This window comes from Ursus arctos, chromosome X, assembly GCF_023065955.2.
Source record: "Ursus arctos isolate Adak ecotype North America chromosome X, UrsArc2.0, whole genome shotgun sequence".
NCBI lineage: Eukaryota > Metazoa > Chordata > Mammalia > Carnivora > Ursidae > Ursus > Ursus arctos.
The window spans coordinates 33,951,060-34,941,575 of NC_079873.1; the positions used below are offsets into that span (position 1 = coordinate 33,951,060).

Below are 990,516 nucleotides of genomic sequence, written 5' to 3' on the forward strand. Positions count from 1 at the left end.
GAGCTGAAATTGAGTCAGATGCTTAACCAGCTGAACTACCCAGGCGCCCCAAGTGTTATAAGTATTAAAAAAAATTATCACTAGCTAGTTCTTGAATTAAGATCAGACTGGCCTCAAAAAATGGGCTGGACAGCTTACACTCTTTTTCTAATCCCTGAAACAATTTGTGTAAAATAGGAATTAAGCATTTCTTGAAATTTTTCATAGAACTCACCTGTAAAACCACCAGGGCCTGAAGTTCAAGGGGGAGGAGATGTCTTTGACTACCATTTCAGTCTCTTCAGACTTGGTGGCCTGGAATTAGTCATCTTCTTTTTTTTTTTTTTTTTAAAGATTTTATTTATTTGACAGAGATAGAGACAGCCAGCGAGAGAGGGAACACAAGCAGGGGGAGTGGGAGAGGAAGAAGCAGGCTCATAGTGGAGGAGCCTGACGTGGGGCTCGATCCCGTAACGCCGGGATCACGCCCTGAGCCGAAGGCAGCCGCTTAACCACTGTGCCACCCAGGCGCCCCAGGAATTAGTCATCTTCTTGATGAGATTTTGACATTTTATATATTTCTAGGATTTATTTCATTTTTGTTTTTAATTTTATTAGTGCAGTTACTCAAAATGCTTTTTCTTGGGGAGCTTGGGTGACTCCTTCGGTTGAGCATCTGCCTTTGGCTCAGGTTGTGATCCTGTGGTCCTGGGATTGAGCCCCGCATCTGGCTCCCTGCTTGGTGGGGAGCCTGCTTCTCCCTCTCCCACTCCCCCTGTTTGTGGTGTGTCTCTCTCTCAAATAAAATCTTTTTTAAAAATGCTTTCTCTTTTTTAGTCGTCACTTTTGTGTCTGTAGTTATTTCTTCCTTATCTTTCTATATTTTATTTATTCACATCGTCTCTCTTTTATTCTTGATAATGCTTGCCAGAGGTCTATTTTTAAAAAATTTCACAGAACCGGCTTTTGACTTTTAAAATAATGCCCATGGTTTTTGTTGCTATTCTGTATTTTACAGAGTTCTGCCAGGATCAAGCCAGTTATTTGCAGTTGCTTTCAATAAAAGCTAAATGTGCAAACTGAAGGTCAACTCATTTTGATGTATCAATAATTGGTAACTACATCTGTCACAATATAGTCTCACCAAAGCTGCAATTATTCCAGAAAGATGGTCAAATTGTTACCTTGGCCACAGTACATATATCAGGGAACCATTCACAGGAAGACATGAGAATAGAGCTTAATATTGAAATGACAGCAGTATTGTTGATACATGCCAGGATTCGCTAGCATTTGCAGTTTATTTAACAAATGCACCTCCTTCTCCCTGGGAAGGGCCGTGAAATCCTGGCCAAAAATGTTGCAGGACCAATCCAGAGAGAGGACTTTCGGATTACGATAGACTCCTTTGCGGAATCACTTGACATGCTCAGCTCTGTGCGTTCACCGGCTCAGATCTTCAACAGGCAATTTACAGCTTGGGCATGGCAAGTCACTTCTCTCTGGTAATGGGTCTGCCTTTGCCTCAGTTGAGTATAGAGGATTTACGGACAGGAAGCTCATCCCACTGTTGCCGTCCTCCCCCGTGCTCCCCGATAAGGGGGCAGGTGATAAAGCTGGTAAAGGGAGCTAAGGATGCTCTGAAGTCGATTACAGGAAAGATGAGCCGTAAGACATGCCAGGCTTCTCCCTGCCCAAAATGTCACACACTGTTCAGCTTTTACAGCCAATCCTGCTGCATGAGCGGGGGGAACATCCATCAAGAATAGTCTTAGCTGCCTCCACACGGGGAAATAAGTATGATGTCTGAATGCCATTCTGGCTGTAACTATATTTCACTTCTTTTTACCCTGTGAGTTAGTCTTTGCTAAGCTTGCAGGGTCAGGTCCAGGGTGGGGTCTGCTGCTAGAGTAATTGATGCCAGGACCCTCACGGCGCACGGGGATCAGTGTGGCATTGTCCGATCGACTGGTGGTAAAATCGCCCTCTCGGGGTCACTTGAGGAGCACAAACCAATAAAGATGTCTTCTTCAGAGTCACTGGTGGTGCTTTTTCAGAGGCTCATGTGGAACTGCTCAAAGCTGTGAGGATGGGGGCGCCTGAGTGGCTCCGTCCGTTGAGCATCCAACTCTTGATGTCGGCTCAGGTCATGATTTTGGGGTCATAAGATTGAGCCCTACATCGGGCTCTGTGCTGGGTATGGAGCCTGCTTAAGGTTCTCTCTCTCCCTCTCTCCTTCTGACCGTCCCACCCCTGCTCCCCCTCTCCCCTGGCTGTGTGTGCTCTTTCTCTCAAAATAAAAAAATTAAAATTCAAGGGACGCCTGGGTGGCTCGTCAGTTAAGCGTCTGTCTTTGGCTCAGGTCATGATCCCAGCGTCCTGGAATCGAGTCCTGCATCGGGCTCCTTGCTCAGCCGGGAGCCTGCTTCTCCTCCTCCCTCTGCCCCTGCTTGTGCTCTCTCTCTCTCTCTGTCTGACAAATAAGTAAATAAAATCTTTTAAAAACTAAATTTAAAAAAATAAAAGGGTGTGAGGTTGGAAGCAATAACTCCTTAGTCATTGCAACTATACCCAGCGTTTCACTTGGGTGGTACTGAAGAGGATTACTATAAAAAGGTTGTAATGGGCTGGGTTTCCTGGGTTAAGAGCATATTTAGTGGGTTTTTAAAAAAAATGTTTTAAATTTTTTTGAGAAAGAGAGACCGGGTGTGTGAGCAAGGGTTGGGGGGTTAGTCAAGGGGCAGCGGGAGAGGAGAGAGAATTCCGACGTGGGGCTTGATCCCACAACCCCAACATCATGACCTGAGCTGAAATGAAGAGCTGGATGTTTAACCAACTGAGCCAGCCAGGCGCCCCAAGAGTATGTTTAGTGTTATAAAAGAAACAGCCAGACTGTGTGCCTAACTGGCTGTACCACTTTGCACTTCTAGCAGCAATGAATGGGAGTTCCTGTTGCTCCACATCCTTGCCAGCACTTGATGTTGTCGGTGTTACAGGTTTGGGCCATTCTAACAGGTGCATGGTGGTATCTCATCATTCTTTTGCTCCCTGATGATACATGATGTGAAGCTTCTTTTCACGTACTTATTCCCATCTGTTTATCTTCTTTGGTAGGGTGTCTGTTAAGATCTTTGGCTCATGTTTTCAGTCTAGTTTTGATTTTTTTTATTGTGGAATTTAAAGAGTTCTTTGTATATTTTGGGAAACAGTCTTCTGCAAACATTTTGTCCCAGTCTGTGGCTTGTCTGCTCGTCCCTTACATTGTCTTTTGCAGACCAGAACTTTGGAATGATGTCTGACTTATCAATTATTTCTTTCGTGGATTCTGCCTTTCATAGTGTATCTAAAAAGTCATCACCACAGGGGCGCCTGGGTGGCTCAGTCGGTTAAGCATCTGACTTTTGGTTTGGGCTCAGGTCACGATCTCAGGGTCGTGAGATCGAGCCCCGTGTCAGGCCCCACGCTCAAGCTCGGAGTTGGCTTGAGATTCTCTGCCTCTCCCTCTGCCTCTCCACCTACTTGTGTGCTCTTTCTCTCTCTCTCTCTTAAATAAATAAATAAATTAATTAATTAATCTTTGTAAAAAGTCATCACCACACCTAAAGTCACCAAAAAACTTCTCCATCACCTCAAACGGAAACTTTGTAACCATCAAGCACTCTCTATTCCCCCTTCTCCTCAGCCCTTGGTGACCCATTTCACCTCCTGTCTTTCTGAATTTGCCTGTTTTAGATACGTCATGGATGTAGAATCACACAATATCTGTTCTGCCATGTTTGCCTTATTTCACTTAGCATAATGTTTTCGAGATTGATCCATGCTGTAACGTGTCAGGATTTCTTCCTTCGTATGGCTGAGTAATGCCGCATAGCGTAGATATACCTCATTTTGTTGATCCGTTTATCCATCGATGGACTCTTGGTTTGTTTCCATCTTTGGACTTTTCCAGTAATGCTATGAACATGGTTGGACAATGTCGGCATGCTCTATTTGAGTTTTTGGTTTTTTTTTTTTTTTAAGATTTATTGATCTGAGAGAGCGAGCGCGTGTGCAGTCTGGGGGGTGGGCAGAGGGAGAGCGGCAGACTCCGTGCTGAGCGCAGAGGCTGACCCGAGGCTCGATCTTAGGACCTTGAGATGAAGACCTGAGCCAAACACGACAGTCAGATGCTCAACCGACTGAGCCAGCGAGGCACCCCTCTAATTGAGTTCTTGCTTCTAATTCCTTTGGGTCCATATCCGAGGATCGAATTGCTCAGTCATATGAGCGCGTTACTGTCTTAAGCACTCTGCTGGGCGCTTTACATTCCACAAAGAAAAGGAAAGAGAGACGCGAGAAAAGAAAAAGGCAGCACAGATAGACAACTCTTTTGAACATTTTGCTCCTGTGGGAAGCAGGGGCGGTAGCTGCAAGAGGAGGCAGGCTCACAGGGAAGTTCTTTAAGATGGAAGAAACCAGAAAGATTCATATGCTAGTGAGACTGATGGAGTAGTGAGGGAAGGATGAACGCCGCAGGAGAGAGAGGAGAAAAAGCCCCTTGCTGTGTGGACGACAGGGCATGGTGTTGGCTTGAGGCAGGAGTGTGGGGCAGTCCGTTCCCCGTGGCCGGGCGGACACGGCAGAGGCCGTGGCAGGGTAGCTGGGGGCGTGGAGGCTGCAGAAGTCCTCTTGAGCGGGCTGGGTCAGCCAGGAGCTAAGGCCGTCGGCCTCGAGTGAGGATGGAGGAGAAGGTGTTGGAGGTATGAGGACATTGCAGGAGGTGGGCGCTTGTCCCCTGCAAAAGCGGAGGGGTGAATGGACTGGGCAAATACCGGATGATGAGGGGGCAGCATTTAGGGTGCAAAAGAAATTCACGGTCATTAACTTAAAGGGGCCCCATCAGCGTGCTTGGGGGCTTTTCTCCACCTGTGTGGGGGCCGTAGCAGGTGCGGGAGCCGGTGTGAGCAGGGCTGTGGTGCTGTGCCGTGAGCACAGGGAAGTGGACGGGGGTAAATGGAGGGTTCTGCCCCAGTGTGGTAGCAATCCTTAGTTAGGGCGTTCGAGCAGCGTCTGGAGGAAGCAGAGGCCATCAGGTGGAGGAGGGACAGTGGAAAGGCAGAGTGTCAGTGATGCCGGAAGGATGGTGCATTGGGACGACATCAGAGCGGGAGTCCCAAGGACATGAGCTGGACAGTCAGGAGGCCATAGAAAGAGGGATGCGTGATACCGAGTTGGAGGAGAAGCGGCAGCGTTCGGGTATAGACGTAAGCCTTTGCTGCGGCGGTGACTGAGGGAGGCCGGGGACGAGAGCAGTGGGGGAGAGGGGGGCAGAGAATGGAGAAGCCTGGCTGGTGGAAGATCATCGCCACATAGATGGACCTGCCTCCCTCTGGGATTAACACCTGCTTCTGATACTCTGAACGCCATCAATAAAGGTCAAGGGGAAGACCTGTGTTCTTTGCCCCTCCCCCAGCAGGGGTTGACGGAGGGGGGAAGGCTGTGGGCCGGAGACAAAGATCACGGCCACCCCCACCCCCCAGCCTTCTACCCCACTCTCTTCATCAGGGGTCACATGTTTATCGAGCACCCATTATATGCCAGGCAACAACACTTAACACTTTATTTCCTATGTGCCCAGCAGTTTACCTTTCTCTTGTTTAACTCTCAATACCTGAGAGGAAGGTACTGTGGGTTTTTTGTTGCTGTTTTAAGGAGGCTCCATGCCTGGCGTGGAGCCCAACGCAGGGCCTGAACTCAGGACCCTGAGCTCAAGACCTGGGCCGAGATTAAGAGTCTGACACTTAACTGACTGAGCCCCCCCAGGCGCCCCAAGAAAGTAGTGTCAATGGGTCCATTTTACAACTGAAAAAAATGGAGGCTCAGAAGATAGAAAGCCTGCTCTGGGGATTGCAGAATCTGAGCCCTTCAACAGGCAGCCTCCCCTGCTGGGCCATCTGGAGTTGAACCAGATCCAGCCCCTGACCTCAGGCCTGTAAACAAGTAATTGTAGAATTTAGCACTTTTGTTCTTTCTTTCGGGCTCCCCCAGGCCGCCTCTCCTGGGAAGCCCAGACCCCACCCTCTCCCTTCTCCAGCAGCTAGGGTAACCCAAGGCCGGGGTTGCCCAGGACCCAGGGTTTTCTGGGCCTCTAGACTTCCAGTGCTAAACTCAGGACAGTCGGGGCCTGCCAAGATGGTTTGGTCTCCCCAGCTGCGGCTCACCCACGGGCTGCGGCTCACCCACGGGCTGCTGCTCTAGCTTTTTCCCCCCTTTCTCCTTCAGTGGCTTTGCTCATCTCCTGCATGGCATCTGTTTTGACCTCCACCGTCTCCTTGGGGGCCATGAGTACTTCTGGATTCCCCTCTGGGAGCCCAGCACCAGCGCAGGGGGGCGATGAGAGGCTGCGGTGGAGGGTCGGAGTGGGCACTTTTGGATAAATGCCCTCTGGGTGCCCATAGTCGACCAGAACGTCACCCCCAAACAGACACATCATTCACATCAACGGCCTAGAACATTCTGGGCTCAGCTAACACCTGGGGAGAAAGAAAAGGGCAATCTCTCAGGCAGGTTCCCCATTCAGTTCATTCATTCATTCATCAAATACTTGTTGAGCACCTATGGGCCTGGTTCCACTCTAGGCAGCAATGAACAGACCAGACCAAATCCCCGACTAGTGTTCCCTGGTCTCCTAAAGCATTTGTCTCCCTGTCTCCTTGGTTTAAAAAAAAAGGCAGCGCTGAAAGTCTTCCCGTATACTTCAGTCCCCAACACCCAGCATGGGGTGTGCTCCGGAGATGTCCGATAAACTTGGAATGAATGGCTGTTTGAGGGATCTCGGGTTCTGACATTAATGGCGTAAGTTCCATCCTGAGAGGTCCGCTAACTTTCATAAGGTGTCCCCATGCGGAAGGCAGGTGTGCCCCAGAGGGACAGGAGCCAACTGCACTTAGTGCGAAGGTGACCGCGGTTGCAAGATGCAGGTCCGTGAGGGGTAAGGTGCCATGACAAAGCGAAGGGGACCTCAGGGAAGCCGAGGGGAGTCAGGCTGGCATGCGGCCCCAGAGAAGCAGGGCCCACAGAAAGCAGCTGGGGGAGAGACCTTGGGGGAGGGTGAGCACTGTTACAGGGGAAATGGTGGCACTTGTTAAAGATGGCGGCGGACTTCATTTAGGACCTTCCTGAGGTGCGTGAGGACCACTGCAATGGAGTCTAGCACTGGGAGAGAGAAAGATGGTCTTGCTTTCAAATACAACAGGACACGTGGAGATTTATGGCCAAGGAGTAGGGCGGGAGTCACTGGAATGACCAAAGGAAATGCCAGGGGTAAAGGGTATCCTGGCTAAACCAACTTGATGGGATTTTTGCTGCAGGCAGGCCAGTGTGATGGGATATTGAGGGCGGGGAGTGAGAAATTTGATCAGATAGCGAGGATGGGGGATTTCAGCCGGACTGACTCATCAGGGTTCTTGCTAAAACTGGATTAAGCGGGCAGAGCCACTGGGCCAAGGACAGAGCCCAAGGTTGGGGCCTAGTCAGAAAGAGTTCTTGGAGGAGCCTGACTCAAAGTTTGGTCAAAGGAGAGAGTCTTTGTCCTCACAAAGAAAGGCATCTGCAGCTGCCACCCTCTGCTGGCCCTGAAGAGGGGGACTGGGAGGAGGGTGCTGGTAGGGGGAAAGAGCTCAGAAATTTCCTCAGAACAAATCCTGTTCCCACGCTGAACACTTGTCACCCAGGAAGGAACGTGAGCTCTGGGGCTGACTGGTTTCACATCCAGCTCCATCACTGACTACGTGACCTTGGGCGAGTCACTCGGCTGCCGCGTGCCTCACTTTCCCCGTTTGGCAAATGAGGGTAATGCTGCTGACTCCGGACGGTTCTAAGGATCTTCTAGGCCAGTGGTTCTCAGGTCTTCAGACCAGCAGCATTACCTGGGAACGGGTTAGAAATGCAAATTCTCCCTATACCCTAGACCTGCTGAATCAGAAACCCAGCCGCTTTAACAAGCCTCTAGGGGATTCCGATGCACTTGGTGCCGGAAACACCCTGCTGGGTCAGGTCAGCGCGGGGAACAAACCCCACCTAGGTGAGCAGTTCTTTTTCTCTGCCTGATCACAGAACCAGGGGAGCGGATCTCAGGCCTGCCCTCCCGGTGCACGTTAGAATCGCCTGGCCTCTTTCCAGACCAATTACTTCAGACTCCCTAGGCGTGGGGCATGCCAGCCATCAGCCGCTTTTAAAGCTCCCCAGATGATTCCTGAACAGCCGGCTAGCCCGTGTCAGAACCCCCTGGAGGGCTTGTTAAAGGAGCCAGCCCCAACCCCAGAGCACCTGATTCCCTAGCTCTGGGGTGGGGGCCTGAGAATTTGCATTTCTTTCTTTTCTTTTCTTTTACATTTTTGTTGGGGGGGGGAGACTGTGTGGGGTGGGGAGGGGCAGAGGGGGAGAGAGCGTCTCAAACAGACTCCCCGCTGAGTGCAGAGCCCAACATGGGGCTTGATCCTAGACCCTGAAATCATGACTGGTGCGAAAACTGAAAGTCAGCCGCCTAACCAACTGAGTCACCCGGGCGCCCCGAGAATTTGCATTTCTAACAAGCTGCCAGGTGCCGCTGGTGCCGCTGGTGCCGCTGGTGCCGCTGGACTTGGACCACACCTTGAGATCCACTGCCCAGGGGGGTTAGATGAGAACGGATAAGAGCGGCAAGAGAAGGGGCTTGAGGAGAAATCCCAGCTTCCTCCCTGCCCCCCATGTTGAATTACCACGAGCTTTGCTTACGCATCCCTTGTTTTCATCACACTCTGTTTGCAGCAGAGGGACGAGGTAGGTTGATGTTTGTGGAGAAGCTGAGCTGTGGCAGGGGCCTCCCTCAGAGAGAGCAGGAATTATCCCCCACCATCTCGGCAGATTCCCCAGGAAAATCAAGAGGAGCCGCTTGCATTGGGGTCCCTTGGCTGGTGCGTGGAACCTCCCAGATCCCTCCCCCCCAGTCCCCTTGCCTGAATTTTCTTTTCTTTTCTTTTCTTTTTATGTATTTGTCGGAGTGCACGTCATGCAGGGGGAGTGGCAGGCAGAGGGAGAAGCAGGCTCCCCACCGAGCAGGGAGCCCGATGTGGGGCTCGATCCCAGGACCCTGAGATGATGATCTGAGCTGAAGGCAGATGCTTCACTGACTGAGCCACCCAGGCACATATCTTGCCTGTATTTTCTCAGGAGCAGGTACTTTTCTTTTACTTTTTCACTTCCCTCTGCTCCCAAGCGCCCCTAGTGGTGAGGGGAATAGGGAACCCGGAGGCTGAGATGTTTTTCTGTGGGGTTTTCCATCCGTCTGAGTTCATTCAGTCATTCAACAATCATTTTATTCAACAAATACACATGGCCGGGTTGGGTGGGCAGGGCGTCCTGTTTTGTCTGCTTTATGCCCAGATGCCTGGTATCTGGAACACAGTAGACGCTCAAGAAGGATTTGTTCAGTGAGGGGGGCTGACTGTAGGCCAGTGCGTCTCCCAGGAAAGGAAGACACAGCCCCTGCCCTCAAGTGCCCAGAGCGGCGTGCCTAGCCGAGAAAGATGCTAAACCAGTTACTCTGAACTGTGACGGGCACAGTGACAGCCCCCGGGCCTTGGAGCCTTTGGCGGAGGCCCCGTCCCTGGCTTCGGGTGTCCAGGAAAGGGCTTCCCCAGAGGGAGGCGTGTGTCAGCTGACATCTAAAAGATGAACAAACCAGGGGAAGAAGGACGGAGGAAGAGGGCGGACTGTCTCTTATACGATGTCTGGGGCTGCCATAAAAGTGGCTCAACCACTTTGGAAAACTGGTAGAATTGTACTCTTTTTTTTTTTTTTTTTAAGATTTTATTTATTTATTTGACACAGCGAGAGTACAGGCAGGGGTTGCAGCAAGCAGAGGGAAAGGGAAGAGCAGACTCCCCGCTGAGCAGGGAGCCCGACATGGGACTCGATCCCAGGACCCTGGGATCATGACCTGAGCTGAAGGCAGATGCTTAACCATCCGAGCCACCCAGGCGCCCCTAGAATTGTACTTTTTACGTGTGAATGATCACGGGGCACCCGGCTGGCTCGGTCAGTAGAGTGTGCAACTCTTGATCTCGGAGGTCGCGAGTTCGAGCCCCACATTGGGTGTAGAACTTACATTAAAAAAAATGTGAATAATACACTTTAAAATGGTTCAAATGGTGACTTTTATGTGATAGGGATTTTACCTCAGTAAAAGCCTTTTTTTTTTTTAATGCAATACACTGGCTTGTGTTTCCTGCCCCGAATGAGATGAAACACGGCTGGTACAGACCAAGCCCCATGTACCTTGGTGACCACCAAACGGAACTCCGTGTCCGTCATTTCTATACGTCTTTATATTTGTGGGACGTAGCCGTTTGCCGCTACATAACACGCCGTGACGTGCCTAGTCAATGCTTTCGTTATCTCCGTGTTTTCCCCCGTCTTGCTGGGGCTCTTAGCTCAACCATGTGTCTGCGAGGCTCCTCTGGTTGGCACGTGGGAGCCCACCTCGAGCACTGTCCCTACTCCCGGGGGTCCATGGTATGAAGATACTTTACGAGGTCAGTACTATCATTTTTTTAAAAGATTTTATTTATTAAAGGGAGAGCATAAGCAGGGGAGGGGGGCAGAGGGAGAGGGACAAGCAGACTCCCCGCTGAGCAGAGAGCCTGATGCGGGGCTTGATCCCAGGACCCTGAGATCATGACCTGAGCCGAAGGCAGACGCTTAACCGACTGAGCCCCCAGGTGCCCCTTCAGTTGCTAGATCTTAATCCCATGCTGCTCCCAGTGCTGCTGCTTTCCAAAGCCCATCTATCCAGAGGCCAGGAGTCTGTGGCTGGCAGGGGGAGGCCAGGGCTCTGCAGGGAGCAGGAAGGCTATACCTGGGGGAGGCCCGCCTCTTCCTCCAGCTTGGCGACCTTGGGCACCTCACGTCCTCTCTTGACCTCAACTTTCTCATCTGGAAAATGGGGCCTCCGCTTTCATGTCTGAGGTCCATGTATCACACCCCTTCCAGCTCTAAAACATTCTTTGCATCCTGAGCTGCCACAGAGATGGAAAGGGAGACTCTGGGGTCCGTCACAGGGTTGGGAGGTGAGGGGCTCCTACTGCGTGGGCTTTGCTGCCCTGTTGCAAAAGTGACCACAGGATTCTTCGTAAAAGGAAGATAATTCCCTTGTCTTTTTGGATCATCGCCTGCTGGGAGAGGCCCAGGACGGGATCCGTGAACCTGCGCGGCCGGCCGTGCTGTGCGACTCGGAACTACTTGTACTTGTGTCTGGATGACTCAAGGGAACTCAGTGCCTTAATCACAATAAGAGGAGACAGCCCCAAGAACAGGGACACCTAGACGGACAGATGGGGCCCACAGCAAAGGCAGAGGAGGCCCAGGCCTGTCCTGGCCACGGCACCTCGGACGGGATAGAGGGAGTGGTGGAGGAAGGGAGCTGGCCCCTGGCGCTCTGGGCGTGGCTGGAGCTGTTTGCCTTATGGGGAGCAGCTGGCAGGAAGCCCACCCTCCAAGTGGCACCCGAAGGGCTGGCTGGTGGCTCCCATGGGTGTGACCGAGGTAGGGCTGGAGCTCAGAGCCCAGGCGCCTCTATGCTGACTCAGCCGTCTGGCCTCTCCCTTGGAGAATTTCTCTCCCTCCTTCCAATTACCCCCAAAGTGGGCTTCCTGCGGCCTGTGTTCCTGTCACACAGAAAGTCCTTTGCCAACAGAAAAAGTCCCAAGGCTTGGCCTGCCATGTGAGGCCTTGTCCGATTCAGCTGTAGCCACACGTCCAGGCTGACGTTTCCCAGGCTCACCCGTCGGGGGCACCTGGCCCTGGCTCCAGCCGCCCCAGTGTCCACCCCTGCCCCCGCTTGGCCTGGCGAGGCCTCCGCCACACAGCAAAGGCTTTCCCAGCGTACCCTCACCGGCTGCTCTTGGACACGTGCCCCGAATCGCTCAGAACCCCGTTGGTGCCTGCTGAGTCCCACGCAGCGCCCCGGCTTGGCACCCCTAGGCCGGATTACCCACCTGTCTTCTCTCTTGACCACCGCCTGCATGACAACAGGCCACGCTGACCCCGTCACCGCTGCACTCCCCGTGCGGTACCTGGCACAGAGCGGGCGCCCGGGGAAATAGGTGGGCAACGAGCGGATTTCTCTCGTACCCTGGGCTTCAGGGGTGGGAACTGCGCTCCCCAGGCTATCAATGAAGAAATGGAGCTTAGAGAATTTCTTGCTTGGGTGCGGCAGCCTGCCTGGTGCGGGGCAGGTCACCTGAGCCCTGAGAAATAACCCTGCCTCTCCGGAGACGCACGAGAAAGTACTCTCAACAGTCCCACTGTAGCATCTGTGGATGGGGGGCGAGAGCATTTGAGTAAGTAACATTTGCCAGTGTAGCTGCATAGCATTTGGGCGAGTTCTGAAGTGTGTGTGTGTGTCCCCTCCCGAGAGTTTCCCTCCTTCCCCTTCCTTCCGCTTCACTACCTCATGGCCACTGAGAATCTTGGCTGCGAGTTCGCTTCCGGAAACTTAAGGCAGTTGAACAAAGTCTGTGTGCCCTGAGGGAACTTTTAGAAAGCCCGTGCAGGGGTGAAGCACGAGGGAGAAGCAGAGAGGAAAGAGAGGCTTCCCCAGGCTCCTGGCTGGGAGAGCTGGGCCCTCGAGGGAGAGGAGGGAGAAGGCTGTGTGTCTCAGAGCCGTGGGAACAAGGCCTGTGGGGTAATCATAGGTGTCAGCTTGGCTGGGCCCTGGGGTACCCGGATATGAGATTAAATATTCTGGGTGTTTCTGTCAGCGTGTTTCTGGATGAGACTAACTGTTAAATCGGTGGACTTTGAATAAAGTAGATTGTCCTCCCTAACATGGGTGGGCCACGTCCAATCAGTTGAAGGCCTGAGTAGAACAACAAGACTAGCCTTTACCAAACAAGAAAGTAGGCTCCAGCAGACGGACTTTGGACTTCATCTCCACCATTGGCCGGTTTTGGTTCTGCAGCAGATAGCCTTTAGATCAGAATTGCATCATTGGGTCTTCCTGGGGCTCCAGCCTGCTGACCCACGTTGTATATTTTCGACTCATCAGCCTCTATAAACACGAGCCAATCCCTTATAATACGTTTTTTCTCTCTATATATATATACACATCCTATTAGTTCTGTTTCTCGGGAGGAGGCCTGACTAATACAGCCTGCTTCCTGCCAGAGCCTAGGTTGGCACCAGCATCCATGCCCCAGGGCAGGAGAGCGAGGCCTTGTACCCAGTGTAGCAGGAGGGAATTTCAGACCGTGCCTGGGGCTACGGTTCTTTTGGGCCTTGGAACTGGAGCAGCCCTCCCCGAATGGAGAAACCGGTCTTCCTCCCTGAGCCCTCCCTCTTACTCTGTCACCAGAGTGGCCCTCAGACCCCAGAGCCTGGAGATGGGTCAGGCCACCCATTCTGCTCACTGTGCCGGACCGATGTCAGCAGGAGGCGGGCCTCTTCCGTGTGCCCTGGGGGCTGGCCCTCTCCTTGCTGCCAGGGTGCCTGGGAAAGCATGGGAGGGCAGTCTCTCTGGACATCCAGGGGCCTAGTCCCCCTCGATCTTAGTCCGCTTGGGCTGCCATCGCAAAATAGCACAGACTGGGTGGCTTCTCAGAACTTTATTTTCTCACCGTTCTGGAGGCTGGATGTCCCAGGTCGTGGCTGGGTTCTGGTGAGGGCCCTCCTCCTGGCGAGCAGATGGCTGCCTTCTTGCCGTGTGCTCACACGCAGAGAGAGAGCTGCAGCCAGCTGTCTGGGGTCTCCTCCTAGAAGCACCAGCCCCGCCATAGCAGGGCCCTACCCTCATGAGCTCACTGAACCTTAATTACAGGCCCCATCTCCAAATACAGGCACACTGGGGGCTAGGGCTTCGACATCCGGGTTGACAGGGACATGATTCGGCCCATATGACGCTTGCAGATGAATTCTTTCCCTCGAAGTTCTCTTCCTGGTCACTGACTCATACCGCTGGGCTCCCAGAGCCTTCGCCTGGAGAAACAGGAAATGCCCCGAAAGGCTCTCTGGGTAATTTATGCTTAAAGCACTTGTAAAGCCCTAGCAAGCGTCATCTTAGGTCCCACCCAGGGTTGCCCCCATCGGTCACATTCCTGGGGCCCACCCTGCTTGGCAGGGAAATCACTGGGTACGCGGCAGGTGCTGTGAGGGCCCAGGGCAGGACTAAGGTTGGGGTCAGGCCTAGGTCAGGGGTATTTTTGTCAAGGGACTCAAAATTCGTACTAACCAAGGTGGGGAGCAAAACTGTGTGTGTGTGTGTGTGTGTGTGTGTGTGTGTGTGAGAGAGAGAGAGAGAGAGAGAGAGAGAGAATGAGAGAAGGGAGGAAGGAAGGAAGGAAGGAAGGAAGGAAGGAAGGAAGGAAGGAGAGGAAGAAAGGCACATGGCCAGGAGGGCAAGAAGCTCAGGTCACACCAGCTGTCTCTGTAACCTCAGGTCGCCTCCCTCTGTGGGCCTTAATTTCCTCTTCTGCAAAAAGAAGGCCTGGATTAGATCACCCCCCCAGGCCGCTTCTAGCCCTGACATTCTGTGATTTTCTAATTTCCTTCAGACTCCAGGGGCCTGCAGACCCCATGCTAATGTGCATGAATAAAACATGGGCGTCCTCAAGCTCGAAATATCGCAAGTGTCTGCTCTGGATTTGTTCTCACTTCACTGTGTGGTAAGCAGCGTCCAGCTGGGGCCCCACGGCCTCCTGTTTGGATGGTGCCGGTGCGGCCGGGCTCCCTCAGGAGGGCGATGGTGTGTGTGGGGGGGGGTCCAGCCACCCCAGCGAGGGAGCGCCTCCCCGCGCCTTCCCTCCCTTCATCCTCCCGCACGTGCTTTGTTCTGAGGCTTCAACCCCCAAGCCACCCCCGCAGCCCCCCTGCCTGCGGGGGCTCGGCTCCCCCACTGCTCCGCACTGGGCCGTCTCCCTGGGACGTCTGCCCTGGCACTGTCACACAGTACACGGCCACCTGGAGCCACGCAGGGAGGCAGCCTGGCGCCTGCTGCCTTCTGGAAGGGGCATATCCCATGTCTCTTCTGTAGGAACTTGACAGACATAATTTTTTTTCTTATTTTTAAGTTTTCTTTTCCTTTTTTTTTTTTTTAAAGATTTTATTTATTTGTCAGAGAGAAATTGAGCACAAGCAGGGGGAGCGACAGAGGGAGAAGCAGACTCCACGACCACGCAGGACTCGATCCCAGGACGCTGGGATCATGACCTGAGCTGAAGGCAGACGCTTCACCGACTGAGCCCCCCAGGCGCCCCTTAAGTTTTCTTTTTAAGTTATTTTTTGAGAGCAAAGGTGTGGGTTTACAGAAGAATTGCACAGAGAGAGTGCCCACGTCCCTTCTCATCCCCTCCCCCACGACCCCCAGTAGTAACATCTGGCCTTGGTGTGGCACCTCTGTTACCACTGACCGGCCAGTATTGGCACCTTGTTATTTAGTAAAGTTTGGGGTTTACATTAGAGCTCAGTCCTTGTGTCGCACGGTTCCACGGGTTTTGCCAAATGCAGGATGTCATGTGTCCACCGTTACAGCACCATACAGGACAATTTCCGTGCCCTCAACGCCCTCTAGGCTCCCCCTGTTCATCCCTCCCTTCTTCTTTCCCCAACCCTGCCAACCGCTGGTCTTTTTTCTGTCTCCAGAGTTTTGTCTTTTCTAGAACGGTTATGTGGTTGCACTCATACAGTGTGTAGCCCTTTCAGATTGGCTTAGTAACATGCATTTAAGATTCTTCCTTGTCTTTTCATGGCTCGATAGCTCATTTCTTCTTAGCACCGAATAATATTTCATTGTCTGGATGGACCATGCAATAGATAACATTTGTGACTGATGGATTGGTGGAAAAGACCAGAAGCACGAGATGAACAGCCACCCTCCAAACATAAAGTCTGTAAGAGATCTGGATCTCAGTTCTAGGTGACGTACACAGTGTGTCCCACGAAGAAAATGCGACATCCGGAGAGTTGAATTTCGAGTATTAGCTGCGAGGCAAACTACTTTTATTACCGAACGCTTCTTTCTTAAATAATTGCATTTAAAACAGGATTCAATTAACGATTTTTCTACAACAGTTCAGGCATGCATTCACACTAAGAATTAGCTATAACCATATTAGATATTGTGAAAACAGGGGCGCTTTGGAGAGTAAAGGGAGGGTGCTATTAATAATTATGCCCAGACAACAGGTGTAAGCCAGGACTATCCCGGATAATATATAGTCTTTCTATTTATAACTGGTATCTGTCTGCTTAAAATAGCTGAGGGAACACAGGATATTTTTGTGTTTCTCCAAAAATATTAGATGGTGTATCATCTGAAGTTACACTAGCAGTGGGAACACAAAGTAGCAAAGCTTAGCTTATTTTTCACTCACATAAAGTCCAAAACACGCATCGTGGATTGCCAGGGGTGGGAGGTGGCGGGGCATGGGGGCTCTGCTCCATGCGGACATTCAGGGATCCCGGCAGATGGAGCCTCTGCCATCTTCCATATGTGCCTTTCAGGTGGGCTGACCAATCATCTCCATTTGGGAGTGGAGAGTTTCCCAAGCTGCAGACTCAGTGCTAAAACTGGGATGGTTCCTGGGAAACCAGGGCAGTTGCTCATCTATTTCCAAGGTTGCCCCTGGGAGGGGAGGAAGAGATTGAGAGAGAGAGGGAGAGGAGAATGGCATGGCTGGCTCTTCTGGGCCAGGCCAGTCATCACTTCCTTCTACTTTCTATTGGTCAGCACAGTCACATGGCCACACCTAGTTGCAAGGGAGACTGGGAAATGTAGTCCAGCTGTGTGCCTGCAGCTGGAAGAAAATGGGTTTGGTGGCGAGCTACTGCAGGGCCCTCAGATTGAGATGGATTTTATCCTAGCTGACATGTGTCTGGGAGGGACTGGTACCTCCCTTTTGTGAATCTAAGTCTCATTTGCCTAACAGTCAGTGGTCTTCAGCTCGGGGTGTCCCTATGGCCCAGGCCTCTGCCAGTGGACGGTCTTGAACCCTCCAGGGTTCTGGGAAGGCTGGGGGCATGGCATGGTGGAGGTTACTCCTGGCAGCCACAGGAACCCACTAAAAGGGAGTCAGGTGAGCGGGAAGGTGCCATGTGAGAGGGTCTGGTTGTGCTGCAAATGGAAAACCTGTGATCTGTGAAGTCAATACACTCCTGCACCCGTGTTGACTATGTGGCAATATAATTAGTTTTCAATATGAGCACCTCCGTGGCAGCATTCTTTCCGATTCTTAGCTCTCACAGCATCCCCAAGACGTGGGTTAGGGGATGTTAGCCCCACGCCGGGGGAAGCTGTCATCTGCACGGTGATGCCACGTGCTTGACTTGTGCGGGTTCTGTCCTCCCCTGGGCACCTGTGATGTAGCCAGGGACCTGGTACGGAAGGCCGTCTGCAGGTGCCTGAGTCCAGGCCCTGAGATACAATCTCTGCCTGCCGGGGTGGGGGTAGACGGTGCCGGAAGCAGAGAAGACAGCGATGCTACTTTCACTCCCTTCCCTGTCAGATGCCCCCCGTGGGGTGGCAAGGCTGGGGGCTGATAGGAGTATGCATTAAGAAGACCAGCCAGGGCAGCCCCAGCTAGAGGGACCTTGGTGTCTGCAGCCCCCACCCAAGGGACCAAGGGTTCTCTTTGCGGAGTGTAGGCTTGGAACCCCGGCCTTTCTTAACACCCTCTTTGGGGGGGGGGTGTCACAGACTCAGTTGGCCACTGTGTTAGTTTTCTGTGGCCACTGTGACAAATGATCACAAACTTGGTGGCTCACAGTTCTGGAGGTCAGAGGTCCCCAAGCGGTATCCCCGCGCTGAAACCTGGGGCTCAGCCTCTGGAGGCTCTAGGAGAGACTCTGTTTCTCACCTCTTCCAGCTCCTGGTGGCTGCGGCCTTCCTTGGCATGTGGCCACGTCACTCCAGTCTCTGTCATGTCCCTCTGCCCCCCTCTTCTTACAAGGATGCTTGTGGTAGCGTTTCCGGTCCGTCCGAGTAACCAGGGATGAGCTCCCCGTCTCCAAATCCTTCACTTAATCGCATCTGATTAAGATGATTAAGATTTCAGGGACTAGAACATTGACATCTTTTTTTTTTTTTTTTGAGGGGTAGCATCATTCAGCTTCCCGGCCACTTTGGCACAAAGTACTTGAAGCGGTGTTAGAGCCTTTCTGGGTATGTACCAGGGTGAGCGGGGGGATGGGAAGGAAGTCACCTGCTCCATGCTTCTCATCTCATTTAATTCTTCCAGAGCCCTCTGAGAGGGTCTTACCAGTTCTATGTGACAGTGTGAGGCTCAGAGAGGTTGAGTGACTTACTAATATAACCCAGTGGGAAGAAGATGGAACTGGACTTAGGGCTGTCTGACCCCAGAGCCCCTGTTCTTCCACGGAAACACAGGAGTGTCCATGAGGGCCGGACTCAGTTGGACTACAGATCACCGTGCACGGTGATCTTCTCCCTACGTAAGAGAGTCTGTCCTTTTTGCCTGTGTGATATGGCGATTTATAAGAAGAAATATATATTTGGTCTTTTTTTTTTTAGATTTTATTTATTTATTTGACAAAAGAGAGACAGAGAGAGAGAGCACAAGCAGGGGGAGTGGGAGGGAGAAGCAGGCTTCCCGCTGAGCAGGGAGCCCGATGCGGGGCTCGATCCCAGGACCCTGGGCTCATGACCCGAGCTGGAAGGCAGACGCTTAACGACTGCGCCCCCCAAGCACTCCTGTATTTGGTCTTCATCCCAGTTTCTGGTCCAGAGTTCCCAAAACCCTTGGGGCTCTCGTGAGTCTTTTGTTATGTTAAGGAGGTGACTTTGGGAGCCCTCACCTAACGCTGGGGGCTGGTGACCAGGGGAACCAGCCTTGAATGGAGGATTGGAAATTTCAGTCCCAGCCCTGACTTCTGGGGAGAGGAAGGGGCTGGAGGTTGAATCAATCACCGATGGCCAAAGATTGAATCAATGATACCGGTGTAAAGCAGCCTCCACAAACCCCCAAAAGGACGGGGTTCCGAGAGCTTCTGGGTGGGTGAGCGTGAGGAGATGTGAGCAGAGTGGCGCGCTTGGAGAGGGCACTCCTCATCCTCTCCCCCTACCCTGTGCATCTCTTCCATCTGGCTCTTCCCTGAGTTCTGTCCTTTTGTAATAAACCAGTGATCCAGTGAGTAAGAAGTTTCTCTGAGTTCTGTGAGCCACTCCAGATGGGAGGGAGTGTCCCATCTGTAGCTGGTCAGCGAGCAGCACAGGTGACAGCCTGGCCCCAAGTCATCTGAAGCAGGAGCAGGGCAATCTTGGAGGACTGAGCCCTTATCCTGTGGAACCTGAGGCTGTCTCCGGGTAGATAGAGTCAGAACTGAGTTGAAGTGTAGGACGAGGCCCAGCCAGAGTCCAGAGCGTTGGCTGCATGTATGGGGAAGCCCCCTCCAACACACCCATTAGGAAATTGGGTCCAGGAACCCAAAAAAGTCTGTGTCTGGGATCACCCCTTGGCTTAGGGCTGACGTAGCCTGACCGCAGGCCCAAGTGTACACACGGCAGACCCGATCCCTGGAGAGCACCCCCCCGCCCCTTCTTTCAGTGAGCCCTTTTTCACTAACGTTGTCTCTTGGTTTTCATAGACACTTCTCGAGTCATCCATCCCCTCATTTCTGGCTCCTTCCTTCATCTCCAGTCCGGATCAAACCATTGCTTCTTTTCATCCCTAGTGTTCTGGAAAGCTCCTTCTCTCTTTACCACTGCGTATTTGGTAACTTTTTCATCTATAGGAAAATTGGCTTCACGTGAAGAGACACACTTCTAAAGCTTATTTACTAGGCTGATGCCTCAGATGTGAGGATGATGGGAGTGAGGGATGAGGAGTTTTACTCTCTGCTTCCCCTCTGGACTCCCTTTACACTGAATCAATTCTTCCTGGTTTTGTTTTTTTTTCCTTTTTAGACCAGTGAATAAATACATCCAAGCCATCTACCACTCCTCTTTTTTTATGAGAGCTGGGGGTGGGAAAGCAAGCGAACTTTTGCATTTTAGCATTTATGGCCTTTTGGGCAAATGCATTAGCAGTTGCTGGAACATACAGGTAATTACGAGCTAAGTGTAAGCACACACGTGCACGCGTGGGCCACTCATGCACACACCCGTATGCTTCTGCTGCCTAAAAACTCCTTTGCAGTAGAAATTGCAGTAGGGTTGGAAACCCTGCACACTGCAAGCTCCTTGCACCCTCTTTTAGACCCGAAAGTGTAGGCTGGGCTCGGCTCAGTGGCAAATCAGCCCTTGGCATCTCAGTGGCTGAGTGCAACCGCTGATCTCTGGCTCAGATGAAGTCCAGCGCATAATAAATAATAATTATTTCTTCGCTCTCTGCATTTAATGGGAGCCACCTTAAGGCATCTGGGAATTTGTGGAAAGGCTACATCCTCAGTCTGGTCTTCACTTTGAGTCATTTTGAAACTCAGCGGTTTCTCCTGTCCCATCTCTTATGCGCAAAAGAAAATGTTCGTCCTGCATAACATGCATCACTCTCTTATCGACCTCTGATATCATGTTCCTCACTTCCTGCTGCCTGACCTTAAGGTTTAGGTTTTAATTTCAGCAAACCCTCGTTTCCGATACCAATTTCTGTATTAGTCAGGAGAGGATAGATTATGCTGCAGTAACAAATTAAGCACCGAGTCTCAGGGGCTCGAACAAACAGAGGTTTCTGTGTTGCTCCTGCCAAGTCCCGAGGGAGTCGGGCCACTCTCCAGGGCATTATCCAGGATCTCAAATGCTTCGATCTTACCATCTTGATAGGCAGCCTCTCTGCTTCTCGCTGAAAGTGAAGGTTGCACAAGATGTTTTTAATGACAAAGCCTGGGAGGAGCGCTCTACATTATTTCCACTTAAAGCCCATTGGCCGGAATCCTAGCACATGACCTCAGTCTTACTTCAAGGGACGCTGGGAAACGTAGTCTTTCTGTGAGTCCAGACAGACGAAAATGAAACAGGAGTCGGCGAATCTATAAGATTATTTCTTTCACACTCCCTTTTCGGGGTTCTCCGCTCCTGTTTATCTGTCCCTGTCAAGTGTCTAATGCTCCCTCAGTTATCCTCTATGCCCCGTGCCTCTCCAGATTTCATTTGCACTAAGGAATATAAATGGCTGGTAACAGCCTACAGCGTGACCTCTCTTATAGGCAGTTGTGCGTTAAAGCCAATTTTAAGCTTTTGTCTAGAGGGTTAATGCTGCGATGTGGGATCTGCAAGCATGAGGAGGCTAGTAGGAGAAATATTTTTAGGGCTTCTGAAATGACAGACCAGGCAGGTCCTCGGTACCATCTTTTGTGTGCCATTCTGCCGTGCCGGGGGAACATCAGTGTGAGATATTTTTGACTCAGGGGACATCAGGCTAACAGTGTGAGTGGCCACGAGTGTTGTTAGATGTGACCAGACCATTAAAGTGTGGTTGTCATCTGGCTGTCTAGAGGTTATTGATATGAAGGAGGGAGAAATTATTGTCCACTCCAGCTGATTTGGAATCAGCTTTCAAATCATCCATCTGCCATCCCTCCCCCACTCCCTCCCTTCTGCAGAATGCAAGAGGCTCAATCCACGGTGGGTCTGTAATGGGCCTCACCAGGGAACGGGTGGGGGTGGGGGTGGATGGGCAGGGGTTTCCCTGAGGTTCTGCGGGGACTGAGGTCTCTTGTGTTCTCACTGTCAGACTCTGGCTCACCCATGGCTGTCTTTGCTTGTCCTGGCTACAGCCCGAGGAGAAGGAACGGAAATCTCCTTCTGAGCACCTCCTTCACTGACTGCACCCATCCCCCAACACACAATCCGACCCTCTGGTGCCTTTACCCCGTGAGCACCTAGTTAGAACTACATTTCCCAGAATTCCCTTCTCTGCACCCGTCCAGGTGAGGGTGGGCCGCAGGAGAAATTTGCATGAGATTTGGAAGCCGCAGGTGAAGCCGCAGCCACTTTTAGTGAGCCAACCTCACTCCTGTTGTTGCTGAGCCTAAGAGCCAAAACATCACCTTTTGGGCCTTAGGGTACAGCCAGGCCCCTAGCTACTTCCGCTTTTTCTGGCTCTTCTCCTTTGGCTCCTCCAGATCCTGGGGCAGGTGCCTCTGCAGCTGTGGCTGAGGGTGCCAGCTTTTCCTGCGGGTGACCCATGCCATCAGGCAGTGAAACGTGGACTCTAGCTGCCATGGTGTTTTCCGGTTTGTCTCTGCACTTGCCCACACCAGCCTCCAACATGCCCCCAGTGAGTCCTGCCTCCTGATGTTCCTCTCCCCGAGTCCGTCCTTCTACAGTGTGCCGAGTTGGTCTGTCTGGCCAATGTGAGGGTGACAGAAACGATGGGATGGCCCTTATGACTTAGGCTACAAAAAACACGGAGCCTTCCGTCTTATATTCTCTCTGTCTCTCGTTTTCTGAGATCGCTTGATCCGAGGAAAGCCAGCTGCCACTGTCAGGAGGATCTCTGTGGAGAGGCCCATGTGGTGAGAAAGTGAGGCCTTTGGCCAACAGCCAGCAAGGCACTTGAGGCCTCCCAGCGACAAATATGTGAGTGAGTCCTCTCGGAAGCAGATGTCCCAGCCCTGTTTGTGCTTTTGGATGACTGCAGGCTCCAGCGGACACCTGCACTGCGACCCCATGACAGACCCTGAGCCAGAACCTCTCAGCTTCGCTGCTCCATTCCCGGCCCTCAGAAACTGAGAGATAATAAATATTTGTTGTTCCAAGTCACCGAATTTTGTCGTGGTTTGTTGTACGGCACTAGATAACTACTACAGGGTCTACTGTTCCCATCCCAACTGCTGGCCCTGCTGCTCACAGGCCTTCAGGCCCTCAGGCCGTCAGGCCTTCACCTAGACATAGGCCAACGGTCTCGTATGGGCAGCTTAACCAGTTCCCACAATTGTGTCAGGCCACAATAAACCCTTATTTTGTATCAGTCAGAGTGGTTCTGCGTCCTTGATCCAACCTTACCTGAAACCACAAGAAACTAGAGGGAAAGATTCCTCAGATCCTTCATCATTGGTTTTCCCTACTGTATTGGTCTCAACTTTTGATCAAAACCACCCTGAGAGCTTAAAAAGAAATACCAATGCCCAGATCCTATCTCCAGAAGTTCTGATTTAATTGGTCTGGGCCATGGCCTGGGCATTGGGATCTTAAAGCTCCCAGGGGCTTTTAATGTGCCGATTGGGGTTGAGAGCCACCAGTGTAGCCTGGCTGACTCTACTGGTCCTGCTAGGTCTCTGCTTCTCCAGCCTTCCTTGGGCTGGGAGAGGGGTACCCAATCTAGACACCCATGGTAACTTTTAGCTGGGGACTCCACGCCTAGAAGTAGGGGGCCACAGGAAACCTTGCCACTGGTGGTGGCAGCTGCAGCAAGACTGAGTTCCCAGGGTGGCAGGGCAACTTGGCAACGAACCCCGGTGTCAATTTTGGTTCTTTCATTCCATCACCACCTCCATCAATGCTGTGACAATTACCCAACAGCTGCTGCTGCTGCTTTTTTTTTTTTTTTTTTTTTGAGTGAGAGTGTGAGCTTTGGGGAGGGGAGAAGGAGAGGGAGAGAGAATCCCAAGCAGACTCCCCGCTGAGCATAAAGCCCAACGTGGGGCTCCATCCCACCACCTTGGGATCATGACCTGAGCCAAAATCAAGACTCAGACGCTTAGCTGACTGCACCAGCCAGGCGCCCTTACCCAACGGTTTCTTGATTGCATCTCTTCCTGCTTACGTTATGGGACCTTTAGGGTCTATTCCAACGCCGAGAGTCTGGATCAGGCAACTACATTTCACATAACTCCCTGAGTGGCCTTAAGGGTAGCCAGCCCCTCTCTGGGCCTCAGTTTCCTCATCTGTCAAGGGGAGGGCTGTGTTAGATGAGCTCCAGACCCTTTGTCTTGGGTTGGGTTGGGTTGGGAAACAGGCTCTGAGATGGAAACTTGTGTGCCAACATCTGTGAGAGGGGTAGGGAAGCAGGAGTGAGCAGAGGAGGGGCTGAACTCTGATGCTCCCATGATCCCCTGGGAGCCTTGGAACGGGCATGGCCCTTCAGAGTTGTCCTGAATTGAGGTGAGGGGATGGGAATTTGTACCCCGATTGGTCGTTGAGTGTGGTCTGCTCCAGGGAGAAGAGAGTGACTTTGAGTGAGGCAGCTCTCTTGGGCACTTTCTGGAGGGAATCAGTTGAGAGCTGTCAGCCGCTGACACCCCGGCAGCTGGAGGCATGAGTCCGTCGGTCTTGAAGAGGCGGAGGTGGGGGGGTTGGGGGGCTGGATCTGAACAATGTGCCCCTCAGTGCTGCACCCTTCCAGCTCAGAGAGTCGACGATCAGAGCCCTAACCCCAGGGTGACCTGTGAAGAAAGGGGTGGTTCTCTTACTCCCTTTGGCTAAGCATGACATCAGACACCCCGGGAGAGTAGCTGGAAGGTTCCAGGAGACCACAAGCTTGATTAAAGCACAACAACTCTTCTTAGAACCTCCCTCACCATTAGCAGTGGGAGAGCCAGAGGGAGGTGTAATGTCAACTTACTCCAAAGAAGCAAGGCCCCAGGGAAAAATTAAAAGCCACTCCTGGAGGAAGGAGTGGCTTCCAGAAGGAAAGTCTCCCAGGTGTCACGCTCAACTCCCAGGAGCACGGAAGGTAACAGAGCTGCAAGGGACTGTGGTTGTCGCCATGGTAATGGCATCTTGGATTCCAACTGAATGAAGCTATTGGCTGGCCTGTCAATCACACAGCGGAGGCACCTTCAGTGGGAACAAGTGTGGGGCCAGCTGCGGCGGGGAGGAGAGGCCGCCCTCCTGCGCGCACAGCGGGCTTGTGGGAGTGTTGATGTTCAGGTGTGTGTCTTCGCATATGTGATTAAAAGAAATATGGAATATTTCCCTACCCCTGGAAGCAGATCCCAGGGCAAGGACATGAGTCAGATTGTGAGTTCACGGGTGATCCCAGGAAACACCTCTAGGGCACTGGGGAAGCGAGACAGGGAAGAGAGGGAAGCCGCTACGGAGTGTGTCATGGGGTGGGTCCCACTGTGGGCAACAGGGCTTCAGTCCTACCAGGGATGCCTGGGAGACAGTGGAGAGCTCACCGCCCAGAACTGTCCCCACTGAGGGGCGAGGGAGCTCGGGTAATTCTCCACCAACTCCTATTTGTCCTTGGCTGGGGACTGCTCCCGGGAGGCTGTCCTCCTTGTGTTTCCAGCCTGCCTCACTCATCAGCCAGAGGAAGCCCTTGGAGGAGGGCGAGCGGCAGGTGCTTTGGATCCGCGGCGGTTGGCACATACTAGAACGACTAATGCTGATGGGCCCAGGGTGGGGCGCTGCTAGTGTCTGCTGCACCCCGTGTGGCCCTTCCAGCAGTGTGACCGGGGTAGCTGGTCCTCCTGGCCACAGCTTAGCCGGCCCCATGGTGACAGGCTTCAGTCCTCACACCTGGGCTGGGTCAGGGCCAGAGAGTCAGGGCTTCTGAAATGTTTGCTGGGCAGCAGAACCAGGCCAGCCCCCCACTCCGGCAAGGAGCAGAGTCTGTTCACTCATCTCGATGCAAGGCCAGACGTCTGTCAGCCGAGGGCTTTGGTCCTCAAGAGATATCTGCAGGGCTCTCAGTTCCCATCACCCGCCCTTTCCTTCTGCTCCTGATTCCGGGCTGGGAACCTTCCCCGGACACTGGCAAGCATGACTGGCCTCTGTTATCTCGAACCCTGGCTCCTTCTCTCCCGAGGCCTGCTTTCCCACTTGGCCTCGCCACCTGTTCGAGGGGGAAGGGCCTCTGCATCCTGTGCCTGGAGCCTCCCTGCTCTGAATTGAGAGGAGACCTTCCCTTCCCAGATGAAAATCAGCCCCGTCCTCGGCGATCCTCCAACCAGCGAACTGAAGACAGGAGGAGGGCCAATCAGAAGGTCGGGGCTGGGCAGCCTCCCTGGGCTCATCTCAAGTCGCTAACTTTCCTGCTCCATCCTGCTTGGATTCCCATCCCCTTCCAGACTCGCTGGATGTTGGATTCAGTTCAACAGCTGCTGGAGGAACTTCTGTGAGGCCAGGACGGTACCAGGCATGAGGAGATAAGAACGAAGTCCAGCCGAGCCCAAGACACTTGCTGCGGGGGCCACTCCAGGACTCAGCATCTCTGTTCCTGACCTGATTTCTTTCTTTCTTTGCCTTTTGACCTGTCTGGGCCAGAGATCACAGAACCCTTATGATCTGGGCACATACTGGGTTTCTGAACACCAGAACATGGGCCCCAACCCAGATGAACTGCTCGACCCGTGGGAGCCGTGAACTAGCCTGAGGCGGGGACTTGGGTCCGCAAGGAGAGTCTACTGGAGACCTTTGTGACAAGTACTCTGTTCACCCAGGCGGGGAGGGGACTGCACAGTCTCCACCAAGGCTGATGGGGAATTTCCAGCTATTTCACGATCTACAGGCCCTGGTGTGTTGCCCACCGTGGTCAGTGTGTGGCTTCTGTTTGGCACCCCTGATGACATAGCATGACGCATATCCCCACTGCTTTAGCAGACACCCTAGCAAGATCTGCCTTTCCTTTCTCCGACGGGAGGAACGTGGGCCGTTCTCTATCTCTACCAGGCGGGCCCCTGCAAGTCCTGCCACCGAACCCAAGAGAAGAGCTTTGCCCACAAGTCAATAGATCAGAAAGTAAAGTAAAATCTCCTCCAACCTCCTTGCCACAAACGTCCGGCCGGTATAGCATTCAGGGCAGATATCTAGGGACTATAAAGGCTCTCGGGGGGGCGCCTGGGGGGCTCAGTCAGTTGGGTATCTGTCTTCGGCTCACGTCATGATCCCCGGGTCCTGCCCCCCACGTCGGGCTCCCTGCTCAGTGGGGAGTCTCCTTTTACCTCTCCCTCTGCCGCTCCCCCTGCTTGTGTTCTCTCTCTCTCTCGGTCAAATAAATAACTAACATCTTTTTTAAAAATTATAAAGGCTCGCAGGGACTTGGAAATCCCCTTGTGCACTCTCCTTACTGTCCCACCAAGGATCAGGCCTGTGAGATCGAGATGTATGCAGCCAGAGAACGCAGAATCTTTAGGAAGCACTGTGGAAGGGGAAAAACATTGACATTTCCTTCTTTCATACAATCCTCCTTCCCCAGTCACCCGCCCCTCCCTGTCATGCCTTTCCTGGTGCCCAGCAACAAATGTCTTAGATTTTTTTTTTTTTTGAGGGAGAGACAGCGTGTACACGTGCGTGTGCGAACAGGGGGAGCGGCAGAGGGAGAGGAGGAGAGGGAGTCCCAAGCAGGCTCCATGCTCCCTGCGGAGCCCAACATGGGGCTCGATCGCACAACCCTGAGATCATGCCTGAGCCCAAATCAAGAGCTGGACACTTAACCGACTGAGCCACCCAGGCACCCCATTCCGACAGATTTTAAAAAGTCTTACGGTTTTATAACGCTATCTGGTTTTCTCAGTACTTTCACACACATCATTTCCCTGCCCAAGCTTACTGTGAGGTCTGTGGAGTAAGCGTTCGATTCCCATTATACAGATGAACTTACCCACGGAGGCTCAGAAAGCCCTAGAGTGGGCACCTGTTCCAGTTACGATTAGATATGCAAACTCAAAATAGCTGTGACTTTAACAAATGAAAGTGTACTTTTCTTTGCCATCAGAATCAAGGATAGGCAGCTCTGTTCCACAAAGTCACAGGGACCAGAGATCTATCCATTGCTTGGCTTATGTCCAGCGGTGTCTGGAGAAGGGTCATGAGAATGGAGCCCCCATGATAGGATCAGTGCCCTTAGAAGGGACGCCAGAGCACTGTCTCATGCTCACTCCTTCTCTGTCTCTCTGGCAAAAGGACGGACTTGGGTTCAACTGCTTCTCAAGTCCTCTCCAGCTGGGCTTGTGTGGGAATGGACCGGTGAGAGGCTCCATGAAACCAATGGAAGAAACACCTCAAGGGCTTTGTCACCGTAACGTCTGGAGTTGGAATCCTGGCTCTGCCCTAACCAGCTGTGTGACCTTGAAGAAGTCGTTCACCATCCCTGAGCCCGACTTGCTTCATGCGTAACATGGGGATAATTCTCTTCTCGAGAGTGCCGCGGGGGCCACACTCCTGTCCTTAGCACAGAGATGGGCACATGGAGGACTCACTGAAATGGTAGCCTGATCCCAGTGCTTTCGGGGGGGCCTGAGGGGGGCAGCAGAGCGGGGAGCCAGGGTCCTGTTCAAGCTTCACCCGAGGCCAGGAGCTGCCTCCCCTCTCTGTCTCTCACCCATCACAGTCACTCGTGGTGCGCGCTAAGGCTCAGGATCATTCTGGGGCCCCCGAGGTCGCCCACTAATCAGTCCTGGCAGAGAGAACGGGGACCACCCACGGAGGCAGCTCAGCACGGATGGAGGCCACCCTGGAGGATATTAAACATTCACCAAACAGCAGAGTGGAAAGGCTGGCAGCACTTGAATCAGAGTGGGGCCGCGGGGTGCTGAGGCCATGCAAATGAAGTAGAGCTTTGCGTACTGCGTGGCTGCCTAGGGTAGGAGTGGAGGGTGGCACCCCGAGCCTGCCCCGAGCCTCCATGGGCTTCCCGGTACGGGACCGGCCAGATGTCCTCTCTGGGGTGCGAGCCCCATGCCCAGCGCTTGGAAGTTCCTTAAAGTAGAGCCGAAAGGACTCCTGCTGCCAGTGCCAAGTTGTGGGGGGCTTTTCCCTCTCCTGCCCTGATTCTGGTTCCCCTTGATAGGACGACTTAGCATCACGGCTGCTCTGGAGGAGGCTTGGGGCCTCTGATGACACCTGCTGATGCCTCGGAGCTGAACCAGCCTTGGAAGTGCTTCTCCAGCGGCTAGATCAGGGCAGGCTGGGGCTGTCCTGCTGTCCTCTGAGGACCTCCCGTGTGGGGCCTGCTGTGAGCTGAACCGTGTCCCTCCCCCAATTCATACACTGAGGCCTGAACCCCCCCATTACCTCAAAAGGTGGCTGTAAGTTAAAATGAGGTCACAGGGTGGGCCCTCCTCCAGCCTGACCAGTGTCCCTCTAGGGAGGGGAGGTGAGGGCACAGACCCACCCAGAGGGAAGACCACATGGGACCACAGTGGGAAGGTAGCCAGCTGCAAGCCACACAGAGAGGCCTCAGAAGAAGCCAACCCTGGAGACTTCCAGCCTCCAGAAGTGTGAGGAAATACATTTCCGGGCTTTAAACCCCCCAGTCTGTGGCACTTTCTTACGGCGGCCAGAGCAGACTAAGACAGGCCCCTACAGCCCTGTTCTGTGCTTTCATCCCCAAAAAAGAAAAAGCAGAAGGAGAAGGACGGCAGCTTGAGTAGATTTAGCACCGTCCTCTCATGCCTATAAACTGCCAAGTGCACGGTCCCTATCATTACCAGGAAGTTTGAATAATAATAGCCAACAGGAGCTGATTGCGGCCAATAGCCGGGTCTGAAGGTTAAATATTTTGGGGGGACTCTGTTATGAAAAAAACAGGACACAAAATTGCAAATACGAAACCTAGTATGAAAGCGAATGTTGTTGTTACTGTTGTTTTGAGGTTGGCTCCACGCCCAGCGTGGGGCTCGAACCCACCACCCTGAGATCAAGAGTCGCACGCTCTGCCCACTGAGCCAGCCAGGCGCCCCAAAAGTGAATGTTTAAAGGAGAAAAGAAATAACAAATTACGACACTGAAAGGCTCATGAAGGCCTCAAACGTCACAAAATCCAGGGGAAAAAAATAATATATTTAGTAATTCACTGTCTGAAACACTTCCTTGATTCTTTTTTTCTCTTCTTTTGGGCTGCATGGTTTTGATTGCTTCTCATACGGTAACGATTTTTTAATATCGTTTTGTAGAGAGACAATAGAAAGATCATTCCGTCTCTCCTGCAGCGTGCTTGATCTGCCTTTTATAAAATTATTGATAGTGCTGTGAAGTTTGTCTCGGGTTCACAAGTTGTCATTGGGAATTAGTTTCCATTGTGCTGTAATCCCGGAGTGACATTTGGAAGCATCCGGATGTCTCCTTTGTTTGTTTTTGGCTACTACTGAGATACTTCGATCTTCCTGTTCTATTTGAATTTTGCTATGATTCGTGATTCTAAAAAAAAAAAAAAAAAACCACGTGAAATTAACGTGAAATTAAGGGGCACCTATTCAGCAGCATAATTGCATAATGAAATAAAATGACTCTTAAACGACACACATTGACATGCTGATGAACACATGAGTCTTGTCACCGGAGCACTTGTTTCTTTAGCCCGTCTTGCTACATCAGTAGCAATTTTGTGTGCGGCTTTTGCTGGATTCATCAGACATCACCGGGACAAGATGTGTCAGATACGCTACAGAGCGCAGTCTGAAATACTGAGATGTGTAAAGCTCCCAGCTCTTCAAGCAGACGGGCTTGGGTTTGTAGGACGGCTGTAGTTTTGTGCCCTACAAACACACGGATTCCGATAAATCCTATTTTGTGCAACTCCCATCCGCACGGAAATAAAACCAAATGGTGCGTTATTAATTGCACGCGCTGCATTATTGAGTATATTCCTGACAGAAGCGAATTTCCATTCTGACTAGGCGTCAATGAGAACGGGATTCGTCACTTCCAATTTTCCACATCTGATGAGTGGAAGATTTTCCACAGACTAGCTTCTGGCACCCTACATTTCAGGCTTTGTTTCTCTCCACTATCTACATACTTTGGGAGCGGGGGCTGGGAGTCATACGATACTGTGACAGATGGGATTTTTCACAAGGGTCCCAACAAGCTCTCCCGTCCACATGCTCTTCGTGCAGCGGATGTTGGCCTTCCTCTCACTGGGGCACGGGGCCCGTCCTCCCCCCTTGAATCTGAGGGGCTCTGTGACTACAGCAGAAGCGACAGCATGTGACTTCCAAGGTTAGGTCATAGAAAGTGATACAGCTTCTACCTGGACCTCTTGGGACCCTCACCCTAGGAACCCAGTCGCCATGCTGTGAGGAAGCCCAGGCCACGCAGAGAGGCCACGGCCAGCGGAGGTCTCAGCCAGCAGCCAGTGTCAACCACCAGATAGGTGAGCAAGGAGCCTCCAGATGATTCCAGCCCCCAGCCTCCAAGCCACCCCAGCTGACACCAGGCGAAGCATCGACAGGCTGTCCCACTGAGCCCTGCCCACTGCAGATTTGTGAGCAAAACAAATGATTGCCATTGTTTTAAGCCACTGAGTTCTGGAGTGACTTGCCGTGTCACAATAGATGCCAAGGACACACGTATTTATATTGTGAGACAACGTGTGGCATGCACCTTCAAGTCCCAGTACTGGACAAGTCAGCCCAGAGGGCAGTGAGAGCATTCCCAAAGGCCATTGCCACGGTGACGTGTGTTGGCCCGCACCAACCTTACGCGGAAGTGGCCGCCGACGCTATATACCCATATCCCTAAAAAAACCTCATTGTAGCCTCACTCTGACTTCCCCATAGCCAGATCCCAAAAATGCCCATGGCTCCTTTCACACCCCCAGACCCAACAGGACGCATGATTAAGTGGCAGTCCAATCGGAAACACACGGTGGTCTGTACGGAACGTAAGCACCCTACTCCCCCTGAACCAAGCGTGGAAGGGGCCAGTGCAAGTGACGCGCCTTGGAGCTTCCGCTTTGCTCAGTTCACAGTAAATCTACTCTGTAGCCAATATTTATTGAATGCTTATAAAGGCTGGTCCTTGGCTAAGCCTTTTATATAAATGGTTGTACTTGAGCTTACATTATGACCCTGTAGGTAGATAATATTCGTCTTCCCACTTTACGTACGAGAAAACAGAAGTTCAATATCATTCAAATATATTCAGCATGTACTTACCTAGCTTTTACAACTAACAACAATTTGTATATTGTCTTATATTGTACAAAGGAGTTGCAAGTCTATCATGGGTGTGATGAGAACCCTCCAGGTGTAATTCTTCTGTCCATTTTAGAGAGAGGCACACTGAGGTGAGGCACTGAATCGGGATTGTGGTAAATACCAGGAAGTATAAGGTGCATTCCTTACTCTTAAGAATCTGGGTTCCTCAAGTGGCACCTGGGGGGCTCAGTCAGTGAAGTGTCTGCCTTCTGCTCAGGTCATGATCCCAGGGTTCTGGGATCGAGTCCTGCATCAGGGTCCCTGCTCAGCGGGGAGCCTGCTTCTCCCTCTCCCTCTGCTGCTCCCCCTGCTTGTGCTCGCTCATTCTTTTTCTCTTTCTCTCTGTCAAATAAATAAATAAATAATCTTAAAAAAAAAAAGAATCTGGGCTCCTCAAAAGGGCTAAGAAATGCTTTTAAGATAGAGAAAGTAACCAAAGATGCTGGGGATGTTAGCATAATGTGAAGAGGGGTTATGAAATGCTGTGCATAGTGGGAAATGGGCCTTGAGAGAGAGCACGAGCGGGCAGGGGAGGGGCAGAAGGGAGAGGGAGAAGCGGATTTCCCACTAAGCAGGGAGCCCAACGTGGGGCTCCATCCCAGGACCCTGAGATCATGACCTGAGCAGAAGGCAGATGCTTAACCAACTGGGCCACCCAGGCGCCCCACCCCCCAGTCTCCTTTTTAAGGAGAGAACCGAGGGCTATAATTTGCCCACATCCATAGCTATTAAGTAGTAAGATTGGAATTTGAAGCAAAGACTTGTTGTCTCTGTGCCCACTGGCTTTCTACTCTGGTTAATGCTATAGAATTCTAATCTACAAAGGGTCCGAAGAGGTGTCCTGAAAGCCAGAGTGGAAAGGACAGGAAGGCGTCTGGCTGGAGGTCAGTTAATTCCATGGAGAAGGTAGAGCCTTAAACGCGGAGGGTAGGGTCCATTTATCCTGGAGAGAGATGCAGCATGAACAAAGGCAGAGGTTAATTAGACACTGAGGGTTGTGCACAGGAAGGGGCTCAAGCAGAGTGCGTGTAGAGATGATGAGAGATGATTTATTCCTACATATTTGATGTTTTGTAAATGCTATTATAAAATGTTTTTTATATTCAATTTTTTGTTGCTAATACAGAGAAATGAAACTGATTTTTGTATATTCACTTATATCCCATGACCTCATTAAATTCATTTATCAGTTCTAGTCATTTGTTTTCAGTTTTCCTTGAATTTTCTTTTTTTTTTTTTTTCTTTTTCAAAGATTTTATTTATTTATGTGACAGAGAGACAGCCAGCGAGAGAGGGAACACAAGCAGGGGGAGAGGGAGAGGAAGAAGCAGGCTCCCAGCCGAGGAACCCGATGTGGGACTCGATCCCGGTACACCAGGATCACGCCCTGAGCCGAAGGCAGACGCCCAACGACTGCGCTACCCAGGCGCCCCTCCTTGAATTTTCTATAGACACAATTATGTCAGCTGAGGACAAAGACAGTTTTACTTCTTCCTGTCCACGTTTTATGCTTTTTCTTGCTTTATTGCACTGGTTAGGACCTCCACTACAACATTGAATAAAAGTGATGAGAAGTTATTCTTGATCTTAGGGGGAAAGCAACTGGTCTTTCATAATTGAGTATGAGGTTAGCTATAGGTTTTTTGTAGATGCCTTTTATCAGATTGAGAATGTTCTCTTCTATTTCTAGAGGCTTTATCATGAACTAGCCAACCTTTCTTAAAATGTATAATGTGATTTCAGTTGTACCATGGGGAATTAGGGAGGGTCATGACCTTTCATTCATTCATAGAGAATGTATTGATTTAGGTCAATGTTCTCAGCTGGGAGGGAGATGAGGCCTACTGCAGCAGTTATCAGCATAATATAGCCATGTCCAGCTGAGTGGCAATCTTCCAAGGTTATCAGTGAACAGGGAGACCTGCACAGTGACTAGACAGAAAAGGCAGAGCAGAGGGACCAGAGATGTTCCAGATGAGACAGCATCATAGGAAAATCTAGAAATAATTGGAGGGTGTGGGAAATAGGGGTGCTAATTCCAGCAAGAAGGCTAGTGGGGGCTCACCATAATCACTGGGTTTAAAAATGAAGTATAATAGTAATTCTGTGATCACAATCTCTAGAGACTGAATACAAATTTCTGTTAGAATTTACCTGGGGAGGAGGAAGCAGTAGTTCATTCCATCTTGGGGTGTGAAAGAACTTTTTTTTTCAATAATTACATTTTAAAACATAGAAGAAAGTTGGGGCACCTGGATGGCTCAGTCAGTTAAGTGTCTGCCTTTGGCTCGGATCATGATCCCGGGGACCTGGGATCAAGCTCCATGTTGTGCTCTTTGCTCAGCAGGGAGCCTGCATCTCCCTCTCCCTCTGTCTGCTGCTCCCCCTGCTTGTTCTCTCTCTCTCTCTGTCAAATAAATAAATAAAATCTAAAAAGAAAAAAACCAAACATAGAGGGAAGTTGAAAGGCTATTCCAAGGAAACATCTAATTACTGCCTATCAGCCCACCCCATATTAAACAATTGCTAACATTTTGCCACATTTGCTCTCTTTATATTAGGGTGAACCACATGAATTTGCCTTTTGTGTTGATTAAAAATGGCTATCAGAAATTTCATATGGATGTAAGAACTTTATGTTTTTGCCAAGTCACTTGAAAGTTGCAGATGCCACTGCACTTCACCCCTAAATACTTCTGCATGCATGTCCTAAGAACAGGAACATCCTCCTACAAAACCACAATACCATTATCACACTAAGAGAATTAACATCATTTCATATATATCAGTCTCAACGATGGCCCCCAGTGGTCTCCACTTCCTGGTATTCACACCCTTGTGGATTCCTCTTCCACAGTGAATAGGGCTGCCCTGGTTAACCCATAGGACATTGATGAACTGATGGAGCATGATTTCTGAGGCTTGGTCATAAAAGACATTGTGGCTTCTTCCTTGTCTCTAGGATTCTCTCACTCTGGGAGAAGCCAGCTACCATATTGTAAAGGCACTCAAGTAGTCTATGGAGAGGCCCCCATGGCAAAGAACTGAGGTCTCGTGCCAACAATCTGTATCAACTTGCCAGCCATGCAGGTGAGCCACCGGGAAGCAGATCGTCCAGCCTCAGTCAAGCCTTCAGATGACTGCAGCCCCAGCCAGCATCTTCACTGCAACCTCATGAGAGACCCTGAGCCGGAACCATTCAGTCAAGCTGGTCTGTTTGTTTCCTGATCCACAGAAACTGCATAAGATAATAAATATTCATTGGGGTTTTTTTCAGCTATTAAATATTGGGATAATTTGTTACTTTGCTCTAGATAGCAATTAAATAGCTAATACATTATCCAATATCTAATCAACATTCAAAGTTCCCCAATTATCCCCAAAAGTCTTCTAGAGTTTTGGTTTCTTTGTTTGTGGGGGTGGGAAACAAGGTTCACATAGGGCACTTGGGTAGGGTGTGTCTACCGTCTTAGTCTCTGGGGTGGGGAGAACTTGTATGACTGAAGGCAGAGTAGAACTGACCCACACGTGTTTGGGAAAAGATGAGACTCAGGTGAATAATTTATCCTGTGGAAGATCAGGTTGAAGTGATGGTGGACGCCCCCCAAGTGTTTAGCGTATGAATTAAGGACCACAGGAGGTGGGCACGGTCAGCGTTGTCCCCATTGACAAATGCGGTAACCGATGTACAGTGGGGCTAAGTAATTTACCGCAGGTCATGCGTTAGTCACTGGTGGAGCTGGGATTTGAACCCAGGCAGGGGGCGCCTGGGTGGCACAGCGGTTAAGCGTCTGCCTTCGGCTCAGGGTGTGATCCCGGCATTATGGGATCGAGCCCCACATCAGGCTCCTCTGCTATGAGCCTGCCTCTTCCTCTCCCACTCCCCCTGCTTGTGTTCCCTCTCTCGCTGGCTGTCTCTATCTCCGTCAAATGAATAAATAAAATCTTTAAAAAAAAAAATCTGTATATGAACCCAGGCAGGCTGGCTCTGCAGCCCATGCTTTTTTTTTTTTTTTTTTTTAAGATTTCATTTATTTGACAGAGAGACAACCAGCGAGAGAGGGAACACAAGCAGGAGGAGTGGGAGAAGAAGAAGCAGGCTCCCAGCAAAGCAGGGAGCCCGATGCGGGGCTTGATCCCAAGACTCTGGGATCACGCCCTGAGCCGAAGGCAGACGCTTAACGACTGAGCCACCCAGGTGCCCCCAGCAGCCCATGCTTTTAACCACTACACCGTCATGTCTAAACTACAGAAGTTTTTGCTGCAGCTTTTGGAAGGAGATCTAGAAGGATTCAGAGAAGAGATTGAAAAGAGATAGAACACAAACGCTGTGAGAACCCCTAAAAGGGATTATTCTTATAACGTGCAGGAAAAGCAGGGGTGGAAAATGGGGGCGGGGGTTGTTCAACCATTTCAGTGTGTATATAGAGCAATGAAGATTGATTGGTTTTTCCTCATCTTGACACGGATGCATCAGAGGAAACTCCACTCAACCTCTTCTAGAGTCTGTCTAGAGACAGAGAATGAGGCCACAAGAGCCAGATGGTGCTGGAGAAGGAAAGCTGTCTGGGTGCGATGGTTTAAGTCCCCTTCTCTGGGCAGTCGAGGACGGAGCTCTAGGACCTCTTAGGGTTCTGTTGAGCCCAAGGATTTCACGAGTGTTTGTGCCCACTTGTGACTTGCTGCTCTTTTCTGCCTGTGTCTGGTGGGCACTGTTGGTACCCTGCCCATCTGTACCCTCTCCCTGCCCATCTCCGCCCTCAGTGCAGCACGGTCCAATAGAACTTTCGGTGATAACAGAACGGTCCCTACCTGCACAGTCCTGTGGGTACCCACTAGCCACATACGGCTCTTGAGCACTTGGAATGGGGCCAGAGCGACTGAGAAATGGAATTTTACATCTCATTTAATTTTAATTACTGTAGATTTAAAGAGCCACATGTGGCTAGTGGCTACCTACTGGCCGGCACAGAGCTTCTGAAAGTTGTTTACTGACAACACCTGCAACTCTCTGCCCGAGGGCTTTTCTCCTGGTCCAAGGAGCTCCGCTGCCTACCCCACCCCCACCTTGCCCCGCCCCTGTCCTGGCTCCCTCCAGCTGGTGGTCAGTAAAGATCCCCCCTCCCAGCAGCCTCCTTCCAACCACCAAACCGAGGAGGCGCTTCACCCCTCGACAGGATGACTCTGGGACGGCTCCTCTGGGTCCCAGAGTTCCGCAGTGGGGCCAAGCCCCAGCTGCCCACGGGGGTAAATCACTTGATATTAATGACCTTGTATCGGCAATAGGCCCTTCTGTTTCACTTCCCTCCCAAATAAAGTACTTGCACTCGTTGCGGGGTTGTTTTGGGGTACCCAGACTAAGACCTACCTGCTCTCTGCTAAGTTCAAACCAAAGAAACAAATGTCCAAGACATCTGCACTCCTGCTCCCATACAGAGGGGAAAACGACCTGACCCGCCCGTCTTCTGCCTCTGTGCCTCTGCACGGAATTGATACGCACATGCGCCCTGATGGTGACGAATGTCTCACCGTCTTCCCTCTGCTGGAGGCAACTCCATTTGCCCTGAGGACCCCGGGCTGGAAGGAAACCCAGGCTTGGGAAACCCCGCAGAGCCCCTCTGTGTATCTCTGCCAGCAGTGCTCCGCGTCTGCCAGTGTGGGTGGGGCCTCAGTTTCAGGGTTGGGTGTTTCATCTTCAAGGTCAAAGTCAAGCTCACTGAGAGGGCCGGGTCTCTGCAGACGGTAAGAGCAAAGCTGCAGGGAGCCGGTCTGTGGTGAAGGGCGGTCTGCCTAGGGTGGCATTTTATTGTTAAACCTTTTCCTTCAACATGGCCCTGACGAGGGGATGGCTCAGCAGCACAGTGGACGAGTTTGAAAACCTTCAACGCCAAGAACCTTCTCCTTTGTCCCACCATCTCCTCCTCTGCTCCAGCCCATTGCTTCCCCCTCTTGATGTCTCTTATTTAATAAAAGGCAGTGGACTCCTTATAACCCTCCATCCCCTGGCAAGTGGCCACATCTATTCCCGCCTGTCCCCAGAATCTAAGATCAGAGATCTTGAAAACAGGGCTTGTCCCTCTCTGACATTATATATAAATATGCGCCCCGAATGGCAGCGTTTCTTGGACTTAAAAACTGTGTATTATGCTCTATCGTCCCTCTTGTGAAGCGCCTTTCTTATAAAACTTTATTGTGAACAACTATTCCCCCTTCGCTTCCTGGTCCATTATTTCTGCTAGGCAATTCAGCCAATGGGCTGGAATGAATGCGAACTGGTTTTTGCTTTTTTTTTTTTTTTTTCCCCTAGAGGGTCAGCACAGCCTGTCTGATGGGACTGAGCGATTGTGGACAGGCTTACTCTGCCAGCTCACCCAGGACAGGTGTGATTGCATGGGCCCAGTGCTTTCCTGAAAGTGGAGGTCCAGAAAGGGTGCCTCCGTCCGGCGGAAGGGCCCGGCCGTCTGGCTGAGGAGCCAAGCACAGAAACATGGCCAGGGCTGAACGGGGAACATTTGGTGTAATTGCTTATGTAGTTTTAATTGCTCATTCATCATGCTAACAGGCCCGGAGTACTGATCGTTTGCCACGTGCTCAGTAATTAAAAGACCAGGGGGTGAGGTAGGGTGATGAGGAGTGGCGGGGTGAAATGAGGTGAAGAAAAGCCAAAATGAGCAGCACAGAAGGCAAGTGGGGGCGGTGGCTTGTCCCCTTTCTGACACCGCATGGGGGCGGGGCTCCACACCCGCCTTTCCAGTCATTGGTTCGCACCCGAGCGCAACCTCGCTCCCGGCTCCCTGGGCGGGAACCCAGTCCCCGGCCAGCCCTTTAAGGATCGCAAGCCACTTCTGCCCACATCGTCCCACTTACTCCTAGACGACCCGGTGAAATCCATGCCCTTTGGGCCTCCAGTGTTCAGGTGAAGGGAAAAGGCTCCGTAAAATGCCTTGCCCAAGATCCCCCAACGGCTGGCTCCTGGTGGAGTGGAAACCCAAATCCACGTCTTGTGGGTGCCAAATCTCTGGCCTTCTCCTCCCTAGGGACCAGCAAAACGTGGGGTTTCTCTGGGTCCCATTGACATTGTCACAGTAGCTGAATCCTGGAATGAGTCTCCAATTGCCTGGGGGAATTTACAGTAGTTTACAATAATTCCCTGTATCCTAAGGCCAACCTTCGATAAGGGCGACAGCGTTTCCAGGGGTCAGGGTAGGAGTCTGTGGATAGGATGTTCCCCTGGCAACTCTAAGGATTGTTCCGGCTTAGAGAGCCCAGTTCCAAAGGACGCACTGCTGGCCCCAGTCCCTCTTCAAAGAAGGACCTCGCAGCAGGTGTCTTGGTTTTGGTTCCCCCAGCAGCAGATTCCAAATCAAGCATGTGAGTGCAAAACAGTTTATTTGGAAAGGTTGAGAAAATTCTGGAAGAACTGGGGGAAACGAGACAGGGCAGGGAAGGCAGAAAATGTAGGGCACCTTACCAAGCAAGTCACCTGTGCAGGCGTTGTGGGCTTATTAACCCCACTGGGGACCTCTAGGATACAATGCAGGACATGAGTCACAGTTCTCTCACCCGAGGGGCGAGGATGCTGGGGTGTTTATACTCCCAACGATCCTAGAGGTGGGGGTGTAAATTCCTTGTCACTGTCACTTTCTGCCTCCCCGGCAGAGAAGAGCAGGTCCCAGCCCCAAGAGAAGGTCCTTGGGCAAAAGAAGATTCTGGCATTTGCGGGTTTGGCCGGTGTGCGTCACAGTGGAAAGCCCTGGGGAGTACAGGCAGGATGGGGACAGTGTCCATACAGCAGGGTATCTGTCATACTGCCACAGGGGAGGCTCCTGAGTGGCCCTGCCCCCGACCGCGATGTTCATCTGCCTTCACTGGCAGCTCAGCTGTTTTCTGGAACAATTTGCAAGTTGAAATAGTATTAGCGTTCCCCTGGGAGTTATTTATGCATTCATTTTCCTTCTCGCTTCTTTCTTCTTCCTCTCCCACTAATGCAGAATATCCCCTGACCCTAAAGGCCAAAGGACACATACTGACCAGCTACTGGAAAGCAGGCAGCACGGGGAGGCAGCTCTATGATGATGTGCGGTGAGTGGGAGTGAGGTGATTACTGGGATACACTTGAATGTATTCTCATTTCTTGAAGCAAATAATTTGAGATCTGTACGTTTTATTGTTAACAACAAATTTTGTGCGAGGCGACTCACAGCTGATGGGGACATACTCATTGAGAACCACTGTTCTGTGCCATCGCAAAGAAATGTTTGCTTTCTTTTTTTGCATCCAGGGCAGGAAACTTCCTGGAAATGGTTTATTTGCATGCATGGCCAACTTTCCAGAGGTCGATCAATAAATCAATCAACAAATATTGATTGTCTCCATTGTGCAAAGCATCGTGGAGACTAATTGTAAATATAAACATGCTCCCTGCCTCAGAGGCGCTCACCGCCTAATTGGGGGTAAGATCTGTAGACATGGAAAGGTAACTTATAATGCCCAGTAGCATATAAATGCTGGACAAGTGGTGTACCTTGACTGGGTTTGGGAGAGATCCAGGAAGACTTCTTGGAGGAAGGGTGATTTGGACTGAGCCTTGAATGATAGGTGGGAGTTGCCCAAAAAGAGGACAATGGAAGGTATTACAGGCAAGAGAAGCAGTGCCAAGGAGGAAAAGCCCAAGGCCTGTTCAGGACTGTGAAGGGGTCTACCTGGCTGCAGTGGGGCTCCTAGATGGGTCATGCGCCGCCCAAGCCTATGGGACAGTTTGGAACACTGTTGAGTCTCCCTCATTCAAAGAACCACACAATCCTCAGTATTGGAACTTTGTCCTATGAACTGAGTTGTGTCTCTCCAAAATGCGTATGTTGAAGCCCTAGTCCCCAACGTGACTGTATTTGGAGACGGGGCCTGTAAGGAGGTAATTAGGGCGAAGTGAAGTCCTAAGGCTGAGGTCCTAAACTGATAAGATTGGTGGCCTTATAAGAAAAGGAAGTGTTCTGGGGCGCCTGGGGGGCTCAGCTGTTAAGCGTCTCCCTTCAGCTCAGGTCATGACCCCGGGGTCCTGGGATCGAGCCCCGCATTGGGCTCCCTGCTTGGCGGGAAGCCTGCTTCTCCCTCCCCCACCCTCCCCTCCCCCTGCCTGTGTTCCCTCTCTGGCCATGTGTGTGTGTGTGTGTGTGTGTGTGTGTGTGTGTGTGTGTATGTGTCTCTCTCTCTCTGTCAAATAAATAAATAAAATCTTAAAAAAAAAAAAAGAAAGAAAAGGAAGGGTTCTCTCCCTCCCCCTTCCCCCTCCTTCCACCCTTCCCTCCCTCCCTCTCTCTCTTTCTCTCCCTTTTCCCTCCCCCTCCCTACATTCCCCCCTCCCTTTCCCTTCCCCCTCCTTCCTTCTCTCCTCCCCCTCTCCCTCCATGCAAGACCCAGGAAAGGCCACATGTGGGCGCAGCCAGAAGGCAGCTGTCTGCGGGTGAGAACTGTAGCAGACACGGACCCTGCTGGCACCTTGATCTCAGACTTCCAGCTTTCAGAGCTCTGAGAAACACATTTTTGTTGCTTAAGCCACCCAGCCTGTGACAGCCTGAGCAGACTCAGGCCGTCACTTTCTGCCCTCCCCGGGGTGTTTATTCATGCTCAGCAGAGCAGACGGGTTCTAGCCAGGGTCCGGGAGGCTGGCAAGGGTCCCAGGGCCTCCCTGACCCAGCCCACTCAGCTCTGCCACGCTGGCCCAGCCTCCACGGCCCTCTGTGGGACCTACAAGCCTTAAGGACTCCAGTTCTCCTCGCAGCCGGGCTGCGCGGAAGGTTCAGGCTGGGTTGACCTGCCCCCTGGCCCCACACCCCTCCCCAGGCCATCTGAGAGGAGGGCAGCTGGATCTAGCAAATAAAAATATAGGACCCTTAGGGGCGCCTGGGTGGCTCAGTCGGTGAAGTGTCTGCCTTAGGCTCAGGTCATGATCCCAGGGTCCTGGGATCGAGTCCTGTGTCAGGCTCCCTGCTCAGCGGGGCGGGGGGGGGGGGGGTAGTCTGCTTCTCCCTCTGCCTCTGCCCCTCCCCACTGCTTGTATACTCTGTCTCTCATGCTCTCCGTCTCTCTCTAGTAAATAAATAAAAATCTTTTAAAAGAAATATAGGACACCTAAATTTGAATTTCAGATACACAATGAATAATCTCGATAGTACTTATGCTAAAAAAACCTATTCATCGTTTATCTGAAATTTGCATGAACTGGGCGTCCTGTATTTTATCGGGCAACCCTCTATGGGAGGGCCTATGAGCCGCGTGTGGCCAATCCCGAGACCCCGCGCTCTGGGTCACCGCAGTGGGTTCAGCCCTGGGCATGTGACCCAAGGTCAGAGGCCTCCCTGCCAACGCGCCCCAGGACCGAAAGCTCCCAAGCTGTCAGGACAAAGAAAGTTCTCCGGCTGTAGGAGACTTCCCCCAGGGAAGCCCCCATCTGACGACCCAGGTCACACAGAAGGAAGTCGAGCTGAGGGAGAAAAAAAGAGCCTAAAAACAGTGCTTGATGCAGCCTCGCCCCTTGAACTTCAGCTAAAATGGGAAGTGGCTTGAATTGGGAATCCTTTACTCACAACTGACTCGGAGTTCTGGCAAGATCTGTGGGAGCTAAGTCACCTCAGAACTACAAGACTCAAACCTGACTGAATTCAAAGGGAGGGCTGCTCCTTTGACCCCCCCCCTCCCCATTTAGTCGCTGAGAAAACGGGGGCTCCTTGGCTCAGGGGGCAGTGAAACATCCCAACAGGTCCCTCATGCACACTGGGGCTCCTCTCAGGTGTCACCCCTGCCACACACACACACACACACACACACACACACACACACACATCGGCAGCGGAGCCCTTTGCTTCCCGGCCCCCTCATAGGTTTTTTCCTGCCCTATCCAGCTCTCCTTTCTCTCGAAGACCTTTTTTCCTCACCAGCCATATCTTGTATGCTCCTTCCCTTCCTTGTCTTGCCCTCCACACTCACTTCTAAGAATCCAACCCACAGACGCTCAACCACAGAAGGTGTGTGGATTTATTCTGGACATCTTCTCGACTGGACTAGAAATACTGGAGCTAGAAAGACATCGGGGCTGATACAATCCAGCCCCCTCACTGTCCTGAACTCACAGAAGAGGAAACCGAGGTTCACAGGGGTCAAATCACCAAAGGCTCCACCAAGAGTTACAGGCAGATCCTAGAATAAGAGGAAAGCCAAGCGGTTGAGGGCAAGGGTCCCGGGTTTGGATTCGGAAAGCCTGTATATTCATTTGGGTTCTACCACAAATCGCTTAACCTCTTTATGTCCATTTCTCCCGCTTGAGAAGGAGCTTAAAACCCCATTCACCTCAACATGGCTTCCGCGGCTGACAGAATTACAAACTGCCAAATGAGTGTGCTGGACCAAGGCTGCTCCGTATTAGTGTTGTTGGTGTTACTATTATTATTTAACGAGGCTAATCCGCCAGGGAAGGAAATGAGCACACATCACGAAATTAATTATAGATGTTTTTTTTAAATGACTGTTTATATTGAAAGGAAGGCCTCGTAGTTGCTGCACAATTTGAGGATAAGTCGTGTTTTGGAAAAATATTAATATTCAGAGCCGTGTTGATTAGCTTCACTCTTGTTGCTAGGCAACAGGGTCCTTTGTAGCCTCTGCAGTGTTGGGATTTTTCTAGGGGTGGGGGTGGGGAAAGGGATGGGGGGATTAGAGGGAGGAAAAGTGCATTACGGTAAGTGATTCGGCTGGCTCAGCCCATTCCAAAGTTGCCTTAAAAAAAGAAAAAAAAAAGATCTCCTTTAACAGCTTATGTGATTATAGTCGTTGGATAAGGAAAACCAGAACGTGACCCCGAGCTCACCACTCACCCATGACTTGAGTTTCAGGTTTGGCAAGACTTGTGTTTACGAGATCGGAGCTGAAGCACACGTGGCCTGGGGTTTACCACCGCTGACGTTCGCCGGGGCTCCTCGAGGGCAGCCTGCCAGCGCGTGGATTAGGGGGTCGTGAGAGGCTGCCATGAATCGAATGACCCAATCTCATTTAATAGCGGCCGTGGCCTTCCAGTCAGATTCTAACACTCGAATGGGGCCAGCCCGGAGCAAGGCAAATAGCACGTTTTCTGGAGCAAAACGGAGACTCGTGAGGATTGGAAATTCATTGAAAACCCAAGACAGGGGACGTTCGGGTGACGGTTCAGAGCATCTACTGTGTGCTGGGTGCTTTGCTGGGTTAGCTCAGGGTGGTGCCAGGAAGGAGGCAGTATTGGCCCCATCTGGGGGACTGAGGTTTGGAGAGATTGAACAACTTGGTCCAGGTCACACCAGCTAGCGCGGGGGCAGAGCAAAGAATTTAAGCTCAAGTCTTTCCGTGTGCGAGTGCCGGGTGCCCACTTAACCAGGCTGTCTGCCCTTACCTGGCTAGGAGGGGCTGGGAGGGGCCCGGAGAGAAAATCTTGGGGCTTGGCCTGAAGTTGGCTTGTGGCCTCTCTGTTAGGTTGAGGCCCACTCCGTGAGTTTCCGATATCATCACAGATCACTTAATATATGGTCCTGTTCCAGTCGTTAGTGCTGCATTAGCTGCCTCCAAACTTAGCGGAATAAAACAAGACCTATTTTATTACGCTCAGGGATCTGTGGGTCAAGAATTCGGGCAGGGCTCAGCTGGGCGATTCTTTGGCTCTGCGATGCACATACTGAGACCACCTTGTGGTCGGTGGGCTGAGTCTGGAGGGTCCTACACAGCTTCACTCACATGTCTCCTTCTGGGGTGGGGACAAGCTGTCGCCTGGAGCATCATCCCAGCACGGCAGTATCGAGGGTGGTTGGGCATCTTCCATGGTACCTGGAATCCCCCCCCCAGCAACTGTCCCGAGAGACCCAGGGAGAGGCCGCATGGATGTTTCTGACCTAGCACAGAAGTCACACAGTGCCACACGTGCCACCGTCTATTGGCTGAAGGGGTCACAAGCCCACTCAGACCCCAAATCTCGATGGGAGGGCTATCAAAGAATTTGGGGACTCTGTTAAAAACAGCTCTAGGGGCCGTCTTGGTGACTCAGTCAGTTACCAGTCTGCCTTTGGCTCAGGCCCTGGGATTGAGTCCTGCATCAGGCTCCCTGCTCAGTGGGGAGTTTGCTTCTCCCTCTCTCTCTCCCTCTGCCCCTCTCCCCTGCTCCTGTGCTTGCTCTCTCTCTCTCTCTCTCTCTCTCTCTCTCTCTCTCGGAAAAATAAATAAATAAATAAATAAATAAATAAATAAATAAATAAAATCTTAAAAAAATGAAAAGCAAAAACAGCTCTAGGTACAGAGTTCCTTGTTCCAGGGAGAAATGGATAGTCAAAAAACTTTGAATACTCTGAAAATGGAGGACATACATGAGCAATGGAAAGTTCGATACTCAATACTGCAAATCGTACTTATTTCAATGGATTTAGGATGAGACTGGTTGAATAACAGCTAAGCTTAATAAGAGCTTTTGTTTGTTTGTTTTGAATTTCATGTTCAGGTATAGTCGCCAGCTGAGGAGCCTGTCTTGCTGACCAGCTAAGTCTCATTTATAATTAATAGTGAATCCGTTTGCATACAGTGTGCTTATGACTTTTAAAAGCCTTCATTCCACTATGATCATATTTACAATATTAGTTTGGTTAGGAAAGCCTTTTCTCCTTGTAGAAATCAAGTGAGATAATGATGTCGTTGAAAGACTCTTCGGATATTTTAATGAGTTCTGCAATCCTATGCTAGCCTACCTCTTGTTCCTTGATGCTCTGGGTCAGGCATTATGCTGGAATCATTTAGAATATTGAAATGTACAAGATCATCTCTGGCAAAGACTCTCCCCCAGCATACTGCCTCTTCTAACAGAGCGCTACATTACACTAGGCGCTACATTTCCCAGCCTCCTTTGCAAGAAGGTATGGCCATGTGATTTAAAAAATCAGGCTATTGGGATATAAGTGGAAGTATCACATGGCTGCTTCCAGGAACCTTTTTTTAATGGTTAGCTGATATTTGACCATTTCTCTTTTTATTCTTCATCTTTTGCTGCCTGGAACGTAGATGTAATGGCTGGAGTTGTAGCCACCATTATGGACTATGAGTACAGGGCTTGACTTTAGGAATGGCGGAATGGTCAACAGGAAGGAGCCTGGGTCTCTGAGGTCTTCTCAGGGCAGTAGCCATTCCCATGATGAACCGCCTACTTCTGGACTTTTACAAATGAGAAAGAAACCTCTATCGCATTTAAGCTACTGCAATTTTGAGACTCTGTTGCTTTTAGCCAAATTTATTTATTTATTTATTTTTATTTATTTTTTAAAGATTTTATTTATTTATGTGACAGAGAGACAGCCAGCGAGAGAGGGAACACAGCAGGGGGAGTGGGAGAAGAAGAAGCAGGCTCCCAGCGGAGGAGCCTGATGTGGGACTCGATCCCGGATCGCCAGGATCACGCCCTGAGCCGAAGGCAGACGCTTTAACGACTGCGCTACCCAGGCGCCCCCTTTTAGCCAAATTTAATCCTGATCAATGAATGACCTCTCTAAGAAGGTCACCGTCTAGAAGTACATAATTATAATCGAATGAATAAATGAAATAAATGGCCTAACCACAGTGATCACAATTATGAGAAATAATCTGAGATGCAGTTTTGATGTTGAAATACTGGAATACTGTGACAGTATTTTTGAATTTAGAACTAACCCAGAAAATAGAGGACAAATGGTAGCTATATAGCCAATGCCAGAGCTAAAAGGAAAATGCCAGATGAGTCCTGAGAAAGGAGCAAGGATTTCTTTCTTTCTTTCTTTCTTTCTTTCTTTCTTTCTTTCTTTCTTTCTTTCTTTCTTTCTTTCTTTCTTTCTTTCTTTCTTTCTTTCTTTCTTTCTTTCTTTCTTTCTTTCTTTCTTTCTTTTTTTAGGATTTATTTATTTATTTGAGAGAGGGAGCACAAGTAGGGGGAGGGGCAGAGGGAGTGGGAGAAGCCGACTCTGCTGAGCGGGGAGCCCAATGCGGGGCTCAATCCGAGGGTCCTGGGATCATGACCTGAGCTGAACGCAGACGTTTCACCGATTGAGCCACCCAGGCGCCCCAAGGAGGGAGGATTTCTGATGAGGACATCTTAATCAGATTCACGGAAGAAGAGGTAGAATTTTTAACTTGGTCTGGAATTTGGGGCCTGCATTTTAAACAGAGAGACAAGCAAGAACAAAGTCCAGGTGGTACGGAAATGTACAGGGAGTTTGTAGAAGGGTCCACATGGCTGGGTGGGAGAGCATGCCGGAGAGTCTTATTTGGTGAAGAGGACCAGGCTGTTTGCCCAGCTCCCTTGGCCAGGCCTCAGGCACCTGGGCAGGCCTGGGACTTTCGGCCCATGATGCGCATCGAGGGTCTTGGTAGCCGCTCTCCTATAAAGGTTTCTTTGGCCTCATGTAACTTTCATTGCTTTGAGTTAATTTTAGCACCTGATGTGAGATAGGAGTCCAGCTTCATTCTTTGGCATATGCATATCCCATTGTCTTGGCCCAGTTTTTGCCCATTGCCTGGATCAAACATTGAGGCCCTGAGTCACGGGACAAGCAAACAACACGTATTTCCAGCAAACAAAATGAGGAGTGTGAGCAGAGGCCAGGGCGGACTCATGGTGCTGTCTTTGCTTACTCTGTCGTGGGCCACTCAGTTTAAGTACTGATGATCTCACCCAGCACCTTCTGATAAAGGCCCTGTTGAGAGCTGTGCCACGGGAAGGAGTTCCTGGAAGCCCAAACCTCTCTTTAAGTACCTCTCTGCAGAAATCTTTCCTTTGGACTTGGTGAAGTTTAGCAGGTATGTGGATTAGCAGTGAAGATTAGCACGGCCCTGCTGAGAAGATGGCCCGTTGCCCAGAGCCTCGGTCCACAAAGGCTGTGTTAATAATCTGATGTGGGATGAGGGCAAGGGACATCGTAATGAGATTCTTAATGAAATCCCTTTTCAAAGACTGTGGTTTTTAAAAAATTTTTAAACAATGACAATAAATAAAATGTTCCAGTACTCTAAGACACGAGAGGAGCTGGTGCACCAGACCTGTGGAATACTGGCTTTTCAAACCCCCGCCTTCTGGGGAAATCTAGAGGGCAAATGTCAGGATAAGGAGTGAGTAAAGACAAACATACTGCACCTTGAAATGTTGGCGTAGATGACTCAGGATTTAAGTCTTTGATCCATTTTTAATTAACTTTTGAGTAGGTCTGAAGTAGGGATTCAACTTCGTTTTTTGTGTGTGTGGCTATTCAGCTGTCCCAGCACGATTTGTTGAAGGGCCTGTTCTTTTCTTATTAAGTGGCCTTGGCACCTTTGTCAAAAATCAATTGACCATAGACGCATGGGTTTATTTTGGGACTCCCAAATCTATCTTATTGATCTACATGTCTATCCTTGTGCTGGTACCATACTGTTTTGATGACTGTAGCTTTGCAGTAAGTTTTGAAATGGTGAAGGGTGAGTCCCCCAGCTTTGTTCTTTCTTTTTCAAGATCATTTGGGCTATTTGGGGTCTCTTGCAATTCCATACAAATTTTGGGATCTGCTTTTTCAGTTTTGAAAAAAATGATACTGGGATGTTGATAAAGATTGTATTGAGTCTGTAGATTGCTTTGGAGAGTATTGCCATTTTAACAATATTAAGTCCTCCAATCCATGAATATGGGATGCCTTTCCATTTGTTTAGGTCTTCTTTCATTCCTTTCAGCAAAGTTTTATAGTTACCAGTAGACAAGTTTTGCACCTCTTTGGTTAAACTTATTTTTAAGTATTTGATTATGTTTCATACTATTGTGAATGTAATTGTTTTCTTCAATTCATTTTTGGATCGTTCATTGCTTGTATACAGAAATACCACTGATTTTTGTGTGTTGCTCTTACATTCTGCAACTTTCCTGAATTTGCATCAGTTAAAGGACTTGCAAATTACATAAAAACCCATTCGAACTGGCCTGACCTAAGAGAGATTGATCGGTTCTGGTGGGCTCCAGGCATGATTCTATCAAGGTTCTGGCTCCGTTTCTCTGTACTTCTCTCAGTTTTGCCCTTCTCTAAGAATTGGTTCTCTGTTCAGGTTGACCTCCCTTATGGTTGCAAGAGGGTTGCTGACAGAAACTAGGTTTGCGTGCTTCCTCAGTCACATCCAAGGAAAGACAAAAAAGCATTTCCTTCCCTCAAGAGTCTTGAGCGTCACTTTGATACTGTCATCACTGTCTAGTGACAACAGAGATGGAATTGCTGTGATTTGCTTAAGCCATTGAGGTAGGGATGGGTTCAAACCCACCCAAACTGCATGGCTGCTAACACACAATGGGGTGCGTGTTAGGGGGGTAATTGCTACACAAAAGGAGATGGTTCTTAGAGGAAGATCTCAGGGCTGTTAGGAGGGAGAAAGACAGTGTCCACCTAACCTATGAAATTTGTACAATACCAAGCAGCATTCACTGACTATTTGCTGCATGAATGAATGACTGAGAGGCCCCACTAGTCCTTTCACAGATACCTAGTTCCCTGGGGCTGTCACAGCCTCCATTCTGGTGATGGCCAACCCTGTAACCTCTAGAAATCCGCTACCGAGATCCTAGACTCTTCTATGGGGAGGAGAGAATTCTTTCTACAGGTTCCATGACTTCTCTGATTTTTGAGCAGCAAGACCCTGGTAGAATAGACCTGAAGAACTATGAACACTGGGGAATCCACATACTCAGAATAAGCAGGGGGAGTCTTGTGAGTCCATGGTGTGGCTCTGAAGTCTTCACGTACAAATTGTGCCCCAGGCCTGATGCCAGACATTCCACCATTAGGAATTCACTCCTCTGGTTAGTTTGAGAGGCTTTTACACCTTTAAGACCAACTGTCCCCCTCCCCCGCCATCAACTGGGGCTTTGGTTTGCAATCAAGCATCTTTGTATGAGCAAACCATAGCAATACTGATGTATTTGGAGGAGTATATTCAGTGATAAAGAATCACTTACACCAGAAAATCAGAGTCAAGGATAGGGGGTCCCAGGAGCATCAGGTCCTGAATTATGAGAACTTACTTCTCTTCATAGATATAAAGTTTGAGCTTAGTTCCTTCGATTCAAGACTCTGCCCCTTTTCTGACTAATACTAAACTCCACTGTAGCAGGAAGTATTTTCCAAAAATAGCTACAACAATACCTCCTGTCCCACATGCTTTTCTAGATCCTTGCCACTCTTGCGTCAGTAGGTAGAGTCTATGACCCTTACCGTTGAACCTGGGTGGGCCTTTGTTATTGCTTTGACCAACAGAGCGTGGCACAAGTGGTGCTCTAAGACTTCTGAGGCTAGGTCATAAAAATGTAAGGTACTCTTGCCTTGCTCTCTTGGGACACTTGCTCGGGAACCCAGCTACCATGCTGTGAAGAAATTCAAGTAACTTAGGGAGAGGAACCAAGGCCCCCAGACCACAGCCCCAGCTGAGCTTCTAGCTAACACCCAGTGCCAACTTGCCAGTCATGTGACAGAGCCATCGTGCAAGTCAATCCCTGTGGTAGGCTGCATCTAAAATGGTACCCAGTGACGGTATTCATGTCCTTGTGTAATCTCCTCCCCTTTCGTGTAGACCAGACTGAGTACCCAGCTCCTGGAGTACAGCAGAAGTGATAGGATGACTCTTCCAAGATTAGGTTATAAAAAGATGGTGGCTTCTGTCTTGGGCACTCTCTCACACACACTCTGTCTCTTGCATTTCTTGCCCTGGAGGGAGCTAGCCGCCATGTTGTGAGGCGGCTTGTAGAGAGGCCCATGTGGTGAAAGACTGAGACCTGCCATCCACCACATGAGTGAGGTTGGAAACAGAACCCCCAACAGCCGGGCCTTCAGAAAAGAACCCAACCGTAGCCAACAGCTTGAATGCGGTCCCATGAGGCACCCGGAGCCAGAGGCCTCCAGCTGAAGGAGGCACACATGGATCAGATTTCTGATCCACAGAAACTGTACGAGATTACGAGGGTTGGATATTTTAAGGCACTAAGTGTTGGTGTAGTTTGTTAGGCAGCAAGAGAGAACTAATACAATCTTCTTTTCCCAGATCAAGTTAGCCCAGCTGACGCCGCGTAGAAGAGCCCCTGCCTGCATTACAGAATTGTGAGTAAAATAAACCACTTCTGCTGGGGTTTTAGCCCGCTAGGTTTTGGGGGGTATTTGCCAGGCAACCACGGTTAACTTTTTCTCACTGGGAGCCATCTGAAAGGTGCTGGAAAAACAAAGCAAAAAATAAACCAGGCCGAAACATTCACGTACTGTAACCTAGTACTGAGTGTGCTTGGGCTGCCGCAACCAGGCCCACAGATTGGGTGGCCTAGAGAACCGAAATGTCTCCTCTCCTCGTTCTAGAAGCTAGAAGTCCAAGATCAAGGTGTGGATCTCTTCTGAAGCCTCTCTCCTTGGCTGCCCTCCCGCTGTGTCTTCACACCGTCTTCCCTCTATGCCTGTGTCCAAATCTCCTCCTCTTACAAGGGCACCAGTCATGTTGGACTGGGGACCACACTAAGGGACTTATTTTAACTTAATCACCCCCTTTAAAGGTCCTAGCTCCAAATACAGTCACATTCTGAGGTCCTGGGGGTCAGGGCTTCGACATACGAATTTTGGGAGGAAACAATTCAGCCCATAAGACCTAGGCCACCTACTTCCTTTGGAAGGTCCTCAAAGAACTGATTTTTCAAGAGGCAAATTGTGTCCTTCTCTCTTCTTGCTGAAACATTTTATAATGGGACAGTTTTCATCGTCTTCCCAAAGCTTTTAAAAATCTCTTTGAAACTTACTTCTGCCCTTTTGGGAAAAAAAAAAAAAAAAAGCAATACCCTCCTAGGAATTCCCTCCACCTCCCTCCCTACAGGTTTCTGGGCTTTACCACTGCAGGTCCAGAGGCCCACGGTGGTGGCAGGGTCTATTCGACAGGCCCAGGGAGACCCAGGCCCCCGGTGGACACAGGCCTGTGGCACACCCAGGCCCGCAGAGGCCACAGAACTGAGAGCAGACACGGGCTTTCGGCAGCCACTGGGCCCAGGGTCCAGACATCCTCCTGCTCCGGCCACGGCACATGGCCCACGGTCCTAGTTCTGTGGCGGCTTCAGTGAGGCCGGAGGAGCTAACTCACCGCGTCTACTTACGCACTTCCCAAGGTTAATGACTGCAGAAGAGCCTAGGGCCCGAGGCAAAGCAGAAAGCCCTTACCCTCAGCTCAGCATTAATTCCCTCGTTATCATTATCAGGCCAGACACTTCTTCCCAGTTGTTTTCTGTTTTCCTACAAAATGGAAGGTGAGAAAGAGGCAAGGTTTTCAGCTCTGGGGCATGATTCTTCCGGCAGCAGAGCTCTCCCCACTGCGGGTGAGGGGCGGGCCGGTAAAAACCACGAGGCCGCAAGTCGACAAAGACTTTTCCTGAACAGAAGCCTTCTCCCAGGTGCTCCTGGTGTGTCGGAGAAATCTCCTTTTCCCCCCGGCCCACCCTTCTGTCCTTCTTTCTACATGTTTTTGTTACCATGACCATGGACCAGGCACTGTGCTAGGTCCTTATTTTTCTTATGTGATTATGGTCCATCCTGCTTCCAGAAGCCTTGTGAAGACCTTCCCTTCTACCCACAAACCCCAGCCCTGTCCCTGGATGACTTGAAGTCTCCTCCAGGTAAACAGGCTTTGATGGGGGTTATAGCACTCTGTGTGTGTGTGTGTGTGTGTGTGTGTGTGTGTGTGTGTTAGCAGGTGGGGCAAAGGAAGGAGGGGCTCCTGGTGGTTTCTTCCCGTTCCAGCTGCCCCTGAAAGGGGTGAGGGGCAAGTGTTCGAGGCACAGAGAGGCAGCCTTCCTCCATAGGATTCTTGGCCTGCTTTCCCGGCTAGTTCGGCTCGCCTGCTCTCGGTGAACATACCCTGCCAAGGAAAACAAAAACCCAGGGCCCAGGAGAAAAGCCACTGTGTACAGAGCGCAAACCTCTAAATAGCTCTTCAGCTCCCTTCTAACCCTCAGAAATGCGACTTTGGGGTAGGACAAGGGCTGCTGTGGAACAGAATCGGAAGGAATACATGACAGTGCAGGGACCCTGTAATTCCCCTTCGTCGGGGGTTTATTTAAAAAGTGGTCTTCATGGGAGACCCTCCAAGTGCCCTGTGGTGGCGAGGCCTCATTTCACAGAGGGGTCGCCTGAGTCACCGCCTCAGGGGGTGCAGGGGCCCAGGGGCTAGAAGGCCCCGTCTGAGGAGGGCTGGGGTGCAGACGGGCCTCGGGGCTCTAGTCTCAGCCCTGACCTTGGCCAAGGCCCCAAGGCCCGAAGATCCTGATTAGCATGAAAACGGAAGACAATTGGGGCGTCCTCGGGCAGCCAGGGCCCCTGTGCGGCTGAGGGGGAAGGTAATCCTTCTATCACTGTCTTTCTGGGCCAATTAGATGATTCAGGCCCTCTCTGCGCTGAGGTGATTTATCGTGAGCTCTGCGGGGCCTGCCGAGGGTGAGTGATGGGCTCGTGTGCAAGACACGGAAACATCGGTGGGGCCTCTCCCGGCCGCGGCGGTTGCTGACAGCTTCTCCCGGAGACATGCTCCTCGGGGGCGAAAATCTGTACTTGGGGGGGGGTCTCCTCACGGGAGGCACGAGAAGGGGGCAGGAGCTGAGAGGTTAGGCCCCTGGGCTGCTGGGAGTGAGGAGCTTTGGGAAAACGAACAAGAAGGTGGGGGCTTCGAGGGAGGCAGGAGGGCTGAGCTGCTTGGCCTCGGCCGTCGGAGCACAGGCCTGTGGCAAATGGGCCTGGTGCTGGGGCGAGGGGTGAGGGGCCGCGGTGGGCATGTGTGTGTAGGCCGTGCCTGGGCCGCCGCCTTCTCCTGCACGTTTTGACCGGCTGCCCTGGGTCATTGCTGTCCATCCTGGGGACTGGGGTGGGGGGATCTTCTATCCACCGCACCGGGTCTGCCAAGGAAGCTGTGTGGTGTCCCCAAGTTGGGGTAAGGAAGCCCCGACTTGATCTTCCTGAAGGAGTCCATGTGTGGGCCCTGGCGGTCCAGGGGCCACCGCTATGAGTTCTTTCCATCCACCTGTCTTCCCCAGAAAGAGAGTCTCAGGCTTCTGTCATGAACTGTTGATTATCGCCCATAGAACACTGACCGTGCCCGGCCATTCTCTAAGTCACTCATTGGAAGTCTGAGGGTCCTGGCCTGACATCGCAACCGTACTAGTGACGTCATTTTCCCCTCACGCTTGTGAAATGCATATTACATGCTAGAAGTTATTCCGGATGGGGCGCCTGGGTGGCACAGCGGTTAAGCGTCTGCCTTCGGCTCAGGGCGTGATCCCGGCGTTCTGGGATCGAGCCCCACATCAGGCTCCTCGGCTGTGAGCCTGCTTCTTCCTCTCCCACTCCCCCCTGCTTGTGTTCCCTCTCTCGCTGGCTGTCTCTATCTCTGTCGGATAAATAAATAAAATCTTAAAAAAAAAAAAAAAGAAGTTATTCCGGATGCCTCACGTACCTCGTTTATTTCCCAAGACAATCCTTTGGCAGTGCTATTAGCATCCTGTGATGGTTAACTAAATGTGCCAACTTGTCTGGGCACAGGGTGCCCAGATATTCAGTCAGACGTGATTCTGGGTGTGTCTGGGAGGGCGTTTCCGGATGAGGTTAACAGCTGAATTGGTAGACTGAGTCAGCAAATTGCCCTCCCCAGTGTGGATGGGCCGCATCCAATCAGTTGAAGGTATGAAGAGAACCAGAAGGCTGAGTTAGAGGAAACTTGGCCTGCCTGCTTGTCGAGCTGGGACATTGGTCTCCTGCCTTCAGAGGGGAACTTACAGCATTGGCTGTCCTGGTTCTTGGGCCTTCAGACTTAGACTAGGACTACACGACAGCTCTCCTGGGTCTCTAGCTTGCTGACTGCAGATCTTGGAACTTCTCAGCCTCCATAATCATGTGAGCCAATTCCTTATAATGAATCTCTCTCTCTCTATGCACTTTTGCGTCAGAATTCTCACAGTTGTTTTGTTGGTTGCTGTAGGTAGTTGCTCTCACGTGTGGCAACTATGTACGTGTGTGTACGTGCATAGATATGTACTAAAAGGATATACAGGTACTAATACCAATATACACTCACCAGTATGTATATACACACACACCAATAAGACATATATATCATATAGGATATGTTCTGTTTCTCTGGAGAGCTCGAATGCATATCCCCATGTCACGGACCAGGAAACTGAGGCACGGAGAAGTGAATTCATTTTACGGGGTCTTACTCGGGAAGTTGGGATTTGCACCCAGGCAGTGCGACTCCCAGGCCCTCCTGCCTACACCACGAGTTCTCCTGCCCTCTGACTCCTTAGCTTCTGTGCGGTCAAATATGACCTCAGTAGATGCAGTGTGGGACCGTGAGCTGAGAAGCGTGGCTCGTGGCTTGTGCCACTCACTTGGGCTTCCCCTCCAGGCCACCCAGGCCCCATCATGAAAGGATGAATGAGAATTCCCGAGGGCTGGCTTGCGGCGTCCAGTGTTCTCAAACCTGGGGGCCCTGAGGAGACAGGTGCTGTAGTGGAAGTGGGAGGAGTGGGAGGCGAGCGCACTGGCTTCTGGGTCTGCCGGGCTGTGGGCATGCTCTGTGGCCATCCCTCGGCACCTCGGTTTTGTCAGCTGTTGAGAGGGAGGCGTAGGCTCGATTATCTCTGTTGCCCGGGGATCCTGTGATTCCACAGGGCCGTGGCTTTCCAGATGGCTTTGGAAACAGCCCCAAGTAACCACGTCGGCCATATCCCAGCCCAAGGGCTTCGCGGTGAATGTATCCAGCCACAGAGAAGGAACTTGGAGGGTGACCGTTCAGGTTTGTAGCCAAACTCTGCCCCTTCCTGAGACTTTGGGCAGGTTCCTTAATCTCTCCCTGCCTGTTTCTGTAAAATGGGGCTATAGACACCAACTCCCAGGGCTGCTGAGATCGAGAATGTAGGCACAGTGTTAATCTAAGTGGCCACAAGTCTGTGGCCTTTCCTTCCCTTCCTGACTCAGTTTACGTCACCATGGCTCACTATCCCAGCCCGAGGACTAAAGGTGTCACCCATATCTCTCCCCTTCCCTTTCAGGAGTCTGAGAAAGCCTCAAGGATGCTATGGGATCCGACTTACTCTCTAAAAGGGTCAAACTTGCTTTCTCTCTCCATTTTTCCTCCCTTTTCTTGTTTGCTGGCTCTTTTCCTTGATTCTTTTCTTTTTCTCAACAAGCAGTTGCTAAGGAACTCTTTATAGGTGCATTTGTGCTGTTTCTTTCAAGGTCATACTTCCACCAGTTCTCCAATGTGATGCAAACAGCCTGCCTTCTTCTCAGCCCGGCATCACGTGACCCTTAAAGAGGAGGGTGGAGGCTGCCTGTGCGGGGCCATGTATGTGCGTAGACTCAGACACCCATATATGCCTATGTGTGCGTAGAGCAGAAACCCAATATGTATGTGTCTGTATGTACATGTGGAGGCCCACGTATGTGTATATGCAGATACCCACATATGTGTACATGTGTGTACATACGGACACCCATGTAGACACCCAAATGTGATTCTCTAACAGATGCACGAATGAGTCTCATAAGGCCCTCTTCTTACCCTGCCCCCAAAGTGTCAAATTGCTAGTGAAAATCAAGTCATGTCTACTGGGTTTGAAGGAAGTAGGGTGTGTCTGGGGAAAAGGAAAGAATTCGTGTCTGATGATGGTGCTCTTCTCATCTCGAAGCCCAACATTTTGAGATGTGCCTTTGCCCAGAGGGGTGGGAAAATTCTTAAATCAATCAAACAAACGAAACGAGGTGAGGAAGAGACATACCAGGTTCATGGATTGGAAGCAAGGATGCCAATTTCCTCCCAAATCGATCTATGTATTTCACATAATTCCAATTAAAACTGCAGCAGGATTTCTTGTAGGTATAGACAAGCTGATTCTAAAATGTGTGTGGAAAAACAAAGGAGCTAGAATAGCCAGAACAATTTTGAAAAAGAAGAAGAAAATTGGAAGAATTACACTACTTGATTTTAAGACCTACTATGGTATGACAGTGTGATCTTGGTGGAGGGATAGACATAGAGATCAATGGAATAGAGAGCCCAAACATAGACCAACAATATATGGCAAATGGATTTTTGACGAAGGTACAAGGCAATTCAATGGAGAAAGAATATTCTTTTCAACAATTGGTATTGGAATAATTGGACATCTGTAGCAAAAAAAAGTAAATCTCAATCTAAACCGCACACTTTCTACAAAAAATTAACTCAGATGGATCCTAGGTCTAAATGTACAATGTAAAACATAGGAATTCTTTATGACCTGGGGTTAGGCAGAGTTCTTAGACATGAGATCAAAAATGTAATCTATGAAAGAAAAATTGATGAATTGAACTTGATCCAAATTGAAAACTTGTTGTGTGAAAAACACGCTTAAGAGGATGAAGAAGCAGCCTACAGACCAGAGAAAATATTTGCAAATCGTGGATCCAAGCAAACACTTGTTGCAAAATATGTAAAGAATTCTCAAAACTCAGCAGTAAGAAAACTAACGGCCCAATTAAAGTGAAAAGACTCAGACACTTCACCAGAGAGGATAACAGATGGCAAATAAACAGAAATCGATGTTCAACATCATTAGCCATGAGGAAAATGATGAGATACAAACCACACCTATCAGAATGGCTAAAATAAAAAACACCTACCATATCAAGTGCCGGCAGGATGCGGGGCAACCGGAACCCTTACACGTTGCTAGTGGGAATGTCAAACACTATAGCCTCTCTGAGAAGCAATTCGGCAGCTTCTGACAAAGTTAAACGTACCATTTCCATGTGACCCAGCAATCCCACGCCTGTTATTTATCCAAGGGGAATGAAAATGTACGTTCACGCAAAAATCTGCCAAGAAAGTTGATAACAGTTCTATTTATAATGACCCCGAAGTGGAAACAACCCAAATATCCTTCAATGAGTGAACGGTTAGACAAATGGTGGTATACCCGTCCAATGGAAAACTCTTCCTCCATAAAAAGAAATCAACAATTGAAACACCCAATTTGGAGGAATCTCGAAAGCATTGTGTTGAGTTAAAGAAGCCAGTCTTGCACAGCTTACGTGCTGTGTGATTCCATTTATATAAGGTTCTGGAAAAGATGATGCTACAGTGGTGGGGGATGAGTGGTTGCCAGACATTAGGGGTGGGGAAGAGCTTGACTGCAAATGGGGAGCAAGACGCAGGTATTCGGGGTGATGGAGCTGTTCTGTGTCCTGATTGTGGTAGTAGTTACAAGAATCTATGCATGTGTCAAAATTCATAGATCTGTACACACACATACACACACACACACACACACACACACACACACACAGTTTGGGGGGTGTCCCTTAATGAATTAAACACCCAGTACCATATATCTGTTTGAAGGAGTTATGATTTCTTTCCTCTTTTCGGAAGGGAGATTGGATGCATTAACTGGTGTTAGATAGATATATTCATCACCTATAGAAGCTGGAGGTTAAATATTTTGTACAGCACATCCCTACCACACACACCCCACACCTGGATGCCACAATTCCTTTCTGCTACGCTTTACCTAACCCTTACTTTGCTATCACGATGTGCCCATACCTGTAGGGATCATATTTTTTCATCCTAAGTGGGTCGTGTGGTCTCTGTTAGAACCAGTGTGCTTATGGACACAACAGGACAGAAATGTTTGAAATTGAGACTGACCACAGGACACTCAGGGCCCAGGGTGGTCCTGCGCTGACAGTGTCTCTGGTTTGCCGGTGATCCCACGTACATGCTACGTTTGTCCCATTCGGAACCCTCTTTCTTGTAACCCCCCCCTCAGAAAAGGGGACAGCCATGGTGGAAATGCGATTCCTGATAAACAGATAAGCCGATTAGGACTGGCAGAAATTAGGCCCCTCGAAGCAATCAGACTGAAGATAAAACAGAAATTTAATGAAAATTGAAAATACAATCCGTATTACGTAGCCATTAAAAATGATGTTTACCAGGAGTTTGCAATCACATGAAAAATGCTTGTATCACTACGTTGAGCAAGAAAAGAGCAAATTACCAAATTGTGTGTACAGTTGATCACAATTATATTTTAAAAGATGTAGAGGAAAAAGACGGAAGCTAAATATACCGGGAGGCTGGCAGTGACCAACTTTCAGTGGGAGGAGCAGTGTCCCCCCACCGCTCCGTGCTTTAATCTATACATTCCAAATATTTTCTAGATTGACTACGTTCATCTAATTTAAATTAGTCTTCAAACTGAGGAAATAGAATGTTGGGATTTTATTTTAAAAATACAGTTTGGAGCCCTAGTGCTATATGCGCAAGTGATCAAATATTTATTCAGCACCTAGCCTGTCCCGAATCCTTTGCACAATAAACCCGTCACTGCCAACCCCGCTCCCCCCTTCCTTCCCCTCCCGTAGCAGAGCTTCTCCAGCACACACCATGTCCTCGTCTGAGCACTGCATTTGTGACTAAGTGCCTCACCGAATAACAAGGCAAGCTCAAGGATCTGGCGCAGACATCATTGACAAGGCAGTTCCCTTTTGATAATTTCGCCAAGACAGACACCCTATAATGAACCCATGTCTGTGCCTAAAAGGTCCCCAGTTAAACCCCCGGTGTCTCCCATGAATCGCAGGCTCCCAGCGACTCTGGCTCAGCCTCCCTCTGTTCCAGCCCAGCCCCCAGAGCTCATCAAACAGGTCCCCTTTTGTATGTGGTGGCCCAGTCTCTCACCGCCAGCTTCCCCTGATTGACAGCACCCACCTGTCAATCACAGGCCCCGCTCAACGGCCTTTGCAGGGTTACTGCAGGGCCCCTCGGCCTCCTTGCCTGACATGGGCATTCTTCCCCTCAGGCTAAGACCTCTCCCAGCCCCCTGCCATGCCCCCAAGAGATCTGCAGGCCACTCACAATGCCTGGCCGCCCTCATTAGCCCGGGGGGCCTTTGGGGCCCCTCCTCAGTGCAAGGCACCATTCACACTGATCCCCGCCCTCCAAATTCAGTGTTAGGCCACCTGACCCCTGTCGGCAACAATTTCTGTGACACGACTCAGTGTGGGAAAGGCCAGTGACACTTTCCAGACAGATCAGGCCCCACATGGCCTTCTTTTACCCTGCCCATCTCCTGCTGCTGCTCCCGCCTGCCGTGGCCGGGTTGGTAGGTGGGGAGAGCCTCCGGGCCTGGAGGGCACACCCTCCTGGGCTCTGATCTTCAGTCTAAGATCCCTGGGGAAGATTCCAGAAAGGGCTCTATCGTCCCTTGTTAACCACAAAAGCGGCGCCAGCCAAACCAGGAGAAGCAAACACTGGGCTGAATGAGGCTGAGCCCAAAGAGAGGAAATGGGGCTCAGAGCCCCTGCTGGGCAACAGGAAAGGTGGGTAGAACACAGCCCAGAGAGTCAGAGAGAGAGAGAGAGAGAGAGAGAGAGAGAGAGAGAGAAGAAGGTGGGGGGAGGGAGGAGGAAGAGGGGGAGAGGGAGAGGCGGAAGAGGAAGGGAAGAGGAAGAAGACCGGCACTGCGTGTCGGCCATATTTGGAGCCCTGGGCCAGAGCTGGCAAGAGACATTCCCAAGCTCCAGAGACCTCCAGTCTAATTGGTAGACAATTGCAATGCCCTGTGGTGAGTGCTGTAATAGGGGCAGGTGTAACACGGCGTGGATTCCCGAAAAGGGTTGTGTCCCCCAGCCTCTGGGTGTGTGAGTGTGAGCGCGCACGAGTGTGTGCAGTGCTAGGATGTCAGGAAAGGCCCCCCAGAGAAGCTGGTTACTGAACCAAGTCTTGGGCAATGGGTAGCAAGCAGTCGGCTGGGCAAAGGAATAGGGAGGGGTGTTCCAGGTGGAGGGAACAGAAGGTGCAAAGCCACAGCCCAGCTCCAGCGTTCTCCTGTTTTCTCACAGGGGGATCTTGGGAGACTTCACCTAGGAGCTTGGTGCAAGCCCCACTCCCGTTTTCCACCTAAGGTCATTGGTGATGGGCATGCTATGTATTGGATGCCTCCCATGTGGCTCAGGTTCTCACAGCGTCGCGGCTGGGTTCTGAGAGCAAGTGTCTCTGGAGGTGACATTCAGAGAGCAAGGGTCTCAAGAGGGAGACTTAGGAAACCCCAGGGTTCCTAATAGTGCCTCTGATGAGTGTATTCGGCAAAAAGCCCAGATCTAAGAGTTACGCATTATTTGAACGACAGCTTGAAGCAGGATAGCCACCAGCAGCAAGTTCATTCCAGAGGGATCCTAATAGCATACACCAGCTCAAATACACGTCTGTTCCATCTGTTGATGGGAACAGCAAATGCAGAAGGTAGTGCATACAGGAAAGGAAGGAAGGGTGCAGAAAGAGGGAAGGGTGGATGCCTGACTGGCTCAGTTCGTTGGGCATCTGCTTTCGGCTCTGGTCCTGATCCTGGGGTCCTGCGATGGAGTCCCACATTGGGCTTCCTGCTGGGCGGGGAGCCTGCTTCTCCCTCCCCCGCTCTTGTGCTCTTACTTTCTCTCTCTCTCTCTCTTCCTCTCCCTCTCAAATAAATAAATAAAATCAAAAAAAAAAAAGAGGGAAGAGTGAGAGAGGCATTTCACTAATTAGCAAGATGTGAGAAGTGCCCCCCTTTCAAGGCCTCCCCCTCATAAAGGAGCCCTGGGAGGAGTCACAAATTGGGGGGGCACCTGGCTGGCTTAGTTGGAAGAGTGTGCAACTCTTGATTTCAGGGTCATGAGTTGGAGCCCCGTGTTGGGTGTAGAGATTACTAGAAAGAAAGGAAGTGAGGAAGGAAGGAAGGTAGGAAGGAAGAGAAAGGAAAAGAAAGGAAGAAAGAAAGAGAAAGAAAGAAAGAGAAAGAAAGAAAGAAAGAAAGAAAGAAAGAAAGAAAGAAAGAAAGAAAGGAAAAAAAGAAAGAAAGGAAGAAAGATGTTTAGGACTTAAAGTTCGGCCAGCTACATGGCTTTGGATGGGTCACTTCAGCTTTCTGGGCTCTGCTCCCTCATCTGGAAGATGAGAGGGTCAGATGAAGGTCTCTGAGGTGGGTCTGAGGTGACTCCTCGATTTTAACCAGAGGAATGGCACCCAGCAGGCCACGGGGAGTTTGGCGAGCACAGGGGGGCTGTCCCTCAGTTCAGCAGAGCTTTGCCAAGCCTGCCCAGCATGGGCCTGGGTGGGAGAGCAGCCAAGCTAGGTCTGTGCTAGCAAAATGCTGCACGTCTGAGGACACGCTCAGCCGGAGTGCACAAAGTTCCCAGGGGTCTGGCACTATCGTTTCATGGGTGTGTTCCCCTTGTGAAGAATCACATCCCAGGGCACTGTTCAAGTTACTATTAAAGACAGAGTAAAGAATTCTTCTGGGCAACTATTCTAAGCTGGCCAAAGAGCCACGTGACAGATGATTTTTTCTATCTGAGTGGAGTTCCTTAAAACACCCCACATGGAATCCTGGCCCGCTCCTGAGGCTCCCACACAGGATTCTGCAAGGCCAAGGGGACCGCAGGACCAGGGCACCCCAGGGGCCTCTTAGAGGTCCAGGTGGCAAGTGGAGCCATATGCAAAGAGGCTGGCCCCATTCCCCTAGCCTCAGGCTTCTTCCAGGTCAGGACATGGTGCAAAGGCAGAATCTTGGCTGATGAAAAAGGCCATCACATAAAACAGTGAGGAGGAGGGGAGATTTGGTTCTGGAAGGTCCCTCTACAGATGCGCAGGGTTCGTCCTGTGGAAGATATTTTTCAAAGGTGGTGGCCATAAGAGCTCTCATTCGTTCCATACGTGCTTCTGCAATGCAGGGTAGAGTGGGATCCGTGACCCCTCTCCCTTGAATCTCATGGCCTCTGACTATGGCAGAAGTAACATGATCTGACTTCTGAGGCTGGGTCAGTAAAGGCCAGTGAGTTTCCTCAGGGTTCTCTCTTGGGACTCTCGCTCTTAGAATCCATTAATCACATCATGAGCAAGCCTGAGACCCATGGGCAGGTCCACGTATTCGTGTTCCACTCTGTAGACCCCACTGAGGTCCCAGCCAACAGCCAACATCAGCTCCCAAACGTGTGACTGAAGGAGCTTCCAGATGGTTCCAGCCCCCAGCCTTTGAGACACCCCCAGCTCTGAGTCTTTCCCACTGAGGGCATTATGGAGCAGAAACAAGCTGTCCTCGTCATAACCTCTCCAAATTCCTGACTCACAAAAATCTGTGAACAAAATAAGATGGTCGTCGTTTTGAGCCAGGAAGTCTGGGGCTGTTGTACAGTAGTTCTACTCTGAAATGGTTGTAAACCAGCATTTCTCAAACTGTAGCCCCTGGACCTCCCATAACGGGCCGGCGTGGGGGTGGGAGAGAGGGTTGAAGATACACTCCTGACCCGACTCCAGATTCAAGGAATTGGAATTTCTGGGGGATAGGATGAGAAAATGAATATTTTTAAAAAGATCTCATGTATTTATTTAGAGAGAGCATGAGCCATGAGCAGGGGGAGGGGCAGAGGGTCTAGAGGGAGAGAGAGAGAATCTCAAGCAGATTCGGAACTGAGCACGGAGCTGGACGTGGGGCTCGATCTCACGACCCTGAGAGCATGACCCGGGCTGAAATCAAGAGTTGGACGTTCAACCGACTGAGCCACCCAGGCGCCCCCAGAAAAATCAGTATTTTAAACAACCTCCTGCACATGATTCTGAGGCATGGCCGTGGGCAACTCCATTAGCTCGGGGTTAGGGAAACAACCTTGATAATGATCTGTCTTAGTTGTTTGGTTGCAAGTTACAAACCCAGCTCTAGCAAAACGAAGCCCCAGATGAGACTTTCTGAACAGAGGCCCACACTTCTCGCTTCCTACTTCAGCCCATCTCTCCTCCACGCCGTCTCACAGCCAGGTGTGGCCACGTGACTACACGGAGACGTAATGGGAAAAGCCAGGTGACAAATCTCTAGGAGCCATCCTTCAAAGACAGCTGACATGTGTCCTTTGCCCCCTTTTCTCTATTCTGCTGGTTGGAATGTGGACATGAAAGCTGGAGCTGAAGCAGCCCTCTTGGACCAAGAAGTGACCTGGGGAATGGAAACTACGCACAGCTGAGTGACAAGATAACGGGAATACTGGCCCTGGGCTTCATTCTTCTGGACTTTCCTGCACGAAAACAAATAAACTCTCTTGTTCAGGCCACTGTGACTTTGGGTCGTTGTTATGTGCAACTGAATGTCACCTTCACCAGTACAAACAGCAGATGCCATGAGCAAAAATCTCTAGATGATTTGGTACCTAGGGCCGAGGGCTGGCGGGGGACTGCCAGAATCTGTCTAGGACATGGGTCTAGAGCAAGCTGAGGTCAGAAAACCCTCCTAGGTCTAGAAACATACCAGGAGACGCCTGCTGGCTGCTGGGAAGTTCTTCCCACAATCCCCGGGGTTGTTTAAGATGTTGTGACAGACTACCTGCTCCTTCGTTCCAGGCTCCCACGAGGAGCTAGGTAGTGTCGGTCAAAGCCAGCTGCGTTCCAGGTGACCAGGGGGAACAGTTCTCCTGGTGGCAGGTGCCGAGGGTCTAGCTTCAAATTTAGGTTTGTGCCGAAGACCTCATTAGGGTTCAACTTTTATCTAATTGCTCTAAGATGTATTTATTTTTTAAAAAGATTTTATTTATTTATTTGTCAGAGAGAGAGAGCTCAAGCAGGGGGAGCGGCAGGCAGAGGGAGAAGCAGACTCCCCTCGGAGCAAGGAGCCCGACACGGGACTCGATGCTAGGACCCCAGGATCATGACCTGAGCCGAAGGCAGACACTTCACCGACTGAGCCACCCAGGCGTCCCTACTCTTAAGATTTATTTATAATAATGCCATTTAATGAGCATTTCCTACGCGCTGGGCAAAGTGCTAAGCACTTAATATACATGATTGCATTTATTCTTGAAAGAACTCTGTGGAACATTTCTCTTACTAGCCGTGTGAGAAAGCAGGCTCAGCGGGGTGGCGTGCAGTGAGCCCAAGGTCACGCCGAAAGCAGCGCAGGAGCTAGAACTCGGACCCAGGTCTCTGAGATTCCAGAGTTCAGGGGCTCACATTTTGGTGACCTTCTAGAAACCAACTCTCTCCCCTTCCATCCGACCGGAGCCAGCTCTCCAAGCTGGTGCTCTTCCTCTCCCCAGGGGCAGAAACCAGGGACACTCCCAAAGATCTGGCAACTAGGGACACTCCCAAAGATCTGGCAACTTCTGCCCTCACCATGTTCTTTAGCAAGGCTGTAGATGAAAGAGAACGTGCCGGGACAGGCTTGGGCAAGCGGGCAACGCCTCTGCAAGGGGTTTGGCGAGTATCACTGGTCCGGGGCTCCACGAGGGTTGGAGAGAAAGTGCTTTTGGCCTCAAGCCACAGCAGCCACCTGCGAAAGAGAGCTGGGTGTGTGTTTGCATGAAGCCTAAGAGGGAGCGGATCTGGCCATGGATGACTGCTCAGGGGAACTTTGCAACCTTCAAAGCACCCCTGCTTTCCAGTGAATGATTACTAATTGCTCATTCTAGAAAACCAGAAGCCCCCCTCTCCTCTCACCTTTACCTTTACCTCTCTCCACCTCAACTTCTTGACTTGCAAACCACCAATTACGAGGCAACAGAAACTACTAGCTGCTAATTCATACTAATTAACAGGGCTACTTAAAGTAAATGCTATTTAAAAAGCCAAAAGCATTTACCTATTATGAGTTAAATGGGAAAGGTCAAACCAAGTTTACTCGGCTGCCCAGATGTCCTTCCATTCATCACCTTTCTTTCCAGAGCCTTTCTTCCCCTCTGGCCACTGCACGTGTCACTCCAGAAGACAGAGACTCTTGTCTTTCTGGATAACCGTCAGCCCCCTTCTCCACCGTGCCTGGAATCAAGGCTTGGGCGGAGGCAGGGGACCCTGGAGTGAGTCTATAGCGCTGTTTGCGGTGTTGGAAAACCTCAGAGGACCTTCCGAAGGCGCCCGCGGGGGGTCTGGGTCTTCCAGTCCGGATACCCTCATCCCCCAACCCTTCCGTGTCCTTGAGTGTTTGCACAGCCAAGGGCAGGCGCTCCGGAAGTCAAAGCGGAGATCCCCACTACGTGTGGCTGGCTCCCCCGCCTTCCAGGCATGTGGAGGAACTGCGCTTCCTGCCCCCCCCCCCGGCCCCCCCAGCCGTGGATGACTGGGGCCACGTGACCTGTCAATTGCAACCCCTGAGTTCTGAGCAGGAAGTGAGCCCGTTTTCCCTCTGTTACAATAGACGGCACTATTCCAAATAGCAGCCCATCGACCTGTGTCTTGGAGCGAGGGCCAGAAAAGGCGGAACCGCCCCCCAGCCAACCCCAAATGGGCATACTGTGTGCGTGTGAGGAATCAATCTTTGTCGTGCTAAAGTCACAGAGAATTTAGGGCATCATCGATTGCTAGTGCCTGCCACAGGGGTTCTTAACCTCGTGGTGTTTTGGGTCCATTTTCCAATCCGGGAATTCTTGTTAACATACCTGAAGGGATTAGAAATCGCACCCGACGCTAAGCAAGAAGCAAGCCAACGGTGGGCCCAAGTAATTCCCCGCAGCAGACGTTGGGGGTCTCTCCAGGCCCCCACAATGATCACTCTTCAAGCCTTGGCACCTTTTTTTGCGTTGCTAAGCGCTCACCCATTGCAGATAATCACGATTCCCTTCGAGCCACCTCGATGCCTGCTACACCTCTTTCCCGTGCTTCTCACCTCCATGCCTGACCTGCTCAGAACAATATTCCATCTGACACGGAGCCAAGAGACTTTCAGCCCCCATCGTGACTCACTTGCCAGGCGGGAACTCGCCTCCACGCAACCGTGCCCGCCCCCCCCCCCCGAGTACACTTCCAGGCAAGCTATCCCAGAGATCACGGGCAAGCAAGGCTCACAACCCAAGACAAAGAGCTCAAATCCATACAGGGTAGCAAAGCAGCTGGAAACACATGGTGAGAAGCAGAGAGAGAGAGAGGGAGAGAGATGGGGTAGCATCACATACTTAGGACAGGGTACAAGCCGACAGAAGGACCGCACTGCTTGAATCCTGGGGTAGGCAATGCTCTGTCTCTCTCTGCTGCCTCCGTCAGCCTTCCCCCACTGATTGTGTGGGTACGAGACCATAGTTGAGGTTTGAGGTGCATAGACGTCTGGAAGGTGCCCGGGGCCGATGGCACACGCATGCTCTATGGGAGAGGTGCAGAGACAGCATGTCTGGCCATGGCTGAGCCTCTCCAATTAGCCGGAGGAGCAGCCGTGGAGGTGATTTGCATGTCTTGGGCACGGGACACATGGGGCCGGGATGAGTGTTACCACCCATCGGTACTCATGCCTCATGTATATTTAGTTTATTATGAATATTTAGTGCCTCAGGTGCCTTAAATATATTTAGTGCCTCATGAATATTCCGTGCCTCTTGTATATTTAGTACCTCATGAATATTAGGAATCTCTCGCTCCTTCTACCTCTTTCTCTCTCGGTTCGCCCATATGCTCCAGCTTACTAACTCCCTCATCGATGACGAATTCCATCCATCCTGCCGCTTTCTTGTCTTCTACGGCAGAACTGAATAGTCTCAAACAGTGCACCACGTACACACTGTACCAGTCGTAGCAAAAAGCAAATTCTCTTGGTCAGAATTGAATCGCAAATCCGCGAGGGCTCACAGGACACAGGCACTTTCCAGGCCTCATCTCACGTGATCAGCACAACAGCCCCGAAAGGTAGGGCTTCATTTTGCTTCCGTTATGTAGAAGGGCGTTGAAGCACAGAGAGGTTTAGAAATGTGCCGGAGGTCACACAGCTGGTAAGAAGCACAGCTAGAACTTGAACTCAGAGCTGGTTATATTGCTTCCATTACGTCACACTTTGGGGCTTTCGACTCCAGTGAGGAGTAGGGTATGTTCTGCATCAGCTTGATGTCTCCCACCTGTCACCTGTACAGCTTCCTGCTGTTTTCCAGATAAATATCCAAACCCTTGCTACCACTTAACTTACTACAAGACTGGCATAGTCTGGCACCTGCTGACCACGCCAGCCCCCCCCCCAACCGCCCCGCCGTCCCCTTCACTGTCTGTCTTTCAGTCACACAGCGATCTTGTTTTTTTTTTTTTTTTTTAAGATTTGTGTATTTGTTTGAGAGAGAGAGAAAAAAAGAGCACGCGCATGTGAGCACAAGCAGCAGGGAGGGGCAGAGGGAGAGAGAGAAGCAGACTCCCTGCTGAGCAGGAAGCCCAATGTGGGATTCGATCCCAGGACCCTGGGATCATGACCTGAGCCGAAGGCAGATGCTTCATCTACTGAGCCACCCAGGCGCCCCTCACACACCGATCTTTTATCAGCTCTCAAATATGCCCTATTACCTCTCATCACAGGACATTTGCACATGCCACTCCTTCTGTCTGCAATGCTTTTCCCTTCCCTCTTCATCTGGTTCATGCCCACTTGTCCTCATGTCTCAGCTTGCCTGTCCCGCCCCCTAAAAAATTCTCCTGACCCCTGTAGTCTAGGTCAGTTTCTTAGTTTACAAAATCCTTCCCTGCCGAGTACTAGTGTCAGCTTATAATTATATTTGCATTGCTGTCATTACTCACTAGCTTCTTCACTGACCTGTTCATGCCCTGAAATCAAGGACGTAGGGCTTTTGCTCTCCCGCCGTATCTCACGTGCCCTCTCCATAGGTGTTTGCTGTTGTCAGTATAGGTGCTTACCCTGAGGAAGCTGCCGGGGCCTCTGCACTAGACACCCTCAGCTAGTAGTTTCTTTCTCAAGAGAGAGAGAAAAACTACCTTACCCGGAAACAAAACTGATGACCACCTGTGTCATGTGACCTCAAGTGGTCTCAAATGTATCCTCCCTCCCCTTAGTTTGCCGGAAAATACTGTGACAAAATGCCTTCAGAATGGAGTTTTCTGTGAAGATGCAAATCTCTCTGGCGATACTTTCACACGAAGCCAGAGCTCAGTTAGAATCAGATTCCAGGGGCACCTGCCTGGCTGGCTCAGTCGGTACAGCACGCAACTCTTGATCTCAGGGTTGTGAGTTCGAACCCCACGCTGAATGTGGAGATTACTTAAACATTTTTTAAAACTTTTCTTTTTTTAAAAAAGGAATCAGATTCTAATCACATTTTTGAGCACCTGCTGTGTGCCAGAGAACATGCTAGGCACTTATAACCCACGTAACATGTTAGTTATCTATCACTGCAAAACAAATTACCCCAAAACCCAGAAGCTTAAAAGAACACACGTTTCTTCTGTCACAGTTTCTGCAGCTCAGGAATCCAGGTGTAGCTTAACCGGGTACCTCTAGTTAGGGTCTCTGGTGAGGCTGCGGTCAAGAGGTCGGCCAGTCACAGGCTGGGGTGGGTGGGGTGGGGACTTCTAAGCTCACGCACGTGACTGTGAGTGGCCTCCCGTGCTCCCTGGCCATTGGCTGGAGACATTCCCTCACCATGTGAGCCTCCCCGTAAGCAGCTTACAACATGGTAGGTGGCTTGCCTTCTAGTGATTGAGCAAGAAAGCAAGAGAGGGTGGGCAAGATGGGAACCGAGACTTTGTGTAGTCTAATTCCATATTCCATTTCTGTTCATTAAAAGTGAGTCAACAGGTCCAGCCTACACTCAAGGGGGAGGGGATTACACAAGAGCATGAATAGCAGGTGGTAGGGATCATGGGACTGAGCCACTGGAGAGGCTGCCCTCCACCCATCAGTTCTCATTTCATCCTACCGGCAGCCTGGTGAGGGACTTTTATCTTCATTTCAAAAGGGAAAAAGCTGGTTCAGAGAGGCTAAGTGTGGTGGTTAAATTTTATGTGTCAACTTGGCTAGGCTACGGCCCACGGTTGTTCAGTCGAATACTCCAGATGTTGCCGTAAAGGTACGTTGTAGATGTGATTAACATCGACAGTCAGTTGACTTTAAGCAAACCACGATAACGTGGGCGGGTGCCATCCAATCAGTGGAAGGCCTTAAGAGCAAAACTGAGGTTTCCTGGAGAAAAAGGGATTCTGCCTCAAGACTGTAACATAGAAACCTTAGCCGAGTTTCCAGCCTGCCGGCCTGTCCTATGGATATTGGCGTCAAGACTACGATATGAACTGGTGGAGTTTCCAGTCTGTTGGCCTGCCCTGGGAATTTCAAACTCCAGACTGTGACATCAATTCTCGCCTGAGTTTCTGGCCCTACAAGTTTCAGACTTGTCAGCCTCCACAATCATATGCGTCAATTCCTTAAAATAGATTTCTTTATCTATATATACACATTTATGTTGATGTTTATATCCTGTTAGTTTTGTTTCTCTGGAGAACCTATGGATACAGTAAGTTGTCCCAAGTCATATAATTGGTAGCAGGGAGGTGGAGAAAGAGGTTGAGAGCATAAAGCGACCATCCGTCAACAAATATTTACTGAGCAATGCGGCAGATGTTGTTTTCCAAATATGGCCCCCACAAGAGATCCCAACCCACAAGCTCTTCTCACAATATGATTTTGAGGCTTCTCCCATCAAGAGGTGGGGTCTATGTTCTCTCCCCTTGAATCTGGATGGGTCTGTGACTACAGAAGAAGTAACACTGTTAGATTTCCAAGCCTGTGTCTTCAAAGGCGACACGCTTTTTTTTTTTTAAGATTTTATTTATTTATTTGAGAGAGAGAATAGAGCGAGCGAGAGAAAGAGCACAAGCAGAGGGAGCGGCAGGCAGAAGGAGAAGCGGGGAGCCTGATGCGGGGCTCGATCCCAGGACCCTGGGATCATGACCTGAGCTGAAGGCAGACACTTCACCGACTGAGCCACCCAGGTGCCCCGACACCACTTTTTTCTACCCACCTTGAGCCGTTCCCACTTGGAACTCAGCAGCGATGCTGTGAGGCCGCTCAAGCTAGTCTGGGTGGAGAGAGACCCTGGAGAAGCCGTGTTGTAGGTATTCGAGCTGACAGTCCAGCTGGGGTCCCCGCCAATGGCTGGCACCCACCACGGACAGACCTCCGGGTGATTTCGGCACCAGCCTTCAGAGTCCTAGGCCTTCTAGAATGGTGACGAGCTGCCCCTGCCATGCCTTGTCTGAATTCATGCCACACAGGAACTTTGAAGCATGAAGAAAAAAAGACTGTTGCCATTTTAAGTCGCCAGGTGTAAGGGTGATTCGTCACACAGCAGGAGATAACTGGACTATCTGTCCCTGCCCCAGGCCTGTTAGAGGCCCATGGGGCACACTGGTGAACAAGGTGGACACGGTCTAACGGAGTTCTGTATCACGCAGCTGAGGCGGCTGTAACGAGACCGACTCAGTGGCTCAAACGAGAAACATTTATTCCTCACGGTTCTGGAGCCTGGGAAGTTCAAGGTCGAGTTTCCAGTCAATCTGGTTCCTAGTGAGAGCTCTCTTCTTGACCTGCAGGGGGCTGTCTTCTTGCTGTGCCCTCACTTCTCTCTCCTGTCTCTTCTTATCAGGGCACTAATGCCATCGTGAGGGCCCCACCCTCAGGACCTCATCTAAGCCTAATGACCTCCCCAAGGCCCCATCTCCACGTATCACCAGGCTGGGGGTTAGGGCTTCAACATAGGAGTTTCGGGGGGCGGAGAGGGGGAGAAACCCAGACATTCTAGCAAGTTTACATACCGAATGGAGGGAAGAGTTCCTGATCACAGAAACAAACAAGTGGATAATCTATCAAAGTTAGGGAGAACAGGTGACGTGTTCCAGAAGTACTGATTGAGCCAGGCTCATCAGGAGAGGCCGCGCTGGTGTCATTTGAGTGGAGATGTGAATGATGGGGAGAGGCAGACAAGCAAAGAGCAGGGGAAGGGCAGAAGGGACAGCAAGTTCAAGGCTGGAACCAAGGCCAAACTTGAATGGGGGCTCTTGGAAGGGTATCAGCAACTGGGAAATGGCAGAGGACTCCAAGGAGTCTGGTAGAGGTGGGCCCTGCTGCCTGGGGCGGGGATAGGGAGCTTCGTTTGCTGATAATGAAGGGCCCGGAGCTTCCACTGGTTTCTTCACAGCCAATGTGTGTGTGTGTGTGTGTGTGTGTGTGTGTGTGGCTGGAGGGGGAGCACAGGTCAAATTCAGTGCTCCAGGAAAGAGGACCTGGGAGGGATCGGAGGTGCAAGCTGCCTCACAGTTGGTCCAGCCCTGCCCGAAGCCTGCTCTGTGCTGAGCTGACCTCCACCCCGGCCAGGGGGAGGGAAGGAAGCGGAGGGCAGAGGGACTCCCACGCATATCAATGGGCTCTTTCTCCTTTCAATAAGCTCAGCAGAACTCTGGCCTTTGTCTGAGGCCCCTGCTCCCCGGGCAGATCTCATAAAGGGCCCGCAGGCCTGGACGAAGTACAGCGCAGTCCTGGCTGGCCTCACAATGGCAGGGTGAGGAGGTTAAAGCCCGGTGTCAGCTGCTCAGAATCTCGTCCCTGGGGCTTTTCCTGCTTTTGTTGTTCCTGGTCGTAGGCCTGATACTGGATGCGGGCCTCTCTGCGGTTAGCTGCCGAAGAAACTCGGGTGGGGGGTGGCGAGGTTGGCCTTTGCCTAGGTCACAATGGACTGGTGAGCCACGGGGGGTGGGGGACGCAGGGGAGGGGGGAGAAGACCCTGGTGGCACAGTGTCTGGGCTTTCAGACCCCCAGCTCCAAGGGCTCCTCGAAGCTCACCGATCTGTATCTTAGATCCCCACCGCCTCGGGCAAGGAACCCACGGCCTCACCTTGTGGACAATTCTTCCACAGCAAGTTCGCTCAGGTTCCAAGGGAAGGACTTGACTACTCCAAGACACTGCTGGGGGACTGGTGGCCTTCCTCCTGGGGCTCTCCAGAGTTGTAAATGGTGAACTAAACATGCACGTCCCCGTCAGCAGGAGGACAGATCAACTGGGGGACAGGCACACGGTGGAATACTACGCAGCAGTATAAAAGAACACACTACTGAGTCCTCGGTAACACGAACGAATCTTACAGGCATTATGTCGAGTAAAAGCAAGCCAGGCCCAAAGGAGTAACTGCTGTTGGATTCCATTCATGAGAAGTTCATGGACAGGCAAAACCCATCGATAATGCTAGAGGTCAGAACAGGGGTTGCTTCTGGGGGTGTTGACCAGCAGGGAGCACGACAGAGCCTTCCGGAGCTGGTGCTGGAATTGTTCTATGGTTCCATCTGGGTGATGGTTATATATATACACACACAAATTCATCAAGCTGTACATTTAAGATCTGTACACTCTGCTTTGAGAAAAAAAATGCAAAGAAAAACTGATCTGTTTAACACCCCTCCCCCCACACACATCCTGCTGTCCGAGTCAGAGGTAAGTGCCGGGTGTTCATTAGCCCAGGGACAATTCAGGGAGCCAGGTTCCAGCTGTCCCGAGGATTTCAAGGCATATTCTCTAAAGGAACCTTTTGCTGGCACCTGTTCCTCGATTCAGTTGCCCTCCGAGCTGTGGTGGGAGCTGCCCTTGGGCACAAGAGCTAGAAACCCTTCGGGCCAGTTACTAACCCTCCTTCTGGGGCCACAAGGGTGGGGCGGGGGGGGGGGCAGGGGGCAGCGGCAGATGTCAAGGCCATGTCCGTGCTCCTTTGCTCCACTTTTGCTGTTTTCTCCACGGCTTCCTCCTTGTAGCAAAAAGCTGGCCATAGCTACTTGACCACGGCCTTCCCCAGGAGCTCCTAAATGTTGCTAACTGGGGTTCCTTACTTTCTCTGGCCTGTCCCTCTCCCTCCCGCCCCTCCCTCTCAACCTGAATTACCCCCCCCCATATAACCCGCCCACCACGGACACACACAGGCCCACAAACAAATGTCTCTCCTGAAGGGGCTCCCGGGGCCAACCTGTTCATGGGCAGCTCGGGGAGGTCCTGGAGGCTTCTTCAGATCTTGAAGCCAACAGGAAGTGATGTACTAAAAACAAAAGGCCTGAGGGGCGCCTGGCTGGCTCAGTCAGTAAAACATGCGATTCTTGATCTCAGGGTCTTGAGTTCAAGGCCCGAGTTGGGCGTAAAGCTTAGTTTAAACACACGTGCACACACACACACACACACACACACACACACACACAGGAACAAAGGGACGAGTGAATGAGGGAGCAAATGAGTCACTAGGCAAATGAGTCCCAGGACCCAGAATGCTAAGGCAGAGGAGCTTTTTCCAAGCAAGGGCAAGAGATATTAGGGCGCAGGGATCCTAGGGAGGGTTGATGGAGACTGGTGGCCGTCCTCCTCAGATGTCACCTAAACATTGACCATCTCACCACTGCCATCCCACCAGTCTGAGATTCAGAAGTCTGTTAAGTGTTTATCGTGGACAGATTACCTAAGAAATACAGAACACAGTTTCCACTGCTTGAGCCCTCAACGTTTACTGAACAACAACAACAAAAATGGATAGGTGATTTCCAATTAGCCAGAGAATTACTGGCACACACTCACACACCTCAGGAAAATGACAATAACGGCATTTTTTTTTAAAGATCTAAATCCACAAGGACAAAAAGAGAGTGAGAAGAAACAGCCGTCGAAAGGTGTCATCCACAACTTGGAGGCCAGAAAGCAAATGGACAAAAAGTAACTGACTTAGCAGACCAGAGAATGCTGGAAGCTCAGGGCCTATGGGGTAGAAGCTGCTAGAAGCAAAGTGATTCAGACGGCGGAACTTGAGAGCGGCTAAGCAATCAGGGGTCTCAGGTACTGCAGAAGGTACAGATGGGGGCACCTGGCTGGCTCAGCCAGTGAAGCAGCTGCCTTCAGCTCAGGTCATGATGTCAAGGTTCTGGGATCGAGCCCCGCATCCGGCTCCTTGCTCAGCGGGGAGTCCGCCTCTCCCTCTCCCTCTGCCCCTCCCCCTGCTCAGGCTCTTGCTTGGTCACTCCCTCTCTCTCTCTCTCTCTCAAATGAATAAAATCTTAAAAAAAAAAAGAAGGTACAGATGGGCTGAAAACAGGGCTGTTGGCACATCTGTTAACGAAACTGTTCGATCCTTCCATCTCTCCCAGCCAGGTGACCTCACGCCCACCCTCCCCACCTCCCACCCCCTCAGAACCTGGGGATTCACTCTCTGGAGAACTCGAATACGCAAGACTCGAGACTCAGGACACCACGCCCAGTTGACCGCAAGGGTGCCGTGCTGAACACAGGGGTGCCATACTGGAGACATAGTTAAGTGATTATTGTTGCCTTAAGCCACTAAGTTTTGGGGTGATTTGTTAGGTAGCAGTAGACAACGGCTGAAGAAAATAAATGATAGGCAGAAAGCATGGAATTCAGAAAACTGGAGATCCCACATAGTGGAGAGAGGCAAGAATTCTCACTTGGATGCTGAGGGGAGATCCCAGGGGGCTTACTGGGCAGCAGGCCCAGGGCAGGACCCGGGCCGACCGCAGCGGGTGTACGCAGGATTCGGGGACAGGGTCTCAAAGGAAAACACACACACACACACACACACACACACACACACAGAAGCTGGGGGGGGGGGGTATCCGAATGTATCCAGAAGCTGAGCAAACCAAAAGTGGGTGACAGATAAATATTAACTTTAAGGAAAACAAAAATTTGTACAGTAAAGGACATGTATTCCAAGCATGCTACACGACATGGCAGTGAATAAATTTACATGCTTATAAACACTGTATATTGATTTAATGAGAAAAAATTGTGATATCCTTCTAGTAGGATCATAGAGGCAAGCGGCAGTACAGGTGTGTGGTGGGGGGAGTTCAATTTGATTTTCAAGGAAAAAAAAAATCAGTGATGGATTTATTTTCTAGGGCTGCCGTGAGGAGGTCGCCCAGACTCGGTGGTTTAAGCAACAGAAATGGAGGGGCTTCTGTGTGGCGCAGACGGTTGGGCTGAGCTTCCAACTCTTGATTTCGGCTCAGGTCGTGATATCAGGGTTGTGGGATCGAGCCCCGTGATCCCCCCATGTTGGGCTCCGTGCTCAGCATGGAGTCAGTTTGAGCTCCCTCTGCCCCTCCCCCTGCTCACACACTCTCTATAGATAAATAAATAGATAAACAAACAAACAAACAAATCTTAAGAAAAAAAAAGAAACAACAGCAATGTTCTGTCTCACAGTTCTGGAAGCTGGAAGTCTGGGATGGAAGTGTCGGCAGGGCCGTGCTCTCTCCGAAGACACGAGGGAAGGATCTGTTCCAGGCTTCTTTCCCAGCTTCTGGCACTTCCTTGGCTTGTGGCAGCATAATTTCAGTCTTCCCATGGTGCTCTCCCCGTGTGCATGTCTGGGTCTGGGTCTGAATTTCCCCTTTTCATAAGGACATCCGTCACATTGGATGCAGGCCCACTCGAATGACCTCATCTTAACTCGATCGTCCTGCAATAGACCCTATTTCCAAACAAGGTCACATTCACGGGTCCTGGGGGTTAGGCCTTCAGCAACTTTTGGAAGGACAGACTCCAACCCCCTAACAGATGGATAATGTCTCGGGTTAATATATCAAGAGGTAACAGCATAAGCGCATTATTTAGAAATATGAAGGTAAATATGAAGAGAAAGAAATGGATCAGAGAGTCAGAAGTGGATCCTTGCGGCTAGCAGAAACTGGGGTAGAGCCAAGGAGCCCGCCGCTTTTTCTTTACAAGCCTGGGAGGACCGGCTGACTGTTGCAAGCATGCACATCTCTCAGCCACCTTGGATATGACACTCATCACGTGCCCTTACAGGTTGATTACTCATCTGTGGTCCACGCAGGACCGTAAACTCCTGCAGGCTAATAGTCATCATGGCTGTATTTACACCATGCCTACTAGGTTGCCCACCATTATTACAAGCAGCTCACAACAACATCGTGAAGGAGGTACTGTTATTATCCACCATTTCCGTGGATAACGCTGAGGCCCAGAGAAGTTAAGTAATTTGCCTCAGGTCACACAGCCAACTAGAAGAGCCTGGATTGGAGAGGCAACAATGCTTCTATTTCTGTTTCATGTCGGCATGTCCGTTCTGCTGAGTACAGGATACCCATAGCAGGTGCACAGCACCGGTGAGAGGAAGGAAGGGGGCGGAGGGGCCTCTTTGTTTACTCATCTTCGATGAGTGTATGGTTTCCTTCTGTCCTGGGCCAGCCACGTCTCATGATGTCTGCACCCCCGTGGTCCCCTCTTAGGGGACTGTCCACCCTTCAAGTCCTGCCATCTGGGTAGCCATATCCTTTCCCACGTAGTCCATCCCACTCCACTGACCGCAGCTGATTGGGCTAGAAAGGGCCCCTGGCCCAGGACCAGCCAATCAAAGGCTGTTCTGGGCGCCGTGGCACGGTGTGGCCTGGTGAGGAAAGACAAGTTGGCCAGTCCCGTTCTCCCTCCTGGGCAATGTTTCACTTAGCTGCACAGAGCATCTGGGCCACTCAGCCGTGGACAGAAGGCAGTGTCAGTCTGCCCGTGGCTGGTTAAGCTGTGAGCCGCAGAGAATGGCTGGTGTAGGGAGGACAGAGAGGAGAAGCAGAACCACCTCACAGCCCCAGGAGAGAGGTAGAGAGATTCCTAGGACTCCCTCAGCGCCCACCATCTGTCCAATTCCAGACCCCACATTGCCTCGCAACCAAACCCCTTTTTCTTGAGACAGCCGAGTCTCTTCTGATCTTGTCAACAGCCCCCAGTTTCTCTGATGGCCTGTGCCTTGCATCTGGGCATTTCTCCTTTCTAGATGTTTCCTCTGTGTCTTCCTTTGTTTCTCCTCTTGCTTTTTTCTCTCCCTCTCTAGTGCTCTGGCTAACCAGACATTACATTTTTACTGGGCATTGTTTTTCATGAAGTCATGGACCGCCAACGCTGTAAGGCACCTTTCAGATTAGCACTGTGCAATAGAACTTTCTGCAATGATGGAGATGTTCCACATCTTTGCTGTCCAATACAGCGGCCACCAGACACATGTCTGCTATTAAGCACTTAAAATGTCGCGGGGGTGACTGAGGAGGTAAATTTTGCATTTTGTTTAATTTGAATCAATTTAAAGGTAAATAGTCACACGTGACTGGTGGGTACCGAGTTGGACCACACAATCATTTGATTATGTGATCCATGATCTCTTTTTCTAGATGAGTCTCTTGCGAGTGTAAGAGCCTTGAATTGTCTCTTTCTTATCCCAGTGGCTGCTTCCTCGAGGACACAGCAGCACAGGGACTGGGGTGACTGGCCCTGTCCGAAAGTCAGGTAGTTGTGCCCTCATAACAGCGACCGGGTAGGCCCTCGGAGGCCCCCCACACAAGGGCCTATGTGTAGCAGAGTTGACGGACAAAGTGGTCGGGCGGAAGCAGGAGAACATTGTAATCTCACATTCAGGAACACTCTCTGATTTCGGGGGCCTCCTCAGTGGTCCAGTCCTGCTTCTTCCTGGTGGCCCCCCACTCTCCACCCCTTTTCCCCAGAGACCTTTCCATCAAGGTAGTCCTGTTCTGTGCCCCAGTCCCTCAGAATCTCTCCCTGCAACAGCGGATGATGCCTTGAGACCAGTGGTTTACTATGTTCAGTGTGTTAGTCCTTGGGACAGAAATGAGCCGGCTGCTTCCCTAACTGGTTTTGCTTACATTTCCCAGGTGTGGCCGTGTGACCTTGTTCTGGCCAATGGCATGTGAGCAGAAAAGATGGCGGTCACACCCAGGTCTGGCCGAGAGAAACCTCCCATGGGTTCTTTCCCCTTCCACACCTCGGTACAGATGCATCCAGGGGAACTACAAGATGGAAGGAACCTGGGTCCTGAAGCCCTTCTAGAGAGGAGAGCCTCCCGTCCTTCAGGAACAGCCAATTTTGGACTTTATGTCCGTGATAAATAAATAATCTGCTGTGGTCAGCCACTGCCCCTGGGGGTGGATCATCAGCTGTAGCCAGCATTTCCCTGACTGCTTCGCCCCCAGCAAACACGAGTCCTTGTACGGTGCATGGTGGGGACTGGGGTCACACCGGCAATGCCAGGGAGGGAGACACGGTTTTGGCAACTGTGATCGGGGATCTCAGTCGCCAGGCGAAGACAGTGACACTCAGCACTGTGCCGAGCTCAGAACTAACTGTGTCTGTGTGGGGCCTTCCCGCTCCACGCAGCCTGCCCTCCCTGTGGCCCAGAGCGGACAGACTCACGCTCCCCTTGCTCTCCCGGTTCACTGAATGGAAGGTCTGTGACCGACGCCCTCAAGGGAACGAATCCCTCGGGGGGAGCAAAGGCCTACAGAACATCCTCTCTGAGGAGCTGACGGCCTTCGGCCTCCACACGGATAATACACGTACCACATGGGGCTTCCTTCCTTCGTGGTCCTCGGGCTGGACCAGCAGGCCTCCGTGTGAGCGACGGGGAGCCCCTCAGCTCCAAAGAGTTCATGTAACTCATTCTAATGCGAGAGCAGCAAGGAGAAAGTCAAAGGAATTGGAATCATGACTTGAGTGAGACCCAAGGTGGGTATTTCCTGGCAAAGAGATGAGGAGCCTGGCCAAAATTTCCTGCCAAAATTTCCCAGCTCTGAGAGTCACGGATGAAGGGCACAGAAACTTTCCGCCTCATTAACCAAACTAGGGAACACAGGAAGAGGGTCAGGCTGGGAGGGCAAACATAGAGACCCCTCTGGAGCGCACCAAGTTGGACGGGACGGGGGTGGAGGGGCCCACGGACACGCTTCCAGCAGCTGGAAGGGAAGGGGGACTCGAGAGGGCGAAGCTGATGTGCAAACTTGTGTCTGGAGACAGGTGATGATTTAAAAAACGCAGTAAGGGAGGGGACTGCCGAGAGAGCCAGAAAGAACGTTAAGAAGAGGCTTGTGGAGCAAAGAAAGTGGGGCGCTTGAGCGCCAGGAAAGCTAGACAAGAAGACAAATGAAGAGCAGGAGACGAAGAGACGCAGGAGCGGGGGTGTCTGTCGGAGGAGCCACGGGGGGGCAGAGTGCGGGGGGAAGAAGGAGGGGTCGGCCACGTGGAGCAGTGAGAGGCCGCAAGGGGAAGGGGCACGGAAAGGCCATCGGATCTGGTGACAGAGCTCATTGGCGGCCTGCGAGAACAAAAGTTAACCCAGAAGGACACTCACTGGTTGGCAAGGGGAAGCCAGGTGGAGATTGGAAATTTATGGCAGACAGTCTGCAAAAAGGATAAATTGCCCCGTGGGGACTGTGAGCTAATTGTATCACGTGGGGCGCCTCGGGCAGGGACAGTCTAGCCGCACAAAACAGAAGCCCCACTTGCGCAAGCCCAAGTGAGAAGGGAGAATTTATGGGAAGATAGCCTCATGTTCAAGGGCAGGAAGTGCAGCCGGCCTCCGGGGAAGGGAACCAGCGACTGGGGAGCAGGCGGGAAGCTTGGCAGCTCTGTTCTCGCCTCCTCTGCGGCCCTGCTCCGGGCTATCGGATCTCTGCTTCCCTCCAAGAAGGCTTCTTCCTTCCCGGCTTCTTCTGCTGCTCTGCGCCCCTGGTGGAAAGTGGCTGCCTCGGGAGACGCTCCCTGGTCTGTCCACTGCCGTCTCCCCTGAGCCCCCAGCTGCGCCCAGCACGAAGCACTCAGGTGGCCCACAGACTGCCTAGGACCGCCCAGAAGGCCGTGGCCAAGAGGAGGGTTTTGTGTCCTCGGAGAACCACGTCTTTGGGAAGGGGGCCGGCCCAGCAGGTTCTTGAAGAAGAAAATGAAGTGGCTGTCATACTTGGGTGTTCCAGAAAAGCCGAAGCTCTCTGATCTGCCTGGAATGGAAAGAGCCTCGTGAGGTCAAGCCCCACTTTAATGGTGGCCAGCAAGCAATTCCATGGCGGCCGCGAGGCCTGAGGTGTGTGTGCCCACGGACCACTGGCACTCCTAAAAATGAGATTTTTTCCCTGCTTTCCTCTCTCCCCTCCAAACCTCCCCCCACCCACACACACACATGCACAGCCAGGCCCAAGAATCCCACTCAAGGAGCTCATCAGGGCCTCTCACAACATCCAGGAGATTCCCCCACCCTCAGCTCTCATCTTCTTGGATGTAGCCGACTCCCTTGTTTCCTTCAACTACAGACCGAAATGAGAAGAGCTAGGTTGGAGGGGGCTGCGGGAGAGCGGGGAGCCACACTTGCCCTGCTTGGAATAGCCCTGACCACAGGCACATGGAACAGGCAGGGTCTCAACAGGAAACAATTAGGAGAGTTCTAGAAGTATTTATGTACAAAGGGCCCATCAACAAAGATGTGGCTGTAGGGTAACCACAGGGTGAGCCGAGAAGCAGAAACAGTTCGCGCCTGGGGTTGTTACCAGCCTGGGCCCGAAGGGACAGGAGGCGGTCACCCTTCCCCAAACTGAGAGGGGACAGAGGTGAGTAGAGAAGGCCACCTGAAAAGGTCAGTAAGCCCACGCAGACTTCACAGGGAGGAAGTTGGGAAATAAATCTTCTTCCCTCATTCTCCTCCTGCCCCCTGGACTTTTGGTGGGGCTTCTCTGTTGGCTGGAACAGGGAAACCAGAGGGTGGGGAGCCCTTTGAGAAGAGTGCAGAGGGTCCGCTTCCTGGCGTATGGGGCAGGGAGGAAGAGGGTGTAGTGTGGACCTGAAGGGGCAAAGAGAAGGGTCTGGAACACCTGCTGGCCTCCTCCAAGGCGAGTCACTGGCTCCTTTGATTTTTGGTACTAGAGCCCAACCCAGTGCACAGCTTGGGCTTCCGACCCGTGTTTGCTGATGCCCTGAATGAACTCGCAGTGCCTCTCTGTTTCTCACATCGGCAGTGTAGTGGCCAGTAATGGCATTTAACTGAATGGGACCAGGAACTCCTCTTAAGGCAAAGGTTTAGAGGGAGGAAGAAGGAAAAAGGAATGAAGTCGGAAATGCCCCAAACACAAAGGCGGAACGATGCCGGAGCTGTTCTTTTACAATGTCACCAGGAAGCGTGAATAGCGAGCCCTGCTCTCTTCTTCCGTACCATGGCCTTTATGCTGGTAAAAACAACAACCATAATGGACACAGTGCAGCTCTTTCAAGTTTACCAAGCGGCTTATATGCATTATCTCATCAGATGCCCTCAACAACCCTGGAAGGTACACCGTATTATCTTCCCAATTTTACAGACCAGGCTCAGAGAGGTTAGGTGACTTGCCCAAGGTCACACAGCTAGAATGCCGAGTCCATTTCTACCATCATTTGCGCTCTGCTGCCCATTGTTGGAAGGCCTCTCAAGCCTGTTCCTTGCCAGACTCACTGTCCAGATTTGGGAGCTCCAACTTTCAAGAGGCCGAACAGCTCAGCTGAGCCAGGAACCTGAGCAAAGGGGCCAGAATGAGTGCCCAGGAGCTCCGCCGGAGCTAGGAAACCCTTTGTTTTCTGCTGCCACCTCCTGGATCATCATGACCCCTTTCTTCTCTCCACTCAGCTCTGCTTCAAATACAAGCAGAACCCCGGCTGGGGGGGGGGGGAGTGGCGGGGACGACCGAGGGCGGAGGGGTGCGTGGGGGAGGGGGGATGCCCTCGCTACTCATTGCAAAACTGTATAATAATTTGAGGATTTGAAAACTAAGTTCACGAGACACCTGCCTGGCTCTTGATCTCGGAGTCGTGGGTTCCAGCCCCACGGTGGGTGTAGAGATTACTAAATAAATAAATAAATAAATAAATAAATGTTTAAGAGATTGAATTCACTTCTTTTTTTTTTTTTAAGATTTCATTTATTTATTTGACAGAGAGAGAGACAGCCAGCGAGAGCGGGAACACAAGCAGGGGGAGTGGGAGAGGAAGAAGCAGGCTCCCAGCAGAGAAGCCCAATGTGGGGCTCGATCCCAGACCGCCGGGATCACGCCCTGAGCCGAAGGCAGACGCTTAACGACTGACCACCCAGGCGCCCCAAGAAATTGAATTCACTTCTGAATTCACTTGCTATACCGTGGATGAGCCTTGAAGACATGCTGAATGAGATAAGCCAGTTACAAAGGATAAATAGTGTATAATTTCACTCGTATGAGGTACTTAGAGTAGTCAAGTTCACAGAGACAGAAAGTAGGATGGGGGTCACCAGGGGCTGGGTGGGGAAGGAAGAACAGGGAGTTCCTGTTTAATGGGGACAGAGTTTTGGTTTTGCAAGATGAAAAATTTCTGGCGGTAGATGGTGGCAATGGCCACACAGCAGAGTGAATGTATTTCATATCACTGAATGGTACACTTGAAAATGGTTAAAATGGGGGAGCCTGGGTGGCTTAGTCGGTGAAGCATCTCCCTTCAGCTCAGGTCATGATCCCAGGGTCCTGGGATCGAGCCCTGCATCGGGCTCCCTGCTTAGCCGGGAGCCTGCTTCTCCCTCTCCCACTCCCGCTGCTTGCACTCATTCTCTCTCTCAAATAAATAAATAAATAAATAAATAAATAAATAAATAAAATCTTTTTAAAAAATCGTTAAAATGGCACATTTTGTGTTATGTATATGGTACGTGATTTTTTAAAAACTGAATTGGTAAACCTTCAATGGGCAGCTACCATGTTGCGTGCACGAGGCGTTGAAAGCCATAAAGCGCCAGCCCTACCTTCCAGGATCGGGCAGTCCTGTCGGGCAGAGCAAGATAAACGTACCCAGTGCCATGTGGGAAGTGCAGTAATACAGCTTGCATGGAACCGATGGAAGAGGGAGCAGGGCTGACTCTGCTGGAAGGGGCAGAGCGAAGCCTTCCTGAAGGAAGTAGTATCCTAGCGGGCCGGTCCAGGAACTGAGATGACTTTGCATGTGTGAAAGAGAGGTTGAGCAGGAAGCGGGAGAGCTGGGGACCCAGAACGTTCCAAGCAGACTAATACAGAGGTATGAAGTAGCATGCTGCTAAGCGTCTTCTCTTTTATTTGTGAGAATGCACCTAAACCCATATCCCCTTATTCTACACCAATCAGCCCATGACAGTGCTTCTCAAACCATCTGCGGTGAAGAACGTGTGTGTGTGTGTGTGTGTGTGTGTGTGTGTGTGTGTGTGATTCCGTCCATCATAGACTGACATGCGGCCCCACTGTGTGTGACTATTACAGAGCTCCTGCCACGTGCCCCTCACCACGGAAGTTGGAACTCATCTACTTCCTGTTCAATAAGAGTCCACTGATCACCGGCTTGGACGTTACAAGGTCAAGTTGCTTTCGAGGTTGCAAGAATGGCTCCTCTTAGGCTTATCTTACTGTGGACTGGCATGGTCTGCAGACCACACTTTGAGCGGCGCTACTCCAGAAGACGGCGCGTCCCAGATAGGGAGGGACCACTTCTTTTTATCTTATCCATCCTTGTGCGCGCCTTCGGATTTTTAGCAAGATCACCCAGAAGAAGCCCTCTCCACGCCCAGAAAGGGATGCCCACTGGCTAATTAGCTAGTGTTTTCAATATGGAAAGCTCTGCCAGCATTAAATATTATTATTATTATTAGCCTCGTGTCCACTATAGTCGATGTCATTTAATTAGAACAGCATAATAGGCGAATCTGCCTTAATTGGCTGGGATGTGGCTAAGAAACCATTTCACGTCTGTGTCTGCGTTCTCTGTTCTGTGGTCATCACATTCTCTGGCAATGGGTCATTCTGGAGACCTTGGGTAGGGTTCAGGGAAGGTTATCTGGCTACTGATTAACACTTAATTAGCACCTTTTTCATGTAGCACAGCAGTGACTTTGTAAATTTAAAAATTTCAGGGGACCACTTAATGTGGAATTAAAGTACAAGTGCAATATTTAAGATGCATGAAATTGTTTTACGCATTACAGCATTAACTAGCTCTTAATTTATGTGGTGCATGCCAGAGAAGGGCAATTAAAGTGTAGCAGGGAAAAAAATTATAGATCTCTATGTTGTCCTGTCTTTTCCTCTCACGGTGCTTTGAAGGCTTTCGCTACATTTGTATCTCAACTCCTGTTCTAGGTTTGGGAGTAAATGGTAAGTTCTGCAGCCTGTTTGCCGCCACAGGAATTGGCATCATCTTTAGCCTGAAATTCTCTCCAACTGGTAAGTCCCTCCAAGGGCCTAGAAATCCACCCCAACCTCAGTGATTGCTCCGGGAGTTGGCACTTAACCCAAGCCGAGCCAATGAGATGTCAGGAAACATTTGCTGGAAGCTTATGGGAAAGTGATGCTAACGGTATCCTCCTTGGTAGCAATCGGAAAGAGTGGTTCCCTTTTCCCTGGCAAGTGTGAGGATGTGAGGTCCGGAACGGCAGCAGCCATTTTGTAAGCAGTGGGGAGCTGCAGGGGAGCCACTGTTTGGAATCTGGCGGTGAGGCCAACACCATGAGAGGCTATCTGGCAAGATATCCTGGCAGCCACGGGAGACACAGGATTGGGACTTGTCTGAAGGCCATCTGACTTCTGGACTTTTGAATTACGTTGGAGCCTATAAATATACTGCATATTCCCACCTCGATTCATGCTGTTCCCTTTGGCTGGAATTCTCTTCCCTTCCTTCTCCATCCTTCAAGGCTAAGCCCAAGGCTTCCCCCCATCTAGGAAGCTTGCCTTGATATGAACCATGCTTGAGATGGTCAGAACCATGCCCCCCCCTCCTTTGGACGTTAATGCCCCTTACTTGAACCTCTCCTTCAGCAAGGAGCACAGGCTGCCCTGAAAAGCATCAAGTTAAAATGTGATTCTCCATCTCCGCCCATGAGGACCTAGGCTCTTGCTTCTTCTGTCCCCAGCGTTAGTATCACGCTGGCCATACTGAATGTGCAAAGTGCCACAGTCCCGTTCCTAGAAAGGAATGTTAATGTTAGAATGGCACCCGCAGAAGAGGAGAAAGAGCATACGAGCATATGGTCTTCTTGGCTAAAGCCAGACCGAAAAGACACTGGGTAAAAGCTGCAGCTGGGTGGGTCCCTGGGCCACTGCAGCTGTCAAGGGCAGGCGAGGACTTGCCCTAAGAAGGGGGAGGAGTCACAGACACGAGCCAGTTAGAATATTCCTCTGCCCCTCTGTTTATAACTTACATAGAGGGATACAGTCTCCAAGTACAAAGTCAAGGGCTATGAAAGTAAAAGTTTCCCTGTCACCACCTCTGTCCCACGCTTCAGATCCTCTGTGGCGGATACATGCCTGAGCGGTGCTGATCCCCGCTCCCCCCGGCCCCCGCCGCCCCCGCCAGCCGACAGCCTCACAGTGCACCCAACCCTTCTTCGGGTGGCCCCGGCCAACAGCTGAGCAAGGCGGTGGCACTCAGGGCTGGCCACTTCTCCCCAGCGCCAGCCCTCCCCCAATGGCACCCTTTGCTCTGAGCTCCCAGAGCCTTTTCAGAGCTGCATTGCCACCTGCCGGCTCCCCCTGCCCAGTCCTGCTTCTGCCCTTCTCCCTTCTCGGGTGCTCCTCCCAGTAAACCCTTGGCACTCCTGACTCCATCTTAGTGCCTGCCTTCCTGAGAACCCAACCTGGACAACCGCTCACTCTGGGATGTGTCTTCGTCCACACAGGTTTTCCTCGTCACTTATGTACAAAGATTTGTCATCATTCCTTTTGTTTTCACAGAACGGGATTGTATCGTGAATGTGAATCATCCTACCACTTAAAATTGTAGCCCATCTCCACGAACAGTAGAAATCGGTGCACATAGGAGTGTTTTTCTTTTGTTTGCTGTATACTATGCTATAGCATGGTGAGCCCACTGTTTGCTTAACCGTTCTCATACTGATGGACATTTGGGCCATTTCTCTTTTCTCTTATTCTTAACAGTGCTGCCAGGAACGTGCTATAAGTGGATTTCAAATACGCCGAACATTATTCCAAGCAGTATAAACCATGCACGGTGAAAGGCTAGAAGAGAAACCTGTGTTCATCGTCTCTTTGATTTTCTGTGTTCCGATGCTTTGATATCTGGGGCCCTGCTGACCTCTAAGGAACTGTCCCTCCCAGGATTAGCCAATTCCTAGAGAGATCGTGGACAACATGGCCCTTGAGGGTACCTTTCAAATGCAAACCAGCCAGCCCCAGAGCCCCCACCCCTAACCACCTCCTCTATCGGGCTGTCACGCTCCTGGGCACTCTCCACCTGCCTTGTTCAGACAGCTAGGGACCACCTCCCCCCCGTGTCCCAGAGCCCACTGAGATTATTCAAATGAGCCAACTCTAAACCCCGGACCGCCCGTTCCTTCCCTTGGAAACTACGTGAAAGGCTCTTGCCTGGCATGGCCGCTCCTCTTGGGATTTGTAAGTACAACATGATTTTTCTCTGGCGGTCCCCTCCTGATCGGTTGGCCTCACCATACCAAAGGTTCAAGGACACTTTAGCTCGTGAACTCTTCCTGGGCAAATGTGAAGTGCTAAATGTGCTGTTACTTAAGTCAGACACAAGAAAGAACTTCCTGCTAGTAAGCAAGGCCACCGGAAACACCCCGTTCCTGGAGCATCTTGGAAACAGTGTCGTCAACAGCAACAACCCTCGTGAGCCGATTCCCCCCGGAGCAGAGGCAGGGACTGAGGCAATGCAGCTGTCTCCTGCCGGCTGAAGCCTTCGGGAATTTACCACTCACCAGGGCACGGCCCCAGCCCCTGCTGAAGGAGGCCACCAGGGTCCACCCCCCGCCCCCCACCTGGCTGTACCGAGGTCCCTGCAGACAGCTGAGGCCGTGCTCACCTGAGAGGGGATGATCGCCCTCTCTGTTGCCCTGGGGCTCTGGGCCTGATGACGTGGGGGCATCCTGGCGCAGGCCAGCCTGTGCTCACAGCTGCCTGCCGGGAGCCGGAGCCTGTCAGCTCGAGCGGCAGCGAGGGAAGACGTTTCTGACACAAAACCCCAGGGGAATCCACAGAGGAGCTGGGCTGTCATTACTTATTAACAATGGGCCTGATCCCCAGCCAGGCAGGCCCAGGGAAATAGCCTGGGGGAGGCCAGCCTCCCTGCTCCGACGTGGATTAACACTTTCTGGGCAGGAGGGAGCTGTTTGGGGGGTCCATTGTCACATTTTGCATGTACTAGGGGCCATTCTTTACATATTAGACACAGGCACACTCTTTTCCTCGGCTTGCCTTCCCCCTCCGTGTCTGCATTCTTCTCCTCTGTTCCCTGCCCCCCCTCAGGTTTTCAGCTGGGAAACCCACAGGGTGTGGGAGGCTGTGCTCACCGGGAGAAGGAAGGTTTGAGAACGCACACAGCCAGAAACCTAGGTCTAATGCCCGCAGAGCTGGCCCGTGGGGGTGGGAAGGGGGAGAGGCGGATGGAGCTGGGGTCCAGGAAAGGTCTGCAAAACTGGCTGGTCGTTGCCCCTTTACTCCCCCTCGAGGGGTCCCAGTCCCGTGAGCTCAGGTGGGCAGAGTGGCCCACCCCTGACGCTGCAGGTCGGTTTCCCGGAGAAGCAGATGCTGAGACAGACATCGGCACGCGGCACATTTCTTTAGGGGGCACTCCTAGGATCGGCACCTGGAGAAGGGAGGAACTGGAAGCAAAAGCAGGCAGAAGAGGAAACTCGACTGCAGTGCTAGCCGGACGGACGCCTCAGCTGACCCCACCGAGAGAGCTCCGGAGTCCCAGCGACTTTTCAGTGTGGTTCCGAGTTGGGCTGGAGGGACTTGGGCTGGAGGGACGAGCCTCGAGCCTCCCTTAGCCTTGCATGGATCAGCCCTCTGGGCGTGGGCTGCTCTGGGAGCCGGCCTGACCCTGGGCAGGGTGGTTTCTTCAGCTTTGGGAAGGGCTGACAGCTGAGGGCAGGCTGCAGACGGCATCTCCGCAGCACAGGGTGTAAGCCCTTCCTTCCCGAGCACAGCGGCCAGCATCCCCACTCCCAGGAGCACGACGGGGGTGGGGGCTGGGGGGTGGGGGGTGCGCATTCCTCAGGACTCCTGCCTCCCCACAGAGGCCCCCCTGGCCTCCTTTCCTGCTGTATCTCCTCCTCTCCTTCCTGCCAGCCTCCTCCCACCCCTCTTCCCATCCCTCCTCTCACCCCTCTTCCCATCCCACCTCCACCCTCCTCCTATACTTCCTGCCACCCCTTCCCCATTCTTCCTGCCATCCTCCTCCCATCTCTCTCCCCACCCTTCCCATCCCTCTTCTCACCCCTCTTCCCATTCCTCCACCCCTCCTCCCACCCTCCTGCCATCCCTCCCACCATTCCTCCCCATCCCTCCTCCCACTCTTCCTGCCATCCCTTTCGTCTTCCCTCCAGTACCCATCAAAAGGTTTACAAAGTGCTAACGGCCATCCAATGTGGTGGGCCGGTGCAAGTTTACAAGGGAGCGGAAGTGGCCTAATTGAGGTAGAAGGTCAGGAAACCCCTCCTTCTGGCCCCTGTTGTCTTGCTATAAAACACTTTGCAACCTGTAAAGAGCTGGCTGGCTGAACCAGGAGCATTTTTTCCCTCTCTTTTAATTGGGCGGTTCCAAACCTCACCACGGGGGTGCCGAATGGTCGTAGGTGCTTCGGTTTTATTAGGGTCTGCGGGAGCAGGAAACTCACGGTTGTTACGTGGTGCGTAATGTGAAGTCAGTTCCGTGGGAGTCATTCGGTATGTGTGTATGTAAGTGTAAGGTTTCACCCACTTTAGGACACGGGAGTGGGCCTCCCTGGGGACGCGCATTTAGGAAACGCTCAGTTAGCATTTTATCACAAGTCCACGATCCCAGAGCCCACCATGACCTGGGCTTCAATCAGCCCCAGAGCTTTTGTTCGGTAGCATCAAGAGCCTTAGGAATGAGTTCTCGCCGGTGAAGGCAGTGGCTTTCGAGAAGGGTGTATAGGCTAGAAGGAGGAGCGGCGTTGAGCTCCGAGCTCTGGCAGGGCAGGTGCAGACGTGGGGAATCTGGCCCGCCCTGTGGTTTGTTCTCGTAGCAATGGCACTGGGAGCTCCATTCCTAAGTGATCCTGCGCGCCCCAGCTGCCGATTTGGTGGATTTGGCGCCCCTGGAGTTGGACCAGAGGTTAGAGAATCCCGCTGCAAGAATCCCCTCGTTCGTGCCTCAGGCAGACTTTTCTTCAAGGCGCTGTAGGAATTCTTAAAAAGGCGGAGGGAGGGCTGGAGGTTGACGGAATTTCCCGAACAAGTTATATGACTGCTTCGCTCAGCTTGCTCCGAGCGCGTGGCGGAGACTTGGCTTCATAGTCACCTGGTGGCACGCTGGGAGAGGGGCTCTAGGCCCTGGCCCACCTCTAATTACTCAAAGCTACAGAGACCTACCGAAAAGAGCCTACGCATTTTGCAAGATCAAACCGCCTTGGGTCAATTTGCAACAGCCGAAAATCCTACCCCAGATCCTCTATAAAACCTTAATCAGCTGTGAATTCCCACCTCCCCACATCAATAACAACCATGGACCTCAGTGTTTTCTCACGGGTATAATCGGGTCCAATACTTGGGTCCTTTGTCATAAGAAGTCATAAGGACTATACATACTGGTGGTGTTTTTTTTTAAAGATTTACTTATTTATTTTAGAGAAAGCGGGGGCAGAGGGAGAGAATCCCAAGCAGACTCCCCATTGAGTGCAGAGCCCAACGCAGGGCTCGATCCTACAACCCATGAGATCGTGACCTAAGCCAAAAACCAAGAATCAGACCCTTAACCGACTGAGCCACCCAGACACCCCATACAGGTATTGTTTTCTTTGGAGACCGATGTCTTGGGGCCAGGGGTGGGGGGTAAAAAAAAATCAGTGCTTGGAAGTGGCCAGAGCTTTTCTAGAATTTGTCAACGTCTCAGCAAGGAAGCCCCAGGCATTCGCTAATCCGTAGGCAGTATTTATGAAGGGCTGGGGCGCCCAGGCGCTTGGACAGGCGTAGTCGGAGCGAACGGGTTACCTATGAGCAAGAGAACCAGGGCTGTGAGTTACACTCTCAACGTGGGTTAAATCTTCTCTCTCTGCAGCCCGGTCCTCAGGGGCCGAGTCAGCATCACTGAGGAAAGCGGTGGTTCTCAGCCAGCAGTAACGATGTGCTCACCTGTGTGAGGTAAACCCCTAGTGGCCCAAGACCTTAGAGCACAATGTTGGTTCTGAGTGTCCTTCAGCCCTTTTAGCTGACAAAGCATTTTCCCTGTCAATGTCTGGTTGGACCTTTACAGCTGCTGAAAACGTAAGAGATGCAGGACAGACAGGTGTGTCTCCTTGGCCTTGCCTGTGGCTGCTTCCCTTGTTTGCTGACGAAAGCCCAGTTTTACTCTGATGTCGGATGGCAGTGTGTTCATGGAAGGTGGGCTCAATCCCAGGAGATGATCCATAAGGACCCTAAGCCAAGTATGGGACAAGCCTCACTCTTTGATGATTTATTTTAGGGGCACACATGCCCTGGCCAACAGAACCTAACAAGGGTCCTGGTCGGGGGATTTCTTAGAAATATTTTTCTTCCTGAAAAAAGAGAAATGCCCAAGGAGATTGCTGCCACCCTCAACCATCTGTGGTCTCTCTGCTTTGAAAGCTGCCGTAAAGATATGAGGTATTGGAGCAGCAGCAGCCATTTTGTGACCATGAGGAGATGATAGAACAGAAAGGTACAAAAAGCCTGGGTCCTTGATGACCTCTTTGGCCACTGAACTGGAGACCACCTGCCTCTGAGTTTCTTCTTGTATATGAGATACTATATACCATTTTTGTTTAAATTACTTTTTGTTGGATACTCTGCTGAGAGCATCCTAATGGGTACAATCCCCATTTAATAGTTGAGAAAGCTAAGGCTCAGAGACTGGGTCATAGAGTCAGTGGCAGAGAGGGGCCTAGAATCCAGGAATTCCAGGTTCATCCAGGGCACTCTTCTCTGCCTCTGAACTCTGCAGAGTCTTAGGAACCCCCTGGGGCCCCCTCAAAGCCAAGGGTGCCAATGATTAGGCTCTGTGTCCCTGCCTCCCTTCCCCCACCCAAACCCGAGCATGGTGCCTTTTATGTGATTAGCCTTACTGGCTTCTCACTAACATTCGGTTTGAAACAAAGGCTATGAGACTTAAAAGTATTTTAAAACCACTGTCTCATCCCTCACCCTTCAGTTAACAACAGCGGCCAGCCCTTTGCCCCACCACAGGGGAAATGGTAAAGAAAATCTCTTTTCTAGGAGGAAACAGGGCATCGTATTTTATTTCCTAGGTTCAAGCCCGGAGATTCGAGCGAACTGCCCGCCCACGTGCTCGCACACGACCTGCAGACACACACCGACGCACTTCTGACGCATATGCGTGCGGACGCGCTGCTCACGTGATTTTGTCATCCTCTTAGCTCTCCCAAGCTATCAGGCACAGAGACTCAGTGAGGCCAGCACAGGTGCTGGGGCTCCTAGAAACCCCTGGAGGGCTGAGCGGAAGCAAAAGCTCCTGCCCGCGTTCTGGAAATGTCAGCAACCAGAGCCAGCCTGGTCATCTGGTCACGTCCTTGGGTGTTCCCGATTTATTTTAGGGACATACCTCCTATGTCTGGGGCTACCTCCATGCTTGAGACCCAGTTTCTCTTGGCTCCTACCACTCCCTCTCAAGGTGTCCCAGCGGGAAACCTTCCCTTGCTCGGGCTGGACAGAGTTCTCAAGACCTTCTGTCTTTCCCAGGGTGCAGATTCCCGAGCCAATCACTGCTAACAGGATAGCGTAGTTCAATGACGCAGAACAGGTAGTAACTTATGTATAAAGGGACTTGGCTCTCAAAACGGGGGTACGAGATTGCAAGTGTCTGCCCCTTAATCGACCCTGTTACAGCCTCATGAGAACAGCCACAAACTGCCTTTCTTCGCCTGCTCCTCTCTGCACCCCTTCCTCCCCTCCCTTCCTCTTCTCTTTCACTCCTTATCTATTTCCTCAATGCCTGCTATTCTAGGCACCCACTGCTGCGTCAGAAATGACCCCCAAATCTAGTGGCTTCAAAAGAAGACGATTTTATTATATCTCACGATTTTGGGGTTCAGAATTTGGTCAGGGCTCGGTGGGGTGATTCTTTTGCTTCCCATGGCATCTGCCGTGATCACTCAGTGGTATTTTTGCTAGCAGCCTGGCTGGTCTGGAGGGTCAAGGTGGACCACGTCTGGTGCCTCGGTGGGAAAGGCCGCAAGGCTGGGCTTCGCAGGCTGTTCTCCCTCTTCACACTGCCTCAGGCCCTCTCTACGTGGTATCTCTAGGTGAGTGGGACTTCTTATGTGGCAGCTCTAAGAGTGAGGGTTCTGAGAAACAGGGAGTGGAAGCTTCCAGGCTCTTACGGCCCAGTGTTTCTTTCACTATATTCTATTGGTCAAAGAAGTCACAGAGCTCACCCAGATTTAAGGGAGGGGAAGGTCTAGACTCCTTCTTCTAGAGGAGAGGGGGATCTGAGGCTAGACGTCCCGGTTTCCTTAAGTTGCAGGAGAAACTCTGGCACTGTCATGATGATGAATGGGGGTGGGGGGGGTGGAGAAAACCAGGCACGGCAAGGTTGCTCTCAGGAGGTGACTTTAGCGGTGGTGGTCGGGGGGAGATCCAGGAGAGAAGAGACTACAGTTAAGACAACTGGGGCTAGGAAGTGGTGCACAGGGGAAGGGAGGACCTTGGAATTGTCTTAATCTGTTTCACCTAAAAGCAGAGCCTAAAATGAAGACTTGGGTGTAGGTCCTTTGGGGGGGCAACCCCCAAAAGTGCAGTCAGGGGCCGGGGAGGTGACACGGGGAGGAGAAGGAAACCCATAAGGGGTGTGCCGAGGAGCAGTTGGGCATCTGGGACTCGATTGTGCCAGAGCCCCTGGGAGACTCTCGGGGCGGGGGGTCCCCACTCCGAAGTTGTCGACTGAAGAGCCCTGAAGTTGCGCTATTTACGCACCAGCTTCCCTCCCTCATTGATCAAGAGTTGATCAGGCTCCCAGCACTTTTGCCCTGCTCTGCACCAGGGACCATCCCAGGGCAGTCACCGTGTCCAGGAGCTGTCTGCAGGTGGCCTCGGGGGTGGCGGAGGAGGCGTGGGCAGGGCCCTGACAACGTCTGCCGAGACTGTCTATGATGAGAATCTGTCTTCCTCCTGCCATGGAATGTGCCGGGGGTACCTGTCACACTGTATTCCGTGTTAAAGATGCCCCCCCCCCCGCTTGTGCAATGCAATCCCCTCCTCCACCTTCTTGCAAATTCATCGTTACCACCTGCATGGCTCACAGGCGCTTTGGGAGCCGGCAGATCTCTCTGGGGCACCCCAGGAAGGCTGAGTCCTAAGTCATGGTTGGCTCTGAGTCAGAATACTCAGGTGGAGACAAGTGGCATGACCCGTTACCCCAAACTGGGCTCCTTCCAGCCCAGCATCCAGGAACAAGGGAAAGGGAGCACCTTGAGAAATACACGGCCAACTTCTGAGACCCCCTCTTGTGTCTTCTAGCGAACTTAGCAACTTAGCGAACACAACAAGGATGTACTTTGTCTGCAGAGGCCAGACCAAGCTAGTGGCTTCGTTCAGCCTTCGTGAACCAGTCAAGGAACATAACTCTCCCGCCCCACCCCCGCCCCTGCTCCCACTCCCCAGCCCCGTGGGGAGCAGAAGGGGCACTGCATGTCAAGCCCTGCACCCCAGTTCAGAGCCCCATCTCCGCCATTCCCTAGCTTCGTGACATGGAAGAAGTAACTCGACCCCTCTGAGCATCTGTCTCCCTATCATCACTCAGGCCTCTTAAACCCTAGCAGGCTGCGGTTCGTGATTCTACGAAGGAGTGCAACAGTGCGTTATCAGTGAACTGATATATAAAGTGCTCTGTGGGGAATGGTCTCAGTATTGGTTCATTCTCCTTACGTAGGAACCCCCCCCCCGCCTGCCCATGCACTCTTGCCCTGCCCCCCACACTCTAGCAGGAGCTCTGCGTGCTCTGTTATGCCACAAAACCCATACCGACAGTTCTGCCTTTTCTAGTGGTCTTTTCCTGATAGGGGAGAAGGGGGCCCCCAGACCCCCAGCTCATGCATATGCCCTGAGATGTCTTGGGCCAGGAGTGGGCACACCCCGGGGGGCTCCATACACCAGTTCATGCCCACACCTTGTTTTGCGTAGACTCTGACGGGTGGTTTGTGTTAAGACTGGCAGGCCTTGCTGTTCCATGTGCTCTCAGTTAGGGGGACTTTTCAGCTGTTCTGGTTCTAAAATTATCTCTAGGCTGCCTTCTTGGGGTGCTCCTGGCTGCAGGTGACAGAAACCCCCAAGACGGGGAGGTCCCCAAGATGGTACTTCAAGGCTCCTCTCCTCTCTGATCCTCTTGGCTCTGCCTTTCTGGGTCCATATGTTGGTTTCAGCCTCCAACTGGTCCCAAAACGGCTGCCGCAGATCCAGGCATCTCATGTAGACCCACACCCTCTAGCAGCCAAGAACTGTCCCTTCCAGCCAGGAACGATATTCAAAACATTCAACAACCAGTACCGCAGGGCACCAACCAGTGAGAAGAAACTCCAGCTGAACATGTATGGGCCAGCAGAGTATCAGGAGTGTGTCCAGGGTTGCCGTCCTAAGAATAAGGAAGGCCCTCCACCCCCAAAATCAGTTTCTGGGGGATTACCATTGATTGGGTTAGAATGGTAAAGATTTGCCCCTGAACTGAGGAAGGAATCCCCTTTCTTAAGGGTAGACATTTGAATTTGATTTAGGTTCGTTTACCACTTTGGAAGTTAGGGAGCCCATCAATCTCACCTGTTCCCCAGGCTCATACCCTCACCCCCCGCCACCCCTGCAAAATCACAGGCTCCTTATGGTGGCCTCAGCTCCAACGTAAAATCTGTCCTGAGCGTCTTGGTTTTGCCCCCTTGCTTGTTTCCACAACTGCCAAGTGCTTTATGCTTTTTATACAGTTGGTCTTATAATCTCTGCAAAGTACAAGCTAAGTACTCTTTGGTTCAATTAGGCCCATTTCATGGATGCACAAACTGAACTCTTCTTTTTTTAAAAAAGATTTATTTATTTGAGAGAGAGAGTGAGCAGAGAGGGAGAGAGAGGGAGAGAGAATCCTCCCGCAGACTCCCCGATGAGCAAGGAGCTGGATGCGGGGCTCCCTCCCAGGACCCCGAGATCATGACCTGAGCCGAAATCAAAGGTCAGCTGCTTCGCCGACTGAGCCACCCATGCACCCCCCAAACTGAACACTTCTAAATGAGTCATCTGGAAGAGCCTAGAAAAAGATTCATCCAAGAGGCTTTGCAACAAACCAGCAGTTTCTGCTCAACTGCCTGCCTTTCTCCCTCTCTCTAGCTCACACCCCTTCTCCCCCTCTCCTTGGGCTTAATTGATAGGCAAATTATTGAGTGTTTGGCCAGGCTGAGGGCCAGGAAGCTGTTTATAGCCTGCAGATCTTGCCTTTTAGGTAAGGTGGGGACGAGTCTGCCAGCAACCATCAGATAATGGGCCTCTTCCAGTGACAAGGGCATGATGGATTTCCCCCATTCTTTGATATCAATGCTTTTGTTAGTTTGCATTTTATGCGGTGCCTTTCCTCTCGGCAACCCAAGGCCTTTTGCAGAGTCTTATGTAATGGAAAATCATTCTGCAAGGTAGGCAGACCGGGCAAGGCCAGCACACAGAAACCGCATTCCTTATACACACGCACAGCTACCCTGCTGGGGCCCATCTGTGTTGGGGCAGCGACATTCGACATTCGTGGCACTTCGAGACCATAACAGAACACAGACACAGGCAAAGGGGAACACAGTTGCCTTTGCTAAGCTCCAAGGAGGCCCCTCTCCCTGTGCTTGGGTGAGTGGCTTTAAATTAAGAAAAGGAGGGACTTTAAGAAAGACAGAGGTAAGCGAGGGAGGAATGGGGTGATTATCAAAAAAGAAGGAGAAGTCAAGGGCACAGCCTTTATGGAAAACTGAACAGTAACCACTGTAGCTGACTAGAGGCTCACCCTATGAGCCAGCAATTCCCCTCCCGGGTGGATGCCCAGAGATCGCGCACTCGGATGTTCACCAAAGACATGCAAAAGAATTGCTGATCACGTTATTCAATTAGCCACAAATTAGGGACAACCCGGATGTTCATCAGAAGTAGAATGGATGAATAACCTGGTGCATTATCCATGGAGTATTATCCGACAATGAAAAAGAAAGAGCTCCGTCTTCGTTCGATACGTAGACAGCTCTCACAGGCAGAATGTGGACGAAGTCGACAACCAGGCTAAAGTAACCTATGGTGAGAGAAATCAGAAAAGCGGTTACCCATGGAATGGGAGGTGGGAAGGAGCCATCTGAAGGGGTAGTAATGTTCTAGATCTTGATCTCTGTGCTGGATGACACATGAATTGACTTTGTAAAAATTCATTGAGCTGTACACTTTTTACATGTATGTTACACTTAGGAGGTGTATATTTTATGTATGTTACCATGTGTATAGTTTATGTATGTTACTCTTCAAAGAAGGTTTGCAATAAGGAGGGGAAGAGGAGTAAGGGAAACACAGACATGCATCAATTTGTGAACGGGGTGGAGCCTGACTGTCCTTGAACCCATTTGTTCACTAATCCAAAGGGACCATCACTCACTTCACCTGTTCCTGGCAGCAGAGCTAGAATACATTTTTTTCTGGTGCTTAGCTTTCTTAGAATTTGTGGGCCGAAATTTCATAAGCAGAGATGCTTCTATTTAGAGTAAGGCCAATGGCATTAGAGGCTTATGACTTCATTCATTCACTCATTCATTCATTCATTCATTCAACCCTCAAAGCTGGGAAGAATTATATGATTCTGGAAGCCTTTGGCCAGAACTATTCATTTCTAGATGTTCTTTTACCAGCAATAAGACATTTCAAGGCACTGCAGGGGGGGAAAGTCAGAGGTGGGGTGGGGACTGCCAATGCTGTAAGCACTGCCTTCAACCCTCTTTCCCTAGATTCCTGCATTGGGGTGGGTGGGCTCATACTTGCTAGAATGGAGGGTGACAAGGCTGTGACAGCCTTGAAAGAGGGTGGATTTGTTTCCCAGGGCTGTCGGAACAAAGTATCATGAACTAAGAGGCATAAACAGTAGAAATGTACTCACTGTTCCGGGGACTAAAAGTCCAAGATCAAATTTCCCCCTTTTTATAAGGACACCGGTCACGCAGGATTAGGGCCCACCCTCATGACTTCATTTTAAACTTGATGACCTCAGTAAAGACCCTCCCTCCAAATAGCCTTCTGAGGGACTGGGGAGTTCAGACTTCAACATATATTTTTGGGGGACACAATTCAGCCCATACCAGAGAAGAATGAATCCACTCCAAGCACTGTCCCCACCCCTCCAGCCCCCCTTCTCCCCACTGTGTCTGGAGAGCAGCAGTTGGCAAAAGGCTGACAGGGACCAGAAGGTCCTAAAGCGCTGGGGAGAGGAAGGCAGTCGGCCTGAAGAATGAAAGTTCCGCCAAGACAGAAGGAGGAGAAGCTATGGAAGCTTCGTCAGGGCTGCGGGCACAGGCTCAGGAGACAGGCAGGTCTGGTTCAAACTCTGATGCTGCTCACGGTGGTACACTCGCGTTGTACGACCTCGAGCAAATGAAAGCTAGGTTCTTTAAGCCTCGGTGTCCCCGTTTCTGAAGTTGGAACTTCAGCGGGTGCCTGGGGGGCTCAGTCGGTGAAGCATCTGCCTTCGGCTCAGGTCATGATCCCAGGGTCCTGGGGTCAAGTCCCTCGTAGTGGGCTCCCTGCTCAGCGGGGAGTCTGCTTCTCCCTCTGCGTCTGCCCCTCCCCCCTGGTTCTGCGCACATGCACGTGCTCTCTCTCTCTCTCAAACAAATAAACAGAATCTTGAAAAAAAAAATGAATTCGACACTTCAGTTCCCACTTCCCAGGGGTGTCACAGAGCACGTGAAGTGGCTTGCGCTGTGCTTGGGGTACAGACAGCACATAAGACATGTGAGGAATCATTGTTTGATCCTAAAAGAAACTCAAGGAAAGCAGAAGCACTAAGTCAGGGCTTTAGTCGCTGTACAGAGAGCACTTTTCAAATGATTAATCAGGTTTTCAATTATTTCAGTCAGATGTGGATCTGTTTGTTTTTTACACAAATACCACAGAACGGTTCTATTTTTTTATGATTTTATTTATTTATTTGAGAGAGAGAGAGAGAGAGAGCATGAGTGGGGTGAGGGGCAGACGGAGAGGGAGAAGCAGAGTCCCTGCCAAGCAGGGAGCCCAATGCGGGACTTGATCCCAGGACCCTGGTACCATGACCTGAGCCGAAGATGCTTAACTGACTGAGCCAGCCAGGTGACCCCCCCGGCCCCCCACAGAAGGATTCAAGGTGCAGAGTACCTCTGGGCAGTATATGCCCTGGGTCTCCAGGTCCACATCCCTAGGATTTTGCCAAGTGTAACTATGATATCTATATATTTAAAATTTTTTGATTACACAAATGGGACGGCAGCAGATGCTGTCCCACCCACTCACATTCCCTGGATCGCCCCCACCCACCCATCCGGAGAGGCATCTGCAGGCATTTTGCTCAAAGCCTCCCTCTTTCTGAATCTCTCTGCATGAGTACGCTCTCTGGCCAAGGAGGTGCTCACTGGTACTTTCCGGGCTGGCTGCAGGTCCTGGGGAATGGATGCCCCTCAAACAAGGAGTGGCCAGAGTTGGCAGATAAATACCCCAGCTTCCTTGCCCCTCGGTGGCCTGATCCTGAGGCTTGTTCCACACGCGCTCTCGGTGGGTCCCCATGGGACTGAGCCCTGGTTGCCCCCCGTGGGAGCCCGCTCACTGACATGGCCTTTGCTGGCATCCTCCCCACCCTGGCTCATTTCCCTCTTCCCTCACTGTGCGTCACCTGCAGCCAGATTCTTGTCTCGAGCTCTGCTTTGGGGGAAACCCAGCTAAAACTGGGACGGTAATGTCACACACTGGTCTGCCCCAAACTTTCTCCGGCTGGCAGTATGGCTCCCAGATCTTTCTCTAGGCGCACATATGGAAAGACTGTGAATCACTCCATACCTGTTTAGGATGCTTCCAGCTTTTTGTAAAGAACAATATAGCAATGAGCAGCCTTGTACATGTATCTTTCTGAAAACGGGCAAATCAGAAGGCTAATCTTCTAGAAGTCCCCAGTTGCTGGGTGGAAGGCTAAGGGAAGAGTTTTGATCAGGACCCGGGAAGGGGCGGGGCTCTGACATCAAGATCGGAGGCGACCAGGAGTAGAGTGGTTCCAACCTGGGGACATTGTAGTGAGGAACCAGTGAGCCTAAGGAGGACCCCCCCCCCCGAAGAGTCTCCCCAGGGTTCTCTGTGCATTTAAGGGGGGCGTCTGTGTGTTCTCTCTGTGCTGGGCAGAGGGCCTTCCCTCAGAGTCGCTGTCTCCCAGAAGAACCCCCACCCCACTGCCACATCTGTCCCATAGGCCATTGTTTTTCAAGCAAAAGTCTCCAATTTTCAGATGAAAAACAACTTGTTTGGCGAGCCTACACTCCTGAGATCTTCAGGCTCCTCCTTCGGGCTGACTGTTGACAAGAAATTAATGCTTCGGAGGAGGGTGGAAGGAATTGGTGATGAGGCTGAGAATGGGCCCACGGAGCACACAGGCAGCGTTTTCTATAACTTGGTCGCTCTGCCCCCTCACGAACACTTCGAGTGTCTACCTGATCGCCTGTCTGTTCTGAAAACAAATGTTAAACGCGTCAAGATACTTCCTGTTCCTCTCTTATTTGTTGCCTGCTGGCTACCTACTTGAGCTCCCCTAAAGATGCAGAGAAAGGTGCCCCAGACCTTGCTCTGGAGACTCGAACTCTGGGAGAGGTAGGTCAAGGCTGGAGGCAGCAATGGCCGCAGCCGCCCAGAAAGTCAAGGTTATTGACCTTGACCGAGGAGAAGGGAAGGGATGCTTCTTTCCCTGTCTCTTCCTTTTTCCTCTTTTGTTTTTCCTTTTCATCTTCTTTGTTTTCTCTTGTCATGGGAAGTGGGGAGCCGGGCAGAAGAGACACACGGGGACACGCGCACATCCTCAATAAAACCTTTGGGAAGGAAAGGGATCTGTGAAGAATCGTCAAAAGAGAGGGAGAGAGAGGTGTTTTGTTGGCTTTCTGCGGAGATGAGGTGGGGGTGCCACACCTTCTCTCTGTCCCTCGCTTGCTCTCTCTGTCACGCACACACACAAGCACCAAGTGAGGAAGTGAGTCCTGGTGAGAATCTCGAACGCCCACACCCCACCTGACTAACTCCAAAGCCCGCCATGGGCGTCAAGCCAGGAGAGGCAGGACAGTCAGCCCGCCACCTCCGCCACCCCACTTGTGAGGGGTGGCTCGGAGAGAGGCCTGCCCTCCCTGCCCTTGCGGGAGGCCCAAGACCCGCCTGGCCTCTGGGGATGTTCTCCTAGCTGCCGGGTTGAATTCTGACCCTGTTGCCAAAGGTGTGCGATTGCAAGGGGGGACGTCAGCAGCAGCCCAGGGGGAGGGGCGATGCTCACCCACATTCTTAGCTGTTGAGCAATTGCCCCGTGGCGGCCCGGGGCCGTGTGATCACAGAGGCCTCAAGTTCCCCTTCTGCGTCTGAGGCCCGTGTCAGAGGATCCTCCCACATGCGAGCTCTCCCCTCCCTTCCCCTCCCCAGCGGCTGCTACCTCCCCCCCCCCCCCCCCCGCCCCGCGGCTCCCTCACTCTCCCTCCTCCCCATCTGGAGAAGTGGCATGGCAGAGGAGCTGCGAGCAGGGGCACTGGAGGGCGAGGGGAGTGGGGGGCCCTGCCCTGGGATCCGGGCACGACCAGTGACCCCCCCGCTCTGAGACCTTGCACAAGTCACTCAATGGCTCCGTGCCTCAGTTTTCTCATCTGGTTCTTCTGAGGGTCAGTATTTGGGAAGTGAGTCTAGCACATGGTCAGCGTGGAATAAAAGTTTGTTAAATAGAAACAATTGCGCGTCCCCCCCCCCCTGCCCCGGGAGCATAGCACCCCTTGATGGAAGGTCTGCAACTCATGCGGGGTCATTACAGCACAGCGAAGGACAAGAAGCAACTTCCAATTAGACGTCCTAGGATTTCCCAGCCAGTTCCCCTCATAGGGCAGCCATGTCTGGCCTTCTCTCTTCTAAGCCTTCTGGGGGCGCCATTTTGCCGTTTCCTTCCTCTCCCTCTTGAGGCCTTCAATTCTCTTGCCCCAGTCTGGGGGAGCCTCAGCCTGCCTGTGGAATTCTTATTGCTTTGTTCCCAGGGCAAGTCATCTCCCTTTGTCCCAACCTCTCTGTTCCGGATGGCACCCGGCTCTGATCCTTCTTCATGAAAACAGTGATGTGTTTTCCTGAACAAAAGACCCAGCTACTCTGGGTCTCCATCCTTAGTGCCCAACATGTGATCCTATTTAATCCTTAGGACAGTCCTGCGTGCTGAGTACTGCTATTACCCATTTCATAGCTAAGTAGACAATGGAGTAAAGAGATAATCACAGAGCCAGTTGGTAGAGGAGTTGAAGTTTGAACTCAGCTCTCTGTAACTGCCCCCAACCATGACCCCATACTGCCTTCACAGACCAAAAAATGAAAAGGAAAAAAAAAGCTATTTAAAAAAATTTTTTTAAAGATTGTATTTATTTATTTGACAGCAAGAGAGCACAAGCAGGGGGAGGGGCAGAAGGAGAAGCAGACTCCCTGCTGAGCAGGGATGCAGGGCTCGATCCCAGGACCCCAAGATCGTGACCTGAGCCAAAGGCAGATGCTTAACTGACTGAGCCCCCCCAGGCGCCCCGAGAAAAAGCTATTTTTAGAAAGACCAGCATTTCTGTGCCTTACTCTGAGTGACCCTGCTCTACGTTCAGCTAAAAACACTATTGCTTCTACCACTATGGAAACAGTGCGGTGGTTCCTCAAAAGATTAAAAATAGAACTGCCATACGATCCAGCAATTCCACTTCTGGGTGTTTATCCAAAAGAATTGAAAGCAGAGACTCGAAGAGATATTTCTCACACCCATGTACATAGCAGCATTATTCACAGTACCCAAGAAGTGGTGGCAACCCAAATGTCCATCGACGGATGAATGGAGAAACACAATGTGGTCTAGCCATACAGTGGAATATCACTCAGCTTTCGAGAGGAACCACGTTCTGGCACCTGCTACGACACGGATAAACCTTAAAAACATGACGCTAAGTGAAATAAGCCAGTTATAAAAGGACAAACGCCGCATGACTCCACTTAGATGAGGTCCCCAGAGTAGTCAAATTCACAGAGACGGGAAGTAGAAGGGTGGTTGCCAAGGACTGCGGGGAGGGGGGGGGAGAGGGAGTTGTTCGATGATTTGGGAAGATGCAAAAGTTCTGGAAATCTGTTGCACAGCAATGCGAATATATTTAACACTACTGAATTGCGCTCTTCAAAATGGTTAAGATGGTAAATTTTACAGTATGTGGTTTTTACTACAATTTAAAACTTCTAAAAATTAAAAATAAACATATTCCCAAAGCGCCATTGCTTCTGAAAAGCTCAAGGTTTAATCCACTCTCTGACCTCGCATGATTATTTTGAAATCTTCTTTGCAGAACCCGAGTCGCGGACCGTTAGATCTGAGTCTACGAGGAAACTGCTAAAGCTTCCCAGGCTATCTCCAGGCAAATTGCTTCTTTACACCCCCTCCCCCCCACCGTGCCTAGTTCAGAGATTCTTAACACCTTTGGGTCTCAGGAAAATCGGAGAATCTGATAGAAGCTGCCACCTCCCTGCCTCCACACCCCAAACATACACATGCAGTGACACAATTCGTTTTCCTTATGATTCAGAGGATTTCGGGATACCCTGGAGCCTCTCCAAGGACCCCGGAACAAGGGTCCCTCGCATTGCAGAGCTTCCCCTGATTGGCTCGACTCCATTGTTTATCATCTACTTTCCCTCTCAGTGCAATCAAGAGGAGAGGGAGCTTTTTATAAAAACCAGAATGGTGTCATATTATCTGGGTGACAATTCACTCTAAAGCATCTCTGTATGTACAAAGTGTGTGTGTGTGTGTGTGTGTGTGTGTGTGCATGTGTGTGCGTAAGTCCATTTACCATAGGGACAGTTAGTTAGCAATTAGAAAAACCTAATCAGGGGCGCCTGAGTGGCTCAGTCGTTAAGCGTCTGCCTTTGGCTCGGGTCATGATCCCAGGGTCCTGGGCTCGAGCCCCGCATCAGGCTCCCTGCTTGGCGGGAAGCCTGCTTCTCCCTCTCCCACTCCCCCTGTGTTCCCTCTCTCGCTGTGTCTCTCTCTGTCCAATAATTTTTTAAAAAATCTTAAAAAAAAAAAAAAGAAAAACCTAATCAGGAACCCACACTCCAGAAGTGGCTACTTAAATGTTAAAAATCCCTATCTAAATCTACACCAGAGGGTCCCTTAGTTCACACGGAGATCTTAGAAATATGAAGGTAGTTAAGATTATAGGTTCCGAGTCCTGGTCGGAGCAAGGCTAGGAGCGCAGCCGCCTGGCACCCTCAGAACAACACACCAGTCTGGAATTCCATTAGGTCCCCTATCATCTCCCCATTTTCAGAGGACTGTAGCGCCTGATCCCCCCAGAAGTGTGGCTGACCCTGCCAAAAGATCATTGCTCCTGCCTCAGCGCGGACTCGGCACCCAGAGTGCCCACTGGAGGGCGTGAGGACAGACTGGGCCGTTACCAAGCCCACAGGAACAAGTTACAGCGCTGTCCTTGTACCTGCTTCCTAATCAATGGTCATACAGCTGGTGGAACTCCATCTGAGGAAGGACAGGTAGAACCCCAACCTACTTCCCTGGCACATTTCCCTGGCCACAGGATCAGTTCCGGGAGGCCCACAGGCTGTCCAAGTCGGAAGAAGCTTAGCTGTATTCAGGAAATGAGCCTCAAGTGTCATCTGGACTCAGTTTCCCCCTCGCCCTCCTCCTGGCTCGGGCTTCCTTCTTAGACCCCCATGGTGATAGCCAGACGGCAGCAGCATCTCCTCATATTCATGCTGGTTCAAGTTCGGCATGGAAAGTCAAGAGGATATTTTCCTGAGAGCTCTCAGAAAAGTCCCCAAAGTGAGTCTGATTGCCATTTCGGTCTGACCTGGATCGGGTGGCCGTCTCTCATCCCATCACTGGTGCTGGGGAAAAGCTGTTCTGATAGGCCGGGCACGAGTCCCGGGCCGCTCCAGGTAGGGCTGTCAGCTCCACCAGGACCACGTGGCTTGAGAATAGTTAGGGGAGAGTAGTGAATTACAGCTGGTCCCCAATGCTTTGCCACTCCTGCCACTGAGGGGTGTAGCTCGTTTCCCATCCCGTTGCACCTAAGCCAGGCTTGTGCCTTGTTTTGACCCCCAAAGTATGGTAGACATAACATTGTATATTTCAAGGCTGGGTCTTAGGAAATCTGTGGATCCTGCTTTTGTGTACTTGGAACACACCCCCAAGAAGCCATGTGGAGAGGCCCACATTGAGGAGAATCAAGGAGCTCTGGCCAATACCCCCAAGCTGAGCTCCCGGCCAGCACCAGCACTATCTGCCAGCTGTGTGGGTGGGCTTATCCTGCACATTCCAGACCAGCGGGGGCTCCAGACACCCGGAGGAGCAGAAGCATCACCCAGCTGAGCCTGGTCAACTCACAGAACCATGAGAAATAATGAGGTGTTAATTGTTTGAAGTCATGATGTTTGGGGATAGTTACACAGCCGTAGATAGCTTATACAGGGTGACGCCCCAAATGAAAATCAGAAGGTTTTCCTAGAAATTACATGAGTGAAAGCTGGCTGTACAACAAACAAGATCTCCCCACGGTCATCTCTGTGTAGTCAACTCTGCCTGGCAACTGATGAGCTCAAGAGACACGGAATTTTCTGAAGCAGCATTTCAGTGTCCACTCACCAGTTTTGTCAGTGTCCAGAGACAGTTGCTAGAGCAGCAGAGGCCACTTCCCGATGCCGGGCTCATAGCTGTAGGGTTTTAAACATGGCCGCTCCGTTGGTGCCTCCTGGCCTTCCTGCATGTGGCAAAGATGGTGGCTCCCCAGCGGGTCAGTCCTGCAGGCTTCTGGGAGTCATTCCTGGAGACCTGGCCCAGAGTTTTCACAATAGCCCTTCTGTCACGGGTTGAATGGTGGTCTCCCAAAAGCTGCAGCCATGTCCTAACCCCTGGAACCTGTGCATGGGACCTTACTTGGCAAAAGGGTCTTTGCAGATGTAATTCAGATCTTGAGACGAAATCATCCTGGATTACCTAGGTGAGTGCTAAATCAATGATGGGAGCCCATATAGCAGATGGAAGAGAGGAGAAAGCCATGTGGAGACAGAGGCAGGATGGAGTGATACAGCCCCAGAGAATGCGGATGGCCACCAGAAGCTGGGAGAGGCAAAGGGTTCTCCTTTAGAGCCCCCCGAGAGAGCGTGGCCCCACCTTGATGTCAGACTTCTGGCCTCCAGAATGGTGGAGAGAATCCATGTCTGTTGTTTCAAGCCACTTAGTCTGTCGTCATTTGGTATCGTGGCTTCAGGGCATGAACACTCGTTCTGATGGTTCCATAAGCACCGACTTCCCTGTCTTAAATCCCTTTCTGCTTAAAATATCTGGAGCTCTCCCTTCCTTCCTTCCTTCCTTCCTTCCTTCCTTCCTTCCTTCCTTCCTTCCTTCCACATTTTATTTTTTTTTAAGTAATCTCTACACCTAACATGGGGCTCGAACTCACAACCCTGAGCTCAAGAGTCGCATGCTCTACCGACTGAGCCAGCCAGGCGCCCCTGGAGCAGTTTCCGTTTCTTCCACCGAACCCTGAGTGGTACGACTCCTCTCCCATCCCGGAAATGGAGGACCAAGCGAGCCAAGACCAAGAGCGCATAGGACCTAGGGACAGACTTAGATTTGAGCTCAGAAAACGGTACCATCAGTGGTTCTGCCGTCAGCCTCCCTGGCAGGTGCACTTCTCCCAGTTCAACAGAAGCACGGGTCCTGATGGGCTCTTCTCTTTGGTCACTGTGGTAGCAAGGCCTTATTTTTACTGTAAATTATTGCAGCCAGGGGCGCCTGGGTGGCTCAGTCGGTGAAGCGTCTGCCTTCTGCTCAGGTCATGATCTCACGGTCCTGGGATCGAGCCCCGCGTGGGCCTCCCTGCTCACTGGGGAGTCTGCCTCTCCCTCTCCCCCTGCTGCTGCCCCTGCTCTCTCTCTCTCAAATAAATAAATAAATAAATAGATAAATAAATAAATAATCTTTTAAAAAAATTATTGCAGCCGGCACCCCTGCTCACCTCTGCCAAGAGCCCACTCCCTCCGCAGTCTGGGAATGCAGAGCCAGGCAGGGCCCAGTGAGGCCCATCTCTCTTTCCTTCATCCCGTGGAGTCTAGAAAAGAGCTGGAAGCTGCCAGAGCTGGACTGAGAGGTTTTATCCCAATACCAGTGAGAGGCTCTAACCACAGTTACTTCCTAAACAGCAGGTTGCCTTAGTCTGCTTTTCTTCTCCAAACCAAGACTCTAACGTTTTCGTAGAGTGTGTACATGGGTGTCTCTGAGTCTGCGTGTCTGTGCTTCCGTGTGCCTTTCCGTGCGTGAGTTTGGACTTGTGCTTGGTGTTTGGACGTGTGTCTGTGTTTTTATGTGTGTGTTGACGTGTGTGTATTCATATGTGTGTTTCTATGTTTGTATTTATGTGTGTTTATATGTGTGTACATACGTGTGTATTCGTGTGCATATTTACATATGTGTGCATTCACGTGTGTGTTTATGTGTGTATTTACGTGTGTGGTTATACACATGTGTGTATTTCTATGTGTGTATGAGTATACACATGCCTATTTCTTTTTTTTTTTCAATTTATCTGTTTTATTCTGTTACGTACTTTTTCTTCCATTTTTTATTTTGAAGTTACTTTATTTTTATTTATTTATTTATTTATTTTTAATGATTTTTTATTATATTATGTTAGTCACCATACAGTACATCCCCGGTTTCCGATGTAAGGCTCGATGATTCATTAGTTGCGTATAACACCCAGTGCACCATGCAATACGTGCCCTCCTTACTACCCATCACCGGTCTATCCCATTCCCCCACCCCCTCCCCTCTGAGGCCCTCCACATGCCTATTTCTATATCGTGTGTTCCTGTGTGTGTTTGTGTTTGTCTCTGTGTGTGTGTGCGTGTATACGGGTGTGGAAAGAGAGTGTGGGGAGAAGTGAAGCGGCGGTGCTCGCGGTTAATACCATAAACTTGAGCTATTGTTTTCATAAATAGGAGGCAGGAGATGGCCTCTTGCTGCTTTTACCCCTGTGCCGTTGGAATGACAGTGCTCTGGAAGAATCCTTCTTTCGTGCTGCACACGTAAACCACAAAATCCAGGGTGGGCCAACTATGCCGCCTGGGAACCCAGGTTTTTCTGCCTTGTCCACGGAACTGCCACGCCTACAATGGCCTTGGTGTCGGGCAACAAAATAAAAACCATGGAGTGGTCCGCTGGTAAAGGTGACATCACCACAGCGCTTCTCGATAAATCCCCCGCGCCGCCAGCCTTGCTGGGTATTCGTGACGCATGCATCGTGCCCCTGGAGCTGTTCCAGCAGCTGGCTTTCCTGAGAGGTCCGCCTCCATCGGGCCCTCGGACAGCTCTCGCCCTTATGTGATGCCATCCCTACTGGATGAAGCAGGAGACAGAAGGACAAGAAGCTGCTGGTGGCTCAGGCCAGCTCCGTCACGTCCTACCTTGAGCCCAGTTCTCTGGAAACGAGTCTTCACAGCCCAGCCCTGCCTTGGACATGGGCTTTGGAAAGGAATCTTGTTTTTGTGCTGCTCACACCGTCCCCCCGCTGCTTCCAGAACCCTGCCTCTGGACTTCCTCTCCTGGGGCCCCGGGGCCCTTCGACATCCCCGGGGGCACCCCCCTCCGTCAGCCAGGCTTTGCGGGCCCCCGACACGCGCTGGGCCAGTGCTGCTCCCGCCCTTGCTGCGGAGACTGGACGTGTCTGGAGCTTGGGGTCCGGCCACGCTCCCCTCCCGTCGGGATCTTGCCCAGCTGCCGTGCTGACAGCAGCTTTGGCAGAAGGCTCGTATCGAACCTCGGCCTCCAGACCCCTTCAAACCCCTGCCCGCTCGCCAGGGTGCTCCCTCAAGAGCGCTGTTGCCCGGAGACCATCCCGCCGCCCTGAGCATCGCCCAGGGCTGGGGGAGCACCGTGACCCGGGGCGTCAGCCAGGGCACGCGGCCCAGGTACAGGTGCCCAGTGAGTGCAGAGCATCAAAAGGCAAGGAATAGAAGCCAAAGGGAGGGGCAGGGGCTGAGGAAGGGGGGCGGAGAGGACAGCGGCGGGGGTGGGGGGGGCACACCCCACCCGATCCCAAAGGACGTCGCCTCCCGTGGGAGAGGAGACCGGGCTCGGCTGTTGCTTACTCACCGTGTCCTAAGTGCTGGAAACGCATCTTCACACCAGGCCCCACAACAGCGTCAATTATTCCTGCCTGTTCAGTGAGGAAACCCAGAAACCCAGCTGGAGTGACTCGCCCGCCATTTGGGAAGGCGGCCTGGTTCCCGCGTGTGCCCGCAGGCCACCACGGCCACTGGCTTGCCACAGATCTTTCTCTCTCTCTCTCAGACCTGCTGGTGGCTGGGGGCCCTCCCGGACTCTGGGCTGATGGAGCAGGGGGACAAGCACAAATGGCCCCGTCCCTCCTCCAGCCGTGGCTCTGTGTCCCCTCAGGGGCACCTGGGCTCTGGCCCCTTCTCCCCTCCCCGTCTGAGTCTCAGAGCACCGTGGCCGCCACCAGGGCCAGCGCTCCCAGCAGCCTCCGTGCTGAAGCCTCTGCCATTCATCACGGAGGCTCCCTTGGACGTCTGTGTTAAGAAACAAATGTTCTCCCCCTCTAGTAAATCATGGGAAACATCACACACAGGGACAGCTGGTTAGAACACAAGCTACTACTTTCCTACAAGGTGAGGACACTGAAGGCTCAAAATGTATGCAGGGCCTCGCGCGGGCAGTGCCCGGCCTGCCAGCTCAGCACATCCTGGCTTGCCTCCGGGAGCCCCTCTGCCTCGGGCTGCAGGCCAGCTGGGCACCGTGTCTCCTTCCCCAGCCCTTGAGGAAACAAGGTCGTCTTTCTGGCTGGTTACCTGGGCCCAAGGCAGGCTTGGCAGACACGGCTCCTCCAGGCACCTCCCCAACACCTCAGCTTGATCGGCCTCTCCTCTGTCCTCGGGTTCTCGAAACCAGAACTCTCACCAACGTGGCTCCTGCGTCAGAAGGGGGAAGGGGGGGGGACGACAGTGATGGAAAAAGCAACATTGGGCTGTAGATTAATCACATTATTGCACTCTTTTATAACCCCTGCCCTTTGGGGTGTTCTTTCTTCTCTCTGTCTTTGGGTGTCAAGATCTAGGCTCCCATCCTTCAAAACCTACTCTTTGGAATAAATCCTGTGTCAGTCATTTACACCTTAGTATAAATTTAAGTCAATGAAAAAATTCTCTCTTCCAGGAGGGTTTGCATTTAAATCTTTCTGGATGGAAATTGTTATGCGATGAGAGATTCATCCCCATCAAAGGAGTTTTGACTCATAATCCTGTAAAAGAGAGGCATTTTTGGTGGGTACAATACTCCCACAGACGGAAAATGCCACAACTTCATCTACCTGTCCTGTTCCCAAACTATCTTAGGTCGACTTCTTCCCTCTCTGCTTTCTTACCCTTTCTGGCTTCAACTAATCCCGGGGTTTGAGAGGTTTGTTGACTCACTTTTATGATTCATCTCAGAATCATCAGATTTCAGGGCTGGTGGGACCTTGGAGGTCAAATAATGCAAGTTTCTAGATGAAGAAACAGAAACTCAGAGAGAGATAAGTGAGAGGCCCAAGATCCCGCAGCAAGTTACAGCAAAGCTGGGACCAGATGCCAGATCTCCTGGTTCTTGTAAATAGCTCTTAACCCAACGCCAACGCTGTCTACACAGTGGAGTGCAGGCGGAGGTCCCTGCTCTGCTCAGCCACAGAGCATGGCCTGTACCGGGGGCCTGGCCCTTCCACGGTTAATGACACAGGCAGCCTTTGTGTGGCTTGGGAGGAATGTTCCTACACAACGAGGCCCATGGAGCTCCCCTTATGGCCACAGGGTCCACCAGGGGTAAGGGGTAAAGAAACCTGAGCAAAGGTCGCTGTCATCCCCATCCAAACTTCTCTCCTGAGTTTTGCAAGAAGGGGCTTTAGTTTTATTTTTCTAGCAGCCCAGAGCTCTTCACCCTTCAAAAGCAGAGCCACCCTTGGCCAGACTCACCGAACCAGCTTTCTGAGTTACTTCCTTCTCACCAGACAACACAAGGCCCCCTCTCGCCTATCTGAGATCAGCCTTGGCCTAAATTTGATCTGAATCTATCCCAGAAGTATAGGCCAAAAGCAGAGAACCAGAAACAACATGTGGTCCTCATTTGTCAAGTAGGGATCATTCTGGCACCTTCCTCCGGGCTGTTGTGACAGTTAAATGGAGTCAAAACATGGAAGACAGTCAGAATGGTGCCTGCTCATAGTACGTGCTCACTTAAAGTTACCCATAATGTCTTTGGTGCCTCCCTTCAAACCCCCCAGACGTCTCTTTACCTCTCCCCCTGAAACTAAGTACTATGAGCTTAGGTTTAAAAAGGTTGGGGGAGGGGGTGCCTGGGTGGCTCAGTCAGTTGAGCACCTGACTCTTTTTTTTTTTTTTTAAAGATTTTATTTATTTATTTGACAGAGAGAGTGGCAGCCAGCGAGAGAAGGAACACAAGCAGGGGGAGTGGGAGAGGAAGAAGCAGACTCCCAGCGGAGGAGCCTGATGTGGGACTCAATCCCAGGACCCCAGGGATCACGCCCTGGGCCGAAGGCAGACGCTTAACGACTGAGCCACCCAGGCGCCCCGAGCACCTGACTCTTGGTTTCTGCTCTGGTCCTGATCTCAGGGTCGTGAGATCAAGCCCCCCATTGGGCTCTACACTCAGCACAGAGTCTGCTTGAGGTTCTCTCCCTCTCCCTTCCCCTCTGTCCCTCCTCTCGCGCTCTCTCTCTCTCTCAAATAAATAAAATCTTAAAAAAAAAAAAAAAGGTTGGGGGCAGGAAGGGAGGGATGTTAAAAGAAACCTGTGCAGGAATTTCTGAAATTGATCTGAAAAACTGAAATACACTGACCATACCCACTTTATCCTGACATCAGGCCAAACCCAACAAAGAAAACTAATAAGATAAACAAAGTTCTGGTGTGATATGGAGAGAGAGAGGGAACGTGCATGCGTGCGTGTGTGTGTGTGTGTGTGTGTGTGTGTGTGGCAGGAGTTGTATAAGTCCCCCCTCCCCTGAAGCTAGCCTTATTCTACATCAAATTATTATTCTAGAACCTGTTTTTGACATATACCTTGTTTCTAACATACAGGTTAGTGCTAAGAAATTAAAGAACGAGGAACAGAAGGTAGGATGCTCTGAGGGAGCCAACGCTACATAAGTATTTTAACTTCCAAACAAACTTGAATTCCGCACACACCACTCTCTCTTTCTTCTCACCCCTTTACACCGTGGAGCACTAAATCTGTGGAGCTCTGAGCTGGCCACCAAAGTGGCCCACAAACATCACCTTCTCCTTCATCTGGGTGCTGAATCACAGTAAAGGCTGGGGAACCACTGTGTGGAAGTGTGGAAGCTTCTGTCCGGGCTGCCTTCAGAGCCCCAGTGATCACAGTCTGGCGTTTATGGGCTCAGGGTAGACTGAGCAGCCAGCTGTCTGCACCAGGAAAGTCCCTTGGCCGAAAAATATATCCCCTACTGGCCTGTAGCAAATGCCTGAAATTCCACCATTAGCAATGCATTCCTTTGGTTATGCCACGCCATTCTCAGGCCACAGTTTTCAAGTGAAAATGCCCCTCCGGGGAGTAACACGTGAAGACTCTGACAATTAATGATGAATGAGTGTTTCAGCTCGTTCCTGAGAGAGGTGAGCATTGGCTGCCTGGCTGGTTGGAGTGTGTGGCCGGGGGCAGAGGAGAAGGAGCATGGAAGAAGGAGGGGGATGTGGAAGGCTGAGGGCAAACTTGGACAGTTGGGTCATTATGACACTTTTAAAACGTGGCCTTCATTCTTTGATCCTCCTTCCAATGAGAGGTGGGATTTATGGCCTCTCCCCTTGAATGCAGGCAGGCTTGTGACTGCTTCAACCCAGAGAGGGTGGCTAAGGCATCCCATGTAACCTCTGAGGCTTTAGAGTCCTAAGAGGCCATGCAGCTTCCTCCTGGTTCTCTGGAACTCTCACTTTGGGAGCCCTGGGTCATCATGTGAGAAGTCCAAGTACCCTGTGACCACATGCCGGAAAGACCACTCTGGTGGACAGTGTGAGCTGAGCCTGGCCTGCCAGCCGTCCCTGCCAAGGCTCTACATATCTGAGTGAAGACTCCAGAATAATCCATCTGCCGGCTAAATACCAGAGAGACCTCCCTCAATACATTGAGGACAAGAGTTGCGCAGTCAAACCCTACCCGAATTCCTGACCCGTGAAATTATAGCATATCATAAAGCAGTTGTTTTAAGGCACTCGGGACTAGAGGCGTGTGTTATGCAGACGTAGATAACTGGAAGTGTCATGGGCCCAGAACCTGGCCTGATCGAGTCAGCCTCGCAGTCGGCTGAGACAGATGCTCTTGGGATTGGGATTGGGGGCCGGGGGCGCGGCAGAGCTGGACTCCCAAATAGGACAGGCTGATCCATCAGAATCCAACTACCTCGAGTCCCTAGAAATAATGCCCAGCCCACACTTGGGGCTTGCACCTCCGGCCCACTTCTGGCTCATTTACCTGCTAGCCCACAGAAGCTTCCAGGGTTGGGAGCAGAGGACTTCGGAGAATCCTGCTCGCCTTCCTTCACAGACGAGGACACTGAGCTTCCAGGAGGTGAGGCAACTTCCAGCTTCTGGCAACTTCCAGCTTCTCGTGTCCACTGCGGGACCCGGTATCCGGCTCTTCAGACCCCCCAGAGAGTCACAGGTGTGGGCTCAGAAGCCAGGAAGGCCTGGGTTCAAGACCTGGCTTCTTCGCCTCCTGGTTTTGTTGGCCTTGGTTGGGTGACTCAGTTTCCCCATGTGTGAAATGGGGACAGCAGAGCCCTGTTCACAAGGTTAATGTGAGAGTTCCGTGACATGGCATGCGGCACAGCCCTGGCACACCCAGGGGTCAGCTTTGCCCCCTCCCTCCCTCCGTGGCCCTTTCCACAGCACTCAGGAAGCCCGGCAGGGAGCACCTGACAGGCTCCCTCTCTCACCCCTGTCCTGTGGTAGCAGGGTGGAATGAAGACGCCTCTGGAGACCCCCAGGGGGGGCAGGCTGAGTGGCCCGGCTGGACCCTGAGCGCTCCCTGAAGCCCACTAGCTTCTCCATGCTCATCCCCTAGCCCAGACCGGCTCCCTCAAAGCACCCTCTTTTCAAGGGAGAGCCTCGGGGTCCGGAGGCTTCTCATTAGCAGAATCAGCGGGCTGTGCTTCGGCCCCGGGTTTTCCATTCCTTTTCCCCAGCGACCTCTGCAACAGAGCTGTGGGATGGGGATAGGCCAGGAAATCAAGTCAAGCGATCAAAAGTCCTCCACACCAACCACAGCCAGTCCTGATGGCGGCCCCTGAAAATCTGCCCTTCAGATGGCCAAGGACCACGCATCCCGGAGGGGCCCTCTTGCATAAGGAATCTGGAGATCCCAGATCCCTGACATGTCTGTGAGAGGTGCAGGGGGGAGGAAGGGAGGGGTGGGGAGCCTGAACCATAAGGAAGCTTCTGTCTCCCCAGCTCGTGGGTGCCACCCCCCACCCCAGCGCAGCCCAGGAGGAGTCAGCTGCACGTGGCAGCCAGAGACACTTTCCAGGCCTGACAGGGCAGGGTAGGGCAGGGCAGGGCAGGGCAGGGCCAAGTGGGGTGGGCCCGCCCGGAGGCCTCCTATCGTTGGGGAAATCTTTTCATCACAAATGGCTAAGTTCTGTGAGCACGTTGTCGCTGTTCTGGAAAAACAGACTGTTCTTAAGGGAGGGATGGTGGAGTCGGGAGGTTTTTTGAAAACGTGATGGACGTGAATATAACACCTTTTTTTCTTCTGTGTAAGCGGTAGTCACCGGGTCTGTGTACTCTCCCCCTCGGGTGTTTTCCAGACTCCCCGCCCCCCTTCTTCCTTTCCATTCTGACCTACTTTGGGCTCCCTCAGAAGCAGACTCGGAAAGTTTATTTGGAGGAACCGAGTGGCGTTGGGGAGGCCAGGCGGGGATGGGAAGGAAGCGTCATCAAGAAAGCTAGGCCTGCCTCGGGCCACCGGGTTCAAGGCGCCTGCCTCGGAGTGTCCCACCCCTGTTGGGGGGGCAGGGAGCTGAGTAATGATCTTCCTACTCCTGTGGTCTCCGGCTGAGAGCCTGGCCTGCGTGAGGCCTCGAGGCAGCCCTCGGGCCGGAGGTCACAGAGCTCACAGCGCCCCGCTGACACACACACACACACACACACACACACACACACACACACACGGACTGGGAGTGCGGGGGATCTCTGGGCAGGGCGACACCTGCGCCCGCTGCCACTTCCCTCCCTTCAGACCTGTCCCTGTCACTTGCCACGATGTCCACATCCATGTCCCGGGCACCTGGAACTCAGCAAAGGTCACCGTCATCCCCCGGATTCTCCCTCTGAGTTTCTGAGGAGGAAGGCGAATGGCAGAAAGAGCCCCGGAGAGGGGCAGAATGTTCCCTCCCGGGTGTGGACAGGACTCCCCTCCCTCCCCTCCATTGCGGCCTTCAGAGGAGACAGGCCCTGGCCGCAAGCTGCCCTTGCTGTCTTTCCAGAACGGCCCTGCCTCATTCCACGCTCCCCCCTGGCCCCCGAGCGCCCTGGAGCCTGAGGGTGGGCTTGGCATTTCCTCAGCCTTCGCTCTGGCGGGCCCCAGACCTCACCGGGCTTCGCTGAGCCTCGGCGCTCTGTTGACTTGGGCCCAGCTGTCATTGCTGCGGCCAAGCCTTGACACGGAGCCGTGAGGTTTGTTTTTATTTTCTGTTTCGAAGGCTCCTTCTCTCCCAGGAGCAGGAGGTGATGGGGAAGCTGTAATTTGCTAAACAGGCATTAATCTTCACATCAACCCCGACAGGCAGGTAGAGCGTCTCAGTCAAAACACACGGGGCTGTGATGAGACGGGGCTGGCAGCCTGATGCGCGGGGATTTGCACTTGGCCGAGCCGGCTTCCCCCAGGCGGAACTGCTGACCTCGCCCCCCGGCGCTGTGGCCCATGGAGAACGTTCTCTCTGCAGAAGGGCAGGGGAGCCAGGCGTCAAGGGCCATTCCACTGCTCCCGAGGCACCCCCAGTCTCTCTCCAAGCCCTCCTCTCTTGGACGGGATGGAGGGAAAGTGACGCGGCCTTGGAGGAAGATAGACGTGGGTTTGAATCTTGCTCTGTCACTTTTTTCCATGCAGCAAATATTAATGAGTCCCTATTACGTTCCGGGCACTTTTCTGGTTGTGGGAATATGGTGATAGATGTTGGGGTTTCGGGAGGGTCCATTAATAACGCTCTTTTATTCTCCTTCCGACCGATTGAGAAATGGACGTGGAAGTCCAAAAGGTGGGGTTCCAAATGTCCTTTATTACAGAAAAGGCTATCTTGGCAGATACGGCTTGAGGTCTGTCACAACTATTGTCTTGCTGACACTCGCTCCAGTGTCGATCGGACCCGCTGGGCTCCAGGCAGAAGTGAAGACCACGGCGAGCAGAGATGGTGTGCTTTTTCTGGGCAGGCCGCCTCTCAGAGGGGGCGCAGAAGGGGCTGAACCCCCCGGAACCTAGAGTTGCCCCAACTCATCAGATAAGTCACTTGCCTTGTCTGCGTCCCCCAAACGTATTCCCTGAGATAAGGATGTGAGTACAAGTCGGGTATTTGGGGGCAGATCCCAGGAAACATGGGGAGGGCAGGGGGCCACAGGCCAAGAGTCCAGAGCCTGGTATGCAGTAGGCGCTCAGTAAACGATCATTCTTGCCCACTCCTCCCACCATCCTGACGCTTTGGGGGGTGTGACATTAATGGCAGTGGGCTCCCCCACCCCTGGGCAGCAGTGACATGGCAGAGATTCGGGTGGGAAGGACAAAGCTGAGGGGATCAGAAGGAAGGAGCCCCCGCTTGCGGCTGGAGGGGGAAACAGAATGACTCAATGACTGTCCAGGGCTCAGCACTCCAGATTTTCCCCAGGTCTAGAGAGTTCTGACTGGGGCCCCAAATTCGTCTTCCCTTGACACCAGAGATGTCCCGGTGTGGGTGGGCACACGCGTGCGTGCACGCGTGTAACAAATACAGACACATGTAAACACACAACACACGAATTACCCCCATTCACACATTCACAACATGTTCTTGCACGTATAAAAACGCACGCTCGCGCACACGTATTCATTCACCCACACGCTTCACCTTTTTTGTTGCTGTCTGTGATCCCATCAGGCAGGAAAGGTCTTAAAGAGCAGCCCTGGCAAGGTGACCTCTTCAGTAGAAATCAGCCTCTGTCTGTGTGAAGCTTTGTACCCTCCCTTCTAGTCCTGCCTCCTGCCCTCCCACCCCCGCAAGAGCAAGTCAGGAGGTAGGCCTGGCTCTCCGGCTTCTGCCCTTTCTTCCAGAAAGTCGCAGCTTGGGAGGAATCCAGAGTGAGGGCATCTCCCTGGAACATGAGGTGGAGGCCCCGTGGCTGTGACGAGCCCTCTTCCCTGGGTCAGGGGCTCTCCCCATGCAAGGAAAAGGGGAGAACAAGGCTCAGGGCCGGGCCTTTTAGGGGCAGGGCTGGTGCTCCGGGCTCCAGGCCAGTGCTCACTGAGCAGGTCTGTGCTTCCTCACAGGATGCTCGGAGGTAAATGTGTCTGCTCACCAGACCTTGCCAAGGCCACTCCCCGCCCCCCCCCCCCCAACCGGACAGCGGCTATGCCTTCGGCACAGGCGAACGGTGCCGGGCACACACCCTGTCTTATCCGATGGACAGGTCAGCCTTGCTCAGAAAGGACCTGCGGCCCTTATGGCCACGTTGACCTCAGCCAAGAGATGGGCATTCTGGGGGCTGGCAGTTCTGTGGACAGCCTGAGGTCAAGGTGAGACAGATTGTAGTCACTGAGAGAAAGGGAGGCAAAGGAACCATTGCTTTCAGGACCCCAGATGCCGGTGTCTCATTGTAAGGGAGGATGGAAAGGGTCATTTTTTCCTACATCCTACGGTTCCAGGTTTCGTCTTATTGGATGGCTGCCGTGGGGGATTGCCCCTTGTTTCTCAGGCTGGCAGCACATGGAGAGATTAGAGATGGAGTCTAGAACATGCCAGGTTGGGCCAGCTGAGGGATAATGTCCATCAGCCCGGCAGGAGGGGAAGCCACTGTTGTGCCCTGGCCCGGTCCCCAGCCACCTCCCTGGGCATTAAACTCAACCACCACGGAGGCCTCTCCATCCAGTAAAATGAACTTACAATCTGGAGGCTGACCTCAAATTAGAAACAAGGAGATCAAAGCTTTTTGAGTTCCGTTCGTTAGTCCCATCATCAAAAAGCCCCCAAAGGGAGTGGAAGAGGAACTGGGTGGTGCTAACATTAGCATCAAAGTCAAGAGCTGTCCCAGGCTGGGAATCAGCCTGGCAATAAATTGCAAGTAGCCCCACGGGGAGCCTGGTGAGGGCTCCTTATGGGGACCACCAAAAGCTGAGACACCACGTCAGTTAACTTTTGTTGTGGAACGAAACATCCCAAAACAGTGGCTTAAAGCGACCGCCGCCTGTGTGTGGGGCGCCTGAGTGGCTCCGTCGCTTGGGCATCGGGCTCTTCGTTTCAGCTCCGGTCGGGATCTCATGGGTGGTGGGATCGAGCCCCGCCTGGGCTCCGTGCTTGGTGGGGAGTCTACTTGGAGATTTTCTCCGACTGCCCCTCCCCCGGCTCCCTCCCTCCCTCTTTCTCTCTCTCTGGAATAAATAAGTCAATCTTAAAAAGAAAAAGAAAAAGAAAACCACCACCACCACCTGTGTTGCTCCTGTGTCTGCTGCCCTAGGTCATTTGGGCAGGGCTCAGCAGGTGCCCTCACGCAGAATGAGGGATGAGTGAGAATGCGTGTTTACTGAGCACCTAGTACGTGCCAGGCTGCGACTCTCAGCCTTCGGGCTTCCTCTGGCCTCCAGAGCCTACTGGCTCCCACCTGGGTTAGGCTAGCGGCGAGTTGACAGCCCTCCAGGAAGTCCTCAGAGACAGAAGGGAGATGGGGGATCATCTCCCAGGGGGGATCTGCTCAATGGCCTTTCCTTTATTGACTGCCTACCATCCCTGGCCCTCAGCCAGTGGTCACCCCAGAAGTTCTGCTTCAGAGGGCTGGCCACAAGCTGGAGCAAAGAGCTAACTAGGACCACGGCCCTCATCCCCCTGCCAACAGGCCTGGATTGGTCACAGGGTGGCTGAAGATTCCAAGAGCAGTAAGCACATTGAAGCCTCAGCTTACCTGACGTTTATGACTTGCCAAAGCAGGTCGATGACCAAGTCCAAGGTCAGCATGGGAGGGCACTACCAAGGGGCAGGGAAGGATCTGGGGCCAGTTTTTTGCAATCCACCACAAGCAGTGCGGCAGGTGTCGCCACCCAGCCTGGTGGGGAGGGTCGACTGGCACAGACCTCCCCGCGGAGACGCAGTCCGGAGCCCCACCTCGCAGCGGGCTGTGGGCTTACGCGGGACGGCACCACCTCGGACTTCTATCCCCAGCCCCAGGTCCCAGCACCAGGCAGCCGTGCAGAAGAGGCTTCTGGAGTGCGGGGAGAGATATTGAATGCACATCACTTTCTGGCAGCAAGGTGGGCAGCAAGACAACTTAAACCTCATCTGGACTCTCCAGAGCCCTCTGTGGCCTGGGGGCCTCATCGGGTGTCCTTGTTCCAGACCGGGGACACCTAGGGTTTGTGCCGACACACGATTACTTTCACCTCTCTCTTTTGAAAAATGGCCCATGTTTAAGGATTCATAAAACTTAGGAAATGCATCACTGAGCCTATAACGCCGTGAGAGCCCCATGTAGAGAACGACTTAAAAAGAAGATTCATCAAACTAATTACTTCTCCCCCCCAACCCCCGCCCCCACCCCGCCCCTCTTTCCGCTCAGCTTGCTCAGAAAGATGTACAGCCTCATCGGCTAGGCTGCTCCGAAGCCAGACTCCCGGGCCTGCTTGTGTGGGAGGGGCCGCGAGACACCCTGGGCCTCGATCTTTCTCCGACTTTCTGGGCAGACAAGAGTTCTTCCTGCTGATTCATCTATTCTGGAGGCTGACGCAAGGCCAGGGTGCCTAAGGGGACGGGGGGCGGGGGGGAGAGGGGAGAAATATTGGGCTGCAGGAAGGTTCTCGGTCATCCATCTCTCAGACGAATTCTACACATTCCTGCCTCCTGCTGTGGTCCCCGGGCCCATCTCTGGGTTCACCCCCAGCCGCAGTGGACAGCGCCTGAGCCTGCTGCCTGCCTCCCTCCTCCAGTGCCTGCCTCCTCCCTTCTGCCTCCCTGTCTGGGGCTTTCTGGAGATGCACCGGAGCTAGCTTGGTGGGGAGCGAGGCTCAGCGCTAGGGTTTGCTATCATGAGGGTCAAGTCCTACCAGTGAGATGAGAGTTTATGGGTGCATACTTCAGACTCACCTCTGTAGTGGGTCGAATGGTGCCCCCCCCCAAAGATGTGTCCATCCTGAAACTATAAATGTGACTTTGTTGGACAAAGGGTCTTTGTAGACATAGTCAAGTTAGGGATCTCGAGATCATCCTGGATTATTCAAGTGGACCCTCAATCCGATGACAAGTGTCCTTAGAAGAGAAGAGGAGAAGACACGGAGAAGAGAAGATGACACGGAGGCGGAGGCAGAGATGGGAGGGATGCATCTAGAAGCTGAAGAAGGCCAAGGATCGCTAGCAGCCACCAGAAGCTAGGAAAGAGGCATGGAACAGCTTCTCCCCGAAGTTTCCAGAAGGAACCCACCCTGCTGACACCTTGGTTTCAGACTTCCAACCTCCTGAACTGTGAGAGAGCACGTTTCTGTATTTCATTCCAGCAGCCCTAGGACACTAATACAGCTACCCCAGTGGGATGACTCTGACATGGGTTCAGAACAGTTCTTCTTTTTTTTTTTTTAAAGATTTTATTTATTTATTTGACAGAGAGAGAGACAGCCAGAGAGAGCGGGAACACAGGCCACAGGCAGGGGGAATGGGAGAGGAAGAAGCAGGCTCCCAGCGGAGCAGGGAGCCCAATGCGGGGCTCGATCCCAGGATTCTGGGATCACGCCCTGAGCCGAAGGCAGACGCTTAACCACTGAGCCACCCGGGCGCCCCCGGAACAGTTCTTAAGAGGGTCCCCAACAGGGCCGAGCCCCAGCTGCCCACAGGGACAACCAGCTCATTTGTTCACCTTTCTTGGCTTTTCCCCCTTCCTTGCCTCACTCCCCCACACTGCCCTCCTGGGGTTTCCTGGGATCACCTCCATGTGAGTCACCTGCCCCTAATTCCTTGTCTGCCTTTTGGAGCACCCAAACTAAAGGCACACCGTTCCACACCTTTCATTCCTTCATTAATTCATCCCATCATCATTTGTAAGGGAGGCAGCACAGGGAGTGGCTGTAGTAGACCCAAGGATGGACCCCCAAAGATCTCGGCATCCCGATTCTCAGAACTTGCAAGTGGTACCTTATTTGGCAGAAGGGACTTTGCAGGTGTGATGACTGAAGGATCTCGCAATGGGGACATCATCCTGGCTTATCTGAGTGAGCCCAGTGTCATCACAAGGGTCCTTTGAAGAGGGAGGCAGGAGGTCGGAGGAGGAGCAGAAGGCAGGAAGGCGGTTATGTGGCCACAGAAGCAGAGGTTGGAGTGATGCAGCCCTGAGCCAAGGAACACCGGCAGCTTCTAGAAGCTAGAGGAAGCAAAGAACAGATGGTCCCTAGGAGCCTCCAGAAAGAACCCGCTCTGCCAACACCTTGATTCTAGCCCCACAAGATTCACTTAGGACTTCGACCTCCAGAGCTGTCACATGATAAATGTGTGTTGTTTTAAGCCACTAAATGTGTGACATGTGGTCACAGCAGCACTGGTAAACTCATACAGCGGTCAAGAATACAAGCGTTGGGATTGAGCATAAGCAGGTTGAAGCCTTGGTGTGCTACTCACTGCTGTGGACCTTGGGCAAGTTCCTTAGCCCTCCGGGCCTCGGTTCCCTCAGTTTTCAAGTGACGACAGTCATTGGCATATCTCCCTGCTGCAGCCGTTTGGACCCCCCGCCGTAGCCGTTTGGACCCCCCCCCCCCCCGTAGTGCCGGGCTCAGCGGTCAAGCACAGCAGTGCTGAGCGGTCATTACCATTTACTATTAGCCCGTCGCTGGGCTCCACCTGTTGGAATACAAGGTCCAGTAAGACAGAGTCCTGGCCTTGGGTACGCAAAGTGCGATTCTGATCTGGAGAGAGCTCAAGGGCCTAGAAGCACGGAGGAGACCACCGATGTCTGTGGAAAGGGGATTCCTGAGCCACTGCTCAAAATGGTACAAAGGTGCCCCTTGATACCCTGAACCACAGCAGTAAGGACCTCCGAACTGTCGCTCCTCCACATCCCCCCATCCGCAGCCCCCGCGCAAAGGCTCAGTAGTAATAGTCACAGCTGTGATAGCCCTGGCACAGTAGGAATAATTACCATGCTCCCAGCGCTGACGTCACCAATGCCCCAGCCCTTGGACTCCGGAGTGCTGGTGGAGGCTCAGCCTCCCATCTCAGAAGGCCTCGTTGTCGCAGAGTCACTCAGAATGGCAGGTATTTTGGGTTCCTGAACCCAATTCTAGTTGTGTGCAGGAGGGTGGAGGGGGGTTCCCCACACCCAACAAAAAGCAACGCTCTGGACGCCAGCTCGGTGTCCTCCAGTTTAAGGCAACTCTGACACCGTCTCCCCAGAGACAGTGTCAGACCCAGCAGGTAAGGGCTCAGGTCCTCCAAGATCCCACCGCCCACCCCGACCCCTCACATGCCAGTCCGAGGCCAGGCTCTCACCTGTGCTTCTGACTAACCGGCTATAAATCAGAGGTTCCCATAGACCCCTTCCTTTCTTGGGTTTGGTTAATTTGCTAGAGCAGCTCACAGAACGCAGAGAAACATTTCCTTTAGTAGATCATCAGTTTCTTTATAAAAGGATAAAACTCAGGAACAGCCAGGTGGAAGAGAATCATAGGACGAGGTCTGAGAAAGAGGTGTGGGGCTTCCACGCCCTCTCCCCAAATCTCTGTGAGTCACCAGTGCAGAAGCTTTCGTAACCCCGTCCTTTTGGGTTTTTACGGAGGCTTCATTACGTAGGCGTGATTGATGAAATCATTGCATTGGTGATGGATTCGACCTCCAGCCCCCCCTCTCCTTCCCCGGGGTCAGAGGGGTAGGACTGAAGTTTCAACCCCCTGATCCCTTGGTTGGTTCCCCTGGCAACCAGCCCCCATCCGGAGGTGCTTTCCAAAAGTCGCTTCATTAACTTAACAAAGACACCTTTCTGGCTCTCATCTCTGAATATTCCAAGGGTTCTAGGAACTCTTTGCCAGGACCGAGGTTGAAGACCAAATATGTATTCCTTATTATAAATCACAGTGTCACAGCAGCCACGGTCACTGCAAAGTCTGGGCTCCCTCGAATCCTAGAAATTCTGCTTCATCTGGGGTGAGCCCTGTCTGTGGTGTGGGGGGAATATAGAAGGTTCCAGATGGACCTCAGAACAGCTCCTTCTCTTTCTTCCTCCTTGTCTGGTCAGACACCCACCTCTTCTCCGCCCAGGATGTCTTCCAGGTGGCCTCTTGGAGGGCTGGGACTTGGAAACTGCATGGCCACGGTGACCCTTGCCTTTGGTAAATGAGATGCAGTCGTCGCCGTAAGACATAGCTAGGACTAGAAGCAGGAATAACACAACCTCCCCAGTGTCTGTGAAAAGGAGCTCCCAAGCCGCAGGCCAGAGGGACACCTTTTGTCTGGAATCAGGGAACGCTTCGTGGAGGAGGTGGCATTCGCAGTAGGGAAATACAGGGATGGGGGCAAGTGGTTCCAGGGAGGAATCGTAGGAACAGAGCCAGAGGTGGAAAGGAATTTACAGGGCCCCGGAAAGGAGCTGTTCCGGGTAACCTCCCCTGTGTCTGGTCACAGAGGGAGCCCTCTGAGCCCATCCCCAACCCTGCCCTCAGAGGCCCAAAGCCCGGGCCACACTGCACCATAGCAGCAGGAACCCTTTGCAGGCCAGCGGGCCAGCAGGCCAGGAGAAGGGCTGGGGGCCAGGAGGAGGGGAGCACCCAGGCCATCCCCATTTTGCCTGCGGCTGGTCTGGCTTGCAGGGGCCAGCCACGGAAGTCTTCAGGAAGGGGATACAATGACTGGGGGACTGGAAGTGTGTCTGCTGTCTGCGCTTGCTTCCCTTCACTCCAGCACAGACTTTCCAGAGGGCAATTCGGCCATGGGTCAAAAGCTTTCAAGAGCCAGCAATTCTTTTTTTTTTTTTTTTTTTTTTTTTTAAGAGCCAGCAATTCTAGAAAGAGGAGGTAGGATACCTGACACAGGTGAGCTCATCACAAGGTAGTTTGTCATAGTGAAAACTCACACACGACTTCAAATGAACCGTAGGTGGTACATTTCATAAATGATACCGTTTTCATACCACAGAACGCCAGGTAGCCATTAACTCAACGTAGATCTATTTTTATCTAGGAAAATACTCACGATCCACCGTGAAGTGAATAAAGCAGTTTCCGAATTAGTTCCTATGGCATCTCCGAATTTTGTTGAAATAAATCTGTTGATACGCAGATGTCTGCAGAGGTGAACATTTGATAGGATGCACACCGGCGCGGACTCACGGTGCCTAGCTCCGGGCAGGTGGAACTTGGGATGATTTCCATTCTCACCATAGGGCTCATCTATGTCGTTGGTTTGTGGTGGGGTCTCCTTTGTTTTGTTTTTTGTTTTTGTTTTTAAAATAGAGGGGCGCCTGGCTGGCTTAGTGGGTAGAGCACGGGACTCTTGATCTCGGGGTCGTGAATCTGAGCCCCACTTTGGGCATAGAGTTTACTTAAAAAAAAAAAGAAAAGAAAAAAATATATATATATATTTACTTAAAATACTATATATATAGTTCACATGTACTAATTTCATTTTATTTTATTTTATTTTATTTTAGATTTTTATTATTTTTATTTATTCGACAGAGATAGAGACAGCCAGCGAGAGAGGGAACACAAGCAGGAGGAGTGGGAGAGGAAGAAGCAGGCTCACAGCAGAAGAGCCTGATGTGGGGCTCGATCCCACAACGCCGGGATCACGCCCTGAGCCGAAGGCAGACGCTTAACCGCTGTGCCACCCAGGCGCCCCTAATTTCATTTTATTTTTTAAAAGATATTATTTATTTATTTGAGAGAGAGAGCACAAGCAGGGGGAGTGGCAGAGGGAGAGGGAGAAGCAGACTCCCCGCTGAGCAGGGAACCCTACACAGGGCTCAATCCCTGCACCCTGGGATCATGACCTGAGCTGAAGGCAGACGCTTAACCCACTGAGCCCCCCAGGTGCCCCTACTTATGTCATTTTAAAAGGCAAGAGTTTCTTGGGGCACCTGGGTGGCTCAGTCGGTTAAGCGTCTGCCTTTGGCTCAGGGCATGATCTCTGGGTCCTGGGGTCGAGGCCCACATCGGGCTCCCTGGTCAGCGAGGAATCTGCTTCTCCCTCTGCCTCTCCTGCTACCTGGTTCGTGTGCTCTCTCTCAAATGAATAAAAAAAATCTTAAAAAAAAAAATAAGAAGGCAAGGGTTGCAGGGTGGAACTGGGGCCTTGCAGCGGCCACACAGGCTGGGGCACAGAGAGCTGCCTGGTGCCGATTGAGCTCAGCACCCCCTATCCCTCCAGGGTGAGTGAGAAAGAAGGAGTTAACATCTGGAACCTTCTTCCCGTGGAAGCCGCTCATAGCGCGAAGCTGCATTTGTGAAAAATGGGCTCAATTTGATATTTGGAGAGCAATGAAATTGAAATCATTTCAAATTTTAAATGCCCAACATATTGAGACCCACCCTCGGATAGATCTTCCAAATTACATTGCAAGCTCTCCATGCCCAGCTCCAGGAGGGGGTTCGCTTCTTTGCCAAAAAGATTCCTCTCCTTGAGTTGGACAACAAAAGGCCCCGGGTTGGCGGGTCTCCCCGAGCCCGAGCCCTCAGCGGGTCTCCCCGAGCCCGAGCCCTCAGCGTGCTACCGAGAGCCTTCTGCGCGGGCTGGGGGAGGAGTGTGTTTTTCTTCTTCTCTCAGGTAATGAATTTGATCTAATGGGACTGTCTAAGTGCCCAGATACCATGGTGATAGGCACCCCATAAACACAGAGATAAACAGGTAGAGAGATATATGGAGGCAAGCATAATTTGCTTCTAAGTGCCTTTTCACTAGTATAAATAAAGCAAGAAAATAAAGTTGTTGGAGGCACTTGCAATACTAATGTCAGGAGGAAATTAAGCACTAATTACAGACTTAAGGATAAATGAAAAGCCCTCCCCCCCCCCCCCCCCGCCGCCCCGGGTGCGTGTGCAGAGGGGGCAGGGCTGGGAGACTCGGGAGAAAAGGCATGGGGGCCATCTCCCCAGCTCCGCCCAGGAGGCCCTCTGCAGACAGTTTCCACAGGCCCCATGGCTTCCTGTGTTTCTCCACCGGAAGGCACCCTCTGGCCCAGGGGGCATCCTGGGGCTGGGCTGGGAAGTTGGGGGCGGGGAGTGTGGGGGGGCAGGCTGAGTGTTAAATGCTCCAAGAGAGCAGGAGCCGCCCTCAGCCCATGAGAAATGGGACCCGAAGGCTAAATACCCCAGCTGCCTGACCTCTCTGTAGAAGGCCAAGATATTCCAGTGTCTTCTACGTGGTCCTTCGGAGGGCCTCCACGGCCCACGGGGTAATCCACCCAAGAACATACCGTAACTGGCTTTCCCCACTTCCCTTTCTCACTTCCCCTCCCGACCATCACGGTGCTTCCTGCATCAACAACAACCCAGGCCCCTCTGCTCTGAGGGGGAGCTCAAACCAAGACGGGACGGTTTGCACCAGCTGACCCCTGAATTGGTCAGGAAGCAGAGCCTGGAGCCTGCGGACAGCTTGGGCGGGAGCCCAGAGCCCACTCTCAGAGGGGCCCCATGCTTAGTCTAAGGTTCTGCTGGCTCCGTCTTGAAATCCGTAATAATTTTGTCTTTGAACTTGTCTTTCCCAAGTGACAGCGGACGGGACAATGGAGCACGCGTGAAGCGTGGCACAGATAACGCAGGGTGATAACGCTGGGTGGCAATGCGGGGGCCTGCAGACAGCACCAGCCAAGGGATTCCCTAGCAGGCCGGGGCCGCATGCATCCCTGGGGCAGTCCCTGGAGCAGAAACTGCCAGAGCTCAGACAGTAAACTTTGTCAATACATTTTTCAAAAAATAAAAGCGTGCACTTGGATGTTGCAATAAAGCATATCACGGAGTTAGAGTTTTTCCACGAGTTTAAAATCTTGGGTTTTGAAAACCACAGCAACGCCGCATGGCAACTATCCACAGGCTTAGACATAGAAATTAAATTTAAAGATCATCAAATTCAACGGAAAAGAACGCTATTTTCGCAGGAAGCTTCAGATGAACCAATTATTAACAGACCATTTTAAAATTAATTTTTCCTTGTAATTGAAGATACAACAATAAAATGCATAAACAGGCATCTTGAATTATATATAAATCACGAAGCCACTTTTAATTTCTTCTATGACCTCCACGAGTTACAGGGAACGTCAGAGAAAATATTCAAATGCCTTTGTATAAATTTACATTTAAAATTAAATTCAGACTTAGACGAAACTGATTTGTAGCATTGATTTTTTTTAGACAAAAAATGTTCTGTGAGACTCAGCTCCAGACTTACTGAAATTTTTGAATTTCAAAACGTAATGGATTTTGAAATAATTCATCAGAAATGTATCCCAACATCATCAGAGCCCATAAAAAGACTCTCGACAGGTCTGGTAACAGTTGCAACACAGAAAGATCCTTTTCAAAATTACAAATTACCAAAGTTACCTGCAACCTCACACTTGCCAAGGGTGACCGATGTCCCGTTCAATATATTGTGACCGAAAATGAAGTAGCTACAGGTATAAATTTTGACTACCCAAATAAACGACTTTGCAGAAAAGTGAGCCAGAGAACGGGATCAACCATGATAGTGCATTAATGAAGTATCATTGATTTTTTGCATAAAATCACGACGCCAAAAATACTGTTTTGCAGTTTGTAAGTTTCCATTGTTATGCACGAATCACTATTACTCCGATGGTGTTTTACAGGCAAGCAAACATTTTTAAAGGAGAAAGCGGTATACTTCAAGAACCGTAGCAACACTTTTTTCGTACTTTTCGAACCAGGGGCCCCGCATTTTCACTTTGCACTGAGCCCCACAAATGCGGGTGGCAGCCTGCCTGCTGAGTTTGCTCAGGAGTTTTCTAGGGCAGGGAGATCAGGCCTTGGTGTCCAGGTCTGACACTGACTTTCTTCTTAATCCTGCTGCAGCCCTCCCTCCATCTCTGTTTGCGTGGTTGGCAGTAGAACATAACAAGAGGTAACCTGTGTGGGCATCTGGCGGGCTAGGGCGGTAGACCGTGCAACTCTTGATCTTGGGGTCGGGGGTTTGAGCCCCACAGTGAGGGTAGAGATGACTTAAAAAGAGAGAGAGAGAGAGAAATTGTAAGTAGCCCTTGGGCCTGGGACCTACTTTAACCCCTGTTTCACATACTGGGTCTTTGTCATCCAGCCATTGGCTGCAGGCTTCCCGTGGGCAAGAAGTTCACTGCACCTGAGGACAATTCCCGAGAAAGAACAGAGCTGGTGAGTCATCAGCAGCTGGGGGCCGGGTAGACTGGCTTTGAAGGGGGATCTGGGTATGGGGCGCCTGGGTGGCCCAGTCGTTAAACGTCTGCCTTCGGCTCAGGGAGTGATCCCAGCATTCTGGGATCAAGCCCCACATCAGGCTCCTCTGCTGGGAGCCTGCTTCTTCCTCTCCCACTCCCCCTGCTTGTGTTCCCTCTCTCGCTGGCTGTCTCTCTCTCTCTCTGTCAAATAAATAAATAAATCTTAAAAAAAAAAAAAAAGAAGGGGGATCTGGGTAGAACACAGTATTATCTACTATAGTCCACCCCTTGCATCACTGCATTCACCTGCTGCTTGTAATGAGTTTGCTCCACTTGGGGAAAGCTCGTCTAGAATTCTGGAGTCTTATTTTCTGGGAAAATTAAGAGAAGAGTTTGTGGAAGAATTATAGCCCCAGCTGCTGCTGCAGTTGATTTTGAAGCCATAATAGGTCCGCCTCCCCCTCCTCCTTCCCCTCCTCTACCTTCCGCTCCTCCTCCATCTTTTGTAGATTCCCCTCTGCTAGCAACGATTTTATTTAGTTGCCCTTCCTGGTGAGGTGATAAAGACCCTTATGCCTGAAAGGTCTGAACCCTGGGATACCATGGCCTTCTTAGTCTGTGACTGCCGTACTTGTCCATTTATCATTAATATTGGCCATGAGAGCACCAAGAGATTCCGCCGTGGGTCATTCGGAAGCCAGATTCCTCCCCGTTCCAGTTACGTAGCAGTCGCTCTATCTCCTTCTAATGATCAGGGCTCCACCACTACCGCCGGGATGGTGACTCCTTTCTCTGCCTGCTGGTCACTTGGCAGGAGGCCAAGAGACTGGGAGGCCACTGAATCTTAAAGGTGAACAAAAACCTTACCGCATCCCCTAAGGTGCGCATTCCTCTTTTGAGAACTGAGACCTGTAGATCCACGTGATGGGGACCAGAAGCGTAAATTCCCTGAATGGATCAAGAGGATTGATATTAATTGGGCCGCTCTTATTTCTACCTCTTGGTTCCTGGATCCACATATCCTACTACTGGGGCCACAGCACCATATAATCATTGTTGATTTCGAGTATGTACAATGTCCTGGAGGATGGCATCCCATCCTTGGTGGAATACGTCCTCCAAGCTGGTGCATCGACAGCACCGAAACGGGCCATTTCTCTGTTTTATCATGCCAGCAGCTCCTGGGCGGTGCAGTATGGGATAGAACCAGAGCATCCTGTGGTCATATGCCCACTGTCATGCCTCATTTGCTCATTTGTCTGAGGTGATGTTATGTGAGAATCCATGTTAGTAAATCAAAGATTCCGTAAGCCCTGAGGATTGGTGCTAACTCAACCTCAACCTTTTCCCTTATCCATCAGCTGGTCATAAGGGTCCCCCCAAATGTGGTGTCCACGGGGGCCCAGTGGACAGGAGAGGCAAACCCATATTGCATGTTGGTCCCAGTCAAGATGAATCATTGCCCCTTCCAGGGTGGAAATGAACTTGCTACCAAATGGACAACCAGTCTCCTTGAGGAATGGTGCCATATTGGAAATTTAGCATTGGTCTCTGTTAATGACAGGTCGGATACCCAACAGTGACAGTAGCTAGATCAGCCTTAGCGAGAAGGAGCCAATGTGGTTGGACCCATGAATAACCTCTATCAATACCATCGTGAGTACTTCATCCATGTGCCTGTTATGCCATTGTGCCAGCATTGGGGTGGCCAATGACAGAAGATGGCTGATGTCAACTGACAGATGTCTATTTGGTTGCTTAGCGCCTCTTCTGTGGTAGACACTCCCTGGTGATTATTTATGTGTGATAGAAAGATCATACTTTGTGCATACCCCCAAACATCCCTCCACATGCTTCTTCCCCAGGCCTGTTTGTCCCTCATCTTCTGATCTTTCTCCTTCCTGGAGCCTGACCATCCAGCCTGGCCATTGGCCACTGCCTATGAGTCTATATTTTCTTCCTTTAGGCCCCTTCTCTTTCTGCACAAGGTAAGTTATCAGACACATCATCTCGATCTCTGACCACTGAGACGATTTCTCCTTGCTTCTGTCTTTCAGGGCCATCACTGAGTGGGGCCATCATGAGGCAGTGATCCACTTTTGGCTTGCACCAGCATACCAAGTTGACCCATCTGTGACTCAACCTCAGCCTTTTCCCTTATGGGTCATAAGGGGCCCCCCAGATGTGGTCATTTGAGGTCAGCTGAGGGAGAGATGTTGGTGCAACAGTGAGGGATGACATGAGCATCTAGGCCACCTGTTCGTGTGGCTTAGCTGGGCTCTCTGGTCCTGCTTGTACCCAATCCAAGACTATCACTCTTATCAGACAGTGGCTTGCTACTGGGCCCACCCAAACTTATGATATGAATGGCAGGCATGGTCTTGCTCCAGAAGCTAGAACCAGGCACCTAGCTTGTGATTCTTCTATTGGGGTTTGACATAAACTCCATCCAGCATCTTATCCCACCACACTTACCTCAACTAGAAGGTCATGTGGCCCAAGCCCCGCGGGCTGTTTGCACTGTGGCCTGGACTCGCTGCAGAGTTCTTTACTGCTCTGGGCCCTACTCAAAGTTGGCAGCCTTCTGTATCACCCAGTTAACGGGTATCCCCACGTGCAGAACATGCCATCCCAAGACCCCAGGGAGGCTTACCAAATATGGCGCTCCTTTCTGAGTGCTGAGACACAATGCAGCAAGTAGTCTTTTACTTTGTAGAGGATGTCCCAGCATGCCCCAGCCCACTGGGTCCCTCAAGCCTTCACAGATGTGATAGGGTACCAATTGTCATAGGGCTTATCTCCCATTCTCTGGGGTTCATGTGTCTTATCAAGACCTCCAACATACTCAGCCCTCGTTGCTCATCTGTTCCGAATAACAAGACACCACCCACATACTGTATCCACGTGCTGTTTTGCAGAATGTCCAGATGGTCCGGAGCTCTTCAGATTATGCTTTGAGAGAGGGTGGGAAAGTTAACATAACCCTGGAGCAAGACCATCCATGTCTACTGTTGTCCATCCCACAAGAATATAAGCCATTAGAGAGAGCAAAAGAATGTTTTGATAATTATCTAGCTGAGTTCCAGGGACCAGACGAATTTACGACTCTGCCATCTTAACTCCCCAGCCAGATAGCAAAGAATGCATTTGCTAGAGCCATGGCCATACACCATGTGCTGGAAGCAAAGATGCCACATTGGGTAAAACAGCTGCAGTTGGGACTGCTGCTTGATCAAGTGATCCGCTCTCATTCACCGTGATCCATCTGGTTCTTTTAGGCGCCAGACTAATGAATTAAATGGGGATATGTTGGGAACCACCAACCCCGTATTCTTGACCTCACTGAGGGTGACCCTAATCTCTACCATCCCCCCAGGGGGTGATACTGTTTATGATTCACTCTCTTGGCTTGGTGTGTGATGGGGGGCATTTCGGGGGCTTCTACCTTATCTCGTGTACTTTGGGAGCCCTTACTCCCTAGGCCAAAACCCCCAGTAGCACTGGGGGTTCTGCTAACCCCTAAATATGCCCGTTCCAATTAGACATTCGGGGAGCAGAGAAATAACCACTGGGTAGGTTCATGGACCCAATGGAACCACCACTAGTCAGACCTGGGCCTGGCCTCTATTTACTACCTGGCCCACATGCCCTTGCCATTCCATAGAGGGCCCATGGTAGAGTTTTGTGTCCCTGGTATCCGTGTCTGTACCAACAATCCTAGAAAAGTCTGCTCAGTCTCATTTTTCTACAGCTCCATTACCCAAGTAAATGGCCATAGAACTCTCTGGAAAAGGAATGAGCCTCAACCAACTAGCAGTGGGAGTCGATGACTAAGTAGCCCAGCTTCCTCACTCATCTGGGAGAACAATTCTCCTTCACACCGTCTCCCAGACTCCCCAGAGCAATTGTGCCCCAGGTGCCCACAGAGGTCACCTGCTGTGTAGCTCAGCCTTAGCCCTGCCCCGTCTCACCTCCCCCCTTCATCCCTGTGCTTCCAGGGACCAGTTCCCACATGAACTACCTGCGCCTCCATCCTTGCCCCAGGTTGTGCTCCTTGGGGAAACCACACTAAGACAACAGTGCAGAAATGAGCAGCCTGAGAAGTCATCCTGTCTCTTCTCGACCTTTAGGCTACTTCCGGTCTGTTTGCACAGCAATGCAGAAAAGATTCCATCAGCCTCCATGGTAACCCAGTCCCACATTTAATTCTCATTGTCAGACCTTTGCTTTTTTATTCTCAACCCTCTATCCCTCCTGCCAGAATTTCAAACCACTTCATCATCTTAGGATTTTTTTTTCTTTTTTCCGAGAGAGAGAGAGAGAGAGAGAGAGAGAATAGCTAACCACGAACTTCAGCGTAAGAGCCCCTTATATACTCAAGCGTGGGTATTAATCTTTACTTCTCCGGGCTGAAGGATCCAGGTTCTTTTAAAGAGTGCCCATCAGTCCCGTTTTCCAGGCTTTTAATCATCTTTGCTGCTGTAAGCTGTCACCCCCAGCTGCTCACCATAGACCAGCCTGCAGGCTTCTGGAGACCACCAGATGCAGGTTTTAACCCAGAGAAGTTCACAGGAGGGGAGGTGCCCCAGCTGCTGTAAATCACCCTCCCCCTTGCCTCCTCCCAAAGCCAGAGAACAAGCCCCAGCTTGCTGTGGAAGGCCATAAAACTTCTCTTCTTTAAAGGGCCCCTTTGTTGGGTATGTTCATTGTAGCAGGCACGCAAGTCCACCAAGGGCCCATAAAACTTCCCCAGGCTTTGTACGGGTGACCCCACAGGCCTGCGCCTTAGCGATCCCACCCTTAAGCCCACAATGAAACCGCTTCTGGGTTCACCCAGAAACAGACCAGACTCAATTTGCCTTGTGATTTGTTTGTTAGCTTTACAAATGGCTTTTGAGGCCAGACAACCCCTCCTAACCCTGCCGACTTGATGGGTGGAAGTCCAGGGACTTTCCAGGGGGGACTGGGTGGGGGGCTCTATCGGGTCTCCATGGAGATTTCAAAACAATTCACCTCCAGGGAAAAGCTCTTGCTGGCCTGGAAGGGTGAGCCAGCATTCACATGCAGCCGAACCAGCCCACCTCTCCTAGGCAAAGGTGTTTTCCTCGTGCCCTCGCCAGCATGGTCCAGAGCCCGGCTCCCTGTGAAGCTCCGAGGTCCTCGCCTGGTCCCCGATGAGGAATCCTCTCCGGCCACCCTACCAGCCTTGGTAAGCAAAATCCAAACTAAGTCAATCCCCAGGAGGATGATATTTACCTTAGACCTAGCTTTAGCGGTTAAGACCACAGGTCTGTCCACGGTGGAAGAGATATTTATACAATGGGATATAAAAGACCAAGCGCCTTGGACGAACTGCACAGACGCTCTGCTGGGGGAACATAGCAGAGTGAAGAGTACGCACTTCCGTTTATGTGAAGCTTAAACACAGGCAAAAGGTAATCTATGGCCCTAAAAGTCGTAAGAGCGGTTACCTCTGGGAGGCAAAGAGGGGATGGTGTTGACGGCGAAGGGACCCACGAGAACTCTCTGGGGGTGATGGAAATGTTCTGTAACTTCAGCTGCGTGCTGGTCATACACACGTATATGTGTATAGGTGTATACACACATAAAAAGTCATCGAGTTGTCCACTTAAGATCTGGGCTCTTTGCTGCATATAAATTGTACATTAGGATAGTACTGGGGGGAAAGCCCCCCTTCTGACCTACAGAACTATGACCTACTTAATGGCTGTTGTTGGGGCACCTGGGTGGCTCAGGCGGTGAAACGTCTGCCTTCAGCTCAGGTCATGATCCGAGGTCTTGTGATCGAGCCCCGCATCGGGCTTCCCGTTTGTTCCACGGGGAGTCTGCTTATCCCTCTCCCTCTGTCCCTGCTTGTGCTCACGCTCTCTCTGTCAAATAAATAAAATCTTAAAAAAAAATGGCTATTGTTCTGAGCTGTAGGTTTGTGGTGCTCTGTCACACAGCCAGAGAAGACTAGGGCATCTCGGTTCTGACATCGCTCCTGCCTCCAGGTTGCTGTGTGACCAAGGGCACGCCACTCACCTTCTCTGAGCTTCAGCTTCCCAGCCAATGAAAACAGTAACTCCTGTCCTGCCTGCAGGACGAGTGTGAATGTCAAAGTAGTTCATGTATGTAGAAGCTCTTGGAAAGTTCGAAAGCAGCTCTTAAATGGAATGTTTACTATCGTCATATGAAACATAAACCTCCGACTTTGACCGCAGGAAATGATTTAGAATCAGCCAACCCAGGGTTTGGAGCTAAACAACCATGTGTTAAAATCCCGGTTCTAGGGGCGCCTGGGTGGCACAGCAGTTAAGCGTCTGCCTTCGGCTCAGGGTGTGACCCCGGCGTTATGGGATCGAGCCCCACATCAGACTCCTCCGCTATGAGCCTGCTTCTTCCTCTCCCACTCCCCCTGCTTGTGTTCCCTCTCTCGCTGGCTGTCTCTATCTCTGTCAAATAAATAAATAAAATCTTAAAAAAAAAAATCCCGGTTCTGCCACTTATTAGCCATCTTTTAATTGGGTTATTTAATCTCTTGAAGACTTAGTGTCCTGGGAATAGAAATCTGTACCTCATAAGGTTGTTGTGATTCTCAAATATCACCGTGCCTGGCACAGAATAAGCACTCGATATACAGTACTAAGAGTCATGGGTGTACCCGGCCCGGAGGGTGGCTGGTTCAGATCGGGACAGATCAGGAGACTTCAGGAGAGAGAGTTTCCGCAAGCAGAAATCGATTGACTACTTGACGTGTCTGAATGTCTTCAGAAATTTAAATATCGGGCCAAGTTTACAGTTGCATCACTAATAAGTATGTAGAAAATGAAGAAAACCAAAAGCCAAACAACTAACTGCAGGGAAATGATTGTGCAAGAAAAAAACCCCATAATTCACTGCATGGATCAGTCGTATAAAATATTTACAAAACATTTAAACATTTAATAAGATAAACACTGACTAGTAGTCCAATCAAAAGTACACTGTAACTATATTGGGAGCAGTGGGAGGGAAGGGTACGCATGTGTGCGAAGGGCAGGAGGAGAAATGAAAAAAAAATTTTTTTTTAATGAATTCATGGGGCGCCTGACTGGCTCAGACAGTAGAGGGTACAACTCTTGACCTCGGGGTCCTGAGTTCAAGCCCTACACTGGGTGTAGAGTTGACTTTTTAAAAAAGAAGAATGGATTAATGGAGTAAGTATTATGCTCTAATTTGATAATCATAAACGAAAGATATTTTTAGTCCATTAAAGATTTCAACTTGGGCGCCTGGGTGGCTCAGTCAGTGAAACGTCTGCCTTCGGCTCAGGTCATGATCCCAGGGTCCTGGGATCGAGCCCTGCCTCAGGCTCCCTGCTCAGTGGGGAGCCTGCTTCTCCCTCTCCCTCTGCTGCTCCCCCTGCTTGTGCTCTCATGAGCTCTCTCTCAAATGAATAAATAAAATCTTAAAAAAAAAAGATTTTAACTTGTAGAAAACAGATACAATGATAATATTTTAAGAGGGCAGCAACCATGGGATTTAAGGGGAGCTCAGAGTCACCCAGACGGGGCAATGTTTCCCTGTCAGAGGGAGAGCTACAAGGTTCTAGAAGGTTCTAGAAGGCATAGAACTTTCTAGCAAGTGAAAAATAAAATTTCTATATATTTTATTTTGGGCAGGGAAAAAAAAAAACAAATGTGAAGACCTCTGCCTATGTCACTTCTGTTGCAGAGACAAAATGGCATGCAGGTAGCAGTGTTCAAAAGGAGTGCATCGGACACCATCCATTCCCCAGGTGTGCCAGGTCCCATGCTGAACACGCTCAAATCCAGCTGACGGTGAGTGCTGAGGCCCTGTAACAAAATGGGGGCTTATGAGCCCTGGGTTGGTTAATTCTAAATCATTTCCTGTGGTCAAAGTCAGAGGTTCATTTATTTTTATTTTTAAAGATTTTATTTATTTGAGAGAAAGAGTGAGAAAGAGAGCACAAGTAGGGGGAGAGGCAGGTAGAGGGGGAGGGAGAAGCAGACTCCTTGCTGAGCAGGGAGCCCAATGCGGGGCTCGATCCCAGGACCCTGAGATCATGACCTGAGACGAAGGCAGACGCTTCACGGACTGAGCCCCCTAGGCGCTCAGAGGTTTATTTTGCATATGACAATAGTAAACATTCCATTTAAGAGCCGCTTTCGAACTTTCCAAGAGCTTCTACATACATGAACTACTTTGACATTCACACTCGTCCTGCAGGCAGGACAGGAGTTACTGTTTTCATTGGCTGGGAAGCTGAAGCTCAGAGAAGGTGAGTGGCGTGCCCTTGGTCACACAGCAACCTGGAGGCAGGAGCGATGTCAGAACCGAGATGCCCTAGTCTTCTCTGGCTGTGTGACAGAGCACCACAAACCTAGCAGCTCAGAACATCAGCCACTTAGTAGCTCGTAGTTTTGCAGGTCAGAAGCTGGGGCTCTGCCTGGCTGGGTCCTCAGCTCAGGTTCCCACAAGGCTAAAGTGAAAGGTCAGCCAGGGCCGTGATCTTGCCTGGAGCTTAGGGTTCGCTTTCAGGCTCATTCCAGTTGTTGGCAAAATTCCATTCCTTGCAGTTGTGGGATTGAGGGACCCATTTTCCTGAGGGCTAGTGGCCAGCTCATAGAGACCACGTTCAGATACTTGCCATGTGGCCCCAACACCTTTGAAGCCAGGAATGGAGAATCTCCCTGACATCAAATGTCTCACAGGTACTGGAGACTTCTCGTTTCGAGGAGCCCAGTCTCTTTTAAAGGCTCACCTGATTAAGTCAGACCCACCCAGGACAATCTCCCTTTCTTAAAGTCCACTGCAGTATAGCATCACCTAACCATGGGAGTGTTATGCTATCATATTCAGAAGTCCCTCCCCCACTCAAGGGAGTGGAATTCTATAGAGCCTGGACCCCTGGGGGCTGCCTCAGAATTCGGCCTACCACCGGAAGTGTGCTGGAATAGCATTTTCCCTGCTGTGGGGAGGGCTTTCTTGACCACTCATTTTGACAGCTCCATGCCCATCCCAGGTTATAAAAAAAGAAGAAGAAGGCATATCATTATAAAATTGGCTTAAAGGAATGCCTTTGGGCTGGTGCATCATAGCTATGCTGTTGAGAATGTGAAATGTGTCTGCTTCAGCTCATTACAGCAAAGATTTGTAATTTCTTAAAAGAATCATTCACCAGAAAAAAACCAGTCACAAAAAGACAAATACCGTATGATTCCACTTATTTGAAGTATCTAGAGTAGTCGAATTCACAGAAGCAGAAAGTGGAACGGTGGTTGCCAGGGGCTCGGAGGAGAGGGAGTGGGGAGTTGTTCAATGGGTTTCAGTGTGGCAAGATGAGAAAGTTCTGGAGGTTGGTCGCGTAACAACATGAATATACTTTACGCCACTTCACTGTACACTTAAAAATGGTTAAGATAATAAACTTTAGGTTATGTGGTTGTTTTTTTTTTAACCGCAGTTAGAAATAAATTAAAAGAGGGGGGAGAAAAAAGAATCACTCAGGAAAGCTTTTTGTGATCTGAAGTACGAAAGGGCTCTTCCAAGCAGCCTTGGGATGAGGGGAAGTAACTAGAATGTTGCAGGGGAGGGGGAGCATTGGTGCTCTCTCCATCTACCCCACCATCCTCCTGACTCTGTCTGCCCTGCCCAGTCTAGACAACCAGGGTTTGGAGCGGATTGCGTTCTACCCATCAGAGGGCGGGAGTGAGGCTGAGGCCACGTTCCATTGACAAGTGTGGCTGGGTGTAGGGCCAGTGAGTTTCTGAAACAGTTTGCCAGTGCCTAGCACTGGCCTCGTGAGTGCCCATTGGCAACTAAGGCAACAGCATAAGAGCCTTCTGCTCTTGAAGCAACCCGTCCCCCTCCCAGAACTTTCTAATTCCCCACCTTCCTGGTTAAGATAGAGGTAAAGTAGCTCCCCGGGCAGGCCAGTCATTCCATGGTGCCGTCCTGAGAGTCATTCCCGACCTTGAATACCCTGACTCGCATGCTTTTCTGCTTAAAATAGCTGGAGTGATTTCCTTCTCCTACAACTAAACCCCGAGTGTTAGTCGGACGTGATGGTCAGGCAGCGGATGCTTTAGAATTTGATGATTCCGTCTTGTGAGGTTTTGGCGGCAGCTGGTAGAGGCCGGCATCTTTGGCTCTTTCCAGGACTGTGCTGGGGGCCTTCTGTGTAAATGGGGCCATTCTTCCCATCTGCCCCACTTTCATCCGGTCCCCTGACGCTGGGCCTCATGCGGCAGCTGGGCCCCCACTGCTCTCTTTCTCTCCTCTCCCTCTCACAGTTGTTTGAAAACTTTTCCCCTCTCCTCAAGCTCCCAACCTTCTGCTATAACAAAACCCAATTTTGTGTGGGTATTAGGCAAGTATCTCTTAATTTTAGGTAGTATGTTTGGTGATGAGTTTGTGAGCCAGCCCTGGCTAATAAAGGAGGGGTCTCCTGGGAAGCTTCTGAAGAGAATTTGTCTTCCTGAGGAGAGGGTGGGGCGGGGGGGGGGGTAGTTTTCTCATCGTCTGACTGCCCAGGACTTCCTCTCCTAAAACAGTCACTGGATGCCTGGAGCCACAGCAGCCATCTTGACACCACGGGGCGACAAGAATGGGAAGGAAAGGCCATCAGCTAAAGATGGCAAGGCAGAGTGGCTGACAGAGCTGGGTTTTCCATGCAGTCAATGAACCATGGACCAACCCTGGACTGCCTACCTCCAGACCTCTTGCTAGCTTAGCAGTAAAGGTCCTTAAGATTGAAGCCACTATTTGCTGGGTTTGGGGCCTCTCGAAGCCAAAAGCCTTCCTGCCACTTCTAGCACATTCCCGATAACTCTCAGCAGACACCCTCGCCCTTGACTTTGCAGAGAAAAACGGAGTCCACTTCCTGCCCACCACCCCCCTGACAGCAAGATTTCTCTCTTCGCTCTCGTGTCCTAGTCAAGGCCTTTGATCTGATCTCAGACTAATCTCTCCCTTGGGCTCCAGGCACCAGGCACACCCCTCGGCAGGGAGCTCCCCAGCCATTCTCTCTCTCCCTTTCTCTCTCTCTTGCATATTCCGTCTCCTGCTCTCCAACAGCCCCTTCCCAGCTGTGGTCCTGACTAAGCACCCAAGGCCGTGTGTACTGGACTGAGTGCACATGTCTCGTCCCAATCCCCAGGGCGCCGCTTCTACAGGGCCCCTGCCCAGTGCCCTGGGCGAGTCCCCAAAGGCGAGGGAAGCAAGAGGTCAAGGGTGTGGAACTGTTGTGACCACAGAGGAAGCGGCTGCCCAGGACTGAATGTACCGTGGGTGCCCATGTCGACGGCCACTGTCCACCGCAAGGCTGATTTTCCTTCTGCCTTTCCCCCTTATTTTTATTGAGGGCATATTTTCCTTATCTTTAAAGCTTTTATAGCTTTGTATCTCAGCCTCGTTTTAGTATATTCTGTTGTTATGATTTATGCTGCTTTTACTGGCTCTTTACCCTCAGCGCATAAACACGTTTAAGTTTTCCACAGCTTAGAAAAATAAAATAAAATAAAAAACCCTTCCTTGACCCTGCATTCTCTTTGAGTCTTGGCATTTGCACTCGCTCGCTCGCTCCCTCTCTCTCATCTTCATCGTGAGCTCCCCGGGAGTTGCTGGCGCTCGTGGTATTTCTTCACATCCCACCCCACGCTGAACTCTTGGCTCCCAGACCGGAAGCAGCCCAGCCTCACTTAATGGGGGTTTTTCACTGGCAGGATGCAGGGGCTCTCCAGGGTGTGGGAAGGAAAGAAGAAAAGGGATGCAGCTGGGCCACCAGAGCCCCTGGGACTCCTTTCTTGTGACCCCCACACTCTTTCTCCCAGCTGCTCTCTTGGGCGTGATGTCATTCTTTCCCCCCACGTGATTCCCACATGCTCCAGAGCCTTCTACCCCACGGCTCCCCTTCATGCCAGTTTGAAAATCCCAGGGAAGGACTCTGATTGGTCTGGCCTGGGTCAGGTATCTTCATGGGGATCATGTCTTGGGTGTCCCTGGCGGGCAAAGTCACAGAGCAGAGATAAGAGCTCAGACATCTTGAGCCAGCACTTGCTTGGGAGTGTTGGTGGAGGTGAGGCCCAAAAGTTGTGGACATCTTTTTTTTTTTTTTAAGATTTTATTTATTTATTTGACAGAGAGAGAGACAGCCAGCGAGAGAGGGAACACAAACAGGGGGAGTGGGAGAGGAAGAAGCAGGCTCCCAGTGGAGGAGCCTGATGTGGGGCTCGATCCCAGAACGCTGGGATCACGCCCTGAGCCGAAGACAGATGCTTAACGACTGAGCCACCCAGGCGCCCCAAAAGTTGTGGACATCTTGAGCCAGCACCTCAGTGCTGCTTGGGAGTGTTGGTACCTCACCCACAATTTTTGGGCCTCACCTCTACATGCTCTGGCTTTTCCCAGCTGCCCATACCTGCCTGAAACCAGGGAGCTCTGCTCTGCCTGCATAGCAATGCTGAGAGACGAGCGTACCTCCAGCTCGCTTCAGCCCTGACCCTGGGGTGTAGAAAGGGCACCGCTTGCCGGAGAGGGCAAATGCGGTGACCGCAGAGATGCACCCTCAGGTCCCCTTCACAGAGGGACTTGTTTCCCCAGTGTCAGTAGACAGCCTCCAACTGCTGAAAACCACCTCGTCCCAAGGTAGCTCACGTCCAATAATGGGTCATTTCACTTACAACTCTGAGGGGCCATCATAGGCCTCAGGGGTCCCCAGGGGGGTCAGTCCAGGCTTTGCCAGGCCAGCTTTGCAGTTCAAGCCAGCTCGCGGCCCAATCTGACTTCCTCCCCCTCCTTCCACAGGTGCTGTCCCTAATAACTACCCCACACGCCAAATGCCCCACATTGCGGCTTCTGCCTCCAAAGAACCTGACCCGTGACAGATACCCCTGAGCTATGTGTCCCACACCATCTCCCAGAGGTTTCATGGGACTGAGCACCAGTTGCCCATAGTGGGAACCAACTTGGTAACTCTCCCTTTATTGGCCACCTTCCCTCCCCTGTCCCACTTCCCCATTCCCCATATTCTCTGAATGTCCTAAAATCTACTTGCAAGTCCTTGCCTTGGGGACAACCCAAACTCAGACACCAGGACAATTGTGACTATTTTTAACTCCAGAGTCCCAGCCTTTATCTGTAACAGGGTACCACTGTGACCACGAGCTCGTCTTGATATGCTTTCCTCCCTGACTTGTGGGCTTCCCTGCCCCCTCTCTGCCCACTCCTTGGCCCACCTTTCTTCCTCTGCCTACCCCCTGGATTCCAGCTTGCCTTTTCTACACACAACATATCCTAGGGGATCTCATTCACTCGGAGTCGACCACCACAACACGGGGATGACCCACCCTTGTCTGTGTCCTGCCCAGGTTGCTTCTCTTACGCTCTGGACTCATATCCACCTGCCAACTGGCTCCCAGCCATCTCTACACGGGTGTTCCACAGATACTTCAAAGCAGTATGGCAGAACTAAGCTCATTGCCTTTTTCTAAGCCAACTTCTACTCCTACATTCCCCTCTCAGTCAACAGCATCAGTTTCTTGTCCCCAGAGCCAGCTTTCTGGGAGTCACCCAACCTCCCACCCATCTCCCCACTGGCCCGATAAACACTTTCCTATCTTGGTGTGAACCCACCCCTCACCCTTGATCAGTCTGCCCACTCCCAGCCATGTGACCTGGAATTGCTCATCGAATCTCTCTGAGCCTCAGTTTCTGCATCTGTAAAATGGGCTGTTAATAACAGTACCTACTCTCCTAGAGTTGCTGTGAGGTTTAAAAGATACTGCCCATGTAAAATGGTTAGCAAAGTATATGGCAAGTAGTAGGTAGTCAATGATGGTCAGCATTTTTTTATTGTTCTTGTTTTTTATCTTTACCCTTCCCATCACTTTCCTTGTACTGTAGCCACTTACATGCCATCTTTAAGTGCCCTACTGGTCTGCAAGATTCTCGAAGGCAGTGTTATATCTTATTCACCTATCTGTCTGTCTGTCTGTGACCACTGTCTCCATTCCTACTTCCTGTCGGCCATATTTCCCCTCAGATGTGGTAGCATGGGAGTAGCTAGGGGGATTTCTTTATATCCAGCTAAGGGGAAACTGAGTTGGGGATATATTTAGTTTGGGTTTAGTGGGACATTTGTGTGTGTGTATGTATGTGTGTTTAAAATATCACTAGCCGTTACCCTATGACCCAGCCATTGCACTACTGGGTGTTTACCCCAAAGATACAGACGTAGTGAAGAGAAGGGCCATATGCACCCCAATGTTCATAGCAGCAATGTCCACAATAGCTAAATCATGGAAGGAGCCGAGATGCCCTTCAACAGATGACTGGATTAAGAAGTTGTGGTCCATATATACAATGGAATATTACTCAGCTATCAGAAAGAATGAGTTCTCAACATTTGCTGCAACATGGACGGCACTGGAGGAGATAATGCTAAGTGAAATAAGTCAAGCAGAGAAAGACAATTATCATATGATTTCTCTCATCTGTGGAACATAAGAACTAGGATGATCGGTAGGGGAAGAAAGGGATAAAGAAAGGGGGGGTAATCAGAAGGGGGAATGAAGCATGAGAGACTATGGACTCTGAGAAACAAACTGAGGGCCTCAGAGGGGAGGGGGTGGGGGAATGGGATAGACCGGTAATGGGTAGTAAGGAGGGCACGTATTGCATGGTGCACTGGGTGTTATACGCAACTAATGAATCATCGAACTTTACATTGGAAACCGGGGATGTACTGTATGGTGACTAACATAATATAATAAAAAAACATTAAAAATAAATAAATAAATAAATTAATTAATTAATTAAAATATCGCTAGCCGGGGCGCCTGGGTGGCTCAGTTGGTTAAGCGTCTGCCTTTGGCTCAGGTCATGATCCCAGGGTCTGGGATGGAACCCCACGTCGGGCTCTCTGCTCAGCAGGGAGCCTGCTTCTCCCTCTGCCTGCCACTCCCCCTCTTTGTGCTCTCTCTCTCTGTGTCAAATAAATAAATAAAATCTTTAAAAAATTAAAAAAATAAAATATCGCTAGCCATCCCAGTTCAGGAATAGCTTCCAAGAACACTCTCACCACCCACTGGGTTGACTCCCCAGGTGATAAAACATGAAGATTCAGGTCCAGGGGATGTATCTCAATGTAAACATGTCCTACGGTGCCCAGAATCAGAAGCATGTAGGTAGTAAAGGACAAACAAGTTTTGAGAAGTATGGAGTCAGAAGGTACTCTACTCTGGAAAATTCTTCCAATCATCAGACGTGAAAAATTGTAAACAGAGGATTTAGTTCTTTATTATTATTATTTTTTAGATTTTCTTTATTTATTTGAGAGAGACAGAGTGAGAGAGAGAGAGTAGGAGTTGGGGAGAGGGGCAGAGGCAGAGAGTGAAGCCACCTCCCCTACTGAGTGGGTAGCCCAATACAGGGCTCCATCCCAGGACCCTGAGATCATGACCTGAGCCAAAGGCAGATGCTTAACCGACTGAGCCCCCCAGGTACCCGGGAGATTCAGTTCTCATTCATGCCTAGTCAAAGGATATTCTCTCCCACTGGGCATATATTTGGCCATGCAATGTATACAATTATGAATGCACCATATATATTTTTTCCTTTCTCATGGAATGTATATGGAATAGAACTTATCAGAACTCCTGGTTTGTAGGGCCCAAACCTATAGCAGAACAACAAATGGGAAGTAGGTCTGTCTGGGATGTCACATGTTTTATGCACCGCAGTGAATTGGACCATATTTTCGAGTATCTGATGCCTCTTGTTCTGATGAAGGCCAGCAGTTCCAGCCAAAACAGCAGGCAAAATTGACACTGACACAGCAAAATACCCTAAAGAAACATATTTACCAACGAGTCCATTTTTATCCCATAAGAGTAATTCAATTACGTAATTATGTAGCCCGGTACAATGCAGCGGCAATTTAAGCAGACAGTTGAATTGCTCTTGAATGCCCTAATTTCAGAATAACTTTCGATATTTTTTCGGAATTATTGATCAACCCAAAAATCGATCACACGAGTATGCAGCCCCAAATCGTAAAATCAAAAGTACTGTCGAGGTGTGTCAGGCAGTTAATGAAAATGTTCTATTGCATCGTCTGGATTTTGTGAGGTGTCAGGATTTCTTGTTATACCTAATTTTGCACCTGTCCTCTTACATTGTTTTCCTTAAGGAGGGACCCCAAAACTGTATACGTTTCAGGCCCCACAAAGCCTGGATCCCCCTCCAGTTTCACCCTGGGACCCCGCATTCCATGTGTTTGCTATTTCTCTGTTTTGGTAGCGACTGCCCTCCCCGCACATCTACCCGGCCGGCCGGCCATGCTGGAAGGTATGTCCTGGCAGAGGGAAGAGAGGGCCAAATACAACAGGCGGTGGTTCTTCGTGTAATAGAGCTGGGACCTGCAAACCACAGAGGCGACCCGGTGGGGCAAATTCAATCAGCCGGCTCCCACATGGGGGATTGAGGCCCAGGAATGTTTGGCAAATAGAAAAAGAGGAGGGGGATGGGAAGACCCAGAGTGGTCTGCAGTTCCGCGTTTGACCACAAGATGGAGGTAGAAGAGTGGTCCCTCGGCTCAGTCAAAAAACTCATTAAGAGCTAATCAAGGTAAAGGGGGTTTTTCATGTTTCCTGCCCAAGCCTTCTCCCCTTTGCCAAGCCTCAGTGCACTTACTCTCATTCCATTCTTTTTGGTTGAAGTCGTCACAAATCTGCGTTTTTGTTTGTTAACTCAACTGTAGCCCGCAGTTTGTCTTCTAGACAACTTTCCCTGCTCCTTATAGTTAAGGATTGTGTTCTTATTAACTATTATTAGAAGAATTTTCTGACTCAGAAGTTTCAGGACTTAAAGCTATAGTCTTAGCTCAATAATTGCCTGATTATTTGCTTCTGGGCTTGGAACTTTCATTACGTGGCTTCTATTTCACACGCATTGCTCCGTAGTCCCCAGTCGGGGCTCTGTGCAGAGCACTATCTGGCACTAGCCCCGTTCCCGTCTGTCCGAGAGAGATATGGTTCCATCTAGTTTCACGGGGATCTTGTGAAGGTTGAATTATTCCTATGTCAACCATCAACAAACGGAGCAACTAGCCTATGGAAGACGATGACAGAAATAGAGTCGGGCTTCCTGGGTCCGTTCCTCCATTTTCTGCTGGACACTATCAGCTGCTCCCCCGTGGGACTGTGGCAGTCCCATAGGCCAGCACCATTAGCTCAGAATGCTTTGTGCAGAAAGCATGGGCCGGTGACCAGCACTGACCACCTTCTAGACCGCTTTGGAGAACTTGGCCTTCGCTGAGGGTCCTTGACCCAGACATGTACTTGGCTTATTGGTGGGGGCTTTTGCCGGAAAAGCATGCTAACGAGAGGGCAGAGGTCACAACCCCAGCTCTAGCACGCTGCTATCCGGAGCGCACAGATGCGTGAGCGGCCTCTCCAGGAGTGGAAACTGCAATGTTTGTCTTTGATGAGTCATAAGCTTGTCTTATGACTGAGGTTGGAGACTATATCTGTGTAAGAGGACATACCGAAGCTCCCTGGCCCACATTCACAGCAGCTCGTGGCTGATCCCTTAGTAAATCTCCCTCGTTCCTTGACTCCTCCAGCATTGCGATATCCCACGGGACAATGGGTGTTTTTCTCGAAGCAAGTAGAGGAATCAGAAACATCATGGCCTCTTTCCCCTGCAAAGTGCCTCTCTGGCTCCAACTCCCATTGATTTATTTTGTTCTGTCTTGTACGAGTATCCCACTCTGGATAGCAGCTCGGGTTCTCTGGTCAGGCAGAACAGTGCTGGACAAGGGACTACGGGACCTAGCTTCAGATGGCGGCTGTATGACTGTAGTATCCCCCCTCAGGAATGAAGGACTTCCCCCAGCTGCAGGAGAGACCGTCTGGCCAAGGCCACACCTTTTCCCAGGGTAGCCTGCCTCTGTCGACTCACTGACAAGGGGTATTATCTTGTCCCAACTCCAAGTGGCTTCAAGGGTCATTCTGTCTTTCACATTCCCCGTAGAGTCAGCAAAGGCTGCCCTGAAGACAGCAGCTCGAAGTGTTCCTCCATCCACTCTTGCTTTCTCCCCTTCCTTCCTTGGGAGTGGGTCCCAAGCGCTCTCCCTAATAAACCTTCTGCATGCAAAGCTCCCATCTCAGAGTCTGCTCTGTGGGGTGCCCAGCCAGGATGGTGACCTTGGGAAAGGTAAGACCCCTTCTGAACCGTGTCTGAACTGTGGCCAAAGCTGGGGAGCTATGTTTAATGCCACCCCTCCGGGCTCATTTTTCACAGCTGACCGCTAACGATCCCACCAGCTCTTGGCAACCAGACTCAGCAAAGAATCCAAACTTTCAGAAGCCCGAGAACCCAGTCACAGAGGCGGACTCACACACAGAAGTGGCCACTCACCCAGGCAGGCCAGGAAGCAGTACTGAGACTCTGTGGCTCTCAACCCAAATTCTAAGAGTGTCGCTGTGGTTGGTTTTCAAGCCCATCTGCTGCTTCATTTGGAGGAATCATTTCTCCCACTCAGTCCCTGCAGCTCCAAAACAGGCCTGGAAGGTTGTCCACTCCTCTTGGAGGTTGTCCAGGGTTGTCCTTTGCTCTCTTTCTTCCTACAGGGCAGCCCTGTCCAGTGGAAATCAATTCAAGCCAAATATGCCATCTTAAATTTTCTAGTAGCCACGCCCAATGGTAAAAAGATGCAGGTGAAATTGATTGCAATAATATACCTGACCCAATACATCCAAAGTACTACCAGTTCCATAGGTGATCAATAGGAAAATCATTCCCGAGGTATTTGGTATTTTAAACTCTTTTTGTTCATACTCAGTCTGAATGCCGGCCTGTGTTTGGCACAGCTCCTGTCAACTGGGACCAGTCACACCACAAACATCTGGGAGTCACTGTGGTGACCCTACTGGATAGTGCAGGCCTGGATTATAAGGGAGGAGAGTGGCAGAAGGAGGCATGTGAGAACCTGGGATTTTGAAGCCAACCACTTTTGCTTCAAGGGCTGCTGAGTTTGAAGTGTGAACTCAAAGGTTCTTGCTGACCCTCAGCTCTCATTTCTCCATAGATTAGAGATAATGCTGTACCTGCCTTCTACTGCGGGTAGGGGACTTGAACAAGATAACATCCCTAAAGCACCTGGCATGCCTGTAGGTTATCTGAAACCCGTGGCTTTCTTACTACCGGCCCCCCAAATTCTACCAGCAGTTAGCAACGTCAGCTGGGACCAAGGCTCATAAGGTTTGAAGGCAATACAGCAGACATCTTTATTTCTAGCTGTATTTGTGCGTCTTGCGTGAAGTCTTGACCAATTTTCTAATCCCAATCAGGGAAGGAAGTGTTTGGAGAGAGGTATAATGCTACGTGTTCCCTTAGAATGTAAAACGTTTAATTAGATGCCAAGGATTGAAAATCTTGATTCAGAGCCCGAAATGGCTAATAAGGTTTTATTGTTGCTATTACTTAGAGTTTTTATAGAACTTTAGGCTTGCAGAGTGCTTTTCAATCACTTGAGAGAATCTAAGTTTGTTAACAGCAAGATGAAAAAATGTTCTATTCATCAGGAAAGACAACATACATAATATTTTAAGTATTTAAGAATTACGACCCTGCTGTGAGAACTTCTGAAATTACCTCTACGTGGATGCAAGAGATTCTTGTTATAGGCACAGAACATTAATGCAGATACCAATGTTATTACCCTGCTGAGTCGGCAAGGGTGAACTTTTGCAAGTCAGGAAATACGGAAGTTTCTAAAACAAACATTAGCTGGCTCTAGTTACACATGTGGAGCTTTTTGCCCACACGTAATTTTTGAACATTTTTCTAAAGGAGCTCTTAAGGTTTTATGGGTGATCATATTATAAAATCATACATAGTTCTAATACGACATAATTTATGACTGCTCTGGGTCACTGAAATCTCCCAGGACTGTGCTGTTGGGGCTGCTGCAATTAGAGACAAATTTGCACCAATTCCTCTATAAATATTATCGGTGGGGCAGCACTGGCTGGAAAATGGATTTTTCTTTCCATGTGTACCAAAGGCAAATTCGGGCCGTCTAGCCTTTTGGATGTATCAGTTTGCTTCTGCTACAGCAGTGCTGCCTAACAAGCAACTCAAAGCTCAGTGGCGTACAACCACAAGGCCGCGTGCGTCCGGACGATTGGCTAGGCGGCTCCACTGGTCTCAGCTGGACTCACCGACAGCTGGTTGGTGGCTGATCAACACTGGAGTCAGCTCTACTCCACTCCACGTGTCTCTCATGGTCCAGCAGATAGCCTGGGGGTATCGACATGAAGATGACAGACGCCCAAGAGAGAGCAAACACCAATGAACGAGCCATTTCGAGACTGTGGCCTGCTTGCTTACAGTCCATTGGCCAAAGTGAGTCATCTGGCTGAGCCCAGCATCCACGGCTATGGTAAATCAAGCCACCCACTGGGGAGAGGCCCTGCAAAGTCGCGTGGCCAAGGGCACTGATGAAACAATAGATGAGAATCGTGGCCATCTGTGTGAGCTACTGGAAGTGAGAATGGATTTGAACAGTTTTCTTGAAAAGGAAAGAAAGGGCAAAAACAGTAAATGTCATCGATGTTTGCATCCATTTGGACTGAGGAAAAAATGCTCTCAGCTGGCAACGCCAGGCTAATGCCAACTCACTTCCCAACCCCACCTCTCAGAACAGTTCCTAGGCCAAAAGTCAAAGGAAAATTTTTTTAAAAGATTTATTTATTTTGAGAGAGAGAGAGTTTTTAGAGAGAGAGAGTGTGGGGAAGGGCAGAGAGAGAGAGGGAGAGAGAGGATCTTAAGCAAGCTCCACGCCCAGCATGGAGCCCGACACAGGGCTCCATCTCACGACCCTGCGATCATGACCTGGGACGAACGCAAGAGTCGGACGCTTAACCCACTGAGCCACCCAGGCGCCCCATGGGAGATGTTCGACTAAGCTCTAATGGGCAATTTTGACAGCGTATGAAGCAGGAATCTTTTCCAGTGTACCCCTTCATAGACAACACATAGGCAAGTAGCCCACAGCATCCTCCTGCCTATCTCCTTCTGGTAACCTCCAAGTAGGGCCCTCAGCACCGTGTAGAATTGCACTTCAGAAAGCAAGACAGGGGTTATAGGCCCCTGTGGCCCTGCCTTGACCAGGTTTGGGTGGTCGTCACACATGCTGACAGAGCCTCTGCTCTCTGCCATTAGGCCGAGCATCAGCTGGCCCCATGCCAAACTAGCATCCGTGCCCATCTGTCAGGATGGCACCTGGCCCTCTTCTAGAAGCAGATGGTTTCAATTGATCTTTCCTTGCCAGTCTTTCCTGCACGGACACTGCAAACCTCTATTTGGAACTTAATGGAATTCTCACATGCACTAGCTTCCTGTATCTTTCCCCCTGGTAGCCAAATTGTTTTTCTTTTTTCTTTGTTGTTTTTTTTTCTTTTTTTTAAGTTTTTATTTTTCTGAAATAGTAGGATTATAAATGGATTTGTATATACAGAGGGAAAAATCAATAGACTGTATTTTCTAGGACAAAATGTAACCTCGAAGCAAAGCACCGACAATTATAAAAAAATCATTTGTTTTTCCATTTCACTGATCTTGACATACAGTTCACCTCATAGTCCTAGACCAAACCGACTGTGGCCTCCCTGGATGTAGGAGCCTTGGCCTAACAAAACCTTTCAGAATGAGACAGAAAATATGAAGTCCCATTCCTGCCCCACCTTGAGTGTCAGGCTGACCATTTATTGGTCCAGAGGACACTATGGATTTAAAATTTATTTAGTTTTAGGGGCGCCTGGATGGCACAGCGGTTGAGCATCTGCCTTCGGCTCAGGGCATGATCCCGGTGTTATGGGATCGAGCCCCACATCAGGCTCCTCCGCTAGGAGACTGCTTCTTCCTCTCCCACTCCCCCTGCTTGTGTTCCCTCTCTCGCTGGCTGTCTCTCTCTCTCTGTCGAATAAAGAAATAAAATCTTTAAAAAATAAATAAATAAAAAATAAATAAATAAAATTTATTTAGTTTTAAAAGGAAAGGTCTGAGTTAGGGTGGCTAAATGCTACAGATATTCCAAGATGGCACCTTGGCCCTGAGGCTCCAGCCTGGGAGGGGACAAGTGACCCTGGGGACCTGGCCCAAGGTCAGCAGGGCACTCTGCCTGCAACCCAGCCCATGGAGATTCAGCTTCGGCCAGTGGGGCTTCCCGGAAGCACCCAGCAATGTACAAATCACAGCCTGGCTTGCGTGTTTCTCCTGCTAGCTATAATGCCTGAGATGTCACCATTTGGGTAAATAAAGGGGGAGGAAGACCTGTAACCAAGCATTTCAATATGCACAGAGCAGCTCTGGCCAATAGAAACAGTGCAAGTTGTGGATGTAATTCGAAATGTTCTAATAACCACCTTTGTAAAGAGTAAGAAGAAAACAGGTGAAACTAATTCTAATAAGACATTTTCTTTCACCCAATATATCAAAATCGTATCACTTCAACATGTAATCCATACGAACAGTGACTTATGAGACGTTTTACATTATTTTGTGCATGAAGTCTTCAAAATTCAGTGTGCGTGTTATATTTAACACCGCAGTGCAGAATAGCCCCATTTCAAGCGCTCAATAGTCACGTGTGGCGAGCGGCCGCCATATTAGGTGGTTCCAGAAGGGGACTCAAGGAACAGTTAACAGGGGTTGCCTCTCAGGAGAACTAAGGGACTGGGGCATAGGGACGACGGCAAACTTACTTTTAACCATAAACCCTTTTGTATTGGTTTTATGTACCGAGTGTATGGATTGACACTACTCTATTGTATTCGTTAGGGTTCTCCAGAGAAACAGAACGAATAGGAAAGAAATATATATATATATTCGTTAAATATATATACAATATATATAAATTACATAATCGATATTCATTTAAATGTTCATCTAAATTACACAGTGTTTTTACTATATCGGTACTGGGCTAATTGCTTTTAATCTTCACGAAAACCTCCAAGTGGAACGTGCTGTGGACCCCGTTTTACGACACAGAAACGAAGGCTCTGGGGTTAAGAAGCCGGCCAGCTAGTAAGAGGTAGGACTTGACTTGAAACCGATTCTGTCTGCCTTCAAAGCTTACAGATACAGATAGGGAGAATGAACACAGATGGTCCAATAAACGAGATTTATTATAAGAAATCAGCTGACGTGATTCTGGAGGCTGAGAAGTCCCACGATCTGCTGTCTGCAAGCCGGGTACCCGGGAGAGCCGGCGGTGTAAGTCCCAATCCAAGGGCAGGAAAGCCATGTTTCAGCTTAGCAGTTAGAGAGCAAACCCTCCCTTCCTCTGGTTTTTTGTTCTCTTGGGGAGGGGGGGCCCTCAACAAATTGGTTGAGGCCCACCCACAAGGAGGTGGGGGGGACCAATCTGCTTCACTCAGTCTTCTGATTCAAATGTGAATCTCATTCAGAAACACCCTCACAGATACACCCAGAAATACAGTTGAACCAAGTATCTGGGCACCCCGGGGGACCCCATCAGCTCGATGCGTAAAAATTAACCATCACACCTCCTTCTAGAAATGGCATCGTAAACAAACGACCAGACAAGAGGGCCAGTGCGTTCCGGACAAGGATGATTATCTCAGCATCTTAGCTCTTCCTGGGAAACAGAACCGATCCTCAACGTTGCCAACAGATGTGCAGTGAAACTGCGCCCTCTGCAGGGCGTGGCTTCTCAAGACAAGCAGTGAGAGCAAAGCACCGAAGCCCAGATTGCCCTTGGAAATTTGGACAGCAACCTACCTACCGGGCGCTCGGCACTAAATCCTCCACGGCAAGGTCACTGCTTCTCGGGGCGAGCTCCTGATTTGTAGTTTGCTTGCACGCAGGGGCCATAGTCCGTGGGGGGAAAAAAAAAGTCCTACGCACCAGTATAACTTGGTGAGATCAGAGAGACACGTGTGAATGGAAAGCAACAAAGGAACTAGAAGACTTGTGGCTTCCACCTCCAGCTCAGTTTTTGAGTAAACTGGGGGGACAGAATTGCCCCCTGTGATTTACATTGTGTGAAGTGTGTACTTGGCCCTAAACACAGATGCCATACTTGAAAAGGGGTTTAGGTGACACTGCGGCCTAGCGTCACAGGTGTGTAAAGAACGTAAGGGTATGACCTGGGGGGCGCCTGGGGGGCTCAGTGGGTGAAGCGTCTGCCTTCGGCTCAGGTCATGATCTCGGGGTCCTGGGATCGAGCCCCGCGTTGGGCTCTACGCTCAACGGAGAGTCTGCTTCTCCCTCTGCCCTTCCCCCTGCTTGTGCTCTCTCTCTCTCAAATAAATAAATAAATAAGTGGGGGTACATTCTCTTCACATTCAAAGGGATTGAGGGCATTTACAGAGGACCAAGGTCCTGCTGGGGCCCCCTGAGGACAACAGCTCCCCCTAGATAGCTCTCCTGCCTCTCCACTCCATGCCACTCCACTCCATGCCGCTATCCCCCTTGGGGCTCATACAAAATTAGAAAGGGCTCCTGCAGGGATGGCTAGTCCCCCCAGCCCCCCCCCCAGCCTGCCTGCCCCTTCCCTTCAGGGCCACCCTGTAGGTCGTCACACCAGGCAGCCCACTAGCGCCACTGAGCCACTGGGCACAGCAGGGGGGGACTCAGGCAAACACGGGACACACTGGCCAGGGACATGCAGAGCCTGACAGCACTCAGTGAGCCGCAGGTTTAAAGCAGGAGACAGTACCTTGCAGCAACTTGCTGTCATTTCCAGTCAGCAGGCTCCGGCCTCTGAACATACTAATGAGAAGCCCTCCCCGGTCCTGGCGGCTGAGCCGGGAACAGGCGGCCTGGACTGGCTCGCATTTACTCTCTGTAACAAGCCTCCGGGAAGGCGCGGCCACAACCACTTCACAGAGGAAGGAAGCCGGGCTCGGGGAGGTGAGCTAACTGGCCTAAGTGTCACAGGTGGGGTGCCCAGGGAAGGACACTCTGAGGCGGAGGTGAGCATGCACGATGTTTACTAGGGACCTTGGAAAGGAGAAAGGAACGGGGGGGGGGGGGCAGACGGCCAAGTCAGCTGTGATGCAGGCCCGGTCACAGCCTCGGTCACCCCCGCAGGAAGCTCTGGAACAAGAAAGACCCTTCAGGGTTGTCGTGAGTTTTGCACCAAGATGGCCAGATTTGGATACTCTGGCAGCCATCAGTCAACGGAGGGGGCCCACCCCCAGAAGGCCATGACCTTGGCCAGGTGCTCTCTGGAGCCAAGACAGACCCCGAAGGGGCAGAGAGCCGAGAACTGTCCGCCAGCAGCACTGCTAATGGCGGGCAGAGCAACGCATCTTCTCTTGAAGGGGGAACTTGGCCTCTTCACGTCACTGTGCCCACCACACCAAGGTCATCCAGCTCACGAGTGACACAGCCATGACAGAAAGCGAGCAATCCCATAGCTGCCGTCTCTGCCCTGCTACTAAGCTGAGCCGTCTCCTTTGGGCTCCAACTTTTGCAGCAGCCCCCAGCTTCAACCTAACTGGGTCCTCTCTTAGACCATGTAGGAAAAAGCGAGCCCCTATCCGGATCTAGATTACCAGGCTGTTCCGTGCAGTCCCGGGGCCCTGCTACAGGAGCTCCCCGACCAGCTGTTCCCATGACGAAGCCTGTGGGATCTTTCACTTTTGCCCCAACTGAGCCAGACATTGCAAATTCCTCTCTAGCCCACGGGTGGGCTATTCTGCCCCCCACCCTGCCCATCACCACCACGGATTGCTTCTACCAGCACCTTTAGCCCCACCACAACCTTTAGCATTTTTTAAGATGGATTGTAAGGATCCAGGGGACGCCTGGGTGGCCCAGTGGTTAAGCGTCTGACTTCAGCTCAGGCCATGATCTCAGGGTCGTGGGATCGAGCCCTGCATTGGGCTCTGCACTCATCAAGGAGTCTGCTTCTCCCTCGCCATCTGCCCCTCCCCCAGCTCATATACTCTCTCTTTCTCTCAAATAAATAAATAAAATCTTAAAAAAAAAAAAAGATGGGTTGTAATGATACAAAGGAATTCTACCAAAACCTAAGGAGATTTACAAGGGAAACAAAGAGCATTCAAGCACATTAGTAACACTTAGAAACTATGGTTTTCTCATCCTACGGTAGCTTTCCAGGCATCGGTAAGCTAAATTGAAATACTGATTCAGAGACCCCCCCCCTTTTCTCTTCTCAGGTTCTTACCGCCTTCCCCCAGGCCCCACAGCCACACCAGGCAGGGGTTAGCGAGCCACTCAGCCCGCAGCCCTTCCCGAGGTGGGTGACACAGAGGACAACCCACACAGGTAAGGCCCAGACATACCCACACTCCCTCCCATCCCTCCTTGGGGGAGAGCTGCTCTTTCATTTGGAGGGAACAGGATTCTGGAATCTAAACACACAGACAGCAGTGGCTTGGGAACAGCGGCCTTGCTGGCTGGAAATTGGACGGAAACGGATGGGCTGGGGAAGAACATTGATGTGATGCTGAGGGGTAAAGGACACAGGAGAAGAGACAGAAATGGGTCAGATAGAGAGGGACAATAACAGTCTTTGTCAGAATCCTACTCTGTCCAGCCGGGAGTATGAGTGTCTTCGGGCTGCTGTAACAACCAGCCACATGGTGGGGGGCTTACACAACAGGAATGCGCTGTCTCACGGCTCTGGATGCTAGAAGTCCAAGATCAAGGTGCCAGTAGGGTTGGTTCCCTCCGAGGGCCACGAGGGACAATCTATTCCAGGCCTGTCCTCTAGCTTCGGGTGGTTTTATGGCAGACTTTGGCATCCCTTGGCTTGTAGAAGCATCACCCAGATCTCTACCCTCACGTTCCCATGGTGCTCTCCCTGCATGTGCCCCTGTGTCCAAAGCTCCCCTTTTCATAAGGTCACCAGTCGCATTAGATTAAGGCCCACCCTCATGACCTCATTTTAACTTGATGACCTCTGTAAGGACCCTACCTCCATATAAGGTCAGATTTGGAAGTCCTGGGGGTTAGGATACCAACATATCTTTTGGGGAGGGTGACACAAGTCTAACCATAACACTTACTGATTCCAAACGCAGAGTGGGCATCTCCGATTTTTGCCAGCACAGCATGCCTGCCTATCTTCTGGTAACAGCACTCCTCTTCCTTTAAGAATGAATCCTTCCTTTCCATGCAGCTGCCAATAACCTGACCCCATTTCCCCATTACAGATATGGACACATGACCCAAGCTGGCCAATCAGAGTCTCTCCATCCATCTGTCTTTCTGGATTTTGTAATGATTTAAGTGAATCAGTTGAGAGAGAGAGAGAGAGAGAGGAGAGAGAGAAAAGTGGGGCTGCCTGAAAAATTGGCCCAAGCCCAATCTGTTCCCAGTATTTGCTCTTTCAGGAAAGTCTTCATGATGACATGCCCAGACTGTGACAAGCCCAAGGCTGCTGTGCTTGAGGGAAGCCCTTGGCTTTAATGCCTGAAGCCCACCCTCCCCATTAACTAGCTGAGAGATGGAGAAGTTTTCTGTGTCTCGGTTTTCTCCTCTATAAAATATGATGATGACAATTCTATCTCTCTCAGAGCACTCTAGCAAGGATCATATATGCGAGAAGATTCCATACGAAGCAGAGGGCTATAAAAATATTTGTCATTATTAGAAAGGTTAGAAATCTAGAAATAGGAGAGCCAAAGAGTAAGAATTTGTCAGTGTTTACCCAGTCCTGACTTCCAGCACTGGCATCACACTTTCCCGCCACCCCTGCCCCTCCATGTTCCAGTTGGCAAGGCCACGTGGTTGGTTCTGCCACTGAGTAAAGAGCTGAAATGACAGGTATCACTTCCTGGCCCTGACTCAATGTGGGAGGAAGAACACAAGGGCGTGGACACAGAGGCGTGAGTTTCATTAGGCATCACCAAATGGTAGTCTATGCAATGGCCAAATAGTCACTCATTTGTTCACGCTTTCATCCATTCATCAAATCCTTTTTGAGTTTCCTTCATGAGCCCAGCACCGTGTTAGGCTCTGGGGATTAAAAGATGAATAAGCAGGGTCACTGCCCTCAAAGTTTTCCACTTGTCACAGGTGTGGTAGCATATAATTGCAATATAATGTGTCCATCCCTATAAGGGAGGGGAACACTGTCTGGAGTCCAGAGAGGCTTCCTGGAGGAGGTGTTATATCAGCTAGCTTTTAAAAGGCAAGTAAGTGACTACCAAGCAGATGGGGGCAGAGGAGCTTTTCAGGCAGGGGAAACCACACCTCTGAAGACACCAAATGTCGCAGGTGTTGTGCAGAGGTTCAGAGTGGCTGGAACACAGGGTGTGTGGAGTGCAAATGCCAGGCAGGCTAAGGCATTTTGATTAGATGCTGAAACCTGGGGAACCAATGGAGGTTTTCCAGCAGAGAAGTAGCATAAAATGAAGTGTTTCTAGGGGAGTAAGTCCAGTGGGAGGGCAGAAGATGAAGTGGCAGGAGAGAGACTGGGGGCAGGCCAGCTAGAAGGCCACTGCCTGAGTCCTCAAAAGGGATAATGAGGCACAAACCAAGACATGGGGTGAGGACTGAGGCAAGAGGCCAGATGTAAGCAGAATTTCTGGGGTATAAGGGATAGATGTCGGGATGAGAGCCTGAGGATGACTAATTCTGGATGACTGGCCTGAGTCCTTTACAGAGGCCTGGAGCGAAGACCACCAGTCTATTGCATCTCCATAGCTTGATAGAAGTTTGTTTGGTCTAATTCTCTGCTTCCTAAACAGTTTTCTGGTCTATACTTTGGTCTACTGAGGAGATCAACCCTCCAGGAAGAATGTTCTGTGTAGATCAAGTACTTGTGTTCGGGACCCAGAGAGGAACACCTAGTCAAATACATGTGCTCCTCTTAACGCCTGCTCTGCTGATGTTCTTCCTTCTGGAACAAATGGATACATTTTCTCCTCTCTACACATAAGACCTGAGGGTAGAGGAGACAGAATTTGCTGAGAGACTGAATGTTGGGTATGAGGGGAAGAGCAAAGGTGAAGATAGCACTGGGCTTTGAGCTTGAGTAACGGGAAGAACAGAACTCCCACTTACTGAGAGGAGGAAGCGGAGGTTGGGGGAGGTAGGAGTTTAGTTTTGGAGGTGCCGTAGGTGAGATGCTACTGAGCATGCAGCTGGAAAGGTGGAGAAAATCTTTGAAAATAAAAAATAAAAAATAAAAATAAAAATAAAAAAGAATGGACAGACTTCTACCTGGAAGCTTTAAAGTTGAGTCTTTATTATTATTATTATTATGATGATGATGTTAAGAACACTTACCACAAGATCTACCCTTTTTATTTTTTTAAGATTTTATTTATTTATTTGACAGAGACAGCCAGCGAGAGAGGGAACACAAGCAGGGGGAGTGGGAGAGGAAGAAGCAGGCTCCCAGTGGAGGAGCCTGATGTGGGGCTCGATCCCATAACGCCGGGATCATGCCCTGAGCTGAAGGCAGACGCTTAATGACTGAGCCACCCAGACACCCCAAGAGATCTACCCTTTTAACAGTTTTTTAAGTGATATTAGCTATAGGCGTACAGATCTCTAGAACTTCTTCATCTTGTGTAACTGAAACTTTATACCCATTGATGAATAACTCCCCATTTCCCCCTCCTTCCAAAGCTGCCGCTTACTTGAATTCTTTTTTAATTAACAAAGCATAGGCCAAAAATATGTCCCTATGTTATGTTTAACAAGTTATCTAATCTTCTCAGAAATAAATTCGCTGAGTATAAGCTTTACATTTCTCTTTAAGAAATCCTTGAAGTCTGAGACTATGGAATACCAAGATGTACACGATAAATAATAAGTTTTCAGAATGAGTCCTTCTGGACACCCGCAATTATTACCAATGAGACCCCCCAAATTAAATATGTTATATTATTTTCTTAATAGATGGCACGTTTTAACTAATTTCACAATTTTCTTTACACTAAGGCCATTAGGAAATATTTTTAAAATAAGACAAATTACAAAATTATAGACTTCATAGTAATACTGGCTCTCACCCACCCTTATTCATTCAGGCTTTCATATTCAGCAAATACTCTTTGAGTGCCTAAGATAATAACAAACAGTGAGTCTTTTTATGTACCAGAGACTATGTAACACTATAGATATCATCTTGTCTGATCCTTTAGATAGCCTTTCAAGTATATGGGTTTTTTTATTCCTGCTGCCCAGAGGAGGACAGGCGAGGTCACTGAGGCAGAGAGACGCTCCCTTGCCCAGTTACTAAGTGGCCATACCCAGATGTGAGCTGCGGATGTGTCCAGTACTCTTTCTTTTAACCGCTGCCCTCTGCTGCCTCCATGTGCCCGGCAAAAAACTTGGGTGCTGAGATGGAGAGATGGAGAAGACAAGTTCTTCACTCCAGCGAGTTGACTCTAAGGGTGAACAAATCAAACAGGTCAACCCAGCCCAGGAACATAGTATAGACCATACTGGATAGGGCAGGTTTTTACCAGTGTGGGGTTGAATAAATTCATGTGGCCTTTGTCTTTAAAAAATATATACTTTTTTTAACATTTAACACATTCACACTTACACAAAAGAAGAGAGAACAGCATAATGAACCCCCATGTACCCATCACCCAACCACCCAATGTAACTAGTACTGTCAATTTACCGCCAATCTTCATTCCTCTATACCCCACCCACTTTTTCCTTCCCCCACCTCCTCCCTACTGGATTTTTTAAAAAAATTTTTAAAGATTTTATTTGTAAGTCATCTCTACGTTCAACGTGGGGCTCCAACTCACAACCCCAAGATCAAGAGTTGCATGCTCTACCAGCTGAGCCCGCCAGGCACCCCCCCCCCACTGGATTTTTTTTTTCTTACTGGATTTTATGAAGCAAATCTCAGCCACCCTCTTCTGTTATCCACAAATATGTCAGTATGTATCTTTTAAAGACAAGGAATCCTTGTAACTGTAACAGCAATACCAATATCTCACCCCCTCCCAAATAATTAACAATGACACCTTAATAATCATTCAGTCTGTAGGGGAGGAAAAATCATTTTCCCTCTACCCTTCTAGGTTTGTGGCTGATAATAAATAATAATAAAAGACAGATTAACAGGAGAAAAACAAGCATGTCTAATAATGTGTATACCTCCTATATGCATGGGAGAGACCCAGGAAAACTGAGTAACTCCCCCAAAATAGTCCAAATCACCACTTTAAATACCATCCCCAGCTGAAGACAAAAGAAGACGTTGGGGTGTGGGCACCCCGCTGGCTTAGTCGGTAGAGAATGAAACTCTTGATCTCTTGGTTGTGAGTTCGAGCTCCACTTTCAATGCACAGATTACTTAAAGATAAAATCTCAAAAAAAAAAATGAAGTCAGAGGAGGGAAAAGTCAGTTATGGGGACTTATCGGGCAAAGCACAGTAATCAAGTGTATGGTCATTGTCCAGATTTAGGTCATTGCCTTCTCCACTGATCAGAGTTTCTAGAGATTGAGTCAACCTGGTACAGAGAGGGAGACAACGTTACAAATGGAGAGTTCCCTTATACGTGTAATTTTCTCTTACAAAAGGGTAACTTTCACTGGGTTTTCAAAGCTTTTCTTCTGTCTGCTGTTTCTTAAAAAAATAATAATAATAATCAGCCTGATGTAATCCTTTTGCCAAAGAGACATATTTTGGGATGACAGATTTTGCTCCCCTTCAAGTCACTTACATATTCAAATTGATTCCTTGGGGGTCCACATACCCAGATTAATTAAAATCCCAACTACTCTCTTGCCTCTCCTCTTCCGGTGAATTATCCAAGATGGCAGTCCAATTCCATTGCAGTCCTGCTTCCAAACACCTGGAGGAGAAAGAACTAGAGAATCTGAGCTATCCCCCAACAGGCACCCTCTTTACTTGCTGCCATGGCGGCCCATGAGTTTTGCAGATGGCAACCGGTGATCTTGGTCAGTCCAACCACCCTGCTTCACTGCTGATCATCTCCTGTCTAGGCCCCAGGGGCTCTCCAAGGAAGGCTGACCCTCTTCCTCTGGGGAGCCCTTGGGATAGGTGTCCAGAGTGGGGAATCTCAAGTATCTGGCTCTTTCCTTTCCTCTGAAACACTCAGCCTCTGTTTCCTCAACACACCTGGGGCTTGCACCACCCCTGACCAGAATCCACCTTCTCCAGCAACAGCCAACATCGAATGTATTGATCCTAGTCAAGCTTCTTCCTTCTCGGTGCATTTCCCCCAATGTTCCACGTCCCCCTCTCTGGCCAACAGACCCCACCAGGATCCCTTCAACCCATCAGAGAAGGGAGATGTCTCAGAAGTGAAGGACTGAGACCCAGTTCCCTGGAATGTCAGGAATCCCTTCAGCCCCCCACAAATCTGCCCTGGGCCAGTCCCTGCCAGAAGAGGCGGCCACATCCTGCTCCCAAGAAAGCTCTTGTTAGACCCCTCCCCTGGGCTACCGGCACCGAGCATTTACATAACTAAGAGAGGTGGCTTAAGGATCTCTGAAGACCCGCGTCAATTCCAAGGTCACCTGTGCCGCCTCCTTCACAGCCTGTGTAGTTGCGCCTTCCTTTTGTTTAATTTCCATTTTGTGCATTTATGGTTTGAACAGGCCAGACATTTGCATGGTTCAAAATTCAAAAGATATCGAAGGATATGTAGAGAAAGTCTCCCCCCCACCCTGCTCTCAGTCACCCAGGTCCTCCCCCAAAACAACCAGTCTTATTAGTTTCTTATGCTTCTTCCAGAAATCGTTTTTGTCTGTACCAGGCAATATACGTATATCTCCATCTATTCCCCCCCTTTTTCCAGACACGGTAGGATACAATACGCAGTGCTCGGCTCCTTGATTTTTTTTCCCACTTTACAGTATAATCTTGATAATCAATCCAGGGGGCTTTCTGTTCCTATTATAGCTGCAGACTATTCCAAAGTGTGAACATACTGTAAGTTGTTTAACCTAAAGTCTTCGATTGGTAGGCTCCGGGTTGCTTGCCATCTTTTCCAATTACGAATAACACCGTACTGGTTAAACTTATAAACAGGACCCAGACAGCTTTTAACAAGCAACTTCTCTTGCCTCGAAACAAATTAAAATTCTAACTAAGTAGGCACCTTGCTGTATAAGATAAAGAATGATAAAACGCTCTGGAGGATCCAAAAAGATAGAACTTACTTTTAGCTGTCTGGGGGCCATGGAGAAGAGCTCTGTGGGGCGGGGAAGGCTGAATCTCCAGGAGGGGAAATCACAGAGGAATTCATTGAAGAAAAAAAAATTAAGTTACACTGAACTATGTAGAGAATGTAGGATAAGGAGGGGCCAAGTTATTTCAATTAAAACAACAAACCTTCCTCTAACTTAAAAGCTCTAGTACTCACATGGCATTATATATACTGCTTGCCTGAGAATGTAAATATCGGGCACTCCAAAATAAATTACAGACATAATGCAAAATCTGACCCAGTTCTCAGGAACACAGACTATAAAACACTATAATGAAGGCAAAAATCCACATCAAAATCTCCATTGTCTCAGAAAATGGAATTTAAAGAAGTCCCTTCCCTATTCAGTAGCGTTATCACCGGTATATTAGAATAATGCTATTCCTGCCCTTTGTCATTAATATATGCTTGCCACTTCTTGGCAAATGTCTCTGGTTTGCCTTTTGGTTGGCGGGTGAAAGGTGATTGTAATGCAGTTAAGGTAGCAAATTTTCCCACAAACAGGCAGTGCAGACATAATATCGTCCCACACTGCACTTGATGCTCTGAATTATTAATTAGGACGTTAAATATATTGCTCAGTGCATGAGGTTATATTTAACTCCATATACTGATGATCTGAGCTTTGCACCTTCCTGGGTTTGAAAATTAGATTTGTAACAACAGGATTTCTTGTGTTTGTTCAGAAAATCATACCTGTAACGAGGGTGGAGAATCATTTCAAGCGGACCCTGAGAGCTGAAAAATCAAGTGAGGTCTGGGATGAAATGCCCACATAGGAACCGGGAGAAGAGTAACACCCACAATCAGTTCCTGGCACTTTCACTCCCAGGTTCCTTCTTCTTGAAAATTCTGTCGAGAAGTATTGGGAAAGACTTGGGCTTCTCCATCAACCGGACCTGAATTCAGATCTAGATTCTGCCAAAACCTAATATACAAACATAGGGGATTCGATCAGTAAATTCGGGTGCATCCACACAATGAAATGTACAATTATTGAAAAGATATGTGCAGATATTCTGTTAAATGGATGGTCCTGCAGCATTTCATGTAAAGGCAGAACATTGGAAACATTTCAAATGTCTGTTGAGACGGGTTTGGAAAATTAAGTTCTGATACATCCATAATGTTGTGAACTGACCAAGGCCAGTCTGGTCAAGGCACTCTCATGAGGCTCTCTTGCCGCGGCCATTAATCCGAGGCAGGTGGGGCTTACTTATGCCCCACCTTGCCACCAGCTTTTGTTTTTCTTTAGATTCTATTTCTTTATTGAGAGAGAGAAAGTGGCAGGGGGAGAGGGAGAAGCGGACTCCCCGCTGAGCAGGGAGCCCTACATGGGGCTCCATCCCAAGACCCTGGGATCATGACCTGAGCCGAAGGCAGACGCTTCACCAACTGAGCCACCCAGGCGTCCCCTTGCCACCAGCTTTTAAGGAGAGTGGGTCTGAGGCCCAAACCAGCCAGGTATCTATTAACAAGCGGGCCTAGCCCAGTGGCACAACCTCTTCTGTGCATGCAAAGGAGTCCCAGCTCGGTCCTTGCATTCAAGGTTCATTTAAGGCGAAAGCCGTAGTATTCTAGAAGCAAGATTCCATTAGCCTTGGAGGCAGCCTCAAGCAACCAGAATGCCCAAAAATGCATGGCTGGATAAGGCCCTGTTAGAGATCAAGCCTTAGGGACCACTGAGCCCAGGCCCCATGCCTGCCTAGATTCAATTACCCTGTTTGTGCAAATGCAAGGAGCGTCTCTTAAATAGTTCAGGCGATCCATATACCTTGAATGCTTCTCGATTCAACAATAAGGGCCCATTTCGAAAAGCAGAGCTTAAACCAACCAACACACACATTCCTAACACACTGCCTATATTTAAAGTATAATACAGGGACACCTGGCAGGCTCAGTCGGTGGAGAACGCAACTCTTGATCTCGGGGTTGTCAGCTCGAGCCCCATGTTGGGTGTACAGATCACTTAAAACAATAAAATCTTTAAAAAAGAGAGAGAGACAGAAAAAGAAATACGGGGCCCCTGGGTGGTGCAGTCGATTAAGCGACTGACTTTTGGTTTCGGCTCAGGTCACCATCACAGGGTCGTGAGATCAAGCCCCACGTCGGGCTCTGCGCTCAGCGCTGAGTCTGCTCGAGACTCTCTCTTTCTGCCCCTGCTCCCCTCTCTCTTTTGCTCGCTAAAAAAAATAAACAAATCTTTTTAAAAAAAGAGAGAGAGAGGAAAGTGTAGAAAGATAACCTATTGTTACCCCTAGAGAGTATGATTACAGGGAAGAGAAAACCATCTACTTTTTCCTTTATGCATTTCTGTATTTTGATTTTTTTACAATGAGTATGTAGTTGATTACATGAATTTTAAAAATGCACACTTCTTCTAAAAGGATGTTGTAGAAGAATAATTATGTGGAGAAATGTTTATAATATATTCTTGGGTAGAAGACATGAGATGGTATTATATTAGATGCGACAACCATTGTCTCCTAATCTGTATGCAAACCCCATGTGGCAGGTTGTATTTTCCGAAGATGGCCAGGCCAATAAATATCCCAACCCGCCGGCTCTTTGTCCAATGTGACTTCGACAAGCCTCCACTGACAGACGGTGGGGGGGTGGGGGGCGCTGTGTCTGTGTTCCCTCCCCTTACACCTGGGCAGATCTTTCTATCTGCCTTGCCCAAGCAAGGAAGCAAAGAGGTGATGTTCAGTGACCTTCTGAGGCTAGATCCTAGAAGGTGATAAGGCTTCCATCTGTCTTTCTCTCCTTCTTGGGATGCACGCTCGAGCCATTGGAGTCGAGTCCCCATATAGGACAGCTGATTATCCTGAAGCTGCCATGTTGGAATGTCCATGGGGGGAGACCACGTAGAAATAGAGAGGTGCCCTGTATGCTCCAGCTGTTCCAGCCCCCAGCTGTTTGAGTCTTCCCAGCCCAGGCACCAGACGTGTGAACGAACATAGAAGCCTTTGACGTGATACCACCTCTGGCCACCATCTGACTGCAACGGCAGGAGACACCCTAAGCCGGGTACCACCCAGCTGAGCTGCTCGCGAACGCCTGACCCACAGAAACCCTGACAGATAATAAATGAGTGTTGTTGTTCGATGCCACTGAGTTTGGGGGTTACTTGTGGGGTGTAATAGGTAACTCTTACACCCCCCCTTTTTTTAAAAGACTTTATTTATTTATTTATTTGACAGAGAGATAGCCAGCGAGAGAGGGAACACAAGCAGGGGGAGTGGGAGAGGAAGAAGCAGGCTCCCAGCAGAGGAGCCTGATGTGGGGCTTGATCCCAGGACTCTGGGATCACGCCCTGAGCCGAAGGCAGATGCTTAACGACTGAGCCACCCAGGCGCCCCTAAAGATTTTATTTATTTATCTGAGAGTGCAAGCACAAGCAGGAGGAGGGGCAGAGGGAGAAGCAGACTCCCCACTGAGCAGGGAGCCCGACGCAGGGCACGATCCCAGGACCCTGAGATAATGACCTGAGCCGAAGGCAGATGCCTCACCGACTGAGCCACCCAAGCGCCCGTACTATGCCCCCTTTTGAGAGAACGTGCCTCTCCCTCAGTCTGGGAGAGGAAGCCTTAGAATCCACTGGCTTCACATGAGCACCCACACGCAGCCACAGTTGCAGGCCTCCTGGAAGTCGCCCAACCGCGATGGGGGTTCTCTGTTTCACTCTTCCAGAAATTTGGAATGTGAACACTGACACGGAGTCTCCAAGCTTGGGGACACTAGACATTTCAGTTTCATTTTCTACCTTATGTCCCAGCCTGCAGAGGACAGCAGAAGGAATCAAAAACTCAGAGAAGAGCAGGAGAGAGAGAGATCCCATAGCCTTAAAAGAAAATGGGAGGAACCTCCTTTCCTATTTTTCGGTCCTGTTCCCGATATTCTTCCTACGTCTTGGTTCTTCCTCGAGATACCATCAACATCATCATCGTCGTCGTCGTCATCATCATCATCATCTTCATTATAGCCAAGGATGACTGAGCGCTCACTGCGCCAAACACTGCTCTGAGTGCTCAGCCTGTGTTAACGTCAATCCTCTCCCGATGTATAGAGTTGACACCACTATGATCCTTATTTTACAGATGAGGAAATTGAGCCCTCAAAGGTAAAGTAACTTGTCCAACAGACAGTTGAACGATGCCTTTTTAAAAAGTTTATTATTATTATTTTTTAGTCATCTCTACACCTAACGTGGGGCTCGAACTCACCACCCCCTGCCATCAAGAGTCCCACGCTCTTCGGCCTGAGCCAGCCAAGCACCCCCCCAACATGCAGTTGAATACCTGAATCCATGCTCTGAGGAGCTCTTTATCCAACGCTGCTATATACCCTTAGATCCTGCCAATAAAGGACCCCTGTTCTTGTTTAGGTCTTAAGGTAAGTGAATGAGTCACCTGAAACCAAATGATTTCTGAGTAAGCCAAGTCCGTACAGGACCATTCCAGTTTGGTAGAATGTGATATGGCTAGACTTAACTTGAGTGCGAGAGGGAAGGACGCAATGGCTGCAGGAAACACTGTGAGAGCTCCAGGGACGAGCGCCGGTCCGAAGTGCAGGTCACGGGGCCTTCCAGGGTTCAGGCTCACCTGCTGGTGTCCTCATTGCTGGGGGTAGGGCTGAGGAGGAGAGAACCGTGGATGTATAGGGGCGGGGGGGGGGGGCGGGAAGTGAAGGGACTCAGGCGCAGAGCATCAGGCCCAGGTCAAGGCACATTCAGGAGAAGAGAGGGGTACCTGGATGGCTCAGTTGGTTAAGCGTCTACTTTCAGCTCAGGTCATGATCTCGGGGTCTGGGATTGAGCCCCGCATCGGGCTCCCTGTTCAGCAAGGAGTCTGCTTCTCCCTCTGTCCCTCCCCCTGCTCATGTTCCCTCTCTCTCTCTTTCTCTCTCAAATAGATAAAATCTTTTAAAAAAGAATTTCAGGGGAAGAGTAGGGAAGGAAAGAAATCAAAGCTCCAGCCGGGTTAGGTAAGAAGTGAGGGATCTGAAATATGGGCTTTAGTGAATAATAATGTACTAATATTGGCTCATCAGTTGTGACAAATATGGCACAGGAAGATAAGATGTTAACAACAGGGGAAACTGGATGTGGGACATGGGGGAACTCTCTGTACTATTTTTGCAGTCAGTCTGTAAACCTAAAACTGTTCTAAAATAGGAAATGTACTGGGGTGCCTGGCTGGCTCAGTCAGTAGAACGTGCGACTCTTGATCTCAGGGTTGTAAGTTCGAGCCCCATGTTGGGGGTAGAGATTACTTTAAAACCTTTAAAAAATTATTTTAAATGTACTTAAAGAAGCAAATAAACTACAACAGGGTAGCTGAACCAGGCACTGAGACACAGTCTGACAACGGATAAAAGAGGGAGTCAACCCAGATGTCCGAACACGGAGTGGGTTAGGAACAAGGCTGGGTCTGATCCACACTCCTCTCCCCAATCCCGGCACCACACCAAGCATGGGGAACGTAAGACCTAGGCAGGGCCAGGCGTGAGCACACGACAGTGACAGCGCAGAGCCAAGCTCGGATGCTTCCCTTCTCCGTTCTCACTAATCTCGCTAATGACGGAGAGAGGGTCAGTACAAGGCACCCCGCAGGCCGCTGTGTGCAGAGTTCTTGGTGGGGCCCTCCCGAGGGTGAGGGAGGCTATCTGGAGACTGGAGATTTTTCATTCATAAGTCATCACATTCATAAAGAAGGGGAAGTAGCTGCCAGAGGTGATGAGAGGAGACAGAGCACAGTCGGTTTCCTGATGCTGGTAATGGATCAGTAATGACCAATTCACGCTTCTCAGTCTAGACTCTTTCCCCTTATGGTCAGGACGATGGATGCCCAACAGCTGGCTGGAGCTAGGAGTGTGGTCTCCCAAGGGATTGGAAGGCAGATAGGGGTTTAAAGACATTGCTGGAAGCTTTAAATAGCTGTGGAGATGGGGGAGGAAGGAAGGAAGGAGGCAGTGGCTGGGTCAGGGGAAAGGATGGTCAGGCAGGTTGGAGGGCTCAGCTGAGAGCCAATCCTAGGGGTAGGGGAGTTTCCACAGCAGCGGACGGCAGCCCATGATGGGAAGAGAAGGTAGGCAGCCACATGGTTCAAGGATCAGGGTTTTGTCCCACATGTATGGTACGAGAAAGAGTGAGGAGGGGTGGCCCATAGGTCCAAAGTGGCATGGGAAAGGCAGAAAAGACAGAAGAGGAGGTGATAGGAGAAATAGAGGACCAAGGGTCTGTTCAGGTGATCAAGCATCCCAACCAGCTCCTGTGAGCTCCAGAGACTGTCTTGAAAACACTCGCGGCTAAGGCATGGTCTTGCCCTGTTTTGTTTTGTTTTGTTTTTAAGTAATCTCTACCCCCAACATGGGGCTTGAACTCATGACCTGGAGATCAAGAGTCACATGCTCCACTGACCGAGTCAACTAGGCGCCCCAGTCTTGCCCTGTTTTTGCCTTTGTAATTATCTGGAAGTTGAACTCACTGTGATCACTTCATTAGCCAAAGATTGCCTCCATTTCATTCTTCATAGATGAATAGAAGCCATCATTTGTTAATTTGGTCACTTATTCATTCATTCATACATCCAATGCTGTGTTTACAATGTGCTCTGTGAACGTGGGTCCCTGCTAACATGGAGGTGAACCATATGGAAGGAAGCATTTTCCCCTTTCCCCCCTCAAATGGAACACAAATTCTCAGCTTATTTCCCCAACATTCAGCGCCAAGTTAGCAGAGCCCAGAGGCCACAGAGCACATTGTAAAGGCACAATGTTGGACGCAGGAATGAATGAGTGAGTGAATGAACAAACTAAATGAACAATGGCTTCTATTCATGTTGGTTTAAGTCCGATCATCCGCTAGGTGCAAACTGAGAATATGCTAAAAATAGGTTAGGTGTAATTTGCATGTAAAATGCATGAATCTCAAGCGACCAGCTTGTTGTATTTTCATCTGGGTGTATCCTCCATGTAACCACCATCCAGATCAAGATATAGAACATTTCCATCACCCCAGAAAGTTCCCCTGGGCCCTTTCTCAGTCTACCTCCCTCACCCTCAGAGATAATGAATATTCTGACTTTTATCGTCATAGATTCAGAGAACTCAGTGCTTCTGATGAGGTTTTTCAGGGGAGTTGAAGAGACTATCCAAAGTCCCTGTAGTCAGATCCCATGGCTCAATGAGAGGAAGTGCCTGCGAAAGCTTGGAAACAAGATTGCCATGTCTCAGTCAGGGTTTAATCGGGAAAAGCAAACATAGCAGGGACCACGGAAGGGGGTGGAAAGCTCTCTCAAATGGAAAGGTATGGTCTGTGCAGTCACCCCAAAAAGGTGGCTTATTAGTGTCCTGTCAGTCTGACGCAAATATCCAGCCTAACCAGGGAGTACGTTCCAGCTGTGGAGATGGGTACGACAGAGTGCCATGCATTAAATATTTGCTCTGATTGTATGGTCACTAAGCTGACTTTGAGTAACTAGGATTCCTGTGTCACTTCCATTTTTGGAGAAAATACACTGACCAGGTTGACATGAATATGTAGACTACCACATACTTATATCTCATTGTAAGTGAACAAAATGCTATTTTCAGCAGTAGGATCTTTCGAGTTTATTGTTTTAGGTCAATGTCATGGAGTCAGACTCTGAGACAACTGTCAGAACTCGGGTCCTCAGGCTGGCAGGCTGAGGCCTAGATTCTGTCCTGTGGCAAATTCCCATGAGAGATACCACCTCTAAGATGTCTTGGAAGACAGTCATTACCATGCCAACCTAACTCTGGCCGATCTTTGGAAACTTCCGCGCTCACTGAAGACATATTTTATAAACACGAGATTCTCCAAACATACGTTGAAATCACATACGAATGATTCTTACTGAGCCAAAGGAAGACACACCTGCTCAAGATTCGAAAAAGGAAACTAGATTTTTAAAACCTTTTTACTGTAAAATATAAGACACAAACATACATCCATGTTCAGAATATGGATAATTAGGAAATGAGCACTAGTGTAACAAATGGCCAACATCACCAAATCCTTGTGCATGTCCCCCCCTTTTTTAAGATTTTATCTATCTATTTATGAATCGTCTATCTATTTATTTAGAGAGCACAAGCAGGGGGTAGGGGCAGAGGGAGAGAGAGAATCTCAAGCAGACTCTGCACTAAGCCCAGAGCCCAACTAGAGGCTCGATCTCAGGACCCTGAGATCATAACCTGAGCCAAAATCAAGAGTCGACGCCTAACTGACTGAGCCACCCAGGCGCCCCTTGTGTGTCCCTTTTAGACACATCCCTTTCTCTACCACCCCATAGGTAACCACTCTTGGATTTTTGTGGTAATCACTTCCTTGCTTTTCTATAGACTTTGAACGCCTATGCTACATACCTCAACGATATACTTTTGGGGTACCTGGGTGGCTCAGTCGGTTGGGTGTCTGCCTTTGGTTCAGGTCATGATCTCAGGGCCCTGGGATGGAGCCCCACATCAGGCTCCCTGCTCAGGGGGAAGTCTGCTTCTCCCTCTCTCTCTGCCCCTCCCTCAGCCAGTTTGTGCTCTCTCTCTCTCTCATTCTCTCTCATATAAATAAATAAAATCTTTAAAAAAAAAAACAATATACTTTCTTTTTGCCTGCTTTGGAACTTCATATAAATGGAATCACATTGCTCATATCTTATTTATATTTATGTGTAATATAATATATATATAATATATATTATTTACATTTCTTAATTTTCATTGTGGTATAGTACCCCATTGTATGGAACATACCACAATTTATTATCGATTCTATTGTTAATGAACATTTAAATTGTTTCCAGTTTTTGGCTACTATGAATAGTAAGCAAATGAATGTTCTTTTTTTAAAGATTATTTATTTTAGAGAGAGAGAGAGAGCACAAGTGGGGGGAGGGGAAAGGGAGAGAGAGAGAGAGAGGGAGAGAAGCAGACTCCCCACTGAGCATGGAGCCCAATATGGGCCTTGATCCCATGACCCTGAGATCACCACCTGCGCTGAAATCAAAGTCGGTCGCTCGACCAACTGAGCCACTCAGGCGCCCCAGTGAGCAAATGAATGTTACAAACATTTCATATTCTGGCACGTGTAAGTGCCTATTCATATCATATTTATTCCAGGGAATGGAACTGCTGGGTCACAGGGCGTGTATATCTTCAACTTTAATAGATTAGGCAATGTTTTAAAAAAAATCATTGCACCAATTTATGCTCCTACCAGCATGTTATGAGAGTTTCCGTTGATTCACATTCTTGCCTACACTTGGCATGGTCAGACTTTTGCCCATCTAGTGGTGTGTTGTGGTGTTCCATGGTTGCAAACTTGCAATTCCCTAACAACTAATAAGGTTGAGTGTCTTATCTATTTGCTGGCCTTTCGTATTTCCTCTTCTGTAAAGTATCTGTTCACATCTGTTGCCCATTTTTTCTATCAGGCATACTTTTTCTTATTGATTTGTAGGAATAATTTATATAGTCTGGATACAACTTATCTTTTATCTTCCCAGTTTTTGGCTTGTATTTTCATTTACTTTATGGTTTTTTATTGACTTTACTTTTTAGAACAGTTTGAGATTTAGAGGAAAATTGAGAAGATATACGAGAGTTCCCATATACCTCACACTCCGTTTTCTCTATTATTAACATCTTACATTAGTATGGCACATTTGTCCCAATGAATGAATCAATATTGACATATTATTAAGTAGAATCCGTATTCTATTCAGATTTCCTTTTTCTTTTGCAGGATCCCATCCAGGAATTCACAGTTACATTTAGTTGTCATGTCTCCCTAAGCTCTCTCGGCTGTGACGTTTCTCAGAATGTTCTTGTTTTTGATGACTTGAGAATTTTGAGGAGTACTTCGTGGTATCTAAATGTGGTGTCTGTCCCATCAGGTGAGGGCCCCCAGATGTGGGGTGACAATTGAGTGGAAGCCGGTGGTGTGGGCTGTGAAAGGATTCACCCAAGGCAGAACAAAGGAGACAGAAGTTTGTCGAATACACTGCAAGGGAGCTGTGGGCAGGGCAGCAGAGGAGAGGCTGTCTGCAACGAGGCAGTGGGTGAGGACTGCTTTTAAAGGGGGGAGATGAGGAGGTATGGAGATACATGGCATTCTCCCTTTTCTAGTAATTGCACCTGGTGGTAAGTAGCCCATTGGTCAGTTAGGGCCTATGGAGATCTTGAGGTGTGTCGCCTCATGGGCCTGTCTGTATTCGGCAAGGGGGTCTCTGTGGGCCCTTTCTGCATTCCATTGCTCAAGCCTGTTTGCCTAAAAGCTACTTTTTTTTTTTAAATGCAACTTTTTTTTTTTAAGGTTTTATTTATTTATTTGATAGAGGCAGCGAGAGAGGGAACACAAGCAAGGGGAGTGGGAGAGGGAGAAGCAGGCTTCCCGCCGAGCAGGGAGCCCGATGCGGGGCTCGATCCCAGGACCCTGGGATCATGACCTGAGCCGAAGTCAGACGCTTAACCAACTGAGCCACCCAGGAGCCCCCTTTTAAAAGTTTTTTTAATGTAAGTAATCCCTACACCCATCATGGGGCTTGAACTCATGATTCCGAGATCAAGAGTCACACCCTCGGGGCGCCTGGGTGGCTCAGTCGGTTAAGTGGCTGCCTTCAGCTCAGGTCATGATCCCGGGGTCCTGGGATCAAGCCTCACATTGGGCTCCCTGCTCAGTGGGGAGTCTGCTTCTCCCTCTGCCTCTGCCCTTCCTCCTTGCTTGTGCTCTCTGTCTCAAATAAATAAATAAACTGAAAAAAAAAGAGTCGGATCTTCTTCCACCTGAGCCAGCCAGGTGGCCAGGGCCCTTGAAAAGCAACTCTTAATTTTAATTGAGTGGCAGCTGCATGGTCTGGGGGCACGGCATTATCTTGGCCTCCACAGGGCTCCCTGATGGCTGATTGGCAGGGACCAAGCCATCTCAGTGCTGCCTCTGGGGATCACTCAGAACTCACTGCTGGAATTCATGGGGCAGGGGTGGGGGGCAGAATTAGGGAAACAAACTGAACTGTGTTGTATTCTTTCAAATCTTGTATCTGCACCTCTCCTTTTAAAACTCAAGGGCCAAGAATTTGACATCTTTGTTTCCTAGTTCTTCTCTGAGAATCCTCCCCATGGGGCAATGAATGACAGGAGTCTTGGCTATTTGGCCTGGGAGGAGAGGTGTGATGAAGGTGGAGGAGGAGGCTTCTTTTAGGCTAAATGTGGGTCATTAGATCATATATTATCCCGCCACACACATATCCACCTCTAAATGCTTCAGTGAAAAAGTTAACCACACGCACATCACCGATTGTTTACTGAGCGCTAAAGATTGAATCAGGAGGGCTACATATAGGAAGCAGAACTGCTAACGATTCAAAACGTGACCTTGAGTACATATGCCCTTCCCCAGGTTTCAATCTCTCAATCTATGAAACAAAGAGAAAGCTTCCTACAATGTTTATCTTGCTGAATTCCAAGGCTATAAGGAGCAGTGATGCCCCTTGGAGACTTCCGAGGAAAGGGGGGGCTTTAGATTTAAAGGCTAAGATATTCACCCCTAGCTCAAAAAAGGATGTTTTTCTCAAGACACAGAGTATAAAAGAGACTTTGAGGCTTTCTTGCAGGGAGGGGAAAGAAGAGGGATTTTATGTTCTTGTCTATAATATTTTTGGTCTTCTTCAAATTAAAAGAAATAAGAATGTACTAGAACTCTTTCAAGAATAGAAAAATTCACTCCATTTCCTGTTTCTTTAGGCTGGTTGAAATGGCAGGAGTTCTGTTCCACTTTTAGCTGATTATGTCCCTAAATAAGGTTTATTTAGACGAACTCAGGGCCTTTGGTTTAGAACCTGTTTTAGGATATGCAGCAAGATAGACAAAGAATAAAATTTTAGATGATATGAAGAGAAATGACTGCATTGTGCTTAAAAATGAATTTTAAAAAATGATTAAATTCTTATTGATCTTTTTTTTTTTTCAAGGCAGTCATTTCAGAGTTGATGCTTTGGAAATTAGCTACTTTAGACATTTTTGGTAATCTAATAATTTCACATTCCTAATGGAAAACTATCTCTTCTCCTTTCAGATTTCTTTAAAGTCACATTTGTACAAGGGCACCTGGCTGGCTCAGTCAGAAAAGCATGCGACTCTTGATCTCGATCTCTGGGTCGTGAATTCAAGCCCCACATTGGGTGTAGAGATTACTTAAATAAATAAAAACTTTTTAAAAAAGTCACATTTGTGCAAATTCTCCTCTGAGAGAATGCAAATTTGAGAGTCAAGAGTTTCCTGAAGTTGAATGAGGAGATCCAGATTCCGTTCCATAAATTGAGAGTGGCTTTGGTAAACACAGTGGGTTCTAGAAGGTTCAAAACTGAGTATTTGGGGAGTGTGCTGATTCCTGTTTTGAGTTGGGCAAGTTTTTCCTGGTGTAGGCCTGCTACCTAAGAAACTCCTGGGATCACTGCTTTCAATCCATCTCCAATTTTCTTTTTTAGTTAATTCCAAGAAGAAAATGGAGATGGGAAACTGTGTAAACAGTAGAGCATTTTCCCCCCCAACGAATCTGTCTTGGCATTTGTGCACTTTACAAAGCTCAAACACCTTCACTGGCTCCCCATTTCCTGCCAGTTGATGGGTAGTTCTTTTATTTAACATTTAACCTTCACAATAAACATGTTCCTAATTGAAAATTTTAGTCCTGTGTGCCCTCCTCCATATAATCCCTTCTTTGGTTAAATGTAACAGTTAGTGCTCAATCTGACAGGCTCTCTCCATGCTGCACCTTACCCTTTTTGCTACCTGCCTGAACCACCCCCTCTCCTACACTTGCATATTGAAACCACAAACATCTTTCAAGGTCATGGGCCAGGGCATCGTTTTCTGATCTTAGATGCTACATAGTGTCACTTCTTGCTTAGTATCATAGGCAAAAAACTTGTGACTGATGTGGGAGACAATGGCAGAAGGAAATGTAGGTAAAATAAAAGGTCCTTATAACCTGCAGCCCATTGGCAAATACTCCAGGCAGGCAGAGTGTAACGTTCCTCCAGGAAGCTCCCTACTATCTTAATGTTAATGCCTTGCTAGAGGGAAAAACTACCTTAGCTTGACAATAGCAAGGCCTCCAGTATCCCTTGAGTCTTCTTTAGCATATGAAAATCCTTTTTGGAATTTCCCTTTTCTTTACCTCCCCCAACTCCAGAGTGTATAATCAGTTGCTCCTCACAATCCAAGGGCAGCAGCTCTTTCTGCCCACAGACCCTCCCCGTGCTTTAATTAAACCATCTTTTTTGCACCAAAGACGTCTCAAGAATTCTATCTTGGCCAACTGCTCCGAAGCCCAACAACATTACTCCAAAAACCACACGATGAGCACTGGTTATTGTATGTAAGTGTGAATCAGTCAGTCCTACTTCAGAAACCAATGTTGCACTGTACGTTAACTAAAATTTAAATTTACGAAAATGTATCATAGGCAAAAAAAACCCTTAAAAGTCAAAAGAGAGGATCCTGGTGTAATTAGGTCTAGCCCTCACCTAACACTGAGCAAATGGAAGAAGGAAGTAATGCTCTTGTCCCGTCACTCCTGGTGGATAGAAGAGTTTTGGGAGACAGGGTTGCCAGATTTAGCAAATTAAGATATAGGACGCTCAGTCATATGCGAATTCCAGATAAACCACGAATACCCTTTTTTTTAAAGTATAAGCATGTCCCATGAAATATTCACGACACATTTATACTAAAATGTATTCGTGGTTCATCTGAAATTCAAATTTAACTAGGCGTCTTGTATTTTATCTGGCACTCCTGCTTGGAGGGCAGGGACTCCCGAAGGCGCCTGGCTTCCACCCAGCAGGTGCTCAGCATCTGTGCAATTGTTAGAACGAAATCCAAACCAGCCCCGCAGCTTCCACAGCTGCACCCGTAGCGGGGCGGAGCCAAGCCACCGGGAAAGATGACAGCCCGGTTGGGGACCATCACTAGAGATTGGCCAAGGGGCCCGCACCTGGGAGGCGGCCCCACCCCGTGGGCACTCAAGATCCTTCCACAGGCTCGGTCATCCCCCACAACCCCGACCCCACGCCCCACCTCGTGACTGGTAGTCACGGGCCGGGGGCGGAGCTGCCAGGCTCTCCAATCGCTGCCTGCCATTGGCAGGGCATTCCATCCATCACGTTAGGCCCCGCCCACGGGACTGACGTTCCGCAGCCTGCGTCGCTCCCGCAGGCCGCGACGTAGCTGGCGATTGGTGGAGAAGACGGCAGCCGTCCCAGCGGAGGCGACGACTGGGCGGTCCCAGGGAGTCGGGAAGAGCCGGAGCGCGTCACCCCCTACAGCTGCGCTGGTCGCTCGCGTTCTGCTGGCCCGGTCCGTGCCGCCCTTTAGTGTTGCGGCCACCACGGGACCATGGCTGCGCTCATGGTGCTCCTGTCCTTGTTGGCGGCGGGTGAGGACCGGGGCGGCCGGGGCGCGCTCGGGGTGGCTGGGAGCCTCGGGGGGTCGGGGGCGGCCGCAGGTGGGCGGCAGCGGGGCGGGTGCCGCAGTGCGGGCAACCGGCGGCGGCCTCGCCCCAGCCGCCTACCTCTCGGCCTCCTCGTCCGACCGACCTGTGGCGGCGAGGCCTGGCGGGCTGCTGGGGCGGGGCCGGGCTGCGTAGGGGCACCTGAGCCGGCCTCCGCCCTCCGCCTGTTCCAGGAAGGCGCGGCCGCGGGTCCAGCCGCCTGTCTCTTCCGGCTCCGGAGGCCCAGGGATGCATTTCCCAATTCACTGTGGAACCGCAGCCCTCTGCGAGGAAGGGAGAGCAGCCTGCTGAGCTGCCATCAGATGCTGCGTTTCCTTGCATTTTTCTGGTGTCTTCCTTTTTAGGAAGTAATTGGTGAAGTCTCCTCCCGTACGTGTTTCAGAATACAAAAGTTGGAGGTGGAGTAATTGTTTTTGTAGGATTCTTTCTAAAGGCAAATTCAGAGTATCAGTAGTTCGTCAGGTTCTCCATTTTAAGGATTTGGAAACTAAGATGTGAGTCACGTTCTTAGGGTCACATGTCAAGTAAATGGTAGCTTTCAGAGTGGAACCTAGTTTCCCTAGTGTTCGAGTCCGCTAATATTTGGCCTCTTACTGTGTATCATGTAATTCATTTAATTTTACAGTAGTCTTTAGAAGAGGACATCCTCCTCGACTTACGGGGTGATCAAGCTTAAATGAATTACCCAGCAACACGCAGGTAGTGAGCAGGAAAGCTGGAATTGAACCTGGATCACCTGGCTCCGAAGCAGGGGTCTTTCCATTACACGTATTGTGGCACAGGTGATGGACATGCCTCTGCGTGGGAATGATGGGGGCCTGGACTCGGGGCTCAGACAGTGGCGAGCAAGAGGCCAAGTTGAGAATAACTTGGAGAAGTGGGGCTATGTCTGTTTAAAACCTATAGCTTAAAAGTCTTTGTGAGGTGCTGGGATGACCCGACCCACTTTTGGAATGGTGATTTAATTTTGCCTGAGAGTATAGACCGCTGACCTTCTTGAAATCTGCAGGTCTTCTCCATCCCTGGAGGTGTGCTCAGGGTTGTGCGTTGATGATAATTCTACTTATTTTCATATCCCCAAGGTTTTAGGGCTGTTCTATTCCTTTCGTTTCTGCTTCTGGCTCCGGAAGGGTCATACGGATCTATCTAGTAAGTTACTTTAAGCGGTGTTTTTCTGTTTTTTTTTTTTTTAATTCAGTTTTTGAAATTTAAAAATCTTCCCTTTGATACTTTGGTTTAACTGAATATCTGTTGAAATTCCATCGTTGATGTTGACTGGTATTTTGATTCAGCGAGGTTTAGGGGTTTTTTGTTTGTTTTGATCTGAGGCAAAGTAATTGCTTCTGTACACGGTTTGAACATGCTTTCCTGACTAGTCTAGTTCATACGGACTAAGAATCTGATCTTGTCAGTTTCTGCGTTGCTTGGTCTTGTCACATGAGGTTAAATTACTATTTTCCGTAATGACTAAATGTGATTTAGTGGAAAACATCTCTAAGAGATTGGACTTCTCTATTTGAAGAAATAAGTCCTTTACAATGGTGTTAACAAAACCGGAGAGACTAGAGGAAGGGATCTAGGGTTATGAATACCATGTCATGAGGAGTATTTGAAAAAAATTCAGATGTTTATCCTGGAGCGGAAAGGCCAAGGGCAAACATGTGGAATTTGAAGGAGTGTCATGTGAAAGAGGGATTTGATGTGGTCAGTGATGCCCCAGAGGTCAAAATTAGGACCTGTTTGTTTTTTCTCTTAATGATTCCATCCACCGCTCATTGATCACAGCATAGTACAGTGGGAGTTCCCAAAGGGAAGGATGCTTACCCCCTAGTCCAGAAAGGGGAGGCCGAAGGAAATTTCCCTGGAAGGGGGGAGATATTGCCTCATGCTCAAATATGTGAAAAGGGTGGGTGGGGGGCCAGTTTAGACAGAATGGCCTGTGTAAGAGCACAGAGATGTGAGAGCAAAAGAGCCAACAGGATGGTGGGGCTGGAATGTATAAGGGTTAAGTTGGGGAGCTCCCAGAAGTAAGGTTGGTAAGGTTCTTTGGGTGTTATGTTTTGGGTTTTGTCTCAGAAGCTCTGGGCGGCAAGTGAAGGTGCTTAAGCTGGTGGTTAAGCTGATGGGTGAATGAACACACCTGTATTTTGAAAAGTTGCTAGAAAGGCTGGCTGAGAGAGTGGTGTGATGCGTCATAAGGCGGCCAGTTCTGGCAAGCCCGGTAAGGGCCCCGGAGTGTGCACTGGACCTGGAGGGGAAAGGATTTGTGAGATAAGAAAAAAAAAAAATCGACAGAATTCAGTGGTTGATGGCTGTGGTGCTGAGGGAAGATTTAAAGATGACCAGCGTGAGCAGCCGCCTGGGAGGCGGTGTCACCCTTCGAGATAGAGAATACGGAAGGAGCATGTGGAAGGATGTCAGTTCAGTTCGGAACCTGTTGAGTTTGAAGGACCCGTGGGACTTAGAAGGAAATGCTTAGCGGGCTGTTGGATATGTAGGTCTAAGGCTCAAGGGAATTGTAGGCTGGCAATAAAAATCGGGGCGCCATCAGTGTTTTTGATGTTTGCAGCCTGAGGAGTAGAGTAGATAGGCCCGCTCAGCCAGGGAGAGGGATATAGGATAGGGAAGCAGTGAGGGTCAAGAATGGAGCCCTCAGATCTCAAAAGTGGAGTATGCTAGGTGATCTCTTGGGATGACAGAAGAAGGTACTAGAACTTTCATCTATAGCTTTTTTATCTCCTTTTTTTTTTAATAGTAACAATCATATTTTGTAGAATGTCCATCAATTTGGGTTTGTCTGATGTTAAATTGGGAAGAATACTACACAAGTATCTCATCCTCTTTTAAAAATTTGTTTTTGTGCGCTTTGAAATATATTATGAATGTACAGTCTGTTCTACAAGTGTGTACTTTATAAATATATGTTGGGGCTGCTTTCAAATTTTGTACCGAAAGCACTGAAATCTAAAAAGTTCGGATATCTGTGCTTCAAAGGATAGAAGGGAAAGAAACAGGGAAAACTGCCAGAGGGACTGGGGGGAAAAAAAAAACACGAAACAGGCTCGGACTTCATGAGGGCCAAGGCAGGAGACTTTTAAGGAGGGAGTTGCCCAGGATGAGGTGCTTTGAGAGGTTAAGTAAATTGAGGGCTGAAAATTTGGCGAGGCGTTTCAGTGGCACGGCGGAGTCCGGAGCTATGGGTTAGGCGGTAATGTGAGATGAAGAAGTAGGGAGACGGTCATTGGCTGCTCTTCCAGGACCCTTCCTCTGAAGGGAGGCTGAGGCTGGTAGGCCAAAGCAGGGGTTTTGTGATTGTCATTTTAGAATGGGAGCACCCGAAGTGTATTTTTATGCTGAAGTGAAAGAGCCAGTGCCAGTCGAAAGGGGGAAGTTGGTAGCGTGAGGCGTGGCTTCATTCGTGAACTCAGCAACTATTTCTTGAGCACCCTTGTGTCAGGCACCGTTCTCAGCTCCTGGGGATATTGTGTGAACAAGACAAACTGGAATCCCTGCCCTCGTGGTGCTTCTGTTCCACGGGGCCAGCTTTTTATGCCTACAGCCACCAAACTCCTGATCCTTGTCTTCCCAGAATAGCGGCGTGTAATAAACACTGAATGACTAATAGGTGAGCGAATGAAGGTCCCTGAGAGGGCTGAATGCAGGGATCATGTTAGACTGGAGGAGGGACGTCCCTGCCAGCATCTGGAGGGAGAGGAGATAAGGCCAGGGGCTGGTGCAGATAAATTTGTGGTGGGGAGAGGAAGGAGGCAGTGGCCGGATTCCTGTGCTCTCTTTTGAAGCTGGAGGTGAGGTGGTTTGGTAAGACTGAGGAAGTTGCCAGAAGTCGGGAAGCTCATTTCCGTTGCGTACTGCAGTGGACTTGTCGGGGGATTGGAATGTTGGGGCAGTGGAGAGGACTGCTGGCCAACGTCGGGTTTGTGAGTTGAGGCGGCGTCCGCCTTGACTGGTTATATTCTGGTAGAGAACGGGTGACTTCCTGTCGGGTCTCCAGGAGAAACGTGGATTAAGCAGCGGTTTCTCAGTCTAGGAGGCCACAGCTGTAAGGTTTTCTAAAGTCCGAGGCTCTGGTAGGACTGTCGTGCAGGCACAGAGTGGGGAATCTACGCTTTTGGGGCAAAGTAATCAGCAGAGCTTTCTTTGCCGGGAGTGAGTGATTAGGGCCCTGTTGCAAAACAGGACTATCTCCAGATCCAAATATGGTTCTTTAAATTAGTGTATGGTACTTGGAAAGTGTAGATATCTGGCTGCCCCATTTTCCTTAGCGTTTGCAATAACCACTACTGTAGTGAACCAAGATGTCTTACCAGTTACAGACAGCCGTTCCGTTCTTTTTTTTTTTTTTTTTTTGCTTGCCTTCGGCTAGAACATTTTGGAAATTCCTGCTCTGGCAGCTGCGCTGAATTGAAACTCATAACTCTTCATGTTGTATCAGCACCATCCTGAGGCCTTTTATTTACTGTCAGTACTGCAACACCAAAACATTTATTGTTGCTTCTAACTTTATTCCCATACCCTGTAAGTGGTACTTTCCTTAGGTCAAGAGAATAACAGTGATGCTTTATTAAAGTCTAATTTCCCCATACTAGGTAAGCATGGGCCAAGATTTGTTTTGGACTTGGAGCTGATCTTTTCATAGGAATCTGAAAGTTTCCATAAGTTAACTTGTCCTTGTGCAAGCTAGACTTCATTGGGTTAACATAGAATGGCTAAAGAGGCCAGATACCTCACCCTTGGAGGATTTATCAAATAGGCCCTTTATTCTCATCCTTTGTCTGTTAATCTCAGGCTCCCTACCCCCCCCCCCAGACTTGTTGGCTTTATTATTACAGAATACTTGTTCTCAGCCTCTTGATACACCCATTGGAAATACTTTTTCTTAGACTACTTGGCTTCTAAAGTCTGCAGTGTTTATATTCTGACTAGTACTATGCCTGGCCCCCCTCCCACCCCCTGCCTTTGACAGTCCTCATTTCACTAGGTTTGCTTACGGGGTGTAAAGAAAGATCTGCTGTATTCTAAGATTTGTTAACTTGCTCAAGCTTTAGAGTTAAATACTAGGAGTTTTATGAATTTGCATTTGAAGAGAGGGTCGATGGCAGAAATAATTTAGAGATTTCAAGTTTCTTTTTAGTCTGTGCCAGGGGTTTGTCTGCTATTTATTTATTTATGACTTGATTTGAGAGAGAAGCAGACTCCCCGCTGAGCAGAGAGCCTGACCTGGGGCTTGATCCAGGACCCTGAGATCATGACCTGAGCTGAAGGCAGACGCTTTGCTGACTGAGCCACCCAGGCGCCCCTATTTATTTATTTTTTAAAGTTTTATTTATTTAAGTAATCTCTACACCCAACATGGGGTGCAGAGCCATGACCTCAAGATTAAGAGTTGCGTGCTCCTCTGACTGAGCCAGCCAGGCGCCCCTCGTTTGCTTTTTAAATTCTGGAGAAATGCCATCGATTTCTATTCTTGCTGATTTGCCAAATGCCCCTGTTTTAAGGGCCACCTGTAGGAAGGCATCTTGAGCGTTAAGAGAATCCTGTTTCATCACTGTGCATCTATTATAACGGAATATACGGACTTCGGTTCGTAGAGCAATACTTTGGAAAAAAAAATTGGGGTTCAGCATTTTGTCCAATAATATATAGTATGCTAAGTCAGTGGAGAATGGGGAAACGTTTTATATTTAATAATTTTCTACGTGGGTGCAAAAGATTTGATGTTGATCATTTTATCAATCTGTTTTCTTCCAGGTGTTTTGGGGAACGAGTTTAGTATATTAAGATCACCAGGGTCTGTTGTTTTCCGAGATGGCAATTGGCCTATACCAGGAGAGCGAGTCCCGGATGTGGCTGCATTGTCCATGGGCTTCTCTGTTAAAGAAGTATGTATATTTTAAAAAAGATATTGGGAGCTACTTCTGAAAGTATTTTTGTTGATTTTTCTGCTAACAGTCCAAGAAAGCAAGAAGCAGAAATAGGTATATTTGGTACAGATTACATTTCTAGTCGGGGAGATTTGGAGACAGGCTACAAAGCTTGGCTTATGAAACCAAATCATCGTAAATCACTAACCATGTAATTATTCATAGTAGTGATGTTCTTTGTATATGAGAACGCATCTGTCCTATTAATAGGATGTATGGTTTTCCTTTTTTTTTCCCCCATACACAATAGATGTATGTCTTAGTTTGGACTGCTATTACAAAATACCATAGACTGGATGGCTTATAAACAACAGAAATTTATTTCTCACAGTTTTGAGGGCGAGAAGTCCCAAGATCAGGGTGCCAGCCCCGACAGATTCTTAGTGAGGGCCCTCTTCCAGTTTGCAGACTGCTGACTTCTTTCGTGTCCTCACATGGTGGGGAGAGGGTGAGAACTCTCTGGGTCGCTTTTTATAAGGCACTAACCCCACAGTGAGGGCTCCATCCTCATGACCTAATCACCTCCCTAAGGCCCACCCCTGATACTAGCACATTGGGGGATAGCTTTCAACATGAATTTTGGGGGGGACACAAACGTTCAGTCTGTTGCAATTTATTATGAATGATAAAATGTATATGCATGTTGCCTGAGTTTAAGAATATAGTGTGGTCAGGAGCTGTGGGAATGAAGCCATGAGCTGTTAACTGGCTGCTTCCGTGACGTAGTGGAGGGGTGTAGGTGCTGTCAGGGCGAGAGCTCTGCAGTCCAGGACGTGGAGAGGGGATGCAGTCTGCCCTGTCTTGCTGTCGTTCTCTCTTCCCACTTCCTAAGTTTGCTGCTTTTGATGCGGTCTCTAGATATCACCAGTCACTCCAAGGAACTTTCCTCCTAGGTCCTGAGTGCCCTTGAAAGCGGAAACAATGTGAGGGAGCTGCCTGTCTCTCCTGGGCCTGTGGGTGGAGTCCCTGAGCTCCCTGTGGGAGCATGCGTGGTTGCTTACACTTAAGGGTGAAGTTTGTACCTCCTCCTTTACAGACTTAAATTTGACTACGAATGGCTGTCAGAATAACCCTGAGAAATAATTATTAGTAAATGAATGTGAGCTACTCTCCGCAGGAATTTTATTTATGAAGAGCTTCATCCAAAGAGAAGACTTGTACTGGTAGTTCTGCCATGTCCTTACGAAAGAGAAAAGCCATGCTGCCCTTAAGGGCAATTGAAGGTGTGGGGGGAGAAGACACCCATGGTTCTGTGAAGAAGAGTTTGTGATCCGGGATTTGAAAAGGACCTACATTTTGTTTACTGGTCCGCTTTCCTCCACAAAGGGTTTGAGAGGACTCCTAGTGGACTTTGTTTTAGATCCGTGGGAGTTTAAGAGCCTGGGGGAGGCCGGAGCCCCTTCCCTGCTTAGGAGAATGCAGCTGCTGCCTGGAGTGCAATGTTTGCTTCCCCATGAGTTTTCCTTGCCAGCGTCGTCCCGGAACCCCTTGACTCTGCTTAGTACACGTTATTGGGGAAATGGTTTCTGGAGTGGATAATGAAGCGTCATCTCATGCTTTCCAATGTTTAGGACCTTTCTTGGCCAGGACTTGCGGTGGGTAACCTATTCCATCGTCCTCGGGCTACCGTGATGGTGATGGTGAAGGGAGTAGACAAACTTGCTCTACCCCCAGGCAGTGTCATTTCATACCCTTTGGAGAATGTGAGTATTTATTATAAAAAATTGACGGCATGCATTTTTACTCTTGTCAGCTGTCATTATGAATTGTGTTCTAAACCTTCTTTTGTCTACATTTTCTTGTGCATTATCTTGTCACCTTCCCATCTGAATTTTACCTGATTTTTTTGTGTAAATAGGAGACTGGAGGCTATTTGCTGGTTCACTTTTACTCCTTCACTGGCTTTTCAGGCAGTGCGGCTGGCTGAGCTGTCGCGAGAGGCCCTCCATCCGCTGCCAGCACAGAGCAGTCGCCAGAACATCATGTAGCTGAAGTTTCAAGCGAGGCAGGGACACACAGAGCAGCCAGATAGGAGCAGAAAGCTCAGGAGCCCCAGGGGTCAGCCAGAGCTCCGGGTTTCTTACAGAAAGCCAGGGGCCGTAAGATGCTGTCTCATTCTCCAAAGGAGAACTAGTAAAGCCCCAGCTGCCCCAGGGCTACCACGGAGTTGCTGGCTTACCTCGCTTGGCGGTGGGTCCCAAAGAGTCCCCTGCGAGAGATTGAAACTCTGGGCTCGTGCTGCGGAGTGGTGTGCTCCCAGTTCACACGACCCAACCCCGTTCAGGCCCCTCCACTGCCCAAGGCTGCTTTGGTTTAAGGGGGGGAAAAAATTGAAGATGAGTTATTTACAAAGCACTTGCAGGAAAAAAAATGCCACGAGAGAGTCCGCAGGTGCAACAAACCGAATTCATCCCCTTGGAACTACAGATAGACCAGTCTCCGGGAGATGGGAAAATACATGTGTTAAAATTGTGAAGGAGTTCAGGGAAGGGACAGAAATTCTGAGGCAGGTAGAAGACCTTTTTGATACATGGTGCATTCATTAATACCTCTAAATATTTCATATTTTGTCTTGTGATTTCTTTAACCCATGAGTTATTTAGAAGTGTTTAACGTGTGGGTTTTTTTCAAATTTTTAATTTTTCAGTTTCTAATTTCGTGACATTGTAAGACTGGTCTGTATGATGATTTGGGGGGAATTTTTCAAGACTTTCTGTGGTCTAGTATAAATTATTTCCAAGCACACATGACATGGTATAAAAGGCCATGTACTAGGCCACAGGCAAATCTCAACAAATAATGAAGAACTAGTATCAAATAAACCACCCTCTCTGACCACAGTGCAGTTAAATCTGAAAATGATACCTTAAAAATGTATGTGGAAGGGTGGGGAGGATGGAGGAGATAGGTGCAGGGGATGAAGAGGGACAAACTTGCAGTTATAAACAAGTCAGGGGATGTAACGTTAACAGCGTAGGGACTACAGTCAGTAATACTACAGTAGCCTGGGTGACGGATGGTAACTAGACTTACCATGGCATCATTTCATAATGTGTGTACATGCTGGGTCACTGTGTTGTACTCCTGCAAATTAATATAATATCGCATGTCAGCTATACTTCAGTAACTAATAAGTAAATAAAAATGTATTTGGAAATGGTAAAAACAGATTAGATGACTCCTGTTTAAAGCACACTGGAAATCTTAAAACCTATCAGAAAAAAGACATCGTCTTTACAAAGAAATGAGAGTAGAAAGCAGATTTCTCATTGCCCTTAGGGACTGGAAGAGCAAGAACCGAAAAGCAGTGATTGTCTAGTATAAGGCCAGGCCGAGAATACAGTTTATGTTGTCATAATAATGAAACGATATGGAGCCAATGAAAATTATGACTCTTGGGAAGGTGAAGATCTGGAAACGGATGGACGAATGGGGTGGGGTGGGGCTGTGGTTGGTGACGTGGGAGAGCTAAATCCTCATTTTCTATACTCAGCAGTAAGTAGATCTCTAAAGTGGAAAAATCAAGATGTAGCGATATGAACATATTTAGAGGTGGTGGCAAAAGAAAAAGACAAAGGATTTGAAAGTGGGGGTCTTGGGAATGGGAAATGGGGGGCAAACTTTTTTCTTTAAACTTATTTTTCATAGAAAGTCTAATAGAACTATTCATGTCTTTAAACTGTGTAATCTTCACTATAACTCTTGAAAAAAAGTTTTAGAGAGCATGTGAGCTGGGTGGAAGGGTAGAGGCAGAGGGAAAGGGGGAGAAGTGGACTCCCCACTGAGCATGGGACCCTGCCCCCCCACCCCCGGCCAGGAATTGTTCTCCAGAACCCAAGATCACAACCTGAGCTGAAATCAAGAGTTGGATGCTTAACCGACTGAGCCACCCAGGCGCCCCATCTCTTGAAAATTTTTTTTTAAAAAAACAGGAAAAGTTGGAATAGATGGACTCCCAAATAATTCATGAGTTGAAGACAAAATCACAGTGGAAGTTTCAAAATTATTTGGAACTGAGTATCAGTGAATGTACCATATATTTAAAAAATGGTGGGGTGTAGCTAAAATGACAAGGAAAGGAAAATTGATAGCTTAAATGCACATGTTAGACAGTTTAAAAGATTGGAAATTAATGAGCTAAAGAAAACCGGAAAAATTTCAGAGTAAATGAAAGAAAGGAAACAGTAAAAATCAAAAGGCAGATTTAAAAAAAATAGTTTAATCTTAGTAATAATATTAAGAATACAATTTTTGTGAAAATCATTGTTGAAGATCTCTTTAAAATAAATATATAAAAATCCAAAATGCTGTTAAGATTTTAATTTGCATACAGTCCAAAACTCGGCATTTTTCAGACTAGCCTTATTCTACATGAGTAGAAGCTGTGAAAAGAGCTCATGTTGTTGCGTGACCCTGACCTGCTGCTAATACTTTTCCTGGCCATGGGCGGTAAATTAAATACAAGGCTCAGAGGGCAAAATCCACAAAATATAAAACAAACTAGAATGTCTTAGAATTCCCCTTAATGAAGCTTCTATTTGATTAGCTCCTTTCATTAGAATTTCAAGTCCTGTAGATACAGAAATTTCGTTCTCTCCAGGACAAACACACATATGTACTATAGTGGAAGAAAACAGGTTTTAAGAGCTGAGCTTTTTCCTTTCTGAGCTTTGTGGTCTGTGTGATTTTTTTTCTTTTCCTTCCCAGTTTGGCTCTCATCGGACTCAGCAGCTTCTCCAGTTTGATTGCTAAGGATATGTTACCTTTAATCTTCAACTTTGCTGACACAGGTGCTATTTCACTAGGCGGAATGAGGCTGGAGAGTGTCCCAGCGCTCGTGTTCCCTCCAAAGCTGAGGAGGTGGACTGTGTGGCGGCCCGAGGAGAGAGCACGGGGGGCTGCCTCGGGCACTGTAGTAGTGTGCTTTTGCAAGGAGGACTCTTCCCCCTTCTTCAGTTACTCCATGACTTATTTTAAGAGAATTTTGCAAAGAGTTAATACACATTATAAGAAGAAATTGGTTTTATTTCACAGTATCATGAACTAAATGAAATCCCAGCATTGAAATTAAATTTATCAAAGATTTATTAATCATATTTATTTCTGCCTGTACCATGTTAGCATTAACTTGCTACGTACAACATTAACCTTTCAATAGTAAAGGGAATTAGGGACAGCTGGGTGGCTCAGTAGGTTAAGCGTCTTGCCTTTCGCTCCGGCCACGATCTCAGGGTCCTGGGATCGAGCCCCACATTGGGCTCCCTGCTCAGCGGAGAGCCTGCTTCTCCCTCTGCCTGCCACTCCCCCTGCTTGTGCTCTCGCGCGCTCTCTCTCTCTCTCTGACAAATCTTTTAAAAAAATCACTGCAAGAAATCTCCATTAAGACAAAAACACGATTACACTGCTTGCTTTACTATAGTAATATTGAGAATAACAATTTTTTGAGGAGACAAGTGACCATAATTTATTTAAAAAAATAATGTGGGGTAAAAACAAATCTATGTAGATGGAAGTCAGAATTTGTGGTTACCCTTGGGGGTGGAGAGAGTAGATGGGGGATCCTTCTGGGGTGCTGATAATGTTCTGTTTTGATCTGGCTGGGCTTTACGAGTGTATCCATTTGTGAATATTCCTTGAGCTCTTACCGCACGATTTGTGCACTATGCTATATGTGTGTTACACTTTAATAAACAATTCAAGAAAAAGGTGTATTTTACTATAGTTGATTATTTCAATTTGATATCATCAGGTGGTCCCAAGGTAGAGGCTTCTAGATTCTTGTGACATACTTTATGCTTTGTCTCAGTCTTCAGTCTATCTGGAGATAAACCCTAAATCCAACATTTTTAAAATTCTGATATGAAAAATGAGGTCTAGTTCTCTTTCGATGAAATTCTTCAGATTCTCCTGACCTCCTCTTACAAGTTAATACTTTATTATAGAGTATACATTCATTGTGACACAATTTTAAAACCAAATGAATTGCTGCTTAAAGTACATGAAAATGATGGTTTGTGCGAGAGTGTCGTGTCCTTCACGTGGGCAAGTTATTTCCCGTCTCGGCGTATAGGCGATGCAGACTCGTGACCTACAAGGGGCTCTTTCATCCGTGCCCTCAAAAGGGCTATGTTTGGAAATGATTTGGGTCTTTTGAATTTTCATAAATGATGGGGGGTTTTGTTTTTTTCTTTTAAGGCTCTTTTGTTGCTGAGTGGTTTTTCTTACCCCTTGGGTTCCAGTGATAATCCAGGTCTTACTCTTAAATTTCAGGCAGTTCCTTTTAGTCTTGACAGCGTCGCAAATTCCATTCACTCCTTATTTTCTGAAGAAACTCCTGTAGTTTTGCAGTTGGCTCCCAGTGAAGAGGTAAGTGATACAGTTTTTACTTAAGATGCTTTAAAAAATAAGCTTTCCTTAATGAAAATTTAGAGCTACTTTTATGAAAAATTGTATATACTCTGTATTATCGGAATTAATCTGCAGACTAACAAAATTTTGGATTCTTCTTGCAGAGAGTGTATATGGTGGGGAAAGCGAACTCGGTTTTTGAAGATCTCTCCGTAACATTACGACAGCTCCGCAATCGCCTGTTCCAAGAAAACTCTGTTCTCAATTCACTTCCCCTCAATTCTCTGAGTAGGAACAATGAGGTAAGAAGTGCCCTCACTGAATGAATACATGAATACGTTACTAATTTTCCATGTCTTACACTCCCTGACTTTAGAGCAAACTTGGAATTTTAGGAAATGACAAGTTTTCCAAGTTTACTGTGCTGGAGTAAATTCTTTAGTGTAATTTTTTAAATGAATCTCATGAACAAATAGACTCTCTTCTGTGTGTGACTTGAGTACATAATACTACGTTCTCGTGTGGGGGTTGCCGCCAGTTCAGGCGGACAGGCCAGCAGTCACACAGACTACTTGATGGCGGAGCTGTGTCGGTCTGCTTACGTAGAGGCCCTTATTCACCGCCATCTCTGATGCGTTGCCGCCTCTCTCTGGTTCATTCTCCACAGTATAGCTGGGGGAGGCCCTCTTACTTTTGATTCCTGTCAGCTTCACCACGTGGCCTGCCTCTCCTCTTGACCTCCCGTGGGTGACCAGAACCGCCATCTTCTCTGATGTGGAACACGTTCGAGGCATGTGAGCAGACGGGGCCACTGGCAGGACCTCAGTGCGGCGGCAGAGTACTGTGATGCCCTGAGGGCAGACAAAGCACTTGAGAGTTCGGGTGCTTTCTCAGACGTCCGCCAGAGCTCTAGCGACTGAGTGGCAGTCACTGTGCTGGGAACGACCGTCACCTTTTTATTAGGCAATGATGTTTCTGTGTGCGTTTTTAACTGAGATGAACCTACCAGATGGAGGACGGTTGTTGCATAAAATCACTTACTATGCTTATTTGTAATATCCTGTCCTGTGCCTTGCTTGATAAATAGCAAATACAGATCTTGGATGCACATTTGAAATAACGCTTATTTCTTGTGGCCCTCTGAAGGTTGATCTGCTCTTTCTTTCTGAATTGCAAGTGCTACACGATATTTCAAGTTTGGTAAGTTGGCTACTCTAGTATTTGTTTCATTTAGTTTGGTTCCAAAAGACATTTCCTGAGAATCCTGAAATGATAGACCATTTGAAGTCTGATTGTGCCATAGATGTACGGTACCACGAAAGTTGAGAAATTAGTGGTGGCGATGGGAATTCTGAACTCATTTTACAGTGAAATTATTTTGCATTTCTGCTTCTGGGAGAGACAGTAAGTGTATGTCTGTCCTCCAGGGCACAGGCCTGGGAATAAGGCCACCGTCGACATAGTCCTGACTCGGCTGTTGATTTCTTGAAAGACATTAAGACCTAATTCCTAGATCTTCGGGTCTAAAATAGAAATAACAGTTTGGACTAGTAATGCTTTCAACCAAGTCAGGAAGGAAATAAATGTACCTGCAGTGTATTTTGTGTGCGTGATTTTTTAAAAAAAATCCTCCTCTGACTAAAATGAGAAAGCTTACGAGTATACTGTCTTCTGAAGTTGTTGCCCAGCGTTTCCAGTGGGTTGGTATGGGGGAGCCTGGAGGTGTATAGCTGGCGGCCAGCCAGGTGCTCTAGGGGGGCATGTGGGAGGTGTCTGCTCTCTGAGCACTGATGGCTTATGCTCTCCTGGGATTGAACTGGTCCAGCTGTCTGTTCTTTCACACCCTGGCCCACATCTGAGGGTGGGTTTTTTTTGTTTGTTTCTCTAAGTAAGCTATATGTAGGCCCAGTGTGGGGCTCGAACTCCCAACCCTGAGACGAAGGGTCGTGTGCTCTACCGACTGAGCCTGCCAGGTGCCCCTTGTACCTGAAGTTTTTTTTAAGGTTTTTTTTTTTTTTTTTGAGCTTTTATTAAGTTTTCAAGGAGTCTTATAATTGCTTATAAAAATGAGATTTGTGCTGGGTTTATCAGAAACTCCCATTTCAACTAGTTCTGTTTGCCACCATTTTAGACTGTTTGTATCTTGTGGCACACTGGTATGGTATGGGTCCGTTCAGCCTAGTTTAGTTAGACATAAAACTCGAAGTGGCTGCGTCTGACGTTACCTGCTTTTGTTTCTTCGTTCTCCTCAGTTGTCTCGACATAAGCATCTAGCCAAGGATCATTCTCCTGATTTGTATTCGCTGGAGCTGGCAGGTTTGGATGAAATTGGGAAACATTATGGGGAAGATTCTGAACAATTCAGAGATGCTTCCAAGATCCTTGTTGATGCTCTGCAAAAGGTAAATTATTGATGGGGGATGAGAGGTTCGAGTGTGACCATTTCACTTCTAGCTTCTTAGTGGAAAAATCTATTTAGTGAAATAGTTTTGATTGAAGTCTCCTCTTCTTTGGAGGACCTGTAATTTTAGTGATGAAGGGTGGAGTGGGTTAGAGGTGTGCACTGGGATCTCTCTAATGCTGGCAGAGACCACAGAAGAAATGATCGACAACTCTAGGACAATACTTTTTTCTTTTAACCGTGGTGAAATATATGTAAAATTTACCATTTTAACCATTTTTAAGCGTACAGTTTTGTAGTATTAAGTACATTTACATTGTTGTGCAACTGTCACCACCATCCTTTGCCAGAACTTTCCTACCCAAAACTGTCCCCATCAACCCTATGAAATCATTTTCCTTTCCTACTTCCCTCCCCCCAAGTTGCATGCCAACAACTTCTTAATTTTTTATTTTGAACATTTGAATATATGTTGAAGATGAACGCTTTTCTGAATGTTCTGACGCCATCAAACCTTTACGATCGTGTATTTCGTTAGCCGTTCAGCAGGTGTGTGCTCTCATGGGGCGCGGAGCTTTAACAGTATTTATTAAGCGCATGTTCGCGATTCGTAGTGATGTCAGTAATGCTCAGTTTGCAGATGACATGTACAACCTTTACGGCGGGAATGCAGTGGTGGAGTTAGTGACGGTCAGATCATTTGACACGTCTCTCGTCAGGAAGACAAGGACTATTCTGGAGGCAAAACAAGCAGTGAGTACATCTTTAGACCCTGCTTTAAAACTAAAATTAAAAAACCCACTAAATCCTCAGCTGTGGGCGACACGGAGGAGCAGTCAGTAAATCTGGGGGGCGATTTCAGTGGAAGCCGGGGGAGCTTATTCCCGTGGGCGTGGGCGTTTGCCAGCGGTGCTCGGTTCGGCTGTCATCAGAGGAGAGAAGAATCTGAGTTAGGGGGAGTTAAAGCCCGTAAGGTCATTCGAATACTGCTCTTAGAGCACACGCAGAAGTCAGTGTGAGGGAGGAGGATGTAGGGTTCCGCACCTGGGGTCTGCTTTTCCTGGACGCATGTCGTCTGTGTGGCCCAGCCCCTCCTTTTCCAGGATCTGCTGTGCGTACTCCTGAGAATTTGATTTACTTCTGCAAGTTTCTGGCCTGGATCTTGCGTTGATTTTAAGCATTCAGAGGACCCTAGGCAAGGGTGCCAGCCATAGCAAAGTGTGTGCGTGCCTGCACGTGTGAGAGCAGCGCTGGGGACGCTCCAGAATATCCCGTGGCCAAGAGCCTTATTTAGAGTTGGCTTCTTAGCTTGGAGCAATTAGCTACACACTCGTTTACAGACACTCCCCTTGGACCCGTTTATTGATCTCAGTGTGGGACTTAAAGACGGTCAAAGGTGTGATGCCTGCTCAAGATAATCTAGCCGTGACTGGTTTGAGAGGGTTTCATTCTAATGGCAGTGGGAGGACCTGTATTTAAGACGACCACATGACAGTCTAGACAGTCCAAAAAAAATGTCCCACTACAGAGCATCTAGACAGACTGATAAAATATAAACAGCTTTTGAGTGCATAGGTTAGCTCTCAAGACACATTCTTAAGGAGCAAATAAAGAAGAGGAACTTGAAGTGAATTAACATTTTACTTAAGTAACCTGAAAATTAGGGTCGTATTTGTTCATTCTAATAGACTAAAGCACTTGGAGGGGGAGGCTGGTGCCCAGCATCCGTGAGAATACCGTTCTGCCCCGACCTCCGGTCTGTGTCCTCGCTCTCCGTGTCCAGCGTCTGCCCCTCAGCTGTGTGTGGACGGTCTCCCCAGCCCCCAGGAAACGAGGCGTTCAGCTTGAGGGTCTTTGTAGGGTGATGGGAACATTCTACAGCTAGAGCGCGGTGATGCCTGTGCAGCTCCGAGAATATGCTAGGCTGCAGGGAGTTGTGCACAAGGAGAAAGAACCCGTTTACCCCCGAAAAGAAAGGTCTTCAAGGGTGAAATCCTTCAGTGTTTCCCTCCTAAGCTCCCCAAGCGTGTGAATGCCCGCCCCCTCTCCCGCTGAAATCTCTCTCCAGTATGAGGGGGAGAGCGTGGAAGACAACATTCGCGTGCCCACAACATGCCAGGTGCTGGTGTGGGGCTGCGTTGTCTTCGTGTCCTTTCAGGACACACCTGACCCTGTTGCTCACTCCCTGCTTGAAACCTGTCCACGGCTTCTCCTTGCCCATAGGCTCAAGGCCAGGTCGCGCGTACCTTCCCCGCCTCTAGCCGCCTCTCCTGCTGTTTTCCTCCCTGCTTTGTCCTCCAGCTGGAATGAAGGACGTTTCCCCAACAATGCCTGTGCACAGGCCTGGAACAGACTCCACCTCCAGCCAAGGCCCAGCGGGATGAAGATGGGGTGGAAGGGACTGTTTGTTTTCCTCTTTAAAATAAAATTTTAAGTGGAGCACACATACGTATGCACACCACGTGGGGAAGGGAACACAGTACTTGTGCCTCTGACCCCGCGGGTCTTGCCCCTGTGCCGTCCACACCCCTAGGTGCTTGCCGTCCCGATTCGCTAGTTACGCCCTTGATTTCTTCACCTGGACGGCGGAACGGCTTCCCCCTTCAGCACGGTTGTTCGGTTTTGCCTGCACTTGAATTGTATGCGAATGGAATCCTACTCTGTGTTTTTCTGTGGTGGTTGCCGCCCAGTCTTGTTTCGGAGGCGCACAGGCTGTGGGTCCGCCCTCACGTCCATGGCTTCCATTGTGTGGATGTGCCACATTTTCCGTGCTGTTAATGGAGGTCGCCATGCGTGGCTGTGGGTGCAGATGCAAGGTTTCCCCGGGGTATGGACTTGCTGGGTGACGGGATATGCACACTTTGACCTTCGCACATCTTCTGAAGCAGTTGGACTGGTTTATGCTTCCCCTTGCCGGGAAGGCTCCCCTTCTTGGCTCCTCCTAGTATAAGCGTGTCTTAATGCCACCTAGGAATAAACGGTTGGTAAACGAATCAGAGCTACCAAATGGAGATAATTTCCGATCTTACAATTCTCCCCTCCTTTCTTTCCTTCGTTGTAGAAGAACCCTTCAAGCCCCTATAACCTCGCATATAAGTATAACCTTGAGTATCCAGTGGTTTTCAACATGGTACTTTGGATAATGATCGCCTTGGCCTTGGCTGTGATTATCACCTCTTACAATATCTGGAACATGGATCCTGGATATGACAGCATTATTTATAGGATGACAAACCAGAAGATTCGAATGGACTGAACTTTCCTCATGCCAAACTTAGAAAAGGGGTTTGGAAATTGGCTGTTTTGTTAAAATCTTTCTTTTAGTGTACTTTAAAAGTAGATGGTATACTTTAAATTTATAAAAAAAAAAAACAAATTTTGTTCTCCGTGTGCCTGTGATGTTCTTTTAGAGTGAATTATAGTGTTGATGTGAACTGATTTGTGTGCTCTAGATTCTGTAATATGCTCAAATATGATATAACCATTTAATATAATTCATTCCATTTAACATTTGGAAATGTGCACTGAAATAAATGTAAAACATTTAGAATAGCTTGTGTTATTTATGTTGGGGAAAATGCACTGAACTTATTAGACAAACTTAGGAGTGCTTAACTTCCGTACCCAGGACAGGTGAAAATGACATTGGGGCTGTTCTATACTGTGAACCATTTGTAAATGTCTTAATTTGATGTAAATATCTCTGAAACAAAGACAGAAGGTTCTTAACTTCAAGTAGCCCTAAACTGTGGGAGTACTTACACAGCGAGATGGAGAACTACATCTGATTGAGAGGGTGGCTGTTTTTTCTTAACCTCTTCTGGAAGTTTCGGGATTCAGATCACGGGGTAGATATTAAAAATACTACATTGATCTCAAAAGAAACTAGCTTTTATGGAGTTATAGATATGTGTATTTATACACCCAAAAACCAATTTTGGGGGGACATCTTGGGGCTTGCTGTAAAATCTTTAGTAACTTTCCTCCCTAAGTTACTATTGATGGTTTGTGGTACAACGTCATTCTCTAGAATATGAAGTGGAAGTAGATGCTCCGTACTTTCCATGTGGAAGTGGACCAATGTCTATGAAGAGTGACAAATAAAGTTACTAATGATTCCAAATCTGTGTCATTTCAATACTAGATCTATTTTATATTGTAAAATCCTAACTAAACAGGGTTGTATTTAATCAGAATTGGCTGTTACACAGTTTCCTGCCTTTTTGTTTTTTTACATTTGTTTATTCTCACTGCCTCAAGACAAGGAAGACATTTTAATTACCATTCTTGTTATTGAATTTATACAGAATATGTGGTGAATTCACACTAGACTTTAGGTGGGAAAAGCTTAAATTTCCCTATAGTATTTAAAAGATAAGTGGTCAAAATAGGAAGGACTAAGGTAAAGGCTTAAAGGTTATAATTTTAGGGGCGCCTGGGTGGCTCAGTCGTTAAGCATCTACCTTCGGCTCAGGGTGTGATCCCAGGGGCCTGGGATCAAGCCCCACATCAGGCTCCTCCACTGGGAGCCTGCTTCTTCCTCTCCCACTCCCCTGCTTGTGTTCCCTCTCACTGGCTGTCTGTCAAATAAAATCTTAAAAAAAAAAAAAGTTACAATTTTAAAGACTTATTAGAATTTTAAATTTCATGATTATGTAGCAAAATCAGTCCGAGAGTCGTGCTGCCCTGGCCCTGGGAACCCTGCTTGGGTCTAGTATGAGCCGTTTCCGTGCCTATTCTTTGGAAAGATCATCAAATCCTTTCTAAATAACAAACACTGACGTTGGCAGGTTTGAAAAGACGAGTCAAGCTAGTTACGTCTTCTGCTTCACGCAAGATACCTTTAACAATGACAGTGTTACGGCTCCACAGAGGAAGGTTTTGGTTTCTTTCTGTCATCTAAGTATAAATGGTCAAGCTGGTAATCACCTTCGCCGGGAAGAGAGATGCCAGACGCGGTTCCAAAATCACTTCGATGTTCTCCACCGCTACTCCCTGGCATGTTTATGGGGGTGAGGGTGTTTGCAGCTGCCTAGCCCCAAAACACCCCCAGAGAACTCCATAGGGCCTCTATTTGGGAAGCCAGGAATCCATAAGGCTGCAGAGTAGTGAACAATCCATGTTTCTTTCATAAGGTTCTTATGTAAACACTGCCAAAGACGACTGTGATTACCTATGATGTAAGCCAATGCTTTTGTAATTTAAAACTGCTGAGACTGTTCTGGGGAGAAAAGAATTACATGACAGCACTAGTTCTTACAGGCTAAATGGCATCAGCACCCTTCTATCTGTTAGGCAGAAAGCAATTAATTAAAATAAATGTTCTGCCAAGATTATTATACCTGTTGCTGATGATTTGCTCTTAAGTCTAATTTGTTCAGGAACATAAATCACAGCGTCGAGATTTCTGTGAGAGGCAGGAAAGCTAGACTGGTGACAGACTATTCTACTGACAAGCTGAAAAAACCCAATCACTTTATATCTAATTGGTAGAATATTCCTGGTGTATAAAATATCTGAGATTCTACATGTGTTAAGTACTGCTTATGGCCTAATTTGATTAGGCATGATACCAAATTGATTTTTCTTCTCTTTGGCTATGGCTGTTCTGAAGGAATGGTCATCTGAATACATTTTCATTGGTACCAAATAACGTGGAAGCCATGAACTTCCTTTTTAATGGATGTTCAACAATTTCTAAGGGACACAGGAACTGGGGTCAGTGACCAGGCCTACTGAGTCGCAGTGGCATCAAGCCTCCTAACCCTGGGCTTAGGCAGAGTTCCTTTGGAGCCTTTTTGTGACAGAATGACTGCAATGGTTTCTTAGAACAACAAGAGTTGCTGGAGAAAGCCATTAACAAGACGCACTGGGATTAAAACGCCTCAAGAGTCCTACAGGTGAATTCAGTTTACCATGTCACCATTTAATAGCCGAACGGGCTTGTGTAAATCCCTCACTCTCTCTGAATCAGAGCTGGGTTTTTTTTTGTTTTTTGTTTTAAAGATTTTATTTGCAAGCGAGAGCATGAGCGGGGGGAGGGCAGAAGGGGAGGGAGAAGCAGACTCGCCACTGAGCAGGGAGCCTGATGCGGGCCCAATCACAGGACCCCCAGATCATGACCTGAGTGGAAGGCAGATGCTAACCAACAGCCACCCAGGTGCCCCCAAATGAGTTTTAAATCAACATCACGGGGATGGTAATACTCCAGGTTTGTGGAAATGAACCTTCAGTGCGCTAGCATGTTCTAAGGTCTGTGAATGCTTACTACAATAACAGGGTTAAATTCAAGGGGCTCTGCTTGGACCCATGGTTGTACCGTGGATGTGTCCTGGCCAGTTTTCTGGGTTGCAAACAACAGTAACAGAGTTCCGTGAAATTACACCAACTGTCCTACTAAGGACCTTTTACTGGCTCAGAATCCAGTTCAGGAGCGCACAATGCATTTAGTTCTCACGTTTCCTTAGGCTCCTTTAATCTGAGACAGTTTATTTTTGAAGTGGAATGGACAGAACGTCCTTCGGTTTGGGTTTGATATTTGCTCATGACGAAATTCAGGTTCTGTGCTTTTGGAAAGAATACCACAGAAGTGGGGCGACTGCATGACTGAGTCGGTTAAGCATCAGACTCTTGATTTCGGCTCAGGTCATGGTCTCGGGGTCGTGAGATCGAGCCCCATGGTGGGCTCCGCACTCAGCACGGGTCTGCTTGAGAGTCTTTCTGTGTGCCCCTCCCCCCACCCACGTGTACTCTCTCAAAAAGACCACCACAGAAGTGGTGTGTCCATCTTAGCGTGTTACCAGGGGGCACATGGTGTCAATGACTCATTTTTGGTGACATTAACTTTGGTGAAGGTGGTATCTGCCAGTTTTCTCCCCTATACAGTTACTTAGGTTTTCTTTCGTAATGAGAACTATTATCCTGGGGCACCTGGCTGGCTCAGTCGTAGATGCACGCTTGGTCTCAGGGTTGTGAGTTCAAGCCCCACATCGGGCCTAGAGTTTACCTTAAAAAAATACATACAAAGGGGACACCTGGGTGGCTCAGTTAAGTGCCTGACTCTTGATTTTAGCTCAGGTCATGATCTCAGGGTCGTGAGATCAAGCCCTGCTGAGGGCTCTGCACTCAACAGGGAGTCTGCTTGAGGATTCTCTCTCCTCCTCCCCCTCCCTTCTCTCCATTATTTATTCCATTACTTATACCACAGATACTTTAGGCTCTGCGTTACAATCCAACACTGTCCTTTTTGTTGCTCGGTTGTCCCAGATTTGGTTACTGGGAGACCCTTTGGTTGGTTCCTATGTCCTCCTGACATGTCCCCATCATTTTCTGAGCACCTCTTTACTTTCTGGCCCCACGTTTATGGACTGAATTTTCAAGTTAACCACCAGCATACCTTTACATGATGGAGAGAAAGATGGGTGGGGAGGGGGGCAAGTAAGGAAAGAAACAATGGTTATCGGTTGGAATACGTAAACGTATCCACAAAAAAAGGAATTAGGGGTAGCTGTTCTTGTTACTTCGAGAGATAACAAGGTCAGAGTTGGATTTGAGAGAACTTTTTTTGGTCTACTACTCCTTTCATGTCCCCTTTACCCTCAGCTAACATCTCAGCGAGTTCTTCGCTCATCGCAGAAACCCTCTATCCCTGAAGTTTGAAGGAATCTTCCAGTAACTTGCTAGTGGACTAAATGGGCTGCTCAAAGTGGCCCACAGACTGGCGCCAAACTGGGGGCTGTTACTCTGTGATGTGATAAGTACAAAAATGGAGATCTGTGCTAAGGAGTTTCTATAGCAATTTGACATTACATGGTATCCACACACCTGACAGACTCCTCTCAAATGAACATGGTACAGACCACAGAGCAGTTTGGGTGTAAAGCCTGCACGGCGAGCCATGTACGGAACGAGCTGCGTCCTAGTCACGCACAACAAAACCATGTCCTCGTGGGCGATATTTTAAGGTCGGTTTGCCAACTGTTACCCCTAAGTATAAAAATTTAACTTTTACATCATAAATTGTTAGAACTGAAGATCTGAAGACCTATTTTGGGAGTAAGTCATCACTTCCTTTTAGTTTGGATGCAAATTAAAAATAAATATCCTGAGCTTGCTGAATTACTTTAAAATATCTTCCTTCGTTTCTGTCAACATAGCTCTGTGAGACTCCAGTTTCTCTACTATAAATAGATATAAAAACAGAGAAGTCATTCAGCTCCGTAACATCCCTACGTGTAGCACTGTCCTCCGTCCAACCTGAATTAGATAAGTTAACAAGCAACTAAGCTCACCGGTCACATTAAAACCTTTAAATAATAATATACGCGTTTGCTCAGAGTACAGATTGGTATTGGATATGGGGAACCGCTTTGTCTCATCACTGTCAGCAGTTACTTAGTTACAATTGTGTAATGATAAAGTTCTGAAGAGTGATTACTAATTGCCTCTATATTCACTTTCAATTAATGTATACAGTTTTTACAATTTTTTCCTTGCGTTTCTTCTGATTATGCTGATTAAAATGCAATTTTATCTCTTAAAACAATTGGGCTTGTATTTTGGGGGTCATTTAAAAATACTTGTTTTCAGAGTAATTCAGTGTCATTGTATTTTACAAAAATACTAGCCCACAACGGATTTGAAATTAAAAACTGGGTGCTCACTTCAGCAGCACATACACTAAAAAAAAACCACCACCAACAACAATCTGGTCCTTTACCACAAGTAGCACAGAAACACTGCCCCAGGAGAACCCCCGCCTGTCCCTCCACCCCACTCCTGCCTGGTGTGGCAATAACCCTATTTGCTCTTTGAGAGGAAGGTGAAGGTGCTCCTGAACTAGGAATTCCGTCCACAAAATGCCTGGGAGTAGAGAAAGAACTAAACTAACTCAATGCAAAATACTTTAATAACAACAAAAACCAGCTGATGAAAATTCTCTCCATAAAAGCCAACCATGAAGACAACTCCAACACAAAAATCCAAACTGAATTAAATGCTCTCAGACATGTTTTTCGATAAAAAAAAATCCTAGAATCAGAAATGTAAAAACTAAGAATGGAAATGAACAAAAAAACAGGTAGAAATGCAAGAGAGTTGATTGAACTCAGGAAAGAAATTGAGTCAAAGTAAAAGACAACCATCTCGTAAATGAATAAAATTACAAGGCACCCAAGAGAGAACAGAGTCAAATGAAAATTTAACAGAGAATACTGAATAAAGATGGGCGGAAAAAACCCAAGAAAACGAAAAGCAGATAAAGAAATAAGTGAAAAGGGTCAGGAAAAAAAAAAGTGGCTGAAATAGAAAATATTCAAGAAAACTCCAATATACACACATTTAATTTGAGTCCCTGAAGGAAAGCAACAATGGAAGAGAACTTTTTAAAACTCTAGTTCAAGAAAACTTTCCAGAAATAAGAGAAAACAAATCTGCATATTAAAGGGGAACTCTGAGACATACCTTAATACAATGTCAGACTTTTAGGACAAAAGATCTTCAGGGCTTCCAGGCAAAAGGTCAAATTACTTATATGAATAAGAAAATTTAGCTGGCATCAGAATTCTCAAACATAATACGCAAAGTATTGCAAGAACAGAACAGCATTTTTCAAGAAAGCCAAGGAAAGAAAATGCAAGCCAAGAACAGTTTATCTGCCCTGGCTGCCCTTTAAGAGTCATGTATATAGGAAACAAGTTTCAATTTTGAAACGGTCCTAAAGAAACACAAAAATAGACTTGACAAATGAAGACATCTTTTTGAAAAGGAAAACATGTATGCCAGTCTGCGTGCTGCAGAGAATAAATGAAAAAAATACATATGTTTCTACATACACATATACACAGCCACGCACAGAGATGTATTTTAAGAAATCCAGTTATGTGATTGTGGGGGTGGGGCCTGCTGGAAACTCACTTGTAATATTCCTATCACAGCCTTGAGGCAGAATTCCTTCTTAGAAGCGCGGTTACATTGGATGAGGGGCCCAGCCTACTCCAGTATGATCTCATCCTAACTCACTACATCTGCAGTGACCTGAGTCCCAAACGAGGTCAACTCTGTGGTACCAGGGGCTAGGACTTCAACATGTCTTTTTGGTGGACAAAATTCAACTCATGACAACATCCTAAAAAAGTCTGTTCTCCCTAAGTTAATTTAATGCTATCCCAACGAAAATCAGAATGTCGTTACGGTGCTGGACGCAAAGAGATCCTAAAGTTTGTATATGGAAAACTAAGAAAACACTGAAAAGGAAGAGCTACAAGGCTGAACTAGCGTTACCCGGTATGGAAACCTAAAGCCTCTATGACTAAAACAGTACAGTACCGGTCTATTAACAGACAAACCAATGGAATAGAACCGAAGATCTAGAAATAGAGACAGTTGGTAGATGATAAAGGCAGCCTCTCAAATCAGTGGGCAAAGGTAGACTTTTTAATAAATGAGGTTGGGGCCACAGGATACCCACTTGAGAAAAGATAAAACTACATCCAGATCTCCCAGCATATACAAAAATAAGCTCCAAATGGATTAAAGATCTAAATTTTAAACAGAGAGACCACACAAGTACTAGAAGAAAACAGGGTTATTTCGCAGCCCAAGTGTAGGAAACAGATTTTCTGTTTCTACTGCATCAAAATCCAGATGTAATAAAGGAAAATGTTGATAAATCTGACTATCTAAGAATGTGAATTTTAAAATTTTTCTTGAGGGGCACCCGGGTGGCTCAGTCGGTTAAGTGACTGCCTTCGGCTCAGGTCATGATCCCAGGGTTCTGGGATCGAGTTCTGCATCGGGCTCCGTGCTAAGGAGGGAGCCTGCTTCTCTCTCTCCCTCTGCCTCTGCCCTAGTTTGTGTTCTCTCTCTCTTGCTCACTCTCGCTCTCAAATAAAATCTTTAAAAAAAATTTTTATTGAGGCATATTTTAGATATCACGTATCTATTTCAAGTATATAATTTAATGATATTTTTGTAAATTTACCAAGTTGTACAACATCACCATAAATCAATTTAGAGCATTTTCATTAGCCCAATAAGATCCCTCATGTACATTTACTGTTAATCCTATCCCCCCCACCCCTGCAACCACTAGTCTTTCTGTCTCAACAGATTTGGTTTTTTTGGACATTTTACATAAATGACATCATGTGGTATGGGGTCTCTTGTGCCTGGCTTCTCCCACTGGGCATAATGTTTTTGAGGTTATGTCATAGCATGTGTCCACAGTTTGTTCTTTTTTATTGTTGAATAATATTCCTTATGTGGCTATACCACATTTTGTCTATCTATTCACAATTTGGGGCTATTATGAATAATGCTGCTGGGACGCCTGGGTGGCACAGTGGGTTAAGCATCTGACTCTTGGTTTCGGCTCAGGTCGTGATCTTGCGGAAGTGGGATGGAGCCCGGCATCGGCCTCCGTGCTCAGTACGGAGTCTGCTTCAGATTCTTTCTCCCTCCCCCTCTGCCCCTCCCAGCTCTCTCGCCCTCAAATAAATACAATCTTTAAAACAAAATGAATAATGCTGCCAAAACACCATAAAAAAGTCAAATGACAAATGATAAACGAGAAAATATTTGCAACATACATCACAGATAAAGTACTAATATCTCTAATAAAGAGGTTCCCAAATTTGAGGGGGAAAGCCCAAAATTCCTATTTAGAAATCAGCCAAAGACATGAATAGACAATTCCCCTAAAAAGATATTAAAATGGGGGCACCTGGGAGGCTCAGTCCGTGAAGCGTCTGCCCTCAGCTCAGGTCAGGATCCCAGGGTCCTGGGATGGAGCCCCACCCACCCCAGGCTCCCCGCGCAGCAGGTAGTCTGCTTCTCCCTCTCCCTCTGCCCCCTCCCTGCTCGTGTTCTGTCTCTCTCTCAAATAAAAATCTTTTTTTAAAAAAGATATTAAAATGGCCCTTAAACATGAAAAGAAATTCACTCATAATAAGAGTGCAAATTAAAACTGTACTGAGAACGCCGACTAGGATGGCTATTAAAAAAAAAAAAAAGACAGGCAATAACAAGTGCTGGCAAGGACGTGGAAAAACGAACCTTTGTGCGCTGCTGGCAGGAATGTGAAATATTGCAGCCTGTTTGGAAAACAGTCTAGCCAGTTTTCAAAAGATGAAACAGTTACCATATGACCCAGCAATTCCACTCTGTATCCAACCAAGAGATATGAAAACATACGTCCACACAAAAACTTATACACAAATGTTCACAGTGGCATTATTCACAATCGCCCAAGGTAGAAACCGCCCAAATGTCCACCCACGGATGAATGGACAGATGAAATGTGGTCTACGCACACAGTGGAACAGTATTCTGCCAGAAAAAGGAATGGAGTATTACCACAGGCCACAACACGGATGAACCCTGAAAACAACGTGCTAAGTGCAAGAAGCCAGACATCAAAGTCACATTGTCGCTTCCATTTATACAAAATGCCCACAACAGGCAACTCCTTAGAATCAGAAAGTAGTTTAGAGGCTGCCAGGGGTTTCAGGGAAGGAAGAATGAGGGGTGACTACTAATGGATACAGGGTGTCTTTTTAGGGTGATGAAAATGTTCTAGAGCCGATTGTGGTGATAGAGGCAGGGCTCTGTGAACATACTAAGAACCACTGAATTGTGCACCCTAAATGGGTGAATTGTACAGCATGTGGATTACACCTCAATATAGCTGTTACATAAAAAAAACACCTACCATGAGATACCATTTCTCATTTGCCACATCAGCAAACATTCTAAAGCTTGACAACATACTCTGTTGACAAGGCTGTGGAGTAACGGACACTCTTGTACATTGTGCGAATGCAAAATGGAGGACAAATTTGGCAATACCTAAGAGAATTAAATTTGTATTTACCCTCTGACCCAGAAGTAATATTTCTAGGGCCTCACTCTTTAAAAAAAAAAAAAATTTTAAGTGGGGCACCTGGGTGGCTCAGGTCATGATATCAGGGTCCTGGGATCGAGTCCCGCATTGGGCGCTCTGCTCAGCAGGAAGCCTGCTTCTCCCTCTCCCTGCCACTCCCCCTGCTTGTGCACTGTCAAATAAATAAAATCTTCAAAAAAATTTTTTAAGTTTATGTATATAGGTATGTATGTAATCTCTACACTGTGGGGCTTGAACTCACAACCCTGAGATCAAGAGTCCTACACTTTTCTGAGCCAGCCAGGCGCCCCTCTAGGGCCTTACTCTTTTTTTTTTTTTTTTAAAGATTTTATTTATTTATTTATTTGACAGAGAGAGAGAGAGAGCCAGCGAGTGAGGGAACACAAGCAAGGGGAGTGGGAGAGGAAGAAGCAGGCTCCTAGCGGAAGAGCCTGACATGGGGCTCGATCCCAGATCGCCGGGATCACGCCCTGAGCCGAAGGCAGATGCTTAACGACTGAGCCACCCAGGCATAGGGCCTTACTCTTAAAATACACCTATAACAAGAAAATACACATGCACAAGGATATTCATTATTACTCATATTTGCAAAATAGTAGAAACTACCTAAATGTCTAAATGAAGTATACTGGCTAAATAAACTATGACATAGCCACACCATGGAGTACTATGTAGCTGTAAGCAAACCAAAAAAAAGAAGGTGGAAGATCTCTATGAGGCGATATGGGGTGGTTTCCAAGATATACTGTACAGTGAGAAAGAACATAGTCTGTTCCCATTTGTGTAAGAAAGGGGAAATAAGTAAATATGCATGTAGTTGCTCCCTATATTTGCAAAAGGAAACACAGGAAGGATGAACCAGAAAACAGTAACGTTAGTTACCTAGAGAGAGAGAGAGAGAGCGAGAGAGCGCGCGCGTGTGTGCACGCCCAGGGGCAGGGCAGGGTGGACAGCATGGAATAAATCCGGGAGGGAACAGCCTTTGCAGGGTGTATCTTTTTGTGTAGTTGAATGCTGGGGTCAGAGAAGACCGCTTCAAACGGCTCCCACTGTCCAAATACGGACCAACTGGAGCATCAAAATTAAGACGACCGTAAAGGGTTCTAACCCAGTGAATAACACAGGAAATTCACAAGGCCGTATGAATAATGGTAAGTGTATAAATGCGGGAGACAGGAGGTTCTTCCTTACAGTAGTGCTGACATACATCTGGAAGGATCGGTCGAACTGGAAAATCCTCACCTTGCTTCTGTCATAGTAAATCCTGACACGGAGCAGGGTATTTACACAGTCTTAGAGCACCCATCTGCTGACCGTTTGTCAGCTGCCAGGGGCAAAGCTGTAACTCCACAGTGGAGAAGCTGGACAGTGCTCTGACGGGGGGACACAATGTCCACTCCAGCAAGGGGCAGACGCACCTGTGCTTCTGGATGGGATGCCCTGAGGACGCAGGTCATGGGCAGTGTTTTGGCTGAGAAAGCATCCCCTGAATCTGTGAGGGAACATCAGGCAGGCCCCAACGGAGGAACAATTCTAGAAAATAACTGGCCTGTGCTCTTCAAAAATGTCCATGTCATAAAAAGTACAGAAAGGCTGGGGAACTGTTCTAGATGAAATGCCCTGCATGTCACTGGCTGGGACCCTGCACTGAAGGAAAGAATGCTATAAAGGACATGATTGGGACAGGTGACAAAACTGAAATCGGGCCTCAAACGACAAGTATTGTAAACAATGTTACATCAAAGATTACTGTGGTTACATGAGAGAATCTCTTCGTTCTTCTCTCAAATGGTTCAACTAAAACACACAGTAATGCGTGTTTGGACATATGTAATAGATACATAACACATATAGGTACACATGTGCACACGCACACACACACACACCCCCCTACAAAGAAAATGACAAAACAAACATGGAAAAGTTTTAAATCGGTCGGGGTGGCCTGTACTATGTCAGCCTGGCGGAGCCAGAACCCGGGTTCCCAGAATCCCCTTGCCCACACGGTTCCACGTCAGGGATTCGGCACACGAAGTGAAACAGGGCCCTGAAGGCATTCAGGATTGAACGCAGTGGAGACGCAGAGGTGTGGGCAGATTCCAGCTTGTTCTAGGCTCTGCTCCACGGCCAGCTCTTCTTCCTAACTGTGGGTCTTACTGACCGACAGGCTCCCCCACCCCCAGACTCTTGGCTGCAGCACCTCAGAGGCAAGAGCCCCCCCAGGCCTGCCTGCCAGCCCCCCTTTCAGCGCCCCAGGCCCTGCTTTGGCAGCTGAACGGGCCTGGCTCCTCACGATGACTGGGTGGTGATCTCTCGCCCTCCAGGTCCCCCTTTTCAGACACTGTCACCTCCCCAGCTCCTTCCATGGCTGTGTTCCATCTACTCCCTATAATAAATCCCTTCTCGCTCAGAGCGGCCCTGCCTCCCTGACGGAACCCTACCATTGGTGAATCTGAGTAAAGAGTCCGCGAAAGTTCTCTACTCTTCTTTTTTGGTAAATGTGAAATAATTTCCACACAAGTTTTCAAAATTCAAAGTTCTGTGTTTTTGTAGAATTTAAAATACTGGATGATCCACTTACTCAAAGGTTAAAAAAAAAAAAAGGGTTTTCGTTTCATTTCTGGGGCCAAGACTACTAAGTATGAGAAGGTGGCCCTGAGCTATCTCCGACGACGGGACCCTCCAACGAGGCCTTGGCGAGAGAAGCTGGTGGAAGGAGGCTCTGTAGCTTCCTGCTCGTTCACCAAGGGCCTGAGTGGAGGACGCGTGAATAAGGCAGAAATCGAACAAAAGCAGCAGTTTGTTGGGGGCCGGACCCAACCTACCCCCTCCTGCCACGTGATTGCACCGAGGGACCCGGACCAGGCTACGACACGCTTTACAGCTAGAGAAAATGAGATACAACACACTTAACTGACATTTCATAGCCACTGAAAGATGCGCCCACCCAGCCTTCAGCCACCGTATTCACAGAAGGGAAAAAGAGCATAAAGGCAAAAGATTAGAATCAGGGCCACAGATGGCTCTAAAATTACTTTCAGCAGTAACTGAAAATAGCAGAGCCAGTACACCTGCCTATTGTTTCATTTATCCAGCTTCTCTTGAGGCACTCTGCTATTTATTCCCTTCCGTAGAGTTTAAGAGCAAATACTCCAAGGATATCAGCATAGATGGGGCCAAAAAAAAAAAATTCTTTTTCATAAAATACCCAAGTCCTAAATGTTCAGTTTTCACAGTCATGAATAGTCATATGTTTTGTAAATGTTGGCCAGCATTCCAGGGCAACTTTAATGAAATACATTTCTTTTTTCTTTTTTTTTTTAAAGATTTTATTTATTTATTCGACAGAGATAGAGACAGCCAGCGAGAGAGGGAACACAAGCAGGGGGAGTGGGAGAGGAAGAAGCAGGCTCATAGCGGAGGAGCCTGATGTGGGGCTCGATCCCATAACGCCGGGATCACGCCCTGAGCCGAAGGCAGACGCTTAACCGCTGTGCCACCCAGGTGCCCCTAATGAAATACATTTCTGACTTTTGTTTTAAACCAGAAGACATGGGGACGCCTGGGTGGCTCAGTCGGTGAAGCGTCTGCCTTCGGCTCAGGTCATATCAGGGTTCTGGGATCGAGCCCTGCCTGGGCTCCCTGCTCAGTGGGGAGTCTGCTTCTCCCTCTTCTCCCTACTTGTGCTCACTCATCTAACTTGTGCTCTCTGTTGCTCTGTCTCTCTCTCTCTCAAATAAATAAAATCTTAAAAAAAAAAGAAACCCATAAGACATAAAATCGTTTAAAAAATACAATGTTGCCAGGGTGCCTGGGTGGCTCAGTCATTTAAGCATCAGACTGTTGGTTTCGGCTCAGCTCATGATCTGGGGGTCCTGGGACCGAGCCCTAGGTTGGGCTCTGTGCTCAGCGGGAAGTCAGCTTCAGGATTCTCTCTCTCCCTCTCCTTCCCCCTCCCGCCCACTCGCTTGAATGCATGCACACGCACTCTCTCAAATAAATAAATCTTAAAATTTTTTTAAAAAATAAAAAAAATAGAATGTCACTATCATTAGAGTAATACTTCATTTAGGCAAGAATCAGCAATGGGTGCTAAAATTAGTAGGTTAAATATTTGATGAGAAAATAGATATTTACATAGTCTCAAAGTATCTCCCCACAAACTACTTATTACAAAGGGGAAAACGCTGACTTTAAGTGAAGAAACCTAGCAAACACTGCCTTACTATCGCTAATAACCAGACACACAGACATCCCATGCCTCCTAATGTGACTGATGCACTGGGGACACAACACTGTCTTGGGGTTCCTGCCCAAAATGAACCCTGAGGATCGTCATGAAGAAACATCAAATGAACCCAAATTGAGAGACATTCTATCAAATAGCTGGCCTGTACTCTTCTAAAATGTCAAGGTCATGAACGGCACAGAAAGGCAGAGGAAGGCGGAACTGTTCTAGATAAAAGAGACATCACGATTAAATGCAGTGTATTATCCCAGTCTGGATCCTGGACTAGAAAAACAGAACTGTGATACAGGTCATTACTGGGACAATGAACGAAATGTGAAGAAGGACTGCAGATTATGATACCATATTGTTAAAAGTCTTGATTCTGATGGATGTACTATGGTAATGTAACAGAAAGTCAGGAAGGGCGCCTGGGTGGCTCAGGGCGTTAAGCGTCTGCCTTCGGCTCGGGTCAAAATCCCAGGGTCCTAGGATCAAGCCCCGCATCAGGCTTCCTGCTCAGCAGGGATCCTGCCTTTCCCTCTCCCCCTGCCCCCCGACCCTGCTCATGTTCTCTCACTCCACTCTCTCTCAAATAAATAAAATCTTCAAAAAAAAAAAAAGAAAGAAAGAAAGTCATGAGCCTCCATGTGCTTAGGAAATGCACAGTGACATTCTTAAGAAATAGCCTTTGAGGAAGAGAAAACTTTACAGGGAATATTGCACAAAGTTGAGAGTTGGTAAATCTGGGTGAAGAATATGTGGGTGTTCTTTTGACACTTCTTGCTTTGTTATACTTGCTTTAAACTCTTTTAACTTTTCTATGAGTTTGAAATTATTTCAAAATATAAAGTTAAGAACAGTTAAAACGAAAAGTTATGCTATGGTCCACGGCAATGGAACTCACTGAAGGGTCATGTCGGGCTAGGGCTGTTAACATCAGGCAGGATCTCATAGGACCCTGTGAGCTGGAATTTTGGTTAGAAGAGGGGGCTGGGCAAAGGCTTGAATCCATATGTGTATTTAGTTGTCTTCTCCCCTTGTTTCCTCTGAAAGAGGACGGTGAGCTTACTGCCCACGTTCATGTTAGTGTCTCTAGCATGAGTCACACAGTAGACCCTGAACACTTTATGTGGAAGAAACGCCACCTCTAATAATGTTAATGGTAAAGAAATATCATTTAAAATGATGATAAACCTTTAGCTGTTTAGTCTCTTCTATTAAAACACAGTGGAATCCACAGTGGGGCTAATTTACCTGTGGGGAAGGGTAGTCACTGGCCAGCATTACCGTCATAGTACCCAGCCGGTCTTAAGGGTTAACTTGCTTCAGGTTAACAGGCTCCTGGCTTGCTCACCTAAGGCCTTTGATCTGTCCCGGAACTAATTTACTTTCTTTGAGATTTGCAGACCACTGGCCTTGGGGAATGTAGGACCAGAACCTTCCCAGGCCACAGAGGCCCGCAAATCTGTTTGAGCCTGCCTCGACTTTCTGGTTAGCTAAAACATCCCTTAGCAAAATGTTTTTCTCCCTTTAAGTCCCATAAATGACTTTGCTGCCCTCCCTCTGCCTATCTGCAGACCCTGTCTTCCTTTGCAGAAAGAGCAGAGTATTCTTGCACAACCCCCGAAGTACCGAAGAACCAGACCTTCTTGTACAACCCCTCTCCCCACCACTACCCCCTGGGGCACCAAGGAACTTCCAGAACTTCCCGCACAACTTCCAAGCACGGAGAGAACTCTGTGGCTGGCAGCATGCAGTCTGCACGTAAATCAAGAAATGTCACAGACCATGGCACTCCCTCAACTGATTCAATCCCTTTAGAAATCTCTGGGCCAGGCAGAAACCTCGGAGTTGGCTTTTGGACAAGAAGTCTGCCTTCTCCCCAGGTGGCTGGTCACCTGAATAAAGCTCATATTCCTTTCCAATCAACACGTGTCTCTGGAGTACTGGCCTTTCAGGCAGCGGGCAGCCGAGCTTGGGTTCGGTAACGTTCCTTATGTTCTCTAATCCTAAAACTCTCTTGTCACCATCTTTGCCTCAGTCAGGCAGGATTCTCTACAGCTTTGCTCATTCTTAGCTCGGTATACTTCCTCCAGTTTCTCTTCAAGTGCTGGCCAGGCTCCACGACCATGCCTTACCCTCCGCTGGGATTATTCATTATAACTCTAAGGACCAACAAGTATCTATGAGGCACAAACCTTATACAAAGACTGTATTCAGCCTGCATCTACCGGCTGGAACCAACCAGGAAAGTCACACATTGTCTGTACTTCCATTTCTCTAGCTGTAAAATACCCCCACTGAAAGGCAGACCTTGTCTTGTTTAATCTGGACCATGTCCAGTCAGCACATTAAAAAAGGCTCGTGGGGAGAAGGAACAGTTTCTTTGGTGATATTTTCCCTGGTCTGAGGGAACTTACAACATAGTTGGAAAGAGAGAAATACATCAGATGTTAAAGTGATTTGTGCATGGGGCGCCTGGGTGCCTCAGTCGGTTAGGTGTCTGCCTCCGGCTCAGGTCGTGATCTCAGGTCCTGGGATCAGCCCTGCAGCGAGCTCCCTGCTCAGCGGGGAGCCTGCTTCTCCCTCTCCCTCTGCCTGCCACTCCCCCTGCTTGTGCACTCTCTGTCAAATAAATAAATTAAATAAAGTGATTTGTACAGAGGACTGATGGGAGAAATAGGAAACCTTAATCCTGGTCTACTGCAAATTCACTGTGTCACCATGGCAAATGACACGATGTCTTAAGGCTTCATGCCTTATTTGTAAAATGAGGGGGTTGGAATGGATGACAATAATGATGACAGAAATGTACTGAGCCCTTGTATACCAGGCCCTGTACTAAGCACTAAATAAGGATTAACACATTTAAATCTCACAATACTGCTGTGAAGTAGGGAAGACTATCCCAGTTTTACAGATAATCCATGAGATCCTTTCAACTCCAATGGTCTAGAATTATGTGATTTCAAGTTAAATAATATGGTAAACTGTGTTTTCCAAAGGTGGCCACAATATTTCCCATCCCACGTGCTCTTCTTAAAGTGTGACTCTGATATTCCTGCCTTCGAGGGGTGGGCCTATGTCCTCTCTCACTGAATTTGGCTGGGCTTGTTACTGGACGAAGCAATGTTATAGGACTTCTGAGGCTGGATCACAAAAGCCAATCTAGCTGATACTGGTTTCCTACTGCAGCACAACAGATTGCCACAAACTTAGTGGCTTATACCCACTTATTAGCTTGGTCCGTAGGTCAGCATTCTAGGCACAGCACGAATGGGTTCTCTGCTCAGGGTCTCACAGGATGAATGAAAGGTGTTGGCTGGACTGAGTTCTCAGAGGGTCTAGGGGAAAATCTGCTTCCAAGCTCCCAGCATTGGCAGAATTCAGTTCTTTCGTGGTTATAGGACTTGAGGTCCTCCTCTCCTTGCTGGCTGTCAGCGGGGGCTGCACTCAGCTCCTCAAGGCTACCCAGATTCCTTGCTCACATGGTCACCTCCACCCTCAAAGCCGGCTGTAGGTAATCTCCCTCACATCAAACCCCTCTCACACTTCAAATCTCTGACATCCTCTGTCTCTGGCTTCTAGAACGGACCCAGATTAAAATGGCTCAAGTGATTAGATCAGGCCCACCCGCAGAATCTCCCTATCTTAAGGTCAACTGATTTGGGACCTTACTTACACCTGCAAAATCCCTTTTGTCATATAATCGTGGGAGTGAAATCTAATCATATTCATAGGTTCCACCCAACTCAAGGGGAGATACGCCAGGGCAAGGGTCACTGGGGGTAAAATTCTGCCTACCACATAGCTTCTTTTTGATTCTCCTGTTACGCTTATTTTTGGAGCTCGGCCTCCGTACTGTGAGGAAGTATAAGCAGCTTGTGGAAAGAACTGAGGCCTCCCAGCCAGCAGGCCCAGCTGAGCTCCCAGGCAACAACCAGTATTTACTTGCAAGCCATGTTAGTGAGCCATTTTGAAAGGGGATCTTCCAGCCCTAAACTGAGCTGCCACAGCTGGTGATAAGAACAGTTATTGAGGGGCGCCTGGGTGGCACAGTGGTTGAGCGTCTGCCTTCGGCTCAGGGTGTGATCCTGGCGTTACGGGATCGAGCCCCACATCAGGCTCCTCCGCTGTGAGCCTGCTTCTTCCTCTCCCACTCCCCCTGCTTGTGTTCCCTCTCTCGCTGGCTGTCTCTATCTCTGTCGAATAAATGGGTAAAATCTTTTAAAAAAAAATAAAAAATAAATAAAAAATAAAAAAAGAACAGTTATTGAGTCCCACCCAAGTTGCAAATTTGTGAGTAAAATAAAGGACTGTTGTTGTAAGCCACTAAGTTCTAGGGTGATTTATTACACAGCAATAGGTAATCAAAATGAAGTAACAACCCAAGTGAGATCATCTACAAGTACTGAAAGTTTTTTTTGCGGACAGGGGTGGTTAACTGAATTTTTAGGACACTGGAGCCTCGAGCATCTGAGGCTCGATGACACTGTAGGCCTAAAATGTCCTTCAATTCATGGTTGCTGATTTATTAATTCAAACTTATACTGAACTAATTTGCACTACTATACCAGTCGTCCATATGTGGAAGCCAAGCGTTTTAAAAAGGTTATCTAAATAAAAAGGTTATCTAAACATTATGCTGTTTTCCTTTTGAGCAATGGTTAAACTGTATATTTTAAGGTACATATGTGAAATATTTGGGATGGAAACAAAGATAATGTATTAATTTTTAAAGATACCATGGTCTTGTTTATAAATTACTAAAGTATTAGCATCTCAATGTATATTTAATTACTTTTCAATAGCTATTATTTTCAATTAGAAAAAATAGAAAACACCTGGAAAATAATCATCAGTTTTGTCATTAAGAATTTTCATCAATGGATATTAACTATTAGGTGAAAGATTGTTGGAGTAGAACTTCCATACACTCTCAAAGAGGGTCCCCGTGGACTGTTGATTACAGAGGGGAGAAACCTGGAAGACAAAGCCTTAACTAAATAATCAAACTTAAAAAAACCAAATAATCAAACTTAATATCACTAATGACAGAACAAAGTGACATCATGTGCCTTCCACTGTGATCACTAAGCACACACCACCACATGTGTAGTATTCTTGCCCCCAAATGTTTAATCTAATTATGAGAAAACATATAAATCCAAATCAAGGATATTCTGAAAAACCACTGACTTGTACTCTTCAAAAATGTCAATGTCATGAAAGATAAAACGCTGGGAACTCCTCTAGACTATGGGAGATTAATCTAAAAGAGGTAACTAAACGTGAATCTTGACTGGATCTCCCCTCTCCCAACAAAAAAGAAAAAAAAAACAGCCACAAAACTATAAAATTAAAGTATGCACTGCATATTAAATAGTACTGTACATAATGTTAAGTATCTGAGTGGATTACTGTACTGTGATTAAGTAGGAGAACGTCCTTGTTGAGAGCCAGATGTGGAAATGTTTAGGGGTGAAACGTCACTATATTTGCAACACTTAGGCAAACTGTGTAAGGACTAAAATTCTGTACCTGGTTGAAGGATTTTTTATCAACATCTAATCAACACTGCCCACAGACTGGGCAGAACGAGCAAAGTTTCCCTTTGGATAGTTGAGGAGAAGCACACAGCTGGTCACTCACCTCCCTGGGTGGCGCGCGGAGCCCTGAGAGTTTTACGGTGGTCTCAGCACAATGGCGAGCGAAGGACAAGGCTGTGGTTTCACCCTTGCTTGAGAAACAGACATACACGCACACAAGAGAGCATTCATGCCCTGCACACTTTACTGCAGTCCTGCTCAGCCATGACGCTAGGCCACGCCTCTCATCTCAAAGGCGTACATGACAGCGGCACGTGCCCGGCCGATGCACTTTACGGCAGTCACGCAAAGGCGCGGGGGCGTGGCTACACCTCCCGCGCCCACAGGCACGCACGCACGACAGCCGCACGTGCTGTGTAGAGCGCTTTATGGCAGCCACGCGAAGGCACGAGGTCACGGGCCCACGCTGCGCGGGGTACGCTCTGCGTCCTACGTCATCGTGGGCTGGCTGTTATTTCGCTCTCACGGCTCGGCGATCATGGCGATGGTGGCGGTACTGTGGCGGAGGGCCAGGGACTATGTGAAGAACAAGGAGTTCCGGGACTACCTGACCAGCACGCACTTCTGGGGTCCTGTGGCCAACTGCGGCCTACCGGTGGCTGCCTTTAAGGATATGAACGCCTCGCCTGACATCATCAGTGGCCGTATGACAACAGCGCTCATCTTCTACTCGCTAGCCTTCATGCGTTTCGCCTACCGTATACAGCCTCGAAACTTGCTGTTGTTGGCGTGCCACAGCACCAACGTGGTGGCGCAGAGTGTGCAGCTGAGTCGCTACCTGAATTACCAGTACCGCGGAGACGCCGCGGCGGCTACCGCTGCCGGCCCTGCTGCCGCCGCCGCCACCGATCCCACCAGCGATCCTGTGGCTGTTAACGACCTTGAGGATGACGACTCCTGCTAGGCAGCCGCCAGCCCCAACCCGTGGTCCCTGAAACGTGGCTGAGACGGCCCCATCGAATCTTTGCAGCTTGCAAGCACTGAACTGTTCTCCTTGAAGAAGAGACCAGTGAAGTTTGGTTTTGACTCTAATAAAACAGTGCAAGTCTGATTGAAACCTGCAGTTTGGTTAATAAAAAATAGAAAATAGCACAGAACTGAAGGTGTTGAGTGTTGTTTATTTCGTGATCTGGAAATAAAATGTTCTTTAGGTGAGGGTAGAATGGCTGGTCTTCCTCTTCACGGGCCCCGCCCCTTGAGGGTTAGTTTTTTTTTGTTTTTTTTTTTAAAGATTTTATTTATTTATTCGACAGAGATAGAGACAGCCAGCGAGAGAGGGAACACAAGCAGGGGGAGTGGGAGAGGAAGAAGCAGGCTCATAGCAGAAGAGCCTGATGTGGGGCTCAATCCCAGATCGCCGGGATCACGCCCTGAGCCGAAGGCAGACTCTTAACCGCTGTGCCACCCAGGCACCCCCTAGGGTTAGTTTTTTATGGGGGGAGGAAGCCTGAAAGTGCTCCTGAGATCGTGTTTTGTTCCTTGTTTCCGGTCTCCAGGCCAAATAATGCTGCTTAGTGGCATACATGATTTTTAAAACCTGGTACAGGCATTAATCTCTTTAGAGCAAAAATAAGTCAGGGGCTATTGTTACTGAGGGAAATACTTCGAAGTGGGTTTAAATGAATTCGGTGAAATCCAGTTTAGGTTTTCTACAAGTACTTATTAAGAGAACCTAGAATCTCTTGGTGATTGGACAGCAATTTTAGAATCTACCATGGAAACAGGATAAATAACTCTGACGTTAGTTGCTGTCAACCCTGGATTCTAGGTAAATAGAAAATAAAAACGACAAAATCCCAATCCTTTCCTCTTTTCTTCATGCCTAAAAATGGGGGAAATGGCAGTTGGTAAAACTGATAAGCTTATTGCCCTGTGTTGAATGCTAGCTAGGGTTGGGGGTGAGGGTCAGTGGTCAACAGTATTAGCCCACAGTGTCCCCCTAAGGACTTGCCTTAAACCAGGTTGCATGAGGTGGGGAAAGAGAAGGGTGGGGCTGTGGGTGTAAGGCCATTGTCTCTGCAGCAGAGGCTGCCCTCTGATTTGACATCAAATCTCCTGCCTCTGGAGGATGCAGGAAGTTCCAGAGTGGTCTACTGGGTGAAGAGTGCTTAAACCCTACTTTTGTTAAAGATTTCAAATGCAAAGAGGGGCCCCTGGGTGGCCCAGTGGGTTAAACGTCTCTTAGTTTGGGCTCGGGTTGTGATCTCAGGGTCTTGAGATCCAGTCCCTCATTGGGCTCCAAGCTCAGTGAGGAGTCCGCTAAAGTTTCTCCCTCTCCCTTTGCCCCTCCCCACCCTCGCTCACTCTATCTCTCTAAAATAAATCTTAAAAAAAACATTTCAAATGCAAAGAAATTGAACACAGCTCTGGAAGGTTCTGAAGACATCAGATCTTGGATAAGACAGGCACAACCTTAGTGGAACTCTGGAAGATTCCCCTTTATCTTCTGTGGCATCTAAGCAGTAATCCTCTTTGTAGGCAGTTTCTGCATTTCACATTCTGCATACGGGGGAGAAAAACTCTAGAAAACTCTTGTGTATTAGTTATCTATTCCCATGTAATAACTCACCCCAAAACTTAGTATAAAACAACAAATACTATCTCACACAACTTCTGAGAGGCAGGAATCTGGGAGTGGCTTAGCTGGGTGCTTCCGGCTCAGGGTCTCAGCTGTCTGCTGGGGCTGCAGTCTCTGGACTTGCCTGGGGCAAGCTCGCTCACATAGTTGTTTGCAGGTTTCAGTCTCTTGGCATGGGGGCCACAGGGCTGCTCATGACAGGGCTTCCCTCCAAGAGTTCCAAGAGAGAGAAAGCCCAAGATGGAAGCCATAGTCTTCTATAGCATCATCTGAGAAGTGACATACCATCACTCAGCTGTGTCCTATTGGCCACACGAACCAACCCTGGTACGTTGTGGGAGGAAAATACAAGGGTGGGAATACCAGGAGGCAGAAATAAAAATTCTCATGCCTTCCTGAAACTCAGTAGAAAATAATAAAGCATGTCAGGTCATCAGCCACCTTCCCCCAAGAGGTCACAAAATGCTCAGTTTACAGTTTTGTGGTCATAACTAACATCCATATATCATGGAGCATGGGTTTGAGAAGAGGGAAAGGAGTCTCTGGAAGATAGTATTTTCATATTTTAGATAGTTCAGACTATAATGTAATAATAATAAAAGCCAGTTCTTAAAGTTTTGAAACGAGTCATAACCTTTTATCAAGATTTTTATTAAAACTTGAATTTTTCCCTTCACTACTATGTGAGTAGAAATATATTTTTAGATCTGTCTTACAACATGTATTTTGTAATTCGAGTATATTTCAATCAAAGGCAGGTAGATTTCTAATTAACCTGGTAAGGGAAAAGTAGGTAATAATCCCTACTGATAATTTCCTATCACTCTGCATTTATAATTTAGAGGGCAAAATGATTGGAGAAAAAAAATCTGAAAGATCCCAATGCCTCCAACGCTAAGGCAATGCTCCACTTACAGGATCTAATTTGTAGTATGCCCACCCAAGAGGTCTAACCCTTTGTTGCCTAGGATATTCATGTGTAAAGCCATATAGGTGATTAATACTTTAATAAAAATGAGCCTTTCAAATCATTAGGGTAACAATCACTTCATAATCTCCCCAAACTCTCAAACACAATCCTTTCTGGCCTTTGCAATTTAACCTGTCTACAGATCTCTTCCGCTACTTTATGAAGCCAATAACATTTTGAATTGGCAGAGCTATTTTTCCAGAAGTTTTTGTTACTGACACACTTTTGTTATTACCCAGAATTCATGTTTTATACTGAGTTTAATAAGTAACGTCCTTCTCCTTAGGCCCTCTGCGTTCCCTGGCGAAGCACAGGCTAAAATGCAAAGAACTGCCCTACCTTTGCAACCATAATGCCGAAACTCTTTTTCGCGTCTAATTCTTTCCACATATTGTGTCGCAGGGAGAGGCGGAGAGAGTAAATCATATTGCTGGATGAAAACCAGGCCCTCGGAGACAAAACAGCCCTGTGTGGAAAGGAAACCACTTCCTGGGCTTCTCTGGACCCTGCCGCCTCCCAAGTGCCCCCGGAGGTGGAGTTGACCCCCACAAAAATGGGAGGCTACAACCAATTCCAGGAAATGCGACACACAAATCTTACAGTTTGAATTTGTATTGTTCACATCTCTTGATGATCTTGAAATGAACAAACTGTAATTAAAAACTTTCAAAATACCATGAGCGCATGTTTGTTGGACAGATTTCATATGGGATGATGCCCAAAACAGAAAAGCCAGATTTCTGCTAACCAACCCCCTCGACCCCAATTCCTTTCCCAGAGGTAACACAGCAAAGGAGCCTGGGAAAGACACACAATTTTCCAGACCTTTTATTGAAAAAGACAAATGGTTTTACAGCATGCCATGCGTTGTTCAACATCCTGCTTTTCTGTTTCGTGAGTGTTGGAGGTCATTCTATACCACTGCACTGCAGCATTACGACATTCCCCTTAACAACTGCGTAATGTTCTGTCGCAGGGATGCACTGGGATTTAGCGGGTCGTCTCTTGACGCCGGGCTACCGGCGCGGCTATGAGCACCCTTGTGTGCACATCCTGGGCCACGCGCACAGAGCCGTAGAGGAGAGGCCCACAGTTGACGTCCCTGTGCACGCTCCATTTGCTGTAAAGCCTTCTCTGAACAGGTCTTCCCTTTCTTCGATGTCAATGAAATTAAATGCTGCCAGCATAATGTTTTCTGCAGTGTCTTTCATTTATCAGAGCAGACAATAAATCCAGAGATGACGGCATGTATACCACCGTCCATACCTTATAAATCCTCACATCTGCATCCATTTCAGTGCCCGGCTGTGGCGGACACTTGATAAATGTTGGAGAGAGTAGGAAGAGCTAACTGGATACAGGGGGTATGAAACGAAAGTGTTCATAACCTCAAGTTCCTAAAGTTAGAAATCAGGTCTTAATTTGGTTAGTGAATCAAGATTTAATTGGATCCCATCTTCTAGATGTACCTTACATCTAGAAGCTGGGAAACATTTCGGCAAATTTCTTAGTTTGGGCATAGTTGCAAGATGAATGACGATTCTTACTTTACTATGGAAGTCTGCTAAAGGAACTGTGTGAAATGAATGGACAAAGAAAATGTACGATTCAGGACCAAATAGTCAGTTATAGGCACATTTGCATTCATCTGGGGTTTACAGCATTATATACATGCATTTTAATGTAAAAATACACCAAATATACCCCCACCCTCTGCCCACTGTCTACAGATCATGCCCTTGATGGGCAGCTGAGCAAGCGAAGGACGGCTTCCTTTGGGCTTGGAGTGGAAGCACTTTCTCCAGGGGGTGGGGCAGGTGGCAATTCTGTCCCCGAAGGTCCAGAGGTGACCTGGCCCAGTGAAGTGCTGCTGGCTTTGAAAAGGAGATGGAGGGGAGGGTGAGACTGATCCCATGGACCCACGTAAATGACTGGACAGTGGTTTTGCAGTTGAGGAAACAAACCGGACAAAGTCCGAAGTGGAGGACTCTTGGGGTAAAGTAATAGAAGTTACAAATTAATCTGTCAGTCTGTGGAAAGAAAATGATGCCTTTGAATTTCTGTAAGAATGGTGGTGTTTCATCCTTAAATCTCATTAACAAAAGACCAGGCTTAGTTTAACAGTATGACACACACTCATGTGTAAGAATAAATTGTCGGTGGAGCCTTCAGTCAACAAATATTTGTGGAGCACACGAGGGCTGGGCCCTGGGCTCGGCCTCAGGATATAGAGAACTGACCGGAAGGAGCTGAGATGGCCACGGGAGTTGACTTTTCCCAGGAGTACCATACACAAACCAGCAACTGTGGGGCTTTCCCTGACATCCCTGTTTGTGAGGCTGGCTTGGGCCCTCTGCCTGCTTTGGTCAGTCAAGTCACTGTGTTCTCTAGTCCCCCCTGAGCAGCCTGGGCCCACCTCCTCGCCCTATTGCCCCGGCCTATCAGAAATGGGGAGCAACAGTTCTGTACTAACTGGAAATGGCTAGGAAATGGCCCTCCAGGCGATTCGTTTTCTTGCCTTCTTCCAAAAAGGAAGGATTTATATCTCAACATTTACATCACAGCCCAGCCCTTGGGCATCCTCCTTCACAAGATGTTCAGGTGGGGACAGGGCTTCGGTGCTGGCAGGCAGAGAACTCTGTGTGATTCCTCACACAGGCCTGGCCAAACACAGACTTTACTGTGTGAAGCAGCCTGAAATTCAGGACTAGAAAAGAATCTCACCTTCTGAATCCAAACCCCCAAACCCCCAAATCAAAACAAACAAACAAAAAAACCCCTAGATGACAGCAAGTTTTGGCACAGCAGTCTACCATTTTTTGGGTGGTTATAGATAATACAACACCAAGCTTATGAATATTAAAAAAAAATATTCCCCAAGAGTCAAAGGAAGTCCAGGAAAAAGACAACAAAAATTCCTTTTTGTTTGGGAGAGGTACTCTGGTAAGTGTTTCCTTTCGCACAGAAAAGAAGAGCTGAGACTGAAGCCGTGCTGATCTTCACATACGTGCCTGACTTCTGTCAACGCAACCTAAAACAAGAGACAATATTTAATTTTCTGTATTTGGAGGAAAAACCATGCAACATCAGAGACGGTCATTTTAACAAGTTTTTCTTATGGAAACGAACAAGCGGCTAAGAGCTAGGCATCACTGGCATCGTTTTGGAGCTGACATGCTTTTTGATTAAGTTACAAAGTTGGTTTACCTAAGACCAGACCAGTGACTTCAGGTATACTGGACTAAACAAAGCTGACAAGGAGATTATGTTGAATTACCTCCAAGATGTGAGAATCACCAATTAGAGCGCAAAGCTCAATGTCCTTTCTTTCAAATAATAAGGCCACAGGGAAACTTCAGGTTAGACTACATTGTGTGTTCCTCATGGCCTTCCGTAAGAGAACAGGCATCGAAGTGATGAGGTTATTCAGTTCTTACTTACCGTCACGTGCGGAAACTCACCTCAGGCCTTCCCTTCAGGTGTCTGGGCCCCAAGTTCCGTGGGATCTGGTTTTCGATGCTGTAGGTGGAGGCTGTCTAGCTTCTGCAGATCTCCTGTAAGACCATTTCTAAGATCCTTGTTGTTTCTCAGAAATTCTTTCACCACCTGCAGTCGATTTAAGATCTGCAAGAGGAAACCATACAATGTACGGCTTAGATCATTTTATAGTGGGCTTGTAATTCAGATGGAAAACTTTCTAGGTCCGAGACGGGCTCCTGCTCACGTGTCCGCTAATAGCTGGTTCTGGGGCCACACAAGGGGGTGTTTGTTTGTCTCCTCAAACTTTTTTGCTTTTAAGGGCTAATATCTAAAATAGATAAAGAACTCATATAACTCAATAGCCAAAACCCTCCAAATAATCCAGTTAAAAATGGACAAAGGACCTGAATAGACATTTTCCCAAAGAAGATGTATGATTGGCCAACAGGCATATGAAAACGTGCTTGACATCATTCATCATTAGGGAAACGCAAATCAAAACTACAGTGAGATCTCACCACATGCCTGTTAGAACGGCCATCGTCAAAAAGACAAGAGATGGGGCGCCTGGGTGGCAGAGCGGTTGGGCGTCTGCCTTCGGCTCAGGGCGTGATCCTGGCATTATGGGATCGAGCCCCACATCAGGCTCCTCCACTATGAGCCTGCTTCTTCCTCTCCCACTCCCCCTGCCTGTGTTCCCTCTCTCGCTGGCTGTCTCTATCTCTGTCGAATAAATAAATAAAATCCTTAAAAAAAAAAAAAAGACAAGAGATAACAGAACATTGGAGAGGATGTGGAGAAAAGGGAACCCTTGTGAACTGTTGGTGGGAACGTAACTTAGTGCAGCCACTATGGAGAACAGTATGGACGTTCCTCAAAAAATTAAAAATAGAACTACCCTATGATCCAGCAGTTCCACTTCTGGGAACATATCTGAAGCAAATGAAAACACCATGTCGAAGAGATTATCTGCACCCCTGCGTTCATAACCGGCATTATTTACAATAGCTAAGACATGGAAACAACCTAAGCATCCATTCGTAGATGAATGGTTAAAGGAGATGTGGTGTGTATACACAATGGGATATTATTCAGCCATCATCAAGAAGGAAATCTCGCCATTTGTGATAACGTGTATGGACCCTGAGGGCATTAAAGTAAGAGAAGTCAGAGAAAGACAAATACTGCACGATCTCATTTATATGTGGAATCCTTAAAAAAAAACAAACTCATAGAAGAAGCAGACTTGTAGTGACCGGTGGTGGGAGGTGAGTGGAGGAGGAATGGGAAGAAGGTGGTCAAAAGGTACAAACTTTAGTTATAAGATAAATAAGTCCTAGGGATGGAACGTACAACACGATGACGATAGCTAACACTGCTGTGTGATACACACGACAGTTGTTAAGAGAGTAAATCCTAAGTATTCACATCTCCAGGAAAAGTCTTTTTCCTTTTTTTTTTGTATCTGGATGAGCTGATGATGTTAACTAAACTTACAGTGGTGATCATTTCACAATATATGTAGGTCGAATCATCAGCTGTATACCCTAAGCTCACGCAATGCTGCATGTCAGTTATATCGCAATAAAAATGGAAAACATTTTGAAAATTCTTTTTTGCTTTAAAACCTCCTCCATTTGTAGGAAAGGGCTATCTATATCTCAATATGTGTACATACATACATATATAAGTATATATAAAAATAAAATTAGGGGCGCCTGAGTGGCTCCTTCGGCTGGGCAGCCGACTCTTGATTTTGGTTCAGGTCTTGATCTCAGGGTCGTGGGATCGAGCCCCGTGATAGGCTCTACTCTCAGCGTGGAGTCTGCTTGAGATTCTCTCTTCCTCTCCCTCTGCCCCTCCTCCCGCTCACATGCTCTCTCTCTCTCAAATAAATAAATAAATAAATAAATAAAATCTTAAAAAAAAAAGAAGCCCTTTCATTTGGAATTTGTACCTGCACACTTATTACTATTAAAAATTTATAAAATATACATCTGTTTAATAGTAATAATGTACAGGTACAGAATTCAAAATGAACACATGGGAACAAGGTAAAAAGTCAGTTTGACAGTCAAAACAAATTTTTTAAATTAAGAATGGGGAAGATTTGGGGCACCCGGGTGGCTCAGTCGTTAGGCATCTGCCTTCGGCTCAGGGTGTGATCCCGGCATTCTGGGATCGAGCCCTGTATCAGGCTCCTCCGCTGGGAGCCTGCTTCTTCCTCTCCCACTCCCCCTGCTTGTGTTCCCTCTCTCGCTGGCTGTCTCTCTCTCTCCGTCGAATAAATAAATAAAATCTTTAAAAAGAAAAAAAAAAGAATGGAGAAGACTTGTTCATGTTTATAGGTAAAGGGAGAAGAGGAAATGGTGGAAAAAGAGAAAGTACTCGAAAAATTATGGAATGTAGTCAGACAGACTTGGATTTTGAAGCTCAGCTTTACCACTTAACTAGCTGTGCAACTCTGGGCCAGACACTTGACCTCTCTGAGCTTCCTTGCGTGTATGCAAATGAAAGCTGATGATACCAACACCACCTAGGATTCTTATGAGGACTAGAAATAATATACTCGAAGCGCTTAGTGTTGCGTGCGGTACACCCCTTCCTTTCTACGTTCCTTCCACAAATATTTATCGAGAGCCAGTCTACTGTGTGCCACGCACTGCTCCAGGCAAAAGAGGCTTCGTACCTCCATTCTTCCCAACTCTAGGGCTTGTCTTGCACGTGTCTCTGGGCCCCTTCTCACCACTCCACGTCTCCACTTCCACCGTGGTCTGAACCCCGTACGGGCAGCAGCCTCCCCCTGGGTCTCCCCTCTCCTGTCCTCCACCCTTCCAATGGCTCACAGGCCACTAGGACTTGCTTCCCCCACCTTCCTTTCCCTAACCTCCTCACCCACTTTTATTTCCGCACCCCCACTCCAGCCACTCTGCTCCACCTGCTGTGGCCCCTGCCCGAAGGCTCTTCCTCCAGATGTGCACGCGGCTAACCCTCCACAGGACCCCTGACCCCTGCTACTCAGCCCCACTCTGCTAACTCCTGATCCCCCAGACCATGCTCCACATAGGACTCCTTTTAACGCTTAGGAGCGTCGTTTACTTACTACGTTGACTGCTTACTGTCTCCCCCTACAGGGATCTTTGGCTTGTTCACTAATGCACACCGAGCTTCTAGAACGGGGCCTGGCACATTGGAGGCGCATGCTCTGTAACTATTTCTGAAATGTAATAAATGAAGGGTCATTTCGATCCTTCCCCCGACTGCTTCAGGTACGTTCTGTCCCTGCCCCTGCTGCTCAAGGCTCCCCAGGGGTCTCTGTGGAGATGGTTCCCCTTACCAGGGTTTAAGAAATCAGTAATGATTGTAAAGAATGCACAAATTCCTTACGTGGTTTTCAGCCACTTACTGCGCTTTAGCCTGCCGTGCTTTAGCTGAATGGTTAAACCCACTGGATCCTAACAGAGCACTGAGGGTTGGCAGGACGACGTGGAGGGGTCTTGGGTGGCGGCCAGAGGCCGCTGCGGATGGGCCCATGGTGAACACACTCCACACATGTCCCAAGGGGCCCGAGCAGCTGCTGCTCCCACTCGGCTCTGGAGCGGAAGGCATTTCGCAATCACAGTCAGACAGCGGAGTGCATGTTAACGGGAAGCCCTTTTTATAACGCCAGATACCACTGAGGCTCGTCAACTGAACAGAACAGGACGGAGGTGGTGAGCTCTGTCTGCTATGCGGTCCCTGGCACACCCACGCCCCGGGATGCGCTCCTGGAAACTGTCACACTAAATTACCACCACCAACCGTTTTTTCTCTACTTGGCTTTCCAACGTTAGCCATACTGTTTTCACGAGCACCAGAAAGAGTCACCATAAAAGCCCGTGGTCCTACTGTAAGCACGGTGTTTCTAAATTCCTGGACACCTGGTTTTTAATATTTTAGCACCTCAGATGAGAAGGCACCTTACTGTCGATGGTGTCTTACAATAAATTGGCAGTGGGTTTTTTTGTTTGTTTCTTTCTTTCTTAGAAGTAACTGGATTCATGGTGTCCTACAGTTGATGGCACTTTAGAGTCACTGAAATCTGGCGTGTTGACTCCTCTGACTTTGGAGACTAACCCTAAAGACCATGGATGCCCATCTATGGTATGGAACTTGCAAAAGAGATCAGTTTCACACCTTGTGGAAAGCCAACCTTCAACTTCTTCGAGATAACATGCCAATCAATCCTAACCTACATTTTGATCAATTGAAATATCGAGATAGATGCCATGGTCTACTGAACAGAAAGCATGAAAAATGAGAATTTATCGGTTCTATCTAGAGAATTTGGGGACCCAGAGGACAAGCTCACTCACCCCAATTTCCTGTCTGTGAAACAGAGATAATGAGGGCTCGAAATTTACAGTAGCTAGCTCCTCGGTGATACAGGAGCTGCAGGGCTACATGTGGAAAGGCACAGGGCCAGAGCAGCGAGACCCCCGGGCCAGCCGTGTGACCTGGCGTCTGTCAGCGTCTGTCCTTGCGGTTGCTGCCTCGCATGGAAAGCAGGGGGATCTGGTCTCTGCCAGGTTCCCTGCAAGCTCCTAACTTATATAGACTCCTGGCTTGAGTGCACGGCTACGGATGCATTCTGTTGCTTGTTACACAAACAGAAAAAAGAACTGCGGCTCCCTCAAGAGTGAACACGGAGCTACTGACACCTCTGGGGCTTTCGGCCTGACCCCGTTCTACGCAGCTTCTGATGGAAGCAGCAGAAACAAAACTGGGGCCGGTTCTAATGGTATTTTAAAATAAAGTCAGACAAAACACATGGATTTAGAGAACAGAAGACGTAGCCATCTTTTTCATTGCTGTACACGCCTGGCGTGCTGGGTTGGGAGCGTCCAAAAACCAGTGGTTCTCAGTCCCTCTGCTAAAGGAGCTCACCAAGTTGAATGAAGCATCTAGGTCAAGGGCAAAACGGTTAACAGAGGCCTAGAGAGCAGCGAGGAGCATGGCTTAATGAATGAAACACACACTTTGTATTCAATAAACATTCTGTCTGTGTTTAAAGAGGGAACCAGCAAAACTACTTTCCTTGGACAAGGTAGAATGGAGAGGTAAAATGATTTGTCCAAGATCTCCTGGTGATCTAGAACTCTAATCCAGAAAGTACTGGAATATGTCTGAACTTTACTAGAATACAATTCTACTACTATTTGCTTTTTTTATACCTTGCGTGTAACAAAGGGGATTCATTTGTCCCGTATTCCCTAGCAGGACTTAAGACCATCACCAGCCTGCCTTGTCCTAAGCTGGAAACCTTGTTGATCCTTTAACCCCTCCTTCCCCACCTTCTTCCAGCCCCATGCTGCACTCCAAGTAACCTAAGCAGCCACTAAGAGCCATCAGCTCTGCCCAAGTGATGCCTCCAGAGTCCGGCCCCTCTGCCGTACCTCTAGTTTCTGTCCTTTTTCCATTTGCACACGGCTCTGACAGCCTCCTGTCAGTCTCCTGCTAGTCTCCAGCCTCCAACTACCATGAGTTAAGTTTCTCAAAGCCACATCGGATCTATTTGATTTACTTTCTCTTGCTTAAAAACACCTGTTGGCTCCCCACTGCTTTTTGGGAATAAGGTGCAAGCCCCTTGGAACAGCACAGCAAACCTTTCAAAATATGGCTTCCAAACTCACCTGACAGCCCTCGCATCGGACCGTCCCTCCTACCCTTGCCTTGTCACTGCTCCGGCCCCACTATTCTTTTATATCTCGGCAGCACCGCTCCTTCGGCCAACAACGCCCTTGCGCTCTTGCCAGTTTGCCACACGCTGTGTGACTCTGCTAGTCCCAGCTCAACGCCACCTTCTCGGCAAAGTCTTTTTCTTGCAATCCCCCCTGACCTGCCGAGAACCCCCCTCCCCCAGCCTTCTGTTCAGAATCCCGTTGTAGCCCTTACCGTGTTTGGTCCACTCTGTGCACACATTAGGCACCCAACTGTTTGCTGATTGAGTGAAAATATTTGTGGAGAGGTAATAATGGTGTGTGCCAAAAGCGTACTCATTTCTGGAAACGATTTGACTTCTAAATCAGAAACTTAGCTGGCAGGCTGTTAAAATGAGTGACTCTTCCTCCCTGGAGCCTTTCTTTGTCTTGTTTACTCACACAGAGCATACGATACTTTTTTTTTTTTTCTTACCTCTTCGGGCAACATGTCTTGTTCTTGGGCTTGAAGATAGATCTCTTGAAGTTTCTCCTTTAGTAATTCCATTTCTATTTCGTTGACTTGGCTCTCACTCAGGTAAACTCCTGTCTCACATTCACACCCATCTCGCTGATCTTCGGCGGGGATGTGAACAGCCCAGTCGGATGTCAGCAGCTGGTGGATTACCGGACAGATGTGTGAATGACGGAATGGAAAAGATGCTCCACTGGGTTGCTCAAAGAACTTGTAACTAGACATCTTTGGACACAATTAACCAATATCCTGTGGCCACAGAAGAGTTCTCAAGCCCAGCACAATTCTAGATTTCCTACCAAAATTAACCATTTAAATCTAACAAACTTCAACTTTTAAATGAGTGACTGCAGTTGCCTTTCCCCCCTTAGTTCTTTATGCCAGACCTGTTCAGATTAATCTGATTTTTACCTGTTCTATTCTGGTGTATGCTGCCACAATCTCTGGAATATTCTTGAATTCATTCAGGAAATTTCGGATCTTCATCTGAAAATCTCGAAGCCACAGAGAAGACACTTTCATCTCTGAAGAATGCATGATCTCGTTACGACACCTAATCACCTACCGAAAGGCCCAAAAGGATAGAAGGTTTCAAAGTCAAACGACGGGGTAAATGGAGATTGTGTAGTTCCGGAGAAAAATTACAGGGGACGCCTGGATGGGCTCAGTCGGTGAAGCGTCTGCCTTTGGCTCAGGTCACGATCCCAGAGTCCTGGGATCAAGTCCCACATCGGGCTCCCTGCTTAGTGGGAAGCCTGCTTCTCCCTCTCCCTCTGCCCTTCTCCCTGCTTGTGCTCATGCTCTCTCTTTCTCCCTCTCAAATAAATAAATAAATAAATAAATAAATAAATAAAATCTTAAAAAAAAAGAGCTATGGCACATGACATATGTCAAGTGGAATTAAAAAAAAAAAAAAAAGAAAGAAAGGAACAACTGCAGAAAGGCTTTGTTAATTACAAAATCCACAAGTGTGGCCTGTACGTACTAGCAGGGCTTGAGGGGATGTTCAATCGCCTGCTACTTGCGAGTCATTGGGATAAGAAATACAAACGAAAAAAAAAAAAAAAAAAAGAAATACAAACGAGCCTACAACTATTGTTGGCTCTTGAAAGCTTGTGACTGGCTGGTGATCTCTTACACAATCCCCCAAATCTCTTAACTTAAAACCACCTGCCAAAGAGCAAGAGTATTGGTTTCTGGCTCTGGGTACACCCACAGGCTGAAGCCGACAATACAAAAAAAATCTTTTTAAATATTGCTGGAGCTCCAGGAAGCTGGGTCAAGGGGTTAAATATATATCATGGCGCTTGAACTCATGACCCCGAGACCAAGAGCTGAGCTGAAATCAAGAGTCAGACGCTTAACCCACTGAGCCACCCAGGCGCTCCATGTCTCATATATTAATTATATAATTCACATAAAGTCTTCCACATTCTTAGTTAAAAGATACAAAGGGGTCAACTTGGTACCGTGACAGTTTTTGCCTCTGCTGATACCATGCAAGATTCTCAGTCCTTTCCGCTGCTGGCATGCCAGCAAAATACACATGCGTTTTCTCTGCATATTATATATAATCCAGGTATGCTATATACTCTTTTCGATGACCCTCAGAGTAATACACATGCAAGAGCTGTTCTTTGGTGAAACAGAGAAAGTCTAAGTCTCCCAGAGGATATCTGACAAGCATCACGATCTAGTCTGACATTGTTGGTCCATTAGTGTTCATATTGCCTTCGGTTCTGTGTACCTTGTCTAGTCTAGGAGAGGCAGAAAGGCAGGATTCAAATGCTGGCATACAACGGACAGAGTGATGCACCGCTTTTCTATTTTTTTCTTTTTAATATGGAAGATTACTTTGCTTCTGTTTATGGCAGACCAGGGAAGAGAAACACATGGTTTATCTATTTTAGCAGCGAACAGTATAAGATCAAGGTGCTGGGAAACCTCAGTGAGGGAGAACTAAGGGGTCAGTCTCCTGCCTGCATTCGTGTGGGGCTTCTCGGACATACAGAAGGTTCACGCACCGTGAGCCCCGCTAGCCCACTTAGTGATGCCAACCTTGAACCAAGCACGCCGCTGTTTTGGGGAGAGCCTGTGTGCTACGCGTGCCCGGCTGCTTCGGCAGCACAGGGTGTGTCTCTTTAAAAACAAAAAACAGATCGTAGCGTGCATCATAGACTCAGAGGCTCAGCGTGTCAGTGGCCGTTAAGGCACGGAAAGAGTGATGGTCCTGGCTACTGTACCTTGTGATGTGGCCATTCGGTGCATACAAAGTTCTTTTTTTTTTTTTTTTTTAAAGATTTTATTTATTTGAGAAAGAGCATGCAAGAGAGCATGAGGGGGCAGGGCAGAGGGAGAAGGAGAAGCAGATGCCCGGCTGAGCAGGGAGCCCAACGTGGGGCTCGATCCCAGGACCCTGGGATCATGACCTGAGCCAAAGGCAGATGCTTCACCGACTGAGCCACCCAGGCGCCCCTACCCAACTGACTCTCCCTGTACGGTTTTAAATCCGCCGCCTCTTACCTCTGTGACTTTCTTTCGATCCACCGTGAAGTGATCGCAGGAGTTGATGAGACTTAAAAGAGCAACGGCATCACATTCCTCAGGGCCGGTTTTGTCTGCCAGTCCTCGGGGCATGAAGGCCTTCAGTAGGGGAGGCACAAGGGACACCTGAGTCTCCTCCAACCCTAGGAGCTAGTGGGGCAGGTGTTATGGGCCGGCTTCCCAAATGACCAAACTTCTCTTACTGAGGTTTCGAGGTCGAGCCTTGTGAGTCCAAAACACGAGTCGGGAACCAGTGTGAGAGCTAAGCCTTGGCCAAGGGCAGTAACCTAAGGGCTGCTCTGCCTGTCCTTCTGCTATGGGGAATACTTAAACACTCGACAGAACTAGTTTCCTGTCCTTTCCTAATGGTGTATAAGCAGGCAGCATGGGTAGGAAGCACTAAAGTTTCAGCGGCTGAGTTGTGGAAAAGATCTGAAATTTAAAAATAATAGTTACTTCCAAGTGGGCACTTTAAAGATGACTTAAGCAAGGGGCACCTGCGTGGCTCAGTCGGGGAAGCGTCTGCCTTCGGCTCAGGTGAGGATCCCGGGGTCCTGGGATCGAGCCCCATATCAGGCTCCTGCTCAACGGGGAGCCTGCTTCTCCCTCTCCCTCTGCTGCTCCCCCTGCTTGTGCTCTCTCTCAAATAAATAAAATCTTTAAAATAAAAAAAAAAAGATGACTTGAGCAAGTTCGTATGGTAGCATACAGTTAAGAGTCTGGGCTTGGCTGGGTTCAAATCCCAGGTCTGCCACTTGCCAACCACGTGACCCCAGGCAAGTTATTCACCCTCAGATTCCTCATCAGTAAGCAGAGGATAAGTGTGCTCATCCACCTTGAAGGACGTTGCGAGAACTAAATGAGTTAATGCAGGGGAAGCACTTGCACGGTGCCGGGCACACGCTAAACCAACAGGCCGTAAAAGTTGCCAATTATTATGTCGATGGTGCAAGGCGAGCATGACCTCCCCAGGAGTTCCAGATGGAATCCTAGGGTTTGAGGTGCTCGATATATCAGAAGGGCCTTGTTCTAGCATGATCTTGCCTTTTGTAGGATTTTAAGGCACGGACCCCCAACATGGTGTCACCGCGAGGCCGGCACATGGTTTTTTCATGAAACAGTGCCAAATTTACACCTGAACGCAACTTTATACCAAGCTCAGCAGCTCACCAGTACATCCCTGCCAAGGGACTAGAAAAGATGACCTATGAAAGAATGCTTGCAGTAAGAACTCGAAATAAAGAGACCTGTTCCCTTGAAAAGAAACCCATCTCAGGGGCACCTGGATGGCACAGCGGTTAAACGTCTGCCTTCGGCTCAGGGCGTGATCCCGGCGTTATGGGATCGAGCCCCACATCAGGCTCTTCCACTATGAGCCTTCTTCTTCCTCTCCCACTCCCCCTGCTTGTGTTCCCTCTCTCGCTGGCTGTCTCTATCTCTGTCGAATAAATAAATAAAATCTTAAAAAAAAAAAAAAAAAGAAACCCATCTCAGCAGGCGAGCAACCGCAATGTGCCCTACACAATGCTGCTGGTAATGGTGTTCCAAGAAGGGCTTGTGGTCGGGGCCCACGCACCCCAAGGACAGGCAGGGCTACGTTCCTTGTGGTGGGGGAATCCTCCGCTGGAGCCTCCCATGATTAAGAAGAACTTTGTAGGGGTGCCTGGGTCGCTCAGTCAGTGAAGCATCTGCCTTTGGCTCAGGTCATGATCCCAGGGTCCTGGGATCGAGCCCCACGTTGGGCTCCCTGCTCAGCCGGGCATCTGCTTCTCCTTCTCCCTCTGCCCTGCCCCCTCATGCTCTCTTGCATGCTCTTTCTCAAATAAATAAAATCTTAAAAAAAAAAAAAAAGAACTTTGTATGCACCGAATGGCCACATCACAAGGTACAGTAGCCAGGACCATCACTCTTTCCATGCCTTAACGGCCACTGACACGCTGAGCCTCTGAGTCTACGATGCACGCTACGATTTGTTTTTTGTTTTTAAAGATTTTATTTATTTATCTATTTAGTTAGAGAGAGCACACCAGCAGGGGGAGGGGCAGAGGGAGAGGGAGAGGGAGGGAGCGAATCCCAAGCAGACTCTGCGCTGAGCACAGAGCCTGACGCGGGGCTCGATCCCATGACTCTGAGATCATGACCTGAGCCAAATCAAGAGTCGGAGGCCCAACCGACTGAGCCAGCCGGGCGCCCGCGGATGCTATGATGTTAATACAGACGTTAACTCATGTAGCACAGTCAAACTAGTGCAATGAAACCGAACGAAAAAAAACATTTACTTCAGCTCCTGCTGGGAGGATGATTCCAAAGTTAGAGGGGTCTTAGGTGCCTCAAAACCAGGCACAATTTTTCTTTTCCATGACAATGTATGCCCCGCCTGGCATTTTCTCACCAGTATAGACCGGTCTTTTCCACATTCATGTTTTATTCTCATAATTATTCCCCTTCGTCCAAACTAGAGGCTGACAGGGAGGCTCTGCTCCTTCCCTGCCACTGAAAGGAGTTTCTTAAAATGGTATCACGTGCCACTGTGTTCCATCTGTCCAACGCGCAGTGGTGGGAAACGCGTGTGGCTGCCTCCCATTACCCTCTCCTGCCTCTTCAGCGAGGAGGAGGAGATGGGGTTGCAGAAACAAACAGGGCCCAGATCACGCTGGGCCTTACCGGCCCTGGAAAGGAGTCTGGAGTTTATTCTAAGGACAGCAGGAAGCCATCCAAGAGTTTTAGGCAAGGGAAGAAAACGATCTCATTTCCCCTTGAAGACCACACATCCTGCCGTGTGGGGAACCGACCGGAGGTGACCAGATGTGACCAGAGCAGCAGCAGAGGAAGCCAGGTGGGAGGCTGCAGCCAGAGGCCAGGCAGGAGGCAGAGAGAAGGAATCCACAACCAGTTTGCAGGTGTAAGCGAGGGGGCAGTGAGCGGGAGAGATGAGGCGGGGGTGGTTGTAGGTCATGGACGCTGGGGTGTGGCTGTGGGTTTGGGGGGGTAGAGATGTCGAGCCCTGCTTGAGAAGTAAATACAAAGTGCCCAGGAGGGAATAAGGAGAGGGGTGCGGCACGCAGCTGGAGAGGAGCATCTGGAGTTCAGAAGAGAGGGCAGGGCTGGGGGGACAAACTAGGGAGCCATCAGCATGAGTGCAGTATGTAACGGTGAACTCCAAGGGGCCGGGGCAGTGTTGCCAGAGGAGAAGAGGGGGACAGAAGAGGCCTGAGAAAGGCCAGCCGAGGACAGCAAGGACGCTGAAGAGGAGGAGCCAGGGAGACAGGAGGAAACCCACGGGGGACAATGACGTCACAAAACCACGGGTGTTTCAAGAAGAGGGGTCAGTCGTGCCAAATGCCTGAAAGCAAAGAAAGATGAGGCTGGAGAACTGAAGGTCACACGTGCCCGACAGGACAGACGCAGGTGGGCTGTCAGAGGCAGGACCCAGGCTGGAATGGCTTGAAGAGTCACTGGTAGCTGACGGAGAGAGCAGGCCTAAAACCCTTTCCAAGAGGCTCCAGTGGGTATGCATATGGGAGGCAGGCACGGAAATGGGGAGAGAGCTGGAGGGAGTGGCTCAAGAGAAGCTCTTCTTTCTTTTTACATTTTATTTGCCAAATATTTATTCAAGCGTTTTTATTTTTATTTTTTATTTTTTTTTAAAGATTTTATTTATTTATTCGACAGAGATAGAGACAGCCAGCGAGAGAGGGAACACAAGCAGGGGGAGTGGGAGAGGAAGAAGCAGGCTCATAGCGGAGGAGCCTGATGTGGGGCTCGATCCCATAACGCCGGGATCACGCCCTGAGCCGAAGGCAGACGCTTAACCGCTGTGCCACCCAGGCGCCCCTCAAGCGTTTTTAAAACGGCTTTATTGAGATATAATCCACATACCATACAATTCACCCCTTTGAAGCGTACAGTTGTTTGCGACACCGTGAATGGAACTTGAGGGCATTGTGCTGAGCGAAACAAGTCAAACAGAGAAAGACAAATACTGTATGATCTCACTTCTCTGTGGCATCTAAAACAAACAAAACAAAACCCCAAGCTCACAGATACAGAGAACAGTTCGGTGGTTGTCAGACGTAGGGGTGGGGGGTGGGCAAAGTGGGTGAAGGGGGTCGAAAGGTACAAACTTCCAGTTATGTAAGTCATGGGGGTGTAATGTACAGCATGGTGACTATAGCTAAGAACACTGTATTGCATATTTGAAAGCTGCTGAAACAGATCTTAAAACTTCTCAACACAAGAAAAAAAACTTTTTGTAACTATATATGGTGATGTGGCATCATTTCTCAATATATACTCGTATCAAACCTTTACGATGTACATTGAAAACTGATACAATGTTATATGTCGGCTATACCTCAATTAAAAAAATGTACAGTTCAGTGGTTTTGAGTATATTCACAGGGTTGTGCCTCATCACCAGTTGATTTTAGAACATGTTCATCACCCCAAAAAGCAGCCCTCGACCTCCATTAGCTATCATGTCCCTCTTACCCCAGGCCCTGGCAACCACTCATCTCTGTGTCTGTAGATCCGCCCATTCTGGACATTTCATATAAATGGAATTGTGTAATATGACTGGCTTCTTTCACTTAGCATAATGTTTTCAAGGTTCATCCAATGTCCTTGCATGTATTAGTACGTCATTCCTTTTTTTTTTTTAAGATTTTATTTATGAGAGAGAGAGAGAGAGAGAGAGAGCACACAAGCAGGGGGAATGGCAGAGGGAGAGGGAGAAGCAGACTCTTGCTGAGCAGGGAGCCTGACTTGGGCCTCGATCCCAGGACCGAGATCATGACCTGAGCCAAAGGCAGATGCTTCACCAACTGAGCCACCCAGGCACCCTCTTTTATTTTTTTTTAAAGATTTGTATTTATTTTGGGGGGGGCAGAGGGAGAGGGAGACAGAATCCCAAGCAGATGCCTCTGAGCTTGGAGCCCGATGCAGGGCTCAATCCCCACACCCTCAGATCACCACCTGAGCTGACATCAAGAGTCAGGTGCCCAACCAACTGAACCACCCAGGTGCCCCACCTTGTTCCTTTTTATGGCTAAATGACATCTGGTTGTATGGACAGGCCACATTTTGCTCATCCATTCACCGGCTGATGGACATATGCGTTGTTCCCCCCTTTTGGCTGTCATGAATAGTGCTGCTAGGAACACTCATGCACAGGTGCTTGTGTGGGTGTGTATTTTCATTTCACTGGGTACAAACCTAGAAGTGGAATTGCCAGGTCATACAGTAACCCTGTGTTTAATCTTGTTTTAAAAAAAAAACAACTAAATAAACCAAGGCGATATTAAAGCTACCTGTATGGTGATGGGAATAAGCTGGGAGGGAGAAAGAGTGGATACCTGAGGCCTGAAAGTCCATGGACAGGTGGGAGGGGATATGGTCCGACATACAAGTGGAGGGCCAAGGTGGTAAGAAGAGAGACGCCCTTCCTCCTTTGTGGCAGAAGGAAGAAGATGGTGCATATGGAGGTAGGTTCGCAGGGCTGGTAAAAAGATGAGGAGGCAGGTATCTGGGGGCATGCATCAATGCCAGGAAAAATGCACAGAGTCAGTAGCTGGGAGTGAGGGTGGAGGAATGGGAGCTTGGCGAGGCAAAGGCAGCAACAGCGGTCCCCAGAAACAGGAGCCCTATACAGAGGCGTGGCCAGAACACTGGGGCTCATGGTCAAGAACTAAAAGTGAAACCAGGCAGCTCCCTTGTGAGATTCTTCCCCTGAGCACAAGTAGATGATGCTGTCATCAGGGCTGCCGTTGGGCCGTGCAAGCTCAGAGAAAGGAGAAAAAAAGGAGAATGTGGTGAGAGAATATAAACACTGGGGCTGGACTAGAAGGTCTGTTGGTGACAGCAGCAAAAAGGGGCATGAGCAGGGGCCATGGGCTTCAAGAGGATTCCAAGGATATGAAAGCAGCAAGGAAGATCAAACAGGTGAGGGACAGTCACAGTAAAGGGTAGAATTTTAAGTTTCTTTCTTTTCTAGGTAAAAGTAAAAGTGGACAATTCTGTGGTGGCAACAACAACAAAAAAATGGGATGAGGGCGTAGATGCGGTGGGTTTAGGGGTCCATGACAGCCACGAGTCTGAGGCCACTGATCAAGTCCAACTTCCTTATTTTTGAGGTTAGGGAACGGAGGCTGGCCTAACGTCACACAACAGCGGCGGAGCTGGGACTCTGATCCCTGCTTCCCAGGCACCACGCCTGTGCCTGCTGCTGATCAGCATGCGGACAGACTACAAAAGTTAATTTGTGATAGGAGGTGACTTTGCCCCACCCCACCCCATACTGGGCTTCTGGAAAACATCAAAAAATTAAAAAAAAAAAATCCCCGATTGGCCCAGTTAGCAAGTCACAGTGCCAAGATCTAACAGTCTTCTATCTGGCTGCCCACTCCACCCGACCTCCCCAAAGTTTTATTCCTTACCTGGCCCCTTAAGAGTCCTTTCTGTTTTAGCCCTAACTTCCCTTGGCTTCCTCTGCCATCCTGATGGGACCCTACAGCCAAAATGAGCTACTTAGGGAGCCTACACTCAAAAACGCCTGATGTGTTTCTCCCTCTGGGCCTGTGCTCATGATGCTCGCTCTACATCTTGGGTCAGCGTCTCTTGTTGAAATCTTTCCTACAGCTGTCCAAGCAGGGGTAGCAAACTTAAATGCCTTGTTAGCAGAAGGGCAGAAGCAAGCTTCTACCTCGCTAAGCTAGATCGGATCCAGTACAGCAGCTCTGAGCCGCCTGGACACTAGTCCCTAAATCAAACACCCATTTCTCTCTTTCTATCTTGGCATCTGTTTATGGGGCTCTGGGCTCCAGGTGACCGGCTACCTGGTGGGTCACCTCTTACCCTTCCGAGCAGGTGCTTACCTTGGCCACCTCCCAGGCGTCGACGGGCCAGCGGCCCGGTCGGCAGTTTCCCCAGTGGACGTCTCCATTCCTGTTGGTGTGGTGTTTCAAAATCTCCTGTTTCCACTCCGCGCAAACCTGACACTGAGGCTGAAACTACAAGGGGCGGCGGTGAGAAGCGGCCCGGGAGGAAGGGCGCGGCGTCTCGGGCAAGTGAGCCCGGGGCGTTGCAGTCGGCCCCGCCCCAGGAAGGGCTCGGGACCCTACGCTCCGGGACCGGGACAGGGGAAAGGGGGGCCAGGGGCTCACCTGGCGGGCGCGCGGGCTACACTGAGAGCCGCTGCGGCAGGCGGCGCGGGGGCCCAGGCTTGGGGCAGCGGCGAGCAGGCCGCGGTGGAAGGCCAGCACCTCGCGGGCGACGAAGCCCTGCAGGCAGCCGCGCAGCAGCAGCAGGCAGTGGCCCGCCTTCACCCAATTCTTGTACTCCGCGCAGTTGAGGCGCGCGGCCAGTTCAGACAGCACCATGTCCCACTCGGGCCGGGGACCGTATGGGGCACGGAGCCAGGGGCGAGGGGCGGGGCGAGCGGCAGTGCGCAGGCGCGGAAGCCTGGGTGGTACCGTCGGCCCGGCCTGGCCCCGCCCGGAGTCCGCCCGCACGTGCAGGGAGAAGGGAGGGGCCAGAGCTCCTCGCGCGGCGCCGTGCATCCCGGGGCGGAGCCTTCTGGTTTAACCCGTACGCCTGCCCCACCCCAGTGTTAGGTGACAGATGTGTAATTCCTTTATCCCGCGCTTGCCCAGAAAGCTTGTACCTGAAACTCTTACGCCCCCTTGTCTGTTCCCCCAAACAGACCCTGCCAGTCCCCGACTCGACTCCCTCTTCTGATGTCCGTGCTCTTTTATTGTAGACATATATAAGATGCTCAAGGCACACTTTTTAAATTATGTATGTTCCTTGCATTACACAATTCTATAAAGTTTATTTAGTTCCTAAACCCAACTGATTGGCTGTAGCAGATAAAAGCATTAGTGCAGTGTGACCGCTGGCTACCTGCACCACGCATCTACCATGCGTCTGCAGTGCCAGGGTGACACAAAGCTCAAAAACATAGGCCATTGGGCCATCTAGCAGAAGCAAACAGGACGACGCATCCCCTGGACTCTGTGGAGAGCTGCACCGCCCCGAGCCGGTAAGGGCTTCTTCCACTATGATCCTGAAGCATCCAGCTTAGATGATTATTTAATACTCTCGGTTATAATTAGTGCTTCTTACACAAGGCAGTCTTAACTTTCAAATAAGTGCCATGAGGATCAGAAGGCAATGGACTGTCAACTCCGTATGACAAGAGTTCCTCTCAGTTTTAGTTGCTTTTTAGTGAGCTTCTTGAGCTTGGAAGAGTGTTAAAATTGTGTGTAAATGGCTCTGGGGGGAAGACTCTAAACGAAACTTTCCCCTGACTTCGTGGTTAAGACCAAAGTGGCACAAGTGTGTAGGAGCTCTAGCTCTGAATTTTAACTGTTTGATCTTAAGCAAATTACTTCATTTCCCTGGGCCTCAGTTTACTCATCTGTAGAAGGAGGATATTAATACCTACCCCACTGAGTTGTTGTGAGGATTAAATATACACTGAAGTACTTAGGACAGTGCCTGGCAATAGTAAGCTATCAGTAAGTATTAGCTATTATTTTACATTGATCTAAAAGTGCCATTCCATCCATCAGTCATATTCCTGGGCAAGGAATTTGAACAAATCATTGGCCACTTGGAAGTGGAGACAATATACAGAAAATCGTGAGACCTGGTCTCCTGGGGTTGCACAGCACAATGCTGGCTGGCGTCTGCTTTTCTCTTAATAACCTCAATACTAAATCCACCCTAAGTAAATTTCAAATCATTTCCTTAGACATTCTGTCCACTCCCATCAAACCAAATGAAAGAGGAAATTCCCCAAGAAACAGTGAAATATATATTAACATTTTTTCTTTCTGTCCCTTAAGTTTCGCAGTAAGTTCTCTTAAAATTTTCTGTATATTATTGATTTTATATCAAGAACTTGGATAATAAATATTAAAGTAAAATATCATAGGTAATTCTTTGAGGGAAAAATCATGAACTTTTTTATGTAGAAAATGGATTCTGAATTTAGAGTAGCAAAATTATACTTCTTGGAGTTATAGAATTAATCATGGTCCAAAGAAAGACTAACAAACTGTTAGTAACCTGTGGCTGAATGCGTTACTGTATTAACGGCAACACAGTTATTAGTGGTATTTAAATTCAAATCATGTATATTTTAGTTTCTGCTTGCACTAGCTCAGAGTTAACTTTCAAACATAAGGTCCATCCCCTGCTTTTAATAACTTGTTAAGTTCTGTTGAATTTTTCGCTTTCCTCCTCTCTAATTCTGAAAGTAGCTGTATACATTCTGAAATGGCATTTCAGCGAATGAAAAAAGAAGGTGGCAAATCAGGACCAATTTCTTCTTTCGAAATCAAACCAATGCTAAACCAGACTACTATCCAAAACATCTCCGTGCAAATTAACTAGAGAGAGTTGGTAGTTCTCTGAAACTTGTATAAATTTTATTACCAAAATTACTAAAAATCACAGGTTGAAAAACCTTAAAAGCTAAGACCCCAACCACCTATCAGAAAAAAAATCACTATGGGCATCCAGTCCCTTTGATTGAACCTGGGTAACAAAAGAGGCAAAAGACATGGTTTATGCTGAAACCTAAGATTTGAATGCTAGTGTTTTCAAGCTTTAATAAAGTATATATCAATTCCAAGTACCAAACATGATATCAAAATTCATATTCATGGGTTTATTCTTAAGCATCGAAAGCAAATTCTGCTCACTGAATCCTATGTTGATTTGCACGAGGCATTCAGAGATGACTTATAATCAGGAAAAGTGTCCACTGAATGCATCGTGTTTAAAAAATACAATTAACGTTTCAAAACCACACTTAAAAAGAATACCTGAAAAGTTTACTCTTTCCATAAAATTTGAGACAATATTATCCTGCAGATAAAAATACATTTCTTGTATATACATGTAGATTTCTACATGAAAGACAGGACTCAGCTCCCAACAGAAAAGGGCTGACCCTTGATAAAGACATGTTAGATTGCCAAACTGATGTGATTCCCATTGTAAGGAGAACTGAAAACCGAAGGATAAAAGGTAAGTTAAAGGAAGGATAAAGTCCAGTCACCTGCTCCTGAACAGCGGCAGAGCTGGGCGAGAAGCAGGGGATAAAGGTAGAAATAAGACACCGAAGAAAGGCAAAGAAGGCCTCGACTCTGACCAGAAGGGAATGGAGAATCAAGCGAATTTGAGAACAGATATGACACAGCTGCAGTGAGATGCCTGAAATTAGAATTTGGTAGTTGATAGTTAACAGAAGCTCAAATCATCTTAAAGTGGAAGTAGAGCGTCTACAATTTACTGGAGAGCCAATATTCCAGTGACCAGATAACTCAGTACAGTATTATCATATAAAAAACTTTCCCAAATAACATTAGGTCACCAGAAGACCTTTGCTTCCGATCACATTCCTTGAAGCTTAAAAAAGTCCCTGACTCACTGGGAGAGACAGCACGGTGCTCCAAAAAGAAACTCTGCTGAGATGTGTCAGTACCAGAAACTCCACTTGACCCTGGGCAGGCACCGGATCTTGGATTCTTCAAAGTGAAGGCACTGTAACCAGGTTTCTTCCAAGCAAAACATTTTACCGTTTTGTTGACAATGAATTAAGTTGGGATTGTTTAGAACAACCTCAAGTGTGGTGGGGAAGGCAAGGGGGGGGGAGAAGTTAAGCAAGATAAAGAAACGTCACAGAAATTTCATGCAAGGGTGGAACGCTCAAGTTCTAGGTTTCCTGATTCATGCTGTATGCAGAAGTATCCTGTAAACTACATTTGCGTAACAAAAGTTTCCATATCTTCAACGGATGAGAATGATTGCAATATCTGGGATCCTTGATCAATATGAACTATTCACTGTCTCTTCTCAAAGACGGGTTCACCTTCTTTTTTATCCAAATCCTACACTAAAAGACAAGTACGGTGCTAAACGTTCACCACCAGTCAAGTTAGGAATGTCTGAAGAAAATAAATTAAACTTGAAACAAAGAAGATGTTTTTGGTCAAATTTCAGACATGTATCATTAGAAATCAATTCTTGGCCCCACCAGGTGAAAGATGAAGGGAGGCCAGGAGAAGTCTACAGAGCTGATATACACACAAGTGAGTGTCACTGTTTGTTTGTTTTGTTTTAAACCTAGTTTTATTAAATATTGCTTCTTTGGGATGTGTTTATAACAACTCCCAGAACATTTTCATGTAAGGATTCAAAGCGGGCATATTAAAATACAGCTTCAATATAAAGTTTATCACAGTTTTACAGTATTCAAAAATGACAGACCTGCCTTAAAAAACAAAACAAAAACCAAAAAAGGACTATTACACCCAAAACATAAGAAAACAATTAAATAAACAAGTTTGGCATTTCCATAACTTTATAGTATAAAACAGAATATTAAATCTATTACTGGCAAGCGGACACCAATGTTTTACCTAGTTTGAAATGTGTCCCGTTTAAACACACTATACAAGTTCACTATACAAAAAAAGATTGATGGTCTTTTTGATGAAAGAAGTGCACCCTGAAAATTTTTGCCAGTTTAGAATATTTAGCTCTTAAAGTCAAAAAAGTCCTTTTTTTTTTTAAAACTGAAGGCTAAATTCAGATTTTTTTTTTGCCTTTTTTTTTTTTTTTTTTTTTTTTTTTTTTTTTTTTTTTGCTGTTTTGTCTCATTTGTCAGCCTTCCTGGTTTAAAAACAATAGTGTCTATGGACGCCCACCAGGGGGCAGTGTAAGATTAGCCATTAAATCACGAACAGCTGCAAATATTGTGCATTCACCTGCAACAGAGAAAAATGGTCATTAGCTATTCGCAATACAGGAAAGATGCTGTCAACACACCGGTGGGGGTAGGGATAAGTAAATCTAAAATCAGCAAGAACTTCAAGGGTCAAAATAAAAGACTAAATTTTAACTGCACAGGTTATAGGGGATTAAGCTTTGGTGTTAAGTATCAAATACTTGGTTTGGGTTTTGTTTATTTTTCTTCTCATGGGGAAATTCTGGGTAAGACCCAGTTAGGTTTGAATTTATGGAGATATGCCTCAAGTTTCTCTATTGAAACACTGGAGCATTGGATAAGCCTTTAAAGTTAGGTTTCAAGGCTACTGACTGTTTATGCATTTTGAATCTAATGAAAAGCTCTAGTTCAGATTTATGCATCAGTTACAACATCAACGATGTCCTTCTAATGTTGCTTTGAAGACCAAATAAAAATGTCTATGATTGCACTGTCCAACAGAACTTTCTGTGCTGACAGAAATATTCTATATGTGTACTGTGGCTCCTTAGTACCTGTCATGTAGCTAGTGTGCCTGAGGAACTGGAATTTTAAATTTTAGTTAATTTTAACTAGCTTGAATTTAAATAGCCACAAGTGGCTAGTGACAGTTATATTGGACAGTGCAGTTCTATGACATATATTGGAGTTTTCTCAAACGTAAACAATCAACTTCTGGAGTTCAACATTAATATCAATCAATAAAAAGAAAGTGATTTTTCTTAAAAGCACTTCACTGGGAGGGGAGGAAGTCATGGGTTCGAGGGGGAGGGGGTGCTGAAGTATGGCACACCGACAATCCAAAAACAAGACTTGTTTGGGGGCGGGCGGGGGAGGCTAATGACTCATCCTTTCAATTTCCCCTTCGCTCAAAGAAACCAGAGACCCTGCCTCGTACTTCTTGTGAACGTTACATATACTTAAATATAATAAACCCAAACCAGTTGTAAATAATATAAACCAAAAGCTGGGTCCCTTTCCTGGCGCGTGGCCTAATGCTATGGTGGCTGCGAGTGAGAGAACGGGAGGCCTCAACGGAAGAATGGCCTTCTGGCAAAGGGTGGGATGTGCAGTGACCCTGTGCAAGTTACTGCAAGCTTCCCTCCAACCGGTACAGAAAAAAAATGAAACTCCAGGTTTGCCCAGTCTAAGGTAGACATAAAAAAAACGACTGAAAAAAGGAAAGAAAAAGAAAAACACTCCCAAAACATCCCAACAATTTCTCAAATAAAAGGAAAAGTTATATCCTTCTTTCTCCTTTTTAAAAACACATTTTCATTATTGATAGGTAGAAAAACGTGTTTGATCCCAAGAGGATCAAAACACTCTTTCCTTTTAATTGTAAATTCCACAAGACAATAATGATAATCATCTGCTTGTGAAGGAATGGTCTTATCATCAAAGTTCTACTGGACTGCTACTTTGAAAATTCTTTTAGCTTTAAACTTTGATTCTGAAGGACCTATTTTTAGCTGAAAGAAGAGATAAGTCAAAGGATGAAAGCAGAAAATTTTAAGAAGTGGAAGAAGTCTTACAACAAAAGAAGCGTACCCTTCTCTACTGCCCGGTGCATTCCTTGTAACCTCTACATGAGTGAAAACTTGCCTATGTATATATAATACGGAGAAATAAATAGCGAAAAATATAATTTCTCCCGTGATTCCTGTTTCTAGTAAACTTTTAACACTGTGGTACCTAAAAAATGTTTCAGAGAACAACTTTCCCTCATTTAAAAACGTAATTCTGTTATCATACTATTCTAAGCAGAAAGCTACAGAGGACTTCCTTAATAGTAGAAATAAGCAAATTTTAATTTAAATTTAATTTCCTTAAAGTTAGCAACAAGCAAAATGGAAGAAAAATTCTCTTTGCTGAGCTTTAGGTTTTGTGACCAAACATTCAGCACTGCCAGGAGTTGTGTGTTACGTGTAGGCTACCACAATATGGAAGGGACCTGGTTTACCTGCCAGAAACATTCGGGGTTCCTCGAAAATGTTGTTTGAGAGCTTCATTGTGCACTTGGTGAAAAGGTTCACTTGCACCCACCTGACACTTATATAAGAAGCCCAAAAAGCAGTGATGCCATTTGTATCAGCTTTTATTCTTCACAAAACATTTAGAAGATACAGAACTTTGAATGATAATATTCTATTCATGATTGAACCATGAAATATGAGAAACCAACATGCATTTCAACTGGTGATGTACAGAGTGGCAGGTAGCGATGGTAGGGCAGGAATTCACAGCCATGAAAAAGTCTATCATCCTAATCTACGGCTCCGTGGCAATGTGTGCTAGAAATACAAGCTTCTGGCATTAGCAACTGGGTCAGTCCCAATAGTCAATCACTAACAAAAATGAGGTCCAGGCAGCAGAGACATGGACAAAAATGAAGAACCAGTGAGAAAGGAAGAAAGCGACAGGCAGACATTAAGAGGGCCACAGCAATCAGCGTTCTGTTACTACGACTGGGGGTGAGGTGGGTAAGGAGGGAGCAGAGGGAAGAAGGAGGAATCTCCCAAAAGAACTTTTATAGCATATATGCAATAAAATATCATCTACTGGTCATGTACCTTGTCGTGGTGGGTTCATCTCTGCAAACCTCTTCAGAATGTTGCTGACCATCATGGGAGCAGCAACAGAAGAGTTCTGCTGTCTGGGAATGTCTGCCTGTTGGGTTGTACCTGAAGCCATGTCATAAATGATTGGAACTATAATACTAACAGGTTCTTGGGGAGGGACCGATGTTTTCTGAGTTAGTTGAAGCTGAAGACATACAACACATACAAAGAGAATAAAAACGTAGTAAGAAAATAAAACATTTGCCTATATTTATCAAAGGTACTATTATTTACTCTATCAGATTAAGATATCTCGGGCATAAGAAAACTAAAGATGACAAGAAAAGTGACAAACGATTGAATACTATGGTTAAGATGCAACCGTGCCACACAATTATCTAGTTCAATACATTTCTGTTATTACTGAAGGAACCAGGAGTACATCACGTCTAAACTGACAATTAAGGAATCTGAGCCTGTGTTTGGCAGCGACAATTAACTCTGCAGAAACCCAAATGCTGTTCTAATATCCTCACAAGGCTTTTTCCTCAGGGGGTCTACGCACGCGTGCATGCACACATGGACGCACACACACACGCACACGCCGGGTGGTACTTACAAAAAATAGCATTTTGGATTTCAGCACCACAGCAGGCGTCCCAGGGGGTGCAATCGGCGGTGCGCTGGGGGGGATCGTCAGGCAAAACTGGACGTTCCATTTTAGCTGTGTTGCCTGGTCAGGAAACTGTTTTTGAAATCATGATAAAGTCATATGAACATTTAAAATTACATTCCAGTAGAGGAGTTTGAAAGGTCAGAATCTTATTTGATACTATCCATCATTAACAGAACATAAGGATGACAGCCTGCATTATTTCAAAGAAAATGCATACATGACGTTACTACATGAAAAGTCAACTCCGGACCTATGTGACATGGTTCCCCTTTCCTTCCCTCCCGCTCCATTAATTCCCAAGGCCTACAGATTCTGCTTCCTTAGTGTCTCTGACATCTGTTCACACCTCTCTATTCACGGATGCCACCAAGCTCCAGGATTCGTGATTTCTCTGGCAGCCCCTAACCGGCCCCTTCTGGTGGCTGCCTCTCCCAGTTCCTCCATCTACCACTGCCAGAAGAATGTCCTCGAGCACGGTTCTAATTGAGTTCACAAATGTTTAGTGACATGCAGTGACACATCCTGCTCCCCTCCCTTACCCTGCCAGGACCAAGACCTGGCATTCAAGGCCCTTCTTAACTGGTGCCAACCTAGACTTCCCAGCCTCATTCCCAGCTCCTTCCCTAAAACATACTTGTCAAACTGTGTTAATAATTTTAAACTGTATTCACTGTTTTTGTTTTTTTTTTTAAGATTTATTTATTTAGTTTAGAGAAAGAGAGAGAGCACACACAAGCAGGGGGAAGGGCAGAGGGAGAGAGAGAGAATCCTGAAGCTGACTCCCTGCCAAGTGCAGAGCCCGATGTGGGGGCTTAATCCCAGGACCCTGAGATCATGACCTGAGCCGAAATCAAGAGCCAGTCATTTAACTGACTGAGCCACTCAGGCGCCCCCACTGGTGCTTTTTTTTTTTTTAAAGCCACATGAATACTTGGTTCCTTCAAAAACTCAAATGGGTATCTTTTTGAAATAAATAATGTTTCCTATAGGCTACCAGAGCAGAAGCCAAATGTTGAGACTATTAGCAAAGGAGCACTGCTGTCCCTAATATTAACAGTAAAACACCAACTGGAAAAAGGAGTGAGGTATTTGGAATTACCCAAAGCAATACTAGAAACATTGAATGCAAGTCCTGAAAAATATAATCAGCTGCCACCTGGATTCCATCTATGTAATTATATACTTTCACAGGGAAGAAGAGGAACTCATCTCCCCAGGGAGGACAGATTTTTTGATAAATGACATTAGGGCAATTGGGGGCATCTGAAAAAGCTAGACCCACACCTCACCTTTGACACCAAGGTATATTTTAAATGGATCAAAAATTCAAATAGTGATTTAAAAAACGACTCCATAACAGTATTTTAAAAAGTCATGAGAGCATCATTTCAGTATCCAGGAGCAAGAAGAGTGAATTAAATGTATTTGCTTTTATAAGAGGTAAGCCACTGGTAACTCGGGTTGCCTGTGGGGAAGGAGACAAGACAGCTGGACAGGGATAGATGGGAAATTTCCCTCTGTATCACATCTTGAACTCAATTCAAAAGATACAGGAGGACTGTGTTTCCTATTCAAAGATAAAATCTTAAAAATTAAGAAGAGTGTAAGAGAAAAACGAAGTACCTAAATAGGTGAAAACCAATAAATACTGCTCCCACCAACTCCAACCTCTTTAGACAGACCTAGCTATACACAGAAATAGGCGTTTCACTGTAACTTACCAGCTCTAGCTTCATAATATGCACACAGTCCCTGAGGATGTGTGTAGGAGCTCCTAACAGCTTGGTGAAGGCTATCAAAGTATTGGCTTTAAATGGCGGTCCTGCAACCTACAGGGATGAATAAAGAAAGTTACTCTGCATTCTACTTTGACTCTTCTCTTTTGCTAATTGTACAGGCATACCCTGGAGGTATGAGTTCAGTTCCAGCCCACCGCACTAAAGCAAGTATCACAATGAAGCGAGCTGAATGAGTTTTCTGGTTCCCCAGCACATATAAAAGTTATGTTTATTTACACCATACTGTAGTCTTTTAAGTGTGCAATGGTATTTTGTCTAAAAAAATGTATCTGTCTTAAAAAATACCTTATTGCTAAAAAACGCTAACCACTACCTGAGCTTTCAGTGAGTCACAATTATCAATCACCATAACAATGAACAAGTTTGAAATATCGCGAGAAGTACCAAAATGTGACAAGGAGACATGAAGTGAGCAAACGCTGGTGGGAAAATGGCCCTGACAGATTTGCTCCATGCAGCGTTGCCACAAACCTTCAATCTGTAAAAAATACAGTACCTGCGAAGCGCAAGAAGGCAAAGTACAATAAAACGAGGTATGCCTATATTAAAACTATGCATTAAGAAACACATACTCTTGTTTCGAAGAATTTCTCCAAAACTTGAAGTTCATCGGGTTTCCACTGTCCTGCATTTTCGGGTGTCACTTTTAGCTGAAGTGTTTGGTTGGTTTTGGGACTAAGGGCTACTCTGCATTTCAGGGCATCAGTTTTAAACATGATCACTCCAGGTTCATTGGAATTTATCAGCTGCAGCTGCAAAATACAAAGGATGCATCAAGTTAATATGGAAGACAAAGAGGAAATGAAAACATTGCTGAGAGAACTGTTTCAGAGGGAAAACAACTAAAAGTTGATACCCGTTCCCAAACAAAAATATCTAGGCATTGAGCACCATCAATTGCTAACATCCCGAAGAAGGAACTATACATTATGTGTCTCTCAATGGAAGAACAGAACACAACCTATGGAATATTCTCGTAAAATAACAACAAACTTGAGCTGGAAATCGGTAGTTAGATCTGCAGGGTGGACCAGTATTATAGAAATGTGACAGTCAAAAGAACATATTAAATAATTCCAAAGGGATGTAATCAGCAAAATCCAGACTTAGAAACTCGACAAGACAACGGATATGGTTGCTTCAACAAATAAACTGTGTAAGGAGGGATGGAGGGGGAACCTACAGTTTAAAAGGGACTTAAAAACTTGTTTGGGTTCTGCTTTAGACTGTAAAAAGTGTGACAACTTGGGAAATCTGGACACCAACTAGCTATCTGATGATAAAGAAATTCTCTTTATGGATGAAATGATGTCTGGGATTTGCTGTGAAACCATGTGGGTGAAGGAGCTATAGAAGAAACAAGACTGACGGGTTCACTGTTAAAGGTAGGTGATGAGAACACAGAAGTTCATTATACTCTCTTATACTATTATACTCTCAACTTTTATATATGATTAAAATTTTCCACAAGAAGTTTTTAAAAAATGGCACGGTAGAAAAAAAGAACAAAGAGTACCATTAAAAAATGTTGGACCTGGATTGGGACCTTATACTGGCCCAGGGGTTGGCCAATTTTTCTGTAAAGTAACAGAGAATAAATATTTTAGGCTACATGATCTCTGTTGCAACTACTCAATGATGCCATCATAGCTGAAAGCTGCAATCAACAATACGTGAATTAACGGGTGCGACTAAGGTTCCAGTAATACTTTATTTACAAATAGGTGGTGGGTAGGACTTGCCCCCCTGCCCCAGCCAGTTTATTGACCGCTGCTCTATCATAACATATTGATTATGCAGATAAGCAAAATGAGGTTTAAAGAGCTGAAAGCTCACATGACTTGTAAGTGGCAGAGGGAGGGCAGATCACAGGTCTCATAATAATCATTTTTTAAAATGCTAATTTATTCAACTTATGTTAAAACCTCTACTATTTTCAAATATGAATATAAAGGTTGCAAAATAGCTTGGTGCCATCCATGGAGTGGATATTTTAAACATTCACCATACTACCTCATTAGCATATAGATATATCAAGAGTTATAAATAACTAATATGTACTGAACAATACCAAGATGTTATGCTAAGGGTTTTATATGAAGTATCTCGAATTTCCACAGTTGTTATGAGTTAGGTAAGTACTATTATCTACCATTATCATAAAGGTAAAGGGATTTGCCTAAGCTTGTACTAGCTGGTGGCATGGCCTGGGTACAAACCCAGATAGTTGGACTCCAGAGCCAGTGTTATCGACTCTGAACTATCTCCTGAGGGTATCACCACAGGCACAAGTCTTTTTCTGACTTTTTCCAAATCAGTTCAGTTGCTCATGAATTTAAAGAGGAGTTTTCAACCCTGTGATCATAAATAATTTTACTTCAATGGAGAATCCGATTCAAAGTCAGCCTGCCTGCAAGGGGATTCCAGAAGCCCAACAGTGCTTGTATGCTACTCTCTGCAAAGGCAGATCCTGGGAGCATTTGTCCCATGCACAGTGGGGACCCTCTGGGACCTATCCCTGCGCCCATTAGCCACAGCACCGCAAACTACAAAATGCAGGAACATGTTAACGTAAGAATGGAAAAGGAGCGTGGAGTCTGTTTTTAATGCTAGAGCGGTGGAAAGCACAGTTCCAACAAGCTAAAGGAAGCGAGGGAACATCATTTTAGTTCAGGTGCTGTTCTGTGGGGCAGCTATTAGTCCCCGCCTTCGACAACCACCGCCGAGGAGTTCACTAGGTATCCATACCGTTTCTTGTTGAATAATTCTTTGAAGGTGCCGTCTCATGATGACCGATCCAAGGAATCTCTCAAGTGGAGAACAAAGATAACTACCTGCCAGGCCAGGCACAAGGCCTGGTGTTGGAGAGGGCAGCAGTAAAATGTTCAAGGCACTGTGAGTGAGGATGGTTGGTATGGAGGCTGCCCAGGAGCGCTGAGGTAGTTTACGAGGTGGAGGCATGTTTGTTGGCAAAGTTTGGGAACCTTTTGGGAAGGAAAACAGGTCATTTCATTCACAAATACACACGGTCCCACTGTTCCGTTTCGCTTTTATTATAAATCTTTGATGTTCTAAAGCCATCCATACTGTTTTCGTTACTCCTTGTGGCGTAACAATCCTCTGTTAGCTTCCTGTTAGCAAAATGGCCAGAGTTGTTCTCCCTGCGGCTAGGTTCCTCGCAAAGCGACTTTGTAGCAAGCCCTTGGAGGGATGGAGTCTATTTCTCTTCCTGGAATCTGGGCTGGCCCTGTGAATTGCTGACTTAAAAAATGCAGTGGAAGTGACGTGGTACAGCTGCAAACCTAGGATTTCACTCACACTCTTGAAACCCCGACCAGCCACCAGGTGAACAAGCCTGTGTTCAAGTATGGGGCCACGTGGAGCAGAGGAAGCCACGTGGGCTGGGGACATTGTAGACCAGCCAGGCCCCAGCTCACGTGGGAGCTGACCACAGACACGTGAGTGAGCAAAGCAGAGCCTGGAAAAATTGCCCAGCTTGGCTTACGCAAATCGCCAACCTATAGAATGGTGAGCTAATAAAACATTGTTGCTCTAAGTCATTAATCATTAAACATGACCTGAGAAAGCTAACTCACATATGTGCACAATTCTGCTCTGTGTTAATTTCTACAACCTTGTCAGTTAACTTTAGGTGTCCTTCAAGGTCTAGTTTTGCAGCTAAGTTAGGAGACATAACAGAGGTACTGGGGCTCACCTCCTAAGACTTCTGGAGGAGAGATTTCCCTTTCTTACATTTTGCTTTGTGCAAATTAACTATCGTTAAGCAATTTACCAAATGGATTAAAGTTTACATTATTAAGTATCCTCATTTAACAAGTTGGTCACAACTTTCAAATGTGAGGATGGAAAAAAAAATTGGTCATTTGGAGGCTGGACTAAAACAAACACAAAAATGGTGATGACACTCACTTGTTCCAGCTCGAGGGGAATGAGAAGCATCTGGAACTGGAGAATGTAGTGATGGGTTGGCTGGTGACATTCCAGGCATGCGTGTTGCTGGTGAGGGGCCAGACACTTGAGGAGACCCTGGCCAGTTCCCGGCTCGTCCACTTGGTGACACCATAGTATATGGAGAACTAGGGTCCAGGGTTCCTGTAAAGAAGTGAACAGATGGTTTTCAAAACCTGTATTTTAATAACTGAAAAGTACTTGACAGCGCTGAAATGCTTGACACTTTACAAGGTGATGATTTTATTTTTCCTTTTCGCTATCTGAAGTATGATGCTCTTTTCACACGGTGCACCTGAATGTCGGTTTTGTGTAGTTTAAATACTTTTTAACGTGATACAAAATTAGAGAAATACAGAATGAGAAAGGATAAAATTTACCTTCACACAAGTTTCAACATGTGCAATGTGTAACAATCTACTTTACACTATGCAACAACCTACTATTTTCAAAACCTATTTGCAAACATCTTTGAAAATGTTAAGCAAAAAAAAAAATCAAAGCTCGCTTAAGGACAGCAATCTTATTTTTTCAAGTAACCCTGACAAATTATGTTTTTCATTCTACTCAAGGCTGAGGAGAGGGAAATTTTCCCTTTTCTTTCTTTAGTAAAGGCTACACTGACTGAGAAATGAACCAAGAATCAAGTTTTGAAAGCAACTTCCTGAACAATTTGATATTTAAATTTCATCCCGCAGTTACCTTTAACGTATTATTTCTACCCCTCTGTAACCAAATGACAAACTGAGAAAATATTTTTACCATATATCAGAGAGTAAATTATCCTAACTTAAAAGTCTTATAAATTGGTAGGAAAAAACACAAGAACACACAGGCAGGCATAAAATAAGAAATACCAAAGACCCATGAAAGAAAAAAGGTTTAACTTCATTAATAATCAAAGAAATGCACATTAAACAAGACGACACCATTTTTCACCTATCAAAATGACCAAGGTTTCTGAAAGTCGTTAATACCCTGTGTTGGCAATGATGCAGGAAAATAGACATTCTTGTTTGATGCTAGAGGAAATTGGTACAGCCTTTCAGGTGAGCAATTTGCAATATGTTTCAAAAGCTTTAGAATTTCTCAAACCCTTTGAGACAGCAATTCCACGTCTAGGAACTTACCTAAGGGAATAATCACGTGAGCAGAGATGATACCATTTTCAGTTGTAGAAAAAATGGAAACATTCTAAACATATAATAGGAGGGCAGTTAAATCATGGTATGTCAAGACAAGGGAATACTATGGAGCCATTTAATATGACGATGTAGAGTTTTTACTGACAAAAATGTTCCTACAAATATTAACAGTAGACAGTAAAACCACAGATGCTACACAGCTGTAAAAACTGAGGAAGTCCTTTATGTTGTGATTTGGCACAGCATTCAGGAAAAATAGATGAAAAAAGTAAGGCACTGAAGTATACTGTCCCGTGTGTAAAAGGGGTGAGAACACTTACAGGCATTTGCTTGTGTGTGGAGACAACATCTCTGGAAGGACACATAAGAAATTAATAACACTGAATGCCTCTGGGAAGAGGAACTAGGTGGTTGGTGGCACAGAAACACTTCCCTGGCTACCTCTTCTATTCTTTATTTGAACCAATCCAAAACAGAGTTTTTTAGTTAAAAAGTTAAAAAATTCAAGTCTCAAAACAATACATATGGTATAGTCCCAATTGTGGGGGGAGGTGTTTGAGAGGAGAGACAAGCAGACAGGTGGAGAGCAAAAGAGAGGCGAGCAGGCAGGCAAGCATGGGGTGCGTGACAGGAAGAGCAAGGCAGAAGCGACGTGGGGAGAGAGTCCAAAGCAGACGGACTAACTGGTAGATCTCTGCGTGGTGGAATCAGGACATATTCATTTTCTTTGGTGATTTCCCCAACGAACACAGTGCTAATTTTGCAATAAGAAAAGAATTTATTTAACAAAAAACGACTTTCACGTCAAATTTTTACGCTATCGCGATTTCCACGTATGGACTCACCATGTGGACTAGCAAAACTGGCCCCTGGTCCTATTGAGATTCCATGCGAGGATGGGGGAGGAGTTGGAACAAATGACGCTGGTGAAGGGGCTCTCAAAGCCCCACTGGGGGAGCTGGCGGCATGCAGATTTCCTAATAAAGGAAAATAATTATAGATGATCTTGCAGGACACATATTATGTCCTGGCCAAGGACCTCAAGTTAAGACTCTCTCTACAGATTAAAGAAATAAGTAGTAAAGCTCCCTTAAATAGCACAAAGAAAATCTGGAATGATTTTGTTACTGAAAGAGAGAGAGAGATCAATTCCATGGGGCCCAAATTCTAGCTCTTATACTGACTGAGTTAAAAAAAAAATATTCTGTGTACTTTTGTGTTCGCTCATTCACTCTTCCAGCAAGTGGACACGAAGGTTAATTTCATGCCCAGCATTGCTGTAGGCACTGGGGATGCAGCAGTTGACAACAGACAAAAATTCCTGCCCTCGTGGAGTTTCTATTCTAGTAGAATGAGAAAGACAACAAATGTATGTCAGGTAGTGATAGACAGTGATAAGTGTTATGGAGAAAACCAGGGCAAGGAAAAGGGGCAGTTATCATGTAATGGCGGAGGTGGGTGCTGTTCCCCGGAAGACCACTCTAAGAAGGGGGCACGTGGGTAAGTGAAGGATTTAAGGTGTGAAGATACCCAGGGGGTAAGACATTTCAGGCAAAAACAGCTAGTGCAAAGACCCCAAAGGCAGCAGCAAAAATAACAGGGAGGGGGGTCAGTGTGGCTGGATCAGTGGGAGCCATGGGGAAGTGGGAGGAGATGAGGACAGACAGGTGGTGATGGGGGTCCCAGATCACACAGGAACTTGTAGGCCACTCTAAGGACTTAGGGTTTACCCTGAATGAGATGGGAAACCATTGCAAAGTTTGGAGTGAAGAAGTCATAAACTAGCTTCTGTTCCAGAAGGATCACTCTAACCATTGAGCGAAAAACAGACTACAGGGCAGGGGCAGGGAAACCAATTAGAGGCAACAGTAATAATCCAAGTGAGAGATGGTTAATGGCTTGGGCGAGGGTGGAGGCTGAGGAGGGTTAGAGTCTGGATACATTCTCAGTACAGAACGGACAGTATCTGGCACTGACTGAAGTCGGCGTGAGAGAAAGAGGAGTCCAGCATGACTCTAACAGCTCTGGCCAAGCGGCAGGCGGGAAGGGGCTACTGTTTACAGACGGTGGGTGGGGGCGGGGAGCAGGGTGCGGGGAGTCAGGGTGGGTGGTGGGTGGGCAGGTGTTAGGAGTTGAGTCTCAGCCATTGTCTACACATCTACAAGGACATGCTGACTAGACAGCTGGAAAACAAAGGACTCAAATTCAGGGGAGAGGTCTAGATGGCAGATATTAAAAAACCAAGAGCAGTGACCTTAAGGATGGGATTTAGCCATAGGACTAGTTCCAACTGAGGATCAGGAAAGGGGGAACCATGCTCCCCAAACTACGAATAAATGTGACACGGAGACGCTACATTACCATCACTATCCTCAGTATTCACGTTTCAAATTCTCTACTACTACCTAAGAGGATTTCGTATTTTCTACGTTCTATACCTAATGCAGTGCCTTACGTGCAGTATGTTCATCAACTTGATCAACCTTTAAGTTAACCTTTAAGTGTCATATTTAGATATTCAGCTGCGGGTTTGCTGTGGGGATTAAATGGATAAAGTGCTCAGAAGACAGCCTGGCACACAGCAAGCACTATATATCTGTCTGCTACTATAATTATTTCAAAATTATTATTTCTACTTCCTTCTACATAAAACCTCACTCATATCCTAGAAACACACGCCCCGTGGGTTCTCTGCCCATGTCTCCTATTCTGCTCCTTGCTCCTGGCAGCTCGGCAGGGGCTGAGCTCACCCACTCAACTCAGCCTTCAATGACCTTCAGTGACATGACAATAACTTCCAAATCTTCATCTGTGGTTCTGCCATCTCTGCTGAGCAGGTAAGGGGTCATCTACCCAAGAAATCTGATACCCGTCTTCCTTGCTAGACGATACGCTTGAGAGCGGGACTGGTATCTGGCTCGCTGCTGAATCCCCAGTGCCATGGAGCATCTGGCCCAGGGCAGGAGCTTAAGTGATACCAACAAACTTCAGTTACAAGTAAAAAATTAGGCATCCTCAAGCAATTTTATAGTGCACTTCATGGGGCTGCCAACAGAGCCATTTTGTTTGGACAAGCAGGCTGTGCACTGGCCCGGTCTGTGGGGCCGGGCCCTTTCATATACACCAGGGCTCAGCAAACTTGTTCTGTAAGGGGTCGTCCTAGCAGGAGAGCAGCCCCAGACACTGCATGAATGCGTGTGGCTGGGTTCCCACAAAACTATAAAAACGGGTGGTGGGCAGGACTCGGTTTGTCGGCCCCTGACACAGATCGTGTTGTGATCAGCACTCCTTGGAGCTGTGCCGTGAGCCTGGCTCTGGGTGACAATACCTCCACTCAATTCAGACCTTTTAAAGCGCTCCCGAATCACGAACGCAGGTTTCACAACCCTGCCGTAAGGAATGAATGGCAGACACCTAGCAGGTAAGGAGTGGTCTCTGAAGGTCTAGACTACATGTGTGGTGCTTGTGTGTGTGTGTGTCTGGGTATGTTCTGGACGTATGCTGAACACGACAAGAGAATAAGTAAAGTCTTACCTGGAGACTGTGTGTGCATCATAGAGGGAGACTGATTAACTGTGCTGTGGTAAGACGCAGGGGGCGAAGTAAGGGGATAAGCACCTGATGATCCCGGCTGTTTGGGAAATGGCTGAAAAGAAAAAAAGTACATGCTGCTCAAACGGCCATGCGCGTATAGTATATCATATAGACAGCACAGCACACGGCTGAAGCGTTAACCTTTACACGTTCACTGGTTACCAAACAAGAATCCTGAGATACGAAAATGTGTAAAATATGCATCAATAACACAAGTTTTTAAAAACTGACTTTCAAAATGTTTGAAAAACAGCAAGAGAACTCACTCCTGACCTTGTAATACCATTGCTTATATCCCTGAAGATGTTTTTTGCTTATTTTATCTACCATATCACTGATTTATCTGTATTGTTTATCTACCATTTCACGGATTCTAAGAGTCTTCCCCCAACACTTTAGCATTTCTGAAATCAGGGTGTATCTTTCAATTCATGGCATAGTTTAACCGGCAGTGCTGTTTCTGGCAGTTCATAAAAAGCAGTGCATCTTACACTTGGCGGAGTTTTTAAAGGCAACAAAATACAGTAGTTTAACCTGAACTCTCCTCACTTTTACCTTCATCTCCAGCAATGAAAAGCCTAGGACAATGTAATCCTTCCTAGTTTTTTATTTGAGGTACAAATCACATATAGTAAAGGACACAAAGTTTAGAAAACGTCCAGTCTGATGAATTTTTACAAATGTCACCGCCACAGAGATCGAGACACTGAAGAACACTACCAGTGCCCCGGAGGCCTCCCTCATACACCTCCCAAGGCTTTATCACCTCCCCAAAGGTGAGCACTATTCTGACCTCTGTCACTCAAGCTTGATTTTGCCTGTTTTCACATTTCATATAAATACTGAATGTACTTCTTAGTGTCTGGCTTCTTTTGTTCAACATTATGTCAGCAAGATTCACCATGTAGTTACATGTAGCAATAGTTTGTTTTTTTCATTTCTGTATTCTATTGTATGAATAGACCCAGTTTATTCACTCATTCTGTTGCTTGATATGTGGGTTAGTTTACACTTTTTACAGAAATAACGTTCCTATGAACATTCTTGTGTTTTTTGAGGCATTTCTGTTGTACATATACTTAAGAGAATTATTAAATCAGAAGTATGCCTAATGTTCAGATTTAGTGCTCTGGAATACTGCTGAACACCACTACCTCCAGTAGTAAATGAGTTTCAGTTGCTGCTAATACCAAATATTGCCAAGAATGATCGATTTTCTTCTTAAAGCCATTTTCGTGGGTATGGAGTACGATAATGCTCACTGTGGTTTTAAGCTGTATTTCTGTGATGCCAAATGATGTTGAACACCCTTTCTGTGCTTACCGGCTGTTTGGGTATCATCTTATTTTGCGATTACATGGCTGCTCACCTCACATCATTTTAAGTGCACGAGTCTGAGGTTAATGCTACTTCTGGTACTGTTGACATCACTAGAAGCCTCTTTCTCTCCCTCTGTCACTATTTTTTCATATGGACTTCCTGGACACCTTGGGCCCACCAAGGACCTCCTCACCTTTCAACAAAGATGCTCAGACACCTGAAGAACCCATTAAGTTATGCAAATGTGATACCATTTGGAATTTCAGCTAGACGTCACCTGTTGCTGGGATGGTGGCTGGAGCTGTGAGATTAAAGAATCCATCATATCTCCTCCTATGGGAGAAGGGGGATTATCGTCCTCGTTTACAGACCTTCTTCGAGCATCCTGATTGCTGTCAACAAACATATTCAGGAATGTCTATGGATATAAACAGGTAGAATTCAGATTATTTTACTTAACTTTATAAGATATTTTTAATCATTTAGACTATTTTAAGAGAAACAAATATACTATGCCCATCTCTAAAACAGAAGTCTGGTACACAGCCACTATTATGAGGACAACCTGGAAGATATATTGATAATTTTGAAGGGGGGAAACTGAGGAAACTGGTTAAATGCAACAACAGAAACAACATCTAAGTTAAAAATCCTGTCAATTAAGAAGTATTGTGTAAGTACAAAGCTGAAGAGAGACGTATACCCTGGTACCTCCTCACACCAGGGCAAAGTATTTTCGTATTAACTTCTGAACCAGAAATGCAGGAAACAAAAAAAAAGTTGTATGTTGGCCATCTAAGTAATTTAAATGACTTGGGAAATTTCCTATTTGGTGAGAGTCCTCACTTTGTAAGCTAGAAAATATGACAGAGGAAAACTGAATACAGAAACTAAGCCATCTTTCCTCTTTTTATCTTACATGACTGAAATCTTGAACCACCAAGAGTGGGACAATCTCATTTTATGGAATATGTCATCAAAAATTAAGCAAGACTACCAGAGTTTGTGTCTCAAGCATTCTCTTCCTTTTAATACTCTCCATCTTCCCTATCTTCAAAAACATAGATCAAAAGCTTACCAGATCACTCGAAAGCTTTTAAAAGTACACTGCCTGATTTCTAAAAGATGATGGATTCACAACACAGATTTTATCTTTTCCCAGTACCCCACTGAAACTCCTAAAAAAAAATTTTTTTAAAGCAATAAGTTACAAATACAGAAAGAATGGGAGAAGAAAAAAATAGCAATGAATTCTGGAGGCTGCGGAGCAGATGGCTGAGTGGTAAGTGAACTATGCAATGTGAGGAAGTTGTATCCTAAAGCTAGCACTGGGAAAAGCCAAGAAGCAAAGCTATTTCCGTCCAGATCCTCAAGACACGTAGGAACTGGCAGCACTAGACATCTCTGGAAGTGGGGATGAAAGTGAGACTAAAAATAGGACTGGTTGAAAGTCTCTTTAAGAGACACTGAAAGCCTCCCAGAGCCTCTGTCACTCTCACTGAGTGAGGTTGACTTCTACCACTCTGGTGGAGGGTTTTTGACTAGGGGGACTCTAGCGTCGATCGAGAGGAATGCCGTATTAAAAATGAAGATTGTGGGGCACCTGGCTGGTTCAGTCAGAAGAGCATGCGACTCTTGATCTCGGGGTTGTGAGCTCGAGCCCCACGTTGGGTGTAGAGATTACTTTAAAAAAAAAAAAAAGAAGATTAAAGTTTACATACTGAATGTTAAAAATAGTAGTTTCCTTCTCTTATTTGATTTGCCAAAAATTGGGGGCCAGATGCACACCATCTATGCAGAGACTTGAATACTCCTCTCTTGGTACTCATACCAGCCCAACAAAAAGACCTAAATCTACTGACACTGGGAGTTACCCAAAGAAATGGCCCAAGCAGATCATCCTGCAATGAAGACCACAGTCAGCAAGTCTCACCTTCTAGTAAGAGCTGTGAGTTAAGAATCACTAATATGAAAGAGATCAAAACAACAAAAAAGCAAGGTGCATGAAATGGAGATTATGTAGGAAGAAAAGGGGTAAGAGAAGAGAAGATAGTCATATACAAAAAAGATGTCATAAAATGAACACAGAAACAAAAGAGAGCTCCCGGAAATTTTTTAAAAGATGGCAAAAAAAAAAAATTATCAAAAATAGAAAGACTGAAAGGAAAAAATGAGGAAATCTCCCAGAAACAAAGGATAAAAACAGAAAAGATAAGAAAATCAGAGGATAAGTCCAGGATACCAAACATCAGAATAGTAGCAGTGCCAGAAAGAGCTAACACAGAAAACAGAGACGAATAGAGAAATGATACAAGGAAATTCCCAGAGCAAAAGGATTTAAGTTTCCAGAGTGAAAGAGCCTACTCAGTTACGTAAGGTTCAAGAACTGGAACGAGATTAAACACCTCAACGGCCACAGTGGAAGTTAGAAGACAATGGAGCAACGTCTTCAAAGTTCTTACAGAAAATGACTGTAATCTCGAATTCTACACCTAGCCATTTTCTCAATTAGATGAGGGTAAATAAAAGATGTTTTTAGGCACACACAGTCTCAAAATAAGCTCCCACGTACCTTCTCCCAGGAAACTACATAGAAGGTATTCTACCAAAACAATGGCGTAAATCAAGAAAAAGACCTGTGGTCCACGCCATAGGGCACGCCACGCAAGAGAGAAGCCAAGGACTCTCCCTCTTCCCCATCCTTCTACAGCTTCCTAAATCAAGACTGTGCAAAGGGTCTGGGGCACTGCCATTCCAGATTGGGAGGCCAGAGGGGTGTAGAAGAGATTTCCTCAAGATGAAACCAGCGAGGTTTCTGATACGTGAACGCACTAAGGGCAGAGTTACATATATGGGAGAGACTTCAAGGTTGAGTTAGTGGTAAGTATACACAAGTTAAGCAAAAAAAGTAAATTAGTAACCCCCAGGAAAATAAAATGTTGAACAAGAAAGGAAAAGTAATTATAGTAAGCTTGGAGGACAGTGCTTACATATTTATGAGAACACTGAAAAATCACCTGATCAAAACTGCTACCTAACCATACTGCAAGGATAGGAGGAAAGAAAGAAGGCATACTGGGAGCAGCCAGGGAGGACAAAGAGGCATATAAGAATTAAAAAAGAATTAAATCCTCATCTTCCATTGTGAGGATCAGATAATGCCCCCCAACTAAGAAGTCCACAAACAGCAATGTAAGCATGTTATTTAGAGATAAGGATGTAAATACCAAGAGAATCACCATCTAAGAGTTGAAAACAGAGCAGGAAAATGGCAAGCAACTAATTTTCAAAACAAGCCTTTGGAACTATTTGACTCTAAACTATAAGCACATACAATTGAGCTATTAAACAAGAATCTGCAGGGATTGTGGCCCAGGACCCTACATTTAAAAAAAAACTTGATGGTTAAACCGAAGAATCAAACTTTCTCAATAATTGATGAGAAAGACATTGTTGAGGTTCCTTAAAGTTCCAACTAGCAAACAGGACTCTCTTCGTATCATCCACCTTTATGCATTACAAGGAAAGGAGATTTTATCATCTCATACACATAGGCACAGCGCTTTATAAGAACTTCCCATTCCTTCGGAAGGACGCTGCAGAGGTGATAAACTAACATAGCTGCTTATTAAACAGCAATTTGTTGCTTTTCCCCATTACTTCCCCCTTTTAAAGGAATTGCTTTAGAGATATTTATGTTTACTTATGCTAGAATAGTAAAGGCAGTTACCTTTAGTCCGGGTGCAGGATAAAAACCTTCCACTAACTTGCTATTATCAAAAAGACTATAGGCACCATCCCGTATTGCCACCACGCCTCGGCTCCGGCAGTAGATGTCGATGCAGTACATGTTCCTAAAGGCCAGTCTGATGTGGGTGGAAGACTGTGGCAGGATGGAGAAGCACTGGTAAGCAGTGTTGGTTCTCTGAGTCAAGCCCAACATTGGCACAGTGGGGAGTTTGTTGATGGCATTTAACGGAGCCTGAGTATCAAAGAGTACCTAAAAGGAATACACACAGTGAGGGCAGCCTGTTTCTGTGCAAATGCTAAAGCCGCAGAATGTTCCATGTCTAACAGTCATAAATGAGCCAAGGGCTTCCTGGCACATTCCATACACCTTTCTCTTGAAGAGAATGCAAACTACATCACTGCGTCCACTTTGAATCAAAGCAATTCCTCCAAGAAGACTGCGAGACATAAAAGACAAAAACACGCACCCTTGTCACTGAAGACAAGTTAAGCCCATGTGATTTTTCGTTTTACATGAGACTAACACCAACGGAGTCATATTTTTATACAGAAAATAAACTTCATTACCTGTAATAACTGAACCACATTTGGTGTCTTGTTGAACATTTCCTGAAGCTGATGGAGAATGGTATTGTGACAGTTACTGCAACCTGAGTTTGGGCCAACAGTGCCCAAAGAAATGTGAAATTTCTGATGTATGGAATTCCACTGGATGCTAATCTAAATCAAAGAGATTACATGTTTCAGAAACAGAGAAAGTAACAGATTCAAGTAGAAGAAAAAACAATGTTTAAATAGTAAGGCAAAATGCCAAAGATCTACACGAGATCTTTTTGGAAAGCCAGCCAGAAGACTGGGCTCTGTAACTGCCGGAAGTGCTGTTACTATGGAGCGGTACGTCCGCAGGGTAGGTGTGTATCAGCCCACTTCCGCCAAATAAAACAGAAAGAGAAGGTGCTAAATCTGGATTAAACTTTATTTGAAAATTATCACTGGTGTTTCTTACTTTTCATTTTTACCTAGGACTGAAGAAAAGTCACCCTCTACGTGAGCACTGTCATAAAGGGAAAGGAAACCACTTCCAACACAGATGCTTTCGGTTTATAGATTCTAAAACACTCAATTGATTTCTGATATTACTTGATGTGGAAGAGTCCAGAAAGAAGCCAGCTGGCTGAATCTTTACACTAAACTTCTAGGACTTTACATATGGAGTGGGAAGAAAATGAGGAAACAGAGATTGCGGGGAATGCCTTTAAGACTGAGACAGGATCAAACCATGTTAATAATCATGTGACCTTAAAAGCATAAACATACAGCATTGTTCAAAACCATTGATAATCTTCATTATAGCAATCATGTTGCTAACCAGATCTGAAATCGGTAAAGAAAACAAACAAACAAACAAACACCAAAAGTACATTACCTGGTCCAAAACTCAACAAGATTATCATCAAAAGGGTTTAATTTTCACTTTCGATTTTAAAGAGTTAAGCATTATAGTACGCTAGTCTACTATATATTGAAGTATTTAAAATTTACCATTATAACCTTCATTTTTACTTGAGTCCTCAATTATTTCAAGGCAGTTTTCATAACTTTTGAATTCTTGATTTTTAAAGGATTTATGAGAGGAACTTCAGTTTTAATTAGTTCATAGACTTACTGAGCTTCCCTTGGTGGTTCCATAACACAAGATAAGTTTTCGGTAATTATAAACACGGACTTCTGAGAAAATATTTAGATGAGCAGGTATGTCTAAAGAGAAAGGAAGCAAAAAGGAGATTAAGATGATGCATGCAAAACTTTAAAACACATATTTGAAGAAGAGGGCACTGGGCAGTATCATATGCCTAGCTGGAAAGATCTCTAGATACATAATTTCGGTAAAAAAAAAATTAAAAATAAAAAAGGGAAAGCGATGGCATAGACAGTGGGCTTCCATGTCCACTTCCACAGAAGGGGTCCTGGGCAGGGGCGGAGATACTGAAGCAGTATAGCACAGCAGTTAGGAGGTTCCAATTCCAGCTCTACTCTTTACTAGCTGTGCGACCTTCAGCAAGTTGCTCAGTCTCTGTGACTTCATTTGTGAAATGAGGAATAACTCACCTACCTCATAGGGTGACTGTGAGGATTAAATGAGTTAACACAAGCAAACTGTCTGTTACATTGTATGGCACATAGTAGACTCTCAATAAATACTACCTATTATTATAATATGGTAGAGCTCAGAGTAAAAATTTCTGGATACATAAGAAACTTAACAGTGGTTGTTTCTGGGGAAAGCCTGAGGTAGAAGGGAAACTTATTTTTCATTGGATATTCTTTTGAAAAAAACTTTTTAAATGATGTTTTACTTCTTCAGTTAAAAAAGGGGGGGTACCCCCCAAGAAGGAAGATTATCACATGTACCTGGTAGAGAACGTGCAAATTCCAACACACACTCATATAACCGTGCAATGCTATTCCAGTCATTAAGGAACATTTCAACCACTTTTCTACCACCAACCGGTTCAGACAACAGGTTTTCATATGTCAGATAAACGTGCCTCGATGGCCCTATAGGATTAAAAAAGAGGATTAATAGCTATCAATACTAAAAAGAAAACCCCAGAAATACGCAAAGACAGAGTGTGTGAAGCATCTCACCTTGTTCCCTAGTAGAAGTGCCATTAAGCGGACAATTCGCAAACACTAATTCCGCCACCCACGTGCGGTTATTTCTACCTTGCAATCGGAAAGTGCAATCAAGAAGAGAGCGGTCCAGAGCCTTCTGGGTTTCCTCATTCACACCCTTACAGGGAGGAATTCTGGCAACGAAAGACAGAGCATATCAAGTGTACTTCGCATCACAGAAAGACAAGAGCACAATCTACACAACAACAGTCAGGGTATCACCGGAGAGCTGCCGTTCAAGCTCCACTACTAGGCGCCTTCTGCAAAAGAAGGAAGCGATTCATAGCAATTCGTGGCAATTCACAGCACTGAACCCACTTCTATTCACATCAATACAGATCAGGACCTCTTGCTTTAACAAAGTATTTGTCTCAGTGTTTTAACAAAGTGTGTCTGTCTTCATCCTTATTCCTATTTATTAGAAACACTGATTCTTCAGAGTGAAAATCAAGGATATTGGCTTTCTATGAAATCTACCTAGAACATCCTTAAGGAAAAGCTAAGGGGAATAGAATACTTGTAAAACCACTCTTTGAGAACAGAATGATACAGTGGAAAGAACATAGGCTTTGGAGTCAGGGACCTGCGTTCTAATTCTGACCCAGCCACATTTAACCTCTCTGAATTTCAGTTTCCAACTACACAATGGAGATAATTACCTTATGGGGTCACTGATTTTAAAACATGACAACACTGTAGGTAAAGTGCTCATGGCAGCTGATATAATAGGTATTCATGTATGTTAGCTCCCTTTGCGGTAAAACCAAGTCTCACTCACTGATGGCAAGGTAAAATGCCAGATTCATTATCTCTCCTCCCCCTCCTTCAGTAGAGGTAACACTCATGTGATGAAGCTTTGCATGTATTAACTCATTTAACATATTTTCACTTAAATATATCACATATAGAAAAAGAATGTATTAGCTTTGTGTTGTAAAATACCTATCCATTTTCCTCTTACAGCTTTATGGCCTCTCTTGTCATAAAACATTATGAAGCAATATATTTTCACTGTTTTTTCAGTAATAGATGACATAATGAGATAATATATTTTTTAATTACACATTATCCTTTAACTCCTAGGGAAGATGGGCTAATTCTCAGACTTGGTATAATGATTACCTATATCTAAGTCTAACAACAATTGGAAATATGGAATCTTGATTCAGGCCTCTTATTCAGAAACACCTAGAATAGGGTTTCTCAACCTCAGCAATATGGACACTTGAGGCTGGATAATTATTTGTTGCGTAGCCTTGGCCTCTCCCTACCAGATGTCAATAGTACCTCCTACCCCCTCTTCTCAGTTAATGATCACCAAAAATACCTCCAAACGTTGCCAAATGTCCCCTGGAGGGCAAAATCACCCTGGGGTTGAGAACCACTTGCCCAGAATAAACAATCTAAGAGGGCAAAAGAGAGACAGAGATTGCAGACGATAAAAAAATTTCTAGGGGAGAAAACAGCTACACAGGTTGCATAAAAAGAAAATTAACATAGTACTAAAATTTTCTCAATTAATTAAAAATTCCACCACAGCCCCTCTCAAATGTATAGCTTTTTTTTGTTTTGTTTTTAACATTTCAAAAGTTAATCTTTCAGGGCGCCTGGGTGGCTCAGTCAGTTAAGCATCTGCCTTTGGCTCAGGTCATGATCCCAGGGTCCTGGGATGAGCCCTGCATAGGGCTCCCTGCTCAGCCAGGAGTCTGTTTCCCCTCTGCCCCTTTCCCTGCTCCTGTGCTTGCTCTCTCTCAAATAATGAAAATCTTTTTTTAAGAAAAGTTAATCTTTCATACTGCATAATTTTTATCACTCACTACCAGAAATATTTTGTCTAATGGTATTTGGGGTAATTACAGAAATTGCATACATTGCATATATGCTTGTCAATTTCGTAGGTATACGGAGGACTTTTACTTATCCTTATCCCTAAACCCATAGAAGTTATAAAGCAGCCAATTCAGATCGATTTTTAAATCTTGGTTTTAAAAATATAAACGCAGTCCATTATCTTCCTTTCACATAAATAGGTGTTTCATGAAATACATCTGGTTAGAAAATGAACACATAGAAGGCAGCATGTCTTCAGGTAAGAAGAGTAAGACTACTTTCAATTTATGCTCTGAGGGACAGCATGACCCTAACACTTCATTCTATGTCACCTGCTTCATCTGCGATACTCAAGTAACTGGCTCAGCTTCAAGGAAACTGTAAACTATTTACTTGCTTTTAAGGTTACAAATGTATCAGAGTAAACTACAATTGTAACTTTAATCCTCCCCCATGTGAGGAGGAAAATGGATAGTTCTCCCCAAAAGGAAACCTTTTGAAACAAAATTGTTACAAACTCAAGATACTGCAAAATACTATCATAGTCACCAAATATGAAGAACTGAGGAAGATGTTTCCTGGTCAATGGCTTAACCTTATCTGAAAGTTTCTACCAATCCAAAAAACGTTTTTGATCTGAACAGCTACTCCTGACTGATGTTTCTCCTGTAATTCTGAGTATGGGAAGAATGTAGGAACTGGGCTCTGGTCTTCCAGGCAGATGTGTGTTAGCTCTACTCCTTTATGGCCGCCACTGTGTGCTGTATGTCAGTTTCATTCTGAGGGATTTTACAAACATCAGTAACCACATTATGGCCCCACGGTGCACAAGCGGGGAGATCACTGAATGTGCTAGTAAAAGAAGTGCAATTGTGCCCACAAGTAAAGTGAAGAGGGCTTTATAAAGGTTGCATATGCAAATGCAGAAGGACTGAGTCACACAACTGACAGAAGCTGAGTCACAAACCTTGCCAAAAACCAAACGCGCCTATGCATTATCTGCATAAGCTACAAAAGGCAAAGAAACACAATGGACATGAAGGAAAAAACCTTGTGGGTGTAAATAGCAGACCAGCACCACTGCCCGGTGGTGTAAGGTTAGTTCGGAAGAAGGTGGGAAGTTTGCTCAAGAGCTCAAATGTAGGCACTGCGAGCATGCTGCTCTTGAGACCTGAGCCATTTGTGCTGTCGGATCAAGGCGCTTTGGAATCTACACAAGGCAACAGGCCCGTGAACCACAGCAATCTCAGGTGTTTACCATGATAGTTTCACAGATCCTTCAAGGATGACTGCTCAACAGTCTCAAAAAAGATAAGCTGAACATGAACAGAACATATTTTTAACAAAGAGGAGAAAAACGTGCTCAATTTTAAAGCCTTTTTTAAAAAAATGCCTCTGCCTTTGTAATATGCAGTCTTTTTTTTTTTTTTTTTAAGATTTTATTTATTTATTTGACAGAGCCAGCCAGAGAGAGAGGGAACACAAGCAGGGGGAGTGGGAGAGGAAGAAGCAGGCTTCCCAGCGGAGCAAGGAGCCCAATGCGGGGCTCGATCCCAGGATTCTGGGATCACGCCCTGAGCCAAAGGCAGACGCTTAACCAATGAGCCACCCAGGCGTCCCTCAATTTTAAAGCTTTGATGTATCAATTCATACTCCCATTTAGTATTAAAATATCTAGGAATAAAAGCTTAAGACTTTCTAAAGATTAAATGCATTAGAGCAATTATATACTAATTAGACTTATGCCAGATTTTAATTTAGTAAAATCATGTTTAGACATTTATTGTTTACTGTTTCCTTCTTCATTTCTCTACCCTATCCCCATAATCTTCATAATGGACAGCAGGTACTAGACAAACTGATTATCTTTAATTTATCCATTTCTCCGTATTTTTCCTTTTAAGTTTTAAATAAAGAAAATAGCCAGGATATAATAAAGACTTTTTAAAAATTATTATTAAATGAAGTTAAAAAATAGGAAGTGCTTCCTTTCTAGGTAGGACTATAATATTATGGGTTCTCTTGAATTCAAGAAGGAAGGGGATTGAAATTTCTTCACAAAAATGCTGAGAACAAGATATTTTAAGACTCCTAAAAACATGAAAAACATAACTAAGAGAACAGAACACAAATGTTACATTATCTATTTATCTGCAGTTGCCAAGAAGAGTGAAAAGATTAAAAAAAAAAAAAAAACCAAAACACAAAACCTCAAACCGCTATACTTTAGGCAGAAGTAACTTAAAACCAAAAGCCATTAAAAGTATTACAATTTCTTATTGATTTCCATTACAAGACCAGCTCTCTCTCCCAAGAACTTTTTGTAGAGATGGTGTTCAGATAGCCAGGAAGGAAGCTCTCCTAGTTCTTCCAATCTGTCTCAAGCGAGCACCTTGACACACGGGTGGAGCGCGTGCTATCTGCTAGCCCTTCCCATCTTCCACAGAAACCAACTGATCCCCAAGTAACAAAACTCCAAGCTCCGCTGGCAGAGCTGCCATGTCTTGGTAGTCAGAGGAATTCGATAAAGAAAAACTGCTTCAATGATTTATAAGCAACGTCTAAGAAACAATACAAACGCTCACCCTACCCCACCCCCAAAAAACTGTTTTCTGCACCAGAAAGGTTGATCTCGTAAACAGCACGCTAGTTTTGTACATCCATCCTGGTCGCCTTCCATAGCACACGCACCATGTTGTCTTTCCTTCTAAGCATCCTTTGGCCCCTGGTCCTTGATCCATCTAGAGCCAAGCCCTCTGCCCATCTCCCTCTGTATACTCTTTTCCTGGCCATCTATTTAATATCCCAGCTCAATTACTATCACCTTGGTGATGACTCATTGACTTCTTCAGCCCAGCCCTGTCGCCAGAGTTTGAGATCCAGCCCTGCCTGGCCAAAGGGATATGTAGGCACCTCACCTTCAAACCCACATCTCCGGTGCCCCTTATCTCAGAAAACACTACAATCACCCATCCCGTGCCCAAGATAAAACCAACAGGCACCTGCGCCATCTTCTCCTCTTTCTTACCTTCAGCATCAATCTCCTCACCAACCCCTGAATATTCCATTCTCTAAGTCCCTGTGGAAACTTCCCAGGTCTAGGCTGCCAACAACTCACGTGAACCGCTTCAGCAACCCATTTCACCAGTTGTCTCGGTCCCCTCCAACTGATTCTCAATATGGCTTTCAGAATGAGCTTTCAAAAACACCTAGCTAATGATGTCAGTTTCTGCTTCAAATCACCTGATGGCTTCTTACTGCCATTAGGATCAAATCTACATTCCTTAAGGACACTTACAAAGCCCTCCAGGATCTGATCCCTTCTCACTTACAGCTGAGCTCCAGCCTCGTCTCTCTCAACTCCTGTCACTCTGACCTCCTTTCAGTTCCAGGGCACAGAGCTTGCTTGGAGGCGAGAGAAAGACCTTAGCAGTTAACCCTTCTAGTCAGCACCGCGCAATCCACCCCCCACCCCAAAATCTCCCTTTCCTCTCGCTAATTCTCACCTCTCCTTCAGTCCAAATACAACTGGTACTTCCTCAGGGATACCCTTTCTGGCTTCTGAACTAGCTCAGATCCTCCTGCTACATAAACCCACAGCATCCCGAAGGGCCCTAGCAGAATTCAAGCCTGATACACGGTCACACTGAGTAAACATCCAATAAATGCAGAGGAAAGACATCCTAAGATACCAAGTGGTGCTGGATCTCCACTCAGCAGGTGAAAAAGAAGCCTCCCCCAGACCACAGTAATTCTGTGCAGAAATCCGTGACATCCACAGGTGAACTCTGCCTAACGCTATGTCACGGGAGAGGAGCAGCTCTGGCACCGTGGCTCTAATGTGCGGCACTGAGGGAGACACAGGACGGGGACTTACTTCAGTAAGCGAATTGCGTGGCTGAAGCCATCACCTTCCATTTGCACTCCTTGATGGGGAATCTCCAGGTTGGACAACTGGTAAGAGAAAAGCAGGTAGATGAGACCACCAACTTTACAATGGAAACTACCTTTTCTAAGTACTAGTGTCTATTCTCATGTCACCTATTCTAGGGCCACTCTGTTCCAAAATTACAACGTTAGACATGCACGCTGTCCTCCATCATCTGATTTACTGGGCAACTATATTAAGTCCTGTGAAACCCAAAGATGACCCAGAGCTTCTAGTTAAAAAAAAAACAACAACAAAAAACATCTCTGGGTGGCAAATCTTTAGAATTCTGGAGACTAATCTACTTCGGCAGTGAGCCAAAAGTCAGCCAGAATCAATCCTGGTGGTTCCAAATGATGCAACTGTAAAATAAGACTGGTTTTCTTATATCTTTCTTAATTATGTCTTTTCAAAACAAAGTCTGAGTCATAGTCACATCCCACTTTTAGTCACAAACAATAGCTTTTAGTGTGTAACTTTTCCAGAATACATTTTTAAAAAATATTTTATTTATTTATTTATTTGAGAGAGAAAGAGAGTGAGTGAGTGAGAGAACACACAGGCAGGGGGGAGAGGGAGAAGCAGGCTCCCCGCTGAGTTGGGAGCCCAACATGGGGCTCGATCCCAGAACGCTGGGACCATGACCTGAGCTGAAGGTAGATACTTAACCAACTGAGCCACCCAGAAGCCCCTCTGGGATACATTTTTATTTTTAACGATTAAACTGCTTCCTGTGTGAAACCCAAGAAGAAAAGATTTCCAATTTATGCATTTACCCAATGAGACAGCTTTCCCAACTGGAGGACTCAGAAAGTGAGTTAAACAGATGAAGGCAGGGAGAATGTCTGAGACCCTGTCAGTGAAACTGCAGGTTATGTACGTACGCCAAAAAGTCATCTGATGCTCTACCAAAGAGAAGCTTGCCTTTGGCATGTATTTCTAGGTCTTCTATGGCAGGCTATTTATTTATACCCACCTTGTTCCAGAAAGGGTTTAAAGCAGCCCTAAGTATTTGAGCCCTGCTCTTTGTCTCTGTCAAATAAATAAAATCTTAAAAAAAAGAAAAAAGAAAAATAGCTGCTGAACAAATAGGCCATAGTTCAGATTCAAAAGGAAACCAAATGTAGGAGGACTCAGAAACACTGTCTCTGTCCTATGGATCAGAGATATTAACATCCCTGGTAAGATTAGACTGAGTTATTCACATCTCAGTATAAAGTACTTTAGGCAGAAAATGCACTTGCTTTTGTCTTCAACATGGCTTTTTCATTGAGAGAAGAAAAAATAGGCTGTTTAAGAGCTTGAGTGGGTTCAACAGAGTACTACTATACAATGTTTTTACATGTCCTGTGTGTGCAACAGGCATAGGAGCACAGGGAAGGGGGACCGAGAGGACTATGTCTACAGGTGTTAGTCTATGTGGGCACTACAAAGACAAGTTTTTCCAAGTTTTGTGGGTGGTGAGGGTGGAGAACAGGCAGGGAGAGAGACATCACACTGTCCCTGGGTACCATGTAGCCTACTTCCCACTACAAAGGTAGTGAATGAATGACATTCATGTCATCAATACAGGGCACAATAAAAAAGCCCAAGAACACAGTCAAGTAGATAGGAAGCATGGACACTGTAGTTTAGGAGCTATGGCCAGTACCCAGACAAGAAGACATTCATCAAGCTCACAGTTCTAGGAGCTAGGACATCAAGGACATGAGTATCTATTTTAGATGCGTGTTTTTGGGCCTCACCTTCTCTGGGCTATTCCTGTCCTTCATAGTTTAAACCTTACCCTCTGGCTTCAGACCCTGAAACCCTACAAAGCAGGGGTCAGCATAAAACAGCTCATGGGCCAAATCCGGCCCAATGACTGTTTTTGTAAATAAAGTGTTACTGAAACACAGCCGCACTCATCTGTTTTAACATCAACTATGGCTGATTCACACTACAAAAGCAGATCTGAGCAGCTGTAATAAGAGACCATATGAGCCACAATGCCTAAAACACTATCTGGCCCTTTACAGAAAAAGTTTAGCAATTCCTGCTCTAAAGCATGAAAGTGTTCAACAAGTCTTCCCAAGACTATCATCACCGGTTTCACTGAAGTAATTCACTTCCACATGCCCAGGTCTCTTCTTAAACTTTTTTTTGGGGGGGGGTATCCTCAGTTGTTTTATTAATATTAAATTTTTTTTTATTGTGGCAAAAGTCTCCACTTCATTCCCAATAATTTACAAAGGGGAGGAGTCTTACAAAGTCTTATATTCCCTTAAAATAGAGGGAAATAATTAAGGTTTTGGTGTATCCCTTTAAAGGGATGCCAATCCTTAGCCAAAGTCCTTTTTGGAACTATAAAAATGCAGGTTCTGTTGCCGCCCTTTACTCTCATGTTTGGGGATCATGCTGGATACAACTGTGTATTCTTGAAAGCCACTAATTCTATGTAAGTCTATTCCTTAAAAATTGGGTTTAATATTCTTTCTTTCTTCCTTTTTTTTTTTTTTTAAAGATTTTATTTATTTATTCGACAGAGAGAGACAGCCAGCGAGAGAGGGAACACAAGCAGGGGGAGTGGGAGAGGAAGAAGCAGGCTCATAGCGGAAGAGCCTGATGTGGGACTCGATCCCTTAACGCCGGGATCACGCCCTGAGCCGAAAGCAGACGATTAACCGCTGTGCCACCCAGGCGCCCCAAGGTTTAATATTCTTTCTGACCTGTTTCTCAGAAAGGAACCCAGTTTTATTAGTGTATAAGCAATATGTATGGCTTCACCAACTCAAAAATAAGCCACCCCTTTATCAACTAACCACCTCTAAGAGACAATATTCCTACTAAGAGGTATGCAAGTAAGATGTTAATACTCAAAAGTTGTCCTTTTTTTTTAAAATTAGGAAGAATTTATTTTCCATTTCCGTAAAGAGCAGAACACTCACAATTTGGAAATCAGAAAGACAAAATAATGTAAGTCATGTTTTACAGGTATACCACGAGATGCTGTAATTTCAACCCCATCCCTCCCAAAATGAACAAAATCACAGCTATTCTGGTTCTCCTAATGGAATCCATGTAGCTTTAGCAAGGCATTTTAAAAATTACTTTTATATAGCGTACTCAAAATTGTTTCAAAAAATTACCTCCAACCGAAGTCCTACGAATGGCATATTTGTATCACACATAGCAACAAAGTGAGCTAGAACTTTATTGAAGGCACACATTTCTCCTGATCGTTTGGTTTTCTTGGGTTCTACTGGACATGGATCATCAGACAACTAGAATTTAAGTAAAGAACACAAGTGGGTAAAAAAGTACAGGTGATGCAATTAGTTAAGGCAGTAAACTACTATAGCTCAAGGTTAACCAAAACAAATGTTATGCATTGACCAAATATTTATTGAGCAAATATTTCGACCTAAATACTGGAAATTTATGTAAATATTGTGTAGTTAGCAAACTCTCTTGCGGAAATGGTGTATAATTAATGATTAATTAAGAGAGAGGCATTTTCAAGAAAATGCAGAAAATTGTTACTTACACCTTATTGCCCCCCAGTTTCTTACAAACCAGATCTGATTCTTTCCCATGTTAAAAATGGTGAAAGAACACGACAGAGTTAATACACACAAATCCTGTGCTCACTTCTGTATGTGATCCCACCTTGCGCTTGGGACCGGTCCTAGGCTGTTTGCCAGGTTTGGTGCGAAAAACCAACTCCTGGATGTTTTCCTTGAACTGCTGCAGCACGAGAGCCATGACAGGGGTGTCCTCACGTTCCGCAGCATTCACAGACATGAAGTAGTACTTGTACGACAGTTGCGTGGGTTTATTGGGAACCTCCAACATCTCTACAACCTAAGAAGGCCCGAGTTAGAAATGAGACTCAGAGAAATGATGAGTGTTGCCTATTTTCCACCTTATAGCAAGTAGCGCTCAGAACTGTAAATCTAATGCAGATGGTCTTTCTTCTTTAAATGAGGACAAATCAATCATAATTCTCAACAAAAAAAGCATTCCTATTAAATACACACTTCTCTAAAAAATAGATCAGACAAATGAATAAAAGCAAAAACCATCATAAACTATAGCAAATGGACCATTTAGACTATTATAGCATCAAGTGTTCTGGATATTCATACCTTAGCTTAAAATACTGTATGCTTAAGTCCAACAGATCGGCTAGATTTTCTAGAATGGTATCTATCTATTTCAAATTGCCCTATTTCCCTTAACCATTAAAACATCCTAGAGGGCGCCCAGCTGGCTCAGTCAGTAAAGCATGTGACTCGATCTTGTGGTTGTGAGTTCAAGCCCCACATTGGGTATAGAAATTACTCAAAAATAAAATCTTAGGGGCGCCTGGGTGGCACAGCGGTTAAGCATCTGCCTTCAGCTCAGGGCGTGATCCCGGCGTTATGGGATCGAGCCCCACATCAGGCTCCTCTGCTATGAGCCTGCTTCTTCCTCTCCCACTCCCCCTGCTTGTGTTCCCTCTCTCGCTGGCTGTCTCTATCTCTGTCGAATAAATAAATAAAATCTTTAAAAAATAAAATAAAATCTTAAAGAAAAATAAAACCTCCTAAGAATTCCACTGTTAGAGCAGAGAAAAATGACAACTAACTCTCACAATTGGAAGCATATAAAAATAAACCCTGATCAATATGGTCATTGTGAGGATAATGACACCACCACCACCAACTGCCAATGCTGATATAGAGAGTACTACATGCCGCATACTGTCCCAAGTACTTGGCAGAGGTTAATGCATTCAGTCTTCCTAATAACTCTGTAGAGAAGGGATATTGCCTTCATTTTTCTCATGAAGAAACTGAGGCACAAAATACTTAAGTTACTTGCCCCAAGTCTCAAGAGCTAAGAAGTGATGGATTCATGCTTTGATTCCAGTTTGGCTCCAGAGACTTTACTCTTACGCACTATAGCAGCTTACTGTTTTCAAGTTCTACCTAAAATTTAAGAAAATCCCCTAAATACTTCAGGGGGAGAAATAAATGCCAGTGGACCATTGCTCTAACCAACATATACTTTCCTGTCTCTCTTCCTGCCTCCCTTCTCTCCCTCACCCCACGCCCTCCCCACACACTCTATTTATGAAATTTTTAGGCTAACACCTAATATCACAGTGATACACCTGAGGAAATGGAATAGTTAAAAGGAAAATGGATGCTTCACCAGAGAAGATATACAGATGGCAAAAAAAAACCACATGAAAAGATATTCAATATCGTCAGTCATTAGGGCAGCATAAATGAAGACTACAATAAAATACCACTATACGTCTATCTGAATGGCTAAAATTTATTTTTTAAAGATTTTTAAAAAAAAAATTTTAAGTAATCTCTACACCGAGCGTGGGGCTCAAACTCACAACCCCAAGATTAAGAGTCGCATGCTCCACTGACTGAGCCAGTCAGGTGCCCCCAGAATGGCTAAAATTTAAAAGTTATAATACCAAGTGCTGGCAAGAATGCAGAGCATCTAGAACTCTCTTGTATTGCCATCAGTAATGCAAAACGGCCCAGCCACTTTGGAAAAGAGTTTGGCAGTTTTTTATAAAGCTAAACATACACTGACGTTATACACTAACCCAACAATCCTACTCCTGGTTACTCATCCCAAAGAAGTAAAAACCTAAGTTCACTAAAAAAACCCCCACCTATATGCAAATGCTTAACTGCAGCTTTATTCATAATTGCCCCAAATTGGAAATAACCCAGATGCCCTATCACCAGAGACTGGTTAAACAAACCATAGTACATCCACACCATGACTACTACTCCAATTACAGGAATGAACTGTACACATCACAATATGGATGAAAATCAAAGGCATTATGATGAGTGAAAGAAACTAGGCTGATACGCAAACCCATATAGACAGAAAACAGGTCAGTGGACGCTGAGAGTGGGGGGAGGGTCTGATTATAGAGGAGCAGCATGAGAGCATTTTGGGGGTGATGGATCTGTTCTGTGTTCTGCTGAGATGGGGATTACAATAGTGTATGTATTTATTACAACTCAGACACAGTCTAAACTTTTCCTGTATGTGAATTATATCTTAATAAAGCTGACAAAAATAAAATGGCAGACATTAAAGGCAGCAAGCCTTTCCTCTGTTCTTCTTAATGTCCACAATAGTTTTTTCCACTTCTATGAATGTATCACCAAGTGAGAAATAAGAAGGATAAAGAGTAACATAGATTCAGTTTTGGTCTAAGCCACATGAAACACATTACTGCTTTATAATAAATCATTAGTCATTGAAACTAATGTCTGGTTTCTGTTGATACTAAATAAGGTCAGAAATAATAAAACCACTCTGTCTCTGGCTGAGTATAAGGATCTTTGTGTGTTCATAGGTTTGATTATATGCGTATTCTGAATATCATTTTATATGTAGACCAGGCAGCTCACTAAGGACAGAGACAACAATCCTTTCTCACATACCAAATCTAGTTCAACAACTGAGGTTTTAAAATTCAGATAAAAAGTGAAGTTCACATCAACGACAAACCTACTGCCCTATATAAATATGCTAACCTAAGATATGTCAGGCTACATAGGGTATCTTTTTTTTTTTTAAGATAGTTATCTTTTAAAAATATAGCTCAAAACCTTAAAAAAATTCACTCCCACTACCTTCAACCAACAATCTTGAATTAAGTTTTTCAAACATCTCAGATTCTTAGCCAAAAATATCTATGTGGTATACACAGAAATTTCTACAAGCAGAGAAATGTATTTAGGGTGAGTTCATATTTCAAATTCTTGCAACTTTTAACCTATTCAAAGATCTCAAAGAAACTAACTAGAAGACACCTAGAAAGAGTGAAAAAAGAGTAAGAAAGGATCTTACTGTGCCCTGAAAGGTACATGCAATCAATAAAAATGCAATTAATAAAAATCTCTATGTATATGCCTTCAATCAATAAAGGATGAGAATATAAAGCTACTTCAGCCAGCTGCATTTAAAAGGATGCATTATGTAAGTTAACATTTGATTAAAACCAAGCAAGTTTATCTGACACCAAAACGCCTCCACACTTTCACAGGAGTTGATTTCAAAGTTTTTCCTCCCATATAGAGATGCTTCATCCCAAGCAGAAACAAGGCCTCACTACAGGAAAGATCTGAGGGTGAGGGATGGAGACATACCTTATATTCCTCAACCCTGCCTGATCATTGTATCATTTCTTAGACACGATTTTCCTCTCGCCCCCATCCTTACCTCCTAGGTTGAGAATCACTAAAGTCGAATATCCAATAAAATACGTTTGCAAATTAAGTTAAGCAATAAATCATGTGAGATACTAACAGAATTACTGAACTTGATCACCAAAATCCCCCCTTTGCATACTTACAATGTAGTACTGCGGAAGACGGGTAAGTTTAATGAACAGCTTATTCTTAGAAAGGTTTCCAATAGGATGGGTTGAGTAATTGGACAGCTGCAATGTTTCACTGCTTATTGTAGGAAGATGTTTTATAGATTGTTTGCAACGCTGTTGTCCAAGCCAAAACCTTAATTGAAAGGAGATAATTCACATCACAAAATCATAGATTCTTCTGAGTAACTGTGTGCAACCGATTTGTAAACTGACTACTGAAGACCACTAAAAAATAACAATCTGAAATTTAACCGAACTAGTAACAAGACACATAACCATAATGATGAATCATTTCTCCAAGTTCTGCATTGGTCTGTTAGCTCTAGTTCTAGTTTAAGGAGTTGAAATTGTGAGGTGAATGGTTTTGATTAGTCATAAGGAAGAATTTAAGAAGTATTAAGGCTGGGACACTGTAGCAGTGTCTTAAAGAAAATGATGGCTTTCCTATGGTTTATAAAGACAGCAATAACTAACCTCAACATCTTTTATAAAATGCCTGAGGTGCTTATAAAGCAAAATAGAATAATAAATAGGTATAAATGTACCTAATTTTTCTAGTATCACTAGAGATATACAGTCCCAGTTCGTATACTGTGTATGTGTAAAGTGATAGTTATATCTAGAGGTGCCAGTAAGTATTAATTACCCTTTTCCCCTCCTCTCTCTCGGTTAAGCCACCAGATTTCAGTTTGATCTTTTTATAGTACTCCTCTCCTTTTATTTGATTAGCTATCCTTGAGGCTAGACACTGTGTGTGTGTGTGTGTGTGTGTGTGTGTGTGTGTAAAATATATGGAAAAAGTACTAGTCATGTGCAGCAAAATCATGTCATAAAATGACTGGTTCACAAACTCTCACTGGTTCACAATGAAGTAACTACAGAAAATAAGAATATGAATTCAGAAACTTTCCACAGCAACATAACAATTACAACAACATCCAAGCTCACAATCAGTAGGCTGGCCTTGCTGCACAGGGTATAGACCAGTCTGGGTGCTGCTGCGTTTGTGTAGTGAGCTCCATGTGGTACAAACTCTGTACTAGTCACGTGCAGTAAAACCATGTCATAACATACAACATTTTAAGGGTAGTTTGTCACCTATTACCCAAAAATGTATAAAGTCTAGAAAGCATCTTTTTTTCACTGAAAAACAACTTAAATTTATCTGCAACTTCACAGGATCGATTGCTAGAACTGGCTACAATGAAGGAATGAAGATAAATTTTTGAAAACGCAACAATACTTGCTCTTTTAGATAAAAGTTAAAAATGAATGTTCTGAACTTGCCCAAAGTGCTTTCAAATCTCTACTTCCAGTCCCATCAACATGTGAGACTTTGTGAGACTGAGATCTCTATTATGTATGTTTTTAAAGAAAAACAGAAACAGTTAAGATATACATTATCTCCTGTGATTAGCATGATCATCAACCCAATCTAGATCAGTTACAACAAGCAAAAAACAAGCTTACTGGTTACATTAAAAATTCTAAATACAAAATAATAGTAATACAATATAAATTCTAAATATATATAAATGTGTATTTATATAAATTATAAATACAAGATACTCTTTTCAAAGTACATATGGAATTGCCAGTTTACTCTTAACTTTGTTTTGATTTTATGGAACAAAAAAATGTGAGCGTAAGAGTGATTTTTCTGCATTAACTGCCTATTGTACACTTCCAGTGAAAAATGTGTACAGATTTTTTTATTTTTAGACTGTTTGTTCTGATTATATTTACTGAGATGTAATTTTGTCTGCTGGTTCTTACAATAAAAAATTGGGGTTTATATTTTACACGTTTTTTCGTTTCTTTTTTGTAGAATTTCTTTTCATTGCACATTATAAGAAAAGTAATCACATGAACAGATGCTCAACATCATCAGTCATCAGAAAAATATAAATGAAAACAACAATGCAATACCTCATTACACTCACTGGGATGGTTATAGTCAAAAACAGTAACAAGTGCTGGCAAGCATGCAGGGAAACAGAAACCCTCAAACACTGCTGATGTGATTTTAAAAAGACACAGCTACTCAGGAAACTAGTTTGGCAGTTTCTTTAAAAAGTTAAACATAAATTTACTGTGTAACTCAGCGATTCCATTCCTAGGGGAATGAAAATGTACGCCTACACAGAGACTTACACATTAATATTCAGAACAGCATTATTCATATTAGTCAAAAAGTGAAACCACCCAGGGGTACCTAGGTGGCTCAATTGGTCAGGCAGCCGACTCTTGATTTAGGCTCAGGTCAGGATCTCAGGATCATGAGATCAAGCCCCATGTCAGGCTCCTGCTCAGCGGGAGTCTGCTTAAGATTCTCTCCCTCTGCCCCTCCCCCACTTGTGTGTGCTCTCGCTCAAAAATAAATAAATAAATCTTAAAAAAAAAAAAAGTGAAACAACCCAAGCGTCCATCAATTTATAAATGGATAAACAAAATGTGGTACAAAGCCATATAAGGGAATATCATCCAGGCATAAAAAGGAATTAAGCTTCGATACCTGCTATAAAATGGATGAACCTCAAAACAGTAAGCTAAGTGAAAGAAGCAAGTCACAAAAGACCACATACTTTATCATTTCACTTATAAGAACAGAAAGTAGATTCATAGTTGCCTGGGACTTAGGTTGGGAATGGGGGTTAACTGTAAATGAACACCTTATTGAGGTGATGAAAATGTTCCAAATGTCCTAAGATTGGATTGTGATTATAGTTGCAAAACTCAGTAAATTTACAAGTCATTGAATAATACACTTAAAATGGGTGAATTCTATGGTACCAAAATTATACTTCAATAAAGTCATTTCAAAAATATTAATGTCCCATGATAGAATAGCAATCAACTAGTCATTCACCAAAGATCATCTGAGAAGCACTATTTTAAGTGATAACCAGGGGACCTTTCTTTGAAATTATGTGTTTAAGTACAGAGACACATTTGATAAGTTTAAGGCTTTGGGGACTTAGCTTTCGGGTTTTATGTTCTATTTCTGCTAGCTGGACTGCCAGATAACCTTGAGTTACGCAAGATGTGAGGTATTAAGCATTTAAGTATTTAAACCTTATTTGTTTAGCCAAATGCACAAAGATATGCTACATCACTAAAAATTTTGGAATGCGTTACCCAGAGTAATGACTATCATTTTTCATATACGGTTAAACTAAGCAGCTATTCAAAAGGAGGCTCCTAAAACATTATCTATCTACTGGCATTAAAAATCGTATCTTGTTAATGAAAACATTACTTGATTATAGTGAAGTCTTCAAATATTTATACAAAACTCAAACTGGCAAAAGGAGAAGGGGTAAGGCTAGATCACAAAATCAACAGATCTCTCTGAACAGTCTAGCCCCTCCCCCCTTCTCCATTTGCCAGTTTGGGTTTTGATCACTGAAATTTATTTTTTTTATCTCTTGGAATTCTGTTTTATTAATTTTAAAAGAGAGTTTGTTAGAGTCACCATAATGGTACCTCTGTGTACCAGGATGGCAATGAAACCTCACAGAATTATCTCTAGCTCCATTTTTAATGTTCTTTGGTTTAACAGTATGAAGCATTCAAAGGATTTTGAGACAGTATTGAATGACAGTATTACAGAAGCAGAAACAACTATTCTGGAAATGTCATCTGGTAGATTCATACCATGAAGATTATCTGGGGTAAGAACAAATAAGACTCTATCGCAGAGAACACTAGATTCAATAAAATTCATTGTGTAAGTGATTTGTACAGTGGCAGGAGGAAGTGTGGCAAGGAATGAGAAGTAGAATGTCATGCCCTTCATACCTGTATTTGCTCTGGAGGGGAACTGGATACAAAACCCTGCCATCTCAGCCCTATTCCAAGAGAATTTCAATTCCAAGTACCAAAAGGTGCTCAAGTTTCAGGTCATAAACATTAAGGACAGTGACTGATCCAGAGTAATGATGGAGAAGAAAATATATCATGTCAAAATAACTTTCCATTTTTAGTCTTGAGCTAAATAAATAAGCTTACTTTAGTTGCTGAATCCAAGGGATAATTCGTTTCATATCATCGTTCACAGACTTCTCCATATCATCCAGCGTGGCCTGGTCTACAGAATACAGCACTTTGTTAATTCACTGCTTACATGAGCCATCAAATATTTAGATAGCCCAAAACTTACATGAAAATTATTGTTTTAGGCAGCAAGTAATGTTATTTTTGAGTCAGAGAAAAACTAAACTAAATGCATCATTAGGCATAAATTAACCGAATTTGTTTACCCTCTTTAACATTTAAAGAGAGTTACAGGTAAGACAACTAATTAATATCAAATGTACACTAGTGGGAAGAACAAGTAACAAATACATGAATTAATTCTTTTTAATTCCCATTTTAATTTCCAAAACTCCTGGTATAGTTAATATTTTTCACTTACATGTATTTCAAACTCCTAGTATTACTAAGCTTAAAACCGTAAAAATGCAAAAACTACACAACTCCATTAAAATGTTTATTAAACACAAATGATTTCTGGCATAAGCAAGAGCTGTTGGCTTAAGTTCTGCTTGCTAAATGTCACTTAGAATTTTTAATGACACCAAAAAATGTTATATAACAGCATGTTGCACAAAAAGCAAAACATAAAATGATTTCAACTAAAGAAAAAAGTATAGAGAAAATGAGAATAGCACTGCTATGGAAATTCATATGTTGAAGCCCTAAACTCCTAATGTGATGGTTTTCAGAGGTGGGGCCTTTGGAAGATAATTAGGTTTAGACAAGATCATGAGGGTAGGACCGAGGTCATGATGTGATGGGTGTCTTATAAGAAGAGACATCAGAGAGCTTGCTTGCTCTCCTTTCTGCCATGTGATGACAGAGAGAAGACCTAAATCTCCCAGCCAGGAACACAGCCTTCACCAGAACCGAACCATGCTGGCAACCTGATCTTAGACTTCCAAACTCCAAAACTGTGACAAAATAAATTTCTATTGTTTCGGCAACCCTCTCTGTGGTTCTTTGTTATGGTAGCCTGAACTGAGCCAAGCATGTATCCCCTGAAACAAGAATGACTGCTAACAGGTTAACTATTTTTTGTTTCTCTCACTTTTACATGTTTATCTTCCTTATTTACGAGTGTGTATTATGTAAATAGTCAAGAAAACAGTTAAATAGAAAAAATTTTTGAGGAACGAACAAATACCTTGTGCTTTGGAACCACAGTTAAAAGGTAATTCCTAAGTGTGCCACTTATCATTTAGCCAACATAAATGCAATGTGATTCAAGTAATGAGACCAGTCTTCCATGAACAATTCATAGACAAATTTATCTTTATACAGTATAATCAGAAAACCTTTTATTTTCACCAATCTAGCTTAATACTAATTTCAAGCAGCAAATGTGCTAATATGTGCAAGAACACTGTTCCATTAGCAATACAAAAACACTAAGTGCCAAGTGGTTCATCATTTCAGAACATGGTACTGAAACCAACTTGGTAACAGATCATGTTAGAAATCCAATGTTAATGTCTACTATGTTTAGGCCAGGAAAAAAAAATCCCTCTTCTCCAGGATTCTGTACCGTAAATCAACTTTTAGATGTTTACACTGTCATGAATTTGCTCTTCAGCCATGAGTGACATCAGAATCCTCTGTAGCTGTTTCCATGTCACCCAACTATTAGTGGTAATATCATTAATCTAAAAAACATCAGCCATCAACATTATTCTTTTTACAAAACAACATGAATGCACTTCATGTTGGGAAGTTTAATTTTTGATACAAGAAAATCCAAAGTAGACTTAAAACTGGCCTCAAGGAACAGATGTCAGCCAGAGTTACTCCTTCCACATCTACTTTCTGTACTAATACCACCCCTTCCAATACCCAATGGCAGAAAAATTTTAGTTTGCTTTTGTTTAACATTCTTCTTTATGCTGAGTGACTGTATCATTGAGTAACTTACCAAGTCCATAAAGCATCAACTGAAACATTCCAGAATGCAAGTCTACAAAAATGTGTAGACACTCTGAGTTACCGCAAGGCTCCAGGATGGGAACAACAAGAGCTGGAAGAGCAGTCTCTATGGAAGCTGAACGGTTAAGAATGAAAAATTATATTTCTATCTGAATATTTTCCAGAAAAAATTATTTTTCAGTGAGTAGAAACAAATGAACTATCAAACAATCCTGAATGTTAGAGGAAAAACATGATTTTGCAAAATTGGAATAGTACTATTATGTCAATTAGTAGCTCAAAAGGAAGAATGTATTCCTTGAGGTGACTTGAAACAAACATACCCCTCTCAAATACTACAGCAAAAAAAAAAAAATCGCAAGATTCCTTAAAAAGGGTTAAAAGAGCTAGTGAAAACATGAACTTCATCAGTGAGCTGAGCTCTAGTTTTACTTTCATTCAGTAATTACTAAGTAGTTTTTAAGGATTTTCTTTTTGATACAGTGGGAAGAAAATTGTTTGGTAAATAGAATAAATTTCATCTAAGGCCTCAGTATTTTCAATGCCATTCTTCAGAAACAGATGTTTTCTGGCAATTAGGGCCCGTGTGTTTAAAAAAAAAAAAAAAACACTTGAAAACCATTAGGCATTATTGCTTATATAGGAAAATTTTTTTTCCAGTTATTTATGTAACGTCATTTTCAAGTCACAGATGAAATAAGAACATAAGCAATTGTTAAACACCAATTCCCAAAGCTGCCCATATACTTGTTCTAGAGCTTCGTAGTATTTCCACTAGGCCCAATTAACTCTTCCCTTAATCCCACAAGCTGGCATAACAAAACCCAGTAAAGGAGCAAAGCATTGAAAGCACAGCCCTGCTGCTCAGACTGAGGAGTTATAAAAGGAATATGCTCTTCTAGTTACCACGTTCCTCTAACGCTACAGCACAGAAGAAAAGGCAGGCAGTGAGGAGAGTGGTAATGTAGGCCCAGCCTTTCACCAGGTGACTTCTCTGTGCTACTTTGTTAAACAAGAACAATAACATCTTCCTGTCCATGCCATGGGTCCTTAGGAGGAAGAAATGACAAGTTTGTGAAGGTGCTTTAAAAAGCAAAGTGCTCAACAATGTACATTATCTGTAGACCTTTATGAATCAAAGAAACAAACCAAAACCTCTTATTAGGAATTTGCACAATAATTAAAATGGGTGAAGTTACCATTGGTGCTATCTACACATTGGTGCTATCAAACAAGTTAATAAAGCCAAAAAATAGCAGGAGACATATTTAATCAGATAAAAACAAATATCTTTCAAGTAGTCTACTACATATCTGTGAAGAAATGTTTAACATACAGAGCCAGCAGAACTGTCACCTAAAATAAACACAAAAGAAAAGGTACAAATTTTTTACAATATTGTATAATTCAGAGCAATGTGAGAAATTAGTTCAAATTATGTTTTGCTGAATTTACTGTTAATATAACAAACACTGCTTATAGATTCGAAGCAGGATTGCTGATTTTTAACACATATCTGTACTGTTATAATTCCTAATGGATTAGAAATGTATTCTTTAAAGCAAAACCATTTTTATTTTTTGTTCTTTTTCTTTTAAATTCAATTAATTAACATACAGGGTATTATTAGTTTCAGAGGTAGAGTTCAGTGATTCATCAGTCTTATATAACACCCAGTGCTCATCACATCACGTGCCCTCCTTAATATCCATCACCCAGTTACCCCAACCTTCCACATCCCTCCCTTCCAGCAGCCCTCAGTTTGTTTCCTATGATTAAGAGTCTCTTATGGTTTGTCTCCCTCTCTGATTTTGTCTTGTTTTATTTTTCCCTCCCTTCCCCTATGCTCCTGTTTTGTTTCTTAAATTCCACACGAGTGAGATCATATGATAATTGTCTTTAACTAGCAAAACCATTTTTAAAGCGGAGCAATGGTGCAAAACTCATTCTGACAATTAGGATAACAATTATAATTTCAATCTGATTATCAAAACTGAGTATTCTTCAAAAGACAGGGCAGAGAATATAGAAAGCACAGTCCAAAAGATAAATACTTTGATGTGTATCCCTAATAACTGCCAATGTCCATATTTTTCTTTATAGAAAATAAAATATATAAGGTCCTAAGCATTTAAAGGCAACTGATGTGAAGGTATCCAAAAAAGGCAAAACTTACAAATAAAACACAGAAGGGGAATTAAAGGCTGTGCAAGATGACAGGATGGTACACTACTTTTTCCTCCACCGGGAATGTATATAAATCTTCTCTCTTATTTCTCCATATCTATTTATTGAGGACCAGATGAGGAATGGACCAATACACAGTAATATAAAGTGTGAAGACTAAAGAGAGGCAACTAAGCCCAGTTAGGAAGAGCTAGCTGTGTGTGGTCCACAGCTTCCGAACGGCCCTCAATACCCTGATTCTGGCACTCAAACACCACAACACGAAGGCTTTCAAGAGACAGGAATGCTGCAAATGGGGCCACCTGGCAAAGTGACCTTAAGTTCCTTGCACTGCCTTTTTTTGACCTTTTCTTCAAAGTTCTGCCTACAATCCCTCGAGACATTCCCACCCCCATGAAACAACACACTGCCATCTAGACTGTCCAAAACCTGCTGTCTGTACATTCCCCCAGCCCTCCCTGAAATGCTCCCTTGTCCAAGCTACTCATATCCTTGGCTTATTCCAGTGAGGAGTGGGAAGAAAAGCCAGGTGATTAAGGGTGATTGCACTATAGGATTCAAAAACAGTCCTCAGTCCCAGTAAAGGATGTGACTAAAGCATGTTTTCCCATCACAAAAGGGATCAAGTAAGACTGCATGAAGAATACAAATGCACAAACATGAATTTTAAAACAAGTTAAAGTGTATGTCATAAAATGGTGGGTGAGCAGGCCCTTTCCTATAGCAGTCCTCATTTCCAGAACTGTTCTGATTAAAGCAGGTCTGAGGAGCCCAACCTCACATGCAAGAGCCTACCTCTGAAAGACAGCACGGTCTCCAAAGCACCCTTCTCTCACACCCAGGACTCTACATACACGCAGAACATGAAAACCACTGGTGGAGCACACTCCCGCTAGAGGTAGAGATCCCGGAAGAGCCTGGACTAACATCCTTGAGTTACAGAAGAGAATGGGGCCCAAAGAGTGTTACTTGTTCTAGAACATGCAGCTCAACTCAGACCTTCCGGCTGCCCAACCAATGAGATCTCTACAAAATGGCACTGAAGGAAAATCTTTGCAACTTATATCAACAAGGCACAAAACTATTCCTATGTAAATACTTGGTTAGTCTATTTTTCAAAGTAATTTAAACAACCGCTGGGCAATCACACTGAGTTTTTTACTTACTACTACTACTAAGCCTTATTTATGGAGGATAGTGAAGTAAACCAGAGCCTATCAAAAGATCACAAACCTCGATTTTCCAGTCCCAACAATTTTAGAATTTTACTATTTTGAAAAGTTAGAAATAAAAAATTAAGATTGCAAAAATCCTTAAAAGTCTTCTTTACAAGGGTGCCAAGACAATTAAATAGGAACACTGGTTTTTTCTTTTTCCAACAAATGTTACTGAAAGTGCATACCCCCAAACAAAAGAAAACAGTTGGACCCCTAGTTCACCCCACATACAAACGTTAGCTCAAAAAGTAATCTAAATCTAAATGTAAGAGCTAAAACTATGAAATAGTAGATGAAAAGATGTTCAAGAATCATTAGGCAAATGCAAATCAAAACCACAGCGATACACCAGTTCACACCCACCAGAATGGCTAGAAACCAAGATAGTAACTGGTATTGGTAAGTATGCAAATAAACTGGAAACCTCACAACACACTACTGGTGATGGGATTATAAAGTGGTGTTAAACGTGTAAAAAGGTAAAACATAGAGTTACCATATGGCCCAGCCCTTCCACTATTAGGTACATGGCCAAGAGAAATTAAAACAGGTCCACACAAAAACCTGTACAACAATGTTCAAAGCAGTGTTATTCATCATGTGATGTGGGAAATAAAGGCAGAAGGAAATGTAGATAAAATTAAATGTCCTTATAACCCGCAGCCCATTGACAAATATTTGAGACACGCAGAGCATAACTCTTCCAGGAAGCTCCCAACTGTCTTAATGTTAATGCCTTGCTAGAGGGAAAAACAACCTTGGTTTGACAATACCAAGGCCTCAGGTTTCCCCAGTCTTCTTTCAGCATATGAAAATCCTTTTGAAACTTCCCTGATCTTTACTTCCCCCTACCCCAAAGTATGTCATCAGTTGCTCCTCACAATCCCAGGGCAGTAGCTCTTTCTGCCCATGGGTCCTGTCCCCGTGCTTTAATAAAACCACCATTTTGCACCAAAGATGTCTCAAGAATTCTTTCTTGGACATTGGCTCTGGACCCCACTAAACAAAAACTACGTCATTTGGAGCCCAACATGGGGCTTCAAGTCTTTTCATCTGGACTCTGAGCTTCCATGCACACTTGTGAGTACTTTGCTCTCCCTTTATTCTCATTCCAGGGGTTCTTCAAGGAGTACAGTCTTATTGGAACACTTTCATGTCGTCTGCTCAGGCTCCAATCCTCTAGCCCGTGGCTACTCTACAGGGACGAGAAAGACTGCCTTTTGGCTGGAAGTTAGTACAATGGCTGGAATGGTAACAAGACCCATAAACTTGATGCTCTCTCTTTATTCCCGTCCTAATACAAAGTTGTCCGTCTTGGGCACGGGACACCCACCTAAGTGACTAGCACGGCTACCGATCTTAACACTCCCATGTGAGGCTTCCTCCTCATTGGTTGATTGTGATCCCCTCCCACATCCCTGGTCTCGCTGCTTCTGGCCGAGAGACCTCCACTGGCAGCCGGCCAAAACCAGGAACCGATTGAATTAAAACCCAACCACCAACCGTTTTCCTAGGGAAGCTGGCTGTAAAGACTACATGTGTTGGAATGTCGCTTAAATCATGATGGATTTCTATCTTTACTGTTTTCTGTCAACGTCCTCTAACTACTTAAGTTACAAAATTGGGTACTCTTGTAAAACTTTTCTAGTATTTTCCATGGGTTAAAAATGGCAGGTTCTTTGTGGCCTTCATGGCGAGGCAAGCCTAGGCAGTGGGTCCTTCAGCAAGGCGAGCCAAGGCACGATGGGGCATGACAGGGCCTTCATAGCAAGGTAAACTGGGTCCATATGCTGGCACCCATCGTAGTCTAGAATGTGATGGGGATGTGGGAGGCAGGCCTCTCTCCTACAGGGCCTTTATGGCAGATGGTGATCATAGCGATTTTGTTCAAGGGACGCCTTGCGTTGCTTTGACATCAGGAAACTCTGACACATCCTGTGTGTGGGACCCCGAGAGTCGGGGGTAGGGGGGGTTTTGGTAATGGACCATCTCTCTTCAGTCCCCAAGGACTCTCCCTTGGGATGTCTTTTAACCCACTGGAAACCATTCCGACTGCAAAATTTAAGAAAGGTACTGCATGACCTCGGTAGCATCTATAAGTTAGATCTCTTGTGCAAGAAACAGCAAATAGACGGAGGTACCCTAAGTCCATCCAGGCCTTCAGGGCTCTAAATCAGGACCCAGACCTAAGGGCCTCTTGCAGAATGTGTTTGATCATAACCAGACCAGTAAACTCCCTCCTGATATACTGGATGATAATTATCTATATAGGCCTCCTCCGAATAAACCCAGGTTGCTGGAGAAAACACAGGCCATTCTTAGCAAAGGTGACCCTGACTTTCTCACTGTTCCTCCTAATAGACCCAGGCTACTCTAGCACTATGTGGGGGCTTCTTCCTCATTTGCCAGGTTAATGGATAAACCTGGAATCAACTCTCTCTGGTTAGTCTACCTTGGGATGGGGACTTTAAGCAATATTCCCAAGGAGCTGCCGAGACTCCCTTTGTTTCAGGGAAATTCCCCGTCTTCTCCGGCCTGACATGGACTGCCTATTTCCTTTTGTTGGTGGGAAAACATGGTATCTGCTCCTCTGTTGGGCTGATGAGCTCTAGAATTGGGAACCCCTTTCTCTGCCTTCTGGCAGCACCTCACCTCTTCAGCTTCCTCCTCCTCCTGTTTCTGCACCACCTTGAGTGTGGCCTGCATAACTGGCTTCTATACCATCCTCCGTGCCTCCTGCACTACTGGCTCCTCCTCCTGCCCTCGCTATCAAGGAGCGAAGAGCAGCCCCTGGACTTAACACCACCCACTTTTGAGATTTCCCCACCAGTGTCCCAGGTAAAAATTAACAAAGAGGAACAAACTGACTTTTAAAAAAGGATCCAGGTGGAATATAATTCAGTATTTAAACTAACTTAAGTTTGTTGGCTTAATGTAGACCTGTCTTTAAAGTTACAAGCATTAAAGGTGAAAGTTTTATTCTACCAAGATTTACTGAAGGTCAAATAAGCTTGTGTTACCTCTGTTGCAATCTTTAGCAAAAAGATGACTTAAAATGATGGTTAACTGTCTCAAGCTTTCATGGGTAATTGTTAAGATAGCTTTCAAAGTCTCTGGTAACCTGAAACTTTAAAGTTTTGCTTGGATAAGTGGGCCTGAATTCATCGGACATCCAGATCTTTTCCAAATAGGATAAAGTGCTAAAGCACTGATTATTGGATGTCAGTTTGTGCTTCTGACTTATTGCGGAGAAACTAGGATATTTGGGTCTGTCAGTAAACACGCTTTGTGCTTAACAGATTCATAAATTTGCCCTCTGAAGAGTTTTGGTGTAACAGTTCACAATTTGTTACTAGTTAGCTTTAGTTTTGGTGTAACAGTTCACAATTTGTTACTAGTTAGCTTTAGTTTTGGTGTAACAGTTCACAATTTGTTACTAGTTAGCTTTCACTGGAGACTAAGGTTCCTAAGAGTTAAAATTCTGCTAAATGTGGGGCGCCTGGGTGGCTCAGTCGTTAAGCGTCTGCCTTTGGCTCAGGTCGTGATCCCAGGGTCCTGGGATTGAGCCCCACATCCAGCTCCCTGCTCAGAAGCCTGCTTCTTCCTCTCCCACTCCCCCCTGCCTGTGTTCCCTCTCTCACTGGCTGTCTCTCTCTCTGTCAAATAAATAAATAAATAAATAAATAAATAAATAAATAAAATCTTAAAAAAAAATTCTGCTAAATGTAATTAAGGCTGATGGAAATAAGGGAAGCAACTCTGAATGAAATAGTTGTAGAAGGTTTGTTGCAGGGAAATCGTTAGAAAGGAATTTTACATGTCACGATGGACTATGATTAAAATGAGGGGATTTATTTCTTTAAAGATTTTATTTATTTATTTGAGAGAGAGAAAGTACGAGCCTTTGGAATCTCTTATTGTCACCTTGGTTAAATAAAAATAATTAAATTTTATAATGATCTGTAATCCTATTCGGGCATGTGCTATAACTTTCTGAGGTTTTTTTTTTTTTTTTTTTCAGATTTTATTTACTTGAGAGAGAGAACGAGTGGGGGGAGGGTCAGAGGCAGAGGGTGAAGCAGACTCCCTGCTGAGCAGGAGCCCTAATGCTGGGCTCATCCCAGGATGCTGGGATCATGATCTAAACTGAAGGCAGATGCTTAATCTACTGAGCCACCCTGGTGCCCCACTCTGAGTTTTTTTTTTTTTAACAAACTTCCCAAGATTTAAATTGGAAATTAAATCTCTTTGCCTCATTAGGCCTTTTTATTTGGTATGTTAAATTATTCTGGAAGCACTGTTAAACAAATAATAAGCCTTAGGTTACGTTTGGGGAAATGCTATAACCATTCTAGCTAGAGATGATATACAGTTTAGAGTATTAATATATTCTGGTATAAGACCATTACTTAATATTCTGACTGCTGAACTGTTATGTGTCACAGAAATAACCAGATTTCCTTGCCAGCTATGTTGTAACCTCACAGATCTTTAGCCACGTCCATTTTTTAGTCTTTTTTCATTTATAGTTATTGTTCTTATTTCCTTGCAAAACGTGTTTCATCTTCAAGGAGATTCATAAAAAGGGCTTTTGATAAATACAGGTTTTTTTTATATCTTTAAGATCATAAAACTGAAATGGTTAAGAATTTCCAGAACTAACTAATCTGAGGATGATTACAGTTTATGACTCCTGTTTAAAACTTTGCTGATTCTCTAATATTTGTACTTCTAGACTAAGGAAACTTTCTCTTAAGATATCTATGATATGGAAAAACAAGAAAATAGTCCTCTGAACAAATGGAAGCCTTTAACTTTTCTCTCTACCTGAACTCTATGAAATTCAAAAGGTCTCCGAAAGTATTCTCTCTTATTTGCTTACGTTCAGTATGAATGTGTTCTCCTTACGACAGGACAACATTGGAAATATTGGTTATTTTACCAAGACTTTGACTGAATTGTCGTATTTGAGAGACCTGCATCGACTGAGATATGGCCATATAGCTTTAAGGAATTAAGGCTGACTTTATGAACCATGGAGCCAATAGAGCCCCTTGGAACTGTTGGCCTGATACCTTGCTTAGAGAGTTCCCAGCAGCCTTGCCAGGTGAGTAAAAACTATCACTTCCTGGCAGATGCAGGAACCTCGGGATACTTTGGGGATCTCAAGAAGAGGAATTTGCCCAAATCTACAGGTACTGCAGGTATGTCTGGCAAGCACTTGGCTTGGCTTCTGGCCTAGAGAGGCTACTCGAAATTAAATCTAGTGATTCCTTATAAAAAGTCCAGCAAAGCAAATTGTAGAACATCCCTATGATCACTAACTATTCTTGCTGAGCTTATGTAAATCATTAGGCCAAGTTTGTTAAAATCGGACTTATTTTACAAACAAATTAGTCCCAATTTGGCTATCTCTGATTAAAAATGAAAATATTTCAATAACACATCTTTGTAGATACTAGATTTTAAGCACTGAGACTCAAGAAAACTGGATTACTCTTTTAACATCAGGGTTTCTCCAAATGAGGATTGCCCCCAACAACCAACAGGGTTAAGCCCCTTTGAGTTACTGTATGAAAAATCTTTTCTCATTGTAAACCTATCAATAGATGGAGACTATAATGCTTTGTTGAATTATTCACTTGAGGCTGGGTTAATTCATAAACCTCTAAATGAATATGCAAACCATGTCCTCCCTAAACCTGATCTGATAGTCACTAGCAACCCACCCCATATAAACCCTGCTTAGTTTATTTAAAGGACTGGAAGTCTAATACAGCAGGGGATTTAACTCCAAAAGAAGGGCCCCTACCGGGTCATATTATGTATTCCCACTGCAGTAAAATTAGAGGGGCACTCTTCGTGGACTCACATATCATCTAGAATAAAACCTGTATTGCCTTCACAGGAAACCAATGAGCAAACTCTAACATCCCTTTTTATTCCTGTGAACCTTGGAAGACCTTAAATTTCTTTTCAAACGACAATAAAGGACTGGAGGAAAATTTTAGTTAACTATCAAAGGTCCTTTTATTCAGAGTTCTCTTTCTCATTATAGTATTAACCTTCTTTTATTGTCTCTTCTGGTGTCTCCCTGCCTGGTGCCAAGACTCCTTCACCACCATAACTTCTAGCTGACAGGATGATCCTCTCTACTCAAGGAGGTTCAGATATGTTGTCTACCTTGGACTGGCTGCTTTTGCCTTTGGTAACTCCTATATAGAAATTCCCCAACTGACCAATGTTGACCCATAGGTAGGGACATCTCTACACTCCATTCAGCAGAAAGAAGTTACAGAAAATGAGACCTTCCACCCTCAGCAACCTTAAAGTAAATTTAAGGGTCAAAATTGTTTAGGGGGGAATGATGTGGGAAACAAAGGCAGAAGGAAATGTAGATAAAATTAAATGTCCTTATAACCCGCAGCCCATTGACAAATACTTGAGACAAGCAGAGCATAACACTCTTCCAGGAAGCTCCCAACTGCCTTAATGTTAATGCCTTGCTAGAGGGAAAACCCACCTTGGTTTGACAATACCAAGGCCTCAGGTTTCCCCAGTCTTCTTTCAGCATATGAAAATCCTTTTGAAACTTCCCTGATCTTTACTTCCCCCTACCCCAAAGTATGTCATCAGTTGCTCCTCACAATCCTAGGGCAGTAGCTTTCTCTGCCCACAGGTCCTGTCCCCGTGCTTTAATAAAACCACCATTTTGCACCAAAGACGTCTTAAGAATTCTTTCTTGGACATTGGCTCTGGACCCCACCAAACACACCAACATCCAAAAACTACGTCAGATGCAACCACATCAATGAAGAATGGAGAAGCAAAATGTGGTGTATCTGTACAATGGATTATTGGACAATAAAAATGAAGTACTAAAGCATGCTTTAACATGCACAAACCTTAGAAACATTATGTTAACAATATGCAGAAGACTACACATTATACGATTTCATTTATCTGAAATGCCCAGAACAGGCAATTCTAAAGAGACAGAAAGATTAGTGGTTGCCAGGGGCTGAAGGGAGGGATGAATGGGGGAGTGACTGCTAATGGATACAGAGTTTCTTTGGGGGATGATTAAAATGTTCTACAATTAGATTGTGAAGCTAGTTGTACAACTCTTGAGTATATGAAAAACCACTGAATGAGTGAATTGTATGTGAATTTTATCTCAAAACTATTATAAAAAAAGAAGAAAATGGGGTGGGGGGGCGTTATGTGTGCTTTCTAACCCCAATGAAAGTTTTTGTTTTTTTTAAAGATTTTTATTTATTTATTTGACAGAGAGAGACAGCCAGCGAGAGAGGGAACACAAGCAGGGGGAGTGGGAGAGGAAGAAGCAGGCTCCCAGGGGGGGAGCCTGATGTGGGGCTCGATCCCAGGAACCTGGGATCACGCCCTGAGCCAAAGGCAGACGCTTAACGACTGCGCCACCCAGGCGCTACCCCCCCCCCGTGAAAGTTTTGATTATACTTTCCAATCAGAAATTTTAGGTATGTATTGAACATCCTTGCTTGAGGGATTAAAATGGGGGCGGGTGGGAGATGACGACTTCCACTGCATTTTATAATTAAATTAAAATTACCAAAACCTGATAAATCTACTGTTAAGCCCCAATGGGGCTAGTGGGCATGCCCTACAAATAAGATTTAATTCCAACACTTGCAGTTTTGTTAAGTTAAGCTGCCCTTCCCCTTAGTCTTTAGTTTGTTTCAGACCCTCTTTTATACCTCTTTTCTTTCACTTTTTTTGAATGACTATTGTATTCTAAATACAAATTTATTTTCCTGTCTTTCCTTCAGGTAGTATTTTTACCTAATTCATCAAAGTTGTACCAAAGAAGCTGCTTTTTAAAGTATAATGGACTGAGTTGGCCTCCGTGATGATGAAAGGCAGTACCTTTGCTACCAGAACTATTAAAGACATCGTATTTTTATGGCACTTCCCCTACAACAGCTCACTAAATTAAAGGCTGCTCACTGTGGGCACAAGGTAATCACAACCAAAAACAACTGGGGTAGGGACAGTGAATATGCTCATTATGATACTGAGAAACTATTTCTAGGATGAAAGCACTGGCTTTCTAAATGATTGCCCCCAAAGCTCTAAACATACTTACTAAGTAGGTAAACTTAAACGATTCTGCACTATGTGTGTATCTATATTTCTTATCTGAATCCTGCTAATATATTAACAATTCAAAAAAAAATCTTTAAAAAGACTAGGGATAAATTCTGCTTCCCTCAATGAGGCATATTTTATAAATAACATTTTAAGTATCTGCAAAGCTGCCTTATTCTTAGAAGACCTAAAAGAAATAAGATTCATAGTAAGATGTTAAAATAACTTCCATTTCAATAGGAAAAAAGCTTTAAGGAGGTTCAATATGCATACAATTCAAAAATAAGGCCAAGCTAAATAAGTAAGAAGAAAATAAGAGAAAAATTAGGACAAGCTTGGTAGATCACAAGTTTAAAATGCAGAAATGCCCAACGCCCACAACAAAACCAGAAAAAAAAGTCAGATTAAGAAAGCTGCTTCACAGAAATGGATACTAACATAAATAAAAGGAAGGCAGAAACGCCAGTGTAAAAGAACCTACAGTTTTCGTTGGCATTGAAGCCTCTCAGAATGGCCTTCAGTTCCTGGAGCTTCTGATGAGCTCGTGCATGGACACTGTCAATCAGGAGCTTTTCTATTGATAAGTGATCAATCTGCATAAACAAGAACGACAGACTCGTATGTGCAATTTAAACATATTTACTTAAAAGCCCGAGAGTAGATTTTTGTGTTTCAAGATAGTTCCTTTTAGAATCACACCAGTAAAAAAAAGCTAGCTTAAAGTTAAAAAGAAATATACAGTATATGGTACTGGTAGCTTCAAGACCACAGCTAACATTTTGGCAAGTATATATCAAGACAGTATACGTATTGGTTAGCAGTGATTAAATGGCAGAACTTCAGAATAAAATGGTGATCTAACCTAAGTTAAAAAATTTGAAAGAACATCTTCAAAATTAGGTATATAACATTAGTTATTTAAAAAAATGCAAAAGCATAACATTTGTTTAAAACGAGTTTCATAAAGGGTTTTAGGAACAACTGGGTATTTTAAAGAATTTGTGTTAAAAGTTTAAGTATAATTATTAAGTTATATATATTCATTTAATCAAAACAATATTAAAATATATTGAGATCTTTTACCTTCATGGCCCTTTCTACTAATTTGGAATCAGAAGCTGGCAAAGGAGGATCATGAAAAATCTGTAATGGCTTAGAGACATCATTTTCATCGATTTTAATTGTAACTTTGTGAACAGATGCCGTCCCTGTTTTTCTCCCAAGAACCTGTTGACTAGAGAAAAAAAGAAATATATTTTTTTAAATATTTATTTATTTGAGAGAGAGAGAGAGAGAGAGAGCGAGAGTGCACACACAAGTGAGCACAGGCAGAAGAACAGAGGGAGAGGGAGAGTGAATCCCAAGCAGACTCTGCACTGATTGCAGAGCCCAACATGGGGCTCGACCTCATGACCCTGAGATCAAGACCTGAGCCGAAACCAAGAGTTGGACACTCAACTGACTGTGCCACCCAGGCACCCCAAGAAAAAAGGAAATATTAATAAAAATTTTTTTCCAACACAGCCTGTTAACTTTTGGAATAAAACAGAAACAATCTATTGTGTACCTTAGCCAGTGCCTAGAACATGACAGGCCCTCAATGTTTGTGGAGGGAATAAATTAATACTGGGAAGTCAGCTATTCTATAATCAACACAATATGTGATTTACGTCCTTTAGAAAAAAACACAATTTAAAAACAAAACACATGCACACAAACGAAAAAAATCCCAAAACAAAACAACCTGCGTTCTAAGACATGTCTATTAATCTCTGATTCTTCTACAGAAAATGGGAATCAAGCAAAGTTCCAAGGAATCCAGGACTGTAAACAGCCTGATATGGATTTTCCCCAAAACCCTCCCCAAAAAAGATTTTAAGAAGCACAATTCAAAATGTAAAACTGCAATAAGCAAGCATGTTTTAAAAATATACACAAGTATAATGGTCTTTCAAGCAATCTGGCATGAGTCCAGAGTAATCTAACTTTTAAAGAATAGCAAGTCTTACTACAAATAGAGGTCTACGTATTAAAAACATGCCACGTTCTAAGAAAGGGGTCAGTTATAGATGTGGTTTATATGACCCTAGGGACCTTACTATATAAAATCATGTTGCTAAAAGGTACACAGCTATTGGTATATAGTAAATCAGATGCATGAGAGAAAAAAAGAAAGAAAAAGAGTATTAACAGTCATAGCATGAACTCACCAGAATCAACTTCACTTACTTCCAAACTGAGAGGGAGAGGCACTTTCCAGCATGGTACCTTTCCACCTGCACAAGGTCTCCCCACCGCTCTCGGATTAACATTAGAGTTTGGGAATGTAGCACTTCTAACTGAAGCGATAAGCAGAAAGAATCTGATGGGTCTCGTTAAGCAAACTTAATAAATCACTACAACAGCCAATGAAGTACAAGCAAACTTCATTTAATGAAAGCTCTATTTCCCCAAAAGCTGGCTATGAAAGAATCTTCTGGAACTCTATTTCTCCAATGACACATACTAAAAAGTGTTGTAATTTGTGGCACAATTTTAGAAAGAAGTTTTATATTTAATTTTGAACCAACATAAACAAACTGTAAGGTCCAGGTTGCCTGCTAATTCATCACAGTTTAGAGAATATGAGTAGACCAAACAGCACTATTTTTTTCTTCCAGGTAGTACTATTTTAATTCATTTTTGTTTTTACCTGCAAAGTGAACAGTAAAATTTAAAATTTGGTTTATTACAGATGTATAATTATTCTTCACATTGACCTGTTCCCCAGCCCTGTTTCTACCCCCAAAGAGGAAGGGGGAAAGGAGTTTAGTCTGCTACAGTTCAGCATGGGGGGGGGGCAAATGGAAATGTGGGGGAGAGACACACAAATTCCTTACAAATATATGTCTCAAATTTCAAAAGGATACGTAGGCAGTTATACATGTCCTGAAGAGGTTTTTCATCAGCAAAGAGTCTAGACTGCACCAGCTGATGGATAAAGTTGATTTGCATACTATGAACCAAGGCTCGCCCATCTTCCATTGGCAGGAGAAAAGAAGGTGGTTAATCAGAAAAGTGTACAGATCATATTATAGTACCAACTAAGGAAGAGTACACTAACACTAAATTAAAAAAAAAAGGGAAAGAAAAAAGAGCTGAAGTTATCTTTTGAAACCAGAGAACATTATACTTGAGAAACACTAAAGCCTCTACGGATCAGTAGGTAGGTATGAGCATCCTAACATCTGCTTCAAATGACAGAATAAATTGCTAAACATTAATTATTCTGCAAGACTGTATCAATAACATAAAAACATCAAACATCTGAATTAATATTTATGATTTACCTCCTGTTTCCTTATCCTCAACTAGAATTTCTAGCTTGAGAAGACGCCATGGAACATCTGGATCATCTCCCATCACGGTCAAGGTGGCTTCAAATTCTCCCTCAACTCGAAACTTCACCCGGCCATTTGCTTTTAGAAGAAGAAAAAGATGACTACTTGCTAGAAAATAAGCAGCTTCCTGCTAACCTAGAACATTCAGTCTAACTTAAAAGAAATTTTAAATAGCTTGAAAGTTCTTTCATAAGTGCCCAAAGAATTTAGCAGTTCCTGCATAAGCAATAGCCAAAGGCAGTTAACACTTCTAACATCAACTAACAATTTTCTCTTGAGGCATATCTCTAGGGCTTCTTCTCTCCTCCGGTCCCAGGTGATCTCCCTGCTCCCAGCTTCACATACCAGCATTTTATCTCCAGGTACTAAAATTTTATCCCCAGGTACTGAAGAGAAATGATCGGGTTGACAAGTCACATACTTGAACACCACCTGAACTGCAGGCAAAACCTCAAAATAGTATATCTTCAAATGAAACCCCAAAAGCTGTTTTAAAAAAATTCTAACAAGTCAATTCTTTAAAAAAAATTAACAAATTTCAGGTACATACCAACTGTAAGATTTGCTAACTGAGGAGGAAGATCTGTGGTCACAAGCCGATGTCTAAGAATCTGATTGAGCTGGTGAAGTGTGGTTTGTTTCTCAATCTTGGTTATTGGGTCTGGAGGAATAATTTTATCCTACAAAAAAAATTAAGTGATTTTAAAATAATGTACAAAGAGACACAATTTTTACCTGCGCCTGTCTTAACGCAATATTTTTGTACTTTGCCCAAGAGAATCTCAACACTCATTTCTGCAGTCTACATCCAATAATAGTGACATGACCATTACTATCATGCTTTAGAATGCCAATGATTCCACCAGTCACCCAGCTAAGACAGTAATACAACACGATCTTCTTCATGCTCTATTTATAAGACCAAGTTCATGTCACTAGATGACTTCTACCACTTCTTAAAAGTATAAAATACAATAGCACCAAGTCAGTAAACAACTACCACAATAGTACTTAAAAAAAAAAAAACTTCCAAAAAGCAACTAGCATGTAGTATTTTCACATCTAAAATAGATTATAAGTTAATGTGCACATGTTTAACCTCATACACACACACACACACAAAGATTCATCCATTTTGATAGTTATTCACATTCTGGCCTCAATTTATTTTAAAAAAATCACAATTTAAGTTATAGAGAAAAAAGTGAATTACATGAAATAATAGTTTTAAAAATACAAAATAGTTGTTTTGTTGGGCTCCTTAATAACAGAGTAGACTTCATTACCAAATCCTTCAACTTTTAAGAAGGGGAATGGGGAGCAACGCACTTACCCTAATGCAGGTGGGCAGTCGTGGGTAAGACCCAGTAGTCAGTACATCAATGGCATATGGGATGGCAAAACTAGGCAGGCGTGCATGGACTAGGGCATCTCTAGCTAACGAGGCCAGGCGATCAGCAGTATCCACAAACAGAATGGCTTGCTGATCTAAAAAGCTTGAAATCATCTTTTAAAGCAAAGGGTAAAATGTATTAAGCTTCATTGATAACGAGCTGCTTTGCACTTCAAAAATCATTTATTCATTCCAAAGTAAACTTTGAGGGAATTAATACAGTTTCCACATTTTGAAACATTTAAGAAATTTTCCAGTAATGTGAATATTTAATATATTTGTATTTGACATTAAAAACAATAACTTTCTTTCACTTTAAGTAAAAGGTTTTCTAATTTGTTTCTCCATCCTTAACATTACACGTACATATCAGAAGTTAGGAAAAATAAATAGAATAAAATGCTTTTTACTCTCATAGACTTCTAGAGTTGGCTGGTAACAAAGTAGTCAAAAGCATGGACTCCTGGACCCAGACTGCCTTAGTCTTAATTTTAACTCTGCAACTTACTATCCGTATAAGCTTAGGCAAGTTATTTAGCCTCTCTGGGCCTCAGTTTTTTCAACCGTGAAATGGAGATAATGATTTCCAACCTCGTAAGGTTGTTCTGAGAATTAAGAGTTAATGCATATAGGGTTGCCTGGGTGGCTCAGTCAGTTAAAGCATCCAACTCTTGGTTTCCGCTCAGGTCATGATCTCCTGGAGATCATGTATCCAGTATTGGGCTCTGCGCTCAGCAGGGAATCTCCTTGAGATTCTCTCCCTCTGTTCCTCCCCCTACTTGAGTGCTCGCGCATGCGCGCTCTCTCTCAAATAAATAAATCTTTTTTTAAAGAGTTAATACATTTTAAAACCTTCAGAACACTGCGCAGAACACATAAAATACTCCATAAATGTTGCCTGTTGTATGAAATACAGGCCAACTTCATGACCCAAACAGAAATCCTTTCCATCAGTTCTCTACTGAATACATTTCATAAGGATACCTGAACTAGCTCATCACAGAGCTGAAAACTACTTCCTTGAAACTTTTACCTTGTATTCTGGAGCAGTAATGTCTCTCATGTCCTTCAAATGGGGAAGCCTACCCCATCTCCAAGTTAAACATCCCAAGTCACTTCATTTAGTCTATCTCCAAATTTCCGACTCACCACCCTTGTTCTGCTGCCTTGGAAATGCTCCAGTTTTTCAGTGGTCAACTTAAAACATGGTATCCAGAATCAATACCACATCACACCACAATTAATACCAGAACACAATGCCCTACATTTTCTCAGTATTACCATACTCATTTTTATTATCTGATCTTCACAACTCTAGGAAATAGACAACATCAGGTAATTACTATCACCTTAGAGATGAGAAAATTGAGACTTAGGTTAAGACATCTGCCCAAAGAAAGCCAACAATCAGAGAAACTGGAACCAAAAAATGTTTCTTCTCTTAGACTGCCCAGAAGCGCTACCTTGCATGACTACTAAAATGGATTTCTATCAATGCCACCAACATTAACTTATTAGCAGCAATGACAGTGCTAACACACAGCAAGCTGGGAGTCCACTACAAGGCCTTGAATTTTGCACATGAATCTCTATCAAGCAAGGTCCTTTTTTCATCCTGAAACTAAAGCAGGACTGTAATCTGTCTGATTCTAACACAGTAAAACCATTTGGATCCTACTTCTCTCAACTTTTTTTGAAGATTTATTTATTTATTTGAGACAGCGAGAGAGTGAGCACGAGCAGGAGGGACAGAAGGAAAGAGAGAGAGAATCTCAAGCACACCCTGCACCAAGCATGGAGCCTGATCCGGGCTCCATCCCACGACCCTGAGATCACTACCCGAGCCAAAACCAAGAGTCAGATGCTCAGTCGACTGTGTCCCTACTTCTCTCAACTTCTGAGCTGTGTTTTTTTTTAAAGATTTTATTTATTTATTTGACAGAGATAGAGACAGCCAGAGAGAGAGGGAACACAAGCAGGGGGAGTGGGAGAGGAAGAAACAGGCTTCCAGCGGAGGAGCCTGATGTGGGGCTCGAACCCAGAATGCCAGGATCACGCCCTGAGCCGAAGGCAGACGCTTAACGACTGAGCCACTCAGATGCCCCCTGAGCTGGTTTTTATTCAGATTTAGATCATACCAAGTCTCCAATCCAGGACACTGTAAAAGTGCTTATCAGACCAAAGCCAAGGCCAAAGAATACCACAGACCTCCCTCTGGGAAGACATGCATCAACCCTGGTGGGGTACTACAGTTCATCCAGCCCACATTGCTTCACCTTAAACGTGGGTAATTAATGAACATTCTTGACACTACTCTGACTCAATTCAAAATACACTAGCTTCAGTTATACTCCTCTGACTTAGAAATCTAATGAATAAACATACAATTTTAGTTTTGAGTAACTTTTTAGTAAAACTATACAGGTCCCTAACGATCATCACATTCTTTTTTTTTTTTTTAAGCACTCACGTGCCAGCTGTTAATATGGTTAATAATATTCTTTCAAATTTAACTGAGCACTTTATAGACGTTTCTCTAAGAAAAATACATAAATGGCCAAAAGCACACGAAAACATATTCAACATCACTGGTCTGCAGAGAAATGCAAATCAAAACCACAATGAGATATCACTTTCACACCTAACAGGATGGCTAGAATCAAAATGTCAGACAATAACAAGTATCGGCATGGAGAAAAACTGGAACCCTCAAACATTGATGGTGGCAACGTAAAATGGTACAGCCATTTTGGAAGACAGTCTGGCAGTTCCTCAAGTGATTAAACATAGTCACCATATGACCCAACCATTCCATTCCTAGGCATATACCCAAGAGAAATGAAAACATATGTCCATGCGGAAACTTGTACATGAATGTTTACAGCAACATTATTCATAACAGCCAACAACTAGAAGCAACCTAAATGTCCATAAACTGATAAACAAAATATAGATCCATACAATTCAACTATAAAAAGAAACAACGTACTACTACATGCTACAACATGATTGAACCTTGAAAACGTTATGCTAAGTGAAATAAGCCAGTTACAAAAGACCCCATATTACGATTCCATCTATATGAAATGTTCAGAAGGCAAATCTATTGACAGCAGATTAGTGCTTGCTTAGGGCTGGGGAGGGGGCACCTGGAGGCAATAGCAAAAGGCTACATGTTTTCTTTTTGAGGTGATGACAATGTTCTAAACTGACTGATGGTTGCACATACCTGAATATACTAAAAACCACTGAACTGTATACTTCAAATGGGTGGATTGTATGGTATATGAATTATATCTCAATAAAGCTGTTTTTTAAAAGGCTCCAGGAATATGAGAGATATTTTCTTTTTCTTTGATAAAACATGATCAAGACTGTTTTAACATTAGAGTTATAAACTGTGTATTTATACACTGTTACACACTTAATATGTCTGGTATGGCTAAAGATCATTATCTATTAAGAACCTCAAATGAGACTAGGTAAATAATCACTAGGTTGAGAACAGAAGAATCAAAACATGAATAATCCTCTAACTCTCCAGTTGATGGACCTTATGCCTGACATAAACACATCCGTATCTACATTCACAAAACAAAAATACCGAAACTTTATATAAAGTCAACATGAGACTTTATTCAGAATGTGACTTACTTGAACAGCCAATTCAAAAAACAAATAGAATGCTGAACTATGAATTAATGAAAGATGAATTATGATATGACTCAATATAAAAACCAAGAGTTTTGGATTTTCCTTGACATTATGTTACTGAAGCACAACTCAGTAGTATTAAACAGGTAACTGAAATACCCATGATATAATTAGGGATTTAACACCAGGTTTAAATAATTGAAACCTTGGATTTGATATATTTCAGTGACACCTAACTTTTCATTCCAAGTCTGAACATCTTTAAGAAAAGATTACCCCAAGTTAAGTAATTATTGAAAAGAAACCCTAGGCTTTTCAGAAATATTATACCATGTTTTCTCATTTCAGCCAAAACAGATTTACTACATTTGGTGTCCAAATTTCCAGAACAATGAATTATAAAACTTTCTGATAAGTTTGGTATAAGTCTGTTTATTAATATTTCTAATCAAAACTATCCTCCTGCGGCACCTGGGTGGCTCAGTCATTAAGTGTCTGCCTTCGGCTCAGGGCGTGATCCCAGGGTCCTGGGATCGAGCCCCACATCGGGCTCCCTGCTCTGCTGGGAGCCTGCTTCATCCTCTCCCAACCCCCCTGCTTATGTTCCCTCTCTCTCGCTGGCTGTCTCTCTGTCAAATGAATAAACACAATCTTAAAAAAAAACAAAACAACAACAAAAAAAACTACTCTTTGAATGATGCTTTACAGTGGACAAAAGACCTTCTGAATACAAACTTTAATTTCCCTATCATACCAACAGACAAGAGATGAATCAAAGAACATTTCCACCCATGAAAAAACAATATACAGGGTACAAAATATTCTCCCTCTAAATAAACCTGTGATCGAGGTTATATTTCAGAAAGAGGATAGGTTACTCCTATGGACAAAAGATACGGGGCTAGAATGTATCTTGGTAGAATTCTTCCAGTCTTGTCACTAGCTTAGTTGGTAGAGCTGGAACTGAGTATCGACTTTAATGAAAATTGGGTTTTATTTTTAACTTAAAAAAAATTATTCTAGAATTTACAATTCTCAACTTCTTCACAGCCGCTTTTCTCCTTTCACTTTAGCAACTTTCACATAGGCTCTGTGTCTAATGATGAGGAACCCAGTAGAACCAAGGACAGTGAATGCAGAGGCTACAATGGGGGAGAGGTCAGGAAATCACGTGTAGAAACACAACTGTGTCCTAGATTCCTTTCTGAAGTGGGATTTTATGGAAGAGGCAAACCCTGATAGACCTGCAAATATAAAAGTACTATAAAAATATTTTCAACTTAGCCTGTCAGGGTGCTAAAAAGAAATTTATTATGGTACCTCTATACTGACCAGGTGGCTGCTCATTTTAACTTATCCAGGAAGTCTAGTAAACTTTAAAAGAATTTGAAAAGGACTCAAATAAAATTTAAACAATGTAAAGCTGTTTTTCTGCCTTTGCTGATAAAAACTGATAAAAAAATTTTTTTAATGTTATTACATAATTGAATGGAAAAAAAAATATGAGCATCTTTGTCAAGCTTGGAGAATCTACCTACTTTCCAAATATAACTGACAGTGGCTGGAAGGTTACTTGGCCTTGTAGAGCTGACCTCAATTAAAGTGAATAAATGCTCTCATTATTTTAGGACTTTATTCACTTTATGATAATTACTCTACCCTTTTTAATATGAAAGGGCACTCTACTCTCTTCCCATTCTCCTCACTGGAAGTGACAGAAGTAAAACGGAAAGGAGTAATCATGTGTTTCGTTTGTTAACACGGTGCCATCCTACCAAAGTTATGAGCTATGAGCTTTTTTTGGGGGAGGGGAGGCAGATTTTAGCATCTTCACTACCTGTCACTCCTCTGAATTCAAAAGTGATTTAATAGGCAAAGACTATGAGCTTCTTGAGGGTAGGGGCTGTGCCTTACTTAAATCCCATCTGCCATACCTTATGCCCTGTGCTCACTAAAGGGTTTGGAGAATCAGCAGATAAATAAACAGATAAATGCCGTTATCAGCTCTGTGACCTTGAAGAAGTAATTTAGTTCCTAAGAACTTTATTCCCTCACCTGTAAAACAAGAAGAAAATACCAACTCTGCCATACTCAGAGGGTTTTCAAGAATCAATAGGCAAAATTCAAGGAAGTACTTTGCACACTCTAAGGAAGTGTACAAATGTAAAGCTGTGTCCCCCCCTATAGTTCAAGTCTCATATTTAATGTCTTCCAGAATAATGTCTCCAGATACAGCCTATTCTTTTTTCCTGCTCAGGTGATCAAATACTAAGTTTCTACAGAAATATATTACACATTTTTTTTAAAGATTTCATTTATTTATTTGAGAGAGAAAGACAGCGTGGGAAAGCACCAGTGGGGGGTAGGGTGGGGAGAGGGAGAAGTAGGCTCCCTGCTGAGCAGGGAGCCCGATGTGGGGCTTGATCCCAGGACCCCAGGACCATGACCTGAGCCAAAGGCAGATGGTGAAGCAACTGAGCCACCCAGGCGCCCCTATGCATTTTCATACAGAAACAGATTACTCACTTAAGTACTATCTCTCAAAACAAATCAACAGATATAAATTAAAGCTAAAATTAGAAGCTATGTCTATTATAAGTTAACATTCCAAAAAGTTATTTTATATAAAATACAATCAGAAGTTTAACTCACCGCACATTTTTCCACCTTGCCAGCATTATTAGCCCATTTCACTAAAGCTAATAGTCGAACAAAGAGTTGACGTGTCCGGCTAGCAAACTGCACTATTTCTATTTTCCTATAAAATAAAACAATTCTTAGTGAACCAACATATTTGAAAAGAGTATTTCACAATTTATTTCATCTGGGCTAAAATATGAATCAACCTTTGTTTATAACCATTACAATGAAATGAACCACCTAAGTTATTTACCTAAATATGAATTATTGTCGCATTTTGTATACTGCCTGCATTTTTTATTTTCTACTTCTGAGTAATAAATCCAAAAAAATGTTTTAGCAATGAATCACAATCACGTTTTAAAAATTAATTTTGTGTGACAATAAAAGTTGTTTACTAAACTATAGCCAGTTCACAGATACAAAAGTACAACATAAAAGTTAACTAGGTCACAGAGGAGAACAAATTAAGAGTCAGAATTTCATAATTGAGACTATGAGCTATGAATTAGCAACCTTTTTGGTACGAGAAAGGAACTGAAACAGATCTTTACCAAAGCTTGAAAGCGTCTCACTTCTACAAAAGCAAAGGCCCATTTCCCATCTTGCAAGTGCATGATTTAAACACCTGAATAATCAAAGAACTATGCAACTCTTTACCAAACTAATTTCAGTGACAAACTCAGGTTAAAGAAAGTAAGCGGAGCACTAAAAATAAAAGCTAAATTGTTTGTCCGTATCTACTTTTATGCCATATCCACTACGATGCTTTTTCTCTCAATACTCATCAGTATTTTTATCATCTCATAAAGCCTTAAAAGCTTTACATTGTCAGTTAGTGTGTTTGCTAGACCTCTCAATTTCCTGTCAGCCATAAAATGAAAATCACTTTCGCAGTTTACCTTAAGATACTGAAAAAAATATTCGACAGGCCAGGACTGATGACAGGACCCAGCAGGACATCAACATCCCTCCAAGTGGACTCTGACCTATATTAATCTCAGTACAGCTGTTCAATGGCCTACAGATCCAACCCACATCTCTGTATCTCACCAACAGCAACACCATGAGGCAATGCACCAAAATAAAAGCTTTTGTTGAAGTATAATCCTGAGGACTACAGAGTCTAACTCCTAGCCAGAGCATGTGTGCATAGCCCACAAAAAAACCTGAAAAGGCTTCCTTAAGATTCAGCCAGCAATAGGATTATTGGTAGTACACAGAGAAGAAGCAAAGGCACAGATACAATTAAGACTCTTTGCCACTGTCTGTGAAGGATCTTAAGAGAGAAAACAAGCAAAGCATCTGGAGCACAGCAGAAATAGGAAATGTACATTAAGACCTGGCACTATCTCAGTGCTGGGAGCCCCAGTACTGACACTCCAACTCAGCAATGACTTAGCACGTGAGCTCTCTGTTCTCCTAGAGCAAACATATCTGTATATTATTAACTTGGTTCCCCAAATGATCTCCTGTACTGGAAAGCAAACGCCCACCTTTGTAAACTATTGTAACATGACTTTTTTGATACCATGCAATCGCAAGTGATCAGCAGCATGAGTTAGTTTTTCAAGGTCCAGTTTCCCTTCTGACCCCAGACTGTACAGAAGAAATCCGGATTTACATTTCCTTCCTTTAAAACTGACCAGCCAAACCATTACAAAGGTATGCTTCAAGGGGTCTCTCCCATCTCTCCCTGTTCGATCTAACTCCATCAGAAAGATAGCTGGTGGTGGGGGTGGGGAGCAGAGTCACTAATAAACCTTCCCTAGTGACTTAATATTTAGGAGAAAAAAAAAAAGTAACCAAGGAGCAAAAGTAGTGCCAGAGATACAGTCAAGTAGCCTATACTGTTGCCACAATGTAAACCTCCATCACAGGATTACTTTGAAATTTATCTTGTTCCTTTGGCCTATGGAAACATTGATGTTTAGTTATGTCTTAAGCCCCAAACTCCAACTCAGTCAAAATTCTTTCAACTATGAAACAGCAACAGCAATATGCAAATGTCAATTCTCTAAAAATATCTAATAGCATCATTGTAGCTAATGGTAAATTAGCAGCCAACTTTCTTAAGTCAGTCTGTTCCTCAGCTTCTTCTATTAAGTTCTATACCTTCTACATCTTCCTATCCACCTTGGGGACTTGACAACAAAGGTTTCTAGAACACAAGGTCCAGAGCTGGTCTACACCAAGAATTGTCAAAAATGAGGAAATCACATTTCCCAGGCTTCCCTAAACAAATGGTGTAAAACATCACCCTAGGTTCTCTGGATCTAGGTTTCCAATCCACAGCCCTACCCCTCATACACACGCACGCGTGCACACACACACGCGCGCGCACACACACACACACACACACTCTCTCTCTCTTTCTCTTTCTCACATACACTCTCACAGATATACCAATATAGACACAGACTTAAGGTTTTTTTCATACTCACCTTTCCACATCAGATTTCCTTGGCAGTCTAAGAGGAAAAAAAAAAAAGAAATTGACTAAATATACACATAGCTTCACCAGAATATGATAATGGTCTGTATTTTGACTCTATTACATACCTTAGTGTTTCAGAGAAACTAGATAAATAGCCACTACAGGCTTATGTGGCTACCTACTCTCTTTTATGAGTTTCTAGCAATATGACTATAAGGGAAAAAACCAACAAAGGAACATCCCTCTCCATTCGAGATGGTCCAAGAGGTATTGCATGAACCTCAAACATTTAAAAAGCTCAAGTCTTATATTAAACACATTACTATATCACAGAGTCAGAGAAAATATTCTTTTTAAAACCAAAATAGACACGGATGCAGAATACCAGCTGCTAGCCTCCTTGTAGCCAATGGAACCTTGCTTCCAAACAATAATCTCTCAATGTTTTGTCAGGATGGGCAAAACTGGAAGCTAAGCACACAAAAGGACCAGTGTCAGCCAAGGGTTTTGTGGTAATTGTGATGTTGCATAGTGGTTAGATGTAAATGATTACTTTTAAGCTCCAGTAAGGTTTTGATTTCTTTTTTGCTAGTTCTCCAGTACAACAGCCAGCAACCAGTGTCACCATTTTCCCTGTTAAATTATACCATTTAACACTCTCACATCCATGGATACTTACAAAGGTCCTGATCTGCCTCCTGAATCACCATATTCTGGAAACCTCTATACCATGGCTCAATATTCAACAGCCTCAGTAACTCTAAAGCCTCCTCTACATCTAATCCCTTCTTGAAGAACACACACTGAGCCACTTAGATTCTCTTCTCCCACCCACAGGCCACAGGTGCAGAAAAAATAAAATCAGAGTTCAGGGTACGAGGAGGGGAAACTATCAAAATGAGCTCTGGCTTGTAGTTAACAATAATTCTGAGAGTAGACAGCGAGATAGAAGTTGAAGTTATGATCCGGGTGATAAAGGAAACTAGGTAGAACCTGGAAGGGCCAGCAGGATCAGATGAAGCAGAAATTAAGGTCTTGTAAGACCGCAAGGAAAAACAACCAGCGAGTTCCTCTACATGTGAAAGCTCCCAAGAACACTCCCTTTGAGAAGTCACAACCCTTGTCCTCAAGGGAGGGAGAGATGAGAACCATGGACGCTGGTGTGTGCATAACGGACAGAAACAAAAGAGGAGCGCCTTTGGGGGTAGAAAGAACAGGAAACATTGTTCCAGCTCTTCCCACCTGCCCCACAGACCCTAATAGGATCATCTCATGTCAGAAGCGGTATCATTTCGGGGACAAAGATTTGGCTTTGCTGTCTACATCCCCCTTTCCTCCCAATTCCTCCTCATCTATTTAAAATCCGTTATGGATAACAAATCCACCATTTGGGGCAAAAGCCCTAAAATGCAAATTTTTGGAAGTCGCAGACATTTATTTACACCAAAGTGTAATAACACAAGTTATTACATGACTGAGATCCTAGCATTTTCTAATTTTAATTAAAACAAGTTAAAAAAAAAAAGTAGAACCTAATTCCCTAAGAAGTCAAGGCAGAGTGTAAACTCTTAGATGAGAGCACGTATGTTGGTGAGGAGGTGGGGGTAGACAAGAAGGGAAAAAAAAAAACCCAAAAAAACCCCCAAAAATTGGTGGCCAAAAACAAACCACTGAAATTGTCAAGGTGGTCCTTTTTACTTTCAATAGTTCACAGACAAGCATCAAATAAGGCAGAAATAAAACTCTTATTTTTTTTTAAGATTTTATTTATTTTTATGACAGAGAGACAGCCAGCGAGAGAGGGAACACAGCAGGGGAGTGGGAGAGGAAGAAGCAGGCTCCCAGCAGAGGAGCCCGATGTGGGACTCGATCCCGCAACGCCGGGATCACGCCCTGAGCCGAAGGCAGACGCTTAACGACTGCGCCACCCAGGTGCCCCAGAAATAAAACTCTTATAAAGTAGACCTAGATCGCCAGTTTTACATCAATACATTGATTCTGACAGTTCCCAACTGAACAAGGAAAAATACATGATTTAGGAACTCCAAGGTAAGTTCCTAAACTAATTTTGGTTAGCACAAATCAAAAGAGAAAAGAGTTATTTTATATGCCCAAGTATCAAGAGCAGGAATGTATTTTCCCATTAAATACTCCATGGTCTACAACGGCAATTCTGAAAATTCATTCATTAATGTATTAAATCAATAAATACTTAATTTCCAACTATGTCCCAAACTATGTTCTAGGCCCAGGGAATATAGCAAACAAATAAAAATTCCCATCCTCATGGAGTTTCCAGCGGGGAGGGAGCAGACAATAAATTAATGGTACCCAGTAGCGGCAAGAAAAAAACAAAGCAGTGAGTAAAGAATAGACAGCAGGGGCAGAGTGCTTTTCATGGGTGGTCAGAGAAAGTCTTTCTGGTAAGTTCTATCTGAAAAAAGACCTAAAGGAAATAGGAAAGCAAACCACACAGATTTCTGGGGGGAAAGCAAAGGCTCTAATGTGGGAGTGTGCCTGGCACTATCAAAAAACATCAAGAAGGGTAGTGTGGCTGAAAGAGAATGAGCAAAGACGAGAGTATTAGGAAATGAGGATAAAGAGGGAAGGGGTGAAGGCACAGACCACATGTCCTGGTTTGCCCAAGATAGTCCTGGTCCATGCCTGTTACTCTGACATTAACTTTTTTAAGATTTATTTATTTATTTTAGAAAGAGAGAGAGCACGGGTGGGAAGGACGGAGGGAGAGAAAGAATCTCAAGCAGACTCCACACTGAGGATGGAGCTCGATCTCAGGACCCTAAGATCACGACCTGAGCTAAAACCAAGAGTCAGATGTTTGACTGTGCCATTCAGGTGCCCCCAACATTATTATTAAGAGCACCACCTTTCATGCTCAAAAGTGTCCTCATTTGGACCATAAGTTTTACGGTCACTCCATATACAGGTGACTATAAAACCTTTTTGCCATAAGTGAGATGGAGAACCGCTGGAGAGTTGTGAGCAGAAAAGTTTTAAAAGGATCATCCTTGGGGCGCCTGGGTGGCACAGCGGTTAATCGTCTGCCTTCGGCTCAGGGCGTGATCCCGGCATTACGGGATCGAGCCCCACATCAGGCTCTTCCGCTATGAGCCTGCTTCTTCCTCTCCCACTCCCCCTGCTTGTGTTCCCTCTCTCGCTGGCTGTCTCTCTCTGTCGAATAAATAAATAAAATCTTTAAAAAAAAAAAAAAAAAAAAGGATCATCCTGGCTATTTTATGGATGACAAAAATTATAAGGGGGCAAGGGTACCAGTAGAGATATCAACTGGCAGACTACTGCAGTTAACATGGGAAAAGGATTCATACTTGTTGGAAATATTGAAAAGTGGTCAAACTCTGAAGTCAGAGATGACATGCCTTGCTGATGTACTGAGTATGGGACTGGAGAAAGAGGAATTACTCCAAATTTGTGGCCTAAGCCACAATAGGAAGAATAGAGATAACTCTTTAGTGAGATAGAAGAGGTTTGGAAGGGGGGGGGGAATCTATCAAGTGGAATTGATTGAAATGCCCATTAGGTATTTAAATATAGGCATCTGGATATAGAGTCTGGAATTCACTGGAGAGATCTCTGCTGGAGATAGAAATATGGGAATCATCATCATATAAAGGGTGCAGGATTAAAACTATACTTATTCTACTGCAGTAAAATAGACGTTTCTTTGTAACTAAGTTGTAAAATAGTAAGAACACAATATAATTCAAAAATTTTCTACAAATCCTCTATGAAAAGAACAAATTATAAAATCACACAATCACTGATAGCAGTTTTCAACATTTTCCCATAGCTATACGTTGGGCAGGTGATCTTCACATATATGAAATTTTTTCATGGACACTATTAAATTTTTATGAAATCCAACAGTAATTGGTTCAGGGAAGTATATTACTACAATAACACCTAATCATGACAGCTATTTAAGCTTCTCATTAGACAGGGAAGGCTTCTTTCTGTTCCATTCAATAAAGTACCATATATCAAAATCGAGTGAGAATGATGTTTTACAGGAATAAGTGGAACCTATTCTAACTCTTCCAGTCATCTGCAAACAAATATTTTAAGTCTCTGGTAACAAATTACTATGCCACTTTACAGCCTAGTATCTACATATTAACGTATACAATTGGAAACATTGATCTGCAGTGTAACAAGAGAAAAGATAAAAACTAAAGTAAAAGCTTAAAATTCTTACTTTTTCTGAACCTGCATTTAAAAATGTAAAACAGTAATTAAGGTATATATACCCCCAAATTTTATAGTGCCTTTATTTCACATACTGAAAATTAGCGTATTCTGATGCTATTTTGAAGGGATTAACGACCTAATCATGTCCCAAGGCATTTCACTGGTAACTTGATTTATAAACTCCCTTCATACTCCAAGAGACAATAACAGAAGACCAGTTACAATAAATCTTAGACTAAATGCGTTAAGACTTCAAACACTCTCAAACATTTCAGAAAAAAACAAACCTCGGAATCCAAAATTTTGGATTATTTTATACACAACAGATCTCCTGAGTTCAAGCTCTGTCAGAAGCAATTACAACCTAAATTTAAAATGTACCGTCAAGACGCTGTAAAACATATTTCCTGTCTTTGGGAATTTGAATATTATGTATTCTTAAACCCTAATCTTGGGCTTTCGGCTAAAAAACTTCCAACCAAGAAATCAATAGGGTTCTGGGGGCAACTCGAGCAAAAACCCCAAAGATGGGATTTTCAGTGAGTCTAACATGTATAATTAACAAGTCTCCGTTGCTTCATCTCCAGAAAGACCCTAAATGCAAAGCTTTTCCTCCACCTCCGCTGAGCCCCAAGAGTTCAGAAATTCTAGACTAAGTAGCCCAGAGGAAAGGAGAAAACAGCAGCCCCGTGGGGAGGTGCGAGTCTCTCTAAGCCGGTTGGGCGGGAAGCGGGCGGGGGGGGGGGGGAGTGCTGGGGAGCAGGCATGGGTTTCGCGGCACTTACAGGTCCGTCAACACCATGAGCTCGGAGTAGGCCCGGTGCAGAAGAAATTCGATGAGGGTGCTCAGCCGGTAGCCCGGACTGGCCGCGGCTGCAGCGGCCGCCGCCACGGCTGCTCCGGGAGGAGGAGGCGCCGGGGCTGACGCGGGACCACCGCTGGCCCCGCCACCGCCTCCAGGCGGGACCAGCTGGTGGTTCTCCAGCTGTACTGGGGCCATGGCGGCGCAGAGCCGGGCTTGGCGCAACGGCACAAGACGAAGCCCTCAAGCCTCCCGGGCGCTCGGTCACCGCGCCTAAGTGGGCGCGGGCAGAGTCGCCGCCGCCTAGCGCCAGGCCGCCTCCGAACAGGAAGCCGTGCGCTGGCCGCGGAGGCCCGCCCCCATGTAGCGACGAGCCCGCCGGCCCCAGCTACTGGAGCGAGGGGCGGGGGGAGGCGGGGAGGGCGGGGAAGCGGGGCGGCCTCCGCAGAGAAGCTGCACCTCCGCAACCGATCAGAGGCCACTTCGGCAAGCAGCCGCAGCGTCCATGTTGACTGCCCAAAGCGGAAGTCGTTAGGCAGAACGGAAGGGGAACCTGCAGGGGGACTTCCGACAGCAACCTGTGCTTTTTTCTCCGGCTGTCCGGCCGTGACGCCGGGGGGGCGCGTGGGAGTGAGGCGGGGCCGGCGCGCGGGCCTGGAAAGCGGAAGCGGGGGCTGCGCGTCGCCGGAAGCGGGTGTGAGGGAGGAGCCGGCGACGTCACCGCGAACGTCAGTAGTTGCCCCGCCCTTGCCTTCGCCGCCCTCCGGTGCTTAAAAGGCTCCAATTTACCCTGAGGTATTTATCAGTTTTCCCCAGTGGGGCGCAAACTCTGCCGGGGAGGCTCCCTCCCAAGATGTTCGTGAGTTGTGGTTTTGGAATCGCGAAGAAATTGTAGCGGCTGTGGCCGCTCTTGTGGCTTCTCAGATCTTTGCTCCTCCCACAGTCTGCTCATGCGCTTTTCGTGGGATAGAAAACGTTTCCGTCATTGGTTTTTTTTTTTTTTTTTTCCTTAACTGTGGGAAAAGATGTGAGAAAATATGATGGGAGTAGGAGCAGGGCTGCTGGCAGAATAACTTCACTTTAATGGAGTTGGACATACGCCGCTCTCGTTACCGACCCCCAAATCCCGGGAGTTCTACCACAGAAACAGCCCTTAAATCCTCTACCGCTGGCTCTCACTTGGTTCTTGTCCCTGCTCTTGCAGTAGACGCCCTGCCCTCCCACGGTTTTCAGTTCTTTTTCTATGCCCTACCTCCACTTTTCCCCTTCAAAATCCACTTTTAGTATTTTGCTTCCTGCTTTAAAATGGTGATTCTCACCCCGGTCTGCGCGTTGGAATCGTGGGGCGTGGGGGGGCGGGGCTTTAAAAAATGCTTATGCCACGTTTATAGATTCGGCTTTAAGTGGTCTGATGTGAGGTCTGGGTTCGAGGTTTTTAAAAGCTTCCTTATGTGCAGCTAAGGTAGAAACCCACTGTTAAAAAGCGTCAATTGCTGCGACCCTTTTTTGAAACACCCTTTTGCGGATTTCCTATCTGTAACTCTTAGGTGTAGGAGATGCCCTTGTTGTTCTTTAAGGTTAAAATACTTTTATTGTCCACTTGGGTAATTCTCAGTCATTCTTGAAGGCCATTCACCTGTCTTCCGAAGGTTGGAGTATTGTTGCTTGCTCCCTCTTTTGTGGCCTTAAAACACATTTACACGCAGTATCATCATGGTACACATCAAAGTGCCTTAGGAGTACTTCCACCCCTTACAGGTGCAGCTGCTGGAGGGCAGAGACTATTATTCTTCCCTATGCAAGTTACCTCAGGGAACAAACATTTTTTCTGTTAGCCAGAATGGTACCATTTCTTTTGCAGTTGAGTTGTTTTATTGAAGTTTCCCCCCTTTCTGAAAACTATTGACTTGAGTTAAAGAAAAAAAAAAAGCCGATAGTCACATACACAGGAAAGATAGGTGGTCTTACAAGATGGTCTTTAAGGTCTTTTCTAACTCTTAGATTCTGATTCTGTGTGATGTTGACAGGATTTAACTCTGCCTTATTGCATATATTAAACACAGTTATACACCATGTCTTTTGGTATACATTCTATGTGGCAATAAGGTTCTACCTAGAGACAGTACAACCAACTTGCAAATAAAAGAAAAAAATTAATTGGATGGGGTGGTTTTAGAATAGAGAAAATTTCACCCACATCCATCAGATTAGATTCTATTGAAATTTCTGTGAGTTTCAATAGATCTCTTTAAAAATTGAAAAGTACTTGTTAAAAAGGATATTCTAAAGGAAAACAGGACAAAGATCAAGGAATAGAATTGTGAGAGGTGCTATGCTTGAATTGTTGGCAATAAGGGAGGTAATACAATTGAAAGCTCCTCAAAGAGGTGATAGCCCACCTCCCAACCTGATAGTGTAGCCACTGGACAAATACAGGAAGTGCTAGTGAAGAAATGAATGAGGAGGGAGAAAAAATTTTAGCATGTTTGGCTGAGTTACTAAAGGAATGACTCGTCCGAATCACTTTTGGAAATTGTGTAATTTATAACTTTAAAGCCTACAGTACAATGTTTGGCACTGTAGTATATATACATAATTCTTTCTTTCACATTTTACAATTGTTCCTCTATTTGGTCATCACCAGATTCTGTCACACTTCAGATAGTTTCAGAACTAGCAGCATGATATTTCCTCAGCTCTTCAATTGACCCAAACACTTGACATCTTTCATGAAGTCAATCTAATTTTAATAAAAGAAATTGATCGCAAAATATGAAGAAATAAAAGAACATTTCCTTTTAAGCCCTCTTGATGGAAAAATGAAATTGTGATAAATACAGTTTCATTGTGAAGTATACAGCTGCCCCTCAGACACAAATGAGTGGGAAAGAAATTGAAAAGTAATTTTTTCTTTCTTTTTATGAGATACTGCAGCCAGTTCCTCCAAAACAAGAGCAAAAGCAGTAACTGCATTCATTCAAGAGATGCTCCGTTCATGGTAAAGTCAAGGAAAGGAACTCACAATACTGTGAGTATGGTCTGACCAACCTAGAAAAAATGAGAACACTTTAATTGTTTTGCTTGTAAAAGAAAACCCAAACTTCTTACTGCGGCCTCTAAAGCCATTAGCAGAGTGATCCTTGCCTGCTTCTCCACCATCTCCTGCCACTCTTTCCTTCGCTTACTACACCTGTAACCTCACTGGGTCTAGTACGTGCTGTTTTCTGTGGTGTTAGGGCTTGTCCACTGTTCCAAATATGGGAAGCACTTGTTTCCCAGTTCTTCACATGACTGGCTTCTCATCCTTCCAATATCAGCGTAAATGAGAAAATCTTCAGGGAGGCCTCCCCTTACTATATGATATTAGGAATGTACAAGGAATTTCGTTGCCCTATTGTAGAAGCCAAACCATATGAGTGATCTTAACTGTCTCAGTAGAAGAATGGCTAAGTCAATTACTGTATTTCTTTCTTTCTTTTTTTTTTTTTTAAGATTCGTTGATTTTAGAGAGGGAGAGCATGTGCATGAGTGAGCACGCCTTTGAGGAGGGGAAGGGGCAGAGTAAGAGGGAGAGAGAGAATCCTCAAGCAGACTCCCCACTGAGTGTGGAGCTGACACAGGACTCAGTGCCAGGACCCTGAGATCTGAAATCAGGAGTTGGCTGCTTAACCTACTGAGCCACCCAGGTGCCCCAAATTACTGTATTTCTATGTGACTGTTCAAATGAAGGAATTAGACCTACATGTACCAATGTGGATACATCTCAAAAATAATACTGAATGAAAACAGCAATCTTTTTTGATACCATTTCTGTCCATTTTAATTTTTTTATTTTTTTTAAATTTAATTTAAATTCCAGTATAGTTAACATACACTGTTATATTATTTTCAGGCGTACAGTATAGTGATTCAACAATTACATACATCACCCTAAGCTTGTGACAAGTGCACTCCTTACTCCCCATCATTTATTTTATCCATCCCCCGCCCACCACCTCCTCTCTGGTAACCATCAGTTTGTTCTCTATACTTAAGAGTCTGTTTCTTCCTTTGTCTCTCTTTTTTTCCTTTGCTCATTTGTTTTGTTTCTTATTTCTGTCCATTTCTGAAGTGCACAAAATAACACTGTATAATTTCGTATGTTGTAGTGGAAGTAAAAAATGTAAATGAGGATGACAGCACTTTCAGTGTGGTAGTTACTTACAGGGAGGGGTAAGGGATGAGGTGGTATTTTATTGGTTATTAGCTATTTGTTATATTTAATGAGTTTACTGAAGAAATACCTGAAGGAAATGTGGCAATATTAATATCTATTAAATCTGGGTGGGGAGAGATGATTGTTAATATATAATGTACTTTTCAGTATTTTTAAGATTCCATAATTTGTTAAAGTTTAAATTAAAATGTTTCTATTAGTATAATTTATACAGGCTACCATAACAAACCCCCAAATCTCAGTGACTTAACACAGTAAGAGTTTATTTCTCGTGCTCACAAAGTTCTGGAAAGATGTACCTGATGGAGAGGCCCATACTACTCTAAGTAGTAACCCAGGGATCCAGGCTCCTTCTACCTTGGGAAGCCATCACTGTAACCGGGAGAGTTTTTTATGTCCACCCAAATTCCATTAGTCACAATTAGTCACATCGCCCTTTTAAAGGCTAGGAGCTGGATCCATCCATGTTGTCTTAAATGGCAAGACCTTATTCTTTTTTATGCCTAGGTGATATTCCTTTATATATATACCACATCTTGTTTATCCATTCATCTATCAATGAACATTTAGGTTACTTCTATAACTTGGTTATGATAAATAATGCTGCAATGAGGGTCAGGGAGTGAGGGATGGGTGAAATAGGTGAAGGGGATTAAGAGGTACAAATTTCCAGGGATAAGTTGCAGAGATGAAAAGTACAGCATAGGGAATGTAGTCAATAATAATAATGTTATATGGAGACAGATAGTGACTACACTTACCATGGTGAGCATAGCTTAATGTATAAAATTGTTAAATCACTATGTTGTGTCCCTGAAATTAATAGAACATGGTATATCAACTGTACTTCAATAATGAATTCTTTTTTAAGATTTTATCTTAGAGAGAGTGGGGAGAGGAGCAGAGGGAGAGGGACAAGCAGATTCTGCGCTGAGCGCAGAGCCTGATGTAGGGCTCAATCTCACAACCCTGAGACCATGACCTGAGCTGAAACCAAGAGTCAAACACTCAACCAACTGAGTCACCCAGGTGCCCCAATAATAAATTCTTTTTAAAATATAGGCTAGGGAGCTGGGAAATGCAGTCTGCTTCTGTGCCTAGGTAGAAAATGAAATGGTTTGGTGAACAAATAGCATTGTTTTTACCAGAAAATTAAAGTAGTCTTCTCTCTCTCTCTCTCTGTGTGTCTCTCTCTCTCTCTCTCTCTCTCTCTTTTTTTTCCCTTAGAGCACAACCTCTGGAATCAGACCATTTAGGTTAAAATCCTAGCTTAACCACTTACCATCTGAATGCTTTCCAGCAAGTTATTTCAGTTCTTAGGTCTCAATTTCCTCATCTATAATAGTAGTATTTACCTCAGAGGATGACTGTCAAGAATTAATGAGTTAACATTTGCAAACAGTAAGTGATCTATAAATATTAACTATTACCATCATCATCACTTAGGAGTAATAATTCTTGCATTTGTTTTTTCGAATAACCTCTGAATTTACTGTCTTTTCCTATACTCATGTAGCTCTCTCTCTAATATCCCCAGCACCTAGCATAGTGTGCCTAGCTATCTGGCTTTAATGAATGAATGGGACAGGTATATTCCTTCATCTATACACTGTAGTTCTATTTGTGTTCCTTTATTTGGGATTAAGATTGACTTACATATATTTACATGTGAAATGAAGTGTCTAGGGTTTCTGTGAAAACACTTTGGGGAAAAAAGTGGGCGGAGGTAGATGAAATACAATTGGCAACATGTTGAGTTATTGAAGTTGATAATGGATACATGGAAGTTACTTATCCTCTGTTCCTTCTCTTCTGTAGGTGTGAGAATATGCATAATAAAAAGTTTCAAAAAATTGAAAACGGGTAGTCAACTAAAGGTCCAGATCTTTTTCTTTCCTAATCAGCAGCTTTAAAAAAAGTATATATATAATACATAATAAATTAAATATATATTTAATAAATTATATATAATAAATATATAATATATGTAATTAAATATATATTTAATCTTTCAGATTTTTTAAAGACATTTTTATTTGAGAGAGAGAGCACAAGTAGGGGGAGGGGCAGAGGGAGAGGGAGAGACAGAGCACAAGCAGGGAGCCAGTTGTGGGGCTTGATCCCCAGGACCCTGAGATCATGACCTGATCCTAAGTCAGATGCTTAACTGACTGAGCCACCCAGACACCCCATCTTTCAGATTTTTAAAACGTTTGTATAATTTATAGAGTGTTTAACATTAAAAAAACTACCAGGAAACTTAAAATTATACCTGCTTGTAGAAGAGATGAAAGTGTTAAAAATTTAAGAACTTTGGTTTCAGGCATTGAAATAAGAATCTTTGCAAGGAGCTCTAAAAAAAAACAAAAACAAAAACACACCAAAAAAAAAAAAACCTCATCCAAATGTATAATCTTAAAAATTTCTAGCTGTGCTAAAGTTCAATGTCTTTTTTTTCACCTCACAGTTACTTTTTTAAAAAATTTTGTGGTGAGAACATTTAAGAACTCTTAGCAACTTTCAAATATACAACATGTGTTAACTATAGTCACCATGCTATATACTAGATCCCCAGAACTTATTCATTTTATAACTGGAGGTTTATAACGTTTGACTAACATCTCCCCATTTCCCCCACCCCCAGCCCCTGGCAACCACCAATCTACTCTTTGTTTCTGTAAGTTTGGCTTTTTTGGATTCCCACATGTAAGTGCGATCATACAGTATGATCTTTATCTTTCTGTGTCTGACTTACTTTACTTAGCATTTTGCCCTCAAAGTTTTATCCAAATGGCAGGGTTTCCTTTTTTATGGCTGAATAATATTCCTCTGTGTGTGTGTGTGTCTATAGATAAGTAGATATCACATTTTTTTAATCCATTCATTCATCAACAGACAACTTAGGTTGCTTCCATGTTTTGGCTGTTGTGAACAATACCACAGTGAAAATGGGGGTACAGATACCTCTTTGTAAAATTCATTACCTTTTAAGTAAGTAATTTCTAATGGGTGAACAAAGGAGAAAGAAAAAGAAATAGAAAGAAGGAAGAAGGAACCCATTTAGAATATAAAGTCTTCATTAAGAGATAAAAATCTTATCTTGCCTTGTTCTATCTGTGTTAGGGAAGAACCCCACCCTGTGGATTTCCAGGAGTAAACCGGCCATCCATAGGTCCTGAAAGTAGACCATATGATCAGAGTGAGCCTCAGCACACCAGACAGCAGGGGCACCACCATGATAGCTCTGGTTCTCATGCCCGCAAGTCCCACGGCATGATGTGATGGGCCCAGATGGAGACCCTGTGCTCAGTGAGCTGCATCATAACTGAGAAACCCAGGGCCCACGGTTCAACGCCTTAACTCTTAGCAGTCAGATTAAAACAAGATTGCACTGGTGTACGTGTGAGGAGGGAGCTGAGATGTCAGGCCCAGCCCAGCGGTCCTGCTTTTTTGTTAGGGTACCAGGCAGAGATGAGTAGCCCTGCCATCCTGAGGATATCCAGCACAGCAGAATAGTTCCAATATGGCCAAGCCCACATGAGTTTGTGAGATGACAAACCCAGCAGCAGGGTCATAGTGTTACTTGCAGGTGCTGCTTGACTCATATGAGCCATGTGACTGTTTTGTGATGCTGCAGTGCTGGGTGAAGGGGACAAAGAAAGCATTACATGTTCCCACCCTTTCCCCTCACACACACCTTGTAGGGATGAATATGTCCCATCATCAGGTATCAGGGCTATTGTTCCCTTTCCATGGCCACCTAGTTCATTTGGTCTAAGTCAGTAGCCACTATGTCTCTCTTCGCTCAGCTAACTCCCACCTCCACCCAGACCTTCTTCCATTTCAGATGAACACCATGGTAGAACTTGGTGGAACTGTGATGTCCCCTGTCATCAAGCAGGCCACTGTAGGGATACTCTAAGGCTCATGAATTTCACCAACTGATTGTTCTCCTCATGGCCAGTGCTCTTCCACCCCCAACAACTGAAACCAAGTGGTAGCAGAAGCAAAGATTGTACCTTCCCCCTGTGGTCTAACTGCCACCTTAAGATGAAACCAGTCAGACTTCCCAGGCACTAGGACCAGAGGAGAAAAAAGAAGTGGAGGGACTAGAGATTGTGGGGATGAAATCATAAATACGGAATACCCAGTCTCCCGTTGCTCCCACCCTTTCAGTCCTGACCTTCCCTACTCAGCTGTTCCAAAGGAGATGTTCCCTTGGAAGCCTGATAGGCCACATGGCTATCAGTTTCTCCTGGGTGAACCCTTTCTACAAGTGTCCACGTGGGCTACATAGATGTCCTGTTGGGCTGTAGCAACAGCTTTTCCAAGTTTGCAGCCCCACAGAGGGGTGTCTTTACTACACCAGTCAGTCATCATCCAGGTGCCTGACCTGAGAGCTAGGGAATGCCATAGCCCAAGAGTCAGGAAAAATATAACATGGGTGGTCCTCAGCAGTACTGCCTAGGGCAAGGATGATGGCTTTCAGTGTGGCCCATTGTACTGAACCAGTCCTTACCACAGTGTTTCTAACAGAGCTTTGCAGGGCTGGACAGCTGCTGCTGCCCAGGACACATCATCAGCTTTTAGTTCGGCTGAGCCATGAGTAAGCCAAGCCCAAGTATCCTCAGGGACACTCTGGAAGTGGGGTCCCTATGTAGCTGGAGGCTGCCTCTATGAGTGATCTAGGAGGGGGAGCTACAGTGACCCTTAAAGCTGTGGCCACGGTATCTTCATGTGAGGAAGACACACCTGTGGGACTAGGCATGCCATTTTCATTAAATAAGAAAAGACTGTTGTGCCTTTCTGACTCTGTTAGCACTGAGTAGAGCCAACCTAAGATGAGAATATCTAGGTGCATTGTAACCCAGAGGTACTGTGTGAGATGCTCAGTCTCTCCAAGTGCCTGCCCAATAGCAGACCAGTAGCTCTTTTGTAAATGGAATGTCGCGGGTAGGTGTCAGGGTGGCAGCAAGTCCAGAACCCCCGGGATGCCTCTGAGCAGAAGCAGTCTCCCTTTGCCAGAGGTGTACAACAAGGGTCCAGAAAGCCAGACTCAGATGGTTACAGTTAATTCCCTTCCTCATATTACTTCATTTCCAGTTCTGGCCAGGTGAATGCATGGCTGTGAACGAGCACTGGTGTTCGAGTGAGTCATAAAAATTTTTATCCTGCTTCCTTGCCTTCCCTTCACCCCATTGTGCCTCATTAGAGATTAAGGCCTCTGGTATGCCCTGGGAGTGGAGAAACCTCAACTCCCATCCTTAGTCCCCTTTCTCCTTAATCCAAAGGAGGAATTTGTTGTAAGGCTGCCACTTGGCTTCTTAGTTCCTCCAGTAGAGAGAACGATTTCTGTGGAGGGATCTGGTTTCATAGAAGCGCTCTCAGTTCCAGCTGGGTGGACAGCTGTCTGCTGCCCCTCCCCCCCATGGCTCAATATCCGGACTAAATTTCTTTGGTCCTCACCCTATCGATCTCCTCGGTGGGTAGCCCCTGCTTACAGCCATATCCACATTGCCTTATGGGTCCCGTTGGAGGGAGTTTGATATTCCCTTCCTAAGTTTTGTCTTGCAGAGTTTTTGCCTTGTTTGGGTTGCCCATCTTTATCCCAGGCATTTTTTTTAAGATTTTATTTATTTATTTGACAGAGAGAGACGGCCAGCGAGAGAGGGAACACAAGCAGGGGGAGTGGGAGAGGAAGAAGCAGGCTCCTGGTGGAGAAGCCTGATGTGGGGCTCGATCCCAGAACGCCAGGATCATGCCCTGAGCCGAAGTCAGACGCTTAACGACTGAGCCACCCAGGCGCCCCTATCCCAGGCATTTTTTGGCTCAGTGTCATCACCGCCTACCACAGAGGGCTTCCAAGTACTAAAAGCAAAGATAGTGGAGTCTTCCACCTGGGGTGAGGGTGGGGCAGACCACAACATCCTTTCAGCCATTCTCTGAAGTGAGGGGCTCATCATTCTGTCCATTTTGTAGTCAGTCTGGAGAACCTACAGCACTCAGGCTTTAAAAAACTTCTTCCATGGTATTCCATGGAATTTTTATCAGCTTTGGGGAAATCTTTCTGGTTTGGCCATGATGTAGTCATTGAAACTGAAATTCAGAATAGCAAGCCTTGTTGAGGGCATAATTCTGTCCCAACTACCTAGTAGCTTGAAGCACATGAGACCGCCTAGCTGCTGCCATTCATCCTTGCTCCCGCAGCACACAGGCACGCCGGCCAGGTCTTCAACAGCTCTCCACTTGTTAGCCAAAGTGGTCCCAGGTGTCCTTAACCACAATGGCTCAACAAAAACTGATTTTTGTTGGACTACAGGTTTGTCCCTGATGATCTTAGGCTGATTAGGCTAGGATAATTTGGAGTTTCTACCAAGGTGTGGTCAGGACCCTCACCGCTCTGGACCAGGATCCTTCACTCGGTAATAATGTGCACATCTGCAGCCCCTTGCGTCTCCCCTACTTGAGGCATTTCTATGCCTGATAATATGGGTTTTGCACTGAATCTGGGCTCTGATGATCTCTTTGGCCCTTTGGTGTCAGATTTGTTATCCCATCCTGGGATTTTAGAGTTCCAATCAGACTTTGGTGTCCTCTGATGAAAAAAAGATTTTATTTATTTATTTGAAAGAGAGAGAGCACAAGCGGGGCATTGGGGGAGGAGCAGAGGGAGAGGGAGAAGCAGACTCCCCCATGAGCAGGGAGCCCCACGTGGGGCTTGATCCCAGGACTCTGGGATCACGACCCGAGCCGAAGGCAAATGCTTAACCAACTGAGCCACCCAGGCACCCCTGAAATACATCTTTTAATACCATCCTCTGTGTTCTGCATGTCCATCATCTTGTATGTTGTCTGAGAACTTGTGAGAAATTGGCCTTGGGAGAGATCTTTGTAAGTATTCTTCCCTCCAGGAGGCTGTTGATTTTCCCAGTGAGCAGTTGAGGTGACTTAACATTAGAGTTAAGGGCCCAAGGCATTTGCGAATGATATTTTTATGTTTAACTGAGAGTCAGGTAATTTCTCAGGGAGTTGTTTGCTAATAAACATACTAACTTCTGGCATAACTTCCCTGAGGATAATTTGGAATTGTAGTGCCCACCTTAGGTAACTTTGACATAAGATTGCTCATCTGAGAGGTGCTTTAGAACAAAAGGAAAAAACTCATGAGGAGATTGTCCTGTCTGAAAAAGAGAAATCACGTTATTTTTCCATACATTGAGTATTAGCAAGTACCTACTTTGCAGTGGTATGATTTGATAAAATTATCAAGGCCCCAAGTTATTGGTTAAAGCACCTCTAATGACTCTCGTGGGAAGGTGTATATAACCATACGTCAAAATGGGTGTTTAGCTTTTACAGTGCTAACTTCATTCTGAAACCAGCTCCTTCTCTCCTTTTACAGTTTTTCTCTTTGCCTCACTTGGGAAATTTTAAAGATAATCAGAAAAGCTATTTTGTCATTAGGTGCATATTCTAGGAGTATCTAGTACAGATAGTCATAAATGTCTATAAGGAAGAAAGAAAAAATATAATAAACTGTGTTTCTTTCACTTTAAAAAACATACGAAAAGTAAATAGTGGCCTTTTTTACTATAGTTACAGGTAAGAAGAATATCTTCTCTTGGTTTTAATCTGTAAAATTAATGCCAAGTCAGTGTCCTAGTTTATACAACTAAGGCCAAACTTCTCATTATTTAAAGTTCCTAAATTTCCTATATTGGTCTTATGGAACAAATACATTTTCATTGTTTGCACAAAATGTTAAAGATTACGAAGTAAAAAATGGTGTCTCACCAAATTACAGTTTAACAGACAGCTTTTATCCAGATCTTTAGTTAACATCTATTTAGTTTTTAAACGTTAGATTGAATTCATTGACAAATAATCTTTGGATACTTGGACAATTTCTAAGTATAAAAATATATAAAACTTTGGTCACTAAATGTAGTTTCAATTTACTCTCATTCTTATAAGTTATAAAACTGTTGTAAGTTAATGGAACATTCCAGTGCTTTAGATCATTGACATGTACTTATCTTGCCCCATTAAAATTTATTAATATAATCTAAAAAGTATACACAGGGAAAATTAGCTAGAAGGTTCTTGATTTCCTGTCTATTAGTTTTCTCTGGGTCTGGAGAAAACAAAGTTGACTGTGTAGATTAAAGGAGATAATAAAAATAATTATACTATATACAATATAATAATTACATAAAATATGAATGTGCATGCAGGAAAAATAGATATGATTTGTTACTTAGGGAAATTACTAGTTTTTTAAAATAGTGATTTCAATGTAATACGTATTTTAAGGGGCGCCTGGGTGGCTCAGTCGGTTAAGTGTCCGACTCTTGATTTCAGCTCAGGTCATGATCTCAGGGTTGTGAGATTAAGCCCTATGTTGGGCTCCGTGTTCTCCGTGGAGTCTGCTTGAAATCTCCCTCTCCCTCTGCCCCTCCTCCCACTTGCTGTAAATAAATAAATAAATAAAATCTTAAAAAATACATTTTAATATGTTAACACTAATTTCTTAAAATTAAAGCCTTTAATTTTGTTGTCTATTTACATTGCTATATATTTACATACAAACACATTCTTATGAAGGTATAGTAAGGAATGATGTCACTGAACATCGCAGAGTTAAAGAACTCCAGGGCTGCATCCTTCCACAGAAGCAACTAATGAGCTGGCAAAAACTATCAGAATCAACTTTTGCAAAACTCTAGAATCTAGTCAAACACTTATAACAACCAGAAGAAGACTTGGTGAAGACAACAGCTGCTGAGTTATGGAAAGAGAGCATAGTGGCATTTTAAATTGTGCACGTACGGTCTCCCATACCCTAGATTGTCAGCACCCATGAGGACAGCAGCTCATACTCTGGGTGCAGGTTGCTAGTGCCTAAGAGAGCAATAGGGACCTTATTCTCAAATAATTGCGATTGTGGGTTTAGACTTGTCTGGTGGCTCTCTAAAGGATCTGCACAATGTTTACCTTTGTTTCTGTCAACTTGGAGCATTCCTGGACCACTGGCAGCTTCCCAAGCAGCTTTTGCCCAAAGCATTTAAAGGCCTACATATTGGCTGTAGCAGCCTGGGGCCAAGGGACAACAGTCAGGATGACAAATAGACCATAAGGCCTAATAAGGAAGAGATCAGGAAAGAAGATGCATGGGGAAATAAGGACTTTTAGAAGCTCTCACGTATACTTGGGAATCAAGATATATGCCCAGGACTGGATGCATCCTCAAAAGAATCTCAAAAGACCCTAAGCTTTTGCCTCCAGCTGGACTTCAGGCTCCATACAAGCAGGATATAAAGGCTAAGGCAGAGTTGCAAATGAGCCTGGCTAAGCATTGGAGAAGTGCTCCCATATTGAGCCAATCCACAAAAACTGGAAGAGTTGTTTATTTCTTTCCTTTTTCCTTCCTTCTTCCCCTTGTCCTTATTTTCCTTCTCTTCTTCCTCCCTCCCTTTCTCTTCCTCTTTCTTCTCTCTGGTATTCAAGGAAACTGTCAAAACACTAGCTGATCTCAAAGCTAACAGAACAGAGGCTTAGGTAGCCATATGTGACAAAGAATACAGACTTAAAAAAATAGTTTAGAAAAGTCACTGAACAAGCAAGCAACAGAGTAGATCAATGGATTAGAGTTGAGAATTCAGAAATAAACCTGTGTATCTATGGCCAACTGGTTTTTGACAAGAGTTGCAAGACCATTCAATGAGGAAGGAATTGTCTCTTCAACAAATGGTGCCAGACAACTACATATCCACATGCAAAAGAATGCAATTGGACCCTTACCTTATACTGTGTACAAAAATTAACTCAAAAATAGGTAAACCTAAATGTAAAACCTAAAACTATAAAACTCTTAGAAGAAAACATAGGGGTAAAAATTTCATGACCTTAGATTTGGCAACGGACTCTTAAATATGATACCAAAAGCACAAGCAATGAAAGAAAAAGGAGCTACAATGGACTCCATCAGAATTAGAAACTTTCCTACATCTAGGGACACTATCAAAAAAGTGAAAATACAGGGGCACCTCGGTGGCTCAGTTGGTTAAGCATCTAACTCTTGATTCAGCTCAGGTCATGATCTCAGGATTGTGAGATCAAGCCCCATGTCAGGCTCCACACTGAGCATGGAGCTTGCTTAAGATTCTCTCTCTCCCTCGTCCTCTGCCCTTCCCCGACTCAAGCTCGCACTCTCTCTAAAAAAAAATAAATTTAAATTTTAAAAATTTATTTTTTAAAAATTTTATTTATTCATATCAAAAAGAGAGAGAGAGAGCACAAGCAGGGGGAGGGGCAGAGGAAGAGGGAGAAGCAGACTCAACGCTGAGCAGGGAGCCAGATGTGGGGCTCAATCCCAGGACCTGAAGATCATGACCTGAGCCAAAGGCAGATGCTTAACCATCTGAGCCACCCAGGCGCCCCTTTAAAAATTAAAACAAAAGTGTAAATACAACCTACAGAATGGAAGAAAATTTGTGAATCATTAATCTTATGAGTCTAGTGTCCTTAATGTATATAGGACTCTTACAACTCAACAAAAGACAAATGATACAATCTTAAAATGTGCGAAGGACTTGAGTAGACATTTCTCTGAAGAAGGTATACAGATGGCCAATAAATACATGAAAAGATGCTCAGCATCTCTGATCTTAGGGAAATGCAAATCAAAACCACCATGAGATACCTCTTCACACCTAGTAGGATGGCTGGTGTTGGTGAGGATGTGGAAGATTGGGGCCCTCATGCGTCGATGGTGGCAATGTAAAGTGGTGCAGCTCCTGTGGAAACAGGTTGATTGGTCTTCAAAAAAGCTAAGCTAACAATTGCCATATGACTCAGTGATTCCACTGTTACATAAATACCCAAAACGAACTGAAAGTGGGTATACAATTACTTGTACACAAATGTTTACAGCAGCACTATTTCCAATAGCTGAAAGATGAAAATAACCCAAATGTCCATCGACTAAGACTAGAAAAAAATTAGATTTTTTTTTTGATGAAACAACCAACTAATTCTCTACTGAGATAACAGAGGGTTTCTGTTATGACTTATTTAAAAATCGTAGAACATATTTTTTTAAGACCCAAAATATTCTTTTTACTTTTTGTACTTCTAGCAAACTTAAATAATTTTGACAAAAGTTTTTTATTTTTTTAAGTTTAAATTCCTAAAAAAACCCCACTGTTAATTATTACTGTGGTTTAAAAATATATATAACTGAATTTTCGGTTTAAAAATTATGACTGCACAGTTAACAGGAAAGAATATTTCTCCCAAGGACATGCTATAGGTGTGAAATGTCATAATAACCACCTTCTTTGGGTGACTACTGCTGCCATACTCACTGAAAAACTTTATTTTCTAAAATCATAGACTATCAGAAACTTTGCTTTTTCAAAATGTATCTTTAAAAATAAAACATCCCATTCTTTCCTGGAGAATTTAAGTCACTTTGATCTAGAGAAACAGCTGCAATTTTCACCATAGGTGCCGAGCTTTAGGCAGGGGTTCTGGATTCAACATTGTACTTATATCCTAACTTGGTAGATTCCAAGGAATCCAAGGGTTTACATCCAGCTTAGAGTTGATGTTGGTCCCTTTACACATAGCCTTGCTTTGAGCCTATGGCTTTATTTATATTTCTAAACTCCACCCTCCCCCCAAATTCTATAATGCCTCTATCTTTTTTTTTTTAAAGATTTTATTTATTCATTTGACAGAGATAGAGACAGCCAGAGAGAGAGGGAACACAAGCAGGGGAGTGGGAGAGGAAGAAGCAGGCTCATAGCAGAAGAGGCTGATGTGGGGCTCGATCCCATAACGCCGGGATCACGCCCTGAGCCAAAGGCAGACGCTTAACCGCTGTGCCACCCAGGTGCCCCTATAATGCCTCTATCTTATCCTTCATTTGGTAAAATGTCTCATGGTTCCTCTGATGTGATCTCCCTCATTTCAGTGGGTTGATAAACTTGATTTTGTTACACTATACGTTTGTTTTTGGTAGTCTGATGGGGCTAACAGGGTAAAACTCTTACTTCCACAGATGTCAAAAAACCAGGCAACAAGATTCAATAAATCACAATGAGACATTTTATTCCAGCACAGCAAACAGTAGGGGCATCAGCATAGCAGTGCCAGTTCCTGTGTCCCCAAGTCTCCTGATATGACATGAGAAGCTACATGCATAAGTGGATTATGCCACAGCTGAGGAACCCAGCATCAACAACTTAGCATGTTTTGTAACAAGCATCAAACAAGCCAGTTCCCCATTCCCAGGGAGCAAACCGGCCCATCGTAGTCATCTTTTGGTTACTCTGACTAACCTAACTGTATATGTGACTCTGTAGATACTAGTTAGTATCAGGGCATGGTAAGGCCTTAGTGTGGAACACTTAGCAAGGTAATGTAAGGATGCTTGAGACCTGTGGTGACTACCTCTCCCATAAACCAATGGAAATATTTGTATAGAATTCATTTTTACTAGGCACCTGGGTGGCTCAGTTGGTTAAGTGTCCAACTCTTGATTTCGGCTCAGGTCATGGTCTCAGGGTCCTAGAATCGAGCCCCACCTCGGGCTCTGCACTCACCGGGGAGTCAGCTTGAGGATTCTCTCTCTCTCTCCCCCTGCCCGTCCCCCCCCACTCATGTGCACTCTCTCTCTTTCTAAAATAAATAAATATTTTAAATGAAAGGATTCATTTTTACTTCAAAAAACTGTAGCCCATTATTTCTAGAGATTTTTGAATAAGAGAGAATGAGCCAATAGGGAAGGAAACTCTGAATTCTAAGCCAAAAGCACAGTTTAGAGAGAAAACAATGCTCCTCAAGAAAATGTAAATTACAACTTTGGTTTTTATTTGATACTTACAAAGGATGCCAAAATTAGTTCCTTTGAATGTTATCAAAAGATTGTTGAATTAGTTACTATCGAGAGGTAGGTAGTGGTATAGCAGAATATTCACTAAACCAAAAGCACAAAATAAGATTGCCAAATATTATGAGGTTGTTGATTCTTTAGTAATTTCATTTATATGTGTTTTCTTAATTTTTCAGTTTTATCTTTTTGCTGACTCAAACAACCAGAAATGTATGTGTTGTATTGGAACCTAGACTATACTGAACACAAACTATCTGATTTTGAGGGCCACCAAGATATAAAAATACATGTGGATAAATCTATACCTTGAAATCTGATACTGGGTTAAGCTTTTATTATTCCCTGGAATCATCGCGTGACAATCTTTTCACTGCAGAAAAGTTAGGCTACACTGTAGCAAAGTAACAGTTCTGTCATGCTGAATTTCTATACCGGTCAATTATTTCCTCTTTATGGATGTTGTGTTCAATTATTCTGATATCGGAGGTCATTATTTAATGCCATAGTATTTTCTCTTTGACAACAGAACACTTTTGCAGATATAACAAATAATAAATAGATTTAAGAGACCATGCAGAAACCTGTATTGATGAATAGTGCCACTGAACAGTAAACCCATCTGTCTCTGGTATGTAGTTGTCACAGCTCATTTACAGACTTTCCCAGATCTGGTCTGACCTCAGCCAAATACTAGATTAGGTTTCAAAATCATTAGGACTGTGGGCACTGACTTGAGAAAAAGAATAAATGAAACTCTGCCTGAGTAAAAACTAGTTCTACTTTATTTTTAAAATTCTCAAAGCCAGAATATCTTCCATTGTATCAGCTAGGAATGATTCTGGCAGGAAGAACAGTGCGGCCAGCAATGGACAGGAGTTCATTTTTCTCACATAACAAGGTGTGTGGAGATTTGTGGCTGTTGGGGAATTTTTGTAAGATTTTATTTATTTAATATTTTAGGGGGGGAAGCAGAGGGAGAGGGACAAGCAGACTCGATGCTGAGCATGGAGCTGAATGCGGGGCTTGATCTCACGACCTTGAGGTCATGACCTGAGCTGAAACCAAGAGTTGGACGTTTAACCAACTGAGCCACCCAGGTGCCCCAGGAATTGGTTTAATGTCTTAACTATATCAGGATCCTCTGGTCCTTAAGTTCATGGTCACAAGATGGTTGCTGCAACTCCAGACATGGCATGAAGTAGAGAAAAAGAAATGTTTCCAGGATACTTGTCCTCCTTTTCATTATAAAGCAAAACTCTGGGGGCACCTGGGTGACTCAGTCAATTAAGTGGCCCACTCTTGATTTCAGCTAAGGTCATGACCTCAGGGTCCTGGGATCAAGCCCCACCTTGGACTCTGTTCTCACCCGGGCGTCTGATTGAGGATTCTCTCTCTGCTTCTTCCCCTGCTCGCTCTCTCTCTCTCTCTCTCTCTTTCTGTGTGTGTGTGTATCTGTGCAAATAAATAAATAAATCTTAAAAAAAAAATAAAGCCAGACTCTCCCAGAAGCCCTCCAGTAGATTTCTGCTTGTAGTTCATTAGGCTGTGAAGCATGGCCACTCTTGGCTGTGAGGGAGACTGGGAAACCAAGGCTTTTTTGTAGCCTCTAGAATGTACACAAGGAGAGGGCAAAAGCACTTGGGTACAGACATGGGGTTACCCTGTCAACACAGGTGATACACATGTAACTTCTATGCTATTCAGTTCTATTCCGTGGGACATGGGGTAGCAAAATTAAGGAGGAAATCAAAGAAGTTCTGTCTGCCTGGAGTTCATAATCTCATTTCATTTATTTTTCCCAAAATACAAATCAAAGCCATTGTTCAAGCTTTATTTGCTAATATTTCTTTTAGTGTACTGTATGATCTGACCCAATTTAATCTCCTGCCTCCATGCATTTGCTCGCACTGTTAGCTCAGCCTGAATAGACCTCTTCCCATTTCTACATATTAAACATCTTATTTGTTCTTCAAAACCTAGCTCAAATATTATTTCTCCCATGAAGTGTTTCCTAATTTCCCCAGCTCAAAATTATCTGTGGGCTCCAAAGACACATTCTTACTGCCTAAAATAGCAATAGCTTGAGTTCTTTACATAGACCATCTCAATCTTCACTACCACTCAGTGAGTAGATACTATTGTTATTCCATGCTTGTTGAAACTGGAGCTTAGGAAGATGAAGTAATTTGGTCAAGGGCACATAGCTTATAAGTGCTAGTGTGAAGATTCAACCCCAGTTCTATCTGATGCCCAAATCCATTCTTTTAATACCATGGCATACTGCTTTCTCTATCTACCCACTAGCTGCAAGAGGGTAAATTAAGGTAGGAACAGAGTCCTATTCACCTCTAACTAGGTTCCCTTCCTTTACTCATTCACTGCCTTGGAATTCAGAAGCGCTCACAAAGTTATTAAGTAAATAACTAAAGCTGAAGGCTCTGCCAGTATGGCAGCAAAGTAGTACATAAGAAGGAGATTTGAAACCAGATGGCCTGGGTTCAAATCTTGGCTTATTTGAGCAAGCTATATATCTACATTGTACCACAATTTTCTTACCAGTTAAATAGTAATAATGACCCTTTCTCCATCTTAGAGAGTTATTTTTATTAGGTTAAAATGAGTTAATACATATAAAGTACTTAAAACAGTGTTGGCACAAAGTAATTGCCCAATATATGTTAGCTATTATTTATTTTTCTGATAGACCGTTATCAAATTGAGTTTAAAGATGCTAAGAATAGTGGGACCGTTTTCAGATGGACCTACCTAACAGATCATAATGTAGATGTAGTGCTGCAAATAATTTACTGAGTAGTTCTGTTTGTTTCATTCCTGTTATATTATTTAAATATATTTTTCATAAACATGAACCATCAATAAATACCTATAACTTTTTCTCTAACTCCACACCCTACCCCAACAAAACAAGAACCTTAACATGCATTGTTTCCTCTGCTACCTGTGCTCCTCACATATAGAAATCACCTGGGAATTTAGTTGGACTGTTGATTTTTTTTTTGCAGTATGCAGCAATATTGACTTAGATTTGTTTCCTTTTTTCTTACTTTTTGACTCATTTTGACAAAGTACATCTTCAAATAATTCTTTCAAAAACAGTTTACATGTCTAGACACTGAGGAATTTTGCTATTGTCAGGGTCTGGGAAAAACAATTTAGAGATGCTAAACAGAAATGTTTCATTTAGCTCTCAAGGTTGAATTCTAGTGAGGTTTGGTATAAAATTCTAGGATCAAAATGTTTTCCCTCAGAACTTTCAAGATACTGTCTTATAGCATCCATGGTTACCAATTTTATTCTCATTTCTATATAGGTAACCAGTTAATTTTTGTCTGAATGCTTTCAGGATTTTCTTTAAATTACAAGACCTCAGTTTTCACCATAATGTATATAGATGGAGGATTTTGTAAAAAATCCCTATGTGTGCTTTTTGGGACCTAATGGCCTAAAGACTGACATCTCGAACTCTGATAATATCTTGTTCATTATTTCTGTATTCCTTTCCTTTCACTGTCTCTGAGGGTTTTTTTGGGGGGGGGGGGTTGTGTGGTTTTTTGTTTTTTTTTTTTAAGTAGGCTCCACACCAAACATGGAGCCCAACATGAGGCTTGAACTCGATGACGCTGAGATCAAGACCTGAGCTGAGATCAAGAGTCAGATGCTTAACTGACTGAGCCACTCAGGTGCCCCTCACTATCTCTGTTTTACCATGAATCACAGTCATGTGAATATTTAAACTTCTAAATCTATTTTCCATGTCTTTTGATCTATCTTTCCTTTTTTTTTTTTTTTTTGCTCCTGTGCATTGTATTCTGAAAAAATTGTCTGGCTCAATCTTCTTCTGTATTTAAGGCTGAAATTAAGCCAGTTTACATTATTAGGGCATACTATCCAAGGCGTATATTCTGATTGTTTGATAACTGTGCCATACTAGTCAGTAATATTTTTTTTAAGGATTTTATTTATTTATTTGACAGAGATAGAGACAGCCAGCGAGAGAGGGAACACAAGCAGGGGGAGTGGGAGAGGAAGAAGCAGGCTCATAGAGGAGGAGCCTGATGTGGGGCTCGATCCCATAACGCTGGGATCAGGCCCTGAGCCGAAGGCAGACGCTTAACCGCTGTGCCACCCTGGCGCCCCTAGTCAGTAATATTTTTAATGTCATTCCTAGGTGTGTTTGTTATTCTTTTTAGCCCCTCCCTTGAATTTTTCATTTCAATGATCATATATTTCGTTTCTAAAAGCTCAAATTATATCTTTTCTCCCATGTACTTTTGTCTAAAATATCTCTGGGCTATTATACTTAATTTTGAAGTCTTTAGTTTGCTGTGTTAGCTATTTCTTCCATTTGGGAAGTTGGCTTTCTTTCATGGTTGTTCTTGGTTTTGTGCTTGTATTTCTTTCAGATGCTCTATTATTCTGTCCATGTATTTTCTGTTCCATGTAATGAATTTGGCATTGTTAGCAGTGAGAGGTTCTAGATAGGTTTCAGATATCTGAATTAATCTGTAGCATAATTCTTTTGGTACTAAAACATATAAGTATTTTTGCATAAATATTATTAACACTATATAATTACCTGCCACATAAGATTAAGGCCTCCTTTATGAGTAGGCAATGCTATATGGGAAGTTTTGAAGGGAGGGAGTCTCCCTAAAAAATCAAAATTCTAAGAATATGCCTCTTCTGGGTTTGAAATCTAAATTTATACTACCCACATGGTTTGGTAATCCCAAACTATACAATTAATGTAAAAAATTAGTCCCGGTCTAGTGATATCTCCTGAAGAACCTGATGTACCAAGCCTTAAGTCTACCTTTCTTTGACCTGATTCGTGATACCGGACCTTGTAAATGTTTCTCCTTGGCCGGAGAGTATAATGTTAGGCTTTGTCAGGTGAGGGTGCTGGAGGAACAGTGTAGAGCGTAGCAGAGGCAGGAGCTTATCTTTCTGGTCTGGGGCGTTTTCTTTTCCTGAATCTATCATGCAACTGCCAGTGGTGTGCAAGAGACAAGTGGTGCCTATCGTTCAGCAATTTACACCAGATTCCAAGCAGGTGGCACCCTTGCTAGCAGTGTGCAGGAGACCCAGTGGCACTTCCTGCCCAGTGGATTTCTCTGGCACCCAAACAGTCTTGCCAGCCCTATCTCACTAGCCCCAGTTCTCCAGCACCCTGGTGAGCAGCTCCCTGTTTGCCAGTCTGGGCCTGCCAGTTGTGAGCCAGCTCTGACCTGCTATACCTCAGAGGACTTCTCCACCATCCAGTGGGCTGCAACCCACCCTCTCTGCCAAGGTCTGAGTCCCAGCCTGAGGGTGGCGGTAGGGGCAGTGTTTTTTCAAGTCCTCAGATCTTCTCCCTCAACTATAGAGATGATGGCTGCTCTCCGCAATGCTATTCCTGTGTTCTTCAGAGTTCTCTTATATCCTTTTAGTAATCTCCTCTAACTCATTAATAATTCTTTGGGTTTTCTTAAGACTTATTTATTTATTGGGGGGGCAGAAGGAGACGGAGAGAGAGAAATTCAAGCAGACTCCATGCTGAGCACAGAGCCTGATGCAGGGCTCTATCTCACCACCCAGAGATCATGACCTGAGCGGAAACTAAGAGTCAGATGCTTAACCAACTGTGCCACCCAGGTACCCCTCATTAATAATTCTTTGTATTATGTTCAAATTACTGGTGTGGTTTCTGTCTCCTGACTGGACTCTAATTGGTACAACTGGCAAAAGTAAATGCTAAGAGCCCAGGTTACACTGGGTACACATACAAAAATAAATGATACACGTACACATTGAACTTATAATAAAAAATTATAAAACCTCACAAGGAAAACAACCCACCACAAATGGAAGTCAGTAGACATAATAAATGGAAGTATTAGAGCCCCTCAAACCAAGATAATAGAATAAAAATTTGAAAGAGAATATAAAATCAGTATGTTTTACATAATTAGAAGCCTAGAAGAAGGATTAGAACACTAAGAAAAGAGTAAGGCACTGAAAAAAGAACAGCTAGATTAGGAAAAACAACCATAGAAATATAAGGATAAAAAATACAGCCACTGAAAAGGAATTTAAAGGATGAGTTAAAAACCCAGTTAGACACAGATAAAAAGAGAATAAATGACCCGTAATATCTATTTAAGGAAATGTCCCCAAATTCTGTGGTATAGAGTGAAAGATTGAAAAATACTTTTAAAAGTTTAAGAGGCCTAGAAGATAAAATGTATAAGACCCAGAGCAGTGTTTATGGTAAAGTAACTTGTGTGTAAGAAAGAAGAAAATAAGACTATGTATTCATATTTTATTGTATTTCCATAAAAAAACTCAAAGGGCACACAAAAATATTGATAAAAAGTACACCTGTGAAAATGTGGTTGTGGTGAGGGAAAATAGTAGATGTGGGCAAGGGTGGGACTGAGACTTTTATTACTTGGGTACATTTTATATTGGTTTCATTTACAAACATTCTGTGTTAATTTAGGTCCTCTGAGAGGTACAAGCCAGGATGGGATTGCATATGTAAGAGATCTATTGGGGGGAATGCCTTGAGTGTAAAAGGGGCGGGAGCCTCAGAAGGTGGGAAGAGTCTTCAGATCACGATGCAGATCTGACCCCTGGCAATGAAGGAGGGTTGCACAGGCAGATTGTAAGACTGCAGTGCAGTTGTAGGAGAAGTTCAACCAGGCAGATGAGGAATCCTCAAGTCAAAGTAGCCTGTCAAAGGAATCACATGTCTTGCAAGAATGGGTCTGCCTTACTTTCCTTGCCATGCTGGTTGACTGTGAGCAGCCTGTGTGAAGTGTGGCATCTCCATGTTAACATGGTGGTGGATTCCAGTGCAGCAGCTGAGGCCATTTGTCAATTACACTCCCTGTAGCAAGAGATCTGAGTGGCCTATTTTCATACCCACCATACCATGTGATTCAATTTTGTATTCAAAGAAGGGCAAAATAAAGACATTTTCAGACGAAGACTGAAGGGCCTTATCACTCACAGAATGTCACTCTAGGAACCTCTGAAAGACTCACTTTGGAAAGAACTATTTTGAATCCCGAAGAACAGTGCAGGAAGTAGGAAGCAATGGTGAGCAAATAAATCAGCAAACATGTGGGAAAGAAATTAGTAAGTACACAGATAAATCTAAATAGTCACTGACTATCTAAAAAACCAACACAGATGACAATAATGATTAATTTGGGTATCTGTAAAACAAGATGGAATTAAAATATTGGCAGTGACATCTAAAATTGGAAGGGGAAATTAGAGGTAGAGTATTTTAAGGTCCACGTGTTTGTCAAGATGTAATCAAGTTAAGATGCGATCATACTGGATTAGAGTGGACCCTAAATCCAATGACTGGATTTGAGGACTTAGAAAGGAGGGGGAGTGGCACCTGGGAGGCTCAGTTGGTTAAGCATTTGGCTCAGGTCATGATCTCAGGGTTGTGGGATTGAGCCCCACATCAGGCTCCCTGCTCAGTGCGAGTCTGCTTGAGATTCCCTCTCCCTCTCCCTCTGCCCCTCCCCACACTTGCTCACACTCGCAATCTCTTTCCCTTCCTATCTAAAATAAATAAAATCTTTCAAAAAAAAAGAAAGAAGAGGGTGATTTATAGAGAGAGATGCACAAGAGGGAAGAAGGTCGTGCGACAATGGAGGCAGAGACTGAAGTCATGCATCTATAAACAAGGAACATTAAGAATCGCCGGAAATCTCCAGAAGCTAGGAAGAGGCAAGGAAAGATTCTTCCTTCTCTATGGTTTTCGGAGAAAGCATGGCTCTGCCAACACCTTGATTTTGGAGTTCTGGCCTTCAAAACTATGAGAGAATAAATTTCTGTTGTTTAAGCTGACAAGTGTGTGGTAATTTGTTATGGCAACACTAGGAAACTGATACACTGCCCAATTACTTTCTAGAATGGCCATACCAGTTTACATTCTCACCACTAGTGTATGAGAGATCCAGCTTCTCTACATCCTCACTAGCATTTGGTATCATCAATGTATTTTCTTTTTGCTGTTCTAATAGGTTTGTAGTGATCTCTCCTTCTGGTTTAGATTTGTATTTCTCTAATGACAAATAAAGTTAAACATCTTTTCAGGTACTTATTCACCATCCACATCTCTTCCTGGGTGAAATGTTTGTTCATGCCTTTTGCTCAGTTTACAATTGGATTATTTTCTGTTAAGTTTTGAGAGTTCTTTACTTATTCTACAAAGAAAGCTTGTGCTGAAAATGTGCTTTGCAAATATTTTGACCACACTGTAGCTTGTCTTTTCATCCTCTTAGTAGAGTATTTCATAGCATAAAAGTTTTTAATTCTGATGAAGTCTAACCTATTTTTTCTTTTATGACTAGTGCTTTTGGTGTCATTTTTAAGAACTCTTCACCTAATTCTGAGTCCTGAAGATTTTCTCCTCTTTTCTACTAGAAGTTTGGCAGTTCTACATTTTACATTTAAATTAATAATTCATTTAGAATTAACTTTTGTACTAAAAGAGTATAACTTTTGTATGGTATGATGTTTAGGTCAAGGCTTACTTCTTCTTTTTTCCCCTGTATGGATACCCAGTTGTTCCAGCACAATTTGTTGAAAAAGCTGTCCTACCTTCATTAAATTGATTTTGGACCTTTGTCAAAAATCAACTGGCCATTTCAACAAATGATGCTGGGCAAACTGGATATCCACGTGCAAAAGAATGAATTTGTATTGATTACTCACACCATATATAAAAATTAAGTCAAAATGTATCAAAGACTGCCTTCTCCCCAGCGGTTCAGCGAAGTGCAAGAATTTAAAGCATTCCTTTCTTTAAATTTGTAATTCCTTACTGTGGAATAGCTCAGAATGTCACTTCTGTTTTAAATAACAGAATTGATAACTGAGCAAGGAAACGTAATTTGGATCATAAAATTGTTGCTTTAATAAAAATTCCTTAAACAGTACAAAAAAAAAAAGTAAGACCTAAATGTAAGAGCTCCCTATTGTTCAGACTGTGTAATTTCTATTGATTTGTCTTTGAGTTCTCTGATTCTTTCCTCTGTCTTCTCCAATATACTGTTGAACCTATCCAATGAGTTGTTTTTTTTTAATTTCAGTAATTAGACTTTCCAGTTCTATAATTTTTTTTGGTTCTTTTTAAACATCTTTTTTTTTGCTGAGAATTTCTATTTCATTTGTGTCAAGAGTGTTAACAATTGCTCATTGAAGCATTTTTAGGATTGGTGCTTTAAAATCCTTGTCAGATAATTCCAATATCTGAGTCATCTGTGTTGGCATCTGATGCAATTGTCCTGGGTTTTGGTATAATGAGTCATCTTTGATTGTATCATGGATATTTTGGGTGTTATGTTGTGAAACTCTGGATCCCACTTAATCATTGTAAGCAGGCTGTCTGGTTAGGTGTAGGGAACAAGTCCAGCTTTTCATCCATTTATAAAATTGTTTTCTTATCAATGAGTTGTAAGTTCTTTGTATATTCTGGATATACAAATACTTTATGTGACTTGCAATGTGATGTGGATATGTGATTTGCAAATATTTTCTCCCAGTCTATGGCTTTTCTTTGTATTTTCTTAGGGTGTTTACTGGTGTTTCTTAATGGTGTTTTGAGCTTAGACATTCAAAAGTTTTGAATCTTGATGACATTGGATTTATTAATTTGTTCTTTTATGAGTCATACTTTTGGGGTCATATCTAAGAAATCTTTTCCTAACTAAGGGGCTTAAGATTTTCACCTGTTTTCTTTTTCTTTTTTTTTTTAAAGATTTTATTTATTTATTTATTTGACAGAGATAGAGACAGCCAGCGAGAGAGGGAACACAAGCAGGAGGAGTGGGAGAGGAAGAAGCAGGCTCATAGCGGAGGAGCCTGATGTGGGGCTCGATCCCATAACGCCGGGATCACGCCCTGAGCCAAAGGCAGACGCTTAACCGCTGTGCCACCCAGGCACCCCTCACCTGTTTTCTTTTCTTTTTTTTTTTTTTTTAAGAGATTTAATGTTTGTATTTTATTTTATTTTATTTTTTATTTTTTTTTTAAGATTTTATTTATTTATTTATTTAACAGAGACAGCCAGCGAGAGAGGGAACACAAGCAGGGAGTGGGAGAGGAAGAAGCAGGCTCACAGCGGAGGAGCCCGACGTGGGGCTTGATCCCACAACGCCGGGATCACGCCCTGAGCCGAAGGCAGGCGCTTAACCGCTGTGCCACCCAGGCGCCCCACCTCATTTGTTTTCTATTACAGGTTTTATAATGTTAGCTTTTACACTTAGGTCTCTGATTCATTCTGAGTTAATGTATGCGTGTAGTGTGCACATGGATATCCAATTTTCCCAGCACCATTTGTTGAAAAGGCTATCCTTTCCCCCATTGAAATGCCTTGGCACCTTTGTCAAAAATTAGTTGACCATAAATGTAAAAGTTTATTTCTAGATTCTCAGATCTTTTCGTTTGATCTGTATGTCTGTCTTTGTGCCAGCATCATACTATATTGATAACTACAGTTTATAATAAGTTTTGTAATTGGGAATTGAAAGTCCTCCAGCTGTGTTTTTCATTTTTAAAATTTGGAGGGAGGGTATATTCCAGGTCTGTTCTATTTAATTTTAGGATCAGTATTAAGTCAAAAGTTGTGAAGGGTCTGAGATTTTACCCTACTTTCAAACTAAGTTTGTCACAGTTTTGCATGCATATGCTGACAGAAGACATCAGATCCCTGTGTCAGGGACACAGATGGTATATTACTCATGGGATAAGCAGCATCTAGAGTAGCATCTTGCATCAGTTCTCCATACAGCAGCTCTCCACAGGGCAACACAAATGAGGGTCACATATTTACAGCATATGCAGTGGGTTTTGCTGCAGGAACAGACCCCCAAAATTATGAGACTCTAAGCTCACATAAGGTTTGCTGGCACAGCTACCCATTCTTCTCTTTTGGGAGAGAGAATGACTTCATCTTTACTCTGGAATGTAAGGAAATCTATACTGGGGAGGGGAGGGAAAGGTCTCAGATTTATTATCTTGGAATGTAAGCAAATGTTTCTTAAGGAGACCTATCTCTCAATCTCTAACTTCTAAAGTCTTTGCTGTTCAAACATGTTCTTTGCTCAGAAGACCTACACTGTGCAGAACTGTGGAATATCCATGGAGAATTATCTCCCAACAGCCAGCTTATCAATTTCCACAAACACACACAAAAAAATTGTTGGAATTTTGGCAGGGATTGTGTTCATCTATAGACCAATTTGGGGATGTCACGGGATGTCTTTCCAGTTATTTAAAACTTCTTTAATTTCCCTCATCAGTGTTTTAAAATTTTCAGTATACTTGTTTCATACTTATTTTGTTAAATATATTCCTAAGTATTTTTATTCTGTTTAATGCTATCGTGAATGAAATTATTTTCTTAATTTCATTTTGAATTGTTTATTGCTTGTAAATAGTAATATAATTGATTTTCATATACTTATTTTACATCCTGGGATTTTGCTGAACTTATTTATTAGTTTTAATAGTTTTTTGTTTGTGAATTCCTTACAGTTTTCTACATACAGGATCATGTCATTTGCAAATAAAGACAGTTTTTCTTCTTCCTTTACAATCTGTATAGCTTTTATTTTTTTCTTGCCTGATTGCACTGGCCAGAACCTTCAGTACAGTGTTGAAGTAGCAACAGTGAAGTGGCAAGAGTGGGCATCCTTGCTTTATTCCCAATTTTAAGAGGTAACATCCAGTCTTTTATCAGTAAGTATCATGTTAATTGCAGGGTTTTTGTACATGTCTTTATTGGGTTGAGGATCTCCCCCTCTATTCTAGGTTTCTTGAGAGTTTGTATTCTGAATTTCAAATGCTTTCTTCTGTATCTATCAAGATGATTAGGTGGCTTCTGTTCTTTATTTTATTTTGCTGTTCATTTTCAAGTGGATTAATTTTCCTGAACTTTTAGAAGGGAGATACAGATTTTGTAAATTTATGACTAGGGTGCTCTCCTGTTGTTTTTGTGAAGTGTCAAAAACTATGGTGGCTTAATTTCTGGGATTTCTAGATTCTGTTCCCCTATTAATTTTTTTGGACCTGTTCTTTCCTTTGTCTCTATTGTCACTATCCTGTTCAATTTAGATTCACCAGCAGATCTCCTCAGTGTGGATATTTATCCTTAAAGGATTCTTTAGCTGATTAGTTCTAAGAGTTCATATGTGTTAGGCAGACTGTTTTAGCCCTCTTAGACCTTACTGCAGACCCATGGTACTCACCTGCCATTGGAATATTAAACCCTTTGCAGTTTTATGTCCTGTCCTCATGTTGGCTCTATGAGCTTTCAGTGAGTACTTGTTCATTATTTTTTTGTTCTCAAGTCCGTGAGAGGCCCTGTTGCTTCCCTGTGCTTCCTTCTGCATATAAGATAATACTGTAGGTATTGTAGTTGTCACTAGTTTGTCCCCACTTCCTCATATTTTGTTTTCTGGGGGGGGAAATTTATCATCTTGTTTTGTTGCACAAATAATTCCTATTTAAAAAGAAAGCTAACAGCTAAATAACTTGAACATGAAAGTGGCAAACCAAAGAACAAAAGTGAAATATATCAACTCCTGGGACCAGGACTATGACAGATGTGTGTGTGTGTGTGTTTGTGGTTGTGTGTGTGTGTGTGTGAGATAATCCCTTTTGTTGGACCACATCTTCTGTGCACCAGGTGGCAGAAATAATTGGGAATGGACAGGGAGTAAACAACAAAAAAATGTGACAGCCTTCACCTCTACTGCTTCAACGTACTAATTTCTTTTAAAAAATTTTAATGAAAATTAAGTTACCTTAGGGAGCCTGGAGTTATATTTTACGTAGGTAGTTATGAGTAGAGAAGAAAGGCGGTTAATGAGCTGGTGCTTTGGTATTGCAACAGATGTTATCTGAATCCTTCAGACAAAGATTTTAGAGTGGGATAATGAGGCTTGTTATTATAGTATTTTCTCTGTTCAAGGAGGGAGACCTTGAAAGTGGATTTTACTCCCATGTGCCATCAGTAGACAAGTAAAATAAACAAATACTCATGACCTAAGTACAAGTGATTACTCAGTAGGTTAAAGTCCAACAAATTTGAAAGGAGGAAAAAGTAATCTAGAGGCTCTAGGTAAATACTTTAAAACCAAATAACTGTGCCTTTGATTGTACCATGTTTTATAAAGAGACAAATATATAGATTCAAATTTTAAAATAAATATTTTTAAATCTGGCATGCTCTGTGATTAGAATTCTCAGTGACTAAAACAGGAAATATCCATTTTTAAAAAGTAAAATGTTGGACTTTGGATATTTCAAACCCACCTCCACACACACTATTCTTATCCCAAGAATTTTATTTCAGCCATTGTGTAACATTTTAAATTTCTCCACAAATAACTTTATACTTTTGTCTTAAATTACCCAGATGCTTAAAATCATGCATTTTAAACCTTAAAAAAATTCCTAGTATGCCCAAGTGTGGAAATGTAATTCCAGTTCATTAGCGGAGAGTAACTTCTTAAGAATTACAAATAATCAAAAAAGGAAAAATTAGCAAAAAGCATTTATCTTGAATATTAAGCCTTCATAGTAAAAAGTAGGGGATGTACTTCTGTAGTCATTATATTTTATTTAGGAGCCATAGAAGGAAACACACGTACTTTCAAAATATTTTTAATGTGCATACATTTGAAAGCAAATCTTAATTTTTTAATCAATCTAGTTTCAAATATTTTTCCAACTACCTAGTATATTTCCATTAAATGCCATAATGACTGATTATGCTTTAAAATTATAAGAAGAATAATTAAAGGTTTTACTCTGGAAAATTAAAAATACATTGCAGAGTGATGATGTCCAAAGAATTTGAAAAACCAAGTTAAAATTAATGGGCAAGTGCCTCATTAAACATCATCAAGTAATTCTGGTATTTGAGGAACACAGATGCTAGTTCCAGAAGCCTCTCCTGCTTCCTTCTTCACCCTACCAATGCAATTTGTACACATTGTCAATGGAGAGAGCCTTATAGTAAGCACAGTTTGATGAATAAAACTGTATGTCTAATAATACATGTATCTAAGAAATGTCTTTTTTTCAATTAAGCCTGTTCAAAATTGAGATAATACTGAAAAAGAGATCAAGATGAAAGGTTTTCCTGGATATCAACCAGTCTCTTGAACTTTTTAGGGCAAGGAGTGGGGGAAGAAGATGAATGACACAAGAAGGGAAAGAGATCACAAAGAAATTGCTAGAAAAAAAAGAATACATTCCTAAGAAAAAAACTAACAAAATCCTGGCTCATTAAGATCTGTAGTCTGAAAAAGAAGGAGGAACATATATTCACAGTTCCTATATAAACATTGAATGGGAATCTGACAGACAAAATTATCTTTTATTATTTAGAGTTATATCTATTGATACGGTGACAATGTGATTGAAGGATGTGGAAGAAATAGGTTGTAGAGAATATTTGCCCAGTGACCAGCACTAGAGTCCTTCAAGCATAATAATCAACCAACAGTTCTTTGTTGAAACACACTTAATTAGAGTAGGCAACATAATTCTTTTAAAATACTTGTTGAGCACCTACAATGTGACGAGTTGGTTCTAGACACTGGGACTGAAGAGAAAACAAAACAGATAAAAATTCATACCTTCATAAGATAATATTGTGGTGGGAAAAACAGATAAAGACAGGATAAATAAGTAAACTTATAGAATGTAGATATAAAAAGAGCTGTATCAATAGTGCTAAGTGCTACAAAGAAAATAAGGCCAGGAAGGCAGATAGGATGTCTTGGGCAAGAGTGATGGTGGTGGTGGTATGGAAATGAATAAGAAGGTGACATTAAGTAATATCCCAAGGAAGTGAGACTATCTGGGGAAAGAACATTCTAGGTAGAGGGAAGAAAAGATGCCAAAACTTTGAGACAGGAGCTTGTGTGATGTGTTGAGCGAATTATAAGAAGGCAAATGTGGCTGGAGCAGAGTATAGGGAAGAAAAATAAGAGTTGAGGTCACCTCATATCGTTACAAAATTTTCTTTACCTTATGAGAACTTTTAGGATCTACTCTCTTAGCAACTTTCTTTCCTATTTATTTATTTATTTATTTATTTATTTATATTCATTCATTCATTCATTCATTCATTTCTTAGAGGGAGAGAGAGCATGCACACACAAGCACGGGGTCAGGGGGAGGGACAGAGGAAGAGAGAGTCCCAAGCAGCTGGTGCAGGGCTCGATCCCACGATCCTGAGATCACGACCTGAGCTGAAACCAAGAGTTGGATACTCAACCAACTGTGCCACCCAGGCGCCCCATGCTCTCTTAGCAATTTTCAAACATGCAATACTGTATTATTAACAGTACTCACCGTGTTGTATATTATATCCCCAGAGGTTATATATCTCATAAATGGGAAGTTTGTACCTTTTGACCACCATCACCCAGTTCTCTCATCACCTAACCCCCACTTCTGGCAACTGCAAATCTGATCTCTGTTTCCATGAGTTCGGTTTTTCTAGGCTCTACATGTAAGGCGGATCATACAGTATACACAGAACTGACTTCTGTGGTATAACCAAATGAATAAGTGATGGATGTTAACCAAACTTATTGTGGTAATTATTTAGCAACAGTGGTATCCCCCGCATTTTAAAAGTTCATATTATACCACTTTGCTTTTACAAAAAACCTACATCAGTACCTATTTTTGCTAATCGAAAGAAACCTGATGAAGATTTTTGTTTTTACAAAAAAAGGTGAAAAGCGAAAATAGCATTTGGTGTTTGTTTTCCAGAGAGCCATTAAAGAGGCAGTGGGCACCTTGGGATACCTCGGTGGCAGAGTCAGTTGAGCTTCCGATTCTTGGATTCCTCTTGGGTCCTGATCTCAGTCAGGGTCGTGGGATCGACGCCCGTGTTGGGCTTCACACTCAGAGCAGAGTCTGCTTGAGTTTCTGTCTCCCTTCTCCCCTGCCCGTCCTGCTCATGCTCTTTCTCTGTCTCTCAATAAAATAGATAAATCTCAAAGAAAAAAAAAAAGGCAGCATGTACCCCAAGAGCAGCGAGAGCAGCCCTGCCAGGCTTCTTCCCCCAGAACTACATTGGGCATCTCAGCATCTAGCCACCAGAGCTTTCAACTGCATCTATGCACACTTGTGCTTTATCTTGATGTATTTTGTGCATCTCTTTAGCAAGATGTGTCCTAAGGTATCAGACAAGCCTAAGAGGGGTGATTTTTTTTAAAGATTTTATTTATTTATTCGACCGAGATAGAGACAGCCAGCGAGAGAGGGAACACAAACAGGGGGAGTGGGAGAGGAAGAAGCAGGCTCATAGCAGAAGAGCCTGATGTGGGGCTCGATCCCATAACGCCGGGATCACGCCCTGAGCCGAAGGCAGACGCTTAACCGCTGTGCCACCCAGGTGCCCCAAGAGGGGTGATTTTGATGGAGCTGAGAACACTCAAAACTTTTTCCAGATAAATTAATGGCAATTGCTTTGCTTTATGCCATTTCAGCTTATGAAGTTTCATAGGAACACCCTACTTTTGGGTAGCGGAAGCAACCTGTATATACATATATCAAATCGTTCTGTTGCACACCTTAAACTTATATTCTGTTGCATGTCAATTTATCTCAAACTGGGAAAAAGTAATGACAACACCAAGTGATGGCGAGGATGTGGAGAAACTGAATCTCTTATACATTGCTGGTGGAATGTCAAATGGTATAGCTACTCTGGAAAACAATTTGGCATTTCCTTTAAAAAACTAAACATACACTTACCATATGGCCCAGCAATCACACTCTAATGGATTTATCCCAGAGGAATAAAAATTATGTCCACATCAAAACCTATACATGATTGTTCTAGCAGTATTATTTATAGTAACCTAAAATTGGAAACAGCCCAGATGTCTTTCACAGGTGAATGGTTAAACAACTGGTACATCTGTGCCATGGAATACAATTCAGCAATAAAAAGAAGTAACTATTGGTGCTTGCAACAGCTCAGATGAATTGCAAGGGCACTATACTGAGTAAACAAAAGCCCCCCCTTTTTTTACAAAAGCCATTTTTAAGAGGTCACATATTGTATGATTCTATTCACATCACATTCTCTTTTTTCTTTTTTAAATGATTTTATTTATTTATTAGAGAGCACACAAGTGGGGGGCGTGGGAGAGGGAGAAGCAGGCTCCCCATTGAGCAGGGAGCCCAATAAAGGGCTCGATCCCAATACTCAGGGATCATGACCTGAGTCGACTGAGCCACCCAGACACTCCTCACATAACATTCTTTAGTGACAAAATTATAGAGATGGAGAACAAGTTAGTGGTTGCAAGGGGTTAGAGTTTATGGCGTGAACGGGAAGAGGTGGATGTGACTATTAAAGGGGTAGCAATTTTTAAAATTTTTAATTTTTAAAATTTTTTATTTAAATTCCATTTAGTTAACATACAGTGTATTATTAGTTTAGGGGTAGAATTTAGTGATTCATCAGCTGAATATAACACCCAGTGCTCATCACAAGTGCTGTCCTTAATGCCCATCACCCGGTTACCCCATCCCCCACCCACCTCCCCTCCAGCAGAACCCTCTTTGTTTCCTGTAGTTAAGAGTCTCTTACGGATTGCTTCCCTCTCTGTTCTTATCTTATTTTCTTTTTCCTTCCCTTCCCCTATGTTCATCTGTTTTGTTTCTTAAATTCTACATATGAGTGAAATCATATGGTATTTGTTTCTCTGACTAATTTCACTTAGCATAATACCTGCTAGTTCCATCCATGTCATTGCAAATGGCAAGATTTCATTCTTTTCGATGGCTGAGTAATATTCCATTTCATATATATATCACGTCTTCTTTATCCATTCATCTGTCGATGGACATCTGGGCTCTTTCCATAGTTTGGCTATTGTGGGCATTGCTTCTCTAAACATTGGGTGCATGTGTTCCTTCGAATCACTATGTTTGTATCCTTTGAATAAATACCTAGTAGTGCAAGTGCTGGGCCATAGGGTAGCTCTATATTTAACTTTTTGAGGAAACTCCATACTGTTTTCCAGAGTATATACTTGATAAATATAGTTTGAAGGACTGCCCAGATGAAAGATTTTATACTATTTTTCAAAGGGCTCACCAGGCCAGAGATTCTTGTATTAGGTCGTATAATTTCTGAAAGTATCACTGACCCTGAGGTACACAACCTACCACCATGAAAATCACTACTAAAGATCAAATATTTTATTTTATTTTTATTTTTATTTATTTTTAGGGAGGCATTAAAAATTTATTCATTTGGCCAGACCACAGAAGTCAGTTCTCTGGATTTTTTTAAAATACAATATGCTGAGTCTTCTCTCTGACAGTAACCAAGGCCATTGGAAAAGTGCTGCTGTGGTACAGTGACCCTCTTCTCCGGAGCATTCAAGTAAATCTCAGATTCTCTTCTCCAGTTTAGAAAAGTTAAGAAAGGGCATATTCTCTATAACACAAGTTATAATTTCTGGCACTTACAAAGGCACCTTATTAGAAAACAATTCAGCTTGAATTGCTGTTTGCAGGCTGAAACTCACACACTGCTTTGAGCTTCAGTGTTCATTGCACAGCTAATAAACTGGACATTATTGTAAGTGCTAAATACATTTATTTCTCTGTGATAGAGAATAATCAACACGTGCCTTTCCTGTCCTCAAAGAAACAGTTGTCATCATCATAACCTAATAAGTTATAATTGAATTCAGTATCACATTCGAACAAGGGTGCCATTTTAACTGAGGGAATTACCACAGTAAACAATTTTATAAATAGAATAGGTAGAAACCATCTTTAAAAAGATTTCTTAATCTCTATACCTTAGAGAAAAGGCAATCTTTGATCTCTCTAGTGACAGCTATGAACAGATCTGATAGGTTACTGGGGTCTTTTTGTCTTAATTAGCATACATTATTACTGACATTTTTATGTGCATACACTTCTATGAGTTCTAACACATCTATAGATTTGTGTAACCACCACTACAGTTAGGATACAGATCAATTACATCACACACCACATCCTGGACTCCCTTGTTCTATCTCATTGTAGTAGGGGTCAGCAAACTACATCCGAGTCAAATCTGTCCCATGCCCTGTTTTCTTAGGACCCAGAAGCTAAGAATGTCTTTTATATTTTTCAAGTGTTATAAAAAGAACAGAAGCAACAAACAAAGAAGAATATGCAACACAGACCATATGCCGCCCACAAAGCCAAAAAAATTTACTCTCTGACCCTCTGCAGAAAATACTTGCTGAGGGGCACCTGGGTGGCTCAGTCTTTAAGCGTCTGCCTTTGGCTCTGGTCATGATCGCAGCATCCTGGGATCGAGCCCTGCGTTGGGCTCCCTGCTCAGCAGGGAGCCTGCTTCTCCCTCTCCCTCTGCCTCTGCTTGTGTTCCCTCTCTAGCGCTCTCTCTCTCTGTCTGTGTCAAATAAATAAATACAATGTTAAAAAAAAATATTTGCTGACCATCTGTTCTACAGTCACATCCATTCCCCACCCTTACCCCTTGAAAACCACTTACCTTTCTTGTCACTATAGTTTGTCTTTTAGAAAATGTCATTCAAATGGCATCATACAGTATGTAGCCTTTTGAGACTTTGGAGAACAGTGCCTTTGAGATTCATCCATGTTGTTGCATTTAGCAATAGTTCTTTCTGTTTTATTGCTGAGTAGAATTCCATTGTATGGACGTACCACCACTTGTTTATTCATTCACCTGTTGAGGGACATGTCTGTTGTTTCTAGTTTTTTGGCATTTATAAATAGAGCTGCTATGAGCATTCAAGTACAGATTTTTCGGTGAATGTAAATTTTCATTTCTCTAGGGTGAATACCTAGTAGTGAGATTTCTGGGACATATGGTAAGCATATGTTTAACTTCATAAAAAGTAACCTGCCAAAGAGTTTTTCAGAGTGGCTGTATCAGTTTGCATTCCAACCAGTAGTGTATTCTCAAGAGTTCTAGTTGCTCTGCATCCTTGCCAGCACTTGATTTTGTCAGTATTTTTTATTGCCATTCTAATAGACATGTAGTGGTGTTTCCTTGTGGGTTTTTTTTATTATAATAATATTTTTTCATTATATTATGTTAGTCACCATACAGTACATCCCTGGTTTTTGATGTAAAGTTCCATGATTCATTAGTTGTGTATAACACCCACTGCACCATGTAATATGTGCCCTCCTTACTACCCATCACCAGCCTATCCCATTCCCCCACCCCCCTCCCCTCTGAAGCCCTCAGTTTGTTTCTCAGAGTCCATAGTCTCTCATGCTTCATTTCCCCTTCTAATTACCCCCCTTTCTTTATCCCTTTCTTCTCCTACCGATCTTCCTAGTTCTTATGTTCCATAGATGAGAGAAATCATATGATAGTTGTCTTTCTCTGCTTGACTTATCTCACTTAGCATTATCTCCTCCAGTGCTGTCCATGTTGCAGCAAATGTTGAGAACTCGTTCTTTCTGATAGCTGAGTAATATTCCATTGTATATATGGACCACAGCTTCTTAATCCAGTCATCTGTTGAAGGGCATCTTGGCTCCTTCCACGATTTAGCTATTGTGGACAATGGTGCTATGAACATTGGGGTGCATATGGCCCTTCTCTTCACTACGTCTGTATCTTTGGGGTAAACACCCAGTAGTGCAATGGCTGGATCATAGGGTAGCTCAATTTTTAACTTTTTAAGGGACCTCCACACGGTTTTCCAGAGTGGCTGTACCAACTTGCATTCCCACCAACAATGTAGGAGGGATCCCCTTTCTCCACATCCTCTCTAACAATTGTTGCTTCTTGCCTTGTCAATTTTTGCCATTCTAACTGGCGTAAGGTGGTATCTTAGTCCATGCTACCCAGAGCAATCTACACTTTCAATGCCATCCCGATCAAAATACCGAGGACATTTTTCAAAGAACTGGAACAAACAGCCCTTAAATTTGTGTGGAACCAGAAAAGGCCCCGAATCGCCAAGGAATTGTTGAAAAGGAAAAACAAAGCTGGGAGCATCACAATGCCGGAATTTGAGCTGTACTACAAAGCTGTGATCACAAAGACAGCATGGTACTGGCACAAAAACAGACACATAGACCAATGGAACAGAATAGAGAACCCAGAAATGGACCCTCGGCTCTTTGGGCAACTAATCTTTGACAAAGCAGGAAAAAACATCCAGTGGAAAAAAGACAGTCTCTTCAATAAATGGTGCTGGGAAAATTGGTCAGCTACATGCAAAAGAATGAAACTTGACCACTCTCTCACACCATACACAAAGATAAACTCTAAATGGATGAAAGACCTCGATGTGAGACAGGAATCCATCAAAATCCTAGAGGAGAGCATAGGCAGCAACCTCTACGACATCGGCCACAGCAACCTTTTTCATGACACATCTCCAAAGGCAAGAGAAACAAAAGATAAAATGAACTTGTGGGACTTCATCAAGATAAAAAGCTTCTGCACAGCCGAGGAAACAGTCAAAAAAACTAAGAGGCAGCCCACGGAATGGGAGAATATATTTGCAAATGATACTACAGATAAAAGACTGGTGGGACACCTGGGTGGCTCAGTCGTTAAGCGTCTGCCTTCGGCTCAGGGCGTGATCCTGGAGTTCTGGGATCGAGGCCCACATCAGGCTCCTCTGCTGGGAGCCTGCTTCTTTCTCTCCCACTCCCCCTGCTTGTGTTCCCTCTCTCGCTGGCTCTCTCTCTCTGTCAAATAAATAAATAAAATCTTAAAAAAAAAAAAAGACTGGTATCCAAGATCTACAAAGAACTCCTTGTGGTTTTATTTCAAAAAAATTTTTTCTTGGGGGACGTACGTGGCTCAGTCAGTTAAGCATCTGCCTTCGGCTCAGGTCATGATCTCAGGGTCCTGGAATTGAGCCCCATGTCCGACTACCTGCTCAGCAGGGAGTCTGCCTCTGTCTCTCCCTCTCCCTCTACGCCTCCCCACCCCCCGTCCGTCCCACTAGTGCTCTCTTTCTTGCTCTCTCTCAAATAAATACATAAAATCATTCTAAAACCTTTTTTTTTCTTAGAGAGAGAACACAAGTTGGGGAAGGGGCAGAGGGAGAGAGAGAGAATCTTAAGCAGGCTCCACACCCAGTGTGAAGTCCATCTCGGGGCTTAATCCCACAACCCTGAGATCATGACCTGAACCAAAATCAAGAGTCAGTGCTTAACCGACTGAGCCACCCAGGTGCCCCTCCTTGTGGTTTTAATTTGCATTTCCCTAATGGCTAATGATGTTGAACATCTTTTCACGTGTTTATTTGCCATCTGTTTATTTTCTTTGGTGAAATGCTTGTTTAGGTCTTTTGCCATTAAAAAATCTCTTTCATTGGGAAGTAACTTTACATTCACAGGAAGTTGCAAAGGTACTATAGAGATGTCACATGTCCCCTTCACCAGCTTTCCTCAATGGTTACATCTAGCATAACTATAGTATGGTATCAAAACCAGGAATTGACATTGGTATGATGTGTGTGTATAGATTTGTGTAACCACCACAGTTGGCAAGATGCAGAACTGTTCCATCACGGCAAATAACTCCCTTGCACTGCCTTTATCCTCATGGCCATGAACCTTCCCCCACCCAACTCTAATCCCTGGTGACCAACAATTTGTTTTCCATCTCTATACTTTTGGCACATTGAGAATGCTGTATAGGTGGAATCACATGGTATGTAACAGTTTGAGACTGGCTTTTTTCTCTCAGCCTGTCTTTCTGATCCATCCACGTTGATGCATATATCAATAATGTGTTGATTTTTATTGCTGAGTAATTACTCTGTGGTATAGATGTAGCACAGTACGTGTAACCATTCAACTATTGAGGGACGTTTTGATCGTTTCAAGTTTTTGGCTATTGCAAATAACGTTGCTATGATCATTTGTGTGGACATAAATGTTCATATCTCTGGAATAAATGCCCAGGAGTATGATTGCTGGGTTGTATTTTAAGGTTTTTGCTGTGCTGTTCATTTTCTTATTATGTAGTTCCAAGAGTTCTGGATATATACTGGGTACAAGTCCTTTCTTTTTTTTAATGGATCATATTTTTGCTGTCATGTCCAAAAAGGCTTTGCCTAGGGGCGCCTGGGTGGCTCAGTCGGTTAAAGCACCTGCCTTCAGCTCAGGTTGTGATCCCAGGGTCCTGGGAATGAGCTCTGTGTTGGGCTCCCTGCTCAGTGGGAAGTCTGCTTCTCCCTCTCCCTCTGCTCCTCCCCCACTTCTGCTCCCAATCTCTCTCTCTCTAATAAATAAATAAAATCTTTATAAAAAGGTCTTTGCCTAACCCCTGACAATGATGATTTTCTCCTATTTTTCCTTATATACAGTTTACAGTTTTATGTTTTACATTTTTTAAGATTTTATTTATTTATTTGAGACAGAGAGTGAGAAAGAGAGCCCAGGAGCAGGGGCAGAGGAAGAGAGAGAAGCAGACTCCCCTGCTGAGCAGGGAGCCCAACGCAGGGCTTGATCCCAGGATCCTGGGCTCATAACCTGAGCTGAAGGCAGACGTGTAACCAACCGAGACACTCACTCTGTTTTACATTTAGATATGGGATCCATTTTGAGTTAATTTGTGGATAAGGTATGAGGCTTAGATCCAGGTTCATTTTTTTTTTGCAAATAGATGTCCAATTGTTTTAATACCATTTGTTGAATAGTCACTTCTTTGTCCAATGAATTGCCAAATGTGGTATATCGTACAATGAATGTTATTTGGCAATAAAAAAGAAATGAAATACTGATACAAACTACAATATGAATGAGCCCTGAAAACATTATACTAAGTGAAAGAAACCAGTCACAGAAGACCACATACTGTATTCATTCCATTTATATGGAATGTCCAGAATAGGCAAATTCATAGAGACAGAAAATACATTAGTGGTCACCTAGGGCTAGTGGGTTCAGAAGGAGATGAGTGACTGCTAATGAGTACAGGGTTTCTTTTTGAGGTAATAAAGATGTTCAAAAATTGATTCTGGTGACAGTTGCAGAACTTTGTTAATTTTACTAAAAACCATTGAATTGTATCCTTCAAATGAATGAATTCTATGGCATATGAATTATATTTCAATAAACCTGTCATAAACATTTTTAAAAGAAGGAAAATGAAGCGATGACCGTAGAGCAACAAGCAAAAACCATTGAATTGTATCCTTCAAATGAATGAATTCTATGGCATATGAATTATATTTCAATAAACCTGTCATAAACATTTTTAAAAGAAGGAAAATGAAGCGATGACCGTAGAGCAACAAGCAAAAATTAAGGATAATTGAGAAAGTGCTAAGTAGTTTCAGATAATTTCAGAGCAGGGCAATAGTAATTAGTAAAGGTTGCTCCGAAATCAAGAGTACATTTATGAAGTGCTCAATGAGTTTTGAACATAAATTACTTTAAAATGACCCAAGCCTGTCATTCATACAGTGATGGTAGGAGTGTAAATTGATATACCTTTTATGGGAAGCAATTTGTCAATATTTATCAAAAATTGGGGGGTGCCTGGGTGGCTCAGATGGTTGAGCGTCCAACTCTTGATTTCAGCTCAGGTCATGATCTCAGGGTTGTGGGATCAAGCCCCAAGTCAGGCTCCATGCTCAGTGCAGAGTCTGTTTGAGATTCTCTCCCTCTCTCTCTCTCCCTCTGCCCCTTCCCCTGCTTGTGCTCTCTCTTTCTCTCTCTCTCTAAAATAAATAAATAGATCTTTTTTAAAAAAAACTTTTTTGAAAAACCCGCTAAGAATCTATTATCCAGTAATTCCACTTTGAGGAATTTATAATCGTAAGAAAGTAACTTAAAATGCATTCAAAGGTTTGTGGACAAAGATAATGCCAAAAATTTGGAGATAATCAAGGAGAACATAGCTGAGTATAACTATGCAATGAATATTGAGCAGTCATTGAAAAATCCTATATCTAACACCTTTATTGAGGTATAATTGATATATGAGAAACTGCATGTCTTTAGTATACAGTTTAATAGCTTTTGAGATATATATATGTATATTAAACTATCACCACAATCAACATAATAAACATATTCATCATACCCAAAAGTCTTCTCATCCCCCTTCCTCTTGTTCCCCACCAGCCACCATCACCCACCAGGCAACCACTGATCTGATTCTGTCACTATAGATTAGTTTGCATTTTAAAAAATTACATATAAATGAAATTATAATACTGTATATTCTTTTTGTCTGGGTTATTTCATTCAGAATAATTATTTTTAGATTCATCCATAGTGTTGTGTATATCAACAGTCTATTGCATTTTAATGTGAGTAGTATTCCGTTGTATAGATATATCGAAATTAACTTATTCATTCACCTATTGAAGGATATTTGAGTGGGTTTGTAGTTTGGGGCTATTACATAAAGCTGCTATGGAAATTCATGTACAAGTCAATATGTGAACATATGCTCTTACTTCTCCTGGATAAATACCTAGAAGTGGAATACGTGGGTCATATGGTAGATGTGTGTGTGTTCAACTTTCTAAACAACTTCTAAGTTGTTTTCCAAAGTGATTATGCATTTTACATTCCAGTCAGCAGTCATTCAAGTTACAGTTCCTTCACATTCTTACCAACTTCTGGTATGGTGAGTCTTCTTAATTTTAGCCATTTAAAAACGTGGGAGGTGGTATTTCATTGTGGTTTTAATTTGCATTTCCCAGACAACTTGTGATTTTGACCATTTTTTCATATGCTTATTTTCCATCCATATATCTTCTTTGGTGAAGTATCAATAAAACTCTTTTGTTCACTTTATTTATTGGGTTCTTTGTTATCTTATTATCTTATTAATGAGCTTTGAGAGTTCTTTATATATTCTCAGTACGAGCCCTTTATCAGATATATGATACGTGTATATCAGATATATTTTTCTCTGTCCGTAGATTATTTTTTCATTCTCTTAACAGTATCTTTTGAAAAGGAGAGGTTTTAAATTTTGATGAAATTCCGTTTATCATTTTTTTTCACGGATAAGGCTTTAGGTGCTGTTTCAAGGAAATCTTTTTGTAACTCAAGGCCACAGTTTTTCTCTTGTGCTTTGTTCTAGAAGTTATATAATTTTTACATTTAGGTCATTGATCTATTTTGAATCCATTTTTGTTTATGGTATAAGGTATGATTCCAAATACATTTTCTTTGCATATAGATAGCCAGTTATTCCAGCACGATCTGTTGAAAAGACTATGCTTTCTCCACTGAATTATCTTTGCACCTTTGTCAAAAATCAGTTGTTCAGGGGCGCCTGGGTGACACAGTCGTTAAGCGTCTGCCTTCAGCTCAGGGCGTGATCCCGGCGTTATGGGATTGCGCCCCACATCAGGCTCCTCCGCTAGGAGCCTGCTTCTTCCTCTCCCACTCCCCCTGCTTGTGTTCCCTCTCTCGCTGGCTGTCTCTATCTCTGTTAAATAAATAAATAAAATCTTAAAAAAAAAATCAGTTGTTTATATATGTATAGATTTAATTCATTCCATTACTCTAATTGTTATCATGACATCAATCCCACACTGTTTTGATTACTGTAGCTTTATACTAAATTTTTTGAAGTTAGTTTTAATCTTCTAATTTATTCCTCTATTTCAAAGTGATTTTGACTATTCTAGGTCCTTTGCACTTCTGTATGAAATTTAGAACCATCTTGTCAGTTTCTACCAAAAAGCCTGCTGGAATTGGTGATTGCATATAATCTATAGATCAGTTTGGTGAGAATTGACATATTAAGTCTTATGTCCCATGAATATAGTATAGTCTCTCCATTGATTTCAGTCTGGTTTAATTTCTTTTAGCAGCAGTTTGTAGTTTTTAGTATACAGAGTTTTCGTATCTTTTGTTTTAGATGTATTGATAAGTTTTTAATATTTTTTAATATATTGTTGGATTCAGTTTGGTAAAAGTTTGTTTAGATTTTGCATTGATGTTCATGAAGAATACTGACGTTTAATTTTTTTCTTCTGTCAATGTCCTTGCTAGGTTTTAGTATCAAGGCAATGGCAGCTTTAAAGAATAAGTTGGGGGGTGGCTCATGGTTGAGCGGCTGCCTTCGGCTCATGTCATGATCCTGGGGTCCTGGAATCGAGTCCCACATCGGGCTCCTTGCTCAGTGGAGAGCCTGCTTCTTCATCTCCCTCTGCCGCTCCTGGTGCTTGTGCTCACTCTCTCCCTCGCTCTCTCTGTGTCAAATAAATGAATAAAATCTTTAAAAAAAAAAAAGTAAGTTGGGAATTATTCCCTCATTTTCAGTTATTTGTAAGAGTTACAAAGAATTGGTGTTATTTCTTCCTTAATTATTTCATAGAATTCACCAGTGAAGACATGTAGGTCAGGTATTTTCTTTGTAGGAAATGTTTTAACTAAAGATTCCATTTATTTAATGTAGGACATTTCAAGTTTTCTGTTTTGATATTGGTCATTTGTGGGGTTTTTTTTTCCTGGATCGGTTTGGTTAAAGGTTAATCAATTTTATTCTCAAAGTAGCAGCTTTGAGTTTCATTTATTTTCTCTGTCATTTTTCTGTTATCTATTTTACTGATTTCTGCTCTGATCTTTATTATTTCCTTTCTTCTGCTTCGTGTGGACTTAATTTGCTCTTCCTTTTCTAGTTTCTTAAAGTGAGGTAATTGATTTCAGATCTTCTTTCCCAATGTAAGTGTTTAGTGCTATAGACTTTCCCCTATATACTGCTTCAGTGACATCCCACAATTTTGGTATGTTCTGTTTTCATGTTCATTCCATTCAAAATACTTTCTAATTTTCCTTTTGATTTTTTCTTTGATTTCCTTTTTGTCTTTCATTTTATTCTTTTGATTTTGTTATTTATATGTGTTAGTTTTCAAATGTTTGTGGATTTTTCAAATATATTTCGGTTGTTGATTTTTAATGTAATTCGATTGTCCTTAGAAAACAGTTTCTTTTTTTTTAATTGGTCAAAATACTTATAATTCACTTATAATTCACATCTTGGGGAAGTTTGTTAAAAACCCTTAGAAAGTTGTAAAGCACATGCCTAAATAGGATTATGGATCCTTATAAAACTTAAAATTTATTTATTTAACCAAGGTACCAATAAGAGATTCCAAAGGCGGGGCGCCTGGGTGGCACAGCGGTTGAGCGCCTGCCTTCGGCTCAGGGCGTGATCCCGGCGTTATGGGATTGAGCCTCACATCGGGCTCCTCCGCTAGGAGCCTGCTTCTTCCTCTCCCACTCCCCCTGCTTGTGTTCCCTCTCTCGCTGGCTGTCTCTCTGTCAAGTAAATAAATAAAATCTTTAAAAAAAAAAAAAAAGAGATTCCAAAGGCAAATATGTAGGGTGTATAGTTGTTAGCAAAATTTAGCTCTGTTAATATTGGAAAGTTTTAACTTTAAATAATCAAAGACCTGATAAAGACAAAACATAAGTTTTGGTTTTTCTGGGCAGACAAAAGAGAAATAAAAACGTTGTTTACATTTCCTTATCAAGAGCAGACCAACAATCCAAGAAAACTGTCTTTTTAACAGAGAGAAGAGCAGAATTTTAATCTTATACCAGTGTACTTTTAAAACCCATGCATTTTAACCTTAGTCCTGACCACACATAAAATTCCTTTCCAAAGATTTCCCTTCATAAACTTTCTATAACCTTTTAATATTCAGATTTTGACTTGAGCCTTTTTTTTAATCAGTCTTAATTATGTTTAGAATTTCAACTCTTTGAAACCTTAGTCTCCAGTGAAAACTAAGTAGTAACCAATTGTGAATTGTCTGTTACATTGGAATTTTTTAGATCCAAAATTTATAAGTACATTTTATAAATTAAAAAAAAACATGTTTTTTCTTAGTACAGTCTAGAAAACCGTCTCTATATGACATATATCCTCTTAAATTTATTGATACTCATTTTATGGCTCATAATATGGTCTCTCTTGGTAAATGTTCCATACTCAATTGAGAAGAATGTGTATTCTGCTGTTGTTGCATGGCATGTTCTATAAATGTCACTTAGATCAAATTGGTTGGCTGTGTTGTTCAAGTCTTCTATAGCTGTACTGATTTTCTTTCTGCTTGCTCTTTCAATTATTTAGAGAGGGGCATTGAAATCAACTATAATTGTGGATTTGTCTATTTCTTCCTGCAGTTCTTTCAGATTTTGCCTCATATATTTTAGAGCTCTGTGATTAGATGTATAAGCATTTTGGATTATGTGCTCCTGATGAATTGACTTCTTTATCAGTTTAAAATGATCTTTTGTATTCCTGGTGGTATTCTGTGCTTTGAAATCTACTTTGATATTAATATAGCTGCTCAAGCTTTTTTTTTTTTTTTTTTAACTAGTGTTAGCATGGTGATCTTTTTCCTTTTTTTTTTTTTTTTTGGCTTGCTAACGAGAGCAGATTTATTTATTTATTTATTTATTTATTTATTTATTATGTTCAATTAGCCAGCATATAGTATATCATAAGGTAATCTTTTCCATCCTTTTAATTAGTTGTATCTTTATATTTAAAGTACATTTTTATTTTATTTATTATTATTTTTTAGAGAGAGAGGCAGCAGGAAGGGGGAGTGGGGTGGGGCAGAGGGAGAGAAAATCTTAAGCAGTCTCCATGCCCAGCACGGAGCCTGATGTGAGGCCCGGTCTCATGACCCTGATATCATGACCTGAGCCAAAATCAAGAGTCAAATGCTTAACCAACTGAGCACCCAGGTGCCCCTATTTGAAGTCCATTGTTAAACTCATACCCTTATGAGAAACAAATTTACCACCTAGAAATACAATGACTATGTACAGTTCTTTTTGTCTATAGCCTTGTAGTTTTCAGTCAAAACATAATTTTCCCAAGTTAGATAGGTCAGCTTTTTAAAAAATTTGCATACATTAGAATCCACTCTTTATAATATATAGTTCTATGAATTCCATACAGTTCGCAGGCTGTCATATATCCATCATCCCAACAGCATACAAAACAATTCATTCACCCTAAAAGTTCTCCTGTGCATCCCCTTTATAGTCAACCAGTTGGGTCTTCTCAACCCCCAGCAACCACTAATTGTTTTGTCCCTATAGTTTTGCCCTTTCCAGGTGTCATATGAATAGAACCATACAATGTATACAGTATGTAGCTTTTGTTTTCTGCCTTTTTTCACTAAGTAGAATGCACTTAAGATTCACCCATGTTGATGAATGAATCAGTAGCTCATTTCTTTTTACTGCTGCATAGGATTTCATTGTATGGATGCACCAAAGTTTGTTTATTCTTTCCCCTGATGAAAGACATCTTCCTTTCTTCCAGTTGTTAGCCAATATGAGTAAAGCTGCTACAAACATTTGTGTACAGGGTTTCGTATGGATATAAATTTTCACATTACTTTACATTATAGTGCTGTTAAACAAGTAAATGGATGGTGGATGGTATGTCCAAGGTTCTCACTGTGAGAGGAAAGTTACAGGTAAACAAGAAAAGAAAGCAACAATAGACCTTGTGATACTGGATTAGAGTCAGAGACATAAACCATGAACTTACATTTAGCTTAATATAGATAGAGAGAGAGAGAGAGAAAGAATTACAGATATGTGTGTACATGTGGGTTAGTATCCATACATATATTACTTAGCTCTATCCATCGAGAGGGCCTAGAAGCAATGACACCCAATAACAACAAGCACAGTCAGGACCCTGATTTTGGTTTCTAAATACAGTCTCCAATAAAAGGAACCAGAGATCGTTAGAGGAACAGCTGATTTTAGGACCAAGGCAGAGAGCATCTTGTAGTATCAGAAAATGAGAAAGTGCTCAAAAAAACCCCAAAAAGATGAGGGCATGTCAAAGTGACAAAGAACCAACTTGATAGAGCTACCACTGATCCAAGTGGGAACAAATTGAGTGTTTTTTATCATTTCATTTTATCTCCTTTTCCCTGTATTAGTTATAACTCTTTGTTGTATTGTTTTGGTGATTGCTTTGGGGTTCAAGTATACATTTTTAATTTGACACAGTCAACTTTCTAGTACTGTTATACCACTTCATACATAGTTTAAGACCCCTACAATAGTGTATTTACATTTCTTCCCTCCTGAACTTTGTGTTATTGTTGTCCTGCATTTTGCTTTTACATATATTATAAACTCCATACTATATTGTTAATTATTTCTGTTTATATAGTCAAATGTCTTTTCGATATAAAGAATAAGAAAAATATTAGACATTTACCCATGTAGTTACTATTTCCAGTGCTATTCCTTCCTTTGCATAGATCCATATTTCCTTTTAGTAGCATTTTCCTTCGGCCAAAAGAATTCCCTTTAACATTTCTTATAATGGTGGTCTGCTGGTGATGAATTCTTTCACCTTTTGTAAGTCTGAAGAAGTCTTGTTTTATCTTTGTTTTTGAAATATGTTTTCTCTGGGTATAGAATCTTATGTTGACTTTTTCTTTCAGTACTTCCAAGATGTTCCATTGTTGTCTTCCTTGCATTGTTTCTGATGATAAATATGCTGTAATATCTTTGTGCTCTAGGGCATTCAGTTAGGAAGATAAGATCACAAACAGTGTGGAACTCCACGGGCAAAAGCCAAGCTGTTATCCACAGGTGGAATTTCTTGTCTCAAGGAAGCCTCAGCCCTGCCTTTAAGGCTTCCCAACTCCTAATATCATTATTCAGTACTTCAAGCAAGTGCTAAAGGTTAAGCCTACAAAAGGTTGTGTTCCTAATAGCATAAGGAGGAGATATCCTTATATGCTCGAGCAGCAAAAGTGACCAGCCACAGAATTGGGGGCCTCTTATGTGAGAGTCCCCTTCCTTTGCCCTACCATTAATTCAACCCTTTTATTCAATACATCATTTGGATTATCCCTTTTCCTTAGTCGGAATTTTAACAACTATGTATTTTAAGGGAAGGATGGTTGTTTTAGATAATTGGGTGATGAAAAGAAACCAGAAAAATTAACTTAGAAAGTACCAGGGCCCAATTGAAAAGACAAGCCAATATAATAAATATCTATACTTGTACTTACAAATGAGTAAGTACTCACAGTACTCTTGATTTTTTGTTGTTGAGATCTTTCTTTACAGACGTGGGTGGCCAAATGACCAAGTTTTGGCTAATGAGGTAGAGGCAAAAGTTTTGGGTAGGATTTTGAGAAAGCTCTTTTAAAAGGGGCTTGACTCACCTGGAAAGTAGCCTTCAGCCCTTTTTCTGTCTTCCTTTTTACCACAGCCTGGAATGCAGACACAGTGGCCAGAGTTGCAGTGGCTATCTTGCAACCATGAGGCAAAGTTTAGGGTAGAAGTTGTGTGCTCAGAAGGGCAAAGCAGCAAGACGGAAGAATCCTGGGACTTGGATAGATCATGGACTTGTCAGGCCACCACTCAATTACTTACCTCTGCCTGCAAAAAAAGACAAATAACCTCCCAATCTATTTAAACCACCCTTTATTAAATCTTTTTTATTTGCATCTGAATAAAATTCAGAAATGATGCACTCACATCCGTGTGGTGGGCACCATCTTCTGCCTAGTATCCTTCTTCAGATGGGACTAGCATGAACCTGGCATGGAATACTTTGAACCACTAAGTTAGGGTTGTGTCTTAATCAGTCTTTGCCTCCACTTCCAAAAATAGTACCTGACAAATAGTAGATGCTCAGTAAAAACTGGTTGACCAATCGGAAGCCTGGCTTAGTCTGGATCTATTATTCTCAGACCCTTGTCTCCAATTTGGTCAGGCTAGCCATGTTTTATACCCCTTGTGGTTCCTGCTTGAAAACAGCAAACAAACCTTGCTTCACTTTCTAGGTAGTAGAGTCCAAAACAATCACAAGGGCATTTAAAATAGTAAAGGGCCATTGAAAACAGGAAATCAGGACAGTTCCTAAAATGAAAAAAAGATAAATGATGATGGAGATACAAGAAGAGAGTTCAGGCCTGTGTTAATCTTTCTCTTCCAATCCAGCTCTCTAGTACATTTTGTGTCTCTTGTTCATCTCTCCTGCCCTTTAGAGTGTAAATGCTCATCTGCTATAAAACTATCATTTAAAATAAAGTGACCTAGAGAGAGGAGTTAAGATGGCGGAGGAGTAGGGGACCCCTTTTTCAGCCGGTCCCCTGAGTCGAGCTGGATAGGTACCAGACCAGCCTATATAACCACGGAATCAGCCTGAGACGCAGGATGATGCATCTGGATCTCTACAAATGAACATCTCCAGCGCTGAGTATTGAGGTACCAAGAGGGGAGCTGTAAACCGTGCACGGATATCGGAAGATAAACGGAAGGGGGAGGGAGCCGCCGCGTTTGGGCGCCGGGAAGCGGCAGCCACCTGCACGGGGGAGCGGGCGGATACACAGAGGGCACCCGCGAGAGAGCGGACTGAGACCGGTGAGCCATGAACGCGCGCCACCAGGCATCTCCCGGAACACCGGAATCCCGGTGTGCTCACGGGATCCAGACTGAGACCGGGAACTCCCGGAGCGCGCGCGGGGCGGCTGGCGGCTGGCGGGCCACCTGCACGGGGGAGCGGGCGGACTCGCGGTCGGCACCCGCGAAACAGCAGACTGAGACCCTGAACCGGGTGCGCGCGCCACCAGGCTTCTCACGAAACTCCGGAATCGAGGTGTGCTCACCGGGCATAGACTGAGACCGGGAGACCCGGGAGCGCGCGGGGCGGCCGGTGGCTGGCGGCATTAGAAACACAAAGGACAGAGACGGGGCGGCCGGTGGCTGGCGGCATTAGAAACACAAAGGACAGAGACGCGCTGGCCCTGGAAGTGAGGGCAGGGTCGCCGAGTTGGTGCGCACATCCCGGGACGGCCGCAGGGTTGAGCAGCACCAACAGTAATAGAGTTAAAGTGGCCAGAACATCAGTGGAGAACGGGCCGCAATCCCTCTGTTCTGCGACAATGCAGCCTCTGCTGCTCTGACCCTCAGAAGAGGCATAGCCGGCCGCCAGGGAAAGCCGCCAGAGAACAAAAGCCTGGAAATACCGGCTCAGAGAGTGCCCATCCCCATCCTCCCTCGCAGGGGACACGGAGACTCTAACCAAACAGGGTTGCCTGAGTATCGGCGCGGCAGGCCCCTCCCCCAGAACACAGAAGGCAGGCTGAAAAATCAAGGAGCCCACAACCGGAGGCGCCTGGGTGGCGCCGTCATTGAGCGCCTGTCTTCGGCTTAGGGCGTGATCCCGGCGTTCCGGAAAGGAGTCCCTCATCGGGCTCCTCCGCTGGGAGCCTGCTTCTTCCTCTCTCACTCCCCTGCTTCTGTTTCGTTCTTGCTGTCTGTCTCCCTCTCTCAGATAAGTAAATAAATAAAATCTTTAAAGAAGAAGCCCACATCTCTAAGATCCCTATAAAACAAGGGGCACGGCCTGGGACCCAGTCAATAATTTTGGGCTCTGGAAACCCCGCAACCTCTCTTCATCAGAATGACAAGAAGGAGAAGCCCCCCCCCCAGCAAAGAAAAGACAGTGAGTCAGTGGCCTCTGCCACAGAAGTAACGGATATGGATGTAACCAAATTATCAGAAATGGAATTCAGAGTAACAATGGTCAAGATAATGAGTAGACTTGAAAAAAGTATTCAGGAAAATATTACTGAGAATATACAATCCCTAAGGGCGGAAATGAGAGCAAATTTGACAGAAATTAAAAATTCTATGAGCCAAATGCAGGCAAAACTAGAGGCTCTGACGGCCAGGGTCACGGAAGCGGAGGAAAGGGTTAGTGAATTGGAGGATGGGTTAATAGAGGAAAAAATAAAAATAGAAGATGGTCTTAAAAAAATCCACGCCCACGAATGTTGGCTACGGGAGATTACTGACTCAACGAAACGATCCAATGTTAGAATCATCGGCATCCCCGAGGGGGTGGAGAAAACAGAGGTCTAGAAGAGATATTTGAACAAATTGTAGCTGAAAACTTCCCTAATCTAGCAAGGGAAACAAAAATTCGTGTCCAAGAGGCAGAGAGGACCCCTCCCAAGCTCAACCATGACAGACCTACACCACGTCACGTCATAGTGCAATTCGCAAATATGAGATCCAAGGAAACAGTATTGAAAGCGGCCAGGGCAAAGAAATTTCTCACGTACCAAGGCAAAGGCATCAGAATTACATCAGACCTGTCTACACAGACCTGGAATGAGAGAAAGGGTTGGGGGAGCATTTTTAAAGCTCTTTCAGAGAAAAACATGCAGCCAAGGATCCTTTATCCAGCAAGGCTGTCATTCAGAATTGATGGAGAAATAAAGACATTTCAGAATCGACAGTCACTAGCCAATTTCGTAACCACGAAACCAGCCCTACAGGAGGTATTACGGGGGGTTCTATAAAAGTAAAAAGGCCCCAAGAATGATACAAAACAGAAAGTCACAGCCAATACAAACAAAGACTTTACTGACAACATGGCAGAATTAAAAGCATATCTCTCAGTACTCAGCCTTAACATTAATGGTTTAAATTCTGGTTTCAAACGCCACAGGGTTGCAGATTGGATAAAAAGAAATGACCCATCCATTTGCTGTCTACAAGAGACTCATTTCGAACCCAAAGATGCATTCAGACTGAGAGTAAGGGGATGGAGTACCATCTTTCACGCAAATGGACCTCAAAAGAAAGCTGGGGTAGCAATTCTCATATCAGATAAATTGGATTTTAAACTACAGACTATAGTTAGAGATGCAGAAGGGCACTATATTATTCTTAAAGGAAGTATTCAACAAGTGGATATGACAATTATAAATATATATGCCCCCAACAGGGGAGCAGCAAGATACACAAGCCAACTCTTAACCAGAATAAAGAGACATATAGATAAAAATACATTAATAGTAGGGGACCTCAACACTCCACTCTCAGAAATAGACAGAACACCCTGGCAAAAACTAAGCAAAGAATCAAAGGCTTTGAATGCCATACTCGACGAGTTGGACCTCTTAGATATATATAGAACACTACACCCCAGAACCAAAGAATACTCATTCTATTCTAATGCCCATGGAACATTTTCAAGAATAGACCATGTTCTGGGACACAAAACAGGTCTCAGCCGATACCAAAAGATTGAAATTATCCCCTGCATATTCTCAGACCACAACGCTCTGAAATTGGAACTCAACCACAAGGAAAAATTTGGAAGAAACTCAAACACTTGGAGACTAAGAACCATCCTGCTCAGGAATGACTCGATAAACCAGGAAATCAAAAATCAAATAAAACAATTTATGGAGACCAATGAGAATGAAAATACAACAGTCCAAAACCTATGGGATACTGCAAAGGCAGTCCTAAGGGGGAAATACATAGCCATCCAAGCCTCACTCAAAAGAATAGAAAAATCTAAAATGCAGTTTTTATATTCTCACCTCAAGAAGCTGGAACAGCAACAGAGGGACAGGCCTAATCCACGCACAAGGAAGCAGTTGACCAAAATTAAAGCTGAAATCAATCAAGCAGAAACCAGAAGTACAGTAGAGCAGATCAACAGGACTAGAAGCTGGTTCTTGGAGAGAATCAATAAAATTGACAGACCACTGGCAAGACTTATCCAAAAGAAAAGAGAAAGGACCCAGATTATTAAAATTATGAATGAAAAAGGAGAGGTCACGACGAACACCATTGAAATTGGGAGGATTATTAGAAATTTTTATCAGCAGCTATATGCCAATAAACTAAGCAATCTGGAAGAGATGGAATCCTTCCTGGAAACCTATAAACTACCAAGATTGAAAAAGGAAGAAATTGATTTCTTAAACAGGCCAATTAATTATGAAGAAATTGAGTCAGTGATAAACAACCTTCCAAATAACAAAACTCCAGGCCCGGACGGTTTTCCTGGGGAATTCTACCAAACATTCAAAGAAGAAATAATACCTATTCTCCTAAAGCTATTTCAAAAAATAGAAACAGAAGGAAAGCTACCAAACTCATTCTATGAGGCCAATATTACCTTGATCCCCAAACCAGGCAAAGACCCCCTCAAAAAGGAGAATTACAGACCGATTTCCCTAATGAATATGGACGCCAAAATCCTCAACAAGATACTTGCTAATAGAATCCAACAGTTCATTAAAAGGATTATCCACCACGATCAAGTGGGATTCATACCTGGGATGCAAGCGTGGTTCAATATTCGCAAATCAATCAGCGTGATACATCATATCAACAAGAAAAGACTCAAGAACCATATGATCCTCTCAATCGATGCCGAAAAAGCATTTGACAAAATACAGCATCCTTTCCTGATTAAAACCCTTCAGAGTGTAGGAATAGAAGGTACATTTCTCAATCTCATAAAAGCCATCTATGAAAAGCCTACTGCAAATATTATTCTCAATGGGGAAAAGCTGGAAGCCTTTCCCTTAAGATCAGGAACACGACAAGGATGCCCACTCTCGCCACTATTATTCAACATAGTACTAGAAGTCCTTGCAACAGCAGTCAGACAACAAAAAGGGATCAAAGGTATTCAAATCGGCAAAGAAGAAGTCAAAATGTCTCTCTTCGCAGACGACATGATACTCTATATGGAAAACCCAAAAGAAGCCACTCCCAAACTATTAGAAGTTATAGAGCAATTCAGTAACGTGGCGGGATACAAAATCAATGCTCAGAAATCAGTCGCATTTCTGTACACGAATAACGAGAACGAAGAAAGAGAAATCAGGGAATCCATCCCATTTACAATAGCACCAAAAACCATACGTTACCTTGGAATTAACTTAACCAGAGACGTAAAGGACCTTTATTCTAGAAACTATAAATCACTCTTAAAAGACATTGAGGAAGACATAAAAAGATGGAAAGATATTCCATGCTCATGGATCGGAAGAATTAACATAGTTAAAATGTCCATGCTACCCAGAGCAATCTACACTTTCAATGCTATCCCGATCAAAATACCGAGAACGTTTTTCAAAGAACTGGAACAAATAGTCCTTAAATTTGTATGGAACCAGAAAAGACCCCAAATCTCCAAGGAACTGTTGAAAAGGAAAAACAAAGCTGGGGGCATCACAATGCCGGATTTCGAGCTGTACTACAAAGCTGTGATCACAAAGACAGCATGGTACTGGCACAAAAACAGACACATAGACCAATGGAACAGAATAGAGAGCCCAGAAATGGACCCTCAGCTCTTTGGGCAACTAATATTTGATAAAGCAGGAAAAAACATCCGGTGGGAAAAAGACAGTCTCTTCAATAAATGGTGCTGGGAAAATTGGACAGCTACATGCAAAAGAATGAAACTTGACCACTATCTCACACCATACACAAAAATAAACTCCAAATGGATGAAAGACCTCGATGTGAGACAGGAATCCATCAAAATTCTAGAGGAGAACATAGGCAGCAACCTCTACGACATCAGCCAAAGCAACCTTTTTCATGACACATCTCCAAAGGCAAGAGAAACAAAAGATAAAATGAATTTATGGGACTTCATCAAGATTAAAAGTTTCTGCACATCCAAGGAAACAGTCAGAAAAACTAAGAGGCAGCCCACGGAATGGGAGAATATATTTGCAAATGACACTACAGATAAAGGACTGGTATCCAAGATCTACAAAGAACTTCTCAAACTCAATACACGAGAAACAAATAAACAAATCAAAAAATGGGCAGAAGATACGAACAGACACTTTTCCAATGAAGACATACAAATGGCTAACAGACACATGAAAAAATGTTCAAAATCATTAGCCATCAAGGAAATTCAAATCAAAACCACACTGAGATACCACCTTACGCCAGTTAGAATGGCAAAAATAGACAAGGCAAGAAACAACAATTGTTGGAGAGGATGTGGAGAAAGGGGATCCCTCCTACATTGTTGGTGGGAATGCAAGTTGGTACAGCCACTCTGGAAAACCGTGTGGAGGTCCCTTAAAAAGTTAAAAATTGAGCTACCCTATGATCCAGCCATTGCACTACTGGGTGTTTACCCCAAAGATACAGACGTAGTGAAGAGAAGGGCCATATGCACCCCAATGTTCATAGCAGCAATGTCCACAATAGCTAAATCGTGGAAGGAGCTGAGATGCCCTGCAACAGATGACTGGATTAAGAAGTTGTGGTCCATATATACAATGGAATATTACTCAGCAATCAGAAAGAATGAGTTCTCAACATTTGCTACAACATGGACGGCACTGGAGGAGATAATGCTTAGTGAAATAAGTCAAGCAGAGAAAGACAACTATCATATGATTTCTCTCATCTATGGAACATAAGAACTAGAATGATCAGTAGGGGAAGAAAGGGATAAAGAAAGGGGGGGTAATCAGAAGGGGGAATGAAACATGAGAGACTATGGACTATGAGAAACAAACTGAGGGCTACAGAGGGGAGGGGGGTGGGGGAATGGGATAGACCGGTGATGGGTAGTAAGGAGGGCACATATTGCATGGTGCACTGGGTGTTATACACAACTAATGAATCATCGAGCCTTACATCGAAAACCGGGGATGTACTGTATGGTGACTAACATAATATAATAAAAAATCATTATTAATAAAAAAAATAAATAAAATAAAATAAAGTGACCTAAAAAAATAAATTAAAAAATATATAAAATAAAGTGACCTACATAAATAAGTAATTGTGATGGATGAATAAATAATGAGTAAAAGAATGAGGAAGGAGTGAATACACACGCATGTTCATAGGCGACACACATAAAGAATCAACAGTAGCATTTGGTGAGGTCACTAGGATAGGAAAACCATGAGGGAAGAGAGAAGAGTCAGATACAGAATATGCCCAGAAAAGGTTCACATAAATATTAGAGGGCAGAAGCCTTACAAACCAGATAAACATTTTTCTCTTACTTTCAAAAATGCATTTCAAAGTGACTGGAATTGCTGGCGGGTGCCTGGGTGGCTCAGTCAGTTAAAGGTCTGCCTTCTGCTCAGGTCATGATCCTGGGGTCTTGGGATTGAGCCCCACATCAGGCTCCCTGCTCAGTGGGGAGTCTGCTTCTCCGTCTCCCTCTGCCCTCCCCCAGCTCGTGCTTGCTCTCAAATAAATAAAATTTTAAAAAATAAAAGTGACTAGAATTGCTGGCATCTAGCTCTTCTTCCAGCTTCTGGGAATGGTCTTATCCCTATGATAAACCTACAGCCAAGGAAAATAAAATTCAGTCAGTCCTCCAAACAAGAAGGGCCTGGCAACCCTGTCTGTAGGAAAGATGACATGAATCATTGAAGCTATAGAATGTTTGAATTTCTCATACACCTTTTTCTTCTGACACAAGGTCAAGAGTTTATGATCCTAACATTATTCCATAGGTGTTTGGTTCCTAATGTGAAGAATATTAGCATATGATAGAATATTCTGAGACAGCAGGGTGGACTCGTAGGAAGAGAGCCATGAGAGGTCATAGATTTAAACTTTTTATCCTTACTGTACTTCTAACTTTGCCCATCCCGACTTTGTCTCTTGCATTTTCTCTTTGGCTCAGCATATTTTTTAATTTTATTTTTTTTATGTTATTTTCATTTCCTAACTTTTTTTATTTTGAAAACTGTTAATGATGTGGTCCATATGTACAATGGAATATTACTCAGCTATCAGAAAGAACGATTTCTCAACATTTGCTGCAACATAGATGGCACTGGAGGAGATAATGCTAAGTGAAATAAGTCAAGCAGAGAAAGACAATTATCATATGGTTTCACTCATTTATGGAACATAAGAACTAGGAAGATCGGTAGGAGAAGAAAGGGATAAAGAAAGGGGGGGTAATCAGAAGGGGGAATGAAGCATGAGAGACTATGGACTCTGAGAAACAAACTAAGGGCTTCAGAGGGGAGGGGGAGTGGGGGAATGGGATAGGCTGGTGATGGGTAGTAAGGAGGGCACGTATTGCATGGTGCACTGGGTGTTATACGCAATTAATGAATCATGGAACTTTACATCAAAAACCAGGGGTGTACTGTATGGTGACTAACATAATATAATAAAAATATTATTATTAAAATATATATATAATAATGAGGAAATATAATGATAGTTAAATATGTCAAATTGGTTATGAAATGAAGAAAACTTAAATGTATAAAAAAATGAAAACTGTTAATGCTACAGAAAAGTTATAAAACTAGTATAATGAACACCACATACCCTTTACCTAGATTCACTAGTTGTTAACATTTTGCCAAATTTATTTTCTATTTAAATGTGTTTCTGTATAAGCACTTATGCCCACATGTGTGTACACACACTCTTTTTTTGTGAAAGATTCAAGAGATTTAAATGTAAGTTTCAGACGTCTTGACATTTTCCCCATACATACTTAAAGCATATTTTTCTTATGAAAAATAACTATATTTGTCACCCTCAAGAAAATTACCACACTCAGGAAATTTAATGTTGATATGATACTGTTATCTAATATGCATTCCATACTAATATTTCTTCCGTTGGACCAATAACAACAGTGTCTTTTATACTTTAAAAAAAATCTGAGATCCAATTAAAGTTTGCACATTACATTTAGTTGTCATGTCCCTTTACTTTCTTTAAAGATAATTTCTGCACTTTTCTGTCTTTTATTACATTGGCATTTTTTGAGGAGTCCAGGTCAACTATTTTGCATAATGTTTCTGAATTTAGTTTGTGTGATTAGTACCTTATGATCAGAATCTTTTTTTTTTTTTTTCAGGAATATTTCATGCATGATTTGTATCCTCAGTGCATCACATCATAGAAAACACGATGTCAATTTTTCCCATTTTGGTGACATTAAGTTTGATCATTTGGTTCAAGTGATTTCCACCAGACTTCTACATTTATAAAGGTACCCTTTTTTCTCATTTATTCTCTTTTTTCCTTTTCTCTTTGTAATTGTAACTAGTGGTACTTTGAGACTGGATGAATATATTCTTCCCTACCAACCCTTCACTCACTGATTTTACATCTGTTGATGATTGTTGCCTGAATCAAGTATTACAATGGTGATTGCAAAGTGTTGGTTTTCTAATTGTAACAATCCCACATTTATGAGTTGGCATTCTTCTGTAAACACCTTTTCCATCATTTCTTCCTCGCCCTTAATTTTTTAAAAAGATTTTATTTATCTGAGAGAGAGTGCAAGAGAGAGAGAGAGAGAGAGAGAGCACACGCACATGAGCAGGGGGAGGGGCAGAGGGAGAGGGAGAAGCAGACTCCCCACCAAGCACGGAGCCTGATCTATGTCAATCCCAGGACCCCGAGATCATGATCTGAGCCAAAGGCAGACACTTAACCAACTGAGCCACCCAGGTGCCCCACCCTTAATTTTTTTACTGAATAGTGTTGGTTTGAATTTTTTTTGTTGTTCTATTCCAGTTCATTATTCATTTTGATACTCAAATTGTCCTATATTTATCAGTGGGAGCACTTTCAAGCTGGCTCTGTCTTCTTTTTACATTACCCCATCAGTTTTTGAGCACTTCTGTATTTTGTGGCACAAGATATTTCAAGACCACCTTATACTTTCCCTACTCCAGACTAAAATCATCCACTTTTTCAAGGAGTTCTGGTTCTTTTTAGTGGTACTAGATGTGCTCATTGCAATTGAGGTGTTATCTACAGATATTTTAAACAGAAAAGAAATACCATTGAGAATAGTCATTTCAGATGACTGTGTAAAGATGAATTAGACAAGAATGTGAAAAATGTAAGAATTTTAGCAGGTAAGTAATAATTCCAATAATGATTTTCATTTGTATATGATCATCTAAGTGCATGACATCTGATAATGCCAGAACTGACACTCACCAAATACCAAAAATGTATCTGGAATATGCTCTCCTCAGCACACTAATATATATTTTCCACTTATAATCTAGAAGGTGATTGGCATCATTTAACATAAATCTTAAACCCCAAGTTTATATTTATAATACAGTTTTCTGCCTAGGATCTCAACTTCATTTGCACTTAAAACTATTCTTAGATTTTATTTGAGAAGAGGAGGAAAAAGATGAATTAAGAAAGAGGAAGGAACCACAGAGTACTTTATTAGAGGAAATCACTGGATTTCTATTAGTTAAATCTATCATCTGAATGAGTCCTGACATAAAGCTATAAAGGGATTCCTTAATTCTCACAGTATCTGTATATACAGGCTATTAACAACTATATGGTACTTCCCACTTCCCCTAGAACTGAGCAAAGTAAGGGCTTTTATCAATTATTTTTTAAAAATAATGGTTGTATATATAATGTACATAAAGCTGAGATGTCCCATGGCCCAGTCTTAACATAGTGCTCTTTTCATAGAAATGTCAGTTGAACATTCAAGAAAGAATTTCAAAAACAATTTGATTTTTTAATAAAATAATTTGTAAAATTTCAAAGGGGGGTTCTATTCATATTATATAGGAAAACTTTTTTTCCATCTTTACTGAGATATAACTGACAAATAAGAACTGTATATATTTAAGGTGTATGACTTGATTTTTTTTTAATTCCAGTATAGTTCAAGTGGAGTGTTTTTAGCTTCAGGTATACAATATAATGATTCAACAATTCTATACATTAGTCAGTGCTCATCGTGATACGTGTACTTTTAATCCCCATCACCTATTTCACCCACCCCCCGTGGAAACTGCTGTTTTCACCTCCCGTCTGGTAACTATCAGTTTGCTCTGTATAGTTAAGAGTCTGTTTTTTGGTTTTTCTCTTCTTTTTCTTCATTTTGTTTTTAAATTCTACTTATGAGTGAAATTGTATGGTATTTGTCTTTCTCCGACTGACTTACTTCACTTACCATTATACTCTCTAGATCCATCTATGTTGCTGCAAATGGTAAGATTTCATTTTTATAGCTGAGTAATACTCCATTGGATATATATACACCACTTCTTCTTTATCATTCATCTATCAGTGAACACTTGGACTGCTTCCATAATTTAGCTGTTGTAAATAATGCTGCTGTATGCATAGGGGTGCATATATCATTTTGAATTGGTGTTTTCATATTCTTTGGGAAAATGCCCAGGAGTGGAATTATTTGGTCATATGGTAGTTTTTAATTTTTTGAGGAACCTCCATACTGTTTTCCACAGTGGTTGCCCTAGTTTGCATTCCCACGAACAGTGCATGAGGGTTCCTTTTTCTCCACATCCTTGCCAACACTTGTTGTTTCTGGTGTTTGGGATTTTAACCACTCTGACAGGATTGAGGTGTTATCTCATTGTGGTTTTGATTTGCATTCCCCTAATGATTAGTGATGTTGAGCATCTTTTCATGTGTCCTCTGTGTGTTCTTTGGAGAAATGTCTGTTCATGTCTTCTGCCCATCTTTAAATTGGATTATTTGTTATTTTGGTGTTGCGTTGTATAAGTTCTTCATATATTTTGGATAGTAACCCTTTATCAGATATGTCATTTGCAAATATCTTCTCCCATTCAGCAGGTTGTCTTTTTGTTTTGTTGATTGTTTCCTTTGCTGTGCAGAAACTTTTTCTTTTGATATAGTCCCAATAGTTTATTTTTGTTTTCATTTCCCTTGCCTCAGGAGACATACCTAAAGAAATGTTGCTATGGCCCATTCATTGTTTAGTAGCATGTTATTTAACCTCTACGTACTTGCCAGAGAAATTAATGTCTCTGCTCTCTTCTAGGATTTTTATGGTTTTAGGTCTCACGTTTAGGTCCTTAATCCATTTTGAGTTTTGTGTGTGTGTGATGTAAGAAAGTGCTCTAGTTTCATTCTTTTACATGTAGCTGTCCAGTTTTCCCAGCACCATTTGTTGAAGGGACTTTTTCCCATCGCATATTCTTGCCTCCTTTGTCAAAGGTTAATTGACCATGTAATCATGGGTTTATTTCTCGGCTCTCTATTGTGTTCTATTGCTCTGTGTCTGTTTTTGTGCCAATACCATACTGCTGTTTTTATTTTATTTTATTTTATTTTATTTTATTTATTTTTCAGAGTGAGAGAGGGAGAAGCAGGCAGAGGGAGAAGCAGGCTCCCCGCTGAGCAAGGAGCCCAATGTGGGACTCAATCCCAGGACCCTGGGATCATGACCTGAGCTGAAAACAGCCACTCAACCAACTGAGCCACTCAGGCATCCCAGTACCATACTGTTTTGATTACTACAGCTTTGTAGTATATTTTGAAATCTGGGATTGTAATACCTCCAGTTTTGTTCTTCTTTTTCAACATTGCTTTGGCTGTTGGTTCCATACAATTTTAGGATTATTCATTCCAGTTCTGTGAGAAATGCTGTTGATATTTTGATAGGGATTGCATTAAATCTGTAGATTGCTTTGGAATTTTTATAATATTGTTCTTCCAATCCATGAGAATGGAATATCTTTCCATTTCTTCGTTTATGTCATCTTTAATTTCTTTTATCAGTGTTTTATAGTTTTCAGAGTTTGGTCTATCACCTCCTTGGTTAAGTTTAATCCTAGGTATCGTATTGTTTTTGGCGAAATTGTAAATGGGATTGTTTTCTTTATTTCTCTTTCTGCTACTTCATTATTAGTGTATAGAAATACAACAGATTTCTGTTGTATTCTGTCTGCTTATATTTTCTTGAGGATTTTTGCATTTATGTTCATCAGAGATATTGGCCTATAGTTCTCTTTTTTTGTGGTGTCTTTATCTGATTTTGGTATCAGGGTATTGCTGGCCTCATAGTATGAATTTGGAAGCTTTCCTTCCTCTTCAATTTTTTGGAAAAGTTTGGGAAGAATGGGTACTAACTCTTCTTTAAATGTTTGGTAGATTTCCCCTATGAAGCCATCTGGTCCTGGACTTTGGTTTGTTGGGAGTTTTTTGATTACTGATTCAATTTCATTGCTGGTAATTGGTCTGTTCAATTTTCTATTTCTTACTGGTTCAGTTTTGGGAAGTTAAATGTTTCTAGGAATTTATCCACTTCTAGGTTGTCCAATTTGTTGCCATATAATTTTTCATAATATTCTCTTACAATCCTTTGTATTTCCACGCTGTCAGTTGTTATTTCTCCTCTTTCATTTCTGATTTTGTTTATTTGAGTACTCTTTCCCTCCCCCCCTTTTTTTGATGAGTCTGGCTAAAGGTTTATCAATTTTATTGATCTTCTCAAAGAACCACCTCCTGGTTTCATTGATCTGTTCTATTGTTTTTTCAGTTTCTATTTCATTTATTTCCGCTTTATTGTTTCCTTCCTTCTACTGGTTTGGGGTTTTGTTTGTTCTTTTTCTAGCTCCTTTAGGTTGTTTATTTGAGATTTTTCTTGTTTCTTGAGGTAGGCCTGTATTGCTATAAACTTCCATCTTAGAACAGCTTTTGCTACATCCCAATGATTTTGGACCATTGTGTTTTCATTTTCATTGGTCTCCATGTATTTTTTAATTTCCTCTTTGATTTCTTGGTTAATCCATTCGTTGTTTAGTAGCACGTTATTTAACCTCCATGTATTTTTGTTCTTTCCAGATTTTTTCCTTGTGGTTGATTTTTAGTTTAATAACATTGTGGTCAGGGGAGATGCATGGTATGACTTTGATCTTTATGAATTTGTTGAGACTTGTTTTGTGGCCTAATAGTGATCTATTCTGGAGAATGTTCCATGTGCACTTGAAAAGAATGTGTATTCTGCTGTTTTGGGATGGACTATTCTGAATATATCTGTTAGACTCAACTGGTCCTACGTGTTATTCAAAGCCAGTCTTTCCCTGTCAGTTTTCTGTTTGGATGATCTATTCATCAATGTAAGTGGGGTGCTAAGGTCCCTTACTATTATTGTATTACTATGGATTTCTTCCTTTATGCTTGTTATTAGCTTCCTTATGTATTTGGGTGCTTCCATGTTGGGTGCATAAATATTGACAATTGTTGTATCTTCTTGTTGGATCATTCCATTTATGATAATATAGTGTCCTTCTTTGTCTTTTTCTGTAAAACAGTCTTTGTTTTAAGGTCTATTTTCTCCAATATGTTACCCCAGCTTTCTTTTCACTTCCATGATAAATGCTTTTCCATCCCTTCACTTTTAATCTGCATGTGTCTTTAGACACATGAAATGAGTCTCTTATAGGCAGCATCTAGATGGGTCTTGCTTTTTTATCTATTTTATCTTTTTTTAATTTATTTTTTATCTATTTTTTATCTATTCTTTCACTCTATATCTTTTGATTCGAGCTTTAGTCCATTTACATTCAAAGTAATTATTGATAGGTATGTACATATTGCCATTTTGTTACTTGTTTTATGGTTGTTTTTATAGTTCTTCTCTGTTCCTTTTCTTCTGTTGTTTGCTTCTCTCATGGTTTGCTGATTTTCTTTAATGATATGCTTGGATTCCCTTCTCTTTATTTTTTGCATATCTATTACTGGTTTTTGATTTGTGGTTACCATTAGGTTTGTATATAGCATCTTATACATATAGCAGTCTATATTAAGTTTATGGTTGCTTAAGTTTGAGCCCATTCTTTACTCCTCTTCCCCTCACATTTTAGATATATGGTGTCATACTTCACATCCTTTCATTTTGTGAATCCCTTGACTGGTTTTTATAGATGTACATAATTTTATTGCTTTTGTGTTTCTTACTTTTCTTACTCCCACTTACAATCTTTCCTTTCCACTCAGAGTCCTCTTTAACATTTCTTGTAGGGCTGGTTTATTGGTCATGAATCCCTTTAACTTTTGTTTGTCTTTACCTCTCCTTCTATTCTGAATGATAACCTTGCTGAATAGACTATTCTTGGCTGCAGGTTTTTTTTTCTTTCAGCACTTTGAATATATCATGCCGCCTGCTTCTGGTTTGCAAAGTTTCTGCTGAAAAATCTGCTGAAAGCTTTACAGAGGTTTCCTTGTATGTAGCTGTTTTCTCTTACAGCTTTTAAAATTCTTTCTTTATCACTACTTTGTGCCATCTTAATTACTATGTGTCTTGGTGGACCTCCTTGGGTCGATTTTGTTGGGGGCTCTCTGTGCCTCCTTGGCCTGATTTCTGTTTCCTTCCCCAGATTTGGAAAGTTTTCAGCTATTATTTCTTCCAATAAGATTTCTGCCCCCTTTTCTCTCTCTTCTCCTTCTGGGATCCTTATAATGTGAATATTATTACACCTGATAGTGTCATTGAGTTCCCTAAGTCTATTTTCATTTTGTATTTTTTTCTCACTCCTGTTCAACTTGATTGGTATCCAGTATTCTTTCCTTCAGTTTACTGATCCATTCTTCTGCTTCCTCTAGTCTACTATTTTTTCCCTCTCTGATTGGTTCTTTTTTATGTTTTCTGTCTCTTCGTTGAGGGTCTCACTGAGGTCCTGCGGTCTTTTCTCGAGTCCAGTGAGTATCTTTATGACCAATACTTTAAATTCTCTATCAGGCATATTACTTACCTCCATTTTGGTTGGCTCTCTTGCTGTGATTTTGTCCTGTTCTTTCATTTGAGATATATTCTTATGTCTCCTTGCTTTGTCTAACTCTCTGTGTCTCTTTCTGTGTATTAGGAAAGTCAGCTACACCTTCTGCTCTTGAAGGCGGTGGCCTTATAAAAAAGAGGTCCTGTAGTACCCTGCAGTGCAATGTCCCCTGTTCACCAGAACCTGCCACTTTGGGGGTATCTCTTATATGTGTTGCATATGCTGTGCTGTTGTGGCTGAGCTGCTTTTGCCTTCAGTCCAGTCATCTGAAATGGCTCTCTCTGCCTGTTGTGGTCAGAGTTTTGTCCCTATGTTGTTAGTGGGCCAGTCTGGGGCCCCCTTGGGCTTAAGTTGAGTCAGACCAGGCATTTGCCAGAGACACAGTAGCACTGAACTGTAGGAGAATGCAGGGGTGGGGTGCACAGTCCCAGTAAGGCCCACATGGGTGGGAGGGAACCTGCAGTTGCCAGGGACCAAGGCAGGCTGGGTTGGAGGGGGCAGATTCACAGAAGCAAGCAGGGGCAGGATGCACGGTGTTAGCAAGGTTTGCGTAGGTCTGCTATGGGAGGGGACCTGGAGCTGAGGCCTGGCTGGTGGGGACATGTCCGCAGGAGAACACAGCAGGCAGGACAGCAGTATTATCAAGTTAGGTAGCAAGTTAGGTAGCATTGGTTCCAGTAGGTGTCTTTATATCTAGGCTGGGGGGCAGGGGATGGAAATGCCACCTACCAGCTCCTTTGTTCCTGGAGAAGTCTCCCAACAATCCCTGCCCCTCCAGCACGCTTTGAGATTAGTAAACAAATCTCCCCCATGTATACCCCAGGCATTTTTCAAACTGCTGCTTCTATGCTGTATCTCCATGGGACTGTTTGTAGTACTGTCTCTTTAAAGGTAGGGACTCAGTTTTCTCTCACCCTTCTGTCTCTTCGACAAGCCAGCTGATTTTTAAAGTCCCAGGTTTTAAGCCCTGCTGATTGTAAGAACTTGCGAAATTCGAAATTCAGCCCCTCTAGTTTTCAAAGCCAAATGTTGTGGGGATTCATCTTCCCCATGAAGGCTCCCTGGTGTGAGAGTCTGTTTCTCGTCCCTCCTGCAACTGTGGCATCCCTCCCTACAATGGATAGTTCCACAGTTCTGTTTAGCTCCCCAACACATCTTCACTCTTCCCACCCTCCTCAATATGGCTTCTTGTCTACATTTAACTGTGGAGAGTCTGTTCTGCCAGTCTCCAGATCGTTTTGTGGGTTTTGTACACTGATGTGTCTTGATGTTTTGATATATGTACACATTGTGAAATAACTGCCATCATCAAGCTAATTAACATATCTACCACCTCACATAGTTACCCCCTCTGTCTCACTGGATCTTAGAAAGAATGCCCCAGAAATTCCCTGAAAAAGGTCAATTGTGGACCTCACATACTCTCATCCAGCCTCTCTCCACCATTTGTCCACTTCCTTGCATGAATTAGGAGCACCAGCTGGGGGCCAAGAACTGCTTGAACTTTCCAAATTTTCTCAGTTCACAGAACCAAAACTACAGCTTTGCAAAGATATGGCATTACTGAAAGGAATGTACAGCGATCTCTGTGTTAGGGGCTTTTAGAGGAAGCCGATACCAGAGATCCCTTGGCCCCTGAGGTGGCCGGCACTTTTGGCTTTATATCTGAACAGCCTCTTTCTCCGCAGGAGAGCAACCAGTGTTCCTGGGTGTGGGGACCCCACAGTAACAGCTGTCACACTATAACCTCTACCAACTACCCTCTCTAGGTATGCCAACCTTTTTCTTCCTTTGGGGTAGAAACCTTCAAAGGGAACCCGCAGTCACTTCTTCATGTTTATTTCTGGCACTTCTCCCTCAGATGTCTGGGTCTGTGTCTGAACCTAATCACTGACATCCTTTACAGTCTTTTCCCATGGCTCTGCATTGACTCAGTAAATCAGCTGATGGAAATCAGTGCCGGGATGGGGGCCTCTCAATGCCCAGTCTCTGGTTGTACTCTCTTAGAATATGCAACTGTAAGAGCTACTATGCATGGATTTTTATTTGGCAAAATATTTTAAACTTCATCTTTTTAATACATTAAAAAAATGGTGGGAGCCCTTAAACATTGGGTTGTAGGACACTCCTAATTATCAGCTTAAGAAAAACAAGAGATCAAGTAATAGTAAATAGTCTAAAAGTCACATAATACCTAGGCTTACTGAGAGAGAAGCAATAACCAGATGGATTGTGTAATGTGTGGAGGTCACTTCGATGTGCTGTCGAGATCCCTCTTCAGTGAAGGACGTGTTGCCCCAGCTGCCTGGAGAATGCGTATATGTGTCTGCATTTTAAATATATCTATTAAGGTCACACCCTTCCCAGGGCAGCCCACATCCAATGACTAATAGATGCAGAGATATGAAGACCTGGCCATCACAGTTCATAGGGAGACATTTCTCAAGGACTGTTTTAGCTCTGGAGCTTTCCTTGGGTTCACTGAGGCCACCAGCAGCCTGTTACAGCTCATCTCTCTGCCCATGCCTGCTTGCTTCTACAGGTGTTAGTCCCAAGGGCACTTCTTAATAAATAGCCTACACAATAAATTTCATCTCAGAACTTGCTTCCTAAGGAACTCAACTGGCAAAACAATGCTTTGTCTACTTAGGTAAGATTCTAGTTATTGGCTAGCTTCATAGTCACTCTGTGTGGAACCCTGCTGTAAGTGATATTACTGTTGCCCCTCTCGTTTAGTAGATTCAGTCTCCAAATTATTAATCACCTCTGAGGAAATCAGTTTGGCAGACTAGGTATAATGGCACTGAATGCTGCAGTGAATTTTCATGTCTGTCCATCCAGCCAGCCATCTAGCTAGTTAATTAAAAAGCAGGCCTTGTCAACTATTAATGTTCACCAAATATTCCACTTTCTCCCTACGTTTGCAGGCCCCTTGCAGATAGGCAGTCAGGTGACTAGTTCTGGCCAGTGAGCTATGAGGGGAGGAGTCACCCCTGGGCTGAGGTAGTGAGAAGTCCAGTATGATTCTCCTGTCTCTCTTCCTCTACTAGGGGTGCTGGGGAGGTGCATGTTGCAGACAAGATGGATACAAGATGCTGAAGCTCTGACCACCTAGATTCCTGGGAGACTGAGAAACAGACTTTTGTTGTGTTAGGACATCGAGATTGGGGGTTGTTTCTTACTTCACTCCTTATAACCAGCCTATCCTGACTAATACACTTTATAAAATATATTCACTATAAATAACATTTACGCTAAACTATTTAAGTAGATGTGTATTAAATGCATATACATCCCCTAAAATATGTGTTATGTATAAATAATGTAGGATACTATATTACATATGAATTATAAAATAGATCAAATAGGCATATTGTATATACATCTACTAAATGTGTTAAATACATACAATATACACCCCATGCCCTAGCCATGATGGCTATTAGCAGTTGATTCATATGCTTCAAGGTTTTTTCTAAATAAAGTAAGATGTTGAAAGATTAAACATCTAGGTTGCTTATGGCAATTTTGTCACCAGTGTTAAGCTTTACCCTTATTAACTAACTCCAGATTCCCAAAATGGAGTTTAAAGTCCTTTCTACAAGTTTGTCTTCAACATTTTGTTCAAAGTAAAAGCTGTCTTGGGCTACTTACCTCCCCTTCCTCTGTCCCAAATGGTGGTTTCTTCTTGGATGAGTAGCTAATCCCTGGGAGGGCAGGAGCCTTGAAACTCCCTGCCTCTTGACAGCTGCTTCCTTTTGCCACAAGGTTGAAGTTAGACAAGAAAGAAAATCCCAGGGCCTTGTGTCCCAGAGTACAGCTCAAGCCCGAGGAGGTGCTTTTCCAATGTACTCTTCTTAGTTTCCCTACCTCCCACCATCTGGTTAACCTTTTAGCTTGACTACTGTAGCAGATGTTAGCAGGCTCTACACTTATCCCCTTTTTCCACTCCGAAGATCCCTGTGGACACTCCCTGTGCTTGCTAATGGTTTCCTGCATCTCTGTGCTTTCTGGAGGAGGAAGCATGCTGAAAATGCCTGCAAATTAGCAACCCACAATCCATGGGTCTTTAGCTAATGAGGGATGAGAGTAAATACATGCTCTGGCTTTCTGGCCCCTCTGCAGGGCAGTTCTGAGGTATGCTGTATTCAGTGTCTCAGGGGCTCCAGCTGGATTGAGCCCCAGATGCCCAAAGTGATAGCCTGCTCACTGACACACCCTTTATCGGCTTTCCTCCTCTCCTTGTGTCACGTCCTCAGTCTCTCACACTGCTTCCTGGGCTCACCTCTCAACTACTTGTCTTCAAATCGTGGTCTCAGGCCCCATTTGGGGAACGATTCCAAATGAAGGAAACTTGATTGTCTACAATGTAGCAGAAAACTTAGATCTCTGAAGGCCAGAGCTCCCAGATTGTGCCTAGACTAGGGTTACTCCCTTACCCTGAGACGTCAAGACCTGGAAGTATGTCAAAAATACTGAAATCTGTGAATGATTTTGTTTATATGTTCTTTATAAGTTAGTGTAAATTTAAGTTTACCCTGTGAATAGCTGGTCTCTCCCCTGGAGACAAGGCGTGGAGTTACAGGCAGCTCACTAGGATTTAGTCCTACAGGGTCACCTATCATCTATGTTTCAGTGAAGAAATTTTTAGGCAGGTTTTCAGGAAAAAAATTTTTTTTCCCTTGAAAGGCCTGTATTCAGTCATTCAACAAGTATTCATTAAGTGCTTGTCAAGTGCCAGGATGTCACATTAAAGACACTGGATATGGATTTGAAGGTATTAAGATGTTTTATGGGTAGTTGATAATTATGATACTTGAATTTAGAAACCTAGTGAGATTTTATATAGTTAATTATGTTCTTTAAAGAGACTGACAAAGAAATAGTGGCTGTATTGGTCAAGCAGATACTGTAAGTTGGCTCACTTAACACCAATTCCAATGTTGGTGGTGTCTCAGGCAGAATTTTCCCATGGGATGATTGTATATTTTTATTGGCTACACTGTCCTGACTGCATGATTTCTGGCTGAGTTATAGTCGACTACTTTCTGGGTAAACTAGCTAGAATGAAACTGTTGTCTATAACTGAGAATCTGGAATGAGAGAATTGTAAAGAGCAGGTTAGTATAAGGTTGCTAAAGATAAACACACTGGTTTGGGTGAGAGGTATTTGGGTGAACCTGTGGGAGAGGGCACAGAATGTGTGGATTTTTGTGTCTCACATTAATGCCCACCACATAGCATCTACTACAGGTGCCTAAGATGACCTGTCCTGTGGATGTCACCAGCTTCCTCATCCACTCTAGCACCTATGAACAGAGTGGTCACGGTGGCAACAATGGAGGCTCTACTTGGGCCCAACAACAGGGATTCCCTTTCACCATGGCTGATCTAACTACTGCCACTGCTGAATGCCCAGCCTTCCACCCACAAAGAGCAATGCCAAGCCCTTGAAATGGACCATTGCTTGGGGATATCAGTCAGCCAACAGCATGTTGTCAAACTTCAAGATTTTTGCCAATCTTGTAGGTGAGAAATGCTCTCTCTGTATAGTTTTAATTTACATTTTTCTCACTGTGAGTGAGGTTGAATATCTTTTCCTATCTTTGAGGGCCTTTTTCATTTCTTCTTCTCCAAGTTATCTGTGTATCTCTCTTACCATTTTTTTCTATTGGATTTTTGCTCTTTTCTTCTCAATTTTAAGAGGCTTGTTATATATTAAAGATATTTACCCTGTGATTATGATATAAGTTGCAGATGTTTTTTCCAATGTGTTGCTTGTCTTTTCACTTTTCTTATGATGTTTTCTACCATGCAAAACTTTTTAATTTTTATTTGACCAAATTTGTCTTTTTTTTTTATTGCTTCTGTAATTTGAATGATAGGAAAGTTTTACCACTCCCAAGCTTTAAGAGAATTCACCCATATTTCCTCTTATTGCTTTTAGTATCATTTTTTACATTGAGAATTCTGCTGTATCTGAAATTTATTCAGTGTAAGGAATAAATTGAATTTTATCTTACCATATGGCTATCCAGTTGTTCCAATGCCATTTATTAAAAAGTGCTTCTTTTCCCATGATTGAGATAGCCTTTATCATATACTCTATCTCCCTGTGCATGTGGGTTTATTTCTGACTTCTTTGTATTCTGTTCCATTGGCCAATTCATGTACTGATATCATACCGTTTTAAAGTCTTTTTTGGGGGGGGGGGAGAGAGAATGAGCTGCACACAAGCAGGGGGAGGGATAAAAGGAAAGAGAGAGAGAGATCTCCACCCTGAGATTATGACCTGAGCCAAGATCAAGAGTCGGAGGCTTAACTGGCTGAGCCATCCAGGCGCCCCGATATCATACTGTTTTAATTACGAAAGCTTTATGATACGTTTTCATATTTGTTAGAGCTAGCTCTCCCTGTTGCTTTTATCTTTTAGGGGATATCTATTCTGGCTTATTTATTCTTAGAAGCAAACTTTATAATCAACATTTCTGGCTCCAGGAAAAAAGACTGATGAAATTCTATTGAGATTGTGTTAAGTTTATAGATTAGCTTACAAAGAATATCTTTATCCTGTTAAGTTTTCTTATCAAAGAACATGGGATGTCTTTCTACTTATTCAGATCTATTAGGAATGTTTCATAGTTTCTTCATAAATATTTTTCACTCTTCTCATTATGCATATGCCTAGGCACTTTTTTTTCTTTTATTTTGCTCTTGTAAATGGTGTCTTCTCTTCCATTTTTTCTTCTAGCTGGTTATTGATCATATGTGTATATGAAGGCCTTTGGTTTCTGCATGTTAATTTAATATCCTGCTATTTAAATGCATTTTCTTCTTGCTTGTGATAGGTTTTTTTTGCTGACACTTTCGGGTTTTTCAGATAGATAAAAATATCAGCGGCAAAAAAAAGATAAGTTTTCCTCTTCCTTTCCCATTATTATGCCTCTACTTGATTTTTCCTGTCCAACTGCAAGTTGGCTAATACCTCCAATACAATGTTTGAAAGTAGTGGAGAGAGTGGGCCTCCTTGTCTTAGTTCTCACTTTAACACGAAAGCCTCTATTATTTCCTTGTTCAGTAAGATGCTGGCCTTTGGAATTATGTATATATATTTTATCATCATAAAGAAACATCCATCAAGTCCTATTTTGTTGATCATTCTTAACATACCTGTCAACTTGTAAATTGATAAGTAGAGAAAAAAACGAGTAACATTATTTATCTAAAATACAGAATCTGTGAATGTTGAATGTGACACATAATCACAGTGGCATCACAGGCAAGCATTCAAGAATATCTGTCCTGAGAAGTTTATAATCCGAGGAGAGGGGCACTGAATGAGCCAATCACAGACTCATTCAAAGACTCTAAGATGTGGGGTAGGGGCAATATAGTATAGCGGGTCTCTGAATGAAAAGACCCAGGTTTGACTCTTAACTTTGCAACTTACTTTGTGATCTTGGACAACTTACTCAGCCATTCAGTGCCTCCATTCCCTTTTATGTAAGTGGGCATAACGGCAGTAGCTACATTAAGGATCGTTGTGTTTAGTGAGGTAATTGCCCCAGAAGATTTAGTTCGGGACTTGGCACATAATAAATGTTCACTAAATGGTAGCTATTATCATTAGATGCCAAAATAAGTAGTAAAGATAATAGATGCTATGAGGGGTCTCTGGAGGAGGGTGTACTTAAGCTGTTTTTTTGAAAGCTGTGTAGGGTTTGAATAGACAGAAGGTAGAGGAAGAAAGAGACTTGCCAGGTAGGAGGGAAAATATCTTTAAAATTTAAAAGGTCATGCCAAAATAGAAGTTGATTTTAATTTGTATTTTTAAAGAGGTCCAACTGCCTTTTTTGGCCCACTGCCTTTTAAAAGCATCGTTATTTAAAATTTGATCTGCTTTCCTCATTACATTTTGCAGAATACTTGAATATGAATAACATGTTTTATTATGCATATGAGAGAAAAACATTTTGAATCAAATCCCATGCTCTCTATCTTTGAGGCCTCCACTAGTTTCTCCATCCTTTATAGTTGTTTTTTTGGTCTAGTTGCTGTTTTGCATTTTAATGTGACCCTGCCTTTTATTTATTTGCACCTATTACCGGAATGCTTTTCTAAACTAAATATTTTGCAGTGTTTGCTATTCAGCATTTGATGAATGTTTATTACTGTAATTCATTGTTCAGAAAAATGTACCATATCCCAATCAGTCATTACACTCCATTATCCATGGGGTCCAAACCATTTCACAGTCATTAAATGAATATGTTTTTTGGAAATTATATCAGTGGGAAGAAAGGGAAAGGGCAACCGAAGGTGGTGAGAGGTAAGGTGGGCAGTGGTAAGGCTTATGCGGAACACTCCTTTCCCTGCAAGGAAACACATAAAAGTCTCAGACTTTCCCTTCCTCTACCTCCCCTTTCTGCACCCCTTTCCTTTAGTAAATGTAGTAGAAACTTGCATCAGTCTGTCTTCCAGACTAGCATGGGGAGTGTGGAGAGTGCCTGAACAAATATCTATGGGACAATTGATTGTCTTAGGTTACGTTGTCTAAGAAGACTTCTAAATCAAGAATTTGAGTGCCAGTTGTTTATTTGGGAAGTGAACCTAGTAAACGCCAGTGGGGGAATGGGGAAATGAGGCAGGAAGGGAAAGGAAGCCAATAAAGGGTGTGTCATTGTTGAGAGCCATAAAGAGCCACTTGTTCATTTAACACATTAGAAATAATAAATGCTTACTGAAGAAATTCCAGAAAAGATATATATGTATAAAGATTATATACATATATAATATTATATGATATAAGTTTTTATTTATTTAAGTAATCTCTACACCCAATGTGAGGCTCAAACTCAACAGCCCTGAGATCAAGAGTCACATGCTCTACCGACTGAGCCAGCCAGGCACCCCAGATTATATGATATAAATGTCAAGAACTGTAGAGGTTCTGAGGTTTTATCCTACTTGTAAGCTAACAAGTTAGCGTGCCACAGATTCATAAAAGTTGAAGATTCTTGGGTTAGAGGGAAAGGGATGTGTCACTCGTGGCCCAGCAGGCAGCCCCTGTGTCTCATAGGTTGGTGGAGAATGGCCGAGGTAGATGTCACACATGCAGAATTTCTTATTGACTGGGGCTGCTCCTGGGGGCATTAACTTGGTGGCACTTCTGGTCCATTGATTGTTCCACCACACCCAGTTGCCAGAGCCAGTCCTGACCAGAATGTAGAGTTGGCTTTAGTTGGCAACCTCCTCTTCTCCAGTCTTTCCCCAAGGCGATTCTGTCTCCATCTTCCCCAGGAGAAGATGGGTCCACATTTTCATGTGTGTTGATCTCTTCTTTTATTCCCAATGCCGTCCACTTTTGTGAACTCTCCATTTGTAAGGGAGGAAATGGCTGGGAGCAATCATGTTAGCATTAGAACTGGGATGAATATCCTAAAACTAAAGATATAAACACCCTATCTGGGGAGACTTCAGATATCAGATGGCAAATGGAGGAAGCTATGGGATCGAGGGAAAATGCCCACTTCATTAAGGCTGAGATTTCCTAGATGATCCTCAGGTTGCCTGGGAAGGTCAGCATCCTGCTCTGAGTGCAGCCCCCCAGGTCTTGGGAAGAAGAGCTTATTAACATCCCAGGAGCCTCTTACCATTTCCTCTGATGCAGCCCCATACTAAGTCACTTTGATTTTTTGGTAACACCCACAAGGGACCAATAATCTTCCTACATTTACATTTTATCCATTTTCCTCTTCCTCCTCTCCCTAAATGATAGATAACTGGACTGAAAACAAAATTCACTTGTTTCAGATAGATGGGTCACAGCATGAACAAAGAACAGGGACTCCATTCTTCCTTCATCCCAGAACATTCTAATGAGATTCCTGCCCCCATTTTCCACAACTCCTATCCAGCTACCTCAGAGGATTTACAGTTCAATGTAGGTTATAGAGTTGTGATCAGTTAGCAATACCCTCCAGGCCAGGCAGCAGCATGGGGTGGGAGGGACCTCAGGTGCTAAGAAGTGAAAAGATCCCCCTGGGCTTTATTCCATGTGTCTAAAATGAACACTGTGGTACACACTCCTGAACTCAGTGTCTTTCCGCCCTTGCTGAGATCTATCAGAATGCCATTCACTCCATTGTTCTTTTCTCCAGGCTCCCTCTGGGCAAAATAAATGAATGAATGAATGTGTGTGTGTGTGTGTGTGTGTGTGTGTGTGTGTGTCCTCCTCTTGACATTTATCTTTCTCTGACTTACATTAGTTATCTGTAGACATTTCTAATCATGTCTTCTAGACTGTCAGAGGTCAAGTCTTATGCATCTTTATATCCTAGGCAGTACTCTGCTCTAAACTTATCATTGAGTATTCTGCTCAATTAACATTCATTTAGTTGAATTCACATCTTTCTTCCTTCCTTTCTTTCTTTCTTTCTTGAGAGAGAGGTGGGGGAGGGGCAGAGGGAGAGGGAAAGAGAGCCTCTTAAGCATGCTTCATGCCCAGCACGGAGCCCAACATGGGGCTCCACCTCACAACCCTAAGATCATGACCTGAGCTGAAATCAAGAGTTGGATGCTTAACCAACTGAGCCACCCAGGCCCCCCAAATTCATATTTTTCAAATGAGGTTTTAGAGAGGTTAAAAGAGTGTCCCAAGGCTAGTATATTACTTAGTTTCTGGTCAAGAACACATAAAGTACTTTAGGTATTTCAAGCAGAAAGGGCTTTAATGCAGGGGATTGGTTACAAAGGAGTTAGAAGGTTTAAAAGAGTTAAAAGGTTTGGTATGACTCAGAGACAAGGAAACTGCTACTATTCCAGGAAGATAGGGCATTGGCCAGAATCAGGAAGCTGCTACCACCTGAGGACTGGAACTCATAAGCCCATACTTACTATTAACATTACCTGAACCACTGCTGCCACGGCTACTCCATGAACAGAATTTCTTCTACCTTCTTACTGCCTTCTAATCTGACTTGACTGCCTCCTGTTGTTAGAACCTAACCAGAACCCACTGGCAAAGGAGTCTGGGAAATGTGGTTTGTACACTGCCAGCCCCAGTGGTAACAGGGAAGGTGAGTGTGGAGCTGAAGTTCAACAGACAACATCTGGGATAGATGATTGGGCCAGTGCTGATTTCCCTGAATCCTCTGCAGTGGGAGAAGTCTGCAAAAGAGAAATTAAGTCCCATACCAGAACTTTGCAGCAGTCCCACCTTTGAGTCTGAGGAAGTGTCTGGCAGTTGTCAGCCCTGTGACTCCCTTGGAATAGCAGAGCCATATTCAGGGGCAGGATTCCCTCATCCAAACAACAGTCAGTGGTGCCTCCCTTACATGAGAGCCTACAACTCTGTGGTGAGTCATTATCTCTTTCCTCAGAAGTTCATCACTTCAATTAAGAGGCAGAAACAAAAATGACAGATGGGAACCAAGCAGGTACAGCAACCCCAACCTGTTGAGAGTTCAGACCACTTAGGAATTTGAACCAAGTGGTTGTCTACCTTGCTTCCTTTCTATCATCTTGGAGACTGAGAAGGTTGGCGTTTTATTGAGCTGTGGAAAAAGCCAAATCTGACACCACACAGATTTATTGACTAGAATTACCGCATCTAGCTGTCTTCAGATAATGGTTAGAGCTTCCCTTGACACTCTATGGCCATGGCTTTGTGGAACCAATTCTTCCTTGCTAAGGCTGGGGCAGGCAAAACAACCAGGTATGGTTGCCCTGGCATTGCAAGCAGAGGTGTATTTCCCTTTCTGTCCCTCCTGCCGCCCTACCTCACAACCAGAAATGTCCCATTCTGGCTTGTCATGAGAGAAGAAGGATGCATAAATTTGTTTGGCAGTGTCTTTAGTCTCTGAAATTAATTTTTGTGTCTGGTGTAAGATAGGACTTTGATTTATTTTTTCTTTTTACACACAGGTATCCAATTGTCTCAGACCATTTATTGAAAAGTGCACCCTTTCTTACGAATCTGGAATTCCATCTCTGCTGTATATCATGTGCATGATTGTGTAGACCTATTTGTAGGTTTTCTACTCTGTTCCACTGGTCTCTTTGTGATATAATACCATCCTGCCTTAGTTATTGTACCTTTGTATTGACTTTTTATCTGGTAAGGCAATACTCATTGCCTTGTTATTCAGGAGTAATTTAGATATTCTTGTCCATTGGCAATTTTCATAAATTTTGGGATCAGATTCTCAGGTTCCACAAAAATACATCTTGGGGTTTTGATTGGGTTTGCATCAAATCTATAGTTCATTCAAATGAGAGATGACATCTTTATATTAGTCTTCTAATCCATGAGCACGGTATATTTCTCAATTCATTTAGATCTTTATATCACCTAATAAAATTTTATAATTTTTTTCTATACAAAATCAAAACATTCTATTTTCTTTAATGTTCCTTGAGATTGAGGGGTACTTGTAGTTCACCTTTACATTAAAGGTGGGACCTCCATGTTATTTAACTCCTGAAGGCACCGTTCATGTTTTCAGTGAACAAGCTGTAGACTACAGTGTGAACGAAGGTGCTCCATGTGGTTGGGAACATGGTGGTCCTGCCTAGGGTCCCAGCCTTACAGAAGAAGAGTTTCCTATGAAACTTTCCACTTTGGGTGTACCCTGAGCCTAGTCTCCTGTTCCCTGCACTCCCTGAGACAAGGAGTTCAAAGAATTGAGTAATGTTACTATAACAAAACTCTTTCTATTACTACTAATGTACTTATATTAATAAATTTTCTCAATATTTGCATCTATAAGGTGAAAAATAGGAATGTAATTGATTTTGAACTTGTCTCATTTTAGCAATAAGTACTAGTCATCCATGGATACATGGACTATTAAAAAAAAGTCCATCCAGGGGCACCTGGCTGGCTCAGTCAGAACATGCAACTCTTGATCTTGGGGTCATAAGTTTGAACCCCATGTTGGCTGTAGAGATTACTTAAAAAAAAAAAGAGGAAGAAAAGTCCATCCAGTTTAATAGCTGATATGTTCTAAGTAAAAGTTTAAGAATTAATTTTAAAAATCAATGATAAATTTATGTTGTTTTCATCAATTGAGTACTATTTATTATAATGATAACAATCTAGAAGAACACTTATATAACACTTAGAGGTTTTTGGTCACAGAAAACTGAACATTTATTTCAATTTTAAATATATCTATATATGTATACATATGTACACATATTTTTCCAGTTTCACTGAAGTATATGTATACACATATATTTTTGTTTCGGGGAAGTATGATAGGATGATTAATAAAAGATTTTTCAAACTTAAAAATACATTAGTATATTTTTTGGGGGGGGGAGTGAAATGGAATTATGACTTCTAAGAGAGAAAGAAACTGCAATATATCCAGCTGTTAAAAAACTTGTTTAAGTTGTTTTAGAGATGGGCAATGGTGGATATTAAAGAACTAAAGAATTTAGAGTCCATCAGATACATTGAAAAAGTGTTGTACATATTATTTTTAATGTCAATTTTAATAATATATTGGAAATTATATCCTGTAATGGAAATTGCTTGCTTTCCACCAAAATCCATTCTCTTTATTTTTGTAACTGAGATATGGATACCCAACTAGGGACTAAATTTCCTAATCTACCTTTAAACTAGATGTGACTAGATAAGACTGAGCTCTCATCAGTGGAATTTGAGCAGAAGTAATGAGTAGAAGTGTATTGCTTAAAACATAATTCCTGGCCCTGAATGACCCTTCCTTCTTCTGTCCCACTGGCAGGAATGGAAATGACTTACAGTGACCTTGGAAGTCTCATATTGAAGATGGCAGATCTGTCATCAGCCTGGGTCCCTGTCTGATTATATAGAGACCTAGAACCATCAGCTCAGAATGTGACATGAAAGAAATAAACTTCTTTGTTGTTTAAGCCTCTGAATTTTAAGAGACCTCTTTGTTACAACAGCTAGACCTTCCTTAACTAATACAGGAATTGATACCATGAAAGTGGAGCACTACTATGACAAAAAGCCTAAATTTTTCAGCATTTGTCTAATGCCTAGATAGCAAATGATGAAGAAATAAATAGTGCTAGTTAGAAGGCTGGAGTCCTCCAGACAACTGGTACATTTGTTATGTATGTTAACTTGGAAGGCAGACCACATGCCCACCAAGCCAGTAGATCTAGGGCAAGAGCCAGAATGCTAATGTGTAATGGTTTCTTCTTACCACCTTAGGAAGGTATTACAAGGAAAAGATGAGTTCAGGTAAGAAATAACCAGTTCGTAAGCAGAGGTGGAAGAGAGAAGAATGGAGAGAATCTCTATATTAAAAGCCTCAAAAGCCTCACAAGTTTGGAAAATCCAACTGCTTCTGGACCCAAGAAATAAGTCTCTTTCTCAAAGTTTACTTAAAGACTCATTAAAACCTTTATGTCAAACATTAAGACAAGCAATGGATTCATTATGGAGGGAAGAATCAAATTATGGTTATCACCCATCCTCCCATCAAATTTATTGTTTCAGATGGCAACAAGTTAGCTGACATTAAGAGCTGAGAGCATGAAGACAATCAGGAAGTAAAGAGTAAAGCAGACCTAAGAATTATGTCCAGGAAATTACTTTGGTTGTAGATACTGGCATGTGAAGTGACTGGAAGCAAACTAAACAGACAGCTACTTTCATATTTCATCAATTCTTTTATTTTCTTTCAGTTTTATTGATATATAAGTGACATATTACACCACGTGAGTTTAAGTGTACAGCATAATGACTTGACATACATGTTGTGAAATTATCACCACAGTAAGTTTAGTTAACATCCATCATCTCATATAGATTTAAAAAATAAATAAATAAATAAATAAATAAAAAGAAGAAAAAGAAAGGTTTTTCCTTATGATGAGAACTTTTAGGATTTCCTCTCTTAGCAATTTTCAAATATACCATACGGCAGTGGTAACTATAGTCATCATGTCGTACATTACATCCCTACTACTTATTTATCTTATAACTAGAAGTTTGTACCTTTTGACTACCTTCAATTCCCCCACCCCTTACCCCCTTCCCCTGGTAACCACAAATCTGATCTCTTTTTCTATGAGTTTGATTTTTTCTGGTTTTGTTTTGTTTTTTTCGATTCCACATATCAGTGAAATCATGCAGTATTTATCTTTCTGTGACTTATTAGCATAATGCACTCAAGATCCATCCATGTGTCAAAATGGCAGGATTTCCCCTTTTTTGTGGCTGATTAATATTCCATCATGTGTGTGTATATTTGTGTACACCACATCTTCTTTATCCATTCATCTATTGATGGACACTTACTTAGGTTGTTTCCATGTTGTGGCTATTGTAAATAATGCTGGTATGAACGTGGGGGTACAGATATCTCTTTGATTCATCAATTCTAAGACATGCTTTTTTTACATTTTAACATCCTAGAAATTAGGAGTGACTTACAATCCCTGTTTGTCAAGCATCTGTCCTTATGTATTTGTAATTCTCAAAATATGCAGGAATTTGGCCATAGTACTTCACATTGCTATCACTTTAGTTATCACACAGTTGATACTACATGTGAAATTCAGTTGCCATTTTAAATGTTTTCAAAAATATTATGCCGTTATATGCCATTGAAGTGAAAAACTGTTGTATTTGCAAAAGACACAGGACAGCACAGCATAAATTTGGCATTAGTAAAGTTTCAGATTCTTCTGGTAGGATCAAAAAGTGCCAGCATCAACATTTGCAAAATGGGTGCCAGTGGTTTGGGAAATCTGAGAGATGATACTGGAGTGTTAACTAATGTATTATTACCAACCTTCTAGGTGACAGAGGGTGCTAATGTTTGGAGAAGCTTGGAACAGCAAGAACAAGGTTGTGAAAATGATACAACTCCAAGAAGTATTTCCCCAACTTCCTCTTTAAAAGTGATCATGGGGTATAATGGACAAAGAAAAAACTTCCAGAGAGCAAAGCCAGGCCCCCTAGAGGATAGTGGTCATGGGAATTCTCCCCATCAGCAGAATTAGGGCAGTTAGATAGGCTAGTCAAGAAATTTAATCTACTGTCAATGATGGAAGTCTCTGCTTTACCTGTTAGTGGGCTTTTCAGTCACTATGGATTGATGACTATTAGTGTTTCTAATTCTTCCTTTTTCCAAATAGGAGTTTCATTATGGTTATTCTGTTCCCACATTACCATTGGATTTTCGGTAGGAAGAGAGCAGATAACTTATCTTTTCGTTTCTAGATATATAGACCCAAGGAACCGTACTCACTAAATTCCTTTCTCTCTTCTTCCATAACAATAGAGCCATCGCTATGATAAGGCTGCCTGGCCTGGGACCACATCCCTGTCTTCTTTGCAGCAAAGTGATGGCCATGTAACAAAGATTTTACCAATGGAATGTGAGCAGAACTGATATAATTCAGCTTCTCTTGCTTAAAAGAAATCCTTGGCCCTAGGATCCTGCCCTTTCCCTTTGTTGGCTAGAATTCCTTTAGAAGCCATGTGTCAAAGATGGCAGAATATCCTACTCAGCCTGAACCTTGGAACCAGAATAAAAGAAAGAAACTCCTCTGTTCTTTAAGCTACTAAATATTGGCAATCTCTTTGTTACAGCACATAGCCTTTAACCATAACTAATATGCATAATTTACAACTGTTTGGATTTATTATGAAAAATATTAAATAACTTCCAAATGTGTGAAAAGGTAAGTAGTTTTTCTTTTCTTTTCTTTTCTTTTCTTTTCTTTTCTTTTCTTTTCTGGGATTCATAAACAACTAAGTTTAAAGACTGCTAGGATAGTTGACACTAGATGATCTCTGCTCCTTCACCTTCTAGTCACTCAGTGACCTATTGTATTCTTATTCCTTTCCTCTCTAAAAAGAGAGTATACAGATTCCAAAGAGGTTGATGCATGAATCACTCTACAAGCTCTAGATATATCAAATGCCTTCCCCACGTATAGTTCCTTCTAAGGGAACTTACCCTATCTTCAGTTCCTATTGAGAAAGCTGCCCCATATTTTGTTCCATGTGACCCAGTGCACCCCTCTTCTCTACCATTGCTCATGGTCACAGCTGACTGGGCTGGGGTGGGCACCTGTCTAGTGAGCAGCCAGTTCATAGACAGGAACCTCTGCTGTAGCCTGACCCAAAAAGCCAAATTGGCTCTGTGATATTACCTCTTTTTTAGAAGATATGAAGTAGATGGCAAAGGAAGCTGAAATTGAGCACATGTGTAAAGAAAGGCCATGAATTAGTGCTGGGACCATTCAGGATAGAACAAAGTCAGGTTGCAAAGAAGCAGAAACTGTGAATCGGCAAAAGCTAAGAGGTAGAAAAGAACTATATAGAATAGAGGAAAAAAGTAAACCAGAGAGGGCATTCTGTCTCATGTATGGCATGCCAGTTATCCTAGTTATCTTAAAAACTGCAAACACATGGGAATTCTCGGTAAAATGTAACAAATATCCCCTAAAATGCATAGCTGAGGTAAAGTAAGTAAATCTGGGAGGAGGGAACGGAGGAGCAAAGAGAAAGCCAAAACCAAAGTAGTAAGCTTGTGCTGATGTTTTGTGCTGATGGAAGCTTTTATTGTTCTCAGCAAACAAGATGCGTGGTGGGGATGAGAGATAAAGAGCTCCCTCAGTAAAAGGATGGGCCATTATTCTATATGCCAACAAAGGGACATCACGAGGATACTTGTCAATCTAAGCTTGACAATTGTTGGAGCCCCCAAGTGGGACCTATATCATTTGGGGAATGCAGATTAACAGTGTCTCCAATGTGGCCTCCCAGACAGCTACTACACCTTAAGTTCCCAATTCTGTTTGAATAATTGAGTTTAATCCTCAGTTTTGGAAAGCCAATCTGAGGGCAGTTATCCAATCTGTTCTATTGGTCCATACCGCCAGCCAAATGACATTTGTCCACCTAATTTGTAGAATGAGTCAAGGCTATGGGAATGAGCTTGAGGAGGACATCTGGAGGTGCTGATAGGTGTTTGGTATGAAAGTTTAGCAGCTTGGGTCCTCCCCTGCTCTTGCTGATAGACTTCTCAGTAAGATTAAGGACAATGGTGATCAAATTGTCATTAGAGCTATCTGATGAGGACAGCAGACCCAATAGTCAGTTAAATTATGAAGTACACAAGTAAAACAGTTGTGGAAAGCTACACCAGGGCATTTTCCCTCCTAAGGCCAAGGCTCCAGGGGTGTTTCTAAAAGAGAAAAGGTCATTAATGTCCCTCCCTCCTCTGCTGGTGTTGTTGCTCCCCCTCCACCTCCACAATATTGTTTTGGCCCATTCTGGCAGCTATAACTTCACTTTTTTCCAGTCATCTATTATTCATACCATACCTCTTGTCCATAAGAGTCAGGTGCAAGAAGGACAAGGATGTTTTTATAAAACTTACAGAGACCCCATTATATCCCCCACTTTAGCCCATATGGGTCATGATGGGGAGATTCCGTGAGCAATGTACTCAACCATGTAGTCATTACCCTGACGATCTAGACCATAGAAGTCTAACAAGAGAATCCAGATGGCTGAACCAGAATTAAGTTTCAATCCCCTAGGCCTTGTTTTGCACTGAACTGCCGCCTAGATACCAACCAGGCTGGCTTGGGGTTGCCATTAGGAAAAGAAAGAAGCATCATGCCGAGAATTGGGCAGGATGGAATCCTGAATTTTCAAAATAGGTCCCTATAAACCCCACCACTTTTGACTTGATCATTACCCAGGAAGTAGCTGAGGAGGGAAGATCCGTTTTCGGGAACAACTCTGTTCAATGACCAAACTGCCTTACTAAGATATATAGACTGGGAGGAGGTGAGGAAAATAGAAATCTCTTAAAGTTGATTTTCAAGGAAGCTGGTCAAACCCCACAATACCAGATGCATGTATGTGGATGGTAGGACACATGGAAGAACTATTGAATACCTTGACAATCAGCCCATTGTGTGTGGCTTTTGCCACAAGAGGGGCATTATTGTCAGCCTACAAATGGTCTAGGAAGCTAATCACATGACCTAGATTAGCTTCAAGGGCCACAGTAATTTGTTTGGATTCAGCTGATCAGACTGGAACAGCAGAGGCGTAGCCTAAAAAAATATCAACAGCGGTGAAGCCCTACTGATAGGCCTGAGAGAGGATCCACAGTCCAGTGTGGTTAATCTTTCAGGAGCACGTTAAGTTAGCACCCCATGTAATATGGGCTCCCTCATTGTGAGACAAAGGGGTCAACTTTTGGCAGGTCTCACAAATCTGGCATGCAACGGTAGCCTCTGCAGATCAGAAACATAAACTCCTTTATTTTGTGCCCAGTCTGTGAGAGTGAATGTGTTGCCATGTCTGATCTAAGCTGCGGTGGTGATAATCTGGGCAGTGCAGGCTTGATTAGCAGCTTGATTTTCATTGGTCTCATCAGATAATTGGCCTTTCCAATGGCATCCACGTGAGTAACCCAGCTGGTTTGATCAGAAGTCATGTTTGTTTCTATTATACATGGGCCCCAAGAGGGGTGTCCTTACTGTAGTTTTCCAAGTGGCAGACCAAGCAACTAGGCTATTGGCAATAGCCAATAAGTCAGTTGGCCTGGAGTTCTGCCCACTAAGTGGAGCCACATTCATTTTTGGTTCTGCACAGCTGGTGATGAGGTGGATTAGCTGCAGCAGCCCAGTGACACCATTGGGTTTAAGTTTGAGCCATCAGTGAACCAGCCCTAGGCATTAGAGGAATTTCTGCGAATTGAGGGTCCCATTGAATCAGTGACTTGCTTGGTTTCAGGCAACGAAGTAAGGGATAAATTATTCCTCAAATGATAACTGTCAATTTTTCATGTAAAGTTGAGATGCTGCTTGTGCCAGGCCAGCTGCTTTCTTGAATATACCATTTCCTTTTGACAACTCAAGCTTAATGGGCTCATTTCACCTTGGTAGTCATCAAATTTGAGTCGGCCCACCCCAAAATGGGGATATTGGGCTAGAGAATCACAAGGCATTTATGGGTCAGATATTTAGTTTTGACAAGAACCCAGTAGCAAGCTAATAGCTGCTTTTCAAAAGGGCTGTTTCTAGTAGCCATATTAGGGAGGCGACTCATCCAAAACCCCAAAGGGCATTTCTGGATAGAGGCTGCCTCCCTTTGCCAGACTTCAATCAGCAAAATCATGATCATTAAGTTTATGGGACCCTAAAGACAGAGAGCATGCCATAGCTTGCAGGGCAGCTTCAAACGTGATCTGTTGGTATAAGCCCCTCTCAAAGGATGCTGATTAGCAGGTTAGCTAATATAAAAGACCAAGTAGCATGCCTGGGTGAACCACATACTCCGAAATCCGAAGAGTGCAATAAGGTGCTGGGCTTCCTGTTTGGTTTGTAAGGCCAAAGAGACAGCAGTTTTTCCATACCACCAGAGGGATTGAATGTTATTAATGCACCCACATATTTCCAAGAGATTTTGCTTGTTGAACAGGCCCCTGAATTTTGTCTGGGTTTATCAGATCCTCTTCCTGGCTACACGCATGGTGTAATAGCACCACCGTCAAGGTCATTAAGACTGAGGCTTCTGACTTGCCAACAAGGTATCATCTATATAGTGAAAGCTTGGGACATCAAAGGTAGAAGAACTCATGCCAAATCCTGACTCACCAACTGGTGGCAAATGGCAGGGGAGCTTACGTATTTCTAGGGGAATACTATAAAAATATATGGGAGGCATTGCTACCTGAATGCAAGCTGATCTTGTTCTTCAAGTGTCAGTAAGATGGTACAGAGGGTATTGGTAATGTCTACGATAGCATACCAAGTGTCATCAGCCTGTATGATGGATTCAGTTGTAGTCACAATGTCTGAAACAGCCAGGGCTATGGGAGCAGCAATTGAAATCAGTTGGCAATAATCTGCTATAAGCTTTCAACTCCTTTTAGTCTTTTTTTACTGCCTTAGACGGCTGTTGTATTCAGATACTGCGTTGTGGTTTTGATTTGCACTTCCCTAGTGACTAATAATGAACATCTTTTCATGTGTTTATTGGCCATTTGTATATATTTCCCCAGCTTTATTGAGCTATGATTGACAAATAAGAATTGTATATATTTAAGGTGTATAATGTGATGATTGATATATATATTGTGAATTGATTACTGTAATCAAACTAATAAACATGCATCACCTCACATTGTAACCTTTTTTGTGTGTGGTGAGAACACTTTTTTTTTTTAGTATAGTTGACACAATGTTTCATTAGTTTCAGATGTACAATTTAGTGATTTAATGAGTTTGTACATTATGCTGTGTTCAAAAGTATAGCTACCATCTGTCCCATTACATCACTATTACAATATCATTAACTGTTTTCCATATGCTCCTCTTTTTATTCTTGTGACTTATTCATTCCATAACTGGAGGCCTGTATGAGAATGCTTTTAAGATCTACTTAGCAAATTTCAAGTATACAATCTAGTATTATTAGCTGTAATCACCATACTCTACATTAGATCTTCAGAACTTATTCATCTTGTAATTGAAAGTTTGCACCCTTTGACCCGCATCTTCCCATTTCTTCAACCCTGGGCCCCTGGCAAGGACTATTCTACTCTGTTTCTGTAAGTTTGACTTTCTTAGATTCCACACATGTAAGTAAGATCATACAGCATTTGTCTTTCTGTGTCTAGCTTAATTCACTTAACATAATGTCCTCCAGGTTCATCTATGTTGTTACAAATAGCAAGAATTCCTTCTATTTTATGGTTGAATTATATTTGAGTGTTTGTATGTGTGTATCATATTTTCTATATCCATTCATCTGTCAGTGAACACTTAATTTGTTTCCATATCTTGGCTATTGTGAATAATTCGGCAATGAACATGGGAATGCAGATATCTTTTCAAGGTACTGATTTCATTTCCTTTGATACATACCCAAAGTGGGATTTCTAGATCATATGGTAATTCCATTTTTAATTTTTTGAGGAAAATCCATACTGTTTTCCACAGTGGCTGTACCAGTTTATATTCCTACTAGCAATATACAATGTTCCCTTTTCTCCACACCATTATCAAAACTTTTTATCTCAACACCATCCTAACAAGTGTGAGGTGATAGCTCAGTGTGGTTTTGATTTGCATTTCCATAATGATTAATGATGTTGAGCACTTTTCATGTACCTGTTGGCCATTTGTAAGTTTTCTTTAGAAAAATATCTATTCAGGTCCTTTGTCCATTTTCAAATTGGGTTATTTCATTTTTGCTATTGAGTTTTAGGAGTTCCTTATGTATTTTGGGTATAAACTTATCAGATGTGTGGTTTTGCAAATATTTTCTCCCATTCCATAGGTTGCCTTTCTATTTAGTTGATTATTTCTTTTGCTGTGCAGGAGATTTTTAGTTTAGATTTTTAGTTCCTGGTCTTAGAAAAATAGCCTTCAACTTTTCATTATTGAGTATGATGTTAGCTGTCAGCTGTTCTATATAGCCTTCATTATGTTGAGGTATATTCCTTCTATACCTACTTTGTTGAGAGTTTTTATTATGAAAGGTACTATTTTGATTACTTCTAATATATTTTGAAATCAGGAAGTGTTATGCCTCCAGATTTGTTCTTCTTTTCTAAGATTGTTTTGGCTACTTTGGGTCCCTTGAGATTCCATATAAATTTTAGGATGAGTTTTTCTATTTCAGACAAAAAAAAATCATTGGTATTTGGATAGGGATTGCATTGAATCTGTAGATTGGTTTGAGTAATGGTAACATCTTAATGATGTTAAGTCTCCCAATCCATGAACATGGAATGTGTTTCCATTTATTTATGTTATTTAATTTGTTTCAGCAGTGTTTTGTAGTTTTCATTGTACAAGTCTTTCAACTCCTCGGTTAGGTTAATTCCCAAGTATTTTAGCCTTTTAGATGCTGTCATAAATGGAATTGTTTTGTAATTTCCTCTTCGGTACTTGTTAGTGTATAGAAATGCAACTGTTTTTTGCATGTTAACTCTGTATCCTGCTACTTTACTGAATTCATTTATTAGTTCTGACAGTCTTTTTGTGGAATATTGAGGGTTTTCTACATATGATCATATCATCTGGAAGCAGATCATTTACTTCTTCTTTTTTATATGGATACCTTTTATTTTTTTTCTTTTCTTTTTTGCCTAATTGCAGTGGCTAGAACTTCCAGTCCTATGGTGAATAGAAGTGGTGAAAGCAGGCATCCTTGCCTTGTTCCTGGACTTTGAGGGAAAGCTTTCAGTCTTTCACCATTAAGTTTGATGTTAGCTACGGGTTTTGTCATCTATGGCTCTTATTCTGTTGAGGTAGTTGCCTTCTATTCCTAGTTTGCTGAGTGTTTTGTCATGAAAGGTTGTTGATTTTGTCAAATGCTTTTTCTGCATCAATTGAGATGATCATGTGGGCTTCTCCTCATTGTGCTAATGTATATTATATTGATCAATTTTTGTATGTTCAACCATCTTTGTATTCCAGGAATAAATCCCATTTGCTCATGGTGTATAATCTTCTTAATATACTGCTGAATTAGGTTTGCTAGTATTTTGTTGAGGATTTTTGTATCAGTGTTCATAAGGGATATTGGTTTTTAGTTTTCTTGTAGTGCTTTGTGTGACTTTGATATCAGAGTAATTCAAGAATGAGTTAAATGTTCTCCCCTCTTCAACTTTACAGTTTTTCTCTAAATGTTTGGTAGAATTCACCAGCAAAGCCATCAGATCCAAGACTTCTTTGTTGGGAGATTTTTGTTACTGATTCAGTCTTCTTACTAGTTTTTGATCTATTCTGTATATCTTTTTAGATGAAGTCTTTTTTTGAATCTTTTTTTTTTTTTAAGATTTTATTTATTTGACAGAGAGAGAGGCTGCGAGAGAGGGAACACAAGCAGGGGGAGTGGGAGAGGGAAAAGCAGGCTTCCTGCTGAGCAGAAAGCCTGATATGGGCCTTGATTCCAGAACCCTGGGATCATGACCTGAGCCGAAGGCAGATGCTTAATGACTGAGCCACCCAGGTGCCCCTTTTTTCGAATCTTTTGCTAATTTATTACTTGGACTGTTTGTTTTACAATTGGGTTGTATGAATTTTTTACATATAGTCAGCATACAAGTCCTTTGTTAGATAGTTGTACTGTGAATATTTTCTCTCAGTCTGTTGCTTGTCTTTTTATTTTCTTAACACCGTCCTTTGAAGAGCAGACATGTTGATAAAGTCCATTTTCCCAAATGTTTTTCTGTTACGGTTGGTGTTTTTTTACTTCCTATATAATAAATCTTTAATTATCTTAAAACTGAGAAGATTTTCTCCGATTCTTTTTCTGGAAGTTTTATAGTTTTAGCTCTTATGTTAAAGTCTTTGAGCCATTTCAAGTTAATTTTTGTGTATCATATCAGCTAGAGGTCAAGGTTCATCTTTTTCTACCTGTCTTTTTTCCCTCTACCAATCATAGGTTCATTGGCTGAGTCCTATAAATGAGACTAACAAAAAACAGATTAACAAGGGAAAAACAAGCAGAAGTTCATTAGCATGTGCATCACACATAGACATGGGAGCACTCAGACAGAGATGAATAACTCAAAGGGGTGGTTAGAACTTGGGCTTATATAGCATCTTAACACAAGAACAATAAATTTTTAGAGAAATAGCAAGACAAAGGAAAAAGACTTTGGGTTTCTTGGGGGGCAAATTGTAAGAAGGCAATTAAATGGGGGAAACTAATGGAAGATAAGGGCTAGTTAGTAAAGTTTGGTGTGTGGATTCCTTTGGCCCTTTCTCTGGGCTGATAGGGGTCTAGAGTTGTCTCTAGTGATTAACTTTTCTCCTTCTTGGTAGAGAGGGAAGGGGGAATACCTTTACAAATTTATATCCTGCTTGAGGGAAATAGCAGTTGGGCTTTTCTTGTATCTGTTTCTTCTCAGTTGCCTTCAACTCAAAATGATCTTTATGCCACAGTGGAATATTTCAGAGTGGCATATTCTGCTACCCTTCAGCACTTAGCATTTATATTATAATTGCCCTTCACATATTTTGTTCCCTGCACTTTATCCTGATGTCTTCAATGGTAGGAACTATTTCTTTTTATCAGAGTTTAGTATCTGAAACACAGTAGGTGCTGAATTGAACTTTAAATTATCGAACTTAAAATTTTTTGCACTTTACCTTTGCTCAACAAATGTCAGAAAAATGAGCATCCAAAGGAAATTATTTGTTGTCACTAGGCTCTAGAGCCCATGGTTCCTAGTCCAGTCCTTTATTCATACATTTTTCATTTTGTATTGTATTCGTGTGAGCAAGAATTCATTAGTAATCTCTGACAAACTGGCTTGCATTACAGCAAATTGTATTCCCACTCTGAGATTATTTGCATTTAAAAGTGAAGGCTGAAGAGAAAAATTCCTCTCCCCAAAGAGGAATTCCAAGCATCTGTTGCTGGCCAATGGAGTGAACTTTTTTTGAAGGGGTTAGAAACTGTTTGGGGGAGAAACTACCAAATCACCCCATAGAAGGAAGTGATTTTATTTTGGTCATAACTAGCAACAAGAACGATCCTGAAGTCTTGAACAAAAGTCCCTAAAGAGGCTTGAATTTGGAAAGACAAGTTGAGTGAAAACACTAGCAGTTAAAGAGTTAAAGAGAAAATATGCTTCTGCCAGCAGTTCCTGGGATTCTGTCCAAACAGCATGCTGTCAGCAGCATCAGCCAGCAGGAACGCATAATCTTCCACCCTTTGGTTTTAGTGGGTAATATTAACTAAGAAAACACTCCAGATTTTTCATGTTCATATGGTATAACTCACTCACTTCAGACATGGCCCTTTATCCAATAGTTACCTCCTACACTTGGGAAAATTTCTTTTTTCCATTATTTTTCTTTCTTTCTTTCTTTCTTTCTTTCTTTCTTTCTTTCTTTCTTTCTTTCCTCTTTCTTTCTTTCTTTCTCTTTCTTTCTTTCTTTCTTTCTTTCCTCTTTCTTTCTTTCTTTCTTTCTTTCTTTCTTTCTTTCTTCCTATATAGTATCCAATTCAAGACACCAACCAGCATCTCCCAGAACAAAAAGTCAGCTTTTCAGACTATAAGGTCACTTTTCTTTTGTTACAGTCATTCTTTGAGTCAAAAGGGCACAGTGACCTCAGGGTTTTAAGATTTCTGAAATTAAACATACTACCTAATTCTTTCCCCCACCCTGAAAGGCTCTTATTAAATTGATGGTCAACTAGTGACACACGGTATCTTAGAATGGAGGAAAAACATGCTGTGGAAATGCCGTCCCCGTCATTACCTTTGTCCTGGTGAGAAGAATGCTCCTTGGATCAGGAGCCCTCCCCATCCCTGCTAAGAAACAAAGAAAAAAAAAACAACGATCTCATGCACTACACTATAACTTAGTTCAAGTCAACAAAATTTATTAAAGATTTATTAAAAGCAAATCTCCATGGTAGATATAGAGCTGAATAATTTAATTCAACCAAAGCACACTGAAGCTTAAATGAAGCTGGCACTAAGGTTACAAAGAATAAATCATGGCCTCTACTTTAGCTCAGTGTGGTCAGGGAGACTGTCTATAGATAATTATGAAACAATGTGATAAGCACTATATTGGAAGCTCAGAGAAAAAAATAATGAAAATTTTGTGTGAAGAATGAAACTTTAAGTTCTTTACAGAGCACTGTAGTGGTTACCAAACCCTTTGCCTTGTCCCATGATAAGTGATACTTTTTTTTTTTTAAGATTTTATTTATTTAGAGCGAGAGAGTGTGTGTGTGCAAACAGGGAGAGAGGCAGAGAGAGAGGGAGAGGGAGAATCTCAAGCAGACTCTGTGCTGAGCAGGGAGCCCAACGTGGGGCTCAATCTCATGACCCTAAAATCATGACCTGAGCTGAAATCAAGAGTCGGACGCTCAATCAACTGAGCCACCCAGGTGTGCTGATGATACATTTTTTTAAAAAGATTTTATTTATTTATTTGTCAGAGAGAGAGAGAGAAAGCACAAGCAGGGGGCGTGACAGGCAGAGGGAGAAGCAGGCTCCCTGCTGAACAAGGAGCCCGATGTGGAATTCAATCACAGACCCCAGGATCATGACCTGAACCAAAGGCAGATGCTTAACCAACTGAGCCACCCAGACATCCCAATAATACATATTTTTACTTGAAGTTTTGATTGAGATAATTGTGGATGCAGTTATAAGAAATAACACAGAGAGATACCATGTACACATTGCCCAGTTTCCATCAATGGTAATATTTTGGAGAACTGGATTATAATATCACCATTAGGATATTGATATTGATACAATCCACTGATACTGTTCTGATTTCCTAGTTTTACTTGCACTTGTGTATGTGTATGTGTGTGTTCTCTACCATATTATCACCTGCATAGGTTCACCTATCCACCACCACAGTCAAAATGCTGAATAGTCCCATCACCACAAGGATCCCTCCACTTGTCCTTTTATAACCACACTCACCTCCCTCCCACATCTATCCCTAAAGAGTTTCCCTGAGAGTTTCTAAAACTCTCATTTAGCAGATGTTATATAAATGGAATCACACAGTATAAAACCTTTTGTGATTGGCTTTTTTTCATTCAGCAGTAATTCCCTGGAAATACATCCAGGTTGTTGCATGTATCAATAGTTCTTTCCTGGGGCAGCTGGGTGGCTCAGTCGATTAAGCATCTCCCTTCAGCTCGGGTCATGATCCCGGGGTCCTGGGATCGAGCCCCTATGGGGCTCCTTGCTCAGCAGGGAGCCTGATTCTCCCTCTGCCTGTTGCTCCCCCTGCTTGTGCTCTGTCTCTCTCTAACCAAAAAAAAAAAAAAACATAGTTCATTCCTTTTGGGGAATATTACATGGTATGGGATTCTGTACCGTGGAATACTACAGTCCGTTTAACCATTCATCTGTCAAAGAACAACTGGGATGATTCTAGTTTTAGGCTATTACAAATAAAGCTGCTATGAACGTTCATGTACAGTTTTGTGTGGCCATACATTTTCATTTCCCTGGGATAAATGCCCAACAGTGTAATTGCTGAGTTTTATGGTAGTTGCATGTTTAATTTTTTAAAAGAAACTAATAATGTGGGGCACCTGGGTGGCTCAGCAGGTTAAGCGTCCAACTTGATCAAGCGTTGGTTCAGGTCATGATCAAGCATTGGTTCATGAGATCAAGCCCATGTCGGGCTCCGCACTGAGGGCAGGGAGCCTGCTTAAGATTCTCTCTCCCCTCTCCCTCTGTCCCTCCCCACCTCTAAAAAAAAAGGAAAGAAAGGAAACTGATAAACTGTTTTCCAGAGTGCCTATACAATTTCACACTCCCATCAGCAATACATGAGTGATCTAGTTTCTCTGCATCCTCCTCAGCATTTGGTGGTGTCACAGATTTTTAATTTGTAGCCATTCAGGTATGTGTGGAGTAATATCTCATTGTGGTCTCAATTTGTATTTCCCTAATGGCTAATGATGTTCAACATTTTTCCTTTTTTTATTTTTATTTGTCTCTTTTTTAAGGTTTTTTTAAAAAAAATGTTCAACATCTTTTCATGTATCTATCTACCATCTGTATATCCTCTTCAGTGAAGTGTCTCTTCATGTCTTTTGCCCGTTTTCTATTTGGATTGTTTGTTTTCCTCCTGTTAGGTTTTGAGAGGGTTTTTTTTTTTTTTTTTTTGATACATTCTAGATAGTACTCTTTTATCAGATAAATGGTTTGCAAATATTTCCTCCCGGGCTGTGGCTTGTCTTTTGATCTTTGTCACATAGATTCTCACAAAGCAAAAGTTTTTAATTTTGATGAGCTTCAATTAATCAGTATTCCCTTTTACAGTTCATGCTTTTAATGTCAGGTCTAAGAATCCTTTGCCTAGATCCCGAAGATCTTCTCCTGTGTTCTTTTCTAAAAGGGCACGCCACAAAAGCCTTCTACTAATTTCAGAGAGCTTAATGGGAGACAAGCAGTAATTTAGAATGTAATAAGAGCACTATATTAGTGTGCTTGGGCTGCCATAACAGAATACCACAGACTAGGGGCTTAGACAACAGAAATTAATTCTCTCACAGTTCTGGAGTCTGGAAGTTCAGGATCAACATGCTGCCAGGGTTGGCTTCTGGTGCGACCTTTCCTTCTGCCTGGTAGACAGCCTCTTTCTTTGCTGTATTTTCACATGGCCTTTCATCTGTGAGGACGGGGAGAAAGAGCTCTCTGATGTCGCTTCCTCTTCTCGTAAGGACACCAATCCTATTGGATTAGGTTCCTACCCTTATGACCTCATGTAAACTTAATTATCTCCCTAAAGGCCCTATCTCCAAATATAGCCAGATTATGAGTTAGGTATCAACATATGAACTGTTGGGGAGAATGACACGATTCATTCTTTAACAAGCACAATGCCTGCCTTGTGTGTTGGAGACTACCTGTTCTGGGTTTTTTGGACCACCCGTGCTGGCTGTCATGGCCAGCATTTATATGTGGGCATAGGTCCCAACGCTGCCTGGTTTCAGAAGTTCCACTTCCGGGGCGCCTGGGTGGCACAGCGGTTAAGCGTCTGCCTTCGGCTCAGGGCGTGATCCCGGCGTTATGGGATCGAGCCCCACATCAGGCTCTTCCGCTATGAGCCTGCTTCTTTCTCTCCCACTCCCTGTGCTTATGTTCCCTCTCTCGCTGGCTGTCTCTATCTCTGTCGAATAAATAAATAAAATCTTTTAAAAAAAAAAAAAGTTCCACTTCCCTGATTTTCTGGGAATCATCCCTGTCTCTCCCACTCTGGTACTAAGGTTCTTACCCTCAGAACTGCTGACTTAGTACAATATGCCCATGGCACCTTGGGCATAGTGAATTAGTACCGGAAAGGGACTAGTTACACGCTGGGTGAATCACAGTCTTTTTCTGGGATTTTTTACCTGAAGACTTAAACTCACTTTGGCTGCTCTATTTAACCAAAGAAATCTAAGCTTGGGGGCCTATGATGTTGGCCATTTTCTGCCATGCGGACTAGGAAACAGGGATGGTGGGTTTGCCATGAGAAAGTGGAGCAGATGCAAAGAAAAAGCAAGAGGCAGAAACAAGGGCCAGAGAACATTCTAGCACCAACCACTGTATCCCATCATTGGGTACTATGAAACACCCAAAACCAAACTGCCTTTTTCGCTTTGAGGAAATTGAAGGGGGCAGGGAAGGAGAGGGAGGAGAAAGCAGCTACACGGAGCTCCTGCCCAAGCTCTTCTTTCTACTTTTAGTCCCTTCAGAACTGACTGTCTAGGTCGGCATACTCTTTAGAGCAGCTCTGTCCTTAAAATGTAATGCAAGCCACGTATCTAATTTTTTAACTTTCTAGCAGCCACATTTTTTAAAGAAACAGGTGAAAGAAATTTTAATAACATATATTTGATTTGATCCAGTATATCTAAAACATCATTTCAACATATAACTCAATTTAAAAAATTGTCCCTTTTGAAGAATGATTCATGTACTCTTGGTTGCCTTAGGAAGGCTAGAAATTCCTTTGAGAAGTGGGGGCTGAAAGATGGTCTATGGTCAGGCTAACTCCATGGTGGCTCTGTGCCCAGAGCAGCCATGTGAGAATTCCAGATTTCAATTTGCAACCAACTTGACCACCTCCTTAAATCCCTCCTAAATAGGTCTGTGATTCTAATTAGCACCCTGAGCTAAAAGTAGGGACTTTCTTCTGTGTCAATACTATCTATCTATCTATCTATCTATCTATCTATCTATCTATCTATCTATCATCAGATGAGCTCTGGAGTCAGAAATCTCTGTATTTGAGTCCTGCCTCTATGCCTCTCTCTTATTAGCTCTGCGACCTTGGGCAAGTTATCTCAACTTCCCTGAGATCTTCATGTCACGCCTGTAGAATGGGGGTAATGAGAGTACCCACCTACCACTCATAGGATGAGGATTAAATGAGTGAATTATGAAAAATATAAGAAGGATGAAAATCACAACAGCATATGTTAAGCGCTCCATAATTGGTAGCCATTATTATGCACAGACATCCTCTCTAAAGGGCTGACACTTTTCTAGCAGCTAATAGGAAAAACAGAAAAGGTAACTAACATACGAAGAATTAAGAAAAAGAAATACTTCGAATTTTGATGTCTAACAATACCTGAGTCTTGACACAAAACTTCTAGTCCACATTTGGGCTTCCACTTGAAGAACAAAAAAGAAAATTAAAGCCCTTTCTTTGTCTTAGCATCTATTTGTACCCTAAATTTTTGATTTGGACTATTCAAAAGGTATTCTTTTCCAGTAGTTCTTTGTCCTTTTCCCTTAAGTTGAACAATGTCTTTAGATCTTTTAGCATCCGCATTGAACACACCCACTCTCCATTCTCCCTTCAAGTCACGACCCTTTGCTTCTGTCGTTCTAAGTGATTTTCCTCTGGAGCATACATAAATAATTTTAAACAGTGGCCCTGGAAACTACATTTACCATCAGAAAAAGAACCCCTAAGGTGATTTGCAAATGTATTTAGCTGGAGTCCACCCACAACCCCACTAAGCTAAATGCTTATGTTATAATGGAAGGAAGACTTCAGAGAGAAATAAAGAGCAGGAAATTCAAGCTGAGAGCGAATTTAGAAAGCATTCAACACAATCCTTCTTTAAAACTGTACCTGAGGAACCTGGGCCCCAGAGAAATTGGCACCACATGCTTCCAGAGTTTTCCACATTCCGCAAATACCCACCCAGCTCACACCTGCAGAGTAGCCTTTGCCATGTTGCATTATGGTTGGTAGTGTGTCTGTCTTGTCTGCTACCCTCTGAGACCATCAATACAGAGATCAAATCTTATTCATCCAAGTTCCCAGCACTGTGCTTGATATATAGGTGGTGAGTCAATGCCTAATAAGTGAGTGAAATGCTTTTGGACTTACAACACTCCATCTTGGCCTGGTATCTGGAATTAATAAAAGATCAGAGTTAGGTCTTTAGTTCTTATCTTTTTTGTTCCCAGGGCCTGTCTGTGTTCTCTGGTATGTATTTGCTCTTCATGGGGCTGAATTTCTGTAAAATGTGCCTGAATAGGCTGATAAGAGTCCCAGGCATAATGTGAAACAAAATGATCTGATGGGGATTTCCGAATGTCATGAGAATTAAAAGCCCTCAGTGTACTGCACCTTAGAATGGCCATTTTAACTCCCATGTGAAGAGACCCTGCCTGTGAATGAAGCCTAAAGAGAAGAAATCAGAGTTAAGGGAAGGAGAGAAGGTATCTTTCTGATGACATCATCTGAGTACCTGCATCCAACCATACCTGAATGAAGTCAGTATGCCTGCACTTGTCTCTTATATGAGCCAATGTACTGGCTTTTCATTTAAGCCAGGCTGAGGTAGGTTTCTGTCACTTGTCCCCAAAGAGCATTGATTAATAAAATAAAGACCAAATAATTAGAGAACAATAAAAGCCACATATATAAAGTGTTGAACTGCATGGTACTGATTATAGATGCGATAGAAGGACAAAAGAGCAGGCTGGGGGGAGATTAACAGAGATAATGGGAGTTGGACAGGCCATAATCACTGTTGTAATTATAAAGAAACATCAAGAAGGGACTCTCTGTGGCTGGTAAACTATAGTAGTGTAGTATAGTAATAATATAGTATAGTATAGTATAGTATAAAATCAGGAATATTAGATAAGAAGGGAGGAAGGGTGGGCCAAGTGCAGTGTTAGCCTTTATCCTCTTAGAATGTTGTTAAGAAGGCCAATGGAGGGAGAGAAAATCAATATGATGTAAGACTGTTAAATTCGAACAGTCATCCAAGCCTACCCTAGTGTCTGGGCTGAACATATTCTATTCTCTTATCTAGAGCAGTGGTTCTCAACCGTGGCCACATATCAGAATCAGTTGGGGAGCTTTAAAAAAACCCAGATACCATACATACAAGAGAATATTACTTGGCCCTACAAAAGAAAGGAATCCTGCTATTCACAATAACATGGATGAAACTTGAGGGTATTATGCTAAGTGAAATAAGCCAGATAGGAAAAAGACAAATTCTACATGATCTCACTTATATTTTCAGTTATAAAATGAAGAAGTTCTGGGGTACAGCGTGGTGACTATAGTTAACAATACTGAATTGTGTACTTGAAATTTGCTAAGAGAGTAGATCTTAAATCTTATGAGGTGATGGATGTGTTAACTAACCTTAACGTGGTAATCATTTCACAATATATACACATCAAATCATAACATTGTACACCTTAAACTTACACAATGTTATTATCAAATTTCAATAAAGCTGGAAAAAAACATCCAGACACCCAGGCCACACCCAGACCAAGTAAATCAGAATCACTGGATGGGGGCCCAGGTATCACTATTTTTAAAAAGCTGCCCAGGTGATTCTACGGTGCAGCCAGATTTGAGAACAAGTGCCCTGGAGTGGTGCTTCTCAAACTTTAATATGTCTTTGAATCTCGGGTTTTTTTTTTTTTTTAAAGATTTTACTTCTTTATTTGAGAGAGAGAGCAAGAGAGAGAGAGAGAGAGCACAAGTGGGGTGAGGGGCAGATGGAGAAGCAGGCTCTCCGCCGAGCAGGGAGCCCGACTTGGGGCTCGATCCTGGGACTCGATCCCAGGACCCCAGGATCATAACCCGAGCCGAAGGCAGACGCTTAACTGACTGAGCCACCCAGGTGCCCCTGAATCTCGTTTAAGTCTAAAGTGGGGTCTAGAATTTCGGGAGTTGAGTGTAGTTTAGGGTGATGGTGGTGGGAAAACTGTTCTTTCCAACTCATCCAGCCAGATTTCCCAGAAATAATCTGCGGACAGCTACGTGTGATGAAAGGTTGCCGGCTCCATGATAATGCCAGTTCTGATGCAGGATATAGGGTGACCCACTGACCTCATCTGCCTGGGTCTCAGGGGCTTCCGAGGCCGTGGGCTGTTCAGTGCTAAAACAAGAAAGTCATGGGCAGATGCAGATGGTTAGTCACTCTCTCTACCTGACCCTGATCCTCTGGCCAGTGAAGTTCTGGCCACAGTTAGGAAGCTTTTCCAACCAAATAGGCACCATTAATAAAGCGGAGGTGAACGAGACCTCAGACCTCAGAAGATGCTCCTGGAAAAGGAAAGGGAATTGCTGAGGCCAGCAATAGATAGAGGGGCAAGGGAAGGAAAAACAAGTACTGTTGGTGTGCCTGGCTCACAGGCATCTATCCAGAAAGGGGGGCAGGGAGCCCTGGAGACAGAAGGGTCTTTAGCTTAACATGGAGAAACTAGAAGCTTCCCACTAATGTGGGGAATTCAAACTGGAATGTACAGAATTACCTAGAGAGCTCATTCAAAATGCAGACTCAGCCCCTCCCCAGAGAAATTCTAATTCAAAAGGTCAAAGGCCCTTTAACTGGTATCCCAGGTGATTCTGGGCCACACACTGAGAACCACTGAACTAAAGGCCTGTCTGCCAGTAGTTTGGTCTGTTGAAGAAAACTTTCCTGACCAGTGAGATGGGCTGACTCAAAGAGACTCAGCAAAACTGGTAGGTGATGGTAAAGTTTCACAAAACAGCAGGTCCAGATGGTTTCAGAAGTGAATTCTAGCAAATCTCTAAGGAACAGATCATTCTAATGCTTTTAGAGTTCCAAACCATAGACAAAGAGGGAAATACAATTCTATTAAGCCAAAATAACATTGAAATCAAACCTAGCAAAAATAACACACAAAACTGTAGACCAATCTTATCCATGAATATCAATGTAAAAATCTGAAATAAAATATTGGCAAGCAAAATTCAGCATCCTATTAAAAGAATAAATTACTGCCACCAAATGGGGTTTATACTGAGAATGCAAGGGTGGTTCAGTGTGCAGAAATTTGTTACTTTGATACATGATATTAACAGAGCAAAAAAAACCTGCATGTCTGTTTTTGAAGGTCATATAATAACATTCAATAAAACTCTACATGTACTCTTAATTTTTTTTTTAATGCCCATTGCGATCTGGGTGTTACCTGGTCTATCAAACCATAGACTTGGACATGCATGGCAATTTTCCCAACAGAAGTCGAATATATGAAACCAGGCTCGAGCATGTCAGGAAAGCAAGAGAAAACTACCCAGCTAGGTGGTTTAGACTCTTAAGGTACCCACTCTTACTGCTACTCTGCCTCACATTCAGTTATACCTGTGGCCTCATGGCCTCCATTCCCAATGACCCGTTATCAGAGAAGGAAAAATCTTGGACCCGCTTCCCTAATGGGTTTACATGGTATGCTGGCACCAGCCAAAAGTGGATGACTATTGCACTACAGCCCCATTCAGAAGTAGCCCTGAAAATGTTGCTGATGGAAAAAAATCCTTCCAAGAGACAGAACATTTGGTTGTTTACTTTGTTGGGACTGAGACAGCCAGAGGCCTGGAGTCACGCTGCCTCGTGGGCAATGACAGTTGGGTTATCCAACTGATCAGGGATTTGGAAAGAACAAGATTGAAAAATTGGTGACAGGACATCTTGAGGGCGTCCATGTGGATGGACCTCTGGGACTAAGCCCAAAATATGAAAGTTATCGTGCCCATGTAAATGCCCACAAGAGGGCATCTGTTGCAGAGGAGGTTCTTAGTAATTAGGTGGACCAGACAACCTCTCCCTGGTTGTCAGTCGGCCTCTTCCTCCAGTGACCCTGGTACTCCCTCAGTGATCTTGTGAACTCGGAGTCATAGCATCCACAACACAAACTTCTCTCACTAAGTCCACTACTAGATGCCTGACCAGCCGACAGCAGAGGCCAGCTCTGAGTCTTTGATATGGAACCATTCCCTGAGGAGTCCAGGCTTGTGGAGCAGACGTGACTAGGACTTAAAGTCTGGAGTCAGCCTGGCCCAGCTGAGCCTAGCCTAAATTAGCTGAACTATACCCAATCCACTGACCCATGAGCCAGAAATAAAACCTTTGCTCTATTAAGCCACTGAGGTTATGGTGCTATTTGTTATACAGCAGAAACCTAACATAGTTCCGTTATTAATTCTCACTGAATTCTCCTGATTTGGTTGTGCCATCTGTTTCCTTTTAGAGCCCTGACTGAATCACTGCCTTTTTGCAGATGACTCAAGGATATATAAATCTCCAGTTCATACCTCTCCTCTCAGTCCCAGACCCATATATAGTCAGTGGTCTGCTGGATAGCTCTTCTTGGATACCACAAAGCCACCTGAAAGTCAACACTCATTTGTCTACCACAAACCTGGTCCTCTTGCAATAGCCTCTCTCTCATTCAGCAATACCACCCATTGAAGAAACCTGTGAACTCTCCTTGACACCCACCTCCCTGTCATCCCTGTATTTAAACCATCACCATATCATGTCGATTTAACCTCTTAAATATCTCTCCAGTCTGTCCCCTTCCCTTTACCACTACCGGGAGCACCACCCTAGCCCAAGCCAGCAATATTTCTTACCTAAAATAATCTCCCAATTGGCCCCTCTCCAGTTGGTTTTCCATACAGCAGTCAAAACGATCTTTTTGAAAATTCTATTTCAATTATGTCCATGCCCCATTTGAAGCCCCCCGATGGCTTCCCATTGCTTTTAGGATAAAGACCAGAATATTTAACATGGCCTCAAGGCTCTATGTGGTGTGGCTCCTGCTGCCCTGCTTTATCTCCCCCTCTCTGCTCTTGTTATAAAAGGTCATGTGGCCTTCTTTATTTGCTATGCGCCATCTTACCCCTTGCTGCTACCCTCTTCCTGCAAAGCTCTTTCTCCTGTCTTTGCCTTATTAACACTTACTCATGTTTCACATCTTAGCCCAACCATCACCTCTAAGGAAGCCCTCCCTCAGCTCCCTAAGTCTGGCTCAAAGTATGGCATATTTTATATTTGTGATTGCTTGATTAATATTGGTCACCCCCACTGCCCCTGCCCACTATAATGTGACCCTCAAGAGGGCAGAAGCTACGTCTGGTGTTGGTCATCACCGTAACACCACAGAGTCTGGCACACCCTAGACACTTGGCAGCTATTTATTAAATTAATAACTTCGTAAATCAGGTGTTGAGCTGGAACGTCTCTAGAGTTCATGTCAGCTCTAACCTTCTGGGCTTCCTTTCCAGGTTCTGCCAGTAGGGTAGAGAAGTGATGGGGAAAGCAGCCAACTGTGGTGAATTAGCAGCCTCCACGCAGTCAAAGCCATTGGTTAGAATTTGAAGAAGCCCTTTTCCTACTTCAGAGATACTGCTAAGAACAATGTGGCATGTGCCAGCACTTGACTGGCCAGACCATTCTCAAGGAATGCTTAACACAAGTGCCAGAAAACCAAGTGCCAGAAATCCTGGGTTAGAGCCTTTTGCCAGGAGGAGGTTCCCTGACTTGTTGAGCTGAGTTGAGAGAGAGATGACTCTATATGCCACTGATTAGTGACCAAGAGTGATGTTCATCCATTCTGGCCTCTGCTGCTTCTTGTCAGGTGTTCACCCACCCTGCCCCCTTTAGAAAGGCCTCAAGTAACTGCTGTCTTAAAACCTCCTTAGATGGTTGGCTTGGCTGATGCCTAAATATCTCTTGACCCATACTGAGGTGCTGGAGAGGAAGGGAGGCATAAGTTACTCTTCTAGTTCTTGCATTGTATGATTCTGTTATTTTTAATTCTGAGGATTCCTTTTCCCTTTTAAAGAGGGAACTAATTATATTTTGACAGCATGGCTTGAATTTCATCCAGGGGAAAGAGGTAGGGAATTCCAAGTACATGAGTCATTCTGCCACCAGAAGTAGAGGCAGTTCTTCAAGTCCTTATCCCATGGCAAATGCAAACTCCTTCTCTCAAGGTCAGATGATGTTCTGAATCCATACTCACCTGGCAGCCTGCCATTTCCTACAAAGCTTCCCCCGAGGCCAGGGAAGGAAGACTTGGGTGAGGGACCTGGACAATTTGGCCCTTCAAAAGGGGTGTTGCTTTGATTGTGAATTAAGAATCCAACATCCTGTGTGAGGCAGGAAAGAGGAGTGAGTGCATTCCTGGGTTCTGCATTTGGCTGGTAGAAAAGGTGTGTCTGTTCATAAAGTGGAATACTATACAATAGTTAAAATGGATGGCCCAGTGCCACACTACCAACATGGACTCATTTTTAAAACATAATGTTGGAAGGATGGGGTGCCTGGGTGGCTCAGTCAGTTAAGCGTCTGCCTTCGGCTCAGGTCATGATCTCAGCGTCGTGAGGTTGAGCCTCATGTCAGGCTCCACACTCAGCATGGAGTCTGCTTGAGATTCTCTCTCTCCCTCTGCCCCTTCTCCCACTTTCTCTCTCTCTCTCTCACTCTCAAAATAAATAAATAAAATCTTTCAAAAATTTATAAATCATTTAGTTTAAATATATATCCCTAATGATTTATAATAGGCTATAACTTACATAGGATTTATGATATGTATGTATATGTGTGATATATGCATAATAAAAATATAAAAATACACATAGAAATGATAACATCCGATTTGTGGTTGTCTCAAGGGTAGAGAGAATGAGAGTGAGAAGGGATACACAAGAGGGCTCCAGCTATATCTGAAATGTTTTATACCTTAAGCTGGGTGTTTGTTAGATTCCCCTGTATACCTTTTGTGTTTCTGAGATATTCCATGATGATTTTTTAAGGGCAGAAAGGAAGGTTAGATTTTAGGAGGCTTGAGTATAAAGTCAAAACACGGATTTGTGCATTGATTGGGACTGCTCTCAGTTACGACCACCCAAGTTACCAGTATCCCATGAGCAAATTCACCCTGTGTCCAGGGACTTCCCTGTCAGTTGCTGCTGAGACTAAAAATAACTCCCACCTCTGCTGCTGCATCACTGCCGGGCCCACCCCCGCTCCTTTTCCCTTCTTCTTTCTGTCATTGCTGGGAAGCCTCTGCCTGTGCTCACAGCCTTCTGGATATCTTCCAACTCCTTTTCCTGCCTGGTGCACTCCAATCCCCCAAGCTGTAGGAACCCCCACTTCTCACTGCAGAGTGGAGTAGGGAGGAGAGAAGGCGAGCTGTGTTCCTGTTCTCCCAAGTTGGAACTTAGAGTGGATTTTCACTGGGAAATAACACTCTACCCAACAACTGGCTTCCTGATCGTCATTAATACCAGAGTCCCACTTTGGTAGGGGTCATGGCCCCCAGGGGCCTGCTTGGGAACCAAAGTCATTCCTAACGAACTGAGGAAAATCTGTTCTGAATTCTATGACAGATTTTCCAACAAACTTTTGGAACAACACCAATTTTTAAGTTGTTAGTTCCCTCTAAAGCCCTAAGGGGCAAAGCTAAGTTGTCCGTGGCTAAAGGGGATAGATCCAAGGAAGCAAGGTTGCTGATGGTGAAGTAAGGCAGGGAACTTCAGGGAAACTCCAAAAGAACTTCCTGGGAAACAAAATTACATCATGGCTCACCTGCCCAGCTGCCTACTGCCCATGCTTCTACTGAAAAAGCCTTTTTCTCTCTGTTAAATATGAACAGTGTATTAACAGACTCCAGTGAGAAGATCTGACAATTTGCCACACAATGTGAATTCTAATTGCTTGAATAATACTGCACAATGGAATAATTTCCTACCCAGTAAAAATGATTCCTCCTTGCCTGAGTGATAATATCCTGTTGAAATATAATGCCGTTCCAGACAGTGACTGCATAATGTCTGGAGGCTTTTTTTTTTTAATATAACCTTTAAATGCTAAGCATTAGAAATAAGGCAGTAGCAAGTGATAAAACATGTTCCCAGATGAAGAGAAGAATTCGTTGGGTCTGTGTTGGATCTACTAATTACCCAATGTCCTTGGATAAAATAGTGAGTCAATAAATTTGCAATGCATAGACAGTCTTTGCTCTGTTCTTTTAGAGAAGATAGGTTGTGTGAAAAGAATGGAAATGGATTTTTCCATAAAGTCAGTATGCAGTGTAACATCTGTATTTGGACAGGTACACACACCATGTTGTTAATTTTAATGCACCAATTTAATCCTTGTTATATGCATCACTGGACTCATAAAAGCAGATTTTTCTTTAGAAAATGAAATTGCAAGACATTTGTTGTCCAATGACCTAAGTGTGTAGAGCTCTATCCTTGGGTGCTGTCTAGGAATACGGAAGAAAGAGAAGATGTGGTCCCTGTTCTCAAGGCATTTAGAACACAGGCAATTCTTGGAAATTCAGAGCAGAAGGGAACCACACATCAGAAAGACGAGAAAAGTGAGGCCTGCAGAGGAAAAATGACCTTCCTGAGGTTACAGAGCTACGTAATGGAATTGTTCAGATGAAAACCAGGTGTCCAGAAACTGGAGCCCAATGCTACCCTCTTCTGCACCAGCCCTTTACAGCACCCATGTTGAGACAGGACCAATGCTGTCCCAGATTTGAAAGTTTCTGGAGGCTGGCCTATGTTTTTGGGCATATGGCTTCCTCCATGGGACTCTTGGGAGGCTCCTTTGCTGGGCCTCTCTGACTGCAGCCCTTATCATGGGCACCATACACTGTTTTTCCAACTGGCATCCCCTTTTAGCCCCTGGTTCTGGGACTGAGGTGAAAGGCTGGGGGCGGGGGTGCTTTACCCAGACCCTCATTGTGGAATCCACACTCTATCCAAGAAGTCTTCTTGGGCAAGACTTCAAACTGCTCCATATTTGATAAATACCACCCCCTTTGACTCTGAAAGTCCACTCCTAGGTATATCCACAAGAGAAATGTGTACCTATGTTTACTAAAGGACATGTGCTAGAATGTCCGTAGCTATTCACACAGTAGTCCCAAACTGGAAACTACTAAAATGCCTATCAGCTGTAGAATGGATAAATAAATGGTGAAATATATACACAATGGGATGCTATGCAACAATGAGAATAAACTACCTACAACTACATACAGCAATGCAACAATTTGATGACTCTCATCAATATGATCTTGAGCAAATGAAACCAGGCACCAAAGGGTCCATACTGTATGATTCCATTTATATAAAGAACAAAAAGAGGGGGCACCTGGGTGGCTCAGTCGATTAAGCATCCGATTCTTGGTTTCAGCTCAGGTCATGATCACAGGGTGGTGGGATCAAGCCCCACACTGGGCTGTGTGCTGGGCATGGAGTCTGCTTAAGATTCTCTCTCTCTCCTTCTCCCTCTATCCCCTCTCCCCCTCTCTGAAAAAAAAAAAAAAAGAACAAAAAGAGGCAAAACTAATCTATGCTATCAGAGGTTAGGATAGCAGTTATCCTTAGGAGGTAGTGGTGACTGAAAGGGCACACAGGGACATTGTAAGACACTGGTAATTAATGTTCTGGTTTCATGGGGATGTTTAGTTAATGAAAATTCATCAATCTGCAAACCTGCTATTTTGGCACATTTTAATACATAGCATATATTTCGAAAAAGGTTAACAAAAAAAGGCTCCAGACAGACTCTTCCGGCCCCGCCCCAGCTCCCACATGTGGGAGTGCCGGCTGATTCCAGCATTGCCCCTCTCTCCCACTGCCACAGGCTCGTGCTCCAGTCCTGCTTCCCCAGCTACAGGGAACATACAGCAGCCTCTTTAAGTGGTCCCCTTAATGCCCTCTCTCATGAGGCTGGAGGTTAGAAAGCAGCTCCTCCCCTCCCCCACCTCCCAGGGGCAGGAGGAAGGATACTCATAGACATAGAATGACAATAGACTTCTCCACAGTATCCTCTTCACAAATCCTCCTTCCCTCTCCCCTCTCTTGACACGTTTATAATCAAAATTGTTGAGGGCATTTGAGAGTCTTAGAGTTTCTTGTAAAGTCTGCCTCTGTGCACCTGTCCACACTAATTTTGGAGAGTAATACCTCTTCTGTTGGTACAAAACAGCATCAGGATGATCCCATTTTAATATCTTGTTATGTAAGTAAATAAGAAAATCCATCCACAGTAATGACTTACCACATTCACATAGTCCTTGGAGTTTATAAAGAGAATTCCGATCTATTTCTTTAATTTGGTGAGGTGACCTGCCCTGCCTGAAGTCACAAAAGTACTACACAAGGACACTGGAACCCCAGGCCAGGTGCTCTGATTCCAGATTTATTCTGCAGTAGTTGAGAATTACCAGATATAGCTGGCACTGTTAGTTCCCTACCCAAACCCATTTCTCCTTCTAGAATCACCTTCCTGTGACCATGTGCTCAGGGAAAGTATTCCCTCCCACTCCCAGACAGTTAGGGTGACTCCATTCCTTTTGTGTTGTGATGGGCTTAGGCATGGACATTTGATCCAGACTTGGCCAGTGAAATCTGAGGGGATGTCTGCTGTGGGGAATTCAGGAAGGTTTTGCTCACTCTTGGAAAGGAACACAAGACAGGAGACGTTCCCCTCCCCCAATCACCTTTTTTTGTTCCCCCTCCCAATGCTGTTTTGTGAGGATGCGATACCTGAAGTTGCTGCAGCTATCTTATGATCATGAGGCACAAACATGAAGGTAAAACCCAGCATCCCATAAAGAAGATGTGGTATACACACACACACAATGGGAGACTACTCAGCCATAAAAAAGAATGAAATCTTGCTATTTGCAACAACATGGGTGGAACTAGAGAGTATTATGCTAAGCAAAATAAGTCGAAGAAAGACAAATACCATATGATTTCACTTACATGTGGAATTTAAGAAATAAAACAAACAAGCAAAGGGAAAAAGAGAGAGAGAGAGAGAGAGAGAGAGAGAGAAAAGCCAGGAAACAGACTCTTAACTATAGAGAACAAACTGATGGTTACCAGAGGGGAGGTGGGCGGGAATGGGTGAAATAGGCAATGGGGATTAAGGAGGGCACTTGCTGTGATGAGTACCAGGAGATGTATGGAAGTATTAAATCTTTATATTGTACACCTGAAACTGATATAACACTGTATGTTAACTGGAATTAAAAACTTTTTTTAAAAAAACCTCAGCATCTTAAACACAGGGCAACAGTAAGAAAAAAACAAAACAAAACAAAATACTGAATCCTTGATAATGTTCTGCCACTAAATTAGATAACTCTGGAACAACCCCCAGACATATTATATGAATTAATAAATGCCATTTTCAAAAGATTTTATTTATTTATTTGACAAAGAGAGAGCACAAGCAGCGGGAGCAGGAGAGGAAGAAGTAGGTTCCCCACTGAGCAGGGAGCCCGACGCGGGCTCGGTCCCAGGACCCTGGGATCACGACCCAAGCTGAAGGCAGACGCTCAACTGAGTGAGCCACCCAGGCGCCCCAATAAATGCCATTATTTTAAAGGCAGTTTTAGCCAAGTATTCTCTCCTTGGAACCAGAAGCATTCTAACCAAAACCAGTAACATTTTAGTACCATATTGTTCTTTATAACATTACCAATACTCATTTATTAGATGACATAGCAAAACAGATACCAATCATAGGGGAGAGAACACAGGGTTCTAGCCCAGGAAGAGACAAATGACGTACTAGAAAAAGAGTAAATAGGTGGCCAAAAAAAGGATGGATGAGTGGAGGGAATTCGTTTCTCCAGATTGGAGATCGAGCTAAAAGAGGGCCATAAGTAGACTACAGCAAAGCTAAGCTACACGCACTGCGTCTCCCCTCATGCCAAGTTGACTGTACAGTTTATGGATTAGACTTCCCCTACAGGAGAAGTTACACTCTTTCGATGTGCAGCCTCAAACTAGAAAAAAAAAAAAAAAAAGAACCCTAAGTATTAAAGAACAAGCAACAATATTTCTTATGTTTAGCATTGCTGACATTATCTATTTGGTTCTTTCCATTTTTGTCTCTTTAATGGGCTAGATAACTGGAGATAGTTTCTTAAGAGGTTGAGACTTACTGGATGATCACAATGTTCCAGACATTGTGCTAGGGGCTCTGTAAGTATAGTCTATTTTAATCTTTATGGCAACTGTGGCAAATACTGTCAGTTGCCTGTGTAGTATCCATTTTGTCCTCCTTCCTTGCCCCTCTCAGGATGCTTGTGCCAGAGAGCAGCTCCCCTCCCTCCCCCTCGGCAGAGGAGGGGTGATTCACCTTGGCAGTAGCCTTCTACAAAGAATTCTCTTCACAAATCCTCCTTCCTCACGTGGCTCTGGTTTTGTTCAGGGAGACGATGTTCCCAGGTAAAAACATCACCTTTCCAGACTTCTTTGGGGAAACCTGTGACAGAGTCTTAGACAATGAGAAGTAGGCAAAATTGCTGGTTGGGTTGTTCAGGAAACTCTTTTTTTTTTTTTTAACACTTCAAAGGAGCGCCAAAATACATATGTATCTTGTATTTGCTTCCCAGTAATGTTCATACAGAGGGTATGCACTACAGAGATCTGGGTTTGTAAGAAAAATTGGACTGTTTGGAACTCTGTTACCCAGTTTTCATGGGCATACATGTACGCAGACATATATGTAAATTTTGCAAGTGTCTATGACATAACTTTTAAATCTGACAATAAATAGGTAAGATCAAATTGTCCCCACAGGTGACTTAATATTGGTGAACACAGTGCCTTTGTTCGGTATTTATAGCACAGAGCCAAGGCACATGGGGTCCAGCATACTTTGTGAAACAGTTACACACATTTCATTTTATAATATGGACACTTCACAGTAAATAACCTGAGAGCAAGAACATTTTGGAAATAGTGACAGGGGGCTGGTATGCCATTTTAGGTATCCATAAATGTGAACTTTTTAAATTAAGGACAACATGGACTCATTTTTTTCATATACTTTTCCCTAGATTTTAGTTGTGTTTTTTAAGATTTTTTTTTTAAGATTTTAAGTATTCTCTACACCCAACGTGGGGCTTGAACTCATGACCCCAAGATTAAGAGTCACATGCTCTACCGACTGAACCAGCCAGGTGCCCCTGAAGATTTTATTTTTAAGTGATCTCTACACCCAACATGGGGCTTGAACTCACAACCCCGACATCAAGAGTCACATGCTCCACCGACGGAGCCAGCCAGGCGCCCCAAGTTCTTACTTTTTATTTTACCATAAATAGATTTTTTAATGTTTTTTTATTATATTATGTTAGTCACCATACAATACATCCCCGGTTTCTGATGTAAAGTTCGATGATTCATTAGTTGCGTATAGCACCCAGTGCACCATGCAATACATGCCCTCCTTACTACCCATCACCGGCCTATCCCATTCCCCCACCCCCCTCCCCTCTGAAGCCCTCAGTTTGTTTCTCAGAGTCCATAGTCTCTCATGCTTCATTTCCCCTTCTGATTACCCTCCCTTTCTTTATCCCTTTCTTCTCCTACCGATCATCCTAGTTCTTATGTTCCATAGATGAGAGAAATCATATGATAATTGTCTTTCTCTGCTTGACTTATTTCACTTAGCATTATCTCCTCCAGTGCCGTCCATGTTGCAGCAAATGTTGAGAACTCGTTCTTTCTGATAGCTGAGTAATATTCCATTGTATATATGGACCACAGCTTCTTAATCCAGTCATCTGTTGAAGGGCATCTCGGTTCCTTCCACGATTTAGCTATTGTGGACAATGGTGCTATGAACATTGGGGTGCATATGGCCCTTCTCTTCACTACATCTGTATCTTTGGGGTAAATACCCAGTAGCGCAATGGCTGGATCATAGGGTAGCTCAATTTTTAACTTTTTAAGGGACCTCCACACTGTTTTCCAGAGTGGCTGTACCAACTTGCATTCCCACCAACAATGTAGGAGGGAATCCCCTTTCTCCACATCCTCTCCATAAATAGATTTTAATCATGATTTAAACATATGAGGGCCTGGTTCCACTTTTTAAAAATCTTCATTTATTTTTAAAATTTGACATATAACATTATATTAGTTTCAGGTGCACAAGAAAAACTTTTTAAAGGTGGGGCCAACTCAGCTCACTTGTCTCTTTGGCTTTTTGCCCTTTGTCCTTTGCCGTTCTTCCTGGAATATGGATGTGATAATCAGAGGTCAAGCAGCCATCTAAGAAGCATAAAGACAAAAGCCAAGCATGATTGTGCCCAAAGCTAGGAGGAGCCTTGTTGGCCATGGCACTATGGAGACTTTATACTAACCCTGGACTGCCTTCCTGTAAACTTCTTCATTATGGAAGAAAAATATACTTCTGTTTAGTTAAACTTTTGTGGTCAAGTTTCTATTCTATGCAGTTGAATACATGCTAACTGATATAGCTGTACACCAAAGTTTGCCTTTTCAAAATTTGTGAAATTTATCATGCACAGAATGGTTGAAATGCATATATAGGATTTGAATATGATCAACTCTCCCTCCTCCTGGATTCCACTCCACTCTCCTCCCCCGCAGTAGAGATGACCATCCCGACCTGTGGCAATATTTTTTCTCAGTTCGTTGTCATCCCTTTAAAAATTAGCCTCTTGTTCTTATTTTTTAAAAAATAATGAGTTTCCTTTCCCAGATTCCATTATGACAATAAACAAGATGTTCAAAAAAACAAAACCCTACAGGGACAAAGAGATTGGGAGAGAAAACTACAAAATCTCAGAAGCAAGAAAGCAGATGGACAACTCATTACTGATCCAGCAGACTAGAAGAGGCTGACTCCTAAGTTTCTCAAGGGGGTTAGAGAGACCAAAAAGCAAGATAATTTCTGGTGTGAAACTCCAGAATAGCTCAGGATTTGGGGTCGACCCATAACTCTGAAAGTGGGGTGTAAGTGGGGCTGGAAAACAAGAGGTTTCATTGCAAATAGGTGTAACAGTCAGGATCTGGTCAGGAGACAGAAAAACCTCAGCAATTATTTGAATAGATAGAATTTAATATAAAGAATTGTTAACTAGGCATAAAGTTGAACTCTAAGGTATCACAGAGGCAGTAACTACAGGAAGCAGCTGCCACTCCCAGGCTGCTGGGGGGTGCAGGGGATGGAATTATTAGAACCTACAAGCTTGGAGGAGATGCCCATGAGGCTGGGACCCAGATCCCTGAGGAGCAATTGCTGCTTGGCCAGTGCTGGTGTCTCTGGTGCAGGGACCAGGGGGTGGGGGGCCACGATGAGACTGGTTCTGTGAGTGTCGGAAAAAACTGCAAACTGACTTAAACTGTTGCTGCAGGAAGGAACCCTTGCTGGAGCAAAGAAGCATTGCTGGGGGGGCGCCTGGGTGGCACAGCGGTTAAGCATCTGCCTTCGGCTCAGGGCGTGATCCTGGCGTTGTGGGATCGAGCCCCACATCAGGCTCCTCCGCTATGAGCCTGCTTCTTCCTCTCCCACTTCCCCTGCTTGTGTTCCCTCTCTCTCTGGCTGTCTCTATCTCTGTCAAATAAATAAAATCTTTAAAAAAAAAAAAAAAAAGAAGCATTGCTGGGGGGCTGCTCACAGCAGTAGAAAGGTAATTGGAAGTAGCTTGCTCCTTCTTTCCCCAGCCTTTCGGGTTCCCTCTATTGACCTCTGTGGGCAGAATCTAATAAGGAATAGCTGGCAGAATCACTGAGGTTTGAGGAGTCTCAACACTGGTGTTGCAAAGCAGAGCACAGAAAGGTTGGGTTTAGAGCTGAGAGACGTGACATAGTAACAGGCAGTGTTGGTAGTAGAAGCAAGTTTAAACCCAGATCTCCATCCTCAGCAAAGCAACTGCTGCTTCCCCCACTCTAGCTGAATACTGAGGTGTATTCTCTGGAGGGTAGAGGGTCTCTGGTCTGGGGGACATTAACCATTGTTGAGGGTGGGATCCTGTGTTGAAAATAGGGATTAAGCAAAGGCTTACTGAACACCTGGGCCTCAGCCCTTTTCTCCCAAATGACCTTCACTGAAAGATATATATTCTCCCAATGGGATTGGAAGCTTCTCTGAGAATTTGACAGCCCAAGACAAAAGAGCTAAATATCCTGGTATCAATATAAGGGTCTAGCTAGATTGTAGTGAAATTTATGATCAGTAACCCCCTCTCTTCCAACCATGCTTTTAGGTTATAATCTTAAATGTGAGCAGGATAGCCAGGGACTTCCAGACATCTCAGGAAACTCTCTAAGGTACAAGGTAGAAGCCAAGGATTGAGGAAAAAAGAACCTGGAGAAATAGAGACTATGCTGAGAGATATTATCTTTGATATTTAATATTTTCTGAAAAATAAGATACTGCAACCAAATAAAAAGGAAGTCAATGAAAAGGAAACATTTAGAGAATAGGAAAGAATCCTTGGAAATTAAAAATAAGATAGCAGAAATGAAAAATTCAATAAGAGGACTAGAAGCTAAAGTTGAGGAAATCTCCTAGCATGTGGAGCAAAAAGACAAAGAGAGAGAAAATAGGAGCTTAAAGATAATAAAAGCAGTGTGTCTCAAGAAAGTCAACATATGAGTGAGTTCCAGAGTAAGAATACATGGAAAATGGAATGGCAGAAATCATCAAAGAAATAATTCAAGGGAATTTCTCTGACTTGAAGGGTATTAGTTTCCAGACCAAAAGGGCTCAGTATGGGTCCAGCACCAAGGCTGAGCAAAAAACACAGCTATACCAAGGCACATAGCCATGAAATTTTAGAAACAAGGGACAAATAAAAGATCCTATAAGATACAGGAAAAAAAAAATTGTTACACCAGGCTAGGGCCAACCTCAGGAATCTTTGTTGGAGAGACCTCACTGTGCTGGCCAAGTACTCTAGCAGGAATCATATCCAACTAAAATAAATAGCTGCCATTTATTAAACACCAAAGACTTTACACATGTAATCTCTCTTAATTTTATAAACATTCAACAAATCACATAATCCTATCCCCATTTTATAGATGGGGAAATTAGAGCTCTAGGAGGTATGTGACTTGGATAAGTTTACACAGCTATTAAGAGTTAATAACAGGGCACCTGGGTGATTTAGTCGGTAAGCATCCAACTCTTGATTTTGGCTCAGGTCATGATCTCAGGGTTGTGAGATTGAGCCCCGCATCAGCTCCATGCTGGGCGTAGAGCCTACTTAAGATTCTTTCCCTCTCCCTCTGCCTCTCCCCTCCTCTCTCTCCCTTTCTAAAAAAGAGAGAGAGAGAGAGTTAATAACAACAATAGCTTAACATACGTTAAATGCTTATTATGTGCCAGACTCCATGCTATAAGTTGGTGGCCTACCCAGCAGCCATCCACCTGCTAACAGAATCCTAACTTTGTTCAGATTATCTGTTCCTCATGAAAAGGGATCGTATCTCCAGCCTGATGGTCCAAGCCAATCCAGATCTTATTTCCCTTTGTCAGTGATTGAATTAAAGGCAGTCTTCTGAGCCAGCTCTGGCCAAAGAGATGAGAAGGGGAGTCAGTGAAGAATTTCGGGGAAACATTTTCTCACTTGAAAAAGGACACAAGACAAAAGGATGGCTCTCCTCTGCTACTACATCTTGTAGTGTTTGGATGTGATGCCTGGACCAATAGTAGCCGTCTTATGACCGTGAGAGGAGACAGCCTAGGAAGGCCTACAAGCTGAGATTGGAGGAACAAAGCTGGAAGGACCCTAGGCCCTTGATGAGCTAACCAATCCGGAAATTTCTCTCCTTTTGGACTTCTTGTTATGTGAGATAATAAATTTTCCTTATTATTTCAGAAAAAAAATTAGTTACATAGGATCACGTGTCAGAATGGGTCTGAACTTCTCAACAGCAACACTTGGAACCTAGAAGACAAGTGAGCAATGCCAAAGAAATGCCAAAATGCCAAAGAAAATGAATTCTGACCTAAAATTCTGTACCTGCAAAATAATCAATTAATGAGAGGGTAGATTAAAGGCATTCCCAGATACTCAAAGTCTCAAAAAAAATTTTTTTAGATTTTTATTTATTTATTTGAGAGAGAGAGAGCATGAGTGGGGAGGGGGCAGATGGAGAGGGAGAAGCAGACTCCCCCCTAAGCAGGGAGCCTGACACGGGGCTTGATCCCAGGACCCTGGGATCATGACCTGAGCCGAAGGAAGACACTTAACCAACTGAGCCACCCAAATGCCCCGCAAAGTCTCAAAAAAATTTACCTCCCATGCATGCCATTCTCAGAAGCTCCTGGAAATCCTCCATGAAAACAATGGATAGACCCAAGAAAGAGAAATCTATGGGAACCAAGAAACAGGATATAATGAGAGAGGTGACAGGAGTATCAGGGATGGTAGTGAAAAGAAACTACAAGACAGCAGCTGAGCCCCAGGAGTAGAAAGCAATCAATATAGAGTGGAGAGGATCAGATATATCTAGGAAAGAGTTCTTCAAGAAGATGAAATTGATGAAATACTTGATGAATTTGAACATACTGAAAGGAGATTTAGACAATGAGGGAAGATTTGGGGAATGAATTCATTACAAGTGGGTAGGAAATAACACAAGTGAGAAAACCAGACAGCTAGTAGTTCCAGGAAAATGAAAAAGTTAAGCAAGCAAAGAAAAGTAATTGTGGAGTACTTCCTAGCTTAGCCAGGAATTATATTTACATAGCATAGTAATATAAAGAATGAATATTGGTTTAGCCCAGTTATGATACACCTCTGTTGGGAGGCTTGGGGAATGGAAAGGGTGGTTATATGTGGTAACCAAGGAGGGGAAATCAGTGCAAGAGCAACAAGTCTTCATTTCTCAAGCTGAGACATCAGTAGACAATACCTACACTGCACAAAGCAAATGTAATCACTATGAGCATGTTATTTAATGATGTGAAAGGAAATTCCAAAAGAAACAGCTAAGAAGGAAACAAATGGTTACCTTTGGGGAGTGGAAAATGGAGGTGATGGAGTGCAGAAAACTGTTTTGTTTTTTTTTCTTTTTTTTTTTTTTAAGATTTTATTTATGTATTTGACAGAGGTAGAGACAGCCAGCGAGAGAGGGAACACAAGCAGGGGAGTGGGAGAGGAAGAAGCAGGCTCACAGCAGAAGAGCCTGATGTGGGGCTCGATCCCATAACGCCGAGATCACACCCTGAGCCGAAGGCAGACGCCCAACCGCTGTGCCACCCAGGCGCCCCTATTTTGTTTTTTTTTCCATTATTAGCTTCATAAAACTGATTGACTGTCTAGGAGTTTGGATAACTTTAGTAAAAATTAAAAATAGATTTAAAACATGAGAGGGGCGCCTGGGTGGCTCAGTCAGTTAAGTGTCTGACTCTTGATTTTGGCTCAGGTCCCGATCTCAATGTTGTGAGATGGAGGCCCCCTGTTGGGCTCCACACTGGGCATGGAGCCTGCTTAACATTCTCTCTCTCCCTCACCCTCTGTGCCTCCCCCAACCTGATCGCTCGTGCATGAAACCGCCAAAAAATTTTCTTAAAAGAAAGAGCCAATTATTAACTCCAAGGCAAATATGAGTTATTCAAGGAAATAGAGTCCACTAAATGTGCTCTGCTGAGGGGCGCCTGGGTGACACAGTCGGTTAAGCGTCAGACTCTTGATTTCCGCTCAGGTCATTATCTCCGGGTGGTGAGATCGAGCCCCACCTTGGGCTCTGCGCTCATCAGGGAGTCTGCCCCTCTCCCTCCTCCTCTCCCTCTGCCCCTCCCCCTGCACACGTGCTCTCTCTCTCTCACATAAATAAATAAATCTTTAAAATAAATAAATGTGTTCGGCTGTGAATACTAGTTACATAATTTGCCTTCCAGATTCAGCCACCCTTCACCTGCTCTGTGCCTAGGAGGCACACTTCTATGGACTCCACCAACAGGCTCCTATGCCCTCTGGCTTCCAGGTGAGTTCTTCCCCTGGAAAGCTTCAGCAGGAGATCGAAGGGAGGAAGGAGATGAGTTGAAGGTATGTGGTTCACTCTCTGTCTTCCTATCATGGTCATCTCAGGCTGGCCTCATGCCCTGACAATGGTACAGCTGCTGTCAGGCGGCTCTCACTGTACACTTTTAGGTCTCCAGGTTCTTTGGAGCCTAGGAGTGGTAATGGAGCCCCCACAGTTCTAGCAGCCCTATCTCCAGTGGTTTTCCTATACCCATCCCCCTCTTTTTACAGATGGTCCCTTATTAAATTCTTCTCAAACTACCCAATTTGAGTGTGCCATCTATTTCTTGCTGGGATCCTGGCCCATACATACAACCATGATAATATGAACAATGAATGTTGACTTAATCAAAAACTCATGACATATTGGGAGGTGAGGGAGAAAATATGTGAATATGTTTGAAGAAGATGCATTGAAAGGGAGCTAAGTCCTCATTTTCCATGAGAAGAAAATAGATGATACGTAAAAGCAAAAGAAAAAATGAAATAGGAATATAATCATGTTATTTAGAAATATGGAAGTAATCCCAGAAGATATAGCAAAATGGAGTCAAGGAAATGAAGATCCTCCTGACTAGTTATTTGGCTATCTGAGGAATAGATTCTAAAGCGATGCTTTTTGGACCATGGTTTGAGACTCATTAGAGTCTTGATCAATTTAGTGAATATCGGTCAGTTCTTTTATTAATTAGAACAGAGTAGAAATTATCAACATTTATCACAAGTAGTGAGAGTAAATATGATTTTGTTAAATGGTTCAGTTTTATACTTCTGTGTGTGATATAAAATGTATTATTGTGGACTGAGCTCAGAAAAGCTTGAAAGTCACTATTCTGAAAGATCGAATGGCAGCTGAAGACAGGGCAGAGAATTAAATATCTTAACCAAATGGAGTTAAAGGGTCATGTTACTCTCTGTAGATGCAGTTACATTTCACATGACTGACGGGAATAATAATTCACTGCATTTGTGTGAGGCCCTGCCAGGTTAACAGCCCCACATGCAGCTTTTAATATATTCACCCTGTTCATTATAATGTTCTTGGCTCACTAGCTAATAAAGAAATAAATCCAGGCCTCTCTGGTGGGATGATATATTGCTTTATCATGCAAGCCACTCCCTACAAAGAAGTATAATTGCTCAGGTTGGGGCAGGGGTTGGGGGGTGGGACACCACAATAGGGCTGGTAAGAAGAAGAAAAATTACTTCCAATACAGGAGGAAATGGGATGGACACCCAAACCTCTTTGCAACCAACTGACACTTACACCACAAGCCAGGTGATTCAGTGCTTAAGCCAACACGATTCCTAGAATGTAAAACCAAAAACGTTTACCTTGGGGTGCCTGGGTGGCACAGCCGTTAAGCGTCTGCCTTCAGCTCAGGGCGTGATCCCGGTGTTATGGGATCGAGCCCCACATCAGGCTCCTTCGCTATGAGCCTGCTTCTTCCTCTCCCACTCCCCCTGCTTGTGTTCTCTCTCTCTCGCTGGCTGTCTCTATCTCTGTCGAATAAATTAAAAAAAAAAAATCTAAAAAAAAAAAAAAACGTTTACCTTCTCACAAGAATAAGCATTTAACTTTCCTTTCGTTAGAGAGGTGGAAAATGAGGTCCAGCCTGGTGAAATAAATTGAAACAGTGTACTATTTTCAAATCTGCACGAAGATACCATTGTATCATACGTAGTTGAAGCTCTATATAATTATGGAATTCCAACTCTATTTATGCTATAAACTATGGAATGAAATGACTATCTGTAGTGAGAGGAAGGTGAGGAACTAGTGACTAACAGGTGGCCCTGAAAACCCAGTAATTCCCATGAATCCATCTGTTTGAGCACTTCGGAATTCTAAACACAAATGACAAGTGCGAAATTGCTGATCCTGAGAATAAACCCTGGCAAATGCTTTAAGTATATTCTTGATTGTAACAACTAGTTGTGAATGGATCATCAGTTAAAGGTTGGCCCCTTACACAACAGCTTTTTAAGCCAATGGTTTATTCAGCTCTCCGTGGCAGTGTGAGGATGAAAGGGAATCTGAGGGGTTGCCGCCAGAGCCCTGGTCTCAGGAAAACATCACCACCCCACCATAGAATACAAAAGCAGCAGGAAACTTGTGCTCACCCACGCCATCCCTTCCTCTTTCTTCAGAGGGAGCTAATGAACTGAGAGGATTGAAGTCAAGGCTCTTTCTCCACCTCGCTTACAGCCAGCGGCACATACTGCGTGAGGCCCGTGTGTTCGTCTCAGAGCCAGGCACCTCAAAGAGCCAAAAGAAGGAAGAAATGGGCTTCTACTCTTGAGGAGTTTTCAGTCTTGTTAGGTACCCATGAAACAACTAGAGCATGACGTCAGGCAGCATCTAAGAAGGACATACATGGTGTGTACTGAGAAATCAGTTCAGCTGAAGAGATCCGTGTCTCTGATGCCATTCTATAACATGTTGGGAGAAGTCCTGCCACCTTTCGGGGGGCTGTGGAATAGGGCGAGGCTCTCATTTTCCGCAGTGCATTTGGATGGGCCGCACCAAAGGAACGTAAGGGCTGACATGCCCTTTTGGGCTTGTTGCTGAAACCCACCAACCTTAAGAGCTGGTCTGCTCAGGATCTCAAAATCCCAAATGCCTGTTTGCCTGAAGCTACCATTTATCTCCTGATAATGCTACAGAAGGCTGGGTTGCAAGAAGTAGGTATCGGGGAAAACCAAGTCCCACAGTCTCACAGGCCTGTCCTCTGCCCTAAGCGACTGCACAGCGAGACAGTAATACTCAACCACGAGGAGGATGCATCAGGCAGGCTCTTTGTGGCTAACATCCGTCCTGATTGGTTAAACAAAAAGGAATCTATTGAGGGCTAGTAATGGGGCTCACAGAATCTCTAGGATGGTGAGAGAATCAGGTTTGTACGCCTGAACCGGGCTATCAGGCTGTTCCCGCTGCTGGGCATGAGCACGGCAGCTTACATGACCAATGCCAGGCATCGGGTCCTCCCACTAAGAGTTCTGTCTCTGCGGCCCCAAAGGCTGGAAGTCTCTTCTCCAGGCTCCTCCACCCTCACTAGAATGGATTCTGTGCCATCCCTCTGCTTTCACTCTCTTCCAAAGCAGACTCTCTCCCGGGAGCATCATTGCAGACCCACACCGTAGCTGCTAGTGTGTCTGAGAAAGTAAGTTTTTGCCTTCTGCCTTGGGAGACAAAATGTGCAAAATCATCCTAACATAGGGCAGCTGTGCAGAGGCGCCAGGCAGCCAAAAGGCATGGAAAAAATGTTCATTTGTTCAATGAGCCTAAGGCAGAACGTACACAGGGTTCCCGTTCCACGTTGTTGACCTCTCTACACACTGCCTCCGTGACATTTGAAATAAGGCATTTCTCATCCAGTAGGGCACAGTGACTCTTTTCTTGATCTTCCAAGGTCATGGGATGATTGTGCAGGTGGAGTAGCCCAAGGCAGCCGCAACAGCAGCAGGCAAGAGCTAAAATGGAACACGTGGCTGGCTTATGAAGTGCCTCTTGACACAATAGCAGTGATGTTCTGTGCTGATGTCAGTCACTGAGGAAAATCCTGGATCGCAGTTCAGATGCTTATTTTCCTGATAAAACCACACACTAAAACAGGACTTCAGTGTCTTCTTCAAAGCTGGAACATAAGGTCTCAGGGAGGATTATTGGTTTGTTAGTTTCTTGTGGCTGTTGTAACAAATGACCACAAACTGGACGCCTGCGTGGCTCAGTCAGTTGAGTGACCAACTCTTGATTTCAGCTCAGGTCATGATCTCAGGGTTGTGAGATTGAGTCCTGCGTCAGGCTCCGTGCTGAGCACGCTTCTGCTTGTCCCTCTGCCTCTACTCCTCCCCCTGCTCACTCACACTCTCTCTCTCTTTCTCAAATAAATAAAATCTTTTTTAAAAATGGCCACAAACTTGATGGCTTAAAACAACACACTTTATTCTCTCACAGTTTTGGAAGCCAGAAGTCTGAAATCAGTATAACTGAGCCAAAATAAAGATGTGGGCAGGGCCATGCTCCTTCCAGAGGCCCTAAGGGAAAACCCATTCCTTGTCTCTTCCAGCATCTGTGGCTGCTGGCGTTCCTTCCTTGGCTTGTGGCCACATCACTACAATTTCTGCCTCAGTCTTCACATTACCTTCTGTGTGTGTAAAATCTCCCTCTGCCCACCCTTTTATAAGGATAAATGTGATTGCATTTAGGGCCCACCTAGATAATTTCAGATAATCTCTCCATCTCAAGAACCTTAACTTAATCACATCTGTAAAGACCCTTTTTCAAAATAAGGGAACATGCACAAGTTCCAGGGATTAGGAAGTGGTATCTTTGGGGAACATTAGTCAGCTTATTACAGAGGTAGTTCAGGGCTGTAGGAGAAGATAGGACTAGAAGAATCAGGCAAGACTGGGGTCAATAAGTTATTATGTGCACCATTGGTGGGGATGTAAATTAGTTGCAGCCACTGTGGAAAACAGTATAGAGATTCCTCAGAAAATTAAAAATAGAGCTACCTTATGATCCAGCAATTCCACTTCTGGGTATTTATCCAAAGAAAATGAAAACAATAATTAGAAAAGATACATGCTTATATGTTTATTGCAGCATTATTTGCAATAGCCAAGATATGGAAGCAACCTAAGTGTCCATCAATAGATGAATGGATTAAGAAGATATGGCACACACACGTGCACACACACAAATATGACTCAGCCGTGAAAAAGGATGAGATCGTGCCATTCGCAACAACATGGTTGGACCTAGAGGGTCCATAGTATGCTAACAAAGTAAGTCAGATAGAGAAAGACAAATACCATATGATTTCACTTATACAGGAATCTAAAAAACAAAAGAAACAAGCACACAAACAAAAAAACAGAAACAGACTCAAATACAGAGAACAAACTGGTGGTTGTCAAAGGGAAAGGAGACAGGGGGTTGATAAAATAGGTGCAGGGGACTGAAAGGTACAAACTTATAAAACAAATAAGTCATGGACATGAAAAGTACAACATAGGGAATATAATCAATAATATTGTAACAACTTTGTATGGTAACAGATGATAATTAGACTTAACTGTAATGTATATAATTGTCAAACTGCCATGTTGTATACCTAAACTAATATTGTATGCCAACTATACTTCAGTTAAAATTTTTTAAAAAGAAGCTGAAAAATTATCATGTAGTCAGATTCTTCCCCAAATGCCCTCAGCTAACCTCTAGCATCCTCAGAATTTGGCAAAACTAAATGACCCCTGCCTCTAGACTTATTTCTTCGTGTGATTAATCCCTTTGACATGAAGCTGGCTTCAAAGGCAGCACAAGTAAGACCATTTGGAAAGTAAAACAAAGGTTGTTAAAGAACATCTCTTGACAAGTATAGACACAAACCTAGGTTTGATCTCGCATATTTGTTCAGTAGTGACTTTAGGCAGCTGATTTGTGCTGGCTCAGCTATGACTGACTTCAGGCTAGCAGCAAGGACTTGTCTAGGACACTGGGGTGGAATCCCACTCTGCCACTCCCAGTGGTTTGACCTTGGGCAAGTTCTTCAGCTCTCTATGCCTATTTTCTGGTCTCTAAACTAGGGATGATAATAATAATATTTACCTCATGAAGTTGTCATAAGGCTAAAATGAGATAGCATATATAAAGAATATCTGGCACACAGTGAGCATCAAACAAATGTTAGCCTTTGTTGTTGCTTCTGTAATTGTTATTATAGTTTCCATGCTATTTTACCTAATTCTTTTTATGAAAATATGGTATCTATAAGCCAAATCATATAAAAGGGGCCTTTAAAGGGCACCTGGGTGGCTCAGTGGGTTGAGCATCCGACTCTTGATTTTGGCTCAGGTCATGATCTCAGGGTCATAAGATCAGCTCCTGCATCTGGCTCTACGCTTAGCAGGGAGTCTGCTTGAGATTCTCTCTCTCCCTCTTCCTCTGCCCCTCCTCATTTGTGCTCTTGCTCTCTCTCTCTCCAAAATAAATACATAAATCTCTAAGTTATAAAAAATAATAATAAAATAAACAAATAAATAAAAGGAGCCTTTAAAATCATATGAAATGAGTTTACCAGGGACTTTCTACAAAAGTAGAAATTTAAACATTAAAGTGTGTTGACCTGAATGAAAGGAAAACAAAAGCCCAAAGTTATAGTACCAGATAGACCTCAAATAAATTAAGTGATGTTGTTGTTTGTATGTCATAAGAATGATTCAAACACAATGGCAAGAACTTTTCTCCATGAGAAAGGCTTTTATAGACCTCAATATGTAGATTCTGTCTTCTGGGCTAAAAATAATTTCTTTCATAATTTTGTAAGCATGTTCATTTTCATGCAGGACAGTAGGAGCAGCTTTATTAGCAACATTTATCAGTTAAATAGTAAGTTGTCCCAAATATCTTGTACTGTACATTTTTTTAAAGTAGGCTCCACACCCAGCGTGGAACCCAGCTCGGGGCTTGAACTCACAACCCTGAGATCAAGACCTGAGGTTAGATCAAGAGTTGGACACTTAACTGACTGAGCCTCCCAGGCGCCCCAGGACTGCACATTTTACCCTAATCAAGAGTCCACAAACATTTAACTTATGTTTCTGTTTATTTTCAAAAGTATGTATTTGTTTAATAGAGCCCACAATGTGGCTGGTAATTGAAAATGTTGATGAACCAGGCTCCTTTGTACAAAATAGAAGACTTTTGAAATTTTATCCTGTGAGTCACAAAAGCCCTTTTAAACAAATTAGTGGCCACTGATGGAAATAATCAGGAACTACCAACAAATTTTCAATTAGTCATTTCATTTCTTTTCCCCCCATTCTTATCCTATTATAGTGTCATAGTTTTAAAAATTCAGTACAAGACCTTTTGTTTAACACTATTTTTGTTGATTTGTGCTTTTTTCTAACACATTTAAAAGATTGTGACATAACAAAGTTTTCATTAAACTTTGATTAGCATAATCAGCACAAAACATAGAACTTATTGGTAGGATTTCTACTCTCCAGTGTTTAGAAAAGCAACTTAGTAAGTTGAGAGACTGTGTGTGGAGAGACCATTTTAATATATTTTTGTTTTTATTATGGTCTCTTAAAACATGATTTATAAAATCTTATTTTCTAATGAGCTCAGATTTGTGAATAGAAGGAGTTAGGATCCCTCCAAAATCAGGGAACAGATGTATCTAATTTTTAAGTACAGAGGATTTAGAAAAGCAAAGTTGGGCTCTTTCTAAGCTAATAATTTTGGGTAGGCATTTGGAGGGTTTTTGTTTGTTTGTTTGTTTTTGTTTTTCCTTTTAGAATAAAAGAGGAAAAAAAGCTTTGATGCCTGGTAAGGGTAAGAAATTTCTGAGTGGTGTTTATGTTCCTAGAAGAGGTTTGCCTCTTAAAAAATTGAATGTAAGTTTAAATATACATTCTTGTCAAGCCTGGAGAGTTGGTGATTAACAACCGTTACATATTAGTGATTGTTTTTCAGTTACATTTACATGTTTATATTTTTCTAAACATTAGTTCTCAAATATTGTATGTTCTTTTATATCTTAGTTTGGATTCCTCCAGAAGCTGCCTGTGAGTCAAGGTTTTAAAAGCAAGTAGTTTATTTGGTAGGTAAAGGAAAACATGGGTAGAGGAGTTGAGAAGTTAGTCCATGAAGGGAAGTCATAAAAGGGTGAATTATCCAGCAAGAAACAACTATGGACCATTGGGGCCTAATCCCACTGTGGAATTCTGGGATAAGATATAGAGCATGACCCTCAGAGTCTTCCCACACTGGGAGTGAGGGAGCTGGGGTATTTACGCACAAACAAGCCATAGTCTTTGGTTAAGGGTTGCTCATGGGACTGTCAAAATCCTTGGCACTTCTAGGCTGTCATACTGTGGGCCAAACCCTTGGCAGACGCAGGCAGTTGGAGCACACAGACATGGTAGGGCCTGAGGGCATAGGGGTTGAGCACCAAGAGCATCTAGGTACAGGTTACCACAGAGGATTTCCGTGGTAAAGGAATTGTTGCATATGAAGAATTTAGAATAATGCCTGCCACAGAATAAGGATTCAATGTTACTTCAGTTGTTTTGATAACATTTACTTTCTTTTTTTTTTTAATATGTCATGAACCATTCTTTCTTGTTGCCCAAGGAGTTCTCTTTCTCTGCCTGCACTTTATTTTTATTTTTGACTTAAACAACAAAAATTTATTTTCTCATAGTTTTCAGAGGCTGGAAGTTTGAGATCAAGGTGTTGGAAGAGTTGGTTCCTTCTGAGGACCAAGACAGAAGGATGTCTTCCTGGCCTCTCTCCTTGACTTGCACATGGCCATCTTGTCCTGTGTCTCTTCACATCATCTTCCTTCTGTACATGTCTATGTCTAAATTTCCTTTTATTTTTTTATAAAGACACCAGTCATATTGGATTTGAGCCCACCCTAATGAACTCATTTTAATGTAATTGCTTCTTTAATGACGCTATTTCCAAATAAGGTTACATTTTGAGATACTAAGGGTTAGGACTTCAACATTTGAATTTTAGGGGGGGACACAATTCAATGTATAACACTACCGGATCGAGTCATTCATATACAAACAATCACTCTTGGGTTGCCTGGGTGGCTCAGTCAGTTAAGCATCTAACTTTGGCTCAGGTCATGGTCCCAGGGTCCTGGGATCAAGCCCCGCATCAGGCTCCCTGCTCAGCGGAAAGCCTGCTTCTCTTCTACCTCTGCTGCTCCCCCTGCTTGTGAGCACATACTCCCTCTCTCTCTCTCTCTCTGTCAAATAAATAAACAATCACTCTTAAAAAGTAAAGTTGTAAATCCATGTTTAAAAAAAGAACAATTTTTTTACTACCCAATTATCTGCTTAGAGTCCCCCGATCATAAGAGGGGTGACCAGTGCATAAGAAATGGGATTCCTTACAGAGTCATTGGCCTCTTTACAACCCTTGAAATGATCCCTTTACCTTAGGCTAGATGAAGTTTGTGGGCAGGGCTTCTAGCCCTACCCATGTCCAAAGGAAAGCCCAAAGGATGACTACAGCTCCATTTGGGTGGTCTGATTATGGGTGACATTTGCTGTCTTTCTTCCTTCCTCAAATATTTTATTGAATATCAGGTACTAGCAATGCCCTGGCAAGGTCAATGGGAACAAAACAGGGTCCCTTCTGTCATAACAGAGTTTATAGCCAAGGGAACAAGCAATGTGCTAGTCATGGCAACAGCAATGCAGCCTGGTCCAGGGTCACTTGCTATCCCAGACCTGGTGTAGAGCCCAGTCAGCAGTACAGATTTCCTCTTCCTCTGCCCATCGGTGATGTTCCTGTGACTTGAACCGCAGAGCATGCTGTGGAGACTGTCTGCTCTTCCCACATGCCTTTGGACCTCTTACCCTGTCTGTGAGCCCATCTGCAGTCTTTGCTACTAGAGCCACTTTGCCCAGGTGTGGGTGCAGAGCGCCAGAAGTGCCTGGGGCTTTCCTCCTGCCTCCTCCACCCACTCCCCCATAGGCCTAGCCAGTGCTAGATGGGTGATGGTCAGGGGTATAATAGTCCAGAGGAGGGATAAACTCGGAGCAGTTTTTACAGTCGATCTTCATTATTCACAGATCCCATATTTGCAAATTTCCCTATGCACTGAAATTTATTTGTAACCCCAAAATGCATGTGTGTGGTGGTTTCACAGTCATTGGTGGACACACAGAATGAGGCAACACCCTGCCTCTTGTTTCAACTCTCATAGTGTAAGCAAGTGTCCTTTTCGCAGTCTATTTAGTGCCACGTTTTTCTTGCTTTTGTGCTTTTGTTGGTGATTTCACTGTTTAAAATGACCCCTAAGCATAGTGCTGAGGTGCTGTCTACTGTTCCCAAGCACAGGAGGCTGTGATGTGCCTTATGCGGAAAATACGTGTGTTAGAGAAGCTTTGCTCAGGCATGAACTACAGTGCTCTGAGTCCAGTGTTAATGAATCGATGGCATACATTAAATAAGGCCTTTAAACACATAAAAACAAGGTTGTACATTGATCAGTTGCCAAAATGTGACCAGAGACTCAAAGGAACCTAAACCTTGTATTTCCCCTAGGAGCAAAGTCAGCAGTATTCGCTAACTCAGTGTTCGTGGTGACTTCATAGAGAGAATGAGAACCCACTGTACATTCCAGACTCCCCTGTGTGTTTAGGCTGAGGCTGGCTTCTCCCCATTATCTCTTTGGCATCTCCCACTTCTTTACCAGTTTCTCTTGGGAGCACTTCCTTAATAAATTCTTGTACGAGAATCAACGTCTCAGGGTCTGCTTCTGGGAACCAGACCTGAAACAGAAGGGTAGCACTCTTCTCTCTTTGCTCCTGCTGCTGTTCCTTAGCCCTGGGACAACTGGTTTCCACTTCTCCCCAGAGACCAGCTCTGTGCAGTGCAAGGTATTGGGAGGGTAGCATGATCAATCCACAAAATAAGGGCTTGTTATATGTCCATCTCGTCTAACGTGTCATTGAAAGCCACTGTTTCCTTATGGATTTTCTTTCTGGATGACTTATCCACTGGTGTAAGTGGGGTTTTAAAGTCTTCTACTACTATTGTATTACTGTAGATTTTTCCCTTTGTGTCTGTTGATATTTGCTTTATATACTTAGGTGCTCTTATGTTAGGTGCCTAGATATTTACAATTGTTATATCCTCCTGTTGGATGATCCCTTTACCATTGTATAATACCCTTCTTTGTCTCTTATTGCAGTCTTCGGTTTAAAATCTATTTTGTCTGATGTAAGTATTGCTACCTGAGCTTTTTCTTGCTCCCATTTGCATGAAATATCTTTTTCTGTCCCTTCACTTCCAGTCTGTATGTGTTTTTAGGTGTGAAACAAGTCTCTTGCATCTCTGCCTGCACTGTAAATGCTGGTGTTCCCACTCTCTTCTTACTCCACATCCTTTTCCTGGGCCATTTTTTACTGTGTCACTCAGTGGTCACTTTTCTCCTAATGCACATATCCAAACCAGGCCACTCCTCTGGGTCCTAGACTCCTCCACGCAACGGCCGACCCGAGGGCTCTTCCACAACCACAGAGATCCTCAGGCTTCCTCTGCCTCATCCAAACTCTATCCCCTGCTGATACAGTTCCCACCAGAGACTTCACCACCAGAGATACGGCTTCACCACCAGAGACTACCCATTCTTCATCTTCGGCCAGGGCCCTGAACCTAAGCTCTATCAGGGCCCTCATCCAGCCAAGTGCACCAGGTGCTTAGCCCCGCTCTCACCCCCAGTGTGGTAGGATGGGACCTATTATAGGGTCAGGCCTCACAAGATCAGAATGGCAGAGATCTGGGTTCTAGACTGAGGAGGATCTGGAAGGCCAGGCACATTAGAGGGAAGCTCTTTCCTTGAAATTTCTACATGCGAGGTAGGGAAGTAGGGGGGACTGAGCCCTTTAACTCTCCTGCCACCCCGGATGCTCAAATGAGCCCTTTTGTTGCAGTCATTTGAGAAGAAGTAGTTCCGAAGTATTCCAGCCCCCTTAGAGGGACAATGGAAGGCCCATAGCTCAGTTGTCGCAGGAGAGACAGTGAACAGGGCCTTTCTTGTTTTACCTGGCCTAAAGAATAAAAACCTCTTTAACCATCAAAAAACAAAACAAAACAAACAACAACAAAAACTTTTCCCAGAGCAGTGGGGCCTAGTAGCACTACATAGTATTGAAGGGAGACTAGTTGAGGAATTCTTCCAAAAATAGGGGGAAAAAAAAACTCCTCTAGGGGATTTTCTAGCCCTCTCTACAGCTTGAACGGACAAATTTGGTGCAAAAGGAAAGGGAAAAAATACATATTCTACTCTGGCTGAGCACTCTGTCTGGGTGGTATCTTGATCAGGTGCCAGGTAGCCTCACCCAGACTAACATTCAGGAAACACTGGCTCCATGATAAGGGTCAGACCCTCAGGGTAGCATCAAAAGCCCTCCAACATCCAGCCCCTGCTCATTTCTCTGGCCTCTTCTCCTGACACTCTTTGCCTAAAAACATCCACCGCTGCAGCAAAACAACCCCTCCCTCTGTTCTGCTCCTTTCTCCTGCCAACTCTTACACAATGCTTTTCTCCCTTTTAGCTCATGTCGGGTTAGATACCACTTCTCTGGACCCTGCTAATGCCTTATACATATCCCTATCATCACCCTAATCTCGCCCATGTCATGATCGTTTATTTGGGTCTGTCTCTTTTTAATAGACTGTGTGAACCTTGAGACTAGGGACGATAGAGTATTAACCTATGCACCTCCGGTGTGGCTGGCCCAGAGTACAGAAAGAAGGAAGCAAGAGAGGGAGGGGGGAAGAAAGAGAAGGACCGTCATAGTTTCGATCTACAGAGAAGCAAGCACAAAGATGGGCTAAAACATACAAGAAATTCATTAAAGAAAAAACCTGCGAGAGAAAATACAGGCAGAAACAGATGAACATATGGGAAGGGGGAAGAAAAGAGAGAGAGAGGGAGGGAAGCAAACCATAAGAGACTCTTAATGATAGAGAACACACTGAGGGTTGATGGAGGGAGATGGGTGAGGGGATGGGCTAAATGGGTGATGATCCCGTGTCGCTGAGGAAAAGGACTGCCTTAGTGTCCCTGCTACATTCCGTCACTGGTGGGGAGCAGCCCGTGGGAAGATGGCCTCAGCACCAGTCTGCTGACGGATTGCAGAGGCCACAGCCGGGCTCATGATCGGTTACACTTCTGCAGTCAGAGATCTGAAAGGTGAATTCTCATGAGGGAGGTGGGGAGAGAAGACATCCTCAATCAGAATCTCCAGAGAAGGAGCCTGGGAATTTTCTTTTTAAAGGGCCTCCCATGATTCTGAACTATAACCATGCAGCAGGCAATAATCACAACCTCCTGAGGGTTGATCTTACTAACCCAGACCTAACATGCACGAACAAACCTTTACAGCCGGGTATCACGGGACTGCATTCTAGTCTAGTCCCACACTTGTGATTCACTTGATGGCTGGCTTTGGACACTTTTCTAATCTCCCTCTGCAGTGTCCACACTAGGAAATGAATTCAAAAGAGATCCTCAAGTAGAAAACTCATCTGACCCCCAACCTCGGTCCTTCCATCTGAGTGATAAAACTGTGCTCACTTAACTAGGAGAAACTCAACTAACTTCCTTCAAAGCATAGTCTGTACCGCTATCATTCTAGTCATTTCTGTATGTACATTGGCATAGTTCCGCTGGCCTCTCAGGACCACCCATGACACTGGATTACCGTTTGAGAGACCAGTTAGAGCAAAGACGATTTTATTCACTTAACGCACAGAGAGTCCACAAATGCAGACATTTTGATCATACCATTCTTGCCAATTCCAGAGCTCTCCAAGGAGGTCATGGTTTCTTGACATTTGTATTTCCAGTCTTGTTCAGTCCTTGACACACAGTAGGTGCTTAATACCTTTTTTGCCAGTAAATGAGAATTTAGGACCCCTAACCCAGTATAATGTTGCCTTCCATGGTGTAGCAACATAATCAGCATGGCTTGTGAGGATTTTTCCTCTCTCTTTTGCTTTGGTTTATTTGCAAAGGTGCTGTAAGCACCTTGTAAACCAGTTAAACAAAGCATAGGACATTTATGAAAAATCTTTCCTTCCCCACTCTAATCGCACACCCTGAGGTCACCAGTGTTAAGTTTGGTTTATATTCTTACACACCGTTTTTTTGCTCGTACAAAATTACACAAATGCATAGGTATTAGGGTTCTTGAAAGAAATAGAACCAATAAGATGTATCTATATCTATATCTGCATATATATGTATATATATCTTCATATATACATATAGATATATAGACACGAATACATATATATCAGATACACACACAGAGGTGATTTATTTTAAGAAATTGGCTCACCCAATTGTGGGGACTGGCAAGTTTGAAATCTGCTGCCAGGCTAGAAATTCAGGTAAGAGTTGATGTTGAAGTCTTGAGCCCAAATTCCACAGGGAGGCCAGGCAGTCTGGAAACTAAGGCAGGGTTTCTATGTTGCAGTTTTGAGGAGAATTCCTCCTTCTTCGGAGGATGTCAGTCTTTCTCTTAAGGCCTTCAACTAACTGAATGAGGCCCACGCACATTATGGAAAGTAATCTACTTTACTCAGCATCTACTGATTTAAATATTAATCACATCTAAAAAATATCTTCACATTAAGATGTAGATGAGTTTGGCTGAACAACAGGGCACCATAGCCCAGCCAAACTGACCCATAAAATTAACAATCATAGCATATAAATAGATTATAGGGATTTTTTAATTTGCTTTTCAGACAAGTGGAATCATACCATATGCTCTTCTGTGCAACTTGCTTATTATCTTACAATAATATACCATATTATTATTAATAAAATAATATCTCATATTTATCTCATTGATTAAATCCTTGTAGATCTTATTATTTTATTTTTAAGATTTTATTTACTTATTTTAGAGATAGAGAGTGAGTGGGGGGGAGGAACAGAGGGAGAAGGACAAGCGAACTCCATGCTGAGCACAGAGTCTGATGTTGGACACAATCCCACAACCCTGAGAGCATGACCTGAGCCCACATCAAGAGTTGGACAGTTGGGGCGCCTGGGTGGCACAGCGGTTGAGCGTCTGCCTTCGGCTCAGGGCGTGATCCTGGCATTATGGGATCAAGCCCCACATCAGGCTCCTCTGCTATGAGCCTGCTTCTTCCTCTCCCACTCCCCCTGCTTGTGTTCCCTCTCTCGCTGGCTGTCTCTATCTCTGTCAAATAAATAAATAAAATCTTTAAAAAAAAAAAAAAGAGTTGGACAGTTAATCGACTGAGCCACCCAGGCACCCTGATCTTATTGTTTTAAAAAGTTGTGTAATACTTAACCATTTGTCCTTTGAGGGGATTGTTTCCAGTTATGACCAATGCAAAAAACGTCTTTATACGTCTATACTTACATATTGGTACACTTATTTCTGGAGGCTATAGTCCCACAAGTCAGGTAGCTGTGTCAAAGAGTATGTGCATCTTTGATTTTAATAGATCCTACTAAATTACTTTTTTAATATGCTATAGCAATTCTCCCTCTAGCCAGGAATTAAAGCAAGTACACTTTTCCATATGTCATTGTCAAAATTAGTTCTACATTCCGCCTGATGGGTAAAAAAATGGTATCCTGTTATTCTGTGTGTTTAAAATTTGTAACTGTGGTAAAATATACATATTGTAACAATATATACATAACATATGTAACAATAATATATATAACATAAAATTCACCATCAGAAGCATTTTTTAAAGGCTTTATTTATTCACTTGAGAGAGAGAGAGCAAACAAGCATGAGTTGGGGGAGAGGCAGAAACAGATCTGTGCTGAGCAGGGAGCCCGACTTGGGGCTCAATCCCAGGACCCAGAGATCATGACCTGAGCTGAAAGCAGATGCTTAACCATCTGAGCCACTTAGGGGCACCCCCATTTTTAAGTGTATATTTCAGCAGTGTTCAGTACATTGTTGTGCAGTCAAACTCCAGAACTATTTTCACCCGCAAAACTGAAATTCTGTACCCATTAAACTTACTCACCATTACTCCCTCCCACCAGCCCCTGGCAACCATTTTATTTTCTGGCTCTATGAATTTGACTACTCTAAGTACCTTAGGTAGGTGGAATCATGTATTATTTGTCTTTCTTTTTTTGGTGACTGGCTTATTTCACTTAGCATAATGTCTTCAAGATTCACCCATATTGTAGAATGAGACAGAATTTCCCTCCTTTTTAAGACTGAATGATACTCCGTTGCATGTATCTACCACATTTTATCTGTTCATCTCTTGATGGACACTTAGGTTGCTTCCATCTTTCAGCCATTTTGCATAATGATACTATGAACATAGGTGTGCAAATATCTCTTTGAGACCCTGCTTTCAATTCTTCTGGGTATATCCCCACAAATGGAATTGCTGGATCATATGTAATTCTATTTTTAATTTTTTGAGGAACCACCCTACTGTCCTCCACAGTAGCGGCACCAGTTTACATTCCCACCAACAGTGCATGAAGGTTCCAGTTTCTCCACATCCTTGCCAACACCTGTTCTTTTCTCTCTCTCTTATTTAATATTTTATTTATTTACAAGAGAGAGAGAGAGCGTGTGCACGGGGGGAGAAGCAGAGGGAGAGGGACAAGCAGAATCCACACTGAGTGCAGAGCCCAATGTAGGGCATGATCCCACAACCCTGAGCCAAAATCAAGAGTCAGACGCTCAACCAACTGAGCCATCCAGACACCCCAACACCTGTTCTTTTCTATTTCTTAGGTAGTAGCCACTTTCCTCACCTATTTTAACTTTCACTTTCATATATAAATATATATATTTACTTAGATATTTATAATTATATATTTATATATTTGCTATTTACATTTTCTTTTCTATGAATTTCCTCTTTGTAATTTATAATCTTCACCTTTTTATCTATTGGGTTATGTGTCTTTTTCCAATCAACATATAGAAGCCCTAAAATGTATGGATTCTAGAAGCTCTGTGTGTTGGGGCGCCTGGGTGGCTCAGTCGTTAAGCGTCTGCCTTTGGCTCAGGGCGTGATCTCAGCGTTCTGGGATCGAGCCCCACATCAGGCTCTTCTGCTGGGAGCCTGCTTCTTCCTCTCCCACTCCCCCTGCTTGTGTTCCCTCTCTCACTGGCTGTCTCTCTCTCTGTCGAATGAATAAATAAAATCTTTAAAAAAAAAAAAAAGAAGAAGGTCTGTGTGTTGGGTTGAAATCTGAAATTGCCATTTTTTGGGGTCATAAACAGTTGAGTATCAGCAATTTCATATAGTTTTACTGAAGATATGGATATTAATCCTTTATCTGCAATTTTGTTGCAATGATTTTCTCACGGCCTTTATCCTTTGACTTTTTATGGTGTCTCCCTGGAAAATTTTAATTGTCTCTGTTATCAAATTTGTTTCATTTCCTTTATGTCTTCTTAGTTTCTTATATTATTTAAGAAGGTCTCTGTACCCGAATATCATATAAATATTCTCCTAAATTTATTTCTAGAATGTCTGTTTATTTTACCTTTGCATCTTTAATCCATCTGTAATTAAAGAAGTAAGGGTCTAACTTCATATTTTCCCTGTAATAAGCAATTAATTGTTCTACCACTTATTAAATAAGCCATCACTGAATTGAAACGCCATCTTTATTGTACCCTGTATTAAGTTCCCCTTTTAGGGGGAACTATTTCTTTCTTCTGTATTCCATTCCACTGATCTGTCTATTCTTGTACCAATTCCCTACTCTTTTAATTACACTAGCTTTATACTGCATTATATATATTTTTTAGAGATTTTATTTATACTGAGTTTTAATATCCATTAGGACAAGACACCAGTGGGATATTACTGGTCTTGTTTTTCAAAGTTTTATTAGCAGTGATCACAGAGTTGTTGAGCTATTGTTCTTCACGCAGATCTACAGATACCCCTCATTAACAGTTAAATCACTTACACATCTTAACGTCTCCCTCAGCTCACGAAGCTAGTTGGGTTCAGGTTCCCCTTGGGAGGCCAGTACCCAGAGCTTCAGCAAATGATTAGCTAGGAGGATGGAGCAGAGAGGGGTAGGAAGAAGCAAGTCTCTCCAGAAGCTCTCAGCATAGACTTACCGGTTGCTCATAATTGTCCCCCATTGTCCTCAGGATGGATCTCCCAGGTAGAGGGGTAGTAAAGGACGATGGAAGAGCCGCAGAAACAAACTACCTGCTTCAGAGATTTAGTTAGGAATGGGCTTGTTCTGGTATTTACCCCAAATATACAGACGTAGTGGAGAGAAGGGCCATATGCACCCCAATGTTCATAGCAGCATTGTCCACAATAACTAAATTGTGGAAGGAGCCGAGATGCCCTTCAACAGGTGACTGGATTAAGAAGATGTGGTCCATATGTACAATGGAATATTACTCAGCTATCAGAAAGAACGATTACCCAACATTTGTAGCAACATGGATGGGACTGGAGGAGATTGTGCTAAGTGAAATAAGTCAAGCAGAGAAAGACAATTATCATATGGTTTCACTCATTTGTGGAACATAAGAAATAGCAGGAAGATCGGTAGGAGAAGGAAGGGAAGGAAGGTGGGGTAAACAGAGGGGGGAATGAACCATGGGAGACTATGGACTCTGGGAAACAAACTGAAGGCTTCAGAGGGGAGGGAGGTGGGGGACTGGGATAGACTGGTGATGGGTATTAAGGAGGGCACATATTGCATGGTGCACTGGGTGTTATACGCAAGTAATGAATCATGGAACACTACATCAAAAACAAAGGATGTACTGTACAGTGACTAACATAACATAAATTATTATTAAAAAAATAAATAAAAGATATTCTGTAGGACAAAAAAAAAAAAAGGAATGGGCTTGTTCTTAACGAATGTTTAAATGACCCCAAAATTTAAATAACAAGTCCTCTTCCTGTCAGTCGACAACATCGCTTATTAAATAAAACCTGTGGAAGTTCCAGTGTGGCAGTGGGATCTCAGCAAGCGGTAAGGGCACACTGCAAGCCAGTTAGGTGCATGCGCACTTGACAGCGTCCCGGAGTGCCTACCTCTGCAGGATGCCAGACCATCACGGAAATCAATCAAACACACCATGCCGGTTAATTCAGGTCTCTGCACAAATTCCTGACATAACTAAGGAAATGTACATGCTCCCACTCCCCCCGAAGTGAGGCCTACCTAGAGCGGAAATCTAAAAGTCCCTCTTCCAATGCCCTCCCCAGCTCTGGTTGCCATTTCTGTGTTCTGTGTCTGCAATATGTACTGTGTTTCTATTATCCATATTGCTCAAAGTCACTGGTGATAATTAGCCTCAATTCTTTTTGAAATAGCATTATGAAACTGTAAGTAATCCATGAACTTGGTTTTTTAAAAACCCCTTCAAGGGGTGCCTGGGTGGCTCAGTTGGTTGAGCGTCTGACTCTAGGTTTCTGTTCTGGGTGGTGATCTCAGGGTCATGGGATCAAGTCCCACCCCAGTTCCACGCTCAGCATGGAGTCTGCTTGTCCCCCTCCCTCTGCTCCTCCCCTCCCCTCTCTCTCTCAAATAAATAAATAAATAAAAATCTTAAAAACCCCTTCAAATAGTAAAAATGGACACAGAGCATAAAAATGGATACGGAAAAGGAAAATGGATATGGAAAGTCTCTCATTCTCGCACATCGCAGTCCCCCAGTCTCCCCTTAACTCTTCTCATTTGTTACTTGCATGGAGAGAAACCTCCTGTAAATGAACCAAGAATCCAGTCTTCTTAGATTTGTCATTATAAATTAATGCCCTGGTTTATTAAATTGCAAATTGGTTAAATTTCATAGAGAGGAAAATCATTCTACTTCAGCAGATCCCACATTGCAGGCTAGGAGTAAAGAACTGAGCTGGCTAGGGGAAAGAGAGCTGAGGCCAGACGAGTATGGGGTATGGAAAGAGCTCAAGTGCAGACACCAGGGAGGCTGACAGGCTAAATGAAATCCTCACAAACACGAGGAAGTGCATCCTAACTTCGGCAGTCATGGGAAACCTGAAGGAATCAGGTGGGGGCGTGACCCTGAGCACTGGCCGTGGAGGGGGTGTCTGTCAGCCCACTTGTAGAGGCAGCTAGTTGTTCGGGGCATGGCAGGGGACGAGAAGCATGGCTGGCAGGATGGGTGCAGGAAGCCAGCCCCCTGACTAGCGGCTGGGCCTGGAGTAGATTACCTCCTTACTGGGTAACACTGCCTTGTGTGGACGCTGGAGGATAAACAGAAAACTCAAGAGCCCCAGGCAGAAGAGGACCATTTAGGCTCCCCCCCCCCACTCCTGATAGAACTGCTAAGGGTGGGAGACCACCACAACGCCCTAACTTTCACCCCTACTGTCAGGAGTGCTGGTGGAAACCACCCTGGGCAAAACTGAAGCAGAGTATTTCCAAATTCAGTGTGTCAGATGGCTTCCTTTTGCCCTTCCAGGTGCACTCAGTGCTTTTCCACCCACTCTGTGCCCCTGCAAACCTACCTCAATGGACTCCATCAATGGGTTCCTATGTCCTCTGTCTTTCAGTTGCCTTTGGTCACCACTAAGAGATGGGAGGCTAGGAGGAGAGAGAGCAGGGTATTTGTTTCCCTCAAATGCCTTCTTTCTGGGTCCCTGAGGGCTGGCTGGTTGCATCCCTGAGCCAAAAGCCATCACTCCTGTCAAGAGGCCCTCTTCACAGAATTTTCCCATGAGGTTCCAGTAACTGCTCCCTCCTTCTGCTCCTTCTGTCCTGTGGTTTCCCTACACCCTGATATGCCTTTGTAAATAGTCTATTAAACTCGTCTCAATTTACCCAATCTGAGGGTGCCATCTGTTTCCTGCCAGGACCTGGAATGATACAGATGGCTTGTCTGACAGGGCCTATTGAGGGAGAGTCCAAGGACTCCTTATTGTTCCAAGCATAGGTGGGGCAGGCTGCACATAGCTAGAAGTTACTACAGACACCTGGAATGAAGCCAGGAACTTGAACACTTCAGAGACAGGGACTATGTCTTCTTGTCTTTTCAGCCCCAGTATTTGGGCAGGGCCTGTCTTTTAGTAGGGGGACCTCTCAAAACAGGTTTCTTCTCTTTCTTCAGTTCAGGAATACTTTTTTGTCTTAAAGGAGTCCCTTCTCTAATGATGATGTCCCTAAGAGGTTGCACTTTGAATGATTTTCTGCTAAGATCAAAACAATCAGTGAATTCTTGAGCAGAAACGAGAAGCCAACACTCAGAGAAGAACAGGCCTCAGGACGCGGCCGAGTGGATGAGGATCTGGAACAGCACCAGAGGAAGAATATGCCCTCAGAGGGAGAAATGGAGGGTTCCAGAGACCTCCTCTCCCATTCCACAGCTTTGCTCAAGGCCAAAGTTCTGGGCCAGGAAGAGGTGCTGATTCAGCTTAAGAGAAGCAGAAGAAAAACAAGAGTTCCACCACTATGCAGGGGGCTTTCCATCTCTTACCGGGGGCAGGTTTGGGCCAGGTACCTGCACACTTTGCAGCACAGAAATATTCTAACAGCTGTTAGAAGATTATGTATATGCGGCCTTTTATCATTTTTTGAAAGCCAAGGTACACCATGATCACAGCTCTATGTCTTTTTTTTTAATTTTTTAAAAAGATTTTATTTATGTGTCAGAGAGAGAGAGAGAGCACAAGCAGGGGGAGCATCAGGCAGAGGGAGAAGCAGGCTCCCCGCTGAGCAGGGAGCCTGTTGCGGACTCCCTCCCAGAACCCTGGGATCATGACCCAAGCCAAAGGCAGATGCTTAACTGACTGACCCACCCACCCGTCCCTCTCTATATGTCTGTCTAAATAAAAACCGGAATACACATGAAAATATTTATTGTATTAGGGTTATAGAATAATTTTCCCTTTTTTATCTTTATTGAGTTATAATTGATATGCAAAAATTTCATATATTTAATGTATACATCTTGATGGGTTTGGACATATGCATACACCTACAATACCATCACCACAATCAAAATACTAAACATATCCATCACCTCCAAAAATTTCCCTATGTTCTGGGGCGCCTGGGTGGCTCAGTTGATTAAGCATCTGACTGTTGATTTTGGTTCAGGTCATGATCTCAGGGTTGTGAGATCAAACCCCACATCAGCCCAGCGTGGAGCCTGCTTGAGAGTCTCTCGCTCACTCTCCATCTGCACCCCCAACTGCCACTCATGCGCTCTCTCTCACTCAAAAAAAAAAAAGAAGAAGAAGAAGTTCCTTGTGTTCTTTTGTGGTGTTTTTTGGTTCTTGGGGGTTTTGTTGTTGCTGCTGTTGTTGTTGTTGTTAAAAACACTTAACATGAGATCTATCCTCTTAACAAATTTAATTGTAGGTACTATGTCGTACAGTAGATTTGTAGAACTTATTCATCTTGCATTTTGCATAATTTCTTCATCAGAAAATTGTTAAGCTCATAAAATTATTCTTAGAATAGAGGAAAAAACACAAAGCAAGTATTTATATGAAATTGGAAAAGGTATTTTCTTTTTAGCCTCCTTTTCCTCATCTATATAATGAGATAAACTGTTTTCTATCGTCCATTCCACATTTTACAGAATGTGATTCTGAAATGTTAAAATGAGTCCTAAAAATATGGATACAGAGAGAGATTTTGATTATTTTATCATTTCCATAAAAATCAAGAAATAGGTAGAATTGATCTTGTCCCCGTTGGGACTATGGTAACTAAAATTCTGTCTGTCCAGCATGGTTTCCCATGTCTTCCTTTGCATCACTTTGCGGGTCCTATGCTTGATTCCACATGACTCTGGTGGGCAGGTTAATCATGGTGCCCTGCTTCCTCCTTGACAGGCATTTGGTGGTCATAGGGCCAAAGCAGAGCCAATCAGAACCTTCTCTAACATTGATACATGGATTGGGCAGCAAAGAAGTTCTCTTTCTCCTGAAGCTGTTAAATCTTCCTGCCCGTTATTTGGGTGACATCAGACAAATCATTTAACTTCTCTGAGCCTCAATTTTTTCACATTAAATGAGGATGAGAATATAATCTTCCTCATAAGAACATGTGAGGAAGAGATAATGTAAAGTATGACAAAGGCTGTTATAAACTTTAAAGTATATTGTAATATTAATTATTTTCAATAAATTTATTATTATTAAACATAATGAAAATTATATGACGAACTAATCCATTATAAGATGTTGGTCAATCAGAAGGCATTAAGTCTTTCAAGGGTGTTTCCATTTTTTTTAAAGGAACCCATTATATAGGGGCACCTGGGTGGCTCAGTTGCTTAAACATCTGCCTTTGGCTCACGTCATGATCCCAGGGTCCTGGGATTGAGCCCTGTGTCAGGCTCTCTGCTCAGCAGGAGTCTGCTTCTCCCTCCCCCTGCCGCTCCCCTCGCTTGTACTCTCTCTCTCTGTCAAATAAATAAATAAATTTTTTTAAAAAGGAACCCATTATATAAAGTACAAAAACAAGCAATCTATACTGTCAGAAGTTAAGATAGTGGTTAACTTTGCCAGTGAGGCTAGTGATCACAGGGGGCATGAAGGGCTCCTAAGGGGTCTTGGTTGTGTTCTGTTTCTTTACCGGAGTTCTGTTTACAGGGGAATACTGTTAGTGAAAATTCATTGGCACGTATGCTTAAGATATGTGCTCTTTTCTGTATGTATGTTATACTTTAATAACAAGTTATAAAAACTTGAGGACTTCTATTTCCAAGATGGAATAGACATACTTTTCTTTACTCTCCCCATAAGTACAACTAAAAACGCTAGACATATATGAATCAAACATAAAAAGTCTCAAAGTGGAGAGAAGAAGGAAGACCTGCTAAGGACCTCAGTACTCAAGGAACAACATGGTAATGAATTCTCTGGGTTTTCTTTTCAACTCATATATCCCAGATTTGTAGCTATAGAAGCCGACACACAGAAATGCAAACGAGTGCAGGAAAAAAAAAAGCCAACAAAAGCTGTTCTTTCTGAGCCAAAAGATCAGGAAAAAGTAGCATAGGAAGAGAAAACCTCTCAACAGTAACTGCTCTACTCCAGCTAAACCCACAGAAAAAGCTGTGGCCCAGCTCCCACTCATACTAGCAAAGGCCAAGTGGAATCAGAATTCCACTCTTTCCAGGCTATACTGCCCATTAGGATGGCATCAGAGAAGGCTACATGTGGAGCCAGTTCTTTCTTCCTTGCTGGGTGGTAATGGGGAAACCATATGAGGAACCTCTGCTTCCACCCTATGTCCTTTCTGCTGAAGTAGTATCAGAATAAGCCTAGTGGAGAGTCAGGACACTCACCATTGCTCAATGATATTGAGGCCACCATCTCCCTGGGGTGCTAGTGGAGACCTAGTGGGGAGCCTAAACTCCTACCCCTACCAACAGTAATGAGGAGTCCCCTCCTTTCCACCTCCTCTCCCAGTCCAATAGAGACTGAGTGGACTTCTATGCTGACCTGGTAGTGATTAGGGAAGGGGGGAAATCCCCTCTTCTGTTGGAGTTGTGTTTAAAAAACAGCTAAAACAGAAGGTTTAAATAAGATACAGAGTCATAACATGATACCCCAAATGCCCAGGTTTCAATAAAAAATCGCTTGTGATACTAGGAATGAGGAAGATCTCAAGCTAAATGAGAAAAGATGCAAACACTGGGATGAAACACACATTAAAATTATCTGACAAAGATTTTAAAGCAGCCATCATAAAAATAATGGGCAATTACAGATACACTTTATACAAATGAAAACATTAAATGTCTCAGTAAAGAAATAGAAGACATAAAGGAAAACCAAGTGGAAATTTCAGACTGAAAAATAAAATAACCAAAAATTTAAAAACTCAGTGGATGGGCTCACCCACAGAATAGAAGAGACAGAAGAAAGAATCTGTGAACTGGAAGGTAGAGCAATAAAAATTAACCCAATCTAAACAACAAAGTAGACTGAATAAACAAACAAACAGAGCCTCAGGGATATTAAAGAACTCTCAAAACTTAATACTTAAGAAACAAAACGAAGCAATAATCTGCTTAGGAAATGGATTACAAACATGAAGAGACATTTTACTGAAGAGAATATGCAGATGGCAAATAAGCACACAAAAAGATGTTAACCTTTAGGGAAGTGCAAACTCATCAGAATAGCTGAAATTTAAAAATAGTGACATCAAATGCTGGCAAAGATGTAGAGAAACTAGATCACTCATATCTTGCTTGGGGGAGGGTGTGTAAAATGATATAGCCACTGTAGAAAACAATTTGGCAGTTTCCTAAAAAACTAAATATACACCTACCATGTGACCTAACACTTGTACTTCTGGGCATTTATATGAGAGAAATGAAAACTTATGCTCGTACAAAAACCTGTACGTAAATGTTTATAGCAGCTTTATTCATAAGAGCTCCAAACTGGAACAATCCAGATGTCCTTCAGCAGGTGAATGGTTAAACTGTGGTATATCCATACCATGAACTATCTCTCAGCAATAAAGAGGAATATGCTATCGATACACACAACAGCCTGGATGGATCGCCAGAGGATGGTGTTGAGTGAATAAAGCTAATCTCAAAAGGTTACATACTGTATGATAACGTTTATGTAACTTTCTTAAGCAAATCATAGAAATGGAAAACAGATTAGTGGTTGCCAGGGATTAAGGAGACATGGATGGGAGGGAAATGGGTGAAGGCCATAAAAGAGCAACATGAGGGATCCTTGTGACAATGGAACTGTTTTTTACCTTAACTGTATCAGTGTCAGTATCTTGGTTGTGATATTGTACTGTAGTTTTGTAGAATGTTGATATCATTGGGGGAAAGTGAGTAAAGGATACCTGGAATCTCTGTATTATTTTTTACAACTGCATTGAAATTTATAACTATCTCAAAATAAAATGTTTTATTTTTTAAAATGAGGCAAAGGGACCCCTAAAGAGCAGAAAGCCTATAGGAGCCTATAGAGAAAAAAACATCTAATAGTATGATTTCAGGCATGGTGGCAAGTCAGTAGAAGAGGGAGATAGATGCACCTTTTGCCACCTGTGTTAAAGTCAATCCTGGCACCCGATATAGAGAGATATTAATACAGACATGCCTCAGAGATATTGCGGGTGTGCTTTCAGACCACTGCGATAAATCACAATATCACAATATCACAATAAAGTGAGTCGAATGAAGTGTTTGGTTTCCCAATGCATATAAAAGTTTCGCTTACACTATACTGTAGTCTATTAAGTATGCAATAATAGCATCGTCTAAAAAAAACGATGTGTGTACGTCAATTAAAAAATACTTTATGGCTACAAAATGCTAACCATCATCTGAGTTTTCAGCCAGTCATGATCTTTTTGCTGGTGGAGGGTCTTGCTTCAATGGTGATGGCTGCTGACTGATCAGGGTGGTGGTTGCTGAAGGGGCAGCTGTGACAATTTCTTAAAATAAGAGAACAGTGAAGTGTGCCTCATCGATTGACTCTTCCTTTTATGAACAATTTATCTGTAGCATGTGATGCTGTTTGATAGCATTTTACTCACAGTAGAACTTCCTTCACTATTGGAGTCAGTCTTCTCAAACCCTGCCACTGCTTTATCAACTAAGTTTATGTACCATTCTAAACCGTTTGTTGTCATTTCAACAATCTTCACAGCATCTTCACCAGGAGTAGATTCCATTTCAACAAACTACTTTTTTTTGTTCATCCATAAGATGTAACACTTCATCTGTTAAAGTTTTATTGTGAGATTGCAGCAAAGCAGCCCCATCTTCAGGCCCCACTTCTCATTCTGGTTCTCTTGCTGTTTCCACCACATCTGCAGTTACTTTCTCCACTGAAGTCTTGAACCCCTCAAAATCATCCATCAGGGCTGGAATCAACTTCTTCCAGACTCCTGTTAGTGTTGATATTTGACCTCTTCCCGTGAATCACAAATGTCGTTAATGGCATCTAGAATGGTGAATCCTTTCCAGAAGTTTTGCAATTTACTTTTCCCAGACTCATCCCTGGCAGCTGTAGTTTTATGAAATGTATTTCGTAAATGATAAGACTTGAAAGTCGAAATGACTCCTTGATCCATGGGTTACCATATGGATGCTGTGTTAGCAGACATGAAAACAACAATTTTGTTGTCCGTCTCCATCTGAGCTTTTGGGTGACCAGATGCATTGTCAACGAGCAGTAGTATTTTGAAAAGAATCTTTTTCTCTGAGCAGTAGGTCTCAACAGTGGGTTTGGAATATTTGTAAACTATGTTGTAAACAGATGTGCTGTCATCCAGGCTTTGTTGTTCCATTTGTAGAGCACAGGCAGAGTAGATTTAGCATAATTCTTAATGGCCGTAGGGTTTTCAGAAGGCATGAGCATTGGTTTCAACTTTAAGTCACCAGCTGCATTTGAAGCTTTGAAGCCAGGTATTGACTTCTCTCTGCTATGAAAGTCTTAGATGGCATCTTCTTCCAATAGAAGGCTGTTGCATCTACATTGGAAATCTGTTGCTTAGTGTAGCCACCTTCATTAATAACCTTAGCTGGATCTTCTGGATAAGTAGCTGCAGCTTCTACATCCGCACTTGCTGCTTCACCTTGCACTTGGATGCTAAGAAGACAGCTTCTTTCCCTAAACCTCATGAACCAACCTCTGCTCCCCTCAAACTTTTCTTCTGCAGCTTTCTCACCTCTCTCAGGCTTGAGAGAATTGCAGAGACTTGGGGCCTTGCTCTGGATTAGGCTTTGGCTTAAGGGAATGTTGTGGCTGGTTTGGTCTTCTTTCCAGACCACTAAAACTTACTCCTTATCAGCAATGAAGTTGTTTTGCTTTCTTATCATTCATGTGTTCGCTGGAGGAGCACTTACAATTTTGTTCAAGAACTTTTGCTTTGCACTCACAACATGGCTAACTTGTTTGCCACAAGAGACCTAGCTTTTGGCCTGTCTCACCTTTCAACATACCTTCCTCCCTCAGTTTAACCACTTCTAGCCTTTGATTGATTTATTCTTTTTAATGATTTTTTTTAACATTTCTTTTTAAAGTAAGTTCTATGCACAATGTGGGGCTTGAACTGTTGACTCTGAGATCAAGAGTTGCATGCTCTACTGACTGAGCTATCCGGGCACCCCTAGCCTTTCATTTAAAGTAAGAGATATGTAGGGGCGCCTGGGTGGCTCAGTCAGTTGAGCATCTGCCTTCGGCTCATGTCATAATCCCAGGGTCCTGGGATCGAGCCCTACATGAGCCCTGCATCGGGCTCCCTGCTCAGTGGGGAGCCTGCTTCTCCCTTTCCCTCTGCCTGCTGCTTCCCCTGCTTGTGCTCTCTCCCTCTCTCTGTCAAATAAGTAAATAAAATCTAAAAAAAAAATAAAGTGAGAGATGAGGGACTCTTACTTGAATACTTAGAGACCCTTGTAGGATTATTAATTGGCCTAATTTCATTATTATTGTATCTTAAGAAATAGGGAGGCCCTAAGAGAGTTAGAGAGATGGGAGAATGTCCAGTCAGTGGAGTAGTCAGAACGCACACATTTATCAGTTAAGTTCGCCAACCTATGTGGTTGTGGTTTATGGTGCCCTACAACAGTTAAAATAGTAACATCAAAGATCACTGAACACAGATCACCATAACAAATGTTATAATAATGAAAAAGTTTGAAATACTGTGAGAATTGACAAAATGTGACCCAGACACAAAGTGAACAAATGCCATTGGAAAAATGATGCCTATAGATTTTCGTGATGCGGGGTTTGCCATAAACCTTCAGTTTGTGAAAAGCAACAACAACAACAAACGCAAAACCTCAGTATTTGTGAAGCGCAATGAAACAGGGTATGTCTGTAGTTACACATGGATGATTGAAGGATAGTTCTTCATATATTATGAAATTATGAAGATGGTAACATATAAAATACTCTTTGTAAAATTTGCAGTCATCAGGAAAGGCAAGATAAGAATCTGTGTCTGTCTGTTGTTCTTAGCCCCAGACAGAAAGGACTTAAAACTCTTAGTTGGTGCTCTGTGTGTTTATGTAATTTAACTATAGTGATTTTCATGGAAAAAGATAGACAGTTTTAATCTGCACCATAGAGGAATTTGCAGCTGAAAACATCTCAGTTCTGTCTGGGTAAATTTTCAAAATATCTAAATTTTCTTAGAGAGAAAATACCCAGGTCTCAGATGTGGTTACAGAAGAATGGTCTCCTGATGACTCATAAAATATTTCTTTGGGGGGAAAAATACTTCTAGCACTACAAATAGGGTTGCAGAAACTAAAAAAACAAATTATGTCACTGCAAAAGGTTTGGTTTTTTTTTTTTTTTTTTTTTTTTGTCATGCTGTGTAACTCCTGTTATAGTGCTCCAGTGGGAAGGCTGGTAGAAAAGTAGGAGCTGGAGAAGTGAGGATGGACAGGAGAGACTCTTGAGAGACTTTTGGAACTAATATCTCTTTTTGGTACATCTAAGAAATTTAGGAAATAATGTCTTAAGACAAGAAGGAATTGTACTAATAATTGAATCATTCAGATCCTAAAGACCACTGTGTGAGAACTGAAAGATCCAGGAAAGATACATTATAAATACATGACCATGAAGATAGTGGCATGAATGAATTAGTGTGGACCCCCTTCAAGATTGAATATTTAGAGGAAGAAGAGAGGCAGGGGAGGTGAGGAGGTGACTGGCTTGGTTGGTGGTCATTGGCTTAGTGTCCGGCCTGTGTTGTCTGTGGGTTCTGAATCCTACCCTGGAAGGGCTAACCAGCCTTCATGGGTTGGCTGAGGCAAGAACAACTAGTGATGGAGGTAGGCAGCTGACAACCACCCGGTAGGACAATTTTGTTTTTAGAAGAGTATGGATATGCAGCCAGCAACCAGGAAACTGAGGCATGGTCTAAGCATGGACTAAGCAGGGTGGAGCAGACCCTGATGGACTCAAGGATGGAGAGGGGATTACATGGAGCCCTGAACCGGGGACAGCAGCCAGGTCAGTAGGAGCCAGAATTCAGGCTGATGCCAACAGCTGAGCAACGCTGGGCTCAGGGACAAATGCAGGTGTGGTAGTAAAATTCTAAGATGGCCCCTAAGATTCTCACTCCCTAGTATACACACTGGGATTAATCTCCTCCCCTCGAGTGTGGGCAGGATCTGTGAATATGGTGGGATAATCATTCCATTGATTAGGTTATATCATACCAGATCTTGCCAGAGCAGACTGGAGGGAGATTCTCCTGCTGACTTTGCAAATGTAGCTGCCATATTATGAGAAAGCCACATGCCTAGGCCCTGAGAGCAGTCTGTCAATGTCGAGCGAGATCTCTCTACCAACAGCCAGCAAGAAAATGGGGATCTTAACCCACAACTTTAAGAAAATCAATTCTGGATGTGCCTGGCTGGCTTAGTCAGTGGAGCATGTGACCCTTGATCTCTGGGTCATGAGTCCTAGCCCCATGTTGGGTGTAGAGATTACATAGATAGATAGATAGATAGATAGATAGATAGATAGATAGATAGATAGATGATAGATAGATAGATAGATGATAGATAGATAGAAAAAAAGAAAGAAAGAAAATCAGTTCTGCCAGCAACCTAAATGAGTTTGAAAGAGACTCTGAGCCTCACATGAGTTCATAGCCCCCTCTGGCTGACCCCTTGATTTCAGCCCAGCGAGACCCTGAGCAGAGGACCCAGTTAACCTGGGCCAGGATTCCTCACCCACAAAACTCTGAGTAATAAATTCATGTTGTTTTAAGCCACTAAGTTTGTGGTAACTTGCTACGCAGTCATAGAAAACCAATATTAGAAGGTCTGGCCTGGATTTAGGAATGTCAAGATCAAAGAGGTTTGGTGACAGTGCCCAGCTGGGTAGCGGGATCCCACAGGGCACTAACTTCAATTGAGGCAACCATAGAGGACATCCTATCCCTGCCACAGCTGTCTTTAAGGGGCCTTGGCACAACTTTCCTGTGTAAACTGGCACGACCTTCCTGAAAGTCAGTTTAGCAGTATTTATCAAAATTACAAGAGCAGGGGCACCTGAGTGGCTCAGTTAGTTAAGCACCTACCTTCAGCTCAGGTCATGATCCTGGAGTTCCAGGATCCAGCCCCGAGTCAGGCTTCCTGCTCAGAAGGGAGTCTGCTTCCCCCTCTGCTACTCCCCCCTGCTCACGTTCTCTCTCTTTCTCTCTCTCTCTCACAAATAAATAAATAAAAATCTTTTTTAAAAAAATTAGAGTGTATGATCTTTAACCCAGTAATTTCACTTCTAGGAGTTTACCCCACATACATTAGCAGATATGGGAAATGATCCATGTACAAAGTGGTGCGTTTGGACATTCACCCATTCACTCACTCATTCATACAACATGTGTATTGTTAGTAATAGCAAAAGATGGGAAATAACCTAAATTTCTATCACTAGGGTTAATGAAGTACATTACTGTACACTGGAATACCACATAGCTGGAACAAAAGAACCAGGAAGCTCTGTGTGTATCGGTATGGAAAGATCTCTAAGATGCTGGGGGATTTGGGGTGAGGGGGCAGAGGGAGAGAGAGGATCTCAAGCAGACTCCCTGACGAGCCTGACCAGGGCTCAATCTCATGACTCTGAGATCATGACCTGAGCCAAAATCAGGAGTCAGACGCCCAACTGACTGAGCCACCCAGGTGCCCCCTAAGATGTTTTTAAGAGAAAAAGCAGAATAGAGCACACATCATGTTAAAAGGAGAGGGGTGAGGGTGTATATTCACATACATTAAAGAAATCTCTAGCAGATTACAGTTGCTGTTTAATTAGGGAGGAAGGGGACTGGGAAGCTGGGGCAGGCATTAGAGGGAGACCTTTCATTATGTATCCAGTTATAGCTTTTATTTCTGAGCCATTTTGAACTATCAGCTATATATAATGTTAAATGCATGTATTTTAAAATTAAAACATTTTAAGAGAGGCTTCGGCTCAATAGACTTAGGGAACCACATGATCTTTGTAGCACTACCCAACCTACTTCCCACTGGCTCAATTTTCTTCGCTGTGTAGGACCAGGCTGTCAGCATGGGAAGAAGACCCTCCCCCCACTCAGGTTTAGATTTTGTAGCCTGAGCACCATCCTTTACTGGAGACACCGCTTACCTTTCCCACCCCAGCTCCCTGGGGAAAATTTAAGGGCTGTTTTCCCAGAGGCCACAAAGGCTTTCCAGCTACACCAGGGCCCCTGCTGGCAGCTGAGATTCCCCTGGGACAAGAGAATCTGAGGGTCCTGGAACCACCAGGCCCTAACCATCTGGGAAAACTCGAGTTCAAATAACCCAACCAGTCCTGTCCTACAGATCCGAATCCAACTCAGGCAGGGCTGAGAATGAACTGGGATGTATCAGTGCTAGTTGTTTATACCCAGAGTCCCTTCTGACTGTTTAGTGCCCGTGGTCTACAGGTTGTTAGGTAGTTTGGCTGTCACCTCTGTCCTCAGCTACTTCTCTCACTTCAATCCCCTTTACTGCCTCCTCCCCACTACTCTGGGCTTCCTCTCTGATTCTACCTATTGCTGCTGATTATCTTCTGGTATCAGACAGGAGCCCATCAAGAAACAGATGGCATGCTCAAATTGAGTAATTTGAGAAGAGTTAGTAAGAGATTATTTATAAAAGCGTGGGCAGGATCTAGAGAAACCACGAGGGATAGGGCAATACCCAGGGGCAAGAAGCAAAGAGGGATGGGTGGAGAGGGCCCTAGCAGGAGCTGAGACTTGTGGTTGATTAAAAGAGGCAGCCAGCTCACTGTGACTCATCAGGGAGGGAGCCTGGGAAATTAAAAACCCCAGCCTCAGTCTCCTTCCTTCCTTCCATCTCCTGCAGGTATCCCATTTTACAAACCCAACAGAGGGCACAGGAGTCCATTGATTCTATCCGTAGAGGTCAGCTTCCTGGGCAGAATATGGGGGGAAAGGTGGAGAGTGGATCTGGAGGGACAAATGGAATCTATCTAGCAGCCCTCCCATAACATTTTAGAAAAATCATCATGGAAAAATTTTAAACATATAAAAAAAAGTAGAGAGAATAATAGTATAATGAACACCATGTACCCATCATCCAATTTCGACAATTATCAACATAGAGCCAATCTCATTTTATCTGTATCCCCATTCCTTCTGCCCTCTTATTATTTTTCAGCAAATGCCAGACATCATATCATTTCATCTGTCAATAATTCATATGCATCTCTAAAAGTAAGGATTCTTTTAAGCCACAAAACCATAATAAAATAATTCCTTAATATCCAATCAGTGTCAGACTTCCAGTTGTCCAATAAATATCATACATGGCTTTTTAAAAAACAATTTGTTTGCTTGAATCTAGATCCAAATAAGGGCTAATCTTTGCAACTGGTTGATGTCTTTTGAATCTCTTTTAAATCTATAGCTTCCCCCTCCATCATTTTTCTTTTTCTCGTAATTTATTTACTGAAGAACACAAGACATTTATCCTGTAGCATATCCCACAGTCGGGATTTTGGTGATTGTTTTCCCATAGTCTAATTTAACATGCCCTCTCCTCTGTATTTCCTATAAACTTATAGTTGGCTCCAGAGGCTTAATCAGATTCAGGTCCAATTTTTATTACTACTTCATAGACAGTTGATGATGTATTCTTCCTTCAGGAAACACAAAAAGTCTCATTGACAAGTCTTGTGATGGTAGTAGCCATGATGATTGATGCTTACATCCATTAATTTATTAGAGATTACAAAATGATGATATTCAAATTTATTCCTGTTCTTGTGTTAGCAATTTTGCCTCTTTTTTTTTTCAATTCATAATACTTCATGGAACTCACCATGCCACTTGGTATAGTCTAATGCATCCTTTTTAATGGCTGCATAACTTTTGTGGCATGGACATCCTGTCATTTATTCAACAATTCTCCTATTGGCAGGCTTTTACTTGGCGTCCAGTTTTTTTGCAGCTATGAGCAATGCCACAATAAAACATCCTTTTACATATTCTTACTTACTAGTACTTTCATTCCTACTGAATAGATTCTGAGGAGCAGAGTTGCTGGGGAAATGAAATTTGTTAATATTAAGAGATGTTACCAGATTACTTTCTGGAATGGCTGTAATTCTTCAGTGTCCACCAGCAACGTGCAAGAGTACCTTTTAATCTATATCCCTACCAGCTATAGGTATTACAGCTTTTCTAATTTTTGCCAGATTATGGGTATAAATAATGTCTCATTGCTTTTTTCTGGGTTTAAATTCTGATTCAGCCACTTACTGTATGTGTACCGTGGTCAAATTAACTTCTCAGGCTCTCAGTCTCCTTATCTGTAAAATGGGGATGGTAATCTAATACCTGCCTTAACACGATATAAGGATTAAGTGAGTTAACATATGTGAAGTGCTTAGGACAGTGTCTGGCTCATTGCATATGCTTATCATTCTTTTTCTGTCTATGTTAACTTTCTCTCTTTTCTTGCCCAGAGCTTTGTGGTATATCACACCAATTCCTCTACTATCAGCACCTTAGCATCCTGAGTCCCCCGTTCTTTTACACTCCCACCATCGCAAAGCCCGCTCTCCTCTCCTTTTACCTAGGCTGCCAGATGCAGTCATGCAGACAATGCCATTAGGAATTCAGACTCTTTCCTCAGTTGGGTCCTGAGCACTGATCAGAAATCTATGCGTCTTTGAGACCATTTCCCCCTCACCTCCCCCAAGCAGGAATTCTAAATTATCACTCGCTTCCTGATCCTCTATCCCACTAACCTTTTAGCAGACAACTTTGAAGCCCTTACCTATAACCTTATAGAGGTAGATGTGTCAGACTGACTTGTTAAACACACATTTCAGCGTGTAGAGTCTGGAAAGATGAAAGGCTCCTTTGCAGCTAGGGTTTGGGATGTGATTTGGGTTATACCAGTTAGAAGCACTGGGACATCAGATGTGGCGTTCTCTCACAGTGAGAAATAATTTCTTCAAATTGTTTTAAAATACAGTGTTTTGATAACACAAACCTAGTGGAATATACCCTTAGGACAAAGCACTCTTGAAAAAAATCTTAAACTGGGATGCCTGGGTGGCTCAGTGGGTTAAGTGTTTGCCTTGGGCTCAGGTCATGATCCCAGTGTCCTGGGATCGAGTCCTGCCTCAGGCTCCTTGCTCAGAGGGGAGTCTGTTTCTCCCTCTCCCTCTGCGTCTCCCCGTTTGTGTGCTTGCTCTCTCTCGCTCTAACAAATGAATAAATAAAATCTTTTTTAAAAATCTTCAACTGCTTTCAGTAGTCTTAGTGATATTAGTATTGCTATTTTCATACACACACACAGTATAAGCCCAATTAATAATTATGTTAATGTTGGTAGAAATGAAGATTTTCCACAAAAGATTAAAAAGAGATGCTAGTATGAAATCATATAAATTGAGTATAAACACTTTAAATATAAATTCAAATTGGAACTATCATGATTTAGGTTTTTTTAATTGCATATCTTAGCTTTGTACACTGACAAAGTCTTAGATACAATGGTGACTCGGTAGCATTCACACACTAGTACCAGCATGGTGGTGGCCTTTAAATACCATTTTCACCTAAAGGAAACAGGGCTTCTTAGAGAATGGCTGATTCTACTTAGAGGTAGGAAGTGTACAAAATAAGCAAAGAAACTATCAGTGACTACTGGGGTTGTGTCAAAAGGACACAGAAACCAACTTGAAGGCACTCCCACTGGTTTAAGATGAGATAATTTGAGTATCAAAATGAATAAGTATTGTGATTAATAAACATCAATTTTTTTAAATTTATGAGTTCACAATGATACCAAAAACTTAAACAAAAACCCAGAAAGTTCATTTGTCATCACTGGAGGTTGCTGGATCACCAACTCGTTGTTTTGAGAAAGTGATTTTTAAATAAGAGAAAGAATCAAACATTTATCCTGCCTTTTCTGTATTTTAACTGGATTTTTAGGTAACCAAATAGTTGATGAAGAATCTCCTTCTTTTTAGAAGAATTCCAGCTAATATGCAGACTAATGATAAAATAAGAATATTACCATTTTTCAGGTCTTAATAAAAGGATGAATCTTATTGATGATCATTAATGGCTGCTAAAACCATTAGGGGAAAGATTGATAGGAAACTTTATAATGGATGAATCAGGCTGACACTACCTAATCTTACCCACCAATTTTAGCATCACGACAAGAGAGACAACACACATTATCTACCTCTTGATGTGATGTGATGGGAAGTACATAACATCACCTATTAAATATTTTGCCTACAAAAAACCATTAATCTAATCAAACCTTCCTATATAAATGCCAATTATCAGGAAACACAGGAAACAGAGAATGAGTTAAATGACACCTGGCAGAAGCAATCAACCAAATCTAGAATATAATACATCCTGCAGGATAAATGATCCAGTTGGTCCAAAAAAATCAATGGTGTGGGGGAAAAGGAAGTGGAGCTGTTAGAGAATAGAAGAAACTTAAGACTGATAATAACCAATACAATATATGAACCTTGCTTGGATCCTGATGTGAACAAACTAACTGAAAATGATATCTTCGTGAGAACTGAGGGACTTTGAATATAGCCTGGGATGAGATGGTATTAAGGAATTACTGTTCATTTTCTAAATGTAATAGTGATGTCATATTAATATTATTTTCAATGTCCTCATTAGGTAGAGATGCTTACTGAACATTTATGGATAAAATTATATGGTCTGGGTTTCACTTTAAAATACTCCAACAGGGGCGCCTGGGTGGCTCAGTCGTTAAGCATCTGCCTTCGGCTCAGGGAGTGATCCTGGCATTCTGAGATAGAGCCCCGCGTCAGGCTCCTCTCCTGGGAGCCTGCTTCTTCCTCTCCCACTCACCCTGCTTGTGTTCCCTCTCTCGCTGGCTGTCTCTCTCTCTGTCGGATAAATAAATAAAATCTTTACAAAAGTAAAAAATAAAAATAAAAAATAAATAAAAAATAAAATACTCCAACAAAAGATATTGGGGTGGTGGTTAAATAGAAAAAGATTGGCAAAATATTGTTAACTGTTGAAGCTGAGTGATGAGTACATGGAGGTTCATTATATGATCATTTCTACTTTCACATATGTTTAAAACTTTCCATAATACAAAGTTTTTAGGGGCACCTGGCTGGCTCAATACATAGTGCATGGGACTCTTGATCTCAGGGTCATGAGTTTGAGCCCCATGCTGGGCATAGAGATTACTTAAAAAAAAAATGCTTTTAAAAGTAAATGTTCCTTAAAGACAAGGAAAAAACCCAGAAAATGTCACAGATGGTAGACTAATGAGACATGATTAAATGCAATGTGGTATCCTGAATCAGATCTTGAAAGAGAAAAAGGGAAATCCAAATAATGTTTGGTGTTTAGTTAAAAGTATTATACCAGGGTGCCTGGGTGGCTCCATCAGTTAGCATCCCACTCTTGGTTTTGTCTCAGGTCATGGTCTCAGGGTCATGGGATTGAGCCCCATGTAGGGCTCCATGCTCAGTGGGGAGTCTGCTTGAAGATTCTCTCCATCTTCTCCCCACCAATAAATAAGTAACTCTTTAAAAAAAGTATTGTACCAATGTTCATTTCTTACTTTTGATAAATATACCAAAGTCATCTTAGCCCATTCAGGCTCCTATAACAAAATACCACAGACTGAGTAGCTTATAAGCAACAGAAATTTATCTCTTGATGTTCTGGAGGGTAGAAATCCAAGATCAAGGTGCCAGCATGGTCAAGTGAGGGCCTTCCTCCAAGTTCATAGCTGGTGTGTTCTCATTGTGTCCTCATGGCAGAGGGGGCTAGGAATCTCTCTGAAACCTCTTTTATATGGCATTAATCCCATTCATGAGAGCTCCACTGTCATGACTAAAGAACCTCCCAAAGACCCCACCTCCAAATGCCACCACTTTTGGGGATTAGGATTTCAACATAAGAATTTTGAGGGGACACAAACATTTGTACCATAGCAATGGTTATATAAGATGTTAACATTAGAGAAACTGGGTGAAGAGTATATGGGAATATTCTGTACTATCTCTGCAATTCTTCTGGAAATCTAAATTATTTAAAAACTAAATGTTAAAAATAAATAAACGTTATTAATCTCTACACACAGTTTCTTAAAGTGAACTGATAACATCAAAGAAAAATACTTATGTCTATATTATTGGCTTTAAATAATTCTTGAAAGTTGAGGAAATTAGCATACTTATACTACCTCCATGTTTTTTCACCTCTAGGATATCCAGAATTTGTTTGGCTATATTATGACTTCTATTTATATCATCACAGTATGTATAACATTTATATGCTATTCTCTTTCTATAGTCGCTTTAGCCTTTAATGGACCCATTGATCACTCCTAGTCATTTGTATTATTCTATCTGTTGGTAGAAATTTATCAGACATTTCTATCTTCAAGAAAGGCTCTTGAGAACTATAAAGTCATCTGTTTGTGCCATTATACTTGGATGACAGTCTGCTCACCACACGTTTTCTTTCTCTGAAGACTTAGTAGGCATTACTCCTCCATTTTCTAATGTTGGATACTATTATAGAGAGGCTGGAAGCCAAATGAATTTTTTCCCATTCACAAGTAACTTGGTTTATTTGCAAGGATTCTCATGGGATTCCTTCTTTATTTCAGAAACCCATTAGCTTCATCAGCATATGTGTTGAAGGTAGTAATTCTATAAGAATTTTACCTGGGATAGGATTGTTTTTCAAGCTAAAATTCAAGTCGTATTTCTAGAAGCACTGTTGAATCATATATTTGAACATTTTTGTTGATATTGCTATTCCCTTTAATCTATTCTCTTCTTCAGAAACACCAATCATACGTGTGGTAGATCTTTGTTCTTTATATGTGTCATTTTCTCTTTAATCCTTTAAAAATTTTATTATTATTATTTTTTTAGAGAGAGGACACGCTCACAAGCAGGGCGGGAGGAGCAGAGGGAGAGGGAGAGAAAGAATCTTAAGCAGGCTCCACCCTCAGTGTGGAGCCAGATGCATGGCTCGATCTCACGACTCTGAGATCATGACCTGAGCCAAAAGCAAGAGACAGACTCTTAATCAACTGAGCCACCCAGGCCCCCCTAATCCTTTTAAACTTCTGAAAACTACTTGTTATATTCTCATTCATTTTGTTCACTTTTCTCAAGCCTTCCTTTCATGCCCATAGCTTTTCTTTTAAGAAATATCTCTCTTTTTTTGATGTTTATAATGTGACTTTCATTTCTCCTTTATCTTTCTTTTCTGAACTCTGCTAGCTCATTTCTTATTTCTTTTATCTTATTTTTTCTTGAGCTATTTTATCTGTGTTTAAGTTCCTTATTCACATATTGTGTTTTTATTATGCCTATATAAATATTTGGTCATGATTTTCATTCTTTTCCGTAGCAAATTATTTCTGATGTTTGCCCTTTGGCCTTCTCTTGGTCTTGCTTCTTTATTCTTGAGGATATTTTTGTACAGTTCTTATACTGGTTCCTTTTTTTATTACTAATATTTCAGTGATGACTGATTGATTTTCCTAGACTTCCATGTTGTGGAAGGCAGAAAGGACAAGGTTGAACAACAAAACATTTTCTTGGTTCAGAGTGTAGAGCCCCTCAAGGCATAAGATAACCTAGATTAAAAGAAAAAAACTCACAGGATGAGTTCAATAGTAGAACAATGATGTCAGAGAAAAGTGTTATTAAACTTAAATGTATATCAATATTAGGGATGTCTCGTGGCTCAGTCCTTAAGCATCTGCCTTCAGCTCAGGTCCTGATCCCAGGGTCTTGGGATCAAGTGGGATCAAGCCCTGTGTCAGGCTCCCTGCTCAGCGGGAAGCCTGCTTCTCCCTCTCCCACTCCCCCTGCTCGTGTTCCCTCTCTCGCTGTCTCTCTCTGTCAAATAAATAAATAAAATCTTTTTAAAAACTAAATTAAATTAATGTATATCAATATTAAATTTAAATGTATATCAAATGTGCTCAATCTGAACAACCAAGAAAACAGAAATCGAAAAAACTGAACAGAGCCTCAAGAAATGTGGAACAATAATAAAAGGGCTAGCATTCATGACATCTGAGCTCTAAAAGGAAAGGAGAAAAATTGTGGTCCTGAAAAAAAATATTTTAAGAAATAGCAACTGAAGACTTCTCCAATTTGGTGAAATACCTAAACCTCCAGATTCAAGAGGCTTGATGAATCTGAAGCAAGATAAACAAACAAAACAAAACAAAAAACCCATACCCAGATACATCATAATCAAACTGCTGAAAACTAAAGACAAAGAAAAAATCTTCAAAAGACTGAGTAAAACAGTATATTACCTACAGGGGAACAACTATTTGAACGATTGCAGATTTCTTGTCAGAAACCATGGAGATAAGAAGAAAGTGGCAGGAAGCTTTTGTTTTGGGAAAAAAAAAAAGTCAGCAGAGGGGTACCTGGGTGGCTCAGTAGGTTAAGTGTCTGCCTTTAGCTCAGGTCATGATCTCAGGGTCCTGGGATCAAGTTCTGTGTCAGGCTCCCTGCTCAGTGGGGAGTCTGCTCTCCCTTTCCCTCTACCCTTCCCCACCCCCTGCTTGTATGCACGTGCTCTCTCTCTCTCTCTCTCTCAAATAAATAAATAAAATCTTTTTTAAAAAAAAGTCAACACAAAATTTTATATCCAGGGACACTGCTGGCTTAGTCAGAGAAGAAGCGACTCTTGATCTTGGGGTTGTGAGTTCTAGCCCCACATGGGGTGTAGAGTCTACTTAAATAAATAAAACTTAAAAAAAGAAAAGAATTTTATATCCAGTGAAAATATCCTTCAGGAATCAAGCTGAAACAATGACATGTTCAGGCAAACTAAAAGAAGTTATTGCCAGCATAACTGTTCTAAAAGAATTGCTAAAGGAGGTTCTTCAGATAGAGGAGGAATAATAACAGAAGGAAATTTGGACCATCAGGACTGAAGGAAGAGCAATAGAAATGGTAAATATCTGGGTAAATAAAATAGACCAATCTTCTCTCAAAGTCTTTAAAATATGTTTAATGATTCAAAGCAAGAACTATATAATTGTTTGATGGGGTTTTCAATGTATGTAGATGTATATAAGACAAGTATAACATAAAAGGAGGAGGGTAAAGGGACCTATGTGATGGTAAGATTTCTACATTCTATTTGAAGTGGTAAAATACTTTTTTTAAGATTTTATTTATTTATTTCAGAGAGAGAGAGAGTGAGGGGGAGGGGCAACGGGAGAGGGAGCAGCAGGCTCCCTGCTGAGCGGGGATCCCAGTGCTGGGGCTTGATCCCAGGACCCTGGGATCATGACCTGAGCTGAAGGCAGATGCTTAACCAACTGAGCCACCCAGGAGCCCTGAAGTGGTAAAGTATTAATTCAAAGTAGAATGCAAAGATTTAAGTATGTATATTGTAATTCCAAGAGCAACCACTTAACAAACAAAAACAAGCAAAACTATGCAAAGAGTTAAAAAACATAATAGATAAATTTAAATTAAAATGAAATGGAAAAAATGTTCAAATAATGCAACAGAAGGCAGGAAATAGAAACAATAACAAAAAAACAGAATGAACAAATGGATAATAAATAATAAAATAGTAAACCTAAATGCAAGCATATTAATTGTGCTAAATGTAAAATGGTCTACACACACCAATAAAAAGACAAAGTTTGAAAATACATTAAGCAAAAACTGAGAAAACAAAAAAGGGAAAATTTCACAATTATATTTGGAGATTTCAACACTCTGCTCTCAGAAATAAATAGAACTAGTAGAAAATCAGCAAAGATATAAAACTGAGCAACACTATCAATCAACTGCATCTAATTGATATTTACATAACAATCCCCTCCCAAACAAGAGCAGAATATATTCAAGTGCACATGGAACATTCATCCAAATAGACCACATCCAGGGTCATAAAACAAACCTCAATACACTGGAAAGAATTAAAATCATAAAGTATGTTCTGTCTCTCCAATTGGAAATTAAACAACACATTCCTAAATAATTCATGGATCTCAAATGAAATTAGATATTATTTTGAACTGAACAAAAATGGAACTGTAACATTTCAAAATTAGTGAGATACAACTGAAGAAGTACATAGATGGATATTTGTAGTATCAGATGTTGATATTAGAAAAGAAAGAACTGAAATCAATAATCTAATCTTCCACCCTAAAAAAAAAAAAACACCTAGAAAAAGAGAGCAAAACAAACACAAAGCAAGCAGAAGGAAGGAAATAATAAAGATAAAAGCAGAAATCAATGAAATCGAAAGCAAAAAAAAAAACAATAAAATGAAATCAATGAAACAAAAAGCTGGTCCTTTGAAAAGATTAATAAAATTGATCTGCCAAAACTGACAAGGAAATAGAAGAAACAAACCATCAATATCAAGAATGAAAGAGAGATGATCACTACAAAACTTGTAGACATTAAAAGGATAAAAAAGAAATATTATGAATAGTTTTATGGACAAAAATTTTATGACTTTATTTAAATGGACCAATTCCTCAAAAAACAAAAACTGCCAAAAATCATTCAAGATAAAAGAGATAATCTGAATAATCCAATAACTTAAAGAAATCAAATCCATGGTTAAATACCTTTCCAAAAGGAAAGGTCCAGGTCCAGATAGTTTTACTGGCAAATTCTACCAAACATTTAAACAATAAATGATACCACTTCTATACTATCTCTTTTAGAAAATAGAAGAGAACACTTACAAATATATTTTATGAGGGCAGCATTACTGTGATACCATCACCAGATAAGAATGTTACAAGAAAAGAAAACATATCAATATCCCTTATGGCCATCAAGAAAACATTAAGAAATCAGGGGCGCCTGGGTGGCACAGCGGTTAAGCGTCTGCCTTCGGCTCAGGGCGTGATCCCGGTGTTGTGGGATCGAGCCCCACATCAGGCTCCTCCGCTATGAGCCTGGTTCTTCCTCTCCCACTCCCCCTGCTTGTGTTCCCTCTCTCGCTGGCTGTCTCTATCTCTGTCAAATAAATAAATAAAATCTTTAAAAAAAAAAAAAAAAAAAAAAAAGAAAACATTAAGAAATCAAATCTAGGAATATGTAAGATTAATAAAGTCTCATTCAGTATGCAGAAATCCGTGTAATCCATATCAACAGGCTATTGAAGAAAAACCACGTGATCATATCAAATGATACAAAAAAGTATTTGACAAGTCAACATCCATTCATGAAAAAAAGAAAGAACTCTCAGAAAACTAAGAATAGAAAGAAACTTTCTCAACCTAATAAAAGGCAACAGCAAAAAAAAAAAACCTAGAGCAAATATCATTGGTAATGATTAAAGGTTGAACACTTTCTCAGATTGGGAAGAAGACAAGGAAATACATTCTCATCACTCCTATTCAATCTCATACTGGAAATCCTAGCCAGCACAATAAGGTAGAAAAAAGAAATGAAAGGTATACATATTGAAAAGGAAGAAATAAAACTGTGCTTTTTCACAAGCACCTTGGTTGTATATAGACAAAATCCCAAAGAATCCACGAAACTTTTTTCTAAAACTACTAAGGGAGTTTAGCAAGATTGTGGAATACAAGGTCAACACACAATATTGTGGTATACTAACAATTTGGCAATAATGTTTCTATATACTAGTGATTTGGAAACCAAGATTTTTTTAAAATACCATTTACATAGCTCCAAAAAATGAAATATCTAGGTATGAATCTAACAAATCACATATAGGATCTGCATACTAAAAACTACAAAAAGCTGATGGAAGAAATCAAAGACATGAACAATGGGAGAGACATACTGTCTTCATTAATTGTAAGACTCAATATAGAAAAGATGTCAATTTCCCCAAATTGACCTATAAATGCAACACAATTTCAAACAAAATCCCAGCATAATGTTTTTAGTATAAAAAAGCTGATTCTAAAACTTATATGGAGGGGCGCCTGGGTGGCTCAGTTGGTTAAGCGGCTGCCTTTGGCTCAGGTCATGATCCCAGGGTCCTGGGATCGAGCCCCGCATGGGGGGGGGAGTCTGCTTCTCCCTCTCCTCTGCCCCTCCACTTGCTTGTACGCTCTCTTTCTCTCTCAATCTCTCTTTCAGATAAATAAATAAAATCTTTAAAAAAATAAAATAAAACTTATACGGAAAAGTAAACTAGAATAGCTAAGACAATTTTGAAAAAGAAGAATAGGGGTGCCTGGGTGGCTCCGTCGGTTAAGCATCCAACTCTTGAATTCAGCTCAGGTCATGATCTCAGGGTTGTGAGATTGAGTCCTATGTCAGGCTCTGCCCTCAGCACAGAGTCTGCTTGTCCCTCTCCCTCTGTTCCTCCCCCTGCTCACGCGTGCTCTCTCCCTCTCTAGAATAAATAAATAAATAAATACTTAAAAAAAAAGAAAAAGAAGAATAAAATGGAGGAACCACATTACCTGATTTTAAGACTTACTATATAGCTACAGTAATCAAAGCTGTGTGGTATTTTGCAGGGGGATAGACACATAGATTAATAAACACACAGATCAGTGGAACAAAATAGAGAATCCAGAAATATAATTCACAAAAAAAAAAATATATATATATATATATATATATATATAATTCACAGAAATATGTACAGCTCATTTCCAACAAAGATGCAAAAGCAATCCAATAGAGGAAAATTTACCTTTTCAACATGGTGCTGAAGAAATTGTTCATCCTCAAGGAGAAAAAAAGAATCTCAATCTAAACCTCACATCTTACACAAAATCTAAGTCAAAATCGAACAAGGACTTAAATGCAAAACATAACTGTAAAACACTAAGGAAAAAGTAGGAGAAAATCTTTGGGATGTAGGGCTAGGCAGAGAATTCTTTGTCTTGACACCAAAAGCACGATCCATAAAAGAAAAAAATATTGACAGGGGCGACTGGGTAGCTCAGTCGTTAAGCGTCTGCCTTTGGCTCAAGGCGTGATCCCGGCATTCTGGGATCGAGCCCCACGTCGGGCTCCTCTGCTGGGAGCCTGCTTCTTCCTCTCCCACTCCCCCTGCTTGTCTCTCTCTCACTGGCTGTCTCTGTGTCAAATAAATAAATAAAATCTTTAAAAAAATTGATAAATTAGACCTCATCAAAATTAAAACTTTTTCTCTGCAAAAGACCCTGGTAAGAGGATGAAAAGACAAGCGATAGCCTGGGAGGAAGTATTTGCAAACCACAAATCTGACAAAGGATTTGTATTTAGAATCTATAAAGTATTTAGAATCTATAAAGAACTCTCAAAACTTAACAGTAACAAAACAATCAGTTGGAAAACAAGTGAAAGGCATAAACAGACTTTGACGGAAGAAGATATGTAGATGTCAAGTAATCACATGAAAAGTTACTCAACATCATTAGCTATTGGAGAAATGCAAAACAAAGTACCAGTGAGATACCACCACACATCTATTAAAGTAGTAAAATACAAAACAAAACAAATACTGACAGGACCGGGTGCTGCCAAGATGTGGAACAATTGGAACTTTTATACACAGAGTAGGAATGCAAAATACTACAGCCTCTCTGGAAAACAGTGCAGCAGTTTCTTATAAAGTTAAACATACATTTACCATACATGCCAACAATCCAGTTCTAAGTATTTGCCCTAGAGCAGGGGTCACCAAACTAAAGCAAGCAGGTTAAATCAGGCCAAGGATCTGATTGTGTATGGCTGCAGGCTAAGAATGCTTTTTATAATTTTAAAGAGTTGTCAGTTGTTGTTGTTTTTTTTAAAGAATATGTTACAGAGACTATAGTGGCCCACGAAACCTAAGATATTTACTATCTAGCACTTTACAGAAAATGTTTGCCAACCTCTGCCCTAGAGAAATGAAAACGTATGCTCACACAAAAACTTGGACATTAACTTTTATAATCTCCTCTATTCCTTTTGCCCCCAACTGGAAGCAACCCAAATATCCTTCCATTGGTGAATGGATGAACAAACTCTATGTGATACATCCATAATAATGAAATTCTACTTAACAATAAAAAGAAATAAACTATTGTTACATAGAACAATTTAGATGAATCTCAAAGGCATTATGCTGGGTGAAAGAAGTCAGTTCCAAAAGTTACATACTGTATAATTCCATTTATATGACATTCTCAAAAATATAAAATTATAGAGACAGAAAACAAATCAATGGTGTTTGGGGTGAGGGGGTGACTATAATGGGGCAGCATGAGGGAGTTTTCGGATTGTTGGAACTATTCAATATCCTGATTGTTGTGGTAGTTACACAAGTCTATATATGGTTTAAAATTCATAGAAGAGTATACCAAAGAAAATGTTTATTTTACTGTATGACAACTTAAAAAGGAAAACAATAAAAAAAAATTCAAAGTGGCCAACTAATGAATCATCGAACTTTATATCGGAAACCGGGGATGTACTGTACGGTGACTAACATAATATAATAAAAAATCATTAAAAAAAAATTCAAAGTGGCCAAACATTTGCCAATGGGTAGCTTCTTTTAAAGTGGCTCATGAAAGAAAATGAAATTTTTAATTGAGCTAACAGCAGTAATAATAGCAAAACAAAGACAAGCATGCTGGTGCCATTCCAGGTCAAGTTTAGATTGTTTATTAAACTCTGTCATGTTGTCAGCCATTACTATAGAGATTATACTATAAAATATTGCTGATGCTGGCACAAGGAAATGCTGCAGTGGTTACGTGGTAAATGTCATGGATCTGGGGGCAGATGGAAGATCATTAGACATGCCACAAATAGTGTTCTACGGTATCAATGCCTCTGGAATAGCTGTACGAATTAAGCCATTGAAAGCTTCGTTGAGAATTTGGCACAGGTTACAACAGAGGGATACAAGTCATTTCTGGAGAGGATAAATAGTATCTTTCGTTTTCACAACCAGTGCCTAAAACATCACTGCAGAGCAATAAGTGGTTCAGCATTCGTGGGCGCGCACCACGAGGACTTGAGTTTCTCTGAGGTGAGCCTATCATGGGCCTTACAAGTTCAGGTACTTCTGTTAATGGAGCCCTGTGGTAATGAACACTCTAATATTACTTCCGGAGGGTGATGAACAATAGCTCTAATCCCTTTTCATCCAGTTCAAGAGTTCTAACGTGATATTGTCTTTCTTTGCGATCCAAGGGCATATCTCTCCACTTAGTCTCTCAGAGTCCATTTAAAAAATTAGTTGAAATATAATCCCTTCTAGGTGAGAGAACCAAGAGAAAGAAAACACTGATCATACATCTCAAAGCCCATCATATGCTCTTTCCAATATACCTGATCGCTGCACGTATCGAGAGAGGAAAAGAAATGTATTTTCTTTGATATCCACCTAACTGCAAGGGAGGCTGGGAAATGTAGTCTAGTAATGTTTCCAGGAGAACAAATTAAGAGGTTTGGTGAACAGCCAGCCAGTCTTTGCCACAAGCAAATCGTTGGTGGTGGAGGACAAATTGAAGAGACCACTTGAGCAACTTTCCCCAGAGGGTGTTCATTAAGTGATCAATGTCAGCCAAGAATGGCGACTGTGAGGCAGAGCCACAGGACTTTGAGCTCAGACCTGTTTATTAGTTGAGTCTTCCAGAAAGCAGATACTTGGACAGAGTTAGGAGTGAAGAGGTTTACCGGTAGGTAGTGCCTGTGAAAGATAAAAGGGGGAGAATGCAGGTTGGGCAGGGCCAGCTTCAGGCTGCAGTACAGATCTGACAGTCTTAGCCAATACAATGGGGAGCTCCAAAGCAAAGATTGCCCATTACAGGAGTTCCACGTGGCACAGTCATGATAAGAGCCAGGAACACCACCATACTCAGTTGTCTGGGAGCTACGGAGAAAGACAATGGCCTTAGCTCGAAATCTGAGGCAAAGTGATGTAAGCAAAATGGCAGAATAGGATGCCTAGACAATCCATGCTCCCAAAGAGACACCCAAAACAATACAGGAATGAATTCCCTTTATGAGAAAGCCAGAAACCACTTTAAAGGCTCTTGTACCCCCAGGCAAGCATGAAATCAGCTACATCAAAGGTCCTAGAAAATTCTGTGACCCTCTTCCCATAGTCCCTCCCCTGGCACAGTGCCACATGATTGTGAGAAAACTCCCAGCTCCCGGTATCTCCCTGGGTAGGGAAAGAGAAGGCTAGATTATACATTCAATGTTCTGACTTTTCAAGGGGACTACCTGAGGGACTGGCTTCTGTCTTGCCTGCCTCTGAGTGCTGACAAGACTCAGCATACTTGAAATACCTGGGGGCCCGCTGAGAACAAAAAAGAGCCAGGCAACATGCTGCTACTCCTGGGAACCTGCAGTATAACAGACAGAGGCTGATACAGCTTGGTGGCCTCTCCCTCAAGGGGAAAGTGAATAGTGGAGCATATGTCCGACATTCCAGCTTTTCAGGGGGATGTCCAAGGGACTGGCTTCTGTCTCCGAGCACTGATGGGACCTAGCATACTCTAGATGCCTGAGAGCTGCTGAGAACAAAAAAGATCAGTGCATCCTGCTGCTGCCCCAGAGGGCCCATGGTACAGGAGAAAGACACTGATACAAGTTGGCACCCTCTTCCTCTGGACAGAAAGAGAAGAGTGGAGTATGCATCCAACATTCTGGCTTATTGGGGAGCTGCCCAAAGGATTGGTTTCTGTCTAGCACAACTTGGGGCACTGACAGGACCTGACATACTCTAGATGCCTGGAGGGCCACTGGAAAATAAAAAGCTAGGCAGCATGCTGCTGTTTCAGAGAACTCACAGTACAGCAGACACCAGAGTAAGCAAGAGATTATGAGATTTTGAATGAAAGAAACAAGCAAATCCCTTTAATTAGAAATCTACATGCATGGGGCGCCTAGTGGCTCATTCAGTTAAGTGTGTGACTTTGGCTCAGGTCATGATCTCGAGGTCCTGGGATTGAGCCGTGCCTCGGGCTCCCTGCTCAACAGGGAGTCTGCTTGTCCCTTTCACTCTTCTCCTCCCCCTGCTTGTGTGCACACGCGCGGTCTATCTATCTCTCAAATAAATAATTAAATAAATGTAAAAAAAAAAAAAAGACATCTACGTGCACAAGTCTAGAGAAGACACATCCACAGAAAATGTTTGAGAGGCCCCCCGGATCTCTAGCCAGGCTGATTGGTGAGGTCTTTCCCTGTACAAAACCTGTCTGTAAACACTGGGAGAAGTGGCTGTTTTTTCAAATATCAATAGATATCAACACAAAGTTACAAGGACATCAATAAACAGAGGGAAATGGCCCAATCAAAGGGACAAAATAAATCTCCATAAATCAACACTAAAAAAATGGAGGTACATGAATTACCCGACAAAGAATTCAAAATAGCTCTCATAAAGATGCACAATGAACTCAGGAAAATTATGCATGAACAAAATGCATACAGCAAAGAGATAGAAAATATAAAAGAAAACCAAACAGAATTTTGGATATGAAGAATGCAATACTGAGGAGAAGAAGAGAGAGAAAGAAACAGAAAGTTTATTTAAAGAAATGATGGCTGAAAACTTCCCAAATTTGGGGACAAAAATGGCATCCACATTCAAGAACCCTAATGGACACATTACTATCAAATTGTCAAAAGTCAAAGAGAGAATTTGGAAAGCAGCAAAATAAAAGTGAATTCATCATATTCAAGGAAACCCTCATTAGACCATAAGCAGATTTTTTTCGGCAGGAACCTTGCAGGTCAGAAGGGATATATTTGAAGTGCTAGAAAAAACTGCCAGTCATGAATACTATATCCATCAAAATTGTCCATCAAAAATGAAGGAGAGAGAAAGATTTTCCCAAATAAACTAAAGCTATGGGAGGTCATCAGTTCTAGACCAGCCTTAGAAGAAATGCTAAAGAGAGTCCTTCAGGTTGAAATGAAAGCACACTAAACAGCAACACAAAAACATATGAAAGTATAAAGCTCACTAGTATAAGAGTAAATATATAAACAAGTACAGAATACTAAAATACTGTAACTATGGTACATAAATCATTTTAATTCTGGTATAAAACTTTAAAGACAAAAGTATAATAAATATAATCATAAAAATATGTTATTGAATACACAATATAAAAGATGTAATTTCTGACATCAATAACATTAAGTGGAGGGGGGAGAAGTAGAAGTGTAGAGTTTTTATATGTGATTGAAGTTATCAGCTTAAAATAGATAGTTGTCACTATAAGGTGTTTTATGTAAGTCCCATGGTAACCAGAAAAAAATACCTATAGAAGATAAAAAAGAAAATAAAAAAGGAATCAAAGCATGTCACAACACCCATCCCCAAATCAATGAAACACAAGGAAAGACAGAAAGAAAACAGAAGAGGGACAAAAGAGCTGTAAGACAGTCAACAATGATAAAAATGGCAGTAGTAAGTCCTTCCCTATCAATAATCACTTTAAATGTAAATAGATTATGGGGCGGCTGGGTGGCTCAGTCAGTTAAGCGTCCAACTCTTGGTTTTGGGTCAGGTGGTGATTTCAGAATCGTGAGATGGGGCCCCGAGTCACGCTTCATGCTCAGCGGGAGTCTGCTTGAAGATTCTCTCCTTCTGCTCCTCCCCCTACTCATGCTTGCACTCTCTCTCTCTGTCTCCCTCTTGCTCTCTCTCTCGAATAAATAAATAAATCTTTTTTAAAAAGACATTACAACTGATGTTACAGAAATACAAAGGATTGTAAGAGACTTCTATAAACAATTATATTCCCACAAAGTGGATAACCTAGAAAACATGGATAAATTCCTGGAACATACAACCTAACAACACTGGGTCATGAAGAAAGAAAACCTAAACAGACCAATAATGAATAAGAAGACTGAATCAGTAACCAAAACCTCCTAACAAAGAAAAGCCCAGGACCACATGGCATCACTGGTAAATTCTACCAAATATTTAAAGAATTAATGCCAATCCTTCTCAAACTCTTCCAAAAAATTGTAGAGGTAACACTTCCAAACTTACTTTATGAGGCCAGCATTACCAAAAACAAAGCCAAGTAAGAACAGTATAATATAAGAAAATTACAGGCCGATATCCCTCATGAACATACATGCAAAAATCCTCAACAAAATACTAGCAAACAAAATTTAACAGCATATTAAAAAGACCATACACCATGATCAAGTGGTATTTATCCCTGGGATGCAAGGATGATTCAACATGCACAAATCAATTAATGAGATACACCACATTAACAAAATGAAGGATAAAAATCATGTGGTCATCTCAATAGAAGCAGAAAAAAACATTTAACAAAATTCAAAATCTTTCTTGATAAAACTCAACTAATTAGGTATGGACATAATATACCTCAACATGATAAAGGCCATGTATGACAGGCACACAATTAACATCATACTCAATATGGGAAACTGAAAGTTTTTCCTCTGAGATTAGGAACAAAGCAAGGATACCCACTCTCACCACCTCTATTCAATAGAATACTGGGAGTCTTCACCAGAGTAAAATTACTTCTGTTCACAGATGACACAATTTCATATGTAAAAAACCCTAAAGATTACACACACACACACACACACACACACACACACACACACGCCTATTAGAATAAATGAGTTCTGTGAAGTTGCAGGATACAAAATAAACAGAAAAAATTAGTTGCATGTCTATACAGTTAGAACAAACTATCTGCAGAAGATATTAAGAAAAATATCCCATTTATAATAACATCAAAAAGAATAAAATACATAGGAATAGATTTAACCAAGGTGAAAGACTACAAAACTGAAAACTACAAAACATTGATGAAAGACATTGAAGAAGACACATAAAAATGGAAAGATATTTTGAGTTAATAAAAAAAAAGATATTGTGAGTTAATAGATTGGAAGAATTAATATTGTTAAAATGACCATACTACCCAAACCCACTTATCGAGCCAATGCAATTCCAATCAAAATTCCAATGGCATTTTTACAGAAACAAAAGTAAAACATGCCTAAAATTCATATGGAACCACAAAGGACCCTAAGTAGCCAAAGCAATCTTGAGAAGTAAGAATAAATCTGGAGGCTTTACACTTCCTAATTTCAAAATATATTACAAACCTACAGTAAACAAAACTGTATGACACCGTCATTAAAAACAGACACATAGATCAGTGGAACAGAATTGGGAGCCCAGAAATAAATTCTCGCATATATGGTCAACTTATATTTGATAAGGCAGCAAAGAATATACGATGAGGAAATGACAGTCTCTTCAATAAAGGGTACTAGGAAAACTGGATATCCACATGCAAAAGAATGAAACTGGACCCTTACCTTACATCATAGACAATAATCAACTTAAAATGAATTAAAGACTTGAACATAAGACCTGAAACTGTGCAATGCCTAGAAGAAAACATAAGGGGAAATCTTCACGACATTGATGTTCGAAATGATTTCTTGGAAATGATATCAAAAGTACAGGCAAGGGGCACCTGGGTGGCTCAGTCAGTTAAGCATCTGCCTTTGGTTCAGGTCATGATCTCAGGGTCCTGGGATCAAGCCCCACATCAGGCTCTGTGTTCAGTGGGTAGTTTGCTTCTCCCTCTCTCTCTGCCCCTCCCCCTGCTCGTGCTCTCTCTCTCTAATAAGTAAATAAAATCTTTTTTAAAAAAAGTACAGACAACAAAAGCAAAAATAGACAAGTGGGACTTCATCAAACTAAGAATCTTCTGCACAGCAAAGGAACCAATGAACAGAATAAAAAATCAGCCTACAGAATGAGAGGAAGTATTTGCAAACCATATGTCTGATAAGGAGTTAATATCTAAAATATATAAGTGACTCATATGACTCAATAGCAAAATACCAAATAATCTGAATTTAAAATAGGTGGAGGACTCAAATAGACATTTCTCTAGAGAAGACTTACAAGTGGCTAACAGGTATATGACAAGATGTTCAACATCATTAATCATTAGGTAAATGTAAATCAAAACCACAATGAGGTATCACCTCACACCTATCAGAATGGCCATTATTAAAGAATAATGAAAAATAACAAGAGTTGGTGAGGATGTGGAGTAATTGGAACCTTTGTGCACACTGTTGGTGGAAATGTAAAACAGAGTAGCCACTATGGAAAGCAGTATGGCAGTTTCTGAAAAAATTAAAAGTAGAATTACATATGATCCACTTCTGGGTATTTATTTTTAAAAATTGAAATCAGGACCTCAAAGAAGTATCTACATTCCCGTATTCATTGCAACATTATTCGCAATAGCCAAAAGGTGGAAACAACCTAAAAGCCTTTCAACAGTTGAATGGATAAAGAAAAAATGGTGTATACACACAATGGGATATTATTCAACCACAAAAATGAAGGAAATACTGTCACATGCTACATGGATGAACCTTGAGGACGTTATGCTATGGAAATAAGCCAGTCACAGAAGGACAAATACTGCATGATTCCACTTACTTGAGGTATCTAAAGTAGTCAAGCCCATTGTAGCAGAAAGTAGAATGGTGGTTGCCAAGGGCTGAGGGGAGGTGTATGTGGGGGGGGGGGGTTGCTGTTCAATGGGTATAAACTTTCAGTCACGGAAGAACAAAGAGTTCTAGATATCTGCTGTGCAACATCTACTTACAGTTAACAATGCTGTACTTTAAACTTAAATATTTATTAAGAGGGTAAATCTCATGTTACATTTTTTTTTAACCACACACAAAAAAGGAAGGCTGAAGTGGAGTCTGAAGGCATGAACAGTGAAGGCTACCAGTTAACTGCATTCCATGCAGTAAATGATAAGTTCCTTCTTGAGTACCAGCATGGCACACCTCCATGGCCATTGCACCTTGTCCCGCTCAACATTTTCAGTAGCAGTGACCGAGATGAAGCCATAGAATGGTGCATTGATAACTGACTTCTGCAGCTGACTCACAATGTGAAGAGAGCCCTAATGATAGGCAAAAAACAGCATTCGAAAACTATTTTGATGACTGGGACATTGATGGATTGAATCCAACAAGATGAAATCCTACAAGGATCAATGAAAAATCTTCCATTTATATAAATGCATAATATAAATGCTAATGATGAAAATATTTTTCCATTCATATGCAAGACGCTGAGTTTTGCATGACTACCAGACCAAAAACGATACAAGGACGTGTGCTATGGCTACTTATAAAACCAGAAAAGACCATGGCCACATTAATGAAAGTGTAGTAGAACACTGGAGGTGATATCCCTTCCGAAGCAGGTGTTGCCTTCTGGGCATCAGTATTTAAGAAGGACACTGACGAATTAGACAACATTCAGAGGAAGGTGATCAGGCTTTAGAAGGCAAAGAACTGTATAATATTAAGAAAAGATGAAGGAATATGCTCCATTTGTTATAAGCTATCTTAGCACCCTGTAGTTTTCCGGTGAGGAATTTATATAAGACTATAAAATAAATAATTTTTTAGTTGTACAGATGTTTTCCAATTTCTTTAACTTTTTATTTTAAGATAATTATAGATTCACAGGAAGTTGTAAAGATAGTACAGAGAGGTCCCATGAGCCCTTTACCCAGTTTTCCCCAATGATTACATCTGTCATAATTGTAGTACAATACCCAAACTCAGGAAATTGACGTTGGTACAATGTGCTTGTGTAGTTCCTTGTCATGTTGTTGCATGTGTAGATTTGTGTAAACATCGCTACGGGTTTTATTGGTCTTTTCAAAGAATGAGATTTTTGGTTCACTGATTTTCTCTCTTTTTTCTTTCTGTTTTCAACTTCTTTAATTTCTGTCCTTATCTTTATTATTTCCTCTGTTCTACTTCCTCTGGGTGTACTTTGCTCTTTTTTTCCAGTTTCTTGAGCTGGGAGCTTAGGTTATTGATTTAAGACTTTTCCTCTTTTCTAATGCAGTAGCATCTCTGCTACTGAGATTTCCCTCTCAGTGCTGGTTTAGTTGTGTCCCACAGATTTTGACAGTATATTTTTGTTTCTGTTTTCATTTAGTTCAAGGTATTTTTTAAAATTTCACTTGAGGGGTGCCTGGGTGGCTCAGTCGGTTAAGCGTCCAACTCTTAGTTTGGGCTCAGGTGCTGATCTCACAAGTTGTGGGATCAAGCCCCGTGTCAGGCTCCACACTCAGCAGGGAGTCTGCTGGAGATCCTCCCTCTTTCTCTCTCTCTCTCTCCTTCTCCCTCTGCCTCTCGCCCCTCCTGCCCATTTTCTCTCTCTCTCTCTAAAATAAATAAATAAAATCTTTTTTAAAAAAATAAATAAAATAAAATAAAATTTCACTTGAGGCTTCCTCTTTGACACATGGATTATTTGGAAATGTTTTGTTTTGTGTCTGACTATTTGATGATTTTCCTAATATCTTTCAGGTATTGATTTCTAGTTTGATTACACTTGATCAGAGAACACACTATAGGATATCAATTCTTTTAAATTTGTCGAGGTTCGTTTTATGGCCCAGGACATGTTCTATCTTGGTATATGTTCCATGGGCACATGTGTATTCTTCTTTTATGAGGGTGTGTTCTATAAATAGCGATTAGATCCTGTTATTTGATAGTAGTATTACATTTTTCTGTATCCTTGCTGATCTTCTGTCCGGTTGTTCATTAATTGTTGAGAAAGGAGTGTTGAAGTCTCCAACTATAATTGTGGACATGTCTATTTCTTCTTTTAGTTCTATCAGTTTTTTATTTGCATCAAATACATCTGCACATAGATCTTTAGGAATGCTATATCTTCTTGGTGTATTGACCCTTTTATCATTATGTAATATTACTCTATCCCTAATAACTTTCTTTTCTCTACAGTCTACTTTATCTGATATCAGTATAGCTATTCCTGCTTTCTTTTGATTAATATTTGAATTATATAGCTTTCCCATTTTTTTTTACTTCCAACCTACCCATATCATATCTGAAGTGTATTTTTTATAGACGACATATACTTGAGTCTTGTCTTTTTTATCCATTCTGCCACTGCCTTGTAATTGGTGTATTTAAGCCATTGAAATTTAATGTAATTATTGATATGAAAAAGCTTAAATCTGTCTTTTTATTTTTTTGTTTTCTGTTTATTTTCTGCCTTTCATTTCTGTTTTCTTTGTCCTGTGTTCCTCTGAGTTACTAGAATATTTTTAGAATTGTATTTTGATTTCTCAGTAGTGTTTTTTAATATATTTCCTTGTACAATTTTCTTATTGGTTCTTCTAGGTAATACTAATATATATGTAAGCATATATGTATTATCACAGTCTCCCAGTGTCATCATTTTACCAGTTTGGGTGAAATATAGAAACCTTACCTTTTGTGTCCCTTTACCCTCCCCAATTTATAATTGTCTTTAATATTTCCTTTACATACATTTTTAAAAAGATTTTATTTATTTATTTATTTATTTATTTATTTATTTATTTATTTGAGAGAGAGCATGAGCAGGGGTGGCGGGGCAGCAGGAGAGGGACAAGCAGACTCCCTGCTGAACAGGGAGCCCAATACAGGGCTTGATCCCAGGACACTGAGATCATGACCTGAGCCAAAGTCGGATACTTAACTGACTGAGCCACCCAGGCAACCCCTCCTTTACATACATTTAGAACCATTTAAGACAATGTTATAACTCTTGCTTCAACTATCAAACATAATGTATGAAACTCAAAAGGAGAAGGAAAGTCTATTGCATTTACTCACATTTTTGCTCTTTCCTTTATTCTTTCTTTCTTCCTAATATTCCTTCTTTTATCACTCACTTTGTGTTTAGGGAAATTCCTTTAGCCATTCTTAAGGGTTGGTCTGCTGGCAACAAATTCTCTTGGCTTTCCTTCACCTGAGAATGTCTTGTTTTTCCCCTTAATTCCCGAAGTATATTTTCAGTGCATATAGAATTCAGGGGGTGACAGTTCTTTTCCTTCAGTACTTAAAAATGCTGTTCTGCTGTTTTCTGGCCTCCATGGTTTCTTTTTTCTTCTTCTTCTTCTTTTATTTTAAAGATGTTATTTATTTATTTGAGAGAGAGTACAAGTGGGGTGAGGGTCAGAGGGAGAAGCAGACTCCCTGCTGAGCAGGGAACCTGATGTGGGACTTGATCTCAGGACTCCAGGATCATGACCTGAGCTGAAGGCAGATGCTTAACAACTGAGCCACCCAGGCACCCCTGGCCTCCATGGTTTCTGATGAAAAATTCATAGTTTAATTTTTCCCCTATAGATAATGTGTCATTTCTTTCTAGCTGCTTTCAAGAATTTTTCTTTGTCTTTAGTTTTCAGAAGTTCAACTATGACATGGCTTGGTGTGGATTTTTTGAGATTTATCCTGTTTGAGATTCATTTAACTTTTGAATCTGTAAGTCTTTTGCCTAATTTGAGAAAATTTTCACCATTCTTTCTTTGAATACTTTCCCCCCCTCCTTTTGGGACTCTGATGATAAGAGTTAGATATTGTGTTATACTCCTATGTATCCCTGAGGGTCTATTCTTTTTTGTTCAGTCTCTTTCCCTCTCTTGTTCAACTATGTAATTTCTATTTTATATCTTCAAGGTCATGATTTTTTCCTTCGTCCTCTCCATTCTGCTGTGAGCCCATTCAATGTAATTTTCACTTCGGTTTGTATTTTTTCAGTTCTAAAAATTCCATTTGGTTATTCTTTATATCTTTAATTCTTTGCTAAGACTTCCAATTTCTTCAATGAGATTCTACTTTTTCATTTGTCTCAGGCATGTTAATAATTACTAATTGAAGCATTTTTATGATGGCTGCTTTAAAATTCATGCCAGGTAATTCTAATATCTTTGTCATTTCAGTGACATCTGTCGTCTTTTTCAAGTTGAGATCTTCATGGTTCTTGGTATGATGAGTGACTTTCTATTGAAACCTATTTTTTTAATTTATTTATTTGACAGAGAGAGAGAGAGAGAGCACAAGCAGGGAGAGCAACAGAGGGAGAGAGAGAAGCAGGCTCTCTGCTGAGCAGGGAGCCCAATGTGGTGCTCAATCCCAGGACCCTGGGATCATGACCTGAGCCGAAGGCAGACACTTAACCAACTGAGCCACCCAGATGCCCCTATTGAAACCTATTTTATGAGGCTTGGAATTTTATTTAAACTGTGTGTGTTAACAGGCCTCCTCTGGCACCACTCTGGTCAGAGAATGGAGTACGTCACCTCATTATTGCCAGGTAGGCCTAGACATCCACATTCTCCACTCAGTTAATGTTGATGCTGGGAAAGTAGTGACGAGGGGCCCTTTGTTACTTCTAGTAGGGGTGGGAGTTGAGGCTCTGCATTAGGCCTCCACGGATACCGTCCTGGCCAGGAAGGGGAAGAGGACCACAGTTTGAGGAACAGCTTTCTCTGCCTCTCTTCTCATTGAATGTTCAGATCATACAAAGTAAATAGCTGGTTTTCTGTGTAGAAGAAATATTAACATCTGAGCTCATCCCGTAGATGGCTGTCTAGTTGGCTGAGACACGAAAGAAAATCTGGGTACCTTAAAATGCAGCGTTCTCACCACCAGAAAAACTTGCCTCATGTACTTCTCAATATTATGTTTCAATTCTATAGTTTGGGCAAAAAGACCTTTCTTAAACTGTGTTCTCTGAGATGGCAGCCTCCTGCAAGTTGTTAAAAAGGGCTTCTTGAGGATAAGGAATTCTAAGATCAAACGAATTTGGGAAGCCTGTAGCCTACACTTCTGGACACTTACAAAGGCCCATTAATCTCCTAAAGATTACAGGAGTATTGAAGTGAAGAAACGTGCTTAATTTTGTTCAACCTAAGCATATTTCACTCCCAAATCTTATAACACCTATTAACGTCTCAAAGGCCAGCAGAGCCGATATGACCCTGTTAGGAAGTGCTGTTCATAGGGGCCTTTGGCATTTTTTCCCCTCATAATGTATTACAGAAAGTATAACATTATGTTAGGGTTCAAAGCATGTGTACCCTCTCAGGAATACAATTAAATCCTTAACCTTGACTATGAGACCTCTTGTCTTAGTTTGGACTCTGCCAGAAGCAGACCCCAAGACAAGGATTTGAGCACAAATGTGGGGGCAAGGGAGAGGGATCTCGGGAAGCATCTGTAGTAGAGTAGGAAAGTGAAATGGGAAGAGAAGGAAGCCAAAAAATGCGAACTCTGGACCAGGTTACAGTTATGGGCAACCGAAGCTCCATCCCACTGGGGAACTCTGGTAGACAGCACAGAACACACTTTGGGGTTGTCAAAGTACCCCCTCACAATAAAAAAAAAGGAAGCTGGGGTGCTTATCCTAAACGCTAATCCATCTTTGGCTGCGAGCTGCTCTCAGGGGCGTTGACTCTCTGGCATTTCCTGCTGCCCTGCCCACAGCTGAGAGAAAGTACACGGGCTGAGTCACAGGTGCTTGCTGCCGGAAGCCTCAGTCTTGGGTTGGAAGTGAGTGCCAAGGGGCTGTGAGTGGAGCGCTGACGGTGTTTGCCACGTCTCTGAATTCTAAATGTGTTTTTCCTAGCATCTTTTTGGTTCTGGCTAAATAGACAACCCTATTAATAAAATATTTTTAAGAATACTGAAACAAGCTACATAAATAGATTATATATAGTATTTTTTAAGGTCCAAGAAGCCTGGGAATGTCCAGGTTGGCTGTATTAAGACAGGGCAGGCCCCAGCCTGATAGCTCAAAGTGCCCCTCACTGTCTGGAATGGCACAGATGCTGTGGGACAGACTTAGTTGTAGGGACTTGGGGTACAGACCCAGCTTCTAAGAGCAGTCCAATGTAGCAGACAGCTATGGCATCTGACAACTATGGCAAAGCACAGCTGACTGTGTGATCTACACAGCATTACACAGGACACACTTGGGGGAACAAAATGTCCCTAAAGGTGCTCAGAGAATGTAATGGGAATCTAGGCATAGGTGTTGCTTAGAGAGCCAAGAGGACAGACAGGCAGCAGGTGACAGTCATCTATCTCCAGTAATTGGTGCCAGTCACTGAGAAGGGGTTCGGGCACAACTCTGGATTCTGTGAGGGGACCTACCAAGACTAAGGCAAGGCCCCCAGCCTTAGAGGGTTTTAGGAACCAGAAAGGTGTCCGGGGTGGGGCCTTAAATACAGAGGACAAATCAAAGACCAGGAGAGGGTCAACAGAACTATAGCTTCCAGTTAAGGAGACAAAAAGCCCAAGGTCAAGATGACATAAAGAGCAAGGATGCCTTTGCCTTTGCCCTTGCCCTCCCTTTCTGAGTCCTCGCATATGGGGCTAAGGTTCCTGAGACAGTCCAGCCTAAGGCCAGGATCTGTCCCCGAATTTAGGGAAGGCTGCACCAACAGATGGACATCAAGCAGCCCTAGCAGTAGGGGATGAAGTTCTTTGAGAGTGGGCAAGGCAGACATTTGCAGCCAGGTGGTCAGGTGTTCTTGCCAGCCAGCCCACCCATCCATCCCAATGCCTTCTTCGTGATCTTGCACATCCCCTCCGCTCTCTGCCCCACTGACTACCACCCTAAGCCTTTGGAGCACTTAAAAAATGACAATCAGAATCCTGCCCACTGTCCTTCAAAGGCGACTAACTTCTGGGATGGAAAATCATAGAAGCCAGTCGTTCCTATGACAACATCCAGAGCATCTGTCCTCTATAACTCACAGAGATAGAATTTGCAGGTAATTTGAAAGGCCTTTATTATTTCATATTTAAAATCATCTCCTCAAATTCCTCTGCTCGAATAGTGTTAATGGCCCCTTCTCCCTCTTTCCCTTCAAATGACACAGTACATGTCTATTTTGGTCGATTTCCGGTTAAATGTGCTTCCTTTCCTCTTTCTATTCTTGCTTCTTATTCATCTTTTCCTCTGCCCTCATTTATTTGCTGTTGTTTTGTACCCTGAGTTTGACCCCGGCCTGCTGTCCCCACGCCCCCACTCCCACCCACAACACGATTTGGATCGGTTCAGTTCTATTGACCGCATAGCCAGCAATTCATTCCTTGTAGGATTTTCCTTATGCTTGTTTCCTTTTTGTTTTGTTTTGTTTTTAATCCTCCATTACCCAGCTTTCCCTGGCAAATGTCCAAGTCAAAACAGCATCGTTTTCTAAATCTTCTCTCTCCTAGTTCTCTCCTTTCTCCACTTTGCCCCTGGCTTCCTGAAGGTAAGCCTGAGGATCCATGTTATGTCTTTGTTTATACCAATAACAAATACTTCGTTTATTGTTTTGAATACATGGTGCCTCTCCGCTGATGGAGAACTTGTTTCTCCTTTGAAAACACTTGTTTCTCCTTTGAAAACACTATATTAAAGGAATCAGCTAAACTTCTAATACTTTATTGAAGTATTTCTGCATTCTCATTGCAGAATTCCAAATATGTGGCATCACACATATTTGGAGCCAGGCTTCTGACAAAATGCCCTCCATCACCCCCGGCTTCTTTATGAGTTTTTCCATCAAATGTAACTTCGGTTATTAAGATGTCCCAGGTGATTAGACTTGCCAGCAGCCCTCTTAAGTACTCAGCTGAGGAAACCCGATATCGTAGGGAGAGGCTGTTCGGAGGAGATTACTCCACAGTGGTAAAAGTCGGAGGCCTGATGTTTGAAGTTTGTTCACTTCTCAGAAGTTCTTTGACCATGTGATGTGGGGAGTCACTTGAAATCTCCTTGCCTCCCTCCAGCTGCAATAAGGGGGCAACAATACCCCATTACAAAAGCTCTGTGAGAAAAACATTACAAAATACCAACAAAATGCTTTGAACTTCTTGTATATTTCACCACAGTAGAAGTAGCAAAGGACTGTCCCTCCTCCCAGTCAGTCACTCTGCGGCAGGGAGCTGTTTCAGGAGTGGTAAGGCTAGCGAGGGCAGTCTGGGGTGGGTGGGAGGTACTGCTCCTTGTGAGCCTGCTCTGAGGGGCGGGGCAGGACTGGCGCTCATACAAACCCCTCCCACCCAGGCCGGGCCCAGACATCCAGGCCTGTTTCCCCGAGCTTCGCATTATTTTGTACATCCGAGAGTTCCTGTTTTTTCCAGAGGCTATCTATCCCTTATTGCTCACATAAATAAAGGGTCAGTGGCGGAGAGAAATGATAGAGAGGCAGCCTAACATGGTAGTTAAGAACATAGGCTCCAGAGGCAGATGCCCCGGTTTGATACCTGCCTCTGCCATGTGATAGCTTTGTGACCTTGCAAGAGTTACTTCTCTGTTTCAGTTTCCTCTCTACAGATTGAGAATAATGTTATGAACGTTCAGCAAGTTACTATTTGTAAAGATCCTGCTTAAACAGTGCCTGGTACATAGTGAGCATGTTAAAGTACCTGTTAAATAAAAACATGGTCCCGATTCTCATGTTTTTAATGGTATAAAATCTTCTGTGAAAATAATTGGGTAAGATAAAATGAAACACTGTTTGACAAGCCAGTCTTCTTGTGGCAATGTGGAAAATAAAGTTTAAGCATAGCAAAAATAAAATTGTTTAGGGACCACCACGAGACAGACCACCAAAATGATCCTGCTGGCAAGATTTCACACTGTGAGATAATAACTCACTGATCGTTGTGCTGTTTGTAACTGAAAGGAAGGACAAGAGGGAGGGAGACAGGGAGGGAGGTGAAGGTGGAGGGTAAAAAGAAAAAGAAGCAAGTCTTCTGAGAATTTGATCTCTTTTACAAATACAGATCCAAGAGAGTACCTGTAGAAATTTGGAAAGTGCAGCAGATTATATTCCCGGTAAGGCTGCATTAAAATATGTATCCCATCCGCACGTTCTTCTTTTAGTGTGACATTGACATCCCTCCCACTGCTATTTCAGATGCACAACAAGTTTTGATATCTGTATACATAGTGAAATGATTACTGCAACCAAGCTAATTAACATATCCATCTCCTCACATAATTTCCATGGGGGGTTATGTGTGTGCGAGTCTGGTGAGAGCACCTGAAATCTACTCTCTTGGCAAATTTCCAGTATATAATACAGTGTTATTAACTATAGTCATCATGCTGTGCATTAGATCCTACATAACTGCAACTTTGTACCCTTTGACTAACATCTCATTTCCCTCAAGTACCACCCCTGGTAACTACCATTCTCCTCTCTGCTTCCATGAATTCAACTTTTTAAGATTCCACACATAAATGAGATCATGCAGTATTTTTCTTTCTGTGTCTGGCTTGTTTCACTTAGCATAATGTTTTCCAGGTATCTCCTTGTTGTCACAAATAGCAAGATCTCCTTTTTAAAGGCTGAATGATATTCCAGTGTGTGTGTGTGTGTGTGTGTGTGTGTGTGTGTGTGTGTGTGTGTGTTTGTGTGTACATACATACTACTCTTCTTTATCCTCTCCATCCATCAATGGACACTTAGGCTGTTTCCATATCTTGGCTATTGTGAATAATGCTGCACTGAACACGGGAGTGCAGATATCTCTATGAGATACTGAGTTCATTTCCTTTAGATATATATACCCAGTAGTGGGATTACTGGACCATATGATAACTCTATTTTTAATTTTTTCAGGAACCTCCATACCGTTTTACATAGTGGCTATACCAACTTACATTGCCACCAACAGTGCACAAGGGTTTCTTTCTCTCCACATCCATACCAACACTTGTAATCTCTTGTCTTTTTGATAATAGCCATTCTAATAGGCGTGAGGTTTTAGCTCATTTTGTTCTTGATTTGCATTTCCCTGATGATTAGTAATGGTGAGCACCTTTTCATGTACATTGACCATTTGTATGTCTTCTCTGGGAAAATGTCTATGTAGGTCTTTTGCCCATTTTAATCGGGTTGTTGGAGTTTTTTTACTGTTGAGTTGTATGAGTCCCTTAGATATTTTTTTAATACTTTTATTTTTTAAAAAAATTTTATTTATATATTTATTTGACAGAGAGAGAAAGAGAGAACAAGCAGGGGGAACGGTAGGCAGAGGGAGAGGGAGAAGCAGACTCCCTGCCGAGCAGGGAGCCCAATGCAGGTCTCGATCCCAGAACCCTGGGATCATGTCCCAGCCAAAGGCAGACGCTTAACCGACTGAGCCACCCAGGCACCCCTGAGTCCCTTATATTTTTTAGATATTAACCCATCATCAGATATATGGTTTACAAATATTTTCTCCCCATCCGTACGTTGCCTTTTCACTTTGTTGATTGTTTCCTTTTCTGTGAAGAAGATTTTTAGTTTGATGTTATCCCACTTGTTGATTTTTGCTTTTGTTGTCTGAACTTTTGATGTCATATCAAAAAACTTATTGCCAAGGCCAATATCAAAGAGCTTTTTTTTCTATATTTTCTTCTAGAAGTTTTAAGATTTCAACTCTTATGTTTAAGTTTTTAATCCATTTTGAGTTGATTGTCTTGTACGGTGTAAGATAAGAGTCCAATTTCATTCTTTTTTAAAAAAGATTTTATTGATTTATTTGACAAAGAGAGAGAGAGCACAAGCACGGGGAAGCAGGACACGGAGAAGCAGGCTCCCCACTGAGCGGGGAGCCTGATGTGGCGCTGGATCCCAGGACCCTGGGATCATGACCTGAGCCGAAGGCGGATGGTTAACCAACTGAGCCCCCCAGGCGCCCCACTTGCACCTTTTAAAGTTGAACATGTTTTTGATTTGGTTTGGTTTGGGTTTTGGCCACTTGTCGTTATTCAGAAACTGCCTGTTCCTGTCTTTTGCGTTTTTTATTAATGCATATACACTTTTTAGTTGATTTGTATGAACTCTTTATGTGATAAAGATATTAACCCATTGTCTATCATAAATGCTATGATTACTTTTCTTAAGTGCTCATTTGTCTTTTAATACTATTAATAGTGGCGGTGGTTTTTTATTTTTCCAAATTTTCTAAATAAAAAATACCTTCACACCTGTGATAATAATAATTTTAAAAGGGTTTGATATTAGCATACACCATATATGCAAAAAGACCCCGGGGAGAAAGTTGCCCTGCATGATGCTCTTTGTACTTTTCTGTCCTTCCCGGATTTACTAAAATGAGTAACTCTTATAATCTTAAAAAGTATTCTAAAGAATGTTTTTATTTCTTTAAATGCAGAGAAATCTGTGTGGTCTATGTGAGTAGAGTGCCAGAAGCAAGAAAGAGAATGGGAGGGAAGAGAGGTGAAGGGTGAAGTTAAAAATGAAAATGGGAACCAAACCAGCAAAAACTTTGGATTCCACGTCTAGGGTGCAGTCTGTTGAAGGCTTTTCGGCAGGAGTGTGCCCTGATAAGATCTGTATTTCAGGAGAGCTCTGGTTACAGTGGGAAAGATAAATTCTATTTGGATGTTAAGAAGCCATTGGTGATGGTATCAGTTGTTTATTGCTACAATAATACTGTGTAACAAAGAACCACAGAACCTCAGTGATCTATAACAGTGCTTATTGCTCACATGTCTGGAGTCAGCTGGAGGCCGGCTATGCAACACTGCTAGTCTTGGCAAGCCTCATTCACACGCCTGGGAGTGGTTGCCTATTGGCTGATCTAGACTGGCCTTGGCTTGTCCCATAGATGTTTTCATAGATGTTTGTGTAGCTAGCAGGCTTGGAAGATAGAGATGGTATTCCCTCCAGAGCAAAGGGCAAGAATGCTTACCATCTCTTATAAAAGATTCAAGTTCCCTAACCTAAAGTTTTTCTCCTGTAATGCCATCCACTGTACGTGCAGGCATCCACCTGAGTTTATCCACATCACCCTTATCAGACTTGGGGCGCAAAGGGAACCCGTGCAAATACATTCATGCTAATGTGGCTTGATGTGCCATGAGTAACAAAATCTTTTGTCTTTGACCCAGAAGTCACATGTCTCTTGCCAGCATCCAGTAAACTGTGGCAAATTAACAAGGTAAAACCTCAGACTCTTCAGTTCTCGTTTTTCAAATTTTTTCAGTTTTATTGAGATACAATTGACATATGGCGCTGTATAAGTTTAAAGTGTATAGCATAATGACTTGACATACATATATTGCAAAATGATTACCACAATGTTTAGTTAGTCATATGATTACAAAAAAACACATTTTTCCCTTGTCGTGAGAACTTTTAGGATCTACTCTCTTAGCAACTTTCTAGTATACAATATGGTAGCATTAACAATAGTCATCATATTGTATGTTATATCCCCAGTACTTATTCCTTTTATAACTGAAAGTTTGTACCTTTTGACCACCATCATCCAGTTCCCCCACCCTCAACCCTCCACCTCTGGTAACCACAAATCTGATCTCATTTTCTATGAGTTTGATTTTTTTGTTTTTTTTTTGTTGTTGTTGTTGTTGTTGTTGCTGTTGTTGTTTTAGATTCTACAAATAAATGAGATCATACAATATTTATCTTTCTCTGCTGACTTAGTTTCCTTAGCCTAATGCCTTCAAGGTCCATTCATGTTGTCACAAATGGCAGGATTTCCTTCTTTTTTATTGCCGACTAGCATTCTGTTATATATATACCACATTTGCTTTACCCATCTCAGACTCTTCACAGTTCTTGACAGCAATCACTTCTCCCTCTTTCTTGTATTTATTTATTTTTCTTTTTTAGAGAGGAAGAGGTGGGGTGGGGCAGAGGGAGAGGGAGAATCCCAACCAGGCTCCACACCCAGCAAGGAGCCCAGCGCAGGGCTCGATCTCACAACCCTGAGATCATGACCTGAGCGAAAATCAAGAGCTGGACGCTCCTAATCGACTGAGCCACTCAGGCGCCCCAGGCGCTTCTCCCTCTTAACCACTGGATACATGAGGATCTTTCAGAGCCTGATTCCCAGTGCTAGGTACAGGGCTTCTATTTAATTGGCACTTCGGAAATATTTGTCAAATGAATAAATTAATCATTTTTGTTTAATCTTTATTTTCAATAAATAGACTTGAATATACCATTATACTTGACATGGTCATCAGTCTTCTGTCATTGTTACTCCAAGTATGCTTTTTCCTCCAGTATTTGTTAAGACAGTGGTACCACAGCATTAGGGTAGGGGGAATGGTAATTTTTAAAATATTTTGAGATGGTGGCAGATGCAGGGTTTATGTCCAACACAGTTACCCATGGGCTCTTAGGGATATTGTTTCCACTTTTCTGAAATCCGTTTACATATGAACTTTGATTTCTTTATGAAAATTTTACCTATAGACTTTAGAAAAAAACTTCTCACGTTTCCCTGTACACTTATTGGCTAGATTCCCAACTATTTGTCCGACTGGGTGGTAAGCCCAAAAGGAAGATGGGCAAAATAAAAATAAGGAATCTACTGGCTCAAAACAGGAGAAATGGATAAAGGTTAGGACAACTTGTCCATTCAACTGTTATTATGCAAGTTTTCTGCAGCTGTCTGCCCAGCTGCTGAAGTCTGGGTTAAAGTTCAAAAGGGAAAGCTCTACATGCACATATTTTTCAATGTAAAAAAATGTTCAAATATTTGAAACTCAAATATTTTCATACATTAAAAAATCCAGTGATGAATCTGAATAAAGCTATATGTAGGGCAGAAGAAATTCGGCTCAGATCTCAACATCATCCATGTTTAAACTGCATTGATTTTAAAACTTCAGCCACAGCACACTTCGTAGAGCCTCTCTCCTCCCACTGACTCTGGTGACATTCTCTGGCTAAATGTGAGTCATAACTTGTGACAGTGCACAGACAGCATCTGTGAGGTGGGGCGTTTCACTTCTCACTTTGGCTCATGTTTGCTTATGCTGATTAGAAAGTAGGGATATAAGAGGAAAGCAAATGTGAGAATAGGGTTCTCCTAATTTCATTCAAAAGGCTCTGGACTAAGAAATATTCAAAGGTTTGTTTTGTGTGTGTGTGTGTTTTTATTGGAACACATGAGACTATTTGAGCTTTAATAGGTATAAAATACAACGGATACTTAATGCCACAGAACTGTGCACTTCAAAATGGTTAAAATGGTAAATTTTATGTTATGTATATGTTACCACAATAAAAAATATAATGGATTAAAACCCATAAAGTGTGTTTACATTTTTAAATTCATTTGGGTATTTAAAAACTAGCCACCTTGAAAAATGTCAGGATCGAAATCATCATCAGAAAACTGGTAAAGAAAGGGAAAGAATCAAACATATATCCTGCTTTTCCTGTAGAAACTGTACCACTAGATAACCAAGTAGTACACCAGGGAAGCATCTCTTTATCAAATTATTGCAACTAATAAATGGAAATAAAATGATGAAATTAGATTATCACCATTTGCAAGGCTCAATGAATTAATTGATTTAGGCAGTAAGAACCAACAGCTGCTAATATTGCAAAAAGAGACACAACCAGACACTATGTCTCTGCTGATGAAAGAACTCAGCACTGCTTATAATCTTGCAAAAGAAATCTGACCTAAGTCTGGTCAGACTTCTGTTATCTAGCTATTTTCAAGAAAAGCTGAGGACAGAATACATATTGAAATGTACCATGAATGTGCCATCAGCAAAATTCAAACCGTAGGTCAAATTGTCCATGTTCTTCAACAGGCAAATTATAAGGAAAAGAAAGGGATGAAGACAGAAACTGTAAGTTAAAAAGAGATTTAAAAGATGAATCAATAATTGTTTAAAGAGCAAGCCTCAACTAGAGTGTCTGAGGGTGCACACTTGCATAATGAAGCCTTAAAGAAGTATGAAGAAATGATTACTATAAAGATCAGGATTGTAGACATGGAGGGACTTCTGGAGTGGCTGGCAAAATACTACTTCTTCGCCTGGGTGGTGGTTATGAAGATAATACCTTATAATAATTCACTATTCTACATGTTTGTGCTCTTTTCTGATTTTATTTCATAATAAATATATATATTTAAGTGGGGTATCCAGAATGAACTGTAGTAGTATGTCACCCAGGACTGCCCTGTGGATTTGGCCAGCTGGTCAGAGAGAAAGGTGATGAGAGAACTGGTGAACCCCCCAGAGGCCCCCTCAAGGCCAAGCATTGGCCCAGCTACATGTGGGTGGGTGGCAAATGAATTGTACTAGGAGACTGGGCCAAGACAGCATTTTGAATTCCTGGCAGAAATAGATGGAAAAGGGTTCATAAGTTGTTCCGAGCAAACCACATTTCAGTTCCTTGAGCAGTTTAGTTCTCTGGGCATCGTAGCTCAGGCCAGTCAATTGCCAGCAAGAACTTAGAATTGCACCTTCAAGACTGTGCAGTTTGAGGGCTGTGAAGGAGGAAGTACTAGCTTAGAGGCCCCATTTTATTACAGAGAACTGCTGTATAGCATCCTTTTCCCCCACCCCGCCACTGTAGCATCCTTATCAGCAATGCACTTAAAGCTGCATTTAAGGGGGCGCCTGGGTGGCACAGCGGTTAAGCGTCTGCCTTTGGCTCAGGGCGTGATCCTGGTGTTATGGGATCGAGCCCCACATCAGGCTCCTCCTCTAGGAGCCTGCTTCTTCCTCTCCCACTCCCCCTGCTTGTGTTCCCTCTCTCGCTGGCTGTCTCTATCTCTGTCAAATAAATAAATAAAATCTTTAAAAAATAAAAAATAAAAAAAAATAAAGCTGCATTTAAGGCTGCAGCTAGCTCTTTTTCCACCAAGACATCTGGAGAAGGCAAACAAACAAATATAGATATTTTAAAAATAAAATTAAAATTAAATAATAAAAACTAATCAATTACTTAATTTTTTAAAAAAGGAAGAAAGAAATCTGGAGAAGGTAAGGAGCTTATTATTACATAGATAATACCAGAAAGCCCAAATATAAGTTCCCAAGGGGAAGGCAGCATAAAATGTCAGAGAAGGAAAAACAATATGTTCTACTAAAGATTGGATTAACAATGTGATACCAACAAACACTCATTAGAATCCTAAAATCCTCAAATCTGACAATTCAAATTGCTGGCAAAGATGTGAAACAACAGAAATTCTCATTCATTGCTGGTGAGAATGCAAAAGTGATACAGCCACTTTGGAAGACCATTTGGCATTTTCATACAAAGCTAAACATAGTCTTACATACAAATGAATAATGATCCTACGATCAGAAATAAGACAAAGATGTCTGCACTCACTACTTCTATTCAACATTGTACTGGAGGTTCTAGCCAGGACAATAAGGAAAGAAAAAGAAGTAAAAAGCCATTCATACGGGAAAGGAAAAAGTAAAATCATCTCTATTTGCAGATGACATGATCTTGTAAATAGAAAATCCTCAAAATCCACTAAAAAACTATTAGAACGAAACAAGTTCGGCAAGATTGCAGGATACAAGATCAATATACAAAAATCAATTCATTCTATACACTGGCAATAAGCACTCTGAAATTTAAATAAAAAATAATTACATTTACAATAGCATCAAAAAAATTAAAATGCTTAGGGATAAATTAAACAAAAGAAGTGCAAAACTTATACATCGAAAATCAAAAAACATTGTGGAAAAAAAGTTAAAGATCTAAATAAATGGAAACTTATCACATGTTTGTGGGTCGGATAGTAATACCCCACAAAGTCATCTACAAATCCAATGCAATATCAAAACCCCAGCTTGCTTTCTTGCAATAACTGACAAGCTAATCCCAGAATTCATATGGGAATGCAAGAGACCCACACAAGCCAAAACAATCTTGAAAAAGAAGAACAAAGTTGGAAAACTCACACTTTATTTTACAACTTACTACAAAATTATCATAATCAAGACCATGTGGTACTGGCATAAAGATAGACACATAGATCAATGCAATCAAATTGACAGTCCAAAAATACGCCCATTCATTTCAAATGATTTTCAACAAGGGTGCCAAGGCTATTTAATGGGGAATGAAGAATTTTCTCAACAAATGGTGCTAGAACTAGATATCCATGTACAAAAGAATGAAGTTGGAGCTTTACCTCACACCATACAGAGGAATTAATTAAAAATGGATTAAATACCTAAATGTGAGAGTTGAATCTAAAGACTTAGATTTTGAATTCTAAACTTTTAGAATAAATTGTAGAAGTAAATCTTCAGGGGTGCCTGGGTGGCGCAGTCGTTAAGCGTCTGCCTTCGGCTCAGGGCGTGATCCCGGCGTTCTGGGATCGAGCCCCACATCAGGCTCCTCTGCTCGGAGCCTGCTTCTCCCTCTCCCACTCCCCCTGCTTGTGTTCCTCTCTCAATGGCTGTCTCTGTGTCAGATAAATAAATAAAATCTTTTAAAAAATTTAAAAAAAGAAGTAAATCTTCAGGACCTTGGGTTAGGCAGTGGATTTTTAGATAAAACACCAAAAGCACAACAACAAAAGGAAAAAAAAAAGATAAATTTGACTACATCAAAATTAAAATCTTTTATGCTGCAAACAATACTATCAAACAAGTGAGAAGACAACTAAAGGATAGGAGAAAATTTTGTAAATTATATACTTAAAAAGGGACTTATATCCAGAATATATATATACACACATATATATACATACAATATATATACATATATACACACAATATATATACACACACACACACTATCCACACACACACGCACTCATTACTTTTTTTTTTTAAGATTTTATTTATTTATTTATTCGACAGAGAGAGAGAGACAGCCAATGAGAGAGGGAACACAAGCAGGGGGAGTGGGAGAGGAAGAAGCAGGCTCATAGCGGAGGAGCCTGATGTGGGGCTCGATCCCAGAACGCCGGGATCACGCCCTGAGCCAAAGGCAGACGCTTAACCGCTGTGCCACAGGCGCCCCTCACACACTCATTACTTATGACTCTGTAATAAAAAGAATATATATATATACATATATATACACAATATGTATACATATATACACACTATATATATATACACACACACACTATATATATATATATATATATATACACACACACACATATACACAGACACTCACCACTCATCACTCTGTAATAAAAAGACAAGTCAATTTAAAAATGGACAAAGGAGGGCGCCTGGGTGGCTCAGTAGTTAAGCGTCTGCCTTCGGCTCAGGGCGTGATCCCAGAGTCCTGGGACCTAGCCCCACACAGGCTCCTCCGCTGGGAGCCTGCTTCTTCCTCTCCCACTCCCCCTGCCTGTGTTCCCTCTCTCGCTGGCTGTCTCTCTCTCTGTCAAATAAATAAATAAAATCTTTAAAAAAAATGGACAAAGGATCTGAATAGACATTTCTTAAAGATATTCGCATGTCAATGAAAATGTGAAAAGATATCTCAGTAAAACTGGGGAAGGGGGAAGAATGTGAAAAGATGCACAGTATCATTAGTCATTAGGAAAATGCAAATCAAAACCACTCTCCACCCACTAGGATGGCTATAATCAAGAAGACACATGATAATAAGTATTGATGGGGATGTGGAGAAATTGAAATCCTACGCAGCTGCTTTGGAAAACAGTTTAGTAGTTCCTCAAAATGTTAAGCACGTAGGTGCCATATGACCCAGCCATTCCTAGGTATATACACAAGAGAAATGAAAACATATGTCCACAAAAAACTTGTACAGAAATGTTCTTTGTGGGGCACCTGGGTGGCTCAGTCGTTCAGCGTCTGCCTTTGGCTCAGGGCGTGATCCCAGCGTTCTGGGATCGAGCCCCACATCAGGCTCCTCCACTGGGAGCCTGCTTCTTCCTCTCCCACTCCCCCTGCTTGTGTTCCCTCTCTCGCTGGCTGTCTCTCTCTCTGTCAAATAAATAAACAAACAAAATCTTTAAAAAAAAAAAAGTAATGTTCTTTGCAACATTATTTGTAATAGCCAAAAAGTGGAAACAAACCTGTATTAGCTTCCTAGGGCTACACTAACAATTTACTACAAACTGGGTGGCTTAAAACAACAGAAATGTAGGGGCTCTTGGGTGGCTCAGTCGGTTAAGCGTCTGCGTTTGGCTCAGGTCATGATCCTGTAGTCCCAGGATCAAGCCCCACATTAGGCTCCCCACTCATTGGGGTGTCTGCTTCTCCCTCTGCCCCTCTCCCTGCTCATGCTCTCTCTCTCTCAAATAAATAAATACAATCTTAAAAAACAACAGCAACAACAGAAATGTATTCTCTCCGACTCTTGGAGGGTCTGTAATCAAAGTGCAGGTAGGACTGCATTCCCTCCACAATTTCTAGGGGAGAATGCTTCCTTGCCTCTTCTAGCTTCTCTTCCTTGGCTTGTTGTGGCTGCGAAGCTCCAATTTCTGCTTCAGTATTTACAGGTCATTCTCCTCTCTCCTCTGTGTGTTTCTTTATAAAGACATTTTTTTCACCGTATTTAGGGCCCACCGAGATGATCTCCTCTTGAGATCCTTAACTTAATTACATCTGCACAGAACCTTTTTCCAAATAAGGTCACATTCACAGGTTTTGGGGATTAAGAGTTGGACATATCTTTTTGAAGGCCACCATTCAACCCACTACAAACCCAAAGGTCCATCAACTGATGAATGGATGAACAAAATACGGTTTATCCATACAATGGAATATTATTTGTGATAAAAAATACTGATACATGCTGCAACATGGGTGAACCTTGAAAACATTATACTAAAAGAAAGAAACCAGACAAAGTCCTCATGTTGTACATTTATATGAAAAGTCCAGAATAACCAAATCAGTAGAAACAGAAAGTAGATCAGTGGTTATGTAGGGTTGTGGGAGTCTTAAGGGGAATGGAAAGTGACTGCTAATGAGTATAGGATCTCTTTTTGGCATGATGAAAATGTTCTAAAGTTCTATTACGGTAACAGTTGCGCCATTCTGTGAATATACTAAAAGCCATTGTATTGTGCACTTTAAATGGGTGAATTTTACGGGATGTAAGTTGTATCTCCATGACACTGTTAAAAGTGAGAAATTTAAAAATTAATAATGAAGGTAATGGGTTAATATACATCAAATATGCCAAAATTCACAGACGCAAAATGATTTTTTTAAAAAGCTATTTCGTCATCTGTAGACAATGTTGGCAAATAAAGGTAAGGAACTAAGCACTTATTCTGCCTTTCCAATATGAACTGCACCTCAGGGTATCCAAATAGTTAATAATAGAAAGTACTTTATTACAGAAAAATCCCCGTTAATTAAGGTAGAAGAAAGGACAGAATTAGAATCTCACCAATTTGCAAGCCCTAATGAAATAATGGATCAAGGCAATGCTTTCCATTAAGTAAAAGTTTGATGGGAACTTTAAAAGAGGGGCTAACAGGATCTGAATCCAGTAATTAATCTTAGCATCACTAAAAATGGGCCAGCCGGACATTACAGGCCTCCTGGTGTGATGCAATAGGAAGCACACAGTACCCACTTGCAAAGTATTCTTGCCAATAAAATCAAACCTGCATTTGATCAAGCCTCTAAATCTAACCACCAACTTATAGGAAATACAGGGTTTAAAGGAATATATTAAGTGACACTAAAGAGATGGATGCAATCAGCCAAATACTGACTGGGAAATTTCCAGGACACATGTGTCCATTTTTTTTGGCAAACAAATAGCAAGAATATAAGACGGAGGAGGGGTTATCTATCAAAAAGATTTAAGAGACCTATTAACCATGTGTAATGAGAAGCCTTATCTGGTTCCTAGTTTGAAGAAACCAACTGTAAAAAAAAAAATTATTATGAGATAATGTGGGAGATCTTGTAACACTGTAACATTAAGAAATGATTGTCAATATTTACTACTGTCAGTATTTTAGTGGTGATAATGGTTATGTTGAAAAAAGGAGTTTTTATCTCTTAGAGCTACATACTTAAATATTTACAGATGAAAAGATATAATGTCCGGGATTTGCTTTAAGATAATCTCATGGTGGGGTGAAAGAAGTAGCTGGAATATAGATGAAACAAGATTGGCCATCTGTCCCTAACTGTTGAAACCAGGTGATAGGTACATGGTGGTTCATATACCGTACTACTTAGTATATATGTCTGGAAATGTTCCTGAGTAAAAAGGTTTGGTTTGGTTTTGTTTTTTAAATAGGCTCCATGCCCAGCATGGAGCCCAACACAGGGCTTGAACTCATGACCCTAAGATCAAGGCCTGAGCTGAGATCAAGAGTCAGGCACTTAACCAACTAAGCCATCCAGGCCCCTAAAAAGGTTTTGTTTTGTTTTGTTTTGTTTTCAATGTTCTCTGGAACATTGAGTTGAGCCCAGAGTATATTTTTCCATGTAAATCAGTATGGTTTTTGCCTAGTAAAGTATATGAGAATTCCCTTTTGCCTAATCTGACTAATGCAGATCGTTTGGAGGGCAGAGAGGCATGCTCTGAAATCCAGCCTGGGTTTGAGTTCAGGCCTCACTATGCACTCATGTTGTCAGATACTTAATATTTATGAAGCTCAATTTCTTCATTGGTTAAACAGGCATAATAATCACTCCACTCTCCCGGGGTTGTTTGGGGATTAAATAAAATATAGAACACAAAGCACTTGGCATAGTACCTGGCAGAGCTCTATAAATATTAGGGGCAGCTAATTCTTAATTGCTTTGGCTATCTATTCTGCGTTGACTTGGCTCAACTGGGAGCTTCCACTTTGTCCGCTGTCAGCTAGGACTATAATCATCTGGTGTTTGAATTGGGCTGGAACAACCAAACTGGCTCATACACAGGGCAGGCAGTTGATGCCAGCTGTTGAGTGGGAACTCCGCGAGGGCTGTTGTCCACAGCACCTCCACATGGCCTCTCCATGACACTTGGGCTTCTCGCTTCATGATTCTGAGAGGAAGTGTCCCAAGAGCAAAGTGAAAGCTGCCAGTTCTCAAGGGCTTAGAACTGGCACAGCGTCACTTCCACTACATTCTATGGGTTGAAGAGTCACAAGGCCTGCCCAAGATACAGTAGGAGAGGAAATAAACTGAACCTCTTAATGGGGAGAGGGGCAAAGAACTTGTAGCCATCTTTAATCCACCACATTAAGTGTCCCTGTTTCCCTATTACATGATCTGCAGATAAAGATCTAGATTTAAAAGAAATACACCAAAAACATAACTCAGTATATGTGTCTGGAAGATGTTTGCCCTGGACCACCCTGCCCAACATTTTTGCTGCTGTTCGGCTGACGAAGCCAGGGCCTGGGGAATCAGAGGGCTGGGCAGTGGTCACTAACCTGAGGCTGGTTGGGAGGAAACATCAGGGCAGGACTAAATCTTCACCACGGAAACACCTTGAGTCGTGTTTCTCAATATTAATTTATGAGACCAAATTAGGTCATCTATTTTTAATTATTGTGGTTATTAATTTGACAAATTATAATTCAATACTGTTCTCATATGAAGTCATTCTTGAGACCTGAGGAACCATTAGTATTCTTTTCCAAGGTATTACATCCTTAATTCTTTAGATTTAAGGCATAACAACTTTCCACCTATCTCTTTCTCTTACCTTGTAACCAACAGTTGCTGCCTTTCACATCTTCTCGGACGTTGTCTAAAACACAGTCCAAGAGAGGTGTGTTTGTTTGTTTGTTTTACTGTGCATTGCACAAACACAAAGTCCTCTCTTTTGGGTAAGAAACATCTGCTAGAGCTAAACAATACAAAATTAGAGGCAAGCTTGCGCAGTATGAGTTTTGCATGAAGACAAAGCTTTACTTTTAATTGGAACACTTACAGTAAACAAAGGATGGATGAAGACACCCAGTCGCCTCTATAAATAAGGAAGTGAAGAACCCAGCCATGTTGAATGCTGTGTTTATTTTTCACTGGAAGAGGATGTAAACTACTAATCACAGACATGCCACAGTTTAATTTCTACACAACAAGACCCCTTCCTGGTTTTCTATTTAAAAAAAAAATGATGGCAATTTTGCTCACTAAATGTCTTTGTCTAGAATTCTTAAGTACTATTAATTTAACGTAGGTTATCCAAATAAAAGGGTCTTAAAAAGAACTTCAGGTGCTTCTAAGCTTGGATTCATTTTGCTGTTGAAAAGATCCCAGCTGGCAGCTGTGATAGAAATGCATGGAGAAGGAAATAAACACCCGCTCTTTGACCATGACCTGAAAGTTATGTCAGAAGAATCTGGCATTCTATCAATTGGCCATAAAGCAAATATAGGGGAGTGGGAAGGAGATGGAATAGCCACATATTTCTTGCCCTTTCTGGAATTCTGAGCACATCAGAACTATAGCTAGAGGCTCAGGATCATTGTGGTGAAGAAAGTGGTTAAACGCATTCCCTTAGATAGAAACTGTCCCTGTATAAGCTAAGACACTTACTGACATATTTGAGATTTCTGACTTCTTTGAGACTCTTTCTGACTTATATAAGTCCTTCCTGACCTCTTTCAAACACTGTCTGAGGAATTAGATACCCTTCCTGATTTGTATGGAACCCTTCCTAACCTGTTTGAGACCCTTCCTGACTTGTTTGAAATTCCTAACTTGTTTCAGACCTATCCTTTCATGTGAGAGACCCTTCCTGACATATTTGAGATAGCTCCTGACTTGATTGAGATACTTCCTGAGGTACTTGAGACCCATCTGATGTATCTGAGACTAGTCCTGAGGACTTTGACATGCTTCCTGACATGTTCGAGATGATTCCCAACGTATTTGAGACTCTCCTTATCTGTCTGAGATACTTCCAGATATATTTAAAATTCTGCCTGACAACTTAGAGACCCAGTCTGACTTGTCTGAGACTCTTCCAGACTTGTTCAAGACCTTTCCCAGTGCGTTTAAGACCATTCCTGATGTATTGAGACTATTCCTGTCTGAGACTCTTACTTAGATATTTAAAAACTCTTCTGGACTATTTTAGACACTTTCTAACTTGTTTGAGATGATTCCTGCCATGTTTGAGTCCCCACCTGACATATATCAGACCCTTCTTGACATGTTTGAGACCATTTCTGACATGTTTGAGACCCTATCAGACTTGTTGAGACTCTTCCTAACAAGCTTGAGAACTTTCCTATTTGATACTCTTCCTTTCCGTTTGAGACCTTTCTGGTCTTACTTGGGACTATTCCTGACATGTTTCCAACTTCTCTTGATTTGTTTGAGACCCTTCCTGACTACTTCAAGACTGTTCCTGACTTGTTTTAAGACACTTCCTACATATTTGAGCCCCTTCCTACTGTATTTTAAACTCTTCTTGACTCTTTGAGCCATATCCTGTCATGCTTGAGACCCTTTATGAATTGTTTAAGACTTTTGCTGTTGCTGTTATTTGAACAATTCCTGCATGGTTGAGACCTTTTATGACTTACTGAGGGACTTCCAGTCTTGTTTGAGATGCTTCCTAATCTATTTGAGACTGTTCCAGACATCTTGAGAGACTCCTTGATTTGTTTGAAACCCTTCCTAATGTATTTGAGACTCATCCTGACTTATTTGAAATTCTTTTTGACATCTTTGAGACTATTTGAGACGCTTCCAGATGTATTTTAAACCCTGCCTGAGGAATTTGAGACTCTTCCTGACAAGTCTGAGACTATTCCCTACTTGTTTGAGACTCTTCCTTATGTATTTGTAAACCTTTCTGACTTATTGAAACTCTTCCTGAGCTAAGACCATTCCTGAAGTATTTGAGACTCTCTGGCTCTGAGACCCTTAACAATGTATTTTAAGCTCTTCCTGACTACATTCAGATACTGACTTTTTGGAAGACACTCTGACATATTTGAGACCCTGCCTACATGTTTGAGAAACTCCCTTACAAGTTGGAAGCCCTACTTGACATTTTTGAGACACTTCCTGACTGTTGGAGACTCTTTCTGTTGACTTTAGCACCCTTCTTGGCTTGTTTCACAGCCTTTTTGACCCTTAGAAAGCCTCCCAGACATGTTTGAGACCCTTTCTGACTAGTTGAGATCCTTCCTGAGGTATTTGAGAATTTTCCTGATATATTTGAGACTGTTGCTAACTTGTTTGAGATCTTTGCTAACATATTTGAGACTTCTTCTCAGTTTGAAATGCTTTCTGACATTTAAAGCTCTATTTGACACGTCCAGACTTGTTTGAGACTGACATATTTGAGAACCTTCATAATGGGCTTGAAACTTTTCCTGAATATTGAGTCATTTTGTCATGTTTTAGAACCTTCATGAGGTGTTTGAGATATTTAGTGATATATTTGAACTATTCCTATATGGTTGAGACCCTTGTGGAGGTACTTGAGGCATTTTCAGTCTTATTTGAAACCCTTTCTAAAACATTTTTGAGACTCTTCCTCAAGGACTGAGAGACTTCTTGATGTATTTCAAATCCATCCTGAGATACCTGAAACTTGTCCTGACTCGTTTGGGCCCTTTCTGACATGTTTGAAACTGTCTGAAATTTTTTCAGATGTATTTTAAACTCCTCCTGACAAATTTGAGACCCTTGACAACTTTAAAATCCTTTCTTAATTGTTTGAGACTCTTCCTGATGTATTTGAAACCCATTTTGACATGCTTGAGACTCTTTCTCTCTGTCTACAACACTTCCTCATGTTTGATACCATCCTTGAAGTATTGGAGACTCTTCCTGTGTCTGAGACCCTTCGCAGTGAAGGTAAAACTCTTCCTGACTACCTTCAGATAGACTCTTCTAAAACAATCCCTCCCTCACAAGTTTGAGACTATGGCATACTATTGTGTGACCCTTCTTGACCAGATGAGACACTTTTAATGACTTTGAGACTTTTCTTGATTTGCTTGACAGCCTTTCTGACTTACTAAGACCCTTCTGACATATTTGATACATTTCCTGAGAAAATTCCTTACATATTTAAGACTCTTCCAGACAGAATGATCCTTTGTGACTTTCTTGAGATACTGCCTGCCATGATTGAGACCCTTCCTCACCTGTTTGAGACTCTTTCTGAGGTGTTAGAAATTTTCTTTGTATTTGAGACTCTTCCAATCAGGGTAAGACACTTCCTAACACCTTCTTTTTTTTTTTTTTTTTTTTTCCGCTTCTTAACGTTCTTGAGACCCTTCCTGAGTTGTGTCAGAGCTTCTTGATGTATGTGAGACTCTCTGAGACCATTCCTGACATATTTAAGAACCTTCCTGAACTACTTAAGATTTTTGTCAAAATGTTTAAGACACTTTATGACTTGCTTCAGAAATGTACAGACATGTTTGAGACCCTTATGGAAGTTTTTGAGACCTTTTATCTCTGTTGAAACTTTCACTGGTGTCTTCAAAGTTCTTCCTAATGACATTGAGATGATTCCAGAATTGTTTGAGAAGGTTCTTAATGTATTTGAGACTCTTCCTCTTCGTGTAACCCTTCCTGACACGTTTGAGTCCCTTATTAACATGGCTTTTTTTACTCCTCTTGTTGTAGTTGGGATTATTCCTGGTGTATTTGCTGTCCTCCTTGACTTTTGATATCATTCCTAACATGGTGACACTTTCTCATATGTGAGAAACTTCTTCAGTTTGAGACACTTACTGACTTATTGATAGCTTTTTTAACTACATTGAGAAACTTCCTGACTTGTTTGAGATAGTTCCTCATATATTGGAGACTCTTCCTCTCTGTTCCAAACACTTTCTAACAAGTTTAAGACTCTTACATGTTTGAGGTCATGTTTCACACTGTATTTAACAATGTTCCTTGTGTATTTAAGACTTCCCTTGGAAAGCTTGAGACTTGGGATGCCTGGGTAGTTCAGTTGATTAAGCGTCTGCCTTCAGCTCAGGTCATGATCCCAGGGTCCTGGGATCAAGCCCCACATTGGGCTCCCTGCTCAGCTGGGAGCCTGCTTCTCCCTCTGCCTGCCACTCCCCCTGCTTGTGCGCTCGCTCTCTCTGTCTCTCTGTCAAATAAATAAATAAATAAAATCTTTAAAAAAGAAAAGTTTGAGACCCTTCATGAGGTATTTGAGATCTTCTCTGACATGCTTGAGACACGTCTCAACTTGAGACCCTTATGAAATGTTTGAGACCCTTCCTTTTTGTCTGAGACTGTTACTGATAAAATTAAAGCTCTTCCTGACCACTTTGAATACTTAGAGTCCAATTTGAGAGAATTGTTGATGCATTCCAGACTTTCCCCCTTTCTTGGAAATACTTCCTATCTTGTTTGAGACACATCCTAACATCTTTGAAATTCTTCCTGATGTATTTGGCACCCCTACTGTATTTAGATCGCTAGGGCTGCCTTTTAAAAGTACCACAAATTGAATGTCTTAAAACAACAGATATTCTCTCACAGTTCAGGAGACCAGAAGTCTGAAATCAAGGTGTGAGCAGGATTGGTTCCTTTTGGAGGCTCTGAGGGAGAATATGTTCCATGTCTCTCTCCTAGCTTCTGGTGGTTTCTGGCACTCTTTGGCATTCCTTGGCTTGTGGACCTATCACTCCAATCTCTGCCTCCATCTTTACATGGCATTCACTTCACTATGTGTCTTCACATAGCCTTCCTATTAGGTTATCAATCATTGGATTTAAAGCCCACCCTAATTCAGTGTGGCCTAATCTTAGCTAATTACATCTGCAAAGACTATTTCCAAATAAGGTCTCATCCTAAGGTTCCAGGTGTACATGAATTGGGGGTGGGCAGGGTCAGTATGTAACCCAGTGCGTCTACTAATATAATCAAGATTCTTCCTGACTGTCTGAGACCCTTCAAGACATACTGTAAACTCTGTCTAATGAATTTGAGACACTTCCTGACTTGTTCGAGATGCTTCCTGATTTTTTGAGACTTTTCCTAATGTATCTGAAGCCCTTTCTAACTTGCAGTTCTTCCTGTTTGAGACTCTTCCTGACATTTCTGAGATTGTTCCTGCCATGTTTACTACTCTTGTTGACATATTTGTGAATCTTCCTGATTTGTTTGAGATATTTCCTGACTGTTTGAGACTGTTCCTGGCATATTTGAGACTCTTCGTGTCTCTTTGAGAGCATTCTTGTTGGATTTGGAAACCTTCTTACCTATTTAACACTCTTCCTGACATGTTTGAGAGACTTCATGAATTGTTTGAGACTCTTGCAGATGTATATGAGACCTTTTCTGACTTTCTTGAGTCCCTTCTCAACCTGTTTGAGACCCTTCCTGACATGTTTGAAACATCTGAGATGTATTTGAGACACTTCCTGCTCTTTGAAACACCTTACTGACTTCTTTATAGTTTGTCCTTACTACTTTGAGAAACTTCTTAACTTGTTTGAAATGCTTCCTGATGTACATTAGACTCTTCTTCTCTGTTCTGGATACTTCCTGACAAATTTGAGACTTCCGGAGTAGTTGAGACCCTTCTTGCCATATTTGAGAACCTAGCTCATGTATTTAAGATTCTTCCTGACATATTTGAAAACTTTCATGACTTGTTTGAGACTCTCCATGACATATTAGACAGCTTATCAAACTTGCTTGAGACCCTTCTTGATTTATTTGAAATCTTGCTTGACATGTTTGAGACCCTTCTAGAGGTATTTGAGTCACTTTTTCTTAGTTTGAGATGCTTACTGACTTGTTTAACAAGTTCTTCCTGACTACTTTGAGAACCTTTAAGATTTGAGATTCATGATATATTTGATACCCTTTCCCTATGATGGCAACACTTCCCGCTATGTTTGCTACTCTACCTGATGTATTAGATTCCTCTTGATATACTTGAGACCCTTCCTAATTGTGACCATTCCTGACCTGGTATCACTCTCTCAGTTGTATCTGAGACACTCCTTTCTGTTTGAGGCCCTTACTGACTTATCTATAACTGTCTTTAACTACTTTGAGAATGTTCCTGACTTGTTTGAGATGTTTCCTCATGTATTTAAGAATCTTCCTCTCTGTTCTGGAAACTTCCTGACTAGTTTAAGACCCTTCCTACATGTTTGAGACTCCTCCTCCTGTGTTTGAGACTCTCTCTGATGTATTTGAGAAGCTTCCTCATGTATATAAGATGCTTTGGGACATATTTGCAAGATTTCAGGGCTTATTTGAGTCTCTGTGGTGTAGGTGAGAACTTTTTTTTTTTAAGATTTTATTTATTTATTGGACAGAGAGAGACACAGCAAGAGAGGGAATACCAGCAGGGGGAGTGGGAGAGGGAGAGCAGGCTTCCCACTGAGCAGGGAGCCCGACGCAGGGCTCGATCCCAGGACCCTGGGGTCATGACCCAAGCCGGAGGCAGACGCTTAACAACTGAGCCACCCAGGGGCCCCAGATGAGAACTTTTTTGACATGCTTCAGACATTTCTTGACTTGCTTGAGTCCCTTACTGAAAGTTTGAGACCATTCCAGATTTGAGACTCTTCTTTGTTTGAGACCCTTGCTAACAAATGTAAAGTTCTTCCTGACATCTTTGAGATCCTTCCAATCTGGTTTGAGAGAATTTGTGATGTGTTTCAGATGCTTCCTCTTTCTTTGCAACACTTCCTGTCATTTTTGAGACTCTTCCTGGTATTTGAGACTCTTCCTGACATGTTTGAAACTCTTCCAGTTTTTTGAGACTCCTCCTGATGATTTTGAGACCCTATCCAAAGTAAGAGTCTCTACAAAAGACTCTGTTGAACTGTTTGAGACCCTTCCTGACATGTGTGAAGCTGTTCCTGGAGTATCTGAGATTCTTCCTGTCTGTTTCAGACCCATTATGACTTGTTGCAGACACTTTCTGACATGTGAGACTACTTTGAAACTGGTTCTGACTTGTTTAAGATGATTCTTCATGTGTTTAAGACATTTCCTCTCTGGGGGCACCTGGGTGGCTCAGTCGGTTAAGCATCTGCCTTCGGCTCAGGTCGTGATCTCAGGGTCGTGGGATTGAGCCCCGTGTCAGGCTCCCTGGTCACAGGGGAGTCTGCTTCTCCCTCTCTCTCCCTCTGCCCCTCCCCACTGCTCTTGTGCTTGTACTCTCTCTCTCTGTCAAATAAATAAATGAAATATTTTTTAAAAAAGACATTTCCTCTGTCTGTGACACTTTCTGACTTATTTCAGACCCTTCCTGATATATTCAACACCCCCCCCAATGTATTTGAGACTCTTCCTGACTGTTCTTGTCTGTTTGAGACCCTTAGGGACACATTTGAACTCTACCTGATGAATTCGAGACCCTTCCTGACAAGGTTGAGACTCTCCCTGACTTGTATGAGACCCTTCCTGATTTTTTGACACATCCTGAAATATTTAAAGCTTTTTCTAACTTATTTGCAACTCTTCCCGATTGTTTGAGACCTTTTCTGACATGTTTGAGACGATTCCTGACATATTACTACTCTTCCTGGAGTATTTGAGACATTTCTTGAATTTGAGACTATTTTTTGACATCTTGGAAATCCTTCTTGTCTCTTTGAGACCATTCCTGATGGATTTGAGAAACTTCCATACCTATTTAAGACTCTGCCTCCCATGTTTAAGACCCTTTATCATGTGTGTAACTCTTCCTTACGTATATGAGACCTTTTCTGACTTGCATGACATGCTTCCCAACTCACGTGAGTCCCTTACTGAAATGTTTTAAGACCCTTCCAGATGTATTTGAGACTCTTACTGACCTTTAATGACAAATGTAATGCTCTTCCTGATTACTTTAAGATCCTTCCAATCTGGTTTGAGAATATTCATGATGTATTTCAGATCCTTCCTCTCTTTTGGGAATACTTCCTGTCATGTTTGAGACATGTCTTGTTTGAGACTCTTCCTAATGATGTTGAGATCCCCCCTCAACATATGTTTGAAAGCCTTTCTGACATGCAGGACTCTTCTTGATGTATTTGAGACCCTTCCTGACATGTATGTGACCATTCCTGAAGTATATGAGACTCTTCCTCTATGTTTGAGACATGTCTTGGCTTGTTGGAGATGCTTCCTGACTTATTTAAGACTCTTCCTAGTATATTTGAGTCTGTTCCTGACCCATTTGCTATTCTTTCTGATATATTGGAGAATCTTCTTAATGTCTTTGAGACATCTCCTGACTGTTTGAGACCATTCATGACATATTTGAGAATTTCCTGTCTCTTCGTAATCATTCCTGACAGATTCGAGAAACTTCCTTTCCTATTTGAGATTCTTCCTCACACATTTGAGATTCTTTTTTGTAACTCTTCCTGACATATTTCAGTCTCTTCCATATAAGTTTTAGAACATCCATGATTTCTTGGTGAATCTTCCTGACATATTAGGAACCTTTTCTGACTTGCCTGGGACCCTTTTCAACTTACTTGAAACCTTCCTTGACAAGTTTGAGACACTTCTGGTATTTAGGTCTCTCTCTCTCTCTCTGGGACCTTTATTTACAAACAATGTACTTCCTGACTACTGTGAGACCCTTCCAGACTTATTTGAGAAGATTCCTGATGTATGTGAGACCTTTCCTCTCTGATTGTGACATTTCCTAACATGTTTGAGAAACTTTCTGAGTCTTCCTAATTTGCCTGCCCTTTTAGGACCAGTAGAGACACATTTTAAACTCTGCCTGATGAATTTCAGACCCTTCCTTATCTGTTTAAGACCCTTCCTGACATGTTTGAGTTTCCTACTGTGTTAGATACACTTTCCCACCTGAGTAAGATGACTCCTGTTATAGAGACCCTCCCTAACTTATTACTAACTTTCCTAACTATTTAAAACCCTTTCTCATATTTGGAGGCCCTTACTCACTTTTTGAGACCCTTCTTAACAGATTTAAGATCTTTCCTGATTATTCAATATGCTTCTTTTAGGTTTGAGGCCCTTTGTAATGTATTTAAGATGTTCATCTCAGTTTGGAGCCCTTACTGACATTTTTTAAATTTTTAATAGAAGTATAGCTGACATATAATATTATATTAATTAGAGGTCTACAGCAAAGTGATTAACAATTATATACATTACAAAATGTTCACCACAATAAGTATAGTTACCTTCTGTCACCATACAAAGCTATTACAATATTATTGACTATATTCCTTATGCTATACTTTTTATAAAATTAAATATAAATTTTATTTATTTTATAACTGGAAGTTTGTACCTCATAATCCCCTTGACCTATTTCTCCTATCCCCTCACCTCCCTCCTCTCTGGCAACCACCAGTTTGTTCTCTGTATTTATGTGTCTGTTTCTTATTTGTTTGTTCATTTGCTTTGTTATAGATTCCACATATAAGTGAAATCATATGATATTTGTCTTTCTCTGTCTGACTTATTTCATTTAATGTAATACCCTCTAGGTCCATCCATGTTGTCACAAGTGGCAAGATTTCGGTTCTTTTTTTATGGCTGAGTAATAGTCCATTGTTAAATATACCACATCTTCTTTATCCATTCATCTGTCAGTGATTCCTTAGGTTACTTTCATATTTGGCTATTGTAAATAATCCTGCAACAAACATAGGGGTGCATATATCTTTTCAAATTAGTGTCTTCATTTGAAGGGATAAATACCCAGAAGTGGAATTACTGGGTCATATGGTATTTCTCCTCACTGACATATTTTTAAAATTTTCCTGACTGCTGAGAACATTACTAACTTGTTTGAGATGATTTCTGATGTATTCCAGATACTTCCTCTTTCTTCGAGAGCATTTACAATGTATTTGCAACACTTCCTAATGTATTCGAACCCTTCCTATATAATAGAGACCCTTCTTATTTTATCTATGACCCTTCCTGAGGTGATTAAAACTCTTCCTTGGGGCGCCTGGGTGGCACAGCGGTTAATCGTCTGCCTTCGGCTCAGGGCGTGATCCCGGCGTTGTGGGATCGAGCCCCACATCAGGCTCTTCCACTATGAGCCTGCTTCTTCCTCTCCCACTCCCCCTGCTTGTGTTCCCTCTCTCACTGGCTGTATCTATCTCTGTTGAATAAATAAATAAAATCTTTAAAAAAAAAAAAAAACTCTTCCTTGCTGGGGCGCCTGGATGGCTCAGTTGGTTAAGCATCTGCCTTTGGCTCAGGTCATGATCCTGGAGTCCTGGGATCGAGCCCCACATTGGGCTCCCTCCTCAGCAGGGAGTCTGCTTCTCCCTCTCCCTCTGCTCCTCCCCTCACTTGTGCTCTCTCTCGCTCACTCACTGTCTCAAATAAATAAATACAATCTTTAAAAATAAATAAATAAAAATTAAAAATAAATAAAACTCTTCCTTGCCATATGACCCAGTAATTTAACTCCTAGGTATATACTCCAGGAGAAATGAAAACTTATGTTCACACAAAACTTGTATTGAAATGTTCTTAGTGTCATTATTCATAATAGCCAGAAAATGGAAAGAACCCAAATGTCCATTAACTAATGAATGGGTAAGTAAAATGTTGCATAACTATACAATGGAATATTATTAAGCCATAAAATGGAATAATGCACTGGTACATTCTGCAGCATGGATGGATCGTGAAAAGATTATGCTAAGGGAAAGAAACCAGATTTAAAAAGGCCATATGCTGTATGATTCCATTTATATGAAATGTCAGAATAAGCAAACCCATAGAGACAAAAATTAGATCAGTCATTGCCACTACGGGGGTTACAGAGGAATGGTGAATGACTGTTGATGGGTATTGGGTTTATTTTTAGGGTGATAAAAATATTCTGGAATTAGATAGTGGTGGTGGTTGACCCTTGTATATATACTGAAAGCCACTGAATTTTATACTTTAAAATGGTGAATTTTACTGTATGTGAATTATATATCAATAAGATATTCTATGCAAAAAGTTAACTCTTTCCAAAGAATTTCAATTTTGAGATACTTCCTGATATATTTAAGACCCGTTCTGACTTTTTAAGACGTTTAAGAAAACGTTTGAGACCTGGAGACCCTTCCAGATGTGTTTTCCTTTTTAAGATTATGAATGGCTTTATTTTTTTCTAGCTTTATTGATATAATTGACATATAACATTGTATAACTTTAAGATATACATTGTGATCACTTGATACACATATATATGGTGAAATGATCACTACAAGGTTAGTTAACACCTCCACCACCTGACCTAATTACCTTTTGTGTGTGTGTGGTGAGATCATTTAAGATTTACTCTCTTAGCAACGTTCAAATATATAATAAATTATTGTTAACTATACTCACCATGAGGCACATTAGATCCCCAGAACTTACTCATCTTAAAACTGGAAGTTTATATATATCCTTTGATTAACATCCCATTTCTTCCACCATCGCCCCCCTAGCAGCCCCAGCCAAAAACTATTCTCCTCTCTGTTTCTATCAGTTCAGCTTTTTAGATTCCACATGTGAGATCATTCAGTATTTTACTTTCTCTGACTCATTTCACTGAGCATAATGCCTTCAGAGTCCATCCATGCTGTCACAAATGACAGGATTTCCTTCCCTTTTAATGGCTGAATAATATTCAAGTGTGTGTGTGTGTGTGTGTATCATATTTCCTTCATCCATTTGTCTGTTAATGGGCCTTAGATTGTTTCCATGTGTTGGCTATTATGAATAATGCAACAACAAACATGGAAATGTGGATATCTCTTTGAGATCCTGATTTCATTTCCTTTGGATATATACCCATAAGTGGGATTGCTAGATGGTATGGTCATTCTATTTTTAATTTTTTAAGGAACTTCAGGTACTTCCCATTGAGTATTATTGGTTCCCTTCTCAAATAATAGTTGACTGTATATGCATGATTTTATTCCTGGGCTCTTGATTCTATTCTATCAGTCTGTATGTCTATTTTGATACTTAGTACCATACTATTTTGACTACTACAGATTTGTAATATATTTTGAAATCAAGTGTGTTACCTCCAGCTTTGTTCTTTCTCAAAATCGCTTTCATTATTCAGAGTCTATTTTGGTTCTATATGAATTTTAGGATTGTTTTTTCTACATCTGCAAAAAATGCCATTGGAATTTTAATAGGGATTGCTCTGAACCTATGGGTTGCACTGAATCTACAGATTGTTTTGGACATTTTAACAATATTAACTCTTCCAATTCATGAACAAAGGATATTTTTCCATTTATTTGTGTTTCTTAATTTCTTTCATCCAAGTCATAATTTTCCTTTTATAGATCTTTCACCTCCTTGGTTAAGTTTATTTCTAACTATTGTATTGTTTTTAATGCTACTGTAAATGAGATTGTTTTCTTTATTTCTTTTTAAGATATTTCATTGTTAGCACAGAGAAACACAATGGATTATTTATGTTTATTTTGTATCCTGCAACTTTACTGAATTTGTTTATTAGTTCTAGCAGTTCTTTGGTGGTCTTTGGGATTTTCTTTATATATGTCATCTGCAAAGACAATTTTACCTCTTCATTTCCAATTTGAATGCATTTTATTTCTTTTTTCTTTTTTTTCCATATTGTTCTGGCTAGGCCTTCCAGTACTATGTTGAATAGGAGTGCCAAAAGTAGGCACACTTGTCTTGTTCCTGATCTTAAAGGGAAAGCTTTCAACCTTTCACCATTGAGTATGTTAGCTATAGGTTTGTCATGCATGTCCTTCATTATGTTGATGTATATTCCTTCTCTGTGTAACTTGTTGAAAGTTTTTAGCATGAAATGATGTAAAGTTTTTTCAAATGCTTTTCCTGCATGTATTGAGATATCCATGTGATTTTTATCATTTTGTTAATGTGGTATATCATTTTAATTGATTTATATATATTGAACCATCCTTGTATACCAGGGATAAATCCCACATGATCATGGTGTGTTATCCTTTTAATATGCTGCTGAATTCAGTTTGCTGGTATTTTGTTGAGAATTTTTGCATCTATGTCCATCAGGGATATTTACCTATAGTTTTCTTTTTTTGTAGGATCCATATCAGCCTTTTGTATTAAGGTGGCTTCATAAAATGAGTTTGGAAGTGTTCTCTCCTCTTCAGTTTTTTGGAAGAGTTTGATAAGTATTGGCATTAATTTTTCTTTATATACTTGGCAGAATTCACCAGTGAAACCACCTGGTCCTGGGATTTTCTTTGTTAGGAGGTTTTTCATTACTGATTCAATATCCTTACTCATTATTGGTCTATTCATATTTTCTCTTCATGATCCAGTCTTGATAGGTTATGTTTCTAGGACTTCATCCATTTCTTCTAGGTTATCTATTTTGGGGGCCTATAATTGTTCAAAATAGTCTCTTATGATCCATTGTATTTCCGTGGTATCAGTTATAATGTCTTCTCTTAAATTTCTGATTTTATTTATTTGAGTTTTCTTTTTGGTTAGTATAGTTAAAGGTTTGTCAAATTTGTTTATCTCTTCGTAAAACAAAAAACAGTTCTTAGTTTTGTATTTTCTATTGGTTTTTGTGTGTGTCTATTTCACTTATTTCTGCTCTGATCTGTTTTACTTCCTTCCTTCTGCTAACTTTGGACTACTTTGCTCTTCTTTGTCTAGTTCCTTGAGGTATAAAATGAGGTTGATTATTTGAGATTGTTCTTTTTTCTTAATGTAGGTGTTTATTGCAATAAACTTCCCTCTTAGAACTTCTTTTGCTTCATTCCATAAGTTTTGGTGTGTTGTACTTCCATGTTCTTTTGTTTCAATTTTTTTAAATTTCCCTTTTGATTTATTCTTTGATCTATTGGTTTTTCAGCAATGTGTTTAATTTCCACATATTTGTGAATTTTTCTCAAAGGAGCAGAACTTCAGTATTTATCATTTAACCCTGTAGGTACCTGTTACAGAAGCTAAGTTCCAGGTGAGTATAGTTGAGAGGTTGAGGGCTCCTGTATTCCACATAGTTCCCACTTCTTGGGTGAAGGATTTGCTTCAGGTGTCATACACTGAGAATACTGGGGCCCTGATCATTCTTGCCCCAGCTTGCTCATAGGGCAGAGGTTTCATGCAGGGGGAGAGAAACTACCACCCTGCTCAGGGCCCAGCTCCTAAAGCAGGGTTATCGTTCAGAAAGTATGCCACTGTCCCTGCCCCCAGCTCTGGAGCCATGACTCATAAATTTTTCCCTGAGGGATAGGCAGCCTCTGAGAGCTCTGAAGCTCTTCCCAAAGGAACAAACTTTATTGGAAGCATTTGTGTGGGGAAATTCAAGCCTCCAAAATCTCTAAAAAACAATGGAGGTTTTGGTGGAAAGCAATCAAGAGTCTGGTAGTTTCATTAGAGATATAAGCTAAACCATAGGCCAGCTTGTTTATAGGGAGAACCAGGGAAAGTGACAGCTAAAATAGTCCTCCTAGGGTTATAAAAAAACCTCAAACACTGACCTCAAACCCCATCCCTGGGAAGGAGACTGAATTTAAAGGATTGAGTCTACGGGGGCCATTTATGTCCCCAGGGTATTGTTAAAAGCAATAGAGCAATCGTCCAACAATTAGTGGAGCTTAACAGCTGGGTGTGACCAGGGAAAGAGATGAAGAGAGCCCTACTAAAACCACTTCCATCCCAGGCTGACTGCTCAGGACCAAGACTTTGCCCTCTGAGAAGCAATATCAAAGTCTTCGCGTTATAGAGGAAATTGACTTCACTAAAATAATCCAGCCAATCACTAAGCAAATAAACAAACAACAATAACAAGCTCCAGGGGAAAGGGCACTGGTACCAGAGTTGCTATAAAATATTATATAAAATGTCCAATTTCAACAAAAAAATACAAGACATGCAAAGAAATAGGAAAGTATCATTCAAACTCAGGAAAAAAGCAGGCAGCAGAAACTGCCTATGAGAGCAACCAAATGTCAGATTTAACAGACTAAGACTTCAAAGTAGTCATTACAAATATATTCAAAATGAACTAAAGGAAAGTATGCTTAAAGAAGGTATGATGACTGTAATAGACTGAATGTTTGTGTCCTCTCCCAAAATTCGTATGTTGAAATCTAATACCCAATATGATAGCATTTAGAGGTGGAGCATTTGGGAGGTGATTAGGTCATGAGGTTGGAGCCCTCAAGAATGGGATTACAAAAAAGACCCCAGAGAGCTCCATCACCCCTTCTGCAATGTGAGGACAAAATGATAAGACAGCTGTCTATGAACCAGGAAGCAGGCCCTCACTCAATCTGCCATCACCTTGATCCTGGGCTTCCCAGCTTCCAGACTGTGAGAAATAAATGTTCGTTGTTTAAGCCACTGAGTCTGTGGTATTTTTCTTATAGGAGCCCTAACCAACTAAGAACTAAAAACGTTGGGGGTCCAGGCATACGGGGATCTCCACAATATTGTGAGATTTACTTACAGAATACCAACTAGTTTCCCACAGTAATTATTGGAGAAAAATTCCCTGGTGCTTCTGTTAAGGAGAAAGAAAGAGGAAGCATTTTGAAATACACTACCATACTCTGCACTTCTTAACAACGCCTGCCCTCAGGGTAAACTAGTTAGCCAGAGCCTAACCTGCTGGGATATTATTAGAGCCTAACTGACCTAAAAGAGAAGGGAAAAAACCAAATCCAGCCCACTCTAGCCATCCTGTTCCACCTCTGGTAGAAGAAAAAAAAGAAACTCTTGTGAAGTTCACATTCCAGAGACATAGGTTACTAAAAGACTGAGATCTAATCTTCGGATTATACGATGCTTCCCCTCCCCCAACACCTCGCCACCACATTACTAAGGCCTATTTGCTGCAGTTCCTTTTACTTAGTACATCATGTCCAGCTATTAAAAAAAAAATTACAAGGCACACCAAAAGGTAAAAACCACAGTTTGAAGTGACAGAATAAGCATTAGAACCAGACATGACAGGGATGTTGGAATTATCAGACCAGGAATTTAAACAACTATGATTAAATGCTAAGGGCTCTAATGGATAAAGTGGACAGCATGTAAGAACAGATGAGCAATGAAAGCATAGAGATGGGAACCCTAAGGAAAAAAACAAAACAAAACAAAAAGAAATGCTATACAATAAAAAAAAAAAAAAACAGTGTCACAGAAATTAAGAATGCTCTTCTTGGGCTTATTAGTAGACTGGACATGGCTGAGGAAGGAATAGCTGAACTAGAGGATATATCAATAGAATCCTTAAAAACTCTAAAGCAAAGTGAACAAAAGCTGGGAAAAAAAAAAAGAATGTCCAAGGACTGTAGGACAACTACAAAAAGTATAACATAGGCATAATGAGAATGCCACAAGAAGAGAAAAAGGAACAGAAGAAATATTTGAAACAATAATGGTGAGAATTTCCCCCAAAATTAATGTCAGACACCAAACCAAAGGTACAATAAGCTCAGAGAATGTGAAGCAGGATAAATGCCCAAAAATCTACACCTACGCATATCATTTTCAAACTACATAAAATCAAAAATAAAGAAAAAAACCTGAAAGAAGTCAGACATACACAAAATCAAACAAAAATTTTAAAAACCTTACCTATGGAGGAACAAAGATAAGAATTACATCTGACTACCCCTTAGAACCGTGCAAGCAAGAAGAGAGTGGAGTGAAGTAAAGTGTTGAGAGGAAAAAACCACCAGCCTAGAATTATGTACCCTACAAAATTATCCTGCAAAAGTGAAGGAGAAATAAAGACTTTCTCAGATAAACAGAAATTGAGAGAATTTGTTGCCAGTAGACCTGCCTTGTGAGAAATGTCAAAAGAAGTTTTTTGAAGAGGGCACCTGGGTGGCTCAGTTGGTTAAGCATCTGCCTTTGGCTCAGGTCATGATCCCAGGGTTCTGGAATTGAGCCCCACGTCAGGCTCCCTGCTCAGCAAGGAGCCTGCTTCTCCCTCTCCTCCCTGCTCATGCTCTGTCACTATCTCTGTCTCTCTCTCTCAAATAAATAAATAAAATCATAAAAAAAAAATTCTTTGAAGAGAAGGAAAATAACATAGGTCAGAAACTCAATCCACATAAAGGAAGGAAAAACATCAAAGAAGAAATAAGTGAAGATAAAATAAAAACTTTTCTTTTTCTTATTCTTAGTTGATCTAACAAATAAGTTTCTTCAAAATAATACCAACAACATAGCTTCTCGGCCTTTTGGCTAAGATCCAAATAATAACATATTTGATTATGTATGCTTATGTATATATCATATATATAGATATACACTTATGTAAGCTTACGTGTAAGTGAAATGAACGACAGCAATATTACAAGGGATGGGAAGAAGGAATTGGGATTATTTTGTTATTACAAGGTACTCACACTGCCTGTGCAGTGGTATAGTGTTATTTGAAAGTGGATTTGAATTAGCTGTAAATGTATATTGCAAACTCTAGGGCAACCACTAAAAAAAAGTATTTTTAAAAAGTATGACCAATATGCTAAGAAAGGAGAGAAAATGGAATTATACAAAACACTCAGTAAAAATCACAGGCAGAAAAATAGTGGAAGACAAAGATAAGAATAAAGAAAAAGGCAATAATAACAAACATGGTAGATATTAATCCAACTATATCAATAATCACTTTGAATATCAGCGGTCTACATGCACCAATTAAAAGACAGAGATTGTCAGAGTAGATCAAAACCAAGACCCAACTATATGTTGTCTATACAAAACCCACTTTAGGGGCCTGGCTGGCTCAGTCAATAGAGCATGCAACTCTTGACCTCAGGGTTGTGAGTTTGAGCCCCACATTGGGTGTAGAGATTAAATAAATAAACTTTTAAAAAAAGAAAGCAGGGAAATAGTTATATTAATTTCAGACAGAGTACACTTCAAAGCAAGGAACATTATCAAGAATAAAGAAGGGCATTATACAATAATAAAGGGGTCGATTATTCAAAAAGATGTAACAATCCTTAACATATATGTGCCTAACAAGAGAGTATCAAACCATGTGGGGCCAAAACTACTAGAACTCCAAAGAGAAGTAAATGAGTCCACTATCATAGTTGAAGACTTCAACTGTATTAGAAATGGACAGATTCAACTTGCAGAAAATCAGTAAGAACATAGTTGAATTCAACTATACCGTGAATCAACTGGATATAATTGACATCTATAGAGTACTTTATCCAACAATAGCAAGATACGCATTCTCCTTAAATTCACATGGAACATTCACCAAGACAGACCACAATCTGGACTATACAAAACACACCTTAACAAATTTAAAGAATAGAAATCATATGTTGTCTGCTCTCAAACAACAATGGAGTTAACCTAGAATCAATAACAGGAAGATAACTGTAAAATTATAAACTATGTGGAGATTAACCAACATTCTTCTAAACAGCACGTGTATCAAAGGAGAAATCTCAAGAGAAATTTTAAAACATTTTTTTTTAAAGATTTTATTTATTTATTTGACAGAGATAGAGACAGCCAGCGAGAGAGGGAACACAAGCAGGGGGAGTGGGAGAGGAAGAAGCAGGCTCATAGCGGAGGAGCCTGATGTGGGGCTCGATCCCATAACGCCGGGATCACGCCCTGAGCCGAAGGCAGACGCTTAACCGCTGTGCCACCCAGGCGCCCCGAAATTTTAAAACATTTTTAACTAAATGAAAATGAAAGCACAAGTTATCAAAATTTGTGGATGCTGCAAAAGCAGTATTTAGAGGGAAGTTTATAGCATTAAAATGCATACATTAGAAAAGAATAAAAATAACTGAAATGAAAATTTCACTAGAGGAGCTCAAAAGTAGCTTTGAACAAGAAGAATTAGTGAACATAAAGATAGATCAATGGAGATTATGCAATCTGAAGAACAAAGAGAAAATAGAATGAAGAGGAAGGAACAAAATTTCAGAAATGTAGTCCACCATTAGCATACCAACATCAACATAATGGGAACACCAGGAGGAGAAAAGAGCAGAAAAAAAATATTCAAAAAATAATGTCTGTGGGCACCTGGGTGGCTCAGTCGGTTAAGCATCTGCCTTCGGCTCAGGTCATGGTCCCAGGCTCCTTTGATTGAATCCCAGGTCAGGCTCCCTGCTCAGTGGGGAGCCTGCTTCTCCCTCTCCCTCTGCCTGCTGCTCCCCCTGCTTGTGCTTTCTCTCTCTCTGTCAAATAAATAAATAAAATCTTAAAAAACAAAACAAAAACAAAAAATAATGTCTGAAGAATTTCTAAGTTTGATGGAAATCCTTTACATCCAGCAAGCTCAGCAAACTCAAGTAGGATAAACTTTAATCTCCTTTAAGATCCACACACAGGCATATCACAGTAAAAGTACTGAAAGCCAAAGGCAAGAATAAAAAATCTTGAAAGCAGCATGAGGAAAATGCCTCATGTTTACAAGAAAACCCCAATAAGATTAACAGTTAACTTCTAGGCAGAAATAAGAGAAGCCAAAAAGCAGTGGGATGACATATTCAAAGTGCTCGAAGAAAAAAAAAACAAAAAAACTGTCTACCAGGAGTCCCATGTCTAGTAAAGGTAGATACGTTGAAAATGTTCAATATGTTCAAAGCCAGATATAGTTCAAAAATGATGAAATAAAGACATTCCCAGATAAGCAAAAACTGAGAGAATTTATTGCTAGAACACCCACCTTACAAGAAATGCCAAAAGAAGTTCTTCAGGTTCAAAGTGACCCCAACCATTTGAATCCACACAAACAAAACTGAGAATACCAGCAAAAGTAATTATGCAATTATACAAAATGGTATAAATGCATTCTTCTTCTTTCTTCTTTTAACTGATTTTAAAAGCAATTATATAAAGTAATATGTATGTAACAATATTATTAGGACTGTAACATATAAAATTGAAAATATATTTGCCAGTAACAGCACAAAAGAAGTGGGTAGTCCCTAAGGTGTATTGGACAAAGGAAATAACACAATATGGTAACAAAAATCCATAGGAACAGATGAAGAGAATTAGAAATGGTAAACAGGAAGGTTAATATACCCATATATTATGATTATAATAATATAATGGCATAATACAGTGGCATAAATATATATTTGCTCTCCTCTCATCTTCTTTAAAAGACATAACTTTATATAAAGTAATAATTACAGTCATGTATCATTGGGTTTGTTACATATACAAGATGTAATATATATATAACACTAATAGCACAAAAAGGGGGAAAGAGTTATATAGGAGTAACATTTCTATATCTCACCAACTTATTTTCATAAGTTAATATAAAGCTGAAATAAATCCCGATAAGTTAAGATGCATAGGGAAATCTCTAGAGCAGATACTAAGGAAATAACTAACAACTGTAGTGAAAAAACTCATAAAGTAGTGAAGATGTTACTAGAAACTATTCACTTAATGCAAAAGAAATCAGTAACAAGGAATAAATGAACAAGAGATATGACACATATAGAAAACAAAAGGTATAATGGCAGCCATCATTCCAGCTATATTAATAATAACATTGAATGTGAACGGGTTGAACAATCCAATAAAAGCAGATGGTCAGACTGGATTAAAATACAAGATCCAACTATCTGCTGTCACAATTTAGATTCAAAGACAAATACATTCAAAGTAAGAGGATGGAAAAAGATACACAGTGCAAACAGCAACCACAAGAAAGCTGGAGTGGCTATACTAATATCAAATAAATAGGCTTTAAAAAAATTTTTTAAGATTTTATTTTATTTATTTGAGAGAGAAAGACACAGAGAGAGAGAGCAAGAGTGGGGGGAAGGGCAGAGGGAGAGGGAGAAGCATACTCCCCACCAAGCAGGATGCCCGACACGGGGCTCAATCCCAGGAACCTGGGATCATGACCTGAGCCAAAGGCAGATGCTTAACCAACTGAGCCACCCAGGTGCCTCCAAAATGTATATTTTATAATGATAAAGGGTTAATGTATCTGGAAGGTATAAAAATTATAAACATATATATGCACCTAACAACCAAAATATATGAAGCAAAAATTGACAAACATTAAGGGGGATATATTCACGTCAACAATAATAGTTGAAGACTTCAATAGCTCCCAGTAACGGATGGAACAGGGGCGCCTGGGTGGCTCAGTCAGTTAAGTGTCTGCCTTCGGTTCAGGTCGTGATCTCAGGGTCCTGGGATCCAGCCCTGCCTCGGCTCCCTACTCAGTGGGGAGTCTGCTTCTCCCTCTCCCTCTGCCCCTCTCCCTGCTCATGCTCTCTCTCTCTCTCTCAAATAAGGAAATAAATAAAATCTTTAATAAATAAGTAAATAAATAATGGATAGAGCAATTAGGCAGAAGATCTAACTGGCAGATGATCAAGGAGATAGAGGACTTGAGCAGCACAATAGAGATGAATGCTACAACATGGATGAACCTTGAAAACATTACGGTAAGTGAAAGAAGGCAGCAAAAAAGACCACACATTTTATGGTTCAATCCACATGAAAGTCCAGAATAGGAAAATCTATAGAGACGGAAGTGAGATTAGTGGTTGCTTAGGGCTGGGGCAGGGGGCAGGGAATAAGAGAATAAGTGATAGCAAAAGGATATAAAATTTCTTCTTGAAGCAATAAAAATGTTCTAAAATTTACTGTGAAGATGTTATACACGTATGTGGGTATAGTAAAAACCATTAAATTATATACTTTAAATGGGTGGGTTGTATGGTATGTGTATGTGTGTTATATCTCAATGAAGCTGTTTTAAAAATAGTTTTAAAAAAAACAACTTTCTGACATGTTTAGAACTTTTCATGATTTGTTTCAGACTCTTCCTAATGTATTTCAGATCATTCTGACTTGCTTGAGACATTTCCCAACTTCTGTGAGACTCTTCTTGACATGTTCAGACCCTTCCAGCCATAAATGAGAATCTTCTTTTCTGTTTGAGACCCTTCCTAACTTAAGTGAGATCTTTCTGGATTTGTTTTATTCCTCCTTACATGACTGAGAAAGTTCCTAATTTGTGTAAGACTCTTCCTGACATGTTTTTGTAAGTCTTTTCCTGACTGTATGTGATGTTCCCTGCCTGGTTGAGATACTTCCTGAAATGTTAATGTTTCTTTCTGATTAAGACCCTTCCTGACCATTTGAGACTCTTTCTGATGACTTGGAGACCCTTCCTGTCATATTTTACACCCTGCTTGACTTGTTTGACACTCATTTCTACCTGCGTAATATTCTTGCTGAAATGTTTGAGCCCTGTCTTGACTAAGATACTTCCTCATAACCTTTATATCCTTCTTGACTTTCTTAAGACACTTCCAGATGTATTAGATAGCTTTCCTGACATATTTGACACCTCTGGACATGTCTAAGATACTTCTTGATGTGTTTGAAGCCCTCCTTGATGGTATGTGAGACTTTCTGATACCTTTGAAAGGCTTCCTCTCATCTTTGAGACCTTTTCGGACTTGTGTGATACACTTCATGACATGTTTGAGATACCTGACATATTTGAGACTTTTCATGGTGTATTTGAGATTCTCCCTATATTTGGGTTCCTTCTTGGCTTGTTTGAAACTCTTACTGACTTGTTTCAAAAGCTTCTGGAATTTAAGACTCTTTATTGCTGCTTGAAATCAATCCTGGTGACTTTGAGACCCTTTCTACCCCATTGGACAGCCTTCTTGCATTTGAAACAATTTACTTGCTTGAAACTCTTTCTGGAATGGTTGAGACTCTAACATATTTGACTTGATGACCTGTTTGAGCCACTTTCTGACTTATTTGGGACCATTCCTGATTGAGACTTGCTAATGATATTAAGTCACCTTTTGCCATGTGCGCAGTCCTTTCTGACTTGTTTTCTATCCCCCCCCCATAACTTTTTTGAGACCCGTTATGACATATTAAAGACTGTGTCTGTCAGTGTGAGATCCTTTCAAAGGTCATTAAAACATTTTGTTATGCATTTGTGACCCTTCCTTATGTATTTGAATCTCTTACTGACTGCTTAAGACCTTTACTGACATATTTGAGACCCTTCCTGATGTATTTGAAACCCATCTTGCATGAGTCCCTTCCTGGTGTATCTAAAACTCTTCCCGCTGACTTTGAGACCCTTCCTAACATGTTTGAGACCTTTTATAACTTGTGTGAGGGGCTTCCTGATGTACTTGAGACCATCCGTAGTTTTCTGAGATTCTTCCAGATTATTTGGGGACCCTTCATGACATATTTGAAACTTCTCGTATCTTGCTTGAGACCGTTTCTGATGTGTTTGACCCTCTTCTGACTATTCAAAACTATTCCTTTCTGTTGTAGACACTTCCTTATTATTTAGTACCCTTCTTAACTTATTTGAGACTCTTCAAGAAGTATTTGGGATTTTTCTTGACTTGTTTGAGACTCCTTCTGACATATTTGAGACAATTTCTGACTTGCCTGAGACCTTTCCTGGGGTGTCTAAGACTCCTCCTTACTATTTGAGAGACTTCGGGTCTGACCGAGACACTTTTTGACATGTTTGAGATCCTTTCTTCTTTTTTTGTTACAAATAAGACTTTTTATTTGTCACCATTAAAAGTCTGAATTTTAAACAGATTTTCAGACTGGTGACTTATATTCATCAGCTTGTTCAACGTTAGCACCTGCCTCATTCTCAGTAGTTTTTTCAAGACTACTACTGTCACCGTGAAATTCCCTGAGTTTTCCCAGTTCAAACTTGGGCTTCTTCATCATTTGTACTTTTCTAACAAAGATGCCATGGAGTGGATAAATATATCTGGCAAACATTTTCTATGTCTTTTCCAATACTGTCTGGAATCAATTTATTGGCCACTGCTTTTAAGTCATTTGTCGGTACCTCTAGGGTCATGATTTACATTATCTTCTGGATTGGGCAAATGTGTTGGTGCTAGGTATAAGAGCTGTTCCAAATCTGATTGTTGCAATTTTTAGTAAACCCGATACAGAGTAGATGAAGCAAATAACCTTCAGTAGTCTTGACAGTAACATGAGCTTCAACCATGGCTGCCATATTTTGATTATGGAGCACATTTTGTCACAGATAAGATCCATTGCCATGGAAGTAAGTCAGGCAGTTTTTGCCCTGAATATCCTCAGTAGTTAGCTTTAATTTTCTACATGCAATTTTATTCTGCAGATCAGCAAGGTTCACTTCAAAAACAATACCCTTGAGGCCATCAGATGCAATTTTGGCTCCTTGAGTTCTTGTCATGAGTGTTTTTCCAATATTTATTATTAATTGAACATAGCTGGTGCTTTCACATCATACCAATCTTTCTCAGAAATTGGATCACTTTCTTCTTGGCTCCCTTTTTGCTGCCTTTCATGAGGCACTTGATCTTGCCAAACTGCCATGGCTCTGCTTAGAACACTTTGTTCTTTTTCTGAGACTCTTTCTGACTTCTCATCTTGACATGTTTTTGACCGTTTCCTACCTATTTCAGAAAGTCTTCCTGACTTATTTGACCTCTTCCTGTCATGAGTGTCTTCCTGACCTATTTGAGACCCTTCCTTACATACTTAAGGACATTGAGACTTTTCCTGACATCTTTGAGACCCTTTTGTTTTGTTTGAGACTCTTTCTGATAACACTGAGACCCTTCCTAACTTCTTTGAGACCCTTGCTGATATGTTTGCAACCCTTTCTGGTGTTTTTAAGACCCATTATGTTGTATTTGAGCCCCTTCCTGATTTACTTCTAAGTGCTGAATCAGTCCCTGATGCACTTGTAAAAGGAGGCAAAAAGACCTTTAGCCTCAGACTTGAAAGGAACTTTTCTTCAAGCATTTAGCCAAAAAAATGTCTATAACCATACATCAAGAAAAATCCATCAACGCTTTTTCCAACCCTCAACTGCAAATGGACAATGGGAACTTTCATTGGTCATTTTTCTAGGCTTTTAATGAAAACTTTCTTTTTTAAAAAAGATTTTATTTATTTATTTGACAGAGAGAAAGAGCACAAGCATGGGGAGCAGCAGGCAGAGGAAGAGGGAGAAGCAGGCTCCCCACTGAGCAGGGAGCCTGACCTGGGATTCAATCAAAGGAGCCTGGGACCATGACCTGAGCCAAAGGCAGATGCTTAACCAACTGAGCCACCCAGGCACCCCTAATGAACATTTTCTATAATTCGGCTTAAGTATCAGTGATTTTCATTAGAACATAGTTTTAGCTGTTGTCTCAGAGAGCCAAAATAATAATGTTTTACATGATAGAAAGCAGTTCATTTCTTTCGTGTTAACGTCTGAGCATGGGTAGTCCAGGGCTGCTCTGTCAGCACCATGGTGGTTCTCAGGCTCCTCTGTCTTATGGGACTGCCGTGCCTGGATGGAGCTTTGTCCATACGGTCCAGGATGGCTCATTAGCATGTACCTTTTCCAACCATCAAGAAGAAGGAAGAGATGGGGGGCAAAAAACTCTGCCCTTTCAAGGACATGAACCACAACTTGTACGTATCAGTTCTGCTCAAGTATGGTTAACCAGAATGCAGTCACATGACCATACCTGGCTGTAAAGGAAGCTGGGTAATGTAGTCTCTATTCTGGGAAGCCATTTTACCTTCTTAAGTTCAGGGTTTCTATTAGCAAAGAAGAAGAAGAAGAAGAAGAAGAAGAAGAAGAAGAAGAAGAAGAAGAAGAAGAAGAAGAAGAAGAAGAAGAAAGAAAAAAGAAAGAAAGAAAGAAAGAAAGAAAGAAAGAAAGAAAGAAAGAAAGAAAGAAAGAAAAGAAAGAAAAGTATTTTGGGGGACAATTGGCAGTCTCTTCACAGCCTCTCATTTTGAAACTTGGAAATTTTTAATTTGGCCAAGAAAAACAATTCCCTCCTCTAGCAAGAGGAAAAAAGGACTTTTCCCCCTTTTTCTCTTCCTTAACTTGGTAGCTCCCAGAGAAGAACAGTTTTTAATTCTAAGCCATGAAATTCGAAGGGAAAAAAGCATGCTTAAAACCGGAGTGTTTATTTGTAGTTAAAAAAAATGCCTTGGGCTATTACACTAGTGCCTAAAGACCAACCTGAATTTTGTAATTGAACATCTATGCACGCAGCAAAAGCACAAAACATTTTGAGAGGCAGAGTATCAGATCACCATCTGGACCATAAATAATTTATGCATTTTAGATACTTGGAAATCACATGGGTCAGGAACAAATAATATACTAAATCTCAGTGAGAAAAAAAAATTCTCTAAACATTATATTTGTGAATTCAAGTTAAAGCCTAATGACAGTTCTGAGAATTGGATTAAAATGCAGGAAAGAGCTCTAGTGTTTATGTGAAACTAAATGAACATTATTCTTGATTTTTTAAAAATATACAAAAGAATAGCTGATCAAGCTCAAATATCCACAATCAAGCTTGAATCTCCACAATCTGGTCATGGTGACCAGCTGGAATTGGACTCCACATCCAATGCACTGTCTTTGGGTAAGACTTTGAGATAAAACTCTTATCAGATACTGACCTAACAGTGACTTTACATGCTGGGCCACAAGTTTGTGAAATATGGTCCGTGCTTTAGCTGTTTTTGAGAGTTTGCTGAGGTACCTACTCCAGTACACCTGAGGAAAGACAGAACATGGCAGAGAGTTCACAGGTTGGTCCTCGTTGGACCGGCAGGCTGCCCCAGATCGTATGGGTGGAGCATGGGTGGGGGCAGGGGACAGGGTCAAACTGGACATTGTTCTATTCAAGGCCTTCGACTGATTGGGTGAGGCCCACCCACATTACAGAGGGCCATCTCTTTTACTCAAAGTCCACCAATTTAAATGTTAACGCCATCCAAAAATACCCTCACAGAAACACTCAGAATAATGTTTGACCAAATATGTTGCCACCCCATGGCTCAGCCAAGTTGACACATACAGTTAATCATCATAGGAAGGTAAGGGCCAGTTGAAGAAAGACCTTGAATGCTAGGCTAGTATTTAGGCTGTGAGAACCACTAAAGATTTAGAGGCCGGAGGATTGGAATGAGGAAGCCTGAAGGCAGAGAGAGAATTTAGGAGACTACTGTGATCATCCAGGCAAGAGGGAGAGCAGGGTAATTACAGGGAGCCTGGAGGGGATGAAACAGAGACAAGCAATATGGAACTGACAAGACTTGGCAATTGACCAGTCCTGGGGGTGAAGGAAAGTATGCACAGAATGACTCTGCGGTTTCAAACCTAGATAACTAGGAGGCTGGTGAAGCCACGGAGAGAAATGGAGGAACTGGGGGAGAGAAGATGCCTGTCTCCCTGGGGGTTCCTCTGATTGAAGGGATTAGGGCATGTTCAAGTTATCAATGTGTTACAAACCACCCTGAAATGGTGACCTAAAACAAATACTTTATTTTGCTCACAAATCTGAAGGTGACTGGACTCACATAGCAATTCTTGCTCCACACAATGATGCATTGTATTAAATTTGTGTTGGTAACAGTAAATTAATTCTTCACATAAGATTTATTAAATGGAGGGTGAAAGTAAACACTGATAGCATCTTTTCTGCATATTACCTACTGAACTTCTTTTTAAAAATTGATTGCCATTTTTATCTACTGACACTGATTAATTCTAGATCCTACTCCGTTGCCCTAAAAGAGAGGAAGAAAATGATCTACTGTTCGTGCCTCTCCTGTGCCCAGAAAGTATTCTGACTTAGAGTAAGAAATGTCTAACATGCTTTAAAATTAGAACTCAGTTGAATTACCTGTCTATCTTTTAAATGAATTTTAGATTTCCCTTTCATCTTAGTTCTATTGGATTTCATTTGTTAAATAGTCTAGAACCAGCTTGAAATTTTTAAAACAACTTTATTGAGGCATCATTTACTACCGTAAAATTCACCCAGTTTTAAATGGCAATTCAGTGATGTGTAGTGAATTTACTGAGTTGTGCAGCCATCACCCTACACAGTTTTAGAACATTTGTATTACCCTAGCCCCAGGCAACCATTGACTCTCTAGATTTACCTTTTCTGGACTTTTTATATAAATGAATCATATGGCGTATACTCTTGAATCTGGCTTCTTTCGCTTAGCATGATGTTTTCAAGATTCGTGCACGCTGTAGCCTCCGTCAGTACTGCATTCCTTTTTGATAGCAAAATAATATTCCACAGTATGAGTATACCACAGTTTGTTCATTGATTCATCGGTGGGTGGATATTTGGGTTATTTTCACCTTTTGGCTATTGTGAATACTGTTATGAGTATCTGCATGCAAGTCTTTGCGAGGACATACGCTTTCATTTCTTATGTGTAGATACCTAAGAGAGGAATTGCTGAGCATGGTAAATTTATGTTTAACTATGTAAGGAACTGCCAAACTATTTTCCAGAGTTGTTGTATCATTTTTTTTCATACCTTCCAGCCATATATGAGGTTTCCCATTTCTCCACATTCTTGCCAGTATTTCTTACTTTCATTTTTATTCTAGCCATCCTTGTGGGTGTGAAGTGGTATCTCATTGTGGTTTTGATTTGCATTTCCCTCAGAACGATGATGTTGGACATCATTTCATGTGTTTATTAGCTATTTGTACACCCTCTTTGGTGAAATGTCTATCCCAATCCTTTGTTCATTTTCAATTGGGTTGTCTTTTGAAAATTGAGTCATAAGAGTTTTTACTTCCAGGTTGAAATTTAATATAATCCATATAACCTTTCTGAAGTATAATAGGGCATTATGTTTCAAATGCCCTAGAATTTATTTATTTATTTTTCCTTATCCTGCCAAGTGGGCATCGTGGTGAATGCTGTAATGCATTACCCAGATCTTATCTCTTATTGTCCAACTTCAAGGGGGCGCCTGGGTGGCTCAGTCATTAAGCGTCTGCCTTCGGCTCAGGGCGTGATCCCGGGGTCCTGGGATTGAGCCCCATATCGGGCTCCTCCGCTGGGGGCCTGCTTCTTCCTCTCTCACTCCCCCTGCCTGTGTTCCCTTTCTCACTGGCTGTCTCTCTCTCTGTCAAATAAATAGATAAAATGTTTAAAAAAAAAAAAAAGAGTATAGTCAGCAGAGAGTCCTTAGATGTCCACGCTCCAGGGTCCACCTCAGCTGCATAGAATCACTGGGGCAGCCCGCATCCAATGACTGATCATTGCAGGAGTATAAAGGTCTGGCCATTTCTGCCTGTCTTTGGACAATTCTACAGGACTGTCCTAATTGCAGGGCTCCCTATAGGGTCAGCCAAGTCGGCCATCAGGCCTGCATTGAAACTTGACTTCTTCCTCTACCCAATCCTGCTTTCTTCCCCTCCCAATATCCACAGGTGTTGATTCCAAGAGCATTTTTTCCAGCTTTATTGAGATATAATTGACATATAACATTGTATAAATTTAAGGTGTACAACATGTTGATTTGATACTTTTTTTAAGATTTTATTTTTAAGTAAACTCTACACCCAATGTGGGGCTCAAACTCACAACCCTGAGATCAAAAATCATATGCTCTACCAACTGAGCCAGCCAGGCACCTTATACATTTATATAGTGCAAAATGGTTACCACCATAGCATTAGCTAGCACCTCCATCCCATCACATAATTACCATTTTTTAAGGTTTATTGTCTTAGTAACTTTCAAGTAAATAATAAAGTATTATTAGCTATAATCACCATGCTGTACATTGGATCCCCAGAACCTGTTAATATTTTAACTGGAAGTTTTTACCCTTTGACCAATATCTCTCCATTTCCCCCACCTCCCACCCCTGGTAACCACCACTCTACTCTGTTTCCCTGAGTTCAGCTTTTTCAGAATCCACATATAAGTGACATCATACAGTATTTGTCTTTCTCTGTCTGACTTACTTCACTTAGCATTATGCCCACAAGATTCATCCAAGTTGTTGCAAATGACAGGATTTCCCTCTTTATCATGGCTGAATAATATGTCTGTGGGGGGGCGGTGCCTGTGTGTCCATGTGTCTGTGTATCACATCTTCTTTATATCACACCTTTATCCATTCATCTGCTGATGGAATAAAATGCTAAGGACTCCATTGGCTATTGTAAATAATGCTGCATTGAACATGGGGGTGCAGATAATCTCTGAGATACTGATTTCATCTCCCAGAAGTAGGATTGCTGGTTCATATGGTAGTTTTGTTTTAAGTTTTGAGGAACCACCCACACTGTGTTCCAGCAACTTACATCCCCACCAACGGTGCACAAGGGTTCCCTTTTCTCCACACTCTCATCGACTCTTATTATCTCTTGTCCTTTTGATGATAGTCACTCTAACAGGTATGAGGTGATAGCTCACTGTGGCTTTTTTTTTTTTAAGATTTTATTTATTTATTCGACAGAGAGAGAGTGCACAAGCAGGGGGAGTGGGAGAGGGAGAAGCTGGCTCCCCCATGAGCAGGGAGCCTGATGCAGGGCTCGATCCCAGGACCCTGGGATCATGACCTGAGCTGAAGTCAGACGCTTAACTGACTGAACCACCCAGATGCCCCTCACTTGGTTTTTGATTTACATTTCTCTGATGATTAGTGTTGTCAAGCACCTTCTCCTAAATCTGTTGGCCATTTGTATGATTTCTTTCAAAAATGTCTATTCAGGTTCTTTGCCCATTTTTAATTTAACTACTGTTCTTTATTTTTTTATTTTTTGCTACTGAGTTGTATGAGTTCCTTATATATTTTGTATATTAGCACCTTATCAGATATATGATTCATAAGTATTTCCTCTCATCCTGTAGGTTGCCTTTGCATTTTGTTGATTGTTTCTTTTGCTGTGTAGAAGCTTTTGAATTTGATGTAGTCCCATTTGTCTATTTTTTATTTTGTTGTTTGTGCTTTTGGTGTCATGTCCAGAAAAGCATTGCCAAGACCAATGTCAAGGAGCTTTTTTCCCGTGTTTTACTGTACAGGTTTAACAGTTTCAGGTCTTATGTTTAAGTCTATAATCCATTTCATGTTAATTTTTGTGAGGGGTCCAATTTAATTCTTCTGCATATGGTTATCCAGTTTTCTCCACACCATTCATCAAAGAGACTATCCTTTCCCTAATGAGTATTTTTGGCTCCCTTGTCAAATATTAGTGTGTGAGTTTATTTCTGGGCTCTTGATTCTGTTCCACTGGTCAGTGTGTCTATTTTTATGCCAGTACCATGTTGTTTTGATTTCTATAGCTTTATAGTATAGTTGAAATCAGGAAATGTGATGCCTCCAGCTTTGTTCTTCTTTCTCAGAATTGCCTTGACTATTAGGGGTCTTTTGTGGTTCCATACAAATTTTAGGATTGTTTGTTCTATTTCTGTGAAAAATGCCATTGAAATTTTTACAGGGATAGTATTGAATCTGTAGATAGCTTTGACTAGTGTGGACATTTTAACAATATATTAATATTTCCAATTCATGAGCACAGAATATCTTTACATTTATTTGAGTCTTCAATTTCTTTTATCAAAGTCTTATAGTTTCCAGTTTATAGATCATTCACCTCCTTGCTTAAATTTATTACCAAGTATTTTATTGTTTTTGGTGTTATTGTGAATGCGATTGGTTGTTTTTTTTTTTTTATTTCTTTTTCAGATGCTTTGTTCTTAGTGTATAGAAACACAACTGTTTTCTGTATGTTGATTTTGTATCCAGCAGCTTCACTGAATGTTGATTAGTTCTAGCAGTTTGGGGGGGGGGCATCTTTAGGATTTCCTGTATATAAGATCATATCATCTGCAAACAAAGACAATTTTACTTCTTCCTTTCCATTTTGGATGCCTTTTATTTCTTTTTCTTGACTCATTGCTAAGAGCACTTTTTTTTTTTTTGAGGTTTTGTTTATCTTTAGGGAGAGAGCATGTGGGGAGGGACAGAGGGAGAAGGAGAGAGAGTCTCAAGGAGACTCCACACTGACAGTGGAGCCCCACTCCCGAGAAGAAACCAAGAGTCAGACACCCAATGGACTGTGCCACCCAGGCACCCTGCTAAGAGTACTTCTTAATAAACATCCTGCAGTAACTATAAACTCCATCTCAGAGTCAGTTTCCTGGAGAACCCAACCTACCACTGGCAACGTTCATTTTAATTCCCCAAAGATTAGTACACTCACAGATAGAGCCATGCACATATACTACTGCTTGTTGATTGGCCCAGATGTGAGCACCTGACCCAAGACGGACCAATTAGAGTCTTTCCCTAGGAGTATTGCACTTGGGAATCGGAGAGTCTAAGTTGCTGCCCGTCTGTGGTAAAAACCTGGAAAATAGGAGGGTAAGAAAGAGTAACACAGTATTTTCAGTTGCTCATGCCTCACATGTCTCCAAGGGAACCTAGAAACATGATGAAGCCTTGCCCAACACCTGGAGATGGGGGCCCTTGAAAGGTTTTTTATGTTAATGATTGATGATTTTGTTATGTACACCTGGAGCAATGGACCATTCTGTACTAGCTTGTCCGTATTGCTTTGCACAAACATCAAGATTGATGACGCGTACCAAAAGGGAACCAGCTGTCCAGATGGGCTTTGAGAGGGGATAAAAGCAGCATGAATGCCCATTTTCTGGGCTACGTGGCCAAAGAGGAAGCTGGCATGCTTACCTGTCTGAAACATGCATTCTACCAACAGGATGACCATGCATCTGTCTTCTCCAAGCTCTACAGTGAACCCAGCAAGTCTCCTGCAGTCTTTTGATTTTAGAGCCAGACCAGAGAATAACAAATGGCAACCTGGAGACAGTAATATCTTTGCCTTGGCAATCATTTTTCCTCCTAAAGCTGATCTACCACGAGAGCTCAGAACACATCTAACTGCCCCCAGAATCACCTTGGTTACACACATCTCTATTACCCACAGGCAAATTTTGAACCTAGGACCTCTTTGAACCTCTTTCCAGTCAAATAAAGTTTATCCAAAAGAGAGACAGTGCTCACAAATATCTGGGTCATACATCAGTGAATTCTTCTTTAAACATTCATTGCTTTCTCTAATCATAAAAGTAGTAAATATTCACTGTAAAACAAAAACAAAAACTTAGAAAGTACAGAAAAAATACAAAGGAAAAAAAAAATAATAAAAGACACCCATAATTCCACCACTCAGGGACCACCATTTCAAATATATTGGTTAATGATTTTAATTGTTTCTCCTTGCACACATACAGATATGCACATATTACCTCTATAAAACTGGGATCCCGTGATGCATACTGTTTTGAAATCTGCTTCTGTCATTCAACCCTTGTCATCATTTCTAGGGGCTGCATTAAAAAGAAGCCTCACAAGCTACTTAATCACACCCTCATTGCCAGACATCCGCGCTGCCTCCCAGTATTGGTTAGTATCAAAAATCCTGCCAAGAACATGCCTGCACATATATCCTTGTATACTTTTTAGTTTATTTTTGTTACCCAGATGACCCCGGGTCCTCCAGCCTACACAGTTAATCTTTTCCTTTAATATCTAAATAAAATGCTAAGGACTCCATTCCAGAAGCCAAGGGAAGTCCAGCACCTCCCCCAGAGTCACCTAAGGGCCTCCAGTGTGTTCCATTTCTCCTGGTCACCTCTCACTCTGTTTTCCTGTTTATCTCTCCAAGCATTTCACCTTCTTGGGCATTTTACCTTCTGTGCTCTTTCAACATGACTGTTCCCTCTTCCTTCATTGGCCCAAAGTGCCACTAGAGCATGGCAGGCATGGGTGGCTGCCTTTAACTGAGGTTTGGGGGAAATGAAAGCCAGTCACAACACAGCAAGAAATAACTTCAAATTCACACCAGATATTACTGTCTCTAGAAAGTTGCTGGCCATTCTCCACCATATGGGAACTTTTTATTCATGATGTTTCTTCATGGACCCTGATGTCCTGCCATGTTCCTGGGACCTTCTGCTCTCTCCATTGACCACGTTATGTCTTCTCTTTTTCTCTGTACCTAAACTGTTCACCTGCTCACTCTAGTAGCCCTGAAAATTCTAAATGCCTCCTACTTTAGTATTGGTTAATCCCTCACACATCGCAGGAAACCAGTTCCTCCTCAAAACATTTCTTCATTTGGCTTCTAAGACACTACATTCTTCTGGTTTCCTTCCTTACTGGCCACTCCTCAACTTCCTTTACCAGCTCATTGTCCTCTTCCTAACTTCTGAACACCAAGGTGTCCCAGGACTGAGATTTTCGGCCTCTTTTCTATCTTTACTCATTCCTGAACGATCGCATCCTGCCTAATGGCTATAAGAACCCTCTAGACACTGATGATTCTCAAGTGTCTATCTTCTGCTCTGGCCTCTTGGCTCAGACACCCGATTGCGTACTCAGCTTCCTCACTTGGATGCCTAACATGCATCTTGAAGTTCATCTTTCCAAAACTAAAGTTTGAATTACTCCCAAATTTGTTCCTCACCTGGCAGTCCCCATCTCAGTAAACTCCAGCTCCATTCTTCCACTTGCTTAGGCCAAAACCTTGGGGTCAACTTTGACTCTTGTCTTTCTCTCACACCTCGTATTTTTCCTGGTAGGAAATCCTGCCAGCTCTGACTTCAAAGTATAGGCTGGCTCTGACTACCCCTCACCACCTCTACCCCTAACCTATCCTGGTCCCAGACTCCTGATAGCCTCCTTTATGGACCACTGCATTTGATCCCAATGGATCTCCCTGCTTCGACTCTTGTCCATCTATTATTTACTTTCCATGAATATCCTTTCAGTTCCTAAGCCAGCAAAAGTCACATTCCAGTTCAAAACTTTCCAATGGCTTCCCATATGACTTGACCCAAATCAAAAGCCAATGTGGTCTGTAACCTGGCTCCCTCTCCAATTCCAGCTACTACCACCCTCCCCACTTGCCCACTGTGGTACAACCACACTGGTCTCCCTGTTGTCCCTTAAATAAAGAAACTCTTTCTCATCTTGGGGCCTGTGCACTCATTTTCCCCTTCCTCAGGTGTTCTGCCCCCAGATTACAGTATAGTATCCTGCCTCTGTTCATGTTGCTGAGCAAATGGCACCTCCTCGGAGAGGCCTTCCTTGACCACCTTATCTAAAAAGAGCACCCACATTATTCTGTAAACCTTGACACTGCTTTATTTTCCCTCATGGTTCTTAACCTGACATTTGATTACAATGTTCATTTTTGTGTTGTCTCTCTCCCCCATGAGGGCAGGAACTGGTCTGTTTTGTTTATTGCTGTATTCCGGTAATCTGGACTAGGAATTGACACAGAGGAGGAGCTCCACACATTCTCGTTAACTCTCTTGGTTTACATTATGCCCTCCCAAGTTCTTCCCAAATTAGAATATACCATCAAGGTTCCTGCAGGTGCTTTCTTTAACACAAGACACAGCCACCTCTAAGATGAAGTTTGCTCGGCTCTGGAATGCAGTTACACACACACACACACACACAAATATATATTGGAGCATTTGCTTCAGATAAACTCACAGAAGTAGAATTTCTAGGTCATGAGCCAAATTTCCAAATTACCTTGTAGAGAGGTCAACACTAATCCTTCTCCCATCGGCAGTGTTCTCTCTGTTCCAGTGTATTCTGGGCCTCCAGGCAAATGGTGGTGATGATGATGATGATGATGATGATGATGATGATGATGATTTATGTCCCCCTTACTCTTTTTTTTTTTTAAGATTTTACTTATTTGAGAGAGACAGAGACAGCGACAGAGATAGCGACAGAGAGCACAAACAGGGAGGAGAGGGAGAAGCAGGCTCCCCTCCCCCAGCAGGGAGCCTGGGGGCTCAATCCCGGGACCCTGAGATCATGACCTGAGCTGAAGGCAGATGCTTAACCACCTGAGCCACCCAGCACCACCCCCCCCCACCCCTTACTCTTTGTTAACTAGAAAATAAACGGATCTCTGTAGGGGCAGGGAAACTGCTGAGTTATCATGCCCCTGTTGAGGGTCCATGGAGTATGCTGACTTTGGGGAGTAAAGGATGCTCTCTGGAAGCTTCCTCATCTGAAATTATGTCCTCACCAACACCTTAAATTTTTTCTCCATGATGCCAAGTCATGTTCGTTCATTAATTAATTCATTTCACCATTACTTTTGAGCATCTGTTTTATGCATAAGCTCTAAACATTTGCCAAACTGAAGAATATCCCTTGAAATAATGGGATTTACAAACATCATGGTGTTTACCAGTTTACAAAGTGCTTTCACTTCCATTATCTCATTTGGACTATAAAAGCCAAGTGGGGGGGCGCCTGGGTGGCTCAGTCGTTGGGCATCTGCCTTGGGCTCAGGGCCTGATCCCAGGGTGCTGGGATCGAGCTCCACATCAGGCTCCTCCACTGGGAGCCTGCTTCTTCCTCTCCCACTCCCCTTGCTTGTGCTCTCTCTCTCGCTGGCTGTGTCTCTCTCTGTCAAATAAATAAATAAAATCCTAAAAAAAAAAAAAAAAAGACAAGTGGGTACAATTCTGCCCATTTTAAGGTGAGGGAATAAGAGGCACAGAGGGGAAGGACTTGCCGTGGGATACATATTACATAGGAGTCAGAGCCACAACCAGGAATCCTCTGAGCACCTTGGCACATGCTACCCCCTCCATTGGACAATATCCTTCCAGGTCCAACACCACCAAAAGCAGGTATACTTAGCCAGAGTAAAAAGAATGGCATCCTTACGCATTTTAAATTCTCAGCTGAGAGACATCAAAATGGAAGAGTAATTTTAAAATGGCTTCTGTGCGTGATGCCGCGTCAGCTATCATGGCAGTGGGTGCTGTGCTGAATTGCACTATGGCAACTTGATTAAGGCAGGGAACTGCAGTTTCCTAGAAGCCCCTCCCTTGTATGATTCTGGGTCAGAGTTGGCCAAAAGAGGAACTTGTGTGGGAATTGTAGGGCAGAAGGTGAGCAGCAGTCACTACATTTGGCAGGTTTCCCGTCAGATACAGGGCGGGTCAGAAACAGAGGTGCCCAGCAGATCCCAGCTTATCGGCTCTCGCCGGCTCCACCTCCAGCTCCCATTTCCTGCCGTTGGCTCTGCCAGCCAACAGCTGCCTCAGGCCCACCGCCAAGGACTTGTCTGTAGCCCCACACGTACTGTAGCAGGAGTTACACAGCGGCCACAGCCTCCATAAACCCCTCCTCGAACAACCCCTTCACTGCCCGGCCTGGGCAGCTGGCTGCGCTTGGCTTCTTGAACTTTCCTGAAAGCTCTGAAAGCTCCCAATGCACCAATGCTTCTGATTGCAGCTAATGACTCCTCCTTCTAGACATTCATTTCCCCAGCACTTCCCACATCTGTGTAGGTTTTATTCCTAGAATGCTCATGGTGGCTCTGCTTCCCAGTCGAATCCTGACTGATAGAATGCTTGCAGATTTTGCTTTCCTTGAAATGAAAAATAACAAGAAATGTTCCAGATTGTAAGGCAGAATTCCACCTTCTATTTAGAATCTATATATCGCGGGTGCTAATTTATAGACCGTGGGTGTGAAGGGGGAAAAAAGGAAGGGAGATTATTAAGTGAGCTAGTGGAGGATGAATAATGTATGCCTTACATATAGACCAACGTGAGAAAGGAAATGAGAAAGAAGAACTGAGAAGATATACTTTATCTTATTTTTATAAGATAAATGGATGGAAGAGGGGAAGAAATTGGAAATGATATTACTTTTGTAACCTGAAAATTTTCAATCAAGCTTTACCATATTTCTGTAGGACGTAGTCAAAGAATTAGTCCAGTCTCTATCCTCTAAATAACCATCCTTTGTGAATTGAAAAAGAAGGGAGTGATTCTTACCTAGTAAATCTGGGGGGGGGGGGGTAACGTAAAATATGAAATTACATGTGAACAGGAGCAAAGACGATGTCCAAGGATACTTAAACATTGTACAACCCAACAGGATGCTATCCTCCTAGCAGTGCTGAGGCATCCAGTGAAGGCTCTAATGTTAAAGAAATGCGTCAAAGATCCTCTCCTTTCTCCTCCCAATCCTAGCTCCCTCTCTTTGAAACAATCACGGAAAGGAAGTTTTTAAAACAGTTTCCAACAGAGAACAATTCTGAAAGTCAACATTCTCTTCATAGGAGACAGCAGGTATGTAGAATAAACATTCTGTGGCATTGTTCCTTCAAAAATCAAACTTGCTCATCTCCCTTCCGTTCTCAGGCAGTGAGTGGGTTCTTTAAAACATGCCTGCCTCAGGTGCTGGTCACTTTATCAAATACAAGGTGGCAGACTTTGCCAATTTCCTTTCCCTACTCTGAATTAATAAACCCGGCTCACAGAGCAGTAAAATTGTATTTCCACCAAGCAAATATAGATTGCTTTCTCCTTGGCTGCTGTTTAAAAATCTTCTCACTCTCACTTGGGTCCAAAGCATGCACCTATTCCTGCAGCACTAATGCTGACAAGTGGCCAAAGGAGAGGAAATGTGGCAAGCCAGTCCTCAGCGCATGGATTCCTCCTCTGCCCCTAGACAAACCAGAGAACCACCAGCTCATTCTCAAGGACACAAAGAAGGGGTCTTCTCTACTCCCTGGAGCCCGGGGGGCGGGGGGTGTCAAACTCTTGGCTCCGCGTGTGCTTTCACCTCCAACTTGTGAAGTGTTTAAAAACAAAATTCAACCGAGTACATCTGAAGATCTAATTGGTTTTACTGAGGGACTCAACAACATCCCATGTAGCGAGGAGAGAAAGAGGAAAGCGTACAAAATGGAAGGTTTTTATAAGCTGGTGCGGCGAGGCAAGAAGTATTAGCAAAAGAAAAGAAGGATTGTTTCAGGCCAGGACGACTTCTTTTTTCAGGGAAGGGCTGGGCAGGGTTTTTATCATGCAAATTACCTCACTAGTGCTGATCCGGAAATTTCAGATTGACTGTTAAAAGACCACATTCCTGGGGCGCCTGGCGGGCTCAGTCCGTAGAGCTGTTGGTCTGGGGATCGTGAGTTTGAGCCCCACGTTGGGTGTAGAGATTACTTAAAAAAAAAAAAAAAGGGGGGCGCCTGGGTGGCATAGCGGTTAAGCGTCTGCCTTCCGCTCAGGGCGTGATCCCGGCGTTCTGGGTTCGAGCCCCACATCAGGCTCCTCTGCTATGAGCCTGCTTCTTCCTCTCCCACTCCCCTGCTTGTGTTCCCTCTCTCACTGGCTGTCTCTATCTCTGTTAAATAAATAAATAAAATCTTTAAAAAAAAAAAAAAAAAGACCACATTCATGGGAGAGGTTGAAACTGTCAGTCTTGGTTTGCTGTCGTGGGGCGTAAATGACTCCATTGGGGGCTTGTTGTTTCATGGGTTTACAGCTGAAAGCGTGTAATCGGTTCCTGGGACCCACTGTAACAATTACCATAAACCTGGTGACTTCAAACAACAGAAATTTAAACTCTCCTAGTCTGGAGGCCAGAAATCCAAAATCAAGGTGTCCAAAGGGCCATACTTCTTCTAGCTTCTGGTGGTCACCAATGATGAGGGAACAGAAGGCTGGCTGAAGATAAAGCATAAGCCTACACCCTGCAACCTCTCCCCACCCCCACTCCTGGGTGGGATATGTGATGTTCCTCCAGGAAGTTCCCAACTATCTTCATGTTAATGTCTTACTGGTAGGCTAAACAACCTTTACTTGACAATGGCAAGGCCTCTGGTATCCTGTGAGTCTTCTTTAACATATGAAAGTACTTTCTCAACCTCCCTTTTCCTTACCTCCCTCAGCCACCCCTCACAACCCAGGGGGCGGCTCTTTCTGCCCGCGGGTCCTGTCCCCGGGCTTTAATAAACCACCATTTTGCACCAAAGACGTCTCAAGAATTCTTTCTTGGTCGTCGGCTCCGGACTCCACCCCACTGAACCGCACCTATATCCCAAAACCTCATCAACCAACATTCCCTTGTGTTCCTTGGCTTGTGGCCACATCACTCCAATCTTTCCATCCATGGTCACACTTTGAATTCTGTGTGTCTGTGTCTTCTCTTCTGTCTCTTCTCCTCTTCTGTCTTTAATCTCTCTGTGCCTTTCTCTTCTAAGGACATTTGTCATTGGAATTAAGCACCCACTAAAATAATCCAGGGTGAGCTCTGCATCTTGAGCTCCTTAATTACATCTGCAAAGACCTTTTTACCAAACAAGGTCATATTCACAAGTTCCAGGGTTTAGGACATGGACACAGCTTTTGGGGGCCACGGTTCAGCCCACTACAAGACTTTGGACTCAGAAGTCTTTCTTTGTCTGACTGTTTTTAGAGTTTTCAAAACTGTCTCCACAGTGCTATACTCATGAACATGGCCTATTTATTCAGAAATGATCCTTAACAGGGGCGCCTGCGTGGCACAGTGGTTAAGCGTCTGCCTTCGGCTCAGGGCGTGATCCCGGCGTTATGGGATCCTCTGCTATGAGCCTGCTTCTTCCTCTCCCACTCCCCCTACTCGTGTTCCTTCTCTCGCGGGCTGTCTCTATCTCTGTCAAATAAATAAATAAAATCTTTAAAAAAAAAAAGTGATCCTTAACAGCACAAAGGGCTGCATTTTGCTCAAGAATCCCATTAAAGTGATTCATCCCAAGTTTCTTCTCTCAGTCCTGGAATCTCTACATCTTTTCCTCCATGCACTCCAAACTTCACCCAACTTTGCTGGCTTCAGTCTCCCAGTTCCTGCTAATCTACTTTCTGTTTGTTTAGAGCTGCCTATTCTAGACATTATATGTAAATAGAATTATATAATATGTGGTCCTTCGTGTTTGGCTTTTTCATTTAGCATAAAGTTTCCAAGGTTCATTCATACTGTAGACTATAGCATGTATCGGTACTTCATTCTTTTTTAAGGCTAAATAAAATGCCATTGTATGGATATGCCACATTTTCTTTATTCATTCATCTGTTGATGGTCAGGTTTATTTATTAGCATTCCTTATTGCCGAATTTCATTCATTGGTTTCACAAATATTTACGGAGTGATAACTGTACTAGGCACAGTTCAAGGAGCAGGCCATATAGCATTTGACAAAACAGAACAAAAATCTCTGCCCTCCTGAAACTTATGTTCTGGCGGGGGAGACATTATAAATAAGACAAACAACTGAAATATTTAGTATGCTAAATACAAGTGCTAAACAGGGGACAATGGCTGGAAGGGGCCACAAGAGGAAATTTCTGGGGGTAACTAGTCATTTCCTGTTTCTTGATCTAGGTGCTACCTGGGCAAGCTCAGTTTGTGAAAACTAAGTGAACTTGAATTTAAGATTTGTGCACTGGGGCCGCCCGGCTGGCTCTGCCGGTAGAGCACACAAATCTTGATCTTGAGGTTGTGAGTTTGAGCCCCACATTGGGCATAGGGTTTACTTTTTTTTTTTTTTTTAAGATTTTATTTATTTATTTGACAGAGAGATACAAACAGAGGGAATGGCAGAGGCAGAGGGAGAAGCAGGCTCCCCAATGAGCAAGGAGCCCGATGCAGGGCTCAATCCCAGGACCCTGGGATCATGACCTGAGCCGAAGGCAGATGCTTAACTATCTGAGCCACCCAGGCGCCCCTAGAGTTTACTTTAAAAAAAAAAAAAAAAAAAAAGATTTGTGCATTGTTCTGTATATGTTACACATCAATAAAAAAAATTTTTTTAACCCAGTGTGCTTCCATTTCCTTTAAAAGGCACCTTATTAAACCTATCTCTGGTGCTGACTCTAACAAAACAAATGTGTCAAACCAGATGGTTTTACTCCCTAGGGGATCCAGCTGAATCCCTGACACTGTTCTTGGGTGGGTTTAGGATGTTACCAGATGATGATGCTGTTTTCAGCTTTCTGCTGTTCATTTACATCCTTTGGATTTCTGGATCATTCCAGCTGTTTATCAAACCATAACTGTCAGTGGGCAGCCAGGGTTTACAATGACCATGCTGGCAATTTCAGCTTATTACCTTCTTTTAAAGCTCATTTCCGCCATTATCTTGAGTCTAACTTGGCTCTTTTTTTAATGCTGACCTTAAGAGGAACAAAATTATTTTTAGGGAAAGAGTAGCTGTGGAATCACAGGACTGGAAGAGGAGAGAAACAGGCTATAATGAAAGGTAATTATGTTCACAGAGGAAAGGGTCACCCTTGGTTATCAATTAAAGAAAATGGTTGAGATTTCTATGCAGTACAACTCAACCTAAATCAAGAAGCAGTCCCTAGTGGGCAGTTAAATTGAAATGATTTGAGGGAAAGATGGGTGAATAATAAAAACTGGCCTTAAGTAGGGTCCATACCTCCTATGCCCATGTAACAGTTTAGAGTTTTTTCAGACAGAATTCTGTGGCCACAGACACAAGGGAACTTGATTTGCCCACAGTGTGATGAAAGACACTTCCTTCATTATGTGAGTTGTTATTATGCCTCAATTATAACTTAGATGAGTTTGGGATGTAAAGATAACAGTGACATATACTAACTGAGAAGCTGCTGGACAAGTTGAGAACGTGTCCTTAGAGATGATTTTTGAGAGAAGAAAAGAACGGGAGGACATTGAGTTTTAGATAAGTCAAAACCAAAGGAGACGTTTATTAATACAAATGAGATTTTTTTTTTTTTTAAATTTGAGAGAGAGTGAGAACAAGGGCAGGAGGGGCAGAGGCAGAGGGAGAGAGAATCTCAAGCAGACTCCATGCCGAGTGCAGAGCCCGATGCAGGGCTCAATCCCACGATCCATGAAATCGACCTGAGCAGAAACCAAGACTCGGACCCTCAACTGACTGTACCACCCAGGCGCCCTTATTAAAGCAAATAGGAAGGAAGCTGGCCAAGATAGTCAAGAAGGGATGGGTATGATTTAGTTAAGAGGGGAGACTGTAGAAACACTGATCTCACTGTGAAGGTAGAGAGCAATGTTGGTGGAGAGATATCTGAGTGTGTAATTCAGAGAACTGCTAGCTCCAGGGACAGGGCTGCCAAAAAATTTAATTCTGACCTAGAGTCAGTGCCAAAAGGGGTGAGATGTCTCTACCCACCAGCTCTAAGAACTAGTCATACAGCCCGAGGGGAAAAGAGGTCAGAAATGAAAATGTCTGACATGCATATTAAATTGGGCTGAACTGTATTCGGGAACTAGGCAAAGCTCCAGGAATTCACAGACCAAGAAGATACAGCTTACAGATCAAACTTCCTCACCTTTTGGTAAGACAGATGCATCCTTGATGAAAACAGAACAGGTGGAGTCCTGAATGAGACTGTGGGGCTGCAGCCTACAGAGGAGATAGACCTTCAATTCCTCAGGTCATGTGGTAGAAAAGACAAGAGGACACCATAGGGGCCTATTGCCTAAAACACAGATGCCTACAAACATTCTTTGCTTGGGTTCTCACTAACATGTGGGCTCCATTTTGATAAATTATGTTGTGAAATTATAACCCAAATACCTAAGTAGAAAGTGAGACATAAGGTAAATATCATAGATGATGTTCCTATGTGATCCTTGTAGACACATATTTCACCTGCTAGGGCTCAGTCAACTAATAAAACCCTTGTACTCATACAATGCTTTATTGTGAACAAAGTACTCTCCTGTTGTATTTCATCGGATCATTTCCTCAAGTCCTTATGAGGAGAGATGCCCTAAAGGCCCAAGCCTATGAGAAATAAGGAGTCCAAGGAGGAAGTCACTCTGGAAGCTCCCAGCTTTGCCAGTTAAGGTTAGTGCAGTACCCTGAGGCTGTTATCACTCCTAGGTTCAAAGATCGAGGAGGTAGCATGGTACCTGGAACCCAGTTCCTTTTCTCAAGGAACATAGCCAAACTGAGGGGACCCTATAGACAGAAAGCCAAAGAAACAGACCCCTGGCTTCATTCTGTCCCCTTCCTTTGATCTCTTGCTGGGGCTCCCCATTGGACAAACCCAAGCAGAGGAACAGAAGGCAGGGTAGAGGAGAATAGAGAATGAGTCTGAAGAAGCAAAAAAAGCTCCGGCATTACTTGAGCCACCAAGATTTTCTTCCTTAATTGATCCCTTCTTCTTCTCTGATTGCCTTCATTATATTCTTTTTTTTTTTTTTTTTTTTTTTTTTTTTTTTTTTTTTTTTTTTTTAGAGAGGGAATGGGGAGGCAGCGGGAGAGAGAGAGAATCCTAAGCAGGCCCCATGCCCAGTACAGAGCCTGACACATGTCTCAGTCCCCCCACTCTGAGATCACGACCTGAGCTGAAATCAAGAGTCAGACGCTTCACTGACTGAGCCACCCAGGCACCCCTTCGTTATCTTCATTCTTACATGCCACATCATCCTATCATTTAAAACGCTCACAAGCCTTGGAAATAAGTGCTATTTTTCCCTATTTTATTTTTTTCATAGCTAATTTTTTTAAAAAAGATTTATCTATTCATTTTAGAGAGAGAGTATGCACACATGAGAGCAGGAGGAGCAGAGGGAGAGGGAGGGAGAACCTCAAGCAGACTCCATGCGGAGCCGGGAGCCCAGCACCGGGTTCAATCTCATGACCCTGAGATCGTGACCTGAGCCAAAACCAAGAGTCAGACACTCAACCGACTGAGCCACACAGACAACTCTTTCCCTATGTTAGAGGCGAAAAATGGTGACAAGAGAAGTTAAGTGACTTTGCCAAGGTCACTCAGTTAATAGGTAAGAAGGCATGATGTGAATCAAGTTTGCGGACACCAGAGCTTGCTCCCTTCGCCACCCCCCTCCTCTGCCTCCACAACATTACGCACCCTTCACGTGATTAAGGCAGCTGTAAGAATAAAACGAGATGGCACAGGGGGTGCTCTTGCATTACAGGAGGCGCTGCTCTTGCCAGCCTTTGAAACCCTTGAAACCAAAACAGAAAGACAGATCATCTTCAGGGACCTACAGAAACAGGGGCATTGAGGAAACTGGCCAGTGGCTTTGGTAGGGAATAACTGCAAGAGGAAAAAGGAAACCGAGCTGAGAAAAAGAAAAAACCAGGTATCAGAGGCTGACCTGCCCCACGCAGCAGAGGAGAGGCAGGGAAATTCCCCAGGAGCAGCCCATGAGGTCACCACAGGGCAGAAGGCTGAGGTGCACAGGCCAGCAAAGGTGTGGACTCCGGGCAAGCTGCCACGGGCCACCAGGCAAACACCTCTGGTTTCAGCCAAAGTAGAACTGAACTAGTTAGAAACATAACTACAGATAGTCCCCAACTTATGATGGTCTGACTTACAATTTTTTGACTTTACAATGGGGCAAAAGTGATACACAGTCAGTACACACTGTACTTTGAATTTTGAATTTTGATCTTTTCCTAGGCTAGCGAGATGGAGTAGGATACTTTCTCATGACGCTGAGCAGTTAGCCACAGCTCCCAGCCCGCCATGCCATCACGAGGGTGAACCACCAGTACACTTACTGCTCTGTACCCATGGCAGCCATTGTGTTTTTCACTTTCAGTACAGTATCCCTGTACTGAATTACATGAGATATTCGACACTTCCCTATATGATTTATAGGGATTCATAGGGATTTATAGATGATTTATAGATGATATAGATCTATAGGGCTATAGATCATTTATAGATGATTTATAGGGATTTATAATCCCTCATGAATTACATGAGATATTCAACACTTCCCTATAAGTGAGCCTCTGTGTTGGAGGATTTTGCCCCACTGGAGGCTAATGGAAGTGTTCTGAGCACATGTAAGGTAGGCTAGGCGAAGCTATGCGGTAGGGTAGGGTAGGTGGGGTAAATGCGTTTCTCATTGAAGGTATTTTCAGCTTACATTCGGTTTATCAGGATGTAACTCCACCATAAGTCGAGGAAGCTCTGCATACCTCAAAGACACTCTGCAGGTGTTTTAGCAAAGCCAGGTGGAATTCAGGGCTTCAGCCCAACTCGAAGGAGAGGCTCAATCTTGGGGGTGGTTACAGCCAGCTGGGGGCAAGAGAGACATTCAGTGTAATAACCGGCTTTCCACAGGGGTCAGTCCTCTCCTTACACCCACATTAAAATTTTACCTTGACCTATTGAATGACGGAAGAGAAAATCGTGCTCACAGATTTTACATGATTTCCCCACAACTCAAAGAGGGGAGGAGTGCCAGGCTCATGTTTATTTATGTAGTCCTGGAAAATGTGTTTTACATATGTCTGCTTATTTAAATACCAATCAACCTGTGAGCAAATACAGGTTCTCTTTTACATGGAGGAATTCAAGGCTCAGAGCTTCGGTTATTTCCCAGAGTCACACTCGTTACTGGGGAAACTGAGTTTCCAAGTCAGGGCCCTCAGACACCAGCCCCTGTGCTATTTATATAAAGCGACCTTAATATACTCTGTATTTCTGAAATTCAGAAAGTGAAATTCAATGTGGGGTAGTCCACATGCAGAAGAAGCAAAGTGGACACCAAAGTGACATAGGGAAGGGCAGGGGTTATGCAAATCTGGCAAAAATACCTCGAGATCTTAATTGAAAACAGACTGAGGATGAGCCGTAAAAGATAGCAACATGGCTTTGAAAAGGTCTGCCACAATAGTTCTTTGATTTTATTGCATAGTTTGCATGTCATTTTTAAAACTGTTTATTATGAACATTTCCAAATAAACACAGAACACGACAAATGCCCTCATGCCTCTCACCCAGTTCTGATAGCCTTTCACATTTGTCAGTATTGCTAGCACTTGTGAGAACCTGATGAAAACCATCGACCACCACCCCCCACCCCTGCCAAGACCATGCTGAGACACGCAACTGTGTGTGCCTTTCCAAGGCATTTGTGGGCTCCCTGAGATGCATTCATGGATCTCCTGGGACACATGGATTCTCGGTTAGGAGCTCTGGGCTGCAAGGATGCAGTAACATTGCAGTATACGGAGACCCCACTCCCATCCAATCCATCAGCAGGTTCTGTGGACCCGCCAAATAGATCTCCAGTAGGCCCACTTCTCTCATTCTCTGCTGCCACCATCTCCTGCCAGGACTCCTGTAAGAGCCTCCTAACTGCTCTCCCTGCTCCATTCTTGCCCATCCTCCAATCCGTTCTCCACACAGCAGCCAGAAACATGAATCAAACTGTGTCATTTACTTGCTGGAAGAACTTCGAGGAGTTCCACTTGCTCTTAGAATGAAAGCTAAAGCACTTATGCTGGGACGCAGGACACTGAGAGCTTTTGTACCCCCAGCTCTCGGCTCACAGTCCCCTCATCTGCACTCACTACTCTCCAGTCACCTTAGCCCTCGTAGAGGAGCAAAAATAATTTTCCATCTACCCTTCTAGGTTCTTGGCTGAGACTCCCGTGTGATAAAAGACGGACTAACAGATGGAAAAGAAAGGGAAGTTTAATAACACGTGTGCATATATGTATACGTGGGAGACACCCAGGAAAACTGAGTTACTCCTCAAAATATCTCAAGTGTCCACCTTAAATAACATCTCCAGCTAAAGACAAAAGAAGAATGTTGAGGGTGGGAGTCAGTTACGGAGGTTATCAGTCAAAGCGGAAGTATGATTGCTATGCCAATTTCAATCACTGCCTTCTCCACTGATAAGAGTTTCTAGAGATTTAGTCATCCTCCTCTGCCTGGCAAAGAGAGGGAGACACCCTTACAAATGGAGATTTGCCTTTCCCTTTAAATGTAAATGCCTCTTTTGAAAGGGTAGCTTCTGCTCAGTTTTCAAAGCTTTTCCTCTTCTGCCGTTTCTTAAAAATAACCAGCTCAAAATAATCCTTATGCCAGAAAGGAATACTTGGGGGTGGCAAACTGTGCTCCCCTTCACCTTCCAATAATCAGAACACATCAAGCTCTTTCCTGCCTCAGGTCCTTTGCACTTACTGCTCCCCAAGCCCTCTGTAAGTCAAGTTCTTCACCCATTTTCAACACAGCTGGCTCCCTTGTATCTCAGCTTAACTGTCTCCTCTTCCCTTGCCATCCTAGCCACAGTACCCTCCACTTCCCTCCTCCCACACACCCTGATTCTCCACCACAATGTTCTGTTTGTTTTTCTTCACAGCATTTACCATAACTGGAATTATATTTATGGATTCACTTGGATCATTGGACATCTCCCAAGTAGAATATAAGCTCAGGACAGGAGTTCCCTGATTTCTTAACCCTCAGACCATCCTGCACCCACAGCAGTGCCTGTCATAGGGTGGGCACTCAATAACTATTTGTGTGTATTATTAAACTTGCCTTGGGGTGCCTGGCGGGCTCAGTTGGTAGAACATGCCACTCTTGGTCTCAGGATCGTGAGTTCAAGTAACACATTGGGCACGGAGCCTTCTTTAAACAAACATACAAACAAACAAACAAACAAACAAACTCGCCTTCTGTCGAGATTAGACCTGATGAAAACCTTAGGACATTGTGTCAAGTCTAGTTTCGTGAACAAAGGAAAATGGTGAAGAGCCTGAAGACGGAGAAGGAACTAAGGTAGTTTTATTCATCAGCTTGGACTGCCATAACAAAATACCATAGACTGAGTGGCTTAAACAATAAAACTTTGGGGCACCTGACTGGCTCAGTCGGTAGAGCATGAGACTTGTCCTGAGTTCAAGCCCCATGTTGACCACACAGCCTGAAGAAGGAAGGAAGGAAGGAAGGAAGGAAGGAAGGAAGGAAGGGAGGGAGGGAGGGAGGGAGGGAGGGAGGGAAAGAAAGAAAGAAAGAAAGAAAGAAAGAAAGAAAGAAAGAAAGAAAGAAAGAAAGAAAGAAAGAAAGGAAGGAAGAAGAAAGAAAAGGAAAGAGAAAAGAAAAGAAAAAAGAAAAGAAAAGAAAAGAAAAGAAAAGAAAAGAAAAGAAAAAAGAGAAGACTTATGTACTCCCAGTTCTGGAGGCTGGGATTCTGAAATGAGGATGGCAACACAGTCAGGTTCTAGTGAGGACTCTCTTCCTGGCTTGTAGATGACTGCTTTCTCACTGTGTCCTCACATAGCAAAGAGAGAGACTGAGCAATCTCCCCGATGTCTCCTCTTACAAGGGCACCAATCCCATCATGAGGGCCCATGCTCATGACACCATCTAATCCTAATTCCCTCCTAAAGGCGCCATCTCCAAATGCTATCACATTAGGGGTTAGGGGTTAGGGCTTTATCTTCCTGTATTTCATATAAACTGGTAGTAGAATCTAAAAGCTTTCTCAGAGTTAGGTTTGATTTGGGGGCAAGAATACTCCATATGAGATGTTATAAATCTCCATCAGGAGGTACATAGCATCTCCTTTTTCTGTGATGTAGTGACCATTGATGATCAATGGCCAGGATCCATTACTTTATTAACTATTTGGAAAACAGTGATAATCTAATTCAAAAGTTCTCAGACTTTGTAGACCCAGAATTCTTAATAGTTATTGAGGATTCCAAAAAGGTTTTCCTTATGTTGGTTATATCTATTGATATTTACCATATGCAATATTAAAACTGAGAAATGTGATTGGCCACCTGGGTGACTCAGTCAGTTAAGTGTCTGACTCTTGATTTCAGCTCAGGTCATGGTCTTAGGGTCATGGGATCAAGCCCCGAGTCAGGCTCTGTGCTCAGCAGGGAGTCTGCTTGAGATTCTCTCTCTCCCTCTCCCTCTCCCCCTCCCCACCCCACACTCTCTCTCTAAAATAAATAAAATAAATCTTTTTTTAAAAACTGAGAAATTTTAGGGGTGCCTGGGTGGCTCAGTCATTAAGCGTCTGTCTTCAGCGTCGCTCTTCAGCTCAGGGCGTGATCCCAGGGTCCTGGGATGGAGCCCCACATCGGGCTCCTCTGTTGGGAGCCTGCTTCTTCCTCTCCCACTCCCCCTGCTTGTGTTCCCTCACTCGCTGGCTGTTTCTCTCTCTCTGTCAAATAAATAAATAAAATCTTTAAAAAAAAAAACCCAGAAATTTTAGAACATATATGTTAGTTCATTTAAAAGTAACAAAAACAGGGGGGTCTGGGTGGCTCAGTCAGTTAAGCATCTGACTCTTGATTTCGGCTCAGGTCATGAGATCGAGCCCCACGTTGGGCTCTACACTGGGTGTGGAGCCTGCTTATGATTCTCTCTCTCCCTCTCCCTCTGCCCCTCCCCCCCACTGCACACTGGCTTGCTACCTCTCTCTCTCTCTCTCTTAAATAAATAAATAAATAAATAAATCCTTTAAAAAAGTAACAAAACCAAGCAGAGCATAAATAACATATTTTATGTAAAATAATCATATTTTCCAAGGCAAAAACAATTAATGAGAAAAGTGGCACTATACATTTGTGTAAACCTCTTTAATGTCTGGTTTAATGAAAGACAGCTGCATTCTCATGTTTTCTTCTATATTCAATCTGTTGTAATATGTTGCTTTGGTTGAAGTATATGAAGATATCTAGTATCACATAGATACGTAGTTAGAAAAGGGAAAAGCATTTTAATAACCTCTACAAATAATTGTAGGTATTCTTTTTAGGAAAGCAGTGGTAGTTTCTTAAAGATTAATAGTCTGATGTGGAATCTGAGATCACACCAGTGTACTTTTTATACTCTGTTTCATTAAAATCTGTCTTGTACTTTGAATGGATCTTTTACCCATCCATGATTTTGTAACAACATGTATTAGTCATTTCAAAAACATTGGTTCATTGAGTTATGCAAATATTGCAAATGTTGACACATCTCATTACACAATATCTTTAAAAATCCCATTTCTTAATATCACCACCAATCTCATCAGAAAAATCTTTAAATATTGGGAAGATATTAAACTCACAGTGGTGGATACAAGTTTTCCAGAATTTCAATTTTCACTTGAAAGCTTGAATTATATCATTGGCAATAAATACTGTTAAGTTGTTTTCTTTGATGTGACAAGGCTCATGTCTTAATTTTCAAGAAAATATCTGCCCAGTACTCCTGGCTGAATAACCACTTTGCCTGTGATTGGTTCTTTTCCTTTTATCTCTAGTCCATTTTTATTTTGTTTTGCTTTGTTTTCTTTTTTTTCCCCCAGCTTTATTGAAATATAACTGGCATAGAGCATTGTATATGTTTGGGTTATTTGACACACTTACATACTGTAATATGATTACCACCATAGCTTTATCAAACACTTCCACGATGTCACATAATTCCATTTCTTTCTTGTGGTGAGAACATTGAAGTTCTACTCTGAGCGGCATTCAAGTATATACTGTAGTGTTGTTATTAATATTCACAATGCTGCACACTAGATCCCCAGAACTTATTCATCTTCTAACTGGAAGTTCGTACTGTTTGACCAATATCTTCCTATTTCTCCCATGCCCCAACCCCTGGTAACCACCATTCTACTCTCTGTTTCTACAAGTTCAGATTTTTTTTTTTTTTAAATTCACATATAAGTAAGATTATACAGTATTTGTCTTTCTCTGTCTGCCTTATTTCGTTTGGCAAACTGCCCTCATTGTCTACCCATGTTACCTCAAATAGCAGGATTTCCTTCTTTTTCATGGCTGAATAATATTCTATTGTATACATATACCACATCTTCTTTTTCTGTTCATCCATTAATGGACTCGTAAGTTGTTTCCATATCTCGACAATTATGAACAATGCCACAATGACCATGGGATTTTTTTTTTTTTTGAGATCTCATTTTCATTTCTTTTGATATATACCCAGAAGTGGGATTGCTAGGTCATATGGTAGTTTTAGTTCTTATTTTATTTATTTTAAGATTTTATTTATTTATATGAGAACGAGAGAGAGCATGAGAGAGAGAGCACAAGGTGGGGGGTAGAGGGAGAAGCAGACTCCTTGCTGAGCAGGGAGCCCAATGCAGGACTCAATTCCAGGACCCTGGGATCAGACCTGAGCTGAAGGCAGTCACTTAACTGACTGAGCCACCCAGGAGCCCTATTTTATTTTTTTTTAAAGTGAGCTCTACACCCAGCTTGGGGCTTGAACTCACAATCCCCAGGTCAAGAGTCGCATGCTCCACCGACAGAGACAGCCTAGCGCGCACCCTGCCCCCCCCCCCCCGGAGTTTTATTTTTAATGTCAGTGATTCTTTTAGGTAAAAATAGTAGTCCATGAAAAAATTGGCTAGTTCAGCTCTCCACTAAAATAATTACACAATTGCTTTTCAAGACAGTTCTTATACTTAACTGTCATGCAGAAGTGTTTTATGCATATTTCCCATTCTATCATATAGAATTTTAAAAAGACATGTACTCAAAGGTTGAGATTTAATAAAATTAATAATTTTATTGCTTCAACAAGGACACTCATAAGTGAAACCAGCAATTTTTTACTGTGAATGTGACCGTGAAGAATACAGTGACTGTTAGCATAGTCAGCACCACTGCCTCACCTCATGCTAAGGCACCAGCAATTTTAGCCACCACTGTTTTTACACCATCAATGAAATATCAACCTAGTGATAAAGGTAAATAACATCTTTGTATTATTTTTAAAATAGTTTTGACTTCATGGACCCCTGAAAGAATCCAGAGGCCCACACTTTGAGAGCCACTGTTCTAATTCGATCATTCCCTCTTCATTTTAAAATTAGAATACTTTCAGAGAGGGAAACTTTCCCTCACTCACTATTTGGTTGTCCTGAGGTCAGTTTGTAGAAGAAAAGGCAAGTTAAATTTTTATTTTTTCCCTTGATTTCCTAGTGTTTTTTTTTTTTAATGGTTCTCTAGCATCCTATAAAGGGGATCAGTTGAGAATCTGTTAGTTTATTTCATTATGAACTTACACATTTAATATATTTGATGTGTTTCTATCAATTACGGTTATTATTTTTATTGACACTTAACTATTCCTATCATTTGCTAATAGGAGCCTCTTCACATTGGCTACTGAGTGCTTTTGATGTGACCGAATAATCTTTGACCACTTCCTTGCCTGTTTTTTTTTAAGATATTATTTCTTTATTTGAGTGAGAGAGACAGAGACAGAGCATGAGCAGTGGGGAGGAGGGAGAGGGAGAGGGAGAAGCAGACTTCCTGCTGAGCAGAGAGCCTGACATGGGATTCGATCCCAGGACCCTGGGATCATGACCTGAGCCGAAGGCAGACACTTAACCAACTGAGCCACCCAGGCACCCCACTTCTTTGCCATCTTGTATGACAGGATATACCATGGTTGTATACTTTTCCTGACTCAGACCTAGAATCAACCATTCTTCTAAGGAGCTCTGGTTTCTTTCAGTAGAAAATGATATTCGAAGAGCACAATCTGGGTGCTAGGAAGGTTTGCCAGTTATTGATATGTTGCTTCTCAGATCCAAATTCACCCTTTTAGACTGCTCTGTGAAAATGAATCTGGGCCCTTTAAATCTTGTTTTCTTTTGCCAGTAGGCGCTGAATCTTTGTCAGTAGAGGGTGCTGGAGAGACACTGCAGGAGGAAAGGGTTTTGCTTCTGGGTTCCAGTGTGCTTTCTCAGCAGCCTCCTACAGCATGGGTGGCATTGTGCAACACTGCACTCCTGCAACATGGACAGCTTATCAAGTGCCCAGCTCCTGCCGTGTGCAGTTGCCAGCAGGACTCAGTAATGAATGGCCCGAGCACCCCAGTGGGTGGACTTCTGCCTTGTTCCAGAGGGCAGATTTCCAGCGAGTTACAGGGAGCTATTTTCCAGAGATTTCCAGAGGATAGAGTTACAGCACCAATGGAGCAGGCACCGTAATTTGCCTGCCGTTCGGTGAGCCATGACTGTGACATTTCCAACACAGTATGGATCTCAGGCCTGGGAGTGGAAGGGGGACTCTTCACTGGGTGCTTCATCTCGGCCCTGTTGGTAGCGATTGCACCTTATGTCTGCTATTTCTATATTTAGACTGATCTTTATTTATTACTAGCCAATCTCTTGTTACTCTAATCTCTTTCTATAATTAATCATTCTTGATATTAAACTTTCCCTGTTCAAGTTACTGTGTGACTTCCCTCTCATTGGACCCAGACTGATACCCAGACCCAGACTGAGTACTTCATAGCTGTGCATAGAGATACTCTTTGTTCCCCTTTACACTTAAGTAGTATCTCATTGTCTAGTTAGATAGATCTGAATTTATTCTACGAGGCCCCCAGCAGACATTTGTATTACTTCCAGCCTTTTGCTGCTATAATTAATTCTGCAATAAATATTTGTTCTTTCATCTTTTTATTTTGTACCCTTAGGATAGATTCTTAAAAGTGGAAATAGCAACAGAAAATGTTGTCAAACTTTGGGATTTTTGCTAACCTGGTAGGAGAGAGAAGGTGCCTCAATGTAGTTGTAATTTGCATTTCTATTATTCTAGAGCTAGACCAACCTCTTTCCATGTGGTCAAGAGTCATTTGCATTTATTTGTCTTAAATTTTGATTGTTCACATTTTTAGTCTGTTTTCTAGAATTTTTTAGTCTTTTTCTTCTCTATTTTTATTTTTATTTATTTTCATTTTTATTTTTTTTGAGAGACAGAGCACACACGCACATGCACAAGCAGGGTGGGGAGGGCAGAGGGAGAGGGAGAGAGAGAATCTTAAGCAGACTCCACGCTGAGCACAGAGCCGAAGTGGCTCAATCTCATGACCCTGAGATCATGACCTAAGCTGAAATCGAGAGTCAGTTGCTTAACTGACTGAGCCACAGAGGTGCCCCATATTTTTAAAATCTTATCATATATTAGGAATAGTAACCCTTTATATGTGATACAAGTTGCAAATATTTTTTCCCATTTCGTCATTTATCTTTTTCTTCTATTAAAGGTGTTTTTGGTCGTTTGGTTTTGCATCCAACAGTGATTTGAATGTAGCCAGATTTATCTATTTTTTCCTTATGTCTTTTGTATTTTTTTTTTTAAAGATTTTATTTAATTTGTCAGAGAAAGAGAGAGAGTGAGCACAAGCAGGGGAAGCAGCAGGCAGAGGGAAAAGCAGACTCTCTGCTGAGGAGGGAGCTCAATGTGGGGCTCGATTCCAGGATGCTGGGATCATGACCTGAGCCAAAGGCAGACGCTTAACTGATTGAGCCACCCAAGCGTCCCGTGACTTTTGTATTTTCAGTCATCCTTGTAATAGTTCGACTTTCTCTCAGATTGTCGGGCAGCCTTGCTACCTAAGTGTGGTCCTCAGATCAGCAATGTTGGCATTACCTGTATTCTTTTAGAAATGCAGAATCTCCAGCCTCACTCAGACCAGTGGAATCAGACTCTGCATTTTAACAAGATCACATTTGTTAGTTAATTTGCATACTAAAATTTGAGAAGCACAGTTTTAAGGAATTTCACCCACATTTTCTTCTAGAACTGGTGAGGTGGATGAATGGTTCTTAATTGGAAGTCATTGGTGAGCTCTTATCCACAGCTGTGAAGAAAAACAAGGAAAAAAATGAGGCCAACTCCAGCAAAGAGTGTACATGGAAGGCTTTCTGGACCACCGATTTTTATGAAATACAGATATAGGACTCAGCTATTGAAATGGTCTTTAAAAGTATCTCTTTTGCAGTGCTAGGGTTATTTGACCTGTTGATCCATCGTTTTATGCACATCCGTGGACAATATACTAGTGAAAAGTGGGCTTTGGTTATTTTCCGAATGAATAGCACTATCTCCTGCTGTTAAGCCTTTCATGATTTTCATGACCATGAACTTTGCAGAGGAAAAAAAAATAAACCTCTTTAAGGCTTGCTGCACTGCACAAGCAAATTCTGTTCCTCTGCCACAAACTTCAAAGATGGTCGCATGAACTGTGCTAAAAAAATTGGTGGGTAAAAGAGTCCATACAAAGATACTTGTCTGGCCTTTGCATCTGGCACCGCATAGCTGTTTGTCAGTAACTTTGATTTCTGCCAGAATGTTATTTAATCTCCTTTGCTAATAGGTTATGTAGACCTTAATAAGAATGAACATACTGGAGGATTAGATCTTGACTCAGCTGTTTGTGACAGCTTTTTGCATTTTTCATTGTCTTGGAATACGAAAAGGTTTTGCAGGAATGATTAAAGGAGGAATCAGCCACTATAATATGGTGCTGTCATTCATTTTTAATACATGGGCTTGGATTCAAGAGGCACTGAGAATTCCAAACACTATTAGAGAGAAAAATAACTGCTTTGAAATACAGAACTGGGCCTGTTGACATGAGGAACATGCTGGTATAAATTTGACAAATGATTTCTTGCTCTAGTTCTCTTTTGACTTTTCCAGTATTTCTGAAGCAAAGTTCTTAAAATTCAGTATATCATTTTATTTTATTTTAGTATTTTTTCCACCCTCTCCCTTTAGTATATCATTTTAAACCTAGATCTTAGGTTCAGAGAAAGGTAGATTTTAAAAATCCTGTGTGGGAAAACACTTCATAAATTAGAAAGCGGCATCTTAATTTTGGTAATTGTAGTGGTATGACGGTTCACCTTTCAGCTTTATAAAAGGCAGGGAGGGGCGCCTGGGTGGTTCAGTCGGTTGGGCATCTGTCTTCGGCTCAGGTCATGATCCCAGGGTCCAGGGATGCAGCCCCGCATTGGGCTCCCTACTCAGCAGGAAGCCTGCTTCTCCCTCTCCCTCTGCCTGCCGCTCCCCCTGCTTGTGCTCTCTCTGTGTCAAATAAGTAAATAAAATCTTAAAAAAAAAAAAAGGCAGGGAATGTAATATTCCAAATTATAAAGATTTCTTAGTCAGTGAGCTTCCCTAAATAAAGTAGCAGCTTTCTCCAACCTCATGAAAGACATGACCCGTCTGGCATTGCTTACCTGGTGGCCTACGCTTGTAGGAACTGTTTCCATGAACTGTTTTTCCGTAGTCATAGCATCGGCCTCTGCACACAGCTGAAATACATAGCTAAAATATTCAGTTGCTAGTTGTTCTCATAAATTGCTAGTGGGAGCCTAAATTGGTATAACCCCAGAGGTTAATTTTGCAAAATTAATCAAAATTACTAATATGTAGAGAATAAAGAGCCCAGAAATAAACCCATGCTTACACGGTCAATTAATCTATGACAAAGGAGGCAAAAACATACAATAAATGGAAAAAAGATAGTCTCTTCAACAAACAGTGCTGGGAAAACTGGACTGCCACATGCAAAAGAATGAAGCTGGACTGCTTTCTTACATCATACACAAAATAAACTCAAACTGCATAGATCTAAATGTGAGACCTGAAACTATAAAACCCCTGGTAGACAACATAGGCAGTAATGTCTTTGACATCGGCTGCAGCAACGTTTTTCTATGGGCTGCATTTTTTTCCGATTTATTTTTTAAGTAATCTCTACACCCAATGTGGGGCTTGAACTCACAACCCCGAGATCAAGAGTCGCATACTCTTCCAACTGAGCCAGCCAGGTGACCACAACATTTTTCTAGATATGTCTTCTCAGGAAAGGGGAACAAAAGCAAAAATAGACTATTGGGACTATACCAAAATAAAAAGCTTTACACTGCAATGGAAACCAATAACAAAACAAAAACACAACCTACTGAATGGGAGAAGATATTTGCAAATGATATATCTGATAATTTGTTAATATCCAAAGTATATAAAGAACTTACACAACCCAACAGCAAAAAACCCAAACAATCCAATTAAAAAATGGGTAGAGGACCTTAATAGACATTTTCCTAAAGAACGCACACAGATGGCCTATAGACACAAGAAAAGATCCCCAGCATCACTCATCATCGGGGAAATGCGAATCAAAACCACAATAAGATACCACCTCACACCTGGCTAGAATAAAAACGACAAGAAACAACACGTGTTGACAAGGATTTGGAGAAAAAGGAACCCTTTTGCGCTGTTGGTGGGAATGCAAATTGGTGCAGCCACTGTGGAAAACAGTATGGAGGACAGAGGTTCCTCAAAAAACTAAAAATAGAAATACTGTATAATCCAGTAATTCCATTACTGTTTATTTACCCAGAGAAAATGAAAACACTAATTTGAAAAGATATGAGCACCCCTGTGTTTATTGCAACATTATTTACAATAGCTAAGACAGGGAAGCAACCCAAGTATCTGTCGGCAGATGAACGGATAAGAGGTGATTATATATGTACACACACACACACACAATGGAATATTAGCCATAAAAAAAGAATGAGATCTTGCCATTGGCAACAACACGGATGGACCTAGAGGGTAAAATGCTAAGTGAGATAAGTTAGTCAGAGAAAGACAAACGCCATATGATTTCACTCACATGTGCAATTTGAAAAGCAAAACAAAGGAACAAACTAAGAAAAAAAGATACAAACAAGTGAAAAAAACAGACTCAAATACAGAGAACAGACTGGTGGTTGCCAGATGAGAAGTGGATGGGGGGATGGGTGAGATAGATAAAGAAAAAAAATTGCAAATACATAAATCATTTGACCCATCAATTCCACTTCTAGAAATTTTTACCACCGAAATATTTACACGTGTGAACTAATATATGTACAAGTCTATTTTGAACACCAAAGATTAAAAACAACTTAAATATCCATCAATGGGAGACTAGTTACATAGAATATGGTACATCTATGGAATATCATGCAACCATGAAAAAAGAATGAAGAAGCCCTCTGTGTGGTGATAATGGAAACATATTGAAGATCTATTGTTAATGAAAAAAAAAAAAACAAGGAGCAGAGCAATATAGTATGCTACCATTCAGGTAAAAGGGGGACATTACATATACATACACAAACACAAAAGAGAAAATATATCTATACCTAAAGAAAAAACCTATACACAAGAAACGGACGATATTGCTATGGGGAGGAAAACTGGATATTTTGAGGGCAGGGATGTAAAGGACACTTTGTATCACACCCTCTTGTATACTTTGAATTTATAACTATGTGAGTTTATCACTTATTCTAAATGTTTAAAAAGTCAATATATACATTCATACTTCTCTGTTTCCTTTTAAAGCCCAGTTGCCTATAGACTGTGGAGGAGTCTGACCTGTCAGCTGTGTTGCCATCCTTTTGCTCCGTACAGGCTAGAAAATTTCTCTATCAGAGTCACTACTTTGGGTTATGTGTGACCCTGCCAGTAGCCCACCTCTTCCCACAGCTCCAGCCACTTTGACCCACGCAGGCTCAGCCTGACCCCAGCCCTAGGACCAAATACTGCCCTTGAATAAGAAAGCTATAGGAGACCTATAGCACCATGCTGGGTCCCAGCACTAAGTTGACCCAACTGCCATTTAACTCTGTGTGAGGACCAGTGAGGAGATGCCCACATTGTTCCTGACCTGTAGTCACCTTCCTTGTCTTTGTCCAACTCTCAAGTGTTGATAATTTGCGCCCTATAAGGTTGGGTCCTGCTAGGCTTTTATCAGTACCTGTCCCGGGGACTGCACTCCTTGCATCTGCTGGCGGGTGTCCCTTAAATAGACTTCCTGCCTACCTGTCTGCTCACCTCAGTCTCTGAACATTGCCTTTCCTGGAATCTTGGTCACCAAGTTCTGCGCTCTTGTTAAGAAACCCTATTTCTCTGTTTTCATGTTTGGTCCTCCCATGATGATCATTCTATATATTGTTCTCTATCAAACTCTTAGTATCGTTACTATTATTACTTCCATACTGTGTTACACCTGCTGGAATAAATTTTGTCTTTGTGCCTACAGCTAGGGCACAAAGTTCAAGGGGCAGGCCATCCCATCCCAGTCTGTGCCATCCCATTGCCCAAAACCAAACAAGCTGGACACTGGAAGCAGGTCCACTGTTAAAAACATACATCTCTGGGGTGTCTGGGTGGCTCCGGTGGTTAAGCATCCAACTTGGTTTTGGCTCAGGTCATGATCTCGGGGTTGTGGGACTGAGCCCCACATCGGGCTCTGTGCTCAGCGCTGAGTCTGATCAAGATTCTCTCTCCCTCTCCCTCTGCCACACCCCTCCCCCCCTCAAATCAATCGATAAATAAAATCTTTTTTTTAAAAACATGCATCTCTTACTAGAGTCTTCTGTGCCTCCTCTGAAATTTAGTCTACTTGTAGTTTTATTTAAATATCTATAATCTCTCAGTTACTCATTGGTAATATACACATTTAATGGAGGCTTAAGATCTCAACTTTTAAAGACAATGCCAACAATAGATTAACTATAATCACTCACCATCACAAGAGATTAGCAGAAGCCATGGAAGGCATTACAGGGGCTTAGAACAGTGGTTCTAAACTTTCGTGTGCATCAGGAGGGAGGGCTTGTTAAAGCAGAGCGTTGAGCCCCACCTCCAGAGGTTCTGATTCAGTATGTCTCAAGTGGGGCCAAGAATTGGCACTTTAAGGAAGTTGCCAGGTGGTGTTGATGCTGCTGGGTAGAGTGGTTAAGATGGGAAAGCTGAGGTATGGAAGGATTATGTGACTTGCTGAAGATCATATAGCTAATAAGTAACGAAGCCAGAGTTTTGAACCCACGTATTTTTACTCCAGAACAATCAATACGTTATGGTATTCTTTTTTTGGTAAAAACAACAAAAAATTGCAATATAAACAATCATAAAATCTAATACAAAACATGATCATTTTCAAACGATTGCTGTGATTCAGCATTACTAAATGTATTGATTTTTTGGCAGCATCTATCTATTCAGCAGCCTGACACTCTCCACTAAGTGCTAACGCTATTAACCATTAAGCGTGTTTCCTCAAGTATTTTAATTATTTTCACTTTAGAAGAAAAATATTTATTGAGCATCTGGTATGGTAATCAGGAATAGGACTTGTCCAAACCGTGATTAATAAACAATGGACTTCAGAAAAGCCTTCACTCCGCTCAGAAAAAGCGCCGATAATTTAAAAATTTCCTAGTTGGATTTTTAATAGTGTAACACAAAGCTGTAGTTTCATTGGCAAGGATTCTGTTGAAAAAATGTTCCTTGGTACATTTTCTGCACTTTTCACAGTGGAATCTTTATGCATTTGAAAAATTTGGAGTAAGAAATGCAAACAAGTCAGCAGTTGTCCTTACCCTTGAAATCATGTGTCTAGCTGGGTACTTACTGTATCAATTACATGATTAAAAATAGTAAACTATAATTCCTTCCCCTTAAAAAGTGCCAAAGTTATGGTACTACCATAAGCAGAGCAAAAATCTTTAAAGTATCACTAAATTTCGCTAACATGTGAGCAAATGAGTCATCCATGCAGATAACATGAAAAAAATAATTATCTCTAATGTTTTAAGACAGTCCTTTATCTATTGATTTATAACATGTAATTCCAACTGACTTCCTCACACTTGCAGCTAAGAAATGGCCAATTATTAATGCACATCTACTACAGCACTTTATCTTTACCTTACCAACAAAGGCTTCAGAATCCTTTAAACTGAAACCCAGCAAGCCTAGAAAGCATTGGGAAATGCTCTTGACACACCAGGGAACTATAGGGAGGCTCTCTGTGCACATGCTGGCTTTGTTCCATTCCAACAATGGGAGCAGCAATAACATGTAACAAGTACGCTTTTTGGTGAGATGATGATTCTGAACTATTCAAAGTAATTTTCCCAATAGAGTGATCTATTGTAATACCAATTACATGTTTGTGCTCTGATTTTCATCGTACTATATAATTTGGTTTAGTAATGCTTAGAACATTAGACCCAAATGAAACTGCAAAAATAACAGAATGATGTATTACTGGATAGGTCATTGGAATAGAGATTAGACAATTTAGAACATTCATAGAATTTCACCCTCATCGTCGTTCAGGGCATCAAAATAAAATTTGCAAAATAAAATTTGTGGGTCAGTACCATAAAATAGTAGGCATAATTCTAGGAGTTCCAGAAATCTGCAGTGAGGTCCCCCATACACAGAATGAAACTCCACATGGCTGAACAAAGAACTTCTGCACAAAGAACTACCAGAAAGTTGTATTCAGTTGATTCCCAGAGTTAACACAGGACCAGGGATCTTCAGGTTCTTATCAGCCTGAGAGATCTTGATCCTAGAAATGTCATAGCTTGGGAGTGTAGTTAGTCTAGCCCTGCAGGGAAAGCTACTCTAGACCTGCCCTAAAAATTCTTGAAAAGAAGTCTTGACGGGATCAAGATGACCTACAAATAACATAACAAAGTCCAACAGTATTTAAAGTAATATGGCAAATTCTAGGACACACCTTTGTAAGATTCATAATACCTGACATCCAATCAGAAATTACCTAGTATACAAAGAAACAGAAAATATGACCATAAGGAGAAAAAATAGACAATAGAAACAGACACAGGAATTACAAAGTGCTGGGGATAACAGACAAGGATGATAAAACAGCTATTATAAGTATTCTCAATATAGTAAAGTAAAAATAAGAAGCTACTAACAGAACAGAATGAAAATAGAAGGGGAAGATATGGAAAAAAGAGCCAAGTGGAAATTCTAGATGTGAAAAACACAGTACTTGAATTTATAATTTCACCGGATGGATTTAACAGAAGAGTAAACACCACAGAAGAAAAGACAAGAGATCTTGAAGACATAGCAACAGAAACTATCCAAAATGAAGCACAGAGAAAAAATGGCTAAGAAAATTATACACAGAGCCTCAATAATCTATAGGAAAAATATCAAGTGGTTTAACATATGTACAAATTTGAATCCCAAGAGAGGAGAAAGGAGGGGGACACAAAAATATTCGAAGAAATAATGACAAAAATTTTTCCAAAAATGATTTTTTAAATCTGATAAACCTCAGGGGCACCTGGCTGGCTCAGTCGGTGGAGCATGGGAATCTTGATCTCAGGGTTGTGAGTTCAAGCCCCACATTGAGTGTAGAGATTACTTAAAAATAAATCTTTAAAAAAATCTGATAACCCGGGGCGCCTGGGTGGCGCAGTCGTTAAGCGTCTGCCTTTGGCTCAGGGCGTGATCCCAGCGTTCTGGGATCAAGCCCCACATCAGGCTCCTCCGCTAGGAGCCTGCTTCTTCTGGCTGTCTCTGTCAAATAAATAAAATCTTTAAAAAAAAATCTGATGAACCTCAATAGGTGAATGGATAAATAAAACTGTGGTACATGCAGACAATGGACCATTTATTCAGTGGTATAAGAAGTTAGTTATCAAGCCAGGAAAAGACAGGAAGGAGTCTTAAATGCATATTACTAAGTGAAATCTGAGACTGCTATATACAGCATGATTCCAACCATATGACATTCTGGAAAAGACACAAATATGGGGACAGTAAAAAGAACAGTGGTTGCTGGATAGGAACAAGGGTAGGAGTGGAGATGAAAGGAGCACAGAGGATTTTTAAGGCATTGAAAATACTTTGTATGATATAATGATGGATGGATGTCATTATACATTTGTCCAAACCCATTGAATGTACCAAGAGTGAACTCTAATGTAAACTATAAACTTCGGGTGATTATGATATGTCAATGTTAATCCTTTATAAAAATATATATATACATACCATTCTGGTAAGTGATATTGATAATGGGAGAAACTGCATATATGGGAAATCTCTGTACCTTCAATTTTATTGAAAAGCTAAAACTGCTCTAAAAAAAATAATCTTTTTAAAAATCCTATAAACCCACAGGTCCAAATAGCACAATGAACCCCAAGCAAGATAAACACGAAGAAAACCACATCAAGACACATCAAAATCAAATTGTTAAAAAAAGAGTGATAGGGGCACCTGGGTGGCACAGCGGTTAAGCGTCTGCCTTCGGCTCAGGGCGTGATCCCGGCGTTATGGGATCAAGCCCCACGTCAGGCTCCTCCACTGTGAGCCTGCTTCTTCCTCTCCCACTCCCCCTGCTTGTGTTCCCTCTTTCGCTGGCTGTCTCTATCTCTGTCAAATAAATAAATAAAGTCTTAAAAAAAAAAAAGAGTGATAAATGGGCACCTGCCTGGCTCAGTCAGAAGAGCGTGTGACTCTTGATCTCAGGATCGTGAATTTGAGCCCCACGTGGGGTATAGAGATTACTTAAATAAATAAAACAAAAAAAAAGAGTGATAAAGAGAAATCTTGGCAGTTCTCCAAAAGAAGACTGTCTACTTCATGAAATGTTAAATTAAGTTTGTATCACCTAAAAAGAGGGAAAGGAAATCTTAAAAGCAGCTGGAAAAGAAAGGCACATTATGTACAGATGTACAAGGGAAAAAAATCACTATAGACTTTTCTTCAGAGACTATAAAAGACATACATGCAGGTCTTGACGGAGCTGGAAGGAATTTTTAAGAAGTCAACTTAGAATTCTCTACCCAGAAAACATACCCTTCAACAATGAAAGTGAAACAAGAGTTTTCAGGCAAACAATAACTGAGAGTATTTGGCACCAGCACATGTGCACTACGAGAAATGTTAAAAGAAGTTCTTCCGGGGGCGCCTGGGTGACTCACTCCGTTAAGCATCTGCCTTCAGTTCAGGTCATGATCTCAGAGTCCTGGGATGAGCCCTGTGCTGGGCTCCCTGCTCAGCAGGGAGTCTGCTTCTCCCTCTTCCTCTGCCCCTCCCCCTGCTCATGCTCTCTTGCTCTCAAATAAATAAATAAAATCTTAAAAGAAAAAAAAAAAAAAAGAACTTCTTCCAGCAGAGGGATATGATACCAGAAACTTAGATCTACACAAAGGAAGGAAGACTGCTGAAATGGCATATATGTAGTTAAATATAAAAGTCACTTTTCCAATATTCGAACTATTTTATGAGATAATTGTTTAAAGGGAAAATAATAGTGATGTACTGTAGGGTTTGTAACATACCTGGAATCAACACGTACATCAGGAGGGGAGAAAGGGAAGTACACTGTTGTGTGGTTCTTCCACTGTATGTGAAATGGTATCATATTATCTGAAAACAAATTGGGATAAGATAAAGACAAATTTTGTAAACCCTAGAGCAACCACCTCAAAACAAAGAGGTACAGAGAGTAAGTCAATAGTGGAAATGAAATGGAATACAAAAGTAGTCAATCCAAAAGAAGACAGGAAAAGGAACAAAGAACATAAAGACAATCAAAACAAAAAGCAAATGTTAGATTTAAAGCTAATCATACTGATACAGTAAATGTAAATCATGTAAATGTTCCAATAAAAAGCAGAATTTAGGGGCGCCTGAGTGGCTCAGCTGGTTAAGTGTCTGACTCTGGGTCTCGGCTCAGGTCCCCATCTCAGGGCTGTGAGTTTGAGTCCGGAGTTGGGCTTCACACTGGGCATGGAGCCTACATAAAAAAAAAAAAAAAGGTAGAAATTAACATCAAACTAAAAACTTTTTTTGCACAGTGAAGAAAACCATCAACAAAACAAAAAGGGAACCTACTGAATGGGGTGAATATATTTGTAACATACATCCAACAGAGGGTTAATATCCAAATTATATAAAGAATTTACACAACTTAATATCAAAAAACACGAATAACTTGATTAAAAAATGGGCACAGAGGGCACCTGGGTGGCTCAGTCATTAAGCATCTGCCTTCGGCTCAGGGCGTGATCCCAGGGTCCTGGGATCAAGCCCTGCATCGGGCTCCTTGCTCCACTGGGAGCCTGCTTCTTCCTCTCCCATTACCCCTGCTTGTGTTCCCTCTCTCGCTGGCTGTCTCTCTCTGTCAAATAAATAAATAAAATCTTTAAAAAAATAAATAAAATAAAATAAAATAAAAACTACTGCCCATTGAAAATCGCTAATAAGAAAGTGAGAAAACAAGCCAAAGACTGAGGGCAAATATTCTCAATACATATATCTAACAAGAGATTTGTATACAAAATGCATAACAAACTCTTAAGACAGTAAGATAAAAAGTCTCCTAAAATACAGGCAGAAAATTTGAGCAGATACTTCAGAAAAGATACACAAGTGGCCTATAAATATATGAAAATAAATATATGAAAAGTCATGTATTCGACATCATTAGTTAATGGGAAAATGCAAATTAAGATTCAAAGTTAAACATACCCTTACCATACAACCCAGCAATTCCACTCTTAAGTATTCACCCCAAAGAAGTGAAAACATACAAAGACTTGTGCACAAATGTGCATAGCGACTTTGTTTGTAGTAGCCAAGAATTAGAACAACGCTAGAGGTATCGATAGAAAAAATGGATGCACAAATTATGGTATACCCGTATGAAATTATACTATTCAGCAATAAAACTGAGCAAACTATACACACATACTAGATGAATGTTAGAAATATCACCCTGAGTCATAAAAGCCAGACATACTAGATGAGTTCATTCATCCGAAATTCTGGAACGAGCAAAACTAATCTATAGTGAGAGAAAGCAGGCCCGTGGTGGTCTGGGGCCAGGGGTGAAGGTAGGCATTGCCTGCAAAGATGAACAAGGGCATTTTTGAAAGGATAGAAATGTTTTATATCAGAGGTTGGCAAACTACACCACCCCCATGGGCCAAATCTGGCCTGCAGTCTATTTCTGTATGGTTAGTGAGCTAAGAATGTCTTTTACATTTTTCTTTAATCATTAAAAATCTCAAAAGAAACCTGCAAACGTTACCTGGATGGTCTTCAACCCTAAAGTATTTACTATCTGACCCTTTACAGAAAAAATGTGCTGACCCCTGGACTAAGCCAAAAAATGCCATGCAGTTCCACCTTGCTCATTAGAATACCCTCTTTTTGAGCCCTGAGCTGCCATGTAAGAAGTCCAACCCCCCTGAAGCTACTATACCGGGGTAGCCCAAACCGCAAGAGAGAGCTTGGGTTATCTCCCAGAGCTTAGACTTTGAAATATCCCATCCCAGGCACCAGACATATAAATGAAAAGCCTCCAGGTGATTCTTTTCCCCAGCTGTTCGGGTCAGCCCCAGACATTTCAGTCCCCCAGCTAAAGCCCCAGACATCATATAGCAGAAACAAGCCAACCTCACTGTGTCCTTTGTGACTCCCTGATCCAACTGTAATAGAATACCAGTTGTTTTACGCCGCTGAATTTGGGGCAGTTTGTTATACAGCAATGCAAAAACAAAATAGATAACACCTACATTAATAAGAAAAGGACGGATAATTGCGAATCTAGTTTTAAATCAAGCACACACACACATACATACTCACACAAGAAACAACCAGTAAATCTTTTTAAAGATTTTTCCCATTTAGGTTATTACCTTTTAGAGAACGCACTTGCCACAAAATTCCAGCACAAAACATCAAAAACATTCAAAGCTCTAGAGGGCTGCCACGGTGAGTCATCATGACGCAGTCTGGGTAGAACTGGCAAAGACTGCCTTTTTATTTTTATGAAAAAGGATATGTTTATTTCAGAAATGCAGGATTCATATGCAGTTGGAAATATAGTCACCATATTAATAAAACAAGGAGCAGAATTGTGAGTATCTCAAAATGCATTAAAAGCATTTAATATAATATCCATTCATGATACAAATTCTTAGAAAACTCCAAATAGAAATGGGCTTCCTTGGGGCCCTGGGTGGCTTAGTTGGTTAAGCATCCAACTCTTGATCTCAGCTCAGGTCTTGATCTCAGGATCTTGAGTTCAAGCCCCACATTGGGCTCTACGTTGGGGGTGGAGCATACTTAAAAAAAAAAAAGGTAGAGATGTCTGAGTGGCTCAGTTGGTTAAGCGTATACCTTTGGCCCAGGTCATGATCCAGGAGTCCTTGGATCTAGTCCTGCATCAGGCTCCTTGCTCAGCGGGGAGCCTGCTTCTCCCTTTCCCTTTGCCACGCACTCTTTATGTCAAATAAGTAAATAACATCTTCAACAAAAAAAAAAGGTTTTCCTTTTAAAAAAAAGTAGAAATGGGCTTCCTTAAAGTGACACATACTAAAACCCTACAGCAGCCATCATACACAATGATAAAATATTTAAGGCTGTGAAATGGAAACAAGATGAGAATGTCCACTCTCACTCTCACTATTTAACCCCCATTGTAATATAGCCAGTACAATAATAAGGCAAGAAAGAATAAATGAGAATGCATCATGTCTAGCAAAGAAGAAAAAAACTGTCACTACTTGTTAGCCACATGATTGTGTATGTGGAAGGTCAGCAAGGTGCAGCACAAAATGTCAAAACAAAATAAGTTGCATTTTTATATGCCATCAAAAAAAATTAGGAAAAAATTAGAAAGTGAAACTTTAAGAGTAATCATTTATATTAGCATAAAAAGCAAGAACTATATACACAAAATAAATCTAGCATAGTTATACCAGAACTCCACAAAGAAAGCTGTAAAATACCATTAATATTATTGATAGAGAGACGCCTGGGTGGTTCAGTTGGTTAAGCATCCGATTCCTGATTTTGGCTCAGGTTATGATCTCAGGGTTGTGAGATCGAGCCCTGAGCTGGGCTTCACACTGGGCCTGGAACCTGCTTAAGATTCTTTCTCTCTCCTTCTCCCTCTGCCCCTCTGCCCCCTCATCTCCCTCTGTACCTTTCTAAAAATATACATATCTGTGTATGTATATTATATATATATATAATTGATAGAAATGCAAGGAAACCTAGATTGGAAGATTTAATACTGAAAAGATATCAATTTTCCACAAATCACCTAAACTTAAGCATCTACATGGTATTGTATCTATAAGAGCAGATTGTCTAGCTTATCCTTTCTTCCTAATATGGATTTTAATATTTGAAGTTACTGGTGCCATTGTTGAGAATATTAAGATGCTTTCGTGTTGGAATTATTAAAATGGTATTTGGAATAATGAATGACACAAATAGCTCCCAAACACCTTTTTTTCTTTTTTAAAAGAAGTATAAAATTTATGAACAACTATCATGGAAAGTCTTCAGAAGCATTCTTCTGGGAAACTCAAGGTTGGAGGGCCATTAATACAGTGTCAGTAGGTCCTAGAAGGTGATCTACTATAAGACTTTGAGGCTTACGCCCTACCCAGAACCCTACAGAATTCCTGCCCCCAATAAATGGAAAGGAACTTGAACTACTCTGGTATCATTTTCTTCCTAATTGTTCAAAAGCTAAAGATGCCTGTTAAAATAGATCTTTATATCTGGTATGGAGAGTTTGCCAAGGTTGTCTGATTTGGAACCCAAATACACAGCTTAAGCACTTAGGGCAGGGCTCCAAATGTGTGGAGTTGGCTTCTCCCCCTTGCCAAAATTGCATCACGCCCTTTTCAAACCATCTTTATTCCCTTTCCCAGCAGTATAGGTCACACGCAAAGTGCTTTTGGCTTTTGTAATCAGAACGCAAAGGTACCGTCCTGCCCTAGGAGGAAGCCCCTATGGTGCGGAAGGTTAGCTGAGCCCAAGCCTTGGCAAGGAGCCCCTTCCAGTTGTCATGGCGGGTTGGCCGGCTGGCCTGGAAAACAGCCCTCCTTGAGTACCGACCCAGTCACCGACCCACCATAACTCCCAAAGCAAAGCTCCACGGAAGAGTTTGGCCAATTTCTCCCCCTGTCCCCACCCCCAGTGCACCCCAAAGCAGCAGGATGAACTATGCTTCCTTGGGCAGAAGGGTCTAGGTTAGCTTAGGAATAACCCTGGCATACAGCAGAGATGCCTCCACCCCCACTCCCCCACAACACCCCCAGCAGCCTCTCATTTGCCACCAGAATAACCTTTTCCTGCCTTCCTATGGATTACCTGAACATTTTTAGGATCCCATTTGGAGGGACACCTCAGTGGCTCAGTCGGTAGAACATGTGACTCTTGATCTCAGGGTTGTGAGTTTGAGCCCCACGTTGGGTATAGAGATTACTTAAAAAAAAAAAAAAGTCCCATTTAGATTTATCTATAGTGTTCTTTGAGTGTATCTCTTCTTATATCTTTTTAGTGGTTGCTCTAAGTATTACATTATATATACATAACTTATCAGTCTACTGTTGTCAACATTTTACCAGTGCCAGTGAAGTGTAGAGAACTTACTTCCAAAAACAAAAAGAGAGAAAGAAATCTTACTTCCTTTTCCAACTCTTCACCCTCCCCCATATATAACTGTCTTAAATATTTCCCTTGCTTAGAGAACTACATTAGCCAGTGTTAGAATTTTGTTTCAACCATAAAACATGTATTTGCTCTGTCATTTTTTTCTTCCTCTCTGATGGGCCAAGATTTCTTCTTTTATAGTTTTCTTTCTATTTAGAGAACTTCCTTTAGCCATTCAGAAGGCCTGCTGGCAACAAATTCTCATAGTTTTTTGTCATCAGAAAATGTCTTGATTTCCCCTTCATTCCTGAAGGATGTTTTTGCTAGCTGTACAATTCTGTGTTGAAAGCTCTTTGCTTTCAGCACTTGAAAAATGTGCCACTTTTTTCTGGCCTCCCCAGTTTCTGATGAGAAAATATCTGCTATTATTTTTTTTAAAGATTTTATTTATTTATTTGAGAGAGAGCGAGAGAGAGCACAAGCGGGAGGAAGGAGCAGGCTCCCCACAGAGCAGGGAGCCCGCTGCGGGACTCTATCCCAGGACCCTGGAATCACAACCTGAGATGAAGGCAGATGCTTAACCGACTGAGCCACCCAGGCGTCCCCCAAAATCCGCTATTATTCTAATTGTCTTTCCCCTACAGGTACTATTATTTCTCTGGCTTTTCTCAAGATTTTTTTCTTTGTTCTAATATTTAGAAGTTTGACTATGATATGCCTTGGCATGGATTTCTTTAAATTTATCCTGTTTGGGGGTTTGCTCAGCTTCTGCAATCTGTATGTTTATGTCTTTTACCAAATTTTGGAAATTTTTAGCCACTATTTCAACTCACCTTCTTACTCCTCTCCTTCCGGGACTCCTGTGATCCAAATATTCATTTTATGTTAGAGTCTTACATGTCCTTCAAGTTCTGCTCATTTTATTTTTCAGTGTGTTTTCTGTCTGTTGTTCAGATTGGGGATTCTCTATTCTAGCCTCAAAATCTCTGATTCTTTCCTCTGTCTTCCATATTCTGCTGTTGAGTCTATGCATTGAGTTTTTTTTTTTTCACTTATTGCAATTTCTAGTTCTAAAATTTCCATTTAGTTCTTGCTTATATTTTGCATTTCTTTGCTGAGACTTTTTTTTTCTCATTTCTTCCAAGCATATTTGTAATTATTCACCGAAGCATTCTTATGACAGCTGCTTTAAATCCTTGTCAGCTCATTCTAACACTTCTGTCACCTTGGTTAATTGTCTTTTCTCATTCAAACCGAGATCTCCCTGGTTCTTGATTTGACAACGGGTTTTTGATTAGAACCAGGACATTTGGGGCATGATGTTTGAAGATTCCAAATGTTACTTAAATCTTGTGATTTAGCAGACAATCAGTAAGTGAGGACACTGCCTCGCTGCTGCCAGATGGGGGTGAAAGTCCACGTTCTCTTCTCGGCCTTTGTTGACAGGCGTGGGGGGGGGTGTTCCTTGTTACTGTTGGGCAGTAGTGGGAGCTCAGGCTCCCTGCTAGGCCTACCCTGGCTGGGAGGTGCTTCGTTGCTGCCTTCACTCTGGAGTGGGGAGTGAGAGGGTGGCTCTGTAAGCACTGAGCGGTGGTGAAAAGCCTAATCCTCCACTCCAGAAAGAAGAGGAGGGCCACCTTGCTACTGCCTGGTCGGGGGAGTGGAAGCCCAGACTCCTGTGTTGTTTCTACTGGCACCAACCAGTGGGGGGCTTGTTACTGTCTGGCAGGGATAGTAAGTGCCTGCCTTCCCACTCAGCCTTCTGATACCACCTGGGTTGGGAAGGGGTGATTTGGGGCACCTCCTGAGAGTCTGGCAAGGGTGGAAATCTAGGTTTCCCACTTGGACTTTGCTGGCAGACTGGGACCACATTTTTTTCCCCTGGGGGTGTTTGGCCAGAGTAAAGCAATTATTGATTAAAATTTCTCTGTCTTGCTAGGCTGTCCTTTTCCTGGTCTTTTGGCTAGAAAGAGCAGGCTTTTCTTGGGTCTGTTTTCTTGTTGTTGTTAATTGTTGTTGTTGTCTACGCCCGTCGATGTTTCTGGGTTGCTGACTTCTCCAGCACCCAGTGGTTGAGATGTGAGACACAAGGACAACTCTGGTAATTTACCACCATGCTGTTGCTTGGTCCTGAGGTCCCTCATTGGTCTGATGTTTTCTCTCCACCTTTCAGTCTTCTTAGGCTTATTTTACATATGGAAATCTAGGGATAAGTACATTTACTCTATCTTCCTGGAAGTGGAAGTCCCAAAGGTTCTTTTTTTTTTTTTTTAAGATTTTTTATTTTTATTTATTTATTTATTTGAGAGAGAGACAGAGAGGATAAGTAGATTCCCTGCTGAGTGCAGAGACCATGAGATCATGACTTGAGCTGGGCCACCCAGGTTCCCCCCAAAGGTTCCTTTTTTTTTTTTTTTTTAAAGATTTTTATTTATTTATTTGACAGAGAGAGAGACAGCCAGCGAGAGAGGGAACACAAGCAGGGGGAGTGGGAGAGGAAGAAGCAGGCTCCCAGCAGAGGAGCCCGATGCGGGGCTTGATCCCAGGACTCTGGGATCACACCCTGAGCCAAAGGCAGACACTTAACAACTGAGCCACCCAGGCGCCCCCCTCCAAAGATTCCTTGTTGATATTTAGCCACAGCCAGGAAATTATTGCTCCATTGCTCTATATTTGGGTTTGGTGGTCTTTTTCTATGATAAGAAAATCCACATATGAATGGGGAACAGTCTTAGAAAATGAATTACTGGATTTAAAGAAATCTTGAAAAGGTAAGCCCCTGCCAAAATTTTTCTGTCTCCCTGCTGTCAGGATGATGTCAGACAACACAGATCCATTGTTTTGGGGTAGGGGAAGGTGAAGAACCCAAGTCTGGAGGGTTTCTTTCTTTCTTTTCTTTTTTTTTTTTAAGGATTTATTTATTTATTTTGAGAGAGAGAGAGGGAGGGAGAGAGATTGAGTGTGCATGGGGGAAAAGGGCCAGAAGAAGAAGGAGAGAAAGAATCCCGAACAGACTCCCCTGAGTGTAGAGCCCCATAAGGGGCTCGATCCCATGACCCTGAGACCATGACCTGAGCTAAAATCAAGAGTCAGACACTTAACCATCTGAGCTACCCAGGCACCATCCAAGTCTGGGTGTTTCTTTGCAAGTTTTTAATGAAGTATAATTGATATACAAAAATCTGTGCATATTTAAAATGCACAATTTGAAAAATATGTATAGTTTTACATGTAATATATAGTTTTATATTAACTATATATTATCTATATATAGATATAGATATCTATATAGATATAGATATAGATATCTATATAGATATAGATATAGATATCTATATAGATATAGATATAGATATCTATATAGATATAGATATAGTTAATATAAAACTATATATTATCTATATGTAGATATAGATATCTCCATGAAATCATTACCACAATCAATATGGTGAACATATCTATCATGCTCAAATTTTCCTGCTGCTCCTTTGTAATTCCTCCAGCCCCTTCCCACACCACCCCAGCCCCCGGCAACTGCTGATCTGCTTTCAGTCGTTATAGGTTATTTTGTATTTTTTAGAATTTTATATAAATGGAATCATTCAGTATATACTCATTATTTTCTGACTTCTTTCACACAGCATGATTAGTTTGCAATTTATCCATGTTGTTGCATGTATCAATAATTTATCCCCTTTGTTTTGAGTTGTAGTCCATTGTATGGATACACCACAATTTTTTTTCTGTTCACATGTTGAAGAACATCTGGGTTGTTTCCAATTTTTGGTTATTACAAATAAAGCTGTTATGAACGTTCTTATATAGGTCTTTGTATGGATGTACCCTTTCTTTTCTCTTGGGTAAATACCTAGGAGTAGAGTAGTCAGATCATAAGGTAGGTGTAAGTTTAACTTTTATGAAACCACCAAATATTCTACAAAGTGCTTGTACCGTTTCACATTTCCACCAGCAATGTATGAGAGTTCTATTCCTCTGCATCCTTGCCAATACTTGGTATAGTCAGTCTTTTTAATTTTTCCAATTCTTTTTTTTTTTATGCTCTTAAAATAGTAACAAGTTTTAAATGCAAATTCTTTCTTTTTTTTTTTAATGATTTTTTATTATATTATGTTAGTCACCATACAGTACATCCCCGGTTTCCGATGTAAGGCTCGATGATTCATTACTTGTGTATAACACCCAGTGCACCATGCAACACGTGCCCTCCTTACTACCCATCACCGGTCTATCCCATTCCCCCACTCCCCCTCCCCTCTGAGGCCCTCAGTTTGTTTCTCAGAGTCCATAGTCTCTCATGTTTCATTCCGCCTTCTGATTACTCCCCCTTTCTTTTAATTTTTCCAATTCTAATGGGTATATAGTGGTATCTCATGGTTTAATTTGCATCGCCCTAATGACAGTAATGATATTGAGCATCTTTTCAAGTGCTTTTTTTGCCAACCGCATATCTTTTTTGGTGAAGTGTCTGTTCAGATCATTTTCTCAAATTTTACTGGGTTGCTTTTTTTCTTATTATTGAGTCTTGAGAGTTTTTTAAATATATCTTAGGTACAAATCCCTTATAAAATATATGTTTTGTAATTAAAAATAGAATTATCATATAATCCAGTAATTCTACTTCTGGATGTAGACTCAAAAAAAAAAAAAAAAAAACAACTGAAAGGAGGAACTCAAAGAGATATTTATACATCTATGTTCATATATGTTCATAGTATGATTCACAATCACCAAAAGATGGAAGCAACCCATCTCTTTTGGTGGATACATGATACATAAAATGTGGTACATCCATACAATAGAATATTATTCAGCCTTAAAAAGGGAGGAAATACTGACATGTGCTACAACATGGATGAATCTTGAGGACATGCTGAGTGAAATAAGCTAGTCACAAAAAGACATATACTGTATGATTCCACTTGTATGAAGTACCTAGAGTGGTTAAATTCACAGAGACAGAAAGTAGAACGGTGATTACTAGGGGCTAGGGGGAGGGGAGAGTGAATTGTTTAATGAGTATAGTTTCAGTTTTGCAAGATGAAAAGAGTTCCAGAGGCTGGTTGTACAACTAAATGAATGTATTTAACACTATTAAACTGTACACTGTACAAATAAGATCTAAAAAAACTAAAATAAATTAAGTGTACATTTAAAAATGGTTAAGGTGTAAAAAATTTTAAAAATATAACTAAAAAAAGAAAAATGGTTAATATGGTACATTTTATGATATATGAATTTTGTCACAATTTTTAAAATTTAAATGTGTATTTTAAAAAATTTCTCTCAAGATTTTTTGTTTATTTATTTTGGAGAGAGAGAGGGAGTGCATGCAAGTGGGGAGAGGGGCAGAAGGAGAGAGAATCTCAAGCAGACTCCACATTGAGTGTGGAGCCCAATGCAGGGCTTAATCTCACAACCCATGATATCATGACCTTTGCTGAAACCAAGAGTCAGATGCTTAACCGACTGAGCCACCCAGATGCCCCATGTATTTTTTTTTTTTAAAGATTTTATTTATTTATTCGACAGAGATAGAGACAGGTAGCGAGAGAGGGAACACAAGCAGGGGGAGTGGGAGAGGAAGAAGCAGGCTCATAGCAGAGGAGCCTGATGTGGGGTTCGATCCCATAACGCCGGGATCACGCCCTGAACCGAAGGCAGACGCTTAACCGCTGTGCCACCCAGACGCCCCCCATGTATTTTTTTTTAATTAATTTTTTTAGGTAATCTCTACATCCAATGTGGGTCTTGAACCCATAACCCCAAGATCAAGAATCACATTCTCTACCAACTGAGCCAGTCAGGAATCCCTAAATATGTATGCTTTATAAATATTTTTTCTGAGCCTATGGCTTGTTTTTTCATTCTCGTGTCTTTTGGTTTATTTGTTTGTTTGTTTGATTTAAGCAATCTCTACACCCAACATGGGGCTTGAACCCATGACCCCAAAATCAAGAGTTGCATACTCCTCCAACTGAGCCAGCCAGGTGCCCTGACATTCTCTTATGTCTTTAAAAGGACAAAAGTTTTTAATTTTCATGAAGTCCAGTTTATCATTTAAGGAAGGATTATACTTTTGGTGTTATATCTAAGACATCTTTGCCTCACCAGAGGTCATTGTCTTGCCTCTTCGCATGCCTGGTAATCTTTGATTGGCTGCCAGACATTGTGAATTTTACCTTGTGAGTTGCTAGATATTTTTGTGTTCCCATAAATATTCTTAAGCTTTTTCTGGGATGCAGTTTAGCCTCTTAAAAATAGTTTAATCCTTTTGGGTCTTGCTCTCATGATTTGTTAGGTGGGTCTGGAGTAATGATCAGTTTAGTGCTAATTATTCCCCATTACTGAGGCAAGACCTTCCTGAGTACTTGAATTTCTTATAGGCAGCATATAGTTGTCTTTTAATTGAGGTGTTTAAACCATTTACATATAATGTAATTTTTATATGACTAGGTTTGAGTCCATCATCTTGTTATTTGTTTCTATCTGACCCATCTGCTCTTTGTTCCCTTTTTCCCATTTTTCTCCTTTTTGTTTGTTGTTGTTCATAATCGAATATTTTGTATGATTCCATCTTATCACCTTGTTGGTTAATAGCAGAAGAAAAAGTCAAAGATTCAAAGCATAAGAAGGATTGATTGTGTTGTTGCTGCCGTAAAGATGGAGGAAGCCATGTGTCAAGAAACATAAGTGGCCTCTAGGAACTGAGAGTGGCCCCCAGTGGGCAGCTACCAAGGAAATGTAGACCTCAGTTCAACAAACACAAAGAACTGAAGTCTGTCAATAACAAGAATTAACTTGGAAGTAGGCTTCTCCCCAGAACTGCCACACAAGAACTTTGTGTGGCCAACAACTTGATTTCAGCTTGTGACACCCTGAGCAGAGAACCTAGCTATGCTGCGTCTGACTTCTGACTTATAGGACTATGAGCTAATAAATGGGTGTTGTTTTAAGCTGCCAAATTTATGGTAACTTATTATGCAACAATAGAAAATAACTACAGATTGTTTTTAAATTTTAATGATTGTCTTAGGGTTTATAGTACACGTATTTAACTTACCAGATGACTTGTAAGCGGTATTATACCTCTTCACCTGCAGTGTAAGAGCCTTACAATAGTATACTTCCATTCCTCTCCTCTTGGTCTTTATGCCATTGTTGCCATGTCCTTAACTTTTATATAGGTTATGAACTTCATAATACATTGTGCTTATTTTTGCTTAACCAATCAATTATCTTTTAAAGAGATGTACATAATCGAAACATCATATGTATTTACCCATGTAGTTAACCTTTTCTGGTGCTCTTCATTTCTTTGTGTAGATCCAGATTTCCATCTGGTATCACTTTTCTTCTGCCTGAAGGATCTCCTTTAACATTTCTGGTAGTGCACGTGTGCTAGTGATGAATTCTTTCAACTTTTGTAAGTTTGAAAATGACTTCATATTGCTTTACTTTACAAAAGATATTTTCCCAAGTATAGAATTCTAATGTTTTTTGTCGTTGTTGTTACTTGTGTTTGTTGAGTTTCTAGGATCTGTGGGTTTATAATTTTCATGAAGTTTAGAATGTTTTGTCCATTATTTCTTCAATTTTTTTGTCCCCCCCCCCTCCCCTTTCAGGGGCTCTAATTACCATATACTAGAGCACTTGAAGTTGTCAAACAGCTCTCTGGTGCTCTTTTACTTTTTAAAAAGTCCTTGTTCTCTGTGTGTTTAATTTTGGACAGTTTTATTACTACGTCCTCAAGTGAATTTTTTTCCTCCTCCAAAATCACAAAGGGTACCTACCAAAAAATTCTACACTAACATTATACTTAATGGTGAAATAATGAACGTTTTCTCCTTAAAAGCAGGAACAAGGTAAAAATGCCATTGTCTCCACTGCTATTTAACAGTGTCCTGGAAGCCTGACTCAGTGCAGCCAAGGCAAGAAAATTTAAAAGCATACAGACCAGAAAGGAAACAGTAAAAGTATCTTTTTGCAGATGACACAATTATTTACATAGAAAACCTTAAGGAATACACACAACTACAACCTAATTTTTCAAAGTCACAGAATACAAAGTTAATTTTGAAAACTCAATTATATTTTTATATGTTATTAGCAAATGATAAGAAAATAAAATTTTAAATGAATTTCATGTATAATAACATCAAAAAACACAAAATGCTTAGGAATAAATTTAACATGTGCGAGACCTCTACACTAGAAAACATTTTTTTAAATTTTTTTTTTTTAAGTAGGCTCTATGCTCAACGTGGGGCTTGAACTCACCACCCCAAGATCAAGAATTGCATGCTTTACTGACTGTACCAGCCTGGTGCCCCGAAAACATTTTTGAGAGACATTAAAGAAAAACTAAATAGATGGGGGAAATAGACCATGTCCATGAATTGGAAGACTCGATATTGTTAATCTGTCAATTCTACCTACACTGATCTGTAGATTCAACGCAATCTTTATCCAAATACCTGCAGTTTTTTTGGTAGATATTGAAAATCTAGTTCCAAAGTTATGGAAATATAAAGGACCTAGACTACCCAAAGAATTATAAAAAGAACAAAATTTGAGAACTTGCACTACCTGGCTTCAAGGCTAATTGCAAAGCCACCCTAATCAAGAGAGTATGGCATGTAAATTAATGGCATAGAGAGCTAGAAAATAGACCCAAACTTATATAGTCATTTGATATTTTACGAAAACACCAAAGCAATCCAATAAGGAACAAAAAGTTTATGAAGTAAATGATGCATAGTAACGTTAAGCTCTACTTCACGCCATACAAAAATTAATCTGAGATGAATCATACACCTGAATATAAGTGGTAAACTATAAATTTTTAAAGGAAACTTTAGAAGAATATTTTCATGGGGTGCCTGGGTGGCACAGCGGTTAAGCGTCTGCCTTCGGCTCAGGGCGTGATCCCGGCATTATGGGATCGAGCCCCACATCAGGCTCCTCCGCTAGGAGCCTGCTTCTTCCTCTCCCACTCCCCCTGCTTGTGTTCCCTCTCTCGCTGGCTGTCTCTATCTCTGTCGAATAAATAAATAAAATCTTAAAAAAAAAAAACAAGAAGAAGAATATTTTCATGATTTGAGATAGGTAAAGTTGGCTTAGCAGGTCCCAGAAAGCAGTTTCATAAAAGAAAACATTGATAAATTAGATTTCATCAAAAGTAAAAACTCTGCTCATCAAAACACCACTAAAAATATCCAAAGACAATATACAGACTGGGAAAAAAAACATTCAGAAAAACGTATATCTGACAAAGGACTGCTATGGAAGAAATATAAATAAGTCTATAATTCAGTAGTAAAAAGACAAAGAACCCAACTTAAAACAGGCAACAGCTTTGAAAAGGTATTTCTCAAAAGAAAATAAATAGCCAATTATCACATGAAAAAGTGATCAGGATCATTAGTCGTTAGAGAAATAAAAATTAATTCCACAATGAAATACTGATGAGGGGCCACCAAGCAAACGGCCAAGAAAGAATTCTTGATGTTTTCTATGCAAAAGGTGCTTTTATTATCGCGCGGGCAGGGACAGGACCCGAGAGCAGAAAGAGCTGCACTGGGATTGTGAGGAATGACTGATTATATGCTTTTTAGTTAGTGGGGGTTAGGGATAACATAAATCTCTAAGGAATTTGTGCGTGTTAAAAGCAAGGTCTCCAAGATCCTGGTGGGCTAGCAGTTGTTAAGATAATGTTGCTTTTAGCCTCTAATAAAACAGCAACATTAAGATAGCCGTGAGTTCCTTGAGAAACATCACAGTCTGTACTTCTCAAGGATTTATCTGTGGGCTGCAAGTTATAAGATTTAATTTTTGCTACATTTCTCTTGCCTTTGTTCTCCTCATCAATAGCACTATACATCTTTTAGAATGGCTAAATTTAGGGTGCCAGGCTGGCTCAGTTGGTGGAGAGTAAGACTCTTGATCTTGGGGTTGTGACTTTGAGCCCCACACTGGGTGTGGAGCTTACTTAAAAAAATAAAATAAAATTAGGGCGCCTGGGGGGGGGGGTCAGTCAGTTAAGCCTCTGCCTTCAGCTCAGGTCATGATCTCAGGGTCCTGGGATCGAGCCCTGCATCGGGCTCCCTGCTCAGCAGGGGAGTCTGTTTCTCCCTCTGCCTCTGCTCATGCTCTCTCTCTCACTTACTCTCTCTCTCAAATAAATAAAATCTTTAAAAACAATTAATTAATTTAATTTAATTTAAAAAAAAAGGCTAAATGTAAATGACTGACAACCCAAAGGTTGATGAAGATATAGAATAATTAACTAGAACTCTCAAACCTTGTTGGTGAGGGGCACCTGGGTGGCTCAGTCGTTAAGCGTCTGCCTTCGGCTCAGGGCGTGATCCTGGCGTTCTGGGATCGAGCCCCGCATCAGGCTTCTCTGCTGGGAGCCTGCTTCTTCCTCTCCCATTCCCCCTGCCTGTGTTCCCTCTCTCCCTGGCTGTCTCTCTCTCTCTGTCAAATAAATAAATAAAATCTTAAAAACAAAACAAAACAAAAAACCTTACTGGTGAGACTGTAAAACTATAACAACTTTAGAAAAAGATGTGGCAGTTTCTTATAAAACTAAGCATTTACTGCCCTGTAACCCAGCAATTCCATTCCTATTTACCCCCAAGAAATGAAAACATATTTACACAAAGACTTTTACATGAATCTTCATACCACATTTATTATAATAGCCAAGATGAGGAAATATCAATAGGACAATTGATGATCCCAGGTGTCTATCAATAGGGGAACGGTTAAACAAAATCTTGTGTATTCATGCAATGAAATACTACTCAGAAAGAATGAGCTACTGATACATGCAGCAGCATGAGGAATCTTAAAAACGGAACGCCGAGTGAAAGAAGCCTTACGCAAAAGAGTACATACCGTATCATTTCATTTATATGATATTCTAAAAAAAAAAAATACCTAAGGGGCGCCTGGGTGGCTCAGTCAGTTAAGCATCTGACTCTTGATTGCGGCTCAGGTCACTGATCTCAGGGTAGTGAGATCCAGCTGAGCCTCGGGCTCTGTGCTAGGCATGGAGCCTGCTTAAGATGCTCTTTCTCTCTCTCTCTCTCTCTCTCTCCCTCTGTCCCTCCCCCCACCTCCTTCTCTAGAAAAAAAAAGATTAAACTATATGATATTCTCGAATGAATGAAAACTAATCTACAATGGAAAAAGTAAGAATAGTGGTTGCCTCTGGCAGATGGGGTTGGGTAATGATGAGGAAAGAACATGAGGAAACTTTCATGAGTGATGGAATTGTATGTCTTTTTTTTTCTTCTTTTTTTTTTTTTAAGATTTTATTTATTTATTTGACAGAGACAGAGACAGCCAGTGAGAGAGGGAACACAAGCAGGGGGAGTGGGAGAGGAAGAAGCAGGCTCCTAGCGGAGGAGCCTGATATGGGGCTCGATCCCATGACGCCGGGATCACGCCCTGAGCCAAAGGCAGACGCTTAACCACTGTGCCACCCAGGCACCCCTTTTTTTTTTCTTCTTATTTTTGCCCTCTTTTCTATTGGATTTGACTTTTTCTAATTGATTCTTTGTGTATTCTGGATACAATCCTTTGTCAGATATCATGTTGAAAATATAAAAATATTGTCTCTATGTTAACTAACTAGAATTTATTTATTTATTTAAATTTACTTTTTTAAAGTTTTATTGGAACATCTTCACACTCATCCGCTTACATTTTGTCTGTGGCTGCTTTTGAGTTACTTTTTTTTTTTTTTTAAAAGATTTTATTTATTTTTTTGAGAGAGAGAGAGAGAGCATGGGCAGGGGGGAGCAGCAGAGGGAGAGGGAGAAGCAGGCTCCCTGCTGAGCAGGGAACCCGACAAGGGGCTCCATCCCAGGACCCACAGATCATGACCTGAGCTGAAGGCTGAGCTACCCAGGTGTCCCACTAACTAGAATTTAAATAAAAATTTGGAAGAAAAAAATATAATGTCTCCTTGTTTGTGGCTTACGGTTTCACTTTTTCCTGTATGTCTTTTGATTAACGTTAGGTCTTAGTTTTAGTGTATTCAAATGTGTAAGCCTTTCTTTATCGTTTGCGCTTTTCTCATCTTACTTGAGAAATTTCCCACTATCACAAGAGCATAAAGATCATTCTCTTACATTATGTCCTAAAAAGTTTTCCAGATGTTTTTTCTCTGCAGGTATTTAATTTGTGTAGTCAGAAAACAGGCCGACATCATGGGTACTGCTTTATAACCTATTGTTCTGTCGTTTAGCAATATATTTTCAACATATTTTCATGTGAATAAATGTATCAGTAGTGTTGTGGGTGGGGTTTCCCAGGAAACAGACTCAGATAAAGATTTGGGTACAGGAAGTTTATTAGGTAAGGCTTTCAGGATCAGCATGTATGGGGGAAGGGAACGAAGCAGGATTAGAGGGGAGAGCAATGGCGCAGAGGCAACCAGGGGTCCAACTTCATAGTTTAGAGGGCCTCGTAAATCCCAAATTGAAGAGACTTGGCCCTTAGACCCCCGTGTTGTTGGATGTGGCTGCCTCCAGCGAGGCGGATCTGACACTGGCTAAGGCAGCTGACTTCAACGGAATACAATTCCTGGAGGTGGCTGCCAGATGAGGGCTGTCAGCTTGTGGTGTTCCCAACAGCCGGCCGTCCTGAAGGGTATCTGAGCAGCACATCACAGAATCCACCAGAGTTAGGGACAGTTTTGACTCTGAGTAGCAGACCCTTGCTTAATAAATAGGAGTCTGTCTCGCTTAACAAAAGGTCTGCAGCAGATAATTGCTGGCATCAACAGTATCTCTCCTTTTTATCTGGAAAGCAAAAACGTTCTCAGAAGTCCCCAGAAGACTTGCCCTGAAAATTAATTGGCCAGAGCTGGATCACAAGTCCATCCCTAGGTGCAGGGGAAGCTGGGAAAGTGGAAACAGGATTGTCACGATTTCGTGCTTGGAGCAGTGAATGTTGCTGCCCTGAACAGTCTCTGGGTTCTGTTAGCATAGAGGCAAAGGGGAAAGGATTTTCAGCAGGCACTTAACGGAGCCTGCCACAAATAGACCTCTACAAAGTTATTTTGAATAACTGCACATGGATATAACTTACTGAAAGTCTCTGTTTTGCTAGACATTTGGTTGTTCCCAGCTTTTTGCTATTATTCACTGTGCTGCAATAAACATCCTTGCAATTTTTCTCTGCCCATATCCTCAATTATCTCTTCAGAATGAAATGCAACATACGTAATTGCTCAAAGGAGGGAATGTACTTTTAAAGAATCTTGATGCAGATTACCAAGGTGTACCTTTGAAAGGCCTCCAAGTCTTTCAAAAGGCCATTGTACCTTTACAACTTTATGTCTTCCCTCAGCAGTGAATGAAGAGGCCTATCCTTACTGACACTGGATATTAACATTCTCATTAGTTTGCGTCAGTTTTATATTTTTAAAAAGCACCTCGTCTTAGTTTGCATGTTCTATTGATTTTTATTGTCCATATTTGCTGATTTTTCATTGTGGTCCAAAAACCCTGCTTTGGACCCTTTGGGTTTTTCACAAAGTATTGAGATGTAATCAGTGTTTGGCTATTGCGCTGTGGGGGTTAATTCCATCAGGCCTGAGTTGTTTTGCTGGTCAAGGCATGAAACGTACTGATTAACAATGTTTCCATTTAACGCTGCCTGCCGGGAAGAATTTCAGGGCATTTCAACCCAGTTTGCCAGAATTGTTTATTGATAACAATGAGAGTGATAATTTGCAGGTGGTCTTGGTGTTAGCGATCCCCACCCCCACCCCACCCCCACCCCACCCCCTGGAGGGCTCTGCCGCTGAGTCTGGTTACATTTCAGGAAAATGGCTACGTGTTATGAATACCTAAATATATATTCATAATTAGTATTCACAGCAGCAGCAGAAGAGCTACGCAAGTGTACCTTGTAACATGAATATATTTATGACCTATAAATTGTACTCTGTAAAAATGACAAAAATATTTTTAAAATATCACTCAGAAAGGTAAAAGGAGAAAAAAATCATTTTGCTAATTAATCCAATGAAGAATGATGACATATGAACTTAGAAACATATGCCATAGCTATCTTAATGAGAAACATGGCAGGGCTGTTTTAAAAACATTTACTGAATATGTAGTTCATGAATAATAGATCTCTTACTTCAGTAGATATTTTCTTAGTGAAAAAGGGTTAACAGCTATTTTTATAGCGAAAATAAAACCATAGTGCTACAAATCCAACAAAATGACTTGAATAGTTTATTGTCTCTAAATATATGAATATATTGTACTAAAAATTGCTGGGATAATTTTTACTGCATTTTTTATGACTTGTGTAATCAATATTGCACTTTATAATTTTTGCACACATTATTTGTCTTGCATGTAAGTACTAAATATTTACTAGCTCAGAAAAATATCCTATAAGCCCACATGCACTTCAGGTTAAAGATGTAGAAAAATAAATTTAAATAGTCAAAAATGATATTGGATATAGCTTCTAAATTAGTAAGAGTTGTCTTTGAAATACAGACTAATAAAGTAAACTAACTTAGTACTAAAGCATTATGTGAAAATACGTGGCCACTACAAGAATATACTTAAGTATATCTGTCAAAAAAGCAAAGATTGAAAAGAATTAGACTACCCAATTCGGATAAGGATACAGAGAAAATGAACCCTATACCCACTAGGTAGAAATGTAATGCAGCATAGCTCTTCTGTGAACCAATTTAGCAGTACATAAACAGAGCATAAAAATTGTTCATAACTTTGACTTCATAAATATGTGAGTCTAGTAGTTTAAGATAATAATCCTACAGCCAAGGGCGCCTGGGTGGTACAGTCTGTTGAGCATGACTCTTGGTTTTGGCTCAGGTCATGATCTCAGGGTCATGGGATTGAGCCCTGCATTAGGCTCCATGCTCAGCATGGAGTCTGCTTGGGACTCTCTCTCTCTCTCCCTCTGCCCCTCCCATCCTCTCTCTCTCTTTAAAAAATAAAGAAGTCTTCAGGGGCGCCTGGGTGGCTCAGTCGTTAAGCGTCTGCCTTCAGCTCAGGGCGTGATCCCGGCGTTCTAGGATGGAGCCCCACATCAGGCTCCTCCGCTGCGAGCCTGCTCCTTCCTCTCCCACTCCCCCTGCTTGTGTTCCCTCTCTCGCTGGCTGTCTCTATCTCTGTCAAATAAAGAAATAAAATCTTTAAAAAAAAATAAAAATAAAAAAATAAAGAAGTCTTCAAAAAAAAAAATCCTACATCCAGAGAAACCTGTATACACAAAGATATTTGTTGCAGCATTATTTATAATGATGAAAATGATAAACAACTTAGCAATCCAAAAATTGGAGAATTAATAATTAATGAAGCCATTAAAATGTTATTTAAACTATAGTATATCTATATAATAAAGTTTACGGAATTTGTTAAATGGAGTGAGGAAGATCTCTGTGTGTTGCTTTTAGGTGATCTGTAGAATATGGTGTTAAGCAAAAGAAAGCAAGGTGCAGAAAAGTTGTAGGGTAGGGAATATATTTTGGGAATATAAATATAGGTACATATTTTCTGATACTTTCCAAAAGAAAAACAATGGAAAGATAAAGCAAGGACTAATAAAAGTGGTTTCCTAAAGGAGAAGGCAGCGAATGTGGAAAGCACAAAGATGGCAGCTAGACCTCTCTGAATATATCTTGTTTTATTTATTTTTATTTTTATTTTATTTTATTTTATTTTGAGTAAAAACATGGCCCCCATAGATTCCTACCTCCTGGTATTTACATCCTTGTGAAGTTCTCTTGACATCGTAGTAGGGTTGGTCTGTGACCAGTAGAATTTGGCAGAAGTGATAGTACGTAACTTCCAAGATTAGACTCTAAAGGACAATGCGGCTTCTGTTTTATTCTTTCTTTCTCTTGGATCACTTGTTTTGGGGGAAGCCAGTTGCCTGGTTGAGCAGTCGCACATGGTGAGGATCTGAGGTCTGCCAACAGTCACGTGGGTGAACCATCTTGGAAGCAGATGTCCAGTCCCAGTTAAACCTTGAGATGACTGCAGCCCTAGCTGACATCTTGACTGTATTTCATGAGAGACCCTGAACTAGAACCACCCAGCTAAGCCATTCCAGATTTCTGACACTCAGAAACTGTGAGATAATAAATACTTGTTATTTTAAGTTTGATTTAATTTGCTAGGCAGCAACTAATACATGTTGGAACCATAAAATTGCTTAAAATAATTTAAAAAAACCTGAATATCATTCTTACAAACTGAAGACCAATGGAAACAAATGAACCCAAGTACATATCAAGTTAGTGGTAATGCTACACAGAGAATAATTATTCCAAGTGACTTGCAAACACAGTATTTTTACAGTATATCCCTAGTGAGCTAGATCCTAAGGACAATAAGAACTGCAAATAAATCTGAAATGGCATTCAATGGTCTAACTGTCAGCAATAACATTGATATTGTTACCCTGACGCTCCTCTATATAGTAGAATCAAGCGAATAAGTCATTATGTTAATGTCATTAAGAACCAAGCTTTTATACATGAGAGAAAAGAAATACAAATACAGAATCAAAGAAATTAAGTAAAAATCCTTTAATCTTTCATTTGGATTGGAAATAGCAGTATGAATTTATAGTTTACTTTTCGTTTTTTAAGAAATATGTCTTTCCTAGCTTGGTGCACTGAAAAGACCTAAAAGAAATGACAACATAATAGCAATAAATACCCAGCATCCAGATTATGGTGACTAAATATAATTTAAAACAAACAAACGCAGAGCTCCTTAGGGAAAGAACTAACTTCAATCCTGAGGCTGGAAGTATAAAAGATGAACCTGGAATATCCTAACTAGAAATTAAGGACTACAAGGGTTGTATTAAAGGATTAAGGAACCAACTTTTTAAGGGGTTCTCACTGGCCCAAGATAGAACACTTTAAGCATGAAGAAGCATGATTGCAAAGTAGTGTATATATTTATACATCAAATATTTTAGAACTCCATGAGTTCAACCTGATACTGAAAAATAAAACCTTGGGGTGCCTGGGTGGCTCAGTCGGTTAAGCATCTTGCCTTTGGCTCAGGTCGTGATCCTGGGGTCCTGGGATGGAGCCCTGTGTCAGGCTCCCGGCTCTGTGAGGAGTCTGTTTCTCCCTCACCCTCTGCCCCCCTCCCCTGATTGTGCTTTCTCTCTCTCAAAAAATAAATAAAATCTAAATAAATACATAAATAAAACAAACCTCATTGGTCACTTTTTGGAGGCTGCTAGGACACCCAACTTGTTAATCATAAAATTGACAGAGGAAAAAAAGATTAAACACCTATTCTGCCTGACTGTATTTCAGAGCACTCAGAATGGATGAGAAAGTTCTTCATTAAAAAAGAATTCAGGCTCTGAAAGGAAAATCACCATTTATGTAGGAGTAGCCCAGGTTATAGAAATGCTTCAATATCTTGATCAGAGTGGTGGTTGCATGGATGCATAATATGTAAATATTCCTCAAGCTGTTTACTTAGTTTTTGTGCATTTTATTGTAGGTAAAGTATACCTCAATTGATAATTTTACCTCAATTTTAAAAAATGACCATAGTGTCTTCCAATGAAGGGTAATAGGAAGTACACAGCTCTCTATGAAATATCCTTGCCAAAATATTGAAGCTTAATCTAGCCATGGCTCCAGATGTAACTACCCGCTTACAGAAAATGAAAGGGACAGAGGACATGTTAAATCACACTCACAGGATTCAACCAGACAAACTGAGAATATGGGACATTCTACAGGGCAAATGATGTTCCTCTGGTGAATTAAAATGATATACAAGAATGGGGAAGGGGGAAGAAAGGATTCAAGATTAAGAGAGAATTAAGAGAGCTATATTAACAAAAACAATACCTGGACATTGTTTGGGTCTTTTTTTTTTTTTTTTTAAGATTTTATTTATTTATTTGACAGACAGGGAACGCAAGCAAGGGGAGTTTGAGAGGGAGAAGCAGGCTTCCCGCTGAGCAGGGAGCCCGATGTGGGGCTCGATCCCAGGACTCTGGGATCACGACCTGAGCCAAAGGCAGATGCTTAACGGGTGAGCCACCCAGGCGCCCCCCTTGTTTGCGTCTTGATTCAAACAAATCAACTGTAAAAAGCCATTTTTGAGACAACAGGGAAAATTTGAACACAGACTAGGTATTCGGTTATATTAAGGAATTAGTGCTAATTTTATTAGGTGTGATAATGGTATTGTATTCTTAAAGTCTGTATCCTATTAGTTAAGTATTTATGGGTGAAATTATGTCATTTGCTTTAGAATACTCCGGGGGCTGGGGGGAAGTACGGAGGGAAATAAATGAAGCAAGAAAGCCAAAGTAGTAATAACTCTTAAGGCTGAGTGACAGGGGCGCCTGGGTGACTCAGTCGTTAGGCGTCTGCCTTCGGCTCAGGTCATGATCGCAGGGGTCCTGGGATCGAGCCTCCCCTCATCGGGCGCCCTGCTCCGCGGGAAGCCTGCTTCTCCCTCTGCCACTCCTCCGGTTTGTGTTCCCTCTCTCACTGTGTGTGTCTCTCTCTCGGTTAAATAAATAAATAAATAAATAAATAAATATCTTTTTTAAAAAGCTGAGTAACAGATGAACTGGGACTCATTAAACTATTCTCTGTTTCTCCTCACGTGGTTAAGTTATTAAGCTTCAAACTCACCCTTCTAGACTCTACCTTCGATTAGGGGGATGGGATGCGACCATGCACATTTCTGCTTGGCCAGCCGCTTCCTGCTAGACTCTGCCTATAGGGGGCGATAGAGGGAGACGGCAAGGCGGGAGGAGGACGTAGCAACTTCAACTCCTTTCTGTTCTTCCTTGTTCCCTCCTGTCAGCTTCCTGCTGCTGTCAGCATTCCCCCAGAACATTTCTTCACCGCCGCCCCAGCAGCGCCTTTCGTCGTCTACAGCTGAATCCGGTCTGCCGTTTTCCAGGATTCACAGAACCAGACTCATCGCACCCCCATCAGCAACGCCAGCATGAGGTGAGTAGCTCCCCTCTCCTCAGGGGTCTGGGTCCCAGTTCCGCGGAGCCCTTCCTCCAAGCGTCTAAGTTGTAACAATTCCCTTCTCTCCCCTTTGTACCCCAGCCCCGGGGCTGGTGCCGGCTTCCTGCTCTGACTTTCCTTACGCTACCGTAGAGTTCGCGTTTTACCACAGGAGTTAGCTCCTTGACTTTATGCCTAGTTAACGTTTGTTTGTTTGTTTGCTTGTTTGTTTCGTTTTTTAAATAGTAAATCCTGTCTGTTCAAATAACTAATGCGCCTTCCACCTCCTGACTGGTCCCTGATTAGAGGTACGCGGACTGCCGCCCGTCAGTGCTTGAGGGCTGCGTTCGGGGGCTCACTCCCCAGCATTTCGGGTCCGCCACTTGGGTAGCAACGCCAGCTTCAGTCGCTGAGCGGGTTCCAGGGGCAAGAGAAAGTCCTCGGGCGAAGTAAAGTTGCGCCAGTGTGCACGAAAGTGATAAAGAAGGTGGGGGCGGCTCGACAATTTTGCTACACAGCCAGATGCCCTTTATAAAACATTAATTTCTAATTACGGAAGCGTTAATTGTCCTTGAAGGACAGTTCTGAAGAAAAAGCTGAAGTCCTCTCAGTCACCAGCCCCGGTTCTGATTCCCTTCTCTTCCCTCCTACCCAGAGGCAGCCAGTGTTACCGGTTATCGTTTACACGTGCTTTTCTACATATATATGCTTATTAAAACATATAGGGCATTATGCGTAGGGTTAATTTTTTTTTTTTGCACAGTATAAGTATCTTTTTGCAGTTTGCTTTATTCACTAAACAATTTGTCTAGGATGTCATTCCATATGATAAATGACGCATAGACCCACCTCATTCGTTTCTTTCTTTTTAAGATTTTTATTTATTTATTTGAGAGAGGGGGAGGGGCAGAGGGAGAAGCAGACTCCCCGCTGAGCAGGGAGCTGGACGCAGGGCTCGATCCAAGGATCCTGAGATCCTGACCTGAGCCGAAGTCAGATGCTTAAGGTCAGAGCCACCCGGGCGCCCCCCCATCTCATTCTTTTCACCTGCTGCCTAATATTCCTTATTAGGAGCATATGCCATTGTTTATTTCCCTGTTGCCCTATGTTCAGTCTTACCCACGTTCTATGATTAATGTTCATGTCCCTGCATCTTTGTACCTGTTTAGGAGTGTGTCTCTAGAGTGGAGACAGAGTAGAAGAAATGCTGGGTCAGAGAGAATGCATATTTACAACTTGCATTAGATGTTAAAAATATGTCCTCCAAAAGGTAGTTGCAGTTTACAGGCTGTGACACTGATTGGTAATAAGAAATATAAATTTGGCCTCCCTTTGCTTTTTGGCGTAGCGCTCCTGAAACCCTTGGAATTTCCTAAGTGATGAGAGCAACAAAGGTGTCTTTTGTTATGTTAATGAGTGACATTTGGGCTGCACCTAAGGCTGGGGGCTGGTTGCTAGGGGAACCAAGTATGAATAGAGGGTTGGAACTTTCAGTCCCACCCCCTGACCTCCCGGGAGGGGAGAGGGGCTGGAGGTTGAATCAATCACCAATGGCCAATGATTAAGTCAATCATGACTATGTAATGAAGCCTCCATAAAACCCCAAAGGACGGGGTTCACAGAGCCTCCAGGTAGTCCAGCACGTGGAGTTTCAGGCATAGTGGCAGACGGGGAGAGGGCTTGGAAGCTCCTTGTCCTTTCCCCATACCTTGTGTGCATCTTTTCCATCTGGCTGTTCCTGGGTTGTATCCTTTTATAATAAACCGGTGATCTAGTAAGTAAGATGTTTCTCCGAGTTCTGTCAGCCGCTCTAGCAAATTAATCGAACCCAAGGAGATGGTCGTTGGAACCTCCAATCTATAGCTGGTCAGTCAGAAGCACGGGTAACAGCCTGGGCTTGGGACTGGCATCTGAAGTGGATGTAGGGTGGCCGGGGGGGGGGGGCAGGGAAACAGTCTTGTAGGACTGAACTCTTAACCTGGGCAGTCCGATGCTGTCTCCAGGTAGGTGGTATCAGAATTGAGTTGAATTCTTGGACTTACTGCTGATGAATTGCTTGGTATTGTGTGGAAAGCCCTTCCCCCAACTTTGGATTTGGGTTCAGGAACCCAAAAGAGTTGGTGGTCAGTGAGTTGGGATTTGCTAGACCATCCCTGGCTCACAGAAACATGTGGTTTGAGAAGAGAAAGGATGAAGGGAGGTAAGGTGGGGATGAACCTGTTGATTCGTGGGTGTCCATCTGGTCACCCAAGGAATGGAGCAGCAACTATGCTGCGTTCAGTTACTAAACATGGACCCAACTCCCGGGCAGTTGGAATAAGAAAGTGCATACTAATGAGAAAAAGGCGAAATATTCAATCCCTTGGTCATTGTTATCTGTAATAGCTAAACTAAAAGGCAACGCTCATTTGGACTTTGATGCTAGTCCAAACTCCTATTTCAGTGAGTCTGAGCTTTGGCCATTAGCCTCAAAGCCGCCCCCCAAGGTAAAAGTCACTGTGGGGGAAGGGCAAAGCCAAGAAACTTTTGAAACTAAGGGGCTATAGTGTGAAAGAGTTGTTTTCATTATTGTCTGTCAGTATCCTCAGCTACCCAGGAAGCTTCACTGACCGGATTTGGGGGGAGTAACTGATTGGGGCCGGTGTCTTTGGTCTGAATGCTGCTGGGTGGGAGAGCGTGTTTGGGTTGATGCAGGACCCACAGATCACTGTGGAACAGTCGCAGATGGCTGTTACGTGATCCAGACATTCCCGGGGAACAGCCAGGCTGGTGGACTGGGTAAAAGCCACCCTAAGCCTTGTTAATCCTTAGAAAGGGGACTGTTCTTAACTCTCATGAATGCCAAGTGGAACACCCTGATGAAGCAGCTGATATGCTTCCTAGGCAAGGCATCTGGGACTGGCTTTATGACGACTGATACTAACCCGCCCTATATGCCCATTACCCAGGTCGTGGTAAATGCTGTGGTTGAGGGGGTCCCTTTCACAGGGGCGCCCCATGTAACCTCATTGTTGCAAAACCAAAAAACAGCTCGGGAAGCCTCACCGAATATGCTGTCTCAGCTTCTCAGGGGTCTTACAGATGCTAATAGAAACCTTAGGTTAATTAACAAGCCAATGGGGAAAGTCAAAGGATGCCTCCGAACTAGGTGGAAACTTTTGAAGTTATTAAGAAATAGGATGAATAAAGTGAATATTGATAGGAGCGAAACAAAGAGGAAACAGAACAGCCAGGTGGAAGTTTTTAGATGGTTAGTAAGAAATGGGTGAACTGTTTTTTTTGTTTGTTTGCTTAGCATATATAAATTGCATAACTTTTTAAAAAAAGAAATAGGATGAATAGAACAGACATTGAGGGGGTTAAGACAAAGGTTTTAATACAGCACTATGGTTGGTGGGGCCAAGTGGACTCCTGTTGCTCCCCCAGCATTAAAGGGCCCCAAACAATTCTGCTTTATTTACCCCTGTTTGGAGGAATTTTACAAGCCAGAAGGCAAAAATAACAATGAAGTACCTGACCAGCAACTGCTTGGGCGAGCAATTAGGCAGATTAATCAAGATAAAGATTGACAAAAGGGCCAGGGTCCCTTGGCTTGACCCCCTCACTGGGGACCCAAAACCTTTATAGCGCAAGAGTAGGTAAAATGGTCAGAGAAGTTTCCTGGACTCCTTCATACGGGAGTCCTATGAACTATGGTACCAAAACCCATCGGCGAAGACCTGACTCCTGCCAGTTAGATTGACAGAATGTAAAAACATCAGGTTGATAGGATTGTGAAAGTTGGAATGTTGAAGCTGATACTCTCTAAAGGAATCATGTTAACTTTACCTGAATGTTTTAACGGGGATGGATATTAAAAGTGGCTGAGGAACACTTCCCTTACCCTATATAACCTGTTGATGAAGTCCTAACGGAGGTTACAGCTACGGACGTGAGTTGATGGAATCGTGGTCAAAGTTTGTAGGAGAATTTGTATGTTTGAGTCGACTTTATGGGAAGGGGTTGGGTTTCTTTTACCTGATGGTTAAAAGGCAAAATATTAGGCATGGATAAGGGATGGACATTGTATCTGATGGGAATACTTCCCTTACCTAGTATTGTAACGGAAGGCATGTGCACCTGCCCTTCAAGCAATAAATACTAAGAGGACGTGCTAAATGGGAACCAGTAAGACGCCTGAGCCCGCGCAGTGGAGGGTGGCAGCTGGAATGCTGGTAGAGACCAATTCTCGGCAATAGCGCTTTGTAGAGTGTAGACTGGGGCTTATGGCAAGAGCTTGTGAGCGCCTCCCAGTGATCACTACTGGGACTTGGGGGAAGAGAATTTTGAAGGGCATTTACTACCTTGCTGGGGGATATTAATTGAAGCTGAAGGATGTAACATGATCTTGAAACCTGAAATACCCATGATGTCTAGGATGATGTTGGAGGAACACCTTAACGGGGATGGAAGTGCCTGGGGAATGCGAGGAGGAGCTTCCTCAGGAGCAGGGAGCCCCTTTTCCCCTAGGACTGACTCTGGAACTGTGTGAGGAGCCTGCTGGATTCTCTCGTCACTTATCACTTAGTCAGTGCCCTATAAACAGCTCTCGACTGATGGACAAAGAGCTGCTTGATTTGTGGACAGAAGTTCCACGGGGGGGGGGATGGTGGTGGTGGGTAGAATGGACAACATCTTGCTTGGAAGGCCTCCATTCTGATTGAAAAAGGTAAAAACCCATCAGCTCAGTGGTCTGAATTGCATGCTGTTTTGCTAGCAGTGATGGAAGAATTGAACCGTGATAAAAAGCCTGTATGTTTGATTTTTTACCGACTAATGGGCAGTGGCCAGTAGCCTGGGCTTCTGGTCAGCAGGAGGGCGGTAGAAACGTGACCTATTAAAGGGATGCCCACGCAGGGCGTAGCCCTATGGAAATTTGAAGCGTGCATTAAGGTAGGGACATCTCAGTGCCCATCAGAACTCCCTTCCAGGTTTGGAAGGTGGTTGGAACAAACCAGCAGATCTCCCCCTCTGGTCCCTTGAGGTGGCCGCCTGGGTCCATGAGAGGAGTGGACACTGAGGGGGTCTGCAGCAAGGCAGAGAATGGCTAGTTCCAGACCTGTTCCTCTGGCACCTTCGGAGGCACAAGAATTGTTTGTTAGCAAAGGAGATGGAGACTGCAGATGGCTGTGTGGCAGATTCCCTGGTGGGAAGGGCCTGAACATAGCTGGCAAGTGAGACCGATGCTGGCAGCCCCTGGGGGCTACAAATGGGTCCTGACAGCAGGAGTCACCAACTCTAGAGTGGCTTTGCTTAGCCGGTGGGAGGGGCAGAAGCTCCAGTGCTGGGAAAAAACCAGAGCTAAGGATCCGGCGCTGCTTTGGACAGCCCATCGCGGTTTCTTCAGACCAAGGAATCTGCTTTAGAGCTGATAATGTCTAGCGCTGGACAGGGATATCCTCCTAAGAGGACTAGTTTGACAGAGTGGATGGGGCTATTAAACAGTGGTTGTCTACCAGTGGGGGCGGGGGGTCAGGGCGGGCAAGGGGTAGAGAAACACATGAAGGGAGCTGGCTTACAGGCCTTCACGAGTGTGAAGCCTCGAACATGAGGAGACAACACAAGTGTCCCCACTGGATAGATTCCTCTGTTTTTCTGGTGGATCGGGGTGAAGAGGGGGTGTGGAAGGTGCTAGTATTCTTTTCCACATTGCCTCAACTCCCCCCCCCCCTTACTTGATGCAGTGGTCACAGGGCCCAGGACTATAAGGGCTGGATTCCTAAGCAAGAAACTGCAACTGTGTGTTTTTAACCTTTGTGTCAGAATTCCTAAGGGCCTGCACCCCTTCTGGTGAAATTGGGGCTAACTACGAATTCAGCTGTATTGCCTGGTGGTAAAGATAGCCCACTAGTCTCCACTAGTGGGTAACCTTACCTTATCTAACTAGAACTGGACTGAGGGGGAGGGACTTGCTCGACTAGTTGTGCTGCCTGCAATCTACCACCAGCACAGTGGCCAAACCTAATGTTCCTTCCAGAGATGGGAAGGTCTGGATATAAATGGAGGGAAAGAAGAATAGTAACTGAGGGGTAAGGGGCTGAGTACGTGGGTTATATAAGGGGGGAAATCCAGTATTACATTGACATCTCCGAAGAGGCTCAGAGCAGGAGATGCTATTACTTCTTAGTTTGAGTATACCAGAGGCCTGAGAGGGTGAAGCCATATGCTGCTGGGACCGCTCTTGTTTTTGGAACCTGACAGGATCGAATGGAACCCTGCAAACCAGAGTGGCCAGCCCCCTGGGAGGAGGACTGCTCCTCTTCCATATGATGCTGGACTGGATAGCTATTAATGACTGAATGAGTTGTTTTTTTTTTTTTTTTAACTTTTATGATTGTTTTGCTATTAGGGGTCTGTGTTCGAAGACCAGGGTGGACTGTGATACTGTGGTTTATAATAAGCAATATATTTGGTTTTGGTTCCGTTTCTGGCACCGAACTCCTGAAACCTTCGGAATTTCCTCAGGGTCGAGAGCCTAAAGGTATCTTTTGTTATGTTCATGAGTGACTTGGACTGTACCTAAGGAAGGGGCTGGTTGCCTTGGGAACCAACCTTATGGTTAGAAGGTTGGAAATTTCAGTCTCCAGCGGGGGAGGGGGGGTATTGAATCAATCACCTTTGGCCATTGATTTAAACTGAAAGGACGGGGTTCAGAGAGCTTCTGGGTTGGTGAGCACGCGGAGATGTGGGGAGAGTGGTGCTCCTGGACAGGGCAAGGAAGCCTCTCATCCTTTCCCCAGACGTCCCCCTATGCATCTCTTCCATCTGGCTGTTCCTGAATTATATCTTTTTTTATAATAAACCAATCATTTCTGTAAAATGTTTCTCTGAGTTCTGTGAGCCACTCTAGCAAATGAATTGAACCCAAGGAGTAGGTCGTTGGAACCTAGCCAGTCAGTCAGAAGGACAGGTCAGTGTAGACTTGCAGCTGGTGTTTGAATTGAGTTACCAAGGAGGGAGTCATTGGAACCTCCTATCTATCTCTAGCCAGTTGGTCAGAAGCACAAGTAACAACCTACGTTTGTGACTGGTGTCTGAGGTGAGGTGTGTGTGTGGGGGGCAGTCTTGTGGGACTGCATCCTTAACCTGTAGAATCTGATATTCTTTCCAGGTAGATAGTGGCAGAATGAGTTGAATTCTCAGGCACCTTGTTAGTGTCTGCGAATTGTTCCTTAGTGTGGGGAGCCCTGCCCCCCACACATTGGAAATTGTGTTTCGGAATACCTCGAAGACAGGCGGACTAGCAGGGTGCCAATGCTCTTACTACAGGACGCAGCATAGCCGCCTTATCCTACATTTCCCATCTGGCACTGCTCCGGGCTCCTTTAGCAGAAGATAACACGGGTGAGAGAGCTGTTCACCCCAACCACACGACAACGCAGCAGCACCCTACTCCCTAAGGGGCCACCGAGGTGGAAGTACTGTCATCAAGCTGGAGGTACCAGTACCTTCCAGGAGTCTTCAGAGTGGCTGCAGCGTCTGGTATCCAGTTGAGAGTCGAGTCTCATGGAGACTATTGAATGGGCCTTGTTCCCAAGCACACGTGACAACCCCCAGCGCCTCCTGGAAATAATTAGGTGCACTTTGTTGGGGTTCTGAGGTCCTTGCATGAGCAGGTGGCGTAGCAGATAGGTTATACCTAGCTTTTGTTTTATGCAACCGACACTGGACCTGGTGCCTGTGGGAGTGGGAGCTACAGGGAGAAAGCTACATAGTCTGTTTCAGTTGTTTTTGGTGTACCTAGGGCTGGGATCCAGTGATGTCCTTTGTAAATATCTGAAATCTGCAAATATGAACTATTTTGTAGATAACTGAAAAGAAACTTTTCAGGGATAGGAAGGAACCAGCAAGGCCAAGGATCTGAGGTGGGAATGTGCTTTATCATGTTCAGGGATTGATAGGGAGGCTGGTTGGTACGGAGAGCGAGAGGGGGGCAAGAAGGAAGGGATGTGAGAGAGAGAATGATGGGGACTGGAGACTCCCTCCGCTTTCCCAGATCGCTTCCTGTGCAAAGGTTCTGTTAAACCTCGTAGCTTTTTCAGGCCAGGTCTTGATTTCTTGGGTGATTCAGTTCCCTCAAAACCTCAGTAGTCCTCTGATCTTTTTGTTTTAGACCTTGCCCACGTTCTCTTCCTGGACGTGGTTGTGGCGTCTACCTTATGTATTTGTCTCCTTGTTCCTGCATTGCTCCCTTTTGAAATTAACGGTGGCTCCCTCGATGCCATCTCAAACAGCAGGCTTAGATGAGAAGGGCACCACCACCTTCAGTCTGATTTTCGCTTTAGGGCGGAGCCCCCGTTTAACTCAGGAGTCTTACCAGCCTTTGTGTCAGGTGCTCAGGCGGTCCCACAGGGTCACACTGAACATGAGGAACCAAATGACAGACCATCAGAGTGGTCAGTCACTGCTGTGCAGAAGCCGGTTCTCATACAGCTAAGCAGTTTTATAGAAAGCCATGGAAGCTGGCAGCGGGATCCTAGCAGGGAAGCTAGAAAGAGCTGCCTTCCCCCAAACCAGGGAGATGGATAAGAAACAGCCTTGTGGCAGTCTCCCATAAGATAGGGGCAGAGAAGCAACTTTGTAGCAGCTCCCTGTCCCTAACTCCCTTTGTTCCAGGAGGAATCACAGAGGATTCTGCCATGCGTTGGGTCGGACTGCAGATCCCTTGTTTGTGTGGCCTACATGGAACTATGCAAGGTCACAGGACATCATGAGGGAGCTGTTCTCCTACACCTTTGTTACACAGAGCCCTTTTCAGTCTTATCTTATAATGTGGGATGCAGAAGCAGTCAGCTTTTCTTTCTTTCTCTCTTTCTTTCTTTCTTTGAAAGATAGAACAGGGGGAAGGGCAGAGGGAAAAAGAGAGAATCTCAAGTAGACTCCATGCCCATTGGGGAGCTGGACGTGGGGCTCCATCTCACTACCCTGAGATCGCGACCGGAGTAGAAACCAAGAGTCAGAGACTCAAGAGCCACCCAGGCTCTCCAGCAGTCAGCTTTTCTAATCTTGTATCCCCAAATTTCTTATTTCATTTCTGCAACTTAACCAGCCCGTTCTTGCCTGAGCTTTTGTCTTCCATGTAATACCTTGCTAACTGTAGCCAGTAACCGTCAGTACACACTACTAACATTGCTTTCTGGCCTCCTTTCTGAAAGCTGTAGGCTCAGGAGGCACTTAGTGCGACTTTTATTACAGGTAACATTTGCTGTTTAACAAGACAAAACTCTCCATCTTTCTATCCTGCAATATCATTTCCCTCCTTGTCCACTGGTTCAAACAACAAAAATTTCTCTATTGCTCTTCTTATCATACCGGGTGGGTGAACAGGTCATTGGTACAGCCCTTTGAAACCCAGGCTGACTGAGGCTTTGCTTTCTTCAACACGTGGCTACCAAGGTCATCCTTGGAGTAAGGTTTGGAGCCATCTGCCATCTCTTTTACAGCAAGCTGCAGGGGGAGAAAAGCATACATTAGTGTGCTTGCGAGGTTTACATGGACAGGCTGGAAATGGTAAATGAAATTTGTTCTCGCAGTCCATGTGGTCACACCTAACTGCAAGGGAGGCTGGGAAATGTGTGCCAGGAAGGAGAGGAAAGCATGGAGTAGGTGAGCAGCTAGCAGTCTCTGCCACAGGGTGCTGTGGACTAGCTGTGTTGGTAGTGTGGGTGGTGAGAAGTGGCTGAATTCTGGATTTATACAGAAGGTAGAGACCTCAGGGGCGCCTGGGTGGCTCAGTTGGTTGAGCGTCTGCCTTCAGCTCAGGTCAGGATCCAAGGGTCCTGGGATTGAGCCCCACATCGGGCTCCCTCCTCAGCAGAGAGTCAGCTTCTGCCTCTCCCTCTGCCTGCTACTACTCCCCCTGCTTGTGCACACATGCTCTCTCTCTCTGTCAAATAAATAAAAACAAAACATAAAAAAAAAAAAAAAAGGAAAGTAGAGACCTCAGAATTTGTTGATGCTAAGGTTTTGGGCCTGAAAAGTTGGAAGAATAGAGCTGCTGTATGCCAAGATGGAAAGGCTATCGAGAACTCAGTTTTAGACATGTGATTTTTGACGTATCCATGTGGAGACATTAAGTAGGAAGTTGGAGATGCAGGTTTATGTTTCAGAGGAGTGGTCAGGACTGAATAGATAAATGTGGAGGGGCTTGCTACATATATGGTATTTAAAGCTATTAAACAGCACTAACTACAAAACTATTACAATAATACTGAATTTCTTTCATTCTACAAAGTACATTTTTTTTTACATCTTAAGATCTTTGGAATCGGAATGCGTCTTACAACACTAAATATAGTCTTCAATTATTATGATTGACAGTGTTTTCTTTGTTAGTATCATTTAAAATAATGATGTGTCTTGCAACTGATGGCACCCCAGGTTCAATGAAACCGTAATAATAAGAGTAAAAACGATAGTGCTATCGAGCACTTACTAGTGTGCGTCAGACACCGTGCCAAGCCACTTCCATGATTATCTTCACATGTAGTTACAGGAATGTTAAGCACTCAGATGCTGGGACATGACTGCATGGATCTGAATTCTGGCTCTAAGTTTACAGACCATATGATCTTGGCCAAGTGCTTACTCTGTGCCCTAGTTTCCTCATCTCTAAAATGGGATGATAATAGTAGCTAACTTATAGGTTTATTATGAGGATTAAAGGAATTAATACACGTGTAGTTCTTAGAACAGTGTTTAATACAATAACTGCTAAATTGTTCACATTATTAACAAAATTAACATTGTTAAAACTGTGGAAAATATATGTATATATGTAAAAATTCATCAAGCACGAAACCTTGCCGTTTACAATGACATGGTTGGACTAGAGGGTATTATGCTAAGCAGAATAAATCAGTCAGAGAAAGACAAATACTGTATGATTTCATTCGTATGTGGAATTTAAGAAACAAAACAAACGAGCAAAGGGAAAAAGAGAGGCAAACCAAGAAACAGACTCTTAACTATAGAGAACACACTGATGGGTACCAGAAGGGAGGGGTGTGGGAGATGGGTGACATAGGTGATGGGGATTAAGGAGGGCACTTGTGATGAGCACTGGGTGTTGTATAGAATTGCTGAGTCACTATATTGTGCACTGAAACTAATAACACTGTATGTTAACTAACTGGAATTTAAAGAAAAACTTGAACAATGTTTCAAGAAAAAATAAAAATTCATCAAGCTATACTCTTAAATGCATTTTACCCACATTACTGTATGTATTTTATACCTCAGTAAAAGAAGAAAACAAACCAAAACAGTTTGGAGAAAAAGAGATCATCTGTCTTGTAAACAAGAAAAAAAAAGTTATGTGTGGAATGATAGTCATTGAAGTATTTTTGTCTGAAATTAATATTGTTGCTCCAGCTTTCTTTCCATTAGTGTCAGCCCAGTACATCTTTTTTTTTTTTTTTTAAGTATTTTATTTATTTATTTGACAGAAAGAGACAGCGAGAGAGGGAACACAAGCAAGGGGAGTGGGAGAGGAAGAAGCAGGCTTCCCGCCAAGCAGGGAGCCCGAGGCGGGTCTGGATCCCAGGACCCTGGGATCATGACCTCAGCCGAAGGCAGACACTTAAACTGCGGAGCCACCCAGGGGCCCCAGCCCTGTACATCTTTTATGGTCCCTTTACTTTTAATTTATTTGTGTCTTTCTTTTTAAAGTGGTTTTCTTGGGGCACCTGGGTGGCTCAGTCAGTTAAGTGTCCCAACTCTTGATCTCGGCCCAGGTCTTGATCTCAGGGTCGTGGGTCCAAGCCCTGCCTTGGGCTCCATGCTGGGTGTGGAAGCTACTTTTAAAAAAAAAAAAAAAAGGTGGGTTTCTTATAGACAGCAAATAGTTGGGTCTTGTTTTTTTAATCCACTCTGACAGTTTCTTTACTTGGCGTATTTAAACCATTGATGTGTACTGATCTAGTTGGATTAATACTTCCATATTTGTTCCTGTTTTCCATTCATTGCCCTCATTCTTTGGTTTTTGTTTTTTGCCTTCCACCCTTTTTCTACTTTTTTTTTTTAATGTGGTAAATCGACATACTATATTATTCTCAGGTGTACAACGTGATTTGCTATTTGTATATATTGTGAAATGATCACAATGAATCCAGCCAACATGTTGCTATATATAGTTCATTTTTTTCTTGTGATGAGAACTTTTAAGATTACTCTCTTAGCAACCTTCAAATATCCAATATAGTATCGTTAACTATAGTCTCCATGCTGTAAACTATGTCCCTATGACTTACTTATTTTATAACTGGAAGTTTATACCTTTTGACACCCTTCACCCATTTTGTCCAGCCCCTTCACTCCCCAGCCTCCCAACAATCACCAATCTCTTCTATCTATGGGCTTGTTTTTTTGTTTGTTTGTTTTTTAAGATTCCACATGTAAGTGAGATCATATGATATTAATCTTTTTCTGTCTGACTTGTTTCACTTACGCCCTTGAGGTCCATCCATGATGTTGTCACAAAATGGCAAGAATTCATTTTTAAAAAAATTTTTATTTATCTATTTGAGAAAGAGAGCGCAGGGGAGGAGGGGCAGAGGGAGAGGGAGAGAGAATCTCAAGGAGACTCCACACCCAGCACAGAGCCCAACGTGGCCATGCTCCATGTTACAACCCTGAGATCACGACCTGAGCTGAAACCAAGAGTTGGACACTTAACCAGCTGCACCACCCAGGTACCCCAAGGACTGGCTATTTAAATTATGCTGCATCCACCCAGTGGAATACTATGTAATCAAAAAGGTCAGCTCTAGATGTCCCGATATGGAAAGATTTGCAAGATTTTTTAAAATAGATTTTATTTATTTATTTTAGAGAGAGAGAGAGTGGGGGGCAGAGCAGAGGGAGAGGGACAAGCAGACTCGGCACTGAGTGCCAAGCTTGACGCCAGGCTTGATCTCATGACCCCGAGATCATGATCTGAGCCGAAACCAGGAGTCGGCCACTCAACCAACTGAGCCGCCCACGTGCCCCATTTGCAAGATATTTTAAGTGACAAAATGCAAGGTACAGAAAATAAATAGCATGGGGGCGCCTGGGTGGCACAGCGGTTAAGCGTCTGCCTTTGGCTCAGGGCGTGATCCCGGCGTTCTGGGATCGAGCCCCACATCAGGCTCCTCCTCTATGAGCCTGCTTCTTCCTCTCCCACTCCCCCTGCTTGTGTTCCCTCTCTCGCTGGCTGTCTCTATCTCTGTCGAATAAATAAATAAAATCTTAAAAAAAAAAAAAAAATAAATAGCATGAATGAGTGTTCTTTGAAGTGAATAAATGTTTGTTTTTAAAAAGGATGTGTATCCATATCTAGTATTCTTCAAAATAAGTAAAGGAAATATAATTTTGAAAGGTTAGTGGAAAATCTACCAAAATTATAGCAATCACATTTTAGCATTATAGGGGTTGTTTTTATTTTTCTCAATTTTCCAAACTTTCTAAATTTGGTTATATTATTTCTATAAGTTTTTTTTTTTAAAGGTTTTATTTATTCATTTGACAGAGATAGAGACAGCCAGTGAGAGAGGGAACACAAGCAGGGGGAGTGGGAGAGGAAGAAGCAGGCTCCCAGCGGAGGAGCCTGATGTGGGGCTCGATCCCAGGACACTGGGATCACGCCCGAGCCGAAGGCAGACGCTTAACGACTGAGCCACCCAGGCGCCCCTATTTCTATAAGTTTTTAAAGGAGGATTCGTATGAAAAAATCTGGAAGGTAATACACAAAAATGATAGTGGTCATTGGTTTTGGTAATGGAAGTAAGGAAAATTTCTCCCATTTGCCAGACATTTTGTAATGTTATATCACATATACAATAATTTTTTTTGTTTGTGACACATATGCAGATTTTATTTTGTTTAAGCATCTGATGTCCATGTTAGGCTTGGATCAGGCTGGTTATACCACCTGTTACACTAGCATTCCTAGCACACATTGAAAAGCTATTATAAATCACTATTTTGATATACAGTGCCATGTTTGTTGAAGGACTTGATAAAGCAGAAAAGACTGACTGATTTGGAAACAATGCAGTTTTTCTCTAGTCCTTGAGCTAACGGAGTGAACAATGCAGCCACAAACAGTAGCACATTCTGTAAACAGCTACTTGAGTCTGCAAACCCAAGAACAGAGCAGGAGCAGTGATGTTCTCTGCATTACCTAGATCAACCCAAGAAGAAGCAAGAAGTCTTGAAATGAGCCCAAAAATAAAAAGAAGGGAGAAATTGATGCTACGTAGTTGACAAATCATTGTTTGCATTCCCCCCCAAATTTTTTTTTAATCTAAAAGAGGCAAAACACGTACCTAAGAACCAAGAAAGAATAGCTGTTTCTGGCAGTCAAAAATGCAATGCTTAGGAGACAAAGATAAATGAAAACAAAAAACTGGAGACCTTACCAAATTTGGTTGAAAGAAAGCCTCTTTGTGTTTTTGAAAAGTTTGAATTGCAGAGTATATTTAGAGAAATAGCACTTTATTACATCTTCTATGTATAAAGTAATTATATGTATTAGAATATATACAGGGGCGCCTGGGTGGCTCAGTTGGTTAAGCATCTGACTTGAGATTTCCGCTCAGGTCATGATCTCGTGGGTCGTGGGATGGAGCCCTGTGTTGGGCTCCCTGCTCAGTGAATGACCAACATATTTCTCATATCTTTAGTCTTCATCCAAGGTTCCTGGCTCATAGCTAGCCCCCCAAATCCTTGGAATTTCCTGAGCAGTAAGTGTAGTGGGAGCATCTTTTGTCATAATATTTGGCCTTTCGTTCACAGTTCCTGAAACTTTATGGCTTCAGAACCATAAAGTGAAATGGGTGTCTTCTTATTTATAACAAGCCCCTTTTCTATCACAACTGGGTATGTGTTAATGAGGTGACTTCTGGAAAGCATCTAAGGATGGAGCTGGTTGCCAGGAGAACCGACCATATGATTGGAGGGTTAGAACATTCAGTTATCCCCCCCTCCCCCCACCAATCTCCAGGGAGCAGAGATGGACTAGAGATTGAATAGATCACCAGTAGTCATTGATTAAGTTAATCAATCCCATCTGTATAATGAATCCTCCATAAAAACCCCAAAGGGAGAGGCTTCAGAGAGCTTCCAGGCTGGTGAGCAAATGGAGATATGGGAGGATGGCACACTTGGATAGGGCTTGGAATCTCTGTGCCTCTTATCCATACCTGTCCCAATGCATCTCTTCATCTGGCTGTTCTTGAGTTATTTGCCCTTTTATAGTAAGTCAGTAATGTAGTAAGTAAAATGTTTCTCTGAGTTCTGTGAATCGCTCTAGCAAATTAATCAAACCCATGGCTGGTGCCGTGGGAACCTTTGATTTATAGCCATTTGGACAGAAGCACCGGTGACATCCTGGATTTGCCGTTGACATCTGAAGTGGGGTGAGTGGACAGTCTTGTAGGACTGAGCCCTTAATCTGTAACCCAGGGTGGGTGTCATTGGAACCTCCAATCTATAGCTGGTTTGTCAGAAGCACAGGTAACAACCTGGAATTGTGATTGCCATCTGAAATGAAGGGCACTTTTGGTGGGACTGATCCCTTAACCTGTGGAATGTGATGCTATCTGTGGGTGGATCGTGTCAGAATTAAGTTGAATTGTAGGACACCCAGCTGGTGTCAGAATCGTTAATTGGTCACATGGGGGAAAACCACCTCCCTCCCACACACATGTTGAAACTGGTGATCAGAACCTTGGAGCTTAATAGTGATTACTTTTTTTTGGCATAAGCAATAATACTTCCAAATTAGAGTGGACTTCAAAGAAACTCTAGCAAAAGGAAAGATTGGTTGAAAATGTATGTTATTACAAAATTTCCAGGCTGGCTAAGAAGAAATAGGGAGGGTGTACTAAGGCAGAAAGCAAGATGGAGCTGAGGTTTTAACCAGGCTGCAGCCATGTGGAGAGAATGTAGTAAGAATTTGACTTGGTGTTTGAATTACCAGATGGTTGGTCTGGGTGACTGCAGTGCGATTTTGATTGTAAAAGTGGTTGAGAAAATCAGGTTGACTTTGCAGGTTCACATTTAAGTCATGAGGCTTATATTTTAGCTAGATAAGACCTGGAACATTTGGAATCTTCTGGACAGACACACAGACAGAGCTGAGCTATACCACTGTTAAGGAGCTCTGAGTTTAGTAGAACTAGCAGTGGGCCATGAGTGAGGCATAGTCAGCGGCCCCAAGTCATGCTGAGGCTATTTGCTTATGCCATGAACGTAATAGGAAGATCCAGGCTTCAAGGACGCATAGTTGTCATTCTCCGACTGGGAAAATGTATATTTCTTAAGGCTAGACGATATAATTCAGACTGGTAGTAAAGATAAAAAGATCAGATTATTCTGTCCCATGGTGGTTTATATAAAATATGTAAAACAGAACCCTTCAAATTTTAAATAAAACCCAGGAGATTCTAAAACTCTAGAATAAAAGGAGTGAAATAATCCCCTGGGGTCTGCATACAGGTCCTTGGCTGGAAATAGGTAAGTTTTAGAGAGAGTCTCCCACAGCAGGATAGGCAGACTACTTTTTTTTTTTTATAAGATCTATTTATCCATTTATTTTTTTGAGAGACCGCGCGTATATGCATGAGTTGGTGGGGGGGGCAGAGGAAGAGAGAGAATCTCAAGCTGACTCCCGCTGAGTGCAACATGGGGCTGGATTTCACCACGCTGAGATCATGACCTGCCTGAAAACAAGAGTCAGTCTCTTGTTTTGTCAGTCTCTTGTCAGTCACTGAGCCACCCAGGCGCCCCTTACCATATTTTTATATGAAAGATAGTAAGTCCGTGTGGACTTTCTTCATTCCATTCAAATCACAAAGCCTTCTTTAGAAGACATATTACCAGTTTTATATTAGCTTGGCCATTAACCCAGAAGACATTTTCACAAGTATGAAGCATTTAATCCCTTGTCTGTAGAATTTGGGAATGTGTGGCCCTGAAAGTATTAACTGATATCAATTTATCCAAGTCTGTCTGTTCTTTTTTTGTTCTAATTGAAGTACAGTTGATATACAGTGTTTTATTAGTTTCAGGTGTACCACACAGTGATTGGACAACTCTGTAGATTTGCTGTGCTCACCACAAGGGTAGCTATTATCTATCACCATACAATGCTATTACAATACCTTTGGCTGTATTCCCTATGCTGTATCTTTCATCCCATACTTTGTACTTTTTCATTCCATAATGGGAAGCCTGGACCTCCCACTCCCCTTCACCTCTTTTTGCCCACCCTCAAGCCCCTCCCCTCTGGCAACCACCAGTTTGTTCTCCATATTTATGGGTCTCTTTCTGCTTTGTTTTGGTTTTTATTTTTATTTTTTATTTATTTTTTTAAAAAGATTTTATTTATTTATTTGACAGAGAGACAGCCAGCAAGAGAGGGAACACAAGCAGGGGGAATGGGAGAGGAAGGAGCAGGCGCCCAGCAGGGAGCCTGGTGTGGGGCTCGATCCCGGGACCCTGGGATCACGCCCTGAGCCGAGGGCAGACGCTTAATGACTGAGCCACCCAGGCGCCCCTGTTATGGTTTTTAGATTCCACATATAAGTGAAATCCTATGGTATTTGTCTTTCTCTGACTTATTTCACTTTGTGTCTGTTCCTTAAGATAAGTGTCCTAGTAAACAATGAGTATACTTATTAAGCATTTCTGCTTGGACAAATAAGAGTGCAGTGGGAAATTTTGTGAGGAAATGTAATATGATAAGGCTTTGCTCTACCAGGATAGAACCAGGAAGTAAAAAATTACAGTTTTAAAGCTAAAGGAGGACAGGTGTTAGAAACGAGAAACCAAGGGGTCCCTGGATGGCTCAGTCAGTTAAGAGTGGGACTCTTAATTTCTGCTCAGGTCTTGACCTCAGGGTCTTGGGATTGAACCGCACATGGGGCTTCCCACTCAGTGGGGACTTTGCTTGGAATTCTCTCCCTCCTTTGTCGTCCCCTCCCCTCGCCTCATGCAGGGGCAAATTCTGTCTCTCTCTCAAATAAATCTTTTTTAAAAAAGAGCGAGAAACCAAAATGAAGGAAATGAGGAGGAGGGTCTGGACTATGTGGTCTTTAAGGAGCTTGCACTATGGCATTGAATCTATTCTTCTAACTTCAAACTGTTGATTGCCTAGCCCATTCACTGAGTGGAAGGTGTTGAAAGTGGGTAGTCCCGTAGGCCATACCCACCCTGGGAGCCAAGGTGCGCATGGTAGATTCACAGAACATAGGAAGGAGTGAGTTGCTGGTGAGTTCTACTTGATAGACTAAGTCCTCCTAGAACTGCTGATGGGAGTGTCATTTATAGGCTAAACCATATGAAAGTGAATTTTTTCCCACTTCTTAAAGATTGTGGTAAAATATATGTAACATAAAAGTAATCATTTTAACCATTTTTAAGTGTACCGTTCCTTGGCTTTGGGTACATAGACAGTGTTGTGCAGCCATCAACATTTGTCACTTCCAGAACTTTTTCATCATCCCAAACAGAAACACCTTACCGATTAAATAATTACTCCCTATTCCTCCTCCCCGAGCCCCTAGTAATTCTGCTTGCTGTCCGTGAATTAGTCTGTTTTAGGTACCTTATGATACCTTATACCTCATACAATATGTGACGTTTTGTGTCTGGCTTCTTTTATTTAGTATAATGTTTTCAAGGTCCATTCATGTTGTTGGAATTTCGTTCCTTTTGAAGTCTGAATAATATTCCATTGTGCGTATATACTACATCTTGTTTTTCCACTCATCTATTGATGAGCATTTCGATTGTTTCCACATTTTGGCTATTGTGAATAGTGCTGCCGTGAACAAGAATGGACAAGTATCTGAGTCCCTGCTTTCAGTTCTTGTGGGTATATACTTAGGAGTGGAATTGCTGGTCCATAGGATGATTTTATGTTTAGGTTGTGGGGAACTGCCAAACTGTGTTCTATAGCAGCTGCCCCATTTTACATTCCCACCAGTGGGACACAAGTGTTTCAATTTCTCCCTATCCTTGCCAGCACTTTGTATTTTCCTTTTTAAAAAAATTATAGCCATCCTAATGGGTGTGAAGTGGTATCTCATTGTGGTTTTGATTTGCATTTCCTTCAGGTGATGTTCAGCATCTTTTCATGTGCTTATTGCAAAAAACCTGCTGGGATTTTGATAGGGATTGGGTTGACTCTGAAGATCAATTTGGGGGTATTGCTATCTTAACAAAATTAAGTCTTCTAATCCTTGAACATGGGCTGTTTTTCAATTTATTTTGGTCATCTTTAATTTCTTTTAATGATGTTTTGTAGTTTTCATCGTACAAATCTTGCACTTTTGTTAAGTTCTTTTAATTCATTCATTACTATTCTATTCTTTTTGATGTAATGATATAATAGAAGTATTTTCTTAACTTCATTTTCTGATTGTTTATTGCTAGTATATAACAATATAATTGATCTTTTTATTATCGATCTTCTATCCTGCAAACTTTGTTAAACTCATTTATTAGCTCTAATAGTTTTCTATAGTGGCTTTCCCAGGAGTTTCTATATATAAGATCATGTCATCTGCAAATAGAGGCTAGGGGTGGTTTAATTGTTCATTTCTTACCTGTGTGCCTTTTAGTTCTTTTTCTTGCTGTGGTTTGAACCACAAGTACAATGTCGAATAGAATTGGTGAGAGTGGACATCCTTGTTAAAGGTGCACTTTTGATAGGGTTACGAGACTGGTGTTGAAGACTTCCCAATCCTTTCTGGTGATCATGGGCAAATCACTATATCCTTTCTGTTTATTTATCCAAAATTAGTGATAGCAATATATGTTCTGGCTAGCTCACAGGGTTCTGAGGATTAAGTAAAATCATGTGGTTAACGTACAATGTACACAGATGGTGGTGTCTGCTCTTCAGGGGCTCATAAGCTAATGGAGAAGAAAAGCCATTCATGGAAATAATTATAAAAACAAGGTAAAATGTGCTATGAATTATTAGGGCTATGAATTTTTTCTTGGACACCTTGTTAGATAATTTTTGGGGAGAAAACACGAGTCTAGTAATGTATAGAGAAGTGATTTTAAAATTTAAGATACCAGTAATGTGCTGTCATCCTCAATTAGTTTGGATTCCATTTTAGCCACTCTGTTAAAAATTAACATAATTATAGCATAACTAAATCTAACTCTGTTCCCTACAAAATATACTAATCCTACTTTACAAGCGTTTGCTACAATTTTGCATTTAGTGTCCGAAAGCATTTTTAAGTCAAAAGGAAATCTGGTAAATTAGGAACCGCGTTTCGTTTCTCTTCATTTGGGCATCGAAAGTAGACTGTATAGAATTGATCGAAGCACACCATTTATTTGAAATTAGCCTGATAACCTTCACTTTGGAATATAAACACGTAGAAAATAGACCATGACGTACATGGCGGATGTCGTGGGTTCTTAAGGCCTTTCTCGATTCTAACACTGAATTGTATTGATGATTTGGCAAAAGAGATTGATCTTGCTGTTCGGTACTGTTTTGTCACTATGCCTTCCGTGACACTTTATAATTTTTTCTTCGATGTTCTAAGGGCTCCTATGGTCAAAGGTGGTCGGTTGTGAGGAAACCCAAGAGCTTTCAGGTACTGATGCTGCAGGATCGTGTGAATGAGTTTCTCAGAGCACTTGCTTCACGGGGGGGGGGGGGGGGGAGGCTCCCCCAAGCCCCCCATGTTCCCCCCCACACACCCCGCAGGAGATAGCCACACCTTTCCCCTATCGGCGCCCAGCAGGTGGCCAGGCCCTGGAGACCTCGCACTGCTGCCACCCCCAGTGTACCCGCCCAATGGGCCTGGCTGTCTCACATGCCAAGTGACGCGGGTCAGCTCTGCCCCCCGGACCCCCACGCACCGCGGGTGCGACCGCCCAGCGCGTGGTCTCAAGATCTAGTTTTTCCGCTACCCCTCCCCCCCCACAATCCCGGAAAAAGGGGGAGACTGGTGACGTCATCATCCGGGCACTCGCTGGCGGGGCCACGGTTCACAATGGAACAAAAACAAGCGGCCCAAGTCAAACTCTGAGCGACGCAGCTGCGGTTTGCGCGATTAACCCTGTCCTGGCCACACACTCCCAGTCCTGATCTCCCACCTCCTTCTCCGCCGTGGTATGCCATATCCTTCCGGACCTTCCTTACCCCACTTTTCCCTGTCCTCGTGTCACCTCTGTTCTCACATCGGTCCCGATATGAGGGGTTTGGAACCCAGTTGCCTGTCGTAGCGCGACCCTGGAGGGGCCGGCCGGGAAAAGCGGTACTGCGTGAACAATCTTTACCGCATTGTGTTCCCCTCCCCCACTCCAGCTCTCCGGATTCCAAGCGCCACACGCGTGGCCCGGCTTCCCTGGTAGCACGCGCAACTCTCCCTGGCTCGACGGCCCGGGGTTTAGGAGAAGGGAGCAGAAGGAGCAGCTGAGCGAGAGCGGGGGGTGGGTAGGGGGGAGGAGGAAGAGGAGGAGGGCCTGGGGGCGGGCCCTATGAGGGGCGGGGCTTGACGGGGGCGGGGATCCTCACGGCTTTGGGCGGCGCTGGGGTTAGTGGGAGTCTGCGCCGCCGCGTTGCTGCCTCCACCGCCACCAGTGCTGCTGCCGCCGCCGCTACAGCCGCCGCCACTGGCCGAGCGTTTTTTTTCTTTTTTTTCTTCTTCTTTTTTTTTTTTTGGTTTGCCGGATCCGCCATATTGGCGAGGACGGGCATCCGCGGCTGCGGAAGCTAGTCTCCGCCGCTGCCGGAGCCACAACCTCCCAGCACCCGGCCCGTCCGGGCCTCTGCCGCGCGGAGCCCCTCCCCGCGTTGCTCAGCTCACAGGCCTCGCGGGAGCCCGCCGCTGCCGCCTCTCTCCCGGGAGGCGGCCGCCTCAGCCCCCGGTGCTCCGGTCGGCGCCGGGAGCGAGGAGAGAGCCGCAGCAAAGCGACCAGGCCCGGAGCGGGGACAGAGGCGGCGACCAGGGGAAGGTGAAGCCGCCACTGCAGGAGGAGGAGCAGGAGGAGGTGACGCAGGAGAAACGCACCGCCCGGAGTCTGTCTGAGCTCAGCGAGAGCCCCGGCCCGAGGGGAGAAGAGGGAAGAGGGCCGCCGCCGCCGGCTGAGGAGGAGGAGGAGGCGGGCGCGGCGAGCAGCGAATTCCGGCGCCCCCTGTGCAGCTCCCTGGTGTTCACACGCCCGCAGCCTCTCGACACACTTTGTCGCCAGTCACCCCCGGGCCTGGGATGCACCCAGGCTCGGCCTTGATCTGGGACTGAGTCTTGCAGCTGCCTGCTGCCTCCGCGTGCCCTGCTTCTGAAGAGAAGACGCCTGTGTCGTGCGGTGAGTAGCCAGCCGCGCCAGGACGACGCGCTTCTCCGGGGCCAACAGCTGGATCTAAGGGAGGAGGGCGAGGGGGGTGTGCGAGCCCACGGTTCCTCTCTCGGCCGGCCGGGGGCTTCCCGGCTCCCCCTCCTCAGCCCCGGACTGGGCGAGCGCGCGCGGCGCGGGGGGGAGGGGCGCGGGGCTCCGTTCTGTGCCGAGCCGGCGTCCCGGGAGCGTGTCTGTGTGTTTTGGACTGTAAGGGAAAATGGCTGACGGCTTCGTCCCTCCCCCTCCTCCCCCTTCTCCCCCTTCCAGTCCTGTCTGGGGCCGAGTAGGAGGATAGAGTCTCCGGGCCCGGCGTGCAGCCCCCGCATCGGCGCCCGGGGCCCGGGTCGGCGGCGGGGGCGAGTAGCCCCCGGCCCCCGGGCTTGCAGCCCCGCGCTCGGCAAACTCGCGGCCGCTCTCCTCCCCAGTCTCGTTCCACTTGACACCAAACGCCATTACTGAGGTGGAGTGATTTGGAGCAGCAGAGCTAGGCCTCGGCTACGCCTGGCTATCAGGCCCGACGACTTGTCCGCCTCCCCCCCACCCTCCCGCGATAACCGTCAGCTTCTCCTCGGCCCTGTGGCCTGGGAGCCTGAGCCGGGTTATCGGCCTCCTACACCTCCTTCGTCCCCCTTCATTTGCTGAGGGCCAAAGCCGCGAAAGATGTTTTGATGCAGAAATCGCCTTCCAGCTAGCTTGGACCCACCACTTTTCTATTTTTAACTGTTTCTGCAAAAATATTAGCTTGTGCGACCTTGGTGATAATGAACCTTTCAGGTTCTTGTGGTACGACGCTTCGGGTTCGGTAAATTGTTTATTTTTCATTCATTGTGAAATAATACTACGTTGGAGTTTCGGAGCAGGTGTATACATTGTTTTGTAATCTTTGTAGGGACTTCTGTGGGGACTGGAACTTACACGGGAATTTTTAAAGATTTCCAATAGAACCTGCTTAAACTAAGCATATTTTTTGAAAGTTCCGTAGTTATAACGTTAATTGGATTTTCCACCGTGCAGTTTACAGGTGTGTGTCATTTCTTCGGATTGTCTTTGAACTTAACTGAGCGAGTTGTAGTTGTAAATATTCGTGCCTCATTTTGGGCGGAGGGAAATATTTGTAGTCGTCTTTTACCTGGAAACTCATGAGCCTCCTAAATCTACATAACGTTTGTATACCTTCACTTTTGAGGAAGAATCTGGGCAGTATTTATTGATTAGGAAACTTTTCAGCAGGTACTTAACCCTCTCTTGGAGCTCATTATCTACTCTTAGTGATTATATAGTAAGGACTCGTTAACCATGACTAGCTTGGTTTTCTTAATCCGTACACATGAATTCAAAAATAGAGACTGCAAACTCTCCTTTAGATCTCCCTGGTCTACAGATTCAGTGGGCTGCCATTTTGGTTTCGGCAAATGCCTCCCAAGTTCTTAAAGATTAAGGTTTATTTTTACAGTGTCTGCATAGAGTGAAAATCAGAGGTATTAGAGGTATTTGGAATTGGCGTTCCAAAGGTGAACTCAGAATGTTTATTACGTTTTGTTTTCTTTCTTTTAAAAATAAGGCATATGGAGTATACCAGTATTTTCCCCCTTCCCTTTTTCCTATATTTTTTTGCACGGACATTTAACTTGGAATTTTTAACGTGTTATCTTAATGTTCTCATGCCATTTCTTCCTTTTGTTTGATGACCTTGGTAGTTTCTGAGAGGGAAAATTTCTGGAGGGATTGAATAACGGCAAGAACAGTACACGTGAGCATCTAAATTCTTCAGAAAGTTGCTTTGAAGGGCAGATTTTACCTTTCACCAAATTATTGTAATCTCTGGGTGGTGTTCCATAGTTCTCTTGTTTTATCGATGGAATACTCAAGTAGGATTTACTCTGGATCTTTTTTTCTTTCAGGATCTTGAAATAATATTCTGACATCTCAAGAAGATGAGGGATTTCGTGGATGTCTCTTCACAGATAATTTTTTTTGAGATGGTATTAGTAATGCTGGTTATAGTTTTTGAAAATGGATGTTTGTCATGAATTTGCTAGTCAAATTCTTGATTAGTTGGACACAAGCAAGCATTCTTTCAGTTTACTTTTATTTTTATAAGGTCAACTTTAATAAGATTTTTGTATTTCAGTTCCAGAATTTTAATATTGAAATCAGTCTTTGTTTAAATTAGGTTAAAGTTGTTTGAAACATATGGGTGGGCTGTTAAAGGATCAGTCCTGTTGTAAGTCTTTTGGACAGTTCGGGAATGGATCTTACTCTGTGGTTCTTGAGCTAGTTGGGGTTTGGGTTTTTTTTTTTTGTTTGTTTTTTTGGTGGAGTTGTTTTGTTCCGGGTTTTTGTTTGTTTTTGAATTCTAAAATAATGTGATGGTTTCATAATAGCCTGCATTATAATTCCCCTCTTGCTGGTATGTTTTCCGAATCTTAAATTTTTTTTCCTAAAAATCGGGGGGGGGGATTTTAGTCCCCCCCCTTTTTCTTTGAGCTGTGTTTTTGAAAGCTGTTCTATATTATTGCTAAGTTCTTGTCTTAGTATATGGTCTAACATTAGTGTTTGGGAAAGGGTTAATGTGTTGACCTTCAACCCTGACTGCACATTAGAATCATTTAGGGGCGTTTAGGAAATCAAAAACAAAAACTGATGCCTGGGTCTCACTGCCTAAGACTGATTTGGTCTGATAAGGGTCCTGGGCAAAGGTTTATGTTAAAACCACTGTGGGTGATAATCATGCAGTCAGGGTTGAATACCACTGTTAATGCTGTTAGCATGTTCTCACTGAACTTTCAAGCAGATAAATAAGAAGATGGATTTTTTTTTTCCCTCAGATGTTTTCAGTTATCAGCATAAATAGTACTGTCTCCATCATACAGATAAGGGATTGAAGTCTGTCAACCAGTGGTGTTTCAGCTACAGTGCCACATTAGTGAAATGACACTGATCACTATTTTTAAAAAATATTTGCAACTTTCGTTTGTTTCCTGAACCTGAGTATAGCTTTAGATTAAAATTTAATAAAAATATGATAATTAACTGCAATTTGGGAAATAGTCGGGGAGGTGCTAAAAGCTTTGCAGCAAGTAGGTTCTTCCTCTTCCATATGTCTCCCAACATGTTCTGGTTGATAGTTTAGTTGGTGGGGGTGTTTATGACTAAAATAATGTTAGGCAACATAACGTTCCTAAAAGATGTAAAATCCAGGCATTTGTTTCCCAGTAATTTATTTAAATCATCTCATAAATGAATATTTAGTATCATGTGAACTTCTATTATCTCAATTTGAAAATTCCGAGTTTTATTTAGCTTAGTTTAAAATCGGTGTAATTTTCACAAAAAGTTTTCAAAACTAAGGGTTTCATTTTGCATTTTTGTAGTATCGCTCAATCATTTTATGGAATAAATGAAAAAGCAATAAACGCCTTTATTTGGTGTTTATTTCTCTTAATTCTCTTGGTCCGTTATGTTAAACTCTGTATTGAGGTTGGGGGGGGGAAGCCTGCTAATGTGGAATCTATGAGCTTTCTTATATCAAGAGGAAAAAAAGACTTCATGGAATTTTTGATACTTAAATTTATTGGAGTTTGAATTAATCATTCAGTTATAATTGTTGAATATAAAGTAATGATCAATGTAATATACTTTTAAGGAATAAGAAGTGAAAAAATACACTGTTAAGATAGCTTTCCTAAATTTATTCTTCATATGTGCCTGTTCTAGTCTTGTGGGCTTCAGTACATGTGCACACTATACATGTATTCAGCAGCAAATGGGTTTTTAATTCTATTTCCAGCTGCTGTCTAACGATGATTTTCTACCTCAACTGTGTATCAGAATCACCTGTAGACCTTTTTCAAAATTATTTTCCCAAAAAGTATTTTCCTAGGTCTTAGGCTCTGAAAATTATGACTAAGTTTGGGGTAGAAACTGGGCATTTAAACTCAATATTTCTGATGTGCAGCTAGGGGGTTCTTTGCACTTCATTTCAGGAAGAGGGAAGATCTGAGGCTTTGAGTTTTGTGTCCTACCATTAGGCAATAATATTCTCACTTGAGTTTAGTTTTGCCACTCACCCTGCCAAAAATTCCAGACACAGGGCGCCTGGGTGGCTCAGTTGGTTGAGCGTCTGCCTTCAGCTCAGGTCGTGATCCTGGAGTCCTGGGATCAAGTCGGGCACCCTGCTCAGTGTGGAGTCTGCTTCTCCCTCTGACCCTCCCCCATCTTATTCTCTCTTTTTCACTTTTTCTCAAATGAATAAATGAAGCCTTTAAAAAAAAATTCCAGGCATAAAGTAGCAAAAAGTTCAGAAGCTAGATTAATAGTTGGGAGAGACCAGGTTTCCAGAGTTTTTAGGCATACACACACCCCCCACAAAAATTCATTCTCTTACTGAGCACCTCTTGGAGTTAAGGTTCCAGCTCTATTACTAGCTTTTTAGTATCGTTTTAAGGCATTAGTTTGTTTTTTATCCATTCTACAAATATTTATTGGGCATCTACTATGTGCCAGGTACTGTGCTAGAGATTGCTATTGTCTAGAAGCTTACATTGTATGAAATGAGAGGCATTGGACTGGCTGATCTCTTAAAGTCTTTCCTAGCTCTAATTTTGTCATTCTTTATTGTGCTTCATAGGTGGAGACTGAATTTTGTATAAGAAATATACCTAGTTGTGGTATAATCCAGGGGGAATTTTCCTTTTATCTTTCAGTTTCTTTTAGTTAAATAGAATTTCATTCTGATCTCTAGTCTTCTCCAGCGAGTGCAAATGTCAAGTACAGTAGAAATGAATTAGAATTCTTGCATATATTGGTTTAAGAATAGCTGTACTTGCAGTGTTTTTAATTTTTGGCCAGGAATTAACGTGCTCTTGATTTTTGGCCAGGAATTACATGCTCTGGTATGCAGCCCTTCCTCCTGCCGTTCGTTTTTTGTATTGATGCTCTGTTAGTTACCTCTACGCAGTTGGTGTGTTTTTCTTTTTGTTTTACTTACTTTGTTCAGATGCTCTGATTTTTGTCTTCCAAATTTTAGGCTTGTGGCATTCATCTCATCAAACTCAAGATCCTAAGTCACTGATACATCTCCAGTACCTAGAAAGTGCCTGGCACATAGCTATTCAGTAATTATTTGTTGGATGAATAGTCAATTCACCATATTATATTCTGGTATGATTTCTCTGTTTTCTTTCCTAATTCTCTTTATTACTTGGAGTCACTTAACTTGACCTGATAATTGTTTTATTTTTCCTAATTCATTTTATTTATTTATTTTAAAATATTTTACTTATTTATTTGAGGGAGTGAGAGAGCATGAGCAGGGAGGAGGGGAAGAGGGAGAGGAAGAAGCAGACTCCCCATTGAGCAGGTAGCCTGATGTGGGACTCCATCCCAGGACCCTGGGATCATGACCTGAGCCGAAGGCAGACATAACTCGCTGAGCCACCTAGGTGCTCTGATAATTGTTTTTTGATGAACAGTCCTGGAAGGAGTCTTAGATCTCAAACTCCTTGTTTTTCAGATGAAGAACATGGCTCAAAAAACTGCGGAAGTAGCTTGACTAATATAGTGTGCATAGACTACCTTCTGCATGAAGCTCTTTCCATATTTAATAAGGCATAGTAACTATTCTTTGATTTCCATTACCTTTGTAGTCACTGTCGTAAAATTCACACTTAAATTTCTCTCTGGTGATGGATAATGGGTAATAAGGTCAGCAGTTCTGTCCTTTATCTTTGTATTATGGAGCATATAAAATAATATTCTTTACAATAACTGCCTGAATGGCAAATCTGGAGGAATATTTGACTCCCAATACCTAGAACTACATACAAAATTGATGTATCATCACATTTTGGCTTGTTTCAGTTTATCCTTCTGTAACTGATCAATCACAGAAGTTTTGAACACTTCACACGCATATTGATCAGCCAGCCATTATCAGAGAAACTGTTTTCCTTGGCGTGATTTTGAGCTGGTTGTCTTGGATCCCATCCTTGGTTGCAGAGCCTATGAAGTAGGAAGAGAAGAAAATTTAGATGGAAAAAAAGGAGTAGGAGAAGACTCCCTTTCCTATCCTATTTATGCCAGTTTCCTTCCTACTGACTTCGGTGTTTATTCAGAATTTAGGCTGTTAACATCTCTGTGTTGTGGTATTTTCTCTCAGCTGGTTACTTCTAGGAACTGAGTATGTCTACTCAATTAGACACCAGAAAGCATGGAAATTATTAGATGGTATTAGACCCATGTTGTATCTAACAGAGTATTTTGTCCTTGATCAAGGTAGTGTAGAAAGATTTAGTTGTTCTCCTTGATAATACCTCCCAAATTCAAATCAGGGATCAGCAAACTTTTCTGTAAAAAGCCAGATAGGAAATGTTTTAGGTTTTGTGTGCTAAGGGGCGAAATTGAGGAGGATATTAGGTCAATTTTCTATTGGTGAAATTAAAAATATGATAGTTGGTGCAATTATTTGTAATTCAGGTCTAATAAGAATAGAATGGGGGGCTCACAAATACATTTTTTGCCTAATGGAGGATTTAAAGTTAGTGTTCCGTGTCATTAAATTGGTTGTAAATGTTCCTGTGTGAAATGCATTCTCAGCTTGTGGTGGGCTGTACAAAAACAGGAGGTTGGATTTGGTCTGTGAACATAATTTGCCAGCCCTGGTTTAGGGCAAGGTTCTAAAACCTGAAGGGTTTGTTAACAGATTTCTGGGCCCTGCCCCCTGAGTTTGATTTAGTAATAAGTATGGGATGGGGCTCGAGAGTATGTATTTCTAACAAGTTCCCAAGTATGGAACCACCGTTGGAGAATTACTGGCTTAGAGATGAATTCCAGCATATCTTACCTTTCTTCAGGGTTATCATTTTGTCTAATTTTACTTGAATCCTTTTTATTTTGTACTTTATTTTAAATTCTGCACTTACATGTTAAATGCTTATTATGTGCTAAGGTATCGTACGAGATAACAGGGATGCAAGGTGAGCAAAACAGAATTGTTCCTGTCATACATACTGGTTAGAGTGATTTTAAAAATCAGTTTCTGGGGTACCCGGGTGACTCGGTTAAGTGTCTGAGTTTGACTTAGGTCATGATCTCGGGGGACCTAGAATTGAGCCTTGAGTTGGGCTCCCCACTCAGCAGGGAGTCTGCTTGCCCCTCTGCCCCTCCCCCTGCTCTCTTGCATGCACGCACTCTCTCTCAAATAAATAAAATCTTAAAAAAAAAAAAAAAGGAAATCGGGGGCACCTGGGTGGCTCAGTCGTTAAGCATCTGCCTTCGGCTCAGGGTGTGATCCCAGCATTACGGGATGGAGCCCCGCATCAGGCTCCTCTGCTGGGAGCCTGCTTCTTCCTCTCCCACTCCCCCTGCTTGTGTTCTCTGTCTCTCTGGCTGTCTCTCTCTGTCAAATAAATAAATAAAATCTTTAAAAAAAAAAAAAAATCGGTTTCCACAAACCCTTTAGAGCTAGAGTCTATGAAACAAAAAGCACCATTTTGAAAGCAGGGCAGTGGTGTTTGCTCATTGAAAGCTAAATTGGAAGGAGACATTACAAAATACTTCATTAATTTGATGTCTTTGGGGGTAATGTTTTGTATAAATGAATTTTTTCAGATCACCAAAGTTTAATTTTACTTTTATTTTTTAAAGATTTTGTTTATTTATCTGACAGGGAGAGGGAGAGCACAAGCAGGGGGAGTGGCAGTGGGAGAAGTAGGCTCCTTGCCGAGCAGGGAGCCTGACGCGGGGCTCAGTCCCAGGTCGCTGGGACCATGACCTGAGCCGAAGGCAGACACTTAACTGACTGAGCCACTCTGGCATCCCCAAAGCTTACTTTTAAATACTTAAACCAGTTTGTTATTTGATGGAAGGCCTTCTAAAGATATTATGTACTTTATAATTTTTCATCTGATTATGAAATCAATGTATTTTGTTGTTAAAATGTTTGGGGGAGCACTAGGGAATAAAAGCAAAAGGAAAACACAGCCCACCTCTGATAGTTCCATCATGTAGAAGCAACCATATTATTTAGATGTGTGTTAAATCAAAAGTTCTCATCAGTTACATAATTTACTAAGTCACGTATCCTCGTGTCTGCTGTCCTCTGCCTCCACTTACTCCTGCCTCAGGACTTGAGTGTGTGCCATTTGTTCATCCTGCCTAGGAGACAGTTTTCATGTCCCTCCTCCCTCCCCTGCTCCTTTTTTAGATACTGCGTTTGTTTGTAAACACTGCTGCAAACTTTCATAATGAAGTTGATTTTCATATAACTTTCTAACTTAGTTTCTTACCATTTTTTCTTTATCCACCCCATCCTTCATTTACTTGACTCTCCCAATTCTCCATACTCTCCTTATTCTTTCACACTTCTATTATTTTATTTCTTCAGTATCCTTTTTAGGAGTTTCCTATTCTTTGCATCAGCTGGAGCTCCCAAACTTAATATCCTTGAGACGGAACTGAATAGGGATATAAGTCTTTAACATTACTGGGTTAGGCTGTGCTCATTGGTTACGTTGGTTGACTTTGTTCAGTGGTGGATGAAATAATTACACTGACACGGGAAATTAAGTATGGCAAGTGTGTAATAAAGCTTATATGTGAAAGGTGAGGTGTAATTAGGGATTTTATAATACTTTCCTGCACGCTGAGAGTTGGAAAACCCTCTAGGAACATGTGAATCTATTGTTTGGCTTTGGAATGTTTGAATTCTATCACATTTTCAGGAATACATTCTCTGTGAAAGGGAAAGGTACTTCCTAGGCTCTTGTGAAAGTGATTGTGAAAAAACCCATTTACTCATTTAATCAGGATGTATATAGCTGTTTACTATATCCTTTGTAGATATAAATCAGTTATCCAAAGTTCTTGCGAGTTTTTGACTTGGAGTGTGTTGACCTGGGGTGAAAGGGATTGTAAGTCCAGGCTGAGGGTTGGAGGAGGAACCTAATGTACTCCCTGCAGGTGTATTCCTTGTCTGACTGGATGTCATTATCTGAGCCATATAAATGTCAGCTGTCTCAAATTGCTCCTACTCAAGCATTACCTTAGTTATTCTCAGTGCATCATGGGAAGAAGAATCATGTCAGTGAAAGGAGAAATGGCAAGGTTCTTTGGCTTCGGTTCATCTACATAGCCACAAGAACCGTGTTCAAGTATCTCCTTTTATCTTCCCCCTCTCCCCAAATACTCAAAATTGGGGCACCTGGCTGGCTTGGTGGAACTTGGGACTCTTGATCTCAGGGTCGTTAGTTCAAGCCCCATGTTGCATATAGAACTTAAAAATTAAAAAATACTGCCCAAAATAGACCATGACAGCTCTGTCCAAACGAGGTCATTCTGACATTTCCAGTCTGCTTTTTCCAAGGTGATTTCTTGTTCTTCCATCTAATCAAACAGTTCATACTTGATGTGGGTGTCCCGGACTTTCCTATTCCCATGGTTTTACTTCTTGGAGCTCCATCTCCCCTTTATGGCTAGCCTCCAATGTCTGGCTCACAGGCTATATTCATGAAGTATTTTCTGATTTTCTTTAGTTGGAAATTGGTCTTTATTTTCTCTGAATTCTGGTAGCATTTTTCCTGTGCTTTTCTTTTGGCCTTAACTTATTCTACTACTTTTTGTTTGTGTTTCTTCAGATAAAGCCCCTGGAAGGTGGCTCTGGAAGTTCCTGAGGTCAGTTGAGAGTTGTAAGTCTGAACTGTCTTTTGTAGATGGTCAGAACCTCCCTCAGCCTGATTGAGAGAAGAGTATAGTAGGTAGTAAAGAGCTCTAATCTCAGTCAGAAGTCTTAGGTTACAGTTGTAATTCCTCTACCAACTAATGAGCAAGTTACTTAACCTCCATGAAATCGTGAAGTGAAGGCTTTGGATTGGGTGATTGCTTTTTTATAACAGTTGAATTGAATTCATTTAATACCATACCAGCACAAGGGATACAAAGGCGATTAATTCTTACTTTCTAAGCTTTATTGTCTAGTAGGCTAGACAATTAATTATACATGTGATAAGTTCTATGTTATATAGAGGTGTGAAAAATGGAGTACTAGAAGAGATGAAGAAATCATTGTAGTTTGAGGCTGAGTGAGGTTTGCTGGTCTTTAGAAGTGTACTCTTCTGGTGGCCCTACAAATCAGAGCAAGGACTTCTGGAGAGAGGGAGCCACTTGAGATCAGGGTTGGTTTGTTGGTTTTTTGCTTTGTTTTGTTCTTTAGAGAGAGGGGCGGGGGGGGGGTAGGAGTTGGGGAGGGCAGAGAGAGAGGGAGAGAGAATATCAAGCAGGCTCCACACAGTGTGGAGCCCTGTGTGGGGCTTGATCTCACGACCCTGAGATCATGACCTGAGCTGAAACCAAGAGTCAGCTGTTTAACCAGCTGAGCCACCCAGGCGCCCCAGGATCAGGGTTTTTAACTTTAACACTATTGACTGTTTGAGCCAGATGATTCTTCGTTGTGTGGGGTGCTGTCCTATTCCTTTCTGGCCTCTACCCACAAAGTGCCAGTAGTACCTGCTTCACCCGCCCCCCCCATTGTGATAACTAAAAATGTTTAGATATTGCCAACTGTGTCCTGGGGACAAAATTTGAGAACCACTACTTGAAATGGAGGAAAGGGAGTGAAATTACAGTGTTTTAGAGAAAAGTTAGTAGTATAATGTAGAAGGAGCATTGGAGATAATTGGGAGGGAAGGGATTGTGGGAGGTGAGGCTAGATCACAAGGGACAAACTTGCCTGCCACATTAGGGCACTTCTGTTTTGTTTTTAGGGTAATGAGATGGACCTTTAAATTAAGTGAGATGTTTAGGTTTGTGTTTTTGAAAGATAATTCTGATGGCATTGTGGCAGACATGTCAGAGGAGAGTCGGGGAGCCAGGAGAATTTGAGGCAATATTTTTAACACTTGGCTGAGAGATGATAAGAGAATGGTTGAAGGAATGGGAGTAAAGGAAGTCAGATACCTGGGACTCCCCTTGAATGAGGGAGTTGCTGTTCATTTGACTTTGGCTTCCGTCATTGAAGGGAATGTTGAGCTGGAAAACAAAGCACCTTTATTGTCTTTTCCTTCTTCAGTGCTTCCCCCATTCCCAATTTCGTCTCTCCACTTGAGAGCTTCTGACTGTTGATATGTGTGGAAAGGTCATAGAGAGGAATCTGGGTTGTAGAATGACGATTTTCTCAGTGTGGCTCCATTACTTAAACAGTGAATTATCAAAGCACATGCTTTCTTACCTCCTCCCTCCCTTAAAATGTAGGGGACTAGAATCTGGTATCCAAAGGCTGCTAATTGTGGCTCGCCATGGTTTGTGTAGGCATTATTTTACAGCTTTTAAATTAGATTGATGCACAAAAGTAGAATAATAATCTTACTGTTTAAAAATTGCATTAATTCCATTCGCTCCTAGTTCGGAGGTTTTTTTGTTTCAAAACAGCATTCGTATTTGAATTGAAAATGGTGTAGTCAGTGGAAGGGTACTGGACTCCAGTCAGAAGGGCTGTGTTTAGTTCCAGTTATCCTGCTCTTTCTGTGTCAATCACTTAATTCTTTTTTTTTTTTTAAAGATTTTATTTATTTATTCGACAGAGATAGAGACAGCCAGCGAGAGAGGGAACACAAGCAGGGGGAGTGGGAGAGGAAGAAGCAGGCTCATAGCAGAGGAGCCTGATGTGGGGCTCGATCCCATAACGCCGGGATCACGCCCTGAGCCAAAGGCAGACGCTTAACCGCTGTGCCACCCAGGCGCCCCCAATCACTTAATTCTTGGGTCCTCATGACTCTTATCTGTAAAACCGTGGTGTTGAACAAGAGATGACTTAAGTTACCACTTTTTTTTTTTTTTTTTTGAGTTAATAAATTTTATCTTCATCCCTAGAGATGTGAAAAAAACTGGATTCCAGAGAGGAAAAATTTTCAGGTAAAGGAAAATGGGAAAGGTTAAAAAAAAAAATAGATTTAGGAGTTGTTGGATGTGGATTGATAAGTAAAGGGAGGAATAAGAAAGTAATTTGAATGTTTCCTTTAACTTGTTTTTCTTTTGTGTGTCTCTGTGTCTGGATTTTTCTGGAGGGCTTTATTTTATTTAGATTCCTATGGTCTAATTGTGCTTGGCCAACAGCTTGCAGTGTGAATTTAAGGAGCACAGAGTTGGTAGCCAGGATATAATTTCTTTGCTGGCAGAGCAGCCTAAAGTTTGGTTAAGTTTTCATCTGAAGTCTAGCTCAAGCTTTAAGGACAAACTGCTGTTAAAAAATGATGTAGCCAGCTAGGGAAAATAATATTCAGGAGAAGTTGTTTTTTCTGAATTGAGAATGAAAGTATGCAGATAAATATAGTAGCAGTGATTTGTCTGGTGCAGATGGTTTCAGAGAAAATGTTGAACCTTGTTTTTCATAACTACGAGAGAAGTAGCAAAAGCAGCTCATTTTTGTTATATATTATTAGGCCAATCATTCTCAGACTTAACTGCTCTCAGGATACCTTTATAATTATTGAGGCCTCAAAGAGCTTTTGTTTGTGTCGAGTTAATATCCTTCTGTGTTTACTATTTTGGAAGTTAAAATGGAAAAAAGTTTTAAATTTGTGTGTGCATTTAAAAGTAAAACTCATTGCATTTTTTTTTTTTTTTTTTAAGATTTTATTTGAGGGCCACCTGGGTGGTCTCAGTCACTTAAGCGTCTGCCTTTGGCTCAGGTCATGATCCCAGCCTCCTGGGATCAAGTCCTGCATCGGGCACCTTGCTCAGTGGGGTGCCTTCTTTTCCCTCTGTCTGCTCTGCCTGCGGCTCCCCCTGCTTGTGCTCTCTGTCTCTGTCTCTGTCTCTCTCTCTCTCTCTCTCTCTCACAAATAAATAAATTTTTAAAAAAAGATTTTATTTATTTATTTCACAGAGAGAGAGACAGCCAGCAAGAGAGGGAACACAAGCAGGGGAAGTGGGAGAGGAAGAAGCAGGCTCCCAGCAGAGCAGGGAGCCCGATGTGGGGCTCGATCCTAGGACCCTGGGATGATACCCTGGGCCAAGGCAGACGCTTAATGACTGAGCCACCCAGGTGCCCTAATAAATAAAATCTTTTTAAAAAAAGATTTTATTTATTTGAGAGAGCACATGTGAACGGGGCAGGGGTGCAGAGGGAGAGGGAGAAGCAGGCTCTCCACTGAGCAGAGCGCCCAACATGGGGCTCGATCCCAGGACCCTGACATCATGACCTGAGCTGAAGGCAGACACTTAACTGACTAGGCCACCCAGTCTCCCCAAACCCGTTGTATGTTTTTTTTTTTTTTTTAAATGATTTTTTATTATATTATGTTAGTCACCATACAGTACATCCCCGGCCGTTGTATGTTAATGTAAATAATACTTTTATGAAAAATAGCTTTTCCAAGAAAACAAAAATTAGTGAGCGGCATTGCATTATTCTACATTTTTGTAAATATCTCCTGTTTGGTGTAGTAGAGGAAAGCTAGATTCTGTCTGCTTCTGCCTTTAATCTCTTGTGATAGAATACATCATGTAGCCTTTGGAAGAACTCCACTGTATACTGGAGAGAGAATGACAGTGACAATAGCAAATAATGTCTTACTATGAAAATAATTTTGACTTCTTGGATCTCCTGAAAGAGTCTCTGTGGACACTTTGAGAACCAGTGCCTTAGATTCCCAAAGGAAGTTTGACGTCATCTTTTGAGTGGCTTGCCTACTGAATTAAATTGAGATAAAAGTTGCATATTAGTGAAGACCACAAATCTTAAATGTGTACCTTTATAGATTTTTACAAATGCACACATCTGTGTAACAACCACTTAGATCAATATATCATTTCCAGCATCCCAGAAAGCTCCTTTATGGCACCCCTGCCTTGAAAAGAAACCCCAATACTCCCTCTTTTATTTTATTTTATTTTATTTTATTTTTTATTTATTGGGGGCTTGAACTCACAATGTTACGATCAAGACCTGAGCTGCGATCAAGAGTCGGATGCTCAACCAACTGAGCCACCCAGGTGCCCCCTCCTTCTATCCTTCAGTGAATTAATTATGCCTGTTTTTGAGCTTCATATAAGTGGAATAATATAATGTGCACTCTTGTGTTTGGCTTCTTTCGCCCCACATGATCAATTTCTTTTTCATTACTGTGTGTAGTCATTGTATGAAAGACACCATGATTGATACACCCATTCTACTATTTGTGGACATTTGGATTGTTAATAGGGTTTTCCCTAACTATGAAGAATGTTGCCATGATCATTTCAGTACTTGTCTTTTGGTATACACCCAGAAGTGGAATTGCTGGGTTATAGGATATGTATTAGTTTTGGTAGATACTGCCAAATAGATATCCCAAGTTGTTGGTGTGTGTACCAGTTTAGAATCCCACCACTGTAGTTCCTATTGCTCTTCCTGAACAGCACTTAGTATTGTCAGTCCTTTTACCTTTAGCTGGTTTAGTAGAGGTTTAGGAATTTCGAATTGTGGCCTAAATGTTCATTTGCTTTTATCTAATGATGGTTAGAACCTTTTCATATGCTTACTGGTTTTTCGGCTGTTTAACTCTTGCTTACCTATAAAATCTGAAGTTTGGCTAGTAGACACCTTGAAGCCAAGCCTCTTGTGGCTCAAAATCATTAGTTGAGTGAATTCTTGAAAATATGAGGTATTTTTTAATTAATTGATAGTGATAACGGGGTTAATTTAAAGAAAATTATGCACGTTTGGCTTTAGAGTATGTCTGGAAAGATCTTTGCTCTTAAGAGAGTCAATACTTCAGATTAAATTTAGATTAAAATATGGCCTTTAGAAATACCAAGAAGATAAGAAATAACAAGTGTTGGTGAGGAGGTGGAGAAAAGGGAACTGTTGTGCACTGTTGGAAAGGTAAATTGGTGCAGCCACTATGGAAAACAGTATGGAGTTCCTCAGAAAATTAAAAATAGAACTACCATGTGATTGAGTTAAGTCCACTATTGGGTATTAATCTGAAGAAAATGAAAATGCTAACTCAAATACATTTATGCACCTCCATGTTTGTTGCAGCACTATTTACAATAGCCAAAATACAGAAAGACTCGAAGTGTCCATCTTGGAGAAGTAGATAAAGAAATTGTGGTGTGTATCTATTCCATTGTGTGTGGATATACAGTGGGATGTTATGCAGCCATAAGAATGAATCTTGCCACTTGTGACAGTGTGGATGGACCTTGAGGGCATTATGCTAACCGATATCAGTCAAGGACAAATACCATATGATCTCTTATATGTGGAATCAAAAGATAAAAATCAGGCTCAGAGATACAGAGAAAAGGTTGGTGGCTGCCAGAGGTAGGGGGTGGGGAAGAGATTAGTGGATGAAATGGGGGGGGAGGTGTCAAAGGGTAAAAAAAAAAAAAAAAAAAAAGCGGGGGGCACCTGGCTGGCTCAGTCAGTGGAGCATGCGACTCCTGATCTTGGGGTTGTGAGTTCAAGCCCCACGTTGGGCATGGACCCTACTCCAAAAAAAATAAAAATAAATAAAAATAAAAACAAATGTGTTCAATGTTCAGAGAGAAAAAAAATAGTAAACCAGAAAGCTTACTTGATTCCGCATTGGTTTCACTGTCCAGGACTTTTTTTATGCATTCCAATAAATGTCTAAGCTTAGCCATGATTCTTTTTTGTGTGAAATTCACACTCGTGAAATGCATTTCAAAGCATTTACTTGCTATCCTTCTTTGGTAAATTCTGGAAGAGCAAAAACAGTCATTTTTATGATTCTGTCTTAAGGGTCTGGTAGGGAGTTAGGTATTCAATAATGTCACCAAGGCACATTATCTTTTTCATAGATTTTTTTTCCATCCTGCCTTTAATTATTTAACCAGATGTCTTAAGGAATGGGCAAGGATATAGATAATCCTTGAATACCATTAAGAATATCTGATTTACTTTAATATGATTGCATATGTTTTATTTATCAGTGAGCTTTTTGTATAGGCCAAATTTTCTTTGTTAAGATGGAACATCTAATGTCAGAGATAGGAGAAATAAGGTTATGCAGGCCACTCAGTGGTACTTGAGGTGATTGGTGCTAGTCTTTGGATCCACTTATTCTGAACTACTGTTATCAGTGGCTACATTAGCCTATTCCATACTGCTTCTTACGCCTTTTCTCCTCCATTCCTATATACGTCGTTGACTTACTACTACTCATGGTTACTCTTTAAGATGCAGCTCAGATGTTCTTCTGAGAAGCTTTTGTAGATAGTCTCTGCTCTTGGATAATGTTCCAAACTTATTTTTAAATTTTTTATCTTTTAAAGATTTTCTTTATTCATTTTAGAGAAAGAGAGTAGGTGCATGAGTGAAGGGAGGGGCAGAGGGAGACAATCTTTAAGCTGACCCCATGCTAGGCACGGAGTCCAACATGGGGCTGGATTTCACAACCCTGAGATCATGTCCTGAGCTAAAACCAAGAGTTGGATGCTTAACCGACTGAGCCACCCAGGTGCCCCTTAGGTTTTTATTTAAATTCCAGTTGGTTAACATACAGTGTAATACTAGTTTTCAGGTGTACAATATAGTGATTCAACACTTCATACAACACCTGGTGCTCATCACAAGTACACTCCTTAATCCGCATCACCAATTTCCCCCAGCCCCCTACCCAAACTTTTTATTAAGGAAAAATCAAAGATGTGCATAAACTCCCATCATCTAGCTTCATTTTATGGCTGTTCTTTTTAATAAAACTGTCTCTATATTAGGAAACCAAAGTACAGGTATTAAGGAATTTGTCCAGTTTGGATATATAGGTAAGTGGCAAAACAGGAATTCAAACTGAGGTGGTTTATCTTCAATCTGTACTCTTAACCACCACAGTATATAATGTCTGAGTGAATGAGCTCTGTTACCTGTTAGCACTTGTTCCTTCTTATTAATTTGGCCACCTTTTGCCTTGCAATTGCCAACAGCACCCAGGCAGTATTTGCTCTTTCATAAAATATAGCCAGAAGGGACCTTAGCTTGCAGCCTCCCCCATTTTAAAGATGAGGTTCCTTTGCCTTTAGCCCTCCTGCCTTGCATTTCATTTGTAATATGTCAAAAAATAATCGCTGACTTCTGGCCTCTTTAATAGTAGTGTCTGAATATAATAAGGGGGATGAGTGCCAGCATTGAATTGGAATGTTTTATATTCTGTACACTACATTTCAAATTCTTACTGTTGAGTTTGCCTTTTTGCTTCAACATTATAGTCTTAAAATTTTCATTTTCAGTACCTTGGTATTACAGCTTCCACTTTTGATATTTCTCTTTTGATTTGAGTATTATTAGCCTTCATGGTGTAGTGCAGAGTGTTAACTTTGAACCTTTAGGATTGTACATACAGACTTTAAAGGATACTTTTTCGGTTATGTGTCTTTTAATAGCATCTACATGTATAAAAGTATATCACAAAAACAATGCCAGTGTCCATCAACTAATGAATGCATAGATAAAATGTGTACTGTACAATGGAATATTTTTCAACAATAAAAGGAAATGAAGTCCTAAGACGTGCTTCAACTTGGTTGAACCTTGATAAACAGTTAACGCTAAGTGACAGAAGGTAGTCACAAAAGACTCCATATTGTGCCATTCATATGAAATGTCAAGAATAGGCAGTTTAAGGGGCACCTGGGGGCCCCAGTTGAGCGTCTGCCTTTGACCCAGGTCATGATCCCAGGGTCCTGGGATCGAGCCCCATATCGGGCTCCCTGCTCAGTGGGGAACCTGCTTCTCCCTCTGCCTCTCCTCCTCTCCTACCTGCTTGTGCTCTCTCTCTCTCTCTGATAAATAAAATCTTAAAAAAAAAAAAAAAGAATAGCCAGTTCTATAAAGACAAAAAGATTAGCTTGGGTCTAGGGGTGAGAAGGGAAGGGGAATGACTGCTAATGGGTATGGGGTTTCTTTTTGGGGTGATAAAAATGTTCTGAAATTGATGTGGCGATAGCTGTACAGCTCCAATAAACTGAAAAGAATTGAATTGGTACACTTTAGATGGGTGATTTATATGGTATATGTGAATTAAATCTCGTGGCTATAACTTAAAATATAGTGAAGATCATCTCATTGAAAGGAATTTCAAATTCCTTAGTTTCCTTTTCAAATTCTTTACATTTGTGACTTAATGTAGTTGTGGAAGAATCAGACAAAAAGAATACCCACCAGATGCACATTGAAAATGGTAATTATTGATAATCTATTTGCCTTTCTTAAAATGTTGACCAAATGAAATGAGGTCCTTGTTTCCCGTGTGATGAATTAGCATTTCATGATTGGATTAGTATCTTCCAGGTATTAACTAATTTTGATAAAGAGTGTTAAAAGCTATTAATAGATAACTTTGAGTTGTTAATCTTGTTATTTAACAAAGAGTAAACTGATAAGTAGTTACACCTTCTGTGACATTTGGTATGTGACTTTGTCTACTATTTTAAGTCAACATTGCTCACTTATTAATAGGTTGATTTGTTTAGGGACTGAAATTTAATGGGACCTCACACCTTTTGTGTGAGGATTTAGTAAATAAAAGAATATGTAAGTATCTCTTCCTCTTGAAAAGCAGTCTGGGTGATAATGCACTGGAAATCTTAGTAATTTGAGGGATCATAATGCAGAAAAGGTGAATATTAACTTTCTGTTTTAGTAGGCATAACCATAACCAGTAGGTAGATATCAGTGACAAGGGAAATAGACTTTTGATATAATAGAAGTGAGACCTTCCTGCTGACAGCAGTGGGCTTAACAGCGTTGTGGCCGGAAATCTTCAAGGGCAGGTAAGAGGTTGAATTTTCTACATTTGCAGCGGTTAATTTCTTTTCTTTTCTTTTCTTTTTTTTTTTTAAAGATTTTTATTTATTTGACAGAGATAGAGACAGCCAGCGAGAGAGGGAACACAAGCAGGGGGAGTGGGAGAGGAAGAAGCAGGCTCATAGCGGAGGAGCCTGATGTGGGGCTCGATCCCACAACGCCAGGATCATGCCCTGAGCCGAAGGCAGACGCTTAACCGCTGTGCCACCCAGGCGCCCCTGCAGCGGTTAATTTCTAAATCTTAATGGTCTTTGAGCCACTTCTCCCCTACTCCATGCAAAGTTAGCCTTCAAAGTATCTCTTTGGTCCCCTTTTTGTGCTCAAGTTAAAACAAATGTTCTCTTGTTAAAGAAAGCAGACTTGTTTTAAAATTAGTACATGTATTTTGGACTGCCTCCTAATCAAGAACTGCCACACCGTTTTTTAATTTTTTAAAAAGATTTTATGTATTTGAGACAGATAGCTCCTGGGGGCGGGAGGAGGCAAAGGAGGGAGAGGGAGAAGCAGACTTCATTGAGCAGGGAGCCTGCCTGACCTGGGGCTCAGTCCCAGGACCCTGAGATCATGAACTGAGCCACTCAGGTACCCAAGAACTGCCACACCATTTCAGTACTTAGGTCAGCTTTGTATTTTTCACACATTGGTGCTTAATTGTACCATTTGATTTGTGGGACAGTGAGAACAACAGAAGAAGACTTACCACATAATGATGCATTGGTGCCAAGGACAAATGATTTCATAGCACACCATGTATACACAGTGATGTAATTCAGTAGGAGGGCTGAGTCTCCCACATGGCTTATGATGGTGGTAGGAGAGCTGTGCAAAACTCAGAAGAACCCATGCCTTAGCAGTCGGTAATATGCTGCCATCTGTTAAGTTATATTATTATTAATAGTTTGTTTGTATTTAGTTTGTTTTGTAGGAGGGCAAGAAGCATAAGGAGTTTAATTCTTAATTTCATATTTACATATGTTTAAACAGTGTTAAAATAGAAAGTAATTTAGTTTTTAAAATTTCTGTTAAGGTAGAACCAAAATTGGCAAACTTGAACCAGCTTGGTATCGTTGGTAGAAATCTGGTGCTTGGAGTCAGGTGACTGGAACTGGGACTCCAATCCATATTTACTAGGTTATTTATTAAGTGAAAAATGCACTTATGTTTCTACCTAAAAGTGTGGTCCTTTGTTCATTCTTCTACTCAACAATTTGTAAGTCATGTAGCACCACGAACCACATGATTTTGATGTCTTGTTACTGGTTTCTTTATTCTCTCTATTGTCAGATTTTCTTTAGAGCCAACACAAATTCTGATAGGAATACTGTGCTGTGAGTTGTCTTAAAATGTTAAGATAATCTTTGATTTGAAACTTTTTGAGAAGTAGGACAAAATTTTGAAATATGGTAGGATTCTGTGTTAAAGCAACAGAATAATAAAAGCAGCTATATTTGTATGAAACTGTTGAGGCTGTTCATTTATTTTAAAAATCAACCTGAGCAATTGTGATATATATATCAGGAGCATAGAATCCTGATAATTTATACTTGGGAGAATACTTTTCCCCTGAACTGATCTAGAGACCATATGCATCGGGAGTCTGGGAAGGTTCAAAAATAAGAGTTGTCAAGAGTACATAGTCATCTGATTGGCATTTCAGGGGAGAAGAAACTGGCAGTTGTTAGAACACTTGCTGTTTATTGGATACCTTCTATTTTGAAGGCACTTCACATACATTCTCTCATTTAAGCTTCCCAATCTCTGAAGGTATTAGCCAATTTGAGAGGGAAAAAGTGATACTTTGAGCTTAAACAATACCTTTTAAGGCATGTCTGTTACATTGTAGTTGCTGAAAAACCTCATGCTCTGCAAAATCAGGCACCAAAATGTAACTGGATTTATAGGGGAAAAATAGGGTTAAGAGTAAAGAGATCACTCAAAAGTTATGTAACTTCGTAATTAGAGCACTAACAGAAACAATAGAAGTTCTAATAAGCAGCACAGATGAAAACATCTTGGATTCTGACAAGCTATAGTAAATATAGGACTTACTAAAAACTGGTAACCTAATGGAACCCTTCCATATAGGGAAACATTGAGGTTATGGAGTGAGGGAGCACATGGGGGAAATAAAATGCACAAAGATAAGAGAGAACAGTGTTCAGTACTTCCAAGGCAGCATGTAGCCAGACTGGGCCAAGAAGAATGTGGGCTGATGGCTATCCTGTTCAGACCTTTATCCCCCACCCTCATACTGCTGCTGTTACTTGGTGCAAGGCATCAGTATATTGAGGGGAAATTGCTTCTGAATTAACGTTGACTTGCAGGTGTGTTTGCTGGCATTTGCCAGTGAGCTAAATCCCATTACAAAGCTGCATGTTTTGTAGCAAAGTAGACTTTGACCAAGTCTTTTTCATTCCAAAACTCATACTCATGTTGCACCTTCAGTTCTAAATGGCAAATAGTTGTCTTTAAAATGTCTCCCCTCCAATGGAATGTTGTTAGAGAGGAAAAGGAACTAATACTTCACTGGATACCTTCTGGCATTTAAAGGTAATCATTACCTCATTTAATCATCGCAGCCGCAGCCTTATATCTTCAGGAGAGGAAACTGAGTCCCAAAGAGGTTTGGGAACTTTGCTCAAGATAACACAGTAGGTATCAGAGTAGGAATTTAAATTCATGTGTTTCTGGTTACAAATTTGCTTTTGTATACCATACTGCTTCTGGCAGAATAATTTTATGAGGCTTTTAACGAGTGGTTGTCTAACACACCTAATAAGATTGGGGAAGTCATTCTGTTCTTCCCCGCTGATGTCTTACAGCAGTGAAATAGGGACAAATAGTGATGGAGCATAGCAAGGGGATGAACAGAGGCTATGGTACCACCTTGTCTAGATTTGAAATCTAGGTTTGCTAACTTGGTTCTCCCTATTAGCTGTTTCAGATTAGTCAGATTACGTCTGTGCACCTCAGTTTTTTTTCCATCTGTAAACTGGTAATGATGACTACCTCTTAGGATTGTTATGAATATTAAATATGTTAATAGATTACGGTCCTTTAAATGATAACCTGGCTCATGGTAAGTGCTTAGTAAATGTCAGCTTACTTGTCTGTCACCCCTACCCCGTTGCTTCACGTTTTGGTTCTTTTTCTGCTTTTAATCCATACTATCCTATTTCTCCCCTTCCCCATCTGTTCATATCATTGATTTGAAATAGATTAAATGTAGATTGTACTTAACTGAATATTGATGTTTTTTAACACTTCCTGAGTTTTCATTGATGTTTTGGGTGTATTTGTAACTTTTTTCCCCCCAAGATTTTATTTATTTATGTGAGAGAGAGAGATTGAGATTGAGCACGAGCTGGGGGAGGGGCAGAGGGAGAGGAAGGGGCAGACTTCCCCCTAAGCAGGGAGCCCTATATGGGCCTGGATCCCAGGGCCCTGCGATTGCAACCTGATCTGAAGGGGGACGCTTAATGACTGAGCCACCCAGGCGCCCGATGTTTTGGGTGTATTTGGATGGCTATTGTTTATGCAGGGCTGGATAATTTTTTTTTTTTTTAAGATTTTTTATTTATTTATTTGACAGAGATAGAGACAGCCAGCGAGAAAGGGAACACAAGCAGGGGGAGTGGGAGAGGAAGAAGCAGGCTCACAGCAGAGGAGCCTGATGTGGGGCTTGATCCCATAACACCGGGATCACGCCCTGAGCCGAAGGCAGATGCTTAACCGCTGTGCCACCCAGGCGCCCCAGGGCTGGACAATTTTAAAAAGTAGTGATGTGTGAGGATTTGTAATGTTTTAGTTTTCAAGGTACAAGCTATGGAGCTGAATACATACATAGGTATGCTAATATAATGTATAAATATTAAGAAAAAATGAGAAGAAATAGTCTATGGTATATTTCAGTGATATGATTGTGCCTTTGTTTTGTCTGTAAGGAGAATTCAGAATTTTCATTATTTGTAGATGGCAGGATTATATATAGGAAAATCAATTGAGAAACTAGTAAGTGGTTTGAATATGATCACTGTGCCAAAATAAACTAATTTCCTTTGGTGAATTCTAGTTTTATTTCTGTTTTCAAAGAACATCACTTTCAATCCTTTAAATTAATTGAGACTTGATTTACAGCCTAGCATATGGTCCATTCTATGTTCATGTGCACTCAAGAAGAGTATGTATTCTCTTGTTGGTAGAGTGTTCTATATATGTCTGTATGGTCTGGTTGGTTTATAGTGTTATTAAAGTCTTCTCCTAGAGTGTTCTACGTATGTCTGTATGGTCTAGTTGGTTTATAGTGTTATTAAAGTCTTCTCCATCCTTGATCTTTTCGTAGTAGTTCCATCCATTATTGAAAGTGGGGAGTTGGAAGTTTTAACTTGTTAAATTATCTATTTCCCTTTCCTTTTTTGTCATTTTTTGCTTCGTATATTTTGGGGCTCTGGTAGTTTGCATGTATGTATTTATAATTGTTAAATCTTTTTTTTTTTTTTTTAAGATTCTTTTTTTATTTGAGAGAGAGAGAGAGAAAGAGAGCAGAGAGAGGGAACACAAGCAAGGGGAGTGTGAGAGGGAGAAGCAGGCTTCCCACAGAGCAGGGAGCCCGATGCAGAGTTCGATCCCAGGACCCTGGGATCATGACCTGAGCCGAAGGCAGACGCTTAATGGCGGAGCCACCCAGGCACCCCTGTAATTGTTACATCTTGACGAATGGACCCTTTTATTATAAAATGTTGTTTTTATCTTTAGTAATATATTTCTGTCTTAGTCTATTTTTTGTGATAAATGTATAGACACTTCACCGTTCTTGTGATTGCTGTTTTGCCTGGTGCATATTTTTCCATTCTTTGACTTTTTTAAAAAAAGTAACCTCTGTGCCCAACGTGGGGCTCAAACTCATGAAGCTGAGATCGAGTTGCATGTGCTACCAACTGGCCTAGCCAGGCGCTCCTCCATCCTTTTTGCTTTTAACCAATTTGTATCCTTGGATCTAAAATTCTATTGACAGCATGTTGTTGGATCTTCCTTTTTAAATCCAGTCTCTGATTTGATTGAATTTTATGAGCCATTCACATTTAATGTCATTGATCTAGCTGGATTTGCATCTGCCATTTTACTCTGTTCTCTGTATCTCATGTCTTTTTTTGTTTGTCTCTCTCTTTTACTGATTTCTTTCGCCTCAGGTGGATATTTTCTAATGTATTTTAATCCCTTTTAATGATTTTTTTCACTATTTTTTTTACATTTTCTTTTAGTAGATTTATTAAGATATTTACATATCCTATGGTTCATCCATTTAAAGTATACAATTTACTGGTTTTGGTGTATCATTTTTAAAAATTGTGTTAAAACATCACAGAATTTGCTGTTTTAACCATTTTAAGTGTACAGTTTAGTGGAATTATTTATATTCACAGTGGTGTACAACCATCACCGCTATCTACTTCCAAAACTTATTTATCACCTCAGACACATTCTGTTATTGCCAACTAGTAATTTTCTATCCTTCCTTTCCTTCAGCTCAGCTCCTGGTAACCTCTGCTTTCTGTCACTATGAATTTACCTAAGTAGACAAATGGAATCAGTTTATTTGTCCTTTTGTAACTGCCTTATTTTACTTAGCATAGTGTTTTCAAGGCTCATCCATACGGTAGCATATATCAGAACTATATTCTTCTTTATGAAGAATCATTTTGTTAATTCATCTGTTACAGACATTTGGGTGTTTTCTATATTTTGGCTAATGCTGCTGTAAACATTTGTGTACAAGTTTTTGGTGTGGACATGTTTTTATTTCTCATTTGTATGCATAGGAGTTAAGCAACTGGGTCATATGTTAATTGTGAATTTAACTTTTTGAGAAACTGCTGAAGTTTTTCATAGATTTTGCACCATTTTGTATTCCTGCTGGCAGTGTATGAAGTTTCTACTTTCTCTACGTTCTTGCCAACACTTTCCTGTCCCCTGCCCTTCTTCTGTTGGTAAAGTATACATAATATAAAATTTACCATTTCAACCATTTTTAAGTGTACAGTTCTGTGGTATTAAGTGCATTCACATTGTTGTGCAGCTGTCACCACCGTCCATCTCCAGAATGTGTTCATTTTCCCCAGCTTTAATTCTGTGTCCATTAACTACTAACTCCTCAAATTCCTTTCCCCCCAAGTGCTTGATCTTGGGGGAACCACTATCTTTTTGTGTCTGAATTTGACTATGTGCTACAGATAAGTGGAACCCTACAATATTTGCCCTTTTGTGACTGGTTTATTTCACTTAGTGTAATGTCTTCAGGGTTCATGCATGTTATAATATGTCTTGACTTCCTTTTTGTTTTTATTTTTAAAGATGTACGTGGGAGGGAGAGTGAGCACCAGTGCAGGGAGAGGCAGAGGAAGGGGGGGGAGGGGCAAGTGGGTTCTCCACTGAGCACGGAGCCCGAGATCATGACCTGAGTTGAAATCAGAGGCTTAACTGACTGAGCCACCCAGCGTCCCTCGACTTCCTTTTTAAAGCTGGATAATATTACATTGTATATACCACATTTTATTCATCTGTCGATGGACACTTGGATAACTTCCACCTTTTGGCTACTGTGAATAGTGCTGCTATGAAAATGGGTGTACAAATAATCTGTTTGAACCTCTGCTTTCAACTCTTTTGGGTCTACCCAGAAGTGGAATTGCTGCATAATATACTAATTCTATGTTTATTTTTTGGGGAACTGCCATACCATTTTCCACAGAGTCTGCACCATTTTACACTACCACCAGCAATGCACAAGGATTCTCCTCCCTCCACATCCTCACCAACACTATTTTCCATCGTTTTGATTGTAATCATCTAGTTGGTGGGAGGAATCTATCTCACTGGGGCTTTGATTTGCATTTTCCTGGTGGCTAATGATGTGTTGAGCATCTTTTCACATACTTACTGGCATTTGTATATCTTCTTTGGAGAAATGCCTATTCAGATGCTTTCCTCATTTTTAAATTGGTTGTCTTTTTTTTATTACTGAGTTGTAGGAGGTTTTTTTGGTGTATTCTAAACACAAGTCCCTTATTAGATTTATGATCTGTAGTGGGTTTTTTCCCCTCCTCCCGTTATCTGGGTTGTCTTTTCACTGTCTTGGCATTAAATGCCTTTTGGAACACAAAAGTTTTTAATTCTGGTGAGGCCATTTTATCTGTTTTGTTGATCCTGCTTTTGGTGTCATACCTGTAAGAATCCATTGCTGAAATGCTAGGTCATGAAGATTTACCCCTGAATTTTACAGATTTTGATTTTATGTTTAGGTCATTCATTTGGTTATGCGTTAATTCATTCAGTTATAGGAGAATACTTCTATATGCAGTAGACCCAATTACGCATTATGTACACTTCATTTTATACTATGCTTTTTAAATCAGTTAAGAGCAGAAAAGAGAAGAAATGCATTTATACTGTTTTTAAAATTATATTTATCAGTGCTCTTTCACTGGGAGTTGGATCTGCTAAGCTCTTCATGCTGTCATGCTGGAAGTTGATCTCTGACTTCAGTTTTGAAACAATTTTGGTTGACAGGTATTTTTTCTTTCACTACTGTGAGTGTGTCATCCCACTGCTTTCTGGCCTCCATATTGTCTGATGAGAAATCAGCTGACAGTGTTATTGAGGAACCTTTCTGTGCAATGATTTGCTTCTTCCTGCTTTCTCACTTCTCTTTTTATTTGGCTTTTGACATTTCGATTGTTTCTCAATCTGGTCTCTCTGAATTTATCCTACTTGGAGTTTGCTGAACTTCTTGGATGTGTAGATTAATATTTTTCATTCAGTTTAGGGGAGTTTGGGCCATAATTTCTTCAAATACCTTTTTCTTTCTCTTTCTGGACTCCGTTATGCATATGTTGGTATGGTTAATTGTGTTCCACATTGCTCTGAAACTCATTTTTTTTTCTCTCTGTTCTCCAGATTACTTAATCTATTGATCTGCCTTCTAGTTTGCTGATTCTTTTTTCTGACAGCTTGTATCTTCTGTTGAACCACACCAGTTAATCTTTTCATTTGAGCTATAGACTAAAAATTCTGACTCCAGAATTTTCATTTGGTTCTTCTTTAAAAATTTTCTAACTCTTTTATCTCTTTATTTATAGTCTCTTTTTAAACATTGTCGCATTTTCTTTCACTTTTTTTAAAAAAACATTTTATTTATTTATTTGAGAGAGAGAGAGAGAGAGAGCGCACACATACACAGAGCAGAGGGGCAGAGGGAGAAGCAGACTCCCCTGACTGAGCAGGGAGCCCATCACGGGGCTCGATCCCAGGACCTGGAGATCATGACCTGAGCCAAAGGCAGACGCTTAACTGACTTAGCCACCCAGGCACCCATTTCCTTTACATTTAAAAAAAATTTTTTTAAAGATTTTATTTATTTATTTATTTGACAGAGCTGGAGAGCACAAGCAGGGAGAGTGGCAGAGGGAGAGGGAGAAGCAGGCTCCCCGCTGAGCAGGGAGCCCGATGCGGGGCTCGATCCCAGAGCGCTGGGATCATGACCAAGCCAAAGGCCGTCGCTTAACCGACTGAGCCACCCAGGCGCCCCTCCTTTACATCTTCTAAGCACAGTTTCCTTTACTTCTTTGAACATACTCAAAATAGCTGTTTTGAAGTCTTTGCTAAGTCTGACATGTGGACCCTCTCAAAGCCGGTTTCGGTTTGCCTGCCCCAGTGTATGGGCCACAATCTCCCATCTTTGCACATCTTGTAAATTTGGGGGGAATCACTGGATCTTTAATCTACTGTAGCAGTTTTGGATACTAATTCCCCACTACCCATACCTAGGGGCTTGTTACTTGCTTGTCTGTCTAGCAACTGGCTAGGCTGCTGTCATGAAATCCATTTTCCTTGCAGTGTGCAGCCTGTGGTTTTACTCTTCAGCAGCTACGGGCTTAGAATATCTGTGTTAAGCTGTCTCCCTGTCTTGGTATCGCATGCAAATCTTAGTCTCCCCTAATTGTTGGCTGATTGCTTGATTGTTTTAGGTGATGCCCTGGGATTTAATTGCCCCACAGTCTGATCAAATTCAGTTTTTCTCCTTTGTAGGGGGTAACCCTTGAGTTCAGTCTTTGAGGTCTGTTTTGATTCAGGGGAGGCCCTTAGCTATCTCTCTACCTGATTCTTTCTAGGTAAACTGCTAGCTGGTTTCAAGTTTAGCTTCTTGCTCTCAAGAGATTAACCAGCCTCTTTTTTTTGTCTTAAAGATTTTATTTTTATTTATTTGGGGGGGGGGGGGAGAAGAGAAAAAGAGTGAGCAGGAGCGGGGGGAGGGGCAGAGAGAGAAGCAGACTCCCCAGTGAGCAGGGATCATGACCTGAGCTGAAGGCAGATGCTTAACCAACTGAGCCAACCAGTCTCTTGATTGGTTACTACCTTGGTCTACATTGTTTTTAGTGCACCCTCAGATTTGAACTTTCCTGTACTCTGTTCCAAATGAAGTCAGTTTACTTTGAGAGAAATTTGAAACTTTCTTTTGGCCTGCCTCTTGTCCTGGGCAAATTCTTTACACCATTGCTTCATAACATGGCTGGGGTGGGGGTGGGGTGGTGAAACAATGGCTCACTTCTGTCAGTGACACCCCTGCTTCATGAGTAGGGTGCTAGGTGGGAGCAGCGGCCTCTGGTGTTCTTAGCTTGTGTCTCCTGGTGTGCAACCTCAGTCTTAGGAATGAGATGGAGTAAGGGCCATTAGGAGCACAGTATTCTTGGCCTGGAGAACCTGGGGTCATACTTCTGCTCCACAAGTAGGGCTTGGATAGAAAAAAAGCCCTAGGCATCTCAGCTGCTTGGGCCTGCAAGAGAGCCCTTGCAAGTCAGAGTTGGGGATGATAACAAATGCTAGCTGCTTTCCCTCTCCTGGGGAGATAACCTTGACTGGAAAGTTGGAGGAGAGAGCCCTGTGTTCTTGGCTGCACCCACGTGGAATGGAGCTTCTGTCCTGCTGAGCTGGCCCAAAATGCCACAGACTGTTCTTACTGAGATACAGAAGATTTTCTTTTTTCTTTTTTTTTTTGGTAGATTTTCTTTAATAAGTGTTTCTTCATTTACTGTATACCCTTAGGAAAAGTTCTAGGGACTTCAAAAAAATTTTTTTAAGTAATTTTCACTGGTTATTGTTGTTTCACTGGAGAGAGTATCCACAGAGCTTCTGATGCCAGCATTCCAGAAGTCATTTTTAATTTAAGATTACTCATTGCCTACAGCCACTTCATGTTTGAGAATGCCTTAGAAAAGATGCTGGAGTTATTGAAGCTTTAATATACATATACTAGCTTCCAGTACCCTAATTGTTTACGTATGACTTGACAGACACTTAGCATGGAGAAGTTTTGAATAAGTGTTTAGCCATTACCTAGCATTTCTAAATGAATACATTTTTGTTGCAACAAAAAAAACTTAAAATGCGGAATGCGGTTCTGTTTTGATGACCTATACAAGTTATCCATAGAAAGCAGCGGTGGGTGTATATAGTGACTTTATTTTAAAATTTTTTAGAATTTATTTTTTTTATTGAAGTATAGTTGATCCACAATGTTACGTTTGCATATGGTGATTTAGTGACAAAAAATAAGGCCTGTGTGTGTTTAACAGTGGTGGTAATAGAATATGAGCATTAAGCTGAAGTAATTGGATTTAACAAAGATTAATTAGACATCGTCATTTGCATTAGCCTGAGTTATTGATTGGATGTAAAGCTGTCTAGAGCTAGCATCACATTTGGGGGCTGGGGAACCTGTGCTTAATATAGCTGCCTTGACTGGTTTTGTGTCTAATATATCATAATTGTGAAAAGAGTGATGGGTCCTGTGTCCATGATAATGGTGGTACTGGTGGAGCTAGGAAAAGAAAGTCCTTTACTCTTGAGCAAAGACTACATTTTAAAATTGCTTAGGGATATTTAGGTTTGGAGCTGTAGACTCAGCTATTGAGGATAACTTGCTGCATTTTAAACTCCTGAAACCTGAAATCTTCCATGTTCCACCAAACAACCATTTTTTATAATATGGTTATTTATTGTGCTGTATTTCTTAGGAATACAATGACAGTGTTTTAGAAGAAAATTCTGTGGTGTGTAGCTATTAACAGTGTTGTAGAAGAGTAACATGGGAAAATTTTAAATGAGGCGAAAAACCCAGTTTTATAAAAAATGTGTTTTTGCATCAAAAACTTTTTTTTTTTTTTAAGGATTTTATTTATTTATTTGACAGACAGCCAGCGAGAGAGGGAACACAAGCAGGGGGTGTGGGAGGGGAAGAGCAGGCTCCCAGCAGAGTAGGGAGCCCGATGTGGGGCTTGATCCCAGGACCCTGGGATCAGGCCCTGAGCTGAAGGCAGACACCCAGCAACTGAACCACCCAGGCACTGCCCGCTTAGCTACCCAGGCGCCCCGTGCATCAAAAACATTTTGATGGCGTTTATCTGGAGGTGCGGATATGGTGAGATTAACGGTAGATTTTTCCTTGTTTTCCAGCGTTATTAATGTATGGCATGATGGTTAAAACCGTAGAACCCTTGAGTTTGTGCTACCTGGGGTAGAATCCTGTCTCTCCCACTTGTACTGCCTATTTATTCACACTGCCCTACTTTCTTTACTCCTGAAATGGGGCTAATAATAGGCTTGTTCTGAGGATTAAATAAGTTATTCATATAACTTGTTTAGAATAGTGCCTGACACAAACACTCAAACGGTAACTGTTATCATCACTATTAATAAGAGAATTTTTATTTAAAATTTGAGGTATGTCAGCCTGGCTGTAGTATTGAAATTGGGAAATGAGAGATGAAAAATAATTAGGGCTGATTGAGAATGACCTTGAATAGTACTTACATAAAAGGTGGAGAGGAGGAAGCCACTAAAAATTTCAGAGAACGAATGTGTTGGATTAATTTACCATTAATATACTAAACAGATTGGTTAGTGTGGAGATCAGCCAGTATGCTGTTAAAATTGGAGTCTCTTAATGTGCAGTGGGAGTGGAAAAGATACTTTTGGACACATTATAAAAGAAGAATTGTTGGAGATGGTAAGGGAGAGGGTTTATTTGACTTTGATGTTGTTTTTACTACCCTCTCCACCCCATTTTTGTTTTGAGTACCTACCTGTTGTGTGCCAGTGAATCCTTGGGGTGTAAGGATGACCAAAGTTCATATAACTTCTACCCTTAGGGAACTTTTGTTTTCGTAGGGAGTGTGATCATCACACAGATGCTTTAAGAAAAGTGCAGCTGGCTCTCAGAGCCTCAGAGAGGAGTACTTGGTGAGTTCTGAGTCAGGTGAGTTGAGCGCTGGTGAATCATTAGGGGGAAACTAAGACGCTTGCTCAGAGGCTTGAGTCCACGTGAAGGAGTACATTGGAAGGCACAAGAAGGCAAATCGAACTGGAGTTGGAACAGGCTGGGGGACGGCTGGGGTAGTTGCAAGATGAGACTGGAGTTGGAGGACTTTGTAGACTTCCAAGAAGTATTTTGGTCTTCGTCCTGGTCTTTGAAGATTTTTAAGCAGGGCCATGATATGATATAGTTCGCATTTTAATAAGAGTCATGGTGTTCATTTCTAATGCCAAAAAGATAAAACGTAATTGGAGGCTTGACAGTAACCATGATTTTGAGAGATCACAATCCCTTATCCTTGTCCCCCCTACCCCTTTTTTTCCCCATCTTAATTCTCCCCCTTCAGAGAGAACATCTTGGAAGCTATGGAGAACCTTCATGGTTTTATGGGAGAGCCAATGGCTTTAGAGTCTAACGCATGTTAGTAACTCCATGTTGGACATGCTCAAGTTACTTAATGTTTTAACTCTGTTCACGTCTGTTAAATTGGATTAATAGTCATATGGGATAGGTGTGATGGTGATGACGAGGTTATGCAAATAAAGCACCTACTATTGTGCCTGATACATAAATACTTACAACTTTGCTAGAGTAATGTACAAATTAAGATGGAACTGTAAGGGAGCCTGTGATACTGTGATTTATAATGAATATATATTCAGTCTTCATTCCAGTTTCTGGCACAGAGCTTCAAAAACTCTAGGAATTTCCTAATTGGTAAGAGCCAAAAAGGGGCATCTTATGTTAATGAGGTGACTTTTGGAAAGCCCCTGATGTTGGAGGCTGGTTGCCAGGGGGACCGACCACGTGATTAGAGTGTTGGAACTTTCAACCCCTTCCCTTTCCCCCTCCTTGGGGTGTGGGGAGAGACTAGAGATTGACTTTAACCTTCAATAGCCAATGATTTAATCAGTCATGCCTATGTAATGAAGCCTCTGTAAAACTCCAAAAAGACGGGGTTCAGAGGGCTTCTGGATTGGTAAACACGTGGAAATTTGGGGAGAATGGTGAGCCCAGAAAGAACATGGAAACTCCTTGCCCTTTCTCCATATGTAGTCTTATGTGTCTCTTCCATTTAGCCGTTTCTGAGTTATATCCTTTAATAATAAGCCATAATGTAGTAAGTACGATGTTTTTCTGAGTTCTGTGAGCCACTTAAGCAAATTAATCGAATCCAAGGCACAGGGGTCATTGGAAACTCCAGTCTATAGCCGGTTAGTGAGAAGCATAGGTGACAACTTGGACTGGTGACTGAGGTGGGTGAGAGGGGGGCAATCTTATAGGACTGATTGAGCCCTTAACCTGTGGGATCTGATGCTATCTCCAGGTAGATAGTGTCAGAATTTAATCAAATTGTAGGACACCCAGGTAGAGTCTGAGAATTGATTGGTGTGAGGGGAAAAAACACATGTTGTAACTGGGTGTAGAATTGCAGAGTCACAGAGAAACTTAGAATGGAATGGAACCAACAAGTCCACAAAAGAAAAAATTCCTTAGATAGTATGAATACTGAAACCTATTTTGCCTTTACCCACTAGAGTGGTTATAGAGCATAATATTTTAATGTAATTGTGAGGTGTGTGACAAGAAATAATCATACATAGTTAAATAATTAAAGTGAATAAAGTAGCAATGTTTGCAAGTAAGGTTACCTAAAAATTAGAATCAGGATTATTTCCAGTAACTATTTTTATTCACATTTTCAATGTTTTCTTAGAAGGTATATTAAAAAAACATCCTGTAAGTCCAGCTGTTGGTGCAGATAATACTGTTTGTTTTTATTTTGTGTTCTTTTATATGCACATATAGTTTTTGGGTTTTGGCAGTTTCTCTGTGTCCATGGAAGTGTCTAAAACCTGCAGTAGTTGTATGTGTCCTTTCTCATGTAGTAGAAAAACTTCTATGTAGGACGGGATACTTTTTCTTCCAGATAACAATGCACAAAAAGTTTACCTTTAAACATATTGAATTCTGTCATAGTAATAGAAATCCCGATTTAAAATTCAAAAACGTTGGGGCACCTGGTTGGCTCACTTGGTTAAGTGCCTGACTCTTGATTTCTGCTCAGGTCATGATCTCAAGGTTGTGAAGTTGAGCCCCGTGTCAGGCTCCATGCTGGACGTGGAGCCTGTTTGGGATCCTCAATCTCCCTCTCCTCCTCCCTACCTCGTGCTGCACTTGCTCTCAAATAAATAAGTCCAAAAAAAAAAAAAAAAAAAAAAGGAAAGATCTTATTTTAAAAAATAAATAAAATTCAAAAAGGTCTAAATATTCTTGGCCTAAAAATAAGTTTTTTTATACTCTAAAATCTTAAAAAAAAAACTGTTGGAGAAATTCAGTTTTGCAAACTTTAAAGTGAATATAAACGGTTGCCACTTAGGGAATACTAGGTTATTAAAAAAAAACAACAACACAATGTCAACCTTTAAACAGGTGAAGGTGTTGCTTCTCCCATCTTGGAAGATACTGAGATGCTCAGTTTGAGTATAAAAAATGCTGTCTTCTAAAGGCCATCTAATGTTACCATTGTGGTTACATGTTGCATTGCAGAAAATCCAACATAATTTTGGGTAAAACCTAAGTGAAAGAAAGGGAGAACAGTGACCCTTACAGTACGTTTGTTTTTCTAAAATAGAACTTGATGCTTTTTATGCAAAGTTTAAAACTTCATACAGTAAATTTTCACATTGGATTTGTTGAATTTGAGCATTCCTTTAGGAAGTGGTTATTATGTTAAATTTTAAGTGATGTGAATAATTTTTGAGTTGCTCAGTGCAGGATACTGCTGCTTTGACTTGGTAGAAAGTTTGTTCTAGCCTTCCTGGTTATACCTAAATGTCTTCTGGAAGACAAGCTCTATAGTGTCTTGGAACTGCATCTTGAAATCAGGTAAAATAGTGTGATTCCCATCGGTTTCCTCCACTTGGATTGAATGGGATTTACTAAGAAAGGTAGCAGTGTTACTCTTGGATAACTTAGTTGTAGCGTATCTTTGATAAATTTTTTCCTATTTAAAGCTTTCCAAATTATATCTGAAAACGTTTTCCAATTATTACCTCAGATATTCAGGAACGCTGCATAGTACATTATAGAAAGGGAAAAGAAAGTTACATATTTTGAGAAATACTGTGTGTTTGGTATTTGCAAAACACCTTTATTAAAATAATCCTCGTAGCTTTTTTGTGGGTGCCATTATCTCAGTTTTAAACACCTGTGAAAATAGAGTGGACGTTACTGGCATTTAAGATAGGTAGCTTGTTAAGTGGCAGAGGTGGGATTTTGAAATAAAAGTTATGTTTTAAAAAGCCAGAAAGTATTTTTAATTGCTCCATACCTTTTTCTTGCTCTTAATCTTTCAATCCTAGCCTACTGAGGAAAAGGTATCAATTCTTACGTGGTGGGAGAGAGAGCAGAGTATGTTGTGCTGAGACCTGACATACCTGCTCAGCAGTACTGGAAATCTTGAAGTGTAGAGAACTTGACAGAGGTAGAAGAAATCTAGAAACCAAGGGATAGAAAGGTGAGAATTATATAAGAGGAGATAGGGATGGCAAGCAGCTTGAGGCTTTTGTCAGTGGGATATTCTGCAAGAAGCAGATGATGATTGAGTTCTGTGGTCAGAGTAAAAGGTATGTTGTTTGGCGGAGAGGTTACACTTCTCCCTTTCCATTTACCTTAAAGTTATTTTGTTTAAAGGGATAGTTCTTTAGTAATCCACAGAACACATTTATTTAGAATAATTTATTTCCAGACTGTTGCCAATAGTTTCGATTTGTCTGTAGATGGGGGTTATTGGGATACATATAGATAGAAGGATATTGAGCATAAAACAACATGAGGACATGATTTTAAGGTGTTTTAACTCAAATGATCTCCAAATGTTAAAGGACTGTAAAGCAAGAGAGCAGTCAGTGCTATATATATAAAATTTTATTGTGAGAAATTATATTTATCATTTTAACCATTTTTAAGTGTAAAATTCAGTGGCCATTAAGTACATTCACATTGTGCAACCATCACCATCATCCATCACCATTCATCGCGAGAACTTTATCTTCCCAAGCTGAAACGCACCTATTGTTAACTTCCCAGTCTCCTCTCTCCATAACCTTTGGTAACCACCTTTCTACTTTCTTTATTAGTGTAGGCACCTCATATAAGTGTAATCACAGAATATTTGTCTCTTTGTGATTGGCTTATTTCACTAGCATAGTGTCCTCAAGGGGTCCTCAAGGTTCATCCATGTGGTAGCATTTGTTAGAATTTCCTTCCTTTTTAACACTAGAGAGTGTCTCATTGTGTGTGCATACCACATTTTGTTTATTCATTCTTTTGTCCTTGGATTGCTTCCTGGAAAGACTTTAAAGAGAGATACTATTGGTGCAGTGGACAAGGTAATAGAATTAATTCTAGAGTTGTTAACTTTCTACTTGTGCTTTGGTCAAGTTACTTTTTAGATGCTTGGTTTTCTAATTTTAGAAAAAGACCACATTCTGTGTAAATGGTAGAGATTTGCAAAAAAAAACAAAAACAAAAACTAAAATAAACCGGACTTTAACTTTTTGGTGTGCCTCAGGATTTGTCTTCTCTCCTAGATTTTCCCCATGCTTGGGAATATTATTATTGCTACTTCCTACTGCCCCATAAGATTGAGACCCACTCCTCTCTGTAGGTGGTACCCTGCTGGAGGTTGTGTTTATGGGACGGTGGGGGGCTCTGAGGTTATACTAATTTTGTCCATCTCCTTTGACCCTTTTGTGAAAACTGGCTCTATGTTCAAGATCCCCAAGTTTTGCTTCAATTCCAGACTTGGAGAGCGAACTATCTAGTGGATGTTTCCACCTGTGTTTCAGTATTCAAAACTAGTCCTCACTGACATCATTACTACTTAACCACCATCCCCCTTTGAAACGAAGTAGAAAGGAAAGGAAGCCTGGAGTCCAGTATTGTATAAACAAAGGAAGCTCAGAGGTTCAAGAAGGGAAGGAGGGGTAGTGGTGGCCGCTTGTATCTCATGCTGAGAAGAGGGCACACAGGGTGAACAGCAAGAAGTAGTTATTCAATTTGTCCGTTAGTAGAGCATTGATGGTCTATGAATCAGACCATCTCCCTTTTCTCTCCTCTCCAAATGTATATATTCGCAAAGTTTTGCATGTGGTTTTAGGGGAGTTGCTCTTCAAATCCATCCATAGTCCTCAGTAAGACCCACTGGCTTAAAGCAATTTTGGTAGCTTAGACCCAGCCAGATGATGATGGAAAATGAAAGAGGTGAAAGGAGAGGCAGAGACATTCTTCTTAAGATTTTTGGGAAAAGGGAAGGGCAGAGATTGGTGGTTCTTCAGTAAGGAAGACTCAAGCATATTTATAGACGAAGAACAAGGCATCCAGGAAAAGAACGAGGGGATCATCCTTTGGGGAGAGTATATAAGTGGATCATGAAGCCAGGTCGGGAAACGAAGGGAAGAAATTGGAACAAATTTGAAGTGGAGAAGAATCAAGTTGAAATGATTAGCCGATAATTTTGAGTGGTAAGAAAAGAAAGGTACTCAAATAATTTGCCAGCAGACCCAAAATGACTGTAAAGAAAATTACTGGCTAGTTTCTCCAGGTTTTTAAAATTGTTTACTTAGTGAATTTTTTTTGTAATGTAGGGTGTATGAATATGGAAAACAAAAGTAAAAGAGAGGCTGCTCAATCATGTTCTCTTTTGTATTTTCACTTTATGTATTAAGCATTTTTATGTGTCTGTTTTTAGCCTCACTAATACTTGATACTATCGGTTTTAAACTTTGTTGTTGTTACACAAATTTGATAAGTGAAACAAAATCTTGTTAAGGACCTATCTCTGGGTTAAGTGATTATATTTATTTATTTTTAAAGATTTGTTTATTTTTAGAGATTTACTTATTTTAGGGGTGCCTGGGTGGCTCAGTCAGTTAAGTGTCTGACTTCGGCTCAAGATGTGATCTCAGGGTTGTGGAATCGAGCCCTGTGACCCCGAGATCATGACCTGAGCCAAAATCAAGAGTCAGACGCTTAACTGAGCCACCCACGTGCCCCAAGTGATTATATTTAAATTGGAGATAAACATGGACTGTTCTGGATTAAATGGAAAATATGGTCGCCTTATAGTGAAATACCTATAACTCATCAGCTAAGGCTCTCAATGTGATGGCACAATTCTCAATCACCAGGGGAGAATTTATGGAAAGTACTGATGGCTAGGCTTCACTCTCAAATACAGTACTTTATTCAGTCTGGAGTGGGGTGTGCACATCAGTGTTTTTCAGAGCATCTCAGATGAGATGAGAGCCTTTGGTCAAATGAATGTAGAATTGAGGGTTTGCTAGCATTCCCCTATACACCTTTGCTGGTCAGGTAACAAAAAATTCCGTTGTTAAACAGTTGTGGTCTGTAGCCTTGTCATGCCTTTGAGAATGCCTGTGACCAAAACCTTGTCAAAAGTGGAGAGTCAGGGTCACCTGACAGATTGGGTTGTTTAGGAATAGTAGTATATAGTTTGAACTTTTTCCAAAGAAAAATTGCCCCAAAGTTTTAAAGTTTCTGTTAAAACTTGTTATAAGTGTGTTCAAAAACCATTTATAATGCCCTAGTACCAGTGATAAACATTAGTTGTGCAATCTTTCCTGAAATGTTTTTTAAAATAACATTTTGCTATCTGGTTTATGTCTTGAATATATACATATTTTTACAGTGTATTGAAGGTATTAGCAAGTTGAAGACAGTTTTTGCCATTCTGTGACTGAATCAAAATGGCAACTAAATACCTCGATAATGTCTTTGGAATCCCAAAAGAAAGATGAAACCTGTAAGGCTGTGGTTTGGTACAAGCTGATCTACAGTTACCAGTTTAAGTTGAATATGGTATTAGAGACTTAGCTTTTCACCTTACCCCTCTCATTATATAGCCACCTTCTCTTGACTAGATTCACTGGTAATACTAAGATTGAACAGTTCCTTAATTCATGATTTTTAAATCTAAAACAAATGTACTTTTTTTCCTTATAGGTTATGCAATGGTCTCTGCAAGATGGTTTATTCTTGAATTGGAGCTTTTTAAGACTGACAAATGCTGGTACTTCATCTTCTATAAGTGGACTATAATTTCTTTTCTCAAGACAACTACATAAGCAGACAAAATTGCAAAGATCTGCCCTGTGTCGAGTATGACAGCCACGACTCGTGGCTCTCCAGTAGGAGGGAATGACAGCCAGGGCCAGGCTCCTGATGGACAGTCTCAGCCCCCCCTCCAGCAGAATCAGGTAGGATGTTTAAGATACTAGTTAAGCTACATTGGTATGTCTACTATGAGATACTAAACAATGGAGCATGTTCTGGGGCGCCTGGGTGGCTCAGTTGGTTAAGTGTCTGCTTTGGGCCCAGGTCATGATCACAGGGTCCATGGGATCAAGCACATCATGATGTTGCCTGCTTGGCAGGGAGCCTGCTTCTTCCTCTCCCTCTGCCTGCCACTCCCCCTGCTTGTGCTCGCTCACTCTCTCTCTCAAATAAATTAATGAAATCTTTTTTAAAAAAATGGAGCATATTCTGAATAATTCGTGAAGTAACCATAAAACTGTTATTTAAAGAAATAGAAATAGGTCTCACAGTAATAAGAAAGCTCAAGCACTGTAGATGGTGATGCTTGAGTATGTAGCCCCTCTTTTGCTGGTGTCTTACCTGGTCAGTTATCAAATGAAGTATTTAAGCCCTGTGTCAATTCCAGAGCAAAGCATTAAATCATTCAGTGTAGCCTGTGTTAAAGAGCATGGACTCAGGTCATGGTGTTTGTGTTCAGATTTGAGCTTTCCACCGTACTAGTCTTATGACTGGCTAAATTTTATGACCTCTGAGCCTCAGTTTTTCCTCTGTAAAATGAGCTTAACAGTAGTAACTACTGCATGGGATTGTGAAGAGGATCAAGTGCAATAATGTTTGCAAAGAGTTTAAAATAGATTTTGATATCAAGGTTTTATGGATAACATTTTTTTTTCTATTCTGTGGATGAATTTGTGTAAGATTTGTTATTTTTTCATTGATTATTCAGATTTTATTGGTGAAACCATCTGGCCTGGGGTTTCATTTGTAGGAAGGTTTTAATAGAGACCAGCTTTTTTTTTAATAGGGGAATTTTCTGATTTCTATATTTTTGGGTGGGTGTGTATGTGTCTTTTGGTAAATTGTGTTTTTCAGGGAATTTGTACACATCTAGATTGTCAGATTTATAGAGGTAAAGTTGTTTCTTGTATCCTTAGTATCTTTTTAATATCTCAAAGTCCATGGTAATCTCTCCTTTCATTTCTGATACTGCTGATTTGCGTTCCCTCTCCCGATACTCTTTCCTAGGGTTTAATCAATTTCATTAAACTTGCCCCAAAACCAACTTTTGGCTTCAGTTCTCTCTCCCCTCCCTACTTTTGTGTGCTTTCACTGTTACGTCTTTGTTCTTTCATTTCCTTTGAATTTGCCCTGCGATTACTTTCTCTTTTCTTGAAGTGGAAGTTTAGTAATTGATTTTTTAAAAAATCAATACCTCTTTTTTAAAAAAAGATTTTATTGATTGATCGATCGATTGAGTGCACGAGCAGAGGGAAGGGCAGAGGGAGGAGACTCTCCGCTGAACAGGGAGCCCCACGCGGGTCTCAGTGATCCCGGCCCGAGCCAAAGGCATACGTTCAACCAACTGGGCCACCATCCCTCAGCTACTTTTTCTATACGCAAATAAGACAGACATACTAAAATTTGTTATGTGCAGCTCAAACAACATTTACAGGTGAATCTATAGCCGAGGTGCATGCACATGAATCATAGACATGCTGCTTACGGTTGGTGCACGTTTATGTAGAATTCTGTATGGATAAATTTTTAGGCAAAAATATTGTAGGGTCCTTAAGTTTGTCACTTGGGGATAAGTTCTTGTCCAGTTATTATAGATTAGATAATCTGTTACAGGAATGGTAGAAAAGACACGCACATGTGCACTCTCTCTCCCTTTGCCCTTCTTTCTTTTCCCTCTGCCATTTTAGAGAAGTAAGTCAGGTTTTAACTTTATTTTTCCAAATAAATGTGTCACCTTTATTCTTTTTCCTCTCCAGTTCCCACGTTTAAGCCATAAAATACTGAAGTGTATAGTCACAGGTATTGGACAGAATCATTAAGTCTTTCTTGTGTCATAAATTTGTTACCTGGCATTCAGGTTTCTTTAAACATAGTCATAGGTTTGTGTTGGATGCTAAAAAATCTGTTTTTTAAACCAGGAGCTAGTAGAGCTTCAGTCTGTTTCACTCTCTTTTCTGTTTATTTTATTTATTTATTTTTTTTAAGATTTTATTTATTTATTTGACAGAGACAGCCGGCGAGAGAGGGAACACAAGCAGGGGGAGTGGGAGAGGAAGAAGCAGGCTCATAGCAGAAGAGCCTGATGTGGGGCTCGATCCCACAACGCCGGGATCACGCCCTGAGCCGAAGGCAGACGCTTAACCGCTGTGCCACCCAGGCGCCCCATCTGTTTATTTTTTTAAACATTTTTTATTTAAATTCAATTAACATACAATGTATTATTGGTTTCAGAGGTAGAGGTCAGTGATTCATCAGTCTTAAATTTTACTTATTTTTAAAATTCAAGTATAATTAACATACAGTGTTATATTAGTTTCAGGTATACAGTATGATTCAACAATTCTGTACCTTTCTCAGTGCTCATCACAGTAAATGTATTCTGAATCCCTTTCACCTGTTTCACCCATCCCCCACCTACCTCCCCTCTGGCAGCTACCAGTTCTCTATATTTAAGACTCTGCTGTATGTTAACTATAATGGAATTAAAGGGTTTTTTTAATTTTTTTGGGGGGGACACCTGGGTGGCTCAGTTGGTTAAGTGGCTGCCTTCGGCTCAGGTCATGATCCCAGGGTCCTGGGATTGAGCCCCACATTGGACTCCTTGCTCAGTGAGGAGTCTCCTTCTCTCTCTCTCTGTGTCACTCTAGCAAATTGTTTGTTTGTTTCTCAAATTCCGCATATGAGTGAAATCATGGTATTTGTCTTTTTCTGACTTACTTCACTTAGCATTATACCCTCTAGAAACATCCCTCTTGTTGAAAATGGCAAGATTTCAAATTCTTTTATGGCTAAATAATATTCCATTGTATCTTCTTTTCTGTTTTATACCCGTATTGTGCATGGAGTCCTAACTTCTTTTGCAGTGTTTTGTGGCTTGCATGGCTTTAGACAAATACTAAACCTGTACTCCAGTGTTACTTTTATTTTAAGGTACACCTGATAATTTTTAGAGCTCTTCAGTTTGTGATATTCACCTGTTAATGCATCTGCATTATGTTCTCTTCCATCTAATAGCTCTTGACGTTTTTTTTTAGAAGACTGATGATTAAAACAAAAGAACAAAACCATATTCTTAGCTATCTGTAAAATCCCTCACTTTTGCCTTCTTACTCTCTACTTTTTAATATTAGGATTTTAGTTACTTCACGAGATTTGACACTATTGGACCAAGGAGAAACAACCATAGCATTAATCATTATCCAATTTAAGGGTCCATTTTCAATATGCTTTTTACATATTGGCATAAAGGGAATTTCTAAGATTAATAAAAATTTTCACTTCGTGTATGATTTTTAAAGGAGAAAGGATATATAATTTCCACAGGAGGAAAATTTAGCCTCTGGTATGTAGTAAAAGTTGGTCTTCAGTGAAAGAGCCTTGGCAAAGTACTGTGGGATGAAAACTCTTGGGTGCGGTTGCTGGGAGGGTGCAAACTTTCTGGAATGTAATTTGGCAATATATATGTCAGTACCCCTAAAAAAGTTTATATTGTTGTTACCATATTTCCAGGATTCTATCCTATGGAAAAACTGAAGTTCAACACAAAGATTTATATACTAAAAAAACCTCATTACAGCTCTGTTTATGTTGGCAATAAAAATGACAAAATACTAAATATCCCTTAATTTTAACTGACCATTAATCAGCTTTTAAAAAAAGATTCTTAATGATGTGGGAAAATACTCAAATGTTGAATGGAAAAGGACATAGACTTAAGCAGGTATAATCCCAATTTAAAAATTTTGATGGGATTTTTGGCGCATGGAACAAAGATTGCAAGGAAATAATTGAAAGTGTCAGTGGTGTTTATCTGTTGGTGTGCTATTACAGATGTTTTCATTATTGTTAGCTTTATTATTTCTACATATGTACCAGGGGAAAGGGTTTTAAAAAAAAATAATAAAGCAGACTTCCTGAGTTATATATTTTAAGTGCTAATATTTCTTTTGGGCTTCTAACACTTGAATTCTGTGCTATGGATTTCATTCTTTTGTCTTGAGACTAGCTGTCTTGCACCTGGACAGTGTTCACCATCTTAAATAAAAGCTCACCATTTGGTTGCAAATTGGCTCTAGGAGTTCATGTATAAACTTTGTAAGTAGAACATATTAATGGTGATATACCCAGCTGTCTTTAGTACAAGCATTTACTTATGCAACTGCGCATATATACTAAAATGGTAAGAGGATTCCCTCATCTATAAGGGCCATCAACCTACAATGGGTAGAAAATTCAAGAACACACGAGTAAAAACCAGGTTAAAATCTAGGTCAGTTTCAATTTAAAAGAGAAAATACCATCTGCTCTCTCTTAATATGAGGGTCATAAAGTTCATTTACTTGGTTGCAGAAATATTATGCACATCTAAAGAAGGGGTAAAGAGATATGCTAAAAATAAAGAATGCAAGTGAATAAAATTAGACCTACTAGTTGAAAATGACGTGGCTTAGGGGCACCTGGGTGGCTCAGTCGGTTAAGCGTCTGCATTTGGCTAGGTCATGACCCCAGAGTCCTGGGATCGAGCCCCACATCAGGCTCCCTGCTCAGTGGGGAGCCTGCTTCTCCCTCTGCCTGCTGCTCCCCCTGCTTGTGTGCGTGTGCTCTCTCTCTCTGTCAAATAAATACAATCTTTAAAAAATAAATGACGTGGCTTACTTAGAAACCACAATCACAAAGTTTTAATAGTTGTTTGGGTAGTAGTTTGAGACTAGGGAAATTGCTGAGTAGAATAAAATTTATTTTTCCCCTTCAAGCTAAAAAAGGAAAGTTATAATTCAGAAACTTACATCTATGAAATGTGAAATGCATTGTTTCATGTTTGTACAATAATTCCTGTTGTGACAGGGCTCATATAAGGGAAATGGAACTAGAGAAGCAATATACATTGCGGTTAAGAACACAAACTTCAGAGCTAAACTTGGATTCAAATCCTGACCATAGAATTGGAGCTCTATAACCTTGGGCTAATTACTTACTGTCTGCGTTTGTGCTATTAAATGGCTGTTCAATACTTCTTAGGCTGTTAAGGATTAAATGAAATTATTTTAAAACGTAGCACAGAGAATACCTGAAACATCATAAGTTTACAATGAATTTATCTTTAAAATTTATTGTTTTACCCTAATCTGTGTTAGTGTTTGAATTATTAGATGTTGTATGTATGTTATAGAAACCTAAATCTGGAATATCTAATTTTTAATTAAGACTTCATCGCCTGATTCTTCCAATGAAAATTCCCCGGCAACTCCCCCAGATGAACAAGGTCAAGGTGATGCCCCACCACAGCTTGAAGATGAGGAACCTGCATTTCCACATACTGACCTGGCAAAGTTAGATGACATGATCAATAGGTGAGTTGATTTGTTTTGTTTTCTTAATGTGTGTAATACGCAGGAAAACCAACAGTTTCTCACCATAGTGATGAGTAATAATAAAAGAGAAAGAGTGGACAGAAATATCACCGTAGCCACACTGTCTCCTTAGTAGCCTTAACATCTTAGTGCTTACCTAGTACTTTGTAATGCATGGTTTTTAATCAGGGAGTTAAAAAGTGTCAATAAGGTTTTCAGATTAATGATGATGACCCAAGCTGAGGTGTTTCTGAAGTAGAACCATATATGTGATTTCCCTTTTTCAGAGTTGATGAAGATTTTTTTTCTTTTTTGGTATGTTGGTTGCTATGATTGCTGGATGATTTTCATAATTATTGTATGGTCCTGAGGTAAGCCCGGTCATTAGAACATCGAGTTCCTCAGAGCCTGCCCCTTGTGAACCCTTGACTAGTCTGAGACAGTTAACTATCTCAGCTATTTGTTTCTCTTGATCATCACCTCGGGGGCAATTTCAGAGTATAATTTTTTATACTTGTAGTTGAAGACTCCAAGAGAGTGAAAGTTTAAGCTTGTGTGCAGGGGAAGAAAAAGATTTAAAGATGATAAGGTAAAGAATGTCTTGGGGAATCCCCACATGGCTGTGGTCTTCACCAGGCTGTGGGCTCAGTGAGTGAGTGCTAGGGAGGTGTGATACCCCCCCCCCCACACACACACAAAGGGAAAGTAAGGAAAATACACATATAAGTATTTGCCTTACTAAATTTTCTTGTTGTGTTTCACTTCCTAAAAATCAGTTAACACTGTTGACCTATATAATAGAAGGGAAATAGAAACTCCTTGCATTTTTTTTTTTTTTTTAAAGATTTTTATTTATTTATTTGACAGAGAGAGAGACAGCCAGCGAGAGAGGGAACACAAGCAGGGGGAGTGGGAGAGGAAGAAGCGGGCTCATAGCGGAGGAGCCTGATGTGGGACTCGATCCCGGAACGCCGGGATCACGCCCTGAGCCGAAGGCAGGCGCTTAACCGCTGTGCCACCCAGGCGCCCCTGCATTTTTTTTTTCAGTAAATTCTGATGACATAAGTAATAAAAGTGTGCACTACTAAACATGGAAATATTATGTTGATAAAGTTCTACAATATCCTTCTGTACATACATCCCAACAAAAAATTACTAACAATAACAAGTATGCTCTTCAGATGACATTTACTATCATTTGTATTGATTTTTCTACAGTTGTGAGATTTTTACTATATCATTTTATAACTTGCTTTCCTCATTTCATTTATCTTGAAAATTTTCCTATTATTTTTTAATTCATTGTTTTTAATAGTATATTTGAAAGACACATTAGCTGTGATTCCAGTAGATGCCTATAATAATGGTATACAGTGAATTGTAGTCAAAAAACCAGAAATCATGTAAAGTTATCTTAATGTTCCTGACTATTCTTTCTCTGTAACAGAGACATAGCAAAAGGTTTTACTGGTGCTTTTTGCTTTCTGTCTGGTGATTGGTGGTTGTTAGTAAAGGGTACATCTTATGCAGACTTCAGGACACAGTTGTCTATTAGCAAATAAATTCTCGGGAAGAGAAATACCAGTGCTATTTTAATGTAAATAAAAACAATGACAAAGGTAGTATGCATTTGTTTTTAATAGATTATATAGTCATGGAGCACTTTTTCTCAAAACCAGGGTTTTGGGAGCAGTGAGGAGGGTGAGGAGGAAAGGATAAGGAAGAATGGCCTCGGGGATGGTTGGGCTGCCACTGGGGCCAGAGAGAGCACCACCTGGGTGCATGCTGCATCCTTTTTGGAAGGAGAAGGGTACCCGTGGAGGTAGCTCATTTAACCTTCAGGAAAAATTGACAGATTATGAATTGAGGCAGAAATCCATTTTCTGGGGCGCCTGGGTGGCACAGCGGTTAAGCGTCTGCCTTCGGCTCAGGGCCTGATCCCGGCGTTATGGGATCGAGCCCCACATCAGGCTCCTCCGCTATGAGCCTGCTTCTTCCTCTCCCACTCCCCCTGCTTGTGTTCCCTCTCTCGCTGGCTGTCTCTATCTCTGTCGAATAAATAAATAAAATCTTAAAAAAAAAAACCATTTTCCACCTGAATTTTTCTCCTTTTGAGGAAGTTGAAGATAGCTAAGAGGTTCATCAGAGCAAATCCTGAAAGATCACTTTCCTATGAACTTGAACAATAGGTATCCGTTTAATTGATACTTGATTATTATGGTAGTTTTATGTTTTATGGTATTAAAATAATTTCCCTCTTTCCTTGTTATCTTTTGTTGGGCAGTTCCTTAAAAAAAAAAAAAACTGTAGAGACGACAGATGGAGCTTAGTTTCACAAAGCAGATATTCTGCCAACCTTGTTTTAATATTTTAATGTTTTTTAATATTAATATTTAATATTTTCATGGTGAGGTGAGTAATTACAATTAGTAACTCATTTATAGTGCCTTAGAGTGCAACCAGTAAACATCATTTTATATTATTGAAATTCTTAGGCCTCGATGGGTGGTTCCAGTTTTGCCGAAAGGGGAATTAGAAGTGCTTTTAGAAGCTGCTATTGATCTTAGTAAAAAAGGTAAGTTCAGATGTTCTTATGCTTTTCATAATGTATGCTACTAATACACTTTCACTTCATCCCTGAAAACTTTCTCTCTTACGAACACTTACTGGATATTCCTAGATTAGAAATCTAACTACGTTTTCTTGCTATGGCTTATCATATATTCCTAGAACAAGGGTTCAGATCCTTTGGACAGCCTTCAGGGGGTGTTTGTGAACTCGCTGAAGTCACACATAAAATTAGTGTATATTCATTTTTAAACTAAACTGTCTAGTTCATGTCGATTATTTTTTTTAATATACAGAAAAGATTTGATTTTTTTTCTAAAAGATAAAAAGGCTTGAAAGATGAGGTCTGGTGTTTTTACCTTGTCTAGACTTGAAAGCTTGATGTTGGAATTGATCATTTTTTCTAATGACTTTGGTCTGCTTTAGGTGCAGTTGAATTCTCTTAGCAAAGGACAACTATTATAATCTCTTCATTTTTAAGGCATTGGAAATTAAGATAAATGGCAGTAACATTTCAGTTTCTGAAATAGGGTAGCCATGGATATATTCTAACTATCATTAGACACTGTCATAGTTGAAGTTGATTATTATAAAAATTAATCTGCTTACGTCAGTCTCACTCCATGGCAAGGGTGATCTTTCCTTTATCTTAGAATAATTACCTTCCTTCATTTATGTCTCCACACCTTTTTAATCTTGTAAAAAAATAATCTAATAAACTATAAAAATACATTTCCAGATTACAATTATTTACCACCACTCAAATTTCTTTTGTTCTTTTACACATTTATTTGTTAATTGAGCAAATTTTTGAAGACTTTTCCACTAGGCATGTTCTAGGTCCTGACTATATAATGATAGGTAAGAACACATAATGGTATTTCATTTAATATTCATTAACACTCGCTATCACCCTCGCCCCCAGCTTTCTTTTCTGGGTCCATGGTTTATTTTAGGCAAGGTTCAGATTTTTAAATACAATACTGAGCTTAAATGTCCTCTCTTCTGTATAATCAAAATCACAGAACACTATATACAAATTGAATAACTTTTCATTTTGTCTTCAAGAGTTAAAGATTTTCAAGGGGCACCTGGGTGGTGGCTTAATTGGTTGATCATCCGACTCTTGATTTCGGCTCATGATGATTTCGGCTGAGGTCATGATCTCGGTTGTGATATCCGGCCCCGAGTTGGGCTCCACACTGAGTGTGGAGCTTGCTTAAGATTCTCCCCCGACCCCTGTGCACACCCATGTGCTGGCTCACACTCTTTCTCTAAGACAAAAAAAATAATACTTAGAAAAAAAGAGTTAAAGATTCTGTGTTTGGCCGGGCAGGGCATGTGGCTCTGTTGCCTTTCTGAAATCTGATGAAATTAAAGCTATAAAGAAGCATAGATGCTGGGACAATGAAAGACACCAAGACAAAACACTTCATCTTACTCAATGAAACACTTGTATAGAATAGTGTAGGGATACTGGTGTCTAATAGGTCATTTACAACCAAAATAAGATTTTAAAAATAGTTGTGAAACATCATTTTCTAAGTTTTACAAGTTTATTTTCAGGGAGTAAGATGCTATGAAGCATTTAGATTCCCTCTCAATGCTACTGGTAACTATTTTGCATTTAAGATCTAGTGTCATAATTTGAAATGTTTTCAATTCACCTCACTATTACTTGGTTTGATGTACTTTTGTATACTTAAATAGTTTTGAAATTCATTGAAGATTTTGTTTTTCAATCAGTTACCTTCTTGATACATAGGACCTTTGATAATACTTACATATTTATCTTTTTGACCTCTTAACAATAGATAATGCTGTGATTTTTTTTTTCCAAAGCTAGTCTGAATTTCTTAGCTATTAATGAATAGTTTAACTTATTTATTACTTTCTAATCATATAATTGGACATTTTGAGATAACCAGAAAAATGCTTTGTTTACATTAATTTTTCTTCCCTTTCTTAGGCCTTGATGTTAAAAGTGAAGCATGTCAGCGATTTTTCCGAGATGGGCTAACAATATCGTTCACTAAAATCCTTACAGATGAGGCAGTGAGTGGCTGGAAGTTTGAAATTCATGTGAGTCTTGCATTTGACTTTAAAAAAATCAGATTTTCATGGTGATGCCTGTGAGTGTTTTCATATATATTTTCGTGTGTGTGTGTGTATTTGGTTGTATATTTGATACATTAATTGAATTAAAGGGTGTAATATTGAGGAACTTTTAAAAAATACTTGTAAATTATAATTTCTATCGAAGGAAGCATAATCTTCTAGGAGTGTGAGGTTTAGAGTTAGAGACCTTTGGTTTAATCTGTCTCCTGGATTCTCAAGTGCCTTGTGACCTTAGGCAAGTCACCACGTTTCATTAATTGTGAGATGCACCACACACCCATTTTATGTACCACTAAGGAACAAAAACACCCAAGATGGGGAATCTAGTATCTGGGACACAAAGGGTCAATATAGAGATGTGAAAGAAACCTGTATGTCTCAATCATAGCATCTTAGAGAGGGTCAGAGTCTCCTGAAAATTTAAACAACAGGCCAGTATTCAAAGAGTTTGGTAATTTGAAATCAAATTATAGTTGTGAAACAAAAAAAATCCTTAAATGGTCTAAGGCTTGTGGTATGCCCAAGTGATTGGCAGAAGCAAACACAGGTTTTCTCTACAATACCTTCAGTTGAAGAAACTATGCATTGTTTATAAGATACAGTGAAATTTCAGAGATTTTGAAAAGTAAAAAAACATGCATCTTAGATTGATAAAATGTTGTAATTACCCCCCCAAGTCTCTGTTCCCTATTCATACTGTGGAAATCTGGTCATAAGTTGTGAGGCAGATATGTTTGTGCTCTGTGAACTATTTTTCAAATATAACCGTAGCACAAAAGTCCTCCGATCTTTTAATTTAACATGTAACTTTAAAGAAATGGAAACTTTGGAGGTGCTGTCAGACTTTTTCATTGAGGTTTAGATAGCAAATCTATTCCACATTGGATAATTAATATATTGTGTAGATTTTAGAATTGCTGCCTCTAGTGTACAAATTCCAAAGAGGAAAAACAAATGGTACTTTGCATCTTGTCTGTAGACGCAGGGCAATGCCTACTTCATTTTTAAGTAAGTACTATGTAAAGGGTAGTGAATGTTAATTTGGTCTTTTGATACATCAGTTTGATCCCAATATTAAACAATTCAAATGATCAATATAAAAATGGAGAGATCATAATTAAAATATAGTTAAGATGGGAAGATATTTCTATTTGGAGTTGCAGTGTTTTGATCTTATAAATCACCTTTCCTCCTTATATAACAGAGGTGTATTATCAACAATACTCATCGCCTGGTGGAGTTATGTGTGGCCAAGTTGTCCCAAGACTGGTTTCCACTTCTAGAACTTCTCTCCATGGCCTTAAATCCTCATTGCAAATTCCATATCTACAATGGTACACGTCCGTGTGAATCCGTTTCCTCAAGCGTTCAGCTGCCTGAAGATGAACTCTTTGCTCGTTCTCCAGATCCTCGATCACCAAAAGTGTGTTGGTTTGTTATTTTCATAACTAATACAGTTTTGCTCTGCCACAGAGCTGTAAAAGATCCTAACCATCTGTTAATGTGAAGAAGAGTAGTTTCATGTTACTATTGAAAGGGATTCTGTGTTATTTTGTGTTTTGGATTCTTTTTTCCTCCCCAGCTTTACTGAAGTATAATTGACAAAATTGTTTTGGATTGTGGGGTTTTGTTGTTGTTGTTGTTGTTGTTGTTGTTTTTTAAGCTTTCTCCGTGTAGTTAGTTCTCATTGTCTTCTGCTCAGCCCTTTGGGACATAGTCATAAATTGGGTTATATGAAACAGGCCATAATTTTCCTCATAACTAAGAGAAGAATAGAAGATGACTTTGACCCAAGGCCATGATCACTGTGGACGTTCTACTGTTTTGACTTCAGGATCAAGTGTATCCTACAGATGTCTAATAATGTGTTGTAAAAGTAAAATTACAGAAATTATAAATGAAAGCCAAATAGTAAAACTTAAAAATGTCAATGAAATATATATACGTCAGTGTGAAAGTTCTCGTATGTAAATTTTCTGTATTGGCATAAATAGGATACAAGATGAACTATCCCTGAACTGTTCATCTTTTAATAAATATTAAATAACAATACATAGTTTTTAAATTTTAGAATTCAGGGAGACTTTTGATTTTTTTTTTTTTTTTAAGATTTTATTTATTTATTTGACAGAGAGACAGTGAGAGAGGGAACACAAGCAGGGGGAGTGGGAGAGGCAGACGCAGACTTACGATGTGGGGCTTGATCCCAGGACCCTGGCAGATGCTTAACGACTGAGCCACCCAGGCACCCAAGAGACTTTTGATTTTTTAATTTAATTTTTTTAAGATTTTTATTTGAGAGAGGGAGTAAGCACGAGAGAGCATGTACCAGCGGGGGGGGGGGGGTGCAGAGGGAGAGGGAGAAGCAGACTCCCCACTGAGCAGAGAGCCCAACACAGGGCTCAAACCCAGGACTCCAGGTTTGTGACCTGAGTTGAAGGCAGACGCTTAACCACCTGAGCCACCCAGGTGCCCCTTTAGGGAGACTTTTTAATATTGTGGGCCTTATAAAAAGGAAAACCCAGCCAGGAAAATTTGAATTTATACATAAAACTTCAGGTTTATTCTGTTAAAAGTGGAAATTCTCAAAATGTGTTAAACTGAGATTTTCTGATATTTCTCAAGATTCATAGTGTTGCCACTTCATGCTTATTTTTGGTTTGGTAAATTAGTATCTAAACAGTGACAGTCTCCAAAATATACCTGTATTTCTTTTTCATTTTTGCTGTGTATGTCGGTGATAATCTTCAAAAGACTCACAGAGAACAACTTGGTTTAAAATGGCTTCTGGTTGAAGATCTTTTATATCTTTCTTTGAAGCTTAGCTCTTCTTATTACTGATTACAGTGTTCCTAATTGCTTAAAGATACATTATAGATGAAAACATAGGAAGATTAGCTTTAGACTGATTTTTTTTTTTAAATTTGTGCACATACACTATTTTATATATACATAACTATTGAGTATATCAGACCATTAGTCTCATTCGTTACTTGAGAAATTGAAGTACAGAATTGCTGAATGCCATAAGGGACTGGTGAATTAAAGTGCTCAAATTTTTAATTGTTTTGAATTAGCTTTTTTTAAAAAATTAATTAATTAATTAATTAATTTGACAGAGAGAGAGAGAGAGAGACAGCCAGCGAGAGAGGGAACACAAGCAGGGGGAATGGGAGAGGAAGAAGCAGGCTCATAGCAGAGGAGCCTGATGTGGTGCTCGATCCCATAACTCCGGGATCACGCCCCGAGCCAAAGGCAGATGCTTAACTGCTGTGCCCCCCAGGCGCCCCGCCCCTAATTAATTGTTTTGAATTAGCTTTTTTAAGACCAAATAAAAAGGTCGGAAAATACTGTATGAACTTACATAGAAAAGTGGTGGTTAATTTAGTGGAGAATTTAATTGATTTAGACATAAAATCCTATCAAAACTACCTTTAGGTTACATATTGTCTCTTTGAAAGCCATTACCTAATACCTCATTTTCCCTTTGTCCTGGACATGTTTTTTTGTTTTTGGTCTTGAATAGCTGTAGAAATTATTTTTGATTAAGACTTAGTAGCAATATTACATCCCCCCCCCCCCCCTGCCAACTTGGTTTTCCCTCAGTGGACTCTAAAATGTGGCTTTTTAGAAGAAACCGAGGTATAAAAGGTTGTCTTGGATACATAAATTTTTAGATACTTAAATCTGTGTATATAACCTCTTAATTTGTTTTAAGTTTTTACACATAAGCATGCTTTTAACTCCACAAACCATTGGCTATCCCAGTTACATTGTACCATGAGTTATTGCTGTCCCTTAGGGAAGAGTTTGAAAGACAGCCATACTTACTGCATCGTGGTAACCTCTAAGCTGAAAATTGGTGCATTCATGTGAGCCAGCAAAAGCATCAACCAGCATGTTCTAGTTAGGAACAACAGATACACTACAAGGGGTTAGCTTTTAATTAATAGTTCAGTCTCAGGCTTTAAGATTATTGTATTTATAGAGAATTTTTAATTATTGACAACTACAATAAAAAATGAATTCAAACATTATCTCAGGTTACCAAATATCTTTTTCTTATTTTTTATTTTTTTTATTTTTTTAAAGATTTTATTTATTTATTTGACAGAGGCAGAGACAGCCAGCGAGAGAGGGAACACAAGCAGGGGGAGTGGGAAAGGAAGAAACAGGCTCATAGTGGAGGAGCCTGATGTGGGGCTCGATCCCGTAACGCCGGGATCACGCCCTGAGCCGAAGGCAGACGCTTTAACTGCTGTGCCACCCAGGCGCCCCTCTTATTTTTTAAAGTTTTTTTTTTTAATCCCCCTAAATTTTGAAAAATAACTTTCAGATAATAAGGTACTCTCTTACAATGGGATCTCGGAAATAGGAAATGGCTTCTAATTCCTGTTCACCAGCTCTTTTGGTACAGCCAGCTGTGCCCTAGTGATCTAATGTGTACGTACTGCTGCTTATACTGTGAATAATATGTAATATTTTGGAGATGATTTTACATTTTTTTTAAATTGAATTTCCTATTTCTAGTTTGTTTCAATCAAGAAATTAGTTCAGATGGTGCTTTTCTTCCTTAAAAGCAGGAAGTCAACCTTTTTCTTTAACTGTATTACAGGGTTGGCTGGTGGATCTTCTCAACAAGTTCGGCACTTTAAATGGGTTCCAGATTTTGCATGATCGTTTTATTAATGGATCAGCATTAAATGTTCAAATAATTGCAGCCCTTATTAAGTAAGTTATGTTTTTAAATGAATCTTCACTACATTATAGGAATTACTACTTAATTCCTTGATAAAAATTTTCTTTTTTCAAATATGATTTCCTCTTTAACTGATAACTTGGATTTTTTAAAAGTAGATGTAAGTCTGAGTTTGGTCCTAGTTGATTGTAAGAACGTGAGTATTACAAGAGGGTTTTTTTTTGTCTTTCTTCTTTCAGACCATTTGGGCAATGCTATGAGTTTCTCACTCTCCATACAGTGAAAAAGTACTTTCTTCCAGTAATAGAAATGGTTCCACAGTTTTTAGAAAACTTAACCGATGAAGAGCTGAAAAAAGAAGCGAAGAATGAAGCCAAAAATGATGCTCTTTCAATGATTATTAAATCTTTGAAGAATTTAGCTTCAAGGGTCCCAGGACAAGAAGAAACTGTAAAAAATTTAGAAATATTCAGGTTAAAAATGATACTTAGGTAAGATGTTTTCCTCTTGGAGTAAACTGTGTGAATATTTAGAATCATATTTAACACTGAATTTCTTTTCTAGATTACTGCAGATTTCGTCTTTCAATGGAAAGATGAATGCACTGAATGAGGTTAATAAGGTGATATCTAGTGTGTCTTACTATACTCATCGGCATGGTAACCCTGAGGAGGAAGAGTGGCTCACAGCTGAACGAATGGCAGTAAGTCCTTTGGTTCTTCTTTCATGAATGAAAATCCGCCTAAGGCAAAAATTAGAATAGCTTTACTTGCAATGTTAATAATACTAATAACATTTTAAAGAAAACCTTGAAACTGGGAGGTATTGGGACTCATTTATGACTCTTAATCCTCAGAACTTCTTGTAATAACATAGTTTATTTAGTAGTGATACAGGTAGCTTCGCACTTAAAGATTTTAAAATAGGAAATAAAATTACTGGAATAAGATGTAAATGAATTACTTTAAGAACTTCACTTAAGCACTTCTATTTATACTGTTCTAATGTTGAATATTTAGGAAGCGTTATTTACCATAGATACCACTTTTTTTTTTAAGATGTCATTTATTTTAGAGAGTGCACGAGTGGGGGAGGGGCAGAGAGAGACTGTCTCCGGCAGACTCCCCAATGAGTACAGAGCCTGGCGTGGGGATCAATCCCACGATCCATGAGATCATGACCTGAGCCGAGATTTAACCAGCTGAGCCACCCAGGCGCCCCTTACCATAGATACTTCTCTATTTTGTAGTTCTAAAATATGTAAGTATGCCACTTAAGAAATACTGGTTGAATGACGCTAGCACATAGTGTCTGACGTTACTGAGCAGACATCTGTAAAAGAACTGTCCTTGCCCTCATGGTGTCCTCAGTTCAATAGGGGAGACAATGATTAGAATGTGATAAGAGGTATGTGGAAGATGCATAGACATTGGCCCTGTGTTAGAGGTCAGGTGTTGTTAAATGTCTGATTTTGTATATGTGATTTGTTTGTCTACTTTTTTGGGAGGCTCAGCACAGTGCTTGTCAGAGTATGGTCTGAAGTCAGCTTCTGGTCCTTGGACTGTTGCCAGTGCTAGAAGAGTGCAGAAAATGGCATCAAGTGTTCAGAAACTTTTGTAGCAATTTGACATTGCCGCATACTTCCTGTATTTTACACATGTACCTGCAACAGATTAGAAATAAGAATGGACCTTTACTACCTGAGAAGTGTACTTCTCTACCACATTTGGGGTCTTAATACTTCCTTATTCTCATTAAATTGAATACTGTAAAATTACACAGTATGGTCTATTACCTTTTTGTATCATGACTTAGAGTTTTCTTCGATTGGTATAGATATTAAATAAATCCCAGTCAGCAGCATAGCATAGTGTTACAGAAACACAGACTTGGGAAGCATGCAGCCTTAATTCCAATTCAACTTCTAACACTTTTTACTCTTCTGTAATAGGATAATATATCCCTCATTAGGATTGTTTGGAAGATTGAAGTGCTACTAGATAAGCAATAATAGCATAATTAAATAAAAGCAAAAAATTAAAAGGGCATGTTTTCACCAAAATCACAACCAATGTCAGGAAACCAAAGATCTTAAAATGGGTCTTGTACCCATTCTACCTAAACCATGGTGATTGCTGAACTTAAATAATACTTTTCTGCATAAATGCTGGAGTAGAATCTTTCTAATAATTGCACTATTTCTGAGTCACGAGAACATTTCTGTATGTGCAAAATTAAGTTCCATAAACTTACTGTGTTTTCTTCATAGTTTTGAATTAAAATAGCATATAAGCCTATTACATTAGTGTATTTATTTTCTATTTTTTAATTCCTACTAATGTTTCAAGTGTGAACAGTATTCCATACATATTTTTTAAAAAGCTTCTGTGTTTCAATTTCTTTAAAACAAGTTTTTGAATTATGTTTAGGAATGGATACAGCAGAACAATATCTTATCCATAGTACTGCGAGATAGTCTCCATCAACCACAGTATGTAGAAAAGCTAGAGAAGATTCTTCGTTTTGTCATCAAAGAAAAAGCTCTGACTTTACAAGATCTTGATAACATCTGGGCAGCACAGGTAAGAAATTTCAGATGGTGACTATGCGGTTTCTAAAAGAAAGATACTAAAAACTAAAGGAATATAGTAGTTGTGAAACAGGATGAACGCTTACATTGTTTGACTTCTGCTATGTTTAAATGCTCGTGATTTACAGAAATCGTGTCAATCTTTTTTAAATAGCCAATAACATGTTTTTAAAGATTTATGAAAAAATTTATGTGTTTATTTTAGAGAGAACAGGGGGAAGGAGGGACAGAGGGAGAGGAAAAGAGAGTGTTAAGCAGATTCCACACCGAGTGTGGAGCCCGACACAGGGCTCCACCTCACGACCTGAGCCGAAACCAAGAGTTGGACACTTACCCGACTGTACCACCTAGGTGCCCCATAATAGCTAATAATGTTTTAAGTATATTCATCATTTGCTGTATGTTTGGTACAGGTTAACAATTTGTAGGTGGTGGGTTGTTCTGTTTAGTATTCAGTACAGATTTTTGACTGAAGTATTTTATTAACACAATATTGCATTAGTTTCTTGCTAAACTTAACTTGAAAAAAACCTTTAATCTCAGTAGAGTTAAATCACTAGATTATTTATGAAGACTTGGAATAATCCAAAGGATTTACAGCTTTTCTGAAAGATAAGTAACTTTTTTGGTTTCAGAGCTAGAAACTAGGTGATTCCTTCGATTACCTCAATGACAGGTTTCTACTGGCATCACTTGGGAAGTATTATTGAGTTTTAGATTAACAGAACTTCATGTTTTGAGTCTGTAGAAACCAAGAAAACATTCAGTTTTCCCTTTGAGTGCTTAAGGTTCCAGTTTTGGAACAGTACCATTGGTGTGCTTTATTGTTCTCCTACTAACAGTGTTAAAATTGGCACGTTAGGGGCACCTGGGTGGCACAGCGGTTGAGCGTCTGCCTCTGCCTTCGGCTCAGGGCGTGATCCCGGCGTTATGGGATCAAGCCCCACATCAGGCTCCTCCGCTGTGAGCCTGCTTCTTCCTCTCCCACTCCCCCTGCTCGTGTTCCCTCTCTCGCTGGCTATCTCTGTCTCTGTCGAATAAATAAATAAAATCTTAAAAAAAAAAAAAATTGGCACGTTAAATTCAGTAAATTGTAATAAAGGCTCACATGAATTCCCAAGTACACATTAACTGTGTGTATCAAGGAATTAATTTGTCAAGTTTTAGAGACCAGTTCTAAAGCATTTTTAAAATGTTACGAATTTTCTTATGTTCTACGCTTAGATGAAGCTAGTAGGAATAGTTTAAGTAATAACTGTCAGCAGTCAGTATAGACAACTTATCTGCTGTTAAAATTCTAATATGCTATGTTTTCTTTGGTTTTTCAATAGGCAGGGAAGCATGAAGCCATTGTGAAGAATGTACATGATCTACTGGCAAAGTTAGCGTGGGATTTTTCTCCTGAACAACTTGATCATCTTTTTGATTGCTTTAAGGTAATAGCATAGCATAGTGCCACTTTATTTTAATAAAATTACCTTATTAGATCTTTGAGTTGCTCTTAGCCAATAAATTCTTCAGTAGAAATTATTGAACAATTTCTGGTGTGAAGGAATTGGTCATTTTTTTTTCCAATGAGAACTTAATGTTCGTTTTTTTATAATAATAACCCTCATAAATACGGAATCTCTTAAACTCAGGTTGTGAGTTTGGATTCCTTTCCCTTAGCAGTTTGGTTTTTTTATTATAGGTTCAGGTGCACTGTAGGACTTCAGGGAAGAAGGATTGGTTGCAATAAAAAAAGTGTCAGTAACATGGGATTACCAGTAGCTTGGTATTCTGGGGTGATGTGCACAGGCAAATGGAAATGTAATTTATAAGGTAGCTCAAGAGCCCCTATAGCGATATCTTCATTGGTATCATCATGTACTTTTTAAAGCCATATTGTATAGTGGTCTCTCTACAGTTGCTAGTATTGTGTTTGTAAAAACTTTGGCGAATTTGTGGATTAAGAACATAGGACCTTATGGCAATAGCAGTGCTCACAAGGGGTGTTCTATTAACAGATTGATAAATGTATCTTAAAATAACAGTTATAACACTGCCTGCTGGTGGGAACATAAGATGCTACAACCGTCTTGGAAATAGATTGGTATTTCTTGAAAGGTGTAGGATTCTCATGACTCATCATTTTGACTTCTGAATATATCCTCTAGAGAAAGTCATGCATATGTGTGCCAGGATACACATTTAACATGTATAGTATAATTATTTGTAATAGCAAGCAAGAAAATTGCCATGTAGGATGGATAAATTGTGGAATGTTCCTACAATGAAATAGTTCACAACAATGAGAACGAGCAAATTTGAGTAATTCAACCACATGAGCAATTCAACTGCTAGATAATGAGCAGAAAGTTGAAGAAAGGAATCAAATCACACAAGAATTCATATACCTTGATTGCATTAACATAAACTTCAGATATAGACCCAGCTGGCTTCTGGAGTGCTGCTTACTGTGTTATTTTTGACCTGGGTAATAGTTACAAAGGTGTTTACATTATGTACTCTAGTAATGGTATATATTTATACCTTTCTTGATGTGTATTTCATAACAGAAGGGAAAAAATATGAATTACTGACTTGTACCTCAGACCAGTTAAATCTGAGTTGCTTGGTATGGGGCCTGGGAGTCTGTATTTTAAGCAACATTCTCAAGATGAATCTTAAGCACATTAAAGTTGTAAATAACTGGCTTATGGAAAAATTCAGTTTGAAATCTATCAAAGGCAGCTGGGGAAATAATAGAATCCATTATCATGAGTACTCTAAAGTTAATTGCCATTCACAAGACTTCTGAAATGGCACAGTGCGGGATCAAGATGGCCATGATGGAAAAAGAAGAAAGAGGTCAATTGTTATTATAGCCCCCGGACCCTCCTTTTCTCTAAGGATGGTCTAAATGCAATAATAGTCTAAATACAGACCTGATTCCATTCTTTTTTCCCCTCCCTTTGGCCTAGCAGGTGTTTATTAAGCACTCGTTATTTGGTAATAAGCATTGTTTTCTGAAATGTTGAAACTTTCTCCAAAAGATGATGCAAAGGAAGCATGAAGTCCAGGTCACTTTGCAGTTCTTTATGGACTAGAACCAAATGATTTCAGGCTTGCTGATTAGTCTTTACATAGGTACTTGCCTAGTCAAGTTTTAAGTAAGTCTTTGTTCTTCAAAGCAGTTATACCATTGTACAATCCCGTCAAGATTTTCACATCCTTGCCAGCAGTTGTTCTTGTCAGAATTCTGGATATTTGACAATCTGCTTGGTGTGAAATGCCTCATTGTGGTATTGGTTCTTAGATCCTTGATCACTAATGAGGTTGAACACCTTTTCATATGTTTCTATTCTTTATTTTTTTGTGAAAACCCTATTGAAGTTTTTTTGCCTCATTTTTCCCTATTGGGTTGGTTTTTTTCTTGGTGGGTTGTAGGAGTTCTTGGCATTCTCAGTGATAGTCCTTACCAATTCAAATGTTGTAAAGACTTTCTCCCAGTTTTTCATTGTCTTCTTTACTCCCATTATGGTGGCTTTGGATGAATAGGTGTTTTTAGTTGATTTTTCCTTAATCGATTTCGTATGTAATTATTTTAGTATATATCCCTCAGAGATGAGTACATGAAGAAGAAAATTGTATTATCATTATTGCATCTAAAAAACTAATAATTCTGTGGTACTGTCAAATAGTGTTAACCTTCCAGTTGTCTCAGAGCATTCTTTATTTTTGAAGTTTGTTTGAATCAGGATTCATACTTTATAATTGGTTGTATATGTCATTTAAGTCTCTGTCAATTTACAGTTTCCCCCCCTTTCTTTTTCATTCCCTGCAATCTGTTTGTTGAAGAAACTGGATTAATTGTTGTGTTGTTTTAGATCAGTAGTATGGAATACAGGCTTGTGGGGGGGTTTTTTCCCCCCCTTTTGCTAGAATACATCATAGGTGGTCATGTGCTCTTAATTTAGGAGGCATGTAACACCTGGTTACCTTTTTAAGATCTAATTAATTGTAATATCTAATATTTCAATTTTTTCCCTGTATCCTTAGACGTTTTGTATTTCTTTCGTAATTTTGAGGGGTCTAGAAGGACTTACAAGTATGCACTAAAGTTGTCTTCCAAGACATCCCTTATTTATTCAAATTGTAAATGTCTGTAATAATTCCAGTGAAAGAATCTCCTGTAATTAACATAGTTGTTCTATTGTTTGTCATTTGGTTGATTTCACTTTATTTTCTAATAAACAGTCATCAGCAACTTTATACATACAGCTTTTCTCATATTGTTTAGCAATATCCCTGGCCTTTACCCATTAGATGCCACCATCAGACACACCCTACCCCATGCGCATTATATAAACTGGGCATTTGTAAAAAACAAACAAAAAAAAAAAAAAACATTTTCAGAGGTCCCCCCCCCATTGTGGAGATTTAAAAGAGTATTATGTCTTATAAATTGAAGTATAATAGGACCATATCATTTCTGCATAACTTAGAAATTGTTTTTAGTGGTTAAGAACAGACTTTGTTACAGACTATCTTGTTTTCATGTGTGTAGTGCACAGTGCTTTCTCATCATCTTTTTAAATTTATGAAAATCTTTGTATATCAGGTTGTCATTGCCATCTTTTAATATTTCATTATTTTTTTTTAAATTTGAGAGAGCATTCGAGCGAGGTGGGGTAGGGGCAGAGGGACAAGCAGACTCCCCACTGAGATGCCCCGACCCTGGGATCATGTCCTGAGTAAAAGTCAGACACTTAACCTACTGAGCCATCTAGGCACCCCTTAATATAATTTGAAAGTCACAAATAACAGACTGAATCTAAGGCAGTGGTTTTCAACAGGCCAGTTCTGCACTCCTCACCCCCACCATCAGAGATATTTGGCCAGGATATGGACATAATTTTGGTTGTCACAGCTGGGAGGAAGAGTTGCTACTAGCTTCTGGGTAGGGGCCCGGGAGGCTGCTCAGCATCCTACCGTGCACAGGACAACCCCGACAACAAAGATTTCTCCAGCCTAAAATGTCAGTACGAAGGTTGAAAAACCCTGATGGTAGGTGTTGTAACTATAGAGATTTTTTTTTTGTCCACATGTTTAATTCTGCCCTGTTTTCTCTCTCAGATACCACTAGAATAATTCCGTGCTCAACTGTGTTGTTTTTCCCATGAATATAGTTAACCCATGACATTTAATTTAATCATTGATGGGTAAATGTGTTGGTTTCATGTCATTTTAATTTTTTTTTCTAGGCCAGTTGGACAAATGCAAGTAAAAAGCAGCGTGAAAAGCTACTTGAGCTGATTCGTCGCCTTGCAGAAGATGATAAAGATGGCGTGATGGCACACAAAGTGTTGAACCTACTGTGGAATCTGGCCCACAGTGATGATGTACCTGTAGACATCATGGACCTGGCTCTCAGTGCCCACATAAAAATACTAGATTATAGTTGCTCACAGGTAAGATGTGCCCTTTGTTCACTTTTTCTGACTCTTGCCTTCATCCTCAGGATGGCTTAGAAACAGTAGTTCCCACATCTTTCAATGTTATTTTTGAAATGATCTTCAAGAATTGACTCACTTTCTTCCTGTAAGTCTGCCTTCCTCATGTTAGGTCTCTGTGTCAAAATTTTATGTATCCTCTGAAAAGCATTTTAGTCTCCTTGGGAGAAAGGCAGTATTAAAAAAAACAACAACAACAGGTTATAGAGTGGTAGTATTGTCAGATGCGTGGTGCTGAAATAGCAGTTTCAAAAGCTGATGAGAGACTTCAGAGGTAAGAGAATTTGAATTTTCTTTGCTCACAGGGAAATTAAGAAAAATTAATAGAATTTTCTAAATAGTAAAACATTTTGAGCCTTGCCTCGAGCAAATCACACAACAGCTTCCCTGCATTCTAACTTGTAGCATTACAAGAGTTAACTATTAACTCTTAGTAAAATGAAAATTGCTGATTAATTAATTTTCTACTGTTAAAACTATTTGCTACACCACTGAACTGAAATTTAGGTGAGAGCTAATAAGCTCAAATAGGTGTATGTGATTCAGATGCCATTCAGTTTTTTACTATACTTGTGACCGTTCATTAAATATTTAGTATATCAAATACTAATATGAACCTTCAGTTTAAATTATTTCATTAAACAGAGATACACACAGAGTAATCCAGACTTCTTAGGTGCAGAAACCTGCATTTCTGATTACTTTTGATTTAGAGGAAGGAGTAAATAAGGTGTAAGAAGTGAAATGTCACATTTGAAATAATATTGAGTTTATGCTAACTTTTATAACTGCTTTCCTTTTATCTTTTTGTATATATGTCCATATGTCCTTATTTTGATTTTTGGTGAAACTTTTTAACTTAGTTGCCATACCATTATTTTCTTTGTAAAATAGAAATTTTCGGTGTCCCTCACTATGCTAAAACAATCCCATATGGAATAACAATTCGTATATGGTAGAATTCTTGGAAACATTGGATAGTACTGTTTTACCTTTTGTAGTTTTGGTAGTAAATGTGAATTAAAAATGTATTTGCTGCTTTTTAACACTGTTAAACTCTTCTCTGCAATTATTACATGCTTATGATGATGATCTTATGAGAAAAGCCCTATTTTATCCTTGGAGATGGAGTTTTCCTGTGTAGGACCTATCTAAAACATTGAAATTGTTTGTTTAAGGACCGCGACACACAGAAGATCCAGTGGATAGATCGCTTTATAGAAGAACTTCGTACAAATGACAAATGGGTAATTCCTGCACTGAAACAAATTAGAGAAATTTGTAGTTTGTTTGGTGAAGCCCCTCAAAATTTGAGGTAAGGCCTTTAACAGAAAATTTCAATATTTTTATTTTTATATTTTATTTAAAAGAAATAGCATTGGCACTTGGTAAAAGCAAATTTTTCAAAAGAAAGCATGGGCTAAGAGAAGGGTTAATTTGGAACAAAAGATTCCTCTATCATATCCATATCCTTGATTTTATTGGTGAGAAAGTAAGCCACAATGAAGTGATAAATATCAGAATCAGGAATATTCTGTATTACTCATGAACGATGACAAGTTATGGTTTAAAAATACTTTTTGATTGATTTTAGCTAAATTTCTGTTAGAGTGGTATGTATGTATATATATGTATGTGTTCATAAATAGTGTTCTTCAAATATAATAATCTTACATGCTGAATTCTGGTTACTAGAATAATTTGTCCTGATATTTTCTCTTTATAAGAGTTGGAACAGATAATGTACAAAGTTAAAAATAATGTGCAGAGAGAGAGCTAGGTGTAGTACTAAGAATATTTAGGATTCCTTGTGTCTAAGCAGTTACATCATCTTGTAAAGATGTACTAATTGAAAGAAATGTGTTTTTCGTATGTGTAAAATTAGATAATTGCCAAAGATCCTTTGCAGCTCTGGATTATTAAGATATGCCTAAAACAGAAAAGGCCATATATCTTTTGGCTTCATTGGTTGAACTTTGTCTCATTTTTTTCCAAAGGCTTGAAAAAACATGAAATTAGAAAAGCTATAGGGATAAACAGTGGAGAAAATTCAGACATATAATTTAATAGCAATAACATTTATATGAGGGACATATTTTGATTTTTGGGCCACTGTACGTAATGCCTTTTTGCCTTTCTCGAATTAATTTGTCCGTCGTAGAAAGAGTAGTTTACATACTCTTTCAGGGTACAGTGGCTTCATCTCTACTAGAATAGTAATGGCTCTGAGAGTTTATTGGTTTCAGTGAAGGTAGCAGAACAGGTTGAAAAGGAACTTAGATGTCTTTCTGCTGATACCTGTGGGCAAATACAGCTACAAACCAAGTGTTCCAGAATGTACTTTGAATGGCTAATAAGTAAAATTTTACAGAATGCGTTTTCTTCGATCAGATTCTTCACTATTATAGCATAATCATTGTGGTGCTCTCCTTGCAAGGATTATGTTCTGTTTTATAATTCTGGAAATAATCATGTAAACTTACACAAGTGCTGTAGTACTACTGTAGTATAGGAGTAGAACTTAGTCGTTGAGGTAGATGCCCATGTTGTGAGATTGGAAAATATTAATGTGTAGTTTCCATGTAATAAGAATAATGGAATAAGGGGCGCCTGGGTGGCACAGCGGTTAAGCGTCTGCCTTCAGCTCAGGGCGTGATCCCGGCGATCTGGGATCGAGCCCCACATCAGGCTCTTCCACTATGAGCTTGCTTCTTCCTCTCCCACTCCCCTTGCTTGTGTTCCCTCTCTCGCTGGCTGTCTCTATCTCTGTCAAATAAATAAATACAATCTTAAAAAAAAAAAATAATGGAATAAATGTCTGATTTTCTGAGGCATTATTTCCTTTTAAATTACTTGATATTGTTATTAAAGAAAGTAAATGGCCAAGAGTATAATTCTGTCATGAGGTAAACCATCTAAAATTTTTTTAAGTAGTAGCTAAGAATTTAGATTGTGTAAGCACTTTTGATTACAACAGAGTTTAATTGCCTAATTATATTGTTAAGTTCTTCTCGTTTCAGTCAAACTCAGCGAAGTCCCCATGTATTTTATCGCCATGACTTAATCAATCAACTTCAGCACAATCATGCCCTAGTTACTTTGGTAGCAGAAAACCTTGCAACTTATATGGAAAGCATGAGGCTGTATGCTAGAGGTATGTATTGTAAGCTCACATGAAATACAGGGAATAACAGCAATTTCCCAACATTTTTTTCACCAGTTACCTCACAAATGGACAACATAAGTATTTTAAAAGATGGTCAATAATGGGTCTTATTAACTGTCTTACTTTATGAGTTCATGTTCCATTTTTTATGTTCAATTTTTACCCACCCTCAATTCCAAGCCAACCATTTCACAGCTCTTCCTTTATTGCTTACCTTCCCCACTCTCCTTGTTAAATTGATTTCTTTTTCTTCTCCGGGAGTTCTGCCTACCTGTATTATGTAATTGGTTGTTACCTTCTTTGGAATGAACTTTACTCATTCTGAACCTTTGTTTCCTTACTTACCTTCACCTTTATTTTTTCATGAAAATTTGTGTTGTCTAAGTTGTTCTTGTATATGTTATAGTTCCTTTATAATCCTAAGTCCTTATTTCGTAAGTCTTTCAGACTTTGTGAATTAGAAAATTCACAAGAACAACGATGTGAAACTATAAGAATCCACATGTTTATGTTGGTTTTCAAAGTGTGAATTTGTTTAAATGTGCTAGGGTAGAGTTTCCTGAGGTTTCAACAGCTAGTTTTTAAGTTCCTGCCATACGTGAAGCTGTGTTTCAGTACTCTTTTTTTGTCCTCTGGCAGTTGTGTTTATCTGTGCTAGAGTAAGGGTGCGTTTTTAGTACACATTCCACTGTCTTATAGGCCCAACTTTGTTCCCGTAGCCATAGAAAGAAAACTTTGTACTACCACTGCTAGAAAGCGATTTGAGCATAGTAGTTACCTAACATACTACTGATTTAACATTTTATACTAGATGAAAGTCTGCAGAAGCTAATAGTTACAGATTTAAAATGGTATTTCTAATACTCAGTATTTGAAGAGTAGATTAGACTCTTGGCATTCTTGAATAAAATCCCAAGATGCTTATAAATCATAGGATTTGCTTAACACAGGGTATATATATTCCCATCTAAAATTCAGGTAAACATGGAAAAAATTAAGCAGTACTTCAGATATGCCTACTAATTTGTATTGACTCCTTTGTTCTTTGATTTACCCACTCTGGGCCAGCTGAGTCCTTCTAGGTAGTAGATTGTAGAGCTAGATAAGCAATCTAAGCATCAGGTGGCTGATATGCACCAGGCAGTGATCTTGTACCGTTTCAGGCCTGAGTTCCTTCTAAGCAGCATAAGGCAATCGAGGCAATATAGGCACGTGACCGTGTAATTTATGTTCTGTACCATATGCAACCAAAATCTGAGATATGTGCAAGAGTTTTCCATGTAATATACCCAGTCACTCAAGCCATCTGGGCTCAGTTTAACATAATGCAGATTATTTGTTATGGTCTCATCTCTTCTTGCTGGTACAGAGTCCTCACAAATGCCATTGCAGGCCTTCCCCCAAAATGGAGCCATATAAATATGTGCTGCAATGCTGATTTTTACTTATTTCATTGTTATGTGGTGTTCCAATTCTTTTCATTGCCAGAAGGTTGAGTACTATGCTGTTGGGGCACTCAGGAAGTGATGGTGCATGTGCAGTTCAGCCTCACTAGGGTTGCCAGCTTTGTTTTAGTCAAATTCTACATGAGTCATTGCCTCATCTCAATTTTATTGTCAAAAGAAGGTTCTCAGTCTTCAGTTTTCCCTCTTCAAATTGTCTGTAGCTCCATAAAATGACAGGTATGACTCTTGATACAACTCAGATTGTCTAGATTTGAAAATGACTAAAAGCATATTATTAGGTGTATGACCTTGGGCAAGTTACGTATGCTAGGACAATGCCCAGCACATAGTAGTAAGCTCTTGGATTTTTGTTATTGATGTTCCCCTGAATTCATTGTCGTACCTTCTGTTTCTCCTAACTGGTAACTTCTCCTCCTTTATTACAGTACTGTTCTGATCAGTACCAAATGGTCGCTCTGCAGATCCTTAAATATGGGGGAGGGGTGGAGTACTTTTTAAAAAACTAGTAAAATTCTTCTGTTTTAATAAACTTTTTGTAGTATTTTTTTTTTTTTAAAGATTTTATTTATTTATTCGACAGAGATAGAGACAGCCAGCGAGAGAGGGAACACAAGCAGGGGGAGTGGGAGAGGAAGAAGCAGGCTCATAGCAGAGGAGCCTGATGTGGGGCTTGATCCCAGAACGCCGGGATCACGCCCTGAGCCGAAGGCAGACGCTTAACCGCTGTACCACCCAGGCGCCCCTAAACTTTTTGTAGTATTAAGTCACTTCTGTCGTAACATTAACCACCGATTTCTGAATTTGGAATTCTAAAGTAAATTACAGCTTTTGTCTCTATAATAGAAGTAGTCCATAGATCTCATTAGGTATGAGACATACTATTCACAGGATGGCATCAAGCTTCCACAATTTTCCGATACTCTTAATTTCTGATAACTATTATATCAGTATTACGTATTTGTCCTGCCCTTTTTCATCTCCACCAACATCTTTAGTTTTGGAATAAAACATTTTTACAGGGGCGCCTGGGTGGCACAGTGGTTAAGCGTCTGCCTTCGGCTCAGGGCGTGATCCCGGCGTTATGGGATCGAGCCCCACATCAGGCTCCTCCGCTATGAACCTGTTTCTTCCTCTCCCTCTCCCCCTACTTGTGTTCCCTCTCTCACTGGCTGTCTCTATCTCTGTCGAATAAATAAATAAAATCTTTAAAAAAAAAAAAAAAGGTTTTAACAGTAGTATGGTCAGCTGATTCTTTCCCCTGTTTTAATATTATATAGATAAAGTAATGAATTTATTAAAATTCTCTCCAGTATTTATTCTGTGTTCTTACTAGTAGTGTCTTCAGATACTGGTGCTTACAAATCATCCATTGAAAGTTTTTTCATGCATACAACAAAGTAGAAGACCACTTTTAACTTTCACTCACATTTTGCCTTATTGGTAGGGTAGTCACTGAATTGACTTGAATGCTTATTGATAGTTTTATTTACCATTTTTCCTGGTTTCTGGATAGAGTTGTAGGACTCCTCTTCATTGTATATCATATTTTTGCGTTCTGTTTTCTAAGGACTACCACTTCCAGTGACCTCTTCCCAATCTCTTACATCCAATACTGGAAAGTTTCAGGAACATTTTTCCACATAAAAGATTTCTTCGTGAGCGTCATTCACCAGCAGTGCTCTCTGTGTTAGGGTCAAATCCTGGTCTAGACTTTCTCAGCTCTGGCTCATTCCTATGCATTGGTCATGAAATATGGTTAAATCTGTGTGAGCTCTTTGTGATTTAAAAACATCGAGTATTCATTTTATAAATAGCTTATAGTTCTCTAGAGTAATGGTTATTTCCAAGGCCTGGTGTAAGGAAAGTACATGAGATTGTCCTCCGACATCTTATTTTAGAAAGGGCGTAAGGAATTTTGTTAAGGGGTGCCTGGATGGCTCAGTTGGGTGAGCGTTGGACTGTTTGATTTCGGCTCGGGTCATGATCTCAGGGTCATGAGATCGAGGCCCATGTTGGGCTCCACACTCAGCAGGGAGTCTGCTTGCAATCTCTATTCTCTCCCCCCCCCCCCCGTGTGTGTGCATTCTTTCTCTCAAATCTTGAATTAAAAAAAAAAAATCTTGTTGACATGTCAAAAACAAATAGGAGTTGGCTCTTACTGGCCAAAATTAGGTCAAAATAAATAATAAAAATAACCCATTAAATAAAATACAGACTCCTCAGTCCATGTTGAAAGAAAGGGAAAGGTACCAACTAATACATGTAGAACATGTGATGACAATAAAAAAACCATGGGACGAAGGGTTTGATTTGTTGAATGGTGGGAGTAAGATGTTCAGTGGACCTTTTCTTTTTTTATTATTATTATTTTAGAGGGTGCAAGGGGGTGGCAGGAGAGAGAGAGAGAGAGAGAACAACATCATCAAGCAGACTGCACTCTGTGTGTGCAGCCCAGCGCGTGGCTCGATCTCACAACCCTAAGGTCATGACCTGAGCTGAAATCAAGAGTCGAATGCCTGACAGACTGAGCCACCCAGGCGCCCCTCAGTGGATCTTCTCCTTAACAAAACAGTCGTTTCACTGGTTTTAAATAATCATTGAAAGTACCTGGGAATTATTCTAAGGGGATACAGAAAATAGCTAAACCATTATTCAAGAAAATCTCTTTAAGAAGAATATCAAGAGTCTGTGGCATTGGAGCCACAATTTCTACTCCCTCTCCCCACAGCTGCCAGTCTAGAGCTGTGGTTCCACCATAAGAAGTGCAGGCTGTTGACATTTATTATCTTGACCAATTATGTTTTGTAGAAGTTCTGTTCTAAGGCAGTCATGGTAGAACAGAGACTCCCTTATCATGTGCGGTGTCTACTCATAGGGCTGAAACTTTACTTTAGGCATGGCGGTCTGAGAATGCTGAAGCCCCAGTAGTCCCGTGGCAGCTTGCTATGTCATAAGATGGAAATTCTATGTCTAAAGGGACAAACTGAGAAAATCGGGGGCCATTACCGTTTCCCACGTACCAGCACCACTCAAAGAGCCAGAGGTACCACTCTGGGAGAAGCTGCTTGCTGTGTTGTCACCAGCTCCTATTAGTGGCACAGAAGTTCTGCCCAGAGGGAGAGACAGGCTGTGAGGACGAAGATCTCAGCAGTTAGGCTTGAAGGGGTTTTGGACCAGAGCATGCCATTCCTAAGAGCATTATTAAAAGCAGTGGGAATTTTGGTGAAGAGCAATTAAGAGGGAACTTGTAGTTTCATATATTACAACTATATTAACCAGTGAAACTGCAGAGCAACCAAATGTTTAACAGAGATCTAGATAAAGACAGCCAAGACAAGCCCTCCTGGGAACACAGTCAACTGTAGGGGGTCACGAATGTTCTGCACATGCGTTAGATTGCACCCACTCAGAAGCAATCAGAGCAGGACATGGACAAGTTGAAAGCATTCTTCAGTCCACACACCAATCCATCAGTAAAGGTTTTTTGTAAGCTTCACTGGCTCAAGAACTTAAATTCAACTTCTGACCAAACACTGGGTGATTTACAAGCTACCATGACCCAGGGGCAACTCCTAAGAAGCCAGGCTTAAAAGTAAAATTTTATCCCTTTTAAAAATAAAAGGGATAAAATATATCCCTTGTAGTCAGAAAGACTCTGTTTCGTGCCTAAGACTACCTTCGTGAGTGATGAGGAAGAAAACGTATCAGATTACTAGTTCTTGACAGAATGTGGGACAAAAACTACTTGAACTGTGATGGTAGTCTCCAAGCACATTCACATCCAGTAGTAAAGGGCAGTCTAACTAGCCAAGGGGACTTAATTATAGCCTTTGACCAGTAAGGGGCTAATGCTGAGCCAGGAACAACCTCCAGGTAACAAGGCTGAAAGGTAAAAATTGAGGAAAAACACTGTGGGTGAGATAGACTTGACTTGAGTTAGTTTAGCCTAGTCACTAAACAACCAACAAATAACACCAACCCAGGAAGTAAGTGGGTAGTCTCAGTATTCAAGTTGCTACATTTTTTTTTTTAAGATTTTATTTTATTTATTGGACAGAGAGAAACAGCCAGTGAGAGAGGGAACACAAGCAGGGGGAGTGAGAGAGGCAGAAGCAGGCTCCCAGTGGAGCAGGGAGCCTGATGCGGGGCAGGATCCCAGGACCCTGGGATCATGACCTGAGCTGAAGGCAGACGCTTAACGACTGAGCCACCCAGGCGCCCCGCTACAATACATTTAAGTACCCAGATTTCAACAACAACAAAAAAAAATGTGAGGGTGTCATCCATACAGACAGACCACAGAAACTGCCTCTGAAAGGGCCCAGGTGGTAAACTTTGTAGACAAAGACTTGAAAGCAGTTACTACAAATATGCTCAGTGTGCTGTGGGAAATTGTGTCTAAAGAATTAAAGGGAAGTATCGTGACAGTTTTAGTTGAGAATAACAATAACAAGATAGGATTTTTTCTAAAAGAATCAAATGGAAATTCTGGAGTTGAAAAGGATAGTACCTAAAATGAAAAATTTGCTACAGGGGATGAACAGTAGATTTGAGCTGTTGGAAGAATCAGTCTGTGAAGATTGATCAATAGAAATTATGCAATCTGAAGTACAGTGAAGAATGGATGAAGAAAAATGGAGAGAATCTTAGGGAAATATAGGACACCATTAAGAGCACCAACCTACCTGTATTGGGAGTACTGGAAGGGTATGGAGGGAGAGAGAAGGGAGCAGAAAAAGACATAATTGCTGAGGACTTCTAGATTTCATTGAGAGACATTAACCCATACAAGAAGCTTAAAGTATTCCAAGTAAGTTAAAATTAGAGAGACCTAGGTGCAAGCACATCATAGTTGTAAGAAATTTTGAAGGATGTGAAAGAAAAATGACTCTTCACATGGAAATATCAATAAAATTAACAGTTGTGTCTTAGAACTTCAGAGACCAGAAGGCATTAAGATAACGTACGTGAAGTGCTAGGGGCAGTGGAGGGACTTTACAACTAAGAATCTTACATGCAGCAAAACTGTCTTCAAAAAATGGAGGCAAAATAAAGACCTTCCCAGATAAATATTGAGAATTTATTGTTAGCAGACGCCCTGCTAGAAATACTAAAGGAAGCAATTAGGTTGTCAGTAAGTGACACCAGACAGTAATTCGAAGCCCCAGGGGGGAAAAGAAAAAATACAGGCATACCTTGTTTTATTGCTCTTTGAAGATAATTGCATATTTTACAAACCAAAGGTTTGTGACAAGTCTGCATCGAGCAATTGTATCGGTGCTATTTTTCCAATAACATTTGCTCACTTCATGTCTCTGTCACAATTTGGTGATTCTCACAGTATTTCAAATGCTTTCGTTGTACTTGTTAAGGTGATCTGTGATTGGAGATTATGACTTGATGAACGCTCAGATGATTAGCATTTTTTAAAAGACCTTATTTATTTGAGAGAGAGATCACGAGCTGGGGAGAAGGGTAGAGGGAGAAGCAGACTCCCCGCTAAGCAGGGAACCTGTTGCAGGACTCAGTCCTAGGACCTTGGGATCATGACCTGAGCTGAAGGCAGCCGCTTAACTGAGCCACCCAGGTGCCCTGATTAGCATTTTTTAACACTAAATTATTTTTAAATTAAGGTATTTACATTGTTTTTTAAGACCTAATGCTATTTCCTGCTTGGTGCATTATGATACAAAGTAAATCTAACTTTCATATGCACTGGAAAGCCACAGACTTCATTTTGGAGTCCTGCAACCAAACTTGCAATATCTCCAAGGTATGCCTGTACGAGTTTCGAACACTATAAACCCATAATCCATACCTAACAGGTTCTGTGGAGTACTCCATCCAGCAACAGCAGAATGTACATTCTTAAGTGTAAATAGAATATTCTGCAGGACAGACCATATTCTAGGCCATCAGCAGACCTCATTAACCTCAAGTATTGAAATCATACCAAAGGAGGGGTTTTATCCACAATGGAATTAAATTATAAATAAAAAGGGAAATTTGGGGATTTCACAAGTATGTGTCAAGTATATGCTCTTGACTAACCAATGGGTCAAAGAAGAAATGACAACTGTGAAATGAGAATATACTGAGATGAATATAAACAAAATGCCAAAACTTAGGGAGAGTTGCTAAGTCAGTGTTCAGAGGGAAGTTTATACCTCCGAATGTTTCTTGTAAAGAAGAAAGTTAGCAAATCAGTAACCTTCAGAAACTAGAAAAGAGCAAACTAGACCCAAAGAAGGGAGGAAGGAAATAGTGAAGAATGGAGGGGAAATCAAGTAAGATAAGGTAAAAAAGAAAAAAAAAATAGAGAAAATCAATGAAACTGAAAGTTGGTTTTTTTGAAAAGATCAGCAAAATTGACAAATCTTTAGATAGGCTAAGAAAATAAGACAGTTAAGAAAATCGGAAGTGAGAGGGCATCACTACTGATCTTACAAAAAAATACGAGAATACCAAATCACTGAAATTGAAGAAGCAGTCGAAAAGTTGGATAGACTTGTAGCAAGTGAAAAGATTGAATTAGTAACCAAGAAACTAACCACAAAGAAATTCCTGGACCAGATGGTTTCATTAGTGAATTTTGCTGAACATTTAAAGAAGAATTACCACCAGTCCTTCACAAATTCTTCCCAAAAAATTAAGGACCACTCCTTCTATGAAGCTCTTATTACCTTGATGGCAAAATAATAGACATAGAAGAAAACTATAGACTAATACCTCTTATGAGTATAGATTCAGAATCCTCAAAAATAAACCAAATTCAGCAACATAGAAAAAGGATTATTGGGGGCAACTGGTTGGCTCAGTCAAAAAAGCATGCAACTCTTGGTCTTGGGGTTGTGAGTTCAATTAATGTGGACCATATTAATACAGTAAAGGAACAAAAGCTGTGATCTCAGTAAGTGAAGAAAAGGCATTTGACAAAATCTGACACCTTTTCATTTTAAAATGATTCAGCAAACTAGGAATAGAATGTAACTCTATCAGCCTGATAAAGGGCATCTCAAAGATCTCACAGCTAACCTTATACTTACGGTGAAAGACTGGCTGCTTTCCCCTTAGGATCAGGAATAAGACAAGATGTCCATCCTAGTCACTTCTATTTAACCTTTTAGTGGAGGTGCTAGCCTGAGTAACTAGGCAAGAAAAACAAACAATCCTCATTGGAAAAGAAGCAAAACTGTTATCACAGAAAACAACATCTATATATATACAATCCTAAAGAAATCTCTAAAATCTATTAAAACTAATAAATGAGTTAAACTTGATTGCAGGAATTAAGATGACTATACAAATGTCAATTGTATTTATGGTCAGCAATGATCAACCTGAAAAATTAAATAATTTTATTTGCAATAGCTTTATAAAGAATGAAATACTTAGGAATGAATTGGACAAAAGACATATAAAACGTATACTACTTTTTGTTTTTGTAAAGATGTTTGTTTTTTTTTTTAAGTACTCTGCACCCAGTGTGGGGCTCAGGCGCACAACCCTAAGATCAAGAGTCTCAAGCTCCACTGATGAAGCCAGTCAGGCACCCCCAGAACTTGGACATTTTAAACTACAGAACAATATTGTTGAAAGAAGTTAAAGATCTAAATAAAGGGAGAGACAGCCCATATTCACTGAATGAAACACTTAATATTGTTAAGGTCACAGTACTCTGCAAGTTGACCTACAGATTCAACACAATCCCTATAAAAATCCAAACTTTTTTCTTTTTACAGAAATTGACAGGCTGATCCCAAAAATCATGGAAATGCAAGGGACCCTAGGACCCTAAAACCCAAAATAGCCCTGATAGTAAAAACCAAAATTGGCTGACCTGTAATACTCCTGATTTCAAAACTTAATGCAAAATAACCATAATCAAGACTGTGGTACTGACATAAGAATAGATATATGCATCCGTGGAATATAATTGATAGTCTAGAAATAAATTGTTAAATTTATGCTTGATTTCTTATAAGCGTGCCAAGAATATTCAGTGGAAAGAGGTAGTCTTTTTGATAAATGTTGCTGGAAAATTTATATATGCACATCTGGAAGAAAGAAGTTTGATCCCCTATCTCATACCACCCACAAAACTTAAAACCTATCATAGACCTAGAAGTATAAAATTCTTAGGAAAAAAAAAGGAGTAAATTTTTGTGGCCTTGGGGTGGGGGGAAGCAACATTGTAAGGAGGGGAAAAGGTAATGTATTGTAGTACATCAAAGTTAAAAACTGCTTGGAAATGATATAGTAAAGAAAGTAAAATGACAATCGAAGAACGGGACAAAATAACTGTAAATCATATCCGATAAAGGACTTAAATCTGGAATATACAACAATTCCTACAGCTCAACAATTAAGAGACAGCCCAGTTAGGAAATGGGCATAGGATCTGTATAGACATCTCTCCCAAGATAGACAAATGGCTGAGGCACACGAAAAGTTGCTCAATATCATTAGTTATTAAGGAAATGTGAATCAAAACTACATTGAGATCCCATTTCACACCTAAGGATGACAAAAATAAAAATGACAAAAATGTTCACGTAGCCCTGACTATACTAAAAACCATTGAGTTGTATTTTAAATGTGTGAATTTTATGGTATTTGAGTCCTGTCTCAAGATGCTTTTTCAGATGTGAACTTTTTTTTATAATGAGTTATGAAATAGACTCTCAACAGCTTGCATTCTGTAATGACAAAAACCGGTTTTTGTTAGCCTTAGCCATAGACACTTGAATTTAATTTACGCTCATCTCAATTCTCTTGCTCTTGTCAGTGTGGTGCAGCAGGAGTCAAAAATGGATCCTCTTTGACTGCTAACTAATCATGATACTTAGAGCTGAATGTTTACAAGGAAAACCACCAACCATCCTATTTATGTTCTCACAACCCAGAAGCTTCTCTGTAGCAGTGTAAAGTCTGTCCCTTCCTTTTTAGCATTGATGGATCGTCTTACTAATTGGCTTTTTTTTTTTTTTTTAAGTAGGCTCTGTGCCCACTAAACTTAAGAGCTCGAACTTAAGACCCCAAGATTAAGAGTCACATGCTCTACCAGCTGAGCCAGCCAGGCATCCAGTGTCCTATCTTGATAAAGTGCTGGCACCTAAATAAAAAAGGGATGGGGGTACTAAACCTAGGGGGCTAAAGTTTGGTAAGAAGCAAGATACTTACATAGTCTGCAGATCTCCCCGCACTAATTTCTTAATGATAATGAAAACAAAAATAGTAACTTTACAGTGCAATAACCTACTGGAAACCACCTTAACCAAGTGATCAGAGTTAACTTCAGTACTGTATCAGCGTTAATTTGGTAATTGTAATGTGCTTATATAAGCAAGTGTCCTCATTATTTGGAAATATTTAAGTATTAGGGGTAAAGAGCTATGCCTTCAACTGACTCATACTTTAGAAAAATTACACTTAACGTGTACGTGGCAACTAATGAGTCAAATGGAGCAAGATGTCAACAACTGGTGATTATGGGTGAAGATGATCAGGGAATTCTTACATTATTTTTGCAATTGGTCTTAAGTTTGAAATGACTAAAATTTAAGATTTCCCCTAGAAAAGAACATGGCAAGTAAAAAAAGCTGTGCATAGACTCCTTGTTCAAATTTTTAAAAAGGCAACTGAAATCCATTGATGATTCAGGTACCTAAGGACTGGTTCTTTGAAAAAGAAAATTTGGGGGTGCCTGGGTGGCTCAGTCAGTTAAGCGTCTGGCTCTTGATAATACGCTCAAGTCATGAACTTGGGATCAAGAGATCTGGCTCCGTGCTTGGCGTGGAGCCTACTTTCTCTCCCCTCTCTCCCTCTGCCCCTCCCCCCTTCTTATTCTCCCTCTCTTTAAAAAAAAAAAAAAAGTTCTACATAGTGGAATAGAATTTTAAAGCGAAAACCTCTTGAGAAGTAGTGCTTTAAGTCCTGAGCCCTGATGAAATTGACTTTCATGGAAGTAGAGAGTATGTGTTTAGGACTTTTGGTAGATGGCAGTACATGTGGAAGTAGAAAGCAGTTAGTCCTAATACTTGGGCTTTTCTTCACAAAAACATCAAAAGCAGTTGTTTTTAAACACTGTATGTTCCATCTTTACAACATGTCAAGATTTTCTTCAGAGAAGAAACTTCACTATTTTTGAACACATTGGTTACTATTTCTGAAATTAGTATTCTGTGACCGTAGCACACATGTACCATAAAGTCCATGATCTGGTATGCAAAGATCAGTAATTAATGCTAAAGGGAAATCACACAATTTCTCATTCCTCTGTAACTTGGTACAGCTTTCTGGAAAAAAGGTCAGTGATTTTCTCATGGTTGATGGCACTTGTCAGAGCATTTGCTTCATGTCTCTTCAGCTCCAATCCGCAGATCAACTTGACCATTTCTAAGTCATGCCACTTTTTCCAGTAAAGTCAAAACAAAACCACTGTCCATAGTATTTTTAGGACAGTGGATGCTTTTTAAGGTGTTTTTGGTGTGGTCTTTCATAGCAAATACTGAGGCTTTTCCACCTGTTGTATACTGTAATGAAAGTAAAAACAAAGGGTTTACTAGCTTTCTTTTTCTTTCTTTCTTTCTTTCTTTCTTTTTTTTTTTAAGATTTAGAGAGTGAGCATGAGCGGGAGGGGCAGAGGGAAAGGGAGAGAGAATCTCAAGCAGACTCTACACTGAGCGTGGAGCCTGATGTGGGGCTGGATTCCACAACCCTGAGATGATGACCCAAGCCAAAACCAAGAGTCATATGCTTAACTGACTGGGCCACCCAGGCGCCTTCTTTTTCTTTTTCTTTTTTTCTAAGATTTTTATTTATTTTTACAGAGAGAGTGTGTGTGTGTGTGTGTGTGTGTGTGTGTGTGTGTGTGTGTGTGAGTGAGAGAGAGAGAGAGAGAGAGAGAGAGTGTGTGTGTGTGAGCAAGTGGGAGGAGGGACAGAGGGAGAGCGAGAATCTGGAGCAGACACTGAGCTGAGCGGGGAGCCCAGGATGGGGCTCAATCTCAAGACTCTGAGATCAGGACCTGTGCTGAAATCAAGAGTCAGTCACTTAAGCAACTAAGCCACCCAGGTGCCCCTCTTTTTCTTTCTTTTCTTTTCTTTTCTTTTCTTTTCTTTTCTTTTTTCTTTTCTTTAAGGCATTTAGAAATTGTTAGGCTTAGTGACCAACACCTACCACGTTCAATGAAAGAAAGGTAGATTTTCTTGAATTTCTGAGACTGTTCTAGACTGTCATAACATGCTGATGGTAATAACTATAGTAACTTAATTATACAGAATAGCATCTTGTGTTTGTCTTTTTAGGTAAAAAATGGTCATATGGGGCACCTGAGTGGCTCAGTCAGTTAAGCGTCTGCCTTCAGCTCATGTCATGATCCCTGTTCAGTGGGGAGCCTGCTTTTCCCTCTCCCTCTTATCTCCCAGCTCTCGCTCTCACTCTCTATCTCAAATAAATAAAATCTTTAAAAATAAAAAAAAAATTGGTAATGTAATTTTTTTTAAAGATTTTATTTATTTATTTGACACAGAGAGAGGCAGCCAGCGAGAGAAGGAACACAAGCAGGGGGAGTGGGAGAGGAAGAAGCAGGCTCCCAGCGGAGGAGCCTGATGTGGAACTTGATCCCATGACTCTGGGATCACGCCCTGGGCCAAAGGCAGACGCTTAATGACTGAGCCACCCAGGTGCCCCTGTAATTTATTTTTCATAACTTTTTTTCCCTCCATGAAGACAGGTTTCAGTATAAGAGGAAGGAAATCAAAGAAAAAAAATTGTCCTGGTAGTTTATGTTCGGACCACTCAGGTCCGTTTTAGGCTATAATCAGAAATTGCTTCATTGTGTATAAAGGTAGTGCAAAGGGGCGGTGATGATGAATTTTTTTTTTCTTTTTTAGATTTTATTTGTCAGAACACAAGCACGGGGGGAGTGGCAGGCAGAGGGAGAAGCAGACTCCCCATTGAGCAAGGAGCCCGATGCGGGACTCCATCCCAGGACCCTGGGATCATGACCTGAGCTGAAGGCAGCTGCTTAACTGACTGAGCCACCCAGGCGTCCCTGAAGATTTGTTTTTGACAGCACATTTAACAGATCATTTTCTTTTGGTTGTATAAAAGAAAAGTTTGTTTTTGTACGGAAAATAAGGGGTAGACACCATGAATAAATAATAGTAAACTTCAGGTTGCCTTTTAATAAAAAAAGAATTAATGACTTTTTTTTTTTTTTAAGATTTTATGTATTTATTTTGAGAGAGCAGAGAGCACAAGCAGGGAGTGGGGAAAGAAAGGGGGCAGAGAGAGAGTGAGAAGCAGACTCCCCGCTGAGCAGGGAGCACGATGCGGGGCTCCATCCCAGAATCCCTAGGTCATGACCTGAGCTGAAGGTAGACACTTAACCAACTGAGCCACCCAGGGGCCCCAAGAATTAATGACTTTTTAACTGACTTAATTTTTTTTGGTATAAGTCAGCAGTGTTGTGGATATCCATGCGTATAATGCCTGATTTTTCTTAATTTGCAGATCACGAAGACTATGACCCCCAAACTGTGAGGCTGGGAAGTAGATACAGTCATGTTCAAGAAGTCCAAGAACGGCTTAACTTCCTTAGGTTTGTTTTAAACCATCAGTGTTGTTCTCTTTAAGACATAAGATAATGAATGCTTAGTTAATGTGCTGTATAGTTATGTCTTTGTTAGGTGACCTTTTAGCCTGCCACCTTGTATTTTCCCACATGAAAATGATCACCTAAAAGTCAAAGGACATTTCCCTAAGTGTTTATGATTAAATACTTTAAAATTATTGGCTGAGTTTTAACTTTTCTTCTTTGCAGTATTTGAAGAGAACACATTTTAATATTTTGTATAGACATCTGTCCTTCGTATTTGTTTTCACTAAAAAATAAGTTTATTTTTAAAGAATAAGTTTCCATCTTTTGATAACACCATCTGGAGACCTATCCTCACCTTAATGGTATCCTAGACAGTAAGGAAATGGAAACAAACGGCTGCTGGCTCAACACCTCAAAAGACTGGTTTGCATCCACTGCTGCCTAGTTTATCCTAGCAGTGGCTGGCAGAGGCGGTCTGAATGTGTGAATAACATTATTCTGATGGGGATGAGGCAAAGATGTTTATCCCCTTGAGCCAAAGCTAGATGTAGTCCAAGGCTGAATTTTGAATTTGTTCAGTGATAATTAGCCTTCAATGATTATACACCTAACAGATTTGGAATTATTAAAAATTTTTGATGAGCGGTTTCTTGTGAATTCAGAAACCACATATGCAGAAGTGCTTATTCAGTCCCTAAGGGTGCTAAGAGAAATGCTCAGATTGTCAGTGCTTTGGGAAATGTATTGCATTTATTATTTTGATATATTGGGGAATTTTCTCCTGAGCTAAGTTAATTATGGACTTGTTCATTGAACTATGTGTTTATTTACTGGGAAACATTTACATAAATAGTTACATGATTTTAACTTGAGGAAAAACTCCGTCCACCATATTTTAAGATATTTGGCATTTGTTGAAAATGAAATGTTTTTTTTTTTTCTTTGTGTGTTTTGATTTTCAACCATCTGAATAGAAGGACCTCCCTTCTAGATCAAGAATCACTGCCATAGTGAACCACTGTTATCGATTGGTGTTTGTTGTGTTCCTTAGGTTTCCTAGAACAGAAAAATGGTTATGAGGCCCTGTTATCTTCAAGTTTGGAATCACAGGACCTATTTTACTCCGTGCTGTATTATTGCCTATCTACATGACCTCTAGCAACACACTCAAGGGAAAAGAAGCTAACTTTACTTACTGTATTACTTGGTCTGTGTTAAATGCTTTACATTTAATCCTCATAGCCATGCAGAAGACAGGTATTCTCCCCATTTGATTAAAAAGCAAATGGAGATCAGCATGGCTTAAACTAGCTTCTTTGAAATCTCACAGCCAATATGGACGCCAGTCGTACTGCTCAGCTAGATCTATCTGACTTGAAGGTCTGTGCTCTTTATATTAGTGATTTTTGCAGATCTGTCTTGGAGCCCTAAGGCTTCTAAGGAGCTTCCTCTGAGATTTCTGAATAAGCAATGGACGTTTGATTCCCGTTTCTCCTTTCTTTCCTTCTCTTCCCAATAACTGGGGCAGCCATGCTTGTATTTTATACATTGGACTTCCAAATGGAATTTTTGCTTGAAGAAAGTTTTTTGCTGTTGTATTGAAAAACAACAAACTTTGAAAAATTACGTTACCACAGAGGACATTTCATATCGTATCTGTAGATTAGAAGTAGCAGGGTTAGGGGCGCCTGGGTGGCACAGCGGTTGAGCATCTGCCTTCGGCTCAGGGCGTGATCCCGGTGTTCTGGGATCGAGCCCCACATCAGGCTCCTCCGCTAGGAGCCTGCTTCTTCCTCTCCCACTCCCCCTGCTTGTGTTCCCTCTCTCGCTGGCTGTCTCTATCTCTGTCAAATAAATAAATAAAATCTTTAAAAAAAAAAAAAAAAGTAGCAGGGTTAGGTAGGACTAGATGCTAGAAACCTTCCTGAAGCTCAGCAATTCTATTAAAATACCAAAAACCCTAGGATTCAGATCCCAAAATGCTTGGAAATAATGAGGGAACCCTGACATGAAATACATGCACCTTACTTCATAACTGGGTGTGGAGCCATCGTTATGTTAGCTAGAAATTCTGTGCTATTCAGAATAAACTGAGGTGTTCTCTTTTCCTGTCATTCACAGATCGGGCAGACAGGGTAGGTGGAGGAATGCTGAAAAAAATAGAGTTAACAGGGGCGCCTGGGTGGCTCAGTCGTTAAGCGTCTGCCTTTGGCTCAGGGCATGATCCCGGCGTTCTGGGATCAAGCCCCCACGTCAGGCTCCTCCGCTGGGAGCCTGCTTCTTCCTCTCCCACTCCCCCTGCTTGTGTTCCCTCTCTCCTTGGCTGTCTCTCTCTCTGTCAAATAAGTAAATAAAATCTTTAAAAAAAAAAAAAAAAAAAGAAATAGAGTTAACAGAAGAGACAGTAGCTGTAATGAAATTCACCTTCATTGTCTTAATAACAAACATTCACAAAACTAAAAAGAGCATCACCGAATAATTGATAAGCATCCTGCTAAATATTGACAGAAAAAGTTTAAATTGTACATAGGTTATTCTGTTTAATGTGGCCTGGTACTGAGTGATCTGTATTTGACCATCAGAAAGCATTAAAATTTAAGGAATTTTGAGTTAAATTAGTTATGGTTATCTGTGAAACTCATGCAGAGACTACCTCATTTTCCAATGATGCCATAGAAGCAGAGTGGTAAAAAAAATAACCAATTAAACATAGTTTTGTAATGGCTGGTTTCAAAGACCAAATTGTTTAAGTTCAGGAAACAAATCTTTTATTCAGTTTAGGCCCAGTCACCTAGCCGAGTTCCTGGCACATTGTAGGCATCCAATATGTGCTTGTTAAATGAATGAATTAATACATAGATTTTTTTTATTATTATTGCAAGATAAAAATTGAGAAGTTTAAGATGTTAATAAGAACTGACATCCTTTTAACTGTAGTTAAAATACAATTGTGATAGATGGATTATTACCACATATACTGGTAGATTGCCTTACACGATAAAAATTAATGTAGATCTAATTGCTCATTTTTTATGTTTTTCCAAGATTTTTATTGAAGGATGGCCAGCTGTGGCTCTGTGCTCCTCAGGCAAAACAAATATGGAAATGCTTAGCAGAGAATGCAGTTTACCTTTGTGATCGTGAAGCCTGCTTTAAGTGGTATTCCAAGTTGATGGGGGATGAACCAGACTTGGATCCTGATATTAATAAAGACTTCTTTGAAAGTAATGTGCTTCAGCTTGATCCTTCCCTGTTAACTGAGAATGGAATGAAATGTTTTGAGCGATTCTTCAAAGCTGTGAATTGTCGAGAAGGAAAACTAGTAGCAAAAAGGAGAGCATATATGATGGATGATTTGGAGTTAATAGGATTAGACTACCTTTGGAGGGTAAGTGAAAAGTAGGAACTTGATAGACATTATTTCTGATGAAATTTTTCAAATAGTGAAGGGGTCACAATTTTGTATATTAATTATGTATGTATGCTGCTCTGATGCTTGTCCCAAAAAGTAGCAATAGTTCATCTTTATCTTACTGGGTCATTTGTCGTTAGGTGTTTCCTTCTCTCCCTTCCCCTCCCCATCTGTCACTTTTGATCCTTTTGTCTTGGCTTAGAATCTGTTTTTCTGGATGTGTTTAGAAATACACTGACCATAACAGATTTTTCATGCCTCCCCATGGAAATTACTGTTCTTCCCTTTGCTCGTTCAGTGTAGATCTGGTCTCCTTTGGTATTAATTTTATGTTGTTACACATGCAGTGCTAAAACAGGACAGAAGAGAAGACTATTTAGAATGGATTACAAATGTGTACTTTATTAGCAGTGTTTTAACTTGGGATGTTTTTAAACACCTAAGGGAGTAAAATATTACCATCTGTTTAATTTTTTCACCTTTTTAGTATAATACATATATGTCCTTTAATTAAGATAAAATTGACACAACATTATGTTAGTTTCAGGGGCACAACATAATGATTTGATATTTGTATATATTGTGAAATGATCTCCCTAGTAGGTCTAGTTTAACATCCATCACCACATTATCATTACACATTTCTTTTTTCTTGTGATGAAAACTTTGAAGATTTACCCATAGCAACTTTCAGGCATACAGCACAGTGTTACTAACTATAGTCACCATGTTGTATATTACATCCTCAGTACTTACTTATTTTATAAATAGAAGTTTGTACCTTTTGACCACCTTCACCCATTTTGTCCATCCACTGCCTCTGGTAACTACCAGTCTGTTCTCTATCTATGAGATCAGTTTTTTGTTTTTAGATACCACATACAAATGAGATCATACAGTATGTGTCTTTCTCTAAGTTTATTTCACTTATAATGCCCTCAAGGTCTGTCCATGTTGTGGCAGTACAGTATTAATATATTATTTCTATCTTTAAAAATCTGACCTATTCACAGCAGTTTATGTTGTTTTTTCTGCAAACCATGGGCCGTTTACTGGGTCATTCAGTTCAGACTTTTTCATTAAGTGGTTTTCAACATTTTCAGACAGCCAGAACCCTTTTTAAAAATAAAAATTTATACAGTACTTCAAAATGTAAAACTAGTTGGAGAAGACAGAGCCTATTGGTTTGTTTTTTTCTTTGGGTTTTTGTTTTTTCTGCTCATGCTCCCTGTGCTTCACAGCCTTCCCCCTTCCTAAGCCTACATAAGGGTCAGCCTTAAAACACTTCCTCAGCCCCCTAGAGTTCTGCACATAGTTTGAAGACCACCAGTATAATTAGATGAGTGATAAAGATCTATAGAAATGGAGGGAAGCAGAGGGGAGCTCTTTGTGCTAAACTGTATTTCATGTATATTTTGTTTCTTTTTAACTAATTCGAATTCCTCCTTCAGTGTCTCACAACTTGGTTACCAAGGTGTTGATTTGCAGGGTTAATACTGGTCAAAGCATATTTTGTTCTTAATAATATGTGCCTTCCATTCTTAAACAAAACTGCTTTATTCAAAGACTTGAATTTTGCATTTTATTACTTTTTTTTGGTCTGTTTTCTCACATAATTGTACTTGATTTATTTGAATATCAAAGTAAATGTACCCTCAGATTATTATTGAGTACTGTGTTGAAAATAACCATGGGTGTGGTTTGAATTGAAATGTCCAGCTAAAATATTTCATGAAGGTTATTTACACTTGAATCTTTTGAACCTAGGTCGTGATTCAAAGTAATGACGATATTGCCAGCAGAGCTATAGATCTCCTTAAAGAGATATATACAAACCTTGGTCCGAGGCTACAGGTCAATCAGGTGAGGTTTGGCATCCACTAACACTTCCACAAATTAGAATTCTAAAGAACTCTTCTGCTTATAAGAATTTTTTCTTCAGGGGCACCTGGGTGGCTCAGTCGTTGAGCATCTGCCTTTGGCTCAGTCCCGGGGTCCTGGGATTGAGCCCCACATCGGGTTCCTGGGATTGAGCCCCACATCGGGCTCCATGCTGCTCGCTGGGAGCCTGCTTCTTCCTCTTCCACTCCCCCTGCTTATGTTCCCTCTCTCGCTGGCTGTCTCTCTCTCTGTCAAATAAATAAATAAAATCTTTAAAAAAATTTTTTTTCTTCAATTTTGAATTAACTAAATTGTTTTGTTTCAACTCCTTTTTAAAAATATACCTAAAAGGGATGCCTGGGTGGCTCAGTCAGTTGAGCGTCTCACTCTTGGTCTCAGGTCAGGTCTTGATCTCAGGGTTGAGTTCGAGCCCTGCATTGCTCCATGTTGGGCGCGCCTACTTCAAAAGTATATCTATCTAGGGACGCCTGGGTGGCACAGCGGTTAAGCGGCTGCCTTCGGCTCAGGGCGTGATCCCGGCCTTATGGGATCGAGCCCCACATCAGGGTCCTCCGCTATGAGCCTGCTTCTTCCTCTCCCACTCCCCCTGCTTATGTTCCCTCTCTCACTGGCTGTCTCTATCTCTGTTAAATAAATAAATAAAATCTTTAAAAAAGAAAAAAAATATCTAAAATATTTATTCTCTTTCCATTATACAAAATGTTATCTAAATGAATCTTGTCTTGATAATTACGTGATGTGATTATTCTGAGTGTAATTATGGCATGAGATTTCAGCTGAATTTGATTCTACTGCCTACTCTGAAGTTCATTTTTTGAATATCTAGTTCATGCTTTTTAACGTACACAACTCTAGCTTCCTTTGGCAAAACATAGTATGTTTTATTATCAGTACAGACTTTGGTTAAATATGATTGCGGTTAATTGAGAGCTGCCTTTAATTAGTTGTTGCAATCTTTAATGTTTTTATGTGTACTTTTTTTTCTTTTTTACATTTTAAAGCATCTTAGAATGTCTTTATTTGGGCCATTATTTGTAGGTGGTGATCCACGAAGACTTCATTCAGTCTTGCTTTGATCGTTTGAAAGCCTCTTATGACACATTGTGTGTTTTGGATGGTGACAAAGACAGTATTAATTGTGCAAGGCAGGAAGCTGTTCGAATGGTTCGAGTATTAACTGTGTTAAGGGAGTACATAAATGAATGTGACAGTGATTACCACGAGGAAAGAACAATTCTACCTATGTCAAGGTTTGTGAATAACTGATGTGCCAATTATTTGGTATTTTCCTAGACCTTTTTTCCCAGGATCTAGTTTTTGTTTGTTGTTGTTTTGGTAGGGTATTAAGTCTAGTTTTCTCTTTTTATTCTTTTTTTTTTTTTTTTTTTTTTTTTTTTTTTGCCATTGACTTTATTACCTGTTAAGTGTTGCCAAGGATAATACAGAGTTGAAGTATTTTGATGCCTTTCATTTATAGTTATTGCATAGTAAGGTTGGAGAATAATTGGAAAAAACATCTTAAAAGCTGCTTTTGACAGCTGATATAGCAAGAAATACTTCCAAATGATCTACTAACGTTTAAGTTCTCACCATTGAGTAATTCAAATAGTATTTATAATTTAGAGATATTTATGAATGAATGCCATCAGTATTTATTTCAAAAGAGTCCTCATTGCTAACCATGAAATTATATAAAGTTGCTTCTTGAATATAATGTTTAGTTGTTGTATCTTACCTATGAGAAGATACTGTTGGGGTGCCTGGGTGGCTCGGTGGATTAAAATCTGCCTTCGGCTCAGGTCATGATCTCAGGGTTCTCCCTCTGCCCTTCACCTCGCTCATTTGCTCTGTTTCTCAAATAATAAAATCTTTTAAAAAAATAATAAATTCCTAGCTTTATTTTCTTTACAAGAAATTCTGACCAGGATTTTTTTTTTCCTTTTTTTCCCCCCCAGAGCTTTCCGTGGTAAACACCTCTCTTTTATAGTTAGATTTCCAAACCAGGGGAGACAAGTTGATGACTTGGATGTATGGTCTCATACAAATGATACGATCGGTTCAGTAAGACGATATATCCTCAATCGTATTAAAGCCAATGTAGCTCATACAAAAATTGAGCTTTTTGTGGGCGGTGAACTGATAGATCCTGCAGACGACAGAAAGTTGATTGGACAATTAAACTTAAAGGATAAATCGGTAAGTATCTATAATTACCAAATTTTTCAAGAAGGTCAAACCTGGGGCACCTGGGTGGCTCTGTCAGTTAAGCATCTGACTTCAGCTCAGGTCATGATCCCAGGGTCCTGGGATCAAGCCCCACATCAGCTCCCCACTTAGTGGGAAGCCTGCTTCTCCCTCTCCCTTTGCCTGTCGCTGCCCCTGCTTGTGCTCTCTATCTCTGTCAAATAAATAAATAAAATTAAAAAAAAAAGTCAAACCTGAGACTGTTTTTCATTTCACTAGTTAAAATTTTATTCAGTAAATTTTAATTGAGCATCTGTTATGTGTGAGGCTCTTTATTGGGTATTTGGATTGTAACACTAAGACTGGCATTATGGTACTTACAGTGCAGTAGAAGTTTTGTAAAAACAACTATTTGGTTGTCAGGCAGCACCTATAAATTGTATTTCTAGAAGTATTACCTATAGTTTTTGTTCGTTTTTTGGTATGTTATGAATTTCTGTTTTGCATATTTTTCCTTGTCTTTGATACTAACTTAGTATATTATTTTCAGCTAATAACAGCCAAACTTACACAAATAAGTTCCAATATGCCTTCAAGCCCTGATAGCTCTTCTGATTCCTCAACTGGGTCTCCTGGAAACCATGGTAATCATTACAGTGATGGTCCCAATCCAGAAGTGGAAAGCTGTTTGCCTGGGGTGGTAAGTAGATGGTGTTGAGCTACTGTATGCAGAGCATTATAGAAATACAGTTTGACCTTCTATTGACCACCTGCCCCTCATCCCCCGCCCCAGGGGTGAAGTAGAAAGTACATGTGTATCTTTTAACTCCCCCCAAACGTAATTACTCTTAGCCTAGTGTTAACCAGAAGCCTTACTAATAATAACATAACCAGTTGATGAACACCTATTTTGTATGTTACATGTATATTTATTGTATTTTTACTGTATTATATATTGTATGTATGTGTAATAATGCTGTAGTTTTATAATAAAGCTACAGAAAAGAAAATGTTAAAATCATAAGGAAGAGAAAATACATTAACAGTACTGTCTTGTACTTGTGGGAAAATACGTGTAAGTGAACCTGTGCAGTTCAAACCCATGTTGTTGAAGGGCCAGCTGTATATAGAATAGTTTTGTTTTTTCTTGAGAAGCTTATAATTTAATGTGGCAAAATATCAAATAACTATATAGTTAACCATCAATTTCAGAATGGATCTGAAAGGTGATTGTAACTTTCAGAAGGTGAAATTTAAAATGTTTTCCCTTTAGATACAATATTGTTAGGTTTACATAAAATTAATCTATTACATAGCTGAGTTAAAATTCTTGAATATATAAACTTAGAAAAACAGCACTGTGTCTTGTATTCATACCACAGAAATGAATCCTTCTTTCACAGCTGTTTCTGTGGGAAAATATCTGCAATCTTTCTCAAGTTGTCTAACGTATCTCGTATATAAAGAAATAGTGACTCTTCCCTTCCTTACCCTCTCCTTCCACCCCTCCCCAAAGGAATTTTAATGGCTGGGATAATAACCAGCCACTCCGGTGTCAGAAAAATTGACTCCTTACAGCAGTTGGATTAGGAATTTAACTATTAGCAGGCATGACAGCTTTTGGCATGTATGGAGTCTAACTTGTATGTATGAGAAAAATAATTCAAATAAGAGCCCTCACACAAATTACTGGAGGTAGCTTGGATAATAAGTTCAGTCTGCATCATAAAGGATTTCTACAGGTGGGATGATGGGTAAGGCAGGACATTTGAGAGTGTAGAAATGACATAAGCAAAAGTGTGGAAATTACTGATTTGGCTCTTTGGTGGGGGGGGCTTTTAATTTATAGGTAAATGTTTTGTATATTTTGTATTCTAGATCATGTCACTGCATCCCAGATACATCTCTTTCCTTTGGCAAGTTGCAGACTTGGGTAGCAGCCTAAATATGCCGCCTCTTAGAGATGGAGCAAGAGTACTTATGAAACTTATGCCACCAGGTAAGAATTTTTTAAAATGTATAATGTTCATAAAATAACACACTGGACAATAACAGGGTATATTAACAAATCCTGTGTCTAGATGGAATATGCTTTGTTGTATAGGCCACATCTGGAGTTGGCAAACTACAGCACACAGGCCAACTCGGCCCACTGCCTGATTTTTACATTCTTAAATGTTGGGCGGGGGGGGGGATCAAGAGAATATTTTGTCACTCATGAAATTTATATTTTAGTGTCCTAAACAAACTTTTATTAGTGTGCACCCATGTTCATTCATTTACATACTGTCTGTGGCTGTTTTGTTGTAAAAGAGCAGAGCTCTGGTTGTGGCCGACATTTCATGGCCCACAGAGCCTTAAATATTTACTGTCTGGCCTTTTACAGAAAAAATGTACTGACCTCTGCACTGTATTATGGGCCTTGTGTCATCTGTGGCACTGTTCTTTTTTTATTCCTTAGAAACAACCACTTTAGCATGCAGCTTTTTTCTGGTATATGTTTATACCATTATATCTGTAAATAATAACCTCGTACAACTGTGTCGTTGTCAGTTTTACATACTTACTGAGTTTCTATCGTGGAGATGAAAACTTAAGTCTTATTCTCACTTTCTCCCCATTTTTGCTAAAATTCTTACCTAAAATTGACACTAAAATGTAAATTTACATTTCAAAAGTGTGTGAAAAGTAGTTTGTCTGGATTACTGACAACTTTTGTCCTGGATTTAATCATGTCGCCTTTTCATCTCTTAATTTTCTGTACACCTATCACTAATTCATCCCGTATATCTTCTAATAACTTTTCAAAATAATTTCCCATTGTTATTTGCATTATATAATCTGTCAGGTCTCACTGTTTTCTGGAGCTTTTCTTCTTCCTCTTCTCACCTGTTTTTGGCCTGCTATACAGCTACTGTTGTGGGACTTCTTTCTTTACCTTTTCCATGGCAGGGTACCTTTTCTCAGGTTCCTATGTCTTGGGCCTTTCTTGAAATTTTTTCTCCCCTCCCACAAGGATGTCCTCCTTATCGTGCTTGGGCCGTAATACCCTAGACTAGGCAGCCCTTTCACATAGAGCTTAAATAGCGCTAATAAAAATGATTCAGATCTTCAGAGAGAACCTGAACAGCCCACCAAGTGGTTGAGTATGGCTGAAGGCTGCCTCAGCAGATAATAAAAAGACATGGGACCGATAGAAAATGCTGTCTTGGAAGTGCTGAGATAACACACGGGGAAGTGGAGCTCCCAGACAGATGAGCTACCATTAAAGTGTGCCCAGAACAAACACCCGCCAGGAGTCCTGAAAGGCTGGGAGTGCACCTCTGCGTGCAGGTGCTCACTTTTCATTTTCCTAAGAAGTTAAAAGGGCTTTTTCCTGTTCAGCTGCCAGGCCGAGGGGTTTTTGGTTGGTTGGTTTTTGTTTTTGTTGTTTTTGAAAGTTGCACTTCTGTACTGACACCTTCCACATTATACTGATACCCTTTTATTTGGCATTTGAATATGAGCTAATTGGGGTTTTAGAAACGTGACAACTTAATAGACTGTATTTATTTCCCTGAAGGCTAATGCTGATAGGTGCTTTATTTTCTTCTGTTTCCTGCTTGTCTCTTGTTTTTGGAGAGTACCTTTTTCCCTATTAAAAGCTTATTTTTTTATTAAATAATTTCAAACTTAGTATAGTACAATCTCATTTACCCTTCCCCAGATTCAATAGTTGTTAACACTTTGCTTTATTTGTTACATCATTCTGTGGTAAGATTTTTTTCTAACCTTTGTAGAGCAAGTTGTAGATACCCTATCTTTTTATCCCTAAATACCTACTGCTTTCTAAGAACAAGGACATTCTCTTCAAATTACCACAGTATTAATCAAAATCAGAAAATACAGCATTGATAAATTATTATAATTTATAGACCTGACACATATTTATTAATTTTCTCCATGATGAACCTTACAACAGCAGTGTCTTCTGATTGAGAGTCCAGTTCAGCTTCTTACATTGCATGATTCATGTGGTATCTTTAATCTGGACTAGTTCCTCAGTCTTTCACTTTTATGACTTTAATGGTTTTGGAAAGCACAGATCAGTTGTGGTGTTGAATGTGTCTCCTTGGGTTTTGTCTGTTTCCTGATGTTATATACAGGTTGTACATTTTTGTCAGAATACCATTTATGTGATGCTCTGTCTTTCTCAGAGTATTATACCAGGAGGCACATGTCAGTTTGTCCTTCATTGGTGACATTATCCCAGACCACTTAATTGATGTCTGCCAGGTTTCTCCTCTGTAAACTTACTTTTTGTTTTTTGGAGAGATGTTTTGAGACTCTGTAACTGTTTGCTCATCAGACTTGTACTTACTGGTTTTACCGTTCATTGTGATTATTGCTTGAATCAGTTTTTACTGTGATGGTTGCAAAATGGTGATTTTGTTTAACTTGATCGTTCTTTCTACATTTACTGGTTGGCAACCCTATTTGTGATGTGTTGGCACAAGATATTTAAAGCTAATCTAGTACTTTTATCCTAGCCCTAGAATCAGCCGTTACTCTTTTCAGTGAGAGAGAGAGAAAGGGTATTTAGAAGCCAGAAACATTACTACTGGGGTGTCTTGTTTCCAGGCCTTTTCATTAAGCTGAGGAAGTAATACACATCTATATTAACTTCTGTATCTGTCTCTATTAGAAAAAAACAAACATGGGTTCATACTGGTACTGCTACAGCTTCTTTGTCTTTCTCGATTTGATATTTGTATCTCTAGTGAGAAATGTGCTTCCAAACTTCATTGATTTATTGTTGGTGCTGGGGGGGGGGTGACTTCCTTCTTATGCACATTTCAGCCACTATTGTTAGGTCTTTGATTCATCTCTACCTTCCCAAGTACCTGTTGTTTTTATTTCCTTAGCTTTTCTAGGATTCAGTGGGGCATTAACTTAATAAGTAGCCTCTTAGCCCCACAGGTGCTTCTTGGTTCATCTAAGCCAGCTGTCTGTCTGCCATCCCCTCTATACCTTCAGTAATTCACTCACATCTTTATAGTGTTTTTTCATCTCCTATTTGTATGTCCTTTTCAATTTATATATTTTATAATCAGATATTCTCATTATAGTGAGGTTTGTGGCTGCATTGCTGATAAATACAGTTCAGTAATTGGCCCGGGTAATTTTTAAGACTATGCGTTTCCATTATCTATCTCCTTTTTCTAAAGCAAACACCAGGTTGACATTTCCCATCTTGTTTTCTCGTTCCTATGGGACAGAATCAGTTCAAATATTTAGGTTCTTAGCTAAAGCTTCTCTCAGCCATTTAATTGCATCTTTACCCGTTACCTGTTGTACTGTTTAGATTTGTATTGTTTTATTTACTGGTGTTTGAGTAACAGGTGTTCTTGCTTTATGTATGCGAGTCTGCCTTCACAGCATAATTTAAAACACAAACCCACTTCAGAATCCCTGATCTTGTGATCTGAGCATAATGCCACTACATAGTGAGGGTGAGCTTTTGCCAGAAGCTCAAGCAAGAAACCTAAGAGTGCTTTTTTCATATTTTATATGATCAAAGTATAGTACCTGAATTTGGAATAGCCACCACTGAAAAAGCTGGTAATGATCATATTGCAGCAGAAAAATCACAGGCTTTGAACGCAAATGGACTTAAGTTCATAACATCTGTGGAAAACCCTAGCGTAATGACTGGTATTTAATGAATATTCAACAAATGTTAACCTTCTCCCTGTCACTATGGTTGCCTCGTGCATGCATACACACATACACATTTCATCCTCTCTCTCTCTCTCCTTCCCTCCTATTTAAGAAAGGAAGCAGGGACTCTAAGGACAGGAAGTAGTCATAAATTCTGTTTCTATCAGTGTTTCTTTTGGGTAATCAGTGTTGTACACACTTGCATATATTTTAAAGGGGGAGAAAACCAAGATGGAATGAGTAGCTTTTTTTTCTAGTCATTGACTTTACCTCTCTTAGTTCTTTCTGAATCTGCCTGAAGTCAGCTGCCCCTATTATGAGTTGCTGTTAAACTTAGAACATCTCCAGTCTTCTCTGTAGGTAATTTAATCTCTTGTAATTTAGACTGTACTGAGGAGTTCCTCTGTCCTTTCCCTACATGCATCAGGAAACAGGTTCTTCTTGATACTGAGTGATTAAAATGTATACTGCTTTACCAAGCAGAATGAGTTGCTTTTCCTCTTTAGTGCTCTTTTTTTTTTTTTTTTTTTTTTTTTAGATTTTATTTGAGGGAGAGAGCACTAGCAGGGGGAGGGGCAGAGGGAGAGAGGGAGCAGACTCCCCACTGAGCGGGAAGCCTGACTCTGAGTTCAATCCCAGTACCCTACCTGGGATCATGACCTGAGCCAAAGGCAGACACCCAACCAACTAAGCCACCCAGGCGCCCCTTCTTAGAATATTTTTAAACCAAGCAAGACATTCGCAAATATATCCTATAAATTGGTTTGTTTTTAGAGAATAATTTGGGTGTTATGTGTTAGGAGTCTTGGACCTTGGTGGTTCTTTCTGCTTGCAGGATTTTTTCCTGATGAAATAAATAATTGCAAAGATTTAGCTGCTAGGATTTTCAGTGTAAAAAAAAAAAAAAACTGGAAAAATCCTAAATGCCCAATAATAGAGATTAAACTGGTAAATGATATAATGTCATTTTAATCACCAATTAAACATAATACAGGGGATGCATATTAATGACTTGAAGTTATTCACAAATGTTTGATTATGAGAACTTAATATTTTATGTAGTTACATTATGTGTCACTGTCCCTTCAGAATAGGGAAAACCGACATTTTTAACACAAACTGAAGATCTGTGTTTTTTTTGTCTGTTTTTTTTTTTTTTTTTTTTTTTAAGTAATCTCTGTACCCAGCGTTGGGGCTCGAACTCAACCCCAAGATGAAGGGTCACATGCTCCACCAACTGAGTCAGCCAGGTGTCCCATAAACTGAAGATTTTTTATAAGGTGCCTCTAGACTATTTCAAAGCCTGTAAAATTAGCTTGCCCTATGGAAATTAATTTTCAGTTATCTTTGTTCCTGAGAAAAAGCTTTTAATTTTTTTTAAGCAATCTTATTTATCAAGTGGTATTTTAATCATAGCACATTTACCTTGGAAATAATTTCATGATAACAAAGTACTTTCTAAAGTTGATTGACTATTCTTAATTTTGAATGTTTGGTAAATAATGCTAAATTGTATTGTGGGGTTTTTGTTTTGTTTTTAAACTGTTTCTTTTCACTGTGATTTAAAAGAAAGGTGGGAGTGCCTAGGTGGCTCAGTCGGTTAAGCGTCCGACTCTTGGTTCGGGTCAGGTTATGAGATCGAGTTCCACATGGGGCTCCATGCTGAGCATGGAGTCTGCTTGAGATTCTCTCTCCCTCTGCCCCCTCCCCAATAAATAAAATCTTAAAGAGACTAAAGTTTTAGTACCATGGAGGGGGGACCTTGTGCTTACTTTGAGGTAAATATTAATCACTATAGGTTTCTCCTACTCAAAAGTAGAGTGTTCCTGTGAAACCTTTTGTATGCCAAAATGGTGTAAAACAAAGAAGCCGTTGCCATTAGTTTATATAGAATATTTTTTTGAGTGTTCCCCACACCACTCTTAGGCTTTTCTGATCCCTTAGGACACATCTTGTTCTTGTTCTAATGGAGGCACAAAATAAGAGAAAGCACAGATGCTCACAGAGGCAGCCCAAAGCTCTGGTGACTTGATGCTGAGTGTCATTCCCAGGGAAGGAGCTTGGTGGGGCCACTTTCACTGCTTGGCAGTGCACGCTGCCTCTTCTACAGCTTTCTGCAAAACAAACACTGAATGCTATTTTTGCCTTTTGCCTCTTTTCATAAAAATGAAAATCCTCTTTGGATTTCTTGTGGCTAATGAAAACAGGTACTAATGTAGGTCTTTCGTAACACTGAAGTGGTGTTAGGCAAGGGGTGCCTGTATTCCTTTTTTTTTTTTCTTCCTTCTCTGTCTTTCCTTTTAAAATTCAGTTTCTAAGGTACCACTAAGTTCCTTTCAGTAAAATAAAACAGTTAATGCATAGTGTCATGAAGGTGAACAACAGAGAAGTTGGAAGGAAGAGCTGCTTATTTTTTCTCTCTTGTTTTTTTCAGTAAGGATGACTTCCTTTTGAAGTGTACTATATTTTTTAGGTTTCTAGTGGCTGAGGAGGCACATTGATTTGAAGTCTCTGACTAGGTGAAGATTGCCTCCCTCATGTTTGGGTTGACTGATTAGAAAGTCCTAGTTGGTTGTGATTTTTTTTTTTTTTTTAATCAATCCTGATCCGGCTATTTCTTATAAAGTATGAGCCTATAACTCAGTGAATTGATAGTTACGCCATACTGAAGTAGTCTTCAAAATATCAAAAGTGAAATACTATGAATGAATGGATTATTTGTGTTTTAGACTGTGTCTCATGTTTTCTTACAGATAGCACAACAATAGAAAAATTAAGAGCTATTTGTTTAGACCACGCCAAACTTGGAGAAAGCAGCCTTAGTCCATCTCTTGACTCGCTTTTCTTTGGTCCTTCAGCCTCACAAGTGCTATACCTAACAGAGGTTGGTTTTTTTCCCTTTTGAATTTATTTCATGTTCTTTGAACTTGATCTTTTTATATGGTAATGTGAAGAACATGGGTAAAACTTACAATGAAATATTTTTTAAATGGTCAAGAATTTCTTAGCACTGATAATAGGGAAAATAGAAGTTATCTTTTTAAACCCTTTTAATACAGTCCTTTTCTTTTTCTAGGTGGTCTATGCCTTGTTAATGCCTGCTGGTGCACCTCTGGCTGATGATTCCTCTGATTTTCAATTTCACTTTTTGAAAAGTGGTGGCCTACCCCTTGTCCTGAGCATGCTAACCAGAAATAACTTCCTACCAAATGCAGATATGGAAACTCGAAGGGGTGCTTACCTCAATGCTCTTAAAATAGCCAAATTGTTGCTAACTGCCATTGGCTATGGCCATGTTCGAGCTGTGGCAGAAGCTTGTCAGCCAGGTGTAGAAGGCGTGAATCCCATGACATCGGTAATACACTTTTTAAAAATGTCTTATTTACAATACTAAACGGTAATTTTTTAAAGTTGGAGTTCAGAGTTGATTCAAATGTTTCATATCTTACGATAGAGGTTTTCGTCTATTAAATTTATATGAAAAGTGAAATGCTTTTTACTGGCTGTACTCCCTGCTCCTTTAAACCCTGTTTGGCTTTCAATTACTTTAAACCTGATAAAAACTCCATATGAATCTCTCTTAACTTGTACCTGGCAGTTTTGAAGATACAGGTGGTAATAAGAAAGTTGTAATTCACTTAGTCTGTTTCCAGCCTCTCTTCCCACCTCAGTAGGCTTAACCTCCAGTTCTGAGCTTATTCTGACCCTGGACTCTGCCTTTGCCTTGGTGGCATCCTTGATCCATCTCACCAGAAGTTCTCAAGACATGCCATAATTCAATGTCTATTTATGAGAGGTCAAACTTTGCGCTTAATTCTGACTAAAATTTGAGGTTTTCTATATTCGTCACAAGTGGTGGTTTACTAAGTTACCGGTAGAAGATAAAAGCTTCAGGAATATAGATTCTTCTTTTTATAAATGCCTTAGGTCTTAATCAGGGAATTGGAATGTTGATTAGCTATATGATACTATACTAAGTATGCGATATGGAATAATACCGCATATACTGTTGTAGTAACAAATGTCAATAGCTGTGACTGAAACTCCTTAATGTTCCTCCTTTTCAAAGAAGAAAATGATGAGCAGGGGAAATGGGAACAGGGTCTGTCCAGGAGCACACATGTAAGAGGTGTGGAGTAATTTATTGAGTCTTTAGATAGGGTTGGAATCGTCACTTCAGTTTATCACTTACACTGAGCCCACATATAGAGACAGAAGTTGAATTGATCTAGAATGGGTGTTTGCAGAGGGACGTGTAGCACCTTGTGGCACAAGAAAAAGTAGAGGCCCATGTTGTTGGCGATACGGACTGCTTTTTGTGTAAGTCTCCACAGTTCTGCAGTGTATTCATATGGAAGGGAGGTCATTTTGAGGGAGTGGTGATGGGTGGGGAGCAAGTGGTTGGGTCTGGTTCTGTACAAATTACTTACTTCAAGCAAAATGGTTGTATTTTCAGGTCAACCAAGTTACTCATGATCAGGCCGTGGTGCTACAAAGTGCCCTTCAGAGCATTCCTAATCCATCATCTGAATGCATGCTTAGAAATGTGTCCATTCGTCTTGCTCAGCAAATATCTGATGAGGTTAGTATTAAACTTTTAAGTTTAACTTAAGTGAAATCCTGCAGGGTCTGTTTCTTTCTATGTTTGACCTTCTGTTTAATTAATAAATAACCCTTATCACAATTTAAGGCTGAAATTTCCTAGGCCCACTCACTCTAACCACTGTCTCGGTCTAGAATTCCCTTAACACGAATTTTATCTAATATTAACGTTAGTACTTTGCAGTTTGAATCATCTTTATGTGTAATAACGTCCATTTAAAGTACATAATTCAGTCTTCACAAATGCAGGTGTGTATGAAACCACGAACCATAATCAAGACACAGAACATTTCCATCACTCTGTATGTCCCTTTGCAGTCCCTTCCCTCTATCCCAGGTAACCAGTGATCTTTTGTCACTATAGAATAGTTTTCATTTTCTAGAATTTTATACAGGTAGAATTCTACAGTGTGTGTTCTTTTGTGTCTAACTTCTCCCACTCCGAATAACAACATTGAGAATTATCTGTGTTGTGTAGACCATTAGTCCATTCCTTTTTGCTGCTGAGTAGTATCCCATTATGAATATTCCACATTCATACACTTGGCAAAGGACCTGTAGATTGTTTTCCTCTTCTGGCTGTGAAAAAAGCAGCTGTGACCATTCCTTACAAGTGTTTGTGTGGACTTGGTTTTCATTTTTTATGTGTAAAAAAAGGAGTAGTATGGTGATGGGATCATCTCTATAATCTTTTTAAGATGCTTCTGAAGGTAATATAGGGTCAGATAATAACTTGGAGAGCATACTTTGTGGTATTGCTGTTAAATGAAAAAATAAGGGACAAAAGCAGTTTGGCAACCTAAAGATAATGGTACTGCTTCACGGCCATTCCTATTTCTTTTACAAGGAGAAACATTTATTTTCCAGTTACTGTTTTACTCTAATACGCTATCAAACCATTTTTATTGTTCATTGTCTCGTAGGCTTCAAGATATATGCCTGATATCTGTGTAATTAGAGCTATTCAAAAAATCATCTGGGCATCAGGATGCGGGGCATTGCAGCTAGTATTTAGCCCAAATGAAGAAATCACTAAAATTTATGAGAAGGTAAGAATTATCTCAGAAATATTTTCTTTTAATGTTTAATTGTGCATGAGGCTGAATCATTACATCGCTATCTTTAAAATCCAGTCATTTGCATCTTCATGGTTGAAAATTAAATGGCAGCTATAGGTAAGATGAGAATACGGTAAAGTTTTACTATTTCAAAAGAGTACTTCAGAATCCTTCCATGAAGCTGCTTTTTCAAATATGAAAAGATGTTTTTCTACTTCTCACTAGAGTTAGATATGATCGCCTCCTGAATTTGCTTTTTCCTATTCTCTCCAATTCTTCTTTCATCATCTTTCTGTCCTATGTAAATTTTAGTTTAGTTAACTATCAGCTATGGTGTCCTGGCATTTAAATATTTTTGTCTGTTAAAGCAGTCAAAGGTAGAAAGAGTGTCAGCCAATTCCATATCATCTCTGACCTTCCCTTAGATTAAGCAAATTATTTACAGAAGTGAGGCTGTGTTTGACTCTTTCATTTCCTGTTACATGTACTTGCCCCTTATAATCACTGCTGAACATTTAGAAGAGGAAGTTAAATTTATAGAACTTTTGGGCTTGGTAGAGCTTCCTTTTTATGGCCAACATGACCCTGTTTTTCCTGGGATAGCCTGGTAGCATCTGTCTGATACAGTGCCCGGGCATTCAATTAGTTTTTTGTTTGTTTGTTTTTAAGATTTTATTTATTATAGGGATGCCTGGGTGACCCAGTTAGTTAAGTGTCTGCCTTCAGCTCAAGTCAGCCCCCGTATCAGGCTCTCTACTCCACAGGGAGTCTGCTTCTCCCTCTCCCAGAGGCCTTCTGCTCTGCCTACTTGTACTCTCTCTCTCTGTCAAATAAATAAGTAAAATCTTAAAAAAAAAAAAAGATTTTATTTATTAGCACTAGTGGGCAGAGGGGCATAGGAAGAAGGGAGAAGCAAACTCCCCACTAAGCACGGAGCCTGACATGGGGCTCAATCCCAGGACCTCGAGATCTTGCCCTGAGCTGAAGTCGGACGCTTAACTGAACCACCAAGGTGCGGGGCCCCATTCAGCTAGTATCTGAATGCTTGTTCTTTTTTAGGCATATGCTATAATCATCACTTTTTGATAAAGTCAGATTAGAATTTATTAGCTACCTACCCAAGCATACTTTGGGTTGTAAAACCTTCTTGAACAAGTGTCTAAGAAAATTGCTTTAGAATAAAATGGCACTACAGGTACGCTACATTTTAGAACTAGTCATAAGTTCCTAACTCTGCAGTGCTAGAGTGGTTCTTAAGAAAGGAATGATTGTTGGCTTCACAAGGTCCCTAGGAGCCTGAAGGACAAAGAAATAGGTGGTATTCTGAGTGTGCTCCTTCATCGCTCCTTGGGATGTACCAAAATACTGGAATTAGACTTCATTGTCTAGTTTAATCATTTCCATACTATTCTTAAACGATTTTCAAGTTGCAGGTAGAGAAGCTGAGGCCAAATGGTTTAAGTGCGTCTGTAAGTTTTAAGCACTAACTTGAAGTCGTATGAGATTTTTCTTAAAATGCATCTCTAGGTAATTTGCCTCTGACCATAATTTTACAGACCAATGCAGGCAATGAGCCAGACTTGGAAGATGAACAGGTTTGCTGTGAAGCATTGGAAGTGATGACGTTATGTTTTGCCTTGATCCCGACAGCCTTGGATGCTCTTAGTAAAGAAAAGGCTTGGCAGACATTCATTATTGACTTACTGTTGCATTGTCACAGCAAGTAAGTATCTTTTTTAATTGTAAGAAACTTGATCTTTTGTTATGCAGAAATTAATTTATGCTAGCAGAATTTGTCCCAGAAATCAAGTATTTATTGTCCATAGCATGATAATGTTTAGGAAAATTTTCTTTGACCACGTTTTGCCTAGACCTAGCTTTGGTTTTAGTCTCTGCAAAATGGCAACATTAAATCTCAAAGTAAAATTAATTTTTTTTCTAATTTCAGAACTTAGATTCACCTAAGAGATCTATATTTTAGCCCATTTTAAAAACTTGGTTTAGAAGATTTCAGTTAAACAGGACATTCGCCTCCTGTCTTGGATATGTAGATGCCAGGGGTTTTTTTTGGTTTGTTTGTTTCAAGAGAAATTGTTAATTCAGTATGAAATTCACAAGTCAGGGTTATGGTAAAAACTTCTGCATTTTATAATGAGAACAAAGAGCAACTATATAAAGCCCTTGTTTTCAATTCAGGATCATTTGATCAGTGACATAAACTTTGTCGGACTCCTTTTTGTGCAGGTCAGTCAGATTTGTAGAAAATGTTGGTTTCCATCCTCATGTCATTCTCATCCTGACCTTCATGGGGTAACACTTTAAACTGGAGCTCTGATTAGTGTCACTGTTACATGTAATTAATCTGTCTTACATATATTTTGTGAAAAGACAGAAAATGTTCACTTTGGTTTATTCTCTCAAATGCCATTCAGCAATGACAGAAATCACTGATGAAATTAATGTAAAGTCAAAATAAAGTTTGCTGAAATAAAACCTATCATAAAGCTTAAAAAAAAACCACGTACATTAATGGAATAGATATAACTTGCTCATTCCAGGGGATACTGTAAAGTGAATTAGTTGGGACTAATTTTAGAATTCCTTAGTAATTTCCTTGAAATTCAGAAAATCCTTTGACAGGACTCCTCCCCCCCATAAGATTGTGCTTGTTATCTCCTTGAGAAGACTTGATCATCATGAGATAACCCTGTATGTGAAGAAAAATAAACAGGTTAAGTGAGTCTGGTTCTGTTTAATAACACGTCGGGAGAAGGAGGAGAGGGGAGAAGGAGGAGAGGAAAGGTGATTATCCAAAAAGTTTTAGTGAAGTCAGACCCAGAGGTAGCAAATGTTTTATTCTGTATTGATTTTCAAATCTAAACTAAATTAGGAACTTGGTTTTACAGGTTTTCTGCCCTCTACCCTTTATGAAAATTCCCCCTTACGGGGAATTAGAACCATTTCCCTCCTCCTTTCCCTGAAATTTCACACAATGAAGTAAGTTCTATAGATAGTACTTTATCTAAATATGCCTCTGTTGCCTTGTCTTCAACAACAGAAGGGGTCTTCTAAGATCAAGATCATTTTGAGCTTTAGGTATCTTGATTTTCTTCTCTCGTACTGACCCTCACCTGCCTTTCAGGTTCAAAGGCCCTTATTTCCAATTTGTAAGAATTTGATAGCAAACCTGAGTTGAACATAATTTGTTGGCATTACCTTTCTAAAATCTGAATCCCTAAACACATCCAGCCCCAGGGGTTTCAGATGCAGGATTGTGGTGCTGCATACATGGGGCTGCCCTTTAGCTATAGTTTATACTTGCATAATATTACTAACCAGTACACCTATGTATAGTGCATTTCCCATGTATGTTTTCTCCCTTAATTCTGTAGCAACTCAGAAGTAGACTGCTGCTGACGGAACTATGGCTAAAGTTATAGGACAGAGTCCTACCTCTTGAGTTCTAACTTTCTGCCACACAGTTATACTCTGTATAATTATAATACATGAGCAAATTAACGTGAGTCCTTACTGTGTGCTTGGCAATGAAAGTCCAAAGTCACATAAGATAGTTCTTGTCCTCAGGGTACTTTGAGAGAGAAATTAGTGTCATAACAGGCAAAGTGCTCTAGGAATTAGAAGAGGAGGGGCACCTGGGAGGCTCAGATGGTTAAGGGTCTCCTTCGGCTCAGGTCATGATCCCAGGGTCCTGGCATCGAGTCCCGCATCGGGCTCCCTGCTCAGCAGGGAGCCTGCTTCTCCCTCTCCCTCTAATGCTTTTCCTGCTTGTGTTTTCTTACTCTGTCAAATAAATAAATAAATAAAATCTTTACCCCCCCCCCCAAAAAAGGAATAAGTTACTTTCTACCTGGAAAGAGCAGAAGTGAAGGTTCTGTGAAGAATGCAACATGTGAGCTCAGGTTTGGGTAAGACTTATATGTGCATACAAATGGAAGATAGGGGTTGGCGGTGCTCCCCCAAAATCTCAGTCCCCATTATGCTGTTTTTACTTCTGTATTGTTGGACTCCATACACTTTCCTCCTCCTCTATACTGCTTCTGCCTTTGTCTAAGCAACCAGCATCCATTGCCCAGACAACTGCAGTATCTTTAATTTTCCCACCCCAGTGCTGCACCACTGAAGTATTACTCTCATCCTGTGACCACACTGCAGACAACGTGATCTTTGCCAAGCATGATCGTGTTGTTTACCTGGTAAAAAGTCTTTCTGTGCCTTCCCATTGCCTTTGAATTAGGGCTAAACATTTATGTTTGGTTTATAAACACTCCGCGGTTTGACCCTTTCTGCTGCTTGTAAGTTTCAACTTTAATGCCACATTTTCTTTTCTTTTTTTTTTTTTAATGATTTTTTATTATATTATGTTAGTCACCATACAGTACATCCCCGGTTTCCGATGTAAAGCTCGATGATTCATTAGTTGCGTATAACACCCAGTTAATGCCACATTTTCTAGTAAGTTTTCTGGAAAGTTCCCAGACCTCTGTTCATATTAGATGAGGTCTGTTTCCACATCATAACACTCCTTAGTTTACTATAATCACTCACAATTGGATTTAAATTCCTTGAGGTGGCTGTATTTTTTTCCAGCCCCTTCTAGCGCCTGTTGCTGTTTAACTCCTTTATATTACCTACCTCTCATTGATGAAGACATTTGAGTTTGCCATCCCTGGTGTGTAGTGCTTTCAGAGAAAAGCTGAGTAGTCTGGTTTGATGTGTGAAAGAGGAGTACGGATAATACTGTAAACGAGATTAGTGGGACTCAGTTTACAGAAGGACTTTGATGCTGAGACCTAAGTAGTGCTCTATTTTAATATGGTGGGCAGTCTCAGTAAATAATTTAACAAGTACATATTATGTATCAGGCGCTATCCTAGCTACTTAGTGATATAGCAGTAAACAAAGCAGAATGTCAGCCTTCCTGGAGTCTACGAACTAAAGGAGATGGGTAGTGGGAAGGGGCAGCTGTGTGGGAAAATATATAGTATGTTAGTGATGAATGCCATGGAGAGAAATAAAGCAAGGAAGGTGATAAGGAGTCGTGGGGAGTCAGTAGAGTTTGGTTTTATATAGAGTAGAGAAGCCTTCCTAAGAAAGTGACCTTTAAACAAAGCTCTGAAAGAGGAAGGTAGTGATCCATGTAGATAATGGGGGAAGCATGTTTTAAGCAGAAGGCACAACAGATGTAAATGTCCCGAGGCAGGAACATGCCTGATGTGTTAAAGAACAGCAAGGAGACCAGTGTGGCTGGAGCAGTGAGTGAGGGATAGGCAGCTGTAGGAGATGAAGTCAGAAAGTTAACGGGTAGCTTGTTGGGATTTCATAGATCATTCTAACAACATGGATTTTTTTTTTTTTTTACCATGAGATGGGCATCCCATTGTAGGGTTTTGAAAAGCAGAGGAATGATGTGCTCTTAGTTACTAACATTTTGAGTTTATTCTGGTTGCTTTGTTGAGAATAAGTTCTAGATAATTGTCAGGAAAAACAGACTATTAATCCAAATAAAAGATGACAGTGGCTGGTATTAGAAGTGGTGAGAAAGGAGATTTTGAGTATGTCATAAAGGTACAGGCCACATGATTTGTTGATAGGCACGTGTTTCTTTGAAAACATTATAGAAGTCTGTATATATGAGGGAGATTTCATCAGGAAATGACAATTACTAGCTTTATAGATCCCTACTTTATTTGGGCTGCATACCTAAGTTTTAAAAAAGTAAACTAGGACAATGTGAATGACATACACCTTTGAAAATCTAATAAAAGTTACGGACTTTCTCCCCAGAAAACTTAGGTACTCCTGACTTCAATTTACTTGGGTTCCATAAAATTTAACCCACAAGGCTTCTGATTCTAAAGTCCTGGTTTTTATAAGACCACGTACGGGTTTCTAGAAACCTAGAAACATCCAAGAGGGAGGTTAGTACATGAAATGTATGCTGTGAAGTCCTTTACACTGAGCTATAAATTTGGTTCTAAGCTCTCTGTTGGCTAACACAAAGACAGAAACATGATAGTTTTCCGTGAAATGTAGTTTGCAGTGTCCATAAGATACACAAATGGTTAGCAGATACTTGCATCTCCCCATATGTCAGGTGTTGTTCCAGGTATCAGAAACTCTGGCATCAGCAAAGCCCTGCCCTGAAAGAGCTTACTTTCTAATGGAGACAGACCACTATCTTAAAAAGAAACAGCATTTATGCATCTGGTAACTGAACTGATTCTTCACACCTGTTATACGTTGGTCACTATTCTAGGTTCTTGAGGCACAACAGTAAATAGGTGATGTCTCTATCCTCTACCCTCTTCGACGTTTGCTCTAGTGAGATCTATATAGTATATAATTTTTTTTAAAGGATACGTAATGATCAGGTAAAGTTCTCACTACTGGGATCAGAGACAGGTTCTTCCTGTGGGTCATGGTGGAATATTGTATAATACAGTGGTTTTCAATCTTTAGTGCACATTAAAGTCACCTGAAGGATTTATTTATTTGTTTATTTTTAAAAAGATTTTATTTATTTATTTATTTATTCAACAGAGATAGAGACAGCCAGCGAGAGAGGGAACACAAGCAGGGGGAGTGGGAGAGGAAGAAGCAGGCTCCTAGCGGAGGAGCCTGATATGGGGCTCGATCCCGTAACGCTGGGATCACGCCCTGAGCCGAAGGCAGACGCTTAACCGCTGTGCCACCCAGGCGCCCCACCTAAAGGATTTATTAAAACACAGGTTGCTGGGTAGCACCCCCAGTATTTCTGATTCAGCAGGTCCAGGAAGGGGCCTGATAATTTGCATTTTTAACGAGTTCGCAAGTGATACTAATGCTGCTGATCTGGGGACCATGCTTTGGGAACCACTACTGTAATAAAAGGGACATTGCAGCATCATCCTTACTGTAATTGCAACAGAATTCCTACAGAGTTGTTTGCTCCAAAGCACAATGGGTAAAAAATTTGTGGACAGCCCAAAAGATTTGTTAGGCTCACTGTAGGTCATCTTGTATCCAGTAGAGCATTTCCAGCTTGTTCCAAGAAGGGGGTGTTACAGGGTATCCCTCAAACTCTTCTATGATGATTTGAGGTTATAGTTCTTGCCATACAGCCTAAGTTCATGTGTTCTAAGTTGCGGGCTTCCCGGGGCGTTACCTTGTATCCTTGTATTTTTACTTTTAATTCACCCTTATCCCACCCCACCCTACCCCCCAAAGAGAGACCCTTGTTGGAATCTCTTTTTTCTTTCTTTTTTACTTTGTGCAAATAATATGTTAAATGTGAAACATTTTTATTTCAGAACTGTTCGCCAGGTGGCACAGGAGCAGTTCTTTTTAATGTGCACCAGATGTTGCATGGGACACAGGCCTCTACTTTTCTTCATTACTCTGCTCTTTACCGTGTTGGGGGTGAGACATTTTTTAATATGCTTCTCAATGTGATTAATTCTTTAAACAAGGCATTCAGGAATTTATGGTTTTAGCTTATATTCAAGTTAGAACAGCCTATATTTGTTAAATAAATATTCATAACTTTCCATATTATTTTAGTCCTCTGTTAACTCTAGGGTTTTAAAAAGTGGCTTTTCAGCATGGACATGTGAATTCACATTACTCTTCTTGATTGTTTCAGAGCACAGCCAGAGAGAGAGCTAAGCATTCGGGCGACTACTTCACCCTCTTAAGACACCTTCTTAATTATGCTTACAATAGTAATATAAACATACCCAATGCTGAAGTTCTTCTCAATAATGAAATTGATTGGCTTAAGAGAATTAGGGTAAGTTACCTTTAATACTGTGTTTATTGTATCGATAGCATGTTTAATTCATTGATAGTTTGTAGTTTTGAGCATTTTGGTTAAGTGAAAAACACCAAAGAGTAATAAAAAGGACCAAAGAATATACTCCATGATGGTGGGTCTTAGTAACTTATGATTCACAGAATGAATGCAGAGCTAGTTTTGTAAAATACTTTGTTTTACTTGAAACTTGAAATACTAATTTTTCACCCTCTTCCATTTTAGAATCTTGGGCCTTTTTGCAAATTTTCATCTTCGAAAACGTTTGAATTGTTCTCATCAAAAATTAGTGTACATAGACTAGCACTTAACTCTTGATGTTAATACTGGATACTCTTTACTCAGAATTGTATGAGAATTTATTTCTAAATAGATTCGTAGCTTTTATAGCCCTCAGAAAGTTGTGAAGAGAACTTCATCATGCTTAGAAGGGAAAGCTTTGGCAAGAAACAGACTCTCTTAACTATAGAGAACAAACAGATGGTTACCAGAGGGGAGGTAGAGGGAGATGAGGGGTATAGGTGATGGGGATTAAGGAGGGCATTTGTCACAATGAGCACTGTGTGATGTATGGAAGTGTTGAATCACTATATTGTATACCTGAAACTAATGCTATACTGTATGATTGATTGATTTTAAAAAATAAATATAAATTTTAAAGAATGGAAAGGTTTAGGGGAATTACCTCATGTATGTCTAATTCTCTCATTGTGGCTCCTCTCTCCCTCCTACCTCCCTTCCATAAGTTAGGCATTTGTTATTTTTTTCTTTGGCAGGATGATGTTAAAAGAACAGGTGAAACCGGTGTTGAAGAGACGATCTTGGAAGGCCACCTTGGGGTAACAAAAGAATTACTGGCCTTTCAGACTCCTGAGAAAAAGTATCACATTGGTTGTGAAAAAGGAGGTGCTAATCTCATTAAAGTAAGTTTTGTCCGAAACTAGATATCGTGACCGGATAAATGTTTGTTACCAAATCTGTCTGGTTGGCTTATAATATCATGTCTTTGATGTATTATCTTGACTTTTTCTGTCTTCTGCTTTTTAAGAATCTTTATAGGGGTTACAGTAATTTTTTAAATACAGTTTGTAAATTTTGTATGTAAATAAAATATAAGGTACTATGTATTTAATAAAGTAAATACACGCTATTGAATTTTCTTATTTAGAAAATCTGAATTTTTCACTTTATTGGTCTATTTAAAACAAGACGTGTTTGTGAGACTGCATCTTGTTTATCATATTTCTTTAATGACTTTCTTCACGTGTGTCAACTCAGGGAAGCAAAAAGTATCATTTTAGTACATGTTATTTTTATTCAAAATTAGTTTGGTATACATACAATTAAAGGTGTAAACATAGGGCACCTAGGCGGCTCAGTCAGTTAAGCATCTGCCTTTGGCTTAGGTCATGATCGCAGGGTACCTGCTTCTCCCTCTCCCTCTGTCCCTTTTCCTTGCTTGTGCTCTCTCTCTCGCTCTGCTCTCTCTCTCTCTAATAAATAAAGTCTTTTAAAAAAATCATGGAGTAAACTTATTTAAAATGTTAAGTACTACAGTCAACTTGCTCTTGATACTTAATCAGAGAAATTTGGTATATTTGTTAGTTGGAGTAAATACTGTTTTGAAGTGGAATCTTTTTATTAGAAAATCCAAGTAAGTTTTCTCAAATACAATGGTATCTTTAATTCTGACAAGTAATTTAACATTATTTCCTCCCAAAAGACATTTCTTTCTTTCCTTAAAAAAGATAAATTTATATAGACACAACTTTTTGTGTTATAGATATAAACATTATAGAAATATAACTATATAAATACATAACATTATATAACATATGTAATTGCTAATATGTAATCTTTTTTCAACTCTTGTAGGAATTAATTGATGATTTCATCTTTCCTGCATCCAATGTTTACCTGCAATATATGAGAAACGGAGAGCTGCCCGCTGAACAGGCGATTCCAGTCTGTAGCTCCCCAGCCACCATTAACGCTGGTTTTGAGTTACTTGTAGCATTAGCTGTTGGCTGCGTGAGGAATCTCAAACAGATAGTAGATTCTTTGACTGAAATGTATTATATTGGCACGGCAATAACTAGTAAGTATAGTAAAATACAGTGTTGTGATGACAGATAATTCTCTAATTTGTTCAAATTCTATTTTCCTAATTTTTTTTTTTTTAGGAAACATCATCAACTCATGTTCTTCTTTGACCAACTAGTTAAACATGTGTAGGAAATGGATGTATAATTTAACACCATTACAAGCAAAGAGCCTTGATGTAGAAAAATTTTCAAGTGTTTGTTAAATGTCTCCTGTAAGGAGTTTGAGTTTTTAGCAAAATAAATTTCATCTCAGTCAAACCTGGAATAAAACCCAAACCATAGAGTAGTAAGTAGTCAAAATGAATGCCAGAGTTCAAATTTAAAACTCAAGTTGCATGCCTTGGAAAACCTTTCAGGCCCTCACTTAGAAGCTCTTTAATATTATTTTCATATGAGCTCAAAGAAAATCTGGTTTTAAAGATTAGAATGTGAGAAGATAACATTCTAATGCACTTCATGTCCTCAGTTAATGCTCACATGAAGCCCTTGAGGTAGACTGTAGGCTAAAAATTAGGGTGAGGGCAATATTAAATGACTGGAAATGCAGAAATAAGAAATTAAACACAAATAATTTAAGAGAAAACCAGTGTTTATCTACAAAGCTTAAGGACGTAGTTGGTTATAGTAAATCTTTAAAAACACATGAAAATATTTTTTGATATGTTGTATTTCAGAATATAAGGACATTTTAAATAACATTTTAGGAGATTCCGATTAAACTGCTTAAGAGGTTAAACCATTAGCTATGTATTCTACCAAATCCATATATAGTAAGGTGGGGGTTTTGTTTTGTTTGAACTTTAAAGAAGAGTCTTTTGTTTGTTCAGGGTTGCTTTGTTTTGTTTTTAACAAATCCACACATTCATTTTATTTTCAATAAGCTTATACCCTCAAGGGATACGGTATCACACAGATTCCGTACCCCAGTGGCCTTAGCAGGAAGCTTGCTTTGGAATTTGGCAGGAACCATGCCACTGCTTCCATGGGCATGGGTAACCTTTCCCCAGATTCATCCGATTTTGTTCATTTTGCCACTAGGAGTGAGTGTGTTGTCCTTAGCTTTGTACATGGGAGCACATCTCTTGCCCACATAGAATTGTTTCATCTTGGGCAATCAACACCTTCAGTTTTAAGATGAGCTGTGTGCTCACTCTGGTTTTAGAGGACCCCACTGCTAGCCAACAGAAAGTGGCCTTGGACCACAGCCCTCCGGATATATTTGCTGTTTCAGAAGTTCTGTTCTGAGTATCCCTTCACAGGCTCGAAGAGGGCAGAAACAAAAAGGCTGCTTGTTTTTTAAATGGTACATTTCCATGGTAAAAATTTGAAGTACCAAAGAAGCTACATACTAAGAAGTATGTTTCCTGCCCATTTTAGTCTCGGCTCCCCTTTGATAGCTCTGTAACCATTATCGTCAGTTTGTGTCTGTCCTTCGAGCATCGCTGTATGGAAAATCCACATACGAAATCTTTTTTGGTTTAGTTTTTCTTGTTTTTAACCACAGATTGTCATATAGTATACACAGTGTCTTCACTTTGTTTTCCCCTTAATATATCGGCAGTTGTTCCCTATACGACATATACATATTTGCCTAATTCCATTTATTGGCTATATACTTTTCAATTCAGTATACTATAATTTATTTAACCAGTCCCATAGACAGTGATAATATTTACACTGTTTCCAGGTTTACACTAGGTAAAGGGAGACATGGTGATATACAATTCTCACAGAACTTTCAAATCCACTATTTCATTAGCTCCTCAAAATAACATTACAGTTATAGGCAGGCAAGTGTTACTCTTACTACATTAATTATGAAGGAAGCAAAAGCTTGACTGAAGGTGAAAAGAGTTGGTAAACAACAGAACCTGGCTATGAACCCGGGTGATCCTAGGATGCTTTAAAACTGAACAAGCTATATAATACGTTGGTTTATTTATATTAACATTACATGTCAGAATGAATTTGAAGACACTTTTTAAAACGTACAAAAGTAGAAAAAAATTAAAGTTCATAATGGCTAAACAGTAAAACTAAAAGTGAGCACATAGAGGGCGCCTGGGTGGCTCAGTGGGTTAAGCATCTGCCTTTTGCTCAGGTCATGATCCCAGAGTCCTGGGATCAAGCCCCACATTGGGCTCCCTGCTCCTCCTACTCCTTCTGTCCCTCTTGGTCCCCCACCCAACCCACTTGTACTCTGTGTCATAAAATCTTTAAAAAATAAAAATAATAAGGTGGGCACATAGAAATTAGCATTATACCATCTCAGGAGACTGCTTCTGACATTCTGTATAAGCAACACCAGGTGAAACACAGGTTTTCAAATGGTGGGGTAAGAATAAGAATCCCTGTCGTGGTGCAAGTTGCTGCATACCTTCAGTTTGTTGAGGGGGAAATGCATACTCAGTATACTGCTTCAGCTGGCTGGAAAAGTAGTGGAATTGTTGGTAATGTTAATTTATCAGCTTAATAGAGCTAAAAGTGGACAGAATGGTTGTGTTCGTGCTACAAGAGTCTTTTCCCTTCTCTCAGCTTGTGAAGCACTTACAGAGTGGGAATATCTGCCACCTGTTGGACCCCGCCCACCTAAAGGATTTGTGGGGCTGAAAAATGCTGGTGCTACTTGTTACATGAATTCTGTGATTCAGCAACTTTACATGATTCCCTCCATCAGGAACGGTATTCTTGCAATTGAAGGCACAGGTAGTGATGTAGATGATGATATGTCTGGGGATGAGAAGCAGGACAATGAGGTAAATTTTATTTAGCATTTCTGTTTTCTGTTTGAAATTCTGCTACCAGATACTGTCATTTTCTCTCACAGAATGTTGTACTTTCATTGGACTTGTTGATGTATATTTGAAAATAAAGCTGGAGTCTCCCAGCATGGATTGCTATATCTTGACATAATCTAGTGCTCACTAGCTACCAGACTTTTATACTACAGTTAATTTTCATGATGGTTTATGTGTTTTTAAAGCAGCAGTTCACATACTCAATTTTTGTGTGTGAACTGTTTAATATAATTTGGAGTTTGCATAATGATAAGGATCTTCATTTTTATAACAATTTAAATTATGTTTTCACTTTTCTACCTGATATATTAAAATATATCTCCACTAATTTATGCTAAGTTGTGTACTATGCCAGTTTCATTATCTGTGCTTGCTTTTAGGTTGCTTTTACATTTGCCCCAGATCATAGTTCTTCTTGCTTAGGTAACAGGCTTCTCTCTTCAAATGTCACATGGTCTTGTGACAAAATTTAGGTTCCCTACTGAGTATCCACTGCACAATAAGCTATGGAAAAGTTAGGTTGTAGTGGCGGATGAGATTTGACCTTACCATGGCACAGCTCTTTAAAGAAGAGAATATTGCAAGACTTAGTTGTGGTCATGTTTATATCCATCCTGTATTTCTTTTTATTTTATCTTTCCCTGTTCATGGTGTTGGTGAGAACTGCAGAGAGAAGCCAGAATGTGTTCTAATTGTAAATATCTTCAGCGGTTCTTTCCTCCTTCCCGCTCTTCAGTCACCACAGCTATTTGCTCTGAGGTAGTTTAATACTTAAAGGACTTCTGAAACATAGACTTGTCCCAATTCTTCCCCAGATCTACTGAAACGCATCATCCCAGGGATTAGGGTCTGAGCATGGTTTACTTTTTTAAAAAGCTAATAGTGGGAATGCTTACACCTATACCCAGTTAAGAATCACTCCTCCGAGTGGAAATTGAAATTCTAGTTCTGTAGCCCATCACATCTCTGGGATATTGAGGGTAAGCACAGGGAGAGATAACTAATTGTACTGGCAAGAAGTAAACAAGGCAGACAAAATACACAATTTCAAATAAGGTGAAAAACTTATTTCCATCTTTGCTCTTATGGTACCTTTGCTCTGTGTTGTCTAGGCATGCCACTGCACTTTAGGGTTTTTTTGGTTCTTTGCTTTTTGCCTGTGTTACTGTTTCCATCCCTGGACGGAAAGTTTCTCATGGACAGGAACTGGATATTCCCTGTTTCTATATCAAAGGTCCCTGGTACCACAGTTCTCTTTCCATCTCTACAAATTTGACTATTCTAGGTACCTCATTTAAGTGGAATCATATCATATTTGTCTTTTTGTGACTGGCTTATTTCACTCAACATAATTTTCTCAAGGTTTAGCCATGTTATACCATGTGTCCGAAATTTCTTCCTTTTTAAGGCTGAATAATACTCCACTGTGTGGACAGACCACGTTTTGTTTTATTTATCTATCAGTGGACACTTGGGTTGCTTCAACCTTTTGGTGATTGTGAATAGTACTCCTATGAGTATTGGTGTACAGATCTCTCTTCAAGACCTTTCTTTCACTTCTTCTGGGCATATATCCAGAAATGGAATTTTGGATCATTTGATAATTCTGTTTTTAATTTTTTAAGGTCCACAATGGCTGCACCGTTTTGTATTTCTGCCAACAGTGCACAAGGGTTCCAGTTTCTTGGCACAAAAGGTTTTCATTTTCATGAGATCCAGTATGTCTCATTTTTCTTTTCTTAGCTGTGCCTTTGCTGACCTAGCCAATAAATTACCACCTAATCCAGTGTTGTGAGTTGTGACATTTTTACCCTATGTTTTAAGAATTTCATAATTTTAGCTCTTGCTTTCAGGTCTTTGATCTGTATTGAGTTAATTTTTGTATATAGTGTTAGGAAGGAGTCCAACTTTATTCTTTTGCATAAGGATATCTAGTTTTTCCAGCATCATTTTTTGAAGAGTACTACTCTTAATATGCATATTTTATTAACTGTTCATAGTTCTGAGCACCTCAGAATCCTCCCCAGAGCCACACATCCCCATGAGGAAACTGAAGCTCAGAAATGTGAAGTAGGGGGGCGCCTGGGTAGCGCAGTTGTTAAAGCGTCTGCCTTCGGCTCAGGGCGTGATTCCGGCGTACCAGGATCGAGTCCCACATCGGGCTCCTCCGCTGGGAGCCTGCTTCTTCCTCTCCCACTCCCCCTGCTGTGTTCCCTCTCTCGCTGGCTGTCTCTCTGTCACATAAATAAATAAAATCTTGAAAAAAAAAAAAATGTGAAGTAGGGACGCCTGGGTGGCTCAGTCAACCGGTTAGGCGTCTGCCCTCAGCTCAGGTCATGATCCCAAGGTCCTGGGATCAAGTCTCACACCAGACTCTTTGCTCAGTTGGGAGTCTCCTTCTCCCTCTGCTTGTCTGTGTGCTTGCGAGCTCTCTCTCTCTCTTTCTCTCTCTCTCACATACACCAATCAATCAATATTTAAAAAAAAAAGAAAAGAAAAATGTGAAGTAGCTGACCTGCTCAAAGTTAGCCTGCTTCTCAGTGGCAGTGCCTGCACTGGGGTCCATTTCGGTCTGCGTGAAACACCACACCCTACTGTGCTGTGTTGCCTTTATTATCTGCCTTTCCAGTATACAGTCAGGATTATTCCTTTATGACAACTCTTCTGTGAAATGGTGAGGATAAACAGTTACGTTGTAAATTAAAATTTATAAATTGGAAGTTAAGTGCTTTGGAAATAAGAAATAGAAGTACAAGTGATTAATCATTTGTTCACTGACTGGTGTTTGTCTCAACATATTTTACTGTACTTTAAAATTGGATTAACTTACTAATATTTTTTCATTTCTAGAGCAATGTTGATCCCAGAGATGATGTATTTGGATATCCTCAACAATTTGAAGACAAACCAGCATTGAGTAAAACAGAAGATAGGAAAGAATATAATATTGGAGTTCTAAGGCACCTTCAAGTCATCTTTGGTCATTTAGCGGCTTCTCGACTACAGTACTATGTGCCCAGAGGATTTTGGAAACAGTTCAGGTAAACTATAGATAGACAGTAATAGGGATACTGCTTAAACCTTTATGAACATCTCCACACACTAATATTAAACTTATAAAATACGTGTTGGAGGGCACCTTTATGTTTAATATTTAAGCAGTAGTACAGTTGACCCTGAAGAACATGGGTTTGAATTGCACAGGTCCGCTTATATACGGAATTCCCCCCCCCCATGAATACAGTAAAGTACTTTAAATGTATTTTTCTTTGCCCTGTGGTTTCTTAATAACATTTTCTTTTCCCCAGCTTACTTTCTTGTGAGAATACAATATATAATACATAAAACATATGAAATATGTGTTAATCGCTTGTTTATGTTGTAGGTAAGACTTCCAGTCAACAGTAGGCTCTTAGTAGTTAAGTTTTGGGGAGTCAGAAGTTATAGGCAGATTTTCTACTGCATGGGGTACAGCACCCCTCATTATACAGGAGTCAGCTGTAACAATCAAACTTGTTTTTCTCTCATTGTCTTCAAAGTCATAGGTAGAAAGTGTCATAGTTTAGAGAGGCAGCATTCTTTAGTCTCTTAAGATGTTAATAATTTTTTATTTTGGGGGCACCTGGGTGGCTCAGTCAGTTAAGCATCTGCCTTCAGCTCCAATCACAATCCCAGGGTCTGGGGATCCAGCCCTGCATTGGGCTCCCTGCTCAGTGGGGAGCCTGCTTCTCCCTCTGCTGCTCCCCTGCTTATGCTCTCTCGCTCTCTGTCAAGTAAATGAATAAAATTTTCTTAAAAAATAATAATTTTTTATTTTGAAAACTTCTCACATTCAGAGAAGTAGGAAGAACCATGTGAGCCTTTATGTATTCATCCCCCGGCCTCAGCAGTTGTCGACACACGCCCAGTCTTGTTTAATCTACATTCCCATCTACTTTCCAGATTGTTCTGAATCAAATCTCACACATTTTCATCTATAAATATTGCAGTATGTATCTCTAATGGCTTTTTTTTTAAACATAGCCATGTTACTATTACTGTGTCTTTTAAAAATCCTTAATATCCTTGTCAGTGTTCAAATTTACTCCATTTTCTTACAGTTGTTTTTTACTATGTATTTTTTTGAAATTGGGATCCAGGTGAAGTCCATATACCTCAAATGTTGCTATGACTCTCTTCGGTTCTCATCATTTTTCACCCTTGCAGTTTGTTGGGAAAAAGCAGGTAGTTTACCCTGTGAAGTTCCCGACCATCTGGATTTTCTTGATAGGATCCCTGTGGTATTTTTGTATTTTTTATTTTCCTCAGTCTGCTGTGTTTCCTATAAATAAGGAGTGAGATCTAGAGACTTGATGAGATCAAGGTGTTTTCTTTTCTTTCTTTCTTTCTTTTTTTTTTTTGAAATGATAGGCAGTGCTACTTTATAGACAGTAGTGCTTACATCAGTGAGGAGAGGTTACGTAACGTCTGTATCCCATGCTCACAGCCATTGATCATCATTGACTAGAGTATTTCATCGTTGTTACAAAATGGTAGTAGTCCCATTTTATCATTCTTGCATTTACTAGCTAGTAATAGATCTATCTGTGAAGGGATACTTTCTCTCACCAACAACTTTGCTATCCTAATGTACAATTTTCTAGGAAAGATGGGATACTTTTTTTTTTTTCTTAATTAAAATTCTCAATTATATCTTGATTTTTTTTTTTTTTTACTTTATTTTACTTTTTTAAATCATTGCTTATTATGTGTCATGTACTGTACTAAAATACCACAGTACAACCACTTAACTCTCTTTACTGTGTATGAAAAAGGCTCTAGGGCCGCCTGGGCCTTCAGCTCAGGGCGTGATCCCGGCGTTCTGGGATCGAGCCGCACATCAGGCTCCTCCGCTGGGAGCCTGCTTCTTCCTCTCCCACTCCCCCTGCTTGTGTTCCCTCTCTCGCTGGCTGTCTCTATCTCTGTCAAATAAATAAATAAAATCTTAAAAAAAAAGAAAAGAAAAGAAAAAGGCTCTAATCCTTCATAGGAGTGGGTTTTTAAATAATACTCCTTGGAATCTCTTCAAGGTCTCTCTGCATCACGTGAGAGCAGGGGAAGCAGAGGGTCACGTGACACTGCCACCCCGGGCTACCTTCCCTGCTTCTATCGGAGCAGCTTCCCTTTTCCCTACAAGGCTACTGTTCAGATTTCTTTTGAAACCACTTCTCTATAGTATAATGGCTTTCCTGTGCCTCGCCGTATAAACTCCTCTGATGCCCTGAACTAGGCCCCTGCTTAATCCATAACTATTGGCTTGCATGTGCCACCCTCCTTCCCAGCTCTGCTTTTACTCTTTCTGTCCCATCACCTGGCACTCCCCTCACCCTCCTCTCTGCCTGTTCCTGTTCTTTCTTTCCCATCTCTGCCATAGGCTTTTAGCATTTCTGTTCTTCCTCTTCCAAATTACTCTCACACTTTTTGTGTTTCTAGCTTAAAATTTGTCATTCAGCTAAAAATAGTTTTCTCTCTTACAATACATTTGCATTTTTGATTTCTAAATTACTTCCTATGCTAGTGGAGCTTCCAGTTTATCTAGACTGGCAGTTCTGGATGATTCTCACTTTAGACACCTAATATACTCCTGATACATGTGGATTAGTTAACCACACTCCCCAGCCAGTACCTAATGTTTTATTTGGAAAAACTTGAAACCAACAGAGAAGGTGACAAAGTAGAGTATAGTGATCACCTTTTATATTATACTCTAAACAGATTTAACAGTTATTAACATTTTGCCAAGCTTGCTTATATGTATACAGTTGGCCCTTGAATAGGTGGGCGTTTTGGGGGCATTGATTCCCCTCACAGTTTGAATATCCAGGTATAACTTTTGATGCCCTCGAAACTGAACAGCCTGCTGCTGTTGACTAGAAGCCTTACCGATAACATAAGCCTTACCAATAACATAAACATATGTCAGTTAGCATTTTGTATATGTATTATATGCATATATTTTATGTAAGAATATGTTGTTACAGTCAGGTAAACTGGAGAAAAGAAAATGTTATAAAAATCATAAGACAAAGTACATTTACGGTACTGTACTGTATGGGGGGAAAATCCATGTATAAGTGGATCCACATAGTTCAAACCTGTGTTGTTCAAGTGTTAACTGTACTTGGGTTTTGATTCTTCTAAACCAGTTGATAGTAAGTTGTAAACATGGTCCTTCACCCCCCCACACCTACATGTGCTTCTCTGTGTATCTGCTAAGAATAAAGACACTTTCCTACTTACATATAATACCAGTATCACACTCGATGAAATTGAATGTTGATTTACTAGCGCCTAATATGGGGGCACCTGGCTGGCCCAGTCAGTAGAACATGCGACTCTTGATTTTGGGGTTGTGAGTTTGAGTCCCCGTGTTGGATGTAGACAATTTATCTACCTTTAAATATTTTTTAAGATATTTTTTATAAATAATAATGCCTAGGGGCGCCTGGGCGGCGCAGTCGTTAAGCATCTGCCTTCGGCTCAGGGCGTGATCCTGGCGTTCTGGGATCAAGCCCCACATCAGGCTCCTCTGCTGGGAGCCTCCTTCTTCCTCTCCCACTCCCCTTGTTTGTGTTCCTTCTCTTGCTGGCTGTCTCTCTCTGTCAAATAAATAAATAAAATCTTAAAAAATAATAATGCCTAATACTCATCAGTGTATATTCTGATTTCCCCAAAAATACTCTTTGTAGCTTTTTTTTTTTTCAATCCCAGACTGGTATCCTGAAAGGAATCAAAAGAATTTTGTTGTTACCTCTTTAGTTTTCTTTAAAATAATCTCCCTAACTTGTCATGACTTGTATGGCACTGACGTTTTTTAAGAGTCGAGATTCGTTGTCTTGCAGAACGTCTCTCATTTTGATTTGTATGGTTATTTCCTCATGATTAGATTCAGGTTAAATGTTTTTGGCAAGAAAACCACAGTAGGTGGTGTTATGTGCTTCTTATTGCATTGCATTGGGAGATACATGGTATCAGTTTGTCTGATCATTGGTGATAATTGGTGTCTTAACAGATCTGTTCATCTTTTCCATTTTGTAATTAATGGTTGACTAAAGTGTGGGGAATCGATCATAATTTGAAAATTAATAGAATGGATTGGTGTCATTTCCAGTAATGAAACAAGTTGATTTTAACAATAAGGACATGTTTTATTTTAAACTCACTGGATCAAATTTAAGTCGAAAATATAATTGGAGGGGCACCTGGATGGCTCAGTCGGTTAAGCGTCTGACTCTTGATCTGAGCTCAGGTCTTGATCTCAGGGTTGTGAGTTCAAGCCCCACGTTGGTCTCCATCTTGGGCATGGAGCCTACTTAAAAAAACAAATTAAAAAATATCAGTATAATATAATACAATGAGATTATTTGCTACCTAGAAAAAGTGTTACAAAAAATTGATCAGAAGACAATTCCTCTAGCATATTTAAAATACATTTGTCGTTATCTCTCACTTAGAATGCATTCACACTTCTATTCTCTATGTATGTCACTCTGTAAATACAAAATTAGATATTATTGATAGTTTCCAGAAGTGCCTAGGATTTTAGCAGTCCTCATTTTTGTAGTATATACAATCGATAGTTTATTTTCTCAAGATCGATTTGTCTAACTTAAGTCCTCAGATTACTCAAAAGAGATCAACTCTAAAACAAGTCAAAGCTTTCTCTTTTCACTTGGAAAAAGTAATTTAATTAAGAGTAAATAAATCTTGGAACTGTATCTATAACCTGAGTTTAAGCAACATGAGACAAAGAGTGATTATAACATCTACATATGAGTGAGATCCACCATATCGTGTCTTCATCTAGGTTGAAAATGCATGTGTGTACCAGGTTGCCTAAAGCAGTGCCAGTGCTGGAGCGGTAGTATCCTTCAAGCACACCAACAGTCTCATGGTGACTCATGGTGACTCTTCCCCGCTGGAGCGCCACTTGCATTATTAGACTCACTTTCTCTCACACTGCACGCTATACATAAAGAGCGTTTACTTTTTTCTACTTCCTCATGCAGTTGAGGGGGGTGGGGATCTCAGTTTATGTATTCTCATTTGTTGTTGTATGGCTTTTTTTCCTGAGAAAACATTGTATTTTTTTTCTGTTCATTTCTTAGGCTTTGGGGTGAGCCTGTTAATCTGCGTGAACAGCATGATGCTTTAGAGTTTTTTAATTCATTGGTGGATAGTTTAGATGAAGCTTTGAAAGCCTTGGGACATCCAGCTATGCTAAGTAAAGTCTTAGGAGGTTCCTTTGCTGATCAGAAGATTTGCCAGGGCTGCCCACATAGGTAAGTGCTGACTGTATATTTAAAGTTGTACTGTTTATTTACTAACAAAAATAAAATATTTACTAGTAGTTATGTACAAAAGTGGAGTATGCCACAATTTATACCTGAGACTGGATGAATTATATACTGTGCATACCTTACTGTTGTGGGTTTGGGTTTTGTGTGTGGTGGTGGTGTGTTTGTGGAGGTTTTTGTTTTTCTGGTTTTGGGGGGTTTGGTTTGGTCAAATAATTTTTGGCTCCTTTTATGTGTGATAATTACTGGGGAAATCAAATGGCATTTTGCAAATATAGCTTACAGGTGTTACTCATAAATTTGCCCTTTATCTTAGAATTAAAGTAATTAAAACATAAGTACATTAAGCTTAGAAGATGACAGACATGGAATACAGTTTCCTTATATAAGTGAAATACTAATTTTTAGCATTGATTGTGGTCATTATCCTTAAAGTATGTTTTCAGCACAAAACAACAAGAGTTGACTGGACAAATTGTGTTTTTGACTTAAAAGGGAAATTGTTTGATTAAGGACTCAATAATAATAATAATTAAATGTCTATTAAAATTCACTACTAGTAGATAACACATTTATGCCTGTTACATGGGAGTTTTACTTTGGAAATTCTCTTGAGTGTTACTGATTACTGTTGGTTTAAAATCACTTTTCACCAGAACATCACAGTATGATAGTATTTTCTACAAGCCCAGACAGTATTACATAGTCATGAGGTGTGTGTGTGTATGGCTGGTGGGAGTGCTTCATTTTTGATCAAAGGGAAATGATTGGCAGATAGGTAATGGTATATAAATGAGAAATTACCGTGAGGTTAAACCATTCATTCAGAACAAGACCCTGTAATTATTCACATAGCCTGTACAATTTTGGTCATTTTGAAAGACCTTTTGCATTGGGTAGACAATTAAACTGTCACTTTAACCTCTTGATTTAATTACTGATAAAATAAGCCAACTTTTTGGTCATTTATTCTAATCAGTCCTTGGTTGGTTTTAGACAGTTTTCAAAGTCATTTGGAAATTACTGCTTTTCTTTGCTAAGTGAAAATGTCCAGAAAGCATGATCATAATTAAGATCCCAAAGTTCAAATACTGGATCCACAACTAAACTAGTCTTGTTCCTATTACATGCTGGAAGGTTATTACATAAAGAGTCCCAAGTCTATTTGTGTTACAGCATTATTTGTCCAGATCAGGAGTTAGCAGACTATGCACCGTAGGTCAAATCCAGCCACACATACGTTTTTTATAAAGTTTTGTTGGAACATACCTACCTCTATACCTATTCTTTGGCTGCTTTCCCTATAACAGGAGTGTCACAGAGACCTCATGGCCCTAAAAAAAGCTTGTAGTAGTTACTATCTGGCCTTTTACAGAAAAAAATTTGCTGGCTTTCTCTCAACTTCGAATGTCCTACTTTCTAAGTGAAGTCATAAGTTCTAACTTCTTTTTTCTCTTTTATGGGTCGTTCCCTGATCATAGTAGCAATACGCTTAATACCTACTTCATATTCCATTCATGCCACTTACAAATACCTTTGAGTACCTTTTTTCCCATAACTAAACTGAAAAGCCCCAAATATGAGGGACTGGTCTTCAACATTGACTATCCCAGAGTACTTTTACATATGGAAGGCACTCCGAATATATTTGTTGAGTGAATACATTTGATGGTTGAGAGTGTATTCCCCACATCCCATGTCCTGTGTTTATGAATGTGTCTCATTAGAGATCTGAAATTTCCCTTCGTAGAAAATTGCCACAAGGTGGAATTCTGGCTCCTACTCAGATTGCTTATCTCCTATTGTTCGGTGTGTTCAAATTTATGCTTTATTAGGTTTCCATTACGGAAAAGAAAGACCATTTAAAAATTCAGCCCGTTAATAGTTTAAAATATCCTTTTCAGAAGTTGATGAATTCATGCTTTGGCCTTGGCATGAATTACTGCCTAACTAGATGACAGTGGAAGCAGCACGGTAGACTGTAAAGAGCTTAAGCCGTGAAGCAAGACAGACCTGGCTTCAAAACACGATTTCGCCTAGTAATCTTGACCAAATTAACCTTTCCAAACCCCAGTTCCCTCATCTCTGAAGTGGAGGTGGTGCTATTTCTGTAGCAGGTTTGTCATGAAGACAAAGAACCTGGTGTGTGTATGGGCTGTAGACAACCTAATGTAGTGCCCAACACTAGGTAAGTGGCCAAATAAATGTGTCATTTATTGGTAACATCCTGTGACTTACAGGTTTCATGTCATATTATAAATATTGCAAATGTAGTTTTCATTAAGTCTGTAACTAAAAATGTTTAGAAAACTAAGAAATCCTTTTTGATTATTTCTTAATATCTTTAGATACGAGTGTGAAGAATCTTTTACGACTTTGAATGTAGACATTAGAAATCACCAAAATCTTCTTGATTCTTTGGAACAGTATGTCAAAGGAGATTTATTAGAAGGTGCAAATGCATATCATTGTGAAAAATGCAATAAAAAGGTATGAATTATCCAGGTTTTTTTAAGTAACAGTTAGATTTAACGGATTTGAAAGTTCATTGCTTTTGTTTTTATTTTTTTCCCTACCCTGCTTTGTTATAGTGGTAGCAGAAGGTAGTTAAGATAACTGGTACATGGGTCGCCTGGGTGGCTCAGTCGTTAAGCGTCCGCCTTCAGCTCAGGGTGTGATCCCAGAGTCCTGGGATTGAGCCCTGCTTCGGGCTTCTCTGCTGGGAGCCTGCTTCTTTCTCTCCCACTCCCCCTGCTTGTGTTCCCTCTCTCTGGCTGGTTCTGTCAAATAAATAAAATCTTTTTAAAAATAAATAAATAAATAACTGGTACAATGGTTTTTCAGGGAAAGAAGATTGAGAGAAAGTAGTGCCAGCAGGGCTAGGGAAACAGGTATATAAGAGTGAACATCTTAGAAGTCATAATAGCTTACTGTCCCCTTCTCTTGTCTGAGTTCCACAGACACTTTCCATCCGTACCCAAACAAACTGCTGTTGAACCCCTCAAAAGCTATAGTGCTGACAGGAAAACATTTCTCCTGTCATGTCCAGTTACTTGTAAGGACCAAGAAGTTTACTGAAACCTTCATTACTCGATTTGGTCACATAAGATATCTTCTACTGCTTGTGTTTTTAATAAAAACACTGGGATCAGCATTTTTAGGCCCACCTGATCAAGTTTTATCTGGGCGCTTAATAGCTCTTAGGGAGAGTCCGTTTACACAGACAGTAAATAACGTGTATCTTCCTGGGCTCCCGAATTCTTTCACCTCCAAGTCACCTGTATCGTTTTTGACATTTACACACCACTTAAAGAGGTATTAAAGTCTAGAGGTTGAGACGTGAGCTGTAAGGCTGGACTGCCTGCCACCCACAGCTCTGAGACTTGAGGCAAGTGACTCAGTCTCTGTGCTGCTGCTCATTACCGTTCAGGAGCTCCTGCCTGCGAGCTTATGAGGATTAAATGTGTTACTACTCAGGCAATACTTAGCATATTACTTGGCACCTAATGGCCCAATAAATATTAGCTGCTATTTTATTTCTTCAGTTTGCTCATAACAAAGCCCACCTTCATTAGCATAACAGTAAATATCAAGTAACCGTGGTTGGATAGCAATGAAAATATAGAATCCAGGCAATGAGTAATGTCTGTGTCACTAATTTTTGCAATTGGTAGCAAATGGCATCCGCTATTTCCATATTATTAGTTTTAGTTAGCATTTTTTGAAATGCCAACTGTGACAGAATTACCTTGATTATATTCATTGCCGTTTGTTTGTTTACACTTGTAACCTCCAGTTAGTCTTGATGAGAATTTAATAATACAGGTTTATAGTTTGTTTTGTGCAGTGGATTATAAAAGAACATCTAGTAACTTGCTCTGTTTATTTTAGGTTGATACTGTAAAGCGCTTGCTAATTAAAAAATTACCTCCCGTTCTTGCTATCCAACTGAAACGATTCGACTACGACTGGGAAAGAGAATGTGCAATCAAATTCAATGATTATTTTGAATTTCCTCGAGAGCTGGACATGGAGCCTTACACAGTCGCAGGTGTTGCAAAGCTGGAAGGAGATAATGTAAACCCGGAGAGTCAGTTGATACAGCAGAATGAGCAGTCTGAAAGTGAGACTGCAGGAAGCACGAAATACAGACTTGTGGGCGTGCTGGTGCACAGCGGCCAAGCAAGTGGGGGACATTATTATTCTTACATCATTCAGAGGAATGGTGGAGATGGTGAGAGAAATCGCTGGTATAAATTTGATGATGGAGATGTAACAGAGTGTAAAATGGATGACGATGAAGAAATGAAAAACCAGTGTTTTGGCGGAGAGTACATGGGAGAGGTATTTGATCACATGATGAAGCGCATGTCATACAGGCGCCAGAAAAGGTGGTGGAATGCTTACATACTTTTTTACGAACGACTGGACACCATAGACCAGGGTGATGAGTTGATAAGATACATATCTGAGCTTGCTATCACCACAAGACCCCATCAGATTATTATGCCATCAGCCATCGAGAGAAGTGTACGGAAGCAGAATGTGCAATTCATGCATAACCGAATGCAGTACAGTCTGGAATATTTTCAGTTCATGAAAAAATTGCTTACGTGTAATGGTGTTTACTTAAATCCTCCACCAGGTAAGTATCAAGAATTTAGCTTAGTAGAAGCATAACTCTTACTTTACTTGCAAGATTTCTTAGCAAGCATCAACAAGTTTGCATTTTTACTTTGGGCTGTTTTAAAGCCGTATTTCAGATGTTATCTTTGAGCAGTATATATTATCTTGCTGTTTGGAAACAGAGGAGCTTTTGTTTATTATAACAGTTTGTTTTTGATTCAAGCATTAGTGTAAAACATGCTTTACTGAACTAAGAATTACTTCATAAGTAGCCGGGCGGGGGCACTTAGCAAAGTTAGGACCTCTAGAAATCATGGAAATGCAGACTTGTTTGAAAATGGAGCTTAGGGGCGCCTGGGTGGCACAGCGGTTAAGCGTCTGCCTTCGGCTCAGGGCGTGATCCCGGCGTTATGGGATCGAGCCCCACATCAGGCTCCTCCGCAATGAGCCTGCTTCTTCCTCTCCCACTCCCCCTGCTTGTGTTCCCTCTCGCTGGCTGTATCTCTGTCGAATAAATAAATAAAATCTTTAAAAAAAAAAAAAAAAAAAAGAATGGAGCTTAGACATAGAAATTTGTTTGATTTTTTTATTTTTAATGTATCTGCCTTTTTTTATAGGGCAAGATCACCTGTTGCCTGAAGCAGAAGAAATCACTATGATTAGTATTCAGCTTGCTGCTAGGTTCCTTTTTACCACAGGATTTCACACCAAGAAAATCGTCCGTGGCTCTGCCAGTGATTGGTACATTGCTTTGAGCTTTCGTTCCTATTTTCCTAGCATTTGGTTCGGTTCTTGAATATATTGCTTTATTTTTTCAAATCACAACAGTCTTGTTTCAGATCTAGAATGCAGAATACAAAAACTCTTGATAGCGATAGTGAGAGAAATCATATTAAAACAATCACTTAGGTTAAACGTGACCTTTCATTGTTCTGAAGCTGGCTTCTGCTTCAGTTCCCTTGTACCCTATTTTTGACATCCCTGTACAAAAGATTATAGGATGATACTTGAAAGTCTGAGCTACTTAATCCAGAAATTAGTAGTTTTAGCTTCCCTAGATTAAATTTTGCCATAGATTAAAAACATAACAAATAAAATGAGTGTTCTAAGTTTCAAGTTATGAAAGTATAGAGGCCATTATAATACCTTGATTGAACAGTTTTTGTGTACTCATCCAGTGGTAAGATGTTCAGGGAAGGTTAGGGGAGGGATTGTTAGGTCACTGAATCTAGAAAGAGTTTGGTAATGGATTTGTGGAAGACTAGACAAGCTTCCATCTCTCTGTGTTGTCACTCTGACAAGAGACCAAGTTGTAGTAGTCATCTGTCCTTCTAATGTTGGTACTGGAAGCAACCATTGCTGGTTCTCTCCTCCAGTAGAAGGTCTTTGATTTTTATTTGGTTCATAGAGGCCTATATCTGTACTGTATACGAAACACATCGTTGAATTGACATTCATAATTTTTTTTGTTTTGTCTTAGGTATGATGCATTGTGTATTCTCCTTCGTCACAGCAAGAATGTCCGTTTTTGGTTTGCTCACAATGTCCTTTTTAATGTTTCGAATCGCTTTTCTGAATACCTTCTGGAGTGCCCCAGTGCAGAAGTAAGGGGTGCATTTGCAAAACTTATAGTTTTTATTGCACATTTTTCCTTGCAAGATGGGCCATGTCCTTCACCTTTTGCATCTCCCGGACCTTCTAGTCAGGTAATTGCGTGGCTTTCTTTTTAATGATTAAATGCTTACAGATCTCTTGCCTGGAAGCTAAAGTCACAAATACATGTACATCTGTTTACTCTGTTTACCAAACAAATGTGTGTGCACACACACATCACACCATCTGATATCTAGGAGTTCAGTAAAAGTACTTCACAGCAATGAATAGCAATTATTGGCTCTTTAAAAACAACAGAATTTTCTGTGCTCCTTCAGTTACAAGCAGTGGCTTAATTGTACACATGGTTATGTAGATGATCTGTAAAGTTTTTTTTAATGGACTTCCATTTATTAAAAATCAAAAAACATCATGAAGGCTCTAGATGAAATCTACCTCAGACCTTCGTTCCCTTTCCTAAAAAGCAACCCTTTTTGATTGTTGTGTGATTAGTCCTTCCAGAAATTCCTGCCTGTAGTCAGTGTGGGGGAACCCCTTTTTATGCAAATAGAATTATATCGTACCTATATCTTGTCACTGGAAAATAGCCAGTGTTTTATCCTTTACAGGCTTATGACAACTTAAGCCTAAGCGATCACCTACTAAGGGCAGTTCTCAATCTCTTGAGAAGGGAAGTTTCAGAGCATGGGCGTCATTTGCAGCAGTATTTCAACCTGTTCGTAATGTATGCCAATTTAGGTAAGAATTAATGTATTCTATTAAGTAGCAAAGTCTTTTAAGTCGAGTGATGAAACATTTTTTACTGCACTTTTCACCTTGTACTTTATAGTTATTTATGCATATCTCTGTAGTATACACAGGCCAGAATCTGTCTTCCTTTTTTTTTTTTTTTTTTTTTTTTTTTTTTTTTTTTTTTGAGAGAGAGAGGGAGGGGAAATAGGGGAAAGGGCGGAGGGAGAGAGACCCATGAGATGACGACCTGAGCCAAAATCAAGAGTTGGACACTTAACTGACTAAGCTACCCAGTCACCCCAGAGTATGTCTTAATCATGTTTTTATCTCCTAAAATGGTGGTGCCAGATCTGTCTGGATTTAAAAATACTAATTCCTAGGTTCCATCCCACACCAACTGAATCGGAATTCTCAGAGCTAGAACAAGGAATCCACATTTTCAAAAAGTCCCTGGATGGTTGTGGTACTCACCCAAATTTAGGTAAAGGACTTGGTCTGAACCTAAGTTTTATTGAAGTAAACTAAATTGAAATTACAGAAAATATAAATATTCAGTTACCCTATTATTTATGTTATTACCTCTGTTTAACATTTTCCTTCTCAAAGTAACCTAACATCATCTGATCATTGATCCCAGAATACTTAAAGTATGTTATACTGTCTTCTACTTATTCTGTTGTTTTTTTTGTTTCACATTTTTGTGTTGCTCCCCAACGAGATTGCAAAGATCAGTTTTTTGCACAGTGACACTCAGTAATGAATGAAAAGATGGACAGTTAGGAATATTATCAAAAATCCTTCCATTGTCATTTGGTGTTTGTTCATTGGCTTTGTATGGGGTGGTAAATTTCCTATGATTACAATTAAAGTTTCTTTTTTTTTTTTTTTTTAAGCTTTATTTAAGTATTCTCTTTGCCCAGTGTGGGACTCGAACTCATAACCCTGAGATCAAGGGTTGTGTGCTCTTCCAACTGAGCCAGCCAGACGCCACTAAAGTTATAAAAATTTCTTAACCAATCAGGTGTTAGTGCACTATTCCCAAAATGATTAATTTATTGAGACATTCCATTTAGAATCTTAGTGATGATAATGAATATTTGGCCAGATTTGAATAACTCTTTAAAAGTTTAAAAGAGGGGGCGCCTGGGTGGCACAGCGGTTAAGCATCTGCCTTCGGCTCAGGGCGTGATCCCAGCGTTGTGGGGTCGAGCCCCACATCGGGCTCCTCCACTATGAGCCTGCTTCTTCCTCTCCCATTCCCCTTGCTTGTGTTCCCTCTCTCGCTGGCTGTCTCTATCTCTGTCGAATAAATAAATAAAATATTTAATTAATAAATAAATAAAATAAATAAAAGTTTAAAAGAGGGGCACCTGGGTGGCTTGATTGGTTGAGATCTGACTTAGGCCCAAGTCATGATCTCGAGGTCTGGGGGATTGAGCCCCTGCGTTGGGCTCCACGCTCAGCAAGGAGTCTGCTTGTCTCTCTCCCACTGCCCCTCCCCTGCTTGTGCTCTCTTCCTCTCAAATAAATAAAAAGTGTTTTTAAAAAAGTTTAAAGAAAAGGAAAAAATACCTTCTATCCAAAATTAAGTTCTATAATCAAACATCCCTGTCATTCCATGTTTTTTGTGTGTGAACTTACTAATCACCGGTTTACCTCTGGCCCTTTTAACTTAAGCGTCATTCTACTTCTTTGTCTCTATAGTTTGTTTTTTCCTTTACCTTACCAAACTAGAGATGCTTGGTTATTTGTAGCTGTGAAGGGAGAGAATATCCATTGCACAAACAAGCAAGTGGAATCTGTATTTCAAACTTAGAAATACCAAATTTAGGCATTCACAAAAATCCTATTCTGTTCAACTCCCTTTTTAGATATTGCCTGTTCACAAAGCATGTATCATTGGTCTGTAATGTAATTTAATTAAGATTTCCCTGCTAAAAGCAAATACAGATCCATAAACTTTATTTGTTGTTTTTAAAGATCTTATTTACTTACTTGAGAGAGAGAGCACGAGCAGGGGGGAGGGAGAAGCAGGCTCCCCACTGAGCGGGAAGCCCAATGTGGAACTCGATCCCAGGACCCTGAGATCATGACCTGAGCCAAAGGCAGATGCTTAATCAACTGAGCCACCCAGGCGCCCCCAGATCCGTAAACTTTAATATGAAATTCTTAGTACCACATATGCTTTGGGGTTCAGAATTGTTTAGATTTAAGAAAGGTAGGACAGTGTATATACCATGTATTATGTAGTGTTCCTAGAGCAGGGTCCAGGACAGCACTTTATAATCATACACATTAATATTTCTACAGTAAAGCATGAGTAGTCACCCTGAGAGGGTAAATGAAGACTCTAAGTAGCCTCTTGTCAGTTCAGGCCAGCTTTTTCCACCAAACACATTTTGACACCAACTCTATGAAAGAATTTTGTTTATGTTTATGATAAGAGCTTTTTGAATCTCAGGATTTCAGATAAGGGATTGTGGGCCTGTATTTATTCTATTTCTTGGAATATGACAATAAAAAGGACAGTCTGTTGTCTAATGGGTTATAGAAGCAAATAAAAAGATGTGCCATTGGGGCACCTGGGTGGCTTAGTCGTTAAGCGTCTGCCTTCGGCTCAGGGTGTGATCCTGGCATTACGGGATCGAGCCCCACATCAGGCTCCTCTGCTGTGAGCCTGCTTCTTCCTCTCCCACTCCCCCTGCTTGTGTTCCCTCTCTCGCTGGCTGTCTCTCTCTCTGTCAAATGAATAAATAAAATCTTAAAAAAAAAAAAAAGATAATCGCCATAAGTATGTTAGTGGCTATAATAGGCAAAAATACAAAGTGCTATGGTAGTATGTAATAGGGATACCAGATCAGATTTGGGGAGTACAGGGGACTTAACGGGGAAGTTGATGTGGGAATTGGTTGTTTAAGGTGTCTGTCCAGAGTGAACAGCAGATGCAAAGACTTGGAATAAACTCAGTGTGGAGGAAGTGAAAGTTATTCAGACTAGAAATTATCTCTGATCATGCTATTCTGGCAAGCCTCATGAGAGATTCTAGACTTTATCCTAAGGGCATTTATGAGCCATTGTAGAGTTTTTAATAGACACACCTTCTAGACCGATCACTCAGACTGCAGTGTGGAATGGATTGCAGGGGAATAAGACTAGAAGAGATTGGGGTGCCTGGGTAGCGCAGTCGTTAAGCGTCTGCCTTTGGCTCAGGGCGTGATCCCGGCGTTCCAGGATCGAGCCCCACATCGGGCTCCTCTCCTGTGAGCCTGCTTCTTCCTCTCCCACTCCCCCTGCTTGTGTTCCCTCTCTCGCTGGCTGTCTCTCTGTCACATAAATAAAAATAAAATCTTAAAAAAAAAAACTAGAAGAGATTGATCCTCTGCTATAAATCATTTTAACATTGTGGCCAGTACTGGGGAGCTGGCAGTGAGGGGGATACAAGTGGACAGATTTTGATGCTTTTTATTTAGAGGTAAAGTCAGTAGGATTTAGTGATTGGGTATTAAGGAGAGGGGAACACAGAAGAGATGTTAAGTGATACCCAGGGTTCCAACTGAGTAGATAGCAGTGCCATGTAGTGAGAGGAGAGAACACAGGAGCAAGAACATGGATAGGGGAGTAAAGTGATGAGTTAAGTTTGGGCAAATTGAGTTTGAGCCTGTTGGGCACCCAAATAGTGATGTTCAGTATTCAGTAGAACACTTAAGATACTTCTCTGGAAATACTTTGGTATCATCTGAACGAAAATAGCTGGAACTTGAAGCCGTTAGAGTGGGTTTGAACATCCAGGAAAAGCATACAGTGCTAGACGGTAGCCTGGTGTGGCAACTTTGAGGAGCAATCATTTCTCAGAGATAGAGGAAGGAGGACTCAGAAATGAGAAGAGGTTGAAAGAAAAGAGGGGAATCCAAGAAGGAGAGGAAACAGTTACAGTTTAGAACTATTCCTTAGCTTTACCCCAGGAAAGGGGGCAGAAACCAAACTGGAATGGGTTGAGGAGGGGGAAAATAATAAAATAGAGATGACACCAAGTTTAGACATGATTTTCAAGTAGCTTAGTTATGGGAGAAAGTAGAGAGGCAGTGTATAAAAGAATTCTTTCTTCTCACTGAGTTTTCATCATCCTCCCTTACAATGAGCATTGCAGTCTAGGCTAGTCCCCAGACTCTGAGACCGTAGAAAGTGTTCATTTTCTTTATGCCCGCTTTGACTGGAATGTCATGGTCTTTGACCATTTTAAAACTTAAATCCAGTTATACCATGGAGATTTCCTGTTCTGGTTACATCGTTCTCTGAATGCTAAGTAAGAGTGGTCTTCTGATCATAAAAATTACAGAAAAATATTTTAGATAACTTTTATTATGAAGCCCTTACCATCCTAATTCTTTTCTCTTGTGTAATTCTTCTCCCCCTCTTCCTGCTTCTTCCTCCTCCTCTGTAGGTGTGGCGGAGAAGACACAACTTTTGAAATTGAATGTACCTGCTACCTTTATGCTTGTGTCTTTAGATGAAGGCCCAGGTCCTCCAATCAAATACCAGTATGCTGAATTAGGCAAATTGTACTCAGTTGTGTCACAGCTAATCCGCTGTTGCAATGTGTCTTCAAGAATGCAGTCTTCAATCAATGGTAAAGTCGAATACTCCATCCTTTACATTGGTTTTAAAATACTGCTGGCCATACGTAGTATCCGGTTAAAAGTAATTCTGAAGATGTTTAGATATAAAACCAAGAGTCTGACAGTCTATAATATTTTGGGTTCTACATCTTTTTCACATGTTTGAAGGAGATCTTTTTCTGTTTACTTGCTCCTGAGGTTGATACTTTATTTATTATGAGGTAGTTTAAGAATTAACTTTTTATATAGGTAGATGCCAGTGTTGGCATTTAAAGTTGGTTGGCATTTTATCATCTTGGTCTGTCTGATCATTGTAATGCCCGATATTACTTTCTTCATAGTGCTTAGGAATATTGATTTAAAATATTTTTCTAAAATATAAAATTCATAAGCTGTTTTCTATGGTGAAAGCTATATTATTTTACTGTGGAGAAGCCAGTTGTTTTTCATTGATGACAAATCTGTATTCTAGGTAATCCTCCTCTTCCCAATCCTTTTGGTGATCCTAATTTATCACAGCCTATAATGCCAATTCAGCAGAATGTGGCAGACATTTTATTTGTGAGAACAAGTTACGTGAAGAAAATCATTGAGGACTGCAGTAACTCAGAGGAAACTGTCAAATTGCTTCGTTTTTGCTGCTGGGAGAATCCTCAGTTCTCATCTACTGTCCTCAGTGAACTTCTCTGGCAGGTTAAAGGACTATAAACATTCATATGTCTCCCTAATTTGATTTATTACTCCTTCGAATAAGTTATTCACTGTGTCTTTTCCTGTTTTTAGGTTGCATATTCCTACACTTACGAACTCCGGCCCTATTTGGATCTGCTTTTGCAAATCTTACTGATTGAGGACTCCTGGCAGACTCACAGGTAGATCCTCTTCTTTACTTGCTCAACTTTCCAACTGAAATTGCCAGTCGGTGCCTTTTTTTTTTCTCTCTCTCTTTTTGTTTTTTCTTTTTACCTCTTGGAGATCTCATAAAGGTTTTACCTTAAAAGCTTAAGAATTAATAAAAAGTGGGGCGCCTGGGTAGCGCAGTCGTTAAGCGTCTGCCTTCGGCTCAGGGCGTGATCCCGGCGTTATGGGATCGAGCCCCACATCAGGCTCCTCTGCTGGGAGCCTGCTTCTTCCTCTCCCACTCCCCCTGCTTGTGTTCCCTCTCTTGCTGGCTGTCTCTCTCTCTGTCAAATAAATAAATAAAATCTTAAAAAATTAATAAAAAGTGCCCCTTTCCCTCACTTGATTTCACTTTTATTCTTTCATTGCCCATGTTGCATACTTATAGCTTTCTTTTTTTTTTTTAATTAAGGGAAACTAGCATAGGCTTTTGGTAAATATCTTAATTTCATTAATGATGTGCTAGGGTTATTTTAGGATTAGAGTACATTCGTTTTAGAATGAGTCATATGAGGTCACATTTGGTTATCTAAAAATAGTGCTTAGGTAAGTATGTACAGTCAGTTCCCATTATTCATGGTAGCTATATACTCTAAAGTCGCTGCGAACACTGAATGAGGGAATGTGAAGCCGTTGCTTCTGGGGGAAATACAGGGTTAAGTTCCTGCAAGCCTCTGGTTATATTTTTGTCAACCAATCTGTACATAATCTTTTTTCTAATGTGCGGGGTTTTTTTGTTTTTTTTTTTTTTTAAGACACCTTATTTAACGTACATTGCTGACTCTTCAACAGTGAACACAATAACTTGTGTCTGAATAAAGCTTATTTAATGCAGTATTTTCTCTGCAAAGCCTTTTGGGGCTTAGGAATACTAGGTAGCACTTCACATTTCGGGGCCATTGTAAATCATGAAATCAACAAAAAGCACAAATGTGTGGGAAGGGTTTCACTAAATAGTGAACAGCAGGATACTCTTTTACAATACGAGCTGAAACAAGGCAGTGTAGCTTTGTTCTCCTCCACGTGGGAACATACATGTTTGGTCCAAATTTTTCTCCCACTCGGCACATGACCACAAAAGCAAAAGCACCATGCTGTTTTTCTGTCATCACAAGTAAAGTTTAGCAAGTAGGCAGAATCACAAATACAGAATCTGAATAATGAACATCAACTTTAGTTCTTCAGTATGAGAATTTGAGTGCAATTTTTTTTTTAAACTGAGGTTATCCAGCATAGCTGTACCTCAGGCTTCCTCCAGAATTCCTCCATCTCCTTTTTTGCCATAAAGTTTGATATCTTCGATCCCAGGAATTCTAGATGATGGTGAAGTATGGAATTAGTTGACAACTCTGCCAGATTTTATAACTTCCCTCTCCACATGGATGGTAGTATAATACCTGATTTTCAGAAACAGTTCAAAATCTGTGTGTGTGTGTGTATACACACACACATATACATGTTACGTCTGTCAGTATAATTAAAACAGCAACTTGAAAACAAGTTCTTTAATGGCAAAATGCTTAAAACTTACAATTTGGGTCTTAATTCAAGAATTAGTATTTCCAAATTATCTCCAAAATTACCATCATAGATTTAAATAGCATCAAACCAAAAAATGAATTTTCATGAGACAAAAAATTTAGTAGTTTCAAAACTTACAAGCATATATTTCGAGCAGTATCCAGTATCCTTCTCAATATGATTATAGGATTTGAAACTTAATTCTTAAGAGTTGTTTTTAGGGGCGCCTGGGTGGCTCAGTTGGTTAAACGTCTGACTCTTGATTTTGGTTCAGGTCATGGTCTCAGGGTCGTGAGATTGAGCCCTGCATCAGGGTCTGTGCTGGGCATGGAGCCGGGTTAAGAGACTCTCTCTCTCTCTCCCTCAACCCTTCCTTCCCCCTAAAAAAGAAAAGTTGTTTTTAATGGAGTCTAACTTTTACTCTTTTCATTTAAAAAATATGGTAAGCACTTGCAGCATTAAACCAGTTGGTTACATCGTAGCTCTCTTGCTCCATTATAACAAGCAGTAATGGTAAAGGCACATGTGCTGGATTAAATATGAACAATTGACTTTTGTGTAATGAGATTAGTAAGGTATTGTTACTATGAACTACTGGCCCAAGCTTGAAAATAACTTTCTCATAGTGAGCTTTGTCATTCGGTAAGCAGTGTTTGAATATTTATGGAGTATCTACCATGTGCCTGGCACTACCAGGCATTGGGGAACAAGGCAGGCAAAGATAATATTGATAAAAATGGTATTTGAAAGCAGTTAAAACTAATGGGAAGCAAATGCGATGTGGCAGAAAGAATGGCTTAACACTTCATTATCACTTGACAAAACTGAAGGCAAAAACAATATACACTGAAGTGTTTCCGATTAAACAGCAAGAAGCCTGTATGATTGGTCTGAAATTAGTAAACCTTGCAAAATTGCTTTAGTCGTGATTTCCAAACAAAAGATTTTATAAATGCATGTAATGCAAAAAAAAAAAAAAAAAAAAAAAAACTTGCGTTTTGATTTAGAAGATTCTATTAAGTAAAATTTATGGTATATAAGGTTTATTGGGGTTTTTTTAAATTATAGACTACACAGGTAATGTTTCTTTGTGGAGATAAAACTCACTTATAAAATTCACCATTTTATCTCTTCAAAGTATACAGTTCAGTGCCTTTAGTACATTCACAATGTATAACCATTACCACTACCTAATTCCAGAACATTTTCATCACTCCAAAAGGAAACTCCAGACCCAATTAAGCAGTCACTCCTTATTACCTCCCATCCCCCAGCAGCCACTAATCTGCATCTGTCTCTCTGGATTTGCCTGACCATAGGCAAAATGTCCAGGATTTGCCTGGGCACTTCAGATACATGGAGTCATACAAAATGTCCTTTTGTGTTAGACATTTTGGGTTGTTTCTACCTTTTGGCTATTGTGAATAATGCTGCTGTGAACATTCATGTACATGTCTTTTGTTTTTAAACATCTGTTTTCAATTCTCTTGGATATACCTCAGAATTGCAGGCAGGTAAATTTTTTATTTTTTGTAGTCAAATTGTAAAATATTCATAATTTACCATTTCAGCAATTTTAAGTGTACAGTTCAGTGGCATTAAGTATATTCATAGTACTCTGTTACTGTCATCACCATCCATTTCCAGAACTTTTTCATTATCCCAAACTGAAACTCTGTACCCATAACCGTAACTCCTGATTCCCCCTCCCCCCCCAGCTCCTGGTAATTATTTTTTCTTTGCTTTTGCCTATTCTAAGTACCTCATGTAAGTAGAATCATACAGTATTTGTCCTCTCTTATCTGGCTTTAGTTAACACCTTCTAAGACTCATACGTGTTGTAGAGGCGCCTGCGTGGCTCAGTTGGCTAAGCGTCCAATTCTTGATTTCTGCTTAGGTCATGATCTCAGGGTCATGAGATCAGCTCCATGTTGGGCTCCACGCTCCGCAGGAGTCTGCTGGAAATTCTCTCCCTTTCCCTGTGTTCTTCCCCCTGGTCTCTGTCTCTCTAAAAGAATAAATCTTAAAAGGGGGGGGGGGCTCATACATGTTGTAGCATGTGTCTCAATTTCATTCCTTTGTAAGGCTGAATAATACTCCACTGTGTGTATATACCACATTTTGTTTACTGACAGGTGATGCTTTTAACACGAAGGAAACAGGCAAATTTGCCTCTGTAGTCCTTTTATGAATTGCTTATTGGGGAGAACAAGAAATCATTGACTGTATAGTATTCTGTTAGGCTTGGCAAGAAATCATCTGTCATCGGCAAATCAGCTAAATTGTAGTAATGGTGAAAATTGCTTTGCCGTATAGCTCATTCTTAGAATTCAAGTTCGTTTTGTACTTCCATCACTGTTTCATAGTCACTGATTACTTACTTTCAGAAGTGCAGTTTTATAAAAGGAACTGACTTGAGGCAAACTCTTAGGTACAGCAGTCATAAACTTAGTTATCTTTAAGTCTGTATTGCTCTTGGTGTCCTAAAATCACTTCTGGTAATGTCTTTGAATTACATACTTAGCAAAATCATTTTGGATTGGTAACAAGTTGGTCAGAGCACAGACTGCTAGGCAGCTGTATGACCTTGGGCAAGCTGTTTAACCTGTCTGTAGCCCTCTTCTCATCTGTTTAGAGGCTCGATAACAGTACCTGCTGTCCAGCATTAGATGACATGACTGAGTCTTTATTGAGTGGCACGTAGTAGACACTCAGTAAATGTTGGCTGTTTGATTTTACAAGTTTTTATTTTATATTTGGTTCTTTTTCAGAATTCATAATGCACTTAAAGGAATCCCAGATGACCGAGACGGGCTGTTTGACACAATCCAGCGCTCTAAGAATCACTATCAAAAAAGAGCATACCAGTGTATAAAATGTATGGTAGCTCTTTTTAGCAACTGTCCTGTTGCTTATCAGATTCTGCAGGTGAGGGTTTTTTTCTTAACAATTTTGTAGAAATCTGAATCAGAATTAGGGATTCCATTTTAAAGAAAAGAATAGTGAGAATTTGGAGTTATTATTTTAAGTTAACTTTAAGAAGTATTCCAAAACCTTTTCTACACATGGTTTTATTTTCTTTTGAAGGGCAATGGAGATCTTAAAAGAAAGTGGACCTGGGCAGTGGAATGGCTTGGAGATGAACTTGAAAGACGACCATATACTGGCAACCCTCAGTACACTTACAACAACTGGTCTCCTCCAGTGCAGAGCAATGAAACATCAAATGGTTATTTCTTGGAGAGATCACATAGTGCTAGGATGACACTTGCAAAAGCTTGTGAACTCTGTCCAGAGGAGGTAAAAAAAAAAAAAGAAAAGAAAAATGAAAGAAAGCAAAGCAATTTGTTATTTTATAGGCCAGTGTTTATGTATTAATGATAGTGCCAAAGAAATGTTGTTGAGGTTTTATTTGCTTTAGTGTTTACTGTATGTAATCTTAGGTTAATGAGGGAGCCTTCTTTTAGAGGAATTTCTGAAATTGCCTGAAATGTAGTCTTTCTGGAGAGAACCGAAGTCAGGTTTTTTCATGTTTCAATTTGTTTTCAGTAAAAGGAAACTTGTGAGTCAGTTTTGTAGTTTTTAAAATTTTATTTCAAATACAAAAAACTTAAACATGAATTTGCCTACATAATTCTTCATCTTCAAATATTGAAAATTAGGAGCCGGATGACCAAGATGCCCCAGATGAGCATGAGTCACCTCCACCTGAAGATGCCCCGTTGTACCCCCATTCACCTGGATCTCAGTATCAACAGGTAAATGGGGGTTGGTTTGCGTTTTTATCCCCTAGAACCAATTTTTTATGCTTTATTTAAGGGATGGCTGAATTTTTTGTTGTGACTGCAAAGTAATAAAGGGATTAGCTAGATTACCTTTAGAGCATGAACAAAAGAGAAATAGCTGGGGCAGGGTCACGATGCGATGTGTTTGAACTTCGCCGTGTGGTGTTTTCCAGGTCAGATAGGTGCCTTTCTTTGTACTCAGTTAAGACTGTGTGGCAATTGATGTCAACATAAAGTGGTAATATTTAGTACAACGGATTAGTACACTTCCTGTTAGGCTGAGTCTGCAAATGGATTCCAGAGACACTTAAGATGTGGCAATGAAGGAAATTGTTCTTGGTTACATAGGCTAACCAAGACTTCAGTGACACTCAGGATTGTTGAAAAGCATCAAGGATTGATAGAGTTCTGTAGAATTTCCTGTAAGATCAGTAAAAAATTTTTTTAGATACAGAAACTTTCTAAATAACTTTTCTTTCTAAAACCCAGAGATGACTAATTCAGATCTTTTGAGGCAGTGGTGCTCAAACTTGAACAAGCATCAGAATCCCCTGGTTGGGGCTCATGGCTGGTTCAGTCAGTAGAGCATGCGACTCTTGAGCTCAGGGTTGTGCATTCGAGGCCCACATGGGGTATAGAGATTTAAAATCTTAAAAAAAATTTATTTCCTTGGTGAGCTTGTTCCAACACAGATTGCTGGGCCCCATCCTAAGTTTCTGATTCATTTAGCTCTGGGGTAGAACCAGAAAATCTACATTTCCAACATGTTCCCAGGCAATTGATGCTGCTGGTAGTCTGGAAGCCATACCTTCAGAACCATTATTTAAGGCATTCTTTCTTACATTTCAGGATGGAGGGGGTGCCTGGGTGGCTCAGTTGGTTAAGGGTCCAACTCTTGATCTCAGCTCAGGTCTTGATCTCAGAGTTGTGAGTTCAATCCCCACGTTGGGCTCCAGGTTGGGCGTGGAGCCTACTTAAAAAGGGGGGGATAGAAATAGAAGCATACTCAATAATTTAAAAATGCATATTCAACATATTTATTTTCATAATGCAAATTATAGAAAGGCCTAAAATCTTCTTGACTGGTGGGAATGTACAGAAAAGGAAGGCTCACAGGTTTAAAAGGTTAAGAAATCAAATTCTCAAGGAAGAAAGTTACTTTCCGCAGCCCTGAGAAAGCTCGTGTATTAATCATGCCTGGCTCATCCATGTTTCTCTAACATTGTGTTGTTTTCATTAACACCATTCTCTGTTCAAGGTTGTTGCTAATGCAGAGCTCATATGACCAGTCAGATTTGTCATTATCAAACAAAGCTTCAAGGTTCTTGGAAGAGTCCGAATAGATGTGTTCTAGCTCACAAAATTTTGACAATAAACAGTAACACGCTATAATCCCTTATTTGTTGGACTTAGGTCTAAATAATTTGGGGCACTAAAAATCACTTTGGCTGAAGATTTATACAGATCTACATTGCTTTTGTTTGGGGTTTGGGGGTTTGCATTTAGGCTAGCTTTTCTCTCTAAAATTTTATTAGAGAGCTAGAGCACAAGCCAGGGCAGCAGTAGAGGGAAAGGGAGAAACAGGCTCCCCACTGAGCAGGGAGCCCGACATGGGGCTCGATCCCAGGACCCTTAGATCATGACCTGAGCTATAGGCAGATGCTTCACCGACTGAGCCACCCAGGCGTCCCTAGCTTTTCACTTGAAATGAATTTTTGAAATGAATTTTTTTTCTTTCTTACCATTAGCCCAAGGATATTTCCTCTTTATAAGTCCTGGGAATAAAAGAAATGTTCACGTGTCCAAAAATTTCAGCCTGTGATTTTAAAAAGTTTACTGTGTGAAATGTTTCAACATCGCTCTCTTCTCCCCTCCCAGAATAACCATGTGCATGGACAGCCATATACAGGCCCAGCAGCACATCACATGAACAACCCTCAGAGAACTGGCCAACGAGCACAAGAAAATTATGAAGGCAGTGAAGAAGTATCCCCACCTCAGACGAAGGATCAGTGAAATGCACATAATTACTGGTTCCATCAAGACTGTGCACCCAGGCCTTACAGTCCAACCTTTTTCTGTGTCTGGCTAATTTAAAACTAGAAAAACTATTCCTAATCAACATGGAGTGGAGAGTTTATTCACTGTCTTATCTGCAGAAATTTGCTGTCAATATATAACCCGCCTGCAGTGGAAAGTGTATAGTGTTTTGTAATAAATGGCCTGATGCTAATGTGTAAATGGCAAAGGTGTATATAGTATATTAATGTTTGACTGTTAATTCTTAAGCAAGAAACTTTTCTTGAGGAGACTCACAGATCTACAAAAACTACAGAAGTTCATTTTCTTGTTCTACCCACCGCACTCTGCAACCAGTGCTGCCTGCCTCATGGCAGTTGGATCTACTCCTTTACAAAACAAAAAAATAAACCAACAGCAACAAAACAGAGCCCATCCATGTCAACCACACCAATAGTTTCATGTTAATTCTTTGCCACTGGAGTCAGTTTTACTATGAGCAATGATGTAAGGCTGGTAACCTTTAAATTATTTGGTTGATGTGGAAAATTGGTGATGTAACATTGTTTCTAGATCTTTTTCATTGCCTTTTTAATTCTGATATTAGGTTAATCACTTTGAAGCTATAGTTATGCTGTAACATTTAGCATGGCTTCACACCAGGTTAGTGTAGCCAATGAGGAAAAAAGTACCATAATGACAGCAGTTGTCCCAGTGTGACAGCTGTATTGCTCAGAGCTTTTCCTTCTTACACCTAGAATATAAATATAAAACAAGGGGAGACGTGATAAACAGGCGGTTTTCAGTTACACATATGTTGCTTATGTTTAATGTTTGACAGTTCGATCTCTGGGTGGATAAAGAAATTTAAGTATCAGTAATGGGAATTTTTAAAAACAAATATGCAAAAATTTGCTATGCCAGGATGCTTGGAGCATAATAGAAGACTGTATTTGGTGTGCTTGTTTTGTTTCTTTGGTAGAGCTTATTAGGTGAATCTTCTAAAACTTCCTTCTGCTGGACCCCAGTGAAGTGGAAGTCACCAGAACCCCACAGTACTTGGAGTGCCACTGCACCAAGATGTCTAGCTGAGTTTCTGCTCAGGCACAGTTTTACTTGAAAGCAAGAATTGTCCTAGCTCCTTTTCCATTATTCCAAAACTTTGAATGTTCGAAGCAGGGTCTTGATTAAAAAGGAAACTACTGGTTAGTTAATCTAATTGAGGTATAATTTCAGCATAAACATTTAATTAAAGATAAGGAACTCATCAGTTAATACTGTATTTAAAAGAGAATTGGTAACTTGAATGTGTGTAATTTTTGGAACCTGTCTAAAAACCAAATACCCCTGCAAACAGATACAGTCCACCCTATTCTATTTAAATATTTTGCTGTTTTATTTTATAGAAATTATTTTGCTGAATTCACAAATAGAATTTGATTTACGAAGAACTTTTTGTCCTGTGGTGTGTTTTTGTTTTTGGGTTGGTTTTTTGGTTGGTTTTTTTCTTTCTTTTTTGTTTTGTTTGTTTGTTTGTTACTTTTTTTGGTCCCTTTTATTTTTTTTTGAAGGACTGCATAATAAAATTAATTCTGTGCATAGCATGCTTAGGCATGACACTGAATTCAGGAGTTCAGTCACGTAGAGTTTTTGTGCACAGAAAGATTTGACCTTTGGCCCTTGACTAAAGATTTAGAGAAAACAGGATGTTGACACTGTAAAAGTTTCCTAACATAATCAATCTTGTACTTTTTGTATGTTTTTTATATACATGTATATTTAATGAGCACAAGCTTGGTTGTATTTTTTACAATTTAGTTAATAGGAAAATGTTTTGTCAAAAAGGCTATAGTTGGAACTGAACAAAGCAGAAACAACATTGAGAATTGCTTTATTTTGTGATTAAAAGGGGCAGGTATTTAAGATAAAGCTTTGGGTATCTTATTTGCAGTACTCTATAGTCCATCTGTGCTTCTAGGTTTTCTGTAATATTAGGAAATTTTGACACCAGACAGATCCTGTTTTTACCTTAAGTAAAGTAATTACATCTGAGTTTAAGTTTGAGCAAAAGTCCTACACACTGTTTGGTAGTTTTAATTTAAAAGTTTCTCAATTCCAGGCCTCCTTAGCAATGAGCAAGATAGGTTAACTTTATTTGGACAATTTGCTATCCTTGAATACACCTTCTCACCAGATGAGGTGGTTTTTGTATTTCCCCACTTCTTAACAAAGTATATGATGTACTTAATTTAAAAACTTAAATGACTTGTAGACATGAAAAACTTGACATCTGAAAAGGCTGTGAATTTGTCTCCTTGGAGGGAGATCCCATCTTGGTTGCTTTGAATTGACAGTCCCCTTGTGCCAGGTGAGGGCTTGTGAGTCCGTCTGTGTTGTGCCCAGGATCGAGGGAAAGTGAAAAGGGAGATTGATTTTTGTTTGTGCGAATTATTTTCTCTAACTTCTTAAGCATTAACATATAAGCAGAAATTTTAAGGCGCATGTTATTGTAAGAGCAACGTGGTGGCGAGGTCTTTTTCTGAACATCAATGGCACATTTTAAACTCAAGTCTTCAAAGTGCCTAAAGATAATTTAATTCTCCCTCAACTGATTTCTGGAGCCATATATATATAATTCCTACTTTAAATGTTTCAGAATCACTAGTCTTCCTTTTAGAGAAGTACCCCCAGGATTCTAAATGGCATGATTACTTCAAAGAAGACCATGGAATCTGTTAACATAAAGACTAAAGCTATTTTCATTGTTAATCTGTGAACAAGGGCTTTGCCCAGTTGGATCTAAGTATTTCCTTGCACAACTTGGTAAAAACCATATTGCTGCTGTTCTAAGCCCTCCAAATTTTCATGCTCAGCCTTGTAGAGGCAGAAATAACATAAATCATACTTGGGTTTTTTTTTTTGTCTTTCCTTGATTTTTCTGATAATTTCCCAACCTTGTGTCTTGTAGCTGTTATATATACAAATTTAGAATTATTAAAATGTTTTATATTTTTTTCATGATTAACTTTTATTAGTGAATGATAAGTATTTAAGTAGTAGTTAAAAAGATGAGGAGCCTTTTTTTTATTGAAATTACGTTTGTAAATGAAAGCAACAGTCTGTGAATTTTCAGATGACTACTCCAACAAAATGGTTCCTTTCACTTTTTTTCTTGGTATTTTCCCAGCTTCTTTTCTCCCATAAACTCTTTTGCTGAATTTTGTGGTTAATTTGGTGGATATATCCTGCCTTATTTAGAATTCTAACTGGATAAGAAAATTGCCTTTTCCTTATAAGAAGTGCCCAACTTTGGTCTCTAGCTGGAAGGTAACTACATACTGCAGGGAGAGGAAAACAACCTCCTTCCCGCCCCGCTCCACTCTACCCCCTTTCTGTGTTAGGGGAAAACAAACCAACCATGCAGTACTGGTTTTATAGTACCACGTGCTCAACCAGAGTTGTCCTGCACCTACATGCGTGTTTAGTGTTGGAAAGGAAGGTTTTGGGTGTGATACATCACTACAAAAAGTGCTATATGTATTAAGAACTTGCTGCCGACTGTATTTATAACAATTACTTTACATTTGCAGAAATGTAGCGCTTTTCCTCCAAATTCGTAGGTGTAAGAGAAAAGGGGGAAAGGTGCACCATGTTTTAAACTTGCAAATGAGTGATTTTTTTTTTTGAAATCCAGATTCCCCAAAGGAAATTCACCGCCCAGATCACACACTTATCAGCCTTTTACAAGCCAACAGACTGAAGATTGTCCACAGTTCCTAAAATTTAGCACATATACAAAAATAAAACTTTATAAATTAAATTTCGGCTTTCCCTTTTATTTATTAAGATGATATCTAAACGGAGGTAAATTAGAGGTGTAACAGATTTAGCGGGAACTTAAGGGAAGTGTTGACCAGTAGAGGAATGTGGCCCTCCTTTTCTATCTTCAAAGTATATTCACATCTAAGCAGTTCACAAATTGAGTTGTGATCTAATTGCTGACTTACTTAACTGTTCACTCTAAACGAGATTTGGCAAACACTCTGGTGTTTCAGAGTTCATTTAAATATCAGGCAGCAGGTCACATGTTTTGAGGGGAGTTAAAAGTGAAAATTCAGTTAATTCTCCAGCAGATTTCATCTCTGCTTTTTAGTATCTGAAAAGCAATTCTTTGTTGCAGTGTTCCAAAGAACTAGGACGTCCGTAGTGGCCTCTTGGTGTGTCCTTTAAGTGGGGGTACTGTGAGAGACCCAGCCCGGATTTTCTACACTTCTAAAAAGTAGAAGACTCCTAGCAAACCACTGTTGCTCTGCATTTTGGAAACTGTACTGGGATTAAACCGCTTGAACTTGCAGTATTCTTAGCTTCGTGAGTACACCTAATTGAATGAAAATGTACATAGTCACCAATTTTTTGAACTGTTCGTTGTATGGGTCGGTAAATTAACAGTTAAATTTTTACTGTATACACCTAAGTTTCAAGTTGGGGGTTACATAAAAGGTTTTCGTAACTCATTTTCTTTAGGGATACAAAGTCTCAAGGGAAATTTCTTCAACCACACCTGAAACTTTGGTCCATAAAACAAATTTCAGACACATATAAAAATCACTTGATTATTTGAAAGGCAATTCCATTTAAATATGTAAGACTCCGGAATATAGTGGGAATGCTTTTGACTGTCCTCTGAAAATGAGAGGTCCTCTTCTTGTGCTCCAACAACATTAAAGAGAATATACCGTATTTCATCCAAAGGTGCCCCAGTAAGCAAAATTCACGGACTCAAGATTTTGGAGATAGCAAAATGGGGAATCCCATTTCGTAGTAATCCATGGCAAATACCTTCTTTTTTTAATACCTGGAAAGTGTGTTGGCCTTTTCTCATGTGGCTAATTTTTCCATTAACCTAGCAGAATAGAGAGACCCTGTTCTACGTGTAATTAGTAATAAAGCTGGCCAGTTGACAAGTTTATGAAGAAAGTCTGATGCAAGTGCACCTTCGAGGAGTCCTCGGACTGCTCCCGGAGTGCCGTGTCTGAGCGGTTGTCTTGAGAGAGCTGTGTGTGCTGGCGTCAGTTTTCTTCCCCGCACACTAGTGACGGCGCTCCACCAGTACCCCCAGCTGCCCCGGCCTGCTTGTGGGTCCGAGCAAGCACTCCCTGTGTGGGAACAAGCCTAACAATTGCTTTCCTTCCCCTTCTCCCTGTTCCTTCCCAAAGGTGGCTTGGTGGGGGTCACCTGCAAGATAGCAAGAATCGAATTCATTTTCTATTTTCAACTGTGTAGATGTTAAAATATTCACAATGGATGCTTTGGGTGCCGGAAGAGCCTCCAGGAGTCCTTCGGGGGGATTCCCTTGCGCGAGGATTTGAAAATGGATTCTTAGGAGTGTGGCTGTATGTCACCGGCCATTCTGTCACGTTCTCATGTCGTTCCGCACCCATTAAAACACGGGGTGCGCCTTTGGAATTCAGAAGTCTGGATGACTTGGGGGTCTGAAATCGGTGTCTTAGAGCAAAGGCCGCATGGCACCACGAAGGTTCTGAACCCCCTTGCCTTCGGCCCGAGCAGCTCGCGGCGTGGCTGTCGGCCGGGGGGCACGGGCGTGCGGGGCGCCCGGGAAGCAGGTCGGCGCTCGGGGCTCAGTGTGTGTGGAGGAAAAGCCCTTGGAAACATTTTCCTAAGGTCTCTAGATGTTCGGGATGTGTCCCTGACCCAGTTCTTGACGTAAATGAGTGTGTTCTGTTGGGTGAATAGGCGAAGAGCTTTTTCAAGCTGTGTGTGAGAATCGAATCTAGGTGGTGACTGCTCACATTTGGTGACTACCGTCCCTGATTGAAAATACTCCTCGGGACTACTGATCAGTTCTTTCAGCCATCTACTTTCAGAGTGTCTGAAGCATTTAGTGTCAATTTGTTCACCGTAGAACAGGCCTTACACAGATTCCCAAAAGGCCATTCTAACACATCTTCCTTAGGAAGTCTGACTTAGCCAAAGACTAACAATGTGCCGAAGGTCTACAAGCTAAAGCTTACCAAGTCAGAGGGCTACAGAGGGGAGGGGGTGGGGGAATGGGATAGACTGGTGATGGGTAGTAAGGAGGGCACATATTGCATGGTGCACTGGGTGTTATACACAACTAATGAATCATCGAGCCTTACATCGGAAACCGGGGATGTACTGTATGGTGACTAACATAATATAATAAAAAATCATTATTAATAAAAAAAATTAAAAAAAAATTAAAAAAAAAGCTTACCAAGTCAGTTTTCGTGGGTTTTTTAAGATTTTTTTTTTTTTTTTTTGAGCGAGAGAGCACGAGCAGTGGGGAGCAGCAGAGGGAGAAGCAGACGCCCCCCTGAGCAGGGAGCCCGACCCCCGGGATCCTGACCAGAGCCGAAGACAGCAGGTGCTTCAGCGACTGAGCCGCCCAGGCGCCCCTGAGCCAGTTTTAAATACCAAGTTCTTACTGTCTCTCATGACAGACTTTGACTTAAAGAAAAAATACATACAGGGGCACCTGGGTGGCACAGCGGTTAAGCGTCTGCCTTCGGCTCAGGGCGTGATCCCAGCGTTATGGGATCGAGCCCCACATCAGGCTCCTCCGCTATGAGCCTGCTTCTTCCTCTCCCGCTCCCCCTGCTTGTGTTCCCTCTCTCGCTGGCTGTCTCTATCTCTGTCGAATAAATAAATAAAATCTTTAAAAAGAAAAAAAAATACATACATACCAAGCTCTTAGGTTGCAATTAGCCTTCTCTTTTGTCCCAAGGTTGGGCTTTTTAATTAAAAAGCAAAATCTAAAAATTCAGATTTGCAATAAAATATGAACAGACTTACTGTCTAATGTAGCATGGTTTCGCAGTTGCTAGAAAGGCAAGTGTTAGATACACTGGATGTTGAGTTACTGTTTAGCACGTACTGACGCAGCATTAAACACTTGAAATAGGCTTCTTGCACTGAGGTTAGCAGATGCTCCGTTTGAATAGGAAATAGAATCCAATAGACTGTTTTGGAAGGAGTGTAGGCTGGAGAAGAATGTAGTGTTGAAAACACCTTACCACCCGTGATAAACTAGAAATGGCTACAAGATGTCCCTCCACTCATTGTTTTTGTCTCTAGAAAAGCGTAGAGCCAAGTAACCAAGAGTAACATTTTTGAGTGCTTTTGAGCAGTAATAATTTATCAATATTCGATTTACATTTAAGCTTTTAATTGCTGTTCTGCTATGAAGTATGATAGACAATAATCATTATAAAAATCAATCTGAGGCTGAGGAGTAGTAATTTATATACTAGGGAAGCTGGTTTAACTCTAGAATGTTTATATTGAAATGCTGTTTTTTTTTTTTTAAGTCAAGAATGAACTGAAAATACAAGGCTAGGATCAAAGGAAGACATAACTAAATAATGTCATACCTGAATCTCCAGCTAAATGCTGAAGTTTAGTGTTAGGTTGGCTTAAAAGCAGTTGTTAAAACTTGCCCTTCTAAATTTGACTAACGAAGGGCGCCTGGGTCAGTTAAGCATCTGCCTTCGGCTCAGGTCCCCATCTGGGATCGAGCCCCAGATCGGGCTCCCTGCTCAGTGCGGACCCTGCTTCTCCCTCTCCCTCTGTCCCCACCCCACCCCTGCCCCTCCCTCTGCCTGCTGCTCCCCCTGCTTGTGCTTGCTCTTTCTGTCAAATAAATAAATAAAATCTTTTAAAATAAATAAATAAATTTGACTAGCGAGTCAGGAAAAAAAAATAAAAGGTTGGGTTTTTTTGTGTTCTGAGTCTGTTCACCAACGTATATATTAAATCTGAAACGCAGAGCTAGTTTTGCGTCTAGGTGAGAAGAGGAAACAGCTGCCTCCAGCACCGCACCGCCCCGTATGTGAAGCGATGCGGACATCGGCCGCGGCGGGTCCAGGCCGCGTCTCGTGGGCGCTCCCGCCGAGGAACAGCTTTTGTTACGAATTGGATGCGGGGTTCCGGTGTGGAAAATGGAAACGTGCCTTTTCCTTTTCCTTAGCTCCGATTTGAGAGTAAGTACACTGGCAGGTTACACACTCGCAGCTCAGACGAGGGTCTCTGGCAGGCGCCACTTGCAGTGCTTGGAAGACAGGGTGCCAACAGTCTTCCTTTGTGTATGCTTCTTAACCTTGATCTCAACTAGGAAGGCTCTCCCTCGTTAAAAAAATACAAAGCTCGGGTGTTCCCGTGCCCACCACGGTCATTCTGATGAAAGACACGCCTCCTCATGACTTTAAACTGCCCACCGCTAGCCTCAGGGCAGGAGCTGTTCTGGGCATTTCCCTCTGCTCTTTGCTAAGATGGGTTTCCAGCAGACGTGACTTTTGCCATAACGATCACTCCGAGACAACGCTTGATGCCGCAGACACGTTACAGGTGCTGAAGAAGTGACCCTAAAGTGAGGCCGGGAGGGCGGGCATCGGAACCAAGCACGAGTTCCACGTGTGTGAAGTGCACTTCGCGCTCACACTCATGTGTTGTTTTGTTTTGTTTTTAAGATTTTATTTATTTATTTGAGAGAGAGGGAGAGCGAGCGAGCACAAGCGGGGTGAGGGGCTGAGGGAGAAGCACACTTCCCACTGAGCAGGGAGCCCGATGCGGGGCTCGATCCCAGGACCCCGAGATCATGACCTGAGCCGAAGGCTGACGGAGCCACCCAGGCACCCCTCAAACTCACATTCTGATAATGCCTAAAACTGCTGTTCCGCTTGCTCTCGATTTGAGAATTGGCATTGGGTCCCAGCCTGGCCTCTGGAAAGCTCGGACTCTGGTTGCCAAGCGCACAGCCATTCATCTTGCGTAAAGTCATCTGTATTCAGTCCGGAGAAATGCTAGTGTCAGGCATGTCCTTGCTGGGCTTTTTCTCTTCTTATAAAACAGCCAGCTTTGGTGACAGTCGGTGGCAATTTCATGTTTAAAGAAAGGCAACTAATAAAATCTCTCCGCTTAGAATTAAAATGGAGGGGCACCTGGGTGGCTCAGTGGGTTAAGAGTCTGCCTTTGGCTCGGGTCATGATCCAGGGTCCTGGGATCAAGTCCCGCATCGGGCTCCCTGCTCATTGCGGACCCTGCTTCTCCCTCTGCCTCTGTCCCCACCCCACCCCCACTCGTGTGCACTCGCACGTTCTCTCTCTCTCAAATAAATATATCTTTAAAAAAAACCCAATAATATTAAATAAGAAGAACAAAGCAAGGGACAAAGTGTGCAGACTGGGTCAGCAGTCCCAAGGAGTGACTGGTGTGCATGCACATGTGAGGGCTCATGGGGCTTCAGCTCGTCACCCTCAAAACACAGAAAGGATCACTCTGAGTGCACGTGAGAGAAGAAAATTCAAGCTAAAATGAGGACAGTCAGAAGAAAATCTGGTGTAGGACCTCTAACATCCAGTGCTCCTGTGAAAAAGAGGCTATTGTCAAGGTGAATTGCCCCAGGGATGGCAGAATTAAAGCTCCAGACTGTCTGAGAAGGAAATGATTTATATTGAAATGCCATTCACAGCTTGCGCAGTGACCTAAACTAGGAAAGTTTCAAACTTTGGCTTTACAACTGCGCAAGGATCATAGTCTATATGTTGTCAAATGAGTTTTGACCCACTTTTTACATATAAAGACTTTAAAAAAGACCTTTGTTGTCTTTCTTATTATAATGATTTCTGCTAGACTGAAAGGGTTGAATCCCCACATGGACAGATACACTGCTAGATTTTTGGTTTTTAAGTGAGTTAACATGGTTTTGGGCGTCGTGTAGGGTGGATTATATATATACAAAGGATAACTTTTGCAAGGCGGTAGTACTTCTAAACTGGTCCAAGGGCTGACGCTGGACTGGCTGAATGAGGAACATTTGGGGAGCTTTTTTAAAAACCCAATTTCCGGGGGCGCCTGGGTGGCTCAGTCGGCTAAGCGTCTGCCTTTAGCTTAGGTAGTGATCTCTGGGTCCTGGGATCGAGTGCCGAGTCGGGCTCCCTGCTCGGCGGGGAGCCTCCTTCTCTCTCCCCCCACTCGTGTTCTCTCTTGCTCTGCTCTCACTCTCAAATAAATTAAAAAAAAAAAAATCTAAGAAACAAATGTCTAGGTCCCACCCCGGAGACTGAGCATAGACGCGGTGCGTCCAGGAGTCTGCGGCATTGTTAGGTTCCACATGCAACGTGCAGTGGGGTTTGAAAACCATTTCCAGAGGGCACTGCTGTTCTTTAAAACATTGGCGGGGGGGGGGGGGAGCTTTTAAACCACAGACGAGTCAAGTAGAACGAACACCCACGCACCTCCGAGCCAGAATGGGCATGTCTGCTTCTAGTGTTATTTTCATCAAAAGAAATCAAGTATGATAACCAAGTCCCCTGTCCCCCGTCCTCGGCCCCGTTCTCTCACCTTGCTTCCAAAGCCACCGGGCGGCCGTTCGCTGTGTGTAAGGGAGCCCAGCCCGCCGCCGGAGGGCCAGCTCCGCACGCCGCAGCAGCCCTAGGCTGGCAGTCCCACGGGGAGAACCGAAGTCGTGCTTCTCCAGAGAAGGACCAGGAGGATCTTTAAAAATTCTAAGGAAAAAGAAAAAAAATTGGTAAATTCGGGAACACTGATAACACATCGTGTGAGCAAAATGACCTGAGTGTAGTATTTCCTAGCTAAGATATCAGGGCCCAGAGGAATGGATGGTGTTTCTCCAGAAGTGACGATGGGGGTCTGGGTTACAAACGGTGTTCTGCACAGACGTGGGGTTAGTGAGGAGGGAACAGAAGGCAAGCTGAGGACAAAGTAGAAGCTGACACCCCACAACCCCCCCCCATGGGATCTATGCGACATGCCTCATGCCCTCCTGGCTGCCCTAAAGCTAAGGAAAGGAAAGACGACTTATAGAGACCACAATCCTGCAAGACTTGAGTCTCCCTCGGTGTACTACGTCTTAGGGATCTACAAGAACAAAGCGTTTCTATCAATAACCTAGCTTCCAGAAGGGAATGTAGATACAGTTCAATGTCCCTATAACCTACAGCCCGTTGAGAGATACTTGAAGCGGGCAGAGTGTAACGTTCCTCCAGGAAGCTCCCAACCATCTTAATGTGAACGCCTTGCCAGATGGAAAAACCACCTTAACTTGACAATGGCAAGGCCTCCGGTGTCCTGGGAGTCGTCTTTAACATATGAAAGTACTCTCTTGAAACCTCCCTTTCTCCTTACCTCCCCCAACCCCATAGTATATAATCAGCCACCCCTCACAACCCAGGGGGCGGCTCTTTCTGCCCGCGGGTCCTGTCCCGGGCTTTAATAAACCACCAATTTTGCACCAACGACGTCTCAAGAATTCTTTCTTGGTCGTCGGCTCCGGACTCCTCCCCACTGAACCGCACCGAAACCCCACCACCTCATCAGTGAGACAGGACTGCCTTCCACCCTTCCTGAAAACAAGATCCCTAGTCATCTGGTTTTTCTCCCCTGGGATTAGAGTCCCACGAGCAAGAGGAGGCTGGTTTCTGTCAAATTTTCCTTTCCGAAAAGAGAAGTACTGAGCCCCAGCTCTGCAACTAGGGCTCTGATCCCGCCGCAGACCGCTCCTCTGGCTTTCAGTCTGCAACCAGCAGCCCCACCGCAATGTTCCCGGAACAAACAACAACTGAAGGAGCGCTTGCGGCCATCTGTTCGAGTTGGTGCGTTTTGCCTCTGGTGTTTATAAACCTGCTTCAGTAAGAAGCAAAAACAAAGCCCTGAGTTTAGCAAAAAGCATGGTTGGCTGAGCAGCCAGAAGCAATTTCCAACTCAGAAAGAAACACGACTTAATTTATTTTTATCCAGGATGTTTTGGGACCGTGCGACTTGCTTCAGAGCAACAAATGCTGTATGCTCTGGTACTGCTGGCCTCTTCTCTTTGAAGGAAAGCAAAGACCATGTGGGGGCGTCACAACTTTGGGGTCGTGTTTGCACGTCTCAATGTGGCTTTGCTGCTGAAATTAGCAGGAAGAATGTTCTGGAACCTCTGCCCAGCTAGTTCACCCAGTGGTTCCTGGCGGTGCTCGGGAGAGGACTTCCGTGGATGACCAATGGCGGTTGGCTCGGGGCTTTGTGTGCTTTGGAAAACGCCAGTGGGGATTTTTCCCTGCGGATTTGTCGGGGCTCTGGCGAGCTAGTACTGCATGCATCGCGTCTTTGCAATCCAACAGGACGACGCGGAAAGACTGGATTATCTCGGACAGCTGTCACCCTCATCACCCGATGAGGAAGGCGGACTGTCCTCGTCCTGGGCCGAAATCCCTGCTCCGAAAGCTAAAAGCCTTTCCGGGGGTTTCTCAGCAGGCAGAGGGCAGCACAAAAACTTGTCTCCTTTGTCTTCCGCCAGGGGTCACACGAGCCGGCGCAGGGGCGGCGCGCGCGGGAGGCGCGGGGCGCGCGGGGGGCGCGGGCTCTCCCGGCGGCGGGTCCATGGCCTCGGCCAGCAGGCAGCCGGGAAAGGGGCCCGCGCGGCCCGGGGACCCACGTAGACGGTCCTGTCTCCAAAGAGACCGTCGGTGTGTCCCAGCTGCGTGGGGACTATTTTGTAATCAGTTCCACCCCCTCCCCCCAGGACAACTGCTGCCCGTGCGGGGGAGAGAGGATGTTAAAGACGTTTTTGTCCACAACCCGGTTCCTCTCTCTTTCGGAGAAAACCGAGGCTGGGCTTTCCGGTTTGCACGGTGGGGGGTGTCGGACAGAGTTCACCAGAAAAAAATGGGCTGGCAAAGATTGAAAGTTATTCATAGAATAAACTCTTTGTAAGTGTTGGATTTTTTCCCCCAATAGGTGATCTTTTTTTTTTCCCCCTTCTGCTTTCTTAATTTACTACCAAAGTACAGAATCTAATGAGACTGCTTTAAATACGAGAAGTGCAGTTTCTAGGGCTTTCGGGGCCTCTACTAAATGTCGAGGGCAGCAAGCTGCCACTCCCAGGGAAGGTCCCACGTTTAGGACTTTTTTGGGTTATTTATTTATTTATACTTTATGTATGTATGTATGTATGTATGTATGTATGTATGTATGTATTTAAGTAGGCTCCACTCCCAAGGTGGGGCTTGAACTCACCACCCCCTGATCAAGAGTCCCACGCTCTACCACCTGAGCCTGCCAGGCGCCCCCCACCCCTTTTCCTCCCCGAGGCTTTTTTAAATCATTTTTTAACAATGAAAACCCATTTGAGAATTGCGGCCTGGCAGACGGTTCTGTTTAGTCCTCCTCTGGCAAAGCAGGCTCTTGCCTGAAACAGCAGGCATAAGGAAACGAATGTGGAAGCGTGCCATCGTGTGATTTCTCCAAGTTTTTTGTACCCTGCGTCTGTCCCTCCTCCGCTGGCTCATGAATAACAGTCCCCAGCTTTGACGTCTTGCTAACTCCGTCACACTCCACTGGCCCCGCTGGGAAGTCCCTCCGCGCCAGGAGCCACAACACCGCGGTAACTAAATTAGTTAACAATGCTCCCTCCCGGAATCGAACCCACGCAGTTGGACTCCAAGGCTCAGCAGCAATCGGATCAAATTCCTTTTTAAGCCTTTTTAAAAAGATTTTCTTTATTAGAGAGTGCGCGTGCACGAGAGAGAACATGCACCCACAGAGGGAGCAGCAGACTCCCCACCGAGCAGGGCCCCCCACCCCGCGTGTGCGTGGGGGTGGGGGGCTTGGCTGGATCCCAGGACCCTGGGATCATGACCTGAACCCAAGGCAGACGCTTCACCAACTGAGCCCCCCAGGCGTCCCAGAATCAAATTCTTTGTCATAGTTGTGGTCAGCTCCGGCTGACTTAAATGATTCCCTAAAAACAAGTGTCTCAACCACACAATAATTTGACTTATGATCTATCTGTATGTAAAATCTGCCTGGTAACACAGAAGCACTCATTTTTGTAATTTTTTTAAAGCCTTCATAAACAGCGATTCCAGGAGGTTCACTGTGGGCTTCCTTAAGGACCTCTTAGCCCAAGCTCCTCGTGGACAGCAGCCGTTTTGAGCACGGGCTGTTAACCCCACCCGAGAAAGCACCTGCGTTCTGACTGAAAGGTGCAGTTTGCAATGTACTAAGGACAAGCAGAAGCCTTCAGAGGCTGGTTTCCTGTACGGGATCAAAACAAGGCAGATGGATCAAATGGGGTGAAATGAAGCCTCCTGCTGGTAATAAATGGTTTTGTGCCCTTCTATTTACCTATGCCCTCAACCTATCAGTGAATTTTAGGGTAAGAAATTAGAAAGCTGTGTCTAGGTAACTACTTCTCAACTGTGCCAGATATTAACATTTTAGTAACTGGAAAGCAGCACCAGTCTCTCATTGGCATAAATCTCCTTGATTACCCACGCATTCTACCCTGGAAGAAAATACATTTTCCCCCACGGGACTCAAAGCTGTTTTCATTAGGAATGAAAATAAATGCAACCCACAAGCATCATTTTCCCCCCGAAACTGGCTGTTGTGGGGGAAGATAAAGGTTGCTCACCACTAAGAGATTTCTAAAAGCTACAAGAGGTTCTGATTTGAACAGTGTGATTTCTAATTAGCCAAAGACCCCACGAATGCCTGATTAAGAAAACCTACATGGGGGCCGCCTGGGTGGCTCAGTCGTTAAGCATCTGCCCTTTGCTCAGGGCATGATCCCAGGGTTCTGGGATTGAGCCCCACATCGCGCTCCTCTGCTGGGAGCCTGCTTCTTCCTCTCCCGCTCCCCCTGCTTGTGTTCCCTCTCTCGCTGGCTGTCTCTCTCTCTGTCAAATAAATAAGGAAGGAAGGAAGGAAGGAAGGAAGGAAGGAAGGAAGGAAGGAAGGAAGGAAGGGAGGGAAAACAAACCTACATGGGCTGATATAGGTCAAAGGGTACAAATCATCAATTTTAAGAAGAATAAGGTCGGGGCGCCTGGCTGGGTGTGGAGATTACTTAAAAAGAAAAGAAAAGAAAAGATAAGGTCTAAGGATCTAATATACCGCATGGTAACTATAATTAATATATCATTGTAGACTTGAAAGTTGTTGAGAATAGGGGCGCCTGGGTGGCTCAGTCATTAAGCGTCTGCCTTTAGCTCAGGGCGTGATCCCAAGTTCTGGGATCGAGCCCCACATCAGGCTCCTCCGCTGGAAGCCTGCTTCTTCCTCTCCCACTCCCCCTGCTTGTGTTCCCTCTCTGCTGGCTGTCTCTCTCTGTCGAATAAATAAATAAAATTTAAAAAAAAAAGTTGAGAATAGATCTTAAACACGCTCGCCACACACACAGAGCCAAGTATGTTTCAACGATGGGAGGAGATGGATGTGTTACTTTGATCTGGACAACCCCTCTACTATATACATGTCCATCGACTCATCGTGTTGTGCACTTCAACTATATACAATTATATTTGTCAATTATTACTCAATAAAGTTGAAGTAATTTCTATACCCAACGTGGGGCCCAAACTCATAACCCCGAGATCAAGAGTCATATGCTGTCCCAACTGAGCCTGCCAGGTGCCTCAAAAGATTTTTTTTTTAATTTTTATTTTAAGTAAATCAATAAAGTTTTTTAAAAACAAACTAGTAAGAATAACTAAAGAAGGAAACAAGATAACTAGATGGGAAGCTCCCAGGGCCCCTAAGGGAGGAATCGAGGGAGGGGCAGTTTCTAAACACTGGGCTGCTCCCTAAACCTCATACTCTGAGGATTTGTCTGGTCAAAATGAGGCAGATGAGAGAAATCGAAACAACACAGTAAGATTTTCATAAACCTGAAATTGCTCCATTAAAGAGACTGTCCTATGAGATTATAGGATCTTTGAACCTTTTAAAATTCAAATATCCATCCTTCTATGATGATGATACTAGTGGGTTGTTGTTTTAATTCTCCAACTTGCCAAAACACAAAGTTGGCAAACGAATGTTGGTCTCCTTTAAAAAAAAAAGAAAAAAGAAAGAAAGAAAAGTGATTCAGACCTAAACACACAAGCAGATTGAAAGTGAAGGAACGAAAAAACATTTATCATGCAAATGGAAGTGAAAAGAAAGCTGGGGTAGCAACACTTATTTCAGACAAAATAGACTTTAAAATAAAGATTGTAGGGGTGTCTGGGTGGCTCAGTCAGTTAAGTGTCTGACTCTTGATCTCAGCTCAGGTCTTGATCTCAGGGTCGTGAGTTCAAGACCCACGTTGGGTTCCATGCTGAATATGGAGCCTACTTAACAAAAAACAAAATAGGGGGGGCGCCTGGGTGGCACAGCGGTTGGGCGTCTGCCTTCGGCTCAGGGCGTGAACCCGGTGTTGCGGGATCGAGCCCCACGTCGGGCTCCTCCGCTATGAGCCTGCTTCTTCCTCTCCCACTCCCCCTGCTTGTGTTCCCTCTCTCGCTGGCTATCTCTATCTCTGTTGAATAAATAAATAAAATCTTTAAAAAAAAAAAAAACAAAAAAAAAAAAAAAAAAAAAACAAAAACAAAATAGGGGCTCCTGGGTGGCTCAGTCATTGAGCGTCTGCCTTCGGCTCAGGTCAGGATCCCAGGGTCCTGGGATCGAACCCCACATCAGGCTCCCCGGTCGGCAGGGAGTGTGCTTCTCCCTCTCCCTCTGCCTGCTGCTCCCCCTACTTGTGCTCACTCTCTCCGTGTCAAATAAATAAAATCTTTAAAAACAAAATAAAATAAAATGAATAAAGACTATAATGAGACAAAGAAGGACACTACATAATCATAAAGAGGACAACCCTACAAGAAGGCTTAACAATTGTAAGTATTTATGCACCCAACATGGAAGCAACCAGATTCCATAAAGCAGCAATTAACAAACATAAAGGAAGAAATCAATAGTAAAACAATAACCGTAGGGGACTTTAACACCCCACTTACATCAATGGATAGATCATCCAAACAGAAAATCAACAAGGAAAGAGAGGCTTTGAATGACACATGGGACCAGATGGGTCTAACAGATCTATTCAGAACATTCCATCCCCAAACAGCAGAAAACACATTCTTTTCAAGCGCACATGAAATATTCTCCAGAAAAGATCACATTAAGCCACAAAGCAAGTCTCAACAAATTCAAAAAGACTGAAATAAAATCATGCATCTTTCCCAAAGACAACGCTATGAAACCAGAAATAAACCACAGGAAAAGACCTAGACAGAACACAAATACATGGAGGTTAAATAACATGTTACTAAACAATGAATGGGTCAAACAAGCCATCAATGAGGAAATTAAAAAATACATCAAGATGAACAAAAATGAAAATACAGTGGTCCAAAATCTTTGGGATGCAGCAAAAGCTGTTCTAAGATTATAGCAATCCTACCTCAAGAAGCAAGGAAAATCTCACATAAATGACCTAACCTTACACCAAAAGGAGTCAGAAAAAAAAAAGAACAAACAAGAGTCAAAACAAGTAGGAGGAAGGAAGTAATAAACATTAGAGCAGAAATAAATGAGATAGAAACTAAAAAATCACACAATAGAACAGATCAATGAAACCAGGAGGTGGTTCTTTGAAAAGAGCAACAAAGTTGATAAACCTTTAGCCACACTGATTTAAAAAAAAAGGGGGGGACTCAAACAAAAACAGAAATGAACAGGGGAAATGACAAACATCACAGAAATACAAAGGATTATTAGAGTATATTATGAAAAATTATATGGAAACAAATTGGACAACCTAGAAGAAATGGATAAATTCCTAGAAACATAACTGAATCAGGAAGAAATAGAAAATATGAACAGACCGGTTACCAGCAATGAAATTGAATCGGTGATCAACAAACTTCCATCAGATAAAAATTTGGGACCAGATGGCTTCACAGGGAAATTCTACCAAACTCTTAAAGAAGAGTTAACACCTATTCTTCAAAAACTATTTCAAGAAATAGATGAGGAAGGAAAGCTTCCAAATTCATTCTATGAGACCAACATTACCCTGATTCCAAAACCAGATAAAGACACCACAAAAAAAGAGAACAGGCCAATATCTCTGATGAACACAGATGCAAAAATTCTTAACAAAATATCAGCAAACTAAATCCAACAATACATTTTAAAAAATCATTCGTTACGATCAAGTGGATTTATCCCAGGGACGCAAGGGTGGTTCAATATTCACAAGTCAATCAGCGCGATCCATCACACCAACGAGAAAGGATAAAAGCCACATGATCATTTCAGTAGATGCAGAAAAAGTATCTGACAAAGTACAACATCCATTCATGATAAAAACTCTTAACAAAGTAGGGGGTAGAGGGAACATACCTAAACATAATAAAGGCCATATATGAAAAACCCACAGCTAACATCATCCTCAATGTTGAAAACCTGAGAGCTTGTCCCCTAAAGTCAGCAACAAGACAAGGATGTCCACTCTTACCCCTTTTATTCAACATAGTACTGGAAGTCCTAGACACAGCAATCAGACAACAAAAAGAAATCAAAGTCATCCAAATTGGTAAGGAAAAAATAAAACTTTCAGTATTTGCAGATGACATGATACTATATATAGAAAACTTTGAAGACTCCACCAAAAAAAACTATCAGAACTAATCAATGAATTCAGTAAAGTTGCAGAATACAAAATCAATATACAGAAATTTACTGCATTTCTATACACTCATAATGAAGTGGCAGAAAGAGAAATGAAGAAAACAACCCCATTTACAATTGCACCAAAAAGAATAAAATGCCTACGAATAAACTTAACCAAGGAGGTGAAAGAGCTGTACTCTGAAAGCTGTAAAACACTGAAGAAAGAAATTGAAGATGACACAAACGGAAAGATATTCCATGCTCATGGATTGGGAATACCAGTATTGTTAAAATGCCCATACCACCCAAAGCAACCTACATATTTAATGCAATCCCTATCAAAATACCAACAGCATTTTTCACAGGACTAGAACAAATCATCCTAAAATTTGTATGGAACCACGAAAGACCCAGAATAGCCAAAGCAATCTTGAAAAAGAACAAAACTAAAGATATCACAATCCTGGATTTCAAGATATAATACAAAGATGTAGTAATCAAAACAGTACGGTACTGGCACAAAAACAGACACATAGATCAAAGGAACAGAATAGAGAGCCCAGGAATAAACCCATGATTACATGGTCAATTAATCTACAACAAAGGAGGCAAGAATATGCGATGGGAAAAAGTCTCTTCAACAAATGGTGTTGGGAAAACTCGACAGCAACATGCAAAAGAGTGAAATTGGACCACTTTCTAACACCATACACAAAAATAAACTCACGATCGACTAAAGACCTAAATGTGAGACCTGAAACCATAAAAATCCTTGACGAGAGCACAGGCAGTAACTTCTCTGATATTGGCTGTAGCAGCATTTTTCTAGATATGTCTCCTCACGCAAAGGAAACAGAAGCAAAAATAAACTATTGGGATTGCATCAAAATAAAAAGCTTCTTCACAGCAAAGGAAACAGTCAACAAAACAAAAAGGCAACCTACTGAATGGGAGAAGATATTTGCAAATGACATATCCGATAAAGGGTGAGTATCCAAAATATATAAAGAACTTATACAACTTGCAGAACATTTTTTACACTAAACCACCATTTTAGCAAGAAAAATACACATTCACATACACACATATATGTGTGTTTCTTATTCCTATAACATCTTCAGAATAATTCTTAAAACACCGGGGACGCCTGGGTGGCTTAGTTGGTTTAGTGTCTGACTCTTGGTTTCGGCTCAGGTCATGATCTCAGGGTCACGGGATCAAGCCTTAAGTTGGGCCCCACGCTGAATGGGGAGTCTGCTTGAGATTCTCTCCTTCTCCCTCTGCCTCTCCCCCCACCCTGCTCATGCTCCCTCTCAAATAAATAAATCTTTAGACCTTTTTTAAAAAAAAAAAAACTGGTAAAATTGGTAACCTCTAAGGGAAGAAAATGTATGCACATGAACTGACAGTAGAAGCAGCACATTTTTCAATACAAACCCTTCATATCTTTTGCTTTTGCAACATGTCTATATCATTAACTCAATAAGATTTAAAAATTACTCACTGAAATGATAAAATTATTTAAAAAACAGAATCATACAACACCAAAAAAAAAAAAAAAGAAAGAAATCCAAATAATCCAATGTAAAAACGGGCGGAAGCCATGAACAGACATTTCTCCAAAGACAGACGTCCAGATGGCCGACAGGCACATGGAAAGATTCTCAACATCTCTCAGCATCAGGGAAATGCCCATCAAAACTACAGCGAGCTACCACCTCACACCTGTCAGAACCGCTAAAATCAACAACACAAGAAACCACAGGGGTTGGCGAGGCTGTGGAGAGAAAGACGAACACCTGTGCACTGGGAATGCAAACTGCTGCAGCCACTGTGGAAAACAGTATCAAGTCTCCTCTAAAACTTAGAGACAATTACCACAGGATCCAGTAATTCCACTACTGGCTATTTACCCAAAGAAAAGCAAAACACTAATTCGAAAGGATCTCTGCACCCTTATGTTCACTGCGGCATTATTTACAATCACCAAGATACAAAAGCAACCTATGTGTCCGTCAGTTGCTGAATGCAGACGAGAGTTGTGGTATATAGACACAATAGAATACAACCCGGCCATAGAAAAGAATGAGATCTTGCCATTAGCAACAACATGGATAGATCTAGAGGGTAATATGCTAAGTGAAATCAGTCAGAGAAAGACAAATACAATATGATTTCACTCATAAGTGGAATTTAAGAAATAAATGAAGAACAAAGAGACACAAACCAAAAAACAGACTCCTCACTCTAGAGAACAAACAGATGGTCACCAGAAGGGAGGTGTGGGGGGTTGGGTGAAATCGGTGAAGGGGGTGAAGGAGGGCACTTGTGATGAGCGCTGAGTAATGGATTCAATTGTTCAATCACTACCTGTACAACCGAAACTAATATAACACTGTATGTTATTTCTAGAACTTAAAAATAAAATCAATTTTTTTTCCCCAGATGGAACCTGGAACTCTGAGAGCAGCTCACCCATGGTATGTCAGTTAGGAAATGCTGAATTCCAAATGACCGGAGTTGGAATGGGGCTGCTCTTGTCACTTGTGCAGCTGATTCATAGTCAAGAGCAGGGTGGAACAGAGAGGACGAAGGTGGATTTATTTTCTGTAACTAGAAGAGCTGACAGGTCAAAGGACCCCAGGCTATTAAAGTCTTACCTTGACCTGGTTTGTTCACAGATCCACAGGCCGGGGAAAGATTCCCTGCGTGTGGATTTGGAGACAAGACTCCCCCACCCAGAGAATTCTGGAAGTAAAGGGGAGATTGGCTACCTTTCCTAGAACTGGCGATCACAATGTGTCCCCCTCCCCTGGCAAAGAAGGACCATGTCAGCCAGCTAGTCCAGGCGGGGCCTCCAAAGGCTCCCCGCACCCTTCCCCGCCCCACAGGCAGCCAGTCTCCCCTCTTCTTGCTTTCTATCAGGGCCTGAGGCCGAGCCTGATGAGCCCCGAGATTCCCTGGGCTGGGGGGGGCGGGGCGGGCAGGCGCTGGAAGAGCGGCTCGCATCCGAGCATCAGCAGGGAGCGCCGGACCCAGGCGAACCCCCAGATGAGGGCAAGACACAGAGGAAAGGTACATGTGTCTCTCTTCAGAATCGCCCAAATGTGGAAACGGCTCGAGTGCCCAATCACAGAACGCAGCACAACCATGTCCACACGATGGAGTATTTTTCGGCCACAAGAAGGGGTGACGTACCCGCACACGCTAGGACACGGATGAACCTTGGAAACAGCACGCTTCGGGGAAAGATGCCAAACACCCGACAGTCTATGATTCCATCTGTATGCAATATCCAGAACAGGCGAATCCACAGGGACGGAAAGATTAGTGGTTGCCCGGGGCTGGGAGAGGGGTGGGGACAGGCAGTGACCGCGAACGGTACCGGATTCTTTTTGCGGTGATAGAAATGTTCTGGAACTAGATAAGGTTGATGGTTGCACCACACTGCGACTGTACTGAAGGCTAGTGAACTGTACACTTTAAGATGATTAAAACAGTGACTTTTGTGTTCTGCTTATTTACACACACACACAGACACGTGTGCCTTTCCTGCCTGTGGTTACAAGGAAGTCTCACCCCCCCCCCACAGCCCCCCACCCCCGCGGGTTCCACAGTTACCCTCCTGTACCTTCTCTGTTGGCCAACACTTCCCGCCACCTCTCCCCCACCCCCACCCCCGCGCCCCAACCAGTAGCTATTGTGAATGCGCCGCGTGCAAAGGCCCGGCAGCCTCCCACACCTGAAGCGGGGCTATCCAGGGCTCAGCTGTGGGGACTGATGATCGTCACGCTTATCACAGTGATTTTCTCACCTGAATCCTTTGCTTCTGCCTCCTCACCCCAACCCTGTACTCAGGCCTGGAAGGGGAGCTCTGGACAGTCTCCCGGAGACCCCTCGGGGGCCCTGAGGCCCAGGGGTCGAAGACAGTACTTTGTTGAAAACCTGAGCTACACCGCGGCTCCCAGACCCAAGCCAGCCAGCCTCGGAGGGGGCTGCCCCGCGGGGTGGGCCCTCCTCCCAGGCCATAGCCTGGGCATAGTCCCGCCCTGTCACAAGCACCCCGGGATCACCGCCTAAGCCACCCTCCCAGGTCCCAGACACCCCAAACCAAGAGCAGGGATGTCCTGTACGCTTTAGGAACCTGACGGCTGCCCAAGTCCCCAGGAGGCCTAGTGCGGGGGGAAGCCACCCTCCCGTCGCCCGCAGACCTCAGCAGGGGTCCCGGCCCTTTCCCCCCGGGGGGCTCATGGGTAAGGAAAACTCTTCTGTGCACCTGAAAGGGTCCCCCGAACTTCAAAGAGGAAGGCGGCCGGTTCCCTGAGGCTCCTGCCCCATCACGTGCAGTCGTTCAAACCCGAGCGGGGTCCGCGCCAGGCCCTGCGGGCTTGACCTCGGTTCTGCCGGCGTCGAACGGCCGCGCGGAGCACCTGCGTTCAGAGCACCGGAAGTTCCCGGGAGCAGGTCCAGCCGGAGCCGCCGCGGGGCCCTTGGCAACCGAGCGCACGCGGCCAGTGCTCCGGGATGAGGGTGTGGTGCCCTCTAGAGGCCACGGGGCCGCACGGCCGGGGCGGGGTTGGCGCTAGGGGGCCCCTGCGCGCGCCGGAGGCTGGCAGGTGCGGAACCTAGGTGCACGCCGAGGAGGGCCGGTTGTTCAAGGTCATAGGCAGACACGGATCCGAGCCTTCCGGAGTCGGTCCTTTGGTATTCCGCTGCCGCTCGTTAAAGAAAGAAAACAAAAAGCCCTCGCACACTCACACCCGCGCGGAGCTAATGAAGCTGAAGTGTCAGGGCACCTCATTTGCTGAAGACCTTTCAGGGGGAGGCCCCCAGAAATGTATTCACCTGGTCATGTGTGTGGGTACAATTTGCAGAAGTCAACTATTCGGGCTGTAATTGGTTAAGATCGCTCTCTTCCTGCTCTGACTCTCTGTCACACTTTTCCCCTCTGGTCCTGGAGAGGCCGAGGACCTTCGGGGGCTGGCCAAAGGGAAGTGGAGTTGAGAATACATGGAGTGTGCCTTTAATGAGAACTGTTTACATATGCAGTTATTGCTGGCCATCCCGGGGTAGGAATGACTTCCGGGAATAATCTCACTGCCCACCTGGCATCATGACATCGAGCACTACAGCAGCTGGGGCGTGGGAGGAGGAGAAATGAGGTTTGAAATGTGCAGAGCCGGAAGCTAGTCTGTGGGAAATTCTTCCAATCACCAAATGCCTAAACTTGTGAGCAGATCAAAACAGAAATTTGTCCTCTCGAGAATATCATCAAAAATGCAGTGAATATAATGGCAAACTCCCTATAAAATGAGATGATTTTTCAGGTATGTCCATATGTAACCAATAGAAATGATTCTGGAAAAATAAACTGTAACAAATTTTTTTTCAGATCATACCAAAGGAGAAAGCGATAAATTTTGAATAGAGGTAATATATGGGTTCTTGGTTTAATAATCTACTTAATGAAAAGAAGTGAAGTATACGAATACAATGGGAAAATACTTAAATTTCTTGCTGATTTGACCAAAATAGTGACATTGACAAAGATAACAGAAATCTCATAATAGACCTCGACAAGACATTGAGGTCAAGTTGGCTGATGAGTATTGTCAATTCAGAGTATTTAAAATTGGTCCCTGAATTTGAATCCTTGATATGCCCTGAAAATGTACAGCTTTTATATAAAAGAAACTTGATAGAGGTTTCCCCATATTTGACAGCAGTCTCCCAAATGTATACAACATTACTAATAACAAATTGCGAAGCCGGAAGTTTTCTAAACTATCAGTAATGAAAGTCAAATTTCCATCAACTACGCCTGAAGAAAAACGGAATAAGTTATCTTTCTATCCTCCCCCAAATCATAAACCCTTCAAACAACCACAAAACCTGGATCTACCCTCCCATCCATGTGCACACGCGCTCACATGCACATGCACAGACTACACTCATCTCACATACACGACAACCAAGAAGAACCACAGGCTCACTGAGTAAAAACGGGCACAAGATCCCTTTGCTAGAGACATTTGTGTGCTTTGGAGGAGCTCTTCTTTTTTTTTTTTTTTAATTCTTTTTTTTATCTTAATTTTTTTTATTATATTATGTTAGTCACCATACAGTACATCCCTGGTTTCTGATGTAAAGCTCGAGGATTCATTAGTTGCGTATAACACCCAGTGCACCATGCAATACGTGCCCTCCTTACTACCCATCACCAGCCTATCCCATTCCCCCACCCCCCTCCCCAGGAGGAGCTCTTCTTATGGGCAAATGGGTGCTGGTGAACATAAGTCTGACATCAGACTACTCCAGAAAATACATAGAATCATAACATGCCCATCAATTTGCTAAAAGCTAGATCCGATGAGAATTATTTTTCCTAATTAAGCTAATTTTACTAACAAAGCCAATTTCCCCTGGGGTGCCTGGCTGGCTCAGTTGGTAGAGCATGTGACTATTGATTTCGAGGTTGTGAGTTCGAGCCCCACGTTGGGTGTAGAGATTGCTTGCAAATAAAAAAAAAATTTTTTTTTAAAGCTTATTTTCCTGTTGGTTTCCCCAATGCTTTCCATTCCTTTACTCTCACCCCCAAAGGAATTGCAGAGGACAGCTTTGGGCCATTATTTTGCCATTCCCCTCAGACAGAAGGAGTGGTTTTTCTTCCTCGTTAGCCTCTTGCATATTTTTAGATCGTCATCATCTGTTATGCAAAAAAAAAAAAAATCAAACTTATTTTTTATCTTAATATTTCACGAGCCAAACTTCTTTTGTTCTATTGACATTTGTAGAAAGAGGTTTTTAAAAGTCTACTGCTCAGAGTAAAGCAGCCGCAGCCTGCAGAGAGGTACCTTGTCCATTTAAATGTGCAGTAATATCCTCCTTGGTAGGGAGCTTCTAGTCCCATGATGGTTTTTTCCTGTCAGGCGGTACTAGAAGAAAAAAACATAAGAGGCATAAGGGTATGCCAGATGGTGAAAAATAGGTTTACGGCACCAAAATAGTGTTGTTTTTATTAAAAACTAGGCTAGTATTGAATGCCAGAAGGTGTGAAACCCAGCTCTGAGTAAGAATCTCCGCATTTAGCATGAATCTTGGCCCATCTGAGCCTCCCACCAGGGGAAGCAGAGTGGGCCCACCAGCCTGCCTGCGGGCTGCCTGCACAGCATCCTGGAGGCTCGAGGGAGAGCAGGTAGGCGGGCCTGCTTCTTAGGAGGGCCAGCTTGGGCCCCCAACCCCTTCCTATCCCCATGCTCACCGCCATCAGACCGGAAGTTCTTGGCTAGGTGCTCTCTGACTCACCCACTTTCTTTCATACTGGATTCTGAAATCCAAGAACCCATAAGGCTGGGACCTTGACCTCCAAGAAGTTCTAGGCTTCTTCAGCATCAGTGAAGGTAACAGCTATCTCCAAATGTGTTCCCAGAACCCTTAGCGGCCAGTGTCCCTCAAACACTCCAACTTACGGGAAATCAGCATCCGAGAGGGTTAGGGTCCTCACCAGGACAGTCCTTATTTACCTCCATCACCGTACTCTGAGACGGGTAGGTTTTGCTACAAAACAATGGACCACCAAGTTTAGTGCCTTAAGACACCAACTGTTTTGTTTTGTTTTGTTTTGTTTAGAGAGACAGAGAGAGCATGCAAGCGAGGGGGGAAGGGCAGAGAGAGAGCAAGAGAGTCTTAAGCAGACTCTGCACCGAGCATGGAGCCTGATGCAGGGGTCTCGATCTCAGGACCCCGAGATCATGACCTGAGCCGAAATCAAGAGTCGGATGCTTAACTGACTGAGCCGCCCAGGTGCCCCATCTAACTCTTGATTTAGCTCTTGATTCTGTGGACTGGCGATGTGGGCTTGATGCCACTGATGCACGTGACTCATGTCCATGTCTACAGTCTCCAGTGCCAGGGTGGCTGGGGCAGGCTGGTTTGGAATGGCCTGGGCATCCCCCAGCAGGCTAGCCTGGGTCAGCTCACAGGGAGGTGGCTGGGTGGCAGGAGAGCAAACGGAAACAGCAAAAATGCCCAAGGCTTCTTGAGAGGCTTGGACCAGGCATGACGTTTGGTATTCGGATTGGTCAGAACAAGTCCCAAGACCAGGTTCAAGGGCTACGCCTCTTGGTGGGAGGAGCTGCTCTGCATTGAGGACGGGTACAGGTACAGGGAGGGTAATAATTGTGGCCATATGTTTTCTTTAAATATTTTATATTGTGGGGCGCCTGACTGGCTCAGTCGGTAGAGCGTGTAACTCTTGATCTCAGCGTCGTGAGTTCAAGCCCCACACTGGGCATGGAGCTTACTTAAATTTTTTTTGTATTATGCTAAAATATACATAACATCACAATTACCCTTTTATCCATTTTTAGGTATACATTCGGTGGCATGAAATACATTCACATTGTTGTGCAACCATCGCCACCATCCATTTCCAGAGCTTTTTTTTTTTTTTAAAGATTTTATTTATTCATTCGACAGAGATAGAGACAGCCAGCAAGAGAGGGAACACAAGCAGGGGGAGTGGGAGAGGAAGAAGCAGGCTCATAGCGGAGGAGCCTGATGTGGGGCTCGACCCCACAACGCCAGGATCACGCCCTGAGCCGAAGGCAGATGCTTAACCGCTGTGCCACCCAGGCGCCCCTCCAGAGCTTTTTTTAAATAGACATTTTAAAAAATGCTATCTTTTATTCATTTAGCACTTTTACAGTTAGTACAGGACCATTTCTTTTCACCGCCTCAAAAAATCCTCTGTGTTCTGCCTATTCATCCCTCCCTCTCCCCCCACCCCTGGCAACCGCTTCTTAGGAGCGGCCATCTTTTTACTGTCTGCATAGTTTTGCCTTTTCCAAAAAGGCATATACTTGGAAGTGTACCGTGTGTAGCCTTTTTAGATTGGCTTTTGTCACTTAGTAACATGCATCTAAGCTTCCTCCACGTCTTTACGTGGCTTGACAGCTCATTTTTTTTTAGTGCTGAATCATGTTTTCTGTGTGGATGTACCACTGTTTATCCACTCACCTACTGAAAACATCTTGGGTGCCTCCAAGTTTAGGCAATTATGAACAAGCTGCTATAAACATCTGTGTGCAGGTTTTTGTGTGGACATAAGCTTTCAACGCCTTCGGGTAAATACCAAGGAACACGTTTGCTGGATTATATGGTAAGCCTAGGTTTCATGGGTTTTTGTGGTTTTTTCTTAACACTTTTTATTTTTTAAAGATTTTATTTATTTATTTGACACAGAAAGAGACAGCCAGCGAGAGAGGGAACACAAGCAGGGGGAGTGGGAGAGGAAGAAGCAGGCTCCCAGCAGAGCAGGGAGCCCGATGCGGGGCTCGATCCCAGGACCCTGATCAGGCCCTGAGCCGAAGGCAGACGCTTAATGACTGAGCCACCCAGGCGCCCCCTGTCTTAACACTTTTTAAAAAGTAATCTCTATGCCCAACGTGCAGCTCGAACTCATGACCCCAAGATGGAGAGTTGCATGTTCCACCGACTGAGCCAGCCAGACGCCCTGCCTATGTTCAGTTTTGTAAGAAACTGTCAAACTACTTTGCAAAGTGGCCGCACCATTTTGCATTCTCACCAGCAATGAATGAGCTTTCCTGTTGCTCCACATTCTCACCAGCATTAGATGGCGTCAACTCCAGAATTTTTCATCATCCCAAACTCAAACTCTGTACAGTGACGGCCCCTTTCCCCCTTCCTCAGCCCCTGGTACCTCTATTCTACTGTCTGTTTCTATGAGTTCAACTATTCTAGATTACTCATACAACTGGAATTGTGGCCTTTTTCTTTTTTAGTTGTGGCCATTTTTGGAAACAATCTGTCACCTACTCTTAGAACAGGTAGATTGATGGGGCTCCAAATTCTTCATCATATACTTCTGTCCCACATGCTGGGTGCGACCATGCTTCCCAGAGTCACGTGTCCATGTAATCTCCAAGAGGCCTGGTCTCCTAGGGTGTGGTGGTGGAAGATCTTACTCTGCCTGAAGCTCAGGGTTCAACTTGGACTTGGAAGTGGTGGTCAGTGCCACAGGCAACTTAGCACAGACTTGCTCAGGCCCCACCCACTGTACCCCCCCCTTTTCTAAGATTTTATTTATTTGTCAGAGAGAGAGAGAGCACAAGCAGGGGCAGCGGCAGGCAGTGGGAGAAGCAGGCTCCCCACTGAGCAGGGAGCCCGATGTGGGACTCGATCCCCGGACCCTGGGATCATGACCTGAGCCGAAGGCAGATGCTTTACCGACTGAGACACCCAGCTGCCCCCTCTCTATCCCTTTTGTGTCAGTCCTGTCATACTCCGGAGAGCAGGCACGATGCTTCTGACAGGCCCCAGCTGGCTGGGTTGTGGGGGGAATCAAGAGCCCCTCCAGCTTCCCAGACCGTCTGCACTTTCCACATCCGTGTGCCTTCTCCCTGAGCTCAGCTAGCAGGCAGCAGTGTGGCTGGCCTCTGCCACCTGGCGCCCTGGGCACAAAGGTGTGGAGACCCCAGGGAGGGAACTATTGAGATGCCCCTCCTTTTCACTGAACTTCAAACCCCCTATGATAACAGTGTAAGGCCCCAGCCTAGGATAGGAAAGGTGGAAGGGAAAGGGATGTGGAGAAAGGGAGAGAGAGGAAAAGCAGAATGAGGGGTGTGTGGTGAGGAATGAACCTTGCTCAGAGAAAGGGGTGGCCTTTGCCTTTAGCCCCTGAGAGGTGGTCTCAACCCATGCAGTGTCTTGCCTGGTAAGAGTGTCTTTGGTTCCAAGGGGGCCTGGACCACACTAGATAGTGTAACAATGTGATTTATGGTGGGGGCTTTGGGTCACACAGTCTCAGCTCAGCCTCCGGGGTGGGGGGGCAATCGGCCATGTGTATAAGACTGAGCTCCAGGAAAAACTCCGGACACCGAGGCTCGGGTGAGCTTCCCTGGTTGGTGATATGCGGTGATATGCCTACGTATTGTCATACATAGTTGCTGGGAGGAGTTAATGCTATCCATGATGCCACCAGCAGATGACAACTGGAAGGGCTCTGTTTGGACCCTTCTGGACTGTTCCCTGTGTCTCTTCCCTTACCTGATTTTAATCAGTATCCTCTCACTGTCATAAACTATAACTGTGAGTGTGACAACTTTCAGTGAGTTCTGTGAGTCCTTCTAGCAAATAATCAAAACTGAGGATGGTCTTGGGGACCCCTGAACTCTGCAGCTGGCATGAGAAGTGAGGGTGGTCTTGTAGACTGTTGCCTAGTTCTGCAGGAGGGTACACAGATGGCGAATGCTATCATGTTAACAGTAAATGCAAGAATAATGGTCATAGCGCCCTCGGTCAGATGGGGCAAGTGGATGCTTCTGGAAGCTGCTGGAGGAGAATCACAAGTTCAGTTCAAACTTGTCTTGGTTGGTGATGATGGTGCTGGAAAAAAATGACATTCGTGAAACGTCATTTGACTGGTGAATTGGAGAAGTATGTGACTGCATTGGAGGTTGAGGCCCATTGCCTTGTGTTCCACACCAGCAGAGGAGCAGTAAGTCCAATGTATGGAATCCAGGGTGTCAGGAGAAATTTGGTGGACGGAGAGATGGCTATTATATACAAACCCAGTGTCTGATGTAACACCGAGCATTGCTTCCAAGGATGTGCCTGACTGGCATAGAGATTTGGTACAAGTCTGTGAAAACATCCCCATCGCATTGGGTGGCAACAGAGTGGGTATTAAGGACAAGAAAGTTAAGGCAAAATCCATCATCTTCCATCGAAAGAAGAATCTTCAGTACTGTGACATTTCTGCTAAAAGTAACTACAAACTTTGGAGAGCTCTTCCTTTGGCTTGTTTGAAAACTAATCGGAGACCCTCACTTGGAGTTTGTGGCCATGCCCGCTCTTGTCCCACCAGACGTTGGCACAGACACAGTTCTGGCAGTGCAGTATGAGGCTGGTAGAGGGGGGCCCCACAGCATGCCCAGAAACACCATCTCTGCATGTACCAGATACCTCTTTCCTTTTGTGGCTGGTGCGCAATTTCGTGGTGTCCACGCCAACCACAGGTTGGCAGCTCTCTGATGCATGTGCCTTCCGCCAATTAGACCATCTTTATTTTAAGTGCCTAATAGGAAGAGACATATTTGGTTTCAAAATCCATTTGCATTACAATAAGAAATTTCAACATTTCATCTGTCCGCTAAAGGAAGAGCTGCCAGATTCTTTAAATATAATTTCAACTGTTGCACAATTTTAAATGGATGATAAAAAAAAGAGTCAATTGCTTACCTGCGCTAACAAAGTTTCTCCTTGAGGGGACTGTCAAGCATTCAAGTGTTAATCATCAAAAAGTCTAGATCGGGAATTATGTGTGGCCGTTGCGAGCACTAAACCTTATATAAAAAGTTATGTTGATGAAAGCAAACTGTGGTAGATTGACTAAAGGCCACCGATCCTTCCCATGCTCCTTTGCACTGTGCAGTAGGTCCTCCCACGTCTTCCTCCCATCCAGGGACCCGGCTATTTCTCCACCCCAATACCAGAGAGTCTGGGCTGCCCCTGTGACGTGCTTCGGCCAACAGAAAGAGGTGGAAGTGACTTGGGGCTCCCACAGTAAGTCAGGAAGCTTGAGGCTTCTGCCCTGATTCCCTTAGAAGGTTCAGGTTGCTACGTAAGAGTCCATCTAGCCTACTAGAACAGGAGAAGCCATGAAGGAGAGGAGACCTGAGGTGTCCTAGTCCACACAGCCAGACGTGCAAGTGAAGCCATCTTGGATCTTCTAGCCCAGCTGAGCCTCCCTCTTGAATGAGTCCAGTCAAAACCCACAGAGGAAGTGCCCGGCCAAACCAGCACAATTGTGACAAAGCATGGACTATTGCTGTTTTAGGCCAGTATAGTTTGGGGTGGCTTGTTACACAGCAAAGGCTAACTGAAACACAAGCTCAATTTATCATTAAAAAAATGAAAGGATGGGAGTGCCTGGGTGGCTTGGTCTGTTAAGCCTCTGACTCTTGATTTTGGCTCAGGCCATGATCTCAGGGTCGTGGGATTGAGCCCCAAGTCGGGCCCCACACTCAGCCTGGAGTCTGTTTGAGATCCCCCCTCTCTCTCTCCTTATGCCCCTCCCCCCTGCTCTCTCTCTAAAATAAATAAATAAATCTTAAAAAAAAAAAAGAAAAAGAAAGGATAAGAACAGGAGGGGGCAGTGGGTGGGGAGAGAGATGAAACAAAACTGACCCTACCTTGATAACTGTTGAGGCTGAAGATGCATTATCTACGCATCTAGTTTTTGTATGTGTGAAATTTTCCATAGTATAAAGGAGAAAATAAAGGGAGGGTTGTGAAGACTTCATTAGGAAACCGTATATACATACTGAATATTTAACGCCATTTCTAACAGTTTATATTTCATTTTCTTTACCTGATTGCATAATACACACAATGAAATCATTTTTTCCCCCACCAGGCCCCATTTCGACTCTGCAAATACTCTCCAGTTCACCCCTGAAAGTCATTGAGATATTATATAATATACATTTTCTGGGTGTCCCATGAGCTGAACAAGGATGAGGAGCCGGGCCTGAATCCACATCCAAAAGCCTCGCCAAAGGCAGCTGGCGCCCCCAACAGGGCTCCAACAAGGTAGGAGCTCCAGCAGGGCGGGGCTCCAACAGGGCAGGCGCCCCTGGCCCCCCACCCCCCATCCTCCCCGGAGTGGGAGGAGCCGATGAGGAAGGCCCGCCTCCCGGACGGCGCGCACGGCTCTCCCGCCCGCCCTCCTGCCCACGCTCGGGCTCCAGTAGCGACTGTGCCCAGGCCCGCCTGCCCGAAGGCGCGCGCCCCGTCCTCGGGGTGGGGGTGAGGGTGCTGGGAGGGGCCGGAAAAGGCGGGCCAGCCTGAATTACGAACCGCTCCAAATCATCCGGGGAGGGGCCAGAAGCTTCTCTTAGACAGATCGAGCAGTCCTTCTATCCCTTCCTCCAGCCTTGCGAGGGGACGGGGGGGGGGGCGCCCTGGGCTCCCAGTCGCCCTGGGACGCCCAGGCTTTGGGGAGCGGGGAACCTCTGCCCCTTTGAGTCACACTCTCCGGGAGTCCCGGCACCCCTGGGCTTTGATCCTCGACGGCTGTACACCCGCGCGCAGCCCCGAAGTGAAGGGGTGACGGAGCGCGGCGTCGAGGGCCGGGGGCGGGACCAGCGCTGTCCCCAGCGGGGCCCTAGGCGGCCGGGGAGGTGGGGGGGGGGCGGCCCGGCTGTGAGCTGCATCATCCCGCCCCCCATCCCGAGGCCGTCTGGAGCCCAACCTTCCACCGCCTTATCGGTCCCGTCCCGCTTCCTAAAGACGTTTGGAATGACATTCGAGCGCTCCGGCCTCGAAGCCACCTTCGCAGGAAGCCTTCTTCCCTTGCAAGGGCGCCCAGACCCCGCGGCGTGAGCGGGGGAGAGAGGGAGGGAGGCGAGAGAAGGGGGAGGGGGAGAGCGGGTAGCGGGGAAGGAGGGAGAGGAATGAATTGCATTGGCCGGTCGCATCCGCAGCGGATGATGCGGACACCCTCGGTGCGGGCCCCCTCCCCCGGGGCTGAGCGCTCCGCTTCCCCACGCCAGGCTGCAGACAAGTGAGCAGACGGCACGTGGACCAGAACATAAACAAGGCTATTTTATTACTTCCTTTTTATTTATTTTTTTTTTTGCACACTAATTAATAAATAAACTCCTGCACGGAGAAAAAAAAAAAAAAACAAGCCGAATCCAAACATCCTCTCGGTTGCCATTTGGTTATGTAAGAAGGAGGAATTAAGGCTAGTTGGCGGTAAAGAATTCCTCCAATGCCCCGCTCCAAATCAGAGCCCCTGCAAGGCCTTAAATCAAAAGGGAAAGCGGGCACCAGCAGCAAGCCCAGAAAGTGGGGCAGAGTTATGCCAGCAGCTCACGTAATGCTCCTGCTCCTAAGGGGACGATTGTCACATGTCGCAGAATTAGGCCCAGCTGAAAGCCACCAGCCGTCTACACCACCTCCTAGTACCACCCCCGCCCCCCCCATTCACTTTCTGAGAAGTGCTGGGCTCCCAGGCCCCCACCTCCACCCATCTTGGCCAGGGGTGCTGCGGCAGGATGCAGACACCTGCCCCCAAGGTACAGGGCCACCAGAGTCCCCTCACCCAGGAATTTAGGATTGGGGTGGAGAAAGGGAAAAAGTGTCTCTGAAGAGCCAGACGCCATTCCGTGTAAACAGGGGAGCTGTGGGAGGCTGTAGGCCTGAGGAGGCTGAGGGAGCAGTCTGCCAGAAGAAAAGGCCAAGGGAAGGAGGGAGAGAGGGGAAGAGAGAAAGGGGGAGACAGAGCATAAAATGCTGCTAGCACTTCGAGGGGCAGGCCACAGGAATTCTGCTTATGCTCGCAGGCCTTCTTGCCCTTTCTGAGGCCCACTGCAGCCCCCCCCCCCCATCTTTGGTAACAATAGTCCCTGTCTTCTGGTTCACCAGGCACCTGTGAACTATAACCTTCTGAAGTTCAATGAGCTCGAAACTCCTGTTTCTTGGACTCAACAGGCTTCTAAATAATATGCCTTTGAATCAAAGCTTCCTTTCTCATATTACTTTAAAAACGTAGATTTTATTTTTTAGAGCAGTTTTAAGTTCATGGCAAAATTGGGAAGGAAGAGTTTCCATATACCCTCTGCCCCCAGCCCTTGTCAACATCCCCCACCAGAGTGCACATTGGTTAAACTGATGGACATACGTTGACACATCATAATCACCCAGAGTCTGTTGTTTACCTTAAGGTTTATTCTTGGTGTTGTACAGTGTTGTACATTCCATGGGTTTGCACAAATGTGTAAGTGTTACTGACCCATCTATCACAGCCACTCACTCAGGAAACAAACAGGTGAGCCCTCGCACTGCCCCGGGCCACCTGCTCCGTCCAGGGGGATCCCGGGGAGATTGGGGGCTAGACAAGTCAAAAGCCCAGTTCCTGGTTAAGTATGCCAACGCCGTTGCCAAACAAACTTGGATAAACTCGCCGGAAGAGAAGTCAGTAACTCCAGGGATGAGGGTTTGGAAGGGAAAGAGGGAGAAATTTATTTCGGTTGATGGCAACGGAGCGGGGGGTGGGGTGGCAGGCTCAAGCGACCTCTCCACCTGCAAGACGGACACCTAGAATTTTCTAAAGAGAGGTTTGGGGGATATGTGCAAGACAGCAGGCAGGGAGCGCGTGATCATGCGTAGGGGTCGGCATGTGTTCAGCCCATGATCATGGGGTGGGAAGAGGACGTGTGGGGTGTGGCCTCCTAGGCATTCCGTTGGTATCAGGACTTTTCTGGTCTGGTGGTTGGAATGTTCCAGTCATTGCAAAACATCTTCGTCAATGCCTCAAGAAAGTGTGATAAGAAATAAGCACAATGGGTTTTAGTTAGAGCCTGAGTTAAGCGGGCTTGTCTATTTCTGGTTGTAATTGTTGGGGTCTACAGTTGAGCAACAGGGCTCACTGACATAATGACACGTATCCACCATTATAGTATCACAGAGACTAATTGCATTGCCCTAAAAATCCTCTGCTCTCTGCCTGTTCTTCCCTCCCCCTAAGCTCTGGTAACCACTGATCCTTTTACTGTCTCCATAGTTTCATCTTTTCCAGAATGTCGTAGAGTTGGACTCGTGCAGCATGTAGCCTTTGCAGATTGGCTTCTTTCACTTAGCAATTCAATTTGCTTTTTTTGTTGTTGTTCGTTTCAGAGGTAGAATTTAGTGATTCATCCATTGCATAGAACAGCCAGTGCTCATTCCATCCAGTGCCCTCCTTAATGCCCATCCCCCCGCCCCCCCACCCCAATTTGCTTTGATGGTAGAAGTTTCCTGTTTACTTTTTCCCACCCTTTCTCTCTTTGGGTGGACACGCTACATCATACCTTGCAATTGAGGGAAAAAGTTTTTTGGGGGCCTACCAATAAATTGGAATCAAATGTTTTTCCTTTGGGAAAAGGGAACATGACACCAACTGAGTCCTGGAACCCAGAAATCCCAGCATTTCTTGTTTTAGCCACAGTCCAACCAGTCTAAAGCATTCTCTGACTGCATTTTCCAGAGCAGGGCTGTTGAAAACCTGGGGACACCTGTTCTGAATGGTGGCCGCTTCACCCAAGGATTGGGCATGCTCCTGAGCCTGGCATCCATGGAACTGTCCCTAAGGCCTGCCTCTCCCCACTCCGGCGGCATGGCCCCATCTGCAGTAAGTAGAGGCCAGTAATGCCCTGCTTCAATGCAAGACCATGGGGCCCCGTTTTAGGAGCACTTGCAAAGACTCCTTGCCCCTTTTCCCTGGAGGTCAAAAGCATCATGCTACGGGCACCCTTAATCCCCACACTGACTGTGCCATTCTCCCATCACCTATAATAATGACCGCAATAACAGTGGCCATTTACGGACTGCTAATTATATGTCAGGCACTTTGCTAAGCACTTTATACGCATTTATTTAATCCTCCCAACCTAATGAGGTCGTATCCCCCATTTTATAACCGAAGAAGCTGAGTCACAGGAAAATTGTTACATGCTCAAGATCGCGCAGCTTAGAAGTGGTCTACCCAGGATTTGAGTCCAGAGAGTCTATCTGGGTTGAACTGTGAACCACTGCGCTGTGATGGGGGAAGATATTAATTATATGTTGCTGTGTAACAAATGGCTCCAAAACTTAGCGGCTTAAAATAATGGATGGTTATCATGGCACGCAGTTTCTGAGGGTCAGTGATCTGGGGTCTCTGGCTCAGAGGGTCTTGGGGGGAAGGCTGCAGTCAAGCTCTACTCTCTCAAGACTTGACTGAACCTAGAGGATCTGCTTCTAAGCTCATTCGTGCGGCTGTTGGCCGGAGGTCTCAGTTCCTTGCCACATTGGCTCCTCCATAGGGCTTCTCTGGACAAGGTTTCCCCCAGTGTAAGTACTGAGGGGGAGAAAGAGATGTTGAGAGATGAGCCACTCTACCTTTTATGACCTAGTTTTCCAATCACACATCATCACTTCTGCCTTCTTCTATTTATTGAGCGAACCCACACTCAACTAGAGGATTACACAAAGGCGTGAATACCAGGAAGCAGAGATCACTGGAGGCCATCTTGGAGGCTGGCTACCACAGCTAAGCAGGAAAAGGACCTTGCCCTCAGAAAATCCTAAAGCCTGCTTTAGAGGTGATAGCAAAAAGCTACTGAGCCCCGTGCAAATATTTGTCACCACTCAACACGCCCTTCCCCTGTGTCTGACACATCTCACCAGGCACTATGGAGAGAGGTAGACTCATCTAGAACATGAGCTCTGTGGGGTCAGGCTCTCCATCTTAGACAACATACTGTTGTCAGGCTTCCATGAATATTTTTAATTGACTGACACTAAAGAAATAAAAGATGCACTCACCTCTCTTAACGAAGGTCACAACCTCGTTTTAAAGCCACCTTAATTACATTTTATTTGCATACCTTTTGCCGTAAGATATACATCACATAAAATTTCCACTTGAACCATTTTTCAAATGTACCATTTAGTGGCATTAAGTACATTCTCAGTGTGGTGCAACCGTCACCACCGTCCACCTCCAGAACTTTCTCAGCATCCGAAACTGAAAATCCGTGTCCATTAAACAGTAATTCCCCATTTCCCTCTCTCACCCCACCCCTGGCAACCACCTTTCTGCTTTCCATGAGTTTGGTAAACTCCAGGTGCCTGATGCAAGGGGAATCATACAATATTTGCCCTTTTGGGTCTGGCTTATTTTAACCTAAGGTCTTCAAAGTTCATCCATGTTGTAGAATGTGTCAGAATTTCCTTCCTTTTAAAAGCTTGAATCATATTCCATTGGATGTGTATGCCATATTTTGTGTATCCATTCATCCATCACTGAACGTTTCGATTGTTTCCACCTTTGGGCTGTCGTGAACAATGCTGCTACGAATGTGGGTGTGCAAATCTGTTTGAGTCCCAGCTTGCAATTCTTGTGGGGACATACCCTGAAGTGGAATTGTTGGATCACGTGGTAAGTCTATGCTTCATTTTTTTAAATGAACCACCATACTGAGTTCTTAACAACCCCGTGTTAATAAACACTGTTGTTTTGGGGCCCCCGTGCTAAGCCCTTTACACACTTTATCTGAAACCAACACTGCAAAGCAGTGCTATTACTCTCACTTTTCAACCGTTGAGTTCATTTGCTCAATATCACACAACTAGTTGGAAGACAAGGTCAACACAGTTGGATCGCTCAGCAAGGCAAATGGCTACAAATCCAGTTCAATAAAACACAAATTCAGTGCAAGGAACTTGAGGCACGGAGCATGGCTATCTGTGGAAAGTTTCCTACAAGTCAGCGGTGAACCAAAATGTTGACGAGGTTCCATGATCAGGCGTCCGGTGGAAAGCTAGGAAAACATTTGGCTGCAGAACAGGGCACAGCCTTGCTTTGAACGCCAAGGGTCTGTGTGTGATTCTCTTATCTGGGCTTGCCAGGGCCTCTGTACAGCGTCTCCGTCCGGAGAGACTTTTGAGAACTCTCAGCCGGGCGGCTTATACTAGAGCCTTGACCGCAGCGGAGCGGTCTCCTGCTCTGGGTCCGCTCAGAACTGGCTGCCTCCGCCTTACTCAGCAACTGAATCAGAGCGCCTGCTAGAATGGGCTGTGGGTCGCCTTTTAAATCCAAAATGACACTATAGGGGAACATCACTTGCCACCCCAAAATACGTCTCTTTGGCATAAGGATCCTGATAGGTGGATGATTTTCAAGGAACTGCCAACAAGTGGAGCTCAGAAAACTAGGTAGATGGTACCCTTTTGGAAGAGAGGTTTACAGGTGTAAGGGAAATCTCCATTCGCAAGTGTGTCTCTCTGGCTGTACCAGGAAGAAGGGGATGACTCTTAAATCTAGAAGCTCATCGATGGAGAAGGCTGCGACTTAAATCTGCATGACAACCTTACCCTTACTGACTGTGCTTTTTTGGATCAGCTCCCATGACTGACTCCCCATACCCAACATCTTTTGTCTTTCGTTGGAGATGGTATTTAAGGGGGCGGCTTCTGCCGTTTTGGGGAGTTGTGCAGTTTTCCTGGGTGTCTCTCGTGTATACGGGAGGTATGCATGTTATTAAACTTCTGTTTGTTTTTCTCCTGTTACTCCATCTTGTATTACAAGGGGGTCTCAGCCAAGAGCCTAGAAGGAAAGAAGGGAACATTATTCCACTGTTTCAACATGAACCACTGTGCCTTTTTCTTGATTGTAAGTGGTACGAGGTGTTCCAACTAGTGCTTCACTTTGGAGGTGGCATCCCCCTGGCTCCCTAGAAACTTCCTCCAGGTGGTGGAAATTTCTGTAGGTGAACAGTGAATCCAGTTCTGAAGCAGCGATCAGAAAGGCAAATGAAGGATGAGAATGGCATTCGAGGCAGAATAAGGGCAGAGACGCCATGACACAGACAAGCTGATTTCAAATGATTCACCAAGTCGATGTACGAAGAGAGAACAGGGATGGTTCACTGTTTACATAAAGCAGTGCAGGCACAGTGAGCCACTCTCATCAGATAGGGAATGGGGGGAACCCTCCCGAAATCCCGATTCCCAGGCACCAGTCAAGGGCCAACCTGGGCAGCAGGCGTTTCTAAGGAGAAGCAGTCATCCTGACCTGTTAACCGTTTTTGCACATGAATCCCACAGAACTGCTCGGACCGGTCCACGAAGGAGACCCACGAGGGAGGTGCACGAGGTGTTTGTCACAGTCCTGTTTGTGGGGACGGGGATGCCCAGGCAGTCTGGGCGTTTGTCATGGGGACAGGGATCGTGGTTCAGGATGGTGGAGGCGTACCCTGGCATATCACGCAGCAATTAGAAGCAACGGGTTATATGTACACGTAGTAACAGGAACGGATCTGAAAAAATGTTTACTGGAAAAAAAAAGGTAAGAAACAGGGTGACATACATATAAGCCAATACCATTAATGTAAATTCAAAATATGTACAGGTGCCGTTCATATAAATTTCAAAAACAGGAAATGTAACCTGGGCCATTAGAAGTCCAGATACAAATTACCCTCGGAGAGGTAGTGACTGGAAAGGGGCACGAGGCACTTCTGGATCACTGGTCACGTTCTCTCTCCAGCTGGGAGCCGGTTACAAAGGTGTGTTCACTTTGTGAAAATGTATCCAGCTGTGCACTTAGGATTTCTGAGTTTTTCCATATGTGTGTTACATGGCTCTACAATTCACATTAAAACAAAAAACGCAGTGGGGCGCCTGGGTGGCTCAAGTCGGTGAAGCGTCTGTCTTTGGCTCAGGTCAGGATCCTGGGGTCCTGGGGCCCTAGATCGAGCCCCACTGTCGGTCGGGCTCCCGGCTCAGTGGGGAGCCTGCTTCTCCCTCTCCCTCTGCCTCTCCCCTTTCGTGCTTGCTCTCTCTAGAGCTCTCTGTATCTCTCTCTCCCAAATAAATAACATCTTAAAAAACACACACACACACACCCAAAACCATGTTTATGGAAAAGAGCCCATACGAAGGAAAAGATATACATTAAAATGACTGTCTATGGGAAGAGGGAGGGGTGGGAGCAGAGATAAGATGAATTACACACACGCACCCATGCCGGCTTGCACACAACAGGCCTGATGGGGATCGGTGGTGTTAATCCGACACAAATGGAGGAATACTGTTAATTCGCCCCTCTGCACCTGAGGGTTAAAAAAAAGAAAGAAAGAAAGAAAGATACTAAAAAGCTCACCTTGTGATCTCACCATTCAGAGGGACTCCTTTGCAGTGTTTATGAGCCCATCTCTGTCTACCCAGTTTCCTAGGAGATTAGTGACCCCCACACCCCCACACTGTCCCGAACCCGGAAGAGCTCTAGGGGTTACCTAGCTGTGCTGAGATCCCAGAGGGCCTACCAGGCTCGCTCTGGAACCGCTTGGGTCAACGTTACCCTTGCTGAATGACTTTCCAGTTCAGAGGAAAGATGCACTCGCATCAAATCCTGGGAAAGACTTAAGAGAGCTTTGCAAGTTCTCACAGGAGCTGCCTCCGAATCCCCTGGAGGGCTCATTAAAGCGCAAAAGTGCTGGGCCCTGCCCCCAGAGCGTCTGATTCAATAGGTCTAGGGTGAGGCCAGGAGAATTTGTATTTCTAACAAGTTCACACAAGTGCTGCTGTTGCTTGTGGCCTGGAACCTCACTTTGAGAACCACGGATGCTACAAAGGAGGAAGGGAAGTATAGCGCCCAGCCATTTCTGATTAGCAAGCTTTCCTCCCCCAGGGCTCCCCCAGGCTACAAAACAAACCTCAGCCCTGACCATGCTCTAACCAGATGGTGTGACCCTGAGAAGCGGAGCTGATTGCATAGACGATTCAGGGAAGGGAGGATCTGGAGGCTTGGAGACATCAACAGGCTGCCTCTGTGACCAGACAACCAACCGTCCAGCCGGCACAAGAGGTGGTAGTCTGAGCTTTCAGCTGAGAAATGTGGGCCATGGTCAAGTCCACTGGAATGGTAGTTTCAGGAAAATGTGAGTACGTGTCCAAGAAGGTGATGACGTGATGACCCCGTTCGAGGACGGAACATGTTGCAGGAGGGAGTGGTCAGCAGGGAGTGTAGACCACGGTTTCCTAACCTCATCACACACCGAAAATGATATTTGCGTCGTTCATTTCAGAGTGCCGATAAAAGGCTTGGTAAAAAAAGAAAAACAAAAAATGATTCCATTTCCTTTATAGTATATAATTATGGTAATAAAAAAGGATTTGGTGATGATAGAAAATAGAGCATTTGTATAAAATTCAAATAAAATTACAAGGAAGTGTACAACCGTCAGTTCCTGGGGCTGACCTGCAGCCCATTCCCAGCACCTAGGGGGCCCCAGCACTCCAACTGGGAAGCCCTGTTCCACAGCCTGCTAGTCCACAGACCAGGAACCTGGGAGTGTTCACCTGCCAGAGGCAAGAGCCAAGCTGACCGAGAGGTCCCCGTGCGGTGGCGTATTGGTTAGCTACAGCTGTGTAACAAACCTTAGCAGCTTAAAACACTGAACACTCTACCATCTCACAGTGTCTGTAGGTCAAGAGTCTGGGAGTGGCACCCAGTTGGTTCTGACATGAGGTCTCCCATGAGGTTGCCGTCAAGTCTGGACTGTAGTCTCTGAGGACTCGACTGGGCTGGAGCATCCACTTCCAGGATGGCTGACTCACAAGACTGGCAAGTCAACACTAGCTGTTGCCAGGAGACTTCAGTTCCTCACCACGTGGGCCTCTCTTTAGGGCTGTGGGAGTGTCTTCACAACATGGCAGCTGGCTCTCCTCAGAAAAAAATGACCCAAGAGAGAACAAGGCAGAAGCCACAGTGTCTCTTACGGCCTAACGTCAGAAGTCACTGGCAGTCCTGGAGCTGGGAGTCCAGCCCCTCAGGTGGGCCACCTAGCCAGCTCTCTTGGGTCAGGCTTTTTCCCAGGGCACTTTCAGGGAGCAGAGCACCCCCATCACTTGCCGAGTGGCTGACCTCTATCCCTGCCTCTGTGTGCACACCGGTATGCATGTGCACTCTCTTTTATAAATAAATAAATCTTTAAAAAAATAAAAATTAAAAAAAAAAGGATTTGGGTTATAGAATTGGTAGAACCTAACGGCATTGGAAGTGGGAGATCTAAAGAGAGAGAAAGGAGTCTGCATTTTCTACCCTCAGTGGCTGGATAACAATTTCTAGCATTTCTGGAGCACTTTACATGTGCTAATTCATTTAATCCTCCCTCAGTAGGTATGATTATCGTCACCATTCCTGTTTGACAGATAAGGGAACTGAGGTCCCAAGAAGTTAACTTGCTCAAGGACACAGAACTGGGAAGGGAAGGAGCTGGGATGCAAATTGAGGCAGTTTGGCTTCAGACACTGCGCTCTTTTTTTTTTATTATTTAATGATTTTTTATTATATTATGTTAGTCACCATACAGTACATCCCCGGTTTCCAATGTAAGGCTCGATGATTCATTAGTTGTGTATAACACCCAGTGCACCATGCAATACGTGCCCTCCTTACTACCCATGGCCAGCCTATCCCATTCCCCCACCCCTCTCCCCTCTGAGGCCCTCAGTTTGTTTCTCATAGTCCATAGTCTCTCATGTTTCATCCCCCCTTCTGATTACCCCCCCTTTCTTTATCCCTTTCTTCTCCTACCGATCTTCCTAGTTCTTATGTTCCATAGATGAGAGAAATCATATGATAGTTGTCTTTCTCTGCTTGACTTATTTCACTTAGCATTATCTCCTCCAGTGCCGTCCATGTTGCAGCAAATGTTGAGAACTCGTTCTTTCTGATAGCTGAGTAATATTCCATTGTATATATGGACCACAACTTCTTAATCCAGTCATCTGTTGAAGGGCATCTCGGCTCCTTCCACGATTTAGCTATTGTGGACATTGCTGCTATGAACATTGGGGTGCATATGGCCCTTCTCTTCACTACGTCTGTATCTTTGGGGTAAACACCCAGTAGTGCAATGGCTGGATCATAGGGTAGCTCAATTTTTAACTTTTTAGGGGACCTCCACGCTGTTTTCCAGAGTGGCTGTACCAACTTGCATTCCCACCAACAATGTAGGAGGGATCCCCTTTCTCCACATCTTCTCCAACAATTGTCTCTTGCCTTGTCTATTTTTGCCATTCTAACTGGCGTAAGGTGGTATCTCAGTGTGGTTTTGATTTGAATTTCCTTGATGGCTAATGATTTTGAACATTTTTTCATGTGTCTGTTAGCCATTTGTATGTCTTCATTGGAAAAGTGTCTGTTCATATCTTCTGCCCATTTTTTGATTTGTTTATTTGTTTCTCGTGTATTGAGTTTGAGAAGTTCTTTGTAGATCTTGGATACCAGTCCTTTATCTGTAGTGTCATTTGCAAATATATTCTCCCATTCCGTGGGCTGCCTCTTAGTTTTTCTGACTGTTTCCTTGGCTGCAGACACTGTGTTCTTAATCGCTACTCTCTGCCACACCAGGCGACAGTCGTAGCAGTGTCGGTGTCGTTCGTGATGTCCGCCAATCCTCAGCACCAAGTGAAACCATCCCGCCCATAGCTCCTGGAAGGTGTTTTTTAGTGCAACCCGAGTCCACCCAACGCCCTTGGCAATAGCTGATTGGACGGGGGTGAGCACCAGACCTGAAATGAGTAAGCCTGCAGGTGGAAGGGCATCCTCTGAGGTGGCCTAGGAGAAGATGAGCCCAGAGAAGGAGGTTTTCTCGCACTTGGTGATTGAAACCAGGGCACGCTGGGGGATTCATGAGTTCATCATGGGAGCAGAAGCTAAAAGGTCATGACGTGGGTAGGCCCTGAGTCAGCAGAAGTTACGAGGGAACAGAAAGGATGAATGAAATGAGGAAGCAGAAGATGTAGTCATCAGGGAGAGAAGATGGCACATTGCTCAGGGGCAAGGGAGAGGCCACGAGAGGGGTCTCAGGCCTTTGCGGCCTGGGCTCCTTTCTGCCTCTAGTGGCCCAATGAGGTCCCAAGGCCTGTCTCTCTGATTACCCCACCTGGGACCTACAGCTGACTTCACTGGGGAGTGACTGTTTCCTATAACCTAAAAAGTCCCAATTCAGCTGAAGGTGTTGTCAGCAGAGACGGGACAAGAAGAAAAGGCGGGGCTAAGGAAGGAGATGTTCATGGGGGCTCAGAAAAGTTCTGATATATTCCTGGAAATCCACAAGGCCACCTACACGCGTAGAGCTGTACACATGTCCAGGAAAGGCCTGAGGCAGCCCTAATCTCTCAGCTCGGGCTGACCTTGAGACTCTGCGCAAGCAGGAAGTGAAGGCTAGGGCAGAACTGTCGACTGCCTGGTTGGGTGTTGAAAGCCTGTCTTTAACATACCCGCAGAACCCGCTAGCGATGACTGCGGGAGTTACTGGTTCCAGACACTTGAGGACATCTCTGTCCGTCCATTAGCTGACCACAAAGCTAGCAAGTGGAGACGTCAGTGGCCACTCACGACAAAGAATACACTGCATAGAATCAGTTCAGAAGCAACAAGAATAAACAGCAGCAACAACTAACCCTGGATTGAAGAAGACTCCTATTTCCAGAACTGTCACATTACATTATTTAAAGTGTCCAGGGCGCCTGGGTGGCTCAGTGGGTGAAGCGTCTGCCTTCAGCTCAGGTCATGATCCCGGGGTCCTGGGATCAAGTCTTGTATGGGGCTCCCTGCTCAGTGGGGAGTCTGCTTCTCCCTCTACCCTCCCTTCCTGCTTGTGATCTCTCTCTCTCTCACTCTCTCAAATTAAAAAAACAAAAACAAAAACAAAAACTTTAAAAAAAAGTGTCCGATTTTTAACAAATTCATGAGAATTAAAAGACCCCAAAGTGGTGATGGTTGCACTTATTTGTGAATATACTAGAAAACATTGAATTATATACTTTAAATGGATGAATTGTATGGTATGTAAATTACATCTAAATAAAGCTGTTTAAAAAGAAGAAATGGGGGCGCCTGGGTGGCTCAGTCAGTGAAGCGTCTGCCTTCAGCTCAAGTCATGTTGCTGGAGTCCCAGGATGGAGCCCCAGGTTGGGCTCCCTGCCCGGTGGGGAGTCCGCTTCTCTCTCTCTCACTCTGCCCCTCCCCTTGCTCCTTCTCTCTCTCTCTCAAATAGAGAAATAAAATCTTATAAAAAGAAGAAAATGGGGGCGCCTGGGTGGCTCAGTCGTTATGCGTCTGCCTTTGGCTCAGGTCATGATCCCAGCGTCCTGGGATCGAGCCCCGCATTGGGCTCCCTGTTCAGTGGGAAGCCTGCTTCTTCCTCTCCCACTCCCCCTGCTTGTGTTCCCTCTCTTGTGTCTTTCTCTCTGTCAAATAAATAAATAAAATCTTAAAAAAAAAAAAGAAGAAAATGCTTCACTACCTCATACTTTATGCTAAATATTCTGATCTTAAAGATTTTATTTCCTTATCTATTTGAGAGAGAGAGAGAGAGTGCACAAGTCGGGGAAGGAACAGAGGGAGAGGGAGAGAAAGAATCTCAAGCAGACTCCATGCTCTGTGCTGAGCTGGACACGGGACTTGATCTCGTGACCCTGAGATCATGACCAGAGCTGAAATCAAGTGCTGGACACTTAACCTACTGAGCTACCCAGGCGCCCCCTAAATTTTCTGATTTTAAAGAATATGCTCACTTGGAAAAATATTAACTAAGATTAAGCAATTATTTAAAACTGAAATATTGATGTTGATAGTCACTAAAAATCACTGAAATTTATTAAATTGTCAATATTTGGCTTTCTTTTTTTTTTTTTTAAAGATTTTATTTTTAAGTAATCTCTACACCCAATGTGGGGCTCGAAGTCACCACCCCAAGATCAAGAGTCACACACTCCACCAACGGGGCCAGCCAGGTGCCCCCTAATGAGATCATTTCTAAGGTCAAAACTAAATTCTTCCCTTGAACTTAAGATGTAGAAATATGATTGTGTAGCATGTGGAATTCTCAACAGATTCTTAGCATGAAAATAAATTTGATCTGAAGCAATTATGGCAAAATATTAACATCTGACAAAGCTAGGTGCTAGGTATACGGGTATTTATTTTATTGTTTTCTCTTCGTATTTCATGTACTAAAAATATTTCATGATAACAAGCTAAAGGAAAACAGAATGCTACTACACACTAATTAGAATGGCTAAAATGAAAAAGACTGACCATATCAAGTGCTAACAGGCGTGTGGAGCCACTGGAGCTCTCGGACACCAAGGTCGGTAATGTCAAATGTTATAGCAACTCTGGAAAATGGTCTGGCACTTCCTTAGCAGTTTAAACATAGACTTACCATATCACTCAGCTATTGTGCTCTTATTTACCCAAGAGAAATGGGTAAATGAGAAATGAGTCCACACAAAGACTCGTATACAAATGTTCACAGCATGGGGCGCCTGGGTGGCTCAGTCGGACAAATTCGAATCAGGTCATGATCCCTGGGTCCTGGGATGAAGCCCCATATCCGGCTCCCTGCTCAGTGGGGAGCCTGCTTCTCCCTCTGCCTGCCGCTCCCTCTGCTTGTGCTCTCTCTCTCTGACAAATAAATAAATAAATCTTAAAAAAAAACAACAACAAATGTTCACAGCAGCTTTATTCATAATAGCTTTTTTTTTTTTAAAAGATTTTATTTATTTATTTGACAGAGAGAGAGAGACAGCGAGAGAGGGAACACAAGCAGGGGCAGGGGGAGAGGAAGAAGCAGGCTTCCTGCTGAGCAGGGAGCCCCGTGGAGCCCCTGCAGGGCTGGATCCCAGGACCTGGGATCATGACCTGAGCCGAAGGCAGATGCTTAACAACTGAGCCACCCAGGCGCCCCTCATAATAGCTTTAAAAAAGTGGAAATAGCACAAATACCCATTGACAGGTGAATGGATAAAAGAATTGTGGTATATCCATGCAATGGAATACTAGTCATCAATAAAAAGGAATGAACTATTCAGCACACAACATCATGGATAATCTCAAAATGCAGGCTGAGCAAAAAAAAGCAAGACACCAAAGGGTCCATACTGTAGGATTCCGCTTATACGGAACTATAGAAAAACAAATCTATTCTTGAGGGACAGCAAGCAGATCAGTGGTCGCCTGGGGATGGGGATAGTGGGAGCAGACTGGGAAGGGACACGACTGAACTTTTTTAGGTAATAAAATCTTCCATACCTTGACTGGGATAGTGGTTACACATGTGCACACATTTGTCAAAACTCATCAGAATGGTGCACTTAAAACTGGGTCATTGGACTGTATGCAGCATCTACTTTAATAAAAACTAGTTTTTAAACAAGAACACAGGGGCACCTGGGTGGCTCAGTCGGTTAAGTGTCCGACTAGTGATTTTGGCTCAGGTCGTGACCTCATGGGTAGAGGGATCCAGCCCCATGTAGGGCTCCTCGCTCAGCTGGGAGTCGGCTGGGGATGCTCTCCCTCTCCCTCTGCCCGCCCCCCCGGCTCCCGTGCCTGCACACAGGTGCACTCTTGCTCTCTAAAATAAATAAATAAATCTTTAAAAAATTTAAAAAAGAACACAGAGCGGGGCCTGGCTGGCTTAGTAAATCAGGTGACACTTGATCTCAGGAGTTGTGAGTTTAAACTCTGCCTTCGGCTCAGGTCATGATCCCAGCGTCCTGGGATTGAGCCCCACAACGGGCTCCTTGCTCAGTGGGGAGTCTGCTTCTCCGTCTCCCTCTGCCTGCCGCTCCCCTGCTGGTGTTCTCTCTCTCTCTCTCCCAAATAAATAAATAAAATCTTAAAAAAAAAAAAAAAAAGGAGGGAAATTGCGAAATGCCCCAGAGATGGCTGATGAGGATGTGTTCAAGGGCGCAGGTGCCGGGTCAGGCTTGGCAAGGGGCACAGCCACCCCAGCCGGCCTCTGAATCAGGAAGGACCAGGCAGGTGGAGTGAGCACGCGAGTGAGCAGAGTTCACCAGGCCTCGGTGGAAGAGAAGGCGGGGGAGGAGGCCGTGTTTGTTATCTTCCTGCCGACTGTGCTGTGGGAGCCTGGGGCCGGGGGAGAAGCAGGCGGCTTTGAACCTGCTGTTGGGAAAGGCAGGAAGCCAGCCACCTGGTTCGAGGCCAAGTCTTGTCAGACATAAAGCTGGAGCTCATTAATCAGTAATGAAGCCCGTTGGTGTGTTTATGGATTTTACCCTAGCAACCTGGGGTCAAAGCGGAGGGGGAAGAATCTCAGATGCCAGCTCCCTCCCAGCCTCCTGGACCGCGCCCGCAGCTCCTGCCAGGCACAGGGGCCTTGCAGAAGGTGTAGACCAGCCTGTCTGCTGGGCGGGGAGGCCGCCGTGCAGCCCCTGAGGCCTGGCCTCTGACCCCCACCCCCCCACCCGCGGCAGGTGCTGTTCTCAAGGCCTCTGCTCCTGTGTTTCTCAGCCGCGGTGCCCTAGGCCACCCCAGTCCCCCACCCCGGCCAAGGTCCAGGTTGGGGGGGATCCTTCACCCTGCGGACTGCCAGCCTCCGAGTCCTCTCTGTTCAGGGAGAAGCCTGGCGAGTACCTCAGGAGCCCTAACCTTCTGTCTGCTCCCGCCTCTTGGTCATCTCCAGGGATTTCAGGGTAAGCCGACCTCCTCCCTCCTCCCAGGAAGGAAGCCTTCCCCTGAGGTGACTCCAGCCGGAGCACAGGCCCTTTTCGTGGTAATCCATTACCCTACATCCTGCTCTGTTGGAGTTTTTTCATCTTTAATTATCTTGTGATGACAAAATTACATGCTCTTTGGAAGACAAACAAGGTGGAAATGTATAATTCTTTGTGCTTCCACCTTCCAGAAATAACCCGTGCTCGCTCTGGTTTATATTCCTCAGGATAGATGCGTGTATTCTGACATATGAGAAGGCTTTAATTTTATTTTTTATATTTTAGTTTTTAGTGTGCTAAAATATACATATCATTTTTATAACATGTATACAATGTAAAAATTTAAAAATTTAATTATATCCAATTTAAAATTTTTAATTTACCATTTTAACCATTTTTTAATTAAAAACATTTTTTAAGATTTTATTTATTTATTTGAGAGAGAGCACGAGTAGGGGAAGGAGCAGCGGGAGAGGGACAAGCAGACTCCCTGCTAAGCAAGACCTGAGCCAAAGGCAGACCCTTAACTGACTGAACCACCCAGGTGCCCCCCATTCTGGCCATTTTAAGCATACAGTTCAGTGGCATTAAGCACATTCACATTGCTGTGGAACCATCACCGCCACCTATCTCCAGAACTTTCTTATCTTCCCAAACTGAAACTCTGTCCCCATTAAACACTAACTTCCCATTTCCCCTTCCCCCAGCCCTTAGCCCCCAGACTTTGTGTCTCTGTGAATTGGCTACTCTAGGGACTGCATCTAAGTAGAATCACACAATATTTGTCCTTTTTTAAAAAATTTTTTATTTAAGTTCTCTCTCTGCCCAATGTGGGGCTTGAACTCAAGACGCCGAGCTCAAGAGTGGCAAGCTCCTCCGACTGAGCCAGCCGGGCACCCCATATTTGTCCTTTTATGTCTGATTATTTCACTTAGCATAATATTTTCAATTTTTTAAAAGATTTTATTTATTTATTTGACAGAGATAGAGACAGCCAGCGAGAGAGGGAACACAAGCAAGGGGAGTGGGAGAGGAAGAAGCAGGCTCACAGCGGAGGAGCCTGATGTGGGGCTCGATCCCACAACACCGGGATCACGCCCTGAGCCGAAGGCAGACACCTAACCACTGTGCCACCCAGGCGCCCCAATATTTTCAATTTTTTTAAGACTTTATTTATTTGAGAGAGTGAGCAAGAAAGAGAGACTAAAAGAGCACAAACAGGGGGAGGGGCAGAGGCAGAGGGAGAAGCAGACTTTCCCAGGGAGCAGGGAGCCCCATACAGGGCTCAATCCCAGGATCCCCGGATCACAACCTGAGCCAAAGGAGCCGCCCAACCAACTGAGCCACCGAGGTGCCCCATGTTTTTAAATTTCATCCATGTTGTAGCATGCGTCAGAATTTCATTCCTTTTCAAGGCTTAATGATATTCCATTATATGGCTAGACCATATTTTATCTGTATTCATTCATCGATGGGCATTTGGGTTGTTTTCACAAGAATAGGGTGCCTGGCTTACTCAGTCATTGGAACATGTGACTTTTGATGTCAGGGTCCTGAGTTCAAGCCCCACCTTGGGGGTAGAGATTACTTAAAAAAGATAAATAAAAGTTTAAAAAGAAATATTAATATTAAATATATAAATTTATAAATATAAATATTAAATACACATTAAATATACATTAAATATATATCATATAAATTTATAATTATTCATTTTATAACTATATGATATATATTTATATATATAAATATATTTGATATATATTTATAAATATATAAATATATTTGATATATATTTATATATTTTTGTATATTTAATATATATTTCTTTTTTAAATATATATATATTTAAGATTTTATTTATTTGAGAGAGAGAGAGAACACAAGCAGGGGGAGTGGCAGAGGGAGAGGGAGAAGCAGATTCCCCACTGAGCAGGGAACTCAACGTGGGGACTCAATGCCAGGACCCTGGGATCACGACCTGAGACGAAGGCAGATGCTTAACTGACTAAGCCACCCAGGCGCCCCTCCATGTCCATAATCTATAATCAGATGCCCTCCTGGGCCAAGCCCCTCTAATATTCTGTACCCTTTAGTACTTTTTGCCTCTGTGCCTTTGTCTCACTGATTTTGCCTTTCTTCTAGCAGTTTCTATTGCCTAAAACTCTTTCTATGCTCCTCTGCTTCACCAATCCCTTCTTGGCCTTCTCCAACTAGTCTAACTCTCCCCTTGTCCAGGGGTTTCTGCTGTTTTTTCCACAGCAGCACTTTATAGGCCAGCACATAATTTTCTTGTTTTTTTGTGTATTATGACTTCCCGACTAGTGGTAGGCACTCCTTGAAGCTGTGGTTATTGTCTCTGTATTCTTCATACTCTAAGTTCAATACTGGGCACATTGATTTATGGGGGATCTTGAGAGGATGGCAAACAGGTTAGACTCAGTGTTAGAGGGGCTTCCATAAGCATGGCGGTAGCAAAACCAAGACATATTTTATGCAAATCTGTGTTTCCCATGGGGGGAGAAAACTAAAGTAAATGTCCTTTGTAAGCCATAAGAACTGTGGTTTTCTCTCCACATCTGGTTAACACTCCCCATCTCATCAATCTATGGACAATAGATTGCACATTTGGGGTTGGCATTCAGAATCAGGACTACAAAGTCATTATGCGGGCCTTACAGCACAGGACTTGGACAGGATCAAGCAGGGTGGGGGGAGAGGTACTGGAAGAGATTTGAAAATCATAGGCGATCACTACAAACAAGTTCATGCCAATAAATTTGGAAAATTAAGTGAAAGAGACAATCTTGTAGATGTAAACTAAAAAAATCAATTCAAAAAGAAATGGAATGTCAGAATAAATCAATAACCTCTTAAAAAGATAGAAAGCAAACATTCTCTCCCAGGGCCCACTCTATCCTCCATAAAAGAAAGAAAGAGAAGGAGGAAGGGGGGTGACCACTGGCTTTAGATACTTTTCATGGATGTGTTTTAGCCCATCTTCAGAAAATAGGAAATCCTTATATAAACTGTTACATAAAATAGAAGGGGAAACTGCCCAGCTCATTTTATGGGGCTATTAGAATCTTGATATCCAAACCAGATAAGTACAATAACAAGATAAGGAGGCAATTGACTAAAGTCTTTTATAAGCACAAATTCCAAAATTTTGAATAAAACGTTAGCAAGTTGAATGGAGCAGTGTATAAGACACTAAAACATTTTGGCCAAGCAGAGTTATTGCAGGCATGCAAGGATGGTTCAACATCAGCAAATCTATTATGGAATTCAGTGTTGATAGAAGAAGAGAGTGTGGTCATCAAGGGACAGTTAAGTTCCTTCTCTGTTCTGCCACTAACCAGCTGTATAACCTTTCACCTCCCTCCCTGCCCACTTCTAAAGGGACTCTCAGGCAGGGCTCTCCACTGAGAGGGGGAGCATAGCTTTGAGAAGCAGCCTGTTCCTCTCCCTGTGCTACTTTCTTCACCTGTGAGATGAAGAAAGAGTTTATCATTTTATAAGCTTCATGAAAGGAACATGGTAGAGCCAAACAAAACAGGAAGGGAAAAACTGCCGCATAGCTGGGCCCTGGCTGAGCAATTATGTCCATGGTGCTGGTGGGCTCCTTAGAGGAGATCAGGCCCACAGTGCCACCCTGTGGCTTGTTGGGAAATGCAGAAGAGGTATAGGTACCTCTGGGGCTGCCTGGCTGCAGACAAGAAGAAACAAATTTGGACTAAATACAATGGTGGATGATGGAAGTACATGCTACCACCTGAAGTAGTTTTCTTCCTTTCTTTCTTTTTAACTTTTTAAAAGTATGTTTGTTTGTTTGTCTGTTTAAGTAATCTCTACACCCAACATGGAGCTTGAACTCATGACTCTGAGATCAAGAGTCACAAACTCTTCCAACTGAGCCAGTCAGGTGCCCCTGAAGTCATTTTCAAAACAAAACAAAACTGAATCAGGGGCTCCTGGGTGGCTCAGTCTGTTGAGCATCTGCCTTCAGCTCAGGTCATGATCCCAGGGTCCTGGGATCAAGCCCCACTTCAGGCTCTCTGCTCAGCGGGAACCTGCTCCCCCTGCTTGTGCTTTCTCTCTGTCAAATAAATAAATAACATCTTTTTTTTTTAAGATTTTATTTATTTATTCGACAGACAGAGAGACAGCCAGCGAGAGAGGGAACACAAGCAGGGGGAGTGGGAGAGGAAGAAGCAGGCTCATAGCAGAGGAGCCCGACGTGGGGCTCGATCCCACAACGCCGGGATCACGCCCTGAGCCGAAGGCAGACACTTAACGACTGAGCCACCCAGGTGCCCCAATAAATAAAATCTTAAAAAAAACCAAAAACCCAAAACCGAATCTGATCAAGCCTCTAGATCTGCATTGTCTAAATACAGTAGTCACAGTCTTATGTGGCTATTTATATTTAAATGAATCAAAATTACGTAAGATTAAAAATCCAATTCCTCAGTCACACTAGCCACATCTCAAGTGCTCAGTACTCACATGTGGCTAGTGGCTGCCATACTGGACAGTACAGATATAAAACATTTCCATCATTACAGAAAGTTCTGACAGCACTGGCCTAGCTCTAACTACCAGTTTATAGGGAATACAGAGGGCGAAGGAATATATCAAATCACACCAAGAGGATGCACTAAACAACCTTCAGACTATGGGAAATTTTTTAAAAAGATTTTTGTTTATTTGAGAGAGAGTAAGAGAGAGAGAGAGAGCATGAACAGGGGGAGGGGCAGAGGGAGAAGCAGACTCCCCGCTGAGCAGGGAGCCCGACGTGGGGCTTGATCCTGGGACTCCAGGCTCATGACACAAGCCAAAGGCAGACGCCTAACCGACTGAGCCACCTAGGTGCCCCACAGACTATGGGAAATTCTTATGGGCAAATTATCCAATTTCTTCAACAACAACAACAACAAATTACAAGAAAAAAATGGAATGGAGGGTAAATGTAGAGACTAACAGACTTAAGAAATATGCCATCAATAGGACTTATTTTCATCTTAATTCAGACAAACTACGGATTTTGTATAAAACCAGTTGGGGAGGGGCGCCTGGGTGGCACAGCGGTTGAGCGTCTGCCTTTGGCTCAGGGCGTGATCCCGGCGATCTGGGATCGAGCCCCACATCAGGCTCTTCCGCTAGGAGACTGCTTCTTCCTCTCCCACTCCCCCTGCTTGTGTTCCCTCCCTCGCTGGCTGTCTCCATCTCTGTCGAATAAATAAAATCTTAAAAAAAAAAAAAAAAACCAGTTGGGGAAATGTGAACACTGAGTAAATGGTTGATGGTATGAACTAACTACTGTTATGGGGGGTGTTAATGGTATTGTAGTTCTGTTCTTTTATAAAAGTCCTTAACTCTTAGGGGCACCTGGCTGGCTTAGTCAGTGGAGCATGTGACTCTTGATCTCAGGGTTGTGAGTTTGAGCCCCATGTTGAGTGTAGAGATTACTTAAAAAAAATTAAATCTTAAAAAAAAAGTCTAACTTTTAGAGAGACATTTTGAAAAATCTGCAGATGAGATGATATTCTGTCTGAGATTTGTTTCAAAGCATTCTAGGGGTGGGAAGGTGGGTAAAGGAATAGAGGAGACAGATTGGCCATGAATAGATAATTTTAAATCTGGGTGATAAGTACTAAGGGTGTCCAGATATCTGGTCAAACATTATTCTGGACGTGTCTGTGAATGGTTTTGGATGAGATTAACACTTAAATTGGTAGACTGAGGAAAGGAGATTGCCCACCCCAGTGTGGGTGGGCCTCACCCAATCAGCTGAAGGCCTGAGTAGAACAAAAAGGCTGAGGAAGAGGGAACTCTTAAAACTGGGATGTTGTTTTTTTTTCCTGTCTTTGAACTGTAACTAAAACCTCGGCTCTTCCTGGGTGTCAGGACTGCTGTCACTCAGATAGGAACCACACCACCTGCTCTCTGGGTCTCCAGCTTGCCGACTGCAAACCTTGGGAGTTATCAGCCTCTATAATTGCATGAGCCAATTCTTTGTAATGAATCTCTTTATATACACACACCCAATTGGTTCTGTTTCTCTGGAGAACCCTGACGAATACACTCGATAAATAAACCCCATTACTGGATAAATACTCCAGTGGGCGCCATGATCTTTCAGCACAGTCTGTGGCAATGTACAGCCTTTAGTCCCTCCAAGTCACAAGTACGGCCTGTCTTCCATAATTAGAATATCCAGTCCAAGATAATCATACCTCCTCATCTCCCCTGGCTCAAGCCTGCTTCTGGTTGGAATTCTCTAGCAGTAAGTAGGTGTGGCTGGCTTCCTGTCTTATTTCTCCACCTTACACTTCCCCTCCCTTCCCCCACCTCTAGCTTCTCAGAGGTGAGGTTGAGTGGAGGGAGGAGTGGTGTCTCTCTCGACCTGTTGCTCTCTCTGAGTGGTGTCTCTCTCGACCTGTTGCTCTCTCCGAGTCTGGAGTATGTCTAAGGCTGATTCTTTCTCTCCTGAGAGTTTTCATGGGCTCTTCAAAGACTCTCACTACTGTCATCCTCTCCTGAGGTTGTAGATACAGGGCCTCCCTCAGCCATGGGCACTGGGCACCAGCCTCCAGTTTCTCTGTGTGTTCTCACCTCCCGCCCCCCACCCCCCACCCCAGAAGTCCTCTTGGGCAGTCTCTAAGACAACCCCAAGGAGGTTGTCTCCGTTAGGGCCAAGAAAACACCCAGACAACCTTTCTCCCAACAGGCTCTGGAAGGGTAGGCCGATGCAGTGGGACAGTGCTCTTTCTCTTGGCCACCATGGCAGTGAGCTTGCCATCATTTGCCCTTCAGAAGTCTTGGGTGAGAGGGGCACCTGGGTGGTTCAGTCCGTGAAGCATCGGACTCTTGATTTTGGCTCAGGTCATGATCTCAGGGGTCGCGGGATCGAGCCCCACGTCAGACTTTGCTCCTCCCCCTGCTCATGTTCTCTCTCTAAAAATAAATAAATAAATCTCAAAAAAAAAAAAAAAAAAAAGTCTTGGCTGGGAGCAGACCCCAGTCCAGAGCCTACCTTAGCATTCTGGAGTGTGGACCTGACACCACTCACTCTGGCCCTGGGCTTCTTTGTGGCTGGGTGGGGAGTAGGGGCTGGGCGAAGCCACTGTGGCATTCCGACATGCGTGCAAACACCCTGGGGTCAACCCTTGACCGATTCAGAACTTGGAGCCTGTGCATAAATTCAGTCTTCCATCTCCCTCAGGCAGACAATTCTGGGGCAACTTTTATGTGTCTCCTCAGAAAGTCCCCGGAGATATCAGGGCCCAGTTACCTTCAGCACTGAGGAGCTCGCACTGGTGGTCCCTCCTCCCCCAGTTCACTCTTTCCTGCCCCTGCCCCCGCCCCCAATTCCCTGGGACCACTCCACAATATAAACTCTACAAGGAAGCCCCTTTCTCAGGCTCTGCTTTTGAGGGGTGGTGAGGAGACAGGCTCACATGGACCCCTCATTCAGCTTTGGGTTAAAAGGCATCACCTCCCCCCACATACCTCCTTCCCCACATAACCTGTCATTTTTGGGGGTAGATGGGGTCTTAGACACAGCAACTCCTACCCAGCTCTGTCTCAAATCTCTTCAACTATTTTCCCCTTCCCACTCTCAGACCTTTCCTATCCTTGACCCCCAGACAGCTGAACAGGTCTGAGGACCATTTCCTTCGTAAATCTGTGTATGTATATGCCAATTTGGCACCTCACCCCGAGAGTTCATAGAAGCTTCCATTTTCGTAACCTGTTACACACCAAACATTCAACCCAGAATTCCTTTCCTGGGAAACAATGGCATCTAGTTGCTTTCTTTCGGGTCTGCAGCACAATTTGCAGTTCTCCTACCATTCTAGTTGCGTTTCCCCCCCCCCCCCCCACTGCCTCCCCATCCCCAGGTCCTGTTCTGAGCTGGCTTCCTAACATCAGTCTGAAACTATGCCCATTCCCTGCCCCCCGCTAGTGACAACAATGCAGCTAGAAAGGCAGCCCTGGTGTGTTCGTTTCAGCAGCCACGTCATCTGGCTACTTCAGCAGTTAACTCCCCATTCCCATTTCCTAATGCCTTCTGGACATTTCCACTTGGATGCCTGCAGCAGCTCGTTATGTCCTCCCACTGGCTGTCTCATGTATTTGTGGTCTTGGTGGATGGAGTCATCCAAACAGTGCCCTGGGCAAGTCACCTCAGAGACTTTCCTAAGGCCTCTGACTTCTCCTCCCCTGCCTTTCCGACCTGCCTATCCGCCCCCCCCCCCACCCCGAGCCTCTGCAGACCCTCTGTGTTCTAAGGCTTGAACGTCTCTTGGTCCCCACTGCCTCCTCTGACCTCCCTCCCATCTCCAGTTCGCTTTCTCTAAGTCAAGTCAGATCTTATCCCTTTTCTGGGTTAGAAATTCTTATGGCCTTTTTGTTGGCCATATGATCATCAGGCCTTTTTTTTTTTTTAAGTAGAGAGCACACACGCATGTGCACATGAGCGGGGAGGGGCAGAGCAAGACAGACAGAATCTTAAGCAGGCTCCACGCCCAGCACGGAGCCCCATGCAGGGCTCAATCTCACGACCCTGAGATTGTGACGTGAGCCAAAATCAAGAGTCAGATGTTTAAACTGACTGAGCCACCCAGGCGCCCTGTAAAAATTTTATTTTTAATCTCTACACCCAATGTGGGGCTCGAACTTATAACCCTGAGATCAAGAGTCACATGCTCCACCGACTAAGCCAGCCAGACACCCCTTGATCAGCAAGCTCTTGATCCATGAGCAAGAGGTACAAGTCTTCACCAACTGGCCTTAACAGCCTTGCTCAGCTTTAGTCCGTGCTCACACATGAGGCCCATGCCCAAGGCCTTCCTCCCAGGTCAACGCCTAGGGTCCAGTGGGACCGTGGTTTGAAGCTCTGGGTCCCTCTTTAATTCTGCCACCAAGCGCCTGGCTTCCAGTCTCTGACAGTAACAGTAACCTGGTGACTGTGGTTTTCCAGTCCTTCCCAGTGACTACTCTCTGCTCTCCTCATTTTATTTTCATATTGAGTCAGGTGCTCAGCGATGACTGCCTGCTATTCACTTGCCAAGTCTCAGGGTCATGGCAGCTGCGTCCAAATAAAAGTCATGTGCGTCGTACTCCTCAGTGCCCTGGGGACATCGAGTGGCCACAGCTCTTTAGGAGGCTGCACAGTGGTCTGCACGCTTCACTCTCAGTACCCAGCTTTGAGGGCAGGATTCTGGAACACTGAGATCTTCTCCACCTACACTCCTCAGTAGATGTCATCCTGAGACACTAACCTTGGGGCACTCTCAAACTACCTGCATGGGTCCATGGATCTGCAGAGGCTCATGGGCAGGCCCAGCCTCTTCTTGGAGTGGCCAAGGGGACCCTGGCGCCACTGGAGCGATAGCGACCGAATCCATGGGGTGGAAGTCGCCCAGACTGTGGATGGACCATTTATTTATTTATTTATTTATTTATTTATTTATTTATTTTAATTAATTAATTAATTTATTTTAACTATTCTCTGTGCCCAATGTGGGGCTTGAACTCCTGCCCTCCAGATCAAGAGTTGCATGCTCTTCTGGCCAGGCGCCCCATGGATGGACAGTTCTTAACTCTGGACCCTATGAACCTTTAGGCGGCGAATCCCCACAAATTCTTGTAAGATCTGATGATGGGTATTTGTAGTTCTGGGGAGAGGGTTCACAATTTTCAGCAGATTCCCAAAGGGATTTGTGGCACATATGAGGTTCAGAAAAGGAGAACAAAGGGGCCTTAGAGAACCACCATTTTGTTAGAGTATGGTTTTTCTGGATTATAATAGTAACCCATATTCATCATAAAATTGGAAAATAAGAAGACCACAAAGAAGACTGTAAAATCACCCTTGAGTCCAGCATCCAGAGATAACCATGTTGGCATTTGGGTGTGCACCCGTCCAGCCCTTTCTCTGTGCAAACATAAGCACATACCATCCCTCTAAATCTAGGCAAGAGGCTCCTTTGTGACCTGCTTCTTTCTACTTCAGATATCATGGACATTTTCCCAACTTATTAAATATCCTTCTAGAACTTTAAGGACTTAAATGATGTCATAATAGTCACTCGCTCGGGTGCCTTGTTTCGTTTACATTGCTTTCTGGGTTTTGCGGGGTTTTGTGGTTGCTATAAATAATGTTGTGATAAACACCCTGTTACATATGTTCAAAAATTTCTTTGTTTTCTTTCGATACAATTCTAGAAGTGGAATTTTTTCCTCATTTATTTTTTTAAAATTTAACTTCAACTAATTAAATATAGTGTTGTGGGTTTTTTAAAAGATTTTATTTATTTATTTGACAGAGAGGCAGCAAGAGAGGGAACACAAGCAGGGGGAGTGGGAGAGGAAGAAGCAGGCTCCCAGGGGAGGAGCCTGATGTGGGGTTCGATCCCAGAACGCCGGGATCACGCCCTGAGCCGAAGGCAGACGCTTAACCACTGTGCCACCCAGGCGCCCCTTAAATATAGTGTATTATTAGTATCAGAGGTAAAGTTAGTGACTCATCAGTCTTATATAACACCCAGTGCTCATCACATCACGTGCCCTCCTTAATGTCCATCACCCAGTTGCCCCATCCCCCTCACCCACCTTCCCTCCAGCAACCCTCAGATTGTTTCCTATGCTTAAGAGTCTCTTATGGTTTGTCTCCCTCTCTGATTTTGTCTTGTTTTATCTTTCCCTCCCTTCCCCTATGCTCCTCTGTTTTGTTTCTTAAATTCCACATATGAGTGAGATCATACGATAATTGTCTTTCTCTGTAGAAGTGGACTTTTTAAAAATTTATTTAAGTCATCTCTACACCCAATGTGGGGCTCAAACTCATAACCCCGAGATCAAGAGTCACAGGTTCTTTCGACTGAGCCAGCCAGGCACCCCTTAGAAGTGAAATTTTTTAATTAAAGGGTATAAACACTTTTATTTAAGGATTTTGATATTGACAAATTATTCTCCATAAAGGTTGGTGGCAATTTATTCTTCTGCAGTAGCTTGTGAGAACACTTATTCCCTTGCATCCTCTTGTGTGTGTGTGTGTGTGTGTGTGTGTGTGTGTGGTATTGTTGTTGTTGTTGTTGTTTTGTTTTTTGTTTTTTATCCTTGCATCCTTTAGTGATCAATACTCATTGGGTGTTATCTTTTGGGGAGACCGGGAGGGGGATATTTGCAATTTGCTAGATGGAATATTGCATCTCCGGCTTTCCCGAGTCTCATGTGGAAACTGGTCTGTGCTCTAGCTGTGGGTTGCACAGTTAACACTCCCTGAAAATTTTCTCCAGATTTTGGCAACCCTCTGACAGGTGCTATTCAACAGAAGATGACTCTGCTTTTCGCCTGTTCAGGAGACCTGACACACGGTGACAGCTTAATTTCCGGGTAGTAATGAGAGTCCATGCAACTGAACGACAGCAAGGTAAAATATTTGGTGGCTCTTTCCAAAGATTCCTTCTCATCCCCAGCTTAAGTCAAAATTTTCAATGTCCTGTGAACATTTAAGAATTGTAGCTCATCCCAAAGTCCACCCCTCCCCCCCTCCCCGGCACCAGCATGTCCCAATTTTCTGGGTAATTTGAGGAGAAATGAGCATGTCTGAATGAAAGCCATTTGTAATTAACAAACATCTGCATAAAGGCATTTCTGGTTTTACATAATGGACATGTTAGGGATTCTAGAAAGTTGTAACTGAAATCCTATTTCTAATTTCTCTGGGATTAACCCAAGGTGATTCTCTTTGTAAAGGAAATGACATCTGTTGCAAATCTCCATTTTTGTCCGGCTGCAGCACTGACAGTCACTTCGTCAGTCAGGTGGCTTCCTGGGAGCCTAATGTGTGAAGAACGTTGTACTGGGAGCTGTGGGACGGACGGGTTTTAGTCTTGGGTCTCAGTCTTGTCCTTGGGGCTTTATTGAGGAATGTGGCTGAGTCCCTGACAGGCTGGGTCTACTACTGTCCCTCCTTCCTGCTGGGGGCCCTGTTGGCTGTCACAGCTCTTCCCACTATCTCCTCAGCCTTTGGGTACCAGCAGCTGGAAGGGCACAGCTGAGGGAAAGCAGATAAATGTGGAAAGTGACCCCAGAGGTCACCAGCCCACACAGTAGTGTCCCCAAACTGGCCAGCAATGTTAACTGGCAGTTTCTGGGTTGTTGTTTTTTTTTTTTAAGATTTTATTTATTTATTTTGAGAGAGTGAGCACAAGCAGGGAGACCACCAGAGGGAGAGGGAGAAGCAGACTCCCCGCTGAGCAGGGAGCCGGATGCGGGACTGGATCCCAGGACTCTGAGATCATGACCTGAGCCGAAGGCAGATGATTAACTGACTGAGCCCCCCAGGCGCCCTGGCAGTTTCTGTTTAAACTGAAAATTGTTCCTCCACGGAAATTCTTGCCTTTCTCTGCTTTACAGTAAGGCCAAAGGTTTTGACTGATGGAAATAGCATGGCACGGACACAAGCAACTTGGTCCTGAACCAGCACAGAATGTTCCTTAAATCCCTCATCAACTTTGCTTTTCAATACCTTAATGTAATGCAACCAACCCCAAGTTCATGAAATAATTCCATGGACGAAAAGAAGCAAATGAGCAGGAGTCAGATACAAATGGGACGTGTCCACAAAATGCCATTTTGAAGTTTGTGGTCTGGAGCTTAGAATGCTTTTTCCAGCGAAAACCAGAGCAGTGTTTAAAGTGGTTGTTTGATTCCTAGGCTAGACCTCAAAATTCTATATAATTCATACTATGGCTGAAATACCTGTCTCTTGTCATTAAAAATTAGTAGGAAACAAAATGTGATTTTGCAATAATGTTTTAAAAACACGAAGAGGGAGCGCCTGGGTGGCTCACTTGGTTAAGCATCTGCCTTTGGCTCAGGTCATGATCTCTGGGTCCTGGGATTGAGCCCTGCTTTGGGCTCCCTGCTCAGCAGGGAGCCTGCTTCTTCCTCTCCCTCTGCCCCTCCCCCTGCTCTCTGTCTCTCTCTAAAATAAATAAATCTTAAAAAAAAAAAAAACATGAAGGAAAAACAATTTCAGAACAGAAAATAAGATGTTTTGTTCATCTGAAGCACTAGTGCTTAAAAAAAAACCAGTTACTAGAAAGTAGGGAAGAAGCAGTTCACTTTGGGGAAGATTTTAATAGGTACTTTTGGGAACTCTCAATGGGCTTCGGACTTGAAGTCACAGGTTCTTTTTCCCTAATTTTACTTCACAACTGATGGCCTTTTTTTTTTTTTAATACAATCATCGCACTAAAACCACTCTGGTTTAATGTCAGCAGTGCCTGTGGGGGAGGGGAGGTCTGGGCTTGAATGTGGAATTAAAAGGGGGGAAAGATTTTACTGAAGTGACTGTGTACTAGTTGGAGAGAGGCTCTGGGAGATAAGGGTACAAGGTGAAAGAGGACGGAAGTGAAGAAAGATTGTCTGAGGTGGAATTACTTCACCCGGCAAGGTGACAGATGGCAGTGAGAGAAAAGAAAGGTGAGGGTAGAGAAGACTTGGGTTCACCAGTGTCTGGGCCTGCAGAATGGCTCCGTCAGCACCTGAGAGCTTGGGTGCTCTATCCGGAGTGCTGGGTATGGATGGAAGGCACCATGTGTGTCTGGCCATTCACTTATGAGACCTGTTTTAATACCCGCTGTTTAAAACTAAGAGCATGCCGGCTCTGTGATGCCAGACTCTCAGAGCTCATTGCCAAAGATGGCGCCCCCAGTGCACTGGTACTCATGCTCTTGGATCTTGGCTGACCCTGAGACCTGCTTTTCCGCTAATAGAGAACGGTGGAATGACACTGTGTGACTTCTGAGGCTAGATCCTAATAAGTCTTGTAGCTACCGCCTGGGGCTCCTAGAACAGGCACTCTGGGGGAAACCAGAAGTGATGCTGGCTTCGAGAAGTCTACATATTCAGAGACTGCTACTGCGTTGTAAGGAAGCCCAAGGCTGCTTTCCAGCCACTGCAGCCCAGGCGTGGACATGTGAGTGAAGAAGATTCGGGTAAGTGCAGCCTTATCCACCATCTGACTGCAACTGAACTCAGGACCTCAAGGAAAAACTGTACATCTGAGTCTGTTCTCCCCCAGAACTGTGAGGAATAATGAATACGTGGTTGTTGGGGGTCTTTGTATTTTTTTTTTTTAAGATTTTACTTATTTATTTTGAGAGAGAGAGAGAGCACTTGAGCAGCAGGAGGGGCGGAGGGAGAGAGAGAGAGAGAGACTCTCCAGCAGGCTACACGCCCAGCATGGAGCCCAACGTGGGGATCGATCACACAACCCTGAGATCGTGACCTGAGCAGAAATCAAGAGTTGGACGCTTAACCGACAGAGCCACCCAGGCGCACAATAAATACATGGTTGTTTTATGCCACTAAGTTTTGGGGTATCTTTTACATAGCAGTAGATAATGGGAACCTGGATTAAGCCCAAAACTTGCTGGCCTACAAAGCATACCCACGTTTTAGTTCCAAACTATCATCTACTCCCATGAGGATGTGTTGACCCATCATCCTTCAACATGCTTAGCACAAGGGAACATCCAGGATCTCCCAGCATGTCAACTATACTTCAATAATAAATAATGCTAATAAAAATAATTTCCCAGCATGATCAGCTTTTAAACTTTTGTTAGATTTTATTTTTTTATCTGAGAGAGAGTGAGAGAGAGAGATCATGAGCCGGGGGCAAGGATAGAGGGAGAAGCAGACTCCCTGCTGAGCAGGGAGCCTGATGCGGGGCTCGATCACAGGACCCTGCGATCCTGACCTGAGCTGAAGGCAGACGCTTAACCGACTGAGCCCCTCAGACACCCCGCATGCTCAGCTTTTAGGCCTCGATTCATTTCTTCCTCAGCCTCACTCGTGGGCCCTTTGCTGGGTTCGAAGTCTCGTGACAACAATTAAGGAAAATAAATTAACCTCTTGAATGAATAAAGGTAACATTAGCTCTCTGTAGCATTCTGGTGGGACGGCCTTGGTGGAAACCCAGAAGTATCTCTGGGCCCATGTCCCACAGTTTACTGGAAAAGCAGCTTCCCGTCTCTACAATCTCTTACAGGTTTCTCTACAATCTCGAAGAATGGGGTCCTTCTGGAGACACAGAACAGTGCAGGTGTTTTTCAGAGACTGGCTTAGGGAAGTGAGTAACGGAAGACCATCTGGGCACAGTGCCTGAGATTCTTTGCACTGTTGAAATGACTTGAACAGAGCACTCACTTTCTTGGTGAGTTTTCCCTGGGTGGTTGTTTATGATGGGGCTGGTAGACTCATCGTTGAACAATTACAGAAATTAAGGCAATCGGGACAACACAGTCATCGAGCTGGCTTTGAGATCCTGGTTTCACCAATTCCTTCCCCTAAGAACAAAGCATGTGGTCACGTTCGAGGAGCTGATACGACACAGAGAATTGGTCCAAGGGGTCAGTGCCCCCTACAAGGCAGATAATCAATAGGAGTTGCTTTCCTCCTCCTACCTAGAATGCTGTCTTGAAACAGATGGCACTCGAAAATGTCTGCCCGATGAATGAATTAGAAGTCCTGAAACTGAGTAGCTTGGAGTCAGGTAACCCACAGGGATACTATAAATAGCCAGACTGAAAACAGCTCCATTCATGCTGTAATTGAGTTACACCCTCGCTAACCATACAGGCTATTCGTCCAGGCTGGAAACAGGCAAAAATACAGAATGTCATCAAGGACATCTTCAAGTACCTACGTTTCCAGACTTTATGGACACCGTGTATATTAATATCAAACATTTCTGATCTTTTACCCTTTTGATCCCAGAGGATGTAACAAAAATTTTTGTTTTGGAAGGCTTTGGTCGGAACCCTGTGTGGCACAAACGCTATTGTCAGCACTGCCAAGGGGCCCGTGAGGAGGGACTCAGTGACAAAGGTGCCTGTGAGCTGGGCTGTGGCAGTTGGTTTCTCTTGGGCTCCTGAAGGGCCTCGAGAAGACATAAGCAGGCAGCCAGAGAAGGCAGGAGAGAGCAGCAGTGTTTACCTCCCTCCAGTCCTTCCCCAGCAGTGCCTGGCTGGAGGATCAGTGGTTGGTCCCTTGGAAGCAATAATGGTGACAGTGGCGGTGGGGAAGGCAGGAGCAGAACAAGAAGGGGCCTGATCCCATTTCCAGAGCCACCAACTCTCGCGTCTTTCTTCAGGAACATTTCTGCTAAGGGGACTTGCCTTTCTTTTCTCTCTGCTTTCCCATCCAGCTGGCGTTGGGTCCCCTCAAACTGGCGGACGTAGGAGAAATGTTCTTACTGGATATTGAAACCCTAGGCTCCTGTGTGGTGACAGGAGGAGGCAGGGCCTTTGCAAGGTGATGAGGTCATGAGGGTAGAGCCCTCATGACGGGATTAGTGACCTTATAAACGAGACCCCCAGAGAGGTTCCTAGCCCCTTCCACTCTGAGGACACAGCAAGACGATCATCTAGGAACCAGGAAGGGAGACCTCACGAGACATCGAATCTGCCAGAGCCTTGACCTTGCAAATGCTTTCATGTTGTTCATAAGCCCCCCATCTGTGGTATTTTGTCAGAGCGGCCCGAAAGGACTAAGACAGTTCTCCAGTTGTCCCCGTGATGAGGTCAAGATATAATACAAGGAGGTTCTGATGGTTAGTTAACTACCAAGTAAAGAGCCCTGCCTGCTATTAAAGTTAGGTTAATTGAAAAGCATAATTATCCAATAAACCTTTGGGGGAAAGGACAAAAGGAAAGTTCAGCATGTACATTGCTGACTAGTTTACATTTCTGGACACTCCTTGCAATCTTCCAGGGTCCTCTGAAAATACTTCACTCTACATTCGTCAGAAGAATTTACCAAAGAAGAAGGCGATGATGATTACGAGAACCAGGAGAGCCGGAAGTGATAGTGGGCCTTTAAAGGAAATCTGCTCCTGCTGTTAGCACCTCAACACAATAACAAAAGAATTGTGACCTTAAAGGCACCTTTGAAGGCTCTGGATATATTTTAAATGCCTCAAGTTCGCACAAATCAGGATGTAAGAAGCAGGTGATTTAAAAGAGAGGGCTCACATAAAGAAAAAAACACTCCAAGTCAGAAATGCCGACTGGCTTCTGTTTAAAAAAAAACTTCTAATTTTGAAATATTACAGATTCACAGGAGTTGCATAACTATAGTACAAAATGAAAGCGAGGAAGTGTGCAATCCACAGACCTCATTCAGATTTTACCAACTTTATAAGCACTCAGTTGTGTGTTTGTCTCTGTGTGTAGCTCCGTGCAATGCTATCACATACGTAGCTTTGTGTAACCACCAGGACACCGAGCTCTCCCGTCTCCACGATGCTCCTTCGGATTATCCCTTTAGAGCTATACCCACTCCCTTCCCCTCCCCCTGGCAATACTGCGCTGTTCTCCACCTCCAGAATTATGTTCTTTTGTGAATGTCATACAAATGAAATGATGTAGTATATAAACTTTTGAGATTGGCTTAAAAAAAATTTTTTTTAATTTACTTTAGAGAGAGTATGTGGGGGGGGGTAGAGGGGGGAGGGAGGGAGGGGGAAAGAATCCCAAGCAGACTCCCCGCTGAGTGTGGAGCCCGACATGGGTGACATGGGGCTCGATCTCATGACCCTGAGATCATGACCTGAGCTGAAACCAAGAGTTGGACGCTTGACTAACGGAGCCACCCAGGCCCCCCAGGATTAGCTTTTTTTTTTTTTTTTAAGATTTTATTTATTTATTTGACAGAGAGAGAGCGAGAGAGCACAAGCAGGGGGGAGCAGCAAAGGGAGAGGGAGAAGCAGGCTCCCTGCTGAGCAGGGAGCCCGATGTGGGGCTCGATCCCAGGACCCTAGATCATGACCTGAGCCAAAGGCAGATGCTTAACCAACTGCTCCACCCAGGCACCCCCCTAAGATTAGCTTTTTAAGACAGTTTACTTATTTATTTTTTAGTAATCGCTACACCCAACATGGGGCTTGAATTCACAACCCCAAGATCAAGAGTTGCGAGCTATACTGACTGAGCCAGTTAGGCACCCCCGGTGTCTCTTCTTATAAGGGCACCAATCTCATCATCAGGGCCCCACTCTCATAACCTCCTCTGAACCTAATGACCTCCCAAGGGCCCCCCCATCTTCAAATACCATCACATTAGGGGTTAGGGCTTCCACACATGAACTTTGGGGGGTCACAAATGTTCAGTGCATAACAACTGTTCATTCCTTTTTATTTTTTTGACTGTTCTTTTTTAATTAAAAAAAAAAAGTTTAAGTAATCTCTATGCCCAGTATGGGGCTTGAACTCACAAGTCTCAAATCAAGAGTCACATGCTCTACTGACTGAGCCAGCAGGGTGCCCCTCATTCTTTTTTATTATTGAGTCCTATTCAATGGTATGGATGTGCTATTAGTTTAGTCAGTCACCCACTGAAGGACATTTTGGATAGCTTTCAATCCTTGGCTATTATAAATAAAGCTGCCATGAATGTTTCTGTAGAAGTTTATTTTTTGTTTTTTGGGTTTTTTTGGCATCATTTTTTTTAAAGATTTTATTTATTTATTTGTCAGAGAGAGCACAAGCAGGGGGAGCAGCAGGCAGAGGGAGAAGCAGGCTCCCCGCTGAGCAACGAGCCCGATGTGGGACTCGATCCCTGGATCCTGGGATCATGACCTGAGCTGAAGGCAGACGCTTCACTGATTGAGCCACCCAGGCGCCCCTTCATAGAAGTTTACACATGAAAATAAATATTCATTGTTCTGGGATAAATGCCTGAGTGCAAGTGCTGGGTCACACAGGAAATCCATTTTTAGTTTTAAAAGGACCTGCCCAACTGTTTGCCAGAGTGGCTATATAATTTTACATTCCCACCAGCAATGTATGAGAGATCCAGTGTCTCTATACATCCTCCCCAGCATTTGGTATTATTGGTAGTTTTTTATTTTGGCCATTGTGACAGGTGTGTGGTGCTTTCTCATTGTGGTTTGAATTTGCATCTCTCTAATGACTGATGACATTGAAATTTTTTCATGTGTTTGTTGGCCATCTGTATATCCTTTTCAGTGAAATATCTGTTGATAGCGTTTGCCCATTTTCTAACTGGATCGTTACCATGGAGTTTTGAAAATTCTTCATATATTCTAGATACAAGTCCTTTGTTAGATGTGTGATTTGCAAATATTTTCTCTCAGTCTTTCACAGGGTCTTTGGCAGAGGAAAGTTTTAAATTTCGATGTGGTTTTATTTTAAAGTTAAAAAAAATGATCGTGATCGCCTAGCCTGCCCTGTATTCCATGCCAAATAAGGGCAAATACATATTTCATCCACCCATCTGTCCATCCAGGCAATGTCTATTGAGCACCTACTATGTTCCAGGTACTAGTGATCTGAAAAGGAATAAAATATGGTTGCCTCCAAGGGTTCACAGTTTTGTGGGAAGAGGGACATGGAACACATGCCTTCCATCAGAGTGTGGTAAGGGATGTAAAGCAGGCTGTGGGAGCACAAGACAGAGCACCTGCTCTGGCCTGGGGAGGTGGGGAAGGCTGCTCCTTGCTTATCTCCTTCACACAGCTTCTGAGGGACTGTCAGTTATGAACCAGTTGAAATCTTAGCATTATTCTAGCTCTATATAGGTCATAGTGTATCATGGAAAAACACTTCTATCCATTCTTTCCATCAAAATTACTGCTGGTTCATTTTCTAGAACATTCTTTCCACATCCCAAATGACTCATCCCAAAACTGTGATCCTGTGAGACTGGCCGAGAATTCACCCCTGAATGTGATCATTTTACAAAAATAAAATGACACCTGTTAGTTCAACGGGTGGTCTTCGCCGTGAAGTACAAGCATCAAGGAAAGGTGTAGCCGGGACTTGTTGCATAACAGTCCTTGGTCCTAATATAGCAACGTTCATCTGAGAAGCTTAAAGGACCTGACTCACATGACAAGCTGCCTCATTTTGCACTGACTCTTCGAGGAAGACAAGACAAGATTTATTACACAGTGGCCTATATTCCAAATAGAGTATGATGTTCCCTACCCAGGTAACTGGAAAAGTATGTCCCGTGACGCATTCGGGAGGAACCTAGAGATCCTTTGGTGAGAAGGGAGAATTGAACCATTGGTTTAGGCCACGGTTCTGCTCCAAGAATTTTTTTGAAGCGTAAGGCCTGATCTTGCTTATATAGAACTGAACAAATTATTATTATAACAAATAATTGAGGCTTAAAACCTGAGTGTTGTTTGTGTCTGTGTCTAATCAATACTTCGTCTTGTCAGTTCTCCCTGGGTGATATCCCCCCTTTACATTCTCCTTCCTTCCTAGTCCTACTACAGTTTGGTCCAGAGACACTTGACATCCAGCTGCCCAGCCTCAGTTTCTTTGTGCCCCAACCCGTAACTGAACATAAGTGTTATAGATTAAATGTTTATGTCCCTCCCCCACCAAATTCATATGTTGAAGCCTAATCCCCAATGTAATGGTATTTGGAGGAGGTAAGTAGGTCCTGAGGGTGGCGCTCTCATGAATTGGGTCAGTGCCCTTATAAAAGAGGCCCAGATAACACTCTTGCCCCTTCCACCATGTAGGGACACAGCAAGAAGCCATCATCTAGGAACCAGGAAGTGGGCTCTCACTAGACACCAAATTGGCCAGCATCCTGATCTTAGATTTCCAGCCTCCCAATACTGGAAGAAATAAATGACTGTTATTTATAAGCTCTCCAGTCCATGGGATTCTGACATAATAGCCCGAGCTAAGACAGCAGCAAGGACAGATTTATATCCCAAATATGGTGTTTCCTCTTGTCACTCCCCTGCTAAGAAATCTTGAGTTGCTGCTCAACGCTTACAAAATAAAGTCCAAATGCTTCATTCTCCATGATCAGTCCCAATTGACCTTTTCCACCTACCTTTTTATCTTCCACTACTTTTCTTCTTTTGTTTTTAAGATTTTATTTATATATTCATGAGAGACAGAGAGAGAGGTAGAAGGAGAAGCAGGCTGCCTGCAGAGTGGGGAGACTCATGCGGGACTCGATCCCAGGACTCCGGGATCATGACCTGAGCCGAAGGCAGATGCTTAACCAATTGGGCCACCCAGGTGCCCTACTTTTCTTTTCTTTTTCTTTTTAAAGACTTTATTTGAGAGAGAGCAAAAGTGAGAGAGATCACAGAGGGAGAGGAAGAAGCAGACTTGCCGCTAAGCGAGAGCCCGATGTGGGCCTTGATCCCAGGACCCTGAGATCATGACCTGAACTAAAGGTAGATGCTTAACCGACTGAACCACCCAGGAGCCCCACCCCACTACTTTTCTAAACACACATTTACACACCATGGTCAACAGACGAGCAGTCCCATAACATCAAGGACTGATGTCTTGCTCATTCACCACTGTATCTCTGCATTGTGGGTTTTCCTGAATGAGTAAATGAACCATCCTCTCCAACCACTGTTTCCCAAATTTACTGCTTCCAAAAGCTCCTTGACCATTTCTACCCCCTAGCCCCTATGTATCCACATACTAGGTGTCTTGTCCCTCATTCCCACAGCCAAAAACAGCCTTTCCCCTCCTCTCTGATTATCTGACTCCTATCCATGTCTCCAGGTTTGGCTCAAGTTCCAAATTATAGGCTTCCAGAACATTCTAGCCCACCATATCTTCCTCCTTAGAAGAGCTGCTGTACTTTCGGTACCACTCATTCATTTACTCCACATTTACTAAGATGGACAGAAGGCAGGCCCTGCAGTAGAGGTGCTCACAGTCTCATAGCCTAGATTTACTACATACTGCCTCATGCTGGGTTAAGGGTCTTTTTATGTGTATGTCTTATCTCCCCAGTTCTGTGATGGCAGAGGCTGTGTTTTAAACTTATTTGTCCCCACCCACCCCCCATTCTCAGCCCTTAGCATGGTGTTCACTAAACATCTTTTTTTTTAAGATTTATTAGAGAGAGAGAGTGCGCATGCACATGTGTAAGTTGGGGGAGGGGTAGAGGGAGAGGGAGAGGGAGAGAAGCAGATTACCTGTTGAGCACGGAGCCGGATGCAGGAGTTGATCTCATGACCCTGAATCATGACCTGAGCCCAAGTCAAGAGTCAGACACTTAGCCAACTGAGCCACTCAGGTGCCCCTCAATGAACATCCTCTGAATGACGAAAATAATAATTTGATTTGCTATTTCCCTGCTCTGTAGTTTTCTCCCTTCACCCAGATAAAAAAATGTCCTATTACCCATTCACAGTACTTAGGGGATGGCTCTCATTATCCTTATTTTATCAATGAGGAAACTGAAACACAGAATGGTGAAGTAACTGTTCCAGACTGCAAGTGAGTCATGGTTGCTTCATTCAAAATAGAGGTTGAACAATTTTGGAACCAAAGACAGCTCTATTTCCATGGTGTCAGTATGTAGCTTTCTCTCTTAGACGCTGAGTATAAATTGTGTCCTATTACACACATAATAGAGATTTCATCAAAATCACAAAGAGGAACAGGTGTATGTTTGAAGTCAGGGTTTGGTTTGCACAGAATAATGAATATTCTTTTTTTCTCCAGAAGAATGAATATTCTCATATTCAAGATCAAGATGTACGAAAGGTAACATGATAGATTCCAAGACATTCCAGAGAGGAAAGAGTGGGTGGCAGCTGGTGAGCTGCAACATTTTTCTTTTCATAGAACAATTCTTGTGGAAGAAACAGCATTGCTGCCTTTTTCTATTTTCGGGACAAAGTAACACTTAACTAATCTAATTATTATTCAAGTGAAGGTGTACAGCTAGCTGCGAACCTTCATCGGCAAGTTTTACAAAACTGATGCACAGTAGAGGATGCAAATGGGTGGTCTGCTGCAAAACTGAATTCACATAAAAGGTTACAGTTTGGATTTGGACTATGTATACAAGGATATTTACAACCTATCTATGAGGCAACAAACCCTCGTGTACCCATCAACCCAGCTTAACAACTAGAACAGTACCGATAGCCCTGTAGCCTTCAAGTCACACTCAGTGCCTAGAAATAATAGGGATGAGCTGCCAACAGTTAAAAAATCAGGACACTTCACGTAAATACCCGGATATCCAGCTTCTCTTGAAAAACCTGGTGCTTCTGGGCGCCTGCATTCCTGTAGGGCAATCCTGGGTTGGGTCACCCCTCCAGTTCAGCACATCCCACCCTGTGTCTGCTGTCTGGCTGCCTTCCTTCATCCACGTGACCTGGCCGGCCCCGAGGCTTCGGAGTTCATAACCCCTGGTATGTGTGTTTCCTTTCTGGATTGGCTTTCTTTCCTCTAACCTGGTTCAAGACCTCCACTTCCCTAGTTCTTCTGCCTCTGCTTTGGGGCACCTCTTTTCTGGGTGGCGTAGAACCTTTCAGAGGCACTAGGCTCCATGGAGATGCACAGATGAGAAGAAACTGTCTCAGCCCTCAGTGGAGTGAGCTGCGTACATGCTAGTGACCTCTGCACGATTGCATACTATATAAGACAGACAACAATGGGGATGGAGAGAGGGTGCCGGAGCACAGAACAGGCAGAGACTGTGTTAGTCAGTGTTCTCCAGAGAAACAGAACCAAGGGGATCGATCGATCGATCAATCTGGAGATTGATTTTAAGAAATGGGTTCACATGACCGTGGGGCAGGCAAGTCTGAAATCTGCAGGGTAGGCTGATAGGCCAGAGCCCCAGGGAAGAGTTGATATTGCAGCTTGAGTCCAAAGGCTGTCTGCTAACAGAATTCCCTCTTCCTTGGGGAGCCTCAGGTTTTTTCCTCTTAAGGCCTTCAACTGCTTGGATATGACTCACCTACGTCTGCTTTATTCAAAGTCTACTGACTTGAATGTTAATCTTATCTGAAAAATACCTTCACAGCAACACCTAGACTGAGTTTGGCCAAATACCTGGGTACCGTGGTCTGGGCAGTTTGACATATTAAAATTCACCCTCACAGACAGCACGGGTGCGTGTGTGTGTGCGTGTGTGCAAGGTTCAGGTAGGAATTTAGGAGGTGGGAACATGGGGGAAGAACATTTTGTGTGGAGGGAACGTTGTGAACCAAGGAACAGAGGTGGGGTTAGTGCTGAGTAGGTTCAGAGAATAATGAGCAGTGCAGTGGAGGAGCACAAAGTGTGAGGACGGTGCTGGGGGTCGTTGGGGGGGTGAGGTGGACAAGAGGGGTGGGGAATGGTGGGGCATGGGAGAAAATGGGATTGGACCTTGAATGCAATCAGTGAGAGGTGTCAAAGTGTTTTGAGCAGGGAAATGGCACAATAGGACTGTTTTAAGAAACCCTCGGACACGAGGCCCCTGGGTGGCTCAGTTGGTTAAGCATCTGCCCCCTTGGGCTCAGGTTATGATCTCTGGGTCATGGGATCGAGCCCTGTGTCAGGCTCCCTGTTCAGCAGGGAGTCTGCTTCCATAACTGCCTCTGCCCCTCCTCCCCGTGATTGTGCTCTCTCTCTCTCTCTCAAATAAAATTAAAAACCTTGGACAGACCTGTAAAGGGTTGGGTAGAGGGAAAAGAGTGAGGCAGCAAGAGCAGTGAGGAAATTTCTGGAATAATCAAGAGCAGACTTGAGCAAAGCCCGAACTATGGGGGACAATTCTTATAAACATGTATATTGCTCTAGAGAGAGATTGCTCACTACTGATGTAAAGGTAAATAAAGGCCTGAACTAGGCAGTGGGACAAGGAGACCAGTTGGGGAAGGGTCTGTTTATGAACGGCGGGTAGGCTAGAAGAGAAATGGAGTCCAAAACAATCACTGAGGTTTTAAGTTTGGGTGTGCGAAATGATGATGCTAGTATGTGAGATAAAGGCCAGAGACACAGGTGGTTTGGGAGGTGATGGGGAATCCTGTTTAGGTCTTGCTGAGTTTGAGGTGTAGGAGGGGCCCTGGTTAATGGTGTGCGCTGGGCCTTGGCTTCATGGTGTGGTTTGACCTCGGGTGATGTCCACCAATCGCCAGGCCTGCCAATGACAGCGTGTCCTTGTGCCTTCTGTCTGTGCCCTGGGGCGGGGCGGGGGGGGGGGGCGGTCCCTCTCTTCTAGAGCCGCTGTGAGGATTAGATGAGCTAATAATGCGTGTGAGGCATTTACAACAGTGCTTCTAAACAGACAGAAAACCAGACCATGGAAAATGCAGCTCCATCTTCCCAGAAAACGTAAAAGAAGAGTTCCAAAGCACTTTCCCTGCTGGTCTCCACATTTCAGTAGGGCTCATCGGCCCTGTGTGGGTGGTGACACAGACTGCCTGTAATTAAACTGAATTTCCATGACGAATCTTTTCTGCCTTATTGGTTCGTAACACTAGGATGGCCAACAGAGGGAAGACTCCACAGGAAAGGGTTCGGGGTTCTGCCTAAGTACACAATTCTGCATTCGTAGAGTACAAAGGGTTGGACAGTAGGATTTTGACTCTGGTTACAATGTGTATTTTTTTCTACACCACCAGGCAATTCTGACACGAGCTGGGAGCCCTACGGATTCAAATCCTTTCTGACGCTGTCTCCGGGTAGATCCCATAGGGTAAGGGTTCGGTCCTACAAGATTATCACCTGTGCTTCTGACCAACCGGCTACAGATTCGAGGTTCCAACAACCCCCACCTTTGGTTCGATTAATTTGCTGTAATTTGCTGGAGCGGATCACGGAACTCAGAGAAGGATTTCACTTAATAGATCGTTGGTTTATTCTAAGAGGATCTAACTCAGAACAGCCAGACGGAAGAGACGCACAGGGCGAGGTAGGGGAGAAAGGGCGGGGAGCGTCCACGCCCTCTCCAGGCCCCGCCACTCTCCCCACATCTCCACGTGCTCACCAACACGGAAGCTCTGGAACCAGTCTTTTCGGATGTTTACGGAGGCTTGTTACACAGGCACGATTAAATCATTGGCCATCAGGATTGAATTTAACCTCCTGCTCCCCACCCCGTCCCAGGTCTGCAGGGTGGGACTGAAAGGTCCAACCTGCCAACCAGCCCCCATCCTTAGGCACTTTCCAAAAGTCACTTCATTAACGTAACAAAAGACCTTTATCACTCACTCTCTTCACAGGAAATTCCTAGGGTTTTAGGAGCTCAGTGCCGGGAATGGGGGTCAAAGGCCAAATATGTATTTCTTATTCTAAATCACAATCTCGTAGACAATCCTAGCAAGAGGTCTTTAAAGAAATCAAAATTCAAATGCTGAAAAGGTCTAAAACACTTGAAAAATGATTAAACCCAGCACCCACCAAGGTCTCTAAGACAACGACAGCAATAATTACCAAGTAGGAAGGGGTAGGGGAAAGAATGAGTTTTACAAAGCACAGAGTGTGTAATTCCAACACAGGACTGCTGACTGTGAGGTTATGGCCAAGTTCTAGATCACCCGAGAGAGAAAGACTGCTTAAGATGCCATTGCTTAAGACGCAGCATGGAATCTTGAAGGCATCTGACCCCCTTCCTTGTATTTCTGAGTCCTCCTCGTCTGTCCCAAGGCAAGGTAGCCTCGTTGCCCTTCCGCTCCCCCCACCCCATTCCCTCTGGCTCAGAGCCTCCGCCCAAGGTTGCACTATTATTTAGTCCTTCTACTGCCTAGTCACCTTGTATGAATGAAGGCAGAAGTGCACTGAATTTTTGTTTGAAAATATTTTTTAGCAATGTTAGCGGTAGCGAAGATACCCTCCGATGTAACTTGGTTTTTCATCTTGCCATCTTTGTGGGAGGAAAGTGGATTCCAGGCCAGATTTGCTATTTGGGAATATAATAATTGCCTAAAACATACCTGGTTTTGAATGTACCAGCTCTCACCCTTGGAGAATAAGGGTGTACAGCAATATCCCAAAGTCTAAGACTCCTCTTTTCCCTTTAGAACTTTTATCAGCCTCCATAGTAACATCTTCCTAATCACAGTGGACGCTGGAACACTGTGCGGATTAGGGATGCCCATTCCTGACCAGTTGAAAATCCATGGGTAACTTTCAACTCCCACAAAACCTGACTACTAATAGCTTACTGTTGACCAGAGGCCTTTCCAATAACAAACAATTGATTAACACATTTTATATGTTTTATGTATTACATACTGTATTCTTACAATAAAGTAAGCAGAGAAAAGAAAACGTTATTAAGAAAATCATAAGGAAGGGGCACCTGGCTGGCTGAGTCGGTAGAGCATGTGAGTTGATCTCGGGGTCGTGAGATCAAGCCCCATGTTGGGCATAGAGTTTACTTAAAAAAAAATCATAAGGAAAAGAAAAATACATTTATGATACTGTACTGTAAAAAACCCATGACTAAATGGACCGTGCAGTTCAAACACCTGTTGTTCAAGGGTTAACTGTACTGAAATTAGGGGTGCCTGGGTGGCTCAGTTGGTGAAACCTCTGCCTTGGGCCCAGGTCGTGATCCCGGGGTCCCGCCCGGGATCAAGCCCTGCGTTGGGCTCTCTGCTCCGCAGGGAGTCTGCTTCTCCCTCTGCCCTCCTCCTTCTCGTACTCTCTCTCAATCTCTCTCTCAAATAAATAAATAAAATCTTAAAAAAATAAAAAACTATACTGTAAATTAGCTGGCAGTGGAAGCTAGTCTGCTTTATTGGGAGCTCGAAACAAACAGAAACTCAAAAAGGCTATTACGCTTTAAAACATAAAAGGAGACTCAGTGGGCACTGCTTTTACCTCCACACCTGGTAATTATCCTGATTACAGGGGAGTTCCGCCCTCTTCGAACTTTATTCCCTGTCCACACTAAAGGGAAGTATGGGTCAGTTGGACCCGGGAGACCTTTCCTCTGGACCTTGCAGAAAAACTACTAGTTTTTAAGGTTCACTAAAGGCTCCGAGGTTTCTAGCTCTTACAATCCCTTTTCCTACCGTTTTTCTTCAAGCTGCAAAATAGTCTGATTATCTTTCTGCAAGGTTTTAGGTTACTTGGGCACATTATTTCTTTGCACCACAATAATGGGATTTCATTTTATCTCAGTTTCAGGGACCGGTGATGGAATTTATTTAAAACCATTTGTGGAAGCAAAATAATGGATTTTAGAACCCCTCAACGTGCCCCACATTACAACTTGCCCAGGGCGGGCATTTGCACTAATTACTCATCATCTAACGTCTATTGGGCAGTCCTAGGGTGTGACAAATTCCTTCTCCTCTTTGGGCTCACACATAACCGCAGTACAACACGGTGAATGTAACAGTGGCTTAAGCAGCCCGATGCCAGAGCAACTCACTCTGCCGAGGGAGATGAGATGACGGGGAGAAAGCCAAGTGTATGTGTACGTGTAACTACCATGTACTAATCTCTCCTTGCAAAGTGTTTTCATGCACCAGCCCTTGAATCCCAACCACCTTTTCAGACAGAAACTATTTTTAAAAAAGATTTTATTTATTTATTTATTTGACAGAGAGAGAGAGAGAGAGACATCGAGAGAGGGAACACAAGCAGGGGGAGTGGGAGAGGGAGAAGCCGACTTCCCACTGAACAGGGAGCCTGATGCGGGACTGGATCACAGGACCCTGGGACCACGATCTGAGCCGAAGGCAGACACTTAACGACTGAGCCACCCAGGCGCCCCTGGAAACTATTTTTCTTAATTTTTTTTTTAGTAATCACTACACCCAATGTGGGGCTCGAAGCCACGACCCCAGGATGAAGAGTCACACGCTCTCCTGACTGAGCTAGCCGGGTGTCACGAGACATTAACTATTTTTATTCTAACTTTATAGACAAGGAAACTGAGGCACTGAGCCGTCAAGTAAGTTGCCCCCAGGCACACAGGTTGTCAGCAGTAAAGCAGGAATCTGAGCTGCCAGTTCAAGGATCTGCAGTTTCTAGAGTTTTGTCTGCTCCGCTGCCTCCAGGGATTGGGGGATGGGGGGAGGGGGCAAATAGTATATTTGCTTCAGTATGGGCCATCAGCTTAAGAATGTCTGGGAATGTAAGGAAGTGAGAATGCAAAATATGTTTCCCTGGTTTCAGCTTTTCCTAACCCTTTTTAGGTCACTTCAAATAAAATTTGCAAATGACTGCCATGTGGAGAAGATAGGCAAATGACTGTTTAGTGGAAAAGTCCTTTGGAGCGCTATGAAAGTTGGCTCATGTAGCTCATTCTTTTTCAGAGTGAATGTGTTTGAAGACAAAGCTTTGTATGTTTCCCTGCTTCCTTTCCAATTTGATATTCCAATTATAACATATTGATTAACAAACCCCCCTGGTGGCTTGAACTGAGTATGCCTATGAGCAGGGGTTAATTGAAAGTAGGAAACTGCTGTATATTTTAATTATTTTAGGCATTCCCATGGTAGTACCCTGTACATTGGCTCTCCGGAAAAGTAAAATAAAGCCCAGAGACAGGGATATCAGTACATCCTATTGTTGCTACATGCAGTTTGGACTATTACCTTTTGAATCTGGTTACCCTGGTATATATTAAAAGGAAATTGGGGGGCGCCTGGGTGGCTCAGTCGGTTAATTGTCTGCCTTTGGCTCAGGTCATGATCCCGGGGTCCTGGGATCGAGCCCCCCCCCCCCGCGCACCCCCCCCATCGGGCTCCCTGCTCAGCGGGGAACTGCCTCTCCCTCTCCATCTGTCTTTCCCCCAGCTCATGCTCTCTCTCCAGCTCTCTCTCGCAAAAATAAATAAAATCTTAAAAAATAATAAATAAAAGGAAACTGAAGCCAAACCAAGCAGAAACACCTCACCAGTGCTCTGCGAGAATTCATGAATCTCAGAGCTGAAAGGGACCCTAATGGTCATTAAGCTTAATGGTTCTCAAGGGGGCATTGTGGGTATCTGTATTTTTGGATGTCACAATGACCAGCATGGCTACTGGCATTTAGTGAATCAGGCAAGCTAGATGTTTTACAATGTTGATTAGTCCTATACTGCAAACAATTGACCCGCCGGACACCCATATAAGTGAAAAACGAGTTTATGATATAAAGCCTGGAACACTATTTTACATATAAACAAAAATATTTTTGCCCAGTTTCGATGTACACTGAATTCTCTATGAATGGTAATACTTTAGCAGTTGAAAGATCATACTGTTTTGTTTCAAACATTACCAAGAGTTCATCAATTTAGAAAAGGTCACCAGTGGCAACGCTGCTCTTAGAATCCCTTGAGTTGCATTTGTTGACTGCACTGGGCAGGTGTCTATCATTTAGTGTCGTTGTGCGGGAGCATTCAGATATTAAAGTACATGTTTTATTATAATCATTTTGTATTTATTCTACAGTTAGGTCACGTTTTTTGAAATTGTGTTGTCAGGTTTTATGATTTGTTATTTCAGCATGGTTAAAGGGGGCGTTAACAAACGATTGTCATAAAAAGGAATTGAGATTTTTACAGGGTTAGTAGTCCAGTCAACTCCTTATATAGATGAGGAAATGGAGACCCAAAGCAGTTAAGCAACTTGCCAGGTCACAAGTGTTATATTACCTCCCATCTCCTTAGAATTTCAGTTTCAATTTTAAAAACCGGAAAGGGACAGAAGCTACGTGGTAATTTATGCGGCGAGCACTCGCTATTTGAATTCTGGCTGCAGAAGACCCTTTGAGGGATGGGTTAAAACCCTGTGTATTATTTAATTCTGTCAGTCTGAAGATTAGAAGACGGGGAAAAGCGTTTACAAAAACCACGTATGCACGGCTGCTCACTTAAAGCCAGGGATCTACTAGTCAATACATTTTCTTCTATTTAAGGGCCTGTGATACTGAAGCAAGAACTAGGGGTGGCCCGCTTCGGAGGGGGCCACAAGAAGGGGTTCCTCCGACGGAAGAAACCCATTTCCTCATGCACTGCAGTGGCCTGAGAGTCACCCCCATCCCAAGCCGACAACGCCGTAGCACTTCCTTTGGCAGGCCCTGACTGCGCCCAGCCACAAACACTGCCGACTCTCTAGGAGAGCCGTTTGCAAGCCCCAAGGTCCCCTAGCTTTGGGAGAAGCAGCAGAGCACCGGAGGCCACGGGCTCTGAGTCGCTGAGCGCCCCGCGGGAGGAAACTAGGGGCCTAATGTACCGTTGTTCCCACGGAGGGCCGGGGTCCCGGGAGGGTACACAAGCAATGGCTCAGGTTCAGCGCTTGATTGTCTCATTGTTTCCTCACCGCGGGGGGCGGGGTGAAACAGGAGGGGCTATTGCGTTCCTAGGCGGCGCCCCCGCTGCCTAGGCAACCGCGCAGTTAAACGTCCAGCCACCCGCACTTGTCCCCAGATCCCCTCCGCTACCCCACCCCCTCCCCGGCCACCATTCCTCCCTCCTTCCTCCTCCTTTCCCCCCTCCTCCTTTTCCCCTTCTTTCCTCCTCTACCCCTCTTCCCTCTCCTGTCCCTTCTCCCCCCAACCCCCCGCCTTCCGAGCACTCAATTAAGGCCAAGGTTTCCAGCTCCACAAAATGGCCACCGCGAGCAACACCTGCGGTCACATGACCAGCCGTCCTCCCGGCTTCGGGTTTTTTCTTGCCTAACTCCGTTTTCGGGGAGGCTGCCCGCGGAAGAACAAGGGCTGATTAGTTCGAAGAAATCTACGGACATCCCCAAGTCGGAGGACTGACAGAAACAAGAACGAGTGCTCGGTTGAAAAAAACAGCAAAAACTGAGAACATAGGGAGAAAAGGGAGAAGAGGCCTAGGTTAAATTTTAAGACCTCCTCGCAGGCGGAGAAAGGGACACAACGAGTTATCGCGAGATCTCAAGAACTCAAAACCAGGCTAGGGTATTAACCGGAGAACAGGGGAACTGAAGCTCAAGCGAACTAGGACAGCATTTGGCGCTCTGAGGTCCAAGGTAGGACGACCAGCCAGGGACGGGACTGACTAGAAATCACGCGAGGTTTGGACTAAACGAGCGCGCAGTAGCTAGGCAGAAGTCGCAGCGGCAGGAGGAGTGCGGGTGTGAGGGGGAGGGCCTGCGTCTTACGTGCTGACGTAGTAGCCTTTCGAGTGGGTATATTAGATCCGTGGCCGCGCCGTGAGCTCCAGAGCCGCAGTTCTCCCGTGAGAGGGCCTATTGCGGTGAATCAAACACAGTCGCTCAGCAGAGGAAGACTCCGAGTTCTCGGTACTCTTCAGGGATGAGTCATGTGGCGGTGGAAAATGCGCTCGGGCTGGACCAGCAGGTGAGCTGCAAGGAGTCTACCGGGGTGGTTGCTGACCTAAGTTGGCTTATGGCGCAGCGCTAACTGGTACTCTTAGTTCCCATTTCCAGGGTGCCTCGAACTGGCCCGTGTCAGCGCTTCGGGGCTGTGGAAGAACGGGGAGGTGGCAGGAACGCTGGTTATGGCCGTCGCTCGGGCCGGGGACCCGGCTTGGCCCGCGGTATTGTCCCTGGGCCGAGCACAATGGCGGCTTTTGTGTGTGCGTGCGCAGGCGGGCGGAGGGGGAGGGGGGTGCGCGCTCTCTCGCGGGGACGCGCACGCGCGAACCTCGACTGGTTAGTGACCCATGGTTGGTGGGGGGGTGGTTCGCAGCGCGGCAGTGCGGGATTGGAGACCCCTTTGGCCTCTAGGGCTTTCAGCTCTCTTCGCGCGCGCTGCCTTGATTCTTGTCCCAGAGACCCGGCGGCGTTGGGGTGTATGTGTGTGCGCGCCCGCGCGCAGCGGCGTGTGTGTGTGTGTGTGTGTGCGCGCGCGCGCGCGCGTGTGAGCAGGAGGGACGCGGCCCTGGAATGTGGGAGGGGGCGGCGCGGGGGGTGGCCTTCGCTCGGGGTAATGGCGGCGGCCTTCTTTGTGTGGGGCTGGGTGGCTGAGCGGCACTGGGGCCCACTAGCGGGAGAGAGCGGGCCCCGGGTCGGCGAGGGCCTGGAAAGGAGGATGGAATGGACATCTTGTTCCTCCCGGGCTTCTTTCCGCAGGCTCTTTCGCTCCAGCCCGGTTTCCGCAGGGGCCATCGCACGCCGGGTGCCGCGGTCGCCGAGGCCGCGTTTCCGGAGTGGAAAGTTTTGTGACGCAGAAGATTCGGGGAGGAGTGGGGGGAAGGGGAGGGAGTACTGGGTCCCTGCATGCGCTGTGGCGTTGGGCTCTAGATAGAGATTGAACGCGGCGGGGAGACATTAGGGAGCTTAGGGACCTGGAGTGGCCCCTTTTCCTTAGTTGCTCCAAGATAGTCTGTGTGTGGCAATTTAGCGAGAGGGCCGCGCATTGTTTTGGGTGGTACGGGTTGCATGACCATTCCGATGCTAGTGACGTTTGATCCAGGAATCGGTCGGAGGAAAAATACCCGGAATGTAGCTTGGGGGAAATAAACACTTTGCTGTTGACTTGTTGCTGCCTGTGCAGTGAAATTGTGAAATAGGTCAGATCTCCGGGTCTGTCTGTCATCTTAACCGGAATCCCCTCTTCGAAGGCTTTGGGGGTAGATTAGAGGAGGACGTGTGATCTGAGCGAGGAGGGGTTATGGGCTTCGGTGGCAGGAAGTCTGCATCCTTCTGCAACAGAAGCACCGTGCTTCAGATAAGCTTTTCTGTGGGTTGTTGGATCCTTTAAGTAAACTTCTGCTTACCACGAACGCCAGAAAAATCCTGAAACGAGGTTTAGTGACACAAATTGATAGTAGATTTTAATGTAGTCGTGTGTAATATATTTTCAGAGATTTAGTCATCTGTTTCTTTGGGGGAGCATTTCCCCCCATTAATGAATCAGTTACATCCTCCAAATTGCTGACACGTCATAATGTTGAATGAAGTACATACATATCTTGTCAGGAGCACAGGCTATCCCCAGTTTTAACATTTTCTATATAGGTGGTGTTGTTTTAAAAAGATTATAGGCAAGAATGAAGCAATGTAATCCTAACAGTTTATAGTAATCTTTAACATGCTTTGTATCATTCTTGTTGCCCAGTGTAAAATTAACAAAACTTGTAACACAAGTGCAAAAGGAGTTTTTGTTCCTATTGCGCTTTAAAGTATCAGTCTGTTAACAGAAAGCATGGCAGCGTTTTTGCTAATACAAACTATGGAAGCGAGGTGCCTAAAAGTCTTACCATACTTATTTTCTGAAGATTAGCATCTGCTTCCAGTTTTCAGTGACTCCATTGATGATGCTTGCAATTTGACAGTATCAGTCTTGAACTTTTAACAGAAGACTTCTGTCACCTTCGTAAACAGGTGGCATCAGTACTGTGTGATTTGGTCTTCTGTGGCTTTCTTAAAAAAATAAACTGTTTCTTTTGACACATGTGTTTTTTTTCCATTGCTTGCAAAGTAGTTTCTGGTTAGTCATAACAGAATGAGAAAACACAGCATGTCTTTGTAGAATGTTGAGGTTTTGAGTTCCAGTGTAAGGGGATGAATAGAAATGGAGATTAAAGCTAGTGAAATGTGTTGTCTTTAAAAAAAAAAAAAGTGTTGAATGTCCCTTGTGCTATTTATGTCCAAAGTCTTCTGAACCTAATCTCGATCTTGAAAATGGGAGAATAAATAGGTAGTACCTGCTTCACAGACTTGTTCTTAAGAGTGCTACCCTAATTAAAAATACTTGTGCAACATTTAGGGATAAAAGAAGTAAGAAATGGTCAGTTAAAATTTTGTTTTTCAGGTCTGCTCTGTAGGCTTAAAATAATTCCAAGTAGGAAGGTGGTGGCAATGGAAACATTTGCCAAATATGATGGAGTAAAGATGAATCCATTGCTTATTTTATATTTTAAAATAATTTCTTGGGTCTTTTTCTATGGAAAATGTTACGGGGGAAATTCATTTTTAAATGAATGACTTAAATTTGGACCCAGTTTCTACGGGATAATACCAGCATCCTAGCGTGCTGCTTTCTATAGTATAAACAGTTAGTGCTATTTTGGGTTTGCTTAGAATTTTACAGTCTTTAAAGCTCATTCTTAGTTCATATTCTCATTAAGAGTTTCACATAAGCCCCACGAAGCAGGCAGGGCAACTATTGCTATTCAGTGCTAGAAGGCAGGACTAGGACTAGTTTTCTCTTAGTGTAATATTTCAGCACACAGACTGCTAACCATTTAACTCTCTTCTCCTAGTTTGCTGGACTAGACCTGAACTCTTCAGATAATCAGAGTGGAGGAAGTACGGCAAGCAGTAAGTAAACCATTTTATGAATTTCTTGAATATTAGAGCTTTAATAACTTAATGTTTCATTGGACTTTTTTAAAGCTTAAGAATTTCTCCTCTACTTTTGACTGTGCAAAGAATTATATAGTCAGTGTTCGTAGAATAATGCAGTGTACTTAGTAATCAATCTAAAGCATTGTGGTCTTTGGGTAATAAAAGGGGCTCATTTTCTTGAGTAAAAACAATCATTAAGAAGAAGTTGATACAACACACAAATTATCTTTGGAAGAGTTTGATTATATCCATTATGAATCTTGAACCCAGCTTAGCCGTGGTGGGAATGTGTTGATATCCCTATTTGTGTGAATTTACCAGAATTAATTTCAATAAAGGGAACATTCACATTCATCAGCTACAGCTAACCCTTTCCTGTGAAGAACATGAGACTTACAAGGTTATACTGAATCTTGAGGTGTTGGTTAGGATTTTAAATGCTGAATTGCATCATTCTTTTGAAAAGGAGTAGATATAAAAGCTTTATTTCATCTTATTTTTTCAGAGTTCTTGTTTTTTTGAGACTTGTTATAGATCAGTAGATTAGTATTAAGGTATGGGTGGTTTATTATTTGGCAGTAGACCTGTTTCAGGTTCCCTCAGGTCAGGTCTCTTCCTGTTAACCACCCCCCCCCCCCCCGAAAAAAAGGAGAGGGGAAATGGCTACAGGCTGTAGGGTGTGAAAGCATTATTTTTTTCAAGCACTGTGTTGGGTGGTAAAGGACCTGGCCTCCTTTTTAGGCACTGGGCACAAAGTTACTTGGTATTTTTTATAGTTCACTTTATTTGTCATGGTAAAGATCTTTTAAGAGTTGATCATCCTAATAGAGATATTTAATATGAATTCAACCCAAAAGTGGAAAGGATAGTTAAATTGCAGATTCATTAGTAATAAAGCAGGTTGATTTTCCTTTACTTAGTAGATACACGTTATTTGCTTTTGCTTCTTATCCATTGTCTAGGCTGTATTCTTGCCTGCTTATAGAACAAGTTGACTATAGACTAATTAGCAAGCCTCAAGTTAAAACTCTCAGTTCCTTGAAATCCTTTTCGCCTTTGCAGTTTTTCCTTAATGTGTATCGTCTGTTTTTTGGAACTTACCAGGATGGAAACAAAAATGTCTCTTAGTACCTGATTGCATGATTTATTACATAGTAGTCTGTGAGGTTATTACAGTAGTACTTAAGTTATTAACCATGTCTGTTTATGACCTTTCTCTGAAATAATAGCAGGCCTTTAAGGAAAGTTGTGTTACATTAACCACTAGTGACAAGTTATATATTTATTTGTGGATTTCAATGATTAGGTTCCAAGTCAAATTTTTATTTACCAAACTTTTCCTCCTCCCCCTCCCTTTTTAAAGTTCTTAAAAAGCAATACCCATTTAAAGTAAAAGCAGATTCATTCCCCCCCCCCTCAGTTTCCAAGTAAGAGACTGGAAGGCTGGATACTAAAAAAATTTTTTCCAGGACCATTTTTTAGTAGCACAAATTGTCGTTTTGGCGTTTAATTTTATATTCTTTCTTTTAGAGGGGCGCTATATTCCTCCTCACTTAAGGAACAGAGAAGCTACTAAAGGTAAGTTGAGCAACTTGGTAGACCTAATTCTTGTTGTGTTCAGAAGCCGGAGCCTAGGGAAGAATGAGGCACTTTGGGAAGTCCGTAAACATTGTGCTCTCCAGTGCCTGTCAGAATTGGTTCAAATATTAGGACTTAACTCACTTTGGGAAAAGTCACGCAGTGAAAAATTCTATTTTCTATGTTGGATTCTTCTGTCAGGCCAAGGGCATGGTTTTGTACAATTTTGCTAGTGGTGTACTTTGTGATTTGTGTTTATAATCATTCACATCATGATTTCAATTTGAAAAAGGTGAGTAGGCACCCTACTATGTAGACCAAATTGCATGGTGATAACCAAGTTATTTCTGTTTTGCAGAGCTGTCAAAAGAAAGATGGGTTATTGCAGAATAGATAACAGATTATAAACAAATTGTAACATTGGGCATGCTCCCAGTAAGTTGGGAGTGATTCTCTGGTTTCATCTCCTTGCCCTTAACTGCTTCATTTGAAAGATTTTGTCTGAAAGTATCACAGCACCTGGTCTTTCCTGATTGTGTTTGTAATGTAGTGATAGATAACTAGTAGATAATTAATTATGGGACAGTTGTTTGGATGCTGTATATTCCATAAAATAGGTGATCTGAGATTTGGAGGAAAAGTGAAAGTTTGGAAAACAATTTAAAGGTTAAGAAGAAGGAAGGTGATAAAGAAGGCAGAATCGGAAGGGTAGAGAAGTCCACAGAAACCTGTGGTTTGCTGTCATTCCTCCATATGCATGTGCAGTCTTTATATTAGCTTCAATGTCCCTGCAATACCTGGATATAAAATCCATATTACAATTTCTTAATTATTGTATCATTGTTCTTAGTTACTGCATATTTTGTCTATCGTCATGGGTTCTCTCATTTTTAAGAGTGTTCTAGCTGAAATTGGCCCCATGTATATTTCGTGCTTTTCCCTCTTCATCCCAGTGACAAGAGATCAAAGGGAAGAGGCAGTATAGAGGTTTTAGGACTGAAAGAGATCTTAGAAATGTAATATTGCTGGCTAAGGCTGTTGATCACCTGGCTGGCTAATGGTAGAGGCATCAGGCTGAGGGAAAGTAACTTGTAAACTAGCTCTATAATAAAGTGCTCCTGAAACTAGTTTAAACCCTCTACTGCTTGTCTTTAAACCTTCTACCTGTTGGGGTCATTACCTTTCTCATTCCCTGTTATTGAATGTTTATAGTACCTAAGAATCTGTCCAGACTAACCGTGTGCAGGGATGAGGATTTTCCTTTTTTCTAGGTATTCCTGATTCTTGTCTGATAGTATGCATTTCATGTGAACAGAGCACTGTTCTACTTTTTACTATTGAAACTGGAAAACGCTGTATTAAATCAAGTAAACCGACACCTTTAGGAAGGTCTTAAATAAACTACCTCTAAGAAACACTGAAACAGTGGCAACTGTTTCCTAGTAAACTGGGTTCACACCTATAAAATGAAATTAAATTGTGGTGGTCATAATAACAATTGTTTTATAGGCAAAGCGATTGACCTTATTAGAGGTGGTATCTTATTTAGAACACCTTTGGACTGTCAAATTGCCTGGATTAGTGCACAGTATTTTCTAGTGGAGAGAATTAAAAATACAAAAAATTTTGTTGGCCAGTTGTAAACCAGCTCTAAATCTTGGTTCTCTTCTAGTACCATGATAGGAATATTTCCATTGTCCTTCCAGTTCACAGAGATAAGATAAAGTTAGAGGGCTTCGAATTCAGAGATCTAGGTATTGTAAATTTCTAATTAAAATGCAATAACATGGGTTTGCTTTTTTTTTTATTGAAGGATTCTACGATAAAGACAGTTCAGGGTGGAGTTCTAGTAAAGATAAGGATGCATACAGCAGTTTTGGATCTCGTAGTGATTCAAGAGGGAAGTCTAGTTTCTTTAGTGATCGTGGAAGTGGATCAAGGGGAAGGTAAGTGATTTTTATTGATCTTCTCGTCTTATGTGTATGCAATTTAGGAATTGGTCTTTAATTGGTAAGTACTCATTCTTGTACTCTGACCAGTAAGCATGATGTTTTTTTTCCTTTAATAGACAACCTACTTGGATGTTAAGCATTATGTCTGTGTAATCCTATTTTCCTAGCTGCAAGAGGTCTTAACTAAAATGAACTTGTTACATAGAAATTGGATGAGAATAAGAATGTGCCCCTGGGCATAATGAAATCAGTTATTTTTATATTTCTTTAGCTTTATTTATATGTAAAGGAGTAAGTTTATCTGGTGAATGGCCTAATATGGTTGAGATTTTTTGTGGATATTCTATATGACAATTTTTAAACACCTTATATTTTTGATTACACAAGTGGTGAACTGACCTCATGCGCCTAATAGCTGTGGTTAGTCCTGTGTGTCCTGATTTTTCGCAAACAGGCCTAAAACTTAAAACATCTTAATTCAGGTAAGGATTATTTTCTACCTATTATCCAGAGTCTGTCACACAGGTGAATTGATTGTCCTTTTAAATGACATCCTAGCATAACTGGGACAATTGATGTTTGGTGTGCTATTTTCTTCTCTTTCCTGCCACTAAAATGTATTTGGGATAGAAGTTTAGATAAAGGTGTAAGTTATGTGCTGATACCAAATATTTTAAGACACTGTTCTTAATTTCAGCATATATGAGACCTGTGTAGGCTGTTTAATATTACAGAAATGAAGAAGGATACATATTTAGCATATATAAATGACACATACAATCTGATTAATTAAAAGGCCTTATTTGTCAAATCAGAGTAAGCAAAATTGACATCCTTGAAGTTAGCTGTAATGAGCAGTTCAAGTTCTCTCCAGGTGCTGTTCTAGAGTAGTCTAGGAATCTGATAGTGGTTAAATGATATGATTCTGAGTAGTTGCTTATGCTGTTCAGGTTTGATGATCGTGGACGGAGTGACTACGATGGCATTGGCAGCCGTGGTGACAGAAGTGGTTTTGGCAAATTCGAACGTGGTGGAAATAGTCGCTGGTGTGACAAATCAGATGAAGATGATTGGTCAAAACCACTCCCACCAAGTGAACGCTTGGAACAGTAAGTTTTTGAAATGTATGTTAATTGTGATATTAAAGCCTCATCAGCTAGTATAACAAACTTACCAATCCTTTGATTTCAGGGAACTCTTCTCTGGAGGAAACACTGGAATTAACTTTGAGAAATATGACGACATTCCAGTTGAGGCAACAGGCAACAACTGTCCTCCGCATATTGAAAGTGTAAGTATTTGTGCTTGACCTTTTAAGACACAGAGAGAAGTGTAAACTTTTTCACAGCACATCAGAATGAAGTGGGCTTCCTTTTTTTTTTTTTGAAGTGGGCTTCCTAAAAGCAAATGCAGACTGTGCCTACTTTAATATAACTCTTCAGTTATATTAAAAACCTGCTTCATTGGTTTGTGGAAAGGGAATGATTGAGTTCAGTGCCACCATTACTAATAATTGAAAATAGAAAATGGGTCAAATACAGGAAGAACCCAGACTCTCCAATGTATATTAAACCTGGGGTTGATTTTTCTCAAAATGTAATGTCGGGTCACGTAAAGCAGCTGTACAGTACAAATCAGCTGTTAGGGTTTTCCCACCTGTTATTGTATTAGTGTAAAGCAAAAATGGCTCCAGATAGCATTTCTAGCTATTTAACCCCATTGAATTTCTTTGACAGTTCAGTGACGTTGAGATGGGAGAAATTATTATGGGCAATATTGAGCTTACTCGTTACACTCGCCCAACTCCAGTGCAAAAGCATGCTATTCCTATTATCAAAGAGAAAAGAGACTTAATGGCTTGTGCTCAAACAGGTAAGTTTACTTGATAAAGGTAAAAAATTGTCAAGAATACCATTAATTGGGTTTGCTCTTGTAAATATAGTACCAAAAAAACCAGACAGGGTATCTTAAGTTTCACGGGGAAGCTTGAGTCCCAGATGTACCCTCACCTGTATACTTTGATACAGGTATGCAATAGCTGGCTGATAGTTCTTGTTTTAGACCTTTGGATTTTATGTAATCTTTACTGTTCTCATTAGGGCCTGTAGAAAGTCCTCAGCCCAGTACTGCTGCAAGAGGGTTAGATTATTGTCAGTGCATTGGTGGGAAATGAGCACTTATATTATAGCACTTTATCTGGAATAAGGAGGATAAGATTAGAATAGTCTGATCTATAGGAATGTGGCCAAGGGAAAGGTGCCTTCATGGGAAAGGAGCACCTCCCATCTTTTGGGAATGGGGTTAGTTAGAACCTCTAAGTTGAATACAAGCTTTGCTATATTGGTGAGTTTGACCAATATGAAAGAGGGTGAATCCCCCTCCCCATTAAAAGTATAAAATAATCATCTGGTATTTTTTTCTTCTCTATGGAAGAGTGAGAATGTCATTCTTTGTACATCATCAGTATCTACAGTACCTACAAGGAAGTGTTAGAAATTGAAATTGACATCACTTTTGAGGCAAAATTGCTATTCTCTTTACACACACAAATGCAGAAAAGTGAGTACTACATTGTTCTTGATCAGAGTTTGGTTACTTTCTCTTTAAGGGAACAAAATAAACATTTTTGGTTTTATGGGCCAGATGGTCTCCATCGCCAATCTCATTTCTGCTTTTGTAGTGTGAAAGCACCTATAGACCATATGTAAATTTGGCATCGGTCTATTCCAGTAAAGTTTTATTTACAAAGATAAATAGGCTGGGACTTCGTTTGCTGACTTCTGTTAGAGCTGGGTCGAAGAAGTCACTTGATGTTTTTAATTTAGGTGTTAATTTTTAGAAAATGTATTTGGGCATGAAGTAGACCTAATAACTAGTAATAGGGCACTAAAACTCACGTACCAATATTTATTCAAAAATAATAAGCAGGTGGTTGAATTAGAATATGCTTTTTCTTAAACAGGGTCTGGAAAAACTGCAGCGTTTCTCTTACCCATCTTGAGTCAGATTTATTCAGATGGTCCAGGCGAGGCTTTGAGGGCCATGAAGGTAAATATTTGTAAAGTGGGACTTCATTTATTTATTTTAAAGTAAGCTCTATGCCCAGTGTGGGGCTTGAACTCACTGCCCCGAGATCAAGAGTTGCATGCTCTACTGACTGAGCCAGCCAGGCACCCCACTGGGACATCATTGTAGAACTTTGTAGGTAGCTGTTGAGAGAACTTTCAAAGAACTTCCTACTTGCTCCAAATTATTTAATGAAAAAGAGTTTTCAAGTGTAATCTATAGATTACAGAAGGGGGGATTATGTTGTAATGGGTCTTTAAGAGAGGATGTTAAGAGTTTAACTTACTTTAATTGTTTCTTAGGAAAATGGAAGGTATGGGCGTCGCAAGCAATACCCAATCTCCTTGGTATTAGCACCAACTAGAGAATTGGCAGTACAGATCTATGAGGAAGCCAGGAAAGTAAGTATGCGTTTCTGGGCTTATTGGCTTTCTCGTTGATTGTAATGAAATGTTTTATGACCGTGTAAAAGTGTTGGCCTTAAAGTTGATAAAATTTCTTTGCTTTCATAGTTTTCATACCGATCTAGAGTTCGACCTTGCGTGGTTTATGGTGGTGCTGATATCGGTCAACAGATACGAGACTTAGAGCGTGGATGCCACTTGTTAGTAGCTACTCCAGGACGTCTAGTGGATATGATGGAGAGAGGAAAGATTGGATTAGACTTTTGCAAGTATGTTATTTTTAAGTGCATAAGATGTAATAATTTTTTAAATTACTGGCCATTAGTTTTGTAGTAGTTATCAACATTGTTGACATCTTAAGATTGAGAAGTGATTTTATTTTAGTCCTCTAACTTTTCTAAGAAGTTTGCTAATTGTAATTTTAATGTTGAAAAATTAAGGACTTTTTTTAGTAGAGGCTGAGAATGAATGACCAGACTGGGACAGAGTGAGAAGTAGTAAGAGCTAGTTTTGCTGTATACTTGTAAATGATGGCAAAATCCTCGGCTGGGTCTCATGTACATGTGTCAAATCATGCAGTGTGAGGAATTCATCAAAATACATCAATTTCGATAATAGCTATACTAAAACGGTCTTTTCTTCTCAAATTCTAAACTGAGTATTTTTATGGCAGATACTTGGTGTTAGATGAAGCCGATCGGATGTTGGATATGGGTTTTGAACCTCAGATACGTAGAATAGTTGAACAAGATACTATGCCACCAAAAGGTGTCCGCCACACTATGATGTTTAGTGCTACTTTTCCTAAGGAAATACAGGTATTGTTTGATGCTGCAACTTTTATTACTTAGGAACTTGTTGATCTCAGCAGATAGTAAACATTTTTTTTTCTTTCAGATGCTGGCTCGTGATTTCTTGGATGAGTATATCTTTTTAGCTGTAGGAAGAGTTGGCTCTACCTCTGAGAATATTACACAGAAAGTAGTTTGGGTGGAAGAGTCCGACAAACGGTCGTTTTTGCTTGATCTTCTAAATGCAACAGGTAAAATGACAAATGTGTTAGCATCATGCTGGTGGCTTAGGTAATGAGAACCCCTTTGGATTGCCTTTACTGCTTTTCCTCCCCATTTAGAACATTTGTTTAAAGTCTGTTTTTTTTATTTGTCTCTTTGCATGTTTACTAAATGTAAAGAGAACTGAGTCACTATTAGTGACAAAAACCTGGTAATTTTTCACAATCAGGCAAGGATTCACTGACCTTAGTGTTTGTGGAGACCAAAAAGGGTGCAGATTCTCTGGAAGATTTCTTGTACCATGAAGGGTATGCTTGTACCAGTATCCATGGAGACCGATCTCAGAGAGATAGAGAAGAGGCCCTTCACCAGTTCCGCTCAGGAAAAAGCCCAATTCTAGTGGCTACAGCAGTATGTATAAGACAATTCTTATTTTCAAGTTCAGCATGTTCAACTTTTGGCTTTAAGTGTGCCATGTATAACAGAAGTCGTTTTCTAGGTAGCAGCAAGAGGACTGGATATTTCAAATGTGAAACATGTTATCAATTTTGACTTGCCAAGTGATATCGAAGAATATGTACATCGCATTGGCCGTACAGGACGTGTAGGGAACCTTGGTAAGTGTTGGGTTACTTGATGGTCTGGTGGTGGTTTTCCAGTGGGATGTGTGCAGCCAAGAACTTTCCAGGATCTTAAGTCTAAGAACTCCTCTGTTTCTAAGGAATGCGGTTAAAATCTATCTCAGCAATACAAGCGACTTGTCATCTCTTGGTATTCTACTTAATATGCTGTGTAGGAAAGTAAGAATACTATGCTTTTTTTTGTGGAAGACCTTAATTTATGTACTTTTTGGAACTGGTTTAGGCCTTGCCACCTCATTCTTTAATGAGAGAAATATAAACATTACCAAGGATTTGTTGGATCTTCTTGTTGAAGCTAAACAAGAAGTGCCATCTTGGTTAGAAAACATGGCTTATGAACACCACTACAAGGGTAGCAGTCGTGGACGATCTAAGAGGTAAGGCGTGCACGTGGTGCATAAAGAGAGGGATGGGTGCCATATCCACAGTTCACTTCTCCAGTATTTAAGTTGAGGGGTCTTCATATTTCTTAGGTTGCCTGGATCCTTTGGGTGAGGGGTGTTAGAAAGGGTTGACACCGAGTTAAAGCCAGCCATTGGTGGCTACGGCCTTTAAGATCACTATTTAGGGGCGCCTGGGTGGCACAGCGGTTAAGCGTCTGCCTTCGGCTCAGGGCGTGATCCCAGCGTTCTGGGATCGAGCCCCACATCGGGCTCCTCCGCTATGGGCCTGCTTCTTCCTCTCCCACTCCCCCTGCTTGTGTTCCCTCTCTCGCTGGCTGTCTCTATCTCTGTCGAATAAATAAATAAAATCTTAAAAAAAAAAAATCACTAGGGAAGAGGGCTGGATAGGGGAAACCTTTGCATTGCAAAATCAGAAATTGGCCACTGGAAAGTTTTAACAAGAATGGGGTTACTTGGTGGAGTTTCATCTTCCCGTGAGCCACCAACACACCTTGTTGTTGCAGTAGTAGATTCAGTGGAGGATTTGGTGCCCGAGACTATCGACAAAGCAGCGGTGCCAGCAGTTCCAGCTTCAGCAGCAGCCGCGCAAGCAGCAGCCGCAGTGGTGGAGGCGGCCACGGCAGCAGCAGGGGGTTTGGTGGAGGTAATGTGGATTTCTTAACCTGGCTTTGGGAAGGGCTTCTTCCTCGTAGTCCTCTTTTTCAAAGTGTAATTAAAAACATCGGGGAAGTTCAGCCCTGTAGATTGCTTTTTGTAATTTGATATCAAAGTACTTAAAGAAGGGAAAGATTGTATTTAACGGTGAATGACTTAATTAATTTCTCTCTTTTTTAAATCTCTCATTAGGTGGCTATGGAGGCTTTTACAACAGTGATGGATATGGAGGAAATTATAACTCCCAGGGGGTTGACTGGTGGGGTAACTGAACCTGCTTTGCAGTAGGTCACCCTGCCAAACAAGCTAATATGGAAACCACATGTAACTTAGCCAGACTATACCTTGTGTAGCTTCAAGAACTCGCAGTACATTACCAGCTGTGATTCTCCACTGAAATTTTTTTTTTAAGGGAGCTCAAGGTCACATGAAGAATTGAAAGGAACAATCAGCAGCCCTGTTCAGAAGGTGGTTCGAAGACTTCATTGCTGTAGTTTGGATTAACTCCCCTCCCGCCAACCCCCATCCCAAACTGCATTTATAATTTTGTGACTGAGGATCATTTGTTTGTTAATGTACTGTGCCTTTAACTTTAGACAACTTTTTATTTTGATGTCCTGTTGGCTCAGTAATGCTCAAGATATCAATTGTTTTGACAAAATAAATTTACTGAACTTGGGCTAAAATCAAACCTTGGCACACAGGTGTGATACAACTTAACAGGAATCATCGATTCATCCATAAATATTATAAGGAAAAAACTTATGCGGTAGCCTGCATTAGGGCTTTTTGATACTTGCAGATTGGGGGAAAACAACGAACGTCTTGAAGCATATTAATGGGATTAGTTTCTAATGTGGCAAACTGTATTAAGTTAAAGTTCTGATTTGCTCACTCTATCCTGGATAGGTATTTAGAACCTGATCGTCTTTAAACAAGCCATTCCAGTCATGATGAGGTGATGTATGAATACATGCATACATTCAAAGCACTGTTTTCAAAGTTAATGCAAGTAAATACAGCAATTCCTCTTTCAATGTTTAGGCAGATCATTAACTATGAGCTAGCCAAATGTGGGCATATTATTACAGGGAAAGTTTAAAGGTCTGATAACTTGAAATAGGTTTTTAGGAGAATTCATCTACTTAGACTTTTTAAATGCCTGCCATAAATGAAATTGAAATGGTAGAATGGCTGACCACAGCAATGACCAGCCCTCCTCGGGGCCCTGGGTGATTTTTGGTCTAATAACGCATGCTAGTGTTGATGTTTTTTGGTCAAGAGGGTATGAACAGGAAGAATTAATGCAGCAGGCTTTATTTTAAATGCCGATTCACATTACTCTGTTCAAGCTGCGTTGAGATGTTAAACTGGCTTACTATAGACTTCGTAAAAATGGCTCCAGAAGAGTAACAAACTGAAATCTTTGAGATCACACAGGTTGGAAATATGTACATAACTGCACAAGGTGTCGATTCTGCTCTACAGTGCAGTTTTAGTCAGTTTTAGTTGCATAGGTTTCCATTGTATTTATAGTCTGTTTATGCTAAATCTGGCCAAAGATGAGCATTGTCCACCACTAAAATGCCTCTGCCACTTTGAATTCTGTGCTAATTTTGTGGCCAGAATGCGGTGATCAAAACGCTCAATCTTTTTACAGTGGCATAGGAAGATGGCAAAAATTTCCTAAAGTGCAATAGATTTTCAAGTGTATTGTGCCTTGTTCTAAAACTTTTATTAAGTAGGTGCACTTGACAGTATTGAGGTCATTTGTTATGGTGCTATTTCAATTAGTCTAGGTTTAGGCCCTTGTACATTTTGCCCATAACTTTTTACAAAGTACTTCTTTTATTGCACATTCAGAGAATTTTATATATATGTCTTGTGTGCGTGTCCTTAAACTTCCAATCTTATTTTGTCTCTTGGAGATTGTTGAACGCAGCTTGTCTAGGAAGGGGATGGGACTAGATTCTAAAATTTATTTGGGACCACGGGAATAATAGTTGGGAAGAAAACTATTTGCACACGACAGATTTCTAGATACTTTTTGCTGCTAGTTTTATGTAATATTTATTGAACATTTTGACAAATATTTATTTTTGTAAGCCTAAAAGTGATTCTTTGAAAGTTTAAAGAAACTTGACCAAAAGACAGTACAAAAACACTGGCACTTGAATGTTGAATGTCACCGTATGCGTGAAATTATATATTTCGGGGTAGTGTGAGCTTTTAATGTTAAGTCATATTAAACTCTTAAGTCAAATTAAGCAGACCCGGCATTGGCAGTGTAGCCATAACTTTCTGATGTTAGTAAAAACAAAATTGGCGACTTGAAATTAAATCATGCCAAGGTTTTGATACACTTGTCTTAAGATATTAATGACACACTTCAAAAACACTGAAAAGAAGTGTCCAGATTCTCAGATGTTTGTTGCGTGAGTTTTGTTTAGTTGTGTGTATTTTTTTTCAGTGAATGTCTGGCACATTGCAATCCTCAAACATGTGGTTATATTTGTTGTATTGGCATATTCAGTGACTTGTACATTCAGCGGTAGCGTTTGAGCAAGTTTTATCAATAAGCAAGCAATATTTTCAGTTAATAAGGTTTCAAAAATCACATTAAGAATGGATTTAAACTTGCTGAATGTAAAGATTGAACTTCAAGTCACTGTAGCTTTAGTAATTGCTTATTGTATTAGTTTAGATGCTAGCACTGCATGTGCTGTGCATATTCTGATTTTATTAAAATAAAAAGTTGAACTGCACAGTCTCCTTTGTTGTTGTCAATTGTGGTTTATTATTATAGGTGAAAATAAAGTTGTGCTCTTGCCTGAAGAATTGTAAGGTGTAATTTTTTTGGTTTGCCGTCCAGTGCTAATTTGGAGGTGCCTCTTGGAGACAGAATTACTCTGATACCATACCATAAGTATTTGTAATAAAAGATGAAGTTGGCCCAAAAAAGTTGTTGGAATAGATGGGAATCTAAGAGGTCCTTAGTGATGTACAGCGTGTATTGCAAATTGGTTTGTATTCTGAGCAGCTTAATACGGGTGGGAATCTCTTTGTTTGAAGCACTTGATGTGAAGGTCACCTGAACAGTGGAAGAAGTTGGGTAAAAATTAAATGTACTAGTAATCCAAGTGATCGGGGATCAAGAATGTACTGGGGGAGGGGGTGGTGGGGTGCTCCTGGCTGGCTCCGTCGGTAGAACATGTGGTTCAGTGTCAGGGTTGAGAGTTCGAGCCCCACGTTGGGCATGGAGCCTACTTTTAAATGTATTTGGGGTCAGGGTGATAGAGATGGCATGGGCATCCTTCCTCCCCCTTTGGTGTCTTTGCTTGCCTCCGTTACTCCCCATTGCTGCAGGCCCCTACTGCCAATTAAGAGTGGATAAGATCCCTTCTAAGAAGTTAAGTTGAACCATATGAAAGGACTGTTCTGTGTTGGGGGTCAAACATGGTGAAGTGTGGGCAATGAGATACAATTAAACCTAAGGAAAGTACTTAATTTCCGCTTGTTTCACTTGGAGTTCTTTGCAGTATGACTGAGAACAATTTTTTATTAGCTTTGTAATGAAATAGTTGCTTCTGGATAGTTGCCATTTTCAGAGTCATGATCTCAAAGCAGCAAGCCTAAATTTTTAGGGCAGAATTTTGAAGCCTAATATGCCATATTGGTTTTAGAGGTAGGAAAGAGGGAGGGGAGCCTGAATTCAGTCAAAAGTGTGGAAAGAGGTTATGTAAGGATGGCTGGATTGACAAGATAGTGGCCAAAGGTGACAGTGAAATTGGATTCTAAGGATGGTTCAAGTTCCCCTTTATGTAAATTAAGAGTGAACACAAGCTATGGGGGGATGGACTGTCTAAATTCTTAATTGAGATTATTTCTAGTCTGGCAGGGTTAAGATTATAACTCAGGTTTATTTGCATACTATGTTAATTTTTGTAGTTCATTGTAATTTAAATGATAAGTTTACATATATACTTAAATGTAAGTCATTCTCCCCCTACCCCCTCCACCCACTGTTAATGTTTCCTGGGTTTGTTCTTAACCATCTCTTGGCTGAATTTTTTTCAATACCAGATAATTTTTTTCTAAAATGACTTACAGGGACCATGTTTGAAAATGTTCAATGTCTTTGCTTAAAACTATATAAATGTTTTTTTTCTATTATGGGTGGCTGTTTCTCTTGTCCCTATGCTCCTAAGTGACCTGGTTGAATGGTCACAGGCTTGTTCTCTTTGAAGCTCTCTTTGAAGAACTAAGCAATCTGGGTGTTGACAGTGGTCTTACTGCCTGCCCACTGGAATGCAGAGGTTCCGTTCACTGCATTTTAGGAATATCTCCGAATTTTTTCTCTTCTGTTCTCGTTGAACACGATTCCGGGTATGTTCAAACCTGCTTTGCTTCAGATCTTGTCCTCATTTCAGTTGATCTACTTTTCAGCATGTTCAGTCTGTTTCTAATGTTGTTTCCTCTGTAATGACTATTCTCCATTTCTTTCCTCCTTTTCATTGTTGATTTTTACCCCCCGCCCCCTGCCAGTTTTTCCTACCTATACCTGACTGGGTTGTCTGAAGGATAATTCTGAAATAGGATTATTTTGACACAGGGCACTATGTTTAATTACAGTGCGGAAGAATATTTCATGACCTGCAAACATGTTTATTATGGGAGAAAACACCATAAAACAGATGAACACATTTACTTTAAGAGGAGAAGCCTCAAAACAGGTGTTAAATGTAGAATTACTATATGACTCAGCAATTTTACTCCTAGGAGAATTCTACCCAGGAGAGAGAAAACAAGCTTACAGCTTATGTCTGCAAGCAGATGTTCATAGCATTCACGATAACCAAAAAGTGGAAACCACCCAAATGCCAATCAGCTGGCAGATGGACAAACAAAATGTGTATACATGGAATGGAATGCTGTTTGGCCATAAAAAGAAGGAAGTACTGATGCTATCTCTGTCCTCTGGGGACATGACCACATCCCTAATTTCCTTTCCCCTCTTCAAAGGATCATTAGGGGGGCCTGTTAGTACTGTGACACATGTCTGTATTCTGACTTAAGGCTTTCTGTGGCTGTCTGTCCGTTTTCAGTCCTGATTTTATTGTGTTAGCAGATCTAGTCATGGTTTATAATTTGAGGGTTCCTGTTTTCCCCGTTTCCTTGTTACACTGAAGATGACCTTTTACTTTTTAAAAAGTAGGTTCCACGCCCAAAGTGGGGCTTGAACTCACGACCCTGAGATCAAGTGTGGCACCCTGACATTTTACTTTTTAAGAGCTAAGTGGAGTAAAAATGCCTCTCCCATCTTTGGAAGAAAGAGGAAATCCTCATTCTTCCCTTTCCGCTCTTAATTCTACTCCACATTCGCCTAGATTTTCAACAGCCCGTCTCATTTACCTGACATCAGTTGGTTAGTTGTACACAGAATGGTCTCTGAACCTCTACTCCTGACCCACTCACCTGATAGGATCCTAGTGGGTTATCTGGTAGACATTTGGATGGCCAAGGTTGATTTAGGGCTCATTCAAAAGCTGATTTGGGGTCTGCTGAGTGTTGGGGAATGTAGTGATGATTTCAAATGTAGCCCTTGTCCTCTTGGAACCTAGTTTTTCTTTCGTGGTTCCCCAACTTGATGTTGCAACAGGAGACTCGGGAAATGATTCTGTAGCAACTCCTAATAGAATCCATCCCTGGGGTTCACTCAGGAGTCTTTTTCGCTTTTTGCTTTTGTTTTTAATTTCCCCAGGCAATTATGATGCAGCAAACTTAGGTATGGAGTCTGCTGTTCTCTACCCTTTATCATCTGTTCTAAAACTTCCAATTACCACGATCATGTTTCAGGGACTTCATGGCAGAAGCATCTCTGTATTCCAAATTACAGTAGATGCCACAACCAAATTAATGGCGCTCTACTAAGTTGGTCCAATGGTGTGGCACCAGTCTACCTTGCAGCTTATAACTTCTTCCCCATACCTTATACCGTAGCTGAATACGATGCTACTGTGTAGACACATCCTGCACTCTGCCTTTGCCAGAGTTTTTGTTCACCCTGTTCCTTCTGACTAGAATTGGAGCTGAGTTAATATTTAATTTTATATATTGCACTCGGAATATTAAGCCGCCATTTACAATTATTAGCGATGTAGAGAAAATAATTGCTCTAATGGGTTGAGGAAGGAGTAGGTTTCAACTGGAGTGTGCAGAATGAGCTCAACTCTTTGGAGAAGATGTAGAAAACTAGAAGGAAATCTGCATAAATAGTGGCAGTTCTTGCGTCTGGTTGAGACGAAAAGATTTTCTGCGGCTTCATACTTTTCTTGCACTGAACAAGTTTTATACAATTATATCTTCTAATAAAACTTACGTTTATTTTTTTAGCCTGAAATAATGATAAATTCACAGGAAGTGGTGAAGTAGTACAAAGAGGTCACGTGTAGCTTTCACACAGTTTCACCTGTTGGTAACACTTGGCATAACTAGTACATCAAAACCAGGAAATTGACATTGGTACAATCCACAGACCTCCTTCAGATTTCACCAATTTTTTTGTGTACGTGTGTGTGTGTAGTTGTCTGCAGTTTTATCACATGTTGATTTGTATAACCAGCTCCACAGAACTGTTCCACTGCCAAGATCTCCCTCGTGCTACCTCTTTACAGTCATACCTGCACCCCTTCTGCTTCCCCACCCTGTCACCCCTGGCAACCGCTGATCTGTTTTCCATCTCTAAAATGTCATCTCAGAATTGTTCACATAAATGGAATTTTGCAGTCTGTGACCTTTTGAGATTGGCTTTTTGTCACTCAGCATAATGTCCTTGAGAGCCATTCAAGTTGTTGCAAATAGTTGGTTTCTTTATTGCCGAGTGGTATGGATGTTCCATAGTTTGTTTACTCAGCTGGTGAAGGATATTTGGCTTGTTGCCAGTTTTTGACTCTTAGAAATCAAGGTTGCTACGAACATTGAACATTCATGTACAGATTTTTGTGTGGACATGAATTTTCGTTTTTCTGGCAGAAAAACGAAAAAATCATATGGTAAGTGTACGTTTAGTTTAAGAACCTGCCAAACCATTCTCCAGAGTGGCCGTACCATTTTACATTCCCACCAGCAATGCACGAGAGATCCAGTTTCTCTGCCTCCTCACCAGCATTTGGTATTGGCATATTTTATTTCGGCTGTTCTCATTGGTGCGAGGTGGTATCTCCTTGTCTTAATTTGCATTCCCTAATGGCTAGTGATGTTGAACATCCTTTCATGTGCTTATTTGCCATCTCTATATTCTCTTTGGTAAAATATGTTTGTGTCTTTTGCCCATTTTAAAATAATTGATTGTTTTTCACTGCTGAGGTTTTTAAAAAAATTTTTGAAGTATAGTTGACGTACGATGTTACGTTCGTTTCAGGGATTTGACAATTCTGTACGTGATACGGTGCTCGCCACGATAAGTGTGGCTACCATCTGTCACCATACAAAGTTATTGCAACATTATTGACTATATTCCCTATGTTGTACTTTTCATCCCCATGATTTGTTTATTTCATAGCTCTAAGTTTGTACCCCTTAATCCCCATCACCTATTGCTCCCATCCCCCCAACTCCCTCCCCTCTGGAAACCACCAGTTTGTTCTCTAGATGTGTGAGTGAGTCTGTTTCTGTTTGTTCATTTGTTTTGTACTGTTGAGTTTTTAGAGTCCTCTATATAATCTAGGTACCAGTCCTTTGTCAGATGTGTGATTTACAAGTATCTTTTCCCAGTCTATAGCTTGTCTATCTTTTTATTATTATTTTAATTCCAGTGTAGTTAACATACAGTGTTCTATTAGTTTCAGGTGTACAATATAGCGATTCAACAATTCCAGTGCTCAACAAGATAAGTATACTCTTAGGGTCCCTGGCTGGCTCAGTAAGAAGAGCATGTGACTCTTGATCTCAGGGTCGTGGGTTTGAGCCCCATGTTGGATGTAGAGATTACTTAAATTAAAACAAAGAAAAGTGTACTCTTAATTCCCATCACCTATTTCACCCATCCCCCTACCCACCTCCTCTCTGGTAATCCTCTGTTCTCCATAGTTTAGAGTCTGTTATTTGAGGGGTGCCTGTGTGGCTCAGTCAGTTGGGTGTCCGACTCGATCCCAGCTCAGGTCTTGATCTGAGGGTTGTGAGTTCAAGCCCTGTGTTGGGCTCCATGCTAGGTGTGGAGCCTACTTAAAAAGAAAAAAAAGAGTCTGTTATTTGGTTTGTCTCTCTCTCTCTTTTTTTCCTTCCTTTGTCCCTTTGTTTTGCTTTTTAAATCCCACATAAGAGTGAAATCATATGGTATTTGTCTTTCTCTGACTGGCTTATTTCACTTAGCATCTTACTCTCTAGATCCATCCATGTTGTTGCAAAAGGCAAGATTTCGTTCTTTTTTATGATTGAATAATATCCCATTGTATATATATACATACCACATCTTCTTTATCCACTCATCCATTGATGGACACATAGGCTGCTTATTTTTCTTCTTAACAGGGTCTTTTGCAGAGCAAACATTTTTAATTTTTTAAAAACATTTTCAATTTTGATGCTGTCCAATTATCAATATTTCCTTTTGTGCATCGTGCTTTTGGTGTCATGTCTGCGAATCCTTCACCTAGCCCTAGGTCCTAAAGATTTTCTATTTTTTCTAATTTATAATTTTCTATTTAAATCTATGATCCATTTTGAGTCCATTTTTAAGGTGTGAGGTTTAGGTGAAGGTTGACTTTTTAATCTATGGATGTTCAATTGCTTCAGCGCTATTTGTTGAAAAGACTCTCCTTTCTCTGTTGAAATGCCTTTGCAACTTTGTCAAAATTCAGTTGACCATCCTTGTGTGGGTCTACTTCGGGTTCTCTTCTGTATCTTTGATCTATGTGTCTATCCCTCCACCGACACCACACTGTTTCCATTACTTCTAGCTATATAGTAAGTCTGAAAACTGGGTAGAGTGATTCTTCCCGCTTCATTCTTTTTCAAATTTGTTTTAGCTGTTCTAGTTCCTTTGTCTTTTCACATAAATTTTAGAATAAACTCTTCTTTCTTTTCTTTTCTTTTCTTTTCTTTTCTTTTCTTTTCTTTTCTTTTTTTCTTTTCTTTCTTTCTTTTTTTTAAAGTAATCTCTGTGCCCAGCATGGGGCTTGAACTCATGACCCCGAAATCAAGAGTCTCATGCTCTACCAATTGAGCCAGCCAGGCACCCCTAGAATAAGCTTTTCCTTACAAAAAAAAATCTTGCTGGGATTTTGGTGGTAATTGTGCTGAACCTATAGGTGTATGTGGAGGAGAATTGACATCTTTATTAATAACGTTAAGCCTAAGACATATTTTTAAGTTGTGAACTCAGAACAGCCAGCCAACAGGAAAAATCACCCGCTGCTTCCTATTGGGAGCACGCCTATTGATTCATCCTAGGATCATGCTCCTTGTTTGGGGCATGTCCATTGAGCAAGTGTCTCCATGAAATGCCACATTTTGTGAAGGAAGTTCGGCTGGTTCTCATGGCAGCCTAGATATTTCAGAGCGGCGCTCTTGCTGAATGCAACCATAAAAACAGACGTAAATTTAATGCAGGCATTCCCCTTCTGATCTAGTAAGCACCTTCTGGAAGGGTTCCTGTTAGGAACAGAGACAGAGGCTTCCCGAAAGTCAAGTCAGTAACCAACCGCCTGTGCAGAAAATGCAATATTCAGTTCATCTCAAACTTGTAAGAAACCTTACACCTTTTCGGTTTCCTCTTCTTAAAACTCATCCTTGGGAGAGTACTTGGGAGTCTTACTTGAATATTAATTCTCAGCATGCACTGAACTTAATGACCATAATGTCCCAGAATTTTAATAACAAAATTTTAGTGTTAGTTTTCATCAGGGAACTGTGTCCTTGGATGGTACTGTGGTGACTTCCTGTAGAAGGCTCTTTAATGGCATTCGCTTGGGCAAAGCCATCTTTACCACAAGGGGCACGGGAGCTGCCGTGTGCCATTTGTGAGTCTGTTTATTCCATGGATTTCTAAGAGATCTACAATGTTAACAGTATTCCTTGTAAAAGACCCTGTGGGGTAGATTTAGTTTGGGTGTCAGCGTCACAGATAGGCTTTGTCTCTAAGGAACGTGTTTTTCTTGGACGAGCACTGAAAACCAGACGCGTTTTCACTTGGGCCCGCTCTTTGGAATGAGGTCTGGGGCATTTATTAACCATACCCCCGGCTGAATCTCACCCTACTCATTTCTCTCTTCCGACTTCTTTCATTTTCTTGCACGGACGTCTGAAACTTACCTCTACATTTTGGAGAGAGAGAAGGTATAAATATATAAAGCGAAACCTAGCGCTATTTTTTAAGTTTGTTGTTTCGGTGTGTTACCGCAGGAAGGAATATCTGGAGATGGGAATTCAGCTCTAACGATCATAAAAGAGGGGGTGCGAGTCCGTTTTGACAGCGCAGCAACCTGGGTAATCCTATTTATTTCCTGCTTTGAAGTCGGGTGGGATACAACTCCAGTTTATCTCATTCTATAGGGAAGTTGGGTTTATATTCCTGTCTGTGGCTTTCCAAAAACTAGCCTAACAACGCTGGACGGCCCCTGTGATTGTGTGCTCCACTGGGACAGAGCCAACAACTAGGGAGATTTGTTGTGAATGTTGGTGTCAGTAGGTGGACACAGCCAGAGGCTTACGTGTGTTAGTGACCAAGCAGCCAAAGGTGTTTTTTAAAAGGCGTTTAGTACCAGAAGATCAGAATGTATTTGCTAACAGCTCTGTTGAAAATCCTAAGTAAAGAGAGGAACTGGCATCACCCCTGGCCGGATTCGTACTTTGTGTTCCCTTAGATGCTTTCCATGACCTCCTCGTGGAGGAAGAATGGCGTGCTCTTGTTTAAAGCCTGACTGTCTAGCTGGGCCTTTCTCAACTACTTAGCGCTGCGGTGGCCTCTCACCTAGGAATGCATGGTCTGTATTTCCCTCTCTTCTGGATCATTCCCTTAAGGTCACCCAAAGCCCTAGCCTGATCTCACGTCTCTCTCCAGCTTGCGCTTCCACCCATGTTCATAGCTTTCGATACCATGTCTTTTAATTATTTAATATTTTACCTAGAGAATACATAGACTTCTTTTAAGACTCACATGATATGTGAAGTTATACAGTGAAGTCTTATTCTCACCTTGCCCCCATCCCAACCTGTAACCACGTATTACTTACTTGGCTATCCTTCTAGAATGTCTTTAGGCAAAGGGAAGCCTCTATGAATATATTTTCTTCTCATTTTACGCAAAAGAGAGCCCACTACGGGGCACCTGGCTGGCTCAGTCAGTAGAGCGTGTGACTCTTGATCTCAGGGTCATGAGTTCAAGCCCTACGTTGGGCATAGAGCTTGCTTAGAAAAAAATAGTACACTATACTGTTCCATACCTTTTTTCTACTAAACAATATATAATGGAAAATTTTGCATGTCAATACATAGAGTCCATTCTTTTTTACAGTTGTGTACTCAGAATATTCTTACTGTTTGGCTATCCCATAATTATGCAACTATCCTATTGATAGGTTGTTTTCTATCATCGGCTATTTCCAGCAATACTGCAGTGAATGATTAACTTTGAACGCATAAATATATTCATTGAAATTTGGGTACATCTGGTTAAGTTCCCCACAGGAGTTGTATCAATTTGCACTGCCACCAGCAACGTACAAGAGTGCTGCTTTTTCCATGGTTTTGTGTATGAATGTGTTGGCAAACTTGTACTTTGATGTAATTGATACTGTTTTTTTTTTTACCTGGGTAGTTTTAATTTATAGTTCTCTTCTGAGTGAGCTCAAACACCTTCCCCTAATTTAAAAGCCTACTTGTATCTCTTTTTCTATTATCTATTCCCAATGATCTTTGGCCGATTTTTCTTTTGCGTTATTGGTGTATTTCTCGTGTTTGATTTGTAGAAGCTTTATATTAGGAAGATTAGGTCTTTGTTATAGTAATAGCCAAATTGTTTTTGGTTTGGGGTTGTTTTTTTTTTTAACATTTGGCTATTTGTGTTTTCATGTTGCTTATGGTGTTTTGGTTTCTGATAATACAGAGGATTTTTAAAAATTGTTTTTTATTAGGTCATCTCTACGCCCAACGTGGGGGTCGAACTCACAACCCTGAGATCAAGAGTCTCATGTTCGGCCAACTAAGCCAGCCAGGGCCCCTTGCTTGTTTATTTCTTAAAAACAACATTTACAGGCCGTCTGTCTAGCTCTAAAAATTTGTCAGGTTGTTTTGGAATGGTGTTCATTTACAAAGTGACTTAGGGATAATTGACATTTATGATGACTCTGTTCAGATTGTCTTTTTGCAACTTCAGTAATGTGTTTGAAGTATTCTTTGTATAATTTTTGCACATTTCATGTGACGCTTATTCCTATGTATTTTATATTATTTGTTGCTATTATAAATGAGGTATCTTCTTCCATTGTATTTTCTAGCTGGTAATTATATGTAGGAAAGCTGTTGCTTTCTACATATCTTATTTTCTGCTACCTTACTGAATTCTTATATTGTTTATAGTAGTTTCTCGGTTGAGTCTCCTGGTTTTTCCAGGTATACAGTTACGTCGTGTACAGAAAATAATAGTTGTACTTCCTCCTTTCCAATTATTAGACCTCAAATTGGGGGAGGGCAAGACTAGCCAGGTTATGTTTCTTTATTTTCTTTTTTTTCATTGCAGAAATGGTACTATTTATGAAAAACAAACTATATTGTATACTATATAAAAATATACTATATTAAAGATACAAAAGATATACCGTATTAAGGATATATTATAAGGATATACTGAAATCACTCAAATAATACATAAAGTAATTTTATCTGTTCCTTAAAACTATACTATTAGACCTCTAATCCATTTTTCTTATCCAGTTGCCTCAGTTGGTATCTCCAGTACAATGTTAAAATAAGAATTGTGAATTCTTCCGCTGTTTGCCATTAAGCATGATGCTAGAATAATATTAACTAAAGGTATCAGTTTGTTCATATTTTAAATTTTTAATCAAGAATGGGTATCAACCTTGTCACATGCCTTTTCAGCCTCTGCAGAAATGATTATATGTATTTTTCTCCCTAGATTTATTAATATACTTAACATTAATATACTTAAATATACTCTAGATTTATTAATCTCCCTAGATTTATTAACATACTTAAATTTATATTAAATATAAATTAATATAAGTATACTTAAATTTTAATAGATCTTATAATATTCAAATAATGGGGTACTCTCCACCATCCGAACTGAAGAACTGAACAGGTGGTGGATAACAGTAGCTATTCGTACCTTCTCCCTCCATTTCCCTGACCTCTCCTGGGTCTTTTCCCCATTTCATTAAATGGCTAGATCATTCCCCTACTCACTCAGGTCAAGGGCTTAGAAGTCATTCCTTTTTTTCTCTTTCTCTCATACCCTTCATCAGCAAATTTCAGACGTTCTGTTTCCAAACCTGGCCGCTTCACCATCCCCACTGCCGCTGAAGTCCAAGTTAACTTCCTTTCTTTCTTGAACTACTGTGACAGTCTCTCAACTGGCCTCCCTGCCTCCACTATGCCTTATCAGACTACCTGACCTAGTTCCTCCCCGCATCCAGCTGCGTCCTTCTCCTACCAACCTCTTTCCCCTCCCTTACCCGTGCCAAGTTCATCCTTTCTGCTAGAACTTCCTTCCTTCACGGCTGTCTCCTGCTCCTTCCGGTCTCCACCCAAATGTCGCCTCTTCAGAGAGACCCTCCCCGACATTCTTAGCTAACTGCTCTAATTAAAGTACCAAGGAAGCCCTAGAGGAAAGATGCACGACTTCTGACAGGGCCCCGAGCCAGCCTCTCGCCTACGAAAGGAGGGGCAGGAACTGCTCAGGCTGCTGACTCTTCCTTGGCCACCTCCTTTCCAGCTTATGAGGGCCCACTTATAGAGGGCTGGGTTTCTACTCGCTCCCGGCCACTGGATGTGGTTCCCTTGATGCTCCCGTGCCGAGGGCAATCCTCCCCTATGGTCTTCCTGCCATGAAAGGATCTGTAGCGCCAAACCACATCTACTCCCTAAAAGTAAGACACTGTCTATTCATGAGCAAGAGAATGCCGCCTTACTGACTGGGACCCTCAGCAAGTGACTTCACCTCTGAGTTACAGCTTTCTTTCTTTACAGTGAAGTAGCAATGGCAGTACCTGCCTCAGACACTTTTGGTGACCGTTAAGGGAGTCTGTATTTCCAGGCCATTGTACGATTCCATGCTTTCAATGGACATAATCACCCATAGTAAACTGTCACGACTGTCACAAAAAATAACGTCCTGCTCCTCCCTTCCAATCCTTCCACTTGTCTGCCTGGGTAGGAAGCTCAGAGCCGCCCCGACGGTTCATTTTACCATCTTTCCTACTGTCACCTAAGCTTGGCTCGTTGTTTCTGAACATGGCTCATGTCTGCTGTTCCTTCCCTTCCTGCTGCCTTCAGCCTGGATCCTGGACGTAGCTGCCTCTCTGTCTTTATTCTCTCCCTGTCTGTGACAGACACTCCTTTCTGGTCTCTCCTCCTCACAGAACTCCAGTTTGGTTCAGGATGGACGTGCCTCTCTGAGAGTACTTGGCCCCTCAGCCCCCCTTCCTCTAGGGTAGCCTTGTCTTCCAATTCTGGTCAATGAGATGTAGGTAGAAGTCCCTGGGATGGGTGGATGTCCCTTCCCAAGCAAAACCCCTGGGATGGATGGGTGTCCCTTCCCAAGTAAAACCTCATAAGAAAACTTCTGGATCTGCTATTTTTTCTCTCCTAGAACTTGAAGCCTCGCACCCAGGGGGGCAGGAACTGCTTTGTGACAACAAAGACTAAAACCATATGCTGACCATAGTGGAGGAGAAAGATGAGCAAACCTACATCATGGATAACCCTGTGAAACCAGTACCCCAGCCTGAGCGGTCTTCCCCTGCGCCTCTCCTTCCATAAGAAAAATAAATCCCTGTGCATCTCAGTTTCTTTCCTTTGGGCTGTCTTATAACTCTTCGGCAGGTTTGAATTTTTTCCTAAATAAAATATCGGTAAGCAAACGAACCTATAAAGCTAGCAGGAAAGGGCGGCTCCAATCTGTGATGATATGTACATATTTTTACATATATTTTCCATTGTATGGGATATTATCTGCGTGATCCCTGGGCAGATACGAAATTTCTTGTTTTACGACTCTAACTGTATGTTTTATTTGTACTGTTGAAAAAGACAACACACACACACACACACACACACACAGAGGAATATGGGGAGCATCTGGCTGTGGTGACACAACGTTGTCATAGCGGCACTATGATGGAGGTGAGCCCATTACACAGAAACACCAAGAACCGGTGACTCACCAGTAACTACCACCACTTTTTTTTTTTTTAAGATTTTATTTATTTATTCAACAGAGATAGAGACAGCCAGCGAGAGAGGGAACACAAGCAGGGGGAGTGGGAGAGGAAGAAGCAGACTCATAGCAGAGGAGCCTGATGTGGGGCTCGATCCCAGAACGCCGGGATCACGCCCTGAGCCGAAGGCAGACGCTTAACCGCTGTGCCACCCAGGCGCCCCTACCACCACTTTTGATTTTAAGTTTTCTCTGTGAGCCAGACATTGCTCTCACGAGTTCTCGCAAGCACGCTGACGTTGAGGAATTGTGGGAGTTTTTTTTTCCTTAGGTGTGATAATGGTAGTGCAATTACTTTTTGTGAGGGGGGGATTCTGACCTTTCAGAGATAGTATTTACCGATGAAAGAAAGTGATGCCTGAGACCTGCCTCCGAATAATCGAGGGGCAGACGTGGGTCAGGGTACAGATGAAATGAGATCATCCAATCAGTTGACAGTTGTTGAAGTTGGGTGACGGTTAAGTCTTTTAAAAAATTATTCCCTTAGGATAAATTCCCAGGACTGGGCTTATGGGTCAGAGGATGGGCTCATTTATGAGTTTTTCTTTTCTTTCTTTTTTTTTTTTTTAAGGTTTTATTTATTTGACACAGAGAGAGGGAAAGCACAAGCAGGGGGAGGGGCAGGGGGAGGGGGAGAAGCAGGTTCCTGGCTGAGTGAGCCCCATGTGGCTCAATCCCCGGAGACTGGAATCAGGACCTGAGCCGAAGGCAGACGCTTCACCGACTGAGCCACCCAGGCGTCCCGCCATTGTTTTCGTTTTTTAAGATTTTATTGTTAAGTAATCTCTGTGCTCAACATGGGGCTCCAACTCACAACCCTGAGATCAAGTCTGGGCCAGCCAGGCACCACTCCCCCACCCCGACCCATTATTAATAAATATCTTAGAGAAGATACTTTGAGACCATGCATCTATCCTGTTTTTCTTCAAACTTTTGCCCACTGACTTTACCATCCGTCAGGAGATCCTGCTTGCGATGCTTATTACTGTGCTGTTTGTGTTTCTCTTGTTTCTTCTACATTCATTAATTGGAATTCTTCTGTAAGAAAGAGCTGTTCTGGGACGCCTGGGTGGCTCAGCCGGTTAAGCGTCTGCCTTCAGCTCAGGTTATGATCCCAGGGTCCTGGGATCAAGCCCCGCATTGGGCTTCCTGCTTAGCGGGCAGTTTGCTTCTCCCTCTCCCTCTGCCTCTCTCCCTGGCTTGTACTCACTCTCTCTTTCTCTCTCAAATAAGTAAATAAAATCTTAAAAAACAAAAACAAAGGGGCGCCTGGGTGGCGCAGTCGTTAAGCGTCTGCCTTCGGCTCAGGGCGTGATCCCAGCGTTCTGGGATCGAGCCCCACATCAGGCTTCTCTGCTAGGAGCCTGCTTCTTCCTCTCCCACTCCCCCTGCTTGTGTTCCCTCTCTCGCTGGCTGTCTCTCTCTGTCAAATAAATAAATAAAATCTTAAAAAAAAAACAAAAAAACAAAAACAAAAAAACAAAAACAAAAACAAAAAAACCCCAAAGAATGGATTTGGGGGCAAATGGAGAATAACCTTCACAAGCTAACACTTCCTCCAAGAGTCCTTTCCTTTTTTTTTTTTTTTTAAAGATTTTATTTATTTGACAGAGAGAGAGAGACAGCAAGTGAGAGAGGGAATATAGGCAGGGGGAGTGGGAGAGGAAGAAGCAGGCTCCCAGAGGAGGAGCCTGATGTGGGGCTCAATCCCAGGACTCTAGGATCATGCCCTGAGCTGAAGGCAGACGCTTAACGACTGAGCCACCCAGGCGCCCCCAAGAGTCCTTTCCTGACCCCACGTCTGGCTAGGTGCCCACAGCCTCCTGCCAGAGAAGCATCATGCTGTATTGCTGTTCCCTTGTGGGTCTCTCTCCTAAAGAGTCAGCCCCATGAGAAGAGGGGCTGCATCTCATTCACCCTGTTACTTCTGTTCAGGGATGGCCTACCCATAGGAAGTGCTCAATCTGTGTTGTGAGAAGAGATGAGGTCAGCACTATGCGGGCCAGAGAGCTGGAATAGTCACTGGGACCGTCTATTCCTGAATCTGGCCACCCTCCAGCCCTTCAGGGGCTGAGCACGCCACACGGTCTTCACACCTCTGTGCCTTTTTATATGCTGTTCCCTCTCCTTGGAATACCAACTGTGACAAGTGGTAAGTGAAATTAGATGGGCAAAATGTCGATAATTGTTGAAAGTGAGCGAGGAGAATATAGGGGCTCAGTACACTGAGACTATACTGGTCTCTCTATAGTTTTGTATGCTTGAGAATTCCCAGAAAAATCGGGTTTCAGAACAGTATTTCTGGGGCACATGCTGAGTGCCAGACCCTTTGCTCACAGACACTGGGGACACAGAGGTGAAGCAGTCAGACAGATGATGCAAATAGGAAGAGACAGCCCCTCCTCGCACTGGAAAACTCCCCACTGTCCCTTGCCCTATCCAGGCCAGGCTCAGGTGGTCTGCCCTTGAAGCATCCCAGCTGTCTCCTCCAGGACTCCAGCCCGGCACAGAATGGAGAGGGTCTTTTTGCTCCTTGCTGAGGACGGAACTGTGCCCCTCCCCCCCATTCCTATGTTGAACCCTAACCCCACAATGTGATGGTATATGGAGATGGCGTCTTTGAAATGTAATTAGGTTTAGAGGAGGTCAAGAGAGTGGGGCCCTCATGATGGGATTAATGTTCCTATAAGAAGAGACACCAGAAGGGTGCCAGGCTGGCTCAGTAGGTAGACCATGTGACTCTTGATCTCAGGGTTGTGAGGTCAAGCCCCACATTGGGCATAGAAGCTTACTTTTTTTTTTTAAGACCTTAAAAATTTATTTGAGAGGGAGACTGAGCAAGACAGAGAGAGAAAGAGCAGGGAGAAGAGCAGAGGGAGAGGGAGAAGCAGACTCCTTGCCGAACAGGGAGCCCAATGTGGGGCTTGATTCCAGGACCCTGAGATCATGACCTGAGCCGAAGGCAGATGCTTAACTGACTGAGGCACCCAGGCGTAGAAGCTTACTTAAAAAAGATAAAATGTTTATCTGATACTCTTGGTTTTCGGCTCAGGTCATGATCTCAGGATCATGAGATCGAGCCCTGTGTCAGGCTCTGTGCTCAGTGCAGCGTCTGCTTGAGATTCTCTCTCTTCCTCTGCCCCTCCCCCTGCTCCCACTCTCTCTCTAAATAAATAAATAAAATTAAAAAAAGATAAATATAAAATAAAAACACAACTATGCACTGTGGTAAAAAAAAAAAAAAAAGACCCCAGAGAGCTTCCTCTCTCTCCATCACGTGAGGACACCGTGAGAAGGCTGCAAGCTAGGAAGAGAGCTCTCACCAGAACCTGACCATGCTGGCACCCTGATCTCCAATTTCCAGCCTCCAGAACTGTGAGAAAATTTCTGTTTGTTGAAGCCATGCAGTCTGTGGTGTTTTGTAATGGCGGCCCCCGCTGACTGAGCACTTCCCTTGAGGTGACAACTGCCCCCACCGCCCCAGTTCTAGGGGTATGGTTCATCGCCCTCGGCCTCAGAGCTGCTGAAGGGTCAAGGGTTCTGAGAGCCATGGTAAAGGCTTCAGATTCAGGGGTCTTGGGGGCGGGAGAAGATGTCAGAGCTCCTTTAGGGCTTTGCATGTATCCCCCCAAACTCAGCAGATGCATTCCCTGACCCAGCACTCCCACTCCTGGGTATATCCCCAAGAGAGATGCACATATACATTTACCCCAGGACAAAAATGTTCATGGCAGCATTCCTTTTAATAACCCTAAACTGGAAACTGCCCAAATGCCTGTCCCTGACACGGAACAGAGAAATAAATGGCGTCTTCAGACAGTGGAATACCCTACATCCACGAGAACGAACAAGCTCTTGGGACAACGCGCATGAATCTCGTAATGCTGACCAAAAAAAAAAAAAAAAAAAAAAAAAAAGCAAACAAAAGCGAGGCCGTACTATATGACTCCGTTCACAGGAAGTTCAAAAAGGGGCAAAATGAATCCGTGACATTAGAAATCAGGAGAGTGGTTATGCTCCACTAAAAGTTTTTTTTTTTACTGATTTTTTTTTTTTAAAGATTTTATTTATTTATTTGACAGAGAGGCAGCCAGCGAGAGAGGGAACACAAGCAGGGGGAGTGGGAGAGGAAGAAGCAGGCTCCCTCAGCAGAGGAGCCCGATGTGGGGCTCGATTCCAGAACACTGGGATCACGCCCTGAGCCGAAGGCAGATGCTAAACGACTGAGCCACCCAGGCGCCCCTTTTTTACTGATTTTTAAAATTTATTTTATTTTTAATCTTTTAAAGGTTATTTATTATTTATTTTTTATTAGGTAATCTTTATGCCCAGTGTGGAGCTCCAACTCACGACCCCAAGATCAAGAGTTGCAGGTTGCACCGATGGAGCCAGCCAGGCGCCTCCTCACTAGAAGTTTTTAAGTCCATGCTGACAAATGGTTTACAGGGTATGAAGTGCCCGCGCCCATCTGCTACCTCATTCTTTGCTCTCTTTCATGCCCACATACTTTACTGATCTATTATTTAGATACGGCCAAATGCATAAATCTTAAGTGACCAGCTCAATGAGTTTTGCCCCATGTGTACACCTGGATAACCCACACCTAGATCAAGTTACAGAACATTCCACCACTCCCGAGGGTTCCCGCACATTATCTCCTTTTATCTTCATGACAATCTCAGGACAGCAGAGCTGTTATTTGTTCCCGTCACACCGAGAAAGAGCCTCAGAGACGGGTCCTGGCGCCGAGCACTGTGTCCCCGGGGTCAGGATGGTGCTGCCTTTTGTGGCAGAGGGATGACTGAGAGAACTCTCGGCAGCCTTCTCAGCACTCCCTGTCTTGAGCTTGCATCATTAGCCCATGAGCTGACTTCCTGGAAAATGAAGCTCCGTGCCCCTTTCCACACAGCCGGGCAGGGGAGTTGGGGTGGCCAAGTGGGAGGCACCAGTTCGTTATTTTTTAGCTCCGTTTATGTTCCAGAGTCATCTCCCAACCATCAACATTCTGGACAATGCCCTGGAGTCTGAGGGTTGTTGGTGCCAGGTGCGGGGATGCTGGAGCCAGGCTAGAAACTGCCCCTGGGGAGGGAGTGGCCCCCAACTCGTCAAACTGGGTGGGCAGGGTGCCTAGAGAGGAACAGGTACCTCTACTCCGTCTGTGCTTCAAAGGAGCGGGGCCTGGAACGGGGCTCAAGCGGAAGCTTCTGGAAGGCCAGCGTGGATGCTCTTGGAGTCCAATTCTCACTGTCCCTCGATCCCCACCTGGGGCTGGGTGAAGTTTGAGGGCTGACTGTAAGCACGCTAGAGCAAAGAGAAGGTGCCCCGTGACCTTTCCTGGGGATTTCTCCCTCCAGTTCAAAGTCCTCCCTCAAACAGCCTCTATTCCCGGGTCACGGCCCTGGGGACGCAGCCCAGACACCTGCGTGACCTCTGTTCTTCAAGGGTAACCCAGTAGGCTCCACTGGGGCGAGGATACCCTTGCTCATTGTTCCTCAGAGTTCTGGGAAGTTTCTCAGTCCTCTTACGAGAATACTCTTGACTCTTCCAGTCAGGAACAGAGCTCCCCCACCCGCTGCAGGGGCTGGAACTCCGTGGTCTGAAAGCAGACAGGCATGGGGCAGAGGCCGGCCGGTTTTCCCTCAGGGCAGAGCCCCCTCTAGCCACATTCTCACTGGCTTCTGTGAGTGGGAGGCTGAGGAGCTGGGTGACTCATCCTATTTCTGGGAAGGAGAGGATCAAAGCTTCCGATGGCTTTCTTTATTTCTCACTGAGATCTGGGTGATGTGAGACACATACAAAGGCTTGACAAAATTTTTGTCTTTTTTTCTATTTTTCTATTAAAACACACACACACACACACACACACACACACACACACACACACGCCTTAACATTCTGAAGCCACAAATGAACTTACACCATCTGCTCATCCCCCAGCCTAGGAACACAATTCCAGGAAGCAGGAGAAGGCCAGCCTGCCGTGGCTGTTATGTGAGGACCGTCGGATGGGAGCAGCTGCTTATCCTCAGTGACTGTTTCCACGTAGACCCATTTCGGGGATTAGCTGTTCTTCTCGGGGCAGAAAGGAAACAGACCCCCACCTCTGCCCAGGGACAAGAAAAGCTGGGTCTCTAATCCCCCCAACCCCACAGGGAGCCAGTGGGGGGAGCAAGGCAAGAAAACAAACAGCCTCATGTTGCTCAAGGGACTAAGGTTTCACTTGGTTCAAAAAAAAAGAAAAGAAAAAGAAAAAAGACAAACCCAAACACAACCCTCTTCCTGTTCCTGGGGACTGAGTTCCTGAGTAACAACGGTCAGCCTCTGCCCCCACAAAAAGCTTCATCGGGCTTTGCAACAAGATCCTGGGTGTTGGGCTTTGATATGAATTCTAGCCCTTTTATTTTGGCACATGCCCTCCTGATGTTGTAAAAGTGTGTGTGTAGCGGAGAAGGTACTAGAATCAGTGTGGGACAGGAAGTTATAGAGGCCAAAAAAAAAAAAAAAAAAAGGATGTATCTTTGCTGTGAGTATGAATGTAGCCACACCTCAGCCTGAAAGGTCCTTCCAGAGAGAGAAGGAACTGGGCAGCAGAAGTCACATGCCACTCAAGCCTCAGTGAGGTCTGGGTGAAATGGAAACTTCCTGTTTATTTTAGTCCGTTTGAGCTGTGGGGGGAGGGGGGAGCGGGGGTGGGGGAGGGATTTAAACCAGGGCTGTTGGGCTTGGAAAGAATCACAACTTCTGCATCAGTCCGGAAAACTGTGGCCGTCGCCTGTCCCATCAACCACGCCCTCCTGTTCCCACCCGAGGACGAGACCGAGACCGAGATAATACCATAATAACGCACAGGAGTTACCATGAACTTGCACCAGATGCTTTCAATGAGCTAATTTTATTTATTTATTTATTTATTTATTTATTTATTTATTTAAAAAGATTTTATTTATTTATTTGACAGAGAGAGAGACAGCCAGCGAGAGAGGGAACACAAGCAGGGGGAGTGGGAGAGGAAGAAGCAGGCTCATAGCGGAGGAGCCTGATGTGGGGCTCGATCCGACAACGCCGGGATCACGCCCTGAGCCGAAGGCAGACGCTTAACCGCTGTGCCACCCAGGCGCCCCCAATGAGCTAATTTTAACCTCACAGCACCTTTTGGGGGGTGGGGATGAGAAGCAGACACAATCCTCATTTTGTCAACACATCACCGCCCGCCTGCGGAGGCTGAATGACCCAATCACCAGTTAAACAGCAACTCAAAGGCTGAGTCAGGACCTGGCTGGGCCTCCTTCCTCCCTCTACCCCAGCTACTTCCTCCTCAAGAACTCTAAGCACTCAGTTTCTTGGGCCTTGGCTTTCAGCAAGGGGGCCGCCAGGATTATTTCCTGGGCGATACTCACACTCGTAAGCACGCCATCCCCGCCATCCCCAACCCTGGGGCTCTCCGTGGAAGGGGATCCAACCCCAGGCCCACCCCACAGCGCAGAGTAGTCCCGGGCAGTTTTCAGGATGGTGCACAAGTCGGACTTCCAGAGCTTAGCTCAGGGTGCTCAAACTCGGTCGCACCTGTGCAACATGATAGAGATCCGTAGGCCAAGGACGTGGGGAAACTGGAGCCCTCATCCATCGCTGGTGGGCTTGTTAAATGGTGCGGCTGCTTGTAGAAAACAGTGTGGCAGAGCCTCAGAGGAGTAAGCTGAGAGTGACCCAGCCATTCCACTGCTAGGTACCTACCCAAGAGAAGTGAGAACATACGTTCACGCAAGAACTTGGCACACTGGCGTTCACAGCGGCATTAAACACAGCAGCCCCAAAGTGGAAACGACCCACAGGTCCATTAACGGACGCATGGAGAAACAAAATGTGGTCGATCTGCGCAAGGAAACATGATTCAGCCATTAAAAGGAAGGGAGGGTTGGCACCTGCTACATCACAGATTGGACCTTGGAAACGTGATGCTGGTACAGTGCAGAGAGGCAAATTTTATGGTATGTCAATTCCCCCTTGGTTAAGCTATTACCAAAAATCATATAGCTGCCTGGGCCCACCTTCTGAGATTCTGGTTTAGCAAGTCTGAGATGGGACCTGGGCACCTGCCTTTTTTATAAAGTCCCCTAAATGTCGGGGAGGGAGTGGTTTGCAAAGCGTATGGCGTCACTCATGTCCCCAAAGCGCTAGCTCACTGTCACGCTGGGGATACACGGGAGCCTCTTAGGGGACAATTCAGTGTCGAACCGTGTGTTCCTACAGGAGAGTACGTAAGAAGTTCAGGAGGGAGAGGACAGTTTGGGTGGCCTGGGAGGGGCGGGGGGGACTGAGCCCTGGAGGATGGGCAAGATTTACACGGACAGAGGGGCTGCATTCCAGGCAGGAGAATGGTCCTGGCAAAGATGTGGGGGTGGGAATGAGCATGGCATGGTTTGGGGTCTGTTTGAATGGACCTGGAGGGTGAACTTGGGGGTGTTGGGGAAGACAGGCTTGGAGGAGTGGGCTGGGGTCCTTCCTGACAGGATGACTATTATCAAAAAGACAAAAAATAGGGGCTCTTGGGTGGCTCAGTTGGTGAAACGTCTGCCTTCGGCTCAGGTCATGATCGCAGGGTCCTGGGATCGAACCCCGCCTTGGGCTCCCTGCTCAGTGAAGATCGTGCTTGTCCCTCTCCCTCTGCCCCCCTTGTGCTCTCTCTCTCTCTCGCTCACTCTCGCTTTATCTCAAATAAATAAATAAAACCTTAAAAAAGAAAGACAAGAAATAACAAGAGTTGGCGAGGATGTGGAGAAAAAGGAACCCTCGTGCATTGTTAGGAGTGTAAATTGGTAGGGCCACTCTGGAAAACAGTGTGGAGGGTCCTCAGAAAATTAAAAACAGAACCGCCGTAGGATCCAGCAATCCCACTTCTGGGTATTTATCTGAAGAAAACAAAAACACCAATTTGAAATGATACGTGTACTTCCGTGTTTACTGCAGCGTTATTTATAATAGCTAAGATGTGGAAGCAGCCCAAGTGTCCATTAACGGATGAGGGGACAAAGGAAACGAAGTGTACATATATACAAGGGAATATCATTGAGCCATAAAAAAGAGTGAAACCTTGCCACTGGTGGCAACCACATGGATGGATCCAGCGCATTATGCTAAGTGAAATAAGTCAGAGAAAGACAAATACCGTATGATTCCACTTATATGTGCAACCTAAAAACCAAAACAAAACACACAAAAAAACCAAGCTCATAGATACAGAGAACAGACTGATGTTTGCCAGAGGTGAGGGGTGGGTGAAATGATACAGTCTTCCAGTTATAAAATAAATAAGTCCTGGGGACGTAATGTACCGCATGGTGACTATAGTTAATAATACTGTATTGCATATTTGAAAGTTGCCAAGAGAGTAGGACGTAAAAGTTCTTATCACAAGAAAAAAATGTTTGTAACTATGTATGGTGCTGGATGTTGACGAGACTTATTGCAGTGATCATTTCATAACACATACAAATATCAAACTGTTAGGTTGTGCACCTGAAACTAATGTAATGTTGTATTTCAGTTACACCTCGATACAAAAAATCGATTCTGGAGAATTCAGATCACAATAGTTCTTCCATGAAGGACAGACAATGCCCCTTCCATCAATATTGGTCAGGTTGTTGCTTTTGAGTAAGAAGATATGATCTAGAAGAAGTGAAAGCCCAACATTTGTCCCATCCGGCCCCCAGGAATTGTGGGAAGAAACATGGAGGCAGGGCCAGGAGAGGTGTGGCAGTGGGTCCCAAGGTTACTTTTCTGGGCTTAAGGCCAGAGAAAGGGTGGAAAGTTGGAGAAGTTGAGCGGGAAGCCAGAAGCAGGAGGCCTTTGGTCAGATTCACATTTGGGACCCTGAGAGGAGACGTGTCCTGCACTGCCCCCTGCCGCCAAACACACACTGGGGGCCACATGGGAACGTCTTGGCAACCCAGCATGAGACAGAGATAGAGCAGGGAGGAGTGTACCTTTCCAGGATTTCCTTCCTGTGCCGCATGGCTTGGACAGAAATTTCTGTTCTGGCTGGATTTAGGCCAAGAAGAGGGAGTCAGGCTATAGGTAGAAAGCTTAGCAGTCAACATAAATTGAGCCCCTAGAAAGTTCTGCCCTGGGAAATATAGAAAGAGTGGCACAAAGGTGACCTACAGTTTGAAATCTCAAGAAATGACCCTTGAATCCAAGTCTGGTGAGCTCACTGATGAACAGCGTGAGGAGACCCATACGTTAGGGAAGACTAGGTCAGAAGCTTGAGAGCACCCCCAGCCAAGGGGAGGACAAAAGACTGTCCCTGAAGAGACCAGAAGTGTGGCAGGAAACCTGGCAAAGTGCTATGTCAAAGAATCTGGGGGAGGCCACAGCTTCAATGACAGATGTTCAGTTCTGGAAGTGCTTGGTGCATGCCCACTGCACGGGGCGGCCATGTTAGGCTAATCCACTTGGTAAGAGCTGGGTCCCTCGTATGCCTCTGAGTTGTCTCACTTGCTTGACATTTCAGGATGGGCAGGCTGAATTCTCCAGGCCTTGAATGTGCTCTCTGCGGAGGGGACTGTACTCCTGTTGCATCCCAGCTGACAGGAAAGCAGGTCCCGTTTGGGAGGCCACCCAGGCCCTTACTGGTAGAGTCCCTGCTGGAGCCACACCTATTGTGGGGGGAGAGGTGAGTCAGGGCCTTCAACAGCCCAGGGGAGCACTCCCCGTCATTAGGGAGCCTGGGTCTTGGCTGCCAGCCAGAGGACAAGGGAGCAACTCAGTTTCCTTCCACAACCGTGGTTGCAACCTGGGCAGGGTGGCCAATTGCAAGTGCCAGAGTGGCAGAGGCCGTGGGAGTGCCTAGCGGCGGGTGGGCAGGTCACTTGCATGGTCAGGCCTGCCTGGTCCAGATCCCTGAACTGGGCTAGGAGGGCGTGTCAGGCAATTAACCGAGGATGACAGTGGCTGGGCACACAACCCCTGATTTCCACACGACTTGCTGCTTCTTGTTCTTCCTGTCTGGAGTAATTTTAGTTTTGCCTTGGTTGTTACTTTCTTTTTTTTGTTTTAAAGATTTATTTATTTATTTGGGGGGGAGGGGCAGAAGGAGAGGGAGAGAGAGAATCTCAAGTCAACTCCATACTGAGCGGGGAGCCCCACGAGGGGCTCGATCTCACGACCCTGAGATCAAAATCAAGAGTCAGACGCTTAACCGACTGAGCCACCCAGGTGCCCCAATTGTTACTTTCTATAGCACTTGGTCTGAAAGAGGAGATGAAAAAAAAAATAGCCCTTCTATTTGGACCCAGAGAGAGTTTTGGGGATGGATTTTTTTATTTTTTGAGTGGAGGCATTTCTTTCTTTTTTAAAAAAATCTCTTAAAATATTTTTTTTAATTTTAATTCAATTAATTAACCTATAATGTATTATTGGTTTCAGAGGCAGAGGTCAGTGATTCCTCAGTCTTATATAATACCCAGTGCTCATTACATCACATGCCCTCTTTAATGTTGGGGATGGATTTTCAAGGCCCTGGTTGAGGAGGGAGTAATGGGGATATCACTTCCTGAGACTCTCGGTCATAAGATATATTCATCCTTGTGACACAAGGTAGATATGGACACAGTCTCATTTACCAAGTTGTTTTGAGACTTTTAAAAAAGTTTTATTTATTTGAGAGGGAGAGAATGTGCAAGCAGGGGGAGGGGCCGAGGGAGAGGGACAAACAGACTCCACACTGAATGTGGAGCCTGACGCGGGAATCAATCCCAGGACCCCAAGATCAGGACCTGAGCTGAAATCAAGAGTCTGACACTTAATTGACTGGGCCACCGAGGTGCTGGAAGTTGTTCTGAGATTTTGAGTGATTTGAACCTCCTATGTTTTCTGCCAGTTTTTGTGTGTGGGATTTGTTCCCTCAAACTATTAAAGTAGACAACTTTCTGGCATTCAAAGCCGCTGTACTTTGGTCCCAACATGATGAAAATCAATCTTCTCCCTCAGTACTCATGGATGGCAACTCCAAGCTTTTTCAGTCATTTATTCATCCATCCATCCATCCATACATGTATTCACTCATTCATTCAATAAACAGTTTTTGAGCACAAAATATGTAGCAATGTACTGCTTGAGGCTGGGGGTGCAGAGATGAAAAATACAGTCTATAGGAGCCGAGAGAGAAAATAAAAGCCAATTTACCATTCCATGGGACAGTGTTAGGCTAGGTGCTGCAGGGTGCTGCAATGGTCTGCCCCGTTTCCCCTGAGCCCCATGAGCCCACCTGCAGCTGTGGTAGGCAGGTGAGCACTGTACCTCGAGGCCTGCCTCTCAGCTTCTCAGCCTGAGAAACTGTAGGGACAATCGGAATTGTGGGTGGAGGTTAGCAAAAGGGCATGGGAGTTGGTAAAGAAATGTCCCAGGCTCCCCATCCTCCAGTGTGATAGTTCAGAGGTGTGTCCCCGGCCTCTCAGACGATCCCTAGCAGGCCTGAGCCCCAGTTGCCCAGGGTGCTAATCAACCCATAAACACAAACTTTATTGGCTTCCCTCTATGTCTCACTTTCCCTACCTGAAAAGAATAAAAGTATAATTCTTTTTAAAAAAGTTTTATTTATTTATTTGAGAGAGAGAAAGCGAGCGAGGCAGGAGAGGGAGAGGAGCAGTGGGGGAGAGGGAGATTGGGAGGGAGAGAAGCAGACCCCTCCCTGAGCATGAACCCTGAGGCAGGGCTTGATCTCAAGACTCGGAGATCACGGAGCCAAAATCAAGTGTCGGATGTTTAACCCACTGAGCCACCCAGACGCCCCTAAAACTACAATTCTTTAAAGGAAGGAAATCACAGGGTGCCTGGGTGGCTCAGTCGTTAAGCATCTGCCTTCTGCTCAGGTCATGATCCCAGGGTTCTGGGATCGAGCCCTACATCAGGCTCCTCCGCTATGAGCCTGCTTCTCCCTCTCCCACTCCCCCTGCTTGTGTTCCCTCTCTCACTGTCTCTCTCTCTGTCAAATAAATAAATAAAATCCTAAAAAAAAAAAAAGAGAGAAGCCCAAGTGGATCAGGTGAAGACAGAGGAGGGCTTGGGCTCCAGGCGGGGGTGGGGGGCAGCCTGGAAAGGGTTGTAGGTGTAAGAAACCATGGAGAGTTGCAAGTAGAACCTCTAGCCTGCAGGGGGCGCAAGTGCGAGTTGCCAGGGTGGGCGGGGCCAGATCTCCTGCGCAGCCGCGCTTGGGTTGGGCTTCCTGCTTTTCCGCCGCCTCAACACCGCTTGCCATTTTCCCTCCATCCCAGTTGGAAAGTCGGTTTACCGCTTCACCGTGAGCAAATCCTCTACCCAGCCTCCTAACCCCGCTGGCGCCCCCTGGAAAAAAAAAAAAAGGCAACGTCTAATATTGAAAAGCCGACTTTTTAGCAAAAGTTTAGAAATTTCTGAGGGGGGCTCCAGGCTGGCTCAGTCCGTAGAGCATGTGGCTCTTGATCTCCGGGTTGTGAGGTGGAGCCCCACGCTGGGTGTAAAGATGACTAAAAAATAAAATCTTTAATGAAAAAAAAAAGAAATCTTTGAGGAACATAGGACCAAAACCACACTGGCACCCTAACTTTGGAAGGAAAGAACATAGATCAAGCAGCGATCAGGCACCGCTTAATCCCGCAGTATTTAGGGGGCACCTGCTGGGCGCCAGCTGGGTGCCCAGTCAGCACAAGGAAATGGCAGGGCGTCCTTCTCACAGAGGACGTCTCTGTGCCCACTTACAAGTGGACCTTTGCCTGAAAATGAACCATAGCGTTGATACCACGGAGATACAATATCAGTTGAACAGAGGGCGAGCAGCGCTAAGTCTCGACTTAGCCCTTTCTAGTTTTCTCCCTCCCTTCTTTCCTTTAAAGCAGTGTACTTTTACTCTCTTCAAGCACCCACAAAGGTGGAGCTAATCTTGTTCTTTTGTTTGTGTTTATTTTTCTGAACAGGTAATACACCTTCTTTGTTCTGGAAAAAGTGAACAAGGTAACATGGACACAGTCCTCCTCCTCCTTCTGTCCTCTAGCCAATGGATCACCTCCCCAAAGGTAAACCCTGTGACCAGTTTCTTGTGTATCTTCCAGAAATACCCTATGCATTTACCAACATATATGTTAATATACGGTTATATTTTTCTTTTGTTGGCTGCATATAAATAGCATTCTCTACACCATCTAAACCTTCTATTTTTAACTGAAAATCATTCCTGGAGGTCTTTCAATATTAGGGTAACTGGAGGGGCCTCATTTGGGGAGCGTATCATCCTGTATTTGGCTGGCCTACTATTGATAGACATGTAGGGTGCAGACAGTCATTTGCTGTTACAAACAAGGCTGCAATGTGTATCTTTGTTTCCAGATCGTCTTGCTCAGGTGTGAGTGTATCTGGAGGATGACTTCTTAAAGGAGGAGTTGCTGAGTCAAAGGGATGAGCAACTTTAATTTTGATAAATATTGCCAATTTGCCCTCCATCGAGGTTATGCGAATTTACATGCCAACCAGCAATAAATGCACGCAGCCATTTCTCCACACCCTTTTAAACACAGCGTATTAGTTTTCTATGCCTCATAACAAATTACCTCAAACTCAGTGGCTTAAAACAACACCCATTTATTAGCTCGCAGTTCTGTAGGCCAGAAGTCTGGCACAGCATGGCTGGGTTCTCTGCTCAGAGTATCACAAGGTTAAAGTCGAGGTGGCAGCCCGACTGAGTTCTTGTCTGGAGACTTTGGGGAGATATCTGCTTTCAAGCTTGTTTTTGGTGAATTTCAGTTCCTTATGGTTGTAGGACTGAACAAGGAGAAGTTGGTTGTACACCAGGGGGTCGGAATTTGGGGGATCTTAGAATTCTGCCTGCCACACATAGTGTTCTGAAACTTTTTGATCTTTGCCGATGTGAGTGATGAGAATGGAATTTATTGGATATTTCTCTTACTATGCTTGCAAATATTTTCTTTCTTAATTTTTTTTTTTTTTGGAGAGTGTGTGCAAATGCGTGAACACACCTGCACACGAGCATGTGGGAGAGAGAATCTTCCGCAGGCTCCAGGTTCAGCATGGAGCCTGACAGGGGTGGGGAGGAGGGCTTGATCTCATGACCCTGAGATCATGACCTGAGCCGAAATCAAGAGTTGATGCTTAACTGACTGAGCCACTCAGGTGCCCCGCAAATATTTTCTTGTATTTAAGATCCATTTCCATTTTTTTTGGATGAATGCTATCTGCTTATATTCTTTGCCCCTTTTTCTACTGGGTTCTTGGTCTTTTTTCTTTTCTTTTTTTTTTTTTTAAGATTTTATTTATTCATTTGTCAGAGACAGAGAGCACAAGTAGGGACAGTGGCAGGTGGAGGGAAAAGCAGACTCTCTGCTGAGCAAGGAGCCTGATGCGGGACTTGATCCCAGGACCCTGGGATCATGAGCTGAGCTGAAGGCAGATGCTTAACCCACTGAGCCACCCAGGTTTCCCTTTTTTTCAATTAGAAGAGCTCTTTATATGTTGAGGCTATTTCCTACCTTTTTTTTTTTCCACCCACTCCCTCCCACCTTAATGACTTTGTTTGTCCTATTTATTTTACCTGGAACCCCACCCTCCTCTTCATCCTTCTGAAACATCGTTCATTCTTTATGGCCCAGAATTCAAACCCACATTACTAATGCCATACTAATGAACACTCCTCAACTCCTCTTGACTCTTTTCTTGTGCCATTCTGTGCTTTATGTTTGTTGGTTAATCTTGGCTCCCCAGCTGGGATGTTGAGCTTCTTTACTGCAGGGATCCAAGGAGATTCAAGTATAAGACTGAACATGTTGTATGCACAAAACTGGTATCTATGAACTGAAAAATTGGTGCCTTGAACTGGAAGTTAAAAATTTCATGCTTCCGCTCCACATTTCCTATGTTCAGTATAAATATATGTCACCATACACCTCAAATAGCCCTGTCTTTGTAACTTCCATCCATTTTTATAATTATTTTTTTAAGTTTATTTATTTATTTTTTAAGTAATCTCTATGCCCAACATGGGGCTTGGACTTACAACCCTGAGGTCAAGAGTTGCATGCTCTTCTGACTGAGCCAGCCTGGTGCCCCCATTTTTATAATTATTAAATGATATTAGAGCATGTTGGTGAGTAATCTGTCATGTAACCATTTTTTAATGATAGTTTGTTCTCTTTGGCATGGCTTAATTAGTGAAATTTGTCTCCAAATCCATAATATTTTTAAAATTTGATTTGATTTTAAATTAATTTAAGATTTTATCAAAGAACATGTTCATTCTCTTTCTTCCTTTTTTTTTTTTTTTAAGTAGGCTCCATGCCCGGTGTGGAGCCCAACATGGAGCCCAGTGTGGGGCTTGAACTCATGACTCTGAGATCAAGACCTGAGCTGAGATCAAGAGTCAGACGCTTAACTGACTGAGCCACCTGGGTGCCCAAATGTGTTCATTTTTTTCTTTATTTTCTTTTTTAAGATTTTATTTATTTGTTTGAGAGAGAGAGAGAGAGAGAGAGAGTGAGCGGGGAGAGGGGCAGAGGGAGAGGAAGAAGCAGGCTCCCAGCGGAGCAGGGAGCCCGATGTGGGGCTCAATCCCAGGACCTTGGGATCATGACCTGAGCTGAAGGCAGATGCTCAATGACTGAGCCACCCAGACGCCCCCCGAATATGTTCATTTTTTAAGAGGTGGAATGGGAGTTTCATGTTGAATCCGGGCAATCACCCTGCCCTGGCCTTCCCTACCTCCTTCACTTCTCTTCCAAAGGAGATATTTTCAGCCCTTTCTCTTTCTCATATATTTCTCCGTATTTCTAATTAATACACTTTTTAAAAAAGATTTTATTTTTTTAAGTAACCTCTATACCCAATGTAGGGCTTGAACTTATAACCCCTAGATCAAGAGTCTCATGTTCTACTGACCAAGCCAGCCAGGCACCCCTAATTAATACACTTAAACCACTCTTTCAATTTTTTAAGTTTAGACATCATTTGTGACTTCATGTCATGGTGATGAAGGCAGAGCCTTTTCGTGTACCCTGGTCCCATTTTCCCCTTCTTTTACTCCCCCAACAGGGCTGTTTTGCAATTTTTGGTCAAAACAAGTCACTGTTTATATTATGACCATGCAAATGCTTACTGCTGACGTAGAGCGTGCTGCACGGCCACAATTCTTTTCTTACCCCGCAGTTTTATAAATGGGGGTGTATCAGTAAGGAAGCTGGAAACAACAGAAAATCCATCTTATCAACAGTGGCTTAAACCATAAGGCTCATTCTTCTCTTCTCTTCCCTTCCCTTCTCTTTTCTTTCTTCTCCACACCCAACATAGGGCTTGAACTCACCACCTCAAGACCAAGAGTTGCTTGCTCTACGAATGAGCCAGCCAGGGGCCTCTCTCCCTTTCTTTCTTTCTTTCTTTCTTTCTTTCTTTCTATCACTGACCTCTACCTCAGAAACCAATAATATATTATATGTTAATTAATTGAATTTAAATAAAAAACATACACAAAAAATAAATATATGGAAACAAACATAAATTTATTATAAGTAATATCAGATTATGGTTCAGTTTCACCTTATGTATCCTTAGCAATAATGAAAATGGAAGAGGGAAGATTGGGAAGAGACAAATGGGAGACAAATAAGAAAAAAATAGGAAGATGGGACACCTGGGTGGCTCAGTCAGTGAAGCATCCGCCTTTGGCTCAGGTCATGATCTCAGGGTCCTGGAATCGAGCCCTGTGTTGGGCTCCCTGCTCAGTAGAGAGCCTGCTTCTCCCTCTGCCCCTCCCCCTGCTCGCGTTCTCTCTCTCTCTCAAATAAATAAATAAAATACTTTTTTTAAAGACTTTATTTATTTGTCAGAGAGAGAGAATACAAGCAGGGGGAGCTGCAGGCAAAGGGAGAGGGAGAAACAGGCTCCCCATTGAGCAAGGAGCCCAATGAGGGACTTGATCCCAGGACTCTGGGATCATGAGCTGAGCCAAAGGCAGATGCCCAACCAACGGAGCCACTCAGGCGTCCCTAAATAAATAAAATCTTAAAAAAAAAAAAGAAAGAAAAAATAGAAAGATGAAAAGGGCAAGAATTAGGAAACTAGAAATAATTTGACAAATACTTATTGAATACCAATTCTTTTTTTTAAATTACATATAATATATTATTTGTTTCAGGGGTACAGGTCTGTGATTCATTAGTCTTATACAATACACAGCACTCCCCACAACACATACCCTCCCCAGTGTCCATCACCCAGCCATCCCATCCCTCCCACCCCCATTCCCTCCAGCAACCCTCAGTTATGGTTTGTCTCCCTCTCTGGTTTTGTCCTGTTTCATTTTTCCCTCTCTTCCCCTATGATCCTCTGCCTTGTTTCTCAAATTCCACATATCAGTGAGATCATATGATAATTGTCTTTCTCTTATTGAGTTATTTTGCTTAGCATAATACCCTCTAGTTCCATCCATGTCATTGCAAATGGCAAGATTTCATCTTTTTGATGGCTGCGTAATATTCCAGTGTGTGTGTGTGTGTGTGTGTGTGTGTGTGTGTGTGTGTGTGTGTATACCACATCTTCTTTTTCCATTCATCTGTTGATGGACATCTGGGCTCTTTCCATAGTTTGGCTATTGTGGACATGGCTGCTATAAACATTGAAGTGCTGGTGCCCCATCAGATCACTATATTTGTATCTTTGGGGTAAATACCCAGTAGTGCAATTGCTGGGTCGTAGGGTACTCTATTTTCAACTTTTTGAGGAACCTCCATACTGTTTTCCACAGTGGCTGCACCAGCTTGCATTCCCACCAACAGTGTAAGAGGGTTCCCCTCTCTCCACATCCTCACCAACATCTGTTGTTTCCTGACTTGTTAATTTTAGCCACTCTGACAAGTGTGAGGAGGTATCTCATTGTGGTTTTGATTTGTATTTCCCTGATGCTGAGTGATGTTGAGCACTTTTTCATGTGTCTGTTGGCCATTTGGATGTCTTCTTTGCAGAAATGTCTGTTCATGTCTTCTGCCCATTTCTTGACTGGATCTTTTGTTTTTTGGGTGTTGAGTTTGATAAGTTCTTCATAGATTTTTTTAAAGGTTTTATTTCTTTATTTGACAGAGAGAGACAGTGAGAGAGGGAACACAAGCAAGGGGAGTGTGAGAGGGAGAAGCAGGCTTTCTGCTGAGCAGGGAGCGCCATGCGGGGCTCGATCCCAGAACCCTGGGTTCATGACCTGAGCCGAAGGCAGACGCATAATGGCTGAGCCACCCAGGCCCCCCATCTTTATAGATTTTGGATATTCGCCCTTTATCTGATATATCATTTGCAAATATCTTCTCCCATTCTGTCGGTTGCCTTTTAGTTTTGTTGACTGTTTCCTTTGCTGTGCAAAAGCTTTTTATCTTGATGAAGTCCCAATAGTTCATTTTGCCCTTGCTCCCCTTGCCTTTGGCGATGTATCTAGGAAGAAGTTGCCATGGCCGAGGTCAAAGATGTTGCTGCCTGTGTTCTCCTCAAGGATTTTGATGGATTCCTGTCTCACATTTAGGTCTTTCACCCATTTTTAGTCTATTTTTGTGTATGGTGTAAGGAAATGGTCCAGTCTCATTCTTCTGCATGTGTCTGTCCAATTTTCCCAACACCATTTGTTGAAGAGACTGTCTTTTTCCCATCGGATACTTTCCTGCTTTGTCAAAGATTAGTTGACCATAGAGCTGAGAGTCTATTTCTGTGTTCTCTATTCTGTTCCATTGATCTATGTGTCTGTTTTTGTGCCAGTACCATACTGTCTTGATGACTACAGCTTTGTCATAGAGCTTGAAGTCTGGCATTGTGATGCCACCAGCTTTGGTTTTCTTTTTTCAACATTCCCCTGGCTATTCAGGGTCTTTTCTGGTTCCATACAAATTTTATGATTATTTGTTCCATTTCTGTGAAAAAAGTTGATGGTATTTTGATAGGGATTGCATTGAATATGTAGATTGCTCTACATAGCATAGACATTTTCACAAAATTTGTTCTTCTAATCCATGAGTGTGGAACGTTTTTCCATTTCTTTGTGTCTTCGTCAATTTCTTTCATGAGTATTCTATAGTTTTCTGAGTACAGATCCTTTGCCTCTTTGTTTATATTTATTCCTAGGTATCTTATGGTTTTTGGTGCAATTGTAAATGGGATCGACTCCTTAATTTCTCTTTTTTCTGTCTCATTGTTAGTGTATAGAAATGCAAGTGATTTCTGTGCATTGACTTTATATCCTGCCACATTGCTGAATTCCTGTATCAGTTCTAGCAGTTTTGGGGTGGAGTCTTTTGGGTTTTCCACATAAAGTATCATATCATCTGCAAAGAGTGAGAGTTTGACTTCTTCTTTGCCAATTTGGATGCCTTTAATTTCTTTTTGTTGTCTGATTGCTGAGGCTAGGACTTCTAGTACTATGTTGAACAGCAGTGGTGATAGTGGACATCCCTGCCGTGTTCCTGGCCTTATGGGAAAAGCTCTCAGTTTTTCCCCATTGAGAATGATATTCCCTGTGGGTTTTTCATACATGGCTTTTATGATATTGAGGTATGTACCCTCTCTCCCTACCCTGTGAAGAGTTTTAATCAAGAAAGGATGCTGTACTTTGTCAAATGCTTTTCCTGCATCTATTGAGAGGCTCATAAGATTCTTGTCCTTTCTTTTAGTAATGTAGTGTATCACATTGATTGATTTGTGAATATTGAACCAACCTTGCAGCCCGGGAATTAATCCCACTTGGTTGTGCTGAATAATCCTTTTATTGTACTGTAGGATCCTGTTGTCCAGTATTTTGGTGAGAATTTTTGCATCCATGTTCATAAGGGATAGTGATCTGTAATTCTCCTTTTTGGTGAGGTTTGTCTGGTTTTGGGATCAAGGTAATGCTGGCCTCATAAAAAGAGTTTGGAAGTTTTCCTTCCATTTCTATTTTTTGGAACAGTTTCAGAAGAATAGGTATTAATCCTTCTTTCAGTGTTTGGTAGAATTCCCCTGGGAAGCCATCTGGCCCTGGGCTCTTGTTTGTTGGGAGATTTTTGATTACTGCTTCAATTTCCTTGCTGGTTATGGGTCTGTTCAGGTGTTCCATTTCTTCCTGGTTCAGTTTTGGTAGTTTTATACGTCTCTAGGTATGTATCCATTTCTTCCAGTTTGTCTGCTTTGTTGGCATATAGTTGCTCATAATATGTTCTTATAATTGTATTTCTTTGGTGTTGGTTGTGATCGCTCCTCTTTCATTCATGATTTTATTTATTTGGGTCCTTTCTCTTTTCTTTTTGATGAGTCTGGCCAGGGGTTTATCAATCTTATTCTTTCAAACAACCAGCTCCTAGTTTCGTTGATCTGTTCTACTCTTCTTTTGGTTTCTATTTCATTGATTTCTGCTCTAATCTTTATTATTTCCTTTCTCCTGCTGTGTTTAGGCTTTATTTGCTGTTCTTTCTCCAGCTCCTTTAGGTGTAGGGTTAGGTTGTGTATTTGAGACCTTTTTTGTTTCTTGAGAAAGGCTTGTATTGCTATATACTTCCCTCTTAGGACTGCCTTTGCTGCATCCCAAAGATTTTGAACAGTTGGGTCTTCATTTTCATTTGTTTCCATGAATTTTTTATATTATTCTTTAATTTTCTGGTTGACTCATTCATTCTTTAATAGGATGCTCTTTAGCCTCCATGTATTTGAATTCTTTCCAACTTTCTTCTTGTGATTGAGTTCCAGTTTCAAAGCATTGTGGTCTGAAAATATGCAGGGAATGATCCCAATCTTTTGGTACCTGTTGAGACCTGATTGGTGACCCAGGATGTGATCTATTCTGGAGACTGTTCCGTGTACACCAGAGAAGAATGTGTATTCTGTAGATTTGGGATGGAATGTTCTGAATATATCTGTGACGTCCATCTGGTCCAGTGCGTTATTCAAAGCCCTTATTTCCTTGTTGATCTTTTGCTTAGATGATCTGTCCATTGCAGTGAGAAGGATGTTAAAGTCCCCTACTATTATTGTATTATTGTCAATGTGTTTCTTTGATTTTGTTATTAATTGGCTTATATAATTGGCTGCTCCCATGTTAGGGGCATAAATATTTACAATTGTTAGATCTTCTTGTTGACTCTTTAAGTATGATACAGTGTCCTTCCTCATCTCTCACGAGAGTCTTTGGTTGAAAATCTAATTTATCTGATATAAGGATTGCCACCCCAGCTTTCTTTTGATGTCCATTAGCATGATAAATGGTTTTCCACCCCCTCACTTTAGATCTGGAGGTGTCTTTGGGTCTAAAATGAGTCTCTTGCAGACAGCATACCGATGGGTCTTGCTTTTGTATCCGATCTGATACCCTGTGTCTTTTGATTGGGGCATTTAGCCCATTTGCATTCAGGGTAACTATTGAAAGATATGAATTTAGTGCTGTTGTATTGCCTGTAAGGTGACTGTTACTGTATATTGTCTCTGTTCCTTTCTGGTCTAGGTTACTTTTGGGCTCCTACTTTGCTTAGAGGACCCCTTTCAATATTTTTTGTAGGGCTGGTTTGGTGATTGCAAATTCTATTAGTTTCTATTTGTCCTGGGAGCTTTTTATCACTCCATCTATTTTCAATGACAGTCTAGCTGGATGAAGTATTCTTGGCTGCATATTTCTTGTTTAGTACCCTGAATATATCATGCCAGTCCTTTCTGGCCTGCCAGGTTTCTGTGGATACGTCTGCTGCCAATCTAAAGTTTCTGCTGTTATAGGGTACAGACCTCTTGTCCTGAGCTGCTTTCAGCATTTTCTCTTTGTCTCTAAGATGTGTAAGTTTTACTATTAGATGTTGGGGGGTTGACCTATTTTTGTTGGTTTTGAGGAGGGTTCTCTGTGTCTCCTGGATTTTGATGCCTGTTTCCTTCCCCAAATTAGCTATAATTTGCTCCAGTATACCTTCTGCCCCCTTCTCTCTTTCTTCTTCTTCTGGGATCCCAATTATTCTAATATTGTTTTGCTTTATGGTATCACTTATCTCTTGGATTCTCTCCTTGTGAGTGTCTTTATAATCATTATTCTGAACTCTAGTTCTGACATCTTACTAATGTCCGTATTGATTAGGTCCCTGGCAGTTGGTCCTTCCTCTTGTTCTATATTTTGAGATAAGTTTTTCCATTTTGTCATTTTGTCAAGCGAAGAATAGAAGAACGAGAGAACAAAATGCTGAAAGGGTAACAACGACCCCAGAGAAATACACACTAAACAGATCAGAAGAGACCCAAAACTGGGTGGTGGTGGGGGAGAATATGATCAGGCTGGTGAATAGCCAGAGCCATATACTAGAGTTTGGGTATATTTTGGTCTGTTAGAAGAAACTGCCTCCCAAAATTTTAAAGAAAGAAAAATTTATATATATACACAAAAATAAGGTTAAATACAGTGAAGGGATGGTATATGACTGTGAAAATGAAAATTTAAAAAGATTTTAAAAAAGGAATTGAGAAGAAGTTGGTTGAAAAAGAAAGAAGAAAATTAAAAAAAAAGAGAGAGAACGTGATCAGGTGGGTGAACAGAACAGAGCCATACACTAGATTTTGGGTATATTTTGGTCTGTTAGAAGAAACTGCATCCCTAAATTTTAAAGAAAGAAAAACTTATATACATACAAAAAATAAGGTTAAATACAATGAAGGGATAGAATACAACTGTAAAAATGAAAATTAAAAAAGATTTTAAAAAAGGAATTGATAAGGAGTTGGTTGAAAAAGGAAAGAAGAATTCAGAAAAAAGAAAGGAAAAGAAAAAGAAAAAATAGAGAATTTAAAAAATTAAAGTAGAAAGACTAAAAAATCATGAGAAAAGGCCATGAATTCTATGTGCTATATTCCCCTCAGTGCTGGAGTTTTTCAGTTCTCATTGATCAGTAAACTTGGTCTTGGCTGAATGTTCTTGCTGATCTTCTGGGGGATCAGAGGGGCCTGTCGCGCTGATTCTCAAGTGTCTTTGTCCCAGGCGGAATGGCACTGCCTTTGCCAGGGGCCAGGCTAAGTCATCTGCTCTCACTTGCTCTCTGTAGCTTTTGTTCCCTAAAGGCTTTCCGCACGGCTGTAGAGGACGAGAATGAAAATGGCGGCCTCCCAATCTCTGGCCCCAGAAGGGCCGTGGCTCGGCTTGGAGTCTCCTAACCCAGTAGATTCCTGCGGTGGGCTCCCGCACTGCTCCTCCCCGGGGGAGGAAGGAGAGTCTCCGTGGATCTGCCGCTTGTTGGGCCCCCCTCGAAGAGCAGTGGCCCGACTGTACCCCAGATCACGGTTTATGGCCGCCCCGAGCTGAGAGCCCACTCCTCGGCTCACTCTTTGCAGCTGGCTCCCCGCTCTCATACCTGGGAGCTCTGCTGCACTCAGGTACCCCAGGTCTTCCTGTGACCCTCAGGGTCCTGAGACCACACTGTCCCAGCGACAGTTCTACCTCCATGCATAGCCTCTGGAGCGACATTCCTCACCGGAGCGGACTTCTAAAAATTCCGATTTTGTGCTCATCTTCGCTATCACTTTCCAGTGGCCGGCTCACAGAGGCCCCCCCCCCCCCCCCCCCGCAGTCTAGCTTCCCATATATTGCCTCAGATTCACTAATCTGCACCTCCTACCCTGCCGAAAGTGGTCGCTTTTCGGGTCATAGAGTTGCTGCTATTCTTTTCTTCCTTCTCCAGTTGTGTTCGTAGGTGTTCAGAATGGTTTGATAACTATCTAGCTGAATTCCTGGGACCAGATGAAATTTAGGTCTCCTACTCCTCCGGCATCTTGGACTCTCACCAGTCTCTTTCTTGCTTTCCTCAAGGGCATGAAGTGCTGGGCCACGGGTTGGTTCAGAGGCTTGGCAATGTCATCAGAACCTGGTTCCTTCCCTCCCTCCACTTTGCCAATCTGTGTCCTGGTCTTCATATTCAGTTTTGTTCCGAACAATAACAAAATGGTTGACATGGCTCGAAGAGTCACATATTCATACTGCAGCATTCAGACAGAAAAAGAAAATTCTCCTGCTGTGCGTCTTTTCTAATTTTGACTGGGGTGGTGGTGGGGGCAGGGGCGGTAGTTCGAGGTGGACTTCCCTTTATGTCTCATGGGCCAGAACTAGGTCATATGAGCAACCAGCTGTAAGGGAAGCTGAGAAAGCAAGTATCTGGTATATTCACCCTCTATAAGGGAAATGAAGGTTGGGAATGGGTAGCCAACCAAGAGCATGTGCCTATGAAGGTGTTTTGCAAGTGACAAAAGACTCAATTTAAAATGGCTTAAACAATACTAGGGTTTATCGTCTCATATGAGAAGTCCAGAGCTAGGGAATTCCGGGTTGGTTAATTCACTGACTTAATGATACCAGCAACGATCTAAGCCCTTTCCACCTTTCTGCTATGTTGTCCCTAATTGTTGGCTTTGGTCCTCTGGCTTTCTCCTCATGGTCACAAGAGGCCTGCAGCAGCAAGGATCACAGAGCTTCATTTGGATTAAAGAGAGAACATTCTGGGGGCACCTGGTTGGCTCAGTCGGTAGAGCATGCGGCTCTTGATTTTGGGGTTGTAAATTTGAGCCCCATGTTGGGTATAGAGATTACTTTTAAAAAATAAAATGATTAAAAAGAAAGAGAGAAAAAGAGAATGTCCTGTCTTCCTCTCTCTCTTTCTTTCTTTTTTATTCCAGTATAGTTAACATACAGTGTTATATTCATTTCAGGTGTGCAATATAGTGATTCAACACTTCTATACATTACTCAGCTCTCATCACAGTAAGTGTACTCTTCACCCCCTTCACCTATTTCACCCATCCTCCCACCCACCTCTGCCCTGGCAACCACCAGTTTGTTCTCCATATTTAAGAGTCTGGTTTTTTGTTTATCTCTTTTTTTTTTCTTTGTTCATGTGTTTTGTTTCTTAAATTCCACATATGAGTGAAATCATACGGTATTCGTCTTTCTCTGACTAACTTATCTCACTTAGCATTATGCCTTCTAGATGTTGTTGCAAATGACAAGATTTTCTTCCCTTTTTTTTTTAAGATTTTTTTATTTGAGAGAGAGAGAGAGAACGTGTGCGTGCGCACAAGCTGGGGTGGGGGAGGGGCAGAGGGAGAAGCAGACTCCCCGCTGAGCAGGGAGTGCGACATGGGGCTCGATCCCAGGACCCCAGGATCACGACCCAAGCTGAAGGCAGATGCTCAACTGACTGAGCCACCCAGGTGCCCCAAGATTTTATTCTTTTTATGGCTGAGTCATATTCCATTGTGTGTGTGTATATCTATATCTATATCTATATCTATATCTATATCTATATCTATATCTATATCTATATCTATATCTATATATAGCACATCTTCCTTATCCACTTATCTATTGATGGGCACTTGGGTTGCTTTTGTATCTTGGCTATTGTAAATAATGCTGCAGTACAATAGGGGTGCATATATCTTTTGAAATTCGTGTTTTGTATTCTTTGGATAAATACCCACTAGTGGAATTACTGGATCGTATGGTAATTCTATTTTTAATTTTTTGAGGAAACTCCATACTGTTTTCCACAGTGGCCGCACCAATTTGCATTCCTACCAATAGTACACGGGGGTTCATTTTTCTCTACACCCTTGCTGATACTTATTGTTTCTTGTGTTCTAGATTTTAGCCATTCCGACAGGTATTTGGTTTGCATTTTCCTGATGATGAGTGATATTGAGCATCTTTTCATGTGTCTGTTGGCCTTCTGTATGCCTTCTTTGGAAAAATGTCTATTCATGTCCTCTGCCCATTTTAAAATTGGATTACTTGTTTTTTTGGTGTTGAGTTATATAAGTTCTTTATATATTTTGGATATTAACCCCTTATCAAATATGTCATTTGCAAATATCTTCTCCCATTTAGTGAGTTATCTTTTTGTTTTGTGGATGGTTTCCTTCACTGTGTGAAAGCTTTTTATTTTTATGTAGTCCTAATAGTTTAATTTTGCTTTTGTTTCCCTTGCCAAAGGAGACATATCTAGAAAAATGATTCTATGGCTAATGTCAGAGAGATTACTGCCTATGTTTTCTACTAAGAATTTTAAGATTTTGGGACGCTTGGGTGGCTCAGTTGGTTAATCGTCTGCCTTTGGCTCAGGTCATGATCCCGGGGTCCTGGGATGGAGCCCTGCGTCGGGCTCCTTGCTAAGCAGGGAGCCTGCTTTTCCCTCTGCCTGCTGCTCCCCCTGCTTGTGCTCTCTCTCTCTCTCTCTGACAAATAAATAAATAAAATCTTAAAAAAAAAAAAGAATTTTATGATTTCAGGTCTCACATTTAGGTCTTTAATCCATTTTTTTTTTTTTTTAAGATTTTATTAATTTGACAGAGAGAGACAGCCAGCGAGAGAGGGAACACAAGCAGGGGGAGTGGGAGAGGAAGAAGCAGGCTCCCAGCAGAGGAGCCCGATGTGGGACTCGATCCCAGAACGCCGGAATCACGCCCTGAGCCGAAGGCAGACGCTTAACGACGGAGCCACTCAGGCGCCCCTGGTCTTTAATCCATTTTGAGTTTATTTTGTGTATGGTTGTAAGAAAGTGGTCCAGTGTCATTCTTTCGCATGTAGCTGTCCATTTTATTCCAACACCATTTTGTTGAAGAGACTGTCTTTTTCCCATTGTGTAGTCTTGCCTTTTAATTTAATTGCCCATAGAGTCCTGGGTTTTTTTTTTTTTTTTTTCTGGCCTCTCTTCTGTTTCGTTGATCTATGTGTCCATTTTGTGCTGGTACCATACTGTGTTTGTGTGTTTTTTTAAAGATTTATTTATTTGAGAGTGAGAGAGTGGAGGGGCATGAATGGGGGAGGGACAGAGGGAGCAAGAGAGAGAATCTCAAGCAGACTCCCCACTGAGGATGGAACCCAATGCAGGGCTCAGTCTCACAACCCTGAGATCGTGACCTAAGCCGAAACCAAAAGTCAGACTCTTAACTGATTGAGCCACCCATGTGCCCCTATAGCCTCTCCTGTGTTTTGATTATTACAGCTTTGTAGTATATCTTGAAACCTGGGATTGTGAAAACCTCTGGCTTTGTTCTTTTTCGAGATTGCTTTGGCCTTTTGGGGTGTTTTGTGGTTCCATACAAATTTTAGGATGATTTGTTCTAGTTCTGTGAAAAACGTATTGGTATTTTGGTAGGGATTACATTAAATCTGTAGATTGCTTTGGGTGGTTTGGACATTTTAATAATGTTGGTTCTCTCAATCCATGAGCATGGGATATCTTTCCATTTGTTTATGTTCTCTTTAATTTCTTTCATCGGTGTTTTATAGTTTATAGAGTACAGGTCTTTCACCTCCTTGATTAAGTTTATTCCCAAATATTTTATGTATTTATTTATTTATTTAAAAGATTTTATTTATTTATTTGAGACAGAGAGAGAGAGAACACGAGGGATGGGGAGGGGCAGAGAAAGAAGTGGACTCCGCACTGAGCCAGGAGCCTGATGCAGGGCTGGATCCCGGGACTCCAGGACCATGACCCGAGCCGAAGGCAGACGCCTAACCGACTTAGCCACCCAGGCGCCCCATGTATTTATTGTTTTGGTGCAATTGTAAATGGGATTGTTTTCTTTATTTCCCTTTCTGCTACTTCATTATTAGTATATAGAAATGCAATAGATTTCTGTATACTAATTTTGTATCCATTCGTATCCTTTTCTTAAGAGTGAGAAGTCTCTTAGAAACTTCACAGAAGACTTCTCAGGTTTCACTGACCAATACTGTGTCACCTGTTCATGAGTAAACCAGTCACCATCAAAGGGAATAAATTACCATGATTGGACTAATAAGGATTCTCTCTCTGGGGAAGACAGGAGTCCCAACACTCTTGAAGTAGACGAAACTGACATATACTTAATTGAAATCACAGTTCCACTAGCAAAGAAGAGGGAGGGATGGCTGCTGGGGAGGCAGCAAATAATGTCTGCCACACCTTTATTTTTCCCTGAAGTTTATAATTGCCTTGATTTTTTTATTCACCTGTTTTTAAAATGTATGAATATTTATTGAGCCTCTACCAAATTCTAGGCACTCTTCCAGGTATTGGGTATTTTTCTTAAACAAGAAAAACTGAGGTTTTGGCTTTATGGACTTCACAACAAGATCATACAGGTTGGGAACATTGACCGATGCCTGGTTCCTTAAACTGCCATTGGCAATGGTTTCCTGCAATTTTCAATTGGGTCTACATGTACTTGTTTGAAGAACTCAGCTTGCTTAACAATGATTTATTCTTCTTTAAAATTTGAAACTTTTTTTGGCCTGTCTCTGAGTAATTCATTTGAAATCTTAAGAGAGGCTTTATAGTTTCAGTTGTCAGTTACTTTTCAGATTCCTCAAACGGAGTAATCAACAAAACAATCTTACTTCCTTAGACATGGAAGGATCAATATTCTTATTTTCTCCCGATGAGCACTTTTAGATACATTCAGTCATTCCTGATTTGGAGATAATGTTCCTTTTGACTACTGTTTTCATTGAGAGATAGTAGAAGGATGAGGCCACACTATGATATAGAAGGAGAAGGGATTTTTTCAAAGATTCCATGCTTTTTTCAGATTATTCCATTCAGGCCTCTCCCCTCCTCCCTATTGAAATAAGAATAATCAAGGTGCTTGGTTGGCTTAGTTGGGAGAGCATGCAACTCTTGATCTTGGGGTTCTGAGTTCTAGCCCCACATTGGTGTAGAGGTTACTTAAAAAAAAAGTAAAAAAAAAGAAATCAGAATAATGAATAGATGCTCTCAAGGTTTGCCTATACTATCATTAGCAATTGTCTCCTGCAAAAGCTTCAAAATTTCAGAAGTTTTTCTCTCTTCTAAACTCTGCTACAACTTTGTAAGTTTTGCTTCTCCAAAGTCAGTATTTATATTTTGAGTAAACTTGCCAGTAGTCTTGGTAGCATGTTTTTTATGGCTCATAGCAATGAAAACATTTACTTAATCAGTCAACTCCCACGGTAGAATGTAAAGTTCAAGAGCTTTCACATTAACTGTAGTGTTTTCATGAGATATTTTAGTAATGGTAGAAAAGACTTTTTTGTTTGAATTTCGATCAGTCTATCTATGAGATAAAGTTTCACCCAGTGCCATTGGCTAATTCTTAGGAGGCTGTGGAACAAACTTTTTCCACAGTTGTTCCACTTTTTGTTGGTGCTGATGAAAAACGTAGGTTTTAACTTTGTAAAAATTGCTGTGTACTACGATCTGAAATCATGGCCGTGTTAGGGAAGGAGGCGATCCATTTCAAAGAGGACTGTTTTTTCTCACTATAAAAGGACTCATGCATTTTACCAGAAAAATTTTATGAAAATGTTCTTGACAAATGTAATAGAAGCTGTAGAACTGGTGGGGAACTGATGATTCTTTGGTGGTGTTCGTAAAGTCCGATTTCCCACTGTGGAGAACATTTATGCCACTTTTCTACTGAGTACAAATGATATGAGGTCAACTTTGTAAAATTACATGTTCTTCTCGTCTTTTGCACTCATTTTGGCACCAGAATTAAAAATTGCATTTAAATGTTCCCTCACACTCTTCAAACAGCCTGGAACTGTTGACAAAGTTAGCCCGTCTGATTCAGGGCACACCCCAGCATGGAAAACGATGGAACATTCCATGGGTGCCCGGGCCTCCAGTTGGTGAGTTGCTCAACCCTTCCCAGCCTTGTACTGGGCTTTGTCCCTTTGCATTCCAGCTCCTGGTGTGGGTTTTCTCCCTCGGGTCCAGTCCTGCTTTTACCCTTTGGTCTCCTCAAATGGTCTTGGCCACCTCAGGCCTGGCACTCATGGGGCTCACTGTGCTTGGCTTTGCCCTAGCTCTCTCTGTTCCACCTGTGTCCTCTAAGTGTCCTGCGCTGGCCTGGCCCCAGAATGGGAACCCCCAGCGTTGGACTGCCTGACCACTTTTCACCAGGGCAGAGACATGCCCTGTGTTATAGGAACAAGGATGCAATGGCTTGTTGGGTCCCAATGCCTGTCCTTGGGGGTGTGCACCATCACCCCCCCTATATACATGTGCCCTGGCTGAGAACAGGCTTGGACATCCACTCCTGACTACTGAGCATCCATGGGGAGCCACCTGCTGGGCTTCCTGATGGACCCACCTGATCCCAGTGTCATAGCCTGATCAGACATGCCTCAGTACCTGCACTCGGCAGACCTCCATTTGCCCTGTTTATCAAAGAGCCTTTCCACCTCCACAGGCCTCCCTCTATCTGATTTCCAATCTGGGCTGCAGTTTTACGTAACCGAGGCCTTCTCTGAATACTTTCTGTGCGTCAGGCACTGCACTAAGTGTTTCACACAGATCATCGCCTTAAGCCTAGTTATAACCCTGTGAGGTAAGGACTGTGTTCAGCCCATTTCACAGAAGAGGGAACTGAAGCTTCCAGAGTTTCTGTCACTGAGCCACAGTCACCCAGCTTTCCAGTTCATCCCCCACAGACAGACTGAATGACTCACGGGGCCCTGTGGCTAACTCATGGCTAACTCACCATCCAGGTAAATGGGTAACCTGTAAATATGCCTCCCTCTACTCAGAACATTCCATCCCTTGGTTGTTAGAACTTTCATCCCTATTGCCTCTGAACCCCACCATAATGTCAGCTGCGTGTTCATCTCTAGCAAGATTTCTCCTTGCCCCAGTAGGGCAGAGCTTCTGTCAAATTTAGTGAGATACTCTACAATGTGGGAAAGAGGCATATGGCATGGGCTGACAGACATCGGCTCCAAGGGGGGCAATCAGAGAAAACAGCCTAAGACTCTCCTTCCTCCCCCGAGGCTTCAGCTCCCCCTGTTGAAAAGTTAAAGTGCACTTTCTCATCCCATGCAGGCTGACAGGTTTTCTCAGCCCCGTAGAATTCCACTGTTGGTGACCCTGTCCAAGCACCCATCAGCATCTCCTACCGCTTTCTGCCTTGGCTGGCTCATTGAGAGCCTGGCCCATTCCTTCCTGTGTTAGGTTCCTATCGCTGCTCTGACAGATTTCCACAACCCAGTGACTTAGGACAACACCCATTTATCATCTTACAGTTTGGAAAATTAAAGTCCAGATGTTGAGGTGTTGTCTGTGTTCCTTCAGGAGACCGGAGGGGAGAATGCATTTCCTTGCTTTTTTCCAGCTATAGGCTACCCACATTCTTCGGCTTATGGCCCCTCTCTGCATCTTCGTCGTCTCCAATGGAGTATCTTCCAGTCCCTCTCCTTCTGTCTTTGACCTCTGCTTCCATCCCCACATCACCTTCTCTAACTTTGACCCTCTTGCCTCCCTCTTAGAGGGACCGTTGGGCTCACATTGGGCCCAGCTGGATAATCCAAGCCGATCTCCCCACTGTGAGATCCTTAACTTGATCACACCTGCTAAGTTCCTTTTGCTGTGTAAGGTCACGTGTTCACGGGTTCTGGGCATTTCCACACCTCCCACGACAACAGCCCAGCCACTAGAGATGGGGAACTGGAGGACACAAGGGAGGAGGTACTGGGTTGTGGCAGAGACCCTGGCCAGCTCTAGTTAATATGTCCTGTGGGAAGAAGAGGTGGACCAGAAGCACTTGAGGAAACCTGCCTTCCTTCTCGGGAAAAGACAAAGTTCTTTCCTCAGATGACTTTGGAGCAGGCTTGATTCTGCCTTGCCCTGCCCAGCTGCCTAGGTGGGAGAGGGCAGAAGGGAGGGGGCTGCCCATAAACCAGGTCATCTTACCATCTCCCGTAAGATCAATGGCCAGCAAGGAAAGCCACCACTTCTACACACAGGCCCGCTCCTGTCCCATCTACCTCCTGCCTCCTGACCTTGCCCCTGTTTCTGTCTTTGCTTCTAACCTGGAGACTTGCCTTCTGACCTTACTTTCCCACCCTTGGCCCCAATGGTTGTTGAACCCGGCCTACTCTCCAGCTCTTCTTACTTCAGTAGAAATCTGCATACCATCTTTGGTCCCTTGGAATCAACCACTGTACCTCAAGGAGGTGGACATTGCTCAGGGAAGAGTCTAGAAATATTTGCCACTCTTCTCTTGTTCTGTCTGGCTCCTTGTCCTCAGGCATTCTGACCAGAATGTGCTGCACACACAATCTTCCCTCAGCAGAATATGGGCCTCTGTGAGCTCAACTTTGTGAATAATTGTGAGGTGCTGGTTGTTTTTTTTTCAACCCTGCCATCTCAAAAAATGCTTAATGATTTCATTCATTTAGATATAATTCATCAGGATCCTAGAATTTCAGGGGAAATGATGATTTGTAATGACAAGCAGATAGACTATTTAAAATCAGGGCTCACCCAAAATAGCCAGAACATATGATCGACATCTGGGAAACATCTGCATGAATGGTGTGGCCACAACAGATACCAGAGAAATGGAAATTTTAAGAACTATACTGAGGGTTTCTGGGTCCTAAGAACACCAAAACAAAGTCCTCATGGATTATATAGCAAACTAATATTCAAGGGGAGATTTTTTATTTATTTATTTTAAAAATAATTTTTGTTTATTTATTTAAAGAGAGAGCAAGTACGTGAGCAGGGGGAAAGGGGGAGAGGGAGAGAGAGAATCTCAAGCAGGCTCCACGCTCAGTGCAGAGCCTGACATGGGGCTTGATCTCATGACCTTGAGATCACAACCTGAATCAAAATCAAGAAATCAAGAGTTGGACGCTTAACTGACTGAGCCACCCAGACCCCCATCAAGGGGAGATTTTTTAAAAAGCAAAACCCTGGGGTGCCTGGGTGGCTCAGTTGGTTGAGTGTCTGCCTTTGGCCTGGGTCGCAATCCCGGGGTCCTGGGATCGAGCCCCGCATAGGGCTCCTTGCTCAGTGGGGAACCTGCTTCTCCCTTTCCCACTCCGCCTGCTTATGTGCTCTCTCTCTCTGTGTCAAATAAATAAATAAAATCTTTAAGAAAAAAATAAAAAACAAAACCCTTTTTACTATAAAATAAAACACAGACACAACAAAACAAGTGTATGACTTGATGACATATTTTAAGCCAAACATTCTTGTCACCACTGACCAGGTCAAGAAATAGAGCTTTGCCAGGCACCCTAGAAACCCCTTCATGTTTCTCATCCAAACAATACCACCCCCCTCCCCGCCATGTAACCATGATCCTGACTTCTCTGCTGATCACAAAAAACAATAGTATTATCACCGAACTATACATTCCTACATACGATAGTTTAGCTTGCCTTTTAAAAACTTTTATTCAAAGGTCTACTAAGTCACTTTTAGCCTCTTTCTCCCCTTCCATTTCTTTCTTTTCCTTACAATCTAGCTGTTGAAGGGCCTGAGCCATTTTGTGCTGGAGGGTTTTCCATAGTCTGAAATTGGCCCACGTATACTTGTGGTTCTGTTCGCCATTTTCCTCTGCCCTCCATCTCAGGAGATTTTGGCTGTGAAAAGGAGGAATGGCAAACGTTGACCACCTCACCCACTCATCTATGGTCTTTTCCCAGAAATCTTGTGAATGAGGCTGGTGCCTATTTAGCACTCCATGGCTGTGAGGGCACCTGCTTCCTCAGCCTGGTCTCTTGGGTTCCCATCAAGCCCAGCTTCCCTCATGGAACTGCCTCCCAGTGCCCCCCACCCCATCCCAGGGCCAGGGGATCTTGCGGATGGCCACAGTTTTCTGGCTTCAGTGAGGTTCGGGAAGCAGCCAGCTCTCCACTAAAGATGCTGTAGAGCCTGCCTGGGATGGAGCCTGTTTCCCCGCAGAACAGCTTTGCAGCAGGTCAGGCGACCTCTGCCCGTAGTAATGCCTCTGGCAAATTGCTTCAAAAGTGAGCCTGTGTCCGGTGAAGCACGGGATTGTCCAGAAGCATTCTCGGCCACATTCTTTTACTGCACTGTCCTGGGTGGGCCCACAGCATGGGCTGGGTTGCTCCAGGCAGCAAAGGGAGCTCCTAATCCAATATTGCCCTTGGATCTGGGCCAGAGGGCCCTGGCCTGGACTCCGTGCTTTGGAAGGCACCACATTACTGTAAGAACACACAGAAAACACATGGTAGAGATTGCATGGGCACCTCCACCTTGGGATCCAGTGGTCAGTGCCGGCATGGTCCTGAGCCCTGAACTGTGCCCTTCTTGGAACAGCCACTTACTTGCATGACTAATACTGTTCAGACCCCAGGGAAATACTTCTGCACAGCACTTGCACTGTGTTCTCAAAACAAAAGGCGACTATTTATGGATGCCATGAAAGTTTGTGGGTTGTACCTCCTCTGATCTTGGAGATGACCACTGCTTTGGAGCAAGGGGGAATTTGAGCAGCAGAGGCTTAGGAGAAAGAAAAGACAAAATAACTCATCAACCCTTCCTTCCAGATAGCACCAATGCCAGAGATTCACAGGTAACCAAGTATCATTTCCCACTGATGTTGAATGTCCCTCTTCTTGTTTCTCTTTATGTTCCAAATGGTGGTTCCAGAGTACACCATGGTGGCTAAGGAAAACCGTGAAAAATTAAATAATTAATATTACTCTTAAGTCTATATATACGCATATCTATAAACATAACGCTCTTTTTTATTTTATTTTTTATTTTTAAAGATTTTATTTATTTATTTGAGACAGAGAGAGATAGAGAGCACAGTCGAGGAGGAGGGTCAGAGGGAGATGGAGAAGCAGACTCTCCGCTGAGGAGGGAGCCTGATGTGGGGCTGAATCCTAGGACCCTGAGGCAGACAGTTAACCAACTGAGCCACCCAGGCACCCCAGTATGCTCTTTTTTTTTTTTTAAAGATTTATTTATTAGCGAGAGAGAGAATGGGGGGAGGGAGAGAGAGAATCTTCAGTCAGACTCCCTGCGGAGTGCAGAGCCTGACTCGGATTCGATCCCACAACCCTGAGATCATGACCTGAGCTGAAACCATGAGTCGGATGCTTAACCAACTGAGCCACCCAGGTGCCCCATAAACTCTTGACATACAGGAAGCATGGTATTTGTTCTCTACAATGGAGCTTAGATGGACGTTGGACACTAATAATGCAAAAAGTTATATATTTATAAAAACATTTAACAAGATATAATTAAAATTTCAAATTAGTGAGGTGCCTGGCTGGCTCAGTAGGAAGAGCATGTGACTCTTGATCTGGGGGTCATGCATTCGAGTCCCACATTAGGTGTAGCGATTACTAAAAAAATGATAAACTATTAAAATTAAAAATTAAAATTATTAAAATTCTACCATGATTTAAATCACTTTGACTTCAAATTCTGATATGTACATTTTAAGTAGACATGTGATATGGGGGCCTGCGTCTGTCCTCTTGCCCTTGAGCTTGCAAATCTGGGGGGCTGGGCCAGACCTCATAGCTCTTGAACTTCAAGCTGTCAGGCAGCTCAGAGTAACATCCCAGAAGCCCTTGCTAATTTCAGGCTTCTGTCTTTAAAGCTCAAGTCCTGAGCCATTCTGCTTTGAGAATGCCACTGTTTCTTCCCTTTTATCTTTTTTCCCCATTTCTAATATTTTCATCATGGACACGGATTACTTGATTAATTAGAGCTGTAAAAACCTTCGACTGTGGTAGCCTAGAGTACTAAGATGTCAGGAATTCTTCTTTCATCCTATTCTGTTGTTCCCAATTCTATTTTTTTAAAAGATTTTATTTATTTATTTATTTTAGAGAGGGAGAGAGAGAGAGTGCACATACGTGAGCTGGGGGAGGGGCACAGAGAGAGGGACAAGCAGACCCCACGCTGAGCACAGAGCCCTGTGTTTGGGGCTTGATCTCACGACCCTGAGATCACGACCTGAGCCAAAATCAAGAGTGAGCTGCTCAACCCGCTGAGCCACCGAGGGGCCCCTGGGAATTGTCTACATTTCTAAATTTTCAAATTTTCCAAGTTACTTTTATAACCTGACAAGAAATATAAGGAAAGAAAAGATAAACTTCTGGTGTTGAACAGGGTATAAGTCTTCTGGATCAGGAATCCAATTTATATAAACCCAAATAAATGTAAGATGTTCGATTCATTCATACCGTGGCTGTTGATCAAGGCACCATTCTGGGAGTTGAGGACACAACAGCAAATCTTTCATTCTCTGAAACAAAACATATAAAGTTCCTCAAGAAAAAAAGAAAGCCACAATGAACTGAAGCAAAATGGATGAGGGTTGGGAATGAGGAGAGGTAGGAACAGGATGTACACTTAACTGAATTGATTTCAGGATTAGTTTATTTTTCCTACACCTAAGCCTCCCTACCTATGAAATGATGTCAGTATTCTGTACACAAGCTTATGCAACAAACCCTTTTTTAAATGGATAATTAGTAATTATTCCAATGAAATGGAATATATTTATTTATTTATTGTTTTAAAAAATTCCAGTACTGGGGCACCTGGCTGGCTCAATCAGGGGAACATGAGACTTTTGATCTCGGGGTTGTGGGTTCGAGCCCCATGTTGGGTATAGAGATTGCATACAAATAAAATCCTTTTTAAAAAAATTCCAGTATAATTCACATACAGTGTTATATTGCTTTCAGGTGTGTAATATAGTAATTCAGCAATTCTGTACATTACTCAGTGCTTATCATGATAAGTGTACTCTTTTTTTAGAAATTAAAAAATATTAAAAAAAAATTTTAAATAGACTTCATGCCAGTGTGGATCCCAATGTGGGGCTTGAACTCATGACCCTGAGATGAAGACCTGAGCTGATATCAAGAGTTGGATGCTTAACCGACTGAGCCACCTGGGCGCCCCACAGTAAGTGTACTCATAATCCCCTTCGTTTTTTACCCATCCCCCCACCACCTCCCCTCTGGTAACCATCAGTTTGTTCTCTATAGTTAAGAGTCTGTTTCTTGGTTTGTCTCTTTTTTTTCTTTGTTCGATTGTTTTGTTTCTTAAATTCCACATATGAATGAAATCATATGGTGTTTGTCTTCCTCTGACTTATTTCACTTAGCATTATACTCTTTAGATCCATCCATGTTGTTACGAATGACAAGATTTCACTCTTTTTTGTGGCTGAGTAATATTCCATTGTGTATGTGTATACCACATCTTCCTTATCCATTCATCTGTTGATGGACACTTGGGTTGCTTTTATATTTTAGCTATTGTAAATGATGCTGCAATAAACATAGGAGTGCATATATCCTTTTGAATTAGTGGTTTTTTCTTCTCTGGGTAAATACCCACTAGTGGAATTACTGGATCATATGGTAATTCAATTTTTAATTTTTTTTTTTTTTTTGAGAAAAACACCATATTGTTTTTCATAGTGGTTGTACCAGTTTGCATTCCCACCAACATTGCATGATGGTTCCTTTCTCTCCACATCCTCACCAACACCTGTTGTTTCTTGTCTTGTTGATTTTCGCCATTCTGATAGGTGTGAGGTGATCTCTCACTGTGGTTTTGATTTGCATTTTCCTGATGATGAGTGATGATGAGCATCTTTTCATGTATTTGTTAACCATCTGTATGTCTTTTTTGGAGAAATGTCTATTCATGTCCTCTGCCCATTTTAAAATTGGATTATTTGGTTTTTTGGTGTTGAATTGTAGAAGTTCTTTATATTCTTTATAAGGTATTAACCCCTTATCGGATATGTCATTTGCAAATATCTTCCCCCGTTTAGTGGGTTGTCTTTTTGTTTGTGGATGGTTTCCTTCACTGTGTGAAAGCTTTTTATTTTTATGTAGTCCTAATAGTTTAATTTTACTTTTGTTTCCCTTGCCAAAGGAGACATATCTAGAAAAATGATTCTATGGCTAATGTCAAAGAGATTACTGCTTATGTTTTCTTCTAAGAATTTTATGATTTCAGGTCTCACATTTAGGTCTTTAATACATTTTGAGTTTATTTTGTATATGGTATAAGAATGTGGTCCAGTTTCGTTCTTTACATGTAGCTGTCCAGTTTTCCCAATATCATTTGTTGAAGAGACTGTCTTTTTCCCATTATGTATTCTTGCCTGTTTTGTCATAGATTAATTGACCATATAATCATGACTTCATTTCTGGACTCTCTATTCTGTTTCTTTAAAAAAAATTTTTTTTGTATTCTGTTTAATTGATCTATGTGTCTATTTTTAAAAAAGATTTTATTTATTTATTTACCTATCTATCTATCTAGAGAGTGAGAGTGGGGGGGAGGGAGAGGGAGAGAGAGAATTCCAAGCTGACTCCGCGTTAAGCATGGAACCCAATGTGGGGCTTGAACTCATGAACCTGAGATTGTGACGTGAGCTGAAATCAAGAGTCAGACGCCTGACTGAGCCACCCAGGCACTCCTATGTGTCTGTTTTTGTGCCAGTACTCTACTGTTTTGATTACTATAGCTTTGTAGTATATCTTGAAACCTGGGATTGTGATACCTCCAGCTTTGTTCTTCTTTTCAAGACTGCTTTGGATATTCTGGGTCTTTTGTGGTTCCATCAAAGCTTTAGGATGATTTGTTTTAGTCCTATGAAAAATGCGTTGGTATTTTGATAGGGATTGCATTAAATCTGTAGATTGCTTTGGGTAGTGTGGACATTTTAACAATATTAGTTCTCCCAGTCCACGAACATGGAATATCCTTCCATTTGTTTGTGTCCTCTTCAATTTCTTTCATCAGTGTTTTATGGTTTTTGGAGTACAGGTATTTCACCTCCTTGGTTAAGTTTATTCTTAGGTATTTTATTCTTTTTTGTGTACTTATTTTTTGTTTTTAAAGACCTTATTTTTAAGTAATCTCTATACCCAACACGGGGCTTGAAGTCACAACCCTGAGATCAAGAGTTGCATGCTCTACTGACTGAACAGGCCAGGTGCTCCTCTTTTTGGTGCACTTGTAAATGGGATTGTTTTCATTTCTCTTTCTGCTACTTCATTATGAGTGTATAGAAATGCAATAGATTTCTGTATATTGATTTTGTATCCTGTGACTTTACTAAATTAATATATCAGTTCTAGTAGTTTTTTTGGTGGAATCTTTAGGGTTTTGTATATATAGTATCATGTTATCTGCAAATAGCAAAAGTTTTACTTCTTCCTTACCAATTTGAATGCCTTTTATTTCTTTTTCTTGTCTGCTGTGGTTAGGACTTCGGTACTATGTTGAATAAAAGGGGTGAGAATGGACATCCTTGTCTTGTTCCTGATCTTAGAGGAAGAGCTGTCAGTTTTTCACCATTAAGTATGATGTCAGCTGTGGGTTTTCATATATGGCATTTATTATGTTGAGGTATGTTCTTTCTAAATATACTTTGTTGAGAGTTTTTGTCATGAATGCGTGTTATGCTTTGCCAAATGCTTTTTCTGTATCTATTGAAATGATCATATGGTTCTTATTCTTTCTTTATTGATATGATGTATTAAATTTTTTCTTAAGATTTTAAGTAGTGGGGGGTGCCTGGGTGGCTCAGTTGGTGAAGTGTCTGTCTTTGGCTCAGGTCATGATCTCAGGGACATGGGATTGAGTCCCATGTCAGGCTCCCTGCTCATCGGGGAGTCTGCTTCTCCCTTTCCCCCTGCTCTTCTCCTTCCCCCCTGCCCTTGCTCTGTCTCTGGCTTTCTTTCTCTCAAATAATATATACAATCTTAAAAAAAAAAGATTTTAAGTAGGGGCGCCTGGGTGGTTCAGTTGGTTGAATATCTGACTCTTGATTTTGGGTCAGGGCATGATCTCAGGGTCGTGAGATGGAGCCCTGCATCAGGCTCCATGCTCAGCAGGGAGTCTGCTTGAGATTCTTTCTCTCCCTCTCCCCCTCCCTTCCCCACTCTTACTCGCTCTCTCTCTAAAAATAAATAAATAACATCTTTTTTTTTTTAAAAAAAAAGATGTTATTTTAAGTAATCTCTACAGCCAACATGGGGCTTGAACTCACAACCCCGAGATCAAGAGTTGCACGCTCCTCTGACTGAGCCCGCTGGGTGTCCCTGATGTGATGTATCACATCGACTGATGTGCAAATATTGAACCACTGAAATAGAGTATTTTTAGATGGGCTTTTGTAACATATGAATCCGTTATGTTTATAAATACATTTAAGGGGTGTCTGGCTGGGTGAGTCAGAAAAGCATACAACTCTTGATCTTGAGGCTGTAAGTTTGAGCCCCACATTGGGTGTAGAGATTACTAAATAAATAAATAAACTTTTAAAAATACATTTAAAAAGCTTCAATGAGAACGTATAATAATTGAAATCAGCCTCTTTCATGGCATCACAGGGTAGAAGACCAGCAGCCACCGCTCTAGGTGAGAAGTCCTGGGCAGATTTTGTACTGATCAATGATTTCAACTCCTTGCTCAAGGAAATCGCGGGATGGTTCTTTAATCCCCCTCAGCATGGGGGCTGGGGGGGGGCGGGGTAAGGGTGTGATGAGGCACACCCTGAGGAAGGCAGGAACTTGCCGCAGCTGAAAAGGGAGGGCAGGGTGGAGGTTACTTAGCTAGCCAGAAGAACAAAGTTCAGTCTAGGCCTCACACCCCTTCCTGGCCAGCTGCAGGCCCCTGGCCTCAGCATTGAAAATTTGAATATTTTATAAATTGGCCCCAAATTGAAGAGAGGAGGTCACTTCTGTTGGAGGGTGGAAAATGCACCCCCTAATCAGGCTGAGGTTAGGGACCCTAGATAGAGCAGCCCCCTCTGTCTCTACCTGGTGGTACAAAGGAAACAGGGAAGTCTTCAGTGAGTGGGACTTGCTACTTATCCGAGGCTTTGGTTGAGCTGTGGCCCAACCAGCACTGGCTGTTTCCTGGCCGACATTTAACCTTAGCTAACCACTTAGCACTGTTGTTTCCTTATGTTTGTCATACTGAAGGAAAACTTGTCAAACTTACGCTTGCCAAAGTTCTGGATGATTCCTTGCTTCTTGAATTTGTTTTCATATGATCAGGTTCTCACAGCCAGTACCATCCTTAGATCTGGGCAAGAAGGACCCCTGCCCCAGACCCTGCATTTCAGAGAGCCTCACAGGTCACAAAAATACATTTATTAACAAACACAGGGGCACCTCTTGGCTTAGAATCAGCTAGTCGGCATTGGCACTGCCCAGCCCAAGAACTTGAATGTCCGCTCCTGTTACTGACAGTGTCTAGGCCCCAGGAAACACTTCTCCACAGGTGTAGACCTGTGTCCTTCAAACAAAAGGTGACCATAGCCACCTGCTGTGGAGATCTCTAAGTTGTGCTGCAGACCTCAGAGGTGGACAGTGTTTTGGGAGTGTGAGGAGAGGGGTTTGAGGGACTGAAGTGCTTGAGAAGAGGCAGTTACCATCAAACTCACCAACTCGTTCCTCTCAGAACAATTCATGGTTCTGGAAGTTCTCATGAATGGAAGTCATTTTCACAGCATGGTGCCGAGGAACATCAGGAGTATTGAATCGTATTGAAAAACATATAAACAGTATTTAAAAACAGCTAACAATATAAAAACAATTTGTATTAGTCTCTTTTTAAAAGATACTATTTATGTATTTGAGAGAGAGAGAGAGCACAGACAGAACGTGAGAGGAAGAAGCAGGCTTCTCGTGGAGCAGGGAGCCCAATGCGAGGCTCAATCCCAGGACCCCGAGATCATGACCTGAGCTGAAGTTTAACCGACTGAGCCACCCAGGCACCCCTGTATTACTCTTAATTTGCTATATATGCAGGTTTGGACCTAGTGTGTGCAATGTGATACCATTTTTTATTATATTGTTTTACTGTTACAAAATATTTCTTAAGAATTAAAATTTCAGGGGTGCCTGGGTGGATCAGTCAGTTAAGCGTCTGCCTTCAGCTCGGATCATGATCCCAGGGTCCTCCGCATCGGGCTCCCTGTTCAGTGGGAAGCCTGCTTCTCCCTCTCTCACTCCCCCTGTTCGTGTTCCCTCTCTAGCTGTGTCTCTCTCTGTCAAATAAATAAAATCTTAAAAAAAAAGAATTAAAATTTCAAAACCAAATTTAATATGTCATCCTTATTTAAAGAACTTAGATAAAAATTTGATATATGTTGAATATATTTGCCATTTAATTAAAAATGTTTTTATTGTGGTAAAATACATATAACAAAATTTATCATCTTAACCATTTTTAAGTGTATAATTCAGCAGTATTAAGTACATTTATATATATATATATATATATTTTAAGATTTATTTATTTATTAGGGAGAGAGCGAGCACACAGAGAGGGAGAAGCAGACTCCCCGCTGAGCAGGGAGCCTGATGCGGGGCTCGATCCCAGGACCCTGGGATCATGACCTGAGCCGAAGGCAGATGCTTAACTAACTGAGCCACCCAGGCACCTCAACATTTTAAATATTTAAGAAGGAAAATTTTTTTAAAACATATGAAAATGTTTAAATATTTTGGTGTTTACTACCTACTTTAATTTTAAAATTTGATGTAAATATATTAGAAATGTGTACAATTTTAATGCAATTACCTCTTGTGAGATAATAGAAAAAAATATATATATACACATTGGTTTCTGTCCCTGGTTTCTGGCACAGAGCTCCTAAACCCCCTCGTAAGTTCCCAAGTGATAAGAGCACTAAGGGCATCTTTGGTTTTATTTTATTTTTATCTTTTTTGCATCTTTTGATTTAATATTTGGCCTTAGACTCAGGTTCGTGATGCAGAGTTCTTAAATCCTTTGTAATTTCCTGGGTGACAGCAATTTTTTTTTAAGATTTATTTATTTATTTTTAGAGACAGAGAGCAAGAGTGAGAGTGAGCATGCACGAGCAGGGTGAGGGGCAGAGAGAGCGAATCTTTCAAGCAGACTCTCAGCAGAGCGAGGAGCCCAGCATGATGCGGGGCTCGATCCCACAACCCGTGAGATTGTGACCTGAGCTGAAACCAAGAGTTGGATACTCCACTGACTGAGCCACCCCGGTGCCCCTACGTCTTTTGTTTTAATGAAACCGCTACTGGTGGCTCCCGGATGGGGGCTGGTCCCTGGAAAGACAAACCGTGGTTAGAAGGTGGAATTTTTAGCCTCACTCCCCATTCTTGGGAGGGACAAGAGGGGTTAGAAATGGAGTTAATGATCAATCATGCCTAGGTGAGGAAGCCTCCATAAAACCCCCAAAGTACAGGGTTCAGAGATCTTCTGTGTTTCCGGGTTGGTGAACACATGGCGGTGCCAGGGAATGCCGCGTGATGAGGTGGCGTGGAAGCTCCGCCCCTTTCCCACACTTTGCCCTATGCACCTCTTTTTCCCCCCAATGATTTATTTATGTATTTGAGGGAGAGAGAGAGAGAGTGTGTGAGCGGGGCGGGGGAGGAGCAGAGAGAGAAGAACAAGGAGATGCCACGCCAAGCACAGAGCCCCACATGGGGCTCGATCCCACCACCCTGAGATCATGACCTGAGCTGAAATCGAGTCAGATGCTCAACCAACTGAGCCACCCAGGCGCCCCCTATGCACCTCTTCATTTGGACATTCATCTGTATCCTTTGTCATACCCTTTTATAATAAACTGGTAAACAGTAAGTAAACTTTTCCTGAGTTCTGTGAGCCGCTCTAACAAATTACTGGAGCCCAAGGAGGGGGTCATAGCAACCTCTGATTTATAGGCGATCTGGCAAAAACAAGTGACAGTCTGGACTCGTGACAGGCATCTGAAACAGGGTGCGGGGCAGTCTTGTGGGGCTGAGTTCTTTTTTTTTTTTTTTTTTTTTTAAATGATTTTTTATTATATTATGTTAGTCACCATACAGTACATCCCCGGTTTCCGATGTAAGGCTCGATGATTCATTAGTTGTGTATAACACCCAGTGCACCATGCAATACGTGCCCTCCTGACTACCCATCACCGGTCTATTGTGGGGCTGAGTTCTTAACCTGTGGAATCTGACACTAGTGTCAGATTTAACTCATTAAATTATGGGACACCCAGCTGGTGTCACAGAGGACTGTTGGTGAGGGAAACCCCCACACGTGGTGTTGCAAGTGTTCAAAGTGTGGTAGTCATGTGAGAGTAAAAGAGATACATAGGAGGAGACTGAGTTTTTCCTAACACATATCTTCTGTTAAAATCCTTTAGATAATTACTATCAAGAGAACATAAATTATGTAAATTTTTTGATTATAGCAGCATAATTTGTGATTTTGTAAAATAAAGGCAATGCTAATATATAAATTATATACATCTTTATTTTATTACTCATACAAACTCAAAGAACACACAGACATGCACAAACATAGCAGATTTCAGTAGTCTTTGATATGTATTTTTTATGATTTTTAAAACTTTTATTTATTTGAGAGAGCAAGAGAGAACATGAGCTGGGAGGGTGCAGAGGGAGAGGGAGAAGCAGACACCCCGCTGAACAGGGAGCCTGATATGGGCTGTATCCCAGGACCCTGGGATCATGACCTGAGCCCAAGGCAGTTGCTTAACCGACTGAGCCACCCAGGCACCCCTTTTTTAAAAGATTTTTAAAATTTATTTTTATTAAAATTTTTTTTAAGATTTATTTATTTATTTATTTATTTTAAAGATTATTTATTTATTTATTTGATGGAGAGAGAGACAGGCAGTGAGAGAGGGAACACAAGCAGGGGGAGTCAGCAGAGGAGCCTGATGAGGGGCTCGATCCCAGAACGCTGGGATCACGCCCTGAGCTGAAGGCAGACGCTTAACAACTGAGCCACCCAGGTGCCCCTATTTATTTATTTATTTGAGAAAGAGAGAGAGAGTGTGCAAGAGGGAAGGGCAGAGGGAGAGGGAGAAAAAGAGAATCTCAAGTAGATTCCCTGTTGAGCGTAGAGCCGGATGCAGGGCTTGATCCCATGACCCTGAAATCATGACCTGAGCTGAAACCAAGAGTTGTATGCTCAACCAACTGAGCCACTCAGGCACCCCTAAGCTTTTATCTCTAAGTCATCTCTACAGCCAACGTAGGGCTTGAACTCACAGCCCTGAGATCAAGAGTCACACGTTCCACCAACCAAGCCAGCCAGGGCCCCAGTAATCTTTGATATTTTACTGACTTTTGGTCATATAAAAAAATCATAACTTTACATATATACTTACCAATTTTGTCATTGTGTGGGTGTATTAGTCAAGATAGGAGAATAGAACATACTTTATTCAACAGTTTGCTAGTTTGTTGTATAACTTAGTCTCTTTAGACATATGGTATGGGGGCTTCCCTTTGTACTCTTGTCCTGGACCGTTTGGGGTTGCTAGATTTAGCAAATAAAAATACAAAAGCAAAATTAGATTTGAATTTCAAATAAACAATGAATATTTTTTAGGATAAGCCTGTTCCATGAAGTATATTTGAAATATACTAAAAAACTATGTGTTGTTTATCTGAAATTTAAATGTATTGGGCTGTCGTCCTCTACTTTATCTGGCAACCCTAGCTGAATTCTTCAAATCTAAGGAGGAGACTTACCTACAACCCAGTCTAACCTGCTGTGAACTTTTACTGTAATTCAACTTTATCTGACCTGCCAGCATTTTTAAAAAAACCTTTTTCATTGTGAAGTAACAAACAAAAAAGTGCCTAAAACTTAACACGTGTGATTGAACAAATGTTTATACAGCAAACACCCGCATCAACAACACCCAGGTCAAAAATTAGGACATCGCTCCCACTCTTGAAATTCTCAGGTATCCCTTCCAATCATACTTTTCATCTGTCCTCAAGAAATAATCCTTCTCCTGACTTTTACAGTAATCATTTCCTTGCTTTTCCTTACCTTTTGACTATTCGTGTCTGTATTCTAAAGCAATATGGTTTAGCAAACAAACGAAAAAACCAGAGACAGACTCATAAATACAGAGAACAAACTGGTCATTGCCAGAGAGAAGGAGAGTGGGGGGATGGGCAAAATAAGTGAAGGGATTACGAGGTACAGACTTCCAGTTATAAAATAAGTCACGGGGATGAAAAGTACGGGATAGGGAGCGCAGTCAATAATGTCGTAATAATGTATGGTGGCAGATGGTAACTGTACTTATCATGGAGAGCATTGTGTAATGTATGGAATTGTTGAATCATAGTGTTGTACACATGAAACTAATCTAACATTGTATATCAGCTGTACTTCAATAAAAAAAAAAAAGAGATAAGGGGCACCTCGCTGGCTCAGTTAAGTGTCCAACTCTTGATTTTGGCTCAGGTCATGATCTCCGGGACGTGAGATTGAGCCCTGCCGTGGGCTTTGTGCTATGTGTGGAATCGGCTTGGGATTCTTTCTCCTCCCTGTTCCTCCTCCTCTGCTTCTCCTCCCGCTTATGTACGCTCCCTCTCTCTCAAATAAATAAATAAATACATAAAATCTCTTTAAAAAAAGAGATAAAACAGTATGGTTTCACTTTTTATTTTTAAGTAATCCCTATGCCCAACATGGCATTCGAACTTACAACCTCAAGATCAAGAGTTGCCTACTCTACCAACTGAGCCAGCCAGGCGCCCCACTATGGTTTAGCTTTGCCTTTGCTTGAACTTTAGAGAAATCAATTATACTGTATGTATTTTGGGAGGGGTGCTAACCACTCTATGTTGTGGCATGTAGCTCTAGTTTATCCATTCTTATTGCTATAGAGCATTCCATGGTATGAACATTATGTAATTTGTTTATTCTTCCTGCTGTTGAGGGACAATTGAGTGTTTCCAGTTCAGAGTACTCACAAAGAATGCTACCATGACTCTTTGCCCATGTGTATCCTTGTGCATATATAGAAAGATTTTGCTAGGGATACACTATGGTTTAGATTGCCTAAATATGGAAATTGAATAAACATCCAAATGTGATTCATTGTATGTATTAGAATTCTCTGCTTAAGAGACATGTGAATAAAAAAAAGAAACTGAAGAATTCTAGATTTCATCTTGCCTAATTCAATGAGCAGCCTATTAACATTTAAACCAGAAAACTGTCATTTTTTTTTTAAAGGAGATGGAAGTCTAATGAATACACAGCAGTGGAGCAGTGGGCAAGACAGCAAAGGGGAGACTGTCTACAAATATTTTTTAAAAAGAGTTTTTACTTATTTATCTGACAGAGAGAGAGCACAAGTAGGAGGAGAGGCAGGCAGAGGGAGAGGGAGAAGCAGGCTTCCCACTGAGCAGGAAGCCCGATGCGGGGCTCAATCCTAGGACCTTGGGACCATGACCTGAGCTGAAGGCAGTCGCTTAACTGAGCCACCCAGGTGCCCCGGGTTTTTTTTTTTTAATGTAAACTCCACGCCCAGTGTGAGCTCAAACTTATGACCCCAAGATCAAGAGTCACACGCTCTACCAACTGAGCCAGCCAAGCACCCCCAAAATGGTGTCATTTTTACATACATGTGAGAATATATATTTCCACCTCTTCTTGCTTCTTTACTTAATTTTAGATATCATAGGCTTTTAGTTTGTGGTTTTCAGAAGCTCCCGATCCTAGGAGAAGGGGAGTACAGAGTAGCCATCCTCAATTTTCTTGATCTTTTCCTTTTATCTTGCCAGTTTTGTGGCATACATTGGGTTGTTACATCAGCTCAACTCAGTCTACCTATAATTATGGTGTCTGTGTGCAGGAAACAAGACTTGGAAAGGAGGCAGAAACAGGTTCTGCTGACCTAGACCAATTTTTTCCAAGTGAAATATCTGTAATTAGGCCAGTAATGATATTTTCCTGGAGAAAGAATTGAGTGAATTTAAGAAAAGAGTTTTAAAGTGCAACATATGTGTGTCTGGGGGTGGGGGTGGCATTGAAATGCAAGATAATATGAGAGTTTGGTTCAATATCACCCCCTTTCTGTGAGAAACATATTTTTAGTAATACCAGCCCTGTCCTGTGAAGAGATGGAAGTCCTCCAGGAGTAAAGGGATCTAAAAGTTTTAGGGAGAAACATCCGTGATTAAAAAAAAATATTTGGGTTGGAAAAAGCCTTTTATTTTATTATTTTTAAAGGATTTTATTTATTTATTTATTTAGAGAAAAGAGCGAGCAGGGGGAGGGGCAGAGGAAGAGGGAGAGAGAGAATCTCCAGCAGACTCTATACTGAGTGCAGAGCCCAATGCGGGGCTCGATCTCATGACCCTGAATCATGAGTTGGAATCAAGAGTTGGACACTCAACCGACTAAGCCACCCAGATGCCCTGGGAAAAAGCCTTTTAAAACAGGTCTGCAACCCAGAAACCACAAAGCAAAACACTGGTAGTTTTGATAATATAATATAAAAAATGTGTATGTGAATCAAAATACCATAAGTAAAGACAAGAGCTAAACACAGCCCTCCCCCCAAATCTTTGAAATACACATGACAAGACTATATGCTAATTTCCTGAATATACAAAGAGCTTGTACTAATCAATGAGAAAAGGACCAGTAATCCAACAGAAAATAGGCAAGGGTCAGGAACAGGTAGAGTTTACAGAAAAAGATATATAAGTGGCTAATAAGCATGTGATAAGATGCTCAATGTAATTTCTAATTAAATAAATGCAAATTAAAACAACTATATTAGCCTAATGGTCAAAGATTTAAAAGTTTGGTAGAACTAGGACATGGTGGAAATAGAAATTCTCATTCTCTATTGGTATGTGTGCAAATTGGCGACTCCTTCAAGGAGACAATTTAGCAGTACCTAGCAATTTGACAGCATTTAGCACAGTTTAAAAATGCACCAACTCTTTGACTCAGCAATTCTACTTCAAAGAATTTAGCCTACAGATATACTGAAACAAGTGGGTACAGATAAACCTAAAAGAATGTTCACTGTCTCATTGCTTGTACTGTCCAGTGATATGGACTGGTTAAGTAATTTGCAACACATTTTTACTGTGGTAGAATGAGGTAGGTCTGTGAGTGCTGATGTGTGAAGATCTCTGTGGTAATCAGTAAAGATGTTCCCAAATGCTCTGCCTCTCTTCTGCCTCCCCACACACGGTAGGGTTGTACTTTCCCATCCTCTTTATTTATTTTTTTTAAAGATTTATTTATTTATTTGAGAGAGGGAGAGAGAGAACGTGAGCACGCGTGAGAGCGTGGGGGAGTGGGACAGGGGGAGAGGGAGACAGCGTCTCCAGCAGACTCCATGCTGAGTGCGGTGCCTGATGCGGGGCTTGATCTCATGACCATGAGAGCATGACCTGAGCCGAAAACAAGAGTTGGATGCTTAACCAACTGCACCACCCGGCACCTCTCCCATCCTCTTTAAAGATAGGTGTGGCCACATGGCTTGTGGCCAATGATATTTGAGCAGAAGTGACATATGTCCCTTCTGGGTGAACACCTTACATGCTGGTAGGTGATAGTCCCCTCTTCCTGCCCCCGTGATTGTGGACACAAATGTTGAGATGAGTCCTGGGTCTCTGAGTGACTGTGATGAGCGTGGCTCACTGAGATTGTGAATGCTTTTCATTACTTCAGCATATTCTAGCCTATCCTGACTAATATGATCTCCAAGATAATTGTTACAGGAAAAAAACCTAACTGCAAAAGGAGTGATCTCATTTGTATGCGTGTGTATTTATATGCTTAAGAAATTTCTGGAAGGATTCCTGAGAAACTTAACAGAGTTTACAACAGAGGTGTTGAAAGGAGGCAGAGATGGGGAAGGCAGTTTCTGCTTTTCACGTTATAACATTTCACATTATAGTTGGAGCTTAAAAAAAAAACCACCATGACCATGGTAACTTTAAATTTAAAACCAGCGTTTCCACAAAAAGATTTCTGCAAGAACACTCGTGGCAGCTTTATTCATAGTAGCCCCAAACTGGAAATAGCCCAGATGTCCATCTATAGGAGGATGGATCAACAAATTGTCGTATATTCATACAATGGAATACTTACTCTCCAGCAATGCGAATGAACGAACCACGCTGAATGTACCCACGTGGAAACTCATATGACACTGAATAAAAGAGGCCACACGCAAAAGATTGTGTAGTTTATTCCATTTACGTAAAGTATAGAAACTGGCAAAGCTAATTTATGGTGTTAGTAGTCAGGCTAGTGGTCATCTAAGGGGGTGAGTGGGTTTTGACTGGAAATGGGCTACATGCGGGAGCTTCTAGGGTAAGGACTACAAGGATGTGCTCAGTTCGTGGGAATTCATGGAGCTCTCTCTTATCATTTGTACACTTCTCCATATACAGGCTCCACGTCAATAAAAAAGTCAAACCCAAATCTAGTTGATACAAAGAATAAACAAATAGGGGCGCCTGGCTGGCTCAGTCGGTAGAGCATGCGACTCTTAATCTCGGGGTCGTGAGCTGGAGCCCTGTGTTGGGTGTAGAGATGACTTCAAATAAAATCTTTAAGGAAAATAGAATAAACAACTAGTAAGAAGGCAGTGCTTCGCAGAGCTGGAATAGGCTGTCCCAGCCCATGGTGCCCTGTTCGCTGCAAATCCTCGAAGGCAGGCCTGGGCATGTGGGTGCACTGAAGCCCCAGGAGCTCTGCCCTAGTGTGAGCTCTCAAATGAAATCCGAGCAGCTAGCCTCCCTTCCCCTGCATGACCTCAGCGCCAGCCGCTTAGCCTTGCGTTTAAAAACCCTGTGTGGGGGCTGCCTGGGTAGCTCAGTCATTAAGCATCTGCCTTTGGCTCAGAGCGTGATCCCAGGGTCCTGGGATCGAGCCCCGCATCAGGCTCCTCCACTGGGAGCCTGCTTCTTCCTCTCCCACTCCCCCTGCTTGTGTTCGCTCTCTTGCTGGCTGTCTCTCTCTCTGACAAATAAATAAAAATAAAATCTTTAAAAAAAAAAAAACCCTGCGTGGACATCTACTGGAGCCTGATTGGTGACCAGGGCTTTCCAGTGGGGACAGGGCATCCTTGGCAACCAGGGCTGGAGTCGTGTTCTGTTGCAGGAGAGACGCAGCAACACAAGCTTGAGCAGGAGCTGCTGGCCTCTTGGCGGGGATGCTTAATTAGCTTCCAGCAGGAGGTTTTGTTTTTAATATAAAAAATGATCTAATTTAAGCAGTTTTATTGAACAGCGAATCGAATGAAAAACAATCTTATTGTTTAATCCATTCCTCTATGGTGCAGTTCAGGGTTCCCACCAGGGTCAAAACGACTTTCATAAAATACTAAGACGTTGTTTGCCTTTTCCCCTGTCATTCTCTCTCAAGTGTGCAGTGGAGTTTTCCAAGGACTGTGTATGTTCGCTAACACCAAAGATGGAAGGGCAAAGCACTTGGAGAAAGCAGCTGTCTTCGATTAAGCCATACATGAGAGATTTGCAAAAATGCAAAACAATGCCAATCTTCTGGCTATTTTGTTTGTTTGTTTTGCAAAATGCAGGGATCCCCCCCCATAAACGTATATAATTTAAGTTAATATGTAATGGGTTTCATATTCTCGTTTTAAATAAATTAATGAATACATGTTTTTTAAAAGTTCTCAGTTTTAATTTTTTAGAAAGATTTTATCCATTTATTTTTGCAAGAGAGAAAGTGAGCACGAGTGGGGTGAGGGGCAAAGGGAGAAGCAGACTCCTTGCTGAGCAGGGAGCCCCATGCAGGGCCCCAATCCCAGGACCCTGGGATCATGACCCGAGCCAAAAGCAGACGCCCAACCAACTGAGCCACCCAGGTGCCAGTTTTAATTTCTGATACAGTAAATATTGATTGCTATATCCCACATAAACAAAAGCTCTTTGGGGTCCTCAGTAATTTTTAAGAGTGTAAAGGGGTTCTGAGACTAAAACATTTGTGAACCACTGCTAGCTCTATAGTTGTTTTTTAAAAGATTTTATATATATATTTTTTAGAGAGCATGTGGAAGCAGGAGCAGGGGAGGGGTAGAGGGAGAGGGAGAAAGAGATTCTTAACCAGGCTCTCCGCTCAGTGTGGAGCCAGACTCAGGGCTCGATCTCATGACCCTGAGCTCATGATCTGAGCTGAAATCAAGAGTTGGATGCTTAACCAACTGAACCACCCAGGCACCCCAAGGATTTTATTTTTTAAGTAATCTCTACACCCAACATAGGGATTGAATTTACAACCCTTGAGGTCAAGAGTCGCATGCTCTACCTACTTGAGCCAGCCAGGCACCCCCCTCTATAGTTTTTTTTTTTTTTTTAATAGAGGTTCCTGGGTGGTTCAGTCGGTTAAGTGTCTGCCTTTGGCTCAGGTCGTGATCAGAGTCCCGCATCAGGCTCCCTGCTCAGTGGGGGAGTCTGCTTCTCCCTCTGCCCCTCACCCCCGCTTGTGCTCTCTTGCACTCTCTCTGTTTGTGAAGTAAATAAATAAAATCTTTTTTAAAAAAGCTTTTAATTTTGTAACTTTAATTGTTCAGAGAAGTTGCAGAGCTATTACAGAGTTTTCACACACCCCTCACCAAGCTTCCCCTGATGTTAGCATCTTGCATAGTGTACATGGTACATTAGTCAAAATGAAGGAACCAACATTGGTACATTGCATCCCAATACACTTATCAGTGCATGCCTACTATCTCTCTTGCTTGTTTCACTTCATATTATTTTATAGGAGCATTTTCTTGTTTTTAGATGGTCTGTGTATTAAAATTTTTGCTTAGTTGTCACCCATATTGTCATATATCATATTGTTTTTATATTTCACTATTATCAATAGCCTGCATATTTTTATTCAGTAGGTTTTTTTGGTGTGTATATGTGTGGGATCTTTGGTTTGTATTCCTCTGAATAAAATTATTGTGCCAAAGAGTATGATACTTTTATAGTTCTTGTTATGTATGATAAATGTATATATTTATATTATGTTTTCATTGTTTAAAAAATATTCTCTTACAAAGTTGTATTAGTTGACTCTTTTGATTAAGAGGTATAGAAATCAAACTGCAACAGTTTAAGCCTCAAGGGAATTTCTTGGTGGGGGAAGATAAAGGGGAGTTGTTATTTAATGGGTACAGGGTTTCAGTTTGGGATGATGGACAAATTCTGGAGAAGGATAGTGGTGATGGCTCTACAGTGATGTGGGTATACTTAATGCCACTGAATTGTACTCTAAAAAGAATTAAAATGGTAAATTTTGTGTTTTATGTATTTTACCATAATTTTGTAAAAGAGGGGGGAGAATTTCTTGGGTTAAGCAATTGGATTTCCCTTGAGGCATGGCTGGATCTAGGGGTCCAAGCAATATTATTAGGACTCTGGCCCATTCACTCCCATATCTTAGTTCTTTTCTTTGTGTGGTTTCAATCCCAGGTAGACTCTTTCCACAGGGCAATTGAGATGGTCACCAGGGTCAGTAGATTTATGTCCTTAACCTTCAGAATCCTGGAGAATTTACCATGATTCTCTCTCCCCATTGTCCATATCACTCCTCAAAAAGAGCTGTAATTGGCCTGCTTGGATTACACGCGAATCTGGGAGAATTCACCCTCATCACAGAACCACGGGATTGACAGTTCCACCAAAGTCATGCAGAGTGGGGGAGGGGAAGTTCCCCAAAGAAAGAGATGACCTGTTACCCTTCTGGCAAAAACAACAGATGTCCACTACATGTGTTCTGGATTTCCCGTGTAACCCAAGCACTACCAAAGAGAGCATTTGAATGTTTTAAAACATTCCTATGTGATCGGCATTTTGTTTTTGTTATTAAAAAAAGATTAATGCTTTGTGGTTTGACCATCTGGTGGATGGTATTTCTGCCTTTCTTTTTTGAATTCCAAGTCTAATAAGTTGAACAAACTCTTAATGTGTGCCAAATTAATTAAAGAATGAGTCTTTGTGGTCCAATATAGGATCATAGTTTTTTGCACGTTTGCGGATGGTATGAACTTTGTACACTTGGAAAGGACTATATTACCTTGTCCCAGCTTAAGTTTCTCCGCATGTCTGCTAACCTCATTACTGTTTATGGAGCCGTTTTCTAGCACAGGCCCTGAAATCTAGTGAGCACCTCCTCCCAATTTTTATTAAATGAGTTATTCAATCATATAGTAATTTCCAGTTCTTTGTTATTACCCAAAACGGAATGTTGAGCGTTCCAGTGAAAATAATATTTGTTTTTATTTCTTCTTGCCTTTTTGTCCTTTGTCTTTTCTGGACTTTGTTGCAGTAGATTTTGTAACATATACATTCAGTATTTCTTGATTTTCATGATTTAATGTACGTTTGGTCATTAGGTCATGACCTTATTTATTTATTGTACTGCCTTTTGCTCTTGACATCTGCTTTACCTGCTACCAAAATAGTAATCTCTGCTCTTCTTCTGTTCACATAGGAATATCTTCTTACACTGCTACTCTGTTGATTTTGTGTGTGTGTGTGTGTGTGTGTGTGTGTGTGTGTATCTCATAGGCAACAATGTTTAGATTTTGTTCTTTTAACAGTCAATGATCTGCCTTTCTTTTCTGGGAGAATTCAGCCTGTTCTACTTTACATTTAATACTTTAATTGATGAAATTTTACCAAACCCCGTTTCCTTTTAAATTTATTTTGATTTTTATCTGTTTTCTCCTTTTTAATTTACAGACTTTAATATGGGGTACTTTATTTTTTTATTTTTTATTTTTTAAATGTTTTATTTATTTATTTGAGAGAGAGAAAGAGAGAACATGGAGAGTGAGAGGGAGAAGCAGACTTCTCACTGAGCAGGGAGCCCAACGCGGGACTTGATCCCAGGACCCTGGTATCATGACCTGAGCCGAAGGCAGATGCTTAACTGACTGAGTCACTCAGGTGCCCCTCTTTATTATTTTTTAAAAAGATTTTATTTTTAAGTAATCTCTACACGCAATGTGGGGCCTAAACCAAAAAACCCCAAGGTGAAGAGTTGCAGGCTCCACTGACTAAGCCAGCCAGGCGCCCCTATATGGGGTACTTTAAACTTAGTGTTTCCTTTTGAATTATATCAGAAGATAACTGATATAACTCATTTGTATTCTAGTATTTTCAATGTGTTAGGCTTTTACACAACTTTCTAGTTCTAGCATTTACTTCTGTTATCAACCTGGGATACTTTGAATTCTCACACAGGAATGTTAAAAGCCTAGTTTTGGAAACTTTATTCTCTGTTCTCTGCGCTCCCATCCCCAATCACGTATGGTTGCTAGATATTCTTTGTTTTTTTTTAATTTTTATTTTTAATATTTTATTTATTTATTTGACAGAGAAAGAGAGAGCACAAGCAGGGGGAGCAGCAGAGGGAGAGACAAAAGCAGGGTCTCCGCTGAACAAGGAACCCAATGCGGGGGCTCGATCCCAGGACCCTGGGATCATGACCTCAGGCAAAGGCAGATGCTTAACCGACGGAGCCATCCAGGTGCTCCAGTTACTAGATATTCTTATTAAAATTCAGTCTATACCAATTGTTTCTTAAAATATTTACAGATTGATTTTACTTTCCCTTTTTTGTCAGACTGTCCTTTGCTGATGTTAGAATGTACTAAGCTCATGTTCACATCTTGCTGTTTGATCTGCAAAGAGCTGTGTACCTGTGTCCCATCCCGGTTGGTATTTGTAAGCAGGACGTTTATTGGAATTTGCTTTGGCATTCTGCTCTCCATGCATGTTGAAGACTGTAATAAGAAGTAGCCCTGTTTAATTCATTACTGTATTTATTAGAGATTGTGGAGAGATGGTTTTGAAGGCTGTTTTATTTTGTTGTTGTTTATTTATTTGACACAGTGAGAGAGAGCGAGAGAGCAAGCAAGCACAGGCAGGGGGAGCAGCAGAGGCAGAGGGAGAAGCAGGCTCCCCGCTGAGCAGGGAGCCCGATGCAGGGCTCCATCTCAGGACTCCAGGATCATGACCTGAGCCAAAGGCAGATGCTTAACCAACTGAGCCAAGCAGGCGCCCCTGTTGTTGTTTTAAAATATCACAGTGCCTGGAGGAGAAAATTTTCCTTAGTAACAGTGGAATTGATTGCATTTTTATCTTTGGGCTGCTGGACAAGTAATCTTATGTCATGAATTTTAGGTATTAATCTTAGCTTCATCCTGTTTTTCCTTTCCTGTGTTCCTTTCTGTCTACTTTCTTTGGTTAGAAAAAACTTGGTTAGAAAAGTTCTTACTGTAGATACCTAATGTATTGTATTTTATTATTATTTTTGGTGTTGTATGCTACTAGAATCCCTTTTGGAAGTTCCAGTAAAAACAAATGATAATATTCTTATTTATATATATTCCAGGTCTGCTCAATGGCTATTTTCTGAAAGATTGGCTAAGCATGTCCAAATTTATGGCACATCACCTGGGGACACCCACTGCACTAGAACTATGTGGGGCCATAGTTTTGCTTGATAATCCACTTAAGTGAAATAATACACTTTAGTCTTTATGAGAATCTTTCATGTGGATTCTGTTGTTCCCGCAAAAGTCTTAAATCCATGGAAACCACAGAGAACTCATTTCTGATATATCAGAATATATATATATGTATATGATTTTATTTATTTGAGAGAGAGAGAGTGAGAGAGAACATGAGAGGGGGGAGGGTCAGAGGGAGAAGCAGACTTGCAGCTGAGCAGGGAGCCCAACTTGGGGACAGTCCCAGGACCCTGAGATCAGGACTTGAGCCGAAGGCAGTCGCTTAACCGACTGAGCCACCCAGGTGCCCCACATTTCTGATATGATATTCATAATAGACCTTAGAGATGGCCTTGAAGAATCAATATGAGGAAGGATTTTCGTGTTCAATTTAACATTCACCTTAATGGTTGAAAAATCACAATGCTTTTCTGCACTGTCACCCAACTTGGCGGCTGATACGAAGTATTATTAGACTGATTTTTGTTGTTGTTGTTGTTGCTGCTGCAGAAATTGTTAATTTCTGAAAAGCATTCCTGAGTGATACAGAACAGAATTATTTTGGGGGTTCAACTGTCTTTGTTTAGAAAAGCAAACTGATTGATGGGCCACTGTGACTGTAGAAAGAGAGCAAGGCTGGGGCCACCTGGGAATGAGACGGAGAGCCAGACTGGTTTAGCATAACAAAAGAATGAGAATTTGGGGGGGATTTGGGGTGTTTGCTGGGGAGAGGAACAAAGGAGGAGGAGATGGCCAGCTGAGTGGCTGGAGGTGGAGCCTAGCGGGAGACCTGGCCTGGGGCAGGGACCCGGGCAGGAAAGGAGGAGCGGGATGAGGGAAAGGTATATGGCTGGGGGCGGGAGGGGGGGTATCAACCATTCCGTCTTACACACTCCTCTCTTCTTCTGAGAGGTAGCACCCCAGTGCTGCCTCCAAATCCCGAGCAAAACATTCACGGCAGCCTTGGCGAATAGGGTTTTCGGGAGGTTGCGGAAAAGGGGCTTTATTACATATTCAGGTTGACGTGGAGTGGAGAGAAAGCAAGAGGCAAAAAGTGGGTGGCAGAGAATTCTGAGCAAGCCGGAAATCAGAACCGGAAGTCACTAGGTGAAACGCACCGGTCTCCTGCCCCACCCCACGATCCGGTGATTCCCGCCGATACGGGAAGAGGACACAGGGTTTACCACTGCCCTGGAATGTGACACCATTGTATTAGCATTTCAAAGAGCTGCATTACTGTGACTGGTGTCTGCATTAGCAATGCACTGGTCAGCTATTTCGCGGAGGGCTTGGCATCGAATGGCTGAAAAGTTGCCAGTCATTCCTTGCTAGGTGTCAGGAGGCAGGAATCTTGTAGCTCCTCGCCTCCTGGTGAGGACTTAAAAGGGAAGAACAGGTTTCTGGGGGGTCGTTTTAGAAGCAGTCAAGTTGATTTTCCAAACGTGTAATCTCAGCGTTTTGTTTTATTACCGCTGCCCTCTGAGTTTTTGGCAGGCTTACCGAAAAGATGGCTACTTTTACTGTTCATTCACTGTGTTTACAAAGCAAAAGGTTTCTCTTTCCCGCGTGCTTTCACTCAGATAGGGAGAATCTGTACTTTGTAAATATGGTTTAAAAGTCTAATGAGGACTTAGTAAGCATTTGGGAACTGCAGCTTTCAGGATGAAAGCAGGGATCTGTGGTTATGACATCATTGCAGTTAATTACCCCTTTGCAAAAATTGCCTGAATGGAGAAGAGGTGGGTGTATCTATGTGGGTATTTAACGTGCTGATTAAAATATATTAATGATAGTTTTCACTTCCCTGGCATGGTACATCTTAGGATCTTCTTTAAAAGTGCTTCCACAAGCTTAAATTAGCCCTTATAACTCTACTAGGAAGAAGTAAAATAGCCCCATTTTACCAAAGAGGAAAGTGAAATATAAGGAGAAGGGTCCTGTTTGGGGAAGGATTTTGGTAGAATAAAGCTGCCCCCGCCCCAGCTCAACAAAGAGCTCAGCCTTCCTCCTTTGTTTCCACCAAGAATCATCATTCACAGGCTTTAAATGAGGAGCACAGATTTGATCATATCTGATAGCATGATCGCATGCTAGACACCTGAGCCAAAACAGCACGTTTTGGGGTACATAAGAAATTATTGCTTGTTAGAAGCCATCTCCTAAGGTTATCTACACAAACAAACAACAACAAAGAAGAAAACCCAAACAGTAAATCGAATGGGCCATGAAATTCAAGAGGTTCTGTTTCCTTCTTCACCATTTTGAATTCTGGGTTATATAAAGAACTGTTCTAGATCAAGAAAGGAAGGGATGATTGCTAATTATTCCACTTTTTATAGGTTATTTTCGTTTTCTTTTTAAAGATTTTATTTGAGATAGAGCGAGAAAGAGAGAGAGTGGGTACAAGGGGGGGATGGGGCAGAGGGAGAGGGAGAAGCAGGCTCTCCACTGAGCAGGGAAGGATGCTTAACCGACTAAGCCACCCAGGCACCCCATTTTCATTTTCAAATGAAGGAAATGTACGAAACTTGATAGGAATGCATGGAAGGAAATACAGAGACAAATAGAAAATTTTCTTCCTACCACATATATTTAGCTATATATCTGAAAGAGGTCAAATGAGGAGCATACTTTTTAAAAGCTATTATGAACAATTTTCAAACACACACCAAAGTAGAGAGACCTTATGTATTCATCACCAGTTTCTACGGTTATCAACATCCTGCAATTTTTTTTTTTTTTAAGTAGGCTTCACATGTGGAGCCCAACGTGGGGCCCAAACTCACGGCCCTGAGATCAAGACCTGAGCTGAGATCAGGAGGTAGACGGCCAAATGAGCTACCCAGGCACCTCAACGTCCTGCTATTTCGTTGTTTTTTTTTTTTTTTTTAAGATTTTATTTATTTATTTGAGAAAGAGAGGACAGGAGCGGGAGGAGGGGCAGAGGGAGAGGGAGAAACAGACTCCCTGCTAAGCATAGAGCCTGACATGGGGCTTGATCCCAGGACTCCAGGACCATGACCTGAGCTGAAGGCAGATGTTTAAACCAACTGAGCCACCCAGGCACCTCAACTTTTTTTTTTTTTTAAGATTTATTTATTTGAGAGAGAAAGTGAGCGAGAGAGAGAAAGAACACATGCAGGGTGGAGGGGTAGGAGGGGTAGGGGAAGAGAGAGAAGCAGACTCCCTGCTGTGCAGGGAGCCCAATGCGGGGCTTGATCCCAGAACCCTGGCACCATGCATGACCTGAGCCAAAGGCAGACGCTTAACCGATTGAGCCACCCAGGTGCCCCTGTGCTGTTTCTGTTTCAATTCTTTCCTGCCACTTGTTTCGTGGGAATGTTTTAAAGCAAATCCCAGACATATAATTTCACCATAAATACTTCTATATATTTTCCTAATGCAGAAGGGCTTTCAAAATAGGACATAATACCATTGTCACACCCAACAGAACATGAATTCTGTATATTCCCTAACAATTAGTCTGCATTTTGTTTCTACTGATTGTTTCAAAACTATCCAAAGATTGCTATTGTTTGAGGTCTTGTAAGTTTCTTTTACTTAACAGATCTCCCTTCTTTCCCCTCCTCCCCTAGTCCATTAATTTGTTGGAAAAATTGGATCATGTGCCCTGTAGAACTTTCCATAGTCTATATTTAGCTGATTGCATCTTTGGTGTCTTTTAACATATTTCTCCATCCTTCATATTTCTTTAAATAGTAGCTAGATCTGGAGGCTTGATTAGCTTCACGTTCTTTCTTTTTTGGCCGCGGTTACCTCAGTGATAGTGCTGTGCACCTACTGTCTGCTTGTGCCATTTTGGAGGCCTGCTAAGGATGATCAGTAGGATTCATGATTTCTCTGCAACATAGTCATTTCCTCATTCTATCACTTCTGGATTTATGAGCTGTGATTCTTTTACATAGAAAAACTTTCCCTCATCAACTAAGTGCATTTGGTTACCTTATAGGCCATAAATATGGAAAGGCAAGATAAATGCTTGGTTCTTTCCCCTTAGTTCTCACCTTTCAAAATAATGCTTTAGTAACCCCCAATGTCAACGATGAAAGTTTTTAAGTATCATTATAAACTCATGGATTTAACAAACATTTAGTTTGTTTGATGCATTTCAATTCATTACGGTCAGTATTCTTATTGATGCTGGTCCCATCTTTGGCCAGTGGAACCACTTGATTTTCCTTCTGCCCAAGTATCTTCTATGGCTTGTCTTCTGAAGTAATAAGACGTTCCAGGATCGTGTTGTATTTTGCCTGCCCCTGGCCACAGAAGTAACCTTTTCTTCGAGGAGCTCTGGTTTCTTTCACTAGGAAATGAAGTGAGACCTACTTTTGATGCAATGTAAAGAGCAGATGATTTCAAAAGAGGCTCTACGGAGGTGTATTTTTGGGCAGCGGGCAGAGTTTGTTGAATGAAATGGCAGGAAGGGTCCCCGGGGCCAGCTCTTCGTGCACAGATGAATAAACAGGGTATCAGCCACCATCAGAGCTACGTGGCCGAGTCACGAGGGCACGGCACCGGGAGACCATCCCCAGGGTGTGACCTTTGGCAAGTCAGGCCCTCGCCCTGGCACCCCTTCCAGCGGGACACTCTGCGGCTCCAGGTGCGTGACTAACGTTTCCGGCAGCGACGCGCCCTGGGACTTTCCCGGGCCCCAGCCTCGCGGGCCTCGCTGCTGAGAGTGGCGCGGCGGGGGCGGGGAGCAGGCGGGGGGCTGGGGCTGGGAACCGCCCGTCGGGGCTCCGGAGCCTGGGCGCCCTCTGGCGGCCACACTGGGAAGGGCGGGACTAGGCGGGGGCGGGGCTCCGCGCCCCCGGGGTTGGGCTGGGCTGGTGGATGCAGGCAGAAGCTGCAGGGGGAGGTTTCGCAAGGACGTGACCTTAAGGGGTAAAAAAACCACTGTGTGGCGTGTGGTTGCCAGCCGGGGCTAGCGAGCTGAACTAGTTATCTGACGCCCGGGGAGTGGGGAGGGAGCGGCTGGGCCGAAACGTCCAGACTTGTGACTCGCTGCCTGCTGCCCCCTCATTCCTGCGGTGGCGCGCCCTGCGCCCCGGGGGACAGAAGGGGGCGCGAGTCTGCACCGGGCCTGCCCTTGGGTGACGTCACTCCACCGGGGCTCAGCGGAATGAGGGCACGGTTTTCTCTGCCTCTCCCCTGCCCCAAATTAAGCAAGGAAGCCCAAGCTCATCACCGAGCTGGTGGTTTCGATTGGAAGGCTGAAAGTGAAAGGACAGGGGAATTTGCTAATAGGGAACAAAGGAGTTAGGTACTTGAGCCACAAAATAGATTCAGTCAAGGTAGTTTAGGGGTGGCTGGCAAGAAGTGGAGTGGCTACCTCCCCCTCCTCATGCAGGCAGTGGCAGCGGCCCTGGGGATAGGGATCTTTTGTTTCCCTGTCTTGCTACAGTCCCAGAAAAGCCCAAGGACTGGGAGGCAAGGGGACTGGGTCCTAGCTTCACCTCTACCTGTCACCCTAGGGAGCAGGTCACTTAACCTTTGTGGGCTTCAATTTCCTCCCTTGAAGAGTTATGGTCTGGACTAGATTATGGAATGTTTCTAGTACTATAAGGCATGGGAAGTGAGGGTGCCAGTCCTAAGACCACCCAGTAAGTCCGAGAAGATGGCGCCAGGGGTCAAGGCTGTCGCCCCAGTCCTCTTTCTTTTTCTCTTTCTTTCTTTCTTTCTTTCTTTCTTTCTTTCTTTTTTTTTAAAGATTTTATTCATTTATTCGACAGAGATAGAGACAGCCAGCGAGAGAGGGAACACAAGCAGGGGGAGTGGGAGAGGAAGAAGCAGGCTCATAGCGGAAGAGCCTGATGTGGGGCTCGATCCCCCAACGCCGGGATCACACCCTGAGCCGAAGGCAGACGCTTAACCGCTGTGCCACCCAGGCGCCCCCCAAGTCCTCTTTCTAATAACTTCCCCACAAATTCTCACACAGACTCCATTAGCAAATGTTTGTGCACCCCCGCCTGTGTGCCAAACAGAGGTTCATCCCTAATGTCTGTGGGACCTGGGGCAAGGGTGTACACAGAGGACCACGTGCCATAGTCTAAATATTTAAAAGTCACAAATCAAACTAGCCAACTGTTAAATATATTCTGTTATTTAACAGAATAATGATGGGTCCATCCCACACCACGAGGACCCTTTCCCCCACATGTCCTCGTGTGCAAACAGCTGCCCCTTAAGAGGCCACTTCTCGAGTATACACAGTAGTGGCACAGTGTACCCTCAGGAGGACGGATTAAGAGAGGTAGGTTCAGAGTCTGTTGGACACCGAGTTCTGAGGTCCCAGGGCCCCCTGGCTCCTCACCCTGGGTCTCCCTCCATCTTGCCCAGTCTAACGGTGATCTTGGCGTTGTAGGAGGGCGACTTGGATCAGGCACATCCCTGGACCAAAGACTATAAACGGTAAGGCCTGTGGACATAAAGGGAGGGTGCTGGGAAGGGGCTCATTTGTTAGAGGAAGTAGCACTCGTGCTAAGCCTGCCAGGAAGGTTGGAATTTCAGCACGTGGAGAAGTGCGAAAGGAAAGGAACAGAGGCTGGGGAACCGGCCATCCAGGGTCAGAGTGTCTGTGAATTGTAACCATAGTGCAGAAAGGCTGGAGGTGAAATCTATGTCCTCCAAATAACAGGCAAAGCCGCCGGCATCACTGTATCACATAGCGTGGGGCCGCTGGCTGTGGAGCCCCTGAGAGGCACCCTCGCCCATCAGAACAGTAGGAGACCCTGTAGCCCATCCCAGAGCAGCTCGGCATGGAGCAGAAATCCCAGCACGCCTCCCTGCACCATGCCACCTTGGTAATTGGCACTGCTTTACCAATTCCAAACTGGGAAGCTTAGCTACTCCCACCTTTCATAAGGAATCCTGCTGCTCGATTTGCTGTAAGAGATGACCCTAGAAAGAAGTTTGTTTGTTTGTTTGTTTCTTTCTTTTAAAGATTTTATTTATTTGAGAGCGAGAGGGGAGCACGAGCAGGGGGAGGGGCAGAGGGAGAGGGACAAGCAGGGGAGCCTGACACGGGACTCGATCTCAGGACCCCCCAGATCATGACCTGAGCCGAAGTCAGACTCTTAACCAACTGAGTTACCCAGGCGCCCCAAGAAGTTTCTTTAGGAATCAGTGCATCTACGTCATTTCGCCTGGTAGCCAGAGGCTGCTGGAGAATATGGAGCCCCTCATCTCCTCTGGGAGCAGCCCTCTGCTGACGGTGGGTGTTGGTGGATAAATGCCCCGGCTCCCTGCCCTGCAGTTGGGATGATTCTGAGATATGGGCTCTACATGGACTGAGCAGAGTTTGCCACGGGATTAGGCTCTGCTTGCCCGCAGTGCCAACTTGCCTGTTAACACCATTGATTTCCACCTTCTCCATTCTCCTGCTACTGCTTCCAGGAATCAGCTCCCAAAACAAGCACAGTTGACCCTTGAACAACATGGAGGGATTAGGGGCAGTCGGAGAATCCACATATAACTTTTGACTCCCCCAAAACTTAACTGCCAATAGCCTACTGTTGACCAGAAGCCTTCCCGAGAACATAAACAGTCAATGAACACCTATTTTGTATGTGCTACGCATTCTGTACTGTATTTTTGCCATATCCACTAGAGAGAAGAAAACGTGGTTCAGAAAATCATAAGGAAAATACATCTCCAGTACTGTAGTGTATTTGTTGGAAAAGAATTCTCACGTAAGTGGACCTGCGCATTTCCAACCCATGTTGTTTGAGGGTTGACTGTACTTGTATTTGTATCTTGTCTTGGGATCTGCTTCTGGGGGAACCCGAACCAGACGTGAGGACATGGCATGTTGCAGTTGGGCCGGAGGTTCCTCATCTGTAAGTAAAGGCACTGAATGAAGCGATTGCCAATTCCTTCCAGGGCTCTACTGGGCGTGTGTCTGGTTTGCCTCATGTGACATGAAACAGGGCACCTTGGGGCGCCCGGCTGGCTCAGGCGGAAGACCACATGACTCTTGATCTCGGAGTTGTGAGTTCGAGCCCCACGTTGGGTGTAGGGATTACATAAATTAAAAAAAAGGGGGGGGGAACAGGGCACCTTGCTTTGTTTCACCTGGAGTCAAACTTCACATGCCCGTGCCCTCTGTCCCCGTGGAATGGTCTTGTCTCCATGTGGGGTGTGTGTGTGTGTGTGTGTGTGTGTGTGTGTGTGCAAGCAGGAGGGGTCAGAGGCGGAGAAGTAGAAAGAATCTGGTTTAGTGTCCAAGTCCCCTCTGAGAGTGCCCAGAGGAGGCCGCTGAATGCCTGAACCTGCGAATCCACAGGAGGAATTTTTGACTTTTCCTTTCACTAGTGGCCCCTTGCTGTGACCCTGCGGGCTGCCCCCACCCCAACCCCGTGCAGCAGGAATTACAAAGAAACACCAGGGCTTCCCACCCCTCCTCTGCTGACAGGAAGCTTTTCCAGAAGGCCACCTGGGGAGGCAGAGCGTTGCTTCCTGGGCCACTTCTGTTTCATAGGCTTACCCACATACTCCTCCTCCCTTTTCCTGCCCCTTCTTATCAGCCACCAGCTACATTGCAACACTGTCAGCATACGGTCCTCCCAGGCAGTGGCTGGGGCCCAGGCTATCTCGATCTTTGAAGTTTCTCCTTGAGGGCATACCAGTCGGTTGTACTTCCTGTGACCACCCCTCCCTCCTTGCTTTTAACCCCTTGGGAGCAAAGTTTTTTTATCACAAGTCCGTGGTACTTGCTGGCGTGGTGGTTGGGTCCCTTCCTTTCCCCTCTGAGGGTCTGTGACTGCTCCTGACTTTCCACCCGGGAGAAATGTCTGATTTCCTAGGTAGAGAAGGTCTTCCTCAGGGAGATCCTTGGCCCAGAGCAACAGGCCCACTAGCCTGGAGAAGACTGAAGGCGAGGTGGGTCCGGTAAGCCGCTGGCAAGGATTGTAGGTGTGGACAGGCTGTTCCAGCCACATTCCAACTTGGCAGTGGCTTCCTTTGTAAGGCTTCATCTACCCATGTTTCTACCCCATCCCCAGTATGCTTTCCTTCCCAGCAGAGGTTATGGCAAGTTCAGCCATAATATTGGCTCACAAGGCCCCTGTGGAAGCAAACAAAAATTCCCCAAGGCACGGCAGCCTCAGATGCCCAGATTCACACCCTGAGCCCCAGTCGTGGGAAGGGAACCCCAGGCTTCGGTCCATCAGCGCTGGCACACCAAGGCTAGGTCAGCCAGGATGTGGCTGTCTCCCCTCAGGTAGGGATCTCACAGCTGGGTGGCTCTGAGCCCTGTGTACTTGGCAGGTCAGTCTCAGAAGAGCAGAGGGCCAGACCCTACAGCCAAGCCTGCCAGGGCCAGAAGAATGTGGTGGGCACCTGAACTGCCACCTCTGCTCCCCTAAACCAGGGCTTTACGAATCTGGTGAAAATGCAGATGTTGATTCCAGAGGTCTGCGGTGGGGGTGGGAGTGCTGGGATTCCACATTCCGAACCAGTGCCCCTGCTGCTACTGCTGCTGCCCCCGCTGGTCCCTGGTTCCCAGGAGACACACCGGGAGTAGTCAGCCTAACTGAGCCCTGATGGGTTTGAGAAACTTCAGCCAGGTTCTAGAAATGGCCTCTGGACCTGCCGCCTTAGGCAGTGCTGGCACAGCCTCAACCCCAAAGGCAGGATTCTAGCCTTACCGTAGTGAAGGACCGTCTCCACAGTCTTGTTTTTGGATCATCTGCCATCAGCCACTCCAAAGAAAGGAAGTGAGCCCCCTGCATTTTGGGAAAACATTATTTCCAGTTGCCCTGTCCCTTCCCCACCTCTCCAGGTTATGTAACGCGTCCTTGTTGAAAATGCTGATAATGCTGTTTGGGTGGCAGGAGGCCAGTTTCCGGCTGCATATTGCTTGGGGGCTGGGGCTGGGGTCAGGGCAGGAGGTGGGGTCTGGGGGGTGCGGTTTAAGAAGAGAAAGGGGCCAGGCAGATGGAGAGGCCAAGGCCTGGAGATAAAGCCGATTGGTGTGTCAGCAAAATCTGTCCTGGGCTTTGGTGATTCGAAAGGCAGACACATTCTTTCATCTCTGTTAATCCTCATCTGATACAGGATTTTCCTGCCATTAAATCTGGAGAAAGCAGAATAAGCACTCGAACCTGCACAAGCAATTCTTTCCCCTCAACTCCTGCTCACCATCTCCCTGCCCCCCGCCACCCCCACTTTACTTCTCTGCTGGACCATTTTTTAGCGACTGTGGCTGCCAGACTTGGGAGATGGATGGGCTTGGGGAGCTGAAGGGCGCCTCGGAGGAGGACCAGGACCAAGCAGAGCCCCAGGACAGTAAGCGACATTTGGGGACTATTCATGAATGCTTCTCTGCAGAGGTCTCCTCTCTGTCCGTTTGCTTGCTGGGTTGTCAGTGAGTCCATCTGCGTCGCTGTCAGGGTTTTAGTCTGATGAAGGGTTTCCAGACAGATCCAAGCTGTCAATTTGGGGGGAGCTTCTGATTGGCTGTTGTTACCGGCTTCTCTTAATACCAAGTTCAAGGGGGCGAAATGAGTGTGAAGAAGAAGAGGGCAAAGGCAGGGCATTCAGGAGGAAGTGTGGAGGTGTGGGGAGGGGCCTGTGTGTCCCGGTTCTCAAGGGACCCCTCCTGGGCACTCGGTGACCTGTGCTGTCTCCCCTCAGGTAGGGATTCCACAGCTGGGTGGTTCTAAGCCACCAGGTGCGTGAAAGGCCACGGGATGCTGGTCCTACTGCTGCATGGTGAGTTCCAAGGCCCGTTCCTTCTGACCCCCAGCAGACAGCTGCCAGTGGGTGCAGGGGTTGGGCAGCTCCTAGAAGATTCTAGAAGATGCATGGAAACTGCTGGGCTTCTACCCAAGGAGCTTGGTCTTCAAGTGGCTTTTATGAAAGCTGTACATGGACACCAGTTCTGATTAGGTTTCACTGAACTGTGATTATGGGGGAGGGAATGAAGGATGAGAGAAAACAGAACAGGTGGTGGGTTTGGCTTGTTTGCTTGTCTGTTGAAAAAGAGAATTCCTGAGCCAAATATATGAAATAACCCTTTGGCGATTTTCTTATTCTAATTTCAGATAGGAATTCATTTTCTTATTCTAATTTCAGATAGAAATTCATTGGTGTAATCACCAAAAACTACAGTGGTCATATTACTTTAAGCTCATTTAGTGAAAAAAAAAAATCCCTCAAACCATCTTCCTAAAGGAAGAAGAAAAAAATGAAAATAACACATTGGAATTGTGTGATTATGGATGTTGAAACATTCTTCCGCAGGTGTTTTGGTTCTATTGTTATGTGGGTTTTTTGTTTGTTTTAAAGATTTTATTTATTTATTTGACAGAGAGATAGCCAGTGAGAGAGGGAACACAAGCAGGGGGAGTGGGAGATGTTATGTGGGTTTTAATATAACAAGAAGACTCATCACAGAATTTTTTCCCCACACCTCCACAGCCCCACCTGCTCAAATCTGAGATTGCCCAAGGAAAAAATCCCTTGGTAAATTCTGCAGTAAAGGATCCTACACAAAGATTCTGTTTTTCTGACCCTCGCGTGAATGTAATTATTTGAGGTGATAACTACCCATGTGATAGACGTTTGTGTGCAGTGCTGGCAGAGAAAATTTTACCAGATAATTCTAAAATGGTGGTAATAGAATCTTCTCACCCTTTATTAACACTTTTTCCAAAACCAGACCTTGGTCTATTCAGTGAATCAACAGGTACACACTGTATCTTCAGTATACTCCAGGGATATTATGAGGGATATAATTGCATAGCTTTTGTCCTTGAGAAACTTACATTCCTTTATGGGAGACCCAATAAATACATGAGAAGACAAATTGGAGTAAGGTGCAGGGAACACTATGATAAATAGGACATGACTTTCTACCTCGAGGAGCCTCCAAAGGACAGAGGTGGACATGTAATTATGAACAGCCAGCTCCTTGCCATTTCTCCTACTAGAAAGGACATGAAGTTTGATTGACTCATTGGGACAGAATGTTTGCTTCTCCGAGCCAATATGATTTTAAATGTGTACCCAAAGCTCTCCCATTCCTGACAGAATGCAGACAGTATTCATAGCCTGCTCATGGCAAAACGGAAACTGTTCTTGCTGCTGCAGAAACCCGAAATACATTCAGACTTCTTGTGACAAGTTGGAGAGCTTAGCGGTGACATCATTTGCTAACAATAGATGCACTTAAAATTAATGACCGGCTCCACATCCCCTGGCGCTTTAATTTAAAACACACTCAGCAGCACAGACAACATTACTGTGACTACAAGTCACAGGATTATGAACGACATGTTCCCGAGAAGCAGGCAGGGATAGGGTTCTACCTCCTTAGCTAGAGAAAAAAAAAAGATTAAATGAGCCAGACAAAACAAGGTTGTGGGGGAATCAGAAGTGGCTTGCGGCAGGGCAAATCTGGGACAACAGCAGAACAGAAATTCTCTGGACAGGAGGGTTGCCCGGAAGTGCCTCTCCTCTCCCCTCTGCTATGGCAGCCCCTTTGGGGTCTTCCTGCTATACACAGCATAAATATCCTAATTCCTTGCTTTATAGGGTTCTTCACCCAGGGCTTGCTCTAAACCACAAGTCTTTTTTTTTTTTTAAATGATTTTTTATTATATTATGTTAGTCACCATACAGTACATCCCTGGTTTCTGATATAAAGTTCGATGATTCATTAGTTGCGTATAACACCCAGTGCACCATGCAATACGTGCCCTCCTTACTACCCATTACCGGTCTATCCCATTCCCTCAGCCCCCTCCCCTCTGAAGCCCTCAGTTTGTTTTTCAGAGTCCATAGTCTCTCATGCTTCATTCCCCCTTCTGATTACCCCCCTTTCTTTTTTTAAAATTTATTTATTTATTTTATTTTAATGTTTTTTTATTATATTATGTTAGTCACCATATAGTATATCCCCGGTTTCCGATGTAAAGTTCGATGATTCATTAGTTGCGTGTAACACCCAGTGCACCATGCAATATGTGCCCTCCTTACTACCCATCACCAGTTTATCCCAGTCCCCCACTCCCCTCCCCTCTGAAGCCCTCAGTTTGTTTCTCAGAGTCCATAGTCTCTCATGCTTCATTCCCCCTTCTGATTACCCCCTCTTTCTTTATCCCTTTCTTCCCCTACCGATCTTCCTAGTTCTTATGTTCCATAGATGAGAGAAATCATATGATAATTGTCTTTCTCTGCTTGACTTATTTCACTTAGCATTATCTCCTCCAGTGCCTTCCATGTTGCAGCAAATGTTGAGAACTCGTTCTTTCTGATAGCTGAGTAATATTCCATTGTATATATGGACCACAACTTCTTTTTTTTTTTTTATAATGATTTTTTATTATATTATGTTAGTCACCATACAGTACATCCCCGGTTTTTGATGTAAGGCTCGATGATTGGACCACAACTTCTTAATCCAGTCATCTGTTGAAGGGCATCTCGGTTCCTTCCATGATTTAGCTATTGTGGACAATGGTGCTATGAACATTGGGGTGTATATGGCCCTTCTCTTCACTACGTCTGTATCTTTGGGGTAAATACCCAGTAGTGCAATGGCTGGGTCATAGGGTAGCTCCATTTTTCACTTTTTAAGGGACTTCCACATTGTTTTCCAGAGTGGCTGTACCAACTTGCATTCCCACCAACAATGTAGGAGGGATCCCCTTTCTCCACATCCTCTCGAGAAATTGTTGTTTCTTGCCTCGTCAATTTTTGCCATTCTAACTGGTGTAAGGTGGTATCTTAGTGTGGTTTTGATTTGAATTTCCCTGATGGCTAATGATTTTGAACATTTTTTCATGTGTCTGTTAGCCATTTGTATGTCATCATTGGAAAAGTGTTCATATCTTCTGCCCATTTTATGATTTGTTTATTTGTTTGTTTCTCGCGTATTGAGTTTGAGAAGTTCTTTGTAGATCTTGGATACCAGTCTGTTATCTGTAGCATCATTTGCAAATATATTCTCCCATTCCGTGGGCTGCCTCTTAAGTTTTTTTTGACTGTTTCCTTGGCTGTGCAGAAGGTTTTTATCTTGATGAAGTCCCACAAGTTCATTTTATCTTTTTTTTCTCTTGCCTTTGGAGATGTGTCATGAAAAAGGTTGCTTTGGCCGATATCGTAGAGGTTGCTGCCTATGTTCTCCTCTAGGATTTTGATGGATTCCTGTCTCACGTCGAGGTCTTTCATCCATTTGCAGTTTATCTTTGTGTATGGTGTGAGAGAGTGGTCAAGTTTCATTCTTTTGCATTTAGCTGTCCAATTTTCCCAGCACCATTTATTGAAGAGACTGTCTTTTTTCCACCGAATGTTTTTTCCCGCTTTATCAAAGATTAGTTGCCCAAAGAGCCGAGGGTCCATTTCTGGGTTCTCTATTCTGTTACATTGGTCTATGTGTCTGTTTTTGTGCCAGTACCATGCTGTCTTTGTGATCACAGCTTTGTAGTACAGCTCGAAATCCAGCACAGTGATGCCCCCAGCTTTGTTTTTCCTTTTCAACAGTTCCTTGGCTATTCAGGGCCTTTTCTGGTTCCACACAAATTTAAGGACTATTTGTTCCAGTTCCTTGAAAAATGTCATCGGTATTTTGATCGGGATAGCATTGAAAGTGTAGATTGCTCTGGGTAGCATGGACATTTTAACTATGTTAATTCTTCCGATCCATGAGCATGGAATATTTTTCCATCTTTTTGTGTCTTCCTCAATGTCTTTCAAGAGTAATTTATAGTTTCTAGAATATAGATCCTTTACGTCTCTGGTTAATTCCAAGGTAACGTATGGTTTTTGGTGCTATTGTAAATGGGATGAATTCCCTAATTTCTCTTTCTTCAGTCTCATTATTCGTGTATAGAAATGCAACTGATTTCTGAGCATTGATTTTGTATCCCGCCACATTACTGAATTGCTCTCTAACTTCTAATAGTTTGGGAGTGGATTCTTTTGGGTTTTCCATATAGAGTATCATGTCATCTGCGAAGAGAGACGTTTTGACTTCTTCTTTGCTGATTTGGATACCTTTTATCCCTTTTTGTTGTCTGATTGCTGTTGCAAGGACTTCTAGTACTATGTTGAATAATAGTGGCGAGAGTGGGCATCCTTGTCGTGTTCCTGATCTTAAGGGAAAGGCTTCCAGCTTTTCCCCATTGAGAATAATATTTGCTGTAGGCTTTTCATAGATGGCTTTTATGAGATTGAGGAATGTGCCCTCTATCCCTACACTCTGAAGGGTTTTAATCAGGAAAGGATGCTGTATTTTGTCAAATGCTTTTTCTGCATCTATTGAGAGAATCATATGATTTTTGAATTTTTCTTTCTGGATAAAATCTAAGACACTGATAGATTTGCGAATGTTGAACCACGCTTGCATCCCAGGGATGAATCCCACTTGGTCATGATGGATAATCCTTTTAATGTACTGTTGGATTCTATTAGCCAGGATCTTGTTGAGGATTTTGGCGTCCATATTCATTAGGGAAATCGGTCTGTAATTCTCCTTTTTGATGGGGTCTTTGCCTGGTTTGGGGATCAAGGTAATATTGGCCTCACAATCATAATCAATTGGCCTGTTTAAAAAATCAATTTCTTCCTGTTTCAGTCTTGGTAGTTTATAGGTTTCCAGGAAGGCCTCCATCTCTTCCAGATTGCTTAATTTATTGGCATAAAGCTGTTGATAAAAGCTTCTAATAATCCTTCCAATTTCATTGGTGTTGGTTGTGACCTCTCCTTTTTCATTCATAATTTTATTAATTTGGGTCCTTTCTCTATTCTTTTGGATAAGTCTTGGCAGTGGTCCGTCAATTTTATTAATTCTCTCAAAGAACCAGCTTCTAGTTCTGTTGATCTGCTCTACTGTACTCCTGGTTTCTAATTCATTGATCTCTGCTCTAATCTTGGTCAACTGCTTCCTCGTGCGTGGATTAGGCCTGTCCCTCTGTTGCTGTTCCAGCTTCTTGAGGTGAGAATATAAAAACTGCATTTTAGATTTTTCTATTCTTTTGAGTGAGGCTTGGATGGCTATGTATTTCCCCCTTAGGACTGCCTTTGCAATATCCCATAGGTTTTGGACCATTGTGTTTTCATTCTCGTTGGTCTCCATAAATTGTTTAAATTGATTTTTGATTTCCTGGTTTATCGAGTCATTCCTGAGCAGGATGGTTCTTAGTCTCCAAGTGTTTGAGTTTCTTGCAAATTTTTCCTTGTGGTTGAGTTCCAATTTCAGAGCGTTGTGGTCTGAGAATATGCAGGGAATCATTTCAGTCTTTTGGTATCGGTTGAGGCCTGTTTTGGGACCCAGAAGATGGTCTGTTCTTGAGAATGTTCCATGGGCATTAAAATAGAATGAGTATTCTTTGGTTCTGGTGTGTAGTGTTCGATATATATCTATGAGGTCCAACTCGTCGAGTATGGCATTCAAAGCTCTTGTTTCTTTGCTGATTTCTTGCTTAGGTGATCTGTCTATTGCTGATAGTGGAGTGTTGAGGTCCCCTACACTATTAGCGTATTTTTATCTATATGTCTCTTTATTGTGGTTAAGAGTTGGCTTGTGTATCTTGCTGGTCCCCTGTTGGGGGGCATATATATTTATAATTGTCATATCCACTTGTTGGATACATCCTTTAAGAATAATGTAGTGCCCTTCTGTGTCTCTAACTATAGTCTTCAGTTTAAAATCCAATCTCTCTGATATGAGAATTGCTACCCCAGCTTTCTTTTGAGGTCCATTGGCGTGAAAGATGGTATTCCATCCCTTTACTTTCAGTCTGAATGTATCTTTAGGTTCAAAATGAGTCTCTTGTAGACAGCAAATGGATGGGTCATGTCTTACTATCCAATCTGCAACCCTGTGGCATCTTATGGGAGCATTTACGCCATTTACATTGAGACTGATTATTGAGAGAGATGATTTTAATGATGCCATGTTGCCAGTAAAGTCTTTGTTTCTATAGATTGTGACTTTCTGTTCTGTATCACTCTTGGGGCCTTTTTACTTTTATAGAACCCCCCTTAATATCTCCTGTAGGGCTGGTTTCATGGTTATGAAATTGGTCAATGACTGGCGATTCTGGAAGGTCTTTATCTCTCCATCAATTCTGAATGACAGCCTTGCTGGATGAAGGATCCTTGGCTGCATGTGTTTCTCTGAAAGAGCTTTAAAAATGCCCCCCCCCACCCTTTCTCTCATTCCAGGTCTGTGTAGACAGGTCTGACGTAATTCTGATACCTTTGCCTTGGTACGTGAGAAATTTCTTTGCCCTGGCCGCTTTCAATACTGTATCCTTGGATCTAATATTTGCGAATTGCACTATGACGTGATGTGGTGTAGGTTTGTCATGGTTGAGTTTGGGAAGGGTGTTCGCTGCCTCTTGGACACGAATGTTTGTTTCCCTTGCTAGATTAGGGAAGTTTTCAGCTACAATTTGTTCAAATATCTCTTCTAGACCTCTGTTTTTCTCCACTCCCTCGGGGATGCCGATGATTCTAACATTGGAACGTTTCATCGAGTCAGTAATCTCCCGTAACCTACATTCCTGAGCGTCGATTTTTTTGAGTCCAGATTCTATTCTAGCTTTCTCTTCTACTAACCCATCCTCCAACTCGCTGATATGTTCTTCTGCCTCATTCACCCTGGCCGTCAGAGCCTCTAGTTTTGACTGCATTTGGCTCATAGAATTTTTAATTTCTGCCAGATTCGCTCTCATTTCCGCCCTTAGAGATTCTATATTCTCATTATCATTTTCGTTAATACTTTTTTCAAGTCTACACATCATCTTGACCATTGTTACTCTGAATTCCATTTCTGATAATTTGGTTACATCCATATCCATTAGTTCTGTGGCAGAGGCCACAGACTCATTGTCTTTTCTTTGCTGGGGGGGATTTCTCCTTCTCGTCATTCTGATGAGGAGAGGTTGCAAGGTTGTCCAGAGCCCAAATTATTGACCGGGACCCAGGCTGTGCACCCTTGTTTTATAGGGATCTTAGGGATGTGGGCTTCTTGATTTTTCAGCCTGCCTTCTGGGGGAGGGGCCTGCCGCGACGATACTCAGGCAACCCTGTTTGGGTAGAGTCTTGTGTCCCCTGCAAGGGGGGATGGGGATGGGCACACTGTGAGCCGGTATTTCCAGGCTTTTGTTCTCTGGCGGCTTTCCCTGGCGGTTTGCTGTGCCTCTTCTGAGAGTCAGAGCAGCAGTGGCTGAAACTCAGCCTCTGTCTCAGAACAGAGGGATCGCGGACCGTTCTCCACTGATGTTCTGGCCACTTTAACTCTGATTCTGTTGGTGCTGCTCAACCCTGCAGTGTCCCGGGATGTGTGCCCCACACCCGGCGTCCCAGCCCTCACTTCCAGGGCCGGCGCGTCTCTGTCCTTTGTGTTTCTAACACTGCCAGCCGCCAGCCGCCCCCGCGTGCTCCCGGATCTCCCGGTCTCAGTCTGGTTCCAGTGAGCGCACCGGAGCTCCATTTCAGTCTGGTGGCGTGCGTTCCCCGGCTCACGGTCTCAGTCTGTTCTCTTGTGGGTGCCGGTCCTCGAGTCCGCCCGCTCCCCCCCCCCCCCCGCCCCTGCAGGTGGCTACCGCTTCCTGGCACCCGAATGCGGCGGCTCCCTCCCCCTTCCGTTTATCTTCCGATATCTGTGCGTGGTTTCACGGCTTCCCGTTTCGTAACTCAATACTCAGCGCTGGAGATGTTCATTTGTAGAGATCCAGATGTATCTTCCTGCGTCTCAGGCTGATTCCGTGGATGTTCAGGCTGGTCTGGTACCTATCCAGCTCGACTCAGGGGACCGGCTGAAAAAGGGCCCCCTACTCCTCCGCCATCTTAACTCCCCTCCTTCCTAAACCACGAGTCTTTAACAAAGGCCAGGGTTTCTGTTTAATTCACCTTGCTCTCCCCAGAGTCTAAGACACTGTAGGTGCTTATAAGGATTTGTTTGTTGAATCGGTGAACCCGCCCAGATTAGAACCATTACAGTATCTGATAGAGGTCTTGCATCTAAAAAAATCTGTATCTAGTTCAAAAACTCTTCAAACTCAATAATAAGACAACTCAAGACAACTCATTACATTTTTTTTTATTGAGTAATCTCGATGCCCAATGTGGGGCTCGAATTCACGACCCCAAGATCAAGAGTCACGTACTCTACCGACTGAGCCAACCAGGCACCCCTAAGACAACCCATCTTTAAAATATGGGCAACACGTTTTGAATAGCGATTTCATCAAAGAAGATATACAAATGACTAACAAGCACATGAGAAGATGCTTTATGCCACTAGTCATCAGGGAGACGCAAATCAAACCCACAAGGAGATACCACTTCACACCCACTAGGATGGCTAGAGCCTAAAAGGCAACAGCAAGTGCTGGTGTTGATGTGGAGCAGTTGAGATGCGTACTTACCATCTGACCCAGCAATTCCGCTCCTAGGTCAACGCTGAATGAAAACACATGTCCACAACAAGACTTGCCCAGAAATCCTTCCATCAGCTTTAGTCACAACAGGTGAAAACTGGAAATAATCAAATGCCCATCTGCAGGTGACTGAACACGCAAACTGAGGTACACCTCAGGGATACCGCTCAGCAATAAAAACGAACAACCAGGCCCCCTGGGTGGCACCGTCGGTCGAGCATTGGACTCTTTGTTTGGGCTCAGGTCATGATCTCAGGGTCATGAAATCAAGCCCTGAGTCTGGCTCCCAGCTCAGAGAGGAGTCTGCAAAGCTTTCTCTCTCCGTCTCCCTCTGCCACTCCCTGTGATCACTCTCTCTTTCTCTCTCTCTCTCAAATAAGTAAATCTTTAAAAAAATGAATGAACTGACATTCAGACAACATAGATGCATCTCACAAACATGTTGACTGAAAGAACCAGTTGATTCCATTTATATGAAGTTCTAGAACAGGCAAAGTGGACCTATAGTTCAGAAAGCATATCGCTGGTTGTCTGGAGCTGAGGGTGGGGAGGGGACTACTATCAAAGGGACCTGAGGAAACTTTCTGGATGATAGGAATGTTCTAAATCATTTTTAGGGTGGTGCTTACATGGGTGTGTTACATTTGTTATTATACACTTAAAATGGTACATTTTATTGTAGGTAAATTATACCTCCATCAACTTGACTTAAAAGAGAAAAGGAAGTCTGTAAGGAGAGAGCATCTGCACCCCAAGGAGAACAAGTCCTTTATTAACGAGACCCAGGCGCTGTGGAGTGTAGGGCAGTATGTGTGTGTGATTCATTGACATCATTGCATAGATAAGTAGCTCATTTGCTTAGATCGCAGAGTAGTACTCCTTGCATGGGGCTGCTGGCTTATTCACCACTCATTCCCCTATTGTTGAGCATTTGTTTCAGTTTGGGGCGATTATCAATATTTAGTCCCGGGGGCCTTCCTGGGGCCTTGTGTTCTACTCCTCAGGTGGGACAGCTCTCTACCCTAAGATCCACAGGACCTGTGAGGCCGTCAGCAGACCACCCTTCCTGAGACCCACCAGTTTCTCCATCCATCATGGCTCACATTAATCAGCAAAGCTAAGGGGTGAATCCACGATCCTCACTTTCTTTACTGCCACAAAAGGTACCTCTGTGGTATGAGAAGGAAGTTCTGGCATTATGTGAGGTCAGAGGCCATGGGATGGTCTCCCCCACTGCCTCTCTGTCCCCCCCCCCACTCATTTCATTTTGAAAATCCAGCACTGGGTCTTGGCCTGAGGAGCAACTGGGATAGCATTTGCCGGGAGTGGGAGGAGAATGACTTCCAGAGCCAAAGTGGCTGAATAGATTTTGCTGAAAGCAGAAAATTGACCATATTTTCCCTTGCTATTTTGGTTTCGTGAGGCACAAGATCTTTGAAAACAATGAGGATGAAGAAACACTTCAAACTCAGCCTGTGGTTGGAAACTCCATGAGTAACTGTTCTCCTTAGCAGACCTCAAGGGGGAAAAGCACATATCTGAAAAGCGGATGACCTATGAAGGAGAAATTCCTCAGCTGGTCTGCATTAAGACATCATTCTGTGGGGCATCTGAGCCCAGCCTTCCCTGCCTCCCTGCAGCATGGGGGCTGGCCAGCACATCAGACCAGAGCACAAAAGCAGGGACCCATTTCTGGTATTTACCCAGATTCAGAGACACCTTGTAACATTCATTATTACCTTTTTTTATTGAAGTAAAATTCACGCAACATAAGGTGAACCATGGACCATTTTTTTTTAAGAAAGAGAAAGAGCGCCTGTGTGTGTGGTGGGGGGAGAGGCAGAGGGAGAGGGAGAGAGAATCTTAAGCAGACCCCACGCCCAGCATGGAGCCTGACGTGGGGGCTCAATCTCACGACCCTGAGATCATGACCTGAGCTGAAATCAAGAAATCAAGAGTTGGATGCTTAACTGAGCCACCCAGGTGCCCCAGTCATGAAGCATTTTAAATTTTTATTATTTTTTTTTAAAGTAGGCTCGTGGAGCCCAGTGTAGGGCTTGAACTCACAACCATGAGATCAAGACCTGAGCTGAGATCAAGAGTTGGACGTTTAACTGACTGAGCCACCCAGATGCCCCAGCCGTGAACCATTTTAAAGTGTACAGTTCGGCAGCATTTAGCACGTTGACAATGTTGTGCAACCGTCACCTCTATTTCCAAGACATTTTCGTCACCCCGAAAGGAAACCCTGTACCTATTAGGCAGTCACTCCCCATTCTTACTACCCTCAGCCCCTGGCAACCACTAATCTACTTTCTGGCTCTATGGATTTGCCTATTCTGGGTATTTCATGTAAATGGAATCATACAGTATGTGGCCTGTGTGTCTGGCTGCATTTGCCTAGCATAATGTAGTTTTTATTTATTTATTTGAGAGAGAGAACACAGGGGGAAGGGGCAGAGGGAGAGGGAGAGAATATCAAGCAGACTCCACGCTGAGCTTGGAGGGCAACGTCGAGCTCTGTCTCATGACCCTGAGATCACGACCTGAGCTGAGTTGGACACTTAGCCGACTATGCCACTACTTCATTTCTTTTTATGGCAGAATAATATTTCATGGTGTGGACAGACCACATTTTGTTTATCCATTCATCTGTCAATGGACATTTGTTTCCCTCTTTGGGCTATTGTGAATAATGCTGCTATGAACATTCATGCACAAGTACCTATTAAAACACCTGCTTTCAATTCCTTTGGGTAGATACCTAGGAGCGGAATTGCTGGGGCATATGGTAATTCTAGGTTACACCTTGTAACATTTTATTTATTTATTTATTTATTTATTTATTTATTTATTTATTTATGTATTTAAAAGATTTTATTTATTTATTTGACAGAGACAGCCAGCGAGAGAGGGAACAGAAGCAGAGGGAGTGGGAGAGGAAGAAGCAGGCTCCTAGAGGAGGAGCCTGATGTGGGGCTCTATCCCAGAACGCTGGGATCACGCCCTGAGCCAAAGGCAGATGCTTAACAACTGTGCCACCCAGGCGCCCCCACCTTGTAACATTTTATACCACGTGCATAAATCCCATTTTGATAAAGTTGGTCCACCTAGACCCTTGGTTTTTGACTTGGGCTGTGTATTGGGCTCATCTGTGAAGCACAACGCTTGGTTCCACCCCTGAAGATTCAGATTTAATTGGTGTGGTGTCCAGCCGGAGCATTGTGAATGGCTCGAAAGCTCCTCAGATGATTCCGTTGTGCAGCCCAGGTAGAGAACCATTCTAGACTCTTCCTTGCAGTCTACTTGTAATAACTTCACTATTCTCATACTTGGTGTCTTGCTTTCCACTTTGGGGCAGATCCCTGCATGGTCCTTGAAGTACTCGTCCCTTGGTGTGATTTAATCCTGTGACCACAGTGCCTCATGGAGCCTGCTGTTAGCCTTAGCCCATGGTTTCACAGCTATTTCAAGCTTTCCAACTCATCTGTTCCTCATAATGGTCCGCCTGTTACAGATGAGGAAACTGAGATTCAGAAAGCTTGGCTGAGGTTGAAGCAGAACGAAATGCCCAGAAAGGCAGCATGAGAAGGCAGGGATGAAAGGCAGGGTCATTAGAGTTTATGAGAGAACTAGAGAGGCCGTGCCCTCAGGATGAGTGTTTCTAGACTGAATGCTCTGGAAAGCCCTGCATGTGTATGCCTGAGCTGTGACAGAGGCTGGCTGAGCAGAGGCCAGTTCTGAGCCCGGGCCAGTTTGGCTGAATTTCCCGTCTTCCTCTCCCAACGTCAGATGGGGAATAAAAGCACTGAAACCTCTTCAGATTTCCACATGGATGCTTCTCCAAAATACTGGTGTGCGAACAGAAATTGCTAAGCAACTGCCAGGGAGTTTGACCTTCACTTTTCACAAATTGTGATCTTTATTTTAATTTGGTAAATGTCTTTCTGGCCAAGGTATCCCCATGGAACTCGGCCCTGGACAGCTGAGGAGATTTGTTTTTGGAATAATCACTGCTGATGACAGGAGAGGCCCCTTTTCATTTGCATTTGGAAAAATCAGAGATGGCCTAAACAGATTTTGATTCCATATTCTGTATGTTGTGGCAATGAATAGCAAGGAGCTTCCTTTTGGGTGAGGGGCACTGCCTGGTCCTGAATTTGAGCAGCTTTCTCTTTTCAGGTAGAGAGTTCACAAGGTTTTTTTGGGGGAAAGGGGAAGGGGCCAGAAGGAGGAGATGGTTAGAGAGAGATTAGGAGGACCTGTTTTACCTCTGATTGTGTTTTGGACTCTTGTTGCAAACCATAGTACGTACTTAAGGTACTGTTAAAGCCAGGAAAGGGTTTGTTTAGGGATGTGAGGTGTTCCCAGTCATCCTGGTTGGAGGCCCGCTGCCCAGAGCAATGCCTAAACCAGGGAGTGGGGCAGCTCCAGCAAAGGCCCTGAGGCCACCACCACTGGTGGACCCAGCTGGCAGCTCATGGGCATCATGCTGGGTGCTGGGTGCCAGAAATCTCCCCCCCCCTCCGGAGCCTGAAATCCAGATGCCTCTGCCATCATCCTGGACAGAAAATGGTTTCTGCCTGGCACTTCTGAATCCAAGTGTCCCTGGGGGTGTCTGATCGACAAAGCTAGGTCACGTGCCTGGGCCCTAACCATAAGGGACATTGGGAAAGAGAATTTCTGGCTTCTATCTTGAGGAGGCAGGACTTATAATGTAGAAAATTCCCTAAATGTGGAAAGAGTACTTAAAAGGTGCTGGGTAGCCAGAAAAGGTATCAGACGTCCACTACTGTCAGAGATGGTTTGGTCTCAAAGAACAGAAATTCACTGGTCCGTGCAGATGATTTGAGTCGGTTTGTAAAATGGAAACGGGGAAATGTCATAGAAACAGCTATAGCCGGGCCTTCTGGGAACTAGAGAGCTGGCTAGCAACTTCCCACTCTTCCTGATCTCCATCTCTGTGATTCTCATGTTGGGTTTTGTCCTCTGTCCGCACACCAGCTTCCTCACCTTGCCTTTGACTTCTGCTCCCTTGTAACTCTGACCGGCATGCGGCTGTGGTACAAACCCTAGCCTCAGTGCTGTACCGGATGATGCTCACACGATCTCACTGCCCCTTCCGTGTTCATGGGGGGGGGGTGTTGAATGAATCTGATTGGGTCTGCTTAGGTCAAATGTTTATCCGCAGTCCAAACAGCTGTGTCTGGGAGGTGACGGCAGAGACCCATGGGGCTCTGATTGGGGTATTTTTTCTTAGAGGTGGTAGTTGGCAACAGCTGCTGCCCAACCGTGGAAAATGAGAGCCAGTAGGGCCCCCAGAGGACGGGAAATGCCGGCCCTTCAGTTTCTAGTTAACGAGACGGAAGCTCAGAGAGACTAGGTATGTCGGGTGGGGGATAGTACAGCATAATGGAAAGACAGAAACCAAAGGTTGATGTCATTTAACCACCTTGAACCTCAGTTTCCTCCTTCATAGAACAGAAGAATAATACTTACCTTGCAGATTGTCTTATGAAATGAGAAAATGTAGCAAGCTTAGCTCTGAGCAAACACTAATTAAAAAGAAACCCACACAGTTTGATTAATTTGAACTGCATGCTCCTATCACCCAGATAATATTCCTAAACTATGTCTTCTAATTTGCTGTCTTTTGGGATGGAGTCCATCTGCAGGCCTTATTCTGTTGAGCACCCAGAGCCACGGCCAGGAGCTCTGTTCTGGGACTGCATAGCAGTATAATCTTATAGTATGTACTCTTTTGTGTTAAGTTTCTTTGGCTCAACATGTTTTTGTTGTTTATATCAATAGTTTGTTCCTTTTTATTTCTCTACTGTTGGGTAATTTCCAATTTTTATCTATTATGAATAAGCGACTATGAGCAATCTTGTCGTCTTTATGTGGACCTTTCTTTTATTTCTCTTGGGTAAATACTTAGACGTGGAATTGCTGAGTCATAGGGTAGGCGTATGTTTAGCTTCAATGGACCCTGCCAAAGTTTTGTAACGTTACTGAACTATTTTGTACTCCCACCAACCATGTTAGAGAATCCAGTTGGCCTACATCTTCGCCCCCATTTGGGGTTGTCCGTCTTTTCAATTGTCGCCATTCTAGTGCGTGTATAGGGAAATCTCATTGTAATTTTAATGGCACTTCCCTAATGGCTAATGATGTTGAACACCTTTTCATGTGCTTAATGGTTACTTAATATATTCTTTTGTGAAGTGTTCAAGTCTTTTACCCAGTTTTATTTAGTTGTCTTTTCATTATTCATTTGTAGTTGTTTTTATATTCTGTATACAAGTCATATACATATATGATGTGTATATGTATCTATCTATATACACACATACTCACTGAATTACTTTCCTTAATATCTTAAAAAAAATCAGCTTTATTGCACCTGGTTGGCATAGTTTGTTAAGTGTCCGACTCTTGGTTTCAGCCCAGGTCGTGATCTCAGGGTCGTGAGATTGAGCCCCCCTTGTCAGTCTCTGTGTGGGGCTCCACATGGGGCTCTGTGCCGGGCTCTGCACTCAGCGTGGAGTCTACTTTAATGTCTCTCTCCCTCTGCCCCTCCCCCACATGCTTGCACATGCTCTCTCTCGTGCTCTCTCAAATATATAATCTTAAAAAAATAAAAACAGCTTTATTGAAATATAATTGACATCTAACAAACTGAACATATTTGAAGTGTACCCTTGTGAAACCATCAGCACAATCAAGATAAATAACATATCCCTCACCCCCAAGATTCATGTCTCTATATAATCCCACCTTCCTGTCCCTCCCTGCCTCCCCACCAATCCTGGGGCAACCACTGATCTTTCTGTTACTACAGAATAATATTTATGTAAGTGGAATCAGATACTATGTACCTTTTTTTGTTTGTTTGGCTTCTTTCACTCGGCAGAATTATCTTGAGATTCCTCTATGTTGTATGTATCAAAAGTCCATTTCTTTTTATCACCCACTATGTGGATACATGATAATTTGTTTACCTGTTCAGACTTGGTGGGCGTATATGTTGTTTCCAGTTCTGGGTTATTACGAATAAAGCTGCTGTGAATAGTCATGCCCAAGTCTTTTGTATGGACATATGCTTCTATTTCCCTAGGAGTAGAATGGATGAATCATAAGGTAGGTGTATGTTTAACTTTTAAGGAAGCTGCCACATTATTTCCAATGTGGTTGTACCATTGTACACTTCCACCAGCCCTGTAAGAGGGTCCCAGTTATTCTGTATGTTCTCCAACACTTGGTATGTCAGTCTTTATAATTTTAGTCATTCTAACAAGATGCAATTCTAATTGGCATTTCCCTAACAACTAATGATGTTGACCATATTTTCATATGTTTCATTGCCTTCTGTATATCTTTTTTTGGTCAAGTGTTTCTTCACATATTTTGCCCGTTTATTAATTAGGTTGTCTGTTTTCTTGTCACTGAGTTTTGAGAGTTCTTTATATACTTTGGATACAAGTCTTTTATGAGATATATACAGAGAAAATATACAGCTATTTTCTCCCAGTCTGTGGTCTGTCTTTTCATTCTCTCTCTCTCTCTTTTTTAAAAGATTTATTTATTTTATTGAGAGAGAGAACAGGTGCATCTCGAGCTAGTGAGGGGAGGAGCAGAGGGAGAATCCTGGAGCCCAGTGTGGGGCTCAACGTGGGGCTCACTGCGGGGCTTGATCCCAGGACCCTGAGATCCTGACCTGAGCCGAAATCAAGAGTTGGATGCTTAACTGACTGAGCCAGCCAGGCACCCCTTTTCCAGCACTTTAAAAGATATAATTCCAGGGGGCACCTGACTGCTCCCTGGGTAGAGCATGGGACTCTTGATCTCAGGGGTGTGAGTTCAAGCCCCACATTGGGCAGAGAGTTTACTTAAAAGTTTTTTTTTAAAGATATATTTTATTGTCTTATAGCCTCTGTGGTTTCTGATAAGCAGTCAGTCATTATTTATATAGTTGTGTACTCTATATAATGTCTTTTTTCTTTGGATGCTTTAAGGAATTTTCTATCTTTGGTTTTCAGCAGTTTGACTATGATGTGTCTAGAAGTATATTTGTGTGTGTGTGTGTTGTTAGTTGGGGTTTGCTGGGCTTCTTGGTTTTAATCAAATTTTAGAAATTGTCTTCAATTATTTTTCTGCTGTATTCTCTCTCTTCCGTCCTCTGCAACTCCAAATACATGCATGTTAGTCTAATTGCTTGATATTATCCCACAGGTCATTGAAGTTCCAATCATATTTTTTCTAGTCTTTTTTTTTTTCCCGGTGCTTCTGTAATTTCTGTTGACCTCTCTTCAAGTTCATGAAATCTTTTCTTCTGCTGTGTCAAATCTGTTTTTCTTATTCAATGATTTTTTTTTAAATTTCAAATATCGTGGGGGGCCTGGGTGGCTCAGTTGGTTGGACATCCAACTTGTGATTTCGGCTCAGGTCGTGATCTCAGGGTTGTGGGATTGAGCCCTGCATCAGGCTCTGCGCTTGGCAGAGGGTCTGCTTGAGGATTCCCTCTTTCTCTCTCTCCCTCTCCCCTTCCCCACCGTGCTCTCTCTCTAAAATAAATAAATATTTTAAAAAATAAAATTTCAAATATTGTATTATTATTTTAGTACAAAGATTTCCATTGGGCTCATTTTTAGTTTCCCTATCTCTTCTAAAATTCAAATTCTCCATGTCTTCACCCATTATATCCATCTTTTCCTGTAAATTCCTTAACATATTTATAGTTAATCCTTGTTTGGTAATTCCAACATCTGGGCAGTCTTTGGGTCTGCCTCTGTTAACTACTTTTTTTTTTCCTTTTGATAAGTGTCATGTTTTGCTACTTCTTCACATATCTAGTATTATTTGACTGTATACAAGATATCATAGATAGTAGTTATAAGGAATTCTAGATTCTATATCTTCCTTTGAAGAGTGTTGAATTTTGTATGGCATTCACTTAAATTACTGGTAGGTCACCTTGATACTGGGGAGGTTTAGTTTTAGGCTTTGTTAGGGTAGGCCTAGTTCAGTTTGCCCTTTGTCCTGGGAAATGGTCTTTACTCCTAAGGTGTGGCCCTCTGGGGTTTCCATGGAAAGCCGGAGGTATTTTATAAGTCCTTTTAACTTGGTGGACTTTGAACTCTTTATCTGTCTCCCATTACTGGGAAGTTGTTGAAATCTTTGGTTGGTGCGTTCGGCCTTCAGTTCTTGGCTCCTTGGAGTCACCCCACATATATACACTTTAGGACTCAAACAAGGATTTGTTTGAGTCCCCCTAAGGGGACTCTGTATGTCAATTTTGTGGCTCCTTCTTTTCCACGTTTTCCCTCTTCAATTTCCAGCCACTGTGGCAGCTATAATACTCTGACTTCTAACGTGTCAGCGTGATAAGACTCTTCCTCTCTGCTTGAGCTCTACTCCCTATCTGCAGCACGGACTTGAATATGCCCTGAGAGAAAAAGCCAGTTTCATTTTCATTTTTATAATGAAGTTAACACACAGTGTTATTCAGGTATAAGAGAAAAAGTCAGATAAATGTGTCTTCACCTAGTTTGCCTCTCTTATTTTTTTAGAGAGGGAAGGGGGGGGCAGAGGGAGAGGGAGATAGAGAATCTTAAGCAGACTCCATGTCCAGCGTGGAGCCCGACCGGGGGGCTTGATTTCACAACTCTGAGATCATGACCTGAGCTGAAATCAAGAAATTAAGAGTTGGATGTTTAACTGCCTGAGCCACCCAGGTGCCCCAGCTTCTCTTCTTTTAAGGGTTGTATTTACTCTGGTTGCCTATTTAGGTTCCTCTTCAGTGCCTTCAAACATTTTTTCTTTAAATATTTTTTCAGAGTTTACACTAGCTATTGGCAGGAATGTTAGTCTGATACAAGCTACTGTGCCATTCCTGCAAGAGAACTCACCCAAATAGCTTGTTATTTTTTTAAAATTTTGTTTTAGTGCCCTGCTTCTCTGAATTAGACATATACTTAGTCTTCATATTGGGTAAACCAATACTGGATTTTGGTTGTCTGTTCTGAGAATTTACTTGATTTAATTTAAATTTCACTAAGTAATCCAGTAAATTAGTAATTCCTAATGGCTCTTAAAGTTTCAGAGGTTGAAAAGAGGTCTTTAGGGGCGCCTGGGTGGCTCAGTCATTAAGCGTCTGCTTTCGGCTCAGGGCGTGATCCCAGAGCCCTGGGATGGAGCCCTGCATCGGGCTCCCTGCTCTGCTGGGAGCCTGCTTCTTCCTCTCCCACTCCCCCTGCTTGTGTTCCCTCTCTCTCTGTCTCTTTCTCTCTGTCAAATAAATAAACAAAATCTTAAAAAAAAAAAGAAAGAAAAATAGGTCTCTAATAGTGACAACATCTTGAGTGTTTAAAGTTTAAAATAAATCTTGGGGTGCCTGGGTGGCTCAGCTGTTAAGCGTCTGCCTTCGGCTCAGGTCATGATCCCAGGGTCCTGGGATTGAGCCCCGCATAGGGCTCCCTGCTCCGAGGGAAGCCTGCTTCTCATTCTCACACTCCCCTTGCTTGTGTTCCCTCTCTCGCTGTCTCTCTCTGTCAAATAACTAAATAAAAAATCTTAAAAAAAAGTTTAAAATAAATCTTAACCTGTTTTCTGAAATAGGGAATACATTCACATGGTTCAACATTTAAAAGATAAAAAGGATACACAATAAAAACTTCACTCCCACCCCTGTTGCATGTGTTTTAGAAAAATTGGCAGTTCCATTTTATTAACTAATCCCTGTCATAATCCCAGGAATTCCTCGACAAAGAGTTTTTTTTTTTTTTTAAATAAATGACATCCTCCAGGAGGAATCATTACAGAGGAAGGCATCAATTCCATTTAATTCTGCAAACATTTAGTGTGCCTGGAACAATGTTAGCTCTTGTGTAGTAGAAACATGAGTCATATGGTTGAGAGTGCACTTCTCTTAATTAAAAAGGAGAAGAGAGTAGAATGAAGGACTATTTGTAAGGAAATCTGATGTCTTCTACTTGACCCAGTTGGAAGAGTTGATAGAAAAGGGTCCCACCCCTGTCCGCTGACGCCTGGAGTTAAGGTTATATTCTTGGCTCTGTCTCTCTAAAAGGGTGTCTCCCTAGCCCAACTGCTGCCCCGTTTACAGTCAAGCTCAGCACAGGGTCCAAGAACCTTGCTGGAAGCTTGGTGTCTAGTTCACAGTTCTTAGGGAGACGTTAGAGCTAAGTCAAGCCTCTGTAACAACAGAATGTTTAACTAGCTATAGTTTACAACAGAAGGCTTGCTCAAAGGGCTGAGTGTTTTCCAGCCAAGTCTGAAAAAGCTGAACCCCTTCCTAGCAGCTGAAAAAACATGCAGTGTCCACAACAAATGTACTGAAGACACTGGAAGCTGAACAAAGCCACAGAGCCAGCGGCAAGCATATTCTGCACACTCCTTATGTGGCCACACCTTCAGGTGCCTACGAGGGCTCCCACCCGCAAAGCAGGGTAATGTGTACACAGTGGGAGGGACTGAATGGTAGGTCAGGGATGTTTGCTACAAATTTGGGAGTACTGCTGAGGAGGGCTAGAAATTATGAGTATCAGTGGTCAGGTTTACATCTGGGTACCTTTGTGACTCTGCAGGAATTTCAGATGGAGCACACTCCACCTACGAGCTGCTCCTGGCCAGAAAATAAAACTTGTGCATCTTCCGTGCTGCCCTTTCCATTGGAACTCGAGATGGGGGTTGGGACCTCTGGCTACCATTCTGTTTTGCTGCAGGTGGCATGCCTCCTGGAGGGCTTTTGAAGTCTTTATCTGATTCTCCGTTCATATGCTCAGAACAAAATTAATTTATAAGCACCATTCTTTCCTGTGATGATGTATAAAAGTCTCTAGAGGAAAAGGGCTGGTGAATGAAAATTAACTCCACAGTGTCCACAATTATTTTTTTGAGATGTGTCAGCAGGTCATTGTTAATTTAGAATGCTGTCCTTATGGCTTAAATGTAGTGATTGTTTAAAAAAAAAGAGATTGACAGGGTTTTCTTTCTTGCCCTACCTCCTGTTCCCTAATTCTCTCTTCTTCATGAGGCTTAATTTCCTCAATGGGGGAGTTTTCAGGAATTGAATTCTTACAGCGGGAGGGACTAGAGCAGCACCAATAAAAATAGAATGCAAGCCACAAATGTTTAAATTTTCTAAGTAGCCCCATTAAAAATGGAAAAAGAAACAGTTGACATTAATTTTAATATTTTAGTTAATCCAACAGATCTAAAATATCATTTCAACATGTAATCAATGTAAGAGTTAATGTTGAGAAAATATACCTTTTTTTTTTTTTTTTGGTACTAAGTCTTTGAGAGCTGGTGTGTATTTTACCCTTCCAGCATATCTCAATTCAGGCTAGCCACATTTCAAATGCTCAATAGCCACATGTAGCTAGTGACTACAGTATTGGGCAGCGCAGGACTAGAGCACAGGCCACGGTGATGCCCTCCAGGCCCCCCTATGCATGCAGTGATCCCTCTAGGCCGAATTCTAGGAGAGCATCAAGTGATGTTACAGGCAGGAGGGTGTTTAGGATTGGGTCAGATGCCGGAATCCCAGCTGGATTTTGCCTGTGAATATAACCGGGAAGCAAAGGGGAGGGCGGCCTGGGTGGGAAACCTGCGTGCGAAAGGTCTAGGAGCTGGAAGGAGGCCACTTGGAGGGCGTGGTTGTGCAGGAGGATGAGAACTTGGTGGAGGGCAGTCCTGCGACGTGGACAAGTAGGACTTCACTGGGACCACCCTTAGGCTGACGGCTGTTCCTTTTCTGTCTTCTCTCCCCCCTCCCCACCTCCCAGCGGTGGTCTTCGGCCTGCCCAGTGTCTGGGCCGAGGAGGCCTGCACGCGCACCTGCCCCGCTGCCTGCGCCTGCGGCAGCACGGAGCGCGGCTGCTCCGTACGCTGTGACCGCGCCGGTCTCCTGCGGGTGCCGGCCGAGTTCCCGTGCGAGGCGGCCTCCATCGACCTGGACCGGAACGGCCTGCGCTTCCTGGGCGAGCGGGCCTTCGGCACGCTGCCGTCGCTGCGCCGCCTGTCGCTGCGCCACAACAACCTGTCCTTCATCACGCCCGGCGCCTTCAAGGGCCTGCCGCGCCTGGCCGAGCTGCGCCTGGCGCACAATGGTGAGCTGCGCTACCTGCACGCTCGCACCTTCGCCGCACTCAGCCGCCTCCGCCGCCTCGACCTGGCCTCCTGCCGCCTCTTCACCGTGCCCGAGCGCCTCCTGGCCGAGCTACCCGCCCTGCGCGAGCTCGCCGCCTTCGACAACCTCTTCCGCCGCGTGCCCGGCGCGCTGCGCGGCCTGGCCAACCTGACGCACGCGCACCTGGAGCGCAGCCGCATCGAGGCGGTAGCCTCCAGCTCGCTGCAGGGCATGAGGCGCCTGCGCTCGCTCAGCCTGCAGGCCAACCGCGTCCGCGCTGTGCATGCAGGCGCCTTTCGCGACTGCGGCGCCCTGGAGCACCTGCTGCTCAACGACAACCTGCTGGCCGAGCTGCCCGCCGGAGCCTTTGTAGGCCTGCGCCGCCTGCGCACGCTCAACCTGGGCGGCAACGCGCTGGGCCTCGTGGCGCGCGCCTGGTTCGCTGACCTGGCAGAGCTTGAGCTGCTCTACCTGGACCGCAACAGCATTGCCTTCGTGGAGGAGGGCGCCTTCCAGAATCTCTCGGGCCTCCTCGCTCTGCACCTCAATGGCAACCACCTCACTGTGCTGGCCTGGGCCGCCTTCCAGCCTGGCTTCTTCCTGGGCCGCCTCTTTCTCTTCCGCAACCCGTGGCGCTGTGACTGCCGCCTGGAGTGGCTGCGGGACTGGATGGAGAGCTCCGGGCGCGTGTCTGACGTGCCGTGCGCCGCCCCGGGCTCCGTGGCCGGCCTGGACCTCAGCCAGGTGGCCTTTGGGCGCTCTTCCGACGGCCTCTGTGTGGACCCCGAGGAGCTGAACTTCACTGCATCCAGTCCAGGCCCGTCCCCAGAGCCAGAGGCTACCACCGTGAGTAGGTTCAGCAGCCTCCTCTCCAAGCTGCTGGCCCCGAGGGTCCCACTGGAGGAGGTGGCCAACGCCACTGAGGGGCCGCTCAACTCCTCCCTGTCTGACAGCCTTTTCTCCGCTGGGGTGGTTGTCTCGGGCCACAGCACCCGGTTTCTCCTCGGCCCTGGTCTCCTGCTCAGCGTGGCCCAGCGCGTGGTGTTTGTCCTACACGTGAACTGACCTTGCCTCACTGGGTTAGCCCAGATTACCTTGGCCGGTGGGGGAAAGCGTAGTTAACTGGCCTTGAGGGTGTTTGTGGTGGGGCGAGAGGCCAGCAGGATGCGGGCAGGTGGTGAAAATTCCAGCCCAGAATGGAAGGGACGGTTTACTTTCAGAAACGGCCCTAGGAAGAGGAGAACCCTGGGCAATGCCACGCTGGGGATGGGGTGGAGGTGGGGAAAGGAATGGATTTCTGCTCATGTCACGCGGGCATCAATTAGAGAAGAGAAGAAACAGTGAACATGGGCCCTCCAGTGAGAAGATTAGGAACTGGAAGCTCCTGGGGCTACAGGGCTCTATCCCCATCCCTTGCCCCCATCTTCCAGGAAACAGAGACTGCAGTGCCTGAATTAGAGTCAGTCCAGTGGCTAAGTACTAAGAACTGTGCCAGTTTTCCTGGTGGGACAGCCCAGTAAGCCCAGTCCCTTTGTTTTCTACCACAATTGCCCTCCCTCTCACCCAGGGGCACAGGACACTGGAGTCCAGGAAGATGGACAGAACAGGAGAGAAGGGGGATGTGAGAGGAACTTAGACCCAAGGGGTTGGTGGTGGTTCCTGGGGTCTGGAATATGTTAGGAGGCATTGAAACCAAAGATCCATTTCACTTACTCCACAGTTATTTCCCAGGGGCGGCCTTAGCCACAAAGCAACTTTAGGGCAGGGTAGGGAAAAGGGGGGATGGGGTTTTCCGTGTACAAATAAGTGTGTAAATTCCTAAGATTAAAAAAAAAAGTTAAACAAGTTTCTTTACTGCAAGATTTTTTAGAGTCTTTCATATGCAAACATGCATTATGACTCTCCAGGGAGGCCACAAAATCCTCTTTTCTTAGGTTTCGTGGGAAGAGTGTCGGGAAGACAGAGATGCTGTTAGCAGGGCAGGGAGTCTCCAGCCTGGATGATCCCATTAGGTGCAGACATTATTATGGGTGGCACACTTTGGGGCTGACTAATGGCCAGGAGGCGAGGAGGCAGCCAGTAGCTGGGAAGGGGGCCACAGAGATTTCCCAGGGTGGGAGTTGGCCAACTGTAAGCCCCTAGGCCTGGGTGCCAAAACAAATTCTGTATGTCTCCTAAAGACTTGCTCACACACTTGTCCACACACAAGTAACGATGACTGCATTTGTCAACATGCTCAAAATTCATAGGTTTTTTGTTTTTTTGGTGAGTAAAGCGATAGGGGTTTTTAAAGTGAGGATACAGAAAAAGCTCTCCATGAGCGAGAGGGGTCCCAACAGGGTTGCCCTCGGAATCTCAAGTTTTAATGTCCTGAATGCCTCTATGTTTGAAGAGCTGGGTTTTCAAAGCCCACATAATTAAGGGTGTGCGAAGCTGTCAGGTCTTCATGGTGATAGTACTTCTTCTTTGTCTCTAGGTCATACTAAATATCAGAAATGTTGCAGAAAGCACCTCTGAGGGTAGGAGTGTTCAAATGGGTTGTGACCGTTCGCGGTCAATCACCTCAACAGGTCACAACCAGCATTTAAAAAAAACCAAGATGGAACAGAAAAGTCACAGAGTCTTACACGTTAACAGGTATTGTTTTGTGAAACTTTATTGAATTTGTATGCATTTGTTCAGATGATATGTCTATGTGTGTATGTTATGTCTGGGTCACTGCGTACAATTTATATTTTATTGTGGGCTATTGTTGAAGTTTGAAAGTCACTAATCTGGAGCATGCATGATTTTTTGAAACGCTTCATTTTGAAAAGGAACCTACAGGAAAGTTGCAAGGATAGTAGAGTGAAGGCTTTGGCTATTCACCTCGGTTTCCTGGTTGTTCCCATTTTACTGTATTTGCCGTATATAGTTTGAGTTAGTTGTAAACATCACAGCCCTTCACCCCTAAAAGCCACAGCATGTATTTCCTATCAGGAACGTTCTCATTGATAGAGTACTACTATTTAAAATATATTCTGTCTTGAAATTTCAACGGTTGTCAAAATGATTTTTTTGACAGGCAGTCGTTCTTTTTCCTCGGAGTGGAAAAAATGTTCCTTGTATTCGTTTGATCACAATACTCAAACTTCCAAATCCGCCGATTGACTTTAATGTTTTAAAATGAGTTTGTTCTCCAAATGTCTTACTTTTCAAATGTGAGAACCAGATGAGGTCAGAAGTGTTGTTTGTTCAAACTGTGTGTTGTGGCCATGGTAACTGAGGAAGGATCACAGGAATCCTGGAGACCAGATCTGTGCGTTTGGGTTACCATGGAAGTCCGCGGCAGACGTGTAACCCATGTTACTGAGGAACAAGATGCCGTCTCGGGAGGAATGTCCTTCCTTTCATTTGGACCCCGTTCCCGAGAGTCAGCCTCAATTCTGCTGCTCCAATTCTGCCTGGTGGTTAGATGGCCAGCTTTTTAATGAACATTTGTTTGACTGAATGTTTTTGAACAAGTATCAACACTGGAACAGCCTCCGGGGCGACAGATTTTATAGAACTACCCAGCCCAGTAGAATTCTGGGAACATGGGAGTTGCTAACTGCCAAACAGATCCAGAGTCGCCTGGAACGGGTTCCTGGTGAATTGTGGCCATTATGAGCTTTCATGAGAGAACAGGCAGTGGAGTTCCCAGTGTTGAGTTCATTAAGCCCCCCCCCCCCATCACTGGCTAATAGTACCTTGAGAAATCCATTTTACGCTGTGGTCACAAACAGTCCCCAAACTCCAGTGGTTTCCCGAGGGTTATTTCTCGCTTATGCGCATGTTCCACATGGGCTTAGGCGCTCTGCCCCTTGTAGGCAGTCAGGCACCCAAGCTGATGAGGGATCTGTTGTTTTCGGACACTGTTATCCAAACACAAGCTCTAGGGTTTGCCGCAGCAGAGAAGGAAAGCTTGGGAGAAGCATGCATCTCTCTCAGACGTTTCTAGCCAGTTGTGACTTGTGTCACTTCTCACCCTTCATTGGCCAAAAATGTGACACAGCCACACTTAACCTCCCCCAGGCAGGGAAGTGTGGTCCTCCTGTGTGCCCGGAGGGAAAGGAGAACTGGGAATGTTGATGAACACGAGTAATGCTCCAGAGCAGCTCCAGGCAGCTCACCTGATAGAGTCAAGCCTGGACTTCTCAGAACTGTCGGAAGAAATAGAGGCTCAAGGGGGAAATCTGGCAGGCAAGCCAGTAGCCTCAGTCTTTGTCTCCTCCAGGCACCCCAGCTAGGCTTTGAACACAATATTTGCTCTAGCCAGTAGGAAGCTGTGGCCTCAATTGAATCGGTTCTTTCGAGAAAGGGGAGAGGAAATATAGAGACACACAAACACTCAACTTACAGTTTTCAAACCTTTGGAAGCTCGATCTTTGGAAAATTCCCTCTCAGCAAGCTCCCTGGCTATTCCTAAGAGGTCTCCCTGCCAGGGTTTCATGAGGATGATCAAAGCCCCCATCCCCCCACCTCCGTGTCAGGCCACCAGAATGTTGCCTTCTAGCGGAAACTTGTCTGCAGGGTACAGCTGTCCTTGGCCATTGGCTTCCTCTGCCAGCTTCACCCTGACTGGGAGGAAGGGGACCCTATTCTCCCCTTCAGTCCTCTGGCCAAAGGACAGCTTAGGTTCTCCCCCTGAACCCCTTACAGGACAAAAGTAAAGGAGGCTTTTCCAAAGGGTTGGGTATAATGGAAGAGTTGAATGTGGCTTTTGGCGGAATCCGCAGACCTGAAACCCCTCAGGGACCCATGTGGCTGGGCTGGCTTAATTTCTTCCCATCCGCCCCCTCCCCCCCGGAAATGCCCAGGCTTTGCTGTGTTTCTGAGACCAAACTCCCAGGGAGGACTCTTCTTTTCTTGTTCCTCAGCGTAAGGCCCACCTCCTCACTCTACAGATAGTGACCAGCCTTGCCCTCTGCAGCACTCCCCGTAAGATGCCACACACAGTTCCACAGTGGGGGCCGACAGAGCTGAAGGGGCTAGTCACGTCCGGATCTTCAGTGCACCCACCCCCACCAGTCCTTTCTTCACCCCAGCGCCATGGGGCTTGAAACTGTGGCTCAGAGCTCCAAAAGAACAGACGACAGTTCTGGGGACACCGTTAACCTAAAGTTGTACAGAGCAAAGTCACATTTCTCTCCAAAAAACCCCCACATATGGGAGACTGGGAAACAGAGCTCTGATAAAAGATACAACAGTCCCCTCCTTTTTAAGTGTTATATATACACCAGTGTTTCGTTTTTTGTTTATCCTGAAAGATACTCCCTTTTTCTGTTCTGAAATAGGACTCTTCACTTCCCTCTTTGAGATTGTGTTCAGGTTTGCCCCCCAAGAGTGAGGGGCTGGGCCCTGCCTTTCTATTTGCACTGGGCCTGATGGCTTCACAGAGCAGAGGACAGTCGGTCCTAGAGGCCCGCCCAAGCCTCCATTCCAGGGGCCAGAAACTGCTGGTGACGTTAAATTTTTCTGGGTTCCAGAAAAGCTCCATGTCTGCCAGTGTGGTCAGGAAAGGCTGAGGGGGGTAAGAGTCATACCGGGGAGGGGTGGTATTTTTATGGTTTAGGCAGCAGTAATAACTGGATCTCTCCCTACCCCCCCACTCATGGGGCTGGGCTGATCAGAGAAGGAGTCATAAACGGCCTCTGGTCTAAAGAACACTTTAGCATCTGTCTCCCTGTGGCCATGAAACACGGACCCCTCCACCGCGTGCCTAGCCAACTTCAGCTGCTCAATGAACGTTACTTATATGCCTTCTGTGTTCCAGGCACAGAAAATTCAGGAGCATTGATTGATTGATTGATTTTATTTATTTATTTGACAGAGAGAGAGACAGCCAGCGAGAGAGGGAACACAAGCAGGGGGAGTGGGAGAGGAAGAAGCAGGCTCCCAGCGGAGGAGCCTGATGTGGGGCTCGATCCCATAACGCCGGGATCACGCCCTGAGCCGAAGGCAGACGCTTAACCGCTGTGCCACCCAGGCGCCCCAGAAAATTTAGGAGCACTTAGGCAAACATTTGCCATTTTCAAGGGAGTTCCCTTGAAATGTTGCGGACTTTTACATCTGTGATCCTGAGAAGAGAAAAGAAGAGTTTTTGTTCAGCCAGACTGAGACACCAACCTGCTGGGAGATCTATGGAGGGCTTATCTCTGTGGTTCCCAGCAGCCTAAGCAGTTCTTTTGGGGCATATATGACCTCATGGCCAAGGTCCACTCGTGGTTCACTCTGGATCCATTCACTAGGTCATGGCATTGGTAGTGGCAACCAGCATTAAATAATACTGACAAAGTTGATGTGGAGACTTTAGCATGTATCACTGATAGTAACAAAAGTATTATTTCATTAAACTTTGGCTTGAGTTATTTGTTTGTGTGGGCATGCCCCAGAACACAATACAATACACATAAAACATGCATAAAAATGTATCTGTCACCATGGGTCATGATCATGAATATCTATAAGCCAGTGTCATAGATCAATTTGATTCCTTACTTGGTTTCAAAGAGCGTGGGGTTGGAGGCAAAGTGCAGGACTCCATTTCGTTTGTTGATTCTTCTTCTCCCAGCCAATTTCTTCTCTTGCATCACCATCAAAAAGTAGACTTGCCTTATTTATACCCTATTTAAAAACCTAGTTAGATCAAAAGAAGTAAGATTGGGGGTTTTGAAGAGCACCTGAGCAATTAGAATCAAGGTGCTCTTTGATCGCCCGAAGAGGCAGGGTGAAGTGGTGTGTGCAGACCAGGCGGCTAATGACTGTGGGGCCCCTGCAGCGACGTTCTGTAGAGGCCTGCAGTGCGCTAATGGCTGTTTCGTTTAATAAGTTAATAACTAATAATGAGAGCATCCTTGAATGACCCTCTTGGTGTCTCATGGTGATATCTATTATTAAAACATCTAATAACAGAAAAAGAAAACCCAAGGGTAAACGATTATAGGGATTATGATCATGTTGGATAAACTTTGCTATGTCACCTCTGTGCCCTGTTCCTAATACTATATATAATTGCCCTTCTGAAATGTTTCTAATTCTTTAAAATGCTTATTGCCAGATAGGGCCTCATCATCTAATTCTCTCACTTAGGCATTGTTATCCCCATTTTACAGATGTGGAAACTGAGGTTTTGAGAATTAAGTGACTTGCCAAAGGTCCGGGACTGGTAAATGCCGAAACGGGGATTTGAATCCAGGTTTCAAAGCTCTAGACCCAGAGGAAACTTCCCTGTTTTTAGATAGTGATGTGATACTTTTCATCTCTGGGAATTTTTCTCTTCTGAAGCTCATAGTTGAAGTTCAGAAGAAATGAGTGAAAGAAGATTCCAAAAGAACTGTACACCATCACCATCACCAAGTGGGATTTATTCCATGTATTCAAGCCTGCTGCAATATTTGAAAATCAATGTAATCTACTATATCGATAAATTAAACAAAAAATCATATAATCATGCCCATTAGTGCAGAAAAAGCATCTGATGAAAATATAATACCTATTCATGATTTAAAATGCTTAGGAAGTTAGAAACAGGGGGGAATGACCTGAACTTGATAAAGAAGCATTTATAAGACATCTGTTAGCTAATATCATACTTACTGGTGAAGGACTAAATGCTTTCCCCTAAAATCAGGAACGAGGTGAGGATGTGCACTCTCACTGCTTTTATTCAGTGTAGTACTAGGAGTTCTAGCTAGGGCAGTAAGTCAAGAAGAAGAAATAAAAGATATACATACTTGAAAGGAAGAAATAAAATTGTCCTTATTTGCAAATAATATAATTTTCTACATAGGAAATTCCAAGTAATACACAAAAAAATTCCTAGAACTAATAATATTCAGCAAGATCACGGGATGCAAGATCAATACGCAAAAATCAATTTTATTTCAGGGCGCCTGGGTGGCTCAGTTGATTACGTTTCTGACTCTTGATTTTGACTCAGTCATGATCTCAGGGTTGTGAGATAGAGCCCTGCGTTGGGCTCCACCATCAGTGGGGAGTCCGCTTGAGATTCTCTCTGTCCCTCTTCCTTTGCCCCTCCCCCTGCTCTCTCTCTCTCTCTCTCTCTTTCTCTCTCTCAAATCTTTAAAAAAGATCAGTTATATTACTATACACTAACAATGAACACATGGAAACCAAAATTAAAAACACAATAATACCATTTACAGTTATTCCAAAGAAAATGAAATGCTTACATATACATTTAACAAAACATGGGGGCGCCTGGGTGGTTGAGTGGGTTAAGCCTCCAATTCTTGATCTCATCTTAGGTCTTGATCTCAGGGTCATGAGTTCAGCCCCACATTGGGTTCCACACTGGGCATAGAGCCTACTTAAAAACAAAACAAAACATGTACAGCATCTCTATGAAATATTGATAAAAGAGAGAAGATTTAAATAAATGGAGAGACATACTGTGTTTATGCATTGGAAGACTCAACATAGTAAAGATGTCAGTTCTTCCCCAACTGATCTGTAGAAGTAATGTAATTCCTATCACAATTTCAGCAAAGTTATCTGTAGATTTAGACAAGTATATTCTTGAACTTATACAGAGAGAAAGAGGCCATAGAATAGCTAAACCCATCTTGACAAAGAAGAATTAAGTGGGAAGAATCCATGTGATATTAAGTCTTACTATATAGCTACAGTAATCAAGACAGTGTGGTATTGTCAGAGATAGGAACATCGAAACGTAGATCAATGAACAGAATAGGAACCTGGAAACTGACCCACACAAATTGGCTCAGCTGATATTTGATAAAAGTGCAAAAGCATTTCAATGGTGGAAGGGACCTTTTCAATGGGTCTGGAGCAATTGGATATCCACAGGCAAAAAAAGGAACTTTGACCTGACCCTCACACTTTATAAAAAAAAAAAATCAAGTCAAAATGAATCTTGGAATTGTATGTAAAATATGAAATTATCAAACTTTGGGGAAAAAATAGAAAATCTTTGGAATCTAGGACTAGGCAAAGGGTTCTTAGTTTTGACACCAAAGGACAATCCATAGAAGGAAAAATGGACAAATTGTATCTCTTTAAAATTAAAAAGTTTTGTTCTGCAAGAGCCTGTATGAAAAGGATAGAAAGACAACCTACAGCCTGGGAGAAAATCTTTGCAAACCACATACACTATTAAGGAATTTCACATCTCAATGGTAAAAATATAAAGAGCGTAATTAGAAAATGGGCAAAACAGAATAGAAAGCCCAGAAATAAGTCCATGCATATATGGTCCATTAATTTAGGACAAAGAAGGCAAGAATATACAATGAGGAAAGGACAATCTCTTTAATAAGTGGTGCTGGGAAAGCTGCACAGCATTATGCAAAAGAATGAGACTGGACCACTATCTTAACACCATACACAAAAATCAACTCAAAATGGATTAAAGACTTGAATATAAGACCTGAAACCATAAAACTCCTAGAAGAAAGCGGGTAGTAAGCTCGACATTGGTCTCAATAATGAGTTTTTGAATTTGACACCAAAACAAAGGCAACAAAAGCAAAAATAAACAAGTAGGGCTACATCAAATTGAAAAGCTCTGCACAGCGAAGGAAATCATCAATGAAACGAAAAGGCAACCTACTAAATGGGAGAAAATATTTGCAAATCATATATCTTATAAGGGGCTAGTATCCAAAATATACAAAGAACTCGTACAACTCAAAATCAAAAAACAAACAAAACAAAACCACCCCAATTTTATTAAAAAACAGGCAGAGGATCTGAATAGACATTTTTCCAAAGAAGGGATACAGATGGCCAATAGACCCATGAAAAGTTGCTCAATGTCACTAATCATCAAGGAAATGCAAATCAAAACCACATTGAGCTATATTACCTCACACCTCTCAGAATGGCTCTTATCAAAAAGAAACAAGTGTTGGTGAGGATGTGGAGAAAAAGGAACACTTGTGCACTGTTGGGAATATAAATTGGTGCAGCCACTATGGAAAACAGTATGGAGGTTTCTCAAAAAATTAAAAATAGAGCCATCATATGATCCAGCAAGCCCACTTCTGGATATTTATCTGAAGAAAAAAACTCTAACTTGAAAAGATATCTGCACCTCCATGTTCATTGCAGCATTATTTACAATAGTCAAGACATGGAAACAACTAAAGTGTTCATTGATGGATGAATAAAGAAAATGTATATATGAAATCTTGCCATTTGCGACAACATGGATGGACCTTGAAGGCATGATGTTAAGTGAAATAAAGAAAGACAAATATCATATGACTTCATGTATGTGGATTCTAAAAACAAAAAATAAGCACATAAATACAGAGAACAGATTGGTAGTTGCCAGAGACTTGGGGTGGGGGGTACGGTCAGTGAAATGGGTGAAGAGAATCAAAAGGTACAAATTTCCAATTATAAAATAAATAAGTCCTGGGGATGTAATGCATAGCATGGCGACCATAGTTAATACTGTATTGCATATTTGAAAGTTGCTAAGAGAGTAAATCTTAAAAGTTCTCATCACGAGAAAAAAATTCTGTATGTATGGTGACTGATGTCAGATCTATTGTGGTGATCATTTTGCAATATATCAAATTATATTGTACACCTGAAACTAATGTATTGCAATTATACCTCAATTTAAAAAAAAAGGCAGTGGAATGCCTGGTGAAGCATCTGCCTTCAGCTCAGATCATGATCTCAGGGTCCTGGGATCGAGCCCCATATCGGGCTCCCTGCTCAGTGGGGAGCCTGCTTCTCCTCCTTCTGCTGTTCCCCTTGCTTGTGCTCTCTCTCTCAAATAAATAAATAAAATCTTAAAAAAAAAAGGCAGGGGTGCCTGGCTGGCTCAGACAGTAGAGCATGTGATGCTTGATTTCAGTGTTGTGAGTTTGAACCCCAAGCTGGGCCTAGAGATTACTTTTTTTTTAAAAAAAAAATGGACAGAAGTCCTGAACACACATTTTGCTGAAGAGGATATACAGATGGGAAATAAGCACGTGAAAAGATGTTCAACATCAATAGCCATCTGAAACACACAAATTAAAACCACAGTGAGATAACACCATACACCTATGAAAATAACTAAAATAAAAAATAGTGACAGTACCAAATGCTGGCAAGGTTGGGGAGAAATTGGGTCACTCATGTATAGGTAGTAGGAACGTAAAAGGGCATAGGCATTCTGGAAAAAGTTTGGCAATTTCTTCCAAAATTAACATTCAGCTGCCATACAACCCAGCAGTTTGTACTCCTGGTCATTCACCCCAGTAAATGAAAATTATGTTCACACAAAAACCTGTACATGAATGTTCATAGTAGTTTTATTCATAATAGCTAAAAACTGGAACTGGCTCAGATGTCTGTCAATGGTTGAGTGGTTAAACAAACTGGTATAACCACAGCAAGGAGTACTACTCAGCAGTGAAAAGGAATGAACTAGTGATATACAAAACAACTTGGAAGAAGCTCCAGGGAGTTATGCTTAGTGAAAAAAGCCAATCTCAAAAGTTTACATACTGTTAGATTCCATTTATATAAGATGTTTGAAATGACAGCATTTTAGAAGGAGAGAAAACGGGGCGCCTGGGTGGCTCAGTCGGTTAAGGGTCTGACTCTTGATTTCCGCTCAGGTCATGATCTCAGGGTTGTGAGATTGAGCCCCACATTGGGCTCTGCACTCAGCGTGGAGTCTGCTTTAAGATGCTGTCTCTCCCCTTCTCCCTTTCCGTCTCTAAAAAAAAAAAAAAAAAAGTGGAGAACAGATCACTGGTGGCACGGTGTTAGGGACGGGGTTGAGGGAGATGTGGGTGTAGTTATAAAGGGCAATAGGAGCTATCCTTGTGATGGAATTGTTTATCTTCTCTGGTAATGCGTACACGAGCTTACACAGGTGATAAAACTGTATAGAACTAAATACACTACACACAAAGGAATACAAATAAAACTGGGGAAATCTGAATAAGATTGGTGGGGTTGACTATACCAAGGTCAGTATCCTAGCTGTGATATTGCACTGTACTTTTGTAAAATGTTACCATTGGGGGTAATTAGGAAAAGCACTCTGGGATCTCGCTGTGTTATTTCTTACAACTGCATGCAAATCTGTAATGATCTCAGTAAAAGACTTCGATTAATAAAAAGATGCTGGGGCGACTGGGTGGCTCAGTCAGTTGAGGGTCTGCCTTTGGCTCAGATCATGATCTTGGGGTCCTGGGATGGAGCCCTGTGTTGGGCTCCCTGCTCAGTGGGGGCTCTGCTTGTCCCTCTGCCTCTCCCCCCCGTTTGTGCTCTCTCTCTCTCTCTCTCTCTCACTCACTCTTTCTCTCATATACATATATAAATAAAGTCTTTTAAAAAATGCCAAAATTTGCATCCTTGATTTTTAAGGTTAAGGGTGTTTCAAGACCTCTTTGCATTTCTGGCATGGTATTATAGGGGAGCAGAATTTGCCACCCCACGATATGTCTCTTTGGTATAAGATTATTTTAGGCCGATTATTCTTAAGAAACTGCAGACACAGGAGAAGCTCTGAAAACTAAGCAGAAGTTACCCTTTCGTAAGAGACATTCAGATGTATAATGGAAATCTCCATTTGTCAGGGTGTCTCCCTTGCTGTACCAGGAACGGGATGACTCAGTCTCTAGGAACTCCTATCAATGGAGGAGGCAAAGACTTAAATCTGCATAATAACCTTACCCTTGTTTACCGTGCTTTTCCTGGTCACCTCCCTTAACTGGCTTGCCACTCCCCAACATCTTCATTTGTCTTTCACTTGTCGACTGAAAAAAAAAAAAAAGCCAACCTCAAAATAGGTTAGTAAATGCTTTAATCATTGTCTTATTGAGAACAGTAACCTGGGAGACAGTGTTTTAGATTGCTTGGAAAGATCTGCTCCGAAGCTTAGTTTCCAGGGATTATACGCAAACAGGGGAAGGGGAATGCGTGCTTACCAACGGTTCTCCAAGGTGTACTTGTGCCTCACAAGGTATAATGTAGTTGTAAAAATTAAGGTTTTCTGGGGTACCTGGGTGGCTCAGTCGTTAAGCGTCTGCCTTCGGCTCAGGGTGTGATCCCAGGGTCCTGAGATCGAGCCCCACATCAGGCTCCTCTGCTGGGAGCCTGCTTCTTCCTCTCCCACTCCCCCTGCCTGTGTTCCCTCTCTCGCTGGCTGTCTCTCTCTCTGTCAAATAAATAAATAAAATCTTTAAAAAAAATCAAGGTTTTCTGATTTCCACATAGACTCGTGAAAGACCCTTAGGTCATCTTAATACATTATGTCTCTTTCTTTTTTTTAAGATTTTATTTTTAAGTAATCTCTACACCCAACGTGGGGCTCGAACTTTCAACCCTGGGATCAAGAGTTGTGTGCTCTACTGAATGTGCCAGCCAGGCGCCCCCATGATGTTTCTATCGCATCTGATCGTTTAAAAATATCGACTACATGCCTCCACTTAACTGGTTTTTCTGGTTCTTTTTGTTTGTGGTTTCTCCCTGAGGTCACTTGAGACAGTTACAAGAGGCTGACATCAGTCACCTATTGGCGGTTTGAGTGAACAGTCCCCACTTTTGGGCAAACGTGACCTATAGGAGACAATGGTGAACAAGAATCTCTTTGTTGCATGGTACTAGCAAGGCTCATTCCTAATTGTTCTGGTACATATGAGACAAGTATTTCCACAAAAGGATAACCATCTCTAAGCTTCTGAATTTGCTCAAGTTTAGGATTTTTATAGCCTGAGGTATCTCCTCATGTCTAGGTAGAAATCGTCAGCCTTTATTTAGAACCGCATGTGTTATTTATAGTATAGAGACATTTTGCCATCATTAGCTTTGCGTGAGTCTGACTAGATCAGTGTGTACCATGAGCCTAACAATTTGTATAGGAAACATGCTAACAGTAAAAAGGGTAATATCAGAGCTAGAAACATTAGCATGATTTAAGCCAAGAATTTCAGAACCAAACATTTATCTAATATTTCCTCAAGACTGGGTATGGGGTCACTTAAGGCTGAGATGTGGTATAATGAGCTTGTTCCCAGCGTAATGGAGCCCTCTGACTTAATCTCCTAACTGGGGGTCACCCACATGAATCTGTCCCATATCTGGAATAACTTTTCATTGAAAGGTCCTTGTGGTATGGTTACAAATTAACATTCTACCCTTTTTTTTTTAAAAGATTTTATTTATTTATTCGACAGAGATAGAGATAGCCAGCGAGAGAGGGAACACAAGCAGGGGGAGTGGGAGAGGAAGAAGCAGGCTCATAGCGGAGGAGCCTGATGTGGGGCTCGATCCCAGAACGCCAGGATCACGCCCTGAGCCGAAGGCAGACGCTTAACCGCTGTGCCACCCAGGCGCCCCAACATTCTACCCTTTTGACAAGATTTATTATTATTATTTTTTTTTGTAAAATATCACGGATCAACACTGTTGCCCAGTAGCTGGAGTTTAACTGTTCTGTTCTGGACCCTAGGGAGGAAGTTTGCTCCATATCTTAGGAACCAGTCTTAGTCTTGAGAATAGGTCACTTCAGTTAAACAGCTGCCTCATTTCCAGAGGTGGTCCTGCAGGTGGGCTCTCAGTGTTCAGGTAATCAATAAGAAGCATTTCTTATGGACAGAAAAGAAAAATACAGGTTAATAGTTGCAGCAAATTCAAAACCCAGTGTCTGCGTCCTGAGTGCTGCCCATGAGAAGTTTGCTAGACCAGGCTTGAAGCATCTTCAGATGGAGGGAGGGCAGACCGTGGCAATCTGACGGGTTTTCCTGCTCTTCAGTGCGAGTGCCTCTGGCGATCTTTCTGAGCGGCCCCAACAGCAACAGGCATGAACATTGCATTGTGGCCGTTTCTCTGAAGTTGACCTCAAGTTGTCTAGCTTCAGTTCACGGGGCTGCAGGAAAAAAAGGGCAGTTTTCGTTCTCAAAGATTCCAAGTCAAAAGAATGAGAGAAAATTGGAAACCTTAGTTTGGAGAGTCATAGCCAGATGTCTGAGGAAATCAAAAGAATTCGGTCTCAGTTCAGTTTTGTAGGCAAACAACAAACACTCAAAGATAATCAGAGCTAGAGTCTAACATCCACAGAGGTGTGTTACTGAAACATAGCTTTTCTCTCTAAAATCACCCTCATTTCCACCAAAGATAGCCAAATCAAAACTAATTTGTTCATGAAATAAGTCTAGTTTCAACAAGTTGGCCTGATTATTTTACGTAAGTGCAGCAAGAATAGTGGTTGACCATGTAGGTTCTTTTTAAAATCTGCTTTGCTGGAACTTTTCATAAGGAATTTCAGACTGAGCTTTTAACAGCCTCTTGAGCCTAAGAGGCCAAGCCAAATACTTACCATCAGACTCACACACAATATCTATAGATTCAGGTTACTTCCTCTCTTCTCGAGGTCCCCAAAATATCCTGAGGTTCCTGAACCTGCCAGGAAGTGACCTTCCTTACTCACCTGGTAAGGCCCCCAGGAACCCTGTAAGCAGTGTACCGGGCTGATTATTTTTCCAAGGGGCTTCATTGGCTCTATGAAGTCAACCTGAGTTCCTTAAAGCTGTCTGGTCATATCTGAGTCTTTGCAAGTCTTTCTCAAATATGACATTCCAGTCAAAGCCCTGGTGGTATAACCAATGTTTCCAATGGTGTCCTCTTACAAGGAGAACAGATTATTATTGAACTTACGCCAATAACTATAATTGCCATGGAAGTAAGAATGCTCACGGATTGTTGTCGAAGTCTAGAGGGATCGGGTAGGGAGAAAAAGAGAAATGTTTCCTTAAATCTGGAAGAGCAAACGTTAGACAACCAGCAATGTTTCCTTAATTCTTCCAGTCCCATGTTACTAATTCTTGTTCGGTTTGGATGCACTTTTCCCATTAGCTCCGGAAATTCTTACTCAGTTTAGTTTTCTGATCGTAAGGGTATCGGAAACCCGTATCCATCAAAAGGCCTTTCCATGAATCTTTTTGAATCTGAAACATATTTGTAAAAGCAGCAGAGTAAAACAACAACTGTAAATGTCAAGACTAAAAACTGGGGGCGCCTGGGTGGCTCAGTTGGTTGTGTCTGCCTTTGGCTCAGGTCATGATCTCAGGGTCCTGGAATCGAGTCCTGCATCAGGCTCCTTTCTGAGTGGGGAGTCTGCTTCTCCCTCTGCCTGCTGCTCCCCCTGCTTGTGCTCTCTCTCTCTGACAAATAAATAAATAAAATCTTAAAAAAAAAGACTAAAAAATGGCCATGGTTAAAGATCTGAGGAGAGTTCATTATAATACAGTTGACAACGAAATTTGGTTATGTTCTGTGACATGTAACACTTCAATAATAGAATTACAGGTAATGATATTATACTAGGACATATCAAAACTTTAGGAATTTTCTATAATTTCTGGAACAGTTATAGCACAAGCCCATATAATACGACCTATGAAGGCTTATCATCATTTATCTGACAAGGCTTCCCATATAACTTAACATACCAAATAAATAAGCCTGATCACTCAAAAAAGACTTCTTTTAGAATCTGAATTTTGGGAAGTTTGTTAAAAATATCAGAAGGTTTTAAAGCACAGGTCTAAATGGGATCACAGATCATTACAAAACCTAATATTTAATAATCTAACCAAGGCGACAATAAGAGATTCTAAAGGCAAATACAGAAGGTTACATAGTTGTTAGCAAATCTTCGTTCTTTTAATATTGAGAAGAGTCAGTTTTCCTAAGTGATCAAAGACCTGGTAAAGACAAAACGTAGAAATTTGGTTTTTTAGGCAGATTACATGAAAGATAAAAACTTTTGTTTACAATTTCCCATTAAGAGAGACCAATAGTACACCCTTCTCTTGATGAGCACTGAGTAATATATGGAATTTGTTGAATCGCTATATTGCACACCTAAAAGTAATATAACACTGTATATTAACTATACTGGAACGAAAAGAGTAGACCAATAATCCAAGAAAATTTTGGTATTTTAACAAAAAAACCAAATTCCAATCCTGTACCAGTGTACTTTATTTATTTTTACTTTTTTAATTATTTTATTTTTAAAATTATGATATGTTAGTCACCATACAGTACATCATTAGCTTTTGATGTAGTGTTCCATGATTCATTATTTGCATATAACACCCAGTGCTCCATGCAATACGTGCCCTTCTTAATACCCATCACCGGCCTAGCCCATCCCCCCAACCCCCTCCCCTCTAAAACCCTCAGTTTGTTTCCTGGAGTCCATAGTCTCTCATGGTTCTTCTCCCCCTCTGTTCCCCCGCCTTCATTTTTCCCTTCCTTCTCCTAAAGATCTCCCTGCTATTCTTTATGTTCCATAAATAAGTGAAACCATATGATAAGTGTACTTTAGATATTAAAACTCATTCATTCTAATCTTAGTCTCGACCAGACATAAAATTCTTTTCCAAAAATCCCTTTTTCACTAACTTCTTACAACTTTCTTTTTTATTTAGATTTTGTTCTACGTTTTCCTTCTCCAAACAACCAGTCTCGTTTTAGGACAAAAGCACTTTCTTTTTCTTCAACAAAAAAATGTATTCTCCATTCCTCATACCTTTCTTACCAAAAACGCACATCTTACTTTCCTGGCATACAGAGTTGTTTCCCTTATTATTTTCAGTGGTCTTAATTACATTTATTAGAATGCTCCATGCTTAGAAACCTTACTTTCTAGAGAAAACTAAGTAGTAAGCAATTGTGAACCGTCTGTTACATCAGAATTCTTTAGGTTGGCAAACTTATGAATATATTTCATAATTTCTAGAAACATGCATTTTGCCACAGTACAATCTTTCAGTAAAGCATAAAACATTTACCAACAGACCAAATTTATCTTTATTTTCTCTGTAATAAGGCAAAAGTAGATAAACCTGTGTTTAGTAATTAATCAATGTTTCAGGATTTTATTTGGAAAAGACTTAGATACCCAACGAATTCAAACTTTAAGAAGCAGACAAAATCTACCATCATTTGAAGTCATTTTTGCCGACAAACTGCAACAGATACAACATGAATTTAATACATTGAGTTAGAATAAAAAGTTGCTTCTCTGTACTGTGTTCCATATTGATAACTCCCAAAGACATGCCGATTTTAATTAGACCAACAAACTTAAACTGGCTTCAATACTGAATATTTTTCCAGATCATGTGACCTTGGAACTTATTTGGGTTAGTTCTATTTTGGAGAATTTAATTTATATAAGCACTTAATTTTCTTTAAGCCAATCAAATAGAGCTCTTTTACAAGTTAATTTTGGCAATACCATCTGGAGGTAGAAAATGGCACGTATCTACAACACATACAAAAACCTTATAATCATTGTTTTAAAAATTTCAGCCATGAGGCAGGTATGATAGTGCGGAACTTGCTAGTTTATAAAAGAGCATTTGGATCTAGACTGGCTTTCTGGCAGATGGAATAAGTTACGGTCACCTGCTCAGATGGGCAAAGCTGTTTCTCTTAACATTTGTGGAGAGGACACTTAAGATTTGTATTTATCCTTGACAAGTAACCTTACAGAAGCTGTGGGCTAGGTTTTGGGTAAGAGTGCTTCTAGAATCATTTGTATTAAAAAAAAAACCTTCTTTTCCCTTTTTCTTTTCCATCTTAGAAATAGGGAATGATCTAGATAAGAGTTCTCAGAGAGGTTATAAGACTTCTGACATTGGGGCGCCTGGGGTGATTCAGTTGGTTAAGCATCTGACTCTTTTTTTTTTTAAAGATTTTATTTATGTATTTACTTGACAGAGAGGGAGAGACAGCCAGCGAGAGAGGGAACACAAGCAGGGGGAGTGGGAGAGGAAGAAGCAGGCTCCCAGTGGAGGAGCCTGATGTGGGGCTCGATCCCAGAACGCTGGGATCACGCCCTGAGCCACCCGGGTGCCCCAGCATCTGACTCTTGGTCTCAGCTCGGATCTTGATCTGAGGGTTGTGAGTTCAAGCCCCACGTTGGGCTCCACACTGGTTGTGGAGCTTACTTAAAAAAACAACAACCGACTTTTGACATAAATGGGGGAGGTCTGGGGATTGGCAAAAAGGACAGATTGAAGGCCTTTATTGTTTCTGGGGCCATCTTTCTAGTTTTGCTAAGATTCGTAAGATAAGGACAGTTGTTTTTTATCCTTCAAGGAATTGGGTTGCAACTTAAATGACATTCTAGGTTGATATATCCATCTGGTTTGCTTCTTCCCCTCTGGGTACATAGTTCTAATTTTAGCTTAGGGGAGAAGGGCCTTAAAAAATTCCTATCAGGCTCTGAATGTCAGCTTCAATCTGGCCAGCTCTTGACTATAGAGCCATAATTGCGTTAACGTGGCGAGGGGAAGGAGGCGTTGATTTTAACCCCCTATTCCCTGGCAGCTCATTTAAAGGATAAGAAGGAGGCGGAGCAGTTGGAAGTTCTTCAGGAGTTGATAATTTTTAGCTTAATTTTGTCACTACTTCAGAAATTTTCTCATTAGTCTCTTGCGTGGATAGTATCTGGCCAGTGTTTCTTTCCCAAGCTTCTAAATACCAATTAACATATGTATCCCACTCAGGTTGTTTAGTTCAATAGCCAGCTTTCTTGAGTTGGGTGTGCAGGTAAACTAGTTAGGTGTTCCAGAGGATCCCCATTTAGGCCAGCTGAGCGTTTACGATCAGCCTTAGTATAATTTTCTCAATTATTTAGGAACTTGCACGTATAGGACCCATGTGTCTTAAACACGAGCCCACCAGAGCCTTGGGAGGTGGTTCTCCATCACGTTTCTCCAATTGTGATGGTTGAGGTCTCATCCTAGTTGTTTTGAAGGCTTGGAACTACCTAATGGGCTTTATTGTGGACAGGTGTGCTGATTAGGGGGCTCTCGCCCTCCTAGGTGTTACCCCGGAGCCAACTGATCGTATTTTGTGTCTCGGTTTTCTCTTGGTTTAGCCTAGCTGAATCGAAAGTGCTCGGAAAGCTGAGTGGCCAACTCTTACATGCGTCCCCGGCAGAGCAACTAAATTATTTGTATTGTGAATGGGAATCCCTCTGGGACTGCGGCCCGGTGGGAGGTTAACCTCTGTCACTCTCTAACGAGAGGAGCCAGTATCCCTTGTCTTCTGATTCATTCAGAATCTTGCCTATATGATTGTAGCATTGAGCGCTCAACTTGGCAAAACAGCAAAGGATTTTCAATTCCTGGGATGAGGATTCGTCTCTCCTATAGACCCGCGGTCGGTGCTCTACAGAATGGCGCCCCTTCTGACTTGCGAAGAAGAGAGGCAACGGATAAGACCTGAACCCTGTGTCATACCCAGAATACCTCCCTTTCCCGCCTTTGCGGGAGAAAGAGCAGAAAGCAACAATGTCGAAGCCTCTGGACTTTTCTACCCACCAAACCGGGAGGTCCGGATGCCAGGCAAGCCTCACCCAGGCGTCTGTCCTCCATCCGAGGACACAGGTTGGACGCAAGGGGCCTGTGCTGGGACCAAGGCTCCGGTTCCTCGTGGAGTCCGGGCGAGAAGGTGGCATCTCTTCGGGGGTCCCTTCATGGTCACCAAATTGTCGGCTGAAAGAAGAAAAGCCAACCTCAAAATAGGTTAGTAAATGCTTTATTCATTTTCTCGCCCAGGATTGTAGCCTGGGAGACAGGATTTCAGATTGCTCGGAAAGGTCTGCTCCCAAGCTTGCTTGTTGGTTTACAGGGGATCACATGCGAGAAAGGGGAAGGGGTGCGCGTGCTTGCCAGCGGTTGGCCAGGGTGTCCTTGCGCCTCACAAGGTCAAATTCCTTCGGTTGTGCACGTTAAAGTTTTTCGATTTCTGCGTAGACTCGTCAAAGACCATTAGGTCATCTTAATACAGTATGTTTCTATCCCATCTGGTTGTTCAAAAAATATTGCCAGCATACCTCGCCTTCAACTGGTTTCCTGGTTCTTGTTCTTGTGTTTGATTTCTCCTTGAGGTCACCTGGGATGGCCACGGGAGGCTGCACAGCTGGGGGTGGTATTTAAGGCGAGGGCTTGGGCCATCTTGGGGAAATTACTCCGTTTTCCTGGGTCTCCTGTTACTAAACTTGTGTTTTTCACCTGTTAATCCGTTTTGTATTTATTAGTCAGAGGCCCTAGAAGGAAGAAAGGGAAAACATGTCCACCCCTACAGTACCATTTAGGTACCGGTCCTCTGTCCCCCCTCATCTTTTAAACGCATTTTACTGAGAAGGAAAACCACCTTCGTGATTAAACATGGTTGCCTTTTTTTGTCTTTTTGTTTTGTTTTTTGCCTTTCCTGTGTTCCCCACTGGTAATCTTCTTTACTGACATTTTTTGCTTTCTCTGGTTTTCACACACGTTCATCAGCAAAATAGAACACTGTCCGTTACGCAGAGCACCATCAAAAGCTCCCCCTGGGGGTCTGAGACGTTTGTCTCTCAAGCCGAGAAGTGGCATTGCGTGTGTCCCTGGCATGTTTTTTTTTTTTTTTTTTGGCCTCGTAGACTTGCATCTTCTGGTTAGGAGCTGGCCTCCAGATGGACGAGCCCACCACAGCACCTCACTAATTTCAGGCTGCGGCTGACCAAGAACGACTTGTGCCTTCTGGTTTCCCTGGCACATGGCTGACATCACACGGCTTACTCATGGTGATTATTACCATGACTGCAGGAACAGCCTTCTGGAAATGACCGACCAGCCCCACTGGTCTCACCTCATCACTGGGTGCTGAAGCTTCCATTTGCTCATTGGGAAAATGCTTTCTACCTCAAAGAGCTATTGTGAGGAACAAAAAATAGAGCTGTGAAGCGCTTTGCACCAGCCAAGGAAATGTGAGTCACCCCTGGAGTCTCAAGTAGGACTGGGCTCAGCTGCGAGTAACATAAACACCCCCCCCCCCAAATCCCAGTGGCTGAAACGGGGTAGAAGTTTATTTTTCTCTCATGATCAAGTCCAAGGGCAGTTGTAGGGGAGGAAAAATAATTTTCCTTTTCCGCTTCTGAGTTCTTAGCTGAGAGCCCCACAATAAAACACAGATAAACAAGGAGAAAACCCGCTCCCCCCAGCCGCAGTTTCTTGACATGTTTGTCTCCTGTGTGCATGGGAGACACCCAGGGAAACGGAGCAACTCTCTGAGGTGGCCTAACCAGTTTAAGATTTTTTATTTGAGAGAGAGAGAGAGAGGGTGAGAGTGAGTGAGAGAGAGAACACAAGCGGGGGCGAGGGGAGCAGAGGGAGAGGGAGACTCCCCTGCTGTGCTGAGCAAGGAGCCTGACTCGGGCTCGATGCCACGACCGCCGAGATCATGACCTGAGCCAAACGCAGACGCTTCACCGACTGAACCACCCAGGCGCCCCTGGCCTAACCAGTTTAAATACCTTCTTCAGTTAAGACAAAAGAACAAAACTTACTGTGTGTGTATGTGTATGGGGGGCAGTTACGAGGGGTGACCAGGAAAAACACCGGTAAACCAGGGTAGGGTTGTTATGCAGATTTCAGTCCCTACCTTCTCCACCTGCTAAGACTTCCTTGTGACTCAGTCTTCCTCCTCTGGTACCTCAAGGGCTATACCCTTACCGATGGAGATTTCCCTTAGACGTGAAAATGGTCATCACAAAAGGGCTTAGCTTGTTTTCAAAGCTTCTCCTGTGTCTCTTATTTCTCAAAATAATCCTTACGGCAAACAGGCATGTTTTGGGTTGGTATATTCTCCCTCTCAAAGTCTGGAGCGGCCACCAAGCTCTTAAGGACTTAGAGTCTTCCTGTATTATTGGTCCACGACGTGGAGTTCCTAGTTGCATTGTTGTCTTCTGATCTAAGAGGGGTGCCAGAGCACCATCCGACTCCAAGGAAAGCCACAGCCCTGTGTGCGTCTTCTCTACTTCATACTTCTTTTTTTTTTTTTTTAAGATTTTATTTATTTATTTGACACAGAGAGAGACAGCTAGAGAGAGAGGGAACACAGGCAGGGGGAGTGGGAGAGGAAGAAGCAGGCTCCCAGAGGAGGAGCCTGATGTGGGGCTCATCCCAGGACTCCAGGATCGCGCCCTGAGCCGAAGGCAGACGTTTAACGACTGAGCCACCCAGGCGCCCCTCTACTTCTGATCACCAAATGTGTGGTCATGTTTCCTGCCCCATGCAATTAGGTGATGCCAGCTGGGTGTCGTAGATTAACTGAATGATAACACTGTCTACCTGGGGGTGGCATCAGATCCCGTAGGGTAGGGGCTCAGTCCCACGAGACTTCTAATCCCCTTCAGACAGCAGTTGTTAGGCTGTCACCTGCTTCTGACTATAGATCAGTTCCCACATCTCCCTCCTTGGGTTCAATTAATTTGCTAGAGTGGTTCCCAGAGCTCCAGAAGACAGTTTAAAAAAATATCTTTTATTTTCTATTATTTATTTTTATTTTAATTTTTAAAATTATTAACATATAATGTATTATTTGTTTCAGGGGTACAGGTCTGTGATTCATCCATCTTTTTTTTTTAAAAGATTTTATTTATTTATGTGACAGACAGTGAGAGAGGGAACACAGCAGGGGAGAGGGAGAGGAAGAAGCAGGCTCCCAGCCGAGGAGCCCGATGTGGGACTCGATCCTGAAACGCCAGGATCACGCCCTGAGCCAAAGGCAGACGCTTAACGACTGCGCTACCCAGGCGCCCCTGTGATTCATCCATCTTACACAACACACAGTGCTCACTACAACACATACCCTCTCCAATGTCCATCACCCAGCCGCCCCGTCTCCCCACCTCCCTCTGCTCCAGCAACCCGCAGTTTGTTTCCTGAGATTAAGAGTCTCTTATGGTTTGTCTCCCTCTTTGTTTCATCCTGTTTCATTTTTTCCTCTCTTCCCCTATGATCCTCTGCCTTGTTTCTCAAATTCCACGTATCAGTGAGATCATATGATAATTGTCTTTCTCTGATTGCCTTATTTCGCTTAGCATAATACCCTCTAGTTCTATCCATGTCGTTGCAAATGGCAAAATTTCATTTTTTGATGGCTGCATAATATTCCATTGTGTGTGTGTGTGTGTGTGTGTGTGTGTGTACACACCACATCTTCTTTATCCATTCTTCTGTTGATGGACATCTGGGCTCTTTCCATACTTTGGCTATCGTGGACATTGGTGCTATAAACATTGGGGTGCAGTAACCCCTTCGGATCACTACATTTGTATCTTTGGGGTAAATACCCAGTAGTGCAATTGCTGGGTCATAGGGTAGCTCTGTTTTCAACTTTTTGAGAAACTTCCATACTGTTTTCCAGAGTGGCTGCACCAGTTTGTGTTCCCACCAACAGTTTAAGAAGGTCTGTTGTTTCCTGACTTGTTAATTTTAGCCACTCTGACAGGTGTGAGGTGGTATCTCATTGTGGTTTTGATTTTGTATTTCCCTGATGCCGAGTGATGTTGAGCACTTTTTCATGTGTCTGTTGGCCATTTGGATGTCTTCTTTGCAGAAATGTCTGTTCATGTCTTCTGCCCATTTCTTGATTGGATTGTTCCTTGGGTGTTGAGTTTGATAAGTTCTTTATAGGTTTTGGATACTAGCCGTTTATCTGATATGTCATTTGCAAATATCTTCTCCCATTCTGTCGGTTTTGTTTGGTTTTGTTGACTGTTTCCTTTGCTGTGCAAAAGCTTTTTATCTTGATGAAGTTCCAATAGTTTATTTTTGCCTTTGCTTCCATTGCCTTTGGCGATGTGTCTAGGAAGAAGTTGCCGTGGTCGAGGTCAAAGATGTTGCTGCCTGTGTTCTCCGCAAGGATTTTGATGGATTCCTGTCTCACATTTAGGTCTTCCATCCATTTTGAATTTATTTTTGTGTATGATGTAAGAAAGTGGTGCAGTTTCATTCTTCTGCATGTGGCTGTCCAATTTTCCCAACACCATTTGTTGAAGAGACTGTCTTTCCTCCATTGGATATTCTTTCCTGCTTTGTCAAGGATTAGTTGACCATAGAGTTGAGGGTCCATTTCTGGGTTCTCTGTTGTGTTCCATTGAGCAATATGTCTGTTTTTGTGCCAGTACCATACTGTCTTGATGATTACACCTTTGTAACAGAGCTTGAAGTCTGGCATTGTGAAGTTTCCAGGTTTGCTCTCTTTTTCAACGTTCTCCTGGCTATTTGGGGTCTTTTCTGGTTCCATACAAATTTTATGATTATTTGTTCCATTTCTGTGAAAAAAGTTGATGGTATTTTGATAGGGATTGCATTGAATGTATAGATTGTTATATGTAGCATAGACATTTTCACAAAATTTGTTCTTCTAATCCATGAGCATGGAACGTTTTTCCATTTCTTTTGTGTCATCGTCAATTTCTTTCATGAGGATTCTATAGTTTTCTGAGTACAGATCCTTTGCCTCTTTGGTTATATTTATTCCTAGGTATCTTATGGTTTGGGTGCAGTTGTAAATGGGATCGACTCCTTAATTTCTCTTTCCTCTGTCTCGTTGGTGTATAGAGTGCAAGTGAGGGATGCCTGGGTGGCTCAGTCAGTTAAGCGTCTGCCTTCGGCTCAGGTCATGATCCCAGGTTCCTGGGATCGAGTCCCGCTTTGGGCTCCTTGCTCTGGGCTCCTTGCTTGGCAGGGAGCCTGCTTCTCCCTCTGCCTGCTGCTCTCCCTGCTTGTGCTCTCTCTCTCTCTCTGACTAATAAATAAAAATAAAATCTTAAAAAAATGCAAGTGATTTCTGTACATTGATTTTTATATCCTGCCACTTTACTGAATTCCTGTATGAGTTCTAGCAGTTTTGGGGTGGAGGACAATGTTGAAGAACAGTGGTGATAGTGGACATCCCTGCAGTGTTCCTAACCTTACTGGAAAAGCTCTCAGTTTATCCCCATTAAGAATGATACTCGCTGTGGGTTTTTCATAGATGGCTTTTATGATATTGAAGTATGTACCCTCTATCCCTATACTGTGAAGAGTTTTGATCAAGAAAGGATGCTGTACTTTGTCAAATGCTTTTTCTGCATCTATTGAGAGGATCATATGGTTCTTGTCCTTTTTTTTAGTAATGTGGTGTATCACATTGATTCATTTTCATTTGTTGCCATGATTTTGTTATTTAGTTTTCTGGTTGATCCATTCATTCTTTAATAGGATGCTCTTTTGCTTCCATATATTTGAGTTCTTTCCAACGTTTCTCTTGTGATTGAGTTCCAGTTTCAAAGCATTGTGGTCTGAAAATATGCAGGGAATGATCCCAATCTTTTGGTACCTGTTGAGACCTGATTTGTGACCCAGGATGTGATCTATTCTGGAGAATGTTCCATGTGCACTAGAGAAGAATGTGTATTCTGTTGCTTTAGGATGGAATGTTCCGAATATATCTGTGATGTCCATCTGGTCTAGTGTGTCATTCAAAGCCCTTATTTCCTTGTTGATCTTTTGCTTAGATGATCTGTCCATTGCAGTGAGGGGGATGTTAAAGTCCCCTACTATTATTGTATTATTGTCGATGTGTTTCTTTGATTTTGTTATTAATTGGCTTATATAATTGGCTGCTCCCATGTTAGGGGCATAAATATTTACAATTGTTAGATCTTCTTGTTGGGTAGACCCTTTAAGTATGATACAGTGTCCTTCCTCATCTCTCACGAGAGTCTTTGGTTGAAAATCTAATTTATCTGATATAAGGACTGCCACCCCAGCTCTTTTGATGTCCATTAGCATGATAAATGGTTTTCCACCCCCTCACTTTAGATCTGGAGGTGTCTTTGGGTCTAAAATGAGTCTCTTGCAGACAGCATATCGATGGGTCTTGCTTTTGTATCCAATCTGATACTCTGTGTGTTTTGATTGGGGCATTTAGCCCATTTGCATTCAGGGTAACTATTGAAAGATATGAATTTAGTGCTGTTGTATTGCCTGTAAGGTGACTGTTACTGTATATTGTCTCTGTTCCTTTCTGGTCTAGGTTACTTTTGGGCTCCTACTTTGCTTAGAGGACCCCTTTCAATATTTCTTGTAGGGTTGGTTTGGTGATCGCAAATTCTTTTACTTTCTGTTTGTCCTGGAAGCTTTTTATCACTCTATTTTCAGTGACAGCCTAGCTGGATAAAGTATTCTTGGCTGCATATTTTTCTCGTTTGTACCCTTATTGTTTTTTTAATTACTTTATTTTTATTTTTAAAGATTTTATTTATTCATTTTGAGAGAAAGAGAGACAGAAACACAAGCAGGGGGAGAGGCAGAGGGAGAGGGAGAAGCAGACTCCCTGCTGAGCTGAGAGCCTGACATGGACATGGGCTTTGATCCCGGGACCTGGAGATCATGACCTGAGCCAAAGCAGATGCTTAACCATCTGAGCCACCCAGGGGCCCTTATGGTTTTTTTTTTTTTTTTTAAGATTTTATTCATTTATTTGAGGAAGAGCAAGCACAAGTGGGGGAGGAGGGAGGCAGAGGGAGAAGCAGGCTCCCCGCTGAGCAGGGAGCCCAATGCAGAGCTCGATCCCAGAATCCCGAGATCATGACCCACACCAAAGGCAGACACTTAACTGACTGAGCCACCCTGGTGCCCCCAGAAGACCATTTAATTACTGGATTATCAGTTTAGTATGAAGGGGAACAAAATATACCACCTCAAAATATGCCTCTTTGGCATAAGGATTACTTCAAGCTGGTTATTTTTAAGAAAGTGCAGGTATGGCGTGTGGATGGATTTGACTCTCCGGGTTTGGGTGGGCCCTGAGACTGGATGATGTGGCATTTAGGGCACAGCCGGCTCAGCTGTACTGTCTATCCCTGGGTCAGTCAGGGCCCAGTCAGGAGACAGAAAACAACACCTGTCACTGGAGAGGACTTGTTTTAATTTACTTTTTCTAAGCTTATTCTGAAATAATTTTAGATTTACAGAAAAGTTTCAAAACTCGTCCAGAGAATTCCCATACACCCTTCACTCAGCTTTCCCTAATATTAACATCCTACACAACCATAGCCACAGCACAGTGGTCTAAAGCAAGAAATGAACATTGATATAATACTATTCACCAAACTACAGACTTGTTTGGAATTTCTCCACTTGTTCCATTAATGTCCTTTTTCTGGTCCAGGCTCCAAACCAGGATCCCACATTTCATTTAGTTTTCATGTTTCCTCAGTTTCCTTTGTCTTTCATGACCCTGGCACTTTTGAAGAGTACTGTCTAGTTACTTTGCAGGAATATCTTTCAATTGGGGCGCCTGGGTGGTTCAGTTGGTTAAGCGTTGGACTCTTGGTTTCAGCTCAGGTCATGATCTCATGGGTCTTGAGATCGAGCCCCGCAGCGGGCTCCCCGCTCAGTGGGGAGTCTGCTTCTCTCCCTCTGCCCCTCCCCCTGCTTCTGCACACATGTGTGCACTCTCTCTCTCTTTCTCTCAAATAAATCTTAAAAAAAAATCTCAATTTGATATTTTCTCATGATTACATTGAGATAATGCATTTTGAGTGAGAATATCACAGAAGTGGTGGCTGTACCCTTCTCATTGCTTCCTCTAAGGAGACATGTGATGTTGACATTGATATGTCTTATACTGGTGATGTTAACTTTGATCATGGTAAGGTGCCGTATGCCAGGTGTCTCCACTATAAAGTTACTATTTTTCCCTTGTAATTGATAAGTATCTTCGTACCAAAGATCTTTGAGTCTCTGCAAATTTATTATCCTACCTCCAGTCGCTAGAGGTAGCATCATCGATGCTTCTTGCTTGTGACAATTATTACTGTAGTGCTTGCCAAATGGTGATTTTCCAATTCTAATTTCTACTATGTAAATGAAAATTTCTTTAACTGAATTTCTATCATAAGAAAGAGTATCCCCTTTCCCCTACTGAGTTATTTATTTATTTCACTGGTATGGACATTTAAGACATTTATGAGCTAGTTACAAAGTTGTTCACTAGGTACCTGAAAAGTTGAGCAAGTGTTCACTTTCTAGCGTTAGTAGCCATTAGAAAAATGCAAAGTAAAACCATGAGATAGCACCAAACAACTCTCAGAGTTGGCTAAAATAAAAAATAGTGACAAGACCAAATGCTGGTGGGGGTGCAGGGAAACTGGTTGTCTCCTGCATAGCTGGTGGGGCTGTAAAATGGTACAGCCACTCTGGAAAACACTTCAGCAGCTTCTTAAACTAATCACGCAACCACCATATGCTCTAGCTGTTGAACTCTTGGCCATTTATCCCACAGAAATGAAAACTTAAATGGGGAGCTGCGAATCTCAGAAAATTAATATTAGACTTGGGGAGGTACCTGGCTAGCTCAGACGATAGAGCACGTGACTTTTGATCTTGGGGTCGCTTGAGTTCAAGCCCCACGTTGGGCATAGAGTTTATGTAAAAAAATATTAGACTTAGAAGAAAAAATTAAAGAAATTTTAAAAAATTAGACTTAGAAACTAGTAAAAATGAAAATAATGTAAAAAAAAGAAAACTTAATGTTCACACAAGAACCTTTACACAAGTGTTCATAGCAGCTTTATTTGTAAGAGCCCCAAACTGGAATTCACTCAATGCCATTCAGCGGGTGAGTGGTTAAACAGACTGGCACGTCCACACTGAGGAAGACTACTCAGCAATAAAAAAGGAATGAACTCGTGATACAACAACTTGGCTAAATCTCCAGGGAGCCATGTGGAGTGAAAAAAGCCAGTCCCTAAAGTTTATATACTACATGAATCCATTTATATAAGATTTTCGAGATGGTAAATTTTTAGAAATTCAGAGAGATTAGTGATTGCCCGGGGTTAGAGATGGGGTGGGTGGGGGTGAGAGAGAAGAGGTGGCCGGGGTTCTAAAAGAGCATCAGGAGGGATCCTTGTGGTGATAGAACTATTCTATATACTAATGGTGGTGCATACACACCCCTGCCCGGGTGATAAAAGCGTATAGAACTATATACACACAAACACACACGAATGAGTACAAGTAAACAGGAAATAGGAGTAAGAATGTTGGATTGTATCAATGTCAATATCTTGGCGGTGAGATTACACTATAGTTTTGCAAGATGTCGCTGCTGGGGGAAACTGGGCAAAGTGTACAGGGGATCTCTCTGTGTTATTCTTACAACTGCGTATGAATCTATAATGATCTCAGTAGAATTTCTGATTAAAAGAAAGTGAACGGGGGTACTTGGGTGGCTCAGTCGGTTGAGCAGGGGACTCTGGATTTCAGCTCAGGTCAAGATCTCAGGGTCCTGAGATCAAGGCCTCTGTGCTCATTGGGGAATCTGCTTGAGATTTTCTCAATTCTTCTCCCTCTGCTCCCCCACCTTGAGTGCGTGCATGTGTGTGTGCACACGCTTGCACTCTAAAATAAATCTTTTTTTTTTTTTAAAGAAAAAGCTGATCAGACAGGATTTTATTTTTAAAGATTTTATTTATTTATTCGACAGAGAGAGACAGCCAGGGAGAGAGGGAACACAAGCAGGGGGAGTGGGAGAGGAAGAAGCAGGCTTCCAGCAGAGGAGCCTGATGTGGGGCTCGATCCCATAACGCCGGGATCACGCCCTGAGCCGAAGGCAGACGCTTAACGACTGAGCCACCCAGGTGCCCCACTCTAAAATAAATCTTTTTTTAAAAAAAGAACACTAGGACATCAAGTTGGTAGCAACTGCAGGAAGCAGCTACCACCCCTTGGGCTAAAGGAGCAAAGGGAAGATGATGGAATCATTAAAATTTAGAAACTTGGAGGAGGGACCCATGAGGATGAAAGTTGGACCTCTCAGGAGGGACCGCCAGACTGCCAAAGGGGGGAGACACGATGACCCTGGTTGTGCAAGTGTTGGGGAAACCCCAAACTGGACTGAGCTGCCGCTGCAAAAAAGAAGCGGGGCTGCCCGACGTTGGAAAGGTTGCTGGAGCCTTGCTCACAGGAGTTGGAAACAGACCGGCCTGAGCGTGTTCCTCTTCCGGCCTCACTGTCTCCCTCTAGCACCCCCTATCGGCAGAGCTCACCGAGGACCAGCGGGCGAAACAAATGTTTGCTGAGCCCCGGAGCCCTAGATCACAAAGCAGAGAGTAGAGAAGGGTGGGTTTGGAGCCGAGAGAGAGTAACTGGCCTCGTCCCCAAAGGTGAGAGGTCTCCTCCTGTTGAAAAACATGCACAGAAAAGACGGGCAGCTCAGTTTACCACAAAGCGGATACTCATGCACTCACCACCCAGATCTAAACCCTACATCTCCCCCAGAGCTTCTTCCCCCCCCCCCCCCCCCGCCCCCGTCTTTCTCCACCTTCCTCCCCCCTCCCGAGGTAAGCCCCATCCTGCCTTTTATGGTAATTACCTCCCAGCTTTTCTTTATAGCAGGCAGCTTGGAACACTTCGGTTTTGTTTGTTTTTGAAGTTTATAGACACGGAAGCATACTGTGTGAATCCCCTTGTGTCTGGCTTCTTTCACCCCACATTATTTTTGTGCGATTTATCCATGTTCTCTGTGGCTATAGCTTGCCCACCGTACTCGCTGTATGGTAGACCATTGTATGAACATACAACTGATTTATTCATTCCGCTGCTGGTGGACATTGGGGTTATTTCCGCTTTGGGGCATCTTAGGAATAAAGCTGCTATTGTTAATAGTCTCGTACATGTCTCCGTGTAAAAGTGCCTGCATTTCAGTTGGATAAACATCTCAAAGCGGAATAACTGGGTCATGGTGTGTTCCTATCTTCACCTTTAGGTGAGAATGCTGGGCTGTTCGCCAACTTACATTTCCTTTCTTGGTGTATGAAGTCCCCCACTGTTCCACACCTTTATCCGCACTTACTACGGTCTGACACCACCAGCTGAGTGGATCTTGGGATCCTGACATTTTAACGTACATTTCTCTGATGACTAATGAGGTTGAGAATATTTTCATATGTTTATTGGCTAGTTGGATACTCACTTTTGTGAAGTACCTGTTCGAGTCTCATACATTTTTCCATGGGTTTGTCTGTCTTACTGGTTTAAAGGAAACTGCCCATCGACGCATCTATTTTGTAATATTTTCTCCCATTCTGTGGTTTGCCTTTTCGGCTGTAATCCTATCTTTCTGATACGTAGTCTTAATTCATTCTTACGATCCGAAATTTATTCGGCTAATTTATCAGTCTCTTCCTTTATGGTTTGTAATCCTTGTGTCCTGTTTAAGACATCCTTTCCTACTTGATGTTATGAGGATATTCTAGGAGGCTGTTTTGTGGAAGCTTTATTATTTTGCCTTGTCACAGGCAAGATAATAGATCTATATTAGATGATCTATATTTAGATCTATATTCTGACTAGGATTGATTTGTGTGCATGAGGTCACGTAGAAATCAAGATTTATTTATTTATTTATTTATTTATTTATTTATAATTATTTATTTATTTATTCGACAGAGATAGAGAGAGCCAGTGAGAGAGGGAACACAAGCAGGAGGAGTGGGAGAGGAAGAAGCAGGCTCATAGTGGAGGAGCCTGATGTGGGGCTCGACCCCATAACGCCGGGATCACGCCCTGAGCTGAAGGCAGACGCTTAACTGCTGTGCCACCCAGGCGCCCCCAAGATTTATTTATTTTTTACATGGTTATCTAATTGTTCTCACATTATTGAAAAGACTGTCCTTTTCCCCACTCCCCACAGCTCTGCCAGTGTCCACATACGCTGGGATTGTTTCTGGGATTTCTGTTTTATCCCACTGGTTTATTTTTCTATCTTTGTGCCAACACCACACTAGCTCACCTGTAGCTTTACGGTAAGCCTTCGAAGCTGTTCGAGGAAGTTCTTACACCTCGTTGAAGTCAACATTGCCTTGACTATTCTAGGTCCTTGGGATTTCCATGTAAATGTTATAATCCGCTCACTGAGTTCCACAAAACAAAACTCAGAAAATCTTGTTGGAATGTTGAATTAGTTTGCATTGACTCTGTAGACCAGTCTGGGGAGAATCGACATCTTTACAATATTGCCTCATCTCGTCCATGACTACCATATAGTTCTGCTTTTATTTAGATCTTCTTTCAAGTTTTTCAATAATGTTTTATAAACAATAAACTACATAGGAGTCTTGCATGTCTTTTGTCAGACTTATTCCTAGGTGTTGATTTTGTTCAAATCTTGTATATTCCTACTGATTTTTTGTTTGCTTGTCTATCATTACTGGGAGAGGTATGTTAAAACAGACTGCTATTATACTGATTTGTCTATTACTCCTTGCTGTTGTGTCAGTTTTTTTCTTTGAGGCTAGTTATTAGGTGATTACCCATATGGAATTGCTCTATCTTCCTGATGAATTGAACCTTTTTTTTTTTAAAAAAGATTTATTTATTTTAGAGAGAGGTAGAGTGAGAGTGCATGCGTGTGGGAGTGCGGGAGGGGTGGAGGGAGAGGGAGAGAATCTCAAGCGGACTCTCCGCTGAGCCCGACGTGGGGCTCGATCTCACAACCCTGAGATCGTGACCTGAGCCAAAACCAAGATTTGGAGCTCAACTGCCTTTGTCCCCAGGCGCCCCTGAATTGAACTTTTTTATCATGATGGAATGATTTCTAGTACTGCCTTTTTTTTTTTTTTAAAGATTTTTAAGTAATCTCTACACCCAGTGTGCACCTTGAACTCACAACCTCAAGATCAAGAGTCGCATGCTCCACTGACAAAGCCAGCCAGGCGCCCCTTTAGTAATGCTTTTAACTTAGTCTATTTCCCTAAAATTGGTATAACTACACTGGTTTCCTTTGGTTAATGTTCTCATAATATATCTTTTTAGTTTTTTTATTTTAACTTTCCTCTATCCTGTGCTTAAGATGTGTCTTGTAAGCTAAAATTTTCAAAAGTACAGTCTGGTCATTTAATGGAATTAAAAAAAACATATTTGGGTTTACATTTATCGTCTTACTAAGGGCCTTCAGTTTGCCCCACCTGTTCTATATTATTCTTTCTCTTCCTTCTTGGCTTCTTTTGGATTGATTTAGTGTTTTTTTATTCCATCTTCTTTTAGCTTGGAAGTTATGCACTCTTATTATTTTTTTTAAGTTTTTTTTGTAATTCCAGTTAGTTAACAGAGTGTTATTAGTTTCGGGTTTACCATACAGTGATTCAACACTTTCTTACAGCACCCAGTGCTCATCACAAGTGCCCTCCTTAATCCCCATTACCTATTTCCCCCTCCCCTCTGGTAACCATTAGTTCTTTATCGTTAAGAGTCTGATTCTTGGGGCGCCTGGGTGGCTCAGTGGTTAAGCGTCTGCCTTCGGCTCAGGGCGTGATCCCGGCGTTCTGGGATCGAGCCCCACATCGGGCTCCTCCGCTATGAGCCTGCTTCTTCCTCTCCCACTCCCCCTGCTTGTGTTCCCTCTCTCGCTGGCTGTCTCTCTCTCTGTCAAATAAATAAATAAAAAATCTTAAAAAAAAAAAAAGTCTGTTTCTTCGTTTGTCTCCCTCCCTCTCTCTCTCTCTCTCTCTCTCTCTCTTTTTCCTTTTACTTGTTTTGTTTCTTAAATTCCACATATGAGTGAAATCATATGGTATCTGTCTTTCTCTGACTGACTTATTTCACTTAGCATAATGCTGTCTAGCTCCGTCCATGGTGTTGCAAATGGCAAGATTTCATTCTTTTTGATGGCCGAGTAATATTCTGTTGTGTATATGTACCACCTCTTCTTTATCCATTCATCTGTTGATGGATGCTTGGGCTACTTCTGTAGTTTGGCTATTGTAAATAATGCTGCAATAAACATAAGGGTGCATGTATCCCCCTAAATTAGTGTTTTTGTATTTTTGGGGTAAATACCCAGTAGTATGATTACTGGATCATAGGGTAGTTCTATATTTTATTTTATTTATTTTTAATTTTTATTAAAAAAATTTTTTTTTGCTGTTTTGAAAAAATTTTTTATTTGAATTCAATTTAGGTAACATACACTGTATTATGTTTCAAGGGTAGAATTTAGTGATTCATCAGTTGCATTTAACACCCAGTGCTCGTTATATCACGTGCCCTCCTTAATGCCCATCACCCAATTACCCCATTTCCCCTACCCACTTCTCCTCCAGCAATACTCAGTTTGTTTCCTACAGTCAAGAGTCTCTTGGTTTGCCTCCCTCTCTGTTTTTCTTATTTTATTTTTCCTTTCCTTCCCCTGTGTTCATCTATTTTGTTTCTTAAATTCCATATGGTATTTGTCTTTCTCTGACTGATTTATTTTGCTTAACATAATACCCTCTAGATCCATCCATGTTGCTGCAAATGGTAAGATTTCATTTTTTGATGGCTGCATAATATTCCTGTGTGTGTGTGTGTGTGTGTGTGTGTGTATACACCCCATCTTCTTTATCCATTCTTCTGTTGATGGACATCTGTCCTCTTTCCAGAGCTTGGCTGTTGTGGACATTGCTGCTATAAATATTGGGGTGCATGTGCCCTTTCAAATCACTGTGTTTGTATCCTTTGGATAAGTACCCAATAGTGCAATTGCTGGCTCATAGGTAGCTCTATTTTCAACTTTCTGAGAAACCTCCATATTGTTTTCCAGAGTGGCTGCACCAGTTTGCATTCCCACCAACAGTGTAAGAGGGTTCCCCTTTCTCCGCCTTGCTAACATATGTTATTTCCTAACTTGTTAATTTTAGCCATTCTGACAGGTGCGAGGTGGTATCTCACTATGGTTTTGATGTGTGTTTCCCTGATGCCGAGTGATGTTGAGCACTTTTTCATGTGTCTGTTGGCCATTTGGATGTCTTCTTTGGAGAAGTGCCTGTTCATGTCTTCTGCCCATTTCTTGACTGGATTATTTGTGTTTTGGGTGTTGAGTTTGGTAAGTTCTTTATAGATTTTGGATACTACCCCTTTGTCTGATATGTCATTTGCAAATATCTTCTCCCATTCTGTTGGTTGCCTTTTAGTTTTGTTGACTGTTTCCTTCGAGGTGCAAAAACTTTTTATCCTGATGAAGTCCCAATAGTTCATTTTTGCCTTTGTTTCCCTTGTCTTTGGAGAGGTCGCTGCCTGCATTTTCTGCAAGGATTTTGATGGATTCCTGTCTCACATTTAGGTCTTCCATCCATTTTGAATTTATTTTTGTGTATGATGTAAGAAAGTGGTGCAGTTTCATTCTTCTGCATGTGGCTGTCCAGTTTTCCCAACACCATTTGTTGAAGAGACTGTCTTTTCTCCGTTGGATATTCTTTCCCTCTTTGTCAAGGATTAGTTGACCATAGAGTTGAGGGTCCATTTCTGGGTTCTCTATTGTGTCGCATTGAGCAATGTGTTTTTGTGCCAGTACCATACTGTCTTGATGATTACAGCTTTGTAATAGAGCTTGAAGTCGAATTGTGATGCTTCCAGGTTTGCTTTTCTTTTTCAACATTCCTCTGGCTATATTTGGGGTCTTTTCTGGTTCCATACAAATTTTAGGATTGTTTGTTCAGCTCTGTGGAAAATGCTGAAGGTATTTTGATAGGGATTGCATTGAATGTGTGGATTGCTTTGGGTAGCATAGACATTTTAACAATATTTGTTCTTCCAATCCATGACCATGAAATGTTTTTCCATTTCTTTGTGTTGTCCTCAATTTCTTTCATGAGTGTTCTGTAGTTTTCAGAGTACAGGTCCTTTGCCTCTTTCTTTTTTTTAAGATTTTTATTTATTTGAGAGAGAGAAAGCACACAAGCAGGGGCAGGAGCAGAAGGAGAGGGAGAAGCAGTCTCCCCACTGAGCAGGGAGACCAATGTGGGGCTCGATCCCAGGACCCTGGGATCATGGCCTGAGCCAAAGGCAAATGCTTAACTGACTGAGCCACCCACGCACCCCCTTTACCTCTTTTATTTTATTTTATTTTTTAAAGTAGGCTCCTCAACCATTGTGGAGCCCAATGCATAATTTGAACTCATAACCCGGAGATCAAGACCTGAGCCTATATCAAGACTTGGCTGGTTAACCACCTGAGCCATCCAAGTGCCCCCTATTTTTATTTTTTTGAGGAACCTTCACACTGTTTTCCACAGTGGCTTTACCGGTTTGCATTCCTACCAACAGTGTACAAGGTTCCTTTGTCTCCACATCCTCACCAACACCTTTTATTTCTTGATTCTAAACATCTGGTAGGTGTGAGGTGATATCTCCTTGTAGTTTCGATTTGCATTTCCCTAATGATGAATGATGTTGAGTATCTTTCCATGTGTCTGTTGGCTATCTGTATGTCTTCTTTGGAGAAATGTCTGTTCATGTCTTCTTTAGTGAAAGAGAGAGAGTGGAAGAGGGGAAGGGGCAGAAGGGGGTGTGTGTGAGAGAGAGAGAATCTCTAGCAGATTCCCCACTATGCATGGAGCCTAGTGTGGGGCTTGATCTCATGACCCTGAGATTGTGACCTGAGTTGAAATCAAGAGTCAGATGCTTAACTGACTGAGCCACCCAGGCACCCCTGCCCATTTTTTAATTGGATTATTTGTTGGGTGTTGAGTTGTATAAGTTCTTCATATATTTTGGATACTAACTTTTTATCAGGTATGTCAGGTGCAAATATCTTCTCCCACTCTGTAGGTTACCTTTTACTTTTGTGGATTATTTCCTTCGCTGTGCAGAAACTTTTCATTTTGATGTAGTCCCAATAGTTTATTTTTGCTTTTATTTCCCTTGCCTCAGGATACATCTAGAAAAATGTTGTTACGGCTGATGTCATAGACATCACTACTTGTGCTCTCTTCAAAGATTTTTATGGTTTCAGGTCTCATTTAGGTCTTTCATCCATTTTGAGTTTACTTTTCTGTGTGGTGTAAGAAATTGGTCCAGTTTCATTCTTCTGCATGTGGCTGTCCAGTTTTCCCAACAGCATTTGTTGAAGAGACTGTCTTTTTCCCTGTTGTATATCCATTCCTCCTTTGTCATAGATTAAATGACCATATAATTGTGGGTTTATTTCTGGG

General features: G+C 42.9%; 7 protein-coding genes, 3 long non-coding RNA genes, 3 other non-coding genes and 2 pseudogenes across 26 annotated transcripts; 8 read left to right on the forward strand and 7 right to left on the reverse strand.

Moving 5' to 3' along the window:
* Nucleotides 1–15,074: 15,074 nt before the first annotated feature.
* On the reverse strand, nucleotides 15,075–16,675 carry LOC130543496 (uncharacterized). Its single transcript, XR_008958877.1, has 2 exons — nucleotides 16,365–16,675; nucleotides 15,075–15,972 (listed from the first exon to the last, which is right to left on the reverse strand). It is a non-coding gene; the product is annotated as an uncharacterized LOC130543496 (long non-coding RNA).
* Nucleotides 16,676–29,496: 12,821 nt separating this feature from the next.
* Nucleotides 29,497–29,569, reverse strand: TRNAK-CUU (transfer RNA lysine (anticodon CUU)). Its single transcript has one exon. It is a non-coding gene; the product is annotated as a tRNA-Lys (tRNA).
* A 146,282-nt stretch (nucleotides 29,570–175,851) lies between these two features.
* On the forward strand, nucleotides 175,852–194,936 carry ATP6AP2 (ATPase H+ transporting accessory protein 2). Its single transcript, XM_026513309.4, has 9 exons — nucleotides 175,852–176,047; nucleotides 181,892–182,022; nucleotides 183,636–183,767; nucleotides 188,335–188,430; nucleotides 188,577–188,714; nucleotides 189,559–189,612; nucleotides 190,665–190,814; nucleotides 191,447–191,566; nucleotides 193,875–194,936. Exons 1-9 carry the CDS (start codon nucleotides 176,008–176,010, stop codon nucleotides 194,067–194,069), a joined length of 1,056 nt encoding a protein of 351 aa, XP_026369094.1. The 5' UTR covers nucleotides 175,852–176,007; the 3' UTR covers nucleotides 194,070–194,936.
* A 19,096-nt stretch (nucleotides 194,937–214,032) lies between these two features.
* On the forward strand, nucleotides 214,033–214,458 carry MPC1L (mitochondrial pyruvate carrier 1 like). Its single transcript, XM_026513261.1, has one exon. It carries the CDS (start codon nucleotides 214,033–214,035, stop codon nucleotides 214,456–214,458), a length of 426 nt encoding a protein of 141 aa, XP_026369046.1.
* Nucleotides 214,459–217,914: 3,456 nt separating this feature from the next.
* Nucleotides 217,915–236,910, reverse strand: CXHXorf38 (chromosome X CXorf38 homolog). 2 transcript variants are annotated; one of them, XM_026513313.4, is made up of 7 exons: nucleotides 236,500–236,910; nucleotides 236,212–236,346; nucleotides 229,319–229,438; nucleotides 227,207–227,356; nucleotides 226,757–226,936; nucleotides 220,564–220,726; nucleotides 217,915–220,133 (listed from the first exon to the last, which is right to left on the reverse strand). In XM_026513313.4, exons 1-6 carry the CDS (start codon nucleotides 236,893–236,895, stop codon nucleotides 220,565–220,567), a joined length of 1,143 nt encoding a protein of 380 aa, XP_026369098.3. In that variant the 5' UTR covers nucleotides 236,896–236,910; the 3' UTR covers nucleotides 217,915–220,133; nucleotide 220,564. The 2 variants fall into 2 exon arrangements, with proteins under 2 accessions (XP_026369098.3, XP_057166793.1); XM_057310810.1 differs by having other exon boundaries at nucleotides 229,319–229,489; nucleotides 236,500–236,761.
* A 1,843-nt stretch (nucleotides 236,911–238,753) lies between these two features.
* On the reverse strand, nucleotides 238,754–312,403 carry MED14 (mediator complex subunit 14). 2 transcript variants are annotated; one of them, XM_026513310.4, is made up of 31 exons: nucleotides 311,765–312,403; nucleotides 306,760–306,786; nucleotides 304,328–304,433; nucleotides 297,962–298,135; nucleotides 297,179–297,308; nucleotides 296,578–296,706; nucleotides 296,158–296,265; nucleotides 295,478–295,610; nucleotides 294,332–294,482; nucleotides 293,730–293,841; nucleotides 281,707–281,832; nucleotides 279,768–279,846; nucleotides 275,730–275,889; nucleotides 272,012–272,206; nucleotides 271,492–271,626; nucleotides 268,313–268,389; nucleotides 262,579–262,739; nucleotides 262,342–262,488; nucleotides 261,596–261,687; nucleotides 260,497–260,649; nucleotides 259,910–260,179; nucleotides 256,457–256,597; nucleotides 254,800–254,911; nucleotides 252,111–252,242; nucleotides 250,082–250,264; nucleotides 248,900–249,135; nucleotides 246,724–246,903; nucleotides 246,074–246,181; nucleotides 244,296–244,421; nucleotides 243,689–243,881; nucleotides 238,754–241,116 (listed from the first exon to the last, which is right to left on the reverse strand). In XM_026513310.4, exons 1-31 carry the CDS (start codon nucleotides 311,977–311,979, stop codon nucleotides 241,043–241,045), a joined length of 4,365 nt encoding a protein of 1,454 aa, XP_026369095.2. In that variant the 5' UTR covers nucleotides 311,980–312,403; the 3' UTR covers nucleotides 238,754–241,042. The 2 variants fall into 2 exon arrangements, with proteins under 2 accessions (XP_026369095.2, XP_026369096.2); XM_026513311.4 differs by lacking the exon at nucleotides 252,111–252,242 and having other exon boundaries at nucleotides 311,765–312,402.
* On the forward strand, nucleotides 312,275–755,684 carry USP9X (ubiquitin specific peptidase 9 X-linked). 8 transcript variants are annotated; one of them, XM_048213431.2, is made up of 49 exons: nucleotides 312,479–312,576; nucleotides 314,707–314,809; nucleotides 370,618–370,752; nucleotides 428,802–428,949; nucleotides 593,373–593,521; nucleotides 654,124–654,377; nucleotides 659,659–659,804; nucleotides 662,300–662,379; nucleotides 664,342–664,454; nucleotides 665,695–665,913; nucleotides 669,106–669,221; nucleotides 669,429–669,680; nucleotides 669,754–669,892; nucleotides 671,619–671,771; nucleotides 673,111–673,215; nucleotides 677,026–677,232; nucleotides 678,453–678,589; nucleotides 680,280–680,428; nucleotides 694,426–694,513; nucleotides 697,559–697,901; nucleotides 699,693–699,788; nucleotides 700,866–701,077; nucleotides 701,783–702,023; nucleotides 702,562–702,711; nucleotides 703,890–704,010; nucleotides 710,465–710,595; nucleotides 710,788–711,066; nucleotides 712,168–712,293; nucleotides 713,237–713,362; nucleotides 714,928–715,094; nucleotides 720,682–720,790; nucleotides 721,014–721,160; nucleotides 721,958–722,104; nucleotides 723,057–723,279; nucleotides 725,822–726,042; nucleotides 728,935–729,125; nucleotides 734,232–734,405; nucleotides 736,769–736,910; nucleotides 738,312–739,065; nucleotides 739,664–739,787; nucleotides 740,527–740,752; nucleotides 741,269–741,398; nucleotides 745,834–746,019; nucleotides 746,481–746,701; nucleotides 746,792–746,880; nucleotides 751,201–751,357; nucleotides 751,517–751,729; nucleotides 752,092–752,187; nucleotides 754,093–755,684. In XM_048213431.2, exons 6-49 carry the CDS (start codon nucleotides 654,282–654,284, stop codon nucleotides 754,228–754,230), a joined length of 7,680 nt encoding a protein of 2,559 aa, XP_048069388.1. In that variant the 5' UTR covers nucleotides 312,479–312,576; nucleotides 314,707–314,809; nucleotides 370,618–370,752; nucleotides 428,802–428,949; nucleotides 593,373–593,521; nucleotides 654,124–654,281; the 3' UTR covers nucleotides 754,231–755,684. The 8 variants fall into 8 exon arrangements, with proteins under 8 accessions (XP_026369103.1, XP_048069388.1, XP_044245303.1 ...); XM_044389368.3 differs by having other exon boundaries at nucleotides 680,295–680,428; XM_044389367.3 differs by having other exon boundaries at nucleotides 312,483–312,576; nucleotides 428,802–428,887.
* Nucleotides 528,354–530,483, reverse strand: LOC113265878 (40S ribosomal protein S3a-like; annotated as a pseudogene).
* Nucleotides 755,685–779,145: 23,461 nt separating the features above from the next.
* TRNAN-AUU (transfer RNA asparagine (anticodon AUU)) lies at nucleotides 779,146–779,218 on the forward strand. Its single transcript has one exon. It is a non-coding gene; the product is annotated as a tRNA-Asn (tRNA).
* A 4,759-nt stretch (nucleotides 779,219–783,977) lies between these two features.
* On the forward strand, nucleotides 783,978–784,770 carry LOC113265822 (GTP-binding nuclear protein Ran-like; annotated as a pseudogene).
* Nucleotides 784,771–802,451: 17,681 nt separating this feature from the next.
* On the forward strand, nucleotides 802,452–820,261 carry LOC113265881 (uncharacterized). Of its 3 annotated transcripts, none has more exons than XR_008958888.1 (4): nucleotides 802,452–802,776; nucleotides 814,107–814,240; nucleotides 817,874–818,038; nucleotides 819,598–820,261. It is a non-coding gene; the product is annotated as an uncharacterized LOC113265881 (long non-coding RNA). The 3 variants fall into 3 exon arrangements; XR_007188343.2 differs by having other exon boundaries at nucleotides 802,557–802,776; nucleotides 814,107–817,751; XR_007188344.2 differs by having other exon boundaries at nucleotides 802,472–802,776; nucleotides 814,107–818,038.
* Nucleotides 820,262–833,945: 13,684 nt separating this feature from the next.
* On the forward strand, nucleotides 833,946–850,396 carry DDX3X (DEAD-box helicase 3 X-linked). 3 transcript variants are annotated; one of them, XM_026513320.4, is made up of 17 exons: nucleotides 833,946–834,895; nucleotides 837,765–837,822; nucleotides 839,380–839,427; nucleotides 841,241–841,373; nucleotides 842,330–842,488; nucleotides 842,571–842,670; nucleotides 843,116–843,251; nucleotides 844,342–844,427; nucleotides 844,748–844,846; nucleotides 844,958–845,118; nucleotides 845,523–845,667; nucleotides 845,747–845,891; nucleotides 846,092–846,273; nucleotides 846,362–846,479; nucleotides 846,727–846,880; nucleotides 847,411–847,550; nucleotides 847,754–850,396. In XM_026513320.4, the coding sequence occupies exons 1-17, from the start codon at nucleotides 834,851–834,853 to the stop codon at nucleotides 847,831–847,833; spliced, it is 1,989 nt and encodes a 662-aa protein (XP_026369105.1). In that variant the 5' UTR covers nucleotides 833,946–834,850; the 3' UTR covers nucleotides 847,834–850,396. The 3 variants fall into 3 exon arrangements, with proteins under 3 accessions (XP_026369105.1, XP_026369106.1, XP_057166847.1); XM_026513321.4 differs by having other exon boundaries at nucleotides 833,980–834,895; nucleotides 847,414–847,550; XM_057310864.1 differs by having other exon boundaries at nucleotides 834,738–834,895; nucleotides 847,411–850,396.
* Nucleotides 850,397–856,722: 6,326 nt separating this feature from the next.
* Nucleotides 856,723–856,795, reverse strand: TRNAK-CUU (transfer RNA lysine (anticodon CUU)). The gene has a single exon. It is a non-coding gene; the product is annotated as a tRNA-Lys (tRNA).
* Nucleotides 856,796–927,055: 70,260 nt separating this feature from the next.
* On the reverse strand, nucleotides 927,056–929,929 carry LOC130543511 (uncharacterized). Its single transcript, XR_008958891.1, has 2 exons — nucleotides 929,792–929,929; nucleotides 927,056–927,980 (listed from the first exon to the last, which is right to left on the reverse strand). It is a non-coding gene; the product is annotated as an uncharacterized LOC130543511 (long non-coding RNA).
* A 22,162-nt stretch (nucleotides 929,930–952,091) lies between these two features.
* Nucleotides 952,092–954,426, forward strand: NYX (nyctalopin). Its single transcript, XM_057317796.1, has 2 exons — nucleotides 952,092–952,179; nucleotides 952,345–954,426. Exons 1-2 carry the CDS (start codon nucleotides 952,092–952,094, stop codon nucleotides 953,751–953,753), a joined length of 1,497 nt encoding a protein of 498 aa, XP_057173779.1. The 3' UTR covers nucleotides 953,754–954,426.
* The last annotated feature ends 36,090 nt before the right edge of the window (nucleotides 954,427–990,516 follow it).

Bases quoted from the DNA above. Each gene is read 5' to 3' on its own strand.
- DDX3X (XM_057310864.1), top strand. From the start codon at position 834,851: ATGAGTCATGTGGCGGTGGAAAATGCGCTCGGGCTGGACCAGCAG. The intron at 834,896-837,764 runs GTGAGCTGCAAG...CTCTTCTCCTAG, and splicing joins CGCTCGGGCTGGACCAGCAG to TTTGCTGGACTAGACCTGAA. The intron at 844,847-844,957 runs GTAAGTATGCGT...TTGCTTTCATAG, and splicing joins TCTATGAGGAAGCCAGGAAA to TTTTCATACCGATCTAGAGT.
- NYX (XM_057317796.1), top strand. From the start codon at position 952,092: ATGCCGGAATCCCAGCTGGATTTTGCCTGTGAATATAACCGGGAAGCA. The intron at 952,180-952,344 runs GTCTAGGAGCTG...CCCACCTCCCAG, and splicing joins GGGAAACCTGCGTGCGAAAG to CGGTGGTCTTCGGCCTGCCC.
- MED14 (XM_026513310.4), bottom strand. From the start codon at position 311,979: ATGGCCCCAGTACAGCTGGAGAACCACCAGCTGGTCCCGCCTGGAGGC. The intron at 279,847-281,706 runs GTAAGTTACTCA...TGTATTCTGTAG, and splicing joins GTTGATGCTTTATGGACTTG to ACCAGGCCACGCTGGATGAT. The intron at 246,182-246,723 runs GTATGTGTTTCT...TCATCCCTGTAG, and splicing joins AGAAATTCTTCGAAACAAGA to GTTGCAGGACCGCCATTTAA.
- USP9X (XM_026513318.4), top strand. From the start codon at position 654,282: ATGACAGCCACGACTCGTGGCTCTCCAGTAGGAGGGAATGACAGCCAG. The intron at 701,078-701,782 runs GTTTGTGAATAA...TTTCCCCCCCAG, and splicing joins ACAATTCTACCTATGTCAAG to AGCTTTCCGTGGTAAACACC. The intron at 723,280-725,821 runs GTAAGTATAGTA...CCCTTCTCTCAG, and splicing joins TATTGGCACGGCAATAACTA to CTTGTGAAGCACTTACAGAG.
- CXHXorf38 (XM_026513313.4), bottom strand. From the start codon at position 236,895: ATGCACGGCGCCGCGCGAGGAGCTCTGGCCCCTCCCTTCTCCCTGCAC. The intron at 229,439-236,211 runs GTAAGCACCTGC...CCCCTACTGAAG, and splicing joins ACGCCTGGGAGGTGGCCAAG to GCCTTCATGCCCCGAGGACT. The intron at 227,357-229,318 runs GTAAGAGGCGGC...GCCTTTCGGTAG, and splicing joins ATCGAAAGAAAGTCACAGAG to GTGATTAGGTGTCGTAACGA.
- ATP6AP2 (XM_026513309.4), top strand. From the start codon at position 176,008: ATGGCTGCGCTCATGGTGCTCCTGTCCTTGTTGGCGGCGG. The intron at 176,048-181,891 runs GTGAGGACCGGG...GTTTTCTTCCAG, and splicing joins CCTGTCCTTGTTGGCGGCGG to GTGTTTTGGGGAACGAGTTT. The intron at 183,768-188,334 runs GTGAGTATTTAT...CTTAAATTTCAG, and splicing joins TTTCATACCCTTTGGAGAAT to GCAGTTCCTTTTAGTCTTGA.
- MPC1L (XM_026513261.1), top strand. From the start codon at position 214,033: ATGGCGATGGTGGCGGTACTGTGGCGGAGGGCCAGGGACTATGTGAAG.